This window comes from Triturus cristatus, chromosome 6, assembly GCF_964204655.1.
Source record: "Triturus cristatus chromosome 6, aTriCri1.1, whole genome shotgun sequence".
Lineage (NCBI taxonomy): Eukaryota > Metazoa > Chordata > Amphibia > Caudata > Salamandridae > Triturus > Triturus cristatus.
In genome coordinates, this window is record NC_140589.1 from 818,916,550 (window position 1) to 820,069,982 (window position 1,153,433).

Below are 1,153,433 nucleotides of genomic sequence, written 5' to 3' on the forward strand. Positions count from 1 at the left end.
GTGCGCACACCCTGCTGGACCTACTGAACAGATTTACACCAGACTTACAAAAGGCACATCCTTGACCTGAGGACTACCTCTCTGCCAAATTTCAAGTAATTCTGTTCAGCCGTTCGGGCTGTAGCTCGGACTAAAGGTCCTATGGGAAAATGCATGGGGAAAACGCGTTTTGGGACCCCCCTTTTTTCTCAGCCCCCGCTTGACGAATCCCCCCGAGACTTTCAGGGTAGGAGCGGAGCGTAGCGCCCCATTAGTTTGGAAAATTTCGCGAGGATTCGTTGACCGGCGCCAAAGTTATTCCAAATAGAATGTTGCGGATTTCCTATGGAAACACGGTCCTAACTATAACTATCTACTGGCGACCGCCAGTAGATAATATATATATATATATATATATATATAGATAGATAGATAGATAGATAGATAGATAGATAGATAGATAGATAGATAGATAGATAGATAGATAGATAGATAGATAGATAGATAGATAGATAGATAGATAGATAGATAGATAGATAGATAGATAGATAGATAGATAGATAGATAGATAGATAGATAGATAGATAGATAGATATATTATCTACTGGCGGTCGTCAGTAGATAGTTATAGTTACAACCTAGTTTCCATAGGATATCTCAAAATTCTATTTTGAATAACTTTGGCGCCAGTTGACGAATCCTCGCGAAATTTTCAAAACTAATGGGGCGCTCCGCTCAGCTCCTACCCTGAAAGTCTCGGGGTGATTCGTCAAGCGGGGGCCGAGAAAAAAGGGGGGTCCCAAAACGCGTTTTCCCCATGTTATTTTCTATAGGACCTTTAGACACAGCTACAGCCCGAACGGCTGAACAGAATTACGTGAAATTTGGCAGAGAGGTAGCCATAAGGTCAAGGAAGTGCCTTTTGCAGGTCTGGTGTAAATCTGTTCAGTATTTCCTGAGAAAATAGCATTTAAGCATATCAATATCTACACGTGCGCACCGTGCGCGCACTGTGCGCGCACCCTGCTGTGCGCAAGCACAATTCTGATTGGTTGTTAGATGTCGGTAAACATTCGAATCGGTCGAAACCAGGAAGTGTCGGCCGCCATTTTGTCTCTCGCAGTCTGAGGGGGTGAAAAAAAAAGGTGGACAACGTGAAAAGGTGGCAGAGTGGACAGTTCCTGACCCCCTAGCCTTGGTCAGGGGGTCACAGAAGGACCCCCAAGGGAGAAAAAAACAATCTTTTTTATTTTTTAAAAATCGCAAGGTGTGCGCACGGCACGAACTGCGAACCGTGGATGATCGGTGCGCGAAGCGCACCGAGCGTCCACAGCGCGCGCACGGTGCGCGAAGGGCACCGTGCACGCAGGGTGCGCGCACCTCGCGATTTAAAAAAAATAATAATAATTCACGGTGCGCGCACGGTGAAAAACCTGAAAAAAAAATAATTAATAAATACATAACTTAGCATTTAAAAAACCGTACAAATTCACTGAAAAAACCATAGGTTTCACACACGTTATAGTTACGAATTAGCATTTAAAAAACCTTGCAAATTCACTTAAAAAACCATAGGTTTCACACATGTTATAGTTAGCTGGACATTTCACTCGTAAAAAACCAATGAAATTCCCCCGTTATAGTTACTGCAGGCAACTATAACTCACACGACCGCAATCCTCTGCTGATGACGTCAGATATTACATCACTGATGACATATGTGTCTTTATGAAAAATAAATATTTGTAATATATGTATAGCTAAAGATTAATGGAAGAAGACATGGGTAAATCAGTGTCTAAATACAGTGATGTAATATCTGATGTCTTTTTTTTCATCTGTCCCTCAATTAACACAACGGCTCTTTTTAGAGCCACCTAACATCTAAACACTTAAATTTGTTTTTTTAATTCTATTTTTTTTATGTTTTTTTTCCCGCCGTGCGCGCACCCCTTGATTTAAAAAAAGTAATGTTCTGTGGGAACACATTTTTCTGGACCAATACAAAACATGCTTTTAAAAATTTAAACATAAAGCCTAGTTTTTATTGTAAAATGGTCTGAAACAGCCAATGAGTGCTTTAAAAAAAAAAAAAGTATATAAGCCTCCATTTTACAACTACCTTTCTTTTCATTTTGTCATTCTACTGAAAGACACCTTCAGGGTGCATCCAGGTCCCCTCCTCACTCCCTGAAATACACTGCTGTTCTACCATTTTCAATTAAAATTGATTGCTGCTCAGCTCCTTGTCCCAGGTAATAAGAAGAAATAGTGAGGGGAGTGGCTATGGTGTATGAAGATTCTGGAAGAGAAACTACTATGAACCAATGCTTCTGAGTGCATCCAGATGTCCTCCTCACTCCCTGAAGTAGAGTGCTCTTCTGCCATTTACAACTAAAATTGATACCTGTTCTGCCCCTTGTCCCACGAAATAAGAAGAAATAGTGAGGGGATTGGCAAGGCATTTATAGAGTAGACGGTGTACATTTCACAGATGAAGGGAACAGAGTCTTCCTCTTGATCTTTAGACTCTGCATCGATACTTACTTATAGGTACCAAAAAACACTCAATTAACACAATGGCTCTTTTTAGAGCCAACCAACATCCAAACACTTAAACTTTATTTTTAATTCTATTTTTTATACGATTTTTTTGTCGCATCTCTATGCTTCCCCTGCGCAGGCGTACAAACTGCAGCCATGCGCCGGCGCAGGCTCCCTTGGACCATGGTTCAAGGATGCCTGCGTGGTGGGGAGATTGTTCTTGTGCAGGAAGGGACACCTTCCTGCACAAAAACAATCACAAGAGGCGTTTTCCTCTTTCAATGCGTGCTGTAGAATGGAGCACGCACTAAAAGAGGAAAAAATGAGGAGAAATAAAAACATTTCTCCTCGTTGCGCCTCGCAGCACCACCTCTAGGTTGACGTAGCATTCACACGCATCTCCAAAGTTACGATTTCTCGTAAACCTTGAGATGTGTCTAGTTCTTTGTGTGTTGCGTGGGAACACCCACAACAACACCCATGGAACACCCCTTCAACAGACAGTGCTGCGTGTGAAGTGGCTGTATTTATGTGGAGAGGAAAAGTCACGCAGGGTGGCTTTTCCTCTCCTTGTAAATATGGAGGAGCTCCCTGCGCCACCAGTACGTTATGAAAAGTGACGTAGTGGTGGCGCCGGGGCCTTGTTAATCTTCCACAGAGATGTTAAGCAAATTAAGGGTAAGACAGACAAAGGGAGAGAGACAGAAACAGAGACAGAGAGCAAGGAACTGAGAAGGAGTAAGGCAGTTAGAATGACTGAGACACATGGAGACAGGGAGAGATACATGGTTGAAAAAGTAGTGATGGAGGCAGTAAACCTAGGGGAGTAGTATAGAAGGAGTGAGGGAGTTACGAAAGAGCAGTAAAGGAAGAAGAGAGAGAGAAGGGGAATGAGAAAAGCAGAGTGAGGAGAAGTGAAGAAAAGGGAGCATGAAAGTGAAGGGGTGAGAAATACAGATATTTCAAACTTACCTGACCAACAAAATAACTTAATTATAAATAAATGTTTTTTTTTAATTGCTAGAAAAAAGGATTAAATGTCCTAAATTTTCTTTCTCGATCTGTAAAAAAAGAAAAAAGTAGTAATATTTAACAATACATTTTAGAATACAGTACACATATTTTCATATTTAACAAAGTAATTTTTGCCCTTTTTTTGCTGTTTTCAGAATATATTGAATTTCACTGCAAATTGTGAAATCAATTGCATTCATCACTTAACAGCGGGCAAAAAAATTAACAATCTGAAAGATTGTTTAAAAAAAGCCCTGAATCTCTCCTCAGTAAAACATACCTTGATAGAAATGTAACATATATATTAAAAATATCATCTAAGAACAATAACTATTTGCAATAAATAACGTCTGTAAATCTTGTTGCTTACGCTCATACACCAAAATATTATCTGTCAAAGAAGTCCACAATAGAAACAGTTACCTTTCCATGAGGCCAAATGGTAATTTTTAAATTCTTTTTTGGTGAAATATCCAATGGTAATCCTATAAAATCGAAATAATGGTTTCTTCAGATGCTGCAATTTGTATCTAAAATTTGGGTTTTAGAAAAATTAAGTAGGAATTTGGTAATTCTGCAGGCAAACGTTGCTTGAAAATCAATTGTGAATCATTACACAGTGTCCAGCCTTTTTCACATTTTAGATAAACTGTGTAATGACCAGAAGCTATAGAAGGTTCATCATGGAAAATTATTGCAACTGCAACAAAAGTTTTTCCTGATATTGATAATTGATTTCCTGTAAACTTCTTTATTAAAGTGTCCATTTTTGTTCCATCAGCTCTACAACGTTGCATCATTAAAATTACATACTGTCCATATTTCTTTAAAAATAACGTTGATAACATTTCTGATTTACATTGAGAACATTCCATGTTGTGATTTGCATCTTTAACTAATTTACTAAAAGTCACTGATTTACTCTCTGGTAATGTTAAATATATGAACCTTTCAGAATCAACATTAGTGCTGCATGTGTTCCAACAATTTTCACAAGAATGTTTCCATTTATAAGAGAGACCAAACATATTTTCTATTTCTACCCCTTCATCTTCCAGTACCATAAGCATATACATTAAGAATTCCTGTGCATCTTGCTGGACATTTTCTGTAAAATGTATACATCCAGAACATACAACTAAAAGATTTCTAACATCAGAAGCACTTTCTATTTTAGTTTTATCATTACTCAGCTTATCATAAAGGAAACTCAGCAGAGAACAGAATCTTTTTACATGATTTAGTATTATCTGCTCTTGCAAACTTTCAAGATAAAATACAACATTCAGCACGACATTAGCGTAGCAGTTGACACGAGAGCTATTTTCAAAATGACAACCAACAACCTCTTCAGCATTGTCCTTTTTCTTTTTGCTTGCAATCACATCAGTCTCTATTTGTTTACTCTTCTGTACATCCTCATTACAGATATTCTCAATTCTCCTTTTCCGACAAACAACACGTTTTTCAAACACAGGATACTGACCTAAATGAGGAGCATAGCTTCTTCTTAATCTATTATATTCCTTTACACAGTTTGCATCAGCACTAACTTTTGACTCATCAAAGTCTATCATGAATAAACCAGATATTTTTTTCACGCGTGACAAAGCAACATATGCCATACCTTCTTTAAACACACTAGATCCAATGTTTACAAAAGCACTATCTACAGTTAATCCTTGAGATTTGTGAATAGTTACAGCATATGCTAGAGAAAACGGAAACTGCTTACTACGTACATATAAGTCTTTCACAAGCAAGAAAAGAACTGACCTAATGTCTTTAACCTCTTCAATCTGATCAAATTTTATTTTTAAAAATTCAATTCCATCTTTTTTCTGGTAATTAACAAAACCCACAACTTTACTCATAGCTCCATTCACTAACCCTTTTTCTACATCCAAATTACATCTTAAAATTACTCGACAGTTCATACATACATAAAGATTCTTTTCTAAACCAGCTGTTTTTGATATGTTTTTCTCTAGAGAATCCAATTTAGTTGTCAATTTGCTTGTCAATATAATAGTTATTCCTTCATGCTGTATTTTATCCACAGCTTCCAGTTTTATAATCTCTTCATTTTCCAATTTCAAAAGTTCTTGATTGAATATAGAGCATTCATGTAGTGTTGGCATTAAGCAGATTACAGTATTTTTTCCAGCAATTTTCTTGTATATTTTCTCTGGAACTATTTGTTCTGTTGGAAACAAATTACATAGCAATCGGCTCTGTAAAGCTTTTCTGCCATGTTCTGTGAGTAGTCCAATTCTGATATCTTTGAGAATACTTGCATAATCATCATCATTTGCTTGCCGCATATTGGTAATGAGTTCTTTGTACTCAAAGTATGTCCAAATATTCACATTACTTATACTTCCTAACGACTTTTTCGTGTCTTCATGTGTAAGAGTATGAAATACTGGTTGTCCTTTAACTGGAGTGAGCTGCAGTAGATCCCCAAAAACTATAACATGTTTTCCTCCAAATAGCACGTCATAGTTTGTCTTTAGAATTTGCTGCATTCTTAAATGCACAAAGGCAAGCATTAAGTTTGATACCATGCTTACCTCATCAATAATGAGAACTTTCATTTTTTTCAATACTCTTGAAACTTCAAAACATGCTTCTTTTGTTGTGGTATTGTATTTTGTTCTCTTGCTCTACTGGTAACATTAGCAAACGATGGAGGGTAATTCCTTTTAGTTATATGCTGCTAACCCAGTTGGAGCAGTAACAACACAAGACAAAGTTGAATCAGTTTTTTTTCTGTAGGTAGCTTCTAATTACTTTAATTAAGAAACTTTTTCCAGTTCCAGCTTGTCCACTCACATACATTCTGATTGGTTCAAATGATGTGCATGAGCACTCTTTATTTTCATGTAGTAATCCATGTTCACTTTGTTTTCTGACTTCCTCATAAATTTGTTGTTGTTCATCATTCAGTTGTTGTTCCAAATTTGGTAAGTCTATTAAATCTTCCTGAGCTCAATTCATATCTGTTTCCACTTCAGTCATGGCTATTGCAGCTTCATTTTCTACGATTGGTTGTCCTAGAGGATCTTGACTGAGCGTCCCAGAACTTTGACTGTCTTGAGAACTGTCTCTAGCTACTTCAGCTGCAATTGTTGCTTCTTGTTCAATTTCTTCATTTAACATTTGTGCATAAGTTGTGAAAGTACTGCATTCTATGGTATCTTTGCATGCATTAAAGGAATCTTCATAGCTTTGAAAATGTCCAAGTAATTCATCCTCTGAACGCCATGGTTTAAACAACTGTAAAAGTGGTAAGTGGTAAAATTCCTTCTTGTCAGTAGTGTCGCAACTCAGCTTTCTGTGATTAATCAAACTTCCTTTTGTTTGTTTTACCAAACATCCTTCCTCACCAATGACTTTATATTTTCCATTGTTGATGTCTTCTGTAGTATTCCGTTTAAAAATGTAGTTCTGCAGCACTTCATAGAGACACATGTTCTCAAGATGATGACTTCTCTTTGGGTAATATGTGTCCAACATGTTTGTTCTTAAAATGTCTGTACATTCTGGTTCGTACTCTGCTAAATATTCAATTTCTCGAATAGATTTCAATACCCGATTTCACATTCCTGCAAGACCTAAACTTACCCAAATTATTCTTCTGGATTTGGAGTACAGACTTGCAGATGATAACCTATCTGAGCATTCGTATGACCCAATTTCTCGATGCGATAACATCTTTAAACTGAAACTGTATAGCTTTTTACTGACAGTCTTCTCGTGAGAAATCTCTTCCCACATTTCTTTCAATTCCGTTTTCTCAGATTTAGTGATGTAAGATGTGACATACCGAGCAACAGCAATAGAATTGTCAGCTACATGCTGAATATCCATGTTAGCATTCCACATGGATAAAATGACTGGGTTACTTTGATTTTCTAAACAATTCTTTTCTTTATTAGATCTTTTCACAGGTATGGAATGTCACAGTCTTGATAGCACAAGAAAGCCATAGCCGACGCGTTTCGTCTCCTACAAGGAAACTTCTTCAGGGCTATAGAAAAATACATACAAAGTATACTTTAATTCACAAAACACCAACATATATATATACATTTAAATATACAGACATTCTATAAACTCAAATGTATGCAGAAAGTTTTTAACAGTGCATCTTATTTAAAGACATCAATAAAATGATCACACTGAAAAAAAGAGGGCCTATGAACAAAACAAAACAAGATGTAATAGCATTATGTCACCTTTATATAAATTCTTATATCTAGCATTCAAAATTAAAATAATCCTGTATTTAAATAATGACAGAACTTTGTAAATGAGCTCATATTAGGCATATATCATTGATCATTCATGTCAGGACTAATCTTCCTTTACAGACATGTGCATCATTCTCCTTGAAAATAGATTTTAGGATGTAAAAGAACTATGTAATGAAAAAGGAGAAAAGAAGCATGTGAACCCTAAAATAGGAATTCCAATTCAAGAAAAGTATTGTTATTCACGACAACATGTGCCTGCTTAGTAACTAAAGTGATAATCCATAAATCCTCAGTATATGTGACCGTCAGACATCTAAAACAAATAGAAATGAGCAAAAACCTAGTTTTTAATACATATGTACTAATAACTTCGATATACATCGGGATAAGATATTATTTGCCATATATCACTTACCAAAAAAAGAACTATTGCATAGAGTTACATCAATTAAAGAAAGCGTTATATAGAGACCTTCAGTCAGTATAGGACAATACCTATAAAGAAATACATAAAAACAAATATTTTAATAAAACAGTACAATATTAAGTTTATGAGAAACGGGTATTCTCAAGTATAGTTAATATATCAGATGAGTTCGTTCAAACAGCCAAAAAAGTTAAAGACCTGTTAATATACACCAGAACAGTGCTCATGAAGTCACATGTTCCAAATCAATGTCCTTCAAAATTTATATTCAAAGAGAATAAAGCATCAGACCATGATTTAAAATAACTAGAAACAATTACGTGTTAAAGAGAAAAAGTAAAATATCCTAAAAACAACTCACCCAAAAGATATATGTATCTCTGAATGTGTTATCGGTAACACTCGTGAAATAGTTAAATACTAGGGCGAAAGCTTCTTTAAGTCTTCCACTCAACTCAGTACCTAGAAGGAGATATGAGTTGAAAATAACTAAACAACTAATCAAGCAGCCATCTTGGAATAAAGATATTGACAATTATCAAGTAGTTGTCTAATGATACTGTGGCATGGTGAAATGTTTCGTACTCATGTGAACGATGGCGCAGAGTGCAACGTTGTAAATAGCGTAAACAATATAGATTCAAGGTCTTCACGATAAAAATAATCACAATAAGGGCTCAAAACATATAGAAAATCCCCTACATGCAGAAAAACCTCTGTTTAAAGCGCCAAACATTCAATTCAGCGGCCATCTTGTGAAAACAGGGCAAGCTGATAGCAATTAATGAAAAAATGAAAGAGGTGGTACTAAAACGTGAAGAATAGCGTCGCTATAACCAACACTAGGAGACAATAACGTATAGGTTCCAAAATTTATAATCATTACAAAATAATAACGTCTCAAGAGAGATATATGGCATGTGAAAAAATCCCTTAAGAAATTAACAATACATTAGTGACACAATGTCTTCAACATATAGGGACTTACCCGAGCGGCATGGTAGCCCGTGCTCTTCTCGTAGCGGTCTCGAACGGTTAAACAGAATCAAGAATTTTGCGTATTTAAACCCTCCCGATACTGTGATAGGTAACACATGGCGGAAGTAGAGAGAGTCTATAAACCGCAGCGTCGCAAGTAAGCGTGGTGGCCATCTTTGAACTGCACGAATATGTGGATGTCTTATTGCTGTTATGATTGTCTATATCTCAAAAAAGGCCGCTTCACTCAAATGATACTATAAAAATATAAATTCCATATAGATTTATTTAAAAACCATTTACGCGAGTAAAGCGAAGAAAAAATTTCTACATCCTAACTTTTGTCGTATTACGTTAAAAAATATACCAATAAGTATTACTGCTAAGGTAAAGTCATTTAGCATGTCAAAAGTCACGGCAATAATAAAAGCAGTGTTTAAAAGTCAAGATGAGGACGGTCAATTGCGAACGAGGCGCGCAATTACGGCGGCCATCTTAGGACGGCGTATTCAATACTAAGCCCGCTAAATACGAAAATAATCAAGTAATACTAAATAAAGCAATGAAAACTGTCAATGTATCCTATGGGCGAAAAAGTAATTCAATGTGAGGCAATAGGCAATCCTAGAACCCACCTCTTTAAAATCAAAGAAGTGACTCGTGAAGATTCTTCCTAGTATCAGAGCAGCCAGAATTTGACACTTAACATTAAACTGAAGCAACCTAATCAGAATTCTTTCAATAATGCCTATACATGTTCATAGGGGTATGACAAATCATATGGTCAACCCCATTGAATATGTGTGCTAGGAGTATTACAAAGAGCTCAGATATAAAAAGCAACACGGGCTCAAAAAAGACCAAGTCACATGAGTCATCCAGATAGATCAATGTAGATGATATGTCAACATGGTAATAAAAAACAGTGGAGCAAAATTCATCGCATCATGTACAGCATTCAACAAGGCCACATATGGACTAACAGAGTATAGTACAATCCATATTGATTTGCCAAGATTTAAGATCAACAGTATATTGGTGGCATAGCTGTATTATAGGAAATAGTGTAATTCATCGTTAGCATTAAGACCAAACTTATTGGACCTGAGACGGCAAATCCAAGATGCCTCCCGCTGCCTGAGTAACAATTCTCTATTCCCACCTCTCTCAGGCATTCTTACATGATCAATGCCACAAAATGTAATAGTCTTGTCATTAGGATGCTCATGATTTATATGTACGGCGATGGGATATTTAGAATCACAGTTTCTTATTGCTCGTACGTGTTCCTGAATTCACAGTTTCAAACTACGGATACTGCTACCAACATATACCCTATCGCAGGAGCATGTAATCATATACACCGTAAAAGTCGTATTGCAGTTGATAAAGCAATTGATTGCAAACTCCCTCGATTGTCTACTCTTAAAATTTTTTTGTTTGTTCAGACCAAATTTGCATATGGAACAGCTTTCGCATGTATAAAAACCTAATGGTTTTGCTGGTAACCATGTGAGATGAGTGTCTTGTACATCTTTTACATAGCTCGGACTGAGAATATCTTTGAAGGTTCTATTTCTACGATATACTATTTTAGGTTTATTTGATACTATATGACCCGCTAGATTTTCAGCTTTCAACAAATTCCAATTTTTTCTTAAGATGTTGTAAATGTGATTACTAAAGTTGTTATATTTAGTAATAAATAGAACTTCTGAAGGTTGTGTTTTAGCACATTGTCTTCTAGCGTTACTAGTCAATAGCATCTCCTTTCTGTTCAACGTGAGAGCTTGTTTCTCAGCATTATTCAAACATGAATAATGATACCCTCTCTTTGAAAAGTTATTTTTGATTTGGGCAATGTTGTTAGTAAAATCTTTATCCATGCTACAGTTTCGTCTAGCACGTACCATTTCACCATAGGGTATTGCTTTGATGGTAGACTGGGGATGAGCACTTGTGGCATGCAAATAGCTATTGCAAGATGTTTTTTTCTTGTACATGTTGCTGTGAATCTTGGTGTCACTTGTGAAGAGTTTTAAATCAAGAAACTCAATGCTAACCTCAGAGTATTGGATGGTTAAACTGACATTGAAATTATTCCTATTCAAATAATCATGGTACATGTTAAGACTTTCAACCGTTCCATGCCAGATCATAATGATGTCGTCGATGTACCGTCCATAAAAAATTATGCTGTTACTCCATCTGCATGCCCCTGGACCCCAGACCTGCTCCACCTCATTCAGTCCCATGAAAAGATTAGCATAAGATGGAGCAAATCTGGAGCCCATGGCAGTGCCCTGTATCTGAAGAAACCACTTGTCATTACGCAAAAAGGCATTGTGTGTTAAAATAAGCTCTGTCATTTCAAGCAGCATGTGGGTATGCTCAAGGTGCTGAGCACCCCGTTTGAATAAGAAATATTTAAGAGCTCTTATCCCATCCTGCATTTGAATGCAGGTATATAGACTTTCTACGTCCATTGTAACAAAAAGTAAATTGTCCAAATCCCATGAGAAATCCTCTAATTTGCACAAGAGGTCAGCACTATCCCTCAGGTAAGATGGTAGATTTTTTACAATCGGTTGAAGAAAACCATCTACATATTGGGCAATGTGTTCCGTAGGTCCACCATTGCCAGAGATAATGGGCCTCCCTGGTGGAAAGGGGCCCCCCTTATGAATTTTAGGTAGCATGTAAATACACGGCAGTCTGGAATGGTGGGCTTGTAGAAATTTGTATTCATGGGTAGATAACAAGCATGATTCATGCCAATCCCACAACTTGGAATTCACATTGTTTTCAATTTGGATGGTGGGATTCGTCAGCAATTTCTTGTAGCAAGACATATCATTCAACTGTCTGTCTATCTCCTTCAGGTAGTCATTGGTGTTCATGAGGACAATATTCCCGCCCTTATCAGCTTCTCTGATGACAAGATTTTTGTCATCTTTGAGAGTGTGCAAAAGTTTATGATCCTCAGCCCTAAGATTGTTTTTGTGCATACAAACTCTTCTTTTATAATGTAAATCCTCTAATACATGAAGATCATTAGTCACTTTTTTATAGAAGATATCAATGGCCGATTCCCCAGTCTGTGGAGGTATGAATTTAGAATTAGGGCGTAAACCACTGTCTATGGTATAGTCTTGAGAAACACCCAGGTCATTGGCTACCTGCATAACACTGCCAACCTCTTCTTCATCATGTAATGATGCAAGGAGATGTGTATTGTATACATCAGCAATGGAAAATTCAGAATTGACATTCATATTGGACATAGAAACACTTTGAGCGACAGGATGGTCTGCAAAAAAATTCTTTATTTTCAGTTTTCTAACGAATTTAAATAAGTCCGTGTGTACATTGACAAAATCACACTTGCCAGTAGGGCAATAGTTGAGGCCCTTACTAAGAACAAATTTTTCTTCTGAAGAGAGACATTTGGAGGACAGATTGACAATAGTAAGTGTATTATCTACAGAAGAGGTATCAGAACATTCATTTAAATGCAACACAGACGGATCTAGTTCTTGTTGACAACATTCTGTTCCCTTGCTTTTATGCCTGATCTTGTTTGTCTTGCCACCCCTCCGCCTACGTCTGTACTGTAAGACTTTGTTCGATTCCCCAACCGGTATCTCCGTACTTCTTGTAAAAAAAACGAAGGTGGATTAATACTTGGAGTGCCACTAGTGCCTTCTCCTGGATCACTCTCTAAAGAGGATATTGAGGTATTGCTGGAACTCAGGCTAGCTGGTTTTTCACAAGCCTTTTCTTGTTCAAGGGGTTTTGCAACTAGGTCATCATATTTCCGCGCAAATGTAAAAATGCGGCCTCTTCTATAGTCGCCCTCATCTCTTGATATTTTTTTCTGTTTTTTCTCCTTCAGATATAGTTGGTAACTATTCAACTCTTTTTTCAAAATTTCCATATTTTTTTGTATTACATCCTTAAGGCTGCTCTCATTAATCTCTATTTCCAGCAATTTAATCTCTTCTTTGATTTTCTATACCTTTCTTTCTGAGTTATTGATGAGTGTACCCATCATTTTGTAGGAAGCTTCATATAAGCCATCCTCCCATTCCTTAAGAAGGTCTGGATCTAAATCCTCAAAGTTGGGAAAGATGAGGATCCTAAGTCCTCTTGGGATGCGTCGATCGAGGGAGTTTGCAATCAATTGCTTTATCAACTGCAATACGACTTTTACGGTGTATATGATTACATGCTCCTGCGATAGGGTATATGTTGGTAGCAGTATCCGTAGTTTGAAACTGCGAATTCAGGAACACGTACGAGCAATAAGAAACTGTGATTCTAAATATCCCATCGCCGTACATATAAATCATGAGCATCCTAATGACAAGACCATTACATTTTGTGGCATTGATCATGTAAGAATGCCTGAGAGAGGTGGGAATAGAGAATTGTTACTCAGGCAGCGGGAGGCATCTTGGATTTGCCGTCTCAGGTCCAATAAGTTTGGTCTTAATGCTAACGATGAATTACACTATTTCCTATAATACAGCTATGCCATCAATATACTGTTGATCTTAAATCTTGGCAAATCAATATGGATTGTACTATACTCTGTTAGTCCATATGTGGCCTTGTTGAATGCTGTACATGATGCGATGAATTTTGCTCCACTGTTTTTTATTACCATGTTGACATATCATCTACATTGATCTATCTGGATGACTCATGTGAATTGGTCTTTTTTGAGCCTGTGTTGCTTTTTATATCTGAGCTCTTTGTAATACTCCTAGCACACATATTCAATGGGTTGACCCTATGATTTGTCATACCCCTATGAACATGTATAGGCATTATTGAAAGAATTCTGATTAGGTTGCTTCAGTTTAATGTTAAGTGTCAAATTCTGGCTGCTCTGATACTAGGAAGAATCTTCACGAGTCACTTCTTTGATTTTAAAGAGGTGGGTTCTAGGATTGCCTATTGCCTCACATTGAATTACTTTTTCGCCCATAGGATACATTGACAGTTTTCATTGCTTTATTTAGTATTACTTGATTATTTTCGTATTTAGCAGGCTTAGTATTGAATACGCCGTCCTAAGATGGCCGCCGTAATTGCGCGCCTCGTTCGCAATTGACCGTCCTCATCTTGACTTTTAAACACTGCTTTTATTATTGCCGTGACTTTTGACATGCTAAATGACTTTACCTTAGCAGTAATACTTATTGGTATATTTTTTAACGTAATACGACAAAAGTTAGGATGTAGAAATTTTTTCTTCGCTTTACTCGCGTAAATGGTTTTTAAATAAATCTATATAGAATTTATATTTTTTTAGTATCATTTGAGTGAAGCGGCCTTTTTTGAGATATAGACAATCATAACAGCAATAAGACATCCACATATTCGTGCAGTTCAAAGATGGCCGCCACGCTTACTTGCGACTCTGCGGTTTATAGACTCTCTCTACTTCCGCCATCCGACAGGTGTTACCTATCACAGTATCGGGAGGGTTTAAATACGCAAAATTCTTGATTCTGTTTAACCGTTCGAGACCGCTACGAGAAGAGCACGGGCTACCATGCCGCTCGGGTAAGTCCCTATATGTTGAAGACGTTGTGTCACTAATGTATTGTTAATTTCTTAAGGGATTTTTTCACATGCCATATATCTCTCTTGAGACGTTATTATTTTGTAATGATTATAAATTTTGGAACCTATACGTTATCGTCTCCTAGTGTTGGTTATAGCGACGCTATTCTTCACGTTTTAGTACCACCTCTTTCATTTTTTCATTAATTGCTATCAGCTTGCCCTGTTTTCACAAGATGGCCGCTGAATTGAATGTTTGGCGCTTTAAACAGAGGTTTTTCTGCATGTAGGGGATTTTCTATATGTTTTGAGCCCTTATTGTGATTATTTTTATCGTGAAGACCTTGAATCTATATTGTTTACGCTATTTACAACGTTGCACTCTGCGCCTTCGTTCACATGAGTACGAAACATTTCACCATGCCACAGTATCATTAGACAACTACTTGATAATTGTCAATATCTTTATTCCAAGATGGCTGCTTGATTAGTTGTTTAGTTATTTTCAACTCATATCTCCTTCTAGGTACTGAGTTGAGTGGAAGACTTAAAGAAGCTTTCGCCCTAGTATTTAACTATTTCACGAGTGTTACCGGTAACACATTCAGAGATACATATATCTTTTGGGTGAGTTGTTTTTAGGATATTTTACTTTTTCTCTTTAACACGTAATTGTTTCTAGTTATTTTAAATCATGGTCTGATGCTTTATTCTCTTTGAAGATAAATTTTGAAGGACATTGATTTGGAACATGTGACTTCATGAGCACTGTTCTGGTGTATATTAACAGGTCTTTAACTTTTTTGGCTGTTTGAACGAACTCATCTGATATATTAACTATACTTGAGAATACCCGTTTCTCATAAACTTAATATTGTACTGTTTTATTAAAATAATTGTTTTTATGTATTTCTTTATAGGTATTGTCCTATACTGACTGAAGGTCTCTATATAACGCTTTCTTTAATTGATGTAACTCTATGCAATAGTTCTTTTTTTTGGTAAGTGATATATGGCAAATAATATCTTATCCCGATGTATATCGAAGTTATTAGTACGTATGTATTAAAAACTAGGTTTTTGCTCATTTCTATTTGTTTTAGATGTCTGACGGTCACATATACTGAGGATTTATGGATTATCACTTTAGTTACTAAGCAGGCACATGTTGTCGTGAATAACAATACTTTTCTTGAATTGGAATTCCTATTTTAGGGTTCACATGCTTCTTTTCTCCTTTTTTATTACATAGTTCTTTTACATCCTAAAATCTATTTTCAAGGAGAATGATGCACATGTCTGTAAAGGAAGATTAGTCCTGACATGAATGATCAATGAGATGATATGCCTAATATGAGCTCATTTACAAAGTTCTGTCATTATTTAAATACAGGATTATTTTAATTTTGAATGCTAGATATAAAAATTTATATAAAGGTGACATAATGCTATTACATCTTGTTTTGTTTTGTTCATAGGCCCTCTTCTTTTCAGTGTGATCATTTTATTGATGTCTTTAAATAAGATGCACTGTTAAAAACTTTCTGCATAAATGTGAGTTTATAGAATGTCTGTATATTTAAATGTATATATATATGTTGGTGTTTTGTGAATTAAAGTATACTTTGTATGTATTTTTCTATAGCCCTGAAGAAGTTTCCTTGTAGGAGACGAAACGCGTCGGCTATGGCTTTCTTGTGCTATCAAGACTGTGACATTCCATACCTGTGAAAAGATCTAATAAAGAAAAGAATTGTTTAGAAAATCAAAGTGACTTCTTGGAAATTCCTTTAAATACTATGGACTCTCTCTAAATAGTGCTGAACCCATTTGTATGTATGTTTTGAAAGGACTTTGTCCTGACTAAAGGAGCTCAGAGGGAAGTGTTCCTTGGTTCGTTGCACTATTCAAGTTTATGCTGAACGACACTATTCATTTGTCAGGTGCGGTAATACAGCCTTCACCCTCTTCGTATCTGTTTAAACAAAATGACTGGGTTGTAGTCATTTATATATTTTGACTCTTCTTTTCTTCTTAGGTTATAGGTATTTTTAGGTGATTTTCTTGTAATAGTATGTCGCACAGCTGACATAAAACTGTTTACTCTTCCTTTTGAAAGAACAGGTCGTGGAATTCCAAATCGACATTTTGTGTAGAATTTATCTTTACTCTTGTACTTTCGTCGACAGTATTTTCCACACCGATGACTTTGGAAACGTAAAACTTGCTCTTTTAAGTTTTTTTCTTCTGTGCTTTTAGGTATAGCACATGTTGGATATCCTTAAATGAAAGATAAAACTGCATCATCAGAATCTGTTCCAAATTTTGGGGCATCCTTGATCCACAACAGCATATGAATATGAGGAGCACCTCTTGCTTGGTACTCTTTTCTCCAAAAGAAATCCACAACTTCTCCAAGAGGTGGATTTTTTTATTGCAGATGAAGGACATCATAGCCTCAAATCTATGATTGAAATATCTGCAAACATTAACCGGATCCAATGAGCACAATTCTCCTGCTGTCTTGTATTGGATGTTTTCAATATTTGAATTTGCCTCTCGAAGAAAATCCAGTAAATCATCCCAAGCGTACTCAGCACAGCTTAGGTTAAGGAACCATGTAGGAGTTCATAAATTCCGTAACATACATTTCAATTCTCCATGGCGTCGGTACCAATATTCATTAGTCCCACGCTGACAAGCCATCAGATTAATCAATTGAGATTCCAAATGATCATCTCGCTGTTGCACTTTGTTCAGAAAATCCTTTGCAGACACATTATGTAGATGTACTCCAGTTTTTAAAAATGTGATTTACTGCATAAGATAGTGCAGATAAGTCACTTTCAAATAAAAGATGGAACAAATAAGGAATACTTTGACGAAATCTTGGATCTTCTGCATATAATCTTGTAGTCCGATACTCAGAAGCAGGAATCTGTACTGGACGTTCATCATATCGTCCACCTTTTCCTGTAGGAAACAGCTGGGGAAAACAACGAGCTTCCAAGCTCTCCTCCCACACACTCACGGGAGTTGTTCCATTTGCTTTTTTCATCTGAAACAGATCAACAGTGTTTCCCATAACTTCTTTAGAATGAAGAGGATGTATGCTGAAATGTTCATAAATTTCTTCTTCTTTTGACTTATCCAATTTGCCCAGTTGGTATTCCTGTGTCTGCTAGTAAAACTTCTTCATCTTCATCCATATAAATTGATTCATACCATTTATTATTTCTTTTCAAATATAAATTTGCTCTTTGTACTTTTCGTACATCTACCAAATTTTCTTATTCTTTGTAGGTACCAGAATAACTAATGGTTCAGTTTCCAAACTATCTGCATCAATTGTTTCAATATTTTTTTTCAAATCTAATGGCAAACAGACAACTCTTCCTTTTAAACCTCTTTGTAAATCTGAAGGAGTTAATCTACCTGCTTTGGGCTCCATACGAACTATAGTCTGAAACGGATGGACACATTGAATGAGTATAGACTCATACGTATTTAAATCACTAAGTTCTGCAGGAATATCAACCAATTCTAAATTATTATGTACAGCTCTAGCTGACATTTTATTTTCTTCTAACTTGTTATAACAGTATTTACAAATACGCTGATCTTCACCCAAATCAAAACAATTTTCCAGAAAAAAATATGTAGCAAAATCCTTCCACTTAGAATTATTATCTTTTTCACTTTTATTATAGAGATCAACAATCCTTGTTTGAGTTTTATAATGGCTTCTCCGGCAACAAATACAAGTAATATTTGATCTTTCATTAGAGATCATAGTACATTTTGTCATTTGATCTTCAAATGTTTTACTAACAGTGGGTTCTACATTCTCTTCCACATTTTCTTCAATAACTGTGTCATTTCCTGCACTTTCTTGCTCTGGACCAAAGTAACAAAACTCAATATCCTCACAAACCTTCTTCACATCTGATACAGATCCACGGAACAGAGCACTATTCAACTCATGTAAGTTTAGTGCTGGACTTTTAGCAAAATACAATCTTCTCACAAACTTTCTCATTTCAGTATGATGAACTGCCATCATCCTAAAATGGTGAAAAACACTTTGACAAACTTTCCTAGAAAGACAAGCCAGAGAATGTCCTTGCAAACCAGTATTCTCTCTCACTCTGCATGGATCTAGTCTTTGAAGCACCTTAATCTTCTGTTTAACACTTTTTTTTACTATATTCTCTTAGAAAGTCACAAAATTTATCAATAGATTCCTGTCGTACAGTACAAATACTACTACAATTCCAAGTGTACACTGGGGCTTTAGGACGTCTCCCCATAACCTCATCAGCTAACACTTCTTCCTCATTTCTTGGAACCATTTTCTCCTTTTCCAATACACAGCCATCTTTAACTTCATATGCTCGACCACTGGTGTCAACTGCATGCTGCAAACTATTACTTTGAAGATAACTCTCTTCATTAAAAAATGGTTCAGTACTTGAACTATGCTTCCATTCTCCTAAGAACACTTTACAAAAGTTTTTTTTCTTCACTTCTCTTTTTCTTTTTCTTTTTGACTTCATTACATTCACTAATTTATCTAATGTACGGATCATGTTCAAAATTAAAATGAATAGTTTTCTTTTTAATTCCAAAGCCTTTGCAAAAATTGATTCAATATGTTTCTTTTTCTTATAAAATGTGGCTTTCTTCCTATATTTTTTCACATCCTTTAGCAAATTGAACATCACTCTTCTCTGAAACATTTTTCTACGAATGTTTTTAAAATCTATTTTTCTTTTTAAGTCATTCTTTCTTACTTCTGATTGTACATTAGCATTTAGTATATTCTGTCGACTGTCTTGTTGTTTTCTACTTGAAACACTATATCCAGTGGATATATTTTTTACATTTTTTCTTTGCTTGAAGATATTTTTTATAAAATCCTTAGTCTGCTTACCAGAAGGCTTTTTCTTTTTTCCAACATGAGGTTCTTCAACTAATTTTTGTTGTCCAGTTGTCTTCAAATATAGATGTTGTTGCTGTTCTTTTCTCTTTCTTGATTTTATAGGCATCTTTAATTTATTTCAGTGTTGTTCAGCAATACCTGAAAGAAACTAAAAAAAAATACCTTTATGTAATTTAAATATATTACTATATTTTTATGAGCTTTTCAAAACCTATCATATGAGCTGTCCCTTTCCTACGACTGCAAGTCTTACACAATAAAAGCTACACAAATTAAATCTCTGACAACAATTCCTGTGTGCACACAGACTCATGGTGTGATTCTAGGCAGAAAATGATATTTGATTGGCAATTTCAAAGCACATTTACTACTGTGGTAGAGAAAGTGATAATTACTGTAACAGCCTGACACATTTTCCTTATAGTTTAGAGAGGCAGAAAAGAGCACATGTCCTAACAGCTACTTGAGAGAATGAGCATGTGTAACCTGGGTGAGTGATTAGACTACAGCAAAGGAAATGAGCCTTAGTGATATTGATTGTGTTAGCGTTACTCACTGCTATCTGAAATACCACACAGTGCTGAATACTTAGCATGGGAGTGCAGGAGAAGCAGCTGCCTGTGTGCTAAGAGCGTGCTTCTGGAGACTGTGTATTGTCAGGTGCAAGAGAGATCTGCATGGACGCTTGCACAACTGCATGAAGACTGCACTGATGTCTGTAAGAGTACATGTGGTGTAAGGGTTAATTAGAGTTTTTAACATGTAGGATCTACCTCACCCATTGCAGAAGTGTAAGGAAAATATACCCTGTTGTTTTCAAATGTGTTAGCATTTGCCTCTCATTTGTGAGATATTGATTTGTGCTGAATGCTAGCCATCACAGTTCAAGAAAACAAGCTGCCCCTTTCCTACGAATGCAAGTCTTACAGAACCAGACCAACACAAATTAAATCTCTGACAACAATTACTTTGTGCACACAGACTCATTGTGTGATTCTAGGCAGAAAACGATATTTGATTGGCAATTTCAAAGCACATTTACTACTGTGGTTTTGCAAGTGATAATTACTGTAACAGCCTGACACATTTTCCTTATAGTTTAGAGAGGCAGAAAAGAGCACATGTCCTAACAGCTACTTGAGAGCATGAGCATGTGGAACCTGGGTGAGTGATTAGACCAGAGCAAAGGAAATTAGCCTTGGTGATGTTGAATGTGGTAGCGTTACACACTAATATCTAAAATAACACACAGTGCTGAATACTTAGCATGGGAGTGCAGGAGAAGCAGCTGCCTGTGTGCTAAGAGCGTGCTTCTGGAGACTGTGTATTGTCAGGTGCAAGAGAGATCTGCATGGACGCTTGCACAACTGCATGAAGACTGCAGAGATGTATGTAAGACTACATGTGGGGTAACGGTTAATTGGAGTTTTGAACATGTAGGATCTACCTCACACATTGCATGAGTGTAAGGAAAATCTACCCTGTTGTTTTCAAATGTGTTAGCATTTGCCTCTCATTTGTGAGATATTGATTTGTGCTGAATGCTAGCCATCACAGCTCAAGAAAATAAGCTGCCCCTTTCCTACGAATGCAAGTCTTACAGAACCAGACCACCACAAATTAAATCTCTGACAACAATTCCTTTGTGCACACAGACTCATGGTGTGATTCTAGGCAGAAAACGATATTTGATTGGCAATTTGAAAGCACATTTACTACTGTGGTTTTGCAAGTGATAATTACTGTAACAGCCTGACACATTTTCCTTATAGTTTAGAGAGGCAGAAAAGAGCACATGTCCTAACAGCTACTTGAGACCATGAGCAAGTGGAACCTGAGTGAGTGTTTAGACTAGAGCAAAGGAAATGAGCAGATCATCAGAGCCAGAATCTCTGAACTGTACACCTCTCAGCAGAACCAGTAAATGGCAATCTTTCCCTCTCTTTTTTCACACATATACATGTTAACTTCAAATCACAGTGCTTCCCACATTTTTTCAAATGGAAACACACATTTCTATTGGTTGCAAATTTCAACCCTTTCCAAATGATCCCTACCCCCAACATGACTTCTGCCTGCTACCATAGCAACAGGTCATGGAACACTGGTGTGAGCAGAGAGGTCAGAAGTTTAGCACACAATGTTTCTAATCCAAAGAGCAAGAGTGCTTGACTTTTCAAACCTAACAGCAAATCCAAAGTAATGTTCTGTGGGAACACATTTTTCTGAACCAATACAAAACATGCTTTTAAAAATTTAAACATGCAGCCTAGTTTTTAGTGTTGAATGGTCTGAAACAGCCAATGAGTTCTTTTTATTTAAAAAAAAGTATGTAAGCCTCCATTTTACAACTATCTTTCTTTTCATATTGCCATTCTACTAAAAGACACCTTCTGAGTGCATCCAGATCTCCTTGAAAGATGTTCAGAGTGTGGATTGTAGGTCATAGCTATGTCTTCTGGAGTGAAAAGTATGCAGAAAAAAGAGGTATTGTGAAAGACCTTGCTTTGCCAAATGTAGACATTAAATGGATTGGTCAGAGAGGGTTAAAGTAGCACCAATTAATGCCTTTGGTGAAATCCTTTCTACATCTCCCACAGCCTGACCTTATAATTGTGCACTGTGGTGGAAATGACCTAGGCACTTTAACTGGGGTAGGTCTGGAAATGCTTGTTAAGGACACCTTTGTGCAATTGATGTCACTTTTTCCACAAACTACCTTTGTATATTCTGATATATACCAAAGGCAAAAGAGAAACTGGTCCAACCAATATTGTCCGCAGATTGACAAAGCAAGAAAGCACGTCAATAAGTCTGTTTCTGCTTTCCTCAGAGACTATGGTATGGGTTCTATATACCACAACAACTTGCGTTACAACATGCAAGGCATTTATAGAGGAGACAGTGTTCATTTCACAGATGAAGGCAACAGAGTCTTCCTCTTGAACTTTAGACTCTGCATCGGTACTTACTTGTAGGTACAAAAAAACACTCAATGAACGCAACGGCTCTTTTTAGAGCCAACCAACATCTAAACACTTAAACTTGATTATTAATTCTATTTTTTTATGGGTTTTTTTCCCGCGATATTTAAAAAAAAAATTTTTTTGTGACCTAAGGGGTCTTTCATGGTCCCCCTGAGAAGGCCTAGGGGGTCAGGGACTCTATACCCTGCCCCCTTTTCACGTTCTCCACTTGTGTTTTTAGCTCTCTTCTGCCTCTAAAACTCAAAATGGCGGCTGGGGGGTGCGCACACCGTGAGCGCACCCCGCGATTTTTGAAAAAAAGAATGTTTTTTTCACCCTTCGGGGTCCTTCATGGACCCCCTGACAAAGGCTAGGGGGTCAGGAACTCTCTACCCTGCCCCCTTTTCACGTTCTCCACCTTTCTTTTTCCCTGTCACACACACAACACACAAAATGGCGGTGGACACTTCCTGATTTCGACCGATTCGAATGTTGACTGTCATGAATCCACCAATCAAAATTACGCTCGCGCACGGTGCGCGGCTATAGATATGTATGTGCTTTTAACTGCAATTTTCTCAGGAACTACTGAACAGATTGACACCATATATGCAAAAGGCACATCCCTGACCTGAGGAATACCTCTTTGCCAAATTTCAAGTAATTCTGTTCAGCCGTTCGGGCTGTACCTTCGACTAAAGGTCCTATGGGAAAATGCATGGGGAAAATGCGTTTTGGGACCCCTCTTTTTTCTCGGCCCCCGCTTGACGAATCACCCCGAGACTTTCAGGGTAGGAGCTGAGCGGAACGCCCCATTAGTTTTGAAAATTTCGCGAGGATTCGTCAACCGGCGCCAAAGTTATTCAAAATAGAATTTTGAGATTTCCTATGGAAACACGGTCCTAACTATAACTATCTACTGGCGACTGCCAGTAGATAATATATATATATATTGCTTTTGAATTACTCATGTGCCAATTCTACCACTTGGGCTTACTTTCTTAATCTTCATGTATTAGAGGATGTTTTTTCAAACGATTTGACCTTTCTATCACAGAACATAAATAAAACAGCCACTTTCGGGGAAGTGTGCCTATGCCATTCTTTGCATGAGTGGAGAGGTACGAGATAAATATTTCACATCAGAAACAGCAATAATTCTCTCAAACTGTTCACCTCACTGCTCACTGACACAAACAATTCTATACAAATGCAAGTCTTTTGAAAAGTCCTTTAAGCCTGACACATTTCAGGCATAGATGATAAGGAATGAATTCAGCACTAACCTGCTATTTACAAAAGAAAATGTAAGTTAAGTAGTGGCCAGATGTTCTTCGGGACCTTCTTCGTATTCAACATTTATTCACCTGTTGAATGGGTGAACAACTCCCATGCTTCAGAGCATCCTCTTATCTCCTCCTCCTACTTCCCCTTCCTCCTACTTCCCCCAAGCACTGTACTTCAATTCTACCTCCTCCTCTGGTACAGCTGCATTCCGTGGTCCTGCAAAGCTAGGTACTCCTGACTGTGCCATCCTATCAGATTTGTCAGCAGTACGGTCACATGTACAATTTATGAGCAGAAACTCAGCCCAGGAACATCTGGCCATGACTCCGTCACAACGTCTACAATGAGGAGACACCACAAGCTGAAACACAAGAAGCTGCATAGGGGTGGCAGAAAAATGGGATCAGTTGCAGCAGCACAAGAGACAGAGCTTTTGCTGCTGGTGTCAGTAGAGGACCTGAAAGAGCAACATGGTAATGTAAATCTGCATGTGAAGGTCTTCGCCTTGTATTGCATGGAATGCAAGGTGCATGCATGGTGGGCAAGCAAAATCAGCACATGGATGAAGAGAAAACAGAGGAGCATTTTAAAAAGTTCTACCATTCAAAAAATATGTTTTGAAGTGGCCAGTTGGCAAAAACGGTGTAATTAAAGAAAAGTAAAAATAAACCATAAAAACACCCTCCTAAAAAGCCACCAAAAATTAATGAACGGAATAACACCAAATTTGACAGAAAGCTTTATCTTGATCCATAAAGAGTGCTTTTTGTGAATTGGTGTAAACCTGTTCAGTAAATAGAAAAATTAAGGTTCAAATATTATGTATATTTCATGCAGTGAGGGATCAGCGGACCCAAAAGATCAAGACTGAAGATATGATTGACTGCCACAACACCAGAAAGACACTGCAGCATCAATTTTATGACTTCGGGACTCAGACCCCTGTTCTGAAAAAAAGATTGAAAAAACATATTGGGTGACATGGTAGTAATACCCTGACCCTCTTGGCCTGGTAAAGGGATTCCCAGAGGGCCTTCCCCGGGGCTAAAAACATCATTCTTTTTTTAGATGAACCTCAGATCTATGAAACAGCCCACCCCTTTCAAATCTAAGCCCCCCAGGGCTGGGCCGGGGCCTAAGGAGTTGGGACATTTCATTTTTTTGGGTAGTGGAGAGTGCAACCCCCTTAACCAAGCATTTAGAAGACCCCAGCGGTCCAACTCCCTAAGGCCGACATCGATCTTTAGGAGAAGGGGAGTGAGGACTGTGAGAGGCCCCAGGGACCTCCTCCCCAGGGCCAGGATGGGTGCTGGCTGGTGAGCCGACATGGGTTGCATGGGCCTTGGGGTTACTCCTGTTCCCCAAAATCATTGACCTTGTTGAGGGTGCCCTGGGTGGGAACAAGGGTGCCCACTTCAAAATAATGACTGGCCTCCATCAGCACACAGTATGGGTGCTGGCTGAGGAGACATCGGGCTCAGGGGCCTTGGAGCACCCCCATGGTCCCAAAGTTAATATAAAGTTTGGTTGTTCTGGGTGGGTCAGGGACACCTAAAAAAAAAAGGAATAATAAATAAGCGGCAGGTGAGATGCATTTATTATTCACCGATCAAAGGAAGGAGGGCCCCATAATTGCCCAGCGAGGGCATTTTATTTATATTTTTGGATCTTGGTGGTTACCCAAGAAGGGCCACTGGCACCACCAAGTATTTTTTAATGATGAGGAGGGCTGCAGGGAACATAGCAACCCCCCAGCAACATTAAAAAAGTAAGTCTTCTAGGTCACTGAATCCATGACTCAAGGAGAGCTCACAATATTTTTTTAAGTACATCAAACTAGAGCTTCATGGTCTTCAGCTGGAGTGGATGGACCCCTTGAGGCTGGTTCTGTGGCTGTGCTTTGTGGTCTGAAAAAAAGACTCAACAGCATGTTAAAGTTTTTTTTTCAAAAATGCTCTATTGAATATATTTTTAGACAATCACTATTAATAAACATTGCATTATGTAAATTTGTCAATCGGTGTCAAAGTTATTTGCACACCAAACAATACTTTTTCCATGGAAAGGTGGTCCTAACAATAACTAACCTGTTGTGACTAAAACTGGGCAATATAGCCCTTACGAACCAAACCAAGTTAATGCCATGGCATTTCTTTCAAGTGTATTTGTTTGACCAAACATATTTAACCAGGATGCACGTGGTAAAATGCATGCAGCAAGGAAAATTCAGACTCTAGAGATATTGTGACCATTAGGATAATTGCTTCTGTGCTTTAAGTAATAATTACATACAATGTGTGAAGCAGCAAATAACTTCTTCTTATGCCATTTTTGCTGTAACTGTGGTAACAAACTCAATTATGCCCTTATTGCAGTATAAATAAATATGAAGATGTGTTTTTATTAGTTCAATTGCCATAAATAATGTGTTATTGTGCCACATACATTTTCAATATGTAAATATTCACTGAAGAAACCAATGGTTAAGATTTTGGCCCTTGGGAATGTTGTCCCGGGGGCTTTTAAGGCTTGAGTAGGAGGGGCCACACTCCCCCCTCCCCTTTTTATTGGAATTGGTCCCAGGGAATGGGATCTCTGGGACCAATGAAGGCTTGAGGAAGGGATAGATGCCCTCCTTTCCTTAATATTTATGTTTTCTCCTCACAGGATGGGGTACCTGTGGGCCTAAAGCAACCCTCCTGCCATGCATGCCAAAGGTTGTGCACATTGTGGGGTTGGCAGCCTGCTGGGGGCCTGGACACAGGGCATGGCAGCAGGTCAAACCCTGTGGCCAACCCCCACTGTGCACAGCCAAAGGCTGTATGCAGTGTGGGGTTGGCAGACTGCTGGGGATTTGGCCATAGGGACTGGCGGAAGGCCAAGCCCGTGGGCCAACCCCCACTGCGCATGGCCAAAACCTGCATACGGAAGGGGGGTTGGTTTACGCATGATAATAAAATAATACTTAACGTAAAGGAAAACATAGAAATTCACTGAATAAGCCAAAATTCAACAAACGTTATAGGTAGTTGTGATAAAAAGATCTGTTTTCGGTCTAAAAAACCTTAGTAGTCAGTGAAAATCTTTGTATTCATTTTCTAATACCATATACACAACAAAAACAGTGCAGTAGCGCGAAATCATACATCATCTCTAGAAAACAAAACAAGGGATAAAGTAACATTATAGTTAGGTGAGTATGTCAGTGACAACATTATGTGTCATCAGTGATGTCATAAATGATGTCATAAAACATGTAATGAGTGATGCAGTATGTGAGGGCATAAGCAATGCATGGCAGGAGCGCAAGCTATAGTTAGCTATAACTGTTTCTGTATTTTTTTAATTCAAAACATTCATATTGTCACTAACATATCCATGTAACTATAATGTCCCTTTAACTGCTTGGCCACTGGGAATTTAAAGATAGGACCATGTTTTCTATAAGAAAAGCAGTTTTATTTTCCTAATAATTCTGACTCCATTTGACGAATATTCACAAAAACTTCCCCAAAAAATGTTTTTCCTCCTCAGCTCCTAATGTGAAGTTTTGGGGTGATCTGTCAAGCAGGGCCTGAGGAAAGGGGGGAGGGCCCAAAACGGGTTTTCTTCATTATTTTTAAATAGGAACTTTAGACACAGCTACATTCCAAACCACTTAATGGCCCCCTCCCCTTTTTCATGTCATGCGGCCCAAGTAACTCTAGGAGATGAGGTTCCTGGGGCCTAATAAGGCTTGAGGAGGGGGGCTGCGTTGCCCCAAACCCATTTTAAAGTATTGTGGCTCTGGGGGGATGGGGTCACTATTGGCTCATAGAGGTTGGCTGCCTGTGTGAAGGGGGTTGGCCATAGGGCCAGACCACAGGCTGTGACCAACCCCCTGCTGTGCTTGGCTGAAGGCTGTGAGCAGTGTGGGGTTGGCTGTCTGGAGGGGGGTTGGATACAGGCCCTGTGGCTAACTCCCCAGTGTGAATGAGGTGCAGGGCCTGCCTATGGCCAAGCCACGCCATGCATGACCAAAGGCTGTGTGCAGTATGAGGTTGGCTGCCTGCAGGGGTATTTGCCAACTCCCTGCCAGGCATGTACGATAACAAAATATCTGTTCATGTTTAGAAAACTGTTGAAATTCACTAAACAAACAAAAGGTTAAAGTAACATTATAGTTAGGTGAGAATTTTACTGACAATGTAATGTAATGAATGTACAAACCCACTGACATTCACCAGTTATAGTTATCTCTGGTAACTATAACTCGTGCCCTAAGGTAATTATAATTTGCGCCCTTGCCATGCACTGCTAATCACCCCACATATTACATCACTCATGACATCTTCTATGACATCATTGATAATATCACTGCAACACTGCAATAAAATTATTGATTAGAAAACTGTGCATGGCAGTCGCCACTGGGTAATTGAAGTTAGGACCACGTTTCCAGAGGCATATGATTTTTTGGTTTGCTTATACCTTTGGTACCATTTAATGAAGCTTCACAAAACTCTCCAAAAAAAGTCCCACAACACATTTTTCCCATGCAATTTTCAATAGGAAAATTAGACACAGCTACAGACCAAACAGCTGAACAGATTTACACCAAATTTGGTAGAAGGTAGATCTTGGTCCAGAAAGCGTGTTTTTATTATATGGTTTAAATCCATTCAATTGTTTTGGAGAAATTAATGTTCAAAATGTAAATGTACTTTACTCTACAGAGTATCCGTGGAGCCAACAGTTCTAGAGATAAGATCAGATTGGCTGCCACCCTATCAGCAAAGATTTGAGCACACCCAGTTTAGTACTTGGGGAAACCATGCCCTTCCTGAAAATAAGTATAAAAAAACATATAGGGGCAGGGTCGGGATACTCTGCCCCTTAAGCCTTCTGGTGGGGTCCGAGAAGACCCCCCCCCCCCCAGCGCCAAAAACCTATTTTTGAAAAAAAGTGTACAGCAAATTTGCAAATAATCTGTGGATCTGCTGCAATTTTTTTAAAATTAAATTGCAGGCTCCTTTTTTTCCAAAAAATAACCTGGGGTGGGCCAGGTCCCCAGGGGCGGAGGAGGCGGGTGACACAATATATTTTTACTGGGAAGGGGGTAGTCCCCCACCAGAGCCTTTTCTAAGCCCAGAGGATCTAATCACCGGGGAAGATTAATTTCTAATGGAGGCAGGCTGGAGGCCCCCCTCCTCAAACCAGAAACCCCTGGGCTGAATAATTTCTAAAAGGGAGTGAGACATTTCCTGGGGCAGGCTCAGTGACAATGTCCGGGGGACCCTATTGCCCAGGACACTGTTGTTGCCCTGCCTGGCCAGGTAGGGAAGAATTATGAGCTCCCACTCGGCAGGAGCCTTTCTCGTGTCGTAAAGTAACTATAACTCATGATCTCACCAAGCACTGCTAATTGCCTCAGATATTACATCACTCATTGAATGTTCTATGATATCATTGATACAATCATTGCAACATCTGAAATGACATCATTGATAACAACAGCGTGCATGCAGAGAGTTTAGGGCATGAGTTATATTCATTTGAGATAACTGTAATTGGTGAATTAAAGTGTTTATTAAACTGGCTTGAACCCTAATAGGTCCCGGAGACCTCATCCCCCAGGGCTGTATTTTTTTTTTTAATGGGAGATGACCTTGTGGCCCCTTCCCCGTACCTATTATGGCTTCGGCATGCCTTACTCAGGTCCTTCATTAATAATAGGTGGGTGCCCCAGTGCCCACCTAGGGCATCCACCAAGCACCACGTTGGAGGCTGCTCCTTCTGGGAGGGAGCAATATATGTTTTGTTACCCTGCCCAAATCAGTACGGGCAGGGAAAGAGAACACAAGTCTGCTATCATCCCTTAGGAGCATATTGTGGGCAGGGACACAGTAAGTGAAGACGCCCTAGGGAATGGGGTCTATGGGGCCATTAAAGACTCAGTGAGGGGGCCACACGACTACCTCCCTTTTCATTTAAGCTATGGCCCTGGAGATGGGGTCTCGAGGGCCTTTTTAAGGCTCAGTGAAGGGGGCCATGCAGTCCCCCTTCCTTTTTTTCACATTTCGGCCCCGGGATTGGAAAATGAATGCAAAAAAGTTGCTTTTTGGACCTCCCCCTTTTTTCGCAGCTCCCGCTTGATGGATCACCCCAAAACTTTCCAGTAAGGAGCTGAAGTGAATTCGCTTTTATTTGGACATTCTCTTAAAGATTGGTCAAACTGTGCCAAAGTTATTAGCAAACCAAAAATGTCTATGGAAAAGCAATCCTATCTATACCTAGGGGTGGGCGGTAAATTCTGCTCTGCCGGTGGAGTTAGCGTAGTTTGTCAACTCCATGCTCCGCTTGGAGCATGACGTTTGGTGACAACTCAGCCAACTGCTGTGTTGTGGTGCTTACCGGCACCCCACTCCTTATTTATATACAGCTAGCTGTCGACAGTCTGTGGGGAATGGCACAAATGTCAGGCGAGCATGTGGATCTGCTGTTGCTTCTCAGCCTAACGGTCCTGTGCTCAGGTAGTAGTCTAAGCCTTGGCTGCTCATATAAAATACCACCCATTTACAGCATCTAATCGGAAATAATTGTCCTCCTATCAATCTTAGTACTCCAGTTAAGCGCTAGTATGTGTAAGGGCCTGCTGGCCCAATTTTCATTCTTCACATTACTGGACCTTCCTCTAACTCTGCCTTCGAATTGAGGGCAGAGCAACTGCTTTGGTTAAATTTTTTGGGAGGCAATGGCCAGCTGGTCCCGCTGCTGCTGCATTATGATAATAAGTGTGGCCAAACAGACTGCTCACGGGCTCAGGTTAAGTTCTCCTATGAGCAATGAGAGATCGTCAGGTGACCTATTTCAGCTTGAAATGGATGAGGTGAAGCAACATCCTCTGCACTGTGCAGGGCTGCAGAAGAGTACTACTATCAAATCCACTGGAACCCGGGATGTACCTTGTAAAGACTGAATGCCAGCACTAATGACCCAGCATGGCTTTTCCTCATTGAAGGAAGGCATCCATGTTTGCAATGGGAATAATGCTGTAGAGACGTGTATGTGAACTTGTTAGCATTGCCCAAATTATGTGAAAGCATGCGTAAAAATATTTCCAAAAGCCTAGAAATGGCACAATGTGGCTTGTACTCATTGGAAGGAGGGTGCAGAAATACACAAATATAGTTCTGCCCGAAGATGGTTGATTGTGACTGAGTGAGCACTACCTGAATGATGTAGAAAAATGCGTTAAAAAAATTGGCTTTACACAATAAGAGAGAACACATCTAGTGCTTCTGTGGAGGCGTGCTTGAGGACCATAAACGCTAGTTAACTTATGTAGTAGCATGTGTCAAAAATCTTTGCCCAGCCATAAAAATTACCTAGAGACCCACCTGCCTATTGGGAGGATGAAGCGACTATTCATAAAAGATACTGCTATTGAAGGTGCTAGCATGGGGGATACGTTAGCTTTGATTGAATGATGTAAAGAATGCTGCGCTGTTGCAAGAGCCTCACAGTTAGCTCACGAGGACAGTTTCCTGCTCCTCCACCTGTGAGCACACAGAGTGAGTGAGAAAGGATGTGAAAATGTTTCTACGGTTAGCAATCACATTGCTGAGGTTATCTTGAAAAGACGCGGCATATCACTGGCCAGATGATGGTAATTGGACAGGAAAATATCTTCATATGGAATGTGTTGATCTTTAAAATGCCACATTTCCAGTTACCTTGTGATAGTGATTGAAGTGTTTTATGAGATAAATAACTCTTCTTCATAGCCCAATTTTCCTGTAATAATGCTTGCTCTGGCAGGAACAGTGCCTTCCGTAAAATGGGGGGTATGGCAGCAGTCTGAGAGCGCCACTTTTTGGTTGATTCGTGAAACATGTTGGCAGACTGCAAATGTTAAGCTAGATCAGTTCTTGTTTTGTCATGGAAATTTTTATACTACTTACTAGTCCGATGTGCTCCTCATTCTGCCCGCTCAGCAGTAGTTTTCATTTAACTCCGTGAGTTATGTCTTCCACTCACTACAACTAACAACTGGGTTATATATAGATATATCTATCTATGTATCTATCTATGTATCTATGTATCTATGTATCTATGTATCTATCTATCTATCTATCTATCTATCTATCTATCTATCTATCTATCTATCTATCTATCTATCTATAGATAAATATATATATATCTTACTGGTAATTATAGTCAGGTCCAAGTTTCCATAGGAAAAGCATTTTCTGTTTTGCTCATATCTTTGGCACAGTTTGATGAATATTCACGAAATTTTCAAAACTAGTGTGCCATTAATTTCAGCTGCTGTTTGGAAAGTTGCGGTGGGAGTGATTCTTCAAGCGAGGGCTGAGAAAAAGGGGGTGCTCCCAATGCAATTTTCCAATAGGGATTTTAGACACGACTACAGCCCCAACTGCTTAAAGGAATTTCACCAAATTTAGCAGAAATCTAGAGCATGGTCCAAAAAGAGTGCTTTTTGTAATTTGGTGTTAATCTGTTCAGTAGTTTTAGAGTTATCAAAGAAAAAAATATGTATATCTAGAAATGCGGATCTACTGTGGATCCACCGTGGTGGATCCACGGGTCCATGTTCCAACAGCAATCTTGTGATTGGCTGGCCACAGCCTTAAAGGAAAGTTGCGGCCATAATTTTGTCAATTGGGAAACGGTTCCTAGGGAGAAATAAAGGGTAAATTGGATATAAGGGGTCAGGATAGGATGGGACTGATAGAAAGGTCAGTGAGGGAGCCCTCACGGGCATGAAGTTGTCCCAAAATTGTTTTTTGGGCACATGTGGATATGCAAATCCACCAATCAGTGCAGCCTCCATGTAAATCCATGATGGATCCACAGATCCAGATCCCAATCAAAAAAAGAAATACACCCACTCATAGAACCACTTCCACACTCACTCACACACCCACTTCCACACATTCACTCACACACCCACTCACATACCTGTATAGCCATTCCCACACAAACCCACTCCCACTCACACACTCACTTACACACCCACACAAACATTCACACACTCACTCACACACTCACTCACTAACAGCCACTCAACCACCCACTCAGAGACCCAGAAAACCACTTATACATGCATACAGCCACTCACACACCCACCCAGAAACCCAGATTACAACTCAAACACCCATACAGCCACTTGCACACCTACTCACAGACCCAGAGAACCACTCACACACCCACTCATAGACACACACAGGCACTCACACACCCATGTACACACATGCAACCACTCATACACCTGTACAGCCACTCACAGACCCACTAAAAAACCCACAAAACCATTCACATACCTACTCACAGACCCAACCAGCCAGTCACATATGAACTCAGAGTCCCAGAGAACCACTCACATACCCACTGACATACCAATACAGCTACTCACACACACAATCACACACTCACATACATACCCACACAACAACTCATACCTGTACAGCCACTCAGACATCCACTCAAAGGCCCATCCAAACATTCACAGACCCACTCACTCACTCACCCATACAGCTATCCACACATCCACTCAGAGACCCAAGCAACACTCTTAAACCCACACAATCACTCACACACCCACTCAGAGAACCAGCAATCTACTCACACACCCACTTATATACTCATACAGCTACTCACACACCCAGAGACCCAGAGAACAACTCACATACCCACTTACACACCCATGTACATACCCACACAGCCACTCACACACACATTCACAGATCAACACAGCCACTCACACACCCACTTGCACACCCACACAGGCACTCATACACCCAGGCTAAAGGGATGTTATAGTTAGGAGATAACATTAAGAAACCATAGAAATTAATTGAAAGAAACTAAATTTACATGGATGTTATAGTTACGCTATAGATTTTTTTTTTATACTTAGAAATTCACCAAAAACAAAGGTTACAGGGAAGTTATAGTTAAGTTGTGATTTTATACACAAACCATAGAAATTCAGTCGTTATAGTTGTGCCCTCGCCATGCAATGCTAATTACACCACATATTACATCACTCATGACATCGTTTATGACATCATGGATATCCGTGCAACATTTGTAGTGCAATTATTGATGAGAAAACTGTACATGACATGGACGCGAGTTATAGTTACCTTAGGACAGGAGTTATAGTTACTTGAGGTAAGTATAGCTATAACTGCTGAATTTCTATATTTTTTTGTGTGTAAAATCTGAACCACTCACTATAATGTCCCTATTACCTTTGTTTTTTTAGTACATTTTGAATTTTTTTAATGCTATTTCTTAACTATGACATCCCTGTGACCGTTGTTTCCTTTAGCCAATATGCAAATATATATTCAACTGGCACTTCAGCTGATTATTGAATACTGCTCTGACTCCTTAAAACAATTACCAGGCCCGATCACCCAAACATCTGACCTGAATACAGCATTACTCCTTTTCATCGACCCCAGAAACAATCATGTGGAGTGACAAACTACCCAGCGACACCTCCCTGACAGATTAACACTGCAAAATCAAAATATTGGAAGAAATGACGGGTGAAGAAATGGCGGCAGGCTTGCCTGTGTGTCTATGCCTAGAGTTGAGGTCATGCTCTGAGTTTTCCAGGCCCACTGAGGAGAGGTTTGTGATCCAGATTTGGTACGCCTGAATTGTCGGTGTGCTGCCGGAGGGCCTTGGTGGCCTCCAGCATCTGCTGCTATAGACTCTAAGGAGACACAGAGACCTCACTGTGAGGCTAGTAGTTGGGGGGTTCTGTGTGACTGAGCCTGGGACCCCCTAATCCTCCCTTCTCCTAGGCTGTGGCCCCTGAGTTTAGAAATATTCTCCAACTTTTACATTAACTCTATCTGGCAGTATCTTGGGAGGAAGTCGTTGAGGTTGCCTCAGAGCTTGTGGAGTGGTGTGGGCCTGGCCTCACTTCCTCGCTTGCCCCTGTCTACATTTGCTGTAAGGAGCAGTAGGGACAAACTGTAACACTTGGATTGGCTGTGATAAAGGGGTGTGGACTGGTTTGAGATTGAGATTCCTCTGCACCTGAGGGTGCCACTTTTTGTATTCTTCATGAACACCTTGGTTCTTCTGCCCATCAGCAACTGGAAGAGGTCGGGTTGGGCCATGCCCGAACATTATCTTCTATTGCCCGTCCTATTAAGGGGGCAAGTGTAAGAGCTTTTGTAAGAGTTAATTGCTGGCAAGGAACAAGCTTACCCAATGGGGAAACGCAAAGCTGCAGACCCTCTTACCAGCACCAAAAACATGGGAGAGCTGCAGGTCCAGTATAGGCCGGGAACAATTGTAAACTGGACCACATTGATCAAATAATCGAGTAAGCAGAGACTCTTCTGAACCAGGACCAGTATGGTGCACCAAATAACTGAGTGGATGGGAATCCCTGGAGCCTACTATATATCACGATACAGGAACTCTCTAGAAAGAAAAGCGAAGTAACGCTAAACCTAAAGCTAATGCTAAGTTCTCGTCTGCAAACTTGGCACCGTAGATTGATTTTCCACCAGTTCCATTGTGGTTCGTGAAGTCACCGCCCTGACACATGAAATCGGGAATGATCCTGTGGAAGCACAATCCCTTGAAACCAAACCCTTTTTCCATTGTGCACAGGGCTCTGAAGTTATTGGCTGTTTTTGGCACAACATCATCCTGGAGCTCCATTTCAATGCGTCCCAAGGGAGCGCCATCAGCCGTGACATCAAAGAGAACCCTCCAAACCATGGTGGCGATTATATGGGTTGAACAGTGTAGACGGTGACTGCTCGTCTCCTTCGAAGCTCCGTCTGCTTTGATGCTCCATCTGCTTCAAGAACTTCCCACTCAAACATACTGGCCCCGGAATCCTGTCCATGGCTAATGCTGGGCCCAACACGAACGGTTCTCAGTTCTTCATCTGCACTGCCAAGACTATGTGGTTGGATGGCAAGCACGTCGTATTTGGCTCCGTCATAAAAGGCATGGATGTTGTAAGCGCAATGGAGAAGTATGGCTCAAGCTCCGGGAAGACGTAAAAAAAGATAGTGATTGCTGACTGCGGGATTCTGTCGTTTATTTTCTGTCTTGCCTCCGATCATTTCTTGTGTAGGTGGTGAAAAGACCACCCATGCCACTTGGTTTAGTTTTCAGTCTTACTTGTGCTCTCCAATGAACTGCATCTGTTGGATTTCTCTGGCTTTGACCTCATCCCCCCCTTCCGAACGTCAATGTAGCCTGCAGAATTCCATGAAAACAAAGAGATTAAACAGTTAAAAAAAAAAACCTAAAGCTAATGCTAACACTCCCAGGCTTGGAAGCGAGACCAGGGCATCATTGTGGAGGGATCCTACTTGGCCCTGGTCCACACAGATGCTTCATCTACAGCTACTAGCAATGATAGCGAATTCCAAGTGCCATGTTCGAACCGTTATGAACTGCTTGCTGTACCTGACTTGCAGTTGAGTACTATAGCTGATGTATGCCATGAAGACAAAACCTCCCCTTTATTGATCCTTCTAATAGACAACCTGAGGAGGGAGTTTAGAGACCTGAAGGTCATGATGGACGTAATGTCAAATTCACAGTAGTTGGCCTGTTAAAAGTGGCACATGCCAATGTACAGAACAACAACAAAACACATTTATTTGAAGGGAATATTAAGAGAGGAATGCCCGACAAACTATCCAGTCATGCTAGCCCACCACGCACTTGCTCGCAGCAAAGAAGACAGACTTGGGGCTCATTAAAAGGGGAAGAAAGACCATTGTCCATGACAAGAAGCCCAAGGAATGAAGTAGCAGCCCCTAGTTCTATCAATAAATATCGAACCCCGAGGTCAGCCACTGGAAACGGACACAATGCTGTGAACTTAAGGGTGGTATCCTCTTCTGATGGTAGCTGAGTGCTGTAAAGGCCCAACAGCATACATAACTATAAACTATCCACTTTCTCCAAATTTGTCAAGCACATAGGTGGTGTTAAGGCCCCAGGATCAATGTGTTTTTGGTATATGTGCTAAAAGGGGGATGAGATTAGGATGAGAGTGCACATATTAACAAGTGCACCCATTGTTTTAAAGCAATTCGAGACTGCAAGTTGATTATAAGGGAGGATATTGTTAGTACAGTTGTCCCACAGAGACAGTTGACTACAAACACATCCACCTAGCAAACAGGAATTTAGTGGTGGTTTTAATCACTATGGAATTAAAAACAATTACTGCCAACACAACAAAAATTTGGTACAAGCTCAGTCTACCAGCCCAGTATCAGCCAGTTTGCCACCGACCCCAATGAATCCAAGGCCCCAGATCAGCATGAGCATTGATCAATCTGGACTCCTGTTTCAGTAGCCCGGACTGACTTTCTGTGCAGTACCCTGTATTTGTGCCCATTTTCCCCCTGTCTAGTTCAACTGGGCCACTTGTTACCCCCCTGGGTGGGCTTAGAGAGCATGGGTCGGATTCACCATGTGGGAATTGTAAGGCCCATGGCTTGACTTCCGATCTGACCACAGGGATAATTAACATCCTCTCCTTGAACATTGCAGGTCTGAAGTCTATGCTCGATACTCCTGTTGTTGAAGGAGTTCATTGAAGGTTTTGACATCTGTGTGTTCCATTAGAGGTAGAGCATTGAGCATCTCCACAAGGTAGGCTATTCTAACGTGTAGTTCTTGGCAATTCCCAACTCTACTCGCAGAAGGTTGCAATTTTATAACATCCATAAAATATTCCTTAGGGCAAAGTTGAATCATGTACCCTGGGGACCCTAGAGGAACATTTGGATATCAAGTAGCATTCGAGCCCAGTTGTTTTGATAGGGAAGCCACTCTGGTCTGAGGGGGCTGAGCTCACTGATAAGGAGGATTAGCAGTGAGGCATTCCTCAGCTTGGGATATGGCAGGCCTACAGTAGGTCTCCAGCGGTGCTACAGGTATTGACACTTACATTGTTTAAATGTTTGACAGTGTGCAACAGCTGCTCCATGTCTGACCCGCTGGGGGCAGTGACTTTCAAGAGAATTATTAAAACTAGCAGGATTGATTATATTATCCAGGAAGTTCAGCTCTGGCCACATGTAGTACATATGGAGGTAATACTAAGGGGCGATAGCAACCATAATGCCCTAAACCTATCGCTGAAGTGGGTAACCAACATAATCCTGGGGCTCATAATCTGCTAAGCACGAGGGAGGTCAGTGCAGCAAACAATCGGCACATGCTCAAAGGGATAAAGTTGTTTATAGCGCAGAGGTATTTGAGAGCATAATGAAGATTAGTCAGGAAGCACTGATCAGTTTCTCCAAATCAGAGCGTGAGCGAGGTAACGTGGATGCCATAATGGCTGCCCACCAGGTCTATCTTAATATCTTAGAATCACTATTTAGGGTAGATAGCAGGCAGAAGGTTAAAACTCCATCGGGTGGTTAACAAATGATTTAAGAAAAATTGAAGGATGGCCAAAAAAAAGTTTCTTGAAGCAACCAATTCTATTTGTCCACCTAGAGTTGCAGTAGCTAGGAAGACCTATAAGGTAACACTGTGGGAAGCCAAAACAGAATGGGATGACACCAACTGGGGCAGCCTCTTGGAAGCAGCCTGGAGAAGGGACTCATATGCTTTCTGGCAAACCAGGGCTAATATTCATTCAAGCCTGCATAAGGCAGTCAGAAATTCCATCCAGCCATCTGTCTGGCATAAACATTTTACCACGCTCTACTCTAGCGAACAAACCATACTTGACTCCCGTTTGAATGGGCAGACCTAGCCATGACTCTGGGGAAAATCTGAGCCCCTACTACTTGACATAGTAGATACAAGTAGGGCAATAAATAGTAATACATCTAGGAAAGGCAGCCAGACCAGATGAAAAGCCGGGGACCTACATCAGTATGAGGTAGACAATTGGGTGCTTTACATAAATTATATCACAAATGCCATATCTAGGGGTGCCCCCATGCCTGCACAGAAATAATTCCAATATTCAGGAGGGTCTCATGATGTTCCATTTAATTAAATACCAATTAGCCTGTTTGCAAAAAATATGTTGTCACCAAGTACTGCTGGGTTGAGAATATTTGTATCTTATCTCCTTGCTTGGCTGGTTTCAGGTGTAACACCAGCACAATCAATCAGGGTTTGAGATATTTGACCCTTTATTGGAAAGATGTTAAACTGGTTGGGGGTCACCTTTATGTGGCATTTGTGGTCTAAAATCAGCCTTCAACGGGAAATATGTGATCTGTTCTTAGGAACATGAGGATCCCGCACAATATCTTGTATCTTGCCATGCTTCTCCAGCAGAACAAATCAGCACGAGTACATTGGGGAGCACAGGGCCAATTAATAGAGAAATTCCCAAAATTTCAAGGTGTGTGACAGGGCTGCATAAATGCACCGACCCTGTTCATGCTATTTTTGAACTATGTATTTTCACATCTGGAGGGTTGTGTCCATCAAGCTCCGAGCAGCACTCTTACTAAAGTACCAGCGCTGCCATTTGCGGATGATACATTATTAGTGTCAAAGACTCCTATGGAGCTCCAGAAATTGATTAATTCTTTTATAGACTTTTTTAATATGTGTGTTCTAATAGTAAATGGCATAAAAATAAAATTCATGTGTCTGAATCCCCATTGCTCTTTAAAGGGTACCATGTCACTTGGGGGTTTCTCATTGGGAAAGGTTGTCGAGTTTGACGTCCTTCGGGTAAAATTATCATCAAATATGCCCTGGTCAGCCCAAATTTATAAAAACTGCCTGAAGTTAAAACAGATCTAAGGGGAGATTGCAAAAATATTTCATGCTTCATCTTCCAAAGCATTGTTACCGGCATTGCACTTACATAACGTCAAGGCCTTGGGATCTGCCCTCCGTGGAGCTGAACCGTGTGGGCATACCCCAGAGAATGCCCCATTATTAGCAGAGAATAAATCTTAACTTTATGACTTACGGTATTCACAAAAGGCATTTAGTAGTAGTAAAGTTAGGAGTCCTAACTTTACAACTACTAAATGCCTTCTGTGAATACCAAAAGTAGTAAGTTTAGGATTTCATCTCAGTTTAGTAGTAATAAAGTTAGGAGTATTAACTTTACTACTACTAAATGCCCTCTGTGAATACCAAAAGTAATACGTTTAGGATTTTATCTCACATTAGTTTTGTGAATCGGCCCCAAGGTTGGGCTTAGATGGCATTTCTATTTAAGAAGACTAGAAACTACTCCTTATCTTGCTATTTATACTGAAGCCCTGATGGAGCTTATGGCCCTGGATATCCATCACAAAATTCCCTGGTTACATCATTTGCATATTTCTTTCATGAAATTGGAGCTAAACTCACGTTGGCCAGAGTGAGCTGTTACTACCTTTCTCACAAAGCATGAACTTAAGGCATCCTATTGGGATGCAATGGGAATGTGGAAACAACAGCCACCTGCCTGCAAAGGTGTATGGAAGTATTCCTTGAACATAAAGGCAACTATTTCTATGAACCATACTTGGACATTATTAGCAATTCATGAGACATGAAGATTCTTATTGAGTTTAGAGTGGGTTACACTTTCTGTTCTGGATGGAAATTGCCATCCACCCACAATACTAATTGCCCGTCCTTACATCAGAGGAATGAACTGCATACTTTTTGTTTTTCTGCTTGAACTATGTTGGGGCTAGAAGGAAGTGGGTAATACCAATCTAATGCAATTTAGGAGTAAGAGGGCACCTAGAGTTCCTGGGAATCTTAAAAACAGACACCGGTAGCACTATTATCTGTGTTATGGCGAAATTTCTAGGGTGTGCATGGCGAACCAGGGGTAGACTCCTGGGAACCAACAGTGCCAGAGCTATGAATCTTGTTTACAATGCAAGGGCTAATTAATTCTGTCTATGGTGTGGGCAAGTGTTATTTCAGTAAAATTTATGTATACTATTCAGGAGGTGTTTTGATCTAACATGTCAGACCGTGAGGGGTTTTGTTGTCTCTGCTCACCCTAAGAAAAGGCGTTGTTGCCATCCCCTCTGCCGTGTTTATAGTTAGATCAGCTTTGCCACAAACATTGGTACGATATGTTTTTGTGCTCTATAGATGATTTTCCTATGCTTCATGGTATTTATTACGAAAATCAAGTATTTTATTCCTCGTATTGTGCTCCCAGTAGTTTGGAGCCTTCTCATTGGGTGGAACTAGCTAGTCTGCCAACCTGGGGGTAAAATTAAAGGAATGTGAGAATTTAGGTATCACTAGCAATTAATACACTGGAGCTGTATTTTTGGACCAATGCAATAATAAAGGATTGTCTCTTATGTACATTTTGTGTACCTTTGCACAAGTGACTTGGAGGCTGGTAATATTGTCCATATTTTTGTGTAATGTACAGTGGTGGCTACACATTATAATTTTACAAATATTTCTTATGTTGCTTTTATGGTTTCATATATATATATTCAGTAACGTTATAGTTAGGTGCTTTTTTTCAGTGACAACATTAACACTTTGAATGAAAACAACATACACATTCAATAGCTATAGGTAGCATCACTAACTAACTATAATTTGTGTTCTGTAATGCCCTGCATATGACTTCTCATATGTCATCACTCATTGCACATATTCTATGACACCATCACTGTTGGCATCTTAAATGACATAATTGATGATATCACTGATGACATCATCCAAGCTTAATTTTCCCACATATTGGTCTATAAATTACTATGGCATTAGAGGTCTGACAGTAAGTACAAATAGCTCAGGAGACTATCATTCATAGTTACTGCCAACACTGACGCAACGCTTGTAGGTGTAGAAATCATGCATTATGTGCAACATTGACCCTATACCATACACTTTCCAGCTAGCATAGTTCACATTAACAATTAACCACAGATATATTGGAAACCCTCATTGAGTACAGTGTTCAATCCAATCTGTATACAACTGTTCACAGAGAGCAAAGTTTTTAAAAATAGTGAATGCCAGTTACAAAACAAATGACGTACTACAGACAGCTTTTATCCAGATCAAACACCTGAAACTCTGGGTACTGTAAATAGTGTTTACTCTATGGAGAGAGTTTACTTGATGACACACTGTTTATAAACAGTGAAACTTCCACAAGAAACATACCACAGAGTATTACATAGTATCTACTAAGAACAGTGTACACTCTATGCAACAGTCATTAAAAAAAAACACTATTTGCTCAAAATAACCAAGATCCAAAGGTACTAAGGATCTCACTACCTGCACCCTTTTTACAGTTATGAAACCGTTACAGATAGCCCATCTCCTCAAGCAAAACAAGGACATGTATATTGGTTAGTAGCTGGTGCACACAGTCTTCTAAGTTATGTAGAAAGTGTCATGCTGACATGATTCTGTCTAATAACTCAAGGCTTCTTACAAACGTTAGTGTCTAGTATGTAGAGTATTAATCCTGTTGAAAACTTTTTCTGCAGTACCAAAAAACTTCTGTGGAACATATTGAACACGTAGTCAACTGTCACTTGCACACAGCGGTACTTTTGAATACAAAGATGTATAACATGCTCAATGCATCTATGCACCTATGGTGCATTAGGAGCAGAGGTGTTTTGTAAACACTTTCACCCATTAGCCAGAACCATGCTGTACAAAATTAGGTAGACAAATATTATGATACTTACTCACCACTAGGTAAACTATAAAACAAACTTGCACACTCATTGGATGATGTCATCTTTGATATCGTCAGTGATGCCATAAATGATGTCATAGAACACCCCATGAGTTGTGTTATGTGTAAGGTCATGCATGAGCAGTGCATGGTGAAAGCATACATTATACTAAGGGCCATTATCTATAACTGCTGAATTTCTGTGTTTGTTTTGTTCAAAATGTTAATGTTGTCACTGAGAAATTGACATCACTATAATGCTACTTTAACCTCGTTTTTTCAGTGATTTTATACACACACACATATATATGTATACAAATATATATATATATATATATATATATATATATATATATATATATATATATATATATATATATATATATATATATATATATATATATATATATATATATACATATATATATATATATATTACCTACTGGCAGTCGCCAGTAGGTAGTTATAGTTAGGACCTATTTTCCATAGGAAATCCGCAACATTCTATTTGGAATAACGTTGGCTCCGATTGATGAATCTTCGCAAAATTTTCGAAGCTTTTGGCCAGCTCCGGTCCACTCCTATCCTGAAAGTTTCACGGTGATTCGTCAAGCGGGGGCTGAGAAAAAAGGGGGGTCCCAAAACGCGTTTTCCCCATGCATTTTCCCATAGGACCTGTTGACGCAGCTACAGCCCGAACTGCTGAACGGAATTACACCAAATTTGGCAAAGAGGTAGTCCTCAGTTCATACTCGTGCCTTTTGCTTAAATGGTGTAAATCCGTTCAGTAGTTCCTGAGAAAATTAGAGTTAAAAAGATAGATATATCTGGGCGGAGCCTAACCACACATCTCATCGTGAGATCTGATTGGTTGTCAGTACTTCATCCAAGAAGTGTTGGCAGCCATCTTGGGACCAATATACATGATAGCACCTCATTAAAAAGCATTGCAGTTAATAGAAGGTTTTAAGACTTTATAAATCATTTGTTTATGGTACCATACTCATTTTAGGAATTGTGGTGTGTTCTAAGGGGATTTTACCATGTGAAAACGCCTTCTGCTGTGATATCATTAATCATGTTTGAGAGAAAACTATTTTCTCATGCTTTTCCCACAGAGGTTTGGAAGGTGATCAATAAGCTAAACTGAGAGCATATCTTCTGTAAATTCACATTTTCTTTTTCAGTCATGTGAGAATGAAGTCTGACATTCTCAGTAAAACATGTACATACAACAAGGGCAGAGACTGTCAGTTGATTCCTTTGTGTTCTACTGCAGCTTTCCAGAGTGTTCTAACAAACAACTAGAGCACTAACAGTCTTACTTATGACAAAAGTATGGCACACCTGAAGCCATCTTTATTGGAATAAAGTGGTAACACTTAAAACATTTAATTTACAAAGGAACAAAATGAGGGGGTTCATTTTGCCATAGAAATTATGATTAGTGCTGCAGAAAGAAAAATTAGGGCACATTTTGACTTCTCAAATCCACTTCTATGTCATAAAAATGTTCTGACATGCAGACTGAAACACGCACTTTGAATACCAGCAGCAGACTTCCCTGGTGAGCAGTAGCTTTACTACAGTGATCTAATGAGCAACTATAGTGCTAACATTCAGAATTTATGACAAATGTGTGACACATCTGAACGCCTTCTTGATGGAACCAAAGTAAAAAACTGAAAGTATTTTCTACTGAGGAGACTGCAGTAAATTAGGAAATTAGGAAACTTCATAACAAATAAATCTCCCAAGATGCCCACCAGAGACAAAAGAGCCCAAATGTAGCCCAAATATCACCCAGATGTAGCCCTATCACAGAATGTCCCAGAGTGTTCTTAAGAACAACTAGAGCGCTTACTGTCTTACTTATGACAAAAGTATGGCACACCTGAAGCCATCTTGATTGGAATAAATTGGTAACACTTAAAACATTTTAATTTAAAAAGGCACAGATGCGTCACTCATCTGTCCGTTTTTGCCCCATGGTGCGCCGCATTGTAAATGCGGCGCATCCATGGTGGCGGAACCCTGACGCACAATAACTGGCGCATCCCTGCTGATATGCAGGGATGCGCCAGTTATTGTAAATCTGCCCCTTATTTTTTGTGTTTTTCAGTTTTATATAGTACAGACTTGTCAGGTATTGGAGTGCTTTACATGAGCATTGGTTACATCACACAAGATCAAGTTCATTTTGGTTGTAGACATGGGGAGATTAAGTGATTTGACCAGAATCACAGAATGTTGAGCTGAAGCAGAAACTCGGATACTCTAATAACCATTCAGAGACTTACTGAGACACTCATGCTCTCATTCACACACTCACTGTCAAAGGTTCAAGATTTCATTTAGGGAATACATTTTTAAAAAAACATAGATTTTCACTTAAAGAAGCAAAGGTTTCAGGGATGTTATAGTTAGGAAACAACATTAAAAAAAGCCTTAGAGGAGGAGGAGCCTAGCGCGCAACCAAGATGGCCGCGTAGGTGCGAGGCTCCCGAGGACCTCCGTGACCTCCTACATAAATCCTGAAAATATCCTGTCCTAGATGAGGGGACTGTGTTGGTGAGCCCGAGCTGAGGTGTCACCCGTTTTCCGTTTCCAAATTGGACCTCGGACACCGGCGGGAGCACCGATTGAGGTTTGCGGCCTTCTCCACGCCGGCCCCCCGGATTGGAGTTGCGGGGCGATCCGGAGACAAAGTGATCAACAGCGGCGGGCAGGGCTGGGCGACTCGCGTACCCCGCACTTTCACTTTCGCTTTTGCACCCTCCTTGCTGCGTAGGCGAGGTTGGGTTGCGGGGCGGTGTGCGGTGGTGTGGCCTCGTTGGGGTGCCCTGCTGGCCCGCCGGCTGTGATCCTGTGGTGGCCCCCCCCCCCGGAGCCCGTGAACTGGTTTGTCGGCCTTTTCCGAGGTGATTGGCACGATTTGGGGACTGAAACCATGTCCACAAAGCAAGATGGCGACCGGGCAAAGGCGCAGCCCATCAGTCCAACAGCATGGACCGCTACACCCTCCAGAAGGGATCTCCCGAGGTGCCGCATAGGTCCCCTGAGGGCCCGACTGATGCTCCTGCGCTGCCCGCGGATCTGACCCTGCGAGATGTCATGGGCGCTATCGCCGAGATGAAGGCCTCGGTGGACCAGCGCTTTGACACACTGGCGCAAAAGATTGACTCGGTCCACGTGGATGTTGGCCTGGTGAGGGCCGATTTATCCAAGACCAATGACCGGGTCGATTCTTTGGCCCACACCACCGCGGGCCTTACAGCGGACGTGGCGGCCCTCCAAAAGGAGGTGCGCCGGCTTGGCCAGGCGAGCGCCCTGATGGATCGTCGACTGGAGGATTCCGAGGGTCGGGCCCGGAGGAACAATGTCCGCATTGTCGGGGTGCCAGAGGGACGTGAGGAGGCGGCGGCGGACCTGTTTGTGGAGGACCTGATTCTCACCCATCTCCAGCCCCGGGGGCTGAGTAAATTCTTTGCGGTGGAACGTGCCCACAGGGTTCCCGGAGGAAGACCTAAGGCCGGAGCCCCTCCGAGGCCTCTCATTGCCCGGATTTTCAACTTTCGGGACAGAGACGCTATCCTTCAGACTTCTAGGCAACAAGGACCGGTCAGACTTGACAATATGGATGTAAACTTCTATCCTGATTTCACCCCAGCGGTCCAGAAGCAGAGACTGAGCTTTCTCGGAGTCAAACGTCGTCTACGGGATCTGAACCTCAAGTATGCGATGCTTTTTCCAGCTAAGTTGCGGGTGGAGGTGGATGGCCGCACGCACTTTTTTGATCGTCCCGAGGCAGCCGGGGACTGGTTGGACTCCTTGCCCGGGGATCGGGGCCGGGGGGGTGGGGGGGGCGCGGTTGGAGGGGAGGGCTCGCCAGATCAGGACTGAGGGACTAATAGTAGGCCTCGCTCTGGACAATATTGTCGTCATTTTTGACTGTTCGTTAAGTCTCCCTCCTGTGGAGGTGGTACGGGGTCTCTTGGGAGCTCTCCCTCCTCCTCTGGGGGACTAGTTAGTTTAATCATTCATGGGGCGACAGGCACACTGCACTTTGGGGGGGCTGTTTGGGCTCATGCAGGGGTGCAGGGAGGGGGGAGTTCTGTTGGGATGGGTGGGTTGGGGTGGGGTGTTGTTCGTTTTTACCGCAAGGCAAACCCTTTATCGTATTGGTGTTTTTAAGGTGCTCTCGGGGGGACGAATGATGGCTTCTGTATGTGATGGGGGGTAGGGACCTGACTTTATTGTCCTGGAACGTTACCGGATTGGGGGATAGGATTAAGCGAGGTGTGGTCCTGCAGTATTTGAAACGACTTTCGCCAGATGTGGTCTTCCTGCAGGAGACACACCTTATTGGTAATTCCTTTTGTGCCATGAATCGGCGTGGCTATCGCTTGGTGGCCCACTCGGGCTTCACGTCGGGCTCACGGGGGTGGGCATCATGGTGAAGAACTCGCTCCCGTTGGAAATAGACGAGGTGCGCCATGATGAGAGGGGACGCTACACTGTCTTAGTGGGGAGAATGGAGGGTAAAGTAGTTGTCTTTGTCTCAGTGTACGTCCCACCGGGGTTACAGTCTACGACTTTTGCAGACCTAGGGCGCCTCCTCCTTGACCTTCCGGGGGGGCTTCTGGTGGTTGGGGGGGACTTCAATGCGGTGGTTTCTGGGACCGTGGATCGTCACCCCCCTAGGGACCTCCCCCGGGCACAGGCGTGGCTGTCCGGCTTCTTAGATACACTGGGATTGGTGGACTGCTGGCGCTTAAAACATCCCACGCAGCTGCAGTACACTTTCCACTCGGGTGCCCATGGTAGCCTCTCACGGCTTGATTATGTCCTTGTCCCTGCGGTCTATGTTGGGAGGGTAGGAGAGGTGCGCCATTTGGCGCGGGGTATTTCAGATCACTCCCCGCTCCTGTTGCAAGTTGATGTCTTCCCGAGGGGGGAGGGCAGAGTAGCTCCAATCAATGCCTGGTACCTGCGCGACCCCACCATTCACGCTGATTTGATTAAATCCCTGCAGCGGTATTTCGATGAGAATGCGGGGTCCGTCCCTTCGGCTATCTCCCTGTGGGAAGCCTTCAAAACAGTTCTTAGAGGGGAGGCCCTCTCCTTTATTTCCCATGCCCGGAGGCGCGAGCAGGAGGAGGTGACCCGGGTGGAGGCCGAAATCGCTGAATTGGAGGGTGATCTAGAGGGTGGGGTGACGGATGCTGCACTACATGTCCTACAACTTAAGCAGGCGGCCTACAGGGCCCTCGTCACGGAGGCGGCCAGGGGCCTCTATAGAGAGCAACAGGGGCGACTGTATGATGTGGGTGATAAGGCTGGTAAATTGCTTGCATGGTTGGATAAAAAGGAGAGAGCGAGTCGTGTGGTCCCGCTGATTGAGAGGATGGATGGTGTGCGTGTCACCGAGCCAGAAGACATTGTCTCTTGTTTCGCGGATTATTTCCGCGAGGTGTATTCCCCGGTTTCTCCCTGCTCGGAGGAGGATTCCCATGCCCTGCTTAGGGATATCGCGCTGCCTTCCCTTTCAGTGGAGGACAGGGTGTCGTTAGATGCCGCTCCTACCTCCGACGAAATTGCCCTCGCCATACGCTCGGTCGCATCCGGCAAGGCCATGGGCCCGAACGGCATCCCTATCGAGTTGTATAAGCTGCGACCGGATGTACTGGCACCCCACCTCCGTGCGATGTTCCTGGCGGCCCACTCGCTGGGCTCCCTCCCGCCGGACCAACGTCTGGCTACAATCGTGGTGATCCACAAGGAAGGGAGACCTCGAGACCGGGTTACATCCTACCGGCCTATCTCGCTCTTGAATGCGGAGCCCAAAATCCTCGCCAAGGTGCTGGCCAACCGGCTGGTCGGCGTGGTGGGCGATCTGGTCCACCAAGACCAGTCCGGCTTTATTCCCCATCGCAACACGGCCCTTAATCTGCGGCGCTTGCACGGGGTGCTCGCGCGTGTCCCGTTTGTGCGGGAGCCGGCCATATTGGCGTCCTTAGACGCCACCATGGCGTTTGACACGCTCGAGTGGCCATACATCTGGGCTATGCTGGCGAAGTTTGGATTTGGCCCGGGGTTCATCAGCTGGGTCAAATTGTTGTATTCGGGCCCATTGGCGCAGGTGGTGGTGAATGGAAGAGTGTCGGTCCCATTCGAGCTGGGACGGGGCATGCGACAGGGCTGTCCCTTGTCGCCGCTCCTGTTCGCGCTGGCCTTGGAACCCCTGGCGGAGTGGCTGCGGTGGCACCCTTCCATCCGTGGTCTCCGTTGGACCCCCGAGTATGAGGACCGCGTGTCCCTATACGCTGACGATATCCTTTTGTACCTAGCCTCCCCGCGTAAATCACTGATTGTCCTGGTTGATGTTTTGCGCTCATTCGGCCGCAACTCAGGCCTTGTCATCAACTGGGCTAAATCATGTGTGTATGTGCTTTCCGGGGAGGCTCCCGTTCTCCCGCTGGGCTGTCCGATCCAGATTGCCTCACAGGGGTTTCGGTACCTGGGGGTTTACATTACTCTGGACCCGGAGGCCCGCTACGAGCGGAATTTGCTTCCCCCCCTCCAGCGCTTGAAGGAGGACGTCGCGCGCTGGCGGCGCCTGCCGCTTTCGCCGCTCGGCCGGGCGGCATTGTTTAAGATGATGTCGTTGCCACGCTTCCTGTACACTCTCCAGAATACTATGGATTTAGTCCCGGCGCGCTACTTCCGTGAGGTGGAGAGTCTACAGCGCCGCCTGTTCTGGGACGGGAGGCCGCGTATTGCCCTGGCGAAGTTGACGCTCCCCTGGTACGACGGGGGGATTGCCCTCCAGGATATTAAACGGTATTACTGGGCCTCCCAGCTAGCTGCAATTAATCATGGCCTTTACGGGCCCGCCTTAAACCCGGCATTTGAAATGGACAAGATGCTCCTGCCTGGTGGCGACTATAATCGAGCGCTCTACTCTGGCGCGCCCGGCCCCCGCCTGACGGGACCTACGCGTGTCATGGTACGAGTATGGCACGCGGCTAACGCAGCTATGGGGTGGAAGGACCGTTTGACCCGGGCATCACCGTTGTACGCGTCTGAGAGATTGGGCTCCCTGTGGACCTCGAAGGGCTTCGAGAAGTGGGACACGATCGGCATCAGTAAAGTGGGGGACCTCTGGACGAGAGGGGGATTTAAAACATTCGAGACGCTGCAGACGGAGTTTCAGCTGCAGGGCAGTGAATACTTTCGGTACTTGCAGGTCCGTCACGCGCTGGGCTCAGTCTTCCCAGACGTCGCCTCCATCCCGGAGTCTTCCCCCCTGGAGGATAGAGTGCTGGATGGCCACGTTCCGGACAGCACGATCTCCCTTATTTACAAAAAATTGATTAATGACCGCTCGGGCCTGCTGACTGGCCTCCACGAGGCTTGGGTTGCCGACGGGCTGGAGTTGGACGACGAAGACTGGATTTCCGCGGTGGCCTCTCCGAAGGAGGTGGCCATACCGGCTCGCCTTCGCTTCGTCCAGCTTAAGATACTCCATCGGGTTTACATGACGGGGCCAAGGCTTCTGCGTATGGGCTATGCTGAGGATGGGTTGTGTAAGCGTGGGTGTGGCGCTTTGGCGACTTTTTTGCATATCTTGTGGGAATGCCCGAAGGTGGAGCGATTCTGGCGTGGTGTGCATGAGGTCCTGCGAGTGGTTACGCATGTCGCGCTGCTGCCTGAAGCGAGGAGATGCCTGCTGAACGTGTGGGAACCAACTGACTACTCGGTTCCGCAGACGCGATGGGTGACTCTGGGATATATGATAGCTAAGCGTGACATTGCTCAACTGTGGGGATCCCAGAGGCCCCCGGCGGTGTCGGCCTGGAAAGAACACATGGATTGGTGCATGTTCTGAGAAAAGGTGGTGTATGTGGCGAGGGGTAAGCCTGGGGCATGGGTGAAAGTATGGGGCCCCTGGAACGCCTACCGCGGGGGTATCTGCGCGCCACCACTGCTGCCTGCGGCCTCACCAGCCCCGTCCCCTTAGTTGACTCCTTTCCCTAGCCCCGAGCACGGAATTCCCCCAGTCCTCGATCTGTTCCCCTTCCCCTCTTTAGACTCCTGTGGATGGCTGGGGTCCCCCATTCGGGGAGCACGTGCTGTTACTTTCGATTGCAGGTTGCCTTGCGGGTGTGGTTTTTGTGTTGTTTGTATAAAATGAAACCGTATTGTGGGGTCAGAGTGATGTGGCCCACGACGCTGATACCTCCTATTTTGCTCCTTTGCAACGCCAAGTGTTTTTGTACGTATGTCATATGCTCCTGTCATTCTAGCGGCCGGCCGGAAGGTTGTAGGCCCATACTTGTATATTCTTGAGATTGCAATAAACGGTTTCAAAAAAAAAAAAGCCTTAGAAATTCACTGGAAAAAGCAAATGTTACAGGGATATTATAGTTAGGCTTAGATTTCACTCTTTCAAAGCCAGTGAAATTCAGCAGTTAGAGGTTCCTGAGTATAACTTACGCCTCCACAATGCACTGCTTATGACCTCATATATTACATCACTCATGACATGGTCAGTGGCATCACTGATTACATCACTGATGACATCTCAAATGACATCTTCTACTGAAGAACTCACACATCCACTCACACCCCTATAGAACCTCTCATACACACACTCACACTCCCACACAACCACTCACATACCCATTCACTGACCTATACAAGTACTCACACAACAGCTCACTTACTCATACAGCAACTCACACAGCCACACACTTATCCATACAGCTACTCTCTCATCTACTTATTCACCCATACAGCCACTCACACACCCACTCACTCATCCATACAGTCTCTCAACATAGCTACTCACTCACCCATACAAGCACTCACACATTCACACAGCCACTTACACACCCATTCATACATCCATACAAGCACTCTCACATCCACTTACTTTCCCATATAGCCATTCACACAGACACTCCCTCTCCAAAACATCTACTCACACACCAACTCACTTAACCAAACCTCTACTCAATCAGCCACTCACTCACCCATACAGCCACTTAGACACCCATTCACTCACTTGTAAAGCCATTCAGATACGTACTTACTCACCCATACAGTCACTCACACATCTACTTATCCACCCATAGAGCCGCTCACTCCCCCATAGAGCCCCTCACTCACTCACCAATGCATCCGCTCCCACAGCCATTCACTCACCCACACAGCCACTCACACACCCACTTATACACCCATACAGCCACTCAAACAGCCACTCCTGCACCCAAACAGCCACTCAGACACCCACTTACACACAGATACACACAGTCACACAGCCACTCACATAATGTATGTTAGAAGTAGTATCCCTCATTAGTAGTGCACCTAGTATACTAACGTAAGTTTTGTAGTAGGTTAGTATATATCTCTAACACTCATAAAGTCTTAGAAAACACACTCACTGGATTCCAGGGGGCCACGCGATTTGGTATTGACCGAATCACAAATGTGTGGCAACAACAGAGGATTTAGGACGGACCCGTCTGTGGGGTCCATTGAGGACTTAATCCAACAGGATATTATGTGTGTGCATCCATTCATGGACATTGCCGAAAACTACAAGATCTGAGTTTATTGATAGTTGAGGAACTATCAGTCATTCTAAAAGAACTAGAAGTAGAGATTAAGGACCTGAAAGATGACCTCTCACAGAGACTAACGTCTGAGGAATTACAACAAACCTTAAAAGACATGAACGACAAATTGGATGAACATGCGAAAGAAGTGCATGACCGCAAACTGCGGAAATTTCGTAGAGACACTATTGATTATAAGCTCGATGAGGTGTACACCTGGGCAGAGGTGTACGCCCAAAGAAGAACTTTTCGTAAACCTGAGGCCTCGACCTCTGAAGAGAGCATTGCAACTGAGCAAGACACACTTCCCACTCGCACTCCTTTGGTTACTACCACTACTGAGAGCACTCCCTCTACCAGTGGCACGAGCAAACAAACACCTTTTTTAGACCTGGGTCGGACGTCCAACCATCCCCCAGAGGGTACGTCAACAACGGGAGGCGCTACAGGCGAATCAGGAGGGGAAAAGGTAACAAAAAAAACAACAACAAACGGAGGCCGACGGAACCCTCGGAGGAATTAATCATGAATATCTCTAGTGTACATTTGAAACCCATCGAAAAAACCTTACTGAACAAGGGTATGTCTTTCGTGCCAACCTATCACACTCATGCACTGGAAACAGAAATTGCACTTTTCAAATTCACCCGAAAACTAAGACTACGGTGGTTCTTCCATAACATCGCACAGGACTCATCCAGTACCGTAGCAGAGGACATCGCATCAAAAAAATTCAGGCCCAAAAGTACTTTTATGGCACCGTCCAGTCACAGGGCCATTGACTTATTTGAAACTCTTGTGAAAAAAGACCTTTTACATTCTCATCAAGCGACAACGAATAAGAGTAACCTAAGTCAGAAAGAATGGACAACACTCAGAAACTTAGCCTCCAACAGAAACTTAACTTTCCAACCTGCTGATAAGGGTGGTGCCCTAGTAATCATGGATACTACTTTTTATGAGGCCAAAGTGGATCAGCATGTTTCGGATACTGACACGTACTTGATTTTAGACACAGATCCGACTGACATTTTTCAAAAAACTTTGTCTTCGATACTGACAAAAGCCAAAGATTTAAATTGGATCAATGACAACACTTTCAGATTCTTAAGCAACAACTACCCCAAAAGGCCACACATATACATGCTTCCCAAGATGCATAAGAACCCGGTAGACCCACCATTTCGCCCCATTGTGGCAGGTTGTGGGTCGTTACATGAACCATTAGGTAAATTTATCGACCACTTTTTACAACCACTGGTTCAGAAATGGGTGACATATGTACAAGATACCACGGATTGTCTCAATAAACTTCAAAAAGTTATGCTACCTAACTCAGAAGAGGTGCTCCTTGCTACCATAGATGTTACAGCCCTCTACACCTCAATCCCCCATGGGGAAGGAATTGAGGCGGTTGAATGGATGTTGCTTCGACATGACTATGCAGAAACCTTGAATATTTTTTTGCTTGAATTACTTCAATTCAGCTTATACCACAGCTATTTTTCTTGGAAGCAACAGTTCTATCTTCAAAAGACTGGCACGTCAATGGGTTTTACTGGGGCACCCACATATGCCAACATCTTCATGGCCAAATTCGAGGACGAGCATGTTTTGAACAACAGTTCATGGACTGAACATCTACTACTGTATCTCAGATACATTGATGATATCCTGGTTTTGTGGCGGGGCACGAAAGAATCATTGGAGAATGCAATTACAAGCTTGAATGACTGTCATCCCCACATTAAATTCACACATTCTATCAATGATACCACCATCAATTATTTGGATATTCAGATTGAAAAATGCAACTCTACATTAACAACCAGGATCTTCAAGAAACCAACCGATAGAAATAATGCATTACATTTTCGGAGTTTCCACTCACAATCCCTGAAAAACCACTTACCTTTATCCCAGTTCATCCGGGTGCGTAGAATCAGTTCTGATGATCACCAAGGGAAAATTGATACTGATATCATGTATCAACAATACTTAGACAGAGGTTATCCAGCACCTGTTCTGGACTTGGCGAAACATAAGGTGTACAGCATGGACAGAATGCAATTATTGAAAAAAACTGAAAAACCTGAGTCTAAACGTGAAGTTTGCGTTCTAAAATTTTCCACATCAGCTATGGCGATTAAACGCAGCATCATCAGGAGATGGGAGATTATAGAGCAAGAAAATGATTTCACGAATGTCTTTCATGCCAAACCTATCTTTGCCTTTTCTAGATCTAAGAACATCAGAGAGATTTTGGCCAAAAGAACCCCCAATTTACACATGCTCAAACACTCAGGGATGCGTAAATGCTACAATTGTGGTCACTGTGGGAATGTCATGGTGGGTGACACCTTTACACATCCACACACGGGCAAACCCATTAAGTTAAAACATTCTTCAGATTGCAACACAGCTATGGTAGTATATGCTATCAAATGTCCCTGTGGTCAAGTTTATGTGGGGAGAACAACCCGAAAAGTAAAAATACGGGTAACTGAACACAAAAGTGCTATTCGCACTTTTAATCAGAAATCCTGTCTGGCATTACATTGGAATACACACAAGCATACCATACCTCAACTCCGATTCACTGTACTTGAGCAGATATCCGATCTTTTACATGCTGACCCCAACAGGCACTTGGCTCAAAGAGAAACATTCTGGATACGTTTCTTACAGACCATGAGCCCTGGGGGTTTGAATGACAAAATAGAACTGATACATTTTCTGTGATTGAGTATGGTTGCATCACAAATACATTTTTCAGTTATCTCTACTGTTTAGGCTTGAAGATTGCATTTTGTTATTATATTTGTTTTATATTTGTGTTATATGTGTTATATTTGTTTCACATTTGTTTGACATTTGACTTATGCTTGTTATTGTTATTTCACTGATACATTTTGTTCGCCTACTTTGGTAAATGTCTTACATGGCACTCTTGCCATCTACTTCTCAGATACCTTTGAAACTGTTTTCCTTTTCACGTTCCCCTTACTTTTTATCGTCTACTTTGACTTTTCACTGGAACTGTGGTCACGATCAGGCACCCGTTCCGACATGGCGCCCGTAATAGTCCTCTTTCGTTTTTCACCAGTTTCCTTTTGGTCACATGATCCCCACGGTTTTTAAATAGGCACCCGTACGCTTCTAGCTACAACGAATCTTTGCTGCTCGACGACAGGATTCTCTCTAGATCACACAACACGTTGTATTAAAAGGTACGTGTATTGGTGACGACTCACTGGTTCTTTATAGATCACTTTAACCGCTTTTCAGTCTGTTCGCTGTAGGCATTAAGCTAACGACACTATGTTTGCACCATTTTCTCAATCCTAGACGTCTTCGGACACGGTTCTTCACAGCGCTTTTTGTCATTTGAAGTTGGACGCATACGCATTATGATTGAGGTGAAGTAAATTGCACTTTAAGTTGGGTACACTGTTTCCTTTCCGTTTGATTCACGAGTCCAACCTTTTGGTAATACTAGAACGTTCTTCTTTTTATTTTTGAAACACAGGTTGTGTGAGCGAGGACCAGGACCCTTTCTTGTGCTTCGTTTGACATTTTTGTTTGATATTTGAACGTTGGGAGGTGAGTCCTCCGCAGGCTATTATGGTTAGATTACGGCGGTTCCTTTGGTTCACTCGAGCACCTAATATGTCAGGATTCACTTTTCACTTGGACGGGCACTTTTTAGATAGTCAGTCGATTCGTAATAGGTATCACGATTCAACACCCACTGGTGTCATTTTGGTACTCTTTACTCTTTCTTTTATCTTAAATTTTTTTTGTTGTCAATCTTCAATAAACTTTATTTCAAAAAACTTCCTTTTCTTTTCTTCTTTTTTCACCCCTTCCATTTATTGCATCCTTTTCCCGCCTCTTGTTAAAAAATGGTTCTCACGTCAGTTGCATGCTCAAAACGGCTGGTTAGAACTGGATATCAAGGTTTATAAAATATTATACAATGTCACAGTTGAACATATATATAAGTTTGTTTTGAAACTTACATTGTTTTCAATTTCGAATTGACTTACATACCTACATGTACATATTATTACAGTATTCCCCTGAAGAAGGTGTGTGTCACACCGAAATGCATTGGGACACCAGACGTTCTTCTTTTTGAACACGTTAAGAAAATAAAGAGGAATCTCAGAAATTTATGAAGATTCATAAACCATTCCTTTGTTACTGTGTTGTTTCCAAGTCATTATCACTACTGTTATTGCTTTAAGTTTAATTGCCAAATTGTTCCAAATTATACCCATGGTTTGGTTTACCTTATTCTTCACTTTTGACGCTACTTTACAACTTGCATTGCAAATGGCACAATAGGTGCTTTTCGTTTACTTCTGTTTAGCATAGCGATGTATTAACACATTTGTTCACTTGTATAGATTTACCAGTTGCACCTCATAGGGCAGGTGGATAGTGCGCCTTTTTTCAAACTTTTGTTTGAACATCTTTCGAAAACTACAATCCCCATCATGCACAGTCTCATAAGAGCAGCCCATGCGAGGGCTTGTAATATTCAAATGTGAATGGGATTGGCATATGCACACATCCGTTTCGTTAAAGCCTCTGAGGAGAAGTTGAGGAACTTCGAAACGCGTCAGGCAGTCCTATACGGAACGGCTGTTTCAAGTACTGCAGGAGAAATCCGTTTGTACCAATTAAAGGCTGTTGTCTTGCTGCTGTTGCCCAAGTGCCTCTCGACTGGTGGACAACCTTGGAGCTGAATATATATATATTCACTGAAGAAACCATAAGTTTCAGGGGCGTTATAGTTAGATGGACTTTTCACTCGTACAAAACCATTGAAATTCCCCCGTTATAGTTAGTTCAGCTAACTATAACTCGCGCGCCCGCAATGCACTGCTAATGACGTCACATATTACATCACTCATGACATGGTCAGTGACATCACTGATGACATCTCAAATTACATCACTGATGGCATCACTGATGACATCATCCAGTGAATGTGTGTTTTTCTGAAAATTACATATGTTTTATATATGTATATCTCAAGGTCGATGGAAGAATAAATGGGTATATAAGTGTCTAAATGGATGATTTGTTTTTGAAAAATTGATTGTATAACTGACTGATTAAGTGTATCTTAGTGAATACATGGCTTAGTGAGTAATGTTTAATTATGTAAATATCTGTATCAGTCTCTCACTTTGTGTATAAGTGGCTGCATGGGTTGGTGAGTAGCTACATGAGTGTCTATATAGGTTATTAGTTTGTTTTTTGAGGATCAGTACGAGTGTCTGAGTGTCTGTATGGTTCGGTGGGGGTATTACGTAGTGCATAGGTGCATGAATGAGTGACTCACTGTTTGTATGTGTTGAAGACAGCATGTGTGCAGGACTGTATGGGTGGATGAGTGTGTGTATGGGTGTGTTAGTGAGTGAATGACTGTCTCAATAGTGTCTTTATGAGTAACTACATATGTTTTAAACTAGTATATGTGACTATTAGTGTATATAAGTGAGTATATGTGAGAGTGAGAGATTGGAAGAGTTCCTGTATGAATAAGTATGTGTGTCTATAAGTGATTGTTTAAAAGACTAAGTATGTGTAAATTTCTGTAGAAGTAAGTGTGGTGGTGTGTGTATAAATGTATATGCAAGTAAATGGATGTTTGATTCTTTATTAGCATGACTGACTATGTGTGTGAGTAACTCTATGGATGAGTGGCGTCGTGTAACAGGATGTATAGGTGTATGAGTACATATGATGAGTGAGTACATGTATGAGTGACTGTATAGGACTGTTGGTGAATGAGTGGATGTGTATGTGGATCTTAGAATTACTGAATAAGTTGTTGTAACTGGTATTGGTATGTCCATTGTTTTGAAAATTTTAGTTTCTATTTTTGAATGTGTGTATCAAAGGTTATATTAGGGGGAAAGGAGGTCTGCCACTCTATTACAAGGATGATGTCATCAGTGATGTCATCAGTGATGTCATTTGAGATGTCATCAGTGATGTCAGGAGTGATGTCACTGACCATGTCATGAGTGATGTAATATGTGACGTCATCAGCAGTGCATTGCGGGCGCGCGAGTTATAGTTGGCTGAACTAACTATAACGGGGGAATTTCAATGGTTTTGTACGAGTGAAAAGTCCAGCTAACTATAACGCCCCTGAAACCTATGGTTTCTTCAGTGAATTTCTAAGGTTTTTTAAATGCTAATTCCTAACTATAATGTGCCTGAAACCTATGTTTTTTTCAGTGAATTTCAAAGGTTTTTTTAAATGCTAATTTCTGACTATGCCTACAGAGATAGGACATGTGAAGAAAGAAGAAAAAACGCACAGAAAGAAAGAAAAGAAACGCAGAAAGAAGCAACAGAAGTCCTCAAAGACGAAGAAAAGTGCAGGAAGAAGGATAACGTGCAGAAAGAACAAACAGAAGAGCAGAAAGAAGCCTTGTTGCAAAATCATCCTGTACCCACAACTTTTTCAGATGGATACTGGTGGTAACTGAGTCTGACTAACCAGTCCTAGAGCCAGTGCTATGTTAAGACACTCGGAATACAGTGAAAACACCTACATACACTAGGAAACACAATGCGTTGGGGTCCCCCTGTGATTAGCATGACCTCCTCTGTAAGCGCCTAGTATATAATAGGGCAGGGGATTAAAACTACCTCTGATAAGGGCATGTTTGCACATGTCACCTCAGGCCCCGTCCCCTCCCTTCCCCACTGTGTAAACACGCCCTGTGGCCGTTTTAAGTTGGGAGATTAAGTCCCCTTGAATCCTGAGGGTCCCTAGGGTCCAACTAGACCACTAGGTACCTTCAGTAAGCGCCACAGAGCTGCGTTGCAGATAGATGTAAAAAGGGGCACGGCCTAGACTACCTCTCTGCAACGCAGCGCATTGGCGCTTACTGGAAGCACCTGGTGGGCTAGTTGGCCCCCAGGGTCCCTCAGGATTCAAGGGGACTTTATCCCCCAACTTTGCACAGTGGTGAATGGAGGGGGCGTGGCCTGAGGTGACATGTGTGCAAACACACCCTGTGGCGTGTTTTAAGTTGGGGAATTAATTACTCTTCAATCCTGAGGGTCCCTGGGGTCGAACTAGCCCACCACGTACCTCCAGTAAGCACTATAGAGCTGTGTTGCAGAGAGGCGTAAAAAGGGGTGGGGTCTCAGACCACCTCTTTGCAACGCAGCCCTGTGGCGCTTACTGGAGGTACCTGGTGGGCTAGCTGGACCCCAGGGTACCTCAGGATTTGAGCGGACTTAATCCCCCAACTTAAAACGTGCCATGGAGCATGTTTACACAGTGGTGAAGGGAGGGGGAGAGGCCTGAGGTGACGTGTGCAAACACACCCGCTGGAGTGTTTTAAGTTGGAGAATTAATTCCCCTTCCATTCTGACGGTCCCTGGGCCCACCAGGTGCTTCCAGTAAGCGACACCGTGCTGCGTTGCAGAGAGGTGGTCCAGGCCATGCCCCTTTTTACACCTCTCTGCAATGCAGCTCTGTGGCACTTACTGGAGGAACGTGGTGGGCAGACTCACAGTCACAAACGTCCTCTTCTTCCTGAATAAAAGTGAGATTATGCTACATACTTGTTCATATTTTAAGTAGTTCGCAAAGACACACATTTTAAAAACAATAAAGTTCCTAATACCCACCTTTTCTGAACAGTTAGCTTGCTGCCCCATCCACCTTCTCCCTATCCTCTATTGTCTGAATTCATGAACTAGCCTCCTCCCTCTTGCCATGCATGGTCTGATGTGCTGCCACTGCCCTCCATTTAGCATGATGTACCAGTCCACTCCTCCTGCCCTCCATTGCCTAATTCTATGCCCATCATTGACCTCCTGCTTAGCCTCTGTGCTTAGCTTGCTGCCCCTATTCTCCTTCCCCCTGCCCTCCGATGTCTTTGTGCACGCCCCTGCTCCATCCTTTTTGCCCACCATGTTCCATGGACCTGCCACTCCTATCTACTCTGAGTGTTCTGTTGAGCTGCCACTCCGCTCCCACCTGCCTAGCATTGTCAGATGACTGTAATCTGTCCCTGCCACCTCCACCCTGCCTGTCCACATGCCATACCCCTATCCCCTTCCTCCTGTCCTCCATGGTCCATTTTACTGCCACACCCTTCTGCCCTCCCTGGTCTTTTGTGCTGCAACTGGTCCTGCCCTGCCTCCTTGCCCCCAGCCCTCTGTTTCCATGTGCAGACACCTATTCCCTCCCTCCTGGCTTGTCTGTTCCATTGTAATGCCCCTGATCCGTCCCTCCTGCCCTTTATGGTCTGTTATGCTGCAGCTTTCTCTCCTGTCTGTCCATTATGGTCAGCTAGCTACCATTGCCTCTTTCCCCTCTGTTCTCTGTTGTCCATGTGCATGGTCCTGTCCCCTCCCTATTGCTTTCTATGGATTGTTGTGCTGCACTCCCGTCCCGCATGCCCTGTGTGGTGTATTGTGCTGCTGCAAACCCTGATGCCTGCCCTGTAGGGTCAGTTTGGTGCACCTCTCCATGTCCCTCCTGTCCTCTGTTATCCGAGTCCATGCCCTACCCCAATTCCTCCTGCCTACCATAATCCAATGTACCATACTTGCAAACATTTTGAACTTGGTAAGAGGGAGATTTTGAAAAAAAACTGGTGTATTGATTTTCACCTTCGAGTTACATCGAAAAAGAGGAGATTGTAGACAGGAGACAGATCAAATAAAGCCCATTTGAGCTTAAAAACATTGGACGTTTCCTGGCTGAAACGGGTCTGTTGGCATGTATGGTTGTACTACCACTGCCTCTTCCTTCTGCCCACAATGGTCTATTATATTGCCACAGCCTCTCTTGCCAGTCCTGTATTGTTGGTTTGTTGCCCCTGCCCCCCTTTCCACTGCCCTCCATAGTCTGTTGTGCTGCCACTGCCCTTCCTGCCTGCCCAGTGTGGTCAAATTGTTGCCTCTGCACTTTACTACCTGCCTTCAATTTTCAGAGTCCGTGCCCCTGGCCTCTGCCTCTCAACAGTATCCCAATGAACAACTAGATTGCTAACATTCTATATTTATTACAAAAGTGTGGAACGCCTGACATCATCTTGATGTAATCAAAACTGTAATATTTCCTTTAGAAATTACATACATGAGATGGTCTCATTTGCATACAAATTATGGTTAGTGCTCAAAAAAACTAAAATGAGGACATATTTTCTGAGTTTTCAAATAGCGACAAACAACTTTTAAATTATTTGTAATCTTTATGTTTTTTTATCCAGTTGACCACTTGATTAAATGTTGCACTTAGGGGAGAGGATGTGGTGTTACTTCCAGAGCTGCAGACTTTGCAACTGGGGAACTAGGTTGGAGTTTCTGCTTCAGCTCAACATTCTGTGATTCTGGTCAAATCACTTAATCTCCCCATGTCTACAACCAAAATGAATTTGATCTTGTGTGATGTAACCAATGCTCATGTAAAACACTCCAATACCTGACAAGTCTGCACTATATAAAACTTCAAAAACACAAAAAATAAGTGTTTTGCACACTTCTGTCATTGGGCTACATGTGGGCTACATCTGGGTGATATGTGTGCTGCATTTGGGCTCTTTTGTCTCTGGTGGCCATCTTGGGAGATTTATTTGTTATGAAGTTTCCTAATGTCCTCATTTACTGCAGTCTCCTCAGTAGGAAATACTTATTTTTTTTTTACTTTGGTTCCATCAAGAAGGTGTGCAATACGTTTGTCATAAGTAGGACTGTTAGTGCTCTAGTTGTTCTTTAGAACACTCTGGGAAGCTGCAGTAGAACACAAAGGAATCAACTGACAGTCTCGGCCCTTGTTGGATGTACATGTTTGACTGAGAATGTCAGACTTCATTCTCACATGACTGAGAAAGAAAATGTGAATTTACAGAAAATATGCTCTCAGTTTAGCTTATAGATCACCTTCCAAACCTCTGTGGAAAAAGCATGAGAAAATAGTTTTCTCTCAAACATGATTCCTGATATCACAGCAGAAGGCTTTTTCACTTGGTAAAATCACCTTAGAACACACCACAATTCCTAAAATGAGTATGGTACCATCAACAAATGATTTATAATGTAACTAAAAGTCTTAAAACCTTCTATTAACTGCAATGCTTTTTAATGAAGTGCTATCATGTATATTGGTCCCAAGATGGCTGCCAACACTTCTTGGATGAAGTACTGACAGCCAATCAGATCTCACGATGAGATGTGTGGTTAGGCTCCGCCCAGATATATCGATCTTTTTAACTCTAATTTTCTCAGGAACTACTGAACGGATTTACACCATTTAAGCAAAATGCACGAGTCTGAACTGAGGACTACCTCTTTGCTAAATTTGGTGTAATTCTGTTCAGCAGTTCGGGCTGTAGCTGCGTCAACAGGTCCTATGGGAAAATGCATGGGGAAAACGCATTTTGGGACCCCCCTTTATTCTCGGCCCCCGCTTGATAAATCGCCGTGAAATTTTCAGGATAGGAACGGACCGGAGATGGCCAAAAGTTTGGAAAATTTCGCGAAGATTCGTCAATCGCGCCAACGTTATTCCAAATAGAATGTTGCGGATATCCTATGGAGAATAGGTCCTAACTATAACTACTTACTGGTAACTGCCAGTAGGTAATATATATATATATATATACTTTAAAAAACAACTGTTACAGGAACCTTATAGTTAGGCTCAGACTTCACTCATATAACACCAGGGCAATTCAGCAGTTATAGTTACCTGAGCTAACTATAACATACACCCCTGCAATGCACGGCTTATGACCTCCCATATTACATCACTCATTACATGGTCAGTTGCAACAATCATAACATTACTAGTGACAACTCAAATGGTTACAGGGACGATATAGTTAGGAAGCAACATTTAAAAAAGCTGCAGAAATTCACTGCAAAAAAGCAAGGGTTACAGGGACGTTATAGTATGTAAAAATAATTTAAAAACCTTTGAAATTCCATGAAAAAGCCAAAGTTTACAGGGACATTATAATTAGGCTCAGATTTCACTTATACAAAACCAGTGTAATTCAGCAGTTATAGTCACCTGAACTAACTGTAACTTGGGCCCCTCAGTTCAATATATATATATATATATGTGTGAACATAAATCGCTCTCAAGATATCTAGAGGTCGGCAGGATACCCAGAGGGTTGAGGATTATGCTTGCACCTAGCTACGAGAATCCCGACCCTAGTATGTTAAGTGAATGGGCTGAGTGCAATTTGGAATCTTCTCGCAGGCTGGTTCAAATCTTGGTAAAATATGCCGAAAGCGACTGAGCAGAGGTGCAAAAGAAGATTGATGACTTAAATGGAGAAATTAACAAGTTGGAAGACACAAGCACGATTAGTAAATATCGCGATGACATGCTGACGAGATTACAAAGAGAGGAGGAAGTTATTAAAAAACAAAAGGCTATTAAATTCCAGAACGACAAACTGCATTATGAAAATGGACAATTTTTTACATTTTCTAAAAAATATGACTCCTTGAAAGTTCCAAGTAGAAATGCTCTGAGACAGGAGAGTCAAGCCAGTACGAACGCAAACACGCCTGTGTCCCCATCTGCATCCGACCTTACCTCCGCCAAGAAAAGTGAATCCGAGACTGAACAAAGCAGAGGGAGCTGCGGTTGGTGTTTCAACGACTTTCCCTGGCTCAGGAATTGGGCTGCCTCAGGCAGGACAGACTACAAACACTACAGCCAAGTGTCCCAAATGCAAAATCAAACAAGAACAGAATCAAAAATGCTGGGAGAGACGCCTGCAATGTGGCAAACGACAAGCCATGCAACAAGAAGACAAGAAACATCAGGTGGCAACGCAAATAAACAAGATGCCAAGTGACACCAATACAGTCATCAATCAGTCCAACGTAGCCCTAAGTGAGGCGGAAATGCAAATACTATCCTTAGGGCTATCCTACTGCCCGGAAAGTAACTTCAGTTACTCACAGACTCGCATTGATGTGTATAGGTTTATCCGCAAACTTAAGCTACGCAAATACCATCTTTTACAAGAGACCAGCAAAAAGAACCAGCCAGCCCCAGCCGTAATGAAGCCAACAAGTCCAGGCTTCTATACAGCAGCAGATGTACAGCTATTAAAGGACCTCCAACAACTACAGAATGAGAGCACGAACAACGGAACTGAGACAATTGAAATTCAACCTGACATAGGTGGGACTGCACTAACCAAGTTCAAACCGAAATCTACGTTCCACCCAGTCATACTTCATGATAGCATTGATATCTTTAATGAACAGGTAACTTCGGAACTCAAAAAATGGAACTATTATATATCACAAGTGCGTAAAAAATATACTCATCACAACAATTTATACTTTCAGCTGATGAAAAAATTGCAATCAAATGACCAGCTTATAGTACGCAGCTCTGATAAAGGAGGTAATGTTGTGATTTGGCCTCGTGATCTGTATATGGAGGAAGCATTGCAACAATTAAATGATAGAGAATGCTACAGGAGAAGCAATCTCCAAACAGTAAAAAAATTCATGGAATACTTTCATTGCTAAATTAATTGCTTGGAAAAGTGCTGGCCTTCTGAGTAATGAGTAGTTCAAATTCTTAAAGAACGTTCACCCTACAATACCGGTGATATATTTTATACCGAAAATTCATAAAGACACATTGAGGCCACCGGGCAGACCTATTATTTCCGACCGCAATTATGTGTTGGGGAATGCATCAAGGTACATAGACCTCTTCCTACAGGAGCATGTACGACTATTACCATCATTCATACAAGATACTAGTGACTTTTAGGGAATATTAACGATATCAAATGGAGTAAAGATTAATATATATTGATGCCCTGTGACGTTTCATCACTGTACACTAGTATTCATCACAAGGATGGTATAAAGGCAGTTGAGCATTATCTGGGCACTAGGCCAATGCACCTATACCAGCACAATAAGATGCCTGTCAACATGATTTCAATATGTTTGGAAAATAATTACTTTCTATTCCAAAACCAAACTTTCCACCAGACACGGGGCGTAGCAATGGGGGATGCCTTTCTTCTATTTATGCCTGCCTCCGAATGGGGCTTTGGGAAGAGCAAGTGTTAAAAGTAAAATATGGTGATATCTTGAAAAATCATGTTCTAGCCTGGTACAGATATATTGATGATCTTTTCGTGATTTGGAACGGCACAGAACAGAGTGCTCTCCACTTCATCGAACAAATCAATAGCAACAGCTTAAACCTGCATTTTAAAGCAACCATCAGTAAAAAGTCAGTCTTCTTCTTGACTATCGAAGTATATGTGATGAATGACAAAATAGAAACTAAGCTGCATAGAAAACACACGATAGGGAAAACCTTATTGCATGCCACCAGCCAGCATACTAGGCATCTCCTCCATACCATTCCGTTTGGTGAAATGCTCAGAATTAGATGGATCTGTAGCAAGGACAGCGATTGTGTAAGGGCACAGCAAGAGAGTAAAATAAGATTCTTGGTCAGAGGATATGCTGAAACAGTCATAGATAAGGCGATGAGAAAGACACAAACTGCCAACAGACTTGATTTATTGGCAAATAAAGCTATCCTTAACAATGTGGATACTGGCCAATCTCAACAACCAACTAGATTAGTCCTTACATACAATAAACAACATCAGGTACTACAAATAATTGTAAATAAAAATTGGCCCTTAGTATTAAGTAATCTGGTCAGAGGAGGTAAACTGCTGAAAAAACCTAATATCACCTTTAGGAAAGCAAGATCCATAAGTGATGCCCCTGTGTGCAGTAGCCCTGAAATCCGACCAGTTACCAATTGGTTAAGTTCCAGAAAAGGGTTTGTGAAATGCACCACTTGTCGGGCTTGTAAATTCGGGGTCAATAAAACAACCTACAAGACTCCGTTCAAGGTAGAACCAGTACCAATCAGTAAACTGGTTAAGTGTAAAACAGAATATGCAGTTTATGTGCTGGAGTGCTCTTGTGGACTGTAGTACGTAGGCAGCAGGAAACTGCAGGTCCACAAGACTCCTGCACATCAGAGCAATCACGAACTCAGATGCACCTTACCCGGTTGCAAGACATTTTAAAGAAGTCCACACCAACTGTTTGGACAATCTGAAGTATTTTGTTGTGGACACAGTACCTACTCTCAAACGTGGAGGCAACCAGGAAGCTCTTCTATGGAAACTGGAGACTAGTTATATAATTGATTTGGGCACTAAGACTCCACAGGGCCACAACTCCAGTGAGGATTTTTATACCTGCCTCTAATAGATCATAGTGTAAATTAATATAGAACGACAAACATTTTACAGTATTTTACAATATTTGCTGCAAGAAAAAATCTCTCCTTTTTTTATTCCCATTTTGCACATTTTGCACATTATGAACCATGTTCATAAAGGTGTCACTTCTGTTTTTGCACTAGCACTTTTTTATGCACCAGCACTGTTTTTGTAGACAGTTAGACATAGGCAAGGCCCACTTGGGCTGAATTTTCATGGATTGTACAGGGGTAAAACTCGATGACCCATAAATAGTTTACAAGCAAAACATTTTAAGAGTGTCTAACAGGCATTGATTTTAAGCAAATTAATTACCACTAGTTTTTTAACGCGTGTAACACGTTTTAAATTGCTTGTCATGCTTTATTGCAATTGTTTAAAATCCTTTTATTTATTTATTAATGTGTGTATTGCCTTTTTTAATATTACTGAAATGCGGCAAAACCATCAACATCTTCTGGGGCGGAAACTCGGAGGGAGAACATGGCGGCAGACGGCTGATCTGCCGTGGTGCTCCGTGAGTTTGGGCTCCCGTTTCCCCGCTTCCCCCGGTTCCCCGCTGAGCTACTGATGGCGGACACTAATTCAGTTTTCTGAATTTGTTACCTGTGTTTCGTGCCTGTGCCTGTGCCTTCGGTTTTGCAGTTTCCTCGGGGTCTCGCTGGTTTTCCCTCAGTGTGCTACGTGCAGTGGACTGCGGACTGCTGACTGCCTGTCGTCTGAGTGCTGCGGGGTCCTTCCTCCTTCCTCCCTTTGGTGCGGGTCTGTCTTCTCTCTCTATGCCTTGCTGCTCCGGTAGCAGAGTCCTTGCTGGTGACGCCCTTGGTGCTCTTGGAGGTGCGGCTGATACTCCTGGTTGCCGCGGTTCTTCCATTTCCATAGGCTGTTCACTGGTTCAGTGGTCGTGGTCTTCAGCCGCCCTGGAGCTGCGGCGCGGCAGGAGAGCGTGCAGTTTGGTGCGTGCTGTGTGTGTTGGAGACAGCCGTGTTCACCATTTGGAGGAGTTTTCTCAGGCTACAGCTGAGAATACAGAAGCGGTTACGACGGAAGCGGATGGTTACAGCGACACAAGCGCACAGGAGTCAGCCTCAGTTTTACCTCAGTGTGGGGTATCAAAAGATTCAGAAGGTTTGCACCAACACTATCAAGCGTCCAGAGGTAAGGGGAGAGGTGGGAAATCTGGTCGAGGACGAGGTAAGGAGCAGGCTAGAGTGCCTACGAGGGGGGTTGTTATCGGTCCTAATTCATCTGGTGCCGTTATTCCGCCCCAAAATGGTAAGAGAACCTCTTCCTATTTATCCAAGGAAGTGAAATCTAAGGGCGCCAGAGGGAAAGCAACACGTAATCCCGTTGCTGGAGCCGAGGCTACATCTAAAATTACACCATCTCTTCGGTCATACTTCAAAGTTGTTCCACAGGTCTTGCGCCTTGTGGAATCTAAGGCAATGATCACACCAAAGGATTCTGCTCAACTGATTCCCCCTACTTTAACTTCATCATCTCTCTCAACCCCCCCCCTTTAGTTGTTGTGCCAACCCTTTCGGCTCTTGGTGACTCCTGGAGGACTGTAAGGAAGGTAGCGCCAGCTGTCTCAGTTGCTCCTGGAATCTCAGTACCTTCCCCACTTACAATTATACCCAAGAATGGAGTTTTGTCTAGTGAAATGACGGGAGGCTGGGCAACACCTATTATTTCTAACGTGAGGGGTGACTTAGTAGCAGCTAGTGAGGGTGGTCTTACCCACTCCGATTCCTGTGCTCTTGAATTCATCACGCAGGACTCTGGGGGGGTTAGTGTATTGGAGCCGTCTGTCGAGCTATCCTTGGCAACATCTGTCCCCGTTCTTGTACCTTCCACTCCATCTTGTGAAGAAGCAACACCAGAAAACATCTCGGCAGCCACCTTATTTGCGATGCTTACTGCCTTGTCTCAGGACATAAAAAGAGGGTTCGAGCAATCCTCAGTTACGCAGAAGGAGATTTGCGATTATTGCCAGTCATTGGATAATAAGATCGATGGGCTGTCAACAAGGACAGAAGTCTTGGAAGAAAAATTAGCTATAATGTCGGTACATCTAGATAAGACAGAAGAGGACATTACTAAACTTAAAAGAGATGATCAGGCCTTGTTGGACAGGATGGAGGTTTTCGAAAATAATGCAAGAAGATGTAACATTCGTATTCTTAATGTTCCGGAGGGATCTGAGGGGGCGGATGTTAAGCAGTTTATTGTTTGCCTGTTGAAGGAAGGTTTATGTTTGGGTCAAACCCTGGAGCAGCTAGCAACAGACATTCAGAGGGTCCACAGGGAACCCTTTAAACAGAACCCGCAAAGGCAAAAGCCGCGTAAAATCCTTGTTAATTTTCTTACATACACTCTCAAAGAGCAGATCCTGAATGCAGCTCTTAAACAGAAGTCCTTACCTGGTAAGGGGTTTTCTTTCCTCATCAGGTCTGATCTATCTAGGGTCACACTTGAGAAGCAATGGGAGTTTGGAAGGCGGCTGGAGGCCTTTAGGAAGTTGGGCGCTTCTGCTCAATTGGTGTTCCCGGCCTCTCTGAAGGTCATGTATAATAATAAAATGGTAAACATTAGGTCAATCGAAGCTGCCGATGAATTCCTTTTGGATATAGGCAATAAGTCATCTGGTAATAGCACTTAACTCATTTTTGATCTCTTGGAGTTTAGGTCTTTTTACAGCCTTATGGTCGCTCACAGGGATTGAAGCATATTAAAAAAAGAAAAAAAAGGAAGAGAGAGAAGAGGGAAAGGAAGAAGGAAAAAAAAAAGGGGAAAAAGAAAAAAAGAAAAAAATCTGTTACTTTTCTTTTATTATTCCAAATGGAAAACAGGAAGGAAAGGAGAAGGAAAAAGAGAGAAAAGAAAAAGAAAAAAAAGGTTGTTTTTCTCTTGCTTTCACTTTTTTTTTTTTTTTTTACACTATCAAAAGTGGGATCACTTCCCTTTTTTTCCCCTCACTTTACCTTTTAGCTGTGAGTTTCGGGGGGGGGGGGTGTAACGGGAGCCTGAGGTAGGGGTGCCATCTACTGGACCTGATCCGGTTAGATACACCACGGGTTCTCCATGGGGAGGGTGAAGGGAGGGTAGGTGGGGGGTGTTCACAGGCAAAATTAAAAAATTCCTCATCAGCCATCTTTTTTATTTTTTGTAGGTTTTTTAAGTTTTTCATGTTGTACTGCGAGTTTTCTCATGGAGGTGGGTCAGTATATATCTGGTCGCATTATAAAGGCAAGGCTGGTTGTGCTCTGGTTCAGTGGAGATGGCTAGTTTAAAGATCATGTCTTGGAATGTCAATGGGCTCCGTACTAAACCCAGGGCTAGAATATTGATGCAGTATCTTCGGGACTCTGATGCCCAGGTCATCATCCTTCAAGAGACACATTTGATCCCGTCTGAAATCGATACCTTGGTTAAAGGGAATAAATGGATTGATTTTATGATATCGACCTCACAATCTATGACTTCCCGAGGCGTGTCACTGATTTTCAGAAAGCAGCTTAGGGCCAGGGTATTAGAGTTTAAAGTTGACCCTGCGGGAAGATGGGTTATTGCTTCTGTGGTAATTATGGGTGCCTGTTTTACTATTGTTGGATACTATGGTCCCAATCTTGATGACCCTACATCTTTGGAAGTGATTTTTTCTCACCTTTTGTCCTTCCCGGAAACAGTTATATTAGCTGGCGACTTCAACATTGTTTTAGATCCAGTCCTGGATAAATCTCATAACAGCAGATCCCGTGTCCCTTCGAAATCAAGATCTTTCTTGTTGAATGAGATGAAACAATACGGATATGTTGATATTTGGAGATTAAGGGCCGGGCAGCAGCAGGGGGTGTCTTTTAGAAATTATAAATATAATCACAAGTCCAGGATAGATTTTATATTAATTAACCATAGTTTATCCGATGCAATTAAGGACATTTGTTATCTCCCGTTACATTTATCTGACCATTCTGCAGTTTTCCTGGAACTTATGGTATCTACCTCTGATGTAGTAAGGACTTGGTCTTTTGACCGTACTCTACTTTCTCACCCCGAAGATGTCACTTCTTTAAAAATTGAAGTGAGGTCTTTCTTAGAGGTGAATGTGGGTTCTGCTGGACCTGGTGTGGTCTGGGACTCACTTAAAGCCTCTTTGAGGGGTCTTATTACAGGTAAGATGTCATACAGAAGGAGGGAATATAGAGAGGCTATTGCCTTAGTTGAGGCGAACCTGACTAGAGCACAGGCTGACATCGATGCCAACTTGGCTTCCACAGATGCTGTCTTAACACCTTTGCGGGTTAAATTACTGACCCTAAGAGGCCAACTGACCTCGACCCTTAACCGGCGGCTTCAGGAAAGATGGGAGGCCAGTAAAATCGCACATTTTCAGTATGGAGAATGTGCTGGTAAATTATTGGCATGGAAAGTAAAAACTGATCAGGTTCGTAACAACATCAACCAGGTCTATGTCAATAATGTCCCTCTTTCTTCTGATGCAGATATTAGAGCAGCATTTAAAGATTACTATCAAGATATTTATCACGAAGATAAGAAATTGGATACAGATATGATCAATGAATGGCTTGGGAAAATAGATCTACCAAAACTCTCTGTTGATCAGTCAGCAATGCTAGATAGTAAAATCTCGGAAGAGAAGGTAAGGAAAGCCATCCGGGATGCCAGGAAAGGCAAGGCCTCTGGGCCTGATGGGCTGCCTGCTGAAATATATAAATCTTTGGAGCAGGAACTTGTTCCTTTCCTGGTTACATTGTTCAATCAGATACTGCTGGATGGAGTACGACCACCTGTGTCATGGGATAACGCATCCATAACTGTTATCTTGAAACCAGGGAAGTCTCCAACCGCCTGTGGCTCCTATAGGCCAATCCCTGTTCTGAATGGCGACTATAAGATCTTTGCCTCCATTCTTGCAAAGAGATTGGCCTTGGTCACTCCTTCCATTTTACATATCGATCAGAAGGGGTTTATTAAGGGGCAACAGCTTTTTGAACTGAATTTTGATTTGATTGGATCAATAGATATGGCATGTTTGAAGTCTTTGCCCTTGGCGGTTCTCACGCTGGACGCCACCAAGGCCTTCGACAGAGTTAATTGGTTGTATCTGTCGGAGGCCTTGGCAAAGTTTGGCGTGGGGGGTAGATTTCGTCAGGCGATTAATCTTTTCTATAGTAACCCTAGTGCCCGTGTCTTGGTTAATGGTATACTCTCTGACTCATTTGACATCTCGAGGGGTACCAGACAGGGATGCCCTCTCTCCCCGCTCCTGTTCGATTTATATGCTGAACCCTTTGCCCAGATTTTGAGGGATAGTGTTAACATCAAGGCATTTGCGTACAGGGGCTGGGAGAGAAAGGTGGCCCTTTACGCCAACGATATTCTCATATTTACCTCTGATCCGCATGAGGCCCTCCCAGCAAAATTCAGGCTGGCCTCGGAGTGTGGGATGGTCTCTGGATATGAGATTAATGCTCTAAAGACTGAGATGATGACCTGGAATATTGATCAAAGTACCTTCGATTCGGAAATCCGGCCGGCGAGTCGGATGAGATATTTAGGTTTGGATATTGTAGCTGACCTCGATCAGATTACTACCACTAATTTTTCAAAAATTGCAAAGGATTGTCGTAGGTTGCTCCAGACCTGGGCCCATCCTCCACTCTCCCTACTGGGTAGGGTCAGCCTTGTCAAAATGTCCATCTTGCCTAAGGTTTCTTTTTTGTTTAATGCGATACCCTTATATTTTGATCCCACCTCTATCAGAAAATTACAGTGGGATATTAGTACCTTTATTTGGAATAAACATCTGCCAAGAATCTCCTGGAAAAAAATCAGGAGGCATAGGGAAAAAGGAGGGCTTGCTGCTCCTGATTTCCAGGCTTATGCCTGGGCTTTCCAGCTTTCACATGCCAGGATTCTATTAAAGAGACCAGTAGGGGATGGAGTGTGTTCCCTCTATTCAATGTTATTGGACGTAGAAGGTGTAAGTCAGTCAGGGTTTCTTTTTAAATTTGGAAACCCCAAGTTTTTCAAAAAAATTAAATTGAAAATTTTAAGGGGTATGGCAAGAATATGGGCTCAGATGTCTAAAGCAATTAAAGTTGGGTACTATGGAAGTAGGACACCGGTGTGGGACCTTCCTGACGGTCCAACATGGTTAGGGGATGCACTAGCTACACCTATGAGAGAGGCTGGTCTGGAGGAGTGTGGTAACCTATTTGTTGACGGGGACTTGCTACCCTGGGATTATCTTTGCACAAAAATTGGTCCACACTTCTCCAGGCTTAAGTATCTTCAGATGTTGAGCTGGTCTCGTGCATACTCTGTTCAACCTCCACATGGTGTTAAATATCCCTTGGGCGCATATAGTCATCTTATAACGCTTTTGGCAGATAAGCCGTCTGCCAAGAAGGAAATTTCACTGTGGTACAATTTAATCTTGGAGGAAATGTACGGAACTTTTTCACTGCCAGAGGATCTTTGGTCTCTACACGTCATCAATTCCGATTTACAACATCTTTGGAATTCATCTTGTAAGATGATGTGGGATATTGTCAAACCTGCATGGTTACGCAGGAACCATCTTTTCACCATTCATCGAGCATACTACTCACCCCTTCGTCTTTCTAAATTTACTGAGGGGAGTAATGTGACCTGTGCGAAGTGTGGTTTGGTGGCTGTTTCTGACATTCACATGTTCTTTGACTGCCCACATTTGTCCCCATTTTGGGATGCCATTAGTAAGACTCTTTCACTTTCTGTTGGAGTTAACATTACCCTAGATTTACCATCAGTAATTTTTGGTTGCTACCAAGGGGTCCCCTCCTTGGCAAAAAAGCTTATTTTTTATGCCATCCTGCTAGCCAGGAGGGAGATATGCAGGAAATGGAAGGATTCTTCATCTCCTTCTATTAATGACTGGTATGCTTCTACTCTGCTGGTCTCTAAGCTAGACCTGGCTAGAACTGGTGATCCAGATACAAGATCTTTCTGGCATCTCCTGAATTGGGTTCATTGAATGTCTGGGTTTTTTTTTTTCCCCAGGTCCAATGATTATGCCATCAACCTCATTCTGGGGGTTACTTGTTTCATGGTGCTAAGTTTAGTACCTTGGCTGGATTTTAGCAATTGCCTGTCTGGTAGCAAATTAGTGATCATTGTTGGTTGAAACACGTTGCTGAGGGGTGAGCTTTCCGTTCTATTACTGCCCCAACCAGTCTTGGCAACTGAGGCAGCACAATGTGTGTAAACCTACAAGATTGCATATTGAAACTTGTCTGGCAGATGAGGACAAAAAAAAAATATATTATTGAAATGGATAAATATGTATGTATATCTTTATGTCTTTACCCGTGAAAAAGCTTTGAGAGACAACAAAATGTATTTGACATTTATATTGTACTCATGGCAGTCTGCAGTATGTCGTTTATGTCTACGATAGTGTTAAGTCACATCTTTATTTACTGGCACTTTAAAATTATGAGGATACTCTGCGGGCACGTCATATGATCAAGGCCTTCTCTGGCCGAAACGCGTCATGGCGGTGTTGTATGGGCTCTAAATAAATCCTTCATTTGCACCAGAAAAACAGGCTCGCATTTGTTTGTTTCCCTGGATTTAAACAGAAGTATCACATCTTTGGCGCCGTTTGATGAATCTTCGCAAACATTTCCAGACTAATGACCAGCTCAAGTAAGCTCCTGTCTTGAAAGTTTGGGGGTGATTCGTCAATCGGGGACCGAGAAAAAAGGGGGGGTTCCAAATTGCATTTTCTCCATGTTAATTTACATAGGAAACTTTAGAGAAAGCTACAGCTCGAACTGCTGAACGGAATTACACCAAATGTGCCAAAAAGGTAGGTCTTGGTCTAGAAAGTGTGCTATTTCTAAATGGTGAAAATCTGTTCAGTACTTGCTGAGAAATTGAAAAATGAAAAATATTGATATCTGAGCACCGAGGAGGATTAGCAAATCCTCCCGAGCACAAGCTTCATTCTGATTGGCTGCAAACACTCCAAACCAGAATGTGTTGGCAGCCATCTTGTGACTCTGTAACTGAGTCACAAGAAATACTTTAAAAAACATTAAAAACAAGAAAAGAAGACAGGGTAGAAACAGCCCGACCCCCTAGGTCTGCTCCCCCAAAAAAGCTTTTCTTTTTAAAAAACATCCGCAGATTTCACGCTGGGTGCACAAATCCTGCTGAATTCTTTTTTAAAAACATAGCGCGGGCTCCCGTGCTTAGTTTCTTTGAGCCCCCGGCTGCACCAGGTCCCAGGGGCAATAAGGAAATTATATGCAGGGTCCCGTGGGGGCCCCTGCAGCCCCAGGGATCGCCACCTCCCGGGGCTTAGTTTATTATGCGTGGGGCACACGGCCCACCTGAAGCCCCGGGCACCACCACCTCCCTGGGTCTTGAAAGAAATGTGTGGGGGCTCCAACACCCCCATGCTGCCCTGGTGACCGCCACCTCCGCTTTAATATATTTGAGGGGGGGCCTCGTGGGCCCCCCCAACCTGGGGCTTCCTTCATTAATTAGGGGGGCCTCGTGGGCCCCTCCAAGCCCCGGGGACCACCACTTCCCTGGGGCTATACAAATGAAGGGAGGGGCCCCCTACTGGAGCCTTCGATGGCCCTGGGGACCGCCACCTCCCAGGGCCGGCTCCTGCAATGTCCTGGGGTGCCCACTCCCAGGACTTTGTTGTTTGCAGTGGCAGGGCGGGAGCTCGGCTCCTGCCCTGCCATAGCAAACACTGCTTTGCTTCTTGGAAGTGAGAGCAGGAAACCTGCTCTCGCTTCCAAGAAGCAAAGCAGAATTGCTTTTTGGCAAGGGGAGCTGCATGTTAGGAGCTCCCCTTGCCCAAAAGTAATGCCGGCTCACGCAGGAGGCAGGGAGCCTGCAGGGACTGTGGGGGTATTGGGACTCCCCCCAGGGTCCCAACGCTGAGACCAGACCCCGGGGATGGGGTCCACAGGGCCAGAAGTGGCCCGGGAGGGGGGCCACGCAGCCCCCTCCCCTTTTTTTTTATTAAACGGAAGGCCGGCCCCGTGGGAAGGGGTTCTTGGGGCCATAAATGGCCAGAAGGTGGGAGACCACATGGCCACCCTCCCAGATTATTTTTTTTTAAAACAGGGCTGGCCAGGCCCCGGAGAATGGGGTCCCTGGGGCCATAATTGACCTCAGGAGGGGGCCACACGGCACCCATCCTACATAAAGAAAAGTAAAGGCTGGCCACGCCCCAGGGCATGGTGTCCCCAGGACCAATGAAGGCCTCAGGAGGGGGGCTGCAGGGCCCCCCTCCAAAATATAAAAGAAAAGGCTGGCCTGGGGGATGAGGTCCCCAGTTCCACAAAAAAGTAGTAAAAGAAGGGGGCCACATAGCCCCCTTCAAACAAAAAAAAAGCTGTCATCTTGCCGGAGGCACCGCCCCCTACCAGCATCACTCTGCAAACGCGCCTCCTGGTGCATTTTAAGTTGTGGTATTAAGTCCCCTTGAACCCTGAGGGTCCCTGGGGGCCAACTAGCCCACCAGGTACCTTCAGTAACCCCCAAACAGTGGGATTGGTGAGAGGTGGTCTTTTACATCACTCTGCAAACGCACCTCTTGGTGCCTTGCTAGTGGGGCGATGAGGTCCTCTTGTGTCCTGAGGACCTCAGGACTAAAGTGGACTTCATCCCCCGAGCAGCAGTGCACATCCTTCTGCACCTCATTTGCCTCTTTTTGTACCTCTGTTGCTTCCTTTGCACTGCTCTTGCTTCTTTCTGCACCTCTCTTGCAAATTTCTGCAAACCTTTTGCCTCTTTCTGCACCCCTCTTACCGGTTTCTGTACCACTCTTGCCTCTGTCTGCACCCCTGTTCCCTCTTTCTGTATCTCTTTTGCCTGTTTCTGCAACTCTCTTGCCTCCTTCTGCAGTTCTCTTGCCTGCTTCTGCACCTCTGTGGCTTCATTCTGCACGTCCCATGCTTCTTTCTGCACATGTCTTGCTTCTTTCTGTATCCCTGTTGTCTCTTTTTGCACTCGTCTTCCCTCTTTCTGCACCTTTCTTGCCTCTTTCTGCATCTCACTTGCCTCTTTCTACACTTCTCTTGCTACTTTCTACACCGCTGTTGTTTCTTTTAGCAAATCTCTTGCCTCTTTCTGCAATTCTCTTGCTTATTTCTGCACCTCTCTTGCCTCTTTCTGCACCTCTCTTGCCTCTTTCTGCATCTCACTTGTTTCTTTCTGCACCCCTCTTGCCTCTTTCTGCATCCCGCTTCCCTTTGTGCAACTCTCTTGCCTCTTTCTACACCTCTCTTCCCTCTTTCTGCACCACTCTTGCTTCTTTTTGCACTTCTCTTGCCTCTTTCTGCACCCTTCGTGCCTCTTTCAGCACCTCGGTTGCTTCTTTCAGCACTTCTTTTCCTTCTTTCTGCATCCCGCGTGCCTCTTTCTGCACTCTTCTTCCCTTTTCCTGCACGTCTCTTGGTTCCTTCTGCACTGCTCTTGCCTCTTTCTGCACCTATCTTGCCTCCTTCTGTACCTCTGTTCTTTCTTACTGCATTGCTCTTGCTTCTTTCTGAACCTCACTGGCTTCTTTATGCACCCTTCTTCCCTTTTTGGTATACCTCTTGCCTCTTTCTGCAGTTCTCTTGCCTCTTTCAGCATCTAACGTGCCTCTTTCTGCACTTCTCTTCTTTCTACACCTTTGTTGCTTCTTTCAGAAATTCTCTTGCCTCTTTCTGCACTTCTCTTGCTTGTTTCTGCACCTCTCTTGCATCTTTCTGCACCCCCTTCCCTCTTTCTGCAACTCTCTTGCCTCTTTCTGCATCCCTGTTCCTTCTTTCTGCATCTCACTTGCCTCTTTCTGCACTTCTCTTGCTTCTTTCTACACCTCTGTTGCTTCTTTCAGCAATTCTCTCGGCTCTTTCTGCACTTCCCATGCTTTTTTCTGCACATGTCTTGCTTCTTTATGCACCCCTGTTGGCTCTTTCTGCATCTCACTTGCCTCTTTCTGCATCTCACTTGCTTCTTTCAGTAGCTCTTTTGCACCTTTCTCTACTTCTTTTGCCTCTTTCTGCACCCTTTGGGCCTCTTTTGGCACCTCTGTTGCTTCTTTCAGTACTTCTTTTCCTTCTTCCTGTACCCCGCAGGCCTCTTTCTGCAACCTTCTATCCCCTCTCTTGCTTATTTCTACACCTCTGTTGCTTCTTTCAGCAATTCTCTTGCCTCTTTCTGTACCTCACTTGCTTCTTTCTGTACCCCTCTTGCCTCTTTCTGCACCCCCTCCCCTCTTTCTGCACCTCGCTTGCCTCTTTCGCATCCCTGTTCCCTCTTTCTACACCTTTTCTGCCTGTTTCTGTACCTCTCTTGCCTCTTTCTGTACCCCTCCTGCTTCTTACTGTACCCCTATTTCCTCTTTGTGCACTTCTCCTACCTATTTCTTCACCCCTCTTGCCTCTTTTTGCACCTCTGTTGGTTCTTTCTGCACTGCTCTTGCTTCTTTCTGCACCTCTTTTCCAAATGTCTGCATCCCTCATGCCTCTCTCTGCACCCCTTGTCCCTATTTTTCTACTTCTCTTGCTTCTTTCTATACTTCACTTGCTTCTTTCTGCACTGCTCTTGCTTCTTTCTGCATCTCTCTTGCAATTTTCTGTATCCCTATTACCTCTTTCTGCACTCCTGTTCCCTCTTTCTGTACCTAACTTGCCTTTTCTGCACCTCTCTTCCCTCTTTTGAAACCTCTGTTGCTTCTTTCTGCACTTCTATTGACTCTTTCTGTACCCTCTTGCCTATTTAACTACCTCTGTTGCTTCTTTACAGACTTCTCTTGCTTCTTTCTGTACCCCTCTTGCCTCTTTCTGTACCTCTGTTGGTTCATTCTGCACTGCTCTTCCTTCTTTCTGCACCCCTCTTGCTTCTTTCTGCATCTCTCTTTTCTTGTTCTGCACCTCTCTTGCCTCTTTCTGCACCCCTGTTCTCTCTTTTTGTACCTTTCCTGCCTGTTTCTGTACCTCTATTGAATCTTTCTGTACCTCTGTTGCTTTTTTGCACCTCTCTTGCTCTTTCTACACTGTTCACTCCTCTTTAAGAACCTCTCTTGCTTCTTCCTGCACTTCTCTTCCTTCTTTATGCACCCCTCCTGCCTCTTTCTGTACCTCTTGTGTCTCTTTGTGCACCTCTTCTACTTTTTTCTCCACCCCTATTGCCTCTTTTTGCACCTTTGTTGGTTCTTTCTGCATTACTTTTGCTTCTTTCTGCACCTCACTTGCCTCTTTCTGCACTTCTCTTGTTTCTTTCTACACCTCTGTTGCTTCTTTCAACATTTATCTTCTGCACATGTCCTACCACTGTAGGCAAAGTTAGAAATTAGCATTCAAAAACCCTTTGAAATTCACTGAAAAAAACATAGGTTTCAAGGACATTATAGTTAGAAATTAGCATTTAAAAAACCTTTGAAATTCGCTGAAAAAAACATGGGTTTCAAGGACGTTATAGTTAGAAATTATCATTTAAAAAACATTTGAAATTCACTGAAAAAAACAAAGGTTTTAGCGATGTTGTTATAGTTAGAAATTAGCATTTAAAAAACCATAGAAATTCACTGAAAAAAACACAGGTTGCAGGGACGTTATAGTTAGTTGAACATTCCACTCATTTGAAACCATAGAAATTCTGCTGTTACATGAGCTAAGTATAACTCGCACCCCCACAATGCACTGCTGATGACATCACATATTACATCACTCATGACATGGTCAGTGACATCACTGATGACATCATTTATGACATCTCAAATTACATCACTGACGCCATCACTGATGCCATCATCCACTTGATCCTCTGATGCACCTCCTCACAGCCTGATATAATCTTTGATACACCCACTCTAAAATACAGACTGTCATTCTCGAAACCATGGACACACCAATACCAGTTACTACATACCCACCCACTGATTCCTAGGTCTACACACACATCCACTCACTCACCCATGCAGTCACTAATACATGCAGTCACTCATCAATACAGCCACTTTCATATGCACTCATATACCTATACAGACACTCACACACTGCCACTCACCCATAGAATTACTTGCACAGCTAGTAAGTCATGAAAAGAATCAATCACACTCCCATTTACTCACCTATACAGTTATCCACACACCACTTCACTTATTCACACAGATACTAGCACATACCTACTCTCTTATACAATCACTGACACAAGCACACACTCATCCACACAGCCACTCTCACAATCACTCACTCTCACATATAGTCATTTATATATGCCAACTCTCACATATACTGCCTTTCACATATGTAGTTACTCACACATGTACCACTGAGTTATCCATTCACTTACCAACACAGCCATGCACATCACACCCACCCATACAGCCCCTCACAGATGCACTTTTGAACCCATACACCCAGTGAATCACCCACTCACACATCCATGCAGTGAGTCACTCACACCCCACTTGCCCACACAGACACTCAGGCACCCATACAGATAGTCAGACAAGCAATCAATAATCTATATAGACACTCATGTAGCTACTCACCAACCCATGCGCCGCTTACACCAACTGACAGACTAATACAGACATTCACACAGTTTAGTCACTAAGCCATGCATTCAGTAAGACACATTTAATCACTCACTTATACAGTCAGTCACACACCTACTAAATCATCTATTCAGACAGTCATATACCCACTCATTCATCAATACACCTTGGCCTATATATGTATATAAAACATATTTAAACTTTACAGAAACACACAGTCACTGGATGAAGTCATCAGTGATGTCATCTGAGATGTCATCAGTGATGTCATCAGTGATGTCACTGACCATGTCATGAGTGATGTAATATGTGATGTCATCATCAGTGCATTGCGGGAACGCGAGTTACACTTAGCTCAACTAACTATAATGGCCGAATTTCTCTGGTTTTGTATGATTGAAATGTCCAACTAACTATAATGTCCCTGAAACCTATGTTTTTTTTCAGCGAATTATATATATATTCACTTAAAAAACCATAGGTTATACAGACGTTATAGTTAGGAATTAGCATTTAAAAAACCTTAGAAATTCACTGAAAAAACCATAGGTTTCAGGGACGTTATAGTTAGTTGGACATTTGACTCATATAAAACCAGAGAAATTCACCTGTTATAGTTAGTGATGGGGTGCATCAGCCTGGGTGCACAGGTGCAAACAAGCGATGTTGCCATGTGTAATGATGTGATCTCTGACCTCATTCAGTCACATCTCTCTCTCATTTTAAGGACCTGCTGGACCGTACTGTAGGCCTGAGCCAGCGGACAGCGCTGCCCTACAGACACGTGGTGTTGGTTTTTGGGGCACTGTAGTGAGCTGATTACTAAGTGTACATGCACACAGGCTTGCCCAACTGCATTGCATGTGCACATTATCCTTCTAGCATGCGCTCTGTTCCTTTGTATGTGAACGTTAGCATAATATATTATTATTTACCCTTGTGTATTCTCGTGCACTCCAACTTCTCTTTGAACCACGATTACCACTAACAGTTGGTAGATCGTACTTCAAGAAGGAAGGATGCACTCAACTCATGTTCTCTCTTAAACTTGAAATAAACCTTCATTTACCTTAAGACGTTTCCACCATTATATTATTTCTCCCTTTTCAGACACTGAGTTAGTTGCATGAAAAAGCACGCAGCAGGTGCTCAACTGGTGCTGATGCTCTGGCCTTTCTGACGTCTTCCATCGTGGTATCAAGACACCGTCCCCGACCGGAGACCTGCTGTGCCACCCTGGAGTTGGAGCTCGCACCGGCACGTCGCTGGACACACCAGTTGTGGCAGGTGAGCGGTGAAGCCTCGGTGCGCAGGAGCTGCAATTGAGTACAGTGCGGGGGAAGGGGCTGGGGTGCAGCAGCCTGGGTGCACAGGTGCAGACAAGCGATGTTGCCATAGATAATAATATAATCTCTGGCCTCATTCATATCTCTGTTTCATTTGAAAGACTTGCTGGACCGCACTCTTTCTCATAGACCCCAGCGTCCCAGACACACGGGTGACGGGAGGTGAACAGTGAGGGCTGGGTGCAGTAGGCCGATGCTCTGTCTCCTCCTCCCTCTGTTCTTTTGACTCTCCCTCCCCTTCTCCCTTCCACCCACTCACTCTCTGTCCCATTCTCACTTTCTTCCTTTCATTCTGACTACCTTTCTTTTTAGGTCTTGCCTACGCAGTGCGCATGCACTGCATAGGAGACCGTTAGTCGTCGTGTCGCTCTTTTTACAGAGCACATACTCATGCTTGTGGCAGCATACGGCTTGCGTGAGTGCGCAGCCATGCGCCACAAGCACGAGTATGTGCTTTGAAAAAGAGCAGGAAGCGCGATCACGCACCCTCTCATCGCCAGCGCACTCACTCAAATGCCTCTGAGCACCACACGCATGGTTTTTTTTAATTCCCGGGCTTGTTATTTCATTGTATTTATTTTGACATTTTTAGAGTGCCTAAGTGGCGCCTTACGAGAACTTTGATGCCAGCTCATGAGCGTGGCTTAAGGCTGCCTCTGGTCTCATGCGATGAGCTAAAGGTGGTGAGTTTTAGGGATAGGAACCTCATACTGTGAGCAGGAGCCAGTGTCACTGGGCAGGGTGCCTTGGGTCAAAGGGCAAGGAGCCTTTAGTCTCATGCAGAGGGCGCTTGCTTGAAACGTACAGTTCGCAGGGCTTTAAGTGGGCCGGGTCCATCTTGGTCGTAGACCTGCCAGCAATTAACAAGCATTTGCAATGCAATAGGTCTCGCATTTACGCGAGTTTGAGCTATTGACAAAGCAAATAACAATGCCTTTTATTTTTGTTTTTGTTTTTAAAACATCAATAAAAAGCATTGTCATTTACAATGCCACTAGCTTAAACTCACGTTAATGCGAGAGCTATTGCATTGCAAATGCTTGTTTTCTTGGACATGGCACACATACTTATGTTTCTTTTTTATCTTGCAGGTTTTGTACGCTGCTTCCAGAGGAGTCCCACCCACTTCTTTCACGTTTTACAAGTTACATTTCCATTCATTTGTGTTGTTTTAATAAAAGTTATTTATTTTTTTTACCAATAAATAAGTGAGTGTATGGGTCTTCTTTTTCTGACAACACTTGTCTGTAGTTTATTGTGAAAATTGGCGGTTGGTTTTTTTTATGAGGGAAAACATTTTTTATTTTGCGGTGCACCTACCAATTATAAACCAACAGACTATTACATAAATGAAGCCTGGGTAATTCTACAACGGCAAGGGTTCTATGAGTGTATCACTTTATAACACCATGAGTACTGCCCGTGTGATTTCAAAACCAATAAGGCACTGCCTAGGGCCACCGAGGCTTCAAGGACTGGCGAGACCCACCCTGCATATTTAAGTAAAGCCCCGGAGGTTGACGATCCCCGGTCTTGAGTTGGCCTCGAAGTCCCCCGAACAATTTGTAAACAATACCCGGGGAGGTGTCGATTCCCTAGTCTGCAAAACATCTCTGTGCCCTCCGCGCCTAATTTACATGTGAGATTAAGGTCCCCAGTGCTGCAGAGACCCCGCAATATAATAATAGCATTGGCCCCGGAACATTACCCACCAGTGGGCTCATTTAAATGAACAGGTGAGACCCCGCTTCATTTCTTTTTCTCCATTTTTACCATACGGATCCGCTTTATTGAAGCAAAACAAGGTTTTCCTCCTCTCGCTTCAATGAGGCAAACAAGAATTTACTATCACAGGGTGGAAGCAATGCTCCCGCCCTGTAATATCAAACATAAATGTCCCGCGGATGCACACCCTGGGACATTGTATGACCTGCACCTGGGAGGTGGCGCTCCATAGGGCCATGATGCATTAGTTAATGCAGAACTACCAGATTAGTATAAAGGCATACTAACACTACTTGCACACATGTAGTACAGCAACCAGAGTGTAGTGAAGAGGCAGAGGAAGCCCAAAATCAAAAAATATAAATCCAACCAGAGGTAGGATCACATAGTTCGATCAGCCGACGACCCTGGGATGAGTCGAAACAGCTTCACCAAGAAAACGGGTCTTCAGCTGAACGCAAGCAAGCTCAAAATCTTGGTGAGTGCTGCCTTCTTTTTACCTTCTCCCGCTCGTCGCCAAATTTATGTATTGAAGAGGAAGACAGCAGTGGATCCGATAAGTAGATTTATTGCAGGAACAGAAGACAGCTTAAACAGCCACCAACAGTACCAGACAGCAAGGCAAACGTCTTCTCCAGCACTGTGTACAAACTCCCCAAGATTCCCATCATGACAGCCCTACATTCTAACATTACATACTTACATTATAGTAGCATTATATACTATCATTCTACTATGACCTACATTGGAATACTACACAGAGCACATGACTTTACAGTAATGAGCTCATGGTTTCATCCATGAGTCTTGAGACCAGTAGGGGTGAGTAGTTCGCTTCCCACACCCTGTATTGTATGAACGCAAACTAACACTACTTCCACAGGTATGCTACAGCGCCCATAGCACATCACTTTACAGCAATGAGCTCACGGTTTAATCCCTGAGTCTTCAGACCAGTAGGGGTGAGTAGTTTGCTTCCCACTCCCTGTATAGTATAAACGCATACTAACACTACTTACACAGTTATACTACAGCGGCCAGTATGCTACAGCGCCCACAGCCCTTCACTTTACAACAATCAGTTTGGTTTGATACCCGAGTCTTCACACCGGTAGGCGTGAGTACTTCGCTTCCCACTTCCGGTATAGTATAAACGCACGGTAGAGGTCAGTAGTTCGTTTCCCTCTCTCTGTATGGTATAAACGCCTACTAACGCTACTTCCACAGGTATGCTACAAACACCAGAGAACATCACTTTACAGCAATGACCTCACGGTTTAGGCTCTCAGTTTCATACCCGAGTGTAGCAGCATCTCATCTCAGCACCATGTCACTCTGAGCGACACCGCACTTTCAGTCCGGTAGGAGTGACTACTTCGCTTCGCACTCCTCCACAGAGGTTACAGTCCTCTTATCCTCCTGTTTCCTACTCTTTTCGCCCTTTTTCCCCCTTACTCATTTCAACGGAATCACAAAATGGCTGCCAACACTTCCTAGTTGCAGCCGCTCGCACCGCTCGCACCCAATAAGCAGCAAGCTAGTGCTCGTAACGCCTCAGTCAATCAGATGGCAGAATTCCCAAATATCGATATCTGTAAATTTCGATATTTTTTCAAAACTACTGAACGGATTTACACCAAATAAACAAAAGCATGCTTTCTCGACCAAGACCCTTCTTCCTGCCAAATTTGGGGTAATTTCGTTCACCCGTTTGACCTGTAGCCTTGTCTAAAGTTTCCTATGGAAATTAACATGGAGAAAACATGTTTTGGGACCCCCTTTTTCTCGGCCCCCCCTTGACGAATCACCCCCACACTTTCTACATAGTAGCTGATATGAACAAAGAACTAGTTTGTAAGATTTCATGAAGATTCATCAAACAACACCAAAGTTATAAGCAAAACAAAAAATGCTCTTCCTCTGGAAACTTGGTCCTAACTATAACTACCTACTGGCGACCGCCAGTAGGTAATAAATATATATATATATATATATTCTCGACGATCCAATTCAAACAATATTGAAAAGTCGCTGACTCCGTGGGAGATTTCGTCAAGAAAAATGTTTATTCACACCAAAGCCAATATATATATATATATATATTTTTTTTTTTGTTTATATATGTATATATTATCAACAATGTGATCCTTAGTCGTTGGTGCGCGGGTGCAGGCAAAGGGGCTGGAAGCGGGCCCTGAGTTTCATTTCAATACAAGGAATGCTGCACTCTGAAGTTTTGAATTCCAATCTATGATTTTTCAGCAAGACCGGTGTGGCTCGTCTTCTTTCCATTCTTTCCAAGTGGAACTGTGGGGAGAATTTATTTGCAATATATATATATATATCTATATATCTATATATCTATATATCTATATATATATATATATATATATAGTTACAGGGAAGTTATATTTAAGTTCAGATTTCAACCAGTGAAAGTCAGCAGTTATAGTTACCTGAGCTAACTATAACTTACGTCCCTTTAAAGCACTGCTTATGACCTCACACATGACATCACTTATAACATGGTCAGTGACATCACTGATGACATCTTCCAGTGATACTGACTGTTTTCTAAAAGGTTTTGTGTGTTAAACATACATCCTAAAGGTATCACAAAAGTTAAATTAGTATACTTCGTGTACTACTAATGAGTGATTCCTTCTTTTAATATAGTTTATGTGAGTTGCTGTGTGACTGTGTGTATCCGTGTGTGAGTGGATATGAGATTGACTGTACAGGTGTATGAGTAGGTGTGTGAGTAGCTATAGGGATGTATAAGTAGGTATCTGAGTAGCTGTATGAGTGACTTAGGGACTGTGTGAGTGGCTATATGGATGTATAAATGTGTGTCTGAGTAGCTGTATGAGGCACTTAGTGGCTGTGTGAGTGGCTGTATTGGTGAGTGAGTGAGTGGGTGTGTCAGTGGCTGTGTTGGTGGGTGGTTGAGTGGCTGTATGAGTGGCTGTATGGGTGGGTGGGTATATCAGTGACTGTATGGGTAAATAAGTAGGAGTCTGAATACCTTTATGAGTGAGTGACTGGGTGTGCTAGTGACTGTATGGGTGAGTGAGTGGCTGTTTGAGAGAGTGTTTTGTTAAGTAAGTTGGTGTGTGAGTGGTTGTATGGAAGAATGATTGTCTGTGGGATTGGCTGTATGGGTAAGTAAGTAGCTGTATGAGTGGTTTTATGGATATGTGAATGGGTATGTAACTGGTTGTCCGGGTGTAAGAGTGAGTGTGTGAGTGTGGTTGCTCGGGTTAGTGAGTGGCCTTGTTGAGAGACGGTATGGGTGAGTAAGTGAGTGTGTGAGTGTTTGTTTTAGGTTAATAACTGGGTGCGTCAGTAGCTGTATGGCTGAGTGTGTGGCTATGTGGGTGAGTGACTGGTTATATGATCAGGTTCTATGAGTGAGTGAGTGGGTATGTGAGTGGCTCTATGGATAAGTGAGTGGTTGTGTAAGTATTTGTATGGGTCTCTGAATGGGTATGTGAGTGAGTGGGTGTGTGAGTGTGTCAGTGGGCATATGAGAGATTGTATGGTGGTGTGAGTGTTCTGTGGATGATGTCATCAGTGATGTCATTTGGGATATCATCAGTGATGTCACTGACCATGTCATAAGCCTATTTATAACATCCCTGTAACCTTTTGTTATTTCAGTAAATTTCTAAGTTGTTTAAAACTCTATTTCCTAACTATAATCCCCTGTAAACTTTAGCTTTTTCAGTGATTCTCTAAGGTTTTTAAATTCTATTTCCTAACTATAACATCCCTGTAACCTTTGTTTTTAAAGTTAATTTGTAAGGTTTTTTCAATTGTATTTCCCAACTGTAACCGCTAACTAAATGTGTGAGTGAGTGCATGAGTGTCTCATTGGGTGTAAAAGTGTCTGAGTAGGTTTGTAAGTGGGTGTGAGAGAGTATGAGTGCGGCTGTAAGTAGGTATATGAGTTTCTGAGTGGGTCTGTGAGTGGGTGGGTGTCTCTCTGATAGGAGTGGGCTGTATATGAAAATATAAATATATGTGTATATATGTATATATATATATAAAAGTTGGTGTGTGTGTATAACTGTATGGGTAAGTGGCTGTGTGATTGCCTGTATGGGTGAGTGAGTAGGTGTGTAAGTAACTAAATGGGTGACTGACACAGTGTGTGAATGGCTGTACAGGTGTATGAGTGGATATATCAGTGGCTGTATCAGTGAGTGAGCGGGTGCCAAAGTGGTTATATTGGTGAGTGAGTAGATATGTGTATAGATCTACGAATCAGTGAGTGGGTGTGTAAGTACAGGTATGGGTCTGTGAATAGGTTTGTGAATAGGTGCATAGGCGTGGGAGTGGGAGTGGGTGTATGAAAGGTTCTATGGAGGCGTGAGAGGGTGCGTTAGTGATTTTGTAGATGATTTCATCAGTGATGTCATTTGAGATGTCATCAGTGATGTCATCAGTGATGTCACTGACCATTTCATGAGTGATGTAATATGTGAGGTCATAAGTAGTGCATTGTGGGGGCACGAGTTATAGTTCACTTAGCTAACTATAACTGCTGAATTTCAGTGGTTTTGTGAGTGAAACCTGAGCCTAACTATCACACCCCTGTAACCTTCTGTTTTTTCAGTGAATTTGTAAGATTTTTTAAATTCCATTTCCTAACTATAACGTCCCTGTAACCTTATATTTTTTCAGTGAATGTCTATGGTTTATTAAGTAGTAATGGTGTTTGCAGAATGGTGGAGAAAGGGGGCAGGGGCTCTGACCGGCTCTCAGGAATCCTGCAGTTTAAGACTTACAGAAAGTACCAAGAGGGCTTCTTGGCCCCCAAGGTCCCTCAGCATCCAAGAGGACTTCATCCCCCAACTAGTAGTGCACCAGGAGATATGTTTGCAGAGTGGTAGAGAAAGGGGGCAGGGCCACAAAGAGCTCTCAGCACGCCTGCAGTGTGGGACTTACTGAAGGTAACAGGAGGAATAGTTGGCCCACAAGAGCGTCCTTAGGGACCAACAACTCCTCCTGTTACCTCCAGTAAGTCCCACACAGTGCAATTGCTTAGAGGTCTTCAGAGGCCAGGCCTCCTTTTTCACCACTCTGCAAACGCTCCTCCCGGCGCACTGATGATTGGGAGATGAAGTCCTCTTGGCTCCAAGAGGGTTCGCGGGGTCAACAAGCACCCCTGTTACCTCCAGTAAGGCCCCTACACCCGGATTGCTGAGATGTCTTCAGAGGCCACACCCCCTTTCTCCACCACTCTGCAAACATGCCTCCTAGCACACTGCTGGCTGGGGGATGAAGTTCCCTTTGCTCCAGAGGGTCCTTGGGGGCCAACGACCCCTTCTGTTCCCTCCAGTATTTCCCACACAGTGTGATTGCTGAGAGATCTCTGGAGGCCACACACACTTTTTCCACAACTCCACAAATGCCCCTCCTGGCGCACTACTGGTTGGGGGAAAAAGTCTACTTTAGTCCTGAAGTCCTCAGGACACAAGGGGATGCCATCCCACCACCAGGAGTGCACCAAGAAGTGCAATTCCAGAGTAGCAGAGAAAGGGGCGTAGCCTCTGACCACCTCTCATCCATCCCGCTGTGTGGGATGCACTGGGGGTAACAGGAGGTCTTGCTGGCCCCTAAGAAGCCTCATCAGCCATGGGGACTTCATCCCCCAACCAGCAGCATGCCAGGGAGGAGTGATACACAAAGGGAGCGAGAACTCTGGCGTCATGTCAGTAGCATTTTCTTTTTTAGTTTATTTTTTAAATTATAAATGAAGGGGAGCCATATGACCCCCTCCCCAGTCTGATTATAGTCCCGAGAACCCCATCCCCTGGTGCGCAGCATTTCTTTTTAATAATTTCTTTTCCCCTTCCCTGGGCTAATTTTGGCCCCGGAGACTCCATGCCCTTTATTTATTTGTATTTTTTAAATGTATAAAACAAGGGTGGGGGCCGCTCCCAGGCCTATTTAGGCCCTGGGGACCCCATCCCTGGGACCTGCTCCTTTTAAAAAAGAATTGTTTATAAAACAAAAAGGGAGGGGGCCCGGCCTCGAATATTGGTGCCCTGGTCCCACCCATGGTACCCAGACACTTTGTTGGGACCGCGAGGGGAGCCTGAAGGCCCCTGCGGTCCCTGCCACCCCCGTCTCCTCCGGGACATGCAGCTCCCTCTGTCCAAAAGCAATTCTGCTCCGCTTTCAGCAAGCAAGAGCATTGTTTCTGCTCTTGCTTGCGGAAAGTAGAGCAGTGTTTGCTGCTAGGGCTTGGCGGGAGCAGTGCTCCCACTAGCCGTAGCAAACTGCAATGTCCCAGGGGTGGGCATCCCGGGATGTTGTTGGAGCCAGCCCTGGGATGTGGCGTTCCCAGAGCCATCTAGGGCTCCAGTAGGGGAGCCACGTGCCCCCTCCTTTGTTTTATATTGTCCTGGGAAGGAGGTGGTCCCCGGGGCTGTGGGCTTTGCCCAGCGCAATCCCCGCATTGTGTGTAATTAAAGCCCTGTGGAGGTGGTTGCCCCCAGGACTGCAGGGGTTTTATGCCCCTGCATTAATGTACAATAAGGCCCTGGGGAGGTGGCAGTCCCTGGAGCTGGTCTGAGAGGCCTCCTCATTAAAAGATGTAAGCCCTGGGGAGGTGTTGGTCCCTGAGGCACAGCATTCTTAATCAAAGAAGCCCCAGGGAGGTGGTGGTCCCCGGGGCATAATAAGCCCCAGGAGGGGGGATATGTGCCCACCTCCTTTTTTGCTAAATGCCTGCGCTTTGTTTTTTCTAAAACATTTTGTTCGGATCAGCGGATCCCGCCGCAAATTTTACAAAATAATGCTTTTTTGGGCCCTGGTGTGTCCCAAGAGGCCTAGGGGAGTCAGGGTGTTTCTACTCTTTTTCACATTTTTTGTGGGACTCAGTTCAACCAAGTCCCAAGATGGCTTGCATACTTCTTGGTTGAAGTGCTAGCAGCCAATCACATTCAGTAGCATTTCAGTAGACTGTTGTGCTCCCAGATATCTATATTTTTTATTCTTAAATATCTCTAAAACTACTGAACGGATTTACACCAAATTACAAAAGGCACACTTTCTGGACCAGCATCTAGCTTTCTACCAAAATTGGGTGTTATTCCGTTCAGCGGTTCGGGCTGTAGTCGGATTAAAAATATGAAAAATCACCATAGACATAACAATGGGAAAACGTCTTTTGGGACCCCCATTTTTTTCTCGGCCCCGGCATGACAGATCACCCCAAAATTCTCAACACAGCACCTGAACCAAAAAGGGGATGTTTAAAAACATTTTGTGAAGATTCATCAAGCGGCACGAAAGTTATTAGCATTTTTCTATGGAAACTTTGGTCTTAACTATAACTACTGGTGACTGGTACTGGTGAGTTCCAAGCGGAAGGGTGATTAGTAGGGGTGGGTGGAATTTGCGTAATCGCGTTACGCAAATCTCCGCGAAACGGTATAAAATCTCCGCGAACATGCAGAAATTCTGCGAACACGCGGAATTGCTTGTTCGCGATGCTTTTTTCCTGTTCACAGTTGCTGTTTGCGTGCTCGGGGAGAAATATCTCGCGAACACGCATTTTGAAAACGCGAACAATAAAAAACTTCGCAAAGTCGCGGAAAGCAGAATTTTGGGCAATTTCGCGTTCTCCGCGGAACGCGAAATTCCCGAAATTCCGCAAATTCCGCGAGCGGAATGGAATTTACCGCCCAGGCCTAGTGATTAGACTGTGTTTGCATACCGGCATTTGATAAAGGCATACCCCCGCCGAAACGCGTCATGCCAACACTGCAATAAGCGTCTTTCCTGGCTCCCTCAATGTGTCCCTCTGATTCCTTCCAACTGAAGAGATCGTGTGCTTATATGTTGCGCATTTGCCCCTGACACGCTCGAGGGACCCGCCCAACGAAGTGTCCGGAGTTACAGGGGCAACATTGATGAGAAGTATCCAAGGGATTGGAAATACTCCGTGACCGCCGCATCCTGTGAAGGCACAGCATCACTGCAGAAGCAGTCCATGACTACACGGAGGGACAAGAGCACTGTATCTTCGTCCCAGAGGCACGCTGGATTTGGACTAATGCGGCTTGGGCGTCGAGGGGCCAGGGAGGGAAAGTTGTTTCTGTGGCAACATTGGACACTCACCTCAACTGCATGGTATCACGTTCCTGAAAATTTGAAAATCCAACACTCACCATGAGATGCCGTGGGATTGATGCCAAACACTCACCTAGCAGGCCAGAACTGTTGCCTGCTGGGAATTGTATTCTACCGACGTGAGCTGCAGTATGGATTGGACTACAAACTCGGCCCATCTGGATTTTCACCATTCAGAGAATGATCCCAGTAATATCAAAGCGGAAGGGTGATTAGACTGTGTTTGCATACTGGCATTTGATAAAGGCATACCCCTGCCGAAACGTGTCATGCCAACACTGCAATAAACGTCTTTCCTGGCTCCCTCAACGTGTCCCTCTGATTCCTTCCAAATGAAGAGATCATGTGCTTATATATATATATATATATATATATATATATATATATATATATATATATATATATGTATATATATATATTATCTACTGGCGGTCGCCAGTAGATAGTTATAGTTAGGACCGTCTTTCCATAGGAAATCCGCAACATTCTATTTGGAATAACTTTGGCGCCGGTTGACGAATCCTCGCGAAATTTTCTAAATAGGTGGGGCGCTCCGCTCCGCTCCTACCCTGAAAGTCTCGGGAGGATTCGTCAAGCGGGGGCTGAGAAAAAAGAGGGGTCCCAAAACACGTTTTCCCCATGCAATTTCCCATAGGGACCTTTAGTCCAAGGTACAGCCCGAATGGCTTAACAGAATTACTTGAAATTTGGCAAAGAGGTAGTCCTCAGCTCAGGGATGTGCCTTTTGAATATATGGAGTCAATCTGTTCAGTAGTTCCTGAGAAAATTGCAGTTAAAAGCACATACATATCTATAGCCGCGCACCGTGCGCGCACCTTGCGAGCACCGTGCGAGCACCCTAACGTGCGCGAGCGTAATTCTGATTGGTGGTTTCATGTCAGTCAACGTTCGAATCGGTCGAAATCAGGAAGTGTCGGCCGCCATTTTGTTTGTTTTCAGTGCGAGAGTGAAAAAGGAAGGTGGCGAACGTGAAAAGGGGGCAGGGTAGAGAGTTCCTGACCCCCTAGCCTTTGTCAGGGGGTCCCTGAAGGACCCCGAAGGGTGAATTTTTTTTTTTCTTCAAAAAATCACGGGGTGCGCGCACCGTGCGAGCACCGTGCGAGCACCATACGGACACGGTGAAAAACATTTAAAAAAAATATATATATAAAAAATATAATAAAACATACATAACTTAGCATTTAAAAAGCCGTACAAATTAACTTAAAAAACCATAGGCTTCACACACATTATAGTTAGGAATTAGCATTTAAAAAACCTTGCAAATTCACTTAAAAAACCATAGGTTTCACACATGTTATAGTTAGCTGGACATTTCACTCGTAAAAAACCATTGAAATTCCCCCGTTATAGTTAGTTCAGATAACTATAACTCGCGCGGCCGCCACTCTATCACAAGGATGATGTCATCAGTAATGTCATGAGTGATGCCACTGACCATGTCATGAGTTATGTAATATGTGACGTCATCAGCAGTGGATTGCGGTCGCGCGAGTTATAGTAATCTGAACTAACTATAACGGGGGAATTTCAATGGTTTTTTACGAGTGAAATGTCCAGCTAACTATAACATGTGTGAAACCTATGGTTTTTTAAGTGAATTTGCAAGGTTTTTTAAATGCTAGTTCCTAACTATAACGTGTGTGAAACCTATGGTTTTTTAAGTGAATATATATATATATATATATATATATATATATATATATATATATATATATATATATATATATATATCGTCGCTTCAACTGCACCTCAGGACAGCGCACTCTGGACGGGTGCTTCTAATGCGAAGGTGCATTCGCGTTTACACACACGCGCTCACGCCTCATCTTTACAGACTTCGGAAAGCACTCAACGGGAACCTCTGCAGTCTTTAAATCCTTTATTGCATAGCAATCATGGAAGGTATGAAGAACTTCCGTGATTGCTGTGAAATAAAGGATTTAACGACTGCAGAGGCTCCCGTTGAGTGCTTTCCGTAGTGTGTAAAAGATGAGCAGTGAGTGCGTATAGATATATAGATATATATATATATATATAGATATATAGATATATATATATGAAGATAAGTCCTGAACTCCCAATCGAGCTGGGGAGTCTAGAAACAGGTACGGACCACGAAACCCACACGTTGTTGTTCGTCCAATAGAAATACGCCAAGCAGTTTAAAGTTGCATTTTCATTTCTGATTTATTTCATATAAGTCAGACAAGTGTCCGCCTCAGACGCGTTTCGATCGCCTCCGCGATCTTGATCACATGACGCGCTGAGACCGGACCTTCCTTAAAAAGGTAGTTACACCCAATCAGTTCCTTCGTACTCAATAAACATAAACAAAATACTGGAGAAACGAGCAATCACCATGAAAACGATGTGAATTAAATTTTAAAGAGTTCAACACTCCGACCGTTCACAAAAAATAGTACAAATTATAATGAATGAGCATACAATTACTGTAACAAATATCCGGCAAGTGCCCCAGAGTTAATTAAATACAGTAGTAGGTCCCAATCAAATTTGAAATAAACTAATACACTTAATCCACAGTTCATTGGCTAAAAATGATGCAGTTTCAGGCTCATATTCTCTAGAAATAAGTTTGGAAAATAAGTAAACAATAATTGCTAAAAATCCCAAAATGTTACAAATATAAAAATTGAAATAATAAAACAGTGTAGGGAAAGAGAAAGGAGAGGGAAAAGGAAGGGGAAGGAAAATATAAGGTGAAGCAGAAGACAGTAAAGAGAAATACTATTGAAAGAATAAATTTAATATTAACACTGCCATGGAAGCATAAAACAGCTAGATGTATATGTGACTAATCCAAAAATAGATAACACATCTATACAGAAACAACCAATTCAAAGGGTCATATATCAGGTTGATACATTCTTTATAAAAAATTATGCAGATCCTCACTCGTATTCATCCCATTTGGCATTTTGGTGTCAAGCAATAGGATGAAGGAGGATTCTAACTGGCGGAGTAATTTCTCTCTGTTACCCCCACGAATAGAAGAGGGCACTGCCCCAATGACAAAGTATTTTAGGTCACTGATTTTGTTGGAATGAACGGCCTTAAAATGTCGGGCAACAGGGTACGTGGGATCCGAGTTGACAATCGCACGAAGATGTTGCAAAATGCGATTGAAAACCGGTAATTTTGTGCTGCCCACATACTTGAGATGGCAAGTGCATTCAAGCACATAAACCGCATGATCCGTGCGACAGGTATAATGATGTTTTATTTGTGTTGGAATGTTACTGAACGCTGTAGTGTATTCAGAAACATTGATTCCAAATTTGCAAGCACGGCATGAAGCACATTTGAAAAAGCCAGAACGTGATAACCAAGTGACCGTTTCCGTGACTTCAGGATTAGATTTAACTAAAGCATCCCTCATAGAGGGTGCTCTCCTGAATGTGATGTTTGGTAAGTCAGGCAACAAAAATTTTAGAGTCATGTCAGTTAGGACAATGGGCCAGTGTTTATAAATGATACCCCGGAAATTTTTGTGTTGTTTGCAGAAAGTGGTAATTAATCTGATTGGTTGCGTAACCTCATTTGTTACTACACTCTCAGAAACTGTGGTGTGGGGTTGTTCAATGGGAAGGCAGGTTTCACGTGAGCAACTATTAGCCTTATCAAGTGCTCTTTTGAGGTTAGCTTCATTATAACCCCGGGCAAGGAATCGATTAAAGGCTTCCTTCTGACATTGTACAAGGTCAGACTGACGGCTGCAAATGCGCCGTAGGCGAAGAAATTCCCCATATGGTATACTGTATATGAGGTGGGGTGGATGGGCACTGCTGGCATGTAAGATGGAATTCCCAGCTGTGCTCTTCCTGTGCAATTTGGTTTCTATGTGGTCGTCTGAAATAAAGACTTCCACATCCAGAAATTCCACCCTATCCTTGCTGATGTTGGCCGTGAATTGTAAATTCATAATGTTGTTATTAATTGAATTTACAAAGGAGAGAGCCTCCTCCTGAGATCCTTCCCAGACGATAAAAATATCGTCTATGTACCTGCCATAGTATCGAATGTGTGAATCCCATACATTCTTATGTGTGACTCGGAGGACATGTTCCTCCCACCAACCCACCAAAAGGCAGGCATAGGTAGGGGAAAAACATGCCCCCATCGCCACGCCCCTGAGTTGTTTGTATAAAACTTTATTGAAGAGGAATACATTGTTGTTAAGGCAAAGGTCAATCATTTGTAGGAGCATGACATTATGCTCTTTGAAATTGATGGAACGAAAACCCAAAAAATATTCTACAGCCTCCAATCCTTGTGAGTGTATTATGCTCGTATAGAGGGAAGCAATGTCAAGCGTGATCAACAAGAAATTCGGTTGCCAATAAACTTCTTGTATTTTCTTCAAAAAATCGCCAGTGTCCTTGATAAAGGACGACAATGCAGTCATGTGTGGCTGAAGAAAATAATCAACATACTTGGACATGGCTTCCAAAAGACTCTTCCTGGCAGAGATGATGGGTCTGCCAGGTATAGGATGAATATATATATATCATGTGATCAAGGCCCCACGCGGGCTGAAACGCGTTATGGCGGCTGTGGTGTTGGGCACCAAATAAACATTTGCACTAAAAACCTTGGGTTCGCTTTGTCTGTTTTCCGGCAATTGGTTACCTGAAGACGATTTAACTTCATATACATATATATATATATATATATATATATATTTACTGGAAAAAGCATAGGATTCAGGCCTGATATAGTTAGGAATTAGCATTTAAATAACCTTAGAAATCAGTGATGTCAATGGCCATGTCACGAATGATGTAATATGTGACATCACCAGCAGTGGATTGCGGGCGTGCGAGATGTAGTTAGTGCAACTAATTATATCAGAGGAATTTCAATGGTTTTGTTCGAGTGAAATGTCCAGCCAGCTATAACACCCCTAAAAGCTATTGTTTTATCAGTGAATTTCTAAGGTTTTTTAAATGCTAATTCCTAACTATATCAGGCCTGAAACCTATGGTTTTTTCAGTGAATTTCAAAGGTTTTTTTAAATGCTAATTCCTAACTATATCAGGCCTGAAACCTATGGTTTTTTCAGTGAATTTCAAAGGTTTTGTAAATGACAATTTTTAATGTATTAATTGTTATACTGATTATTTTGATACTGATTTACTACATTTTGTAAACTGTTTATTTTTAGATATTTTATTTTTTTAATTACATTATACATTACAATACAAAATATACTTTCTCAGAATGAATTACTTTAGTTTAAATACTTTGCAAATAGTCAATAGACTTTTAAGTACAGTAGTTGCAGTTGTTGCAATGGGCAACACAATTTCAAACACAATGCAACATTGAGCTCAATGTGAATTTCTAGTCAAATGCAATTAGTTACTTTATGGATTACTTTTCTAACCAGAGGACTGGATCCTAGATTCAGTCCTTGGACATCTCCTGTAAACAGTTGAGTAAAAGCCGTTTGGTTACAGTAGTGATTTAAAAAAAAAAAAAAATGTATTCTTTTTATTGAACTAGGTAACAGTCATGTACATCATACCTTGTCAATACAGTTGCTGACCATAATACATATAGGTAGGGGATAATGGGTTACAGTTACAATTGCATCACATCACTGAGTTCATTTCTTCGCATTTTTAATTCCACTACTGGTGATATGCATATATTTCCCCGATAGCTATTCCATGCCTTCCATTTCTTATCCCACTTTTTGGGGCAGCCACGTGTTATGAATACTTCCTTTTCCGCCACCATACACCTATCAAGTTCCCTCAGCCATATTCGAACAGATGGTATGTCTTCAGCCCCCCAATTTCGTGCTATCTCACGCTTAACCAGGGTATATCCTAGTGTCGTCATCTGTTGATCAATTTCCGTGAGGTCTGTAGCCGCCCATATATTAAGTAAACCCAGCTGAGGTGTGAGGAGTAACTTTTTCCCCAGTGCAGTCTGAATTTTGGTTGTGGCTCCCTCCCATATCGGCTTCACAGCAGAGCATTCCCAGATCATGTGGAAAAAGGTGGCCGTTTGTTTGCACCCTCTAAGACAGAGCGCGTCTGCCCTAGCTCCTATTTTGGCCAGGATGACCCCCGTCATATAGGACCTATGTAGGATCCTGAGTTGAATCATTCAGAAGCGGAGGGTGATAGCCGCCTCTCTAGGGGACATCAATGCCTCCTGCCATTCTTCCTCCTCAATGGGCCCCAAGTCACTTTGCCACTTCTCTCTAAGTTTCTCGAAAGTGTCGGGCAAGTTATTACATAATTTTTTATATGTTAGGGATATGGCCTTCGAGTGCAGTGGTCCATCTAACAACCGGTCCTCTAAGGGTGACGATTCTGGTATGTCTTTGAGGTTTGTGAAAGCCGTCAGGAGGGCGTGTCTGATCTGCGTATAGCGGAACAGTTCTCCTTGTGCCATGTGGTAGCTCCCCTTAAGTTCCTCGAAGCTAAGGATGGAACCCTTTTTGATATAATCCCCCACTACTGAGATTCCGATGGTGTCCCACTTGTCGAACCCCGGTTGGTGACACAGGGTACCCAGTCCCTGGGCTTGCCACAATGGTGTCGCTTTTGTAAGTGTATTTGCCCAACCCAGACGGGAGTTCGCCTGGTGCCAGATATCTATTGTGTGAGAAGTGGGCCCAATAAACCTCTGCTTCTTGACTTTGGAGTACAATGCACCCAGGTAGCCGGCGCGTCCAGTTTGGTAGCTGTCCAGCCCATATGCCGGGTCATTGGGAGAGTGGTATTTCCAGTGATTCACCACCACCAGTTGCGAAGCCCAGTAGTATAGTTTAAGGTCTGGAAGGGCTATGCCACCATCATACCACACCCTGGTTAACTTTTTCAGTGACACACGTGGGGTTCTGCCATCCCACAGCAGTGTACGGACCTCACTCTCCACCGCTGCGAAATATGCATCTGGAACACGGTTCGGGCAGTTCTGAAGAATATATAAGAACCGCGGGAGAGCCAACATCTTAAAGAGAGCTGCACATCCCACTAGTGACAGCGGCAAGGACCTCCAGTGCTTTACATCCGCTCGCAACCGTGCCAGCGGAGGGGCCAGGTTATGACTGTGAAACAGGGCCGGATCCGTCGTGACATAGATCCCTAGGTACCGGAAACCATCTCTAGCCACCTCTATCGTGCAGTTCGCCGGAAGACGGGGAGCCTGTCCCCGAAGCATGAACAGTACAGATTTGCTCCAGTTAATGGCATAGCCGGAGTATTTCCCAAAGTTTGTAAATATGTTCAGGACAGCATGGATGGATGTTTAGGGGGAGGCGAGATATAGCAATATATCATCAGCGTATAACGATATTCTGTCTTCGTGGTCCATTGTCCATTTAAGCCCTCTTATCATTGCATCCCACCGTATCCACGCCGCGAGCGGCTCCAGCACGAGGGAAAATATCAGTGGCGACAATGGACAACCCTGTCGGGTGCCCCTTCGCAACGTAAAGGCACTGGATGTGTAGTTATTGACTGGTATTTGACCCTGTATATCGGTATAAAGCAACCGCACCCAGCCTAGAAATTTTGGACCAAATCCCAACCTCTCCAGGACCGCGAACAGGTATGGCCATTCAATAGAGTCAAATGCCATGGACGCATCTAACGAAAGGACCACAGCATCCTCCTCGATATAGTCTCTACGTGCGAGCACGTTATGGAGACGACGGATGTTAAGTGCCGTATTTCTACCGGGCATAAAGCCCGATTGATCCGGGTGCACTAAGGAGGAGATGACTGCGACCAATCTAGTGGCAAGCACCTTTGCCAATATCTTAGCCTCCACGTTAATCAATGAGATCGGTCTATATGAACCACATCTATCCGCGGGCTTCCCTGGCTTACGGATAACTACTATGGTAGCAAGACGCTGGTCATTTGGCAATTTTCCGGTCTCATAACTCTCGTTATACATAGCTCGTAGATGTGGGGCCACCTGGGAGGCCACTACCTTCAAGAACTCAATGGGAGTGCCATTAGGCCCCATTGCTTTCCCGGACCGAATTTGAGCAATAGCTTTCTGAATTTCATCATCTGAGAATTCACCATCAAGAATGTCTCTCTCCGATTCGGAGAGTGTAGGTAGGACACTGTCAGAGAGAAGTTGGTGGGAGTCTTCTGTAGTTTAGGTGGTGGAGGGAGAATAAATTTCCTCTAAGTGATCTGCAAATGCCTCCGCTATATCTCTGGGATGTGTAATTGTCACGCCATCAGGTAATGTGAGCATCGGCACCCAACGGTCCCCTTTGTCCCTTCTCTCTAACCATGCCAATGTTTTCCCAGCCCTATCACCTAATTCATATAGTCTATGCTGAGTATGGAGATGCTTGGTCATCATATGTTCCCTAGCTTTGAGTTTATATTCTTCCTGTTTAAGTAGGAGATGGTGTTGCGTGTCGTCCGTTGGCCCATTTGTGTGATCTAATTCAAGTTGCTGGAGCTCGTCTTCCAGCTGGAGTAGTATGCATTGTTTGTTCTGTATGTAGCCTGTTTTTAGAGACAGAGCCTGCCCCTTCAAAACCACTTTAAATGCTTCCCAGATAGTAAGCGCTGAACTAACCGACCCCAGATTGTCCTCAAAGTAGTTCCCAGTTTGCGTGTATAGTTCCTCCTTGATATCGGGGATTTTTAGCAACCATGGGTTTAACACAATAGTGGTACGTCGCTGGTGCTCCCAGTGTGTGAATTCGATATGAACCGGGGAGTGATCCGAGATCCCTCTCGGCAGAACCCGGGGGTGCCTAAAATTACCTATCGATGTTGTGTGTGTCAGGAAATAATCAATACGGGATGAACTCTTATGCACGTTAGAGAAATATGTGAATTGCGCCATGTTTGGGTGAAGTGCGTGTCCTATATCTATCAGGCCCATAGCCCTTATAAATTCCGCTATAAGCACGTTTGGTCTTGCCCCTAGTCGGTGGGGGTGTCTATCGATTGTGTCATCTATGGTTAGGTTATAGTCACCCCCCATGATGAGTGTGCCCATGGGAAGGTCAGTAAGTATTTTACCAAGGTCCGTTAGGGCTTCTTTACTGAGTGCCGGTGGCAGGTATAGTGAAATTATGTTGAGCGCTCCCCCTTCCCACTGGGCCTCCAAGACAGCAAAGTGTCCCCCAGGATCTGACCATGTACGGTGCGCAGTCAGGGCCAAGTTTTTTTTAACTCATATACCTGTTCCCCGCGAGCCTGTGGTGTCGTCTGCATGTACTAGGAGTCTATATCCCCACCGCGTGAGTGCTTTACTCTTGTTTCCCACTAGATGCGTCTCCTGTAGCAGCACCACATCTGGAGACTGACGTTTCAAGTACTGCTGAACAATCCCCGCTTGATTTTATCTCCTATCCCATTCACATTTCCAAGTAAGGATAGAGAGCGGCATATCTCTTTCACCCCCCATCATCTGACTCACGGAGAGGCATGACCTGATAGATCAATAGCGGTGTGTAAGCCACACTTGATACGAGCTGTCTGAACGCTGTACTGTTTTGCACATTTTCCCCATACCCTAATTCAGCAACAATGTTGGTACATGACAACACTCTATTAATACTGCAAAAGTCAACCACACTTTGCAAAAACGAACCCCCATCCCTACCCCCAGCTCCCGCCCCCCTCCCTGCCCTCTCGCCAGTGGATTTAGAACTACCCACTCCCCAACTAGGCAGAGTGCCTCTCTCCCTCCCACAAATACCGAAAGGCGCAGGATTAGCACTTCCCCATCCCCGCTAACTACATTGTACATCTTGTCTATCCCATAAATTTTACCCTTCCCAGGCCAATTGGCTAATAAGGTGGCTAGAATGTGCACCTCCCATTCAAGATTGTTCATGTCCGAAATTAAGACAAGCAAGACTCGGGCATCCCACAGTGTAAAGCAGTTCCCAGGAACCATCTCACCATCGCGCCAGCACTTGCATCATCTTCACACAGCATGTCTTTTGATCTCTGGTTCATGCACTACTTGTGCAAGGCCTCTTTCCCCAGCAAGGCAGCACGATCCTCGGCAAGCAGAGTCCCAATATTTTCTCTGCGTGGTCGAGTTCCACCGCTGTTGTGACGACGCTGGCTCCCCACCCTACGCCATCCCTCCAACCAGTCCCACGCCTCCTCCGGTGACGCAAAGAACCACGCCTTGCCCTCCGACTCCACTCTAAGCCTCGCCGGAAAGAGCATGGCATACTTCCATTCACAGTCTCGAAGTTCTTTTTTAACCGCCTGAAAACTCCGCCGTTGAGCCTGGACTTTGGCGGTGAAGTCTGGGAAGAAAGTGACGTCGCTATTTTCAACCTTAATTGGAGGACTAGATCTTGCTGTCTGCAGAATGATGTCCCTGTCTCTATAATTAAAGATATGGGCTATGATGGGCCTCGGGGGGGCCCCCGGGCTTCGGTCTGCCCCCTGGCACCCGATGCGCTCGTTCTATCGAAAAGTATTGCGACAAACTCTTGGGTTGCAAGCGCTTTGTTATTAAGTCCTCAACATAGAGATCAGATTAGAATTACTTTTCAGGGTCAGTGCTGGTCTAAAAGATGCGATACCAAAGGGGATGATGGACGGAGCACTTGAGCAAATCAAACACTCACCCCCAGTCAACTGATCTGGGTTTAATCCATCATCATTCTTTAGCTCACTCCACCACCCCAGTTCAGACATGGCCATATGCAAATCAGTCTGACCCTGTGCCTCATGGGAACAGTCCAGCCCGGACCGGAAACAAGCATCCTGGGACCGGTTTCGGGTTCATAAGTAACCCTCGTCAGCCAGGCTATCTTGAATCCAGTGGTAAAGTGAGCAAGGGACCCACGTCTGGGCATACCCTGCCAACTTAGGGCGAACAAAGCGATACCAAAGGGGATGATGGACGGAGCGCTTGAGCAAATCAAACACTCACCCCCAGTCAACTGATCAGGGTATAATCCATCATCATTCTTTAGCTCACTCCACCACCCCAGTTCAGACATGGCCATATGCAAATCAGTGCAAATCAGTGCAAAAATGGACACTTAGAAACTTTTCTGGTGAAAACCACACAATGGATTCCTATGGAAGGAAATACAAGTTACTGGTAAGTACGCTTAGAATTACTTTTCAGGGTCAGTGCCTGGCTAAACGATGCAGCCCTGGGTTCAATCCTGATAACAGGTGAGTAAATCGGAATTCGTAGTTCGGCTGATTTTAGAGGAATATTTGTACGTTTCAAAATTGGACACTTAGAAACTTTTCTGGTGAAAACCACACAATGGATTCCTATTGAAGGAAATACAAGTTACTGGTAAGTACGCTTAGAATTACTTTTCAGGGTCAGTGCTGGGCTAACAAATGCAGCCCTGGGTTCTCTCCTGATAACAGGTGAGTAAATTGGAATTCGTAGTTCGGCTGATTTTAGAGGAATATTTGTACGTTTCAAAAATGGACACTTAGAAACTTTTCTGGTGAAAACCACACAATGGATTCCTATGGAAGGAAATAGAAATTACTAGTAAGTACGCTTAGAATTACTTTTCAGGGTCAGTGCTGGGCTAAAAGATGCAGCCCTGGGTTCTCGCCTGATAACAGGTGAGTAAATCGGAATTCGTAGTTCGGGTGATTTTAGAGGAATATTTGTACAATGGTGAAGGAAGGGGGCGGGGCCTGAGGTGACATGTGCAAACACGCCCTGTGGCGTGTTTTAAGTTGGGGAATTAATTCCTATTCAATCCAGAGGTCCCCTGGGGGCCAACTAGCCCACCAGGTACCTCCAGTATGTGCCAGGGAGCTGCGTTGCAGAGAGGTGTTCAGAGGCCACGCCCCTTTTTACAACACTCTGCAACGCAGCTCCGTGGCGCTTACTGGAGGTACCTGGTGGGCTAGTTGGCCCCTAGGGGACCTCTGGATTGAAGAGGGATGAATTCCCCAACTTAAAACGCGCCACAGAGCGTGTTTGCACAGTATCACCTCAGGCCCCGCCCCCTGCCTTCACCACTGTGCAAACGCACCCCGTGGCACATTTTAAGTTGGGGGATTAAGTCCCCTTGAATCCTGAGGACCCCTGGTGGCCAACTAGGCCACCAGGTACCTCCAGTAAGCACCATGGAGCTGCGTTGCAGAGAGGTGTAAAAAGGGGCATGGCCTCATTACACCTCTCTGCAACGCAGCGCCCTGGCGCATACTGAAGGTTCCTGGTGGGCTAGTTGACCCCCAGGGACCACCAGTATTCAAGGGGAATTAGTTCCGACTTTTTATTTTTTTTTAAATGCTTTTTTTGGCCCTGGGGGTCCTTGTGGGACCCCCTGAGCAGGCCTAGGGGGTCAGGGTGTTTCTACCCTGCCCCCTTTTTGCGTTTTTCGTGTTTGGTTTATAGGTTTATTGTGCCTCGGTTCTACCGAGGCACAAAATGGCTGCCAACACTTCCTAATCTGGAGTGTTGACAGCCAATTAGAATACAGCTTGCGCACGGCAGGGTGCGCACTGGGTGCGGGGAGGGTGCGCGGATCCTCCAAGGCCATAGATATATCAATGATTTTACTTTTGATTTTCTCAGGAACTACCGAACGGATTTACATCATTTAAGCAAAAGGCATGAGTCTGAACTGAGGACTACCTCTTTGCCAAATTTGGTATAATTCCGTTCAGCAGTTCGGGCTGTAGCTGCGTCAAAAGGTCCTATGGGAAAATGCATGGGGAAAACGCGTTTTGGGACCCCCCTTTTTTCTCGGCCCTCGCTTGACGAATCACTGTGAAATTTTCAGGATAGGAGCGGACCGGAGCTGGCCAAAAGTTTGGAAAATTTCGCAAAGATTCGTCAATCGGCACCAACGTTATTCCAAATAGAATGTTGCTGATTTCCGATGGAAAATAAGTCCAAACTATATCTACCCACATAGATATATATAGATATATATATAAATATATCTCCTTTACCACTTCCGGTTACCTTTTTTTCTCCCGAAAAATGACACCACAAATCGTAGGTAAGGTTCCAATCTTTTATTTTGTTAGAGAGGCTGCTACGCATTTCGGCAGGATCCCCTGCCTTGCTCACACAACGAGCACCATTTCTTTAACACAATCTTCTGATCACAGAAACCAACAAAAGACTAGATGTGTGTCTTTTTTCTCATGCTTATATTAACGTATTTACATTCATTTCATTTGGAGACTACTCTTGTAATTCTCACATACATACATTTTTTCAATTTTGTTTTTTACAATTTTTTCTTTATCTGTTTCTATTCTTACGTCAGAAAAGCTGTTGAGTTTTTTTTATATAAATACATTTCAAATAACTTTATTGTGCCATTCAGTTCTTAACATGTATTGGAGATGATTCTCTTTCTGTATCACAGTTATACTTAGATGTGATGTGGCTGCGTGAGTCCCCTGCTGCCACCAGGGTCTCGCTGATTGTATAAATGCCACAATGGTTGCCATACTGCATTAGATTGTACTGTACGGCAGGGTCAGGATTGTATTGATGGACCAATGCATAATCCCAACTCTTGTTCATTTATGATGGCTCCATCCATCTACCACTCTAAAGTCATAATTACAATCAGTTTATGAATTGCAAGTGCTTTCTGTACATCTGTTTGAGAACACAGTGCAAGTGCAATGTTTTTCAGCTCTTCATAGTAGTGGCGTACTGCTGTTATTTTAGTCCATACAGTATCTCATTATACAGCCCAAAAGGAAAATGTGATAAAAAGGGTTATCATTTCTGCTGAAAAAAGTATTTCACTCAATAGCATATTCATGCAAATTTATGCAGAGAGAATAAATAACTTGATGATTAAATAAATAAATAATTAAAGTGCCTGTGCACCTAGATGTCTTAGCAGCATTATTAGATTCTACAATAATGTGCAAACTGAGCAATATTGTGTAATTGTTTTTATCTAAAGTGCATGTGCTATAGGGTGCACTGTCTTTGCCTCTTGGGATACGGTTTCTAGAACAAATATCCCTTTGTGCAAATGATGCAGATTCGTTAGATACATAATAAAGTGCAAGTGCTTAATATCACAGTAGATGTGTTCCTTTTAAACTGTTTACTGGTAAACAGTTGCATGGCAACACATCCAACTGACATTCTCCATTGATGTTTTTTCTATACCAAATTCATCATCGTCTTTATAGGTTACCCTGTGGGGTCCATTTAATCAGTAAAATTATCCTAATTGATTCTGGCACTAATAAATATTTTAAAAGGAAAAATTATTCTATATTAAAAAAAAATCAACTACCTCCAGTTTATACTACATCCTAATCTACTATCACAGACTTTGGAGACTTCCTTGGAAGAATAGCTAAAACTAAAAATGATCCGAAAGGGAGGAACAATTACAGAACTGGGTGCTTGGTTCTTTACCATTCTTTACGTTAAGTGAACAGACATTTCTTCATCACTGTTCAGCCCATTAGGAGTTTTGCAATCAAACATCAAGATGTATCTCGATTCTAGTTTCCTTAAATTTGCTTCTCTATTCCCTCTTCTTCGTTTTGGGACTGAGTCTACTAGATAAAATGTCAGATCCTCTACTTTACCCCCATGTGATTCATTAATGTGCCTTGCAATAGGGTACGATTGGTCTTTGTTCTTTACTGCCCGTAGATGTTGCAAGATTCTAATATGCGCCATGTGGATTGTGCTTCCCACGTATGTTAGGGGGCAAGTACACTGTAACACATAGACTACATGTTCGCTCTTGCAATTTAGGAAATGTGGATTCCTCCACTGTTTTTTCATAAGGGGTAGTTTTACTTCATTCATATTTCTCCCATGTTTACAAGCTTTACATTTTAAGCATCTGGTATAGCCTGGATTGGCTTTAAGCCAACTCCCACTTTCCACTATCTCAGGCTGCTCTTTACCAGTTCTTGTCTCATCCAGCAGGCCCTTCTGTATGTAAGCATGGGTCTTCGGGAGATTGTTTTGCCCAAAATGGGATCTGACTTAACCAGGTGCCAGTGCCTATTCATGCAGTCTGTCACCCTGGCATGATAGGCACTGTACCTGGTTACCATTCGGACATCCTGAGCTTGGGCCTTAGAGTCTCCACCCTGATCCTGTTTTACTGTTAGAATCTGATTACGGGACTTTTTCTCAACTTTTGCCAATGCCTGATTTAAAACTTCTTCACTGTACCCTCTTTCCCTGAATCTTCCTGTTAAATCAGCTTGCGCTTGAGCTAAAGAGTCACCTTCACTGCAATTTCTTTTCATGCGCAAGTGTTCTGCATAAGGGATACTCAACTTAAGATTTGTTGGATGGAAGCTTTCAGAGTGTAAAATAGCATTTCCTGCTGTTTCTTTTCTAAAAGTTTATGTGTGTAGTGCGTCATTCTGGATAAAAGCTTCTAGATCAAGGAAAATGTAAACTCTTGTCACTAATAGTTTTAGTGAATGACAAATTGAGTACATTTACATGTATGGTAGTTATAAAAGCATTGGCACTCTCCATTGGACCCCTCCACACGATAAAAAGATCATCGATGTATCGATACCAGGCTATGATGTTTTCCCTCCATTCTGCTTCAAAATCAACTCTGAGCACCTACTCCTCCCACCAGCGCATATGCAAATTCGCATAACTGGGGGTGAAGCAGGTGCCCATCGCCGTTCCTCTCAATTGCCTGTAGGTATCAGTGCCAAATAAAAAAAAAAATGCCAAGACACAGTTTTGCCATCTGTATTAGCATTTCTGTATGCTGGTACAACTTCAATGGTTTCTTCCCCAGGAAGCGTCTGAGGGCTCTTAGGCCATCTTAGTGGGCAATACTGGTGTATAGTGAGACCACATCGAGAGTAATCAACAGGTACCCCCCTTCCAATGAGATGTTTTGCAATTTTCTCAAGAAGTCCCCAGTATCTTGGATGTAGGAGGGCAGGAACTTCACAATCCTCTGTAAGAAATGATCCAGGTATCTCGATGTGGTCTCGAATAAACTTCCAATAGCCGAAATTATTGGCCTTCCTGGGGGTACTGTCATGCTCTTATGAATCTTTGGAATTAAGTAGAGAATCGGAGTAATGGGGTTCTCAATCCTCAGGTAGTTGTATTCTGCTTCCGTAAATAACTCCATCCCTCTTCACCTTATATATATATATATGTACACACACACACACATGCATATCTATATGGTACATGTATATAGATATGTATATACATATATATATATATATGTGTGTGCATATATGTGTATATATATAAGTGTATATATACACACACATATTGTCTACTGGCGGTCGCCAGTAGTTAGTTATAGTTAGGAACTAGTTTCCATAGGAAACTCATTTTTTTTCCGCAATAACTTTGGTGCCAGTTGACGAATCTTCGCGAAATTTTCAAACCTTATGGCCCTTTACAGTCAGCTCCTATCCTGAACATTTCGGGGTGATTCGCCAAGTGGGGGCTGAGAAAAAAGGGGGTCCCAAAACGTGTTTTCTCCATGTTATTTTCCATAGGAAACTTTAGACACGGCTACAGCCCAAACTGCTGAATGGAATTACACCAAATTTGGCAAAAAGGTAGCCCTTGGTTCAGAAAGAACTCTTTTTGTTAAATGGTGTAAATCCGTTCAACAGTTTCTGAGAAATTCAAGAAAAAGAGGTGAAAAAATCAATTTCCCATAGGAAACTTTAGACACGGCTACAGCTCGAACTGCAGAATGGAATTACACCAAATTTGGCAAAAAAGATAGTGCTTGGTTCAGAAAGAACTCTTTTTCTTAAATGGTGTAAATCCGTTCAGTAGTTGCTGAGAAAATCAAAAAATAAAAGTTTAGATATCTATGGCCGCGGTGGATCCGTGCACCCTGCCAATCACGAGCTGCATTCTAATTGGCCGTTAACACTTCAAACCAGGAAGTGTTGGCAGCCATCTTGTGAGTCACAAGAAAAGAGAAAAAGAAACACGAAAAACAAGAAAAGGGGGCAGGGTAGAAACACCCTGACCCCCAAGGCCAGCTCAGGGGGTCCCATAAGGATCCCAGGGACCAAAAAAGCATTTTTTTTAAAACAAAAATCGGCCGAATTCACGCTGGGTGCGCAAATCCGGCAGAGAAAATTTAAAAAAATGAAGCGCGGACTCCTGGGCTTCGTTTAATTGAAGCCCCTGGGTGGGCCAGGTCCCGGGGGCAGTAAAAAAAATGTGTGGAGGGGCTCCAATCCCCCCCACACACCCCCGGGGACCGCCACCCCCGGGGCTTTGCATAAATATTTGCGGGGCACCTGGCCCCCCACAGCCCCAGGGACCGCCACCCACTGGGGCTTTCATTAATTATAATCGCGGGGGCACACTACCCCCCGCAGCCCCAGGGACAGCCACCTCCGAGGCTTTTTAAAAAAAATATACCTGTGCGGGGCGTTCGCCCCCCCAAACGACGCGGGCCGCCACTTCCCAGGGGTACTAATATTTAAATGCGGGGGTCCGTAAGGGACACCCGAGCCCCGCGGACCACCACCCCCCTGGGCTTTGCCATTGGCAAAGCCTCGCGGCTCCCGCCCTATCATAGCAAACTCTGGTTTGGTTTTTGGAAGAGAGAGCAGGAAACCTGCTCTCTGTTCCAAAAACCAAACCAGATTGCTTTTCCACACGGGGAGCTGCATGTCAGCAGCTCCCTGTGTGGAAAAGCAATGCCGGCTTCCACAGGAGCTCAAATGCCCCTACGGTCCCCAACGAGAGGCCAGGCCCGGGGGATGGGGTCCTCAACTTAAAACGCGCCACATGGTGTGTTTGCACACATGTCACCTCAGGCCCTGCCCCCTCCCTTCACCACTGTGCAAACGCGCCCTGTGGTGCATTTTAAGTTGGGGATTATGTCCCCTTGAATCCTGAGGGTCATTGGGGTCCAACTAGCCCACCAGTTACCTCCAGTAAGCGCCACAGAGCTGCGCTGCAGAGAGGTGTAAAAAGGGGCATGACCTGGACCACCTCTCTGCAACGCAGCGCAGTGGCGCTTACTGGAAGCACACTCAAGGGGACTTAATCTCCCAACTTAAAACGGCCACAGGGCGTGTTTGCACACATGTCACCTCAGGCCCCCCTCCCTTCACCACTGTGCAAACGCGCCCCGTAGCGCATTTTAAGAGGTAGTTTTAATCCCCCTGCCCTATTATGTACTAGGGCCTTACAGAGGAGGTCATGTTAATCACAGGGGTACCCCAACGCATAGTGCTCCCTAGTGTATGTAGGTGTTTTCACTGTATTCTAAGTGTCTTTTAGCATAACAGTGGCTCTAGGCCTGGTTAGTGAGAGTTAGTTACACCAGTACCTGTCTTAAAAAGTTGTGGGCACAGGATGATTTTGGAACTAGGCCTCTTTCTGCTCCTCTGTTGGTTCTTTCTGCACATGTCTTGCTTCTTCCTGCACTTTTCTTCGTCTTTGTGGACTTCTGTTGCTTCTTTCTGTATTTCTTTTGCTTCTTTCTGTGCGTTTTTTTTTCTTTCTTCACATGTCCTACCTCTGTAGGCATAGTTAGAAACTAGCATTTGAAAAACCTTTGAAATTCACTGAAAAAACCATAGGATGCAGGCACGTTATAGTTAGAAATTAGCCTTTAAAAGACCTTAGAAATTCACTGAAAAAACCATAGGTTTTAGGGAACGTTATAGTTAATTGGACATTTCACTCGTACAAAACCAGAGAAATTCCCCCGTTATTGTTAGTGCAGCTAACTATAACTCGTGCCCCCGGAATGCACTGCTGATGACGTCACATATTACATCACTCATGACATGGTCAGTGACATCACTTATGACATCAATGATGACATCTCAAATGACATCACTGATGACATCATCCATGTGATAATTTGATGCATCTTCTCACACCCTAATATAACCTTTGATACACCCACTCTAAATTACAGACTGCCATTCTCAAAACCATAGACACTCCAACAGCAATAACTACATACACCCTCACTGATTCTTAGGTTTACACACACATCCACTCACTCACCCGTACAGTCACTCATACTTATGGTCAATCAGTACAGGACTATCATATGCACTCATACACCTATATAGACACTCACACACCACCACTCATCCATAGGGGTACTCACACACCTAGTCAGTCATGCAAGTAATTAATCACACTGCCATTTACTCACGTATACAGTTATACACACACCAGCTCAATCACTCATACAAATACTAGCACATTCTTATGCTCTTATACAATCACTGATACAAGCACACACTCATCCATACAACCACTCTCACAATCACACACTCTCAATTATAGCCATTTATATACTCCAACACACATATATACTGCCTTTCACATATGTAGTTACTCACACATGTACCACTGAGATATACATTCACTAACTAACACACCCATCCATACACACACTCACCCACCCATACAGTCTATCACATATGCACTCTTGAAACCATGCACCCAGTGAATCACCTACTCACACATCTATGCACAGAGTCACACACCCCACCCTCATAAACACTGAGGCACCCATACAGATACTCAGGCAACCAATCAATAACCCATATAGACACTCATGTAGCTATTCACAAACCCATGTAGCAGCTTACACACCAACAGACAGACGGATACAGACATTCACACAGTTTAGTCACTAACTCATGCATTCAGTGATATACGTTTAATCACTCACTTATAGAGTCAGTCAAGCACCTACTAAATCATCCATTCAGACACTTATACACCCACTCATTCTTCAATACGCCTTTCCTTATATATATTAAACATATTTAAACTTTACAGAAACACACAGTCACTGGATGATGTCATCAGTGATGTCATCAGTGATGTCATTTGAGATGTCATCAGTGATGTCATCAGTGATGTGACTGACCATGTCATGAGCGATGTAATATGTGATGTCATCAGCAGTGCATTGCGGGGGCGCGAGTTATAGTTAGCTGAACTAACTATAACGGGGGAATTTCTCTGGTTTTGTACGAGTGAAATGTCCAACTAACTATAACTTTCCCTAAAACCTATGGTTTTTTCAGTGAATTTCTAAGGTTTTTTTAAGTGCTAATTTCTAACTATAACGTGCCTGAAACCTATGGTTTTTTCAGTGAATATACATATATATACACATATATATGTATGTGCATATATATGTGTATATATATATATATGCATGTATATATTTAAAAACAAATCTGTATCAACGAGCAAAAAATGCACCCGGAGTTAAAATGGAAAATGTCACTTTTACAACCCCCCACCGCCACCCCAAGTATTTTCAGGCCCCTGCTTAATGCATCAGTACAATACATAAGAATCTAAATTCGATGTAATCTTTTTTAGAAAGTTTCATGCGGCAAAGCATTTTCAGTGGAACGTTTGGCCTAATCATAACTACAGAGGCTCTTTTGAACCACTGTTTCACATATATATCAGTCGAAATATATCCTCCAACATTATGTGCAACTGCAGCTTAATACATGTGAGAGACACATATGCACCTTGTAGGTGTGTATTCAAAACAGGCATGTTGTCAATATTGTCTATTTAATATTACTATATAATTATGTATAGAAAAGGAGCCCTTTCTTTAGACATACTATAATTTGAACTCTTTAAGAAGGTTCATGCGTTGTGTAATAGTAATGATTATGCATCAATTTGATGGCCTTTTGGATTATTTGAAGGAAATGGCTAATGAGTCCCGTTTGTAAGAAAGTAAATTAATTAGAGACGATTTAAATTGCATAGGGAATTACATACCTTTACATTTTGACAGTTACAGGCATTTTGAATCACTGCGTGCAATAATCAACCAGGCTTTTTGCATGCTATTTGATCATTTTCATAACATAACATGGTGTTATGCTCAATGTTTTTAGCGGGCCTGAACATTTCTTACAAGCACATAAATCATTCAGCCCTGTGGAGAAATATTGTTTCCGGTTACAGGCTCGGCCTCTGGAGTTTTACAATATGTTGTTGATATTCGATCAGACCTGCGTGCAGAACCCCATTCATTCTGAAATGTCTGCTGCAAATGCAACGTTTGACCCCATTTCCTCTTGAACCTCGTTTCTGGGAGAGCGCTCTCTGACTTCTCAAACCACCAAGGGGATGTTGAGGCTCTCTCATTATTTACGATGGCTCGGTGTGTGAAATGTGACCTCTAATATGATTTATTTTCCTATGTTACATTTTGGTTCCCACTGAAACATTGGCTGTCCTGTACCTCTGTATGACTTATGTTATTGTTTTTATAAGTATATGGTTTGTAGCAAATAACTAATGCATGGTGCTTCCATGCTTGAGGTTTTACACCATAGAGATTAACAATTCGATAGGAAAGTTAATCATAAAATAATTCAAATGAATTATTCAATTACTTTCAGATGCAGCCACTTTAAATAAGTGTAGGAAGTGGGTCAAAAGTATCACCATAGCTCGCATTTTACTCTTTACTCCTTTTAAAGTTCTTCTGCAATTAAAGTGTTAAGTAAATACCCATAAGTGGGATTGTCCAGTGCAGGACTTAGAAAGGAAAGAGACTATGTGACCCGTTAACATTTTTGCAAGACTTTTTTCATTATTATTCATGCAACGTTGAACATGCCCATACTTTTTCCATTAAAGATATTCTTACATTTTCTTTTGTCCATTTACATAATTCAATTTTACTCAATGTTTAGTTTTTATGATATACAGAATGATGCACAAATAATGTTTAGGTCTCTAGCACATTTTTTCTTTTCCTGTATCCCCAGCAAATGACTGAAACTGTTGCACAAAATGGAATTCCATCTTGCTAATTGATCATGAAATGTCAAAATCCCTCTCTCGACATAGATGGCTGAACCAGAGTTGGAAACTCTGGGATCCCTCTGGTCTCATTATATTTTAAAGTCCGGATGCAATTTCTTCTTTTCTTTTTGTTTTTTTCCTTTCTCATATTTCAGAGTTAATGTCACATATTGTTTCCCAAAACGAAAGCATAAACTCCTTATCACGTGTGACACTGAATATTATATGTAAATATCTGAAATAAACATTGCAAAAACACATTGTTGAAAAAAATAAGAAACCCTACTACCGTGTGTTGTACTTTAAAGACAGCAGTATATTCTTTGCATGACGATAGAGAAAACTTGCAGTTAAAGTAAGTAACAATTTATATGCATTTCTAATCCTAGTCACAAATAAACGTGAATTTAATTTAGTATTTTTTATTGAACAAATAAAATCAGTATTTTAAATAAATATGGTTTGAAAAGGTTGGCAATTTATTTTTTTATAGAAAATAATAATTTACATTTTTCTTAATGTTACATAATTGTCCGAAATAAACTTTTCGCCCTGCAACCTTCAACCATTTCGGGGACTCAATTAATTGTGAAAAAATATGCATTTCACTTGCTACTTTTCTTTTGACTTAGTTTCCAAGTTCTAAGAGCTGAATGTATCTTGTTTCATGTGGAAAAGAGTGCAAATAATACCCTGTAATACATGATATAAAACATTATAATTAAAATAAAATAAACACCGTCTCGCCCACTTTCCCAAAAGCAGCTAAGAAAACACCATCACAATTGTGCTCACTGCGTGCGGCTTTTCCTCTGGAAGAAGGCAAAAGCAATTTGAAAAATTGCCCCAATAAAGTGAATATTTGTATTTTAAAAAAGAACAAAGTAACGTCACATTTTACAGTTGACCAAAAGACATCTTTGTCAACAACAGTAATTACTTGCACGGCTGCATGTCGCATTGAAACAGGTCAGAAAGTATACTTCTGCACTGGCTCCTAAGAAAACAAAATAGCCCATGCATTTAATTTGTGACCTTTTGTTAATATTACATTTTAACCAGATGCTGCTAGCTTGTATTTCACACTTGTGCTGTATGTACTAAAGATGGCAAACAAATCGGCATTTCTATGATATTTACATGGTCAGTGGCTGCTCAGAATTATTTTAGAAAGATCCATGCTGTCAGCGTTATTTTCTTTTTTCAGTATTTGCACCACACAGGTGATTCAAAGCCTTCTTCGCCTCCCCTTAAACCATCTTCCGGTATTTGTGGGACGACAATTTAAATTCTTAGCTGAATGCTGCGGGTAGGTGGTTTCTTGGATTAGGTGTCTTTAGAAAGTGTTCTAAAATGAATGAATATGGTAGCAACGGGCTATCCCAGTGCAACTTAGAAATGTAGGTTTTTTAATGGAATGCTGCACGACAGAAAAATTGGACAATGCTTACCACAGAGATGAAAACTGTATTTTCCGGAAACGTTCCTTAAATTGCCAAAGTGTGGACAATCTATGAATTATTCACTCAATTCTCATCGTGTGAATGAAATTCGGCCGACAAAAAAATAGAGAAAAGAAAGGTGTGAATCACAGAGAAAATATTAGGTACAGTTTGTCGAAAAAAAGTATATCAACATTTTAATGGAGTTGACCGGCTAAGTCCTTTTCAACTGAATGGTGTGACTTCCGAAGAGGTCTTGGTTAATTAACGAGAATAGCTGCTGTCTGCTCTTGTAGAAGCGGCGGTGAAAGGAACCTTCAATGTCCTTTAAAGAAACATTTCCCCATCTGTTGTCTGAGCTTTAATATCCAGTTGTCAGTTTGGAACTATTAGAACTGTGTCTTTAACATTAATAATTACTTAAACAAACAGCACATTCAAAATCTCTAGCTACATACAATTTAACAATTCTATTAACGAATATTCAGGCTTCATGTTGGCATACATTTTGCAACAATACATTTCTACATACATGTATTGCTAGAACCTGGCACAAAATATGTGCAAGGTAGGGATTGGTTAGGTTTTTGACTGGAACAAACACATCCATGTTACTCAAAGTCCATGATTATAGAGACACTCTGTTTTGCCTTTCATGGCTAATAAAAGTGAGCAAAAGATGAGAGGGAATGAGGCGAGAGAGCGAAAGCACAACAGATGATTCTTATTCTTGGATACTGCCCTTTTCCCTGTTCCGAACAACTGCGACCAACAGCTTGGAGACCCTAATTGCAGCCTATTAGAAATAATGAGATTTGCATTCAAAAAGCTGAAGTTTTGCTTGGATAAAAGATGAACTTCGCCACAAGGGAAGGTTAATGCAAACATATCTTGCCTGTGAATGTGACAGACTCACCAATCGGCGGCTCATTACCAGAGGCTGACCGGCGAGCAAAACATGTCATCGGTTCAGAGAATTTTTCCCAGGACTGTTTGCTGCAAAACTTACAAAAGATAAGGAGACGCTTGTAAAAACCAGCAAACTAATGAGGGTTGAGAGGTGTTTGAAATATTCCGATGACCTTGCAAATGGGATGCCTATTAAGGTATCTGCATTGGGGCCCGTCATTGGTCTGGTGGTTCATTGCAAAGCTTTGCCGAGGCGTAGTCAACAGTCCGTGAAGGTGTCTCCATTCGTTCTGACATGGCAAGGGCATTTTCAAATGGAATTCAAAATCGAAACCAACATGCATATCCAATTTTTGTTTGCGGGCATGTTTGCGAAACAGCGTAGGCGAGACAGTCAACTTCGATTACTTCTTCAAAATGAATTCAGCGCCTCCTACATGACAATCTGCATGACTGCGCTGGTGGTGAGCCAAAAGCAAATTAAGGTTTCAAAAGTTTGAGGATGGATTTTGTTTTCCCCTGCACAAGTGCTGCTAGTATCTCCTAATGTTGTAAAGTTGTATAAAAAGAAACTCTTTATGTCAGCGTGGGATAAAAGTGATCCAAAGCAGAAAGTTGAAAATAGAAAAACAAGGATACCAGATTTTTGGCATTCAGTCACTATGAAATCTATGTCAATGGGGAGCGATAAGCAGAGTGTAGTTCACAAGTGTCTGCGAATACGTATTTTAAGTTGTGCGTTATAGGTGGTTTACCCAGAAGTGTTGGTATTGAGTAGATGATCAATATAACAATCATGTACAATATTACTGTTCAAACGTGCATGCTACCAATGTTGTTTAAGTAAAATGTTTAATCAGAGGTATGCATCTAACTTCATGTATGTTTCAAACATTAGTCTTTCCTACATGTCTTTACAAGCTTATACTGATGAAGGTGCAATGAAGATGTGGCTCGAAACAATACTATATTGAGGGCAGTAATTTGAACCGTCACTCATTTCGGTGTGGGAGAGAATGTCGTTGTCAGAATATCTCCTTTCTTAAATATTGTTTGTATAGCTATCACACCTTTGAAGTACATAATAGAAAATCTACACCCACCTGGACAATATTTTGTTGAACAATATTTAGGACATAATATTTATGATAGGCAGTATTTCTGTAGAGCACATTTTGACACACTACCCTCTCAACCAGACCCACTGCTTCTATGAGCGGATGATGCAATTTTAATTTCACAAACAGCAATTGGCTCCAAAACATTTTTAATCATTTCAACAGTTTTATCACAAACCTAAGTTTAAATATAAATCACCAAAAATCATTTATTTAAACTTGTAGCCCAAAAACCACTGACAGTAAATCCAATTTTATTGGTGAGACCCTGACCACTAAAGTTTTATATTTCAATTATTTAGGTATCCAGTTTGAAGCAAATTTGTCATGGAGTGGCATTACTAACCAGAGAACTGAGAAAATGGGAGTACTTTGTAAATCTATCTTTAGATTCACAAAAAAACTGGGGCACAAGCCAATTAAAGAGATGGTCCAGATATATAAATCTGAGAGTGGGAACCTATGGAGCTGGAGTGTGGGGTAATGAAGAGCCAGCTAGAAGGCAGGCCTTTGAAAACAAGTTACTCTGCCAGTGGCCATCCCTAAATCAACCCCAAGCTTTATCTCCTAAGTGATTTGGGTACGGGCTATTTGGAACACAAAGTTAAAATGACCCCCCACTTACCCTGGGATAAAATTTGGTGTACCCCACAAGCATGTTTTCGAGAGACGTTATAAGCGACTGTCTGAAGTTGGACAATAGATACTCTATCCCTTGACTGGCACATATCAGGAAAAGCTTTAATGATTTGGACCTGACCAATCTTTTTGAATTTCTAGATAGCATTAGTCCTTTAACCAAGCCCATCATTAATGACAATTTTCTTATGATGAATGAAGAGACTAGAAATGTGAAATCAAGCCATTTAAATTCAGTTCTCAACTATTTGCAAATTTCCACAACACATGGATTGAAGCAGTATCTAATCTGGGTAGAAAGCCTGAACTCCGGTTTTCCTCACGAGGCTCAGGTTACTTTCAATTAATTATTTGGTTGCTTTCCCTAACTCTGGCTCCGGGTTTGAATCTCTACCAGGATGCCCATGTAATAACTCCTCGCCTCAAATGACAGTGCCCTTTTTCACTCTCTATAGCAGCTTGAGAAGAAGTTTTTTACTACCACTTTTAAAGCACAGGCACTTTACATCGCACCAAGAGGGGCTGATCGTTTTTAAATGCTTAAACACTCACACAACTTGTTTCCCTGTCCTTAATTGTATATTGTCTGCTATTAAATTGAGGAGCAGGTATGCTTCATAAGAATATTTCTTTTTTAGTCCTGCTGAGATTGGTAACAGTATTTAAATGAATGTTAACCTCCATGGGTGCTCATAAAGCAATTTCGTATTATTTGCAAAATGTAGATATAAATTATATTCCATTGTGCTTTTAAATGTGTGCTAATTGATGTGTGATGTTTTCTCTGTAATCTCTGATTGTAAAAAACTACATAATGTATAATGTATTTTTTGAATTTGTTCATTGTTATGAGCAAATAAAGACTATTGAACGGACATACTACCCACACTTATTGTTCATCTTTCATAAAACCATACAAGAGATTATAAACATTAAGAAATGAAAGGATACAACTTTTTTTTTAGAAATAGCGCAAATGCACGAAAATTGGATTATAATTCTTAAATGTGCTCACTTTTGAATGCGTTGTCTCCTTTTGAACTTCGTACATGCAGGCAGCAATGTTAAAAAACTGCAGCATTTGGTAAATCTAATCTGTTTATACGTTTGTTAGATTAAGTCATTTTTACCACCAAAAAACTGGGATTTAGAGACAGTTCATATTCAGACAAAGCCTTAGAAATGAGAAATGATATATGAAAAACGAAAGTAAATCAATCAAATTAAATATTGTACAATGTTTCACTGAGGGGAGGGACCATTAGATTACAAGGGATAACCTTAAATCCTCAATCCCTTTATCATTGGTAATGTTGTGCATTTTGTTTAGTTCAGGAATTTTGCTATAAAAGTATGGCCACTGAGGCGGCATTTGCTACTCATACTTATTTGTGGCGCACATAATATGAAAATATTCAAGCACTCATTGCAACAGAACTCAGATCAAGATATGAGTAATATGAACTTGGAGACATTCAATGTGATGTGAATATGAGTAGCAAAGGTTATTTGAAAAAGGTTTTTGGGCTCCAAAGGTAATTACCTGAAATAATTAGCATTTGCAAAATTGACTAAAAATAGTAGTAAAGGAATCAAACTTGACGGACTTGGGGTCTTCAAAATACGATTTATTGTATTTCGTTTGTTAGTTCCGTGGATCTAACATTCTTACTTTTCACTCAGGTTTCTTCCCCTCTAAAGCCTCGTTTTCCTATTTATAAGGATTACGGTGAAATCAACTGATAATATACAAGAAAGTAGACGGACTTTAACAGTTTGCAGGATCCATATTTCTCAAGGTGAGAATTTGCTTTATTGAGACCAGAGCAGAGTCTCTTTCTCTAATCAAATCTACAATTCATTTTTGGTAATGTGTTTGCAAGCAGGCATTAGAAAAGCAGGCACACCTTGTAATTGTCCTTAGCTAAAGAAGTAAATACCCATATATTGCGCAGAGCATGTAGAATTGGGTGATTCTCGTAAAATTAAACTCCAAGGACGTCTAGAGTACAGACTGGTAGGCTTTCTTAAATAATACCATATCAATCTAGGATGTGAGTCGGCCAAAAGAGAGATATAATTATAGCACAAGCATTCTCAAACATATAAACTGGGTATAATATGCAACCCCAGGGCACACAGCTGTTGAAGAGAAATTGAGAAGCAAAATGTTTATATGCGTTCCTCAAATATGTTTTTGAGTAAATACAACTGAAAAGGTTGAACAATAAGGTTGAACTGGTGCAGAAGTCTGCCTTGAATGTGGGTGCGACATGCAAGGGACCTATGATGAAGTATGCGCCACAAATCGTGGGTGAGGGTTCCACTTCCACAAATAAGTTTATTTCTCTGATGAATGGACCACTTCCATAGCCAGTTCTTTCCCCCTTCTATCCTGTTATGCCATTGTGATATGCATTATGTATGTATTTAAGGAGGATGGTATAGTTAACCTGTCTTCTTCTTATCCCATCTCATTAGGTTGCGTTTTTTGAACATATAGGGGCAGATTTATGAGCCCCTTGCGCCACTTTTGCGTCACTTTTCCCATGTTAAAAGTGACGCAAAAGTGGCGCAAGGGGCTCATAAATCTGCCCCATAGTTCCATAAGTGACAACACACATACTGCGAGTTGAAGTGTTTATTTCTTGCCAGTGGTTATAGGTGGTGGGCACTTGTTCTTGGAGACAGGGACTTATTTTGCATCATCAGATTTTGACAAAGAGAAAGAGAAACCAAAAAAAGAAATAAAGAATTGAGGAGAAAGAGAATGGTAGCAAAACAGTGATTTAGGGAGAAAGCAGGAATGAAAATTAACCTGCAAGAGTGAGATAAGGACTCAAGATGTGTAGGGTGGTAGTAGAATGCGATGTGAGATGGAATCAAGAATAGGCAACCTTGTATTCCTAAACGCCAGCATTCGGAAGCAACAATGGGGCGCTCTTAGGACATTTCTTTTTACTTCTGTACTCAGTTCATTAACAAATGAAGCCCTGATGGTGACGAATTAACACATTCATTTCACGGGGATCTTGCAGTGCTGTTGATGTCATGTTTGCTAGTCTTTATTTGTCTGGCATAGATTCGGATCCCTCTTGTTGTAGTTGAAATACCCTTCCTCCTTTAACAGCATTCGCTACTTACTTTTGTTTAAGCTCATCTGGCTGTTATAAGCTCTGTCCTGCACACTAAAGAAAGATACTCCTCTCCCTGGAAAAAAATGACTTGAGTGACTTTAAAACAAATTCGACCCAGAAGAAACAGGGAAGGGTTGCAGACCCAGCCTTCAAATTCAGCCCTGAAAAGCATTATTCTGTGAAGTGGGGCAGGCTTCCCTCACAACGAACCCAGTAATTATGTTTTTCCAGAATTGATTTTCGCCTCAATTTACCAATTGTTTAATCACAGTTGCGTTGCTGCAATACATGGTAGCAAGTACAAAACACATCACCAGTCATTCGTCGATAGTGGCCTAGATCCTGGGAGAGGTATTGATGCAGACGTGCAGAAAAGCCACGAGTGAAGCCAGAAACCAAACGGTAAAAAATGCAGTAAACGCCGTGATTATTAGCATTTCGGACCACAAAAGAGCACACGGACACCCACAATATTGTTTAGAATCTTCCTGCATTGATATTGCCACAATAACAGATATTTACCCACACACGTAATTTCCCCTTTTCTTTTGTATCATTTAATTTACATTTATTTATTTATATATATATATATATATATATATTCATTTTTAAATGTATATATATATTTCTACATGTATTTATTTGCAGTTTTACACAGACAAAACATATTGGGTGCCAGCAAGCTTTACAAAAGGCAGTGTACTCAGAGATGAACAACTTAAGTTAACACATTTCGATTGTACTAGTTCCAGGTGGTAAGAGGCTGTGGCAAAATATATACATAATATACGGGGAAATTGGGAATAGCTCTTGGATATGTACAATATGTTTTTTTAAATATACAGAGAAGTTACATTTTGGAAATAGATATTAAGTTCTCAGCTGTATAAATACAGTATTCATGTCACTCACCCATTAGGAGCTGTACCTGAAAGCAGCTGATGACTAACAAGGGGTAGTGACACTCGAACTGTGTAACTCTGTTATATAAGGCATTGTAAACACATGTAATATTTATACAAGGTGCCAGTATCGACTACACTTTATTTGTAAAATGTATTGTCATTTACCCAGTACGAATTACAATAGCTTTTTAAGTGGCAACATCAATTCACCAAAATTCCACACCCTTTAACCTAATGGCTTCAAAGAAAGTGACATCATATGACCAAATATCCCAATTTTTTCGAGAAAGTGGTGTCACTCGACTTTACCCTGATGACTTCACAACAATGGGCATTGTTGAAGTTTGATCAGAACTGCATGATTAATATAACATATCACTGACAAAAGTCTATTTTTGATACCACCTATATTTGGGTGCTGCCGTAATTGCTGAAAGAAGTGGGGCATAATACATACCCAAATAGTATCAATGGAAGGGTCACCAGAGTCTCCCTTAAAACATCTTGAAAAAACATGGGGTCAAATTCTGCATTTTAAAGAATAATTTTCACATAAATGTTTCTTTGGAGTCAAAGGCTCTGAAACGACGCTTCTTAAAATGTTCTAGTCTTGTCATTGGTGTGTCAAGCCAATATAATCTGATGTTTCCCATACATTGACCCCATTTGTCAAAATTAGCTACATTGTGCCAGTGCCAGCATTTGTCTTGTGTACCACTCATATGCCATGGATGCCCCTTATTAAAAAAGGAAATATTGTATGCCTTTTCCAGAATTTTGTTATACATGGTGCATATATATATATCATATGTGAATCTTATAACAAAACTCATCTAGTATGTCAGGGCAAGTTGTCCAGCCTTATGACAAGTAGTACCTTCAATGTGCTACAAATATTTTGAAAAAGGTACCCCATGCTAAGAATTTCCTCAAGTGTGCTAGCACCAACCTTTTCTATGGGTGCCCCATATGCCAAAATGTGGCTCTAGTATGTTAGTACTAGTAATTTACCATGGTCACCCATGAAAAAATAACCTCCAGTATGCCAGTACCAGTATTTTGTTACTGGTGCCTGTCGTGTTAAGAACTTTCTCCAGTATGCTAGTGCCAATATTTTGCCATGGTTGCCTCTAGAAGCCAAGAATTACCTCCGGTATACTAGGGCCAAAGGCAGACTTGCAAGCCTAACACCACATTTTTACTCATGCAAGCTTACATTCATTCACTCACTCTCATTCATTCACTTGCCTTCACAAGCACTCATGTATTCTCATTCACTCTTACTTTCACTCACTCTCACACATTCACTCTCCCTTTCACTCAATCTTACTCTGATTAACTTATACTTTCTCACTCACTCGTATTCAGTCTCACTTTTACTCCCTCATTCTAACTCCCTCTCACTTCTTCTCACAGGTTCTTACTCGTTCATTCGTATGCACTCATTCTCTCTCGCATTCACTCTTATTCTCACCCACTCATACTTTCTCACTTGCTCACCTTCATTTGCACTCACTCTCACTCTAACCCTTTGACATTATTCTCACTTATTTGTGCTCACTTATTCTCACTCAGTTACACTCACTCTCACTCTTTGTTACTCACATTTATTCTCACTCGCTCTTTCTAACACTCCCTCACTCTCATTCTTACTTATTCATTCTCACTCAACAATTTTTAATAACGTGCAATCACATTTACTCTTTCTCACTCTGACTCTCTTATACTCACTCACTAACACACAGCGTCACTTATTGTCGCTCATTACCCCTGACTGACTTTCACTTGCACATGCTTACACATAGACACACGTTTACACATAAGCATGCTGTCACTCTCACACAAACACACTCACCCACAAGCATGCACACAACATACATTTAAAAGTAGTTTTTTTACTTACTTTAGCTGCCAGTGAAGGTCTTGTTCCAGGGCCTTGTGCTCCATTTCTATTATACTAATAGTGAATAATAGGATATTATTTACTATTAGTTTGATAGGAAATGGGCATAAGAAGTTGGCAACTGTGAAGTTGACACTGATTTTGCCAGCTCTGAGACCAGGGGTTGCAAAACAAAGTGGCAGGAGTCACAAAGGATAAGCCACAGTTCACAGTTGTGACCCCTGGCAACTCCTAAATGATATCCACGTGGAACGATAGAAATAAGGTATTGGCACAGCCAGTATGTCTCGCCTTTGAGACTTATTGACATTAGCAATGCTTTTTCTTCATGCTGTCGGGTATCCTTACCAATGCTCTACAGCATGAAAGAAAGATTTGTTTTCTTTCTTTAAGGTGCACGCGCCCGTTTAATTTTGTAAGCACCTGCACCTGTGTTGAAAGTATGCAGATGCCTAAAAGATGATGCATCGCATCATAGCATTTTTTGTTTTATGTTTAACAGGGGTTAGGCAGGGGGTGTGATTGAAGCAACCTGGAGGGAGGAGAGAGAAGCACACAGGCAGTGGCAGTTTTTCCATTTGGGCAGTGGGGCATTGCCCCACTAATAATTATTGAGCAATTTATTGAGCTCGCCACTTTAAATTACAATACAATTTCCCAACTTTCAATGTTAAAAATTGTATTAATTTAAAGCGCGTTCTCCGTCGCGCGGCGGCGTGACAGGTGAGAAAGCAATGTTGAGGTGTTCAGGGAAAAGCGCACGGATGTGCGAGAGCAACATAGAGGAGTCGGGGAGCCCAGAAGCACATGCTCGAGAGAAAAACATTGAAAATAACAGGGGCGGCACAGAGCCACACTGATGAATAAAAGAAACAGTGACAAGCAGGGGGCACAGAAGCGCAAGAACGAAACCAACAAGGAGGTGAGCGAAACAGTACAGAAGCACACAAGAGAGAAAGAGCAACATGAGTATGGGTAGGGTACAGAAGCACATGGGTGAAACAGGGCAGTATAGAGGGGAGAAGAAAAGTCCACTACGGAGACAGCTGCACCACACATGCAGTCTCATGTAGTTCTTGATAACCAAGAAAAAATGTAGTGCTCCAAAAGTGAGCAGTGGAAGCAGACAAGTACTTTGGCGTTACTCCAGGGGTGAGACAAACAAAAAAAGAGGGAGGAAAGCCCACATAAAGCAACCAATAAGAAGCAAGCACATTATAGTACAGTAAAGCCAAACAATGTTAAGCAGACGAAGTGTCTTGCAGCAGACAGCATGTGCACTATCTGGTAGGATTCGACCTAGTTAGAGAGGTTGCTAGTACCAGTAATTGTGTTTAATGGATTCACACTAACCCAATGGTAAGGACAGCAAACCATTCTTTTGTAAATTGTCAGTAGTAACACCCAAAGAAAATGCACTCATTGCCTTCTAAGGCTTTAAAAATATCTAACATTCTTCTGTCGCCAAAATGTATACTAAATCCACTTATCAGCTACCTATGTTGAATACTACTTCACCGTAGTGAGTGTGCAACGAAAGCAGACAGGAGGTCAAAAATATCCGAATAGTGGTGCTGCATTAAGGAAGGTTTTCAAAAAAATAGCCAGGGGCCTTCAAAGACTCACTAAAGTGCTATGGAACAGCCCTCCTAAAATAGTACAAGAAGAACTAACTCATTGTGCTAAAAACACAAACCATAAAAACTGCCACAGCATAGATGACTGCTCTCCAAAACACACTGCTCCCTTGCTAAAAATAGAGACTGGCTGGCACAGATAAAATCATAAAGGGAAATTGGGCAAGATCTGCCAAAGTTTGACCTGGACAAAGCAAGTAATGAGGGACACTTTATTCTCTACTGCCATGCTAACAAAGACATTCTGGACTCATACTTCACCATATTCTGCAAGGTAATAAATCATCAAGGTAATCTACCAGGAACAGCACACAGAGTACCAAAATATGTCTATAGATGTCTCAAAAAGAGACACAGTGCGTAAATCATGAACATTCACATAGACTGGAAACTGAAACAATCTCTATCAAAGAGAAAGCAATTTTTCATGAATTTCACACCCTGCTTTGGCAAAATTTGTCTGGCCTGTCATTCTAATAAATTACATTGCATTGCGTTACAGTACTGACCTTTTCAATTTTCAATCCTTATTTATTTATTTGTTTGGTTAATTAAAACCCAAACAAACATTTTTTTAAACCTTAAAAACACAAAGTACAGGACAATTGGCTCCTGTTGAACGGATACAAATATTTAATTCTACTTCAAAACCTGGCGTAGATGTATCCAGTTATGAATAGTGCCTAAATCCCTTAATTATATAACAATATAAATACTAAAACCCTTTTAAAGTATGGTCCACTTTATCTGTTTCCTTAGTGAGGCCATAATATATAGTGTTAATTAAGATGCAATACATACCATAAAAACGTTATCCAATATTTCTGCGTTGGTGCACTTTTTTTTAGATAAAACTGTTCCTTCGGCTACTACTCTTATTTTCTGAGTCAGCTTGCCAGCGGAGATTTCTCATTTATATAAAATATTTTACGCCTCGGCAAGACGAGATATTGATGAGCCCTCCATCCAGCAGGTCACAGCTTGTCTGCATGTGCGAATGTTTAGCTCATTAAAAATTGTTTTTAAAAAGATTTCCTTAGATCCTTAACTGCAGGGCATGCACACAACAAATGAGTTATTCTTTCATTAAAATAACCGCATAATCAACAGTTTGCTGCTTGTTGCTTGCTTTTCCATGATGGCAGAAGATCCATCAAGTCATGCATTTCTAAACGATATTGGATGAAGCTCTTTTTTTTATCTCAGTGCGAAAGTGAGCTGCTAGATAAGCTTGAGGCTTTACGTGTGTGTAGGAGTTTATCACTGTCCATGCATGTCGTCGTTTGGCCAAGATTTTTTTGTCTTCCAAGGGGGATTTCTTCTTTGCGGAATTGTTGCAAACCTTGTTGAATTTTGCTCTTTCTTCCATGCTATCCCACGCTGGTTGAATGTCCAGTTCCTCTAAAGATTTTCTCAAGTAAGCACCCCAGGTGTTGGATATTTCTTTGTCCATTTGAGCTTTGATATCTCCCCAGCATAAGCTGTTCAATGAGCCGGGTTCAGATGATCGGAATGTATGGCACAGCTTCACAAAGGAATTCATGCTTTTGAATTTCTGGTTCTCGAGACCAAATTCTAGCTGGACCTGTGCATGGATGCAGACTTGGGGAGACTAAAGACGGCCTGATATACCTTGGTCTGAAGCTCATTCAATAACTCAGACTCCTTACTACCCATTTTTCTAGGCCATATGACAGGGTAGGTAATGTTTGTGCTGCCATCAGTTTTAGGAGGTGGGTATAGGTCGGGCAGCACAATTTTTTCTTCAGCAGATTGAAGAGGAAGATTAGTGATTGTACTTTAGCTCTTAATTCCATTTCCTGGTCCTTATATGTCATGTCCCGCCCCAGTTTTATGCCCAGGTATTTGTACGAAGCTTGCTTTTCGACTTGGTCACCATTTACAAACCATTTGGACTTGTTTTTCTTGGGATCCACCAGGCGTACGACCTTCATATTTTTTTTTCTTCAACTCCAAACTTTCCTGATTGAGGTAGATTAACAGGTTGTTTCTTGCACTTTGCAGGACAATCGGACTTTGGCTCAACACCACGATGTCGTCTGCGTATTGTAAATAAGGGATTGGCTCTTTGGCCAAGATAGGCGGATGACTTTAAACTGATAGCATGTCTTTGGTTATGTCTGCTACATACAAATAGAATAGACTCAGTGCCAGAACACAGCCTTGTTTTAGGCCGTGCTGTGTATTTATTCTGGCTGGTACTCTGCTGCCATCACTTAGTTTTACTCTCGCCCAGGTTTCACTGTGGAGGGTGATCATTGCATCTAGTAATTCAGTTGGTACTGACCTTTTGACAAAAACAGCCCTCTTTCTCTTTGCTTGTATCTCCCTTGCACTCATTCTCTCTTTCTCCCTCTGCCGCTCTTTCTGTTACTCTGCTCCTGACTCTTTTCTCCTGCTGGACACTAACAAATATTTAAAATTCACAAAGATTTACAAGAGTACTCCTGGAACTTGGGCATACTGAAATGCCATAGCATTAAAGCAAATTCACTTCAATTTGATTTAAATTTTGCACCACTTTCCCTTCTTCCCCACTAACTAGAGGTGATCCCCTTCTCATTCTAATCCATGAACAGGGTTTAATCTTGCTCTTGACAGAAGTAACTCTCCTTTTTGGTGGTTCAAAGGGATCGTGGAAAAGAATTGTGACTAACCACACCAACGTGGAACTGGAATGAAACACTGTGGACCTAATGAAAACTGGCTTGCATCAATGTCAATCCCTGACAATGATCTACATAGACTATGAGAGTCCACAACAATGACAGAAAGAGCTACCACATATGCTTATATGTCACAAGTTAGTTTGTGTTACAAACCAAACATAACCACATATTTGTGAACATCCAACAAAACCCTAACATTGGCATGGGTGAAGGCCATACATTGGCGTGTTGTGTTATGCATGTAAACACAGTCAGAGGATCTGAAACTTCTGCTAATTTGCATTCCAGTGTATGTATCGTCCTCTAAAACATCTAACGTCTGCTGTGTTACAAGAGGTAATCTTCAACATCTGTCGCACATAAAAATAAAGGACTCGACATGCAGGAAATGACTAATATCCCTACAAAAACATACTACCCAGGCTTGGTGATGATGGTAACAAGCAAAAACATTTTTAAAAAAGTAAACCTTCTAATAAGTCAATTACAGTAATAGAAAAATGTTTAATTCGGAATAAAGACGACTAATTTCAAATGTTTTGAAATATTTGCAAACACCAAAAATTGAGAAATGGCTTAAATGTCTCTAATGTACTTTATCATACATTCGTAAAATACAAACTACAACAGCTCTTTTACTCCATATCACCCTTTCAAGTTAGCCAAACATGTAAGCATAATAGCTGTCAATTCAAGTCAAGACAGGGTACCACATACAACTTGAAAATATATGAAATTGAAATGTTAAGGTACTACTACAAGTCAGCTATTACAACTGCCTTAATATATGAAGTTGTAAAACCTTCATATCAACAAGAGATAATTTCCATTTAAAAGCAAGTGTCTGGAGCACTGTTATAAAATAGTCTTTTTCCAGATGTCCAGGAAGACTATGTTTACTATTTCAAATAAAAAGGCCAGTCACTGTTTCATGCCTCAAATAGTGACCCAGACAGGTTTCTGGAGGTCATGTGACATAACAGAGTAAAAGTAGAGAGAACTGGAAGCTCCTCAGAATACACAGAACAGGGCTGACCGTTCTGGCACTCCTATTGGCTAGCAAACTAGTTGGCTGCTTTCAGAACAGGATGGAGTGCCATGACCCAACCATGCCCCCATTGCCCCATTCTAATTGTGACCTTTTGCGGTGTGGTGCTAGTGTGAACATGTTTGCGAGGGCTGGTTTTGGTTGCCAATCCGACCCTGAAAATTTGGATTAGAAATTTTGGGACTCAGAGTTCTAATAAAGGAGCACAGAATTTCACAGACCTAGCGTTAACATGTAATAAATGTTAATTCCTTTTGTGCAAGTTTTTTTTGTGGGGACAGATCTCAGGAGTCAAAGAAAGCTCAGCTGGATCCTGAAACAAGTTGTCTCCAGACTCAGCAGCTCATCTGGGAAACAAAGATAAAACCAGCAGTATCACTAGTTAGGTAAGAAATAAAATAAAACAAACAAGCAGTGGCAAAGCCAACCAGACTCGCTTTCCCAATGCTCTCAGCTCGTCATATTGGCTATGCCATCCCTTTTAAACGCGAGCCACACTACCTTTGCCTACCTTGGTGTCCAGCCAGCAGGCAGTTGCATTTTCCATTCTTCCAAGATGACATCGTATTGCCAGTAAAAGCAAAATGGCAGCCCCCTTGCATCCATTTAATATAATGTTCCAAGACAGCCAAAAGTTATTTAGTATACTTCCAAGATGTGTCTACACACTACATGGTGGCCATCTTGGAAGAATAGAAAATACAACTCTAAGTGGGCAGGTCGACACTATTTGTTTGAGAGTGCCAGTGCAATTTTAAAAGAACTGACAGAGTTGTTAGTGGTGATCTAAGAGTGGCAGGCAAGAGGAGAATGTTGGGTAATGGGGGAGTGGAGTGAAAAAGAATAAAAGTAAGAAAGACCACGTTGCAGCAGTGCTCGGCGTCAGATGTCAGGGGACCTACTAATACAGAGCCTGGAGGGCAAGAGGCAATATTATCAAAGATGAAAGAGAAAGACAAGAGGTGAGGGAAACAGCCAAGAGTACTTAAGGAGCTCATGAGTAAGAAAGAAAAAGAGACAGCGGGGAACAGGGCATGCACTGCCATGTCGTACTAAATCACAACTGGCTGAAAAAAGAAGAAGAAATCGTTCCCTGATGCCAAGAGTGCAAGGATAAAACTCGTCCAATAAAAAAATTGTGCAAAGCAATATTACACCAGAGGTGGGACAAACACAAGAATAGAGAGGAAAGTCATCTAATCAGGAGCAGAGAAATAAAATGAACAAGGGAGCCATCCAATTATGAGCAAGTTGCTGATCCAAATCCCACTTTATGTGGTATCTCTACGATGCTGTTTGCAACAGTGGATTCTGATCGTAGTGGAAGCGGGACCGCCCGACAAGGAGTTGGGGGTCCCACTGCCCAGATTACAATCTGACCGCCATGTAGGCATTCGGATCCTGTATTTTTTCCATTGCAACTTGTGCTGCCGGTCGCAGCACAAGACACAATGTAAAAAATGCAGAGTTTAAACATCACTGCATGGTGTTGCAGGCACCATGCTGTGCATTCTACATGGTGCAAGGATGTTTAGGGGGGCACCTGTGGTGCCCCCCAGGCCCTATAGTGAAGTTCCAGGGGGAAGAGGGGGCCTCGTAGGGCCCCCAAAATCACTTTCCGACTGCCTTTTCATGGCGAGCGTACTGCCATGAAAGGGCAGGCGGAAAGCGAAATTGTAATCCCGATAACAGCCGAGTCAGGCTCCGCTGCCATTTGTGGATTACATTTCTGACCTTGAGCCCATAGGAAGCAGAGCGGTATTCCCCCGTGGGTTTTCCTCCGACCACCAATATCGTAATACAGCAGTTAGACGGAAACCTCGGATGTCGGGCGGTAATCCTCCGACGAGCTGTAGGATGGCTTTCCGCCCGACATCATAATGAGGCCCAATGTCTGTAGTAAGATTTTCTATTTACTTTTTCAAGTTCTAAAATGGCCAATGACTTACAAAGAAAATGTGAATCAGATATGTTATGATGTTAGTAGAAGAATGAGAGACAGTGTTTCTTGTTTTTAAAATATCTGAGCAGAATAACATACCTCTTCTGTGCACTTTTTATGTAATGTACTAACAAAGGCTTAAGTGTGTATACATATAATAATAGCCATTTAAAAAGCACACATCACAAACTGAATTGTTTTTGGCATCTACTAATAAGTGTTAATTACCACGCATTTCAGTAGTACTCATTTCATCAATCTTAGCAGAAGGAAATATTGATTTAAAACTTGTGTGAAATTAAATGAATGCGTTGCTAATTGTGTGCAGATATTTTCAGCACGCACATAACCCACTGAGCTATTTTACCAGGATTAGAAATTGTGTCCTTCAGGTTAAAAACATTAACCTAGTGTTAAATGTACTTGTATACAAACCTGTGCTATGTGGTTTAGACACTGTACTCTGCAGCAGGTGCTTTAACCGTAGAACCTATTTTATGATGATTTAAATGTCAATCTCAAGTATATTTGTATAGCACAACTTTCACTAAAATGTATTTCTTGGTGCTGAAAGAGAAACTTGTGGCGTGGGTGAGTTATTAATTCAACACTATGGGGGTCATTATGATGGTGGGCGGATCACCACTGCCGAGCTGCCCGCCATCCCAACTTGATTTACCCCCCACCATATAATTATGGTGGGGGTATCGCGGCGGAAGTTAAGTCCATCCGCCGCTTTTCTGCTGGTCGGCAATCGTTCCGATTGCCGGCCGGGCGGACTGGGACCTTAATATGGTGGCGGTGCCTAGCAGGCACCGGCATCCATATTAGAATGTGTGTTTGCAAAGGACTTTCAATGGCGGCGATGCCGTCATGGAAAGGCTGGCGGGGAATAGCGGTGGTCGGGGGGATGGACGGCTGCACTTGGCATTGCCATGCACAAGGTGGCAGGCAGCGCGCGGTGCATGCCACGTTGTGCAATGCACAACATGCCATTTTGGCATTGCAGCCGGTGCTGCTCTTAGCAGCACCCGCCGCAATGTCAAGATTGCGAAATGCGACTGCCAGGGTGGCGGTCACATACTAATCTGTGGTGCGGGACCGCCGCACATCTGGCGGACGCTCCCATCTTAATAACCCCAATGTTGTTAGGCTTTTTTTCTAAACAGTATAATAGGAGACTGACTGTGTGGGGCTACGGATGAGGAGTTTTATGAAATTGGTTTTTGGACATCAGGCTCCTTGACAACTTATGCCAGCAAAATCTTGTGGCCTGTAAATCCAGTGATTTCGATTAGAATGCGTTGTGCACTATGGTCATGACCTTATAGATGACTTGGGCATGAACTGGGAATTAAAGCAGAGCTCTTCCAACTCCTGATGGTCAGTCAATTTTTTTCAGGCCACAAATGAGGCACAGAGCTGAATTCAGGACCAGCTCAGTTGTAGCTGGGCTATCTATTTCTCAGGTGCTGCCAGAAAGATGGAATTGTATAATCTATTCTTTATTGGATAAGTGCATTAACTACTGGTATTCTAAGATCGGTTTCTAGAAAATGAAGTATCGGCGTAACGTTTTAAGGCAGTAGGAGCATGACTTTGAAATATTGTCCACTTGAGCCTCTAGACCAATATTGGAGCCAATGTGTACCCCAAGTTATGAACAGATTTCACAGGGGCGGGGAAAGGCCCATGTGAGCGGTGTAACAAATGTAGAACATGTAGAGATTTTAGACGTGAACAGAAGCTCTGTTTCAGATAGGTGATAGTTTTCCAGCATCCAAAGCAGTTAACTGCTAGGCTGTTTGCCAGAAGAGAGGTGGAATCATGTGGGTCTGTGCCTTGGTTGGGAGGTTTTCTGTAGATACCTTCGGTGTCATCTGTGCACATCATAACTTTGCTCCAAGATGGTGAAGCACATGTGCCAAGGGGCGGATTTCGATGTAAAAAGCAACAGGGAGAGAAAAGAGCTCTTAGGAACACTGGAGCCAGCGTCCTTAGTAGTTACAAATAGGTATGTGACAGTATCTCTTGTTTCCTGTTTGTTAGAAACAATCCCTAACCAAGAGAAAGCAAGACCTTAACACCTATAACAGACAGTGCAGTCAGTAAGATTGTGTGAGCTGTGGTGTTGAATGCTGCAGAGAGACACAGGAGAACAAAAGCCCCTGGACCTCTGGAGTCCACCATCCTCTGACGACCATCCAGAAGCGAGACCACACACAACCCTGCACTGCGACCGAGACAGAAACCTGTTTGTTGACAGTCAAGAAGAGCATTCGACTTCACATACTGCTGTAATTGCAGGAAAACTATTATCTCAACTATTTTTGACAAAAGACAACAGAGAGATGCCTATGATGGTCAATTCCAGTGGAGGTTTTTTTCAGCAGTGGCCACACAATTGCTTCTTTCTAATTTGAGGACACAACTGATGGAAAGAGATTGATGGCATACAGCTAGTGGAAAGAAACTGAACAAAATAAACCCAACTTCTGCACTTAGAAACTGTGCCAATTGATGAAAATATTTGGCAGGGCAGATGTCTAATGGAGAGCCTTAAGGGCGTCTGCAGAATCAAGGTGATAAGATCCGACTCAAAAATAGGAAGGAACTTGTCCTGCATAGGTGTGACCTGTTCTGGAATAATTAAGAAAGTTTCACGGTGTTTGATCTTGCCCAAGCAGGGTGGGCAGCTGGTAAATTCAGCTTTAATCTTTGCTCTAATTTTAATCATTTTGTTGGTAAGAAAAAACAGAGTTGTTCCCTTAAGATGGATGAAAGAGTCACAACCCGACTACAAATAGCGGGTTCGTGGGTGGGGCGGGGGGTCATTAATGATTTTAAACTGTCCTTTTGTTAGATTTTGTGTTATTTTCAAAACTGTAACCACCACGTGAGCTGTCTTACTATTACTTGTTGAATCTACAAACAGTTCAGCAATAAGTACCTTACTCCCTTAAACTGCTTTAAAGGTTGGCTTGTCTGTGATAAAATGATGCACGACAGGTTTACTATGGCATTTTTGCCTTATAATTTATTTTCGTCCATTGTTAGAGTTTTTAACGCCCATGCAAACCTAGGCTGTCTGCCACTGACTCAGCCCCCGCACCGTCCTTCCTGGCTACACCGTCTTTCTGTCAAATTCCAAATATGTGCTTTTCTCTGAGCATTTTTATTTAATATCTAAGCCCCGCATGACGCATTTGAAGATTAAGAGAGCACCCCGTTTTTTCCAAACTGAACCTGCAGTTAGAAATCTAAACGTCGACTTTAAATTAAATCTAAAGTATCAACTGCGCCTAAAATATGTTTTTGCATTTGTACGTAAGATGCGCCCATTTTTGGAGAAGAATATCCAGTCTGATTCTGGTGCATAAAACATACCAGCCACATCACAAAATACTAGTGCCCCTTTAAAGAGCCGCGGGGCTTACACTAACAGGGCCACGTGCTCATGCGTAAAAGGGGTTCAGCATTGTTAGCTGGGAGTGTGACAGCAGCTTTAACAATGGCGCCGCCAGTCCGGATAGGGGTGATTGGTTCTTGTTAAAAAGGAATCACAGCGTGAAGACAACGCTGTTTTTTTAACCCTAACAGGATTTGTCATGAAAAGTTACTGGATCCCGACTTCCCTTCATTCCCCTCAGTCACCCTTAACCAGCTCTGCGGGTCAGGCTTTGTCTGAAAGAGGCGAACAACTAACTGCCTGGCTGCCCCTCGCAGTCGTTGTTTTCTTAAGGAGGAGGATTATGAGGGTAGGTGGGTGGGCCCAGTGATCCATTCGCCATTGCCTGCCTACGGACAGCAGAGGTCGCCTCGGAGAAGTCACGTGATTCAGCAAGAGGCCCAGCAGCCGCCAGCAATTCTTCAGACGCCGCTCACTGCCTGTCACTTTCTGTCCGTGAACTTAAATGCTAACATGCATGCACGCCTGTTTGCAAATCAAACTTGTATTCATGTTTTACATCAATATCTGACAAGAGGATGTGATTTATTTTCGCACAAGCTTCGCCATTTTTTTAGTACTAACTTTTTTTGTGTCTGTTGTTTTATTGTTATTAAGTTATTTATTTTCTTTTTTAAGCACGTGGGCCCATAGAGCTTTTCATATGAGTAGGTTTCTGTTACCCCAGGGTTAAGTGTTAGGACTAAGACATGCGATTTCTTGAGTAGGCAAGTCTTACTCTTGAAATCTAATTGTAGAAAATTCTTCGTGAATCAAGCCAGGGTATTCAGGCACAACTCATAGTTAAGACAGAAAGAAGTAAGACTCGACTACCCCTCACAAGCCTCATTAGCTTTGCCAGTGCTTTTGGCCGATAATGTTCAGGTTTGCCATTAAAAAAAATGCAGATTGTTGTTGTATTGCAGATGGTAAACAGAACCATAAAAATAAAGTAATACTATGCATAATGAATCCATTTTGTTTTTTTGTTAAATGTACCATGCAATACAACGGACACATTTTGGAACAGTAAATGGAGAAAAACATAAAAACTGCATCAAAACATTTTGCAATGCAGCACGCGCAAAGGAATTTGTTTTATTTATTTAAATGTGTACTTACCTCCGTGTTTACACGGACCGCTACTGGAAAAGAATCAGATGTGGAGGAAGAATGGAATAATTCCTGATGAGCGACAGATCAGATAGGGGTCTGAGAGCAGAGCGCCAGTAAAGCTGGGCAACAGAAGAACATAAACAAGCATTGGCAAAGCGAATCGCTCTCTTCTACGCAAGAGCTATTGGTTTTGCAAATTTGTTTTAGCCATGTTGTACACCAGTGTGGTTGCTGTTAAGCATGGCTAATGTTAGCGGCGTAGAGGGGAGTGGTGGGCAGTGTCATAGAGTGGAATGGCGAAGAGTGGAGTAGAGTTTCGTAGAGTGGAGTGGCATAGAGTGTGGTGTATTAGAGTGGCATAGAGTGGAGTCGCATAGAGTGGTGAACAATAGAGTGCACTGGTGAGTATAGTGGCGTAGAGCACAGCAGCATAGAATTCAGCAGGGTACAATGCAGCATCGTAGAATGCCATGGGGTAGATTGGAGCGTTGCATGGTAGTGTGCAGTGGTGCAGAGTGGAGTGGTCTACAGTAGAGAGGCATAGAATACAGTGGCCTAAAGTGCAGTAGTGCAGAGTACAGTGGAACAGAGTACAGTGGCATAGAGTGGTGCAGAGTAGACTGGTGCAGAGTAGAATATAGTGACATAGAGTGGAGTGCTACAGAGTACAGTGGCTTAGAGTGGAGTGATACGAAGTAGAGGGGCATGGAGTGCAGTGGCATAGAGTACATTGGAATAGAATGCAGTGGTGTAGAATAGAGTGGAATAGAGTTCAGTGGCATAGATTGCAGTGTTGTAGAGTAGAGTGTCAGAGTCCAGTGATATAGAGTGGCATAGAGTAGATTTGTGTTGAGTAGAGTGGTATAGAGTGCAGCATTAAGTACAGAGGTGCAGATTAGAGTTCAGCGGCATATAGTAGAGTCCTGCTGAGTAGAGTGCAGTGGCATAGAGTAGAGTGGACTGGTGTAGAGTGCATTGGCCTAGCGTGTAGCAGAGTATAGAGGCATAGAGTGCAGTAGCGTGGAGTGCAGTGCCATAGAATTCTGCAACATACAATGCAGCATCATAGAAATCAGTACCGTAGATTAGAGTGGTGCATAGTAGAGTGCAGTGGCGTAGACTGCAGTGGTGCAGAGTGGAGTGGTACAGAGTAGAGTGGCGGAATAGAGTGCAGTGGCATAAAGTACAGTGACATAGAGTGTAGTGCTGTAGAGTACAGTAGAGTGGCACAGGTGAGAGTGCAGTGGCATAGAGTGGAGTAGCATAGAGTGCAGTTTTGCAGAGAAGAGTAGCATAGAATTCAGTGGTGGAGAGTGCAGTGTTGCAGAGTTGAGTGACGCAGAGTTCAGTGGTGTAGAGTGGCATAGAGTGCTTTAGCATAGAGAGCAGTGGCGTAGAGTGGTGTAGAGAGCAGTGGTGTAGAGTAGAGTGCAGTGACATAGAATGCAGTCACAGAGTGCAGTTGTGTAGAGTGCTCTGGCATAGAGTGCAGTGGTCTATAGTAGAGTGGCATACAGTGCAGTGGCATAGACTTGAGTAGAGTGGCGTAAAGTGAAGTGGCATAGAGTGCAGTGGCATAGAGTAGATTGTTACAGAGTAGAGTGGAGTGTTGCAGGGTAGAGTGCATTGGAGTACAATGTAATGGTGTAGAGTAAAGCAGTGTTGAGTGCAGTGGTGCAGAGTAGATTAGAGTGGCGTACAGTGGATTGGCATAGAGTACAGGGGTGAAGAGTGGAGTGGTGCAGGGTAGAGTGCATTTTCATAGAGTGTATTGGCATAGAGAACCGTGTTACAGGGTGGCCTAAAGTCAATTAGAATGAAGCTGTGCAGAGTGCTGTAGTGAAGATTGCAGAGGTATAGAGTAGAGTGGCATAGAGTGTATTTTGCATAGAGTAGAATGGTGTAGAGTAGAGTAAAGAGGAGTAGAGTAAAGTGGCATAGACTGCAGTGGCGTAGAGTGGAGTGGTTCAGAGTGGAGTAGAGTGCAATGGCACAGAGTGCAGTGGTGTAAAGTGGTGCAGAGTAGAGTGCAGTGGCATGGAGTGGTGTAGAGTAGAGTGGAGTGAAGTCTGCATCGTGTGGTAGCACACTGTCATTACATACACATTTTCAATTAAAATGACCATTACGTTTGCTCAGACGTACAGTTTTACTAATAAAACTTTACAGCACACAAACAATAATGTGTTAAAATGACATCACCTAGTGTATTGATTTGTTTTGATCATATTAAAGTATTTGTTTTCAACACACACAGAATTAACAAAAAACAGTGCTTCATTTGTGCTTTCCTAATTCTGAAATACTTGTACAGTTCATTTAAATATTGTTGTGTTCTAGAAAAAAACATTTCCTACCCCATGTATTCAGCAAAATTGTCATGTAAATCCTCTCACCTTGAAGACAGAGAAAGAAAAGTAAACATCAGGCTACCTTGGAAGAGAAAGCCTGACATTTGACCTCTGTCTTTGAATGCACAGCCCATGTGACAAGATAAGACCAATATTTACAAGCTTGTTTGCAGACCGGAGCACTCATGGAAGAATACAAAGAGAGGTAGAATGAAAAGTCTTTGCTCCTTGGGAGGGGCGAACTCATGGTGGACAGCCTAAAACAAATAAAGCCAGCAAATTGAAAGCAAGAATATGTGAGTTACAAACTACAGGAAAGCTTTCTGAAAGTCCCCATGATGTCATTAGGCTTCGACCTAAAAAGAGAAATCTGGGCAGGAAGGGGCAGAGGAAGCAAGTGATGAGCCAGGGAGGGTGGAAGCAACACAGTGAGTGTGGTGGAGTTGGGCTTTAGTCAAGAGCAAAAGAACAAGGTGATGGGTGGAATGCTTGAATTAATCTCTGTCATTGTCAATTGTTCAGCCCAAGGAATTACCAGTGACTCAGATTCAAGCATTCCGTCCATCACTTTTTTGTTTTTGTTGTTGATTAAAATCCAGCTCCACCGCACATACAGTGTTGCTTTCACCCTATCCGGCTCATCACTTGCTTCCCCAGCCCTTTGTCTCTATCCCTCTTTTAAATACTTATGTGTGTCGCCCTAAATGGGACGGATATGTATGCCCAGATGTGGGTCCCATGCACACTGTGTCACTGGAACCAAGTTATACCTGGCCGATGAGCCTTAACCTCTGCAAAACCGGTCCTGGGTTGTTTGTGGTGTGGTTCAGAGAGGACCTGGCCCAGCAGTTCAGGCAGGACTGTTCCCATTGGAGCATGGTCAAGACTGATTTGTTCATGGCTGGGTCCAAACTGAGGTGGCATGGTATGCAAATTAACGATGGACTGGGATGCGGCCTGTGGCTGAGATTAATTCAAGCAGTCCATGCATCACTTTTTTGTATGTTTTTGTTAAGAAGTAACACACAAGGGAGAAAGCAAGAATACACAGGCACTCACAGAGTGCTGCAAGAAAAAATAAGTTGTGAATGTTGGCAATGGAAGGGTAGAGGACATCCGGTCAAAAGGATGGTAAAGAAACTATGCTCCAGTAGAAAGGGTAACACAAAAATGAGAAGGAAAATTATAGAATAAGAAGCAAGCAAATGAGGCATAACATGGGAAGTTCGCTGTGTACCACACCAAACACTGCAGAACAGAATTCTTCACCCATTTTACCCTAGTAAATTTTACCTGCTGAAATGTAGTTTTTTTGCACCCGATAATTACCATGTGCGTTGAAATATTTGAAATTCTGATCCCTGAATAAACATAATTTTATGGCCCACTACTGATCAGAGGCTTTAACTAGAAGCACTCTAATTGGGTGTGAAAAATCTTTGGGACGTATATGAAAGCTCATGAATTTATGGCTTTCACAATGACCACCTCCAGTTCCTCGCCTGGGAGCACCCAATTTTAATTCTCCTCTAAACTTAGTACCGGTCGATTTTCCATTGTAGAAATCTGTAGGCATTCACGTCTGTAGATGTGAGTATCTAAATCATGTAGGGCTTGTCGCATCAGGTGGCATTTTTTGCATAAAGTTGAACTTAGATGTGTAAAAATGCTGTGAATTGGGCCTCTTCAATACAAGTGTCAACCAACATGGTGGAATATAGCATAGGCCTGACAGAGCTGCTCTTCATCACAACCTTAGTGAGCTCTTGCCAATAGGGCTTGTTTTGTTGTAAAGGAATAACAAATACATCATTGAGCAATGCTAAGGTAGCTGACTAAGATATGATCATATCCCCAGATGAGTGATCAGCATGTGATGATATCCATAAACTTTGCCAAGAAATGTCTTGTGCCAAATCCAAGACATAGGGATGATTAAGAAAGATTTTGCTGTGAGTAGGTGTGACTTACTGTTTATGTAGTCTTAGATTACTTCTGGAATTTAAAAGTAAGTCAGCAGTACTACAACCATATGTCACAATATTTTTTTACAAATCCATAGTTCCTAACATGGTACATGCCATGTACCCTACCAGCCCCACAACTCTCAAAACTAGTGTAGTGAGCAAGACAGGAAGGGATTCTCCCCTAAGCCAATGTTTGAAAAATAGAGATCAAATTGTGCATTTTGCAGCACCGCTAGGCCAAAGGTGTGTGTCTCGGTGCTTGTCCACATAAACCCTACAAATGTCACTTTCATACATAATCAGGCTGAAAATATAGAAATGTCACACTTAAGGAAACTGAAAACTTCGCAATTTTAACAATAAACAAACTGGAATCTAGGCAGCTCTGAAGCACACCATTCCACTCTTGGCACACTCACATACAAGCACTATCGTTAATCAGTCCCCTTCATTGTCAATAATTGAGGCAGTTTATTATCCTGTTTTTACTCACCTATCTCTTTACTTCTCTTCTGATGCACTCACATTACTTGCTTTGCTGTGTTCCAAGGTTCCAGACTCACCCTGCTTCCTCTGGCCCCCTCCAACAATACCTTGCATCATTGCTAGCAAAAAGTCCTCTAATGGAGTCTTCTTATTAGATAAATGACCCTCAGCAATAGTACATGACTACCTACATCAGGGTGAGACTGATGACGGGATGGAGGCTGGTTTCAGCCCCATAAGGTTAGCCTACCACTATTCCAGGGTGGCTGAAACCATTCTTAGCCCCATCACGTGACCTAACCCGCTGTGAAGTAAGACATCACATGTTGTAGCTAAGGATCATTCCTCTAATTTCCTGCGCCTTGGGTCCTGTCCTCCTCTCCTCCTCTCCCGAGTGTACCTCTTCTGAGTAATTTGGCAGGTCTCCCCCTTCTGTGTTCAAGTTCTCTAAAGCAAGTATCAAGGCTCAGATGCAGATACCCCTTTAAAGTTTTTCGACTCACTTATATCAAGCAGTCCCCGTGTTACAGTTCTCACCACAGTGTAGAGGTTTGATTCATCCTCGGGTAGCAAGTGGGGACATACAGCACGTCTACGTCTTAATCCAGGGAGGAGATGCTCAGGTTTGAGGTTCTTCCCAAGTTCAGGCAGAGGCCACAACAGATAACATCAAATGCATCTTCCCGGAGTCCTTGCATATGTGTGAGGAGCCTGTGATAACGCAGGCTTTTGGCTGTCAATGAACCTACTTCAGCGCTTGCGTGATGTACGGTTTTAGGCCATGGGGGCCAGAGGTTACAATGGCACAGTCTGCCTTGGGTGCAGTCTCTGATGCAAGCCAATCTACCTTGAGTACAGTTTCTTGAAGCAGTGACACATTTTGCACAGTTGTTCAATGAAACGTCAGAGTCCTCTCAAGCACAACTCTTCAATGCAGCAGCACAGTCCCCTTGGGCTCATTTCTTCAGTGCAGCAGCACAGTCCACTTGGGCTCATTTCTTCAATGTAGTGGCACAGTTCTCTCAGGCACAGACTCTTGCTGTGGCTCCTGCCTGAAACTGTTTGAACTGAGAGACTGCACCTATGCTCCTCAGGGCACATAAATCGCGCTTCTCGGTCTTCCTGTTCTCATTAACCTATGCAATAAAGGGGTCAGGCTGCTTCTGGATCTCCTTGGACAGTCAGGCCTAGTGCTCGGTCCCTCTCCAATTAGGCAGGTTAGTTTCTAGGTGCTTCAGGCCAGAGGAACAGCTTCTTCCTTCCAGGCTTGACTTCATGTGATGTCCCCTCTCCCCAGGGAAGCTAGCTATTAGGCAAACACCAGCTCAAATTCCACAGCGGTCCTCTGAGTAACTTTACATGAGTGGGCCTCCACTCTAGTGACACAGATAACAAGCATTAAAAATGCAATGAGTCTCGCCTTTTATTAGGTGAAAGCCATTTGCTTTGACAATGGTATTGTATGGCAAAGCAAATGGCTTTAACTTAATTAAAGGCGAGACCTATTGCATTTTTAATGCTTGTTTAATTCTTTTTTGACTTCACATTACAAATTGCTTAGGCACAGAGACTGTCCAGGCCTGGGCTGCAGGTATCTCTTGGCTATGAATTGGCCACGCCATTGAATGTTAACCAAGTTTAATATGTTTCGTGCAAAAATGTGGCAGTCTCGTTTTGGTCTTATTTTCCTTTTTGTAGCAATCGCTTGCAATCTATAAACCAATAATTTACTAGTGTAAAGCTTGCGAGAGCATTGCATATGGATTTTGCCAATGCTTGTTTTGAAATGGCGTAACGGTTCCAAAAAAAAAACCCTTTGAATCAAAGGTAATCCCCCAATTCCTCGCCCACCGCAAAATATAACAGATTGAAACCCACGTAATGAGCGACCAAATGTGTCTGTCACCCACAGAACTGAGGCATAATGGCAGTATGGCACAACTTACACACAAAAGTACCATTTGCAGACCAGCTTTTTTTTCCAAATAATGGCATGGGGTAGATGGATGGAGAGAGAAGAAAGGGTGTTGTAAACGACGTAACAGGATGCCAAATGTAGCTCGATGCAGAATACACAATGCAGATCGACAGAAAATTGCAGGCAGAGGGTAAAGGAGAAAAAAGTGTATGGAGGTCATCAGTTGGATAAGATGCATGGTCATAAACGGGTGTAGATGGTGGCGGGCAGCACAAAAGTAAGCAGAATCAGTGTAGCTAACACCAAAGGAAGACTTGGGGGGCGGCGGAACGAGGCAGTAGATTGCAGTTCAGTAATGCAGAGAAAAAAGGAGCTTGCAGCAAGACGGGACGCAGAGAAAGTTACGCGCAATATAGGTGGGAGGAGAGAAACGTCCAGTGGGTGCACAGTAATCGGAACTACAAAAGACGGATGAGTAAAGTACAGAGGAGACCGAGGCAGAAATGCGGGCAAACAGCCGTCCGTCAAAGCAATAAAAGTTGCGTTGTCAGAAGCGAGAGCGCGCCAGCTAAGTAAAGTAAACAAAGATGGCGTTGGGCTGTCCACATACGCGTGCATTTTTTTGTCCCTCGGTACGCGTACACATCTTGAATCGATTACAAAAGGCCCTCGCATAGTGAGAGCAACGCTGCGCGCTGCTAACACCAGGCGAGACCTAAAAAGGCGTGGTTACAACTATAGACAGGACCACTGGAATTATGTGACTGTGTAGTAATTTTTGCATAATTGTATATTTTCCGCATTTGCTACATAATCCGTCATCAGCCATATAATTTGCAAATTAAAAAAAAAAGTGGTTCTTGCACAAACAGTTAAAAAGTCACTAAGAATGCAGCAACATGTGCTGCTGCGCAGTGAAAGACCATTTGCAAAGCTGGGCTGGATACCTTTCTGTTCGTTATCGCTATATTTGGATGTTAAACTGGTACTAATGAGTTGCAACCACTGCCCTGACAGTGTTGCCAAGTTTATTAATGACAAAATAATCAAGTAATACTGTTACAAAAAGTGCTGCATTATGCCACTCATTTGGCCTTTTCCTGCCTTATAATCGAAATGGCCCTGACTATAGATTCACAAAACACTGTATGCTACCACCACCGGACTACATACTAAACTCATGGCAGGGACAGCAGTCCACTGTCGGTAAATGAGGGCACGCTTGGAGCACCCCTGTAGGTTACAGGGCAGGTCCAGAACCTTCCTCATGTCAAAGGACAGGCCTCAGTCTCTGTGCACACACTAGAATAGTGTGAGACTAGGGCCCAAAAAAAACCTAGTTACTCGATATTCACAATCGGGCAGTCAATTTAGGGTACCATGACCGTACACCAGGCAGAGGACAGTCATATCCCAACAGCTGCGTTTTCTTTCCATCTTTAAAGATAGTTGGTAACATTTACTGTGCTGCACATTGAGTGAGGAAGCCACTAGCAGCCCACTTGGAGCTCACAGCAGACTATTTTTTAAATGCATGCCCTATTGCTATCTATACACATCAATGTGTACACTAATTCAGCATTGTTGTATGTTAGGCTTGGACAAAAATCTGAAACATTTACCAGGGAATATTCACAGTTGAACCTCTCACATTTTAGATGATAAATGAATATTAGCAGGTGAACTGTAGGCCCAAAAATATTTGGAGGGGGCAATTAAATCATCAAATATGTGCATAGCAAGGATTCTTTCACACATTTTCACCTTGAGAGGAAAGGGAAAACTCAAATAGGGATAAACATTATCTCTCTCAGACTCCGGTGGTGCCACTCACCTCTGCCACCTGCTGCCAGCCAACACCAATGCACCATATTTAGTAGCAGATCTCTTTTTTCACTGCAGGTGTTAATACCGTCAATGGTTCTATGGACATTGTAGTAAATGTAAGTGGGTGGGTCCAAACTGGGGTGGCGTGATGAGCAAAAAAACGATGGATTAAACCCAGATCTGTGAATGGGGTGGATGTTTAATTTGTTCAGCATTCCGTTCATCACCTGTTCTTTTTACTTTTGTTGTCATAAGTGTCCTGGGTATTCCCATACATGGGTTCCGTGCTCACTGTGCCACCGGATTCAAGCTAGCCTGGCTGAAGGGGGTGATACCCTGAAACCGGTCCCAGGATGCTTGGTTCTGGTCCAGGGAGGACCTGGCTTGGCAGTTCAGGCTGGACTGTTCCCATGGGGAGCAACGTCAAGACTGATGTTCATATGACTGGGTCCAACTGGAATGATACAGCGAACAAGAAAACAATGGATTTAACCCAGATTTGTGACCTGGGGTTGAATGTTTGATTCGTTCAGCATTCCCTCCATCATCTGTTCTTTTTTCCACTTGTAAGCCAAACCTTTTTGGGCAGTTGCCTAAATGTATTGCAGACTTGCAGGGTATCACAGGTTAGAATCATAGTAAATTACATATTTTGTTACCACAATAATTCACACAATGATAGCTGGAGCAAAATGTATCAAAATATGAATTGTCAGTGTTTCAGCGTTATAATTGTCCTGCTATGACTCAATATGAAGGACAACACACAATGAATGGCCGCATTTTATAGTTTTCCCTAATTTTAGTACACTTCCCCTGGGACCGTTTTGTCAAACCATCATCAGAGGGTGACTTTGCAGTCATTCTTTAGCTTGACATTGGCGTAAACTCTACAATACGTGTCTTGCAGCTGGTGGGTGTTGTTTAACAAATTATCCCCTGGGGTGATTGGTTTGCAAAAAAATCCTGGCAGTGCTTGAAGTGGAATATTAAAACAGGAACTGATGTAATCGGGTTTTTTCTGCCACAACAAGCTCTGACATCCCAGGGCTCGGGAGTCTTGGGATCACAATTTTAAGAAACTGTGCTTTTGACATAGTTCCTGTCCCACACTTACCAACAATGCACATGCTGACGCACAGCACGTATCCCTGCGCTGACCAAAGTAATGTAATGTATGCTGGGCAAATAGTCAAGACTTAATGTAATATTCCATGTCACGTGACATAGTCCTGCACTCAAGAGATGCAAAGAAAATAATCTGCACATTGTCCACCAAATACCTTAGCACCTAAAAAACGCACGTGGTCTACAAATGGTTGGTTCTTCTAGAAAGATTTTGCTTAAGTGGCCTCACATACAAAACCAAAGCCAATTACCCGAGCAATCACCTCCAACCAAAACAAACTCCTCAGAGTAACTTCAGTTTCTATTAATCCACAGTGAAAGCACATTCTCGGACAGTCCAGTGGAAAATGCTACCAACCAGTGGCGGCTCCTCCGCTTAGGTGGAGGAGCATCGGCCCACTGCTTTTCAGCAGTGCAAAAAAGGAAGACTTAAAATGATAATAACACAATGGAATTATAATTTTATTTTTCCCTTCTAAGGCAGTTATGTGGGGCGGGGCTGGCTCTGCTCATAGACCGGGGGGGGGGGGGGAGTGGTTGGGGCACTTTCTGAGTACACATGACTGTTTGGCCGGCCATCTTAGGCCGGCCAAACAGTCATGCACACTTTGCATGTTCTCCACCAGGCTGTAGTACAACCTGGGTGGAGAACATGCACAGGCTCATAGTCCTCGTCTGAGCTCCAAACCACGGTGCTCAGACCAATCATGACGTTGCTGTTATGGTGATAGCAGCTTCGTGTTCGGCTTAGAGCCTGTGTACTTCCTGCCTCCATCCAGAGACTCGTCGGGAAGAGAAGCGGAGGAGAGACACAGTCGTGAAGAGGTAAGTGTATTTTGTTTTTCTTCACCCCCTGCCACCCCTGATCCATGCCAGCTGCCACTGCTACCAACGTATCTAACTCATTCATAGCAGAGCAGTCTGTATTAGACATAGGTTCATGGTCACATAGCTCTTTGATAAAGCAACCAATATCCACATCAGATCCAGTGCTAAACCAGACCTCTAATGCTCTTCACCATTATAACCAACACAAAGACAGAAAACTACCAATCGCAGAATGCTCCTCCACGTTATCGGATGCTATGTTTCTGTCTCTATACGTTTTCAAAACAATGAAAACCCCAAAGTGTACTTGACAACTCATAAATCTGCCATGACCATAAACATCTTTTGAACATTGCCTGTTTCAAACCTACTTCCCACAGACAAAATAAATAAAAAGTCAGTAGCCACTCTGTTCTACAACTACATCCTGCAGCACAAACACAAATCCTCTAATGAGCATGGAAAAACGCACTCTCCCAAAATGCGACCTAATGCTCGTCCTCCTTGTTCAGAAGTTTGTTGGGTCGTTGGCCACAATGTCTTCCTTTAGATTCTGACCTCAATGATGTGAATCAAAGTGCTCAACACCTCCACGTTATACATTCAAAGCCTTAAGAATGTTGCAGCAGACTTTGAACACCTGATTACATGATCATAGGCAATTCAGCGGATAAAATTGATATTAACCTGTATCAAAAATAATTGTGGCATTAGGGAAATCCTACCGTCAATGTGCAACACCCTCTGTTCAAGTGTACGACCAGGTTTTGAATGAAGGAAGTTATGAACTGTATCAACTTGAAAGATTAACATTTGCAACTCTTAATATGAAGAGCTCTAGATCTGTCAAGTGTCACGTGGGGCTGCACTCAACTAACAGGCCTATCCAGTTTGACAACTGCACCTTTAAAGACTGCTCTTCAAATTGTCAATAGACTAGCCAACTGAACTTGCACATTTTCACACAATTCAATCACAACATCTGAAAAGGCATACATTGATCTGTCCTTCGAGTTCTACTTCATCACTATCCAAACCCTCTCCCACAAAAAACGCTGGTAACCCCAAATATAGCCATAAACCAAAAGTATAGAGCTCCCAGTCTCAGCATAGTGTCATTATTACCACTTCAACTCTTAAATTTGCCATCTGAGGATTTACAGTGAATACCATAGTGATCGCTATCCCACCCAGGTACAAAATCCCTAAACAAAACAGAACCTCTAAAACTGGAAGTGGGGGGGTCATGATCATATGTCACACCTAGCCACAGATACTTCAGACTAAATTGAATACATACATATTAAAATTGAATTCGCTACTATGCCCACTATCATATATCAGCCCGGCCACAAAAAGAGACCTCAGTGGCAAACTTACTGAGTTGTTCACTACTTTATTTTTTATTTTATAGAGTTTTATATAGCGCAAACTTAAACCGAATTGGGTATTAGAGCGGTTTACACAGCACCAGTTGCATTACATGAGGACACATTAAATTTTTTTTTGTTAGACACAGAATCACAGGATGTTCAGGGTCAGTCCTGAGACTCGAACCCTGTTCCCCAGATTCGAGGTCGACCGCCCTAGCCGTTAGGCCAACTCCTCTCCCTAATATTGATGGAATGGGGATTCTTTCATCCCAAATGTCTGGTGTAATCATCAAACAACCCACGCCACTGGTCGTATGTAGCTTTTTTGGTCGGTGTAGAGAGAAATCCAGGAGCAACCATTGACATACATTTCCATAACAATGAAGATCAACAAGAATCCACAGGAAATAACAAAGACAGTGGTGGTGAGTTTAAAGTGAGTGATTAACAAATTTAGACATACTTGAAATCATTAATCATTAAATATTCAGAATTTAAGTATCACCATTACAAAGTCAAATGGTCAAAAAGCTGATATTTCAGCATGAGATAGAATAATGCTTTACTAATAACTAGGCCTGGGCTAAATTTCCGTCCCGCTCGCGGAAATTGCGATAATTTGACATTTTCGCGTTCCGCAGAGAGCGCGAAAATGTCAAAATTTCCGCATTCCGCAGCTTAGCGATAATTTGGTTCTTGCTCGCGCTGTAAAATAATACATTCTTGCGCGCGCGCGATCGCCTTACCTGAATCCCCACGTTCGCCGACAAGTTTTCCCGATCCGGTCGCGTTCTCCACGAGATGTTGGATTGTTGGTAGCCATTTGCGCTGTCTCGCGACAGTTCGCGCCCGCAGTAACGTCATGCGTTGCGCGATCACGTCTTTCTTCTCGCGATCATGCACCGCGAGAAGAGTGAAAATAAGATGGCCGCGCCCGCAAGCAACCGCATGGGTAAGTTGGCGAGCTGCGAACACGCAGAAAATACCGCGAACGGGCGATAAAAAAACTTCCGCATCTTCGCGATATTTCCGCGTGTTTGCGGAGATTTTAAACATTTTCGCGATAATTTGCGAAAGTCGCTTTCGCAAATTACGCCCACCCCTACGAATAACTACAGTGTTTGGCTGAGTGGCAATTGGATTTGAGGACTTTCTCATGGTAACCTATGTGGAGGACAGCAGCTGCTTCCGGTGACTGCAATCCCATTCCCTATTTACAGGTGCTGACTTGGAATCCTACAGGAATGGATGTGGAATGTGAGTGGGACACAGTTAGCACTGCTTAAATCTGCCACAATTGTGGGCTGCCAGAGGGCTTGGAGGGCGTGCGCATGGAACAATTCTTGACAAACTAGTTCAAATATTGGAACCCGAACACAAAACTATCCTCAAGTTTGCATTGGAAAAGGCCCATCATCATCCGGGTGCTTAACTATGTGGACAGAGATACCATCTTGAGGGAAGCACAGCGCCTTTCAGACATCCGGTGCTCAGACACCAAAGTCATAATATTCCCTGACTACTCCACCAAGGTACAACCCGTCCACAAATCCTTTGTGGAAGTATAAAATAAATTGAGAACCATGGGCATACAGTATATGCTAATGTACCCAGCCAAACTGAAAGTACTGTATCAAGGGAAATCACTGTTTTTTGACAGCCTTGAGGGAGCCTGGGACTGGGCAGTAGAAAAGAAACTGCTGCCAAAACCAACAATGGAACCAATGACTTCCCAAGGGGGTGAACAAGGGAGACCAGTTCATACAAGGGAGCGGAGCACGATCTGCCCAGTCGCTAGGAGTGCTGCAGAGGGAACTGTAAGCAACAACCATAAAGATACATTATGTACGTTTCATAACCTGGCAAAAACACGCGCTCAGTGGAATTTTCCAAGCAGGTGCAGATAAACAGCGAAATACCGAAAAAATGGTTTCAGCGCTTATATCTTTACACAAAGTAACAGAGTCTAAGGTCATTCCATCCGGAGCCCGCCACTAGATAGGGGGGAGGGGGTCTCTTGCTAATGCGAAAGCTATGTGCTAACGTGAACAGTGTTCTTATTACTAAAACAAGATCTAAGTAAAGAAGCGAAACCCAGCGAGGAGCATTTCTCGGAATTGAACTAAATCAGTTTCAAACAGCCTAAAATGGCGCCCAAATAGAAAATGGCGCAGCGAATGCTAACTTACATGAAACACTATATAAGCACAAACGTTTTCTATTCTAACAGACCCTCCTTTTAGCATGAGCTAAAACATTTTCGAACGACAAACAAAATTACGAACAGGAATAAGAAAATGCATGAATAAGCATCTATGAGCGTTCCATATTTTCTACATCAGGATGTGAAACGGTAAGGAGGGAGGAATTCTCAAAAAAAATTCCTTCATCGATGTTCATCAGATCCTCAATATCCTTCCAAATAATTATAGCGGCATTTGTATCATAAATTAATATCTTTTTTTGGGTGTGAGGATAGTAGTACAATGAGAACAACAAAAGGGAAGGCACTGAGCAAGAACACAGCAAAGCACCAATACTACAATAAGATAAATCACTTTTTCAAGAATCCAGCCACAACTGCCGAATAGAGACCAACCCCAATTCCCGCTTTCCATTCCTTTGACATTTTCAAGAATATCTCAAATGTGTTTGGTAATATTCTTTTCCAAATTCTTGATCCCGACTACACACTGGTCGCCCACTACCGCGCATACACTACCACTCCTAGCTAAAACAAAATCAACTGCATATCTGGTCCGAGTATATGCGCATACTTGCCAATTGAGTGGATATGTCACGCAAAGCTGCTACTGTAGTATTAGATACAATATACAGCTTACATCCAAAGTATTCTCCATCTTTCTCCCCCGTGGCCATGGAAGTGCCACCCAACGTGAAAATAGAAAAAAGGATATAACCAAAGGTGATCCCATCACTATAATTATTGACCTCTATATCGGTCACTCCCTCACAGAAAACCTTTTGTCAGAGTCATTTAAACCCATCCTATGTTAGGCTTAGCGTCTTTGCAAGGTACACCCAAGGGCAACACCATGCCAAGAGCTACTTCATCTGTACCATTGTAAACATCAGAATACGTCCCATTAGACAAAAAGAAAAACCCTGGGTGTGCGTAAATCAGCACCTCAAAATCCACTGCTGCATACCGGGAGTTCATTCCGAAAGTACTGGGGTCAGTATATCACTATTTCTGAACAATTTATATACAACTAAATGTCAGTACTATTCACAATGGGGCAACAGGCAATAACCAGCCTCTCAGATAACTATCAATTCCTTGTAATGACAACCCACCAATGTTTTTCCATATAAAAATAATCACAATAGGTATTGTTATCGCAACCTGGATAACCCATTCTCAGTGGCTTTCTATGGTATAGACATGGTCCCGGATAACCAAAACCAAATACTCCTTTCACTTCTGTGAACTGGGGTGGCCGAGTGTAAGTATAGTTTACAAGTGACAATGGATATGCAGTCCACAAACTAGTGACAGATTCAGTTGAATAACAAGCAGTCCCTTCTCCGAAGAACCTCTTATGTGTCGCTAAGAATACATTGCTTGGGGCTGTTCTTTTGCTCCTTTTCGGGGAGTGAACCTTACCCTTGCTGCGTAAGGGTACTCGTTGGTTATTTTCCAAAACCCATGATACTCCACACAATACTATTATCAGCACAACTAAAAGAACAACACATATTATTTTGTTTTTTCGCGACCACATCACATTGTGCTATGCAACAAGAACCATTGGCTGCTCTTTGTCAGCAACCTTTCTACCAAAGGGATGCAAAATGAATTGCAAGAGAGGGCGAAAATCCAAAGGAAATATACAAGTTCCCAGGGTCCGACAGAGCCTCACTGGTACAGGCTCCTATTGTCCATCAATAAGTTGGCGCTCTTGAGCACCGTCGGTGGATCTTGCTCAGTCCTAAGATCTTTTAATGTATCCCACGTTGATTCAGATGGTATACCTTCAAGGTATACTTCAGTTCTCTCTAACTAATAGTTCGAACTACAAGAAAAAAGTAAGTACAAAATTCTCCACTAATTTCTGTTAATGCTGTTGGTACTGTAACTCAGTACTAGCTATCTTGGCAGACAATCCCTAATCTTTTTTCTCCTTGGGCTCTGTATCCCTCAGCCAAGGGCGCAAATTGTACCTGGTAGCCCCAGGCACTGTGTGATCAACAAACAAAGGCTCTTGGATAGCTCGGATTTCTGGGGGAACAGCCTTATTCAGTACATCCTTGTTTTCCTTATCTGTCTGCATCCAGACCAACTGGGCGTCACTGAAAGGAACAAACCTGGGCCCCTGTTCGCACTCAATCTCACCCACACCTTCCTTGACCTACTGGTCATATGACAACGGCAAAGGAATCCTCCGACAGTGGGTGGCATGCACCCAGTTCTTTCAGCCAGCAACCTTTACAGCCGTACATGTCACCAACATAACCTGCTCAGGACCCTTCCAGCTCGGCTGCAAAGTTTTCTAACGCTGGTAATTCCTGATCAGCAAAAAGGCCCCAGGCTGAATATCGTGGCCGGATCCCTCTGGTTTAGAAGGTAGGGACTCCTGCACATGTTGGTGAATAGAACATAAACTTTCTGTTAACTGGCCAAGGTAATCAAGCAAAACCAAAGGGGATGATGGACGGAGTGTTGAACATTGCAAGCACTCACCCCCAGCCAACTGATCTGGGTTTAATCCATCATCATTCTTTAGCTCACTCTGCCACCCCAGTTCAGACATGGCCATATGCAAATCAGTCTGACCCTGTGCCGCATGGGAACAGTCCAGCCCGAACTGCCAAGCCATGTCTTCACTGGATCGGAAACAAGCATCCTGGGACCGGTTTCTGTTTAATCAGCCATCATCAGCCAGGCTAGCTTGAATCCAGTGGCAAAGTGTGCAAGGGACCCACGTCTGGGCATACCCTGCCAACTTAGGGCGAACAAAGCAAACCCAAAGGGGATGATGGACGGAGTGTTGAACATTGCAAGCACTCACCCCCAGTCAACTGATCTGGGTTTAATCCATCATCATTCTTTAGCTCACTCCGCCACCCCAGTTCAGACATGGCCATATGCAAATCAGTCTGACCCTCTGCCTCATAGGAACAGTCCAGCCCGAACTGCCAAGCCATGTCTTCCCTGGACTGGAAACAAGCATCCTGGGACAGGTTTCTGGCTAATCAGCCGTCATCAGCCAGGCTAGCTTCAATCCAGTGGCAAAGTGAGCAAGGGACCCACGTCTGGGAATACCTTGCCAACTTAGGGAGAACACAGCAAAACCAAAGGGGATGATGGACGGAGTGTTGAACATTGCAAGCACTCACCCCCAGTCAACTGATCTGGGTTTAATCCATCATCATTTTTTAGCTCACTCCGCCACACCAGTTCAGACATGCCCATATATAAATTAGTCAGACTCTGTGCCTCATGGGAACAGTCCAGCCCGAACTGGCAAGCCATGTCTTCCCTGGACCGGAAACAAGCATCCTGGGACCAGTTTCTGGCTAATCAGCCATCATCAGCCAGGCTAGCTTGAATCCTGTGGCAAAGTGAGCGAGGGACCCATGTCTGGGCATACCTTGCCAACTTAGGGCAAACACTGCAAAATAAAAGGGGATGATGGACGGAGTGTTGAACATTGCAAGCACTCACCCCCAGTCCAACTGATCTGGGTTTAATCCATCATCATTCTTTAGCTCACTCCGCCACCCCAGTTCAGACATGGCCATATGAAAATCAGTCTGACCCTGTGCCTCATGGGAACAGGCCAGCCCGAACTGCCAAGCCATGTCTTCCCTGGACCGGAAACAAGCATCCTGGGACCAGTTTCTGGCTAATCAGCCGTCATCAGCCAGGCTAGCTTGAATCCAGTGGCAAAGTGAGCAAGGAACCCACGTCTGGGCATACCCTGCCAACTTAGGGCAAACAAAGCAAAACCAAAGGGGATGATGGATGGAGTGTTGAACATTGCAAACACTCACCCCCAGTCAACTGATCTGGGTTTAATTCATCATCATTATTTAGCTCACTCCGCCACCCCAGTTCAGACATGGCCAGTTCGGGCTGGACTGTTCCCATGAGGCACAGGGTCAGACTGATTTGCATATGGCCATGTCTGAACTGGTGTGGCAGAGTGAGCTAAAGAATGATGATGGATTTAACCCAGATCAGTTGACTGGGGGTGAGTGCTTGCAATTTTTAACACTCCGTCCATCATCCCCTTTGGTTTTGCAAGGTAGTCAAGCAACACTGAATACATACAAGGACGTGGTACACACCAGACATTCACTGGGCATCTGAACACGACCTCATAAGGTGACAATCGTCTCCGAGAATGAGCTGTTGTTCTTGTTCTTGTTCTTGTTGACAGTAGAGCTAATGGTTGAGCATCTGGCCATTTCAATCCTGTTGTTTCCTGAAATGTTGCCAATTTTAATTTGAGAGTAACCTTGTACTTCTCAACCAAATCCGCTGACTCTGGATGATTGGCAGCAAGAAATGTCTCCTTTACATGTAAATCTTCACAAATCAATGTAATCACTTTCCCATTAAACTTACTTCCGTTAACTCGGGGCAAGCCGAAACGAAGAAAGAACTCCTTAAGGAGTACCTACATAGTCGTAATGGGCGTATTATCTTTAGTGGGGAAAGCCTCAACCCATTTACTGAATGCACATACAACCACCAAAACATACTTAAGATTATTGCATCTCTCTAACTCAATATAGTCCATTTGGAGGACTTCAAAGGAAAAGTAGGTGGTGCAAAATTACGAGGTGGTGTAGGGGTACCCTTCCCTGTATTATGTATCATACAGACCATGCATTGTTTCACCAAATGTGCAGCTGTCTTAGAGATGTTATCATTATGCCATACAGGGGTTAACAATTTATAAATACCTTTCGCACTAATATGAGCTTGAGCATGTGCCATGGTAACCAGGGGCAGAACACATGCGTCCGGTAACATCCATTTCTGTTGCCCCAATTTATCAATCAAACACCCTTCCTCAACTGGCTGTACTCTACTGCCATTTCACCAATTCCTCTATTGTGGCTTCACTTTGTATCTCTTTTACACTCTCAAGGGTATTTTCGAACATAGCAACCTCGGGAACCCACCTAGCTGGACCTGCAACGAACATACATTTCATTTTACTTCGGGCCGTTTCCATAGCTACCTGGTCAGCAAAAGCATTTCCTATACCCATATCATCTGTAACCTTTCTATGGCCACTGCACTTAATTATTGCCAATTTCTTGGGAAGCGTTAAGGTAAACAAAAGCCGCAATGTAAGGTGCCCATGCTGAATCTTGGGAGGTAAGAAGCCCTCTCTCCACCCAAAGCCACCCAAAATTATGCGCGACCCCGAATGCGTACTGGCTGTCAGTATAAATATTGACAACCAACCCTTCACTCAATTCATAAGCTCGAATAAGGGCAGCAAGCTCAGTAGCTTGAGCTGACTGAGAAGTGACGTGTGATGTCTCTACCACCGTATGCAATGTAGTGATAGGATAAGCCACAGTGATAGTGCCATCTAGTAATTTGAAACAAGAGCCATCGACATATAGTTCCCCTTGAGAGTCATAAAAGGGAACATCAGTCAGGTCTACCCATCCTTTTGTCTCTTCTTCCGTCCAGAAGATACAATCATGTTTATCAACCGCATCCTTCTCAGAAGGGAGGGGTAGTAACGTGGCTGGATTCAGAGGGAACCACCCAGAACCCCTCCATTATATCAATACCTGTCCCGGCACCTCATTACCTATTTCTGCTACAGCGCATGCGCTATGTGTCAGAATTCCGGATACTAAGCCGGAAAAGGAAACCACCCATACTCCGCCATTATATTAATACCAGTCCCGGCACCTCATTACCGGCGAACGCAATGAAGGGGTAGGTGTGGAGGAGGTAGCCCGCGTTTCAACTCGTAAGTAGATGTACTATGTGATTGGCTGCTTTGAGCCAATTAGCTCAGCACCACTTGTACTCGGGACCTGCATCCCTCATTTCAGTGTATTTTATTTTTGTTTTTTCAGCCCGGCCATGTGCGGGCGCCCATTGCACTTGCCTATAGAGGGTCTGTCTCAGCAGGGCTAGGTAAGCAAACTATGGGCACTATGAATCTTGTGTGTTACCAGCCTTCCCTGGTGGTACTTATATCAGGCAATAATTGATTGCTTTGTTCGCCACATAGGGATGGTATTTTAATTTCAATGATGGGTGTCTCGTGTGTCTGTTAAATTCCCTATTTCTTCTTCTATTAGACTAGAACCAATGTGCACACAGCTGTGGCACATCATGAGGCATCAAGTTTTACTGAAGTCCATATGTTTGGTTTATTTTATTTTATTTTGTTTTCCTTCCTAGGTATTAATCATGAGCGGTATCCATCACACAGCTGTTGCCATACTGAGGGTATACAAGTTGCTGTTCCGCCCTGATTGAGATAGAGGGTATTTTATCTCATTTACACTGTTCACGTGCACTTCACTTACTTGAATTATTATGGTCCTGAAGAAGCGCAAATGACCCTGGTTGGCGAGACAAGCGCGAAACATGCCGACCTATGACCTATGATACCCAGGCATAGTGAGCCTTTGAGGCAATATTTTATTGAGCGGTTTTCGGACTGCGAAGGGTACAACAGTTACATTGTCGCTGCATGTTGACCCTTTTTTTACTCATTAATTATCTTGCACGCACATCCCCTTTTTTACCCTCAGTGAACCCACTCCCCACACAGCCTCATGCACCATCCGGCAGTCCTATAAAAGATCTCCAACAAAGTGACCCTTCGGGGGACCCGTAGAGAATTGCAGCGCCGGCCCTACGAGGAGCAACCGCCCGATGATGAAGTATGACACCCCTTGGGGTGTGTGAGGGCATCAGAGAACGAAAAATAATTTTTCCCCTCACTTGTGGGGACCCCTTACCTAAGGTTTCTTTGTTCACATTTTCTTTCTTGTTAATTGCACGGGTGACTTTTTGCACCCTCAAGTATGGGTGACATTTTGCATCCTGCTTTAGGAACAGTGTCCTCTTGTTGATTAAAATGGATTCAGAGTGGCACATCTCTTAATCGTAATGTGTTTAGCAAACAATGTCAATTCATAGCCAGTAAGACGTGCACTGGTGAGGTGCTGTGTCTTTATCATATTCAAAAGTGTATCCACAGCATGGGGTACCATAGCTGTGAGGTCAGTATCAAGTATGAGTCCAGCCGACTGTCTGATCAAAGAGGCCACAGCCGAGACCGCTCTCGGACAGGAGGGCTCTTGCGACAGGGACAAGCTCAGCTGAAAAATAAGCGCAAGGCCTCTGTTTGTCCCCAAACCTTTTTGTTATGACCAAAAGTGCACAACCAGCCATTTCATGAACATAGAGCACAAACGGTTTATTATAATTTGGTGGGAGACATCCTTTACAACGCGGTCTTTGCACGGCAATACGTTTACAACGTGGCCATTACAACGCTGGATGGCGAGATACACTAAGGAATAGTATGATTTACTACTCCAACACCTTCCCTACTGTAACGTTGGCTGGAGTTGGAATAGTGAATCATACTATTCCTAAGTCCAGCGCCCCCCGGCTCTAGTCGTTGTAACGACTTGCGTTGTAATGACTGCATTGTAGACGTATCGCGGTGTAAAGACCGCGATGTAACGTCATACATTCTAATTCGGTGTGCCAAGCACCGGAGCCGAACAGAGCGTAGTTTCTAATTGCTCAAAAGACTGCTTACATTCAGGCGTCCAAAGCAAAGGATCATGCACTGCTTTCGTTGTTAATGCAAGCAAAGGTATGATTAGTAACGAGAAATTTGGGATCCACTGGTGACAGTAGGAAGTGATACGTGTAAAGGCACATATATCTTTCTGAGTTTGCGGAATGGGCATTTTTTAACAATGGTACTGATACGCTCAGGGGTCAGTCTCCTACCCTCCTATGACAGTAGGTGACCTAAATAGGTGACCTCCTGTCAACAATACTGAAATTTAAAAAGAGAAACCTTATGTCCATGATGAGCCAAATGCAACAACAATTTGACTGTACTGTCTTTAAAACCTTGTTCTGTATCAGAAGCAATCAATAGATCATCGCCATACTGCACTAATACATTATCTGAAGGAAGGGGTAATACATCCAACATACTTTTCAATGCTTGACAATAAATACTAGGGGGTATATTCTCAAGGAGCTATCGCCGAGTTATCGGCACTTTATCGCAGCCAAAGTTGCGATAAAAATACTGCCCATTCACAATCTGGTGCTAGCAGCCGTTACCACCAGTTTTCTGGCGATAGCATCCTCAAACTACATCGCCACGAATGACCCTGGCAACTATCGCTAATGAGATGCAGATTAGGCGTTCCCGAGCAAAAATCCACGACAACACCACACCTCAACATTCTCAACGACCAGCCAGATCTGCGATAAGATCACAAAACAGGCAATAAGGTGTGTTAGCAGCAGGAAATTAACACCTGCTTTGACCTGGTGCAAAGTCGGACTACAACCACCACCAGAAAAAGGAGCCCAGACCACAGCCACACCTGAAGAACAACATATGCCAATGATCCACTGACGGTACCAACACAGCGGACAACCGACATCCCACCTCAGAACAAGATGCTGGCTGTTCTGCATCTGTTGGCCGCTGGTACCTTCCAAACAAAAACTGCCAGAGTCAGAGGAGTCTCACAGCCAGCTCAATCCAAGTTCCCCACAACTGTCTTGGATGCCATCATCAGCATGGTACCACACAACCTATCCTTCCCCCCACACTGTGCAGGAACAGCTGGAGACCAAGCAAGGCGTCTACGCCATAGCTGGATTTCCTCATGTGTCAGGGAGCAATTGACTGCACACATGTCCTACTTGCACCCCCTGGAAACACTGCGCACAATATACGCTACCGAAAGCACACGTATTCCATCAATGTGCAAGCAATAGTAGATCAATGGGGAATCTACACCAACGTCTACGCCAACCACCCAGGCAGAGTACATGAGTCCTACATCTTCCGACAGTCCATCATCAACCAGCACTTCCGGGCTGGCACTTACGAAAATGCGCTGCTCGTTGGCAAGTACCAAATTAACACACCACAAACCTCAACTCCACAATCATGCAACTCACAACACTGGGAATGCACTTGTCACAAACTCACATACAACATGCCAAACAACCTGCCCCCCCACCAGACATGACGGCACAACTTACTGTGGCAACCTGGGCTAGCCATGCACATAAGCCATCAACGGCATGGCACCTCAGCCACACAATAGCAGATTGTGGGAAGAGGTGGGGACCAGGCATGTGCGAAGGAGGCAAGTGACCGATGAATGAGAATGTACACAATACCAAGTGTGGCGTGGATGCGATGGCCAGACTGCAGTATGCATGCCACACACATATCCATGTCGAGTCGTCGACATACACCGCTGGTGTTTTGAGTGTAGTGGACAGTGGACGCAATCATGTCACCCCTGCCATTGGGGAAGATCCCAGAAATGTAGCTTGTTATGTCCCCCCCTCTAAGCGTGAGTGGAGTGGGCTGGGCCAGCGTACGCCAGGGCAGCGTAGGGGTGTGAATAAAAAGCACTTAGCCCTGGGCATGGTTCTCTTCTGGAATGCCCAATGTGTCTGCCAGGGCAGCGCCCCTCTGCCCGCCACGAGGCCAATGCCGTTGCCATGAGCGGTGTTGCCTGCGATCCTGTGTTCCTGCTGCACCCCTGGCTACAGGTCCCCTTACCAGTCCTTCCACGCCCTGCTCACCCAGGCCTCAATGCACACCTGCCAACACCGGCGTGTATCGAAGAGGGCCCACCACATGCCGGTGCAAGCTCCAAGCCCGAGTGCCGCGAACCTGGCAGCCTCCTCAGACCATCATGGCCTCCGCGACATAGGCCTGCAGTCCTCCCTTCTCATTGACGTACTCCACCAGCATACACAGCAGACAAGTAGGTCACACATTTTGAACTGAGTCTTGATTACACTATGGCAGAGAACATCAATTATGGCTGATTTTATCTCACTATACTCCCTTCGAAGTGCATAGCATTCCATCCACACATGTCCATGGGCCCACGCGAACTACTGCCCTCGGGCCACGCTCTGCTCGAGTCAGTCGCGCATGTGGGACTGAGTCTTGATTTTTCAATGGTAGAGTACATATCATTGCACGCAAGGAGAGGTGTAAGAGGATAACGCATGTCAGTGAGGAGGAAAAAAGGATTATTGTTATGGAGGTGATCGAACACTACCGACAACTGCCCTGGTGCCACTAACTCTGTGCATCGCAAGACAACGACACGTGGCTGTGGGCCCCTGCTGACCGCTGCCTCCAGCCTAAACTGTGGGCGAGTAGGTCACACATTTGGGACTGAGTCTTGATTATACATTGTCCGAAGACACACATTAATGCAGCGTTTACATCACTGTACTCCCTTCGATGTGGTGACACCAAGTCTGTGCATGGAATCCCAACCACACATGTCTGTGGGCCCTTGATGACTATGCCGTCGGCCTACACTGCGGTCCAGCAGGCCTCACGCCAATCCAATCCAGTCCGTACCAGGCAGGACACGTCATCGTTGCTGACTTAACTCCCACTCAGCTCTGGTGCTTTTAACTCCGTCAACCGCAAGTAACCCCCAAAATGCCAAATTAACGCTGTGTGTTAGTGTTCCAGGAGGAGTTCGCTGAACCTCGTTTGGCCCGCGCTGAACGCTGCCTCGGGCCTACACTGCGGTTGAGTAGGTCACACATTTCGAAATCAGTCTTGATTTGTTTCTGGCAGTCTTGGTATCATTGTACTGGCCTCATCGCAGACTGCACACCCTTTCAGCTCCGGTGCCTCTAAGTCTGTTCCCCCGAGATCCATGGACACTTTTTGGTTGAACTTTGGTGTCGACTAAGTCCATGGACCGGGGGTTGTTGTCACCATCATGTTGGTGATGCTGACTTGGTGGCAAAAATGAGGCAGTAGCATTCCACTCCTCCATTTACTGCTTCCGGACGGCTTCTACCCTCTGCATCATGCCCTGGAGGACACCTTCCACTGTCTCCCACAACCCTCCACCACATTCACCTCGGACATCGATGAGGACCCGCTCAGCTCGCATAGCCCATCTCACTGCACTGCAAGGCATCCTCCCGTGGCGATGTGCCTATGCCTGCTGCAGTGCATCCGGGGCCACTAACTCTGTGCACTTCAAGTCAGGGACCCTGGTTCGTGAGATATTGGATGGCCTCTGAGACGATGGCCTTGGGGTCATCAACGCCATGTGTATGTGGCCCTGCGCTGTCCGCTGCCTCCGGCCTCAACTGCGTTGAACCAGGGCTCACACATCAAATCGAGTCCTGACCGGCCCGGACGACGCATCACCACAGGAGGCACACGCCACCACCGCCAGAGCCACCTCCAACTGCCAACTGCAAGAGCTGAAACAGTCGTACTAGCAGACTAACTGAGTTGCTCACACCTCTGGTGGATGCCATCATCTGCCTGATACCCTGCTCGGCACTCCAGGTGCCCCAACATCGGTGCACTGCAGCTCAAGGACACTTTTGTTTGCATATCGGGTGACCTCTGTACTTGCTCCGGCTACCTCCATGATGCTCCTCATTTCTCTCTGCTATTCTGGTGTTTACAGTTTCTGTTTTAATGGTGCTCACTGTTCAAGTTGTTGCCAGCACCAACCACTCCGTGGGGGCTGGCTCACACTCACCCCACACACATCCAGCACAGGCGTCACTGTACATGTGGCCCTGCCAATAAAGGGGTCGGGCGCACATGCCAGTGGCCAGTTCCACGAACTATCTACGTTTGTCCGTGTGGTCATAATGTATGCATGAGGGCCCTGGGCCCGACAACATTACATTGTGTTGTGTACAGCGGATGCCAACATGTCACCGCAGGCAGCGTGTTGGACCTTGGACATGTAGCTTTATCGTCACCCACTCAATACCTAAGAGGAGTGGACTGGGCCATCGTACGCAGGTCCAGCGTGGGTTTCTGAATGATAATTGCGTGCCTCTGGGAGTGGTTCAGTACTGGAAATGTGCAAATGCATGTTTCTCTGTCACAGTGTTGGTCTCTTTGTGTGGTGTAGGTGGTCCCTAAGGGGAATTAGACACCCACACATTTGATCTAGTTTGTAATCCATGGGCACGGACCCCACCCGCACCTGTTTGGCCACCTCTGTTTGGCATCCTGACACCTGGCATTGGAATGCCATGTGTGGCTCAGTGAGGTGTTGGGAGCCAGCTGTGCTGGCGGGTGTTTCCTGCTGTGTGGTCTGTGCATGGGCTGAGTTCTCCTCTATGTAGCTTGGCTGCCCTTGTCCTGGTGGTGGGTTGCCTGGGATGTGCATGAGCTGTTGTGGGCCGTCGGTGGTGTGGTTGTCCTCTCCAGCATCGCTGATGAGTAGTCTGGTCTGCTCTGCTGGAGGTGTTGTTTGTCCCTCTGCAATATGAAGCGGAGATGTATGTTGACATGTATGTTGGTGCATTGTTCTTGTTTACATGCAGACTGTATGACTATGTACATTGTGACTGTTTGGGAGGTGCTGGATTTTGATGCGGGACAGTGGACATTTGGACTAAGCCTTGGCAAAGCACTACGCTATGCTCGCGTAGTTTGCTAAGTTTGAGCTACTTTGCACTATGCGACTTGCACGCAGCACAGTGCAATCACGCGTAGCATAGTGCAGCAGTCATTTTTTGCTTGCTCGCGGTCCTGAACGTCTAGTTGGCGACCGCGAGCAAGCAAAATGACATCCCGGTGAGACTTTTTCCTCGTTCGCGATCAGCAACATCAAGCTGCCGATCGCGAGCGTGGAAAATAAACCTTCCGGTGAGCTTCTCAATGCGGGGAGGTCAGGTTTCTCATTGCGAGTGGTCACGTATGCTCGTGACCGACGCGATGAGAAACTACCAGTCCGCGTTGAGAAAGCTGTCGCTCGAGTAGAAATCTACTCGAGCGGCAGAAAACGACCGCTTGCACTGTGCAAGATGCAGTTTGCACTGATTGCACAGTGCGGACAAGCATCCGGCACTGTGCAATCAGTGCGAACAGCATCTTGCACAGTACACTATGCAGTTTGCCATGCTACGCGTAGCTCGCGTAGTGCGAAGTGCACTTCGCGTAGCTACGCGTAGCGCTACTTCGCAAACTACGCCCAGGGTTAATTTGGACTACATGACAGATGTGAGGTTGAACGTGTACATATCCTTCTCACAGTTTCCTGCTTTGCTAGATGTGGTTGGCCTGTTACAGCGCATGAGCACAGCCAGTTGTGTCCTCTGTTCTGCGGTGTCGGGTCTGCACGTTGTAACGCATTGTCGTCAATGTGGATGTGCTGTTATTGCTTTGTGTGTGTGCTGCAGTGTGCCACAGGGATCAGGGACATGATCCAGTCCCTGTTCGTTATTCACCCTGTTGATGTTGTGTCAGGTCCTCTCGAGCTGTGTCCTGACTCCCACCTCCTTGCAGCGTCTCCACACTGATGACTGTGGCCCCCGTTTCCTCCTGCTCCTCCTGTAGCGCAGGATTCCCACCTCCTGGTGCAGTTGCTGCCTTCCTGTTGGCAGCGGGTTTGTGCTTGGTTTGGCTTTGCCAGTGCCTCGTGGACTCCTCCATTGTCCTCCTCGACACACCGACTGCATTCACGTTGGTCTAATTGTGTGTCATTGATGGTAGTGTTCTGTCACCTCCGTGACGCTGATCAGGTTTTCATGCGGACTGCAACCTGTCTTCCTCTCACTCTTCTCCTTGGCCTTCCCCAACCCCGGTGTTCCTTGCAGGTGGTCTGTGGGGCTTCTGGGGTTCGCGTTGGCCTCTATATTCGGTCCGGAAGCATTCATGGTGCTACCCAATTTTTTTTTTTCTCCCTTTTTTCCCATTGCTTTTATAGTGCATTTTCCCACATGACATTTGGAATTTGCAGGCCTGTGGCTGGTTTTCGCTGGTTTTTGTATCGCGATTGGCCTCATCGCAACATTTTGGGCGTTCGTGTTTCACAGTTTTGCGGCATTGCATTGACTGTATCGCAGACATTTGACGTGTTATCATGGGCCTATCCCATGGTACCACTGGCTTGGGTATACTACGTTACCACAGTGTTATTTTCCCGCGATAGACTGTGATGTGAAGAGTTGCGTTAACCTACTTTTACAGTAGTTATCACATGTTCTTGAGAATATCCCACGAGGACACTCCGTAGAGCCTTGAGGAGCACGACATAATCTAAAGCTTCTGTCAGCTAGAGTAAATCCAAACAAATACCTACTGTCCGGGTGTATAGAGATACTAAAAAATGCATTTTTCAGATCAATGACAGAAAAGAACTTAAAAGTGTGGTGATGTCAGGAACCACCGGAAACTGCAGAACTACCATTTTATTAACCTCACACAAATCAATCACAAAGTGATAAACATCGTCAAGAGTCTCAGAGGAACCCGAGAGTGTCCTCTTAAGGACTGGAAGAATAGGACTATTACAAATGTTGGCAGACGTTTCTTCAACTACTCCCTTTCATATCAAATCCTGAATAATCTGAAGAAGAGCCCGTTCTCCTGCGGTATTTTATACTGAGGAATACAAGGTAGAACAGCATTATCCTTAACTTGAAAAGAGACTGGTAGTACATGCAACAAACCTACATCTGTATCACCTGTGGCCCACAACGTGGGTGGTACCTCAGCAAATTCAGCTAGGAGGGGTGCAGCGTGAGACAAACACTGTTTAGTACTCACATCCAGACCCATTGTAAGATAAACACCTGCAGGGGAACAATAGATGATAGCATGCAATTTCTTCAACAAATCCAGACCCATCAGATTTTTCAGCACAATTAGACGTTAACAAGAACAGAGACTCCACAGTGAAAGGACCAACAGTCAACACAAGGGGTCGTGAAATGGCGCTTACAACCGGTACATCTAAAAAACCTACTGAAACTTTATTATGACCAGACAGAGTTGCCCAGGGACCCTATGTCAAGAAACATAACTCTTTGTCGAACCTGTATCCACCAAAAATTCCTTAGTCGAACCTTGCAAATCTGCTGTGACATAAGGACCACGCTGATCTACAGGTATCTGAACTGGTCCTTCAACCTGTCCCTCGCTGTCCTAACTTTAAAACATACCTGTCACATCATCCATATCATAATCATCATGATAATACTGTACGTCCCTAGAGTCATCAAAATAATTATTATCAGAACGGCCCCCAGGAGCCGCAGCATTCTGATTTCTGTCGGTGCCACGGCCTCTACTATGAAAAGCGACTCTCCTAGGGGATGAAACCTTCTGTAAAAGCACAGGGCACTGGCTGCGCCAACGTACTACCTCCTTACAATAAGCAAACTGATTCTGTCCTAAAAGTGTCGTCGAAGGCAGCCTAGTTTGTGGAAGTAGTCTAGAAGGACCTCCTCATCCCTGATTATTTCCCCTGAATGCTTGCTGCAACAATACCTTTGTGTTTAAGTCCTTATGTTTCTTGTCAGTTGTATCCTTTTCCTTCTGATCTCGATGTTAATGATATTGGGTCATATTCAAAATAACAGAGGGGTAAGACATAGTCCAAGCACTCTCAGACGCTTGCAAACAAGTCATTATCTCAGGAAGAAGATTAGTAACAAATCTGTCAACAAACAAACAAACTCCTCCCTCAGTGGACATATCCTGCCCACTATAATCCAAAAATGCATCTTCAAACCGAGTAAAGAAGTCAGACACACTCTTATCCTTCTTCTGTCGACAAGCCGTCAATCTGTCCCAGCTAACCTTCTTAGGTGGAATAAGTGTATGCATGTATGTAATAATGCAACTGGGCAAAGCAAGTATCTCAGCACAGGGTTTATCACCTGGTTTCCTTTCCTGATCCCATCCTTTAATCACATCTCACATACCACCCAACTCGGCGACATGATCCTGGGTATGCACCTGTCTCCAAATATCAACCGGAACAAGAAGACCCAAAAACATTTCAATATCGGCAAGAGTCATTACAATGGAGGACGCAGCCTCTGTTAATTCCTTGAAATACACTGTAGGATTTTTCCTAGGGTCAGGCACGGTAGCCTTAAGGGCTTAAACCTCGCTCCTTTTCCACGGAGTATAGACCCATTGTTCCTGAAAACGAGCAGCTACGGCTGCTCTTGTGACATTACTGCGCTGATCCATAAACTCAGGTATTTCTGGATGACATATTGGATGAACCTCATGCATAATGAGTAATTTTAGTGGGACTCTTATCATACAATCGAACTCTCTAAGAAACTATAGTAGGAAAGTTTGCAAGCACCTGTCCTGGGGCCAAATAAACGCGATCCTTAATATCAAATAACACTTGTGGGTCCTCCATCTTAATATGTGTGCTCCAAAGATCAATCAGTTTAGCAGACATGTGCTGAAGAACGTGCTGCTGTAGGAAGGGCTCAGACTCACGCACAGCTTGCCAAATGTCCTCAGTCTCATAAACCGGATTACTAGCCCACTTCGTGCCCTGTCTCGCTAACACATCCTTTTTATCCTCACCCACTCCAGAGCGCACCAACGGACCCAGTCGCTCCCTAAATTTCGCCGAATCCATGTCCTCAAACCATCGTACTGGTGTTTCAGCATCCAAAAATACTGGTGGATGAATAATCATAGGAGGAGAAACAACAGAAGTTGTAGGTACAACCGTAGTCAACGCTTGCACAGGAGGAGAAGAGATAGAGGACACAGGAGTTGAAACAGTGGATGTACTAGAGGTCACAGTTATCAAAAATGGCGAGGACAAAGAAGGAGCAGTGGGTGCCATAGCCAAAGCTGTGGAAATAACAGCCATAGACACGGGAACAACCGAAGCAGCGGAACAGGCTGCTGTGACGGCGCATAAGGAGGCAGGGGTCGAGTATCTAACAACTTTTCTACAAAAGTATCATTTTCCTATTTGGCCAAATAAGACTTGTCAATATTCAACTGAAATCTCCTAACTTCACATTCTAATCCTGACTCCTATTTTTCTCTATCATATGCTACAGCTTTCTGTGTCAATGTTTGCATTTTTCCTTTCCGTGTGTCCCTTTACATCTTTAACTGCCTTTGTCTAGCTTCCTTCTGCCAAGTTCGGAGAGAATCAAACATCGACTGTCTATTTCGTCTCTTAAATACCTGTTCCTGTAAAAATCCAATCTTTTGTTCATCAAGTGTCCCCATCACAGGACACTGCAACTTGGCTTTATCCCTGGTATATTTGTGCCATAATGTACTAAACATAATAGGGCCAAGGCCACGTTTCACATACATATCAAAATTAGGGCTTCCCTCTGGAGGCACAGGTTGAGCTTCTTCCAATCGAGCATCTCCAGAACAACAACGACAACACAAATTCCATAGTTTGCTTAGGCCAGGCATTTTGAAGGAAAAAACGAAAGTTAGTTTTATCTGGCAAAGTATTTTACGAATACTTTTCAGCAAGAGAGTCTTTAGACCATACCAAACTCAAACCACAATGGTATCATATCCACAAAGAACCAAAACAAACTCACCTGATATCAGTGTTACAAACGAACCAGTTCTCCACTGCCGACTCTTCTGACCAAACGGTCAGATCCAAGGGTTTCGCTGTTCAGGACTTCAGTTGGGATGACCACTGTGGTGGGACTTAAGGAGCAGCTGCGAGAATCAGAAACTCTTTGTGCAGGGATCCCTGAGCTGTCAGTCCGACCCGACGATGTCCTCGGCCTCCCCCATCTGCGGAAAGGGGATGGGTCCATCACCGAAGGAGTCCCTGTTCGTGTACCAACAGAAGGATATTACCCGTTTAGGGTCATCCGAGTCACTAATGACCAACTCTCAGCCTTCCGAACCAAATGAAAAGTCGGTCAGACAGTAGAGAATACAAACCAATACCCGTTTATTTATATACCCTCAGAGCAGAGCCCCATCTGCCCAGTCACTAGGAGTGCTGCAGAGGGAACTGAAAGCAACAAGCATAAAGATACCTTATGTACGTTTCGTAACTGGGCGAATATATGCCCACAATGGAGTTTTCCAAGCAGGTGCAGCTAAACAGCGAAATACAGAAATAATGGTTTCAGCGCTCATATCTTTACACAAAGTAACAGAGTCCAAGGTCGTTGCATCAGGAGCCCGCCACCAGACAAGGGGGAGAGGACCTCTATCTAATGAGAAAGCTATGTGCTAAAGTGAACAGTGTGCTTATTACTAACACAAAACCCAGGTGAAGAAACAAAACCCAGAGAGGAGCATTTCTCGGATTTGAACTAGATCAGTTTCGAACAGCCTAAAATGGCGCCCAAATAGAAAATGGCACAGAGAATGCTAACTTACATGAAACACTATATAAGCACAAATGTTTTCTATTCTAACACAGGCGCACCCTTCTTGCCCACTATGGGTTTAACTAAGTGTGACATGCAGGGTTCACTGGGGTTCCAGGTGGGTAGCTATCCTTCTACATAGCACCTTCCCCCCGTGGTCACTGAGATTACCCCGGATATTTTGGCATTGAATGTTATTGTCACAGGTTCCCTATTTGGGAGGACATGGACAGCGATATCGGTTTATGTCCACCCTACCCTACAGACATCTACTATGTTTGAACTGACAAACCTTTTAGCTTCAGTTCCAGAAGGGGCTTTTATCGTGGGGGGTGACTTAAATGACATTATGCATTCACATCTTGATACTTAGAGTGGGGTAGGGCAGGGGTGGCACTCATTCCTGGCATCATGGGCTGGATCCCTCAGGCTAAGTGACATTTGGAGAACAAATACACACACTATTCTCACTCCCAATAATCTTATTTGAGAAGTGATCATCTGTTTCTCCCCTCTGTTGACACCCAAGGAGTATCTGGGGACAAAATCCACCCTTGGGTCCTGTCTGACCACTTTCCCATAGAGATTACACTAGGAAAAGTGATGCGTAGGCCTGGCTCCAACTGAAACCTTCAGGCTGGATAGTTGAAGGATGTCAGGTTGCAAGACTTCATATGGGGGGTAGCCTTCTATTACAAGGTTAATTCAACTCCGGATGTCTCCTCAACCATATCATGGGAGGCCATGAAAGCAATCCTCAGAAGGCAAATAATAGCATCTATCTAATGGGTAGAAGGAAGGAGAATGAGAAAGAGATTACGGCCCTAGGAGAGCAGATTGGGGTACTGGAATGCCGCCTTCTGCAGAAAACCAACTTAGCGGCCACACGCAGCCTAGAGACGGCCAGGGATGAACTTAAAAAGAAACTAATTGGGAGGGCTAAAGCAGTAGTCCAGGAGTCCCAGAACAGGGTGTACGAACTTGGAGATAAAACTGTGAAGTTGATTGATAGGTTAGCTACTGAATCAATGAAAGATAGATTTATACCTGGGATGTGCGAACCGGACAGCCAGTTGTCCCACTCCTCTTTCTCTCTAGCTCTCCCACTCCTTTCATTTGTTCCTTGATCAAGGTTGCTTATCTACTGCTCTGTGGCGGTCCCCCTCTCTAGTCTCGTCTCCTCTTCCTGAAGCTCTTTCACACCACTTTGTGAGATTTCTGGAAATTGGTTGGCTGGGGAACTCTGGTGCTCAATGCTCCTCCCTGGTCCTTCCAGTCGATCAGGTACAGGAAGCTGCAAACTTGCTTCACGCGTCACCACTTCTTCGAGCGGGCACTTTATTCTCTGGATGTTGGAGACATGTATCCAGCTTCTCCTTCTCATTTCATGACAGTGTTAGTGATCAGGATCCCCTGGCAAGATCCTTTCCACCTTGGCTCTAAGCACGACTTCCAAACATTTTTCTTCACTATAACCCAGTCACCAGGCCTAAGGTCATGTATTGGTCTTAATGCGGAATGGCAGTAACAATTCCAACCTGGTGAGAGACAGAATGTACTACATCAGCCAGTCATTTGCAGTAGTCGAGAATCATGTCATCTGTGATATTACAAGAACATTTGGAGGCACAGCAGGCAGTCTCGTGGTACGTCCTATGAGTATTTATTGCAACGATAATCATGTTCTTCTGTCAAGGGTAATTCAGAGACTCATTAGCACCTGAGGCAAGCAACCTGGCCGTTTTAAAGAAATGGAAGCACACACTTAGGCTAAACGAGACTTTAGTGTCCCATTCATCTGTTACACAATGTCCAAGGCTTCTGGTTTGTAGCCACAATGTAATCGTTACTCCACTTGCACTCTCACACACGGCATTCAGGCTGAAGCTAAAGCTGAAGAAAATATGTCTGGAACGGACAAAACTACACCAGCGATGTAACACCACCCTCCTCATAGATGCACAGAAATGCTTTGAATACTCAGTCACCCTCAGTAACAAGTTTCACGTCTTTCAAGAACCAGAGAATGACAGAGTGTCAGTAGGAAATCAGTGGGAGAAGATCAAAGAAACAGTGACATTAACCTGCCAGGTTGTCCTAGGTCCCAAGAATCACCAGCATAAAACCATAGAGAATGGATCCCCACCAAGACTCTCCGCAAAATACAAGAGAGCCGAAGAAGAGCAAAATAAGTGATTGCTCAGGGTGAATACACCAAAATCAACAAGGAAGCAAAGAGAAGCTTAAGAGCAGACAAGCATAGATTCATCAATGGTCTTGATACAGAAGCCCAGAAAGCATCAAGACCTTGAAACTTGAAAGAACTCTATGACATAATGGGGAAGCTCTCCAGCAGGTACAGCAATCCAAAAAGACCTGTTAAAGACAAAGATGAAAAGATAATCATGGGTATTGAAGACCAACAACAAAGATGGGTCGAGCACTTTGAAGAACTGCTAAACCAGCTTGTGCCGCACTCTCCACCAGACATACAGCTAGCCAGCAAGGACTTGCCAATCAACTGCAGCAGACCAACCAAGGAATAAATACAGCAAGCTATTAAACACCTCAGAAATGCGAAGGCAGCAGTACCTGACAACATTTGTGCATGGGCACTGAAGGCAGACATTGAAACATCAGTAGACATGCTTTACCTATTGTTCAGAAGGATCTGAGAAGAGAAAAAGGAGCTATCAGACTGGAAGGAAGGATATCTCATCAAGCTCTCCAATAAAGGTAACTTGAGTAGCTACACAAACTACAGAAGGATAACTCTTCTATCAAACCCAGGCAAAGTGTTCAACATAGTCATCCTGAACAGAATGAAGGAACAAGTAAACGCTCAGTTGTGAGACCAGCAAGCTAGTTTCTGCAAAGATAGGTCTCGTACAGAGATTGCAGCACTTTGAAGCATTGTTGAGCAGTCGATGGAATGGAACTCCCCCCTCTATATCAACTTCCTCGACCATGAGAAGACATTCAACAGCGTGGACAGAGAGGTCCTTTGGAATCTTTTCCGCCACTATGGTGTGCAATATAAATGTGTAAGAATCATCAGCAATTCTTACCAAAGAATGACCTGTGTTAGACCTGTCAAACAGGTCTTTACCCAAAACCTTTTTACCTCCCTCCTCCATTTTTGCTGATCTTCTTTTTCCTTGACTTAGGAATCTGTGCACTTTACCACTGCTAACTAGTGTTAAAGTGCATGTGCTCACTCTTTAAAACACCTAACCTTGGCTCATCCCCAATTGGCATATTTAATCTACCTATAAGTCCCTAGGAAAGTGGTACTACATGTACCCAGGACCACTAAATGAAATGCTACAAGTGGGGCTGCAACACTCATTGTGCTACCCACTTCAGTAGCTGGCCCTTTAAGCATATCCCAGTTTACCATTGCAGCCTTTGTGTGCAGTTTTAAACTTCCATTTCGACCTGGAAAATAAACCTTTGCCAGGCTAAACCTTCCTTTTTAGTACATATAAAGCACCTTTAGGGTATACCCTGGACAGCCCAGAGGGCAGGGTGTCCTGTATTTAAAAATTAGGACATTTCATTTTGAGTTTTATATGTCCTGATAGTGAAAAACTTTTATATTTGTTTATCACTACTACACGGCCTTTCTCTCCTATTTGTTAACATTGGAGTTACCTTATTACATTGATTAGGCTGCAACTTCCAAATGGGAACAGGTAACCAGTTCACATTTGGTGTCTTTGGAATTGTAATGAAAAATCATCTCTTATGGTAAAGTCAGATTTTTAATTGCAATTTTAAAATTGTCACTTTTAGAAAGCTGGCATTTTCCTGCCTTAGCCATTTGGTGTCTGTAGCCTGTCTCTGGGTGACATGACTGGGTGTAGATGAAGGTTGAGCATTGTGTGTTTCTCCTAGACAGCCACATAAAAAAAAGAGAGCTTAGGTGTCCCTGGATGTGCCGTAACTGGCAGGATGGAACGGAGGAGCTGGGCACAGCTCTACTTACACTTTAATAGGTTGTGTCCTTCATCCACAAAACGTGCTGCATACCCTCAGTAGTTAGTCTGGAGCCAGGACCAGGAAGGCAGGTCACTGGTGCTTTTCAAAGGGGAACCTCTAGAAGCTGCTCCCACTTCAATGGCAGAACTGTGTATAAATACTAGACCTCAAAAATCAGCTCTTCAGTGCACCCCTGGACCTGTGGATACTCTGTCAGGATGAAGGACTGCTGTGCTGCTGAAAGGACTGCCAGCATGCTGGACAGCTGCTCTGAAGGACTGCTCTGTTGCCTGCTGCACTCCTGCCTGGGTGAGAAGGACTGGACCTGCATCTGTGTAACCCAGGACCCCAGAGTGAATCCAAGGGCAAGCTGGATGGACTCCTGACTTGAGCCTCAGAGACAGAAGGCTCCAACAAACTTGACACCAGCACCTGTACTCTGCCATCTGCGAGTCTACCAAGCAAAGTGGTGCCACTCCAGCCCTGGAGCCTTGGCAGTGGGCCTAAGGTGCTCTGTCAGCCCCTGCGGATCAAGAGGAACAAACACATCTCTTCTGCTGCTCAACCTTAAGAAGAAATGACACATCGCCACTGCTGCATGAATAGTGTCTGTTGCAAAGACCTGAATTGCATCGCAGTCAGTCGCCTCACTGGAGCCACCACTGCATGATGCATCCTCGCGCATGTAATTGTCAAATTACAAGCCCTCAACTGCAGGATCCAAACCAATGATTCAGGACATCTCACTGCTGCCTCACGCATCTTGGATCCGACACATCATTTGGCTGTGTGATACATCTTTAACCCGGACCCTCGCAACACTCTGCAAATCAAGATTTTTTTCAACTGACCTAACTGGGTTCCTTTAGCCAGCTCTTGCCCCATCACAGTTGGCCTGAACTGTCACTTTGTCCTAGTCCCACATGACTAGAGATCTACATTTGGCACTTTGTGCTTTTTTTCCCCTAAATCTTTAAACTTACATATCTCTGGTTCTACTGATTGGATTTTTGTCATTTTGGTCTTGCTTTATTTACTAAAAATTACTTTTGTTTTCTAAACTGGTGTGGGGGTCCTTTTGTGGTGAGTTTACTGTGTTACTGTGTTACTGTTTGAAGTGTTGCACAAATACTTTACACATTGCCTCTGAGTTAAGCCTGACTGCTCTGTGCTAATCTCCCAAGGGTTGAACACAGGTTTATTTAGGGTTTCCTTGTGACTTCACCCTGACAAGGATTGTGGTTTCTGCTTAACTGGAGTTTCAACCCCCCTCACCAGTAACCCGATTTCTTACACTGGGGTTCAGTGTGTAGGATTTGGACTTGTGTTTGTGCAGTGTCAGACAGTAATTTTGAGTTACATACCATTTCAGATAAACAACTTGAGACCAATTTGACTTTTAAATGCTCCCTTATTGGCTTCTTTTTGTTTTTCCAAATCCACTGTCATTGCTACTACCTGCTATCTGTAGCCATACCTGCAGTAATAGAATTCAAGCTGCCCAACCTGGAAAATGACACTGTGGTTGAGCTCAAACAATTTTGCCAGGAAAGGGAGCACCCTGCCAAGAACAGTACTAAGATTTTGGAGCTACAGAAAGCTCAGAGAGCCTGGTAGGAGGTTCACCAGTCACTAACAGCCACAGAGGAGCAGGATGATGAGGATGATATGGATGAGAAGGACCAGGATCTCGACATCAGCCCTGAAATACAGCCTTCAGTAGAGGAGGATGACCCATCACCTGAGTTAGAACTAGAGTGGAAAGCAGTGTCCCTGCATAGCCTGACCCCAGAAGAGCTGGTGGACAGGAAGACAGATATGGAGTTCAGGCTACGGATTGCCCAACTCAGGACGGAAGAAAGATGATTGACTCTGAAGGAGAAAAAGTTGTCTCATGAAAGAAGCCTCAGAGCTGGGCTTTAAAGCTAAGCAAGCAATGTTCAGCAGCTAAGGTAGCAGCATACCATCAGTGGCTGACGGAAACATGAAGGTCAGTATACCTAAAGACCTAGTACCCACTTATGTGGTGGGAGAAGATATTGATAAATGGTTTTCTGTGTATGTGGTGTCCTTGAGGGTTCACAGGATCCCAGAGGAGCACTTTGGAGTTTGCCCGTGAGAGCATATGCCTCTAGTGGGAAGGGGTACACATCTGACCCTAGAAGTAGAGGACCAAACCAGGTATACTCCCTTTGGCCTTTAAGGAAAGAGGCAGGATGCAGAACATTGAGACTCCTGAGACCTGTCATTAAAGGACCTCTTGAAGTAGGATGTAGATTACTAGTCCCGATTTGATGGTGGACCGGACTGCAGCTGGTATCACTGATCAACGCCATAAAATTAGAGTATGGTATTTTTTATATATATATTTTTTCACAATAGTAGCAGAGTGACTATAAGTTGGCCCTAAAGAATGGCACGAACCAGATGGTCAAACAGGCAGAAACATGTTGACCTTAGCTCAGCAGGGAACATCCATATCCCTGATTTTAGTTCTATCCACTGGGGACACAAATTAAAGTTATCTTTGTCTATCCAGGAGAGTTTTAATTCACTTTTTGAATTTATATTTTTTGCACTCTGCCCCTCACTCCTACCTACATTGGATGACATAAAACACCTCACGCCTGTACCTTGCGGTCGCAGTGTGCAAGAGGGAACCCAATGATGAAGCATGTCACCTTAGGGTGAGTGAGGGTTCTCGTCTTAACAAATGCATTTGTTTGTTCCCTTACACTAACAACTCATTATGTTAGTTCAGTAAATACACCATCCAGTTACCTTATGTGAATCTAATACTCCCATGAAAGCCGTTCTTCAAGCCAAATTTGGTCTGATCCCTGAGAAGTATAGCCAAAGGTTAAGGGACATCCACAAGCTCCCAAATAAGTTTCAAGTGGATTTCTTGGACAGCTCTTGCAAGGCACTGAAGGGCTGGGTGAGGGGGTAGGAAGGTCAATGATTATGATTGGCTGTACAGCTTGATTCTTAGGGAGCATATGCACAATATTTGTTTTACAAAGCTACACCAGCACCTAGTGGACAGCAAGATGACTGACCCCAGGAGGCTTGCTGAGGCAGCTGACCTCAGGGTCAGCACCAGAGTGTCCAGAAAAGCATTGGGGAGACTCCCATAAAGTTAGTAGTTAGGGGTCCTACCAGAGGAAAGAGGGGAGAGAAAATTCTAAAAGAGTTCTCGAAAAGGTCCCCAAAATAATTCACAAGGGAACAATGGCAGTCAGTTCTAATCTGAACCCAGGAAGAAGGGATTCTTTGGCAAGCAGACAGGGAGGTTTGCCCCCCAAATGTGGGAAGTCCATTGGAGATACCAAATGTCCCGTGAGGGCACAGCCCTCCACCGGTGGACACAAACACCGGGTTTGGAGTGTAGCACTTAGGGAGGAGGTGGTTCTTGTCAGCTATGGGGAGCAGACAGAGGTTACCCTGGTGTCCCTAGGGGATAAGGAGATGGTGCCAAAAGCCCATATGTCAGCAAATACTTCCAAATATAGGCAATAGGTAACCATTAATGAGCAACGGGTAGAGGTTTTGACACACGAGCCAACATGACTACGGTAAGGTGTCAGCAGGTGTCCTCAGAGCAGGTTATCCCTAACACCTTCCACCAAGTCATTGCCTGAATGGGTCTGTATTACCGCACAGTCCATGGCTGCCTCGCAAAGCACTTCAAGGGCACCTGGGGCCTGGAGCAATGTATTAGGCAGCTGTCAAGAAGAATAAAGGCATGGGTTTGTGAAACCAGCCCCTAAAGTTCCCGCAGTCCAGGTTGACGGGCATCTGAGCAGAATGCCACTGAACCTACCGGGGAGGACATTGGTGCCCTGGGTGACTTGAATGAGCTTGCTGGATGGCAAGTTGAGTGTGGGCCCACAAGGGAGGAATTCTGCAAATTGCACAAAAAGTGCCCTACTATAGAGGGCTTCAGGTGGCAAGCTGAGGCCCAGGCAGGAGGTGATACCCTTGGAGATCCCCTTCTCTATTAGGAGAATAACCTCCTATACAGTGAATCTAATGTTCCTCGACCTGGGGCAGCCCATGTGCTGTTGGCCCCCCAATGTTACAGGAAGTTCCTTCTCTGGTTGGCTCACAATATTCCCCTGGCAGGACATCTGGGGCAAGACAAGACCTTCGCCAGGCTTGTTGCCCACTTCTATTGGCCCCGGATGAAGACTCCTCAGATGGATTCTGTAGGTCACGTCGCACCTGCCAGGCCAGTGGGAAGTTATGGTAAAAGCATGAGGCTTTCCTGACCCCACTACCCATCGTCGGCACCTCATTTGAGAGGGTGGGCATATAAATTGTTGGACCCTTGGACCCCAAGACACCTTTAGGCAACATGTTCATCCTGGTCATGGTGGACCACGCCACTCACTACCCAGAGGGCAGCCTCTGAGGTTGGTGACTGAACCTGCGGTGGCCAGGGTCCTGATGGGGCTTTTTTACCCATGTTTGGTCCCCCAAAGAGGTAGTGTCTGACAGAGGTAGAAACTTCATGTGAGCATACATGAAGCCCATTTGGGATGAGTGTGAAGTGACTTACAAGTTCTCCACCCTATCACCACCAAACCAAAGGGCTTGTGGAGAGATTCAACAAGACCCTCAAAGGCATGATAATGGCCCTACCTGAGCCCATTAGGCATATGTGGGACATCCTCCTGCCATGCCTTCTGTTTGCCTATCGGGAGGTGCCACAGTAGGGGGTTGGGTTTAGCCCCTTCAAACTCACCTATGACCATCATGTTAGGGGACCACTCAGTCTTGCAAGAGAGGGGTGGGAGCAAGCTCCCAAGAAACCCCCTCGGGATGTAGTCAGCGATATGCTGGCACTCCACAACCAGATGTGTTGTTTCTGGAAAAATGCAAAAAGAAATCTTGAGACCAGTCAATAAGTAAGCCTGGGCAGAGTTTGCGGAGTTCTGGTTCACGGAACCCCGTTAGATAAATGCTGCTCACAGTGATTTTCAGTGCCAGGTGCTTGTCCGCATTGTGCAATCATCACGAACGGCACCATGCACAGAGCAAGCGGGCACTGCTTCCTATTTGCCCCTCGAGTAGATTTCTACTCGGCGGCAGCTTTCTCAATGCGAACAGATGGTTTCTGAATGCGAGTGGTCGCAAGCATACGCGACCACTCGCAATGAGAAATCTGACCGCCCGCATTGAGAAATCTCGCCGAGAGGTTGATTTTTCACGCTCGCTCTCACCAACTTGATGTTGAAGATCGCGAACGAGGAGAAATCTCACCGGGAGGTGGATTTTCCTCATTCGCGCTCGCTAACTTGACATTGATGAACGCGAGCTAAGTAAAAATGTTTTTCGGAACTCCGAGAGCTCCGCATAATCCCCTAGCGGAGCGGAGTTTACCGCCCAGACTTATTAGTAAGTTAAGAGTCTTTGGCATGACCAGTAGGTCACTCTGGTAGAGCTTCAGACTGGCCAAAAGGTGTGGGTTATGGAGCCTGTGAAGCCCAGAGCTCTCCAGAGTCGCTGGAGAGGCCCATATGAGGTGAAGGAGCAGAAGGGGAGTCCCTGGTGGATCTCAAGCTCCCTAAAACCCCTTAAGGTTGCTCCACACAAGCTGCCTCAAACCCCACTTTGAGAGGTTTGAAGTCAGCATGCTTCTGGTCACAGATGAAGGGGGGAAAGAGAAGGGTGAACATCCCCCCTGTCCTCATATCTGCCCAACAATCTGAAGGGTCAATAGAGGGTGTTGCTGGGGCAGTTCTTTACTCTGTTCTCTCTCACTCATGTACTTACACATTTGTGTACCCATGACATCGCCAATGGAGACCGTCTGCCTGTTAAAAATTTAATTTACAGGCTGTCATATAAGGTGAGGGCCAGTATCAAGGAGAAGGTCTCCAAGACACTGGTGTTAGGGGTGATTGAGCCCTCCAACAATCCCTGGTCTAGCCCAAGGCTTTTTCACAGGGCACCATTGAACCTATGTTCTGTGTAGACTACAGGGAACTCAATTCCATCATGAATACAGATGCACACCCCATTCCCGAGCTGATGAGCTCATAGACAGGCTGGGTGCTTCCAAGTTCCTCAGTACCTTTGATCTTACATCAGGGTACTGGCAGATTGCTCTGACTGTGGGGGCAAAAGAGAGGTCTGCGTTTGTGACACCAGAGTGCTGCCTCCAATTTAGGGTGATGTCCTTTGGTTTAAAGAATGCATGCCACCTTTCATAGGTTGGCCAGCAGGGTCCTAGCTGGAAAGGAGGCATTCTGTGCCATTCACCTAGACAACTTATCTGTCTTCAGTTCCAACTGGAATGAACACCTGTATCACCTACAGGAGGTACTTCAGGCTCTGCAGTAGAGAGGCCTGACCATTAGGACTAGTTAGTGTCAGATAGGGCAGGGCTCTGTGGTGTATCTGGACCACATGGTGGGCTGAGGCAAGGTGCAGCACCTCCAGCCCATTATTGAGACAATCCTGTTTTGACAAACCCATAAAACACAGACTGAAGCAAGGGCCTTCCTGAGCCTCACAACATACTATAGGAGGTTTGTTAAGGGATATGGCATCATTTTTCCCCCTTAATGGAGCTGATTTCCAAAAACCAGCCCAGAAAGGTGATCTGGATGGAGTCCTGTCAGAAGCTCTTGACACCCTCAAGGAGGCCATATGTATAACACTTGTACTCAAGGCTCCTGACTTCTCCAATGAGTATATTGTCCAGACAGACGCTTCAGGGTATGACATAGGGGCTGTCTTAGCACAGTTGAATGAGGGGAGCCAAGACCAACCAGTAGCCTTCATTTGCAGAAGGTTACTTCCTTCCTTGGTACCAGAGGTGGAGTGTGATTGAAAGGGAGGCCTTTGCTGTGGTCTGAACACTGAAGAATCTGAGACCATACCTGTTAAGGACTCATCTACGGGTTCAGACAGACCTCAGGCACGTCAGACTGCTCATGCAAATGAGGGGTCAAAATTCTAAACTGTTGAAGCGGTCCATCTACCTACAAGAAACTTACTTTACTGTGGAATATCGCCTTGGGTGAGATCACACCAATGCTGATGGTCTATCTGGATTCCTCTGCCTTAGTGATAAGAACTCCCATGGGGTTGGGTAGTTCGCCCCACTCTCAGGTGGGGGAACACATGTTAGACGTGTCAGCCTTAGGGTGGTGAACCACCAAACTTTAAGCCTCTCTTTTCCATTTTTGCTGATCTTGATTTTGACGGCCTACGGACTCTGCACAATTTACCACTGCCAACTAGTGCTAAACTGCCTCTTCTCACTCCTTAATACAGAGTAACTTTTTACACTTGAATAGGCCTCCACAAAAAGGGCTGCATACCGCCTGCAGGAAGGCTAGGCACCTGTGCCTTTTGAAGGAGAACCTCGACAATCTGCTAACATTCCAAAGGCGGAACTGGGTATAAATATTGCACCACAACATCAACTCTTCAGTACATTCCTGGTTCTGTGAATATTCTGTCAGGAAGAAAGCCTTCTGTGATGCTGAAAGGAATGCAGCTCTGCTGGACTGCTGCTCTGAAGGACTGCCAGACTGCAGTGCTGACCTGTTGCATGCATGCTGCCCTCCAAATTGGGTGAGAAGGACTGGACCTGCGTCTGTTGAACCCAGGCCCCAAGAGTGACTCAGAGGGCTAGCTGGCTGACCTCCTGACTTGACCCTCAGGGAAAGAAGGCTCCAACAACCTTGCCTCCAGCACCTGGACTCTGTGATTTGCGAGTCTACACTGCCAAGTGGTGCCATCTTGTAGGAAGGTGGAGTATCATGTTGTGATGCTGGTTAGGCTTCACCATGCAATACTCACACAATACCCCAAAGATGGCCCTTGGATTCATCATAATAAATCCTTAGCTTAGTGCTAGTAGATTGACAAAGAGCAGCCAGGCATTACTAGCAGAACATGTGTTAAGCATTTCAGAGTACCAACATGAACGATAAGAAATTAACACAACTCAAAAGAAATCCGACACCAATTTATAAAAAGAAATCAATTTTTTATGTAAATTTAGACACTAAAATGAAGTAAATCAATAAGTATAAGCAGAGTTGTGGATTATAGAAGCAGTATTAAATCAGTGCAAAACAGTACTGCAAAATGTATTATTGCAATCAATGGTAAAAAGCACTAGTGACAATTGGTCACTTGTAGGTCGAGTTGCGTGGAACCCAAGGAGGGTAAAGTAGGGGTCGCTAAAAAGTTTCCCTTAGCCTGCGGGGCTCGCAGAGTTTTGTCCACTTCAAGCTCCGCTTAGAGCACTGAGTTCCAGCAAAACTACCCCAATTGCCAAGTGAGTCACTAACGTTAAGTTGGCGAGTGAGAAGTGTGTCCCTTAGCACAATTTGCGAGCACTAGAATGCCTCCCGGTGAGATTTCTCAACATGAGCGGTTACGGCAGGTCACTACTGTTTGCTTTGAGAACGCTGCCGCTTGAGCAGAAAATCTATTCGAGCAGCAAAAAGAGGCAGTGCCCTCTGTTGCGCTACATAGTGCCATTCACACTGATGATTTTAAAGCATGGACCAAACTCCCTGTGCTAACAACCAGCGCAAGCAGCAGGACATGCCGAATTCCACCCACTCGTGAAACTCCACTGAATCTCTTAGAGTTTTTACGTAACTCTGTAGAATTCCACGGAGTCAAACATCGTGAGTTTCACCCACCATAGGATAAAGGTGATGCGGGACCCAGGACCAAGCCACGGCAGTCTGTTCGATTTTACATAGCTTGAGAAGGTGCAGAGGTGTCCTGACTGTCATTGGTGCTGAAGTGGGAGTGGCGGGGGAGCTGCTTTTACCACTTACACAGTGCTGGTGGGGAATAGGGTTCAAAACGTCAACAACAAATCACCTGCTGACATCAGATGAAGGTTTTGCAGAGTTCCCTTGAGGTACAACATTGAGTAAAGGGGGTGGTTGCCAGACTGATGACCAACAAGCCTTGCCAGCGGTAAGCACAGCAGAAAGTTATTTAAATGTCCGGAGGCCAGGTGGATCACGGTAACTGCTTGAAACTTTGTGGCGGTCAGGACTGTGTTTCCCACAATGCGCTAGGCAATCTACTTCTGGGTGATCGCTCGGAGGGTCTAATAACCAGTAATTCTTTGGTTCTGGTACATCATTGTTACCTGCAGTGTGCAGGGGACTAGAGCCACTAGTTCAGGGGAGTCTGGTGATGCCTTTAGCTCTCCAAGCTTTGGTGCAGGATGAGTCACAGTCATGCAGCTCCAGGAAGGCTGCCACAGGTGCAGAGAATCACACCTTTAGTTTGTTCAGCTCCTGTTGTTGCAGACTCGAGTCTCTTCTTCTGTCCTTTGTTGCAAGTCAGAGATCAGAACTGAGGTTCTGGTGACAGGGGTAGCCCTTAAATCCTAGATTGGTGTGGGGCGGGTGCAAGTGGCTAATGGGCTACTAGCCCCAGTGGCTAATCCACCATTGAGTTGACCACATCCAGGGGTGTAAGTCACCTTTTCTACCCGGAACCCTCTATTCTACCACTTCTAAAAATAGCAGATGTCTTCCTCAGCTGTACAGACTAGGCAGCCCACCCTAGAGGTGTGACTTGCCTTCTGGGGGACTATACATCCTGAATACATAATTTTCCCGCCTGCCTGGGTGCAAATGTGCCTAGGAACAGGGGGAGGGATGTTTCCTCCTTTGGGAGGCAGCCTGGTTGCATATCATAGGTGGTGCTGCCTTTGAAACTCATCTCCTTGGTGTGCCACTTCACTAGCCATCCTGTCAGGGAGGAAGGTGTGACCTACTTCTCGTCCAGGCCATTGTTTCTGACTCCTGTTGTTATGTTTCATACAGGTACCTCGATACAGACTCAGATAGTAACTGAACCTTTCACCTATATTTCCCCTGCCATTACGCTACATAATGATTCTTGGAACTGACCTTTTACCTAGTTATGGTACTGTTTAAATGACGTGGGGTTTTCCCTGAAAACGAGCCTCATTCATTATGCATGAAGATTCTTGGAATCTCAGCAGGACTATCATCGTCTGCATAATACCTATGTATAAGGGTCATTCTTTCTGTCATCCTAGTCCGACATAACACAGCAAGGTAGATCCAATGAGGGTACCACTTTGGGTAAATAAACACCATATCTTCGCTGAGGTGAGAGAGGAGGAAAAGGACTTCCATGTTGACACACAGACGCAAGGGCTGAGGATCCTGCATGCAGATACTCTAGCTCGCAGTGGTCTGACATTCCTCGCGGGGGTCCATCTCGAGACCAAGATGGGGTCCCACAGTCTCTCACTTCAGGTAATGGGGTTGGCTTCAGCCTAGGGGGATTCTTGGCTCTACACCTACATACATGCTAAGTATACTTAGGTACATCTAGTTAGAGTCGCATCGTAGGATTAATCATTGTTACTGACATGTATTTATAGACCTGCCTGTATTCATTGTTTTAGCACTATGGTAGGAATCCACCATCCCTTTACTCTGTTGGTGCTTGTAATCATGTATATCTGTTTCTGTCTTAAGGTTCTATCCGCACACCTATTTTACACAAGAATGACGCTCGTTCAATAAATGCTTATTGAAAACATCCCCACCGTTTTATTCTGTGTACCTCTCTGAGACTGTTGAGCACAAATGACTGAGCAAAAAGTACTGTTCTGTTTCCACAATCCCTGATGGGACAGAGTTGTAATGTTCGATAGTTGCCAAGAACTATTCTCTCCTTGGTAAAAGGAGTTTACAGTGGCACTGTAAGCTATCTAGGTATACAGGCGAACATACTCGGTGGGGGTGTCTGGAATCAGTCTGGACACCAATCCCACAGTCTATGCTGTCTAAAGGCGCAGACCCTATATACGTTTATAGGAACTACATGACGCTGTGAGAGTTCACATCTCCTGGCAGGGGATCAGATTTCTGTCTTGGTAGCAGCAACTGCAGGCTGGCAGTCAGAGAACAGGAAAGGCTTGGCAAACAGGTGGGCAACCTCTAAGGTAGCCACCTGGGTCATCGACAATAGATTTTGTGTTAGGGGTGAGGAGGCAAGTTGTTTTATACAAAACATGACATATTTAGGCGGTACCACGATGGAGCTGTCGATCTCGGGTTTGCCTGGGTGCCAGCCCATGTTATCCTATGTACCATCTACCACTTATCCTTTAATGGTAAAGGACACTGTAGGGACATATAAGCTTGCACTTATGTGTCCACACCTTTAATATAATGTGTATTGCCTCCTGGGCTTAAGAGGAACTCATTAAGGGTGACTGGCATATATTTTAAAAAGTGCATTGACTTTGCCACACATGGTGAGGGCAAAGTTAAGTTTGATCAGTTTACAGTGCTCCTGCAGTCTACAATGGCAGACCTTCTGTCAGCAATTTACTTGGGTCACTCAGGGTGTCACCATCAGTGATTCAGGCCCTGGTTAATCCATTAACACCCATGCCCTGGGTACCACTGGCACCATTTACTAGGAACTTATTATGGGTTAACGTCTTTGCCAATTGGAGATACCAATTTACACATATCAGTTTTAGGTAGAGAGCATGGGCACTGTGGCCTCGGCAGCAGGCTCCAGTGCATTCTCAGAGTCATAACCATCAGCAATGGAGCAAAAAGGTAGGGGAGAGTGTCCATACCAAAAAGGCACTTTCCTACACACCTCAGTTCTGGACACTGGAATGTGGGCCTAGCGTGCTCTGACAGCCTCTGTGGATCCAGAGGAACCAACCCATCTACTATGCTGCATGGTACAACCCTGAGCAGAACTTATGCATCACAGCTGCTGCGTGGACCGTCTCTGTGGCAAAGACCCACAACGGTACAGGCCCTCGCATCCCTTGTCGACGGTTACATCGATGTGGGGCTCCGCAGCACAGGCTCACAGCTCCTCGGAAATTACGCATCGCCACTGTGCAATGCATTCTCCACACCTGTCTTTGTATCACAAGTCCTTGTGATGGGATCCTCGATGACAACGCAGGACTTCACACTGTAGTCTCACTACATCTAAGAACCGATGCATAACTTAGGCTGCACAACGCATCTTTGATGCGGTCCCTCGTTACTCTCTACAAAACAGGATTTAAGGTACTTTGTTCAGCAGGCCTAACTTGGTGCCTGTAGCTGGCCCAAGCTCCATTGAGGTCAGCCTAAACTTGTGACTTTGTCCCGGTCCAGTGCTACCAGATATCCACAGTTGGCGCTTTGTGCTTTTTGCTCTATTTTCATTGAAATCTTTAAAGTTGCGTATCTCTGGTTCTACGGATTGCACTTTTTTGTTTTGGTCTTGTTTTATTTAATAAAAATGACTATTTCTCTAAACTGGTGTGGTATCCTTTAGTGGTGTGTTTGCACTGTGTTACTGTTTGATTTGTTGCACAAATACTTTACACATTTCCTCTGAGTTAAGCCTGGCTGTTCTGTGCCAAGCTACACAAGGGATGAGCACAGGTTAATTTAAGGTTTGCTTGTAACTTCACCTTGACAAGGATTGTGGTTACTGCTTGAGAAGGGTTTCACTCCCCCAACACGTAACCCAACTTGTTATAACCTCCAAGATAGTCCATGGAGGACAACTCAAGGAATCCTTCCAAGTGAGGACCGGAGTCCACCATGGTTGTTTGTTCTCGCCTTTTCTCTTCTTACTGGTCATAGATGGATCATGAAGACATCCACAGTAGGGAAAAGAAATAGGATCCAGTGGCCACCTTGGAATCAGTTTACCAAACTACGGGGCATATTCTCAAGGACCTATCGCTGACTTATCGGCACTTTATCGCAGCCAAAGTCGCGATAAATTTATTGCCCCATTCACAAGCTGGTGCAAACAGCCAACATCACCAGTTTTCCGGCGATAGCATCCCCAAAAAACATCGCCTCGGATGACCCCGGCAACTATCGCTAACGAGATGCAGAGTAGGCGTTCCCGGGCAAAAAGCTGCGAGAACACCACATCTCAACATTCTCAACGACCAGCCAGATCAACAATAAGATCACGAAACATGCGATAAGGCACGTTAGAAGCAGGAAATTTACACCTGCTCTGACCTTGTGCAAAGTCAGACGACAACCTGAACCATCAAAGGGAGCCCAGCCCAGAGCCACACCTGAAGACCAACAGATGCCATGGAGCCACTGATCATACAGAACGGAGCCCATGATGACCACGCATTTGGCCTACACTGCAGTCCAGCAGGCCTCACACCAATCCAATCCAGTCCATACCAGTCAACCCCACATGCCATTTCAACGTCGTGTGTCAGAGTTCCAGGAGGAGCTTGCTGAACAGCAGTTAGCCCGCGCTGACCACTGCCTCCGGCCTACACAGCAGCCAAGTAGGTCACACAGTTGGAACTGAGTCTTGATCTGTGTATGGCAGAGTTCATATCATTGTACGTAAGGAGAGAATTATGCGGAAGACGTGGTGCAGTCATGAGGAAAAAAGGATCCTCATCATGGGGGTGATCGAACACTGACAACAATTGCTCTGGTGTCACTAACTCTGTGCATCGTGAGCCAACGACACGTGGCTGTGTGTCCCTGCTGACCTCTGCCTTGGGCCTACACTGCGGTCGAGTAGGTCACACATTGGGAACTCAGTCTTGATTTATTTATGGTAGACTTTATCTCATTGTACTGGCCTCATCGCAGACTGCATCCCCTTTCAGCTCTGGTGCCACTAAGTCTGTTCCTCGACATCCATGGACACTCTCTGGTAGACCTTTGGTGGCGACTGAGTCTATGGACTGGGGGTTGTTTCAAAAACGAGGCTGTAGCATTCCACTCCTCCACTTGCCGCTTCCGGATGGCTTCTGCCCTCTGCATCATGCCCTGGAGGACACCTTCCACTGTCCCCCGCAAACCTCCACCATATTCACCTTGGACATCGACGAGGACCCGCTCAGCTCGCATGGCCCTATCTCACTGCCAGCCGCGGCCCGTGGAGGGAGTTCCGTGGGGCGGTAAGGCGGGGCGGGGGAGGGGCAGGGTGGGGGGTTCTAAAAACCGGAATATGGATAATTACAGGTAAGTAAACAATTAAATAAATAAAACGAATTTCGTAGCGCGCGCTGCATCGCAAAATGCCTTACCGCCCCACGGAACTCCCTCCACGGGCCGCGGCTGCTCACTGCACCGCAAGTCATTGTCCCATGGCAGTGTGCCTGCGCCGACTGCAGTGCATCCGGGGCCACTAACTCTGTGCAGCTCAAGCAGTGGACCCTTTCTAAATGAATATTGGCTGGCCTCAGTGTCGATGGCCTGGGGCACATCAAGGCCATGTGTCTGTGGCCCTGCGCTGTCCGCTGCCTCCGGCCTCAACTGCGGTCCACCTGGGCTCACACATTAAATTGAATCCTGACTAACCCTGGGCGGACAACTACGCTACGCTTGTGAAGTTTGCGTAGTTTGTGCTACTTCGCGCTACGCGAATTGCACGTAGCACAGTGCAAAATCGAGTAGTTGGCATTTTTTGCTCGCTCGCGGTCCTCAACATCAAGTTGGCGACCGCGAGCGAGCAAAATGACATCCGGGCGAGACATTTCCTCGTTCGCAATCAGCAACATCAAGTTGCCAATCGCAAGCGTGGAAAATAAAACTCCCAGCGAGATTCTCAACGCGGGGAGGTCAGGTTTCTCATTGCGAGTGGTCGCGTATGCTCGCGACCACCCACGATGAGAAACTACCAGTCCGCGTTGAGAAAGCTGCAGCTGAAGTAAAAATCTACTCGAGCGCCAAAAAGGGCTGCTTGCACTGTGCAAGATGCCGTTTGCAATGATTGCACAGTACGGACAAGCATCCGGCACTGTGCAATCATCGCGAACGGCGTACTACGCAGTTCGCGTAGTGCTACACGTATCTCGCATAGTGCGAAGTGCACTTTGCGTAGCTACGCGTAGCGCTACTACGAGAACTACACCCAGGGTTAGTCCTGACCTGCCTGTATGTTGCATCACTGCAGGATGCACACGCCACCACTGCCAGGACCAAGTCCAAACAACAGATGCCAGAGTCGGAGGTGTCTTAGTGCCAGACTATCAGAGTTGATCACACCTGTCGTGGGTGCCATCATCACCTTGAAACCGTGCACAGCTCTTCAGGTACCACTGACTGTGCACCACACCTCATGGACCATTATGGTTGCATATCGGGTGACCACTGTACTTTCTGCGGCTACCACCATGATTCTTCACAGTTGTTTCTGTTATGCTTGTGTTTTCTGTTTCCGCTTTATTTGTGATCACTGTTCAAGTTGTTGCCAGCACCATCGACTCCATGAGGGCTGGCTTACACTCACCCCACACACATCCAGCACAGGCATCACTGTACATGTGATACTGGCAATAAAAGGTGTCGGGCGCACATGCCCGTAGCCAGTTCAATGAACTATCTGAATGTGTCCGTGTGCTCATGATGTCTGCATTAGGGCCCCGGGCCATACAATATTACATTGTGCCGTGTACAGAGGATGCAGCCATGTCACTGCAGGCAGTGGGTGAGACCGTGCACATGTGGCTTTGTCGTCCCCCACTCGATACGTGGGAGGAGTGAACTGGGCCGGCGTAGGCCAGTCCGGCATGGGGGTGTGGATGATTATACTGTGCCTCTTGGTGTGGTTCAGTGCTAGAAATGTGCAAAGGCATGTGTCTCAGTCACAGTGTGTGTCTCCGTCGGGGAGTGTAGGTGGTCCCTGATGGGACTTAGTCACCCACGTATGTGATCAATTCAGCTTCCATGAGGTAGAACCCCACCCGCACCTGTTCGACCACCCCCTTCTGGCAGTCTGACACCTGGCCTTGAAATGCGATGTGTGTTTTGGTGGGCTGCTGGGAGCCAGTCATGGTGGTGGATGCGTCCAGCTGTGTGGTCTGTTCAGGGGCTGGGATATGCTCGATGCAGCTGGGCTGCCCTGCTTCAGGATGTCGATTGCCTAAGATGTCCATGTACAGTTGTAGAGCGTCGGTGTCAGAAGTGTGGAGGTCCTCTTGAGCATCACTGTTGAGTTGTCTGGTCTGCTGTGCTGGAGGTGTTGTTTGCCCCTCTGCAATGTGAAGGGGAGACGCTTGTTGACATTGTGTTGGCATGTATTTTGACGCGTTGTTCAAGTTTACATACAGACTGCATGGCAATGTACATTGTGACTGTTTGGGAGGAGCGGACAATTTGATGCGAGGCAGTTGACATTTGGACTACATGACGTAGGTAAGGTTGTACACGTACATTTTCATCTCACAGTTTCCTGCTATGTAAGATGTGATTGGCCCTTTTCTACGTACAAGGAGACCAAGTTGTGTCCTCTGTTCTGCAGTGTAAATGTTGCACTATGTACCACATTGTCGTCCATGTGGATGTGCTGTTATTGCTATGTGTGTGTTCTGCAATGTGGAAGAGTCGCCCCTGCAGCTGTGATTTTGCTGCCCATTATCCTTTGGAGGCGGTGTGCGTTTGACTTTTGTGCTTTTAAGGTGCTGTGATGTTGGCTACTTGGGTAATTTGTGCTCTTGGACATATTTTGCACTCTTGTGCATTGTTTGTCTGCATATGTTTTTTCGATGACATGGGTTGTGGGTACACGTGGATCTGTCAGAGAGTGACCTGCTCCTTTCCGGATGTGGTCTACACTCAGCCACCTCAGTGTCATGGCGTGCTCAATGTCATGGTGTTTATACTCCAGCCATTATGCTCGTCCTGTCGTGCCACTTGCATTGTCGGTGTGGCTCACCAATACTCATCTTTGCTGTGTTTCACACGGGTGCATGTGTGTGTTGTGGAATTGGTGATGTGGGGGGGACCCCTTTGGGCACATGGTGGATGGGGGCCTAGTTGTTGTTTGTATGTGTGCTGCAGTGTGCCACATGGATCAGGGACATGACCCAGTGTCATTGTGGATGTGCGGTGTGCTACAAGTCGTTGTGCATGTGTGCCATTGTGCCTGTCCCCCATCCCTCCAGTCCCTGTTCATTACTCACCCTGTTGATGTTGTGTCAGGTCATGTCAGCTGTGTCCGGACTCCTGACTCCTTGCACCGTCTCCATACTGATGTCTCTGGCCGCCATATTCTCCAGCTCCTCCTGTGGCGAAGGACTCCCACCTCCATTCGCAGTAGCTGCCTTCCTGTTGGCATCGGGCTTTCTGCTTGGTTTGACTTTTCACATCATGCCAGCGCATCTTGGCCTCCTCGACACTCCGACTGCATTCACGATGGGATGCCATTTTTCCGTCTGTGTTGCCAATGACATGGCGGAGGTGATGGACAGTTGTGGTTAGTATTCTGTCACCTCCGTGATGACGATCCGGTTGTCATGTGAACTGTACACTGTCTTTCTCTTCTCCTTGACCTTCCCTGAGTCTGAGGTTCCTTGCTGGTGGTCTGTGGGGCTTGTGGGGTTCGCGTTGACCTGGGCACTCGGTCCGGGTGCGTCCATGTTGCTATGCAGTTTATCTTTTTTTGGTGTGTTTTCTTGTTCTGCCTTTATAGTGCATTTACCCGCATGACCCGTGGGAATTGCAGGCTTGTCGCTGCTTTTTGCTGGTTTTTGTATCGCTATTGGCCTCATTGCAGCTTTTGTTGCGTTTGTGTTTCGCATTTTTGCGGTGTCGCATTGACTTTTTCTTCGGAGATTTGACGCGTTATCGTGAGCCTATCGCATGGTACCGCCGGTTTGGGAATGCCACATTATCATGGTGTTATTTTCCTATGATAGACTGCGATGTGCAAAGTTGCGTTAGGCTAATTTTGCGATGATTATCACACGTTATTGAGAATATCCCCCTAAGTGTGTAAGACCACGGGTAAAAAATGGACTTACCATCTGGGGTGGGTGACTACCCACCTCAAGGAACAATCACAACCCTTGTCAGGGTGAACCCTCAAGGTCACTAAATAAACCTGAGCTCATCCTCTTTTACCTATGGCATAGATAAAAAAGGTTTAACTTAGGGCAAAGCATAGAGTATTTATGAAGTACCAGAACAATAATAAAGTGAAAATGCTAAATATTAAAATTCCAAAACTGACTGTGATGAAGAGGATATAAGGTGTGTCGCTGCTCAGCAGGGCCCATATTTTGGTTGTGTGTTTTCTGAGTGATCGTGTGTTGAGAAGCATGCATGTGAGTGGGGTTTTTACTGTGGTGTGTGTGTTCGGAGGGCGTGTTGAAGGTGTTTTTAGTATTTGCAGAGGGTGCGGGTGGATGGCTGCAGGAGAACCGGCAATGGGTGCATGCATAACATACATAACATAACATAGTTTCAAAAAGCACAAAAGATAGTCAATGGTCATATCAGGCCAGGACCTAGTAGCATTTGAGGCTGACCACAGTAGACCAAGGGTCGAATACACCAACTAGGTTTGCCACGGTCACAGATTTTACCTTCTGAATTAGTCTTTCAATTCCACATCCATCACAGGAGTACACTTCTTGACCTCCTCTCCCCCTGGACCTCAGGGAAGGTACTTAGAGAATCTCAGAGTATCCAGCAGAGACCCACAACAGGGTCCAGTCCAGATGCAGTTGAAACCGGTTAGCCGGGCAGTTGCAGGAGAGGCCTCTTGCAGCTTGTTTCCCTGTAACTTGAACAGTAGGTCAGTCTTATGACCCTTGGAGTCCACTTCTTTATCCTGGGTACAAGAGGGAGCAGGTCTAGTCCTGCAGTGCTCCCATCAGGTCACAGACAGCAGGTTTGGCTCTTGTGTGGTCTTCCACAGGTCCCCTAGGTTTTCTGAGGTGGGTGCCTGGAGATGTCACATTTATGCCTGACATTATTTAGAGGGTGGGAATGACTCATGGGCACACCCTAATCAATGGGGTAAAGGTTCCCAGGGCCAACCCTACCCACTTTGGGCATTCTCAAGATGCTGAAAGTCTTCAGCCACACTAAACTAGGGCTCTGCGGGCTTGTGTGGGTGTTGAGAGTGTAATATGATAATCCTAGTGTCCCTCATATCTAACACTATAATTCAGTTTGATGCAGCTGCTGTACCAACAATAAACCCAGAGACAGAAGTCTGGTAGGACAAAAAGCAGAGTCCTTTAGCAACCAGCCAGTAGGTTCATTGTCTTCCCATCCTGTTCTCTCCCCATTCAAGAGCACCCTAAGTGTTATTTGTAAAACCAGAGGCAGAAGCCTAGAAGGACAAAGCAGACTTCTTCAGGCACCAGACAGTGGATCAACAAGAATTGTCGTGGTATCCTGTTCTCTCCCCTTTCAAGTATGCCCATGTGTTATATGTGAACCCAGCAGACCTGAAAAGTAGGATTTGATACTGTAGTGTCAAAGGAGCTGCTCATAGACACCACACTGCATGTTCTATGGCGCCCAGACAAGTCATCTTTGCCCATTCAGGTCAGTCTGTTGTTAGCTCCTTGGAGGCATTTCAAACCTATTGAAGGCTAATCAGCGGCTGGGACTTGCTGGGACTTATTTAATTCACCCTTTGACAGTTAAGGCAGGTAAATGGTAGCTTTCTAGAAGTTACTTTTCCCTGAGAGCTGGAAGCACGCCGAACTCAGCGCTCTACTCAAGAAACCAACAGCGGACCCCACCGAACTCAAGAACTACCGCCCCATCTCGCTCCTCCCGTTTCCAGCCAAAGTCATCGAGAAGACCGTCAACAAGCAGATGGCCGCCTTCCTCGAGACGAATGGATCCCTCGACCCCTCACAGTCCGGCTTCCGAGCCAATCACAGCACCGAGACCGCCCTCATCGCCGCCACCGATGACATCCGAGCCCTGATGGACAACGGGGAAACAGCGGCCCTCATCTTCCAAGACCTCTCCGCGGCATTCGACACTGTCTGCCACCGCACCCTAGTACAGCGCCTCAGCAACATCGGAATCCAGGACAAGGCGCTGGAATGGATCACCTCCTTCCTCGACGGAAGAACACAGAGAGTCCGCCTACCACCGTACAAGTCAGAGGCCTCCGAAGTCATCTGCGTCGTCCCTCAAGGATCATCTCTGAGCCCCACCCTCTTCAACGTCTACATGAGCCCCCTCGCGGCCATCGCACGCAAACACAACCTCAGCATAATCTCCTACGCCGACGACACCCAGCTGATCCTCTCCCTGACCAACGACCCCGCCTCCGCCAGAGCCAACCTGCACGAAGGGATGAAAGAGGTAGCCGAGTGGATGACGACCAGCCGCCTGAAACTGAACTCTGACAAGACGGAGGTCCTCATCCTGGGCTCTTCACCCTCCGCCTGGGACGACTCCTGGTGGCCTCCCGCCCTAGGCACCGCACCCAAACCAACGGACCACGCACGCAACCTGGGCTTCATCCTGGACTCCTCCCTCTCCATGACCAGGCAAGTCAACAACGTCTCCTCGGCGTGCTTCAACATCCTACGCATGCTACGGAAGATCTTCTGGTGGATCCCCACCGAGACCAGGAAGACCGTCACCCAGGCCCTCGTCACCAGCCGACTGGACTACGGCAACGCCCTCTACGCCGGTACCACCGCCAAGCTCCAGAAGAGACTCCAGCGGATCCAGAACGCCTCAGCCAGACTCATCCTCGACATCCCACGAACCAGCCACATCTCCGGACATCTGAGAGACCTTCACTGGCTCCCCGTCAACAAAAGAATCACTTCCGCCTCCTCACCCACGCACACAAAGCCCTACACGACCAAGGCCCGAGCTACCTCAACAGCCGGATCAACTTCTACGCTCCCAAACGCCACCTCCGATCAGCCAACCACGCCCTCGCCGCCGTCCCCCGCATCCGAAGAGCGACTACAGGAGGAAGGTCCTTCTCCTACCTGGCCGCCAAGACCTGGAACTCCCTCCCGACCGACCTGCGCCTGACCCAAGACCACCTCTCCTTCAGGAAGAAGCTGAAGACCTGGCTGTTCGAGCAGTAGCGGCACCCCCCCCCCCCCCCCCCCAGCGCCTTGAGACCCTACGGGTATGTAGCGCGCTCTATAAGTGTCATTGATTGATTGATTGATTACTTTTTATCACCAATCTGCCTCCGCCTATAAATTAGATTTTTAATACCTATTAAACATAGTAGTTCAGTTATTCGGTTACTTGAACAAGCAGCAAAGAAACCTCCAGGTGCTTTGCTTAGTAGAAGAGCTAGCACCCTGCTGGCAAAAAAGACACAAAATAGAATATTAAAACTATATCATTCATTATTGAATAAGCAGCAGCAAGGTTGTTGCATTATAAGGGGAAATGCCTCATTTAAGATAACTACTTAATCACATTCATGTAGCTGCCATCTTAGATGAGTGGATTGAAATCTCTACATAAATAAAGATGAGAATTAGTTTTTTAAGGTCCTACCTGTTTGAGGACTACTTTTAATACCCATGACCAAGGAAAATGTAATGGTAAAAAATTTAAGAACCATCAAAATGTCAGATGCTGGTCCAAAACATGATGGTCATCGCATCCAGTCACTGCATGAAAAGGGCTCGCGCAAAGAAGCTAATGGTTACTGGTGCTGACACAAGCCTGTCTGTATTGTACAGTGTACGTTGTGTGTTATGCTGGCATGAGATCAGGAGACTGGTAATGTGTCTTTGAATTATCTGTATCCATATCTAAGGTCACTCACTGTTCAAAATTGAGTATCTCCTGGAAATGTCTGCATACATATCCATATAGCCATGGTCTCGTAGGATTTCAAATGGAATGTTGTATGGAAACTTTTGCATCACATCCAATGCACCTGGAGTTTCCTTATGGAATGTGTTATGAAAATGTTGGCCCTATAATCAAAGCCAACAACTGGTTCATTTACCTATATCTATGTGTATCTAACATCTACCAATTTCTACCTACAACAGTTCTTTCCCCTGTATATATCTGTTCATAGAATTGTTCCTCGAGTATCACCAGTGCTTAATTTGAGCCGGTGGTTTCCGGGGCTCAGCACCGGCATTTAATTATCAACACCGGTACTTAATTATCAACACCTGCACTTATGATACTCCATCACATGGTGGCGATGTCTGTCTAATTTTGAAATAAGCACAACAGTTGCTTTATAATGGAAAACGGTCCGAACAACGCGGGCAGAGCCACACATGTCCCAACAACGCAAGCGCTACCATACTTGCCTTAACCACGCATATAACTTAACCACACATATGTGTGGTTAAAGCAGTGCGCAGTCTAGTTGCCGAAATGGGAGGGATCGGGAGGAAGCAGTGAGGTAAGTGGGACTGGGGCCGGGTTTTGGGCGGGGTAGTTTTTAAGGGTTGGGGTTGTTTTCAGGGCTGGGAGGTCAGGTTGTTTTCAGGGTAGGGGGGTCAGGAAAGAATTTTAGGGCTCGGGACGGGACGTTTTTAGGGCTAAGGGGTCGGGTTGTTTCAGGGCTTAGGGGGACAGGGATGTTTTTAGGGCTCCGGAGGGAGGGGTTTGGTTTTGAGGCAGGAGGCGTGTAGTTTTAAGTCTCAGGGTTGGGGCTTGGGGAGATATTTTAAGACTCAGGGCGGGTGGCATGGATCGGGGTACTTTTTAGGGTTTGGAAGGCAGGGAAGTTTTTAATGCTCGGGGAAGGGGTTGGATTTAGGTCTGAGGGTGAGGGTTTGGACGGCCATTTTAGGGCTTAGAGCGGGGGGCAGGGATCGGGGTTCTTACACTTACCTGAAAAGTCTTAACCACGCATATATCCTTGCCATACATGCCTTAACAATGCATATGGTATTGTAAAGGCATGCATGGTAAAGGCATATGCGTGGGTAAGACTTGTGTGATTCAGACTGATTAGAACTGGCATGCGTGGTAATTGCATGCGTGGTTCCATCACACAACCTTTTATTATTCAATATACAATAAAGATGACCAATACCTTGTGCCCAACCCATTGTTATAGCTTTTGGTGGCCTGGAATAGTCTGAATTGTCACACTTGTAGAAATGTGATGGTTAGTACTTGTGTTCATACTGTCATTAGCAGCGCTGGCAGGAGGAAGGGGTGGTGCAAGCTACACTGGGCTCCTGAGAAGGGACCTGGCACTTTTTTTTGCATACTAAGCACTGGGTATCACTCAGTCAAGCAGCTCATTTTAGGATTACTTTTAATTGCCACTGAGTACAAAAATAAAAAGAATGGCTTATCATTTTGCACCGAGTAAACATAGAGGAATATCATTTTGGAAATGAAATGCATGCAAAATACATTCTATGCAGAGCAGTTCTGTTTGCATTACGAAAAGTAAGTGGGCTTGCGAAGATAGAGTCTCATTTTGAGCTTAGTGAAGCAGAAGTCCTGCTGTCATTCAGCAGGCCACCAACCACCCTCCAGCAGTGAGATGTTATGATAAAGGAAAACTTACTAAAGAACCTTAAACGTTATGATACTTTGTGTGGTATGAGAATATCATTGTCAAAATATTGTGTGACATAAACATTGTGTCCTCAATATTGTCAACAAAAATATCATCCTATCAGAGTCGATAATACAAAACCTAACACAATGGGATTGTAAGTGATACATAGGATGCAAAGGTTTATCAAACAGTATTTCTGAATACAATATTCTAACGTACAACTGAAGCTGATAGTCTAACATACAGCTGTGGTTGATGATGGAATGTGTCAGGCGTGAGTTAGTGGCATGAGTGCGAGTAGGCCAAGATGCCAATTGTACATTGGGGAATATTTCAACTTTCCCATTAAGTTAACAAGTGGTAAAATTAACTTCTCTTCCACATTTTGTACCTCCCGCCGTCCACTTAGAAATGAATGGTTCATGTACAGATCTTCTTCCCAACCCCAACAAATAACAAATAACAACAACAAGCACAACTAAACCAACTGTACAGAAAAACAGAACTTCCTTCTTCTCAAACCCCACAATACTGAATTTCTCCTTTTTTTAACCTCTCCTAAAAGCAGATTTGGCCCAAGTTTCTTGATTCTCTAAAAGGAGAAGGGTATGTACCCACTCCAACCTCAGCTTCATACATTTTTTTTAAAAAGCTGTCCCCTTATTCCTTCTGATCATCTACACATGACCGTCCACCGACGCAAGATTTGTTTGCAGTAATGCACTACTAGCTGGAGTTCCTCAATCATTGCTGTCCCCACTCAAAGCTGCACTTTACTTGCCAGCTTGGTTAGTCCATACTGCTATTGAATTTGACCAAATCTTTTGGCTTGCTCAAGATCTTTGGCTGTCAAAAAGGTTTGAGAAGTCAACATTTTCTTCATTTTAAAATACCCAAATTCAGAACCTCTAGTTCTCAGCGACAATCTTTCTCTTGTGTCCCCTTCATCGTGAAGCTCTCATCCTCAAGACTTGAAACCTTTAACACCAATCATCACCTTCAGAAACATATGAAGAACCAACTTTTTTAAACAACACCTACTGTAACGTCTTGCAACTAACAAAAGATTTATATAAAATGGCCTGTCCTTAACCCCTTCCCCGCTCATGATGGAACCACTCCGTCATGAGCCACGGGTGCCGTGTGCATATGACGGAGTGGTTCCGTCATGCTGCGGCCGTTGGCCTGACCGGCGCCTTCTGCAACTTTGGAGCATTGGTGCGTGTTCCGGATTATTCAGTCGGATTTGTCAAAGTAAGATCCGTTGGGGTGAGACGCTAAGGACAGGACATGTGGGCACCTTTTAGATGCTTGTTTAGATCTAAGGGGTCCTCTTTTGCCTCTCCCAGGTTACGGACCAGATTAAATTCCCTAAGGAAGGCTTCGATCCATTAATTGTCAAGGAGGGATACCACGGGCGAGGAAGGTAAGTTCCGATTAATAGGAACCACTTAGGCACCTTCTGGACGCCTGTTTATAGCGCTTTTTTTGAGACTTTTCCTACTTGTTTTTGTTTTTGTCTTGATAGGCCCTTTACTTTGCGGGGCTCTGGGAACACGGATGACCCTCATTTATGAGCCTCCTGCCCCATGTGAGTTCTAGTGCTTCAGGTCTAGAGTGTGGGATACGTAGTTTAACTCAGCATGTGGGCACCTTGGTAGTATAATTTCTTCACCACACATGCAGGTGATCGTCCCCAGGCCATTAAGTGCCAATTTTTCTCTCAGAACTCATGTTTCTAATTTATGTTCCATACACCATAAGTATTGGTAGGTCGGGCACTTTTTGTGTGCACGCTGTATAGAGGTGTAAGAGACAGGTTATGCATGTTAGAGTGGATGATTCTTTCCCTCACTCGGGTTGTGCATTCAGTTGGTTAACTTCAGAGTACCTTTTGGCGGCTGTCACTCACCACCTTCTCTGGGCACTATGGAGTACTACAACAGCTTTGCGTGTGATTAGTTTATGTGGAGGCAAGAGGACTGTGTTTTACATTTATATATGTGTATATTTTTCTTTTGTAGTGTGGGTTGAGTCCTTGTTTTAACCCTGTCCTGAGGAGGCCGAGGAAAGTGTATGGCCGAAACGCAGTTGCGTAGACCTTGTTTTAGGAGGAGTCCCAGAAACTAAATACTATTGGAAAACTTTTTGCCAAGTGCGCTGGAAAGCTCGACAATAACTGATTTAGTCGCAGCGCTCTTGCAGGACTACCTCATAGTGTTCCGTCCTAAAATCATTTGGAGGACACGAGTAAAAATCTTTTGTTCTTTTCTAGGGGTTAACTTGTTTGTAGACAGTGCCTGTGGTTCATTGTATGTCAATAATTTGTTTATGTATAATTTATGTGTACATTTGTCTGTATGTTGAGTTGTCACTCTCTTCTTGATCTGATGTCATTGTAGATGCAGAAATGTTTAAATAATTTGAAATAATCATTCTAGATTAATAAACTAGAAATAGAGTAACTAAAAGTACTCTATGAAAAAGTAATTCGCCTATCTATGCCTTCTTACCACGTTCATTTGCTTAATAATTTGTTCCATACCCAGGTACAGAAAGGGTCAATTGGGTATAACCCTGTTGTTTGCTAGATTCCACACAATCGTCGGCATCCACTCACACGGCAAGTGGTTTGCCGGTCACTTACCGGTCCTTTCTGCCGCGTCCCGCCCACAGGGGGCGGGGGGGACCTCCTGCCAGCGCAGGGAATGCTGGGCCACCTTCCAAGCCAGGTACCAACACCACGGGGGCATGTTGGAGCTACTACAGGAGATATTGTTCCCGATACCCCTGCAAGTTGAGTGCTCCAAGTGCGGAGGACGACAAGCGCTTACCCAATAATTCACTTTGGCCACGCCCTCTGAACAGTGGAAGGCGATGAGAGGGAGGGGACACACTGGGCAGAAGGGCACCTACACCAGTTAAGGTGGAGGCGATGGCCCCGTGGATCTCGCGTTACCCCGACAGGGAGGAGGCAGTGAAGATTCAGTGGGGTTTCACAGAGGGTTTACGGGTAGGGTACCAGGGCCACAGGGAAAGGAGGTGGGCGGATAATCTGAAGTCAGCCAAGGAGTTGCCGGAGGTGGTGGCGTCCAAACTGAAGAAAGAGGTTGAGGAAGGCAGGATCGCGGGCCCCTTTGTTGACTGGCCAGGGGACGACTTGATCATCTCCCCTCTGGGTGTGGTGCCTAAGAAAGAGCCTGGTGAGTTTCGAATGATTCATCACCTCTTGTGGCCCGAAGGGCAGTCTGTGAATGATTTCATTGCGGAGGCAGACTCGAGGGTGCTCTATTCCTCGGTCGATGATACGATTCGCCTATTGAGGGTGTGTGGGCTTGGGGTGGAACTGGCAAAGAGCGATGTGAAATCGGCCTTCCGCCTTCTGCCTATACACCCTGCGTATTTCTCCCTGCTGGGCATGCAGTTCTCAGGGGCCTTCTACGTGGACAAAGTATTGCCCATGGGGTGTGCGATTTCTTGCGCGCTGTTCGAAATGTTCCGCACCTTCCTACAGTGGGCCTTTACCCAGATCAGCGGACATCGGGAAGTGTCTCACTACCTCGATGATTTTCTCTTTGTGGGAAAGGGGCAGTCCGGTGTTTGTGGCAGGGCCCTGTCACAGTTTCAGGAGATGTCTCAGCATTTTGGAGTTCCGCTGGCTCCGGAGAAAACTGCAGGGCCCAGCTGTAGCCTGACATTTTTGGGAATTGAACTGGACTCCATTCAGTGGGTAGCTCGACTCCCCGAGGGGAAGGTGACAGAAATGACGGCTTGTCTTTGGTGGACGATTGGGAAGAGGATTGCTCTGAGAACTGTTCAGCAACTGCTGGGTTTCCTGAACTTTGCATGTAGGGTGGTGAGGGCAGGACGGACGTTCTGTAGACGGCTCGGCATGGCCATGTCGGGCGCAGTCTTACCACACCATAGGGTCTGGATCTCCATGGGGGTTCAGGCCGACTTGAGGACATGGCTGACTTTCTTGACTGACTTCAATAGGGTGTCTCTGGACTTTGATGAGGACAACACGGTTTGGCACGTGCAAATTTACTCTGATGCGGCCGGGGCAGCAGGTTATAGGATTTTTGGGGATGGCAGGTGGTGCACGGAAGTCTGGCCAGCTCATTGGGTGAAGCAATGGAGGAGTATTGCGTTTCTTGAGTTTTTTCCCCTGCTGGTTGCGTTGAAGGTGTGGGGCCCTGAACTGCAGAATCGGTCAGTTCTGTTCCATGTTGATAACATGACTGTGGTCCAGTTGGTCAATCGGCAGCGCGCGAGGGATTTGAAGAGTGCTGAGATTGCTGAGGAGCTTTATGCTGCAGTGTCTGAGATTGAATGTGGTGTTTCGAGCCAAGCATATTCCAGGGGCGAATAATGACATTGTGGATGCTTTGTCTCGTTCGCAGTGGCAGCGGTTACGGCAACTGGCACCTGGAGCAGATCTGTACGAGACCGAGCTGTCGGACGGCATCTGGGCCTGGGGGGAGTGAGGGTGATAGGCTTGGCTGAACAATCTATAGCTGCTACCACACGACGGACATACAGGCTGGCCTGGGCGGAGTTTGGATCCTTTAAGGGCTGTTGTGGGGAAACGTTGATGGGAGATCACTCAACGGTGGAACAGGGAGTGTTACAGTTTTTTTTGCATTGCATTGACAAAGGTTTATCTTCTGCAACAATAGCTGGGAAGCTGGCTGGTGTGTCCTTTTATTGCAGTTTGTTTCTCGGTTTTGAGCCAACGAAGGATGTGATTCTTAGCAGAGTACTCAGGGGTTGGGGTAGGGAGAAGTGTAAGGGGGGAGACAAGGCAGTTTGAGAGAGGCGATTACGTTTGGATTGTTGGTTCGGCTAGTTGAGGAGTTGGTTTTCTGTTGTTATGACGGTTTTGAGGTGGCGTTTTTCTTTGTATGGTGTGGATGTTTTTGGGAGCTTTCAGGGTGTCCGAGTTGTTGGGCACGAGAGGGGCGGGCGGCAGGTGTTACGAGGAGGTGCGTTTGGATGCGGGTCGCCTGGGGATTTGGTTGGGGCAGTCCAAGACAGATCAGTTGGGGCGTGGAAAATGGGTGTGGCTGAGTGAGAGTGGTTGCGAGGGAGCGTGTTCGGTGGGTGAATGGCAGAGGTTTCTGCAGGCGGCACGGGATCCCAGAGGAGAGATTTTCTGTCATGCATCTGGCGTGAGGGTGACAGTGGGGCAACTGTTGGCGGTGTTGCGCATGGCTTTGAGGTGTCTAGGTCTGAATCCTGTTGGGTTTGGGACTCACTCTTTCCGAATTGGGCGGCAACGGCGGCAGCGCATCTGGGTTGGTCCTGGGATAGGATTCGGCAGATTGGACTTTGGAAGTCTAGGTGCTGCGAGCGCTATGTGCGTAAATAAGAGTCTGGGCAGAACTTGTAGGGGTGAGGGGACACAGGGGTTATGGGGCTGTGATACTAATGCTTTGTTCTCATTGTAGGTTGCGTGGGTGGCCCGGCGGCCAAGATGGTCACATGGATCGTTGGTCATTCCTTCGTGCATTGGGCCTCTCAGTATGCCGAGCAACAGGTGTATGGCCGTAACCTGGTACTCCGAGGAAGCCACCATGAGGTGCATTGGTGAGGAAAAAGGGGAATGCGATGGGGGGCACTATTGCCCTGGCTCGCGAAGATGGTCTCCCAAAGAGATTGTCCGGACTTGTTAATACTGCACTTGGGTGAGAATTACCTGATTCGGCTGTCGGGTTTGGCGCTCATACAGCTGAGGCAAAGAGACTTGGAGATTATGAAGTAAAGACTGGCAGGGACTTGCATTGCTTGCACAGAATTTGTCCCCCGGAGAATCTGGAGAGGGGCTCTCAAACATGGGGCGGTCGAAAAGGCCAGACGGAAGTTGAATAGAGCGATGAGGGTTTTTGCGAAGGGAAGGATATTAAGGTATTTGCTCATACAGGACTGCGACTGGAGGAACCGCTACTGTTCAGGGATGACGGTGTGCATCTTTCGCGAATGGGGAACGTGTATTACATGATGGAGATGCAGGATATGGTGAGCAAGTTGTGGAACGAGTCTATTTGGTGCAAGAGGATGGAGTGAGTGGCTCGGCGAAAGATGCACAGTATGCGTGGGGGGGCAGGTGTGCGCCCTAAAGGGGGTTCCCTGGGTGGTGGTACGTGGGAGGGGTGGGGGAGTCTCTGGCGGGCGCACCCATCCCTCGGCAGGGGGGAAGAGTGAATGATGGGGGGATGGAAGCATGAGTGTAATGCCTGGTGATACAGGGGAGGATCCTAGAGGAGAAGTGTGGAAATGGATGAAGAACGGAACGGGGTATGGAATGGAATGAGAGGAGTTCGGAGTGGGTGAAGGGAGAGAATGGATGAAGAATTCGATGTTGGGGTGTTTTGTTGTTGGGTATTTGATGTTATGGTTTTCTGATATGTGTTGTGCAGCCTGGTCCTAATAAATGGCCTTTTACGCTTGATCATCAGTGTGTACTGTTTATTGCGCGATCGTGGACCCCGGGGGAAGCCGAGTCGCAGACTAGTCTTCCTCCGGGGGCTTTCGCGTGAGATGTGGCCAGGCTGGGGGTTAAGGGGTGGGTATAAGAATGCAGGGGAGGAAGGTGACTTCCTCTTCCTGCATTCTTGGCACTGTCGGTAGGGTTCCGTTTTTGTGAGGCCACCTGCCCACCCTGCAGTGTTTTAGGGTTAAGAGGCTGGGGCGGCTTAGCGTTGCCAGTTTAGGACAGGTTGCAAGGGTGGTGGTACTTGGAAGGGGGTGGTGGAGTCTCTGGCAGGCGCACCCATCCCTCGGCAGGGGGAAGAGTGAATGATGGAGGGGATGGAGGCATGAGTGTAATGCCTGGTGATACAGGGGAGGATCCCAGAGGAGAAGTGTGGAAATGGATGAAGAACGGAACGGGGTATGGAATGGAATGAGAGGAGATCGGAGTGGGTGAAGGGAGAGAATGGATGAAGAATTCGATGTTGGGGGGTTTTGTTGTTGGTTATTTGATGTTACGGTTTTCTGATATGTTGTGCAGCCTGGTCCTAATAAATGGCCTTTTACGCTTGATCATCAGCGTGGACTGTTTATTGCGCGATGTAAAATATGGGCATTGCGACCGATGTGGTGGCGGTTGCATTGTAATTGGCCCTGTGGGACTGCTGCCTTGTAGGCGGCCGGCCAATCCCCGGAACGATGGCGGACTGACTTCAGTCTGTCCGCCATCATAATGACCCTCTTAGTTCTATGTACTGTGGCGCAGAGGCCTCCCACTGTGCGCCACAGCACCTCATTTGTAGAAACAAGGCATATTTGGCACAGATTCTATTCTATTGTAACTCTGAACAGCCTGCCCCTGTAATACGCAGGAGTTTTAGTAATGCACAGGCACATTTTGTACAACTTCCATTGCAGTTCATGTAACAAAGCCTGACTTTCTATACAGTTACTTGGAGTTTATGTTATTTTTGTGAGCATGCCAGGCCACCTTCTTCATTGCAAAAGTTGTATCGTAAATTGGCCTGCCTCAGTGTCGTTGCTCCCCGAGAACTTCAGTCCGGTCGGTATTATATTTTGATTACAAAAAAAATGCAATTATTACCTTCATTTTGCCAAGCGTATTGTGAAACTTTAGGTTTTTCATTTAAATCGGTTCGCTTAGAATAGGGTAAGCTCAAAGGAATGTTTGGTTGGCTAAACCACAAGACCCCGATCCCACATCCGCAGAAGTCTGACTTCACAAATGGAGCCTATTTCTTAAAATAACAAATTGCATATCATGACTGCAAATAGCTTCATTTGTCCTGGGCAATGACTGACAACAGTCATTTCCAAACCAAGAGCCAAATCCACCGATATAATCTCGGTGAACTGGGGAATTGTGTAAAATCAGAAAACAGAACGACGTGAAAGAGCAAATGGACATTAGGCACGGAAAGCTATAACTGTGTAAAGACACTCCTGGGAGGTATGGAGCAACAGAGGTGAAAGTAAAAAAAAAACTGAAAGGAAACAAAAACACGTCCTTAATCACGCTATTCAGATTGCGTGCAATTACTTGTTTTTGTTATTCGCTGAACCCCTGAAGAGAGGGCTCTTAAGAACACAATTTTAACATCTTCCAAATACAGATTTGCACAAACGCGTGCCAACAATTCTTACACACAGTGGGACAGATTAATGAAAAAATGCCCCAACAAGTGTGTGTGTTTCTTTTGGCAGCAGATTCCGGGTCAGAAACAGGGCCTGCGGTCGGAGGGAAGGTTATGCCGCGAGGATCCTCGCGTGATCTCTTTTTGGCTGACTCCCCCCTCCCTACTGATCGGTACCTTGGTTCCCATGAGCCACGCGGTGATGATGTCAACAAGATAACGCCCCTTCCTCTATCTGGCCAATGGAGTGTCGTAATATGGAGAAGCCTTAAGGGGCCCATGAATGTAAATGCCCTTAATTACATTCTTGTTTTGCCTAATTACAGCCTAATTACATTTCTAAGTATAACTTAGGGGTAGAAATGTAATTCAGTACTCCATTGCGCGAGTCTATCATGAAAACCGTAAGAAAGAGGAGAATACATTGTTGCCAGGCGATATTACTTCCTTCTTTTAGCTTTGTGTATGTTTCTCAGGCAGGCTTGCATAGACCAAGCCGGAATGTGAGAAATGAATGTCCGTTTGTTAATAAGGGATGTGCTTGATATGTGCCTACCGCACCACAAATACATATTTCCATCACTGCAAATGTAGGTGAGTTTTAGGTCTCGCCTGACCCAGCGCATGCGCTGGTCTGGCGAGACTTCTTGAGAGGGCTCCAAAAAGTGCTACCAGGCCAGCCTATAGCTACAGTGCATGTGTGCGGGCACGCGCGCGCGCGCCGCGGTTTACCGCGATTACTTTCACTTTCACGGCCACTTTGATGTTTGATCGCGATCACTTTTACTTTCGTGGCCGCACGGCCGCTTGGCATAGCCAATAGGTCTCGCTTTTGGGACCTTATAACTATTTAGTTATGCAACTGTTGCATGGCTAAACACTTATAAGGTCCCAAAGGCGAGACCTATTGTCTATGCCAATGCTTGTTTATTAATGTCGTGTTTTTTGCAGTTGTACAATTTTGGATTAGCACAACCTGAGCTAAAATAGCAAATTAAGACATTGCTTTCTATTCAAATAAACATTTAGTGGATTGTAAAAAAGAGTATTGATATAGTGCTTACTACCACTGATGAGGCATTGAAGGCTTTTCTTGCGAGTAGCAGGCTACTTCAGAACCCAAGGTTAGAGGTCAATAGGTAGTAGATGAGTAATATGGCCTCATTATCATTGAAAGATTAACTGAGCTCAGTTTGGGCTCTTGAGATCTCATGAATTTGCTCTAGGCATTTTGAATAGTGATGGATTAAATGAACGAATGTTTTTGAATAACTTAATCAAACAAAGGTGTGTGAAAAAGAAATCTGTGCTTCAAAATTCACTTTCTTATTCACAGATCCAGGATTAGTGGAGTGTGTGACATGCAAAGTACACTTCACAGCCTAGAAATCAAATGCAAATGTGGCAGGTTTTCCATTTTCGTAAATGTAGGATTTAGGACAAGAAAGGGAGTGCAAAATGCAGAGAGATCCTCCATACTTTTTTAAATGATAATCATTTACTCCTACCTGATTCAACATTTGTAGTTATGTATTTAAGGATTTACTCTGCCAAACAAACTATCTAAATCACTAGCCACTTCAAAGCAGAAGCCTGGCAGAGGAGCTTGATTAACACAATCACACTGGACATTTATTTCAATCATCATCATCACTCAAACAAAAGCTTTCTCTCCAGGGTCACACTTGGACAGAAAATAGGCCCCGGCTCCAAGATAAAAGTGGCCCACCAAAGTGAACCAGAGAGGTAAAATGGTGGCCCACATTTGCAAATCGGGGTAGTTTTGAACTTGTAAAGAGAGGCTGTATAGATTTTTTTGCAATGTATGGGACACTAATGGCATTTGTGCTTGCTGCAGGCAGTGTTTGTGGTAATATTACGGAAGTCAACAATAAAAACCGACCCACCAGACCATACAACAGGCCCATAAACTGCCAAAACACAGATCTACACACTGACCTGTCAGACCAGCCCATGTTTCTCTGAACAAACATCAAAGTCATCACCTGAGCAATAATGTGATACCAGACTTCGCAGCTTTGGTAGTTGAAGTTCTTCTCGTACCCTACGGTGATCGCTTTTGGAACCTCAAAGGAGTGTAGAAGTAGCCCTCCCCAGGACCCGTCCATCATGGTAACAAGATAATGTATCATCATATTAACATTGTACAGCCATGAAAGTCAAGGGCCAAAAATATAGCCCCATGATTGTTACCTGTCGCTGAGCAAAAAAAGTGAAACGCAGCAAAGCAGAGCAGCAATAAGCCAATAATTAGGTGGACAAGCAGGGATTTATCATGGAAAGGCACATTTAAATACTCCTAAGGTGTCAACATCTGAACTGACTTAAAAAATGTGGTGCAAACATTCCACAGTGCAGATACGTTGATTATATTGAACCTGAAGGACAAAGTGTGGCAGAGTAAAAGCAAGCAAAAAAGAAAGGATACCATTTGATCTGTTAACATCGAATGCAATAACTATAGGCTAGTTAGAAGGATGTGCAGAAAAGAATGGTCTTCTATTCTTTAGGGTGCAAGAAATGCAGCCTTGCCACTGGGGAAAATTGCAGGAATGACATACATGCCAAGTAGGGTGGTTGAATACATCACAGCCCTGATTGATGGTAGCAGAGTAGGCACAATATGAATGCTGTAGGAGGAAAACAGCCTTTACCTCGCATGCATTTACTACGTAAATGCCTTTCCCACGCATGGCAAGTATATTTAATGCAAATATATATCTATATATCTATATTTGTATATATATATTTTTTTTTTCACTGTAAAAAACAAAGTTTACAGGAACACTATGGTTAGGCTCAGATTTCACACATACAAAACCATAGAAATTCAGCAGTTATAGATACCTGAGCTAACTATAACATATGCTGCCACAATGCACTGCTTATGACCTCACATATAACAACAGGCATGGTCAGTGACATCACTGATGACATCTCAAATGACGCACTGATGATAATAGCCACAGAACTACTCACACACCCACTCACAGACCCATACAACCACTCACACAGCCACCCACTCAGCCTTACAGCCACTCACATACCCACTCAATCACCCATGCAGACATTCACACGAACACTCACTCACCATACAGCCTCTCACACAACCACTCACTCACCCTTACAGCAACTCATAGAACCATGCACTCACCCATACAGACACTTATACAGCCACTCACAGACCCACACAACCACTTACATATCCATTCAGATATCTGTACAACCACTCACACACCCACTCACTTACCCATACAGCCACCTGTACACACACTCACTCTCCAATACAGGCACTCACACATCCACTCACTCATTCATTCAATCAAACAGCTACTCACTCACCTTGCAGCCACTTACACAAAGAGTCACTCACCTATACAACCTCTCACACAACTAAACAGCCACTGAACAGCAATTTACTCACCCATACAGCCACTTACTCACTTACTTGTACAGCCCATCATACAGCTACTTATTCACCCATACAGCCACTCACACAGCCACTGACTCACCCATACAGCCACTTACACACCTACTCACTCACTGATACAGAGAAACACAGAGCCACTCCGATGACATAAATTAGAAATAGTATGAGTAATTACTAGAATAGAAACAATAGTCATGCAACTTATGCAGTAGCTTAGCATATATCTTTAAGTTTCAATAACATTTATGAAACTCTAACGTTCACTGGATGGCTTCATCAGTGATGTCATCAGTAATGTCATTTTAGATGTCATCAGTGATGTAACTGACCATGTCATGAGTGATGTAATATGTGAGGTCATAAGCAGTGCATTGTGTGGTCGTAAGTTATAGTTAGCTCAGGTAACTATACCTGCTGAATTTCTATGGTTTGGTATGTGTGAAATCTGAGCCTAACTATAAAGTTCCTGTAACCTTTAGTATTTTCAGTGAATTTCTAAGGTCTTTTAATGTTATTTCCTAACTATAATGTACCTGTATCCTTTGTTTTTTTCAGTGAATTCAGTGATTGGTAAAGCCCCTACTCCCTTAAAAAATATATAAGTCTCCCCTGAGAAAGGCATATGAAGCCCTGAGGCAGGGAGGTGTGTATTGTTAACTAGGGCATATTGTTTTTTATGCCTTAACAGAAAAACCTTTAAATTGTCATTTTGTTGTGGAAAAGTTATTATCCCCATTGATTAACACAGGGTTATCGTCTTACCACTAAGCTCTGCTAACTTCTGAATGGGACTACTAAAATGGTATCAAATTATTCACGGCATTAAACCTGACTTGATGACCAAGTCAAATTTAATATCACTTTTAAGGAAAGGCCACTTTTCAAAAATTGCCACTCTGTGGACCTGGTTGTCAAGTGACCTCACATGGTTTCTGGCCACCAGACAGCTTTATGCCCTCCTGGGGAGTTGTGCAAATGACTCCCAGGCTTTGAAACAATGGTAGTTTGGTGTTACCTCCCCCTCGAAGGATGCCACGCAGGGTGTTGGCCAAAAAGGCGAGCTTCAAAGGCAAAGCCACCTTTGGTAGACAAATGGCGATCACACTCATGAAGAGTTGCTCCTTTGTTCAGTTAGACAATCTAGCTGGAGAGGGAAGACCAATGTCCAAACCTGTTTTCCCATGGGCATGTCGCCCACAGGTAGCCACACCTCTAGGGTGGGATACCAAGTTCTTAACATCGAAGGAAGGGTTCAGACATCTTGAGAGGGGGCAGAATAGTGCACTCTGGGATTGCTAAAAGCCTCACATAGCTGGAAGTTGTCTCAGGGCAGGAGGGATCCTGGTAGCCCATTGGCTAGTTATTGCCTCACACCTCCCCCCTCCAGTGCGCACTCTGGGCATAAATATGGCAGCACTGGCACCCGGAAACTCAGATAACTACAGAACTAGCGAAAGGACCAAACAAGGACTGCCCTGCTGACCCCTGCACTTCATCAACCACAAAGCACCCAGAGCATCCTTGAGCATCCTCCATCTCATGTTTCCTCAGCAGAAGAACCACTCCATTGAAGTCTATGGCAGTAATGCTGTAAAGGTCTGAACTGGACTGGAGAATGCTTTAGTGGCCTGGTAACTGTTCAAATATTCCTTAGTGTCCTCCCTGATCTTCATCATACTAGATCTGGTCACCCCAGCAGGGCTGGAGTAGCTGAACGCAACTCTTACAAACTTCTCAAAAGTTTCCAAACTTTATAGTTACCAATGCTTGTTGCGGTTGAACTGAGTTTTAGGTTTTCTATAAAAATCTATATCTCCAGAATTCTCCAGTGGAATTTGCTCATCCTGGTCACTAAAAATTCATAAAAATGTAAGCTATATTTATACATTGGTGTTGGATTCTTTCGTATTTTGTCACTTTCTTATTTTTTGTTTGTTGCTTCTAAATAATTTGCACAAGTTACTTTGTTTGAACCTTGCTGCTTGAAGCCACAGCTACCTAGGGTTAAGCTAAAGGTTTTGCAAATTAACTTGACTGTACCCAAAACAGTTTTTGTGAGTTTATTGCATGGTAAGGCCGGACAACTATGCCAAGTAATACATCCAAAATGTCACAAAGAGTCATCAATACAAAGTCATCTTCCAAGTGAATACCTTCAGGGGTGCCAAACAACATTGGCTGTCCTGAATATATGAATGTAATACAGCTACAATGGGCATAGAAATGAATCAGTATACCTGGATGTGTTTTCTAATAAACTCCCCAAGGAAGATACAATTGATCTTCTGAGTGGGATCTGGGTGTTCTTATGTATTTTGAGGAGAAGGTAGTTGATTGGTATCCTAGGATGCTCACAATGTTTTATTAATGCATCACACTCAATAGAGCCCCACTCCATTCTCTCAAGTTTTCAAAATACTCATTATTGGAATTGGCAATCTCTCCTTTTTCATCACTTTCACATAACACTCTTTCAATGTTAGATGATCATGACCTTCTTTCAAGTACTTGTCCCTGGATAGGATCACTATAATCCCCCTTTGTCAGACTGTCTAATTACAATATTTTCATCATTCTCTAATCCTTTTATAGCTTTTCTCTGTGCAAAAGAGAGATTATCATCCTGCCATTTCTTACTTTTTCTTTCGGTGAGTTTCTTGAAATCATGTGTGTTTACATCATCAAATGTGTTAATGGCATCTGGGGGAAGTGTAGGTGAAAAGGTGGACTTAGCCTTAAGTCCACTTGAACTCCTGTCAACCTCTACCCCCATTTCAGGTAAATTCAAATATCTGTCACTGTTGTCCCCACTATCAGGATCTAATTGTGCTAGGGGAAACAAAAGGTCAATATTACTGATGTTGAGATTGCTAATTGCTTTCTCTTGGTGCCTCAGAGATTGATAAGGCCTGTGATGGTATACCATTTATGCAACTTCAATTTCCTAGTGCAGCTATGTAGATCAATATGGCATTGGGCATAATTACACATTATGGTGGGACAAACAGATAAACCACATTTAAGGACCTCCTATTTAACATCTCTCAAAGGTGTATGTGATAAATTTACCGCATTTGCTGTTTTCGTCCTATTTGTTCCGGCTTCTTCCTCCCTTGTTGTTACTCCCATCGGGCACTGTTTCATCCTTTTTCCTCATCTTGTTTTGCTTTGCACCACCTCTGCATTTGCTTCTTCCTTTTCCTCCTCTCTCCCTTCCCCAGTGCTTGTTCCAATGCCATTGCTGCTTTCCTTGGTTAATCAGTTGAAATTCCTCTAAAAAATGAATGCTCCCATTAATGCTCTGGTCGAAAAGTCTTGTACTGTCTTCCTCTGAGGTGTCACTATATTCACTGATGAATGCTTTCTCTTGTTCCACAATGTTTTGTGCCTGATCCATCTCATTCTGTGTCATTCCTGCATCTTTTTTGAATTTGTCATGTCTTTTGTTGAAAGTTAAAATTCTTCATGTTTCAGAATCCTTCTGAGCTCTGATAAACTTTTCAGTTTTTTAATTTATCTTCCTCCCATTTATTTGTTTACTCAGTCATTAAACCCTTCTAGAAATTGATAAACATTCTCTTTTTTATCTAGTTCTCTTGTCTGGTTAAGTTCTCCAGTTTTTTGTACTTTTGCTTGATAGTTTTATCAATTCTTCTGTTCCCAGCTAAAGTCACTACCCCGAAAATAATGTTTCTGCTACTGATCTCCTTTTTGCATCCCTTTTTTATGTCATTGCCTGGGTTGTTTATTCCACGTATAGACAGCTGATGGTTTAAGTACTCACAGTTATTTCTACTCACACTTGATTTAAAGATCCACATTAATGTGTCCTGACAAAGCTTCCTGCCCCATCCAATTACAACAAATAGACATACCCAGGAACACATACTTACACGTACGGCTGTTACCACTCTCCCAATCCTCCTATTCCGCTAGCAGTTCCCTCCCTGCCATCCTTTCCACCACCTGCACAGAAACTCCAGAGTTAAATGCTCAAATTTCCATCTTACGTGTACTAGGGAGTGGGCTGGTGGGGCATATCAGCCCTACTATCATCATCTCTTAAGTCCTTACAGGCCCTCCAGCCCTCCAGGCAGTGGTGCACTGGTGTGAGTGCCCCATAATATATCAAATCACAACAATCAAATCACACTTTTCATTCTGAAAAGACAGTGCACTCTCCACGGAATCACTGCAACACATTTATCACTTCAACATCTACACAACATCAACTGCACCCTAGGGGTGGGCGGAATTTGCGGAATTAACCTTCGCAAATTATCGCGAGAATGTTTAAAATTATCGCAAACAAGCAGAAATATCGCAAAGATGCGGAAGTTTTTTTCCGGCATGTTCGCGAGATTTTCTGCATGGTTGCGGGTCGCCAACTTACCCATGTGGTTGCTTGCGGGCGCGGGCATCTTGTTTTGAGTTGTTCTCGGGGTGCATGATCGCGAGAAGAAAGACGTGATCGCGCGACGCATGACGTCACTGCGGGCGCGAACTGTCGCGAGACAGCGCAAATGGCTAAAAACAATACAACATCTCATGGAGAACGCGACCGGATCAAGAAAACTTGTCGGCGAACGCAGGGATTCAGGTAAGGCGATCGCGCGCGCGCGAGAATGTATCATTTTACAGCGCGAGCAAGAAACAAATTATCGCCAAGCTGCGGAAACCGGAATTTTTGACATTTTCGCGCTCTCCGCGGAACGCAAAAATGTCAAATTATCGCAATTTCCGCGAACGGAACGAAATTTTTGCCCAGGCCTACTGCACCCAACATGTTTCAGCAAAACTGCCTTGATCATGGGTGAGTGATGCATCACCAGTACACCTATATATACGAAAGTGTCATTGACTTAGACAAAAGTTAACAAGCTACATATTGTGCATGACCGTGGTGACCATCTTGTTACCTTATCTGAGAAATTCATATCACAATCACAATGACTATGGAAACTGGGCATTTACCAAAATGAGGTTGCCACAATTAATGATCAAAGTCAATTCTCAAAACAGTGGCAATTTCTGTTAAAATAAATAAGGAAATTGATACCAGGGAAGCCCTCACTTTCTTGCCGCCATCACTGCTATCATCAACAGGTCTGTAAGGAGGAGCGGGACAGGACTACATGTCTCCGGCTCCTTTGCGGCACACAGCCACCGCCACAGCTGATCACACGTGCCTGGAGGCGCCTTCAAAAGCTCCACAGGGCTCCCGCAGTGCGGGAAGCCCTCACTTTCTTGCCGCCATCACTGCCATCACCGACGGGTCTGTAAGAAGGAGAGGGACAGGACTACACATCCCAGGCTCCTTTGGGGCACCCAGCCACCACCGCAGCTGATCACACGCACCTGGAGGTGCCTTCAAAAGCTCCATAGGGCTCCCGCAGCGCGGGACACGCGCGGACCGCATCCGGACAAAGCCCGGATCAAGGGCGGGCCTATCTGTGCCCGACTGAGACCGGCCGAGGCTGGGCTGGGCCCACTCTCTGTCATTTGCCATAAGAGGTGGTGCTTGTGTCCAGTAAGGTACTGCTTTATTTCTTTTACCGGGTACGGGGACTAAGTGCACAATGGCCAACCATTTAACACCTAAAATCAGGACCACATCAGGGAGAAGAGGGGTGGTGGAAACCCTGGACGCCTTTCTGACACGGGCGGAGTCGGTACTCTAACATGAGATTCAGATAACGGAGGAAAGACTCTCTTTGGGCAATGTAGTATCGAACAAAAGATCTTCATTAGGTGGTATAAGGCGGGCGAAGTCGCCAGTAAACGTCCGCATAGACCCTGATGCATTGTCTGTGCACGAGGATCTTGGCTCCACGACCTGCTCTAGTGGCCAGAGGGGCTTTTCACCATCACCCATAGCCATAGCGGTACACCTACTGAGCCCCGTAAATGGCACAGATACAAGTACGGGCATGGCTAAGACAACTGCAAGGATGGCAGGAGAGGTTTTAAGTGGAAAGGACAGTCGGACTGTAGTCTCTTTACCATCTTCCTCACCTCTCGCGGTAATCAGTCCTATCAGTTAAACAGAAACTAGGTCAAGAGAAGTGGCCACAAGATCCAAAAAGCACCTAAGGGAAAGCCCGGGGAAGAGCGGGAAGACATCTCCATCAGTAAATAATGTAAAGGAACCCCTGGTTAAGCGTGCCAGGAGGGTTATTCAAAAAACTAAGCATAAGCCTACAGCTAAACCCCTCACTTCCAAATGCCCAAACCAAGATCTTACGGTCAAGACGGAATCCCAAGGGCCGCCAGAGGACCTCAAACAACAATGTCCAAATGCCATCCTGCCCATAGACGTTGGAAATGAAGACCAGTGGAGAAGACTGGAAACTATGGTGTCTGTTTTGCTGGCCCCTTTATTAAGTAAACTGTCATTAATTGAGGAGAAACTTTTAGCGCTGGAAATGCCTAAAAGTATACCATCCAACTTGCCGGTTATGGGGAGGTGTCACTGTATTCAGTCTGTGCAACTTTTGGGGGATCCACCTGTATCTAAGGGGGGGCTGAAGGGGTAGAGGGCGCGAAAAAGATGAATAAGGTAGCTCGAACAAATAGTGGAACTAGTCACCACAAGCAGGTTGACAATGGGAGCAGGACTGCGAACCAAGTAAATGATGTTTTCCATTCCAATGCAGTAGCAATACGACCTAGGATAATTGAAAGGAACATGGATGAAGGGGTTGACCGAAGGTGGGTGAAGGGGCTAGATAAGGCTCATAGGGGCAGCCGACAAAGCCTATCTAGGGGAGGTATCGATTGTGCCTAACTCAAAGGAAAAGCAATTAGAGCACCATTTCTCACACCTGGAGAGCCACCAGTAATAGATCTACCACCAGCAAGTTGCCCCTATACAGTGGTCTTGACAGTAGTCCCAGGACACATGAGCAGGAGGAGACGGACATCCAGCTAATTAATAAAGTGGCTCACTGGTTGTGCAATTATGTTAGGTTTAATATTAAAAATCACAGACACATTCTGATGGCCAGGAGGGTGTCCTGGCTTGGTAAGTCGAGGAAAGTATTCCCATGAGATTGTATTATCATTACACTTAGACACCCGGAGGAGGCAAGGGAGATTTTTGGGCATGCAAATGGTTTATTTACCTTAGAATCCTGTATCAAACCATTACCATTGGGCTTTTTTTTACAGACCAGGACCTAGTACTGAATTAATACAGAGTAATCTTGACTGGGGGGAAGGGGGGTGTGAAGGTGCAGTGGCAGCTACTAACATTTTTGCGCCACTTAGAGACCTGAATGATATTGATTGACTAATTCCCAGGAAGGAGGGTGGCAGTCTTAGCGATATTTGCTCAGTTAGCACAGTGGAGGCAGAAAGGAGGGCGGAATCACATGGGAGTACACCTGTAACACCCCCAATGCGAACCAGGGACTCCGACTCACAGAATATAAACCACCCAGGTAAATCAGCCACCAGAGGGGTCAGTATTACGCCTGAAACGTATGCGGGCATAAGCCACGGTAAGGACCTGAAAATTATCTCATGGAACGTAGTGGGTTTATCTAATAAATTGGGGGATACACAATGGCTTACCTACGTGAGACAGTTTAATATAATCTGTCTACAGGAAACGTGGGAGACAGAGAAATCTTTTTTCTTTGAAGGACATAAAACTTTTGCATGTGCGGCAGTGAGATCTAGCTTGGGTAGAGCAAAGGGGGACCTGATTATATTTATAGATTTAAGAATCCAGGGCAGGTGGAAATCCTTGGCATGGAAGTCAAGCGTCGTCCAAGGACTGAAACTTACAAACAAATCTTTTAGGCTTATTATAATGAATTTCTATAATGCAATGTCACACGAGCAGGGCGTAGGCAGTTTTAACAAATTAAATAGGTGCCTGGAATACACTCGTGGTAAAGGGCTGGCTCAATCACAACTGATATTGGTGGGCGATTTTAATTGTCATTTGTGCCCACACCTCAGGGCGGTCCAGGGCGATTGGGCATCTTGCCCTCTAAGGGATGGCCCCCATTTGGGGCGCATGCAGTGGGAATTGAGCTGACCGGTCATCTAGGCGTCTACGGGTTAATACATACAATAGATATGATTGCTAGCAGTAGGGGTAGGATGGTCCCTCCCACCTTTAAAGGACGAGGATGCTGCTCCTACATTGACTTTATTTTTGTCTCTTTTTTGGTTGAGAGGCGTGCATCCCAGTTTAATATAAATCATAGTGCATTCAGTAACCACAATCCTCTGACTCTTGAGCTTGAGGCCCCCCCTATTTATCAGTTGTAAACAGTCAAGATGGTGGTGGATCAGTTGTTGCAACAGATCAAGCTAGGAGGCTTAGGTGGTGCCAGGTGGATAAAGCTGCTTTTAATGCCTCTTTATTCCACAAGGGGTACCAGGAGATAATGATAAATGTCTAGATCTGGGAGTGGAGGGGGTGGACCTAATAGAAGCCTTTAACAAGGTCGCTAACCTGGTGGACAGTCTGTTAAGATCCACTACCAAAGCTCGTGGGGGGGGGCACCCAAAGTGGTTTGATAGGTAATGCTCACAGGCCTTGAGAAGGCTCAAAGTGGCACTGAAACAAATGCCAAGGGACAGGAAGCACATGGCGGAATGTCGTGCAAGTTACAAATTAGCAGTCAAAGGGCGAAAGGGCCAATTACAACGCGAGGCACGGGAGGAGCTCATGGAGGCGGCGGAGCTGAAGTACTCCGCCCGATTCTGGGGAGTAATTAAAAAACCCTGCTTTGCAGACCTGGATAAGCCAGGGCTGAGTAATAATTTTCTACCAGAAACATGGAAGCAGCATTTTCAGGTACTATATAACTTCCACTTTAGTCAGAGTGAATCGAAATTAGTACAAGTAGTACCAAGCCTTAACTCTGTCACCTTCTCGGTGGACAAAGTAAATGCAGGAATTGAGAGGCCTAACGAGGAATAAAGCACCGGGGCCAGATGGGATACCCCCAGATCTTTTTCTTAGTAACCCGGACGTCTGAGCGCCTTTATTAGCAAGGGTTCTAAACGTAGCTATAAGCTTAGCTATGCCAGCTTCCTGGTCGTCCGCAATAATTGTGCCCATATTCAAGAAAGGGGATAGTCCACATTGTTATAGACCCATCTCTTTGATAGATGTTTCAGCGAAGGTGTTGGGTCGGGCTATTTTAAACAGGCTGAAGGAATGGGCGGAGGATAAACAAATTATTACAGACGTACAATATGGGTTTCGCCTGGCCAAATCTACCATAGATCAATGCCTTAACTTATATCTTATCACTGCCAAATATACACTAGCCCAGGAGGGGGCACTATATTTAGCCTTTATGGACCTCACAGCGGCGTTCTATCGCATGAATCGCATGAATCGCATGAATCGCAGTAAGCTGTGGGCTATATTGGGTGAGCTTGGGGTAGACCCGGGACTAATAAATATCCTGCAAGTGCTCTATAGTAATACCATAGCAGCAGTTCGATATACGCAGGAGGGGAAGGTGACGGAGTAATTGAATTGCTCGAGTGGGGTAAGACTAGGCTGTATACTAGCGCCATTTCTGTTCACCTTATATATTAATGGCCTAGATGCAACACTACGTGAAATCCGGGCAGATTCACCCAGAATAGGGTGAAAAGCGGTTCCGGTTCTGCTTTACGCAGATGATGCGGTGCACCTCACTCGTACCCCACATGGTCTACAGCTTTTATTGACGGTTTTGTAGAGTTCATGGAAAATGGGGATATATCCCCCAACCTAACAAAATCATACGTTATGGAGACGGGGAAAAAGGCAAAAAACTCATACAAATTTGTCGTAGGTTCACACGTTCTGAGTAAAGTGCCAGCATTCGCATACTTGGGAATGCCTCGAAATGGTTGTTTGAATTTTAAACGTTTATTAAAGGAGAAGTGTGTGGCCCTGAAAAAGTCTACAGGCTCTATAACAAACTTTGCACACAGGCTAGGAAGTTGGATATGATTCTTAAGATCTATAATTCAGTCTGTTGTGCCAAGATGTTATACGGAAGCGAGGTCTGGAGTTTTATTATGACTTACAAAGAGAAGAAAATAATTACTTAAGGGGTTTACAGAAGGTCCCTCGAAGTATTCCGGTATTTTCTGTCCATGAAGAATTGGGGGTCAAATATATATCTGACCAGATAGCAGTCAAGCCCCTCTTATGTTGGCTCAAATGTTGGACAAACATTGAGGCAGGCTTCACAAGGACGGTACCTCAGGATAGTTTATCCTTGGACTACTCAATGGGAATTTCCTGGATAAAATATGTAAAAGAGTCTTTCATCAAGTTAGGCCAGGCAGGCCTGTTCAATACTCCAGAGTCAATAAGAACAAAGGACAGGGTTGAGATTAAAGTCCTGCATTTAAGGTTCACCATGGCACATCGAGTGGCTATTGATCTTGCTAACCCTACAGTGAGAGCCCACACGCTAGTAAAGACAACCCTGGGAATTGAACCTTATTTAACTTTAATGAAGAGCCCACACAATAGATTTTTAATTACCTGTTTTAGATTCGATTTTTTCCATCACTTACTAGCGGTACCGGCAGGTTTTGTTAAAAATATTGAAGAGAGAGGGCCCTGTGGCTGCGACAATAGGTCTCCACATGATACCCTTCACCTAGTTCTTCTCTGCCCGTACTATGCTTTTCCTAGGAAAAAGTTTTTAAAGGATTTATTAAACTGAGCTGGTTTTAGGCAGGCGCGAGTAGCCTTGTTGTTTTTAAAGCTTTCTTCTGATGTAAATACCTTATTTTGTGTGGCTAATTTCCGGAGAGTCGCTGTGTGAGAGTCGCTGTTAAATTAAGGAAAACCAGGGGTGATTATAGAAGAGAGGAAGGGTTCTTGGGTCACTGGCACGCAATGTCTGATTTAACAGGGCTGTAGCATTTATGTGACAACCTCCCAATGCCTGCTCTAAAGTACTGCATTGTATCTGGGAGTGATATTTCATGTATGTTGTGTTTTATATATGCTTTTATGATTTGTTCTCAAATTGAATAACGTTTCTTTTATTATTGATTGATACCAGGCAGTTACCTAAATTAGGTTGACACAAATAATCTAAATTAATCCTCAAAACAGTGGCAATTCATGTTAAAATAAATAACATTTCCCATGTTTAAACATAAAATATGATAGGACAGCTTACATCATTAATTCATCTGTATCCAATGCATAACCTTCCAAAAATACTATATGACCATGAACCAATCCCAAAGGGGGCCATAAATATTTCTCTAATAGATTATGCCCATCAAATCCCACATGAAAATGTTTCATAATGCGGACATAATGCAGCTCATTACATATCCAGGACTATTCACGACTCATTACATATTGCACATATTCATAAATAGCCACTGTTCATGCATAGTAAATAATCTAAGAAATCAAACAGTTGATACGGAATTATTAACATGTGCCACCCTAAACAATACTGTCCTATTGGGCATAACAGGACAAAATAAAAATATTAGCTTGAGAACGTTCAACACCCTTCTGGTTCCGAACGCTCCCAAAATCCTGTGCAAAAAATATAAAACTTTGTTTAAAACCACACCAAAACACTGCATACATAGTGAACACATTTGACTAAGGGATGCAAAATTTAAAATATACAGTATCTACATATCTGTATCCTATCCTATCCTATCAGAAACTCTTATGTATCTGTTACTAACCTAGATGTTTAGTGAATTCTTCATCTTTATTCTACCCATGTGTGGCCTTTATGTCTAATTCAATAATGTACCTTAAGTCTACCTGTCTTAAGGACAACACCCTATTACCCCTCTTTTTGTCTGTGATACCCTGTCAATAGCAAAGTATTTGAGCAGATTACGTCATAGTAAATATATTTTTATACTAATCCCAGTTGACCTTACTTATGTGGTCAGCTTTTTTGGGGGATAATTAAAATGGTTTCCAACAAAGTATTATTTTTATTGAATGTCTGTTATCATTTTGTGCCAGTAGTTTAATACGCTCCCTAAAAGTTCTGCACTTTCCCCAATGTGGTTAGGTTTGAAGTGGGAATAGTAAATCAGACTCCCCGAAAGTCTAACACTTTTCCAATTTGGAAAAGTTTGGCGTGGGATTAGTAACTTTGACCCCCCCCCCACCCCAAACTCCAACACTTACCCCAATGTTGTTAAGTTTTGAATGGGAATAGTAAAGCATCACCCCGACCCCCCCAGAGGCCAGTACTTTCCCAAATGTAGCTATGTTTGGAGTGGAAATGGTACATCTGAGTCCCCCCCATGTTCCCCAATGTAGTTAAGTTCAAAGTGGAATAGTAAACGTGACTCCTCCAAAGTCCAACACTTTGCCAAATATGGTAAAGTTTGAAGTGGCAATAGTAAATTTGAGCCCTTCCATAATCCAACACTTTCACCAATGTTATTAATTTCTACATTTTCACCTGTGTTGTTCAGTATAGATTGGGACCAGTTAATTTTAACTCTCCAAATTCCAATGCTTTCCCAAATGTGTTTAAGTTTGGAGTGGGAGTATTACATTTTCAATTCTCAAAGTCTTACACTTTCCTAATGTAGTTTAATTTAGAGTGGGAATAGTGAGTATGCCTTTCCCTAAAGTCCAACGCTTTCCCCAATGTGGTTAAGTTTGGCGTGGAACTAGTTAATATGAACCCCCTCAGAGTACAACACTTTCCCAATGTGGTTAGGTTTGGAGTGGGAATAGTAAATCTGACCCCCTTCTACAGCCAACACTTCCCCTATGTGGTGAGGTTTGGAGTGGGAATAGTAATGTTGAACCACATCAAAGACCAACACTTTCCCCAATGGTATTAGGTTTGGAGTTGCAATAGTAAGTTTGACACACCAAATCTAACACTTTTGCCAATGTGGTTCAGTTTCACTGGGAATTGTAAAGATGACCTCCCCAAACTTCAACTCTGTTCCCCACTGTGTTTATGTTTGGAGTAGGAGTAATAATTAGACACTTCCCAAAGTACAACACATTCTCCAGTGTGGCTTTTTGTTGGGTATAGCAAATGTGATATTAATAAACTCACATAAAAAATGACTTGCCGTAATTTAGAATATAAATTGTTAGTTTATTGATGCAATTTTTTGCAAAGTGTCATTTTTGATATGGTATTGTTATACACATTTTCTAAACATATCTTTTAATATATATCATTTTTACAGGGTATTACTTTAATATAATTACAGCTATTTTTAGTAATATGTTTGTGTTTACTTTCTAATTGTGTTGATTATTCTTTGTCTACCTTACATAAGTTTGTCCCCAACATCTAATGTTGTTTGCTAAACTGGAAGTCACAATCCTGTAAAAAATGTTTTCCATAGGCTAACCCACCAGGACCCTCTATAAAATGTTAGCTGTGCATCCTCTTTTCATTCGAAAACATTATTATGACTCTTTTATTTCCAAGATAGGAAAAACTAATTCGAAGCACTGAAAACCCTGATCAAAACAGTAGCCTGGCAACCCCATCTCTATTGCAAGAAGAATAATTTCTCCTTTAAACTGTGGATAAAGACAAGTCAAGGAGCCAACAAAAAAGTCCAGTGCTTCCAACTTTTGGAATGTCATATATTCCTCAAAGCTCCGAAGTACCCAACACACAAGGAGCACTCGAACGGCAAAATGCTCCTAAAGAGCCTTTATGGTATACAGTTCACCAGCACAACGATAACATTAGGCACTTCAATTTGCCATGGATGCCTGACGCGTTTCGAAGTGTCCCCACTTCTCTTCAGAGGCTTTGGCAATTGAAGGCACATAGGACACCACCCTCATCATTTAAATGCTCCAATGGATGCCCTGAATGGGACGCTCTGCAGTGACTAGCAGAGCATTATGGGCCTTGTAGTGTCCTTTGTCTCCTGATGGAGCGCGTGATGTTGCTGCTGTAACATTGATTGCCCCTAGATGGACCTTGGTGTGCCAAGTGGATGTGCTAAATTCGTTGCTGCCTCCAGCTTTCATGCAATGGCATTAAATAACTCATAAATGCATCATCCTCAATAGGGGGGAAAACAATGCTTTAGAAGAGGATTTGATACTCTGCTTCTGAAGCACCAGCTGTCAGCCCTAATATCTCAGACCTCTTTAATTCAATTTATATTCTGTAAAGGGAACTAGTAAGATTACTTCTGCATTATATATGACCCGGGGCGTAGTGGGCATAGCGGGGCTACGGGGAGGTCAACAGAGTTGCGAACAAACTCCGCTCCGCCTCCCGCCCCCCCCCTCTAATAACGGGTGAGCACGCATGCGCAGTTTTTGCAAGGATTACCCAGACGGCGAAGAAGAGAAGGAGGGCAGCCTGGGGACGCCGCAGTACAAGTAAATGGTTTTCAATTTACTTTTAATTAATGTAGAATTCATTGTTAATGGGGGGGTGGAGGCGGGGGCTGGCCAACTCCGCTCTGCTACCGAGTGTGCGGAGATTTGTTCTGCGAAGAAGGCAAATCTCCGCACACTCCGCGGGCAGAGCGGAGTTCTCCGTCCGGGCTTAATTATATAGAGTATGACAAACTATGTCATGGCCACCAATCAAGCTTTGGAAAATCTGTCTGTGTTCGTGAAAACACACCAGTCAACATTAGAGGGTCATCTTTCTTAAACTTCATGAATTCCAGCATGGAGTGTTAATTATCTCTACACAAAGTTTGTTGTCATACACCATGATAACTTCATTTCAATATAGTGAAAGAAAGTTATGGAGGTTTTCCTGTACTTGATCCAGTCTTACCTCATGTAATGTAATGTAAGGTGGATTTGTAGAGTGCTGCTTGTCACTCGTGAGGGTATCCAGGCGCAGTGAGGGTATCCTCGTGAAACATTTACTATAGCCTCTTCATCACTATTGGATCTCTCAGATCCTTAGGTGAAGGCCTTTTTTTTTTTTTTGCAGAGTTTTATATAGCGCGAACTTGCCTGAATCCAATCAGGTATCAGAGCGCTTTACATAGCACCAGTTACGTTACATGAGGACACACATTCATTTATTTTGTTAGGCATGGGGAGATTAATGAATTTGCCCAGAATCACAGGATGTTTAGCGTTGTTACCGAGACTCGAACCCAGTTCCCCCAGGTCCGAGGTCGAGTGCCCTAACCGTTAGGCCAACTCCTCTCCCCGATGACATTTGACAAAGCCCATTCCTCCTACGTTTGCTATCACATGTAAACATTCCCCAAGCGGCCCAAGTAGTCATACAAGTATCCGTGCAATATCTACATAGATAGAGTCAGGCAAATATCCCAAATTTACTTCTAGTGAGCTAGAGTTTAATGTGCCTTAATGTGGCAAAATTTGAGATTGGGGATTTGAATTGTGCCAAAGACAAGATCATATGGACCACATCAGTGGAAATAGTCTGTTAAATCAAGCATTTAAAAGATGACTAAGGCACATGCTAAACTTGGTGACAGAGGCAGGATTCTGCCCTTTGACCATAGGGACCTACACAACCTTGGATCAAGAGCGTATAATAAACATTTCATTCAAGATCACTCCCCCAACACTCCACTCACCATCTCGTTTAACTCCATTCAAAATTTTCTTTTCACTTCCCTTCTTCCCTTCCAGACAGAATTACAGTGCCTCCCAGGCCAGTCTTGCTTCTCTAGCAAATCCTTTTTAGATAGTTTTAGTTCTACAAAGGATAGACTGGCTTCAAAGAGTTTAGAGTCAGTTACTAAATGTAACTAAATGTCACGCCTAATCATGCTGAAAACATGGAAAATGTCACAAAATGTTAGTGGTAATAGATAGGGGAGGGACACATGGGGATGGGTGCAAAAAGGGGCATACTTTGTACTACAGGAGATGTGAGTAGGGAGGAGTAAGAAGAAACTAGGCAGGGCAGTGGGGTTAGGGAGGTGTGTCCCCCACCCACACAAGAGTAAGGCAAATGCATTATTTTGGTTGCAGTATCCCTTGAGCCACTGGCAAGGTGGATGAAAGGAGATGCCCTGGTATGAGGGATCCGATGGGATCACGACTGGAGGAATATAATACAACTCTACATGGATGACACCCTCCTGTATTGACTGATCCAGATAACTCCTTCCCTAGAATCCTGGATCTACTCAACATCGTTGGTAGATTTGCGGGTATTCAAATAAATTGGCATAAAACAGTTTTGTTACTAATTAGCCCCTGGAAGGTGTTTGAGGAGTTGGAGATCCCTTTAGAAATGTTGTACACAGGACTTAGGTATTTGGGAATTTACATTACCACAGATCCCCTCGGAATGTCATAGATGTAACTTAGGTAGGATACTTGCAGAATAAAAGACCCATGTGGCACATTGCAGAAATTGCCACTCTCCCTTATGGTCAGAGCGTTGCTGTAAAAGATGAGCATGCTCCCAAAAGTGTTATACATTCTCCAGAATAAACTTTATGGAGTATCAGATACATTCTTCCAAGCAGTGGACCCCACCACAAGACTGCTTTTGTGGGACATATTGTGCCTCAGATAGCCCTTCAAATATTTATTAGGAGATCCTACAAAGGAGGGATCACTCTCCCCAATCCTAAATACTATTACTGGGCGGCCCAGCTCTTGGTGGCTAGAAATGGGCTTAGACCTCTAAGACCGGTAATGGGAAAGAGGGATTTCCTCTGTAGGTTACAAGACAGAAGTCCTAATCGTTGGCTACCCTCACTGACAGCGACTGTACCAAAAATATGGCATTCAGCTACGAATGCAATGGGATGGGAGGAGAGATTAACACTGGAAACACCATTGTAAGAAGCTGACATTCTGGCAAAAATGAAGGGCTGGGATGCACACCGCCAGTGGGATTTGTTCGACTTGTCCATGGTGAGCGACGTATGGCAAGAGGGTAATATGATAGCCTTTGTGGAACTGTAAAGATGGTATGAGATGGCAGATGGACAATTCTGGAGATATTTGCAGTTAGAAGGGTGCTGACTGAGTACGCAGAGTTATTCAAGGCTATAGGAGACGAGACACCATTGGAATATAGAATATAGATTACTAGCATCACCACTGTACAAGTATGCAAAACAACATACAAAACAATCAGAACTAATTGCCACCCCCATTAGGCATCTTTAAGGTTAGATGGTAACAGGACTTAGGAGTCCTAAAGGATGCAGATTGGGCTGAGGCTTGTTGATATCTCAGAGAGGTGGCTATTAGATGAGTGTTCCGACTTGTTTGATTTAAATTTCTATACAGTGCCTATTAGACGAGGACAAGGGTATTGAAGATGAGTTAAACAAGGGATGACAGATGTCTGAGGAAATGTGGCACAAGGAGAACATTAGTACATAATTTATGGAGCTGTCCCCACCTGTGGACATTCTGGACAAAGGATGAACATCATACGTCAGCGGTCGTGAATAAACAGCTCCCCCTTTGGCCACCTATGGTACTGATGTGGATATGGGAAGAAGTAACACTACTGGAATATGACTTGCTATTTTGCAATTCAGCCCTGCCAGTGACTAAACAAAATATAGCATGTCCATGGGGAGCAAAAACCATACTAGCAATGACAGTTGGATTAATAAATGAATTAATTAAACACTTATAAAGGTCACTGCTACTCACTAGGAGCATCATGGCGCTGCAAGTTATGAGCTGATAACCCAGTAAAGCAAACTGGATGAGAGTGTGGCAGAGTGCATCGGGCCAAAAAAAGCCAGGTCTTAAGCTGATTTTTGAAGAGAGCTTCAGATTCTATGAATCGAAGAGGACTGCGCAGTTGGTACCATGCATTAGCTCCCAGTACTAAAAAATATTTGCCACCTCGTGTTTTAAGTCTGAATGAGTCAACATGAACTGGTGTTTGCCAACTGAGGCCATAGTCTATCAAGTAAGGGATACCCCCGATACCTCCGAAGTTCGACAAGATATGGGTCACATTAGGAGGAGGTCTGAGGTGGCTACAGGAAAGGGAGGGCTGCGGGTCATGTGAGAGGCTATATGTGGTGGGAGGGTTGGAAGCCATCGAGAATAGTCTGGGAATGCTATGGTGTTCCTGCTCACGCGGCTGGGATGACGAATGTACATTCAATTGGTTATTGATTACCATGCTTATACCTGATGTCTCACCTTTAACCAACAATTGTCAAACAAAACACTGCTGGATAATTGTCCTAAGTAAGTTGGTTGTTGAAACTGTTGAACAACAACAACAAAATTTACAAAAAAATCCTAACCGTGGGGAAGAGACATGTAATTTAAACTTATGTGGTAAGCTTACACTTGGTGAATATCAAAAGTAGCAAACTTACTACAAAGTGTAAACATACTCAAAAGTGCAACATACCTTTGCGAATCAGGCCTTTGGTAGCTATGCTGAGGGTGCATGTTAAATCCAGCAATGCACACGCAGGGCCGGACTGGCCGCAGCGGGCACCTGGGCATTTCCCCTGTGGGTAGGGCCGTTTTTGCTTTTCGCTAGCACCCCCCCCTCCCCCGTTCTGGCCCTAGCAGAGGGCAGACACCTTGAAGCTGTGGAGGACCTGCAATATTCAATGTATATTCAATGTATAGTTCATAAACAGAAAAAGCTTGGTAGGAAGGCTGGCACGTGACTTTTAACACCTTAGAAATATAATGTTGTTGTTCCTGTTTGTTGGTAAGTTGCTGGAAACAACAAACTAGCAAGGCGTTTGCCACTCAACGACCATTATTATGGAATGGAACCAGGCTCCTCCGTCAAACACCTCAATCAAAAGTTTACAATAAAAAGAAAAATCAACGAAAAACAAGGATCACAATCTAATAAGATGAAAACACTATGAATTTATTTGACGAACACGTGAAGAACATTTTAAACAGAACTCTGGGGGCTTGTTTCAAAATGCTTACAGATGTGAAAACAACAGAGGCATGGAGACAAAGCACTGAAAAATGGGTTTAAATTCCTTGATGAATGGCCTTGTTATACGTTCCAGTATTCAGTCCAATTAAATTTTTTGGAACTGGCATTCCGCTGATATAAAATACAAAAATTCATATTGTATTTAAACAGTGCCAGTACTAAAAAATAATACTGCTTAAAATGATTGGAATCACAGATAGAGAATACAGTGTGCCAGCATTATGCTCCCCTCCCCTGCACGAGAGTAAGTCCTTATATTTGCTTGTGGCTGAAATAGATACAATTTATATTTTTCCAGTTTGCGGCAGTAAGAGTAGACAGAACATATGATGCAACTTTTAATTTATTTATGCTATATCCTAGTAAACATGTTGGTAACTGTGGTGTATGCGAATGATCATACAGGTAAACAACTAAGGAGAGGCCAATAGGTATGATTTTAGTAAGAATTGTTTGCTCATCTTTGGATGGCTTTTGTGTTGCCCCACAGAAAAATCCCAGAATGATGCAAAATGATGGGTACAACAAAAATGGAAGCTAGGAGTAAGGCCTCTTTCCTAAACACACTGAATTAGCAGAGTTAAGCTGTACTTTAATGGAAGAGTGTTATTAAAATGAGTCAGAAGATGAAGTTACACTTAAAAGGCACACACAGCAAAATATTACAACCTTTTGGCAAAGGGCCAGTATTTTTATTGGATCATTAAGAAAGCCTTTGTGCGTGCACGTCTTTGTGAACAAAAAAGCTGTAAATCCAGGGAAATCTTTTCATGGGAGCAAAGTAAAGGAAATGCATATCACAATAGTGATTAATGAGCCTTTATGACAGATTAAGGCATCCAAACAGCAGCATGTACTAAACGAAAAATCTATACTCAGCAATTACATTTGTTTTGAATCAGCAAGGTAAATTTCATCAAAAATAACACCCATGCTCTATTCTAACAAAAGGACTACTTCATGCACTTTGATCAAAACCTAATAGGAGCGATAGTGGGGCAATGTAAGAATCCACGAAATTTAATCATTTTTAGGTAAAGCTCATCTGAGCAATGTAACACACAAAAACGCACATGAAAGCCAGCGACAGGACGGAACTGCAGTTCTTTTTTTTTAGGGGGGGGAGGGGTTGGAATTGACAACATGTGGTCTTCCCCTGACCTGAAGAAGGAAGTTTAGGCTGTCTTGAGAGGCTTTTACCTTTTGCATTTTAATGAGTTGTCCCTGCAACGCTTTATCAGCATCATCACATTCATGACTCCACAATGGTGACTACTAAATTGGCTCCAACAGACCATCCATTCCACAGCTCTTGACAGCAGCCGTTCACCACACTCCTGTATACCTTCAGGTACATGAAGGCAGATTTACAAACCCCTGGCGCCACGCTGTGTGATGCACCGATGGCACAGCCAGCTACGTGATATTTACAAGAACAGGTAAAGTCACCCTGCATGACTTAACCTGTGCTTGTAAATATCGCCCCTGTTCACGCAACACTTTGCATGTTAGGGGCGTGACATGGGTGTTGCTGTGGGTGTACCCACGCAACACCCATGTCCACTGATGCATTTCCAGATTTACGAGAAATCGTAGATCTGGAAATGCGTCAGAATGCTACGCCACCCTATGGGTAGTGTAGCGAGGTGCAACGAGGAGACATGTTGTCATTTCTCCTTGTTTATTTCCTCTTTCAATGCGTGCTGCATTCTGCAGCACACATTAGAAGAGGAAATCACCTCAATTGATTGTTTTTGTGCAGGAAGGTGCCCCTCCCTGCACAAAAACAATCTCCCCACGACGCAGGCATCCTTGCACCATGGCGCATGGCAGCAGTTTGTGCGCCAGCACAGGGGGAAGCACAGAGATGCGACATATTGGGTTAAATATGTCGCATCCCAGGCTTCGAAACTAACGCAGCGCGGAGCAGCAAAGTGACTTGCGGCACCGGGCTGCATTAGTTTCTTGCAGATCTGCCCCATGGTTTCTACAGGTTTAGCTCCTTGCCATCTCTTCCAGCATCAGCCTTCATTCTTGATAATGACCTCAAACAAGCTATGTGAAAGCTGAGATCCTAAGCATTTAATCAATACCCATGTGGCCACATCTTGAGCAGCTTACAATGCATTCAGATATCATTTTGTGCTTCTTGACGGATCTCAGAAAGCTATGATGTATAACATAGAACTGGGTAAGCTTAAAACGTCTATATTTTATATCTGCACATTCTCACCCTTCCTCGTTTGAAGATAATTCTCACCAGAGATCCGTGTATCAGCATTCTTTGCATGAAATTGATAGAGATCAGGGTATCTAAAATATGCCCACTTCCACGGATAGAGTAATCACACAGTTACACGCACATACATACATCATACGCTAGGGCCCATTTCACTAACACACGCTCAAATACTCTACCAGCAATAAACCTGTGGAAAGAAAACAACTAACACCCTGCATCAATATCAGGTCGATCAGATCTGGTTTAGTGACTGTCCTAATCAATAACATAATCTACACAACATATACAATAATAATCAACAATGTAAACCCAATAATTGACAAGAAATAAAATTCAACACCATGTTTAAAATTATATTGCTTTATCTAAAATTAGTCAAGGTAAAATCAATCAGAATAAATCATTTCTCATAGTTACCTATTCTAACTAAGTGTCAGAACGGGTCAGGACAAGTCTCTCGGTAAAGTCTCTCAGGACGAAGTCCTCAGCATCAATCCCCAGCAACGCAGCTTCACGCAGCAAAGGGTGGCAAAAGAGTGGGGAGATCCCTCCCTAAACTAACAGTTTTTATAGTGAAAAATACAATGGAAAGACTCATCAAGTTCGCAAGAATACGCTTAATCACTGAGCAGAGCGAGAAGGAAAGGATGCAACATTGCAACATTGGTGAACCTCCGCTCAGGAAAAATACACACAGCGAAGACTACGGAACAGGAACCAAGAAAATAAAACATGTAACACATTTTATCCGGCTTCTCCTCGGCCATCGAGCCACAGTTCAGAGTTTTCCTCTACGGCTCCTTTGTCTTTCGAGATTGCCAAGGACACTTTCACTTTTCTTGGAGAACACCCAAAACTGCTGCTGTCCTCATGGAAAGTTTCATAGAAGGACCATGGTCAGTCACCCTCAAGACCATTTCCAGCAGGGGTCGCTCTCGTCACGTCTTTCACATATTCACTCGAGGCCAGGCTTCAAAATTAGCCATCATGGATTAGGCCTCCATAGGCCACAATAGACCATCTCAATTAAAAGAAATAAAAACAACGTTACTACAGCATAATGATTAAACAGTGTTAACCCCACTAATACCCTTATGTGTATGCATTTATCTAGCTTTTGCAACATAAAAAAGCATTAATTCAGACAGCGTTTTGTGCTCAAAATAAACAGCACACAGCAACGTTTAAACATGAAAACTTGCACGTTATTTTTAGAAAACAAAAACAGCACACACATGCTAACCCTCGTGTAACTTTCTCCTTATGTTAAGACAAACGGATTGATTAATGAATACACACTTACACAAGACAAATAATTAATTGTTATTTATTAATATTTAATAAAACGCATAGACATACTAGAGCTTCAAAAGCCCTGAATTTTCTTAATGAAAACTCTGCTCCAGCAATCCCCCCTTTGGTGATTTTATCACCAAATAAACCCAAAAAAATAAATTAGTGAAAATTTGGTCCCATTTTAGGAGAAATCAGAAATGTCTTTTCCCCTTACACAACATTAAACACCAGTCACTCTTTCATCATCTCTCTTTGTCTCTAAATAAACACTCTCCCTCAATTCTTTTAGTTCAATTTCTTGAGGCTCTCTTTTCAATCTTTTGTTTTTCTTTTCTTTATTCAATTTCTTTTTCCCTCCCCTATTTTTACAACACACACACACCAATCTTATTATTAACAAAGCCACAATTATACAAGACAAGGGAAACAATATTCTACCTATAATAGTACTACCCCTCCTTGGCTAATAGAATATCAAGGGCAAGTCGATTTTGCATAGACATGGCACGTACGGCACTTAATTCCGTATTCACCAAAAGAAACCCTCCTGCGGTATTTGTCGATAAGCGATCAACCACTGTGGACAGTTTCCGAATTCCATAAGCATTTAAAGAAATTCCCACTGCTGGAATCAAAACCCCAAAAATATCACCCACAATTTCAGACCAAGTTTCTCTCCTAAAACGTGTTAATAAGTTAATATCTTCTACATCTCTTATTTTATCTGTATGAAAAATCTTAGGAAAAACCAGGCCCACATAACACGTGCCATACCAATGGTCAGGCAACTTGTAATAAGCCTTGTTCCCACAAACATAGTACACTCCTGGAAAAATTGTATCTTCTCCACCTCTGAAACCCCAACCTGTCGCAATGAAGTATGTATCATGGCACTCACTAGTTCCCACAAAATATGTATCATATTGGGATTTCCTTCTGGTAATGCAAAGTTTACCCTTCTGCGGCACATCTAGAGCTAAAGTTGGACTAGCCCCATTCTTCAACTCTTTTCCCATCTCAATGTCCCAAATTGTCTCACTCACTTCATATTTTCCCCCTTTCTCATGCATGTTCACTCTCCTTTCTTCTACCATATCCAGGAAAGCTCTCTCCTCTTCTTTCAAACTGCAAGTTAAATTATTCTTAAAAATGTAATCTAATGTTAATCCTTTTTCTTCAATAAAAATCTCACCAAAAGTATTAGCTTCTTTAGCTGGATTCAGCTCTTTGTTCATTGGCAAGTGCCCAAAAATACTATCTCTGTTAGACATCTTATAATCTACTTTCCCAAACAAATAAAAAACACTACTTAAAATACTACAAGAAATACCATATGTAGCTGGTAAATGGTGATAAGTAACACCCTCTGAGACAGATGCAGGTAATTGCATACAGACGTAGCAATCCCTTACTTCCATTGTCTTCACATATTCATATAACAGTTTAGAAAAAACATTACTAGAAAAATTATTAATTGACCTATCTTTGTGTATGTAACTACTACTTCTAATTGGAACTACTTTTTGTGAATTCTTCTCTACATTTGTCCCATTCTCTATATTCATTCCAAACTCTACTCTAAAAGTAACTAATAAAACTAAAACACCCCATAGAAGCATTAATAATCCAGTACAACAGCAGCACATCCTACACCACCTCTTAAAGAAGGCACATCTATTTCTATTATCCTCTATGTTAGCCATTTTAGTTTAGCCTCTACTACTCCACTACTGTTTGAACTTCTTCACTTCTTCAGCAATTCTTCAGCTTTCAGTTTATCCAAATGATCTTTTCGTTCACTTGTTCCAAGTGAATCCTTCTTTCACTCAGTTTGGATACTTGTCATTCTTCACTTCAATTTCTTCAACATCAAATTGTATTAGATCTTCAACGTCAAGATCCTCAGTACTCGACTCTTCTCCAATGTCAGTCAAGAGTACTTTCAGAATTTCACCAGTGTCTTCCTCAACCACTTCTCTCAAGACCACTTCCGGATTATCTCGAGTCACTGTTTCTTCTTCTCCTCCTTCAGACAGTGCCACATAAAACCATTCCGGTGATCTGTACTTTTGGTTGGGTCTTCTTACTCTTTTTATTTCCACTGGTTCGTTTGACTCCTTTGATTCTTCTCCTTCAGCTTTTGAACTTTGACTCGAAACTTCATTCACTTGTTCAGCTTTCGATGTATTTGCTCTTATCACTTTGTATCCCAGCCTCTTAACTCTGTTGTTAGGCCAACGGTCTCCTCTTAACACCTTTTTCGGCTTTATTTCTTTATTGCTCCTTTCTCCAATCCAAGTTCTCTTTCTCAGAACTCGACCCTCTGTTTGTTCATCTTCATCATCTGTTTCAAGTGCCTCTTGTTTCCGTTTTCCAACAGCTTTCTTCTTCTCCACAGATTTTTTCACCACTGTTTGAGACTTCCCTACTCCTGTCCCTCCTCGGGTCTCCGACACGCAATCTTCTTGCTGTCTACTTGTCCCTTCACCTAGCTCCTCATGAATGTTCCCTACACCTCCTCGGGGGTCTTCCGCAATCTGTCCCTCTCTATCTTCTTCTGACCCTACTTCTTCAAGTATAATCTCAAGTGGTTCTTCAATCTCCTCCTCATCTGATTCAGGAGTAGTCTCTGTGTGATTTCTCTTTTCTTTTCTTTTTCCTTCGCTGCTGTTCGAAACTTCAGGCTCTCTTACAGAATTTGATCTTCTCTCTGATACTCGCAGTGATTCTCTTGAAGCTCTCTCTGGTTCTTTTCTCACTGATTCCGTATCATCAGTATCTTCATCATCACTGGAATCTAACTCTTCAAAATACTCTTTACCAGTCCCTTCTTTTGGGTTTGGAACTCTCAGAGTATGACTTGCATGTACCCAGTGCTTCACTCCAGCACACTTTACTGCAGTCGTTGTAGTCAGAATGACTTGTCTCGGCCTTCCCCACCTTGGAATCAAGCAATTTCTTCTTCTGTGTACCTTAATCCTCACCCAGTCTCCTGGACTCAGATCATGGGCTTGCTTCTTCTCAAGTGTGGTAGCTTCTTCTCCAACCTGGTGAAACACAGAATGAACTGCGTCAGCCAGGCCTTTACAGTAATCCAAAATCATGTCATCAGTTATTGTCACCAACTTATTGACAGGCACGAATGCATGGCGCATAGCACGTCCCATGATTATTTCATGCGGGCTCAAACCAGTAGTTCTATCTGGAGTAGATCTCATTGTCATCAGAACTAAAGGCAAAACATCTGGCCATTTCATGCCAGTGGCTAAGCACATCTTTCCAATCCTATTCTTAATTGTGCCATTAATCTGCTCAACCACACCAGAAGCCTCTGGTCGGTATGCACAATGTAGCTTCTGCTGTATTTTCAATGCTTCACAAATCAAACCCATGAGCTCATTCTGAAAGTGTCTACCTCTATCAGACTCAACTGTAACTGGAAACCCGTACCTAGGAATCAACTCCCTCAACAGTAACTTTGCCACTGTCAATCCATCATTTCTTCTAGTCGGGTAAGCTTCCACCCACCTTGAAAACAAACAGACTACCACTAGAACATACCTCAGTCTGTTCACTTGGGGCATTTCAATGAAATCAATATGCATTCTTGTAAAAGGACCTCCTTCTCTGCCTATTGTTCCCAGACTCACCACTGTCTTTTTCCCAGTGTTAAATTGCTGACAAACTAAACACCTCTGACAGATGCTCTCTGCAATTGTCCTAAACTTTGCATTGTACCAGGTCTGCTTAAACGACCTAACCATCGCATCTCTCCCCAAATGTCCCTGGCCATGATACATCCTTGCCATTGATGACAAGATAGAGTTAGGCATCACTGGTCTGCCATCTCTGTAGACCCAAACATGGTCTGTTTCTCTTGGAGCACATCCTGCCTTAATCCAATCTTGTTTCTCTTCATCTCCTGCCTCATCTTGTAACTGCTTCACTTCATCCCAGGTCTCTAGGACATTAGTAAACATCACAGAAAGAAAAGACATTTCCCTCTCTCTTTCCCTGTTAATAGACTGATTGGTCTTGGCACAGTACTGCGCAACATCATTGGCGTACCTGTTACCAATCGTTATAAAATCCTCCCCTGGACCATGGGCAGCACATTTTACAACTGCTAACTCTTTAGGCAGCTGTATCGCCTCAAGCAATTTTCCAATCATTTCAGCATTCTTTATTGGAGTCCCACTCGATGTCAAGAAACCTCTTTGTAGCCAAAGTTGGCCAAAATCATGCACCACTCCAAATCCATACTGACTATCAGTCAACACAGTCGTCCTCAAATCTTTCCCAATCTCACAAGCTTTTGTCAATGCTATTAATTCAGCAACTTGTGCAGATTTCACTCCTTTCAATGGTGATGCTTCCATGACCTCTGAAACTTTGCACACCGCATATGCTGCACATAGCACACCATCATCATTCCTCAAGCATGATCCATCTACAAACAACACATGGTCATTCTCAGGTAAGGGAATATCCCTTATGTCTGGTCTCGGTTTTGTACAGTACTCAAGCACATCCAAACAATCATGTTCATCTTCCATCTTTATACCCACATTTTCAATATCCGGCAAGAGTGTCGCTGGATTCACATTCACACATCTCTCAAGAGTCACATTTGATGCACCCAGAATCACTTTTTCGTACTTAGTCAACCGACTATGTGACATGTACTGAGTTCTGCTTCTTGTCAAAAGAATTGCCACATTGTGAGGTACGAATACCCTTACAGGATATCCCATTATAATTCCCTCACTTTGTTCCAGACTTCTGCATGTTGCAGCCACAGATTTCAGACAACCTGGTAAACCCACAGCTACAGGGTCAAGTGTTGATGAGAAGTACGCAATAGGCCTTCTCAATTGTCCATGTTTCTGGATTAACACTGAAAGTGCACATCCATTTCTCTCACTGCAGTACAGTTCGAATTCTTTCTCATAGTCAGGCATACCCAAAGCTGGAGCCTCACACATTTTACTTTTGAGCTCTTCAAATGCTGCCAATTGTTCTGCATCCAGATCTAATGGATCTGTCATTTCACTTTTTGTCAGTTTAATCAGTGGCTTAGCTATCAGGGAAAAATTAATTATCCACTGACGACAATAACCCACCATACCCAGGAACATTCTCACTTCTCTCTGGGTTTTTGGAGCTTTCATTTCTCTGATTATTCTGATCCTGTCAGTAGTCACTTTTCTCAGACCTTTTTCAATATTGTGTCCAAGATAATGCACCTCTTTCTTGCAAAATTGCAATTTGGCTGGAGATACCTTTAACCCTCCATCTGCCAGATGATTCAGTAAAGCTATGGTATCCACTTCACAAGCTTCACGTGTCTTTGATGCCACCAATAGGTCATCAATGTATTGCACTAACACTGAGTTTTCGGGCATAATCAAACTCTCCAACGATTTCTTCAATAACTGATTAAATATCGAAGGACTTTCTGTATACCCCTGTGGGATTCGACACCATGCTAAGATACGCTGGCCAAACCTAAATGCAAAAATTGGCTGGCTGTCATGATGCAATGGAATTGAAAAGAACGCATGACACAAATCAATCACTGTATACCACTCAGCATCATGTGGAATTTGATACAGAATCACTGATGGATTTGGCACAATTGGACAACATGCCACCACAATTTGATTAACTTTTCTCAGATCCTGTACGATCCTAAATTTGCCATTGGGCTTTTTCAGTCCCATTATCGGTGAATTACACGGACTACTCAGTAGTTCTCTCAGAACTCCCTGCTGAATCATTTTCTCAATTATAGGAGTTATCCCTTCAATTATTTCTGGTGTCATTTTGTACTGAGGAATGTTAGGATATGTAATTCCCTCTTTCACTGCAATTTTCACTGGATCTACATTATTCATCAATCCCACATCCTCTCCTGTAAAATCCCAAACTGCTCTTTTCACTGTGTCTCTCAGCTCTTGAGGCAAATCCTCCGGATTAAACACAGCAAATGCACCAATTAACTCACTTTCTCTATTTTCTAGAGTCATTCGGTAGAAAACATCATCATCTGGTGTCTCAAAAGCTATTCCATCTGGTGTACAAAAGATTGTGCAGTTCATCTTACACAATAAGTCCCTACCTAACAGGTTCACTGGACTCGTGTCACAGACAATAAATCTATGCATGTCTGAAAATTTCCCTATCTGTACTCTTACTGGTTCAGTAAGACGTGTTCTGATTTGTGTATTGGCTACACCAACTACTTGGATTGCTTCATCCGAGAGAGGAAGATTTTTAACATCTGTTGACCTGACAGTTGATCTTGTTGCACCTGTGTCTACCAAGAAAGTAACACTCTCCTCATTTATTTTCCCATCCACAAATGGTCCTGCCTGGTCTATTTCTAGAGTTGCACCAAGTATGCACTCTTCCTCCTCTCTTCGGCACCGTCAATAATCACCCTCAGACTCACTCCCTTCACTCTTTAACAAGTACTGCTGTACTTTGTTAGAACGTCTTGGTTTGTTTACCTGCTCATCATTGTAGAATCCTGAGTCCTGATTATACTTTTGTACCCCTCTATTCTGCGGCAAGGGCGGTTTTGGCTCTTGACTCTGCTGTCTCACAACTTTCTGTTGTTGCTGTTGATTATTCCCTTCATTCTGGTTCTGCACCTGTTGATTTAAAGATTTATTCTCATTACTCACTAATGGTGGATTAGGACATTCAGATCTCCAATGTCCCAGCTGGCCACAGTTGTGACAAGGGAACTTTTTCTTCGCTTCCTCAAGACTTCCTTTTCCTTTTCCTGCATATCTGGGTCTATTTCCTGCATTATTTCCTGGATTATTCACCTGTTCCACTAACTGTGCTTCCTGTCTTTCTGCAACTTTCACTTGTGCCCACATTGCTTTCTCTTTCAGCTTTCTTTGTTTTGCTTCAATTTCATCACTGAAGTATTTTGCATGTCTCAGAATCTCATCTACTTTTTTACTCTGCCAATCCACTGTGTGTTCACGAATTCTCTCACCAATTTCAGGTCTTAGACCATATACAAATCTGTATACAAAGTGACTCAAGTCTTTGTCACCCAGGTGTTCATCTCCACTGAATTGTTTAAATGCCAGTATCAGCCTCTCGTAAAAAGCATGAACTGATTCTTTTGCTTCCTGTTGTGTTCGATCTATCTTAACCCAGTCTGTCTCTTTTGGAGGAACTTTACTCTTCAGGTATACCATCACCTGATCATACTTCCTCATTACTTCTGGATCTGGTGCCCCTGTTCTTGAATCTCTTGGATATTCCTCAGTAGGCCAACTCACAACTATTTTACACTCAGTCCACAAGTCTGCTGGAACAATTATATCAAACAGACTATTCAGGTCAACCCACAGCACTTTTGACAATTTCACAAACCTGTCTACCTGCCTGTACCACTCGACGGGCTTTTCTCTCAATCGAGGGAAATCATTCGTAAATGATAAAATATCCTGTCTGGTCCATGGAACATGTACATATCCTCCTCCAGGTATTTCTCTCATAGGATAATTATCCACTGTTTTCTCCTTTTCTCTTACTGGAAATGCTGAATAAGTTACAGATTCTTCTCTTTTCTTATACCACCTATCCTTCCACTTTTCAACATCACCCCATCTTCGCAGTAATGCCACCATTTCTTTAATCTGTCCTGTTCTACCAGAAACATTCAAATTTTCAATGTCCTTCTCTGTAAAATCCATCCTGTAAGTTCTCTGTAAAGCTTTTACTTTATCAATGTCAACTCCTTGCTCATTTGCTATTGCTCTTAGCCTGTCATGTGTATTCCTTGCTCTCCATGTTATGCTTTTACACATAAACAACAGCTCACCATCATGATGACTTTTCAGTATTTCTATTGGAACTGTTCCTGTCACAAGCTCTTCTAATTCTATACGTAACCTAGCCACATCAATAACTTGTGAATCCTTATCCTTTTTCTGAAGAACCTTCATCCAATCATTCAAATCATCAACTGTTATTTCAGCAGTTTTTCTCACTGGAACCACTCTCTTCTGCGGTTCTAAAATTGGCATCCCTGAACAACCAGGTTCACTAGTATCCAATAGTTCACTACATGTGTCATGTGTGTCATGTCTTGTTTGTCTCAGGTCACTTTTTTCTGCTCTTTTATCTGAATCTCCTGAAGGACCAACTGAATTTGTCAAATCATTCCAAACATATGGAATCACCAGTCCATTCTCACCTGTCTTCTGTTTGTCAAACACAGGCATAACCGGACCTATAGTTACAGGCACCGTAACAGCTTCTAGATTCTTCGTTAACTCCCTAATTTTCTCAGTCAGTTCTGTTGTCGTTTTTGCTAATTTTCTAGCATTTTCCTCACTACTTCGATTTTCTCTCTCCCTGAAAGAACTATTACTTCTTGATTCAGGTGTCACTTTTTCTTTCTCAATAATACAGACTGTATCTCTTATCGGAGAAACAACTGGTGTACTCTCATCTGGTTCTGGTCTATATGGAGGTGGTCTCTTGTAAATCATGTCATTTAAGACCTCATCATCATACTCATTAACTCCAACTGCTCCCTCTTCAATTGTTCTCATAGGATATAATCCCTCTGACATATTAACATCTCGCCATCTTTTCATCCGATCATGATGTGTTTCACGATCATGTCTCCTCCCAAACATGTTCCTGTAATACCCTCCAGACCTTTGCTTTTCTCGCTCATGAACTTCCTCTTCCCATTCCACTAAAGCCTCGAACTGTGTAGGTCTCGGCTTCGGGTCCAGACGTACCATCTTTTCCCGTAGATTTCTCAACACGGCCAAATTAAATGAACCATGTTCTGGAAATGCTAGAACACCATCTTCTTTAGTATACCTAACCCAATTCTGCAACCATATGCAGGTATGTAATCCATATTTCGCAACCATGAAGGATGCAGGTGTTTTCGCTGGAGGTAGCAACTCACCCTCTCTCGTTTTAACCTCTTTATCCTTGGTAAACCACTTTTTAACTTTCCCAAAGAATGTTTTTTTCTTTTTCTCCTCTTGATAATACATTTTAGCGCTTACTAAAACTCTCTACTCTCTCCGTATTATAAATATACAATACGAGGTTAGGTTGAAAAGCTCGATTCCCACTAACGCACCAATCCTGGAGCGTCTACGTCACTAAACAGCTCTCCCAATCCCTGCGCGACTCACACTAACGCACCAATCCTAGCGCGAACCCTATTCTGATCCACTATCCAATCAGAGCGCGGACTTTCTGACGTCAACAGTCGCTGCAGTTTGTCTCTGTCCTCTGTCACTCGTCTACCCCTCCTTTACAAAATCTCTTCAGTAGACTTCGTGTCAAGATTTCTACAAAATCTATTAGTTACAACATAAAAACATCTCCATTGTCTGCTTCGCTAACCACAGAATAGTAAAAGAGAGTCTATTTCATAAGAAACCTTTCATTGACACAGTAGTACTTCTTCTACTCTGCCCTACTAACATACATTCATTAACTGTTTCCTCTAGGACTTATCCAAAGAGTCTTACAATCAACAAAATGTACAAACATTCACGCACATTCATGCAAGAAAAAATATAGTACATGCACACAGAATCCTGTTTTCGGAGAACAGACACAATCTGCTCCACTACAGAATTATAACACACATTAACTAAGCAACTTCGCCCAGTTCTTCAAACAAGCTCAGAGAATACCTATTACTCCTCCCGCGATAAGCTTTAACGGAAATCCTCTACGGATCCCTGGGACTTAAGACCAGAGTTTCAAAGATAACCTTCACTACGATACACACTCCTTACATACTAGAAATATATCTAAGAGTAACATACGACGATGTCACTGATTCCGAACCCAGACAATGTGAACGCGCAACTTTAATTGTCACACGTTATTCCTTACAATCCCGTCTTTTCCGAGAGCAGCATATACTTCCCTCTGCCCTACTACGGAACTGCTACAACAGCTTCCAAGTTCCAGAAGCACTACATATAACTCAACATGACGACTTCAACATATAATATTAGTACATATACCAATATTGACAAAATAAAATCAATAATCAATAAGCCAATGTACAAGCAATCTTATCAGATCAAGACAACCATCTAAAACCATCAATCTCTGCTACCAGGAAATTGATAGAGATCAGGGTATCTAAAATATGCCCACTTCCACGGATAGAGTAATCACACAGTTACACGCACATACATACATCATACGTTAGGGCCCATTTCACTAACACACGCTCAAATACTCTACCAGCAATAAACCTGTGGAAAGAAAACAACTAACACCCTGCATCAATATCAGGTCAATCAGATCTGGTTTAGTGACTGTCCTAATCAATAACATAATCTACACAACATATACAATAATAATCAACAATGTAAACCCAATAATTGACAAGAAATAAAATTCAACACCATGTTTAAAATTATATTGCTTTATCTAAAATTAGTCAAGGTAAAATCAATCAGAATAAATCATTTCTCATAGTTACCTATTCTAACTAAGTGTCAGAACGGACAATGTTAATCAATGAGGGCGTTATAAAAGCGATAGCCCATATTACGTGTAAAGCGTAAATTGAAATGCTGGTGAAGTTTACAAAACATTTTAAACACTGAAATTGTTTTGGGATATGCCTCTGTGTTTTAATCATGCCTTTTGAGGTTCCTGGCAGTTTAAAAATGCTGATTTGGTTTGATTAAGTTTGATGAGTTATGCATCTCAAGATTGAAAATATGGTACATTTGGTTACTCATCCATTTGGGAGTTTTAAAATCTTTCATTGCCTCCTAGATGTAAAAACAATTCTTCAGGCTAAATACAAGTTTTCAGCTGCTTGCCTTCAGCACTTCAGCATTTTATTTTGGAACCCAAGATCAACTGGTGACCATCCTCTCAAGGCTATCTAGCGCACCAACTTAATTGTGCCAGTAAAATAAAACAATGAGACCATGTTAGACCTGTCAGGCTTAGGGTCGTCTTCCACCAAACAAATCGCCTTCCTCCGCCATTTTTGCTGATCTTGTTTTGCTGTTAAACACACATTTGGTTGCGAGCCCACACAAAATAGTATACTCAGTAGTGGTTTACTTACAGCTACACTTCTTAGTAGGCACATTATCATCCCTTGGAACATTCTGTACATGGTCTAGTTACATTGCGCAAAATTCGTTGTTGTCCGTTCAGCAACAGCTCTGGGAAGGTAGCATCAACAAAGACGGCTGGACCAGAGCTCAGGCATTGGACAAACAGGTCCAGTTTATTATATAAACTGCACCAAGCCTTTGTTTAGCAGAGGAACATTTTGATGGGTTGTCGAAGTCACCCCATGCCTGAATTCTAGCCCAGCTGACTCCCGTCAATATCCTGAAAAGGACGGCGGCCTGCTTTACGACTGGCTATCAGATGACACACACCCACAGGTAAATGGGGCACTAGACCAATCTAAGGGATTCTAGCAGACCCGTACACCCTATGCCTTTTAGGATAAGCTGCGCTAGGTAGGAGTACAATTATATGTATTCATATATTCAACGCAAATGCACAATGATTGAATTGTTCATCTTTTTTAACATTCTTGTAATGCTGGTTACAATGTTCTGTTTCCTTTTATTAATCATTGCAGCGTACAGACTTTACACAAGAGTCTAATTGCTTTAATAAATCTCTCAAATGCTAATTAGCATACTTGTGTCTCCCTTTGGGCCTGCCTGAGTTAACAGCGAAAGGGTAGATCTGTTTCCATAATTTTGTTGAGGAATCAGGGTTATTACATTATGAGGTTGCAGATACCATCCGGTACCTTGTAAAGTTTTGAAGTCCAGATGGCAAACTGTGAGCTAGCCAGGAACCAGGTCAACACATTCTGATGGTATGCACGGACTGAGTCCCACATGGTTTTTACGCTTATGTTGCCCACTTATTTAATGAGTCACCTACTCACCATTTAACCGGAGACATCTGTGGTGTTAGGGAAAAATCCTCCTCAGCTAAATTGGGAACTCCACTTTAGTCTGTCAGTTGTTCAAGCTTGAACCTTTCAAAGTATTACCCCACTATAGTTACCTTCTCTGAATGTCACATATCCACATGGCTATTCCAGCACTGGTGGTCATACCACTCAACTGCAGAAATGTAGAAACACAGATGTTGCAACAACATAGGCTCCCTCAAGTAGGAGGGGATGTTACCTTCATGATAGAGGCCAATGATGTGTGCAAAACAGAGTTATTCTATTCATGGGTAACAGCATATGCCACCACAGGAATTTTTTACACATACACTGTAGCATCAATACAAAACAATTACAGACCATATGACGATTTAGAAATTGCACTAATATTTCAGGAACACACAAACTAGTTCCAAGGCGCCCTGCAACACCCATCGGTCCCCTGAGCAAAAAGGGTGGAACATCACCAGCCTTAGCTGGTTACACACCATATCCACAAATAGTAGCACTCACAGGAGCTGTGCTGCGTACACTTTACACGTGTCTAGCTAGGTTATACAGGAGTACTCCAGTTTGTTATGTGAACCCTAACAGCAAACCCAGAGAGGACTGCTCGAGCTCCACTACAGCATTTAGCAATGCCATCAAATTGTCCAGTTACTATAAATTCAAGTACAGGAAAGGTTCCCACCAGACAGAAGGAAATTTCTTTCCGGATTGTCCAAAAAACAAATCAGCTTGAAGCAGCATTTCCCCATACGGGACCTCAAGATAAACATAGAATCCTCACAATGTGCCTACCTTAAGGAATGGTTCCCCCATTAGAGGAATGTGCCACCTGGGGCACAATGTTTGCCGCAATCTATACCATCACGCATGGCACACCATCCATAGCTGTTTTGCCGGATGCCCTCAAACAGATCCAAAATGAATATGGGATAGCCCCTGCCCTGGACGTGGGGATCAAACGTATTGGCAATTATACCACATTAGCCTCAATTATTTTAAATAATGTTAAAGGGGAAGTTGCAGCTTTGGCAGTACACTTAAGTATCACACAAAATCTGTTAGCGGATCAAGGGGAAAACTACCAAAAATTATTGCTGACATCTATACATCCATAGTTCGAGATAATTAGGGAGCCAGACCTAATAAACCACAATTTAGGGGTAATTCTTAAAAGAATGACTCAAAATAGGCACCGGAGTCATCTTAAAATACTGGGATAATAAAAATAAAGAAAAGACTAAACCACAGGGTGGATCTTTGCCACAGGAATCCTCTGAACATTTCTATAACCTGTGCAACTGTGAACCAATTAAACAGTATGATAGGTATCAGTCTACTGATACACATCCTTCTCATCCCTTTCAGGAGTCATCTAAAAAATGCTCGGAGAGAGGAGGTTGATCAGAGCGCAGATCAGAGGAGTGCATGATACTGAAAAGGGACTCACGGCTCTCATCTGACTTCATTATAAAAAAGGAAGTAAAGCTTCCACAACAAAAACCTCAATTTAAAAAGAAGAACGTGGCTGGGATCTCACTTAAACATGTCGCACATATTGAGGACTCTGCTTCTGAACAAGGAGTGGGCTTTGTCTGTACTATGCAGCGTGTCAGAAGTTACAATAGATCATTAGAATCTTCAAAAGTTTCTAGTGGCAAGAGCAACTAATGAGTTTGTTAAATGGAAACACCAGTTCAAAGAGTTAGTTCTCCAGGCAGATTATATGAATTGCAACTCCAAATAAAAGGTGATATAACTCGCACCATTAACGCTCTTATGGGAGAACCTAACATTTGGCTATGACATTCTCTTGACTGGAAAGGATTGGCCACCAAAGCTTGCATAAAATGCCCCAAAAGGAGAACGTGTGATATTGCTAGCCTTCTCCCCCCTTGTTCCAGAATCAGTTAAACATTCATATGGCAAGGAGTGGGCCCTTGCATAATCCCCAGCATTATATCATAATCACGTGGGCTGGGCTGAAGATACACCTTACTATATAATTCCCATAAGGTCCAGCCCACAAGCGCAACCACAATCCCCCATTAAATATGAAACCAAAGGACAGGTTAGAGAAATTTTAACACAACTTGAATACCAAAGTGTAACCGAAACTTGCACCTCACCAATGAACAATCCTTTGGGGGAGCAGCCATTACAACGAGGTTTTTACCACGCGCAGCTTTTACATCGCATGCGTTACAACGCATGCGATGTTACAACGCAATGCCATTACAACGCAAGTCTTTACATCGACTTGCGCTAGATGGCGTGCTAACATTACAAATAGTGTAGTTTACTATCCCAACACCTTCCCTACTGTTACGTGGACTGGAGTTGGAATAGTAAATTACACTTTTCTAATGTTAGCACGCCATCTAGTGCAAGTCGATGTAAAGACTTGCGTTGTAATGGCATAGCGTTGTAACATCGCATGCGTTGTAACACATGCAATGTAACTGCACGTGTTGTAATGACACGCGTTGTAATGTCATACATCCATCATTTGTTCCCGGTAGCGAAACCAGCTCATTCATACAGCCTTGTCGTAGACTATAGACAATTAAATACTCATGCTCGCACATATACAGTACAAAATACACACAGTGCAGCACTAATGAACAACATAATACGCAAAAAATACAAAACATTAGACAATTCAAATTACTTTGTCTGTCAAATCATAGCAAATGAAAGCTGGTATTTGACAGCATTTACTGCCCTTGAGTCGCCAAAAAAATTTTGTTGATTGCCACAAGGATATAAGAATAACCCTGGGTTATTCTCAGCCTGTGTAACAGGACTGTTGCATCATTTTGGCTAGGAATTATTGTCCTATATAGATGATATATATGTAATGGAAGATGACTTTTAGAAACACATCTAAGCAGAGTCGATCGCATTATTTTAGAAATTACTCAAATAGGCTACAAATTAAACTTTCAGAAATCCAGGATTGCCTTTCTCAATGTCCTGTTCTTGGAATGCGAGCTCTCCAATGAAAGCAAGGTCTTTGCACCGCATTTCCTAAGGATATGTGCACTCTTACAACCACCCAACACAATAAAAAGCCACAATCACTTTTGGACTTTCTTTATTTTGGTACAACATACATACCAGAGTATGCACAATGGGTAAAACAGTTTTATAAATTAATCCGTACCAGACTGTTCAAGCATACATTGAACATCAAAACACACAAAAATCTTGCGTTCAGTACAAGCTGACCCTCTAGCTCCAAATCACTTAAATATGTGTTAACATTAAAATCCTGGTGATCTACGTAATCGCAGGTATCACAGTCTACACATATGCTACTTTCAATGAGGGGGACACTGTACCAATTGCATATAGGTTGCATTTCTATTCCAATGCAGAAATGCTTTTTGCACCAACAGAAAAAATACTGATGTCAGCTGTAGTGAATCAATCAATCAATGGCATTTGTATAGCGCGCTACTCACCCGGAGGGTCTCAAGGCGCTGGGGGGGGGGAAAGTTACTGCTCGAACAGCCAGGTCTTGAGTTGCTTCCTGAAGGTGAGATGGTCCTGGGTTGTCCGGAGGTGGATGGGGAGGGAGTTCCATGTCTTGGCCGCCAGGTAGGAGAAGGATCTTCCTCCGGCGGTGGCTCTGTGGATGCGTGGGACGGCGGCGAGGGCGAGGCTGGCGGAGCGGAGCTGGCGGGTGGGCTGGTGGAAGGTCAGGCGGTTGTTGAGGAGCTTGGGGCCCAGGTCGTGGAGGGCCTTGTGTGCGTGGGTGAGGAGTCTGAACGTGATCCTTTTGTTGACAGGGAGCCAGTGAAGGTCTCTCAGATGTCCGGAGATGTGGCTGTGATGGGGGATGTCCAGGACGAGTCTAGCTGAGGCGTTCTGGGTCCGTTGAAGTTTCTTCTGGAGTTTGGTGGTGGTGCCGGCGTAGAGGGCATTCCCGTAGTCCAGCCGGCTGGTGACGAGGGCTTGGGTGACCGTCTTCCTGGTCTCGGTGGGGATCCATCGGAAGATCTTTCGAAGCATGCGCAGGGTGTTGAAGCATGAGGACGAGATGGCGTTGACTTGTCTGGACATTGAGAGGGAGGAGTCCAGGATGAAGCCCAGGTTGCGTGCGTGGTTCGTTGGCTTGGGGGTGGCGCCCAGGGCAGGGGGCCACCAGGAGTCATTCCAGGCGGAGGGTGATGACCCCAGGATGAGAACCTCCGTCTTGTCTGAGTTCAGTTTCAGGCGGCTGTTCTTCATCCATTCGGCGACGTCTTTCATCCCTTCGTGTAGGCTGGCTCTGGCGGTGTCCGGGTCATTGGTGAGGGAGAGGATGAGCTGGGTGTCGTCGGCATAGGTGATGATCTTGAGGTCGTGTTGGCGTGCGATGGCTGCGAGGGGGCTCATGTAGACGTTGAAGAGGGTGGGGCTGAGCGATGACCCCTGTGGAACGCCACAGATGACTTCAGTGGCCGCTGACCGTAATGGGTGGAGGCGGACTCTCTGGCTTCTTCCGGTGAGGAATGAGGTGATCCACTCAAGGGCCTTCTCCTGGATTCCGGCGTTGTTCAGGCGTTGTACCAGGGTGCGGTGGCAGACAGTGTTGAATGCTGCGGAGAGGTCCAGGAGGATGAGGGCCGCTGTTTCCCCGTTGTCCAGTAGGGATCTGATGTCGTCTGTGGCTGCGATGAGGGCGGTCTCCGTGCTGTGGTTGGCTCGGAAGCCGGACTGCGAGTGGTCGAGGGAGCCCTTGGTCTCAAGGAAGGCGGCTAGCTGTCTGTTGACGGTCTTCTCGATGACTTTGGCAGGAAACGGGAGGAGCGAGATGGGGCGGAAGTTCTTGAGGTCGGTGGGGTCAGCTGTAGGTTTCTTCAGCAGGGCGCTGATCTCGGCGTGTTTCCAGCAATCCGGGAAGGTGGCGTTGTTGAAGGAGGCGTTGATGATGTCGCGGAGGTGGGGTGCAATGATGTAGTCGGCCGAGTTGAAGATGTGGTGTGGACAGGGGTCCATGGGGGATCCGGAGTGGATGGTGTTCATCGTGCGTGTTGTGTCTTCGGTGCTGACCGGGGTCCAGGTGCGGAGGGTGGCGGTGGGGGGCGTCGGTTCGGTGGTGGGGGTCGTGGTAGGAGGGCCAAAGCTGTTGTGTATGTTGGCGATCTTGTCGTGGAAGAAGGCGGCGAGAGAGTCGCAGAGGTCTTGCGAGGGAGTGATGTTGTTGTTTCCGGCGTCGGGGTTGGAGAGCTCTTTGACGATGGTGAAGAGTTCTTTGCTGTTGTGGGTGTTGTTGTCCAATCGTTCCTTGAAGGCTGTCTTCTTCGTGGCGCGGATCAGTTGGTGGTGTTTGCGGGTGGCGTGCTTGAGGGCAGTCATGTTGTCTGTGGTCTGGTTGGTGCGCCAGGTATTCTCCAGAGAGCGGCAGTTCTTCTTGGAGGCGATGAGTTCGTCGGTGAACCAGGGGGTTTTCTTGCTGCCGCGTCTGCTGGGGGGGTTCTTCAGTGGTGCAAGGGCGTCAGCGCAGTTGGTGATCCACTGAGTGAGGTTGTTGGCGGCTTCGTTGGGGTCCATTGAGCTGGTGGGGGGGTTCTGGCTGAGGAAGGTGGTGAGTTGGTCGTTTGTGATCTTGTTCCAGTTCCTTCGAGGGGCTTGTTGCGGGCGGTGGTGGGTCGTCGTTTTTCTGAAGCTGAAGTGGACGCAGCTGTGGTCGGTCCACTGGAGTTTGGTGGCGTGGCTGAAGGCGACGTGCTTGCTGGATGAGAAGACTGGGTCAAGCGTGTGGCCGGCGTAGTGGGTGGGGGTGGTTACCAGTTGCTTGAGTCCGAGGTTGGCAAGGTTGTCCAGCAGGGCGACGGTGTTGCGGTCCTTGTTGTTCTCCAGGTGGAAGTTGAGATCCCCTAGGAGGATGTAGTCGGTAGAGTTGATGGCATGTGGGCTGACGAAATCTGTGATGACTTTGCTGAATTGTGTGCGTGGTCCCGGTGGTCTGTAGACGAGGGTGCCTCTGAGCGTGGTCTTGGGGTCGGAGTGTATCTGGAAGTGGAGGTGTTCGGCGGAGGTGAGGGTGTCCTCTGAGTTGGTCGTGATGCGGATGGTGTTCTTGTGGGCGATGGCGATGCCTCCACCCTTCTGGTTGACGCGGTCCCTCCTGGTGATCTTGTATCCGTCCGGGATGGCTATGGCGATGTCGGGCGCTGAGGAGGCGTTCGTCCAGGTTTCCGTCAGGAAGGCGATGTCTGGTGATGTCGAGTCGAGGAGGTTCCAGAGTTCGACGGCGTGTCGGTGGATGGAGCGGGTGTTGAGCAGGATGCACTTCAGATGGTTGTTGCTGGGGCTTGGTTTGGCTGGTGCGGTGCAGGCTCGGGGGCAGGAGAATCGGCAGTCAAGGCAGGAGAAGGGTCCGTGGGTGCGTCTCGGGGTGGCGTGGTGGCAGGCATTGTTTTGTCCGGTGTTGAGTGCGAGGAGGGCTGTGGTGTTGTAGGTGAGTCGGGTGCGCCGGCGGCAACGTGGACCGGGGGGTCTGGCGCTGGGCGCGGTCCAAGCGCGGACGGGCGCAGACGGGCTTACCTTTGGCGCACCTTCGGCGCTCAATCGGCGCTCCCGCTGCACGCGTCCGCTGCGCGGTCGCTCAGGGGGCGTCATAAGTAAGGAGCCGGGTGGGAGGGTCAGCTGGTTGGCGGGAGCGGGGCGGCGAATGGGATTGGAGGGGGGCGGGGCCGCAGGGAGGTAGCGGCGGAAAAAACTCGGCAGGCAGCGGTGGGAAAACTCGGAGATGCAGGAATCAGGAAGCTGGAGCGGGAGAGTGGAGTGATCTGGCCTGGAAGAGGCAGCGGTCACACTGCAGCAGTCCCCTAGGTCCCCTTAAGTAAGGAGCCGGGAGGGAGGGTCAGCTGGGTGGCGGGAGCGGGGCGGCGAATGGGATTGGAGGGGGGCGGGGCTGCAGGGAGGCAGCGGCGGGAAAAACTCAGCAGGCAGTGGCGGGAAAACTCGGCGATGCAGGAATCAGGAAGCTGGAGCGGGAGAGTGGAGTGATCTGGCCTGAAAGAAAGATCATTGGCTCAGGGGAAACACATAATTGCTGTGATGTCCATCCAGGCTTAGAGGCTGTTACAAAGGCTGGTATCCTGAACGCATAAACCTGACATTCAAGATGAATACAGTGGGCCAATTCACTAACTACCACAGACATAGACTATGTCTTCGACACTATATTACAAACACAAGCATACCTACAAAATGAACACGAATATCCTGTCCCAAGTGAATGATACGTCTAGATCAGTACAACTTTATAGTTTACACTGATCGTTCTGCCAAGCCAGCACTTGGAACAAAACATCAATACTCTGCCGCTTGTGCAGCAGTAAGTGGTAAAATGAGGGATGAGGTATTCCAACTTCTAAAAACATTTTCACAGTCACTAGGGGATTGCACTGCACATCTGGCTGAACTGAAAGCTCTAATTCTGGCACTTGAGAATACGGATCCAGAATTCCACACAATTATAGTGTGTGATTCATAGCATTGTGTCCAGTCTCACAATGAGCACTTACACTACTGGCGTCAGAATGGATTCAGACTCAAAAGGATATACTATCAGGCACAAGTTGCTTTAGGGAAAGGTGGCAAATTTTTGAGCAAGTTTGCCATGTGCTTCTGTTAGCCCCACGCTTAGCCATCAATGTGTAGGAATACATGTTTCAGGGAATTAATTGGCTGATGAAGCTGCAAAGGCAACAATACAAACTGCTGCCATAACTGCAGTGACTTGTTCCAACTCGAGAATAGATGGAGACATAATGATGGCTGTCACAGCTTTTCTCTGAGGCCCCCCATTACTAAAATCCTTTCCATCAAAATACTCATACCAGCTAAGTGCACAAAACATTACATTTGCTCGTCTTCCCAACATGGGGGATAGAGTAATTCCAAATTTCGACCGTAGCCCAGAATTATTCATGGCAGCACATGAAGGCCTAGCATCTGCTCACACAGGGGTAGGGGCTACACTTTCACTATTACAGCAACGCTATTGGTAGCCAGGTCTATATAAACAGACTAAAGACTATAGGCCTGATTTAGATCTTGGCATTGTGAAGGGATATCTATCAGAACAGTGATGGATATCCCACATGCTGAATTATAAATCCCATAGGATATAATGGGATTTCTATATTGGTAGATGCAATATCCATCCCCTTTGTGACAGAGCAGCCCATCCTCCAAGATTTAAATGAGGCCCTATGTCCTTAAATGTGACATTTGTCAACAAATAAAAGTTTCCACCACAACACATCCACCACAGACACCTCTCTTAATTTCAAACAAGCCTATGGACTGCGTTTATCTGGACCATTGTGGGCCATTACACACTGATGTCTCTTTTAAATACATTCTATTAGCAGTGGATTCCTGTTCTCGTTTCTTATGGGTATGGCCACAGCGATTGTCTTACCCTTAAATGGTTATAAAAGATTTGTAAAGTTTCATCAACGCATAGGCAACAGCCACATTCCATTCAGTCAAGGGCCCAGCGTTTGCCTCTAAGGCTTACTGGGATTCCCTGGGAATATTGGGTGTGACTTGCACTACTCTTCTGCCTATCACCCTATCGCCCTGAGGGAAATTCAATAATAGAAAGGAAAAACTGTGACTTAAAGCAGTCTTTAACAGCTAGGGTATTAGCTTCAAGTCGCTGTTGGGTCCACCACCTGTATGCGGTACAGACATGTACTTTCGATAAGAATTCTTTTTTTAATTCGGCAACCTTATTATGTAAAAAGTTGCTTTTTATATGCAGCTCTTAATTGTGCATTTTAAACTGTCCATTAAATACAATTTGACATTTTTTTTGTTTTATTATTAAAGTATAAAGTATTTTTAAGATTTTTAGGCTTTATTACCAAATTATATTTTTAGACTTTATATGAAGCGTTTTAGTCACATTACAGACAAGGAGTGGGTGTTGTGAGGTTACATAGGCCCATGGGCACAAACACTTCCATTTTACATGTTCACATTTAAAGCTGATATCTTTATAAATGATGACTTTTAATACACATTTGCTTGTGTGCCCGCATGAGAAAGTGTACTCCGAAATGGATTGCTTGCAGTTACACTTCTCAGTAGGCACATTATCATCCCTTTGAACATTCTGTGCAATGTCTTGTTACACTGTGCAAAATGTTGTTGTTTGTTGTTGTCCGTTCGACAACAGCTCTGGGTGAGTAGAATAAATAAATACGGCTGGATCAAAGCTCAGGCAAAGAACAAATGGGTCAAGTTTATTATTTAAACTGCACCAAGCCTTTGTTTAGACAAAGCATTTCCATGGGTTGTCAAGGTTGCCCCATGCCTAAATTCCAGCCCAGCTGAATCCTGTCACTAATCTGAGAAGGACGGAGACCTGTTCTACACCAAGACTGGCTGGCAGATGACACCCACCCACAGGTAAATGGGGATTTAGACAACTCTAATGTATTCTGGCAGACCCTCACACACTATGCTATATAGGGTAGGCAGCTCTAGGTAGGTATACAATTATATGTATTCATTTAATCAACGCAAATACACAATCATTGAATTGTTCATCTTTTTTACCATTCTTGTAATACTGGCTACAATGTTGTGTTTCCTTTTATTAATCGTTGCAGCGCACATATTTTACACCAGAGTCCAATTGCTTCGATAAATATTTGAGATGGTAATAAGCGTACTTCTTGTGCCTCCCTTTGGGCATACGTAAGTTAACCGCAAAAGGGTAAATCTGTTTCCACTATTTCCTTTGTGAATCAGGGTTTTCATGTTCTGAGGTTGTAGACACCATCCCATACCTTATAAGGTTTAGAGGTCCAGATGGCATATTGTGAGCTACCTAGGAACCAGGTCAACATATTCTGATGGTATGCACCTCCCACATAGTTCTGACGCTTATGTTGCCCAAATGCACAGTCTTACTGAAATAGTTGGTGGCAACTTATTGTGGCACCCACTCAAGTAGTCCTTTAAACATGTCTCAGGCCTACTATTGCAGCCTGTTTGTGCAGTTGCAAATTGCCATTTCGACCTCGCAAAATATACCTTTTTGGTACTCTTACTCTTGTTCAGAGGGCCTAACTGGGTCCCTGTAGCTGGCCCCCACTCCATTGCGGTTGGCTTAAAATTGTGACTTTGTCCCGGTCTATCACAACCAGATATCCACAGTAGGCACTTTGTGCTTTTTTGACACATTTTTACCCAACTATTGGACATTGCAAATCTCTGGTTCTACTGATTGGAGTTTGTCATTTTGATCTTGGTTTATTTCTTAAATTTTGCTCTATTTTTCTAAATTGGTGTGGGATTTTCCTTATGTGGTCTTTTCACATTTGTACTGTTAAAAGTTGCATAAATACTTTACACACTGCATCTGAGTTAAGCCTGACTGCTCTGTACCAAGCTACCTGAGAGTTGAGCAAAGGTTAATTTAGGGTTTGCTTGAGACTTCACCCTGACATGAATTGTGGTTGCTGCTTGAGTAGGTTTTCACTCCCCCAAACAGTAACCCAATTTCTTATACTGGTGATCAGAGGTGAAGATTTGAACTTGTATTTGTGCAGTACAATGCAATAATTGTGTGTTACACCCCCATCCCTTATAAATAATTTGAAACCATTTCAAGTTTTTTAATTCTCCCTATTTTTCTGATTAACTGTTTCTCCTTATTTTCTAAATTCAGGTTCCCTAATTCTTTGTCTCATACCATGGAAGTGGAGAGGCTAAATGTGGATACCTGTCAGCAGGGCTGAGCTGTAGAAACTCTGCAAGGAGAGGGGCTACATGCGGGAAGAAGGCCACAAAGTTGAACCTTCATATAGCCCTCTGTGCCTATGAGGAAGTCACTAGGATGCAATCCCAGTCTGAGGACTCTGAGGATTAGGATTACCTATTTGAAGGATCCTGATGAGGGGGAACTTGATTTGGGAATGGAAGATAACCTGTCCGTGTGGCCTGAGCAGGAGCTTTTAGAGGAGGAAGGGCCTCCACCCACGAAGAGAGAGTCCAGTATGAAGACAGGAAGCAGTGTGTCTTCAAAGGGCCTGTCCCAAGAGTGGGCTGAAGGAAAGGAGGTCATAAAATGAGCTCAAGCTACCGTTGGTCAAAATTTGTCTTGAGGCAGAGCAGAAGAAGGCTGAGAGAGCCCTGGCAGAAACAAAATGCTGCTGGAGCAAGGGAGAAGCATGAAGAACTGAAGATTAAAGCTAGACTGAGCTCATAATCAGGCAGCAATGCTAGCAGTTTACCTGTAGGGTCTGAAGGTGACAAGAAGGTCTGCATACCCAAGACCTGGTGCCCAATTATGTGGTGCGAGAGGATATTAACAAAAGGCTTCCTGTGTATGCGGTAGCTCCTTTGGTGCACAAGATCCCAGAGGAGCACTGGTGGGGTGGCTTGCGAAAGCATATGTCTACAGTGGGGAGGGGTACAACACTACAAACACGATAAATGACCAGACAAGTACTCCCCTATGAAAGCCATCCTTTTTGCCAAGTTTGGGTTGACCCCCTGAGAAATACAGCCTGATGTTCAGGGACAGTCACAAGCTTACAAACCAGTCTGGGGTAGATTTCTTGGATTACTCTAGTAAGGCACGGATGACTGGTGAGGAGCAGCAGAATTTATGATGGACTGTCCAACCTGATTCTGAGGGAGCACATCTCAATATTTGTTTTACAGAGGTGCACCTGCACCTGGTGGATAGCAAGCTGACAGATCCCAGGACACTTGCTGAGGAGGCAACCATTTGGTTCAGTACCAGGGTGTCCAAGAAGACATCTGAGGGGGACTCCCAAAAGGGTAGTCCAGGTTCCAACCGGAAGAAGGAGGGGGAAGATAAAAACAAGCATTGGCACAGCAAATATGTCTCGCTTTTGGACCCTTATAAGTTTTTAGCTATGCAGCACATTATCCTGAGTGCTCTGCTGCCAGGGATTAAAGAGCTATACAATTACTGCACACTGTGTCATGCAGTCTGATTCAGGAACACATGCTTGCCTCACAAAACACTTATGGACACATTCCAAGGCTTTTCAATGCACAGAAAGAAAGATAAGTGCCTCGATGCAAGTCAACAGCACTATAACATTCTGTGTGAGACTGCATCACTAGAGTATTGAACAGCCTATGAAAAAAAACAGTGAAGTACTTTCCAATGGAAGGAGAAGTCACATCCCTCATACCCCAGGTCTCTATTCACCAGCCACCCTCCGCCAGAGTTTTTCATTGAAAACTCTGCTGGCATCATCTGTTTACCAGCGAAGCCCCCGGTCCTGCCCTCTGTCCCAGCCTCTGGATATAGAAACACTGAACACAGCAACACCAACAAAATGCTAATAATTGTGCATTTTAAACTGTCCATTAAATACAATTTGACATTTTTTTTGTTTTATTATTAAATTATAAAGTATTTTTAAGATTTTTAGGCTTTATTACCAAATCATATTTTTAGACTTTATATGAAGCGTTTTAGTCACATTACAGACAAGGAGTGGGTGTTGTGAGGTTACATAGGCCCCATGGCACAAACACTTCCATTTTACATGTTCACATTTAAAGCTGATATCTTTATAAATGATGACTTTTAATACACATTTGCTTGTGTGCCCGCATGTGAAAGTGTACTCCGAAATGGCTTGCTTGCAGTTACACTTCTCAGTAGGCACATTATCATCCCTTTGAACATTCTGCGCAATGTCTTGTTACACTGCGCAAAATGTTGTTGTTTTTTGTTGTCCGTTCGACAACAGCTCTGGGTGAGTAGAATAAATAAATACGGCTGGATCAAAGCTCAGGCAAAGAACAAATGGGTCAAGTTTATTATTTAAACTGCACCAAGCCTTTGTTTAGACAAAGCATTTCAATGGGTTGTCAAGGTTGCCCCATGCCTAAATACCAGCCCAGCTGAATCCTGTCACTAATCTGAGAAGGACGGAGACCTGTTCTACACCAAGACTGGCTGCCAGATGACACCCACCCACAGGTAAATGGGGATTTAGACCACTCTAATGTATTCTGGCAGACCCTCACACACTATGCTTTATGGGGTAGGCAGCTCTAGGTAGGTATACAATTATATGTATTCCTTTAATCAACGCAAATGCACAATCATTGAATTGTTCATCTTTTTTACCATTCTTGTAATACTGGCTACAATTTTGTGTTTCCTTTTATTAATCATTGCAGCGCACATATTTTACACCAGAGTCCAATTGCTTCGATAAATATTTGAGATGGTAATAAGCGTACTTCTTGTGCCTCCCTTTGGGCATACGTAAGTTAACCGCAAAAGGGTAAATCTGTTTCCACGATTTCCTTTGTGAATCAGGATTTTCATGTTCTGAGGTTGTAGACACCATCCCATACCTTATAAGGTTTAGAGGTCCAGATGGCATATTGTGAGCTACCTAGGAACCAGGTCAACATATTCTGATGGTATGCACCTCCCACATAGTTCTGACGCTTATGTTGCTCAAATGCACAGTCTTACTGAAATAGTTGGTGGCAACTTATTGTGGCACCCACTCAAGTAGTCCTATAAACATGTCTCAGGCCTACTATTGCATCCTGTTTGTGCAGTTGCAAATTGCCATTTCGACCTCGCAAAATATACCTTTTTGGTACTCTTACTCTTGTTCAGAAGGCCTAACTGGGTCCCTGTAGCTGGCCCCCACTCCATTGCGGTTGGCTTAAAATTGTGACTTTGTCCCGGTTTATCACAACCAGATATCCACAGTAGGCACTTTGTGCATTTTGACACATTTTTACCCAACTATTGGACATTGCAAATCTCGGGTTCTACTGAGTGGAGTTTGTCATTTTGATCTTGGTTTATTTCTTAAATTTTGCTCTATTTTTCTAACTAGGTGTGGGATTTTCCTTGTGTGGTCTTTTCTGATTCAGGAACACATGCTTGCCTCACAAAACACTTATGGACACATTCCAAGGCTTTTCAATGCACAGACAGAAAGATAAGTGCCTCGATGCAAGTCAACAGCACTATAACATTCTGTGTGAGACTGCATCACAAGAGTATTGAACAGCTAATGAAAAAAAGCAGTGAAGTACTTTCCAATGGTGGAGAAGTCACATCCCTCATCCCCCAGGTCTCTATTCACCAGCCACCCTCCTCCAGAGTTTTTCATTGAAAACTCTGCTGGCATCATCTGTTTACCAGCAAGCCCCCGGTCCTGCCCTCTGTCCCAGCCCCTGGATATAGAAACACTGAACACAGCAACACCAACAAAATGCTGTGATTTGTCAGGTAGATGGGAAATATTAAATAAACAGGGACGGGTCAGCTTAATCTCTGCACACCTAAAAATAAAGAAACAATTTACCTGACCTTGTTTAATGTAACTGTAGCTTTTGTAAAGCACTGCAATACCCCCAGGTCAGTCGAGTTTGCACTCTATGAAAATGCCCCCAAAAATAAATCTGACCTTGTGTAATGTAACTATTGTTCATGTAAAGCGCTCCAACACCTTCAGGTCGCTCGAGTTCACTTTATATAATAAAAAACGTCTTACAGTCCCTGGGGAGGTTCCATAAAAGTGCTTTGAAATTGTAGCTCTAAAAGAGGAGGAGTGTGGCGTGAAGAGGTAGCAGGGTGGGCATGCAGCGATGTGGGAGGGACAAATGCTGTTCCCATTTGTTAGGTCGAGGGGAAATAATGAATAAACCGGGGTGACATCAGCATCACTTACTCTCTATGCATCTAAAACCCAAAAAATTAACCTGACCTTATGTAATGTAACCGGCGCTTTTGTATGTATATAGTGCTCGTGTAAAACGCTCCAACACCTTTGGGTCACTTGAATTCAAATTATATAAACAAGCGTCAGAGAAAATGCGACAGGAGTTGCCCAAGCCTTACCCTTAACTGTGCTGCAAGGTTGGGCTGCTGAAGGTCCAGTGGCCTAGGCTCGCTAAAGCATCAAGTAGCGAAGTGGGAGAGTTTTGGGGGAAATCCTCGCACATTGAAGTCATAGAAAATTAAAGAGGCGATTTCGAAAACAGCATCTGAAGTGTTTGACATTTCATCTCGGTATTTGAACAGGATGGAGAGATTAAGTGACGGGTGCTGAAGTTGAATCACTGAAGACAGGCAACCAGTGACATGAGCAGGAACCAAATGAAAAAATAGCCCCCCAAATGGACACATAAACACAGAAGCGTAATGATAGCAGCAATTGGGCTGTGCTCTGTGGAAGAAAACCAAACACAAAAAGGAGAGACAAAGAGGAAGGATTAACCACTAGCAAGCAAGCATTTTTGAACAACAATCGAAGGGATAAATCAAAAGGCAATGGGTGGACTATAAGCCCACAGGGTGAATACAGCATGTCTTGAAGAGACACTGTAAGCACTGACTAGGCTCAACCTAAAAAGGAGTCCATACAAGGCCCCCAAAATAGTTTTCAGGGGAAAGGGTCCCAGTCCTAACCTGGCAACTAGGAGAAAGGTTTTGTGGACAAAAATAGTGGTAAGTTTGGCCCTAAAGGCTATGAGTGCAAGCAGTATGGACAACAAGGGAGATGCTAAGTGCTCCAAGATGGCACAGCCCCCCAGTGGTGGGTAGCCCCAGGGGATTGCCAGTATAGTGATTGAGAAGGAGATGGTCCCAGTCAGTGTGGGTGGGAAATTGAGGTTATCTTAGGGTCTCTGGGTGATGGAGAGATGGTACCTAAGGCAAACATTCCTGCCTATGCTTCTAAGTAAAGGCAGTGGGTCACCATCAATTGGCAGAAGGCGGAGGCTCTGGGAGACACAGGAGCCAGTATTACTACTGTCAGGTGTCATCTGGTGTCCTCAGAGCAGGTAGTTCCCAATGCATTTCACCAGGTCGTAGTAGCAGACAACCACTACCAGGTAATTCTGATTCATTTTGAGTGGGGGATTGAAGTACTCCTAAGACAGCTGTGAGCCCTGCCATGTCTGTCGATTGTTTGCTAGGGAATGACTTTGAGCACAGTGCCTAGAAGGAAGTGAAGCTCAAGTCAAACCTGATAATGTTGGGGTTGCATGAGCGGGTCTGCACAACTACTTGGTCCATGGCTGCCCGGGAGGAGAAAAAAGAGAGCCTGGAAGAATGGCCCAGGCAGCTGCAAAGAAAGGGAAGGGCAAGATGTGTGAGAAGCCAGCCTCCGAAGCTCGAGCAGTACCAGTGGAAGGGGCACCAGAGGACACGGTCCTGGATCCAACCAGGGAGGGCATTGCTTTTCTAGGTGACCTGCCTGAGCATGATGGGTTGCAAGTTCAGGGTGGTTCCACCAAGGAGGAGTTCTGCAAGGTGCAGAGAGAGTCCCTGACCCTAGAGGGGTTGAGTCACAGGCCTAAGCCCAAGCAGCCGGTGGAACCTCTAGAGATCACCTGATCTACTGGGAGAACAACCTAATTTACAGTCAGTCTAAGGCGCCTGTGAATGGGACAGTGTGTGTGCTTATGGTCCCCCAATGATACAGGGATTTCTTACTGGGTGTGGCTCATGAGATACCCACTTTTATTGGCCCTGGATCAGGACAGCCTCAGATGCTTTCTGTAGGACTTGTCTCATCTGCCAATTCAATGGGAAGAAGGGAAAGAAGCTGAAGGCTCCGCTGACTCCTATGCCTGTCAGTAGCACCCCCTTTGAGAGGATGAGCACTGACATTGTTGGGCCCTTGAACCCCAACACTGCCTTGGGTAACAGGTTTATCCTGGGATTGGTGGACCATGCCACACAGTACCCAGATGCCATCCCTCTGACGACCATAACTGCACCTGCTGTGGGTAGGGCTTTTTTGGAGATTTTTGCCTGAGTGGATATCCCCAAGGAAGTGGTGGCAGACAGGGGCAGCAACTTCATGTTCATGGACCTGAAGTCCATGTAGAAGGAATGTGGAGTAACCTACAAGTTCTCCACACCTTACCACCCCCAGACTAATGGACTTGTTGAGGGGTTCTACAAGGCCCTTTAGGGTATGATAATGGGCCTACCAGAGCTCATGGGGCAGAAGTGGAAGTTCTTCTTGCCCTGCCTACTCTTTGCATACAGGGAACTACCACAGAAAGGGTTAGGGTTCAGGCCTGTTTAACTCCTCTATGGTCACCCTGTAAGGGAGCCTCTCAGCTTGGTGAAGGACGGGTGGGAGCAAGCTCCCAAGAAACCTGCTCAGGATGTGGTTAGCTACATGCTAGTCCTCTGCAACCAAATGAAGACCTTATGGAAGAAGGCTTCGAAGAACTTAGAAGCTATCCAGCAGGTGATGAAGTAATGGCATGATCAGCAGGCCACTCTGGTCAAGTTTCCCCCTGGCTAGAAGGCATGGGTGATGGAGCCAGTTGAGCCCAGGGCCCTCCAAGATTGTTGGACAGGGCCCTATGAGGTGAATAAGTGGAAGGTAGAGGACACCTACCTGGTGACCTCCAGACCCCCAGAAGCTTCACTCAGACAAGGCCCCAACGGACAGCATTAGGGCATATCCAGCAGAAACAAGGAAGGATCACGCTGATCCTAAGATTAAAAAAACGACCCGAGAGCTGTCATGTGCACCATTAAATGCACGGTCACTAATTAAACACAAGGTTGAATTCAGTCACTTGGTAGACTCCCATGCCCTGGATCTGATATTTATTTCGGAAACCTGGGCAGACGAAATTTCAGGGCCTGATCTGGTGACAGCAGTTCCACAGGGGTTTGCAATAGCCAGAAGGGATCGTATTCATGAAAAGGGAGGAGGTCTGGCAATAATCTCTAGAAACCACTTGAAAGCGTCAATTAAAGATACCACGACTGATATGGAAGCAGAGGTGCTTTCTTTTAAGATAGCGGCCAGTAACGTATACTCATTTAATGGGATGTTAGTATACAGGCCGCCTGGATCCAGAACAAACTTTATGCATACCACGGACCAACTACTGGAACACAAAGTAATCTCGCAAGATTTCACCATCCTGGGTGATTTTAATTTTCACCTACATAACCTCCTTGATAAAGACTCTCAGGCCCTGCTTGACAGGCATAGGCGTAGGCCTCGAGCAAATTGTGGTCGGTCCCACCCACACCGCTGGAAATCTCTTAGACGCTGTATTCACAGATTGTCCCTTGTTGAAATATAATAACACCTTACATCTTCACTGGTCTGACCACCATGCAGTGTTACTTACTCTTACTCTTCCCTCCTCGCCAGCTTCCGAGCACGTCCCAGTTAGCAGCAAAAAAGCTATCAATGGCAAAGATTAGATAGAAATGATTTCTCCACCCATTTGAGTCAGAACAAGCCTTGCTTTGCCAAAGACCCAGAGATGGCTTCTCTACAATATCACTACAGGATCTCAGCAGCAGCAAGCACCACTGTTCCCCAGAAAAGAGGGAAAACTAGCAGGACAGCACCTACTGAACCCTGGTTCTCTGAAGAACTAAAGATCTCAAGAAGACTCTGATGCAGTCAAGAAAGATGTTGGAGAAAACACTATGATCCTAGAGAGAAAGAATTATATAAGACAAGACTGGCACATCACAAAGAACGGGAAAAAAACCAAAATCAGTTATTTCTCAAAAGAAATTGAAGGAGCAAAGAATAATTCCAAGGAGCTTTTTGCAACAGTGCTGAAACTCAGTCAAGTTCAAGAGACCAATGATAGCTCAATAGATCAAGCTTTTTGTGATACATTGGCCACCTCTTTCTGCAATAAAGTCTCCTCTATTTACAATACCTTTGCTCTACGATCTATCATTTCTCAGGGCCTTCAGACTGGCACAACAAGACTGACCCCAGATCAATCTACCTCAGGATCCAAAACTGCCCTTTCCCGCCTCTCTAACTTCACACTGCTCTCTCAAGAACAAACTTCAAATCTTCTTCTAGCCACAAAATCCGGATCCCCTCTGGATCCATCTCCTCCTAGAGTAATCCATTTGTTAGTAGAGTCTGTTGCTTTTCCACTCATGGAGGTTCTCAACTTGGCCATTGAAACTGGGACCTTTCCCACAATGTGGAAGAGAACATCAATCCTGCCTAAAAACTAATTTGGATAAAACAAGCACAGAAAATTATTAACCTATTTCCCATCTACCACTTCCAGCAAAGGTACTGGAGAAACATATGAATCGGGAACTAGTCGCTTTTATTGAGAACAATCATATTTTGGATTCCACTCAGTACGGCTTCAGAGCCCAGCACAGCACTGAACTGGCCCTAATCACTGCAACGGAGGAAGTCAGACAGACGGTTGATAAAGGAGGATCAGCAGCTCTGATATTATTAGATCTATCAGCCGCCTTTGATATGATGGATCATGGCATTCTAATACACTGGCTCCAGGAAGTAGGAGTCGAAGGTCTAGCTCTAGCACTGTTCAGATCATTCCTGCTCAATAGCGAACAATTCGTTGAAGTAGGCGGGTATAAATCTAAATGTTTTAGGCTTCCTTGCGGGGTGCCACAGGGCTCGTCATTAAGCCCTACACTTTTTAACAAGTATGTTGTCCCTCTGGCACGTATGATCAAAACCCATGGGTTTGAACTAGTATCATACGCTGATGATACCCAGATTGTTGTATCAATCTCGAACTATAATCCAGAATTTTAAGGAGTGCATGAGATGTGTCAGTGATTGTATGGCCGAGAACTGTCTCAAATTAAACTCAAATAAGACAGAGGTACTACTCTTTGGGAGCGATACATCCCTCTGGTCTTCAGAATGGTGGCCATCAGTGTTGGGGACTCTCCCAGTACCAGTCACTAGGGAAAAAAATCTTAGCCCTCTCCTTTTGCCACCACGTTAATACACTCACTGCATCCACCTATTATACTTTAAAAATCCTGAGGAAGATTCTTCCATTCATACTGACAGGACTGCAGAAAACAGTGGTGGCAGCCTTTGCGCTGTCCAAACTTGATTACTACAATGGACTACTGGTTGGAGTGAATAAATCTGTAATAGCAAAATTGCAGGTACTTCAGAATTCCACCGCCAGATTGCTCTTTGGTCTGTCCAAATATTCATCGGCCAAACAGGCCTTGAACACCCTACATTGGCTGCCTATTGAGAAACGCATTAGATTTAAGGCTTTGTGTATTGCATTTAAGGCCTTACAGAATTTAGGTCCCACCTACCTGGTAAAACGCTTCCAATGGCATACACTGGCCCGCACACTTAGCTCGGCTTTTCTGAAGTTGGTGTTAGTGCCATCCTCCAGTTTTCAGAGATGGGGTGGAAAAAGCTTTTTCAATATCACCTCCAGATGGTGGAACAACCTACCTTTTCAATTGAAGAACTCTACTGATCTCTTGTCCTTTATAAAAGGACTGAAGACCTGGCTTTATACTCTGTAACTGTTGTAAGCACAGGCTCTTTGCATCACGCAGCTGCTTTGTGGGCTACCTCTACAAGCGCCTAGACGCCCTCGGGTAGTAGTGCGCTATATAAATATATAAATAAATACGCGTCCTTCTCCTCAATCACCTGAAGCCCCACTATGAAAAGTCTGAGATCACCATGTTGTTAGTGATGGACAATAGAGTAGGGGAGGAGAGTAAACCTCTCCCTCATTTCCTGTCATCCAAGGAGAAAGCTGGGTCAGTGGAGAGTATCAACCTCTCTCCTACTCTGTTTCCAGAGCACCAGCTGGGCTGTTACAAGCTATTGGGACAGTTTGTCTCTCTGTTCTCCCTCACTCCTAGGATTACACACTTGTGTACCCATGATATTGACACTGGTGACAGCCCCCCTTTCAAAAACTGTGAGAGAAGGTGAGGGCCAGCATCAAGGAAGAGGTCTCCCTAGATTTAGGGGTGATTGCGCATTTCAGTAGTCCCGGTCCCAGTGGTGTTGGTTGCAAAGGCTGCCCCACCAAGCACCACACTAGAACTCTGGTTCTGTGTGGACTACAGGGGACACAATTCAGTCCCTGAGCTGATGAGCCCATTGAACAGTTGCGGGTTGGCATGTTCCTGAGTACTTTTTACTTAAAGTCAGGGTACTGGCAAATCACCCTAACTGAGGAGGCTAGAGAGAGGTCAGCATTTTCTACACCAGAGGACCACCTCCAATTGAAGGTAATGCTCTTTGGCCTTAAAAATGCTCCTGCTACCTACCAGAGGCTGGTAAACTAGGTTTTGTCTGGGATAGAGGTCTTCAGGGCTGCTTACATGGATGTCATAGCTGTCTTCTGTAGTAGCTGTTTGTACCACCTGTTTCACCTCTAGGAAGTGCTTCAGATTCTGCAATAGGCAGGCCTATCAAGGCCAATAAGTGCCAGATAGAGCCGGGGGGTCTGTGGTGAACTTGGGACACCTGGTGGGTGGGGATAAGGTGTAGTCCATCAGGGGCAAGTTAGAAACCATCATGGCCTGGGAGCCATCCAAAATCCATAAAGAAGTGAGGGCCTTCCTGGGCCACACTAGTTACTACGGGTGGTTTGTCAAGGAGTATGGCACCATTGTTGCCCCCTTGACTGTTGACTGAGTTGACTTTGAAGACGCTGCCAAGAAAGGTGATATGGACAGAGGCCTGTCAGAAAGCCTTGGACTCCCTCAAACAGGCCATGTGTACAGCCTCTGTACTCAAGGCCCCTGACATTTTCAAGGAATTTATTGTGCATACTGGTGCCTCAGAGCATGGCATAGAGCAGCATTGTTGCAGTTAAATGAGGAGGGCTAGACTAACTTGTAGCCTCCATTAGTAGGAGGTTACTTCCCCGAGAACAGAGGTGGAGTTGCTATCAAGAGGGAAGCTTTTCCTGTGGTCTAGGCACAAAGAAGCTGAGGCCATACCTGTTTGAGAATCACTTCTGGGTTCAGACAGATCACAGGCTCCTCAAATGGTTGATGCAGATGAGGGGTAAGATTCCCATTTGTTGAGAATGTCCATCTTTATGGTGGAACACCATCCTGGGTCAGACCACACCAATGCTAATGGTTTCTTCAGGTTTTTCTTCTTTAGTGATAAGAACTCCCAGAAGGGTGTAGTTCTCCCCACGTTTGGCAGGGGGACACATGTTAGACCTGTCAGCCTTAGAATGGTCTTCCCATAAACTTGTTCTCTTCCTCCTCCATTTTTGCTGATCTCGTTTTGCTGGCCTTAGGACTCTGTGCACTATACCACTGCTAACCTGTGCTAAAGTGCATGCACTCACTCCTTAAAATATGGTAAAATTGGTTTATCCCCAATTGGCATATTTAATGTACTCATAAGTCCCCAGTAAAGTGGCACTACATGTACCCATAGCCTGTAAATTAAATTCTGCTAATGGGTCGACTAGCACTTATTGGGCCGCCCATTCAAGTCACCCTTTAAACATGTTTCAGGCATGTCATTGCAGCCCGTGTGTGAAGTTGTAAACTAGGTAGAATAGGCAGAATGTCTCAGGTCTTTCCCAAACGCGGGGACATAGATATTTGTGTATAGTGTGCAACAACCACGAGGTTAAAGGAAAATCCCATGGAATACATCAGTTCTACATCATGGATGGATGGGTAATCACCATGCTTCACCCATGGTTGGGGTTCTAGTGCACTCTATGAAAGATAATCCTAAGGGTTATTGAACTATGCCAAACCAATGAATCAGGTTGGATAGGCTAATAACTCAGTTGCACGTAACAGGGAAACAATACACTGCTGCTTTCTTACATAATCACATCACATGTGGAGCTTTCATTTGATATATTCAATTATGAATAGATCAAATGAACTCCTCACTGGAGCCTCAGGGACAGAAAGCTCCAACAACTCAGCACCTTAAATGTACCATCTCTTGTATCCTTTTCTGCCAAGTAGTTCCACCCCCAGGTCCTGACCCTTGGAAGTGGGCCTGAAGGTGTTCTGCCAGCACATTGGTGGATCCAGCAGAACAGGCACATCTCCACTGCTGCGCGGTACACCCCGAAGCAAAACTGACGCATGGCTTCTGCTTCGAGGATTTTCTCAGCGCAAGGATTCTGCATCAACCTCGCAGCCTATATTGGAACTGATGCTGCATGATGCCTCCCCAGCGCCAGCGCTCACTTCGCAGTTCCTCACAACTGACACATTGCCTCCACTATGCAACACATCCTCTGCACGGGATCTCGTAACACCCCACAAACAAAATTTAAGGTACTCTTGTTCAGCAGGTCTAACTGGATCCCTTTAGCTGGCCCACGCTTCATGACAGTTGGCTTGAACTCGTGACTTTGTTGGCCCTTTGTGCTTTTTGTCATTTTGGTCTTGATTTATTTATTACATTTTGTTCTATATTTCTAAATTGGTGTGGGTTTTTCTTGTGCAGCATTTTCACTTTGTTGCTGTTTGAAGTGCTGCATAAATAGGGTTAAGCACAGGTTAATTTAAGTTTCTCTTCTGAATTCACCCTGACAAGGATTGTGGTTGTTGCTTAAACAGGGTTGTACCCCCTCAACCAGTAACCCAATTTTTTGCAGACCTTCATTGTTTCATAGGCTGATCTTGCGGTATCACTGGAAGTTAATGCAGCAATGATGAGACTTTCAGGGTGAAGCAGAGGGAGCAAAGGGTAGTCAACAAAAACCATTCAGTCATGAGGAATAAAGTGAGTCAGGCCACAGTAGAAAATTACACCTCAGTCAAACCCACAAAAAACCAGCCATGCACCCCAGAGGTGTTGAGTTGTTCTCTCTGCTTTTGCAGCCTTGTGTAAATCACACTCGTAAGAGAGATGTTGAAGTAGGGTTAGGTATTGAGTTAATTTTGGGCATACTTGGCATAAGTGGTCATTGCAGAAGCACTCCTCTTGCAAGGAAGAGGTCATGAGAGCAGAGTTGAAGGCACCTGGGCTTTCAAATGTATTTTAACAGGTTTAGATATATTCTCAGCACTTGAAGTTGTGTTGATCTTTCTCCTCACGTCAAAGTATCAGCAGGATTTGTACTCTGTCTTAGATCACACCTGTGGCTCCAAAGAAGGATAGCAATTGTGTGCACATGGTCCAGTGCTTCAGTCCTTCCTCTGAGCTGGTACACACAGCAAGTCTCAAGAGCCAGCTTGAGACCAGTTGTCGCGTTTTGCATCACGCCAACCATTTTCTCTCATCCTCAGATGCACTTGTAAATTTGGAGGTGGGCATTCAAATTCATTTGCATCCTTCATTGTTCATACTTTAATTCCATTGTGAAAAACATTCCATAATGTTTGTAATGTCTCGGAATCAATGTTGATAGACATGCCATAATGCCTGCATGGGATGAGAAGTCAATCCAGACAATTCTCTTTTAGCAGAGATGAACAGAGTTACCATGAGTGAGTTGCCATGCTATTGGCTGTCCCATGTTCAAGTCTACAGGTTGACTTGCTGGATCTTGCTCAGGTGATAGGAATAAATAGTGTGCCCTTCTCTGTCCTCCACTGTAGTATGTGAGGGTCCAAAACTGAGAAACAGCATCCTCAGACCATTACATTATGAAGAAAGTAGGTGAGATGAGCATTGCAGGCACATGCATGAGGACACAGGGGGACACACTGACCAAAAAGGACTGCAGCTGCTTTCAATAGGAAAACACCATTATTAGACTAATTACACATCCAGGATTGAAACCCAGGGTCAATCTTTCACCTAATTTACTTAACATGCCACACATATGCATGTTTATACTCGGGAGAAGTGATGGGTGCCATTCATACAAAAGAGCACTGATTTTTACCAGCAAGGAACAGTAGATTGTTCCCCCAAATAAGTAGCAATAAAGAGCCTAAACTCTACCTACAATCAGCTTCAACAAACCTCCCTGGCTGGGAAGCAACATGCTAGATGCCTGTGTAGAACGTCCAATAGAACTCATCATTACATTCACCATGACACAAGTATCAGGAGCAGGAAAACATACTGAGATGTGACTGACTTTATTACATGAGCTTCAGAATGGCATATAGATCTTATACCATAGTTTGTTAACCCTTTAATTGTTGTCACAATTAAAGGAATTGATAAAAACCTCACTTCAGAAACCAAAAGAGGGTGCCATTACCAATGTAAATGTACCTGCCTCAAATTTTGGTCTTCTTTTTGTATTTAGCTTTATACGTCTTTGTTAGAACAATTAAATATGAATGTTGTATGTTAGAGATCATCTCTTAGTAAAAAAAAAGTGCAAGGACATTTTTGTACGGGGATAAAACACTGTTGTCTGTTCTAAGGCCTCAAGGATCAATCCCAAAATCTTTCGGACTGCGGAAAAGATTTGGGAAGTTGCCCGACTGTATGATAAAGTACTTGAAGTTAGAGGTATTTCTAATTTCAAAACATTGTCACTTAGAGCTCTTTGATCCAGAGCCCAGATGACATTTTATCTATAAAGTTATGCATTTAGGGCCTTGTTATGGGGAACGTTTATATTCACCCGGTAACTTCTATCCCATGATCTTACTGCGACTGAGTACTCCGAGCGATGGAGTTTAAAGAGATTACTATTGAGACCCTCAGGGTCCTCTTAGAAATTAGAAATTAATGGACAGTAATTTTAGCCCAAAATCCCATTGTAATTTCTCATTGTTCTCCAGTATTTCATCTGGAAACTCCACCAGTGTTAAACAGGTGGAGTCTCAGGGTAAAATCCCACTGATCTACAAAGTTAACACAGATTTAGTAATACTCATTCCACCCATAACTCCTGTTACATACGTCCTGTTTGTGAAGTACCAGTTAAAATCTCTGAGAATTATTGAAAAATAAAATATAAATGACTAACTGTACTATACTGGGAGGCACACAATACACAGTTGCCATCAATGAAATGAATGAATTTGACAGCAAACAAATAAAGCATCATCCTCAATCCTATACTCAACAACAGGGCAACCATTTTATATCAGGCTGGGAACTTGGACATTCACATAAAGTTGGAAAAGGCATAGCTTCTTCCGAAGACTCATCTCCATCACTGTCTTGCCATTCTCCCACCAAGCCTGTGGCAAGGTCACCGCATATGTAATGTGCGGTAGAGCATTATGCTGGCAGCATCCACTATAGGGCCATCCTGCATCCACTAGACTGCAGTGAATGGGCCATTCGGTCTTTTACAAAAGTGTTACAGCTTTCGGCTGCCAAGGTATGAGCTCAAGAAGCATTTATGATGATTTCTTATTACTACATGAACCTTATTCACGAAAGAAACCTCATAAAAGTATGGATGGAGATTTTTATCTAATTCTTAACACACTTTTACATGTTTTTCATTTTTACAAACACTCCCAGAAGTACACCTTGAAAGCTGCGCCAGGCAAAGATTTCCTTTCTTCTTCTTAGGGGTCGATTCCGAACAGGCTCAAGAAACACGGAAAATCGAGTCGTAAGGAGGCTTTTCCCAACCAGTTTCCGGACACACAAGTACGATGCGTTTTTTCTACGCGTCGTACAGGGCACCGCTTCCAGCACGTCACAGCATTCGGACGAGGCGTATTTATGCTCCAATTCGCACCAGAACACGGTCAACGGGGACGAGACGGAGCAGCCATTTATCCAATCACGCATGTCATCCCTATACTGTATGCCTACCGTTACCGACGCGCACGACGCAGAAAGTGAGTCAAACACCTACCACACACCAACATTTCACGAGCACACGAAAGGAAACCCCACCATAGGGGGTGGATGCCTATTACTCCCCGCATTGTCCACCCCATAGGGGGGGTGGATGCCATTCACTGCTAACATATCCTAACTATAGGGGGGTGGATGCCTTTCACTACTAGCATATCCTAACCATAGGGTGGTGGATGCCTATCACTACCAGCATTTTCTGACTATAGGGTGTGGAGTCAGAACACTCCCCCACTGCTGTAATGTCAAAATTGTGTATTTGTGTGTAAACAGGCTGAAAATTGACACATAAAGACAATTATTTGTCAAAGCACCATCACTGTCATGACAAAGATGTGAGTGTGTGGTTCAATCCCCCAGCATTGTCAAGCACATAGGTGCCATGGAGTATAACCTCCATCACAGTAGTGACAACAAATGTGAGTGTGGGGTTCAATCCCCCAGCATTGTCAAGCACATAAGTGTTATGGGGTATAACCCCCATCACAGTAGTGAAAAAAAGTTGAGTGTGTGGTTCAATCCCTCAGCATTGTCAAGCACATATGTGTCATACTAGGCTATGTGGCATCGTTCGCGTACAAGTCTGTCGTGTCGTGTTAATGCTTGGCTATATGGAGTCGTTCGCGTACGTGTTGGTCGCGTCGTGTATGTGCTTGGTTGTGTAGGATCGTTCGCGCACTTTTTTTTGGGTTGTGTTAATGCTGGACTAAGTGGCATCGTTCGCGTCCGAGTCTGTGGTGTTAATGCTTGGCTACATGGAGTCGTTCGCGTACGTGTCTGTTGCGTTGGGTTGACGCTTGGCTATCTCGAATCTTGCGCATACGAGTCTATCGCGTCAGGCTTCTTTCCTGCCGACTAGGCCTTAAAAAAAATTCCGGCCGAATCGGTTGTAAATTTCAAGCATCTCATCATACTCAGCCATTTGGAAGGCGCGTGTTCGGTTCGGTCGGAAAATATGACGGGTCCGTGTCGGGAACAACGTTTTCCAGCCGAAATCAGAATCGACCCCTTATTGTGTTAAATGACTCTTTCTAAAGATTCCTATTTCCCACGTAGGGAGTTCTCCATACCAGAGAACAAACAGAGAAGCAATACGCCTCCTATTTCTATTTCTGTTATATTCTTTAAAAAGCGCTCCTTCCCCAGAGGGCACCTTGGCGCTAAGAAATTACTGACCAGAGAATTGATGGAAAAATAATGCTATTCAGAAGAATAGGGGCAGAGAAAGGTTTTCAAAGCTTTATAAGATTTCAAAACATTTGGCTCTCTGAGATTAGAGAGACCTCCAGCTCAAGAGACAGATATAAACGATAACATCCTTTACTGAATATGGCCTATAGAGAATATGAAACTGAATGGTGATTTGTTGTAATTGCTATAATTGCTGCTCAACGCGGTGTTATGTTTTTGAAGTCATTGAACTTAAAAAAAAATTAAGTTTTAATTTTTTCTAAATTGGAAATGACATAAATGTATTCCAGATGTGGAGTGTGAACATTTTGTCAGTGAGCTCGGTATCTATTTTGGATTTTCTATACTTTGTGGGCTATACAATTCATCTTATATTTCCCAAAAATAAGCATTTAAATGCCCAATTGTTTTTGCAATAAAACACCTTGAATCAAAAATAGCTTCACAAAGATCATAAAGTATACCGTTTGCCGGAAGGGGAAATCTTTCTCATGGAATACTTATTTCATTTATTTTGATTTGATTTGATTGAAGTTTATGCATAACATTATTTTGAAGCTTATTGTTTAATTTAATTAATTTTCGTTTAAGGTATTTACTTGATTTAATCACATGTAGGTCATTAATACTAATGGTTAGCATTAGGTTAGGTTAGGGTTAATTCTTTAATTAAATTTAAAGTAATTTAATGTAAAGTAGGGAGAGGACTAGCACTGGGATTAGGTTGAGGTAATTTAACCAATTCAGCTTTAAGTAGGCCCAGAATTAGCATTAGATAAAAACAAAAGTTAATTAAGTAACTCCATTTAATTTAATTCAATTACATTTATTTAATTGCTCTTAATTTAGCGCATGGCTAAGGTTATATTTATGCTTAAGTAAAGGTACCAGTTATAATTAATTTGATACATTCATTTTAGTATTATTTCATTGCATTTAATTTAAATGTGAGGCTAGTATTGAGGTTAGCCCTGTATTACTAATTTATTTCCAAAAAATCGCTTTAATATTGATTTCATAAAATAATGTGATTAATGCTTTAACTCTTTGTTAGGGCTTTTATTATATTCAAATACATTTTCACCGCTTACGTCAAGCATTCCATTGAGTTCGTAGTTGCGTATATCCTTAAAGTCAGGAGTATGCTTGGCTATTATAATTCCATTGTATTATCACATTACAAGTAAATAAAAGGAGGTGATTATAGAGAAAGGCAACAATGGGCTACATATGGATTATCTTTTTCCTACTTCCATTTTGCCTAGTCTCAAAACTTTCAGGTAAGTGGTGAGGAGTGGTGGATGAGGAAAAATGAGAGAGGAAGGAGGGAGAGGAGTGGAGGGGAAAATGATGTTTGGTAATCAGTAACTCAGTAACAGATTGATGAGAATGACAATCAGTATTAGGCAAAAACTTTGTATGCCTAAAGTTAACTTGATTATCAATACTCATTCGACAAACTATAGACATGCAAGATTATTCATGAATCTTCTAACTTTCTACTTCTTTTTAGTATCTGCTTTCTTGTTCTCTTGTGAGGTCTCAAGTTTCGTTCTACTCCTGGTTATAGATTCACTATGTCCCATAAAATAGTCCCCAAATATATTTCATGCAATTGGTGTTTGTGTTGTCGAGCTTGCATTCGAGGGGTGCCTCATTTAATTCTGGAGTGTGCAAGGATTTTAATGAGGGTATTCTATATTGATATCCAGTTGTCAGTAGGGCTTGGATTGCCTTAGTTGCATGAATCAAGTGCCCTTCAGTCTGTTGGTTCCTCCAGCATTTTGAATCTCTAGGCATCCCAGCTGCAACTCATTTCTGGGTAACCAGTCCCAGTTATGCACAAATATATAGTGATTCAATTTTTGTTGTCCCTGTCTTAGTCCAGTGTTGCAAAACTCGAGAATTTGGATCTAATCCAATCCTCTTTATTGTATTCATGACTCAGGCATACTTCAGATGTTTCAACAGGCTAACAAGTTGCATAAGGAGAAAATGTGGTTGGATTCGAAATCAGAGAAGGATATGATCATGCTGCAAGCCTACTCTGGCCTTTGTGCTGGTTGTGCCTTCCTGGGGATGTGTTGCACGTAGTGGTGTTGATCCCAGGACACTATGGTGACCACTACAGGCTCCATAACAGAGAAAATCCCACAAAAAAGATGACAGCAAACCGGTCTTTCATCTCCAGGTCAGGAGTGGATCAGTTGCATAAAAGAACAACAAACAGTTTTTGAAAACCAGGGGCCGTATCACAGATACAGCGCATTTTCCTTGTTTGCGCCGAGTGCCCTGGGGACAATGCATTCATATGAAAAATGGGGCAGTTGCTTTGAAGCTGCTCCGTGTTTCACAGAGCAGGCGGGAATCTGTCTGCACTTTGAAGGGGGATTAGAGATCCCCTTGCAGGCGAGTGCAGTGAATGACTGCAACTGCCTGCTAGGGGCTGACTGGAGGGCCCATGGGACCACCTTTCCAGCTCCCAAAGGCTGCCATCAGAGGGTGCACTTACAGTGTGCCACCTTTTAGGAGGCGCACTGTCAGTGCACCCCCTGACAGCTTCTTTGCCTTTGTGCCTGCGTCTATAATACGGCACAGAGGCAAAGGGATTCCCTCATTTGCATGGGGCCACACCCCCATGCAAATGAGGGAATGCCCTTTGATGATAGCACTGGCCCTTTATGTGCCCCAGAGCTATTGGTATTACAGAAGGGGACACACAAGCATCTGCGGTCCCTTCTGTAACACCAAAGTACCCCAGGGCGCACAAAGCCAGCGCAAACGCCCGTTGCGCCCCCGGGGCACTTCTGTAATACGGCCTCTGGCAGCCATGTTAGTTGGTGGACTCTTTCCACTATTCTGATCCCAGCTCCCTTTGCTTCACTTTTTTTGCGTTCTTTAGTGCCTTTTCAGTTCCCCCACATAATGAGTTCTATTTTTATCTGAATTCCTCTAGACGTTTTTGACTGCTTCTCTATAATCCTACTCTCATTGGATTGCTGCTTTGACCCACTTTGGATGAAGTACTCCTAATGTCAAAGAGTGGAGAGTGTGTGGATATAGTTAATTAGCTACTTTCTAGTTGACTATTACTCCTTTACTAATATGTTTATCAACATTTAGGATTCCAGAGCTCCATACATTGAAATGCACCTCCAGAGTTGATCCACATAAGTGATCCAGTGTTTCCCCATTTCCTTTCCTTCTTATCATACCTCAACGCCAGTCTCTTATCAAGAGATGAGCCTTGAACTGGAACTGCTTGTGATGTTTCTCCACTGGTCTTGACAATTGGAATTTAACCAAATACCGAAGGGTTACATTTTGGGGAACCCTGGGTTCTTCTCCGCCCACCCGATTACTAAATGAACAAAAACACCTTTTGGCACACATCATGGAGCAGTGAAAACTGCAGTTTGAATAAGCATTAAAAATGCAATAGGTCTCGCCTTTTATTAAGTTAAAGCCATTTGCTTTGCTATACAATACCATTAGCAAAGCAAATGGCTTTAACTTAGTTAAAGGCGAGACCTATTGCATTTTCAATGCTTGATAATACTGTGCTGTGCAGCAACACAAGGAACAAAAATAAATACCCAGAAAGACGGCTTAACCTTCACCCCTGTCTTTCTTCGCTACTGTGTGAATTAAACAGCTTACAGCGGGCTTGCAGTTTGCATCAGCCTTCCAACAATGAGCAATCGTTTTCAGAGGTGTCCAATACGCAGCTCAAAAAGGGGCTGGGGGCTCTCTTTTGGAACACGGATCGCAATTAAAAATGTTTATATGCTTGACCTGTGGGTATGCTTACAAACAAAAGTTAAAAGGATGGGTTTTGATATTTTCCAGAGACGATTAGCATAATACTGTAATTAAGGCTCCCGGCAGCTGTATCCCATCAGCTATTATACTGACTCAACCTATTTATCTGGGGCGTTCTGGCGTGCTGGCTGAGCTCGCGCGTGTTTTGCCAGTCGACTGGATGAATAGGCGCATGCCGTGTTCTTGTTCGCGATCTATCACCATATGGCTGTCATTTACAGTTCTTTGGTGCATGGTGTTCAAGAAGTGGATAATTAGCTAAATGAATTAATTGACACTCACACTTGTAATTAGAAAATGGTTACATGCCGCGGTCCTCGTTGGGACTACTTCAGCTTCTGAGGGGCTGATATTAAAATACTGTAACATCATTAAGAATGCGCACTATTGCCGGCCGTGCTGCCCTTTTCCCTTAGTGGCAAAAAAACCCAGCGCGTTTTGTAAACAAGTCCTTGCGAAAGCCACGCAGCATACTGTTACTTCGATGACATGTCTCAGGAGGGGCGCGGGCTGTGAGGGTATGCATTGGATAAAACTCAGAGCAGATGGATGACGTTAACAACTAGTGCATGTTTTTGTTTTTCTTCCTTTGTCAGTACAATTCACAAACAGACGGAGCCCGTTTTGCTAACATTTCTTTCTTTCTTGTGCACGACCGTGTAATGTTTCAAGTTAATGAGTTAAACACACCTCGAATGAGTGACAATGCAGTACACGATTTGAGGAGCCTAGATGACGATTAGCGCTCCAAATACCCTAAACATTTATATAAAATAATCTTCCTGTGGTGTATGGCACAGAACATTGCGTAGGTTGAGAGTCAGAAATTCCTGACCATGCTTTCAAAATCTCAAAGCGTAGAACAAACAGGGCGAGAACGGAGAAATAAAAAGCGCGTCAGCCATTATTGAAGGCAAACGCGTAATACGAAGAAAAAAAGTGTTTTAGCGGCAAATTGAGAGACACTGTCTCCCGCCGCAAGTAAAAGATCAAATCCCGGTGGACGGGGCCAAAAGAGGACAGGGTGGCAACCCTCAGTGTAATGATTGCCTCCGGTGCAATCATTACACTGTGTTTTGCCTAATCTATAACGCAAAATGACGCGCACCAATGAAAATTGGAGGCGGAGCCGCGAGACGACTTCTGGAATCGTATTGATTCCAAGAAGCCCTCGTATGACGAGGCAGCGCATGCGCTGCTTTCGCCAGGCCGAGACCAAAAAATGTACTGTGATAGACAGATTAAAGTCTGGGTGATGGAAGGTTCTATTGGGACGGAAAAGTCCCTTGCATGATAACGGACGTGTCCCAGCAGCAACAATATCAGGATCCCAAGTGATGATTTTTGGTCATCGGCCAATATGAATCATGCATGTGCACCATGACCTAGGCCTATCTCACAGATTGCACTCTTTTTTAGATCAAGAGGGGAGCCCAAAGCGTTACCCTTGCAGTGATAAAAGGTTGCTGCCCTTACCAGCAGTTAAGTAGCACAAGCGCAGTGGTGGCAACATACCATGTTTTTGTAACAAAGATCAGAAGTGTGAACAGGGCTTTTTACCTGTGTCACTGGAGTGGTGCCTGCATGCTGACTTGTGTAAAGGACAGTTGCTGTGTGTTTAACTCACCCATGGCCTACATCATGTTAACATGTAGCACTGTGCAGAACATGTATGTTTGCCTGTGCATGCAGGGATGTACGTGTGCCTGTAAAGTTCAGTTGCTGTTTGTTTAACTCACCGACAGCCTATATCATGTTAGCATGTAGCACGGTGCAGAACATGTGTGTTTACGTATGCATGCAGTGATGCATGTGTGTCTGTGAATGGTACAATGCATTGAGGACTTAGGGTTCCATATTGGAAGCCTAGGTCCTTGATAAGGCATGTGGAGGTTGAGGAGCCCCCAGACAGATTTGTGGATTGCCAAATTCGTGAGAGCTGGGTTACTCACTGGAGGAAGGGAGAGCTAGGCTCTCCTGCACACTTTAAAAGGGCTGATTGATTCTGAAAAGGTCACTAGTCAATAGAACCTGGGCACATCTCAGGAAGGAGAATGGGCTGATAAGGGAATTTTAAAGAGTCGAGCTGGGGGGGGGCTTTGTAACCTTTTTAAGTCATTAAACAGGTAGGTTGACATCTAGGCGTGATCCATGAGTTACTCTCATGGCTTGTGTTGTGGGACTATCTGCGTTGTGGTCGCTCCTGTAGTGACAGTCTTCTTCCTGATCAAAGGGCAGGACAGAGGAGTGGGCAATCCTGCAACAGGTACTTCAAATCATGAGACACTAAGAGCCTGATTTAGGGTTCGGCAGACAGGTTACTCCATCACAATCGTTACAGATTTTCCATTTACAACATTACAAGTGCCACTGAATATAATGCACTTGCAATACAGCGGACGGGCTAGACATCATGTTTGTGACAGAGTAACCCATTTGTCAAACTCAATATCAGGCCCCAAATTAGATCTGTTTCTGGGAAGTGAATTTTAAAAAGGGGAGCTTGAGTATCCCAAATTCTCACCCATCAAGCAGTCAGCCATGGCCAAGCAGCACAACATGGAGAAGCTCAGCAAGACTCCTGCCCTGTGTAACCAGGACTGGGGATGAAGGTCTACTGATCTCACAGCTGGGTGAGGTAGCTGGGTGACGGAACCTCACCCAGAGAAATCAAGACCACAGGCCCTGGATCCTAAAGCACCAGCATCTGCCTTCCTGTTGAGACCAGGGGAACCTGTGAGGAGGAGGAGAAGTGCCTGGAGAGATGAGGTCCAGTGGGGGATCCTGGAAAGTGGATTCCTGACGATCAGTGTAAGATAATTGTGACTGTACCAATCAGACCATCTGCCCATGTGCTGCACCAATTCACTGAGCCCGTATGCCAGAGGGGACCACTGTGAAGATGTAATTGCAACTGCTCTGATCAGGCCATCCACTTGTGTGATGATCATAGTGAAGGAACCCCATTTCCCAAAGGTGGCCGATGTGAAGATATATTCACTACTGCTCTGATCAGGTCATCTGCCCATGTGCTGATCAAAGTCAGCAACCCCCTATACCAGAGGGGGCCATAATGAAGGTATGTGCTGCCACACAGATTGGGCCATTCACCGGTGTGCTGGCCAAAGGCACTAACCCCATAAGCCAGAAGGGGCCACCCTAAAGTTATTTGCTGCCACACTGATCTGGCTTTCCATCCCGTTTGCTTCCCAACAGCCAGTGACCGCATATGCCAAAGGGGGCCACCGTGAACAGCAAGTTATGTTGTCCTGATGCACTGTTTGCTGAGAGGGAGAGCCGTCGCTGTGTACAGCATGTGACCATGAAGAGCAGCTGGTGCTGACCCTTGCAGCCAGAGCCCCGAATGAACCATTGGAAACTGAGTGACTGCCACTGTCCTGCGTACAAGATGATAGGAACTTACTGCATCATCTGAGGATTTCCGCCGCCGACCAACCACCTTTCCTTATAAGATTTGATACTGCTGGCATCCACTCCACTCCACGTTGACGCCGGAGTGCTGAACACTCTTAGGGTCTTCTATATTGAAGAGGGAGCATGTAAGATTGATTATTCTGGCTGGAAAGCCCAGGGGTAACTTGCTCTTCTTCAGAGCTTTACAGTGCTAGAACACTTTCACATATAGAAAGCAATATTGGAAATGGTCATAGTGTAAATTCTAAGGCTCGTAGCAGGGCCTACCCTGAATGTTATCCTATCAGAAATGGGGAATAACCACTGCCAGTAGACAGGGAAGTGGAACTCAGGAACCTGCCCGGACAATGCAAGAGTGCCCCTTAGGAGGGCTGTGTATATTGACTGTGTATGCCTTATTTCACTTTGTGTTTTTATATAAATACTACTTTTGTCATAAAGGCAAGTATCTGACTGGACATTCATTTATTGGGGTTGCTGAATGTAGTTTGAGTCTTGAGCCTGGGTTCACTTTGCACCTACCTCCCCTTATGAAGACTTGGACTGCCCGACCCGCACTACCACTGACAGTCAAGTGCTGAAGGGTTATTGGCCCAGTTGCTCAGGACACATAGCTAGATTGGGCCCTGGGTCATCAAGAGTAAAAGGCCTCAACCACCATGGTGGGGCCCAGTAGCTACAGCTTACCATCTGAAAGGGATTCTGACAGCACCTGACTATACGTTGTGTGTCTCTAGATGCTCAAGCACCTTCATCATTTGATGCACAAGTGTTTCTTGTTTCATAATATATAAAAAATGCTTGGGGATAACAAAAGAGTTGCTTGTATTCACTTGATCCTACTACATGAGAGACATTTGATACCCACTCTGAAAGCAAAATTTTAATGTAAAAAATCATATTTGCTACTGGTAACAATCTGTCACAAGCTACCACTTTCAGAACAATTAAATGACTAGCAAAAATTAATAAATACATGTGACCTTTTCCTTCTCTTGTAAGTCAATTCAGTGGTAGATGTTGCTAATGCCTGGCATCACTACAGCAAACATTTCTTCCTTTTTCTCCCCTCAATTTATCCAGTGAAGCTTGTATACAGACAACTTTCTATGTCCAAATTGAATCTCTTGATTACTACCTCACAGAATTACAATGCACCAGCATCCCAATAAATAGTTGCTTAGAATACAACAAGAAAAAGCAGTCATCTCCAACTATTTTAAAAGGTACTAAAGAACACCTAAAATTATTTCAGGTCATTTCACCTACGGCAATAAAAGAAGGTACAGATCCCTGGCTTGAAACTTCAACATTCAGATTACAATTCTGTGGTCCAAAATTCAAAACATACGCAATCACAACATAAAGGCTTATGGCCTGATAGATCTTGGTGGGCAGGTTACTCTGTTGTTGATGGATATCCCATACGCCAAAATATAAATCTCACTATATCCTTTGGGATTTATATTTCGGCGGACGGGATATCCATCACCGTTGTGATGGAGTAAGCCGTCCACCAAGATCTAAATCAGGCCCACACTGAAATACAGATCAAAGCACACCCAGAGCAAAAATAAACTCACTGTCCACTGAGAAAATGTAATCCTGACACACACCTCAATCCAATGAAAGGTAATATCACACAATTTACCTTCTTTATAGTGCACAGCTCCTAGCTAAGTAAAGACCCTTCACTCAAACCTATCCATCTAACAGTAGATCATCGGTTCTCTGGCATTAGTCCTCGGCACGGAGAAGCACATAGTCTCACCCAATAAGCATAATTTCTCGGTTACCATAATTATCTATAATAACAGAAAAATAATTATTCAGGCAAATCAGTTCAGCCTCCAGACCATCACCTGGAACTATATTAAGCAAAAAGCAATCAGATGTGACAAATCCTCTTCCACTTACTTTAAAAGTCTTCGACTAGCATTTGTTCCAAGTGGTCCCTCCACACCCACACAGCTCTCAACCACTCCCACTCCTGTGCTTTTCATTTCACCCATGACCCAGTCCCTCTGCTGATGATTACATACACCACCGATTCCTTCCAATTCCCTTTCAGGTGTCTTCATCAATGGTAGGTCTGCATTCATAGACACCTGTGATATTCATGACCTCATCCAGGATGATGGCTTCTGCCTCTTGGCCATCAAGAAGACTTGGTTCTGTAGTTTCTCATTGCCAGATATAACTAACCCCGGGGCATATTAACAAGAGCCTTATCTTTGCTTTTTTGGCTTTAAAAGCCAAAAAGGCAGAGATAATCTTATCGCCCCTATTTGCAAGCCGGTGCTAGCATGCACTAGAGCATGTTAGCAGCCGTTTTGCAGACACCTCGCTTAACATCTCTAATGAGATGCAACGTAGGCGTCACTGGGCGTACCCCTGAAGGACTACCTTGTAAATTATCGCGAAATGCACATTGCGATATTTACAAGGTGGCCCTCAGGATTTTAGCAGACTTTAGTTTTGGGCGAAAATTGTGGTTTTCGCCCAAAACTAACGTCTGCTAAAATCCTGATTTACCTATTCACAACATAGGGGGTGGATTATGCTGATACAACCACAGGGTCGTATCAGCAAGGTTATCGCCGTTTTCCATGGAACATCGCTGGAAAACCAGCGTTATTCCATGGAGAACACCGCTATCGCAGAAATAATTATCGCCATTGCGCTATGCGTTGTTGATACAGCGCTAGCATGGCGATAATTTCCTGCAATAGCCTGCGATAAAAAATGTATCGCTAAGCGCTGCCAGCGTGGCTGCTGATAATATGCCCCTCCTTTCCCTAAATTACAACTGATTTAACAAAACCAGAGGCCAAGATACGGGGGTAGTCCTAATCCATCTCAATTCACTCTCACTCATTGAGAATTGAGGTTCATCCTATGACTCATTAGAGTATCTTTGATCAATGGTCACAAGCCCAGCTGCTTGTCTATGCTGTCATTTACCTTACAGCCAAATAAAACTTGGAGTCCTTCCATTTAGATCTTCTTGGCTTTGTCCACCACATTCTAACCATCTGCGACCGAGCTATAATTCTTGGTGATCCAAACATCTAGGAAGATTACCCATCTGTTACTTCTAGTCAAAAACAGTATTGATGACATGGATTCAATAAGTTCTACTTATTTGGTTTATTTATTTGGTCTATGACCCCACTCAAGGGGGGGCATTGGTCTACTCTTCTCCCTAATCCCAAAACTCCTGCTCCAAGATTACCAACTGCTCTCTTGGGCCAACAATAACCTAATCAGATTCTAGATTGTTAGTGACAAGACAACCAGTTTAAGAATCATCATGCTGAAGACCATTTTATTTTATTGAGAAACCTGTGCAAAATACCGCCTCATGACTTCATCCAGCTCTTCCTTGAAATGCAAAATCCTCTTCTAGAATCCCCTACTGACATTTTGTATCACCTGCAAACCACACTAAGGTTCTGGATAATCTGGCTCTGGTCTTTTCTCACAAACAATGCCTCTGAGGTTTAGTAAATGGTATGCTGATAACCCTCACAAACTGTAATGCCAAGGCAGAGTGCTGGAAAGACATTGAAATATAAATGAACTGTCCTCATATCATGGCCTGCTTGCCACACCCCGGAGGCTACAGGTCAGCTTGTACAAGAGCAAAGAGGGAGTACTTGCAATACTGCGCTGAAAATTCATCAACCTCAAACAATGGTCTGTTCAGCATCTGAAAGGACATGGGGGCCATATTTACAATGAAAGTGACTCAGGGCGTGCCGCAATCCATTTGGCTGTGCAGCACTAAGTCAATTTCAAAGCACAGGGATGCAACATATTTACAACAATATGTCATATCCCTGTGCTTCCCCTACGCTGGCGCACAATTGGCTGCCATGCGCTGGCGCAGGCACCCATGTACTATGGTGCAAGGATGCCTGCATCATTGTGAGATTGCATTTGTGCAGGAAGGTACCCCTTCCTGCACAAAAACAATCAACTGAGGCGATTTCCGCTTTCCATTCATGCTGTAGAATGCAGCACACATTGAAAGAGAAATGAAAATGAGGAGAAATGTTGCACCTCGCTACGCCATCCCTGGGGTGGCGTAGCATTCTGACGCATTTCCAGGTTTACGATTTCTCGTAAATCTGGAAATGCATCAGAATACATGTGTGTTGCATGGGAACACCCACAGGAACACCCATGTCACGCTCCTTAAACGCAAATTGTTGCGTGAGAAGGGGCGATATTTACAAACACACGTAAAGCCACGCAGGCTGGCTTTACGTGTCCTTGTAAATATCTGGCAGCAGCACCAGTGCGTTACGTAACGTGACGTACTAGCGGCGCAAGGGGCTTTTAAATAAGCCCCATGGTGTTTTTCAGTGACTCATCTAACATACCAGCCTCCTCAACAGACCATCGTGATAAATGCCCATCATGCTTTATCAATAAAGAGACACACCAATGGCTTACATCCCCACGACCATCACGTAGATTGCCAAGTCTGGCACTCACTCTGCAACACAAGCCTGATGACCTCCTTTCTGCAGGTTAGCAGCAGACCCTGTAAATGGCCTCAACCCCCCTCCATCAATGCCAAAAACCTCAACCTGGGATCACACCTCTACGTCTGATCTTCGCCAGCTTAGAAAAGTCCTCGCTCAGGGGAGTCGTCTCTCAGGCACTTAAACATGCAATAGTCACCCCTACCCAAAAGACAACTCACAGCTAAATCAGATAGAATTTCCAACTGCACTCCCACATTGTGTGGAAAATGTGCTTGAGACAGTTGTTACCCACATTCAGAGTGATTATCAATCAGGTTTCAGATCTCTTCAGGGCACAGACACCGCTCATCTAAATATCAGTTAAGAACTATTTTTCTACTTCGACCAGGGCCAGCCATGTGCACTGACCCTGTTGTAAATCCTCAGATGTTTTCGACGCGATCGATCTCCGTTGTCATGACTTACTTCATCAATACAAAATCTCTGCCATCAAGTCAAATGAGGTCCATTCCTGTTTATAGTATTCAACATCAGATGTAGTGCTCACCACACCTTTCTTCCCGATCTCCTTCGAGGCGGGATCTCACAGATATGTGGACGACACAGTTCACCTCAATCCATGGACATCTTTCAACCCCAAGGAGTCCCCACCGCATGGCCAAACCCACAACCTCAGATAAGACCTGCAGCAAAGTGCTAAGAGCCGAAGCGATTAGCTATTGTGTGTTAATAAAGAAACCCAAAACATTGGAAATCCATTGGGGTTTCCCCGCGCAAGTTCATATTCTGCCGACTATGCCAGTGTAGTAATTTAAATGACGTCTTCCTCACAGGCAAATGAAGTAGAGGAGCCAGAGATGTGATGAAGATAAGGTTTCTTTCTTCACAGAAGATCCCAGCCATCCATCAGCCGGCCAGCTTCCAACTGACCAGTACATTCAAGTAAACACATTCCATTCCCATGGTAACCCCACAGCACATGACATCATAGTGGCAATCACATCTAGTGCCAGAACAGGGCCCAGCTGTGATTGCCAATAAACCCACTGTAAGGAATACCACACATGTGTAGTATAACATAACATTCCCAGATTTGTGCTATTCACCTGATCAATTGTTATGTCCTGAGGTACCATACATGTGACAAGGGGGTTTGCTGCTTATTGGGAATATAGATTCGAGGACAGTAATAATTGTTATGGTCCCTGTGACGTAAGTGTGTTGTTATAAATAAAGGTGATATGCACGTGGAAGATCAATGCAGTAGCAAGTAACTTGCGAAGTGCGTCGATGTGGCTTGTGTTGTTCAGTCTGAGGTGAGCCCCGTTGCACCTTAAATGCAACAATAAGTCATATATATATATTGGGGAGAGGATGTGGTTCGTCGGTTAGACTGCCTACTTTGGTGCTGGAAACCAGGGTTCGAGCCACTCATGTAAAAGCGCTCCAATCCCTTCGGGTCGAGTTCGCGCTATATAAAATCTGCACCCAAAAAAAAATATACATAAAATTCTCTCGGCCTGACATTTTTTTGTGTTAAAGTAAATGCCGCATAATAGGAAAGCAGCCTATAAAAAAGAAGGCATTGCTTTTTTTGCCCTGATAGTGGCAGATTATACCATGGATATGGTGCCATCTAACCGAAAATAGAGCTTTGGAACCGGGGCCAAACTATTCTACTGTTGCTGATCAGACCACCTACTCCGTAACCTCTGCTGCGCGTTGTGTTGGACAAACTCTGACCGTTCGTTCAGAACACCCTAAATCCCTGTCGCGTGACTTCGGGAAAGCCGCAGGGCTCTTTTGTTGAATTTCATCCCCCTTTTCCTGGTTTTGTTTTTGTAGACTGCTCAAACTTGCGCCGCCATTTGTCTGCGAGTGGAGTGATTTAGTATACGTTCGTGACTTCCTCGCACGTAAAGGTTCTCCCCGGAGGGCGCGCAGTTGTACTTTCCCCTCATGCTCTTTTATGGGCAGTGTCAGTGAAAATCCGAGGATTTCAGCAGGCCCGACTCTTTCCGTGAGGCGCGGGAACAACATCTTCGCGTGATTATGCCTAAGAAATCATTTCTACGGACAGCTCACCTTTGACAATATGATGTAGTGCTGGGATAACCCGCGCCCCAGCCACTGGCGGGAAACACACACGAGCACAGAGCTCCATTAGGGACCAGCGCAGCTGCAAAGCCTCATTTGTAAATGCTGAGCTGTGAGGTAAAGGTTTACATTCTGAAATTGAATTAAACTCTTAAAGAAGCTTTGCTCTGTTAATGTAAACAATGTTTTATGTGCTAGGTGAGGCAGCCCTTTAAATGGCCTTGCGTGAAAAATGTTTACGTTAGAATAGCTATATGACTCTGCCATATTTTCCAACTGTGGATAAATAAACCCATGGTTAACTACTGGTTTGTGTATTTAAAGTCGTGTTTTATAAAACTTTCTGATAACAGAGCATTGATGTTGGCAGTATTTTTATTGGGGATGAAGAGTGAAGGGACTGGAAACTCTAGCAACACTTTTTGCTTATAGTCAAAGCCAATTAAATTATGCGGCAACGGGAGACCACATTAGGAAGCGTTTACATAATGCAGTAAGAAAAAGCTAATTGTGTGGCATAATAAAGAACATTCTCCGGAAGTATGATTTCACAACTTTGGGGCTGATTACGATGGCAGTCGGACTTTCATCGGTCCCGCCATAGGCACTTCACATATCACTGCGCTACGTGGCAGGCATGTGGTGCCTGCCACATAGTGCAGGGATATGTGGGGGGCACACCACCCACAGCTGAGGACCATGGGGAAAGGGAGGCCCGCTACGGACCCCCAAATTACCTTTCTGCCTGCCTTTTCATGCCATGAAACGGCAGGCTGAAAGGGACATTGTAATCCCTACAGTAGTGCCTGGCAGGCACCGCCACCATTGTAGGGAATACAACTCCCTCCGGCGCATCGGCGGGCTCAAGGAGCTCGTCGGATGTGTGGCAGTTGGTCTTTCCGACCACCAACCATCCGCTTGCCATTGTAATATGACGGGGGAAAAAAACATGGTTACGATGCCGGTGAGACCGCCACCGAATGGCTGTCAGTGGCGGTCCCTCCGTCATCATAATCAGGCCCTTGGTCATTTTAACATGCATTATTACAGACTGATGAATGTTTCACCTCTCTAGTGCCAGCTGAACAACAGAATACTGCAATTAGCTACCTGGAGGTGAGCAATTAAACGTTGCAAAAGTGCTGCATCTATAGGATAGCACGTGTGGTTCTCTTTTTTTAGTAACTTTTGATCTGTTTGTTCTACAAACCAATGAGTTTTTCTGAAATCTGCAAATTATGCAGCAGATGATGGATTGTGTGGCAAATTCTGCAACCTGATGAGTCTGTGCAAAACACAGTTGTTGCAGAATCGCACAAACCCCTGTAAAACACCTGAAGTGGCAGCTTTACTTATTTCTAAAGTTTAAAATAAACAGCTATTTCCTATACATTATTAAGATCCTACTACATTATTGCACATACCTACAGATCTTTCACTATATACTAGTATATGCATGAATGTATAATTGCTCTCTACTTAGATGTTATTTGTACTTAAACATTATAATTTATCAATTGAAGCTAAAAGCTTTGCAGCCTTAGAAGACTCAATGAAACGGGTGACAGGAGAAGAGCACAAATAAGACAAATTCCTTAAGTTTGAGTTGGTACAGTACATGCCCATAGAGACGCAATACTTTCAAGTACACATTAACACGCGTATGCCATCATTTAGACCTTGTCGAAGGACATTAACACCCCCCTCTTCATGAAGGTTGCTCCATTGCTCCTTGGTCTTGTAAGTACCAGGAGGAAGTGGAAGTGGTGATTCAGTCATTTGGAAGGGAGACATTTTCATCAGTGGCCCATCCATCTCTCGATATGCCAGAATGGTGTGGTGGTATATAGTGCCAAAATGTGATATCAGCAGATGATGATGATGAAGGCTGGAGGCTTTTTGAATGATGTTCAGATAAATGGTGATCCAACTCTACGACTAGCTCTATGAGCTCATCACACTCAGTCAGAAAATGTGCTTTCTGCCCATGACATCTTTCAACTCACATCAGAGGCCTTGATAGAATAAGGATGCTCTTTTTGCCTCTGCCTAACCAGTGTCAAGTACCAGGAAATTAAATGAGGGGAATATAACTCAGTACATTTTGTTGACCTTGTTTTAGTTTTAGACTTAAAAATAAATTATCTAAGAAGTATGAAACTTTCTATTGCTTAAAGTGATCGCAAAAAGAGGAAGAATTAAAGACAAGGGATCATTTTACTCTATCAACAGATTACTCTAATTGACCACATTTCCACTCCGTTAGGACAGAAGAAAGGCCATCCTGCATGATCATCTGGAAAAGTCACAGATTTGAACAGAAAAAGTATTGACACTGATTAAGTATTAATTCAAATTTCTCAGGTTTTCAATAGAACTGCTCTGGGGGTGCTAAGAATATTGAAATCACTGCAGAACAAGATTGTGCAAAATCTTGGTATCCCTTAAGAGAGATCTAATACCAATAAATCTGAATTTTTAGAATCTTTAGACTCATAGCTTTCTTCACTAACTTCAACAAATTACGTCTTTTTGTTTCATTGTGACTAACTCTGAAACATGCCTTATTCTCTGATTTACTCTTGCAGTTTAGCTTTGATTTCCAAGATCTGAGATCCACTCACCCATGTGCTTAGAGTCCAATGGGTTTTTTACAACATACATTGTGCCTCTGACACCATTGATCACACCGTAAATTTTATCAGCTAGTCTGTTTAATGACTGCGATCTGAAAAATGATTTTTTCTTTAACTTATCAATTTTTTGGCTAGATCAACACTACTCATTGGTCATACACTTATTTTATACATAATACAGTGACATATATTTACATTTGTACAGTGACTTCATAACATGTCATAATTAACACTGCAAGAAATTTTGAAAATAATCAAAGCCTATTTTGACGTGACAGTAATCAATTGTCCGATACTGTTTGACTTAAAGAACTTAAGCCGGTTGGCTCCTATAGTTCTAGCTATTGTTGCGGTCCTGGGCAGAGTCGGATACTTGTGGCTATAAAGAGTTCAACCAAGCATGCAGATTATGATCCTTCTGTGTGTTTGCTTGTGTGGAAGGGCTGGTTCTCAATCTGTCTCCCACAGAGATGTTCACGATCTCTGCTCGTTCGCCGACGCGTTTCGACCTGTGCAGCTAGGGACCTGTGTGATGTTTATGAGGTCGTCTTCAGGGCTGATGTGAAGTTGTGATCGGACTTCTATTCGCTCGCTTCGAGACAAGATGGCTTGTCTTCTTTTTGTCGTGTTTTGTATGGTACCAGCTCTCAGGAAATGGCTTGCCTCGTATAAGTCTTGCTCGTTTCTTTCTCTTTGTTTGTAAATCTTCTAATCTGCTTTTCCGGTGCTTCGTGGTCTCCTCTCTCCTTTCCGGCTGCTGGCACTCTTCTGGCGTTCTCGAAGTGCTTACAATGGGAGCAATGCACTTTTGCATCCTTCACCACCCCAAACTGCAACCACGAACACAGAAGTATGAGTGAGGTCTTGGAATTGTAGTTAATTGTGAGTATGTTGCTGCATAGCATGTTACAACCAGACCCATTTCTCCTGTTCCCTACATCAAACTATTAATATGAAAAAATGTAATGCTAATATGGAAAATTATACATTCATTTATAAGAACGAAATCGCATCTTTATTAACGACATTGACCGTTGTGAACGCCACATCAAACCTCACTCACAAATACGTAGTCAGGCAAGCTATGATTCCTAGGCCCCAGGTTACTGATTGATAGGTCACAGGTGGGGTGGCACGTAGCCAGCAGACAAACGCACAAACAGGAAACCGTAGATCAGTCCCACCGATAGATGCACTGCCACTACAATGGTCAAGGGAGATAGGCCCCAATAAAGCACACATGGCTGGAGGGTGTACCTCACTCCTAAAACACCGTAAAATCAGATGCCACATTAATTAGGAACATATAGCCAATCAGGACATTGCACACATAATGATCACGTGCTCCCCATGCCGGACATCTGGACGCATTACCCACTGGCCACATTGTGTCCACGCAAGGTTGAGGCCCACATGTATTTCCCATGAGACAATTATCTTATGACTTCAAAAGCAGCAACTTACATTTCTCACCAGATATGGATCACTGGAACCCTTTTATGACCTACGATGAACTCAAGAGGGCTGCAGACCAATTGTAAATTGAGACAGTCCTCAGACCCTGGCCCTGTGCCTATAACTGTTCTCCCTGCCGCTATGTTTTATTAGACAAGCTGTTCCTGTTTTTCCGAATGCCTCTTGTTTCTTCAAAGTATTTCATGTTCAAGTAACAAACCTATCCCCCAGGCAGCACACATGAATTTTTATCAACAGCTTCACTTACTACATAGCTCTATGTAACCTGCACCTCAGACCCCTCATGCACCACTGGTAATTCTTCTTCCTTACAACATAGTAAACCTTTAGTCTTATTTTTAAACATTCTGCTCAGCTTCACCTCTCTGTTCATCTGCTCTTTCTACTCTGGAATTGGGGAGGAGGGCTCATGTACCAAGCGCTTTTCTATCACTCGACGCATCAAGCAGGGGTGCATCCTCTCTCCTTTTTTATTCACCGATCATATTAGTTGGTTTAGAGGCTGTGTTGCTGAGTTAACAATGTGATCTCCCTCACGTCGACATCCAGCTACTACCAGTTCTTCTATATGGAGATGATGCCGTCCTTATGTCAAGGATGCCAACTGCTTCTTGGCTCCTTCGCCAACTTTATAGGTGTTTTGTACCTCACAGTAAATAATTTGAAATCTTTTGTTTTCGTCACTGGTGCCAAACCTGCTAAGAGAAAACCCTTTTTTGTAACAAAATAAAGATTGCCCAAGTCCATACTTTTAATTATCTGGATATTCATCTTGATGCAGGAGCTCCTGGGGCCCTTTATGTTATTTAAAAAAGACCTATGTTAGCCAGATGATGAGGGTCGGTTTTGGACTTCAGTCCAAGGGTTGGCAGGAAACCAATAAAAAGCTCTAATTCACATTTATAAAGCCAAGTATGTATCAGCTATATGTTATGGCAGTGATATCTGGGAGTATCAGGACTGAAGTACCATCCAGCTGGAAGAAAATACGTTTTCCAGGCGTTTATTGGCCATCACGCAAAGCTCCTGAATATATGTAGTTCATGTCTAAATAGGTCTTAAATAAATCTCAGACACTTAAACTCAGGCCACAGCGACATTGGATTTCTATTTCGCATACGAGCGAGCCAACCCTGAATAGGTTGATAATCAGGAATTGTCTCTCTTCGGACAACATGAGAGTGATTTCCTGTTTGAGATATATATCAAGTCCGAACTTACAGCTTTAGGTCGCCCTAGTTTCTTTTTGTGTCTTGAAAGAATTGTTAAGGCTGATTACTTGTGGATAAAATAGACCGCTTTATCACATCTCTCTTTAGATAGGGAAGGGTTTGAAATACAGAAGCCTCTTGTTCAGGCCCATTGTCTGATTAAAACTGTACATTCTACTGAGCTAAATCTGACCTGGGTTAATAATGCATATTATCATCAGCTCTTACCCAGGCTAATAATGAATCCTTTTTGCCCTTAATCAATATTCCTAAAGGTTGGGCCGCCCATGGTACCCTTGGTCCATGAGGGAGTGATAAGATTTCAACCCAGACCATTACATTTTATACCTTTCCCAGGATTTTTTTTATACTTATCCCAAAAGACACAATATTTAATTAAGTAAGGCTGGCAATGCTGTTCTTTCTCATGCTTGGGGATGTTCGCACCTCTGTGACTGTAGGGTGTTTTTTTAAGCAGCATTGTCAAAATATGGGAGGCCTTGCCTTAATTTTATTTTGGCTTGGGTGGGATTCCTGTGGCTTTTATTTGTTGTCGTAAACTCAGTGTTTTTATGGGCGATACACTCATACGTTATCCCGATTGAGGGGTTATGTCCGAACGTTCACTTTATCATGATTATGCATTTTATTACTTTTTTGAAATCGTTCTTGTATATTTTGCCTGGTATGATACATAGGGTCCGGTTACAATGTCGTGCGGAAACTTACTGCTAGACTCCTGCTCGGAATCGATTCCGACCAAATCGCGATCGGTGGTTCCAAACAACTGATTTCGATGCGGCCGAACACCGTTTGGTCAGAGTTTCATTGACTTCTATGGGAGCCCGTGTTCCGACACTGGCTCCTATGGTGAAATGGGGTGTGTGTGGAAAACTCTGCACCCTGTTGCAGGCACCCCATGGTGCCTGCCCACAGTGCATATTTTTACAAGAGAGTCCCTTGGGTACCCCCTCATCCCCAAACCGGAGGCCTCAGGGTGAAAGGGGGCCTGTTAGGGGCCCCCAAAGTCAGTTTCCGGCCACCTTTTCGTGTCAGCCAGTCCAACTCGGAAAGGCTGTTGGAATCAGACATCGTAATCGCTCGGTCGGAAACGCTGTCATTGAGCTGTACGATTCGGCTCTGACCATTAAGGATACTCCGAGAGCCGGTCAGAACCATTTCAGAATGACCAAACGGTTTCCCTTTCGACCGCAAACATCGTAACCGATTGGGCGGAATTGAATCCAACCGAGTAAGGCGGATGGGTTCCAACATGGTCTGGGAGAATCTGACTGTTGGTCGGAGGCTTTCCGCACGACATCGTAATCGGACCCTAAGTACTCTCAGGCTGATATTGTGCTTTTTGATGTTTACTGTACTGTGATTATGTAATTCAACCCTCTCTTTGCACTGTGATTGTATATTTAATGAAATTTGTGTAATGTACTGAGCTTTTTATCTGATATTATGTATCTTTTATGGTTATATTTATTTTAACCAAATAAAGAATTTTACTGCTACTACTCTGGAATTTACACTGAATTCTGCAGGTTTTCTGTCATGCTGCCTGCACAAAAGATCAGCCTTGTACCCTCCTCCTCATCCAAATACCATCCAGTATCTTCGCATATTTAAGTCAGAAAAACTCTTAAATATTTGGTGTTCAACACTTTACTACACAGTCTGTGATCTGGCTTTGCAAATTGCATCCTAGGAGGATATCTCTGACTGAATCTCAAATGTTATCATCTCTGCCCATAGCAATGAACTCTGTTCAGTTTTCACTCTATATATATATATATACTCTTTATTGATTGGGTTAAAAAAACATTTACAATTTTAAAACATGACTGATTCAAACGATAAAAGTGACAATAATAAATTTTTAAAACGGTGGGTTTTAAATTACTAAAAAATTAGGGGGACCATTATGGGCTAATAATGTTCAGCTTGAAGACATCGCTCTGGCATTCTAATATTGTAGTCTCTGATTCGATTGTTGAGTCTATTAACTTGGCCGCCATGCTAAAATGAGGAGGGTTTGGTTGTGGTTATGGCTTCCAGAAGTTTTGACGCTTTGTGGACGAATTTCGTAAGCCCAATGTATAGCTTGGTGTTGTCAGGGTTTAGAGCGGCCATTATTGCTTGGTTTCAAGATCAAACTCCCAACATGATACATTGGCCTCACAGCAATGACCCTCTGGCCATGAGCAATGCAGGGCATGATAGCCACACAACCTGCATTCAGTACTGCTGCCTGGCCGGCGCCATTCGGGAAGATTCTTCAGAAAGGGCCAGTCACCCATCCTCAGGGCTAAAAACGTATGTTTCCAGAAAAGTGCATATGTGCTTGATAGATAGAGCGGCTGAGCACGCACTTTAAAATTGGAGATTACTGCCCAAGCGTGTTTCCTTTTTGACAGTATTGCCCTGTCCGAGTGAAAGGACCACAATCTGACAGTTTTTTTAATGGCAATCTTTAACACCGGGTGGGTGGGGTTTGTTTCCCAGAGTTCTTTTACTCCTAATAACTGTAAACTGCGATCCAGGAGTTGCCGATGCTTATGGCTGTTATATAAATACAATGGTTCTGTCGGGGAAGTTTCAATTGCTTTAGGGTGTTCACAGTATAAATACATTACATGTAACACATATCCATAAGTATAAATATAACAAAACACACCCAAATTGAATTTTTCAATCGGTATTATTTTTAGAAAAAAGGAAATAACAAATAAACAAGGCTACAGTTATACAATTGACAGATTTGTGAAGAAAGAGTGACATGTAGTGGTAAATACAGACGATACACTGTAGTATGACAGATAGAGAAATCACAAAAAGGTTATTTTGGAAGGATACTAATTTTGATTATGTACATATGATTGTTCACATATGCTTCATCATCATGTGTAAGTTAATTTTTGAACTGAAGCATTATGTAGACTCATAGTATGCGTCGACGTTTCGACCCTATGTAAAGCGCAATATTTAATACGTGTCACGGCGGGTCTTCCTCGGGACAGGGGGGTAGGTGTGTAACCCTGCGCAGAGGGTCATGAATCACTGCGCGTGCGTTGGGTTTCTTAGTCCAGCAAAAAACGATTTAGACATCAAAAGATATAAGAATCTTGGAGGTCTGGGAATAATTTCCAAGGGTTAATCTTTATGAGCCAGTCGGGTGATTTACACGATCTGGTGGATGCACGTCTCTCCAGTTCCCAGTCCGATGCATTCTTATATCTTTTGAGGTCAAAATCGTTTTTTGCTGGACTAAGAAACCCAACGCACGCGCAGTGATTCATGACCCTCTGCGCAGGGCTACACACCTACCCCCCTGTCCCGAGGAAGACCCGCCGTGACGCGTATTAAATATTGCGCTTTACATAGGGTCGAAACGTCGACGCATACTATGAGTCTACACAATGCTTCAGTTCAAAAATTAACTTACACATGATGATGAAGCATATGTGAACAATCATATGGACATAATCAAAATTTGTATCCTCCCAAAATAACCTTTTTGTGATTTCTCTATCTGTCATACCACACTGTATCGTCTGTATTTACCACTACATGTCACTATTTCTTCACAAATCTGTCAATTGTATAACTGTAGCCTTGTTTATTTGTTATTTCCTTTTTTCTAAAAATAATACCGATTGAAAAATTCAGCTTTGGTGTGTTTTGTTATATTTACTTATGGATATGTGTTACATGTAATGTATTTATACTGTGAACACCCTAAAGCAATTGAAACTTCCCCGACAGAACCATTGTATTTATATAATACGTATACCCAGGTTCTGAGGGACACCGGGTCACCCCATTATTTTTTGTAAAAAGATGCTTATGGCTGGTCTGGTTTTTCTGTATTTCCTGCCATAGTCGGGCCTCCAAGGAACCCTGCCGGGCACGGCGCAGTCTATGACACAGTTTAATAAATGCGCCTGCCTCCACTCCATGGTGATCTTGTAGACCCCCTTGTTTTCACACATTTTGGCAAACCAAGAGCATTAAAAAATTAGGCCAATTAACTAGGTTACTTACTTGTGCCGCCTAGGATTCTTAGGAAGGGCACAGGATTGGTTGTCCCTATATTTCCCTAACCACTCTTTTTCTGTCTCATTGGAAACTTCCCTTTCAATGCCTAATCTCAGCCCTGGGATCTCTTCTGTTTACAATCTTTGGTGACATAATACCCTTCTTCTGCCAACTATCTGCTAAAACATTCAGGCTCAAATTTACTAAGAATTGGCACAGCACAACGCAGTAAGACAACTTGCTGTGCTGCACTGCGTCAAATGGAGAGAGTAGGAATGCGCCATATTTACTAATATATGGTGCAGTCCTGCCTCTCTGTGCACTGATGCACTATGTGTTGCATAGCGTCAACGCAGGAAACGCAGGCATCCTTGCGCCATGATGCAAAGGTGCTTGTGCAAAGGTGCCCGCAATACAAGCAGGATTGTTTTTGTGCATAATAACAAGGAGAAATAAATATGTTTCTCCTCATTACACCTCTGTTGAGATGGCGTACCATTTTGATGCATTCCCAGATTTACTAGTCCTAATAAATCTGGGACTGTGCAAAACACCATTAGTGGATGTGAGGGAATAACCTCGCTCAACTCATGGAATGTCTTCTCAACCCAGAGTAACACAAGGCAGTGACTTGTTCTGCCTTGCGTTACTCTAGATTTACTAAGCCACAAATAGCCATGCAAGGTGGATTTAGGTGGCTTAGTGAACCTATCTTAAGGACTTGCATTGCCTTACGCCACAATGCATGGGCAGCTCAAGCCCTTAGTAAATCTAGGCCTTATATATTTACCTTCCCATCCGTTAAGCCACTTTAACAATCAAAAATATCAAATTGCCATAAGGCACAGGGTAGCATTCCACTCTCTCATGCCAAATTACTGCAAAACAGAATTCATTTACTGCTCTGCTCAGCAGCCCTTACCTCTCTCTCAGCTTCTATCTGCTTCCGTGACATCATAGCACTAATCTCAACAGCCACAATTTTAGGAATACTTTTTAGACGCAACATGTGACTGGATTTCCTTAAATCAGAGGTGACCAACATAGGTCTAGGAGAGCTGTATCCATGCCTTATTGGTAGTATTGTTTTCCAGGTAGTCTGAAGCTCCCAACAAAGGAAGCTGTTGGCTTTCTGCAAATAATCGTTCAGACATTTATTTACCTTTTTATAAATTAGGAATCAAACTACCTGCTAAAGATTGTGCCTATCTCATTTCCTGTTTTTTTTAATCCTTTTACAAATTGTCCAGGAAGTGATAGAGGTCAGAATGCAGTTGGTTAATTGCACTGTTGAAGGAGTTACGCCAACCCTCTATGGCATTGTTTGGTTTAGCACCAGCTTCTAAGCAGGTTGAGTAATAGTTCCAACATTCAATGGGAGAACATGGTTTTCTTCTATGATCGACCTGCTTAGTTGTCCAATCCATGTATCTTCAAAATAATTTAGAAGAGAGGTGAATTATTCCTCGTTTTGTGTAAAATATTAAGATTTTACAATTGCAGTGCAGAAGTCATCCACACATTCAGGAGATACAAAACTGACAATTTTCTAAGTTCATATTGTCATTTACTGCTAGCCATATAGCCCTCTGCTAAGCATGGTTTTTTCGGTGTTTTTCCAATATGCCTGGGATAAGTGAAAAAACCCTTGAATTTGGGTAATTGGGTAAAGTTTTCCAATTGTATTAATCATTTGTTATTTCAAAATCAAATGATAACTTTTTTTTGATTTTTTTAAATTTTTGTTATTTATTAATTGACACAAATTCATTATAGCTTGAGGATTGCTTGTCAGGGAGTAAAGCGTAAATTAATGGAACTTAGTGTTCTTAATGCATTGTGTGAATTTGGGCGAATAGGTGGGGCGTGGATTTAAAGGTACCATCCTTCATACAAATGTGGCTATTTTCAAGCTTTACAGTGTTATGAAGGGTAGCAAAGATAAGAATAAGGTTTAGAGGGTTTTGATTGTCGTAAAGAAGGAAAGGTTCGTGGTTGGAAGCCACTGTTAATTCAAGAGGGATGTTATTGTCAATTTAGGTTGATTACCTCATGATTTGCGGTATTGCTGTTTGGTTAAAAAATGTGTTAAGGTGTGGCCAGGCATCATGGCCGATCGGACGTGACTCCGTTCGGCTCCGTCCCAAACCCTGTAGATCTTATGGCCTGAGGCAATTTGCACGGGCCCCTGACGGCCTCACAAGCACCCAGACATGGGGGAACACTGGGCAGCGGATTTAGAGGTCCAGCCGAGCTCACGGAACCAGCAACAGATGGATAACAGCCCGGGCGGCCCCGGTGAGAATTCCACAACATGGCGGCCCTTCCTGTCGGAAGAGCCGTGGTGCTGCGTAAATGAGGACTGAGGCACAGAAGGGGGCGTCTACTCCACCGAGAGCCCCGTGTTTTTTTGCCTGAGCACCCCCGCTTGAAGCGGAGGAACAGAGACACAGCGTGCAGCCAGCGGGAGGTCCCCCGCGGCCTCTGCGGACTCCGTGCTGACATAAAATGGCAGACTGACTGGACTGCGCCCCATCGGAAGCGAGGCGCAGACGAGCTGGGTCCTAGCTGCCGTTCTCTGGGCCACTGCCTGAGCGGTGACGATCTGGTGTGGGCCGTGGAGGCTCTGGGGGTGGCCCAGGGGCCCTCCTGAAGCTACTAAGGGTGCAAATTGGCGGGAGACCCTCAGCGGACCAGAGGCTACAACGGGCTTAGTGTGTGCTGCGAGACTCTCAGCAAAGGCACCCACCTTTTTTGGCCAGAGAGTGAGCGCATTAGCTGGGGGGCCCCCCAAGCAATTTAGAATCGCCTGATCGGCGGGGGCCACAAAGAGAGCTAAGCAAGGCCCACCTGGCAATCTAACCCACGAGGTGCCTGACCCTGCAATGGCCACCAAGAGTGAGGACTGAGTGGTGCTGCCCCCAATAGCTGAGGAGCAAGAGGAAGCTTGCCCATCCTTCCCAGCAAATCACTATGAGTACCTGGCATACGCACGTTACGGAGAGGGGGCCCTTGGGCCACTACATACGCGAAACAGAGGCCGGTGGCTGCCTGACCCTAACATGGCCGCCAGCAACTTAAGACTATAAGCAATGCGCTCATGCAATACCATCAATGCACGCTGCAGGGCCTCCTCCACTTTACATATACAACGGAGTTAGCACTCGCAGTGGGCAGAGGGGGGAGTCCTCTCACAATGCTCCTCCAGTAAAAACACACGCTGCCCTCACCGAGGTGACTTACTGACCCAGCCTCTGTAGTCCAGGCATTAGGCCCCAGGGGTATACTTGCAAGGACTAGCAACGCAAAACGAAAGGCTTTGGGGGACCGAGGGAACACACAGCCTGGCCCTGAGCGACAACCGGAGGCGGCCAGGAGCTGGCCCAGAGCAGCTTCCACCTATGCCACTGAAAAAGAACCCCGAGGAGCAATGGCGCTCACCAGGGAGGACCTGCTGGCCACCCTCCGAGAATTTAAACAGGAGCTCCGAGTAGACATAAAATCCGACATGGACGCCTCATTTGATGCATTTCGAGTGGAAATGAGGGAGAGGATGATGTCCCTGCAGGCAGACGTAGACTCGGTTGGCACCAGAAGGATGACCTGGAGGTGAAAGTGCAGGAACTGACGGACCGCGTGCAGACACTGGAAGCAGAGTCCGCTGACATGAGGGTACAGTTGCGCGTCACATTGCTCAAATGCGAGGACTTAGAGAAAAGATCCAGTCGGGATAACATTCGAGTCCACAGCCTGGAGGAAGACAGCGAGGGACCAGATCTGGAGGCTTCCATGGTGGGCCTCTTTTCCTCGGTGGTGGGAGGAGGCGGCCTGGACATTCAGCTGGAAAGAGTGCATTGTGGGGGACCGCTGCTTCCTGGGGAGAGTAGGAGACCTCGAGATGTTCTAGCAAAGTTCAGCTCCTTTAAATCTAAGGAACTGGTCCTACAAAAAGCTAGAAACATGGATAAAATATATTTCCAGAACACCACGTGTCTGCTCTACCAAGGTGTGGCTCAGGCCACGCTTACCCGCTGTCAGCAGTTCCGCCCGATCACCGACTGCCTGAGAGAGAAGAAGGTAAAGTACAAATGGACTTACCCATTTGGGATTGCTTTCAATTGGGAAAACAAGCAGGTGCACTGCACTGAGTTGACGGAAGCGGCAAACACCCTGGGGATCGATGTTTCGGTGCCTGCTGGAGCGTCAACTTCGGGAGCCACCGAGGGAGAAAAACAACGAGAACGGAGGGAGGGGGGGCAGGAGAGAAAAGTGGGCCGCAGGACCAATACAAATCCGGACTGAACTTTGTGACCTGTGGATCCTGGGATCAAGCTCTCTCCACTGGACAGGTTGCTTCTCCCCCCTTCCCACCCCATGGGGGTGAACACATTTTTTAAGTCAGAGAGCTAGATGGAGCGGAGGACTTGCAACTCACGCGTCTGTGGGACAGCTATAGCATTGGACATTAAGGGTGGCACCCGTGGTGAGGTCTGTCCCCCTGGAGCTGCCGAGGCACGTTCCGAGTGCTGAAAATGAACTGCGAGGTGATTCGTCTCTGAGGGAGTAGGGAGAAGAAGATGAGAGGGTGGCTGGAGAGGAGGACTAGCACGTTTCTGGACTCATGTGATGCAGTCGGACTCACACTCTTGAACAACCCATCCCGGGGTGGTAAGACAAATGTTACTCGCTAGAGGGCTGTTCAGTCTTGCAAATAATATGCCTCACTAGATACTGTTTTCGGGGCTCGGGGAACGGAAATCGAATATAACGCATACGTTTGGGGATACTCTGTTACCCATTAAATATAGTAAGTATTATGTCCATCATTTACTTCTCCGCCAGGCTAGCGGTTATTTCCTTTCCTTCCTTTTTTCTGGGCTTTTACACTACGTTTTTATACTCGTTCTAGGCTCTATGGATGATTGTTCCTTAGCTTTACTGACGGCTTGAGCACCTTGGATTTAGAATCAGGTGAGCGTGCATTCGCATTTATGTCGGTGTTCTATTAGACCTTGTCCTATGTATATCAGTTGATGGTAAATTGAGATAGATATATTCCCTTTTTTTGTTTTTATGTTTGATTGTAGTTTGATCTATCAGCCATATTATCCTGCCTTGTTGATTTTGTACCCAGGCGGGTTGGAACTATCACCGGTCCTGGAGTAAGATACGCTTGTGTGTTTTATTTTTTACGGAGCTGGTTGTTGGGCTTGATATTGTTTTTTGTACATCACCTACTTGAGTATGATACTTTTTCCTTCCTTTGTCTTCAGATTCCGCAGTACCTTAGCAACTGTATTCAGGTACTTTTTTATTGCTTCAGTTTGTTCTGTTGGATAGATTTACTTTCAATTTTCCTTGTTGTGCTCCGGTTGTATTATATGTTGTATTCCTTTGTCTTTCATCTTCCTTGTGCCTGTCCATTTCAAACTTTGCATTGTCTTCTGTTCACAAATCGGGTGAATTTCTTGGTCTTTATTCCTATTGCTATTCAGGTGTACTTTCTTGTCTCTTGGGATTAGACTGGCATTTGTTCTTTCACGATGCAGGGATATTCCGGTTTAATGTGTAAATATGTGACATATGCATTCATTAGTATTAGTGGAACTTGTATCTTCTGCGTGCTCTTAACAAAAAAGAATGTTTTAAAAAAAAAAAATTCTGTGGATATGTTGTATATTTTATGTAGGGTTTCTCTCCTTGATGTTGTTGTTCCTTGGCATCACATCTTGGGATATGAGTGTTGTTTTACGTTCTCCCACCCATTGTGTCTTTTTACATGTTGTTTATTTTAACTGTTTGTTTTGTCTCCAGCCCTGAAGAGTTGTGGGCCATTATACCCCGATGAAACACGTGTCGGCTGGTTGCGTGTCTTTGACAGAATAAAGAATATACAGCTCTACTTCTGTTTTTTTCAAGTTTGCTTTTATTGTATCATGTTGCATCTATGCAATAGAACTCTTATGTGTGCACAGGATTATCTTTGCAGTATATTGTTGTAGGTTTCCTTCCTACATATTTAAGGGTTTTTTTAGGGTCTCCCCTTCCTGTCTAGGTCCATACTTACTTATTCATAATGACTCTTGATACGCTAATCTGCAGGGCGCCTTGACTTTTTACTCACTAAAACCCTTAACTCGGTTGCATTAAGCACTGAGTGATGTGCCTTCTGGGAGAACTGGATGATGTGTCTCATGCGAGTACGGTGTGTTGTGCATCAGGTGAGAAGTGTATGTTACTCTTAAGGGAACTTAGCTTATGGTCATAACAATATATGTATTAAGGGGACACAGGTTGATGAGCAGCAGGGGACACAAGGTGATGTACAATGGGTACACCTGGCGATGCACAATAGGGGTGACATTCTGAGGTGCCACATGTGACACTTTCCAACATGTTTTGTGTTTTTTCAATGGCTTTTGTCTTTCATTATGGGATTTTGTTTTTTTAGTCTGGATCTATGATGGGAAACACAAAACTTCAAGTCCCAGAATGCACAATTCTGCTGCCTAAAATACAGATCTCTCTGAAGTTGTGAGACATAACATTGGGTGCTTAACAGCCAGGAGCATGGAAGGAAATAAAAAAATATATGCATTTCATTGTATGACAATTTAATGTTTTTGTATTTCCTAATACATACATTTACTCCTTCTGAACATTTGACCTTTTCTGCTGCCTTGAGTTATATCTGCAAATTCTTTGTGCAATTATCTGAACAAAAAGTGTCACTTAACTGAAACTGTCAAGTGTTTTAATTAAGCATCCTTCCAGACACAAAGAACCACGTGCAAGTAATTATCAATGAAGAAAGAAAAAAAAGCTGTTGAAAGAGTATAGTGAGGAAGCAAAAATCCATTCCTGACAATCCTAGCATGGAACCTTGGGGATGGAGATTGGTGTACAGCTCTGTTTGTGGCCACTCTTCCACCGAAGTTTCTGTCTCCAAGTAATAATGTGAAATATACATTACATCCCCATAGAAGACAGCATATTGAGATTTCCCTACACCTTGTTTTGTGTCTTACTCTTTAGTCAATTTAATGGCCCTTTTTCTTTGTGTTTGTCGCTGGTCTTCCTGGGTGTCCTTATGCAGCATCGCCCCTGCTTGTGCTTGTTTGGACCGGAAACCCTACTGTCTTTAAAAACTGTTATTGCCTTCCTTAAAACACACTCCAGAGCCCTCTCTCTCTCTCTTGGACTGTAATTCAAAGCATTAGTTCCATGGAATCGCTGATTGAAACAAACACTCTTTGGTTCCTTTACATCACCTAAACTGGTGGTTTGTGCTATAACTGCTCTTGGGAGACAACAGAGCCACATATTTCTGGTGTCTACTGACTTCCCTGGGTCAGTCTGACTAACTTTGGTCGCACTGTCAGACCTCCAAGGTGGGCACAACAGATCCCTGTATGGCTGTGTTTTGCATATTGATTCCTTAGACTGTTCCAACGACACATTTGAGCGCACTCTACAGAGCATATACAATGGTTATCTGCATAATGCCCATCCCTGGTCGCTTCTTGTTGAACTTTTGAACTGTTAACTATTGGTGGTTGCATAATGTATGCTCAACTGTCACTCTAAAGTAAAGCCAGCTGAGCACATACTATGGCTTGTTATATAATGCCCTTTTCCACAGTTTGCCCCCTGTCACTCCTCGACTGACTTCCCAGAACATACTTTGTGGCTGTTTGTACACTGCATATTACAATGGGCAACTACTCTGCCACTTATGTGCAACTCCTCAGAGAAAATAATATGATTGATTGTGTAATCTACTTGTTTCCTGCCCCTCCATAGAACAAGATTGTAGGAATTTGGTTACTGGTTGAGGGGGGAGAAACCCTACTCAAGCAGTAATCGTAATCTCTGTCAGTTTGAGACACAAGCAAACCCCAAATTAACCTTCTACCTTCTGGTAGCTTGGCACAAAAGCAGTGAGGCTTAACTTAGAGACAATGTGTACATCATTTATGCAGCACTATAAACAGTAATATAGTGAAAACACAACAAAAGAAACATTCCACACTAACTGAGAGAAATGGAATAAAATGTGATACATGATTTGAGACCAGAACGACAAAAATTTAATCAGTAGAACCAGAGATATGAAATTTCAAAGTCGTAAGTAAAAATAGTGGCTAGAAGCACAAAGTGGCAATTGTGGTTATCTGGTTACACCAGACCAGGACAATGTCACATGTTCAGGCCAAGCGAGATGGAGCGCAGGCCAGTAACCATGACCAAGTTGGGCACACTGAACAAAGTACCTCAAATCCTGGTTTGCAGAGTGTTTCGAGATCCAACATCGAGGATGCTGAGGGGCTGCAATGCAGAGTCCTGCATCATCTTTACGGATGCCGTCAATGAGGGGCTTGCGATGCAAAGTCCTGCATGAAAGATGTGTTGTGCACAGGAAGATCTGAGGACACTGGAGGTTGCTGCGAAATTCAGTATAGGGGATCCATTGCAGTGTGGTAGTTCAGAATCGGAGCTGTGGCATGTGGTTCTGCTCCCTGAACCACAGCTGGACTGGCTGAGACACCTTCAGTCCACTTCCAAGGATCCAAGACTGGTGTGGGACCCACAGCAGACAGAGTCTAGGTGCTGAATTCAAGGTGGTTGCAGCCTTTTTTGTCTCTGAGGCACTGATCAGGAGGCCTGCCAACTAGTCTTTGGAGTCACTCTGGTGGTCCTGGGTTCATGATGCAGGTCCAATCTTTACCACTCAGGCAGCAGAGGTGCAGTCTTTCTTGCCGACCAGCACAGCAGTCCATCTGAGTCTTCCACAGATCCACTGGTGTGCTGAAGAGTTGGGTCTGAGGTCCATTATTTCGACCTGGTGGCCCCTTTGAAGTTTCTAGAGGCTTCCACCCCCATAGGTGCTTCAAATTTCCTGCCTCTTTACCCTGGCTCCAGCTTGTCTGGGGTCTCAAATGATGAGTGCCAAACCCTTTGAGAATGTGCTCAGGCAGAGCCTTTGTGGTATAAATTGTGGTAGGTTACTGCTCCACCCACTCATCAAGTCAGAGATGGCTGAACTTGTCAATACCTTTTTCCCCTCTGTCTAGGAGCAAATCACAATGACCCATTGCCAGCTATACCTAGTCATGTGATCCAGGATATAGGCTGCAAGCACCAAACGGTTAGGACAAGAAAATGGCAACTGGGGAGGAGCCTAGCGCTTGACCAAGATGGCCGCGTGAGCTCAGAGCTCCCGAGACCCCCGCGCCCTCCGTCGACTATCCTGTCTTTAATCCTGTTGGTATGCATGGCATCGTGTGGATGACCTGTCAGGGAGGCGATTGATGCTACCCGCGGTCGGATCGCCCACCGGGAACCGGACTTATGCCTGGCAGAAGATTGCGGCCTATCTCCGGGGGATGCCAGGGGCTAGAGTTGGCAGGATGCCCGACTCCTAGTTGAACAACAACGGCCAGGCGAGGTGTGAACTGTCGGACGGAGGTCCCCGTCCTTTCACTTTCGCTTTCTCTCCCTTTGTCAGCCCTGCCCCTGGAGAGCTCTTGGTGGCTTTATTACCCTATGGACGCTCTGCAGGCTACTCTGGCGGCCCACTGCAGAACTGATCACTCCTGATTCCTTTCGTTGAGAGGGACCCGTCTTATCTGAACCGACCTGCCTGGTGTCAACCATGTCGGGCAAAGCAGAGGTGGATCGGCTGAAGGCTAAGTCTACCAGGCGGGGAGCCTATACCCAAGTCAATAGCATGGACCGCTATGCTCTGCAGAAGGGATCACCGAGTGGGTCGAGCCAGTCGCTGGATACCCAGAAGGCGGCCTCGCCTTTGGCCCCGGAGCTCTCACTACATGATGTCATGGGCGCGCTCGAAGGGATGCAGACTTCGATTGGGAGACAGTTTGATGCCCTGGCGCATAAGGTGGACGCCATCTTGGTGGATGTCAACCTGATCCGTGCGGACTTGGGCAAAACGAATGAACGGGTTAAGAACCTGGACCTCAAGACCACGGGCCTCACCGATGATGTCACGGAACTGCAGACCGAGGTTCGTAAGCTGAGGACCGAGAGTGATCTCGCCGCCCGCCGGCTGGAGGACTTTGAGAGCCGGGCCAGGCGCAACAACGTGCGCGTCATCGGGGTCCCGGAGTCCTCGGATGAGGCTTCGGTTGACCTGCTTGTCGAGGACTTGGTGCTTAATCATCTGCAGCCTAAGGGTCTTGGAAAGTTCTTTGCGGTTGAAAGGGCCCATAGAGTGCCGGGTGGGAGGCCCAAGGCGGGTGCCCCGCCAAGGCCGATCGTCGCCCGGCTCTTTCATTTTCGAGATCGGGACGCTATCCTGCAAGCATCGAGGGTGACGGGCCCGGTCCCCTTCCAGAACGCGTCGGTGAATTTCTATCCGGACTTCACCCAGCAGGTGCAGAGGCAGAGACAGGGCTTTCTGGGGGTGAAGAGGCGGCTCCGGGAGAGGGATCTGAAGTATGCCATGCTCTTCCCTGCCAGATTACGTGTGGTGCACGAAGATCGGACATTCTTCTTTGACTCTCCTGTTATGGCCGATGAATGGCTGGACGCTTTGCCCCGACGACGGACGGGGGCGGACACTGCCGAGGATGGAGACAGTGGCCGGGATGGGCTAGGGCTGATTTTTCGGAGCCGGTCTGACTCGATTTGGCTATATTTGAAGACTTGAATAGAGTGCAGTAAATGCGGAGGGTTGCGGAGGGTTGCGGGAGGACGAGGGGTGCTCTTTTCCTCCCTTAGGGTACTTTTTGTAGATTTTGGGTTTTTGTAGGGCGACAGGCACACTGCAAGTTGGGGGGGCTTTGTAAGCTGCAGCAGGGGTGCAGGGTGGGGGGGGGTTCTGGGATTTTGGGTTTGTTGTTGGGGGGTTTATTTCTGCAAGGCATGGTGATTATTTCCAGGACTGTTCCATGGTGGCTCTTCGGGCGTGGGGTGGGCCTCTTTACGTTTGAGGATGGGGGGTAGGGGTTTAAGTGTTATAAGCTGGAATGTTAATGGTTTGGGGGATCGCATTAAGCGTGGGATTGTTTTGCAATTCTTGAAACGGTCAATGCCGGATGTTGCCCTGCTGCAGGAGACGCATCTTATAGGTAATACGTGCTATGTTCTGAATAGGAAGGGTTATAAATTCATAGCACATTCGGGATTCTCTTCCGGGTCCAGGGGTGTGGGCATCCTAGTCAGAGCCTCGCTGCCATTTGAGGTGGACTCCACCATTGTTGATGATAGGGGGAGGTTTGTGGCGGTGGCGGGGCGGTGGGAAGGAAGAACTTTGGTTTTGGTTTCGGTTTATGTCCCGCCGGCCCTGCAGGCCTCCACGTTCACAGATCTGGGTAGGGCCTTGCTGGATCTCCTGGGGGGTATGCTTGTGGTGGGAGGTGATTTCAACACTGTTGGCTCCGGTCTGCTAGATAGACACCCGCCCAGAGACACAGGGGGGGCTCAGAAGTGGCTTCCAGACTTCCTAGACACGCTTGGCCTGATAGACTGCTGGAGGCTCCGGCACCCCACACAGAGCCAATACACGTTCCACTCCGGGGCACATGGTAGCCTTTCCAGGATTGACTACCTACTCACTCTGGCTGCGCATGCCTCATTGGTCTCCGAGGCGAGGCACATGGCGCGTGGTATACCGGACCATTCGCCAGTATGGAACCGGCTGGATCTAGGTCGGGAGGGAGGAGGAAGGGTGGCCCCTATCAACCCGTGGTATTTCCGAGACCCCAAGATGCGCAGCGCGCTGGTAAAGAAAGTAGATAATTTCTTCAAGGACAATCAGGGATCCGTGGACTCGGCAGTGTCGCTGTAGGAAGCATTTAAGACCGTGCTCCGAGGGGAAGCCCTCTCCCTTGTAGTAGCTGCCAAGCGGCGGAGAGATGGCGAGGTTCTGCAGGTTGAGGAGGAGATCGCGGCTCTGGAGGGAGCGCTAGAGGAGGAGGTTACAGAGGCCTCTCTGCATGAGCTTTGCTTGAAGCAAACTGAGTATAAGGACCTGGTGACGAACGCCGCTAAGACCCTCAGTAGGGAACAGCAGGGCCGTTTGTATGATGTAGGTGACAAGGCAGGGAAGCTCCTGGCTTGGCTGGACAGAAAAGAACGGGTCAATAGAGTTGTGCCAGAGTTGACGGGAGAGAGGGGAGAGGCGATTGTGGAACCTGAGAGGATTGTAAAGTGTTTCTCGGACTATTTCTGTAGGGTTTATGCATCAGTGTCGGACAGGCCGCCCGAGGACTCATGTGACCTCCTCCGTGATATCGAGTTGCCCTGCCTCTCCGATATAGATAGGGACGATCTAGATGGTGACATAACGGTTGACGAGGTGGCGGGGGCCATCCGCGCGTTAAACTCGGGCAAGGCCTCGGGACCGAACGGCTTGCCGGTCGATCTGTACAAGCTGTTTCCGGATAGGGTCGCCCCTCACCTGCGCGCCATGTTTGTGGAGGCGCGGGGGAGTGGGACCCTCCCGTTGGACCAGCGACTGGCGACGATTGTGGTTATACACAAAGAGGGCAAACCCCGAGATAAGTGCGCCTCATATAGGCCTATCTCACTCCTTAACGCAGAGCCGAAAATTCTGGCCAAAATCCTGGCGACCCGATTGATTAGGGTACTCGGTGACTTGGTCCACCCGGATCAATCCGGCTTCATCCCGCACCGAAACACAGCGTTAAATCTTCGGCGCCTCCATGGCGTAATCGCCAGGGCGGGCACGCTGCGTGAACCGGCTATTGTGGCGTCTCTCGACGCCACGATGGCCTTTGACACGGTGGAATGGGCATATTTGTGGGCCGTGCTGACCAAGTTCGGCTTTGGCCACGGTTTTGTGAGCTGGGTGAGGTTGCTGTATGAGGGGCCTCTTGCGAGTGTGGTGGTGAATGGTCGGGCGTCGACTCCGTTTCAGCTTGGGAGGGGTACTCGGCAGGGTTGTCCCTTGTCGCCTTTGTTGTTCGCCCTCGCCCTCGAGCCGCTGGCTGCGTGGATACGTTGGCACCCGGATATACGGGGCCTTAGATGGTCACCTGAACACAAGGACCGTATTTCGCTCTATGCTGATGATATCCTGCTGTATCTTGCCTCACCCAAGAAATCACTTATAGTGGTCTGTGACGTACTCACATCATTTGGTAGGAACTCGGGTCTCGTTATCAACTGGAGTAAATCGTATTTGTATGTTCTTAGTGGCGAGGTACCACCGATCCCTAGAACATGCTCGATACAGGTCGCTCAGCAGGGCTTCGTGTACTTGGGGATCTTTATCTCCATGGACCCTGCTGTGCGATATGAGAAGAACCTGCTCCCCCCCCTGGCACGCCTGAGGCGGGATGTTGAAGGCTGGCGGAGGCTGCCGCTCTCCCTCGTTGGGCGTGCGGCCCTGTTCAAAATGATGTCTCTTCCCCGCTTCCTCTACGCACTGCAGAATACTTTGGACTGGGTACCGGCCAAATACTTTCGGGAGGTCGAAGGCCTCCAACGAACGTTGCTGTGGGATGGGCGGCCGCGAATAGCTATTGCAAAGTTGACGCTTCCATGGTACGACGGGGACATTGCGCTCCCAGACATCCGACGGTACTATTGGGCCACCCAGCTGAGCGCGATTAATCATGGGTTGTATGGCCCTGCCCTCAGCCCTGGGTATGCCATGGACAGGTGGCTGCTGCGTGGTGGTAACTACTACAGGGCGTTGTACTCGCGGTCCCTAGACTCGTCCCTCACGGGGCCCACTGGTGTGGCAGTGCGTGTGTGGAAGATGGCAACTGACTCGCTGGGCTGGAATGATAGGCTCACCCTCGCTACCCCGCTGTTTGAATCGGAGATGCTGGGAAGGCTTTGGCACACAAAAGGTTTTGATAAATGGGACCTGATCGGCATCTCCAGGGTGGGAGATGTGCTGAATAAGGGGAAGGTAAACTCCTTTGAAGAGTTGCAGATGGAGTATGAGCTGGGGCCTTCCGAGTGTTTCCGATATATTCAGGTGCGTCACGCCCTCCGATCAGTCCTCGTAGAGGGTGAGAAGGTGCCTGAGTCCTCTCCTTTGGAGGACCGGGTCCTTGATGGCCATATGCCCGAAAACACGATCTCGCTCATCTATAAGAAACTGATCAACGTCCGGGCGGACATGCTTCTGGGGCTGAGGGACCAGTGGACTAGGGATGGCCTCGAGTTGGATGATGAGGATTGGCAGTCTGCTGTTTCCTCTCCTAAGGAGGTTGCGATCCCGTCGCGTCTGAGGCTGGTGCAGCTTAAAATACTGCATCGAGTGTATGTGACGGGGCTAAGGCTGGTTCACATGGGATTCTCGGAGGACGGCCTATGTAGGAGGGGATGTGGTATGGTGGGTACTTTCCTGCATATCATTTGGGAATGTGGTGTCATTACGGAATTCTGGAGGAGAGTCCATGCAGTGATGGGGGAGGTGACGGGCATTGCTATGCAGCCGGAAGCGCGGTGTTGCCTCCTGAATGTCTGGGGGCCCACTGACCACGATGCGGCACAGACCCAATGGGTGACTCTGGGCAACATGGTCGCTAAGAGAGATATCGCGCGACTGTGGGGCTCCGCGGGGCCCCCCACATTGACCGCGTGGAAAGAAAATATGGACTGGAGTATGCTAAGGGAGAAGACGGTATATTGCACTAGAGGCCGCCCCCGGAAGTGGCACGCCATCTGGGGGCGGTGGAATCAATACAGGGGGGGAATATGTGTTGCCCCGGATCTGGATCCTCCCGAGGAACAGCTTTCCTCCTGACCTTCTTTCCAGCTCAGTATGGTTAATGGACCCTTTTTTGGCCTCTGCTCTCCCCCCTTCTCCCTCTTTACACTGTACTGTAACTGGTAGATGAGTGGGGTCCGGCCTCCCCTGGGGGGCTTTCACCATGGGCTTTCAGTGTTCTTGCCTTGCTGGGGTTTGTTGTGTGTTTTGTGTTTACTTAAAATTGAACCTTTGCACTTCTCCAGTCACGCTACTGGGGACGCATCTCTGTTTCTATATATCGATGCTGCCGAACCTCCGGGTTGTCGGCTGAATAGCTGTGTCCTCACTTTTGAAAATAAAGGTTTTAAAAAAAAAAAAAAAATGGCAACTTTCTAAACGTGGGATTTTCAGAATTGTGACTTAAAATCCAACTTTACCACTAACTAGGGTTTTAAATGACAATTCTTGAGACACCAAACCCAACCTTACTACCGGCTCCCAATTGAATGTTCTGACTTATTAAATGTAATAAGTTAACCCAATGTACCTTATGGGAGGGGCAGGCCTTGCAGCAGTGAAAAACTAATTAAGGAGTTTATCACTACCAGGAAATGTAAAACGTAAAAGTAAATGCCCAACTTTAACATACACTGCGCGCTGCTTTCTGGGCTCTTTCGGGCCTACCCTTGGGGTGACTTGTATGCATGAAAAAGGAAGGGTTTGGCCTGGCAAAAGATTTATTTTGCCATGTTGAAATGGCATTTTGAAGCTGCTCACACAGGCAGCTATAGTAGGTCTGAGTCATGCTTAAAAAGCTACTTAACGAAATTGGTCTATAGGGTCCAAGGAAATATAAGAAGATATGGGCCCCATGGTCTCACCTTGCAAGGAACCTGTCCTGATAGCAACTATAAATGTACCGGACAGGGATGAACATAGTCTTAGTGGGAACACTAATTCTGTAAACAACATTGGATTATATACCACTGTATGGTTTGTGCTGACTACTGTGCATTCGAATGTAAAACCTTTTAGGCCACCTGAGTTTCTGTATGTTTTATATTTGTACGAGAACCCAATAAAGCTTAATTATAAAAAAAGCAAATAAACTGGGTGGTACAATCAGTGCTGCAGACCCACTAGTAGCATTTCATATAAAGGCCCTGTGTACATATGGTACGACTTTACTAGGGGCATATAAGTAAATTAAATGTGTGTCGATTTGGTGCAGCCAATTTTACAATGTTTAAAGGAGAGATCACAAGCACTACTTAGCAGTGGTAAAGTGTGCAGAGTCTTAAAGCCACCAAAAATGGTCAGCAGAAACAGGAGGATAAAAGGCAAAAAAGTGGGGGAAAACTACACCAAGGATGTCAGGCCCAACAAAGATCTATGGCTAGTTGTTTGATACCCATTCCTAAGAGTTGCTCTCTAAACCGCCTGAGCAGACCCTTCAGCCATATCCTATTTCTGCTCTGTTCCCTATACTATTGCTGCTCTGTTCCATATACTATTGCTGCTCTGTTCTCCCTTGGTTTACACTTCAGTCCATATAGCATGGCTGGTTGTGTTTTGCCAATTCCTATGGGTTGCTCTATTGCTTACTCACGTGTGGACTAAGGAGCAGAGAATATGCTGATGAAAGATTGCATTTCCCTAGGATACCACTTTTCACTTTTTGTGCTCCATATTCAAAGTGGTTGAATGGCATAAGACAGACCACTTCAAAGATGGTAAGTGTCTGCTTCTTAACCACATCTACTCTCTCTGTATTCTTCAACCATGCAGTCACACCTGCACACCTGCTGAATCACTGCTGAATGACTTTCACCATCATTTGAACTTCAAGTTTACACACTGAACTCTGCAACAGGCTCTCGTACAGACTGACCTATTTTAGTGAATAAAACGCTTACACGCGTCTTATAGGCAATGACCGGTAAATTATACAGGCACTTGCTTCGTACGGCATTATCAGATATCCTCCACTGTAAACGCGTTTAACTTGTATGTTAACAAGGAATTAAAATAGATATACATTTAACATGCTCTCTTTATTGTTTCTTATAGGAATCCACTCAGAATAAACAAAGGTGCATAGAAAAACTAGTAAACCCCAAGGCTGAAGAAACAATACTGATGTCCTCATTCCTATCACCGTCGTGAAAAAAATGCCCTTTTCTCAAATTTCAGCCATTGTGCCCTTCCAACCTTGAGCTATTTCAAGCAGTTTGTGATTCCAGCAGGACTTAACTGAACTTGTCTTGAGCTGGACCAGCACAGGCAAATGTTTTATAGAGTCGTTACCTCGAAGTCATCCTACGGTTTTTCTGGCATCAGGAAACTGTGAAGTTTAGTGTTCACAGATGTTCATGAGTGTGTAGGTTTTGCAGAGCCCAAGTGATCTTGTTTTGGACATGGAGCTGCTGCATTAGGTCGGTGAGCGGCAGCAGGAAGCCGTGAGCCCTACTTGCTGCAGACTTTCATAAATTTAAGTTTAAAATGTATAGATCATATAGCTGCCCCAAATGGGAACAAGAAATGTCTCCAACCATGATTTTATGTCATACTGTGATATTAGATGAGCAGAACATTACACTTACAGTCAGGGGCCGACTCACTTCTGGGAATTACACAAATACAGATTCAATTAGTGCCTGCTTCAGAAAGGTAACTTACACTTTTGAGTAAATTGTACTTTTGAATACGTTTTCTGTTTTTTGTCTATTCACAAAATTCTAGTGTTATTTACATCAAAAGTGTAACTTACATTTCTCCACCAAAATGAAGGGCCTGAAGGGCCAAATACACTTTTGAATAATTTACATTTTTGAGTATGTAAACTACATTTTGGCAGTTAACAGAATCCACGTGTAAGTTATTTGGATTTTTTGAATAGCCATATCATAGTTTTATGCTACAGTCTTTGTACATTTAAGCACCTTCAGAAATTGACAGAATTAAGTGATTCAATACCTGGAAAACTGACATTTTCCAGGCTGCTCCTTGTCCAGTTTGCATGCTGTAATGTATTGCTAATATCCACAATGGAAATGTACAAAATGTTTTATTTTGTTTTTCTCTATAAGAAAAAAGTTTTCCCCAATGAGAAAGCTCTTTCCCTACCCATACGTGAAACACGGGCGTAGACTTTCCTTGCCCACCGTAGAAAGCCACTTTGGGCCTCAGAGCTTGGGGCACAGGAACCATTCTATAAATCGTCATGTGACTCATGGTGGTCCAGGAAACAAAAAGGTAGCAATGTCCTTAAAACACAAGGAGAAAACTCCCTGCATTTCAGCAGCATTTGTATTTTGCTTTTCAGCACAAAAAATGCTTTCAGGGTTTCTTTCTGGAAAACAAAAGAAAATGCCTAGCGGGCAAAAAACCACTTGACAGCAATCTCAGCATTCAAAGGTGATGAAAGTGCATCTGCTAAAGTGATTGATGCACTTTTGCACAGAGATCCCACCAGGGAAGCTGGATCTCAAGACATGTTGGGTGGTCAATAAAGAAAGGATCCCCTTGTATTTCTGCTCTCTGAAATACCTGCTACTTCATGTCTCGCTTCAGAAGTAATACAGCATAGTATCCACCATACTGGAACGTTATGAACCGTAGTCATGATTTGATGAATTAGGATCATTATATTTGCAGCCAAAAACAGTTTTTTGCACGTCTGTGACACTAGGGTGCATATACATCTATGAATTGGCCCAAAGAAATGACATGAACATGTCTTGATCTAGATGTGTTTTCTAAACCTGAAACTGCTACAGTATATTTATACTTTTCCCTATAGAGACGGTACTAAAAGGGCTGGGCCCATAAGTTCTGGACCTATTCTAGAATCACAAGCCAATAGTTCTTTTTAGCAGCACGTAAGCGTAGAGGGGAGAACGTTGTTATTATTGTCAATCATTGTTGCAGGAAATTCTCTCTGGAATCATAGTAACCACAGACAACTACATAAGGTTAGTTAATTTGTTACAAAGCCAAAAATAACTGGACATAAAGACACCTCAAGGTGACAATGTAGAAAATCATCGGAATCACCATAAAGCCAAACCTGCCCCTCCAGTTTAAAGGGTGTAACATATACAAAACAATTAGTTCAAGAAGCAGAATACAGAGGATCACAAAGCATGAGTCCAAGGGGGGCGTGGCTAGCGCCCACGGAGGATGGTGGCAGCTCCGTAGAGCTCCCGGTGACGGCGGTGCAAACAGGGGTTTTTCTATGTTTCACAGGTGAAGCGAATCGGCGGAATTAGCATCGTAGAAGTCAAGCGGCGTCCAGCGGAGTGATTTCCATCGCAGGAGGAAACGTTAGTTGATTTGCTATCCTCATTTTTCTTCCGACGCATATGGCACCTGCTATTTTATCTCGGCTCGCAACCTGAGGAGACTTTCTCTCACCCTGAAGCCGCCCAATTCTGCATTATTGTGCCCTTATCTCCCTAACGTTGAGATGCGTATAGCTCACAAGCAATTTTGTTTTAATAAGCGCTTCAACTAATACGTTTTGCCAGCAATTAATGAAATTCCTCCTTCTGTGCCTGAACTGCCAGCGGCCATTTTGTCTCCACAGAGCTCATTATCGCAGGTTTCCTCATGAACATTAATGCACTCTATTTAACGCCACAAGAAATTCGCCTCCATTGATCATCAGTGCACGTTTTATTTTTCTTCTAGCTTATCTCAGACTTCATGGCATTTACGTAGAGACTCCTAAATCTCCGACATCTGTAAGTCCTGCTCTGCCAAGTGGTGCCAATCCAGTCCTGGGCCCTTGAAAGGTGACTTCAGCTATAGAGAACCATCAAAATCGACACAGTGATAACTTTGCACCGATCGGAACCAACGCATTGCCCTGCAACGCCGACGCTGATCAACGACATCACTTCAACGGACTCTGCGGCTCGATCATGATGGATAGTGCGGCTCGACGATGATGCAGTACCTGCATAGTGAAGGGGTTAATTGACGCAGCCTTAATTCTCACCCTACGCAGATCGGAACCAACGCACCGAGTCTTTGACGTTGTCGCTTGCTCCATCCAAAGTACTTTTTTAGGGGGACCTGCATGAGTCCTGTAGCCGGCCTGACCTCCATCGCGCTTGGCCTAAACTTTGGATTTACCCAAATCCCGCAGGACCTCAAGTAACCCCTTAGCGCTATTTGCTTCTAAGCACTTCTCTGTGATCTAGTCTTTAAAAATTCATAACTCCGGTTCTACTTATTGGATTTTTGGTGTTTTGGTCTTCTCATACAAATATAATCAATTTATCCCACCCTGTGTGGAGTATTTATGAGGTGTTTTCACTGTGTTACTGTGTGTCTGTGTTGCACAAAACCTTTACACATGGCCTCTTTAGCTCAGTCTGACTGCTCTGTGCCAAGCTACCAGAGAGTGAACACAGGTTATCTTTTAGTGTATATCTAGCTTACCCTGACTAGAGGTGTGGTTCCTGCTTGTATAGGGTGCATACTCCGACAGCCAGAAACGCCCATTTCTAATAGCCTGGTTTCAGCTATTGCTGTTTTATGTCGGTTTGGCCATCTTCCTTATCTTCTCCCACATCTCACAGATTGCTTCTTCTCCCCTCACCCCTTACACTCGTCTTCTTATTCCTCCTATAGCTACTTTGGGCTTTTGCTACCTATTCATTTTCTTGTTCTACTTTTGATTACCTCTTCTTCTCTTTATTCAAAAATTACATTCATGATTCATATCTTTGCAGCTCTCACTGCCACTCGTATATTTCAGCCATCCCCACTCTCCATTGCTTTGCCCATTTCTTTCTTCTTCTGCCTCCATAACTAAGGTAGGTAAATATGAAATCAGAATGAAGCACAGAGTGCTGTTACAGCAACACACAACAGCACAAATAATAGGCCAGTAAAATTTGAATAGTGTAAACCTATAACAAATTGTACGCTGGTGGTAAATTTTGGGAGGAACCACAAGGTATCTTCCCTGTCCTAATGCAAATGTAAGTCAGTACGTCAGAGCACTTTACATCTGGAGTCATGACTTTGTTGTAAGTACATCACAATTACCTTTACATCGGGAGTCGCATCTTTGAAGGTAAATACTGTTTAAATACATAAATATATATATATTCCCCCGTTATAGTTAGTGCAGGCAACTATAACTCACGCGACCGCAATCCTCTGCTGATGCTAATACTGTATTTAGACACTTATTTGCCCATGTCTTCTTCCATACATTTTTAGCTATACATATATTACAAATATTTTTTTTTCATAAAGACACATATGTCATCAGCAGAAGATTGCGGTCGCGTGAGTTATAGTTGCCTGCACTAACTATAACGGGGGAATTTCATTGGTTTTTTATCAGTAAAATTTCCGCTAACTATAACAGGTGTGAAACCTATGGTTTTTTCAGTGAATTTGCAAGGTTTTTTAAATGCTAATTCCTAACTATAACGTGTGTGAAACCTATGGTTTTTTCAGTGAATTTGTACGGTTTTTTAAATGCTAAGTTACTTTACGCCATTCGTGGCGTGCGCGCCCACTTAACGCAGTTCGTTCCGTGCGCGCACGGTGCGCTTCGCGCACCGCGCGCCCACTTTACGCAGTTAGTGCCGTGCACGCACGGTGGGCACGCGGTGCGCTACGCACACCGCGTGCCCACGTTACGCTAGATGGGCCATGTACGCACGATGCGCTTCGCGCACCGTGCGCACATGGAGGACATATGATGCACTTCGTTTTGAAAGGTAATATTTTAATTTTTCGTATATGTTATAAGCCATGCACAAATGGTGCCCTTCGGGCACCATTTGCACACGGGGTGGAGAGAGTGTGGATAATTTTTTTTTTATTATTTTTTTTTTAAATTTTTTAGTTTATCTCATCTCTAATAAGCCATGCACAATTGGTGCCCTTCGGGCACAAATTGCACACGGGGTGGGGAGAGTGTGGATAATTTTTTTTTTTTTATAATTTTTTACCGTACACGTACGGTAAGCGTAATCGGCAAAATTACCAAAAAATAAAAATTCCGTTTTTGGCCTTGGGGGATCTTTGGGGACTCCCTCAACATGGCTATGTGTGTGGGAGCTGTCTAAACAGCCCCTTTACATGTTTTTGTGCTTTATATTTTAAACATCACTCTCAGTGCGAGAGAGAAAATGGCGGCCGCCGCTTCCTGGTTTCGGCCGATTCGAATGTTTACTAAGATCTAAGAGCCAATCAGAATCGCGCTCGCGCACGCCACCGTACGCGTACGGTAAGCGTACCGTAAGCGCACCGTAAGCTGGCTCAGATATATATATTGATTTAAAGGCTATTTTCTCAGAATCTACTGAACAGATTTACACCAAACCTACAAAAGGCACTTCCTTGACCTGAGGACTACCTCTCTGCCAAATTTCTAGTAATTCTGTTCAGCCGTTCGGGCTGTAGCCCTGTCTAAAGGTCCTATGGAAAAATGCATGGGAAAAACGCGTTTTGGGACCCCCCTTTTATCTCAGCCCCCGCTTGACGAATCCCCCCGAGACTTTCAGGGTAGGAGCGGAGCGTAGCGCCCCACCTATTTTGAAAAATTCGCGAGGATTCGTCGACCGGCGCCAAAGTTATTCAAAATAGAATGTTGCGGATTTCCTATGGAAACGTGGTCCTAACTATAACTACCTACTGGCGACCGCCAGTAGGTAATATACATAGATATATGTTTCACTTAAGTATATAATGTTCACATAGTTATGATTTTTAATTTAATTTATTTATATTTAAGGTTTAATTGTTGAATGCTAGAGGAAGTTTTACATTAGGACCAAAATATCACCACACAGCATGATTTTTCAGAATTACCAGACTTAATCAAGATGAATCAAAGACAAAGAGCGAATTTAAAAAATGCTGGGTTTTTATGGGCTCCATATGACACAAGCCATTTTCTTCAACATTTCACTAAACACTGGCGGGAAATCTATCAAGCAACAGCTCACTAGGCACGTTGGACATTCCTTTGGGCTGCAGCTGAAACAGGAATGAAGGACGAAAAGAAAAGTGAAGGATAATTGTTACTGTATATCCACAAAAATATAAAAATCATGTGTCATGAGATGCAAATCAAAATGTACATTTTATAAATATGAATTGCAATTTCCGCGTGGCTGGCAAATGTTTCTTAACATTTTTTTCAAATTGATGTTTGTACCTACACTATAATTGAGCCCATTCTTTTAAAAATGGCTCTAAACACAAAGGGGCCCATTACGATGTCCACCCACCACCGTAACGATAAACGGGACCGGCCGCCAGAGGTGCGTCGGTCATGCTGTACCCATTAGGATGCGACTGCCACCCTGGCGGTCGCATCCTGCATATATAACATTGTGGGGGAGGTGCTATGAGCAGCACCCGCCACAATGTTATTTATGCATGTTGTGCATTGGCATGCACAACGTGACAGGCACCGCGCGGTGCCTGCCACCTTGTGAATGCCAATGTACGGCGTACAATGGGTAACCCCCAAGTGCAGCCCCCACCTCACCCACCACCCCGGGGGCCCGCAACGGGCCCCCAAAGTGAACATCGCATGCCTTTCCATGGCGGAGTCTCTGCCATGGAAATGCATGCACACATCATAATATGAATGGCGGTGCCTGCAAGGCACCGCCACCATATTATGGGCCTTTTCCGCCCGGCAGGCAATCGCAACGATTGCCTGCTGGCTGAAAAGTGGCAGAAGGTCTTTCCGTCCGCCACGGTTCCCCCCGCCATTCTAATGTAGCGGGGGGTAAATGGCTGTCCGGCGGGGAGTTTTGGCGGGCGGATCGCCAGGCGGTCGGGCGGGCGGTGGCGATCTGCCTGCCATGCTAATGGGCCCCAAAGTATTTATAATAAATGTTAAAAAAGGACATGCAGCTGTGCAACCACTGTGTGCAGCAGAGTATTGTCGCTCACTGTGGTTTGGCCATACAGTCTGGCCGCAGGCCAAGCCCTGTGCCTAAATCCTGTTTTACACAGCCAAAGGTCATGAGCATCATGGTTTGGGCTCCCTTGGTGGCTTCGATCCAGGCCATGACCATATGCAAGGCCTCCAACCTCCAGCACAAATGATAAAAGGCTCTGTGCAGGGGGAGTTTGACTGCCCATAGCATGTTGGGAGCACAGCCTTGGCACAGGCCAGGCCCAGTGCAAAACCATGCTAAAACTATAGTAAAAGGTCTAATGGACAATAGACTCACTGTAACATATAGGAAACTTAACTCCTTAAAAGACAACCTAGTACACAGGTATTGTAGAAGAACAGACGAAAGGAAGACAGATTGGCTGACTCAGCAGAAAGTATTTTTCCGTGCAGAAATTGTAAGACTTGTAACAATAGCAAGGAAAGGAAGGAATTATTGGTGCCTTACAAGAAACACAGAGAAAAAAATCCATTCCTAGATCATTTGTAAAAATACAATTTGTTTTATACTTTATAAAATGTCCATGTTTGAAAGCTATTTAGTGAGTACCATTGCTCCAGTTAAGGAACGGAATCTCTAGCATAAGAGAGTAAGTGAAAACAAAGACTTCCCTTATCCAGTGGAGAGGCACTACTTCAAAGAGCGTGAGAGCAGAATGCATCTTGTGTCATATTTTGACAAAGTCAAGACTGATGCATGTTGTGGTGCTAGAACTTTGAAATTATGTTACCTGGAATCAGAATATCTTATCTAATTGTAAACAAAAAAAGCATGAGTGATAGTAACTGCAGTTAACTGTAACTGGTGAATTTCAGTGGTTTTCATAGTTTAAAATGTTACGTTTTAACTGATGTTGTCACCTAACTATAACATCATTTTAACCTTTGTTTTTTTCATTGGATATCGATAGTTATAGATATAGATATAGCTATACAGACATAAATATGAGAATATACATATAAATATATTGCATAAAATATATGCTTATATTTTACAAAATTCGACCATGAAATATGGGAAACATTTCATGGTTCCCTATCAAATATAGTGATAATGATGGCGAGAAAACAGCTCTGCAGAACATTACAATTGTCTTGCCTACTACTAAGTAGCACAAAGGATCAGCCAATGCAGCAAGGTTTTCTTAATTTTGCAGCACATGCAGTGGGAGCAACATTTAAGCAGAAACAACGGGGTGTATTTACAAGCCCCTTGCGCCACTGGTTCATCACCTTTTGTGATGCACTGGCGGCGCATTGTACTGCCCCATAATTACAAGGACATGTAGAACCACCCTCTGCGGCTTTTCATGTCCTTGTAAATAGAGCCCCTTTCTATGCAGCACTTTGTGTGAAAGGGGTGTGCCATGGATGTTGCAGTGGGTGCTTCCACGCAACACCCATGGCTTTCTATACTGGGAATGCATCAGAATGCTATGCAGCGCAACGAGGAGAAATGTTTTCATTTCTCCTCGTTTTTTCCTCTTTATATGTGTGCTGCATTCTGCCACACACAGAAACAGGAAATCACCTTCTGTGATTGTTTTTTGTGCAGGAAGGAGTCCCTTCCAGCACAAAAACAATCTTCCCTGAAATGCAGACACCCTAGCAACACAGTGCAAGGTTGCCTGCATTGGCACATGGCAGCCAACTGTGCACCAGCGCAGAGGAAAGTGCTTTGAAAGTGACTTAGTGCGGCGCAGCCAAATGGCTTGTGATGCTGCGCTGAGTCACTTTCTTGTAGATAAGGCCCAACATGTTTTGTGAATTCTGCAAATATTGCAAATTATGATGAGTAGAGTGGAATGAGTCGAGTGGCATTAAGTGGAGTGGTGTACAGTGGAGTAGCGTATAGTGGAGTGTTGTAAAGAAGAGTGACAGAGTGATATAGTGTACAGAGGAGTGGCATACAGTGGAGTGGCATACATTTGAGAGGCATAGAGTTGAGTGGCATAGACTGGAAGTGCATAAAATGGAGTGGCGTACAGTGAAGTGTAGAATGGAATACTGTAGAGTGGAGTGGCGTAGAGTGGAGTAGCATGACATAGAGTGGAGTGGCATAGACTGGAGTGCTGTAGAGTCAAGTAGCATGTTGTGCAGTAGAGTAGAGTGCTCTAGAGTGGAATACTGTAGAGTGTAGTGTAGGGTATCTGAAGAGTCACTCAGAATTTGACACCGCACATGGAGGAAGACATGTTTATATATAAATTCAAAGAATAATTTAAAAAAGTATTTTTGTGCTAAAATACTATTCACACTTTTTCCATGCCCGGCCCAAATTTTGCTTTCAGAGTTGATTGTCTAAGACATTACCTAACGTAAATGCAGTTCATTTCTCAAGTATCAAAATGTACCAAAGTATTAACAATTCAAATTGGAGCACTGCATTGTAAAAGCAGATCCAATTTTGCCTCATTTCTACATTGTGCCATAAACTAACTATAACTTGCGCCCCCACCATGCACAGTTTTGCCATCAATGATATAATTTCAAATCTTGCAGTGATGTTATCAGTGATGTCATAGAACATGTCATGAGTGATGTAATATGTTGAGAAATTAACAAAGCATGGCGAGGGCTCAAGTTATAATTACTTTAGGGCACAAATTATAGTTAATGTAGTGTGGCTAGTGAGTTAACAACATTGTGTACGGAGGTACGCAAGTTACACCAATTTGCAGTTGATGCGTAAATTATACATTTAAGGTATAACTATAACTTTAGAATTTCTAATGTTTGTGCAGTTTAAGTTTGGTTTGTATAGAAAGAATAAAGAAAGTTTTCAATATTTATAACTGAGGGCCTGATTTAGATCTTGGCAGTCTTACCACCGTCCCGCCACCATGGCGGTCCTAAGTCCTCCGCCAAGTCGACGCTCTTTCACCTGCCATATTTAGATGCATGCAGGCTGACTCACCATCTGCGTCAATGGAGTGTTTCCCGCCTCCGCTGCGATGCGGCAGACTCTAATGCTGGCGCAAGTACTCCGCGCCATCAGGGCCGCGGGTTCCTGCCGAGCAGATTTAGGTCTCACAGTTGTGCTGGCTATCTTCTAGTGGTGGCTCCCTGACAGAGGGAGTCCATTGTGGTACGCTTTCAACAATGCACCATCACTGTGGCCATTGGATGGATGCTAGTATAACACTCCTGTTGCCCTATTGTGTGCTGGGCGCACTTTCCCTGGTTGAACCCTCGCATCTTAAAACAGGTGTGTGGGGCACAAGCAGGGAGTACGCCCTTTTACATGGAATGCTCTGCCCCAAGGGCAGCCGTGAACTTGTGCTGCCCTAGGGCAGAACATTCTGGTGAAAAAAGGAGCTGCTTTGAAGCAGCTGCTCTGTGTTTCACTGTGCAGATAGGCACCTGCCTACACTTTTAAAGGGGATTAGAGATCCACTTGTAGGCGGGTGCCATTGAGTGACTGTACCCACCTGCAAAGGGATGTTTGGTGGTCCATAGGACACCCTTTCCCCCTCCAGAGGGCTGCAATTAAGAGGCACACAGACAGTGCACCATCTTTTAGGTAGCATAATGACAGCTTCTTTGCCTCTTCGTCCGCATCTATAATACAGCGCTTTTAGTATTACAGAAGAAGGAGGACGCACAAGCATCAGTGGCCCGTTCTGTAAATCCAAAGTGCCCCAGGGCGCGCAAAGCGGGCACAATCACCTTTTGCCCACCCGGGGCACTTTGTGTAATGAGGCCAGTGATGTCAATTGGCTAAATGGAAACACCTGCATACCACACTAGAAAACACATCCCATTTCAGACCATGATCCTTTTCCATTCCAGCTCGACCACAACACTTACTAACACAACATTTGCTAGTCAAGTGAGGTTTTTTGCTTTTCCCTGTTTCTTGTCCCTTTATCTTCTTTCATTTATTTCTTTGTGGTTAATTTATTTGAGTTCATTATTTTTTTGCACTATTCCAGGCCCCAAAAAATCCCCGTTTTATTGATGGAGAATTGTCAGTCATGGTGGATGAAATCATAGGAGTAGAGTCACAATTGTTTGAAGCCCAAGTCCAAAATATACCCCATCACAGAAAAGGCAAATGTGGCCCAGAATAGTCAACAGAGTGAATGCTGTAGCTAACAACCTGCACACACAGGGAGAAATTAGGAAGAGGTGGAATGACCTGTGGGGAGGGGGCGTTCTCTGGCCTCCAAACGTCATATGGAGGCCCAGCAGACTGGTGGTGGTCCTCCCAGGCCCCCCTTACAACCCATGACCTGGGAGGAGAAGGTCTTGCAGATCCTACATCCTGAAGGCTTGAGAGGAATACCTGGTGGAGTGGAGTTTGGTAAATTACACTTTACGAATACCCACTAAACCTCAATGTACTGTTTTTCTCAACTCAGCTCTTACCAATGCGTCGTGCACATTTTTTTTTTACCAACATACAAACCTCAAAGTATCAGTTTCAGATACTTTGGATAGTTTGTGTGAATGTATTTTGTTGCATCTAAGATTACAGGTGTCAATCTCCATTACCTGGCTCATAATGGTATGGTGCCTGTAAGTGTTACGACACCAAATAAATTAGCCATATGTGTGTCATATTGATAGTGTCTGTCCCATTTCCACTGCCTATTTTCCACAGGTATGTTCCACTAACAATTTTGCAAGTGTTGGGAAGTTAAAATGACTACAACTACCATGATGCCCTGTTTCTGTTTTGTCAAAGGAATGTTGCTATGACATATTGCTCATTCTCTCTTGTTAAACTGATTTCAACACATGCTAAAGTGTCATGTAGTGGTCAATCCCTATTCAATGCTCTCTTCTGAAAATGGTTTGTGTTGTTTTCTGAATGTTGTCCAGTTCTTCTCAACCAACTGAATTGATGTTGTCATGAGTTTCACAAATCAAACTATGTTGACACAAAAATTATAAGGTATGTAAATTACTATCCTGAACATAAGTGCTACTTGCAAAAATTGACTCTGCACTGTTCATAGGATGACTAATGCCAAACATCCATACAAATTGTAGACATGTTTGTTTTGAAGTCTGCTAGGCACTGTGCTGGGCTGAATGGCTGAGAGATGTTAGGTATACATCTTAATTACCTCATGAACATTTCAGGACATCCTATTACCTGCTTACTTGAAGTTGTACTATTTGAAATTGCTAAACGTTATCGTAATATGTGAAATACCCATGAAAACTATCATCATAATGATCTCTGCCTATTTTTGCTTCGAGGTATCTACATTGTTTGTCTCAAATTATATGAATGTACAATACACACTTTTACTAATAAAAATGTACTCAGTTTTTCAATAGGTCCAACTGGCGGAGGACTTGGCAGGGAATCTGCCACTCAAGAGACTAGTGGCTCCAGCCCAGGATCAAGCCGTCAGTGAAGACAACACTCCTGGTAATCTGGATATAATGAGGAGGCTGGACCTTCTGGTCAGCACAGGCAGACAGCTCCAATGACTTAATGGGCCCACACCGACATCTCCAACCCCAGCTTTAACAGTTCAGCACCCAGAAGCCTCCCCTTCCTGTGCTCCTACCACTATAACACCAATCGTGTGCCCCCACTTCTGGGTAATGTTGAGACCACAGCACCACCAATTCCAGTTCACCCAGGAACCAGTCATGTGGGGCACACTGGGCCAAGGGCACAAAGTAGTGGGGTTAGGGGTTGTGGGAAGGATAATGTGGGGCTAAAATAATGTGATCACCTTTGACTAAGTCTTGGAAGCTTATCCTCAGTACCAAGACATGATGGGCCAGGCACTCACTGAGGTCCGGGACATGAAGCAGTTGTAGAGGGAGCTCAGTTATCAGATGGAGGCTCACAACTCCAATATGGGTTCCCTGACTGGGGTGCTGAAGGACATTTACACCCATATGTGCAGGGCATTCCCAGCACCATCTACCCCTTTCTGTGGGCCTACAACATCTGGCCCATCTTTATTTGCCTCAGCCTCAGGAAGCGAGGCTTTGCCACCGGAAGAACCACCTGAAGCCCCTCCAGACCCTGCAACTGTGGAGCCCCCTCCCCCACAAGAGAGGAAGTCCACGCATTTTACCAGGAGATGTGGATGGCAAGACCTCTATCACCACCAGCAAGCAATCTCGACCCTAATTTCCTCCAGTGTGTGCCTACCGTTCACTCTGTGGATTATTTCTTGACACATTTGCCATTCCGATGCCAGTCGTATTTAGGAAATTGGACTTCAAATAATTTTGGCTCTCCAACTATGGTTTCATTCATCATAACTGGTTTCTTCACTCTTTTAGTTTGCTTTTCCATTTTCCCACTGTTTAATTTTTTCATGTTTAGCTCAATAAATTTACAACAAAAAAACTCATAGACTGGTGTTCTATACAACTCTATCAATGCATTTGTTTTCTCCCATTATAACTTGACAAAGACAAAAATCAAATGCTTGTGTAAACATAGAGAATTTGCAAGTAGGTAATGTTTATCCCAAGTTCCCAACAATGACTCTCAAAAATGTCAGACCATTCAATTACCTACTACTATGTTTATTCCATTTGAGCAATATTTGTCTGTCAACATGTGCACTAACATAACAATACATACATGTCACTAATACTCAGTACCAGTTTTCATATTTCCAGTCCCAGTCCTTGCCAAAATGGAAGAAGGGGGTATATCCAAAATTATCTGATTGAATAGGCAAATAATCATTGACTCATGTCATCAGCTGAAGGCAGATTTCCTGGATCAAATACGGAACCCCATATCAATAACACCATTAGACAAAAACATGGCAGTACTACATCTTGTAGACACAGGGTCATTCCAATCCACGATTCCAGTATCTGGTGGAATGTCACAACCAAGTTTCAGTGGTGTGCCACAAGAAGTATGTTCTACAATGATGAGACACATCAACAGCTACGCACGCTTTACACACAATGAGGATTTTGCAAATATGAAGGGAGAGTGGCATGATTTGGCTCCACTACCACATGTGGTTTAAGCTAATGATGGCACACATAGTGCCTTAATGGCAACAGACGACAGATTACAAGTCCAATGTATTCTTCAAATCTTCCATTCAATCACAGTGCAAGTTGCCTTGATACAAGATTTGTACCCCCAAAGTCTGTGTCTGTCCTTCCCAGGATCAACCCATGCTCCCTTTGTACTTCGAAACAGCACCATATACCTCCTACTATCACAACTCTGAAATGTCAAAATGAAGATGGCATTGTGAAGGAACCTAAACCAGATCAAAACAAAAAGATTACCAATAAAACATAACATGACAGACCGATTACAAAGTCAACTTTTGGAGAACACAGTTTCACAAAACTATCAGAGATAAACAATGTAACTGAACTCACTAGTCAATGTGTCAAAAGTTTGATTAAAGAAGACTTTTGGTCTTATTTTCCCTGAACATTCCCTTCTGACAAAGTTACCACCACATACTTCTCTCATCATCACATCAATATTTGGTGTAATGGTGAAAGTGATCACATGTAAAGATATACTTACACTCATGAGAAGATGTTGTCAATGACATCTTGACGTAAGTCAACTCCTTCCTCTTCACCACTAACATCTTAATTTGGCATTTCAGGATCCTCACCCGCGGGCTCTTCATGCTCTCCATCTTTTACGATATAAGGGATATTTTGTCGCAGGGCAATGTTGTGGAGCATTCAGCAGGCCACTGCAATTATGCACACCTTATCAGGTGAGCCGAGGAGGGCTCCACCAGTTTTATCCAGACAACAGAATTTTGTCTTTAGGAGCCTGGAAACCCGCTCCACTGGCTGCCATGTTCTTCCATGGGCAACATTGAAGCGGACTTCCCTTGGCATTGTTAGATTGCCCAGCAGTGCCAACAACGATGGTCTGTTGGTATAAGCTGAGTCTCTTAGATGGAAGACCAAAAAAGTGCCAAGAAATGTAACACAATTGCAGATTATTCAAGTAGACATTTCCCAGCAATATTATGAAAGATTGTACTGACCAACTAGCCAGTCCCTCTCAGGTCCAAGTTGCGACATTTGCAGTGTTAAGAAGCTGTTCCGTAGTACAAAGAAATAATGGACAGAGCCGGGGAAATGTACTCAGATGCTTGTGGTGTACAAATCCCGTAAGCAGACAACTTTCACATTGTTTGAATGGACGTGTTTCAGATTCCAGTAGACCTGTTGGCTCGTAGTGTGGAGGCACTAAGGCAATATGTGTGTTATCAGCTGCTCCTACCACATGTGGTAGGTGGCCCACACCATAAAATTCCCCTTTCACATTGGCTAAATCCTGCTGAAGTGGAAACTGGATGAAGCTGTTGATGTGTGTCCTCATTGAAGATAGAATTTCTTGAAGGGTTCTACTGAAAGTTGGTTGTGACATTCCACCAGATACTGCCACAGTGTATTGAAAGGATCCTGTGGCCACAAAATGAAGTACTACCTTGAGTTTGACAATTGGTGTTATAGATGTGAGATTTCTGTTATGAGGCTGAATATCTGGCTCCAGCAGATGACATAAATCCAGTATAGTTTGCTTATTCAACCTGAATTTCTTGATTATATCCCTTTCTCCCATGGTGGCAAGGTCTGGAAATGAGCGGTACACCTGAGGCTGTCATCTCTTCACTCTCCCAAGGTTTATAAGTCTACATTGGAAAATACATTTGAAGTTTTGACATATTTTCCACAGCAACATATTTGGTAATTAACGCTTAAGTCAAGTAGTTCTACGAAATATATATGGTATAACTACATATTTTAATCCAACATTTGTTTTTTGTCCATTATTCTTTACCAATTACATTTATAGCCTAATATAAAATAAAAAATGTTTTAACTAATACATTTCAAATGTGTTATTTACACATTATTCTTTAAAGCAAATTTTCCTCCAAAAATACTGTCAACAGAGGTGTAAACAACACTGTGCTAATATCTCTTTCCAGCACAGTAATGCACTTAATGTGCATTTAAAAATAAAAATAAAAGTAGTGTCCATAAAAGTTTGAATATGTAAACAAACTACTAGCCCCCATTTTGAGTGGTGGTGATGCACTTAACTGTCACAAACACACTATTTTGGACTTCTAGAATTGTGGCTGTCTGACCTCGCTGATAGGCCATTTGGAATCAATCGGCATGGTGGAATTTCACCGCATAGTGGGTGGTAAACTCCATGATGGATGCAGCCATAGGACAACGTTGGTGAAAGTAACGCAAGAAGACCAATGGCTGTGTCCATCTATGTTGACGATCGCATACTTTGCATACATGTTCCCTTGCCCACTAACACTGCTGCCATCAATAACTCCTCCATGTTTGCTGCTCTTGTCACCTCTGGGAGCAACAATCCCAGGTCAAGCAGTAGAGAGGGCCACTGCCTTCTCACCAGTGGAGCTGGATTTGATGGCATAGGAGGTCCCCTCTCTGCATGGCCAGCTCTATGGCTCACCAGAGGAACAGGTGAATGTCTGAAATGTATATGGAAATCTCAACTGCTTCTTTTCGTTAACACAGGCTACAATGTCCCTTTGAGCTCTTGAGTGAAGTGTAGTTAGTGATGTGAACTGTCATATATTTTGTTCCTTACAGAGTGCAATGATGTTTGGGGGGTTCTAAGCACTTTCCAGTGTTAAAAAACAACATTAGAATGTGTTGGCTGTTTAAAGCCTAAAGCATAGACGTATCTATGTATATGTTACGTATATGCTTGTGCTACATTAAAAAACTCACATCATGGAAATTAAGAAACACATTATATACCCTTTACAACTGTACATAAAATGTTTCTTGTACAAAAAAATGAAAATGATGTTAGCTATGTGTATGGTCAGATCACTCAGCCTATATCAGGGCTCTCCAAACCGCTGTATGGGAGCTACCAGTAGCTCCCAGACCCCTTCAGAGTAGCGCACAGTCTTGAGGTCATTTATTAGATGTGCACAGGGACATTTTTGTATGTAAAAGTTAAGAGAATGTTGTGTTTATGTGAAATCATGATCATCAGGCTGCAGATAACAAGGCCTGACAATGAGCAGTGTTTAGTCAGTATAATTGGCCAGGTTGGGCTGAGTCACAGGGTCAAACAACTGAAACATTAAGGTATATCTGTCATAAACATATATCCTTGTCTGGTCAAATTTTGAGATGCCCTTAAAAATATGCCCCTGAATGCTTTTGAATGGACAACAGTTGAAAGGGAGGTTTACCTAACTTCTTGAGTTAACACTTCATTTCATTTTACTCCTATTTCAAAGTGTGTTATGTCAAAACTGCAGGCCCATTACTCACCGTGGCCACTATTCACTGTGCCATAAGTATATATGTTTAACCTTGAGTAGTTCACAATCTTTTGCACTGATCAGAAGTAGAACACATCACAAAATATGAAAGAGCCCCCTGGGCTGGATGATGTCACAGGCCTGGATTGGTGAGTTTTAGACCATGACGTGGGATGAGGGTAGGCAACAGGTCACTACAAAAATGTGTATGAAGATATTTCTTTTGAACGGCATATGACAATACACATGTTGTAAGCTAACGTATGAGTTGTGCTACTCATACATGTAGAAAAGATTTTGTTACATCAATACAGACAAAAAAATATATAATTTTTTGTCATTTCCTCTATCCATACAGGTCAATGTGCATCAGAAGCGGGACATATAGAAGGCCATTTCCAGGCAGGTGCAAATCTGGGGTGCAGCATTCATTGCTGCAAGAGCTGGAGGGAACTATGGTGCTGGACATGAAAGTCAGCTGAAGTCCATCTCTGGCAGCCCTCCCAATGTGGTAGACGCAGGACGCACCCTGACCCCCTAATGGCCTGCATTCTTGCGACGGCCAATCTGGAGCTTGATGGGCAGTTGAAGGCCCAACAGCAGCAACAAGAGGGTACATTCTTATCAGAGTTTCACATATTACATGACTAATGTTTTGTTACCTGCAGGATTTTTGACATCAACATTAAGGGTGAACCATGCCCAATGCACAAGAAGAGTTCTTGAAGGTGTATCTTTTGCACAATGTGTATGTACGTAACTGGCAACCTTGGGATCCTTGTTCCTGTTTGAGTCCCTGCTCTTCCTCTGCAGGCTTTTGTCTTCCTCTGCTCCCACCAGTCTCTGGCCATTCCTGTATATCTTTGCAACATCTCAATCTTTCTATGACAGTCTTTTGTTTTTGTTTTACTTACACTCCAAAACAGTCTGTGACCTATCGGTTCCTCAGTATTTGTTTGCTTTAAGTCTTCTGTAGTTTTGGACTCCTTCTGGAGCCATCTCAGGCAGTCCCTGCCAGTCTCTGAATATGATGCATTTTATCACAAGCACAAGCCACTTCTGATCCCCTTCACTTTCGTGATTGTTGCAGACTGTTCCAGCTCCCCTTCCTCGTACTTGGGTTTCCAGTTTTTGTGGTGAGGCTGGGTGGGTGACGGAGGAAATGACTGTCATTGCAGGCCAATTGATAGCCAAAAGGCTGCTTTAGTCTTTCAGTCTTCCCAGATTGTTTAACTGAGCTTGGTTGTTACACTGTTGATGTAAAACATTCTGTAGCAGCTACTTAGCCAACCACTGGGTTTATAGTGAATTTTCAAAGCTATTTACTTCACTGCTGGCTAAATAGTAAAAATTATTTAATATTTGGCCAGTGTTCCTGAAAATACATAGTAAGCATTGATTTTCACCCGTCCACTGGCTAAATACTAGAGATTCTGCATTGTTTGGCTCGTAACGTATACATTGCAGCAAAACTTCACTATTTACCCGGATACTGGCTAAATAGTAGAGATTCTTCACTCGTTAGCCAGCAACCATGCAAATAACAAGGACACTTCACTATTTACCTGAGTCAAATGAATTTTCCAATTTGTAAGATTTTTTTTGCATAATAATACACACTTTTGTGGTCATAAATCTTGTAATTTAGCTGCATAAGTGGATGCATCGTGAGCTAGGAAAATAGCTCTAAATGCTTGATTATGCTCTGCACACAATTCTGCATAATTCTGCTAATTCCTTATAACTATGCAACAGATGATTACCCAAATTATATCCATCCCTACTTATAGGTTTGAAGGTCCAAATGTTTTTAAGTTTCTAAGTTATTTTGACAGACATGGTACAAAATAATACTTCTGTTGCACCATGGACCGAGTGATTTTGGAGGCCCTTTTTGGAGTTGCCTTATGCTCCATACATGCTCCAACTCCTTTAAGTTTTCAAGCAGAGGTGGCAGATCATAAAGCTGATTAGAACCGTTCCAAGACTAGTTGAAGCTCTTTATCCTTCTACAGCTATATACTAACTTTTACTCACAAAGCCATGGCAATGTACCAGGGCTAGATATAGGATTAACAAAAGGCTCCATGTTATCAGAACACCTCTTTTTCTGCAGCAAACCAGTGAGTGGATTCTGGAATTAATTAATTCAGGTTCAGTTCAATAAAACAAATCAGATGAAAACACCTGAAAATAGTGATTTCTGAAAGCAAAGGCCATGACCATCCTGAATGTCTTACACAACAGACGCCGCGCCAGAGTACAGCATCAATGATTATCTCCTGCTCAAGTGCGAGCCGGTCTTTGCATTCCACTCGGTGGTGCTCTCTGCTCACAGAGCGACTTCTATTGAGGTGAGCTGTGTGTTCCCCTCAGGGATAGTTGCTGGCATTACTTCAGACAAGTCAACATATTGAGTACTGTACTGTACTGTACTGTATCCTGCTGCCTCCCTCCATGCTGTCTTCCTTCTGGGCAGCTCTACAGGAAGCAAAGCAGAGTTCTTTTCTTCAGCCCATTACAAGATTGTGGAGCATAATCTATCTCTTGTACAGTCTTTCAAATCCAAAATGGCAGACAGGAAATTTAGAAGTTTTGCTTTCTGTTCTACTAGGTGTATAAGGCTGGATCCAAAGCTACACCAGTGCATTGCAAATGCTTCCGTAGTGTGTTGAGTTTCCTCTGTGAACTGTATTACCACTCCACCCCTCTCCTGTCCAGTTCTGCTCTCTCCTTGCATTGGCCTCCCTGGTCTTGGCTTGTTTCTGCTTTCTTGGAAGAGTCCTGCACCATCCTGCTCATTATCCATCTCCTCCAGAAGGTTTTTTACCTTGTCTTTTTCCTTCCATTTGGGGACTCACTCTAGCAGGCACTGGTTGGCCAGTTGTAAATTGCCCGGGATGGTACTGTGGTTACTGGAAGGGGTCGCCCATATCTTTGCCAGTCTGGTTGGAATAAGAAAGCATCTCCAGTTCATCATCCAGCCCTTGACAAGAACTGGAAATATTGTACCCCTGTGACATAGGACCCGATATATATCTTGGCATTATAGGTACTCCGTCACAACAGTCTGACCGTCTGATTTAGATGCGGTTGAACCAAAGGTTTGGTTACTGCAGTGATTACTCCATTACCGTCATAGCCAAACCTCTCCGACAACCCGACGGTGTAAGGCCCATCAGATATGTCCGCCCATTTTAACATATAGCCATCTTTTTACTGTTTGCCACCGCCAGGCAAACCCTGGTAGTGAGGGACGATATAAAAGGAATAATGCCCCCCTCACCAGGGTAAATAACTCCCATGGCGAGGGGTGCATTTTCAAAAAGAAAATCCCATTTCAGGATTTGATTTTCTTTTTGAAAAAAAAAAAGTAATACTATTTGGTGCAAGGCTCCGTTCTCCTGATTGGCCTGTGGAAACTTTTTACATTGACAGGAACTGCTGTCATGGCAGTTTCTGTCAATGCAGGGAAGGTTTGATGGACAATACTGTTTAAGAGGATGGCCAGCCAGGCTGGGAAATGTTTCATTTTTTTTTGTTTTTCAAAAACAAACTCCCAAAGCGGGAGTTTGTTTTTGTAAAACAAAAAATGAACGGCCCCAACACGCTGGCAGTTTTATCCCCGGGTGTCAAGGTATTGTTTTTTTGTTGTTGTCCTTTACAGCCTGTTGTAACCTAAATAGGCTGGACGGTGTAAAGTTTGTCCTCCAACAGCCTCAATTCTGTCAGGCCACCGGAGGAAGTATCCTATCGAGGATCCACGAGCAAAGGAATGGGACTGTAATTAATTGCACTGGTCATCATTGGAACATGATTGAATATTCCTTGTAAATCAGAGAAAGACATATACGCATTGAAGACATTGAAAAAAGGAAATTACAGAGATATTTTATTTATTGACTTTCTTACAAATATTGTAAGAAATAAGCCACTGGTTAAATAGAGACATTTTGTTACCTCCATTCTTGTGACCCACAGATCAGTCATTTCACAGCTTCACTTTTATACTCATTTTCCAGATTGTGGACGTGGATCCACTGTTGAAGTTTCAGAACTGATTTGAGGTGATTCTCTTTCAAATATAATTTTATTGCTGTAGCTCAGAGACAGCCTTTGTACTAGGTGATGGCACTCACAGGAGTAGCAATAGTGCTGGCTCCAAGCTGGAGTATCCAAAACAAGGGCACACTGAAGTGTGAGATCTCAGCGCCAGTCTGTCTGCAGCCTTCCTGAACAGTCATCAGGCATAGAAAAGAGGGCAGCCCTGATTAGAAGTGTTGTCATCTTTAACAAGAGAAACCTCTAAACTACCACTAACTCTTAACAGATACCCTGTGTCATCACTGAGGAAGAAATAATCAGCAGTCTTTTGCTAACAAGGACCACACTGAATATCTGTGGGTAGCTCTATATTCATTCTCCCTTACTTCAATATCTTGGACTTCACCCTCCAGCCACAAAGATGCAGTCAAAACACGTCCACTGTCTAGGAAAGTTCTAACTACTATCCATAACATCATGTAAAATGCATTCTACTATTCCATGCACATAGACTTTCACCACACATGTAGTCATAATACTTGACACTTGTTATATCCATCGCACATACATACACATGGAATGTCAACTCAAAGATCTGGGAGTCACGCAGATTATTCTAGCGGTCTTGGACCTTATTGCCTCCTTGCCGGCCTTCCAAACACTTGACCACATATGTATCTTCACTACCTTTCATGTAGTCTTAGAGTTTCACGGAAGACTAATCTGGTGCTGAAGCTATGACTGCTGGCCTTGGTTCCCAGTCTTATCTCAGATAGCAAATCAGTGCCTTTGCTACTGAGATCCCTCTTTGTGCCATCTGAGATGATCTATCCGGAGCCTCTCTTCTGCTCACCTGAGCCTTGCTATGATCCTACCGAGAGCTCCCCTTTGCTGATTGCCATAGCCCTTTCACCCCCTTGATTAACCATTAACCATTTTTGCTGGCTTCGTCCATCTGAGGTTTTCAAACCCTTTCTGCCATTCTTCACAGACTACACTCCCTTTCACCCATCCACCTTCAGACCTCTCTGTCAAGTTTCAGTCCCTCTGTCACCCGATCCACCCTCGGCCACTGTGCCAGCATCAGGCAGAGTCTGTTATCACTCAGAGGTAAAAGTATCACAATCCTGGCTTTGTATTCCCTTTGCATGCTCCTATTTTCAGCAAATACCAGTTTTATGTGTGGGCTTAAAAAAGGTATAAGTTTCTGGGATTTGACAGGATAAGAAGCATGAATAAGAACCATTTACAAAAAAGATATCCTAATACATGTGGTTTAGAATCCCGGTCTTCTTTCTAATCCAGGTCCTTCTGTGCCTTCTGAAGGTTGGTCCTCCTCCTGGTCCTGGTGCAAGTTCTCCTTTTTGGGGTATTTCGGTCCTCCTGACCTCCATCCTGGTCCCGATCCATATAGTTCTGTTGCTCTGATACTCATTTCCTGAATCTGGTTCTCCTGGTTCTAGTTCGAACTGACCCTCGTCTTCCTGGCCTTGCTGATCCTGCTTCTACTGATCCTCACTCTGATCCTGCTGGTTTACTGGATCCTTCTCCACCTAACCCTAGTGCCCTGGTTCTCCTAACTCTGGCACTCCTAGTTTTCCTGGTTTGGGTCATCCTCATTCTCCTTGCCCTGGTACCTGTCTTTGTGGTCCATCAGGTACTGCATTCCTATTAGGTTGTTTTGAGCTGGGCCTGTTCAATATGTTCCTGGTCTTGTCTCATTGATACTTGTGACTCTGGTTGTCACAGTCCCTCAGATCCTTACAAGGCTGGTCCTGATACCTCAGTTGCTGGCTCTCCTGGTCCACTCAGTACTTCAGGTCCTGGTCCCCTTGGTTCTGACCCCTCTGTTACCCAAGCCCTGCTATTGGTCCTGCTTATTTGGATCCTTCTTATCCTCCTAAACCTCCACCAAATGGTCCGTGCTCTTTATGGACTTAGTCCACCTGCCCCTGTCCTGACTAGTTCTCCTGGGCCTACTCCAACTAGTCATAATACTCTTGGACCTGGTCCTCTTGCCCTTTGTCATCTGATTCTGCACTAACTTGTCTACTTATTCTTGATACTCCTTTTTCGGGACATCCTGTTCTTAGACACCCGGCTTGGCCATCCTGGCTCTACATGCCCTGGCACTCCTAATTCTGGTGTATCAGGTCCTGTTACTCATGGGCCTCTGTGATTTGATCTTCCTTTTCCTCCTGGTTGCGTACTGTTGATCCTCCTTACCCTGGCCCTCTTAGCTCTTGTCCTATTGGCTCTGGTTGCCTTGTCATCTCCTTCTGATTCTTCATGACCTGCTCTCCTAGTCTTCCTCACACTCAATATGGTTTGCCTAGAACTGATCTTCCTATTCCTGGTCCTCACAATTTGTGTTCTTATCCTGGTTGTGTGCCCACTGCACTTGATCCTTTTGTTTCTGGTCCTTTTTATTTGGGTCTTTGTATGCCTAATCCTCTTGGTTTTGCTCCTTCTGGGCCATCCTGGTCTGTTTGCGGCCCCTTCTCCTAGCTCTTCCTCTTCCTTCCTGATCGTCTTGACTCTTGTCCCCTTGACCTGGTCATTCTGATCCTTCCCTCCCTGCTCATCTGATTCTTAGTACCTCAGTTTCTGGCCCTGCTGGTCCCCTCAGTCCACCAGGTGTCTCGTTTCCTGGTCCTCTTAGGCCTTTTCCCTTAGGCCCTGTCTTAGTGGTTTGGATCATCCAGGTTCTCCTGGCCTTGCGTCTTGTTCTCATGGACCCTCTGGCACTGCATCCAATAATCTGGGCCCTCTCGGTCCTTGATCTCTCTCTCTGGGTCCTTCAGAGTCTCATAATTTTGGTCCTGGACTTCGAGGTCCACTCCTCTTATCTTCCTGGCTGTGGGTGTTCTGGTCCAACTGATCTTCCTAACCCTGGTCTTGCTATCCCAGGTCCTGGCCGTTATGTTCCATATGGTACTCTGGGCACCGGTCCTATTGTCATGCTCCACCTGGCACTCCTGTGCCTGCTCCCGGTCCTCTTAGTGCTGATCTTTCTAATTCTCTCTGCTCTGGTCCTGGTCCTCATGGCTCTGGTCCTAAAGGTATCCTTAGTACTGCCCCCTTCTCTTCCTTGCTCATTCTGGTCTTATTGGCAATCATCCACATGTTCTGAATTTTCCTAGTCTTCCAGGATCTGGTCCTGATCCCCTTCCTCGTTGTCCTCATGCTTTTACACCAACTGATCATGGTCGTCCTTGCTCTGGTCATCCTGTTCCTGGCCATCCTGTGCCTCATCTTCCTGGCCCTCTTGTTCCTATCCCTGTGGCATGGACCTCCAGGGTGTGGTCAGGCTGGTCTTGATCTCCCTGGTCATGCTCCTCCTTTTCCTCCTCACCTTGGTCCTCCTGGTCCTAGTACTCAATGTTCTGATCCTCTTTGCCCTGATCTTCTCTCAGAACATTCTTTCTGGCTCTGGTTTCCTGTGTCCCTGGTCTCACCTCTCTGGCCCTCCTTTCGTCTATCAGTAGTCATACTTGAGATTATTTTGCCTGTTGGTCCTGATCCTCTTGGTCATGGTCTTTATAGTTTGGTTTCTCCTGGACTAAGGTCTGATGAACCTGGCTCACCAACCATCCTTGCCTTGCTCTCCTTGGTCCTGGTTGTCCTGGTTCTTATTGTCCTATTGTGCTTGGTATAAACTGTGCCTTTTTCCCATCCTTGCCCATCTTGGTTCTCCTAGTCTTGGACCATCTGGCTCTGTACCGTTCTTGCCCTCTTGGCCCTGACCACCTTTTCTTGGCTCTTCTCATCCTGAACCACCTAGGCCTAGTACCACAGGTCCTTGTCATTCTGGCTCTCATGTCCGGGCCCAAATTGTCCTGATTCTTCTCACCAATAAACCTCCTAGCCCAGGTATCACAGATCCTGGTCTATTTGGCCTCTCGTGTTCTGGCCCTCTTAGTCTTTGACCTCCTGGTTTGCATTGTCCTGTTCCTCCTTGAACTTTCCTTGTACTTTTAGTCCTACTGGTACTGCAGCCATTGATCCTTGCCCTCTGGATCCAGGTTTTCCTTGTTTGGGTGCCTGGTCATTTTTGTCCTGGTTCTCCTGGTCACCACTTTCCAGTCCTCTTGCTCTGCTCCACTTGGTAATCCAAGCTCTGGTCCCCGAGGCCCTAATCTTTTTTTCTAATATCTCTAGCCTACTGGCCAAGGATCTCATTCCTATACCTTGGTCACACCATTCTCTAATTCCATTTGTATGGACAGTGCAGGACGCTTCTATTCCGGCTGAGAGAAGCATTAGACATGTACGCGCATGGGCAAAATTGTCGACCAAATCGTGGGTTACTATTCTGGACACTATCCCCACTATTGACACCAACCCAGTAACTGCCAATGATAAACTTAATAGATGGTTAGAGTCGTCACTCGATATTACTCTTCCAAAGAAATGCACTCATTATAAAGTGGGAGCCAATTACAATCCCTGGTACACGCCCAAACTGCGGGAACCTAGGCAGTCCAGTAAGAGGCTAGAGAGAAACTAGAGAAAAGACCCCTCAGTTGCTAAAAAAATGAAATACAGAGATGGAATAAGGATCTATAAACTTGAAATAAAAGCGGACAAATCCCTCTATTGTGAAAAAAGAATCTCTTCTGCAGCAAATTGCCCTCGTGAAGTTTTTAGGATAGCTAAATCACTTTTAACTCCTCCTGCGCCCCCTATCGTTATTGCTAATATCCCTTTATGCTGCAACTTAATTGCAGAATTTTTTAATGATAAAATACAAATGATTTATAAGTCTTTTCATCTGGTGACAGCCCCGCAAGCCTTACCTTACTTTAATCTGATTCTTCTACCTATTGTGGTGAACATCTGCTGGAGGTAATCCCCCCGTTGAACTTGATCTCACTTCGAGGGATTTTGAGTCAACTGAAACCTGGAGCACCCACAGATGCCGCATCACCTAGTATTTTAAATTTAGTCTCAGAGACAGCATCACCCGTGATTTTAGAAGTGATCGACACCTCTTTAGAAAAGGGATTAGTGCTCCCCCCTCTGGAAATAGGATATGGTTAGACCCCTTTTAAAAAAACTAAGCTTGACCCAGAGGTACTAGAAACTACCCCCCTCTGTTACCAGGAATAGGAAAGGTGGCCGAGAAGTACGTACATTTTACGCTCTCAACCTTCCTGGAAAACAATAATTGCCTTCATCCCACACAGATAAGATTCAGACCACAGCAAGGAACTGCTGCGCTGCACTTATTTTACTTGATCTCAGCGCAGCCTTCAACACGGTTAACTACAATCTGCTAATTCAAAGACTCAAGAATGTTGGAGTAGTCGGCTCATCACTAAAGTGGCTACAATCCTTTTTAGAGCAGAGGGCGCCGCTTCGCCTATAATGCTGCTAAACTGTGGAATAGCTTACCTCTCTGGATTCGCCTTGACCCGAATTATTTGACCTTTCGCAAGCATCTAAAGATCTTTCTGTTCCCTTAACTCCTCTCGAACTCGAAGTTACCCTGCATTTAGCGCTGGGATGCCCCCGGGTAGCCATGCGCTCTAGAAATGTCTTTTATTCATTCATTCAATCTTCATGTGCCTTTCAGCCCTGCTTCCAGTCCTCATGTTCCTGATTATTTGTGTTCACCTAGCCCACTTTGCTCTGGTCTTCTGGGTGACCTTGGTACTGGTCCCTTTGATCTTCCTAGTCCATGTCCTGCTTATCCTGGTTTACTGATACTACTGGCCATTGCCCTACAGATCCCGATCTTTGTAGTCCTATTAAATCTGGTCCTGTTATTTCAGGCCCTAGTCACCCTGTTCCTTGCCTTTATGGTTCTGCATGCTAGCCATGCAACTTAATGATCCTGTACTTCGTGGTCTGTCCAGTCATCATTCTCATGTACCCTTGCACCTAGCTCTTTATATCCTGGATCTCTTGATTCACAGGCTCCCAGTCCTCAACCTTTTCATCTCCCTCACCCTAATACTCGTCTATCAGTCCTCCTGGTCCTTCTCCCCTGGTTTGCCTGTTCTTAATGCTACAGCTCCTGGTACTCCTGGTCCATGTAGTCCTGGTTTTAGTTCTAGTACTCCTTTGCCTGGTTCTTGTATTGGATCTTCTGATGCTGGTCCCACTGGCCTTGAATCCACTAGCCATCCGGGCCCCCAGTCCTCATACCCCATCCTAGTCTTACTAGACCTCCTGGTTTGCCTCTTCCACTTTGTTTTTGTCAGTCTGACCCTGGACCCCTCTATCTTGGTCCTCTTAGTAATGGTCCTCCTGGGTTTCGTCTTCCTCATCCCTCTGACACTGGTCTTCCTTGATGACGTTGGTCACCCTGATTCATATAGTCCTTTTCACCCTGGTTAGGACCCCCTGAGACTGACCCTTGTGGACCTTCTGGTCCTCGTCTCAATGGGATAGACTTCCTGGTCCTTTATATCTCCCAAATCATTCTAATCTAGGATCTCCAGGCCTTGCTAGCCCACGTCCTTTCTGGACGTGGTCTTCCAGGGACTCATCAATTTACTTCTTACCACTTGCTCCCCCTTGATCCAATCTCTGTGGTCTTGGCCCTCTTGTCTATGTACTTCTTTCCATTGGTCTCCAGGTACAGGTCCTCTTCGGTCTGTCTACCTGAGTCTGCTACTTCGGGCCCTCGTCATCCTTTCTTCTCAGGTCCTATTCAGTGCTCTGAGGCCCTCCTAGCCCTCCTTATTTAATAGACAGTGGCTGATCAGAAAGAAAAGAATAAAAGAAAGTGAAGATTTCGGAAACTGTGTTTATAATTTGTGTATACTTGCATTGGTATTTAATATTACTCTACAGACGTGGGCTGAGGATTTTGTGAACTAGCCCTCCTTGTCTGTATTGTTCAGGAACTTCAGTTCTTTCCACCCCTAGTCCTTCTGTTGCTTTGAGGCTTTGTCCACTGGGTCCAGATGGTCCTGTGCTACATCCTACTGACCCTCTTGATCTTTCTCACTCTGGTACCCAAGTCCTGTTTTTTCTTGTCCTATTCCTCCTTGTCTGTTTGGTCATGGACCCCCTGGCATTGGTAACTCTGGTTCTTGTGAATTAGGTCTCCCTGGGCCTAGTCCTTCTTCTCCTAGTTCACATGCTCTGGTCATCCACCTTCTGGCATTTTTTCTCCTACAGGTAATCCTCCTCCTCCTACTGGTACTACTGCTTCCTTCCCCTGACCTCTCGACAAAGACTTTAGTCAGGTACAGCCTCCAAGTTTGCCTCTAAGATTTTTATTTCTGAGACAGCACTGTCAAGGACGAAATGCGTGCTCAGTAGAGACAGGACCTTGCCCACTTAAAACACTGCTTAGCATGTTAAAAATCGAAACCACCACCCCCAAGATACATTGTGCCGGTGACTAAAATGTCAGTGTGGCTGAAGAGGCCACTCATGACATGGGACCATTAAGCATCTATGCCTGAAACCTACGCTGCTGGGTGAATACTATGAACAGGTGTGTTTATTTACAGGCAGCAGAGTGACCTCATCCTGTGAATTGCCCAAAAGCTTTACTTACATGTTTCCTGCTTTCACTTCCCCATTCCACGGAAGCCCCATTACTGGGTATCACTTTATTTACCTCCTGCAAGTGTTCCAAAGCAATGCTCCCCCAAGCACCAATTGACTATTGTACATGTCTCTGACTCTAGGGCCCACATACCACCTATCGTTCGGCATGTCTTGTTTGCTGCTGCTTGTCGACTATTGCTGTGTTAGCCAGTTTTAAAATGCTAAGCAAGCACAATCCCCCTTAAAATGAAGTCTAAAGCTAGCACAAAGCCTTCTGTAAGAAGCCCAAATAGAACCCAGCCCTCCGAAAACATCAAACTGAAGAGCATGAACATTAAAAAAAGACAATGTATTCTCATCATTGAAGACCTCCTTCGCACTATTTATCCGGCCACCAGTCAAATTGTACATCATCTCTTACTATTTAGCTTGTGGTCAGCTAAACAGAAGAGATTATGTACTATTTGGTAGGCTTCCGGGTAAATAGCAGAGATTATGTACTATTTGGTCAGCTTCTGGGTAAATAGCAGAGATTATGTACTATTTGGCGGGTGGCTGGGTAAATAGCAACTTCCAAGTTTTAAAGAGTCACATGCCAGCACATTGATTAAATTAATTTGAATAGAATAACTAGTCATAAGAAGAGTTCGACCAAGGCAATATCTACAATACAACAGTCTGCGCAAAACACTGAATAAAGACTGATCAAGTTTATTAAGCTTTTCTGACAGCAATTTCCAGGCATTGTGTAGTTTTGGTGGGTATGGAAGCTGTGATTATTGTCTGTTAATGTGAACCACATGTACAAAAATTACAGGAAAAGGAACCTGAATTAAAAAAAAAAATTGGAAAAGTACAAATATGCTTGCAGTTGCACAAGTTGAGAATGCAGAATCATCCCTTATGCTTCCCTGTAAGAGGCGACATGCCTAGACGTGAACTCTTAAAGACCCCTGTTGAAAAATATATTCCCAGAGAGCCTGACGTCTGGATGGATCAGGGAACAGAATAAGACCACTGAACTCCCCATTGTGAAGTAAAAATATTTTTCTTCTTGCACGCAACGCAAAGCAAACCAATCGGAAACTAGAAATTATTTGGGGAATTTAGAAAAAGCCAAATTGATGTTAACAGATCTGTGTGCATTGTAAATTACTCTTCAAATTGATATTTTTGTTATTTCTAGAGTGGTTTTGGCAGAAAAGAAACCACAGTGGATGATTACAGAGTACGGGAAACTTGTCACGCAATATCTTCTGATCACTCTCCCCCTCGCTTCATTAAGTGTTCCTTTGGACCATAAACTCAGGTTGATTTGACATTTTGCAGGCTCATATGGATAGACTTTGGACTTAAAGTGAAAACACAAACCTTGGCCTAGATTTACAAAGAAATCATGCAATGCAGGGCAACAAGTGAAGCTGCTGCACTGCGTTGCATGAATGGGAAAGAGCAGAACAGCGCCAAATCTACAAAGAAGCAGTGCTGTTCTGACCTCTCCCTGGGCTAGTACACTTTATGCACAAATACAGACACACTGTCATCGTAGTGGAAGGGTGTCTGCGTTGTGGTCAGCATAGTGTTTGTGCAGAAAGGAGCTCCTTCACGCACAAAAACTATGCTGGAAGGCAATTAGTTTCCTCTTTGTACATGTGATGCAGAATGCAACATACAAGCAAAGAGGAAAAAATGAAGAGAAATAAAATATTTCTGCTTGTTTCTCTAGGACCAGCAGGGTGCAGGATATTCCTGCAAGTCTATGTCTACAACTCTTTGTAGATATGGATTTGTGCCAAAATCCATGGTTTGAGGCACGGGAAAGCTCATGTACCACCCATGTAACACCTTGTTGATGCAATGTAACACAAGGCAGCACATTGCACTTCATTAGTTTGGGTTGCATTTCAATGCAGATTGTGATTTCCACTGGATTGTGAATACCGACTCACTATTTTGTGTCGGGTCTGCGTTAAAAAGTAATGTAAATCCGAGGCAAAGTGTTTGTAAATATTGGTTCTCATATTTAGAACATATGCCAGGAAAATGAATGCACACAAATTTGCACCTCGTTAGGTGTAACAATTGCTGTTGCTCCAAAAGGCTTCTCTTGTTTACCTTTTCCAACATATGTGCGGCATAACACTAGTTTAACCCGTTTCGTTGCGCCCATCGGCCAACGGCTGTCGCGAGCACTACCTCGGTAGTGTTGCGCACGTCCGTTGGCCGACACGGCCCCACCCACTCAATGGAACGCACCGCAGCAGAATTACCGCCGCAGTAAACGGGTTAATGTCTGCATGGAATTCCTTCTGGATAATATGTTATTGGCAATGGTTAACCTCACAAGCTGGAAAAGAGGAGGTGTTATAGAGATTATATGCAATTAGACATGTATTTATGGTAAAACTCAGAAGGTCAAATTCACAAATCAGTTTGCACACCTTAGTTGAACAAAGGGCACAACATGTCATGTCATTCCCAATCCAGATTTGTAGAATACGGAATGGCAGAATTTTACTTCTGCAAAGTTAATTCGCAGATGTGGAAAATCCACCAGTATGGGGTAGTTCCTGCACATATAAAGCCAGGGGTCTCAAACCTTTTCATTCATAAGAACTAGTTATGTTAAATGAAACTCATGCCATGCTACTGTTATTTGTGTGGGACACATCAGGCAAGATTGCATTAGAGAACATCCTATGCAGGATTACCAGCCATGATCACTTCAGTGCATGTTTGCCAGCAGTAATGTTAAAATGGCTTCGAGAATTTGGAAGGCCTCTTTAAGGGTAATTCATAACAGCCACAGCTGCAATGTCCCTGGCACCAAGGGAATAATATTAGTAATAAGCCCCCCAATGCTCCATGATTTATCATTCGAATATCAGCTTTAAATATCTTTTGGAAATTATGGGTTCTCAACACACACATTTTCATCTCTGAAAACACACTTTTCAATTTTAGTATACATATATTACTTTAACTAAGTAAAAGCTTCTAATTTAGTAGGCTGGGCTGCACACAGGATGGGAATCGGAAGTGAACACCATCATTTTTAACTGGTGTATAGGGTAAGTGGGTTCTTCATTTCTCAATGAAAAAGCCACAAACAGCAAGCATTGGCAGGGGCCAATAGATTCTGTCTATGAGAGCTATTGACTATACAGCAGTGCGGCTACTGTGCAACACGGCTAAAATAATGATGTGGTCAGCTCCAGTATGCTTTTTGTATTAAAAAATATAAATATACAAGGGAGTGGGACAGGGGTTGAGGAAACACAGCGGGACGCAGGGTGGGAGAAGGACTGGGGCAGCGCACTGACAATAGAGGCTGGGCCACATACGGAGAAGAGAGGGTGGACAAGAGGTGATGAAGGTAGCACATGTACAATGGAGGGTGGGCTGTAGGGTTTTGGGAAGCATAGGGACAAAGGAGGTTTGGCATGCAGGGCTTGGGGAACAAATAAATAATGGGGTGGTGGGGAAACAAGAACAGCAAGGACACGGAGGAATCAAGAACAGCAACTGAGGAAGAGCGTAAAAGAGGAATATGGTGAGGTAGAAGTACATGAGATAGGCAGCAGGAAAACACAAACTCTCATAGTGTGATTAAGGGAACAACACAAGTAATATGTTCATGAAACAAACAAGGGATGAACACGAGAAGAGGAAGAGAAACCTACAGAAGCTCAAGAAGTAAGCAAAAGAGAGTTGTAATTAAGCCAAACAATGGTAATCAATGGACGGCCTCTTATCCCACTGTAAGCTAACGATACGTCTCACAACAGAGAGACCCAAAAATGGTAAATGTACTAATGCAAGCTTGCATTGGAAGTATGCATGCAACGATTATCTCCCAGAGGTTAATCTGCTTGCATAAGTTTAATGTATTTGAATGAAGGAAATGAACAACTGGCACAGATATCCTGACTCCCGGCATCCTTTGTGAATCTCACCAATGCCAGAAATTTGTTCGGAACATAAGAGGCATTCCTGCAGAGAAAGTTTCACATTTTTCAAATGTTAGGCTTTTTGAATCAGCTGCAGAATTTCTCCCCTATGTTAAGTTCTTATTTCAGGATTAAAATAAAATAGGAAGATTTCTGCCTGAACAGCCATGGATGATTTTTGTGATATCAAAAAACTTCAGGACCCCAATAGATCGCACAAATCTCGGTCTGACATTTTGACAACCTGTAGAAATTGTACGCCAATCAGAATTCCTAAATCCCAATTGATGAGTCAGACATCCTAAGAAAATGCAAGAGATAGTCAGAAAGCTCACATATCTGACAGAGATTCAGACAAATGTGAGAAGCATTTAAAAATCCTGATCGCACACGGGAGATCTGTGGATTTGGTAAGAATGTCATGCCTTTAGGAACAGCTTTCTGTTTTTTGTTGGTTTTACTATGCCGCTGGAGGAGGCTGGCATGACCATATACACAGACTCACACACACACTTGGAGAGGAAAGTAGGAGAAAATAGCATGAGGCAAGCAAGCAGGAGAGAGTAGGCCAAGGAAACTAATGTGTTTCGGCCCTTATTTGCTAAAGTTTTGCATGGGAGCTTAGGCAACACAATGCAATGCATAAGCATCAACTTAATTATGATTTTAAAACCCACAAAGTAAAGTGCATTGTGTTGCATGGGTGCCCACAAAATCTTTAGTGTATTATGGCTTGATTTTGATTTTAGCACGTTTGTGGTGGAGTACCTTTCCCGCCAAAATGACAGCCTGCCTGCTGTATTTTGAGTCATTCAGAGTGTCATGTTTCCAAAGGTGGCACCCTCGCTAGCTTCTCCAATGGAAACCCAACACTGACAGCACTGGAGTTGTGTTCATTGGTGTAGGTGCATCAAATTATCTGTCCTATTTAGAGAGGATGATCTGATGAATTTTTTCCAATTCAGGACTTCCAATGACCCCTACACCCTAGGAGAAAACTCCAAGGGGGTTATGTTCATTAGTTTTGTGTTTCTCAAAAACAGACTCCCACTTTGGGAGTTTATTTTTGAAAAAAAGTTTACTGAACAGTCACCAGAAACATGGCGGTCGCTCAGTAAACGTTCAGTCCCTTCAGTGAAATCACTGTTGCAGCCACTTCTCTGAAGGTACAGAGATTATCACGTGACGGGTGGAGATCTTTAAAAATGGTGGACAGTACAGCGTGGTGGCGCAGGTAATTACCTCTGCAAACCTGACAGACAGTGGCCACAATACTCCGAATGAGGTTCTACATTTTCTACTTTCAGCATACATTAGTCAGTTTCGTACATTGTTTTTTATTGTACGGATTTACTTCAATTTACATTTGTGAACTTTCTTAAAGTGTAACAGGGTTTTAAATATATTGATTAGTCTTACTTCACTTGATTTTTAAGTTGTAGCATAGGAGTGTAATGGTGATATCACACTAAAAGTGTCAATGGTGTATTCTGATGCCTTGAGAATTAGCACTTGGCACTGATGGAATGTTGCCTTTAACAAGCCCACCATTGTCTACCACTCGTAATCTCCAATGAGAATACCACATGGTCTATTTTTTTCCTTTTATGGAGACCAATGTGAACTGAATAATGAACTTCAAAAAATAATAAATGAGTCTTATAACTTACCTTTAAATATCTGTAAAAAGGTTAAAGGTCTTCTGTATTGTCTAACATTTGACACTTTTAAAACCGGTATAAAAACCTTTCCGAGGGACTGCATACAATGAACAGAATAACATAAAATGCATAGAGCTTTTTGAAGTACAGTTGTCCACGGGCAATTGGGTACAAATCTAAACCAAGTGCCCTGGATAAGAAAAGCAAATATAAAATCAATAGTGTTCAACCTCAATCTAGTCAAATAAAATCTTTATTGAGTGCTGCAGAAAAAGGCAACATATGGTTCCAAAGTATTGGATAGCCCCAGGTCTAGATATGCCCTCACTGTAAGCATGTTCAAAGCTTTCAATAGCCTATTTGCGGAAGTAAAGTAAAAAAGTAGGGATTAAGGGGCATATGCATCAAACTTTACTTTTGCGGCTCGCAATTTGTCATTTTTACCGAAGGGCAATTAGCGATTCAGTAAAAATCACAATCGCAATTCGCGAGAATGAATTTACGACTCGCAAAATTTATCGCAATTTGCGGGTCGCAAATACTGATTCCCATAATACTATTCACCATGATGATGTCAGAACCAGGACGTGGCCACACCCATACAGTTACCTGTGTGCTGAGAGTGAGGAGGAGGAGGAAGAACACTGGAGAACAGCATTTAGGGAGAGTTTGTGTGTTTGAAACTGTTGCAGACAGCAGCATGGCTAAGGAAACACCCCTGAAGGAGAGAAAAATGGCAGAAGAAATACTCAGAGAAGGAATTGGAGTTGCTAATCGAAGAGGTGGTGAGGTGCCATGACAAATTGTTTGGGAAACTTTAATTGCAAGTCCCTGAATCTGAAAAAAGGAAATTGTGGCTGGCAATGCAAACTAAAATTCATGCAGTGGGAGTTGCACACCCCAACATTGGAGATCTGCGATAAAGGTGGTACGACCTGCACAGTCGTGCAAAAGAAAGGGTTGCAGAGCTGCTTGCTGAAGCAAAAAATACTGGAGGTGGCCCATCAACCCAAGCCAGCCCCACAGCCGTGGAGAACCTTGTGGAGTCCACCCTGCAGTAGGAGGCAGTAGTTGGAGTCACAACAATAGATTCCTCAGCACCACCCAGTACCTTCCAAGGTAAGATGCATGCAACTTCATTTCCACATTTCAGTGTTAGCTAACAAAAAGTGTAAATTAGATCAGGCTTGTGCAGGAAATAGTATTCCAGTCCATGTTTTACTTATGACACACCAATGCATAATGGGAATTGTAGTCAGCAAAAGCACAAGGGAAGGCAGGTGTCTAGCAAACAAGATGAGTTCAAATCCATTGTACCAGGGAAGTCAGTCTACACACACACACACACACACACACACACACACACACACACACCCACGCACACGCACACACACACACACACTGTAATTGAAAATAACTTTATTGAACAACAGTTTGTACAAAAACAGGAAACATGTCCTAAATGCCAACTAATCATACACCGTTCCACATCACAGATGCACATGGCCAAGAGGCTGAGGACAGTGCAGGACATGCACCACCAGAGAGTGAGTCCCAGTCAGAAGAGGACATAGCTGTCTCACCAACACCCACCGCACCAGCACCAAAAAAACACAGGACCACTGTGGCCCCATTGCCAGCATTGGGAAGTGAGGATGAGGGACAACCTGAGCCCACAATTGCAGAAGCAGTGGTGGCCATGTTAAGAGTACAGCGCCTGCAGGTGAAACACATGCGTTAAATGGAGGGGAACCTTTCTACACTTGCATGCAAAGTGGGGGACATGTGTGACAGCATGAATCATCTTGCTGCTGCTGTGCAGGAAGGTCGCAGGGAGAACAGAGAACAATTTGGAGAGGCGACTGGGGCACTCAGGGACCTATGCAAGGTGCTAAAGGAGGATCAGGTGTCCCATCGCAAAAGACACACACAATTACATGGACATTTGGATGGGTACACCAGGGCCACCAACCATCTCAGTACTGCCACAGCACTACTATCCCGACGTGCAACAGCCATTCAATTGGAAATGAGCCATTGCTGCAGAGATGTTTCCAAGGGACTGGTCCAAGTGACTAATGCTGTGGAGCAGATGCAGACCAATGCTGTTGCTGGCAGTAGTCTGATGGGGGGTGGGGAAAGTGAGGATGCCTCCAGCCATAGTAACAGCTTGGCACCATTGCCGGACTCCAGGCGGCGCAGCTCACAGAATACGGCAGGATCCAAAAGCTCACAAAGGAATGCGTCTGATCCCCCAGAACGGGCAATGGGAGTGAGAGGACACAGGAGATAGTGTGGCCATGTCCACAGCAATTGTCACTGGTGAAGCAACCAGTAATTACATTTGTCTGGACTTAAGTTAGACTCCATGACATACCACATTGTGTTTGATACATTGTATTCATGCTATGCAAGTGTGCATTAACACAACAGTTTAAGTTGTTTCAAATAAATATATTTGGCAAAGTAACAGTGTTGTGCTGTGTTGGATTGGTACTCACATCAAAAATAATTCTGTGTGATTTCTGGACGTCGCGTTCTCCTTTCAGCTGCACTTGTTCCATTTCCTGCATGTTGTGGGTTCATGTTCTCCTCTTCCTCATTGGGGTCACTATCTGAGGTTTCAATTGGTACGCCTCTGGCAGTTGCTATGTTGTGCAATATAGCACATGTGGCAATGATCTTACAACAGATGTCTGGCCTGTATTGCAAAGCACCGCCAGTTTCATGGATGCAGTGAAAACAACTTTTCAGCAGCCCAGGTCCTCTCTACCACATTTATTGTTGTCCTGTGTGCTGTATTGAACCGGTGTTCACTAGGTGTGGTAGGATGCAGGTATGGTGTCAGGGTAAAAGTACACGCACACCAAATGCGCTGTCACCTGTGGAGAAACTGCATATGTATTAGTCACTGTAATCATAAAATGTAGATATACATGAGACAGTGGAATGTGTTTACCGATCAGGAATCCTTCTCCAAATTCACCCCCAAGTAGATGTGTATGTATGCCACTGTGCCTAAAGATGTAGGAATCATGAGTACTACCTGGGTATCTTGCCACAATGTCCGTGATGATGTACTTTGCATTGCACATCACCTGTATGTTCAGTGAATCAAAAGACTTTCTATTCCTGAAAATATACTCATTCACTGAGGGAGGACACATGGCTACATGTGTCCCATCTATGCAACTATTACATGGGGTATGTTGGCTATCTAATAAAAGTCAAATTTAGTTTCAAACAATTCCTGTGGGGTGGTTGGGAATCTGATGTGTTGGTACATCCGCAGCAACATAGCGTCCAGGAACGCGTTGAAGAAACGCGAAAGTGAATTTTGTGACACTCCGCCAGCTGTAGCAATTACCCCCTGGAAGCTACCAGACGCTGTGAGCTGCAGGGGACACAGGACCTGCACATGGGTGGGGATGGCATGTGTCCTGCGGGATTGTGGCTGCAGTAGTGGGTCTAAATCAGCAATTAGATCATATATCATTGCTGCATTCAATCTATACTTCTCATAGATTTCCTCATCTGTCTGCCCCCACAGAGTGATGCGCACTCTGAAAATGTGCTCCTATATCCTCCTTCTCCTCAGTGCTTCTGCTCTGAGCCTCATCCTCCTCCCCATGACGTAGAGCGCTGCCATTGTGAGACATTCTGAGGACTTCTGGGCCTGTTTAAATAGTTTCCTGATGTTCCCCACTTGTTCTAAGTGTTTCCACCTGGTTACCACCAACTGTGATTTGGTGGTATTTTGCAAATGCAAAATTGTGATTCGCTATTTATTCGCAACTTGCGACACTTCATGCATTGCATAGCAAATTCACAAATGGTAATCACAAATAAGGATTCACTGTATTTGGTAATCGCTATTTTGGTAATCTCTAAATTTAGCAAATACTTGGGATATCCTGCAATTTTGGTTGCTTGGTGCTATTTTGCGATCGCAAACTCTAATGTTTTGCGATTCGCAACGTTTGCAATCGCAAAATAGCTTGATGCATCTGGCCCTTAACCCTTTCCTTAGTATGAGAATGTAACATTGTGGGGTTAACATAAACATCTTAAGGTCCCAATTACTCAAAAGAATGTTTTACGTAAGTCAGTCAGCGAATCCTCTCCGCCCCATCCAACGCTAGGCAATCTTCCAGTGCCAGTCTTGAAAAGGCTGTTTCTGGAGAAGACCAGAACTAAACACACAGAAGTAATGGGGTGAGATGGATCACATCCTCAAGATAATGTAGGTCCAATTTGTGATGGCCAATGAATGAGGCAAAAGAGGGAGGGGTGGAAAGAACATGGTTTACAAATCTATTTTCCAGGGTCTGGAGGATTTCAACATCAACATGTCCCCACACTCCTGCACCATAGACCCCCACCAGAATGAATTTGCTTTTATACAGAAGGAGCTTTTCAGTTACCATTTTTGCACCCAACCTTGAAGAAAATTGGAAAATTGCCTCAATGGTACCCTGAAATCAGTGTGCTCTGGTCCGAAGTAAATGTGTCTAATTTGAAAAGATATCAAAAGGTATGCCCAAATAGTTAAAGGTTGGGACTCCGTGAATGGTGGCCCCTCACACCACATGCAGCCTAGATTTCATCTTCCTGGGGCCCATAACCATCATAAAAGATTTAGTAAAATTAACTTTTAGATCCAAATTGCCCATTGTTAGAACTGGGGTCCCCAATTCCGCCACGGTAGCTTGGCGCGAAGTAGGGAGGCACCCGAAGGCAATGTGTAAAGCGATTGTGCAGCACTCATTCACCCGGACTCAGTCATGCGCACACAATGAAGGACACCACACCAGGTTGATTGGTAAAACAAGATCCTTTATCTAATGCAAGTCATGGCGAATTAATTCATTTCAGGAATAGAGCAGTAAATCTCAAGACAGCAGTAAATTCATTCGAGTAACTAAAACAGATAATCGCAGCGCAACAGTCAATTCATTCAAGTAAATAAAGCAGTGAATTTCAGGGCAACAGTCAATTAATTTCAGCTGAAAACAGCGTAAATTCCTTCAAGTGAATAGCACCCATAATCTCATGGCAACAATTAATTCATTCTAGCACCAACACAGACGCAAATTCATTTAGGGGCATCAGGGTGTGAACATATCATCAAAACAGCTCTTGGATAGGGGGACATCAAGGTACCATGCACCTCATTCGGATGGTTCTTGACTCCTAAGGGTAGGCCTTCTGATAGGCAGGGTCCTCAAGGTGACACTCCCAGGGCATGCATGTAAGTCAACAACCTATCTCTGGGGCGTATGGTGCATACCAGCATTTAACATGGGAAAGGCAGTCCCCTACCTAACTCAGTCCCCAGCCCTTAGCTGTTCCAGGAGGCGAGGGGAGGTTAATTGGGGCCTTTGGGGCCCAGTAGCAGTCTCCAGAGGGGAGGGGCGGTCACGGGGCTGCCACTCTAATCACGGGAGGCTCCAGGGCAGCCACCCGCTTTCCCCGCAGACTCTCCACCCTCCCCCAGGGGGATTACCTTGTACCGGGGGCATCCGCAATCACTTGTGAGTTCCAACTTCAAGCGGGACCCCGCGCAGGCAAAGCGGGCTCCCCGCAGCCCTTCCTCGCGCTCTCCGCACATGCGGTTGGTCGGGGCGAGGCAGGGGGGTGCTCCCGCTCCTCTCGGAGCCCCCACGGGGTGTCAGAACGGTCCTCGGCTAGCCGGCTTCTTCCTCGCCCCGGGACCCATCCGGGCACAGTCCTCGCAAGTCGCGCCCGCAACAGCCAACCTCGCGGCTCACTGGGGACGCGGCCGCCAGTACCAATGGCTGTGCGGTGCTAACGGGGGCGTGGCTGATGACGCGGCCTGTGCCCCCGTCATGTGATGAAGGACTGGCTGGCTTCTCCGGCCTGGTGTGGGCCTCCCCAGTACCGCGGCGGCCCTCTCCAGGCTTCGGGGGCCGCGGCGGTGACTCTGGCAGCAGTAAATACTTGAGGGCAGTAGGCGCCGGGGCCGTGGCATTGACTTCTAAGCCCCCAAGGCGCACTTCGCAACAGCGCCCGACTCTCGCACCCACGTGGGAGGCACAGGTAGCGCCTCGGGCCCCACGGCGCCGGGCGGCAGCGGAGTTGGCAGTAAAGCACCTCACGGGCTCAGCGCTTTCCAGCAGGTACCAGGCGGTGGCAGAGATGGGCAGGTAGCACTTTACAAACACAGCGCTTAACTAGTTCAGCATGGGGAGCGCAGTTCGTGCAGCAGCAGTCACTACCAGTTCTAGGCCAAGTAGCGCTTCAGGGTGACACAGCGCTGGTTACCTGGTTGATCCCCCAGTAGTGCTCACTGCAGGCAGTCCTCTACTCCAGCTCAGCACTTGTCTCAGGGGGAAGGTTCACAGCAGGTCTCAGTGCAGTTTCTTGGGGGGGAAGGAAGGGTATTGAGTTGGCAGGCATCAGAGGCAGGATGGTTCCCTGCAGCACACTGGGTTTCCCCCTCACTGTGCTAGATCAGCAGGCTGGCAGAGTCCCTCATCTCACTTGGGTACAGCAGGGCCTAAGCTCAGTCAGTCCCAGTAGTGTAGGTTCCCCCCTAGGCCCAACCGCCTAAACTCCGGCAGAGGTTCCGCCAGGTTGTGTGGTGTCCCAACTAACTAGTTCAGTTTCCCTCCTTTCCTCTTATACCCCTAGGTCAGGTGACCCTCCTGTAAAGGCGGCAAAGCATAACTCCTCCCTGGGCTGGAAGGTTCCAGGAGCTTCCACACATCTGTCTATGGGACGAAAAGGCAGGATGGCAAAGATATAGTATCAAGATGTCCCAGCCTGCTCCTAACCACTAGTGCGTGTATGCAATGGCCACTCTGCAGTAGCAGGGGCCTGTGGCAGCCATCTTATTAGGAGAGAGCACCTGCACCTCAGCACTGTTTGGCAGTGGTAAGGCGCCCAGAGACCTAGGGCCAACAAAAAGATGGTGGCAAAAATGAGGCGACAAGGGCAAAAAAACTGGGTAAGACCACCCAAGGGCTAACAGGTCTAACACCCATGAAGGCTGTAAGGGATTCCAAAAGCTGCTATAACCCATTTGGTGTTTGTGCTATGAGCATGGCATCTTTCCCCATCTTGATCAAATGTAGATCCAAACCACTGATATATAAAAGAAAGAGAAAGGGGCGGAAAATGCATTCTTTCCTAACTCCTTTTCTCTGTTTAATTGGATCAGTGCATTCCCCTATTTGTCCATATCGAATTTTGATGGGCGTGTTCGGATGCAATCCCTTGAGGATTTCCTCTAAAGCCTGCTTCACCCCCATAGATACCATCATGTTCCACAGCTTGGCACGATTTACATTATCAACAGCACAGGAGAGGTCCATGAATGCTAAGTGTAAGTCACCTCCCATGGCTTTGACATACTTCCTGACTAGATGAGACAAGTTTAAACATTACTCCACAGTCCCCACTCTTAGCTGGAAGCCAAATTGGCTAGGGGAAAGAATATTATTAGATTCAGCCCAGTTCTCTAGGCATGTGAGAATAACCTGCCCTAAAATATTGGATGAGATATCCAATAAAGAAATAGGTCTATAGCAACCCGTGTTGGATTTGTCCCCCTTTTTAAAAATAGGGACACTTGCAGACTACTTCCAAGAGGGTGGTATATGGCCCAATTTCAGTAGCATGCAAAGCATTTGTAATAAGAGGGGCCCATAAATCAATGTTGGACTTAAATAGGTCCATGGGAACTCAATCTGGAACCAGAACTTTATGTGACAAACTCTTTTTATCTATGGAGAGGCTAAGTGCATCAAGGGCACTCACATTTATATGTGCACTCAAGGGTTCTCCACCGCGTCTTTCCAAAGTATATTCTTGGCCAAAACGTTCGGAGTAATGAGCGACTCAGGATTCAGATGGTATTACACAAATGATATTGACTGACTTGCGCTCTGATAAAAAAGGTGATTTACAATTTCCCAGAAGTGACAGTGGTCCTTTGACCTTATTGCTGCTTCTAATTCATTCCAATCTGATTTTTGCAATCAATCTTTCTGGAGGCTAGTGTTTCTTCACAAAGATTCCTGGCCAACTTAATTTAGTCCTTGTACCTTGGGGTAGATTTAAGTGCACTTTTCAAGTTACGGTGGGCAGCACTACATTATTATTATACCAGTCACATGCCTGAGTGGCCCTCTTAGACTTTTTAGCAGCTCATAGTGTGGAGACCTTAACACAAAGTGAAACAAACATCGTCATAATCACCTCTGGGTCAGTATCTAAGACAGGCAAGTAGCAATTACTGACTCCTGTCCCTGTATTAGATCCTGCATGAACTGATTGACATTTACTTTATGCCATTTTAATTGCACGCCAAAGTTGGGCGAGAAAGTCAATTATCCCATATCTTTTCCTTGTGCCCTCTCTAAATCAAAATTCAATTTAATATTTAATAAACTATAGTCACTTGCAGAATTGCTCACATTTGAGAAGTCACTGATTAAGGGTGCAAGATCAATTGTGACTATTATATATTCAATTGAGCGGGTCTTGCCTTTTCCATGGAAGGTAGGCGCTAGCGAATAAGGTTTAAAGAAAAGGTCTGAAACAAAAAGCAATTGATGTTTGGTAATGATCTTATTTAAAACCTCAGCATAGGGGGTATGCAAAGAGTGAGTAATTATGTCACCATTTGGAGCAGTTAGGGCACAGACCAAACTATGACTAAAATTGCAAAGCTTTACATTAAAATCACCCGCTCATATAACCGAAATTTGGTGATTTGCTTTAGAAATTATTTTGGAAAGGAACCTGCTCAAATCTTACCCCACCTCAGTGAACCTATTGTCAAATATATTATGGTAATAATTTACTATCAACAAATTCCTAGAAACCCCAAAAGAAAACTGAAACCACACTGAGTTGTGTAACTCCATTACCTTAACTGAAAGAAATTTTACTGAGACCAAAACCGCTACCCAACTTTGAAGAACCAGAACCTTTTGGGCCTGGCGGCGCAGGGTACGCCCAAGTCCCAGGAGTTCTCCTGCTCAGCTACACAGAGACACGGGACACTCTGTCGGCGTTAGAAGATCAGATTTATTTAGCTGCAGCTAGTACAGTTATCCTAGAAGTACACAAAGTAGGTTCTCAGGAGACTGCCACTTCACTCTGTGGCGCACAGGGTTATATACTATATAATGTTCATATACATTAACCAGATGCACTCCCAGAACATACAAGAAAGAGCCAATAAGAAGAGTTGGAAAACAGGATAGAACCAATAGGAGAAATTGGAAAACAAAAGTGTAAGATGACTCGAAGAAACCTCTCCTCCAACTATGTTTTCACCCCTCCCTCAAGCTAATTCATTAACAGATTTGTAACTAACTTGTAGGTGGCGAGATACGTTTGTGTGTGTTGGAGGACAGTTGTGAAACCAGAGAATGCTAGCAGAAGACAGTGAAGGCCAGACGATAAGATAAGGTCAGGAAAGAATAGTGTGAACCAACAGATAGTTGAGACGGGGATTAGGAAAGCCAGACAGGGATTAGTGTACTCGGCTAGTCCTAACACCAGCTTTGTAAATAGAGGCAGAAAGCGTATTACGACACCAGGCTGCAGAAAAAGCAGAATAGACTTTGTTCGCCGTGCTGCCTGTGTGATGGCAACACAAAATGGCGGCGGAGCACAAAATGGCGGGTTGATTCGATCGCGATCAGAAATCGAAGTTCCTCAACTTTCGCTCATCCTGCTGATGATGGAACCGCTAGGAGCAGTACGTATGAAAGCCATCTAAGAAAAAGGGGGTACTATCCATGTTTCTTGCAAAAGGATTTATTCATATTGCCACATTAGGGCTAGCTAATCTGGATTATCAAGTTTTCCCTCCACTCTTGCCGTGTTTCAGGAAAGTATACTAATGGAATCACTACAAGGCATTTTATTGCCCAAACCTATTATTTTGTCAGAGACTGGAATACCCATGTTTTTACTCTGTCCATGAGATATTAACCCTGGGCTGCACCCTTACCTACTCTAGGATTTCACCGAAGGCCATTGTGTCAATCTAAATCCTCAATATCTGTAACAGCCGCAAAACAATTTTGTGTAACCATGTTAACAAGACCTAAGTGCCCCACAGACCTCTGCCAATTTTGAATTAGGGCCCTAGGAGCTCTTCTCAGTGGTTTGTAAAAGAACTCCAGAGGGAGGGCCTAAATACCCTTATTACATGTATGGATAAGGCAATTTAAAAGTATCGCTACAAGCTTTGGTACCTTGAAATTTACCCCAACACAATCTGCCTGGGGGTCACTCAAAGCATGCCCAATTTTCATGACTCTTCTCACAAAAATAATCTCATCTTGCAGGGCTTCGCGCCATCCTGTGCTTTTCATGAGCCAATGTACCACTTTGGACTTCAAATCTAACACATTTTCATACTTCCCTGGGGCCAAACGAGGAACATTCCTTAAGATTACCACAAATGGGTCACAAGCAGGAGGCAAGTGCAAATGGTTATCAGGGTTAGAGACATATGGTGTGACTCTAAATTGTGAATTCTGTGTGGATAGCTACATCTCTGTATTCGTGTTGGGGCTGATCTGAATTTACTGTAGGCTAAATGGGTGTGACCTGCTCCTCAGGAAGGTGGTGGCTTTCTAAATTGTCGATTAGTGGGGCTCTTAGCGTATTGTGTGCCTAGCCCACATGGGGCTGAACATTTATAGGGGACACCTTTTCCTCAATAGATTTCTAACGGTCACATATCTCATCACATCATTTTTGGAGATTTATGTCCAAATTCTTAAAAAATATTTGTACATAGTTTGTTGACGTTGGCACAGGCTGGGTGCTCTCCCTGCGGCACATGCTCATCTTCTCCGTATAAGTCATGTTTCCTATAAGGCCTGCCACCGTCTTCTTGTAAAGCGGCCATTGTTCATGACCAATGCGGGGCGCCCTCTTACTACCAGCAACTCTCTCTTGGGGCTCCTTTCTTTTCCTTTTAGTCAGAGGGGGTAACAGTCCTTGGGCACACATCAATAACCTCCAGGTGCGGGCCAGTGCTAATGCAAGGATTATGTTCAGTGTGATCTTTGCCATTTAAGCAAGTCATAGCCCTAACAGTCTTTCGGGGAGTGGCCCCCTGGATTTTGGATTCATCAGCTATGTTTACCGCTCATGCTGTGGATGAGAAGTATGACTGATGTTGAACTTGGTCTATGCGTTTCTCAACCAGATCTAATTCTTTGTTATGTGCCCCCAATATACAATATGATGTAATAGATGATGTTGCTTGGAGGGGGGGCAAATAATGAAGGCACATTTCACATTACCAGCTTTCCTTTTCAGGTTCTCGCTTGTTACTGACGGGGAACAATAGTGCACTTCATAGTCACAAGATACTGGCAAACAGCTAAGAAGAGTTACAAGCAAGAACTATTACTACAAAGTACCTACCTGTAGGCTTTAATAGAGAGAAATAACGTAGCCACCCTTAAATGCCTATTGACTTTTTAGTGTATGTGATTCACAAACAATACTTCAGCCTACTGTGTTTATCATAACTTTCCATAATAAACAGATCAAATCTATGGCAGTGGAAATACGTTTTTCTAGTGAATCGATCAGGCCCCTAGCTGTTATCATTGGCTTGTCACCATAGCTAACTCAGACCTACTAAGTTGGCAATACGTATTCTTAAAAGACAGCCATCAGGTATCCCATGGTCAAATTACAAATATGCATAAAAAACATTTCCCTAAACACATTTTTAATCCCTACTAATGAAGCCTAATATGAATAGTGCAACTCTTTTATACCCATGGTTTGTTGGGTTGGGTCACCAACACCAAAGCCCTTGCCTATTAAGGAAATCTGCAAGTTTCCATGAAACAAAACAATTTCCTCTAGGCTTTAGCTGAGTGCAATAGCAATTCATTCTTAAAAGTTTATCGCCTTTAACAAATGTTCCTCACAATCAGTAAGTAAGAGCTACTTGGTATGTTATAACATTTCCTTATTAGCCGATCACACCTAAGAAATCTGACATAATTTTTTCCAATGAGCCAAACGGCCTATAGCCATTACCAATGGCCTGACACTATTCACAAATCAGACCTACTGAAGTGAGCATAAACTGACAAACATCATGCATACAGTTGTAAAAATATACAAATATGTAAAAAAATGCAATTGGCAAAATAATATGCAACACTCAATAGGGCCTAAGAAGAGTCAGTCAGTGAAATTCTGCTTAGAGTGGGTAACCAACAACAAACCCCTTGCCTGTTATGGTAATCTGTGATAGTACATGTAACTAAATATATTTATACAGACTGAATAATAGTGTGTCAGCAATCTACTGATAGAGGCCAATTGAGTATGCAGTAGAGATGGGTGAACCAACACATTAACAGGGAGACCCAAAGCCAAGGGTCTACCTTGGTTCTGAGAGCTTTTGTGCACGTCAACAGGCCCGAACTACCCGATTTTTCCAATGGCATTTCCCCTGTGGCTGGAGCCTTTGGAGGCGGAGTTTAGAGCAAGGAGAGGCTGCTCAGGGGTGTAACACAGGCCCCCACAGCCCCTGCGGGGCTGGGGACCCCCAACCTCCAGGGGGCCCCCTCAGCACCTCACTTCGGCCGAAGAGCTTCGGATTGAGTCCAAAGGGGGCTCCTCCACGAACCCTGCAGTGTGGCCCCCCTCAAGTTTCGTTACACCACTGCCGCTGCTGGCATATGTAACGCTTTCTCCAGCTGTCCCATATACTTAAAAAGGCTCGTGAGGGGCTTCAAGAAAGAGGGAGAAGATAAAGGGAAGAAGGGAGAGATAATACAGCGAAGGGAGGAAGGAGGAGTTGGTTTGAATGTTTTTGCCAGGGCTGTTTTTTGTTCCCAGTCCAGCCCTACATGTTGAAGTAGAGCTATGGACAAGTCGGGCCTGTAAATCGTGCAAAGAACACGTAAATATAAAAAAAAACATCAAAGTTTAAAAAACGTTACATCTTAAACATGCTGAAATGTTTTGCCTCAGTACATCAGGTTACATCAATGAATTTAAATGCATTTATTGAAACTGCCATTTTTCTAAACATAAATTTAGAACAATTCATGCATCCCCCACCCTGCGTACAATGCCATTAGTGAACTACTACTTCAGGAGTCATTTGTCATATGCACCCTATTTGTTGCCTAGATTCTTAATATACATAGAACAGTATTATAATCTATTAAATTACAACAGAAGGGAGGCTTTTGTTGAGTCCATATCCTGAACTGACAAATCTCAAGGGTCTCTCATATGAGATAATAAGGAAAAGGATGCAGAGTGAAATAACTTATTTGCCAAAGATTAATTATTATTATTATTATTATTTTATGTTTGAGCCTGGGTTTTCTAGTTTTAATTGTGCATTCACCCACTACCCGGGAATCTCTTTCTCCTCTTTTACATCAAAGGTTACTGTTCTGTATTTAACTCTTGGTGCCTAAATTTAGAATGTGGGTGGCAGGCAGAAGCCACATGAAAGCTTGGCTCGCTGTGGACTGGAGGCTCCAAGAGGACCTTGAGCTGAACCAGAGCCAGGCATCTGGCTGGAGCCTTCAGTAGCTCACTATCTCTCCTGTGCATTGGATGACAGTTGTATTTTAATAACAACTAAAGAGGAGATTGCAATGGGTGAATGTATTAGAGAGATGGAGATTGCCAAGGAGAGTACTTAGAGTGTATCTTTGAGCAAGTTTTATAATGATGGTCTGTCAAAAATGTACAACAGGCACCAGGTCTCTTTCATATTAGCAACAGGTAGTTTGACATATGTCAGTACATGTGAATGATTGCAGTAAGCAACATCTGACACTTATGCAAAGAGCTTATTTGCCATTGCTTCTTAGAGCAGCCATTTCACTTTAACATACTGATCCACATCAATTAACCATAGGTCCTTAAATTTGTAATGAAGCCATTGTTGGTTTAAACCCTATGAACCAGATCTTTTCAAAGAAATTCATTCATGGAGGGATCTGTTGTTGCTACATTCATTGGTTAATGGTTGATTGCTGCAGAGGCATGATGAATGCTACAGTTCTCAAGGTCCAGCGTAAATGTAAAGCTTTGTGTTGTCCTTGCTAATTCAAGCTACTACTTATTTGAAATAAAAAGATACACAGCATAGCTCAAGTATTAACATATAACTATGCTTAGAGTGGGTAACCAACAACAAACCCCTTGCCTGTTATGGTAATCTGTAATAGTACATGTAACTAAATATATTTATACAGTCTGAATAATAGTGTGTAAGCAATCTCCTGATAGAGGCCAGTTGGATTTACCATATGTTTTTCAGAATAAATAAGCGAGATCGACTGCCTTTGTATTAAATTGTCACATGCACAAGCCATACCTATGGTATCTGTCATGACATTTCCCTGCACACCAATTAAGCATATTGCTGTTATCATTGGCATGTTACCAGGACCAACCCACTGTATTGAGTGTAAGCTTTCTCACAAGGCAAACATCAGGCATACAGTCATAAAATTGCAAATGTGTACAACATTACAGTTGGTAAAACACAATCCTATGTCTCATAAGAGGACTAAACAAGCACCAGTGCTGGAGCGGGTAAAATAACAATATTTTGGTATACCCAACCCATTTACATACGTTTTATTAAACCGACTAAGAAACTAATTCTAATGAATAATAATGTGTGTTAATTGAACTAATCAACCTTATTAACCAAGAAAATATACGTGGGAATGCATTTGCATGGCTAAAATAATAAAGTAAACTAAGTTTGTACGCATATTAAATTTATATGTTTAGTTTAAGCAATGTTAATGTGTTTTGCGCTTAAATAAACCAGCATTAACGGCTTTAAATGTCGCATATGGCTAGATAAATGCATACACATAAGGGTATTAGTAAGGGAATAACATTGTTTTATTCATTTCCATGTATTAATTACGTTTTGTGTTTCTTTACCTTAAGTTGACTATTTCGGCCTGCTAAAAGATGGCCGCCAACTGAATCCACACTAAAGTACATGACTTCATGCAATTGACAGCAGAGGAAGGCGTCTGCACTGACTACGTAGCAACCTCTCCTTGAACCCCTGAACCAGGTCCATGAAGACTACTCTGGGCGAGATGCCAATGTCCCTAAACACGGATGAAAATGTTGCAAAGTGGGAACCAAAAGCCACCTTTCCACAATAGACTGATACTTTCCTGACCTGGGAACGATTTTCCCATACGCCTAGTTTAATACATCATCCGTACGAGTATTTTTAAATTGTTGCTTAAAATCTTGGGACGGGGCTGAATTCAGCCAATGAAAAGCCTAGAAAATATGAAATGTTTCTATTATATGTAAATTTTCGTATAAATATTAGTAGTCCAGAGAGGGAAATTAGGTTACCACCCAACGAGCTTGAGACGCACCCTGATCGATGCTTTCCACTACGCTGACAGCAGAGGACGGGACGCTAGATTCTTTGATGATTTTTTTTTTGAGGACCCGATTCTGACTTAGAAGAACGACAATTAGCCAGAATAGGTAATTATGACACAAGATTCTATTGCATTTGTTAGGATTTTAACCTGCAATTTAATTAGATAAAGAAAAATTTATTGTTTAAGAACTGTGTCGGGTGGTTATTTCTTGAAATGTTCATTTTATTAGTATAAGAATTGAAGTGTTTGTCATCAAATCACTAGTTCAACTAAATGATCCAATTGGCCTCCGGATGGAGGAATTGTTAGGATAAAATTAAATAGATGTGGTCTCCTCCATCCAAAGAAAATAGAACTGTAGTTCAGAAGTTAAATTGAAGACCTCTCTCTCCTCTGTAGGCACGGATAGATTGATGAGAATGAATGCTGGTGTTATGGGCCCCACCAGCGTATGATGTATGTATGTGCATGTGTCTGTGGAATCATCCCGTCCATGGAAGCAGGAGGAGATTTTGTGTTCTGAACTGCACCACCAGCACATGCCACTGCAAGTGACCACCTCACGCTCAGGAGTCAGGTCTGCCACTTATGCAAGGGCTTCTTCTCTGGCGCCTACTGAGCATGAACAATGTCCAATTCTCAGAGCAGGAGAATCAAAATCAGTCCCTTTCTCCTCTCATCTCTCTCTGTCTCTTTCTCTTTCACTCTCTCTCTCTCTCTTTCACTCTCTCTCTCCTGAACTCTCCCTCTGACCCCTGCCCTTGCTGAAATTACATGGAGAAGCTGGAGAAAGTGGCAATGGTTCCAACAGCAGTCCCCTGCATGAAAAACTAGACTCCAAAGACGCCAGCCTACCAGGGAAATCCCTGGTGGAAAAAAGACAGACATTCAGGGCCTGTTGGTTCAGACACCTGAGTTGTGCTGCTCACACCCTCACTTTTCTTCCTCAATCCTCTAAAGCACAGCGGTGTCAGGCTAAATGAAATCTGTGGTCGTGCTTCCTGCCCTGGATGAGTTTAGCTGCTGGGCCAGCCAGTCCAAGTCTGCTCTGTGACTCAGACCATGGGAGTGAGTGGCATGTACAGGAGCACATAAAAATTAAATGGGAATTCACAAAGCAGCATAACTGAAAAGCCAACAGCCAGCATGTCTTCAAAATGATTATGCAGTAGAGATAGGTGAACCAACACATTAACAGGGAGACCCAAAGCCAAGGGTCTACCTTGGCTCTGAGAGCTTTTGCGCACGTCAACAGGCCCGGACTACCCAATTTTTCCAATGGCATTTCCCCTGTGGCTGGAGCCTTTGGAGGCGGAGTTTAGGGCAAGGAGCAGCTGCTCAGGGTCATAACAAAGGCCCCCACAGCCCCTGCGGGACTGGGGGACCCCAACCTCCAGGGGGCCCCCTCAGCACCTCACTTTGGCTGAAGAGCTTTGGATTGAGTCCAAAGCGGGCTCCTCCATGAACCCTGCAGTGTGGCCCCCCTCAAGTTTCGTTACACCCCTGCCGCTGCTGGCATATGTAACGCTTTCTCCAGCTGTCCCATATACTTAAAAAGGCTCGTGAGGGGCTTCAAGAAAGAGGGAAAAGATAAAGGGAAGAAGGGACAGATGATACAGCGAAGGGAGGAAGGAGGAGTTGGTTTGAATGTTTTTGCCAGGGGTGTTTGCTGTTCCCAGTCCAGCCCTACATGTTGAAGTAGAGCTATGGACAAGTCGGGCCTATAAATTGTGCAATGAACACGTAAAGATAAAAATAAAATTCAAAGTTTAAAAAACTTTACATCTTAAACATGCTGAAATGTTTTGCCTCAGTACATCAGGTTACATCAATGAATTTAATGCATTTATTGGAACTGCCATTTTTCTAAACATAAATTTAGAACAATTCATGCATCCCCCACCCTGCGTACAATGCCATTAGTGAACTACTACTTCAGAAGTCAGTTGTCATATGCACCCTATTTGTTGCCTAGATTCTTAATATACATAGAACAGTATTATAATATATTAAATTACAACAGAAGGGAGGCTGTTGTTGAGTCCATATCCTGAACTGACAAATCTCAAGGGTCTCTCATATGTAATAATAAGGAAAAGGATGCAGAGTGAAATAACATATTTTCCTAAGATTCATTATTATTATTACTATTATTATTATTATTATTATTATTATTATTATTATTATTATTACTATTTTATGTTTGAGCCTGGGTTTTCTAGTTTTAATTGTACATTCACCCACTACCCGGGAATCTCTTTCTCCTCTTTTACATCAAAGGTTACTGTTTTGTATTTAACTCTTGGTGCCTAAATTTAGAATGTGGGTGGCAGGCAGAAGCCACATGAAAGCTTGGCTGGCTGTGGACTGGAGGCTCCAAGAGGACCTTGAGCTGAACCAGAGCCAGGCATCTGGCTGGAGCCTTCAGTAGCTCACTATCTCTCCTGTGCATTGGGTGAAAGTTGTATTTTAATAACACCTAAAGAGGAGATTGCAGTGGGTGAATGTATTAAAGAGATGGAGATTGCCAAGGAGAGTACTTAGGGGCAGATTTATGTTGCACTTTTGCGCCGCCGTTGCGTCACTTTTGTGACACAGCAGCGGCGCAAATCCTGCGCCATGGTGCGGGGTATGTACAACGTGACGCATCTGGGAGATGCGTCACGTTGTAAAGCCCTGCGCCACATGTAGGCGTTCCAGGGCAGGTGGGGGCGTTCCGGCGCAGGAACGCCTCCTAAAAGTGGCTGAGTGAAATCTACAAGATTTCACTCAGTCACTTTTAGGCCCATGCTGTGTCAAAACCCTGTGCCTGCTTGAAGCAGGCGTAAGGATTGACGCAGCATTGTACAGATAGGGCCCCCCAGAACATTGCTGGAGCTGCGTCGCGCTTGCGACGCAACTCCAGCAATGCGCCACTTTTACGGCACAGATGCGTCACGCATCTGTGCCGTTTTTGCCTCATGGTGCGCCGCATTATAAATGCGGCGCATCCAGGGATGCGCCAGTTATCATAAATCTGCCCCTTAGAGTGTATCTTTGAGCAAGTTTTATAATGATGGTCTGTCAAAAATGTACAACAGGCACCAGGTCTCTTTCATATTAGCAGCAGGTAGTTTGACATATGTCTGTACATGTGAAAGATTGCAGTAAGCAAAATCTGACACTTATGCAAAGAGCTTATTTGCCCTTGCTTCTTAGAGCAGCCATTTCACTTTAACATACTGATCCACATCAATTAACCATAGGTCCTTAAATGTGTAATGAAGCCATTGTTGGTTTAAACCCTATGAACCAGATCTTTTCAAAGAAATTCATTCATGGAGGGATCTGTTGTTGCTACATTCATTGGTTAATGGTTGATTGCTGCAGAGGCATGATGAATGCTACAGTTCTCAAGGTACAGCGTAAATGTAAAGCTTTGTGTTGTCCTTGCTAATTCAAGCTACTATTTATTTGAAATAAAAAGATACACAGCATAGCCCAAGTATTCACATATAACTCAGTTATAGCTCTTTAGTTAATGTTGTAATGAGGCACCTGAGCCTTGCCATGGGCAAGGTAAATTTGTTCCCTTTCTCTTCATCTGGACAATAATTGGCAGTGCTTACCAGATACGATGGTGGCCAATGATGAATTTTGTCAATATGCCTCATGCAGTGACCTCTCAAAGATGGTAAAAGACTCACAATTGATGGACGGAATGCAGAACAAATCAAAACATTCACCCCCAGTCAAGAGAGCTGGGTTAAATCCATCATTCTTTTGCTCACCATGCCACCCCAGTTTAGACCTGGCCATATGCAAATCAGTCTTGACCCTGTGCCTCATGGGAACAGTCCAGCCCGAACTGCCAAGCCAGGTCCTCCATGGACCGTAAACAAGCCTTCTAGGACCGGTTTCGGGGTTTCACACCTCCTCAGCCAGGATACCTTGATTCCAGAGCCCAGGACCCACGTCTGGGCATTCCTGGCGCACTTAGGATGAGAAAGCAAAAGACTTACAATTGATGGACGGAATGCAGAAAAAATCAAAACATTCACCCCCAGTCAAGAGATCTGGGATAAATCCATCATTCTTCTGCTCACCATGCCACCCCAGTTTAGACCTGGCCACATGCAAATCAGTTTTGACCCTGTGCCTCATGGGAACAGTCCAGCCCGAACTGCCAAGCCAGGTCCTCCCTGGACCGGAAACAAGCCTTCTAGGACTAGTTTCGGGGTTTCACCCCTCCTCAGCCAGGATAGCTTGATTCCAGTGGCATAGTGAGCCCAGGACCCACGTCTGGGTATAGCTGGCGCACTTAGGGCGAGAAAGCAAAAGACTCACAATTGATGGACGGAATGCAGAACAAATCAGAAAATTCACCCCCAGTCAAGAGATCTGGGTTAAATCCATCATTCATTTGCTCACCATGCCACCCCAGTTTAGACCTGGCCATATGCAAATCAGTCTTGACCCTGTGCCTCATGGGAACAGTCCAGCCCGAACTGCCAAGCCAGGTCCTCCCTGGACTGTAAACAAGCATCCAAGGACCGGTTTCGAGGTTTCACCCCTCCTCTGCCAGGATAGCTTGATTCCAGTGGCACAGTGAGCCCAGGACCCACGTCTGGGCATTCCTGGCCCACCAAGGGCGAGAAAGCAAAAGACTCACAATTGATGGACGGAATGCAGAACAAATCAAAACATTCATCCCCCGTCAAGAGATCTGGGTTAAATCCATCTTTCTTTTGCTCACCACGCCACCCCAGTTTAGACCTGGCCATATGCAAATCAGTCTTGACCCTGTGCATCATGGGAACAGTCCAGCCCGAACTGCCAAGCCAGGTCCTCCCTGGACTGGAAACAAGCATCCTAGGATCGGTTTTGGGGTTTCACCCCTCCTCAGCCAGGATAGCTTGATTCCAGTGGCACAGTGAGCCCAGGACCCACATCTGGGCATACCTGGCGCACTTAGGGCGAGAAAGCAAAAGACTCACAATTGATGGACGGAATGCAGAACAAATCAAAACATTCACCCCCAGTCAAGATATCTGGGTTAAATCCATCATTCTTTTGCTCACCATGCCACCCCAGTTTAGACCTGACCATATGCAAATCAGTCTTGACCCTGTGCCTCATGGGAACAGTCCAGCCTGAACTGCCAAGCCAGGTCCTCCTTGGACCGGAAACAAGCATCCTGGGACCGGTTTCGGGGTTTCACCCCTCCTTAGCCAGGATAGCTTGATTCCAGTGGCACAGTGAGCCCAGGACCCACGTCTTGGCACACCTGGCGCACTTAGGGCGAGAAAGCAAAAGACTCACAATTGATGGACGGAATGCAGAACAAATCAAAACATTCCCACCCAGTCACGAGATCTGGGTTAAATCCATCATTCTTTTGCTCACCATGCCACCCCAGTTTAGACTTGGCCATATGCAAATCAGTCTTGACCCTGTGCCTCATGGGAACAGTCCAGCCCGAACTGCCAAGCCAAGTCCGCCATGGACAGGAAACAAGCATCCTGGGACCACTTTCGGGGTTTCACCCCTCCTCCGCCAGGATAGCTTGATTCCAGGACCCACGTCTGGGCATACCTGGCGCACTTAGGGCAAGAAAGCAAAAGACTCACAGTTGATGGACTAAATGCAGAACTTATCAAAACATTCACCCCCAGTCAAGAGATCTGGGTTAAATCCATCATTCTTTTGCTCACCATGCCACCCCAGTTTAGACCTGGACATATGCAAATCAGTCTTGAACCTGTGCCTCATGGGAACAGTCCAGCCCGAACTGTCAAGCCAGGTCCTCCCTGAACTGGAAACAAGCATCCTAGGACCGGTTTCAGGGTTTCACCCATCCTCAGCCAGGATAGCTTGATTCCAGTGGCACAGTGATCCCAGGACCCACGTCTGGGCATACGTGGCGCACTTAGGATGAGAAAGCAAAAGACTCACAATTGATGGACAGAATGCAGAGCAAAACAAAACATTCACCCCCAGTCAAGAGATCTGGGTTAAATCTATCATTCTTCTGCTCACCATGCTACCCCAGTTTAGACCTGGCCACATGCAAATCAGTCTTGACCCTGTGCCTCATGGGAACAGTCCAGCCCGAACTGCCAAGCCAGGTCCTCCCTGGACCGGAATCAAGCCTTCTAGGACCGGTTTCGGGGTTTCACCCCTCCTCAGCCAGAATTGCTTGATTCCAGTGGCACAGTGAGTCCAGGACCCACGTCTGGGTATACCTGGCGCACTTAGGGCGAGATAGCAAAAGACTCACAATTGATGGACGGAATGCAGAACAAATCAAAACATTCACCCCCGGTCAAGAGATCTGGGTTATATCCACCATTCTTTTGCTCACCATGCCACCCCAGTTTAGCCTGGCCATATGCAAATCAGTCTTGACCCTGTGCCTCATGGGAACAGTCCAGCCCGAACTGCCAAGCCAGGTCCTCCCTAGACCGGAAACAAGCATCCCTGGACCGGTTTCGGGGTTTCACCCCTCCTCAGCCAGGATAGCTTGATTCCAGAGGCACAGTGAGCCCAGGACCCACGTCTGGGCATACCTGGCGCACTTAGGGCGAGAAAGCAAAAGACTCACAATTGATGAACGGAATGCAGAACAAATCAAAACATTCACCACCAGTCAAGAGATCTGGGTTAAAGCCATCATTCTTTTGCTCACCATGCCACCCCAGTTCAGACCTGGCCATATGCAAATCAGTCTTGACCCTGTGCCTCATGGGAACAGTCCAGCCCAAACTGCCAAGCCAGGTCCTCCCTGGCCCGGAAACAAGCATCCTAAGACCTGTTTCTGGGTTTCACCCCTCCTCAGCCAGGATAGCTTGATTCCAGTGGCATAGTGATCCCAGGAACCACGTCTGGGCATACCTGGCGCACTTAGGGCAAGAAAGTAAAAGACTCACAATTGATGGACAGAATGCAGAACAAATCAAAACATTCACCCCAATTCAAGAGATCTGGGTTAAATCCATCATTCTTTTATTCACCATGTCACCCCAGTTTAGACCTGACCATATGCAAATCAGTCTTGACCCTGTGCCTCATGGGAACAGTCCAGCCTGAACTGCCAAGCCAGGTCCTCCTTGGACCGGAAACAAGCATCCTAGGACCGGTTTCTGGGTTTCACCCCTCCTTAGCCAGGATAGCTTGATTCCAGTGGCACAGTGAGCCCAGAACCCACGTCTTGGCATACCTGGCGCACTTAGGGCGAGAAAGCAAAAGACTCACAATTGATGGACGGAATGCAGAACAAATCAAAACATTCCCCCCCAGTCAAGAGATCTGGGTTAAATCCATCATTCTTTTGCTCACCATGCCACCAAGGTTTAGACCTGGCCATATGCAAATCAGTCTTGACCCTGTGCCTCATGGGAACAGTCCAGCCCGAACTGCCAAGCCAAGTCCGCCATGGACCGGAAACAAGCATCCTGGGACCGCTTTCGGGGTTTCATCCCTTCTCCGCCAGGATAGCTTGATTCCAGGACCCACGTCTGGGCATACGTGGCGCACTTAGGATGAGAAAGCAAAAGACTCACAATTGATGGACAGAATGCAGAGCAAATCAAAACATTCACCCCCAGTCAAGAGATCTGGGTTAAATCCATCATTCTTCTGCTCACCATGCTACTTCAGTTTAGACCTGGCCACATGCAAATCAGTCTTGACCCTGTGCCTCATGGGAACAGTCCAGCCCGAACTGCCAAGCCAGGTCCTCCCTGGACCGTAATCAAGCCTTCTAGGACCGGTTTTGGGGTTTCACCCCTCCTCAGCCAGAATTGCTTGATTCCAGTGGCACAGTGAGTCCAGGTCCCACGTCTGGGTATACCTGGCGCACATAGGGCGAGATAGCAAAAGACTCACAATTGATGGATGGAATGCAGAACAAATCAAAACATTCACCCCCGGTCAAGAGATCTGGGTTAAATCCATCATTCTTTTGCTGACCATGCCACCCCAGTTTAGCCTGGCCATATGCAAATCAGTCTTGACCCTGGGCCTCATGGGAACAGTCCAGCCCGAACTGCCAAGCCAGGTCCTCCCTGGACTGTAAACAAGCATCCTAGGACCGGTTTCAGGGTTTCAACCCTCCTCTGCCAGGATAGCTTGATTCCAGTGGCACAGTGAGCCCAGGACCCATGTCTGGGCATACCTGGCACACTTAGGGCGAGAAAGCAGAAGACTCACAATTGATGGACGGAATGCAGAACAAATCAAAACATTCATCCCCAGTCAAGAGATCTGGGTTTAATCCATCTTTCTTTTGCTCACCATGCCACCCCAGTTTAGACCTGGCCATATGCAAATCAGTCATGACCCTGTGCCTCATGGGAACAGTCCAGTCCGAACTGCCAAGCCAGGTTCTCCCTGGACCGGAAACAAGCATCCTAGGAACGGTTTTGGGGTTTCACCCCTCCTCAGCCAGCATAGCTTGATTCCAGAGGCACAGTGAGCCCAGGACCCACGTCTGGGCATAGCTGGCGCACTTAGGGCGAGAAAGCAAAAGACTCACAATTGATGAACGGAATGCAGAACAAATCAAAACATTCACCACCAGTCAAGAGATCTGGGTTAAATCCATCATTCTTTTGCTCACCATGCCACCCCAGTTTCGACCAGGCCATATGGAAATCAGTCTTGACCTTGTGCCTCATGGGAACAGTCCAGCCTGAACTACCAAGCCAGGTCCTCCTTGGACCGGAAACAAGCATCCTAGGAATGGTTTCGGGGTTTCACCCCTCCTCAGCCAGGATAGCTTGATTCCAGTGGCACAGTGAGCCCAGGACCCACGTCTCGACATACCTGGCGCACTTAGGGCAAGAAAGCAAAAGACTCACAATTGATGGACGGAATGCAGAAAAAATCAAAACATTCCCCGCCAGTCAAGAGATCTGGGTTAAATCCATCATTCTTTTGCTCACCATGCCACCCCAGTTTAGACCTGGCCATATGCAAATCAATCTTGACCCTATGCCTCATGGGAACAGTCCAGCCCGAACTGCCAAGCCAGGTCCTCCCTGGACCAGAAACAAGCATCCTGGGACCGGTTTCGGGTTTTCACCCCTCCTCAGCCAGGATTGCTTCATTCCAGTGGCACAGTGAGCCCAGGAACCACGTCTGGGCATACCTGGCGCACTTAGGGCAAGAATGTAAAAGACTCACAATTGATGGACAGAATGCAGAACAAATCAAAACATTCACCCCCATTCAAGAGATCTGGGTTAAATCCATCATTCTTTTATTCACCATGCCACCCCAGTTTAGACCTGACCATGTGCAAATCAGTCTTGACCCTGTGCCTCATGGGAACAGTCCAGCCTGAACTGCCAAGCCAGGTCCTCCTTGGACCGGAAACAAGCATCCTAGGACCGGTTTCGGGGTTTCACCCCTCCTTAGCCAGGATAGCTTGATTCCAGTGGCACAGTGAGCCCAGGACCCACGTCTTGGCATACCTGGCGCACTTAGGGTGAGAAAGCAAAAGACTCACAATTGATGGACGTAATGCAGAACAAATCAAAACATTCCTCCCCAGTCAAGAGATCTGGGTTAAATCCATCATTCTTTTGCTCACCATGCCACCCCAGTTTAGACCTGGCCATATGCAAATCAGTCTTGAACCTGTGCCTCATGGGAACAGTCCAGCCCGAACTGTCAAGCCAGGTCCTCCCTGAACTGGAAACAAACATCCTAGGACCGGTTTCAGGGTTTCACCCCTCCTCAGCCAGGATAGCTTGATTCCAGTGGCACAGTGATCCCAGGACCCACGTCTGGGCCTACGTGGCGCACTTAGGATGAGAAAGCAAAAGACTCACAATTGATGGACAGAATGCAGAGAAAATCAAAACATTCAGCCCCAGTCAAGAGATCTGGGTTAAATCCATCATTCTTCTGCTCACCATGCTACTTCAGTTTAGACCTGGCCACATGCAAATCAGTCTTGACCCTGTGCCTCATGGGAACAGTCCAGCCCGAACTGCCAAGCCAGGTCCTCCCTGGACCGGAATCAAGCCTTCTAGGACCGGTTTTGGGGTTTCACCCCTCCTCAGCCAGAATTGCTTGATTCCAGTGGCACAGTGAGTCCAGGTCCCACGTCTGGGTATACCTGGCGCCTTTTAGGGCGAGATAGCAAAAGACTCACAATTGATGGACGAAATGCAGAACAAATCAAAACATTCACCCCCGGTCAAGAGATCTGGGTTAAATCCATCATTCTTTTGCTGACCATGCCACCCCAGTTTAGCCTGGCCATATGCATATCAGTCTTGACCCTGGGCCTCATGGGAACAGTCCAGCCCGAACTGCCAAGCCAGGTCCTCCCTGGACCGGAAACAAGCATCCTAGGAACGGTTTCGGGGTTTCACCCCTCCTCAGCCAGGATAGCTTGATTCCAGTGGCACAGTGAGCCCAGGACCCACGTCTCGACATACATGGCGCACTTAGGGCAAGAAAGCAAAAGACTCACAATTGATGGACGGAATGCAGAAAAAATCAAAACATTCACCGCCAGTCAAGAGATCTGGGTTAAATCCATCATTCTTTTGCTCACCATGCCACCCCAGTTTAGACCTGCCCATATGCAAATCAATCTTGACCCTGTGCCTCATGGGAACAGTCCAGCCCGAACTGCCAAGCAAGGTCCTCCCTGGACCAGAAACAAGCATCCTGGGACCGGTTTCGGGGTTTCACCCCTCCTCAGCCAGGATAGCTTCATTCCAGTGGCACAGTGAGCCCAGGACCCACGTTTGGGCATACCTGGCGCACTTAGGGCGAGAAAGCAAAAGACTCACAATTGATGGACGGAATGGGGAACAAACCAAAACATTCACCCCCAGTCAAGAGATCTGGGTTAAATCCATCATTATTTTGCTCACCATGCCACCCCAGTGTAGACTTGGCCATTTGCAAATCAGTCTTGACCCTGTGCCTCATGGGAACAGTCCAGCCCAAACTGCCAAGCCAGGTCCTCCCTGGACCGTAAACAAGCATCCTAGGAACGGTTTCGGGGTTTCACCCCTCCTCAGTCAGGATAGCTTGATTCCAGGACCCACGTCTGGGCATACCTGGCGCACTTAGGGCAAGAAAGCAAAAGACTCACAATTGATGGACTAAATGCAGAACAAATCAAAACATTCACCCCCAGTCAAGAGACGTGGGTTAAATCCATCATTCTTTTGCTCACCATGACACCCCAGTTTAGACCTGGCCATACGCAAATCAGTCTTGACCCTGTGCCTCATGGGAACAGTCCAGCCCGAACTGCCAAGCCAGGTCCTCCCTGGACTGGAAACAACCATCCTAGGACCGGTTTCGGGGTTTCACCCCTCCTCAGCCAGGATAGCTTCATTCCAGTGGCACAGTGAGCCCAGGACCCACGTTTGGGCATACCTGGCGCACTTAGGGCGAGAAAGCAAAAGACTCACAATTGATGGACGGAATGGGGAACAAACCAAAACATTCACCCCCAGTCAAGATATCTGGGTTAAATCCATCATTCTTTTGCTCACCATGCCACCCCAGTGTAGACTTGGCCATTTGCAAATCAGTCTTGACCCTGTGCCTCATGGGAACAGTCCAGCCCAAACTGCAAAGCCAGGTCCTCCCTGGACCGGAAACAAGCATCCTAAGACCTGTTTCTGGGTTTCACCCCTCCTCACCCAGGATAGCTTGATTCCAGTGGCATAGTGATCCCAGGAACCACGTCTGGGATACCTGGCGCACTTAGGGCAAGAAAGTAAAAGACTCACAATTGATGGACGGAATGCAGAACAAATCAAAACATTCACCCCCAGTCAAGAGAGCTGGGTTAAATCCATCATTCTTTTGCTCACCATGCCACCCCAGTTTAGACCTGGCCATATGCAAATCAGTCTTGACATTGTGCCTCATGGGAACAGTCCAGCCCGAACTGCCAAGCCAGGTCCTCCATGGACCGGAAACAAGCCTTCTAGGACCGGTTTTGGGGTTTCACCCCTCCTCAGCCAGGATACCTTGATTCCAGAGCCCAGGACCCACGTCTGGGCATTCCTGGCGCACTTAGGATGAGAAAGCAAAAGACTTACAATTGATGGACGGAATGCAGAACAAATCAAAACATTCACCCCCAGTCAAGAGATCTGGGATAAATCCATCATTCTTCTGCTCACCATGCCACCCCAGTTTAGACCTGGCCACATGCAAATCAGTCTTGACCCTGTGCCTCACGGGAACAGTCCAGCCCGAACTGCCAAGCCAGGTCCTCCCTGGACCGGAAACAAGCCTTCTAGGACTAGTTTCGGGGTTTCACCCCTCCTCAGCCAGGATAGCTTGATTCCAGTGGCACAGTGAGCCCAGGACCCACGTCTAGGTATACCTGGCGCACTTAGGGCGAGAAAGCAAAAGACTCACAATTGATGGACGGAATGCAGAACAAATCAAAAAATTCACCCCCAGTCAAGAGATCTGGGTTAAATCCATCATTCATTTGCTCACCATGCCACCCCAGTTTACACCTGGCCATATGCAAATCAGTCTTGACCCTGTGCATCATGGGAACAGTCCAGCCCGAACTGCCAAGCCAGGTCCTCCCTGGACCGGAAACAAGCATCCTAGGACCGGTTTCATAGTTTCACCCCTCCTCAGCCAGGATAGCTTGATTCCAGTGGCACAGTGAGCCCAGGACCCACCTCTGGGCATACCTGGCGCACTTAGGGCGAGAAAGCAAAAGACTCCCAATTGATGGACGGAATGCAGAACAAATCAAAACATTCACCCCTAGTCAAGAGATCTGGGTTAAATCCATCATTCTTTTGCTCACCATGCCACCCCAGTTTAGACCTGACCATATGCAAATCAGTCTTGACCCTGTGCCTCATGGGAACAGTCCAGCCTGAACTGCCAAGCCAGGTCCTCCTTGGACCGGAAACAAGCATCCTAGGACCGGTTTCGGGGTTTCATCCCTCCTTAGCCAGGATAGCTTGATTCCAGTGGCACAGTGAGCCCAGGACCCACGTCTTGGCATACCTGGCGCACTTAGGGCGAGAAAGCAAAAGACTCACAATTGATGGACGGAATGCAGAACAAATCAAAACATTCATCCCCCGTCAAGAGATCTGGGTTAAATCCATCTTTCTTTTGCTCACCACGCCACCCCAGTTTAGACCTGACCATATGCAAATCAGTCTTGACCCTGTGCATCATAGGAACAGTCCAGCCCGAACTGCCAAGCCAGGTCCTCCCTGGACCGGAAACAAGCATCCTAGGACCGGTTTCGGGGTTTCACCCCTCCTCAGCCAGAATTGCTTGATTCCAGTGGCACAGTGAGTCCAGGACCCACGTCTGGGTATACCTGGCGCACTTAGGGCGAGATAGCAAAAGACTCACAATTGATGGACGGAATGCAGAACAAATCAAAACATTCACTCCCGGTCAAGAGATCTGGGTTAAATCCATCATTCTTTTGCTCACCATGCCACCCCAGTTTAGCCTGGCCATAGGCAAATCAGTCTTGACCCTGTGCCTCGTGGGAACAGTCCAGCCCGAACTGCCAAGCCAGCTCCTCCCTAGACCGTAAACAAGCATCCTAGGACCGGTTTCAGGGTTTCACCCCTCCTCTGCCAGGATAGCTTGATTCCAGTGGCACAGTGAGCCCAGGACCCATGTCTGGGCATACCTGGCACACTTAGGGCGGGAAAGCAAAGGACTCACAATTGATGGACGGAATGCAGAACAAATCAAAACATTCCTCCCCAGTCAAGAGATCTGGGTTAAATCCATCATTCTTTTGCTCACCATACCACCCCAGTTTAGACCTGGCCATATGCAAATCAGTCTTGAACCTGTGCCTCATGGGAACAGTCCAGCCCGAACTGTCAAGCCAGGTCCTCCCTGGACCAGAAACAAGCATCCTGGGACCGGTTTTGGGGTTTCACCCCTCCTCAGCCAGGATAGCTTCATTCCAGTGGCACAGTGAGCCCAGGACCCATGTCTGGGCATACCTGGCACACTTAGGGCGAGAAAGCAAAAGACTCACAATTGATGGACGGAATGCAGAACAAATCAAAACATTCATCCCCAGTCAAGAGATCTGGGTTTAATCCATCTTTCTTTTGCTCACCATGCCACCCCAGTTTACACCTGGCCATATGCAAATCAGTCATGACCCTGTGCCTCATGGGAACAGTCCAGTCCGAACTGCCAAGCCAGGTCCTCCCTGGACCGGAAACAAGCATCCCTGGACCAGTTTCGGGGTTTCACCCCTCCTCAGCCAGGATAGCTTGATTCCAGAGGCACAGTGAGCCCAGGACCCACGTCTGGGCATACCTGGCGCACTTAGGGCGAGAAAGCAAAAGACTCACAATTGATGAACGGAATGCAGAACAAATCAAAACATTCACCACCAGTCAAGAGATCTGGGTTAAATCCATCATTCTTTTGCTCACCATGCCACCCCAGTTTCGACCTGGCCATATGGAAATCAGTCTTGACCTTGTGCCTCATGGGAACAGTCCAGCCTGAACTACCAAGCCAGGTCCTCCTTGGACCGGAAACAAGCATCCTAGGAACGGTTTCGGGGTTTCACCCCTCCTCAGCCAGGATAGCTTGATTCCAGTGGCACAGTGAGCCCAGGACCCACGTCTCGACATACCTGGCGCACTTAGGGCAAGAAAGCGAAAGACTCACAATTGATGGACGGAATGCAGAAAAAATCAAAACATTCCCCGCCAGTCAAGAGATCTGGTTTAAATCCATCATTCCTTTGCTCACCATGCCACCCCAGTTTAGACCTGGCCATATGCAAATCAATCTTGACCCTGTGCCTCATGGGAACAGTCCAGCCCGAACTGCCAAGCCAGGTCCTCTCTGGACCAGAAACAAGCATCCTGGGACCAGTTTCGGGTTTTCACCCCTCCTCAGCCAGGATAGCTTCATTCCAGTGGCACAGTGAGCCCAGGACCCACGTTTGGGTATACCTGGCGCACTTAGGGCGAGAAAGCAAAAGACTCTCAATTGATGGACGGAATGGGGAACAAACCAAAACATTCACCCCCAGTCAAGAGATCTGGGTTAAATCCATCATTCTTTTGCTCACCATGCCACCCCAGTGTAGACTTGGCCATTTGCAAATCAGTCTTGACCCTGTGCCTCATGGGTACAGTCCAGCCCAAACTGCCAAGCCAGGTCCTCCCTGGACCGGAAACAAGCATCCTAAGACCTGTTTCTGGGTTTCACCCCTCCTCAGCCAGGATAGCTTGATTCCAGTGGCATAGTGATCCCAGGAACCACGTCTGGGCATACCTGGCGCACTTAGGGCAAGAAAGTAAAAGACTCACAATTGATGGACGGAATGCAGAACAAATCAAAACATTCACCCCCAGTCAAGAGATCTGGGTTAAATCCATCATTCTTTTATTCACCATGCCACCCCAGTTTAGACGTGACCATATGCAAATCAGTCTTGACCCTGTGCCTCATGGGAACAGTCCAGCCCGAACTGCCAAGCCAAGTCCGCCATGGACCGGAAACAAGCATCCTGGGACCGCTTTCGGGGTTTCACCCCTTCTCCGCCAGGATAGCTTGATTCCAGGACCCACGTCTGGGCATACCTGGCGCACTTAGGGCAAGAAAGCAAAAAACTCACAATTGATGGACTAATGCAGAACATATCAAAACATTCATCCCCAGTCAAGAGATCTGGGTTAAATCCATCATTCTTTTGCTCACCATGCCACCCCAGTTTAGACCTGGCCATATGCAAATCAGTCTTGAACCTGTGCCTCATGGGAACAGTCCAGCCCGAACTGTCAAGCCAGGTCCTCCCTGAACTGGAAACAAACATCCTAGGACCGGTTTCAGGGTTTCACCCCTCCTCAGCCAGAATTGCTTGATTCCAGTGGCACAGTGAGTCCAGGTCCCACATCTGGGTATACCTGGCGCACTTAGGGCGAGATAGCAAAAGACTCACAATTGATGGACGGAATGCAGAACAAATCAAAACATTCACCCCCGGTCAAGAGATCTGGGTTAAATCCATCATTCTTTTGCTCACCATGCCACCCCAGTTTAGACCTGACCATATGCAAATCAGTCTTGACCCTGTGCATCATAGGAACAGTCCAGCCCGAACTGCCAAGCCAGGTCCTCCCTGGACCGGAAACAAGCATCCTAGGACCGGTTTCGGGGTTTCACCCCTCCTCAGCCAGAATTGCTTGATTCCAGTGGCACAGTGAGTCCAGGACCCACGTCTGGGTATACCTGGCGCACTTAGGGCGAGATAGCAAAAGACTCACAATTGATGGACGGAATGCAGAACAAATCAAAACATTCACTCCCGGTCAAGAGATCTGGGTTAAATCCATCATTCTTTTCCTCACCATGCCACCCCAGTTTAGCCTGGCCATAGGCAAATCAGTCTTGACCCTGTGCCTCGTGGGAACAGTCCAGCCCGAACTGCCAAGCCAGCTCCTCCCTAGACCGTAAACAAGCATCCTAGGACCGGTTTCAGGGTTTCACCCCTCCTCTGCCAGGATAGCTTGATTCCAGTGGCACAGTGAGCCCAGGACCCATGTCTGGGCATACCTGGCACACTTAGGGCGGGAAAGCAAAGGACTCACAATTGATGGACGGAATGCAGAACAGATCAAAACATTCCTCCCCAGTCAAGAGATCTGGGTTAAATCCATCATTCTTTTGCTCACCATGCCACCCCAGTTTAGACCTGGCCATATGCAAATCAGTCTTGAACCTGTGCCTCATGGGAACAGTCCAGCCCGAACTGTCAAGCCAGGTCCTCTCTGGACCAGAAACAAGCATCCTGGGACCGGTTTTGGGGTTTCACCCCTCCTCAGCCAGGATAGCTTCATTCCAGTGGCACAGTGAGCCCAGGACCCATGTCTGGGCATACCTGGCACACTTAGGGCGAGAAAGCAAAAGACTCACAATTGATGGACGGAATGCAGAACAAATCAAAACATTCATCCCCAGTCAAGAGATCTGGGTTTAATCCATCTTTCTTTTGCTCACCATGCCACCCCAGTTTACACCTGGCCATATGCAAATCAGTCATGACCCTGTGCCTCATGGGAACAGTCCAGTCCGAACTGCCAAGCCAGGTCCTCCCTGGACCGGAAACAAGCATCCCTGGACCGGTTTCGGGGTTTCACCCCTCCTCAGCCAGGATAGCTTGATTCCAGAGGCACAGTGAGCCCAGGACCCACGTCTGGGCATACCTGGCGCACTTAGGGCGAGAAAGCAAAAGACTCACAATTGATGAACGGAATGCAGAACAAATCAAAACATTCACCACCAGTCAAGAGATCTGGGTTAAATCCATCATTCTTTTGCTCACCATGCCACCCCAGTTTCGACCTGGCCATATGGAAATCAGTCTTGACCTTGTGCCTCATGGGAACAGTCCAGCCTGAACTACCAAGCCAGGTCCTCCTTGGACCGGAAACAAGCATCCTAGGAACGGTTTCGGGGTTTCACCCCTCCTCAGCCAGGATAGCTTGATTCCAGTGGCACAGTGAGCCCAGGACCCACGTCTCGACATACCTGGCGCACTTAGGGCAAGAAAGCGAAAGACTCACAATTGATGGACGGAATGCAGAAAAAATCAAAACATTCCCCGCCAGTCAAGAGATCTGGGTTAAATCCATCATTCCTTTGCTCACCATGCCACCCCAGTTTAGACCTGACCATATGCAAATCAATCTTGACCCTGTGCCTCATGGGAACAGTCCAGCCCGAACTGCCAAGCCAGGTCCTCTCTGGACCAGAAACAAGCATCCTGGGACCAGTTTCGGGTTTTCACCCCTCCTCAGCCAGGATAGCTTCATTCCAGTGGCACAGTGAGCCCAGGACCCACGTTTGGGCATACCTGGCGCACTTAGGGCGAGAAAGCAAAAGACTCTCAATTGATGGACGGAATGGGGAACAAACCAAAACATTCACCCCCAGTCAAGAGATCTGGGTTAAATCCATCATTCTTTTGCTCACCATGCCACCCCAGTGTAGACTTGGCCATTTGCAAATCAGTCTTGACCCTGTGCCTCATGGGTACAGTCCAGCCCAAACTGCCAAGCCAGGTCCTCCCTGGACCGGAAACAAGCATCCTAAGACCTGTTTCTGGGTTTCACCCCTCCTCAGCCAGGATAGCTTGATTCCAGTGGCATAGTGATCCCAGGAACCACGTCTGGGCATACCTGGCGCACTTAGGGCAAGAAAGTAAAAGACTCACAATTGATGACGGAATGCAGAACAAATCAAAACATTCACCCCCAGTCAAGAGATCTGGGTTAAATCCATCATTCTTTTATTCACCATGCCACCCCAGTTTAGACGTGACCATATGCAAATCAGTCTTGACCCTGTGCCTCATGGGAACAGTCCAGCCCGAACTGCCAAGCCAAGTCCGCCATGGACCGGAAACAAGCATCCTGGGACCGCTTTCGGGGTTTCACCCCTTCTCCGCCAGGATAGCTTGATTCCAGGACCCACATTTGGGCATACCTGGCGCACTTAGGGCAAGAAAGCAAAAGACTCACAATTGATGGACTAAATGCAGAACATATCAAAACATTCATCCCAAGTCAAGAGATCTGGGTTAAATCCATCATTCTTTTGCTCACCATGCCACCCCAGTTTAGACCTGGCCATATGCAAATCAGTCTTGAACCTGTGCCTCATGGGAACAGTCCAGCCCGAACTGTCAAGCCAGGTCCTCCCTGAACTGGAAACAAACATCCTAGGACCGGTTTCAGGGTTTCACCCCTCCTCAGCCAGAATTGCTTGATTCCAGTGGCACAGTGAGTCCAGGTCCCACATCTGGGTATACCTGGCGCACTTAGGGCGAGATAGCAAAAGACTCACAATTGATGGACGGAATGCAGAACAAATCCAAACATTCACCCCCGGTCAAGAGATCTGGGTTAAATCCATCATTCTTTTGCTCACCATGCCACCCCAGTTTAGCCTGGCCATATGCAAATCAGTCTTGACCCTGGGCCTCATGGGAACAGTCCAGCCCGAACTGCCAAGCCAGGTCCTCCCTGGACCATAAACAAGCATCCTAGGACTGGTTTCAGGGTTTCACCCCTCCTCTGCCAGGATAGCTTGATTCCAGTGGCACAGTGAGCCCAGGACCCATGTCTGGGCATACCTGGCACACTTAGGGCGAGAAAGCAAAAGACTCACAATTGATGGACGGAATGCAGAACAAATCAAAACATTCATCCCCAGTCAAGAGATCTGGGTTTAATCCATATTTCTTTTGCTCACCATGCCACCCCAGTTTACACCTGGCCATATGCAAATCAGTCATGACCCTGTGCCTCATGGGAACAGTCCAGTCCGAACTGCCAAGCCAGGTCCTCCCTGGACCGGAAACAAGCATCCCTGGACCAGTTTCGGAGTTTCACCCCTCCTCAGCCAGGATAGCTTGATTCCAGTGGCACAGTGAGCCCAGGACCCACGTCTGGGCATACCTGGCGCACTTAGGGCGAGAAAGCAAAAGACTCACAATTGATGGACGGAATGCAGAACAAATCAAAACATTCACCCCCAGTCAATAGATCTGGGTTAAATCCATCATTCTTTTGCTCACCATGCCACCCCAGTTTAGACCTGGCCATATGGAAATTAGTCTTGACCCTGTGCCTCATGGGAACAGTCCAGCCTGAACTACCAAGCCAGGTCCTCCTTGGACCGGAAACAAGCATCCTAGGAACGGTTTTGGGGTTTCACCCCTCCTCAGCCAGGATAGCTTGATTCCAGTGGCACAGTGAGCCCAGGACCCACGTCTCGACATACCTGGCGCACTTAGGGCAAGAAAGCAAAAGACTCACAATTGATGGACGGAATGCAGAAAAAATCAAAACATTCACCACCAGTCAAGAGATCTGGGTTAAATCTATCATTCTTTTGCTCACCATGCCACCCCAGTTTAGACCTGGCCATATGCAAATCAATCTTGACCCTGTGCCTCATGGGAATAGTCCAGCCCGAACTGCCAAGCCAGGTCCTCCCTGGACCAGAAACAAGCATCCTGGGACCGGTTTTGGGGTTTCACCCCTCCTCAGCCAGGATAGCTTCATTCCAGTGGCACAGTGAGCCCAGGACCCATGTCTGGGCATACCTGGCACACTTAGGGCGAGAAAGCAAAAGACTCACAATTGATGGACGGAATGCAGAACAAATCAAAACATTCATCCCCAGTCAAGAGATCTGGGTTTAATCCATCTTTCTTTTGCTCACCATGCCACCCCAGTTTAGACCTGGCCATACGCAAATCAGTCTTGACCCTGTGCCTCATGGGAACAGTCCAGCCCGAACTGCCAAGCCAGTTCCTCCCTGGACCTTGAACAAGCATCCTAGGACCGGTTTCGGGGTTTCACCCCTCCTCTGCCAGGATAGCTTGATTCCAGTGGCACAGTGAGCCCAGGACCCATGTCTGGGCATACCTGGCACACTAAGGGCGAGAAAGCAAAAGACTCACAATTGATGGACGGAATGCAGAACAAATCAAAACATTCATCCCCAATCAAGAGATCTGGGTTAAATCCATCTTTCTTTTGCTCACCACGCCACCCCAGTTTAGACCTGGCCATATGCAAATCAGTCTTGACCCTGTGCATCATGGGAACAGTCCAGCCCGAACTGCCAAGCCAGGTCCTCCCTGGACCGGAAACAAGCATCCTGGGACCGGTTTCGGAGTTTCACCCCTCCTCAGCCAGGATAGCTTGATTCCAGTGGCACAGTGAGCCCAGGACCCACATCTGGGCATACCTGGCGCACTTAGGGCGAGAAAGCAAAAGACTCACAATTGATGGACGGAATGCAGAACAAATCAAAACATTCACCCCTAGTCAAGAGATCTGGGTTAAATCCATCATTCTTTTGCTCACCATGCCACCCCAGTTTAGACCTGACCATATGCAAATCAGTCTTGACTCTGTGCCTCATGGGAACAGTCCAGCCTGAACTGCCAAGCCAGGTCCTCCTTGGACCGGAAACAAGCACCCTAGGACCGGTTTCGGGGTTTCACCCCTCCTTAGCCAGGATAGCTTGATTCCAGTGGCACAGTGAGCCCAGGACCCACATCTGGGCATACCTGGCGCACTTAGGGCGAGAAAGCAAAAGACTCACAATTGATGGACGGAATGCAGAACAAATCAAAACATTCACCCCCAGTCAAGATATCTGGGTTAAATCCATCATTCTTTTGCTCACCATGCCACCCCAGTTTAGACCTGACCATATGCAAATCAGTCTTGACCCTGTGCCTCATGGGAACAGTCCAGCCTGAACTGCCAAGCCAGGTCCTCCTTGGACCGGAAACAAGCATCCTGGGACCGGTTTCGGGGTTTCACCCCTCCTTAGCCAGGATAGCTTGATTCCAGTGGCACAGTGAGCCCAGGACCCACGTCTTGTCATACCTGGCGCACTTAGGGCGAGAAAGCAAAAGACTCACAATTGATGGACGGAATGCAGAACAAATCAAAACATTCCCACCCAGTCACGAGATCTGGGTTAAATCCATCATTCTTTTGCTCACCATGCCACCCCAGTTTAGACTTGGCCATATGCAAATCAGTCTTGACCCTGTGCCTCATGGGAACAGTCCAGCCCGAACTGCCAAGCCAAGTCCGCCATGGACAGGAAACAAGCATCCTGGGACCACTTTCGGGGTTTCACCCCTCCTCCGCCAGGATAGCTTGATTCCAGGACCCACGTCTGGGCATACCTGGCGCACTTAGGGCAAGAAAGCAAAAGACTCACAATTGATGGACTAAATGCAGAACTTATCAAAACATTCACCCCCAGTCAAGAGATCTGGGTTAAATCCATCATTCTTTTGCTCACCATGCCACCCCAGTTTAGACCTGGACATATGCAAATCAGTCTTGAACCTGTGCCTCATGGGAACAGTCCAGCCCGAACTGTCAAGCCAGGTCCTCCCTGAACTGGAAACAAGCATCCTAGGACCGGTTTCAGGGTTTCACCCATCCTCAGCCAGGATAGCTTGATTCCAGTGGCACAGTGATCCCAGGACCCACGTCTGGGCATACGTGGCGCACTTTGGATGAGAAAGCAAAAGACTCACAATTGATGGACAGAATGCAGAGCAAATCAAAACATTCACCCCCAGTCAAGAGATCTGGGTTAAATCCATCATTCTTCTGCTCACCATGCTACCCCAGTTTAGACCTGGCCACATGCAAATCAGTCTTGACCCTGTGCCTCATGGGAACAGTCCAGCCCGAACTGCCAAGCCAGGTCCTCCCTGGACCGGAATCAAGCCTTCTAGGACCGGTTTCGGGGTTTCACCCCTCCTCAGCCAGAATTGCTTGATTCCAGTGGCACAGTGAGTCCAGGACCCACGTCTGGGTATACCTGGCGCACTTAGGGCGAGATAGCAAAAGACTCACAATTGATGGACGGAATGCAGAACAAATCAAAACATTCACCCCCGGTCAAGATATCTGGGTTAAATCCATCATTCTTTTGCTCACCATGCCACCCCAGTTTAGACCTGACCATATGCAAATCAGTCTTGACCCTGTGCCTCATGGGAACAGTCCAGCCTGAACTGCCAAGCCAGGTCCTCCTTGGACCGGAAACAAGCATCCTGGGACCGGTTTCGGGGTTTCACCCCTCCTCAGCCAGAATTGCTTGATTCCAGTGGCACAGTGAGTCCAGGACCCACGTCTGGGTATACCTGGCGCACTTAGGGCGAGATAGCAAAAGACTCACAATTGATGGACGGAATGCAGAACAAATCAAAACATTCACCCCCGGTCAAGAGATCTGGGTTATATCCATCATTCTTTTGCTCACCATGCCACCCCAGTTTAGCCTGGCCATATGCAAATCAGTCTTGACCCTGTGCCTCATGGGAACAGTCCAGCCCGAACTGCCAAGCCAGGTCCTCCCTGGACCGTAAACAAGCATCCTAGGACCGGTTTCAGGGTTTCACCCCTCCTCTGCAAGGATAGCTTGATTCCAGTGGCACAGTGAGCCCAGGACCCATGTCTGGGCATACCTGGCACACTTAGGGCGGCAAAGCAAAAGACTCACAATTGATGGACGGAATGCAGAACAAATCAAAACATTCATCCCCAGTCAAGAGATCTGGGTTTAATCCATCTTTCTTTTGCTCATCATGCCACCCCAGTTTACACCTGGCCATATGCAAATCAGTCATGACCCTGTGCCTCATGGGAACAGTCCAGTCCGAACTGCCAAGCCAGATCCTCCCTAGACCGGAAACAAGCATCCCTGGACCGGTTTCGGGGTTTCACCCCTCCTCAGCCAGGATAGCTTGATTCCAGAGGCACAGTGAGCCCAGGACCCACGTCTGGGCATACCTGGCGCACTTAGGGCGAGAAAGCAAAAGACTCACAATTGATGAACGGAATGCAGAACAAATCAAAACATTCACCACCAGTCAAGAGATCTGGGTTAAAGCCATCATTCTTTTGCTCACCATGCCACCCCAGTTTAGACCTGGCCATATGCAAATCAGTCTTGACCCTGTGCCTCATGGGAACAGTCCAGCCCAAACTGCCAAGCCAGGTCCTCCCTGGCCCGGAAACAAGCATCCTAAGACCTGTTTCTGGGTTTCACCCCTCCTCATCAGGATAGCTTGATTCCAGTGGCATAGTGATCCCAGGAACCACGTCTGGGCATACCTGGCGCACTTAGGGCAAGAAAGTAAAAGACTCACAATTGATGGACAGAATGCAGAACAAATCAAAACATTCACCCCAATTCAAGAGATCTGGGTTAAATCCATCATTCTTTTATTCACCATGTCACCCCAGTTTAGACCTGACCATATGCAAATCAGTCTTGACCCTGTGCCTCATGGGAACAGTCCAGCCTGAACTGCCAAGCCAGGTCCTCCTTGGACCGGAAACAAGCATCCTAGGACCGGTTTCTGGGTTTCACCCCTCCTTAGCCAGGATAGCTTGATTCCAGTGGCACAGTGAGCCCAGAACCCACGTCTTGGCATACCTGGCGCACTTAGGGCGAGAAAGCAAAAGACTCACAATTGATGGACGGAATGCAGAACAAATCAAAACATTCACCCCCAGTCAAGAGATCTGGGTTAAATCCATCATTCTTTTGCTCACCATGCCACCAAGGTTTAGACCTGGCCATATGCAAATCAGTCTTGACCCTGTGCCTCATGGGAACAGTCCAGCCCGAACTGCCAAGCCAAGTCCGCCATGGACCGGAAACAAGCATCCTGGGACCGCTTTCGGGGTTTCACCCCTTCTCCGCCAGGATAGCTTGATTCCAGGACCCACGTCTGGGCATACCTGGCGCACTTAGGGCAAGAAAGCAAAAGACTCACAATTGATGGACTAAATGCAGAACATATCAAAACATTCACCCCCATTCAAGAGATCTGGGTTAAATCCATCATTCTTTTGCTCACCATGCCACCCCAGTTTAGACCTGGCCATATGCAAATCAGTCTTGAACCTGTGCCTCATGGGAACAGTCCAGCCCGAACTGTCAGCCAGGTCCTCCCTGAACTGGAAACAAACATCCTAGGACCGGTTTCAGGGTTTCACCCCTCCTCAGCCAGGATAGCTTGATTCCAGTGGCACAGTGATCCCAGGACCCACGTCTGGGCATACGTGGCGCACTTAGGATGAGAAAGCAAAAGACTCACAATTGATGGACAGAATGCAGAGCAAATCAAAACATTCACCCCCAGTCAAGAGATCTGGGTTAAATCCATCATTCTTCTGCTCACCATGCTACTTCAGTTTAGACCTGGCCACATGCAAATCAGTCTTGACCCTGTGCCTCATGGGAACAGTCCAGCCCGAACTGCCAAGCCAGGTCCTCCCTGGACTGTAAACAAGCATCCTAGGACCGGTTTCAGGGTTTCAACCCTCCTCTGCCAGGATAGCTTGATTCCAGTGGCACAGTGAGCCCAGGACCCATGTCTGGGCATACCTGGCACACTTAGGGCGAGAAAGCAAAAGACTCACAATTGATGGACGGAATGCAGAACAAATCAAAACATTCATCCCCAGTCAAGAGATCTGGGTTTAATCCATCTTTCTTTTGCTCACCATGCCACCCCAGTTTAGACCTGGCCATATGCAAATCAGTCATGACCCTGTGCCTCATGGGAACAGTCCAGTCCGAACTGCCAAGCCAGGTCCTCCCTGGACTGTAAACAAGCATCCTAGGACCGGTTTCAGGGTTTCAACCCTCCTCTGCCAGGATAGCTTGATTCCAGTGGCACAGTGAGCCCAGGACCCATGTCTGGGCATACCTGGCACACTTAGGGCGAGAAAGCAAAAGACTCACAATTGATGGACGGAATGCAGAACAAATCAAAACATTCATCCCCAGTCAAGAGATCTGGGTTTAATCCATCTTTCTTTTGCTCACCATGCCACCCCAGTTTAGACCTGGCCATATGCAAATCAGTCATGACCCTGTGCCTCATGGGAACAGTCCAGTCCGAACTGCCAAGCCAGGTCCTCCCTGGACCGGAAACAAGCATCCTAGGAACGGTTTTGGGGTTTCACCCCTCCTCAGCCAGGATAGCTTGATTCCAGAGGCACAGTGAGCCCAGGACCCACGTCTGGGCATAGCTGGCGCACTTAGGGCGAGAAAGCAAAAGACTCACAATTGATGAACGGAATGCAGAACAAATCAAAACATTCACCACCAGTCAAGAGATCTGGGTTAAATCCATCATTCTTTTGCTCACCATGCCACCCCAGTTTCGACCAGGCCATATGCAAATCAGTCTTGACCTTGTGCCTCATGGGAACAGTCCAGCCTGAACTACCAAGCCAGGTCCTCCTTGGACCGGAAACAAGCATCCTAGGAACGGTTTCGGGGTTTCACCCCTCCTCAGCCAGGATAGCTTGATTCCAGTGGCACAGTGAGCCCAGGACCCACGTCTCGACATACCTGGCGCACTTAGGGCAAGAAAGCAAAAGACTCACAATTGATGGACGGAATGCAGAAAAAATCAAAACATTCCCCGCCAGTCAAGAGATCTGGGTTAAATCCATCATTCTTTTGCTCACCATGCCACCCCAGTTTAGACCTGGCCATATGCAAATCAATCTTGACCCTATGCCTCATGGGAACAGTCCAGCCCGAACTGCCAAGCCAGGTCCTCCCTGGACCAGAAACAAGCATCCTGGGACCGGTTTCGGGTTTTCACCCCTCCTCAGCCAGGATTGCTTCATTCCAGTGGCACAGTGAGCCCAGGAACCACGTCTGGGCATACCTGGCGCACTTAGGGCAAGAATGTAAAAGACTCACAATTGATGGACAGAATGCAGAACAAATCAAAACACTCACCCCCATTCAAGAGATCTGGGTTAAATCCATCATTCTTTTATTCACCATGCCACCCCAGTTTAGACCTGACCATGTGCAAATCAGTCTTGACCCTGTGCCTCATGGGAACAGTCCAGCCTGAACTGCCAAGCCAGGTCCTCCTTGGACCGGAAACAAGCATCCTAGGACCGGTTTCGGGGTTTCACCCCTCCTTAGCCAGGATAGCTTGATTCCAGTGGCACAGTGAGCCCAGGACCCACGTCTTGGCATACCTGGCGCACTTACGGCGAGAAAGCAAAAGACTCACAATTGATGGACGTAATGCAGAACAAATCAAAACATTCCTCCCCAGTCAAGAGATCTGGGTTAAATCCATCATTCTTTTGCTCACCATGCCACCCCAGTTTAGACCTGGCCATATGCAAATCAGTCTTGAACCTGTGCCTCATGGGAACAGTCCAGCCCGAACTGTCAAGCCAGGTCCTCCCTGAACTGGAAACAAACATCCTAGGACCGGTTTCAGGGTTTCACCCCTCCTCAGCCAGGATAGCTTGATTCCAGTGGCACAGTGATCCCAGGACCCACGTCTGGGCATACGTGGCGCACTTAGGATGAGAAAGCAAAAGACTCACAATTGATGGACAGAATGCAGAGCAAATCAAAACATTCAGCCCCAGTCAAGAGATCTGGGTTAAATCCATCATTCTTCTGCTCACCATGCTACTTCAGTTTAGACCTGGCCACATGCAAATCAGTCTTGACCCTGTGCCTCATGGGAACAGTCCAGCCCGAACTGCCAAGCCAGGTCCTCCCTGGACCGGAATCAAGCCTTCTAGGACCGGTTTTGGGGTTTCACCCCTCCTCAGCCAGAATTGCTTGATTCCAGTGGCACAGTGAGTCCAGGTCCCACGTCTGGGTATACCTGGCGCCTTTTAGGGCGAGATAGCAAAAGACTCACAATTGATGGACGAAATGCAGAACAAATGAAAACATTCACCCCCGGTCAAGAGATCTGGGTTAAATCCATCATTCTTTTGCTCACCATGCCACCCCAGTTTAGCCTGGCCATATGCATATCAGTCTTGACCCTGGGCCTCATGGGAACAGTCCAGCCCGAACTGCCAAGCCAGGTCCTCCCTGGACCGTAAACAAACATCCTAGGACCAATTTCAGGGTTTCAACCCTCCTCTGCCAGGATAGCTTGATTCCAGTGGCACAGTGAGCCCAGGACCCATGTCTGGGCATACCTGGCACACTTAGGGCGAGAAAGCAAAAGACTCACAATTGATGGACGGAATGCAGAACAAATCAAAACATTCATCCCCAGTCAAGAGATCTGGGTTTAATCCATCTTTCTTTTGCTCACCATGCCACCCCAGTTTACACCTGGCCATATGCAAATCAGTCATGACCCTGTGCCTCATGGGAACAGTCCAGTCCGAACTGCCAAGCCAGGTCCTCCCTGGACCGGAAACAAGCATCCCTGGACCAGTTTCGGAGTTTCACCCCTCCTCAGCCAGGATAGCCTGATTCCAGTGGCACAGTGAGCCCAGGACCCACGTCTGGACATACCTGGCGCACTTAGGGCGAGAAAGCAAAAGACTCACAATTGATGGACGGAATGCAGAACAAATCAAAACATTCACCCCCAGTCAAGAGATCTGGGTTAAATCCATCATTCTTTTGCTCACCATGCCACCCCAGTTTAGACCTGGCCATATGGAAATTAGTCTTGACCCTGTGCCTCATGGGAACAGTCCAGCCTGAACTACCAAGCCAGGTCCTCCTTGGACCGGAAACAAGCATCCTAGGAACGGTTTCGGGATTTCACCCCTCCTCAGCCAGGATAGCTTGATTCCAGTGGCACAGTGAGCCCAGGACCCACGTCTCGACATACATGGCGCACTTAGGGCAAGAAAGCAAAAGACTCACAATTGATGGACGGAATGCAGAAAAAATCAAAACATTCACCGCCAGTCAAGAGATCTGGGTTAAATCCATCATTCTTTTGCTCACCATGCCACCCCAGTTTAGACCTGGCCATATGCAAATCAATCTTGACCCTGTGCCTCATGGGAACAGTCCAGCCCGAACTGCCAAGCAAGGTCCTCCCTGGACCAGAAACAAGCATCCTGGGACCGGTTTCGGGGTTTCACCCCTCCTCAGCCAGGATAGCTTGATTCCAGTGGCACAGTGAGCCCAGGACCCATGTCTGGGCATACCTGGCACACTTAGGGCGAGAAAGCAAAAGACTCACAATTGATGGACGGAATGCAGAACAAATCAAAACATTCATCCCCAGTCAAGAGATCTGGGTTTAATCCATCTTTCTTTTGCTCACCATGCCACCCCAGTTTACACCTGGCCATATGCAAATCAGTCATGACCCTGTGCCTCATGGGAACAGTCCAGTCCGAACTGCCAAGCCAGGTCCTCCCTGGACCGGAAACAAGCATCCCTGGACCAGTTTCGGAGTTTCACCCCTCCTCAGCCAGGATAGCCTGATTCCAGTGGCACAGTGAGCCCAGGACCCATGTCTGAGCATACCTGGCACACTTAGGGCGAGAAAGCAAAAGACTCACAATTGATGGACGGAATGCAGAACAAATCAAAACATTCATCCCCAGTCAAGAGATCTGGGTTTAATCCATCTTTCTTTTGCTCACCATGCCACCCCAGTTTACACCTGGCCATATGCAAATCAGTCATGACCCTGTGCCTCATGGGAACAGTCCAGTCCGAACTGCCAAGCCAGGTCCTCCCTGGACCGGAAACAAGCATCCCTGGACCAGTTTCGGAGTTTCACCCCTCCTCAGCCAGGATAGCCTGATTCCAGTGGCACAGTGAGCCCAGGACCCACGTCTGGACATACCTGGCGCACTTAGGGCGAGAAAGCAAAAGACTCACAATTGATGGACGGAATGCAGAACAAATCAAAACATTCACCCCCAGTCAAGAGATCTGGGTTAAATCCATCATTCTTTTGCTCACCATGCCACCCCAGTTTAGACCTGGCCATATGGAAATTAGTCTTGACCCTGTGCCTCATGGGAACAGTCCAGCCTGAACTACCAAGCCAGGTCCTCCTTGGACCGGAAACAAGCATCCTAGGAACGGTTTCGGGATTTCACCCCTCCTCAGCCAGGATAGCTTGATTCCAGTGGCACAGTGAGCCCAGGACCCACGTCTCGACATACATGGCGCACTTAGGGCAAGAAAGCAAAAGACTCACAATTGATGGACGGAATGCAGAAAAAATCAAAACATTCACCGCCAGTCAAGAGATCTGGGTTAAATCCATCATTCTTTTGCTCACCATGCCACCCCAGTTTAGACCTGGCCATATGCAAATCAATCTTGACCCTGTGCCTCATGGGAACAGTCCAGCCCGAACTGCCAAGCAAGGTCCTCCCTGGACCAGAAACAAGCATCCTGGGACCGGTTTCGGGGTTTCACCCCTCCTCAGCCAGGATAGCTTCATTCCAGTGGCACAGTGAGCCCAGGACCCACGTTTGGGCATACCTGGCGCACTTAGGGCGAGAAAGCAAAAGACTCACAATTGATGGACGGAATGGGGAACAAACCAAAACATTCACCCCCAGTCAAGAGATCTGGGTTAAATCCATCATTATTTTGCTCACCATGCCACCCCAGTGTAGACTTGGCCATTTGCAAATCAGTCTTGACCCTGTGCCTCATGGGAACAGTCCAGCCCAAACTGCCAAGCCAGGTCCTCCCTGGACCGGAAACAAGCATCCTAGGAACGGTTTCGGGGTTTCACCCCTCCTCAGTCAGGATAGCTTGATTCCAGGACCCACGTCTGGGCATACCTGGCGCACTTAGGGCAAGAAAGCAAAAGACTCACAATTGATGGACTAAATGCAGAACAAATCAAAACATTCACCCCCAGTCAAGAGACGTGGGTTAAATCCATCATTCTTTTGCTCACCATGACACCCCAGTTTAGACCTGGCCATACACAAATCAGTCTTGACCCTGTGCCTCATGGGAACAGTCCAGCCCGAACTGCCAAGCCAGGTCCTCCCTGGACTGGAAACAACCATCCTAGGACCGGTTTCGGGGTTTCACCCCTCCTCAGCCAGGATAGCTTCATTCCAGTGGCACAGTGAGCCCAGGACCCACGTTTGGGCATACCTGGCGCACTTAGGGCGAGAAAGCAAAAGACTCACAATTGATGGACGGAATGGGGAACAAACCAAAACATTCACCCCCAGTCAAGATATATGGGTTAAATCCATCATTCTTTTGCTCACCATGCCACCCCAGTGTAGACTTGGCCATTTGCAAATCAGTCTTGACCCTGTGCCTCATGGGAACAGTCCAGCCCAAACTGCAAAGCCAGGTCCTCCCTGGACCGGAAACAAGCATCCTAAGACCTGTTTCTGGGTTTCACCCATCCTCACCCAGGATAGCTTGATTCCAGTGGCATAGTGATCCCAGGAACCACGTCTGGGCATACCTGGCGCACTTAGGGCAAGAAAGTAAAAGACTCACAATTGATGGACGGAATGCAGAACAAATCAAAACATTCACCCCCAGTCAAGAGAGCTGGGTTAAATCCATCATTCTTTTGCTCACCATGCCACCCCAGTTTAGACCTGGCCATATGCAAATCAGTCTTGACCCTGTGCCTCATGGGAACAGTCCAGCCCAAACTGCCAAGCCAGGTCCTCCATGGACCGGAAACAAGCCTTCTAGGACCGGTTTCGGGGTTTCACCCCTCCTCAGCCAGGATACCTTGATTCCAGAGCCCAGGACCCACGTCTGGGCATTCCTTGCGCACTTAGGATGAGAAAGCAAAAGACTTACAATTGATGGACGGAATGCAGAACAAATCAAAACATTCACCCCCAGTCAAGAGATCTGGGATAAATCCATCATTCTTCTGCTCACCATGCCACCCCAGTTTAGACCTGGCCACATGCAAATCAGTCTTGACCCTGTGCCTCACGGGAACAGTCCAGCCCGAACTGCCAAGCCAGGTCCTCCCTGGACCGGAAACAAGCCTTCTAGGACTAGTTTCGGGGTTTCACCCCTCCTCAGCCAGGATAGCTTGATTCCAGTGGCACAGTGAGCCCAGGACCCACGTCTAGGTATACCTGGCGCACTTAGGGCGAGAAAGCAAAAGACTCACAATTGATGGACGGAATGCAGAACAAATCAAAAAATTCACCCCCAGTCAAGAGATCTGGGTTAAATCCATCATTCATTTGCTCACCATGCCACCCCAGTTTAGACCTGGCCATATGCAAATCAGTCTTGACCCTGTGCATCATGGGAACAGTCCAGCCCGAACTGCCAAGCCAGGTCCTCCCTGGACCGGAAACAAGCATCCTAGGACCGGTTTCATAGTTTCACCCCTCCTCAGCCAGGATAGCTTGATTCCAGTGGCACAGTGAGCCCAGGACCCACCTCTGGGCATACCTGGCGCACTTAGGGCGAGAAAGCAAAAGACTCCCAATTGATGGACGGAATGCAGAACAAATCAAAACATTCACCCCTAGTCAAGAGATCTGGGTTAAATCCATCATTCTTTTGCTCACCATGCCACCCCAGTTTAGACCTGACCATATGCAAATCAGTCTTGACCCTGTGCCTCATGGGAACAGTCCAGCCTGAACTGCCAAGCCAGGTCCTCCTTGGACCGGAAACAAGCATCCTAGGACCGGTTTCGGGGTTTCATCCCTCCTTAGCCAGGATAGCTTGATTCCAGTGGCACAGTGAGCCCAGGACCCACGTCTTGGCATACCTGGCGCACTTAGGGCGAGAAAGCAAAAGACTCACAATTGATGGACGGAATGCAGAACAAATCAAAACATTCATCCCCCGTCAAGAGATCTGGGTTAAATCCATCTTTCTTTTGCTCACCACGCCACCCCAGTTTAGACCTGACCATATGCAAATCAGTCTTGACCCTGTGCATCATAGGAACAGTCCAGCCCGAACTGCCAAGCCAGGTCCTCCCTGGACCGGAAACAAGCATCCTAGGACCGGTTTCGGGGTTTCACCCCTCCTCAGCCAGAATTGCTTGATTCCAGTGGCACAGTGAGTCCAGGACCCACGTCTGGGTATACCTGGCGCACTTAGGGCGAGATAGCAAAAGACTCACAATTGATGGACGGAATGCAGAACAAATCAAAACATTCACTCCCGGTCAAGAGATCTGGGTTAAATCCATCATTTTTTTGCTCACCATGCCACCCCAGTTTAGCCTGGCCATAGGCAAATCAGTCTTGACCCTGTGCCTCGTGGGAACAGTCCAGCCCGAACTGCCAAGCCAGCTCCTCCCTAGACCGTAAACAAGCATCCTAGGACCGGTTTCAGGGTTTCACCCCTCCTCTGCCAGGATAGCTTGATTCCAGTGGCACAGTGAGCCCAGGACCCATGTCTGGGCATACCTGGCACACTTAGGGCGGGAAAGCAAAGGACTCACAATTGATGGACGGAATGCAGAACAAATCAAAACATTCCTCCCCAGTCAAGAGATCTGGGTTAAATCCATCATTCTTTTGCTCACCATGCCACCCCAGTTTAGACCTGGCCATATGCAAATCAGTCTTGAACCTGTGCCTCATGGGAACAGTCCAGCCCGAACTGTCAAGCCAGGTCCTCCCTGGACCAGAAACAAGCATCCTGGGACCGGTTTTGGGGTTTCACCCCTCCTCAGCCAGGATAGCTTCATTCCAGTGGCACAGTGAGCCCAGGACCCATGTCTGGGCATACCTGGCACACTTCGGGCGAGAAAGCAAAAGACTCACAATTGATGGACGGAATGCAGAACAAATCAAAACATTCATCCCCAGTCAAGAGATCTGGGTTTAATCCATCTTTCTTTTGCTCACCATGCCACCCCAGTTTACACCTGGCCATATGCAAATCAGTCATGACCCTGTGCCTCATGGGAACAGTCCAGTCCGAACTGCCAAGCCAGGTCCTCCCTGGACCGGAAACAAGCATCCCTGGACCAGTTTCGGGGTTTCACCCCTCCTCAGCCAGGATAGCTTGATTCCAGAGGCACAGTGAGCCCAGGACCCACGTCTGGGCATACCTGGCGCACTTAGGGCGAGAAAGCAAAAGACTCACAATTGATGAACGGAATGCAGAACAAATCAAAACATTCACCACCAGTCAAGAGATCTGGGTTAAATCCATCATTCTTTTGCTCACCATGCCACCCCAGTTTCGACCTGGCCATATGGAAATCAGTCTTGACCTTGTGCCTCATGGGAACAGTCCAGCCTGAACTACCAAGCCAGGTCCTCCTTGGACCGGAAACAAGCATCCTAGGAACGGTTTCGGGGTTTCACCCCTCCTCTGCCAGGATAGCTTGATTCCAGTGGCACAGTGAGCCCAGGACCCACGTCTCGACATACCTGGCGCACTTAGGGCAAGAAAGCGAAAGACTCACAATTGATGGACGGAATGCAGAAAAAATCAAAACATTCCCCGCCAGTCAAGAGATCTGGGTTAAATCCATCATTCCTTTGCTCACCATGCCACCCCAGTTTAGACCTGGCCATATGCAAATCAATCTTGACCCTGTGCCTCATGGGAACAGTCCAGCCCGAACTGCCAAGCCAGGTCCTCTCTGGACCAGAAACAAGCATCCTGGGACCAGTTTCGGGTTTTCACCCCTCCTCAGCCAGGATAGCTTCATTCCAGTGGCACAGTGAGCCCAGGACCCACGTTTGGGCATACCTGGCGCACTTAGGGCGAGAAAGCAAAAGACTCTCAATTGATGGACGGAATGGGGAACAAACCAAAACATTCACCCCCAGTCAAGAGATCTGGGTTAAATCCATCATTCTTTTGCTCACCATGCCACCCCAGTGTAGACTTGGCCATTTGCAAATCAGTCTTGACCCTGTGCCTCATGGGTACAGTCCAGCCCAAACTGCCAAGCCAGGTCCTCCCTGGACCGGAAACAAGCATCCTAAGACCTGTTTCTGGGTTTCACCCCTCCTCAGCCAGGATAGCTTGATTCCAGTGGCATAGTGATCCCAGGAACCACGTCTGGGCATACCTGGCGCACTTAGGGCAAGAAAGTAAAAGACTCACAATTGATGGACGGAATGCAGAACAAATCAAAACATTCACCCCCAGTCAAGAGATCTGGGTTAAATCCATCATTCTTTTATTCACCATGCCACCCCAGTTTAGACGTGACCATATGCAAATCAGTCTTGACACTGTGCCTCATGGGAACAGTCCAGCCCGAACTGCCAAGCCAAGTCCGCCATGGACCGGAAACAAGCATCCTGGGACCGCTTTCGGGGTTTCACCCCTTCTCCGCCAGGATAGCTTGATTCCAGGACCCACGTCTGGGCATACCTGGCGCACTTAGGGCAAGAAAGCAAAAGACTCACAATTGATGGACTAAATGCAGAACATATCAAAACATTCATCCCCAGTCAAGAGATCTGGGTTAAATCCATCATTCTTTTGCTCACCATGCCACCCCAGTTTAGACCTGGCCATATGCAAATCAGTCTTGAACCTGTGCCTCATGGGAACAGTCCAGCCCGAACTGTCAAGCCAGGTCCTCCCTGAACTGGAAACAAACATCCTAGGACCGGTTTCAGGGTTTCACCCCTCCTCAGCCAGAATTGCTTGATTCCAGTGGCACAGTGAGTCCAGGTCCCACATCTGGGTATACCTGGCGCACTTAGGGCGAGATAGCAAAAGACTCACAATTGATGGACGGAATGCAGAACAAATCAAAACATTCACCCCCGGTCAAGAGATCTGGGTTAAATCCATCATTCTTTTGCTCACCATGCCACCCCAGTTTAGACCTGACCATATGCAAATCAGTCTTGACCCTGTGCATCATAGGAACAGTCCAGCCCGAACTGCCAAGCCAGGTCCTCCCTGGACCGGAAACAAGCATCCTAGGACCGGTTTCGGGGTTTCACCCCTCCTCAGCCAGAATTGCTTGATTCCAGTGGCACAGTGAGTCCAGGACCAACGTCTGGGTATACCTGGCGCACTTAGGGCGAGATAGCAAAAGACTCACAATTGATGGACGGAATGCAGAACAAATCAAAACATTCACTCCCGGTCAAGAGATCTGGGTTAAATCCATCATTCTTTTGCTCACCATGCCACCCCAGTTTAGCCTGGCCATAGGCAAATCAGTCTTGACCCTGTGCCTTGTGGGAACAGTCCAGCCCGAACTGCCAAGCCAGCTCCTCCCTAGACCGTAAACAAGCATCCTAGGACCGGTTTCAGGGTTTCACCCCTCCTCTGCCAGGATAGCTTGATTCCAGTGGCACAGTGAGCCCAGGACCCATGTCTGGGCATAGCTGGCACACTTAGGGCGGGAAAGCAAAGGACTCACAATTGATGGACGGAATGCAGAACAAATCAAAACATTCCTCCCCAGTCAAGAGATCTGGGTTAAATCCATCATTCTTTTGCTCACCATGCCACCCCAGTTTAGACCTGGCCATATGCAAATCAGTCTTGAACCTGTGCCTCATGGGAACAGTCCAGCCCGAACTGTCAAGCCAGGTCCTCTCTGGACCAGAAACAAGCATCCTGGGACCGGTTTTGGGGTTTCACCCCTCCTCAGCCAGGATAGCTTCATTCCAGTGGCACAGTGAGCCCAGGACCCATGTCTGGGCATACCTGGCACACTTAGGGCGAGAAAGCAAAAGACTCACAATTGATGGACGGAATGCAGAACAAATCAAAACATTCATCCCCAGTCAAGAGATCTGGGTTTAATCCATCTTTCTTTTGCTCACCATGCCACCCCAGTTTACACCTGGCCATATGCAAATCAGTCATGACCCTGTGCCTCATGGGAACAGTCCAGTCCGAACTGCCAAGCCAGGTCCTCCCTGGACCGGAAACAAGCATCCCTGGACCGGTTTCGGGGTTTCACCCCTCCTCAGCCAGGATAGCTTGATTCCAGAGGCACAGTGAGCCCAGGACCCACGTCTGGGCATACCTGGCGCACTTAGGGCGAGAAAGCAAAAGACTCACAATTGATGAACGGAATGCAGAACAAATCAAAACATTCACCACCAGTCAAGAGATCTGGGTTAAATCCATCATTCTTTTGCTCACCATGCCACCCCAGTTTCGACCTGGCCATATGGAAATCAGTCTTGACCTTGTGCCTCATGGGAACAGTCCAGCCTGAACTACCAAGCCAGGTCCTCCTTGGACCGGAAACAAGCATCCTAGGAACGGTTTCGGGGTTTCACCCCTCCTCAGCCAGGATAGCTTGATTCCAGTGGCACAGTGAGCCCAGGACCCATGTCTCGACATACCTGGCGCACTTAGGGCAAGAAAGCGAAAGACTCACAATTGATGGACGGAATGCAGAAAAAATCAAAACATTCCCCGCCAGTCAAGAGATCTGGGTTAAATCCATCATTCCTTTGCTCACCATGCCACCCCAGTTTAGACCTGGCCATATGCAAATCAATCTTGACCCTGTGCCTCATGGGAACAGTCCAGCCCGAACTGCCAAGCCAGGTCCTCTCTGGACCAGAAACAAGCATCCTGGGACCAGTTTCGGGTTTTCACCCCTCCTCAGCCAGGATAGCTTCATTCCAGTGGCACAGTGAGCCCAGGACCCACGTTTGGGCATACCTGGCGCACTTAGGGCGAGAAAGCAAAAGACTCTCAATTGATGGACGGAATGGGGAACAAACCAAAACATTCACCCCCAGTCAAGAGATCTGGGTTAAATCCATCATTCTTTTGCTCACCATGCCACCCCAGTGTAGACTTGGCCATTTGCAAATCAGTCTTGACCCTGTGCCTCATGGGTACAGTCCAGCCCAAACTGCCAAGCCAGGTCCTCCCTGGACCGGAAACAAGCATCCTAAGACCTGTTTCTGGGTTTCACCCCTCCTCAGCCAGGATAGCTTGATTCCAGTGGCATAGTGATCCCAGGAACCACGTCTGGGCATACCTGGCGCACTTAGGGCAAGAAAGTAAAAGACTCACAATTGATGGACGGAATGCAGAACAAATCAAAACATTCACCCCCAGTCAAGAGATCTGGGTTAAATCCATCATTCTTTTATTCACCATGCCACCCCAGTTTAGACGTGACCATATGCAAATCAGTCTTGACCCTGTGCCTCATGGGAACAGTCCAGCCCGAACTGCCAAGCCAAGTCCGCCATGGACCGGAAACAAGCATCCTGGGACCGCTTTCGGGGTTTCACCCCTTCTCCGCCAGGATAGCTTGATTCCAGGACCCACGTCTGGGCATACCTGGCGCACTTAGGGCAAGAAAGCAAAAGACTCACAATTGATGGACTAAATGCAGAACATATCAAAACATTCATCCCCAGTCAAGAGATCTGGGTTAAATCCATCATTCTTTTGCTCACCATGCCACCCCAGTTTAGACCTGGCCATATGCAAATCAGTCTTGACCCTGTGCCTCATGGGAACAGTCCAGCCCAAACTGCAAAGCCAGGTCCTCCCTGGACCGGAAACAAGCATCCTAAGACCTGTTTCTGGGTTTCACCCATCCTCACCCAGGATAGCTTGATTCCAGTGGCATAGTGATCCCAGGAACCACGTCTGGGCATACCTGGCGCACTTAGGGCAAGAAAGTAAAAGACTCACAATTGATGGACGGAATGCAGAACAAATCAAAACATTCACCCCCAGTCAAGAGAGCTGGGTTAAATCCATCATTCTTTTGCTCACCATGCCACCCCAGTTTAGACCTGGCCATATGCAAATCAGTCTTGACCCTGTGCCTCATGGGAACAGTCCAGCCCGAACTGCCAAGCCAGGTCCTCCATGGACCGGAAACAAGCCTTCTAGGACCGGTTTCGGGGTTTCACCCCTCCTCAGCCAGGATACCTTGATTCCAGAGCCCAGGACCCACGTCTGGGCATTCCTTGCGCACTTAGGATGAGAAAGCAAAAGACTTACAATTGATGGACGGAATGCAGAACAAATCAAAACATTCACCCCCAGTCAAGAGATCTGGGATAAATCCATCATTCTTCTGCTCACCATGCCACCCCAGTTTAGACCTGGCCACATGCAAATCAGTCTTGACCCTGTGCCTCACGGGAACAGTCCAGCCCGAACTGCCAAGCCAGGTCCTCCCTGGACCGGAAACAAGCCTTCTAGGACTAGTTTCGGGGTTTCACCCCTCCTCAGCCAGGATAGCTTGATTCCAGTGGCACAGTGAGCCCAGGACCCACGTCTAGGTATACCTGGCGCACTTAGGGCGAGAAAGCAAAAGACTCACAATTGATGGACGGAATGCAGAACAAATCAAAAAATTCACCCCCAGTCAAGAGATCTGGGTTAAATCCATCATTCATTTGCTCACCATGCCACCCCAGTTTAGACCTGGCCATATGCAAATCAGTCTTGACCCTGTGCATCATGGGAACAGTCCAGCCCGAACTGCCAAGCCAGGTCCTCCCTGGACCGGAAACAAGCATCCTAGGACCGGTTTCATAGTTTCACCCCTCCTCAGCCAGGATAGCTTGATTCCAGTGGCACAGTGAGCCCAGGACCCACCTCTGGGCATACCTGGCGCACTTAGGGCGAGAAAGCAAAAGACTCCCAATTGATGGACGGAATGCAGAACAAATCAAAACATTCACCCCTAGTCAAGAGATCTGGGTTAAATCCATCATTCTTTTGCTCACCATGCCACCCCAGTTTAGACCTGACCATATGCAAATCAGTCTTGACCCTGTGCCTCATGGGAACAGTCCAGCCTGAACTGCCAAGCCAGGTCCTCCTTGGACCGGAAACAAGCATCCTAGGACCGGTTTCGGGGTTTCATCCCTCCTTAGCCAGGATAGCTTGATTCCAGTGGCACAGTGAGCCCAGGACCCACGTCTTGGCATACCTGGCGCACTTAGGGCGAGAAAGCAAAAGACTCACAATTGATGGACGGAATGCAGAACAAATCAAAACATTCATCCCCCGTCAAGAGATCTGGGTTAAATCCATCTTTCTTTTGCTCACCACGCCACCCCAGTTTAGACCTGACCATATGCAAATCAGTCTTGACCCTGTGCATCATAGGAACAGTCCAGCCCGAACTGCCAAGCCAGGTCCTCCCTGGACCGGAAACAAGCATCCTAGGACCGGTTTCGGGGTTTCACCCCTCCTCAGCCAGAATTGCTTGATTCCAGTGGCACAGTGAGTCCAGGACCCACGTCTGGGTATACCTGGCGCACTTAGGGCGAGATAGCAAAAGACTCACAATTGATGGACGGAATGCAGAACAAATCAAAACATTCACTCCCGGTCAAGAGATCTGGGTTAAATCCATCATTCTTTTGCTCACCATGCCACCCCAGTTTAGCCTGGCCATAGGCAAATCAGTCTTGACCCTGTGCCTCGTGGGAACAGTCCAGCCCGAACTGCCAAGCCAGCTCCTCCCTAGACCGTAAACAAGCATCCTAGGACCGGTTTCAGGGTTTCACCCCTCCTCTGCCAGGATAGCTTGATTCCAGTGGCACAGTGAGCCCAGGACCCATGTCTGGGCATACCTGGCACACTTAGGGCGGGAAAGCAAAGGACTCACAATTGATGGACGGAATGCAGAACAAATCAAAACATTCCTCCCCAGTCAAGAGATCTGGGTTAAATCCATCATTCTTTTGCTCACCATGCCACCCCAGTTTAGACCTGGCCATATGCAAATCAGTCTTGAACCTGTGCCTCATGGGAACAGTCCAGCCCGAACTGTCAAGCCAGGTCCTCCCTGGACCAGAAACAAGCATCCTGGGACCGGTTTTGGGGTTTCACCCCTCCTCAGCCAGGATAGCTTCATTCCAGTGGCACAGTGAGCCCAGGACCCATGTCTGGGCATACCTGGCACACTTAGGGCGAGAAAGCAAAAGACTCACAATTGATGGACGGAATGCAGAACAAATCAAAACATTCATCCCCAGTCAAGAGATCTGGGTTTAATCCATCTTTCTTTTGCTCACCATGCCACCCCAGTTTACACCTGGCCATATGCAAATCAGTCATGACCCTGTGCCTCATGGGAACAGTCCAGTCCGAACTGCCAAGCCAGGTCCTCCCTGGACCGGAAACAAGCATCCCTGGACCAGTTTCGGGGTTTCACCCCTCCTCAGCCAGGATAGCTTGATTCCAGAGGCACAGTGAGCCCAGGACCCACGTCTGGGCATACCTGGCGCACTTAGGGCGAGAAAGCAAAAGACTCACAATTGATGAACGGAATGCAGAACAAATCAAAACATTCACCACCAGTCAAGAGATCTGGGTTAAATCCATCATTCTTTTGCTCACCATGCCACCCCAGTTTCGACCTGGCCATATGGAAATCAGTCTTGACCTTGTGCCTCATGGGAACAGTCCAGCCTGAACTACCAAGCCAGGTCCTCCTTGGACCGGAAACAAGCATCCTAGGAACGGTTTCGGGGTTTCACCCCTCCTCAGCCAGGATAGCTTGATTCCAGTGGCACAGTGAGCCCAGGACCCACGTCTCGACATACCTGGCGCACTTAGGGCAAGAAAGCGAAAGACTCACAATTGATGGACGGAATGCAGAAAAAATCAAAACATTCCCCGCCAGTCAAGAGATCTGGGTTAAATCCATCATTCCTTTGCTCACCATGCCACCCCAGTTTAGACCTGGCCATATGCAAATCAATCTTGACCCTGTGCCTCATGGGAACAGTCCAGCCCGAACTGCCAAGCCAGGTCCTCTCTGGACCAGAAACAAGCATCCTGGGACCAGTTTCGGGTTTTCACCCCTCCTCAGCCAGGATAGCTTCATTCCAGTGGCACAGTGAGCCCAGGACCCACGTTTGGGCATACCTGGCGCACTTAGGGCGAGAAAGCAAAAGACTCTCAATTGATGGACGGAATGGGGAACAAACCAAAACATTCACCCCCAGTCAAGAGATCTGGGTTAAATCCATCATTCTTTTGCTCACCATGCCACCCCAGTGTAGACTTGGCCATTTGCAAATCAGTCTTGACCCTGTGCCTCATGGGTACAGTCCAGCCCAAACTGCCAAGCCAGGTCCTCCCTGGACCGGAAACAAGCATCCTAAGACCTGTTTCTGGGTTTCACCCCTCCTCAGCCAGGATAGCTTGATTCCAGTGGCATAGTGATCCCAGGAACCACGTCTGGGCATACCTGGCGCACTTAGGGCAAGTAAGTAAAAGACTCACAATTGATGGACGGAATGCAGAACAAATCAAAACATTCACCCCCAGTCAAGAGATCTGGGTTAAATCCATCATTCTTTTATTCACCATGCCACCCCAGTTTAGACGTGACCATATGCAAATCAGTCTTGACCCTGTGCCTCATGGGAACAGTCCAGCCCGAACTGCCAAGCCAAGTCCGCCATGGACCGGAAACAAGCATCCTGGGACCGCTTTCGGGGTTTCACCCCTTCTCCGCCAGGATAGCTTGATTCCAGGACCCACGTCTGGGCATACCTGGCGCACTTAGGGCAAGAAAGCAAAAGACTCACAATTGATGGACTAAATGCAGAACATATCAAAACATTCATCCCCAGTCAAGAGATCTGGGTTAAATCCATCATTCTTTTGCTCACCATGCCACCCCAGTTTAGACCTGGCCATATGCAAATCAGTCTTGAACCTGTGCCTCATGGGAACAGTCCAGCCCGAACTGTCAAGCCAGGTCCTCCCTGAACTGGAAACAAACATCCTAGGACCGGTTTCAGGGTTTCACCCCTCCTCAGCCAGAATTGCTTGATTCCAGTGGCACAGTGAGTCCAGGTCCCACATCTGGGTATACCTGGCGCACTTAGGGCGAGATAGCAAAAGACTCACAATTGATGGACGGAATGCAGAACAAATCAAAACATTCACCCCCGGTCAAGAGATCTGGGTTAAATCCATCATTCTTTTGCTCACCATGCCACCCCAGTTTAGACCTGACCATATGCAAATCAGTCTTGACCCTGTGCATCATAGGAACAGTCCAGCCCGAACTGCCAAGCCAGGTCCTCCCTGGACCGGAAACAAGCATCCTAGGACCGGTTTCGGGGTTTCACCCCTCCTCAGCCAGAATTGCTTGATTCCAGTGGCACAGTGAGTCCAGGACCCACGTCTGGGTATACCTGGCGCACTTAGGGCGAGATAGCAAAAGACTCACAATTGATGGACGGAATGCAGAACAAATCAAAACATTCACTCCCGGTCAAGAGATCTGGGTTAAATCCATCATTCTTTTGCTCACCATGCCACCCCAGTTTAGCCTGGCCATAGGCAAATCAGTCTTGACCCTGTGCCTTGTGGGAACAGTCCAGCCCGAACTGCCAAGCCAGCTCCTCCCTAGACCGTAAACAAGCATCCTAGGACCGGTTTCAGGGTTTCACCCCTCCTCTGCCAGGATAGCTTGATTCCAGTGGCACAGTGAGCCCAGGACCCATGTCTGGGCATAGCTGGCACACTTAGGGCGGGAAAGCAAAGGACTCACAATTGATGGACGGAATGCAGAACAAATCAAAACATTCCTCCCCAGTCAAGAGATCTGGGTTAAATCCATCATTCTTTTGCTCACCATGCCACCCCAGTTTAGACCTGGCCATATGCAAATCAGTCTTGAACCTGTGCCTCATGGGAACAGTCCAGCCCGAACTGTCAAGCCAGGTCCTCTCTGGACCAGAAACAAGCATCCTGGGACCGGTTTTGGGGTTTCACCCCTCCTCAGCCAGGATAGCTTCATTCCAGTGGCACAGTGAGCCCAGGACCCATGTCTGGGCATACCTGGCACACTTAGGGCGAGAAAGCAAAAGACTCACAATTGATGGACGGAATGCAGAACAAATCAAAACATTCATCCCCAGTCAAGAGATCTGGGTTTAATCCATCTTTCTTTTGCTCACCATGCCACCCCAGTTTACACCTGGCCATATGCAAATCAGTCATGACCCTGTGCCTCATGGGAACAGTCCAGTCCGAACTGCCAAGCCAGGTCCTCCCTGGACCGGAAACAAGCATCCCTGGACCGGTTTCGGGGTTTCACCCCTCCTCAGCCAGGATAGCTTGATTCCAGAGGCACAGTGAGCCCAGGACCCACGTCTGGGCATACCTGGCGCACTTAGGGCGAGAAAGCAAAAGACTCACAATTGATGAACGGAATGCAGAACAAATCAAAACATTCACCACCAGTCAAGAGATCTGGGTTAAATCCATCATTCTTTTGCTCACCATGCCACCCCAGTTTCGACCTGGCCATATGGAAATCAGTCTTGACCTTGTGCCTCATGGGAACAGTCCAGCCTTAACTACCAAGCCAGGTCCTCCTTGGACCGGAAACAAGCATCCTAGGAACGGTTTCGGGGTTTCACCCCTCCTCAGCCAGGATAGCTTGATTCCAGTGGCACAGTGAGCCCAGGACCCATGTCTCGACATACCTGGCGCACTTAGGGCAAGAAAGCGAAAGACTCACAATTGATGGACGGAATGCAGAAAAAATCAAAACATTCCCCGCCAGTCAAGAGATCTGGGTTAAATCCATCATTCCTTTGCTCACCATGCCACCCCAGTTTAGACCTGGCCATATGCAAATCAATCTTGACCCTGTGCCTCATGGGAACAGTCCAGCCCGAACTGCCAAGCCAGGTCCTCTCTGGACCAGAAACAAGCATCCTGGGACCAGTTTCGGGTTTTCACCCCTCCTCAGCCAGGATAGCTTCATTCCAGTGGCACAGTGAGCCCAGGACCCACGTTTGGGCATACCTGGCGCACTTAGGGCGAGAAAGCAAAAGACTCTCAATTGATGGACGGAATGGGGAACAAACCAAAACATTCACCCCCAGTCAAGAGATCTGGGTTAAATCCATCATTCTTTTGCTCACCATGCCACCCCAGTGTAGACTTGGCCATTTGCAAATCAGTCTTGACCCTGTGCCTCATGGGTACAGTCCAGCCCAAACTGCCAAGCCAGGTCCTCCCTGGACCGGAAACAAGCATCCTAAGACCTGTTTCTGGGTTTCACCCCTCCTCAGCCAGGATAGCTTGATTCCAGTGGCATAGTGATCCCAGGAACCACGTCTGGGCATACCTGGCGCACTTAGGGCAAGAAAGTAAAAGACTCACAATTGATGGACGGAATGCAGAACAAATCAAAACATTCACCCCCAGTCAAGAGATCTGGGTTAAATCCATCATTCTTTTATTCACCATGCCACCCCAGTTTAGACGTGACCATATGCAAATCAGTCTTGACCCTGTGCCTCATGGGAACAGTCCAGCCCGAACTGCCAAGCCAAGTCCGCCATGGACCGGAAACAAGCATCCTGGGACCGCTTTCGGGGTTTCACCCCTTCTCCGCCAGGATAGCTTGATTCCAGGACCCACGTCTGGGCATACCTGGCGCACTTAGGGCAAGAAAGCAAAAGACTCACAATTGATGGACTAAATGCAGAACATATCAAAACATTCATCCCCAGTCAAGAGATCTGGGTTAAATCCATCATTCTTTTGCTCACCATGCCACCCCAGTTTAGACCTGGCCATATGCAAATCAGTCTTGAACCTGTGCCTCATGGGAACAGTCCAGCCCGAACTGTCAAGCCAGGTCCTCCCTGAACTGGAAACAAACATCCTAGGACCGGTTTCAGGGTTTCACCCCTCCTCAGCCAGAATTGCTTGATTCCAGTGGCACAGTGAGTCCAGGTCCCACATCTGGGTATACCTGGCGCACTTAGGGCGAGATAGCAAAAGACTCACAATTGATGGACGGAATGCAGAACAAATCAAAACATTCACCCCCGGTCAAGAGATCTGGGTTAAATCCATCATTCTTTTGCTCACCATGCCACCCCAGTTTAGCCTGGCCATATGCAAATCAGTCTTGACCCTGGGCCTCATGGGAACAGTCCAGCCCGAACTGCCAAGCCAGGTCCTCCCTGGACCATAAACAAGCATCCTAGGACTGGTTTCAGGGTTTCACCCCTCCTCTGCCAGGATAGCTTGATTCCAGTGGCACAGTGAGCCCAGGACCCATGTCTGGGCATACCTGGCACACTTAGGGCGAGAAAGCAAAAGACTCACAATTGATGGACGGAATGCAGAACAAATCAAAACATTCATCCCCAGTCAAGAGATCTGGGTTTAATCCATATTTCTTTTGCTCACCATGCCACCCCAGTTTACACCTGGCCATATGCAAATCAGTCATGACCCTGTGCCTCATGGGAACAGTCCAGTCCGAACTGCCAAGCCAGGTCCTCCCTGGACCGGAAACAAGCATCCCTGGACCAGTTTCGGAGTTTCACCCCTCCTCAGCCAGGATAGCTTGATTCCAGTGGCACAGTGAGCCCAGGACCCACGTCTGGGCATACCTGGCGCACTTAGGGCGAGAAAGCAAAAGACTCACAATTGATGGACGGAATGCAGAACAAATCAAAACATTCACCCCCAGTCAAGAGATCTGGCTTAAATCCATCATTCTTTTGCTCACCATGCCACCCCAGTTTAGACCTGGCCATATGGAAATTAGTCTTGACCCTGTGCCTCATGGGAACAGTCCAGCCTGAACTACCAAGCCAGGTCCTCCTTGGACCGGAAACAAGCATCCTAGGAACGGTTTTGGGGTTTCACCCCTCCTCAGCCAGGATAGCTTGATTCCAGTGGCACAGTGAGCCCAGGACCCACGTCTCGACATACCTGGCGCACTTAGGGCAAGAAAGCAAAAGACTCGCAATTGATGGACGGAATGCAGAAAAAATCAAAACATTCACCACCAGTCAAGAGATCTGGGTTAAATCCATCATTCTTTTGCTCACCATGCCACCCCAGTTTAGACCTGGCCATATGCAAATCAATCTTGACCCTGTGCCTCATGGGAATAGTCCAGCCCGAACTGCCAAGCCAGGTCCTCCCTGGACCAGAAACAAGCATCCTGGGACCGGTTTTGGGGTTTCACCCCTCCTCAGCCAGGATAGCTTCATTCCAGTGGCACACTGAGCCCAGGACCCATGTCTGGGCATACCTGGCACACTTAGGGCGAGAAAGCAAAAGACTCACAATTGATGGACGGAATGCAGAACAAATCAAAACATTCATCCCCAGTCAAGAGATATGGGTTTAATCCATCTTTCTTTTGCTCACCATGCCACCCCAGTTTAGACCTGGCCATACGCAAACCAGTCTTGACCCTGTGCCTCATGGGAACAGTCCAGCCCGAACTGCCAAGCCAGTTCCTCCCTGGACCTTGAACAAGCATCCTAGGACCGGTTTCGGGGTTTCACCCCTCCTCTGCCAGGATAGCTTGATTCCAGTGGCACAGTGAGCCCAGGACCCATGTCTGGGCATACCTGGCACACTAAGGGCGAGAAAGCAAAAGACTCACAATTGATGGACGGAATGCAGAACAAATCAAAGCATTCATCCCCAATCAAGAGATCTGGGTTAAATCCATCTTTCTTTTGCTCACCACGCCACCCCAGTTTAGACCTGGCCATATGCAAATCAGTCTTGACCCTGTGCATCATGGGAACAGTCCAGCCCGAACTGCCAAGCCAGGTCCTCCCTGGACCGGAAACAAGCATCCTGGGACCGGTTTCGGAGTTTCACCCCTCCTCAGCCAGGATAGCTTGATTCCAGTGGCACAGTGAGCCCAGGACCCACATCTGGGCATACCTGGCGCACTTAGGGCGAGAAAGCAAAAGACTCACAATTGATGGACGGAATGCAGAACAAATCAAAACATTCACCCCTAGTCAAGAGATCTGGGTTAAATCCATCATTCTTTTGCTCACCATGCCACCCCAGTTTAGACCTGACCATATGCAAATCAGTCTTGACTCTGTGCCTCATGGGAACAGTCCAGCCTGAACTGCCAAGCCAGGTCCTCCTTGGACCGGAAACAAGCACCCTATGACCGGTTTCGGGGTTTCACCCCTCCTTAGCCAGGATAGCTTGATTCCAGTGGCACAGTGAGCCCAGGACCCACATCTGGGCATACCTGGCGCACTTAGGGCGAGAAAGCAAAAGACTCACAATTGATGGACGGAATGCAGAACAAATCAAAACATTCACCCCTAGTCAAGAGATCTGGGTTAAATCCATCATTCTTTTGCTCACCATGCCACCCCAGTTTAGACCTGGCCATATGCAAATCAGTCTTGACCCTGTGCCTCATGGGAACAGTCCAGCCCGAACTGCCAAGCCAAGTCCGCCATGGACCGGAAACAAGCATCCTGGGACCGCTTTCAGGGTTTCACCCCTCCTCCGCCAGGATAGCTTGATTCCAGGACCCACGTCTGGGCATACCTGGCGCACTTAGGGCAAGAAAGCAAAAGACTCACAATTGATGGACTAAATGCAGAACATATCAAAACATTCACCCCCAGTCAAGAGATCTGGGTTAAATCCATCATTCTTTTACTCACCATGCCACCCCAGTTTAGACCTGGCCATACGCAAATCAGTCTTGACCCTGTGCCTCATGGGAACAGTCCAGCCCGAGCTGCCAAGCCAGATCCTCCCTGGACTGGAAACAAGCATCCTAGGACCGGTTTCACCCCTCCTCAGCCAGGATAGCTTGATTTCAGTCTAGGAGTCCAGGAGCCACGTCTGGGCATACCTGGAGCACTTTGGGCGAGAAAGCAAAAGACTCACAATTGATGGACGGAATGCTGAACAAATCAAAATATTCAAATCAATGGCTGGGTTCAAACAGGAATGACATGGTGAGAAAAAAAACAATGGATTTAGGCCTGACCTCTGTACTGGGGTGAATGTATGACATTGTTCTGCATTCTGTCCATCAACTGTTGTCTTTGCATTTTTCACCCTGAGTGGGACGGGTATGCCCAGACTTGGGTCCCGTGCTCTCCATGCCACTGGAATCAAGCTATCCTGGCTGAAGAGTGGTGAAACCCCAAAACCGGTCCTAGGATGCTTGTTTCTAGTCCAGGGAGGACCTGGCTTGGCAGTTCAGGCTGGACTGTTCCCATGAGGCACAGAGTCAAGACTGATTTGCATATGGCTGGGTTAAAACTGGATTGGCATGGTGAGCAAAAAAACGATGGATTTAGGCCCAGATCTCTGTAGTGGGGTAAATGTATGACATTGTTCTGCATTCTGTCCATCAACTGTTGTTTTTGCATCTCTCACAGATGGTAGCATTTTTAGGAAGCTGCCATTGCACAGCTCATTGAAGCCTCATTGATAGATATTTGATAAGCCATCACAGCAAGCTAACTGTGCAAACAATAATAAGGGCTGTTTTTTCCCTCCAACCCTATACCCAAGTGTATTGTCAGGTACTGACAAAATATGTAGGAGCAGAATTAGGGGGATTGTGGGGTCCCTGCTGCATTAAGAATTTTTAGCGCTCTGATACCTTCGGGTCGAGTTTGCGCTATATAAAACAAAAACAAAAAAAGTTATCTTATATCCAGTGATGTCATTGGGGGGGACACAGGGCACTCAATGCCACTTCCACTTCACCTGGAATTCTGGTGAATTAATGTCCATGGCAAATATTCAGATTTCTAGTCAATATTCTCTTTCCTACCAGGCCCACCAGTTCAATATAATCTGCATTCTAATGCACCAAAATCACCCTTCTCCACTTATGTTCCCAGCAAAGTTTCAATCCAAGGACTTGCTGTCTTGGCATGGTACTACCTCAGAAGATTGGAAAATGAATGTGCTTCTAATGTCTAAAATGGTGGGGACATTGATCCAATCACATCCCACTGCACAAGATTGAGTTTGTTTTTTTGTCTGCCCCCAAGATTAGTCAAGTTTACATTCAACGTTGATACATATCTTGTGTTGTAGTTCTTTAGTTTCTTTTAGCACCACTTGTACTTCAGGTGTAATTCAGGGGGACCCTAAGCTCTTTAAACTTCAAGATGGTGCTAACACAATTAGTGTATTTTAGCTCCTTCCCAACGCCTGTCCCATTCTCTGGGGAAAGCTGCTAGGAAGCCAGCCTGGATGATGTGGGGTGATTCCCCAAAACCTGTCCCAGGATGCTTGTTTCTGGTCCAGGGAGGACCTGGCTTGGCAGTTCGGGCTGGACTGTTGCTATCAGGAGCAGGGTCATGACTGATTTGCATATGGCTGGGTCTAAACTGGGGTGGCATGGTGAGAAAAAGAACAATGGATTTAACCCAGATCTCTTGACTGGGGGTGAATGTTTGATTTGCTCTGCATTCCATCCATCATCTGTGTGTCTTTTACTTTCTCGCCCTAAGTACGCCAGATATGCCCAGACGTGGGTCCTGTGCTCACTGTGCCACTGGATTCAAGCTAGCCTGGCTGATGAGGGGTGATGCTCCGAAACTGGTCCCAGGAAGCTTGTTTCTGGTCCAGGGAGGACCTGGCTTGGCAGTTTGGGCTGGACTGTTCCCATGAGGCACAGGGTCAAGACTGATTTGCATATGGCTGTGTCTAAACTGGGGTGGCATGGTGAGCAAAAGAACAATGGATATATCCAAGATCTCTTGCCTCTGGGGTGACTGTTTGATTTGTTCCATAATCTGTCCATCATTTCTGTGTCTTTTGTGTTTGGGAGAAGGCCTACTATCGACACATTGCTAAGTGGTACTGCAAAACATATGTAATTCGTTATGTCTGAACATTTTGCGTAAAGTTCCTGTTCTATGAGTAAAGACATTAATTACTTACCTCAATCCATGTGATGCAGACATTGTGAGCTGCAACATTTTTCTGGGGATAGTGGATACAATTTGAAAGTTTGGATTCTATATTGAGATAATATGGTGAGTTACTGCATGCTGTTAAGTCCTTAAGTAACACAAAATACAATTGTCCTTACTTATACAGGTAGGCCAACTAAAATAGCTTTCCACAAAATTGCGAAAAATATCCAAAAAGGAGGTCAATACATTCCTGCTTTAAACACAATATACTTTACTCTCAATAATGACTAGCTACCCTTGTATAAGATTGGTAGGAGATGATTATTGACGGTCCTATGGTTGGCAGGGAGTGAAGCAAAGGCAATGTGCCCATACTTATGGAGTATCTCAGAAATCCCCACTTCAAGTGTACTACATCAACTAAATCTGGAAATTATAAATAAGTGTCCAAGGAGAACAGCCAGATGTTTGAATAAGTTGTTAAAAGCTTGCCACTGGTGTCTGCTGTGATTTGCAGGCCAAAACCTCAAAATCCAAGCAAAGCCTATCCGAGTATTCACAATTCCGATACTGGCACATTTAGTTCCATTAAAGTAGGCAATAGTACCACCTATCATTCACACCACTCCATAAAAAATGCACATCATTATGTTATTATCAGGCACCATGGTGTTAACTTTCTTCCACATATGGCACTCTTAAGTTTTGATGCTGTTCTGTAAAGCTTATGCTAAATATCAAATATGGTTTCAGTTTGGACCACTGAGATGACTCTAAAGGAAATCTGTTAGTGTTACTTATGATTTATATTGTTACAGTCAGACTAGTTTTTTTTGTTGCCCTGAAGCTGCCATGAGTAACTAACTGTCTCTTGGTTTTTTAGGTGTAGCTTGAGAGAGCAGCTGTCTGCAAGACATATTATTGCACACTCTTTTAAATATACATACAATGTGCTTTGGCTCCACCCAGTGGAATATTACCTTCTTCATCACAGCATGCTAATGGCTGTCAGGTGGATCATTCCGACTTCTAGGAAGTGCTTCCACTGGAATGCATGAGGGACTATATTACACCAGAAAAGTACATATAATCATTATGCTACTTGTCACATCCAGTTCTTCTCTATACATTTTACACAGAATGCAATACCTTTTTTTAAAACTTTTTCTCAGGTTTGGTAAAGCCAAAAGGCCAAGCTTTAATGTGATAAGATGGTGTTCTGGATGCAACACAATGTATACAGCGTTTTTGAATTGCTATGTGTACATGTGTTGCCATGCATATGACATATTTTCTCAACCACTTATGATCAAGTTGGCTAAGCATCAAGATGTTTTTATCTATTTTTCTTGTCAAATCACTCTGCGTAGCTGATAGTATAACAGTATTGCTTCTGTGCTCTGAGAAGTACTTAAATTCACAGGTAATCTCTATTTCAGAAGTACAGTATGTGGCATCAATGTGGAGGCAAATGTTGTTACAAATTTGAACACGTGACCACCATTATTTTATATACATTACTAACATTTTATTACTTTTCAATTATTGTGGTCATGCGTATCCTATATTAGAGTAGTCTTTTTATTATTATTAATTTTTAATGTCATCCTCATATAGGCTTTCTAATTATTATTATTATAATTATTATTAGTGTTATTATTATTATCATTATTATTATTATTGTTATTGTTATTATCATTATCATTATTATTATTATCATTATATTATTATTATTATTATACATACTGAATACTCATTCTGCAGATAGGTGTATAATAACTGTACAGCCTGAGTAGTTATTAATCTAGTTTTGCTGCACTTTAACAACATACAGCAACAAAGTAAACCCACATTTCATGTGCCATTTTTACAATAAAACACACATTTCAAATGTAAATTTCCACACTGCTTCATAGACTCCAGGGTCAATGAACCAAGTTCTGAGTGCATTTTGGCCAGAAATAGAGGCATTTTACAACAAAGTGTCGAAGTGTGTTGTTAAGCCAAGAAGGCCAATGACACACTCCGTCTCTTTAGAAACGCAGGGCAGCACCATATTTCCAAGAATGTGGTGCAGCCCTGTGTTTCCCCCCGCTCTGGCACTAAATTTAGCAGCCTAGCACCAATGCAGGCACCCTTGCACCTTAGTACAAGGGTGCCTGCATTGAGGGGAAGATTGATTATGTATAGGAAGGTCTCCCTTCCTGCACATAAACAATCTATAAATGGCGTTTGGTAACTTTTATGTGTGCTGCTTAATGCAATACAAAATGTAATTTATTTTAAAGATTTTTTATGTGTGGGAAGGGAGACCTTCCTGCACATAAACAATCATTGGCATTTTCCTCTTTCCATGTGTGCTGCACAAAGCAGCACACAAGGAAACAGCAAAAACGAGGAGAAATAAAGCATTTCTCCTCGTTTCGCTTGTTTAAGACCAGGTTTTCCCTGGTCTTAATTTTGGCGCTGCCTCCTATTTACATCACCCTTGTAAATAGGGCGGAATCATCCAAATCAATGTGTGTTGCGGTGGAACACCCACCACAACACCCATTGCCCTCCCCTTTCACGCTAGGTACAGTGTGAGCGGGTGGCTTATTTACAAGGCAGCCTAATCAGTAAGTAAAAGAGATACTGAGCAGGAATGCCATGCCCTCAAATCCCTCTGCCCCCTAACACACCCAAATCCCCTAGAGATTTTAAAGGTGAACCCTGATTTCATTTCTGGGAGGAGAAAGGCCAAAAAGGGAGGAATAACTGCTGGAACAGGGTACAGTAACTCCCACCTTCAGGACCATTTTGAAAGCTGCACTCTTGTAGGCAGAGAAAAGATGCTCCTGGAGTGGGCTCCTGGAACACCATGGTAGAGCCGGACCTGGGGGATGGGGTCTCCAGGGTCTCTAGAGGTTCTGGGAAGGGGTCCCGGCCCCCTTACCTATATTCATATGTCAGCCTAGGGGGATGTGGTCACCGGGGCCTTCAGAGGCTCAGGGAGGGGGGACGCATGTTCCCCTTCTCCTTTATTTTCAAATCAGCACTGGGAATTGTGATCCCTGGGGCAACAGTGAAGTTCAGGGAGGGGCCCTCAATCCCCCTCTTCTTTCATATTGCACTGGACCCAAGGGATAGGGTATTTGGGGCCATAATCATCCCAGGGAGGTCGGTTGTGTGGGCTCCTCCTTTATTATTATATTTGACCCTGGGGAATGGTGTTCCTGTGGCCTTGACGAGGCTCAGGGAGGGGACCACGCCACCCATTATTATACATAGAAGGCCCCAGCTTACCATTTATTTCTATTTCATATATATGACACATTTCCACAGGAGACAAGCTTTAACAAAACATTTTCTATTAATTTTTCCCCAGGGGGTGCCCCTCTGGGACCCCACCACAAGCGCTAAGATGGCAGGGTATCCCTACCCTGCCCCCTTTTATATTTTTATTGAATAATCTCAGGAGAGGGGACTAAGTCCCAGAATTCTGTAAAGGCTGCCTGCAACATGTTCTCTCATATTGCAGCCAGCCAATCAGAGCACACACTCCACTTGAGCCTTTCTCCTCACTGGAGAGAGTTGGCCCAAGACAAAAAAAAACAGACCAATCAGAAACCTCTCGTTTTTAAAGAAATTGGGTTTGAGTGTCTCTCGCAAGAATTTCTTGAACCCAATGGTCCAGACACACAAATATTTTTGATCCCTAATTTCTCAAAATCTACAGATCAGATGTATCCCAAATCACAAAAATCTACTTTCTCGACAAAGATCTACATTCCTGCAAAATTTGGTGTAATTCCGCTTAGCAGTTTTTGCGATATCACATTTGAAAATAAGTAAATGGAAAATGCATGGGGATTATGCGTTTTGGAGCCACGCTTTTTCTCACCCCCTCTGAAACTTTCCATGAAGAAACTAGGCAAAAAGGGGACTTTTTGAAAAGTTTCGCAAAACTTCATCTAACGACAACAAAGTAATCATCAAAACAAAAAAAATGCATTTGCTATGGCAACGCAGGCCTATTACAATAGCTTCCCCATAAAGCAATATATGATTGATGTTTCTTTGACAAACGAAAAATGCTAAGCAATAATTTAACTAGAATTAAAAAAGCTGGGGTTCAAATTTAGTGTAATTTCCTTTTCAATAAATGAGGAGAAACAAACATCAAAACATAATAATACAATTAAAAAAAATAAAAATGATGAAATGATATTTGTTGAAAAGAATCATCTATATCGTTGTGTTTTGTAGCAGTATGAATTGCAGATTTATGTCCATTCATCTGAGAGGTGCCCACGGGAGATTAGTAGGACAATGTCTTTCATTGTCAAAAAAGTGACCTTATACAAAACGCAAAAGCTTGAGAAAGTAACTAAAAAGCACATGCTGCCTCTCTGCGGGGACTCAGAGGTTCAACATGGGTAAACAGGATTTCAAATCCGTTATCAAAAAAGAAACAGGTGGTTCAGGATATAGCCCATGGTTTGAATATTTATGGACACAATAGCATTTCAGCTCTCAGCCTCCTCTCGTCCAAAAACAATATTGTCTCAACATTGCTAGAGATGGGAAGCTCCACTTCTGCCAATAGTATTTCGTTTCATGTTATTTAAAATCATTCATTTATGTTGTGCAGAGACAGAGGGTGCTTGGTGCTTGCACGCTTGTCCAAAGCAGTATGGGAAATATGGATCAGAATTTGATTTTAAATCAACTTCGTACTGAATGAAATGTACCAATAAACATTGATTGCAAATTTTCTAATTTTTTTAATTTAGCGCATTGTCTGCAATTTATTTTAATTGATGCCACGTGAGAGCCCAGAATTAGTCTGCCGGATTTAAGAAAAATACCAGAATCTATTCCATTGTTAAAACCAAAGATCAAACAGGGCAAGGGATATAATATTCCCCTCGCGTTACAGAGAGGTCAGAGTGCCTACAACTGGTTTCACAATCATACGTATATTTGTTTATACACACATACGCAGGACTTAATTTGTAACAAATAAATAAAAGTGCACGGTATAAAGCTTTTCTGAGAAGCCGGTCACGGGTGCTGCTGAATTACGCGTGCACTGAATATCGCGGCTGCCTATTCTTGATTCCACGTCATGCCTCTTTCTTTCAGCACTAAATACTTGGGGGCCGATAAGGATGGCGGGTGGACTTTCGTCCGCCCACCACCCTAGCGGTGCTGGGACCGGCCGCCAGTGGTGCGGCGGTCTCGCATTGGCAATTAGGATGCCACCGCCACCGTGGCTTGGCATCCTCTATTCCCAGCATTGTGGTGGGCGGTGCATAAGGTGACAGGCACCGCGCGGTGCCTGCCACCTTGTCCGTGACAATGTACGGGGGTACCATAGGTACCCTCCATGTGCACCCCCCAACACCCCAATACCCTGGGGACCCGCAACGGGCCCCCGAAAGCAAAATACGCCTGGCTTTCCATGGCGGGGTCTCCGCTATGGAAAGCCCTGCACCGTTGCCCATTCTAATATGGATGGCGGAGTCTAGCAGACACCGCCACCATATCCAGCCCCTTTTCTGCCCGGTCGACTGGTGGAAAACCGGCAGACGGTCTTTTCGTCCACCGGGGATCCCCCACCATACTAATAATGCGTGGGGAAATGGGTGGCGGGTGGGGTATGATGTAGGGTAGATCGCCACCTCCATGCGGGCGGTGGCAATCCGCCCTACATCATAATAGACCCCTTGGTGTCTTATTTCACTGTCAAAAAATCTTTTTCACCCACGAGTTCTCATTTATTCACTATTATCCTATTTTAGAGGGGCGGCTCCTCTGCTAAATTGGAGGAGCGTCGGCCCACTACTGTAAAGCAGTGCAAAGTTTAAAAATAATTATAATAATAACGGCTAGCCGTTTTTATCGCTTGCAGTGCAGCACCGTTGATAGGGCGGGGAGGGGCCGACCTCCCCTGACATCGAGGCCGGAGGAGGAGGAGTGGCTGCAACTAAAGTGCGCATGAAGGTTTGGCTGGCTGTCTCGGGCCAGCCAATCCATCATGCGCAGTGTGCATGTACTCCTTAGGCTGTATTATGCAGCCTTAGTGGAGAACTTGCCCAGCTTCAAAGCCCCTGCCTGAGTGCCAAACCATGGCGCTCAGACCAATCACAACGCTGCTTAAGGAAGCATTGAGATTGGACAGTGGATTCTAGGAGGCTGGGTGTATCCTGTTGGAGGAAACTCGGCGACGGCAACTTCCAGGTACATTTTCTTTTCTTTTTTCCTACCCGCCCACCTTCCCCCGCCCCCCTGCCACCCCTCCCTACCAGCCGCCACTGTATTTTAGTGTCTCATTTAAAGAATCAAGGGTGTCCCGCCATCCTAAAAGAGTGGCGGAGGTTATTACCTCTGCTACCATGGCAGATGACCGTGGCCATAAATAAAGATCTCTGTCTCCCTAGTGGAGATCTCTGTGACTTCGAAGTGCCCACCACCAAGGAGGCTCCTCTGAGCGCTCAATAGGTTTGCTGAGCAGCCACCCTGTTTTGCGCAGCTGCTCAGTAAACTTTTTTATTTTTCAAGAACCAACTACCATATCATGAATTTGAGTTTTGGCACACTTGGAGTTTCCTCCTATGGTTTGGGGGTCATTTTAATTTGCTTCTGTTCAGTACTGCCAGGCTTTCCCTGGCGTTCCTCAACACAAAAAGACACAATGACAGACTCTAAGCTCTAAAGTGTGAACGGTCTGATGTATTTAGATAGGCAGCCCAATGTCAACAGGGCCTTTGGCTTAAACTTTCTGCTGGCAGAACCAGCTGGGTTTCTGCCAGCAGAAACATGATGGTTCTCCCAACAACAAGTAGAGGAGGTGCACTGTCAGTGTGGAGGACCGGGTAATCCAACATGTTTCTGGTAGAGCACCCTGTCTGCCAAAGGCTAAACAACCCCTACATCTTCCTCATCTTTCTAATTTATTCTGCCTTTCTCTCACTTACCTGGGTCAAAGTTGATGATGAAAAGTTAGACCCAGTCCCCACAAAAAAGAGTGCCAGAGCCAGCCACATGCAATCTCCAGCACAACACACCTAGTGAAACATTTCTAAATTAGCGTAGCTCACAATGTTGTGAGATGCAATGCTCTTACCAAGCTTTGACGGGTGTTGCAGCAAAAGATTTCAGGCATTTTATATGGTCCACAAGGTCTGATGCAGGGACAGCTGTTTGCTGTTGAATCATCAGTAATGTGGCACACCATACTGAAAAAGCACATCATGTATTGCAAGTGGATGTTCCATTAAGTATGTTATGCAACAATGTATTACGAAGCTACATTAACATTACTAATTTCACTCCTGCATTAAAAGATCTGTTGTAAATGTCCTTAACATTATGATGCAGTTAACCAGAACATCATCAGAATGGAGACAAAGAAGTTCAAAAAGAAAAAGCAAAGTAACAGGTCTTATCCATTTATTCCTTCTGAGTGGGTGTATTTATGCTCATTTGTGAGTAGCGCAAACCTAGCTAAAAGGCAGTTGAGCACTGCTCTGTTACACAGTAAGCATTCAGTCAATAAGTGATAGCTGAGGTGGCTAGATTCTGGAAGCAGAAGTATATTGTTACTGGATTGTAATGTAGTCTTCTTTAAATAGGTGCATCTTTAGCTCTTTCCTATATTTGAGCAGCATTGCGATGGTCCTAATGGACATGGGGATGTTGTTCTTGATCCAGGGTGCATAGATAGAAAGGACTGCCACTTTTTTCATCTTCTTTATGTTCCTTAGACTCCATTTGGATAATGTCCTGACTGCTGGTGTGCTGGGAGCCTCCAAATAAGGTTAACGTGTCTGCAAGTAAAGCGCAGGTGCTGATCGCGAAGGAGTTGTAAATGATGCAGCTCATTTTGAGACAGTGCGGGCTCTACACCTTGTCCGGGGAAATTCTGACATACATATACATCTGTGGGTGGATCACTATGTTTATTGATTGAATCTTGGGAGGACGTATCCACCTCCACCACTCAGGTTGAGTGGTACCTCTCTACTCCCCCCTTTGTTTTCCTTTAGGCCGGCAAGAGGAGCCAATCAAGTTCCATCAGGATGGAGGTGATGTGATCATATTCCTTCAGTCCCTGGAAGAGACTGTTCTGAATTCCCTTTCTGGAAGAATCTATTTCATTTTCCTCAGAAGAGAGAGCTGGTTGTTGGGCAATGTGTCCCTTGAGGTTAAGATTTGTGTCCAGAGTGAATCAAACTGGATTGGATGCAGTGGAAATTGGGATTTATGCCTCTAAGCCAGTTTCTTACTATATTTTGCTTGTTGTTGTTGGCGAGTATTAGCACTTCTGCATTGTTGGGGATGAGCTTCAGGTAGGCATTTGATATCTAGAGCAGAGTAAACATTTAAGTAAAGTTGTTTATCATCAACATACTGCTTAATTCTGAGGCTGTATTCTGTTGGCTCAAAGTGGAGGTTCAAGTAGACAGAGGTTGGAACCCTGAGGGACTTCACAGGTGATAGAGATCATTAGGGATCTGGAGGTGCCCATCTAAAACAACTGGTGTTGGTTGTAAAGGCAGTAGGAGACTCCAGTGTGTGATCAAGGATGGGATGGTGGACTGTTTCTAAGACAGCTGAGAGGTTCAGAAATATCAAGAGGCAGGAGTCATGGTGTGTGGAATACTGCAGAACAAGCATTAATATGCATGAATTGAAATGTGAACCTGTAGTTTGAGGGTGTGTGGGTGTTAATGGAATATGTATGAAGTTCTGTATATGAATTGTGAGGATGCTATGTGACTGTGATGTCTAGATCCTGGTGCGATTGTAGGAATTGGCACAATAAGGTGCTGGGTGAGGCACGGGATTATCTCTTGCCTTGTAGGTCTCAATGAAATGGGAGTTCTGGCCCAAGGCCATTCACAGCCCTAACAGGCTCAAACAGGTAATGTTAGTGTCTGTATCCACCTTATGCTGGGGACACCCGGGCTGTGGAATGCCCTGAGGAGTGAAGTGAGGTAGGGAGAAGGCAGGAAGTAATGGCACTTCCTGCACAGATAGATGTTGGGAATGCTGTGATGTCACTTTCTGGGGAGATGGGTGATGGGGAAGGAAGTCTGCATGCCTGACTTCTTCTTTTAAACATTATTTTGGTAGGAAACCATTAATGTAATCGTCCTGAACAGGTGGATGCTGGGAGATGCAGTGACGCTGGGAGATGCAGGGAGCACAGTGATTCCCAAGACCAGGAACAAAATCCCTGCATGCATTAGGATTGCCCCAGTCCTGCTCAATTTTAAGAAAGAGCTGAAGACACATATACTACATAATGATGCAATTACAGTTCACTTTCGGTCTTAGTAACCTACCAACTTTTCAATAACAAGTTAACTGTATCTTTGCTTTGGACTGTGTACAGTGTTCCTCTGCCTTTCATCTATGTTTGTGCTATATAAATGCCATAAATATAAATACATTGTTTGTTAGCAGTTCCACATTGTAAGATGGACGAGTGGCTCTAACTTTGTTTATGTGTCTGTATTTGTAGGACTTTTATTGTTATATTGCCTGCAGAATGGAACAATATCAATGTTTCAAGATTGTGATGATTATAAGTACAATAAAGAATTCAATAGAATTTATCACTGTTAGTTGGGGTGAGCAGTGTGGTAGAAGGGTCCTTGGACATTCACAACAGTGATCGTGGCTTCATATAGAGCTGCATCAGAGGCGTGAACAGCTATTAAAAACAGTCAAATACGCTCCAGGGAAACCAAACATGTTTGCTAGCTGTAAAATGGCAATGACAAATAGCAAACTGAATTTAATTACCATTGCAAATTCAGAAAATGTTCAGCATATTTACATAGGCATAAGAATTATATTGCCTTTGATTCATGAAACACCTCATGCCACAAAATGTGAAAACTAGAACTGCTAGGCTAGGAGGCCTTTCTCTATATGCATCTATATATCAAATGAAAGATGAGTTTTGATTTGGATAAAGCGAGGATTACCCTTGAAGATCATGAGAACAATACAGGAACTTAATGGCAGATACATGACGTTGGAAATTGGGTTACTGGTTGAGGAAGGTAATACTCTACTTAAGCCGCAGCCAGGGCGTAGGTAGACCCGCACCTTTATGGGAGTTTCAGTTTGAGTGCTGCCTTTCAGCACCTACCCGTCCTGACACCGACCCGCATGTTGTGTAAAGGTGCGGGTCTACCTACGCCCTAGCCCATGGAGTAATCCTCCATGTGATTCTAGGTCACATCAGGAGCGGTTCAACTATTTAGTTGTAGCCTAACTGTAGTATTTCACAGTTCTAGCCTACCCTGATCTCACAGAGGGTTCCATCCCCTCCACTCACTTGCACTTTCACACCACGACTTGTTTTTGGTCCTGATGAAGCGCCACGGATCCTTGTGACCATCCAGGCGCGAAACATGTCGACCTTTTAGTTACCGGGGCACATTAATGCCTATTGGAGTAACGAACGACCTTCGGGTTTTTAGTATGACAAGGGTACCGTCACAATAAACATACCCTTTTTGGTATCCCTTAGCCAGTTTCATCCTTCACATACACTTTCACCCTTCACATAGGACTCACCCCACATACTCACACTCATCTGACGGCTGTTCTCAAAAGATCTCCGCCAAAGTGACCCTTCGGGGGACCCGTAGGGCATTGCAGGGCCGGCCCGACGAGGAGCAAACGCATGACATCCTTCGGGGTGTGTGAGGGCAACAAGAGAAAAGACCTGTTCTTGCCTCTGAAAAGTGGGTTCTAGACCTAGGATCACCCTCTTGCTCATTTTCTCCTCTTTTCCTTTCAGTGAGTGGGTGACTCCTTTGCACCCCTACCTACGGAACAGTGACCCCCTCTGTATTAGACCGACATAAACTTCAGAATATAGGATTTCAGTCCATATATATCATCAGTGAGTGTTGGTGGGTTTTGGCTAGCTCACAGTACCACATCTAACCCCTAAACGAACCAGGGTAACAAATGTTGTTGGCAACCTTGAACATGACACTCTGATACCCAAGGAATCCATGGAAACAGATCTAACCCTTGAATTTGTCATTCTTGCACTAGTGGCGCTGGTGTCACTTGAAAGTTTAAAATTTGTGGCAGAGAGCACCGTGGCAAGCGAGCGTAGCGAGTGAGCCCGAGTGACCTATGGGGTATTCGGGGGTGTTCTCCCCCCTGAGAAAAGTTTGCAAAAGAGTGGGCAAATTAGGCATATTCAAGCAAATTTGAGGAAGCAAGAAAGTTAATAAAGCAATTGTGGAAGTGCAGTTATTACATCAATAAAGAGATGTCATATAATAACATAGGTTGCTGTTTTCTCCAGCAGGGTTGTAGCATAAGTGTACTCTCCCGCTAAGATATAACCCAGTTCGAGATAACATGTGTGACCCCAGCTCCCTGAGGCCTGAGCCTGACGCAGTTTTCTGAAGGGGCCTAGGGGAGGCCAAGAGTGGAGACAAGCTCAGGAAAGAGGGTGCAATGGAGGAACGGCTACCTCTGCTCCTGGCAGACTTCAGGCTCGCTCGCGCAAGGCCTGCCCTCGCCTCTCTTCTTGGGAGTCAGTTCGCAACTATTGGATGGCAGCTATCACTGACTTGAGGGTGAGCAGGGCTGGACTCGGCCGCCGCGGCCAGCAAGTCCCATCTCTGGCGCTCCGCTCCATCAATGGAGCATTGGAGCTTAAGTTTGCTGCATGGTAATAGTGGGCAGCCGCCGAGCGGCGAGCCTCACCACCAGTAAAACGTAGCACTGTGAGGGTAGTAGGCAGCTACTGGCTCGCTTCGCTCCATTAAACCTGCACTTCAGTTCACATGCACTGCGTATGTGAACGCAAGAGCAAATACGACATGATCAAAGAAACCCCCATTCCAGATAGGCCTCAAGGCCTGCCGCCTGGTCATATGGAGACTCGTGACTAAGCCAGCTTTCTTTACGTTATTAGAGCCATGGCAGCAGCAGCGCAGCGCGAGAGACATTATGGGCAAAAGTAATTAAATAAATATTACAATGGAAACTTCTGCACACGCTAACACCATTCATTAAAGGCGTCACATACAGATGTAGCAAAGAAGCGTACTTGTCTTCTTCATTTAACCAGGCCAGAGGTGAGTGTTATGGGTTCGGTAATGTTCGGGGATTATTGTGTTGTTATTATACACCGACCCTTACCAAAACCGTCTTCACCTCTGCGTAACTGTTTGCTGAATCTGACTGCGTCTTCTCCGTTCTCCCCTCCCCAACTAAACTTCATTTGTGTGTGTCGTCTGACCCTCATTGTGCACCGCACACTTGGTTGCCATTGCCACCTACTTTTGCTTGGAAATCAAGTGGCTGGCTGTGTTGGTGTTTATACTAGTCATTGTCGACTGAGTGTTGTCCTCGGCTCTGCTGGATCTTTGCCGCTTGAGCCTGCTGCCTTCCTGGCCACAGCAGCATAGGTGTGTGGCACTGGTGGTGGTGTGGCTCATCTTGCTCGCTGGCGGAGAAGGGCGGGCAAAACAGACAGCGTGAGAGCCCACCCAGCAACGGAAGAAATGGGCAATCACTGCATGGCTTCACAAAGTCATTACAGTGATTGGTCTTTGTTCCGTGGCAGACCCTCCCACCCCCGCTGTGCCATCTGTGGGAAACATCTATGCTGCAGCCAAAGGCCTACTACTCCTGCCAGCCAATCCAGACGAGCTGCTATCTTGTTGTGTGTTACACAGCATGAGACTAGTGCCAGGATTGGCAAGGGCAGGCAAAATCACTGCTCATTAAGTGACTGGGGGTCTGCTTTTTTTAGCAACACCCACTCACTCATGAGTAGTACAGAGAAGCCTGTACTGCGCATGTCAGTTTGGCCAGGCAAAGGCACCCGGTCTACCTGACATGCACACTTTGCCATGCGCTCTTGCCAGTACTAGTATGTCAGTCTTCATCATCATCATGTCACGTATGTCCTCCTTCTCCAGTACACCAAATGTCAACCTGCCCCACCCCCCTTGTCGGCTGCTGTCGGGGCCGGGCTGACTGCTGACTCACGCAAATGGGAAAGAAATAATAAAATGTAATGTAAGGCAGCTTATTGTTTATATTTATTTTGCTGTGGACTGGGCAAATATTATAAGAGGGCAATGCCCCGGCACCCTAAGGCAGGAACTTCCCCTGCCATGCATGCCCAAGTTAAACACAAGAAAGATACGACAATGAATTTTCAAACATTTATTGAAATGATTGTATTCTTGTAAAAAAAAAGTGTGAGCTGCAATTATTAGAAAGATGAGACATATTAATGTGTGGTGCAGTGGCCAGGGCGGCTGACTCCGGAACACGAGGGCTCCCAGTTCGATCCCTGGCACTGGCAGCAGGTTAGCCCAACCCCGTTGTGACACTGGGCAATAGCTCGCTTAATCTTCGCAATGGCCCCAGTGCCAGGACACCTCTCCGGAGGTAGCTGTGCGCTTTACAAATGCTGGTATTTCGTATTATTTATTTCGTTAGAATGATAAACAGTATGAACAATTCAACAATGTTAATTGTTGCTAATGTTTGCTTACTCCTATCTGTACCTACACTATACTAAACAGAGCATAGCGATAGCATTATTCTTCTAGATCAATGGGATAGTCAAACCCCATACCTTTGTCTTAGGTGTCAGGAAGCCAGTCGCAGTGCACAGGTTATCTTCCTTAGCTGGATGGAGGTGTGAGTAAGCATGGCTGCATCTCAGTTGCAGTTTGCAGTGGTTCTGTAATAATTCCCAAAATGGAAATACTCCTTTCAAAGAGCCTTAGCACGGAAGCTTTTTATGTAATAAAACGCTGTTCTAATCAACTGTGGCTGAGGTGCAGAGCAGCTCATTTGGTTTCGTCTAGCTAAAATGAATTGTCTCCTAACGAGCACAGTGGTGTTGTGTTCTTCACGTACAGTCCTAGAACTAACTGTACAGAAAAGAGGGCATCATTGCCTATTGCAAATAACCATACAGCACATTCAACACTAGCAGAAAAGTATGGAAGTGTGGTAAAGGGCACCATCAGAAAGAGATGTCACCTTAAGGAGTTCTAATCTAAAATGCAGAATACATGCCAGCCACGCCACAGAAGTAACAGTGCTAAAACCAAACTAGTTGAACATTGAGCTTCTGTCTCTCTTTAACACACACTAAGATACTGACTAAAGAAATAGTTTGCTGACTACTCTCTTATATGACAGGGCTCATGTTATCGGGGCAATCTGGCTTTATAAGTGCAGATCCAGAGCATACAATTTGCAAACATTTTTGTCATGGTCTTGTAAGGAGGCCTAGAGTAGAGGACTGAAAGATATTTTCCTAGATTCTACGAAGGCTTATGATTCAGAGAAAAAGACACACATGAAAGCAGGGTTGGAAAGACTGGCTATGGGAATATAGTCCTCAGGTGTATTACTACTCTGTACCAAAAGCAAGCTAGAGTTAATGGTCACGTGTCTAGCCCAGTCCCTATACAGAGCAGGACAAAATCGGGGGGAGAGCCTCTATCAACCTTGCTGTATATGGTAGTATCAAAGCCATTGGCCTGTGTGCTTCAGGAATATCGTGCAAATCGAGAGTTAAGAATCTCATGGATGAAACTGACATTAGGGGCATATGCAGATGACATAGCACCATATGTTAAAGAGACCAATCTCTCATTATTCATGAAATACTTAGATTTGGATACATTTCAAGGCTGAAATTGAATTGGAACGCATTGCTAATATTCCCTCTCACAGAAAATACAGGAACTGTGTCCCCTAGAGTTCCAACTGAAGTGGATGGAAGATTCTGTGTGGTATTTTGGAATTAAAGTACATTGGGCTGTAGATGTACAATCAAGACAACTATGGGGGTGATACTTACCACACTTGAAATAAGGTGATGAGCTAGATTAAGCTTCCGCTATTCCTAGCACGGAGGACTGCAATCAAGAAGATGGTAGATCTCCTTTGGATGGTATACTTCCTCACCGACATTCCAGTCGGCCCCATTGGAACATTCTTCAACATGCTAAGAAGCGTAGTGATCAAACTTGCCTGGGCTGAGAAACAGGTGAGGATTGGCTGTAATTTACTGATTCTTCCTTAGGAACGGGGAGGACTATAGACCCCAGAAGTTGGCATATACTTTCATATAGCCAGGCACAGTATGCACGCTACTGGATTCATGGTCCTCCTTATTGTCCTCATTCGGCTATTGAAAGTATCACAACACACAGTAACATAAACATTACTGGGCCCCACTGTAAGACCACCCTATATACTGTCAGATGTACATAATATCCATAGAACTTACTGATGGAACGCTATGGCTTAGATCTCTTTACTCCTCTAAAATGCCTGCACAATCATCTACATGCCTGGCAATATTATTAGAAAAAAGCGAAGAATTGAATATAACTACTTTACCAATCACAAAGGGCCCACTGTATGAGAAAGTGTAATCAAACTTCCTTTGGAATTCTAACTACTAAGTTCCGCAAATGAGTATTCAGGATTTGTACTAGGTAACTCTCCCCCCCGGGAGTTATTTATAGATATCAGGGTGCCAATAACTTTGGGTTTGGAGTAACTAAGGAATACAACTGGGACTCTGACGTTCTACTGAGAAATGAGGAATAACTGGAAGAAACAGATATACTGTGCCCAATTCTTCTGCTGATTCCTCATTCGTCCCTCGAGTTTTACCGGGAGATTTTGGCATCTTTTCTGGATCCGGAGTCCCTGGATGAACCTTGGAAAAATATTAGAATTGTATTTTTGAGTTCCACTAAAATATTACCGGCTGTTGCCAATAATACAATGTTTCATAAGCCATCCTGCCTTGAGGGATGTTGAAATAGCCAGAGCTCTACTTGTGCCAGCCTGTTAGGCGTTATCACGGATGCTCAAACAGCGCAGGACGATGTTGAAAATACAACATGGCTAAATTGACATTAACTAAAAGGCCAAAGGAGTTGCTGGCAAGAGAAAGTTATTTGAAATTCCAAGATTTCAGGTTCTCCCTCAGTGGGAAGGACTATTATTCTCTCCTGTAAAAGCAAATCTAGTTTGTAAATATATTTTTCACTGATAGACTGATTATGCAACAGACACATTTATGTAAGCATGAAAAAGCTGTGCCTATCTAGCACAGCGTGCCCCATTAAAAGGAAAATGCTCATTAGAAGCTGTATGCTGGAGAAATAACAAACGCTTTAAATACTGTGCCAGGAAATGTAATGTTCATCCTTTTCCTGCCAGTTTACAATATATCCGCAACAGTGCTGCAAAAACATGCCAGTGCTGTTTGGTAAAACAGTGGTATTGTTCAAATGGACAATGGCGGCGTATTGTGCGCGGCTGCACACTGTCAGTGGACTCTAAAGAAGGCTTCTCAAACGAGCTGCTTGTGAGCTACTGGTAACTCTCCCGAGTGGTACCCAACCTACTAAATTAGAAGCATTTGCCTGTTCAAATTAATGTATCTATGCCAAAATTGAAATGATGTATTCAAGACAAAAATTTATGTATTTTCGAGACTCATAAGCTGTTGTTAGGAGAAAAATTGTTGAATTTCCAGTTCTATCATTCCAACCATTGATTTTGGAAACAATAAACATATGTTATTTCAGTGCCATGATATAATTCTGGGACAAGGGGCACTTTCAAAATACAAAGTGCATGGTACACATACGTATGTTATGTTACATGATTTTTCAAGCTGATATTTAGCGCCATATGTACAAATGTTTGGTTTTGCGATTTCCAAATACTGATTTGTAGAAATCGCTGTTAGGGATTCACAAAATTAGATGAATGTAACAATGGATTCCTCTAATAGCAATTTTTACAGATTCACAATCACAAATAGGAAATCACTATTTTGGAATTCTCTAATTTCCAAATAAGTAATTGCAATTTAGTAAAAGTCACATTTTGGATGCAGAATGATGATGTCAGACCAAGAGGTTTAGAAATGCAGGATGTGGCTACCAACCAGAAGTCTAGGGAAGGTGCAGGAAGGAAGGAACACTCCTGTTTTTTGCAATTTATGGAGAACACCATGTCCAAGGAAGATGGGTACAAGGATTCTGGCAGCAGAAAGTGACCTTTTTAGAGAAGGAGTTGGAGCTTCTAACATAAGTAAGTGTGGCACACATGGAGCAGCTCTTTGGGAAGGCATAATTTAGTGTTCCAGAATCCCAGAAGACCATGATATGGAATGTGTTCTGAAGAAAGTGAACACCCTTGGTGTGACCCAGAGGACCATACCAGATATCAGAAATGCTGGTAGACTCAAAATCCTGCACAAAGGAGAAGGTGGCCAGCAGGATGTCTGAGTGTCATGACACATGTGGTGGACCCTCCAAACACCCCCCTCCAACTCCCATGGAATCACTGATCGAGCTGACAGTGGAACCAGAGAGTGCGGTGGGAGTGTCGGAAATTGACAGCTCCAATCCTGCAGGTACCAGCCAGGGAAAGTCCACTCACCTTTACTTCCTTAATATAACATAATGTTTGTAATTCCCCAGGTACATTACACATTTCTGTACATCAGAAAATGCCACAAACATATGAAGCACACTTCCAACAATATTGTGAACAAACATTAACCATTTATTAAAACCAACTATATACATGCATGTCTACAGATCACGCCCAGCACGTGTCAGAAACAATTGAGGATGAATAAGGTACTGACAGAAACATGGAAATGGAGGACAGCACAAATGCAACTCCTATGCCCAATACTCCAAAACCAAATACCAGGAGACAAAGTGTTGCACCACTACCAGACTTTGTGGACAGTGATGAGGGACACAAATACATCTGTGGGCAGGGCACGCAGATACCATAGAATCCGACTAGCAACAGTCCACAATGACAATCTGTCAGACAACATGGCAGCGAGTTCTCGTGTTTGGTGGCCTGGAGATATCAATCATCTCAGTACAGCACCTGCGAACCAAATAAATTAAGATGGTAATTTAGGCATCTGCAAAACATGTCAAAGTCAATGCAGCAATTACAGAAAAGGCTAGAACATTGGATTGCTGCCATGGAGAAGGAGCAATGTCTGAAAAGACACAGGCACAGGCAGTTCATGGCATGCTGTGATGCCTTCACTCATTCAATCAATAGATTGGCAATAGCCAAAACCACTCTTGCAAGGAGAACTGTCAACATTGAAAATGTCATTGGGCACTGCTGGCAGGATGTTACAAGTGATCTAGTATAAGTGACCACAGCCCTTGAAAACATTCAAACACACAACCGTCTGTCCCCAACATACTGCTGCCAACTGAGAGTGTAGACTGCTCTAGAATCAGTGCCACATCTATGCAAGAGGGATGCTGTACCAGGCGCACACTCCGAAACACCTCTGGATCTGACATGGCCCCACTTCCACAGTCTAGTTTTGCTGAGAAGGCACCCAACTCCAGAGGCCATTAAAAGTAAAGCTACTGAATACTCAGACTCATGAATCTACTTTGTATAGTTTGTTATTACGTACTTTGTTGCTTAATTGAAACAATGTTACATCAGCAACAGATACACTTGATTAAGGTGAGATAATTTATTCTCACAACCTGAATAAAAGGTGGTTTTTCAGTTATGCACCAAGCATGCACATCATGTGTGATGTCTATTTATTAAATATTGTAATCATTCTTACCTCAAAAATAGTTGTTGGTGATGTCTGTGACTCGTACACGACTCTCTGCTGCACGTGTGCCGTTCTGCTGCACCTGTAGTGGTGGTAATTCCGCATTGGATTCGGGCTCTATGGCAATGTTGTGCAGCCCTTCCTCATGGCAACATTGTGTAGTATGGCACATGTGGCAGTGATCTTACAACACTTCTCAGGTCTGTAAAGTAGTGCTCCGCCAGTTTTGTGGAGGCAGCGCAACCTAGACTTCAGTATGCCAAAGGTACGTTTGATGATGGACCGTTTTGTTTATGTACCTTGTTGTACTGCCTTTCACTTCTGGTTCTTCGTGTCAAGTATTGTGTCAGTAACCAAGCATGCAAAGCATATATGCTGTCTTCTTGAAGAGCATGAGAGGATAAACCATTAGGTCACATAACACAAACAGATGTGGCCACTGTATGCATTGAGTCAGCAATTATCTTACCAAGTATAATGCCAATGCCAAATTCGCCCTAAGCCAGTTGGTTATGTATTCCACTGTGGCAGAACCTGAAGTAATCATGGGTGCTGCCTAGGAATCTGGCCACAGTGTCTGTTATGATGCATGAGGCACCACACACTACCTGTACATTGAGTGAGTGTGTGCTTTTCCTATTTCTGTAGATGAATTCATTTCTTGCCTGTGGACATATGGAAATTTGTGTGCCATCAACACAGCCAATAACGTTGGGGAATTGTGCTACCAGGTAAAACATTAATTTGGTCTGGTGCAAATGTTGGGGGTATTTAGAAAAATATGTAGTGCTTAATTTTGCTAACCAGATATCCAGAAACTTCTGGAAGAACCTGGAAAAACACTTTGTGACACCCCCCTGCAATGCTATTCCCTCCTGGTAACTGCCAGAAGCTACAAGGTGCAGACAATACAATACCTGCACATGTGGTGGGATTGCATTGCTTCTCAGTGTTATGGTCTGAAGCTGGGGTTGTAACTCAGCAATTAATTCCAGGATTACATCACTATTGGGTCTTTACTTCTCATATATCTATTCCTATGTCTGTTCAAACAGGATGCCATCACCCTAAATATCCTCTCCATCACCTCCTCCTTCTCTGCCTACCAGCCAAAATCCTCATCCTCCTTGACATAGAGTGCTGCCATTCTGAAAGAGCCTAATGCATTCTGGGTGATTTTTTTAAAGTTTGCATATGGTGACCACCTGATACAGATTGATGGTAATTGCATTTCCTAAATGGCCATTTTGTGACTATTCGTAATTAGGAAATTCTTTGTACATGGTGTTTGCAAATTGCTTTTTGGAAATCCCTATTTGCAATTTCCTATTTAGCGATTTCCAAAATGCGATTTCTACTGGATAGAAATCGCTTTTTGCACACCAAAAATGCCTTTCGTACATTCCGAAATGGCATTTTGCCTTTTCTAATGGCCTGGAATTGTGAATTACACATTAGGAAACGGAAAATGCCTTCGTACATGTGGCCCTTAGTCAATAAATCATGCATTGTTGGGAATTACCTTTACGGAGGCATTCCATGTTGATAAGACATTTTTTAACATCACTGTTGGCAACCCTGCCTGATGCACTGAGATGATCACCGGTAGTAATCCAACATAGGGTGGTCACTAATGTAATCTTTCTTGATGTGATCACTATTACAATAATATTAGTAAATCAGGATGATTTTCATTGAACATAAGTAGCTTTTATTACAGAAAAGATTGGAGACCCGTCTGCTCTAAAGGCTCCAGATTCGCGGAGTTTTCTGCATTTTGCACCCCGCGGAGCTTGCGGAGTGCAGAAAACTCCGCTTGATGTTGCGCAGCGGAATTTTTTACCCGCCGCTCGGGTAGAATTTCTACCTGAGCGGCAGGAATATCAGCACATATTGCAGTTCGCACTGCACTCCGCCACTCGCGGAACTTCGCGGAGTGTTTTTTGTATCTTCACGGAGTTCTGCGTAGCAAAACTCCACAAACTACGCCCAGGCCTGATTCCTACTTTGCTCCATATGTAAAGCTCTGATACGAAAAACTATCTGTAAATCATACGTCTGAGAGCATTGTTTGGACGATAGGATTCCCTTGGTTTCAGTAGCAAGCAACTCATTTCTGGTAATGTAAAGTGTGTTAAAATGTTGAAAAAGGCACACTTTTATCTGGTCTGTATCCTTTACAAAGGGGCAAAATCTTCCTCCGAAGTGGTGTCATCTATCGCTCATGACTTTGAAACTTTTTTTGCTATTATTTGCCAAATGTAACTTTGAACGTGAAATTCCTCAGTATCAATTCAATTCAATTATTTCTTTATTCGGAAAACAAAAGTATCCATAAAAGTACATATAAAAATCACAGTACATATTTTTAAACATTTAAAACAAGTAGTGAATAGAAAATCAATATAATATCAGAGAATCCTTAGATTATAAAACTATTCAAATTAATATTCATTGTGAATCGAGCCGGGATTGCTGTTTTTGCAAACGTACCCACATTAAAGAATGATCCTATCATCATTAAGTTGAAGTAGCTTGCTATGCTATATGCTTCTCTAAAATCGGTGATAGCAAGCTTCTTAACTAAAGGAAGTAAAATACTCTTTGTATATATGAAATAAAAACCACAAAAAAAATAAAAAGTGTAGCATGGATTGACCCGATCTAATATTACAAGGGAAAGGGGAGGTATCCAAGTTTGCTTGAAATCTCAAAGGAAAACATAACAAATATTTAACAGTGCATCAGTATCAAAACAAAGTATCCCAGAGTCTCAAACTAGCTTTTCTCTTCTTTGTTTCACTAGCCTTTTAATTTTTCCCTTGCCATCCGATCACATCTATTTCTCATACAAGGTCTTAGACAACATCTGGCAGGGGTTCGTGCGTCTTTAAAGATGTTTTTGTCGAACCACCGCTCAACTCTTCAAACCTTATGCATATTACAGGCTGGCGGCTCCCTTGTAACCTTTATAGATGCTAGATATCATTTCAGCTCTCTGTTCGAATGTATCTAAGATATCTACCACATCAAGCCGGTCCTATGGCATGGATTTGATATTGGGTAACATTTTAAAGCTTAATGTCCATGCTACTTTCAGTTGTTGTATCCTGTTCCATTTGATATGTATTGTATTATTGTAGCTAATTAACTGTTTTGTAGTGGAAGTTAACTTTCTGTTTTAGCCTAAGTCGTGCAAAAAGAATCCCCAAATAGGGAGTCACAGACGTAAGCAATGTACATGCATTACAAGTATAAACACAGTATCCAGGGCATAACCATGTCTTTGTCAGAAATCAAAAAAGGATATACACTTCTTACAATAGTGCAATACAATTGAAACTCACAATAACAAAACTGTATTAATATTCAGTGGGACAAAATCCACAACTTAGAGGAGGCGGAGGACACAGGGAAGGCAGACACATAGCAAGACGGAATGGTGCATGGATAATGTGTGTAGGTTCGGATATCATGACAACAGCAATAAGGGAGGGTAGGAAGGAGGGCTTGCTTCGTGAGTGAGTGGTCAATGAGAAGATGGAGAGAAGAGTCAAGGAGTCTGTATGTGCGATAATGTAATGTGTGGGAGTCATTCACTTGGTGAAAACCGGCGCTAGTTTGCAAGGGAGTCAATCGGACTCACAGTGGGAGATCATCAGGGGACATGAGATGCAGAAATTGTGTTGGGCGAGTTTTGCTACCGAAGGTGGTGTGCCTCCGCGTAGCATAGGGTGGTTCCCTCTACCATCCCCATTTGTGCACTGCACCTTGCCCTGCTGCCAGAAGTGAAGCATTTGGGGCTCTCCATTGGACTGTAAGTGTCCTTTTGACAGGTAAAGGGGATAAGCCCATGAAACGAAAATGCACTGTGTGTTTTTTCCTGCGCTTGAAGAAGCCAAGAGCACAGGCTTCCTACATAGATATGTCCATGACTTTGGTGCAGAGTCACGTGCACCCCCTTTTCCAGTAGGTGAAAAGGGCGGGACAGGACCATGGCATGTGGCAGAGATCTCTGTCCTCGAATTGCAGTGGGGGCACCACAGGTTTGCCACTGGGAAGTAGCAGCTGAGTTGTGGGGGGTGGGTCAAATATGCATAGTGGAGGATATGAAATGGTATGTTTTTGTCGTTCAGAGGTAGGTATCACAAACCTTACAGCCGGGTACAGCGGGAACGATGAGACGCTGTTTAACCCTCTCCCCTAAGTGGTGACACACATGCGTGTATTAATATAACACGGCACGAATAACACCTCTATCGGGGAAAGGGAAAAAAGGGACAAAGAAACCAAAAAGAAATAAACTGCCGCTGCTAGGCATCGGTGGGCATGTCGTCGGATAGGGCGAACCTCACTCGCCTACGCTTCACCCCAGAAGCCCTGCAAGTGAGACACAACACATACAGAAGATCATGCATGCTCTGAGAACCACACCCCCATAAACCCTAATGTGTGTGCACTTACATATACAACGTGGTACCTCTCCCAACACGACAGCAGCACCAAAAAAATTAAAATATTACAGATACACAGTCTTGAACTTAAGGTACGAGGTACTTATCTCATAGCAGAGAGTGTTCTGTATAGCCTCGAAAGGAATTCCTGTTCTGGACTCTGTTGGGTGCTACTGGAACGACGGGCAGATCACCACGTGGCCGGAGAGGCTTTCTAGAGCTTCCGTTGTCTTCCTCCAGACAGTGTGCCACGTGAAAAGGTAGTTACTAGTGCTGCCTCGTCTTCTGAGCAAAAGGACCAACTGTAAGTCACCAAAGAATCCAAAGCAATCTGTAGCTCCCTGATCTGCCGGTAATTCCGCAAACGTCAAGGGTGGAGAACCGGCCATACACACATATTAACAGAAGCGCTTCCTAGCGCGGGAACTTGCCAAGTACTTCCGCGTTCCTCTCACGCGGCTGGACGGGATAATGTCAATTACTGAAAAGTGAAGCGCCTTCTAACGCTTGAGTTTTTTCTACTGATATGCCTCCAGTCCCTGGGGCTCGCACCCCCGTGCGAAATGAAGGGGTTGTTGACGGGGAGCTGATGAGTTCTTAGCCTCCGAACCAATGTCCCAATTCTTAGAGCGACCAGCCATGGGGGCTGGCGTCAGCATCAGCGCAAGTACCGCCCAGCGCGGTCCGTGCAGCGCATCTATACAAGGAGGGTTCCTCTCTCCCGCCGTAGATGCCCTGAGCCTTGTGGTCTTGCTCACAGCAGCCCAACTTGTGTAGTCCTCAAACAGGGCGGAGAACGCCCGGTCGGCTTTCTCTTCCGTCTCTGTGTATGTCGGAAGTGAACGAGTGGCAATGAGGGCGGGACTTAAATAGGCCCGTCCTGTTTCCTTCCTCCCGGACTTATGGGAGATGTTGTTCCTGCCCCAACATTCACACCATGCCTCGTGTGCCTCCTCTAGCACGCCTCCTCAACCTACCCATGACAGTTTTGGAAGCTGGTGTTTCTCAAGAAGTTCTGAGAAAAGGTTAGGGCCTGGTCCCATTCATTGAACAGGAAGCCTCGGATTATAGCAGCTGTAAGAAGTTGTGAACCTAGGTGCGTTCCCTCCTGATTACAGTTAGCTAGACAGCTGGCTACCCATTGCAATTGTGCCGCCAGGAAGTAGGCTTCAAATGATGGGGTGCCTAAGCTGCCTCCTATGGTAGGCAATTTTAACTTTTTCAGGGCTATCCGGTGGTGGCTGCTGCCCCAGATAAGCTCCACTAACAATGAGCTGAGTTTGCCGAAGAAGCAACAGGTTGATACCACGGGTGGATTGTTAAAGTAACATAAAAGGGGAGGTAATATCACCATCTTTGATAAAGCAATCTTCCCCGTGGTAGCAAGTGGTAATTTCTTCCAAAATTGTACCAGTGACTTCAGCGCTGTTAATGCGGGTCCCAGATTACCCTCTAGGAGGTGAGCCGTGAGTGGTACATGGGAACTCCAAGATATCGAACTGCGGAGCTCCGCCAGGTTAGCGGCATCCTACCAAAACATATCTCCTACGGGGCCAAGTCAGGGTGCAATGGAAAGACGGAGGACTTGTCCCAGTTGACTGCGAGGCCCGTGACTCTGGCAAATGCATGATGCGCATCATTGACAGGGAATAGGTCTGCGTACGTCTCGAATGTACAATAGCACACTGCATTTGTGCGGTCAGCAAGGGGGATACTGTTGCCCATCACTCTGTAGCCAGATAGCAAGTGGTCCATATCCATCGCAAATAACACAGGGAAGAGAGGGCACCCTTGCCTTGTGCCACTCTCTAACAGGAATGTAGATGAAATGTAGCATCCCTGCCGGACGCAAGATAGAGGTTTTGTATATAGAGGCCATGTCTAGGCCAGATGACATTTACCTATACTCATCTGTGCAAGGACCTGAAATAAGTAATCCCAATCTAGTGAATCAAACGCTTTCTCCAGGACATGCACCAGGCAGGCCGTCTATGGGAACTTTCCCTGAAACTGATTTTGTTCATGAAAAAGGTGTTGAAGGATGCGGAGGTACTGCGCCCTGGGACAAACCCGTTCTGGTCTAGGTTGACAAGTCCTGGAAGGATTTGCGCACATCAGTTGGACAGAATTTTCCCCAGTATTTTAATAATCTGCTCCTAATATGGGAATAGGTCGATATGAGGATGCGCAGGTCGGGACTCGTTTTGGCATGGAAATGGATAATGTCCCATAATCTACTGATAGAGCAGGTCATATGCAAGGGCTGCCTCTTATATGAAGCCCCTGTGGGAGGAGTCACCTGTGGAGATTTCTTTCGGAGACTACCAAGATTAACTGTGGCACCAGGGAGAAGTGACCCCTATACATGCTCTTCTTAGTTCCACTCCTCCTGTCCTGCCCATGTTTGTTGATTCCTGAAGCAATGTCCAATATTGAGGAATATTTCATTTCTCTTGTTATAAAATAACTAAGATGAAGAGCGAGGTGCTTCGTGTATTCAGAACTACTACTAATGCTTGTATACACGGTTATGATATGCAATAAGTACCAGAAAGGCTTTGTTACATTGTGCATCCGTATGAACAAAGGACTTATCTGAATGGTTGCAGACAATTTTTCCCTCTACTAGAAGGCACTAAACACAATTTTATGAAATGAACCCACCTTTAGGGAAAGGTACATACTTTGAAGATGATAGTGGTGAAGATTCAATTATCTTTTTAGTATGCTGCCCCTTTGGGCCCCCAACTGTTTTAGGTCAGCAAAGGATCGGAAATCAGATCCTACATTTTGAGCGGGCATGAACCCAGATCTTGTGCATCCTGCCTTCGAGTACCCACTTCAACCAGTGGCCAAATACTTCCCCAAATGACATCACATAACTTGGGCTTTCACTTGTCACAGCTGGCCACACGTTTAGGTCCCATGCGAGATGCATCAATATGGGTGTGCCTCAAATGTTATCTTCTTTACTACCCCGCACCTGTTCCTACTGACCCATCTCACTACTGCTAACCATGTTATAGCCTCAAACCTAATCCTGCATACAATGGCCATGGCCTGGAGTTAGGCCCACAATGTATAGGCATCCCTGCATTGAAACATTTCAAGGTGCCTTAATAGCATAAAGCAGCCCTATGCATAGGAGGGAAACCATCCTCTGGGGTCTTTGTCATGAGAAAGGCCTACAATGGGTAGATCAGATGTTTGGCTGAAGACAACTCAAACCTTGGCAGATTTACTTAGGCAAGGAATGCTCGCTTGAAGACTAGATGATGTTATTACTGGATCATGATAGGATTCTTTCAGCTTCAGACTAAAGGCTCAATTTATATTTTGTAGGTGTGTACACTCCGTGGCTACTGTAACAGGGTATGCATACCATCAAGAATGTGATCTGCCCATCAAATTTACATGCAGGATGACCTTAGGTCTAATCACGGTGGAGACTACGCTGTCTTAGCTGTGATTACCCCCCCCCCCCAACAGCCCTGTGAAATAAGGGCAGTCAGAGGTAGACCTCTATTTCTGCCCATCTAATTTAGCTGGGTGGAATTAGAGGTAAATGATCGCTGCCCGTCACCACCAGAAATACCCTGGTAGGAAGAAGCAGTGAAAATTGCTAAATGCTCCCATTGCCTTTGGAGAAAACTCACATGGTGAGGGGAGCATTTTTTTTTTAAAAAAGCTGTATAATAGATAAGATTATATAAATGAACACTTTAATATATGGTATGAATATATAAATGCATAAGCTATTAACTATACTAATTTGCAGGGTATAAAAATGTTTTTTACGTTTTCTTAAACTATTATTTTATGTATTTTTATAGATATCGTTGTGAATTGGGATTTAAGTGGGTGTTGTAATTTTTTTAAGTGTTTGGTAATTATTCTTAATTGTTGATTGTTCCTTGCGAGAAATGTTTAATTTTTGAGATTTTTACGTTTTATGATATGTAACCTTTTTTGGGAATGCCCAATGGTCATTAAGTGAATGTGCAATTCTTTTTTTAAATGTTAAATTATATTTAAATTTTAAATAAAAATTCTATTTCTTTATCATAATAGATCTTATTTTGTATTTTATATTTGGGTGTTATATTGGGAGAGTGGATGAATAGTGTTTATTTTCGTTAACAAAACAAAAATATTGTGCATCTCGCATATAGTTGTTATTTGTTACGAACTCCTGAATGTTTTGAAAATTCGATTATACTTACGATTTATAACATTGTTTTCCACATTTATGAAATAATTGTACTGTTTATTTATTTTATTTGTGTGTGTTGTATTTAAACCTCCCAAGGTTTGCTCTTTTCCCAATGCTTGCTAATCTGGCATTAGACTAGTAAATATGATTTTCCCGAGTGTTTGTTAGACTGGTGTATGAATAGTAAACATGACCCCCACAACCAATGATCCACTTTCTTCTGAATTTATGTGGATTTACATTAATATATTTGACTCCCCACAACAATGTAAACATCAGCCTTATTTTTGTAGTATAGTAGTTAATGAGCATTTGAATTGTTTTTAAGTTGTTTATTTTATTAATAAATTTGATTGGAGTTATATTATGACATCACATTTATCGTGGAATTTAAAAAATATTTTTATATCGCTAATTTTAATTTACATTTATTTTAAATATTTGATTTCTTTTAGTTAACTTTCTATGATGTGTTGATTTACAAAAATGTTCTCGAAGTTTAAAAATAATCAAATTTTTTATATATTTAAAAAAGATTATTATTAATATTAGTAGTATTTTGTTTAAAATAAATGTATTATATTTGAACATGTGATATTAAAATTGTTTAAACATTTGTTTGAGTAGCATGCATTTAAAAATAAAGTTAATAAGTGTATGTTTGTGTGTTATTTGTATGTTATGTATACTTTTTAAATACATTAATTTTATAAAGATTAATGGTAATTACAAAAAATATGTATACCTATATTATATTTTGGACTACATTATAAAATTGATAGTTCTTTAATTCATTCATTGACCACAGTACATTTTGTGCCACAATATTTTTGTGCAAAAACAACAATTGATGGACAGAATGCAGAACAATGTCATACATTCACCCCAGTACAGAGATCTGGGCCTAAATCCATCGTTTTTTTGCTCACCATGCCATTCCAGTTTGAACCCAGCCATATGCAAATCAGTCTTGACCCTGTGCCGCATGGGAACAGTCCAGCCCGAACTGCCAAGCCAGGTCCTCCCTGGACTGGAAACAAACATCCTAGGACCGGTTTCGGGCTTTCAGCCCTCGTCAGCCAGGATAGCTTGATTCCAGTGGCATGGAGAGCAAGGGACTCACGTCTGAGCATACCCTTCCCACTCGGGGTGACAAATGCAAAAACAACAATTGATGGACAGAATGCAGAACAATGTCATACATTCACCCCAGTACAGAGATCTGGGCCTAAATCCATCGTTTTTTTGCTCACCATGCCATTCCAGTTTGAACCCAGCCATATGCAAATCAGTCTTGACCCTGTGCCCCATGGGAACAGTCCAGCCCGAACTGCCAAGCCAGGTCCTCCCTGGACTGGAAACAAACATCCTAGGACCGGTTTCGGGATTTCAGCCCTCGTCAGCCAGGATAGCCTGATTCCAGTGGCATGGAGAGCAAGGGACTCACGTCTGAGCATACCCTTCCCACTCGGGGTGACAAATGCAAAAACAACAATTGATGGACAGAATGCAGAACAATGTCATACATTCACCCCAGTACAGAGATCTGGGCCTAAATCCATCGTTTTTTTGCTCACCATGCCATTCCAGTTTGAACCCAGCCATATGCAAATCAGTCTTGACCCTGTGCCCCATGGGAACAGTCCAGCCCGAACTGCCAAGCCAGGTCCTCCCTGGACTGGAAACAAACATCCTAGGACCGGTTTCGGGCTTTCAGCCCTCGTCAGCCAGGATAGCCTGATTCCAGTGGCATGGAGAGCAAGGGAATCACGTCTGAGCATACCCTTCCCACTCGGGGTGACAAATGCAAAAACAACAATTGATGGACAGAATGCAGAACAATGTCATACATTCACCCCAGTACAGAGATCCGGGCCTAAATCCATCGTTTTTTTGCTCACCATGCCATTCCAGTTTGAACCCAGCCATGTGCAAATCAGTCTTGACCCTGTGCCCCATGGGAACAGTCCAGCCCGAACTGCCAAGCCAGGTCCTCCCTGGACTGGAAACAAACATCCTAGGACCGGTTTCGGGCTTTCAGCCCTCGTCAGCCAGGATAGCCTGATTCCAGTGGCATGGAGAGCAAGGGACTCACGTCTGAGCATACCCTTCCCACTCGGGGTGACAAATGCAAAAACAACAATTGATGGACAGAATACAGAACAATGTCATACATTCACCCCAGTACAGAGATCTGGGCCTAAATCCATCGTTTTTTTGCTCACTATGCCATTCCAGTTTGAACCCAGCCATATGCAAATCAGTCTTGACCCTGTGCCCCATGGGAACAGTCCAGCCCGAACTACCAAGCCAGGTCCTCCCTGGACTGGAAACAAACATCCTAGGACCGGTTTCGGGCTTTCAGTCCTCGTCAGCCAGGATAGCCTGATTCCAGTGGCATGGAGAGCAAGGGACTCACGTCTGAGCATACCCTTCCCACTCGGGGTGACAAATGCAAAAACAACAATTGATGGACAGAATGCAGAACAATGTCATACATTCACCCCAGTACAGAGATCTGGGCCTAAATCCATAGTTTTGTTGCTCACTATGCCATTCCAGTTTGAACCCAGCCATATGCAAATCAGATTTCAGATTTTAATGTCTTTATTTCGATAATAAAATCATAAAAGACAATTTAGACAAGTATTTAAAAACAGTTTCAAAGTCTCCACATTATACAAAATCATACTAGAAAGATAAAGTCAATATGTTTATCAAATATACAATCAGTCTAAAAACCACAATTAAAAAGTTATTAAACCGTTTTTGAAACGAAACAAGACATTGGATGTAGCTGATCATAAAAGTTGATTAGACATATACAGGTAAACACTATGCACATTGCACTTTATGATCAAGAGGCAGTTAAGTTCCTTCTAGCTCTGATTGCCCATGCCCAGCCTAAGTACTTAGCCAAGCATATCACGATAAAATCAGAGGTGTTTGTTTTTAGAGCCCAAATAGCGTCCGAGGATTTTTTACATGTCATGCGTTTAAAAATGGGTTTTAACCATTTTAAGCGGGGTTCTCTGTATTGAGGACAGGCGAACAAAAAGTGACCCTCAGTTTCCTTACATCCGGGGCAACGACTGCAAGGGTTGGTGGAGCTATTGCCCCAAGATGAGGTAAAGGAATTTAGGGGTAGTGAGCCCACTCGGAATTGGTGGTATAGTTTTTTATCCATTGACCTGGAGATAAGGTCCCAGTATGCCTCCCGGGCTGGATCCAATTTAAAACTTAAAAAACGCCCCGTCAAGTTTTCAGAACTGGAGGCATGTGCCAAGGGAAGGCGAGTTGAGGCCCAGAATAAACCCTTAAATTCCTTTTTCGAGGGAAAGTTGTTCGTACCTGGCGAGACCCACAGATGGCTCAAGCCCATGTCATGCAGGCTCCTTTTCACCGAGCGAAGCCATGGGATTCGCTCCGATCCCCACATAGCCTTTACCTCGGTTAGCTCCTTTGCAAAGAGAGCCAAATCCTCCGAAGTCCATATGCGCCTCCAAGTGGACACTACTCTGTATCTTGCCATGTCCGATATTGGAAGGCAACCCATGTCGTGGCAAAGTGGGATCTGTGGGGTTGATTGGGGCAGCCCTACCAGATTACGAAGAAACCTACACTGTATCCTATACAAACTCGAGAGGTCCATAAAACCCCATAACTCTGCCCCATAAAGTGTCGCAGCATTAATTTTAACATCATAGATTTGTAGGGCGGGGACAACCCTTTTAGTGATTGATTTCTTTTGCTCACGCAAAAGACAACCAGTCAGTTGGGCAAGTTTTAGCTGCTGGGTCTCTATTTGTGGTTTCCAAGACAGTCGGCAATCCAGAGTGACCCCCAGGTACGTCATCGTATCAACTTGTTCCAGGTTAACCCTGTTAAGTTGTACACTACTACGTATTGGTTTTTTCCTGGAGAAAACCATAAACTTGGTTTTCCCCACATTTATCTGAAGGTCATTCTGTTTACAATATTCCTCAAAGTGATTTAAAGCCAACTGTAAGCCTCCCCTAGTCTTTGAAAGGAGGAGGGTGTCGTCCGCAAAGATCAACATTGGGAATTTAGTCCCCGCCAAGGACGGTGCGTCAGTATTAGTAGACCCGAAGAATTTCACTACCTGATCTATAAAGAGTAAGAAGAGGGTGGGGGCGAGAACGCACCCCTGACGGACTCCCCGTGAAACCGGAAATGAGTCAGTATATTGCCCTTGTAACCCCCATCTTACCCTGGCAAAGTTATCTTCGTGTAGTCTAATAATCATCTCCACCAATTCTCCCGGCATTCCTAGGTCCCTTAGTACCTGCCATAATTTTCCCCTCGGCACCAAATCAAAAGCTGATTTCAAGTCTATGAAAGCAGCGAAGATGGTGCCACCCCCCAGTATAACGACCTTCCAAAAGATCATGCAGAACCTCAGAACCTGGTCAATGGTACTTATACCAGATCTAAAGCCCGCCTGTAGCGGGGACAGTATTCCTTCTAGTTCAATCCACCCTTGGACCCTCGCCAGGATCACACGGGCAAAAACTTTCTGAAAGCAGTCAATTAGGCTGATAGGGCGATAGTTCCCTGGGTTCGATCTATCACCCTTTTTGTGTATAGGGAGGATCTCTGCCCCCTTCCAAGTCTTGGGTATATGGGCACCTCTCGCTATAGTGTTAAATATGCTAGTTAAATAGGGTACCCAAAGGCCTAAGTTTAGCTTAAATAGGTCTGCTGGAATTTGATCTAACCCAGGGGCTTTCCCTCTCTTGATTAGGCCTAATGCAAGCTCCGTTTCCGCTTCTGTAAAGGACATAGTCACGTTGCCAGGGGGTATTGCCGGTAGCAGATTAGATGCAGACGTAGGGTCAACAACTACTGTGCAAAATTGGGAGGAGTAATGATTTATCCAGACTTCCGGAGATACGTTGTTAGACGGGGTACGGAATTCACCGTCTTTTCCGCATTTAACAATATCCCAGAATTTGGTCTGGTTGTTGGATTTGCTAGCGTCCAAAAGGTCTGCCCAAAAATCATCTTCCCATTCCCTCTTTGCCTCCCATTGAACTCTTTTATACCTTTGTCTGGCCTCTTTTACTGCACTTAGGTCTCTGGTTTTAACTTTCTCTATTAGGTGACTATGCGCCTCTCTACACTCTCTATTATACCATTTTGCTCTTGGAGCATTCTGGTGCCCGTTGTTAGACTTACATGGTTTTGAGAGAATAGTTTTAAGCTCAGAGAAGCATTTGTCATGAATGCCCATGATCTTATCTAAATCACCCTGACCCCTCTCAACAACAGCAGACCTCACTTTGTTTAAAGCATTAGTCACCACATTTTCAATGTTGGCCTGTATCATTGCATCATTTGATATGATTGACCATTTCAATCTCCTCCGGTCATTTGATACGGTTACAACCCCTTGCCCCCTTGGATCTGGTTCCGCTAGTCTTTTCATGCCATACATTTTGACTTTCAGGGACAATGGGTTATGGTCACTTTCCGGACGCATTACAATTTCCATATCGACAATTAGGCTCCAATATTCCATTTTTATGAGGATGTAGTCAATACGACTTTTCCTCGCACCATTGTCAAAAGTGGGATTGGCTCCAATGTCCGATTTGGTGCGTCCGTTTGCGGCCCTTAATCCCCAAGTGAGGCAAAAAGCAGTCCAATTCAGGGCAGCCTCCGTTGCTTTAACTGGTAATTTGTTGGAAAGTTCGGGGATTTTCCAGGTCGCATCTTCTTCAAACCCCCAATTGTCTTCCGGCAAGTACAGTGGTTCAATTGTGCAATTAATATCACCCGCTATTTTAATAAATGAGCCTTTATTCCAACCCATTAGTAATGTATCTAGGGCGCCTATCAGCTTGGGGCAACGGCCGCCAGGGAGGCCTCTAGAGTATATGTTAATAATAAGCATTTCCTGCCCCCCTACTTCCCTCAGCCTTATAGCCAATATGTCGGGATTATCCACATACAGTTCAGAAACTGAAAAACACCAGGCCTGTTTTACCCAAATGGTCAGTCCCCCTGACGCCCGCCCTTTAGTACCTTTTATAGCTGGTTTGAAAAAATTTGTGAATCCAACCATGTAAGACGGAGATGTGGCCCATGTTTCTTGCAGGAGGACAACCTCATGTTTACCTATAAAGACCAACCAATCCTCAGAAATCATGCGGGTCTTGACTCCGGCAACATTCCAAGATACCATATGTGAAATTAAAGAATTTACCTCTACGTGGTTATTGCTAACAATGGGAGGGGAATGGGAGCTCGGTAAGATGTCATTTGTTAGACTGGTCACATCTATATTGGAAGTGGAAGCCTCTTCCTCACTTTGCCCCCTCAACATACTATTGTTGTTATGGAAAAGGGACTGTTGCTCCTTTACTAATTCCGAGGTAGGGTTAAATGGGATGTGCGCTCCCTCCCCCTTCCCTATAGCTGTGTTCGGTGACTGGGTCGGTGCACATAGTCAGTCAACCCATTCTAGATCTGATAGTGCCTCGAAATGATTGAAGAGAGGAGGGTAGTATTGGGGGTGATGGATTGTGGGCTCCCGGGGCATTCCCCCTTTGAGTTTCCAATGATTGAGGCCCATTTGATTAATTGGGTACGTGTGGGGGTAAAAGTAACCAAGGTGTAAGGTCTGTACATCACCCAAATGGGCAAATCTAGCTTTCCTTTGGATTCTTTCCACCACCCAGGGGTCTCTAAATGAAATTAAAATACAGTCACCCTCCAGATCTTTTTCGCCCTTACCTACCCATTCTACTCTCCTTACATAGAGGATTTCGGTGGGAGATGACGGGGGGAGAGGGCGATGTTTGTTTAGCCAGAAGATGACCTTATTCCGCAGATCCCCTTGTGATTCTTTAATACCCTCTCTTAGGGGGGCCACTCCGGTTAGAACGATGGTATATTGTGACGCTTCAGGAGGTAAGTTTACTCTGGGTGGGTGTCGTGAATTTCTGTTATCTGTCCTCGGATTCCTATCTTGGAGAGTGGTTTTCCTCTCCCTACCCATTATAGATGTCTGTGCTGGAGTGTTATTAGGTTGGTTTACTGCACCATTTGCTGGAGGTTTTTTCCCCTGCGTGTTGTTAGTTGCCACTGGGCGTTTAGCCTTTGGTGTTTCTTTAGTAGGGGCTCTACTTGCAGTAGTCAATGTGGCAGCTGTAGTTTTTGCTCCTATTAGTGGTTTTTTATTAATAATGGTAGAAGATGTCCCTACGGGGATAGTTGTGGTTGACCCCCCTTTTTGGTTAGCACCCCCTATGGGGTTAGGGCCCCTTGTCTTGAAACTAGTAGTCGTTAAGTTTTGCAAGAGGTCCATATTAATGTTGACCGCTGCTTCCAGGACATCTATTTTAGCGGACATTATCCTGGTACTTTCTAAGACCGGAAGCAATAAGGTTTTAATCATTGCTTCCATTTTTGCCAACAGGACATCGTCACTACTAAAACATGTTGGGCAAGGATTAGAAGACCCTGAGTGGACCAATGAAGGACAGTACACTATTGGGGGTTCTTGTATGGTCTGGGAATGAGAGGGACTATTAACATGATCTATTTTAGGTTGTTTTTGTACATTTTCTCCCTTTGAGCTTGAAGCATGCTTTCTTTTCCGTGGAACCTGATTAGTAACGTGATTGGTAATTACTGGAGGCAAAACGGGCATACTGGATAAGGTGGGAGCGTATAATTGTGGGGTTCTGGACAAGCTACTCTCATCGTCCTCCGTATTTTGACTGTCCGCTTCTAAACAGGTCAGGTTATTATCAGATTTCAGTTCCATGTTATCATTGGACGTGGATGTTGGATCTCCGTCCCCATCTACATGAACTATCACTTCGGTCTCTGAAGTAGAGATACAATTAAATACAGCATTAGTTAAAGGGCTTTTAACACGGGCCAGGGCACCAATAGATGAGCGTTTCCCAGTAACTAAGTCCAGGGACAATCTGTGCTCAACTAGTTCAATTTCTTTTTCTAGTATCCCTGTGGCTCGGGTGATAAAAGCATCGAGGGGGCCTGAGACAACACCCTTAGAGGTTTGAATATGCACTAGGCGCTGTTTGCCCGATCTTAGGGCCATAATTGGAAATTAATAATGGTGCCACAATATAACGCAAAATGTAGTATACGGTGTAACAAGATGATAAAATGTACAGAGAACCAAGGCTCTAAGCCCAACCCAACCTCGTCCGACCCCGGACGGCCACAGACGGTCCCGCCCTTGTCCCGGGCTTCTCCCGGCGCCCTCCCGCGCAGCGGGAATGTTACCTTTACTTTATGGGAGATCTAAGGACCCTAAGGGGGCGGGGCCGGCAGGGAGAGGAGCCCAGCTGGTAACGGGCGCGCGGGGACTCCTGGTCCGTGGAGTCCCGCTCTACCCTCGCAGCCCTGCCGGTCGGAAGAAGCCCTTTGAAGTGTTGCAGCCGCTGTGTTTCCGCGAAGCGGGACCCGCGAAGCGGGTCCGGCGAGGAGGGGCGGTACACAGCGGTCGGAATCAGCGGTAGCTGTGGTAGCAGTTACAGGTTGCCCAGCATTGATCGAAGGAATCCACCTGAGGTAAGGCTCAGCTGCCTTTTGACTTTACCGGCGTTTGGGGGCGGGGCCGGCAGGGAGAGGAGCCCAGCTGGTAACGGGCGCGCGGGGACTCCTGGTCCGTGGAGTCCCGCTCTACCCTCACAGCCCTGCCGGTCGGAAGAAGCCCTTTGAAGTGTTGCAGCCGCTGTGTTTCCGCGAAGCGAGACCCGCGAAGCGGGTCCGGCGAGGAGAGGCGGTACACAGCGGTCGGAATCAGCGGTAGCTGTGGTAGCAGTTACAGGTTGCCCAGCATTGATCGAAGGAATCCACCTGAGGTAAGGCTCAGCTGCCTTTTGACTTTACCGGCGTTTGGGGGCGGGGCCGGCAGGGAGAGGAGCCCAGCTGGTAACGGGCGCGCGGGGACTCCTGGTCCGTGGAGTCCCGCTCTACCCTCGCAGCCCTGCCGGTCGGAAGAAGCCCTTTGAAGTGTTGTAGCCGCTGTGTTTCCGCGAAGCGGGACCCGCGAAGCGGGTCCGGCGAGGAGGGGCGGTACACAGCGGTCGGAATCAGCGGTAGCTGTGGTAGCAGTTACAGGTTGCCCAGCCCAGTGGCATGAAGAGCAAGGGACTCACGTCTGAGCATACCCTTCCCACTCGGGGTGACAAATGCAAAAACAACAATTGATGGACAGAATGCAGAACAATGTCATATATTCACCCCAGTACAGAGATCTGGGCCTAAATCCATCGTTTTGTTGCTCACCATGCCATTCCAGTTTGAACCCAGCCATATGCAAATCAGTCTTGACCCTGTGCCCCATGGGAACAGTCCAGCCCGAACTTCCAAGCCAGGTCCTCCCTGGACTGGAAACAAACATCCTAGGACCGGTTTCGGACTTTCAGCCCTCGTCAGCCAGGATAGCCTGATTCCAGTGGCATGGAGAGCAAGGGACTCACGTCTGAGCATACCCTTCCCACTCGGGGTGACAAATGCAAAAACAACAATTGATGGACAGAATGCAGAACAATGTCATACATTCACCCCAGTACAGAGACCTGGGCCTAAATCCATCGTTTTTTTGCTCACCATGCCATTCCAGTTTGAACCCAGCCATATGCAAATCAGTCTTGACCCTGTGCCCCATGGGAACAGTCCAGCCCGAACTGCCAAGCCAGGTCCTCCCTGGACTGGAAACAAACATCCTAGGACCGGTTTCGGGCTTTCAGCCCTCATCAGCCAGGATAGCCTGATTCCAGTGGCATGGAGAGCAAGGGACTCACGTCTGAGCATACCCTTCCCACTCGGGGTGACAAATGCAAAAACAACAATTGATGGACAGAATGCAGAACAATGTCATACATTCACCCCAGTACAGAGATCTGGGCCTAAATCCATCGTTTTTTTGCTCACCATGCCATTCCAGTTTGAACCCAGCCATATGCAAATCAGTCTTGACCCTGTGCCCCATGGGAACAGTCCAGCCCGAACTGCCAAGCCAGGTCCTCCCTGGACTGGAAACAAACATCCTAGGACCGGTTTCGGGCTTTCAGCCCTCGTCAGCCAGGATAGCCTGATTCCAGTGGCATGGAGAGCAAGGGACTCACGTCTGAGCATACCCTTCCCACTCGGGGTGACAAATGCAAAAACAACAATTGATGGACAGAATGCAGAACAATGTCATACATTCACCCCAGTACAGAGATCTGGGCCTAAATCCATCGTTTTTTTGCTCACCATGCCATTCCAGTTTGAACCCAGCCATATGCAAATCAGTCTTGACCCTGTGCCCCATGGGAACAGTCCAGCCCGAACTGCCAAGCCAGGTCCTCCCTGGACTGGAAACAAACATCCTAGGACTGGTTTCGGGCTTTCAGCCCTCGTCAGCCAGGATAGCCTGATTCCAGTGGCATGGAGAGCAAGGGACTCACGTCTGAGCATACCCTTCCCACTCGGGGTGACAAATGCAAAAACAACAATTGATGGACAGAATGCCGAACAATGTCATACATTCACCCCAGTACAGAGATCTGGGCCTAAATACATCGTTTTTTTGCTCACCATGCCATTCCAGTTTGAACCCAGCCATATGCAAATCAGTCTTGACCCTGTGCCCCATGGGAACAGTCCAGCCCGAACTGCCAAGCCAGGTCCTCCCTGGACTGGAAACAAACATCCTAGGACCGGTTTCGGGCTTTCAGCCCTCGTCAGCCAGGATAGCCTGATTCCAGTGGCATGGAGAGCAAGGGACTCACGTCTGAGCATACCCTTCCCACTCGGGGTGACAAATGCAATGCAGGATGCTTGTTTCCGGTCCAGGGAAGACATGGCTTGGCAGTTCGGGCTGGACTGTTCCCATGAGGCACAGGGTCAAGACTGATTTGCATATGGCCATGTCTGAACTGGGGTGGCGTAGTGGGCAAAAGAACGATGGATTTAACCCAGATCTCTTGACTGGGGGAGAAAGTCTGCATTGTCAGCATTCCGTCCATCATTTGTTTGTTGTAACGCTTTTCGCCCTAAGTGGGATGGGTATTCCCAGACGTGGGACCCGTGCTCACTACGCCACTGGAGTCAAGCTATCCTGGCTGATGACGGCTGATAGCCAGAAACCGGTCCTAGGATGCTTGATTCCGGTCCAGGGAAGACATGGCTTGGCAGTTCGGGCTGGACTGTTCCCATGAGGCACAGGGTCAAGACTGATTTGCATATGGCCATGTCTGAACTGGGGTGGCGTAGTGGGCAAAAGAACGATGGATTTAACCCAGATCTCTTGACTGGGGGAGAATGTCTGCATTGTCAGCATTCCGTCTATCATTTGTTTGTTGTAACGCTTTTCGCCCTAAGTGGGATGGGTATTCCCAGACGTGGGACCCGTGCTCACTACGCCACTGGAGTCAAGCTATCCTGGCTGATGACGGCTGATAGCCAGAAACCGGTCCTAGGATGCTTGATTCCGGTCCAGGGAAGACATGGCTTGGCAGTTCGGGCTGGACTGTTCCCATGAGGCACAGGGTCAAGACTGATTTGCATATGGCCATGTCTGAACTGGGGTGGCGTAGTGGGCAAAAGAACGGTGGATTTAACCCAGATCTCTTGACTGGGGGAGAATGTCTGCATTGTCAGCATTCCGCCCATCATTTGTTTGTTGTAACGCTTTTCGCCCTAAGTGGGATGGGTATTCTCAGACGTGGGACCCGTGCTCACTACGCCACTGGAGTCAAGCTATCCTGGCTGATGACGGCTGATAGCCAGAAACCGGTCCTAGGATGCTTGATTCCGGTCCAGGGAAGACATGCTTGGCAGTTCGGGCTGGACTGTTCCCATGAGGCACAGGGTCAAGACTGATTTGCATATGGCCATGTCTGAACTGGGGTGGCGTAGTGAGCAAAAGAACGATGGATTTAACCCAGATCTCTTGACTGGGGGAGAATGTCTGCATTGTCAGCATTCCGTCCATCATTTGTTTGTTGTAACGCTTTTCGCCCTAAGTGGGATGGGTATTCCCAGACGTGGGACCCGTGCTCACTACGCCACTGGAGTCAAGCTATCCTGGCTGATGACGGCTGATAGCCAGAAACTGGTCCTAGGATGCTTGATTCCGGTCTAGGGAAGACATGGCTTGGCAGTTCGGGCTGGACTGTTCCCATGAGGCACAGGGTCAAGACTGATTTGCATATGGCCATGTCTGAACTGGGGTGGCGTAGTGGGCAAAAGAACGATGGATTTAACCCAGATCTCTTGACTGGGGGAGAATGTCTGCATTGTCAGCATTCCGTCCATCATTTGTTTGTTGTAACGCTTTTCGCCCTAAGTGGGATGGGTATTCCCAGACGTGGGACCCGTGCTCACTACGCCACTGGAGTCAAGCTATCCTGGCTGATGACGGCTGATAGCCAGAAACCGGTCCTAGGATGCTTGATTCCGGTCCAGGGAAGACATGGCTTGGCAGTTCGGGCTGGACTGTTCCCATGAGGCACAGGGTCAAGACTGATTTGCATATGGCCATGTCTGAACTGGGGTGGCGTAGTGGGCAAAAGAATGATGGATTTAACCCAGATCTCTTGACTGGGGGAGAATGTCTGCATTGTCAGCATTCCGTCCATCATTTGTTTGTTGTAACGCTTTTCGCCCTAAGTGGGATGGGTATTCCCAGACGTGGGACCCGTGCTCACTACGCCACTGGAGTCAAGCTATCCTGGCTGATGACGGCTGATAGCCAGAAACCGGTCCTAGGATGCTTGAGTCCGGTCCAGGGAAGACATGGCTTGGCAGTTCGGGCTGGACTGTTCCCATGAGGCACAGGGTCAAGACTGATTTGCATATGGCCATGTCTGAACTGGGGTGGCGTAGTGGGCAAAAGAACGATGGATTTAACCCAGATCTCTTGACTGGGGGAGAATGTCTGCATTGTCAGCATTCCGTCCATCATTTGTTTGTTGTAACGCTTTTCGCCCTAAGTGGGATGGGTATTCCCAGACGTGGGACCCGTGCTCACTACGCCACTGGAGTCAAGCTATCCTGGCTGATGACGGCTTATAGCCAGAAACCGGTCTTAGGATGCTTGATTCCGGTCCAGGGAAGACATGGCTTGGCAGTTCGGGCTGGACTGTTCCCATGAGGCACAGGGTCAAGACTGATTTGCATATGGCCATGTCTGAACTGGGGTGGCGTAGTGGGCAAAAGAACGATGGATTTAACCCAGATCTCTTGACTGGGGGAGAATGTCTGCATTGTCAGCATTCCGTCCATCATTTGTTTGTTGTAACGCTTTTCGCCCTAAGTGGGATGGGTATTCCCAGACGTGGGACCCGTGCTCACTACGCCACTGGAGTCAAGCTATCCTGGCTGATGACGGCTGATAGCCAGAAACCGGTCCTAGGATGCTTGATTCCGGTCCAGGGAAGACATGGCTTGGCAGTTCGGGCTGGACTGTTCCCATGAGGCACAGGGTCAAGACTGATTTGCATATGGCCATGTCTGAACTGGGGTGGCGTAGTGGTCAAAAGAACGATGGATTTAACCCAGATCTCTTGACTGGGGGAGAATGTCTGCATTGTCAGCATTCCGTCCATCATTTGTTTGTTGTAACGCTTTTCGCCCTAAGTGGGATGGGTATTCCCAGACGTGGGACCCGTGCTCACTACGCCACTGGAGTCAAGCTATCCTGGCTGATGACGGCTGATAGCCAGAAACCGGTCCTAGGATGCTTGATTCCGGTCCAGGGAAGACATGGCTTGGCAGTTCGGGCTGGACTGTTCCCATGAGGCACAGGGTCAAGACTGATTTGCATATGGCCATGTCTGAACTGGGGTGGCGTAGTGGGCAAAAGAACGATGGATTTAACCCAGATCTCTTGACTGGGGGAGAATGTCTGCATTGTCAGCATTCCGTCCATCATTTGTTTGTTGTAACGCTTTTCGCCCTAAGTGGGATGGGTATTCCCAGACGTGGGACCCGTGCTCACTACGCCACTGGAGTCAAGCTATCCTGGCTGATGACGGCTGATAGCCAGAAACCGGTCCTAGGATGCTTGATTCCGGTCCAGGGAAGACATGGCTTGGCAGTTCGGGCTGGACTGTTCCCATGAGGCACAGGGTCAAGACTGATTTGCATATGGCCATGTCTGAACTGGGGTGGCGTAGTGGGCAAAAGAACGATGGATTTAACCCAGATCTCTTGACTGGGGGAGAATGTCTGCATTGTCAGCATTCCGTCCATCATTTGTTTGTTGTAACGCTTTTCGCCCTAAGTGGGATGGGTATTCCCAGACGTGGGACCCGTGCTCACTACGCCACTGGAGTCAAGCTATCCTGGCTGATGACGGCTGATAGCCAGAAACCGGTCCTAGGATGCTTGATTCCGGTCCAGGGAAGACATGGCTTGGCAGTTCGGGCTGGACTGTTCCCATGAGGCACAGGGTCAAGACTGATTTGCATATGGCCATGTCTGAACTGGGGTGGCGTAGTGGGCAAAAGAACGATGGATTTAACCCAGATCTCTTGACTGGGGGAGAATGTCTGCATTGTCAGCATTCCGCCCATCATTTGTTTGTTGTAACGCTTTTCGCCCTAAGTGGGATGGGTATTCCCAGACGTGGGACCCGTGCTCACTACGCCACTGGAGTCAAGCTATCCTGGCTGATGACGGCTGATAGCCAGAAACCGGTCCTAGGATGCTTGATTCCGGTCCAGGGAAGACATGGCTTGGCAGTTCGGGCTGGACTGTTCCCATGAGGCACAGGGTCAAGACTGATTTGCATATGGCCATGTCTGAACTGGGGTGGCGTAGTGGGCAAAAGAACGATGGATTTAACCCAGATCGCTTGACTGGGGGAGAATGTCTGCATTGTCAGCATTCCGTCCATCATTTGTTTGTTGTAACGCTTTTCGCCCTAAGTGGGATGGGTATTCCCAGACGTGGGACCCGTGCTCACTACGCCACTGGAGTCAAGCTATCCTGGCTGATGACGGCTGATAGCCAGAAACCGGTCCTAGGATGCTTGATTCCGGTCCAGGGAAGACATGGCTTGGCAGTTCGGGCTGGACTGTTCCCATGAGGCACAGGGTCAAGACTGATTTGCATATGGCCATGTCTGAACTGGGGTGGCGTAGTGGGCAAAAGAACGATGGATTTAACCCAGATCTCTTGACTGGGGGAGAATGTCTGCATTGTCAGCATTCCGTCCATGATTTGTTTGTTGTAACGCTTTTCGCCCTAAGTGGGATGGGTATTCCCAGACGTGGGACCCGTGCTCACTACGCCACTGGAGTCAAGCTATCCTGGCTGATGACGGCTGATAGCCAGAAACCGGTCCTAGGATGCTTGATTCCGGTCCAGGGAAGACATGGCTTGGCAGTTCGGGCTGGACTGTTCCCATGAGGCACAGGGTCAAGACTGATTTGCATATGGCCATGTCTGAACTGGGGTGGCGTAGTGGGCAAAAGAACGATGGATTTAACCCAGATCTCTTGACTGGGGGAGAATGTCTGCATTGTCAGCATTCCGCCCATCATTTGTTTGTTGTAACGCTTTTCGCCCTAAGTGGGATGGGTATTCCCAGACGTGGGACCCGTGCTCACTACGCCACTGGAGTCAAGCTATCCTGGCTGATGACGGCTGATAGCCAGAAACCGGTCCTAGGATGCTTGATTCCGGTCCAGGGAAGACATGGCTTGGCAGTTCGGGCTGGACTGTTCCCATGAGGCACAGGGTCAAGACTGATTTGCATATGGCCATGTCTGAACTGGGGTGGCGTAGTGGGCAAAAGAACGATGGATTTAACCCAGATCTCTTGACTGGGGGAGAATGTCTGCATTGTCAGCATTCCGTCCATCATTTGTTTGTTGTAACGCTTTTCGCCCTAAGTGGGATGGGTATTCCCAGACGTGGGACCCGTGCTCACTACGCCACTGGAGTCAAGCTATCCTGGCTGATGACGGCTGATAGCCAGAAACTGGTCCTAGGATGCTTGATTCCGGTCTAGGGAAGACATGGCTTGGCAGTTCGGGCTGGACTGTTCCCATGAGGCACAGGGTCAAGACTGATTTGCATATGGCCATGTCTGAACTGGGGTGGCGTAGTGGGCAAAAGAACGATGGATTTAACCCAGATCTCTTGACTGGGGGAGAATGTCTGCATTGTCAGCATTCCGTCCATCATTTGTTTGTTGTAACAATATTTTTGTGATCCATATTTTGCCATACAACCTTATATGTGAAGTACAGAAATATTGACTACAAAATATAGAAGTCCATAATATCATCATAAAATATGTAAGTATATTGTACTTACACTGGCAAACATCATATTAACTTTAAAATATATATTAACTTTAAAAATAGCAAAACATTTTTTAAAAATATGTACAAAATAAATGCATATGACCATTTTAATAACTTTAAAATTCATGCAAAAACATAATGGTTACATAACATTTTTAAATAAACATAAATAATAGGCCAAAATACTAATGATAATTATTTATTTTGGAAACACTTGATATTAAAGGTTAGAATAAACCATACACAATTACAATTTGAACCCAAAATACAAACAATAGTTTAAATTAAAGTTACATTTATATGTAAATACCCAAAAATATATGTAAAATTTAAAAAAACAATTGACATAAAATAATTAGACTTGAAGGGGTCATTCACTACGCCCACTTCAACCTGACCAACAGTAAGCAAAGTGCCTGACTTGGGGGAGAGGGGGTCAGGTTTACAATTCCCCACTCCAAAGTAACCCACAGTGAGAAAGTGCTGAACTTTGAAGTGATAATATTTACTATTCGAACTCCAATGTAAGCAACAGTAGGGAAAGCGTTTGCTTTGAAAGGGTCTTTTACAATTCCCACTTTTAAATAAAAAAATGTGAACATATTTTCACATATATATGACAGCTGTAGAATAATATTAAAAATATACACTCTATAAAAAAAGTTTAAAAATAAAAATGCAAAATAAAGGAGTACAATTATCAATAACACATAATAAAAATACTTATCAACTAAAAACATGAAAAATACATTTGAAACCTTTCCCACCCTACTTCCCCAAAATTAACAATCCAGATTTTTTAAAAAATTAATTATACTTTTAAATTCATATTATATATGGGAGGACTGCCCTAGCTGGACTTCTGCTGACTTCCTGGTCCAGCGTCGTAGGTCCTCCCACCTCTTGCGGCAATGGGAGCTGCATGATTTGTACCAGGGTCTGCACCTTCTTGGCGACGGCCTTCCAAATGTCCCACTTCTGATGGGAGTTGACTTGTAATGATACATGAAATGATAGAAGAAACAATGGTTTTGTGACTTTAACTTGACTGTATTGATGTATCTATCACTAGCATGACTCATAAGTCTATCGGAATCAGAAACACTTTCATTCAACCAATGTGCAGGCTGTCTCCATACTGGATTTGTACATAATAAGCATCTGTGCGTGTTTCCGTGGCTCTGCCCATGATTCCTTTGTATTTCGGAACAACTCCATACCCCTGCAAATGTCACAACTTGGACCTGAGAGGGCCTGGCTTGTTGGTCAGTAGAATCTTTCATAATATTGTTTGGGGGATTTCTAGTTGAATAATCTGAAATTGTGTCACATTTTTTGGCAATTGTTTTGTCTTCCATCTAGAAGACTCAGTTTATCCCAACTGACCATGGTTGCTGGCACCACTGAGGAATCCAACATCGCCAGTGAAAGTCCACATCAATGAGGCCCATGGAAGAAAACGTCGGCCAGTTGAGCAGACATCTGGGCTCCTAAAGGCCAGATTTCGTTGTCTGGACAAAACTGGTGGAGTCCTCCTCTACTCACCTGATAAGGTGTGCCAAATCACTGTGGCCTGCTGCATGCTCCACAACATCACCCTGTGATGGAACATCACTTACATCGCACAGGATGCAGACCATGAACAGCAACTGGGGAGCATCCTGAAATGCCAAATGAAGATGATAGTGGTGAAAAGGAAGAAGTTGACTTACGTCAAGATGTCATTGACAAATTCTTCCTATGGGTGTAAGTTAATCTTGTAAACACAAATGGGGCTGTCCCTAACTGGGATTCCTACAGGATTTTTAGAGATGCGCGACCGCTGGGGGCATCTCACAAAAAGTGAAGGACTGACCTAACACGCCACCTGGTGTCATGCTTCATCATAGGCCGTCCTCTCCCTCCAAAAGCACTTTTTAATGGAGGGTGGGCATACACCTGGAGACAGGGATGCACTTTTATAACTAAGTGGTGGCCCATGAATTAGTGAAGAAGTGATCTAAAAACCATTGCGGCTGTTAATAAACTAATTTAATTCAAGGTACAACTGCATGGTATTAAAAGAAGTGAGCGGTGATTTGGGAACCAATTATCCCTTCACCGTGCTTGGTATGGCCAACATGTTTCTGCTTTAGGGTCCCCGGAGGGTACATACCATTCATCAGGACCAAGGGGTTGTTGGAGGGCTCCGCCTTTTACCTATAGTATAAAGGATCAACCACTAAAAGACCGGGGGGTTGTAGGGATCAAACACCCCGCTAGTATAGTACTTGCACGAATAACCTGAAGGAAAAAGAGAAAGAAAGCAAGAAACACAAACCGGAAGTGTAAATATCCCGATTGTAATGTTGCATTACATACATCACCACACTTAAGGAGTGCACATGGTGGTCTATAAGTGAAACACACGTGTCATTCATACGTGTTAGCACTTATCAGGAGAGAAAAACATGTCTCTCGCCGCTTACCCTAGAACACTATCCTATTTACTCCATGGGAGGTTGAGGGTGGAAGAGCCTACTGTGACATTCTATAAAAAGAGACAGAGGGTCATGGCCTGGTTTTGATGGAACAGGTCCATGAAGGGGAAAGAGAAGCATACACGTAACTACATATTTTAGAATCTTTTTGAAAAAACGGCGCATTCCTCGTGGGAGGGGTGGAATAGCACCGACAGAGTAAATGTACGCTCTTTCATCCATCCGTAAACATACACACTCTTACTGTCATCTTCAGCGCTTCCAGCCATGTCACCTATACAGATCCGCATCGCCTCCCCGTCGGTGAGTAATGGTGGGAGAGGAGCTGGTTTTTATACTCTCCTTCAATGCCTAATTGCTTGGTGATTATTAGGCTATTGGTAGCACCTGAGTGGGATCCGGTGTATCGCTGGAAGGCTGCCTGTTTGCCTGATTGAGGGTGTTTACCTTCTGTGCCGCCTCCGCCTCCACAACAGTGGATGCATTTTCACGCATGCGTCCTTAGTTGCTAGTAAGGTGTTGGTGCATGCGCGCATGGACTATGCATGTGTACTATACAGCACGTACATTACTAGGTGGAGCAATTTAAAGTATCAAAACAGGCCCCTACACTATTGCCAATTATCGCAGAAGGCCCATTTGTAGAAAGACTCAACTATTATTTGCAGGTGCTTCAATCAAGACACTGAAGTGCTTGTATCCGGTGTATCGCTAGAAGGCTGCCTGGTTGCCTGTTTAAGGGCGTTTCCCTCATGTGCCGCTGTACACTCTAAAATCTCACATGAAGAGGACAACGGCCAGAACACCCCATGGAGCCAGCCAAAACTAATAGGTTATTTTCCTTGTGGCAGTTGCGTTTGCTGTCTTCTAACCACCACTACAAAAGAAGTGAATATTGGCACAAACAACCCATGGAAACTAAAAAACTTCAGTAATTGCAACACTGAAAATGTGATCTATCTGCTGAACTCTCCGTGTAACCTGAAGTACATCGGTATGACGACAAGGAAAGTCAAAACAAGGATTAACGAACACCGCAGTACAATCCGCTGCCAAAAATCCAATACCAGGCTAACAAAACACTTTCTGGGTGCAAATCACACTGAATCAGATCTCCGTTGGGTGGTCTTGTAGGTGATGAGGAAACAAAAAATAGGCATCAGCAGACAACTGCTGGGTATACCGTTTACTTACATGGGATACAGGCCTTAATGACGAAATCCCATGGCTACAACTGCCACAATTACTCTAATACAGGACTATTATACAACAATGATAAATTCAAGTACCGTCATGCCCGGGTAGGAACATGCACCTGCATTAAACACACACCTTACTCTGCGTGCCAAACAGTCACGCCATACATACATTTCTAACTTTATATGGACACCACCCGCGTATTAAAAAACCGCCAACACCACACGTGAGACATTGACATTTAGCACTGCTTATGGAAATACAACCAATGGTGAAACATATGAATGCCTGCCTTTCCGTAAGCACTGCACTTTGTAATATTAGTTGGGTCATCCCCCTTATAATTATTGACCTTTTTGCGATATTAGGCAATAATGAATGGAACCCTGTGACACTTTAAAATGCCCCATTAAGAAGTGCACGTGCACTATAATATACGTGCATGCGCGCGTAATAGAGTCACTACGTGGAGGCGGCACAGGAGGTCAACGCCCTTAAACAGGCAACCAGGCAGCCTTCTTGCGATACAACGGATACAAGCACTTCAGTGTCTTGATTGAAGCACCTGCTAATAATAGTTGGGCATTTCAACAAATGGGCCTTCAGTGATAATTGGCAATAGTGTAGGGACCCGTTTTGATACTTTAAATTGCCCCACTTAGTAATCTACGTGCTGTATAGTACACGCGCAAGCACACGTAATAGAGTCCATGCGCGCATGCAAAAACACCTCACTAGCAACTAAGGACGCTTATGTGAGAACGCATCCACTGTTGTGGAGGCAGAGACCGCACAGAAGGTAAACGCCCTCAATCAGGCAAACAGGCAGACTTCCAGCCATACACCGGATCCCGCTCAGGTGCCACCAATGGCCTAATAATCACCAAGCAATTAGGCATTGAAGGAGAGTATAAAAACCAGCTCCTCTCCCACCATTACTCAACGACAGGGAGGCGATGCGGATGTGTATAGGTGACATGGCTGGAAGCGCTGAAGATGACAGTAAGAGTGTGTATGTTTACGGACGGATGAAAGAGCGTACTTTTACGCTGTCAGTGCTATTCCACCCCTCCCACGAGGAATGCACAGTTTAAAAAAAAAAATCTAAAAATATGTAATTACGTGTATGCTTCTCTTTCCCCTTCATGGACCTGTTCCATAAAAACCAGGCCATGACCCTATGTCTCTTTTTACAGAATGTCACAGTAGGCTCTTCCACCCTCGCCCTCCCATGGAGTAAATAGGATAGTGTTCTAGGGTAAGCGGCAACAGACATGTTTTTCTCTCCTTATGAGTGCTAACACGTATGAATGACATGTGTGTTTCACTTATAGACCACCACGCGTGCTCCTAAAGTGTGGTGATGTATGTAATGCAACATTACAATCGGGATACTTACACTTCCGATATGTGTTTCTTGTTTTCTTTCTCTTTTTCCTACAGGTTATTCGCGTAAGTATAATACTAGCAGGGTGTTTGATCCCTACAACCCCCAGGTCTTTTAGTGGTTGATCCTTTATACTATAGGTAAAAGGTGGAGCCCTCCAACAACCCCTTGGTCCTGACGAATGCTATGTACCCTCCGGGGACCCTAAAGCAGAAACATGTTGACCCTACCTAGCAAAGTAAAGGAATAATTGGTTCCCAAATCACCGCTCACTTCTTTTAATACCATGCAGTTGTACCTTTAATTAAAAAGTGCATCCCTGTCTCCAGGTGTATGCCCGCCCTCCATCAAACAGAGTTTTTGGAGGGCGATGCCCCCAGTGGTCGCGCATTTCTTAAAATCCTGTAGGAATCCCAATTAGGGACAGCCCCATTTGTGTTTACATGTTGTGTTGGAGGCTGGCTAGTCCCTCACCCTGTGCCTCTAGTTCCCATCTCTAGCTAATAACTAGGGCTAGTGTGTGTGACTGTAAGTATATCTTTACATGTTATCACTTTCACCGTTACAGCAACTATTGATGTGGTGGTAATTTATTAAGAAGGGCAAGTTCAGGGACATTCAGGCCAAAGGTGTTTGTTGATCAGAGTTTTGACACATTGACTACTGTGTTCAGTTACACTGTTTATTTCTTGATTGTTTTGTTTAACTATGTCCTACAAAAGTTGACTTTGTAATGTGTCTATTGTATCTGTTTGCTTAGTAATCTTTTTGTTTTAATCTGTTTTAGGTTCCTTCACCATGTCATCTTCATTTGCACATTTCAGAGTAGTGATATTTGCAAGTATATGGTACTGTTTTGAAGTACAAATGAAACATGGGTTGATGCTTGGAAAGATAGACACAGACTTTATTTTTCCAGGTCCTTGCTCATTCCAACAACACATTCCCTCGCTTGATCGCCCTAAACTTCTGTACCTTTATGGTAATCATAATTGGGGATTCAGAGAAGTGAACCCACTTGGGCATTGTACTGATCCTGACGAGCACTTACACCATCATAACCCCAGACACTTTGGGTATACCAATCTTGTACCAGGGCAACTTGCACTGTAATTGAATGAAAGATTTGAAGATTGCATTGGACTTGCTATCGGATGTGTGTTGGCACTAAGGCAATATGTGTGGCATCATTAGCTCAAACCACATGTGTGGCTGGAGCCAAATCATGCTAATCTCCCTTCACATTGGCAAAATCCTCATTGTGTGTAAAGTGTATATAGCTGTTGATGTGTCTCATCATTGTAGGACATTCTTCTTGTGGCACACCACTGAAACCTAGTTGTGACATTCCACCAGATACTGTAACAGTGGATTGGAAAGATCCTGTGTCTATAAAATGTAGCACTGCCATGTTTGTGTCTATTGGAGTTATTGATGTGGGATTCCTTATATGAACCAGACGATCTGACACCAGCTAATGACAATTTGCCTATTCAATAGTATTCTTTTGGATATATCCCCTTCTTCCATGATGGCAAGGTTTGGAACAGGAAATGTAAACACTGGCACTGAGTATTAGTGTCATGTATGGATTGTTATGTTAGTGAAAGTGTTGACAATTATTTGTCAAATGGAATAAACAGAGCAGTAGAAGACTTAAAGGTATATTTTTTGGGGAGTCATGGTTGGTAACTTGAGAAAAACATTACCTACTTGTTAATTCTCTATGTTTCCACAATACTTAGATTTTTGTATTTGTATAATTATGATGAAGGGAAACAAATGCTTTGATAGAGTTGAGATATACAACAGCAGTCTATGAGTTTTTGAGTAGTGAATTTATTGCAGTAAACATGAAGAAATTAAACAGGGTGAAAATGCAAATGCATCCCAAAAAGTGAAGAATAAGTCATGTCGATGAAACCATAGTTAAACAGCCAAAATAGTTTGAAGTCCAATGTACAAAATACATCTGACCTCACAAAGGTAAATGTGTTCAGAAATAGTCCACAGAGTGTATGCTAGTCACGCACTGGAGGAAATTAGGTTTGGGGTTTCTTGCTGGTGGTGGCAGAGGTCTTGCTGTTCTCACCTCCTGATAATTTGGATGGATGTCCCCTCCTGAGGGTGAGGAGAGGATCCACAGTTGCAGGGCTGCCTGGGGTGGCTGCAGGTGGTTCTTCTGGTGCGAGGGCCTCCCTTTCTGTGGCTGTCGCAGGTGTGGATAGGCCAGATCTTTTAGGACCAGAGGAAGGGATAGATGGTGTTGAGAAACCCCTGCACATATGGGTGCAAATGGCCTGCAGCACCCCAGTCAGGGAGCCTATTTTGGAGTTGTGAGCCTGAATCTGATAATTGAGCTCCCTCTGCAACTGCTTCATCTCCTGGTGCTTGGGAGTCCCTGGCCCATCATGTTTTGGGAATATTGATGGGCTCCCAATGCTTGGTCTATGGTGTTCTGGGTGAAGTGACCCCAGTGCCCTGACTATGCTGGCCTACAGAATCCCTCCCATTCCCACTAACTCCACTACCCTGTGCCCTCGTCCCAGTGTGCCCCATCTGACTGGATCCTTGGTGAGCTGGAGCTGGTGGTTCTGTAGTCTCAATATTACCCAGTAATAGGGGGCACATGATCGGTGTTAGAAACAAAGGAAGTGGAGGCTTCAGTTAGGTGAGGTATTACAGCTGGGGTGGGAGGTCTCGATGTACGCCCAGTAAGATCCACTTGAGCCATCTGCCTATGCTCACCAGATGGACCAGGATCCTCATCATCATCCAGATGACCTGGAGTGTTGTCCTCACTGAAGGCTTGATCCTGGACTGGAGAAGAGGTCTCTTCAGTGGCAGATTCTTGGACATGTGGTCTGGCAGTTGGACCTATTGAGAAATTGAGAAAAAAATGTATTAATAAAAGTGATTATTATGATGAAAGATTCCAGTGGTATTGAACACACTACCCTATCTTTTAGCATTTGCAAACAATACAACTTCAAATAAGCAGGTCATGAGATGTCCTGAAATGTTTATGAAGTGATTAGGAAATATGCCTAACATCTCCAAACCATTCATCCGAACACAGTGGAGAGGTGAAATGTGCAATTGAGTATTCCAAGGACTAGCTGACTTCAAATCAGACATTTACAGTGCACAACTTGGATGGATGTTTTGTATTAGTCATCATACAAAGAGTTTTATTCAGCATAGCAATATTCATACCTTACAATTTTTGGGTCAAAACAGTTTGATTTATGAAACTCATGAAATCAATTAAATTGGTTCAGAATAACAGGACAACATTCAGAAAACAACACAAACCATTTTCAGAAGAGTGCATTTAATAGGGTTTGATCACTACATGGCACTTTATCATAAGTTGAAATCGGTTGGACAAGAGAGAATGGGCAATATGAAATAGCAATATTCTTTTGACAAAACAAAAACAGGGCATCATGGTAGTTGTAGTCATTCCAAAGACAACTTCCCAATGCTTGCAAAATGGTTAGTGGAACATACCTGTGGAAATTATGCAGTTGAAATTGAACGGACACTTACAATATGACACACATATGTGTAATGGGTTATTTGGTGTTGTAACACTTACAGGCACCATACCATCATGTGACATGCAATGGAGACTGACACTTGTATCTTAGATGCAACACAATACATTCACAGAAACAATCCAAATTATCTGAAACTGATAATTTGAGGTTTCTTTGTTATGAAAATGTGCTGAACACATCGGCAACAGCTGAGTTGAGAACAAACAGGACATTGAGGTTTACTGAGACTAGTGTAACTTACCAGACTCCTCTCCACCAGGTATTCCGGTCATGCCTTCAGGATGTAGGTTCTGTATGACCTTCTTCTCCCAAGGCATTAGCTGTAAAGGGAAGCTAGTAGAACCACCACCAGTCCTCTGGGCTTCCGTGTGATGCTTGGAGGCAAAGGAATGCATACACCCCCACAGGTCGTTCTACCTCTTTCTAATTTCATCCTGTGTGCCCAGGTTGTTAGCTACAGCATTCATTCTGTCAACTATTCTAGACAACATTTGCCTTTCCGGAGAAAAGGGTGCATTTTGGACTTGGGCTCCAAACAATTGTGGTTCTGCTCTTATGATTTCATCCAACATGACTGACAATGCTCCCTCAGTAAAACAGGGATTTTTGGGACCTGGCATTGTGCAAAGTAATATGATTGAATACAAAAAGTAACCACAAGGTAATAAATGAAAGAATATAAACAAGAAAGAAAGGAAAGAAACAAAATAACATTGCTTAATTGGCAAAAGCTCTGCTAGAAAATGTCGTGGTGCAGTAGAATGGCTAAGGATCGTGGTCTGAAATGCAGTGTGTTTATAGTATGGTATGCAGAGATTTTTCCATTTGGTGAATGGACATAAGGTGTGTTCTACTAGCATCCATCCAAGGTCCACAGTGATGGTGCATTATTGAGCACATACCGCGACGGACTCCGCCCGTCAGGGAACCACCGCTAGGAGCCCACCAGCACAGCTGTGAAATCTAAATCTACTTGGTGGAAAACCACTGTCCTGACAGCTACGGAGTACTATTCAGCAGCATTGGAGTCCGCTGAGTCCACCGCGGTGTGCAGCGACCACAGCGGGAAACACTCTGTTGACGAGTCAGCCTGAATGCATTGAAATACAGCGGGTGAAAGACCGTTGAGTTGGCGGAGTAATTGGGACCGCCATCACTGCGGGACGTTGGTAAACCATCAAGATTTAAATCAGGCCTTAAGTTATGTTGTTTTGACTATTATCAGGTAAATCTAACAAATATTTGGAGATAGAATATTTTTCCTCAGACATTAAGGTTCTAGATCAATTTCTATAATAAGGTCTTTAATATCACATTTAAAACATGCTTTGTACAATACTCACCATCAGTTGGTCGTAAGAAGCTCTTAAGATTGCTTAGAGTACTAAGCAAGCCATTGTAGACATCTAAGTGTAACAGGAAGAAAACAGGTTTTGGTTAACCAGGGCAGATGCACTGAGGCTTTTGTCCTAAGCTTGACAGAATGTGTACTGTTGAGTGGGGTGATAATTTCCATCTGTTATCAGTGCCTAAGAATCAGAAAGTTGGCAGTATTTGCTATACACATGCATTGATTGCAATTAGTTTTATTTGTTAAAATGTCATCTGGGGTATTTGACAAACATTTCCATTTGTGCGATGCACAATATATGCATGGCGATGAATGTGAACCATATAAAGTTCAGTGAAGGAATGCGCTATATTATATAACTGCTCAACTATAGCAACAGAATAAAATCCTTCAAATCTTTCATTCAGAAGATTTTACATTCTTTTAAAAGTCCTACACTTGAAAGCCTCATTGTTGTTACCAATTCTTTTAAGTGGGACAACACCTGCACTTCTCTAATCCTCAGACACCACATGTATCTCCAGTACGGGATTAAACAAGGTTAAGAGTATTGGTGATGGAGGGGACAGAGCAAACCTTGAAAGGTAGTGTTTGTTCCTTGCTAAAGCTCTGCAGTAGCCCCACTAAACACAACAAATCGAACTTTGGGAGACCACATCAAATCACAAATATTTCATGCCCGCATAGCTGAAGTGGAGATCAGTGAGTAGCTCCCAAATGCCCTGGACACATGTATAAAATACAATCTCTCCAGAATAACTTTTGATGATTTATTTCCATATAAATAAGCACAGCAACAGTAGTGTTGTTCCTTCCTTAAGAGTCAGTGCAACTGACCCCAGTACAGCATTCTTTCAATCACATTCTCTAAGAATTAGAATGTGGAACTTAAAACAAGTAAAGATTCCTATTCATAAGTATTGGAATATAACATATCTTCCTTTTTTTTAAATGAAGAAAATAAAGTGTAACATGAATCCAAAACATCTACTTTACAAAATCAAGTAACTTCACAGGTAAAAACCTAGTACGTGTAGAGTCTTTAACTCTACCAGCAACAGAATCATTAGGAGGAATGGTGGTGTCAGAGAGATTAGTATGTAACAAGTGTGAACCAGAATTGATGCTTCTACTTAACCCATTCTTGATATTATAATTTGCAGGACAGAAAGAAACACGTCTAACATTCCACAATTTGGCATCCTGTGTAATGAGACTATTTTTAAAGACTCTGGTGACCTTAATGGGTTTTGAAAACTTACTCATACACTTACCCACAAAATCTGGTTTCTTAATTCTAACAAAATCTCCCACACTGAAATTATGTTCCTTGGTATTCCACTTTTTATCATACCAGAGTTTACGCTTATTTTGTTTCTCTTCGATCCTTCGAGAAGTATCAAAAAGATTCACATCAGTAGTTATAATTTTTTTACATTTCTGTTACAACCACCAGGGGCAGATATGAGAAGCAGGATCCCTTCCCTTTAGCAGTCGAAATGGACTTACTTCTGTTACAGAATGCGGGGTAATCCTATACATCCATAATCTTTCCCTCAACAAGTTTTTCCAATTCTCTCTCTGTTTAGCCACCTCAGAAATATAAGACTTATGAACACGATTAAAACGTTCCACTTGGCCATTTTCATGGGGTGGATACAAGGATGTAGTAATATGTTTTATGTTGTGACATTGGAGGTACTCCTCCATCTCGTTAGAAAGTAATTGAACACCATTATCAGTTACAATGGTTGAAGGACAACCTTCCCTAGCAAAAATCTCTTTGAAAAATTCCAAGACTGCATTAGTTGTTGAGATTGGGACACATTTTACTTCCGGCCACTTGAAATGATAGTCAACTAAAACTAATGCAAACCTTGAATCTGATGGAAGGCTCATAAATGGGCCAGATATATCAAACGCTAATTTCTTCCACGATTCTTCAGGCCATTCTGTATTTTTAAGAGGAGGAACATTAAGTTTAAGCATTTTTTCACTAGAAATACAAACATCACATTCCCTCACTGTGCGATCTGCCATGCGATAGAGATCACCTTTTTAATAAAAATAAAACAAATGCAAATCAAAAACTAGTATGTATCACCAAACATTCCACTCTGAACCTAAAAGTTAAACAGATTATCAATTTCAACTGGCACCTCTTGAATTGTAACCCAGATCAGAAAAAGATCACTAAACCAGTATTCGCTCATCGTCGAAATAAAAACATTAAAGATCTGATAGTACACTCCAGATTTACCCCTAAAGAAACAAAATCCCCTTTTGTACAAAAAACCATTGACGGCAGCAATCCCATCAAAGGAACCATACGCTGCACTATGTGTAAATCATGCAACAATATACTAGAAGGTGAACACATGATATTCAACAATGTCACCATTAAAGCACAAGGATTATGGAACTGCAAAACCCAAAATGTCATTTATCTCCTCCTCTGCCCTTGTAATTTGGGCTACGTAGGAGAGACATCCAGAACTATTCAGACTAGACTCACAGAACACCGTTCAGCAATTAAGACCATTAAATTGACAGCACCTCTTGTTAAACATTACACAGACTTCAAACACAAACCAGATGACATCCGATGGCGAACACTAGAAAAAATTAAGATCCCAGACACAGAAGGTGGCCAAAAAATCCGAAAGAAAAGAGAAGTGTACTGGATTTTTAATCTGGACACATTCAAAAATGGTTTAAATAATGATCTACCCTGGGAAAATGCTATCATTTAATACCCCTTATCTATGATACTCATCAACCTTTCCCCTTTCCTAAATTTAATACACTACTCAACCACTTGAATCAGTATACTGCTTTCCATCATTATCCCTCATCATGCTTTCTATACACTGCCCTCGTTTTTATTTTTTTCGTATCTCTCATATATAACCAGCCTGTTTTCTGATATAGACATATACCTTCATTGTGAACTTCTCATCCATTCAATTATACTGCCATTCGTTCTTTTGCCTACCTTTTCATCATATTGCCATACATCCTGCCACTCAATAGTCATAGCCAGGTTTTCATAATCGACCGCTTTGAACATCCAGAGGTCTTCAACATAGTTCTGGTAATTCCCCATTATTGTTATGGTTTGTGGACCCATCACATCTGTCCACACATATTTTTATCCTTCGGCCCACTTATAGCCAATGAGATACATCCACTTACTTTGTTTCCCTACAATCACAAAGTGTGTCTTTGGAACACCACGCGGACCTATCACACACCACCACTCTTCGTTTTTAAGTCACCTTACCCAATTAGATGCTATCATACAGATTTAGATACGCACGCTACGTTAGAGCCATCACGTGATCCCACGTTCTCTCAAGCTTCCCCTATTTAACGCTTCATAGCGCGTTTCACTTTGGATCACATCATACAAACTTTTTGCGAGTGGAAGCACCTTGTCAATCGAGATACCTTGTTATCCGGTAAGTGAACTAATCGCCCCCATACGCTCATTTTTAAAATCCGTATCATTACCTAATTTGCATACTGACTATCCCCTATGTGTTTTTTTGTCTTGGGTTACATTAGATCAGTGAGACCAATTCTGGTAAGCTTGCATGTGTATACTTACACTCCTGCACATTCAATTTTACATTTACTTTTTACCTAACTCTTAGTTCTCCTTTTTTCCTTTTAAGCATAATTATATGCGTGTCTCCTCGTTCCGTATCATTTCACTCGTAAGCTCATTATCTACACGTTCCGCCGCAACCAAGCAGATGTCAGAATATCATCTGATATAAATTGCACATAAAGGTAATAATTATCATTTTATATACAGTCATGTATTTAATCACAAGTCCTAACCATTAGACTTTAACAATAAGTTCCATTTACCTCACTAAATACGGAATTATGTTTATAGCTTTCATATTTTTAAGATCTTCGTATAGTTCGCAGCTTACTATATAATTAACTAGAAGATATCCGATTAATTAAATTTTCAGGTATCTTTTTCTTTATAGTAGGCAATCATTTTCTATCATGTGCCTATCAATAGAAGCTAGGTGTTACTCCATATATAATCAACATCCATTATAATTGAAATACATATTATCTGCTTACATCAAGACAGTATTGTCGTTTTAAAAAAAACCTTTTTCAGATGTTCCTTTTCCCTTACCTCATCTATTTCATTATCCCCAGAGTCGCAGATTCTATCTCTCCCATTAAAAATATTCCTACAAGATAAGCCACGGTCTGGCACATGAACATCAAATTACCAACCTACTGGTTTGAAAACAAATAAATATCCCTTTCCCTACCAGGAATTATCTAATAGGCAAGTAAATACCCCATTCCTTCATCATTTATCCTACATTAACACCTTTGCAATAACAACTTTTTCTTTAATCCTGTTACTTGTTTTTTGTCATAGAAGAAGGGAATCAAAAGAGGAAAGGAAAAAATATTTCTGGCCGATATTTCCTCAAACGTATATATGTCATTGATCTACCTCTTGCTAACTACATAAGTAAGAATCACATCATTTATAACAGCTTCTCCTCAACCCTTTTTGTCACGGGTGTTTTACGTATTCACAATTATGAGGAATATCTATAGACCACAAACCTTTTGGGCAGCATTTTATCACACACACCATTATTTCTTCCTTTTTTATTCACACTCACTTCTCTCTTCTCATTTTTCTTCTTCACTTTCTCTTCCATTTTTTTCCTCTTTTTCCTTTTTCCCTTTCTTCTCTCTTTTTCCTTTTTCTTTTTTCTACCCTTTCCTTCTTAAAGTATCACTTGAATGAAATTACCAGTTGCACATAATTCCTTAAAGAAAAGTATTATTTTCCAGACAAACTCAGCATTGTTAAATCAAAGTTATAGCACAGAATTGTATGTATAATAATTATTGTTTTAATTAATTCTCTAGATCTGTTGTGGCTACTCCTGACGAAGGCACTCTGTGCCGAAACGCGCGTCGTGAAGATTTCTTATGTTTTGCCACTATGTGTAACATATATTGTTGAATTGTATTATTGAAAATCCCATTTTTATTGCATATTGTTATTTTACTACATGTGATTTTGTATGTCTTTTTTAATTAAAATTGTGAATTGCATTATTTGTTTGTTTTTCCATTTCTGTGCTCTATCAATTTGAACTATTAGTCATATACGTTGCCTGGGAATTATATTTTCCATTGCGATCTGCCATGCGATCCATCCCTGACCACCAAAAATAGGATCTGATCAAGCGTTTCATAGCCGACATACCAGGATGGGATTTGTGTGCTAATTTAAGAATCGTTTCACGTACACCAAAAGGTGGTACACACTTCCCATTTTTGTAAACAAGATCTCCTTCCAATTCCAAATTCTCTGCAACTTGATACATAGGCATGAGTTCCTCACTAATATGTTTTTTTGTTGGCCAACCTTCTACAATATACCTCTTAACAGTTTTCCATAAAGAATCTTCTTCTTCACTTGACTTCCATTTCTCTTCTGAAATACCTGCAAAAGCACCAACAACTAGGTCTTGAATGGAAGTGACAATTTCTACATCATCATCTTTTTTTTCCTTCTCAATCTGACAAGGATGTCGTGACAAAAAATCTGCAGTGACATTTCTCTTACATGGGACAAACTCAATATTAAAAGAATATTCCTGTAACCTTGAAGTTAATCTAGCAATTCTCACAGTAGCATTCCAACCTCCACCTGGTGAAAGAATGTTAACTAAAGGTTTATGGTCTGTTTTTAAGGTAAACCTGCTTCCCCATATGTAGTTTCTGAAGTGTTCAATAGCCCATACACACGCCAGTAACTCCTTTTCAATGACAGCATTACGTCTTTCTGTCTCATTTAAGGTTCTTGACGCAAAACACACAATCCACTCTTCATTGCCACACTTTTGAGACAAAACCCCTCCAATACCAAATTAGCTTGCATCTACAGTGATGATGCAATTTTTGTTCATACACAAAGGTTTTAAAGTGGGTGCATTTACAATATCTTGCTTGACAACCGTAAAAGCATCCTGTTGATCTTTACCCCACTCAAAAACAGACTTTTGTCCCAAAAGTTTCCTCAATGGCTCCATTTTTGATGCAAAATTTGATACAAACTTACTATAATATTCACACATGCCCGCGAAAGACAATAATTGTTCTTTGTTGCATGGAGCAGGTGCATTTAGAATACTATCAACATTAGATTTTTTTGGTATGACCCCATCTCCAGTAAGCGTGTGACCTAAGTATTCTACATTATTTTTAAACAAATTACATTTGTGTGCCTTAAGTGTCAACCCACTATGTTTTAGTCTTGAACAAACCTCAGACAAATGTTTAAGGTGTTGTTAAACATGACCCTTTGAAATACAGATGCCGCCGAGGCCAATCCAAATGGCATCCTTGTATATTGAAATAATCCTTGTGGAGTGATGAAGGCTGTTAAGGATTTTGATTCTTGAGTAAGTGGAACTTGATGGTACGCGGACCTTAAATTCAATGTTGAAAAACATTTTGCACCCTCTAATAAAGACACAAGTTCGTTAATGTTCGGTATTGGGTGACAGTCTACAACGATAGCTGAATTTAAAGCTCTTAAGTCCACACATAATCTACATTTTTTATCAGGTTTGCGAACTAGAACAATGGGTGAAACCCATTCAGAAGAGTCAATTGGTTCGATAATCCCTTCTGACACTAGCTTGTTTAACATGTCTTTTAACTCTTCTCTAACATTGATAGGCACGGGTCTGATCCTTTGTCTGACTGGAGTTGCATGTGACTTGAGCTTGATCTGATGTGAGAAATCCTTTAGCTTCCCCAAAGAATCAAAAAATACTTCCTTATAGGTGACTTTTAAAACACTTTCCATGCCTTCACAAGTTGTGACTGAAATGTGATCCCTGTTAATAGACTCATCTAATGTGACAGGATCTTTAAGTCTTGGATTTAAAATAATCCCAAGTTTATATTGATCCTTCCAACCAAGCACATTTATGCCCTTGACAGATACATACAGTTGTATATCAGCTCTCCTGTTCTTGAAGCTTAGCTCAGTATGGAAATAGCCTACCATGTCAATGCGAGAACCGTCATAGCTCACAGGGTTAATATCTGATGGTAAAATCTTCTGTATGTCAAAAACGTCATTAAGTTTTTCTTTGAAATATTGGTTAGACACAATGGTCCATGGAGAACCAGAATCAGCCATCAAATTTAAGTTCACACCTGAAATGTTAACAATACACATAGGCGAGATTGTACACAACATGTTATCAGGGTCTTTAACATTGGCAATGTTATCAAACAATGAGACAACAAACCCTCTATTATGGTGCGAAATATCTTCTCTTCTGTCCACCTGAGTCCCTGTAGACCCTTCTAAAGTAAACAAAATCCTTGCTCGATTTTGAGGTGTGAACTTTCTTTGGTCCCTACACATGTTTGCAAAATGTCCAACCCTGCCACAATTTTTACAATCTCTTTTAATAGCTGGGCATCCCCCAAACGAAGCCATGTGATTTTTGTTTCCACACCTGTAACACATAAAATTCTTGTCATTTCTATCAAATCTTTTAAAATTGTCACATCTGGACGTGTGTGTGGAATTAGAATTGGTAAACTCATTTTTAAGTTCAGATTGACGTTTGAGTGCACATACTTCTTCTGAATTGTCAGACTTATTATTTACATTTCTTACAGTATTCATCCATTTTTCTGTTTGTTCAAATGCTTTTGCCGTGGAAATGGCTTCTGATAGTTTTGGATCCCCCATGACCCATAGTTGTTCCTGTGTCTTTTTACATTTGACATGTACAATAATTTGGTCTCTTATCATCTCATCAGACATATTCCCAAAATTGCAATGTACAATCAAAATTCTTAAAGAAGTTAGAAAATCATCAAAGTTCTCATTTTCCTCTTGCTTCCTTGTATAAAACTTAAATCTATTCAGAGCTATATTACTATTGGATTTGAATTTCTTTTCCATTCTTAATAAACCTTCATTGTAGACATTAGTGGCTTCTCGATTTTCTCCAATAACAATTTCAAGGAAAAGCTCTGAATATCATCTGTCCCTCCGAGCCTAAACAATGTAGGAGAATACTTTTCTTCCTTTCGGCACCCATTCTGTCACCACCTATAGCTTTCATATAATTAATAAATTCTTCCTTCCATCTTGACCACGGTAGTGGAGGATCACCTTTAGACTGTAAGAATTTCGCTGGAGGGTCAAATTGCATTTTTTCTCTTTTTTTTTTTACATATATTGAAGATAATGCATGTAAAATAATAACTTAATTTTACTATTTAATGTAATTCTGGATAGTTTGAATATTAAGAAAACATATTTTTTTTAAATTTATATTAATTCCTTCGTGAAACGACAGCAATTAAGTTGATAATATGAATTATAACACTTACTCTTATTTTTTTCTTTTTTTTAATTAAAAGTAGGAGTATTTTTCCCTCTATTTCAAAGTAAACGAAGACAGGAGCTGGAATTGTGTCAGCGCGTAATGGTTGCTATGGAGGTAACTATGTCAACACGAAATGGCTGCTATTCTGTTTACTACGCATCACGCATCCCACAATCCTTTGCGCTGCGTGATGACGTACGTAGCAGTTCCGAGTACCTCTTCCAGAGAATGCCGCTTTCTCTCACTTCCTTTCCATTCGGAGATTCTGTGCGTACAGTCTTGGAACACAATAACGGTGCCGATGCACTCTCCGCTACGGTAATTACTTTTGAAAATGTAATGGTGTTAATAGCTTACCGTTGATTCTTCCATGCGTGACTTCCCAAATTGTTTAAAAACTCATTTCACACTCACGGTTTCTTGTTTGCTGCCCGGATTTTCTTCGTCTACTTCGAAAATCTTTCTTCTTTTCTCATTCTACGATCTCAGATGTCAAATCCATGTATGCCTGCATCGTAGTTCATGAACACAATCTTCTGTGCTTCTGTATTGTTGAGATTGCTGTTCTTCCCTTCGTCGCCACTTATAAAATACAATCTCTCCAGAATAACTTTTGATGATTTATTGCCATATAAATAAGCACAGCAACAGTAGTGTTGTTCCTTCCTTAAGAGTCAGTGCAACTGACCCCAGTACAGCATTCTTTCAATCGCATTCTCAAAGAATTAGAATGTGGAACTTAAAACAAGTAAAGATTCCTATTCATAAGTATTGGAATATAACAACATGATCCCAGGTGGCAACACCAGGACTGAGGCTCAGCTTGCCTGGGACACAGAGTGCACTCATAAGTGAGGAACTATGGGCCAGACAAAAAGAAGTGGAGGAACTCCAGGTAAGATGGAGGGGAACAGTGTCGCCTAGTTCCTTTCTGCTCCCTGTAGCGAAACAGATAAAAGAGTAATGGTTGAGAGAGGCACTGGTGACTGGTGAGTCTTGTTCCTGCTAAAAACGAAAAAGAAGACTTCCTGAGAGGTGGCCTAAAGGGACACTACATCCCCAGTCACTGAGACACGGGAAGCCCAGTAAGGAAAGATTGCAAGAGCAGTAAAAGTTAAGATCAAGCAGATCCTGGTGAATCAGAAAGGAATATTTGGGGCCCAATGATGAGGATTGCTCCAGGCACAAAATGCGGTGCTGACTGAAGCAGAGGGGGACTTGAGTGCACCCCCCCCCCCCCCAAAGAAAAAGGTGAGAAACTGTGGGGTTGCAGGTGATGAGAAAAGGTAGGATAGAGAGATACATTCCCACCCCAGGATCTGTACTGCCACAGACAGGCATAGAGGGAAACACTGGGAGAAAAAGCAGGGGAACAGCCATTTAGGCAGAAATATGCAGGTGGGTGAGATAAAGACCTCCCCCAAGAATGGCAACAAAGGTGACAGGCCTCAAACAGAACAACAGTCTGCATGTCGTACCACCACAACTTGTCATATTAGGTATATTGCAGAAAAAAGTGAGGTACTGGAGCAAAGAGAAGATGACACAGAAGGGAGTGCGATGAGGGCACACCACTAGAATTGTTCCTGGAGAACTGGTTGACAATAAAAGTGCAGACAGAGGAGCTTTGTGCTTTGTGGTGGACCGGTTTCCAAAGGCTGATTGTGGCTAGTAGATAGATAGATAGATAGATAGATAGATAGATAGATAGATAGATAGATAGATAGATAGATAGATAGATAGATAGATAGATAGATAGATAGATAGATAGATAGATAGATAGATAGATAGATAGATAGATAGATAGATAGATAGATAGATAGATAGATAGATAGATAGGTTTGGTTAGAGAGGTAAATAGACATGTTTATTCCTAGATTCAATTTAATGAGGAGGCCTGGTTTTGCTGCTAGAAAGATATTACATAGGCCAAGAGGGATCACTGACACAATATCAAAAATATTGTAAAACAAAAATATCATGTCAAAATATTGTTTACATAAATATTTGACGGTTAGTACAGAAATATATTTTTTTAAATTACTTTTACACAAAAATATACAGGCTGATTACGATGTCGGTTGGATGCTGCGGACTGGCACTACCCTACCATTGGTCAGCAGTTCCGATCGCAGAATTTGGATGCAACCGCATTATGGGCGGTCGGAAACATCAATTTTTCAGTGGATTTTTCAGCTGCCATTGAAAAATGGATGTCTGTACACATCGCTGCACCGTGTGGCAGGCACCCTGCAGGGATTTTTAGGGGGTAGCATAGGTTCCCCTCAAACCCCATAGCGGAGGGCCACGTGTGAAGGGGGCCCTGCTGGAGGTCCCTAAAGTCAGTTTCTGACAGCCTTTCCATGTCGGAAAGGCCAACATGGAAAGGCTGTGTGAAAGGGACATCATAATCCTGATGGCAAAGCAGGGCTGGCTCCACCATCATTATGGGATTATAATGCCTTCTGACACTCCGACAGACTCGAGGAGCCCATTGGAAGCACAGCGGAATCCCCTCTCGGGTTTCCCTCCTACCGCCGTCATTGTAATACGGCGGTCAGAGGGAAACCATTGATGTCAGACGGAAAACCTCTGACAAGCTGTCCGTTGGCTTTCCATCCGACATCATAATCGGACCCAAAGATTTTAATATACAGTTTAAAGTAGTAAATCTTGAATATTTTAATATAGCAATAATATAATGTAAATTACATACATGTAGATAATATTTAATATAATATATCAATATATACTTATATAAACAAACACACATATATGTACGTGTTTGTTTATATAGGGAAATTACCATTACAATGCGGCTGTTTCCACACAGAGCCTTTACCACGGATGGGTTACCACGCATACACTGTTACCACGCATAGCCTTCACCACATATTTTTTTACAATGTATGTGATGAGGGCATATGCTGGTAATGGCAGTAATTACACCTGTGTGGTCAAGGCTATCTGTGTTGTTAGAGGAGCGAAGAGATCCCTCCGCTTCCTCTTGACGACCTGCGCTGCGCCTCACAAGAGTTGCCTCCTTGTTCTCCTGTTAAGGTAAGGGGGATTGTTTTGGATGGATTTTGGGCTTCAGACTGGGTGTGTCTTTATTTAAGGAACTGGGGGCCAGGGGGAGGTCGCACCGGGGTACAGATTTAGGGTTCAGGTTAGGGAACCGGTATTTTTAAAAGGGTTGGGGCCAGGAGTGAGTTGCGCTGGGGTCTAGATTTAGGGCTTAGGGCGGGGGTCTGGTATTCTTTTTAAAACCTCCTACAGGAGACATTTGTCAGTGGTTCTTAATAATCTTTACAGGTAATTCTTGATCCAGAATACTTTATTAAAAAAGTGCCAAGCATCGATAATAGAGCAGCATTTCCAAACATCTTCTAATAACTCTTCTAATGAGATTGATAATCTTTCCACATTGAACTTATTCCAGTCTTGTGCATGTCTGGCTAAAAAGGTCAATTGGGAGGAAGTAACTGCCTTTGAAAACCAAACATTGTGAAAGGAGAATTATGGTTTACAAAATGGGCACAAAAACTGTGTGTGCATGTTATTCCTCGTTATTAACTCTTGTGTAAATCAAATGCAAACAACACAGTTGAAGGTGTTTGTGGCCTGGAGTTTACACATGAGTAGTTCAACAAAAAGTCTTACTTGTTCTTTTATAGAGGCTTTGCACTTGTTAGATTCAGTAATTTTCAGTTGCTAGATGTCACACATACAATTTTAATTTGTTAAAACAGTATAGAAATACAAAAAACACTTATAATTTTTTTGTTTTTTACCAAACATTCGAACATTGACAGCGCCTGGGTGATAAGCCGTGCTATATAAATCAAAAAAACAAACTACAAGCTTGTTAACCTTCCTAATCGCTTCCACAGAGTTTGAAATTCTAAGCCTAACATAAATAAACCTTAGCCTTAGGTTCTTTACGATTACGATGTTGGACGGACAACCACTGACAGGCCATTGGTGGCGGTCCAACCAACCAATAGCCCTCTGGTCCGACCATCGCTTTATGATGCAGGTGGTTGGACCCACATCAGTCGTGGGGAAGACCACCACCTCTGACAGCATCTAAGATCCTGTTGGGGTGGCTGTTGGAATCGTATCCCTTGAATGGCGGCAGTGCCGAGGAAGGCTCCGCCATCAGGACTACACTATAACTTTCCGACAGCCTTTTCATGGCGGGAAGACCGCCATGAAAAAAGCTGTCAGAAATGGACTTTGGAGGCTCCAAACAGGGCCCTCGTCCATTGTGGGCCACTGTAAAGAGGCCCAGGTGGAACATGTAGTGCTCCCACGCACCTCTATGCTCCGTGTGTCATGCACTATATGGTTCAAGGCACACAGTGCATGAATGTGCAGGAAGTGTTCTTTACCGCGGTGGCTTGTGTTGCAGCCCTTTTCCTGGGCTGCAGCACAAGCGGCCATGTAAAAGAGCACTTGGCGACTGCCAGCTCGGCTGTCGTATCGTAAAACGGAGGTTGGGCAGTCAACTGCTTGTCTGATGGTCTCCTGACCACTGCAATGGCAGTTGGTGGTCCAACTAACCGCCATCGTTATAAGGGCCTTAGATGTTTGGAAACAGAACATTCTTCCTCCATTGTTACAGCTGTGGATCAATTTCCATAGTGAGATGCCAAATTTAATTAGTCACAGACTGTGCCCTTTGCATCACAGACAATAGTAAACTGTGCCTCCTCATTCTAGCTTATCTTTTAACATCCTTAAATTTCATCAGACGCCAATCAATAGTCCGTCAACTCCTATGGCATTTCAAGGCACTAATGGGCTAATTACACGCCGTACTTGTGGTGGCAGTCCGACCGCCACCACCCAGGCAGTCTGACCCTCCGTATTATGAGTGTGGCAGTCCCAAGACCGTCGCCATTGCCAGAATCCTGGATCCCTACTGGGTGGCAGTGGGGAAGGCAGCGGTCTGCCACAGCACAGCACTGTCAAGCAGATTATGACCTGCCATTCCTCCAAGCATTTCAAGGCTTTAACCCTGCCATTAAATGATTGGCAAAACGGCATTTACAGGTGCCCCTGACAGGGTCCCTGGTCTGTAAATCACCATAGGAGTACGTGGGTGAGCACATAATGTGCCCCCCAAAGCACAGGACCTGGAGGCACTGTCAAGGCAGCTGTATACTTGTTAGGCTCTCAAATGAGCCAAACATAGCACTGCCATGAAACTGCCGAAGCACCACCTGCCCACCCTGGATTCAACTCAGAATCCGGCGGGCGAGTGCATAACAGGCTTGGTGGTCTTCCTGGGACTGATGCCATGGTTTTCCCGGACGATTACCGCAAAACTCATAATTAGGCCCTAAACTCTCCAGGCTGGGGACTGACCAATAACACACAAGTACACAAAAATCTAACAGCTTTACAATAGCAGGGACATTGACTGGGCTAAACAAATGCTTTGTCCTATATAAGCCTGAATGTCTAACATCGGCCTCAAAGTGATCCCCACAAAGACTGGATTTACACTTGTTACCAGCAACAGCAAAGAAGCCCAAATCCAGATCTGGTAAGTTACCTGCTAAATCATAAGACACTTCTCATTCAAAAAAGTGAGGGCTAAGGTGCCTGCTGATGACCTTTCTAATTCTATGAGCTCCCATTGACCGACCATCTAAATGCTGTTCTGCCAGACATAACAACACCTTCTTGTGCTAGCAAAGCTACCAAATGAATTTGCTTTAAAGACATATCAACCATTCTGTGGGGCCCTTGCAACACTTAATGGCAGCAACAAAACATTAACTTCCACCAATCATACTTTGCAGTTTCTAAGGAGTAAAAACGGGATGCTGTTGAACTTGTTCATTTCATTGGAGCAGCGTAAGTTAGGCTCCACTTTTTACTTGTTACAATTTGCAATTATATACTCATAGCTAACATTGTATTCACTGTGTGTAGCATTAAAATATTTTATCAAAATGTAACCATCGTAGGGATTAGAGGTTTATATACAAGTGCACTACTTTTCAGTTAAAACATGTAATCATTTCCTCTTTAATTCATGTGTTTCACTTATTCTTAAACTTAATCTTGTGCATGTATAATCATATATTCGAAGCTCATATTATCTGCTGAGTTAATTTAGCCTGACTGTAGGCCCTACTTGCATTTAGCGTTGCCAGTATCGTTTTCCTTCCTTTGCAGGTGCATTATCATGTTTCTTGTTAGTTACAGAAAGGTGTATTGTTTTTATTAGACTGTCTATAGCAGAGGTCTTCAAACTTTCTGATGCCGAGACGCCCCTGTCAAAAACTTATAGGTGTAAGGACCCCCTCCTGACGAAAATCTCTAGAACTTGAGCCTCCTCAATATTGCTAACTATCGACAACCATAAACGCCTCTAATTACCACAGCAAATCATTTATACATTGGGGAAATAAATTAAACCGTATTTAGCAAACCAAAGGTCAGTGGTTGGGGGCGTGGTCAAAGGTGTGGCTAAAAACAAAGGGCCTCATTTATGAGGCACTGACGTAGGGCAGCGCTGTAAATCTTCTTGCAGCGCTGCCCTAAGCCAATGTGAAAGGGCAGGAATGCACCTTATTTTAACATTTTCCTCTATGTTGGCACACAAATTGCTGCCTAGCGCCAACATGGGCTGGATGTTTTTTTTTGCAGGAAGGTGCACCTTCCTGCACAAAAACAATCCGGAGAGGGGTTTTCCTCTTTTCATGTGTGCTGCATATCTATGAGGCCATGCAAAGCCAAGCAGGGCGACTTTGCCTCACCTCATAGATATGATTTAGATGCTTGTGCCGCTGAAGCTCAAAAAATTGACGCTTCAGTGGCGCAAGCCTCTCATAAATCAGCCCTAAAATATTTTGTTCCTTTTGAGGTCTTTCACCATCAGGTAGCTACATATAAAATAATGGATAGCTTAAAAGAAAAATATATGTAAAATGTTGTTACTCAGTGGGAAATGCACTATACAGTACATTATATAACCTCTATTATTTAATGCACTGCATAGGTCTGTGTGTAACCAGAGAGCCACAGAATTAAAATTGGTTGGTGCAGTGGAAAATAGTGACTTGGGTATTTTTTTGTGCTTTGAGGTCACAACCTGTGACAGAAAGCACTGTGAATGTGTAAGTCATTATTGTATACTTGCTTCCAAAATGTAGATTAGTGTAATATCAGACTGTAAGTAATTAGGGGTGGGAGGAATTTGCGAAATTCAGTTTCGCAAATTATCGCGAAAATGTTAAAAATCTCCGCAAACACGTGGAAATATCGCGAAGATGCGGAAGTTTTTTTCCCGCCCGTTCGCGGTATTTTCTGCATGGTTGCGGCTCGCCAACTCACCCATGTGGTTGCTCGCGGGCGCGGCCATCTTGTTTTCAGTTGTCTCGCGGTGCATGATCGCGAGACGAAAGACGTGATCGCGCAACGCATGACGTCACTGCGGGCGCGAACTGTTGCGAGACAGCGCAAATGGCTACCAACAATCCAACATCTCATGGAGAACGCGACCGGATCGGGAAAACTTGTCGGCGAACGCAGGGATTCAGGTAAGGCGATCGCGCGCACGCGAGAATGTATTATTTTACAGCGCGAGCAAGAAACAAATTATCGCTAAGCTGCGGAATGCGGAAATGTTGACATTTTCGCGCTTTCCGCGGAACGCGAAAATGTCAAATTATCGCAATTTCCGCTACCGGAACGAAATTTTAGCCCAGGCCTATAAGTAATGCATTTATATTTGCATAACTGTCCCTTCAGCACCTTTTCAGGGGTACTAAGAAAGTTATCATTAAAAGCACACACTTCACAGCTCAGTTGCTAACCACCACACAAAAAAAACAAATCTTTGCCATCACAATGCTTGAAGTGATTCGAGCAATTAAAGCCAGAACCACTCCCAAGCATCCTTTACATGTGCAGATTGACTCCTAGGGTCCATTTGCACTTCCTTCAGGCAAACAGGCACCCTGGCATGAAGGCGTGTTTGAAGGATTGTTTTACCTGTCTGCTGGGCCTCTTAGTTTTACAGCACATGAGACTCCATTCACCTCAGCTGAAGCATTTTAACAAGCACAGTTGTGTTTGTCAAAAGCACGTTTTGCATTCCAGGCAGAAGTTAGGCCTGGAAATGCGTGACCCCCTTCCCAGAACTCCAGGCCCCCCCTGGGGGTCGCGCCCCACAGATTGAAGACCTCTGGTCTATAGAGAGGCTTGAAGGGAGGAACTTGCCAGTGAACATTGGGGACCAATGGACAAAAGAGGCCTTCTGTTCATCATGTGCCAGAATGGTGGGATGTTCATGGTTATGTTTTACAATCTTGGTTTCGGTGCAATGGGAAATGTAAGGGAAGGGTGCAGATGCTCCCCTCATGTAATGACTTGGTTGGTTCCTGGTGGTGAGAGAAGAGATAAGGATGTTTCTAAAGCTCCTGTTATTTTAATTGGTGTCCCCACAGTTAAAGAGGCAGATTGCTTTTAGACCTGGCGATGGACAGACCTCTCTGCTTCCCTTTTCCTGTAAGGCTGGGACTCTTTAAGCTGGAAACGTAGTTTCCTTTTCCAAGACTTATATTTATTATTTATTCGAAAAGTTTTATAAAGCGCGAACAAGGCCCAGGACGGGTATCAGAGCACTGTACAAAGACGACAATTGGCGTTGCCGTGAGGAGACAGTAAAAAGCACAAAAAAGTATCATATGAGGAACCAGGTGAAAGCCCTACTAGACGAGGATGTGCAGTTTAAGCAGCGCACTACACCCCAAGAATGACATAGTACATTTCGAATCGAGTACATATTTCAAACCATAAAGAGAAAATGATTGTCAGGCATACATTTCAATACACAAAGAAAAATTATTATCAAGCACTCGAGGGAAGTGATTATCACATGACATTGACACTATTGCTGCTGAAGTTCCTCCAAAAGTAGCCATTTGACTTGTTTCTTGAATGAAGCTGTTGAGGGGTTGGCTCTGATTTCCGTCAGTAGGGAATTCCAGATTTTTGGAGCCAACCCTGAGAAGGTGCGATTGTAAGTTCTTTTTTTGTTGAATTTGGGTGGTTTCAGGAGTAAGGTATTGGAGCTTCTTAAGTTTTGACTGGAACCAGGGAGCTCGAGTTTCTTTGCCAGGTAACAGACGTCTATATCATACTGACACCTTTCTAAGCTCCCTAAATAGAACTACTGGATAGATGGCCTTGTAGCTGATCTAGGCTTAGAAGAGAGGAGAGAAGTTCCTTTATGGAACTCCTATTTATTTTATTTCATTATTGTTGTAGCTGTCACTATTCTGTATCTCATTTTATTATGGCTCAATCTACTAGGATACTTCAGCTTACCTACTGCATTGTTGTTATCTCGTGAGCTTATTTCTGCTTATATACTGGATTGATTAGTATCTCAAAACAAAATCAATGTAACCATATTTCGTGATTCCTGGTCCTTATTGTGGAGTCACGTTGGCTTCACAAGCCAGAAATGTATTGCTGATGTCTTCTCCCTTACAGCGCTTCCAGTTAACCAACAAAGGTCCATACGACCAATTGGGAGAAATCTTTAACAACTTCGCTAAAAGATTATGGTGTAAGTACCAGCACCCTGTCATGATGAACATCCATATGCCTACAGCAATCAGTGCCAATGGTTTAAGAACTGTAATGTAATTTGACAATATGTTTAGTAATTTCTTTCTTGTTCCTATCGCTCCTAAATGTGGCTCAGACCAATTACATTTGTAGGCCAACCATGTGACTGCTGATACTACTTCTCATTATAGTTACAAAAGAAGGGAATGTTTGACAGCAGCCATCTTGGATGCCTTACAGTTTGTTGTCATTTCTCAAATGAAGCATTTAGGGGCATATTTATTAAGATGTCATGCAACGCAGTGCAGCAAGACACGCTGTGCTGCTTTGCGTTTATGGAGGTTAGCTAAAAAGTGCCATATCTACTAAGATCAAAATCTCTTCCTGTGCTGGCACACTCGAGAATGCTGAGCACCAATGCAGGCACCCTTGCTCCATGGTGCAAGGGAGCCTGCATTAAGGGTAGAATTGCTTTATGTACAGGAAGGGATACCGTCCTACACAAAAACAATCCAAAGAGACATTTTCAACTTTCATTGCCTGTTGCAGATTGCATCACACATGAAAGAGGAAATAGGAGAATACATTTCTCTATGTTACGCCTCTATGTGGTAGGCGTACCAATTTCACACAGTTCGAGCTTTACACACCTTAGTAAATCTGGAATTGTGTAAAATGCATGGGAGAATGAACAGGAACAACCATGTTCCACCCATGGAATGCTTACCACTGAGAAATGTAAAGTGTATGCTGCTGCGTTGTGTTACATTTAGTTAAAAAGCCACGAAAGCCCATGCAATTCAGGCCTTTGCTTTGCTTAGCCCTGCATCATCTTGTGTGATCTAGGCCTTAATGTGCAACATTTGCAATTTGAAAATGAACAGACTTTTTGTTTCACAGTGGAAACTATGGGCATCATTATGATGCCGGGCAGTTGGACCACATACCGCGATCGCAGGGGTCAAGAGACCACCCAACAAGCAGTTAGTGGTCTGACCGCCGAATTAGGCTGAGACCACCGTGCTGGCGATCGGAAAAGTGCTCTTTTACATTGTGGCTTAAGCTGCAGCCCAGAAAAAGGGCCACAGCACAAGCCACAGTGTAGAAGAGCACTTAGTGCACATCCATGCACCGTGTGTCAAGCACTATGTGGTGCCTGACACACGGTGCATGAATGTGTGGTGCATGAATGTGCGTGGGGGCACTACATGTGCCCCCATGCCCACTTTACAGTGGTCCATGGGGTCCTGCTTGGGCCTCCAAAGTCTGTTTCTGACAGACTTTTTTATGGCAGTCGGACTGCCATGAAATGGCTGCTGGAAAGGGATATCGTGATCTATATTGTGGTGCCTGCACAGGCACCACCTTCATGCAAGGGATATTATCCCAACCGCCACTCTAACGGGATCCTAGATTCTGTCAGAGGTGGCGGTCTTTCCCTTGACAGCTGATGGCCTGACCGCATACATTAAAATGCGGTGGTGGGACCGACGGTCTGTCGGCGGTGGGAATGCCACCAACTTCCTGTCGGTGGCCATCCCACCACTATCATAGTCAGAATAAAATGCCCTCCTCTGTAAGAAGATCAAATTGCAGTTTTTCAAATAATGTATCTGGATGTTGCTGCCTGTAATTAGATGAAAAAAAACCTCATATTTATGATAAAAAATAAATATTTTAAAACTCCTAGAAAATATTATTTTGAGAGCAATTGAAATATCTGCCTCTAGACAATGCTTGTGAAGACACAAGTGCCTGTAATTCGATTGACTCAGTGACGACATAGAAGAAAATCATGCCCTTTTCAAGAAGTAAACCGCCATATAGGGTAGAACACACTATTTCTCAGAACGTAGGCACATATGCACCAAATATAAATGCCACACATTTGGCTCATAGAAGATGGTATTTGGAGGTTGCATTATGAGTAGGGGAAAACAGTATGGATCTGCACTTCTCCTAGAAATTAATGTAACAATGAAATGTAATCAAGTAGGGGAAATAAGATATTATGACTGACTGCAAATAAAGTAAGCAAAAGAAAACAGGATTATTTAGCAATGAGTATATCAGCCAGTGCAAAATATGTACAGAATGTATAACAATTGAAAATACTGATATGTTGAAATGTATTTAACAAAATAGTGCACAGAAAATCAAACAATTATGTAAAAAAAAGCAATCTTTTTTGTATTGAAATGTCGTTTTTAACTTTTGATAAAATGAACCTAATAAATAAGAATGGATTTGAGTAAATAAACTGTTGAAACCATTGTAATAATACAACAAAGGGGAGCCCAATGAGCTTTTTTTGAATCCATTAGTAGGTCGACTAGGAGTGCTCTTGTAACCTTTCAACTTGTGTTCCCCCCAACCTCTGCTCCCAGACCTTAAAATTATAACTTAGAGGGCACCTTCTAGATATATCAAGTACACCAAGGCTTGCCAGTAAGGCCATGGCTAGGTAAAAATGTAATCCTAAATGAACAAGTTTGAAGTAAAGAGTTTCAAATGGAGTACTTTGACTATGGGTATGATGTGAGAGACTTAGAAATATATATGCAGTATTTTCAGAAGGGAATGTGTATGTGGAGGAACTTTAAAAACCTTTTTTAACAACGGTTGTCAGTCTCTTTGTGGTATGAAAAGAATATTAAATGATGTCACAAGATTTCAATTCAATTATATAATACCTTTTTGGGGCAGACCTGATTATCTTTCTATTCAGGTATACTACATCTATAGAGATAAAAATAATGTACAACAAATTTAAACAAGCTTTGGCAATGCCAAAAGGTCTGGCTTATGAGTGAAAGTGCCTTTTGTGTTACTGATGCATTTGGACACTTAGTAAGTTATCTACATATACTCTTTCACTCATCTTTGCACTCAGGCACCGATTCATCAATGCTCTGACTCATGGGGCATGTCCAAGCAACTATCCGCACCCTCGAGATCCCGCAGATGGCATAATTATATAACGGAGCATTCAGAAACTTACTTGGGATCGTCAGAGCCGAGTTTCAGCATACTCCGACCAGCGCTTCCGGTGATCAGACCGCTGACGCACTTCGCCGGGGGCGAGACTGCCTGCCTCGGTGCCTGGGCTTCTCTACATCGCGGCCTGCACCTCTGGCCCAGCCCATCTTTGGCGACTCTGCTGGCCTGTAAACAACATTGGGTGCTCGCCGCGACTGAGACCGGGGACCCGCCCTGAACTTAATGATCCTTGCTTGGGCTGTGAGTGACGAGGCCCTGAGCCGCTTGACTGGTTCCGACTGCTGGACCACCCCGGCGTGAAAAATCGCAGCTGGTAGAAAGGGGTCGTGCTCTGCATCCCGCTTCTGGTGACGGAGCCCGGACACCACCCGCCGCGGCCTATGGCTGAGTGGCGGTTTTGGTTGGCCCACAGTGAGCGGACTTGATTTTAGAAATGCCCATCTTCGGCACTCGGACAAGGTCCGCTTGTGGCGCCTCCCTCCTTTGATTTCCCTGACTCTAGGCACTCCGAAGCGCTGTGCCCACCGGCCCCAGACCACTTCGGTGACTGTTAGATATACGGGCAGAGAGCTGCCGTCTAAGTGGGGGGTGAAAACGTTCCTTTGTCTCATCGTGGATTGAGGGTGGGGCACGGGGCGCCTGGCAGCCATATTGGGCCCAGTGAAGTTCGTTGCGCAGCGTTGCTGGTGGGTGCCGGAACCTGTTGCCCCTGAAGACCTGTAGACTCCCGGCTAACCTGGAACAACGTTCGACCTGGCCTGGCGCAAAAAGTGACTGGTACCTAGCCCCATAAAAAGTCGCTGCCTGCTCCTAGTGCCCCGCTAACAGTGCTTTCTAGACTGCATCGCAGCACCGGGCCCTGGCAGGTGTGACCCAAGTGCTGAGGTCGGCAAGTTCTCATCTGTGCCCAACTTCCTTGCCCTTCCCGGCCTGGGGCACGCACGTCCAGGGCCGTCTACATCATGACAGGGGGCCGCAGTTCCAAAGCGGCAATCCAGGCTAAGCTAACTAAAAAAGCATGGGATGTGGTCCCTGGAGCAAGCCGAAAGGGGGATCTATCACACTGGAAAAGTCACAGCCTGGTGAGAGAAAGAAAGAACCAACACTGCAAGACATCCATGAAGCACGTCATTGGAATCACGCATTGGCTCAGTATCCTCGGAAGTGTCCCTTATGTGGGCAGATATGCGCTCGGTAAACTTGTGCTTGAAGGACGTCGAGATTAAAGCAAACTCTCTGGTCAAGGATACCTCTATACTACAGCGCAGGATGGGTGACATGCAGGCTCACACCGAGAAACTGGAGGCACAGTTGGATGACTATGAGGGGCGCTTCAGATGCAGCAACGTCCGAATCTTGGGGGTACCGGAACAGGTGGAGGGGCCATCGGCGGACCTGTTTGTGGAAGAATTGATCACTACCTACCTTAAACCGAAGGGACTCTCTAACTTCTTTTCAGTTGAGTGGGCAAAATGCGTGCCAGGTGGCAGACCGAAAGCCAGAGCCCCCCCCACGACCCCTGCTTGCTAGGATTTTCGATTTCCGAGACAGAGACGCTATCTTGCAGAGCGCCCGATCAGTCCCACCGGTGGAATACCAAAACAGCCGTATCACCTTCTTCCCGGACTTCACCCTCAGGGTACAGCAACAACGGCTCAGCTTCCTGGATGTGAAGAAGGTGCTTCGTGACAGGGAACTGAAGTATGCCATGCTCTTCCCCGCCAAGTTGAAGGTGGAATCGGGGGGGAGAGCTTGGTTTTTCATTACCCCTGAGGAGGCCTGGGACTGGCTTGATGGATGGCGCAAGACAGGGTGGGACAGCAACCACACACAGGGTGCAAGAGTTGATAGTGACACCCGGGACTCCGATGGAGGCACACCACCCCGGGGACAGGAGGAGGCGATGGGAGGCATTGAATAATTGGTCGGTATGCTTACTATTTCGGGAGTGGAGGGTTTCTACACTGACTGATTGCTGTATTGGAGCAGTGGCTCCCCTAAGTGTAACAGACCTGACAATCAAACTACGCCATGCTCTCACTGGAGACATTGTTGAACTAGACTCTTTATGATTCTCCACGATCCCCTAATATTTCTGTAAAAGCTACAAAGCACTTTTTAGGCTTTGACTGCTGCTCCTGGAATATCTTTATTACCTGAATGTGATTACCATTTGCCAATTTTTCAGGGACAGGTGCTCGGTTAGGCTACACGTACTCGCAAGTTTTTGAGGGGTGGGCGATAGGCACTCTGATAGTTTGGGGGTGGGAGGTTTTGACACCGCCGAACAGGGAGGCAGGGAGGGGGGTATTGAGTAATGTTTTTCAGGTCTGTGGGGGGTGGGATTGTATTTATGTTTGTGTTGTGTTTTTTTTGTTCCTCAGACATGGCATATTTGATTGGTCTCAAGTAAAAGCAGATGCTGGTTCAGTATTCTTGATGTACTCATTGTTGTGAATAGTAGGGGATACGCCAACGTCTCTCCCCTGGGGCCCTGCAGAGTGCTCCTCTCTAGGTCTCCATATACCTTTACAATCGTGTGATGGGCACGGCGACAAGACCTAAGCTTTAATTGCTGTCCTGGAGCGTAAACGGATTGGGTGACAAGATTAAGAGAGGTGTGGTTCTCCAATTCCTTAAGCGACATTCACCAGATATTGTTCTCTTGCAAGAGACCCACCTGCTGGGGAATGTATGTAAGGCCCTGTCATGGTGGGGCTTTCAGCTAGCGGCCCACTCTGCTTTCGGCTCTGGTTTCCGGCGGGTAGGCATCTTAATCCGGAAATCATTCCCCCTGACTGTTGACTTGGTCCGCACTGACCCTCTGGGTAGCTTTGCTGCCATTTCTAGGATCTGGGAGGGGTACACACTTAATCTTGTCTCAGTGTATATACCACCAGGCTTACATACACAGGCCTTCATTGATCTCGGCGATCTCCTCCTCGGCTTACCAGACGGGAGGTTGTTGGTTGGGGGAGATTTTAACTCCCTGGATCGCTGGCCCCAGAAGGATCTGCCGCGCTCCCGCAAACAAGTCCATAGTTTTTTGGGCGCGGTGGGCCTCGTGGATGTTTGGAGACACCTGCATCCCGGTGAGCTCGAATGCACCTATTTTTCTGGACCTCATCACAGTATGTCACGCATAGACTATGTGTTAACACTTACACATCATCTTCACACTGTCAAAGACATACAACATTTGGCTAGGGGGATTTCTGACCACTCACCAGTTCAGTGTAGTTTAGAAGTGGGCGAACCCATGATCGGCCAGGTGGCGCCGATTAACTCCTGGTATCTCACGACCCCCTCCATCCAGGATAAGGTCTCGAGCAAGTCGTATCTTTACTTTCAGGAAAACTCAGGATCGGTTAGCTCGTCCAACGTACTCTGGGAGGCTTATAAGGCTGGTATTCGGGGGGTTGTCTTGGGCCAAGTTGCTGGGCAGCGTAGAGAGAGGGAAGCAGACATGGTGCGCCCAGAGGGAGAAATTCTGGATTTAGAGAATGCAGTTCGGGTGCAGGACTTGGAGGAGGTGCGTCAGAAGCTCCGTATCAAAACCAAGGAATTCTCCGACCTAGCTAAGGATTTGCGGCTAAGATACATTACAGGGCCACGCGCAGCAGGATTTACGACATGGGCGATAAGGCAGGCAGGTTACTGGCCTGGTTGGATTGTAGGGATGGGGCGCAGCGTGTTGTGGTTGAGATTGCTACTGACTCACAGTCCCGCATTACTGCACCACAAGACATCGCAGACGCATTTGGCTGGTACTACCAATCCCTCTACACTTCCCACACGATCCACATGGAGGAAGAGGCTTCCTCTCTCCTACGCGATATTAAGATGTCATTCCTCACCGGGGAGGAGTGCTCTGACCTTGAGCGCGATATCACAGTGGCTGAAGTTGAAAAAGCCATACATGATTTGCGTGGGGGGAAAGCGTTGGGCCCCAAAGGGATCCCCATAGAATTATTTCAGCTTATGGCAAACACGGCTGCGCCCTTACTCACTGATATGTACCAGGAAAGTAAAGAGGAAGGCGTTTTTCCTGAAGATCAAAGACTGGCCAACATCTTTGTCATCCATAAAGTGGGCAAGCCTGCTAACCAGTGTTCATCTTATAGGCCCATTTCATTGCTCAATTGTGAAGCCAAAATCCTCGCGAAGGTCCTTGCCACTCGTTTGCTCCGGGTTTTCACCCGCCTGGTGCACCCAGACCAGTCGGGTTTTATGCCGGCGAGAAACACCTCCCTCAACGTGCGCAGGCTCCACGGAGTACTGTGCCCGGTAGATATAATCAGAGAAGACGCTGTTGTGGTATCCCTGGACGCTGCATCAGCATTTGACAGGGCTCCGCCATTAGGGGCCTTAAATGGACACCAGGCTGGGAGGACCGCATATCGTTATATGCGGATGACACTTTACTTTACTTGGCCTCCCCAGCGGCGTCTCTCAATGTGGTCCTGGACATATTTCAAGAATTTGGAAGGTTCGCAGGATACACAATCAGTTGGTCTAAATCAGTGCTCTACGTCCTCTATGGACTGTGGCCTTTGCTTCCTCGGGGTTGTCAGTTGACGGAGGCAACTGAAGGTTTCAAATACCTGGGGATCTGGGTTTCTAAAGACGTAATTAGATTTCATGACAATAATGTCCTACCGCCGCTAATGCGTCTTAAATCTGATGTCCAACACTAGAAGTCCCTTCCGTTGACTCCCCTGGGACGCGCTGCCCTATTTAAGATGATGTCCCTTCCCCAACTTTTATATGCATTGCAGAACACCCCACTTCCAGTCCCCGCTTCATATTTCAGAGAACTTGACGGTACTGTTCGAGATCTGCTTTGGGAGGGGAAACCCCCCCCCTCATCGCCACACACAAACTTACATTAGGATGGTTTGATGGGGGCATCGGGCTCCCTGACATTAAGAGGTATTACTGGGCCTCGCAGCGATCAACCAGTGCAGTCATAAACCACAAGATGACCCGGACTTTCAGACCGACAGGTTCCTCCTCCCGGGGGGTTGTTTCGAGGGCGCGTTATATACACGATCTTTAAAACCTGCCTGTTTCGCTCTAAGGGCTTTGATAAATGGGACCTTATTGGTATCTCCAGGGTGGGGGATCTATGGAAATCGGGTGAAGTGATTCCCTTTTCCCGTCTACAGCAGGATTATGAAATGGCCAAGTCCGAGTATTTCCGATCTCTTCAAATCAGACATGCCCTGCTTGCAGTTCTCCCCAGGGGTACCGCCCTCCCTGAGTCCTCCCCACTCGAAGATAGGATCCTAGATGGCTAATTACTCGAAAAAGCCATATCCTTTATCTACAAAAAGATTATTAATAATATGATAGATCCCCTGATCCGCTTGAGAAGTAAATGGGACCATGATGTTGCAAGCTTAGATGAAGAGGAGTGGCAGGCAGCGGTGGCTTCCCCTCGTGAAGTGGCCATTTCCTCCCGGCTCTGCTGGTCCAACTAAAGATCCTCCATAGAACATACTTGTCAGGGCCCTTGCTGGTCCATATGGGTTGCACACTAAGGGTGGGCGTAGTTCGCGAAGTAGCACTTCGCGAAGCTACGCAAAGTGAAGTTCGCACTACGCGAGCTACGCGTAGCACTTCGCGAACTGCGAAGTAACATGTTCGCACTGTGCAAGATGTTGTTTTCAATGATTGCACAGTGCGGACAAGCAACCGGCACTGTGCAATCATTGAAAATGGCATCTTGCACAGTGCGAGCTGTAGTTTTCTGCTGCTCGAGTAGATTTTTACTCGAGCTGCAGCTTTCTCAACGCGAACTGGTAGTTTCTCATCGCGAGCGGTCGCGAGCATACGCGACCCCTCGCAATGAGAAACCTGACCTTCTCGCGTTGGGAATCTCGCCGGGAGGTTTATTTTCCATGCTCGCGATTGCGAACAAGGAAAAAGTCTCGCCAGGATGTCATTTTGCTTGCTCGCGGTCGCCAACTTGACGTCGAGGACCGCGAGCAAGCAAAAAATGACCGCAGCACTACGCAACACTACGCTACGCGTGTTCGCACTGTGCTACGTGCAGTTCGCGTAGCGCGAAGTAGCGCGAACTTTGCAAACTACGCGAGCGTAGCGTAGTGCTTCGCCCAGGCCTATTGCACACAAGATAGTGGCTGTGTGCGACAATGTGGGCAAGAGGGCACCTTTATCCACATTCTCTGGGAGTGCGCAGCGATTCAGAAATATTGGGAAAGGATGGTCTGCAGAATGGAGGAGGCATTGGGGCAACAGATTCAGTGTAACTTTAAACTGGCATTGTTGAATATTTGGGACCCTACAGACTTGAACGCCAAGGAGAGAATATGGGTTACACTGGATCTCATGGTTGCAGAAACAGAATATTGCAAGGTTGTGGAGGGCTCCAAGCTCGCCGAAGATTGTCGATTGGGCCAATGATATGGACTGGTGCATGGTAACGGAAAAATCCATTTTTGAATCAAGAGGGTGCCCGAAAAAATGGATGCAAATATGAGGGCCATGGAATGTTTACAGGGCGGAAATTTGCGAACGACCAAGAGTCAGAGTCGAGTAAGACCTCCGACCCTCGGTATAGGTCCACTCTCTCCCCGCAGCTCTGCTGTGCCGTCTCTTGCATCCAGACCCGAACTCCTCCTTGGGAGGTTCAAGGCTGCTGTCCACTCCTGCGCCTGCTGCCCTCTCCAACTGGGACAAGATTGCCTGCAACCACGGTAACCTTTCTCAGCCATTTTTTTTCTTAATTTATCCCTGCTGTGCCACTGTTATTGGGCCCATCTGTGTCTTGCTCTAATTCCACCACTGTTTTTATTTTCTCGTGCCTGTCTGTTCCTTGCGCCTTTTGCCGCTGCTGCCCCTGTGGCCCCTCCCCCCTGGAATTCCCCCCCAGAATTCCCCTGCTCCTGCCTCCCTGCCTCTCCTCCCTCCCACCTCCCCTACTTAATGGCAGCCGCTGCACAGTCGCACAGCGGACGAGCGCAGCAGGTGAGCCGCCAACACGCCGAAGGCTCAAAGACAAGCCCGTCTGCGGCCATCCGTGACCCGACTGTGGCCAGCGCCAGGAACCCTGGACCTCCCACAACCCATCGCTACAACACCACCACCCTCACACTCAACACTGGAAGACTTAGAGAATGCCAACCGGCCTCGCGGATCATGACCCATGGGCAGTTGTCCTGCCTCCACTGCTGCCAGACCCTCACCACCACCCCAGCCTCCAACACCGCCGACGCCAGCACCGTCGACACCCTAAAATGCATCCTCCTCAACGTACACTCCGTACACAAACACGCTATGGAAATCTGGAATCTACTCGATTCTCTATCGCCCGAAATCGCCTTCTTCACAGAGACCAGGACCAACGCATCCTCCACCCTGACATCAGCACCGTCATCCCAGACGGATACAAGATCCAGAGGAAAGACTTCCCCAACCACCCAGGAGGGGGCCTCACCATTGCCCACAAAAGCACCCTCCACCTCACCACCTCCAGCGAAACCTTCCCTTCCGCCGAACATCTACACTTCTAGATCTAGACCACCCCTAAAGCCACACTCCAAGGAACCCTCATCTACAGACACCCCAGCCCCCGAACACCCTTTGCCACCACCATCACTGACTTCATCGCACCCCACGCCACTGCCTAAACAACTACATACTCATTGGAGACCTGAACTTCCACCTCGACAACCCCAGCATCGGACTTAAACAACTCATCAACACACCGACCCACATAGCAGGACACACCCTCTACCCCATCTTCGCGGCAGGAAACAGCATCCAATTCAGCCACACAACGCAGCCGCCATTGACCGACCACCACTGTGTACACTTCGCCTTCAACAAACCCAAGGCACCCAAACCAGCCCCAAGCCCACCACGAAGGAACTGGGGCAAGTTAACCGATGAGCAACTTAACTCCACCCTCACCAGAGACAACCACACCTGGGCACCCGATGCAAACGACGCAGCCAGAGAACTCGACACCTGGATCTCCGACTGCGCAGACGAGCTTGCGCTGCTACGCAACCCCGACAGACAACGCCCCAGGAAAGCCACCTGGTTCACCACCGCTCTCCAAGAAACAGACACACCTGCAGACGCCTGGAGAAGAATTGGAGAAACACCAAGACAACCGAAAACCACGCCACCTACAAGGACAGACTACCACAATCAGATCAGAGCCACCAAGAGAAACTTCATCCACAACAAAATCCTGACCAACTCCAAGGAACTTTTCAGTGTCATTCAAGAATTCACCAACCCAGACAGTGAAGCCAAAGACATCACCCCTTCCCAAGACCTCTGCGACAAGCTTGGAACCTATTTCCACCTAAAGATCAGAAACCTCTACGACAACTTCATCGACCATCCATCAGACACCACAGATGGCCCCCCGCCCCCCAGAAACACCAGCCAGCCTGTAATATGCTGCTCAGACATCCCAACATTCTCACAGCTACCACTCTGGCTGAGCAGCAGGATACCACACAGCCCATCATCTCCAACTGGACACCGATCACGGCCGAAGACACCACCTTTACCATGAAAAGCATCCACTCTGGGGCCCCCACCGACCCCTGCCCCCCTCACATCTACCACAGAGCCGCCACGGCCATTGCACCCGAACTAAAATGCACCATCAACACCACCTTCAAAACAGAACTATCGGCTCATCTTGCTTCTTCCCTTCGCAGCCAAAGTTGCAGAGAAAACAGTCAACAGGAAACTGAAATGATTCATTGAAGAGAACGCCGTCCTCGACCCATCCCAATCCAGATTCCGAAGCAACCACAGGACAGAGACCGCCCTACTCGCCGCCACAGATGACATCCGCACCCTCCTGGACCAAGGCCACTCTGCAGCCCTCATCCTACTCGAACTATCAGCAGCCTTCGACACCGTCTCCCACCGCACACTAGTCACCAGACTACACAACGCAGGCATACAAGGAACAGCCCTGGACTGGATCCGATCATACCTCACCGGAAGAAGCCAAAGGATCAGACTCCCACCCTTCCTCTCCGACCCCACGAAAATCACCTGCGGAGTCCCACAGGGTTCATCCCTGAGCCCCACCCTTTTCAACATCTACATGGCCCCCCTCGCAGCCATCGTCCGACAACACGGCCTCAACATTGTATCCTAAGCCGACGACACCCAGTTCATCCTCTCCCTCACCAAAGACCCCACCACTGCCAAACTCAGCTTCCAGAAAGGAATGCGAGACGTCGCAGTCTGGATGACCAACAGCTGCCTGAAGCTCAACGCCGAGAAGACAGAAGTCCTCATCCTTGGTACCACCCCTTCTGCATGGAACAGCACCTGGTGGCCAACCACCCTCGTAAGCCCATCTACCCCCTCAGACCACGACAAGAACTTCGGCATTGTACTCGACTCATCACTCACCATGAACCGACAGGTCAAAGCTGTCACCCTCCGCATCCCCCGCAAGACCTTCAAGTGGATCCCCCCTGAGTCAAGGAAGATAGTCACCCACGCACTCATTACCAGCAGACTGGACTACGGAAACGCACTCTATGCTGGCATCAACAAGTCCCTACTCTGCAAACTCCAGACAATACAGAACACCGCCGCCATACTCTTCCTCGGCATTCCCTGACACGAACACATCAGTCAACACCTACGAAGTCTCCACTGGCTCCCCGTGGAGAGAAGAGTCACTTTCAAAATCCTCACTCACGCCTACAAATGTCTACAAAACAAAGGACCCAAATACCTCAACGACAGAATCAACTTCCACGTACCCAAAATAAACCTCCAATCTTCCAACCTTGCACTGGCCGAAACCCCGCACATCCACGGAGCCAGAGCCGGCAGAAGATCCTTCTCTCACATTGCAGCCATGACCTGGAACGAGCTACCGGCAGACATCAGCCGTGCCCCCTCCGTGAACACCTTCAGGAAGACCCTTAAGACCTGGCTCTTCAGCTAAACAGATCTGTGGAACCCCCCTCAGGGGGATGTATGATATTACAACGCGGGTTTTTACCACGCGTGCAGTTACATCGCATGCGTTACAACGCATGCGATGTTACAACGCTATGCCATTAGAACGCAAGTCTTTACATCGACTTGCGCTAGATGGCGTGCTGACATTAAAAAAGTGTAATTTACTATTCCAACTCCAGTCCACTTAACAGTAGGGAAGGTGTTGGGATAGTAAACTACACTATTTGTAATGTTAGCACGCCATCTAGCGCAAGTCAATGTACAGACTTGAGTTCTAATGGCATAGCGTTGTAACATCGCATGCATTGTAACGCATGCGATGTAACTGTACAGCGTGGTAATAACCGCGTTGTAATGGCTGTTCCCCCCCTCAGGGCCTTGAGACCCTCACGGGTGAGTAGCATCCTTACAATTCCCTTATTGATTGATTGATTGAGAGACGATATCACTGCAGGGATTTAAATGTGCATATCAAATGTTATTAACCCTGTGTTATGATATGTACACTTTGTGGACGTACTATTTGAAGGAGCAATGCTGGCAATCTGCTTACTACTGCCTTATAACTGTAACATGTCTTATTTCTTAATAAAAAGAGTTATAAAAAAAATCCTCTGACTCATCCTTCCATTTACCCTTTGACACAACCATAAAACACACACTACATATACAAGATACATTAATAGAATACAAGTAGAAAAATGCTGTGAGCATATGCTTGCAATAACTAAACTAAACATAGTAGCTGGTATCCATCTTGCATGTTGCAGAGTTATTATAAACAATCTATTGTTGTTTTTAAGTTCCAGTAAGTCCACTACATTTAGAACCAGCATGTGGGCCACCTTGGAATGGTAAAACAATGTTACACTATGTACAACAGCATTCCATAATGGTCTGCTGGCTTAGTGGCCACGTGGCATGAGGCAAGTTGCAGATGAAATGTGTAGGGAAGCAAGCAGCCCGTTAGCACACGCTAAGTAGCTATAGTATCGTCTTTGGAAACAATAAAAAAATAAGAGGAGAAGCAAAGAAATGAAAGGGGAACTATAAAAGGAGAAAATTAAAAACTAAAGGACTGTCCAATCAGCCCTGCTACAGAAGCACACTCAAAAAGTGGATGTACGCAAGTGATCAGAAAATGGCATCATTCATAGGGCAAAAGAGCCTATGACTGATGCAGACTGAACCATTAACCCATGCAGTTTATGTCATGGATGGAAACAGAGTGTAAATTGAGGCCTGATTACGACTTTGGCACCCACCAGATTAGGAGTTTCCTCCTGTCTGGCGGGCAATTTTTTAACGTTTCCTGAAAATGGGCACCGCAATGGGAATGCCAAAAACAGTTCACGCACGGTATGGACTGAAAAGTTCATGCCGTGCAGGAACTGGTGTGCATGCACACAGCGAGGCACATGTGTTGTTTCCTCTCCACCACAGTGTTCATGGAGTAGGAACCTCCATGACACCATCGGCAGAGAGGAGAGGAGACTCTTAATATGCTTGGCGGGACCACAAGCCTATTGCAGCCTCCTGACCGCCGCAACACTGCTAGGAAATTGGCAATTACCTGGTGGCTGTGGCGATCTGAACACCTGAATCGTAATAGGGCAGTCAGGAGAACCCCACCGCCGCACCCCCTCATGCCTGGCAGTCCGTGGACCACCAGACTCGTAAACGAGGGTTTGGAAAGAAAATGGCAGAACAGACTGGATCCAAAGGCCCTCTATGTATTTATATGGATACTATGGGGCTAATTACGATGGCGGAGGGACTTAAGTCGGTCCGCCATGGTCTCGGGGATTAGGACCGCCAGCCTATATGGCGGCAATCCTGCACCTCAAATAACAATGTGGCTGCCCCCACGGCAGCCACAAAAGGCAGTTTTAACATTGAGGCGGGTACTGCTGGCTGCAGCACCAGCCGCAAAAATTCAGGTTTTGCTTTTCCTGCACTACGTGGCAGGCACCACACATTGCCTGCCACATGGTGCAGAGAAATGCCAAGTGCAAAACAAAAGTACCCCTGCACAGGGAGGCCCGCGGCGGGCCCCCAAACTCTATCCCCGCCAGCCTTTCCATGGCTGGTGGGGATGCAGCATCCTAATGTGGCAGACAGTGCCTGCTAGGCACCACCACAATTCTAGGGATGCGGGCGGGTCTGAAAGGCAATCGTAACGATTGCCTCTGTCGGAACCATGGCGGATGGGCTTTCTGTCTGCCAGCACACCGCCCGCCCACCTTATCTGGTGGGCAGGGAATGGCGTCACGATGGCGTTGTACCCGCCACCGGCAGCCTGTCGGTGGAGGGTTCACCGCCATTATAATCAGGCCCTTAGTTATACATATGGATTCATGTATTATTTATTTATTTATTTTTTATCACAAGACCCTGGCAGACATCTAAGAAGAGATTCTAGCAAAATTATTAAGGTGAAAATCATCCCCCACTGGGGTTTGTCAGATACAGTAACCAAAACCAAAATCATTCCTTACAAAGGTTGTCTGACATTTTGGGTAACAAAATGTCTATCTCTAGACTTTAATACAGAGTAATAACAATAATAATAAACAGTCAGCCATATAGCCTTCATCATTAGCCTATTACACTAACCAACTTAAGCCCACTGTACTGAGAGTAAGCTTTCCACATGGCAACCATACATACATTAATATAAGTACAAATGTACACAAAGTGACAGCTGGCAAAGCAAAATACTATCTCTCCTAAGAAAGCCTAATAAAGATTACTGTAATGCATATCTTCTGTCCTCACAGACTGCTCGGGTAGATACTCAACACTAAAACCCTTGCCTTCTACAGTAATCTATAAAATTCCATGCATCAAAGTACCTGCCTACAAGCTTAAGTCTACTGTCTCTAACAAATGCTTTTTACGATAGGTAGATCAGGCTTTATGGGTTTGTCATAATGTTTCTTAATAAAGATATCAAACTATGAAATCTGACATGGGTTTCCCAATGAACTGATGAAGCATTTACCCCTTAACAATGGCTTTACACTTTATGCAACACACGCCTATTTAAGTGCACATAAACTGGCAACCATTGTGCCTACATTTATAAAATGAAGTATATATAGAAAAATACGGCATGCAAAACAATGTTTAACTGCTCTCAGTATGCCCTAACAAGAATCATCACAGTGAAACCCTTAAGGGTTTGTGAGTGGCAAATGTCAAAATCCTGCCTACTATGGTAATCTGTGGGTTTCCATGCAAAAAAACATACCTATCTGTGGGCTACAAAAATTAACACCTAAATGCCTATCAATTTTAACATATACTTTTCACAATAAATACATCAAGCCTAGTGCCTTTATCATCACATTTCATAACTAACAGATCAGGCATAAAACTGTGAGTATTGGCTTGCCACCATAACCAACCCATCCATGCTGTATAGAGTACAGACCTTGCCACAAGCGAAAAAGTGCAATACATGCAGTCTTTTTAAAGGAAGCACACAAAATTCTGCCCAGTCAATTCCTGTACTCCGGAGGACCAATATGTAATGGAGGAGCCTAAGCTCTTCTCGCAGAAGAATTCTGAAAGCTCTTTGTTGGTGAACACATAAGGTCCAGTGGCAATTGCATTGTCAAGCCAGGCCTAAAGATCCATGTAGGTTAATGAATGCCCTCCTTCCAACTGTGCTGTGGCCAGAGAAAAACAGCACACATTATCTAGTTATCTAAGACACGTTAGTAGCATTACAATCTCATGTGTGTGTTTCCCTGAAAATTCAAGCTCATGCAGCTGGATAAATTAACACAATGATCACAGCTGTGTTGAGGCGAGCAGTTTTTTTGTAAGCACACAACCTCTGCTCAGTCAAAACATGAATCCTAACATGTGGGTATAGCAAAAGCTCATGGTGATTCTCACAGAATTGTCTGGCTAAACCTGCACTGTCCAGCCAGACCATAAAGATACATATTTGTGATCATTCTTCTTGTAATGAGATGTCTGATGACAATAACATACAACTAACACACAGAAGCAAAATAGTCTTTTCTCCACCTATAATGACAAACATTTACCCACAGAGTTGCATTATTTAGCTTTAGTGAAACCGTAATCATGTATCATTTCATTTCAAGTCACGTCAAGGAAAGCTTTATTTCGGCCATAGACCACAAAAGCGTAAAAGACAGTGCAAACTTTTTTAGCAAAATACAGTATAGTATAATATTTCATCATAAAAACTATATACATTGTTTCTGTAGTTTATAATGGCAACATTTCAAGTAAGCAAGCTTTGACTTCTTTCTCGAGTTAGCTCTCCCGTGCCTGCTCGAGATGCTGTATATATGCAGAATATAGTGCAATGCTAAATAGAATATGTAATTTCCGCATTAGGCATAATACGATATTATTGCAGAATAAAGATGCAATGTGCAATAAAAAAATATATAGAACTTCTGCATTGGGTGGGGAAAAGGGGAAGCAGTGGCAAATATTATAGCAGTTGACTATTACATTTAGAAATTAAAACACGTTTGTTACTCAAAATCTTTATCTTTATCTGGCAGTTATAAAAAAGATTGTTAACCCCTTCAGTGCGGCGCGGATTTCCGCGCCACGCTGAAGGTTCCGTGCGCGGGCGGGGCCATGACGGAACGGTTCCGTCATGCGCACAGCGCAACCGACGTGCATGACGGAACCGTTCCGTCATGCGCGTCGAAGGGGTTAAAAAAGATCTAGGTAAAAACAGCTAAACTTGTTGAATTAAAAACACCTCGATAGAGAATTAATTACGATGAGGGTAAACATACTGTGCAATATGTACATACCACTTTACTCTAGTCGTGCATAATGTAGCGTAGGTCATAATCACTGATAAACTAAGAATTTCCTTTTATAGTTTTCTTAATAATAGCTCTACGAATGCACCACATGGAGTATAAAAACCGTGAGATGGAGAACACAATAGGTGTGTCGGTTTCATACTTAAGAAGCCTAAACGCCTCTGTACAGTGTCTGCTCCCCATGTTCCTGCACAATTGTAGTAACCATCGCGACCATGTCTTTCCATAGGCGGGGCAGAAAAAAAGAACATGCATTTCAGTTTCCTCAGCTCGGTCACACCCTGGACACTCTAATGTCTGGGAGCCCTGCCACTTGTTAGTAAATGATCGAATCGGGAGCACCCCGTGTGTAAATTGAAGAAAGAGTTTCTTCGCTAGAAGCGGTTGGATGTAATCTAGGGCCGTTTCAAGCCTGTATTGCTGCTTTATTTCCAAGAACCTGGAAGTTAGGCAACCCTGCTTGGTCCCCTGCCATAATTGAACCAGTTTAAATTCTCTGTAGAACTCAAGCAGTGCCTTCCTAGATGTCATAGAACAGGTCTCTTCTGGGGATGTCCACATGTTTACCCTCCCTAGAGCCTGACAGGTGTTTCTGATATAAGCTAACCAGGGGAGTTTACCTGCACCATGGAGCCTCATAACATCTTTCAACTCCTCTATGTATTCAGCTAATTCTGGTGTACTCCAGCCGCGTTGCCAATAAAGCAGGGGTCTAGAAGAAACTATGTCTGCTATAGGGCTAATCCCTAGATCCATCCTAAGCGGTATTAGAGGAGAGCTAATAGGAAGACCCAGCAATTGCCTAAGAAATTGGTTCTCTGCCATTGAGAGGGAAGCAACTGGATGGTGGCCCCATAGTTCTGCTCCATACACTGCCGAGCCCCTAGCCTGAGTCTTATAAATTTCTGCTGCAGGTCCTATTACTTTGTGTGAGCAGTTCTTGTAGACTTTTGTAATGCCACCCGTGGATTGGGTTAATTTTAGGCTAGCTTTCTTTATTTGTGTCCCCCATTCCATTTTTTCGGTGAGAGTGATTCCTAAATAGTCAAAAATGGACATCCTCTCTAGGGCCCTTCCATCTAATCGGGGATTTGGACAGTTCGTAGTGTCGGCGTTAAAGACCATATTTAGTTTTTTGAAGATTAATCTCCAATCCCCGATTTTTGAAGAAAGTGCTGAATGCATCATGCACCCTCTGCATGCCCATGGGAGATTTAGAAAGTAAAAGCATGGTATCCGCAAACATAAGAGATGGAATTTTGTGGTTTGCTTGCCTAGGTGCATCAATATCTCTCCCCTCCAACAGAGATTCAATAAGGCCATTTATAAAAAGGGAGAAGAGTGTCGGTACCAGTACGCATCCCAGTCGCACCCCTTTCTCCACAGGGAAGGGTGCGGAAAGATCACAATTTTTTCCATATCTTATTTGTGCATGGTTGTCTTGGTGAAGGTGTTTCAGCTGGTAGCAGAGATACTCTGGAGCTCCCAGGTCGAGAAGTATACTCCACAGTTGATCCCGCTGAACTAAGTCAAAAGCGGATTTAAGATTCACGAATGCGAGATAGAGGCTGCCACCCTCTAAGACCACAGTTTTCCAGTGGATGAGTTGCAATCTAAAAATCTGATCTATAGTGGAGGTCTTAGCCCCGAAACCTGCTTGTAGGGGTGTTAATGCATTGTTCTCCTCAATCCAAAACTGCAGGTGCCCCAGGAGTTCAAGTGCAAAGATTTTTTGACAGTCATCTAGGAGGCTTATTCAGTGGTAGTTCGCTGGGTTAAGTGGTAAGCCCTTTTTATAAATGGGGATAATTTCTACCCTTGCCCATGTGGAGGGCAGTGCCATACCTTGCAAAACGGCATTAAATAGTGACCACAGATATGGTGCCAATATTGAGGGCTCGGAACGAGATAGATCGCCAGGGATCTTATCCAGCCCCGGCGCATTAGCTGGTAGTAACTTCCCAGTGCCTCTGTAATCTCCTTCATTGTGCAGGGTGGTGCATCTAGATTTCATTTCTGATTGATGTTAGAAAACAGACAATGTGTACGTGATCCATGGCACGCAAATACAGTCTAAAGCATAATTCGAGAGAGGTAATCCTTGATGGCTCATCACCAGAAACTTGCTCTTCAACTGAAATTTTGGCAAGTACTTACCGTAAGATTTGATCAAAGGTATATATGCAATTTTAGCAAGTGTTGTAAGGGTTCTTAGATACACATTGCCAGTGGTGTGTCTGACAATAATGCTCCTGTCAAACATCATTAGAGACTCTTAAGATTTACTGCAATTAACAGATTTAGCAGTCACAAATAGGAAATATTTTTGTGCAAGAATGATTGATATTTATTTATTTTTTGCCCAATAAGGTATTTTATAAACTCTGTTGCCTCCTTTAACAGTTGTCCAGAGTGGTACCTGTGGGAGGGATACTGGTCTGACAACTCTGAGTGGAAAACATTTTAATTACTCAAGATTTTCATGTCAGCAGTGGTTCAATGTACTGGTTGCAGATTGTGCTGGAACAATTTTCATGGTGGGGGTGCTGCCGTCAATGGTGCATCAGTGAAGTCAGGGATAGTGAAAAATCTAAGGGTCGCACAAAGAACATGTGTACAATTGTGGTATGTCCATTCAGTATGAGGCTGGTAAAGCTGTGGTATCTAGCTGGTGGTGCATTTTAGAGCACACTGTCACAAATATATTACTAGAGCATGATGTGGTAGTGCACTGTTATTTACTGACTGCTCATTTTCCATTGAAATGGCCAATAAATTCCTACAGATGTGTAGTTTTACTGATAAACTATACAGCACAGAAACATTAATGAGTAGAAATCAGGTTTCTAAAAATAGTTATAATTTTCGCATCACCAAGTAAAGTATTATGCTTTCTTTTGAACCTATTAAAATGTTTGTTTCCATCTTACTTCAGAATTACAATAGAAAGTGCTTCATTTGTGCTTTATTAACTTTGAATTATCAATACAGTTCATTTACAGGTATTTAGGTTTTGTTGTGTTAGAAAAACATCCTACAGCCTTTCATTTCACATCACTAAGAATGTCACTTAGTTCACTTTCCAAAATCCTCTCACTCTGCAGTCAGAGAATGAAAAGGAAATTTCAATCTTCATGTTAAAAGAATAAGCAGCAATTTGTCAGAAGATGTCACCTGACATGTGACTTCTCTGGCAAGATGAAAGAAAAACAAAAGGCATCTTCTTTGCTATTTCACCTTATAGACTCCAGCAGGGTATTTTGGGGGTGCTGTAGCACCCCTACTTGTAGCACCTATGGGTAAAAATCCACACCTGGCAAATTGGGTAAGAGGCCGCATGACAGTGGCACAACCGTGCTCCCACTCATTCCCTCAGACATCATAGGGGGAGCAGAGTGGTTCACTCAGAGAGCAAGGTCTCCCCACTCGCCAGATGCCCTCATCACCACCCATCCCATATCCTTTGACCACAAACAGCCAAACTACGGATATTATCCCCCTGCTCTAAGCATTTGATAAATATCTGCATTAGAGTCCCCTGGCTTGTGAAAAACCTTCGAAGGACGGCCCTGCAATTTTGGGCCAGCAGGTTATTCCTCACTCATGGGACTTTAACTTGTAATGGCACTTATCTTGTGAGGAGACAGGTATCATGAGAACTCTAGTGTTTAAGGCCCCAAAGGTTTGTGCCCTCAGTCACAAAAAGTGAGATTTTTACTCCAGCAGGTTTCCTCTTATATTTTGAGTAAATGTGTGACATGTTTGTATATCACAAAGATTTCAAAGAGTACACTTGCAAATTGTCAAGAGTGGCAGGTTCCTAGGAGTTCATACTGTGCTTTTATGCTTTAGTAAATAAAAGTACGACTGTAATGCATTTGTGCAATTGTCGTTTGAAAGTTTTGTGTTTCCCTTTGGAGAAACCCTTTCTTTTACACCACACCAGTATTGTGAATGGTCACTTCTCTTATCCACAAGGGAAATAAATATACTGTTGCCCTTGACAGGAGCAAATATCTAACAATTTTCCCTGTGGGAACTGCCCTGGGAAAATTGTGTGTTTGTGGAAGTACTTATTTTAGGAGTATAAATTAATATGACCATGCAATACAAATGGGACAGGTAATGTAATGGTCTTTTGTAGACCCAGAAAGCCTTATAACGCAATATCAACCAAAATGGCAAATGTTCCATCCATCTGACTTTTCATTGCTCTGCCCCATTTTAAGGATGGCATAAATACTCATATTCATGGCAGCAGTATCACCAAATGCCTATGTCAAGAGGGATCTGTCAAGGGATGGTAACTATAATGCAGAGGCTGAAAGATTTTATGGTAGTATTTTCTGAACTATGGAGCCGGTGTGGAAGCGCATTGATTTAAGGAGTGAATGTGATATGTACATTCGTTTTTCAGTATTTCTTAGCTCTTTATATTTTGTGAGGTTGCGTGTGGAGGCCCCAGACTGTGGGGATTAAGAGCAGAAGTATGGAAGTTTGTATTTCTGAGATAATCAATGGGGCAATTTTGAAAACTTTGGCAATAGGTCTAAAATTGTGTAGAGGTTCAGGAGGCAGAGGTTATCATTTAATCAAACAAAATCCATCATTATGTAATTAACAACATTTCCAGTATTAACATACTGCTATAAACACTAGAAGAAGAATAAAAAGAGATCTGCATTATGATTTTTGCCAATGGCTCTCATTTAAGATCTTTTCAAATCCAAATTCAGCAGTTACTGAACGGAACCATATATTGGTTCCCTTGTTGATGAGGATTTTTAAATTGGTAATATTCTATTTCAGTTTTTTTTTTTTTTTTTTTGAAAAACCTTTATTTTATATCAGTGACACAGCTATTCAGCCGACATCCCGGAGGTACGGCAGCTTTAGAAGTTCAACACATGTTAGCGTCCACATATCACTGACAGGAGAGCCAAAGGTTCTATTTTGCATAAACATAAATACAACCCTAAACACAAGCAAGGCGAAAGGTACTGTAAGCACCAAGAGAGGTTCCCGCCAGGGGGGACGAGCCCCATCACGTCCAACAGGCACTGATCTATAGTAAGGGAAAGGAGGGAAAGGCAGAGACTCTAGAAACAATCACATATCAGCGGGAAAGTCAAAGCCGGAAAAGGACTAAGGGGAAAGTTGCTCCTCAGGCGGATCCGGGTCGGGGGGCAGGCATATGTCCCCTCTGTACTGGTTCCATGGCCCCCACACAGCATGCCATTTCCGAGGGCGCCCCCGAGCACAATACACTGTCTTCTCCCTAAACATGCTCCAGTCCATGTTTTCCATCCACGCTGTCAATGTGGGCGGCTTATTGGAGCCCCACAGCCGAGCGATATCGCGCTTGGCTACCATGTTCCCCAGGGTCACCCACTGAGTCTGTGCCGCGTTGTGGTCAGTAGGACTCCAGACATTCAGGAGACAACAGCGCGCCTCAGGCTGCATAACAATTCCTGTCACCTCCCCCATCACCTCGTGGACTTGCCTCCAGAACTCCATAATCGCACCGCATTCCCAAATAATATGGAGGAAGGTACCCACCAAACCACAGCCTCTCTTACATAGGCCCTCCTCAGAGAAACCCATGTGAACCAACCTGGGCCCCGTCACGTAGACCCTATGGAGTATTTTAAGCTCCACCAGCCGCAGGCGCGCGGGGATAGCGACCTCTTTGGGAGAAGAAGCTGCGTACTGCCAATCCTCATCATCTAGTTCAAGGCCGTCCCTTATCCATTGGGCGCGCAACCCTAGGAGAAGATCCGCCCGAACATTGATAAGCTTCTTATAAATGAGCGAAATCGTGCTCTCAGGCATGTGACCATCCAGGATCCGATCCTCCAACGGAGAGGACTCGGGCACCTTCTCCCCCTCCACAAGGACTGACCGCAAGGCGTGGCGCACTTGTGCATATCGGAAGAACTCCGTGCTCCCCAGCTCGTATTCCTTCTGCAGCTCCTCGAACGACTTTATCTTACCCTTAACCAAAAGGTCTCCAACCCTGGATATGCCGATCAAATCCCATTTCTCGAACCCTTTTGTGCGCCAAAGCTTCCCCAGAATCTCGGAGTCAAACAGAGGGGTGGCAAGAGTAAGCTTACCCCTCCAGCCCAGCGAGTCCGTCGCCACCTTCCACACATGGACGGCCACTCTGGTGGGCCCCGTGAGGGTGAGGTCCGACGATTTCGAATACAACGCTCTGTGGTAACTACCCCCACGGAGCAACCAGCGGTCCATGGCGAAGCCAGGGCTGAGCGCCGGACCATAGACACCATGGTTAATCGCGCTCAACTGGGTGGCCCAGTAATAACGTCGAATGTCTGGAAGCGCTATACCACCGTCGTACCACGGAAGCGTCAACTTAGCGACTGCGATACGCGGACGCCCTTCCCATAAGAGCGCGCGCTGGTGGCTTTCGATCTCACGGAAATAGCTGGCCGGGACCAGGTCAAGAGTATTCTGCAGGGCATAGAGGAAACGGGGAAGGGACATCATTTTAAACAGTGCAGCGCGGCCAAGGAGGGAGAGCGGCAATCGCGGCCAGCCCGCCACATCCCGCCGCAGGCGCGCCAAGGGAGGGAGCAAGTTCTTCTCGTAGCGCAAGATGGGGTCGGTGGAAATATAGATCCCCAAATACAAAAAGCCCTGCTGGGCTATCTGGATCGAACAGTTACGCGGAACAGGCGGGACATCCCCACACAGGACATACAAGTGTGACTTCCTCCAATTAATGACTAGGCCCGAGTTTCTACCGAAAGATGTCAAGACGTCACAAACCACTATCAGAGATTTCTTAGGCGAGGCAAGATATAACAGAATGTCGTCAGCGTAGAGTGAAATACGGTCTTCGTGGTCAGGCGACCAGCGAAGCCCACGTATATCCGGGTGCCACCGTATCCACGCCGCCAACGGCTCAAGAGCAAGGGCAAACAGCAACGGCGACAGGGGGCAACCCTGCCGGGTGCCTCTCCCGAGCTCGAAAGGTGCCGACGACCGCCCGTTCACCACGACGCTTGCAAGAGGCCCCTCATAGAGCAGCCTCACCCACCCCACGAATCCAGGCCCGAAGCCGAATTTGGCCAGCACCGCCCACAAGTATGCCCACTCTACCGTGTCAAAGGCCATCGTGGCGTCGAGGGACGCCACAATAGCCGGCTCTCGTATCGTACCTGCCCTGGCAATCACTCCGTGGAGGCGTCTAAGGTTTAGTGTAGTGTTACGGTGCGGGATAAAGCCCGACTGATCCGGGTGGATCAAGTCACCAAGTACCCGGACCAGGCGGTTCGCGAGAATCTTGGCAAGGATTTTCGGCTCGGCGTTGAGGAGCGAGATCGGCCGATAGGAACCACACCTATCCCGGGGCTTTCCGTCTTTATGTACTACCACGATCGTCGCCAGCCGTTGATCGAGCGGAAGAAACCCGTTCCTCCGCGCCTCCACGAACATGGCGGTCAAGTGAGGAGCAAACTTATCCGGACAAAGCTTGTACAGCTCTATCGGCAGACCATTTGGGCCCGAAGCCTTGCCGGAGCGCAACGCACGGATAGCACCTGCCACTTCGTCTACAGTGATATCACCATCGAGGTCTTCCCTATCAATGGCGGAAAGGCGGGGCAGAGCGATGTCACGCAGAAGATCACACGAGTCCTCAGTCGATCTATCCGAGACCGAGGTGTATACCGTACGAAAATAGTCTGAGAAACACCGGACTATACCGTCGGGATCAGTGACAACCTCTCCCCCATCCGTCAACAACTCCGGCACCACACGATTAACACGCTCCTTTTTGTCCAGCCATGCCAGCAATTTCCCGGCCTTATCACCAACATCATACAACTGCCCCTGCTGCTCCCTGTGAAGAGTCTTGGCGGCATTTGTCACCAGATCCCTATACTCCAATTGCTTCAGGCTCAAATTGTGCAGCGTGGACGTCTCAACTTCCCCTTCCAAGGCCAACTCTAAAGCCGCTATCTCGTCCTCCACTTGTATTACCTCGGCGTCTCTCCGCCGCTTGGCGGCCACTACCAGGGACAAGGCTTCTCCTCTCAGTACAGCCTTAGAAGCTTCCCACAAGGACACCGCGGAGTCAACTGAGCCCTGGTTTTCTCGAAAATAGTGGTCAACTGTCTTCAGCAACGCGCTGCGCAGCTTGGGGTCCCGAAAGTACCAGGGGTTAACGGGAGCCACCCTGCCCCCCGCCACCCGGCCTAAGTCCAGACGTGCCCACACCGGTGAATGATCTGATATGCCCCGTGCCATGTGCCTAACCTCAGTTACCAAAGAGGCGTGTGCCGCCAGAGTGAGCAGATAATCAATCCGGGAGAGACTCCCGTGGGCCCCGGAGTGGAAGGTGTATTGTCGCTGAGTGGGGTGCCGCAGCCTCCAACAATCTACCAGGCCAAAAGTATCAATAAAGTCGGGAAGCCACTTCTGAGCCCCCCCGGTGTCTCTGGGCGGGTACCTATCTAGCATTCCAGAACCAACCGCATTGAAGTCCCCTCCCACCACTAGCATCCCTTCGGGGAGTTCCAACAAGGCCTTGCCCAGATCAGCAAACGTGGAGGCCTGCAAGGCAGGAGGGACATAAACAGAAACCAAAACCAACGTTCTGCCCTCCCACCTCCCCGACAGGGCCACAAAGCGCCCCCTATCATCAGCAATGGTGGAGTCAACCTCAAATGGTAGGGAAGCTCTGACAAGTATGCCCGCACCCCTGGATCCCGAGGAAAACCCCGAGTGAGCAATGAATTTGTAGCCCTTTCTGTTAAGTGCATAACACATATTCCCTATAAGGTGGTTCTCCTGCAAGAGGACCACATCTGGCAAGGTCCGTTTCAAAAATTGCAGGACTATCCCCCGTTTTATACGATCCCCTAAGCCATTAACATTCCAGCTGAGTACGTTTAAGCCCCTATCCCCCATCCCTGAACACAAAGAGACCTCCCCCCCCCCCCAGAGAACCACAATCGGACAATCCTGACAGTCATTGCTACGCTTTGCAAGAAAAAACAACAACCCCAAACAACAACCCCAACATCCTGAAACCCCCCCCACCCTGCACCCCTGCGTCAGCTTACAAAGCCCTCCCAACTTGCAGTGTGCCTGTCGCCCTGCCAAAAACAAATCTACAAAAAGCACCCCAAGGGAGGAAAGAGCCCCTATCTTCCCCCCGCCGCCCTCCCATTACTGCAATAAGGTGCGAGTCACTGTCCAGGGCTGAATCGAAGCAGGCCAGCACCGAAGGTATCACTTCTGTCCATCCCGGTCGCCTTCCACCCCATCCACGCTGTCCCGGCCGGGCTGTCGCCGAGGGAGTGCATCCAGCCAGTCCCCTGCCATGTCCGGCGATTCGAAGAAGAAAGTCCGATCCTCATATACCACACGCAGCTTAGCGGGGAAGAGCATGGCATACTTCAGGTCCATATCCCTAAGCCGCCGCTTCACCCCAAGGAAACTTTGCCTCTGTTTCTGCACCATCTGGGTGAAATCAGGGTAAAAGCTCACAGAGGCATTTTGAAAAGGCACCGGGCCTGTCACCCTCGATGCTTGCAGGATAGCGTCCCGATCTCGAAAGTGGAAGATCCGGGCGACAATCGGCCGCGGGGGGGCTCCCACCTTAGGCCGTCCGCCAGGCACTCGGTGAGCCCGCTCCACCGCGAAAAACTTGCCGAGGCCCTTTGACGCAAGATGATTCACCACCAGGTCCTCGACGAGGAGGTCCACGGAGAGCTCCTCCGAAGTCTCCGGGACCCCAATAATGCGCACATTATTGCGCCGGGCCCGACCTTCAAAGTCCTCGAGCCGGCGAGCGGAGAGGTCATTCGCGGTTCGTAGCTTGCGGACCTCAGCCTGGAGTTCCGAGACATCGTCCGCGAGGCCAGTAGTCTTGAGGTCCAGGGACTTGACCCGCTCATTGGTTTTCCCCAGATCCGCGCGAATCAAGTTGACATCGACCAAAATCATGTCCACCTTGTGCGCCAGGGTCTCGAACTGTCGCCCAATCGAAGATTGCATCCCATCTATCGCTCCCTTGATATCCTGCAATGATAACTCCGAGGCTGGGGATGAATCGGCCTTCTTTGCTTCCGGCGACTGTCCCGATCCACCAGGCGACTCCTTCTGCTGGGCATAGCGATCCATATTGTTGGATTGGACATAGCCTCCCCGCCTGGTAGTCTTAGACTTCGACCTGTCTGCCTCCGATTTGGTCGACATCTTGGACAGCAGGACGGTCAGTCGCAAGAGGACGTCCCTCACTCAGGTAGAGGAGACAGGTACGACTAGGTCTTCAACAGCCAGTCAGGACCGGGTGGAGGTCTTCCAGACAACAGAGGATCTGTATGACGCACTCCCAACCCGGAGCAAACAAAGGGCGAGAAAGCGAAAGTGAAAGTGCCACGGCATCCGTCCGTCAGTTCACACCTCCCAAGGCCGCTTTTGTTCAATTAGTGGCCGGGCATCCTGCCAACGCAAGCCCCTGGCATCCTTCGGAGGTAGGCCGCAATCTTCCGCCATGCACAACTTCGGTCCCCGGTGGGCGATCTTGACCCGGACAACGTCAATCGCCCCAGCTGTGACTCATCTGCAGGATTCCGTGCATGAAAATCAGGATTTAGGACAGGATGAGTGCCGGAGGGCGCGAGCGTAGCGGGAGCTCAAGGCTCACGCGGCCATCTTGGTCAAGCGCTAAGCTCCTCCCCCTCTATTTCAGTTTTAAATGTGTCAAGAATTTCCACTTGTGGGTATATGTTTTAGACAGCAAGAATATTCAGTGAGTTAAAATCTTGCTGCTGGCATCTGCTATTATCTCATTACACATCAGAGTCCTGTAAACTTCAAATGTGTCTTCCATCCAGAGATCAAAACTACCATATAAACAATTATATAAATGTGGTATTGTTGTTATCATTATTGACCACTATTAGATGCAGATGTGAGATCAACTGGAGACCATCATATCGTTAAAACTTCTAGGTCCTTATCCTGCTGCCCAGTAAGACTCAATACCTAATTATTTGAAGAAGTGTGCTCCATCAGTAATGTCCACATTATACAAATAAATATTCATTTTAGTCTTTGCTTTGTGTGAAACCTGCCTACTACTCACAGTTTTTGCCATTGTTTTCCTTGAAAGTCGACGTGCCTCTCTGGAATGCTATTACATTTACTATTTGCTTCCCACCCTCTTATGAACATCAATGCCATTGCCTTGATTACCGTTAATAGGGGTTCACTTACATACTTTTCTTGTCCTGAGTGATGAAATATGTGAGGTTAAAAGCAGTGCATTGCAGGGGCGTACATTTTAGTTATCTCATGTAACTATAATTGCCTTATTTCATTGGTTTTGTACGAGTAAAATTTGAGCCTAAATATAACGTCTGTGTAACTTTTGTTTTTTTCAGTGAATTTCTACATTTTTTAAAATTCTGTTTCCTAACTATAATTCCCCTGTAATATTTGTTTTTATCAGTGAATTTTTAAGGTTTTTTAAAAGCTATTTCCTACCTGTAACCTTTGAAAATAAGTGTGTAAGTGAGTGCAAGAGTGCCTCAGTGGGTGTGTTACTGGGGGCACGAGTGTCTCAATGTGTCTGTGACTGGGTGTGTGTGTATCTGGGGCTACCTGCACATATGTCTGACTGGGTGTGTGAATGGGTGCATCACTGTCTGAGTTAGTCTCTGACTGTTTGAGTAGATGTCTAATGAGTGTCTGAGTGGGTCAGTGGCTGGGTGCATGAGTTGTTGAGTGGGTTTGATACTTGAGAAAGACCTTTAACATGCCAAGTGAAGCTTGCAATGAGAGAGCATCACCCATGTGTGAAGGACTATTCCTGTACATGGTTGAGAAGGTTGTGTCAGTTCTTGCCTACATATCTGAGAGACTGTAGTAGTTCACCCCTATCAGTGCAATGAGATGTTTAAGGAAATGTGCTGGTATGTAAAAGCCTGCTATAATACCTCTATGGCTGTCTAAATGTTTATGTAAGTGGCTGAAGAAATATTTCAGTGCCTTTGTTAGGCAATACAGAGCTATGTAGATGTGACTGCAGCTACCTTTGAGTTTGCTGCATGTATTAATAATATCTGGTTAGTGACGGAATCTCTACATACTTCTGTAGCTGTCTCAATAGCTGAAACAGAGGCTTTATGTTTTCCTGCACATGTATGGCAGTTACTTTAGGGATGGCGTACTCTATGTAGTACTTGACATGGGGCATGCAAGTGCACAAGTAACTTAGTGAACAGAAAAGAACATCTCTTATCTCTTAAGCACCAACCAGAATGCTTTATAGCACACCTACAGCATCTTTCACATGTGACTTGTGTATACTGAAACTTGGACTTAAGACTTGGCAAACATCTTTTACGTGGCAAATCAAGCTACAAATGAAAATGCACACACAGGACATGTACTACCAAGTATCATCCGTGTTTGAAAGAGTATCTCTCTACATGAATGAGAAGGTTGTATTAGTACTTACCAACATATCTGAGAAATTGTTGGAGTACACCTGTAGCAGTGCCATGAGACATTTAAGTAAATGTGCTGGCATGTGACTGTCTATTTTAGTATCTCTATGACTCTTTAAATATCTATGTAAGTGACAGTAAACAAACACCTCAGTGCCTGTGTTAAGGAAAAGAGAGGAATATAAATGTGACTATAACTATGGTTGAATCTGCTGCATGCACAAGGAGTTTCTGGATAAGTGACTGAATGTATATGTTCTACTGTAGCTGTCTGACATAGCAATATAACAGAACTACAACACCCAGAAATCAAAGAAAAACACTCTTTGACAATAGCACATCACGTAGACACATGTAAATATTTTTTCATCTTCAAATGCCTTGCTAACTAAAAGTTTAACTCTAATTGACTGTTTTTTTTACTACCAATTACACCATGTAGCAAGAAGCAAATGTATAGCATACTAATTCAAAGCAACAGATTGTGAAACAACTTCTCACACACTATGAGGGCTGATTACGATGGTGGTTTGGATGAGTGTCCGACTGTGATCATTGCAGGAACAGAATGAGAGAGGGACTGATTTTGAGACATCCCTCCCACTTGCCCGTGCTGTGTAGGCCCTTTTATATGTTATATAGGCCTTTGTTAAATTGACCGTAGCTCTGCCATTTTAGTGCATCGCAGGCTGATGGCAGGTCTGACCCAACTCTGACCCAACGCAGATTCAGTTCCTCTTTCTGCAAGGCCTTCTGCCTTCAAACTGGTAGCCCCCACCCTACCCGGTCGGTACCAAAAGTTCAGCATCCTCTTGACACTTCAACATACAGTAAGCTGCATCCTGGCATAGCACTTGTTTCCTGGGCAGGTTTCCCGCATTTCAGGAAGTGGCAACCGCAGAGCTTAAGTTGAGAGGATTTATGTATGTATATATTCGATTCGAGCACAATATCTGTTTGTATTTTTTGCTTCGCGTACAATGTCTGCTTATAGTTTCTGCTTGCTCTGTGTAATTTACGACAAGCGATTGGCCTGAGAAACTGACCTTTTCACCTAGTTCATTGTCAGCATTAAGTGGTAAATGACGACATGTCTGGTGAAATTCTGCAGACGAGGTTTATTTTTGGGTAAGAGTTGCGTGCGAAGCAGCCCAAAGTTTAGTATATAAGGGGAGCACCCAGACACCTCGACGGATTACCTTGCTGTCTGTATGTAGGTGACAGACAGATTCCGTAGGTCTTCTCCAAGAGCACACAGTGGCTCTTGTGTTTGCTTTTGCGCCTGCTTAGCATTGTGTTGTATTTTACCTACATGAAATGTTCTGTTATGTTTAGTTATTGTTTTCTTTCATTCTGACCAAAATGTATTCATTTCACTCATTGTACATTGCAGGAATGCTTGCTCTAGAGTAGACATGAGAGTACCTTGGTGATAGAGATCTCATACACCGATGCGTTTATACACTGTGTTTTCTTTCTCTCAGACAATCTGATATGGAGAGAATGGATATGTGATATTTGAATTTTGTATTTTGTACTTTATGTCTTTGTCTTGCAGTTTCTTTGAAGTTGCATCTTCTCATTAAACTGCTATTGTGATCTACCTCAGATTCCATGTCTCACATGTCTGTTTTCTTCAGTTTTAGAGCAAGCGTTCCCAGGCACCCCTGTTCAAATTAAGGTGCCCCTTTTGTCCCTGACTCACTCTCCTGCTCAGTTCTGTGGTGGCTCCCGGGGCTCTGAGTACCGCCCCTAGCTTCCTTGTCCTGTGATAAATCCTCCCTCCGACATTTTGGTGCTGTGACTCGGATTGGCAGTGCCAGCAGACGGGGGCAATAACGGCTGGGTTCGAGGGGACGCAGACTGAGCACTCGTGACTCCTTTCTGGCCAAAGCCTTTGAGTACAAGCACTCGGGTGAGTATTATGCTACCTGACGTGAGGTAACGCTTTGGTGACGGTTTATGAAAGGAGCGCTTGTGAGGCTTCTGTGTTTTTCTCGGCTCTCAGTTCTTTCCTGTCTCCTGTCTGGTTGGTCTCGCTACGGACATTTCTTTAACTGGGGAGGCTTGTGTGTGCGGCATGGAATTCTGAGCTGGACAGTACGGTCAGGAAGTTGTTGGTTTATTGTTTCCTTTTTTGTTATATATAGATGTGTGTGTTATTGTTTTTGCCTTGAGTGCCCGGAGGGAAAGGCTGCGTCTTGCGTCTTTCACGGGCTCATTTAGCTTCATTTTTTCTTTGGTTTATGACATTTATTTTTTGTATGGAAAACAGACATATGGAGAAAGAAAAAAAATAATAAGAATAAGAAGTGAATAAGGGATAAGGGAGAGACTGTGTATGTCTGCTGTCTACTCATATTTTAATAGCTTGCTGTTGGGTCTCTCTGTATATAGTGAAACAGAGAGCGCCTCTTTATCAGGGGGTCAGGGATCAGCCTGGTAGAAGAGAAGGAAAGGTTCGATTTACTATCGTATTCTTTCAGCAATAAAAAAGTGCTCCTCTGATTGGATACAGTGGAGGCTCTCCTACATCAGTACAAGGTAGGAAAGAGGCTGGATATTTCGTGACCACTTAGCTACTGGACAGCGAATATCGCCTGATTGATGAGGATTATAAGAGGTTCCCCGGGATGGTTTTTTGGATATTATGTTTAAGTGTTTTTGGGTATTTGTGTGTCAGTTTCCCTTTTGTGTGTGCACCTTTGTAATAGGGAGCACGTGTTTTTTTTTTGTCCTTCAGTGGGCAAAGTATGCAGTCATTGTTTGAAAATAGAAACCCTCTAAACGTGCCCGACTTGCTTCTTTCTTGAAACACATGTAGAATTTCAGGATTGTATGATTTCGGATATTGTTTAATGATGCATACAGAGGTTTATTAAGTGTGATAGCAGCACTTTATTGTGGTTGGTGCTTATATGGGCACTACAGTAAGGGTCACTGGCTGACACAGAAGCTGATTTTAGTAAGGCCATATTATTTACGTGCACAGTTATTTGTTATTTGTAATTTTGATGATATGTTTTATGATATGCAGATGTATATTGAATGTATAAGAACATGATGGTTATGTTAAATTGATGTTGACTGGTCTGTATCGTTTTATTAGGATAAGACCTGCTAGGTAGGGTTACCATTGTTACAGAAGATCACTGCCAAATGCAGAAGATTGGTTTGTTAGTGAGATTCAATAACTAGGGAGGAATGTAACAGTTTTTTTTTGTACTCCCACATGTATTGATCTGCCACTGATAACCGTAGTGATTTTCGTTTTATTGAAAGTTTTGTGTTTTGTATTTAAAATGTTTTTGCGCCACAATTGTTATAAGTATATTGTTTAATGCTGCCTTTTTCTTTTCCAAACTATTGACCATTTCTAGTGCTGCTAACATTAATTAGGTGTCACTAAGGTTTGAGGTACAGCATAGGTACACAGATGAATAGAATATGTGGTTACAGAACTTATAAAACCGCAGACACCATATATGTGCAAATTTCTATGATAGTACCAGGATTAGAAACACTGACTGAGGTCACCAGCGCCTGGCCCCGTAACCCCCTGCGAAGCAAGGTCCTTCTTTACTGCCTTGGTGAACATCCTGGTGCCCTGCAGTTTCCTGACTTCTCACCAGAAGGAGTCTATAACGGTCCAGATAAGCGGGAGATTAAAGAGGCATTTTATTTAACCATTAAAGAGGCATTGGGGGACGAGCTAATACATGATCACCCTGACTACTGACACATAAGGAGAGCAGTATATATATATATATAAATATAGAGTACTAAGGGATACAGATGAGCAATAGTGAACATCAGTCAGTTGGGATAGTTCTGCACATACTAAATGACAGAATAATAGCGGTGCACAATCCTGACGAACAGACTATAGCAACCTTTGGGAGGCGACAAAGTGCCTTGATAGCCAGAGCGTGGAAGTTGCTGGGAGTCACACTAGCACATGGCACTGAGGTAAAGGTATCTTCACTACACCTAGTGCAGCTGCGCCTCCCAGTGCCTACCTGTAGACCCACTACCCTGAACCCAGACCCTGTACTTGAGCTGCCACAAAGCACCCCCTCTGTGGAAGACGCTCCAGATACACCGCTGCAGCCGCCACTAGTGTCCCCTCCGACGCCATGTGCTGCTAGGTACTCCTCCACGGCATTAACCCAGCTGGGGAGCCCTGATCTCGCTCACCAAGAACCACTTACACCATCCCCTCTATTCACACCGTCTCCTCCAGGCGACAGCCACCTGGAACAACAGGAAGGGTCACAAATCACTAGCGACGCATTAGGCTGTGAACAGCACAGGATATTGTTGCAGGCACTTAACGACCCCAACTTACCCCTGGTTTGTGAGCATCACGCCCAGCAGCTGCATGTGCAGCTGCAGCAGCAGCCCTCATTAAGTATCATAGAGCAGTTACAGGGACGCCCTTCTATAACGCACTACCCATTACTGTGGGGATACTTACAAAACCGCCTGTTACCAAGAGAATAACATTGTTTATTTGTGGTCAGAAATAAGCCAACCCACACAATACCCTAGGTAATAAATAACAACAAATCTGTGGCAGGTGAGGTTGATAAGTGACACCCAGTGGAGGTATACTGTTATTTCTGAATACTCACAACGCTAGAGAATAATGGCAACACCACTAGAACACGTGATAAATAACTTTACTACTCAGGGGAAACGAATAAGAAAACATTGTGGAGAGCTGCACAAGCTCACACAGACTATGCTACACCCTTGTCCAAAAGAGGGTACCTTCGATAAGGCAGTACTAGATCATGCTCAAACATTCCTGGAAGGGAAGTACTCTGGGAACAAGCTAGATAAACGTAAAGAAACCCTGGCTCTGTGGAGAGTCTTTAAGGACAATGATGAAAAGGCCCCAGTACCTACCGCACCGCCACCAGCCTATGACGCAGATGGCATGTATACAGAGCGAGTTGTTAAGGCTGACCTAGAGCCTAATTTAAATGATCAGGCAGCTGTAGGACATGAGGATATTTCTGCTTCAGATCCCTCAGAAGATTCACCAAACAGCATGCCAGGGAATGCGCAGGGCCAGATAACTCTAAGCTCCCAAAGCCCAGGGGTGCAGTGTGCAACATCAGGAATGCCAGGTCAGATTGATGCGCTATTCACAATAAAATTGACACCAGCACCCAACTCTGCAGCTCACCAGCAGGAAGAGGGCTCAGAGAGTGATGGAGCCTCTGGTGATTTACAGCACAGCTCCCACTTGCCGTTTCCTAGGCCTAACCCTACAGCACCTACATTTGTCACTGAAATTGGCGAGCCCTTAGAGACAAGGACTAGACACTATGGCCCATTCCTCTCCCCTGGCCAGCAGCACAGCAATACACAGGCACACCATAACGGGTGGCGACCCCTTAACACAGGTCCCAAGCGAGAGGAAGAGTACTTGCTACAATTCAATGGAGGAAACAGAGATAGTGAACAATCTCGCCCAGAAATAATCACTGAGGCGGACATTAGTAGATGGAGAACAGAGCACAACTTACACCAAGGAACAGATAGAGAATCAGGGGACACGTCACACGAGCAACATTCAGGGAGTCCCACTGGCCACCCCGCAACAATACAGTGGTTATCATTACAAGTGGACAGGGTAGAGGATCAACTCACTGAACTAATGGGTGGCTTAGGCCAATTTAGAAGAAGGCAGCCACCAACACTAAGTGAATTGGCTGGAGCTGCAGGCCCGGTGGGTTCACGTAGTGGTGGGGTCCCAATGATCCCCCCACAGCAGGAGCCATGGATAGACTTCCATCAGGAGGTCCAAAGGATAGCCCCAGCCCCACCTCAGAGTAACCCAGCAGCTCCTCTGATGATCAACCCAAGCACACCGCAAGCTCTGCCAACAATTGTCACGCCCCCATCTATACACATACCTTAGGTAGTGCCACCAGTAGTCACACCACGCAGGCCAGATGCACAAAAGATGGACCTTGATAAACTTGATCTACCAAGTGTGCTCGAACGGGCAGAAACAAGATGGAGAAGGCAGAGAAGGACAGAGAGAGAGAGACTTGCAGTGCAAGGTAGCCATGGGCGGCCTGATGACATCCCACAAGATTATGATGTATCAGGTACTGCAACGCTAAGAACAACAAGATCTAGGACTCTGCATCACATGGCCCCTAACAGGCCAGTACCGTCAATGACCAACGGTCTGACGCCAAATGAGATAGTGATACTTGGGGAAGGGACTGACTATTATGTCAATCCATTCTCAGATAATTTAGCAGGTTGGACAGAAGCTAATGCACCTCAAATGAATGTCTGGCCTCGGGATGGGTCATTTGAACCAGAAGACATGGCCACAGCTGAAGAATGTATTCTGCAGGGGGCAGGAGATGACGATTGGGATTACGATTATATGAGCAAGGGCCTAAGAGTTTGGCAGAAATACTCACGTAGATATGACAACTCAAGGCCCACAGGGGTGACACGCCAGCTACCCCTGTTATTTAAAAATGTTAAAGATCCCCCCCCTTTATGTTCCTTGGTCACTAATGGACAAGGACAATTTAAAGAAACAACTCCCACCTCTCACAGAGGGTGCTGGAAAATGGATACAGGCCTTTGAGAAACACACTGCAGGTGTTCCATTGGCTATTGGAGATGTAAAAAGTCTGCTCACCTCCTTGATTGGAGAGGATGCAGAGGACATGTTCACACGCATTGACACAAGACTGTCTACTACTAATACACAGTGTGACGGTAACCCCTTCAATAAGATTAGATCACCCCTATGGAATGAATTGCGTAGGAAGTTTCCTGACGTTCCTGACATCAGCTCTTTGATGTCACAGACAATGCAAAGCAATGAAGATCCAGCACAGTACATTTCACAAATGAAGGAGAAATGGCATCAGGAATTGGGAGAAAAATGGGATGTAACAGGGGGTAATTGTCGGTTCTTTTACCACACTGTAAAAAAGGGACTGCCCACTGCAGTACAGGACAAATTAGATGGAATAGTAGCCATGGAGTGCAAACCATGGCCAGAGATACAACACCACATCATTCATTTTTGCAAAAAGGAGCAGGAACAGGAGAAGAAAAGGTTATTAGCTATTGAAAATGCAGCAGCTAAATTAGTGCAGCAAAAACTGAAGAAAAGGGAGACCCCTGATACAATGATGGTGGCTTCACCAGTGAGTCAGATGACTGCTGTTACTAATTTCCCACAAGATGCCCAGACTGCACTAGGAGGTAACACACAAGTAGCCGCACCAAACCTACAGGCACAGCCCTTCAATAATAGTGTGCAACAACAGGCATACACCAATGAGCAACAACAGCAGTATTATGGTAATGAGCAAATGAGGTATGCAAATACTGGGATGCGGGGGAGAGGTAGAGGATTAGGCTTCCAAAGACCTGCGCCACAGCCAGGAGCACGACTGTGCTACTACTGTCAGCGACCAGGACACCTTATAAGGGAATGCCATACCAAAATGCGGGATGAGGGGAGGTCAGTAAGTAGAGGAAATCCACAACAAGCTCAAGTGCCAGTACAATGCTACCAGCAGCAACAGCTGCTGCCGCCCCAAGCAGTATATTCCTATCCTTCCCCAGCACAGCAGCCAATGCTGCAGCAGGTACAATTACAGGACACCTGCGATGGCCCAAATGCAGCCCCAGATCCGACAAACACAGCCACAGCTACTTCAGCCACAGATGCCTGTGTACCAAATGGTGCCACAGACGCAAGCTCCCGTGCCTCAGGGAGCTACGATACTGCCCACCACCAATCCCTTTTCACAGGGCACCATCCAGCAGTACCAGGCTGGAGGGTATTCAAGTTAGGACAGCCCACAGACAACTCTAGTGTGTCCTGTGTTATCGTGCTTCACAAATATCAGAGAGGACCCAGTTGTGTATGTCACGATAAACAACAAAACTTATAGTTTTATGGTTGACACAGGTGCTACGTTTTCCTGCATTAGGGAAGGAGCACTGCCCATCTCCAACCAGAGCGCAGACACACAGGGTTTCTCTGGGGCAATAATAAGGGTCCCTTTTACCAAGCCAGTACCAATGGAAATAGGAGGTAAATGTATTCAGCAACGCTTACTCTACTCAACACAGTCCCCAGTAAATCTCTTGGGACGAGACCTCATGGCCAAATTAAATATGACAATTAGTTTTAAAGAGAACGGTACAATGACTTGTTCCATTCCTGGTACATCAACGTGCAGGATGATGGCTGTCACTGTGGATTCCTCCCTGAGAGATGAGATAAGAGCCCGCCCAATGGATGAGCAAGCATTTTCCACAGCAGTTCACATTGTTGTTGCCAATACACCAGAGATGAATGGGCGCACTGTCCAACTTCCCAAAGAATTCCTTTTTCGTCCCCAGTCACAGAACATGCCTGTGCCTGACAAAAATATGATCCTAGGAATACACTGTCTTGAAATAACACCCACGTATGGAGCTTTCTTAGCACTAGACGACAATGCCCACACATGGGCCTGTGTCATTTTCATTGAACCTGGATATCAAGTAAGGAATATTTCAGATCACTAACTATTTGGAGATCTTGAGGAATATTCCAAAGGGGAAATTATTTACCAAAATCCAGTACCTTTGTCGGTGACAGTTGAGATTAGAACTCCAACTCCGCCCGAAGTATTCGATGCTACCCGTGACTCAGACTTAGCTCAGGTACCAAGCATTCTTTGGACAACAGGTCCCAATGATGTGGGGCTCATTAAATCAGCTGCACCATTCAGAGTGACACTGAAACCAGGTGCCCTTCTACCCAGAGTGCGCCAGTACCCTTTGTCTAGGGAAGCAGAGGAGGGAATTGCCCCTACCATACAAGCGCTGCTACATCAAGGTGTGATATACCCCTGTATCTCGCCGTGTAACACGTGCCTTTTTCTGGTGCGGAAACAGAAGACTAATCAATGGAGATTAGTGCATGACCTACGCTCAATTAACAGCATAGTGATCCCAGAGTTTCCCATCGTCCCAGACCCTTCAGTGATACTTACCAACATCCCACCTGACACTAAATATTTTTCCGTCATTGACCTGAAAAATGCATTTTTTAGTGTCCCTCTACACATAGACAGCCAGTTCTTATTTGCTTTCTCATTCCAAGGTAGGCAATTCACATATAAAAGATTACCCCAGGGGTACTGTGAGTCCCCCAGTGTGTTCAACAGAGTTGTCAAAGATGACTTGTCAAACTTCCAATGTGACAGCACCTTGCTACAATATGTCGATGACATACTCCTCTGTAGCACCACTGAGCAACAGTGCCGACGGGATACAGTTGCTCTGCTTACAACATTGGCACAGAGAGGATACAAAGTAGACAAACAGAAACTCCAATATTGTCAGGAAGAAGTACAGTACCTAGGACAGCTGATCTCAGCATCAGGGAGAAAAGTTACCCCAGGAAGAGTAGAGGCAATAAGAAGCACTCCAGAACCCCAGTCAGTTAAGGACATGCAAAAGTTCCTAGGACTAGTGAACTACGTTAGACAATGGGTTTTTGACTATTCCACCATTACTGCACCACTCCTGGCAGCTGTCAAAACGGCCAAAGACAGGCATAATAAGATTGACTGGACACCTGAAATGACATCAGCCTTTGCCAAATTGAAAGATGAGATTACAAACGCTCCTGTGTTAGGCTCTCCTGACTACACAAAAGAGTTCTATCTATTCACTCACTGTAATGGACAGGTCATGACAGCAGTCCTCACCCAGAAGTACCCCATGGGCCACAAACCCATTGCATACTTCAGTGGCATGTTAGACTCGGTAATGAAAGGCCATTATCCTTGTGAGCAGGCCTTATCAACCGCAGCATTTGCTGTGGAGAAAAGCACCCCCATAGTCATGGGGTCCCCTCTGACACTGTACACTGAGCATGCAGTATTCGCAGTGATACAAAAAGCTAAAACAACTCTCACCACACAAAGAGTGTCAGGATATGAAGTCATACTGTCATTACCATCTTTGAAGGTTGTTAAATGTCATACTGTGAATCCTGCCACGTTCTTAGTTCATCCCATTGCCACCACTGATGATGACAGTCATGACTGTGCCACATACTGTCCCGATGAGTCAGGAACAGCGAAAGAAGACCCGTTGCCAGATAGTGTAATTTACTTTGTTGACGGTTCCTCTACCATTGATCAAGAGACAGGAATAAGATACACAGGCGCTGCAGTGGTCAGAGCACAACAGAGGGACTCCTCTGACTCACTAGACATCGTACAGCAAATAACATTGCCATCACATTATTCAGCACAGGCAGCAGAGTTGGTAGCTTTGATTGCAGCCCTCAAACATGGAGCTGATAAAAGGATTACTGTATACTCAGATTCTGCGTATGTCACCACAACAACACATTCCAGCATCCTGAGATGGAAAAGGCGTGGCTTCCTTAAAACTGATGGCACACCTGTAATGCACAAACAGTTACTTGAGGAACTAATAGATTCATTAACATTACCAGCAGAAGTGGCTGTAGTAAAGTGTACTGCACACACAAATGGCCAAGATTTCGTTTCCAGAGGAAATGCCATGGCGGATTGGGCTGTGAAAGCAGCTGCCAGAGGGCCCCGACCTGAACCATCTCAAGTGACAGAGCAAAATACCTGTGCCCCCATCCTGTTTGCTCAAGATGCATCCGTCATAGTGCAGGTAGATACACAAAGTACAGTAGATGACATAGGTGAGTCGCTGCTCTCAGATACCACTGATCCAACACTCCCATACACTATAGATGACACACAGCAATATGATATCATTGCACAACTACACCTACGAGAAATACAGGAGAGTGCCCCTCCTGAAGAGAAAGAGCTATGGAAGAAGAGAGGAGTGCAACAAGATGTTTCAGATTTCATTTACAGACAGACAATGACAGGGAAGCCAGTTATGCCACAGGCACTATTACAAGTAGCACTCACTCAGTTACACCTTCCAGCACATGTCCCTCGTGATATCATGTCCACAACTTTGCAGACAGAATGGTTCATCCCCAATGCATATGAGCAGATACAACTCTTCGTTCATCAGTGCCTCATTTGTCAACAATATTCACCTAACCCAACTATGAAGACAGTTGCCTCAACAATACCAAGGCCCAAAGGTCCCTTTAGAGAACTCCACATTGATTACATAGACATGATTGACAGATGCAACAATTACAGGTACCTCATTGTAGTGGTATGCCCATTTTCAAGGTGGATTGATGCTGGACCATGTGTCCATTGTGACTCAAAGGCCGCAGCTACTTTTTTGCTTCGTGAGGTCATATGTCGCTGGGGATTACCGGATGCTATTCGAAGTGACAATGGCCGCCATTTTTCAAATGATATCTTTGCCATAATTACCTCAATGTTAGGAATAAAACATAAATTGACATCAGCCTATCATCCACAAAGCAATGGTATTTGTGAGCGCCTTAATGGCCTGCTCAAAGCCAAAATCAGTAAGATAAGTGCCACAATTGGAAAGAAATGGCTCTATTGCCTTCCCATTGCTCTGTTCACACTCAGAAACACTCCCAGTTCTGACCATCACCTTACACCTCACCAGCTTGTCACGGGCAGATCAATGAATGTGGTTGTTCCCTCTACCAGACCTAAAGTAGACACTGAAATGTCTTCTGAGATTGTAAAAGCTGAACTGTTTGATTACTTGTGTGCACTAACTCGTGCTGCAAAGTTCCTTTCTATTCAGATATCAAGGACACAGAACAAGGGCTCTATTTCTGATGAACTTCCACCTATTTGCCCTGGGACAAAAATCTTCGTAAAGAAACAAGTCCGGAAGTGGAAAGATCCTAAATTTGAAGGACCATACCAGGTCATAGACTCTTCACCCACTGCAGTCCGAATAGCCGAAAGGAAGGCATGGATACATCGGAGCCACGTGAGGATCCACCCGGCACCATCCCAGGCCTGAACTATGGACAAGAGGAGGGCATCATGTTTCCATGGTCTATCCAAGAGAAGGAGTATGAAGATCGCATGGCCATCTATGGACTGAGACACAGTAACAGACGTTCCTCGCATACCGAACTTTCACTGAAAAAGATATGTACAGTAATCGGTTTTCTCTTTGTTGCATTTTTAATTGCAGTAATTGCATTTGATTGGGTTGTGGTGTATCCAGAGAGAAGGGGAGGTACAGCTAGCAATGTTAGATCTACCCTAGGACAACCCCAGTCTGAGACACTTCCTGACACCTATGCACCGACCACTCTGGCACCTTCCACACCCCCTGCTAACCCAACAGAATGGGATATGGTACTGGATATCACCCTGAATGCCCATGTGCCAGATACTCATAAAAAGGCCCGCCAGAATAAGCGAAGTGTTGGGAGTGAATTAATTGTCAGAGGTATAAAGGCACCTGCCAGGTATTCGCCACGTAACACTCGCAAGCAAGCAGTGGCCTCGCCAGTAGTGGACTGGGTTAGTAAACTTCAGGACACAGTTGTGTACACCTATGACCAGCATTTCATGCCTGGTTCCCACTCCCAGCGCACTGATAAGATGTCAGAGGATAATGGGGTTCACAATGCACTGTTTGACAACATGTGGTATAGAGACATGAGGGAGGTCGGGAGGAAGGTCACGAATGAATCCTGCTTTGTGTGCTCTCACATCCCTCATGCTGTAGGCGCAGACAAATTGATATTTCCCAGAGAAGTGCCACCACCCACTGCCAAATGTCTCCTACATCTGTTTCTTTGTCGCATACATGGTCAGATACAGCTCCACTCAGCCACAATAGATGGTGTGTTTGTGAATGCTACAGAGTGGGATGACAAATACGTTACATTTACAGTGGTAACAAATCCATCAGAGTATGAAAGGAGGATAGGGGCTTACCGTGCTATGGAAATGCCCATCGGCCTGTTGGAGGTCTGGAGATACCAGTTTAGGAGACTAGGGTACTTCGCCTTCCCAACACCCCCGTCAAAATGCCACTCACCAGTGCATCGCCAAGCCAACCATAATGATTCCCAATGCCCTTGTCAGTGGAGGCCAATATTGCGCCTGCAGGCCAACATTTATTTTAACGGCAGGTGGAATGGCCCACATGACTTGGTATGTAAGGCAGCCTCCTTAGGAGATGCAATTGTGAAGGAAGATGACACACATCGTATTGATGAGAAGATAGGGGAGGAGTGCGCTGAGATATGGGCACAAGAGACTAGAAGATACACTTTTAATGAGGGTACAAGATACCAACCAAAGAAAGCATACAAGCCAAAGTCTCCTCTTCTTTGTTTCCTAGGTAATGGAACGATCTCTGTGGGCCGCAACACAAACTGCAGCAGCACAAATTTTAATTCGGACCTCCAGTACGGCACCTCCAGCCTCATGGACATCTATTGGGCCTGCGGTGAACACATCTATCTGCAGCTGCCACCCCACTGGAAAGGACTCTGTTCCATGGTCATGATGCATGAACTACACCTGGTTGTACCAGCATCGAACATTTCCCGCATCCATACCCACCCAATGACAGGTGATGTCACCCTGCTCCACCACCGGAAAAGGAGCCTCCAGAAATACTTCTCGAATGGTCCAATTCACGAGGTTCCACAAGAATTCCTCCTTTTCAATGAAGCTGAACTATTCTTCGGGGGCGCTGTCCCCATGTTCCAGACAAAAGCCAATGCTCGCTGGCTCCAAGTGACGCGATACGAACTGATGCAGCTTGTCAACAACACCCGTGATGGGTTCAACGCCGTGAAAGAAGAACTGAGACCTCTGAGACTTATGGTTCTAGAGCACAGATATGTTCTAGATCAGCTGACTGCGATGAGTGGTGGTGTATGTGCAAGAGTGGGGAAGTCCTGCTGTACTTTCATTTTGGCTAATGATGCGGACAACGGAACACTTACAAAGGCCATCGAGGACTTGGACACTTTGGGGAGACAGATGCATGAGGAAGGAGGTGCTGAAGCAGACGTTTTTGATAATTTGTTCGGTTTCGACTGGATGCCTTCATGGCTGTCTGCTGTACTAAAACTTATGATGCCTATAATTTGTGTGCTGTTGCTGTTGTGTTGTGGTGTACAGATTCTAATACATTGTGTGAAAAGATTCAGTTCTATGGTAATTGGTATGAACTACGCGAGCTCAGGGGTGTACACTGGAATACGCACTGAACAGGGGGACGGGGAAGAAGAAACTAGGCTGAACATAGTAGAGCTCACCATCCCCGAGTCTAGCACGTCACAAGCTTCCCTTGGTAGGTGTTATCAGCCCCGGGTGCCTGGTAGCCCCCCACTTCCCTCAAGGAAAGACTTAGTACACCCGTATGAGATAATGACTGGGGATAAAGGGGAATCACAGGGAGAAATAGAAGCAGGCCCGAATAGGAGTGATGGAGGGCTTTCTCCTCGTGACGCCACATGGCCACTGCCCCCACCGCCAGCTAAGTATGCTGTACGAATGGTGTTCATTAAAGATGAACAAGAGGAGGGAAATGAGAGAGGGACTGATTTTGAGACATCCCTCCCACTTGCCCGTGCTGTGTAGGCCCTTTTATATGTTATATAGGCCTTTGTTAAATTGACCGTAGCTCTGCCATTTTAGTGCATCGCAGGCTGATGGCAGGTCTGACCCAACGCAGATTCAGTTCCTCTTTCTGCAAGGCCTTCTGCCTTCAAACTGGTAGCCCCCACACTACCCGGTCGGTACCAAAAGTTCAGCATCCTCTTGACACTTCAACATACAGTAAGCTGCATCCTGGCATAGCACTTGTTTCCTGGGCAGGTTTCCCGCATTTCAGGAAGTGGCAACCGCAGAGCTTAAGTTGAGAGGATTTATGTATGTATATATTCGATTCGAGCACAATATCTGTTTGTATTTTTTGCTTCGCGTACAATGTCTGCTTATAGTTTGTGCTTGCTCTGTGTAATTTACGACAAGCGATTGGCCTGAGAAACTGACCTTTTCACCTAGTTCATTGTCAGCATTAAGTGGTAAATGACGACATGTCTGGTGAAATTCTGCAGACGAGGTTTATTTTTGGGTAAGAGTTGCGTGCGAAGCAGCCCAAAGTTTAGTATATAAGGGGAGCACCCAGACACCTCGACGGATTACCTTACTGTCTGTATGTAGGTGACAAGACAGATTCCGTAGGTCTTCTCCAAGAGCACACAGTGGCTCGTGTTTGCTTTTGCGCCTGCTTAGCATTGTGTTGTATTTTACCTACATGAAATGTTCTGTTATGTTTAGTTATTGTTTTCTTTCATTCTGACCAAAATGTATTCATTTCACTCATTGTACATTGCAGGAATGCTTGCTCTAGAGTAGACATGAGAGTACCTTGGTGATAGAGATCTCATACACCGATGCGTTTATACACTGTGTTTTCTTTCTCTCAGACAATCTGATACGGAGAGAATGGATATGTGATATTTGAATTTTGTATTTTGTACTTTATGTCTTTGTCTTGCAGTTTCTTTGAAGTTGCATCTTCTCATTAAACTGCTATTGTGATCTACCTCAGATTCCATGTCTCACATGTCTGTTTTCTTCAGTTTTAGAGCAAGCGTTCCCAGGCACCCCTGTTCAAATTAAGGTGCCCCTTTTGTCCCTGACTCACTCTCCTGCTCAGTTCTGTGGTGGCTCCCGGGGCTCTGAGTACCGCCCCCTAGCTTCCTTGTCCTGTAGTAAATCCTCCCTCTGACAAGAACACCCGACAGGTAGTTGGCGGGCCCGCCTCCCAAATTACGATCGGACCACCGTGGAGCGATCGGAAACATGCCTCTTTGCATTGAGGCTTGTGCTGCGGCCCAGAAAAGGGCAGCAGCACAAGCTCCAATGCCAAAAGGCATGTTTGTAAATATCCCTTCACTTCAGGCACAATAGCAGAGTGCCATGGGAGACAGGGGCCCTGCTAGTGACCCTAAAAAAGCCTTTCTGCCAGCCTTTTCACGTTGGAAGAATGACGTGAAATGTCTGGTGGAAAGGTGGATTGTAATCCCTGTGGTAGTACCTGAGAAGGCACCGTCTCCACTATTGGGAATGCAATCTGACCGATGGGCTCCTTGAACCTGTCGGAAGCTGTCGGTAGGTCCGACACCGACAAAGAATCTGCTGAGATTTTCTACAGTGGCTCCTGAGTAAAAAAGAAATTCACAAGGCAAAATACAGATTCCCATAAATATTCAATCTAAGCAGAATTTGATACATGGATGCATGTCCTAACTTAGTCTACTTCTAAGATGACCATCCATGATTTCTCTTCCTACATGTTACAAATTTATGATTCAGTGTAGATAAAGTAACAATTATGTTTATAATCTTTTTCGGCTTAATAAGGGCTGAGTCACAAATGTATTTAACAGTATGGGAAGTAGTTTTACAAGAGTATGTACTTGTACATGTGTTTGTGAATTGGGCCCAATACCTCCAACTCGCTATTAATATGACGGCAAAAAGAGCAACTCTATTCTATGTTTACTAACTGTATATGAAGATATCCTGAATAATTAAATTGTATTTCCATTTTACATGTGTTACACATGTTGGGGCCAATTCACAAAGGCATCTAAGAGTATGCAAAAGAGTACTACTTTGCATTTTCCAAAATGCCTTAGTGAATAGAGCCCCTAGTCCCTATCTGAAAATAGAGAAAAAAGACTGATCCAAACAAATTTTGCAAATGGTTATTAATAATTAACTATAATAGTAATATAGTGATGATAGTAATCAAAATAAGAGTAAGGATAAGAATACGAATCAGAATAAGAATTAGAATGACAATAAGAATAAGAATAAGAATAAGATAGCTTTATTGGTGGATAACTGTAAATAATGGGGATGTGTTTCACCAAGGGTTTCTGAGTGACATCAAATAGACAATGAAAGTGAAAATGTAAAACATCCTTTGTATTTACATTTTACCCATCTATAATTGTGTAGCACACAGCTCCCTGAAATGATCTTCCCCTACTTCCAACATATACATGGGGTGAAGAGTAATGGGGGAGCCACATATAACATGACATTTTTTTTTAAAGAATCCTGACCTCCTGCCACCCACCCCCATCAACCTTGTGATATCTTTCTCTCCTTAAAAAATAAATATCTGGTCTCCAGTTTCACCCTCACCACCCACTAAAAACCCTCCACTTTTAATTAACTGACCTTCGACCACCAACTCACACCCCACTGTGCATATACACCTGTAGCCTGTAGTCTCATTCTACCCACTCCCACCACCTTCTGCAAAACCATCCCCCACCCAAAGTGAAAAATAATCACATAGCCTCCTCCAGGTCTGCATAGTCCCTTACTAATAAAGGAAGTTGGTGCAGCTCCAGCTCTGCCTGAATTCTTCAGTCTCCCTCTGGTCTATGGAATCCACAAACAGGTGGGAGAAGGTGGGTGAGATCACCAACTATTATTCCATCATCACTCTCTGGTCTATGGAAACCCTGGTGAGGCAATCTAACAAAAGAGTAGCATAAGCTATCCCTAGTAATGTCACGATGGTTAAGCACTCTGGTTAACCACTTTTGTGACATCACTGCAGTGAAAAACCGGATTTCAATCTGGTTGTTCTTCCTACAGCCATATAAAATACTTCTACTACTTCTAGTACTAATAATAATAACAATAATACTATGAATATTTATAATAACAACAAAAACAACAATTATAATAATAATAATAGTAGGTTACTTTGTGGTAATCACCTTTACATCACAATGTTTTATCTTGAGGTATCTGTCAATTGCAGCTTAAATAGTAAGTATTATTACACACAGACATACACACACACATATATATATATATTCACTTAAAAAACCATAGGTTTCACAGACGTTATAGTTAGGAATTAGCATTTAAAAAACCTTGCAAATTCACTTAAAAAACCATAGGTTTCACACATGTTATAGTTAGCTAGACATTTCGTAAAAAACCATTGAAATTCCCCCGTTATAGTTAGTTCAGATAACTATAACTCGCGCGCCCGCAATCCACTGCTGATGACGTCACATATTACATCACTCATGACATGGTCAGTGGCATCACTCATGACATCACTGATGACATCATCCTTGTGATAGAGTGGCGGCCGCGCGAGTCACGGTGCACGCTTATAGATATTTATGTGTTTTTAACTGCAATTTTCTCAGGAACTACTGAACAGATTGACACCATATATGCAAAAGGCACATGCCTGACCTGAGGACTACCTCTTTGCCAAATTTCAAGTAATTCTGTTCAGCCGTTCGGGCTGTACCTTCGACTAAAGGTCCTATGGGAAAATGCATGGGGAAAACGCGTTTGGGACCACCTCTTTTTTCTCAGCCCCCGCTTGACGAATCACCCCGAGACTTTCAGGGTAGGAGCTGAGCGGAGCGCCCCATTAGTTTTGAAAATGTCGCGAGGATTCGTCAACCGGCGCCAAAGTTATTCAAAATAGAATTTTCAGATTTCCTATGGAAACACGGTCCTAACTATAACTATCTACTGGCAACCGCCAGTAGATATATATATATATATATATATATATATATATATATCAAGTTCAGAAAGTCAATATACGCGCGCTCTCAGTCAGCGGACCACAGGACACATAAGAGGGCTCCAAGGGTGTTTATTTACGACGCGTTTCGACTTGCTCCGAAGTCTTGCTCACGTAAACTGACAGTGCAATGTGACAAACGTAATTGATAAAGTTGCACAGCGCTAAACATCGACATAGGACAATTCCGGTCGAATACTCTTTACAAACGGTAGACATCTTGTAATGGTCAAAAGTCAACAGTCCCATAACATAAATGGCTCTAAATCCAAAATCAAATCTAAACACATCATGGGTCAACAGGTACACAAAATGTTTGAAATAATGATAGAAATAATGTACATACTTCATGGAAAGTTTTAGCTGAGAATACCAATAGTGACCATGGTAACAAAAGTGCGTCTGTAAACTAGAGCGCATGCGTCTGCTTGGGATGGTTACGTAGGTACCAGATCTGTGTTGTAAAGGAAGTGTCTGTGATGGCAATATAATCGCATGTTTGTACAGATCTAACCTGTATACAGCGCTGAAATGTAAAGCACTGTGTCAATCAGTCTAGCCTAATATAGACATCACCGGCTAAATGAACCGGCATGTGCATATGTCCAGAGGTAAAATAGTCCTCTGCGTGTGTCAGTATTGTGCCGCAAATGGCATGTTTCAATGTGTGCCGGGCTGCAAAGTGAAGAACACACAGTCTTAATGGTGGCTCGAAATCAAAATAGCAAGGGCAAGTGTCCCCACACTCTCTGTATGCACGTTAGGCCATTGAATATACACATAACAGTCCTCGAGGAGACCAACCCCCTAAATACCTTCAACTAGAAAGTTCAAAGAAAGTTCAAAATGGAAAGAAATGGCAAGTGCCAGATGGTACTTAATGCAGACTCCCGTGCGTCTTCAAGTCAAGGTGCTCAGTGTGCCGGAGGGGAAAAGGGTAGGTTGCCCGTGAAGTGAATTTGCCAGTGTGTGGGCCCCTTCCTTTCCTCCTGTGAAAAGAAAATGCAATGATAAGAAAATGCAAAAAATTCAAAAAATTCAAAAAATTGTTAAAAATATATACAGCAAGTATAATATATAAGATCTCATGTGCACACAGCTCTAACACATGGAAAAAGAAGATCCGTCACACGAGGAGAAAAAGATTCAGCACAAGGGGATAGAAAAGAAAGACACATTAATTGTTCATCACAATATAGTACCACTGAGGAAGATATCCTGTGGGAAGGCAAAGGCTAATGGATGTTATTCTCTGAGATGAATAGCCAGCTCCTCATCCTGATTCAACCCGCCCGGTGCCTTGGTCTGAAAATCAATGATGTACTTTGATTCTCTTTGTCTGAGTTTGAGTACTCTATTGCCACCCCTGGGATTTATGTTGATCTGTTCCAAAACAAAAAATCTCAGAAGGGCAGGGTTGGAAAAATGTACATCACTGAAGTGTCGGGCCACAGGGTACTTGTCGTCTTTGTGTATTATAGCACGATAGTGTTCAAGCACACGCTTTTTGGCCAACAAGGTAGTGCTCCCTATGTACCACAATTTGCATGGGCACTCTATGACATACACGACAAAGGTGGTACTGCAAGTTAGAAACTGTGCAATTTTCTTGGTGATACCATTGTAGCAAATGTTCTTGACAAGTGTACTGTTTTTGCACGCCTTACAGTGCCCACAGGGAAAAAATCCCTGTAGGCCATGTTCGTGTATGTTGGAATAGATGGTGACATCGCTGTGAACCAACATGTCCCTGATACTTTTGCCCTTCCTGTATGTAATCGTGGGCCTATCAGGCAACAATTTGCCAATTGTGTGGTCACATTTCAGAATATCCCAGTTCTTGGCCAATATTCTCTTGAAGATAATAATATATATATATATATATATATATATATATATATATATATATATATATATATATAAGTCCGTAGCTTGCTGCGAGAGCAGCCCCCAGGCCTGCAACGTTGGTGCTGTCAGTGGCGGCAGCAGCCACTGTGATATAATCCAAGTCTTATGCTCCAAGAGAATCCAGGAATAAGAAGACAGCACACCAGGAAACCGCACAAATACATTATTGTGCGCTAGCTTTAGAAGGACGACGCGTTTCGGCGTTTGCCTTTGTCAAGTTACTTGACAAAGGCAAACGCCGAAACGCGTCGTCCTTCTAAAGCTAGCGCACAATAAAGTATTTGTGCGGTTTCCTGGTGTGCTGTCTTCTTATTCCTGGATTCTCTTGGAGCATAAGACTTGGATTATATATATATATATATATATATATAAATAATTCTCACAGTTTGTAAAGATGAGACGGGCACTCCAGGGTTGCATTCCATATTTATTTGCTCAAGATGTATCTCAAAGCATTTCAGCTGCATTGTTCAGCCTTGGTCATGATAAAGACGCCATTTTTTATTTAATGGAAATTGGGTACCATCTTGCAATGCACAACTCTGTTTCAATTCCTTACATCCAACTTAAATCTCATACATTATTTCATCATGATTATAACGAGAAAAACAAAAATGAATCAAAATATGCAAACAAATTCTGCCAATACATTGCTGGTGCAACCTTCATCCTACTAATTGTTATGCATAATTGCAAATAATTTCCCACCATATATTTTCTCAATTTACTTCATCTAATCAAAATATTAAAACAGTGCTCGTCTGTTTCTATTTCATTCTGCCATACATAATATCCATTTAGCAATTACTACATCACATAAGGTCAGCTCTCACATATAGCTCCACTGCGCATACTAGCAAAAAATCAAAGTTACATCCTTCCCTGCATTAATTTCTGATATAAACAAGTACACAAAAACAGTTTTTTGCAATATTATCATCAATATTAAGACCATGTGGTTTCTTGCTGTCCATATCTAGAATAAACCTAGTCTCTGATTGTCTCAGTTCGCGCGCTCTATCACCTCCCCTCACATTCTTGGATACATGTGATAAGCCCCTATATCTCAACTGAGACTCATAACCATCATGAAATCTACTGAAATGTCTGGTAGCTGGGTAACTAAAATCATCATTCTTGTTTGCCCTAAGATGTGGCGAAATTCTTTTATGCACTTGTAGCATAGTGCTACCAATATATTTTCTTGGGTGAGGACACATAAGCTGGTATACCCAGGGCCACTAGGATTATGTGACTGTGCGGTCACAGTGATTTTCACATAGTTATAGATTTGCTGCATTTGACACATAATCCATCATCTGCAGATTTTAACAAAATAAATAGTTTCTACTTCAAATGGCTCAAAAGTTACAAAATAAGCAGTGACACGCAGTGAGAGGCACTTTGTATTTGGATATTAAAATGGTACTAATAAGGTGCAACCAATGCCAAGACACTTTTACCAAGTTTACAAATAATTAAATAATGAAGTAATGCTATTACAAAATGTGCTGTATTATACCACACGATTTGTCTTTTCTTTGCTGCATAATTTATTCAACCCTGCCACATAATTTGACCCTTTCCTGTCACAAATTCCAGTGGCCCTGTATATACCACACGTGTACTTTTACATCAATGATGCACCTTATCAATGGTGTTTTAACTGTGGTAATGTTTACTACCTTGCTAGCATGTGAACTCCTCTTTAGGCGAAAGCTATCTCTTTGTATTTAATATCACTCCTTAGATATATATAAGGGCCATGTTTCCATAGTAAAAGCATGTTTGACTTGCCTATAACTTTCGCGCTGTTTGACGAATCTTCATGACATTTTCCCCCAAAAACTGCTTTGGTGATTCTTGTTGCACATGAAAAGTTTCGAAGGGATTCGCAAAGCTGGGGCTGAGAAAAATCGGGTTTAAAAAAGGGTGCGTTTGCAATGGTAATTCCCATAGGAACCTGTCAACATGACTACACCCCGAACCACTGAATAGAATTACACCAAATTTGGCAGAATGGTAGGTGTCGTTATGCAGATTGTTCTTTTTGTTATTTGGTGTAAATCTGTTTTTGAGAAATGTAAGTTGAAAATTATGGTGAGATTTCTTGCTGCGGATATTTTGCAGCGATTCCGCGATTAATCTCTGACCACTCTCAGCAATACATCTGTGTGGGGCTTACTAGAGGTAAAAGGAGGGCTAGTTGGCCCCCAGGGACCCTCAGGAGGCAATGGGACTTCATCCCCCAACCAAGAGTGTGTCAGGAAGCACATTTGCAGAGTGGTGGAGAAAGGGGGTCTGGCCTGTGTCCACCTCTCAGCAATCCCACTGTATGGGGCTTACTGGAGGTAACAGTTAGGCTAGTTGCCCCTAAGGACCCCCAGCAGTGAAGGGGACTTCATTCCCCATCCAAGACCGCACCAGGGAGCACGTTTGCAGAATGGTGGGTAAAGGGGGCGTGGCCTGCTATGAGAACTTATCAATCCTGCTGTGTGGGACCTACTGGAGGTGATAGGAGAGATAGTTGGGCCCCCAAGGACATCCTTGGGGGCCAAATACCCCTCCTGTTACCTCTGGTAAGTCCCACACAGTGGGATTGCTAAGAGGTCTTTGGCTGCCACGCCCTCTTTCTCCACCACTCTACAAACGTGCCTCCTGGCAAACTACTGGTTGGGGATGAAGTCCACTTTACTCCTGAGGGACTTTGGGGGCCAAGAAGTCCTTCTGGTACCTCCTGTAAGTCCTACACAGCGGAATTCCTGAACACTGGTCGGAGGCCCAGCCCCCTTTTCCACCACTCTGCAAATGTGCTCCCTGGCGCATTTGCCACATAATCCATCATCTGCTGCATAATCTGTAGATTTGAACAAAAAAAACTTGTTTGTAGCTCAAACCGCCAAACGTTACCAAAATGCAGCGACAGGGGTTACAGCGTGATGGAAGACCCTTTGCAGACCTGAAATGGTCACCTGTTACTTATTACTAAATGTGGGTGTTAAATTGGTACTAATGGTGGGCAAACCACTCCTTTCTGAACCTTTCTGACTTTTTCTGTACTTCTCTTGCCTCTTTTTGCACACCTCTTCCAATTTCTGCACCTCTCTTCTTTCTGCAACTCGGTTGTTTCTTTCTGCACTTCTCTTGCCTCTTTCTGCACCTCTCTTGCGTCTTTCTGCCCCTCTCATGCTTCTTTCTGCACCTCTCTTGCTTCTTTCTGTACTTATCTTGCTTCTGTCTGCACCTCTCTTGCCTCTTTCTACAGCCCTCTTGCCTCTTTCTGCACCCTTCTTCCCTCTTTCTGTACATCTCTTGCCTCTTTCTGCTCCTCTCTTGCCTCTTTCTGCACCCTTCTTCCCTCTTTCTGTACATATCTTGCCTCTTTCTGCACTTCTCTTGCCTCTTTCTGCACCACTCTTGGCTCTTTCTATACCTTTGTTGGTCCTTTCTGCACTGCTTGTGCTTCTTTGGGCACCTCTCTTGCAAATTTCTGCACCACTCTTGCCTCTTTATTCACCACTCTTCCCTCTTTTTGTACATCTCCTGCCTCTGTCTGCACCCGTTCCCATTTTCTACATCCCTTTTGCCTCTTTCTGCACCTCTGTTGCTTCTTTCTGCATTTCTCTTGTTTCTTTATGCACCTCTCTTACTTACTTCTGCACCCCTCTTCCCTCTTTCTATACCCTTCTTCCCTCTTTTGCACCTCTCTTGCCTCTTTCTGCACTTCTATTGCCTCTTTCTCCATTTCTCTTGCTTCTTTCTGCACTGCTCTTGCCTCTTTCTGTATCCCTCTTGCCTTTCTGCACATCTGTTGCTTCTTTCTGAACTTCTCTTGCTTGTTTCTGCACCTCTACTGCTTCTTTCTGCAACTGTTATGTCTTTCTGCACCCCTCTTGCCGCTTTCTGCACCCCTCTTCTCTCTTTCTGCACCTCTCGTGCCACTTCCTGCACCTGTATTGCCTCTTTCTGTAGTTCTCTTACTTCTTTCTGCACCTCTGTTGCTTCTTTCTGCACTTCTCTTGCCTCTTTCTGCACCCCTCTTGCCTCTTTCTGCACCTCTGATGGTTCTTTCTGCACTTCTCTTGCTTTTTTTGCACCTCTTGTGCTTCTTTTTGCACCCATATCGCCTCTTTCTGCACCCTCTTTCCTGTTTCTGCACCTCTCCTGCCTGTTTCTGCACCTCTCTTGCCTCTTTCTGCACCTCAGTTGCTTCTTTCTATACTTCTCTTGTCCCTTTCTGCCCTGCTCTAGCTTCTTTCTGCACCTCTCTTGCATCTTTCTGCAGCCCTCTTGCCTCTTTGTGCACCCTTCTCCCCTCTTTATGCCCATCACTTGCCTCTTTCTGCTCCTCTCTTGCCTTTTTCTGCACGTCTTTTGCTTCTTTCTGCACGTCTCTTGCCTCTTTCTGCACCCCTCTTGGCTCTTTCTACACCTTTGTTGGTCCTTTCTGCACTGCTTTTGCTTCTTTGAGCACCTCTCTAGTAAATTTCTGCACTCCTCTTGCCTCTTTATTCAGCCCTTTTCCCTCTTTCTGTACATCTCTTGCCTCTGTCTGCACCCCTGTTCCCTCTTTCTGCACCTCTTTTTCCTGTTTCTGCAACATATTTTTCCCTTTCTGCAGTTCTCTTGCTTCCTTCAGTACCTCTTTTGCTTTTTTCTGCACTTCCCTGGTCTCTTTCTACACCCCTCTAGCTTCTTTCTGCCCCCTGTTGCTTCTTTCTGCACTTCTCTTGTTTCTTTCTTCACCCCTCTTGCCTCTTTCAGCACCTCTCTTCCCTCTTTCTGTACCTCTGTTGCCTCTTTCTGTACCTTTCTTGCCTCTTTCTGCAATTCACTTGCCTCTTTCTGCGCCCCTGTTGCTTCTTTCTGCACTTCTCTTGCTTCTTTCTGTACCTCTCTTGCTTCTTTCTGGTCCCCTGTTGCCTCTTTCTGCACCTCCCCTGCCTGTTTCTGCACCTCTCTTGCCTATTTCTGCACCTCAGTTGCTTCTTTCTGTACTTCTCTTGTCTCTTTCTGCCCCGCTCTAGCTTCTTTTTGCACCTCTCTTGCATCTTTCTGAAGCCCTCTTGCCTCTTTGTGCACCCTTCTCCCCTCTTTTTGCACATCACTTGCCTCTTTCTGCTCCTCTCTTGCCTCTTTCTGCACCTCTTTTGCTTCTTTCTGCACCCCTCTTGCCTCTTTCAGCACCCCTCTTCCCTCTTTCTGTACCTCTGTTGCCTCTTTCTGTACCTTTCTTGACTCTTTCTGCAATTCACTTGCCTCTTTCTGCACCCCCGTTGCTTCTTTCTGCACTTCTCATGCTTCTTTCTGTACCACTCTTGCCTCTTTCTGCACCCCTGTTGCCTCTTTCTGCACCTCTCTTACCTCTTTCTGCACCCCTCTTGCCTCTTTCTGGACCTCGGTTGCTTCTATCTGCACTTCTCTTGCTTCCTTCTGCACCACTCTTGCTTCTTTCTTCACCACTCTTGCCTCTTTCTGCACCCTTCTTCCTTTATTATGCACCTCTCTTGCCTCTTTCTGTACCTCTCTTGCCTATTTCTGCAGTTTTCTTGGGTCTTTCTGCACCTCTTTTGCTTCATTCTGTACTTCTCTTACCTCTTTCTGCACCTCTTTTCCTTCTGTCTGTACTTCTCTTGCCTCTTTCTGAACCCCTCTGCCTTCTTTCTGTACCTCTCTTGCCTCTTTCTGCACATCTCTTGCATCTTTCTGCACTTCTCTTGCCTATTTCTACACCTCTGTGGCTTCTTTCTGTACTTCTCTTGCTTCTTTCTGTACCTCTTGCCTCTTTCTGCACCCCTGTTGCCTCTTTCTGCACTTTCCTTCCCTCTTTCTGCACCTCTCTTGCCTCTTTCTGTACCCCTCTTGTCTCTTTCTGCACCTCTGTTGCTTCTTTCTGCACTTCTCTTGCTTCCTTTTCCCCTCTTTTTTCTTTCTCTACTTCTCTTACCTCTTTCTGCACCTCTTTTCCTTATGTCTGTACTTCTCTTGCCTCTTTCTGAACCCCTCTGCCTTCTTTATGCACCTCTCTTGCCTCTTTCTGCACATCTCTTGCATCTTTCTGCACTTCTCTTGCCTATTGCTAAACCTTTGTGGCTTCTTTCTGCACTTCTCTTGCTTCTTTCTGTACCTCTCTTGGTTCTTTCTGCACCCCTGTTGCCTCTTTCTGCACTTGCCTTCCCCCTTTCTACACCTCTCTTGCCTCTTTCTGTAACCCTCTTGTCTCTTTCTGCACCTCTGTTGCTTCTTTCTGCACCTCTTTTGTTTCTTTCTGCAACTCTCTTGTCTATTTCATCACTTCTCTTGCTTCTTTCTGCACCTCGGTTCCTTCTTTCAGCACTTCTCTTGCCTCTTTCTGTACTTCTCTTGCTTATTCCTGTATCTTACTTGCCTCTTTCTGCACCTCTGTTGCTTCTATCTGCATCCCTCCTGCCTCTTTCTGCACTTCTATTGCCTCTTTCTCCATTTCTCTTGCTTCTTTCTGCACTGCTCTTGCCTCTTTCTGTACCCCTCTTGCCTCTTTCTGCACATCTGTTGCTTCTTTCTGAACTTCTCTTGCTTGTTTCTGCACCTCTACTGCTTCTTTCTGCAACTGTTATGTCTTTCTGCACCCCTCTTGCCGCTTTCTGCACCCCTCTTCTCTCTTTCTGCACCTCTCGTGCCACTTCCTGCACCTGTATTGCCTCTTTCTGTAGTTCTCTTACTTCTTTCTGCACCTCTGTTGCTTCTTTCTGCACTTCTCTTGCCTCTTTCTGCACCCCTCTTGCCTCTTTCTGCACCTCTGATGGTTCTTTCTGCACTTCTCTTGCTTTTTTTGCACCTCTTGTGCTTCTTTTTGCACCCATATCGCCTCTTTCTGCACCCTCTTTCCTGTTTCTGCACCTCTCCTGCCTGTTTCGGCACCTCTCTTGCCTCTTTCTGCACCTCAGTTGCTTCTTTCTATACTTCTCTTGTCCATTTCTGCCCTGCTCTAGCTTCTTTCTGCACCTCTCTTGTATCTTTCTGCAGCCCTCTTGCCTCTTTGTGCACCCTTCTCCCCTCTTTATGCACATCACTTGCCTCTTTCTGCTCCTCTCTTGCCTTTTTCTGCACGTCTTTTGCTTCTTTCTGCACGTCTCTTGCCTCTTTCTGCACCCCTCTTGGCTCTTTCTACACCTTTGTTGGTCCTTTCTACACTGCTTTTGCTTCTTTGAGCACCTCTCTAGTAAATTTCTGCACTCCTCTTGCCTCTTTATTCAGCCCTTTTCCCTCTTTCTGTACATCTCTTGCCCCTGTCTGCACCCCTGTTCCCTCTTTCTGCACCTCTTTTTCCTGTTTCTGCAACATATTTTTCCCTTTCTGCAGTTCTCTTGCTTCCTTCAGTACCTCTTTTGCTTTTTTCTGCACTTCCCTGGTCTCTTTCTACACCCCTCTAGCTTCTTTCTGCCCCCTGTTGCTTCTTTCTGCACTTCTCTTGTTTCTTTCTTCACCCCTCTTGCCTCTTTCAGCACCTCTCTTCCCTCTTTCTGTACCTCTGTTGCCTCTTTCTGTACCTTTCTTGCCTCTTTCTGCAATTCACTTGCCTCTTTCTGCACCCCTGTTGCTTCTTTCTGCACTTCTCTTGCTTCTTTCTGTACCTCTCTTGCTTCTTTCTGGTCCCCTGTTGCCTCTTTTGCACCTCCCCTGCCTGTTTCTGCACCTCTCTTGCCTATTTCTGCACCTCAGTTGCTTCTTTCTGTACTTCTCTTGTCTCTTTCTGCCCCGCTCTAGCTTCTTTTTGCACCTCTCTTGCATCTTTCTGAAGCCCTCTTGCCTCTTTGTGCACCCTTCTCCCCTCTTTTTGCACATCACTTGCCTCTTTCTGCTCCTCTCTTGCCTCTTTCTGCACCTCTTTTGCTTCTTTCTGCACCCCTCTTGCCTCTTTCAGCATCCCTCTTCCCTCTTTCTGTACCTCTGTTGCCTCTTTCTGTACCTTTCTTGACTCTTTCTGCAATTCACTTGCCTCTTTCTGCACCCCCGTTGCTTCTTTCTGCACTTCTCATGCTTCTTTCTGTACCACTCTTGCCTCTTTCTGCACCCCTGTTGCCTCTTTCTGCACCCCTGTTGCCTCTTTCTGCACCCCTCTTGCCTCTTTCTGGACCTCGGTTGCTTCTATCTGCACTTCTCTTGCTTCCTTCTGCACCACTCTTGCTTCTTTCTTCACCACTCTTGCCTCTTTCTGCACCCTTCTTCCTTTATTATGTACCTCTCTTGCCTCTTTCTGTACCTCTCTTGCCTATTTCTGCAGTTTTCTTGGGTCTTTCTGCACCTCTTTTGCTTCATTCTGTACTTCTCTTACCTCTTTCTGCACCTCTTTTCCTTCTGTCTGTACTTCTCTTGCCTCTTTCTGAAGCCCTCTGCCTTCTTTCTGTACCTCTCTTGCCTCTTTCTGCACATCTCTTGCATCTTTCTGCACTTCTCTTGCCTATTTCTACACCTCTGTGGCTTCTTTCTGTACTTCTCTTGCTTCTTTCTGTACCTCTCTTGCCTCTTTCTGCACCCCTGTTGCCTCTTTCTGTACTTTCCTTCCCTCTTTCTGCACCTCTCTTGCCTCTTTCTGTACCCCTCTTGTCTCTTTCTGCACCTCTGTTGCTTCTTTCTGCACTTCTCTTGCTTCCTTTTCCCCTCTTTTTTCTTTCTCTACTTCTCTTACCTCTTTCTGCACCTCTTTTCCTTATGTCTGTACTTCTCTTGCCTCTTTCTGAACCCCTCTGCCTTCTTTATGCACCTCTCTTGCCTCTTTCTGCACATCTCTTGCATCTTTCTGCACTTCTCTTGCCTATTGCTAAACCTTTGTGGCTTCTTTCTGCACTTCTCTTGCTTCTTTCTGTACCTCTCTTGGTTCTTTCTGCACCCCTGTTGCCTCTTTCTGCACTTGCCTTCCCCCTTTCTACACCTCTCTTGCCTCTTTCTGTAACCCTCTTGTCTCTTTCTGCACCTCTGTTGCTTCTTTCTGCACCTCTTTTGTTTCTTTCTGCAACTCTCTTGTCTATTTCATCACTTCTCTTGCTTCTTTCTGCACCTCGGTTCCTTCTTTCAGCACTTCTCTTGCCTCTTTCTGTACTTCTCTTGCTTATTCCTGTATCTTACTTGCCTCTTTCTGCACCTCTGTTGCTTCTATCTGCATCCCTCCTGCCTCTTTCTGCACCCTCTTGCTATTTTCTGTACCCCTCGCCCCTATTTCTGCACCTCTCTTGCCTCTTTCTGCATCCCTGTTCCCTCTTTCTGCACCTCTCTTGCCTGTTTCTGCACCTCTCTTGCCTCTTTATGCACCCCTGTTCCTTCTTTCTGCACATCTCTTGCTTGTTTCTGCAACTCTCTTGCCTCTCTCTGCAGTTCTCTTGCCTCCTTCTGCACCTCTGTTACTTCTTTCTGCACTTCTCTTGTCTCTTTGTCCACATCTCTTGCCCATTTCTGCACCTCTACTTGCCTCTTTCTGTACATCTCATGCCTCTTTCTGCACCTCTCTTGCCCATTTCTGCACCTCTACTTGCTTCTTTCTGTACATCTCATGCCTCTTTCTGTACCTCTCTTGCCCATTTATGCACCTCTACTTGCTTTTTTCTGTACATCTCAAGGCTCTTTCTGCACTTCTCTTGCCTTCTTCTGCCTTTTTCTTCTTTCTTTCTGCACTTCTCTTGCCTCCTTCTACATTTCTGTTGCTTCTTTCTCTACTCCTCTTGCCTCTTTCTGTACCCCTCTTGCATCTTTCTGCACCTCTGTTGTTTCTTTCAGACTTCCCTTGCTTCTTTCTTTACCTCTCTTGCTTCTTTCTGTACCCGTCTTCCCTCTTTCAGCACCCCTCTTAACTCTTTCTGTTTCTGCAATTCTCTTGCCTCTTTCTGCACCTCCATTGCTTCTTTCTGCACTTCTATTGCCTCTTTTTGCACCCCTCTTGCCTCTTTGTGCACCTTGTTTGGTTCTTTCTGCACTTCTCTTGCTTCTTACTGCACCTCTGTTCTTTCATTCTGCATTTCTCATGCTTCTTTCTGCACCTTTCTTGCTTCTTTCTGCACCCTTCTTGCCTCTTTCTACAGCCATCTTCCCTCTTTCTGCACCTCTCTTGTCTCTTTCTGCACCTCTCTTGCCTCTTTCGACACCCCCATCCCCCACCTCTCTTGCTTCTTTCTGCAGTTCTCGTGTATCTTTCTGCACATCTGTCGCTTCTTTCTGCACTTCACTTGCTTTGTTCTGTACCTCTCTTGCTTCTTTCTGCACCCCTGTTCCTTCTTTCTGCCATCTCTTACCTATTTCTGCAACTCTCTTGCCTCTTTCTGTAGTTCTCTTGCCTCTTTCTGCACCTCTGTTACTTCTCTTGCTTCTTTCTGCACTTCTCTTGCTTCCTTTTCCCCTCTTTTTTTCTTTCTGTACTTCTCTTACCTCTTTCTGCACCTCTTTTCCTTATGTCTGTACTTATCTTGCCTCTTTCTGAACCCCTCTGCCTTCTTTATGCACCTCTCTTGCCTCTTTCTGCACATCTCTTGCATCTTTCTGCACTTCTCTTGCCTATTGTTAAACCTCTGTGGCTTCTTTCTGCACTTCTCTTGCTTCTTTCTGTACCTCTCTTGGTTCTTTCTGCACCCCTGTTGCCTCTTTCTGCACATGCCTTCCCCCTTTCTACACCTCTCTTGCCTCTTTCTGTAACCCTCTTGTCTCTTTCTGCACCTCTGTTGCTTCTTTCTGCACCTCTTTTGTTTCTTTCTGCAACTCTCTTGTCTATTTCATCACTTCTCTTGCTTTTTTCTGTACCTCGGTTCCTTCTTTCAGCACTTCTCTTGCCTCTTTCTGTACTTCTCTTGCTTATTCCTGTATCTTACTTGCCTCTTTCTGCACCTCTGTTGCTTCTATCTGCATCCCTCCTGCCTCTTTCTGCACCCTCTTGCTATTTTCTGCACCCCTCGCCCCTATTTCTGCACCTCTCTTGCCTCTTTCTGCATCCCTGTTCCCTCTTTCTGCACCTCTCTTGCCTGTTTCTGCACCTCTCTTGCCTCTTTATCCACCCCTGTTCCTTCTTTCTGCACATCTCTTGCTTGTTTCTGCAACTCTCTTGCCTCTCTCTGCAGTTCTCTTGCCTCCTTCTGCACCTCTGTTACTTCTTTCTGCACTTCTCTTGTCTCTTTGTCCACATCTCTTGCCCATTTCTGCACCTCTACTTGCCTCTCTGTACATCTCATGCCTCTTTCTGTACCTCTCTTGCCTATTTTTGCACCTCTACTTGCTTCTTTCTGTACATCTCATGCCTCTTTCTGTACCTCTCTTGCCCATTTATGCACCTCTACTTGCTTTTTTCTGTACATCTCATGCCTCTTTCTGCACTTCTCTTGCCTTCTTCTGCCTTTTTCTTCTTTCTTTCTGCACTTCTCTTGCCTCCTTCTACATTTCTGTTGCCCGTTTCTGCACCTCTGTTGCTTCTTTCTGCACTTCTCATGCCTCTTTCTGCATTTTACTTCTTTCTTTCTGCACTGCTCTTGCCTCTTTCTATGTTTCTGTTGCTTCTTTCTCCACTTCTCTTGCCTCTTTCTGTGCCCCTCTTGCATCTTTCTGCACCTCTGTTGCTTCTTTCTGTGCTTTTCTTGCTTCTTTCTGCGGCTCTCTTGCTTCTTTCTGTACCCATCTTCCCTCTTTCAGCACCCCTCGACTCTTTCTGCACGTCTCTTACCTATTTCTGCAGTTCTCTTGCCTCTTTCTGCACCTTTGTTGCTTCTTTCTGCAGTTCTCTTGACTCTTTCCGCACCTCCATTGCTTCTTTCTGCACTTCACTTGCCTCTTTCTGCACCCCTCTTGCCTCTTTCTGCACCTCTTTTGGTTCTTTCTACACTTCTCTTGCTTCTTTCTGCACCTCTGTTCCTTCATTCTGCATTTCTCATGCTTTTTTCTAAACCTTTCAAGCTTCTTTCTGCACCCTTCTTGCTTCTTTCTACAGCCGTCTTCCCTCTTTCTGCATCTCTCTTGCCTCTTTCTGTACCTCTCTTGCCTCTTTCTGCACCTCTCCTGCCTCTTTCTACACCCATCTTCACTCTTTCTGTACCTCTCTTGCTTCTTTCTGCAGTTCTCTTGTATCTTTCTGCACATCTGTTGCCTCTTTCTACACCCATCTTCCCTCTTTCTGCACCTCTCTTGCCTCGTTCTGTACCCCTCTTGTCTCTTTCTGCACCTCTGTTGCTTCTTTCTGCACTTCTCTTGCTTCCTTTTTCCCTCTTTTTTCTTTCTGTACCTCTTACCTCTTTCTGCACCTCTTTTCCTTCTGTCTGTACTTCTCTTGCCTCTTTCTGAACCCCTCTGCCTTCTTTATGCACCTCTCTTGCCTCTTTCTGCACATCTCTTCATCTTTCTGCACTTCTCTTGCCTATTTCTACACCTTTGTGGCTTCTTTCTGCACTTCTCTTGCTTCTTTCTATACCTCTCTTGGTTCTTTCTGCACCCCTGTTGCCTCTTTCTGCACTTGCCTTCCCTCTTTCTACACCTCTCTTGCCTCTTTCTGTACCCCTCTTGTCTCTTTCTGCACCTCTGTTGCTTCTTTCTGCACCTCTTTTGTTTCTTTCTGCAACTCTCTTGTCCATTTCATCACTTCTCTTGCTTCTTTCTGCACCTCGGTTCCTTCTTTCAGCACTTCTCTTGCCTCTTTCTGTACTTCTCTTGCCTATTCCTGTATCTTACTTGCCTCTTTCTGCACCTCTGTTGCTTCTATCTGCATCCCTCCTGCCTCTTTCTGCACCCTCTTGCTACTTTCTGCACCCCTTGCCCCTATTTCTGCACCTCTCTTGCCTGGTTCTGCACCTCTCTTGCCTCTTTCTGCACCCCTGTTCTTTCTTTCTGCACATCTCTTGCTTGTTTCTGCAACTCTCTTGCCTCTCTCTGCAGTTCTCTTGCCTCCTTCTGCACCTCTGTTACTTCTTTCTGCACTTCTCTTGTCTCTTTTTGCACCTCTCTTGCCCATTTCTGCACCTCTACTTGCCTCTTTCTGTACATCTCATACCTCTTTCTGCACCTCCCTTGCCCATTTCTGCACCTCTACTTGCTTCTTTCTGTACATCTCATGCCTCTTTCTGCACTTCTCTTGCCTCCTTCTACATTTCTGTTGCTTCTTTCTCTACTTCTCTTGCCTCTTTCTGTACCCCTCTTGCATTTTTCTGCACCTCTGTTGTTTCTTTCTAGACTTCTCTTGCTTCTTTCTGTACCTCTCTTGCTTCTTTCTGCACCCGTCTTCCCTCTTTCAGCACCCCTCTTAACTCTTTCTGTTTCTGCAATTCTCTTGCCTCTTTCTGCACCTCCATTGCTTCTTTCTGCACTTCTATTGCCTCTTTTTGCACCCCTCTTGCCTCTTTGTGCACCTCGTTTGGTTCTTTCTGCACTTCTCTTGCTTCTTACTGCACCTCTGTTCTTTCATTCTGCATTTCTCATGCTTCTTTCTGCACCTTTCTTGCTTCTTTCTGCACCCTTCTTGCCTCTTTCTACAGCCATCTTCCCTCTTTCTGCACCTCTCTTGTCTCTTTCTGCACCTCTCTTGCCTCTTTCTACACCCCCCATCCCCCACCTCTCTTGCTTCTTTCTGCAGTTCTCGTGTATCTTTCTGCACATCTGTTGCTTCTTTCTGCACTTCACTTGCTTTGTTCTGTACCTCTCTTGCTTCTTTCTGCATCCCTGTTCCTTCTTTCTGCACATCTCTTACCTATTTCTGCAACTCTCTTGCCTCTTTCTGTAGTTCTCTTGCCTCTTTCTGTAGTTCTCTTGCCTCTTTCTGCACCTCTGTTACTTCTCTCTGCACTTCTCTTGCCGCTTGTTGCACCTCTCTTGCCCGTTTCTGCACCTCTGTTGCTTCTTTCTGCACTTCTCATGCCTCTTTCTGCATTTTTCTTCTTTCTTTCTGCACTTCTCTTGCCTCTTTCTATGTTTCTGTTGCTTCTTTCTCCACTTCTCTTGCCTCTTTCTGTGCCCCTCTTGCATCTTTCTGCACCTCTGTTGCTTCTTTCTGTGCTTTTCTTGCTTCTTTCTGCACCTCTCTTGCTTCTTTCTGCACCCATCTTCCCTCTTTCAGCACCCCTCGACTCTTTCTGCACCTCTATTACCTATTTCTGCAGTTCTCTTGCCTCTTTCCGCACCTCCAGTGCTTCTTTCTGCACTTCACTTGCCTCTTTCTGCACCCCTCTTGCCTCTTTCTGCACCTCTTCTGGTTCTTTCTACACTTCTCTTGCTTCTTTCTGCACCTCTGTTCCTTCATTCTGCATTTCTTGTGCTTCTTTCTAAACCTTTCAAGCTTCTTTCTGCACCCTTCTTGCCTCTTTCTACAGCCATCTTCCCTCTTTCTGCATCTCTATTGCCTCTTTCTGTACCTCTCTTGCCTCTTTCTGCACCTCTCCTGTCTCTTTCTACACCCATCTTCTCTCTTTCTGCACCTCTCTTGCTTCTTTCTGCAGTTCTCTTTCCTCTTTCTGTACCTCTTTTGCTTCTTTCTGCACTTCTCTTGCCTCTTTCTGCACTTCTCTTGCCTCTTTCTGCACCCCTCTTGCATCTTTTCGTACTTCTCTTGCTTCTTTCTGTACTTCTCTCACCTCTTTCTGTACTCAAATGGGAAGTTCAAGCTGTCAAGTTTTAAGGTCTGTGTGCTCTCGTGACTGAGGTATGTGTCTACTTGTATATGTATTCTCACATGTGTTATGCATCTGAAGATTGTAGCTTAAAAAGCGGGTAGATTCTTCTATAGGTGGTTAAATCTTCTAAGTTCTGCTCTGTCATTCGGTTACACAGGCAGACATGTCTTATGTATATAGGTGTTATAGAGCCCTTCAAACATACTATTGAATACCTGTGTGCCCTGTATTATTAGCAGAAAGAAATGCATACAGAGTATGTTGTTTGAAACACAGGTATTCAAGTATTTGTATGTTTATTTTTATGTAACATGTCACTAGGTAAAAGCAGAGACACATGCATGGATACCTTCACAAACTTGGTCACACTTACAACAGTGATATGGTTAGGATTGCTGTTTACTGAGTGGCATGAGTGATGTTATTTGAGAGGTCATCAATGATGTCACTGAATATATCATGAGTGATGTAATATGTGACATCATCAGCAGTGCATTGCGGGGGCACGAGCTATAGTTAGTTCAGCTAACTATAATTGCTGAATTTCTCTGGCTTTGTACAAGTGAAATGTCAACCTAACTATAATGTCCCTGAAACCTGTGGTTTTTTTCAGTGAATATCTAAGGTTTTTTAAATACTGATTCCTATCTATAACATCCTGAAACCAATCTTCGGTACAATGAACGTATTAATTTGATGAAGATGATGTTATTTATATTTTTGTTACCACTTGGACATCAATATACATTTGACGTCCTTTGTTTCCCTCGGTAATATGCACCTGTTGAACACCGTAAGGAAGAGCATTGGCTCTGTAATCTTATATTCAGGATACACAATGAAGGGAACATTTAGTATGCGATGTGGGTTGTAATAGATAAACTACATACCATTTGAGATGTAGCTGTCACTTAGATAATCACCATACATCTAGATGTGGGACATACTGAACCACACTCACGCCAATAGTCGGAGCACTGCCTCGATGTAATTCATGATTTTGATGCCTTGCACCATCATTTAGGGATGCACCATTCTATCTGTAACAAGTAGAAGCACTGGCTCTGATCTCTTGAGTGCTTCCTGGGGTTGTTTTCTTGTACATAAGACATACTCCCCTGGTTATACAACCTAAGTTACATCTCTCTAGCTACACGTGGCTTACACATAGCCTCCTCGCATACACAAATACACACTTCTAACCTACCCTCTATTCGGTGGCACTAAGTGTACAACACTATCCTCTGCAATGTGATGATCATGGCACTTATTATGGGTAGCTTAGATCTTTCGGCATTATTAGTATATTTCGTTAGAGTCTTACCGTTCCAACATGGCCACCTCTAATCGATCTTCACACATGGCGGAAATGCAAATTTTGATTTGATCATTTAAATCAACTTTCTTTTTCATTGGAATTATAAACTGTATTGTGCCGGAGCGGTATGATATTGTGTATCAGTGCCAACAACATGATGACCTTATTGTTTTACTTAACGTTTGCATAGGCTAAGATGGCGGCCACTGTTTGATATACACTGCATGGAGCTACTCCGAATCCTTTGTTGATTTCATTTGTTGTAAAAAATGACCGAATGTATTTCGATGACTGCCTTTGTTGAATTACAATCACACGTGATCAAGGCTCTTTGCCAAAACGCGTTGTGTGAAATAAACACTCGACTACCCACTCTTCTTGGTATCCGTCTTCTATCTACTGAGAGCGTACGCTATACTTGCTTTGGCTCGACTTTGGATATTGATTGCCCGGCGCGCTCCGCCGGGATGTACGCCAACCTTCATGGGTCCCTCGCAATCCAGAAGGAGCATCTTTGTGGATTTATATATATATATATAACCAAACAACGACCAAATATATCCAAGCTACCACTTCCACCAGCCTTGAAACTCCTTCAACTGCTTGCGAAGTAAGTACACGAGCCAGATTCAAGTGCAATATTTCATTTATTTGCCCAGAGCGACAGCCATAACGTTTCGGCTCCTCAGAGCCTTGCTCACATGACAACGTTTTACTCGTGATGCCACAAATTTAAAGTGCTAGTGCTGATTACAATCGACGTCACATGGTGAAGTCACATGGGTGGATCATCATAGACATAGAAGAAATTGTAGAACAGGACTGACAGAGACTCATAATACTATACCATATAGCTACATGTTATATAATATAATCTGAAAAACATGTAATTAAAGACATACTACGGAATAGCGGCATGAATGCCTGTACGTCCTATGAATAATGAATTCTTATAAGCCAACTCATCAATGATACATAAAATGAGACAGCCTGTTACTCATAATCCACATTGTTGTTGGTATCTAGGTCAGTAAAAACAGCCTGATCTCCATGTCTGAACAAAATATAATAATTGGATCTCACCAGGGACCAATGTAACGGAAAAGATGTAAAGTGCAATTAGTAAAGTGTGTAAGTGCCTGTGCTGAATAAGCGCTAAAAGAAGTATATATCATGAAAGTTCATATTGATAGATGGTCATAATCACAAGAGAATCAATAAAAGTCAAATAGTGACATAAAGGACACCGTTATTGCCATCACATAAACGAATATGTGAAAGATTCAAGAGTTAAGAGTTAAAGTTAGGTGGGGCATGCTGGTATATCATTAATAAAATTAAGTGATAATAGTATATAAGGTTCATCAACATATGAGATTGGAATATCGACCCTCAAGGATTTGTTCACTGGAATGGATGAAGGATACAGATGTGCAAAAATGCAAATTTCACATATAGAGTGCAATTTGTCAACAATAAATAGTAAAATACTAAGTAAATAACCATAAAATTACATAGTTAAATAATTTAAGACAAATGACTAAAACGCTTAAAAATTGCCGAATACACATCCAATATCAATTCCAGTAAAAAGTAACAAGGTAAAATCCAATGAATGGTAAAAAAAGGGGAGATTGTGCTATCATCACCAAATAGTATCATTATACACCCAAAGATCAAACTCAAGAACATAGAGTATATGGATCAACTCAACCCAAACACGTGTGCAGATCCTTCGTCATATTTAACCCTGATGGTGCTTTGGTATTAAGTTGTAAGATGTAGCGTGTTTCCAATCTACGCAGGTTAGACTCGCGGTCCCCTCCCCTTCTACTGGGCTCAATGGAATAAAATGACATAATAATTGAGTCCCTTAGTGTCGCTTTTATGGGTTTCTCTAAAGTGTCGAGCGACGGGGTAGGTATTATCTTGGTTGGAAATAGCACGTAAATGTTGCAATATACGCTTGTGCACCGCTAATTTTGTGCTACCCACGTAGCTAAGGTTGCATGGGCAAGTAAGGACATAGATCGCATACTCGGTTTTACACGTCAACAGTTTGTTGATCTTATGTTGTCTGTTGCTAAATGGATCAATATATGCTTTAGTATTGATACCATGGGTACAAGCCTTGCAAGTCTTACACTTGTAAAACCCACTATTGAGTTGCAGCCAGGAAGTTTTATCAATGGTTTCTGGATTTGTATTAACCAAGGCTTCTCTCATAGTGGGGGCCCTACTGTGGGTGATAGTAGCTCGCTGTGGAAGCAGAGGACCAATAATTGGATCACTCCGCACAATGGGCCAATTCCTGTTTATGATTTTGCGTAAATCGGCTTGTTGTTTACTGTAGCCCATGATGATTCTAAAGGCTTTAGGTGAATTTTTGTCATTACCAGCTTGATTACTTTGTATTGTGGTAACACCAGTAGTACTGGTAGTGGGTTTCAACAGTTCATCACGGTTGAGTGCATTAGATCTTGTAATAGCACTCTCAATAATACCCTCTGAGTAGCCTCTCTCCCTGAATCTTTGTTTACTCAAAGTCTGTGCTACTTTGAGATCCGTATCGTTGCTGCATACTCGCTTAAGACGCAGCATCTCCCCATAGGGTATACTTTTAATAAGATGGGGCGGATGAGCACTAGTTGCGTGCAGGGTAGAGTTGCCTGCAGTTGGTTTGCAGTATAACCTAGTCTCTACTTTACCAGCTTGTATGTATACTTCTGTATCAAGGAAAGTGACACTAGTTTGGCTACATGTTGCAGTAAAATGGAGGTTAAGATTATTTACATTTAAACTCTCAATAAAACCGTTAGCTTCATCCAAAGAGCCATTCCATACTACAAATAGATCATCGATAAACCGTAACCAGACAACCACTTTATCATTAAGGTGTTGGGCATGATCCTTCTGAAGGACCATCTCCTCCCAATAGCCCATGTGGAGACAGGCGTAGCTAGGGGAAAAACTAGCCCCCATAGCTACGCCTCTCAGTTGACGGTACAGTAAGCTGTTAAACATAAAATTGTTATTGAGCAGGCAAAATTCTAGCATCTCAATCAGCATTTCATTATGGACCCCAAACTGTGTTGGTTTACGTGAAAGAAAATACTTGATGGCCTGGATACCATCTTTGTGAACAATACTGGTATACAAAGAGGTCACATCAAGTGCAATCATCCAGTATTCATCTCTCCATTTGGTTCTATTGATCTTACGCAAGAAATCCCCTGTGTCTTGTACAAATGAGTCTAGTGATCTAACAAAATCCTGTAAAAAAAAGTCTATATATTGAGACGTTTTTTCATACATGCCATCCCGGGCCGAAATGATAGGTCTGCCCGGGGGTCTATTAGAATCCTTGTGTATCTTCGGGATAAAGTACAGGGTGGGGATGACGGGATTGTCTTTCTTCAAAAACTTAAATTCCGCTTCCGAAATAAGTTTATGTCTCTTCCAGTTTGTCAATTTACCCCGGAACTCATTGTTAGTTATCTGGATGGCTGCTGCAGTTGTACGAGTGTAGCATTTTCTATCGTTAAGTTGATTTAAGGCTTCATGGTCATAATATTTCTTAGTCAACAAGACAATATTGCCACCCTTATCACTTTGACGGACAATGATCTTTCTGTCACTTTTAAGCTTCGAAATGAGCTGATTGTATTGTTGTGTTTGCCGGTTGTATCGACGTCTTTTCAACTGAGTTTCCTTGTGTAATACCTTTATCTCAGCAACCACATTTTCATTAAATATATCCAATGCATCATGGGGCATGATAGGGTTATATGTGGATTTGGGTCTGAACGGTGTAACAGGCCCCTGTAGGTTGGTATCATCCTGACATCTCGGATCGCTGTATTGGCCTGTGCCCTCAGTATCCCACAAGTCCTGTATGGCATCCTGTAGAGATATTTCAAGTGCACCATCGATAGTATTGCGTCGATTACCCTGCAATGCAAAGGATTTTTTGAGCTTGAGCTTACGTACAGCTTTATAAACATCAAGACGCGTAGCCGCGTAATCAAAGTTATTCTATGGCGCGAAGGAGAGGCCTAAAGAGAGGATCCTCTTGTCATCATCTGTTAACTCCAAAGATGTCAAATTGATAATAGTGTTGGCGTTTTCAGGGACTATTGATTCTTCGCCCAGTGTCCTCTTCCTCTTCTCCTGTTTTGATTTGAGGCCCCTCTTCCTCGCCCTCTGCCTCTGCCTGGATTTGAAGTTTGAGCATCTACGACGTAATTCATTGTTGCCGGCCTTGGGCATAAGGTTTGCCTCCTCTCCACACATAAAAAATTCATTTCCTCTGCTGGTGTCGGTTTAGGGATCAAGCCTGCTGCCAGATTACCATGTAACTCCGATTCAGAGTCGCTGCCACCAATTGAACTGAGTTCCGACTGGGAAGTGTCTTTCGCATAGGTAGCTTTATTAGGGCCCCTGTTGGGAGGAAATGTCTTGGATTTCGGGATTCGCAGAGAGTCGTACTTCCTTGCAAAAGTAAAAATTTGCCCAAATTGATAGTCATTGCGATCTCGTTGAAATTTGAACGTTTTTCTCTCCATAATTTTAGTTTCCTCCTTTTTGAGTCTTACAGTCATATCATTCCTCAGTCTCGTTTTCTCATCGGAATCATCCATTTTATCAAGCTCCTCATTTATTGCATCAATCTCTTTAAGCAGCAGGGCCCTATCGATATCGGCATACTTGATCAAAATCAATACCAGTTTGCGTGAGGACTCCAGATTCGTTTCTGCCCATTCACGCATTAGTTCAGGGTTCGGGTTCTCATAACTAGGAGCCGTCAAGATGCGCAACCCACGGGGAATGCGATCCACATCAATGTAACGTTGGAGAGATTTTGACTCCCACCATTTACTTTGCTCGCTCCGTAGCTTTTTCTCTAATATTTTGAATTTGTCCTTTAACGGACTGTCCTGTGTAACCACATCCATGGTATGACCATTACGAATATTTACAGGCAATGGGAGGCCGTCAGAGAACATTGACAATGCTGCAGCCTCCCGTTCACGAACGCTGTCCACCGTCATGCTCAAATTAGGGCTCAAATAGTCCGCGTGTGGGGGGTTGATGCGATTATTCAAATTTTTAACCGCAAACGCCCAATGCTGCACATATACTCTCAAACCCCCGATACCTCTATGATTTGCTTGGCGGTGTCTCCGGTCCTTCTCCTGTCGTGTCGTCCGATCACGGCTGGGGAGAACCACCTCCGTCGCAATCCGCTGCAGCCCGTATCCACAGTTCTGCCGGGAATAGTATCAAGGGGGTCTGGCGCCACTTCTTCCTTCCGGGAGTAAGAACATCCGGGTGAGACCTGGAAACAGTTTCACTTTTCAGCGCCGACCATTTGGTAGAGAGGGCTCCGTGTCAAGATCGCGTGAAACCAAACAACGACCAAATATATCCAAGCTACCACTTCCACCAGCCTTGAAACTCCTTCAACTGCTTGCGAAGTAAGTACACGAGCCAGATTCAAGTGCAATATTTCATTTATTTGCCCAGAGCGACGGCCATAACGTTTCGGCTCCTCAGAGCCTTGCTCACATGACAACGTTTTACTCGTGGTGCCACAAATTTAAAGTGCTAGTGCTGATTACAATCGACGTCACATGGTGAAGTCACATGGGTGGATCAACATAAACATAGAAGAAATTGTAGAACAGGACTGACAGAAGAATCATAATACTATGCAGTATAGCTACTTGTTATATAATATAATCTGAAAAACATGTAATTAAAGACATACTACAAAATAGCGGCATGAATGCCTGTACGTCCTATGAATAATGAATTCTTATAAGCCAACTCATCAATGATACATAAAATGAGACAGCCTGTTACTCATAATCCACATTGTTGTTGGTATCTAGGTCAGTAAAAACAGCCTGATCTCCATGTCTGAACAAAATATAATAATTGGATCTCACCAGGGACCAATGTAACGGAAAAGATGTAAAGTGCAATTAGTAAAGTGTGTAAGTGCCTGTGCTGAATAAGCGCTAAAAGAAGTATATATCATGAAAGTTCATATTGATAGATGGTCATAATCACAAGAGAATCAATAAAAGTCAAATAGTGACATAAAGGACACCGTTATTGCCATCACATAAACGAATATGTGAAAGATTCAAGAGTTAAGAGTTAAAGTTAGGTGGGGCATGCTGGTATATCATTAAAAAAATTAAGTGATAATAGTATATAAGGTTCATCAACATATGAGATTGGAATATCGACCTTCAAGAATTTGTTCACAGGAATGGATGAAGGATACAGATGTGCAAAAATGCAAATTTCACATATAGAGTGCAATTTGTCAATAATAAATAGTAAAATTCTAAGTAAATAACCATAAAATTACATAGTTAAATAATTTAAGACAAATGACTAAAACGCTTAAAAATTGCCGAATACATATCCAATATCAATTCCAGTAAAAAGTAACAAGGTAAAATCCAATGAATGGTAAAAAAAGGGGAGATTGTGCAATCATCACCAAATAGTATCATTATACACCCAAAGATCAAACTCAAGTACATAGAGTATATGGATCAACTCAACCCAAACACGTGTGCAAGTCCTCCGTCATATTTAACCCTGATGGTGCTTTGGTATTAAGTTGTAAGATGTAGCGTGTTTCCAATCTATGCAGGTTAGACTCGCGGTCCCCTCCCCTTCTACTGGGCTCAATGGAATCAATGACATAATAATTGAGTCCCTTAGTGTCGCTTTTATGGGTTTCTCTAAAGTGTCGAGCGACGGGGTAGGTATTATCTTGGTTGGAAATAGCACGTAAATGTTGCAATATACGCTTGTGCACCGCTAATTTTGTGCTACCCACGTAGCTAAGGTTGCATGGGCAAGTAAGGACATAGATCGCATACTCGGTTTTACACGTCAACAGTTTGTTGATCTTATGTTGTCTGTTGCTGAATGGATCAATATATGCTTTAGTATTGATACCATGGGTACAAGCCTTGCAAGTCTTACACTTGTAAAACCCACTATTGAGTTGCAGCCAGGAAGTTGTATCAATGGTTTCTGGATTTGTATTAACCAAGGCTTCTCACATAGTGGGGGCCCTACTGTGGGTGATAGTAGCTCGCTGTGGAAGCAGAGGACCAATAATTGGATCACTCCGCACAATGGGCCAATTCCTGTTTATGATTCTGCGTAAATCGGCTTGTTGTTTACTGTAGCCCATGATGATTCTAAAGGCATTAGGTGAATTTGTGTCATATATATATATGTGTGTGTGTGTGTGTATACACATATATACATAGAGATAGAAAGAAAGAGATAGATAGATATAGATGTATTTGAGATAATATTGACTATTGTGTAGTTTAATTAAAATTTCGTCTATTTCCAGTGTTCGATATTTTTTTGGTGTGATTTTGTTGCTTCCTTAGTTTTAGTGTGTAGGCAACAGTTGTTATTTCTTTATTTTTGTTTATTACATCATTGTAGTTTAGATATTATTTCTGCCTAATTTTTGTCATCGATATTTGTGTGTTTACTCTTTAGTTTAGTGTTTCAATATTTTTTCTCAGTATACTCACACAAACAATAAGAATATTAGAAAAAGGAGGAGGCCTTCCTCCCTCCGTATCATGCTAATATGTTTACTATTCCCATGTTACTTCAACATAGTGAGCAAACTACAGCAAATGAGCAGCTACCATCCAAACTAGTCCAGTATGTTTAGGTATTTAGGGGCTCATGTACTAAGAATTGTTTTGCAAAAGGTAGTTGCAAATTGTTCCTCTTTGTGAATCAGGTTCTGCCTTTTATTGTTAATGTTAAGAATCTATTAATATTATAGTTTTCAAATATAGCATCACTTGGGTATTTATTGTGAGATGACTGCTGTTTGTTTGGCTGAGTGGAGAAGGAACACTGTATTACTTGATAGCCCTTTGGAAAGCATCCCGAGACTCGGAGGCTCACTAGAGAGTGTGTGGGCACAAAATCAACTTTTAAAAAAGATAAACAAAAAGTCAAAGTGAATAGTCTTTGCCAGGTTGTTGCTGGACAGACATCTGAGAGCTCACAATACTTTACTCGAATGTTGGCAGTGTTCTAGGCAAAGATATCATTCTAATTTTGTACAGACTGGCCTTATTCTGTACTTGCTGTTTGCTTTTCCCACAAAACAAATGATCATTGCACAACTTCATCTCCAATCTAATGACCTTTAGAATGTGGAACTTGTTTTTCCAAAGTTATTTTCCAAGTGTACATATTTCAGCCAGGACTTTCGATGCTGCTATTTGGTCATTCCTGCATTCCCATATCTTACATATTACTACTACCACTACTACACTGCTCCTACTTCTATTACTACCACTTCTACTACCACTAATAATAATAATAATGATAATAATAATAATAATAATAATAATAATATGTGATAATCCTGATACATAATAAAAACTGTTGATCATGATAAATAAATTATGTTATCATTATTAGCAGGCATATCAAGATTATAATTGTCATAGTAACGCCAAGATTTCCTTGTTATACCATTTATTTTGAATTCTTACACTATTACTTACGGATACTCCCACAATCCTCCTCTGAGGTAATTACTGGTGCTAGGGGTCTTTGCTTGTTGTCAATAATTGGATGAATGAAAATGAGGACAAAAATGAATGTTTTGTGGCTTGTGACAAGAAAGACTTCTAGCACACCACAAACTGACATTCTCCTTATTAGGGTATTCTCCCGATGCCAATATTTATTTGAAGAATCTTGTGAAATGGATAATAAACTAACTTTGGAATCGCAGTTTAACTTTTTGTGCCAAGCTGTTATTTTTGACTGAGACAGCTGAGAATGATATTTCGGTTTATTTGTGTTGACTACCATGTCATAGTCACAATGACTTTTATCTTATCTTGATTTCATTGTCCGAATACTCTCTTTGATTTGATTTGAGTGTTTTAAATTAATTGCTAAATTGTGTTGTTTCAGTCAATTTTTGTGAACATTAGCCAAAGAAGATATTTTTGTTGTTTGAATCTATGGCAATGTTTATATATTTTTGGCTATGATTCAAAGCACCTGTGTGACAGAAACCATATTAAAATATAGCATGCAGCTGTTTATGTTTAGAATTGTGAATTTGTCTTCAGTAGACAAGTAATATTATGTATGTTTTTAATGTTCACCAACAGTAATCAAGTAGAGTGCATTTTATGAATAATACTCTATGGATATCAATGATTGTTCAGGAACATTTGAATGAGGTCACAGAACCCGACTGAAATTAAACCATAGATAAATATTTACTAGTAAAATAAGTCACATGTTCTGTAATTTGATGTATTAATGTAATGGCCTAATTGTCTTTCACCAATCATTTGTTATTTTAACTGCTCATGAATGTTTTGCATCTTTGTTGGACATATCTTTTCAATCCATTCCATTAATTAATGGAATTATGAACACAGCTTACCATAGTTCTCCTGAAGTCTGGATTCTAGGATATTCCCGGGAGCACTAGACAAAGTTGTATGCTGTGTAGCATTAACTAGTAATTTATTTGGATTGTGCAAGAGTCATGGTAAAGTAGTTTAGATAATGTTGAAGGAGATGGAGTGCTGTGGTTCTACCATTACAGGATTTGTCCAGTCTGCACTGCCCCAATGTATTTATTTTACAGGTGGAAGGTAATTATCTTGGCCAGAATCCAGGTTCCAAATTGTTTTTTTAATGAAGCAAGATATTACGCCAATCACCATTATTATTGTTTTAGCTCTATTTGCCAAGGTTTTATAAGATACAATTCAGATCAGTTTCACAGAGATGATGCCCATCTTGCGAATGTCGGTTAAGCTGTCATTGTGTGTAACATGCAAAGTGCTGTCAGACAAGCTACAAAATCACCTCTACTTACACCTCTCCTCCAAACCCAAACAGTCACCCAAAACCTATACTTTCATTTACATCTTTATTATGTTAATTTAAGTAAAGATGTTTTACCAAAAAATGTCTGCAAAGTTTGAAATCCTAAGGAATTATGTTAAGATGTATTTCTCAAGGAATACTGTCATAGTGAAATGTTCAGTGATACCTTAATAATTGTGTGGTTTTGCCTATTATTGTGGTTGTGTCTAGATTGTACCAACAATGAAGTTTAGCTTGTTTATGGACCTCATCAATTTTGCAATAAATGTCCCCATTCATATGCTTACGGTCTGGGCCATCAAAGGTTCATTGTAGTACTATAGTGGGGACTGAGGGGGCAGAAAACAACCAACAAACCCTACTTGGATAGGTAATTAGTTGTTCAGTGGATCAGGTACCAAAGTTGATAATTCTCCATTGTTGCCCTCTTCTGATTGTTCATCTTGTGAAATGTCCTTAGCATAGCTACTGTGTAATGTCAAACTCAAATATAAAGGACATTTTGTCTCCCATCTCTCACAATAAGTCCTGACATATGCAAGCTGTCTAGCTAACAAAGAGTAACTGATATTGTTTTAAAATACAAGTGTTGGACTTTACAAAGTATAGCAAATGTGATTGATTCCTCCCGTCTGCTGTTGTCATGGTGCTAAGCGTATAATTGTTTTTAAACTGGACTGTAGAATATTCTTTAACACTGCATGTTAGAGAAGGTGTTTTAACCAAATGCTACTCATTTTTATTTAATGACACATAAAATAATGCCAAAGTTTAATGCATTTTGCACAATATGGAACATTGGCCGGCCAGATTTGTTGCTTGCAATGTATGTTGTGATGTGTCAAGGTGTCGAAATATGTCTAAATAACATTTAGGCATGACAACTATGCTGCAACCCAGGCAATCACAGTATATGGATTTCATTCCGTACAGTCTGCATAAACACAAGCAAAGCAGTGGAAGAAATCTACATACTCATGGAGGTGGTCAGGTAGGTTTATCAATTGTTCTAAAATACGGAATATGGTGTAAAGTGTTTTGGTGCAAAGTGAAACTCCAACCGTCCCAGTGTGTGAGTGTGGTCTGACAAGAAGTGTCTTTGCTCGTATCAACCTCGAAGCATGGCAACACCAGTTGGGTGTTCCCTTTAATGTACACATGTACACATGTATTTTATGTGCACCAATTTACACCGTGACTTGTAATACATCTCTTGCTCAAATTTCTGCATATATGCAGTACGATGTTTTAGAAGATTTTTAAAGATATACTGGGGCATATTCACAAGAACGTGTGCTAACTACCGCAAGAGTAGCGTAACGCAAGTTTCAATATCGCAGCCCATCGCGGGAAAATAACCCTGTGTCAACGTGGAATTCACAACACGGTGGTACCATGGGATAGTCCGCCGCCACCAGAGACAATGTCCGCGATACAACCACCCCGACGGAGATAAAAAACACAAACCACAATTCCAGAAGACCTACGATTAGCCCTTCCGTGATGAGGAAAGCAGGGATAAGCAGCGCAAGGGCAGCAAACTCACGCGCAACGCAGGAACAAGCACAAGAACAGCATACGGAAAATGCCACTGAACAAAATACCGCTACAGCGGAGTACTACGGATGCACCCTGGCCAACTGCAGAGGACAACATGCACACCACAACATCCAAGCACTGTGGAAAAACAGAACCGACAGGCACACCGCATGAAAGAGATCAGTGGCAGACAAATCGGCGCCGCAGGAGCGACACACCCACCGTGCAGCATACGCACATAAGCAGAAGTGCACATTGACATTGGCAACATCCCGGTACAAACAGCATCCCCTCCACAACTGAACACAGGACACAACTGGATCTGCAAATTTGTATGACCAGGCAAATCACATCTGTAACCCCAGGGATATGTAACATGACAATGCACAATTCCAACCTGTAACCTGCAAATATGTTTTATTCACACATGCAGTGCAATTGGACATCTACTACTGTCCCACGATTGCCACGGACGGACACAATGTGACGTGCTCATGAGAAGTAGGTGTCAATGATGTAGTTCCTATGGGCCATTCCTGCTACATCTTCAGTGGGATGTGGGCCACCAGCCCCATCACCCTCATCATCGCCTGGTACCTCTGGAACTGGGATCCATGGGGCCCTGGTGAGAAGACACATGTTGTGCAACACACAACATGCAACGATCATCTTGCACATGATGTCCGGGCTGTACAGGAGCTTCCCACCTGTACAGTCCGGGCACCTGAAACGTGACTTCAACACACCAAATGTGCATTCAACGATGCCCCTGGTGTGTATGTGGGCCGCATTGTACTGCCTTCTGGTGTGTTCCGGTCCCGGAGGGGTGTCATCATCCACGGGCAGAGTGCATATCCTTGATCACCTGTGACAGTGCAGGGAGAAAAGAGTCAATTCTTGGTTCGGCAGGATGTGATGGCAGGCCCAACAATTCAGTGATGCCTGTGCTGGCTGTGTGTGGGGTGAGTGTAAGCCAGCCCTCAGGGAGTAGCTGGTGCTGGCAACAACTCCAACAGTCATCAGGCAAACAGGCATGCAATGTCATAACCACAAGGGGGATGACTCAAGTCGCACAGGGCCAGTGGCCCCGGATGCACAGCGGACGATACGGGCCCACTGCCACGGGACGCTGACCTGTGGGAGAATGGTGCAGGGTCTTGAGGGCAGAGCAGTGCCTCACATGAGTCATGGCTGCATTCCGCATTTCCACACGTCAAGCTGTTGTGTGGCTGTGGTGCCATGAAATGTCTATTGGGTGCAGGGGTAGCCCAGGATTACCATGGAGTGGTGTAGTTGTGTCTGATAGGTGGTCATGTTGTGTGACATGTTGAATGTGGCTTGGTCATGTGTGCATCCCCACAGATGCGCCTTGTGGGTTGGTGGCTGTGGGATGTGTGGTGTGTTTATTTGGTACTTACCAACGAGCAGTCCCGTTCCATATGTGCCATCCTGGAAGCGCTGGTTGATGATGGACTGTCGGAAGATGAAGGAATCATGCACACTGCCTGGGTAGTTTGCGACAACATTGGCGAAGAGTCCCCGGTGGTCCACTATTGCCTGCACATTGATGGAATGCGTGTGCTTTCTGTTGCGGTAGTTGTGTGCAGTATCCGCAAGGGGCACAAGTGGAACATGTGTGCAGCCAATTGCCCCCAACACGGCCGGGAATCAGGCTATGGCGTAGAAGCCATGCTTTGTCTCCAGCTGTTCCTGGGCAGTGTTGGGGATGTGAAGGTACAGAGGTATGAAGCTGAGGATGGCATCCAGGATTGGTGTGATGAACTTTGATAAGGCTGGCTGTGAGACTCCTCCGACTCTGGCAGTTGTTGGTTGGAATGTCCCAGAGGCCAACAGGTGCAGCACAGCCAGCAGCTTTGTCTGAGGTGAGATGTTGGTTCTCCGCTGTGTTGGGACCAACAGTCTGTGGGCGATGTGTGTCATGATGCGAAAAATGGTTGTACTTTTTAGCCTGTAGTGGGCAATGACTTTTTTGGCATTAGGTCTGTGAGGGTGGTGCGTTTTTGGTAGGTCCGCTGTCTTACTCTAAGCTGCCTCTGTGGTGGTCTGGGGGTGCGGGTTTGGGTCTGGGGGTGTTGCGGTCCTGAGGGTGGTGGCGGTGGGTGTTGTGGCCCTGTTGGGGCTCCGAGCTGCATGATGAGTAGCTGCATGGCGTTGTTTGTCCTTCGGGTATGGCTGTGTGTGGGGCTCCGTTGCCTACTGCAGGTAGACGTCCGTCTTTACACCTGCTTGAGACAGGTGTTAAATACCTGTGGCCAGCGCGGCTTATCGCCTGTTTTTGGTTCGGTTCGCAGTTCTGTCAGTTCATTATGAAAGTGGTGTTGTTTTTTCGTTTGTTTTTGCACGGGAACGCTTACTCTGCATCTCATTAGAGTTAGTTGGTGGTGTCCGCCGTGGTGTTAGATTTTGGGGCAGTTATCGCAGGAATACTGGCGATGTCTGCAATTTGCACCAGCTTGTGAATGGGGTGTTAAATCTATCTCCACTTTTGTTGCGTTAAGGTGGAGATAAATCGGAGATACGTCCTTGTGAATATGCCCCATACTGTGATATGCTCACTATAACCTCAGATTTTGCTTTATATCTGAGTGTGTAAAATATAGACAGATTGAACAAACTGAGTATCTTAGAGCCCAAGGTCAATAGCTCAGATGAAATATAATCTATCCGATAGTGGTCCTTTAATCCATATTCGTCCCATTCAGTGAGTGACACAAAATATTAAGAACGTGAACAGATCCAAATGCTCGGTATATGTTCATAAAAAACAAAGTAATGAGCACAACCTTAAGGTTGGGTTCAGTTTATGCACCCAATTCACAAAATATTGTGAATACTGAATGAATTTTGAGCAAATATCATGTAAGGAGACTGGAGTAAGGTCATGGATCCCATACTGAACAAGAAGATCTTAGTTTACCAACAGAATAGTACTGACAGAGCTACCCTTAGTGATGTCTGCAGGTGTTTCAGATTTATAGATACATGGAAACTTCTACACCCAGCGGAAAACAAATGCACATTTCTTTCCAACCCACATGGTACAGAATCCCATATTCACTTTTCCTTAAAACATCCTTCACTATTTCCATGCATAATTAGTTGTGAGATCTTGCCTGTGATGTATCAGACCATTCTTTGGTGCAAATTAAACTAGAATGTGTTTCTCTTTCACCTACAACAAGGGGGGATCACTGACATAATAATATCAATGCATACAATATCACAGAACAAAAATATCAGAAAATAAATATCATTAACAAAAATATTGCTTTCCTATACTTATCTAATAAAACCACAACTATCGAAAACACAAATATCATTGTTAAAAATATTGATTTTTACATGTATCGAAAACACAAATATCGGAAACAAAAATATTGTCACCGAAAAATAGACATATAGGTGCTGATTAGGCTGGCCATCCCACTGGAAACGGGACCGTCCGCCAGACATGCAGTGGTCCCACAGCCCTATTAGGCTGCAACCGCCACCCTGGCGGTCGCATCCTGCATATTTGACATTGCGGCGGGTGCTTCGTACAGAAGCACCCAGCACAATGCCAAAATGGCAAGTTGTGTATTTGCATGCACAAGGTGGCAGGCACCGCGCGGTGCCTGCCAACTTGTGCATACAAATGGAGGGGGGTACCATGGATATCCCCCAGGTGCACCCCCCACCCCTCCCAACCAAAGAACATCCCCGCCAGCCTTTCCAGCAGCCGCCATGGAAAGGCTTTCACAACACACCATCCTAATATGGATGGCGGTGCCTGCTAGGCATCGCCACCATATTAGGGGCTAATTCCGCCCGGCCGCACTTTGCGTCCACCGCGAAACCCCCCGCCATTGTAATATGGCGAGGGTTTCACTTGTTACGATGTCGTGGCGGTCACCACCGCTGGATCGGCGGTGGCGAATGTCACAACATCGTAATGAGCCCCTATATGTGTCAGAAATGTTGATTATCACAATATTGGCTGCAATAATATCACAGAAATAATTACTTTGCCATTAAAAAAAATGTAAAAGTCACCTTTTATGTAAAACAATTATTTAAAATAAACATGAAACATTGTATACACGTTTTATTTGAAAATAAATATATTACAGCACCAAAATATTTTTAATTCAAACCCCACTAAAATATATACCTAAATTCATAACAATACAACCAAAACGAATATTTGTATTAAGTACAAATATTTATACAACAATCTAAATACTAATGAATATATATAAACACAATTATATTCACAATTATAAACTATATATCAAACATTATAAATAAAACCTTAAATAGCATTTACCATAGAAGGATATTACTGATAAAAAAACATCAAATTAAAACTTATCTAACCAATATAATCAAACTATAGACAACCTTATCTAAAAAAATCTGACAAACAATTTAATCAACAATACAAAAGGCACTTTTATCAACTATAAGCCAGACCGGGAAAGAAGAAATATATACATTTTGACAACTACCTCATCAAGTAATTAACATTTATATTTTACCTAAAATGTACTTGTAAATAAAATAAAAAATGTAGAATGATATAACAAATTAAGTATACATAAATCATAATTAAATATAAATTATACCCCAATGCCTAGTAAAAATAAACCTACTGACCTCAAGCTCTATAAACTATCAACATATAAACATTAAACATGAAATTGTCCACATTAAACTTGAAACAATACCTACTATCCACAACAAATAATCATAGATTTTGAATAAGGCATGATTCAAACCATTTTTAATAAGTTACCCCAAAACAGCCTGAGAAAAGGCTGATACTACCATTTCAATCAAAGCATAAGAAGACACCTCCAACAATCTGCACTAAGGGCCCGATTTGGGCTTTGGTGGTCCGAACGCTGAACTGCCATTGCGGCGGTCGGGAGAACGCCACCAAGCTTGCGGAATCCCAATTGCCACATTACAATTTTACCACCAGGCTGGCGGTGTAGCGCGGGGGTGCCATTTGAGGAGGCATGCTTCAGCTCATAGATAGCCAGAAGCCTATGCTGCCGCTGTGGCATTGCCACTTGCATGTCGGTGTAGTGTGTGCCATGCACCATGTTGTGTGTGGCACACAGTGCACGCACAACAGTGCAAGCAGAAGAAGGCACAACATGTGACCCTCCATACACACACCCCATAGGCAAAATCGCCTTAGGGCCCTGTTTGGAGCCCCTTCCCTGCCTTTCTGCAGACCTTTTCAAGATGGGGTCCCTGCCACGAAATGGTCGCCAGAGATGCAGGTCATGATCAGCACGGCAGTTCCAGCATCAGCACCGTTGATTACTGCTTTACCCACCACCACCTCTGTGGGATCCAAGATCCTGGCGGTGGCAGCGGTCTTGCAGCGGTCTGACCACCATGATCATGATCGGACAATCGGGCGATCGTATGACCCAGGAGGCGGAGGTTGGACTGCCGCCGTGGGAGTGGCGGTGTTGGGACTGCTGTACTTGTAATCATGCCCTAACTGTAGAATGTGCTACAAGCAGCCACTACAATTTACTAATAGAAACAAACTAAGCCCCCTAATGGATTATTTCAAAGCCACTTGGGTTGGCAGACTGAATCGCTCTGGACACAGATGCCAACCCAAATTCCAGATACCATGGTGGAATGTTTATGACAGCACCTCGGCACAGGAAACTAAAAAAAAAAAACAATGCAGTGGAAGGATGGCATACTGCCTTCCAATCCACACTAGGCAGAACCCAACCTGCACGGTATGAATTTGTCGAAGCAATACCAAAAGAGTAAAGCTACCAACAATGGAATATCCTGCTGAGAGTAGCTCCAGGATTGGGTGTTGGTGTTCCCCTAAGCAGGAAGGAAGCCCTTCCTTTTCCTACTCGAGGACACGGATATGGGGATAGAAGTGCCACACTGAGGGAGCAGTAAATATGGTGAGTTTGGCACCTTCGCACCCCACCATATTAAGATGTAGCCGTCACTGTATAAAGGAGCTACATCTATCCTATAAAGCCTACTCTTAGAGTACCATTTTTCTTCTCCACAATAGAGAATGGAAGAACCTGCTGGCAAAGACCGCTGGGATGGGATTACTCCAATGTAGTCGAGATGACTGATTTTAAATATATGATGTTATTGGTTAATGTGATGTAATTGGTTACTAATGAAAGGAAGAACATTTTGAAAAGAACTGCATGTAACATGTGCGGCAATTTTTTTAACTCAAAAGCTGAATGTAGCAAACTAAGCAGTGTATCAAGGGTACAGTCAATGTTAGAAGATAGCGTGTTCCAATATTTGTATTTTGCACCCCAGGGCACACATAAAACTGTTAAACAAAACTGAAGTTAAGTAAGGCGATACAGAAGTTCAATATAAGCGCCTATAGAATTCAGTGATTTACTCACATCATTACCAAATGTAAAATTTTCCATCCATCAGACAATGCTGAGTATTGAATACTCAGTTTAAAAATACAATTCTGCAGCCCAACTGGATTTATGGGTAGAAATGTTTTATATATTTATGTTTCCATAAACAAAAAGTCATTTTACATTTACAAAGGGAGTCACTCACTCATAATATTCACCAGTATTAAGTAATGTTCGGTAAAAGTCCGCTCACACTCACAGGAAGTGGTATTCATGGGTGGCTGTCCTTTGTAAAGTAGGTAAACACACACACATGGATATTCGAAAACATTTGCAAGCCATATTCCAGCCCTGTTCAGAGATGGGCTTCTAAGGAGAAAACACCCTCAAATTTGATGAGGCTTTTGGATCAGGGGTTTACTTCACAGGCAAAATATGTTCCCGCTGGAGAAAAAGAAAGTATGCATGGTTAAATATTCACCTGTTAAATGTGTGAATCTTAAAATGCCTTCCTATGTGGGGGATTTGGATATCCTAAAGGAATTCCAAACGAGTGCTGGAAAACTGGGATTTGTTCAACTTCTCAGGGGCAGTTTCCCTCTACTGCTTTGTCTCTTTTCTCTTTTGTAGCTTTTCTGCTGTTTTGCTACTTTGTGTGGTTAACCTAGTGTTCTTTATAACAAACAAGAGGGGATCAGGACATTTCACATTTTGGAATTATTTTAGTGCAAATAAAAAAGAGGGGTCCCCTACTGTGAAAGTCTGTAGGTTTAGGAGAAAAAGATTGACATAATAAATGTTTATACACATTGAACAGTAATGTCAATATTTTAATTAAGCTAAATAATATTTTGGTAACGTTAGTGAGTCGTATCCCATGTAGAAGAACAACCAGAGAAATAACTTGAAGGATGGAGAAGAAACAACCAAAATGCAACATGCATAAATGGAGCTTAAATATCTAAAAGAAAATAGAAAACAAAACACACTTTCAAGCTAATTAGAAAATTATTTTGCAGTCAGATTAATTAGATCAAATCTACATTGCTGATGGCAGCATTACTTGAAAGGGAGTGCTTTAAAAAAATCTTTGATACATCCTAGTATCAAACCATGTCAGAAGGAGCCAAGCCATTGTTACATTGATCTTTTAACAATAAAGAACTAATCTTTGCAGGTTTTGTAGACACACAACGGAGAACATATTTGGGTTAATCTTTATGCAGATTTAGTTTCTTTCTAGGGGATAACATTGAGTAGATTAAAGAATTGTTTTACATGTTATTCAGCATTAGAAATAATAGCAAAAATGTATCTAATTAATACTCATATGTGGTGAGTTTTCAAATCTAACTTTAAAAACCTTGTGAATCTGGAGAAGAACTAAAACTACATTTTCTAATATCATGTAAAAGGAAACTTTAGGGTAGATGACATACTTTATCAAGTCAATAGTATTTCAGAATGGATTATCAAGCTATTTAGTGCTTCATAATTCAGGTTGAAATTACCCTGTGGCTTAACTTTGGATCACACATTACTAAATGATGGTCAGTTCATAGCGTTTATTAAGGGCATATTATAGGGGGCATTTAATGAAATAAATAGGTCAACACTCAATATTAAGACCTTCTGAGATGCTTTGAAAGCCTTTACTAGGTGAAAAATAATCCTCTTTTCAATCACGACATGTAAGCATTAGAACATCTTACTTCTGAATTTAATTATAATTTGAATTGGACTTAAAATTAGAATATAATTAGAATTAAACTTAGAATTACAAGTACAATTACAATAAGAACTGTGACTATGGGGGATTTGCTAAAGAGGAAATATTTGACTGGAGCTTTTCAATATTCATTATTGTAAAATAGACCATCAGTATCAAGAGAAAAATGTATTTTGGTTTTAATATACCTGACAAGAGGCACTAGGTGAAATGTATTAGAGTTTGCTAAGACAAGCATTCTCTGGCAAATTACAAATATAATATCTTTGCATATTTGGCTAGGGTCTATAATTGGAATGACAAAATCTAGAGGAATTCCATCCATAGATACACAATTTGACCAACCAATTGACATAAATGACGTAATTTAATAAAATATGTCTAACAACTGGCATGAAAACGCGATAATACCATTTGTGGAATTGCAAGGAGAGTATGAGTTGTCTGGGGGCCAGTGCCTTTGATACTGTCAACTAGGGTACCTCCTGAAAGATCATGAGGGATGCCTTACGGAAGGCACCAGATGAGTTGCCTCTCAAATACAGGTTCATGGGAGGTCCTTTGACCAGCTACGCTATGCCCCGCCTATACTCCACTCTCCTACACAATAGCCTCCCTTCCCTGGATGGCCTCAGAGACAAATTGCAAAATGATCTTGGCAACCTGAAGAATGACAACTTGGGGGTGACCTGCCAATATCCCCGGGAGGTGGGCATATGGGCTGGCTTCCAGTTATTTCAACTGTAATTACTCCCCAGGGCCTACTTCACGAGGATGAGACTGTTGCGAATGGGGAGGGTTGATACCGACCTCTATTTGAGGGGTTTCCGACAGAAAGGTACACTGTTACATATGATTTGGGGGAGCCCCAGGATCCAGCCTCACTGTGGGAAAGTGAGCTATCGATTGTCAAAAGTCCCAGAGTTCACACTAGAGCTCACTCCACAATTAATAACTCCCGGCATTAAGGGGGACAAACCTTGGACCGCTATACCCTTCACTTTTGTAATTCTACCTTGATGGTGGCGAGACAGGATGTAATCAAACTATGAGGGCAGGATAGAACCTCCTCACTACGGTCTTGGGAGTCCAACATAGACTTGTGTATTAGGCTCAAAAAATAGTATATCAGTAAGAGGTTGTCTGCGAAGGTTTGAGAAAATATCAGACCCGTGGAAGAGCGCAGATGAATCTGACCCCAAATGGGTGGCACAATTGGAAGCCCTGGGTGGAGGAGATATACAGGAGAGCTTTATTATTGTACAGGGATGATGTCATTTGTACAAATGTTTGGTAGTTGGCCCCACGTGGTATGGGATGGGGACCTGCTATTAATGTCACTGCTTGAATCAGTATGCCTCACATTGTTGTTTGCACATTGGTGGCCACTTTACCACCTGGTTGACTATAATCAATCCAAAGATTTTTTTTTAAAGATATCTATAGCGATTTCAAGGAATGTAATATGAGGCTATTTAAATTCAGTTGACATAGGTCTAAAGAAATATTGAGCATCTTAATATAAGGTATAACAGACTTGACGAACAATGTGTACTAAAGTAGCTCCTCAAGTTTTTGGAAAACCATATACAGCAGTCTTCCTTAAGGAGAGAAAATATTGTAAGAAATGCAAATCTCATTCACCCATGGCACACCGTGGATATTGGGGCAACCAAGGCCAGGTAAAAGCAGAGGAGGTAGAGAAAGAGGGTAACACAATGTGGGACTGTGTGTGAAATATATGAGACTGGAGAAGGACAAATTTATGTGGGTGAACACGGTGTTTTGATTATAGACCTCAAGTTGGAGTTAGTAAATAATGTAAAGGTCTGTTGTTTGTAAAATGTAATAAACAAATTGAAAAGAAATTACCTGAAAATGGGATAAACGTCTTGAGGAAATGTTACCCATAATTATGTCAGATGACATAAGGGATTAGTAGTGAAGTTTGATTTGTTTTACTGGGATGACCCTCCTCCCATGTTTCCTCATAGACAAAGCTGCTAATATGGGAGTCTTGTCCACCTTTTTCTTTTCAGATACAGAAAAAGCATTTTATAGGCTAGAGTGGGACTTTCTATGGGCTAAAGTGAAGAGGTGTCAGAAATACCTTATGATAATCCTAGAAATGACAACATGGATGCAAATGTAGAGTAAACTACCCCAACACCACCCCGGTCACATCCTCAAATAGAGACTGCAGAGGAGAGTGACTAAATTAATGGCGAAAAGAGGAATTGGAGACAGGAGAGAGAAAAAACACGGTGACTTGGTGGACTTCCCCTAGACCTGAGAGGTATAATTGACATCTATTCTTCCTGGACTGATGGTCTTCAAGGATCTAAACACAATGAAAATGGCATTCAAACTTTATTTCCTATTACTTCTGAAACTGCTAGTGATTTACTATGTATAAGAGCTATCATATCGATAAAATCACACTTCTTTGTGAAATGATGTGAAGAGTTTAAGCTCCAATGTGAAAAGAATAATAAAGATTTTTCTTTAAAACAACTTATGTGCCCTCTTTGAGTTACCAAAATGCATATACAGCTGTGCACAATAGATACCTCCTTTACCAAACATGTTACGTTGACAATTATTATTTCTTTCCAGCATAATTCATAACTCAGAAAATTGTCTTAAAAAGATAGAGAGCTTAATTGGTTACAGCCTTAGTCACACTAGTTTCTTGAAAGAATGTGCGAGTGCACATACAGTTTTAGGACATGGTCTTTTCCAGAGTTCTCTTATTACATTAAAACGAAAACCAACATAAGGCTTACTGGACGCCAAGGAAGCTGTCAAAGCTGGGAACCCGGGAGGCAAGGAAGTGCCCCAAGTGTGGTGAGGAAAAAGCCAATATGCCCATATTATTCGGCAGTGTCCCTCGATTAAGGTTTTTGGGCAAGAAGTGGGTATGGTCCTCTCAGAGATGATGGGCAGAGAGATCAAGGTAAGCATGTCATTGGTAATTTTTGGGTTTGTCAGTGGTGGGGGGAGACCAACTGAAACTTCTTAAGACTCAAAAATTACTCATCTTTGTGCTCATCATGTGTGCTTGAAGAGAGATATACCTAAAGTGGATTCTCTCCAGCCCCCTTTGGTGTAGAAATTGCTAAGCACAGCACAAAGGATATGAAACTTAGATTGGAGTGGTCCCCCTTCTAAAAGAACTACATTCTGGGAGATTTGGGAAGATTGAGATAAATCCCGCCCTTCTGGCAGGAAACTCTAACTATTGTCTTGTTTGTAAAATCTACCCATCCAATGAATAAGCATCAATGCAACATTGGTCGAAGGGGAGCCAGGACGGCTTTCATGGCTAGAGTCACCCTCTATCGACTTTATTTTCATGTGCGGCTTAGATTCTCGATTTGGTCGGTTGCACATGGTCCGTGGGCTCTGCGAACTCGCCCCCCCCAGGGGAGATTGAGGCCCCCAACATAGTCTTAGAGTTTGCTGCCCCTGTACAAGAAAAAATGAGGACTAAACAAAAACAACAAACAGATACCCCCAAGGTTTTGCAAATACCAGGTAACAGGCACAAAATGTGTTTGCAGCCAAAAGAAGAGCCAACATCAGAGCACAATGTTCCCAAATGACTAGACCAATGAGTTCAAACTACGAGCATGCACTCTCGAATGCTTCCATGCTAGTTATTTGCCTGACTTCCTGGCCCTGTCCCAAAGACATTGATGAAGTATTGGACTGAGAAAGGCATGATTGGGGCCACAGGTGAGTGATTTTCTGGGTTTGACCTCCGAGCTATGACAAAATGATGGTGCTAAAATTATGGGTTACTAAACAATATACAACACAACATATATGAACCCGAAGGAAAACTTTTTATTTAGCAATAGGATAGGCCCTTCAATCCATAATACAAAAGGTACTAGGCAGATATTTGTATTTACAGATTTTAGCCAACTACAAAGGGTTATTCAGACAAATACTGATTAATTGTACGTTAAGTAGGGGTGGGCGGAATTTGCGTAATCGCGTTACGCAAATCTCCGTGAAACGGTATAAAATCTCCGCGAACATGCAGAAATTCCGCGAACACGCGGAATTGCTTGTTCGCGATGCTTTTTTCCTGTTCACAGTTGCTGTTTGCGTGCTCAGGGAGAAATATCTCGCGAACACGCATTTTGAGAACGCGAACAAGAAACAATTTCGCGAAGACGCAGAAAGCAGAATTTTGGGCAATTTTGCGTTCTCCGCGGAACGCGAAATTACCGAAATTCCGCAAATTCCACGAGCGGAACGGAATTTGCCGCCCAGGCCTAACGTTAAGATCACAAAGGATCTTTTGAAATAGATCAACTGTAAGACCCAAGATTCTTATCTTGCCAAGATCCATTCCCTATTTAATCATTTTTGTATACTTCAGAACTCTCCCAAAAGTTCGTTGAAGAAATGAAGAAAATGTGTTGATCAAAATTGAAAGGAGACTAAGGGCCAGAGGTATGACCCTCAGTGTTTGCAACTAGCAACTTGCATTTTTTTGCTATGTGCAAATTCCGAGTCGCAAACACTGATATACAACAGTGTCTGAGACACTGTTTGCAATTCCCAAATGAGTCGCAAAGGATCTGCCCATTAATATTCATGAGTCAGGTAGCATTTTGTGATCCATTGGGGTTGGCCAGCACTCGCAGAGAAGGTGACCTGCTGGGATTAGCAGACCACCGTGTCTGTGACTGCTTTTTCAATAAAGCCGTAAACAGGATGCATTTAAAAAATAAAAATGAAATGTTTCAGTTACATTTTTTCAGGCAGTGGTCCATGGGACTGCATTTAAAAATCTTTTTCGCTGCCAATTACAAAGGGAATGGAGTCCCCTGGGGACTTCTCTTTGTTTGCAACTGAGTTTCCACGAATTTTAAATTGGTGGTAACTGTAATTGCTTTGCAGTCGCAAAACAATCATACACCCACTGCAACTCGCTATTAGAAAGGGATGCCCTTGGCATGCCTCTTCCTAATAGTGACTTGTAAAACCTATTTTGCGAGTCGGTAACATGGTACCGACTCGCAAAATAGGTTTGGTACATGCTACAACCCGTTTTAGTAGTCACAAACAGCCCAATTTCCCATTTGTGACCGCTAAAAACAGTCGTACCTCTGGCCCTTAGATCTTTATTTAGAATTTGGTGGCTATGTGGCATCAGCCAAAAAGCAGTGAGGTATGCCTAATAGCATGGCATTTGTAGTGAGGTAAAATGACTTGAAGCTGCCAATTAATCACGGCCACCCGAGTATAGCTGAGCCCTTGGTGCCAGCGTCGAGTCATTTTACCTCACTACAAATGCATGCTATTAGTCATTTTTAAGTAAGCAACCAATCGCTTAGTACCTCTGATCCTTGTGAACAGACACACCTAATGCCAAGTATTAATTCTCTTCCTTTTTAACTTCTTCAGTAACTAGGGCCACGAGTGTCTTTAGAACACCATCCAATTAGATTGCTGATGACTATTAGCACAATTATTGGCTCCCCTTCAATGGCAACCACTCTAGTTATATTAATGGCCATCACCATACCTCAACTACCTGTGTGGCTGTGCCTTAATTGAATTAAGCTACCACACTGGGAGCACTTTCATGTTGTTATTAGTCTAAATGTAGGGTGCATATCGTAATTATACTCTGTTGCCCTTAGTTTTAGATTGCTCACTTACTGTCCTGAAGATGATCTTAAGTCCCTAAAAGATTGAAACGTTGTCGACCGCTACAACAGGAACTTCCACAATTGTATATACTCATGCCAAGTTCCACTGTTTCCCTAAACTTAATTTAAAGAAAGGCACCTCTTCCCATGCAACAAACACCAGACCCACCAAAATAGTCTGTGAGCTTTCAGGCAGACAACTGGTAATATATCTGTAACACAAGGCACCAACACCCAGATCACACTGGGTTGTGGTTTAGATGCTATTTAAATTATAAATGAATAAACATTGGATGGCAGGTGTGCTTTCAAAAGAGTGGCCTGATCTCTGATTTAATAATTGGATCCAATTTACATTAGGTTAAAATTGAAAGAGGTCTTCAATCCAATATCCAGTGGTTGTTTTCAGACTATTCTGATAGGCTTTTTACCTCCTAAATTGCTCTCTGACAATCCTTCATAGTATAATGTTATTTCCTTTTCTGATGGATTTAATTACAAATTGTTAAACTTCTGTCAACTTATCCTGATAAAGGGCATTTATTGACTTTGTTGAGTTCACCACCCAGTGGGAAACAAACACTTGACACCAAAGTTAGTTGGTACTCAGGAGGAAAGCCTTAACTTGTTCTATGAAAGACCAGCCTTTTAGAGAATTGAGACATTATTCTTCAGTTATTTTCAACTTCAAAATACCCTGTGCCACTATTCCCAAAGGATGCAGAGCGATGAATGCTTCTCAGAATAAAACTTCAGGGACAGGTGGGAAAACAAGTTAATCTATACTATAAGAATGCCAAGATTTTACCTGCAAGCTGACAGCTCTCAGTGACTCAAATCACATCCATCTAGAACTGTCATAAGAGATGAGGAGGGTTAAATCCAGAAACACAGTGAAAACTTGCTGGAGTTGGGTTGCAACAGCGAATGCACCAAATCTTACATCTCAGCCTTTGCATAGTTTCCTCAACAATTTAATTCATGTAATTTACATTTTTATGCTAGAATGTCACCAGGATTACCGTATTATATGGGACCCTAATAGCCGGAATTTATTTGTAAATCATAGTACTTTCTGTCTTCAAAAATCTGAGTGGGCCATGAGGTCAACTTAAGTAGTTATCGGGGCGTGGCCAAGCCACCAACTGTAATGGCTGCGCAGAGGTGAAGCTCCGCCAATGCATGAACAGATGAAGAGGCACAAGCGAGTATTGGATGTTGCAGAAAGCAGTGTCGGACCTCGAAGATGGAACAGCGCAAATGTTGAAAAGGGTAGAAAAGTTGGAGCGGCAGGTCAAGACGCTAGCAGTAAAGGCCGAAGACTTGGAGGCTAGAGGGAGGAGGAACATCCTACGCATACTGGGAGTGCTGGCATAGATGAACAGTAGGTACATGGATCAATTTGTGAAAAGATTGTTGACGGAGCTGTTGGGGCAGAAGCTTTTACCACTACATTTGTTGTAGAAAGTGCTCACAGATCGCTGAGGCCACGTCCAAATCCAGGCCTATCGCCTTGACCCATCATTGCTAGGCTAATAAACTTCAAGTATCGGGACCCCGCACTACGACTGGCAAGAGAAAGAGGGCCACTGACAAGGCAGGGCTCCACCTTATCCTTATTCCCAGACTTTACCATCATGGTGCAGGAAGCCCGACGCAAGTATGCAGGAGTCAAGGCAGCACTGCGAAATCTTGGAATGCAATATGGAATGCTGTACCCTGCGTGGCTGTGGGTTGACGTGCAGGGGAAAGTATGCATATTTGACAGCCACACAGCCTTATCTAGAATTCTGCAAGTCCTTTTTCTGCAACTCAGCAAAACAACCGCAGCAGGTCACTGGGAGGGTCACAGCCGGAGCTCCACTCCAGTGCTTGCATGGATTTATTGCAGACGGGGTAATCACATGGGCAGAAGTGCCTGATCCACAACTCTATAGATAAGTTTGGCATGTCTGAATGTATCTGTTCACACGATTCCATACTAGAAAAGATGTAACTACTGAATATGGTGGGGTAGCACCAAACATAGACTGGAGCCCCTATAGAGTACATGTTTCAGAAAGTAGGGGCTGACATAGTGTTGCCACACCCCCAGCGAAGTTCACAAATATAGAGAAATGTTGCACCAAGGATGGCATTGGGGAGTTACACAATTGTTATGTTTGATGGTATGGGTTTATGCTGGGTGGTTAGACGCTCAGCTTGGGTGGGGGAGGGAGAATTGTGTGTCATTTATAGGTAGTGGGAAACTCAGCATAAAAGAAGGCAACAGGGCTCCGAAGTGTTTAATTTCAGGATGATATGGCTACGCATAGTGCACAATGACAGCAACTAATACTAGGGCTTTTGCAGACATAACGTTCATGTCATGGAACATCAGGGGGCTCAATAACTCACAGAAATGCAGACAGGTGATAAAGTACATACGCAGACATGCCGTAGGTGTGAGGTTTCTGTGCTCCACATGGGGGAAAGATAGATTATTAGCGAGCTTTAGTGCATACGCACGGGGTGCCCATGTTGATATACCGAAACTTGCAGTTCAAGCACTTCTACACATTAGCAGATCAGGCAGGGTGGTATTTGCTGGTTTTTGGGGGTGTTACTTGGGTGCCGCTTACTAGTGGTCAACGTATAGGTACCGAATGTAGATGAACCAAATTTATTTTACAAGTTACATATGCAAATTGCCCTGTTAAACTCGAATCATATTTTAATGGAGGGCGATCTGAATATAGTGCTAGACCCGAGACTGGATACCACATCCAAAGCACCTCAAGCTAAGCCAAGAGCCTGCATGGCCTTAATGGAACTCTGTGAGCGGTACATGATGCATGATGCGTGGCGTCTATGATCCCCTATTGGCCTTACATACACGCAGTATGCAGCGCAATAGAATACTTGGACGAGGTTAGACTATTGGTTACTGTCCCGTACTATGACCCCTTGGATGCAAGACGTTAAACACCTGCCCCGCTCGCTGTCTGACCATTCTCAAGTGCTCCTGAAAATGCTTATTACTGGGCCGGGAGGCATAGGGAGGCAGTGGCGATTCCCTGAGAGAGCACTGATGGATACTGTTTTTAGAAGTGAACTTAGGACGGCCATAACTGAATATTTTGAGATCAACGCAGTATCAGTCCCACACCATGCTACTGTATGGGAAGCCTTCAAGGCATACATGAAGAGGGTATGCATCTCCAAGGGGGCAGGGATACTAAAGGACCTCCGTAATACACTTACTAAATTAGAGGGTGAGCTTGCACACTTAGATCAAGAACAGGCCAACGGGATATCTTATGAATATGTATCTAAGAGAGCGGCCTTATTCGCAGAATACCAGGAAGCGTCATAGAGGGAAGCTCCCTATTAGGGCAAATTTGCCACAGCAAGAAGATACGGGGAAGGGGAGAGGCAGGGACGAACACTGCCATGCCTAGTGCAGCCACCCCATGGGCAATCATACATAGCAAACCTGCATTGGCCGCAGGATGAACATATTGCTGACACACCCAGAATTAAAGCAGGAAGTGTTAAGATACTGTATGGATTTATATAACATCAAATACACAGAGGGGAACAGTGACATAGATAGCTATCTGAACAGTATAGTCATGGTATGGTTAATGTCTCCTCAACAGCACTTCCTAAGCGAGCCCTTTACTGTTGGGGAGCTCCAGCAGGCAATAGAAGCCATGGAAGGGAACAAGACCACGGAGGCGGACAGGTGCCTTCTATAAGGCTTATAAAGAGCTACTGGAACCGCAGTTGCTAGAAATTAATGCTGAGACGGTACAGGAGGGCATTCTTCCCCCCTCGCTGAGGGAGGCTGTTATAGTGCTACTTCTCAAACGCAGGAAAGATCCAATGCACCGCAGCTCCTACAGGCCCCTGTCACTATTAAATTTAAATATGAAAATATTGGCTAAAATGGGGGCGACTAGAATGTCGCTACTGTTGGGGCAAATTATATCATTAGCACAGTCAGAGTTCATCTCCCATAGAACGACTGCATTAAACCTTCGCACATTCTTCTATATACTGCACAGAATAGAGATCACGGTGCCGGCGATTGCGGCACTGCTGGACACGAAGAAGGCCTTTGATTTGCTTGAGTAGCCCTTCCTCCAGGCAGTGCTGTGTAAGATGGGTTTCCCTGCGGCATAAACGTCGTTGTTTGCCTTGATGTACACCTAGCCTATGGCACGGATAAGAATTAATGGCACAATAACAGGTTCCTTTAAAATAGCGCGAGGCACTAGGCAGGGATGCCCGCTATCGCCGCTTTAGTTCATTATTGCGATGGACCCCTTAGTGAGATGTCTCCAAGAAAATCACCTGCATAGAAGACTACAATTTAAAACCAGCTCAGTCCTGGTGACACTATATGCGGATGATATTATCTTATATGTGTGGTACCCTGCTGAGAATCTTGCCCCATTGCTTCATGAGGTTTCACTTTTCGGGGTACTATCTGGACTGCACATAAATTGGATGAAATCAGTGGCATTCCCACTGACTCCTGTACAAGACCGTACATGTGTAGGGTTCCTGCTGACATGGTGCGACACAGAAACCCGATTCTTGAGAATTGTCCTGCATGAGGATAAGGAGCAAATATTGCGGTTAAACTATGGCCCAGTACTGGAACAGCTAACTGGTAAAATAAACACATGGATTGGGCTATCGCTCTCACTGGCTGGCATTGGTCATTTTACCGAAACTACTATATCTCTTTAACAATATTCCCATACCACTTACCAATGCATTCTTTGCCCAGCTATGGATGCAATTGGTATGCTTGATATGGGGAGGACGACTGCCATGCTTTGGGTGGGATACCCTTGTGCTACCATACAAAAAGGGGGGGGGGGGGTTGGAGTCCCAAATATGCAGTTATATTACTTAGCGGCACAGTGCAGCTATGCATGGCATTGGTACCATTCGGATGCCAGATTGCCTTACGCTAAACCTAAGGCAGATTTGACCTACCCAGTGCCGCTGCGGGGGCTCCTGCCAGTGGGGCTGCCACGAGACAAAGAGGATGTGCAAACTGTGTCCAATACATGCTGGGCCTGGAATGGGTGTCGTAGTGTACGCCTCCCAAATTCCTCTGATAGACAACCCTTGGGTACCCATCACGACAGAACTGTGGGTGAGGCACACACTATGGCAATTTGGGCTGTGTACATTTGGGGATGTATTTCCTGGGGGCCACCTCTACTCACGTACAGAAGATGACCGCTTTACAGGTGCTCCGCTCATGGATCAGTGTGTACTAACCAGACTCCAAAATCCACTGCGGAGCCGCGTATCCACTTACACCCTAAAGCCAGACATCTTCACGCCATTGAAGCTACTCATATCTGTCACCAAACGTATATCCAAATTATATCATGCTAGCTTGGAGCGAATGCCGGTTCGTGACGGGAAGGTCAGAGGTGCATGGGAGGCTGATCTGGGGCATCCAATCACAGATAAAATATGGCAAAAGTGTTGCGCGGTCACCCGTATGGTGTCAGGTAAATACAGACACCAACTGCTTCTCTACAAGTTCTTATGCAGGGTAGATATGACACCAGTAAAAATGGCAAGAATAGATCCATCCCGCACAACAAACTGCCCTAAGTGTCAGGCCCCAGGTGCGGACTATATACATATGACATAGACATGCAATAGGGTGCCTGGGTACTGGGAGCACGTTTTTACAGCATTCCAACAAATGACTGGCCTACAAATCAGACCGTCTCCTATAATGGCCTTGCTGGGATACATGGCAGACATCCCCAAAGCGATGCGCAGCTATATTGGCATACCATTACTCATTGCAAAAAGAAAGTTGGCCATTCACTGGGGTCGCAGGAGCACGCCAACACTCGAACAGTGACTTAAAGGTTTAATGGATTGCGATACAAACAGCAAATAATATGCTGAATTACAACCCCCAGCATCTAGGCCTAGGGCAGCCTCTGAGAGATTATCTGAGAGATTATCTGAGAGATAGGGTTGCAGCAGAGAACAGCCATTGAGACAATGGTAGAATTAGATTGAACAATAGAAACAATGCGTGGGAAAAGTTATGGACAAGATAACTATTAAGTACTCTATGCACCCGAGTGGAGCTCACTTTAGTGGAAAATGATCTAGTTATATAACCTGTATTCCACACCTTGGTATATGAGCGCAAAATGTTACACTATGTTAAATAAAAATAATAATAATGATGTAACTGACGACATTATGATTACTGAGAAAATGAGCACTGTTGTACTGATGATTGTAATTTTGTTGAGACAAAATAATTAATAAAGTTAAAAAAAACGTAAGTAGTTATCAAGGATTGTTTCTACTAGCCTTCACTGCTAAACACAAGGAAAGGTTTTCTAGGGGTCTGGACACTTTGTTTCTAACACTCTGATATGGTCTTCTTGCTATTTGCTATTGTTGCAGGTTTTGAAAAATATTCTACGGTTCAAATGCTCTGGTTGGTTCAAGACAAACTCTGATAAATCTTGGATAGTTGATAGCTGTATCTTGGCACCGAAATTAAGGAATCTATAAACAATGAGCTATAACCTGTTCTGAATAAGCTGGGTAAGACTGGCCAAATGCTGCATTCATTATAGCGGGATTTTAATCTCAATGTCCTAACAGATTAAATACATTTTCACTGTAGGATTCCCATTTCTGCTGCTCCCAAACAGCGACATGATGTGCTGGACTGCCGCTTATTATCTTCTCTCCATTCACCAAATACGTGGGCTATAAACGTTTGCCTGCTGATACATTCAACAGAGATTAGTAAGAAAGAAAAACTGTTCTTTATTACATATTCATCCAACTAAGCGAAATTTCTTACTACAGTGATTTTAGAATTATACCTTGGCTAGAAAGCGACCATTATCCTTCATCACTTGGCACGAAGCTTCTTCCAACTACTGGGGCAATACAATGTCTAACAGGTTTGATAGTGGTTCTTTCTTAAAGGAAAAGACTTTCCACAGCTGCTTGCCTCATTTTAAGTTCAATAAATTCAATGTCAACATCTAGGTGATGGGAGTGGAGGTCTTCTTGATGCTTCCACCTGGGGCATATTTACTCAGTATTCCGCAGTTGGCCATTTCTTCCATTCACACCATATTGTAGGCAAAAATACTACAAACAGGTACACTTTGCTATACCTGTGACTTAAGAACAAAACGTCATGCAATGAACAAGTAAATTAGGCAACTACTGAGGAAGAATAAAAATGGAAAAGACTGTGTGAAGTGAGTAAATTTAGGAAGGAATATAAAAAGTGAATTTATGGAGAAAATGTAAAGTGTATGTTACCCAATGCACTTTTACCAACTTTGAAAGTAGATTTGATGGTACTTGTAAGGATCTCCTATGCTCTAAATTAGCAATAGGGGGATCGTGTGAAAACACTTGGGTACTGATTTTTCCCAAATCGATTTTATCCACACTCAGTGTGGGAGGGTATGCTCAGACGTGAGTCCCTTGCTCATTGCACCATCAGGATTCAGGCAAGCCGGGCCGACGAAGGCTGTGATGCCAGAAACCGGTCCCCGGAAGCTTGTTTCCTTCCCAGTATAAGAATTGGCTTGGTAGTTTGGTTTGCCCTGTTCCCATCATGCACTGGGACAGGTACAGACTAATTTGCATGTAGCCTGGTTCTGAGCTGGGATGGTGCAGTGAGCTAAAAAACGGTGATGGATTTAAACCATGATCTCTTGACTTGGTAAGAGTATTCTGCATCATTCAGAAACTCTGTCCATCACCACCCCCTTTTTCCCAAATCGATTTTATCCACACTCAGTGTGGGAGGGTATGCTCAGACGTGAGTCCCTTGCTCATTGCACCATCAGGATTCAGGCAAGCCGGGCCGACGAAGGCTGTGATGCCAGAAACCGGTCCCCGGAAGCTTGTTTCCTTCCCAGTATAAGAATTGGCTTGGTAGTTTGGTTTGCCCTGTTCCCATCATGCACTGGGACAGGTACAGACTAATTTGCATGTAGCCTGGTTCTGAGCTGGGATGGTGCAGTGAGCTAAACAACGGTGATGGATTTAAACCATGATCTCTTGACTTGGTAAGAGTATTCTGCATCATTCAGAAACTCTGTCCATCACCACCCCCTTTTTCCCAAACTGATTCAACTGGGTTCAGTAAATCTGTTTTAACCTAAATTCTAACTAATTGGGGTTGAAGGAAGGGTGTGTGTTTGCTCCCCTGCTATTCAGCGTACTTTCTGCTGACCTGGATGAATATGGCATGCTACAACGCATGCAAAAACATCGCGTTCCGTAACAACACAGTCGTTACAACAACCACGTTGTTACAACGCGATGCCATTACTACGCAAGTCATTACATCGACTTGCAGTAGATGGTGCTGTAACATTAGGAATGTTTAATTTACTATTCCAACTCCAGCCTACGCAACAGAAGGTAAGGTGTTGGAATAGTAATTTATACTATTCCTTATGTTAGAGCGCCATCTACTGCAAGTCGATGTAATGACTTGCGTATCAATGGCATCGCGTTGTAAAGGCTTCGCGGTCTAATGACCGCGATGTAAAGGTTGTTTCCCAATCTGGATATGTATGTAAATTCTGTAGTCATATTTCCACCAAATCTATACAGTACATTGATTCCATTCTTGCAATATGTGGACAACACAGTTCTATTCGATCATACCCTAACTGGGCTTCATAGCACTATGTGTTCCCCTGAGAGCTTTATCCACACAAATAAACCATAAGTCAATGTAGACAAGACAAAGATAATGGACTTTACCAAAAAGATGGTAAAGCAATATTTTTGGGTTATGGGTGATAACCCCATTGAACATGAGTCATCCTACAAGAGAGGAGAGGGAAGGGTAGCGGAAGAGAGGGAGAGGGAAGGGGATGGAGGGTGTTGGGCCCTGGAAACAGGGGGGGACCACACGTATAGACAGTTATGCTTATACTGCTACGTCGCAAAAATAGACAAAGACACATGGGCCACTGGTATGGACCGGAAGCCCTGAGCGACTCCGGTCCCCTTATTTAAAGCCTTCTGGCCACTCCTGGCCAGAAGGTGATACAATGTCGATGTATGGTTCCGGGTTGGGGTCTCTACTCAATCTGCGTGGCCAACCACTAGACCGCTACATCCCATCCCAAATCAGTCGGAATAAACAAAATGAAATTAACCCACATAGTCACTGAGCCTTTGATTGGGCTTCGGATGGGGCCTTAGGTTGTACCGATGTCGTTGGTTGTCACCTCTTGGGTTTGTTGGGTCTTCTACGGGTGATCGTTCCTCTGGACTAGGATCCCTGGGACTCTCCTGACCTGCTCCGTTCATACTTGGGTTGCTTGTCGCGCTTGGGCTTCTGCCTAGCTGACCATGGTCTCTGCAGGGGACTTCCTCGACCATTGGCCTCTCTACTCTTGAGTCAGGCACCCTCTTGAACCACGATATGTTTCGAGTGATGACTTCCCCATCTCTTTCGGCTGTTACTGCTGTGCCCTTCACGCTCTTGACTAACCACAGTCCTGGTTCATAAGGTGTGCGGAACTTCCCTCCGCTACGATGATTCCTTACTAGAACTACGCAGCCTGGTGTCATCGGCCACACTTGTGATCGTCTCCTCCTGCTCGCCCTGTCATTATTGGCTATTCTCCTTGCCTGCGTGCATGTGGGATCGTACGGTTCAGGCTCAAAGGTATCTGCTACGAGAATGTTGTCCTGCCGTTGCCCAGCTAGCATCAGTGACCACGGAGACCTTTGAGTGGTGCAGTGCAGAGTGCTCCGGTATTCCCGCAGGAACCTTTGAAGCACGACTTCCGGGTCGGCCTGTTCAGCCACAGATATCCGTAGCACTTTGTTCAGTATCCGCATGAACCTTTCAGCCTCTCCGTTTGCTTTCGGCCACTGCGGCGTGATGCGGTGATGTTTTATGCCTAAGCGTGCCAGAAAATCCCGGTTTCTTCTAGATTTGGGAACCAGATTTTCTCCCTCAACCTGGCTTTCATCCAGTGCCTTGGTGACCCTCCTGGACTAGGGCAGTTACTTGGTCCTGGAGGGTTAGGGGCATGACAATGCGCAAGTCTCTTAACACTACCCCGCTCGCTGCGGCGTTCAGCCCTTCATGGACTCGCCACACCTTCCAAGGCGAGCTCGGTCCGTTTCGGTCCATCCACTGACGTCCTGGAGAAACCCAGCCCACGAACCTTTTTGTATCGCTTCTAGCACCTTCTTCAGAACCTTGTCGGACTGGGTGTGCATTTCAATCTCTGACAGAGTTAGGGCTTTTGGGCACGCCCACTGGGTGACCATGCTGTCAAATTCCTCCGTTAGTTGCTCTTGGTCGTGGGTTTCTTCAGGGGCAATGGCTGGGTGGCATGACAAGAAATCCGCTGGATTTTTGGCACCAGGCCTGTATACCAGATCAAATTGGTAATGCTGGAGTTGGATCGCCCACCGTTCGATCTGCGGCGGTGGGTGGGGAACAGTTCCTCTGAATAGCGGGACAAGGGGCTGGTGATCTGTTACCACGCGGAACAGGTGTCCGCTCAGATATAGGTGAAAATGGTTGCAGGCCCACTTGATGGCCAGTGCTTCCTGTTCAATTTGGGAGTATCTTGTCTCCTTTGCCGTCAGAGATTTACTGGCGAAAGCTAGTGGGACCCATGTCCCTGGGTTTGTTTCCTGGGACAGCAGTGCTCCAAGGCCTACAGGGCTGGCGTCCACTATTAGTTCAGTTGGTCGCTTTGTGTCGAAATATGCCATAGTCGTCTTTTCTAGTAATGTGGATTTTACCTTGCTGAAGGATTCTTGTTCTTCCGGGCCCCACTTCCACACGCTGTCTTTCTTCGTCAAGTTTCGCAATGGCTCAGCGACCGTTGAGAGGTTGGATATAAATCTCCCACAGTATGTTGCCATACCTAGAAAACTTCGAACTTCTGATGCCGTTGTGGGGGCTGGAGCCAGTTGAATCGCTTGCGACTTCCGGGGGTCCACTTTAACACTTTCTTGGCTGAACACGTATCCAAAGAATTCAATGGTCTTTTTGAAGAACTGCCACTTCTCTTTGTGTAGAGTCACCCCGTGTTCCGCGAGGCGATGGAGCGTGGCTCTGAGCCGCCGGTGATGGTCTTCCAGAGTTGCTGACTGAATTAGGATGTCATCACTGACATTTAATACCCCTTGAAGCCCTGACAGGACTTCCCGGACTGCGTTTTGGAAGATCTCGGCAGCCGAGGATATTCCGAAATGTAGTCTTTTGTATCGTCTGAGCCCAAGGTGTGTCGAGAAAGTAGTTATGTACCTGCTTTCCTCAGCCAACCTCAACTGGTGGTATCCTGCGTTGAGGTCCAATTCAGAAAACCACCTGTTCCCATTGAGATCCGTAAGGATGTCATCTACGGTTGGTGTCAAATGCCTCTCCCGTCGTATTGCCTGGTTAGGCATGCGCATGTCTATACAGAGCCTGATCTGTCCAGGCTGTTTCGGCTTCTCAGCGATTACCATAGGTGACACCCAGGGGGTGGGACCGGTCACTTTCTCTATCACCCCTTGTTGTTCAAGTTTGATTAACTCTTGCTCTACCAAAGGCCGTAGATGGAATGGGATGCGTCTGTGCCGTAGTGTCACGGGTTTCACTGACGTGTCGATGTGCAGTCGCACCGGAGGTCGTTTCATGCTCCCTAGCCCTTTGAACAACTGTGGAAACAGTTCCAGGAAGTCTTCTGTTTGAAGCACTCTTACCGCATTTGCGAACATCACCAGGCTTAGGTCTTCCGCAGTGTGACTCCCTTCGAGGATATCTGCTTCTTTGTTGACCACGTGGAACGTAGTTGTCACTTCATGAATTTCTGACTTCACTTGCACTGTCATTTTCCCTTTTAGCGGCAGGGGCATCTGACTTCCATATGTTAGAATTTTTACCTTGGACGGTGTGAGTTGGGTCTTGGGTTTAGTCTTTTATAATGTTGGCTCCCCATCACATTGACCGAGGCTCCAGTGTCAATTAGGGCCATGACGGGGGATCCTGCGATCTCGATTGTACACGTCGGTTGAGGACGTCGCCTCCGTTTTTGGTCACTTGCGAAAGATATGAGGAGGCATTCCTCCTCTTCGTCAGTGGACGGGTCTTCGAGGTATCCTCTGTGCTGCGGGGACACCTTCAGCGTTCGTGCCGTGTCGGGTTCTTCAAGCGAGAGGTGTCTCACTGCTTTGGTCGGTGGTCGTCGTCCGGCGCTCCCTCTGCCCTGCATGCCCCCTCGGCATACACTGGAGAAGTGGTTCGGAATCCCGCACTTCGAGCAAGTCTTCCCCCGAGCCGGGCACTCGTTAGGGGCATGCTCTTCTTTGCCGCAATATCCGCACTGCGACTGACGCAGCCTCCTTGTGGGCCACCGCCCTCTGCTGCCACGCCCTGGGGTGTACGCTGCATCCACCCGTTCTGTCTTGATGGCTACTGCTGAACTTGCTGTGGGCATGAGCGCCGTTTCCATCGCTGTGGACCGGACCTCGGACAGGTCATGTGACCGTGCTAGGACAAGCATGTCTTCCAACGAGATCCTGGGTTGTCGGAGGATGAGCGTCCTCAATGTTTTGTTTCGGCACCCGTGGATAAGCTGCGCGCGCACTTCCTTGACTGAATCATCCTCCGTGCACGTGCTGTCTAACTCTCTCAAGCGTGCATGGAATACATCCATTGACTCTCCTTCTCTTTGACGGGCCTGCCGCAATTTAAAACGTTCATAATCGGGGTTTAGTTGCGGGTCAAAGTGGGCATTGAGTGCCCTCACTGTTGCGTCGTAATCTGTGGGGCTCCCGTGTTCGGTAGGTGCTTGAAAAGCTTGTATATTTCATCCCATGCGAAATGTAGCAGCAACGAACTCTTGACGGCGCCATCCGTTTCTCTGGTGGCAGTGAAATATTTGTCCAGCCGGCCAACCCACACGTTCCACCTTGGGGATGCAGTGGCGGGATCAATTAGTTCGCTGAACGGCGGTAGCGCGCTCACTTGAGAATGCACCGGTGTTGCTTCAGCTACCGCAGCTGCTTGCAGTGGGGCAGCTGCTGCCCCTGCTTGGTCTGTCATGGCTGTGCTTCGTGGCCCCCTTGTCTGTCTTGCCTGTGCCTATCACTGCCTGTGGTTTGTTGTTACGTGTTCCCTTTTCTGTCCCCCTTTTCTCTTTCTTTTTTTGATTTGTCCACAGTTTCCTGGTCTTCCCGCAGCACCTCACAGTGCCCCTACTCGTTTCTGTGGTCTGTTGTGTGTTGCTCATGCTTGGTGCACACTGGTGTCCTCCCCTGTGGGCTGTGGTTGGGATTCCTGTGGCCTTTTCCCAATGCTTATTTGTGTGACAGTGCTTCCTTTTACCAGTGCTTGATGGCACTCTGGTGACTCTCTTTCTATTTGCCAATGCTTGTTGGCCTTTGGACGTTCGTGTTGCTGGCACTTCCTTTGCCAGTGCACATCAGACAATCACCGCTGGGGGTCTTTTTTGTTCGAGCGCTGTTGATGGCTCAGACGCGCCTTCACTCCGGGCAGGCAAAAGTCTCTAATGCGCATTCGCGCCCCTCCGCGAGGAGCGCAGGCCTCAGTGCGCTACCAGACTCAGCGCGGGGCCTTGGGACAGCGCGAGCTAGAGCATCGCCGACTGGTGCGGAGCGATGGTGCAGGGAGCGAAGGCAGAGCTCACCTGAAACCGCCCGCGGGTGACACCTTGCACAACGATCCGCCGGCAGTGCGGACCCCACGCGGCAGGAATCACCGGGCGGCCTGATCAGGACTCTCGATCGGCAGATGAGGATCCGCAGAAGAGGTGAGGGGTCTCGAACGCCCCCACCCTCATCGCCAGTGTTGGGCCCTGGAAACAGGGGGGGCCACACGTATAAACAGTTATGCTTATACTGCTACGTCGCAAAAATAGACACAGACACATGGGCCACTGGTATGGACCGGAAGTCCCGAGCGACTCTGGTCCCTTTATTTAAAGCCTTCTGGCCACGCCTGGCCAGAAGGTGATACAATGTCGATGTATGGTTCCGGGTTGGGGTCTCTACTCAATCTGCGCGGCCAACCACTAGAACGCTACATCGGGGAGAGAAAGGATGGGTGCCCCTTCCTGCACAAAAACAATCATGCTAACAACACAGACACCCTTTTCTGTGTTGGCGCAGGCCCGCAATTTTTGCTCTGTCGCTGGCTGAAAGGACAGGAATGCACCGTGTCTTGTAAATACAGTGCATTTCTGTCCTTTCGAATTGGCATAGGACAGCGCTGCAAAATGACTTGCGGCGCTGCCCTACGCCATGTCTTTCTAAATATGCCTCTGTGTGTATTGTACTCGGATTAATAGGTTTACAGGACTTGGTATCAGAGTTCTTGAAGGGCTGTAGTTGCCGATTTATTGTTTTAATGAAGTCAGTAAGTAGCTAAAGCTCTGAAGGGAGAGTTTCATAGTTTACTGCTACCAAAACATGCAACATAATTTATCTCTAACTTTGGACAGAAATGTGAAGAATTCAAACTACCAAGTCAAGAACTTCTTGCTTTAAAATTCACTTTCTTATACATGGGTTATGTAAGGTCGTGGAAAAGCTGCTAAACGCGCCCCTTTAGATGATTTCACTTCACTTTTTTAATGAAATCTGTTAAGTGTTTGTAATTTCCATGGAGTGCGTGCCCTCTCCATGCACTGAAGACGATTTAAAACTAAAGTATACGCTTGGACAAATGGGAAGCATGTTATTATGTAGTTTAGTAAATCCATTTCCTTACCCACGCAATCTTCAAAAGAAGATAGTTGTTTTATAGCATCTAATTAAAACGAGGCCCCGAGCAAAAAACAGCAGGGTGGAAAATGACTCTTTAAAATTAAAGGTGTAATCCAGCATGTTGTCGTCAATCACACACGTTAAGCAGCGGCCTTGCTCAGAGGGACAGAGAATTGCCATGCAGGGATGAGCTAAATGGTTGACACACATGCTTAAACTTGTAAGAGAAAAAAAGCAAGCATTGGAAATGCAATAGGTCTGGCCTTTGTTTAAGTTAAAGCAATTTGCTTATGGAATGGTATTGTTTTATAGATTTGTATTAATTCGTGTATGTTTGTGATATGTTGTGATTTTATGTTGTTAGAATTGTATTTGTTAGCTGTGTAGTAGTTTAAAGCATACTTTAGTAGGAGAGGAACAGTGGTTAAGATTTGGGAAGGAGAATGATTAGAAGACTAGCATGAGGGAGAATGAAGTATAGTGAGGAGTAGAATACTATGATGCAGAAGAAAGGTGTGGGGGGAGAGTAAATAGAGAGAAGGAAGAAAGTGTGGAGTTTAGTGTTGTTTTGAATGTTGAAAAGTGTGGAGAGCAGTATGATGCTTATGGAAGGGTAGAGTAGTAGAAGAGCAGTAGGTGTGATATGAAAGGAGTGTGAGATGTACAAGAATAGTGTGAGGTTGAAGCAAGGTAAGATTATTAGATATGTATATATATGCATATATATATTTTTAAATGCACCTAAACATGCATAAACAAATATCTGAATATAAATATATAAATGTATATATGCATATATATATAAACATACAGGATTGGTTCTCAGGGTGTCCTTTTTGGGGTGCTCTCTCATGGGTGATGTTGTGGAGAGTTTTAGTTGTAAAGTCTGAAGTTTGGGAGTGAGAGGTGGATTCGCAGTGTGAGGTTGGGAGGCAGCCCAGCAGACTCCCAGCTCACATCATGCTGGCTTTGGTTACATGGATGCGAGGCAAACCCTGCCCGGAGCCTGAAAGGAGCACGGAGCCGGACCAAGGGACTCAGGCAGCCTGCGCACGGACTGTAGAGCAGGGAGGCTCACGCACTCGCATATATAAAATCATGAACACACACTAACCAGACAACTAACCAAGAACCCTCCATTGACTGGCATCCGAATGATCTCTCCCTCAACCACAAACAAGTACCTGGCCAGCAGTTGCCGAATACTTCTCGGACAGGAGTAGCACCTCCCATTGCACACTGCGAAAAGGTGTGGCATTGGTTAGTGACAGCAACAGCAAAGCTTTAACTCAACTTTTGGCATAGTGAAAGTGCTTTCAGCCGTAATGCAAGCTCCTGGACGGCGAACAGGAGACAGCCATGGTTCGGAGGCAGGAGGACCAACACACCCACGGACACGACTGGCGATATAACTGGAGTAATGCCGACTAGACCCCGCGTCAGGCAAAGGACTGGTTCAGCATGCACAGACGTCAAATTTACCTTTTCTTAGGAGCTGCTGCTGCATGAAGCAGATGCAGGGACAGTTTACCTCATACATGGCCTGACTGGAAAGAGAGATTCAAAGACAGTTTAACTCACAGTACTGCATGAACTGAGGAAATATGAATTTTGTGATCAGTTATGTCCCCTATCGTAGACCCCAACGGCTCCATGTGCATGCTATAAGTACATGTATGTTCCCTCCTGCTCCAGATCTGAAGACGCAAATATATGTGCGTCCACCGTTAACATGTCCTCTTTCAGATCCGTCATGAATGGGTCAGATATTCCATTCCTAAGTATGAAAGGCCACCGACTTTATGTGGTTCACTTTCCACATTTCACAGATTCAGGCGAGTAGGCCCGAATTCTGTCATCAAGCTTTTTCCTGCCTTCTGCCTCTGAAAGCTCCAGTCTGAGCCTGCATCTGTATCCATGAACTTTGTCCTACTCCCTGCGCGGCTAACGGTGCCTGATCCAGCCTGTCGCCTGCCAAAAACTGTATTTCACCTTCGAGATTATCTCCTTCGCTCCTCATCCGATGCATTCCTGTCTAGTAGTTTAGGTAAACATTCCTCCAGCTACCGTGCAAAGGGGCCAGGCCTCGCTGTCCTCATGCAAGTAATTCATAGCCCCGTTACCATGGAATATTCCTACCCCCTCGCATCTAGTGTAGACATTTAGACGCTTGTACACGCACTAACAGTCAGTATAGTCAGTATAGAATAAGATTCTATCCTAAGAGACCTCTCCTTTTGGATAACACAGTTCTTTAAACATAGGATATTAGATATGATTTGGGATTAGGTTGACATAACCCCAGACTTCTGTCTCCACATGTAGAGCTAAATGTCAAGTCCCCTTCACCCTCTAGTTGCACGTCAATCACACGTCATGCGACTGCGCGCGCATCTTTGCCAAACATTTCTGCTGACATTGCAGGATTCTTTTATGGATCCACCCACTTGTGACATCATGTATAATGACGTTTTCTAGTTACGCCTGTTCTAGTTACGCATGCATATTTTATTTTGCCTTATCAGTTGTAACGCCTACTGCATCTGTTTCACTGTAATGCCTTTTCTATAAAAATGATTACCTGTCAATAATATATGCTCCCTTCCTTCCTGAACTTTCGTGGTGATGGAATAGAAGGCCCACAATTCGAATTGTCTTCCTTTTATATAGGAATAAAGCCTTTTAAAAAACCTCTAATACCACGGATTCTGCCTCTTATATTTACTGAGTTATTCTTAATAGACTTTACCGCATAAAAAATAGTACCGGTAACGAAATATTTACCACATAAATTGGCGCCCGAACAGGGACACTTTCTCATCTCACGCGCCGGCGGTGCGTTGCAGGCCCGGTCTCCTGCCACAGCTGAACGGACAAAAAAAACGCGTACCTGCAGGATTTCCTGTATCTCCCTCCGGCCAAGCGGGGACGACTGAGGCTGCGATCAACACCCAGACGAGGCGGTGAGAAGTGCGAAGTATCCCGACCAGAGCCTAGCTGAGAGAGCAAGATCCGAGGTATACAGAGTCCCGCCAGGTTCCGAAGTTCCGAGTCCAGTCGAGTCGAGTCCAGTCCGGTCCAGTTTCAGTTCCGTTCCGAGGCCTTCCGTTCCGAGCTACCCGGTGAGTACCATTACCGGGGAGGCATTTTACGTGCACATAGTCTGTGCCGGTCAGGACGGGTTTGGGTACACAAATCCGGTCTGCACTGTTTTAGCAGTGTATCTGTACTGTTTAGCAGTATATATAGTATGTTTTGCATATAAATAAGTATTATCTAGTGTCAGTATAATGTCAGTAACTAGTTTTCTATTAGCTATCATCGTTCGTAAAACTGTTAAGCGTTAAATGTTTTAAAAACTTTCTATATATTGTGGTGTGAATGACTGTTCATTATTGTGTTTTCTTGTATAAAGTGTGTTCTAGTAATAAGGTCTAAAAATGCCGCTCTTTTCGAAACTAAGACAGATCAAAACTAGAAAAGGTGTACTCGAAGAAGCCGTTCCCATTCCACCTAGGGATACTCCAGGATACTTTATGTATCATAAGCACGGTCTAGATGCCGTATTATTTCTTGATTTATGGGTGGACTATACAAAAGAATTACCAGAGAGTCAGAGATGGCTCGCAACGGGGACCTGGGATGCAGATTACATCATGAGAGTAGAAGAAGAATTATGGAAAAAGAAAGCCAGACAGTCACAGAAAGATGCCATTGAATTATGGCGTAAAGAATCGTATAGACGTACAGAAAAAGCACTCAGACAGGAAAATAAGGGTAAGGAGAAGTCAAATAAAGTCCGAGAGAATCTGTTAATTGAGGAAGGTACCCGAGTAAAATCAGAACAATTAGATAGACAAAGAAACGCCCTTATGAATGGTATGTATCCACTTCTGGCCGAAGGGTTACCTAAGGCTACTCCGGAAATACCAAAAGACTTGTAACCTCCATTGTTTCCGATAAAAGCACATCCCAAATCACATCCCAAAACAGCAAAGGACGTTTTTCTTTCCTCCTATTTAGATGACGCAGCTCCCGAGTATGCTAATGCCATACCACCCACACCGCTTGCCGATGGTGTTCAACACCAAGAGCATTCGTCTGTACCCCCGCAACTACAAACTCCTACACAGGTTCCAACAGGCCCGTCCGTCTCTACAGTTTTTCCCGCAACGACGGTTGCTGTCTCACCTTCAACAAATCCTTTCACGTCCAGCACCCCAGACGGTGCTACAGGAGGTACGACAGACATTTTTTCTACGCCACCCAGAGGAAATAAATTTTCCCTTAGAGAATTAGCACACCAACGTACGCCCAAACTAGCAACTCCCAACATGCTTAAGGAACTTCTAGTAGATTGTAGATATGATCCTGTGCCCGGTAAACGGGACGAAATGCTGCTGTCATCATTACGTATTCGACGAGCTGCAATATATTTAACGAAGCTACCAGGAATGATTACACATTTAGAAAATATATATCACTTTGTCCAGTCAGGGCGAAGTCCTGAAAGTATTAACAGAGCCATGGAGTACCAGAAAGCGGAGGTACAAGGACAACTGTTACGTTTCCTCATAAACTGTGTAATCAGAAATCAAGACCGGCCTGGGGTAAATCCGGAAGAAATGCAAAAACTTGTCACTTGGGGCCAGAATGTATCAGAAGGGAGACATGATAAACAGTTATGTATAGTCCCCATGTACCGAAAGATCCGCAAAGAAGTAGAACGAATACACGAAGAAAGATTAGAGGTAGACGCCGCTGACCTAAACAGAGAAGAGGAGGAGCAAGAGTCAGAGCAAGTAGAAACGATAGCTTATGTAGGTAGAGGAAGACCCCATAATAATACCAGAGGTTTTAATGATCCGGTACGTCCAATACGTCCAGAATATAATAGACATTTTCCAAACCCTATGCTAAATACAAAATCCCCCGAACACTTATTCCAAGCCGCTGATAAATTACTCCGAGATCGAAGGGGGTACCACATGCTCGATTCCATGGACGAACAAGAATTAGCCAGGTCAGCAGTACAATGGGCTGACAGTCCCGGCGAATACAATGATGATGTACTTGCACACACGTTTCTGAATCTTGACCCGTATGAACAGCGTTTAGCTAGTATATACATGATTCAACACCTCCTTATATTATATAAAAGCCAACACTCCGATCCAGGACCCTTACCTGACATATTGACAGAACTACTCACGAATATATGGAGAGGGTCAGGTACTGATTTGATTAAGGAAATTCTAGAATCCCGAAACCAATATTTAAATTTCGTATGCCCAGAACACGTTCCAGTTCCCATTATGGGAAGAAAAATGTATCACATAGATAGACAGAACCCGTTACGCGAAGTGCACCCAATTAGAGGTACCGGTGATAATTTTACACGCGTGTTTGTGTACACACCTATAACTAAATTAGAATTATTAGAAATGAAGAAAGTAGTACCCAGCCATGACAAGGACCCAGCAGGTTTCCACCGTGAGATAAAAGACATGTTACTCATGGGAGAGTATACCTACCCCGACATTATGAAAATATTAAAAGTCCTATTACCCGCCGGTGTTTATGAAAAGCTCAAAGAAAAAGAATGGGAGGTGGGAGACCAAAAGATATATTGGACAGCATTGGAAAACGAAGAAAAGGCCCGAGCTGCAGGAGCAGGGCTTGGGGAAAAGACTACAGCACTAGCAGGATTACTAATACAGGTACTGCCACGTTTATTAACTACGAAAAAGGAAGACTGGGGTGCAATCTCAGCCTGTAAACAAAAGCCAGACGAAGACACTAGTGATTTCTATTCCCGATTTGAAAAATGTTTTGGTATAAATAGTGGCCTAAAAGCCAGTAGTGAGTCATACCCACATCTGTTTGTGACAAAATTAGTTGAAAATTCTCTGCTACAAGTCAAGAATAGAGTATTGAAATTCGAAAGTACCTGGCAAGGTAATACCCCATCACAGATGCTACAGATGTTACAATATCATCACAATAGAATTAGAGAAGAACAAGAACACGAACAAAGACGTATGAAAGATACAAAAATGAAAATGCTTGTTGCACAGTCAGTTCCAGCCGATAGTCATCAAAAGGGTGATTCCGCAGGTCCTACGAAAGGGACATGCAACTATTGTAAACAACTAGGTCATTATATACACGATTGTCCAGTCCTGAAACATAATATTGCTACAGGTAGAACTCAGGAGAGACCACGTCCACCTAGACAGGATCAGAATCAACAACAAATCCCTCAGCATGCACAGCCTAGGTTAGCTCTGCAACAACTAGCTCCGCAACAGGCAGCTCCACAACAGATCGTAGCACCACCACAAGCGCAGCCTATTGCTGCAACACAAGCAACAGCACAACAGATGTATCAGTATGCACAAGCAGATTATCCCGATTATCAGCGATACTCATGAGATAGCCTAGAGAGGGAAGTTGGCTTACCCCTTATTGAGGTTCCTGTAGACCAAGAGGGACCTTATGTACATAGTGAAATATTAGGGGAAGACAGAAAGTTTTTACTTGATACAGGGGCAAGCAGAACAACTATAAGACGCAGTGAAGTTCCAGGGGCACCCCTCTCAGGCTCACAGAATATTTCCCTTGGATTCTCAGGAAAACCTATAATTAATGATGTAACACAACCTCTTCCACTGACAGTCGGTCCATTGACATGTACTACAGATTTATTGCTTACTAAATCATGTCCAGAAAACTTGTTAGGCATAAAAACATTGAAAGCTCTAGGAGCTATAATATGTTGTTCTCCGGAAGGAGTACGACTATATTTACGTGACTTTAAAGGTCACTACGTATCCAGAGACATGGATCACCGACTGCAGAATTTACCTATACATTTATGGGCACAAGGTCCCACTGATGTTGGTTGCATGAATATTACACCATACCGTGTCACACTAAAAACAGGAGTAATACTACCACGAATACGACAATACAAGTTACCACCCGATGCTGTTATGGCTTTGCTGCAAATCATTGACGAGCTCATTGCACAAGGAGTGGTTGTCGAAACTGACTCCAATGTATGTAATTCTCCGATAATTCCGATTCTTAAAAGAACGGATCCAAAAGCTCCACCAGTATATCGATTAGTTATTGATCTGCGCGAATTAAATAAATGTATTGTGCCACAATACCCCGTGGTCCCAGATATCTCTTCATTACTAACAGCTATTGACTCAGAAGCAACGTTTTTCACTGTAATTGATCTCAAGAATGCTTTCTTTAGTGTCCCAATCGATCCGGAAAGTCAATATTTGTTCGGATTCAGTTTAAATGGACGAAGTTTTAAATTCACACGCGCACCTCAAGGATTTACAGAAAGCCCCAGCATCTATAGCCAAGCACTGAAACAAGAACTCGACAGTATCCACATGCCAGTTAACACTGCCTTGCTTCAATATGTCGATGATCTACTGATCACCGCTCGAAGCGAACCTGAATGTGAAAAAGCGTCACTGACGGTTTTGAAATTTCTGGCGGACAAGGGGCACAAGGTGTCCCCTTCTAAGCTGCAATTCTGTGTCCAGCGAGTTGTTTACCTTGGGCACTCGCTGTCCAAGGAGGGAAGGCAGCTTACATCCGACCGCATCCAGTTAATCGCTAACATGCCACCACCCAAGACACAAAAGGAGGTACGGGCTTTTATAGGCCTCACTTCATACTGTAGGCAGTGGATCCCTCAATATGCATTTCTAGCAAAACCACTCATCCAGTTGACAACACAGGAGGCAGCCGCATCGACTGTCCTCCCTTGGACTCAAGAACATACACACGCCTTTGAAAGCTTAAAGAAAGCTTTATGCCAAGCACCTGTCCTAGCAACACCATGTTACAGTAAACAGTTTACACTCTTCGTTACAGAACGCGAAGGTACTGCTTTGTCAGTACTCACTCAGGAACAAGCAGGATCACACAAACCATGTGCTTATTTCTCTAGTACATTAGATCCAGTAGCTCAGGCCCTTCCTGCGTGCCTGAAATCGGTGGCAGCAACAGCTTTAGCAATCAGACAAAGCGATGCCATAGTGTTAGGACATCAATTGACAGTACAAGTACCACACGCAGTAGAGGTTCTTTTGAACCGCACACAAACACAACACTTGACTATAGCGAGACTCACCGGTTACGAACTGACATTGTTTCAGCCACACATAGAAATCAGACGTTGCAATATGTTAAATCCTGCCACACTGTTACCAGTGAGCGGAACAGATCCATTGGCACATGATTGTGTTGAAGTCATTACTATCACGACGAAACCCAGACAAGACTTGACAGATATCCCTTTGTCAGATCCAGACTTGACATTATATGTAGATGGGTCATGTATGAGAACAAGTACAGGAGAGTTAGTGGCCGCTTACGCAGTCACAACAGACACTGAAGTCATTAAAACAAATCGTATTAACACTTTGTCAGCTCAAGCAGCAGAGCTCATCGCTCTGACACAAGCCTGTATTCAAGCCACAAATAAGAAAGTCAACATATTCACATTATGCATTCGGAGTCGTCCATGACTTCGGCGTACTGTGGCGAGAGAGAGGTTATTTAACTTCTCACGGTGCCCACATCCAACACGGACCCCTCATTCAAGCACTATTAGATGCGATTCATCTACCCACTGCAATATCGATTATGAAATGCAAAGCCCATACAAAAGTTACCGATATCATTTCTCAGGGTAATGACCTAGCTGACAGAACAGCTAAACAGACTGCTCAGAATCAGACTCTCACAACTGACATGACAAAGACAATAGTTCCGACGTCAACACATTGCATGACAGTTAAGGATCCCGCCCTTGATGTAATTGACATACAGACACATGCTACACCGGAAGAAATAAAGAAATGGACTGAATTAGGAGGGATCCAAACAGATCAAGGATGGATGACGAAGGAAAAATCTATATGGTTTCTTCCCGACTCAATGGTTCAAGTTATCATTAACACAATACATAGTCCAGCACACCTAGGAGAGAAAGCTATGCTAGACAGCATTCAACACATTTGGTTCAACAAGCACTTGCGAGCAGCAGCTAAACAAAAAGTTCGTACCTGTATGATATGTTGTCAGTTTAATCCAGGTAAAAGCATCCCCGTAGAGCAGGGTGGATTTCAAACTCCCGATCATGCTTTTGAAGTCCTCCAGATGGATTATATCCAGATGGAACGATGTCGAGGATTCAAATATGTTCTCGTAGTTGTCTGTGCTCTTTCCCGTTGGACAGAAGCATACCCGGTTTCAGATTACACTGCCCCGACTACTGCCAAACAGTTAGTTCGAGAATTCTTCCCACGGTACGGTTTACCACGTGTTGTCTACTCAGATAACGGCCAGCCGTTCTCATCCGAACTAATGAAACACGTTTCCCTTTTGTTAGGGTACCAATGGAAATTCCACTGTGTCCGGCATCCCGAGGCCGCAGGTCTTGTGGAACGCCATAATCAAACTCTGAAAATTAGATTGTCCAAAATATGTAGAGAAAAAGGAGTCGATTGGATAGTAGCCTTACCAGTTGCGCTCTTTTACATGAGAATGGTAGCACATTCTCAAACAGGGCTATCCCCGTATGAGGTGATCTTCGGTAGACCACCAAATATGTGGGGGACGCCTATACCTCGTAAAATCACTGACGTTGACTGTAATATGCTGACAGATTACCTGGCTTCCTTGATGTCTGCACTACAATCTTGTCGTTCACAGGTATCCGCAGCTTTTCCCGACAATACTGAGGTGAAGCCCCATGACGTGGTTCCTGGTGACCTGGTGCTGGTCAGGAACTTTGACCGGAAGACCCAACTGGATCCTAGGTGGAAGTCACAGAAGTTGGTTCTACTCACCACAAGGACAGCCGTGAAAATCGAGGGAAGGAAAGGGTGGTTGCACTCGAGTCATATCAAGAAATTTTATGGACTACCACCCAGTGTAGATACTCAACCCTGCATTCCCTCACAGACAGACTCAAAGCTCCCCTTGGTTGAGCAATCGAACTCAGAAATTTATAAACTAAAATTGAGGTCTAGTAAGTCAGACAATTTGATTGTTTAAGTCCTCTCCAAGGTGAATCGGTTGAATTTGTCCCTGACATGTATCCTCTAGACCGGAATAGAGAAAGAAATCATCAGATGCAGCTCAAGAAGCATGCGTATTGTAAATCATTTCGTAGTCACTGCACAGTAACATTATTAATTTTGTTTTTCCTAAGTCTTCTGATCATCATTGTCAGCATCCTATTGCACATTTATTACCCTATTCCTAAGCGTGCTTACAATATAACTGCAGAACATTCTTTTAGTGAATTTCCCCCGCATGAGTTGTCATATAGATTTGCGCTGCGCAACAACACATTCATTAGTATGCTACATCATTCCCATCAAACCAGCAATGCCACAAATTGTTGGATATGTGGCCGACTCCCTCCCTATCAGAACTATAAGGGAGTTTTGCCCCTCTTTCCATATCCGTTCACACACAATGGCTCCTGTGGAGCATGGTTTAGTTTGATTAATACCCTAGATTCAAAATCCGCAGTTTATCAAGACAACTGGGTATGGGGAAACCTGAACCTAGTTTTGCTTAAAGTCTGCTACCCTAACAAGGAGGGACTTCCCAAAAGAACAGGAACTGATCTAGAAAATGAAGTATATGGATTAGGTAACTTTACACTTAACCTCATGATCCTGAACGTAGAATCTGAAGCTACACCAATCTTGCCCGCCATGTCAGTATTCCCAGTAAAAGGGGAATTATGTATAAGAAAGAATGGTTCCATACACATGGGTCATAGTAAATGCACCACTGTAATAAAATTCAGTGATCAAGGCAAGTCTACATTTAGAGCTTCCCATCATTCCTACTTCATATGTGGCCAGACCGCATATATATGTCTACCTTTAGATTGGGATGGTACCTGTTACATAGCATTCCTTCTGCCACCTGTTTTCCTAGCTCCTCCTGATTATCATAGAAATACCCATTTAGTACACAATAGACAGCAGAGAGATCTCCCAATTGTCGATTACACTGAAACAGCATGGGAAAAATACACAGATTTCAATAAAGGTTTCTTTCCCTATATAGGTACAGTCACTAATAGTAAGCTGATACGTAGATTAACCAGAACCCTTGAAGCAGTAGTGAACGAAACTATTTCCGCCTTAGGCAATTTAACAGAAGAGCAGTCTGCTATGCGGATTGTTGTGCTTCAAAATCGTCTTGTCCTTGACGTCATCCTGGCCGATAGGGGCGGAGCTTGTAGGGTCATCGGATCAAGTTGTTGCATTTTCATACCAGAAAATTCGCCGTCAGTATATAAGGCCATAACTCGCCTTCATAAGATTGTAAGCCAGATACACCAGAGTCCAGGCACCTGGACTTGGTCCGGTTGGTTCTGGGGCGTGTTGTCAGCCTGGGGATGGAGAATATTATCCTTCCTAGGTATTGGCCTCCTCATACTATTCAGTTGCTGCTTATGTCTACAATGTGGGCCAGCGATTTGTGGTCTGTGTGCCACCTCGTGTATCCCACATCCAAGTTTTCGTTCGAGATCCCGGAAGAAGAAAGAAGAACAAATGATGCTATATGAACAGATCGATGGATTGATGAAGATCGATATCTCCTAAGGGTCCGAAGGGGACAAGGAGGGAATGAGGAAATATGAATTTTGTGATCAGTTATGTCCCCTATCGTAGACCCCAACGGCTCCATGTGCATGCTATAAGTACATGTATGTTCCCTCCTGCTCCAGTTCTGAAGACGCAAATATATGTGCGTCCACCGTTAACATGTCCTCTTTCAGATCCGTCATGAATGGGTCAGATATTCCATTCCTAAGTATGAAAGGCCACCGACTTTATGTGGTTCACTTTCCACATTTCACAGATTCAGGCGAGTAGGCCCGAATTCTGTCATCAAGCTTTTTCCTGCCTTCTGCCTCTGAAAGCTCCAGTCTGAGCCTGCATCTGTATCCATGAACTTTGTCCTACTCCCTGCGCGGCTAACGGTGCCTGATCCAGCCTGTCGCCTGCCAAAAACTGTATTTCACCTTCGAGATTATCTCCTTCGCTCCTCATCCGATGCATTCCTGTCTAGTAGTTTAGGTAAACATTCCTCCAGCTACCGTGCAAAGGGGCCAGGCCTCGCTGTCCTCATGCAAGTAATTCATAGCCCCGTTACCATGGAATATTCCTACCCCCTCGCATCTAGTGTAGACATTTAGACGCTTGTACACGCACTAACAGTCAGTATAGTCAGTATAGAATAAGATTCTATCCTAAGAGACCTCTCCTTTTGGATAACACAGTTCTTTAAACATAGGATATTAGATATGATTTGGGATTAGGTTGACATAACCCCAGACTTCTGTCTCCACATGTAGAGCTAAATGTCAAGTCCCCTTCACCCTCTAGTTGCACGTCAATCACACGTCATGCGACTGCGCGCGCATCTTTGCCAAACATTTCTGCTGACATTGCAGGATTCTTTTATGGATCCACCCACTTGTGACATCATGTATAATGACGTTTTCTAGTTACGCCTGTTCTAGTTACGCATGCATATTTTATTTTGCCTTATCAGTTGTTACGCCTACTGCATCTGTTTCACTGTAATGCCTTTTCTATAAAAATGATTACCTGTCAATAATATATGCTCCCTTCCTTCCTGAACTTTCGTGGTGATGGAATAGAAGGCCCACAATTCGAATTGTCTTCCTTTTATATAGGAATAAAGCCTTTTAAAAAACCTCTAATACCACGGATTCTGCATCTTATATTTACTGAGTTATTCTTAATAGACTTTACCGCATAAAAAATAGTACCGGTAACGAAATATTTACCACAGAACAGCAGCAGTATGAACAATGCATCTTAAGGGGTAGCGTGAACAGCAGACGCGGGGACAGTTTACCTCGCTTTAAAAGTGAAAGTGGGCATGCGCGCTCAATGGAAGCGATTTCCAATCAAAAGCCAGCGTATGCCATAAACCGAACCCTCCTACGTCACGCCAAACAAAGATGGCGTCGGCCTGTCCAGCTGGGCCGTACTAAAAGTGGACAATGGGGTAATCCAAAAGCCCGATTTCCAATCACGTGCCAGTGTTTAACATAAACGATGACGCGAGCCAATGGAAAAGAGGGGCGGGGCTTCAAGTACCCTCCCAAAACTGTATCAATTCCAAAAGGCCCTCACAGAGCGAGCCATGCATGCGCGCAGCGACGCCAGGCGAGACCTAAAAATAAGAGCAGGGGCCTACAGTTTGCTTGCACGGGCACTACCAAATGTACTTTAACACAATTTTAAGGTTCTTTTTCAGCTCTGTTTAATTTTTTGCCAGTCATTTCCTATCAATCTAACCTTCCTTAGTCTATTTTCTCCCTCTTGCTCTGCGTCAAAGTCTGTTGAGGAAAAATAAGTCCGGGACAGCAAAAATGAGTGCTGTTACTCAGCACTTGCCACCATGGTAACAAATTAAACACTGCCTAGAATAAATGTCAGCTGGTGCGTGACTTGAGCATGTGGGGTTTTTCAGCCAACACTATGCATGCTGAGACATGTACACACAGGCTAGTAATTAGGCCTGGGCATGAAATTCCACTCCGCTCGTGGAGTTTGCAGAGTTTTTTCTGACTTCCTGCTCGGCATAGAGCGCGGAGTTCTGAAAAACTCCATGTAGCAGCACGAAGCAGAGTTTTTCCTCTCCTGCAGCTCACCAACATTATGTTGGCATGAGCGAGGAAATTCTTACGCCAGAACACCTCCTGGTGAGAATTCTTAACGCAGGCAGTCAGGGCTGGTTGCAACCGCTCGTGTTGAGAAACCTTCTGCTCGCTTTGAGGAGGCTGTCGCTCGTGAACAACATCTACTCAAGCAGCAGAAAGAAGCAACGCCCTCTTGCACTGTACGTGGTGCCAATCATGATGATTTTACAGCACGGGACGAACACCCAACACCAAACATCAGCGCGAGCAGTGCAACATATTGCACTCCACAGTTTTTTGGTCACTTTGTGGAGTTACGCTTAGTGGATCTCCGCGAACTCTGCCCAGGCCTACTAAGAATAGGAAAAATTAAACTGCACACCTTAACATGCTGAGTGCTATTGGAGAATCAGGACTGGCTGTAGGTCACTTTAATGACCTCAGGTCCATAGCTGACATCCATGCTCATAGAAGTATTAACCATTCATGACACAATTTCGTCTGTGCAATCATAATGCATCAATCAATCATACAATGTTTTAAGTTAAAGTCCAAAGTGAACATTACTGATCGAAAGGCTTTGAAAAGAATTATTGATCACCTGAAAATCCTCTCTGTGTATGCAGCAAAGATACCAGAGACAGAATTCTTGGTGGATACTGAAAAATTAAGTGCACTCTTTTCAATAATGTGTTTAATAGAATTGTATCACAAGAGTATTATAACACATAGATTTTTACTAAAAGGTTTCTGCTATGTCTCAATGGTGTATTTTATTTATGCTGTTTAATTGTATTTAATTTGGGGTTTACCACAAGGCTTTGGGAAGAGATATCATTAAGGAGTCTACTGAGCATGGCGTGTGATAATTGTTGGTTTATAGTTGATTGAGATGCTCCACTAGTATGTGATGCATCAATGGGAGAGACTAGGTGATAGATTTACAAAAGTTAAGAAAGAAGGTCAGTGTTTTGCTCCTGCAGTAGTGTTATCCCCTATATTTTTCATTACCTGTCCAACCTTTTTGGAATTCGCACTGAATTCCAGAAGTACTTATGGAAGTCGGTCTGATTCATTGGGAAACTATTCTCACACAACCTGATCAATATTAGAGGTCTTTCATAGCGCAGACTGATTGTCACACAGTGAATTCAAAGATATATTGTGCAACACATTATTACATATCTTTCTGGGTCACCAGCAAACATTTTGCCTTTGCTCTCCACTTTTGTGCTGAATTTGTTTTTGTTGGCCTTAGGACTCTGTGCACATTACCACTGCTAACCAATGCTAAAGTGCATGTGCTCTCTCCTTGACACATGGTAGAATTGGCTTGCACCAAATTGGCATATTTAATGTGCTTGGAAGTCCCTAGTAAATTGGTACTACATTTGCCCAGGGTTTGTAAATTAAATGCTACTGATGGGCCTGCAGCACTGACTGTGCCACCAACTTGAGTAACTCTCTAAACATGTCTCAGGCCTGCCATTGCAGCCTGTGAGAGTGGTTTTAAACTACTATTTCGACCTGGCAAAATAAATCTCTTGCCAGGCCCAAACCTTCCTTATTAATGCATATATGTCACCACTATGGGAGTCCCTTAACAGCCCAGAGTGTAATTAAAAAGTACCCGTACATCTAAGTTTTAAATTTCCTCTTACATTTGTTTTTCACTGCTGCAAGGCCTACCTCTCCCATAGGATTACATTGGAGTGACCGTATTTAATTAAATCTTCCAAATGATAATAGGTAACCAGCTCATGTTTGCTGTCTTTGGAATTGTAATGAAAAATACTCTTTTATTGTGAAGTCTGATTTTTTTAGTACACTTGTGAAAATGTCAAATTTTTGAAAGTTGGCATTTTCCTGCCTTAGTCATGTAATGCCTGTGGCCTGTCCCTGTATCACATGATAGATGTTAGGTGTGCCTGGATGGGCCATCACCGGCAGGATGGGAGGACAAAGCAGGACACAGCACTACTTACACTTGAATAGGCTGTGTCCTATCTGCAGACAAAGGACTGCATGTCCCCTGTATGTTAGTCTGGAGCAAGGGCAGCAAGGGCATAAAGTCCGGGGAAGCCTCTAGAAGCTTCTCCAACTTCAAAGGAAGACAAAGGTTCAAATATTGGACCTCAAACACAAACTCTTCAGTACACTTCTAGGCCTATGTAGACCCTACCAGGACGAAGGACTGCTGTACTGCTGAAAGGACTGCCACTCTGCTGGAATGCTGCCCTGCTGGACTACTGTCCTTGCTGGACTGCTGCCTTGCTGGATTGCTGTCCTGCTTCCCTGCTGCCCTCCTGCCTGAGTCAGAGCAATTTGGGCCTGTACTTGGACACAGGACTCACAGAGTGACTCCTTGGGCTAGTCTGCTGGCGTCTTGTTCAGAGACACGGAGACATGACAGGCTCCCAACCACTTGAACCAGCACCCAGATCCAGCTGGAGGGGAAACAACCTTTACAACGCAGTCATTACATCGCACTACCTTTACAACGCAGTCATTCCAACGCAACATCCTTTACATTGCATGCCATTACAATGCAGCCATTACATCGCATGTCACTACAACGCATGTTATTACAATGCATGTCACTACAACGTATGCCATTACAACGCAATATAAGGTAAGTAATGGGTAATAGTAATTGTTACCCCTCCCCTATCCAACACTTACCCTACTGTTGCACTCACTGGAGTGGGAATAGTCATTTTTAATCCTACACTATCCAACACTTACCCTACTGTTACACTCACTTGCGTGGGAATAGTAATTGTTACCCCTACACTACCCAACACTTACCCTGCAGTTGCACTCACTGGAGTGGGAATAGTGATTTTACCCCTACACTATCCAACACTTACCCTACTCTTGCCCTAAAAGTAATATGCGTTGTAATGGTATGTGTGGTAATGGTATGTGTTGTAATGGAATACGTTGTAAATGTAGTTTCCAAAAATGCGTTGTAATGGCATGTGATATAAAATCATGCATTGTAATGGATGTTGCGATGTAAAAACTGTGTTGTAAAGGCATGCGTTGTAAATGTTTGTGTTATATCGTCATACCTCCAGCTGGAATAGGCACCTGACCACCAACTGGTGCCCTTTGGGTCCTGGACCCTTGGTGTCACATCAGTGGAGCTGAATTGAAGTTTTTGGGCCCTTTGTGACTGCTAATGGGCCTGTTGTTGGCAAAACTTTGTTGCTCGCACTGCCTGCCAACGTAAAGTTCTGCTAACCTGACCCTTCGCAAGAAGCGCCAATGCGAAGCTCCGGCCTGACCGTTCGCAACAGTACAAAGATCTTCGCATTACAGCGACGACTCTCTGTGACGCCAGGCCTGCTCTTCATGCTACTTCGATGACTGTCCACTATGCCAGGCCTGATCTTCGCACTTCATCGATGACCATCCACGATGCTTCTCTGTTTCCAGCGACCCCCTCCACTGCGAATGGGACTCTTTGCGCTGGACTGAGAATGTAACATTTTCAGCTGGACTAACCTTGTCCCTGTCTCCGGCCCGCACTCCATCGAGGTCAACCTGAACTTGTGACTTTTCATGGTCTCCCACAACCAGATAACCGCAAGTGGTGCTTTGAATTTTTTAGCACTATTTTCATGTAAAGCTTAACATTTTATATTTCTGGTTTTACTGTTTAGATTTTTGTTGTTTTGGTCTTGAGGTATCTTTTACATTTTGTTCTATGTTTCTAAATTGGTGTGGCAGTTTTCATGTGTTGTGTTTTCACTCTATTACTGTATGAAGTGCTGCATAAATACTTTACACATTGCCTCTAAGTTAAGCCTGACTACTCTGTGCCTAGCTGCCAGAGGGTTGTGCACATGGTAATAAACAGAGGGTTGAGAACAGGTTAATTTGGCATTTGCTTGTGCCTCATCCTGACAAGTGCTGTGGTTGCCACTTGATTAGGGTTTCACCCCCCTCAATCAGTACCCCAATTATTTACCCAAGGTGTGTGGCTTAAGTAATCATAAAGGTAATGGTATGACACATTTTGATCATAGCTCATTAGGAGTTATAATCTTTTTGGTTTGCTTTAGATTTTTCACATACTTTTTCACCTGGAGTTCCTACGTTTACTGTAAGGGGGTGCGCTTCCTACATAGATTTTATTATTTTGTCAGATGGTTTCCAGCCTCTTATTGAGAATTTTAAACTGGTCTCTTGTTATGCAAGTGACCACAGTCCACTGGTTCTCTCCCTGAAATGTTCAGCCAGAAAGAAAAAACTCCTTCCTAGTTTGCAGGATGTGGTCCTGGAAAAGTACAAGGGTATCTTCATAAGTGGGCTAAATGAGACTCCTCAAAACTGATACTGGATAGAGGGGAAGATTTTATGACTTCTTTGACCCTCGACTCACAATAAATTAGTTCAAGGTGATTTGTCAGGCATACTGTAATCTGACACTTTGCCCAATTAATAACAAGAAACACAAGGGTGCCCTTGATTTGATAAAGCATGCTCATAGGTACATAGTACCCTTAAGTATGCCTTATTAAAGAAACCTTGTATTCCATGTGACATATGAGTGTCTTTTGCCGCCATCCAGCAGAGGAGATCGCTGTATCAAAGCCAGTAGTCTCTGAGGGAAGTTACGAACGCCCCGAGGCCATTCACCGGTTGTTTCACTCCAAAGCACCGTTGTTACGGTTGTAATCAATACATTACAAGCTTAAAAAAAAAGTTTCTTTTCAAAATCAATATGCTGTGATTGAATTGAACAATAGACGAATCGCCTAAGTCGAAGTACAAGATACGGGCCATCGTATTTTTAAGCACCGCAGTTACGACACCAATTGATCCAACATAAGCTCTTTAAAGAAAAGCTTCCTTTTTAATTAATATGCTGTGATGTTGAATTAAACAATAGACGAATCGTTCAAGTTGAAATACAAGAGACGGGTAATTTGCAGCCGCTAAATACGAGGGGTCAACTTTTAATTACCAGTCCTGAAGATGGTCTTAGAAATTCGTACATAAAGACCGAAACGTCGACTGTCACACTGTTTTCTAGATAAATGTATAAATATCATTGAAAAAGTGTTTGTTACATTGTGTAGTGAAGGAATCATTGAATGCATTACTTCCTTCCAAATTTTGTATAACTGTCTGAATTTTAAGTACCCTAATTACCATTTGTTGATATAAACGAATTTTGTTTCTCACACACCTTTTGTTTGTTCTCCTTTTAGATCATTCGATTATTTTAATTTAATAGAAATGATTTGTATATATATATATGACTAATGCATAATATACAAGTTCATGATACACATACTCTGAGATAAATCTCACCTATAGGTATATGTTTATCCTATAGCTAAGTTGTATAACTTAGTCCTTTAAAAAAAAACCTTGAAGGCACTTTCTACCAGCACATATGAGCCTACAGGCTGATGTGTAAAATTGCCCTGCCAGAGAGAAAAGGTTTTATTATGGACAGGCCAGGGTGTCCTTGATACGAGCTAGTGTAGGAAAGAGGGTTTCTGTTGCAGTACCCCCCACCACACTTTTTGCCAGACTACTGATGCACTTTTACTTGGTGTGCCCTAGGTGCCTGCCAATCAGGTCCCCAGGGCCTGTGTTCTTTCCCCAAAACTAACCCAATTGGCATCTCTGGCCACCGGTCTGTCCCTGGTAAATGGTACCACAGGTACCCAGGGCACTGTGACCAGAGAAGGCCTCTAAGGTCTGCAGCACTTATTATGCCACACTTAGAGGTCCTGTACCACTACACTCACACACTGCCTTTGCAGGCTGCGTGTTCTAGTGCAAAACCAAGTGAAAAGTCGACATGGCACACCTCTCTGTGTGCCCTGCCTACAACCCACTGCCCTGGCATAGATCAGTCACCCCTCTAGCTGGGTGCACTATACCAGTGGTGAGGGTACAGGTGCATGAGCCCTGCACCCCTACAGTGTCTAAGACCATTCTTAGACATTGTAAGTGCAGTGCTGCTATTAAGAGCATATGGTGCTGGGAGCTTGTTATTACGAACTCCACTGCACCATAATGGCTATACTGAAAACTGAGAAGTTTGGCGTCAAACTTCTCAGCACATTAAACCCACACTGATGCCAGTGTGGGATTTAATGATACATGCACACAGAGGGCATCTCAGAGATGTCCCCTGAAAACTTGAACAAATTCTAGTGTCCAGACTGAGTGGCTGCTTAGGCTTCCATCAACAGACATGTTTCTGGACCCCTGGGTAGAGAGCCTGCTGCTCTCGGGGGTCTGAAACAATGCACATCTTGGGACGAGGTGCCAAGCCTCCTCCCCCAAGATGCCCAGGGTTCACGAAAGGGAAGCTTCAAAGGCATGCCGCCTTTGTGAGCTTCCCCAGATCCCTTGCTGCTTTCAGCAACTGGTTCCCACCGGTTCTGCCCCCCACTTAGGGCGGGAGGTGCGGCAAAGCACAACTCTGAGTCCCTGCCATCTTGAGGATGGGGGACCCAACCAACCAGGGACAGGATCATGCCCCCTCCCACTAGAGGGTGGCACAATAAGGGGTGTACCCACCCCAGGGAAGGGACCCATTGGTCCCTGCACTCTACCTACCTGTAACACCCCTAAATCTAGTATTTAGGGGGCACCCTGAACCTTGCTTCCTGAGATCCAGAAACAGCAAGAAAGAAGATAAGAAGGACCGAAGAACCGTGCAGAGCTAATAAGAGGACGTCACCCACTGACTTGGCCCCAGCCCTACCAGCCTGTCTCCCCTCGAACCTGCTCCTGCGAAATGCCGGTGTGTCCTGCAGCCAGCTACCTCCGGAGGACCTGCCTGCCTTCACTTCCAAAGAATGCTTCCCCCATGCTTCCCCCATGAACACCAGATTTGTACAACTGCAACCTCTGGCTCCGGCCGGACACCGCAAATCTAGCTCACTCTGCACCCGCCGAACCCGGCCCCAGCTCGAGTGGAAAAACACGATGAGGAGGTCTCCCAAGCAATTGTGACCCAAGATCCGGAGATCCCAGACAAGCCTCAAGACCCCAGCCTACGCCTGCAGCCTCAATCCAGACGATCCTCACTACTGCGACCAAGAGCGGGTAAGACTTTCCGACGCCAAAAGGCACCCCTGCACCCAATACCCCATGGCCGTGTGTGCCCCAACCAACGGTGCCTAGCCCACCCAAGATATCCCAACTTAGCCCTCGAAGTGGTGGTTGCACCCAGAAGATCTTCGTCCCCGAGCCTTCGGTGTTTCTTTCGACCGGAGTCTCTCCATAGCAAACAACAGGGTGCTCGGTGCACCTGACCGCCCCAGTGCCGCTGAAGGTGCACCTTTTGTGCAGACCTGCAACCCAAATTGCCCAGAGCTAAACCCTAGGAGCTTTGCTCCCACAGACGTGTGCCCTGCTTGCTAGCAGCCACCAACCGGAGACCCCCTATCCTCCATAGGATAACATTGGGCCTCAACACTCTGCACCTGGCCGCCCTAGTGCCGCTGAGGGTGTAACAAGAGTGCATCACTGACCCTGGGGGACCCCTGAGTCTAACCCCAGAACCTTAACTCCCACAGTCGATAACTTACCTTTGAACCAATAACCTGTTTTCCTCCATGGGATAACATTGACAATTTTTCTCCCAAAAAGTTTTTAAGTGTGGAGTTTTGAAATCTAAAAATATTCTTTAAAAGTTGCACGAATAACCAAAACATATTTACTTACCTGTTTGCAGGAAATGTCCCAGTGCTGAATCTAGGTATCCAGCACTGAGTTAGAAAAGTAACATGAAAAGTAACGTACCTGTAATTTACTGAAAAAGCCTATTCATTTCAATGTACTGTATTTGCTAAGTATTGCAACCCACTGCATCCCCTGTAAATCATACAAAGTACAATTCCTATTGCATTTTCAAACTGTTCTACATTCAGCAACGTATTACTGTAAAGTATGTAATGCTTACCAGTGCCAGACTTGCTTGGTTCTAAAAATAAAACAACAGTATATTTGTTATACAAAAACAATTGCCAAAAAACTCACTTTATAAAGGGGTCAAAAGGGACAGTTAGTTTAAGGACTATTACACCTCCAATCCCTTCGGAACACTATAACAAACTAACAGACGGTGCAAAGTCCATAGAGAAAGGAATAGTAAACCAATGACTGCTGTGAGAGAGTGCATGGGATCCCTCCGGTAGTCGGGACAACCCCCAACAGGAGTTAAGAGTCCATCAGCCCACCCTTACTGGCGGAGCATCGTCATCTGAAACTCTGGGGAATCGCAGTCTGGACCCACAATCGCGGGCCAAAAGAGGCTCTGCTAGGTGCACAGGCCGGTGATTCCCGGAAGAAAGTACTCCTGCCAGGGTTTGTACCCAAGACCGGTGACTCAAGTGATGTGCAGTGCTCTGGTGTGAATGTGAAATTAAAAATGAATACTTGGGCAAAAAATATGTTTATTGAAAATTAACCAAGTTTCATATCTAAAAAACCTATAGTCTTTAACAAAATAGACTATTTCCTGGCTCAGTTATGATGTGGTCGACATGTTTCAGCCGGAATGGTCACCTGACCCGGCTTTCTTCAGGACCAAAAAACAGGATAGATACAATTAAGATGCTACTGCAAAAAGAGTGTGTTGCTTGTGAGATGTGAAAAGCAAAAGATATACAATAAAAAGTGTGAACGTCAGATAAGATAGTGGCAATGGCCACCCTACCGGACAAGCAATCTCGTGCTTGGACGCAAGAAACAATGTCTTCTTCCCTAAAGAGAGAATTCAAAAAGTCAACCGTCAGTGAAGGACATTTTACACACAAAAAACAGCATACTGGCCACTATTCAGCAGTGCCAATTCTGCACTGCCATTTTTACAAAAAACCTCAAATGATGTTGCCAACACAATAGTATATAAACTATATTGGAAACTCACCCAGCCTTTTGTGGGGGAACCGCCTCACCTCACCCGGCTGACTGCTCGGAGATGGAAGCACCGCTCTGTTTAAATGTGGAGGAAAACAGACAAGTTGCATATTGATACTTATCTGATTCAGACTCTACACATATACCTTTAAACAGTTTGTAAAACCTAAAAAACTAAAACGTCAGGGACCTCAAGAAAACCCATGAATACGTCATTGCAGGTAAGTAGAGAGATGATTGCAAAAAACTGTCTTGATCTGGTGTGACATGATAAAAGACAAAACTGTCGTTTTTTATTGCGAGTGGGGTTCAAAAAGATAATGTGTTACTGAATTGTTCCCAAACATGTAGGCAACCTGGCTAGTTGAAGAAACAAAGTTTAGGCACAGGGAGTGTGGTTCCCCAATTCTAAGTTGCCAGGAAGACCCTCCTACTAGTTGCAGTTGAAAGCCACTACACGACACCCAGCAGGACCCCCAGCAGGACCACCTCCATCCTTACCTGTCCGTCGGTACTTCAGACTGGCCAACGAGCTGTCTGGGAGGTGTCGGCAGGAAGGGGAGGGGTCCTTATATATCCGCTGTAATTGGGATAATCGGTTTCAATTGAAATCAGGTGCGGATGCATCCAAATTTACCAAACAGCCGCCGGACGAAAGGAGCATGCGCGTAATTGGAACACACGTCTCAGAGCGTGCGCGCTGTAAAAGACAGAGGGCGCAGATGTAGACGGCCAGTGTCGCTGGCGAACGCGTGCGTGTCAAAGAGGCGCCCGCATCGACCACTACACTGCGTGAAATAAAATACTCGAGCACTGCAATCATTCTTAGAGCGTAAGCGCGAATGCATGTGCAAGGAGTAAAATTGCAGGGCATGACATAAGCCTTAAATCACTGGCTGAGGTGTATAAAACTCGACAATTTATTACAGAATGTTAGTCTCTACTGGTTTCGAGTAAAGAACCCTTCATAGCTTAGGGACTTCATACCAGAACACACAGGCTGGTGCAGTGGCTATTGCCGGTGGTGATAGAACTATGCACTCTTTTTAGAAAAATGCCAAACCGCGTAATTGTAAGTTCAAGGTAGCCTGCAGGGTCTGCCATCGTGTCAGTAGATACAGCAGCATATGCAGTTATGCAACAACTACCTCATATCGAGTGGTGTATCTAATTAAAGGCAGATATAGTGAGAGCAGCAGGCTTGGCCACCAAGGAACTTACACATCTTAAGAGAGCTCTTGCAAAAAGGCATACAGAGTCCAGCCACCTACAGCAAAGTTCCACTCAGATTGTAAAAGAAAGTGTAAACAAAAAGCAAAAGGCATTTGTTGCAGCATACTGGCAAACACAGCGTCGACCAACCAGATACCTCAGCATAAAGGTGTCTTTTGAGAGTGGTTCAAAAAACTTTAGGGCAAATGCTGTGTGGGGTCAAATATCTTATTACTCATTACGAATACCAAGAGTCAAAGAACTCTCGAAAACGTTTACATCTCAGCAATCTTCAAATAGAGGATATGACCCTTAAGCTTCAGATAGAGGCCCACGGTATACTGTCATTTAAGCCTTGTGTGTCTATCTTCAATTTGGAGCTTAACTTTACGTGTGGTGTACCCTATGTAGTGCAAAGCTCAAGGGCATGTGATTCTGTAGATCACACATTCCGAGTTACAATTTGTGTGATTGTGTAGTATCCACGGGCGGCCTGTCCCTAAGTCCACTGATGTGGTCTTGATGGTCTGAGGGCAAACACTGCATGAGCCGCATGGAAAGTGGCCTCGAACTGGAGGTAGTGACCACAGGGTGTTGGCCCCACGTGTAGGATGCGACAGCGGCCGTGTGTGGACTAAACTGTTGCGTAAGCTTGGACCCTTCTTAAAGGCGAACAGAGGGGGCAAGATATTTTCAGATGCTACATTTAATATATGCCAGTGTTTTCGCACCGTTTTCTGTATACGATTGGACAGGGTACAAAAAGTAGTGACAAAGGTGAGTCTATCACTGGGGGTCCTAGACGTGCTGACGTCTAATAGAGCATCTCAATTGTTGTTCGATGCTCGTTTCCATGCTTGTCGCACCAGGTGCTTGGGGTACTGTCGTGACTGAAGCTGTGTGGCTAGTTCTCTAGCATGTTTATCGAAAAGCTCTTGAGCGGAGCAGTTCCTGCGGATCCGCAGGAAATGGTCCACCGGAAGATTTTCCCTAAGGGCTTTGGGGTGATAGCTGTTGAAGGATAAGAGAGAATTCTTTGACATAGGTTTCTTGTATAGTTCAGAATGTAGTGAGTTCTCATAGACAAAAATGGAAATATCTAGGAAGGCTAACCGTTGTTGGTTGAATTCGATGGTGAAATTCAGAAAGGCATTCTGTTGATTGAGCCAGGTATGAAAAGAGAGAACCTCCTGGCTAGTGCCCCGCCACACCACCAGTATGTCATCTATGTATCTCTTCCACAGCACCAAATGATGACTATATGGGTTGCTGTGGTTGAGTACATAATTTTGTTCAAATAGATGAACATACAGGTTGGCGAGGCTGGGCGCAAAAACACTGCCCATGGAGGTGCCAGACGTCTGGAGAAAGATCTGGTCCTCAAATCTGAAAAAGTTCTCAGTCATGGCCAGTCTGGCACACTCCATGATAAAAGTGACGGGGGTCATACTCTCAAACACACGTGCTTCCAATAATCCTCTGATGGAGTCAAGAGTCTCTAGTTGTGGAATACACGTATAAAGTGACTCCACGTCAAAGCTGACCAAAAGGTCAGTGTCAATATTATATTCAATCTCAGGCAAGATCCGCAAAACATCAGACGTGTCTTTGAGATAGGTCGGCATCTCAATGACCATGGGCCGCAAAAACACATCCACAAATTTGGACAACGGCTCAAGTAATGAGCCGATCCCAGATATAATGGGTCGTCCAGGAGGCGGTCGTTGTTGTTTGTGGATTTTAGGGAGGCAGTAGAAATAAGGCATCACAGGGTTGTTGGTTACCAAAAATTTGGCCTCGTGTGGCGTTATCCATCCCTCTGCCTCCCCTTCCTCAACCAGCTGTTGGATCTCTAGAGTAAGTCTAGAAGTAGGATCTGATTCCAAAACCCAATAGGATTTGGAATCCGATAGCTGTCTGAGGCATTCGGTCCGGTAGACAGCAGTGTCTTGCAGAACCGTCGCACCACCTTTGTCCGCCGGCTTGATGATGACAGACGTATCTTTGATCAGGTTCTGAAGAGCAATTCTATCCTTTTTGGAGAAATTGCAATAACTAGTGGGCAGTGTGTCAAATAGTGACATCATGTCATAGGTTACTGCCTTCTCAAAGGTGGAAACTTGCGCATGGACCTGATGGGGCAGAGGTGTAAAATTGCTTTTGGGGCGTAGTCCAGTGTTCACAATGTTGGTATCATCACTGGGGGAGACATTATCGGCCAACTCTTTGTTCTTAAAGAAAAAATGAAGCCGGATTTTTCTAAAAATAATTCAAGTTCGCATCTTAATGCAAATGGATCGCCTGAATATGTGGGCACAAAACCCAACCCTCTGTTGAGGACGCTCTGTTCATTTGTCGTGAGGACTTTGGAGCTGAGATTGACCACGAGGTCATTCACTCGCTGGTCGGATTGGTTGTTGGTTGTTGATTGCCCCTCCTGCTCCGTGTGTTCGGGAAAGTCTGGTCCATTTGCCAGTGGACCGTAGGAGTGCCTCTCCGTCTGCCTCTGGTGCGACCTTGTCCCTGATCTAAAAAAGACTGATTTGGATAGAATTGCTGTTGTGATGGATAGGCTTGCATGTGTGGTGGAAAAGGGGGTGGTTGAAAGCCCCATGGAGCCGGTGGCCACCATTGGCCTTGGTTGGGATAAAAACCTTGGGTTCCGCGCCTCCTATTATATCTGCGGGACTGTCCTCTCCCTCTCCCTTGGGGGGCCCCTGTTGTAGAAGAGTCAGAATCATCAGATCCGAACTCGGACCCAGATGATGAATAGTTAGACCCCTAACGTCTCCCTTTGTTATTAAATGGTGGGGACACATAAGTGTCACTCGTATACGGGTAGATTTTCTCCCAAGAAAACCGGGCCAGATCTTTCTTGAACTTGTCTATTTTGTTAATCAAGATGTTGGGCCCGATTCACAGAACTAACTTAAGACAAAATCCTAAACTTAGTACTTTTGGTATTCACAGAAGTTAGGATTTTGTCTTAAGTTTGACTTAAGACAAACTTAAGACAGACTTAAGACAAACTTAAGACAAACTTAAGACAAACTTAAAACAGACTTAAGACAAACTTAAGACAAACTTAAGACAGACTTAAGACAGACTTAAGACAAACTTAAGACAAACTTAAGACAAAATCCTAACTTAAGTCTGTCTTAAGTCTGTCTTAAGTCTGTCTTAAGTTTGTCTTAAGACTGTCTTAAGTCTGTCTTAAGTTTGTCTTAAGTCTGTCTTAAGTTTGTCTTAAGACAAACTTAAGACAAAATCCTAAATTCTGTGAATACCAAAAGTAGTAAGTTTAGGATTTTGTCTTAAGTTAGTTCTGTGAATCGGGCCCGTAGTCTCTGTATTCTTTATTAGTCTTGTTGGTCTCATCCATTTGTTTCTTGAAGAGAGCTGATGTAATAGTAGTTTTGATTTGCCCTTCTAAAGTTTGAATTTCAATGAGGATGGCATCAGCCTGGTGTTTCGCCGTGCTGATAATTAGAATTAGCCAGTCACGGGTACACCACCAGGCGATAAGTGACCAGTCTCGTGTAAATTGTTTATCAGTGAGAAACAATCTCGGTTCATTGGTAACAATCAAACCAGTAGGGGCACACTACCCTCGTAAATATTCAGCCATGACTAAGCCATGGACTGCTGTACGTGATTGTGTTTTTCTAAGATTGAGTAGGGTCGCCAAGTCATCCTTGGGATTCCCAGTAATTTCTGGTAGGGAATCAAGGATACTGGGATTGTCTGACAGTATATTACTCAAGTTTCATCATCAAAAGCTTGACCTGCAAAGTGAGCCATCATGGGAGGGGATACTCGAGGTCAAAGACGATAGGGAGCGGAATAAGACTACTAGAGATTCCTAGATTCTGAACAAGACCCGCAGCCGTGGCTGCTCTAATCACCAAAAAACTCACTTTATAAAGGGGTCAAAAGGGACAGTTAGTTTAAGGACTATTACACCTCCAATCCCTTCGGAACACTATAACAAACTAACAGAAGGTGCAAAGTCCATAGAGAAAGGAAAAGTAAACCAATGACTGCTGTGAGAGAGTGCATGGGATCCCTCCGGTAGTCGGGACAACCCCCAACAGGAGTTAAGAGTCCATCAGCCCACCCTTACTGGCGGAGCATCGTCATCTGAAACTCTGGGGAATCGCAGTCTGGACCCACAATCGCGGGCCAAAAGAGGCTCTGCTAGGTGCACAGGCCGGTGATTCCCGAAAGAAAGTACTCCTGCCAATGTTTGTACCCAAGACCGGGGACTCAAGTGATGTGCAGTGCTCTGGTGTGAATGTGAAATTAAAAATGAATACTTGGGCAAAAAATATGTTTATTGAAAATTAACCAAGTTTCATATCTAAAAAACCTATAGTCTTTAACAAAATAGACTATTTCCTGGCTCAGTTATGATGTGGTCGACATGTTTCAGCCGGAATGGTCACCTGACCCGGCTTTCTTCAGGACCAAAAAACAGGATAGATACAATTAAGATGCTACTGCAAAAAGAGTGTGTTGTTTGTGAGATGTGAAAAGCAAAAGATATACAATAAAAAGTGTGAACGTCAGATAAGATAGTGGCAATGGCCACCCTACCGGACAAGCAATCTCGTGCTTGGACGCAAGAAACAATGTCTTCTTCCCTAAAGAGAGAATTCAAAAAGTCAACCGTCAGGGAAGGACATTTTACACAATAAAACAGCATACTGGCCACTATTCAGAAGTGCCAATTCTGCACTGCCATTTTTACAAAAAACCTCAAATGATGTTGCCAACACAATAGTATATAAACTATATTGGAAACTCACCCAGCCTTTTGTGGGGGAACCGCCTCACCTCACCCGGCTGACTGCTCGGAGATGGAAGCACCGCTCTGTTTAAATGTGGAGGAAAACAGACAAGTTGCATATTGATACTTATCTGATTCAGACTCTACACATATACCTTTAAACAGTTTGTAAAACCTAAAAAACTAAAACGTCAGGGACCTCAAGAAAACCCATGAATACGTCATTGCAGGTAAGTAGAGAGATGATTGCAAAAAACTGTCTTGATCTGGTGTGACATGAAAAAAGACAAAACTGTAGTTTTTTATTGCGAGTGGGGTTCAAAAGGATAATGTGTTACTGAATTGTTCCCAAACATGTAGGCAACTTGGCTAGTTGAAGAAACAAAGTTTAGGCACAGGGAGTGTGGTTCCCCAATTCTAAGTTGCCAGGAAGACCCTCCTACTAGTTGCAGTTGAAAGCCACTACACGACACCCAGCAGGACCCCCAACAGGACCACCTCCATCCTTACCTGTCCGTCGGTACTTCAGACTGGCCAACGAGCTGTCTGGGAGGTGTCGGCAGGAAGGGGAGGGGTCCTTATATATCCTCTGTAATTGGGATAATCGGTTTCAATTGAAATCAGGTGCGGATGCATCCAAATTCGCCAAACAGCCGCCGGACGAAAGGAGCATGCGCGTAATTGGAACACACGTCTCAGAGCGTGCGCGCTGTAAAAGACAGAGGGCGCAGATGTAGACGGCCAGTGTCGCTGGCGAACGCGTGCGTGTCAAAGAGGCGCCCGCATCGACCACTACACTGCGTGAAATAAAATACTCGAGCACTGCAATCATTCCTAGAGCGTAAGCGCGAATGCATGTGCAAGGGGTAAAATTGCAGGGCATGACATAAGCCTTAAATCACTGGCTGAGGTGTATAAAACTCGACAATTTATTACAGAATGTTAGTCTCTACTGGTTTCGAGTAAAGAACCCTTCATAGCTTATGGACTTCATACCAGAACGCACAGGCTGGTGCAGTGGCTATTGCCGGTGGTGATAGAACTATGCACTCTTCTTGGAAAAATGCCAAACCGCGTAATTGTAAGTTCAATGTAGCCTGCAGGGTCTGCCATCGCGTCAGTAGATACAGCAGCATATGCAGTTATGCAACAACTACCTCATATCGAGTGGTGTATCTAATTAAAGGCAGATATAGTGAGAGCAGCAGGCTTGGCCACCAAGGAACTTACACATCTTAAGAGAGCTCTTGCAAAAAGGCATACAGAGTCCAGCCACCTACAGCAAAGTTCCACTCAGATTGTAAAAGAAAGTGTAAACAAAAAGCAAAAGGCATTTGTTGCAGCATACTGGCAAACACAGCGTCGACCAACCAGATACCTCAGCATAAAGGTGTCTTTTGAGAGTGGTTCAAAAAACTTTAGGGCAAATGCCGTGTGGGGTCAAATATCTTATTACTCATTACGAATACCAAGAGTCAAAGAACTCTCGAAAACGTTTACATCTCAGCAATCTTCAAATAGAGGATATGACCCTTAAGCTTCAGATAGAGGCCCACGGTATACTGTCATTTAAGCCTTGTGTGTCTGTCTTCAATTTGAAAATCCACCTTTGTTCTCTGGAAAATAAGAACTTGGAAATGTCTGTTATGTGTTGGGGAATGAATGGACGTTCCAGCACAAGCCATCTTAACCCCTTCGGTGCTCATGACGGAACGGTTCCGTCATGAGCCACGGTTGAGCTGTGCTCATGACGGAACCGTTCCGTCATGACCACGCCCGCGCAAGATTCCGTCAGCACAGCGGCGGAATCTGCGCAGCATGGAAGGGGTTAAGTCATCGGCCTTGTGTTTTTTGGCCAGGAAATGATCAGTCAAACAGGTGGACTGTTTCATGCAACGAATGGTGCTTTTATGCTCGCTGATGCGGAGCTTAACTTTACATGTGGTGTACCCTATGTAGTGCAAAGCGCAAGGGCACGTGATTCTGTAGATCACACATTCCGAGTTACAATTTGTGTGATTGTGTAGTATCCAGGGGCGGCCTGTCCCTAAGTCCACTGATGTGGTCTTGATGGTCTGAGGGCAAACACTGCATGAGCCGCATGGAAAGTGGCCTCGAACTGGAGGTAGTGACCACAGGGTGTTGGCCCCACGTGTAGGATGCGACAGCGGCCGTGTGTGGACTAAACTGTTGCATGAGCTTGGACCCTTCTTAAATGCGAACAGAGGGGGCAAGATATTTTCAGATGCTACATTTAATATATGCCAGTGTCTTCGCACCGTTTTCTGTATACGATTGGACAGGGTACAGAAAGTAGTGACAAAGGTGAGTCTATCACTGGGGGTCCTAGACGTGCTGACGTCTAATAGAGCATCTCGATTGTTGTTCGATGCTCGTTTCCATGCTTGTCGCACCAGGCGTTTGGGGTACTGTCATGACTGAAGCTGTGTGGCTAGTTCTCTAGCATGTTTATCGAAAAGCTCTTGAGTGGAGGAGTTTGCGGATCCGCAGGAACTCGCCCACCAGAAGCTTTTCCCTAAGGGCTTTGGGGTGATAGCTGTTGAAGGATAAGAGATAATTCTTTGACATAGGTTTCTTGTATAGTTCAGAATGTAGTGAGTTCTCATAGACAAAAATGGAAATATCTAGGAAGGCTAACCGTTGTTGGTTGAATTCGATGGTGAAATTCAGAAAGGCATTCTGTTGATTGAGCCAGGTATGAAAAGAGAGAACCTCCTGGCTAGTGCCCCGCCACACCACCAGTATGTCATCTATGTATCTCTTCCACAGCACCAAATGATGACGATATGGGTTGCTGTGGTTGAGTACATAATTTTGTTCAAATAGATGAACATACAGGTTGGCGAGGCTGGGCGCAAAAACACTGCCCATGGAGGTGCCAGACGTCTGGAGAAAGATCTGGTCCTCAAATCTGAAAAAGTTCTCAGTCATGGCCAGTCTGGCACACTCCATGATAAAAGTGACGGGGGTCATACTCTCAAACACACGTGCTTCCAATAATCCTCTGATGGAGTCAAGAGTCTCTAGTTGTGGAATACACGTATAAAGTGACTCCACGTCAAAGCTGACCAAAAGGTCAGTGTCAATATTATATTCAATCTCAGGCAAGATCCGCAAAACATCAGACGTGTCTTTGAGATAGGTGGGCATCTCAATGACCATGGACCGCAAAAACACATCCACAAATTTGGACAACGGCTCAAGTAATGAGCCGATCCCAGATATAATGGGTCGTCCAGGAGGCGTCGTTGTTGTTTGTGGATTTTAGGGAGGCAGTAGAAATAAGGCATCACAGGGTTGTTGGTTACCAAAAATTTGGCCTCGTGTGGCGTTTTAGTTTTTTAGGTTTTACAAACTGTTTAAAGGTATATGTGTAGAGTCTGAATCAGATAAGTATCAATATGCAACTTGTCTGTTTTCCTCCACATTTAAACAGAGCGGTGCTTCCATCTCCGAGCAGTCAGCCGGGTGAGGTGAGGCGGTTCCCCCACAAAAGGCTGGGTGAGTTTCCAATATAGTTTATATACTATTGTGTTGGCAACATCATTTGAGGTTTTTTGTAAAAATGGCAGTGCAGAATTGGCACTGCTGAATAGTGGCCAGTATACTGTTTTTTTGTGTAAAATGTCCTTCACTGACGGTTGACTTTTTGAATTCTCTCTTTAGGGAAGAAGACATTGTTTCTTGCGTCCAAGCACGAGATTGCTTGTCCGGTAGGGTGGCCATTGCCACTATCTTATCTGACGTTCACACTTTTTATTGTATATCTTTTGCTTTTCACATCTCACAAGCAACACACTAATTTTTGCAGTAGCATCTTAATTGTATCTATCCTGTTTTTTGGTCCTGAAGAAAGCCGGGTCAGGTGACCATTCCGGCTGAAACATGTCGACCACATCATAACTGAGCCAGAAAATAGTCTATTTTGTTAAAGACTATAGGTTTTTTAGATATGAAACTTGGTTAATTTTCAATAAACATATTTTTTGCCCAAGTATTCATTTTTAATTTCACATTCACACCAGAGCACTGCACATCACTTGAGTCCCCGGTCTTGGGTACAAACCCTGGCAGGAGTACTTTCTTCCGGGAATCACCGGCCTGTGCACCTAGCAGAGCCTCTTTTGGCCCGCGATTGTTGGTCCAGACTGCGATTCCCCAGAGTTTCAGATGACGATGCTCCGCCAGTAAGGGTGGGCTGATGGACTCTTAACTCCTGTTGGGGGTTGTCCCGACTACCGGAGGGATCCCATGCACTCTCTCACAGCAGTCATTGGTTTACTATTCCTTTCTCTATGGACTTTGCACCTTCTGTTAGTTTGTTATACAAAAACAATTGGCCTAGAGTTCAGTTCTTGAGTGTGTGAATCCATTTGCTGGCTGAGGGTGTACATCAAATGCTTAACACTGTCCTCTGATACTGCCTTACTGCTCGAGCACTCTACCACAAATAGAGGGTAAGGTTCTATCTAACTTTAACCTCTGCCTACCTCTGGGGTCACCTGGACTCCATAAACACTATATCTCATTTTGGTATAGTATATATAGACACTTCTGTCAAAAGAACAATTCCTTTGGGCTCTTTTCAGAAACATACAGGAACCACTTTCAACCTCTTCTGACAACTCACTCACCGGCACCAAAATAGAAACCAAGAAAACAATATAGATACAATGATTTTTATTATCAGGATCCTTATAAATTCAATATATATATAAAGGATTCAAAAGCATAAGTTTTAATATACATGTTAAAAACATATCTTACACAAATACATGGGAGGATGTGAAAAAGTATTTTTCAAAGGGGATCAACAACCAGATACATTAAATACGCACTCCAAGTTCATAAAAGGATGTTCTTGGTGACACTGGAATAATGCTTAATAATATTCCTCCTTTTTCCCTTTTTCTCTAGTCAAACCAGATGTTAGTTGGGTATTTCTCTAAATCAAAGCGACGCGTTTCGGTGGTATAGTAAGATTCACCACCTTCTTCAGGATTAAACATGTAATTCAATGTCTCCCAACATATTTATCTAAAAAACATCGATATAAAATATTAATAAAGCTCCAGAATCATGTTAGCGTGCATTTAATTTCACATATCATCTTTATAAAAACAATACACTTTAAAAACATTTCATAAGACATAATACAAATCGTTTATATTGTAATGTTGGTTCCACTATAGATGCCACCAAAGTGATTCACATTTACTCCTAGGCACAGCAATACATCTCACATTCATCACCTCTCATTCTGTGTTTTTCATGCCTCCACAAGCAGACTAACCATAATAATTTTAAAGGGTTATACCCACCAGAAGGACAATATACAGTTGGGGGGTATTCCTCATCCCCAATGGCACTTCCTTTTCGGTACGGCCACAGTTATAACGAAGGCAATAGGGGCATAAAACGTCACCCTATAAAATGTGATATAAAAGATATGGGGGCAAAGAAGCCGGGATTAGAAAAATATTAAGAGATTTATCCCCATCATGCTAGTAGTCCCCCATAGAATGCCAAACAGTGAGAGACTCTACCTTGATTACTTCTTCCACTTCTTGTATTAGACCAGGTGATTCAAGTATTGCTGTCTCACTGATATCACTGCCAAATACAAAATCATTTTAAGAAATTCTTCCTACTTTATAGAAAAAGTGTTCTAATTATTTTAGATTCAATTTTCGGACAATGGGGTAATTTTACCTTAGTCCTCGCTCTGTTTTGTTTTGGCCAAAGGAGCTATGGCCCGTAGACAGATAAGAATCCTATTGTTTCTGAGCTTGATAAGTAGTTACATCCCGTCACTTCCTGTATTAAAATTTCCAGGGCAAAAGGTTTCTGAAATACGAATGCCATATTAATACTGCTGCCACTATCTCCAGTATTTCCTGTACAATTTGCCTATATAAACCTACCCTCACATACTCTTTTAAGTCAATGGCACTGTGTTGCAGCTGGTCATGCAACTATTTAAAGTGAGAGCCTCTCCGGTTGCTCTAAGAACACATCCTATATATATTAACTGCCCACGAAGTTGCCCATTAGAGTTGCAGTATCCTCTCTAGCAGGTTACTGTCACCATGCAGCAGTTATATATAACATGTGATATAACGCATCACTCCCCGGATTCTCTAAGGCAGTTAGGTCTACGATAGTCTGGTTACTAAATGTTAACAACTATCCCAATGAAAAGACCTATGGACAGATCAACTATAACCTCCCCTCATCGGCACCTTAGCGGGACCTCAGATATATCCTGACACTCCCCGCGCTCTCTAAAACAATTATGACCCTAAGGGTTAAAATCTACCCCTAGGTTACGACCTCTATAGATATCAACTGTAGCCTCCACTCGTCGGTTCCTTACCGGGACTAAAATAATCTCCTCGCGTGCTCCTTCTTTCCGTTTACCAACCGATGGTAATCGGCTGCGTCACGGTTGCGCTTTTAAATACACCCATTTACCCTCTCAATCATTGCCATTCATAATCATAGAAGACAGACTCAGGGGATTCATGACGACGGCCGCCATCTTTAAAAGTGTAGTGGCAAATCTCTATGTTTTAACCACATTTTCACATCGTTTTTAGAAATCTTATAATATTGTTGGCTCTCAGTGTGGAGCCTATTTTGTTCATGTTGAGCTATGATTTCTATATTAAACATCTACAGGAACTACCACATTAAATAAACCGCCGCCATTTTATTAGTGGGAATCCTAACATCCTCTAAGAAACACCCGTGTTTCCTCTCAATCATGGCCATTCATGACCATAGAAGACGGACTCAGGGGGTTCATAACGACGGCCGCCATCTATAAATGTATACTGGCAAATCTCTATGTTTTAACCACATTTTCACCACGTTTTAAAAAATATCTTTTAATATTGTTGGCTCTCAATGTGAAACCTATTTTATGCATGTCAAGCTATGATTTATATGTTAAACATCGACACAAACTACCACATTAAATAGATGGCCGACATTTTGTTAGTGGGAATCATAACATCCTCTAAAACAAATAAGTGCCACCATCAACTACGGTGAAGGAGTCCCCCAGCATTAACCTATACATGGTTTTTCTGTCAGTATTACATTCTTGCAACGTGCAACTTAATAATTAATGTCCTCAAAGGAGACCCCTCAATTGTGGTGACATATAAAACTAACTTATGTTGTTGTATTGCTAAAATTTCAAATTGTGAATTGCTCGTATATAGTCAGGCTAGCAATATGGCTAAACTAAAATTTACTAAACGGTAACCTATGGGTGGCATATTACACATTCTACCCTATCATAATCCAGGTAGTATATATAGAGCCAGTTTCCTACAGCTAGCAACCTAAATGATAACAGAGATTCTAATGGGTGATTAATGCCCCCTATATCAGAGATCATACTACAGACTCTATTTTATCTGCCATCCCAGTATATATATGGGTATATTATGTTAGTGAGGTCTGTATGTCTGAAATTTCAAGCTATATTTCTCATAATTTTAGTGAAAGATCTGCTAACTCTGATCTTTTTGAATTAGTATATACAAGATAGGCTATTATCAAATGACGGAATGGGAATTCCCCAGGGCCTCAAGGGTTTCCAACTGACCTACTTTAAGACAATTTAGATCTGTTGGCCTCTTTAGTAGCTAATGTGTGTAAGGCTGGTGTGGCAACTACACCACCCACATTGTGGTCATGCTCCACCGCTGTGCAAATTATTAAGAAGGGGAACCTAAAGGACCCGGCCTGCTCCAAGCCAATATGGCTGATGGGGTCCTGCTAGGAATACTGGAAGTCTGGGAACAAGCAAAGTGTATACTCTCAGAGGTTCAGTATGGCTTTCAGCAAGGTCTGGGAATAATGTCTTTTGAAATCCAAATACACAGTTGCTAAGGCTGGGGTCGTGCCTAGCCTTTATGAATTTGACATCTGCTTTTGACTTGGTTAATATGCCTAAGTTATGGTCCAAGATGCTTACTCTCAGGGTGCACCCAGCTATTGTACATCTTTTAGCCCCATTGCACACCGATACCTCTGCCCATGTACGATACGTTGTAATAAGTGAATTCACACTTACATCCAATGGCCTGCATATACTGATAGATCATTTTCCTACCTTTATGAAGGGTCTCCGTTTAAAAATCAAGTAATCTAAATCTTACACTATGATCTGTGATCCTAGATCCACGAAAAGCAAGATTGATTATATTGATTCTTTTCCTGTACATAATGTTAAACATTTCAGTCTTCTGGGTCTCCCTTTTCACTCTTCACAAAACTGGGCTCGCTAAAGGAAAACTCCAGTTCAACAATTGGATAGATACACAGCAGTTGTATTTAGACTCTCGGATAAACGTGCTTCTAAACCGGTTAGAGATCTTTTGGTTGCCAACATGTTACCCGTTGCAATTTATGGGGCAGAATTATGGGATTATACCTCTATCAAGAGATTGCAAATGGTAGAAGATGCTTTTTTATGTTTCTTATTTTCAGTTCTGTAGAGTACTTCATCTTTTATCTGTCATGATGAATTGGGACCTGGGATGTTGAATGACTATAATAATCTTCAATCTTTGTGGCTGTGGATATCAATTTGGCCTAAACAAGAGGATTTTTAAAATCATCTGATTGTCTATCTTTGACCTGTTGCCGCTGTAACTCCTGGTTAAAATATGTGAAGAAGGTGTTTGAATGGATAGGTAAACCGGAGATTTATAGTGCTTCAAGTATAAATGCCTTCTTAAAATTTGACATGAAAACTTGCAATAATGGAAAATGTGATGATATAACTGATATTAACCATAGATTTCTTTTAACTCGTTTTAGATTGAATCTTGTTCATGCACTAGTCACTTTTTCTGACAAAGGACTCTGGAAGAACTTGCTGTGTTGTCCCTGTAACAACACCTCAGAGCAATCCACCATGCATTTTACTTTATTTTGTTATTTTATTGAATTGCCCAGGAGAATGTTTTTGTAACCAGTTTTGCGTCCTCTTAATTTCAAATCACATAGAATGGTGTTTCTATTTCTTCAGCAACTTGCTACAGAATGTATTTGTTTGATGGTGGAGAATTATATCAAACATTTACTCAGGATAAAAACCTCAAAGACATGAGACCCTGGATTGTATAAAACGGACAGATCGATTTATGTTGAAGTTTAGTATGTTTTATATTTCCTATTGTATGGTGTCTTAAAATGTTAGTATGTTCTTTAAACTGTGTATCTTTATGGCCGGGGTGGCCGAATAAAGACTTTGTGACTGACTGACTACAACACTGAAAGGATACAGGACTCAATTAAATGTAAGGGATGGTAAGCAAACTTTGGAACAAGATATGGAAAAGGCTGCCCAAACATTCTCTCATTTTCTGCCCACATCAACATAACATCTATTGAGCTGGTAGGTCGTAGAAAACCCTATGCATTGTTAAATGGCATATTTCAAAAATGTTAAGTGAACTAGCTTACGTTCAATATTTTGGAGAGCCTGAAACATCTTCAACAGGGGCTGTCTTCAAAAAGTCTGAAAGAAGCTGTGGTGATCCAATTATTTATAAAGCCTCAAGCTGACTGTACTGAACATTCTTACATTAGGTACATGTCTAATTTACCATACTTATCTAAGCTACTGAAATATGCAAAGAGGAGGCAGTTACAACCGTGTGTAGAATCAAATGACACCATAGACATGGCACAAGCTAACTTTAAACTTTTATCATTGGTCATGTATCTATACACATTAGACATCGGTTTTTGTCAATGCAGATGCCATGCACATTATTCTTAAGTTCAAAACCTGTGAAGGAATTTACATTTCCATTGTTTCACAATGCTTAGCATTTAATGGTCAATCAATATCTGAAAATTGTCCTGAAAAGAGTCATTCTGAAACTGAAAATCTGTTTTTCATACTTAGATTCTGCAAGGCATCTGGGCAGTAACCAGTCCCACAGTAAAGAATCTGTGGTGTGTTATGGACTGAGCCTAACATTATCAAAATAATAAAATAATGATTTCCACAACTTATGTTTACTTAATAAAACTTTCCTGCTTTTGAGATTTTCTTATAAGCTTGAGCTGTACTGCCATTGGCTATCCCCAAGTAAATTATGCAAATGCAATATATGCTCGCTACCAAAAGTATTTGCTTCCGAAGCTTCACAACCATCAAGATGGTCTTGTGTTGAAGTCAGGAATTGCAGGACATGGTACCAATGTTCTGTAAAATCAGATCTGGAGGAAGATCTTTTCCTCTTTGATTGCCATCTGGAGGATTGAATAAAATATGCACAGTAAGTCCGATTCTCATGTTATAATGCCTCTTATAATTTCTCTTATTATACCCTAGACTTACAAAGACCACAAATACCGGTAATTCTGGGCGGGTAGTAACAGGTATCAACAGGCTACCCATAATGAGGGTCTTGGCAAGCAGTGCACAACATTGGCTTTTTTGATAACTAAAGAGAAATGTATTCAATTCCTGCAGATGTTTTTCCTGGAATTTCACCTGAAGATGTCACCTGCTGGAAAAAAGGAATGTGTCTGAGTGAAATACCCTTGAAATGTGGTGTTCCTGCAAAGCTTGCAATTTCAATTAGGTCAGTATCTTTTTGGCCTAACAAATTTTAACACCCCTGCCAACTCTCCTACTGTAAAAAGCATATACAATAAACATTGCGAAAACATTACACATGACCACCCAAGTAACAGGAGTCGCAACTGCAAGCAAGTTTCATCTTTGGAAACTTCAGACAATCTGGTCAATCTTGACAGAATATGGCTATCGAACTGCAGTGGCCGCCCTCATTGGATCTAGACTACCAGCTCAGTCGATCTTGGAAAAATTCAGCTTGACTGCCTTTGGTGCATCCAAATTCAGGGAACCAGATCAGTTCTCAAAGCTTCTGTAGAGTTTCCCCTCTGCTGCATCTTTTGCTCTGGGTGCCGTTTCACACTAGACTCAATTTCAAGGCTATTGGATTCTGCAGCTTACTCTCCACACCTCTTTCCACCACTTTCTGTCACCTGAGATACAATGTCAAACCCTGAAAGGGAGCTAAGAGATTCCAGTCAGTTGCTGCTCCAGATCCTTATAATCCCTAAAACAACATTGGGCAGAAGATCATTCTCCTATCTTGTCCCAAAATTCTAGGACATATTCCGTCTTGAACTAAAAGCAACATCTAACATGGCATTCAGGAAGGAAATGAAAAACGTACTGTAGCATATACACCTTTTCTACATAGTCACACCAGAATTTTCACATTTTCTGGAACCTGTTTTTGCTGGCTTTAGCACTAAGAGCACCTTACCTCTGCTAATAGTAGTAAAGTGCCTGTGTTTCGCTCTATAAGTTAATTGTAAATGGTGTCTAAAGTGCACCTACGGCATGGAAATAAAAATATGATATGTGGACTGCTCTGTATATTTACACCACCCACATATGTGACAAAAATATATTTCTGCCAGAAGCACCACTGTAGTGTGGTTAGGCTGCAGGTTAAATGCACTGTATTGACAAATGGCAGGGAAACTGCCTTTGTTATGTAGAAAAAGCCTATTTTTATATATTCATAGGTCACTCCTAAAGTAAGCATTGTAAAACCATAGCGAAGGAGTCTAATATATAAAGATAGATAATACTACATATTGTTGTTAGTGTGGCCTCACAGTAAAGCATAACAAAAAAGCAATTTCACTTTGTAGGCATGATTAGACTTTTTCCTAATTGTCCTCAGTGGTATTAAAATCTTTATTTTCCTCATCTTCATATGAAGGGCTAAAAAAATGTGTCAGCATTATTTCCTGCTTTGTTTTTAAAAACTGACTTAATGGTGGAATTCTATTACTGATAACTGAAACCAAAAAGTAACTCTGTAAAAATGTATGTTAGGCTGCCTGAACCAAAACTGACTTAAACCGAGTTGTGCCACTCATCGCATCTCCAGAGCTAGAATACACATTCTTGGCTGGGAGACCTAAAGACTCTGTCTCACAGGACAATTGCTAGCTTCTGGGTAAAGGAAAGGCCAGTGGGGGTTAACTATTGCCACTTAGCAGGGATTAAGTATCTGGGAGTGGACAGAAGAAGTTGGCATAATGAATTACCGTTTTAACACTACCTCTTTTGACTTGGAGATGCTCCTATTCATCCCTAGCACCTTCCTAGAAAGTAAGGCTCTAGCCATAGTAGGAGGGAAGCCCAGTTTTGACCCTATCAGGTAGGGGAGTGGCCAAGAAGCTGAAGACAGTCCTGCCTGGTGGCAGCTGGATCATGCCTCTTGAAACAGGGGACCCTTGGTAGGTTTAGAGGAAGGCAAAGAGGAAGTGCTGCAAATGTAGGTGGCTAACATTTTATCCAGTTCTTGCCCAGTGTACAGAATGAATCTGGCACCTCAATCATCATTTCCTCAGAACATTCTTGGACCTGGGAATTCTCCATCGGAAATAAAGGCCCTCCTGGAAAAAGAATCCTGACCTCTGACTCCTGCTGGAGGAAGAGGATTGAGACAAGTATCACAGACTCATGAAGCCTGCTGACACTCAGTGAGTGGAACTGCTCTTCAAGGTCAAGTGTTTAACCTCTTGTTTACCTGCCTCATGGATACAAAAAAGCAGATGGACTCTAACTCCAAGATCACTCAGCTGACTAAAGAGGAATAAAGCCAACAGTAGACTTGGCCAGAGAGATACTTGGTGCCCAGAAATCTGTCTTGAAGATGTAGTGGCAGCAAGACTGACCAGAAGCCATTTCCCCTTTAGTTGAAGACAAAGATGACCAATATCCTGTCCTCCTTATTACAAGTACATTATATCCTAATGGACTAGTAATAAGCTATTTTTTTCTGAAGAAGAAATCCTATCCTCTGCACTCCCAAGAAATATGAGGCTGTCTGGTGACCTTTTCCACTTCATGTGCATACTCACGCTAACTTATTTTTTAGCAAATTTCCATCTACATTAGGATGGTATGGAATACCCCCAAAATTAAGATTTGGGTAGTTCCCCAAAGGCCATACTCTCACAAACCCCTTAAAAAGGACCCTTGTCCCAGCCCATGCTCTTAAACATAATACTTCAAAAATGTTATTCTGTTACAATTTTCTGTGGCAATCAGTTTCACATGTAGGCCTAAATATCCACAAATGCTGATTTTTTTTAAATTAATTTCGGAATGCTACGTTAACACATTCTTTATGACATAAGTAAGCTAAATTTGGATTAGTAAAAAATAGAAAATGTTTATTTAGAACGTACTCCATTAAACATAGCAGAATGTTTACAGTTAAAAAGATGAAACAAATACAATCCAATCAGTTAAAACACCCAAATAAAACTACCGTTCTTCACCTCACATAAAACCCAGCCAATTTAACCATTCCATATTTATCCTCAACCTTGATCTGAAATTTTACGTTTTACTGACAATAAGAACCACCGAATTGCACATACCACATCAATAAACAGCATATTAAAATATCAATTTTAAAGCTTCACAATGATTAAATACCCCATACTTCATTTAAATAGGCTTCAAAATAAATTCTCAGTCTTTCCATCACAATATAAAACAGTCCAATAAAATAGATGAGTTTGTGAATTTCATCTGCAACCCACAATTACAAACCCTACAATTCTCACGTAAAAACGCAGCCATCTCTGAACCAGAATAAAATGGGTTAGGACAAATCTTGTATCTAAAGATTTTCTATCTCATTTCACAATTAGCCGAGGAAGATAGATACAGAAAAGACAACTGATTACTCCATATATCCCACAAGTGAGTACTACACATCTTGGTTAACATATACCTAAGATCCTATCTCTTGAATTTTTATCCATTAGTAAATGCCCTTCATTTTTGGGGAGGGCTACTGTTTCCAATATACTGGGAGTGTCACTTAAAACTGCTTTCAATATTTAGAATATTTCTTCTTAGGCTTGCAGCACATTTTTTATTTACTTTTTACAATCTCATCTCTACAGCAAAATGCCACCTTATCTTCCCCTGAATCTTGGAACCAATTCTACAATTTCCGAGCAACACTCTTGGAGAGAATAAATCATGATGGGGTCGTTCCCTAAGCCAGCCCGATCTCCAGCCTTATTGTTTGGACCATAGCTGACTTTGGTAAGCTCATGATGAATCACAAACACTGTCCTTCAATATTCTCCTAATTCCGCATACAATTTAAGAATAACATTTGGGATCCCTGTAAAAACTTGGTCTGAACCAATGGCTTAAATGTGGTTGATACTGGGCTTATATGCAGCCCCTGATACTCTCGTCTCATTTTAGATGAAAAGAGCAAACCAAGATATTTGTATTTATCCACTTCATTAATCTTTGTTGTACCTAGGTGCCACTTGAAATCATTCTTCTGGTACCCAAAAACCATTACTTTAGTTTTATCGATACTACCCACAAGCATCTTTCCATACAATAACAAGCAAGTACTTTCAATTTTCTCTGGAGGTTTAACAGCGTCTTGTCCATAATTTCCAGGTCATCTGTATAATGTAAATAGGTTACATGTCTACCTCTCATCTTTGGTGAAAAGGACCTTGTACCTTATAAGACCACAGGTAAATCTCTTAAATAGAGTGTGAATACAGTTGAGGCCAACACACAGCCTTGATGCAATCCAGTTCTTATTTCAACCTTGTTGGAAATTGAGTTACTATTTGGTGGGGCTGAAACCCTTCTCAAGGGTGAACAACCATTACAACGCAACTTTTACAACGCACTGCCATTACAACGAAACTGTTACAACGCAAATGCTGTGACAACGCATGCCATTACAACGCAAGTCTTTACATCGACTTGCACTAGATGGCGTGCTAACATAAAAAATAGTGTAGTTTACTGTCCAAACACCTTCCCTACTGCAACGTGGACTGGATTTAGAATAGTAAATTACCCTTTTTTAATGTTAGCACGCCATCTACTGCAAGTCGATGTAAAGACTTGCGTTGTAAAGACTTGCGTTGTCACAGCATTTGCGTTGTAAAAAATTCGTTGTAACAGCATGCGTTGTAAAAGCATGCGTTGTAACATCATACATCCCTTCTCAAGAAGCAACCACAATCCTTGTCAGGGTGAAACTAAGCAAACCCCAAATTAACCTGTGCTCAAACCTCTGGTAGCTTGCCACAAAAGCAGTCAGGCTTAACTTAGAAGAAATGTGTAAAGTATTTATTTTTTTACGTCAACACATTGTCCTGAAGATGGTCTTGAGTACTGCTTAAACTGTAGTAAATGAGTGAAGCACACCTTTTACTTTTACTGTGTTTTCAACCAAATTATCTCGCATGTCTCAGCATGCTACAATGGAGTGCATGCTGTCTGAAAACGCCTTATCTGAACACCGTATTTCAAGTCTTAGTGACCCGACCACTGCACTATAACCCAATGCAACTGCACTGTAAATATCTACATAATGATCATTCCTTTATCCTATTTTTTTACAAAAATATATAAATAATTTTCACAAGTTACATAAATCAAAAAGTGATATATTACTTAGTAACTCATGTTCACTTTAATGATAAACATTCATGTTTAGTAATCACAAAAACATAATCTCTCCAAAGAGTTCCGGAATGAGGGGCGTGGCCTGCTGAGCAGCAGAATGGCCACTCTCTGAGTGTGCTCCGCCAGCCGGGACTGAGCTCGCCCACTTACTGCTGACTGTCTGCAGACCCGACTGTGCCTGCTCCGGTGTTCCTGCTCCACCCTGGTGCTGAGTTGTGGAAGCTGAAGCTCGACTGCTGGAGGCTGGTGAAATCGAAACTGTGCTGAAGAGGGGGAGCCGCGAAAATCGAGCCCGCGGCTTCTGGCAGGCTGTGATCCGCGCGCAGCAGCGCAAGGCGGCTGTGCATTCCCTGGCAGCCGGAGATCGGACCTGCTACCCATATCCACCAGGCGGGCAGTAACGAACTACCAGCTGCCAAAGAGCACTCAGAGGCGATGTGAAGCGGAGTGGACGGTCGATCCGTATGAGTCCCTGCTCCTTGGCTTGTGTGACCGCCATTTTATGTTCCCCCTGGAGGTGAAGCGGAGGCGCTCGCAGATGCGGTGGCCCTGATGAGACCACTATTTGCGCTGTGACGCGGTACAATATAGGAGGAGAGCGCTGCTCTCTGGACGCAACGTTGTGGGGCCTGTGGACCATTTACTGCCGGGCAGCCTCCATGCGGCGTGTACCTGCCGTGGAGAACTATTGACACTAGCGGGAGATGCCGACATTGGAGATATGAGTGTGAGTGCCTGATTTGAAGATTGGGACGTTCTTGCCTCTGGGAGGCCCTTTTTGTATACCCTTGTGTGACGTGGTGGGGAGGGGAGCCTACCCTGCCTGAATTTATACAGGACTGGAGACACTGTGTGTGGTGAAAGCGCGCCTTGGCACCACAAGGGGATAAACAGCCTGGAGGTGGTGTCATCACACCTGAAACTGCAGAACATTTATGAGCCTCATCCTGTGAAGGTTATAGGGGGGTACCGTGTGCGTCTTGGAAGCCCACTTGCCAGGGGTAAGTCGCAGCGGTGTGTCCCTGGGTTCGACACGCTTTGTGCGGGGCTTGTGGGGCAGTCGGGTGTATTGGACTTGCACTCCTGCGTATTGGCACAGTGCTGAATGCTTGTGGATATCGGGGGTGTAGAGAGATTGTGATTTATTCCACGTGGTGCTGCCTGGGCCCCCCCATTCTTTTCCGTGCGCCCAACACTTTACCGACATGGGCAAACCAGACACCAAACAGCCTAAGATAACATTTGAGAACAAGCGCTCGACGCGCCATACGGAGTCAGAGACTGAGGCCCAGACGAGCAGTCAACATGACCCGCAGGCGGAGGACCAAGGCAAGGACTTGCGGACTCTCATGCTAGAAATGCGCCCCAGCCTCTGGAATATAGATACAAAATTGGACACCCTGACGTCACAACTGGACTCCGTTAAGTCGCAGGTGCTGACACACGAGACTCGCCTCGATGCCCTTGAAAACCGTCACAGTGAATTCCACGAATTCCAGGTGGAGACCAAGGAGCAGCTGCCCCACATGGATAAGCTCCTGGGGATTATCAGGGCCAAAAATGACGATTTGGAGGCGAGGTCGAGACGCAACAATCTCCGAATTACTGGAATTTCAGAGACAACAGCAATATCTAAAATGGAGTCCTTCATCACTGACCTACTCCACGAATTGTTTGACCCCGACTTATCCTCTGTATTTGTAGTGGAAGGAGCCCACCGGTCGCTGGGGTCAAAGCCCCCTGTTGGTGCGCCACCTAGACCCATCATTGCCAAGCTTCTAAATTACCAAGACAGAGACCATATTCTCCGGCTGGCTAGGGAGAAAGGACAAATAAAGCACCAGAGCAACTCCATCTCCTTCTATCATGACTTCACCCCGGCGGTGCAGGCAGCGCGACGTGAATTTCTCCCGGCCAAACGGATCCTTTTGCAGGCACAGATTCCGTACTCTTTGCTGTACCCAGCCACACTGAAGGTATCATACGATGGCACTTTTCACTTTTTCACGGATTCGAAATCCGCACTGAAGTTTGCCAAACATTTAGGAGGCAAGAACGCAAAGAATCATCGTGCAGTGGAGAAAACCTAAGAAGACCACTTAAGCGACAATGACTGAAATGGGTATCGTATTGTTTGGCAGGCTGTAACTCTGGAACAGTTGTAATGTGGGGTCCATTGGGATGTGGGTTCGGCTATTCAAATGGAAATGATGTGCTTTGGTATGTAGGTCCTCTTTGACTTGTGGAGCTATGCTCTTGTGCGGTTGGTGCCCTCCACAAAACTCCCAGCCACCTTGTGTGAGCAAGGTAGATTGCCGGACTTTTTGCGCCCCCGTGGGAAGACTCCCAGTTTTGTCATGGCTAGCTTTGTTCCTTCTTTTTTCTCTCTAGGGTGTGTATTCTGCAACCTGATTGAGGGGTTGGAGTGGGTGGTGGGGGTATGGTTGTAAATTGTTGGCTAGTATGTGCAATCAGAGATTGGAAGTCACTCTGTGGTCACTGCACCTATAGCTGGTATCGGAGCACACTCCACACACTATTACTAAGGTATTGACTTGCATTACATGGAACATCTGAGGGCTCAATGATGGCAGAAAATCTAGATTGGTTCACGCTTACTTATCCAGACACAACGTTGACGTTTGTACATTGCAGGAGACGCATTTAAACATTACACCTTCACAGAGACTCCGACATAGCAGATGGGGCAATATCTACTCCTCCGTTTACTCTAACTATGCACGCGGGGTGGCCGTGTTGATTAAACGGGGATTGGATTGGAGGGAGGGACTCGTGCATGTTGACCATGAAGGTCGCTACGCCCTTGTACAGGGGGCTTTGTGTGGTGCCTCCATTATTATTGTTGCAGTCTATGGCCCTAATGTGGACTCCCCAGAGTTTTTTAATAATGTCTGGACGAGAGCCAAGGCGATGGGCTGTGGTACAGTACTGTGGGGGGGTGATTTCGATGCCCTTTTGGATGTCAATTTAGACAGGCGGGGGTCATCCCGTGCATTGCACCCGGCTGCTAGTGCCGCCCTGAGAGCTATAATCACTGACGGGGACTTGATAGATATATGGCGCGACAGACACCCCCAGACTAGAGAGGGCACCTGCATCTCTGACCATCACAGCGCGTGGTCCCGCTTGGACTTCTGGCTCGTGTCTCGCGATGTGGCCGCCTGGACTTCCGATATCACACACCTGCCACGCTCACTGTCATACCATGCACCTTGTATGTTGAAACTGATTATTCCGAGTTCACCGCAGCGCGCTTTTACTTGGCGACTCCCACCATATGCCTTGCTAGATGAAGCATTCAAAGAGGAGATACGGACGGACATTACTGAATATTTTGATTTAAACACAGGCTCGGTAGATACTATGGTTTCACTTTGGGAGGGGTTTAAAGTTGTGATAAGGGGACAGTGTATAGCCAGGCAGGCAGGGGTATTGAAAGTGATCAGGGGCACGCTTGCGTCATTGGAGGCTAACATAAAAGACCTTTAGGGAAGGTTTTATTCTACTGATGATCCAGCTGAACTTGGCCTCTTGAAGGCCAAACTACTGAACTTCTCCGAAGAGGCGCAGCGGGAGCTTATGTTCCTTGGGAAGTATGAGGAGGCTATGCGTTACGGGGAGGGAGACAGACCGGGGCGCACACTAGCTGGCATGATCAGACCGCCTAGATCTACAACGTTTATACATGAAATACACACTGCACCAGACACTGTTGTTAGGGGCCAGACCGAAATCCTGAGTGCTTTCTCCACTTTTTACTCTCACTTCTACACAGCTACCCAAGATACATATCCTGAGAGGTTACAGTCCTTTTTGGACTCGATTGCGCTGGTCTGGTTCAATAATAATCACAGAGAATATATGGATCTCTCATTGACTGTCGAAGATGTTACCCAAGTTATAAAAGCCTGCCGCTGGACAAAGCCCCCGTACCTGATGGTCTGACCACATCTTTTTACAAAACTTATGTTGAGGAATTGGCGCCTAAGCTGCTGGTGGTTTATGAGGATGCCCTTGAAGGGGGGTTATTACCTGAATCTATGCGGGAAGCTGTGATTATCGCCCTGCTGAAGTCTGGGAAACCAGAATTGGAGGTCGATTTGTATAGACCGTTATCGATGATTAATGTGGATGTTAAAATACTCGCCAAGTTGATCGCCAGTCGGCTGCAGCCGCTTCTCCCCATAATTGCACTCCCTGATCAGTCGGGGTTTATCCCGGGAAGATCCACATCTCACAACTTACGAACTATTTTCTATGCCCTGCATTATTTGCACCCAGGTGTTCGAGCTGCAGTGATGTTTTTGGACGCCACCAAAGTGAACGATACTCTTGAATGGCCATACCTCTTCACCATACTAGGTCGGATGGGGTTCAGCCCGCTTTTCATTAACCGTATACGACTATTATACACCTTACCTAGAGCTCGGATTAGAGTGAACGGGATGCTGTCCGACTCCTTTTCCATATAGCGTGGCACGAGACAGGGGTGTCCTCTATCCCCACTCCTGTTTGCAATTGCAATGGAACCCCTGGTCGCCCGTATTCGACAGCACCACACAGCGCGAGGTATAGGGTTTAGCACTAGAAGCCTGCTTATCTCCTTATATGCCAACGATGTCACTCTCTATCTTGTAAACCCAGAGGAGAACCTAGACCCAATCCTGATGGAATTTATACGGTTTGGAGGCCTCGCCAGCATTGTTGTCAATTGGGCGAAATCAGTGATATTTCCCCTACCAGACGGAACACCTCAAGTGAGCTCTGAATACCACTTAAAATGTGAGGCAGAGGAGGTCAAATATCTGGGAATTTGGTTAAGTTGAGATACGCAAGAGGTATGGAATCTTAATTATGGGCGGGCAGTTGTGTGGCTAGAAGAAAAGGTTCAGATATGGTCAAAATTGCTGCTGTCCCTGGCTGTGAGGATCGCATTGATAAAAATGGTCGTCTTGCCCAAATTTTTGTATCTTTTTGTAAATATCCCGATCCCACTCATGATGCACTTTTTCAACTCTCCCTAGCGTGGGCGGGTGGACAAACCAGAGTATCCTGGGACATGCTAACACCTCCTGATAAGACGGGAGACTGGGGGCTCAGGATATGCGCCTTTATGCACTCTGCGCTCAGGCTCAATTTTTGCATTTTGGGTGCACCCGATGCCCTTCCAGCCCCATGTAGCCGTGGAACTTGATGCGGTTGCACCGATACTGCTCAAGGTAGCCATCTAAGCCCCGGCGCGATGCCCACGTGGTGATATAGACTCTGCCGGAACACTGCGCTGGGCTTGGAAGGAATTGCGTAGGCGGGCAGGAATCCCCAGGTTGTACGCTCCCTCAATCCCGCTGGCTCAGAATCCAATGCTGCCCTGTGTAGGTGACGGAATTGGTAAGACGTTAGCACTGAAGATGCAACTCCACACTTTTACTAATTTGTTCCCTGATGACCAATTCAGACCACCTCCGACTGCGGATGAGGACCGGGAGGTGCCCTTCTCTGAGCTGTTCCTATACCATAAGTTGTGAACGGCCAGCCGAGCCCTCTGTGAGAACTTCCCTGCTGCCCCTCTGACCCTACCTGCACTGGAAAACCTGCTGAAGTCCCCCTCTCCCCACAAGCTTGCTACACGCCTATACACGCACATGCAGAACACTGCCCCCGCGGTACGGCCTAAATCCCTTCAATATTGGAATGAAGAACTGCCCACCCCTCTTACTGAGGCACAATGGGAATATTGTTGTGTTCAGCTAAGAGAACTTTCTCCCAATTACAAACTCAGACTGATCCATTTCAAATATTTACACAGGTTCTAGAGAACGCCCATTAGCCTACAACGCATGGGGCTTAGGGGAGATGACAGCTGTTGGCGTTGTAACTATTCACCCGCTTCCTTCTTACATGTAGCATGGGATTGTCCAGGGATAGCGGATTATTGGACCAAAGTATTAGCCACAGTGAGCCGGATGGTTGGAGAATCGGGGGTTCCATCTCCGACCCTTGGGTTAATGAGGTATGTTAAAGACACTCCGCCCAAATTGCGTAAGTTACATGCTTTGCTTTTATTGTATGCTAAATGCCAGGTTGCGTTGCATTGGGGTAGGAAGAGAACACCATCCCTCAAGGGTTGGATAGCGGACGTGACCTATGGGCACACACAGCTGTCTGTTTTCTGGGAGCTGGCCCCCCCTTCGTCCCGTCCTCGGGATATCTGGGAACCATTCCTGACATAGGTTTGGGGACAGACTGAGGCTGCTGATGGGGAGCGATCTGGGAACCCGCAGACCACGGAATAGTGTGATGTTCTTTAAAAATTTGGAATTGGGTTTTCTTCCATGCCAATGCCTGTAAGTAGATTAATGCATGTACTTAGTAATTTCTTGAATCTATGGTGTAAGCGAGACGAATTCCATGATTATAATAATGAGACAATGTATGCACTGTAACTAAGCCACACTCAGATTTCATGTACCAACAAACTGACCTGCTATGTTGTTGTACTGTTTTGTACCTGCACAAAATGTTAATGAAAAATAAAAATAAAAGAGTTCCGGAATGTCTTTCTTGCCCAATGCATTTTGGGCCAAGGGCCCTTCTTCGGGGGCTTCAATCTAAAAAGTACAGAAACAAATCATGTATTGTCACAACATACTCAATTCGCAAGGGAGTACATAGTCACAACAACTCTCAGTTATTGACTGTGCCAACAAGCCTGCTTTTTCGCAAAATGAAATGATCCCACGGTGGAAGACCACCAAACAAAAACACAAAATGATAGAAAAGGTAAGTGAAGATAGGTCCCAACAGAAACTCAAAGGTGCTGTGTGTGAAATAAAGTCATAACTCTACACCAATACAGTGACGACTAATCACGTGCAGTCCCCTAGTCAAAAGAGCCTGATACTCACTGCGCTGACTTCTATAAATACAGGCTGTGGGCAGAAGATCAAAACATGCCAATTAACATCGTATGCTATAGATTCACACTCAACCTAAATAGCCAAACATACTCACTACATTAACGCACCTTCACAACACATCAGAGTCTTCTCAAAATAATGTCCATGCTCTATTGGGGTGTCGTTCCAACGTGTTCGGAATGCTGGTGAGACATACATAAATTTACGTAAGCCTTCCATTCTAGACCGGGATGGTACCCCCGTTATTCCACCCAAAGGCCTTCTCTCACCTTAATGTCTATACCAAAACCGCGCTGAAAATGTGCAACACGAACCGGACACTCCTGCTCAGTGTTCAAAGACCCAACGCTTTCCTACGTTTATCTCCAGATGCTTACGCCGGAAGTGCAATACTTCTGCCGGTAACAACTAAAATAAACAACGGACTGCTCGCTCTCATGAGCACCATTATGGAACGGTCGTGCTCACCTAAGCTCATTAGTACCATGACAACACAAATGCTTCGTGACTACTAGGATCCTTTACCCAAAACCCAAAGGTGAAAGGTAAAAATGAATGTGAAAATAACTCAGAAGATAAACAAAAACTAACAAACAAATTAATAACTAAATGAAATCAAATCACATGACAGAATATCATGGGGGATACGAAGAAAGGTACCATACAGAAACATGCTTCAAAAGCATGTGATACACGTATCTCAATATCAACAACGGTAAATTATTACATCATATACAATGTCATAGATACCATCCATAATCAATTTTCTCATTTAGACCCCTGGGGTCTTGTGTATCAAGTCGACTGATTCAATACACTTCTCTTTGAAGCAAGGATCTGGTGAGATCCTTCCCTGGAAATTGTTCAACTTTCTCAATTACTTGGAACTTAAACTGTGCTATGGTGTGACAGGCCTCTACCCAATGTATTGCCAAACTAATAGTTTTATTCTGGGTTCTGATTGTACTCTTATGCTCTGACATGCGCGTTTTCACTTTTCTTTCGGTTTTCCCAACATAGAGTAATCCACACGGCCATTTAATGCAATAAATAATGTTGTGTGAATTGCAATCTGAGTTGTGATACAGCTTGATTGACTCCCCTGTGTGCGAATGCTGTAACTTATTACCCACAATCACATTATTGCAGTGTACGCAATTCAAACATTACTTGGTGCCTTTGAACTCTTGGGTGTCTTTACTCCTAGGGCTGACCATCAATAACTCTTTCAGATTCCTAGATCGATTATAGGCGTGTAAACGTTTATGTAGAAATATCACGTTGACGTCTGTTTCATTCTGTAACGATTCCCAATGGTGATTGATAATGCTCTTTATTTTCTTTGAGCTTGTTGAAAATTTTGAAACAAACACTTGTCTGTTGCTCGAAGGTTTTGGTTGGTTATGCAATAGCTCACTCCATTCCTTCTTTGCCAGACCTTCAATGGCATGTTCCTAGACTTCTTCGGGGTATCCTCTAGCTGTGTATTTCTGACGCTGAATTTGTAAGTTCTTCTCTAGTGTGGCTGAATTTTGAGCAAATCCATTTGATACGTAAGAATTATGAGTAAGGTAGATTTCATTACAAGACCGGAGGCTGCCATTATGCATTATCTTTTAATGCAACTTCAAGTACAGCCACTTTAAAGTTACATCATAAGTAAAACTTCTAGAACAAACAAGTGTATCTAGGCAACAGCAGCACAAGGATCAGCCTCTTTTAAATGCGGCTTCAAGTCAGATAAGTTGCCTTTCTCATATCTCCTGTCCTTCTCCTTTGCTTGCTTATAATTATACTAAGATTTCCTAATTTGTTATTTGCTATTACTTGCTTATCTAACTGCTATTACTTGCCTATCTTTTGCTATAAGATTTCGTATGATATTGCCATTGTTTGATTATTTATTATGTTAAGTTTGTATGTTCCTACCGCTGTTGTTATCGACATACACCAATCCTTCGGGCTTCTTCTACTTAACCAGTTAATAACGCCCTTCACAATACGCTCTCTACACCCCTTTTATTGCCGGTAATTTCAACCCCCTTCGTGGAGGGCTTTCAAGTCGCAACCCCCTTCGTGGAGTGTTTTCAAGTCGCATGACGCCTACCTCTGCCTCCCTCCTACCTTCCCGCCTCAGCGCCATTACCTCGCAAGCGTTTTTCACTCACCGGACGCTCCCCGCACCACACTGCTAGCTTCGTAACTCCTTCTGACCCCATTCGGCCGCCGCAGCTGCAACGTTCAAGCTGCAGGTTGCGCCACACCTTCGCCTTCCACTCCACACGCCCGTTCCTTCACCGTGCCTTCCGCTCCAGCGCTACCCTCTGCATGAATTAAATAAAAAAAAATAATTAAAAAAAAAAGAGGCGTTCGTCTCGTTGATCCCACATTAGAGGAAAGTCGCTAGCAATGACTCCCTTCTCTCTAAAACGTCCCTTCCACACAATGCTGTTTCCTAGCAACTGCTTTACAACAACTGATTATCGACAGTTGGCAGCTTCAGTTTCCTACCGGTACTCCTTTATCCTACAACATTACAATTACCAAGACATTTTCCCTGTCAAGTTATAACCGCCTTTTATTACCCCATGATTACTTCAATTCAAGTGACCAAAAAAAAAAAAAAGGGGGAAGATGTCTGATTCCGACGGTTCTCAGACCCTTACACCCACTCCCTCTAACAAGGAAGAGCTTATCAAACAACTGATTCACAAAGAGATTCATTCCTGCATGAGGGAGACTATTGATAAGATTGTTGCAGGTAAGAGACCCGCCGCACTCCTCGGAGCGCAGTCTAATGAACCATCTAAAATCGGGGGTAAAAGAACCAAGAAATGCAACAACTTAGATAATGAGGGCAGTATGGGAGGTCAAAGTACCTCATTTATATTGGGAGGACCACGCGCCTCAAAACCTGAAGGAGGACTAAGCTCCTCAAATGTTACGGGAGGCCTAAGCGCCCCAAAAAGACTACGTGCCTATAACGACACACCTCTCTTGGATGCCCTAAGCGGCTCACAATACCCAAATGGCAATACAGACCCTCTCTTGCCTAACAAACCCTCTAATGAGTCACTTGACGAATATATACTGGACATGGATTAAACTGATGATGATATTGACCCTGATTTCTCGGAAGAGGAACTCCCCTCCTCATCTAGAAAAATTATTCTTGATCCCCTTGGTGGGGAAATGTTTTCCCCTGACAACATACAACACCCTAGAAGCTCCCAGTGGTGGCCCCAAAATCATGTAGCCAAATTTATTAAGACATGGATCAAACACCCATTGGAAAGAGAGGCATGAAATATTCTTAGAGCAGAATGCCCACCCCCAGTCATACAAGACAAATATTGCCTTACTTCTAACCTAGATCCAGAACTTATTAAATTCTTATTTAAATTGGGCAGAGACCCTAGGAAAGGTTTTGAACGCTCCCTTAAAACTTGCCAGGATCGCATGCTTGACATGCTCGGGCCCTTAGGCCGTATGATCGATCTAATTGAGGAGAGCTATATCAAAGGTACTCAACCTAACATTGACCTCCTACGGGGATGGAGTCAAAGGGCTCTTATCCTCCTGGGTAATGCCAACGCATCTCTCAATACTGAGAGGAGGAAAATGGTCCTTTCTAAAATTGACCCTAAACTCTGCGATATGGCAGAGAAAGAATCCTCCTCTAATCCTAATGGACTATTATTCGGAGAGGATATGATTAAAGACCTGGGGAAGTATGTAGCAACCTTTACGGCTCTGGATAAGGTGCAAGCCAACATGCGCAGAGTTTTCAACCCTAACGTTTTTGCAAGGGCCGGCAGAAGGGGTCGTTCTGCCGGCCGCTTCTTTCAAAGACCCTTTTCAAGATCAAGAGGTTTCAGACAAGGTTACCAACACAACTCCTCATTCTTCCCTCAACGAGGCCGTTCCTTCCGTTCAAGAAACTTCAGATCGAGAGGCATCAATAATCCAAATTCAACAAGTGAGTACTCTTTCTCTTCTCTCTTCCTCTTTAACTCAAAAAGTAGGGGGTCGCCTAAAACTTTTCATTCACGTTTGGGAGCAAATTACACACGACCCTTGGGATTTAGAGACAGTACAAGGTTTCAGAATAGACTTCACGGAGAAACCCTCCCAGACCTCAACTCCCCAACTATTAAACTTGACCCGAGAACAACACTCTATTGTCGACGAGGGAGTAACTTCAATGTTATCCAAAGGTGCAATTCTAGAAGTTCCTTGGATTTGCAGGATTTTCGTAAGCAATATCTTCCTCGTGGAAAAAAAGGACAAAGGGTGGAGACCTGTAATAAACCTAAGGGAATTGAACAAGTATGTCACTTACAATCATTTCAAGATGGAAGGTATCCATCTCCTCAAGGACATGCTTTTAGAGAAAGACTGGCTAGTCAAATTAGATCTAAAAGACGCCTACTTCACCATTCCTATGGCAGAGGAATCCCAGTATTTTCTTCAATTTGGTTGGAACAAGCATTATACCAGTTCCAAGCCCTTCCCTTCGGCCTATCTTTGGCCCCGTGGTGCTTCACCAAAGTTATGAAGGCAATTACCACGGTCCTTCGGGAGAGAGGTGTCCGCCTCATAATCTATCTAGACGACATTCTCATCATGTCAAAAGACAACTCCCAAATCCTGAAAGACTTAAAAACTACTGTGGATTTGATAGAAAGCACAGGGTTTATTATAAACAGGGAGAAATCCATCATGACTCCCTCCAGGTCTCTAGAATTCCTAGGCTTCACGGTAGACACCGTGAAGTCTATGCTTTTACTTCCCTGAAAGAAGATATCCAAGATTCGCAAAGAGATACGCCACGTCCTAAAATCAAACCTCCTAACCTTAAGGGAACTAGCCAGACTTCTGGGCCTCCTCTCATCATCTATCCAAGCCATCCTTCCTGGCCCACTTCATTACCGAGCACTCCAGAGACTCAAAAGGAGAGCTCTGCGTTCCGGCCTTTGGTACGGAGACAAAATTCACCTGGACCCAGAGGCCAAGGAGGAACTGACCTGGTGGCTGGAGAATTTGGACGCATGGAACGGGAAGGCCATTTTTGGGACTTCACCGGACCTCATTCTGGTTCATGGTCTTATTCGGAGAGTTTACACCATATAAACTTCCTGGAGCTAACCGCCGGGCTCTATGCCCTAATGAGCTTCAAGGAATCCCTTCAAGGGAAGTCAGTCCTCCTCAAGATGGACAACATATCAGCTGTTGCTTATATAAATCGCCTTGGAGGAACAAGGTCTCCAAACCTCTCCAACCTGGCCAAAGAATTATGGATGTTTTGCTTGAAACACCAAATTTCTCTAAAAGCAGAATACCTGCCCGGCATAAAAAATGTCTGTGCGGATTGGAATTCAAGGTTCCTCGTAGATAACACCGATTGGAAATTAAATCCAATTATATTCAACAATCTAGACCATGTTTGGGGTCCACTAGTAATAGACCTCTTCGCAAGCAGACTCACAACCCAACTTCCAAGATACTTCAGCTGGCTACCAGACCCGGGGGCTCTAGCAGTGAACGCCTTTCTCCAACACTGGAAAGGCATTCGGGGATATGCCTTTCCCCCCTTCGCGATGATCCAACGTGTCCTCCAAAAGCTGAGGACAGAACGGTCATCAATAGTCCTGGTGACGCCATTTTGGCTTGCCTGGAAAGTGTCAGGCGAGCCAATGAAATCACTGGACTTTTGGTGCAAGCTTCTTCTCTCCTCCAAGAATCCTGGGCACCTGGTACACACTATAGGTACAACGGAATCTGGAAAAGATGGGTTCGTTGGTGCCTGGAAAGGAACCTGGATTCCGTGGAGGCCCCTATTGTGCATGTAACCAATTTCCTGGTAGAACAATTTGAAAGAGGTCTTTCCTACAGATCCATTAACTGTTATAGATCGGCCATTTCCGCTGGTCATTCCCTCCTTAATGGTCGAACTATTGGCAAAAACCCTATTATTTGTAGAATTATGAAAATTATCAGACTTAAGAGGCCTCCAAAACCTAAATATGACTCCCTTTGGGACGTAAGATTACTTCTTGACCTTTTTTGTAATTGGCCGGATAATAATTTATTAAGCAACAAATTTCTCTCGATCAAACTAGCTTCCCTCCTTTGTCTAATTTCCTGCCGTAGAGTCTCGGATGTTAAAGCCTTAGAGATATCCAACAGATCCTATGATGCTTTCGGTGTCAGATTCGATATTTTCAAAAGAACTAAAACGATGTCTGATATGATTTTTTATCCTAGGTTTGACTCTTGTAAAAAGTTATGTGTAGTGGATTGCATGAGTGAATATGACTTAAGAACTAATCCTCTTCGCACTATTGGCGTGACCCAACTCCTAATTTCATTCGTTAAACCCTTCAAACCTGTCTCTTCTTCTACAATAGCTAGATGCGTTAAACTAGCTATGCAATTGGCAGGCATCGATCTATCTAGATTTCAAGCACATTCCTTAAGGGGAGCTATGGCTAGTCAGTCCTTTTGGAAAGGAGCAAAATTAGACGACCTCCTCAAAGCAGCAGATTGGTCAAGCTCCTTTACCTTTGCAAAACATTACTGCAAACCTGTCGAACACATGTCAGATGTAATTCTGATTGACTATCAACATGCATAATGGCAGCCTCCGGTCTTGTAATGAAATTGCGATTCTCCTATTACCATGACCAGAGAATCTGGATTTCATTAAAGACACGGAGGCTGACATTATCCCATCCCTCCCTCCCCGGAGTGGATTTTAACATCTCTTTATTTGTCATATGTAATGCTTTGATTTATTATATAACTCAATTGTTTAGCAATTTTGCCTTTTATTACCTAATGTGGTTTATACTATCTTTAACCACTGTTTTTTCTTTCCCCTTCAAAGGGTGATAAGTACATTTCCTAAATTTCTTTCCCTTTTCAGATAATTCGTCTTGATTGAACTCTTCTTCATCATCCATTGTAACGGCAGATACCTCCTTCCTCTATTCCATGGAGTGGCCTTTTCGAGATGATGCCAGCTTCTGGACTTCATTGCCTCTGAGGAACTGTTTCTTATTTTCCTGTGTTCAATGCATTTAAAAGAGGCTGATCCTTGTGCTGCTGTTGCCTAGATACACTTGTTTGTTCTAGAATTTTTACTTATGATGTAACTTTAAAGTGGCTGTACTTGAAGTTGCATTAAAAGATAATACATAATGTCAGCCTCCGTGTCTTTAATGAAATCCAGATTCTCTGGTCATGGTAATATGAGAATCGCAATTCTGAGCGCGGTTTTGAGGATGAAAACTCTGAAACAGAAGCGCATTATTTCTGTCTGTTTATTTACTAAAGACCTCTGTCTGTATATCACACCAACTTTTCTCAGGATTTTGGTATGGAATGTGGCTGGGATTTCCAAACTATTATCAGACCTAGAATGATGTACTTTTATTGACACTTTTGACATAATACTGATGCAGGAAACCTGGAGCTTATCCACCCCCCACAGAAGTGACTACTCTGCCCTTGACATCGCTGCTACCAGGAAGATGCAGGGACGTCCCAAGGGAGGTCTGTTGGTTTGGTTAAAGAATGCAGTAGGGAGTAAAATTAAGCGTCTTCATGTAGACTAGCAGGACATTTTGGCTTTTGAGCTGACCCTATCCAGTGGTTGGAAGGGGAATTTTTTGTAATGTTTATAACAGGGTGGACTCAGCTGGGGAGGAAACTGAGACTCTCTGTATATTGGACAATGCTCTAGTCAAGTATTTTGATAACTTCCCCACTATAGTGGCTGGTGACTTTAATTGTACCTTTGAGCCCCTCGCTTTAACTGCCCCAGATTTGCAGAAGAGTGGGATAGGGAATGGTCAATCCCACCACTAAACCTACCTAATGTTAAATGGTCGAAGAGAGGTGGTCAGCTGCTAGCTTTAACGCTCCAGCATGATCTACGAGCAACAAATGGGATAACCAGATCAGATCCAAATGGGGCCCATACGTATAACAGACCAAATCATACTAGTAGAATAGACTAATGTGTAATAACTCCTATTATTATTATTATTAAGGGGCATTTATAGAGCGCCTAACTTATGGTCTGTACTTGATGATATGATAGTGGAAATTTAACAAAGAGAGGGAGTGAAGAGGATTTCTGGTAGAACCTTCCTCCTATGTCAGACTACAAATAAACAAGGTGGTTCTACTCAATGTGATATAAAAATATATTTTTGTATTTTATTATTTTAAATAGTGAATAAATAAATAAAGCAGTGCCTTCCGTAATGTCAGATAAAGGCACTTGATGTTTTTTTAAAATACCCCTCACACACTATGAATTCCCATAGTGTCATGCTTCATCATGGGGGTCTTCCCGTCCCTCTACGGGGCGGGGCGTGCTTCGACCAATAGATATATGGGAGCACTGTTGTTAGGTGAAGGAAGAAAACTATGTGTAAAGTGGTGGTGAGTGAGATAGGGTTAGTGAGTGAAATATACAAAAAATTAAAAATCCTCTAGCTAGTGGAAAAAACAAACTTTATTAAATTCCCTAGCTGAGAATGGTTAAAAATTGGTGTTGCGTAGGGGGTGAATACCAATTAGATACTCTCTACTGGGTCAACATGTTTCATAAGCAGGCCCCACTGCTTTACTCCTCAGGACCAAAAAATATATATGTCCCTACTACACTCAAAATATATGGATAGGGTAGTATGCCTATTCATTAGTTTTAAGTCCTCCCAAATTGGGGAATTTTTAAAGGTACATTGACCTTTCTTGATTGAAATGGCGTTGCTTCGTTATCTGTAAATATAAAAAAATGAATGAAAAACAACCCTTGAGTTGTTCATATAAACACATCTTCATACTCTGCATTTTTCTGCTAGCTGAAAAAGAAAATCGTGATATATTTTTCTTCATTTCAATGGTTCTTAGTACACAGATTATTCTGGCTTTTATTTAGCCAGCACACGTGTTTACACATTTGCAATCCTTCCAATTTCTTTGCCATGAAACGTGATATATTTTTCTGTGGATAAATGCTGGGTATTATTTCACCAGCAGATTATCAAAGACCAATTTGCAATGTGCAAAATATACTCGTTCTTTCATTCCGAGAAGATAGCACACACACATTCATACACCTACTTTCATTAAAAAACCTCATTAAAATGATAGCCATCTGACTCTGTTCTAGTAAAGAGAAGTTGCTTTGTAAACTATTAGCTTGTGCGAGCTCACAACTAAACACGTAATGTCATCCATGCTGTATTTCATAAACTCGTCATAGCCTGATTTACATAACGAAAATATATACATACTTCATTGGGGATGATTATCCGATCTCATGAGCTTGCATCGGAGAAAGGGGGGAACTTCTACCAAGCACTGTAGATAAGGTAAACTGTGTTTAGAAGAGTGATTGTCGAAAAAAAGAGGTAGTTGTTACTATCGCCGGAGCGTGAGAGGGAGTAGATTCAGTGATGCCTTTTTTAAAGACTTAGGCTGGTCGTACTTACATTTTGGTGAATCTTTTCTCACCTCAGCTTTCCACCGTGCTGCTCCGTTCAGCGCCTTCTTAGTACTGAGGTGTATTTCAATCTAAGCTATTCCCGGAAGAGGCGCGTGAAACAGGAAAATAAGCTAGTGCGCGACCCGTTTTCAAAATGGCATCCCGTATTTGGGATGTTTGTTGTCTTAATATATACTCACTTCCTGTTAAGACTCTGTCGTTCGTGCCAGATTCAAAAGCCGGTTTTACTCTAGTGAATATTCACATGTTTTTTATAATATCCAGCTAGAATATTATTTACCGAGCAGGTGGCGAAATTACTGAGGGCAGCTTTCATTAAAAGTGACTATTGATCTTTCAACAGTTCGTTTTACTTGAAATGGGGAGTCAATCAATGTGCAAGGGTGAGAGATCAAAATTTATCCTTATTGGTATTCATAGTTACGCAACATGATTGTATAGAAGTGGCATTCTCGAGGTCATTTTCTAAAATCAAACAGTTCAAATAAAAAAGTTGTTATGGCTGGACTGGAGAAAGAAAGACTGACATAGAGTTGTTTAGTAATTAGGATCTTTTTATAACTGGCCCCAGGGGATGTCATCGTTCAATCCTTTGACATTAGTTTTAAGACGGAACACCCATCGTTGCTCTTTTTCAAACAGGTATTTCTCATTTGATATCTGTTCAATAACAGTCCAAGATATATCTTCTGGTTTATGGCCAAATTCAAGAAAATGTGATGACATTTTCGTTGTTCCTCTCTTGCATTTAATATTGCTCTTATGTTCGCCAATCCTGACTTTTACTGGTCTGGTCGTCATGCCTATGTATTCAAGCCTGCATGGACAGGAAATGAGGTATACTACATTGTTACTATTGCAGGAAGTGAATTTTCTCTGTTCCCATTTTGTTCCATTTTGGAAAATGATTTCCTTACTTTTTTTGGTAAGTGGGCATACTTTGCATTTGCCACATGGGTGGTGCCCGTGTATATTTGCCATTGCAGTTGATTGTTGTGTATTTTCAATTTTGCGTGGTCTTGTGTGTACGATCATATCTCGAATGCTCTTTCCTCTTCTATGTGAGAAGACTGGCTTTGGTAGACTCAGATCTGCACTGTTCAAGATACGCCAATGTTTGTTGATGATCTTGGTGACCTGATTGGAATTGGTGTTGTATGTCGTAATGCAGAATGGTCTTCTTTCTTCCTCAGGTTTAGGATTGGTGGGTTCAAGAAGACTTTCCCTGCAGTTATTGCGAGCTCTTTTGTAGGCCTTCTCTATGATTCTTTTTGGATACTGCCTTTTTTCAAGTTTGTCGGTGAGAGCTTTTGATTGAATTTTGAAATTACTGACTTCTGTACAATTTCGTCGGAGTCTCAAAAATTGTCCATATGGAAGATTATCGCGCAGATGTCTAGGGTGAAAGCTTTTGTACAGAAGGAGACAATTCTTAGATGTTGTTTTGAAATGGGTGGTGGTCATGAGTCTGCCATCCTTTGGCGATATATTGAGATCAAGGAATACTAATTCTTTGTTAGAAATGGTGCTGGTGAATTTCAGGAAATTGTCTTGGAGATTCAACCACGTAATAAAACTTTTAGCGGTGCTTTCGTCACCTTCCCAAATGATCAAGATGTCGTCTATATACCGCTTCCAGGTGTTGATATGTTTGAAAAAAGGATTGCTTTGATGTAAAATCTTGGTGGTCTCAAGATGGTGCACATAGAGACCAGCTATGCTAGGAGCAAAAACGCTCCCCATGCTGGTCCCGTGCTTCTGGAGGTAGAGTGTACCCTTATACTCAAAAAAGTTTTCTCTTAGAGCTAGACTGCAGCACTCCATGACAACATTTCTAGGAGTTTGATATTCCCAATCAACATCGAAGAGAACTTCTTCGATAATGTCCAAAGTCTCGGTGTGGAGGAGACTCGTGTATAAACTTTCTACATCACAACTGATTAGTAGTTGTTGTTGTGGGTTAAAAAAGAGATCTTCCAATAATATCAGGACATCTTTAGTGTCTCTCAAGTAGGTGGATGTTTTTTGCACCATAGGTCTTAAGTATGCATCTGCAAATTTCGAGACAGGTTCCAAAATCGATCCTATTCCCGATACAATCGGACGACCTGGGGGATTCTCCAATTTCTTATGTATCTTTGGGATGGTATAAAAGTATGGTATTATTGGGGATTCTTGGACTAAAAAATCCCCCTCTTTTCTCGTTATCCATCCGTGGGCAAGAGCTTCTTCTACCAAGTTCTTTATTTTGGTTTTGATTTTTTCTGTAGGGTCTTGGTTTAAGACCTCGTAATTTCTCCTGTCTAGAAGCAGTCGTCTGCATTCGTTGTCATATTGTTCCGTTGTTTGTAAAACAATAGCTCCTCCCTTATCCGCAGGTTTTATCACCAAATCGTCGTTGTTACTTAGTTCTTGTATTGCATGTCTTTCTTCTTTTGTTATATTTTGAAAAGTTTTGTTTGTTGTTTTATCAAGATTTTCCAGATCTTTCATGACTGCTTTTTCGAAAGCAAGTAATTCAATTGGAAGAATGCAGTTTAATGGTGTGAAACTGGATTTCGGTTATGATAGTGGAACATAGACTTGAAAGAGATCATAATGCACTTGCATTTTCTCTATATGTGTTAATAATACACAGATCATCCCAAATGGCCATCGTGATCTGGGAGTGTTATCAATCACAAATAACCAGCGATCGGTAAAGTGGGGCTGGGTAGAAAAGCATCTGGAAGTGCTAGATTTAGTCAAGAAAAAAACATCGGATCTAACAGAGTATCTAGCCAAAATCCCTAGTAAAGATGCTGTAAAGAATTTATGTTTATGCCACGAGCATTTCTTTGACAAGGTTAGGGAATTGCTTAGTCGGCCTGTAAAAGCACCGGTAAGTGGTAGCCACAGTACTGGCACAAAGCAAAATTCATCAAGTTCCTGGTTCAATCACGATTGTAGAAGGTCCAAGGGAGAGCTTATTAGTGCTCTAAAGCACAAGGTGCACCCTGAGATTGTGACTTGCAGAGACAAGTATAGGCAGGCCATTACCAGTGCCAAAAAGGAGTGGGAGAGTTCTCTATGGCTAACTTTACACATAGCATTAAATCACAAAGATCAACGGTCTTTTTGGAGAGAGGCAATTTACTGGCTTAAGGGAGAGAAACCATTGTTGGAATTTATTATACAGCCTGATGAATGGATGGCTTATTTTGGGTCTCTCTATGCAAAAGATAGTCACATTAGTGGTGAGATGGGTCGTCCTCAAACATGGGGGGGTGGGGGGGTGAGGGGTGGGGGGGGTGTGCGGGGACTTTGAGCCCTTGAGCTTTTCTATGGCAGAAACAGTTTGGCAATTTCATCTTGTTCCCTAGCGCGTGCCCCTGGTCCAGACAAAATCCCCAATGACTTGTATAAAGAGGATACATTTCTATGGGGCTCGTACATTAATATGTTATCAAATGTCATCCTGTCCGGAGCACCTGTACCGTCATCGTGGCAGGTTGCGGAAATTGTACCCATCTACAAGAAAGGTGACAAAACTAAGCCATCGAGCTACAGGTCGGTAAGTTTAATTGACTTTCTCCTAAAGATCTTTTGTAAACAAGTTTTGGGGAGGCTCCAAGATTGGATGACAGAGTTCCATGTTTTAAGTGATTTTCAAGCAGGCTTTCGTTCTAAAGTTAGCACCTTAGACCAGGTTTTCGGTTTATTTGTATCTATTGGAAGGAAGTGGATGTCAAAGGGGGAAAACTATATGTGGCCTTTGTTGACTTGCGCACAGCTTTTGATTCAGTGCCCCAGGCCAAGCTGTGGACAGTACTGAAAGAATTGGGCCTGCCTCCAAATCTTTTAGACATTTTAATTAGACTCCACGCCTCCAATACAGCCCAGATTAGGTGGGGCCCCAACAATGAAGTTACAGACACCTTCCCCATAAATCGTGGAGTGAGGCAGGGTTGTGTGTTGGCGCCCACTCTTTTTACTCTTTTTATTAATGGGGTTGTTGATTTTCTGGGTAGGGATGGTTGCGATGCCCCGCAAATAAACAATAGAAGAGTTCCCGCCCTGTTATTTGCGGATGATACTCTTTTAATTTCTAAATCTCCCCAGGGCCTGCAACAACTTTTAAATGATTTTTTTCAGTTTTGTAATGACAGGGGGCTGTGTTTAAATGAGTGAAAAACTAAGTATATGATTTTTAACAAGAGAAGGACAAAACACTCTATCAAATCCATCAGGGCAAGTAGCACCTTACTTGAAAAAGTAGATGTTTTTGATTACTTAGGAATTCGTGTAATCCCATCAGTAAACTGGGACGCTCATAAGGAAAAGGCCAAGCTACATCAAATCTTTCAATGCAACCATATTAGTAGGATACACACAAAAAACAGTGTCACAACAGATACTTCCTGCACTTGAAATGTATAACTCTAAGGTACTGGGGAGCATATTGTATGGTGTAGAGTTGTGGGGGATAGGAAATATATCGCCCCTAACAGTTGTGGAAAATCGTTTTTTAAGATCTTTGGTTGACCTCCCCCCTTGCACCCCCCTCAAACCTTTGTACATGGATCTGGCACACAGACAACTGAAACACAAGGTAACTTACATATTGATAATGTTTTGGTTTAGGTTGTGGACTGTAGAAGAGCTTGAGTCTTATCGTGAGACTTTGTTAGACCTCTTAAGATTCCCAAAGGCATCTACAATTACCTGGTTTACCACCCTAAGGAATGCTCTAGCAAAACTGGGTTTGGATGCCTTTTGGTCAAACCTGGAAACCTTTGGGGAGAGGAGTTGGCCTAACGGCTAGGGTGCTTGACCTCGGACCTGGGGAACTGGGTTCGAGTCTCTGTAATGACGTTGAACATCCTGTGATACTGGGCAAATCACTTAATCTCCCCGTGCCTAACAAAAAAATGATTTTGTGTGTCCTCATGTAATGTAACTGGTGCTATGTAAAGCGCTCTCATACCTGATTGGATTCGGGTCAAGTTCGCGCTATATAAAACTCTGCAAAAAAAAACAAAATGAGGCAAATGCCAAGAGTGAGAATGAAAGAACAGCTTTGGGAATCTATTTTAATAGAAGATCTTACAGTCGCAGAATCCCCTCTAACCAAAGACTTTCTCTAATTTAAATGTTCTCCGCTTTTTAAGCCAACCATCGACACAATTGTTCCGCCGATGGCATGGAAACTTTTTCAGCAGTTTCGTTACATATCCCTTCTCACTAAACTGTTTTGTTCAAAATGGTCCAGCTGTAATGATTTGGTTGATCTGTGCCCTGCATGTCAAGGAAGTCCAGAATCCATAGTTCATTTACTCATTTTTTTGCCCGAGCTACCAGTCCCTGAGAAAAAAATGGATTGTCCCGTTATGTTTTCTAGCAGGACGGGGGCATTACTTAGATGTCCTTAGAGTCTTGTGCACTGACATTCGCCAATCCACTGTATTTGGTCTTGCTAGATTTTGGCATGCCCTTTGGACTAGACGTAGGAAAATTTGTATGGAAGATACCTTATCTGAAAAAGTGCTGCTTGACTTGAATTTTATAAAACTGTTACTACTGGCTATGTAAGCATGAGCACTAAGCACTTTAACTTCTATTATACATTTGGCTGCTTTTGCACGTTGCACTTTTCAATTGTTCTTGGGGCCCTTCTTTTTTGAATTTGTATAAATGTTCTATTGATTTTTTCTCAACTTTCACCTTTTTAATGGCATTGCTGGTGTATGTTTTTTGAAGGAAAAACTACCTGTGCTGTATACTTTTTAGGATCTGTGTGATCGTAATAAAGTTTGTTGAAGATGACGATGATGATATCCAAATCTTTGAGAGATATCTGGACATCTAGATATGCAATAGATGTTTCACTTATATTGTGTGTGAACTGAATATGTTCATCATATGTCTTCAGTTGAAAGATTTTTTGCTCAAGTTCTTCTTGACTGCTGTCCCACATCACAAAAATGTTGTCTATATATCTGCAATATAAGAGGAGATGTTCTTTCCATTCTTGGTCATTATATATGTAGTCTGCCTCAAATTTTACCATAAAAGTATTTGCATACGCGGGGGCCCCGCAAAACCCATAGATATTCCCATCTGTTGAAGATAAAACTGTTCTTCCAATTGGAAGTAGCTATGATGTAGACAAAAATGTAAAAGTTCTAATATAAACACTTTGTCTGCCCTTATTGCAGGTTGACTCAAGAGTGCCCGCTCCACAGCTTTCATGCCTCCTACGCAAGGAATCAAGGTATACAGCGATTTCACATCCATTGTACATAATAGAGTCTTTCGATCCGACTCGAGTTTCAACAAAAAGTCAGTGGTATCCTTCACATATGATGTCCAATTTTGGACAAATGGTTGAAGAAAATAGTCAAGATACTGACCTAAGGGTTCAAACATTGTGCCGCATCCTTTCACTATTGGTCTTCGAGGTGGGTTGTGGATATCCTTGTGAATCTTTGGGAGCATATACAACCGGGGTCTTCTAGGATTTGTTGCAGTAAGGTATGATTTAGTGGACATCTCAGGAAATTTTAACTTACCTTTAAGCACATGTCAAGGCTGTTTATATTTGACTCGATCTTCACCACCAAGTTCCCACTTCCTACATTTTACATTAAAGCCAGAATGGAAGTTGGTATCTAGAACAGATGAGTCCCAGCACATTCTCTCTTGCTTTTAAATGAATCTCTTTTAAAGAAACAAATGGAAAAGATAGTGTTAACCAGCTAAAATTAATCTAATTCCTAGGTTTCTTTCCTCTTCACAGAATATAAGAAGTTAATCCAGTGACACAATGTGAAGCACAATAATATGACTATATGGAGTCAGAAATGTGATGTTTAACGTTCAAACCAGATTTAATGAGAAGTTGAACTTTGTCCATCACAATCTTATCTAATCTTTCCACTAGCCAGTTCACATTGGGAGCAGATCCTAAAGCCTTAGAATTCGCATTCATAGTGACAATGTTTTTGGCATTGTGAAATTACGGTGACAAAGGAGAAGCAAAAAGAATTAATTTTAAGGTCTTTATACATGACAGACTATTTGTTTCTCCCACATATACTTCACACCCTTTTTGAGTAAGGTTCTTAGAGACATGGCAATATTTGAAAATGATTGTTCAAACTGTGACTAATATTCACAAAGACACAAAAATAATTGTATTTCATCATTATTCCTGGAGATTAAATAATAACTATGGCTTTTTATAGATACTCATGCTTTTTAGGACATTTGATGACCTAGTCTCTCTTTCTCTGACACCAAAGATTTGCACATTTTAAATTGCTTGACGGAACTCCAACGTATTCAGATACACTAAAATGTTGTCTTGGAATGCAACAACACCACTGATGTTACCAGATAAACAATGTATACATTTCTGAAAAATCAGGCTACCGATGCCAAAACAAAAAAACATTCTGGTGTATCAAACAGTCCCAGCAGGTGTAATAAATATGGTGATTTGGCATAACTTCTCAGTAAGCTCAATCTGATTGTAAGGGAGCTATAAATCTATGGTGATAAAATATTTAGACCAATTCAACACAGTTAACAATTCTTGGATGAATGGCAAATGATGGCAATCCACTACAATTTGCTTGTCAACAGACCTAAGGTCCACACACATTCTTAATCTGACTACTTTTTTTATCCAGAACAATCAGGTTGAGCCATTCAAAAGCATTAATTGCCTGTATTTAACTTTCTTCATATGTCATTAAGCATTTTAGTCAGCTCACAGACAATGGAACATGCCTCACTTTAGGGCCGATCCACAAAGATAACTTACGTTATTGAGTAGCTCACATTTTTTAGTAAGTTTACTACTTTTTGGCTATTCATAAACTCTGGGTGTACATTTACTCCAAAAGCGTAACTTACATGTTTATCCCAAGTTAAAAGGTCTGGGGGCTATACATTTATGAGCAATTTATACTTTTAATTATGTTTACAACATTTTAGTGATTCACAAAATATGAGTTTGAATGTACTCCTAAGTTACACTTTTGGAGTAAATTTACACTCGGAGGACCTGATTCATAAAGGTAACTTACACTTTTTGAGTAATTAACACTTACGAGTAAGTTTACTAATTTTGGCTATTCACACAATTTGAGTGTAATTTACTACTAAAAAAGCAGTAGTAAGTCCAGCACAACACATGGCCAAGTACTGGTATTGCAACACCCACTGATAGATATTATTAGAAGTGGGGAATTAAAATAAAATCTCATAGGAAATAATGTTGAATTATATACCATTATTTAAAATAGGTAAACATATCAATATAATTTAATGTTAAAAATGTATAAAATAATACATAATCACTATTTAATTGTAAGATATTGTAAGATATTTTAAGACTGTATTTTAAATTTAAAAATTAATGTAATAATACGTATTCTTAAAAATTAACTACATTAATTTTAATTAATTCTTTACACCATCAAGAATGTTCTTAGTATGGCAGCGGACAGATAAGTGAACCGCGGGGCAGCCCCCTAGTCATTGGAACTGAACATTTCCTCAATATAGACCTTGAGGTGTGTATAATGGGACCTGTGAGTGGGGTTAGGGGGGAGGGGGCCCACTTAAAGATGGAAACATGATGCTGAAAAGACTCCCGCAATGGAGGGCCCCCTCCTTGTTTTCTGAATGCATAGGCAGGCTAATTATATGTTTTAACGAGTATGGTGGCTTCTGTATTAAGCTGTATGGGCTTGACAGCATTCATTATCAGACATTTTGTACTTTATGCTAGAAGCTGGCTCACGGCTCCTCACCAATGTTTCTTACTTCACAGTTTGGGCGACAGGCCGTCTGCATGTTTGGGAGGTGGGAGGTTGGGAGCTCACCATGCAGGGTTGCAGGAAGGGGGGAGTTGGGTACACTGTTTGACTTGTTTGGGGGGATGGGGTACAGGCTCAAGACCAGGATATCCAGCACTTGCAGGAGGTTAAAACACAGGAAACCTGAGTGGCGAGGGCACACATACATAATATTCACCCCGCCCGATGCCATGGGAGACTTAGCTAGTATACGGGTATGGACTTGGAATGTGAACGGCCTGGGGAACAAGATTGAAAGCACTCTGGTTCTGCAGCATATCCAGGAATTGCACCTGCGAGGGAGTAAATGCAAGGCATTAGATCGCTTTGGGTACAAAATGGTAGCTCACTCCGGATATTCGTCCGGGGCTCGAGGGGGGTGGGAATCCTGACTCGTAACACGCTACCCTAGTTATCACAGGCACTTGGACAGATGACGCAGGTTGTTTTGTCATGGCAGTGGGAAAATGGGAGGGGTGCCTGATCGTACTGTTTTCATGCTACATACCCCCTGATCTCCATGCGGTGGTCTTCCCTAAGTTAATCTCATTCCTGACAGACCTACCCCAGGGCACCCTCCTGATTGGTGGGGATACGAACGCAGTCATGAACCCGGTACTGGACCGGTCTGGCTCCCATGTGAGCGGACGAGGAGAGCGTGGCCTGGCGGACTTCGTTCTGGCCATGGGCATCGTAGACCTGTGTCGGGCATACAACCCACTGCTGCAGCAGTATACCTATCAATCTGCACAACACAACTCCTTTTCTAGAATATACCACTTTTTTACACGTAATGATAGGGTGGAGACTTCTTCAACCCTAAACATATGGTGAGGGGCATCTCCGACCATTCCCCGGTATGTGTCACTATTAAAGGCCTGCTCCTAGACAGAGCTGCATTCCCGAGAATTGACCCTTGGCGCCTGCGAGACCTGATGCTCAGGGACAAAATCCGTGAGGGCTCAGAGCTTTATATTAAAGAAAACATGGGATCAGTAGATTCGCACATTACCATATGGGAGGCCTATAAGACGGTATTGAGGGGACAGGCACAAGTGTTGATTGGGGCCCAGAAGAAAGAAGAATCCCTGCAAATTAGTCTGCTAGTCTGCAGGAAATTAACCAGATGGATGGGGATATTACAAGTGCAACAAGTGCTGACCTGCGTCATAGGCTAGCGCTGAGGCAGTGAGACCTGTGGCCCCTGGTGGATAACGAGGCAAGGGCATATGCTCTGGCGACGCAACACCGATAAGGCATTGCAACTCCTAGCGTGACTGGAAAGACGAGACAGGGAGCGATCGTGGGTGACGGGGGTGTGTGATACAACTGGGTCCCTGAAAACTACAAGTCATGAAATAGCAGAAGCCTTCACCACGTACGTTGAGCGAGTTTATGCACCAGTATGGACTAGGTCAGAAAATGACTGTGAAGAACTGCTGAGAGATTTTGCCCAGCCCACGTTGTCCGGGGAAGCGCGTGAAGCGCTAGAAGCCAAACTCATGGATGAGCTGGGTGGGGCTCTGGGTTCCCTGAAATTGGGAAAAGCATCGGGCCCAAATGGGCTACCTGACGAGATCTATAAAGGGCCGGCATCGATAGTAGTACCACCACTATGAAACAAGATGGCTGAGGCACGAGAAAAATGGCAACTCCCCCTAGACCAACGGGCGGCCACGATAGTGGTCATATACAAAGCCGAAAAGCCGCGAGACCAATGCAGTTCATACCGTCCTATCTCCCTTATTAATGTGGAGGCCAAAGTTCTGGCCAAGGCCCTAGTAGACAGGCAGGTGTCAGTTATTGTGGAATTGGTCCACGTGGATCAATCGAGCTTTATGCCCTGCAGAAGCACCTGGCAAAATCTTCGGAGACTATATGATATACTCCACATGACGAGCGATCCTGCAGCCTAACAGACGTCATTGATGGCGCTGCACACGTCAATGGCATTCGATAGTATCGAGTGGCCCTACTTGTTTATGGTGCTCCATAGGTTAGGTTTTGGTCCCAACTTTTGTATTTGGGTAAGGCTCTTGTATGAGACACCTACGGCTCGAGTGCGAGTTAATGGGGCGCTGTCAAGATCCTTTCAACTGCGAAGAGGCACTAGACAGGGTTTCCCCCTGTCCCCGCTACTGTTCGCCCTTGCACTGGAGCCGCTGGCACACTGGATCAGGAAGGATCCGATGATCTGGGGTATAGTGGCGCCAGGCAGATGGGAGGAGCACATTTCGCTCAACGCTGACGATATAGTCTTATACCTTGCAAGACCTTACCACTCAATGGTGCGAGTGCTCCACATCTTTGAGCTATTTGGCAGCTACTATGGCTACAATATTAATTGGTCCAAGCCAGTGATTTTTCCATTGTCTGGTCCCCCCCAGGGTTCCAATGAGGTGTCCAGCTCCAGTTGTGTCGGAGGGCTTCAAATACTTAGGTGTTCATGTTACGCGGGACCAGAAAGCGTTTTTGGAGAAGAACCTCGGGCCCCAGATGGGTCGACTTAGTTCTGATGTCAGTCATTGGCGTACCCTTCCGCTTTCACTCATGGGAATGGCAGCCCTATTTAAAATTATGGCATTGCCGCGTCTTCTCTATGTTCTCCAAAACACCTCATACCCTGTCCCTCCGACAGTCTTTAAGCAGATAGCGCAGGAGGTTAGAACGTTGTTGTGGCAGGGTGGTTCTCCCAGAATTGCCCTTCACAAGCTACAGAAAGGAGTGTACGACAGTGCCCTGGCGGTCCCTGACATCAGGCTATACTACTGGGCCTCGCAGCTCCAAATCATAAATGACTGGGTATACGCGGGCATTGAGGAGCTGTCCTATAGAGCAGATAGAGAACTGTGAACCCCTTCTAGACTCCCTAAAATCACGACCAGAGGGGCCGGTACACACTAAAGTGGTAGTACAGTGCTGGAGAGAGGCTAATAAACTACTTGGCTGGATGGGGAAACTGACCTGTCGAACTCTGCTGTGGATGGGTGAACCACTCCATGAAGTGGCTGCCGTAACAGGCTTCAGAGGGTGGAAATTGATAGGCATTGAGTCCTTGGGGATGTCTGGGAAGGGGATACTCCCCTCACTTTTGAATAACTTCAGCGGGAGTATAATTTAAACCAGACCCAGAGATACCATCACCTGAGACTAATGCATGCACTACGCACCCACATCCCAAGTGACGCTTCTGTTCCGGACTATTCCCCATTAGAGGATAGACTGTTACTTGACCCCATTCCCGAGAAGGCGACCGCCACGATTTACCTTAAATTGATACACAATGTACCAGACCCTCTGACGGCCCTCCGAGAGGCATGGGTTAAAGACCTGGGAAGTATAGAAGATGAGGAGTGGCAGGAGGCAATTCAAAGCCCAAGAAAGTTCGCGGTTCGCTCTAGATTTAGGCTGGTACAACTTAAGATATTACACCGTACCTATTATCCCTGCACGCACCTATACACCTGAGGCAGAACCCCTACAGAATTGTGCGTTAGGGGATGTCAGCAGGAGGGAACCTTCCTACATATTTTATGGGAGTGTCCAGAGATTGTCGGGTACTGGCAGAAAGTCACAGACATTATATCCAGGGTGGTAGGAGTGACGGTTCCAATGGATGCAAAATGGCTTCTATTAATGATTAAAGGAGAGTTTGATTGGTCCATATATGCGGGAATATGGTTGGCCCTTGCAACTGGGATCGCTAAGCGAAACATTGCCAGGTGTTAGGGGGCATATCTGTCTCCGACACTGTAAGAGTGGGGGCAAGAATTTGACTGGTGCCAGCGGGCTGAAGAAACAGTTTATAAGAGTAGGGGGTGTGTTAAAAAATGTGAAAGAATATGGGCGCCCTGGCCAATATACAGAGGAATGTGCGTGGGAGATTGATAGAGAGGACCCAGGCCACGACATTTGCTACACAAATTTAACATGGTATGTAGGTCTACCCGGGGAAACCTTTTCATGTGTTCTAGTTTCTGTTCACTCGTGAATACTACTACTGATGTACTGTATCAACCTCACTGTATACCAATGCATGTGATTCCTGTAAAGTATGGTCTTTTGAGCAATGTTAATAAAAAGAGTTAAAAAAAAAGAATGTTCTTAGAAACTTAGGTTGGATATCCCCAACCAGTGACTTTTACTTGTTCTTAGGAATTATATGATAATCATTCAAAATGATGGCCTTAAGCCTAGCAGAAATTGAAAAGCTGTCAAACGCATTTCCAGGTCCACGCCAAATATGAATACACAAATCATTTAGTGCAACACTTAATGGAGCCCCTGATGTTGCCCATATGCTCACAGGACCAGAGACCCTGCTCAGACAAGCACCAATATCAGAGTCTCCATTATGAGAAACCAGCCAAGGAGACAGATAGACCAAATGGAAAGCCTACACTCACCACTCCTCCCCTCCCCACCAGCCAGACCAATACACTAGGATGTCCCTAGTGATATTTCTTGATCAATTTAGGAATCTGGATGTATAAGTTGGCTTCCACAAAGCGAATAGCTTTCCTCAATCATTTAAATACTGCAAGTGTTCCCTTTGAGTACTGAAATCACAAATCTCCTTTGCCACATCTTCTACATGACCATCTATATGCGCAGGTTCACGTGGCATTCTAAAGTTTTGGGGAAAAAGTATCACATCTGCGCGATAAAATAAAGAGATATAAACAATTGTGTGGATGTGCCAAAAATGATGAAAAGCAAGACATACAGCAACTGAACTGTTTACATCAAGAATAGAAAAAAGGACAAAAATTGTAAAACTCAATTTAGGGGTTTGACTTGTTGAGGTAAGTTAGCAGACACTAGCCATATCTTATTTCTAGGTTTGTTGTACACAGCGGTTGGTCTTCAAGGGTAGTCAGCTGATTTTTGTCCCTTTTTGAGATAGATCAATATGGTCCTTCTGGTTTCTTGCAAGATGTTTGAGGTACTGTGCGCTGTAGGAACAAATATCTCAGAAGGTATGGTAACAAAACCTCAAGAATGAAAAGCAAAAGTAGCAAAAAAGGCACATGATTCTGTGTACGAGTGGTCTGAACCAAACATGTACTTATCTAAAGTCTGAGTCAAGCTTTCTGCCGGGCCTGTCTCGTCTGTAGGTTTTTTTCCATGTAGAAAAAAGACATCTTTCAAGTAAATATATACACTTCCAGTGAAGACCCACAACAGAGATACAACTATCAGCATCCTCTCAAGTTTCCCCCAGATCATATCCAAATACATTGTACAGTCTGAAATGTCAACATTCCTCAAAGTGAAGAAACCATCAGTAGTAGCGTAATTACACATCTTTGTCCTAAATAAACAAAAAATAATTTTACCTAATTATAGATGGATAGTATAAGAAAATGAGTTGTTGGTTGACTGGGGTGTGAGCCCTGGTCAAGCAGCAACTACAATCCTTGTCAGTATAAGGCACAGGCCAATCCTAAATTAACTCTTGCTCAACCCTTTGGTAGCTTGCCACAGAACAGTCAGGCTTAACTTAGAGGCAATGTGTTAAGTATTTGTGCAACACTTCAAACAGTAATCAAGTGAAAACACCACACAAAAAGGATCCCACACCAAATTAGAAAACAAGAGCTTTCTTTAATAAATAAAACAAGATACAAAGTGACAAAAATCCAATTAATAGATATGTAATTTTAAAGGTTTTTGTGAAAATAGTGCTAAAACGCACAAGGCACCAACTGTGGGCATCTGGTTGTGCCCGATCGGGACAAAGTCACAAGCTCATACTGACCACGATGGAGCGCAGGAAGGCTACAGGAATCCAGCTTCGGCCGCTGAACAATGTACCCGAAATCCTGGTGCGCGGAGTGTTGCAAGAATCTGCATTGAATATGTGTCTCGCAGCTGAAGCGATGTGTCGGTTCCAAGGTTCAGCAAGGCAATGAAGCGGGGTTCTGCATCGTCACCAGGCATTCCATTGAAGCAAACTTGTGATGCGAAGTTCATCGTAGATGTGTCACGCAGTCGGGGCGATGAGTTGGTTCCAAGGAGCTGCGAGGTTGCGATGCCGAGTCTGATATCTTTGCTGAGGCTGCCATCGAAGAAGGATGAGAGGGCCTGCGCCAAAATATGCATCCCACAGTGGCAGTTCTGATGAGGTTGCAGGATGTGGCAGTGATGCAGGTATTTGACACAGGTCCAATCCAAGCAGCAGTGGTGAGGCGTTGGTTCTGCTGGGGGTTGCACCACGTCCCTGCAGAGGAGATGCATCACTTTCTTTGGATCCACAGAGGCTGGCACGGCACCTCAAGCCCACTTCAAAGGGTCCAAGACTAGAGTGGTACCACATGGCAGGGTAGACTCAGAAATGGCAGAGTCCAGGTAAAGGGTTTTTGGAAGCCTGGTGTGTCCCTGAGTCTTCTGATCAGTAGGCCAGCCAACTAGCCCTTGGAGTCACTCTGATTATCTGGGTTCAAGAGATGCAGGTCCAGTCCTTCTCACCCAAGCATGAGAACAGCAGGCAGCAGAGAGGCAGAGAGGCAGTACTTTCAACAGTACAGCAGTCCTTCTTCCTGGCAGAGTATACACAGGTCCAGAAGTGTACTGAAGAGTTGATGTCTGAGGTCCAGTATATATACCCAGTTGTGCATTTGAAGTGGGGAGAAGCTTCTAGAAGCATGCCTCTGAAGTGCACAGGTGCCTTGCCATCCTGGCCCTGGCTCCAAACTAACCACAGGGGGTAATTATTCAGCCCTAAGTGTGCAGGCAGGACACAGCCTATTCAAGTGTAAGTGGGTCTGTGCCCAGCTCCTCACTCCAATCTAGGCACACCTATGCTCCCTATTGTGTGTGGCTGTCTAGGAGGAATACACAAAGCTCAACTGTCCATACTAAACCGAGTCACGTGACCCAGAGACAGGCTGTAGGCACCAAACAGCTAAGTCAGGAAAGTGCCAACTTTCTACAAGTGGTATTTTCACAATTGTATTTTAAAATCCGACAACACCATAAGTTAGGATTTTTATTACAATTTCAAAGACACCAAACATGAAATAGTTACCTGTTCCCAGTTGGAAATGACAGCTTACGAAAAGTAATAAGGTAACTCCTACGCTATCCTGTAGGAGAGGTAGGCCTTACAATAGAGAAAAACAAATTTAAGTACATGTCCTGCTTTTGAAATACATTGCACCATCCCATATGGACTGTCCAGGGCCTACCCTAGCGGTAACTTACATGTATTAAAAAAGGAAAGTTTGAGTCTGGCAAAAAGTTTATTTTGCCAGGTCGATCTGGTAGTTTAAACCTGCAGACACACCAGGCTAAAATGGCAGGCCTGAGACAAGTTTAAACTGCTACTTAAATGTATGGCACAATCAGTGCTGCAGGCCCACTACTAGCATTTAATTTACAGGCTCTGGGCACAAGTAGTGCCACTTTACTAGGGACTTACAAGTAAATTAAATATGCCAATTGGGTCTAAGCCAATTTTACCATGAAGAGAGAGCAAGCACTTTTGCCAGGTTAGGAGTGGTAAAGTGAGCAGATTCCTAAAGCCATCAAAACAGAAATCAACAAACGGTAGGGTTCAAGGCAACAAGTTTGCGGAAACATCATGGCCGGGATGCTAGATCTAACACATGTCCCTCCCAGCTGAAAGTGAGGAGAACCACCCAACTCTCTTCACTAAGGCAGAAAAACATTGGGAGACCATCAGCATTAGCGTGGTCGGTTCCAGGATGGAGTTCTACCATAAAGTCCATTCCTTGTAGGGTGATGATCACCTCAATAGTTTGGGATTCTCATCCCCTCATCTGCATTAGCCATCTGAGGGGCCTGTGGACTGAATGAACCCAGAAGTGAGCACCTAACAGGTATGATCTCAGCTTCTTCCATGCCCAGACCACTGCAAAGGCTTCCCTCTCTATTACAACCTCCTACTAATTATGGCTACAGGTTGATTCAGGCCCTCTTCATTTAGCTGTGAGACCACGGCCCCAATGCCATGCTCTGAGGTATCCATCTGGACAATTAATTCCTATGGGGGCCTTGAGCATGGGTCCTGTGCACATGGCCTCCTTAAGGGTATCAAAAGTGTTCTGTTATGTTTCCATCCAGATCACCTGTCTGGGCTGATTCTTAGAAGTCAGCTCTGTCAAGGGTGCAACAGTGGTGTCATATCCCTTGACAAATTACCTGTAATAGACAGTGAGGCCTAAGAAACCTTTCACCTCCCTCTGGGTCTTCTGGAGTTCCCAAGTCAGAATGTTTTCAATCTTGGCCTGGAGGGGCTGTACCTTGCCTCCTCCCAGTTGGCGACCCAAGCAGGCCACTAAACCCTGTCCTATCTGACACTTACTGGCCTTCATAGTCATACCTGACTACTGCAGAATTCTGGGGTGGCACCTAGGCCTGGGCGGTAAATTCCATTCGGCTCGCGGAATTTGTGGAATTTTGGTAATTTCGCATTCTGCGGAGAACGCGGAATTGCCCAAAATTCTGCGTTCCGCAGCTTCGTGGAATTTTTTGCTTCTTCACGTTCTCAAAATGCATGTTCGTGAGATATTTACCCCCGAGCACGCAAACAGCATTCGTGAACAGGAAAAAAGCATCGCGAACAAGCAATTCCGCGTGTCCGTGGAGTTTCTGCATACTCGCGGAGGTTTTTTATCGTTTCGCGGAGCTTTGTATAGCGCGACTATGCAAATTCCGCCCACCCCTGGTGGCACCTGAAGGAGCAGCTCTCGGGACCAACACCACTGGGTTGGAACAAGTCCTGTTTGAGGGCTCAATAACCCCAGGCTTCAGCATCTTGGAGAACTCCTTAATGCAGGCAAGCTTTACTTAGAGGCAATGTGTTAAGTATTTATTGTTTGTACAACAATTCAAACAGCCCTAAAGAGAAAACACCACGCAAAAAAGATCTCACACTAAGTTAGAATAATAGAGTTTTCTTTAATAAAAAAACAAGACCAAAAGGATAAAAATTCAATTAGAAGAACTGGAGATATGTAATTTTGAAGATTTTAGTGCAAATAGTGCCAAAAAGCACAAAGCGCAAACTGTTGGTATCTGGTCTCACCGGACCGAGATAAAGTCATAAATTCAGGCCAACCTCAATGCAGCACGGGCCAGCTACAGGGGCCCAATTATGCTTGTTGAACAAAGTACCTTAAATCCCGACTTGCAGAACGTTGGGAGGATCTGCGTCAAAGATGCACTGCGCAGCAGTAGCAATGCATTGGTGCTGAGGTGCAGTGAGGTGGTGATGCGAGGACCTGCATTGTCACCAAGGATTCCGTCCACACGAGCATCCAGCATTGAAGAGAAGTAGGGCAGTCGAGGCAATGCATCGGTTCCGAGGAGTTGCGAGGCTGCGATGCAGAGTCCGTCGCCATCATTAAGGCTGCTGTCGATAAGGGATGTGTGGGTCTATGCCAAGGATGCATTGCACAGCAGCTGATCTGATGAGGTTGCGGACTGCGGTGATGATGCAGGTCTTTGCCACGGGTCGAATCCATGCACTAGCAGCAAGGCATCAGTTCTGCTCAGGGTTGCGCCGCACAGTAGAGGAGATACTCCAGTTCCACTGGATCCACAAGGGCAGGCAAAGCACCTCAAGCCCACTTCAAAGGGTCCAGGACTTGGGTGGCACCACTTGGCAGGGTAAACTGACAGATGGCAGAGTCCGGGTGCAGGTGCAGGGTTGTTGGAAGCTTGTTGTGTCTAATTAAGACTCTACAACAAAAAGTGTCTGCTGTAATTACACGTCTGGAAGACTGTAGCCTAATCTGGTTGGCTGCAACAGCAATTGCACAGTTCATCCTGTAATCGAGTATAAAGTGTGTCACTGATGCTCTTTCTCACCATCTAGGTTGGTAGAAACACAGTGGTGACCTGACAGGCATTTTCCGCTTATTTCCTTGTAGTGGTTTGGCGGACCTGGGTATCAGGCAGCGTCTTCATACATGTTGCTATCCCATGCTGCCAGGACTGTCTAGGACCCATCAAGAATGTCTGAACCCCCTTCAGTCAGTCCAGTCTTGTAGTCAGCAGTCTTCAGATACCCAGGGATCCTGTATATTCTCTGGCAAAAGCCCCGCCCAGTCCAGAGCCGACTAGGAAATATGCTGCTACTCTCACTCTTTCGAATACACAGCCAAAGCTCTGCAGCGAATGGCTGAACAACAGAGGTTTGTTACCCGACAGACTAGTAGGAGCTGAATCTCCTCTTATATTCTTTCTTCATAAACATGCACAGACACTCCACTGCAAGTACACAACAAGCAATGCTGGCCAATGTCCTGGCCTTTTTGCAACTCTTCTTTCCAGCGATTTCATGTATTGGAAATTTGGAACATTCATTTATACATTGAATGTTCATCGGGTGAAGGCCCTGCTTTGAGATATTGACCTCTGGATACAAGAGAGGATTTGCTATTGGGCTCATTATAAGGTGCATCAACCCGAGGAGCACGGGTAAGAAATAAATACATATATCGTGGTTAGTCACCATGTTTTGGGGGATTTCCTAGGAGTCAGGATAATACATTTGCATTCTTATCTTTTATCTGTAGAAAATTACCTCCTGATGAAGGACCTTGGCATTCCAAAATACATTGAGGCATATTGTAAACTTATAGGTTGAACTTGGTATTGAAGAGTATGGCATTTGATTGTGAACATTCAAAAGAAACAATCAACTGAATGTAAGGGACTAAATAGAAGAATGAAAAACATAGATTTTCTAAAGTTGTGACATTGTGGGAATCTAATCTTCAACATCTCTTATCTTTAAAGGTATGGGGTTCAATCTGGACCAAAATACACCATACTTCACCCAATGCCAGCACTACACAAGCCCTTTATTATTTTTATAATAGGTTATATATTACCCCATTTTCTTTGCAAAAATATAACCCAAGTCTTTCAAATAAGCGTTGGTCTTGTAGAACCCTCCCTGGGACATATCTATATATGTTTTTTCATTTTCCACCAACCGCTGCTTTTTGGTCACAGGTCTGTAGAACTATTTCCATTATTTGCTCTATTATTTTCCCCTTTGATATCACCCATATATTTCTGGGAAGTTCTTCATGCTCTTGGCCAATACCCTCTAAGTTAGGCCAAGTTTCTGGATCTGTCACTTGCTATTGCTTTTCAAATCATTACATCAAACAGGAAGAATGCCAAAAACATCAATGTCACTAGTTGGTGGAATCTTCTTTGTTCTCATCATAGGCTTAATACAGCATCAGCTACATCTACTTTACACATCACCCCATCCCAGGACCTCTGCAACAAGCTTGGATCCTACTTCCATCTGAAAATCAAGAGCCTCTATGACCACTTCCAATGACCAGACACCTGACTCTGAAACCACCTCCCACTCCAGCAACGCCAGCCAGCTTACTGTCTCTTCCTGGACCACTGTCGCCACTGAAGACACCACTTAGACCATGAAAACTATCCACTCAGGGGTCCCACGGACCCCTTGCCTGCTGCACATCTACCACAAAACTGCCATTGCTCTAGAACTACGATGCACCCTCAACACCACCTTCACAACCGGCACATTCCCCGATGACTGGAAATGAGCAGAAGTCAGAACCCTGCCCAAGAAGCCCTCAGCAGACCCCACAGACGTCAAGAACTACCAACCCATCTCCTTCCTCCCCTTCATGGCCAAAGTCACCAAATAGATTGTCAATGCAAAGCACCTTAAGCCCACTTCCAAGGGTCCAGGACTTGGGTGGCACCACTTGGCAGGGTAACCTGACAGATGGCAGAGTCCGGGTGCAGGTGCAGGGTTGATGGAAGCTTGTTGTGTCTTATTAAGACTCTACTACGAATAGTGTCTCCTGTAATTACATGTCTGGAAGACTGTAGCCCTTAATCTGGTTGGCTGCAACAGCCATTGCACAGTTCATCCTGTAATCAAGAATAATGTGTGTCGCTGATGCTCTTTCTCACCATCTAGGTTGGTAGCAACACAGTGGTGACCTGACAGGCATTTTCCGCTTATTTCCTTGTAGTTGTTTGGTGGACCTGGTATCAGGCAGCGTCTTCAAACATGTTGCTATCCCATGCTTCCAGGACTGTCTAGGACCCATCAAGAACGTCTTAACCCCCTTAAGTCAGTCCAGTCTTGTAGTCAGCTGTCCAGTTTTCAGATACCCAGGGATCCTGTATATTCTCTGGCAAAAGCCCCTCCTAGTCCAGGGCAGACTAGGAAATATTCTGCTACTCTCAATCTTTGGAATGCACAGCCAAAGTTCTGCAGTGAATGGCTGACCAACAGAGGCTTGTTACCTGACAGACTAGTAGGAGTTGAATCTCCTCTTATATTCTTTCTTTATACACATGCACAGACACTCCACTGCAAGTACACAACAAGCAATGCTGGCCAATAGCCTGGCCTTTTTGCAACTCTTCTTTCCAGCGATTTCATGTATTGGAGATTTGGAACATTCATTTATACATTGAATATGCATCGGGTGAAGGCCCTGCTTTGAGATATTGACCTCTGGATACAAGAGAGGATTTGCTATTGGGCTCATTATAAGTTACGTCAACCCGAGGAGCACGGGTAAGAAATAAATACATATATCGTGGTTAGTCAACATGTTTTGGGGGATTTCCTAGGAGTCAGGATAATACATTTGCATTATTATCTTTTATCTGTAGAAAATTACCTCCTGATGAAGAACCTTGGGATTCCGAAATACATTGAGGAATATTGTAAACTTATTGTTTGAACTTGTTATTGAAGAGTATGGCATTTGATTGTGAACATTCAAAAGAAACAATCAACTGAATGTAAGGGACTAAATAGAAGAATGAAAAACATAGATTTTTCTAAAGTTGTGACATTGTGGGAATCTAATCTTCAACATCTCTTATCTTTAAAGGTATGGGGTTCAATCTGGACCAAAATACACCATACTTCACCCAATGCCAGCACTACACAAGCCCTTTATTATTTTTATAATAGGTTATATATTACCCCATTTTCTGTGCAAAAATATAACCCAAGTCTTTCAAATAAGTGTTGGTCTTGTAGAACCCTCCCTGGGACATATCTATATATGTTTTTTCATTTTCCACCAACCGCTGCTTTTTGGTCACAGGTCTGTAGAACTATTTCCATTATTTGCTCTATTATTTTCCCCTTTGATATCACCCATATATTTCTGGGAAGTTCTTCATGTTCTTGGCCAATACCCTCTAAATTAGGCCAAGTTTCTGGATCTGTCACTTGCTATTGCTTTTCAAGTCATTACATCAAACAGGAAGAATGCCAAAAACATCAATGTCACTAGTTGGTGGAATCTTCTTTGTTCTCATCATAGGCTTAATACAGCATCAGCTACATCTACTTTACACATCGCCCCATCCCAGGACCTCTGCAACAAGCTTGGATCCTACTTCCATCTGAAAATCAAGAGCCTCTATGACCACTTCCAATGACCAGACACCTGACTCCGAAACCACCTCCCACTCCAGCAACGCCAGCCAGCTTACTGTCTCTTCCTGGACCACTGTCGCCACTGAAGACACCACTTCGACCATGAAAACTATCCACTCAGGGGTCCCACGGACCCCTTGCCCGCCGCACATCTACCACAAAACTGCCATTGCTCCAGAACTACGATGCATCCTCAACACCACCTTCACACCTGGCACATTCCCCGATGACTGGAAATGCGCAGAAGTCAGAACCCTGTCCAAGAAGCCCTCAGCAGACCCCACGGACCTCAAGAACTACCAACCCATCTCCTTCCTCCCCTTCATGGCCAAAGTCACCAAAAAGATTGTCAATGCAAAGAACCTTAAGCCCACTTCCAAGGGTCCAGGACTTGGGTGGCACCACTTGGCAGGGTAACCTGACAGATGGCAGAGTCCGGGTGCAGGTGCAGGGTTGATGGAAGCTTGTTGTGTCTTATTAAGACTCTACTACGAATAGTGTCTCCTGCAATTACATGTCTGGAAGACTGTAGCCCTTAATCTGGTTGGCTGCAACAGCCAGTGCACAGTTCATCCTGTAATCAAGAATAATGTGTGTCGCTGATGCTCTTTCTCACCATCTAGGTTGGTAGCAACACAGTGGTGACCTGACAGGCATTTTCTGCTTATTTCCTTGTAGTTGTTTGGTGGACCTGGTATCAGGCAGCGTCTTCAAACATGTTGCTATCCCATGCTTTCAGGACTGTCTCGGACCCATCAAGAACGTCTTAACCCCCTTAAGTCAGTGCAGTCTTGTAGTCAGCGGTCCAGTTTTCAGATACCCAGGGATCCTGTATATCTCTGGAAAAAGCCCCTCCTAGTCCAGGGCAGATAAGGAAATATTCTGCTACTCTCAACCTTTGGAATGCACAGCCAAAGCTCTGCAGCGAATGGCTGACCAACAGAGGCTTGTTTCCTGACAGACTAGTAGGAGTTGAATCTCCTCTTATATTCTTTCTTTATACACATGCACAGACACTCCACTGCAAGTACACAACAAGCAATGCTGGCCAATATCCTGGCCTTTTTGCAACTCTTCTTTCCAGAGATTTCATGTATTGGAGATTTGGAACATTCATTTATACATTGAATATGAATCGGGTGAAGGCCCTGCTTTGAGATATTGACCTCTGGATACAAGAGAGGATTTGCTTTTGGGCTCATTATAAGTTGCATCAACCCGAGGAGCACGGGTAAGAAATAAATACATATATTGTGGCGAGTCAACATGTTTTTGGAGATTTCCCAGGAGTAGGGATAATACATTTGCATTATTCTCTTTTTTTCTGTAGAAAATTACCTCCTGATGAAGGACCTTGGGGATCCGAAATACATTGAGGAATATTGTAAACTTATTGTTTGAACTTGGTATTGAAGAGTATGGCATTTTATTGTGAACGTTTAAAAAAAACAATCAACTGAATGTAAAGGACTAAATAGAAGAATGAAAAACATTGATTTTTCTAAAGTCAAGACATTGTGGGAATCTGATCTCCAACATCCCTTATCTTTAAAGGTTTGGGGTTCAATCTGGACCAAAATTCGCCATACTTTACCCAATGCCAGCACTACACATGCCCTTTATTAATTTTTATAATAGGTTATATATTACCCCATTTTCTTTGCAAAAATATAACCCAAGTCTTTCAAATAAGTGTTGGTCTTGTGGAACCCTCGCTGGGACATATCTACATATGTTTTTTCATTTTCCACCAACCGCTGCTTTTTGGTCACAGGTCTGTAGAACTATTTCCATTATTTGCTCTATTATTTTCCCCTTTTATATCACCCATATATTTCTGGGAAGTTCTTCATGCTCTTGGCCAATACCTTCTAAATTAGGCCTAGTTTCTGGATCTGTCACTTGCTATTGCTTTTCAAGTCATTACATCAAACTGGAAGAATGCCAAGAACATCAACGTCACTAGTTGGTGGAATCTTCTTTGTTCTCATCAGAGGCTTAATACAGCATCAGCTACATCTACTTTACACATCACCCCCTCCCAGGACCTCTGCAACAAGCTTGGATCCTACTTCAATCTGAAAATCACGACCACTTCCAACGACCAGACACCTGACTCCGAAACCACCTCCCTCTCCAGCAACACCAGCCAGCTTACCGTCTCCTCCTGGACCACTGTTGCCACTGAAGACATCACTTTGACCATGAAAGGCATCCACTCAGGGGTGCCACGGACCCCTGCCCACCGCACATCTACCACAAAGCCGCCATCGCTCCAGAACTACAATGCACCATCAACACCACCCTCACGGCGGCAAGTTCCCCGATGACTGGAAATGTGCAGAAGTTAGACCCCTGCTCAAGAAGCCCTCAGCAGACCCCACGGACCTCAAGAACTACCGACCCATCTCCCTCCTCCCCTTCGTGGCCAAAGTCACCAAAAAGATCGTCAATGCCCAGCTAACAAAATTCATCTAAGAAAACTCTATCCTTGACCCCTCCCAATTCGGATTCGACAGCAACCACAGCACCGAGACCACGCTACTCGCTTCCACAGACGACATCTGCATCCCTGCTCGACCAAGGGCACACCGTGGCCCTGATCCTGCTTGACCTCTCTGCAGCGTTCGACACCATCTCCCACCACACAATCACCGCCAGACTCCACGACGCCGGCATACAGGGAACTACCCTCGACTGGATCCGTTCCTTCCTCACCGACAGAACCCAAAGGATCAGAGTGACACCCTTCCTCTCCAAACCCACGCAAATCAACTGGGAATACCCCAATGATCATCGCTCAGCCCCATTCTCTTCAACATCTACATGGCCTCCCTCACTGCCATTGTCAGACAGCATGGAATCAGCAAATTATCCTACGCCGACGACACCCAGCTCATCCTCTCCCTCACCAAGGACCCTGTCACCACCAGACTGAACTTCCAGGAAGGTATGAAGGGCGTTGCATCCTGGATGAGCAGCAGCTGCCTGAAGCTCAACTCGGAGAAGACAGAGGTCCTCGTCCTTGGACCCTCCCCCTCTGCATGGAACAACACCTGGTGGCCCACCACCCTCATCAACCCTCCCACCCCCACAGACCACACCCCGAGCTTCGGCATCTGTCTCGACTCCTACTTCTCCATGACCAGACAATTCAACGCCGTTGCCTCCAGCTGCTTCAACACCCTCTGCATCCTCTGAAAGACCTTCAAGTGGACCCCCACCGAATCAAGGAAGACCATCACACACGCACTCATAACCAGCAGATTGGACTACGGAAATGCCCTCTATGCAGGAATCAACAAGTTTCTGCAACTCCAGACCTTCAGAACACAGCAGCCAGACTCGTCCTCAGTAACCACTGACACGAACCAATCACCCAACACCTGCGCAACCTCCACTGGCTCCCTGTCGAGAAGAGAATTACCTTCAAGATACTCACCCGCGCCTACAAATGCTTTCACAACACTGGCCACTAATACCTTAACGAGAGAATCTCCTTCCACGCACCCAAGAGAAACCTCCGATCCGCCGACCGACATCAGACGCGCCCCCTCCCTGAACATCTTCAGAAAGACGCTCAAGACCTGGCTCTTCGACTGAACGGAGCTGCTTACCCCCAGCGCCTTGGGACCCTAATGGGTGAGTAGCGCGCTTACAATTCCTGTGATTGATTGATTGATTGACTATACAGATGATAAATAAAGACATTGTTTGGTCTCTGCTTATTGTTTACTTAAACAAAAAGCCTAAACCTTCCAATGAGTCTACAATGGTTTTCAACCCCCATGATTGACTTTCTCTTCTTGTTCAATATCATACATTGTTAATTTGCAATTGTTTATATATGAATTACGATGTTATATGTAATGACAATTTTGTACGAAATAAGTTGTAATATGTTATACGGTTTATTATGTAGTATATGTATAGATATGCAATACATATGGTTTTATTCTTTCTTTCTTCTTCTTTCTCTCTTTCTTCTACTCTTCAGTCTCTTTTTTAGTTTTCTTCCTTCTTCCTTTCTCTTAAATACAAGATACAAATATTGCGATATCATAAGTGCAGAATTACAATATCATAATAAGTATATTGTACAACTTCTTACAACATGTTTTAGATATTGTTTATGGTTGCCTTTTCTGTTACTTATTCTATTTCATAGCCTGATTTTCCACTTTAATGTAACGGATAATTCTGTACATTTGCATTTCACTTTAATAAAGCTTTTATTAAACTAAAAAAAAAGAATTAGCTTTTTTAATACAACTGCAATTGAGATTTATTTCGGTAACAGGAGAGCTAAAATGATGTATTCCATTGGGATGCACCAGGAGTGCAAAGGGAGACATGACACCAGGAAGGCAAAGTGCAATCTTTGGATATTGATTGACACCCTGGATCAGAGGGTGATATCTTTTTTGCACCCTAAAAATATTGATATTTTGAAGACTCATTAAATAACTGTGGTGTGCACTGAAACAATATATTTTTGGTTAACTTTTTGCAACTCTGGCACATTCCCCTTGGGCTTCAAGCTTGGATGTAGCTTTTAGAGCATAATGGGCTGAAATCACACAACCAATTTAAGACAGATTCCTGTAGTGTGAGGTTGACATTAATGTTTTTCCGGGGCTGATTTTGGTTTCCACTCCAACACTGTCAACAAATCATTATTCCATCAGCACTGGTACTCAATCCAGCCTCAGTCAATACAAACTATTTACAGAGCCACCTGGCTTGCTTGAAGGATCGCAGTACTTATGCAACCACATGCAACTTGAGATCCAGGCCCAGATTTACAAAGCTTTGTTGCAAAGCAGGGTAGGAAGCAAAGTTGTTCCAGTGCGTTGCGTCAATTGAGAGCAGAACTCAGTCATATTTACAATGAAGTGGTTCTGTTTTGCTTTCTCCCTGCAATCACGCATTTACTGCATCCAAGCGCGAACCCCATTCACCCCTTGAATACAGCGCACATGTAAAGAGGAAAAAAGAGGAGCTATAAAAATATTTCTCCTTGTTACGTCAGCCTCAGGGAGGCACAGGTTTTTGTTTGGTGCAAATCCATGTCTACAAGTCTTTCTAGATGTGGAATTGCCTCAAAATCCATGGGTGGGTGCAAGGAAACGGCCATGCACCACCCATGGAATGCTTCCTTGAAGCAAAGTAGCACAAAGCCGCGAATTGCACTGCATTGCAGTATTTTTGGTTACAAATCAATGCAAATCACCACTTGTGTTGGTTTGTAAATACCAACATGGGTTTTGTGTAAGGTCTGCGTTAAAAAAGTTACTGGGTCCCAGTGTGTGAACGACGATAATACCCAACTGTAGGGAAGGAATGTATGACGTTATTCCGCCGCATTTTATCCCGCAGGGAATCAACACACGGTCGTTACAACGACCGCGTTGTGCGTGTTGTGATTCCGCATACCATTACTCCGCAAGTCGGAACAACGACTTGCGATGGGGGGGTGCTGGATGTTGGAATAGAATAATTTACTATTCCAACTCCAGTCTGTGCAGACACTAGGGAAGGTGTTGGATTTTAAATCCAACACCCCCTCACCCCAAGTCCTTCTTCCGACTTGCAGAGAAATGGTATGTGGAATCACAACACGGTCGTTGTAACGACCGCGTTGTGATTCCCTGCAATTAAAAAGTTTTGGGGTAAACGTTTCGGGGTAAACGTTTACTGTAGGGAAGTGGTCTCCATCCCCCTTGCACTTTGCAGTCTGCTGCAAAAATTTGACATTTCCTCTAAACTGAGAAATATGACCCAATATCCAGCTCGCGCCTGTTTGAAATAGTGATGAATATCTACCTTCGTGATTTTCTTTTGACAAGACCTCTCAAACTCATGCGCAGTTGGTTTCACTCTACAGCAACCAGTATCAGGTACCAGCATCATAAACACACACCCTGACTTTCCACTTCTTTCCTGTGTGGTCTACGAGATTGGAATCTGCAAAAAGAAGGCAAATGCTAGACACGCGTTGTGTGGCACGTATTTTGTGCTCCCTTCACTCCACACAGCCTCTGCTCTAACGCTCCTCTGAGCAAGAACTTTAAGGAGATTGACTTTTTCTTAAATTGAGGATTTTTGTAAGTTGAAGAGAACGACACGGCCAGGTTTGCTCACCATCCTTAAGTAATAGCATTGTCAAATTTGTGTTTTGACATGTTCACGCCTAAAGCGGCGTCTCATCTTAAACGTTCCACAACAAACCCGTGTCCCAGCGGAAAATTTATCGCGGAAAATTCGCTACGTTTACATAAACATGCAGCTACTTTAGGCTCGCTTTTAACTCTTCACAGAGACGCCGAAAACATTGACAGGTAATAAAGGGTCCTGTTCGGGCGAAAATTACGTCTTTGAGCATTTCAACCTACGCGGATATATCATATTACAGGCCCTAAAATCTGTTCTTCACACGCCACTGGTGCCGGGTAGGATACCTCAGGTGAGGTCTGGGAGTGAACAACGTGGTGAAAAAGACCCATTGTGCGCGAAGTGTGTTTTTCTTTGCTAGTTCACAATAACCCTTGGCTATGCAAACCGCAATTACATGGGTGACTTGAACAGGAAGGCTTATTGTACACACTGTACAAATTGTTCACTCGATTTAATATATTTTTAAGCTTGCTTGTTCTTTCCAGTTTCCGCAGCGAGACATTTTCACAGCATAATTCAAGGGCGGTAATGGTTTCATGCAGTCATAAATAATTAAGTGGGCATTGTGTTAAACGATCTCGTGCAAAGCGCTGTGATTTACGTGCTAGGCATTCGATATTCAGCTTAAAACTGTCCCTGCTTGACGAAGACATATCTAATGTTGGTTTGGCTAGCACTGCTACCCACCCTTGGGTGTCCTGGCACTACAGCATTCACAGAATGAAACAAGAACGCAAAGAACTACGGGGCAGATTATCAAGCACGGTGTTAAAATTATCGCCGCTTCTTGATAATATGCCCATCGAAGCCCATGTTGACACCAGAACATGGGCTTCTATGGGAATTCTCAAGGGCATATTATCAAGCCCATTAACGCCGTTTCTTGATGATATGCCCCTACTTAACCAAAGGGACAACATTAGGGAAAACCACAGCACTCAAAACTTAATAGCAGAAAATATGTAATGTCTACACAGTAAGGACTTGCGTTAGGTAGAGAGTTTTCTTTATTGTAGAAATACATAGTTTAGGTATTCTTCAGTACATTCATGCTGCACAAATTCAATTTCTTCTCTTCCCAATACTGGATAACAGCCGACACGTGTTTCGTTACGCCATCTTACTCATTGGGAGTGATTCCGCCTGATACAGGGACTTATCAAGCTGCCTGTTTGGGCTTATTTACGGTCGGACTACTTAGATGCTGTTGTTTTTTTATTCATAAATATTGGAACCGTTTCTGACATATGAAAAAACGTATCACCTACTATAAAATATCCACTTTTACTTCGTGTACATTGTTTCTTGCTGCTCATAATTACTACCAGCACATTATAGTGCTGCTGTCTGAAAACAGAACTTACACCTGTTGCGGCTGGGTTCAATATATTTCTTTCCGGTGCCACAAATCCTAATACGAATGAAGCCTTGAAAAAGGTCACTGTCAGCTGTTCTCCAGTATTGGGAACTGAAGAAACTGATTTTGTGAAACATGAATGTACTGAAGAATACCTACGTATTTCTACAATAAAGTAAACTCTCGCCAAAACAAAAGTCCGTACTGTTTGGATATTACATGTTTTCTGCTATTACTTATTGAGTGCTGTGGTTTTCCCCAATTTTTTCCATGGTGTCTCATTGGATCTTCTAGTTTCGACATGTAGCTAATACTGTTGGTAGTAGGGTGTGGGACAAACTACATAGCACCAAACCAAATTTATTGCGTTTTTAAGTTATTACTGTGTACTCACTACATTTTGTACATCAATACGAGGTGCGATATCTAGTCCACTACTACCCTCTATATTATATTTATTTAACAACAAGAATTGGCAAAGCCACTAGGTTGCGCCTATGTGAGAGCTATTGGCTTTGCCAATGTCTTCTACCCGTAGAGCAGAGTGGCGTAGAGTACAGTGGCATAGAGTGCTGTGGAGTTGCATAGTGTCTACTCTATTCCACTCTACCTACAACTCTCTCCTCTAGTTTTAGGTAGAGTGGAATAGAGTAGATTGTGCAAAGCAGGTTGACATAAAGTAGAGTAGAGTGGCGTGGAGTAGTCTGGTTTAAAGTGGAGAGGAGTAGAGTGGCGTGTATTGGCACAGAGTGTAATGAAGTGGCTTGGAGTAGAGGGGTGTAGAGTAGAGTAGAGTAAAAACCAAAGGAAATGATGGACGGAGTGTTGAACATTGCAAGCACTCACCCCCAGTCAACTGATCTGGGTTTAATCCATCACCGTTCTTTAGCCCACTCTGCCACCCCAGTTCAGACATGGCCATATGCAAATCAGTCTGACCCTGTGCCTCATGGGAACAGTCCAGCCCGAACTGCCAAGCCATATCTTCCCTGGACCGGAAACAAGCTTCCTAGGACCAGTTTCTGGCATTTCAGCCGTCTTCAGCCAGGCTTGCTTGAATCCAGTGGCAGTCAGGTAGTACTCACTGAGGCATCTTGGCATCTGACTGCTTTTGTTATGCCAGATGGTGTGCTCCAGTTTTGTCTGGCTTCGGCTGTTTTCTATAAATTGATGGGTCAGATTTTGTATAGTTTCAAGGGAGTCTTGGTGTTCCAGGACAATCTTCTGATTTATGGGGAATCCGAGGAAGAGCACACAGAGAGGTTTGCATGTGTGTTGAATGCTTTCCAAGACAAAGGTATTAATCTCAGGAAGGATGTGCATATTTTTGGTGTTGGTGCTGTTGAGTATCTTGGTCATTTGATCACCTGGAATGGGATTAAATTGAGACCAGGACTTTCAGAAGCAACTGAGAAGGTACCCACTCCTGCAGATCATGATCAATTGTTAGCTTTCATGGGGATGTGTGAGTTTTATTCAACATTTTTAACTATTGTTGAGCCCATTTACGAGTTGCTAAAAAAATGTCCAATTTGTTTGGGGTAAGGAGTAGCCACAAGCATTTACTTCAGTTAATTTACTTTTGATTCAGGCTCCACTTTTGAGATCTTATGTTCCCGGGAAAAAGTATGTGTCACTATTAATGCCAGTAGTGTGCAGGTGGGGGCAGTTTTATCATAAGGCAGGGAGTGCGATGACCACACCATCACCTTTGCTTCCCACACATTGAAACATCACAAGTGTCAGTATTGGGTGATAGAAAGAGAAATGCTCACTTGTACATGGACTTTTGAAAAGTTTAGCCCATGTATGGAGGACAAAATGTCTTCTGCAGACGGACCATAAACCATTGGTTCCAATTTGGAATGGCAGCAATTTTGGCTTAACAAAACGCTCCAACAGTTTCTTGTGAATATCCCCCTGAGTGTCTTGTGCCAAGTGTTTCTTGTATGTCAAGTAAACATGTGAGTGGGAATGAATCGAGAACTGATCTGTCGGAAGATTGTGAACTTGCCAAAGTTATAATCTATGTAGTGCAAGGTTGGCCACATGAAAATTCATTATCCATTCAGTATAAAACTTACAGAAAGGTGCAGATTGAAGTTACATTGGTAAAGGGCTTGGTGTTTCGCAATGACAAGTTGGTTCCTCTGTTTAAAATACAAAACAGGTTGTTGGCGTTATATCATGAAGTTTATCTTGGAATGTAGCCAGCAAGAAGAAGTTGAGTGGAAGGTTTTGGTGGCCTGTAATTTATAGGGATGGTGAGCGTTAGATTGAGAGATGTGTAGTGTGTAAAGCTAATGTCAGGGGCCTCCAATGTAGGACTCCTCCAATGGCGAGAGTAGAGTGTTCCAGTGATGTATGGGAAAGATTGAGAGTTGATTTTCTTGTTCCTTTCCAAGTGTTACCATCACATCAGAAGTCTGCTATAGTCATGTTAGAATTTGTTTCTAAGTAGCCAGAGGGGAGGTTTCTGAGGAAACCCAATTCTTGAATTTAGTTGTTTTTTACAGATATCTTCTTGAGGGAAGGTTTCCAGTGGAAATTGTCTCGGACAATGGAGTGCAATTTACATCTTGTGAGATGAATGAGTTTTTATGTGATGCTGGTATCAAGCACAAGAAGTGCAGTTTGTATCATCCTCAGGGCAATGGTCACATGGAGAGGATGAACAGTGGGTCAGTGAGTGTATTGGAGGGGCTGTTGTTTCAGGGTCATGTGATGAACATTCTTTGAGAGCAATGTTGTGGGCATACCACAACACACCACACGGTTTCACTGGTGTTACATCTTTTATGCCTTTGAGAAGACATAGTGTTTATGATATGTTGTTTGCTAAGTGGTTGACCATGATTAAAGGACTGGTAAGTGTGTTACATAAGAAAGAATGCGTCCAGATTCTTGCTAGAGCAAAAAAACAACATCATGAGCAGTCATACTAAAAGCAACAACAGATAGGATATCTCTAAAAGCACCAAAGGTAGGCATTGGGTGGTTGGAGATTCTGTACGAGTAAAGCTACCCAAGAATCAAGTTATGAAGGGACATCAGAAGTTTGGTAACGTACATAAAGTGGTAAAAAAGAGTGTGGATGGTTGTGCAGTAAAACATGAAAATGGTCAGTGGTGGAATTGTGAACGAGTGTTCAAAATGAAACAGCCTCAGCACAACTTGCATAACAAAGATGGGACGGCTCAGCCTAGTGAAAGCATTTAGTGATGCCAGGGTTACCAAAGTTCACACTCTTCTGTCCAAAGCTACATTTGAGAAAGAATCACTTACTCATTACAGGAGACAGAGTCAGTAGAGAAGCTGTTGTCTCTCATCGCAGTATATAGATTTTATTTTACCTTGATTCATGTTTGTTTTGTTCATTATGTTAGATTCTCTTTCCTTCACATGTCAAATGTTAGGTTTTTATGTTACTTAAAAAACATGTTTGTGGATTAGGTGAAGCATGTTTTATGCCATTTATGAAACACATGCTTGTGAGTTAGGTGAAGCATGTTTCATATTTTTGGGGGGTTCCCTTATTGTTGTAATACATTTTGTCTGTGGTTGGTTGAGGAAAGGAGATTTTTTATATCCTGAGTGTGCTAAGAATTGCAGAACCTGGTTATGTGGTGATGTGGTTTCTGGAATGATTCGTATATGGACGACAGTTGGAGATGCGACGCGGTGTGGGGACAACAGCTTTCATGTTGCCGCTGCCCCATATTACGGATTCATTAAATTATTTGTGACTCTTACTTCAGAGTCCCTGACTACACATTTCTTGATGGGATAGACACTTTTTTTTTTTAACAACAAACTTTATTGTTTTGTACAGTGCAAGGGTCAATCAAGAAAGGCGACTTCATAATAGTGTGAAACACATAAGCCCCTTCACTGCAATTTCCTCCCACTTCCCTGGTCTGCAAACATCAGACCCGTAAGCCCCCCCCCTCCCTTCCCAACTCATGCCCACACCCTCTTCTTCCTCATTGCACAACGGGATAGACACTTTTTAATGTAGGGTGCACTGTCCATGTTTGTGCGATGGTGCAAGGCATAAACAGGGACAGTGTTATGTTATTTTATGTTATGGTATGTTGCTTTGTATAGCACATTAATCACCCGAGAGGGTATTTAGGCACTTAGGCACGGGATGTAGAAATGTGGTCCCCAAGGTGCTCATATGAAGGGACAGGTCCTCAGCTTCTTGCAGAACTCAAAAACTGAGGCTGCTGCTCTGATGTGTTGAGAGAGTTCATTTCATGTATTGGGTGCGATGTAGAAGAATGAGATACACCAGTTTTGCTTTTGCGGTTTTTGGAAGTGTGTATGAGTGAGTCAGAGCACAGGTATCTGATGGGTTAGTAAAAGTGTATTTGGCTGTTCAAGTATTCTGGTCCTGTGTTGTGCAGGGATTTGTATGTGTGTATGAGAAGTTTGAATTGGCTGCGCTTGTTAATGGGACGCCAGTGAAGCTTCCTGAGGTGCGGTGTGATGTGGGTGCAGCGTGGGAGGTCAAGTATAAGTCTTGCAGCTGTGTTCTGGATGGTCTGAAATCTGTGTAGGAGTTATTTGGAGATTTCGGCGTAAAGAGTGTTGCTGTAGTCTAGCCTGCTGGTGATGAGTGCATGTAGGACGGTCCGTCTAGTGTTCCGAGGCATCCATTTGAAGATCTTTCACAGTATGTGTATGATGTGGAAGCAGGAGGTGCACAATGCATTGACTTGAGCCGTCATGTTGAGCTTGTCATCAAGGATGATCCCTAAATTTCTTGTGTGATCTGTGGGTATGTTTGTTAATCCTAGCTCTGACGGACTCCAGGTGGAATCCCATGGGGAGGTCATGTTGCTGAAGGCCATGTTCCATGTTGTCAGAGTTGAGCTTCAGGCAGTTGTTTCACATCCAGTCTGTTACCATGGGCAGGCAATTGGTGAAGTAAGTTCTGGTGGTGCTTATTTTGTCTGTCAGGGAGGGGATGAATTGGGTGTCATCAGCGTAGAAGACAACAGTGATATCTTGTGATCAGATGATGTTGACAAGCTGTGTTATATATATGTTGAAAAGAATGGGGCTGAAGGGGGATCCCTGTGTGACACAGCATATCAGTTTCTTGGTCTCTGATGTGATCCATTTGAGAGCAGATTCTTGTATGCCAATGTTGTGGAGTCTTCTGAGGAGGGTGTTGTGCAAGACAGTGTTGAAGGCCATGGAGAGTGCACCCTATTTTTAATGACTGCACTGCCCCCAGGGTATCCGTGAATTCACACTGCCCCGGGGGCAGTGCATTAAGTGAAATACAGAGCAGCTGACATGCTTCTCTTTGCAGGCGACAACCCATCTGCACTTCAAAGAAGGAGTAGAGATCCCTCTGCAGGTGGGTGCAGTGAGTGACTGCACCACCCACAAAGTGGTGTTTGGAGGATCCATGGGACCCCTTTTCACTCCTTGAGAGGTCTGCCCTCAGGGGCTGAACTGACAGTGCGCCACATTTTTGTGGTGCATTGTCAGTGTGCCATCTAAGGGGATGTTTGCCTCTGCGTCTGCATCCGTAATATGGCAAAAGTGATTCCCTCATTTGCATGAGACCACACCCAATGCAAATGAGGGAATGGCCTCAAAAGATAGTGCTGGTGCTATATGTGTGCCAATGCTATCAGTATTACAGAAGGGGTAGCACAAGCGTCTGTAACCCCTTCTGTAATACCATAGTGCCCCAGGGGCACAAAACAGGCGCACATGCCTGGTGCACCCCTGGGGCACTATGTGTAATATGGGCCCTGGAATCCTGGTGTACTACCACTCCACCCTTAGCATTACCTCATTATCTTCCTCTTTACTTCCCAAAGATTGAGAACAAACCTACCTGGCGCCCTGCCAATTTGCATTTACCTCCCCTCTTTACCTAACTCTAAAAAGCTGATGTTCTCCCGCTGATAAACCCACATAACCTTCTCATCAATTCCTCTCTGCAACCCAACCCAAAGATTAAAAAAAATACCTGGCCTCCTACCACCTTCCCACAACACCCTCTGCAGCACACATCCTCGTTCCCTTCCCCCAGCCTGAAGTTGTGCTCTTTTCCCATCACAGCAGAAGGTCAGCACGGGCACACTCTCCAAGAGCCTGTTAGTGAGACTTGGAATTCACTGTGATGTCACAACAGGGGAAAGCAGATTTTGTTTTTCAGTGCTGCGACATAGTAGCAGTGAATTATGAGGTATAAAATCAGGTATTCACACCACTGGCTCTGAATGAGAGCCTTGCAGTAATATGTTCATAGTTCACATCCTGTTATCACACATTCTTTAGCATCACATATTCTTTAGCAGAAGTTTTACTTAAACTATTAACAATATCGCAAACTATCTTAAGTTTGACTTACTTGTTCGTAACACAGAATCATTGCCACTCATTAAATACATTATAAGAATAGAAAAAGTTACCTCAGAGATCTGCACCAATATCATTGGAGCTGCAGCCATGATTTCCATTTCACTGAACCTATTTGGTAGCTTATCCTTATAAATATCTTTTTGGGCACACTATTCGCTAAATGATGCTCATGGTTCTTTAACTGTTTAAGATGTCACTAAATGTATTTCTTTTCATTGCATTTCAGCGGCTGCTACTGATTGCTTTAGGCCAATATTATTTTTAGGTCTCACCTACAGCAGTTATTAGTTGGTTGTTGCCAAAAATCTATAGAAGACAATACCAATAATTGTAGTGGCACTCTGCTCCATACCACAGCTTACAATTGGTTGGCTTTCTAGTCAATCTTGGTTGCTTGCATCTTATTCGTTCCTCTTCTTGTATTTGTCTCTTTCCTAGAGCATGGCTTCTTTATCATTGTTATAATTGTATGAATTGTATTCTTACCCAGCTTGCCACCTGGAAACTGTTTTTTTCCATTTCAGCACTTCATTGGAGTACATATGTTTTCCTACTCTCTCCTCTGTATGCAATTTCCACCTCACATTCTTGCCCTTTAGGCACTCTCCACGTTGCTCCTCCCTTTCACAAATCACCCATGACTTCCCCCTTCCCAGTATTTTAAATTCCTATTTTATTTTTCATCCTCCAACAAGCTCCATATCTCCTGGTACACTGTTAAATTGCACTCCTCACCCCAGTTGTTCCCACAACCCTCGTTGTTGCATTCTTAAAACAAATAATAATAATAATAACAATAATTTGGTTTTCTGTTTTTAATACCTGGCAGCTGCAATTTACTACTGGGCTGCTCCTTCATCTTTGATGTTCTTCCAAGCATATTGTTTTTAGTTACCTATCCAAGGTTGGCATCTGGCATCTTAGAACAGTATATGAAAAGTATTTAAAAAATGGCCACTCCATCATCCTGCATACATGCACATGCATGATGATAGAAAGGTGTGTACATGTCATTATGCTGGGTTCACTTTTTTTGCATCAGCAAACAAGCATTTTTTAAAAATCTTTTTGTTAATGTGGAGCAGCAGTATTAACAGAGTCAAAAGGTCGGATAACAGAAATCCCTCAGAATCAACCACTTGTTCATTCACTTCTGAGAGACTGTGGTGATCACCTATCTGTGGATCCATTTGGCCCGATTCACAAAGAACTGGCTTTGAGAGCTGACAATTCGCCTCGTAGTTTTGGGACAGATGTATCAAAGGGTTTTACCCATTCTGTGTCTATGGAAAAATGTGTTCATACATACGGCCCTTTGTCTTAGGTTTGGTAATTTCTGACTTTCATGAGATTCCCAAATATTTCTTCAAGTGTTCAAGGATATATCTGACTATCATAGATTTTCTTGAGTACTGTGAGAATGAAATTTGTAGAAGTGTGGCATGATTCACAATGTTTAATCAGATATGTAATCCAATTTAAGTCCTACATTTGGAGTATAATTCTAGCTATCTTAGAATTTACAAATGTTTCCAGAAGATCACCTGGGAAGCTGCACCCTATGCTTCTTTCCAGGAATAGTCCTGGAATGCATTTGTGAATTCAGTTTTTGCATGAGCAAATAAACATGTGAATATTTGCTCATGCCCAAGTCCCCAAATCGGTCTTTATTCTCTTTCCCCACTAAATCCCCTTTCATCTATAGTCTAACCAATTTTTCTGTTTGTCCCTCCCAATTCCCACCTGCTATATAGATTACTCCTGCTTTTTACAAGACCAATGTCTGACTGTACATGGTTGGAATTTCCATGAAACGTTTTGTGAATAGCAAACGTCTCAAGGAATTACCTGTGGGAACGGCCAACCCCATCCGTGGGGTCCAATTAACTCACATTTATTTGCATGTGTGAATTTATCTTTTTACAAGTTTAAATTCATGGTTTTTTTTTTATCCAAAAGGATTCACACCCATAAACCTAACCATTTGCACTCTCAGAACGTTTTGAGAATTGGACACCTACGTTTTACACTAGGTGAAAAATTCAGTGTGCAGGAATCTGAGGCAAATTTATAAATGCTTATTTAACTTTTTTTGTCTCTAGAGTGGAAATATGTTTTCCAGGGGATAAACCCATTCAAAACCACTTCTGTTAAATGTATGTATGTCCATTCTCACTCTGCTGGCATTTACTCCAGCCCCTGATCAGAGTAAATTTGCCTGAACTTCCGGGGTGTAAAAACACTGTCCTGATATGTTAATGCACACATATACTTTCACTGGTAAGCCGATCCAGAAAGGGCCACGAGTCCACATTTGGTGAATAGCACCCACAACAGGGCCGCTAGCAAGAGTTTCAGTAAACCTCAGAAATCTGTAAACCTAGTAAAAGCACCTGCTGGAAAGTTAAGGAAAACAACTCAGTATGAAAAAAAAGCTGGAGTCACTTGCAACACCTTTCTAAGAAGATAACACCAACACCTTCATCAATTCAAAATTAAGGTGTCATTTGTTTACTCCAATGTTACTTTTTGAGCAGCAGCTCTCTCAATCTGAGCATCAGGAATTTCTGTTATATTTCACACTATTATGTTTCTCTCTATTGACTCCCTGTGAAAAATGTGCTGTATTATATGGCACTTTGCATGTATCACTGTGACTATTCATCAAACCTGCCCATCTGAGTACTACCTGATTCCAGTTAAAAAACTTTGGCTCCAGTCAAAGTGGTCACCATATCATCAATTCCAGGCAAGGGATGACCATTAACCCAAATTGCCTTATTGAGGCAACATAAGTAGACACATATCCTCAACTCTTTGCTTTTCTTGTGTGCCACCACAATGGGCGAAAACCACAAAGAAGACTCAAAAGATTCTATCACCCCTTCAGTGGACCTTTTTAACTGAGTTAAACTTGAGACCAAAACTTAAGTTTAACTGAGACAAAAGTCTTACTATACAACTCGTAAATGCCTTTTGTGAATACCGAAAGTTGTAAAGTAATACCTTCACCTTTGTGAATCAGGCCCTAAGTTGGGTGGTTTTAAAAAAAAAATTGTCTTTTCACAGCTTCCTCAAATATGTCCAATTCATCTTGTATGTCATCGAAAACAAAAATAGGTAGATGTTCAAAAACATACCGGCCCTCTAAGCCAAGAGAGTGCTCTAAAATCATTTTTTTCCTGTAAGGTTTAAATCTAAAGCAATCTGTGGCTCACACATATGCATTGAAAGCTGTGAACCATTCCTTCCATCTGATGGGAGGTTCTCCTGGGAATTGAAAAATGCTGGTGAAGGATTCATTGATTGCATAATTAATTGGCAAAAGAATGTGATAGGCAGAATAAACAGGCAATTTCAACTAAGCTAGTTGCATATTACAAATAGAACTTCACAATCCAGTATGGCTCTTTAAAGTTAACTGCTGTCCAAAAACCAACATGTCTGCCAGTTCACTTTCAAGTAACTGTAAGCTGCTCAAACCAAAATGGTTTCCAAATTCGATTAATATTATCATGCGCTGATGCCCAATCCAAAATGGCAGCAAAAAAATTTAAATGAGGTAATGATACTGTTCACAGGCAGTAGATACACTAATGAGCACAGTGTGCAATCCAAAATGGCCACAGAACATCAAGGGAAACGTGATGATGCCAATCCGACACCCAATTCAAAATGCCTGCTGAGCGTCAAGACTGATGTGAATACACTGGTCAGAGAGCACATGTTCAGAGGTGCACTGACCGTGTACATGGTCAGGAAAAAGGTTATTGCTGCCTCCACAATAAATTACCTCAGCAGAAGGTATCTTCCAAGCACCACCGGAGCATAGGCCAGCCGGCACGACTTCATCGCATTTCCATGAATACAGCTGCAGGGTACGTTAGCTGCTCGTCGCCAGTACCACATCGGGAAATGAACGGTCAGGGTCTCCAAATTAAGTGTCACAACTAATTTAAAGAATCAGTAATATGGAGAAGCGGCAACTGGAAAGCTGCTGTCCTCACACCACATTGCACCTTCAATTGTCGACAGCATGCGGATCATTCTAGAACCCTCATCACCACACAACCGGGTTCTGGAATGCTCACTACGCGTAGGATATAACAGGGTCCTGGTAGCCTTTCTTAATTTAGGGAGCGGGGAGGAGCAGAGGGAGGTGGAGGTGGGTAGCAGGACACCATATTTAACTTGTGGCATGGACTGAAGCCAGAAGAAGCTATATTGTTCACAGCTTCCCATGACTCCTCCACCTGCATAACTGTTGAAAGTAGGGATAGATCAAATTGGCAACCTTCATAACACATAATTGTAGATGTATAAAGGTAATTAGTGGGGATGCTTTTCACCTTAAGGTCCTGAGTGACATCATAGACAATTTGAGCTTTACTCTTGCTGACTGTTTGATATCGCCAAAACCCCTCCGTGAAACAAAATCCACTTTGTACAGTTAGCCATCTATAATGCTATATAAAACACTTAAAACCATTTAAAAATGTTTTAGGAGTATTTTTATTTTGGTAACTTGAAAAAAGAGTCCTACAGAGGCTTTACCATTAGCATGAAAGAGAATATTTTAGTTTGTGTAAAAATGCAGAAAGAATTGATAAATACGTTTTAATTGGCACAGTTGTGTCTTAGGAAGGTAACGGTGGATGAGGTGCTGTAAAGGAGTTCCTCAGTTTCTACTGTATTAACAGATCCTTTTTTGTTTTCGGTTACACCCATTTTCGTCCCAGGTAGGCCAGGATGCACGTCTTCTGTTTCAAATTAATGAATAGCATTATTCTCCCTTGCAGTGAAGGTAGAAAACCTGAGAAGGACTGACAAGCATCCCACTGACTTAATCTTATGCCTACAGGGCAGCTTAAATGTCACACACTGCATTAAAGTGTATGAAAATACTGTTTCTTATTCAATCCTAAATGTATTGCTAGGGAGATAATAAGTGAATATGTGATGCAATATCATATATGTCACAGTGCTACAGGTGTTTTTTTTATAGCTGTGTTGTTTTTGTTTACAAAATGCCAATAAAGTTGGTTATAAAAAAAGTGTATGAAAATAAGACATAGATGCACTGCCAGCCTACACATTTTGAACTGATACAGCACCAAGACAATGACTGCCCAGCAACTGGTGGGAGTGCATTCAAAACCTTTTCAAAAAGGTTGTCACCTATGTGTGCATTTCAAGCAGTGGTTCTTAACCTGTTGTTTGGGGACTCCTTGGGGTCCATGAAGCCCACTAAAGGCGTCTGTGACTGCTTAGAAAATTAAAAAATATTACCAGCAAAATAAAGTGTATATATATATATAAATGAAGACGCAAAATGTACAGTCAAGATTTTAAAACATTCCGTAAAAGTGAAAGAATCTGAAATTATGGGCTAAAGTTAATATCCTCAAATTGGTTCGTGGGGGCAGTACAAGTGCATAAAACAAAATATGATATGGACGATGAGTGGACTCAATTGAATTTAGAAAAGCTCCAACCTTTGTGGTAAGTTTTACATTTAGAATTTTTTTTAAATGTGTTTGTGAATTAAATAAAAAATGAACACACTTGTCTATTTGTTTGATGAATTATGGTTTCTCTGTATTTTGTGCATTGTTTTGCGATTCAAACCATCAAAACTGTTTAGGCTGGTGTCCCCAGCTTCCAGTAATGGCTCAGCAGGGGGTCCTCAGATTCCTATAATGTCTCAGCGGGGTGCCCAGGTTTCTGCAATGAGTAAGTGGGGGTCCACAGAAGTCAAAAGATTAAGAACCACTGGTCTAAAGCATAGTTACTTAGGCTGAGGTTGGCACCTCCAAAAAACAACTACCTATGATTTAATGGCTACTTCTCAATATGTACAAAACATGGGACTTTCAGGATGTTGATGCTGAATATCACCTAAATGAGAAGGGTGCCAGAACTCACAAATTCACTCACTCCATAGATTATTCTTAGCGCGATCTGTCGCTAACCTGCATGTCACTCGTGCCTTAACTGTCCATTCCGTGATTCATGAAAACTTGCACTAGTTTGCCCCGCTAAATTTGTTTGGTTCAGAATAGAACATTTAAGTTCCTGCCTTCTGTGAGAGTGGGTAGATTGCTTTGCTACTGCCACCCTGTACCAATTCTATAACCACTGCTGCTACTTGATTTCTATGTGTCATGTGATGGGGAAAGCTTGCTCTGCTGCTGCCCTACCTATATATGTCCTCTTTAGGATATAACTTGCACTTTTTCTGTCCTATGTGTACCTGTTCTATGAAGAAGGAGTGTTTCCACTGCTGAATGAAGGTGTCTCCACTGCTTATGAACTAAAAAAGATATACCGAATGCACTTGCACACTTGCATAGCAACACCTATGAACACAGACTTGCCCACAATATATAATGTGAGGTGCATGTAGTCCAGAGGGAGATCCTATCCCCAGAGGGGAAATATTCAGGCACCAAAACATGTTGACGGAAAAGAAAAGAAGGGACTGTCACTTTACCCTCCATTTTTAGTCTTGTGGTGGTGAGATACCAGTTACACAATTTTAATATTGGTCTGTAGGCTTAACAAAGGGGAAATATAAGTAATGACATAAGGGACACCACCTCATGAAAGCTGAAAAACAGACAACTAGTAAGAGAAATAACCTAGTGAAAACTTGAGAACCCATAATTAGGAAAATGTGCAACTAATGAACAGTAGTACCCTTGAATGATGCTAGTTGCGGAGTCCACTGACGAAATATACCACACTAGGGGCCCAATTCACAAAGGTAAACTGAGACAAAAGTCTAACTTCACACCCACCTGCCCTTTACTAATTCTTTGCAGCTGGAAAGCTGTGCTGCTACTGTCCATGTTATACCTTTGTTGTGTTGTGAAGCTCAGCATAAACATTTACACTACACAAAAGACAACAGAATTAGTATTGCCAGTGCTCATTTTAATGCATGATGTGAATAAAAGAGTGCACTCTCACAAAATATGTGAGCAGAGTTTACTTTTCTTTTATCTCTTAAACAGGCACATTTTTAAGTGTACTAGATGACTTGTAACATTTTTTAAAAACATGAAAAGTAGCACCAGTTATATATATATATATATATATATATATATATATATATATATATATATATATATATATATATATATATATATATATATATATATATATATATATATATATATATATATATATATATATATATATATATCACTTTCAGCCAGTTCTGATATTTTAGCCAACATCACTTTGCATTCTGTGGATTACAACCAATAAAGAAAGTATTACGGTAAAAATAAAAGCCCCACAATGCAGTGTGTTGTTGGTTGAAATGCAAAAAATGACTTAAACGTCATAGTCAGGGCCACTGAAAATATGCGATTGTGGAGCTACAATGATTTCCACATAATTGTAAATTTGCTGCACTTGCCACATAATTCTCCATCTTCAGCATTTGCAGAATTTACAAAAAAGTGTTTCTAGTGCAAATGTATCAAACGTTATTAAAAACACTACCACACATGCTGTCTCGTAGTGGCAGGCCTTTTGCCACATAGATGAAGGTCAGCTTTCAGTTGCTGATTGTTGTATTTAGGTGTTAAACTGATAATAATGAGGCGAAACCTTTGCCCATACAGTTTTAAAATATTTGAAAAAAGTAAAGTACTACCCCTTCAAAATGTGCTACACTAGGTCACATAAAATTACTTTCTACCGTTTTGGTTCTTGAGGGTTAAGCAGCCCAGTTGGTTTCTTAGAACAATACAAGCAGCAGAGACACTATGAAAGGTTAACAAAAAAAATGCTCTGGCACCCCTCTTTCAGAGTGCATGCTTAGGACCCTGCTTTCAAAGGGTGCAGCACGTGCTGCAGGTGATTCGCCACAAGGGCCACTAGTGCACGGAAGCAAATTAAAAGTAACGCAGGCCAGCACAAATTTTAAATAAAGTTACAACATTCCAGTTCTCATTGAAGTTTTTTAAATATTATCCAAAATAAACATAGAGTCTTATTAAATATTCTTCCTATAAGATCATAGATTTTGTGCATATTTGTGTCTGAAATAGTTTACTACACTTGTAATATGAGCAAAAAATCAGAGAAAACAAGAAGTTATTCTCACAAAAAAGATAGTGGAGTGGCACTATGTTGCATCTCTCAATTGGGGTTACCCCAATTAAAATGCATCTAAACCTAACAGCCAGAGTTGAATAAAAGGCCACCTGTCTTTTGAGTATCTCTGAATGTATGTGGTTCGATTTAGGAAGGATAACACTGTGCCACAGTTTCCAAAATGCATGTTTCCAGATGAACTCAACAATAACACAGTAGTCCTTCAGCAATGATGTGATGTTGGAAGCCCTGAGAATGAACACAAACAGGTGTGCCGGCTTGATGGAACTGGCTCGTTGTGGCCTATGGCATGATAATAGCCCTATTTGGGTACTGGGAATTTCCCTTGCCAGATACCAATCTTGGTGGAAGAGGAGGCCTCGCCCACTTTTTGTGGCACGCTTCATCATAGGCAACCTCTTCCCACCCTGGTTGGTGTTCTTAGATAAAACTCTACTGAACAGAATGACATCCAGATAATTAAAAGTACCTAGAGGTAAACCCAGGCCATCACATTTATTAGTGGGAACTTCTGGCACAGTTAAAAACAATACACTGGGATGAAGTGCGGGCTTCATGGCCCAACCATCCTTGTTATGCCAACATTTTTCTGCCCTTTTCCTAGCCAATTCAGGTCATGGGCATTCTTTAGGGCCAAGGGATCTCTAGCAAACTGACCTACCTAACATCAGTAGGTGCAATACAAATTAGTAGTGTCTAGAAGAGACCTACCGTGAAAATAAATAATGTTTCCCTAACTTAGGGGATACCAAGCTTCCTTGTCTGGGAGGAGACAATGCCAGTCACACATTCTTCAAGAGGTGCATTGAATGGGACACCTAACCATTCTCCAAAGCCCAGCCGCTTTGACAGTACTAATTTGCATTGCACTTGTGGTCACTGTTAACATTAACTGCCCTTGGTTCAAATACGACAAAGCACACAGTTCAATTCTCAGTTCTTGCTTGGGGCCATTTTTTTTGCTAGGATCATTGGCCTCATAGAAAGGTTCCCCTATTTTAGATTTCTGTTTCTCATTCTGTCTTACTGCCTTCATCATTACTCTGAACTGGCCACAGTGGACTCCAACTCTACTGTGCATTGTTTTTTGTAGTTTTATTGAGAGCCCAGAAGCAGTCTTTAGTCTCAGTGAATATTCAGAGGAGGAATAGGAAAGGGATAGGCAGCTACTCGATTAAAGTAGGAAGAAGGACAAGCTCTTTGCCTTTTCTGACAGGGAGTCAGCAGTGTGGCAGTGGTTGAGGATGGGAAGAGTTGTGGAAAGTGCAGTGTACTGCACTTCCTTCTGGTATATTGAGATTTTCTCAAAATTCAAGAAGAGGGTTCTCAGAATTCCAGAAAAAGCCTAGAGGTACAGCTAATCAGAACCAGACAGACAGAGCAAATGTTTACATTCTGGGTGCCAATCACAGGCAATATCTTCAAGCTCTATTTCTTTGACAAAGTGTCTGTCAGCTGGTAAGATACTTTTGTCCCAATGTCCCTGACATTTACTTTCAATTTTTCAATTGTTCAACTACCTGGCAAACACTTTGTTGGCATAGCACACAGTCACAACATACAGTTGCCGCGCCAAATGAGAGAGGCAAGTGTCTTTTCAAAGGGAATAGTGGGTTGGACAGATAAAAGCTAGCATCTGCCCAATTATGGCAACCTGTCACTGCACCTTCATTATGCATACTGATAAGAATAGAAGGCAAAACCGTAGATGTGCCAATCATCTCTTGCGCAAGAGATTGCATGGATTGTAAACCCCCTCCTTGTGGTGGTTTGGTGCACTTTGTTATACACCTAGTCCCAGATTTACAAAGATTTTGCTTCAGGTTTCCATTACCTTTTTGATGCAAACCCAATGCAAAGTGTTGTCTTGGTATTTACAGTGCAACGCAAATCGTGATATGCGCCGGATTGCAATCAAAAGTTACGCAATACTGCAAAATGTATTGCCTTGTATTGCTTTGCATCAAAGGAGCATTCAATGGGTAGTGCATAAGCGTTCCTGTGCAACTTCCCATGGTTGTTGACACAAATCTCTATCTACTAAAAATTGTATACAGGGATTTGAACCAAACTTTGTGCCTGGTTAAGGCAGGCGTAATGAGGCGAAATATTTTCATGTCTCTTTGTTTTTCCCTCTTTGCATGTTTGCCACACTCTACAGCACGCATAAAAAGAGAGAAATTGAACCCTTCCAGCACCAACACGATGCTTGGCACAGCGTAGACACCTTTGCTTAGTTCATAGCCAGCTTAAAGTGCACCAGTGCCAGGAAAGAGCAGAACAGTGGCACATTTTATTAGACAGGAGCTGTTCCACTCGCTCCTGTTAATGCAAAACAGCACAGTGATTTTTCTTGCTGCTCTGCGTTGCATGATTTCTTTGTAAATTGGGGCCAAACTGAGGAGATGCATAAAGTATTGTAAGGGGACTGAAGGAGAAATGTGTTAAAACTGTGCCTCAATCTGCACCATAAAACACCAATCCATCTTGAAGGTGTACCATCATCTGAATTCCTTGGATAACCATGTTTGTACCTCAGTTAGTGTAGCATAGTGTAAACATTAACACCCATGTATTTGAATCTCGCAACTTGGAGTAAGGTCTCTTCCTTCTTGAGGCTAACAGGTCACATCATTTTTTTGTTCCAAACCTCATAAATGATAATCCTATTTTTCCGTTACAAATAGATTGCTGTTCCTGCTTTTAGCAAATGAATAAAGGAAGTAAGGAGGATTTATTTGTTTGACCGAAACAATGAGTAGAAAGATCGAACAGTACTGAAACTGGTGCATTGCACATCCAAAACAATGTGTCTAACTTTTTAAAGTACTAAATATCTTATCGGCACTTCTAAAATGCTAAGAAATCTTTCTCCTCACATAATTCAGCATTGGTGCACCCAGAGCCTTCCTATCCTACTCTTCCCAATTTTACATGTTTTTGCAGCAGACTTTTCAGTATTTTGAATTTTTTAGAAGCAAGATTTTAGAAGTAACAAATAGAGAACAAAGGGGCTGATTAGGATGGCGGTGGGACCGCCATTGGTGACTGTATCACCGCCCGCCACATTACTATGGTGAGCGGATGTATGGTGGTCGGAAACACTGACCGCTACGCATCTGATGACCTCAAGTAGCCCGTCATTGTATCGGAGTGAGCAACAATCACCTACAATGGTGGTGGCGCCTTCCAGACACCACCGTAACGATTATGATGTCCCTCCCCGCCGGCTGTTTCATGGTGGTTTACCCGCCATGAAAAGGCTGGCGGAAACGGAAAAGGACACTGGGCTCCCAAGACGGGCCTACCTTACCCCCTGGCCCTCAGACATGGGACCTGGGGGGCACCTATGGTGCTTGCCACGTAGTGCAGGGATATGTGGAGTGTCCCCCTTCCAAATCAGTCCCTAAAAACTCAACAGACTCTCCAAGCAAACCCTCAGGTAATAAGTAGGGCAACTAAGAAAAGCCTGTTCCTTTATTGAGGAGCCTTGTCAATACCGGAACAATAATTAAACAAATCCACCAAATGCTTAGTGGTCACTGCCAACTAATAACATTAAAAACCCTTTGCATTAGTGTAAGATGCACTGAAGCCACATATATCCACAACAAAGCGATGGGCGCCCAATGCAAACCAATGAGGAATCTTGAAGTCAGAAAAAGGCTGCAGGCTCAGGCCACGAGGCCGATCAAAGGAGACATACAGTTGCACAGGTATGTTGGGATGTGCTGGGGCATTGGGACACTGTCAGTTGATCTCCCGAAGGCCCAGGGGCTCTGGATGCAGGGGTGTCCTTTGGTGTTAGAAAGCAGCTTAGTAATGCAGGGTCACAATTGGGGGTGTTGCTGTGCAGAGGCTGCAGCCATCGGCGTGGAGTCTGGCAGGGGTCAACGCAGGATGGGCACTTGCTCAGAATCACTGGGGAACCTTTGCTGGACCATTGGGCCACTTGGACTCGGGCCATGGGCGTCGGATGCAGAGGTAGTCTGTTTCACGGTTCCGTAGGCAGAGCTTTCGTCTTTGAAAGTTGGCTTTCTTTTGGACAGTGCTGGTAGGCATGGTTCACAGGGGCTGTGCCATGTCGACTCTTCACTTTTATCTACACCAAAACACGCTGGCTGCTGTGGCAGTATGTCAGTGTTTGGTGAGGGGTCTCTTAGGATGGCATAATACATGCTGCAGCCCTTAGAGACCCTCTCTGGTCACACTGCCCTTGGTATCACTGGTACCTTTTACAAGAGACGTATGTGTGAGCTAGAGGTGTGCCAGTTGTGAAAACAAAGGAACAGTTTTGGGAATGAGCACAGGCATTGGGAACCTGGTTAGCAGGAACTCAGTGCACACTCAGTCAAAGATACATCACAGTCAGGAAAAAAGTGGGGGTACCATGCCAAAAATGGTTCTTTCCTACAGCTGCCACCCCCTGGGCCAGCTCCTGTTATCTTTTGCGGTGCCCTCATTCGGGAGATATCTGTTTGCTTTTGCTTGGTAAAAGCAAACACTAACTCCTCACCCAGCAAGCGGAAACTATCAAACTGCTCCTGTTTACTGGGAGCAGAGTTTTCATCTGGTTTCCTGGCTGATGTCAGGCGAGCAAGGAAATGGATCAAAGAATTGCTCACACATGCAGAGAGCTGAATATTTAGCAGCTTCCCTGTGTGTGGGAGCAATGCCGGCTCCTGCAGGAGGCAGGGAGCCAGCTGGGACCGTGGGGGCAATGCGGCTCCCCTCGCGGTCCCCATTTAAGCACACTGGGTGCCCTGGATTGGGCTGAGGCAACCAGGCAGACGTGGCCGGGGCCCTGCCACATTGCACAAAAGGGAAAACAGAGGGCAGAAGAATAAGCAAAAAGGCAAAACAGAGCAGAAGAGGGCAAAACAGAGGGCAGAGAAACAAGCAGAAACAGGCAAAACAGAGCAGAAAAGGCAAAACAGAGGGCGGAAAAATGAGTCAAAGAGGCAAAATAGAGGACAGAAATATATGCAGAAGAGACAAAGCAGAGGGCAGAAAAACTAGCAAAAAAGGCAAAACAGAGGGCAGATAAGGCAAATCAGAGAAACAGAGGACAGAAAAACGAGCAGAAAAGGCAAACAGAGCAGAGGAGGGCAAAACAGAGGATGAGCAGAAGAGGGCTAAACAGAGGGCAGAAAAACTAGCAAATAGGCAAAACGGAGGGCAAAAAATGAGCTGAAAATGCAAAACAGAAAGCAGAAAAATGAGCCAAAAAGTCAAAACGGAGGGCAGAAAAAACGAGCAGGGAAGGCAAAATAGAGGACAGGAAACTGAGCAGGAAAGACAAAACAGAAGGCAATAACCAAGCAAAAAAAGCCAAAACAGAGGGCAGAAAAATGAGCAGGAAAGGCAAAACAGAGGGCAGAAAATTAGCCGAAAAAGCAAAACAGAGCAGAAGAGGACAAAACAGAGGGCGGAAAATGAGCAGAAAGGCAAAATGGAGGGTAGAAAAATAAGCAGGAAAGACAAAACAGGGGGCAGAAAAACAAGGAGAAAAAGGCACAACAGTGGGCAGAAAAACGATCAGAAAAAGCAAAACAGAGAGCAGAAAACAAGCAGAAAAGGCAAAACACAGGGCAGAAAAATGAACAAAAAAGGAAAAACATTGCAGAAGTGGACAAAACAAAGGGCAGAAAAATGAGCAGTAAAGACAAAATGGAGGGCAGAAATACAAGCAGAAAATCAAAACAGAGGGCAAAAAAATGAGCAGAAAAAAACAAAAGAGAGGGCAGAAAAAAAAGGAAAGGCAAAACAAATGCCTAAAAATGAGCCGAGAAAGGCAAAACAGAGCAAGAAACAAGCAGAGGAGGAACAAACAGAGGGTAGCAGGTAGACAGGCAGCAGAGGGTAGCAGACTGTGGGCCAGCTAGACAGGAGAACTGTTGCAGGGGGAGCTGGTATGAGGACCTGCTTCATTTTTACTGAAATTCAACCTCAATGGGAAACACTTACATAGCAGGTGCCTCAATTGAAGTTCCACTTTTGTAAAGGACAACTTATCTTGACCTCTGGACTTGACAAAGGCAAAGCAACAGCAAGTGTCCTTTCTTCGCAATTCCACATTGAAAGACAATCTGAAATGCTTTGGGGAGGTAAATGCATCAATGATCTATTGGAGCGCAATGGGTAATGACTATGACAAGTGGGTTATTTCTTCTCCTTACCTGGTGAAAGCAGAGTCCATGGCTCTCTCTTTAAATGACTATGAGTATAAAAATGTGTAAAATCACCTGAAGCTCTGCCTGTTTGGCCCCAATTTTGGTAATACGTTTTTGATGCTGGGGAATATGAGGAAATCTCCACGAAACAAAGAAGCACTTACTTCATATAGTTAAGAGGAAGGACCCTTGTTTAGTAGAGATTTACCTCTTTGTGTTCTTGTCATCTTCCCTATAGAAAGATTCAAGTTATCACAAATTTCTAAATAAAGATGCACAAGGAACAATCATATTGCCAAAACACAAGGTCACTGCTGACCTTTCTTCGTGCTCCATTATACAGCTGTAGTGTATAATACGTACTAGACATTTACCTAAGGGGGTAGCACTTAGTAATTAACCAACAGAAAGTACTCCTCTTGAGTAGATATTTTGTGTAAAACTGTAAATTCTTTTTGGATAAATGGGCAGGTGCTGTTTCTGTTGTGGCCCAGTCACTGACACAGCTACTGACACACCCATACAGACACTAAGATACCTACTCACACACTCTGGCACTCACAAACCCACTGACAGACCCACTCAGACACTGATATACCCACTCATAGACCCACTCAGACACTCACATCCCTACTCACAGACCTACTCGCACACCTACTCACAGAACTATTTCTACACTCTCACTCACACTCATTGACCCACTGAGATGCTCATGCACCCAATCAAAGATGCATTCAGATGTTCTCACACCCACTCAGGCGCTCATGCATCCACTCACAGAACCACTCAAACACTCTTACAGCCACTCACACACCCATTCAGATGCTCATGCACCCACTCACAGACCCACTTAGACACTCATGCACCCACTTACAGAACTGCTCATACTTTCTCACACCACCTCACAGACCTACTCAAAGACTCATGTAATGACTCACAGACCCACTCAGAGACCCACACACACACATACTCACAGGCCCACTCAGAAACTCATATACCCACTCACAGACCCACTCAAACACTTATGAACTCACTTACACACTGACTCACACACTCATAGAGGCACTCGCAAACCCACTCAGATACTCACACACCCACTCACAGATTCTGTGAGACACTTATGCAGCCACTCCAAGACCCACTCACACACCCATTGAGACAATCACACACTCACACACATTAATTGAGACACCCATGCACTCACTCACACACTCACTCTCACAAAGGTTACAGTTAGGAAATAAAACTAATTAAACCTTAGAAATTGACTTAAAAAAATAAATGTTATAGGGAAGTTATAGTTAGGAAATACCATTAAAAAACCTTGGAAATACGCTGAATAAACCAAAGGTTACAGGGACGTTGTAGTTAGGAAATGGAATTTTAAAAAACCTTAGAAATTCACTGAAATAAACAAAGGTTACAGGAACATTATAGTTAGGCTCATATTTCACATGTACAAAACCATAGAAATTCAGCAGTTATAGTTAACTGACCTAACTATAACTTATGCCTCTGCAATGCAGTGCTTATGACCTCACACATTACATCACTCCTGACATGGGCAGCAACACCACTCCTGTCATCTCAAATGACATCACTAATGACATCATCCACAGAACTAGTCACACACCCACTCACATACCCATTCACAGACTCATATAACTACTCACACACCCACTCAGTAATGCATAGAGGCACTTGCATAACCATTCATTCCCTCATACAGCCATTGACAAAACAACTCACTCATCCATGCAACTACTCACGCACCCACTTATGCACACCAATAGAGCCACCACACAACCACATACTCAACCATACAGCTACTCATAACCTCACTTATTCTCCTATACAGCCACTGAAAGAGCCACTCACCCACCCATACCCACTCATACACCCACTCAGTCACCAAAATAGCCACTCAGACAGCCAGTCATACAGACCTTCAGATGCTCACCCACCCACTCATACAGACAATCACTCTGACACTGTCACTCACTCAAACAGCTACTCACACATCCACTCACTTACCCATGCAGCTACTCACACAGTCACTCACTCACACATATACTAACACATGTACTCACTCACCTAAACAGTCACTGAGACAAGCACTTACTCACCCATACAGCTTCTCACACACTCACACACCCATACTGCCACTCGCACACCCACTCATTTACCCTTACACCACTCATGCACTCACTCACTAATGCAATGACTCACACACCCACTCACTTATACAGTCTGTCACAAACCTACTCCCTTATCCATACACTACTTATGCACTCACGCACACAGCCATCCATACATTCACTCACTCACCCAAACACCCACTTGCTTACTCATTCAGCAACACAAACACCCACTCACCTATACAGTCTCTCACATACTCACTCACTCATCCATAGACCACTTAGGCACCCCCTCCTTCACCCACAGAGCCACTCACACAGCCACTTACTCACCCATACAGCTACCCACAGACCCACGTATTCACTCATACAGCCAGTCACAGACTCACTCACTCACGCATACAGCCACACACACCCCCACTTACACATGGATACAATCAGTAACACAGACACTCACATAATCTATGTTTAAAAATTGAATCACTCATTAGTGGTACACATACTAGACATATGTAACTTTTGTGGTACCTTAGTATATATGTTTAACACTCAGAAACTTCTAGAAAACACTCAGAATCACTAGATGATGTCATCAGTGATGCCATTTGAGATGTCTTCAGTGATGACACTGACCATGTCATGAGTGATGTAATATGTGAGGTCATAAGCAGTGCATTGCGGAGTCATAAGTTATAGTTAGCTCAGGTAACTATAACTGCTGAATTTCTATGGTTATGTTCTTGTGACACCTGAGTCTAACTATAACATCCCTGTAGTCTGGCTTTTTTAATTGAATATATGCATGGCAGGGGCGCAAGTTATAGTTAGTGCTGCTTACTATAACTGATTGACTGTCTGTGTTTTTTTAGCTCAAAGCATTAATGTTCACACTGGCAAATTCACCTAACTATAATGTTACTTTAACCTTTGTTTTTTAAATATATGAATATATATATATGCATAATAATCGTCTTGTAAACACTCCCATGGGATTGGGAAAAAAGACGAAGTGGACCCAAACTTGCTGGTGCTGATATTTTATTTCATTCTGTGCCCTGCACCAACCGGCATTATGCATTTCGGCCTTACCACGGCCTTGATCACATATATATACATATATATATATATATATATATATATATATATATATACATATGTGTGGGCACCGCCCACTTGGGAAGTACTGACACAGGTGTTACTGCAGCTTGGAAGCTTGAGACATCTCGTTTGGAGTACCCGCCCCTGGACTCGTGAATGAGTGCCTCAACCAATCGTAGAGGGACACTCTATTTTAAAAGGTGAACAGTGAATGACTATGTTAGAAGGCATCTGAGGAAGGCGACTACGCTGAAATGCATCATGCCGATCATTGCACTGCAAATAAAGGAGTTAATTCTACTTACCTGCGTGGGCTCAAGTCCTTCTCTGATGGGGAGGGACATTGGTTCTGACATATGTGTGTGTATATATATATATATATATATATGTATATATATATATATATATATATATATATATATATATATATATATATATATAATAAGCTCCAAAGTGCCCGCAGGCAAGGACGCACTCGAGCAACAGCATAACACCTTTATTGCGGGTAAAGAACACCTTTGCACTCCGATAGTTTACAGCTCTCATGTCTGGATCTTCAGCCTGATGCGTTTCTGAGACTTTGCTCGTCATCAGAGGCTCGACTTGAGTTTTAGCATTTTGACACTCCCACTATTTATAATTAACTGCCCTTAGATGGGCAACTCGTATGAGTTGAACGTACTGCCTCGTGGGACTGGTAGTTTGTGTCATTTCCCTTGATGAGTGCATGGGGGCACAGCAAATTCCGGGCCTGTGACCCCCAGTTCCTTCTGGGTGGTGCCTCCTCCACGGCCGGGCCGCCGTGTAACATGATAAACTCCAAAGTGCCTGCAGGTGAGGAAGCACTCGAGCAGCAGCATAACACCTTTATTGCGGGTACATTTTCCGTGCCTGCCATGTGAAGCAGCAGCTGAGGGATTAATGGACACAATGCATCCCGGGGCCCATTACAGGTCTTTGATCCAGCTTTAATAACATGCACCCATCAAGGGAAATGACACGAACTACCAGTTTTTAGTGGATTATTGCATTAGTATGACACAAATGAAGTTGTCAATTGCATTTGGTATTTTATCTATTTTTATATTTTAATACTATGAAATATTGATTGATTTTAAACCAAAGGAATCCGTATGTCTACCTGTATAAGTGTAACTGCTTTGCACTCTGATGAAAATGCTTTGTAACTCTTCTATGTTTATGATGTAGTCACCTTTGTGATCACGAGTTAGGTACTGGTACTTTAAATGTTGTAAGGCACTACGCAATGCGTCATGTGATCAAGACCTTTGGGAGGCCAAAACGCTTTTTGGCGGAGGTTCAGGGCATCTAATAAATTCATATTGCACCAGAAATTGGGTTCCGCATTCATCTGTTACGGGGAAACTGGATGTTGGAAGGCGAAGCTGGCGATGTAAATTGTACAGAGCTGCTTCTTCGGAATGAGTGGTAACCTCTCCTCCGTATTGGGCAGTGCGGCAGGAAGCAGTACGTTCTGGCATTGACCAGAACAAGAATCAATTACTCCGGTGAGGAGTGAGCCGCGATAGCCCCTTGACTCTGACAATTTCCCGGCCGGTGGAACGAGGTCGGCGTAACCCGAGTCGAAGGACAGGATTGGCGAAAGGCAGTTCGTGAAGGTAGGGACCTTCAGAAAGTCAAGTTGAGGAGTGTGCATAATCCGGGCATAGATATTTATCATGTGTCCTGATTATTTAAATATTTACTTTGCCCATTCACAAGCACCATGTCTGCGGATGCGTTGCGGAACCATGAGGAGGCGGCGAATGAGAAGTTTAATTACTCCCCGGCTGGGGAATCGTCAACCAATGTGCAAATAAGTTCAATACAAACAGGGAGCTCTAATGCAAGAGACCTTTTTAAACAGTTGGAGAAACTAATGCGAACTGAGCAATCCAAGTGGTGGGAGCACTGAGCCGTGTTGGAGTGCACGACCTGCATCGGTGGAAAGAGTTGAAAACCTGAGTTAAATGTAGACATTAGGTAAGCTCATTAAGGCATGAGGAAGTAGAACAAGGATGAAATTGAAGAATAATCGTTTACACAAAAAACAAAATATTAAGGTTCAATTAAACATCTAAAAATATTTAAATATATTCAAACATTAGAAATAGTACATATGCTGAAAGAAAAGGCAGGTTAATCTGGTCAGTCACACAAGGATGGGAATAGGGAAGGAGGTGCAGGGAGATCTCTGTAAATTGGAGATCGGTATAGAGGCAGTAGGAAAGGGGGGTGGGGTTAAGCCACACACAAGGGAACTTCAAAATAGAGATAAAAATGAACAATGGTAATGAAGGAAAATGAACTTATCTGCCTGGAGCCGCATTTAAAAGAGGCAGATTGTTGATGGCTCATGCCTTTCATGTGTTGCTATTGTTCTATTCTGGAACCTTTTAATATTGTGATGTAAGCGGCTGCTTGGACTGCATTAACGGAATAATGCATAATGTAGCCTCCGTTCTTGTAATGAAATTAGTGTCAAGCTATTTGGAGGTGGGCCGAATCCCTAGAGAGCTGCGTATAACACTGGCGCCGAGCTACGAGAACCCAGACCCAAATATGTTTGCAGAATGGGTTGACTGCGACCTACAATCTTCTCGCAAACTGGTGCAGATTCTCGTAAAATATGCGGAAAGTGACCACGCAGCGCTTCAGTTGAGAATAAATTAATTAAATGAGGAAATTGGCAAATTGGACATTACAGATGCCATTAAGAAATATTGTGAAGACATGTTAACACGCCTATAACAATTAATTAAAAAAGCAAAGTGTATAAGTTCCAAAGAGACAAAATGGATTACCAAAACGGTCAGGTCTTCACGTTAGCCCGTAAGTTTGATGCGGTAAAGGCAAGAACCAATAAAAATAACTTGCTAACAAGTCAAGCTAGTACAAGTGGAAATGCAACTGCTTCAACATCAGCTTCAGAATTAAGCTCCGCCCTGGAGAGTGAATCCGAGGGTGAAACATCACAAGCTACTCCAGGATTTGGGTTCACCAAACTTTCCCTTTGCGCAGGAGGTGGATTGCCTGCGCCAAGACAGGAGACAAACACTGTGACCTCGGGTGCAGACAGGAAGAACGACAAAGAAATAGCAAGAAACGCGGGGAAAGACGGAAACGTAGCCAGCAACGAAAAACAGACCACCAAAAAAACGATAAGGGGCAGATGGAATCGAAAATAAACAAGCCAGGACAAAATTTTGATTACAACACCGTAATTAATTTGACTGACACTAAGTATGGCTGAAAAACAGATCTTGGCACTTGGACTATCATACAGCCCAGAGAGTAGTTTTAATTATGCAGAAAACCGCATAGATGTTTATAGATTCATACAAAAGCTAAAACTACATAAGTTCCATCTCCTACAGGCAAAAAAACAGCCAGAAGCATCTATGCTTACTATTCAAAGTCCATCATTATTAGCAGCAGGGGATGTGGATTTATTACAAGATCTGTACCAGTTGCACAACGAGCAAACCACGGGCAGAATAGGAATAAGTTTGTCCACAGTTGATATCAGTGGAACAATGAAGACAACGTTTAAACCAAAGTCCACATTTCAGCCGGTGATGCTACATGACAATCTGGATGTATACCATGAGCAAGTTACGGCAGAGATAAAACGACTCTACAGATCCACCACATGTCCCAAGCACACTCGCAACCGGCAAAACAACTGCTATGTCCAATTAATGAAAAAGCTTCAAGGCAATAACAATATTATTGTGAGACAATCGGACAAAGGGGGCAATGTGGTGTTGTGGTCTCGTACCTTATATATGGAAGAAGCACAAAAACAGTTGAATGACATTGAGTGCTATAAAAAGAGCAACATGCATATTGTCAAGTCAGCATGGAATGATCATCATTTAAAACTTCTTGCATGGAAAAGTGGAGGGCTTCTGAGTGAGGAAGAATTTTGTTTCCTTAAAAAGGAGCACCCAGTTCTTTCTGCAATTTACTTCATCCCAAAGATTCATTAAAATGCAATCACACCTCCTGGCAGGCCGATCATTTCTGCATGTAATAGCCTTATGGAAAATACGTACAAATATGTAGATTTTGTTCTTCAAGAACATGTTAAAAACTTGCCTTCGTATCTGCAGGATACCAGCGATTTCTTGAGGAACATCGGTGAGGTCATATGGGACCCAGACTCAATATTAATAACTTTTGACGTAACGTCACTATACACTTCCATTCATCACAACGATGGAATTAAAGCTATCGAACACTATCTAAACAAAAGACCAATGTGTTTATACATACACAACAAAATGCTTGTCAGTATGGTATTAACATGTTTGGAACAAAATTTCTTTCTTTTTGATAGCCAGGTTTATCAACAAACCAGGGGTGTTGCAATGGGGGCCTGCTTTTCCCCTAACTATGATTGTTTGCATGTGGGTCAACGGGAAGAGCAGGTCCTCAAAATCCAATTTGCAGATATATTTAGACAACGTGTGCCTTACCGGTTTCATTATATTGACGATCTGGTCCTGATTTGAAGAGGTCCTGAGGAACGGGCCCTGAAATTCATAGAACAAATCAACAACAATGATCTCAATCTCCATTTCACTGTAAACATCAGCAGAGTATCAATATGCTTTCTTGATGTTGAAGTATTTGTAAAACATGATAAACTCGAGACTAGGTTACATAGGAAACCTACTGCAGGAAACACAGTGCTTCACGCAAAGAGTCATCACCCCAAACATTAAATACAAAGCATTCCATATGGGGAAATGTTACGTATTAAACGTATTTGCAGCAGTGAGGAAGAATGTAACATCGCGCACCTAGCAAGTAGGGATAGATTCCTGCAAAGGGGCTATGCTGTTAACATCATTGACAAAGCCATCAACAAAACTAAAGCAATTGTCAGAGAAGAGGCCCTTTCTTATAAATCTATACAGCAGGTCAATGTTTTGAATGAGTCACCACAGTCTACGAGAATGATCCTTACGTATAACCGTCAACATCAAGCATTACGTAAAATATTGAACAGAAATTGGGAACTTGTACAAAGTGACCCAATTCTGGGAGATTGTTTACCAAAGAAACCTGAGTTAACTTTCAGAAAAGCTAGATCTATGGGCAACAGCCTGGTAAAGAGCAGTCCCCAATTGAAAACTACTGGGAATTGGCTCACCTCATGCAAAGGGTTTTTTAAATGTCCCACATGCAAAGCGTGTAGATTTGCCAACAATAAAACATGCTACACTAGCCCATTTAAATCGGACCCTGTACCTATTAAAAAAAGACTCACATGCAAGACCGAATTCGCTGTTTATGTGCTGGAGTGTCCCTGTGGAATACGCTATATAGGTAGTACCAAACTGCTGGTACACAAGAGGATACTCAAGCACATAAGGGCCATTACTAACAGCGATTCAGCATACTCAGTGGCACGACATTTTGGGGAGAACCATGGCAGCAGTCTTGAACACCTAAAATATTTTGTCATCGACACAATTACCCCACTTAGGAAGCGTGGCAACCGCTAGGCCCAACTGCGCCTGCTGGAAACTAGGTACATTTTAGAACTCGACACAAAGACTCCATTTGGGCTCAATGCAAGTCACTTGCTTGTGATTAGTTTCTCCTTCAGCCAATTTGCACATTAAGGTTTTATTATATCTGGATTTTAAACTACTCAGCCCTTCAGTCACATAGTTCTTTTGTCTTTAACAAAATAGCACTTGGCACTTTAGAATCCTTGCAGATTCAATATGGTGATACACAATGCACTTACACTCAATCACAGTAGGACATGGAGGAGAATTTAAGCGCACTTAGGGCATAATGACGGGTATTTACCCAGTGAGTTCAAAGCTAATATTATCAAGAACCAGTGAAAGACTGTATGATATTGATTTTTATGATGAACAAAACTATGTACTGAAATTAAGTATTTTTTACCATGTTAATATTTTAGCAACTTATTTTATGATCTATTAACATAGTGTTTAACCATACAGGTTTTAGCGGATTATTGCATAAGTATGACACAAATTAAGTTGTCAATTGCATTTGGTGTTTTATCTATTTTGATATCTTAATGCTATGACATATTGATTGATTTTAAACCAAAGAAATCCGTATGTCTACCTGTATAGGTGTCAATGCCTTGCACTCTGATGAAAATGCCTTGTAACTCTTCTATGTTTATGATGTAGTCACCTGTGTGATCATGAGTTTGGCACTGGCACTTTAAATGGTTGTACAGCACTACTCAATGCGTCATGTGATCAAGGTCTTTGGGAGGCCGAAACGCGTTATGGCGGAGGTGCAGGGCATCTAATAAATTCATTTTGCACCAGAAATTGGGTTCCGCATTCGTCTGTTCTGGGGTATCTAGATGTTGGAAGGCGGAGCTGGCAATATATATATATATATATATATATATATATATATATATATATATATATATATATATATATATATATATATATATATAGATATATATACACTTAAAAAACCATAAGTTTCACACATGTTATAGTTAGCTGGACATTTCCCTCGTAAAAATCCAATGAAATTCCCCCGTTATAGTTAGTGCAGGCAACTATAACTCATGCGACCGCAATCCTCTGCTGATGACGTCAGATATTACATCACTGATTACATATGTGTCTTTCTGAAAAATAAATATTTGTAATATATGTATAGCTAAAGATTAATGGAAGAAAACATGGGTAAATAGGTATCTAAATACAGTGATGTAATATCTGACGTCATCAGCAGAGGATTGCGGTTGCGTGAGTTATAGTTGCCTGCACTAACTATAACGGGGGAATTTCATTGGTTTTTTATGAGGGAAATGTCCAGCTAACTATAATATGTGTGAAACCTATGGTTTTTTAAGTGAATTTGCAAGGTTTTTTAAATGCTAATTCCTAACTATAACGTGTGTGAAACCTATGGTTTTTTGAATGCTAAGTTATGTATTTATTAATATTTTTTTTTTCAGGTTTTTCACCGTGCACCGCTTGACTAATCACCCCGAGACTTTCAGGGTAGGAGCGGAGCGGAGCGGAGCGGAGCGGAGCGGAGCGGAGCGCCCCACCTATTTTGAAAAATTTGCGAGGATTCGTCAACCGGCGCCAAAGTTATTCAAAATAGAATTTTCAGATTTCCTAACTATAACTATCTACTGGCGACCGCCAGTAGATAATATATATATATATATATATATATATAAATCCAAAGTATAAAGTCACGTTATAGTTAGGTGAATTTGTCAGTGTGAACATTAATGTTTTGAGCTAAAGAAAACAACAGAAATCCACCAGTTATAGTAGTAGCACTAACTATAACTTGTGCCCCCGCCATGCACTGCTTTTGACTTCACATATGACATCACTCATGACATGTTCTATGAAATCATTTATGACATTAGTGATGACATCTCAAATGACATCTTTGATGACATTACTGACTGAATACATCATCCAATGAGTGTAAGTTTGTTTTATAGTTTAGGTAATGGCGGGTAACTACCATATTACTTTTCTACCCAATTTTGTACAGCTTGTGTCCAGCTAATGGGTGTAAGTGTTTACAAAACGCATGTGCTTCTAAGGCTTCATAGCTGTGTAGAGGTATTGAACAATGGTCAATCATCATGTACTCTTATTTTCAACGTGGGTCTGATGGCTTATTGGACTAATGTGCCCTCTATAGGGTCTATTTTTGAGCACATGGTCACAGGTTCAAATCCCAGTGGTTCCACTCAGCTTTCTGAGGTCAATAAAATTAGCACTGTTGGGTAACAATTAACATCTGTTTTTCAGCTCCAAGATACCCTTCATGATGAATGTGTGCTTTACAAATACGTATGTTATCTGTAACACAATCTACAACCCTTGCTCACCTCTCTACATTCTGGTCTGTACTTCTCAAATGCTATATTAACACATTTACACCTCCCCAAACAACATGTAACTTTGTAAACATAGTGTAGAATAAGTTTACCAATATTAGTACACTTACTGACACTTCACAACAAAGTTTATGAAATATATAATCTCGCGAGCCCAACCATCAAAAAATTAAATTATTTTTTACCCTTAATTTCTCAAAAAATACTGAGCGTATCTACACCAAATCACAAAAAGCATAATCTGTGAACCAAGATCTAGCTTCCTGACTAAGTTGGTGTCATTCTGTTCAGCAGTTTTTGCTGCAGCCCTGTCTAAAGAAGTCTATAGAAAATGCATGAGGATTTAATGTTTTGAGACGTACTTTTGTTTTTTCTCAGCCCCCGCTTGATGGATCACCTCAAAACTTTCCGGGAAGGAGCTGAGTTGAATTAAATTTTTGGAGGGAAATGTTTGTGAAGATTCGTCAAATGGAGCAAAAGTTGTTAACAAATTAAAAAACGCTCCATCTATGGATAAGAAGACCTAACTTTAAATACCTAATGGTGCCGGATACTAGGTTAAAAAAAAAAAATATATATATATATATATACACACACACACACACACAATAAATATATATATATATTATTTTTTCCAAGTTATGGAGATGTTGATTTAAAAACGGTAAATCTATATTTACCTATATAAATACGTACCATCAAATTATTCTGGAAGTTGAAATTTCGGTCTCAACATTTTGGCAGGTCGATATTTTAGCCCTTGTTCTTCTGACATTTAATCAGAAATGCGCGTGCATGTGTGCCTTGATGCCAACAAGGAACCAGTAGAAGGCCTTCAGGAGTGTTTCCATCTGCGGCGGTTTCCTTAGATTTTTCACATTCTGACATCCTGGTATTTGAGGCTCTGTAGCCAGTTGGTGAGATTATTAGCGAGCACGTGAACATCATAGGCAGTAATCCAGCCGTGCTTCACATCTTTAATGGTGCCATACCAGTGGCATAACGAAAGTTTAAGGAGCCCCCCTGCAATGTACACAGAGGGGCCCCAACTCCGCATTTTATCCGGAGGCCTCAGACCGTAGTTCTGTTCTGAGGCCGCCCATGCAGCTGGGAGGCCCCCCCCCCGCACCGCGGGGGATGCGGGGGCCTGTGTTACGCCCCTGTGCCATACACCCCCATAAACGTCATGGCACAAAACAGCATCGCTTGTTTTCAACTGCACCGACAGAATAAAAGGGTATAAACCTATGATCATACTTGCTGGTTCTCTTCTTAATAAGGTGGGCCTGATTTGAAAAAATTGAGCACTGAGGTCTAAGCCTATTAGTACAGATAAATGTGGGCAAACGCATTTGGATAGCGATAAACCTACGAGTCACTTCATTTGCATACTCCCCTGAATACCCCCTAACTGTACCATCGAAATACCTACAAGAACTCTTGCAAGTGCCACTTATAATTGCAGAAAAACGTGCAAAAGTAAAAAAACTTGTCTGCATATGTGACATCGAGGCACGCAAAGGCGACTTTGTGAATCACCTGTCTTTTTTGTGCATCTTAGTTATATTTTTCTTTGCTTAAATCAGATTTAAACATTATAGATTTGATTCTTGAGTTTCAAATCAAGGTCTGCTACTCTTCAGACTTCCTGAGCTGCAGTACTCCCAGTTGCCAATAGAGGGCCTTCATTTCACATTGGCAATCATACCAGACAAACGATCCAACATGATTCACTTTCGGATATAATCTTGCTTTCCTCTCTGCCCCCTCTCCCCAAGTCTTTCTTTTTGTATGTTGCCCTATTTAACCTATGCATACAATGCAGGCGTGCTCATGCATTGTAAACTTATTAAACTGTAATAGCTCCTGTGGGGTTTCAAATGCATATAGTTAACATTTCCAAAAGTTATGTACTACAACAAAGCATTATTTTCGATGAATGAGGTGCACGCACATTCGCCTTTCTTGGAAAGGAAACAGACTGACATGATTTAGTGGTGCCAGAGCACTGATTTATGACGTTTCAGAGGTAAATACTAACAGACATATAGAACACATTTCTTAAAAGCAAAAAACAAGCACTGTAAAAAAGTTTACAAGTTCATTTATGCATTTTGCACATGCGAAACATACTGTTAAGGATCCCTGCATTTGAAAAACTTAGCTTCGATCTTCACTAATTAAGATTTCCAAGGAACCATTTTGTGGATCTAGTCCAGGATAATTACATCCCTGCAGTTATGTAACGTGTATGTATATATAAACTTGTATTTATGAACCGTGAAACTAGCTAGAAAGCAACGGAGCTTTGTACATAGGTTTGGGGATGGGAGACAATCTACAAGCTCGTGTACATCAAGTGGGGATTACGCAAAATACAATTCACACTTTACATTCTGCATTTTTAAGGCAGGGGAGAATACGTGATTTTCCCAGAATCACACCATTTAGAGCAAAGCGCTGAGACTGAGATTCGAACTTTGGTCCCCCACATCCAAGGTTGGTTGCGCTAGCCGCTAGGCATGTCATTAAATAGGCCGTGCAGCCCAGGTACCAATTGCTTTTCCTCTGTAAAGTAACCGTAATAGGGGAATCCGTGAGGCACTAATCAATGATTTCTCCAGTTATGTCATAGTCTTATGTTAACCTTACTTTCTCTTTGCACTATACTAATAATAATGTGATTGCAACTTTATTGTAATGAAATAGTTTCCATAACATGTTGTATTGGACCACTTTTGTTTTCAATGGCATTGCATGCATTCACATTTTCCTGCTACTTGAATAGTTAAATGCAAGTTATGTATGAAATATTTAGCAATGGACGGTTGCACAATTCAAAATTCATATAAACATTGGACAGAGGATAGGGATTTCTACAGCTAATAAAGTGGTTCCTGTAATGTAGTGCAGGGCCCTAGGCCTTCATGCATGCTAAAATGACTGGACACAAACACAGATAGTTACAGGGTAGAACTGGTCCAGGGCACGTGCCCCCAGCTCTTTTTATTGCCAGGGTCACCTGACCAGTGATGCCTGTGCTGGATGGGTGTGGGGTGGGGTGTAAGCCAGCCCTCGGGGAGTGGCTTGTACTAAACAGCTAGAACAGTGATCAGCAGATCACTACATCCCTCCTAAACTTTATTCAAACTGGACACAATAGGGTCCAACCTGGGGGAGACAATAAACAAATTAAAACTATGCACCAGAAACTTCCGCTGAGTCTCTTAATCTGCCTGCTAAGCAAAGACTATGGTACGGCAGCAGCTGGGACCACCAGTTCTCTTTGGCACTGTTCATGGGTGCTCTGCGGGTCCAATCTTCATTAGACTCTGTGCATGGAAGTGTTCCTCGCAGTCTTTCTCTGCATCACTCTTGTGGTGATGAGACAGGTAGAGTGATGGTGGATCGGATGGATGTCACATCCCACCACGGAGTCCTGGTTGTCGTGGTTTCTCCACACCGGCAGCATTGCTTCTCTTTACAAATGGTGGAGTGGTTGCAAAGCATCCCTCTCACTGGAATGCTCCTCTCGCAGGTGTTCCCCTCTCACGGGATGACCCAGAGGCCCTCCTCACCAGACTTCCACGGGACTGGTGCCTTTCGCCATGTCGCTCCAACGCAACCCTCAGGATGTGTGGAGGAAGCGCTACGAGTCCCGCTGTTATGTCCTTATTTCCACCTGAAGGGTAGTTGTTGGCTCCTGCCATTTCGCACAAGATCTTCGTCCTCCTGGGACCTGGGGAAGAGCTGCTGTGGATCCATCTCTCGTGGCAGGACCCTCTCTCACTGGCGTCCCTGAGGCCTTTGCCCCTTGGATATTCACAGTCTTTTCTTCAGGACGTCTTAGCACTCTCGCCATCCAGTCTCCTGTTCAACCCCAAAGGTGGGTGTTACCAATGGCCCAGCCTGCTCGCCTCTGCCATCACCAGGTGTTCTGAAGACTCATGGATAGGTATTTTCTACGAGTGCCACCAATGTTCTCCAGGCCCTGTGCTCCATGTGCTCTGATGTTCTTGCACTTGTCACCTTTGCCTTCTGCGGTGCGAGTTAGTAGATCACCCACTCCTCTCGTCTTCTCTCCTACTTCCTCTTGAGATTTTTCACGGTGGCGTCATGCCACCCAATTTTCTACTTCTTATTCTTCCACTTCGCGACACAGTCTGGTCCCATCTTCTTGCTCGTCTTCCCTGACCAGGCCTCCCCATATGACATGCACTTCACACGTGTATCCCTGGTTTTGTCCTAACCTTAGGACAATGCATTCTCTTCGCTCAGCGACCAGACCTGTCGTCGCAACCTTCTTCCATTCATTACTTCTGACTTCAGGTCAATATTGTCAGACCTCTCCTCAGTCACGTTCTCAGACCGCTTCTCAGGTCTCTTTCTCTCACCTCTTCTTAGGTCTCTTCTCTCTGACCTCTTCTCAGGTCACTTCTCTCTGACCTTTTCTCAGGTCACTTCTCTCTGACCTCTTCTCAGGTCACTTCTCTCTGATCTCTTTTCAGGTCACTGCTTCACAGGAAGAGTCACGGCGTGTGGCCACCTCGCTTCCTCGCTCTCGAGCTCCAGCCTGTACCGTCCCCGTCTATGGTACATCTTCTGCTCAATATTACTCTGTGCGCCCTTTGCTTATCTTCCACTTGCCGTGGCTTCCTCTCTCCACTGGGCGCGCATGCTGCACACTTCCTCCAGTCTATCGGAGACTTGCTGCCTGGGGCTGTTGTCCTTTCAACACTTTCCATCCAAGTGCATTGCTCACCGATGTCACCTTTCCTGCACTGACCACCCCTGGCTTGTAGGCATCACTGTGAATCACACACACCCTGGCAGCCTATCTTTTTGAGATTTCCCTACAGGGTCACTTGTGGGGGTCTGCCCCATCATCTTAGGCAGTTGCACATTTCCCCCCCATTGACTTTGCTGTGTAGCAGCTATCCCAGAGCTGCTGTGCAATTCACCTGGCACTGGTGTCTTCTCTTTTGTTTTACTTCACTGCCATTTCATTTTTCTTCTCTGTCCGATTCCTGACACAGCCACTATGTGACACTGCCGCTTTTATTTCTATCATAGGCTCAGAGCTGTTTCCCTGAGACCGATGCCTCCCGCTTTCTCCACTCTTCTCATTTAGGGACTCCGGCAGCAGGATCCACACATATCCTCGGCTGCTCCCCGGATGCCCCTCGTCCCCTCACTCCTGCGGTGCAGGCACTCCAAAACAGGTAGGCACTTTACTTATTGTTTTTTCCTTTTTTTAAGTGCAGTGTTTGAATTTTCTCTTCTACTTTTTTTTGGGGGTTCTGTGCACAGTAGACCTGGGCGCCTCTCGGCTGCAGACATTACGCGCCCGACCACCTTCATGCTCTTTGGCCCTTGTCATGGAAGGCCGCCTGGGCTGAGATTGTCCCCGCTGTGCTCCGATAGACCTCAGCAGCTCTACACGCTGCGGGCCTGGCTTCACAACCACTTCACTCTCGCGGCCGCTCCAGCCACTCTCCTGCAGTTTCTCCTTTCGCCCGGCCGCTCAGGGATCTCACAGCATGCGGGCACGGCCTGGTCTTTTCCTTCACACCTGCCGACCTCGTGCTGCCTGTGGGCGGGGCACTGCTACCGAAGGCTGCCCCTAATACACACACTGCCGGAGGCCCTCTCATCAGCCAGCCGCACCTCCTCCCCCTCTACCGGTAAGTTTATTTCTATAGTTCAGTCGGTGAGGTAGGGAGGATGAACCCACGGCTACACCACTCCCACTGTCTTCACGGCCATGCACATTGGGCTCCCCTGGCCTCGCTTCAGTACTCTCGCTGCACAGCGGCCCTCGTGCTCACGTCCGCTTTACAGCAACATTCAGTTGCCAGGCGCGCTTTAGGCAGTTACCTCGACTGGCTTTTCTGGGCACTTTCTTCCGCTCCAGTCGACCTCTGGCCAAACGCTGTCTCGTCTCTCCTCCACCCCACCGCCACAGCCTCACATTTCACACGCTGTGCTGGGGTGGGAATGGGTTAGCGCTACTTCCGGAGACTGCTTACTTCATTCTGGGCATTGGGCAGAGTTCATTCTTCCTCGCAGGGACGGGGGAGTGGGCAGCTACTCAACTCCGTCCTTCCGCATTAGGCTCTCTTCGCTGCCTTTGATGTTTCACCCGATCTCCGCTCAAGCCTCTCTCACCTTGTGGCAGTCTGCGGCCGGCATCTTGGCAGTCCGGCCTTGATCGCCTTTGCACCTCTGCCATCACGGGGGGTGGGCTCCCTTCATGCCGGATGGCGCAGCAGCAGGTTCATGGATGCGAAGTGGGCTCCCGCCACTTCACCTTCACACGCCCTGCGGGTACTCCGATAATTCTTCGCCTGCTGCAGGGGGTGCCCTCGACACGGGCAACACACTTTCCCTCTTTACCACCTTCAAAAAGGCGGCTGCACATGTTTGATTAACCCCTTCGCTGCGGGGGGAATTCCCCCATGGTGCGGGGGAGGTGGGGCGCGGCGCCACGGTGTTCGTGACGAGCCCAGCCCGTCATGAGTCACAGTGGAGCTGTGCTCATGACGAGCTGGACTTGTCACGACTCCGCCCACTGATTAATTCGCCCGCACAGGCAGGGAATCAATCGCGTGTGGGCGGACCGCGGCCGTTATGACGAGCCCAGCTCGTCATGAGCACAGCTCCACTGTGACTCATGACGAGCTGGGCTCGTCATGAGCATGGAAGAGGTTAACCCGTTCATCGCCAATTTATTGTAGTACAGGGCCCTAGGCCCTTATGCATTCTAACATGACTGGACACAGACACAGATAGTTACAGGGTAGAACTGGCCCAGGGCACGTGCGTCCGCCCCTTTTATTGCCAGGGTCACCGGACCAGTGACGCCTGTGCTGGATGGGTGTGGGGTGGGGTGTAAGCCAGACCTCGGGGAGTGGCTGGTGCTAAACAACTAGAACAGTGATCAGCAGATCACTACAGTTCCTTCCTTGTCATGTGAGGCACCCTCTGCCACTCCTGTTTTTTTAAAATGTAATCTAACAGCACACTGATTTCTGAGTCTTACCCTTTCTCTTTTACTATCGTAAATACGAACTCAAAAAAATACAGCATGCAAAGTGCTGTAAAAAGCAGAGTCGGCTCTTCCATATATGGCTTATATTTGTGTCACATATGGCTTGGGTAAGCTTGACAGCTACGCTTTTACTCCAGCTCTTAGACTCAAATTGAAACCTCCAATGGCGTTACATGCCGTAAAAAGTAGGTAGTGTATATTATTTGCGTTTTGGGAAATATCTCCGTATTAGCTGCCGCCAGGGCTTTTGCACTGCAAATATGCTGCTCTAATTAGTATTGAAATCACTAACGCTAAGCACATGGGATTAAATACAGAAATTGCTTCTTGTCCCACTGCTGTAGCAAACAAGAGGCTTGGAACGCACGCTCAGGGAAAGTACAGCTCTGGCGCAAGAGCTGTGCGTGCCTATGCTGAGAAGAAACCGTGTTGTGAATGAAAGATCCCCCGCGCTCCCTCCTCTCCGGCAGCAGCGCCACCTACCTATCACTGGCCTGCAGCAAACATATCAAGGCATCGCGTGCAAATGTTACCATAACCCAAGGCTTAACATAAACTAAACTTGCAGGTCATTGGGAAATAACAGGTATATCCTGTTTTAGCCTTTGTACTCGCCTGCACGCAAATTAAAAGCGCATGTAAAGTAACAATAATCCCAGCAGTCAGCCAGCCTGCCAAGGCGGAGGACGAGAGCGACTTGGAACTTCCTCAGCGAGAAGGGAAGAAAAGCGTAGAATCAGATAAGGCGGGTGTGGGTTTCGTGAGAAAATACGTTTTTTTTCGCGTGCAGGTTTGTGTGCTTAGAGAAGCGGCACAATTGACATACTCTTCTCAGAAGTGAAGGGGATAGTTAAAGTTTTAGGCCACCATTATGTGAGGCTGGAAATCCGACTCTGCTCAGTCAGATTTTATCAGGCACCCACTTATGATTTTTAAGGGAATAACGTGCCAATTTTGGTGCTAGCTCCTGCATGTTCTGGTAAATACTGGACATTTTCTCCCAGATTAATATCGGCAGGCTTGACAAAATGTTTATCTCAAAATTATGTTTTAATTCTGAAAAAGAATAATTTTTAGTCTTTCTATCGTCTGAGGTGAAAATATAGGTTCCCGGTTGAATTTTCAGCCGGCCTTTTCCAAGTGGTTTCTACAATATTCAGGTATTGGCAAATGAGGATTTAGAAATAATGGGTCAGATTCACAACAATTTTGAGCACCCAAATTCTACTTAATTGGGTCAAATGGCAAATTTATGGTTGGAAATCAGAAGTCCTGATTCACAGTACATACTTTTTTCTGACTGTAAATTCCTCTTAGTATGAACAGTTTTCAGTTATAGTGGATTTTCCACAGCTGTACATGTAGGGGTAGAGGTGGGAAAGGAAGGTAAGATAAATGTTAGAGCATGGAGTGTTGCTCTTCTGCAAAAAGCACAGAACAACATCTATTTTGGAAGTTTTGAGATATTCACAAATATTTTGCATGGATATTCACACAGAGGAAATACATATCAAGTTACTCCTACAATGTCTGGGTGTAAGTGCGCTTACAGCATGGGAAAACATATTTTTCATTTGAAGAAAAAAGTCAAGAAGTTAAGGTACATTTCTGCACTCCTGGGGAATTTCTGCAGGGCAGACAATTTCAAGAAAGAATTGAGAGGATAATGTAACTGGAAATCCAGGTGTCTATTCGGACAACAGTTTCAGAGGCTTTGTCTGAGAAACCCCAGGGCACATTGGCCAAAAAGATCTAAACATTGCAGGTTTTCAGATGTTGCCCTAGAGGAGGAAAGAAATCCACTGCAATGGCGGACGGAAAATTAACTGGAAAAACTCCTTTCTGAACAGGAATGTCCCCTGCATGGTCAATTGATGTGTAACCCTCCCCTGAGTGTCAAACTGCATGTGAAACAGATATCCTAACTTATTTTGGGGCCTTGACATCATACTAGCGTGGGTTGTGTGCAGAGGCCAGTTCCTGGTAATGTAAGGTCCAGAAACGTCTCTGTGACATAGAGAGGTGCACAATGCATGCCATCATAGCAGGCATAGGACTACTGCCCATGCTCCGAGTAATACTCATAAAGCAATGGTGGCAGTAAACTGAGTTTTTGGGACTCATGAATGTGACCCAACCCTTTTCTCTATGTCAAGGAGAGGGTGGTCTACTCAGCCCTCTTGTGTAAAGTTCTGCTGTCACGTGAGCCCAAAATTCCCACACTGACATTCCGGCTGCATGTCAAGTGCATATATGTGCAGTGAACATGTAGCACATTTATGGTGGTATGGCTCTGTGTATGGTGAGAGCCAGAGTACTAGGACCAGTGGGATCCATTTTAGATATCTTCTCTTTTAGTATGAAACAAGATGAAGGGGGGACTCGGTTTACCCATGTAGTAAAAGTATATTGACTACATTCTGACTGGAGGGCGGAGACCCAGGCACTAAAGGGAAGGGCTGCCCTTAGAAGTTCAATGCGATCTCTGTAAGTGAATGGCTGCTTAGTAATTGTTTTTTTTAGCACTGCCATTCGGTCTATGACAGGGGTGAGGACATTTCTAAGCAGAACCTGCCCTTGATTACTACATCAGGTGCAGAGAACTGACAAGCACCTTTGTTTTGGATACCCCTGGTTGGAGCCAGCACCTTTGATACCTGGTTTGAGAACCTTTGCCTTGCACAAAGGTTGTGTCTGAGGAGTAGGCATAAAGTGACATTTAAAAGAGAATGAACCCAAACCTGTTCAGAAATCTTAGCTAGAGGATACCCTGTCTAAAAATGGTTATAAAAGTGATGTCCAAATAATCCCACTTTGTTCCAGGTCCATGTTCTTCTTGACCAAGGAAGGAATACTGCTGCAGAGTGTTCAAAGGACTGCTGTGTGACCTGTCCGCTTGACAGACAATCTCCCATAGATAATGGGACATCACCTGTAAAGTCTGAACTTTTAGTTGGAGGACCCCAGGATCCGCCAAGAGCCAGACACCTTGCTGCATGCTGAGAGTGGGAAGGGGTGTGCATGGAGATGAGACTGTCCAGGAAGAGAATCCCTGTCTGTTCTCAGGGTGCGGAACACCTAGAGAAAGTGAGTGGCTATGAGGGAGCGAAGCCAGGAGCAACCCATGGTTGGAGGAGCCCCTTGCTTTCCCCAAGTAGTTTTTGCCAAGCACTGCACCAATTCTTTTGAAATTGTCAAGCATAATCAGCAGTCAGATGTGTGAATGAGGGACTGCTGTTGCCACTATCAGCATCGCAATTGGAGTCTTTTGTCACCACAGTAGTGTGAGCCCTGATTTGCCTGAATGCTGCAACTGCCAAATAACACACCCGTTCACGATCAGCCTGCCTCCAAGTGTCTTGTCAGCACCTGGCCTAACTGGGCCACTACTGCCGAAGATGAGTGCCACTGTGTGATCCTCAACACTGATATTGCCCAGCTGTCAAGTTTGAAGTGAGGCTGAATGTGAGAAGTTGGCCTGGTATATGATGTCCACTAATTAAAGTGGGCACCTTGCACCTGTCCAAACAACCCTTATGGTGATTTAAGAGTTCAGAGATAACCTTAAAAAGCTATCCAAGTGGTAGCTGTGAAAAGCAGCCTTCAGGCTTAGTCTTGAAGGAATGTTAAGCAGCTTGTTTGACCAGAATGCAACCTTATTGTATTGGTAAATGAAAGGAGAACCACACTGTAGTTATAAGAATATATATTTATGATTATAACACACCATAAATACCTCACAGTATCTGCTACACGCAGATAAACACATCGAACACAATACTGTAGCACAGAAACAATAGTAAGCAGCACTAATACACAGTGGACTCCAGGGGGAGACCAAACCATATACTAAAATAGTGGTATAAGAACCACGGCTCGAGTCAAGACAGTGTCTAGAGGGTGTAGAATCGTTGGGACCCCAAGGAACCACTATAACACTGGACAACCCGGGTCTGGTGCTGAGTCAACAAAGATCAACAAAAAGCATATCTACTAGTTCCGACATCTCTGGTTAGAGAAGAACCCTTCAGGGAACAGAACCCATCAATCACCGAGGAGTCAGTGTGTTGTCATCATCTGGGTCTGTCTCTCTTGATACACCGCACCAGGTCTAGATGGAACGACCTGATCGCGAGTAAAGAGAAGTGGCATACAAGGGTTGCAATCAGATCTCCACCAGATATGACGAAAGGTGAATTCTCCTTCGTGTGAAAGGGGTTCTAAAAAGTGCAGCACTAAATCCAAAATAGTGTGAATAAAAATGGCTAGAGGAACTCAAAAGTGCTTTAATTGGTAGAGTACCTCTGCCAGAATTAAAAGGCAAAATGGCAACTTAGCATAAATACATTGTCATTATGCTCATTGTCCATAGTATCTGGTCGACATGTTTCTGCCCACTGGGATCTAAATAGTATCAAGGGCATTCATCAGGACCTAATTTGCTGCTACTATGTAAAAAGTGTGAAAGTATAAAAATATTACAGACATTCCTACCACCGGTTGAACTCTGTGGGTCTCAAAACCGGATACCTAGGAAAGTAGAGAGACATAGATGAGAAAATGCGAAAAGCTATCAATGTTGACATAACCAGCAGACAACAGTATAAGTATACCGTCATAGAGAACACAAATTAGTGTTTGTTACATCCAATAGTGTATTAGATTGCACTTACCCCAGAATTCTGGGTGATACCCTCACCTCAACCTGGTTTCTACTCAGGGAAGGGGGCCCCGCTCTGATATGGGGGAGAAGAAAAAAGAAACAGGGCTGTTGGAAACATGCCTAAATCTTTATGCTCCCCATCAAAAGTGACTCTCTTGGGATATTGTCTATCCAGTAGTTGAGCAGATAGTTGATTGGCATGTTCGCAATATTTGGAAGTTGTTGAACAATTGCGTCGGATACGGAGAAATTGCCCGAAAGGCAAGTTCTCTCGCAGAGCTCTTGGATGGAAACTCTGAAAATGTAACAGCGAGTTCCGAGCCATCGGTTTTTTATATAGTTCCGTAGTGAGTATGCCATCCTGAGAGCTGATCAGAAGATCTAAAAATGGAAGGTTCTTTTTTGAAGTCACACAGGTAAACTTCAGAAAATCATTTTGAAGATTTAACCATGAGTGAAAATTCTCAATTGTTTCAATGGAACCTCTCCAAATGACCAGAATGTCGTCTATGTACCGTTTCCAGGACAGGATATGGCCTAGAAACGGATTGGTGATAGACAATATCTCAGCCTGCTCAAAGTGGTGAACATAGAGGTTGGCTAAGGAAGGGGCAAAAATACTCTTGCTCGCGTCGGTACCTCCGGTCTTTACTCATAGACCGCCCCGGGGTACCGACGGAGAGGTAAGCGTAGCTTTTACTCTGGGAATGCTTTACTCACTTAGAATCATTTTTTGACAACATAGGAGTCCGAAGCATTAGCGTTTTTCAGAAGAGCTTTCTGGGTCTTTCAATTGCTTTTTAAACTATATCTATTGATGAACTGCTAGAGTTTTTCCTTTTCTGATTTGAAGTCAGGGGTAACTTATCTTCACAAGGATATCACTGCCATGCTTTGTGCCTCCACTTACCTTGTATATAGACATGGAAAAACTTTATACTTTCTAGTCACTTTTGATGGGGAGCATAAAGATTTAGGCATGTTTCCAACAGCCCTGTTTCTTTTTTCTTCTCCCCCATATCAGAGCGGGGCCCCCTTCCCTGAGTAGAAACCAGGTTGAGGTGAGGGTATCACCCAGAATTCTGGGGTAAGTGCAATCTAATACACTATTGGATGTAACAAACACTAATTTGTGTTCTCTATGACGGTATACTTATACTGTTGTCTGCTGGTTATGTCAACATTGATAGCTTTTCGCATTTTCTCATCTATGTCTCTCTACTTTCCTAGGTATCCGGTTTTGAGACCCACAGAGTTCAACCGGTGGTAGGAATGTCTGTAATATTTTTATACTTTCACACTTTTTACATAGTAGCAGCAAATTAGGTCCTGATGAATGCCCTTGATACTATTTAGATCCCAGTGGGCAGAAACATGTCGACCAGATACTATGGACAATGAGCATAATGACAATGTATTTATGCTAAGTTGCCATTTTGCCTTTTAATTCTGGCAGAGGTACTCTACCAATTAAAGCACTTTTGAGTTCCTCTAGCCATTTTTATTCACACTATTTTTGATTTAGTGCTGCACTTTTTAGAACCCCTTTCACACGAAGGAGAATTCACCTTTCGTCATATCTGGTGGAGATCTGATTGCAACCCTTGTATGCCACTTCTCTTTACTCGCGATCAGGTCGTTCCATCTAGACCTGGTGCGGTGTATCAAGAGAGACAGACCCAGATGATGACAACACACTGACTCCTCGGTGATTGATGGGTTCTGTTCCCTGAAGGGTTCTTCTCTAACCAGAGATGTCGGAACTAGTAGATATGCTTTTTGTTGATCTTTGTTGACTCAGCACCAGACCCGGGTTGTCCAGTGTTATAGTGATTTGGTTTAGGGGATTCACAACCTGCTGGTCTTTAAAAATTTTTCCCTTGGACCTTCTCCCACGTTGTTTTGTTGTTACCCCAAGGAACCACCCAAGGTGAGTAAGTAGGGATCCCACAGAGGACGGGTGCAGTGTGAGAACAAGACCGCGTGCTACGTGCAATTCATTGAGAGAGTCGCGGTTGCAGCTTTAAAGTTTAAGGCCCCTTCCCAGTGGATTACGAAGAAACCCTTTGGAACATAGAAGGTTGGAGAGCCACCCCACCTGAAGTTCCAGAGTTACCTATCGCAGGGAAGCCGGGTGCATAGGGCTGAAGTGGCGTCGGAAACTGCCGTCATTCTCAATGGGAGTCTTCAAAGAAATGCCACTGCGGGAAAGAAGAAAACTGTCCGGTGGAATCCACAGGTGGATTCTTGATGGAAGGAACCTGAAAGCTGAGGGGACAGAGCCTGAGTCACTCAGGAGTGACCAGGGGCTCGGTAGACGAATGCCCACCTATGTCAGGTGCTTCGGGTGTGGAGAAGGAGACCTTGACTCTACAGCTGCAGGGACCAGGAGACGTCGAGAAGACCAGGAGCCAGATACGAGCTGTCCCATGAAGGATGTCATGTGCTGAGGGGTCGGTGTCCGGCGGGAGCACCAACAAGCCTTGGCAGCGGCAACCCACGAAGAAGGTCCAGGAAGGTCACGGTCTGGCCCAGCGAGGACTAGGGGACTCACCACAGCAAGGGTAGTCAGGGCAGGGCTGGAGCAACCAGGGGTGCCCAAGAAAATGAGTGTTGTCCCTCAAATGAACTCACAGGCTGGAGGCACAGGAGTCGCAGAGGGACCTTTAGCAGTTTCACAAAGCAACAGCTTGCAGGGCACAGAGTGTGAGGAGGCCAAAGTCCTTTGTATGAAATGTGCGCAGAGGTAGGGGCTATGGACAGCCCAATGCACGAAGTTGGGGAACATCAACAAGCAGATGCACTTGCAAAAGTACACGGTGCACAGGGGTTCCAGTTATGCGGTCCCCGAGAAGGATACTGCCTCAAACTTGGTGAAATGGCAGCTCAACCTTGAAGAACGTAGGAACTCAACTCCTGTGTTGCTGGAATCTTTGGAGTCCAGAGGAGCTCAGGATCAGTTGCGTTACGGTGCCGGCAAACACAGGAGAGTGACTCTTTCGCCCCAAGGGAGATACTTCAGTTCTCCTTGATGGTCCACAGGTCCTGTACGGTGCACAGGCACAGAAGACGCTTTGGACAGAGAGGGAGTCGAAGTCCGGCCCAGTCAGAGTCCAGCAAAGTTCCAAGTGTCCAGACCGTTGAAGGTCAGTGGTTTCTTGTTCAGAATCTTGTCCACGTCGAATCTACACCCTTTGTACCCACGGGAGAGTGTTGGACAGATGCAGGGGACCCTCCCAGGGGAGAGTAAGGACAGTGGGGAGGTTACTCCCATGTCCTTTGTCCAGTTTCCTGCTAGAGCAGGAGCTAACGGCTCCCAGAACTGGTTTGAACTGGACTACGTACAGGGACACCAAATGTGCCTCTCGTGCAGACTTTCAGGCACTTTGGAAGAGCACCCACCCAGCCCCAATTCACAAAATCCTGTCTGTGAGAGGATGTGTATTGTGCTGCCTTCCTCTGCTCAAGCTTGGCTCAGCAGCAGGAGGGCAGAAATGTGTCTCTGGTTATCAGCATCCATTTTGTGCTGTCTGGGTCGAGAAGGCTGGTACGGGGAAGACCAGAGACCCACGAAGCTTGCTTCTGAGGGGTGGAATCATAACTCCCACACCGGTTACCAGTGTTGGGAGGCCTCTGGGGTACCTATGCCCTGGGTATATGTGTACCATATACTAGGGACTTATAAGGGTACCCCAGTATCCAATCTGGAGTGTACCTAAGTACATGACATAACATATTAGGGAGAAAGCAGATAGACCGGGGTCCTGATTAACAGGATCCCAGTCAGACTAGTCGAACTAGTCAAAAACAGTGTAACATCAAGTAAAAAGTGGGGGTAACCATAAGAAGCAGATCCTACTTTCCTACACTGAAGCCACGGTGACTGCAGTCTAAGCGCTGCCTTTAGAGGAGTAGCGTTGCTGCGACACCTACCCCTCCCCATCAGAACTGCAATGGTAACCACTGGTTCTTGACTTTAAAAGGAAATAGAATTCTCCTTTACAAACTTGAGACTTTTACTGTACGAACTTGAAGTGGTGAAAGTGAACTAACTGTGTGCATCTATGCTTTGGAGGAATTTTGAATGAACCTCTACCTAAACGGTGTCTCGTCCTGATGTACACACCAGTGATTGTAGGTTCTGGGGAACCTAGTTAGCAAGGGGAGGATACTGAAAGGATGTTGCTACTCACTGAAGAATGAAAATAGGATTAAAGCTCTAGGTTGGAATCCCCTAATTGCATTATGTAATATTACATTATGCTGTGTGATTAAAAAACTTTCTTTTAACTCAAAAGATAAGAACTGGGCAGGACAATACATTATTTTGTCTGTTGATTGATCACTGATTTCTGAGATTTTGCATCTCACACAACCTTCCGGAGAAGCGTTTTACTTCTCACTATCGCTACCTCGAGAGTCATGTGCAGAAAGGGTGTACCTGGCCCAGTTCACAGGGCTATGGAAGTATGGACGTGAAGCAACCTTTACAACACAGTCATTACATCGCACTACCTTTACAACACAGTCATTACAAGGCAACATCCTTTACATCGCATGCCATTACAACGCAGCCATTACATTGCATGTCACTAGAATGCATGTCATTACAATGCATGTCATTACAACCCATGCCATTACAACGCAATATAAGGTATGTAATGGGGAATAGTAATTTTCACCCCTCCCCAATCCAACGCTTACCCTACTGTTGCACTCACTGGAGTGGGAATAGTAATTTTTACCCCTACACTATCCAACACTTACCTACTGTTGCACTCACTGGAGTGGGAATAGTCATTTTTACCCCTATACTATCCAACACTTACCCTACTGTTGCACTCACTGGAGTGGGAATAGTCATTTTTACCCCAACACTATCCAACACTTACCCTACTGTTGCCCTAAAAGAAATATGCGTTGTTATGGTATGCATTGTAATGGTATGCGTTGTAATGGAATACGTTGTAAATGTAGTTTCTAAAAATGCGTTGTGATGGCATGCGATGTAAAAACTACGTTGTAAAGGCATGCGTTGTAAATGTTTGCATTGTATCGTCATACATTTGTATGGACACTAGTGGCAAACAAACACAACCACCAGTCCAGTAGCCCCTGTCTGCCCTGTAGCCCCCCTGAATTGGATCTGACAACTCTGAACATACTTTTTAATAGCAGCTCTCATGGAAATTTGCACAGATGTCAACGTGCCAACTCTACAGAAATTGTAGGAAGAAACCCATGATTCACAATTTCCAAACATTCCAGAAAAATAAAATTGCTTTGATAGCTCTTGCAATATATTCTAATATCCAATCCTCTGTATTGCATATAGTACGTATTTTCATTTAACCCTTAAAACTGTTTGTTTTTCTACAGGAAATAAAAAATCTAAGGACCAAACACTCAGGAGCCTAAAAAATATCCTGTTGAAACAAACTATTCCACTGGAATAATCATCCGGACTGCTTGGCTAGAATTAAAAAAAAAAACACAGAAAAATCGTTCACAAGTAGCCTGTGATAGAATGGTAAAATGATCGTCCATTTAATTAAATCTCTCAATGTGGGCAAGAGGGTACCTTTATCCACGTTCTTTGGGATTGTGCAGTCATTCAGAAATACTGGGAGAGGGTGGTTCACAAGATGGAGGAAGCATTGGGGTGACAGATTCATTGCAACATTAAACTGGCATTGTTGAATATTTGGGACCCTACAGATTTGAACGCCAAGGAGTCAATATGGGTTACACTGGATCTCATGGTTGCTAAACGGAATATTGAACGATTGTGGCGGGATCAGAGCCCACCGAAGACTGTTGATTGGGCCAATGATATGAACGGGTGCATGGTAACGGAAAAAGCCATCTATGAATCGAGAGGGTGCCCGAAAAAGTTGATGCAGGCCTGGGGGCTGTGGAATGCTTTCAGGGGGGACATTTGTGTACCACCGAGGATTAGTGATGATATTGCCGCTGGGGACTGACTGTATTCGGTGAATGTTATCAGCCCTATGTTCTTGAGTGTCATTATTGAGTATGTATTGTTTAAACAACTTCTGCTAGTTCTCTGCTTGCTACTGCCTTGTAATGGTTACATGGCATATTTCTTAATAATAAAAAAGAGTTAATAAATATATATATTTTTAATTATATCTAACTTTGGGTGCCTACATTTTTTGTACATGGAGCTAAGGTAGGATTTGGCCAAATCCAGAACAAGAAAAGATTTGGAATACAAGTGTTCTACTTTTGCGGGAAGTTCTGGCAAAGAGAGTCACATATATTGTTGAAGAAAGTAGGCCTGGGTAAAATTTCAGCTATGCTGACAAAATTTAAAATTTCGCAATATACAATGATGCATATTTTTCATTCATGGGAAGACAGTTACTGCTTGAACCAATCTCCTATGGTATCTCACATTACTTTATATGCAAAGTCAGTGGCGGCCAACACATATAAACAGTGGTGAGCGGGTGGAGGGGTCGTGGGGTCGGGAAGTACAGGGACGGGGAGGGCGCAGGGAGGAACAATACAAAAATGTAAATAAAACTCACCTGATACTGCTAAAGGGTGAAAAATAAAATACATGAAAATGAATTATGATGTAATTGTCATGAGGGGAACGAAAATACATTTTGATTTATTTTAACAATGTAAAGGCCCTGTGGGTATAAATGAAGCAAAGGGTAATAGCTGTGATTGATGATCATGAGATATTGTCCATACTTAACATAGCCCATCCAGGACGTAATTCTTATAAAAAATAAATATGTGTTAAGTAATGCCATTCTCCCATCGTTTGGAGGAATAGAATGAAGATTAATTCATATTTATTTTGGCAAAATAAAATGTGTCTGATTTAACCCTTGATATTGGTAACGAGGTATATATGCATATAAGGACGAGATACCAGTATAAGGTGGCCGCCACTAAATAATTGCCGGGAAGATCAGGCACAGTCCATTTTTAGTGTTTTCTACCATGGTCAACCAATGAATTGTTTTGTTATTTAAAGGCTGCTCCATGCTCGATCGCGCTGACTTTGAGAAAGGTGACGTGCTGAAACTCATCTGTCAGTGTGTAATTGTGACAAATAAAGAAAGTTCAAAAGTCTACTGTGAGTACTTTGGGCAACCTGGAATTATATATATATATATAAATTATTTCTGAGGTCAGTGATTGAAATTGGTGTCAAGTTGTTACCTTCGAAAAAGTTCATGGCTGAACGAAACGCGTCAGGATTGTTTTATTGCTGGTTGCCTTAAACAGCAAAGCAGCAGTGTTGCGAGTGCGACTTCGTCTGCCCGAGAGGGGAGAAGTTTGGCAATATATATATATATGTATATACACACAAGAATTCCCTGATTCTGGAGTCCCCGACGCTTCAGGGCTGCCTCACGGAAATGGGCTCGGAGTAACCCATCAAAACACCATATATATATATATATGTGTGTATGTGTGTGTATATGTATATCTATACATATATTACCTACTGGCGGTCGCCAGTAGGTAGTTATAGTTAGGACCACGTTTCCATAGGAAAACCTCAACATTCTATTTTGAATAACTTTGGCGCCGGTCGACGAATCCTCGCGAATTTCTCAAAATAGGTGGGGCGCTACGCTCCGCTCCTACCCTGAAAGTCTCGGGGGGATCCGTCAAGCGGGGGCTGAGATAAAAGGGGGGTCCCAAAACGCGTTTTTCCCATGCATTTTTCCATAGGACCTTTAGAACGAGCTACAGCCCGAACGGCTGAACAGAATTACTCAAAATTTGGCAGAGAGGTAGTCCCTAGGTCAAGGAAGTGCCTTTTGTAGGTTTGGTGTAAATCTGTTCAGTAGATTCTGAGAAAATAGCCTTTAAATCAATATATATATCTGAGCCCGCTTACGGTACGCTTACCGTACGCTTACGGTAAGCGTACGGTGGCGTGCGCGAGCGCGATTCTGATTGGCTCTTAGATCTTAGTAAACATTCGAATCGGCCAAAACCAGGAAGCGGCGGCCGCCATTTTGTGTATTTCACTCTGAAAAAAAGAGTGAAAACAAGGAAAGGGGGCAATGAGGAGAGTTACAGACCCCCTAACATTTGTAAGGGGGTCAAAGAAGGACAGAAAAGTACAAAAAAAACATTTATTGATTTTAAAAAAAATCACGGGGTACGCGTACGGTAAGCTTACGGTAAGCGTACGGTAGAAAAAAAAAAAAAAAAAAAATGAAAATCAGATTTAAGTGTTTAGATATTAGGGGGCTCTAAAAAGAGCCGTTGTGTTTATGAAATGATTTTTTAGTGGTACCTACAAGTAAGTACCGATGCAGAGTCTAAGGTTCAAGAGGAAGACTCTGTTCCCTTCATCATTGAAGTGCACACCATCTCCTCTATAAATGTCTTGCATGTCATAACGCAAGTTGTTGTGGTAAATGGCACCCATACCATAGTCACGGAGGAAAGCAGAAACAGATTTGTTGACGTGCTTTCTTGCTTTGTCATCGCACCGCGTGCCCACCGTGCGTGCACGGCACTAACTGCGTAAAGTGGGCGCGCGGTGCGCGAAGCGCACCGCGTGCTCACTGTGCGCGCACGGAACGAACTGCGTTAAGTGGGCGCGCACGCCACGAATGGCGTAAAGTAACTTAGCATTTAAAAAACCGTACAAATTCACTGAAAAAACCATAGGTTTCACACACGTTATAGTTAGGAATTAGCATTTAAAAAACCTTGCAAATTCACTGAAAAAACCATAGGTTTCACACACGTTATAGTTAGCGGAAATTTTACTGATAAAAAACCAATGAAATTCCCCCGTTATAGTTAGTGCAGGCAACTATAACTCACGCGACCGCAATCTTCTGCTGATGACATATGTGTCTTTATGAAAAAAAAATATTTGTAATATATGTATAGCTAAAAATGTATGGAAGAAGACATGGGCAAATAAGTGTCTAAATACAGTATTAGCATCAGCAGAGGATTGCGGTCGCGTGAGTTATAGTTGCCTGCACTAACTATAACGGGGGAATTTCATTGGTTTTTTATCAGTAAAATTTCCGCTAACTATAACATGTGTGAAACCTATGGTTTTTTCAGTGAATACATATATATTTATTCCCTGAAAAACAAATGTTACAGGGACGCTACATATAGGAAATAGAATTGTAAAAAACAGGGACATTATAGTTAGCCTCAGATTGTATTCATACAAAACCATGGAAATTCTGCAGTTATAGTTACCTGAGCTAACTTTAACTTATGCCCCCGCAATGCACTGCTCATGACCTCACATATTACATCACTCATAACATGGTCAGTGACATCACTGATGACATCCCAAATTACAGTCTCAAAGTGCTCTTTTGCTTGGTGGAGGTTTCCTCATATTTGTTGACATGAAGAATGCATCACTAAAATCAGTGGAAAATGCGTAGTAGGGCCGCTCGGTAAGCTATCCATCATCCTGGCAAAACGCAGAAAGACAAAGGTGAGCTGGGAGGCATACCCAATTATTAGAAGGCCCCCCCCCTTCCCGGGCCAATTTCAGTACCTGGGACCCCATCCCCAGGCCACAACACAGTAGAGGAGGGGGGCCCCAGGGACCCCATCCCGCGGGGCCTGGCTGTAAAATGCTGGGTGACCTGAAGCTCACTCTGGGCAGCCAGTCACCAGCAAGGGGGATTGTGGGGGGAGCGTGAATGCTCTCGCGGTCCCTGCTGGCTCCCTGCCTCCAGTAGGAGCCAGCATTGCTCTCATACTCAGGGAGATGGTAAACATGCAGGTCCCTGTGTGTGAGAGCAATCATTTCATCTGTTTCCCTGCCCACTGAAACAGACGAAAACTCCACTCCCAGCAAGTGGGAGTGGTTTCACAGCTACCGCTTGCTGGGAGCAGAGTTAGTGTTTGCTCTACTTGGCAGGAGCTGTTAAAGCTCCCGCCAAGTCAGAGCAAAGAGCTATGTTTCCTGGGTAGGCACCCCGAAACATAGGCAGTCAGCCCTTGGGTGGTGGTGGTTCCCAGGGCCATTATTGGCTGCAGGAGGGGGGCCGTGCAGTCTCCCTTCTCTGTGCATGAGCCAGGAGGGGGGTCTGTACCCTCCATTATTAAACAAAAAGCCCTGGGGAGGTGCTGGTCCCTGGGGGTTCTAGGAAGCCCAGGAGGGGGGTCCACATACCCCCCTCCATTTTTATAAATAAAGTCCATGGGATGGAAGTCTCCTGGGGCCCCAAGAGCCTTAGATAGGGGGCCCTGTGTCCCCGGGTCCGTTTTCTAAAAGATGCCCCTGAGACCTGGCCCACCCCGAGGCTCTTTTCAAACATGTTCAGGAGTCTGCGCTTATTTTTAATTATATTTTTCACAGGAGTCATGGATCTGGAAGCAATTCCCGCCCATAAAGTTTTTATAAAAATGCTTTTTAGCCATGGTGGGGTACCAGGGAGACCCCAAGACCAGGGCTACAGGGTCAATGTAATTCTATCAAAAATTGTGCAACTGGCAGTGTGGGCTAAGAACAAGGGTGCACTGGTGTAATATCAGGACAATTCCATTAGCATACTCTCATGCTCAACTTTAAGTGGTCACACTGCCCCAGGGCCACATTCATGCAAAATACAATTTTAGAAGAAAAGGAGCGTGTAACATTTCACCCTTGATCTGTCTTTCCAAAATTCAAAGAATATTACTGTTCATTCCTTAACTATCATCAGTCCATTGAAAAAAAAAATCACTTCGGAGTCTTTTGTTTCTTAATGGATCCAATTTTTTTAATTTAATTAATACTTTTCATCAAAAGCAGTCAACGCAGCTCAGCCAACGCATTTTGTCCCTACGGACATCATCAGGGCTCAATATCACGATTCAGTCTGAAGACTCCGTTTTATTCCTCTGTTGTGTCTATTAAGGTGCAGCACAATTCACATAAATGTTTCATATCCTCTTCTCATTGACCTTGTTCCAACAATGTGTCCATTGAGACCTCCTGACTTCTGCTCATCCTGTATCAATCTAGTTAAATACTGGATGAGCAGCAGTGATCCTGTGATAAGGGTTTCAGGAGGAGACCAAAACACGTTGGGCATTGTAACCCTTCCAAGCACAAAATAAATCAATTTGCAGCAAGGAACCTGTGAGTGTGTTCTTCTTCGCATGCTGCGAATATTTGGAGTGAATATATATATATTTCATTTTTTATGCCATTTTGGCTATCCCTGAAGTGAAGGAGGCAGTGAGTATAAGAGACATGGATGGTGAGGGAGTTCCAGATCCTCTGTGAATAGCTCAAGAATGCCTGTTGCCTCAGCTTCTAACCACACTTTCTGATCAGACATCTGCAGGTAAGGCGAAGCCCACAGCAGATCTTGAACTCAAGTGCTACTGATATTGTCAAGGAACACCAATTTCTCCAGTTTTCACATGTGAAATTCAGGAGAAATATATTAAATTGGAACACAGATATAAATCAGGAATTCTTTATACCGCCAAGTATGGCTGAAGTAAGTAAATAAGTGTGAGTCCGTATTTTGGTGAATCCTATTTACTTACTTCTGGTAATTTTAACATACAAAAGGTATTAATGCTCACATCAGTGAAACCTATTGATTTACCATGTAGGTGAAAGTTATGAATACACTTAGGTATAATTTAAGCATGTCTGAGTTTCCACTGTTTTTGTGACCTATGGAAAAAAAGCTAACTGAATAGAAAATGAAACCTTCTTCTCTATTATTTTTGGTCTGCTGTTGAAATGATCTGCCTTAGAAACATCTGCAGCCTTAGAATTATATGTTAGTGAGTACTTTGCGTGGTTTTACTAAAATGCTATTGTGTGCAAACATTTAGTGGCCATACAGTGAATGCAATCTGCCTTAGTTCAATTTAGGAACTCTAATTGTGAAAACTGGAAAGAACTAAGATGCCATAGAAATTAAACTGATTTTTGTAGTTTCTGTAAGTGAACTATGATATTACAAACAAGTATTGCCAACAGTCAATAGATCTGGCCTTGTCAAGCGTCTGCTGTTTCTTATTTTATTTTATTTTTTAACAAACATAAGAGACATGCAAGAGAATAGCCAACATTTAAAACATATACAAATAAATCTGTAGCACACAAGCCATGCTAGGGAAGTGCACACCTTTTCAAGATGGCTGTGCATATTAATTTAGCTAAATGCTGTTGATCATCGTTAAGAGAATTAAGTGGGAGGAAGCAAAATGTGAATGACATTTGAGCAGACAAATGGGTGAAGAGGGCTGACCGTAAGTCAACTAGTGTGTATGACTTAATGATGTATTTTTATTATTTTTATTATGATTTGTTTGGGAAACATAAGGCTGCAAGACAATTACAGCTGTCTATAAGCCTGACTTATAAGTACCATTAGAAAAAAAGATTAACATAGATGATGCCTAGGACTTTTTTATTTATTTAATATCGACCATGTCTGTGGTGTTTTCCCACATTTTGGCAAATATGGAAACGCAGGTGTGTGAGCCAGGAAGTGGTGCTGACTCTAACACACCACATTCAAACATCCAGTAGCCCACAAAAGGGAGAATCACTGCCGTGAAAAAGGAATGCATAATAAACACACTATTGACATCAGAATTAGGTGCATGTTTGTTTAGGCTCAGGCACGTTTCCAAAATTGCAACTTGGCTGGTCATAAAACACACACAGCAGTCAGAACTGCTCTTGATTGAAAGGAACTACACATAACGTTTGAGAATGAAAGTGATGTCCCTGAAAAAATTAAAAGAATGAAGTATTTATTCAAGCAGTGTGTACTCAAGCAGACACCAGTCCTTAGGTTGCATATTCACAATGTATGTTCACCAGTCAGTGAGCCACACAGAGGCAGAAACTGACAGAGGGTTGACTCTTCATGCCATATTACCAAATGGGTTAACAAAGAGGGAAAAGAGATAGTATCACTCTGGCTGCACAGTCACTTGTATTGTCGAGGTAATGACAACATTCAACTGGATCAGGCCCACCGGAATTATGCGTCGGTGAGGGGGGGGCAAATTGTGCGGTGCAGTGGATTAAATTATGCTAAAAGTAAGCACAGCTTGTCAAACGTTTCACCTCACTAGTACTAGTTTAACATCCAAATACAGTAGTTAGCAAACGAAAGATTATCAGGCAAACTCTGCATGGTGCCTTCCACTGATCGATAACACTGGTCGCGCGATTTCACTAACTTTTGATCTGTTTGAATAAGAAAAGAAATTATTTATTCAAATTTACAGATTATGCAGCATATGATGAGTTCTGTGGCAGTACAGAAAATCCATAATTATGCGGTAAATGCAGTGGTTGCAAAATTGGATAATTCCAGTTGCCTTAATCTAAAAATGTCACTCATATATGTACATTAGCAAACAGAGCAACACACTTACAGACACCAGTGCACACACGAACACACATACAGACATGCAGGCACATACAGCACCAGACCAACATGCACCAATGCACACAGACCAACAGACATATGTCCACAACACAACACAGACCAGCAGTTATATACGTATCCATGCAGAGACCTACAGGCACCCATGCATTGCTGCTACCAGAAGTACATAAACTCATGTACACATCCTATCGGACATACAGCAGCTGCAGCACACAGACCAATTAATCTACACGTATAGATGCTTCAAGATTGACACAAAGAATCTCACACATACGGAGCACACATGGAGACCTTTTTACAGTCCCACACAGCACACGTACTGACAGCCACAGATAGACAAAGGTTAGACAGACAATCGACAGAACAGACAGTGAAGGACAGACAAATAGCTTAAGCGGTGCTGGGGGTATTCACACATATTATTCAGACCTTTACTGGGGGAAGTCCCATTTGAAGAGGAGAAAGAAGTGAGAGTATCAACACCCATGTAATCCTTGATCACTCCATACAACAGTGGTTTCCAATCTGTGGTCTGGGGAACGTTGGTAATTCGCAAAGCTTCCTCAGGGGGTCTGCGACTACTTAGAAAATTAAATAATATTGACAAAATAATAAAGTGTATCTGAATAAAGAAGCTAAATGTGCAATTGAAAAAAAATAAATGCACTGTAAATGTGAAGGAATTTGAAATTGGTGGCTAAAAATTAAATTGGTATCCTCAGATTGATTCATGGGAGCAGTGCGGTGCATCAAACAGAATACAGTATGGGCGAGGAGTAGCCTCAATTGATTTAGAAAAGCTCCAACCTTTCTAATAAAATAAAACATTTGTTTTTCAATTTATATGTGTTTGAGAATTAAATAAAATGTGTCATCATTTGTGTATTTGCTTTTTTCTGCATTTTTTGTGTATTGTTTTGCCGCTCTAATTATCGACAATGCTAAGGCCTGGGTACCCTAGTTCCAGTAATGATTATGTGGGGGGTCTCCAAAAGTCAAAAGTTTGAGAACCAATGCCAAAAGACGCATCACTTTTACGGGTCAGATCAGACTTCTGTTTCTAAACCCTTCCAATCCTCTTCTTCATTGCAATGTACACCTGTATGTAGCAATACATTGCTCACTGAATAACCATTTCATCCTTGGTCTTTTTGTGCAGCACTTCTTTTCAGTACCCCCCCCCCCCTTCCTTCCCCACTGAGCCCTACTTGAGCTAACATATGTTTCATTTTCCAGATCCCGCCATTAATATTGCACAACGTGTATCCGGACCTGGTCATTTGTTCTAAAAAACTTTTTTTTTTTGTCTGATTATGCCAAGATAAACAGACACATTCTACGACTCCCAGAATGCACCTACTTGTTAATTGAAAACCCATGAAAGGAATCATGGTATCTTGTACATTTTTATATCGAGAGCTAGTGTTCTAGTTGCACGCTGCAGCTTGCATGTTGTAGAGGTATCACATGTAACTGTGTACATAAAACAAACATTTATATGTACAAGGTAAATTAAATGTTGCTTTCCTCATTCGAAAACAGTTTCCTGTTGGTTTAGGCATTTTGAAGTTTGCTATATACCCACTGAAATTACTTTCATATTTCACTATACTAATTGACCACTAATCCTTTATGGGTTTCGGAAAGTAGCGTGCAAACTCGCCCAAAAAAGAAAAGCGCTTCAACACCCCATCAAGGGTAACAAGTGCTATATAAACACAAAACTTTTTTCCCTCCGTTATCCTTCTGAATCCAAATAATTGACTAACCTATCCACCACTTAAATCACTTTCATATTTCACTATACTAATTTAACACTAATCCTTTATGGGTTCCAGAGTAGCGTGCTACTTGCCGAAAAGCGCTTTGACGCCTCGTCAGGGATAGTAAACGCTATATAAATGCAATTACAATACAATACAATATACAGTTTAAATGTTCTGCATTTCTTGCAGTCTACTTGTCTTGAAACTTTATGATTACATTTTAACAGAGATGTTAAGGGTCCCTTGCAATAAATTTGCCAGTGGGTGACATCAGAGTTCATGAATGTTTGAAGGAATTGTGTCGCCTCTTGACTGTTTCAATGTTTTCTTGAGCAAAGTGGGCTTGTTCCTACTAGTGTCCCTGTAGGAGAAAGTGTTGATGCAGATTCCAAATGTACAAAGACTAAATTCTATTCCGGAAACAGGATGCTTGCACCCCTCGTCCAACCAGCCAATGCCAGCGTCCCTTACTATTATATTTTCAAATGGATTGTATGTATGAATGCCGCGCTTAAATATAACTGTCTGGTTTCAGTAGGCTACAAACGAATAACTTCTTCAAAGACTCCACATCACCTAGGTGTATAGTTTCACCTTCCAAATGGGTGGCTTCTTCCGAAACACAACCAAAACATATTTCAAGGTGAAGCAGCTAAAACGTCTTGGGTCTTATAAATGATTAAAAATAGATACATTTGAGGCGGGATGACATCACAAAGCTGAGCTATTTATTTATTTAAAAAGAGTTTTGTAAAGCGCTGCTGACTGGTTGCCTAATTTACTCCAGAAATGTACCCCTTGGTGAGGAAACACAAGGAGGGGGTGACTGCGAGCCCTCGGTGTCTGCCTACTATCAGCTTTACTTGCTTCTCAAGGGTCTCTGAGGGGTATACATGCTGCATATTGTAACAAATAATAGTTGCATAATTTAGGGGTACCAGGGGAGGCAAACATCACCCCTGTGCTCCCTCTTGCAGAAGCTCAGCTTCCATAATCTGTTTACATTACATCACTTTCACTCTTGCAGTAGTGTTTTCTTTATCCACTTCTTGTTGGATTATCAAGTCAAAGGTTGTGTGACTTTTTATCCTGTGATATCCCCTGTGTCTAAAGACAAGTGATGTATCCTGCTATATAGTTATCGTCATCACAACATGCATGTTGCCTTTTCCACTCCTATGACCAGAGTGAAATGATCATCTATGTAGCACATCAAAATATAGTGAATGTCACGACAGAAAAGTCCTCTGCATGGTAAATATGTGTACCCTCCCCTGAGTGCCCAACTGTAATGTTTGCTGGATCACTAATGCTGCTTTTTTTGTCATAGACAAACATGGACTATGCATGTGCACCCTGACATAGGCCTGTTCCATTGGATGGAGGTCATGTTGGACTGGGAGGAGTGCCCAAAGCACTTCCCTCATTGTGGTGGAAGGCTACCACCTTTGCCAGGAATTAAGCAGCATGAGCATGGTGGTGGCAGCCTACCGTGTAGTGATCAGTAGTAGTGAGCAGGAGCTTTTCAACCTGTGTCACAGGAGTGAGGCCCAGAAGCTCACTCACCTTTTTAAAAGTTACTTTGTTGTGTGCTTAACTGACCCTTAGCCTACATCAGGTAGACGTGGAGTGCTGCGTAGTACAGAAATAGTGATTGTACGTTAGTTGTACGTGTGCCTGGGAATGGACAAGGATGGGGCACTACTGTGCAGTACATGTGTTTTTAGTACATGTACTGGATGTATGTATGACTGGGAGGAATACATTACATAAGTGATGTAGAGCTGTGCAGTGCATGTGCAGGGACTGCATGTTCTGGTTCTATGTGTGCTTGTGTGAAGTACAATACATGAAGAGTGAAGAGTTGTGCAGAGTGCACATAGTGAGTTTGTGTGCTGGCAGTGTGTGTGCTTTAAAATAAGCACACCCTGGTTGAACAGTGTTTGCAGATTGAGTGTGCGTACTGAAGGCATGTGTACCAGTGAGGGTACAATGCATAGAGGTATAAGTGCTGAACAGAAAGCGTGCGATGAAGGCACACTGAGTGAGTGTGCCTGCAATGGTACATGGTATGGAAGACCCTTTGTTCCGTTTAGCACCAGAGGGGTCTGTTATGAACCCTTAGATGCACAAATTACTGTCATCCAGGTGTAAGCACTGGTCACTCCATGAATTATGTTGTGCACAATCAGCTTCGGAGTCATGCCTGCTGTGACAGACCTCTTCAAGAAGAAAGATGAAAAGGAGAAATGCCCATTTCAAAAGAAGCTGAATCCCAACATAAACATTCAAAGATCCAGACCCTAAATTACATCTGGTGTCTCAGAAAGGACTATAAGGAGGGAACGTTGAGACACCAAAGATTTGTCATCTGCCAAGCAGACCGTGTGAGAAGGGGAAGCTCTGCAAGACTTCTGCCTGTGACCAGGACTGGGAGCAAAGTCCTGTTAGTCTGCCTGCTGGGTGAGGGGACTTCACCCAGGACACCAAGTTCACCTGCCCTGGAGCCTGGAGTGCCATCGCCTACCTGCTTGGCAAGACCAGTATGCCGTGTGAGGGAGAGAAGAGCATTGGAGGGAGTGAGGTCTAGTGGGGAGCCCTGAATAAAGATACCCTGAGTGAGGTATGAGGCTGTGCACCGATCAAGCTGTTGCGTATGTCCAGTATCGGATCTGCAGCCATTGTATGTTAGGAGAGAACCCTGTTGTTCTAAGCCATATAGGAAGTGCTGGTGGAGAAGCACTAAGCTGCACTCCTGTGCTGCAGTGACCCTGTGTGCCAGAGCGGGTCCCCGGTGAAGTGAGTTTCGGCCAGGTGTGCAGGACCTGTGACTGCTGAGATCGATGGTCCCATATGCCAGGATGGGCCACCATAGTGACGATGATCACATAACAGCACTCTGCACCTGGGTCATGAGTATCGCAGCTAGTTTGTATGCCAGAAGGGGCTGATGGTAGTGCTTTGGCAAGAGTTTGAGCCGTCACCAGGGCCAAAGGAGAACTGCTGTGACTAGTGGGTCGAGCCCACATGCCAAATCTGCACCTGACGAAGTCCCTGAGGTTCACTGAGATGCCGCTGAGGATTTCGCACCCTCGTTGGTGCTCCAGTTGGGAACCAAAGGATCACACTAGTGCCCCTCTCTGCTAGGGGGAAAAGCTACTTACTTTTTGTGTCCAACGAGCGGGAACAGCTCCCGTCACTGGAAACAGACCAGCAGCGTTGCTCGACAGGAATAGCTAATGCCAAGTCCATCCCAAGGGGCTTGACTTTGCCATACAGGATCCAGACTGGACACTGCTGATGCAGCGGAAGCATTGGGGGATTTTTGTCTGCTCACTTATCCACACCAACCATTTTATAAAAATCAGGAGCGTAACTCTAATGACAGGCCCAAAAGTCATTATCACTCGATTAGCAATATCAATGGTCTTCCGATGAATCTTTGTTAGAGTTAAAAGGGACTAAATAATGAAAGACGGAATTCTAGTCCCACACGAGGACCTACAATGAAGAAATACACGAAACTTTGGTCATTACAATCATTATCCAAATAGCTCAGTAACTTAATAATAAAGACAAACACTATTCTTTTCTATAAGTTTTCTTGGTATTTCATATAAAAAGAATGGTCAAGCACAAAATACAAATTAGAATGTTTTAATTATTCATTTTATAAAGTACAAAATAGATTCACAATAAGCAATACATATCATTCATGAAACATCAGGACATCAGGTATAGAGGAGTGAGAGAGAGAGAGAAAAACATCAACGAAACAATTGTTCACTTACAAAATAGAAAATACTAACGCACAGTGTGCAATTAGTTTGAAAAGCTAACCCCACGGCCATTAGGAAATAGCGAGAACACCACCATCAGCCGACAATGTGTAAAGTCTCTAGAAAGTCTCCTAGGATCAGCAGGTATTGCCAGCCAGAGAATCAGGAATCAGCACGGTATGCAGCAACACGAACGCTGGACAGGCCAACAATCTTGTGAATGAGCCGAGGAACACTTTCCCACAGGAATCTTTATAGTACGCTACTTCCTTTCTTCTGCTAAAATGTTGCTTCTCTCTCTTCAGCAATCCTCTCTATTGGTTACTCACGATAGTAAGACAATCTACTGACAGTGACTTTAGTACTATTTTCTAAACACTGTTTGTCTAAATATTGTATAATTTCCAAGAGAGGAAGAGGAAAAGAACCTGGTTACAAATGTGTCTAGAATATTATAAGAGTTTCATTCGTCATCTACATCTCTCACCTAGACAGGAAAGAAACCTAGAAGACCTTTAGATACAGGCTAAGTATCCACACTCTAAGGAAGCATTTGTAACTTTTGAAGGACAGGAGCACGGAAAGTACATCCTCTGACAATTCTGAGGACTACATTATTTTAGCAAACTGAGAATAATTTCTAAAAACCTACACTACTTTCACGAAGAATAAAGCTGTTTCTTTTGTCGTTTCTTTTTCTGCTGTTAGGAAAACAGAATAACATTCAGTTAGCATTATTCAAATTATTTTAGCTAAGAAAAATCAACTATCGTGCCTTGTACACATTTCTCATGTTATACACTCTTGTGTTATATTAGTAGTTTTCCGTATGTTATTAAAAAACTTGCATTAGAGTGGATATCATCCAACAGACTTTATTTTCAAAAATCATGCTCCAGCAATCCCCCATCTGATGGTACCCCCAACCATAACAATAACCCTAATCAGATTACTATCTGATAACATAATTTAGAATGCAGAGTACATTGTTTGCATCTGCTTTAACCTAACACCTTCTAAATCTTTCATCACACTATAATAAACACCCTTTCGATCCTCCATTTCTATTTCTTCTCTTTTCCTTTTTCTTGCTCTTCGCATCTTTCGTTTTATTGTTGGAACATTTATAAAGCAAAAATACCATTAGTACGCCAGTAGCAACAGCAACTATTGGTGTTAGTATCCTCCCTAATAAGCTATTAGCCAATGTTGAAAACCAATTACCTATAGAAGAGAAACCCTTACCAAGTTTCTCCTAAGCACCATCAGCCTTCAGTTTTTCGAAATCATCATGTACATGAGTAATGTTGTTAATATATACTTCCAGATCTCTACTTTTATCAGGAATATATGCGCAACATTGTTGAACTTTCAGCATACTACAGACTCCGCACTCTTTTGCCAATAATACATCTAGGGCAAGTCTATTTTGTAAAACCATGCTTCTCATAGCAATCATTTCCGAATCAATCATTAAAAATCCACCAGAAGTATCCATTGATAAACGATCAATCAACCACTGTAGATAATTTTCTAATCTTTTGAGAATTTAGAATCACCCCAGCTGAAGGTATCAATGCTTCAAAAATATCTCCCACAATTTCTGCAGCACTCAAGCCCCTTTTATTCTGTGTTAGTCCCTTTTCATTGGTTCCATGCTTATCACCAACGTGATAAATCTTTGGGAAGACTATGCCCATATAACAACACCCATACCAATGTAGGCCTTTTTCCCACACACATAATAGACTCCAGGTAATACAGGATCAGTTCCACCTCCTAATCCCCAACCCTCTGTCATATGGAAAGTATGTTCACATTCACTGGAACCAATGAAATTATAATTATAGTGCGCCTTCCCTCTATGAAGCCAATCCAGAGTCATTGCAGCAAAGTCTCATCCTGTTTGTAATTACCTTCTTTATGTGCCCATGGTGGTTCCATACTTTTCTGTTCTGTAGCTCTTTGTTTAAAACTCTGACGTCTATCTTCTACTGCATTAATAAATTCTATTTCTACATTATGCAACTTACAAGTCAGATTATTTTGATGTACATGCATACACTGTATCTATTCTTTCAGTAGAATGGAAAAAATCTCCCATGTATTCCGCATTTCAAGCACTATACACTATATTCATATTCTTTCTAATAGGCACCTCTGAAAAAATTAAGTCAAAGTTTGAGTAGTAATATTAAAACATCTCCTTGCCATAGAACAGACTGGTTAGTACACTACATGAAATACCATTTGTTAGGGGAAGGTGATGATAAGTCACCCCTTTGGACCCAGACGTAGGTAGCTGCATGTACACATAACAATCTCTCACATCCATAGTATCCACGTATTCATGCAAAAGTTTAGTAAAGACATTTAGCGAGAAATCATTAATTGATTCATCCACACGCAAAACACTACCAGTAAATTTCTTAATATTTGTTTCGGGATCATACTTTAGATCTCTCTTAGCATTAATTGTTACATGCTCATTATCTTTAGTAACATTTGCTACATATATAAACAGAAAAAATGGTACTACAAATGTTAATACCAACCATACAGACATTGTTAACGTAATACACACAAGACAAACATTAACCCCTTCAGTGCCCATGACGAGATAGTCTCGTCATGGAGCGCGGTTGCGCTGTGCCCATGACGAGACTATCTCGTCATGAACCCCGCCCGCTAATGCAACGCCCGGCACAGGGCGGGGAAAGGGCGGGGCACTGAAGAGGTTAGGACATCTTTGCCTAAATATGCCCTGATTCTGTTTACCAGTCTCAGTACTAGTTCTATCCATTGTAAAAAACAAACAGAAATTGATTAAAAAAAAATATTTCAAAAATATTTCAAAAATGTGGCTTGTAGGGGCAATTACTTTTTGAACAAAATTCAAGAAATTCTTTTTTACAATCATTCAATATAGTAGTCACCACATATGTCCATTCAGGTGCTCTGTAATTCTTATTTGGTACTTTAATTCTCTTTGTTCTTCTCAATTGCTCTTCTTCTTCTAATTTACTTTGTTCAGATTGGCTAGATAGTTCAGTCACTGTTTCTGGAACCTTTTTATTCACAGAGTATTTTACTCTTTTTACTCCTTTTGGCCACTTATCTTTTCTTTGTTCTTTTTCCATTTTCATTGTCAATGTCATTTATATTTGATTCATTCTTTTATTTTGATAAATCTCTTTTCTTTTTTCTTTATTGCTGCTTATAGGAATCACTTCATTTTCAACAGTTTTAACCACAGGATTATTTTCTTCAGTCCCAGTAACTTGTGCCAATCTACTTGATTCTCAACTCGCCTTGGAACGTTTCTTTGTTCTCGCCATTCTTCCCCTGCAAGTTCCTCACTTTCAAGTGGACTTGGGACTCTTCTTGTGTTTCTTGCGTCACCAGTATTACTTGATAGGGACCATGCCATTGTGGTTCTAGGCAAGACTTCCTCACATGCTTTTTTACAAGCACCCAGTCCACCAGGACACCAATCATGTCCTTGCTCTTGCTGTGTTGTTGCAACTTCTCCAACCTGGTCAGACACAGAACGTTCAAAAAGGAACAAAATGGGGAGTATAGAGGTACCACTCAACATGAGTAGTAGAGGTGGATATATCTTCCTGAAGTTAAGTTTATAAACATAGTGATCCACCCACAGGTGTGTATGTACATCAGGTCCTCCCAGATTAAGTATGTATCCCCACAGTGGTGGAGAGTACACACTAGTTGTTTAAATACCCCTCACACACCAAAAGGGCCCTTGGTGTCATGCTTCATCATAGGTGTCTTCCCGCCCCTCTACGGGACGGGGCTTGCTGCGACCTACGTTTGCGTGAGAGCACTGTTGTTGTGAGACAACTATGTGTTGTGTAGGGATGTGAGAGGAAGGGTCAGGAGTGGATGGGAGAGTGAATTAAAAAAAATACCTGGCTCGGTGCTCTAAAAACTTTAATATACCTTAGAGCTGGTATCAATAAAAGGTGGGGGAGGAGGTGTGTATGCCTCAATGAACAATGCCTCCTATATCTGCCGACATGTTTCGAAGCTCCCCAAGCTTCTTCTTCAGGACCTTAAGGATCCCTTCCTATACTCACAGTGATGTGTTATATAGTCATAAATGTAAGGTGTAAGAAAAAATACGACAGGAGAAATTACTGCATGTAGTTATGAAGCCTCAATGGGTCTTTGTAGTCGTTAACTTGAAGTTTGTAAGGTTAATGCACTATGAGCCTTTGAATGGGTGGAGGGAGTGCCTGATAGGCTATGACTCCTGGGACAGTGCCCTGCCTCGTGCAACCCCGAACAGCTCCGCTGGAGACACAGAACGTACCACATCAGCCAATACTTTGCAATAATCCAGTACCAAATCATCAGTAATTTTCATTAAATGATTTGCTGGGTCTGTCGGCTGTCTCATAGCCCTACCCATCACAATTTCATGTGGGGACAGTCCTGTTCTTTTGTCAGAGATACTTCTCAAACCAATCAACACCAATGGAAGTGCATCAGACCATTTCAGTGTTGTGGATGCACAAACATTATACAATCTAGATGTTATTGTGCCGTTCATCTGTTCAACAACACCTGAAGCCTCAGGTCTGAAGGCACAGTGCAACTTTTGTTCATTTGTAATGCTGCAGAAATCATCCAAATTATTTCATTGTTGAAGTGCGTTCCTCTATTTGATTCCAACGAGACTGAGAAACTGAACCTAGGTATTATCTCTCTAAGAAGGAATTTAGCAACTGTTAGACTGTAATTATGCCTTGTTGGATATGCCTCTACCCAACAAGGAAACAGATAAACAACCACAAGAACATATTTTAGTCCCTAGCAAAAAGGCATCTCAATAAAATTGATTTCCATCCTCGTAAATGGTCCTGCAGCTTTGCCAATCCTTTCCATCCTAACCACTGTTTTTCTCCCTGCATTCTGTTGCTGGCAAACAGCACATCTTTGACAGAGACTTTTTGTAATAACCCTGAATTAAGGATAAACCATTCTTGACGAAACAATCAATCATTGCATCCCTACCTATGTGTGTTGGACCATTGTAGACCCTTGCCTTCTTTGATAACTGACTATCTGGCATTACCAGTCTTCCTTCCATATAAATCCGCACTTCATCATCTGATCTGCGTGTACATCCTGATTTGATCCACCCATTTTTCTCTGAATCACTTGCTTCTTCATGTAGTTCTCTCACTTCATCTCATGTTTCTGCATTCTGTTTGGCCAATTTGATCAATTTGTTGGTCCACATTAATCGAATATTTATTCAAAGCACAAAATCGTGCAATCTCGTCAGCATATCTATTGCCCAGTGTGACATATTCACAACCAGATCGAGGTGCTGAACATTTCACCACCCCAATTTGTGCCGGCAATTGTAGTGCCATCAGTAGATCTTTTACACACTCTCAGTTTCGGATAGGTGAACCCCAAGAGGTCAAATATCCATGCTGAGACCACAATTGCCCAATGCCGTGAACCATCCCGAAGCCATACTGGCTATCAGTGTATATTGTTATTCTCATTTGTTTTGCTAAGCAACACGCTCTAGTAAGAGCCACTAGGTCAGCCACTTGTGCAGAACTCACTCTTTTCAACCATGACGCTTCAATCACATTTTCCATTGTGCCGATTGCATATGCAGCTCTCAAACAACCTTCTGGATCCCTTAAACATGATCAATCCACAAGCAAAACAACATCAGATTCAGTCAGTGGAGTATCTTTGATATCAGGCCTTGGTTTGGTGCACAACTCAGTCGCATCCAGATAATCATGATCAATTTCATCTAAAACCACTTCACAGCCTTGTGTTAGTAACAACGTAACTGGATTCAAAGTTGTACATCTTACTATTGTCACATTCTCAGTTCCCTATATCCCCTGCTCATACTTTGTTAACCGACTGCTTGTAAGATGTTGTGTGCAAGTTCGTGTTAACAAAATCTCAACTGAGTGTGGTACATATACTTTCAAAGCAAAAACCAAAGGAAATGATGGACGGAGTGTTGAACATTGCAAGCACTCACCCCCACTCAACTGATCTGGGTTTAATCCATCACCGTTCTTTAGCCCACTCTGCCACCCCAGTTCAGACATGGCCATATGCAAATCAGTCTTGACCCTGTGCCTCATGGGAACAGTCCAGCCCGAACTGCCAAGCTATGTCTTCCCTGGACCGGAAACAAGCTTCCTAGGACCCGTTTCTGGCATTTCAGCCGTCTTCAGCCAGGCTTGCTTGAATCCAGTGGCAAAGTAAGCAAGGGACTCACATAAGTAGCAGCAACTTCCTATAAACATCCCGGTAATGCTGCAGCGACTGAATCCAACACGGCAGAAAAATATGCTACTGGCCTTCGTGCTGTTCTGTGAGTTTGAGTTAGACCTGACAGTGCATAACCATCACGTTCATTACAAAACAATTCAAACTCTTTGTCGAAATCTGGCATTCCTAATGCGGGTGCTCGACATAAACTGTCTCTCAACTCCAAGAATGCTTTCATGCCTTCCACATCAAGCTGTATTGGATCTGAAACATCTTTGTGTGTCAATCTCTGTAATGGCTTGGTAATCAGTGAGAAATTCATAATCCACTGCTTGCAATATCCAACCATTCCCAAAAACATTCAAACCTCTTTCTGTGTTTTTGGTGGATTCATTCGCTTAATAGCATTGATCCGATCTTGAAAAACTTCCCGAATTCCACTTTCAATGATATATATAACCCCCAAAGGGTTCAGTAGAACAATTGTATCTGTCACACAGTCTTCTCTCGTTTTTGATGCCACCAAAATGTCATCAATATATTGAACCAGAACTGAATCTTTAGGCATTATCAATGACTCTAAACAAAAATTCAATATCTGATTAAAGATTGGGGGGCTTTCTGTGTACCCTTGAGGAACACAGCACCATGCCAAAACACGGTTCCCGAACCGGAGTGCGGAAAAATATTGGCTATCTGGATGTAAGGGTATTGAAAAAAATTCTTGATACAGATCGATTAATGAAAACCATTCTGCATCACATGGGATTTAATATAGGATCACAGCTGGAATAGGTACAATTTGACAACAAGGTATAACAATTTGGTTCACCTTTCTCAGGTCCTTTACAATCCTATATTTCCCATTCAGTTTGCGAATTCCCATTATAGGTGAATTGCATGGACTTCCAAGGATTTCTCTTAGTATTCCTTGTTCAATCAGGGTATCGATCACAGGTGTTACTCCTGCAATCGTCTCAGGACTCATTTTGTACTGTCGTATTTTTGGAGAACCTGCATCTGGCTTTACTTTTATTTGAATTGGTGCAACTCCTTTCATTAATCCAATATCTTTCCCTGCAAAATCCCACACATCAGACAACAGTGTTTTTCTCAACTCGACAGGCAAATCATTCGCTGTAAGCAATGGAATCAGCTCATTCACTTCTGTTCCCTGCCTCAACATTTTGAAAATCACATCCTCGTCTTTCATGTGAAATGCTAATCCATCTGGGGTATATTATATGGAACAATTCATCTTGCACAGCATGTCCATTCCTAACAGATTAAACGGACTAGTATCACACACAACAAATTTGTGTAATTCTTGAAAATTGCCATTTTGAACTTTCATTGGTTTTGTCACTGGTGTTTTAATTAATTTGTTTGAGATGAATATAGCTTGTTACAATGCATGCTATTGCATCACGTTCTATTACAACTCGGTTGCTACAACAAGCGCGTTGTTAGAACGTGATACCTTTACATCGCAAGTCATTAGATCAACTTGCTGTAGGGGACGCGCTGGACTTAGGAATAGTATACTTTACTATTCCAACTCTAGCATGGACAATAGTAGGGAAGGTGTTGGAATAGTAAATTATACTATTGATTTCCCATAGCAAATCGATCTAATGACTTGCGATGTAAAGGTATCGGGTTCTAATAACACGGTCGTTGTAACAACTGCATTGTTAAAGGAACGCGATGTAATGGCAGCGTTGTAAATGCTGTTTCCAATTTGAGACTCCTACAACATGGATACTTTCTCCCGAGAGGGGTAGGTTTGGGATTTTCACAGTTATCACAGTACAACGGGTAGCACCAGCATCTATGAGGAATGTAATAGCATTACCATCAACCTCGCCATCCAGATAAAGACCTGACTGGTCTACCTCTAGAGATGCGTCAAGAACACACTCTTCCTCCCCCCTAAGGCACCGTCATTGTGATGTATGTGAATCATTCTCTTCTGACTGTATCAAATATTGTGAAGCCACCTGCACATTTGAGTTCCTTTGACCATTGGCATGAAAACCCACATTTGTATTGTACTATTGCATTTGGCCATTCACATCTTGATTTGGCATTGGAGCTTGTGGTATTCGTCTACTCTGTCCCCTGTTATTTGATACCTGCATTTGTGAATTCTGTCTTTGCATCTGATTCATCTGTACCTGATTCATCTGTGCCTGATAATCCTGATTCTGCATTTGCATTTGGTCAGCATTTCTTCCCTGTCCTGTATTATTTAGTAAACTCTTACACTCGCTTGCCAGTGTCCAAATTTACTGAAAATATGACAAGGATACCTTTTTCTCTTTGTCTTTGAAATTACCTCTCCCTCTTCCTTGACCCATTGGGATCATTTCCCTGAAAATTATCTGATGAATCAATACTCGAATAACCCCCTTTCATTGCTGCTTTCATTTGAGCTAACATTAATTTTTCCTTTTATTTCTTGTGCCTCATTTCTATTTCATCTCCACAATATTTTGCATAACGAAGTATTTCTTCTACTGATTTACTCTGCCAACAAATTAAATGCTGCTGAATCATAGCACTTATCTCATGTCACAATCCATATACAAACCTATATACAAAGTGTCCCCTACCTTTCTCTGTGATATTTTCTATACCACTGTACTATTTAAATACTTGAAGAAGCCTCTCATAATATGCATGCATTGATTCTTTCAATTCCTGAGTAGTTCTGTTTATTTTCAACCAATCTGTTTCTTTTGGAGAAATCTTCCCCTTCAAATACGTAATGACCTGATTATATTTTTCCATAACGTCTTCTGAATGTGCCTCTGTTTTTGGATCTCTTGGACATTCTTTTTTCGGCCAATCTACAGCAATTTTACACTCAATCCACAAAACTGCTGGGACAACAAAACTTTTGAAACTTTTACAAATCTTTCTACTTGTCTATACCATTCAACCGGCTTTTTTCTCAACCTAGGGAAATCATTTGTATATGACACTGAGGCCGATTCACAGAACTAATCTGAGACAGAATCCTAACTTTACAACTTTCGGTATTCACAAAAGGCATTTAGTAGTAGTAAAGTTAGGAATCCTAACTTTACTACTACTAAATACCTTTTGTGAATACCGAAAGTCATAAAGTTAGGATTTTTACACAAGAATAACAGCTCATCCTCTTGATATTTACTCAGTCTTTCTGGATGAATTGTCCCTGCAATAATTTCTTCCAAGTCCCCTTTCAATTTATTCACATCTATGTATGCATCTTTATTCTAGCCACTACAACCAGGAGCTATTTCTCTAATCCAATCATCTAGTCCTTCTGGCGATGAACCTAAAGATCTCTGTACATTTTAACTCATTTCTCGATTAGGGGGCCGATTCCGATCCGGGTTGGAAGGGCACCGAATGCGATCCAGCCGGAAAAACTACGAGCCGTACGCGTGTTTTCTGGCCGACTCGTACAGCTGTACGAGCGAGCAAGTACGATGCGAGCTACGTGAGATTCACCGACTGAGTCGTTTCTGGGTCCAAACCGCTCCGTGCGTCTCGGTCGGAAGCTAACTGTGGCGTGCAATGGATGCGATCTACAACCGAGCCAGTACGATGCACGCGTCGGACAGCCTGTGCGAGCCGGAGTGTCAGGCTCTCAAAAGCTTCCAGAGTCGGATTTCGGGGGTCCGCGTCAGACCCCCTGACACCCGCAGCCCTACGACTCGGACACAGGGGGAGACCTATGGGTCTCCCCAACACAGGCATGTATGGTACAGATGGCACCAACGCATATCCACTGTAGGGGGCGCACTTGTTCGAGACGTACCCATTCAGTCAATCGGAGCACATGTACGCATCGTACAACTTGCTACCATTGACTTCTGTGGGAGTCCGACCGAACCGAGTCCGACAGCATACGTGTAGGAGTCCGGCTAAGTGGGAAAACACTCCGGATCCGACTCGGTCGGAGTGCTTTCCGACCCGGATCGGAATCGGCCCCTAGGTGTCTGTATATTCATTCTCCTTTCAACTTGCATCAATTACTTAGGGTCAATATTTATGGTTCTCTTTTGTGTCCCATTTCTTTATGAAACATCAATCAATTGTTCCTCTGATCCTGTAGCTACACTGACATTCGTACCGTTATTCTCACTTGTTCTTATCACCTTTCTATAGTCTGTGTGATAATATTCATTACTCTTTCCTGGAACAGTTAAAGCATGTACTCGGAGTGAATCCTTGTTCATTATACACTGGGACTATAGGCCCAATCATTACTAGAACCAACAAAGCATCTGGGTTCTTTATTGATTTGATTCTCACCAATTCTTCTCTATTTATATTTTGAATCTCACTTACAACTTCAGGTAATCTGTTTATTGGTTCTTCAATCTGAATTAAAGGAGCACTTGGTAGAACACTTGAAACACTTGCACTCATATCTGTATCAATCTGTTCTTCTTGATATGGCGGGGGTCTATTCATCAATAATTCATTCAGGAAATCTTCATCAAACTTATCTGTACTATTATTTATATTAATATCCTTCTCTTGTTAGTCAGTATTTTTCTTTTTCTCTTTATTTTTTCCCTCTTCAGTCGACTCAACCTCTAGAACTGGAAATATCCTTGTTCCTTCAACAGTGTCTCTTCTCCACAATTTTTCCCACTTTGCTTCAGAATACCTACTCACTCTATTTTTGTATCTATTCTATTGTCTGTCTCTTTCTCTTTTATATGCTTCGTAATCCCACTCTTCAAGAGCTTCGTACTGAATAGGTCTTGGATTTGGACTCAAATTATTCATTCGTCTCCTCAAATTTTCTAAACCCCTAGTATTAAAAGTACCATTTGCTGGAAATGCCAAACTACCATCTTGTTCTGTATATTTCATCAAATTTTCTAACCGAGTACAAGTATGGTATCTCCTTTCTATCGCCATAAATGATGTAGACGTACCTTCAGGAGCTAGAGAAACTCCTTCTCTAATCACTATTGGCTGATCTTTGCTAAACAATGTTTTTAAAAATGTAATTATCTTCATGCTCTCTTTTTAGTTCTGTAAAGTTTGTATTAGTAAATAAGTCTACAAACTCCCTTCCATGTTATGTTTCACTGCTTCCAATCAAAGTTATTTTATGCTGTCCAATCTCAGCTCGAATCACACCAACTAACCTATAGCAATGCAGCACTAATTCAATCCACAATATTTTCTACCTAACTAACTAGAACTCTAAACCATCCTCTGCTACCAAGAAAAACTGATCCAGAGAGTTACCAGCTTGTGTTACGCACACACCATATACTCACCTGGGCACATAAACATTCACACAATAAGCTAGTAATACCGCTGGGGTCAATTTTGATTTACCTGAAAGATTGTTTATTTTTACCAAATTCTTACCAACTCAATCTCCTTGATAATACATTTCCTCTGGTCAATGAATCTAATTGCTGAGTTATATTAAGTAGAAATTACATTAAAGTTTTATTTTCCAAATAACCACAGACTCAAAGAGTTTTATCTACTCAATAATTTTGTGAGTCAAAGATCAAATACATGTTACACCGGTTTTCCCTTCAGGAAGAAATCAAGTCAGGTTCAATATAAGTCTCAATTTAAAATATCATAATGACAGTACCTGAAGAGGGAGAAAACATAGAGCAGTACAAGGACATACTACACAGAATTATAGTTAACTAGGATAGTGGAAAATCCTAAATACCTTCTGTCTGGGCGATTCCCTATTAAAGTAGGATCGTGTTTCCACATGCAAGACTCACTATCCATTATTATTATGGCTTCTATTTTCAACTAATCAAATGTTCGCTCCTACTTTATTAACTGATCAATACCAGCGCGGCTTTTTATTCTTCTAACCAATCAGATTCTGTTTCGCTATGCGTTTAGCCAATGCTAGCGCGGCTCTTAGTGACGTCAGTATCACTCCTTACTACTGACCCCTCCTTTACAATTCTTCGCATCAGTCTCATGCCCGCTGTTCCAACCAATCCCAGCGCGGCCCTCTGTGACATCAGTGCAGCACTCGCAACTGACCCCTCCTTTACAAGGTAATGCGAAAACTTATTTTCCTACAATTTTACATGTATCTTGTATTAATTAACAACATAAAAACATTCGCTACTTTGTCAGCTTCTCGAAATTTCAAAGATTAGTCAATTTCTTTTACTGCGAGGAAAACCTTTCCGCTTACTCTTCACACACTACGAGTAAAACCTTTCCGCTTACTCTTCACTCAAGCATCAGAAAACCTGCTACTCCTTCAGTATTACCCTTTCTAGTTGATATAAGACCAAAGTTTCACCAACAAACTCCTTTGCCACCAATTATTCTCACTTTCATAGCAAGAAATAGTCCCTACATCAGTGCTTCTAGTTCTGCGTAACTTTTCAGCACTTTTCTAAATCATGACAAGTACCCTCACTGCAGTGTGGCTTCCATTTGCCACCCGCTATTCAATATTCCTGGGAATTTCCAAACAACATAAAACAGAATACACAGGTTTAGTTTATACATAAATCAATAATTCAATCCACAATATTTTCTACCTAATTAACTAGAACTCTAAACCATCCTCTGCTACCAAGAAAAACTGATCCAGAGGGTTACCAGCTTGTGTTACTCACACACCATATACTCACCAGGGCCCATAAAAATTCATACAATAAGCTAGTGATACCGCTGGGGTCAATTTTGATTTACCTGCGAGATTGTTTACCTTTACCAAATTCTTACCAACTCAATCTCCTTGATAATAAATTTCCTCTGGTCAATTAATCTAGTTGCCGAGTTATATAAAGTAGAAATTACATTAAAGTTTTATTTTCCAAATAACCACAGACTCAAAGAGTTTTACGAGATTTATCTAACCAATAATTTTGTGAGTCAAAGATCAAATACATGTTACACCGGTTTTCCCTTCAGGAAGAAATCAAATCAGGTTCAATATAAGTCTAAATTTAAAATATCATAATGACAGTACCTGAAGAGGGAGAAAACAGAGAGCAGTACAAGGACATACTACAGAGAATTATAGGTACCTAGGATAGTGTGAGGACCAAAGCTCTGGCCTAGGGGTCAGGTGCAGTTCTCCAGAACAGGTCGTGAGATGAAGGATCAAGACAGGTGTAGGACCGGGAAGTGCAACGCCTGCGTCGCACCCCTCTCTGACACTACTCTCCTCGATATTTCTTCTGCGACTCCCCTTCTAGATTATTGGCTTTTTCGATCAGTATCTTGATCCCTCGAGCAGGGTCTCTGGCATCTGTAGTCGACGTAGGGTCTGTGGCTGCGACTGTGTCTCTGCCTCTCTTTCTCTGACCTACCGACCGACGTTCTAACTAACTCAACTACCTTAGTTATTCTATTCTGTGTGTATGTACCACCCCCAAATGTTTCAATATCGTGAAAACCCCTACTTCTGATTGGGCAAGGCAAGGGGAAGAGGTCATCACCAAGGGTGGCTGGACAACTCCGTTCCGCCCACGGAATGTGCGGAGATTTGCCCTTCCCCCTTCTGCAATATAGGCAGAGAAACAAGGCAAATCTCCAAACACTCGGGCACAACGGAAGTTGGCCTCCTGCCCGCCGCCCGCCTCCCACCCACAGTATTAAATACATTAAAAAAGCAATTTTCAAATAACCTTACCTTATCAGAGGCGTCCCCGGGCTTCCATCCGTCTCCATTGCGTCTTCTTCTGGTAACTGCGCATGCGCGGGAGCCCGCGCATGTGCATTCCTCGTTACTTTGTTACGTCAGTATCACTCCTTCTGCTGACCGTCCCTTTACAAAATCAGCATCAATATCTTTTCAAGTCTTTAATAAACAATAACAAACTACATAAACACAGCTTGTCTGCTCCACTAAAAGAAATACAAAAGTATTTTCATGTACTCCAAGAAATGTGCGATTATGCTCTCTTCAAGTGGAAAATTATCGGAACTTTCACAGTTGTGCTTACTGAATTGACCCAAATAAACTTCCACTACTTCATTCAACAAAGTTCCCTGTGCAGTAACTTTCAGTTCGACGACCGCCTAGTACAGCATCAAAAAGCAGACAACTCACATAAAGCTTAGTGTATGCCACACTAAGTGTCACGGTGCACCGGAAGGGCACCCGTTGAACACTGCAGAGACGCGTTAAATGGAGCGCGTATTCTGATGCAGCAAAGACTCCATTACCCATGAATCCACGGGTACCAGACGTCAGTGACGTTGTAGTGTATATCCCTGATAGGCTCTGCGCATTGGAATAATATACACTATAGTTTTGACATAGGACTGAGGTCAGTACGTCTATCGAGTACATTAAACTTAATTACTTTTGTGTGCCAGCTAACTCAGAGGTCACTAGAAAACTTCTCGAATAAACAAGAGGGGATTCGTTTCTGACAACCGCATAAACATGACAACTTTGTTTCCCTTAGAATCGGAACAATCTCAGAATCGTGGAAACAATAGATAACAGTTTCACTCAATCGATCGTGCATGCTTCGTTTCTACAGAGTTACACAGAAATAGATAGATGGGCGTTTCAATAAAAAGGGTTTATTGAACAGTCTTATTTCTCATGCAAGAGATATGAACTGCTACAATCGTAAGACAGAATGCGAAGTATAATATGTACAGCGTTAGCAGTAAGATAAAATAATACTGCAATAGCATGGTTTGTAGCTATGACAGATATTCATAAAAATACATACATAAATACCACAGGCTAAAATGTTAATACTCATCTGATGTTTCTAGCTAGTTCTACCCCAGTGTACCTAACCTAAGTGTAATACGAGGTAAGAAGTAGGTGCTGTTTGTCTATGGTCTAGTTTAGCTATAGTTGTCAAGATTTGCCAAAAGTTCCTCTAGGTTCTAGTCCGCTCCATACCTTAGAATGAGTGAGGTTGGAATCTCTTTCCGAGTCTCGATCTCTAACACCCCGCAAGGGGAGTCAGAAACACTGGAGCTGGATTCTCTGTGAGGAGGATGACAGCGTCTGGTCAGTGCGCCAAGCGGGGACTTGACTTCCTTCCGAACTTGCCGCGGCGAGCCTCGCCGTGCAAGTAGGCAGCCGAACCGTGGTTTGCCATGGTAAGTGAAGGTATATTTATACCTTGAAGGTGTTTAGGAATGCCAGTACTGACCTAAAAGTCGGGCAGAAGAAGGTCATGAATGAACCCCTAAGGAATAGATGTTCATTCATAATAAATTCTTGGAGAAATCAATATCCAAGCAAGGGGAAGTCCGAAAGGCTTAAGAGTCTGGTTTTCCAAGAACTTGTTGTGACGTAGATGAACGGTTGTAGGTGGCCATGCCTGTATTTGGTTAGCATGGATAATGCCTAAATAAGGGTAGGATTTCTATGCCTAAATATGGGCAATGCGAATTGTGCCTATATAAAGACATAAATCGGGAAACCTATATATGGTATCTAAATCGACACACAACAACGTCACCGCGTTCACGGAGCCGTGAGGATAAAAGAGCTTCCAAGGCACCGGCTTGGTGCCGCTTACTCTTGCAGATGAGCCTGTTCCCTGAGACATGAGGAGGTCCGGTAAGGGTGCTTCATGCACCAACGATTCCTTGTCCTTTTTGGTGGTCCATTTGATTTGGCTCAGCCTGCTGTGGCCCGTACTTTCTTGAGCGCTGTTATTACCTTCCCGATTGCTCCATTGGGTGGTGAAACCCCAGGAGGTAGACAAAAAATGTTTGTGGACATATACCTGTTGGTTAAGGATGAATGGTGCAGAGTACAAGCCATGGTGGACTCTGGAGCAATGGGCTGTTTCATGGACCAAGAGCAGGCGCTGCTCTTGGGTGTCACGTTGCAGAAAAAGGAAACACCAGAGGCAGTCTTTGCAGTGGATGGAAGACGTTTAGATGCAGGTCCTATTTGTTTCCAGACGAATACCCTTGAGGTCTTATATGGAACAGAACATCTGGAAAGACTCGTCTTCAACGTAATTCAACCCCCCCAATACGGAGTGATTTTAGGACTACCCTGGCTGAGGTAACACAACCCCCAGGTGGATTGGGTGGTGAAGACCCTTCAGTTTACCTCTGACTATTGCATAAAGCACTGTACTCCACCTAACCACAGCCCTGCCAAGGCGTTTGCCGGATATCATCACATCGCTACTGCGGCTGAACACATGGTGACATTGCCAGACGACTACCAAGAATACGTAGAAGTATTCAACTAAACCAAGGCAGAGATTCTTCCACCGCACAGGCAATACAATTGCCAGATTGACTTGGTGCCAGGGGCGATTATACCCGCGGGGAGGATGTATGCGTTAACAGAACCAGAGAACATTCACCTTCGTGCCTATTTGGATACATATCTGGCATTAGGATTCATACGCAACTCCAAGTCTCCTGCAGCTTCCCCTTTATTCCCAAGGCGAATGTGGAGCTACACGCCTGCATCGACTTCAGATCATTGAACGCAATCACAGTCAAGAGCAGATACCCTCTACCACTGATCCCCGTCTTGCTTGAGCAGGTGAAAAAGGGCATCATAGACACCCTTCTGCACTTAAAAGGGGCATACCACTTAGTACGGATGCGCAAAGGTGACGAGTGGAAGACGGCATTCAAAACACCCTATGGCCTATTTGAGTATCTCGTCATGCCTTTCGGTTTATTCAACGCCCCTGCTGCATTCCAGTTTTTTCTCAACGACGTATTAAGAGAATACTTGGATCACTTTGTGGTGGTGTATATAGATGATATTCTGATTTATACGCCCAACGTTGAAATCCACAAGACACATGTGCACACTATCTTGCAAACTCTCCAAGATTATCATCTATATTGTAAGATCAGCAAGTGTGAGTTCAGCGTCACTAAAGTGGAGTTCCTTGGTGTTATGCTGACCCCTTGGGGGAAGGAAATGTCCAAATGGAAGGTAACAGCTGTGAATGACTGGCCTACACCAGCGAACATCAGGGACATTGAATGCTTCCTGGGGTTTGCGAATTTTTATCGCCGGTTCATTGGCCATTTCTCGTTCTTGGCAGCACCCCTCACACATTTGTTGCAGAAAAAGGTCACATTTCAATGGACCGAGGAAGCTCAACAAGGTTTTGAGGCTTTAAAGAAGGCTTTTGTGTCTGCTCTGGTGTTGACGCATGCGGCCCCAGATCGACCATACATCATCGAAGCTGATGCGTCCGATTACGCGGTGGGAGCTGTGCTGTCTCAACGTCATCCTACGACAGGCCAATTACACCCAGTGGCATTCATGTCAAGAAAGCTCAACCCTGCCGAACGTAATTACACGATAGCTGAGAAGGAACTCCTAGCCATAAAACGTATTCCAGGAGTGGAGGCACTTCCTTATGGGGGCTAAACATGTAGTTACCGTGTTTATGGATCACTGCAACCTCCAGTTTATGACAGCCGCAAGACATCTAACTCCCCCGTCAGTTGCGATTGATGCTGTTCTTTTCTAGTAACTTACAGACCAGAGAAGGAAAACAAGAAAGCCGACGCCTTAACACGTCAGTCCACTTCCCAACCTCCGGAAGTGATCTTGGAGAAAGCCATTATTGATCCTCAGAACTTCATATGCACCATGGTCATGGAAACATTCCTTAGGAGCATTGCTCATAATATTCTCATGGAGAAATGGAAGACATGGCTGGAGAAGAACAAGGATTGGAAGGTGGAGCAAGGAATTCCGGTACGAGGGAAACAACTGTTGCTGCCTATCCCCTTGCTAAAGAAATGAGTCTTCGAATGGTGTCATACCCTACCAAGTGCTGGACATAATGGCTCGGAAAAAACCATGGAGAGAGTGCTACGTCAGTTTTGGTGGCCTATCGTTAAAAAAGACATTTGCACATGGGTTAGGGAGTGTGTAGCAAAATGAAAGACTCGCATACTCATCCAGCTGGACTGTTGCAACCACTCCCAACACCGGAACAACCGTGGGAAAACATATCCTTGGAATTTATAGTAGGGATGCCTTCGGATCAAGGGCACACGGTGATATTAGTAGTGGTGGATTACCTTACCAGGTGGCCCATTTCATTGCCTGCAAATAACTACCCACAGCAGGGCAGTTAGCCCAGTTACTGCTGGTGCACATAGTGAGGTTACATGGGCTACCTCAGGTAGTGGTTTCTGACTGCGATCACAATTCACTGCTAAATTCTGGAGGGTGTGGTGTGGTGTGCTGCCCTGACGGATGGTCAAACCGAAAAGGTAAACCAAACATTAAAACAATATTTAAGATGTTATGTAGTAGATGACACCTCAGAGGCCTGGGTAAATAGTTTGTGGTTAGCAGAGATAGCGTACAATTGCGCCATACATAACTCTACTAAACACTCACCTTTTTACTGCACTTATGGGTTTCACCCTAGATTTATACCCTTTCAGCATCCTTTAAGGCCTGAAATCATCCCTGAGGTAAAGGAAAGGATAGCCCACATCCAAAACACATTAAAGGGGACACAGAAAAGGTTGATAGAAGCTAAGACCCATTATAAGGCCTATGCTGACAAACACAGATGTCCAGGGCCTGTATACAAGCAAGGCGAACATCAGGTTTAAACGGCATAGCATATTCAATCCCAGATACATCAGCCCATATAAGATTGTAAAATGTATAAACCCTGTAGTGGTAAAAATTAGCCTTGCCCCCCACTTTGAGAATTCACCCTGCGTTTCACGTCTTGTTGCTTAAACCCTCTCATTCAGTAGCAAAAAAGAAAGGTCCAACTCCTGTTGTGGTGAACAATGAGAGTGAGCATGAGGTGAGGGGCATCCTAGTTTCTAAGATCTACCGCTCTAAATTGTGGTATCTGGTAGCCTGGAAGGGATACGAGAACAAAGGGAACTCCTGGGAACCTGCTGTAGGGGTTCACGCACCTCGTTATGTCACCCAGTTCCACAAACGCTTTCCTAGGAAGCCTTGTCTCTGTCAGTGTTCTTTGGGAGAGGGGTGTACTGTCACGGTGCACCGGAAGGGCACCCGTTGAACACTGCAGAGACGCGTTGAATGTAGCGCGTACTCTGATGCAGGAAAGACAGCATTATCCATGAGTCCACGGGTACCAGACGTCAGTGACGTCACTGTGTTCACGGAGCCATGAGGAGAAAAGCGCTTCCAAGGCACCGGCTTGGGGCCGCTTATTCTTGCAGCTGAGCCTGTTCCCCGAGACGTGAGGAGGTCCGGTATGGGTGCTTCGTGCACCACCGATTCATTGTCATTTTTGGTTGCCCGTTTGATTTGGCTCAGCCTGCTGTGGTCCATACTTTTTTGAGCGCTGTTATTACCTTCCCGATTGCTCCGTTGGGTGAACCATCCATTCCTGTTCTTTGCGGAGCAATCCTCGAACAGCGTATCCTCCAGAAACTGCGTAGGGCTGAACTATTGGGGGTATAATTCTTGGGAACACAGTGAAGGGGTGTCTACTGCCATCCTGTTTTCCCACTGCCTATGCCCTGGTGCAATTGCAGCCCGCTGTTGATAAGCAGTGGCTGTCTCTTTGTCTAAAGTAACCTTTGAGGTGTTCTCTCGTGTTCGATAGCTGAGACGCAGCTCATGCAGAGAGAACACCCTGCTGGCTTTTTGCTCTCGCTGACTTTGACTTTTGTTTTCGATAAGCAAGGAGCATTGCTATACCCTTTCTTTCAGTGTTATACTGCAGTGTTTTGTTTATAACATTATCATGAGCATTTATACGCATGAGGATATTTGACCAAGGTTTCATGCTGCCCTCAGTGAGGGGGATACCTTGGAGGTAACGGAGTAGAAACTCCGTGTTGATGTGAGACTTGTGTATTCAGCAACATTCCAATACTTATTGTGATTTGCGAATGAATTCTTTGTGTGGCCCTTTTTCCTGTGGAAGGATCTAATCTCTATTCCTCATCTTTCATGAGCTGTGGTCAATTATTTTGTGTCATTGTGTTTTCACAACAGCGGCATTAAGAGCACAGGAGGACGGCTCTTCCCCCCCTGTTTCCAGCCCTTACAGCATAAATATTGGTAGGTCTTGTTTTCTAAAGAAAGAGTCCTTGTTAAAAGAAGGTAGTTCATGGAAGGTTACTGATTATGTTTTCTACCCTTTAGATCATAGTGGAGCCATACAACACGCACAATTGTCTGTACGTCAAGAAGATGTATTTTCTTTTACAGGTATTGTCACACATACTAGTAGGATAATCTGTGGGGTTATTGCATATGTATAGAGATAGAGGACTGCTGTTTTTTCTGAACGTTCTTGTTCTCGTTACAGGTCTCCTTCCCCGCTGTCCCCATCCTTCCCTTCCCCCACTTGATCACTCCATTGATTCTGTTTATACAATCAGACTGTTGGGTATCAGGAGGTGGACCATATAGAGCAACGTACGATCCTGAGGATTCGAGGCCACGACAATAAGACAACCCTTAGGCTTATCCGGGGATCTCAGGCCTACGATGGACCTGCTAATTCTATTGAGATTCAACAAACCTCAATGTGACATAAAGGTACGAACTCATATAAATCATAAACTGTTTAAGTCTGTCCTGTCTTTTAAACTCTTCATTACCCAGTATTTTAGCCTAAACAAACCATCTGATGCAACTACCAAAAACTGATGCTGCGGAAGCGTTGGGGGATTTTTGTCTGCTCACTCATCCACACCAACCATTATATAAAAATCAGAAGTGTAGCTATAATTCATTATCACTCAATTAGCAATATCAAAGGTCCTCCGATTAATCTTTGGTAGAGCTAAAAGGGACTAAATAATGAAAGACGGAATGCTATTTCTCCACGAGGACCTACAATGACAAAATACACTACACTTTAGTCATTACAATCATTATCCAAATAACTCAGTAACTCAATAATAAAGACAAACACTGATCTTTTTTATTAGTTTTCTTGTTATTTCATAAAAGTAATGGTCAAGTACAAAATTCAAATTAGAATGTCATTACTCGATTTATAAAGTACAAAATAGATTCACAATAATCAATGCATATCATTCATGAAACATCACAACACCAGGTATTGAGGAGTAAGAGAGAGAGAAAAACATCAGCGAAACACTTGTTCCTTTACGAAATAGAAAATACTAATGCACAGCGTGCAATTAGGCTGAAAAGCTAACCCCACGTTTGTTAGGGAATAGCGAGAGCACCACCATCAGCCGACGATATGCAAAGTCTCTAGAAAGTCTCTTAGGATCAGCAGGTATTGCCAGCCAGAGAATCAGGAATTAACACGGCATGCAGCAACACAAACGCAGGACAGGTCACCAATCTTGTGAACGAGCTGAGGAACACTTTCCCAAAGGAATCTTTATAGTGCACAACTTCCTTTTTTCTGCCAAAATGTTGCATTCTCTCTCTTCAGCAAGCCTCTATCAGCCTCATGCATCAAGCCAAAATCCAGTCGGTAAAATACCGATTCCTTATTAGCTCCCGGTAGCGAGTCCCAAATACCCAATCCCAATGCATCAACCCAAAACGTGAGCAAATAACGAATCGCTAAATAAATATCCGCTAACATACCGAATCGGTAATACCAAAAATGCTAAGTTACCGAATCGCTAAATACCGAATTAGCAGTTACCGAAATCACTATTAGCTCCCGGAAAGTGCCAATAGCAAATAACGAATCGCACCCCAATGCAACAAAACTCGCTAATAACGAAAATCCCAAAAATCGCTATTTTGCAAGAGCTAAATAAGGGGAATCAAAACCTGGAGGTAAAGTTACAAAAAAAAAAAAAGACAATGCAAAAATGTTTCCTACATGTGCAAATGATTGAGGCAATCACTAATCCCTTAAAGGTGGCCCAGGAGACCCTGTTGGCTCCCACAAAATGGCTGCCCTCTACGTGCTTGCAAGGAGGATGTGGATCAATGCAGCAGGACAGCGCAGGAGAAGGGTCCAGGAGCGAGTTTTCAGACTGCGCATAACCTTGCTCGGGCAGAATGAGGACGAGGTGTACCAGAAGTATCGCCTCAATCGCGCTATGATCATGCGCCTGATTGCAGACCTGGAACCATTACTGCAGCACCAGACACACCGGACAAATGCAATCCCTGCGCACGTTCAGGTCCTATGCAGCCTGCACCTACTGGCCTCAGGGAGTTTCCAGGGTGTAATTGCGGTGGCCGGAGGTGTTTCGCAAAGCGCACTGTCACGCTTCTTCAAGAAATTCCTAGATGCCATGCTGACAATGCTCCACACACACATCAGCTTCCCCACAACCCCACAGCAGTTGGACCGCACCAAACAGGCTTTCTACCAGGTGGCACAATTCCCACATGTGATTGGATGCATCGACTGCACGCATATCCCCATATGCCCTCCAGCTGCAAATGAGTTGAGTACATATTCCGGAACCGCAAGTCATACCACTCGATCAACGTGCAGGTTGTGTGCGATGCCAATAACATCATAACGGACCTAGTGGCACAATTCCCGGGGAGCACACACTACTCATACATCTTCCGCAACAGTGGAATGCACAGGCGACTAATCAACGGAGAATTTGGAGAGGGACTCCTGCTGGGTACGTAGAAATACGCTTCCCCACACCAACACCACACATGTATGTACATCACCAATGCTAAGTCTATGCTTCTATCTTCTAGGTGACAGTGCCTACGCCCTGCGGGAATACTTACTCACCCCATACTTAAATCCAGCAACCCCGTAGGAACATCGCTACAACGCTGCACACATCAGCACGAGGAATGTGATAGAGAGGACTTTTGGGATTCTCAAGAGCCGCTTCCGTATCCTCCACAAGACTGGCGGCGCCATGTTATACCAACCAGAAACATGCTGTCGGATAATTGCTGTATGTGCAATGCTGCACAACATTGCCACCAGAAGGGGGATACCCATAGAGGTGGACAGGGATGACGACCACCGGGCTGACCAACCACCCGCCCAACAACGACAGGCACACATCCCAAACACAGCAGAGGGCCATAGGAGGCGGACATACATTATGCAACATAATTTTTGAAACATGGGGAAATGAGACATTACAAGTTGGTTTGGGGTGCAACTGTTTAATGCACAGTAGCACTGAGGATTGTGCAACAAAACTAGCATTGTAAATCATGCTCCAATTGCATCATTGTAAATAAAAGGTGCCTTAAAGTCACGCCTGTGCATACACAGTGATTGGATGGCCATGGTTGCCCCACCATGGTCCTGCATGCATGTCCAACTGTCTAGTGGCGCTTCCCACGTACCCCAAGCCTCCGCTCAGGTGTATCCAATGCCTCACCACGGCCTGTCCCCGCGGAGGCACGCGAACTGCGGCGCCTGGTGCTGGCCTCTGCCAGTGACACGCTGCTGACACTGGAGGCAGCCTCACTTGTGTCATCCCCTCCCAATGCAGCAGCACTGCATGTGCTGCTCTGAAGGTGTTCCACAGCAGTGGTGATGTGTCCTAGTGACTTTGCCACATCCCCGCAGAAGTGCCCAAGGTCCACCTGCAGGGCGACTGAGCGGCGTGCCAACACAGCGGTGCTGTTGCTGTGCCGTGTGATGGCCTTGGTAGCGGCGGCGGTACGCAACATTTGCTGCCGGTGACTCCTCTTATGGCACTCATGGCCCTCCCTCGTGGCACGGGTGAGCTCATGTACCTCCTCCCTGAGCTGAGCATTGCCCTCTGCAACCGCTGTGGTCATGTCCCTGACCGCCTTGCTCATGTCCGTGACTGCTGCAGTCATGGCGCGCATCTCCCTAGCAAGGCGCACAATATTGCAGCTAATGTTATCCACATGTCGCCCCTGCATGCGCTGTGTACGCAGCATCCTCTCCTCAATTGCAGAGGTTGTTGGGACATCCTGTTCGGCTGAGGAGACGGAACTGCGACGAGCCCTGTGCCGCCGTGCGCGTCTAGCACCTCCAGGTGGTGCATCAGGTGGTGTGTATGTGCTCTGCCTGGGTGCCAATTGCGAGGTGAGTGTTTCCATCTCCTGCAAGGGCGCAACTTGGGACCTGCGCCTCTGCGCTATTGTGGCTGTAGTAGCTGCAGCCTGTTTGGCTGGTGCCGTTGCTTGTGGCGCTGGTGCTGGTGCCGTAGCTTGTGGCGCTGGTGGAGGTGCCGTAGCTAGTGGCGCTGGTGGAGGTGGTGCTGTTGGGGTGGCAGGTGTTGGCGATGCATGCGCGTCCTGCGCTGTCTCCTGGTCTGACTCGACGGGTGTTTCCGATATGATCAGCTGGCTGCTGTCGTCCGAATCCCCAGGTGATGCATCTGTGTGTGAAACAGTGCATGGTTAGTGGGATAATTACAACTACATAGTGTTGTACACATTAATCTCCCTCTGTGGTCCGTCCACTACATGAACAGTCTCCATCCATGTTCAACTGATGTGGTGTATGGTCATTGGATTTACGCCTGTACATGCACACTGGGCTGACTAGACTACAACTCCCAAGATGCACTGGTGTCATGTGTTAAGCTGTCTGTGCCAGAGCTGCAGACACACTGAGATCGGGCTGGGGGCATGGAAATGGATTTACGCAATGCTGGGTGTGGGCACAGGCATGCATCTTACCTTGGGCACTTGTGGCTGCGCCGGACGTGTCCATCTGGGTCACCCCCACGACGGCTTCCCGCTCTATCGTCCCTTCCACAAGGTCCTCCAGGGCTGTGTTGGCTGGTGCTGTGGATGCTCCGCCTCCAGTCCTGCTCGCCTCCCGGAGCCTCTCCGCAATCCTCTCTTTGGCACGCTTCCGCAGGTCGTACCACCTTTTTTTGAGGTCGTCGATGCTGCGGGTCATGACGCCAACTGCATTCACCCTCTCACGGATGCGCAGCCATATGCGCCGCTTCTCCTGCTCAGGCACCTTGAGGGACAGCTTGCCAAAGAGGCGGTCGTGTTTGCTGGAGACTCCCTCGATTAGGTACTCGAGCTCCCTGTCTGAAAATTTACGCTTTTGTTTGCGTGCAGACTCTGCGCTGGATGGCACTTCCTGCGCCATGATGTGTGTGGCTTTGGATTTGCAGAGTCGGTGTGGCCTCACTCTGCACAGGCAGTCCTCCTTCCCAGCTCCTGTCTGCTCCTCTGTCGAGGCAATATGGGTGGGGCAGCAGTATTTCCTGGTTGGTGATGTCATCTGCACGTTCCCGGAGCGACGCGGCAAATTGCGATTTCGCTAATACCGATTCGGTTATAGCTAACTCGGTATTACCGAACTCGCTATTAGCTAATTCGGTATTACCGAACTCGCTATTTGCTGGGGGGAGTTTGCGTGCCCCGCTATGTAGGAATCGGTAAATTTAGCGATTTTTAAGGAATCGCTAAATTTTACCGAATCTGTTGATGCATGCCATTTACCGATTCCTTAATGGCGATTCCTTATTTTTCGCTATTAAGGAATCGGTATTCGTTTGGTTGATGCATATGCCCCAAAATTGGTTATTCACGATGGTATGACAATCTACTGACAGTGACTTTACTACTATTTTCTAAACACCCTTTGTCTAAATATTGTATAATTTCCAAGAGAGGAAGAGGAAAAGAACCTGGTTACAAATGTATCTAGAATATTATAACAGTTGCATTCGTCATCTACATCCTTCGCCTAAACAGGAAAGAAACCTTGAAGACCTTTAGATGCAGGCTAAGTATCCACACTCTAAGGACGCATTTGTAACATTTGAAGGACAGGAGCACGGAAAGTACATCCTCTGACAATTCTGAGGACTACATTAATTTAGCAAACAGAATAATTTCTAAAAACCTACACTACTTTCACGAAGAATAAAGCTGTTTCTTTTGTCGTTTATTTTTCAGCAGTTAGAAAAACAGAATACCATTCAGTTAGCATTATTCACATTATTTTAGCTAAGAAAAATCAACTATCGTGCCTTCTGCACATTTCTCATGTTATACGCTCTTGTGTTATATTAGTAGTTTTGTGTATGTTATTAAAATACATGCATTAGAGTGGATTTCATCGAGCAGACTTTATTTTCAAGAATCGTGATCCATCACTGCCAATCCCCCAGAGCAAGTAAGACTGAGACTGGGCCTTTGGGGCACCTGGGGACTTGGTGCTAATAGTGCTGCTGCACAATAGACACTTTTGACTAAATTCCTAAAAGATCAGAAGTGAGAACTCTTGAGTACATCCTAATAGTTTGTATTTTTTGATACAGCCACCAGTGAATGGGAAATAACCCTGAACACTTTAGACATAAGAGGGTGGAACAGGGATTTGTCTGACAACTAATACAGCCCCGAACTCAAGGGGGATTTTGTTATTGCATTTGAATGTTGCATCTCTTTGCATGCGTTGAATTAGAAATAAAAACTACTTTTTCTTATAAAAGCAAGTATTTGGCTGGACATTTATTTATTATGCATACTGTTTGCATTTTGATTTATGAGTTGTGTTCACTAACCTGAATCTACAACCCCCAAAAGAAGCTTTGCCTGCTCTATCACAGCTACCACTGAGATTCAAGTGTAGTAGGTGTACTTGGCCCATTTGAGCAGGTTCCACAGTAGGTCAGGCTCCAGGACATCAGGAGTAAAATACCTCAACCACCAAGGTTGAACCCAGTAGTTCCTGCATTCCCAGTGACCTTCCAAAAGGGAAAACAGTTGGAACACCACGGCCTCAGCCACGCGTGTTCCGACTATGCAAGCACTACCACGCTTGCCTTAACCACGCATATGCCTTAACCACGGATATGCGTAATTGAGGCAGGGCATTGGCAAACTGCTGGCTGCTGATCAGGTCAAGCAGGAAGATGCCAGGATGAGAGCCAGAGGACACAGTGAGTTAACTGGGGCTGGGGCCAGGTTTGTATGGGTTGGAGGGTGGTTTTTACAGTTGGGGAGCCGGGGAGTTTTCAGGGCTTGTGGGAGTTGGGGTAGGTTTCAGGGTTCGGGGTTGGGGTAGTTTTCAGGGCTGGTGGGGCGGTTTGGGTAATTTTTAGGGCAGGGGGTTTGGGTAGTTTTTTTAATGAGAGGTTAGAGTGTTAGGCATAAGGGCAGGTTGAAGGGGTTGGGGTAGTTTTAGGGACAGCTCAGGAGTGGAGGGGGTCGGGGTAGTGTATGTAAAGGGGCAAAGTTTTAGGCCTCAGGGCAGGGGGAGGGGAATGGGTAGTCAGAGCAGTTTTTAGTGGTTAGAAGAGGGCAAGTTGTTTTTATGGCTCAGGGGGACGGGTAGTTTTTTAAATTAGTGGTTAAGGTTTTAGGGCGAAGGGCGGTGGAAGTGGTTGGGGTAGTTTTAGGGACAGCACGGGGTAGGAGGGGGTTGTGGAGGGAAGGTTTTGGGCCTCAGGGCGGGGAGGCGGGTAGGGGATTTGTAGCTTAGGAGAGAGGGGAGTCGGAGTAGTGGCAACCTTAGCCATGCATACCCTTTTATCATTCATGCCTTTACCACAAAATTGTGTGGTAAAAGCATGCATGGTAAAGTAATGTGTGGTTAAGACACATTCGTGGTTCAAGCTTCGTGGTAGAGGCACACGTGCTTTAGCCATGCATGCCTCTATCATACAACCCTCCGAAAGGGTTTCTGGCAAGGAAAATATTAGCTCTGCTCTCAAAAAAGGACGGAAAGTCTCACCATGATGGCAACGTTTCTGTGATAATTTATACTAGCGGTCTGCAGGAGAGCACAGTATGTGCATTTTCCAGATGTATATTTTCTACAGATCTATTTTCTTTGCAATATATTTCACTGTAGATATGCACCAAAGTAGTTTCAAAAACAAACCACCTTCACATGGAACGAAATGGGAAATGCCACTCACTTTGTTTTTCCAGGACTTTTCCACAGTTTTGTCAAATTTGCATTAAAACAGCTGAGTCAGACAATGTTAGGCCAGGCTGAATGTGGGTGTGTCCTGTTGAATGGGAACCAATGAGACTGGAATATTAGGGGGTCAAGTGTTCTATTAATCCGGCTGCTGCCGTTTGGAAAGGAGACCGGACATGAAGCAATCGTACACTGATCCTTACAGATAAATAGCACAAATAAGGGGTTTTGATACATCTGAAGAAACACTGAAGGACGCTTTATTGAAGCATTAATAACTCTCATAATATGAAATCCCTGATAAAGTTCCCTAGTAGGATTAAATTCTGGGCTGCCACGTCATTTGTATCAAAAGAAGATATGAATTGGATAATAAAGATCATTGTTTAATGCTTGAAGATTGTTGCTATAAGTTCTGACAGTGACCTCTGAAGCAACCAGCTTCCAGAGTGACTAGAATTTGAATATGAAAAACTATATTTGATTTCATATAAAGGACTCAGTTGGTTTATGGAGTGCTTCCCTCTATTTCAGCTCCCCTGACCCCTGTCCATCACAAACCTTCAAGAACATTCTTCTTACTACCTCTGCTGCCGCACCAGTAAGAAGAATCATCAATCATTCCTTAAGTACTAGAATCTTTCCAGGAGACCTACAAAAAGTATACATATGCCCATTATTAAACAAAACAAACCTGGACCCGCTTGACCCCAACAACAACAGACCAATCACAAATGGGCCATTCCTGGGCAAACTGATAGAAAGAGCTGCATTCATCCAGATGTCACATTTCATTAAAGATAACTCCATACTTTCAGACTACCAAACAGGATTCCATCCAGGAAGAGGCACAGAACCTATCCTCATTGCCATCTGGGATGAACTTAAAAACACAATAAATCAGAACATGGTTGCTGCACTACTTCTCTAGGACCTCTCAGGTGCCTTTGACAAAGTTAACCATGACACTCTAATACAAAGACTCTACGAAGCTGACATAGAGGGGACTGTTCTCAGCTGGATCACATCCTACATTCGAAACAGAACAAATGTCATCCATCTCCTCCCTTCTCCTCCAAACCGTACTTCACTAAAGCAGTGGTCCCTATCATCTCGCCCATGGTTTTCAACATCTACATGAAGTTGTTACCTGCAATGATCAATTAATTTCACCTCACATGCTATAACTATACAAGTGACACACAAATACTCCTTAAACTGGAAAGTCTCAAAGACATTGAGAAATCACAAATTTCCAGTTGCCTCAGAGCCGTTGGTCAGTGGATGACATGGAGCCATCTCAAATTGAATGCTTCAAAAATGGAATACTCACATGTGGTGATTTGAAAAATGATGACCCACTGGCCGCCTGGCCAGATGATGTCGGAATGCCCCCTAAAGTATCTAAGGAAGTAAAAAACTTTGGAACTACCATAGCTATCAATAAATGCCAAAGAGAACAAATTAGCAAGATCATGCTTCATTACTATGAAAACTCTACAATGCATCTTCCCGCACAAAGTCCAGGCTACTTTCTCTTGTATACTGTATCAACTTGATTACACCAATGGCCTCTACTACTGATCATCTTTATCAACTATGAAAAGACTACAACGGATTCAGAACTCTGTTGCTAGACTACTCCTACATGTAAAGGCACAAGACCACATCTCCCCTGCCTTGAGGGCCCTACATTGTTTACCAGTCGCCAGATGATCCACATTCATAGAACAGGACCGTTGTTCATCATGAGTAAAATCACCAAATGCATTCAACAAAGGCACCTCCACTCCAGATTGGCACCTCGCCTCAGAATTACACAATACAAGAAAACAACTATACATGGCACATACTTCTCTGTTCAAGTAGCCAAAATATGGAGCTCATTACCCCCAAATATAAGATTCACCGATAGTTATCTCATCTTCAGAAGACTACTCAAGAGTTGGCTCTTCCCTACGTAATAACCATACTCAAACATAAACTTAGAGCATATCCCTGTGTACATAAGCATTTATTTTAATTATATAGATGTGTCTAGATATGTGTATTCCTTTGCATAAATGTGTATAATAATTATGTTACAACTTAAATCCTGATACAGTACCACCCTTATAAATATATCATTTCCATGTACATATGTATCTATATATTTATTGCTTGTACTCCTACTATAAAAAAAATAAATAAAATATAAAAGAAATTGAGCCTCTTCAATACACTACCCTATATTTCACCCTATACCTCTCGCAATATATCCTCTACCTCCACTCTCTGACGCATCCCAAACCTTACTCTACTACTATGATCTCCAAAATACCCCTTTCTAGACTACCCTCTCCTCTTTCCCTCCTTGCACCACCTCAAACTTCATTTATTATTCAGATGTCCCAACACTCCTTTCTAAACTCTTCCAGCATGTATCCCTCATTAAACTCATCCCAGACCTCTTTTTTCCCTAATCCACTTCTAGAGACTCTTCTCCCTCCATCTCTTCTTTACTCATCCCAAATTTCCTACTACTACTACTATGATCTCCAAATGAACATTTTCTAAACCCTTTCCTCTTCTATCTCTTCATTATCCTTTCAATCCAACCAACAAACTCACATGCCCACCGCTCAAACAAATTCATATTGAACTATTCCAATTCACCACTAATCCTTTTTGGGTTCAATCAATCAATCAATCAGAAATTTGTTAAGCGCGTCTACTCACCTGTAAGGGTCTCAAGGCACTAGGGGTAGGGAGGGTGCAGGATCCATTCCATCAAGGAGGGTGTCTGTCGAAGAGCCAGGTTTTGAGGTTTCTTGTGAAGATGGAGGACGATGTTGTCTGTCTGAGGTGGAGCAGAAGGGCGTTCCAGGATTTGGCCGCGAGGAAGGGGAAGGAGCGGCCTCCCGATCTGGTCTTTCTGGTGTGGGGGACCATGGCATAGGAGAGCTGGGCTGATCATAGGGTCCTTTGAGGTGCGTGGAATTTGAGTCAGCTGTTCAGGTATGCTGGTCCGGTGCTGTGGAAGGCCTTGTGTGCGTGGGTCAGTATCTTGAAGGTGATTCTCGCCACGATGGGTAGCCAGTCGAGTGTGCGCAGGTGCTGGGAGATTTGACAGTGTTTTCCTAGGTTGAGGACCAGTCTTGCTGCGGCGTTCTGGATGTTCTGTAGCTTGCGGGTGAGTTTTTTGTTTATTCCGGCGAAGAGTGCGTTGCCGTAGTTGAGTCTGCTGGTGACCAGGGCATGAGTGACGGTCTTTCTATGTTCGAGGGGGATCCATTTGAAGGCCTTACGAAGGAGGCAGAGGGTTTGGAAGCAGGAAGATGAAACAGAGTTGATCTGGTGGTCCATTTTTGAACTCAGAGTCCAGGATGATTCCCAGGTTGCGTGCATGGTCCGTGGGGGTTGGCTGATTTCTGAGGGCAGGGGGCCACCAGGTGTCACTCTAGGCGTCGGGCTTTGGGACCATGATGAGAACTTCTGCTTTGTTGGTGTTTAGTTGTAGGCAGCTGTTTTTCATCCATTTAGTGATGGCTTCCATGCCTTCTCGAAAGTTGTGTCTGGCGGTGTTGGGTTCGTTGTAGAGGGAGAGGATGAGTTGAGTGTCGTCTGCATATGACACAATGTTCAGCCTGTATGTCCTGACAATGGGGGCGAGTGGAGCCATGTAGATTTTGAAGAGGGTCGGGCTGAGGGAGAAGCCCTGGGGGACTCTACAGGTGGTAGGTGTAGTGTCCGAGAGGAAGGGGGGAGTCTGACCCGCTGCTTTCTGCCGGAGAGGAAGGAGCGGATCCAGTCGAGGGCCTTGTCCTGGATTCCTGCATCATGGACTCTGCGTATTAGGGTGCGGTGAGAGACTGTGTCGAACGCCGCTGAGAGGTCGAGGAGGATGGGAGCTAATGTTTCACCTTTGTCCAGTAGGGTGCGGATGTCGTCTGTTGCGGCGAGGAGGACGATTTCCGTACTGTGGGTTTTTTTTAAGTCAGATTGGGAGGAGTCGAGGATGTTGTGCTTTTCGATGAGTGTGGCGAGTTGACTGTTGATGGCTTTCTCAATGACTTTTGCTGGGAAGGGGAGCAGGGAGATGGGTCTGTAGTTTTTGAGGCCGGTGGGGTCCGCCAAGGGCTTCTTCAGGAGGGGGTTGACCTTGGCATGTTTCCAGTGATTGGGGAACGAGGTTGGTCACCAGGGAGCTGTTGATGGTGTGGCGGAGCATGGGTGCAATGGTGTCGGTGGCTCTGTTGAAGGTGTGGTGGGGGCAGGGGGTCGTGGGGGCTCCTGTGTGGATTGACTTCATTGTCTTCAGTGTGTCTTCGGTGGTGAGGGCTGTCCAGTTGCCAATCGCTGGTTTCCGGGTGTCGGGGTGGTTGGTGAGGGTTCAGTGTGTTGGTTGTCTTCATCGAAGTTGTCGTAGATGCTCTTGATTTTGTGGTGGAAAAAGGTGCTGAGTTTGTCGCAGAGGTCTTGTGGGGGAGGGATGTCAGTAGACTCGCTGGTGGGTTGGGCGAACTCCTTGATGATGTTGAAGAGTTCCTTGCTGTTGTGCGCGTGGGTGGAGAATCTGTCTTCAATCGCTTTTTTCCTTGTTTCTCTGATGAGTTGGTGGTGGGCATTGGTGGCGGCTCCGAAGTTGTTGTGGGCCTCTGTGGATTTAGTGTTCCTCCAGGCCTTTTGGAGGCAGTGTCAAGTGCGTCTGGACTCTCGAAGTTCGGTGGTAAACCATCTGGCTTTCTTGGCACAGGGTATTGTTGTTTTTCTTGAGGGGCAGCTATGGTGTTGGCGATGTCCGAGATCCATCTATGCAGGGTTCGGGCTGCGGTGTTGGGGTCATCGTTTTCCGCGATGGTTGGGGTGGAGTTGTTGAGTGAGGAGGTGAGCTGGTCATCGGTGATTCTGGTCCAGTTTCTTTGTGGGAGCATGTGCTGGTGTTTGTGGATGGTGTCTGTTCTGAAGGTGAAGTGGACGCAATGATGGTCGGTCCATGGGAGTTATGTGGTGTGGCTGAAGGTGATGGAGTTTCCTGTTGTGAAGAGGGGGTCGAGGGTATGTCCTGCTGAGTGCGTGGGCTTGGTCACGATCTGGTGAAGTCCAATGTTGTGGAGGTTGTCCAGGAGGGATGCGGCGTTGGGGTCCAGTTGGTTGTCGAGATGGAAGTTGAGATCTCCCAGCAGGGTGTAGTTGGTGGATGCGATGGGCAGCGGGGAGATGATGTCCATGATGGACTTGGCGAAGGGTCCGTGGGTCCAGGGGGTCAGTAGATGAGGGTTCCTCAGACGGTGGCGATGAGGCTGGCCAGTATCTTGAAGTGAAGGTGTTCCATAAGGTCTGTGTGCTCGTCGGGGGTTGTGCTCAGGTGTAGGGTGGAGTTCTGGATGATGCCGATTCCTCCTCCCAGGTGAGTGAGGAGGACCTTCCTGGAGATCTTGTATCCTTGGGGGATGGTGATGGTGATGTCCGGTCCTGAGGTTGTGTTGGTCCAGGTTTTGGTGAAGAATGCTAAAACCGGGGTGGTCCTGTCGAGGAGGTCCCAGATTTTGGCGGCGTGTTTGTGGAGGGATCAGACATTGAGGAGGATGCACTGCAGGGTCTTCGGTTCGGGTGTGTTCTTGCAGTCGGGTTGTGCTGGGTCCGTGTTCCTTGCGGTGCTATAGGTTTGTCAGCAGTGGTAACAGCTGAAGGGTCCGTGGGTGTCCGCTGTTGAGGCTAGCTTGCAGTTGTTGTTGTGGCCTGGGTTGTGTGCGTGGAGTGCTGCTGGGTCATAGCGTTGGTGGTGTGGAGGTCCAGGGTTCCTGGCTCTGGTCGCGGATGGGTCACGGACGAGCGCAGACGGGCTTGCCTTTGGTGCGTCTTTGGTGCGCCAGCAGCGCGGCCACTCAGCGGCCGCCATTAAGTAGGGGTCGGGGAGGGCTGGACAGCTGGGAGGCAGGAGCGAGGAGGGGAGCTGGATTGGTCGCGCTGGTCGTGCTGGCGGGAGGGGCCGCGGGGGCAGCAGCGGCGGGGAGAGCAGTCAGGAAAGGAGGGGAAAAGGAGGAATAAAGAAAAAGGAGTGGAAATACTCAGGAAAAGAGAAGAAATGCAGAAAAGTGCAGAAAGGAGAATAAAAATGAGGGTAGAAAAACGAGTGAAAAGTGGGGTGAGAGAAAGGAGATAGAGGTCCACGAGCACCAAACACTCGAGAGTGCAGGGGCAGGCCTCACTTAATGGTGGAGCTGCGAGGAAGGGGGGAGCAATTTCACTGACAATGAGTCAGTGGTCTTACTCGCCTGTCCCCACAGCGGCCGCCGTTAGGTAGGGGTCGGGGAGGGCTGGACAGCTGGGAGGCGGGAGCTGGGAGGGGTTCCAGAGTAGCATGCTGCTAGTCAAAAAGCACTTTGACGCCTCATCATGGGTAGTAAGTGCTATACTAAGACAATTAAAATATGGTTTCATACTTGGTTGTTAGGGAGTTTTACAGCAATTGAACCTTGAGAACCCCACATTTTTATTGCTAAAACTGGAGCTTGTACATTGTTCCTATAACATAATTGTTGAAAAGATCTGTCAACACAATAAGAAAACACTGTCAGTGATACAGCGTTTTCTGGGCCCCCTTGCTTACCATTGGTCCTCTGACAGACCTTTCTCTCCGATTGAGAGGTGATGGGACTTAGCATTAACATCAATCAAAACTCATTTAACTGTGCAACCCATTTGGCTACACAATGAGGACCATGAATTGGTAGCTTGATTAAGAAGATTTATTACAAAACACAAATTAAGTTCAAATACCCAACTCACAGCACCATGCTATAAAGATACAAAATAACAATGGGGAAGCCCAACCTCCTAAGGAAGTTTAGTCATACCAGAATTAAACATACAAGAAATTCTGTCACTGCTATGCAGGATATCAATAAAAGAAATTGATGGTCAGAGAAAAGTCTCAAGTTTTGTTGTCTATGCATGGGTAAATCTAAAATCACTGAAATCAAGGTCCAGACAAAGAGGATGGTCCTGTCAATCTAAAGAGTCTAAAAATCAGGGAATTCCATAAAGGAAATCAGAGTTGAGCTAGGACAATTAAGTTCAGAAGGTGTCAGCATTTCAGAAGCTCGGTCAAGAGTCTTCTATGGGTCAAAGAGAAAAGTGTTAGCCTGAGCCACACTTAGGAAGGGATCAATCAGGCATTGAAGTGTAAACCTCTCAAGTTGAAAGGAACGGACAGCCCCTAAAGGGCAAAGAAGGTTTGAAAGAAACCTCTTACAGCATCTCTGGAAAAAGGGATTTTGAAATCTGACAAGGTGAACAATATATTATAACACATAAAGTCCACTAGGTAACACACCCTTTGAACATCATCAGGGCTCCATTTTTGTCTAGTTCTCAGGTAGCAGACGGGTACATCAGGAAAAAGTCACACACTGGATATGGGAACTACTTCAGTTTCACACAAGTATGCTGTTAAATAAAGCGGACAGCTCCCCCTTAGGATTACTCTTTGGGGCAATGCTAAGTGTTCTGAGGGACGGGCAGAGTCATTTTCTCTTTACATATGGAGAGATCCGAAGTACTTTAAAAAGTTGAGGCTGAAGATCTTGCAGGGGGCCTTAAGAACCTGGGTGATTTTTTTTTTTAAAACTAGGAGTTCCCTACCACTCTTCCAGGGCTCCGATTTGGGATTCTACAGGAACCCCTGAGTGCTTGAGGGACCAGCTCAGTCTGCCTTTAAAATCTGCAGGGTTGTCTTGGTGGGGGGATCTCAAATCTGCTTCATCTTTGGTTAGCTGGGAAATCCAGAGTAATTCCACCAGGGGTCAAGTAACTAGATATAAATATTACCAAGTCTCCTCCTGGTGGGCAAGGTAGGTTTCGATAGAGGTGGAAGAGGACTCCTGGCTACACCAGGCGATGAGAGCAGGCCCTTTGAAAAAGGAAGTCTCTCTGTGGTATCAGGCACTACTAGAGGCGGATGATGACCTGGACATGGATATTTCAAAGCTTTGGACTGAAGAATTAGCGGATGAAAATGTTAAAGAGGTTTGGCTTGACTCTTTTGCGATCCTTCAAGCGGTTGTGAAACCATCCTTTCTTAAGCGTAACCATCTTTTTACCACACATAGAGTCTACTGGTCTCCAGCCAAGTTATCAAGACTTACAGGAATCCAGTATGTATGCCCAAGATGTATGCACCCTTTGGCGGACGATACGCATATGTTTATGACATGCTCTAAGATCACTGGTTACTGGACTGAGCTGTGCAAGTTTATGTCTGAAGTTAAGGTAATCCCTAATCTTATATTTTTTGGGCTCCATCAGGACTGTTCAACCTGAATTAATACTGTTATTTCCAGATTAATTTTTTATTCGATCCTTCTGGGGAGACTGGAGATCTGCAGGTCATGGAAGTCTGGAAGTCCTCCCTGTTTTTCTGACTGTGTTAAAAATATAATCTCTAAAAGTCAGGTTGACATGGCTTGCAACCCCAGAAGTCGGGAGAAAGTTTGGGCATTGTTGGTCGAATAGAGCCAACGCTCCAGGAGGTCCGATGATTAAGTCAAAATTGCTGTTGGTCCTGGTTTCCTACTGCTACGGGCACACTGGTGAAGGTATGGAAGAGGCAACAGCCTTTTTCTTGGGTGGAAAGGCTCTGCCCCATGTTTTGTCAATTGGGAAAAGAGCGTTACCAGCAAGAGAATTGGCAGGATGAGGACACCATTTTTTTTAAGTTTCTCACATACACATCAGAGTGCTACATTTGTTCAATAGGCCTTTCAGTTGATGCTCCGGTTCCCTGTGTTCCTCTGTCAAGGTCTTCCTCCCAGGTTCTTGTCTCTATTTCTGTATTTATTCTACAAATAACAATGCATGTGAATACCTGCAAGAAATGTTGAGTTACCAGAAAAATGAAATCAGCTTTATGCAGCATTGGTAAATACAGGCCTACATAGGACAACTTAAACGTTTACTTGATGGTTCACATTTAATATGTGTGTGCACATTTAAACACAAATGAATATATGTTTCTAGTGCATTAGGTGTACATTACATGTAACATTCAGTAAGCCTTTTGAAATATTTGTATGTAAGTATGTCTATGAACTACATCTAGATCAAATATATGAAATATTAATGCACACATTACATTGACTTCATGTAATTTTAAGTAAGATCACATTCTACATAGGTAAGGATGGGTTCTATTTAATTTTTAGGCCCTTGAGTTCTATCCATGTAAAGTAGGTAACGTTTATAACAATTGAGTTTAATCTAGATGGTAAGTACATTAGCTACTAAATGAAGATGGTTTATTATCACACTCGGTTATGGTAAAACACATTATTATGAATGAAACAAACTAATCTTCCAGCGAAGGCACTATTTAATCATGAATGTCAAGTGCAACACTTACATTAGTTTATTAACCCATACCTGAAACATGTGCTAGGTGCACTTTAATACCATGTTCCTGTTAAGTATCTGTGACGTATTTGTGATGTGTAAATGACTAAAACTAGAGCTTGTACATTCTTCCTATGCAATAACTGATGAAAAGATCTGTCAAAACAATAAAAAAACAATGTCAGGTTTAGTTTAGCCTGTAGAGCTCTGGGCTTAACACAGCAACATTCTACTCGTGGTGAAATGCACATTAGTGTCGAAAGGAAACAAAATTAACAAAATCTAGCACCCCAACCTCAATAATTAGAAGCTACATTACATTATCCCCTTCTTACATCAGGTCACGTGCTTATCTTCTCTCCTTGTTTCTCTTCTGCCTTTCTTTTTTCACCTCACGTGCTTTTCTTTTCATCCAGTCCATTACCGCTATCCTATTCATCTTGTCTCTTCTCTTTTTCCTGCCTACTTCCCACTTTTCCCCTGTCTTTTGCTCTCCTCTCTTATTTCTCCCGCCTGCCTCTTTTCTCCTCTCTGCTCTATTACTCCATACTTGTTTCTCTTCCTCATCCTCTGTCGCGCCTCCTCATTATCTCTTTCCTCTGGCTCTCTACCAATGCTTCCTCACCTCTTTCCCCATGTATCTGCCTTACCCGCTCTCTTTCTTGACGAACCCTCTAATAAACAATTCCTGCCAATCTTCTTCCCTCTTCCTCTGTTCCCATCTACATTTTTCTGATTCAGGCTGGCAGAAGAATTTCATCCTCAGAACAGTGATGAGCAATTCACTTGAGAGTGAGCATCTTTCCTTTCCTTGTACTCCCATCATGGCATCCTCTAACTTTGATGATGTAGGCATAAGCACATGAGGGAGCCAACTGATGAGGCAATGATGTGGGTCCTCTATAAACTACTAGTAGCGAGGCAAAGCTAGGAATGAGAAAACTTGATGGCTGTATGGAAAGCCACACACTCTTAACTGTGACACCATTGCCCATAACCTTGATCTTGGCATCTGCTGCACCCCCAATGGGTACATTCGAGGATGTCTGTCTTTAGAGCTCAGGACATTAAGTGTTTCTCAACTCATTGAGAATATCTTTTGAGGGGAACATAATATTGAGTTCCCCTCATTCTCTCCTCCTTACTTCACATTATTTCTTCAGTCTGGCCAAACCCAGGCTATACTTACCAAGCTCCAAACCCATGATGCTCTCTTAAGCCCCACAAACCCTGATGTGAGATTGGTGCTTCATCTTATGCCCCCCTAGTGACTCCAACTGTGTACAATTTACTTGTGACTGAATGGCAATGGTCTGCTGGAACTGTTCTTCCGCTTCTAAGAGGTGGGTTTGCAATAACATTGGTAATGACGCCATGAGAACTGATAAGCTCTTTAAAGTAATCAGGCGGGCAGCAGAAGTCCTCCAAATTGGCCCTCTTGAGCGTCTGTCATGAATATTACCACAGCAGGTCCAATGTAGGTAGCTGGGCCTGGATCGGTGAGTGTGGGACAGCATCCCAAGATCCTACATATTGTGTGCCCTAATTGCACTATTGCTTTTATCTGAAACCATTAAGCTAAAGCAACAGGCCCCAGAATTAAATGTGTTTCCTTGTTATTGTAAACCAAAGGATGCCCAGAATAAATGGTGCCCTTCTTTTGTTCACAACTGCAAATGACGGGAGCTAATGGAGCTTTGCCATCATTCAAAGCATTTGTGAGCATATTCACAAGCCCCTACCGCCCCCACAACGATGTTGTGGTCGCGATAGGGGCCTCGCCATATTCACAAGGCAGTTTTAAGCCACTTAACTTGGCTTAGCGCTGCCTTGTGAATAGGCCCCCTTTCACGCTGTATTAACGTGAAAGGGGAGTGCAGTGGGTGTTGTGGTGGGCGTCCACCACAACACCCGTTGATATTTACTCTGCCCCCTATTCACAAGGGCAGCGTAAATAGGATCTAAGGCCAAACTTAAGACCTAAAAGACCTTGGTCTTAAGTTGGCGATACGAGGAGAAATGCTTTATTTGTCCTTGTTTTTGCATTTTCTATGTGGAAAATGCAAAATGCCGTGGTTTGTTTATGTACAGGAAGATATCCCTTACTGTACATAAACAAACCTTTTTTTTAAAAATGCAGTTTTGTAACTTACATGTGTGCTGCATGAAGCAGCACACATGTAAGTTAAAAACTGGCATTTTTGGTTTGTTTAAGTGCAGGAGGGGACACCTTCCTGTACATAAACAAACCTCCCTGCTTGCAGACACACTTGCACTCTGGTGCAAGGGTGCCTCCGTTGGTGCTAAGTTATGAAACTTAGCACCATCGCAAGGGGGAAAGCAAGGCTGCACCAGGTCCTTGTGAATATGGTGCAGCCTTGCTTTTCCGAAGTGGCGGAGAGAGGTGTTAAGCCAAGAAGGCCAACGCCTCTCTACTCTACTTCCTTGTGAATATCTCCCTTTGTGTCCAAAATAAATGGTGTTAATTTTTTATTCCAAACATGAATGATGTGTGCATCTCTTTTGTTGCAAAATGAGTTATTGGGAAATGTTTTTTCCTTTTATTTAGAAAATAATTCTTCCACGATAATGGATGCCCTCCTTTAACGAAAAAAAATGGCATATGTTCTAAATAAATAATGCTCTCCTTTTATCATTAAAAAGAAAGCTTATGTTCAGAATTAACAACACTTTCCTCTCACAGAGCCTTCCCTTTACACTATGGCTCTTTTGGTGTAATAAAAGAATGTTCAAATCGTAAACCAAAATTGTGCGTGTGCTGCAGGAAGGAATCTGTGTTCATAGCGGTTGTGGAAATTGTTTGCATGTGAATTTGGTCTATTTCGTTTTTTTGTTGTTTTGTATAGTGCAAACAAGACCCAAGAAGGTATCAGAGCACTTCACATCATAGGGTATGAGGGATACAGTAGTAGGAACAAACAGTCATTCAATATATGGGAGTAGCATGCTAAAGCTGGAGTCAATAGTTGCATATAAGAGAAGTAGACAATCAGAGCATCGGAGTAATAAGCAGATAGATACACAATAAAACATACTGTGTTTTAGGGCAGCAACGTATTCATTTGTATAGTTTTCACTTCATTTTTGAATGAAGAGGGAGATGAGATTCGACGGACTTCAGGTGGCAGAGTTCCATAACCTCGGTGAGATGCCCGAGAAGGCTCTGTAGCTGGTTCTTTTTTTTGAAAGATCTGTGGTTTCAGTAGTAAAGAGTTTGCACTTTCTGAATGTCTGCATCCCTCTGGTAACTCAAGCTTATGCGCCAGATATATGGGTGTCATTAAATGTAAGGCTTTGTGTCATGCACGCAATCTTTAGCAGAATTCTTTCTTCGTACGGGAGCCATTTTAGAGATTTTAGGGCTGGAGATATGTGATCCTTTATTTTAGTGCCGGTTATCAGTCTGGCCACAGCATTAAGGGAGGCCATTAGGGGGGCTGTGTTGTGTTTAGGAAAACCGGGTGGAGCTTCCATAGTCAAGTCTAAGCAATACAAATGCTTGGACTGCCAGTTTAAAGTCTTTGGGCCATACGTAGGTACCTAAATACCGGTCGGTAACGGCCAAAAATCGGTAAATATCCTGTTACCGACCGGTATTTAGGCATTTGAGATGTAGGAGGCATGATTTAAGGATTCGGTAATTTACCGAATCGGTAAGGGATCGGTAAAATACCGAATCAGTAAAATACAGATTCGGTAAATTACCGAATCCTTAAATCATATGTAGGGAGCACTCAAGTGAGTGAATTTCAGAATTAAGGATTCGGTATTTACCACCAATTACAGGTTGATGATAAATAACGAATACCTTTCAAAAAGCTATATTTGGCTGATTTAAAAGTGCCATGTGGCAGACATACATGCCCTTAGGGCATGTATGTGCGCCACATGTGCACACATGCACGAATCAGGGGTGCAACAGGGTGTCAATGTGACACCCTGCCACCCATGAATATGCTTCCCCTATTACCGATTCGGTATTTACCGAATCTGTAATAGTAAATGGCTTCCCAAGATAGGTCAAAGAGAATCTGAAGACAGAATTCATTATGGTCTAGCATTTTTAGTATGTCATCCCTGAGTGAGTGCAGATTCGGAGCTGTGACCTCGATGGAAACCAGAATGAAGTTGGTCCAAGAGTTGGAAGGTCTCAATGTGGATGCAGAGTTGAATTTGCATGTATTTTTCCAGACATTTCGCTAGAGTGGTGATGTTGGAAATGGCACGGAAGTTGTTAAGGTCTGAACTGTCTGCATTAGGTTTTTTTAGAATGGAGGTAACCTGCCCTACTTTAAGGCAGTAGGGGATAGTGCCTTGCAGTAGGGAGGCATTAACAATCTTAGACCATAGTGGGCGAATGGCAACTTTTATTTCTTTGAAGATTGGGGGTGGTAGTGGGTCGCTGAAGTGGTTAGATGGGTTGATCGTTAGAAGAATGTTATAGATGTCACTTTCACTGAGGGGAGTGAAGGAGTGCCACAGGCGTTGTTCTTAGGTACATCTTCCAGGGGACCGAACCGGTCAAGGCCTCTGGAGGAGAGTGGAGAAGCTATCTCTGAGTTTGGAAGAAGAACCCTCTTTTATTTTAGATCAATTTCAATGATTTTTGTGTTCTCCAAGAAGAAAGTGGTCAATTCTTTGCTAGTTGGGGGAATGATGTTACCATGGTTATGCTGGTTAGGTGCGTTGAGCGATTAATGCTTAATGATTTCAAAGAGTTTTTTCGGGACGGTGTTTGGCTTGGTTAAGTTGGGTCCTAAAGAAATCAGCTTTTGCATCTCTGATTTTTCTGTTGTATGTGTTCCTAACTGATCTAAGATGTTTTAGGCAAGCCCAGGTAGAGAACTCCGCCCCACCAGCGGAGTTTGCAGAGTTTTGCCTACTCTGCACTCTGCAGCGGAGCGGACTTAGCGAGCCCCCCTGCACAAAAAAAGAGGAAAAAGGCATTTACCTCTGCTGTGGCGTCTCCTGGCTGCCCTCCTCCTCCTCGCCGTGGTCTCTCTCGGTGTCTCCTCATCCACGCATGCAAGCCATTACGTTGGACCTACATCTTAGTAGGACTGCGCATGCCTGCGTGCATGCGCAGTTCTCGCAAGACAGATGTGGATGAGGAGACGGCGAGAGAGACCACAGTGAGTAGGATGAGGGCAGCCTGGAAACGCAACAGCAGAGGTAAGTTATTTTTCTTTTTTAATTTTTGTATTTATATTTTTGATTAGGGGGCGTGGAGGCGGGGAGTGGAGCGGAGTTCCACTGAGTTTTTTCCCAACTCTGTGGAACTCTGTATAGTAGCACTCCGCCAACTCTACCCGGGGTTAGTTTTAGGTGTTCAGTGGAAGGTATGGATCCCCAAGACCTTTCAGCTGACCTTAGATAGCGGCGTTCAGAGTTAAGGTTTTCTTTGAACCAGGGCTTTGATATTTTGGAGGAAGCATTTTTTGTTGTTGTAGTGGGGCGATAGAGTCAAGAATTAATGTATAGAGGAATTATAAAAGTCTGGAGGTCTTGTACATTTACCATGCCTGTTTGGGGGGTTCATGGCAGTGGTACATTGGGGTGCTAGGACTTTGAGATGAATGTTTCAGAGGTTCCTTTTCCATTGTTTTGTTTTCTTAGGTTGGATCCTCTTCGGGGTCACCTCTAGGTTGATAAAGAAGATGATTCTGTAGTGGTCAGACCAGTCCAAGGATTAATGGAATCCATTGTGATGTTGTTCCTTTTAGATATGATGAGTTCTAGTGTTTCACCCTTGTTATGTGTTGGGCTGAGGCAGAATTGTGTTAGGTCGTAGTCAGATAGGAAGGTTTTTAGATAATTCACTGATTGAATATTTGAGTTAGTCCAGTGGAGGTTGAAGTCTCCCAAGAAGATTTGTGTCATTAGAGGATCGTTGCTGGAAGTGATGATTTCCATTAATTGTTCAATGAAGGCAAGGTTGTCTCCAGGAGGATGGTGGGATGTGTGTAGTTTGCAGGTAGGGCTGTTATTGGTTGAGATGTTGATGCAGAGATATTCACTGGTGGGCAGGGTGACGGGTTCTTATTGAGACACAGAGAGTGCATTTCTTTGAATGCAAGCTATTCCCCCCCCCTGCTTTAATGTTCTGTCCAATGGAATTATGTTGTGGCTGGGGGGGCCTAGGAGTTCAAGGATAGGAGTAGAGAAGCAGTTTAGCCAGGTTTCCGTGAGGATCATGATATCAGGCTCATTTGTAAGGATGGGATCATAGATATCAGGAGCATGTTTACTAGCTGATCTGCAGTTAAGAAGTATGCTTTTCAATTGGCTAGTAGATTGTCTGGAGCGATTCCGGGGGATGTCAATGCTCTCGAGGTTGTCACTATTTATACCTCCGTGGTTGTATGTCGATTCTCTGTAGGGGTTAGATTGAATGGCCAATGTTAGAACTGGGGGTCTCTAGTTTGCAAAGATAGATACCTGTGACCAAATAGAGACCCTTGCTTCTAGTCAGGCTAAGGGGGAAACACACTTCCGATAACCCCTGCTCACCCCCTTGGTAGCTTGGCACGAGCAGACAAACTTATCCCCAATGCAATATGTAAAGTATTTGTACTAGCACTCACAGTAACACAGTGATAGCACCACAAATAGACATCACACCAGCTTAGAAAAATAAAAGTATCTTTATTTAAACTCTGACAAGACCAAAACGACAAAAATCCAACATATGCGTAATCAGTGTAATCGATTTTTCAAGATGTTATCAAAAATAACTTGCAGGTTTATATTCCTTTGTATGGTTGAATAAAAAATGTCACAAGCCCAGTTCTCTTTGGCACCGGCCCATGGTGCCTTCGTGAGTGTGGACTTCTCACCACGGGACTTGCTGACTCTGCGGTCAGCGCGTGGAAGGTTATGACCCCAGACACTTTGGAGATGAAGAGGTAATGCAAAAGCACGGGCATCGGTACCACCACGCTACTTAGGGCAGGTACGGGCTGACAGAGTTATCCAGCTCAGAGGTTTTGTTACAAAATGAAGATGATAGCTGTCTCTTCAGACACACACAACCCACCCCAGGCAGTGACACGCGCACCAGCTCAGGACTTGAGTCCGAGTGTTACCTGGGGGTTGCTTCCTCATGGCCCGACGTCCTGCTGGCAGCTCCGGCGGCAACAGCTGTTCCTCGCTGGGGGAATCCTCATTGCTAGGCGATGCCTTCACAGATGATCGGGTCATGGCGCCACTTCTCTTCTCTTCTCTTGATTTTAGACAGATGCCTCTGGCTGGCGGCAGTAACACGCCCTCGCAACTTCTCTCAGTGGACGGCTCACAGTGAGCCTTTTACACTTCACGGCTCGGGTCATCGGCAGTGACAGACACTCGCAGCTCCTCTCAGTTGACGGCTCAGGCCGGAGCGGTGATCAGTGTTGCAGCGTTACGATGATTACGCTGCAGGCTTCCATGTGGTCATGGCTATGCTCAGACACGCGGGCACAGTAGACCTTACGACAGTCTCAGTTGCAGAAAAAGCACACGCACTTAGCGTTGCTGAGACGATGGGGAAAACTTTGGTGTCCCTGAGTTTCCACAACAGGAAGCCAGCTCGCTCAGGCCCTTGGAGACTTTTCTCTTCAGTCACAGATGGACACAGCAGACAGCAAAGTCCTTCTTCAAGCAGGGAGGGCATAGCAAACAGAAAGGTCCCTTTATGCACCCCTCAGCAGAAACAGCAAACTGCAGGCCAACCCCAGACACACAGCATGGGCAGTACGTCTCCACAGTCTCTTCAGCGGTCCTCTTTGGCACAGGTTCCTCTTGATCACGAAGTAGTCTAAAGTTCAGGGGTTTCAGCTCTAATATTTATACCCCAAAATGTCTTTGTTCTCTTTGTGTAAGGGGTCCTGAACCCAGTCCAACCCAGTTCTGGGTGCACTCTGCCAGTGCACAACTTCTTCCTTTGTCAGTGTGGGCCAGGGTCTTCAGACACACCGCAGGAGGTGGAGCAAGTCTTTTGTGGAAGGCAGGCACAGCCCTAATCAGGTACAGGTGCTACTCCTCCCACCACTCCAAATGCAGATTGGCCTATTCAGCCTAGGGCTGACTCACCCAGACTCCAGGAGCCACCCCAGCCCCTGTCACTCCAAAGCCAGACAGTCAGTCCCCAAACAGGCAGAGGCACACAGGAAGGTTGGACAAAGAAAACAGCCACTTTCTAAAAGTGCTATTTTTAAACACAGAATTAAAAAACATTCCTTCCTAAAAGACGTGTTAAATTCTGAGTTCAGGGATATCAGACTGCAATTTTCTATCTTAATCCTATGTGAAGATATACTTGTTAAAATGTTACAGAGCAGTCCCCATTTTGTCCTATAGGCAAGATAGCCTTTCAAATAGTGAAAAACGAAATTGGCAGTTTTTCACTATCAGGACATGCTATACACACCAGCACATGTCCTACCTTTCCCATACACTGCACCCTGCCCAGAGGGGTACCTTGGGCCTACCATAGGGGTGTCCTACGTGTAAGAAAAGGGAAGGGTAAGGCCTGGCCAGTGGGTACAATGGCCAGGTCAAACTTGCAGTGAACAAACTGCGTGCAGGCACTGCGGTGGCAGGCCTGAGACAACTTTTCAGGCCTACTCATGTGGGTGGCACAATCAGTGCTGCATTCCCACTAGTAACATTTGATTTACCAGCCCTAGCGCACTTAGTGCACTTTACTAGGGGCCTACCAGTAAATTAAATATACCAATCATGGACAACCAATCACAATAACAATTTACACAGAGAGCATATGCACTTTAGCACTGATCAGCAGTGGTAAAGTGCCCAGAGTCCTAAAGCCAGCAACCACAGGTCAGGAAAAAGTAGGAGGAAGAAGCAAAAGGTTTGGGGATAACCCTGGAAAAAGGGCCATTTCCAACAGGTTGCATGTGGATTCTCTGTAGGGGTTCGCTTGAATGGCTTGGATTTGACCCAGGAAGGCCTTGTTGTAGGCTATTGTTCTGGTATATGAGAGAAGTAGGTCACGGATGTCACTGTTAGATAGATCAGCCTTCAGTCTTCCGGGTCCCGAGAAGTCATTTGGGGGGTAAAGATGCAGTGAAGGGGTCCGGGGCAAGAGTTGAGCCTGTTTGGGAATTGAATGAGGACCCTAGGGTACAAGAGTGTCTGAGCATAGGTAGATGCTCGATAGTGTTGGCTGTCAGTTTCTAGAGGTTATCCATGAGGTGGCGCAGATAGGTCAAGATCTCCTCGAAGCGAACATTCAAATCAGTGTGGTGACAGTTGGCTAAGGGTTGAGGTGAGAGTTCCGGTCGGGGGGAGAGTTCTCATGGGAGAGCCAGTTGATCTGATACAGTGTTAATATGATCAGGGAGAGTGAGTGAGACATGGAGGTCTTGAGGGGGGATAATCTGAGGGGAGAAGGGAGTCAAGGTTGGGGGGAACGTAAAGGGGATGAGGGCTGCAGGTAGGATGAGGGGTATGAGAGGATGCATGAGTTGTGTGGTATAGGATTCAAGGGTGGGGATTCTTAAACTTGGTATGGGCTGATGGCCAGCTTGGATGAGACTTACAGGGTAATATCTTGGGATAGATCAGGTGGGCGGAAGAGGTTACAGCAGTGTTGGATCCGTGTTGTAACAGAATGGTTGCCGGGGGAGAATGTGTCAGTGTAGGGCAACTAACCATTTGGTTCAAAGGACCTGTTGTGGGTGAAGCTAATGATGCTAGCACAGGGGACTGGTTGGGGTAGAGATTGTATAAGGTCTGGGGAGGGCTAGGTAGTGTTGGAGACATCCAGGACGTAAATTGTGAGATCAAGGTGTTTAGGATGGAATGAGGGGGGATGAGAGCTCTTATTGTTCACAGCTTTCTTGAGGACAGGGAAGATCTTATCCATTATAGTTAAATTGTCATTCGAGGCTTGGATTAAGATAATAGCATTCTTGTGGAGGGCTATGGTGGGGGTCTCATTGACGAAGGGTGAAGGCGGGGCAGAAAGTTTGAGGCAATATGGAATTTTCTTGGTGCCAGTGCTACGAAGCATGGAGTGAAAGACAATCCTCCATCGTGCACATTTTCTGGAATAAAGGGTGAGTTCCTTGGTTAGTTTACCCTTGTTAGAGCAAAACTATATATCTAAGATAAGTGTTTCAGAGCAGGTTTTTAGTAGCTGATGTTTCTGCTTTTTAGCAGCATTTTTTGATAGATTAGGCGGATAGTTATTAGCGAAGGCATGGAGACCTGCGGACACTAGATTTGAGTCCATTATGTAAATGGGGAAGGTGTCACTGGGGAGCGAGTGAGCGCTCAGGAAAGGGGAAGAGGAGGGGAGGGAGGGATAGATTGACACTCTAAGTTTTATATATATATATATTCACTGAAAAAACCATAGGTTTCAGGCACATTATAGTTATAAATTAGCATTTAAAAACCTTAGAAATTAACTGAAAAAAATATAGGTTTCAGGGACGTTACAGTTAGTTGAACATTTCACTAGTATAAATCCATAGAAATTCTGCCGTTATAGTTAGTTCAGCTAACTATAACTTGCACCCCCGCAATGCACTGCTGATGACGTCACATATTTCATCATTCATGACATGGTCAGTGACATCACTGATGACATCTCAAATGACATCACTGATGACATCTCAAATGACATCACTGATGATATCATCCATGTGAAAACCTGATGCACCGCCTCACACATTTTAATATAACCTTTGATACACCCACTATAAAATATAGACTACCATTTTCGAAACCATCGACACACCAATTACCAGTTACTACATATGCACTCACTGATTCCTACGTCTACACACACATCTACTCATTCACCCATACAATCACTCATACATACAGTCACTCATCAATACAACACTATCAAATGCACTCATACACCTATACAGACACTCACACACTGACACTCATCCATGGAGTTACTCACACATTTAGCCAGTCATGCAAAGAATCAATCACACTCCCATTTACTCACCTATATAGTTATACACACACCACCTTACTTATTCATACAGATACTAACGCATACTTACTGTCTTATACAATCACTGATACAAGTACACACTCATCCATACAACCACTCTCACAATCACTGACTCTCACGTATAGTCATTTATATACTCTCACATACACTGCCTTTTACATATGTAGTTACTTGGACATGTACCACTGAGACATCCATTCAATCACTAACACACCTATACACACACTCACCCACCCATACAGCTGTTTCCACATGCACTCTTGAACCCATACACCCAGTGAATCAACCACTCAAACATCTATGCACAGAGACACATACCTCCCACCCACCCACTCACCCACCCACACACTCAGGCATCCATACAAATACTTAGGCAACCAATCGATAACCCATATAGACACTCATGTAGCTACTGACCAACCCATGTTGCAGCTTATACAACAAAAGACAGACTGATACAGATATTAACACAGTTTAGTCACTAACCCATGCATTCAGTAATACACATGTAATCACTCACTTAAACAGTCAGTCACACACCTACTGAATCTTCCATCCAGACACTTATACACCCACTCATTCTTCAATACTCCTTGCATATATATAATACATATTTGAAATTTAAAGAAACACACAGTCACTGGATGACGTCATCAGTGATGTCATCAGTGATGTAATTTGAGATGTCATCAGTGATGCCACTGACCATGTCATGAATGGTGTAATATATATATAAACTGAAAAAACCATAGCTTTCTGGCACGTTATAGTTAGAAATTAGCGTTTAAAAAACCTTAGAAATTCACTGAAAAAACCATAGGTTTCAGGGACGTTATAGTTAGTTGGACATTTCACTTGTACAAAACCATAGAAATTCCGCCGTTATTGTTAGTTCAGCTAACTATAACTCGCGCCCCCGCAATCCACTGCTGATGATGTCACATATTACATCATTCATGACATGGTCAGTGACATCACTGATGACATCTCAAATGACATCACTGATGACATCACTGATGACATCATCCAGTGAATGTGGTTTGGTTCGATATTTAAATATGTATTATATATATAGCAATCTGCATTGAAGAATGAGTGGATATATAAATATAAATATCTGGATGGAGGATTTAGAAGCAGTGTGATTGACTGTTTACTTGACTAATTTATAGTGTCTCACTAAATATATTGGATAGTGACTAAACTGTTTGAATATCTGCATCACTTTGTCAGTTGTTGTGTAAACTGCTGCATCAGTTGGAAAGTCTGTGAAAGTCTATATTAGTTATTTATTAGTTAACTGAGTATTTGTATGGGAGAATGAATGTGTGTATGGTTCAGTGGGGGGTGTGACTGCCCAAAGATGTGTGAATAGTTGATTCAGTAGGTATATGAGGTTAAGACTATATGTTATAACAGTTGTTTGGGTGAGCGAATATCTTTATGGGTGTGGTGATGAGCAAATATATCTCTCAATGGTACCTGTCCAACAATCTAGAAAAATAAAAGGCAGTGTATGTGACAGTTGTTGTGTATAAATAAGTATACATAAGAATTAGGGATTGTGTGAGTAACTGTATGGATAACTGTATACTTGTAATAGTGATTTTATAACACACTAAGTATGAGTTACTATCTATATGAATAAATGAAGTGGTGTTTGTATAAGTGAGTAGCTGAGTAAATGTAAGTATGATCCATTGTTTGCATAAGTGAGTAGGATGACTGCATAAGTGAATAGGATGTGTGCTGGTGTGTAATGTTGATATAGGTGTATAAGTATATTTGATAGTGTTCTATTGATCATTGACAGCATGTATGAGTGAATCTATAGGTAAGTGATTAGATGTATGTGTAGATCTAGGAATCACTGAGTGGGTTTTTAGAAACTTGTATTGGTGTGTCAATGGATTCAAATATGGTACTCTGTATTTTACAGTGAGTGATGAAAGGTTATACTACTGTATGATGAGGTGTATCTGATTGTCACATGGATGATGTCATCAGTGATGTCATCTGTGATGTCATTTGAGATGTCATCAGTGATGTCATCAGTGATGTCATTGACCATGTCATGAATGATGTAATATGTGACATCATCAGCAGTGGATTGCGGGTGCACGAGTTATAGTTTTGTACGAGTGAAATGTCCAGCTAACTATAACAGCCCTGAAACCTATGTTTTTTTCAGTGAATTTCTAAGGTTTTTTAAATGCTAATTACTAACTATAACATGTCTGAAACCTATGGTTTTTTCAGTGAATTTCGGAGGTTTTTTAAATGATAATTTTTAAATGTAATAATAGTTATATGTATTTTTTTATACTGATTTTCTACAGTTTTTGAACTGTTTATTTTTCATATTTTATTTTTTAAATTACATTATATATTTTTAATATAAATGGAAATAAAAATGTTTTTTAAAATATTGAAACTGAAATATTGTTTTTTTGTTGAATGTATAAGTGCAGAACTATAAGTGTGTTGGTTAGTTAGGGGACTGCATGCATAGTGGATAGGGGTTTGAAGCAGTCCATGTGCTAAGGCCTGGCTCAGTGCATGAGTACTTGGGTACTGACTGAATGATTAGAGTACTGCAAGGAGAGTGCCTGGGTGAATTTATAAGTGGTTGTGTTTTGGCACAGTGAATGAATTAGTATATGGTGCTAAATGGGTCACTAGAGGAGTGCAAGGGGAGTGACAGGGTGTTTGCTGGAAGTATATGGATACTCAATGGGGAATTGAAGGTGTAAAAGACAAATGTGTAGGTGGTTAGAGGACTGCATGCATAGTGGATAGGCGTTTGAGGCAGTCCATGTGCTAGTGCCTGGCTCGCTGCATGAATACTTGGATACTGACTGAATGATTAGAGTACTGCAAGGAGAGTGCCTCGGTGAATTTATAAGTGTTAGAATTACTTTTCAGGATCAGTACTGGGCTCAAAGATGCAGCACTGAGGTCTCTCCTGATAACAGTTCGGTAAATCGGAATTCGTAGCTCGGCTGATTTTAGAGGAATATTTGTAAGTTTCAAAAATTGACACTTAGAAACTTTTTCAGCAAAAAGCAGACAATGATATCCTATGGAAGGAAATTCAAGTTACTGGTAAGTACGGTTAGAATTACCATTTTTAGAATCAGTACTGGGTTCAAAGATGCAGCACTGAGGTCTCTCCTGATAACAGGTGAGTAAATCGGAATTCGTAGTTCGGCTGATTTTAGAGGAATATTTGAAAGTTCCAAAACTCCACTCTTAGAAGAATTTCCAAGTCAAACCAGTCAATGTTAGCCTATGGAAGGAAATTCAAGTTACTGGTAAATACGGTTAGAATTACTTTTCAGGATCAGTACTGGGCTCAAAGATGCAGCACTGAGGTCTCTCCTGATAACAGGTGAGTAAATCGGAATTCGTAATTCAGCTGATTTTGGGGGAATATTTGTAAGTTTAAAAAATCAACACTTAGAAACTTTTTCAGCAAAAAGCAAGCAATGATATCCTATGGAAGGAAATTCAAGTTACTGGTAAGTACGGTTAGAATTACTTTTCAGGATCAGTACTGGGCTCAAAGATGCAGCACTGAGGTCTCTCCTGATAACAAGTGAGTAAATCAGTATTCGTAGTTTGGCTGATTTTACTTTGGTCTAGTATATATAGAGCCACTTTCCTACACCATCCCCTCCCTTCACCACTGTGTAAACGCGCCCTGTGTCCATTTTAATTTAGGAGATTAAGTCCCCTTAAATCCTGAGTGTCTCTAGGGTCCAAGTAGCCCACTTGGTACCTCCAGTAAGCGCCACAGAGCTGTGTTGCAGAGAGGTGTAAAAAGGGGCATGGCCTTGGCCACCTCTCAGAAACACAGTGCAGTGGTGCTTACTGGAAGCACCTGGTGGGCTAGTTGGCCCCCAGGGGCTCTCAGGATTGAAGGGGAATTATTTCTCCAACATAAAACACGCCACAGGACGTGTTTGCACACGTCACCTCAGGCCCGTCCCCTCCCTTCGCCCCGTGTTCATTTTCAGTTGGGAGATTAAGTCCCCTTGAGTCCTGAGGGTCCCTAGGGTCAAACTAGCCCACTAGGTACCTCCAGTAAGCGCCACAAAAAAGGGGCGTGGCCTCTGCACACCTCTCTGCAACACAGCTCCCTGGCGCATACTGGAGGTACCTGGTGGGCTAGTTGGCCCCCAGGGACTCTCAAGATTGAAGAGGAATTAATTCCTCAACTTAAAATGCACCACAGGGCGCGTTTGCACAATGGTGAAGGAAGGGGGCAGGGCCTGAGGCTTTGAGCTCCCCCACACAGGGTATTTTTTCATTAAAAAAAGCCCCGGGGTGGCGGTTTCCGGGGCTGCGGGGGGCAGTGTGCCCCCCCGCAATGTAAATTAAGTCGAGCCCCAGGGGGTGGCAGTCCCTGGGGCTCAGGGGGGCTGTAGAGGCCCCCCAACTTTAAACAATTAAGCCCTGGGGGTAGCGGTCACCGGGGATGCGGGGGGGCTGTGTGCCCCCATGCAATTATTCATACTTTGCCCTGGGGGTGGCAGTCCCCGGGGCAGTGTGGGGCGGATTGGGTCACCCCACACTTTATTTTCAACATGTCCCCGGGATTTGGTTCCCCCGGGGGCTAATTAGCATCGAAGCACGGGAGCCAGCCAGCGCTTGTTTTTTCTTTTTCTATCGGCAGGATCCGCGCACCCAGCGCAAATTTTGCTGATTTAAAAAAAGAAAAAATTGGGGGGCCTTGGGGGTCTTTGTGGGACCCCCTGAGCAGGCCTAGGGGGTCAGGGTGTTTCTACCCTGCCCCCTTTTTGCGTTCTGTGTGTTTTTTCTTCTGTTTTCTTGTGCCTTGGTTCTACTGAGGCACAAGATGGCTGCCAACACTTCCTGGTTTGGAGTGTTGACAGCCAATTAGCATACAGCTCGTGCTCAGCAGGGTACGCGGATCCACCGCGCCCATTGATATATCTATGATTTTACTTTTGATTTTCTCATGAACTACTGAACTGCTTTACAACATTTAACCAAAAGGCACAACTCTGAACCAAGGGCTACCTTTTTGCCAAATTTGGTGCAATTCCGTTCAGCAGTTCGGGCTGTAGCTGCGATTAAAGGTTCCTACGGAAAATTGCATGGGGAAAACACATTTTGGGACCCCCCTTTTCTCTCGGCCCCCACTTGACGAATCACCCTGAGAATTGCAGGATAGGAGCAGACTGGTGCACCCCACCAGTTTTGAAAATTTCGCGAAGAATCGTCAACCGGCACCAAAGTTATTCCAAATAGAATGTTGCGGATTTCCTATGGATAATAGGTCCTAACTATAACTACCTACTGGCAACCGCCAGTAGGTAATATATATATATAGATATATATATGTTCCGATGCCACTCTACCAATCTGCCCAGCACTGCAGGAGCGAAGAATTTCCCAATCCGCTACCCTCACCGCAGACACACTACACCCACCTTGTAAATCAGGGTGACGGGTATCTCCGGCGCCGGGAGAAGGTGGGGGGGTACAGAAGGAAACAACGAAACACTGTAGGCAAACAGGTTCTCCTTCTTGACTCCTTTATCCACCAACCAAACAAAAATCAGGAGAGTGAAGCTGGTCCTTCAAAAGAAAAAAGAAAAAGGAGAAAATTACTCAAGAAAAATGTAGCAAGAAATCCTAGTTACATAAACATACAAACCAGGTGCACACAAGAACCCACAAATTAAATCTTACCCCTTTTTGTTGGATGGAGTCATCTCAGAGAAAGAGAAACACCATGTTACTTGACTCCAATTCACCACAGTGACAAAAGGGGAACGAGGGTAAGTAGGTTCTTCTTTTTGTAGGAAATGCGGTAAGTTCGACTTCAGCAATCCCCAAAAATAAAACACCTTCTTATAGATTCCCAAAAAGAAGGGGGGGAAAAAATCACTCCGTGAAACAAAAAAACCCCAACACCAAGGAAACGGAGAGCCCAAAAAATAACCAAACTTCAGCTGCTCCTTAATTCCGCCCAAAACACATAACGAGGTGGATACGTTACAAATATGCAGGAAATCCAATTAAGGGTAGACAGGAATGCAGCCATGTTACTCCCCTTGTACCCTTATCTTCTTATGCCGGTCCAGGAGAACCCTCCTTGAGTCCAGGATGGCAAGCCAAAACGGGAACTTGACAATTCCACAGGAAAAAACAACCGCACTCGACCCCGAACACAGGGAGGCTAAGAGCACTCCACAACCAAGGGTCCAGCAGCAAGGCATGGGTGAATCCAATGGAAACAGAAGTCACAAGGAAAGGGACCATAAACAAAACCAAGCGCCGGCTTCCTGAATGTAGGGACTTTATATACATGCTGCGTATTAGACAAATTAGTTCAAACATGTGCACCCAATTATGTAAGCGGCCTGTCAGCAATGGAGGAGTTTTGGTGTATCTATTCACGCTTGCCAGAAGCGTTTCAAGAGGCCCCGCTCTGAAAAGTTGGCTGGAGAGTTACTGGCACCAGCGTTTGCTGCGCTTCATCTTTCCCCGAGGTATCGGATTTTCGTCAGCCCGCCTCAAGGAGTAGGAGATACAAGGGCTCCTGCTCATAGCGGCTTGTGACTTCGCAAGGGGTTTTGTTCACTGCAACGTAAACCCGCAGCCCGATGGACACTTATTTAATAAGGCTGGAGCGTAAGCGGACCCGAGGAAGCGCTTGTTGATACATTTGGTAACCAGGACATTTCCAATTCAGTCACCCATGTTTGTCCTGCACAGCACCAGGTGATATGGAATCATTATCAGCAAAATCCAGCTCTGCGCACCTTCCCCCCAGGCAAGATGAACTCTGGGAGTTGTAGTGTGCACAGCACTACACCGTGAGGGGCAATCACATGATCAGGAGCTCTGTGTGCTCCCACCAATAGGAGGGACGTAGGACTGTTTAAAACATTGGTGGGGCAGCATCCTGGCTTAACAGCGTCACCTGAGGAAGGCAGCTATAGCCGAAATGCATCGTGCCTCACAGCAGTTTTAATAAAGGGCTTCCAACGAAATTTTCCCCATGTGGCCTCTTTTCCTGTCAGCAATGGAGGAGTTTTGGTGTATCTATTCACGCCTGCCAGAAGCGTGTCAAGAGGCCCGCTCTGAAAAGTTGGCTGGAGAGTTACTGGCACCAGCGCTTGCTGCGCTTCATCTTTCCCCGAGGCATTGGATTTTCTCCAGCCCGCCACAAGGAGTGGGAGATACAAGGGCTGCTGCTCATAGCGGCTTGTGACTTCGCAAGGGGTTTTGTTCACTGCAACATAAACCCGCAGCCCGATGGACACTTATTTAATAAGGCTGGAGCGTAAGCGGACCCGAGGAAGCGCTTGTTGATACATTTGGTAACCAGGACATTTCCAATTCAGTCACCCATGTTTGTCCTGCACAGCACCAGGTGATATGGAATCATTATCAGCAAAATCCAGCTCCGCGCACCTTCCCCCAGGCAAGATGAACTCTGGGAGTTGTAGTGTGCACAGCACTACACCGTGAGGGGCGAGCACATGATCAGGAGCTCTGTGTGCTCCCACCGATAGGAGGGATGTAGGACTGTTTAAAACATGGGTGGGGCAGTATCCTGGCTTAACAGCGGCACCTGGGGAAGGCAGCTATAGCCGAAATGCATCGTGCCTCACAGCTGTTTTTGATAAAGGGCTTCCAATGACATTTTCCCCGTGTGGCCTCTTTTCCTGTCAGCAATGGAGGAGTTTTGGTGTATCTATTCACGCCTGCCAGAAGCGTGTCAAGAGGCCACGCTCTGAAAAGTTGGCTGGAGAGTTACTGGCACCAGCGCTTGCTGCGCTTCATCTTTCCCCGAGGCATTGGATTTTCTCCAGCCCGCCTCAAGGAGTAGGAGATACAAGGGCTGCTGCTCATAGCGGCTTGTGACTTCGCAAGGGGTTTTGTTCACTGCAACGTAAACCTGCCTGCCGGTGGACACTTATTTAATGAGGCTGGAGTGTAAGTGGACCTGAGGAAGCGCTTGTTGATACATTCGGTAACCTGGACATTTCCAATTCAGTCACCCATGTTTGTCCTGCACAGCACCAGGTGATATGGAATCATTGTCAGCAAAATCCAGCTCCGCGCAACTTCCACCCAGGCAAGATGAACTCTGGGAGTTGTAGTGTGCACAGCACATGATCAGGAGCTCTGTGTGCTCCCACAAATAGGAGGGATGCAGGACTGTTTAAAACATGGGTGGGGCAGCATCCTGGCTTAACAGCGGCACCTGAGGAAGGCAGATATTGCCGAAATGCATCGTGCCTGACAGCTGTTTTAATAAAGGGCTTCCAACTAAATTTTCCCCGTGAGACCTCTTTTTCTGTCAGCAATGGAAGAGTTTTGGTATATATATATATATATATATATATATATATATATAGTGCGTGACCAAGGCGGTACGCCATCAAAACGCGTCTAGGTTATTGTTTGGAGTAAAATTTCTCTGCCATCATATCACAGAGTCAGTGCCTGTCTGTTCTCCGCCGTCAGGATTGGATTACAATATATATATATATATATATATATATATATACATATATATATATATATATATATATATATATATATATATATATATATATATATATATATATATTCACTTAAAAAACCATAGGTTTCACACATGTTATAGTTAGCTGGGCATTTCACTCGTGAAAAACCATTGAAATTTCCACGTTATAGTTAGTGCAGGCAACTATAACTCACGCAACCGCAATCCTCTGCTGATGATGTCAGATATTACATCACTGATGACATATGTGTTTTTCTGAAAAAAAATATTTGTAATATATGTATAGCTAAAAATTAATGGAAGAAGACATGGGTAAATAAGTGTCTAAATACAGTATTAGCATCAACAGAGGATTGCGGTCGCGTGAATTATAGTTGCCTGCACTAACTATAACGTGGAAATTTCAATGGTTTTTCACGAGTGAAATGCCCAGCTAACTATAACATGTGTGAAACCTATGGTTTCTTAAGTGAATTTGCAAGGTTTTTTAAATGCTAATTCCTAACTATAACGTGTGTGAAACCTATGGTTTTTTCAATGAATTTGTACGGTTTTTTAAATGCTAAGTTATGTATTTATTTATTTATTTAAAGTTTTTTCACCGTCCGCGTACGTTACGTCGTTCGCGGAATTTTTCCGCTTCTACCGTGCGCGTACGCTACGCGCACTCCGCGATTTTTCGTAAAAAAATTAAAATACATTTTTGCCCTTGGGGGTCCTTCTGGGACCCCCTGACCAAGGCTAAGGGGTCAGGAACTGTCCAGCCTGCCCCCTTTTCACGTTATCAACCTTTGTTTTTCACCCCCTCAGACTGCGAGAGACAAAATGGCGGCCGACACTTCCTGGTTTCGACCGATTCGAATGTTTACTAAGATCTAACAACCAATCAGAATCGCGCTCGCGCACGGCAGCATGCGCGTACGGTAAGCTTACAGTACGCGCTCGGAGCGCGCCTATAGATATATATATTGATTTAAATGCTATTTTCTCAGGAAATACTGAACAGATTTACACCAGACCTGCAAAAGGGACATCCCTGACCTGAGGACTACCACTCTGCCAAATTTCAAGTAATTCTGTTCAGCCGTTCGGGCTGCAGCTTGGACTAAAGGTCCTATGGAAAAATGCATGGGGAAAACGCGTTTTGGGACCCCCCCTTTTTCTCAGCACCCGCTTGACGAATCCCCCCGAGACTTTCAGGGAAGGAGCGGAGCGGAGCGCCCCACCTATTTTGAAAATTTCGCGAGGATTCATCAATCGGCGTCAAAGTTATTCAAAATAGAATGTTGGGGATTTCCTATGGAAACACGGTCTTAACTATAACTATCTACTGGCGACCGCCAGTAGATAATATATATATATATATATATATATATATATATATATATATATATATATATATATATATATATATATATATATTATCTACTGGCGGTCGCCAGTAGATAGTTATAGTTAGGACCGTGTTTCCATAGAAAATCTGAAAATTCTATTTTGAATAATTTTGGCGCCGGTTGACGAATCCTCGCAAATATTTCGAAATAGGTGGGGCGCTCCGCTCCGCTCCTACCCTGAAAGTCTTGGGGTGATTAGTCAAGCGGGGGCCGAGAAAAATGGGGGGTCCCAAAACACGTTTTCCCCATGCATTTTTCCATAGGACCTTTAGTCGAAGGTACAGCCCGAACGGCTGAACAGAATTACGTGAAATGTGGCAGAGAGGTAGTCATAAGGTCAAGGAAGTCCCTTTTGAAGGTCTTGTGTAAATCTGTTCAGTATTTCCTGAGAAAATAGCATTTAAAATCATATCAATATCTATACGCGCGCACCGTGCGTGCACCGTGCGCGCACCCTGCCGTGCGCGAGCGCAATTCTGATTGGTTGTTAGATGTCAGTAAACATTCGAATTGGTCGAAATCAGGAAGTGGCGGCCGCCATTTTGTCTCTCGCAGTCTGAGGCAGTGAAAAACAAAGGTGGAGAACGTGAAAAGGGGGCAGGGTGGACAGTTCATGACCCCCTAGCCTTTGTCAGGGGGTCACTGAAGGACCCCCAAGGGTGAAAAAAAACTTAATTTTTTTGTCAAAAATGCGCGGGGTGCGTGCACGGAGCGCGCACAGTGCGCACGCGGCACGCACAACGCATCGTGGGCGCTCGGCGCGCGCACGGTGCGCGTAGCGCACAGAGCACGCACGGTGCGCACACGGTGAAAAACCTGAAAAAACAAAATATCAATAAATACATAACTTAGCATTTAAAAAAACTTACAAATTAACTTTAAAAAACCATAGGTTTCACACACGTTATAGATAGGAATTAGCATTTAAAAAACCTTGCAAATTCACTTAAAAAACCATAGGTTTCACACATGTTATAGTTAGCTGGACATTTCCCTCGTAAAAAACCAATGAAATTCCCCCGTTATAGTTAGTGCAGGCAACTATAACTCACGCGACCGCAATCCTCTGCTGATGACGTCAGATATTACATCACTGATTACATATGTGTCTTTCTGAAAAATAAATATTTGTGATATATGTATAGCTAAAGATTAATGGAAGAAGACATGGGTAAATAGGTGTCTAAATACAGTGATGTAATATCTGACGTCATCAGCAGAGGATTGCGGTCGCGTGAGTTATAGTTGCCTGCACTAACTATAACGGGGGAATTTCATTGGTTTTTTACGAAGGAAATGTCCAGCTAACTATAACATGTGTGAAACCTATGGTTTTTTAAGTGAATATATATATATATATATATATATATATTCACTGAAAAAACCATAGGTTTCAGGGGAGTTATAGTTAGCTGGACTTTTCACTTGTACAAAACCATTGAAATTCCCCTGTTATAGTTAGTTCAGCTAACTATAACTCGCGCGCCCGCAATGCACTGCTGATGACGTCACATATTACATTACTCATGACATGGTCAGTGACATACTCATGACATCACTGATGACATCTCAAATGACATCACTGATGACATCACTGATGACATCATCCAGTGAATGTGTGTTTTTCTGAAAATTAAATATGTTTTATATATGTATATCTTAAGGTCGATGGAAGAATAAATGGGTATATAAGTGTCTAAATGGATGATTTGTTTTTGAAAAATTGATTGTGTAACTGACTGATTAAGTGTATCATAGTGAATACATGGCTTAGTGAGTAATGTTTAAATATGTAAATATCTGTATCAGTCTCTCACTTTGTGTATAAATGGCTGCATGGGTTGGTGAGTAGCTACATGGGTGTCTATATAGGTTATTAGTTGTTTTTTTTAGTATCAGTCTGAGTGTCTGTATGGTTCGGTGGGGGGTATTACGTAGTGCATAGGTGCATGAATGAGTGACTCACTGTTTGTATGTGTTGAAGACAGCATGTGTGCAGGACTGTATGGGTGGATGAGAGTGTGTATGGGTGTGTTAGTGAGTGAATGACTGTCTCAATAGTGTCTTTATGAGTAACTACATATGTTTTAAACTAGTATATGTGACTATTGGTGTATATAAGTGTGTCTTGCTTCTAGTGCCCATCCTGCCTGACCTCCATTGCTATCTTGCTGCTCCTGCCCTGCCCCTTTGCCCCCAGCCCTCTGTTTACATGTGCAGACCCCTACTCCCTCCCTCCTGGCTTGTCTGTTCCATTGTAATGCCCCTGATCCGTCCCTCCTGCCCTTTATGGTCTGTTATGCTGCAGCTTTCTCTCCTGTCTGTCCATTATGGTCAGCTAGCTACCATTGCCTCTTGCCCCTCTGTTCTCTGTTGTCCATGTGCATGGTCCTGTCCCCTCCCTCTTGCTTTCTATGGATTGTTGTGCTGCACTCCCGTCCCGCATGCCCTGTGTGGTGTATTGTGCTGCTGCAAACCCTGATGCCTGCCCTGCAGGGTCAGTTTGGTGCACCTCTCCATGTCCCTCCTGTCCTCTGTTATCCAAGTCCATGTCCCTACCCCATTTCCTTCCATGATCCAATGTACCATACTTGCAAACATTTTGAACTTGGTAAGAGGGAGATTTTGAAAAAAAACTGGGGTATTGATTTTCCCCTTTGAGTTACATTGAAAAAGAGGAGATTGTAGACAGGAGACAGATCAAATAAAGCCCATTTGAGCTTAAAAACATTGGACGTTTCCTGGCTGAATCGGGTCTGTTGGCATGTATGGTGGTACTACCATTGCCTCTTCCTTCTGCCCACAATGGTCTATTACATTGCCGCAGCCTCTCTTGCAAGTCCTGTATTGTTGGTTTGTTGCCCCTGCCCCCCTTTCCACTGCCCTCCATAGTCTGTTGTGCTGCCACGGCCCTTCCTGCCTGCTCAGTGTGGTTAAATTGTTGCCTTTGCACCCTCCTACCTGCCTTCAATTTTCAGAGTCCGTGCCCCTGGCCTCTGCCTCTCAACAATATCCTAATGAACAACTAGATTGCTAACATTCTATATTTATTACAAAAGTGTGGAACGCCTGACGTCATCTTGATGTAATCAAAACTGTAATACCTAGAGCATTTCCTTTAGAAACTACATATATGAGAGGGTCTTATTGGCATCAAAATTATGGTTAGTGCTCTAAAAGACTAAAATAAGGACATATTTTCTGAGTTTTCAAATAGCGACAAAGCACTTTTAAATTATTTGTTATCTTTATGTTTTTTTATCCAGTTGACCACTTGATTAAATGTTGCACTTAGGGGAGAGGATGTGGTGTTACTTCCAGAACTGCAGACTTTGCAACTGGGGAACCAGGTTGAAGTTTCTGCTTCAGCTCGACATTCTGTGATTCTGGTCAAATCACTTAGTCTCCCCATGTCTACAACCAAAATGAATTTGTTCTTGTGTGATGTAACCAATGCTCATGTAAAGCACTCCAATACCTGACAAGTCTGCACTATATAACACTGCAAAAACACAAAATAATAAGTGTTTTGCACACTTCTGTCATTGGGCTATATTTGGGCTACGTCTGGGTGATTTTGGGCTACATTTGGGCTCTTTTGTCTCCGGTGGCCATCTTGGGAGATTTATTTGTTATGAAGTTTCCTAATTTCCTCATGTTCTTACTTTGATAGCTTTATTTCGGTCAATGACCATAAAAGCACAGATAAAATATTTACATAGACATAAAAAACATAAATAATTCAGCATTTGAGATAAAAAGTTATTAAACAACAGTTATCAAAGTAACAACAATGAACAATTCTAGTTCCATTTTAAAATATACAATGCGCGTATTCAATCACTGATACAAAAGTTAAGAGGGACCCAACGCCTTTAGAATACGATTACGCGTATGCCAAACATTGGTAAGAAATTTTGTTAGTGCGAAGACAGTTGGGCCAGAGACATCAGATTTTAAAATCCTATACATTGGTGCATATTCCCTGCAGCCCATATTCCTTATCAGCGGGAGGAGCCAGTATTTTCGTGCTACCTTGTAGGCTGGGCAGAAGAAAGCCACATGCAAATCAGTTTCCTCCGTAGTGTCACAAGCCGGACACTGCTTTGTGGTGGGGGCCGATGGCCAGGTACTTGTAAAAAAGCGGAAGGGGAGTGTGCCGTATCTCCATTGGAGAAACAGCTTCCGGGCCAATACCGGGGAGATAGGATCCAATACCTTCTCAAACCTGTAAACATCCTTACTTTGCAAAAACACGGAAGTTAAGGACCCTTCTTCCTGGGTGGCTTGTGCCCTGGCTAATTTGTGTTCATGATAAACTTTTGCCAGGGACTTTTTAGAAATATTTAGTGCGGCTTTCGCTGGCTCAGTCCATAAGTCGGGTAGCCCTATTTCCATGCAAGTGGCTTGGATGTATTTGACCCAAGGAATATTTAGCACTTTTGGGTGATTCAGAAGTTCGAGCAGTTCCGCCCTATATTCTACAAGATCGTTACTACTCCACAGCCTGCGCCAGAATGCTAGACACAAAATAATAAGTGTTTTGCACACTTCTGTCATTGGGCTATATTTGGGCTACGTCTGGGTGATTTTGGGCTACATTTGGGCTCTTTTGTTTCCGGTGGCCATCTTGGGAGATTTATTTGTTATGAAGTTTCCTAATTTCCTCATGTACTGCAGTCTCCTCAGTAGGAAATGCTTGCAGTTTTTTACTTTGATTCCATCATGAAGGTATTCAGATATGTCACACATTTGCCATAAATTCTGAAAGTTAGCACTCTAGTTGCTCATTAGATCACTGTAGTAAAACTACTGTTCACCATGGAAGTCTGCTCCTTGTTTTTTTAATGAAATAGAAGAGGATTTGAGAAGTCACTCAAAATGTGCCCTCATTTTCTTTCTTCAGCATTAATCATAATTTCTATGGCAAAATGAACCCCCTCATTGTGTTCCTTTTTAAATTAAATGTTTTAAGTGTTACCAGTTTATTCCAATCAAGATGGCTTCAGGTGTGCCATACTTTTGTCATAATGAAGACAGTAAGCGCTCTAGTTGTTTTTAAGAACATTCTGGGACATTCTGTCATTGGGCTATACTTGGGCTACATCTGGGTGATATTTGGGCTACATTTGGGCTCTTTTGCCTCTGGTGGCCATCTTGGGAGACTTATTTGTTATGAAGTTTCCTAATTTCCTCATTTACTGCAGTCTCCTCAGTAGGAAATACTTTCAGTTTTTTACTTTGATTCCATCAAGAAGGCATTCAGATGTGTCACACATTTGCCATGAATTCAGAATGTTAGCACTCTTTTTGCTCATTAGATCACTGTAGTAAAGCTACTGCTCACCAGGGAAAACTGCTGCTGGTATTGAAAGTGCATGTTTCAGTCTGCATGTCAGAATTTTTTAATGAAATAGAAGAGGATTTGAGAAGTCACTCAAAATGTGCCCTAATTTTTCTTTCTGCAGCACTAATCATACTTTTTATGGAAAAATGAACCCCCTCATTTTGTTCCTTTTTAAATTAAATGTTTTAAGAGTTACCACTTTAATCCAAGCAAGATGGCTTCAGGTGTGCCATACGTTTATCATAAGTAGGACTGTTAGCGCTCTAGTAGTTCTTTGGAACACTCTGGGAAGCTGCAGTAGAACACAAAGGAATCAACTGACAGTCTCTGCCCTTGTTGGATGTACATGTTTTACTGAGAATGTCAGACTTCATTCTCACATGACTGAGAAAGATAATGTGAATTTACAGAAAATAAGCTCTCAGTTTAGCTTATAGATCACCTTCCAAACCTCTGTGGTAAAAGCATGAAAAAATATTTTTCTCTCAATCATGATATCCCAGCAGAAGGCTTTTTCACATGGTGAAATCACCTTAGAACATACCACAATTCCTAAAATGAGTATGGTACCATCAACAAATGATTTATAATGTAACTAAAGTCTTAAAACCTTCTATTAACTGCAACGCTTTTTAATGAGGTGCTATCATGTATATTGGTCCCAAGATGGCTGCCAACACTTCTTCGATGAAGTGCTGACAGCCAATCAGATCTCAGGATGAGATGTGTGGTTAGGCTCCGCCCACATATATATATGCTTTTAAATGCTATTTTCTCAGGAAATACTGAACAGATTTACACCAGACCTGCAAAAGGCACTTCCTTGACCTTATGGCTACCTCTCTGCCAAATTTCAAGTAATTCTGTTCAGCCGTTCGGGCTGTAGCTGTGTCTAAAGGTCCCTATGGAAAAATACATGGGGAAAACGCATTTTGGGACCCCCCTTTTTTCTCGGCCCCTGCTTGACGAATCACCCCGAGACTTTCAGGGTAGGAGCTGAACGGAGCGCCCCATTAGTTTTGAAAATTTCGCGAGGATTCGTCAACCGGCGCCAAAGTTATTCAAAATAGAATTTTGAGATTTCCTATGGAAACTAGGTTGTAACTATAACTATCTACAGGCGACCGCCAGTAGATTATATATATATATATATATATATATATATATATATATATATATATATATATATATATATATAATTTTATATATATATATATATATATATATATAAAATATATATCTATATTTACATCTCTCACACGGGGGTTTCCTCTCTGCCTATATATGTCTTTGAGCCTTCCGCGTATGAGTTGCCGCCTCCTAAACGAGAGTTGCATCGTTGTTACCGGACCCCACGGAAGCCGGTCTCTTTAAAATTGCCTTTGAAGTCTTCCCCAGTATTTTCGGAAGAAAAACGAAGCCTTGTGTGGTTTGAGCAAACGCGTTTCGAGTGCGTAGCACCCTTGTTCACTGACATAGAGATATATTATTAGCGGCCATTTAACTTACTGCACACATGACTTCTAAACTACAAATTAAGTGTATGTGAAAACAGACTCGTAGTTTTTCATATCGGTACAGTTATATGCTGTTGGCAACAAATGGAAACGCTCATAATTATGGTCATATATTATTTCATTATACTTAAAAATAAAATAAAGACCTAAATGATTTCGCGTTTAAAATTGATTACTCGCGAATTTGCCTTCGTCAATTATTTGAAAATAGTAATGCCCAAGTGGGCCTTCTTATTGACCTTATCATTCTAGCCCTAGTGGGCAATTGCCAATACAATGCATCAATTCATACAAAAAACTAAGTCTCAAAGCTGTATAATAAAAACATTTCTTATAAAAGCAATTATAAGAACTGATTACTAAAGATGCATGTACAAATCCTCTTCAATATTTAAACCATCTGGCTGTTTTGAATTCAATTTGATTATATAGCGTGACTCTAATCTCCTCAATTGCTTTTCTCTGTTGCCTCCCCTTGGATTTTTTTCAATGGCATCAATCACATAGTACGATAGTCCCTCCACTCTTTTTTTATGGAATCTCTCAAAATGTCGAGCGACAGGGTATGACCTGTCGCCATTTTTTATTGCTCTCAAGTGTTGAAGGACTCTTTTATGTACCTCTAGGATTGTGCTGCCCACGTACCTCAAGCCACAAGGGCATTGAAGCACGTAGACAGCAAAATCAGTCTTGCAAGAAAATTTACCTTTTATCTTTTTCATTCTCTTACTTAAACCTGGTTCATACATTGCTGTATTAACACCATGTGTGCATGCTTTGCACTTGGTGCATTTTACAAAACCTTGTCTCTTCGTTAACCAAGTTGATTTTGGTTGAGATTTTTTTAGAGTGTTTCTAACCAGAGTTTGTTTGAAAGATCTTGCTTTACGAAATGTGATTTGTGCTCTACGGGAAACAACTTTACCAAGAATCGGGTTGTTCTTGATCACATGCCAGTGTTTGTTTAGAATACCTCTTAATTTGGTATGCTGTGCACTGTAGGTTGTGATGAATCTCCCTGGTTGATTCAAAACCATTCTCTTTTTCTTTCCTTGGTTCACTTCTTTTTTTTCTTTTTTTTCACATAAAATATCCTCTCTCTTTTTCCTTTCCACTTTGAAAATTGCACTGTCTATCCATTCATCTGGATATCCTCTCTCCTTAAACTTCTCTTTTACTACTCTCAATTCTCTTTCTATTTCCTGCTCATTGCTGCAATTTCGTTTTGTGCATAAGCATTCACCGTAGGGGATACTCCTCTTAAGATTTACCGGGTGAAAACTTTTTGCATGCAAGATAGTGTTGCTAGAGGTGGGTTTTCTGTACAGTTTTGTTTCTACCCTTCCATTTTCGATGTACACTGTTAAATCCAAAAAGTTGACTTTAGTTTTACTAATTTCGCTTGTAAACCTTAAGTTAAGGTCATTACATTGTAAATCATTAATGAATGACCTAGCCTCCTCTTCTGTGCCTTTCCACACGAAAAACAGGTCATCGATAAAGCGACTCCAATGTAAAATGTTATTTTCCCATTGTTGTTGGTACTGCGACCTGACCACCTGCTCCTCCCACCAGCCCATATGCAAATTAGCACAGTTCTTATAATTGCTTTTATAAGAAATGTTTTTATTATCCAGCTTTGAGACTTGGTTTTTTGTATGAATTGATGCATTGTATTGGCAATTGCCCACTAGGGCTAGAATGATAAGGTCAATAAGAAGGCCCACTTGGGCATTACTATTTTCAAATAATTGACGAAGGCAAATTCGCGAGTAATCAATTTTAAACGCGAAATCATTTAGGTCTTTATTTTATTTTTAAGTATAATGAAATAATATATGACCCTAATTATGAGCGTTTCCATTTGTTGCCAACAGCATATAACTGTACCGATATGAAAAACTACGAGTCTGTTTTCACATACACTTAATTTGTAGTTTAGAAGTCACGTGTGCAGTAAGTTAAATGGCCGCTAATAATGTATCTCTATGTCAGTGAACAAGGGTGCTACGCACTCGAAACGCGTTTGGCGAGCGGCTGATTGAGGAATAAAAATTTGCTCAAACCACACAAGGCTTCGTTTTTCTTCCGAAAATACTGGGGAAGACTTCAAAGGCAATATATATATATGTATATATAAATATTCCCAAACAATGACCTTCCCCATAGTCATGAAACGAGGTGCACACTGGGGAAGTTTTCTCTTCTCCAATTTATTCAATCACCACACGACCACAACACCCGACAGACGCGTTTCGGCTTACGCCTTTCTATATGTCAGTGTAGTTTAAGAAAACGGTCATTTTTAAACAAAATAAACCATAAACATAAAGGAAGGAAGCAGTTCAATAAATTATTGACATAGAGGAAATCCCCCTCTAGTCACAAAGTATAAGGATTTTGTTGTTTGCCATCTTAAAATGGTGTGTTGGTACATACTTATGTTATGCAATTGGTGCAAGAAACATGATTTATAAGTCAAACAATTGTAATACATGGTTCCAATCATATGTCTAATCGTCATCACATGTGACCATTCATTTTCTTCCAAATTATGAAGCACTTTCATTCAAAATAATTCATTGGTCAAAAACATTACACCCTGAATGGGCCCAAATTTCTTACACGACAAATGAATCATAGTTGCCACATCATGATTGTATTCAAATTCAGCCCTGAATGGGCACATGGCACATAAACCATTTTAATCAGGTATTGGTTATAATCTACCCTAATCAATGAGTTGCAATCCTTCAGTATGCCACCAACATATTACTATCCAATACCTTATCAATCCCTATATAACAATGCTATTTATTGCTGCACACAATCTTATTTTATTATGGAATGTGAACCCATAACTCCTCTTCATTATTCAAACCTTGTGGAGTTTTCGTTTGTAATTCAACAATGTACTTGGACTCAAGTTTCCGCAGTTTCTGTGTTCTATCCCTCCCTCGTTCTTCTTTTGGGACATGATTTAAGCAAAAGAATTTCAATACATTTTGGTTGCTTTTATGTTTATCCTGACAATGGCGTGCCACTGGGTAAGTTTCGTCATGATTTTTTATGGCCCTCATATTTTCCAAGATTCGCTTCTTGGTTGGGTGAATCGTACTCCCAATATATTTCTTTTCACATGTGCAAATCAGGCAATAAACTGTGTAATCAGAGTTGCAATTCATTAGTTTATTGATTTTTCATTTAGTTTTCCTGCCTGGTATCTGAAATCCCTTTACCTTTTGTCTATTCTTGCATGCCTTGCAACCCATGCATGGATAAAAACCAACAACCAAATCTCTTTTCTTTGGGGCCTTTGTAGAATGGCTTCTAACCGGATGGTCCTTTAGGGCTGGGTCTCTCCTATAAGTGATTAGGGGACTTTGAGAGATATGTGGCCCGATGATGGTATCTGCTTTTAGAATTTTCCAGTGTCTACGGAAAATCTAAAACACCTCAGATGAACTGGTGGTATATTCAGTAATCATTCTTACTGCATTGGTTTCCCCTTGGGTCTCATCTATGTTTCCTATTGTTGCTACTAGCAAATATTTTCTTTGTAGGCTTTCTGATTTTCTCACTGCCTCCTTCAATATTCCCTCAGTATATCCTCGTTTTCTGAATCTCCCAAAAGTTTCATCTTTTGATTTTTCAAATTCATTCTTTGTGGAGCAATTCGGTTTAATCCTTACTATTTCTCCATAGGGGAAACTGTTGATTACACTTTGAGGATGAAAGCTGTTAGCATGTACTGTGCTATTTTAGCTTTGGTTTCCTATAAAGTTTTGTTTGTATGGTATTGTTTTCAATATAGACTAGTAAGTCCAAATAGAGTACCTGTGTACAACTAATGCATTCAGTGAACCTCAGGTTGAGGTTGTTATCATTGAGGGCTGAAACATAGCAGATGGCTTCCTTATACGACCCCTTCCAAATAATGAAGAGGTCGTCTATGTAGCGAGCCCCGAACACAACCTTTTCCAGCCATTTCTCATTCCTGCCCTTCCAGTCCACGTGCTTCTCCCACCAGCACACAAATAAATTTGCATAGCTGGGGGCGAAGCACGTGCCCATGGCCATCCCCTGCTCCTGCCTATAGAGATCACCTGAAAAAAGAAAAATATTATTCCTCAGACAAAAAGATATTAATTCCATCAACATTATGTTGTGCTCACAATATTTCAAATGTCTTTTTTCAAGGAAAAATTGGATCGCCTTGAGTCCCTTTTCATGTTCTATACTTGTATAGAGACTAGTTATGTCCAATGTTATTAATAACATGTCAGGCTCCCATTCAATGTTTGTTATAGTACGCAAGAAATCTCTAGTATCCTTTACGTAAGAACTTTGATCTTTGACCAGGGGATTGAGAAAATATTCAATGTACATAGAAGCATTTTCCAGTAGGCTGTTTTTTGAGGACACAATTTTCCGTCCCAGGGGATCAGTTCGATTTTTATGAACCTTGAAAGCTCTGGAAATTCGCAATACGTGAATCTAAAATCCTGCTCCCTCAACATTCCTTTACTTTTCCATTTGTTCAAAGTTTCATAAAATTCCTTAATGCTCGTTTCAGATACAGTTTGTTTTACTATTTTGTAGCATTTTTTTACTGTTAGTTGTCTCCAGGTATGCTTTTGATAATCCTGTCTATCTCTCAACACTACATTTCCGCCTTTATCAGACGCTTTGATTATTATTTCCTCATCATTTTTTAGATCCATTATCGCCTTCCACTAGCTCTTGGTCAAATTTTCTTTTGTAAGGTTAGGACCATTTGCTTGTAGGTTTTCAAGTTCTTCAGTCACTAGATCATGAAAGGAATCAATTCCATCGTGGGTCATTTGTGGAATGTAATGTGATTTTAGACTTAGATTACTCTGTGCCCCTATTTGGGTGACTCCCACTTGTTCGAGAAATCCCAATGTGTTCTCAAGCTCGAGAATGTTGCTGTGTGACTCTATTTCCCTTAGCACTCGCAAGGTGACAAGGACCATTCCTGTTAATGGATTTCCATTACCCGCAGTGTTTGATGCAGTAATGCTTGTTTTTTTTGGATGGAGAAGATGTATTTTCATAAGTTTCATCTTCCTTATGAATCGATATAGATCTATATGTGTGTCTGCATAGTCAAATTGGTCAAATTGAGTAGTTGAGCAAAAGTTTAGGCCTAGTTCTAATACATGGATTTCTTCTGGTGTCAATTGTCTTTTGGACAAATTGACAACTGTTTGTTTCTTTATTGTTTCCATTTGCCCCCTAGTTTGCTCCGTGTGACTCGTTGGTTGGGTCAAGTCGCCTTTTCCTTTCTTTCCCCTTCTTTTTTTTCATTGTTTTGTTCTGGGGGATGAGTTTGTTGTGTCGGTCATTGTCTTGCTTGCCTCATTAATTGGTATTCCTGAAAAAAAGTGGGTGTTGTTTCCTTCGCCTTCCTCCGTGCCGTCAGCTCCACTTCGGACAGCTCTACCTCCAATTCTGAGGTTTCTCTGGAGGAAACTTCAACTGATTTCTGTAGGCTTAACTGTTTTCCTAGGGCAATCAAATTTCTTGGCAAACATTAGGATGCGTCCTGATTCGTAGTCTTCTTCATCCCGTAGCAACTTAGTCTGTTTGCGATGTTGGATTACAATATATATATATATATATATATATATATATATATATTATGATGGCTGAAGAAAACATGACCAAGGAGTAACCCCTGCTGTTTGAAGCGGTTTTTTTCACATTTTGAAGACTTCGAGTGGTTCGTACCTGTGTGTTGGAACAATACAGCAACTCAGACATCAAAATTATATATATATATATATATATATATATATATATATATATATATATATATATATATATATATATATATATATATATATATATATTCACTTAAAAAACCATAGGTTTCACACATGTTATAGTTAGCTGGACATTTCACTCATAAAAAACCAATGAAATTCCCCCGTTATAGTTACTGCAGGCAACTATAACTCACGCGACCGTAATCCTCTGCTGATGCTAATACTGTATTTAGACACTTATTTACCCATGTCTTCTTCCATTAATCTTTAGCTATACATATATTACAAATATTTATTTTTCAGAAAGACACATATGTCATCAGTGATGTAATATCTGACGTCATCAGCAGAGGATTGCGGTCGCGTGAGTTATAGTTGCCTGCAGTAACTATAACGGGGGAATTTCATTGGTTTTTTATGAGTGAAATGTCCAGCTAACTATAACATGTGTGAAACCTATGGTTTTTTAAGTGAATTTGCAAGGTTTTTTAAATGCTAATTCCTAACTATAACGTGTGTGAAACCTATGGTTTTTTCAGTGAATTTGTACGGTTTTTTAAATGCTAATTTATTTATGTATTATTTTTTTAATATATTTATTTTACAATAAACTACGTAATAAAAATTATTATTTTTTTTTTTTTTGGTTTTCACCCTGCGAATAATTTTTTTTTTTTTGTAAATAAAAAATTTTTTTTGTGTGTTTTTCAGGGTGCGCGCACTGTGCGCGCACCCCCACGATTTTTAAAAAAATTAAAATAATTTTTTTGCCTTCGGGGTCCTTCAGGGACCCCCTGACAAAGGCTAGGGGGTCAGGAACTCTCTACCCTGCCCCCTTTTCACGTTCGCCACCTTCCTTTTTCACTCTCGCACTGAAAACAAACAAAATGGCGGCCGACACTTCCTGATTTCGACCGATTCGAACGTTGACTAACATGTAACCACCAATCAGAATTACGCTTGCGCACGTTAGGGTGCTCGCACGGTGCTCGCACGGTGCGCGCACCCTGCGCGCATATAGATATATATATGCTTTTAAATGCTATTTTCTCCGGAAATACTGAACAGATTTACACCAGACCTGCAAAAGGCACTTCCTTGACCTTATGGCTACCTCTCTGCCAAATTTCAAGTAATTCTGTTCAGCCGTTCGGGCTGTAGCTGTGTCTAAAGGTCCTATGGAAAAATGCATGGGAAAAACGCGTTTTGGGACCCCCCTTTTATCTCAGCCCCCGCTTGACGAATCCCCCCGAGACTTTCAGGGTAGGAGCGGAGCGTAGCGCCCCACCTATTTTGAAAAATTCGCGAGGATTCGTCGACCGGCGCCAAAGTTATTCAAAATAGAATGTTGCGGATTTCCTATGGAAACGTGGTCCTAACTATAACTACCTACTGGCGACCGCCAGTAGGTAATATATATATATATATATATATATATATATATATATATATATAAAGCACAAAGTCCTGACCCTCCAATATCACTGAGGGGTTTGAGAAAGGTACGGACCACAGTCAATGTTATCTTCCAAAGAATACTCCACAAGCGGTTTCAAAGTTTCCAATCCTTTTATTTCATCAGACGACTGTCCGCCTCATATATATATATACAAAGTATAGTCAAGCAGCGGGACTGACATGGAGTCTGTCTCTAAAGAAAGACCCAAAAAAACTCTATGTATAATTCAAATGACAGACTAGCACAGAGTCTGCTCAGTATGTTCGAGCAAAAAGCTCTGAGCCTAAATCAAATGACGGATTGGCACAAAGTCTGCACAGTTAGAAAGGCAGGAAAAGTCTAAGTATAAAGTGAGTAAACAGATTAGCATAGAATCTGCTCCCTAAAAAGGTCAGCCAAAAGTCTGGCACATCTCCCAAAAGCATTATCTTTTATAGAACTTTAAGCAAAAAAGCCATACAATTATCATTGTGTGATATGACATCATAGGGCTGGGTTAACAAAGATATACATAGGAGCAATAATCACTATTCAGATTCATGATACATGAAATAAGAAACATTTACAACAATCATCTTTAATGAATATTAATGAAAATGAATAAAAAAAGAGAAGGAGATGACTGTTCATTTCATAAAAATAATACAATAACACATGCAAGCAATGCATGACACCTGTAAGTGCTTTGAGCAAAATACCTCAATTTGTTACAGCAACAAGAACAATCTGGAAAAGCTTCGTCTCCAGGAAAGCAAATTACTTTATAAGCTGAGACCACGACTAAGACTGTATTTAAAACGATTTTCTGAAATGGAAAAAAACACATAGAAACATCCATGTGGAAAGACTTGTAAACATAAAGAGTGCACATTTCTTTCTGACTGGATGTCAATGCAAGCAGGCTGCGGTCTTGTCATGTTGACTGTGGCCTATGCATGCTAACTTGAACACATCTGAATTAACCAATCAGTCAGTCAGTTAATCAAGCTTTATTCGATTTAGATAAATCATAAAAGCACATGGTACAGAATTTCATCATAAAAAACATTAAAACAGAGACTCTTCACAATAAAATTTTAAATTACCAACCACCACTTTCATTTTAAGTGAAGTTTAATTTGCATGCACTGAATCAGTTGAAATCAATGAGCCATTTAGATTTAGCTATCAGGTCCCATCATCCTCGTTTTTATCCTATTCACTTGATGAATTCTCAACACAGATTTTATCTTATGAGACTTTGGGGCACATGCATCAAAACCATTTTGCAATCGCAAATAGTGCGAATCGCAAAATTCACCCGTTTGCGATCGCAAAATGGCTTTTTGAGATGCATGTACCTTTTTGCCAATTTGCAATTAAGGAAATCGCGATTTTATGCGATTCCCTTAATTGCAAATGCAGTAAAAAAAATGCAAATTGCGATCCCCTAAATGCAATCCATTATGCAATCGCAAATTGCGTTTTCGGAATTTAGAATCGCAAATTACCATCAACTTCAAGTTCCTTTGAAAAATGCAAATAAATGCATTTTTCAAAGTGCATTGTGGTACACACACATGCCCGTAAACACACATGCCCTTAGGGCATGTGTGTGCACCACAAGTGCATACCTACCTTTTTGGGGGTGCTTCAGGGTGGCCTTTTGGCCCCCTTGCACCCTTCAAATTGCAAGCGCAATTTGCGAGTACCTATTGGTACTCGCAAATTGCGAATGCAACTTCCCATTGTAGGCCCATAGGAATGAACAGCAAGCCATTCCTTAACTGCAACTCGCAATTAAGGAATGTTTAGGAATTGCTATTTTAATAGCGATTCCTACATGCATAGGCTTTTGCGAGGCCTTAATTGCAATTCCTTGATAATCGCAATAAAGGACTCGCAAATGACTACCTTGATGAATGTGCTCCTTTGTCTTTTCTGGTCCATGTTTTTGTGGATTTTCCACAGCATGTACCTGGTCAAATAATTTATGTCCCTCTCCATGTGACAATCAGACAGCACAGAGCACTTTGCACTTTAGACTATTTTTGTCCATTGTCTAAATCTGTTACAGTTAAACACCTATTTCCAAGTTTAAAGCCTTTACGACCTTGTTCTTTTATTGAAGGATATAGGTTTTTACTTTCTGTAGATTCAATGGGCATCTGCTGTACATTTTTCAATTTGATAAAAGGATCAATTGTAATTAGAAAGAAATATGGTTAAGGGGTGGGTGATGTACCACGTCTGGTTTGACTTAAAATGAAAGGGGTGGGGGTAATTTTAAGTTTTATTGTGAAGATTCTCTATTTTAATGTTTTTTTTATGATGAAATTCTATACTATGTGCTTTTATGATTTATCTAAATTGAATAAAGCTTGATTGACTGACTGAATTAGGCATTCTTTTATAATTACTAAAACACTCTTACAGCCTCTTACTTCAGGGAAAATACTGAATGTGAATAACCAGCCTAATAAGTGTTTCATAAATGTGGTCTTAAAAAGTCTAGCCCTTAACTGAATGTAATCGCAAAGTTATTGGATCAACAGCAGGCTAAGTTATAAATCTAGCTTGAGGTGCTATATACTAATACAACAAGGAGACCAATCAAAGTTGTGGAAATGGCTGGAATTAGGCACCTTACCATTTGGGTCAAGTGTCGAGGGTTGAGAGAATGGTGAAGGTGGTGGAACTGATGACTTATTACAATATAACAAAGAAAGAGGAATATATGAAGAACTGTACAAAGTTTTGTTGGCGTAATACCAACACAAAATAGCTATTTGAGGAAGTGTTGGTGCTTGCGTGAAGGTGATTAAGTAATGTCAACAGGTATTAAGGCCATTAATAATGTGTTCAAATGAGTTTGTATCTGTGGCAAAGGAGTAATGGGGTGAGGCTCTAGGATGCCCTTTGGAGGAAACATGTAGGGAATGACTGGTTAAAGAGACACTAAACAAGGCCCCAGATTTCACATTACTGTTAGTAACAGTGGTACAGTGCTTCGTAGAAGATACTGTATACCACTGTTGGCCAATTCATACTAGGGCTCCAAATAATGGCAGATTCTAGCCATTTAAAAAGAAACAATGGATTTTTCAGTACTTGATTGGAGAGGGAGATTGGAACAAACTATTCTGGCAAAGTGAAATAGATTATAAAGATTTAAGCCAATACTGAGCAGGAAAAAACTGTGTATTAACTGAATATTTTTTTGTGATGTGGTTTGTTACTATTCAAGGCCTCATTTCCGAGTTTAGACATAAAAAAGGAGCCAAAGCGGATTGTCAAATTTCACATTAACACCTTATTGGGTACATTTTGTGCCCAATTATTACATCAGTAGTAAGCAGTGGGAAATAATGTGTGGAAAGGATTTTTTACTACAGTTTTTGTGCACAGTATTACCTCGTCCTCAGAATGTGATTATGGGCCCTTGAGTCTGCCCTATCTTAATGATAATCATAGTCCTTGTGCTGAATGCACCCCCTAAAGCGCTGGGGGCCCTCAAAGTGTTGGCTTAGCCCTACTTTGATTTACTTTGCATCAGGTAGGTGGTACATGGTTAAAGCTTGGGTGTTGCCATGCATATTCCCATGTAATTTGACGTAAACCCAGAGTTACAAAGACTTGTAAACAGGGGTTTGTGCCAAATTGGTGCACCTACCCGACAGAGGTTTAACTAAGAGAAATATCTTAATTTCTCGTCATTATTTGCTCTCTCCAGGGCCGGACTGGCCGTAGCGGGCACCGGGCAATCCCCCGTGGGCCGCACGGGTGGGGGCTTGTTTTGCTGTTTTTGTTACAGGGGGCCGTTTTTGCAGCATAGCTGCAAAATCGGCCCTGTAACAAAATCGGCCGAAAACCGGCCCCGGCAAAGAGCTCGGTGACACCCCCAACCCCCTAGGGGGAGGGGGGGCCGAGCACTTTGCCAGGGCCGGTTTTGGTTCCCAGTCTGGCCCTGGCTCTCTCTGTGTGTGCTGCATTATGATGCCCATAACGCAGACACCCTTGCACCATATTTCAAGTGCGCCAGCGCAAGGCAGAAGCAGAAATGCTCCATATCTTTGTGAATATTAAGAATTTCTGCTCTCTCCCTTGACTCAACGCAGTGCAGCAAGTTCCCCTGCTGCACCGCATTCCATGAAATAATAGTAAATGTGCACCAATATGTAGTCAAGGGATATTAGCGCTAAAATTAAGCTGTGATTGTTTATTATTGTATCACTTAAAATGAACATGGAGAAAATCACGCAGTTAACGCAAGGGTCCCCGATAAAATGAAGAATGGAACCATTTGTTTTTTGGGGAATCATGATCACTAAAAATGGAGCATCAAGAAATAATGTACACATAATAAGAATATTGACATCACTGGAGAAAAATGATAGTTATGGTTAAACCTCCTAAAATCAATGCGAGTTATAGTAGCACTGGCTAAGATGATCAACTTGCGAAAATGCTTATTCAGAGCAGCTTGAGCCATATACCGAAACAGCAAAAAAATCTAAACAGAGTGTTGGAAAATTAATGTAAGATAAAAAAAGAGAATGAGCCTAGAGGTACTACAGAAAAACAAAGAGTGAGGAATAGAATTACCAGAGATATAGTTATGATGCCTAGCATCACAATTACAATATGTAACTACTTGATTTGATATAGAAGAAGGTTTAGATAAAATATGATTTATGGGATTCATTAAAGAAAAAATATTTAGATTGGAGACTGCTTGACCCCAACATAATGGATGACAACACCCCTGTTTGGTGAGAATTACACAGGGATATTGAAAGCAATCGTATACACACACAGATTGTGAAACCTAACAGTCCAGATGCATAATTCTGGGATAAAAAAATAGTTCCAAGAAGCACAAAGAGACATGACTTTTTCCCTTATGGGAAGAAGGGGTGCTGAGGAGAATGGGAGAGCAATGCACAAATGATACACTACACACGTTTGAATCCATAGTGAACTCACAGTTCATGCACCACACTAGATTGTATGAAGCTGATAAAAAGCCATTGGCCAATCCAGTGATTAGCCTAGAACAACAGTTACATACCAGGTCATTACAGACACAGAAAACACCTGAAATCTGATTACACATCTGTATGGAAGACTCTATCTGTAAATGAGCTTTCAGACACTTTCCAGAATCGGCTACTGCTTAGAAAATGTAGTAATAATATTAGCAGGTTAATTATGCATAACAAGGCAAAAAGGAAAATCTGATCCTTTTGAACAGTAGTATGGTTGACTGGAGGCTTCAATTGAAGCACTGGTATGCAACAAAAAAACAGCTTATGCATTAGGAGAAAAAAGGACAACACAATATGCTAGTGTCTAGGAAATTGCTTTGTCTTTAAGAAATGAAAACACATTTTTAAAAGCTCCAACTTTCACATTAGAATTAAAATTTAGATTTTTGTTTAGTTTTTATTTGTAGTTCAAGAAAATATTTCATAGTTAACGTGTTTGTTTGTTGTACTCTTGATTGTGTAGTTTTTTTTTTTTTTTGAATTTCACATCTAATAAATATTTAACAGGGTCCCGAGCTATCAATAGTGATTCAATAGGGGTCTACTGAACTTAAAATGGACCGGTGGAATTTAAAAGTATAAGAACCGCTGGTCTACAACCAAAGAAATAAGACTGGCCCAGGTAAGAAGGTCTGAAAAGTGGTAGAAGATTTAGAGATGTGGAAAAACTTTGCAGAAAGACTGCTATTCCCATAAAACGATAGACATCCGAGAGCAAAGATAAGATATAAAAAAGGAACTCGTTAACAACAATTGGCAAGGGACAATATTAGAAAATATTAAGCACATGAAATACAGAAGAATGGAAAACAGATAAAGAAAAAGACGCGACATGTAGTGGAATGTGGAAGATCCCTGAGAATAGAAGACGGGGAGAGAACCATAAAGAAATGAATGTCATGGTAAATACATATGTAAGTACAATTCGATTCGGAAAAAGATGAATGGTCGTGTTGAGGGAATAGTTTAATTGTTACCATGTTCTGTGTTAAAAACAAACAGACTGTTTAACTGTAAGATAAAAGTGAAATTCAAATGTATGCACAGAGGAATATGATGAAAGCGAAATAAAGTATGTTTGGAAAAAAAAATGAATAAAGTCAAGGTCTATCCACGTGTTAGAAGAGCATAATCGTCGATTATTGAAGCATGGTATTCATCAGCGGATTTGGCGTCATATCATGATAGAACTTTGCACAGACGTGCACATGTATTTTGAGGTCGAAGCCTACCATACCACGCAGTTGTCTGGTTGCGAAAATACTTTTTGGGGACGCTCTGAAAGCTTTCCTGGGAATGCATTCTGCCCATTGCTTACCATTTGCTTTGTGGTTTGTAACTCACATTTGCTTACTTTCTATTTGCTGGCTTTATTTGTTTTAGGCTGTCCAGTATGTCTTTGTTCCTCCCGTGGTGTATGGAACATTTACTATCCGCCTTGTATTCTTCCATGAATGCTCGCTTTCTGTAAACAGGCCTTCAAATTTTGTTCTTAACTTATCACATCTGTGTGCACTCAAAGACAGAAGTCAAATGTCAGGTTCTGTCTTCCAAAGGAGCCTAGTGTATACATTACTTTTACTCACCTCAAAGTGAGAATAGAAAGTTTTTTTTTCTAGCACACAACAAAATTCAAATGTCTGTAAATGAAATGTCAAATAGGTCAGACCATATCAGAATGTGGAAACTATAAATGAAGCACATTTTTTTGTAATACTGAAGCGTGGCGGAAACAAATATTTTGATACAATCAACATAAATCCGTACACAAGGTGATTCCATTTCCACTCATTTCATTTGTGTGCTGTATAGTTTTATCAGTAAAAATGGATGTTCAAATGTAATGATCATTTCAATTGAAAATGTTTTGTTTGCAATGGCAGTGCGCTACCACACCATGCATAATCCACTCATGCCACTCCACTCTACCATACTCTACTCCATTCTACACCTTTCCTCTTTACGAAACTCCACTATATGACACACCAATCTAAGGCACTCTTCTCTATGACACTCCACTCCAAGCCAATATACGTCACTCAACGTTATTCCACTCTGCCCCACTCTACACTGCTCTTAGCCACTTCAATCTAGGCAACTCCACTCTATGCTACTCCACTCTACCATACTCCACGCTACGTCTCTCTATGACACTTTACTCTATGCCATTTCACTCTATGACAGCCCACTCTATGACACTCCACTCTTTGACAATCCACTCTGTGACACTATGCTACTCTACACCACTCCACTCTATGACACTCTATGCCACTTTACTCCACTCTATGCCATTTCATGCCTGCTACTCTATACTATACCACTCCACTCCACTTTACGCTCTTCCACTCTACTCTATGACACTCTGTTCTACTGCACTCTACGACACTCTACTGCACTCTACGATGCTTTAAGCCACTCCACTCTACAACACTCTGCTTCACCCTATGCCACTCTACACCACTCCAATTCTACAACACTCTATGCCACTTCACTCTAGGCCACTCTGCTTTACTCCATGCCACTCCACTCTACAACACTCTATGCCACTCCTCTTTATGCTACTCCACTCTACCCCACTTTACTCTACACCAGTCCACTCAGCTCCACTCCACTCTGTGACAGTTTACTTCACTCTACGCCACTCCACGCCACTCCAATCTATATCACACCACTCCATACCACTCCACTCTACAACCCTCCACTCTACGATCCTCCACTCTATTACACTCTACTCCACTCTTTGCCACTTTGTGTCACCCCACTCTACAGGACTCTACTCCACACTACAACACTCCAGTCTATGCAGTTGGAGACGTCACTATCTTTCTAACAAGAGGGCTATATATGTAACCCTCCTAAAAGAATACAAAAAGGAGATTCTTTGTACAAAGGAAGATTATTTTTCTAATAAAATGTTTAATTCGTCGAATAAACCCAAAGATTTTTATTCCATAGTACATGAGCTTTCGAAACCAGACAGGATCATGTAGAAGCCAGTCCCTACACAGTCCTTTTGCGACTCCCTCAACTCTTTTTTTCTTGAGAAAATTGCTTCTATTAAAGCTAGTATTCCTTCCTCTACTCCTCCTATACCTGATCCGAATTCTTGTCAGAATGTATTTTTGATGGATCAAATTCCATTGATTTTAAAGGAGACCATTCTCGATCTACTTAAAAAGGTTGACTCTGGTTCCCCCACTGATTGTTGCCCTCCTCATATACTTCGAGAATCTTTTACTCTTTGTCCTGACCCCCCTCTCTCATTCCTCAATAACTCACTTAAATATGGCATTGCCCCTGACATATTCAAAAGTACGGAAACTGTCCCTATTCTAAAGAAACCGGGAGCGGATCTGAAAGTTCTTAGCAATTATCGCCCTATCTCCTTGCTGCCCTATTTAGGTAAAGTTCTAGAGGCTTATGTGGCAAACTGTTTCAGTTCATTTGTTGAACATTACCAGATTTTGGACTCCCATCAGGCAGGTTTTAGACCTGCACATTCTACGGAATCTGTCATACTTACAGTCTTGGATGAATTAAGAAGAGGAGCTGATAGTGGCACCCCCCAGGCCCTGGTTCTCCTGGATTTGTCAGCAGCTTTTGACTCGGTTGATCATAATATTTTGATTGACCGTGTCAGAAAATTCCGAAATCCAGGGTCTGGCGTTGAGATGGTTTGCCTCCTTCCTTAGCAACCGCTTCCAAGCAGTTCGGCTTGCTAATTTTTCGTCTAACAAGAGGGAATTGACCTGTGGGGTTCCCCAGGGTTCCTCCCTCTCCCCACTCCTCTTCAAACTGTATCTTTTTCCTCTAATTCGATCTTTGAGAGAAAGAAGGATTGGGACGTTGAACTATGCTGATGATCTCCAATTGGTGTTTGACATTAACTCATCAGCGTCCTCAGTCGTCCACTTTCAAACTGCTATGATTTTTATATGTGACTGGATGAATAATAACCAACTTAAATTAAACCCTGACAAATAGAGCTGATTCTTACAGGCGGCTCTGCCAATCCCTGGCATTCCAACTTCTGGCCATCCTCTTTGGGCAATTCCCCAGTGCCTGCAAGCTCGGACAAAAGCTTAGGCATTGTGATTTCTAACAATCTGTCAATGAATGCCCAAATCGGTTCAGTGGTTTCCGCAGGCTTTTTCCACGGAGAATAAGGAAGATCAGTCGATTTCTATCTAGGGAAGCTTTGACCTTGGTTATTTTAGCCTTGGTTATTTCTCGACTAGATTATGCTAATTCTTAATACTGTGGTATCCCCGCCTATCAACTGAGACATCTTCAGCTGGTTCAGAACCAAGCTGCCAGACTCATTTTTCACCAACCGAAGTGGCAGCATGTGACACCTATTATGAAAAAGCTACACTGGCTCCCCGTGGCCAAGAGGTGTATCTTCAAGCTGGGTTGTACTACCTTTAAAGCCCTTCATGGCAATAGTCCTACTTTCATTTCTTCTAGAATTCAACAATACACTCCCACCCGAGATCTGCTCTCCTCTCATTCAAACTTGCTAGTTACCCCCTCGTAAGAAGCATGGAGGCTTAAGATTTGCTGTTTTAGCCCCACAACTTTGGAACTCTCTCCCTGTGGAGATGAGACTGGTTACATCCTACGCACAGTTTAGAAAATTGCTTAAGACTCGACCGTTTGCCCAATCATATGACATTTAACCTCAGTCTCCTGTTATCACCTTTCCGCCTTATTAGCGTCATGACACCGTTTGGTGTACGCGCGCTTTATAAAAGTTTTTAACATAACATAACATACTCCACTCTATGACTCTCCACTCTACAACACTCCACTCCACAACACTCTACTCCATAAAAGGACACTTTAGTCTAAGACACCAAGGCACTCTATTCTACGACACTCCAAGCCACTTTACTCCACTCTACGCCACTCCACACTACACCACTCCACTCTATGACACTTAACTGCACTCTGTGCTATGCCACTCCACAGTAATGCACTCGATTCAACATCACTACACTACACTCCATTCTGTGACACTTTACTGAACACTACATCATGCCACTCTACGACACACCACTCTTCTGCCCTCCACTCTACTCTACGACACTCTACTGTACTCCACTCTATGCCACTTCACTCTACAGTGCCCTATGCCATTTCACTCAAGGACACTCTGCTCCACTCTACACCACTCCATTCTACTATGACACTCTACTGTACCCCACTCTACTCAGGTATATGCCACTCTACTCCACTCTACACCACTTTATGCCACTCAATTCTATGACACTCTATGCCACATCACTGTAGGCTACTCTACTCCACCATACACCACTGCACTCTATGCCACTCCACTCTACACCACTCCACTCTACGACTCTACTCCACTCTATGCCACTCCACAACACTCCACTTTAAGCCACTTTACTCCACTCTATGCCACTCCAGGTCACTGCACTCTATGACACTTTATTCCACTCTACACCACTCCACGCCACTCCATGCCACTCCACTCTATGCCTTGCCACTGTAAGCCACTCCACTGTACAACACTACACTCACCTCTACGCCCCTCCACTCTATGTACCACCACTGTATGACCATCCACTTAACTCCGTGAACTTTCCTGCACTCCACTCTACACTGCTCCACTCTAGGCCACTCCAGTCTACGACCCTCTACTCCATGAACCTACATTACAGTCTATACCACTCAACTCTTTGACCCTCCACTCTATTCCCCTCCACTCTACAACCCTCCATTCTACGAGATCGGCCAGTCAAGGTCTCATTGAAACCACGAAGATAAGACGGTCAAGATGGGGGGGGGCGAGCAATAACACACTGTGCGGCCAAGCTTTGGAACAAACTGCCTCTGACCATGAGGCTTCAACCCAATCGCCAGCTCTTTAGGAAGAGTTTGAAAACCCGGCTTTTTACAGCCGCATAGGCCTCCCTTTACAATCGTATCTTTCTGCCCTTACACCCCAGCGCCAAGACGCTTCGGCATTCGAGCGCTATGCAAGCATTAAACATAAACATAAACATCTACGAGTCACTACTGCACTCTACGCGAAATACTCCACTCCATGCCATTGCACTCTACACCAATCCTCTATACACCAGCCCACAATCTCTCTGCTCAATAACACTCAACTCCACACCCCTTAACTCCACTCTACGACACTCCAACCGATGCCACTCCACTCTATGACACTTTACTCCATTCCACTCCACACCCCTCCATTCTACACCCTTCTACTCTACGTACCTCCTCTCTGTGGCCCTCCACTCTATGGCACTTTACTTCACTCTATGACACTTTACTCCACTCCTCCCCATGACACTCCACTCTACAAAACTCCACTGTAAAACACTTCATTTTACAACACTTTAAGGTGTTCCATTCTACTCCAGGACACTTTACTCCACTCCAATCTATGCCTCTCCAATTTGTGCCCCTCCATTCTACAACCTGCCACTCTGTGACCCTTAACTCCATGACACTTAAAGACACTCAACTCTATGACACTCCACTAAACGATACTCCTCTCTACCCCACTTCGCTGTGTGACACTCAACTCTACAACACTCCATTCTATGACATTTTACTCCACTTCACTCTATGTCCCTCAACTCTATGCCCCTCCACTCTATGACCCTCCAGTCTATGACTCTCCACTCTATGACAGTTTACTTCACTCCACTCTATGACACTCCACTTTACATAACTTTGCTCTCTGTCACTCTGCTCCACTCTGTGCCACTCAACTCTGTGACACTTTCATCCACTCTACACTACACCACTCCACTCTACAACACTCCAGTCTTTGACACTCCGCCATGCCACATGATACTATATGACACAACACTCCATGATACAACACTCCATGACACAATACTCTACTCCACTTTATGCCACTCTATGGCACTCTACTCCACTCTACTCTACAACACTGCTTCACTCTATGCCTCTCCACCTTATTCCACCCTAATACACTCCACTCTACACCACTCTACTCCACTCTACCCCACTCCAATCCATTCCACTCCACTACTCCACTCTACGCCACTCCACAACACTCTCTGCCACTCCAATCTATGGCACTCTACACCACTCCATTCTACTCCATTCCATTCCCCATCACGCTAAGCCACTCTACTCCACTCTACTCCACAGCCCTCCACTCCAGTCCACAACACTCCACCACACTCTTCACCATTCCACTCCACTTTCCTCTATGACACAAACTTTTAGCCATTCTGAACAGCAGCCACTCTGGTGTACAGCATTGCTTAAACACATTGGCAATGCCAATAGCTCATGCATAGGTGAGACCTGTTGGCTTTGCCAATGTGTGTTCTGTGTTAGGTGGCTAAAGTTGAAACATATACTTTGGAAACTCTCCCAGTTAATGAATAACTTTAAACAGAACATGGCAGAAACAAAGAAAGACCATCTCTGATCCCTGTTTTCTATTTGTATTGTGTAAAATTGTGGTGTTACCTCAGAAAAGATTCAAGTTATATTTTTGATCTTTGAACTCCTCAGCCACAAAGCCATTATGACACGTCCCCAGGTTACATGTTTACCATTGTATTGAATGTTTTGACTGCCCTTTCAAACAGGTGAGGCTCAGTGCAGGTGTGCATTGCAATGGCTTGCTCTGTAACATCATATACATCATTTTAATTGAGTCAATTTACATTCTTTTAGTTGTTCATCCAAGGGTTAGTGAATATCACTGACCACTAACTGCCACAACAAGGGTTGAATCACACAAGGTGAGCACTAGAATCGCTAAGTTTAGATTTTATCACCTTAGACAGTGGGAAATGGTTGTTTGACACAGGAGCTTTCAAGGAGTCTGCTGTTTCTGGCTGAACATGTAGCAGCCTTTTTCACATAGTGAAAGTAAACAACAGAAAATAGGGCAGAAGGATTTGAACCCTCAGGATGACCATACAACTTAGGTAAGCCAACACCTTTTCATAAGAGAGGCTTTTCTCTCATCCCGACCCTCTGACCGCAACCAGGTAGTGATGTGGGCCCCAACAACATAGGAATTACCGCTCCTTACCTCCATTCTACTCCACCGGTCATCCAGACCCGCCGTTCACCTATTGGGAACCTACCCCCAGTCAAATAAAATCAATATGCCGTCGGTCACGCCTAACCACCACATCCTGACCGCTTCGAACTACCTAAAACTGCTTGGCCCGAACTCCCACTCGATCATTTTCCCCCCAACCTCTCACCCAAAGCACAAAAAAAACTTAAACACAAACTGATTAGGCAGCACCCAGAATCATTATTCGCGGACATATATCACTGCTCCTCCAAAGGCAAGATTAAAATGGATTTAATCTTTCACACTGAAAGACCTGATGAGTGGACGTCCATCATTAGATCACAACTTCACATTTCCAAAACGACGAATACACCCCTCAGCTGCAAACTAACGATTTATTTCCCCAATCGCTCGAGAAGGAGGGGGAATACTTCTGTGACCATATACCCCAACGGCACAGTCCTAATCCAAGCTAACAACGACAAACTTGAGGCTTTCGACGCACTCTTCCCCTCACTTCGGTCTACCTCCTATCACGCCCCCCTGCCCCACCCTTCCCAGCCCCACTCCCTGGACAGTTGGTCCCTCCAGCAGAGCACCCTAACCTCTCACTCATGCCCCAAGAACAACACTAGCCTCCCGGCACGTGACACCACCCTCTCAGCTGTCACCAAGAACGCGGCTCTTCTCTCCGAGCATCTCCTCGACCGCTCCCCCACCTACTACCCTCCCCAAGTGTCTATGATCAACCGCAACACTCAGTCCAAGACCCCCATCTACTTCCCTATACCCACACTCATAAGAACACGGCAACCACAACACAACCCTCCTCCCGATGCACCCTCGGCCCCACCCAATGACCACACGGACAACTCACTATCTGCCAGACGTCAAGGCAGCAGCGTCAGGACCCCCCCTCTAGGGAGGACCCCTTTCAGAACCCCCTTGCCCCCTCCTTTGAAGAGACGGGCCAACATCTCACCCTGCTGGAAAACCAGATAGCTATTGTTATCAAGGGCTTCAACTAAATCCTTTCCAACCTTACCTCGCTCCTTAAACCTCACCCTAATCCCCACTTTACCCCCACTGTCAACAACCCTACTCTCCATGGGCGCCCCTCGACTCCCCTCCACAGAGAGACCTCAACCCCCCCACAAAGCAAAATCGGTACCTAGACCATTCCAACAGAACTAGAACAGCTATGTCTCCGAGGGAAGCAGAAGATCTGGCTGCCTCTTACAACATCCCCTCCACCGCCCCCTCTCTATCTAAAATCCAGGTGATCACCGGATTCAAAAGGGACCCCTCCCCTCCTAATCACCCTAGACCCCCTGCCTCCCTTACCAATATCTCCAGGGCCCCCTTTAAGAAGAACCCCAATAACGAGGCATCCACCACTAACTGCATGCTCATTAACTGCAGATCAGCCACTAAACATGCAACTGAACTAGCTGAATCCATCCTCACCTATGACATAGATATAGCCTTCATCACAGAGACGTGGTTAAACGATTGCTTGATACCCATCTTGGACACTCTCGTGCCACCAGGCTTTGTAATCATCAACAAAGATCGAAATGACCAAAAAGGCGGAGGTATAGCAATCATTCATAAAATCAATATATCTGTGACTGAAATCGACACCTTTAATTATAACTCCTGTGAATGCCTTTTCGTCAACATCAACACAAGCGACAACAAGTCATCCCAGTGCCATCTTCTATACCATCCCCAGGAAACACCACCACATTCACCGAACATCTGTCCAATATGATTGCTCATTGCTCACTCCGAGACACCAAAAACCTAATTCTGGGAGACCTGAACCTACACTGGAACGAAAACAACAACATGGCAATCCAGAACCTAAATGAGCTGCTACTCAGCAACAACCTCACCCAACAATGTTCAGATGCCACCTACGACAAAGGAGCAATCCTTGATGCCATCATCTCCCAACGGGACACCATCACAATCGATCAGATCCTACCTGTCGACTGGTCTGACCACCACCATATCCTAGTCCACTTCAATCAACCAATCAAACATCAACCCCCCAACCAAGACCTCTCCAAATAGATGAGAAATCTTAGACAGATCTCCATGGACGAATTTGAAAAAAGGGTATGCTCACTCCTGCCTACCTCCACGGATGATCTCTCCACAACGGAACTCACCACTCACTATAACTCTAGTATGACTTCCATCCTTGATCAAGTAGCCCCCCTGAAACTAAAAAAAACCAGGAACATTCCGTCCAGATCATGGTTCAACTCTGACATCAACGCGGAGAGAAGACAACTAAGAGCCACAGAATGACTATGGAGGAACAACCCCTCCAAAATCCTCCACGAGCAACTCAAGCAAACCCGAAGGAAATACAAAAAACACATTAACAACGAAAAAACCACCTTCTTCTGCACCACCCTGGACACCGTGAAAAATAAACCGAAAGAACTATTCAACATCATCAGGCAACAAACATCCAAGCCCCTGGCCAGGCCTCCAAAGACCTATGCGACAACTTTGCAACTTCTTTAAAGACAAAATCTCCAAGATTGAGCTCTCACTTGACATCAACCCTAACCCCTCATGCACTAACCCACCCCCAGAAACCAAAGGACAACACATGCAAACACCCCTTGAAATCCTGCAAATCCTTCAACCCCATAGCTGAAAACGAGTTTCTCAAACTGATCGCCACCTCCAAACCCAATCTCACACATGCGACCCTTTCACCACCCAACTGACTAAAAAGCTGCAACTCTCCATAGCTCCATTCTGGTGCAAGATTATAAACAGCTCCTTGAGTTGCGGCGTCAGTCCCTGAAAGTAGGCCAAGTCACACCTCTCCTGAAAAAACCCGGCCTTGACACTAACAATTTGAACAACTTCAGACCCGTTTCCAACCTCCCCCTCCTTGCCAAAATCCTTGAAAAATGCATTCTTTCACAACTAACTCAGCACATTGACAACCTCAACCTTCTAGATCCCCACCAATTGGGATTCAGAAAAGGCTACAGCACCGAGACCGCGATCCTAAACATCGTGGATGACATGCACAAATCTCTAGATACCGACAAATGCTGCCTACTCATCCTCCTGGACTGATCAGCAGCCTTTGACACGGTGGATCACATTCTACTCATCAAGGCTCTGCAAGACAGAGTAGGTGCTGATGAGGTGGTACTACAATGGTTCTCCTCCTTCTTACAAAACCGCTCCCAAAAAATAAAACTCAAAACCTTCACATCTGACTCACACCCCATCAGCAGAGGCGTCCCACAAGGATCAGTGCTCTCCCCTCAACTGTTCCTCATTTATATGGAACCCCTCACCTCCATACTTAAAAAAGCCAACATCACCTTCCACCTCTATGCAGACGACACCCAGATCTATCTGGAAAACTCATCCCTTGAAGATATTCAGAGACTAAACAACACTATCAAAGAAGTCCAACATTGGCTATCCATAAACCACCTCAAACTCAACCAAGACAAAACCGAAATACTCCTCATCGCCAACAAAGAAGAAAATCCCCAAACCATGGAATGGATCAAAGCAATCGATGCTCTCAACGGTAATCTCACCCCGGCCAACTCCATAAAATCATTGGGAATCACCCTAGACCCTAAACTGGATATGTACAGACACATCAAGAGTGCCTTCCTCAATCTGAAGCTTATCAACAAAATAAAACCCTTCATCCCAACCAAAGACCTCAAACAAGCCACCCAATCCCTGGTGATATCCAGACTCGACTATGGAAATGCTATCCTCACTGGTACAGCGAAATCCCACCTAGCCCCCCTCAAAACTACTCTAAACGCAGCAGCCAGAATGGTCACCGGAGTCAGGAAATTTGAGCACATTGCACCTGCACTCAAAGAACTAAAATGGCTCCCAGTAGAGATGCGTGCCAGCTTCAGAACTGCCTGTCTTATGCACAAAGCCCTCCACGCAGGGAAACTGGAAAACCTGGCTTCCACACTCAAAAAGGACGGCCAGACAAAGAACCTCACGAGTTCCAACTCCCTACTACTCATCCCTATGAAAACACGCAAGAAAAAAACGCCGCCCGATCCTTCGCTGGAAACACACCCAAAATCTGGAACTCCATCCCAGCACACATTAGGACTATCCCGTCCTTTGTTAAATTTAAAAAAAACGAAAAGACCTAAAAGTCTTTCTGTAGCCCCATGCCACTTTGTCACCATTATCTGCCTCCTCCAAATGCCCCTACGCCCCTCCCTCATACCCCCCTCCCTGTAAATGGTTCCGCTCAAGACAGGGTGTGAGGCTCCCAGGACTGCCTTACCTCATTTGTCGCACCACACGCTGGGACTTTATGAACCAATATGTATACCTATGCCTTATTTTGGGACTCCTGCATTATAATCTGTTGTAAAGCACTCCGATACCCTCAGGTCTGGCCAGCGCTGTATAAAACTCCTTAAATAAAATAAATTAATAAAACAAAAAACATCATAACAGCACAATTAAAACACAACTGGCATATCATAACAAAATATTCAAAACAGAAAGCAAGACCGTAAACACAAAACAAATGATGTTGCAAAAAGTCTGCATAAAACATAATAGTACAAACAACAAAAGAGCACATCACTGCCAGAACAAAATGGCACACACATATGCACTAATTTTTTGCCACAATTTACCAGCTCCAGAATCCTCTTTTCATAATATGATGGTAAAAGATGTTTGGAGCAACCACTGTCTTAACCTACCACCAAGAACATGAAATAGCACCTGTCAAAAATGTTTTGTGATCTTTACCCAGAGTCAGTTGGGCTTTAAGGTGTATTTCTTCAGGGATTGTGATTTGGGGCTAGGTGTACAAAATGCTTTTTAAATGTATAAACACCACATTGCATTTCGATAACTTGTTACCAAATCGCAATTTGAGATTGAGACCAAACACTGATTTGGAAGAGGCGTGTTTGGGGTGTCACTTCAAATTCCAAATCGCAGTGGTATGTATTAAGGTTTTGTGACTGAAATGTGGTTTCAAAACATTAATATTTTACCGACACCTCAAAGGAGATGGTAACCTGTTTACAAACTAGAAGGGGCTCCCAAAGGACCCCTTCCCAATTTTGTAAGTGTAAAAATGGACCACTGTCTACTCGTAAACAATAAAAAACACACTTGTATCTTTTTGGTTTAAATGCATCCGGCTTTTCTTGAAGGAAAACGAGCTGCATTTAAAAATAAAAGTTTACTTTATTAGAAAGCAATCACAGACATTGTGGGCTGCGGTGGCGGCAATTCCTAATAGGTCGCCAACTGCAACCTGCCTCATTTCAGTCGATTTGCATCCTTCTAGAAATCTCTATTTCAAAGATGGAAGTTTTCTTACATCATCAATTGCAATTTCCTAATCGCAGTTTGGTAAGAATCTCAATTAGAAAATCGCAATTCTACATTTTTGTACATCTGGCCCCCGGTCATGTTGCTCAACATTATGTTATATTATATGTTATGGAGATCTAATGTAGGATAGGATTCATGGTTTTAACAGTACCTGGGCTCTGTTTGGATGTTAGAAGCCTGATGATTGGTTAGCCCAAAAGAAGGGTTTGCCTACAGTAGCAGGGCGGTAGAGGGTGTGTGAAGGTTAGAAGAGTTTAAGTCATGCGATCCTCTCCGTCAACTAGATTGCGCAACCAGGTCCTGCCTCACAATAGGACAACCATTTTATGTGTGCCCTATAAAGACATTGTATTTAAAAAAAAATGTTTTACGGATTTTGATAAACATTTGACTCATATTTTTGGTGTAATTACCTGTTTTTGCATTATTTTGGAGATTTAGATTCAAACGAGTGCTCCCAAAATCCCGCACGTTCTGGTGCTAAAAAACATGGCTACTGATACCGGCAACCACTGATAGAAAACAGACACACGGGGCAGGTTGTAGCATTTACGAGTGATATTCCAGGAATTGCTCTTGTAATTGAATACGCTAAATCCTGACAGTGGAATTGGACAATTACAAGAACTTAATTTCCTTGATTTTTCCAGGAAATTACGTGTAACATATAATTAGGTAAAAAAAAATTAAAAGCCCGTCAACCGCAGGTAATAACACTGTCATGTGACATGGATTTCAGCTGGGAACAGAAAGTTATTCTGATAACACGAGATGTGGGCCAATTACCAAATTGATATTTTAAAAACACGTAGTTTGTAATTGAATGCAATTTAAATGATCAAAGAGTTAGAAACCTGTTTCTCATGGTCTCTTCCCCAATGCCCCTCCTAGCTTTCAGACGGCAATATCATGGCATTTATCGTCTGTCTGTCTCTCTATTTCGTTCTCCTTGCCAAATTTCACAGTGCAACGTGGTGGAGAGCAATTCTGCACTTACATCTGCACCAACCAACTTGTGCATTGATCTCAGCTCAAACGCATGGCGATCTGTGATCACAAAAGCATACAAATAACTATATGATTATGTGAGGGAAATTAGTAATCGATTCATCTACATATAACTGCTGCGTACATAGGCGTGTATGAATATCATGCCGATTTGTAACGAAAAAAACAGGACTGAGCCACTTATGTTCAACAAATGGCCAACAAGGCAACCATAACTCCCTCCATTGCATACTCGTGGCACACATGATGCCACAGATAGCCATTACAAATGACATCATCAAAGCGTCCGCAGTGACTTTGGTATCATCCCTCCAGTGCCAATAATGAGATCGCTTTAGCAATGAAATAGTTTTTTTGTTTGCAAATTTCTTGCTTATTTGTGTATGGGGTTTTATTTCCTGAAAGTGTGTGACATGGTGGTCATATGTTTGTTAACACAGATATTTTATGTCACCCTATGCCATTACATTGCCCCTATATTTTCTTTATGATTGCCTGATGTTGCTCAGCATCTTTTCCCCAAGTGTAACTGCATCTCTCTATAAACATAAGTGATTTACATTAATGGGGGCTGCTTTGAGGGTTTCAGGTATGTTTGCTCAACTTACCTGAAAGCTAGTTTGTGTCTCAAAACATATTTATTAAATGCAAAGAAAGCACACTGCCAATGACATTGAAGAGAAGGGATGTTCAGCTTAGCATCTTCTTGAAGTTCAAGTTGTAGAACATTGCATGATATATGATCCAGTTTCCTAGACAAGAAACGCTTTTATTTTTTATGATTATGCCTACCAAGTTATAGTAAATGTTGTACTAATTGTTGGTGCAGAGTTCCCCTCACAGGGCAGAGTAAAAGGCACTCCCCTTTAAGACTTTTGAGCTTACAACTGTTGAGTGCATCTGTTACCAGAGGCTGTTATGTGCACAAAAAGCTGTTCGACTCATAAGCAATATATATACAGGATGCACATGATGATGAAGTGCCACTACCAGACCAAAATAAGTGCACTGCCTCCCTTTACGCTCGGCATGGACAATGATTGTTTCCAATGAAATCCTGGAGTATGGGCTTTTAGCGCAATTATTTACAATTAGGCACACTGTGCATCCACACTTGGGGGCTTATTTATGAGAGCCCTGCATCACTTTTGCATCAGATAAAGTGGCACATATGTTACGAAGGGCTCTCATAAAGGTTTATGAAGCCACGCAAAGCCACCCTGCGTGGCTCTGAGTGGCCTCGTAATTTATGAGTAAAGCAATGCAATACAAATCGCCGCGTCAACTTTCTCCGCGCTTGCGATGTAAACCTGGGGAAGTGACAAATCTGTACGTCTTCCAAGGTAGCTGTAAGGAGGAGAAATATATTAATTTCTCAGTTTTTTACTCTTTCCACGTTTCTGCTGCACACTTAGGAAGAGGAAAATGCATCATAGAATTGTTTTTGTGCAGGAAGGTGAACATTCTTGCACAAAAAGTATCCTGCCTGCAACGGAGTCCCGTTGCACCATAGTGCAAAGGTGCCTACATTGGTGCTAGGCTGCCAAAATGACACCAGCACAGGCAGAAAGGACAGCAGTGCACCATATTGCTTGAATACGGTGCATTCCTGCCCTTTCAATTTGGCTTGGGGCAGTACCGTGCTGCGCTGCCCAATGCCAAAATGCCATAAATGAGGCCCTTAATGTCTCCAAGAAACTGACCATCCCCTTTAACTTTGCCACGCATGACGGATCTCCAAATTACTCGAGACAATGGAACAAGGCTAGATATGCAGTCTTCCAAACTGCATGCTGGTTCCTCAATCTGTGTATTAGAAAATTAAGACTTTTAAAACCACCCGCTATCCACACATGTACATACGTATGTACGCACGCACGCACACACGCATGCACGCACTCACATCACACTCACACACACTTTTCACTTTGCTTGTCTTGGTTTATCTGCAACTAATTTAAATCGTATATCAAACTTAGTGTAGATTTGTCAAAAAATGCTAAATACATAACTAAAGAATAAAATACTATTTCAATGCCTTCTGTAACTTAACAATAGTTTTTGCATATTTGAATTCATGAAGTCAAGACAAATTCAGCATTTCAATGTCTCTGATTTTCTTTAAAAACAATAGGACTTTTTCCACCCTTCTCAGATCTGCCTTCACTCCCTTTTTACTCCATGTTACCCCATTTCAGTACATATTTAAAAAAGAATTCCACAGTAGCAAATTCAGAAATGTGTCTAAAATGTAGGAATGCAAGATAGGATAAAGAATAAATACCAGGTGCAATGTTCTCATACATTATGTCTGTTGAGATGTCTTTAATGTGGTTTAAGTGATGTAATATGAAAGTGTATAAACTGTGCATGGTCGAGGGGTGAGTTATAATTAATGTAGTCTCTGGCTTGCGAGTTCACAACACTGTGTACGGAGGTGCACGAGTTATAGTTATTTTACGGCAAGGCATAAATTATAACTTTGAGTTATAACTGTAAAACTATACGTATATGTTTAGAATTTCCAGAGTTTGTGCCATTTATGTTGGATTTGTATAGAAATAATAACGTAAATTTTCCTAAGTATAACTAAGCTTTAACCTTTGTTTTTTTCATTAAATTTGTATTTTTCTTTTATTTTATCAAGAATTTATTTGTAACATAGTCCAAACTAAATCCATCGCTTTTTTTTTAATGCATTGTAGAGTGAAGTGTCGTAGAGTGAAGTGGAGTGCCTTAGATTAGAGTGGCGTGTAGTACATTAGAGTCACTTGTCGTGAAATGACATATTGTACAGTGGAGTGGAGTGCCATATCGCAGAGTATCGTAGAGTGAAGCACAGTCGTGTACAATGTAGGGGCATAGAGTGGAGGACAGGGTTATAGATTTGAGTGTCGACGAGTGGTGTGGCATGACTTAGAGCAGAGTGGATCGTGTTATGGAGTGGAGTGACATCATACAGTGGAGTGGCGTGTCATACAGAGGAGTGGAGTGGCGTGTTGTAGAGTGGCGTAGAGTGTAATGGGTATAGAATGGAGTAGAGTGTTATAGAATGGAGTGGCATAGAGTGGATTGGCGTGTTTTAGAGAAGATTGGAGTGGCAAGTCATAGAGTGGCGTGTTGTACACTGTTTTAAAGCAGCGTGGAGTATAGTGTAGTAAAGTGGAGTGTCGTCAAGTGGAGTGTCATAGAGTAGAGCGACGGAGAGTGTCCTACAGTAGAGTGCCATGTCATACAGTGCAGTGCCGTGTCATAGAGAGGAGTGGAGTGGCGTGTTGTAGAGTATCATACAGTGTAGCAGAGTGGCATAGAGTGAAGGGGCATAGAGTGGAGTTAGAGTGTCGTAGAATGGCATAGTGTGTAGTAGAGTAATATAGAGTGGAGTTGCATAGAGTGGAGTAGAGTGCAGCGGTGTAGATTTGAGTGTCATACAGTGGCGTAGAGTGGGAAAACTGTTGTACTGTGGAGTACAGTGGGGTGGAGTGGAGTAAAGTGCCACAGAGTGCAGTGGCGCATAGTAGAGCAGAGTGGTGTGCATTAGAGTGGAGCGGTGCAGCACAGAGTTGAATATAGTGTGGTAAATTGGAGTGGCATTTCGTATAGTGTAGTGGCATGTCGTAGAGTGTCAGAAAGTGTCGTAGAGTGGAGTAGGGTGGAGTGGCATAGAGTGGAGTAGAGTGCTGTAGAGTCGAGTGGCGTATAGTAGAGTAGAAAGTGGTATAGTGTGCTAGAATGGAGTAGCGTAGAGTTGAGTGGCATAGATTGGCATACAGTAGAGTAGTGGAGTAGAGTGGAGTATAGTGGAGTTGTGTGTCATAGAGTAGAGTTGAGTAAAGGTGGAGTGGCATGGAGGAGTTACATAGAGTATCGTAGAGTGTTGTAAAGTGAAGTAGAGTGTCTTAGATTGGCATAGAGTGCAGTAGAGTCTCATACAGTGGCATAGACTGGAGTAGAGTGTTGTAGAGTGGAGTGCCATAGAGTGGATTAAGTGTAATAGAGAGGAGGAGGTTGAATGTCATAATGTGGAGTACAGTGTCGTACAGCAGAGTAGAGTGGAGTGGCATAAAAAAGCATGGCATAGAGTGTAGTGTCTTACAGTGTTGTGTAGTAGAGATTTGTATCAAGAGTGCTGTGGCGTACAGTATCATGGCATACATTGTCGTAATGTAGAGTGGAATTGTGTACAGTATTGTGCAATAGAATGTCATGATGAACAGTTTTGTGGCATAGAGATGAGTACCGTAGAGTGAAGTGACGTAGAGTGGAGTGGCATAGAGTGGAATAGCGTAGAGGAGAGCGGCACGGAGTGAAGTGGCATGTTGCAGGGTAGAGTGGAACAGGGAAGAGTGGAGTGGTGTTTCATAGAGTAGAGTGGATTGGTGTGTCATAGAGTGGCATGTTGTAGAATGTTTTACAGGGGAGGGACGTAGAGTGAAGTGGTGTAGAGTGGAGTGACAGAGTGGAATAGCGTGGAGTAGGGTGGCATAGAGTGAAGTGGCATAAAGTGGAATAGCATAGAGTGGTGTGGCTTCAAGTGGAGTGGCATAGAATGGAGTGGAATGTATTAGAGTATAATGGAGTGGCGTAAAGTCGTGTGGCATGTTGTAGAGTAGAGTAGAGTGGAGTGGAGTGTCATAGAGTGGCATGTCATACAGTGTTTTACAGTGCAGAGGAGTTGAGTAGAGTGACAGATATCAGTGGCATAGAGAGGAATAGCGTACAGTGGAGTGGCATAGAGTGGAGTGGCGTAGAGTGGAGGGGCATGTTTCATAGTAAAGTGGAGCTTTTGTGCCACAGAGTGGCGTGTGGAAAACTGTTTTACAGTGGAGTGGCATAGAGTCAAGTGGCGTAGAGTGGAGTAGCATAGAGTGAAATAGCATAGAGTGGAGTGGTGTTGAGTGGAGAGGCATAGAGTGGAGTGGTGCTGAGTGGAGTGGCATAGAGTGGCATTATGTAGAGTGGAGACGCTTAGAGTGGAATAGCATAAAGTGGAGTGGCATAGAGAGGAGTAGCATGTCCTAAAGAGAAGTAAAATGTTTTTAAGTGGAGAAGTACGTAGCACAGTGGAGTGGAGTAGATTGGAGTGTTGTAGAGTGTCATATCATAGAGTATCGTGCTGTACGGGGTCATGGTGTACATTGTCGTGGAATAGAATGGAATTGTCTACAGTATCATGGCATAGACATGGCATACGGTGTCATGGCACCGAGTGGAGTACCATAGAGTGTAGTGGCGTGGACTGGAGTGATATATTGTAGAGTAGAGTGGAGAGGTATAGAGTTGAGTGGCCTGTCATACAGTGAGTTTCATGTCATAGACTGGTGTGTTGTACAGTGTCTTACAGTGGAGAGGCGTAGAATGAAGCGGCATAGATTGGAGTGGTATATAGTGAAATAATGTTGAGTGGAGGGGCATAGAGTGGAGTGGCGAAGGGCCTCCCCTGCATTATTGTTAGTTTAGATCTGTGCTCTGGGGAGGTGACAGTCCTTGGGGCAGTGGGGGAACAGCGAGACTCCCTTGCATATTTTAATGTTACTGGCCTGGGAAGGTGGCGATCCCTAGGGCTTTGAATAACCCTATGAGGGGGTGTCTGTGTGCTCTCCTCCTACATTTCCACAATTCCCCCGGGACCTGGACCACCCGGGGGCTAATTTCAAATGGACGGGGGGGAGCCCGTGCTTGGTGTTTTAAAAAGTGTCAAGAGTCGCAGATCCAGCTCGACTCCTGCTGATTTTTGTTTTTAAATCTCTTTATTAACCCTGGGCGCTCCTTGTGGGACTCCATCCCCCCAAGAGACCTACGGGTCAGGGTGTTTCTACTCTGCCCTGTTTCTTTTATAAAAAATCTTTTTTCTGTGTCTGGGTTCAACCGAGTCACAAGATGGCTGCCAACACTTCCTGGTTTGAAATGTTGGCAGCCAATCAGATCTCAGCACGAGATAGGGAGGGGTCGCCGATTCTATCTCGTGTCCCTATATATTCAACAGAAAATGTCTTTAAATAACTTCGAAACTACTGAATGGATTTACACCAAATCACAAAAAGGCACTTCCTTAGATCAACATCTACCTTACTGCTACATTTGGTGTAAATCCATTCAACAGTTCAGGCTGAAGCCGTGTCTAAAGGTACAATGGGAATTAACATGGGGAAAGGGTGCATTTAAGCACCCCTTGGTTCACAGCCCTAGCTTGACTGATCACCCCAAACTTTCAAGACAGCAGCTGAAGTGAAGGTCGAATCAGTTTTGAAAATGTTGTGAAGATTCGTGAAACGGCAGCAAAGTTATTGGCAAATCATAAAATGCTCTTCCTATGGAAACTAGGTCCTAACTCTAATCCAGTAGGTAATACATACATAAATATATATATTTATCACAGAAAAACCCAACGGTTGCAGGGAGGTTTGCCACTCCGCACTCCACTTGGAACATAGAGTTTGGCAAAAACTCCACCAGCGGAGCAGAGTTTACTGCTGTGCTCACCCCTAGACTTCATCCCCCAACTAGTAGTGTACCTAGAGGCCCCTTTGCAGTGTAGTTGAGAAAGGGACAGGGCCTCTAACAAGGTCTGAGCAATCCCACTGTGGGGGACTTACTTGTGCCAACAATAGGGGTTCCTGGCTCCCAACGACCCTCATCAGCCAAGGGGACTTCATCGCTCAACCAGTAGTGCGCCAGGAGGCCCCTTTGCAGAGTGGTTGAGAAAGTGGGTCGGTCCTTCAACACGGTCGGAGCAGAGTTTACTGCTGTGCTCACCCCTAGACTTCATTCCCCAACTAGTAGTGTACCTAGAGGCCCCTTTGCAGCTATTTCCAAAACAAGCAAGGGAGCCCCTGCTTGCTTTTAAAAAAAAAAGAATTTCCTGGTTAAAGTGTTGGCAGCCAATCAGAGCTCCACATTTCCTTGCATGAGCTCTTCATTTTTCGTGATTATTTGTGAAGGACCCGCAGCCCTAGATATCTGTTAGATCTGGGGGTCTCTAGTTGGCAGGGTAGGTACCACTGTCCAAGTAGAGACCCTTGCTTCTAGTCAGGGAAAGGGGGATACACTGTTAAGATAACCCCTGCTCACCCTCTAGGTAGCTTGGCCTGAGCAGTCTAGGCTATCAAAGGCAATGTGTAAAGTATTTGTACCAACACTCACAGTAACACAGTGAAAACACCACAGATTTACTCCACACCAGTTTTAGAAAAATAATGTATCTTTACTAAAAACTTCACAAGACCAAATACTACAGAAAAACCAACATACAATTAAAAAGGTTACTTTAAATATAGTTCAAGAGTTTGCAGAAAGTACTCCAGGATGGAAAAGTCAGTGTCCTGCACAATGCGACTCTCAATGCACAAAATGCGACACTCTCATGCCCAACAGTACCTGTAGTTGCGATAAGGTTCCCAAAAGCTATCACAAGGAAGATGGCAAAGGCGATGCGACACTCCTGAGATCCTGGGGAGGCTTTGCAGCAGCCCTGCTTCACGCAGCAGAGGTGGATGCGCCGGCTCCGATCTGTAGGGGGAGGATGCGATGGCTTTGGCTTTCGTTGCGTAGGTTTCTTAGGGGGAAGCTTCACGCACAGATTCGATGCGACACTCTTCGATGGGGCACGATGCGCGGCGCAGCGTTGACTTCCGGCGCCGTAAACTCTCGATGCGCCACGGAACGGGACTCTGCGTCGACGCACGCAGCGACTGGATACTTTCACGCACCGGCAGTGGTGCGGCCCGCAAACTGGTTCTGCGACGACCCTCGCAGCGTCAGGAATCTTCTCGCACCGGGACGATGCTTGACGCACTCGGCGATGCGGGGACTCCGGGTGCTGCGATGACGCCGCGATGAAATTCTCCTTGCACTCTCGTCCTTGCGACACGCAATCGGATGATGCATTGGGTACCAGTTACTCTTTTTCACGCTTCTGCTTCCCAGCTCCCAAAACACAGCAAAATGACCTCCTGAGGCCCCAAGACTGGGCAAGCACTCCAAGGCAGGTCAGAACTCCTTCAGCAGAGTTCCAGGGGAGCTGTTGGTGAAGTCCTTTTGTTCCTGGGACTTCTTAACAGGGAGCCAGCTCTTCTCAGGCCCTTGGAGATCAGAATCAAAAGAAGGGGACACAGCAAAGTCCTTCCCCTCTCCTTGGCAGCAAAGCAAAACAGCAAGCAGGCAGTCTTCTCCTCTTCAGTTCTTTTCAGCTTTCTCCTTGGCAGAGGTTTCTTCTTAGTTCCAAAGTGATCTAAAGTTTAGGTGTCTGGGGTCCTCTTCTTATACCCCTCCAAGTCTTTGTCTCTCTTTGTTCCAGTGGGGGGATTCCCCTGCTCAAACCGGTTCCTGGGTGTGCTCTGCTCTGGAGCACCTGGTTCCTTTCAGAGTGAGGGGCAGGGTCGTTAGACGCTCAGCAGGAGGTGAAGCCTTCTTTGTGCCAGCAGAGGCAGAGTCCTCAGCCTGGCCAGCAGGGGGTGGAGCCAGCATTGTTTTTGGCAGGGGCAGCCCTATTCAAACCCAGGGACTACTCCTCCCACCCATCTAAAGCAGATCTCCCTATTCACCCTGCTGCTGACTCATCCAGGCTCCTGGAGCCACCTAGACCACCACATGACACCAGTTTGCCAACCAGCACACAGGCACACAGGAAGGTTAAACAGGAGAATAGCTACTTTCTAAAAAGTGCTATTCTCACACAGTGAATTTAAAAACCATCTTGCTAAAAAGATGTATAATTAAATTCTGAACACAAAGATACCAAACTTGGATTTTCTATCTTGCCCTTATGGGAAGATAGGCATGTAAACAGCCTTCCCCATTCTATCCTATGGGCAAGATAGCCTCTCAGCAGTGAAAAACGAAAATGGTTGTAATTCACTACTAGGGCATGTTACACACCTCAGTACATGCCCTACCTTTCAGATACACTGCACTCAGCCCAGGGGGGTACCTAGGGCCACCATAGGGATGCCTGACATGTACAGAAAGGGAAGGATAAGGCCTGGTCAGTGGGTGCACTGGCCAGGTCGACATGGCAGTCCTGGACTGCACATAGGCACTGCAAGCAGGCCTAAGACATCATTTTAGCGCTACTCCTGTGGGTGGCACAATCAGTGCTGCAGCCCACTAGTAGCATTTGAATCACCAGCCCTGGCACACGCAGTGCACTTTACTAGGGGCTAACAGGTGAAAAAAATATACCAATCATGGATAACCAATCAATATAACAATTTACCAATGGGAGTACTTGCACTTTGACACTGATCAGCAGTGGCAAAGTGCCCAAAGCATCTAAACCAGCAAAAACGAAATCCAGCATAGCATCAAAAATACAGGAGGTAGAGGCAAAAAGTCAGGGGTAACCACGCCAAAGATGCCAGGTCTAACAATATCACTATCTTGTTCTTTTAAATTTCTCGACAAATACTGAATGAATTTACACCAAATAACTGAAAGCATGAGCTGCTTAACCAACTTCACCTTTTTGCCAAATTTGATGTAATTCCATCCAGAGGTTCAGGCTGTCAGCTCTACTAAAGGTCCCATGAGAATTAACTTGGGAAAACACTTTATTTACCCCCTTTTTCTCAGCCTCTGCATGACGAAAAGCCCTGAAAATTTCCATGCCAAACAAGATTCAGCGGGGCATGTTTTTGGGTACATTTTGTGACAATTCGTCAAACAGCACCAAAGTTTTAGGCAAGTCAAAAAAAGCTTTTTCGACCACCAGAAGGTAATGTATACAGATATGTATAGATAGATAAATATAGATAGACAGATAAAATATATATATATGTATATAATTATCTACTGGCGGTCGCCAGTAGATAGTTATAGTTAGGACCGTGTTTCCATAGGAAATCTCAAAATTCTATTTTGAATAACTTTGGCGCCGGTTGACGAATCCTTGCGAAATTTTCAAAACTAATGGGGTGCTCTGCTCAGCTCCTATCCTGAAAGTCTCGGGGGGATTCGTCAAGCGGGGGCCGAGAAAAAAGGGGGGTCCCAAAACACGTTTTCCCCATGCATTTTCCCGTAGGACCTTTAGTTGAAGGTACAGCCCGAACGGCTGAACAGAATTACTTGAAATTTGGCAAAGAGGTAGTCCTCAGGTCAGGGATGTGCCTTTTGCATATATGGAGTCAATCTGTTCAGTAGTTCCTGAGAAAATTGCAGTTAAAATACATTAATATCTATAGCCACGCACCGTGCGCGCACCGTGCGCGCACCATAACGTGCGCGAGCGTAATTCTGATTGGTGGTTACATGTCAGTCAACGTTCAAATCGGACGAAATCAGGAAGTGTCGGCCGCCATTTTGTTTGTTTTGAGTGCGAGAGTGAAAAAGGAAGGTGGCGAATGTGAAAAGGGGGCAGGGTAGAGAGTTCCTGACCCCCTAGCCTTTGTCAGGGGGTCCCTGAAGGACCCCAAAGGCAGAAAAAAACATTTTAATTTTTTTTAAAAAAATCGCGGGGTGCGCGCACCGTGCGCGCACCGTGCGCGCACGATGAAAAACCATAAATAAAAATGTTTTTAATACGTAGTTTATTGTAAAATAAATATATAAAAAATATAATAATAAATACATAACTTAGCATTTAAAAAACCATACAAATTCACTGAAAAAAACATAGGTTTCACACACGTTATAGTTAGGAATTAGCATTTAACAAACCTTGCTAATTCACTTAAAAAACCATATGTTTCACACATGTTATAGTTAGGTGGACATTTCACTCGTAAAAAAACCAATGAAATTCCCCCGTTATAGTTAGTTAAGATAACTATAACTCGCGCGACCGCCACTCTATCAAAAGGATGATGTCATCAGTGATGTCATGAGTGATGCCACTGACCATGTCATGAGTGATGTAATATGTGACGTCATAAGCAGTGGATTGCGGGCGCGCGAGTTATAGTTATCTGAACTAACTATAACGGGGGAATTTCATTGGTTTTTTACGAGTGAAATGTCCACCTAACTATAACATGTGTGAAACCTATGGTTTTTTAAGTGAATATATATATATATACAGATAGCATAGAGCTATAGATATGGATATATAGATACATATGTTAGTTGCATGCAATTGTATGAGAAAATATCATTACAATTATATTGTGTGAAAAATATCATTTTCCAAAATATTGTGTTCCTATATTTGGAAATTGCAAAAATATAATGTAAAAAATATTTTGGAAGAGATTATTGTGCCAAAAAGTAAGAACATTGTTTTTTTAATGAATATTGACTTTAAAGTAATTTGTTTAAAATTGTTATAGGTAAAAATAATATAATGTAACATTTATTCATATATGTGTGTGTGTGTGAGTATATAGATAGATATACACACAAACACACACATTATATATATATTAAATACTGGCGGTTGCCAGTAGGTAGTTATAGTTAGGACCTAGTTTCCATAGGAAAAGTGTTTTTTCTTTTCCCTATAACTTTGGCGCTGGTTGATGAATCTTCAAGAAATTTTCAAAAAAAGTGGCCAGCTACGGTCAGCTTCTGTCTTGAAAGTTTCGGGCTGATTCGTCAAGCAGGGGGCTCAGAAAAAGGGGGGTCCCAAAACGCGTTTTCCTCATGTTAATTTCCGTAGGAAAGTTTAGACAGAGCTAAGCCCGAACTGCTCAACGGAATTACACCAAATTTAGCAAGAAGGTAGGTCTTGGTTAAGAAAGAGCCCTTTTTTTAAATGGTGGAAATCCGTTCAGTAATTCCTGAGAAATTAGAAAAAGAATGGGTTCGATATCTGCCCTCCATAGGAAACTTTAGACAAAGCGACAGCCCAAACTGCTGAACGGAATTACACCAAATTTGGCAAAAAGGTAGCCCTTGGTTCAGAAAGAGCCTTTTTATTAAATGGTGTAAATTCATTCAGTAGTTGCTGAGAAATTAGTAAAAGAAAAATATTGATATCTGAGCACCAAGGAGGGTTCGCGAACCCTCCCAGGCACAAACTACGATCTGATTGGCTGCCAACACTTCAAATCAGGAAGTGTTGGCAGCCCCTAGGCCCCAAAAAAGCATTTGTTTTAAAACAATTGGCAGAATTCGTGCTGGGTGCGCGAATCCTGCCACAAATTGAAAAACAAAGCACGGGCTCCCCTGCTATGTTGTATTTAAGCCCCTGGGTGGGCCAGGCGCCAGAGGCCTGCCTCATTATGTGGCGGGAGCCCGCAGGGGCCCCTGCAGCCCTGGGGTCTGCCACCTCCTTGGGTCTTTTTTAATAATTAGGGTGGCCTCGTGGGCTCCCCAAGCCCCAGGGACCGCCACCTCCCTGGGGCTTTTTTAATATTTAGGGTGGGGGGCCTCGTGAGTCCCCCAAGCCCGGGGACCACCAGCTCCCCGGGGCTCTGCTTTTAAAAAAAACATGTGTGGGGGAGCTTGAGCCTCCCCACATGCCCCAGGGATCACCACCTCCCCGGTGCACTAAATATGGCAATTTCGGGGTTCCGTTACAGACCCCCCAAGACCCGGGGACCACCACCTCCCCAGGACTTTAAATGGTGGGAAGGGGGCCGCGCAGTCCCCCTTCCTGGAGCCCTTGATGGCCCTGCGGACTGCCACCCCCCAGAGCTGGCTCCTGCACTGCTGTTTGCTATGGCAGGGCGGGAGCCGTGCAGCTCCTGCCCTGCCATAGTAAACTCTGCTTTGCTTCATTGAAGCGAGCGCAGGAAAACCTGCTCTCCCTTTAATCAAGCAAAGCAGGATTGCTTTTCCACAATGGGAGCTGCATGTCAGCAGCTCACCTTGTGGAAAAGCAATGCCGCCTACCGCAGGAGGCGGGGAGCCGGCAGGACCATGGGGGCATTGGGGCTCCCCCCCACGGTCCCCAACGGATGGGTCCCCAGGGCCAGAAGTGGCCCGGGAGGGGGCCAAAACTGCACCCTCCTGCAATAATTTTTTTTTAAAAGGAGGCACAGCCCCAGGGATGGGGACCCCGGGGCTATTAGAGGCCCCAGGAGGGGGGCCACGCAGCCCTCCTCCCTATTTTAAAAATAAATAAATATGTGGCCATGCCCCGGGGGATGGGGTCACCAGGGGCGAAATTGGCCCTGGGAGGGGGCCCACGTGGCCCCCTTCCCCTTTAATTTTTTTATATTTAAAAATATAGGGGTCAGGCCCTGGGGATGGGGTCCCCAGGGCCCCAAAAATGAGAAAAGAAGGGGGGCCACACAGCCCCCCTTCTAAAATAAAAAATAAAACAAAGCCTGCATCGTGCTGGAGGCCCTGCCCCCTCCCTGTAGCACTCTGCAAACACGCCCACTGGCGTGTTGTAAGTTGGGGAATTAATTCCCTTGAATACCGAGGGTCCCTGGGGGCCAACTAGCCCACCAGGTACCTCCAGTATGTGCCATGGAGCTGCGTTGCAGAGAGGCGGTCTGAGGCAACGCCCCCTTTTACACCACTCTGCAACGCAGCTCTATGGTACTTACTGGAGGTAGCTGGTGGACTAGCTGGCCCCCAGGGACCCTCAGGACTCAAGGGGACTTAATCCCCCAATTTACAATGAGCCAGGGGGTGTGTTTGCACAGTGGTGCAGGGAGGGGGTGGGGCCTGATGTGACAAGTGTGCAAACCTGCTATGTGGTGCATTTTAAGTTGGGCGATTAAGTCCCCTTGAATCCTGAGGGTCCCTGAGGGCCAACTAGCTGACCAGGTACGTCCAGTAAGCGCCACAGAGTTGCGCTGCAGAGAGATGTAAAAGGGGGCGTGGCCTTGGACCACCTCTCTGCAATGCAGCTCTGTGGGCTAGTTGGCCCCCAGGGACCCTCAGGATTCAAGGGGACTTAATCCCCCAACTTAAAATGCACCACAAGGTGCATTTGCACACTTGTCACATCAGGCCCCGCCCCCTCCCTGCACCACTGTGCAAATGCACCCCGTGGCGGGTTTTAAGTTGGGGGATTAATTTCCCTTGAATCCTGAGGGTCCCTGGGGGCCCACTAGCACACCAGGTACCTCCAGTAAGCACCACAGAGCTGTGTTGCAGAGAGGTAGTCTGAGGCCACTCCCCTTTGTACACCTCTCTGCAACGTAACTCTCTGGTGCTTATTGGAGGTACCTGGTGGGCTAGTTGGCCACCAGGGACACTCAGGATTCAAGGGGACTTAATCCTCCAACTTACAACACGCCAGAGGGCGCGTTTGCACAGTGGTGCAGGGTGCAGGGGGTGGGGCCTGATATTACAAGTGTGCAAACACACCCCCTGGTGTGTTGTAAATTGGGGGATTAAGTCCCCTTGAATCCTGAGGGTCTCTGGGGGCCAACTAGCCCACCAGGCACCTCCAGTAAGCACCACAGAGCTGCATTTCAAAGAGGTGTTCCCAGGTCACGCCCCTTTTTACACCACGTTGCAAATGCGGCTTCTGGTGCACTGCTAGAGGGGCTATGAGGTCCTCTTGTGTCCTGAGGACATCAGGACACAAGTCGACTTCATCGTCCGAGCAGCAGTGCGCCAGAAGCCGCGTTTGCAGCATGGTGTAAAAAGGGGCGTAGCCTATGAACACCTCTCTGCAACGCAGCTCTGTGGTGCTTACTGGAGGTACCTGGTGAGCTACTTGGCCACCAGGGACCTTCAAGATTCAAGGGGATTTAAGAGGGATGTTATAGTTAGAAATTAGCATTTATAAAACCTTAGAAATTAACTAAAAACAACATAGGTGTGAGGCACATTATGATTAGAAATTTTAGTTAAAAAAACCATGGAAATTCACAGGTAAAGCCATAGGTTTCAGGGATGTTATAGTTAGAAATTAGCATTTAACAACCATAGAAATTCACTGAAAAAACTATAGGTTTCAGGGACGTTATAGTTAGTTGGACATTTCACTAGTACAAAACCATAGAAATTCTGCCGTTATAGTTAGTTCAGCTAACTATAACTCGCGCCCCCGCAATGCACTGCTGATGATGTCACCTATTTCATCATTCATGACATGGTCAGTGACATCACTGATGACATCACTGATGACATCTCAAATGACATCACTGATGACATCATCCACATGAAAATCTGATGCACCTCCTCACACTCTAATATAACCTTTGATACACCCACTGTAAAATACAGACTACCATTTTTGAAACCATCGACACACCAATACCAGTTACTACATACGCACTCATTGATTTCTAGGTCTATACAACCATCCACTTAGTCACCCATACAATCACTCATACATACAGTCACTCATCAATACAACACTATCATATGCACTCATACTCTTATACAGACACTCACACACCGACACTCATCCATGGAGTTACTCACGCACTTAGCCAGTCATGCAAAGAATCAATCACACCTATACAGTTATACGCACACCACCTAACTTATTCATGCAGATACTAACGCATACTTACTGACATATACAATCACTGATACAAGTACACACTCATCCATACAACCACTCTCACAATCACTGACTCTCACGTATAGTCATTTATATACTCCAACTCTCACATACACTGCCTTTTACATATGTAGTTACTTGGACATTTTACCACTGAGACATCCATTCAATCACTAACACACCCATACACACACTCACCCACCCATACAGCTGTTTCCACATGCACTCTTGAACCCATACTCCCAGTGAATCAACCACTCAAACATCTATGCACAGATTTACATACCTCCCACCCACCCACACACATACTCAGGCACCCACACAAAAACTCAGGCAACCAATCGATAACCCATATAGACACTCATGTTGCAACTGACCAACCCATGCAGCAGCTTATACAGCAACAGACAGACTGATACACACATTAACACAGTTTAGTCCAAACCCATGCATTCAGTTAGACACATGCAATCACTCACTTAAACAGTCAGTCACACATCCACTAAATCCTCCATCCAGACTAGGCCTGGGCTAAAATTCCGTTCTGCTCACGGAAATTGCGATAATTTGACATTTTCGCGGTCCGCGGAGAGCGCGAAAATGTCAAAATTACCGCAATCCGCATTTTAGCGGAAATATTTTGCTTGCTCGTGCTGTAAAATTATACATTCTCGCACGCGCGTGATCGCCTTACCTGAATCGCCGCGTTCGCTGACAAGTTTTCTCGATCCGGTCGCATTCTCCACGAGATGTTGGATTGTTGGTAGCCATTTGCGCTGTCTCGCGACAGTTCGCGCCCGCAGTAATGTCATTCGTCGCGCGATCACGTCTTTCTTCTCGCGATCATGCACCGCGAGACAAGTGAAAACAAGATGGCCGCACCCGCGATCAAACCGCATGGGTAAGTTGGCGAGCCGCGACCACGCAGAAAATACCGCGAACGGGCGGGAAAAAAACTTCCGTATCTTCGCAATATTTCCGCGTGTTTGTGGAGATTTTTAACATTTTCGCGATAATTTGCGAAAGTGAATTTCGCAAATTCCGCCCACCCCTAATCCAGACACTTTATACACTCATTCTTCAATACACCTTCCATATATATATAATACATATTTAAAATTTAAAGAAACACACAGTCACTGGATGATGTCATCAGTGATGTCATCAGGGATGTCATTTGAGATGTCATCAGTGATGTCATCAGTGATGTCACTGACCATGTCATGAATGATGTAATATGTGACGTCATCAGCAGTGCATTACGGGGGCACGAGTTATAGTTAGCTGAACTAACTATAACGGCGTAATTTCTATGGTTTTGTACAAGTGAAATGTCCAACTAACTATAACGTCCCTGAAAAATATGTTTTTTTCTGTGAATTTCTAAGGTTTTTTAAATGCTATTTTCTAACTATAACGTGCCTGAAACCTATGTTTTTTCAGTTTATATATATATATATATATATATATATATATATATATATATATTACCTACTGGCGGTCGCCAGTAGGTAGTTATAGTTAGGACCACGTTTCCATGGGAAATCTGCAACATTCTATTTTGAATAACTTTGGCGCCGGTCGACGAATCCTCGCGAATTTTTCAAAATAGGTGGGGCGCTACGCTCCGCTCCTACCCTGAAAGTCTCGGGGGGATTCGTCAAGCGGGGGCTGAGATAAAAGGGGGGTCCCAAAACACGTTTTTCCCATGCATTTTTCCATAGGACCTTTAGACACAGCTACAGCCCGAACGGCTGAACAGAATTACTTGAAATTTGGCAGAGAGGTAGTCCTCAGGTCAAGGAAGTGCCTTTTGTAGGTTTGGTGTAAATCTGTTCAGTAGATTCTGAGAAAATAGCCTTTAAATCAATATATATATCTGTGGCAGCTTACCGTGCGCTTACGGTGCGCTTACCGTACGCGTACGGTGGCGTGCGCGAGCGCGATTCTGATTGGCTCTTAGATCTTAGTAAACATTCGAATCGGTCGAAACCAGGAAGCGGCGTCCGCCATTTTGTGTATTTCACTCAGAAAAAAAAGGGTGATATCTTGAAAAGGGGGCAAGGGAGAGAGTTACAGACCCCCTAACATTTGTAAGGGGGTCAAAGAAGGACAGAAAAGTACAAAGAAAACATTTATTGATTTTAAAAAAAATCGCGGGGTACGCGTACGGTAAGCTCAACGTACGCGTACGGTAGAAAAAAAATTAAAAAAAAGAAATGAAATGCAGATTTAAGAGTTTAGATATTAGGGGGCTCTAAAAAGAGCCGTTGTGTTTATGAAGTGATTTTTTAGTGGTACCTACAAGTAAGTACCGATGCAGAGTCTAAGGTTCAAGAGGAAGACTCTGTTCCCTTCATCATTGAAGTGCACACCATCTCCTCTATAAATGTCTTGCATGTCGTAACGCAAGTTGTTGTGGTAAATGGAACCCATACCATAGTCACGGAGGAAAGCAGAAACAGATTTGTTGACGTGCTTTCTTGCTTTGTCAATCTTGCCTCATTATGTGGCGGGAGCCCGCAGGGGCCCCTGCAGCCCTGGGGTCTGCCACCTCCTTGGGTCTTTTTTAATAATTAGGGTGGCCTCGTGGGCTCCCCAAGCCCCAGGGACCGCCACCTCCCTGGGGCTTTTTTAATATTTAGGGTGGGGGGCCTCGTGAGTCCCCCAAGCCCGGGGACCACCAGCTCCCCGGGGCTCTGCTTTTAAAAAAAACATGTGTAGGGGAGCTTGAGCCTCCCCACATGCCCCAGGGATCACCACCTCCCCGGTGCACTAAATATGGCAATTTCGGGTTTCTGTTACAGACCCCCCAAGACCCGGGGACCACCACCTCCCCAGGACTTTAAATGGTGGGAAGGGGGCCACGCAGTCCCCCTTCCTGGAGCCCTTGATGGCCCTGCGGACTGCCACCCCCCAGAGCTGGCTCCTGCACTGCTGTTTGCTATGGCAGGGCGGGAGCCGTGCAGCTCCTGCCCTGCCATAGTAAACTCTGCTTTGCTTCATTGAAGCGAGCGCAGGAAAACCTGCTCTCCCTTTAATCAAGCAAAGCAGGATTGCTTTTCCACAATGGGAGCTGCATGTCAGCAGCTCACCTTGTGGAAAAGCAATGCCGCCTACCGCAGGAGGCGGGGAGCCGGCAGGACCATGGGGGCATTGGGGCTCCCCCCCACGGTCCCCAACGGATGGGTCCCCAGGGCCAGAAGTGGCCTGGGAGGGGGCCAAAACTGCACCCTCCTGCAATAATTTTTTTTTAAAAGGAGGCACAGCCCCAGGGATGGGGACCCCGGGGCTATTAGAGGCCCCAGGAGGGGGGCCACGCAGCCCTCCTCCCTATTTTAAAAATAAATAAATATGTGGCCATGCCCCGGGGGATGGGGTCACCAGGGGCGAAATTGGCCCTGGGAGGGGGCCCACGTGGCCCCCTTCCCCTTTAATTTTTTTATATTTAAAAATATAGGGGTCAGGCCCTGGGGATGGGGTCCCCAGGGCCCCAAAAATGAGAAAAGAAGGGGGGCCACACAGCCCCCTTCTAAAAAAAATAATAAAACAAAGCCTGCATCGTGCTGGAGGCCCTGCCCCCTCCCTGCAGCACACTGCAAACACGCCCACTGGCGTGTTGTAAGTTGGGGAATTAATTCCCTTGAATACCGAGGGTCCCTGGGGGCCAACTAGCCCACCAGGTACCTCCAGTATGTGCCATGGAGCTGCGTTGCAGAGAGGCGGTCTGAGGCAACGCCCCCTTTTACACCACTCTGCAACGCAGCTCTATGGTACTTACTGGAGGTAGCTGGTGGACTAGCTGGCCCCCAGGGACCCTCAGGACTCAAGGGGACTTAATCCCCCAATTTACAATGAGCCATGGGGTGTGTTTGCACAGTGGTGCAGGGAGGGGGTGGGGCCTGATGTGACAAGTGTGCAAACCTGCTATGTGGTGCATTTTAAGTTGGGCGATTAAGTCCCCTTGAATCCTGAGGGTCCCTGAGGGCCAACTAGCTGACCAGGTACGTCCAGTAAGCGCCACAGAGTTGCGCTGCAGAGAGATGTAAAAGGGGGCGTGGCCTTGGACCACCTCTCTGCAATGCAGCTCTGTGGGCTAGTTGGCCCCCAGGGACCCTCAGGATTCAAGGGGACTTAATCTCCCAACTTAAAATGCACCACAAGGTGCATTTGCACACTTGTCACATCAGGCCCCGCCCCCTCCCTGCACCACTGTGCAAATGCACCCCGTGGCGGGTTTTAAGTTGGGGGATTAATTTCCCTTGAATCCTGAGGGTCCCTGGGGGCCCACTAGCACACCAGGTACCTCCAGTAAGCACCACAGAGCTGTGTTGCAGAGAGGTAGTCTGAGGCCACTCCCCTTTGTACACCTCTCTGCAACGTAACTCTGGTGCTTATTGGAGGTACCTGGTGGGCTAGTTGGCCACCAGGGACACTCAGGATTCAAGGGGACTTAATCCTCCAACTTACAACACGCCAGAGGGCGCGTTTGCACAGTGGTGCAGGGTGCAAGGGGTGGGGCCTGATATTACAAGTGTGCAAACACACCCCCTGGTGTGTTGTAAATTGGGGGATTAAGTCCCCTTGAATCCTGAGGGTCTCTGGGGGCCAACTAGCCCACCAGGCACCTCCAGTAAGCACCACAGAGCTGCATTTCAAAGAGGTGTTCCCAGGTCACGCCCCTTTTTACACCACGTTGCAAATGCGGCTTCTGGTGCACTGCTAGAGGGGCGATGAGGTCCTCTTGTGTCCTGAGGACACCAGGACACAAGTCGACTTCATCGTCCGAGCAGCAGTGCGCCAGAAGCCGCGTTTGCAGCATGGTGTAAAAAGGGGCGTAGCCTATGAACACCTCTCTGCAACGCAGCTCTGTGGTGCTTACTGGAGGTACCTGGTGAGCTACTTAGCCACCAGGGACCTTCAAGATTCAAGGGGACTTAAGAGGGATGTTATAGTTAGAAATTAGCATTTATAAAACCTTAGAAATTAACTAAAAACAACATAGGTGCGAGGCACATTATGATTAGAAATTTTAGTTAAAAAAACCATGGAAATTCACAGGTAAAGCCATAGGTTTCAGGGATGTTTTTTTTGATAAACAAGTTTTTATTGTTTTTTTGCAACAAAAACAGTGAGCCTTTCAGACCAACAATATACAGTAGTCCCATCTGGGAATCATTCCCCCTCTCAGCCCCCCCCCCGGACCACCCCCCCCCTGCCCCCACCCCGCCCCACCAGATCACACCACATTTCCTAACCATTTCCCCCACACCCTGCGATATCTTTTGTGGAGGTTTCAGGGATGTTATAGTTAGAAATTAGCATTTAACAACCATAGAAATTCACTGAAAAAACTATAGGTTTCAGGGACGTTATAGTTAGTTGGACATTTCACTAGTACAAAACCATAGAAATTCTGCCGTTATAGTTAGTTCAGCTAACTATAACTCGCGCCCCCGCAATGCACTGCTGATGATGTCACCTATTTCATCATTCATGACATGGTCAGTGACATCACTGATGACATCACTGATGACATCTCAAATGACATCACTGATGACATCATCCACATGAAAATCTGATGCACCTCCTCACACTCTAATATAACCTTTGATACACCCACTGTAAAATACAGACTACCATTTTTGAAACCATCGACACACCAATACCAGTTACTACATACGCACTCATTGATTTCTAGGTCTATACACACATCCACTTAGTCACCCATACAATCACTCATACATACAGTCACTCATCAATACAACACTATCATATGCACTCATACTCTTATACAGACACTCACACACCGACACTCATCCATGGAGTTACTCACGCACTTAGCCAGTCATGCAAAGAATCAATCACACCTATACAGTTATACGCACACCACCTAACTTATTCATGCAGATACTAACGCATACTTACTGACATATACAATCACTGATACAAGTACACACTCATCCATACAACCACTCTCACAATCACTGACTCTCACGTATAGTCATTTATATACTCCAACTCTCACATACACTGCCTTTTACATATGTAGTTACTTGGACATTTTACCACTGAGACATCCATTCAATCACTAACACACCCATACACACACTCACCCACCCATACAGCTGTTTCCACATGCACTCTTGAACCCATACTCCCAGTGAATCAACCACTCAAACATCTATGCACAGATTTACATACCTCCCACCCACCCACACACATACTCAGGCATCCACACAAAAACTCAGGCAACCAATCGATAACCCATATAGACACTCATGTTGCAACTGACCAACCCATGCAGCAGCTTATACAGCAACAGACAGACTGATACACACATTAACACAGTTTAGTCCAAACCCATGCATTCAGTTAGACACATGCAATCACTCACTTAAACAGTCAGTCACACATCCACTAAATCCTCCATCCAGACTAGGCCTGGGCTAAAATTCCGTTCTGCTCACGGAAATTGCGATAATTTGACATTTTCGCGGTCCGCGGAGAGCGCGAAAATGTCAAAATTACCGCAATCCGCATTTTAGCGGAAATATTTTGCTTGCTCGTGCTGTAAAATTATACATTCTCGCGCGCGCGCGCGTGATCGCCTTACCTGAATCGCCGCGTTCGCCGACAAGTTTTCTCGATCCGGTCGCGTTCTCCACGAGATGTTGGATTGTTGGTAGCCATTTGCGCTGTCTCGCGACAGTTCGCGCCCGCAGTAATGTCATTCGTCGCGCGATCACGTCTTTCTTCTCGCGATCATGCACCGCGAGACAAGTGAAAACAAGATGGCCGCACCCGCGATCAACCGCATGGGTAAGTTGGCGAGCCGCGACCACGCAGATAATACCGCGAACGGGCGGGAAAAAAACTTCCGTATCTTCGCGATATTTCCGCGTGTTTGTGGAGATTTTTAACATTTTCGCGATAATTTGCGAAAGTGAATTTCGCAAATTCCGCCCACGCCTAATCCAGACACTTTATACACTCATTCTTCAATACACCTTCCATATATATATAATACATATTTAAAATTTAAAGAAACACACAGTCACTGGATGATGTCATCAGTGATGTCATCAGGGATGTCATTTGAGATGTCATCAGTGATGTCATCAGTGATGTCACTGACCATGTCATGAATGATGTAATATGTGACGTCATCAGCAGTGCATTACGGGGGCACGAGTTATAGTTAGCTGAACTAACTATAACGGCGTAATTTCTATGGTTTTGTACAAGTGAAATGTCCAACTAACTATAACGTCCCTGAAAAATATGTTTTTTTCTGTGAATTTCTAAGGTTTTTTAAATGCTATTTTCTAACTATAACGTGCCTGAAAACTATGTTTTTTCAGTTCATATATATATATATATATATATATATATATATATATATATATATATATATTACCTACTGGCGGTCGCCAGTAGGTAGTTATAGTTAGGACCACGTTTCCATAGGAAATCCGCAACATTCTATTTTGAATAACTTTGGCACCGGTCGACGAATCCTCGCGAATTTTTCAAAATAGGTGGGGCGCTACGCTCCGCTCCTACCCTGAAAGTCTCAGGGGGATTCGTCAAGCGGGGGCTGAGATAAAAGGGGGGTCCCAAAACACGTTTTTCCCATGCATTTTTCCATAGGACCTTTAGACACAGCTACAGCCCGAACGGCTGAACAGAATTACTTGAAATTTGGCAGAGAGGTAGTCCTCAGGTCAAGGAAGTGCCTTTTGTAGGTTTGGTGTAAATCTGTTCAGTAGATTCTGAGAAAATAGCCTTTAAATCAATATATATATCTGTGGCAGCTTACCGTGCGCTTACGGTGCGCTTACCGTACGCGTACGGTGGCGTGCGCGAGCGCGATTCTGATTGGCTCTTAGATCTTAGTAAACATTCGAATCGGTCGAAACCAGGAAGCGGCGTCCGCCATTTTGTGTATTTCACTCAGAAAAAAAAGGGTGATATCTTGAAAAGGGGGCAAGGGAGAGAGTTACAGACCCCCTAACATTTGTAAGGGGGTCAAAGAAGGACAGAAAAGTACAAAGAAAACATTTATTGATTTTTAAAAAAATCACGGGGTACGCGTACGGTAAGCTCAACGTACGCGTACGGTAGAAAAAAAATTAAAAAAAAGAAATGAAATGCAGATTTAAGAGTTTAGATATTAGGGGGCTCTAAAAAGAGCCGTTGTGTTTATGAAGTGATTTTTTAGTGGTACCTACAAGTAAGTACCGATGCAGAGTCTAAGGTTCAAGAGGAAGACTCTGTTCCCTTCATCATTGAAGTGCACACCATCTCCTCTATAAATGTCTTGCATGTCGTAACGCAAGTTGTTGTGGTAAATGGAACCCATACCATAGTCACGGAGGAAAGCAGAAACAGATTTGTTGACGTGCTTTCTTGCTTTGTCAATCTGCGAACAGAAATGATTGGACCAGTTCCATTTTTGCCTTTGGCATATGTTAGAAAACACAAAGGCAGTTTTAGGGAAAAGTGAAAATAGTTGTGCAAAGGTGTCCTTCATAAGCATTTCCAGACCTACCCCAGTCAAAGTGCCTAGGTAATTGCCACCACAGTGCACTATTATGAGGTCAGGGTGTTGGTTTTGCATGAAGGATTTCACCAATGGCATCAATTGGTGCCACTTTAACCCTCTCTGACCAATCCATTTAATGTCTACATTTGGCAAAGCAAGGTCTCTCACCATACCTGTTTTCTCTGCATACTTTTCACTCCAGAAGACATAGCTGTGCCCTACAATCCACACTGGGAACATCTTCAAAGGAGAACTGGATGCACTCAGGAGGTGTAATTCAGTAGAATGGTAAAAAGAAATGAAAGACAGTTTGGAAATGGAGGCATACATATTTTTTTTATAAAAAAAAGAACTGATTGGCTGTTTCATACCATTCTAGAATAAAAACTAGGTTGTATGTGTAAATTTATAGAAGCATGTTTTGTATTGGTACAGAAAAATGTGTTACCAAAGAACAGTACTATGGATTTGCTGTTAGGTTTGAAAAGTCAAGCACTCTTGCTCTTTGGAAATGAAACATTGTGTGGCGAACTTCTGACCTAACTCCACACAGCAGTGTTCCATGAGCTGTTGCTATGGTAGCAGGCAGAAGTCAAGTTGGGGGAAGGGTACTAGGCAGAAGTCAAGTTGGGGGAAGGGTACTTTTGGAAAAGGGTTGGTTTTCAACCAATAGAAATGTGTGATTACATTTGAAAAAAAGGGGGAAGCACTGAGATTTGAAATCAACATGTATATGTGTGGAAAAAGAGAGGGAAAGTTTGCCATTATCTGGTTCTGTTGAGAGGAGAGAGGTGTAAAGAACAGAGATCCTGGCTCTGATAATCTGCTGTTTGAGTGCCACATTTCTTTCACAACTAACTAATTTTAAAGGTGAGTTTAGAGTTTGAGAGGGGATGTATATGGTAAATTAAGAAATGAATAATAGAAATGGAATTCCTTTTGTTGAAGTTGTGTTTATTATTTTCTGTTTTGGGAGAAATTTAAATGTGAGGAACATGTAAAATAATATGGACTATGTTTTCACGATAAATTAAGGTGTACTGGTAAAAATAAGGAATACTTTAAGGGTTTGAGGTTGCACTCAGTAATGCAAATACATACAGCATCAGTAAGGCTGGTTGCCCTTGCTGGAGTGTAGTCAGTCACCCAGGTTACACATGGTGCTGGTCTGAAAAAGCAGTTTGGACATGTGCTTTTTTAAGAATCTGAAAAGTGAATTCAAAATGTGTCAGTCTGTAAAAGTGTTTATCACTTGCCAAAAAAAAGAGTAGTAAGTGTGCTTTCAAATTGGCAAAGAAATTTCGTTTTCTGACTAATATGAAAACATGACTCTGTGTGCAAAGAGGAATTACAGGCAGAGATTTATTGCGTATTGTTCTGGTGATTTTACATTTGCATTAGATGGAAAGGGGGAGCCATTTTTTTGTGCAGAAGCAGACTCTTAGCACACACCCAGCTGCTTATCCTGTGGAATCATGCACAGTATTCACAACCGAGTGGGGTTTGAGGTTTCAGTCAGTAATGCAAATACATTCAGCATCACTAAGGCTGGTTGCCCTTGCTGGAGTGTAGTCAGTCACCCAGGTTACACATGGTGCTGGTCTGAAAAAGCAGTTTGGACATGTGCTGTTTTCAGAATCTGAAAAGTGGATTCAAAATGTGTCAGTCTGTAAAAGTGTTTATCACTTGCCAAAAAAAAGAGAAGTAAGTGTGCTTTCAAATTGGCAAAGAAATTTCGTTTTGTGACTAATGTGAAAACATGACTCTGTGTGCAAATAGGAATTACAGGCAGAGATTTATTGCGTATTGCTCTGGAGATTTCACATTTGCATTAGATGGAAAGGGGGAGCCATTTTTTTTGTGTAGAAGCAGACTCTTAGCACACACCCAGCTGCTTATCCTGTGGAATCATGCACAGTATTCACAACCGAGTGGGGTTTGAGGTTTCAGTCAGTAATGCAAATACATTCAGCATCACTAAGGCTGGTTGCCCTTGCTGGAGTGTAGTCAGTCACCCAGGTTACACATGGTGCTGGTCTGAAAAAGCAGTTTGGACATGTGCTTTTTTAAGAATCTGAAAAGTGGATTCAAAATGTGTCAGTCTGTAAAAGTACTTATCACTTGCCAAAAAAAAGAGTAGTAAGTGTGCTTTCAAATTGGCAAAGAAATTTCGTTTAAGGGCCTAATGTGAAAACATGACTGTGTGCAAATAGGAATTACAGGCAGAGATTTATTGCGTATTGTTCTGGTGATTTTACATTTGCATTAGATGGAAAGGGGGAGCCATTTTTTTGTGCAGAAGCAGACTCTTAGCACACACCCAGCTGCTTATCCTGTGGAATCATGCACAGTATTCACAACCGAGTGGGGTTTGAGGTTTCAGTCAGTAATGCAAATACATTCAGCATCACTAAGGCTGGTTGCCCTTGCTGGAGTGTAGTCAGTCACCCAGGTTACACATGGTGCTGGTCTGAAAAAGCAGTTTGGACATGTGCTTTTTTAAGAATCTGAAAAATGGATTCAAAATGTGTCAGTCTGTAAAAGTGTTTATCACTTGCCAAAAAAAAGAGTAGTAAGTGTGCTTTCAAATTGGCAAAGAAATTTCGTTTAAGGGCCTAATGTGAAAACATGACTCTGTGTGTAAATAGGAATTACAAGCATAGATTTATTGCGTATTGCTCTGGTGATTTCACAGTTGCATTAGATGGAAAGGGGGAGCCATTTTTTTGTGCAGAAGCAGACTCTTAGCACACACCCAGCTGCTTATCCTGTGGAATCATGCACAGTATTCACAACCGAGTGGGGTTTGAGGTTTCAGTCAGTAATGCAAATACATTCAGCATCACTAAGGCTGGTTGCCCTTGCTGGAGTGTAGTCAGTCACCCAGGTTACACATGGTGCTGGTCTGAAAAAGCAGTTTGGACATGTGCTTTTTTAAGCATCTGAAAAGTGGATTCAAAATGTGTCAGTCTGTAAAAGTACTTATCACTTGCCTAAAAAGTAGTAGAAAGTATGCTTTGCAATTGGTAAAGAAATTTCGTTTTCTGCCTAATTTCAAAGCATGACTTTGTGTGCACACAGGAATTATTTTTAGATATTTAATTTGTGAAGGTGTTATTGTGATTTTCATTTATAGGAAAGGGGTTTATAGTATTTTAAGATTTCTAAAGATCATAAAAAATTTAGTAATATATATAAATAAAATAAAGGGATTTTTTTTTAGTTTTTTTCAGGTATTGCTGAAGAGCAGTGAACAAAATTTAAGATGCCTACAAAATCCAGACTAAAGAAAGACCACAAAAAAAAACTATATTTGAAGACAACTGGAGGACCTAAGTTAGTTGGAGATGCTCATGTTGGGAAAAAGAAAAAATCTTCTGGTAAGCAGACAAAAGATTTTTTAAAGAACATATTCAAAAAAAGGAAAAATGTACAAAATGTCTGTACTGGAAAGAATGTTTTCAATAGAAAAGGACAGGAAAAAATTGAGAATTTAGTTAATGCAAATATACCTTCTGCAACAATAAAGATTAACTTAAACAGAAAAACAGCGTTTAAAGAGATACGTAGAAAAATGTTTCAGAGAAGAGTTATGTCCAATTTGATAAAGGATGTGAAGAAATATAAGCAAAAGGCAAAGAGAAAAAAGAAATTGAAGCCATTGCAGCAAAGGCATTAGAATTAAAAAGGAAACTATTCATTTTAATTTTGAATAGGATGCGTACATTAGATAAAATGGTTAATGTACTGAAATCACAAAGCAAAAGGAAAAGAGTAGTGAACAGAACAAACTTTTGTAAAGTGTTTTTAGGAAAATGGATGCATAGTTCAAGTAGTGAACCTTTTTTTAATGAAGAGAGCTATTTTCAAAGTAATAGTTTGCTGCATGCAGTTGACACCAGAGGTCGTGCTTATGAAGTGAAAAATGGTTGCATAATGGAGAAGGAGATAATGGTTCCAAGAGATGAGGTACAAGTGATGGCGGATGAGGCTATGGGGAGACGTCCTAAAGCCCCAGTGTACACTTGGAATTGTAGTAGTATTTGCACTGTGCGTCAGGAATCTATTGATAAATTTCGTGAGTTTCTAAGAGAATATAGTAAAAAAAAGTGTAAAACAGAAGATTAAGGTGCTTCAAAGTCTAGATCCATGCAGAGTGAGAGAGAATACTGGTTTGCAGGGTCATTCTCTGGCTTGTCTATCTAGAAAAGTGTGTAATAGTGTTTTCCATCATTTTAGGATGCTGGCTGTTCATCATACTGAAATGAGAAAGTTTGTGAGACGGTTGTATTTTGCTAAAAGTCCAGCAATAAAGTTAGATGAATTGAATAGGGCTCTGCTCCGTGGATCGGTATCAGATGTAGAGAAGGTTGTTGATGAAATTCAGTTTTGTTACTTTGGTCCTGAAAAAAACAGTGGAGAAAAGGACACAGTAAATGAGGAAGAAGTGGAAGAGAATGTAGAACCCTCTGTAAGTAAGACATTTAATGATCACATAACAAAATTTGCAATAATCTCTAATGAAAGAGCAAATATTACTTGTATTTGTTGCCGCAGAACTCATTATAGAAAACAAACTAGGAATGTTGATCTCTACAGAAAGAGTGAAAATGAAGATAATTATAAGTGGAAGGATTTTGCCACATATATATTTCCAGAAAATTGTTTTGAATTGGGTGAAGATCAGCGTATTTGTAAATACTGTTACAACAAGTTAGAGGAAAATAGAATGCCGACCAGAGCTGTACATAATAATTTAGAATTGGATGCTATTCCTGCTGAACTTTCTGAATTAAATACATATGAGTCTATACTCATTCAATGTGTTCATCCGTTAAAGACCATAGTACGTATGGAGCCCAAAACTGGTAAATTACCTCCTTCAGATTTACTGAGAGGTTTAAAAGGTAGAGTGGTGTATTTGCCCTTGGATTTGAAAAAAAATATGGAAACTATTGATGCGGATACTTTGGAAACTGAACCATTAATTATTCTGGTTAATGGTGTACCTACAAAGAATAAGAAGATTTGGCAGGAGCTGGTAGATGTACGGAAAGTACAAAGAGCAAATTTGTATTTGGAAAGGAATAACAAATGGTATGAATCAATTTATATAGAAGAAGAAGAAGAAGATTTACAAGAAGACACAGAAACACCAACTGGACGAATTGAAAAAGTGGACAAGTCAAAGGAAGAAGAAATTTATGAATATTTTAGCATACATCCTCTTCATTCAAAAGAAGTTATGGGAGACAATATTGATCTGTTTCAGATGAAGAAAGCAAAAGGATCTTCCGTGAGTGTATGGGAGGAGAGCTTGGAAGCTCGATGTTTTCCCCAGCTGTTTCCTAAAGGAAAAGGAGGACGATACGATGAACGTCCAGAACAGATTCCAGCTTCTGAGTATCGGACTACAAGACTATATGCTGAAGATCCCAGATTTCGACAAAGTATTCCTTATTTGTTCCATCTTTTATTTGAAAGTGACTTGTCTGCACTGTCTTATGCAGTAAATCACATTTTAAGAAGTGGAGTACATTTACAAAATGTGTCTGCTAAGGATTTTATGGAGAAAGTGCAGCACCGAGATGATCATTTGGAAACACAACTGATCAATCTGATGGCTTGTCAGTGTGGGACAAATGAATATTGGTACCGACGCCATGGTGAATTAAAATGCATGTTACGGAATTTATGAACACCAACATGGTTCCTTACCCTAAGCTGTGCTGAGTACGCTTGGGATGATTTACTGGATTTTCTACGAGAGGCAAATTCAAACATTAAAAACATCGAATACAAGACAGCAGGAGAACTGTGCTCATTGGATCCGGTTAATGTTTGCAGATATTTCAATCATAGATTTGAGGCTATGATGTCCTTCATCTGCAATAAAAAAAATCCACCTCTAGGAGAAATAGTGGATTTCTTTTTGGAGAAAAGAGTACCAGGCAAGAGGTGCTCCTCATATTCATATGCTGTTGTGGATCAAGGATGCCCCAAAGTTTGGAACAGATGCTGATGAAGCAGTGTTATCTTACATTGAAGAATATGCAACATGTGCTATACCAAAAAGCACAGAAGAGAAAAAGTTAAAGGAGCAAGTTTTACGTTTCCAAAGTCATCGGTGTGGAAAATACTGTCGACGGAAATACAAGAGCAAAGATAAATACTACACTAAATGTCGATTTGGATTTCCTAGACCTGTTCTTTCAAATGGAAGAGTAAACAGTTTTATGTCATCTGTGAGACATACTATCACAAGAAAATCACCTAAGAATACCTACAACCTTAAAAGAAAAGAAGAATCAAAAAATATAAATGACTACAACCCAGTCATTTTATCCATTTGGAATGCTAACATGGATATACAGTATGTAGCTGACAATTCCATTGCTGTTGCTCGATATGTAACGTCTTACATTACTAAATCTGAAAAAACTGAATTGAAAGAAATGTGGGAAGAGATTTCTCACGAGAAGACTGTCAGTAAGAAGCTGTACAGTTTCAGTTTAAAGATGTTATCGCATCGAGAAATTGGATCCTACGAATGTTCAGATAGGTTATCTTCTGCAAGTCTCTACTCGAAATCAAGAAGAATAATTTGGGCAAGTTTAGGCCTTGCAGCAATGAGAAATTGGGTACTGAAATCTGTTGGAGAAATTGAATATTTGGCCGAGAATGACCCAGAAAGTACAGATATTTTGAAATCAAACATGTTGGACACATATTATCCAAAAAGAAGTCATCATCTGGAGAACATGTGTCTCTATGAAGTGCTGCAGAACTACATTTATTCACGGAAAGCCGCAGAAGACATCAATAATGGAAAATATAAAGTCATTGGTGAGGAAGGATGTTTGGTGAAGCAAACAAAAGGAAGTTTGATAAATCACAGGAAGCTGAGTTGCGACACTACTGACAAAAAGGAATTTTACTACTTGGCTCTTTTACAGCTGTTTAAACCATGGCGTACAGAGGATGAACTACTGGGAGAATTTCAAAGCTATGAAGATTCTTTTAATGCTTGCAAAGACAGCATACAATGCAGTACATTCTCAACTTATCTGCAAATGTTAAATGAAGAAATTGAACAGGAAACTACAATTGCAGCTGAAGTAGCTAGAGACAGTTCTCAAGACAGCCAAAGTTCAGGAACACTCAGTCAAGATCCCCTAGGACAACCAATCGTTGAAAATGAAGCATCAATAGCCATGAATCAAGTGGAAACAGCTATGAATCAAGCTCAAGAAGAATTTATAGACTTACAAAATTTGGAAAGACAACTGAATGAAGAGCAGCAACACATTTATGAAGAGATCAGAAGCAAAATTGATCACGGATTTCAACATGAAAAAAAAGAGTGCTCATGCACATCATTTCATCCAATCAGGATGTATGTAAGTGGACAAGCAGGAACTGGAAAAAGTTTCTTAATAAAAGTCATCAGAAGCTACCTACAGCAAAAAACGGATTCTACTTTGTCTTGTGTGGTTACTGCTCCAACTGGGTTAGCAGCCTATAACATAAAAGGAATCACCTTACATCGTTTTCTAATGTTACCAGTGGAGCATGAGAACAAAATACAATACAACAAGCTAACTGGAGAAGCATGCTTGGAAGTTTCAAGAGTATTGAAGAAGATGCAAGTTCTCATTATTGATGAGGTGAGCATGGTATCAAACTTAATGCTTGCCTTTGTGCATTTAAGAATGCAGCAAATTCTAAGGACAGACTATGATGTGTTATTTGGTGGAAAACATGTCATAGTTTTGGGGGATCTTCTACAGCTTACTCCAGTTAAAGGACAACCAGTGTTTAATACTGTGACACATGAAGACACAAAGAAGTCATTGGGAAGCATTGGTAATGCAAATATTTGGTCGTTCTTTGAGTACAAGGAACTTACTACTAATATGAGGCAAGCAAACGATGAAGAATATGGAAGTATTCTGAAAGATATCAGGATTGGACTACTCACTGAAGCTGGCACGAAAGCATTACAGAGTCGGTTGCTACATAATTTATTTCCAAAGGAAGAAATAGTTGCAGAGAAGATATACAAGAACATTGCAGAAAAGAAAAGTGTCATCTGCTTAATGCCAACTCTACGTGAATGCTCAATATTCAATGAGGAGCTTTTGAAATTGGAAAAGGAAGATATCAGGAAATTGGAAGCAGTGGACAAAATTGAGGATGGAAGAATTACTATCACATTAACAGGCACACTGAAAAATAAATTGGATTCACTAGAGAAGAACATTTCCAAAACAGCTGGATTAGAAAAAAATCTATATGTTTGCATGAACTGTAGAGTATTTTTAAGGAGAAATTTGGATGTTGAAAAAGGTTTAGTTAATGGAGCTATGGGAAGAGTTGTGGGTTTTATTAATTATCAGAAAAAATATGGAATTGAATGTTTAAAAATAAAATTTGATCAGATAGAAGAAGTTAAAGACATTTGTCGTTGTTCAGTTCGTTTCATGCTTGTGAAAGACTTATATGTACGTAGGAAGCAGTTTCCGTTTTCGCTAGCATATGCTGTAACTATTCACAAGTCTCAAGGATTGACTGTAGATTGTGCTTTTGTGAACATTGGTTCAACTGTGTTCAAAGAAGGTATGGCTTATGTAGCTTTGTCACGAGTGAAAACATTATCTGGTTTATTCATGATAGACTTTGATGACTCAAAAGTTAGTGCTGATACAAATTGTGTAAAGGAGTATAATAGATTAAGAAGAACCTATGCTCCTCATTTAGGTCAGTATCCTGTGTTGGAGAAACGTGTAGTTTCTCGTAAAAGGAGAAATGAGAATATCTGTAATGAAGATGTAGAGAGGAGGAAAAAAAAGAGGAGTGATGTAATTGCAAGCAAAAAGAAAAAGGAAAATGAAGAAGAGGTTGTAGGATGTCATTTTGAAAATAGCTCTGGTGTCAACTGCTACGCTAATGTAGTGCTGAATGTTGCATTTTATCTGGAAAGTGTGCAAGAGCAGATAATAGTAAATCAGGGAAAAAGATTCTGTTCTGAGTTGAGTCTCCTTTTTCAAAAGCTGAGTAATGATAAAACTCAAATAGAAAGTGCTACTGAAATTAGAAAACTTTTAGATGTATGTTCAGGACGAACACAGTTTTCTCAAAATGTACAGCAAGACGCAGAGGAATTCTTGATGTTTTTTCTTCAGGTACTGGAAGAAGAAGGGGTTCCCATTGAAAATTTGTTTGGTCTCTCTTATAAATGGGAACATAGTTGTGAAAACTGTTTCAATACATGTGGCTCTAATGTTGATTCTGAAAGGTTTATTTATTTAACATTGCCAGAAAGTAAAACAGTCACTTTTGCTAAATTAGTTAAAGATGCTAATCATAACATGGAATGCAGTGAGTGTCAATCTGAACTGTTTTCAACGTTACTTTTAAAGGAATACGGACAATATGTAATTTTAATGATGCAACGATGTAAAGCTGATGGTTCAAAATTGGATACTTTAATAAAGAAGTTTACAGGACAGCAATTATCAATTTCAGGAAAAACTTTTGTAACAGTTGCAATAATTTTCCATGAAGGACCTACTGTTACTTCTGGACATTACACAGTTTATCTTAAATGTGAAAAAGGCTGGACACTGTGTAATGATTCCCAATTGATTTTCAAGCAACGTTTGCCTTTTGATTTAGCAAATTCCTATCTAATCTTCCTGAAACCTAAATTTTAGAGAGACTTGGCAAGATGTGTACAAAACAATTTTACCATTTTTTTGGATTACCATTGGAATTTAAAAAAAAAATGATTTTTCAAATTATCATTTGGCCTAATGGAAAGGTAACCAATTGTAATGTGGACTTTTTAAATTTTTAATGAAACTTTGGAAAACCAAAAATTTAGAAAAAAATCGGTAACATCTGCACAATTTAAATTTTGGAATGTTATTGGATTGCCATTGGAAATTTATTCAAAAAAGATTTTTAAAATTACTATTTGGCCATGAGGAAAGGTAAACAATTGTATTGTGGACTTATTTAATTATTAATTAATCTTTCGGAAACCAAAATGTTACAGAGAATCGGTGAGATCTGTACAATTTAAACTTTAGAATTTTATTGGATTACCATTGGAAATTTAATCAAAAAAGAATTTTAAAATTACTATTTGGCCTAAAGGAAATGGAACCAGATGTATTGTGGAGTTATTTGAGATATATTTTTGTGATTATACTTCTGAAACAAAAATGTCAGACGGTATTTTAAAGAAATAAGTATTGATATTAGTTGATATTTTTTTAGAATAAAATGCATTTCTATAATGTTATGTTTAAGTTAAAAGAGATTCTGGGCTTTTTTTATACAATCTTTGAGATTGTTATTTTTTTTTTGCCCGCTGTTAAATGATGAATGCAATTGCTTTCACAATTTATAGTGAAATGCAATATATTCTGAAAACAGCAAAAAAAAAGGCAAAAATTTTTTGGGGAAAAACATGTAAATTCGTATACTGTGTAATATATTGATTTATTAAATATTAATACTTTTTTCTTTTTTTTCAGATTGTGAAAGAAAATTTTCAAAATAAACAACCATTTTTTCAAGTAATTTCAATTACATTTTAATTAAAAATTAAATTGTTGGGTGGGACAGGTAACTGAGAAATTAGAAGGGCTCTTTCTTCCACTTTATCTCAAAAAGATTTTTAGTATTTAGTTATTAATTCCTCAAGGATCTTGAGATGTGGTAATTGAATTTTAGTGTTTTTAAAAAAAAAAAAAAATACGCTTACGGTAAAAAAAAAAAAAAAAAGTTTTAAAGAAAAAATAAAAAAAAGTTGAGAGGTAAGGTTGGCTCTTAAAAGAGCCGTTGTGTTCATGCAGGGACAGAGGAAAGGAAGTATGGGAACATTAGCTGGTTGGACATTTGTGCTGATCTATTCTGTTGTTAATGAGGGAAACACTGGTCTCCCTGTGAACAATTAGATCATGGCAAAATGAACACCGCATAGTAACCCTACCAAACCGAGGGTTCATTTCCAGAGGTTCAGAAAAAGGTGATTGTGCCCCCACAGATGAAGGGCTCTGCTGAGCTTCCGAAGAAGGACTCGGCTGAGCTGCTGTGGATGTGCTCGCTCGACTTACTGAAGGGTTGCCCCTAGTATGTCGTGCATGTGTCCTAGGATGCACATCCTCAAGGTGTCTCAACATAGTGTGATTCCCAAAGGAATACTTCTTGTTGGGATTACCTCGCGAAAGTACACGCTGGCACAGCTTGCAAGTCACCAAGGCAGCATTGACTTTTTTCTCACGCTCTGGAAAACTGAAATACTCCCATATGAAAGAGCCCTTCTGTTTCCTCCTTCTCTGCCTGATGGTGGTGTTGCTAGCCTCACTCTCAGCAGAAGAGTGCTGGTCTGCCATCGTATCCCAAAGACAACTCAGCTCCTTCTCCTAAGGGATCACAAGCAGAAATGAGGGGAATGGGTGTGGTGTAGGAGAGTTCTAGAACTGAAAGTAGTTTCAACCAATCAAAAGTTGTGTTTCATGATCACATGACCCACCGTGCGCGTACGTTACGCTTACGTTACTCTTAAGGTGCGCTTACGGTGCGCTTACGGTAAAAGTGCGCATGCGCGTAAAAAAGACACGCGCTCGCGCGCATGCGCAAAACAGTCACTCTACAACACTTCCGCGTAACGTGCGCGTGTAGCGTGCACGCATACGCGCCCCACGCACAGTACGCGCGGCTACGCAAATTGAGTAACTATACCCAAACAGAGTAGATAAATTACAAACATTGCATAAACTGTAAGCTTACCGTACGCTTACCGTACGCGCACTAAAAAAAAAAAAAAAAATAATAATAATTATTTTCTATGTTATACTAATATATCTTACCTGTTTGGTAAAAAAAAAAGAGAAAACTTGATATATTGCATATTTTTTATTAAAAAAACATAGTGTTTTAAGAGAATAAAAAGTTTTTAAAAAACTTGTTTTTTTTTAAAAAAATAACACATTTAAGATAAGAATTTATAATAAAAAAAATCATACAAAATCAAAAAAAAAAAATATGGGAATCACATATGTTATAGGTAAGAATTAGCATTTAAAAAACCATACAAATTCACTGAAAAAACCATGGGTTTCACACACGTTATAGTTAGAAATTAACATTTAAAAAACCTTGCAAATTCACTGAAAAAACCATAGGTTTCACACATGTTATAGTTAGGGATTAGCATTTAAAAAACCTTGCAAATTCACTGAAAAAACCATAGGTTTCACACATGTTATAGTTAGGAATTAGCTTTTAAAAAACCTTGCAAATTCAGTGAAAAAACCATAGGTTTCACACACGTTATAGTTAGCTGGACATTTCACTCGTAAAAAACCAATGAAATTTTCCCGTTATAGTTAGTTAAGCTAACTATAACTCGCGCGCCCGCAATGCACTGCTGATGACGTCACATATTACATCACTCATGACATGGTCAGTGACATCACTCATGACATCACTGATGACATCTCAAATGACATCACTGATGACATCATCCATGTGATGGAGTGGCAGATCTCCTCTCACCCTAATATAACCTTTGATACACACATTCAAAAAGAGAGACTGAAATTTTCAAAAAAATGGACATACCAATACCAATTACAACAACCTCTTCAATAATTCTAAGAACCACATAAACATCCACTCATTCACCAACAGTCCTGTACAGTCACTCATTCGTGTACTCACACATCATATGTACACATACACCAATACATCCTGTTACACAATGCCACTCATCCACAGAGTTACTGACACACATAGTCACTCATGAAAAAAAGAAAGAAACATACATTTACTTGCAGATACAGTTATACACACACCACTACACTTACTTCTACAGAAACTTACACATACTTAGTCTTTTAAACAATCACTTATAGAAACACATACTTATTCATACAGGAACTCTTTCAATCTCTCACTCTCACATATACTCACTTATATACACCAATAGTCACATATACTAGTTTAAAACATATGTAGTTACTCATAAAGACACTATTGAGACAGCCATTCACTCACTAACACACCCATACACACACTCATCCACCCATACAGTCCTGCACATATGCTGTCTTGAACACATACAAACAGTGAGTCACTCATTCATGCACCTATGCACTACGTAATACCCCCCACCGAACCATATAGACACTGATACTCAAAAAACCAACTAATAACCTATATAGACACTCATGTAGCTACTCACCAACCCATACAGCCACTTATACACAAAGTGAGAGACTGATACAGATATTTACATATTTAAACATTACTCACTAAGCCATGTATGCACTAAGATACACTTAATCAGTCAGTTACACAATCAATTTTTAAAAAACAAATCATCCATTTAGACACTTATATACCCATTTATTCTTCCATCGACCTTGAGATATACATATATAAAACATATTTAACTTTCAGAAAAACACACATTCACTGGATGATGTCATCAGTGATGTCATCAGTGATGTCATTTGAGATGTCATCAGTGATGTCATGAGTGATGTCACTGACCATGTCATGAGTGATGTAATATGTGACGTCATCAGCAGTGCATTGCGGGCGCGCGAGTTATAGTTAGCTTAACTAACTATAACGGGAAAATTTCATTGGTTTTTTACGAGTGAAATGTCCAGCTAACTATAACGTGTGTGAAACCTATGGTTTTTTCACTGAATATATATATATATATATATATATATATATATATATATATATATATATATATATAATATATATATTCACTGAAAAAAACATAGTTTTCAGGCACGTTATACTTAGAAATTAGCATTTAAAAAACCTTAGAAATTCACTGAAAAAACATAAGTTTTAGGGAAAGTTGTGAAGGGAGGGGGGAAACAAGCCCTGTGGCTGTTTTAAGTTGGGAGATTAAGTCCCCTTGAATCCTGACGGTCCCTGGGGTCCAACTAGCCAACTAGGTACCTCCAGTAAGCGCCACAGAGCTGTGTTGCAGAGAGGTGTAAAAAGGGGTGTGGCCTGGACCACCTCTCTGCAACGCAGGCCTCTGGCACTTACTGTAGGTACCTGGTGGGCTAGTTGGCCCCCAGGGGCCCTCAGGTTTGAAGGGGAATTAACTCCCCAACTTAAAACGCGCCACAGGGCGTGTTTGAACACATGCCACTTCAGGCCCCGCCCCCTTCCTTCACCACTGTGCAAACGTGCCTGTTGGTGCGTTTTAAGTTGAGGGATTAAGTCCCCTTGAATCCTGAGGGCCCTTGGGGTCCAACTAGCCCACCAGGTACCTCCAGTAAGTGCCACAGAGCCGCATTGCAGAGAGGTGTAAAAAGGGGCATGGCCTGGACCACCTCTCTGCAACGCAGCCCTGTGACGCTTACTGGAGGTACCTGGTGGGCTAGTTGGCTCCCAGGGACCCTCAGGATTGAAGAGGAATTAATTCCCCAACTTAAAACGCACCACAGGGCGTGTTTGCACACATGTCACCTCAGGCCCTGCCCCCTCCCTTCACCACTGTGCAAACCCGTCCCGTGGCACGTTTTAAGTTGGGTGATTAAGTCCCCTCCAATCCTGAGGGTCCCTGGGGTCCAACTAGACCACCAGGTACCTCCAGTAAGCGCCACAGAGCTACGTTGCAGAGAGGTGTAAAAAGGGGCGTGGCCTGGACCACCTCTCTGCAACGCAGCCCTGTGGTGCTTACTGGAGGTACCTGGTGGGCTAGTTGGCCCTCAGGGACCCTCAGGATTGAAGGGGAATTAATTCCCTACCTTAAAACGCACCACAGGCCCTGTTTGCACACATGTCACATCAGGCTCCGCCCCTCCCTTCACCACTGTGCAAACGCGCCCTGTGGGGCATTTTAAGTTGGGGATTAAGTCCTCTTGAATCCTGAGGGTCCCTGGGAGCCAACTAGCCAACCAGGTACCTCCAGGAAGCGCCACAGAGCTGCATTGCAGAGAGGTGTAAAAAGGGGCGTGGCCTGGACCACCTCTCTGCAACTTAGCCCTGTGGTGCTTCCTGGAGGTACCTGGTGGGCTAGTTGGCCCCCAGGGACCCCCAGTATTGAAGGGGAATTAATTTCCCAACTTAAAACACGCCACAGGGCGTGTTTGCAGAGTGTTGCTGGGAGGGGGCGGGGTCTCAGCGATGCCGGTGTTTAAAAAAAAAAAAGAAAATTTAAGAAGGGGAGCTGTGTGGCCCCCCCTTCCTTTCCTAATTTATTGGCCCTGGGGACCCCATCCCCCAGGGCCAGACCCCTATTTTTTATTTTTTTAAATGGAAGGGGGCCGCGTGGCCTTCCTCCCAAGGCCATATTCGGCCCGGGGACCACATCCCCTGGGGCAGGGCCAGTGTTTTTTTTTTATATCTTCGGAGGGGGGCTACGTGGCCCCCCTCCTCAGGCCCTTTATGGCCTCGGGGATCCCATCCCCCGGGCCGGACTTTGCGTGTTTTTTTAAAATTTAATTATTTTAATTAAGGGGGAGGGGGGCTGTGTGGCCCCCCTCCCGGGCCACTTCTGGCCCCGGGGACCCCATCCCCCGGGGCCTGGCCACTCCATTGGAGACTGTGGGTGGAGCCCCAATGCCCCCACGGTTTAAGCCAGCTGCCCGCCTCCTGCGGGAGCTGGCATTGCTTTTCCACACGGGGAGCTGCTGACATGCAGCTCCCCGTGTGGAAAAGCAATGTGGTTTGAATTTTGGAAGAGAGAGCAGGTTTACTGCTCTCTCTTCCAAAATCCAAACCAGAGTTTGCTATGACAGGATGGAAGCCGCATGGCTACCGCACTGCCATAGCAAACTGCATTGTCCCGGGGATGGGCACCCCGGGACACTGCAGGAGCTGGCCCTGGAGGGTGGCGGTCCCCAGGGCCATCAAGGGCTCCTGAAGGGAGGCCGGGCGGCCCCCCTTCCAACATCTGCACAGCCCCATAGAGTTGGTGGTCCCCGGGGCTCGGGGGTCCGTTACGGACCACCAAATTTAAATATTAGTGCCTTGGGGCGTGTGGGGGAGCTTGAGTCCCCCCACAGGTATATATATTTTTTTTTTTCAAAAAGAAGCCCCAGGGGTGGCAGTGTGCCCCCCTGCAAATAATGAATGAAATCCCCAGGGGGTGGCGGTGCCCGGGGCTTGGAGGGCCCCCATCCATTAAGAAAAGAAGCCCCGGGGTGGCAGTCCCCAGGGCTGCGGGGGTCCCACTGGGCCACCGCAATTCAATTTGAGCATGCTCCCAGGACTTGGCCCGCCCGGGGGCTAAATAATAGCCAAGTGTGGGAGCCCGCACTTCATTTTTTTAATTTTCGGCCGGATTCACGCGCCCAGCGTGAATTCGCCCGATTTAAAAAAAATAGTGCTTTTTTGGGCCCTGGTGGTCCTTGTGGGACCCCCTGAGCAGGCCTGGGGGTCAGGGTGTTTCTACCCTGCCCCCTTTTCTTGTTTTGCGCGTTTGTTTTACTGTTTTCTTGTGCCTCGGGTCTACCGAGGAGCAACATGGCTGCCAACACTTCCTGGTTTGGAGTGTTGACAGCCAATTAGAATGCAGCTCGTGATCGGCAGGGTGCGCGGATCTACCGCGGCCATAGATAGCAAAACTTTAATTTTTTTGATTTTGTCAGCAACTACTAAATGGATGTAAACCATTTAAAAAAAAGGCACTTTCTGAACCAAGCACTACCTTTTTGCCAAATTTGGGTAATTCCGTTCAGCAGTTCGAGCTGTAGCCGTTTCTAAAGTTTTCTATGGGAAATTGATTTTTTGGGCTCTATTTTTTTAATTTCTCAGGAACTACTGAACGGATTTACACCATTTAACAAGAAGGTCTCTTTCTGAACCAAGGGCTACCCTTTTGCCAAATTTGTTGTAATTCTGTTCAGCAGTTCGGGCTGTAGTCATGTCTAAAGTTTCCTATGGTAAATAACATGGAGAAAACACGTTTTGGGACCCCCCTTTTTTCTCGGCCCCCGCTTGCCGAATCACCCCGAAACTTTCAAGACAGGAGCTGACCGGAGCGCCCCACTAGTTTTAAAAATGTCACTATGATTCGTCAACCGGCGCCAAAGTTATTGGGAAAAGAAAAAATGCTTTTTGAATAGAAACAAGGTCCTAACTATAACTACCTACTGGCAACCGCCAGTAGGTAATATATATATATATATATATATATATATATATATATATATATATATATATATATATATATATATATATATATTTTGATGCTCTGTTCGTACTGCGTATTCCTTCAGGCAAACAAACGGATACGGACCACAAATCGGTGCAATAGAATTTATTCGGTGTAGGAGGTCGCCATGACGCGTTTCAGCCCTTTCCACGGGCCTTGATCACATGACACAGTGTGTGAATTTGCATTGGTTTAAATAGCATACACTTGCAGACGTAGTCATTGGAGCATGTAAGCCTACAACAGCAAATGACATAGAAGAAAGACTGGTAAAAGAACTACAAAATCGTCGGTTAAAAGATAATTCCATAACAAAATTGCTGTAAGACTTACATGGAATGCCTAAATATAACAAGATAAATCTATGACTTGTCTAGGCACGTAGTGTAAAATAACTGCACATTATGTGTCAAATAACCGAGTTCCTAATAAGTTCAAGTCCTTCAAGAGTGACATGTATACTGCAAGTTTTCGTGTTTAAAACCACACAAGATAAAGTGCAAAATTAGTGCAAAAGTGAATGATAAAATTTAAGAGAGCTAGTTGCTTATCTTTTTTTCTTACTATTTTTCTTTCATATTTTTTGACAAGTATTCGACACATTTTTTGATGCCAAATTATTGTGGGGGCATAATCAATTCAAGTTAAATACCATGAAACAGAGTGTGTGGACATAACAAACATTATCACTTATACTGCAATAGTATTAGAGATATGTACTCAAAACAATTTGAGCCGGGGGTTTTTTAATTAATTGCTAGGAGCCCCTGCAATTCCCTTTCTCTATGTTTGTCAACACACACAGATTGTAAGAAGTCAAATGGTGACTAGGCTAGTAATTCACATCATCGGTGATTTGAAAACATGGTATCAGAAGTCATTCCCGGAAGAATATTTTCAAGATAGCCACATGTGGGAAATGCAAATAGAAGGGAGTGACAATATCATGATTATGTTTATAAGCGAGTCAGAAGCTTATATATATATATATATTCAATGAAAAAACCATAGGTTTCACACATGTTATAGTTAGCTGGACATTTTACTGATAAAAAACCAATGAAATTCCCCCGTTATAGTTAGTGCAGGCAACTATAACTGACGCAACCGCAATCCTCTGCTGATGCTACTACTGTATTTAGACACTTATTTGCCCATGTCTTCTTCCATTAAATTTTAGCTATACATATATTACAAATATTTTTTTTTCATAAAGACACACATGTCATCAGCAGAGGATTGCGGTCAAGTGAGTTATAGTTGCCTGCACTAACTATAACGGGGGAATTTCATTGGTTTTTTATCAGTAAAATGTCCAGCTAACTATAACATGTGTGAAACCTATGGTTTTTTCATTGAATTTGCAAGGTTTTTTAAATGCTAATTCCTAACTATAACGTGTGTGAAACCTATGGTTTTTTCAGTGAATTTGTACGGTTTTTTAAATGCTAAGTTACTTTACGCCATTCGTGGTGTGCGCGCCCACTTAACGCAGTTCTTTCCGTGCGCGCACGGTGCGCTTCGCGCACCGCGCGCCCACTTTACGCAGTTAGTGCCGTGGATGGGCCATGTACGCACGATGCGCTTCGCGCACCGTGCGCACATGGAGGACATATTATGCGCTTCGCTGTGAAAGGTAAGCTTTTACATTTTCTACAACAATGATATGCCATGCACAAATGGTGCCCTTCGGGTACCATTTGCACACGGGGTGGCGCCCACTTAACACAGTTCGTTCCGTGCGCGCACGGTGCGCTTCGCGCACCGCGCGCCCACTTTACGCAGATAGTGCCGTGGATGGGCCATGTACGCACGATGCGCTTCGCGCACCGTGCGCACATGCAGGACATATTATGCGCTTCGCTGTGAAATGTAAGCTTTTACATTTTCTACAAATGTGATATGGCATGCACAAATGGTGCCCTACGGGCACCATTTGCACACGGGGTGGGGAGAATGTGGCTAATTTTTTTTTTTTAAGAGTAATCGGCGATTTTTCGTAAAAAAAAACTGAAATTTTTGACCTTGGGGGAACTGTGGGGACCCATTAATCAAGTCTAGGTGGTAAGGAGCTGTCTAAACAGTTCCTTTACATGTTTTTTGCCTTTGTTTTTCCTCTCCGCTTAAGAGTGCGAGAGAGAAAATGGCGGCCGCCGCTTCCTGGTTTCGACCGATTCGAATGTTTACTAAGATCTAACAGCCAATCAGAATCGCGCACGACACCGTACGCGTACGGTAAGCGCACCGTAAGCGCACCGTAAGCTGGCTCAGATATATATATTGATTTAAAGGCTATTTTCTCAGAATCTACTGAGCAGATTTACACCAAACCTACAAAAGGCACTTCCTTGACCTGTAGACTACCTCTCTGCCAAATTTCAAGGAACTCTGTTCAGCCGTTCGGGCTGTAGCTGTGTCTAAAGGTCCTATGGAAAAATGCATGGGAAAAACGCGTTTTGGGACCCCCCCTTTTATCTCAGCCCCCGCTTACCATAGTCACGGAGGAAAGCAGAAACAGATTTGTTGACGTGCTTTCTTGCTTTGTCAATCTGCGGACAGAAATGATTGGACCAGTTCCATTTTTGCCTTTGGCATATGTTAGAAAACACAAAGGCAGTTTTAGGGAAAAGTGAAAACAGTTGTGCAAAGGTGTCCTTCATAAGCATTTCCAGACCTACCCCAGTCAAAGTGCCTAGGTCATTGCCACCACAGTGCACTATTATGAGGTCAGGGTGTTGGATTTGCATGAAGGATTTCACCAATGGCATCAATTGGTGCCACTTTAACCCTCTCTGACCAATCCATTTAATGTCTACATTTGGCAAAACAAGGTCTCTCACCATATCTGTTTTCTCTGCATACTTTTCACTCCAGAAGACATAGCTGTGCCCTACAATCCACACTGTGAACATCTTCAAAGGAGAACTGGATGCACTCAGGAGGTGTAATTCAGTAGAATGGTAAAAAGAAATGAAAGACAGTTTGGAAATGGAGGCATACATATTTTTTTTATAAAAAAAAGAACTGATTGGCTGTTTCATACCATTATAGAATAAAAACTAGGCTGTATGTGTAAATTAATAGAAGCATGTTTTGTATTGGTACAGAAAAATGTGTTACCAAAGAACAGTACTATGGATTTGCTGTTAGGTTTGAAAAGTCAAGCACTCTTGCTCTGTGGAATTGAAACATTGTGTGGCGAACTTCTGACCTAACTCCACACAGCAGTGTTCCATGAGCTGTTGCTATGGTAGCAGGCAGAAGTCAAGTTGGGGGAAGGGTACTAGGCAGAAGTCAAGTTGGGGGAAGGGTACGTTTGGAAAAGGGTTGGTTTTCAACCAATAGAAATGTGTGATTACATTTGAAAAAAAGGGGGAAGCACTGAGATTTGAAATTAACATGTATATGTGTGGAAAAAGAGAGGGAAAGTTTGCCATTATCTGGTTCTGCTGAGAGGAGAGAGGTGTAAAGAACAGAGATCCTGGCTCTGATAATCTGCTGTTTGAGTGCCACATTTCTTTCACAACTAACTAATTTTAAAGGTGAGTTTAGAGTTTGAGAGGGGATGTATATGGTAAATTAAGAAATGAATAATAGAAATGGAATTCCTTTTGTTGAAGTTGTGTTTATTATTTTCTGTTTTGGGAGAAATTTAAATGTGAGGAACATGTAAAATAATATGGAATATGTTTTCACGATAAATTAAGGTGTACTGGTAAAAATAAGGAATACTTTAAGGGTTTGAGGTTGCACTCAGTAATGCAAATACATACAGCATCAGTAAGGCTGGTTGCCCTTGCTGGAGTGTAGGCAGTCACCCAGGTTACAAATGGTGCTGGTTTGAAAAAGCAGTTTGGACATGTGCTGTTTTCAGAATCTGAAAAGTGGATTCAAGATGTGTCAGTCTGTAAAAGTGTTTATCACTTGCCAAAAAAAAGAAAAGTAAGTGTGCTTTCAAATTGGCAAAGAAATTTCGTTTTGTGACTAATGTGAAAACATGACTCTGTGTGCAAATAGGAATTACAGGCAGAGATTTATTGCGTATTGCTCTGGAGATTTCACATTTGCATTAGATGGAAAGGGGAAGCCATTTTTTTGTGCAGAAGCAGACTCTTAGCACACACCCAGCTGCTTATCCTGTGGAATCATGCACAGTATTCACAACCGAGTGGGGTTTGAGGTTTCAGTCAGTAATGCAAATACATTCAGCATCACTAAGGCTGGTTGCCCTTGCTGGAGTGTAGTCAGTCACCCAGGTTACACATGGTGCTGGTCTGAAAAAGCAGTTTGGACATGTGCTTTTTTAAGAATCTGAAAAGTGGATTCAAAATGTGTCAGTCTGTAAAAGTACTTATCACTTGCCAAAAAAAAGAGTAGTAAGTGTGCTTTCGAATTGGCAAAGAAATTTCGTTTTGTGACTAATGTGAAAACATGACTCTGTGTGCAAATAGGAATTACAGGCAGAGATTTATTGCGTATTGTTCTGGTGATTTTACATTTGCATTAGATGGAAAGGGGGAGCCATTTTTTTGTGCAGAAGCAGACTCTTAGCACACACCCAGCTGCTTATCCTGTGGAATCATGCACAGTATTCACAACCGAGTGGGGTTTGAGGTTTCAGTCAGTAATGCAAATACATTCAGCATCACTAAGGCTGGTTGCCCTTGCTGGAGTGTAGTCAGTCACCCAGGTTACACATGGTGCTGGTCTGAAAAAGCAGTTTGGACATGTGCTTTTTTAAGAATCTGAAAAGTGGATTCAAAATGTGTCAGTCTGTAAAAGTGTTTATCACTTGCCAAAAAAAAGAGTAGTAAGTGTGCTTTCAAATTGGCAAAGAAATTTTGTTTTCTGACTAATATGAAAACATGACTCTGTGTGCAAAGAGGAATTACAGGCAGAGATTTATTGCGTATTGCTCTGGTGATTTCACAGTTGCATTAGATGGAAAGGGGGAGCCATTTTTTTTGTGCAGAAGCAGACTCTTACCACACACCCAGCTGTTTATCATGTGGAATCATGCACAGTATTCACAACCGAGTGGGGTTTGAGGTTTCAGTCAGTAATGCAAATACATTCAGCATCACTAAGGCTGGTTGCCCTTGCTGGAGTGTAGTCAGTCACCCAGGTTACACATGGTGCTGGTCTGAAAAAGCAGTTTGGACATGTGCTTTTTTAAGAATCTGAAAAGTGGATTCAAAATGTGTCAGTCTGTAAAAGTGTTTATCACTTGCAAAAAAAAAGAGTAGTAAGTGTGCTTTCAAATTGGCAAAGAAATTTCGTTTTGTGACTAATGTGAAAACATGACTCTGTGTGCAAATAGGAATTACAGGCAGAGATTTATTGCGTATTGCTCTGGAGATTTCACATTTGCATTAGATGGAAAGGGGGAGCCATTTTTTTGTGCAGAAGCAGACTCTTAGCACACACCCAGCTGCTTATCCTGTGGAATCATGCACAGTATTCACAACCGAGTGGGGTTTGAGGTTTCAGTCAGTAATACAAATACATTCAGCATCACTAAGGCTGGTTGCCCTTGCTGGAGTGTAGTCAGTCACCCAAGTTACACATGGTGCTGGTCTGAAAAAGCAGTTTGGACATGTGCTTTTTTAAGAATCTGAAAAGTGGATTCAAAATGTGTCAGTCTGTAAAAGTGTTTATCACTTGCCAAAAAAAAGAAAAGTAAGTGTGCTTTCAAATTGGCAAAGAAATTTCGTTTTGTGACTAATGTGAAAACATGACTCTGTGTGCAAATAGGAATTACAGGCAGAGATTTATTGCGTATTGCTCTGGAGATTTCACATTTGCATTAGATGGAAAGGGGGAGCCATTTTTTTGTGTAGAAGCAGACTCTTAGCACACACCCAGCTGCTTATCCTGTGGAATCATGCACAGTATTCACAACCGCGTGGGGTTTGAGGTTTCAGTCAGTAATGCAAATACATTCAGCATCACTAAGGCTGGTTGCCCTTGCTGGAGTGTAGTCAGTCACCCAGGTTACACATGGTGCTGGTCTGAAAAAGCAGTTTGGACATGTGCTTTTTTAAGAATCTGAAAAGTGGATTCAAAATGTGTCAGTCTGTAAAAGTACTTATCACTTGCCAAAAAAAAGAGTAGTAAGTGTGCTTTCAAATTGGAAAGAAATTTCGTTTTGTGACTAATGTGAAAACATGACTCTGTGTGCAAATAGGAATTACAGGCAGAGATTTATTGCGTATTGTTCTGGTGATTTTACATTTGCATTAGATGGAAAGGGGGAGCCATTTTTTTGTGCAGAAGCAGACTCTTAGCACACACCCAGCTGCTTATCCTGTGGAATCATGCACAGTATTCACTACCGAGTGGGGTTTGAGGTTTCAATCAGTAATGGAAATACATTCAGCATCACTAAGGCTGGTTGCCCTTGCTGGAGTGTAGTCAGTCACCCAGGTTACACATGGTGCTGGTCTGAAAAAGCAGTTTGGACATGTGCTTTTTTAAGAATCTGAAAAATGGATTCAAAATGTGTCAGTCTGTAAAAGTGTTTATCACTTGCCAAAAAAAAGAGTAGTAAGTGTGCTTTCAAATTGGCAAAGAAATTTCGTTTAAGGGCCTATTGTGAAAACATGACTCTGTGTGTAAATAGGAATTACAAGCATAGATTTATTGCGTATTGCTCTGGTGATTTCACAGTTGCATTAGATGGAAAGGGGAAACCATTTTTTTGTGCAGAAGCAGACTCTTAGCACACACCCAGCTGCTTATCCTGTGGAATCATGCACGGTATTCACAACCGAGTGGGGTTTGAGGTTTCAGTCAGTAATGCAAATACATTCAGCATCACTAAGGCTGGTTGCCCTTGCTGGAGTGTAGTCAGTCACCCAGGTTACACATGGTGCTGGTCTGAAAAAGCAGTTTGGACATGTTCTTTTTTAAGAATCTGAAAAGTGGATTCAAAATGTGTCAGTCTGTAAAAGTACTTATCACTTGCCTAAAAAGTAGTAGAAAGTATGCTTTGCAATTGGTAAAGAAATTTCGTTTTCTGCCTAATTTCAAAGCATGACTTTGTGTGCACACAGGAATTATTTTTAGATATTTAATTTGTGAAGGTGTTATTGTGATTTTCATTTATAGGAAAGGGGTTTATAGTATTTTAAGATTTCTAAAGATCATAAAAAATGTAGTAATATAATTAAATAAAATAAAGGAATTTTTTTTTTAGTTTTTTTCAGGTATTGCTGAAGAGCAGTGAACAAAATTTAAGATGCCTACAAAATCCAGACTAAAGAAAGACCACAAAAAAAACCTATATTTGAAGACAACTGGAGGACCTAAGTTAGTTGGAGATGCTCATGTTGGGAAAAAGAAAAAATCTTCTGGTAAGCAGACAAAAGATTTTTTAAAGAACATATTCAAAAAAAGGAAAAATGTACAAAATGTCTGTACTGGAAAGAATGTTTTCAATAGAAAAGGACAGGAAAAAATTGAGAATTTAGTTAATGCAAATATACCTTCTGCAACTATAAAGATTAACTCAAACAGAAAAACAGCGTTTAAAGAGATACGTAGAAAAATGTTTCAGAGAAGAGTTATGTCCAATTTGATAAAGGATGTGAAGAAATATAAGCAAAAGGCAAAATTTTACAAGAGAAAAAAAGAAATTGAAGCCATTGCAGCAAAGGCATTGGAATTAAAAAGGAAACTATTCATTTTAATTTTGAATAGGATGCGTACATTAGATAAAATTGTTAATGTACTGAAATCACAAAGCAAAAGGAAAAGAGTAGTGAACAGAACAAACTTTTGTAAAGTGTTTTTAGGAAAATGGATGCATAGTTCAAGTAGTGAACCTTTTTTTAATGAAGAGAGCTATTTTCAAAGTAATAGTTTGCTGCATGCAGTTGACACCAGAGGTCGTGCTTATGAAGTGAAAAATGGTTGCATAATGGAGAAGGAGATAATGGTTCCAAGAGATGAGGTACAAGTGATGGCGGATGAGGCTATGGGGAGACGTCCTAAAGCCCCAGTGTACACTTGGAATTGTAGTAGTATTTGCACTGTGCGTCAGGAATCTATTGATAAATTTCGTGAGTTTCTAAGAGAATATAGTAAAAAAAGTGTAAAACAGAAGATTAAGGTGCTTCAAAGTCTAGATCCATGCAGAGTGAGAGAGAATACTGGTTTGCAGGGTCATTCTCTGGCTTGTCTATCTAGAAAAGTGTGTAATAGTGTTTGCCATCATTTTAGGATTCTGGCTGTTCATCATACTGAAATGAGAAAGTTTGTGAGACGGTTGTATTTTGCTAAAAGTCCAGCAATAAAGTTAGATGAATTGAATAGGGCTCTGTTCCGTGGATCGGTATCAGATGTAGAGAAGGTTGTTGATGAAATTCAGTTTTGTTACTTTGGTCCTGAACAAAACAGTGCAGAAAAGGACACAGTAAATGAGGAAGAAGTGGAAGAGAATGTAGAACCCTCTGTAAGTAAGACATTTAATGATCACATAACAAAATTTGCAATAATCTCTAATGAAAGACCAAATATTACTTGTATTTGTTGCCGCAGAACTCATTATAGAAAACAAACTAGGAATGTTGATCTCTACAGAAAGAGTGAAAATGAAGATAATTATAAGTGGAAGGATTTTGCCACATATATTTTTCTAGAAAATTGTTTTGAATTGGGTGAAGATCAGCGTATTTGTAAATACTGTTACAACAAGTTAGAGGAAAATAGAATGCCGACCAGAGCTGTACATAATAATTTAGAATTGGATGCTATTCCTGCTGAACTTTCTGACTTAAATACATATGAGTCTATACTCATTCAATGTGTTCATCCGTTCCAGACCATAGTACGTATGGAGCCCAAAACTGGTAAATTACCTCCTTCAGATTTACTGAGAGGTTTAAAAGGTAGAGTGGTGTATTTGCCCTTGGATTTGAAAAAAAATATGGAAACTATTGATGCGGATACTTTGGAAACTGAACCATTAATTATTATGGTTAATGGTGTACCTACAAAGAATAAGAAGATTTGGCAGGAGCTGGTAGATGTACGGAAAGTACAAAGAGCAAATTTGTATTTGAAAAGGAATAACAAATGGTATGAATCAATTTATATAGAACAAGAAGAAGAAGATTTACAAGAAGACACAGAAACACCAACTGGACAAATTGAAAAAGTGGACAAGTCAAAGGAAGAAGAAATTTATGAACATTTTAGCATACATCCTCTTCATTCAAAAGAAGTTATGGGAGACAATATTGATCTGTTTCAGATGAAGAAAGCAAAAGGAACTCCCGTGAGTGTATGGGAGGAGAGCTTGGAAGCTCGATGTTTTCCCCAGCTGTTTCCTAAAGGAAAAGGTGGACGATACGATGAACGTCCAGAACAGATTCCAGCTTCTGAGTATCGGACTACAAGACTATATGCTGAAGATCCCAGATTTCGACAAAGTATTCCTTATTTGTTCCATCTTTTATTTGAAAGCGACTTGTCTGCACTGTCTTATGCAGTAAATCACATTTTAAAAAGTGGAGTACATTTACAAAATGTGTCTGCTGAGGATTTTATGGAGAAAGTGCAGCACCGAGATGATCATTTGGAAACACAACTGATCAATCTGATGACTTGTCAGCGTGGGACAAATGAATATTGGTACCGACGCCATGGTGAATTAAAATGCATGTTACGGAATTTAGGAACACCAACATGGTTCCTTACCCTAAGCTGTGCTGAGTACGCTTGGGATGATTTACTGGATTTCCTACGAGAGGCAAATTCAAACATTAAAAACATCGAATACAAGACAGCAGGAGAACTGTGCTCATTGGATCCGGTTAATGTTTGCAGATATTTCAATCATAGATTTGAGGCTATGATGTCCTTCATCTGCAATAAAAAAAATCCACCTCTAGGAGAAGTAGTGGATTTCTTTTGGAGAAAAGAGTACCAGGCAAGAGGTGCTCCTCATATTCATATGCTGTTGTGGATCAAGGATGCCCCAAAGTTTGGAACAGATGCTGATGAAGCAGTGTTATCTTACATTGAAGAATATGCAACATGTGCTATACCAAAAAGCACAGAAGAGAAAAAGTTAAAGGAGCAAGTTTTACGTTTCCAAAGTCATCGGTGTAGAAAATACTGTCGACGGAAATACAAGAGCAAAGATAAATACTACACTAAATGTCGATTTGGATGTCCTAGACCTGTTCTTTCAAATGGAAGAGTAAACAGTTTTATGTCATCTGTGAGACATACTATCACAAGAAAATCACCTAAGAATACCTACAACCTTAAAAGAAAAGAAGAATCAAAAAATATAAATGACTACAACCCAGTCATTTTATCCATGTGGAATGCTAACATGGATATACAGTATGTAGCTGACAATTCCATTGCTGTTGCTCGATATGTAACGTCTTACATTACTAAATCTGAAAAAACTGAATTGAAAGAAATGTGGGAAGAGATTTCTCACGAGAAAACTGTCAGTAAGAAGCTGTACAGTTTCAGTTTAAAGATGTTATCGCATCGAGAAATTGGATCCTACGAATGTTCAGATAGGTTATCTTCTGCAAGTCTCTACTCGAAATCAAGAAGAATAATTTTGGCAAGTTTAGGCCTTGCAGCAATGAGAAATCGGGTACTGAAATCTGTTGGAGAAATTGAATATTTGGCCGAGAATGACCCAGAAAGTACAGATATTTTGAAATCAAACATGTTGGACACATATTATCCCAAGAGAAGTCATCATCTGGAGAACATGTGTCTCTATGAAGTGCTGCAGAACTACATTTATTCACGGAAAGCCGCAGAAGACATCAACAATGGAAAATATAAAGTCATTTGTGAGGAAGGATGTTTGGTGAAGCAAACAAAAGGAAGTTTGATAAATCACAGGAAGCTGAGTTGCGACACTAATGATAAAAAGGAATTTTACTACTTGGCTCTTTTACAGCTGTTTAAACAATGGCGTACAGAGGATGAACTACTGGGAGAATTTCAAAGCTATGAAGATTCTTTTAATGCTTGCAAAGACAGCATACAATGCAGTACATTCTCAACTTATCTGCAAATGTTAAATGAAGAGATTGAACAGGAAACTACAATTGCAGCAGAAGTAGCTAGAGACAGTTCTCAGGACAGCCAAAGTTCAGGAACACTCAGTCAAGATCCCCTAGGACAACCAATCGTTGAAAATGAAGCATCAATAGCCATGAATGAAGTGGAAACGGCTATGAATCAAGCTCAAGAAGAATTTATAGACTTACAAAATTTGGAAAGACAACTGAATGAAGAGCAGCAACAAATTTATGAAGAGATCAGAAGCAAAATTGATCACGGATTTCAACATGAAAAAAAAGAGTGCTCATGCACATCATTTCATCCAATCAGGATGTATGTAAGTGGACAAGCTGGAACTGGAAAAAGTTTCTTAATAAAAGTCATCAGAAGCTACCTACAGCAAAAAACGGATTCTACTTTGTCTTGTGTGGTTACTGCTCCAACTGGGTTAGCAGCCTATAACATAAAAGGAATCACCTTACATCGTTTGCTAATGTTACCAGTGGAGCATGAAAACAAAATACAATACAACAAGCTAACTGGAGAAGCATGCTTGGAAGTTTCAAGAGTATTGAAGAAGATGCAAGTTCTCATTATTGATGAGGTGAGCATGGTATCAAACTTAATGCTTGCCTTTGTGCATTTAAGAATGCAGCAAATTCTAAGGACAGACTATGACGTGTTATTTGGTGGAAAACATGTCATAGTTTTTGGGGATCTTCTACAGCTTACTCCAGTTAAAGGACAACCAGTGTTTAATACTGTGACACATGAAGACACAAAGAAGTCATTGGGAAGCATTGGTAATGCAAATATTTGGTCCTTCTTTGAGTACAAGGAACTTACTACTAATATGAGGCAAGCAAACGATGAAGAATATGGAAGTATTCTGAAAGATATCAGGATTGGACTACTCACTGAAGCAGGCACAAAAGCATTACAGAGTCGGTTGCTACATAATTTATTTCCAAAGGAAGAAATAGTTGCAGAGAAGATATACAAGAACATTGCAGAAAAGAAAAGTGTCATCTGCTTAATGCCAACTCTACGTGAATGCGCAATATTCAATGAGGAGCTTTTAAAATTGGAAAAGGAAGATATCAGGAAATTGGAAGCAGTGGACAAAATTGAGGATGGAAGAATTACTATCACATTAACAGGCACACTGAAAAATAAATTGGATTCACTAGAGAAGAACATTTCCAAAACAGCTGGATTAGAAAAAAATCTATATGTTTGCATGAACTGTAGAGTATTTTTAAGGAGAAATTTGGATGTTGAAAAAGGTTTAGTTAATGGAGCTATGGGAAGAGTTGTGGGTTTTATTAATTATCAGAAAAAAGATGGAATTGAATGTTTAAAAATAAAATTTGATCAGATAGAAGAAGTTAAAGACATTTGTCGTTGTTCAGTTCGTTTCATGCTTGTGAAAGACTTATATGTACGTAGGAAGCAGTTTCCGTTTTCGCTAGCATATGCTGTAACTATTCACAAGTCTCAAGGATTGACTGTAGATTGTGCTTTTGTGAACATTGGTTCAACTGTGTTCAAAGAAGGTATGGCTTATGTAGCTTTGTCACGAGTGAAAACATTATCTGGTTTATTCATGATAGACTTTGATGACTCAAAAGTTAGTGCTGATACAAATTGTGTAAAGGAGTATAATAGATTAAGAAGAACCTATGCTCCTCATTTAGGTCAGTATCCTGTGTTGGAGAAACGTGTAGTTTCTCGTAAAAGGATAAATGAGAATATCTGTAATGAGGATGTAGAGAGGAGGAAAAAAAAGAGGAGTGATGTAATTGCAAGCAAAAAGAAAAAGGAAAATGAAGAAGAGGTAGTAGGATGTCATTTTGAAAATAGCTCTGGTGTCAACTGCTACGCTAATGTAGTGCTGAATGTTGCATTTTATCTGGAAAGTGTGCAAGAGCAGATAATAGTAAATCAGGGAAAAATATTCTGTTCTGAGTTGAGTCTCCTTTTTCAAAAGCTGAGTAATGATAAAACTCAAATAGAAAGTGCTACTGAAATTAGAAAACTTTTAGATGTATGTTCAGGACGAACACAGTTTTCTCAAAATGTACAGCAAGACGCACAGGAATTCTTGATGTTTTTTCTTCAGGTACTGGAAGAAGAAGGGGTTCCCATTGAAAATTTGTTTGGTCTCTCTTATAAATGGGAACATAGTTGTGAAAACTGTTTCAATACATGTGGCTCTAATGTTGATTCTGAAAGGTTTATTTATTTAACATTGCCAGAAAGTAAAACAGTCACTTTTGCTAAATTAGTTAAAGATGCTAATCATAACATGGAATGCAGTGAGTGTCAATCTGAAATGTTTTCAACGTTACTTTTAAAGGAATACGGACAATATGTAATTTTAATGATGCAACGATGTAAAGCTGATAGTTCAAAATTGGATACTTTAATAAAGAAGTTTACAGGACAGCAATTATCAATTTCAGGAAAAACTTTTGTAACAGTTGCAATAATTTTCCATGAAGGACCTACTGTTACTTCTGGACATTACACAGTTTATCTTAAATGTGAAAAAGGCTGGACACTGTGTAATGATTCCCAATTGATTTTCAAGCAACGTTTGCCTTTTGATTTAGCAAATTCCTATCTAATCTTCCTGAAAGCAAAATTTTAGAGAGACTTGGCAAGATGTGTACAAAACAATTTTACCATTTTATTGGATTACCATTGGAATTTAAAAAAAAAATGATTTTTCAAATTATCATTTGGCCTAATGGAAAGGTAACCAATTGTAATGTGGACTTTTTAAATTTTTAATGAAACTTTGGAAAACCAAAAATTTAGAAAAAATCGGTAACATCTGCACAATTTAAATTTTGGAATGTTATTGGATTGCCATTGGAAATTTATTCAAAAAAGATTTTTAAAATTACTATTTGGCCATGAGGAAAGGTAACCAATTGTATTGTGGACTTATTTAATTATTAATTAATCTTTCGGAAACCAAAATGTTACAGAGAATCGGTGAGATCTGTACAATTTAAACTTTAGAATTTTATTGGATTACCATTGGAAATTTAATCAAAAAAGAATTTTAAAATTACTATTTGGCCTAAAGGAAATGGAACCAGATGTATTGTGGAGTTATTTGAGATATATTTTTGTGATTATACTTCTGAAACAAAAATGTAAGACGATATTTTAAAGAAATAAGTATTGATATTAGTTGATATTTTTTTAGAATATTATGCATTTCTATAATGTTATGTTTAAGTTAAAAGAGATTCTGGGCTTTTTTTATACAATCTTTGAGATTGTTATTTTTTTTTTGCCCGCTGTTAAATGATGAATGCAATTGCTTTCACAATTTATAGTGAAATGCAATATATTCTGAAAACAGCAAAAAAAAGGCAAACATTTTTTGGGGAAAAACATGTAAATTCGTGTACTGTGTAATATATTGATTTATTAAATATTAATACTTTTTTCTTTTTTTTCAGATTGTGAAAGAAAATTTTCAAAAAAAACCAACCATTTTTTCAAGTAATTTCAATTACATTTTAATTAAAAATTAAATTTTTGGGTGGGACAGGTAACTGAGAAATTAGAAGGTCTCTTTCTTCCACTTTATCTCAAAAAGATTTTTAGTATTTAGTTATTAATTCCTCAAGGATCTTGAGATGTGGTAATTGATTTTTAGTCTTTTTAAAAAAAAAAAAAAAAAAAATACGCTTACCGTACGCGTACGGTAAAGAAAAAAAAAAAAGTTTTAAAGAAAAAATAAAAAAAAGTTGAGAGGTAAGGTTGGCTCTTAAAAGAGCCGTTGTGTTCATGCAGGGACAGAGGAAAGGAAGTATGGGAACATTAGCTGGTTGGACATTTGTGCTGATCTATTCTGTTGTTAATGAGGGAAACACTGGTCTCCCTGTGAACAATTAGATCATGGCAAAATGAACAACGCATAGTAACCCTACCAAACCGAGGGTCCCCACAGATGAAGGGCTCTGCTGAGCTTCCGAAGAAGGACTCGGCTGAGCTGCTGTGGATGTGCTCGCTCGACTTACTGAAGGGTTGCCCCTAGTATGTCGTGCATGTGTCCTAGGATGCACATCCTCAAGGTGTCTCAACATAGTGTGATTCCCAAAGGAATACTTCTTGTTGGGATTACCTCGTGAAAGTACACGCTGGCACAGCTTGCAAGTCACCAGTGCAGCATTGACTTTTTTCTCACCCTCTGGAAAACTGAAATACTCCCATATGAAAGAGCCCTTCTGTTTCCTCCTTCTCTGCCTGATGGTGGTGCTGCTAGCCTCACTCTCAGCAGAAGAGTGCTGGTCTGCCATCGTATCCCAAAGACAAGTCAGCTCCTTCTCCTAAGGGATCACAAGCAGAAATGAGGGGAATGGGTGTGGTGTAGGAGAGTTCTAGAACTGAAAGTAGTTTCAACCAATCAAAAGTTGTGTTTCATGATCACATGACCCACCGTGCGCGTACGTTATGCTTACGTTACGCTTACGGTGCGCTTACGGTAAAAGTGCGCATGCGCGTAAAAAAGACACGCGCTCGCGCGCATGTGCAAAACAGTCACTCTACAACACTTCCGCGTAACGTGCGCGTGTAGCATGCACGCCTACGCGCCCCACGCACAGTACGCGCGGCTACGCAAATTGCGTAACTATACGCAAACAGAGTAGATAAATTACAAACATTGCGTAAACCGTAAGCTTACCGTACGCTTACCGTACGCGCACTAAAAAAAAAAAATATATATATTTTCTATGTTATACTAATATATCTTACCTGTTTGGTAAAAAAAAAAGAGAAAACTTGATATATTGCATATTTTTTATAAAAAAAACATAGTGTTTTAAGAGAATAAAAAGTTTAAAAAAAACTTGTTTTTTAAAAAAAAAAACACATTTAAGATAAGAATTTATAATAAAAAAATCATACAAAATCAAAAAAAAAAAAATGGGAATCACATATGTTATAGGTAAGAATTAGCATTTAAAAAACCATACAAATTCACTGAAAAAACCATGGGTTTCACACACGTTATAGTTAGAAATTAGCATTTAAAAAACCTTGCAAATTCACTGAAAAAACCATAGGTTTCACACATGTTATAGTTAGGAATTAGCTTTTAAAAAACCTTGCAAATTCAGTGAAAAAACCATAGGTTTCACACACGTTATAGTTAGCTGGACATTTAACTCGTAAAAAACCAATGAAATTTTCCCGTTATAGTTAGTTAAGCTAACTATAACTCGCGCGCCCGCAATGCACTGCTGATGACGTCACATATTACATCACTCATGACATGGTGAGTGACATCACTCATGACATCACTGATGACATCTCAAATGACATCACTGATGACATCACTGATGACATCATCCATGTGAAGGAGTGGCAGATCTCCTCTCACCCTAATATAACCTTTGATACACACATTCAAAAAGAGAGACTGAAATTTTCAAAAAAATAGACATACCAATACCAATTACAACAACCTCTTCAATAATTCTAAGAACCACATAAACATCCACTCATTCACCAACAGTCCTGTACAGTCACTCATTCGTGTACTCACACAACATATGTACACATACACCAATACATCCTGTTACACAATGCCACTCATCCACAGAGTTACTGACACACATAGTCACTCATGAAAAAAAGAAAGAAACATACATTTACTTGCATATACAGTTATACACACACCACCACACTTACTTCTACAGAAACTTACACATACTTAGTCTTTTAAACAATCACTTATAGAAACACATACTTATTCATACGGGAACACTTTCAATCTCTCACTCTCACATATACTCACTTATATACACCAATAGTCACATATACTAGTTTAAAACATATGTAGTTACTCATAAAGACACTATTGAGACAGCCATTTACTCGCTAACACACCCATACACACACTCATCCACCCATACAGTCCTGCACATATGCTGTCTTCAACACATACAAACAGTGAGTCACTCATTCATGCACCTATGCACTACGTAATACCCCCCACCGAACCATATAGACACTGATACTCAAAAAACCAACTAATAACCTATATAGACACTCATGTAGCTACTCACCAACCCATGCAGCCACTTATACACAAAGTGAGAGACTGATACAGATATTTACATATTTAAACATTACTCACTAAGCCATGTATTCACTAAGATACACTTAATCAGTCAGTTACACAATCAATTTTTAAAAAACAAATCATCCATTTAGACACTTATATACCCATTTATTCTTCCATCGACCTTGAGATATACATATATAAAACATATTTAATTTTCAGAAAAACACACATTCACTGGATGATGTCATCAGTGATGTCATCAGTGATGTCATTTGAGATGTCATCAGTGATGTCATGAGTGATGTCACTGACCATGTCATGAGTGATGTAATATGTGACATCATCAGCAGTGCATTGCGGGCGCGCGAGTTATAGTTAGCTTAACTAACTATAACGGGAAAATTTCATTGGTTTTTTACGAGTGAAATGTCCAGCTAACTATAACGTGTGTGAAACCTATGGTTTTTTCACTGAATTTGCAAGGTTTTTTAAAAGCTAATTCCTAACTATAACATGTGTGAAACCTATGATTTTTTCAGTGAATATATATATATATATATCCTTTTCCAGTCTCCAAGCAAGGAGACCCAGACCCTTCAGAGCGGCCTCTCAACAACAGGCACGGAGAAGCCTGTCAATTCACTACAGGTGAGCAGAGAAAACAGAGGCCCATTTCCAGAGTTGGTTCCTTTATTCAAAGTAGAATGCACCGTCAGCTTCTCTTTCCCTACATGTTTCGGCGCTCTGCCTTGATCACGGGTGGAAGCCACAGCCAAGTGCTTACGTGCATGCATTTTTATAAAAAGTCTTGGGTCACATGACTGGTAAAAAATACATCTCCCACACTGCATCGGGAATTTCAGTTACATGCTGGTATTTTACTGAAAGTTCTTATTTAAAAGGCACAGTTCCCAATTTACTCTTTACATCCTCCGATGCATTTAAATGTAATAATATCCAAATGGAACCCAGTCATGGCAGTTTATAATTACCAGCAAGATGCTCGAGTGTTTGGACATCTTTGAAAAAAAGGTTCTTTCTCTGAAACGATCGCTGTAGGAAGTACTCCTCACTGAATCCCTTCCAGCGCTGCTGTCTCTTTTCGCTATGTAGCATAACCTAGTAGACAAAACAGCAGTGTGTGTGTCATGCTCCATATTTGAATCCTTTTCCAGTCTCCGAGCAAGGAGCCCCAGACCCTTCAGAGCGGCCTCTCAACAACAGGCACGGAGAAGCCTGTCAATTCACTACAGGTGAGCACAGAAAACAGAGGCCCATTTCCAGAGTTGGTTCCTTTATTCAAAGTAGAATGCACCGTCAGCTTCTCTTTCCCTACATGTTTCGGCACTCTGCCTTGATCATGGGTGGAAGCCACAGCCAAGTGCTTACGTGCATGCATTTTTATAAAAAGTCTTGGGTCACATGACTGGTAAAAAACCTCATCTCCCACGCTGCATCGGGAATTTCAGTTACATGCTGGTATTTTACTGAAAGTTCTTATTTAAAAGGCACAGTTCCCAATTTACTCTTTACATCCTCCGATGCATTTAAATGTAATAATATCCAAATGGAACCCAGTCATGGCAGTTTATAATTACCAGCAAGATGCTCGAGTGTTTGGACATCTTTGAAAAAAAGGGTTCTTTCTCTGAAACGATCGGTGTAGGAAGTACTCCTCACTGAATCCCTTCCAGCGTTGCTGTCTCTTTTCGCTATGTAGCATAACCTAGTAGGCGAAACAGCAGTGTGTGGGTCATGCTCCATATTTGAATCCTTTTCCAGTCTCCGAGCAAGGAGCCCGTTTGTTTTACTGTTTTCTTGTGCCTCGGGTCTACCGAGGAGCAACATGGCTGCCAACACTTCCTGGTTTGGAGTGTTGACAGCCAATTAGAATGCAGCTCGTGATCGGCAGGGTGCGCGGATCTACCGCGGCCATAGATAGCGAAACTTTTATTTTTTTGATTTTCTCAGCAACTACTGAATGGATTTAAACCATTTAACAAAAAGGTCTCTTTCTGAACCAAGGGCTACCCTTTTGCCAAATTTGGTGTAATTCCGTTCAGCAGTTCGGGCTGTAGTCATGTCTAAAGTTTCCTATGGTAAATAACATAGAGAAAACACGTTTTGCGACCCCCCTTTTATCTCGGCCCCCGTTTGCCGAATCACCCCGAAACTTTCAAGACAGGAGCTGACCGGAGCGCCACACTAGTTTTAAAAATGTCACGATGATTCGTCAACCGGCGCCAAAGTTATTGGGAAAGAAAAAATGCTTTTTGAATGGAAACAAGGTCCTAAGTATAACTACCTACTGGCAACCGCCAGTAGGTAATATATATATATATATATATATATATATATATATATATATATATATATATATATATATATATATATATATATAGATATATATACACACACACACATATATATAAATTCACTGAAAAAACCATAGGTTTCAGGGGCGTTATAGTTAGCTGGACTTTTCACTCGTACAAAACTATTGAAATTCCCCCGTTATAGTTAGTTCAGCTAACTATAACTCGCGCGCCTGCAATGCACTGCTGATGATGTCACATATTACATCACTCATGACATGGTCAGTGACATCACTCATGACATCACTGATGACATCTCAAATGACATCACTGATGCCATCAGTGATGACATCATCCAGTGAATGTGTGTTTTTCTGAAAATGACATATGTTTTATATATGTATATCTCAAGGTCGATGGAAGAATAAATGGGTATATAAGTGTCTAAATGGATAATTTGTTTTTGAAAAATTGATTGTATAACTGACTGATTAAGTGTATCTTAGTGAATACATGGCTTAGTGAGTAATGTTTAAATATGTAAATATCTGTATCAGTCTCTCACTTTGTGTATAAGTGGCTGCATGGGTTGGTGAGTAGCTACATGAGTGTCTATATAGGTTATTAGTTGGTTTTTTGAGTATCAGTATGAGTGTCTGAGTGTCTGTATGGTTCGGTGGGGGTATTACGTAGTGCATAGGTGCATGAATGAGTGACTCACTGTTTGTATGTGTTGAAGACAGCATGTGTGCAGGACTGTATGGGTGGATGAGTGTGTGCATGGGTGTGTTAGTGAGTGAAAGACTCAATAGTGTCTTTATGAGTAACTACATATGTTTTAAACTAGTATATGTGACTATTGGTGTATATAAGTGAGTATATGTGAGAGTGAGAGATTGGAAGAGTTCCTGTATGAATAAGTATGTGTTTCTATAAGTGATTATTTAAAAGACTAAGTATGTGTAAGTTTCTGTAGAAGTAAGTGTGGTGGTGTGTGTATAACTGTATATGCAAGTAAATGGATGTTTGATTCTTTATTAGCATGAGTGACTATGTGTGTGAGTAACTCTATGGATGAGTGGCGTTGTGTAACAGGATGTATAGGTGTATGAGTACATATGATGAGTGAGTACATGTATGAGTGACTGTATAGGACTGTTGGTGAATGAGTGGATGTGTATGTGGATCTTAGAATTACTGAATAGGTTGTTGTAACTGGTATTGGTATGTCCATTGTTTTGAAAATTTCAGTTTCTATTTTTGAATGTGTGTATCAAAGGTTATATTAGGGGGAGAGGAGGTCTGCCACTCTATCACAAGGATGATGTCATCAGTGATATCATTTGAGATGTCATCAGTGATGTCATAAGTGATGTCACTGACCATGTCATGAGTGATGTAATATGTGACGTCATCAGCAGTGCATTGCAGGCGCGCGAGTTATAGTTAGCCGAACTAACTATAACGGGGGAATTTCAATGGTTTTGTACGAGTGAAAAGTCCAGCTAACTATAACGCCCCTGAAACCTATGGTTTTTTCAGTGAATTTCTAAGGTTTTTTAAATGCTAATTCCTAACTATAACGTGCCTGAAACCTATGGTTTTTTCAGTGAATTTCAAAGGTTTTTTAAGTGCTAATTTCTAACTATGCCTACAGAGATAGGACATGTGAAGAAAGAAGAAAAAACGCACAGAAAGAAAAAAAAGAAATGCAGAAAGAAGCAACAGAAGTCTTCAAAGACGAAGAAAAGTGCAGGAAGAAGGATAACATGCAGAAAGAACAAACAGAAGAGCAGAAAGAAGCCTTGTTGCAAAATCATCCTGTACCCTCAACTTTTTCAGATGGATACTGGTGGTAACTGAGTTTGACTAACCAGTCCTAGAGCCAGTGCTATGTTAATAGACACTCAGAATACAGTGATAACACCTACATACACTAGGGAACACTATGCGTTGGGGTCCCCCTGTGATTAGCATGACCTCCTCTGTAAGCCCCTAGTATATAATAGGGCAGGGGATTAAAACTACCTCTTAAAACGCGCCACAGGGCGTGTTTGCACACGTCACCTCAAGCCCCGTCCCCTCCCTTCCCCACTGTGTAAACACGCCCTGTGGCCATTTTAAGTTGGGAGATTAAGTCCCCTTGAATCGTGAGGGTCCCTAGGGTCCAACTAGCCCACTAGGTACCTCCAGTAAGCGCCACAGAGCTGCGTTGCAGAGAGGTGTAAAAAGTGGCACGGCCTGGACCACCTCTCTGCAACGCAGCTCAGTGGCGCTTACTGGAAGCACCTGGTGGGCTAGTTAGCCCCCAGGGGCCCTCAGGATTGAAGGGGAATTATTTCCCCAACTTAAAACGCGCCATAGGGCGTGTTTGCACACGTCACCTCAGGCCCCGTCCCCTCCCTTCCACACTGTGTAAACACGCCCTGTGGCCGTTTTAAATTGGGAGATTAAGTCCCCTTGAATCCTGAGGGTCCCTAGGGGCAAAATAGCCCACTAGATACGTCCAGTAAGCGCCATTACAGAGAGGTGTAAAAAGGGGCACGACCTGCACCACCTCTCTGCAACGCAGAGCAGTGGCGCTTACTGGAAGCACCTGGTGGGCTAGTTGGCCCCCAGGGTTCCTCAGGATTGAAAGGGAATTATTTCCCCAACTTAAAACGCACCACAGGGCGTGTTTGCACACGTCACCTCAGGCCCCGTCCCCTTCCTTCACCACTGTGTAAACGCGCCCTGTGGCCATTCTAAGTTGAGAGATTAAGTCCCCTTGAATCCTAAGGGTCCCTAGGGTCGAACTAGCCCACTAGGTACCTCCAATAAGCGCCACAGAGCTGCGTTGCATAGAGGTGTAAAAAGAGGTGTGGCCTCAGAACACCTGTCTGCAACGCAGCTCCCTGGCGCATACTGGAGATACCTGTTGGGCTAGTTGGCCCTCAGGGACCCTCAGTATTGAAGGGGATTTAATTCCCCAACTTACAACTGGCCAGGGGGCGCGTTTGCAGAGTGCTGCACGGAGGGGGCGTGGCCTCCGGCGCGATGCCGGTCTTTTATTTATTTTATTTTTTTAAGAAGGAGGGCTGTGTAGCCCCCTTCTTTTTCTAATTTATTGGCCCTGGGGACCCCATCCCCCAGGGCCTGTATCCTAATTTTTTTGTTGAAAAAAACAAATTTGGAAGGGGGCCGCGTGGCCCTCCTCCCAAGGCCTTAATCGGCCCCAGGGACCCCAACCCCCGGGTCATGGCCTTTTTTTTGTTTTAAATCGTTAGGAGGGGGGCTGCATTGTTTTTTATCATTTTTAAAAAATATATATTTATAGAAACTCCTAGGACATGCTGTACAAACCGTATGTACCTATCACCATGACGATTTGCGTGATATTCATTAAAAGGCGACTATGCATACAATGAATCCACGTGGAATGTATTTACACCGCTAGTGAAGCTCTGACGTGTCTGACGCCCTACCGTGCCTAATCCTGGTGCCCCCGCCGGTGGGTACTCTCCAAGTAGACACCCTTGTCATTTATTTTTACAAACATGGGTAGCTATTGACTGGCACATTTAATACACACGCACACCAAGCCATTCAAAGGGGATTTGACAAAAATTCGACCAAGCTATGCAAGAAACCCCCCTCACGGTTAATAAAACACACATCCACCGCCGGATGTGTAATACTTTTTATTTTACTCTCTGGAAAGGAGACGAACCTCACTTGAGAGTCACAGCGTGCTCCTGGCTGAGCCCAATGCTGTGTTAAACCCACCAGTACCCGCCGAGTGCCACACACCTCTGTGTTGTATTCCACCAGCTAGTACGTATGCTATGACACTCTCTAGCCCATGTGCACTGTAACACCACCCCGTGAATATGTCATGCCACACTTGCCTTCGCACGGGTTATATTGCCCCATCTAACATGCCTTCCTCGATGCCTATGTTATAATGCACAGTGCTATGCCATACATATTACAATCTGGGATCCATATCTTTGTCACAGTGCATATGCAACGTTACACTCCCCAGCACATATTTTATATTACAACTTTAGAGACTAGTTAGGTTACACGACACTGCCCTGTGCATATTACACTCCAAGGCGCAAATCGCATAGCATGCGCTAGTGTCTGTGCTATCTCGCGCTCTCCAATGAATCTGTCATTGCGCACAATGTATTGCATATTATATTTCACGCCCGGTTCATCTTATATCACACTTTTTGGTGCATAGTTTATACCATATACTATATCTAGTTTTCATTTTCAATCGTGCTCTCAGGACTATGTTCTAAATAACACTGCGTCCACCTACCCTTTTCACGGGCATTACATTTTGCGATGGGGGGTGGAGGGTCAGGGGGTGTTTCCGCCAAGTGAGCCCGGAGTCACAGTCACAAACGTCCGCTTCTTCCTGAATAAAAGTGAGATTATGCTGCATACTTGTTCATATTTTAAGTAGTTCGCACAGACACACATTTTAAAAACAATAAAGTTCCTAATACCCACCTTCTCTGAACAGTTAGCTTGCTGACCCATCCACCTCCTCCCTATCCTCTGTTGTCTGAATCCATGGACTAGCCTCCTCCCTCCTGCCATGCATGGTCTGATGTGCTGCCACTGCCCTCCATTTAGCATGATGTACCAGTCCACTCCTCCTGCCCTCCATTGCCCAATTCTATGGCCCATCATTGACCTCCTACTTAGCCTCTGTGCTTAGCTTGCTGCCCCTATTCTCCTTCCCCCTGCCCTCCAATGTCTTTGTGCATGCCCCTGCTCCATCCTTTTTGCCCACCATGTTCCATGGACCTGCCACTCCTATCTACTCTGAGTGTTCTGTTGAGCTGCCACTCCCCTCCTACCTGCCTAGCATTGTCAGATGACTGTAACCTGTGCCTGACACCTCCACCCTGCCTGTCCACATGCCATGCCCCTATCCCCTTCCTCCTGTCCTCCATAGTGCATTTCACTGCCACACCCTTCTGCCCTCCCTGGGTTGTTGTGCTGCAACTGCTCCTCCTGCCTGCCCCACGCGGTCTGTTTTGAGGCCCCTTCCCCTGAACTCTCTTGTCTGTGCCCAGGTCCTGACCCTCCCTTCTATCCTCCATGGTCCTTTGTGCATGCCCCTGCACCCTCCTTCTTGCCCATCATAGCCATTGTGCTGCCACTAACCCTCCCGCTTGCCATGCATGGTATTCTGTGCTGCCATGGCCCCTCCCACCTTCCCTATGTGGTCAGCTGGCTGCTCCTGACCCCCTCCCACCTTCCCTCCATGGTCTGTGTGTATGCCATCATAGTCTCACTGTTGCTCTCCATGGTGTGTCTTGTTTCTAGTGCCCATCCTGCCTGACCTCCATGGTCATCTTGCTGCTCCTGCCCTGCCCCCTTGCCCCCAGCCCTCTGTTTCCATGTGCAGATCCCTTTTCCCTCCCTCCTGGCTTGTCTGTTCCATTGTAATGCCCCTGATCCGTCCCTCCTGCCCTTTATGGTCTGTTATGCTGCAGCTTTCTCTCCTGTCTATCCATTATGGTCAGCTAGCTACCATTGCCTCTTTCCCCTCTGTTCTCTGTTGTCCATGTGCATGGTCCTGTCCCCTCCCTATTGCTTTCGATGGATTGTTGTACTGCACTTCCGTCCCGCATGCCCTGTGTGGTGTATTGTGCTGCTGCAAACCCAGATGCCTGCCCTGCAGGGTCAGTTTGGTGCACCTCTCCATGTCCCTCCTGTCCTCTGTTATCCGAGTCCATGTCCCTACCCCAATTCCTCCTGCCTACCATGATCCAATGTACCATACTTGCGAACATTTTGAACTTGGTAAGAGGGAGATTTTGAAAAAAAACTGGGGTATTGATTTTCCCCTTTGAGTTACATTGAAAAAGAGGAGATTGTAGACAGGAGACATATCAAATAAAGCCCATTTGTGCTTAAAAACATTGAACGTTTCCTGGCTGAAACGGGTCTGTTGGCCGGTATGGTTGTACTACCACTGCCTCTTCCTTCTGCCCACAATGGTCTATTATATTGCCACAGCCTCTCTTGCCAGTCCTGTATTGTTGGTTTGTTGCCCCTGCCCCCTTTTCCACTGCCCTCCATGGTCTGTTGTGCTGCCACTGCCCATCCTGCCTGCCCAGTGTGGTCAAATTGTTGCCTCTGCACTCTCCTACCTGCCTTCGATTTTCAGAGTCCGTGCCCCTGGCCTCTGCCTCTCAACAGTATCCCAATGAACAACTAGATTGTTAACATTCTATATTTATTACAAAAGTGTGGAACGCCTGACGTCATCTTGATGTAATCAAAACTGTAATACCTAGAGCATTTCCTTTAGAAATTACATATATGAGAGGGTCTTATTTGCATCAAAATTATGGTTAGTGCTCTAAAAAACTAAAATGAGGACATATGTTCTGAGTTTTCAAATAGCGACAAAGAACTTTTAAATTATTTGTAATCTTTATGTTTTTTTTATCCAGTTGACCACTTGATTAAATGTTACACTTAGGGGAGAGGGTGTGGTGTTACTTCCAGAGCTGCAGACTTTGCAACTGGGGAACCAGGTTGGAGTTTCTGCTTCAGCTCAACATTCTGTGATTCTGGTCAAATCACTTAATCTCCCCATGTCTACAACCAAAACGAATTTGATCTTGTGTGATGTAACCAATGCTCATGTAAAGCACTCCAATACCTGACAAGTCTGCACTATATAAAACTGCAAATACACAATAAATAAGTGTTTTGCACACTTCTGTCATTGGGCTACATGTGGGCTACATCTGGGTGACATTTGTGCTGCATTTGGGCTCTTTTGTCTCTGGTGGCCATCATGGGAGATTTATTTGTTATGAAGTTTCCTAATTTCCTCATGTACTGCAGTCTCCTCAGTAAGAAATGCTTTCAGTTTCTTACTTTGATTCCATCAAGAAGGTATTCAGATATGTCACACATTTCCCTTAAATCTTGAATGTTAGCACTCTAGTTGCTCATTAGATCCCTGTAGTAAAGCTACTGCTCACCAGGGAAGTCTGCCGCTGGTATTCAAAGTGCATGTTTCAGTCTGCATGTCAGAATTTTTTTATGAAATATTAGAGGATTTGAGAAGTCAAAATGTGCCCTAATTTTTCTTTCTGCAGCACTAATCATAATTTCTACGGCAAAATGAACCCCCTCATTTTGTTCCTTTGTAAATTAAATGTTTTAAGTGTTACCACTTTCTTCCAATCAAGATGGCTTCAGGTGTGCCATACTTTTGTCATAAGTAAGACTGTTAGTGCTCTAGTTGTTCGTTAGAACACTCTGGGACATTCTGTCATTGGGCTATACTTGGGCTACATCTGGGTGATATTTGGGCAACATTTGGGCTCTTTTGTCTCTGGTGGCCATCTTGGGAGATTTATTTGTTATGAAGTTTCCTAATTTCCTCATTTACTGCAGTCTCCTCAGTAGGAAATACTTTCAGTTTTTTACTTTAGTTCCATCAAGAAGGCATTCAGATGTGTCACACATTTGCCATAAATTCAGAATGTTAGCAGTCTAGTTGCTCATGAGATCACTGTAGTAAAGCTACTGCTCACCAGGGAAGTCTGCTGCTGGTATTGAAAGTGCATCTTTCAGTCTGCATGTCAGAATCTTTTTATGAAATAGAAGAGGATTTGAGAAGTCAAAATGTGCCCTAATTTTTCTTTCTGCAGCACTAATTATAATTTCTATGGCAAAATGAACCCCCTCATTTTGTTCCTTTTTAAATTAAATGTTTTAAGAGTTACCACTTTATTCTAATCAAGATGGCTTCAGGTGTGCAATACGTTTGTCATAAGTAGGACTGTTAGCGCTCTAGTTGTTCTTTAGAACACTCTGGAAAGCTGCAGTAGAACACAAAGGAATCAACTGACAGTCTCTGCCCTTGTTAGATGTACATGTTTTTCTGAAAATGTCAGACTTCATTCTCACATGACTGAGAAAGATAATGTAAATTTACAGAAAATATGCTCTCAGTTTAGCTTATAGATCACCTTCCAAACCTCTGTGGGAAAAGCATGAGAAAATAGTTTTCTCTCAAACATGATTCATGATATCACAGCAGAAGGCTTTTACACATGGTAAAATCACCTTAGAACACACCACAATTCCTAAAATGAGTATGGTACCATCAACAAATGATTTCTAATGTAACTAAAGTCTTAAAACCTTCTATTAACTGCAACGCTTTTTAATAAGGTGCTATCATGTATATTGGTGCCAAGATGGCTGCCAACACTTCTTGGATGAAGTACTGACAGCCAATCAGATCTCACGATGAGATGTGTGGTTAGGCTCCGCCCAGATATATCTATCTTTTTAACTCTAATTTTCTCAGGAACTACTGAACGGATTTACACCATTTACGCAAAAGGCACGAGTCTGAACTGAGGACTACCTCTTTGCCAAATTTGGTGTAATTCCGTTCAGCAGTTTGGGCTGTAGCTGCGTCAACAGGTCCTATGGGAAGATGCATGGGGAAAACGCGTTTTGGGACACCCCTTTTTTCTCGGCCCCCGATTGACGAATCACCGTGAAATTTTCAGGATAGGAGCGGATCGGAGCTGGCCAAAAGTTTAGAAAATTTTGCGAAGATTCGTCAGTCGGCGCCAACGTTATTCCAAATAGAATGTTGCGGATTTCCTATGGAAAATAGGTCCTAACTATAACTACCTACTGGCAACTGCCAGTAGGTAATATATGTGTGTATGTATATATGTGTATATATATATATATATATATGTATGTATATATATGTGTGTGTGTGTATATATATATATATATATATATATATGTTATGTGTGTATCACCATGGACAAGCACCTGAACATGAAAAATCATATCAGCAATGTTTGCAAAGGAGCAAACCACTTGATGAGGTCACTTAGAAATATCAAACCTTTCCTTCCTCTTAATGACTTCAAGTGCTTGTCTTGCCGAGGCTAGACTACGGCAGTGCTACCCTCTGTGGCCCTCCCAAATACGCCCTGGCTCCACTAAGGGCTTCACTGAATGCTGCGGCTAGACTGGTTACAGACACCAAACGAAAAGATCATGTATCCCCAGTCCTAAAATTCCTCAACTGGCTGCCCGATGAAGCGCATATTAACTTAAAGATTGCTGTTCTTACACACAAAGCCCTTCACTTCAACACTCCTACGTACCTTGGGCAAAAACTTAATCTATCCTGTGGTGTAAGAGCCTCAAGAAGCGCCTCTGCCTCCCTCCTGAAACCACTCATTCTTAACAAAAAGAGCCTTCTCCGACGCTGCCCCTAAGATATGGAACTCTCTTCCACCGGAAGTACGCAGACTCTCATCATCGACAGCATTAAAAGTGGAAGCCAAAAGATTCCTCATGACGAAATTCTTACCCTAATAGGGATAGAATCACATGCCTATTGACATTGCTCCTACTACCTTTGTAGTTCCATCTGATTCGGTCCCTTCCCTTACTTCATACTGTGACTCCCCCTTGCTGTTCGCCTACACCTGTCAATTACATTGCAATTGTATTGTAATATGCGACCTTTCCTGTTTTTGTTTTCTCCCTCCTACGTGATGTGAATATTGCATTTTGTCCTTCCTCCCATCATACTGTAAAGCGCTCTGATATCCCTCGGGATCTTGTTAGCGCTATATAAAACTTTATAAATAAATACAAATAAAAATAAATATATATAGATATATATATATAGATATATAAATATATATCTATCTATATATATATATCTATCCAAAAAGGCAGACGCAACTCCTTCCGGACTCCTCGAATCCCGTGGAAAGTGGCGCACACGCCGGCGGAGTACCGGCTATAACTTTGACTTCTTGAATACTTGATAAAAGCGCGCTCTCAGGAAAGACAAACACGAAGTGATGTGGATGTCCGTTGTTTAATTCACAACACGTTTCACCTCTAGCGAGGCTTGATCACGTGAATACGGGGCATACGAGAAAACACAGCATAAATAATGTTACCATGGTAATTGCAGTGACGTAATCATCGTCAGTTCTGCAGCGGATATATTGGAATGGTGTGCAGTTCGATATATGTAGAATACAATACATGTTAAGTTCACTTATAAACCTAGCACATCTTGAGAAATTCCAATAAATTTACTTGTCTACTTCACTAATATACCAGAAAATTCTTAGTGCTGTTGACAGTGCGTTAGAAGCGATCAAGTGTGCTTATATACGCTTCAAGAATCGCTATCTCGATCAAATGATCGGGTGTGTCATTCCTATATACAGATATAGAAAACATTCACAACATCACTCATTTAGTGCCATTGCTGTTCGAATAAACATCACATGTTCAACATAACAACAACATAACATAATTCACGAATTTATTTATGGGAAGCTGGGAGGAAAGCATTCACTCTGATCCGACCCTTCAAGATGATTTTGAACATGTGACAACATGGCTGCGCAATATCGACAACCTTTTTGTTGTCTGGAAGGGGACTGAGAGTGATGCTCTAAATTTCATTAAGAAATTGAATGAGAACAAGTGCAATATTGTTTTGAGTGGCAACATGAGTAGAACCGAAATTGAATAGCTTGATGTTAAACTACATGTTAAGGACAATAAGGTTTTCACGACATTACATCGTAAATCCACCGCACGTAAACCGTGTCCTCCATGCCCTCAGCAGCCACCCAGAGACTCTCAAGTGGAGTATTCCCTATGGGGAGCTGCTGAGGGCAAAGAGGAATTGTAACACCAATGATGCCTACCGTAGTGAAAGTATCAACATATCACACAGATTCAGAGAGCGAGGGTATCCCAATTGGGTTGTGAAGATGGCACTCAAAAGAGCAGAGAAGGTGGAAAGAACACAAACCATCTCTGACAGTCCAATAACTGAGGAGAATGAGGGGATCAAACCAAGGATGATTCCGACATACAGTTCGGATGCTCAGGCCATTAGAAAGATCATGGCCAAGAGTTGGGGGATTCTCCAAAATGACACAGTGATTGGAGACACTATACGGACAAGACCTAGTATCACTTATCGGAGAGGGAGAAACATCAGGGACATGCTTGTCCATAGTGACATTACCACATATCCACCAAGCAATTTGCAGGGCCTCAAAGGGTTATTCCCTTGCGGCCACTGCAAGGCATGTCTATACAGTAAGTGCCGTAAACAGGTGACCCATAATGGGGTTATTAAGAACATTAACCAGTTTTTGACATGCAATTCTATGTTTGTTGTATATGCAATAGAGTGTACGTGCAACCTCTGGTACATAGGAAGCACCACTTGTATGGCTAAAAAAAGAATTTTGGAACACACTCGGGCTATTACCAACTATGATCCCAAATACCCGGTGGCCCGCCATTTTAGGGAAAAACATTTTTCGAACACCAGAGATTTGAGTTATATTATCTTGGAGCAGATAAATAAAAATCCCAGGGGTGGAAATAGAGTCCTCAAATTACGACAGAGGGAGTCTAAGCTCATTATTGATTTCCAAACTAAAATGCCGGGTGGGCTGAATCAGGAAGAGGAGCTGTGGGTACATCTTAAGCAATAATTGTATATCTGGACAGGCCAATGGAGTGTCTTTGGGTCATTCATGTAATGCTGTAACTAGCTCTTTACCTAACGTTCTTAAATCGTACTGTGCCTAAGTTGATATGAATACAAAATACATTTTAGAAGAGGTAATGTATTTGAAAAGATCAAGTGATTTTGGTTTTAAAGTTTTATGTTAATATGTACTTCTTTCTTTGTCTTTTTTCTTTCTCTTCTTTTGCTTTATCTATTTCTTGCAGGTGGAAAGAAAGGGCACCTATCACCAATATTCACTGCACACAGGTTTCCTCTTCTTTCCTTTTCATTTATGGCTTGCAAGAGCACTTCTACGTCTTTGTCAAGGGCAATACGAGATGGCACAATAGCTTGTGATTCTACACGAGCAGCGGACTTTGATGATATTCTTCTTGTTTTTGGTTAGTAAGTGTGACCTTGCTTTACGTTAGCCCCCTATGATATCTCATACTGCTGCATATTAGGATATGTGTCCAACTTTACTTTGCCATCATACAGCGATTAACTTCTTCTCTATTGAATGTCTGACCACTTGGTAACGTGGGAGTATAACTTTCTTGCATAGGGGAATAGGACTATGTGCTAGGAACGCTATGTTTTTATAGTCATTTGATTGAACAACGTTATTAACAGACATGTGTCTCTTGGTACTTACGCATTGTACGTGAGTTACTTGCAGTCAACAGTGACGGACCACAAAAACTTTATTTTAAGTGAGGTCTGTTTGTGGAATATGTGGTGTTTATTCGAATAACAATTTCACTAGATGAGCGTTATTGTGAAAGTTTCTTTTCTTATATTTGTATATATGTATAGGAATGACACACTTGATCGGGTTGTCTTTGCCAACATACAGTGATGGACTCCTATTCTATTGAATGTTTGACCACTTGGTAGCATTGTAATATATTTTCTCTCACAAGGAGAATAGCACTATCTGCTAGCAACGCTGTGTTCTTGAGCTAGTTGATTGAATAACTTTATTAACAGACATGTGTTCTTCTTACCTGCGCAATCTGCGTGAGGTGCCTGCAGTCAACATTGACGGACAATAAGAACTTTATTGTAAGTGAGATATGTTATGTTGAACATGTGATATTTATTCGAACAGCAATGGCACTTAATGAGTGATATTGTGAATGTTTTCTATATCTGTATATAGGAATGACACACCCGATCATTTGATCGAGATAGCGATTCTTGAAGCGTATATAAGCACACTTGATCGCTTCTAACGCACTGTCAACAGCACTAAGAATTGTCTGGTATATTAGTGAGGTAGACAAGTAAATTTATTGGAATTTCTCAAGATGTGCTATGTTTATAAGTGAACTTGACATGTATTGTATTCTACATATATCGAACTGCACACCATTCCATTATGCCCGCTGCAGTACAGACGAGGATTACGTCACTGCAATTACCATGGTAACATTATTTATGCTGTGTTTTTTCGTATGCCCCGTATTCACGTGATCAAGCCTCGCTAGAGGTGAAACGCGTTGTGAATTAAACAACGGACATCTCCACATCACTTTGTGTTTGTCTTTCCTGAGAGCGCGCTTTTATCAAGTATTGAAGAAGTCATATATATATATATATATATATATATATATATATATATATATATATTATCTGCTGGCGGTCACCAGTAGATACTTATAGTTAGGACCAAGTTTCCATAGGAAAAGCATTTTTTGATGTGCTTATAAGTTTGGAGTCGTTTGACGAATCTTTATGGAATTTTCCCCAAAAATTATTTTATCAGATCAGCTCCTATCTTGAAAGCTTGGGGGTGATTCGTCAAGGGGGGGCTGAGAAAAAAGGGGGGTCCCAAAACGTGTTTTCTCCATGCAATTTCTATAGGAAACTTTAGAAAAGGCTACAGGTCAAACTGCTGAACAGAATTACGCCAAATTTGGCAGGGAGAAAGTTCTTGGCCCTGAAAGCACGCTTTTGTTTAAATGGTTTAAATCCGTTCAGTAGTTTTTGAGAAATATCAAAATTTACAAATATCGATATTTGAGAATTCTGACATCTGATTGGCTGAGGCGTTACGTGCACGAGCTTGCGGCTCATTGGCTGTGAACGGTTGAAACTAGTAAGTGTTGGCAGCCATTTTGTGACTCCGTTGAAAGGAGTAGGGGAAAAAAAGAGAAACCTTGTATAAGAGGGTATAGTAGGAACAGTGTGGACTTAGTTTTAGCAGTCTGTACGGTGCAGAAGCAGGGAGTTTGAATGTTGCGTAGGCCATGGACATCATGTCCGCAGAACAACGGTGAGCGGTATTGCGGCAAGGTTGCGTATGGTCTGGAAATCCCATCGGGAAAATAATGCGCGTATTGCAGCAAGCAGTGTGTAGGGTGCACTCAGAGGTGATGTGAATGTTGTGTAGGCCGTGGAAATCACGTCCACAAAACAATGATGCGCAGTATTGCGGCAATGTTCAGTAGGCTGTGAAAATCATATCAGGAAAAGAGCAACGCACCGTATTGCGGCCTTCCTTTAATATAATGCGCAGTAATGTTTACTTATAATGCGGTGTTCACTTTTATCACGGATAGTGTCACTTTGTTAGAGGAAATTTAATATTATGTGGGAGGGCGTGTTCTGTCCCTGTGCGTGGAACAAAATTAACGTTAAATTGGCTGAGGTGTTCCAAGAACGAGCTTTATGTTAATTGGCTGCGAACCTTTGAAAGTAGAAGTGTTGCCAGCCATTCCCTCCCCCTCTGCCGAGTATCAGGGACATCTGATTGGGTCACATGCTCCAAGCAGGACCTTCCCAAGCTTAATGTTCATTGGCTGTGAAGCATTAAAAGTAGAAGTGTTGGCAGCCATTCCCTCCCCCTCTGCGGAACACCATGGACATTTTATTGGCTAAAGTGTTCCGAGTACAAGTTTACCCCTTATAGTCTGGGAACGGTTCACTGTTGTCAGCCATTTTATGACGCACCTCAAAGGAGTACGGGAAAAAAAGTAGTAGAGGGGAGGGTAGGTACACTATTAACTCTGTAGAGTAGTCACAAGGTGATGGTCAGGGACTGTGAAGGTAAAAATAGTTTTTTATATATTTTAAGGGTCATTTATATAATTTGTGTGGGGCCTACAAATCACGTCGGGAAAATAACAGAGTGTGTTGCGGTCTTCTTTTTATTAAGTCAGCGGGTGGGATACTTCCCAGGAGCACTATTTACGGACAATGTGGTGTTTACTTTTGTGACGGGGAGCGCTATATCTTTGGAGCAAATATAATATGGAGGAGGGGGTTGCAAAAACAAAGCGCGCTGTTGCGGTCTTCATTTAAATAAGGTTCTGAGTAGGCTATTTCTCTGGAGCAATGTTTACTTATAATATATAGTTATAATGCAGTGCTTAATTCTGTCGCGGAGAGTGCTATTTCCTTGCAGCAAAATAGTAGGCGTGGTTTGCGCTGCAAAAATTTCAGTCTAGGTTTGAAACATTTTTTATTAAGCAATCACAAATGTACTTTCTTAGGAAAGTGTGGCTGTATATATCAGAGGGGTGACAAATAAAAACACAATTAATAAAATATCCCTTAAGCATGGCCACACCCTCCCGTTTTTTTGTCGCCTATAGTTGGTAAAAGTGTTGCCCCATATTCTTGTTAATATAAGAGGGCATCAGTTACTTTTAGATAAAGTAGAAAAGAAGTGCTACAAGAAACACTCCCGCATCATCATCTCAGGTCACAATAACAAGTAAAAAACAGTTAAACACAAATGACGTCATATTACATAGAAATGTACACTTCATCAAAACATTAAATAAAGCACCATGTATACAACTTTTTTAAGCAACTACTACGTTATGAAACATTAGCAGTGTTACAAACTGTGAAGTGGTAAGTTATCAACGGAAATAACTGTAGATAGATCTCCAACCCCTTTGAAATACTATAAACTCACAGTATTAAAATATACAGGGTGAGTTTATAGTATTCCACAGGAGAAGAAGAATAACGACCACAACAAAAAAATCAAAATTTTTACAATTTCTATTCTGTAGAACTCGGGAAAGTTCTGGCGTAGTGCTTAGACATCGCTCACTGCTCCGCTAACAGATCACGTACTCCTTTAAGAACATATAGACTAGCAGTATAATAATATACTCTACCGGTCTTATATATTCTATAGGGAGAAGTGAATATGAACCACAACAGAGAAGAAGAGAAATAGCAAAATATAATTCAGAAATGTAGGGTTTATCAAAGGCATTCAGAAAGAAAGTATCTATGCAAACAATCTTTTTTAAACTGCAATTTTGAAAAATATTTTCACTGTAAAAATATCTGATCAAGTAAGTTATAAAGGTCAGTAAGCTGTATTTCAGTTGGTGTACTCCTGGCACCGACAAATCTCCAACTCCTGTTGTCTGAAAATATGACACTGTCCTAGAACATTCAGAGTGTCACTGATGCCAGAGAAAAGGAAAATAAAGTCATGAACACAAAACAAGATCAATAACGAAATATTTTCCAGCGGTGAATATGTTGAAAACTTCTTTTCGCCGGGACTTCGAAATCTTTCGTCTTCGCGCCGACGGGTCATAAACTCCTCTGAGATCATAATGACTGTGAATATTACAATATACATAATCACACTATATGATCTCAAGGGGGAAACAGAGTAAGAACCAGAAGCTGCTGACGTTACTTATAAATCTTTAGTCTTCGCGCCCACGGGTCACCAACACATCTGAGGTCAAGTGTAGTGTCAATATTAAAATATGCAAAGTCACACTATATGAGCTCAAAGGAGCCAGAAAAGGAACAGTGTTTCCTCTATTCTGTCTGTTTCTGAATACAAGCTGCTGACATTACATATAAATGGCAAAAACAACCAATAACTAGGCCTGGGCTAAATTTCCGTTCCGCTCGCGGAAATTGCGATAATTTGACATTTTCGCGTTCCGCGGAGAGCGCGAAAATGTCAAAATTTCCGCATTCCACAGTTTAGCGATAATTTGGTTCTTGCTCGCGCTGTAAAATAATACATTCTCGCGCGCGCGCGATCGCCTTACCTAAATCCCCGCGTTCGCCGACAAGTTTTCCCGATCCGGTCGCGTTCTCCACAAGATGTTGGATTGTTGGTAGCCATTTGCGCTGTTTCGCGACAGTTCGCGCCCGCAGTAACGTCATGCGTCACGCGATCACGTTTTTCTTCTCGCGATCATGCACCGCGAGAAGAGTGAAAACAAGATGGCCGCGCCCGCAAGCAACCGCATGGGTAAGTTGGCGACCCGCGAACACGCAGAAAATACCGCGAATGGGCGGGAAAAAAACTTCCGCATCTTCGCGATATTTCCATGTGTTTGCGGAGATTTTAAACATTTTCGCGATAATTTGCGAAAGTCGCTTTCGCAAATTCCGCCCACCCCTACCAATAACACTTTTTGCAAAATACAAATCTTTAAATATTTACAAATAGCTACGTATTATAAATGTCTACTATGCCATAATCAAACAACTTACAACTCCGTAATATGTTTTGTTGTCGACAAAGAAGAATCCGACGCTAGAAAACGGAACCTGCATCACAGAATGGACACATGTAAATAACTCGCAAGAACGAAAGTAATCGAACAACGGGTGTGGTTTATATACTTTTTGGTTATTGAGTAGTCTATGGAAGGAAAATGCGGCTCCGCTCATTTAGATGTCACGTTTTACAGTTGACACGTGTTCACGTTTTCACTGTTTAACTTGTGCACGTGTTCGGAAAAGTTACAAAATGAGAAGCGGTAAAGGTTTCGATTTCGATCCTCACAAGTATAAGCTCCTTAATATGTACATATGTTGGAGAGCTTAAAGACTGTTACTCGGCAAACCGTGTCATTTCCTTTCTCGTGACTAAAAACATCTATTAATTGCCGTAATTCTAAATAGAAGATATACAAACAAATATAGTTCAGAATAGAAAAAAAAAATACGTGCTAATATTTCTCATCACTATGGTTTTAAATTTAAAAAAAACTTTGCATTTGTAAAGCCTACAGCTACCCCCAGAGAGGTGTCCTGGCTCAGGGGGGCGTCGGGAAGATTAAGAAAGGTGTTGCCCTCAGTGACATAGTGGGGGGCTAACCTGCCGCTGGAGCTGGAAATCGGACTGTGAACGTTGTTGTTCGAAGTCAGGTATCATAGCTGCTGCATCACACTTTTTCCACACTTATATGTTAATTAAGTTTTAAATATTGTTAAATTATAACTTACAACACACTACTGTTACAGTTACTTTTTCACTACAAAAAGTATGCACGTCTTTTTAAAATGTACTTAAAAACAAAATAGGTTTCAGGGAAATTAGCATTTATAAACCCTTTGAAATTCACTGAAAAAACCATAGGTTTTACAGACGTTATAGTTAGAAATTAGCATTTAAAAAACCATTGAAATTCCCTGAAAAAAACATAAGTTTCAGGTACTTTATAGTTAGAAATTAGCATTTAAAAAACCTTTGAAATTCACTGAAAAAACCATAGGTTTCAGGGACGTTATAGTTAGCTGGACATTTCACTCTTACAAAACCATAGAAATTCTACCGTTATAGTTAGTTCAGCTAACTATAACTCGCGCACCCGCAATGCACTGCTCATGACTTCGCATATTACATCATTCGTGACATGGTCAGTGGCATCAGTGATGACATCACTGATGACATCTCAAATGACATCACTGATGACGTCACTGATGACATCATCCCCGTGAAAATCTGATGCACCTCCTCACACTCTAATATAACCTTTGATACACCCACTGTAAAATACAGGCTACCATTTTTTAAATCATTGACACACCAATACCAGCTACTATATACGCACTCACTCATTGCTAGGTCTACACCCACATCCACTCATTCATCCATACAATCACTCATACATGCAGTGACTCATCAATACAACACTATAATATGCACTCATACACCTATACAGACAATCACACACCGCCACTCATCCATGCAGTTACTCACACACCTAGTCAGTCATGCTAAGAATCAATCACACTCCCATTTACTCACCTATACAATTCTACACATACCAACTCACTTATTCATACAGATACTAACGCATACTTACTTTGTTATATAATCAGTGATACAAGTACACACTCATCTATACAGCCAGTCTCACAATCACTGACTATCATGTAGAGTCCTTTAGATACTTCAACACTCACATACACTGCCTTTTACATATGTAGTTGCTTGGACATGTACCACTGAGACATCCATTCACTCACTGACACACTGATAGACACACTCACGCACCCATGCAGCTGCTTCCACATGCACTCTTGAACCCATACACCCAGTGAATCAACCACTCACACATCTGTGCACAGAGTCATACACCTCTCACCCACCCACACACACACTCAATCTCCCCCCAAAAATACTCAGACAACCAATCAATAACCTATATAGACACTCATGTAGGTACTGACCAACCCATGCAGCAGCTTGCACAACAACAGACAGACTGAGACAGACATTCACACAGTTTAGTCACTAACCCATGCATTCAGTAAGACACATTTAATCACTCACTTGTACAGTCAGTCACCCATCTACTAAATCATCCATCGAGACACTTATACACCCACTCATTCTTCAACACACCTTGGAATATATATAAAACATATTTTAAAATTACAGAAACACACAGATACTGGATGATGTCGTCAGTGATGTCATCAGTGATGTCATTTGAGATGTCAGCAGTGATGTCATCAGTGATGTCACTGACCATGTCATTAATGATGTAATATGTGACGTCATGAGCAGTGCATTGCGGGTGCGTGGTTTCGTAAGAGTGAAATGTCCAGCTAACTATAATGTCCCTGAAACCTATGGTTTTTTCAGTAAATATACAACAAGGTGCTGATCTAGCACCAAAGGGACACGGACACCAGAGATAAGTGCTTAATCCATTTTTATTTTTATTGACATGGCGGTATATATATATATGGCTCGTTCTTCTTCTCAGAAGGGAACTTGGTTTTGGATATTATGTGCGCGGCCACAGCGCACTTGAGCCCCCACCCTACAAGTTGCTCAGTGTTAATAGTGGCAAACTTCTGGGATTACCTCGCGGACCGGGGAAACACTGAACCTCCGCAATTTGCAGCAGTTACCTACCCGCTGGATGGACCGTGACTGCACGAGGGGGCATCTTGCACTGTTGGGATGTTCCGAGGTCTCGGCTGCGCTTTGCGGAAGGGTGAGCGTCCAGGCCGGCTGCTTTTTCCACAAGCTAGATCCAGGTACATTGGGAGAAGAGGCAGTCACCGCCCACCTGGGTAGTACCTACGCCGTCTGACTGCCTTGACAAAAACTCGGAGTGCTGAGTTTTGAGATACTCCCTAGTACCTGCCAGATGACTACAGCCAATCGCAGTGAGACAAGCTGGTTTAAAAGGTGGACACTTACGAGCATTCATGACTTAAAGGCATTTGAAAAAGTTTGACTACGAAACGCGTCATGCCTTGAATTGCCCATTAAAGCTGCTGGACCTGCTGTGCGCGTGTGTGGCTCGTTCTTCTTCTCAGAAGGGAACTTGGTTTTGGATATTATGTGCGCGGCCACAGCGCACTTGAGCCCCCACCCTACAAGTTGCTCAGTGTTAATAGTGGCAAACTTCTGGGATTACCTCGCGGACCGGGGAAACACTGAACCTCCGCAATTTGCAGCAGTTACCTACCCCCTGGATGGACCGTGACTGCACGAGGGGGCATCTTGCACTGTTGGGATGTTCCGAGGTCTCGGCTGCGCTTTGCGGAAGGGTGAGCGTCCAGGCCGGCTGCTTTTTCCACAAGCTAGATCCAGGTACATTGGGAGAAGAGGCAGTCACCGCCCACCTGGGTAGTACCTACGCGTCTGACTGCCTTGACAAAAACTCGGAGTGCTGAGTTTTGAGATACTCCCTAGTACCTGCCAGATGACTACAGCCAATCGGAGTGAGACAAGCTGGTTTAAAAGGTGGACACTTACGAGCATTCATGACTTAAAGGCATTTGAAAAAGTTTGACTACGAAACGCGTCATGCCTTGAATTGCCCATTAAAGCTGCTGGACCTGCTGTGCGCGTGTGTGGCTCGTTCTTCTTCTCAGAAGGGAACTTGGTTTTGGATATATATATATATATATATATATATATATATATATATATATATATATATATATATATATTTTTTTTTTCACACAAAAATATAGGTTTCAGGGAAGTTATAGTTAGTTGGACATTTGACTCATTTAAAGCCAGAGAAATTCGCCTGTTATAGTTAGTTGAGCTAACTATAACTCACGCGCCCGCAATGCACTGCTGATGATGTCACATATTACATCGCTCATGACATGGTCAGTGACATCACTGATGACATCACTGATGACATCTCAAATGACATCACTGACGTATGGTGTCTCGCTGGGTACGCCATTCCCTCTTTTTTTTATGTCTCAAAACTATACCTAAATAACTTTAAACTGTATATGAGAGCAAGCGATAATCTAAAATATTTTAAACATTTATATATTTCTAACTGTAATAAACTTATATTATGATAAATATATTTTCTCAAAATCTTGTCGGGTGCAGCCTCCTTGCGCCCTCGATGCGCGATTGCCATGTGACCTTAAAAAAAAGCATTTGATTAGTTCATAACATTTCCTATTGTAACAGTTGGAGGACCCCACCCATTTTAGTCATTCTCTCTACAGCGTTTGATGAGACACACCCCTTCTGCTTAGAGAGCTGTTTTGAAATGTTTTTTTGCTGTGTACACATATCTTCTACTACACACAACATGCAACGATCATCTTGATCAATATTCATGGTCTGTACATTACCCTTCCACGTGTGATGGCCATGCATCTCAAACGTTACATCAAAAATCAAATGTGTGTTACACGATGCCCCTGGTGTGTGTGTGTGCACATTATTGTGCTGCCTTTCGGACTGGGTATTGCTGTCCCGAATGGGTATCATAAGCCATGGGCAGAGTGCACATCCTAGATCACATGTGACAAACAGTAAACACTAATGTGTACATTTGTATTGCTGTATTCTCTGTTGTCAGGCTTTACCAGTATAGTAGTGTGTCATATGTGAGACTTTCAGATTTACGTTTGGCATGCATTGCTTGACTATAATGAACGTTATCACTATTTATGACGTAGCCTCACTGCTGATCCTCCCTCCATCCGAGCACATCCACATGAGTACGCTTCGCGATAGCAACACTTTCAATAATACCGCACACCATTGACATGAGTGACTGCGCATATCCACAATCTTGACAACGACATGTGATGTTGGCCATTCAATGTTTTCGAACAGCATCTCATTTAGCGATAGTTGCCGCCCTCCTGGTACATGCTACATTAATGTAAATTGCGCATTCTGCGATGTCAAAACTGCAACAGAAACACACATAAGTACACGTCCTGGCCAGGCAGGAACTGAACAACGCCCAGGTCCTCGGAACTATTATTCACACCCCTAGGCACGCCTAGCATACGCAAGCCCAGCCCACTTTGCATACGTATAAATAGGATAACGAGGACACCACATGTCCCAGTTCTTCTACACTGCCTCAGGTGATATGGCCGCATCCACCTCGCATATCACAATGCGCAATAAAAAAAGGGATCCATATGGTGTACACCATTGTCGCAATCAACACTGCACCTGAATTGTGAACACTGCTGCCTGTTGTGTTTGGACACACAACAATGACAGCAGGTGAGCAGTGGGGCCTGGGTGCACAGGGGCTGCAATTGAGCGCGATTCTGCGGGAGGGGTGGGGTGCATCAGCCTGGGTGCGCAGGTACAAACAAGCGATATTGCCCTGCTTAATAATGTGTTCTCTGACCTCATTCAGTAACATGTCTGTCTCATTTTAAGGACCTGCTGGACCGTACTGTAGGCCTGAGCCAGTGGGCAGCGCTGCCCTACAGACGAGTGTTGAGCGCAGTGCTGCGGGAGGGGTGGGGTGCATCAGCCTGTGTGCAAAGGTGCGAACAACCGATGTTACCCTGCGTACCAATGTGATCTCTGACCTCATTCAGTCACATCTCTGTCTCATTTTAAGGACCTGCTGGACCGTACTGTAGGCCTGAGCCAGCGGGCAGCGCTGCCCTACAGACACGTGGCGTTGGCTTTTGGGGCACTGTAGTGAGCTGATTACTAAGTGTACATGCACACAGGCTTGCGCCACTGCATTACACACGCACATTATGCTTCTAGCATGCGCTCTGTTCCTTTGTATGTGAACGTTGGCATAACATATTATTATTTAACCTTGTGTATTCTCGTGCACTCCAACTCCTCTTTGAACCATGATTACCACTAGCAGTTCAAAGATCGTACTTCAAGAAGGAAGGATGCACTCAACTGGTGTTCTCTATTAACGTTGAAAGAAACCTTCATTTACCTCAAGACGTTTCCAACATTATATTTTTTCTCCCTTTTCAGACACTGGGTTAGTGGAGACAAAATGGGTGGAGCGGGTGCTCACCCAGTGATGATGCCCTGGGCATTCAGATGCTTTCCACCGTGGTATCAAGACACCATCCCCGGCCGGAGACCTGCTGGGCCACCCTGATAGCGGAACCCCGGAGTTGGAGCTCACACCGGCACGTCCTTGGACACACCGGTTGTGGCAGGTGAGCAGTCAAGCCTCGGCTCGCAGGAGCTGCAATTGAGCACAGAGCAGAGAAAGGGGCTGGGGTGCAGCAGCCTGGGTGCACAGGTGCAGGCAAGCGATGTTGCCATAGATAATAATGTAATCTCTGGCCTCATTCATATCTCTGTTTCATTTTAAGGACTTGCTGGACCGCACTATTTCTCATGGACCCTAGCGTCCCAGACACATGGGTGACGGGAGGTGAACAGTGAGGGCTGGGTGCGGTATGCCAGCACTCTGTCTCCTCCTCCCTCTGTTCCTTTCACTCTCCCTCCCCTTCTCCCTTCCACCCACTCGCTCTCTGTCCCATTCTCACTTGCCTCCGTTCATTCTCACTACCTTTCTTTTTCTCTTTGACATGGCACACATACTTATGTTTCTTTTTTGTCTTGCAGGTTTTGTACGCTGCTTCCGGAGGAGTCCCACCCACTTCTTTCCTGTTTTACTGTTGTTCTAGTAAAATTAAATTTCCATTTATTTGTGTTGTGTTAATAAAAGTTATTTTTTTTACCAATAGATAACTGAGTGTATGGGTCTTTTTTTTCTGACAACACTTTTCTGTAGTTTATTGTGAAAATCGGCGGTTGATAGAGTTCTATGAGTGTATCACTTTATAACACCATGAGTACTGCCTGTGTGATTTCAGAACCAATAAGGCACTGCCTAGGGCCACCGAGGCTTCAAGGACTGGCGAGGCCCACCCTGCATATTTAAATAAAGCCCTGGAGGTTGCCGATCCCCGGTCTTGAGTTGGCCTCGAAGACCCCCGAACAATTCATAAACAATACCTGGGGAGGTGTCGATCCCCTAGTCTGCGAAATATCTCTGTGCCCTCCCGCGCCTAATTTACATGTGAGATTAAGATCCCCAGTGCTGCAGAGACCCCGCAGTATAATAATAGGATTGGCCCCGGGACATTACCCACCAGTAGGCTCATTTAAATTAATGGGTGAGACCCCGCTTCATTTTCTTTTCTCCATTTTTACCATCCGGTTCCGCTTTATTGAAACGATACGAGGTTTTCCTCCTCTCGCTTCAACAAGGCAAACAAGAATTTACTATCACAGGGTGCAAGCAATGCTCCCGCCTTGTAATAGCAAACATAAATGTCCCGCGCTTGCACACCCCGGGACATTGTATGACCTGCGCCTGGGAGTTGGCGCTCCATGGGACCATGATGCTTTGTTTAATGCATAACTACAGACTTAGTATAAACGCACACTAACATTACTTGCACACGTGTGGTACAGCAGCCAGAGTGTAGTGAAGAGACAGGGGAAGCCCAAAATCAAAAAATATAAATACTACCAGAGGTAGGATAACATAGTTTGATCAGGTGACGACCCTGGGATGAGTAGAAACAGATTCACCAAGAAAACGGGTCTTCAGCACACGACCCTGGGATGAGTAGAAACAGATTCACCAAGAAAACAGGTCTTCAGCAGAAAGCAAGCAAGCGCAAAATCTTGGTGAGGGCTGCCTTCTTTTCACCTTCTCCCGCTCGTCGCCAAATTTATGTAGTGAACAGGAAGACAGCAGTGGATCCGATAAGTAGATTTATTGCAGGAAAAGAAGACAGCTTAAACAGCCACCAACAGGACCAGACACCAAGGCATCCGTCTTCTCCAGCACCATGTACAAACTCCCCAAGATTCCCCTCATGACAGCCCTACATTCTAACATTATATACTTACATTATAGTATCATTACATACTAACATTGTACTATGACTAACATTGAAATAGTACACAGAGCACATCACTTTACAGCAATGAGCTCACGGTTTAATCCCCGAGTCTTCAGGCCAGTAGGGGTGAGTAGTTTGCTTCCCACTCCCTGTATAGTATAAACGCAAACTAACACTACTTACAGTTATACTACAGCAGCCAGTATGCTACAGCACACACAGCCCATCACTTTACAACAATAAGCTCGGTTTGATCCCCGAGTCTTCACACCGGTAGCCATAATACTTCGCTTCCCACTTCCGGTATAGTATAAACGCACGGTAGAGCTCAGTAGTTCGCTTCCCACTCCCTGTATGGTATAAAAGCCTACTAACACTACTTCCACAGGTATCCTACAAGCACCAGAGCACATCACTTTACAGCAATGACCTCCCGGTTTAGGCTCTAGGTTTCATACACGACTGTAGCAGCATCTCATCTCAGCACCATGTCACTCTGAGCAACACCGCACTTTCAGACCGGTAGGTGTGACTACTTCGCTTCGCACTCCCCCACAGAGGTTACAGGGCTCCTATCCTCCTGTTTCCTACTCTTTTTGCCCTTTTTCCCCCTTACTCACTTCAATGGAATCACAAAATAGTGGCCAACACTTCCTAGTTGGAACCGCTCGCAGCGCTCACAACCAATAAGCAGCAAGCTTGTGCTCGTAACGCCTCAGCCAATCAGATGGCAGAATTCCCAACTATAGATATTTGTAGATTTGAATATTTCTCCAAAACTACTGAACGGATTTACATCAAATAAACAAAAGAGTGCTTTCTAGACCAAGACCCTTCTCCATGCCAAATTTGGGTCAATTCCGTTCACCCGTTCGACCTGTAGCCTGGTCTAAAGTTTCCTCTGGAAATTAACATGGAGAAAACACGTTTTGGGACCCCCTTTTTTCTAGGCCTCCCCTTGATGAATCACCCCCAAACTTCCCACATAGGAGCTGATATGAACAAAGAATTAGTTTGGAAAATTTCATGACGATTCATCAAACGACGCTAAAGTTAAAAGCAAAACAAAAAATGCTCTTCCTATGGAAACTTGGTCCTAACTATAACTACCTACTGGCGACCGCCAGTAGGTAATATATATATATATATATATATATATATATATATATATATATATATATATATATATATATATATATATATATATTATCTACTGGCGGTTGCCAGTAGATAGTTATAGTTAGGACCTATTATCTATAGGAAATCCGCAACATTCTATTCCCAATAAGTCTGGCACCGGTTGACGAATCCTCGCGAAATTTTCCAAAATTGTGGCCAGCTCCGCTCCGCTCCTACCCTGAAAGTTTTGTGGTGATTCGTCAAGCGGGGGCCGAGAAAAAAGGGGGGTCCCAAAACACATTTTCCCCATGCAATTTCCTATAGGATCTGTTGTTGCAGCTACAGCCCGAACCGCTGAATGGAATGATACCAAATTTGGCAAAGAGGTAGTCCTCAGTTCAGACTCGTGCCTTTTGCATAAATGGTGTGAATCCGTTCAGTAGTTCCTGAGAAAATTAGAGATAAAAGTACATAAATATCTATGGCCGGGGAGGATCTGCGGACCCTACCCGCACCGTAAGCGCACCCTCCCCGAACCGAGCGTGCACCCTCCCGGTCGCGTGCTGAATGCTAATTGGCTGTCGAGTGTCTGTCTACATTCGAAACCAGGAACTGTTGGCGGCCATTTTCTGCGTCAGTAGAAGCGAGGCTGAAGAAGCAAGGGGAAAAAGTGTGTAAAACATATAAAGGGGGCAGAGTAGAAATACTCTGACCCTCTAGAGGTGCTTAGGGGGTCCCAGAAGGACACCCTGGGGACCCCTTTTTTTTTTTTTTTTAAACGGCGAAATGCGCGCACGGTGCGCGCATCCTACCGCGTTGGGTGCGCAGATCCAGGGAATTTTTGTTTTTAAAAAAGACAAGAAATCATTGGTTGTATGACTACTTTGCACACTGAAAGGTACGGTGTATATTTCTGTTTTTTAAAGGTATGATTCTTATTGGTTAACAAAAACAGATTGTAAGGAACATTATATATGATAAGCTGATATGTTGAAAAGTGAAGCACACTTCCTCTCTTGTTTAGCAACATTGTGTGCTGAACTTCTGACCTGTGTGCTCAGTGCAGTGTTCCATGACCTGTTTCTATGGTAACAGGCAGAAGGCAGATTGGGGGAAGGGTTGAAATGTATTTCAGTTGGAAAGGGTTGAAATGTTTAACCAATAGAAATGTGTGTTTGCTTTTGAGTTTATGTGTGAAGGATTGTGATTTGATCTTTACATGTATATGTGTGGAAAATGAAAGGGAAACTTTTCCATTCTTTGTTTTTGCTGAGAGGTGCACAGTGCAGAGATTCTGTAAATGAAAATATGGTGAGTGACTGATATACTTCTTAATCTACAAAACAACTTGAAAGGTGAGTTATTTAATTGTGAGGGGATGTATGTAGACTATTTTGATTTTAATCAGACTAATGTTTTTCTCCTGCCAAAGTGTAGGGAGTACTTTTTTTCTCTACAATCTTATTGACAGTGTGTGTGCATGTAGAAACCATTCTGTGATAAGCATTTGTGTTTTTCATGTGTTTGCAGACAGATAACTGTGCAGTTTTTATATTTTGTAGAATTAGAAACCAGTCATTGTTTATGAATTTGTGAAATGAGTTATGTTATGTTTCTATACTAAAATGTAGTACTTCTTCTAGATGAAGAAATGTGTTTTGGTATAGTGCAAGGGATAATGTTGTTTGTCTAGAATCACACAGTGAGTCTGTGTGCATTTGGGAACCACTGTGAGAGAAGCATTTGGTAATATCGTGTATTTTTTAGCAGATAACTCTTTTAAAACCTGTATTGTTGTCAAGTGTTAGTAGCATTAGAAGGCAGTTTTTGCTTATGTTTTGATTAAATGAGTCAGGCTTTGACACAAAAGTGCAGTCCTGAAATATGTAGATTGTGTGAAGTTCCCTTACCACTTGCACTGTAGTGAATAAGTTTTGGTAAACTCCTCGGGATAGTGGTTGTTGTCGAGAATCACACTGTGAGTCTGTGTGCATTTGGGAATCACTGTGAGAGAAGCATTTGGTAACATTGTGTATTTGCTGACAGATAAATGTTTTAAAATCTGTCTTGTTGTCAAGTTTTAGTAGCATTAGAAGGCAGTTTTTGCTTATGCTTTGATTAAATGAGTCAGACTTTGACACAAAAGTGCAGTCCTGAAATATGTAGATTGTGTGCAGTTCCCTTACCACTTGCACTGTAGTGAATGAGTTTTGGTAAACTCCTAGGGATAGTGGTGCATGTCTAGAAACACACTGTGAGTTAGTGTGTATTTGGGATCACTGTGAGAGAAGCAATTGGTAACATCGTGTATTTTCTGACAGATAACTTTTTTAAAACCTGTCATGTTGTCAAGTTTTAGTAGAATTAGAAGCCAGTTTTTGCTTATGCTTTTTATTAAATGAGTCAGGCTTTGACAGAAAAGTGCAGTCCTGAAATATGTAGATTGTGTGCAGTTCCCTTATCAGTTCCACAGTAGTGAATGATTTTTGGTAAAGTCCTAGGTATAGTGGTTGTTGTCTAGAATCACACTGTGAGTCTGTGTGCATTTGGGAACCACTGTGAGAGAAGCATTTGGTAATATCGTGTATTTTTTAGCAGATAACTCTTTTAAAACCTGTCTTGTTGTCAAGTGTTAGTAGCATTAGAAGGCAGTTTTTGCTTATGCTTTTATTAAATGAGTCAGGCTTTGACACAAAAGTGCAGTCCTGAAATATGTAGATTGTGTGCAGTTCCCTTACCACTTCCACTGTAGTGAATGAGTTTTGGTAAACTCCTAGGAATAGTGGTGCTAGTCTAGAATCACACTGTGAGTCTGTGTCTATTTGGGAACCACTGTGAGAGAAGCATTTGGTAACATCGTGTATTTTCTGACAGATAACTGTTTTAACCTGTCATGCTGTGAAGTTTTAGTAGCATTAGAAGACAGGTATGGCTTATGCTTTGATTAAATGAGTCAGGCTTTGACAGAAAAGTGCAGTCCTGAAATATGTAGATTGTGTGCAGTTCCCTTACCACTTCCATAGTAGTGAATACGTTTTGGTAAACTCCTAGGGATAGTGGTTGTTGTCTAGAATCACACTGTGAGTCTGTGTGCATTTGGGAACCACTGTGAGAGAAGCATTTGGTAACATCGTGTATTTGCTGACAGATAACTGTTTTAACCTGTCATGTTATGAAGTTTTAGTAGCATTAGAAGACAGTTATGGCTTATGCTTTGATTAAATGAGTCAGGCTTTGACAGAAAAGTGCAGTCCTGAAATATGTAGATTGTGTGCAGTTCCCTTACCACTTGCACTGTAGTGAATAAGTTTTGGTAAACTCCTCGGGATAGTGGTTGTTGTCTAGAATCACACTGTGAGTCTGTGTGCATTTTGGGAACCACTGTGAGAGAAGCATTTGGTAACATCGTGTATTTGATGACAGATAACTGTTTTAACCTGTCATGTTGTCAAGTTTTAGTAGGATTAGAAGCTATTCTTTGCTTATGCATTGCTAAAATGAGTCAGGGTTTGACACTAAAGTGCAGTACCATGTACTATTCTATTCACTGTGCCAGAACTGAAAATTTAAAAGCCAGTCTTTGCTTATGCGTTGATTAAATGAGTTAGGCTTTGACACAAAAGTGCAGTCCTGAAATATGTAGATTGTGTGCAGTACCATTAACTCTTCTAGACTAGTGAATGAGTTGTGGTAAACTGCTAGGGATAGTGTTGCTTGTCTAAAATCACACTGTGAGTCTGTGTACATTTGGGTAAGGATTGTGAGAGAAGCATTTGGTAACATAGTGTATTTGATGACAGATAACTGTTTTAAAATCGGTCATGTTGTCAAGTTTTAGTAGCTTTAGAAGCTATTCTTTGCTTATGCATTGCTAAAATGAGTCAGGGTTTGACACTAAAGTGCAGTACCATGTACTATTCTATTCACTGTGCCAGAACTGAAAATTTAAAAGTTTTACCCAGGCACTAACCTAGTAGTAGTCTGAACATTTAGTCAGTTTCCAAGTCCTCATGTTGTGAACCATACATTATCACATAGATTGTTTCAAATGTCTATGCAGTATGCATGCAGTCTTCTAACATACTATACACTTGTCTTTCACATTTTCAATTCGCTAGTCAGTATCCATACACTTCCAGGAAACACCCTGTAACTCCCTTTGCAGTCCTCTAGTGACCCATTCAGCATCATGTACTAATACATTCACTGTGCGAAAACTCAAACACTTATAAATTCACCAAGATACTATCTTTGCAGTACTCTAATCATTCAGTCAGTGCCTAAGTATTCATGCACTGAGCCAGGCGTTAGCACATGGACTGCTTCAAACCCCTGTCCACTATGTATGCAGTCTTTTAACCACCTAGACACTTGTCTTTCACACTTTCAATTCCCTAGTCAGTATCCGTACAGTCCAGCAAACATCCTGTCACTGCCTTTGCACTCCTCTAGTGACCCATTAAGTACCAAGTACTAATCCATTCCCTGTGTGAAAAGCCTACCACTTATAAATTCAACTAGGCACTCTCCTTGCTGTACTCTAATCATTCAGTCAGTACCCAGGTAGTCATGCAGTGAGCCAGGCCTTACCACATGGACTGCTTTAAATGCCTATTCACTATGCATGCAGGCCTCTAATCACCTACACAGTTGTGTTTCACACCTTCAATTCCCTAGTTAGTATTCATACACTTCTAGAAAACACCCTGTCACTCACCCAGTGTGTCTCCTTATAGTACTGTAATCAATTAGTCAGTTAGCATGTAGTGTTTTAGTGAGGTAGGCTTTAGGGCATGAACTGCTTCAAAGTAGTATGCACTATGCATGTAGTGTTTTAACCATCGTCACACTTGTGGTTCAGGGCTATAATTTCTTAGTCAGTTTTTATATAAAATGTGTTTGTACAGTAATGGAATAGTATAAATTTGTAAGTTATTAATATACATTTATCTGTGATTCTTTTTTACAGGTACAGAACAGGAGTGTTTCTCATCTGTTTGCACTCTTCTCGTGCAAGATTGTTTGGATGAAGGGTCCTTAGGTGTTTCATCATACTTGCCGTGCCGCACGAGTATTTTTTGTTAGGATCCCCTCGTAACAGAACTCTTTTGCAAGTCTTGCGTGTGACAAAGGTGGCATGGGTCTTTGTTTGCCCCTCCAGAAAAGTAGAAAATGTCCACATCACTGAAGGAAAACGTTGTGGGCGTGGTGCGTCCTCCAAAAATTCATCCTTAGATTCGGTGAATATTTTAAAGCGACAACATTTACAGCTTTTGTAAGTTAAACTTATAAAATTTTGTTAGCTGTAAGCATTTTATATATCTGTGATTTGTATCTTGTGGTATTTTGTTGAGAATAGCATGTTGTTGTTTTTTTAACAATCTTTGTGATCGTTTTTTTTTGCCCGCTGTTAAGTGATGAGTACGATTGAAATCACTATTTTTAGTGAAATATAATATATTCTGAGAACAGCAAAAAAGGCAAAAAAAATTACTTTGCGTAAATTATGCTGTGTTGTAAAAAATTATTACATGTTATAATTTTTTTTTCCTTTTCTTTCACGGATCCAAATTTTAAAATAAGCAATTTTTAAGAATTTAGATTGGAATGAAAATGTGAAAAAAATGTGTACCATTTTTTATTCCTATTACTGTGAAGGTAAGTTTAGCTAAGTCTCAATATGCAGAATGAGGAGGTCTGCAAGAAGCTACAAAGTGGAAACACGTTTCTAAAAACACTCTGTTTATACCTATGTAGTTTTGAAATCTGACCATAATCAGATATCATGTGACCTGCAAAAAAAGAGATTTGAGGGGTTCATAATATTTCCTATTTTAGGTATTGAAGGACCGCAATTATTTCAATCATTCTTCTTTGAACATCTTTGCAGACAAAACTCTGTGCTTACCTTTTATCATTCGCAAGGAATTTTAAAAACAGAAATATGTCACTTTTTGTAACATAGTTATTGTGTAAGATACTCTTTCATATTTACAAAGAGAGGAAAAGGCACTCGGTGCACTTTTTATACTCCATGTAAATACAACCTCATCATGCAGACCACTGTTTTGAAAGGGTGTTCTATAAGTGTTGTTGTGCATGATTGCACTGAATACTCATAGAACTAGACACATGTCTAGATTTATCAGAAATCATAAATCTCGATATGTGTGTGAATGGTGCACCATTCTAAAATTGGTGTAGGAAAGCACAACAAGGAGAATTGTTTTCATTTCTCCACATTTTTATATCTTCAATGCATGCTGAAATGTTCAGCATACATTGAAGGAGAAAAATGCATGTTCTCATTGTTTTTGTGCAGGAAGGTGTGTCTTCCTGCAGAAAAACAAACAGCTCATGACACAGATATCCTTGCACTATGGTGCAAGGGTGCCTGTGTCACCACATGGCTGCAGTTTAAGCAGCCGTGCAGACAGAAGCATAGATTTGCAACATATTTATGTACATATGTTGCATCCCTGTGCTTCGGAAGTACTACAGCACACTGCAGTTAAAGAGGTTACTGTGTGATGCTGCAGCACTTCCTCATACTTCTGCACTTATACATTCACCATACGCTACTAATGCATTCATTCAGTCAATTACGTACTACACATACATTCATCTAAACTAACACTAATAAAGAAATGTAGCTCTTTTTTTAAACCAGGAAAGTTAGTTCTTACAAGAACTTTTTTTTTTCTTCTTTCTTCTTTTATACTTTTTGGGGGGCTTTCTGAACAATTTTAAAAATGTTTTGGTTTTTCTGCAAAAAAAAAAAAATAAAACAGGAGAAACCAAACAATGAACTTCAGGGAACAATAAAAAAAAAACTAGCAAATATGACTTTCTTGGCGGCGGCAGATCAGATCGATCGACTGCTCACCATAGCACAAAGTTGCATTGCACTTAGTGCAGAGCACTTTTAAAAATTGAAATTGAGGACGGATGTCCAAGGTTTGGGCTGATGGATGCACTCTTGATGTGCTCGGCTGCGATGAGGTGGATGACGCAGGAGCAGGAGTGTTTCTCATCTGTCGGCACTCTTCTTGTGCAAGATTGTTCGGATGAAGGGTCCTCATGTGCTTCATCATACTTGCCGTGCCGCAAGAGTATTTCTTTTTAGGATCCCCTCGCGACAGGACTCTTTTGCAAATCTTGCACGTGACCAAGGTGGCATTGGTCTTATTCTGCCCCTCGGGAAAAGTAAAACATTTCCACACCACTGAAGAAAAAAGTTTTTTAGGTGGTGCCTCCGCCAAAAATTCATCCTCAGAAGTATGAGGTGATGCAGGTGATGCCGGCTGCCCTGAAGCCATTTTTGGTTGAAAAAAGTTAGAGCTAAGTGTAAACTTAGTCTAAAAAATCTTCTTCTCTCCAAAGAGATGGTGCTCTAAAGAAGGTCAAAGAAGAATGATTGAAATGGGTGGGGTCAATAGTTAGAAGAGGAAGTGTAATGAACCAATCAAATCTCTTTTTTTGCAGGTCACATGGGATCCGCGCACCCTGCGCGTACGCAGCATACACCCAGCGCGCATCTGCGAAATTGAATAAAAAAAAAATTATAGGATTATATGTAAAAATATTTTAGTTTTAAGACTAGTTTAGAGTTTGTCTTCAATTAACATTCACATGAAATACATACATATGTTTTTTTAAATGTTAAATACTTCGCGGGATCCGCGCACCTACCGCGTCATAGACGCAGATGACGCATCGCGGAAGCGCGTAAACGTCCCGTTACGTACATCGTACGTGTCGCGTATATGCTGTGAGTCGCGTACCGGTCGCATTGCGATCGCGCACTAAACACGTACCCGACGCATACCATGCGTGGATGCTATCGCGTAGGGATCGGGAACGGTGCGCTTAGGGTGCGCGGATCCAAAAACATTGAAAAATATATATAAAATAAAGTTTTGCACATGTAGTTAAAAAAATATTTTAAAAAATATAAAAAAATATGTTTGAAAAACCCATTAAGTTCAAATAATATTTTTTAATTTTTAAAAGAATTAATTGAAAAATAAGTTTAAAAAATGGTGTTAAAAAAGTATTTAAAAAAACTTGTAATTAATAAAATTGACACACTGAATTTGAAAAATATACAAATCCAATCAAAATCATTAAACATGATATCTTCAGAGATAAGTTATAGATAGGAATTAGCAATCAAAAAACCTTTGACAGTCACTGAAAAAACCATAGGTTTCAGGGGCGTTATAGTTAGGAATTGGCATTTAAAAAACCTTAGAAATTCACTAAAAAAAACATAGGTTTCAGGGGCGTTATAGTTAGCTGGACATTTCCCTCGTACAAAACCCTAGAAATTCCCCTGTTATAGTTAGTTCAGCTAACTATAACTCGCACCCCCGCAATGCACTGCTGATGACGTCACATATTACATCACTCATGACATGGTCAGTGACATCACTGATGACATCACTGATGACATCTCAAATGACATCACTGATGACATCATCCAGTGAATGTGTGTTGTTCTGAGAAGTTTAAATATGTTTGATATTTATAGTGAAAGGCCTATGGAAGAATGAGTGGGTGTATAAGTGTGTGAATGGCCTTCTTCTATGTTTACCATATGCGCCGGGGTTCATGCAATATAAACAATATCACTTCCTATAACAACACAAACAAGGGACTATCGCGTCATCGCGATCTGTCGTCCCAAAGCAAAATCCATAAGCGCCATTTTGAAATGTCCTCGTATGTATATAAACACTTGAAGACCTGCTTAAAGTCACCACTTAAAGGAAGAATAACCATAGTGGTGAACTATAATTTTAAATATAAATTCATTAACGCCCATATTGGGCCCACGTATAAAAATGGCATGGTTTACTTAATGCTAATCCCGATATTTTATTTGGATCTGCAGGGGCAATGCCTAAATAAGGACTGGAATATTATGCCTAAATAAGGACAAGTCGAATTGTGCCTATATAAGGACATGATTCAATAGACCTACATACCGGTATCTAAAGCGACACACAACACCCACTCCGCTTTTGATAGAATAACATTTCTAAATGCTAAATATGATAAAAATAGAGTATCACGTGATTCACTAAAAACATATCTAAAAGCATAAAAACTGTCTCTAAAAACAGTGGCTATGCATTAAAACACAATAGTGCTGTACATAATCAAAGCAGGTCTCATTCTAAGCAAAACATATTACAGCGATCGCTAAATGAATAAGCACAAATATATACAAATATACATACAATGAAATGGTTCAATGGTACAGAAAGGAAAAACAAACCATTTCATGTCATTATTACATTGGTGTAAAAAAAAAATAAGATGACAACGTGTCCCTGAAAGTGTTCAAGGGAATCTATTCTCTATGAATAGTTGTACTATAAGCAGAGTTCATGAGACGAAAAAAAAGAAAACATGATAAAGCGAAAAAATTAAAAGTGCCACGTTTTTTCCTTTTTGTTTTTAGAAAAATGAAGGCCAAATTCAGTGATTGTCTGGTACAATGTGAGTCAAATCAAAAGTTAGTGGAAGGTGTCGGAGAGAACATGTAATCCTCCAATCCTGTAGACAAGAAGTCGTCCACCGATATTGGTGACAGGTCAAATACCTCATTTAGAAGATTAACTGCACATAGATGTGGAACATCGTCAGTTGCTGTATTCGATGTTACCTGTGCACCTGTTTATCCGTCTCGTACCTCAGCAGAAGCATGTCGCGTCTGTGAGATCTCAATGAATGCTGTCATCAGGATTGGTAGCCACTGGGGACAACACAGAGCATGGGCCGTTATCGGGTCCAGCAGAGTATCGCTATCCATAGGCATGAGTGATGGAAGTGTCAGACATCTGTCTAGCATGCATTCTTCACTGCAAAGCAGGCAGCACAGAGCAGGTAAGATGCAATCCTGCCAGATTGGTCTGAATGACAGAAACCATGTGGCGTTCAGTTCTCGTAGACGAGGTAAACCCTGTCGTTGTACTATGCGCTCACGACACCTCCTCTCTAGGAGCACTTTCTCCAAATTGCTGGGAGTGACGCTGGTGGATAGTCTTGCCATAGCGTAGCAGGAGAAATAAAAATAGAATTCCTGAAATGAGCGCTAAAAAAGCGGCAGACCACCAAACACCGAGTGCATAAAGTTAGGAATGATTCCGAGGACTGCTTGAAAAGGTGTTAACAGTCCTGAACATATGGTTTTAAATACATGCACAATACCGCTCGTATCAGACATGTTTAAGATACGTCCCAACATTTCCGTGAAATGCGTATGGCAGTTGGTACGTAAAAGAGCCTGTATCTCAGCCGAAGTCCTTGCAATTTGTAGATCATAGGTTTCTTTGGCAGAGGTCAAAGGCACAGTTTTCTGTAAAAGAATGCTTTCATTCTGCTTAGAGTATCAATTCGTATAGAAGAGATGTTTAGTGAAGGCCATAAAGGCGACTCCCTGACTGTATCTATTTGGGGGAACAAGACTTGCGTACAGCAAGTGACCCTGGAAGTAACCGTTACTAGATATGGGATACCTGGCAACATCCAGAAGTTGCGGCGCTTAAATTAAGCGGCGGCCCCCTGGGCACAACGTGGGGTCTTACTGAAGGTAAGATTTTCAATATAAAGAAGGTGTATCCAAACTGGGTTGGTTGTAAACCATCAAAGGAATTTAATGCATTTCCTTCAAAAATGTCACATTTGAATTTAAATCACAATGTAAGAACTCTCCAAAGATTTAGCATTCCCTATGCATTTCGGGCCCTTGGCCCTTCTTCAGGGGAAATATCTAGAAAAAACAAACAGCGAATTGATACCATGCTGATACCAAAAACAACATAGTATTGAATGTGCAAGAACAACGTAGTGCATCACGTTAAATGCAAAGAAATCACCGAGATGAAAGTCACCAAAGTAAAGGTCACCATTATGAAAAGGTGAATAATGCGAGTGAAAAGGTTTCCAATGTACGCAATATCAAAATGTGCTAAATAAGTGAAGAACGTGCTTGTGACTTTTAAAAATTGCATTGTGCGATGTGAACGATAATATTGTGTATTAACAAAGAGGCGAATACTCGTGCGGTGGAGTGAAAAAATCATCATGCGGGAAGTTAAGTAGAAGACAAAAGGAATACGTGTATTGCATTCAGCTCAAGTATTTAAAACAATAAGTCCCAACAGCAGTAACTATGCATAAACCCGGTAGTTGTTACAAAAGACCTCTGTGCGCTAAGATTAAGTAGAGTCAAATGCTGCAAGCAGGGTAAGACTTACGTTTGGAAAGCATCTAAGCGCGTGTAAACGAAACTCTTCGAGTTGGCTGAAAAAACGCCGAGTACACACGGGTGAATAAGTAATGCCGGTATAAAGTGAGTGACATAAAGATAGGACAAAGAGCTAAAACCTTGAGCGCCATCTTGAAATGTGCAATGAGCTATGATCAGAGATGGTGAAAAAACAAGGTTGAATAGAGGGTGTCGATCAAAGATTTAGTGATGATCAAAAAGAACGAAACATATTCAATATAGAGAGTATAGTAAAAGGAAAAAAGAGAAGATTAGATAAGAAAGTAAGAGAAAGGTTAAGAAAGAGTAAGAGTGTATACCTTGAGCCTTAAAACAAGTAAACAATAAAGAATGCAAAGAATGTAAGAATATGAAAAATATGAAAAACATGCAGGTGATAATGGTGTATAAAAAGTATGTAAAGGTGGGAAGGATAGCGCAAAGCAAGACGCATATATACACATCAATATAGAAGTGATACAAATGAACGTTAGGAGATTGAGTGTAGAGAGATGATATCAGACAAAAAAATAAAAGGGACACAAAAGTGTCTAAAGATAGCAGGAAAACTCCATCCATAAAAAAGCCCGGTCTCGACCCCAGTGACCCTAACAATTTTCAGCCAATCTCCCGCCTCCCTCTTCCCGCTAAGATCGTGGAAAAGGCCATGAATAGTCAGCTCAGCTCATTCATGAAGAATGCACAAGTGCTGGACCCCTCTCAACACGGTTTCAGAGGGGGACATAGTACTGAGTCGGCCTTGATAAAAGCCACGGAGGAGATCAGATTGGCTTTGGATCAGGGAGGCAGAGCAGCCCTGATCCTGTTAGATCTCTCAGCCGCATTTGACACGGTCCATCATGGAAGGCTGATGGCCCGTTTAAAACAATGTGGTGTAATGGGCAAAGCCTGGGAGCTGTTGAACTCCTTTATTACTGATAGAAGTCAGAGAGTAGCACTGGGGAAATCGCAATCTAAACTGTTTTCACTGCCATGCGGCGTTCCGCAGGGGTCTTCTTTGAGCCCGACCCTTTTTAATATATATGTTTCATCCCTGGCATCAGTTATCAGGGTTTTTGGTTTCGGGATTACCTCATACGCGGACGATACCCAAATTGTGGTGGCACTCCTACCTGGTAAAGAATCTGGGCTGGATACTTGTTTCCAGTCTTGTATGGAAAAAGTCAGACGATGGATGGCAGGGAATTGCCTGAGGCTCAACTCGGATAAAACCGAGGTGATGCTGTTTGGGAACAACCCCAGCTTTTGGACCTCTTCATGGTGGCCGCCTTCCATGGGGTCACTGCCAATTCCATCAAATAAAGTAAAAAATCTGGGGATACTGTTAGACCAAAAATTGACTATGAGAGATCAGGTTAATTTGGTTGTCTCCAAAACAAGGTACATTTTAAGAATAGTGAGGAAAGTACTTAACCTCCTACCGGTGGATGGTCGTAAAACAGTGGTCACGGCCTTGGTGCTATCAAGACTGGACTACTGCAACAGTTTATATTTGAACATCCAACAAAAGCTGTTGCATAAGCTCCAGATGCTCCAAAATGCCGCGGCTAGACTACTCACGGGGATCCCTAAGTTTGCTTCGATTTCTGGTGGAATAAAAAAACTGCATTGGCTTCCCGTTAGAAATCGGGTGCGCTTCAAATCTCTATGTTTAGTGTTTAAGGCACTGCATGGAGAAGGATCGGACCACCTCAAAAAACAATTTCAATGGTATAAACCTATGCGTCTGCTCCGCTCTTCCGAAGCTAAACTGATCGTTGTTCCACCAATAAAATAAGCCCAATGGGGTGGTCGAAGGTTTACTTTTTGTGCCGCCAAAGCTTGGAATGAGCTCCCATACCACTTGAAAGATGCTAAGAACCTGCTGAGCTTCAGAAAGATCCTTAAGACTTGGCTCTTTGATAAATAATCCCGCTGTTCCAGCCCTGCCTTAGAGAGAAGTGTTTCAGCGCCAGGACACCTTCGGGTAATCGTGTGCTTTATAAATCACCCTAACATAACATAACATAACATCCGATCATTGAGACCGTTGGGTTTCATCGAATTTAGATGTTTAATCCAGTAATTTTCTCATTGTAAAAGAAAATTGTTTTTATTTCTTCCTTCCTGTTTCTCCACCATTTCCAAAACCGCAAACTGCAGTAGGCATACGTTGTGTCGATGTTCCTTAAAATGGACTGCAATGGTAGATTTAATGTTGCCAGTCCTGATGTTACTTTTATGTTCGTTGATACAAATTTAGATTTTTCTCTCGGTTTTTCCAGCGTAGACCAATCCACATGGACATTTTAACACATAAATAACGTTTTTAGAGTCACAGTTGGCGTTGACTTTTAATTTGATCTTGGTGCCCTTACGGGGATGTGTAATTGTGGGCCCCTTCATAATATTGTTGAAGTTGTTACAGTTGTAACAGGGTGTATTACCTTTGAAGATCTGTATTTCACTGGATGTGTTAACATTGGTTATTGATTCTTTTAAGTTTCTTCCACGGTTGCATGCGAAAATAGGAAGTTCTTGAAAAATCCCCTTAAAGTCATATTCCAATGCAATGATGGGCCAATGTTTCTTGATGGATTTCTTATATAACGCACTAGTTGTTGAATATTTAGAAACAACCACGGTTCTCTCTGATGTACGTTTGGGTTTAGAGGCCAATAGATCCGACCTGCTTATCTTATTGCAATGTTCTAGAGCTGAGTTCAAGATGTTTGAGGGATAACCGCTTTGTTGAAATCTACACAGCATGTCTATCCCCTGTTGATCAAATTTGGTGGGATCAGAAACTATGTTTTTTAACTCTCAATAGTTGTGAGTAGGGTAGATGATTCTTCAAAGAAGTTTGATGGTAGCTCTGATAGTGTAATAAGTTGTTGCGATCAGTCGGTTTCCTGAATAGGTTGGTTTCTAGAGAGTTGCCTGATCTGGTGATCTGTACATCCAAAAACGTGATAGAATGTGCATCAAATTCATAAGTGAATTGGATCCTTTCATTTATGTTGTTCAAAGCATTCAGTGCTTGTCCAAGATCCTTTAGGGGTCCATTCCAGATGACAAAAATATCATCAATATATCTAAGGAAGGTGATAGCATGTCTCATCCAATGTGCTTTGTTTAAGATGTTATTCTCTTCAAAATACTTCATGAAAATATTCGCATATGAAGGGGCGGCACAATTGCCCATTGATGTTCCCGACATTTGAAGATAGTATTGGTCTTCCCATTTGAAATAACTCTGATACAGAGTAAAGTGTATCAGCTCCATGAGAAAAATTTGAAAATCCTGATCAATTTCGGAATGTACTAGGGCATTTTCAACGGCCTCCATCCAGAGGTCATGCGGGATCGATGTATACAGTGATTTCACATCTATGGTGCATAACCAGATCTCATCATTGGTGGAAAACTTCAAATTGTTAATTTTAGAAAGAAAGTCAGTGGTGTCCTTTACATAGGTGCGCATTTGAAGCACTAAAGGTTGAAGGTATTTGTCTATCAATTTGCCAACGGGTTCGTGTATGCTGCCTTTAGTTGACACAATAGGTCTGAACGGTGGGTGTAAAGCATCCTTGTGCATTTTAGGTAGCATATACAGACTTGGTGTTTTCAGATCAGTCTGTATAAGGAATTTGGCAGTTTTATCGTTGATGGTGCCTGCATCTACCATGCGCTTGACCAGCTTCTGCAAAGTCTCTGCAAATTGCTCTGTTGGATTGACATGAATAATGTCATATGTCTCTTGATCAGAAAGATGTTGTAACACTTGATCACGATAAAAACTGGTGTCCAGAACAACTAATGATCCACCTTTGTCCGCGATCTGACATGTTATATCAGTGTTGGTTGCCAGATTTTTCAGTATGGCAAAATCCTTGTTGGAAAAATTACGGTGTTTTGAAGTGCGCTTGTAGTTAAACTTGTGTATGTCAGATAAAACCAAAGTTTCAAAAGTATCTATACTTTTATGGCTGATGGGTTCCATGTATGTACTCTTACATCGTAGTCCTTTCAGTTGATCTGGTTCAGTAGGGTTAATATCAGTGACCACATTTTCAAAAAAATGTCTCAATCATATCTTGCGGGTGAGTTTGAATAAGCTGATATCGAGTTCAAGTTCATTGGTATGACTAGTCGGAACAAAAGAGGTGCCTTTCTTTAAAGTCTTGATCTCACTGTCCTTGAGTTGGTATGATGAGATGTTAATTACTAGGTTGTCGTGGTCTTCTTGGTTTTCGGCCCTTTCTTCAAAGTTGTGGTGCTTCTCAAATCTCTTTCTCCCTCCTTCTCTTTTTCTTTTACCCCTCCTGGGTAGTCTTTGTCTGTGGGGCCTTTCTCTGAAAAAGACACTCCGGAAGTGTGTGGGATTTCAGTATGATTGTCAATATTCGTTGAAGACTGTGACATGTTGTTTGAGTGTGGCTGGTTTTTGCGTCTGATGTCTTCTTCAGATGATGACGTCTCAGTTTCGGTGTTGGATTTTTGCGGTCTGTTTTGACGGCGTTTGGCATATATCTCAGCCCATGAGTAAACTTCACCAAGTTTATAGTCGATGGTGTCTCGTCTATATTTACGGATTTTCCTTTCATTGATTTCTTGGGTATGTTTCTCAAGTTGACTATTGATGTCATCCAAAACTTTAGTCCATTCATCCGTTGTCATCATATTTGTCAATTCTTGTTTGGCTTGTGCGATGTCTTTGTTGAGTTCTTCAAGTGCTTTGGAAAGTCCACAGTTTTCTGTAAAAGAATGGCTTTCATTCTGCTTAGAGTATCAATTCGTATAGAAGAGCTGTTCAGTGAAGGCCATAAAGGTGACTCCCTGACTGTATCTATTTGGGAGAATAAGTCTTGTGTACAGCAAGTGACCCTGGAAGTAACCGTTATTAGATATGGGATACCTGGCAACATGCCACAACAGCTCTGATCATTCAACATGAGGTAACTCCCATTTGAAAGTTGTCCAAACGTTGGATTAATCACAGCGGCCGGTGAACCTTGCAGGTGGCAGGATAAATTTGAAATGGAACCGCTACAGGCCCCGTGTAAACTAATATCCCGACATATAAGTGAACCGCTCAGTGCATTTTCACAGTGTGTACCGCTAATAAACACTTCACACCCCCCACTCCAACATCTGTGTGTGTAAGGTATATCCCAGGATGTCTTGATGTATTCTTTACCCAACCTTTCATATTTGCCCGCTGGCATGTATTTGCGGCAATACTGAAAATGGAAGGTTGTAACATATAGAGTTATTTTGCCATGAATTATCCATTCAGTAGCTGTTTTTTCTGCTACCGTAAATGACATTTTTTTCCAGTTTTTCAATGCTCAGTATTGTATACTTAGCACCCCTTTGTGCCAGTTCGATCTGTTTATCAGTGAGATTGTATTCTGAGAACAGAGAAGACATAGTAATGAAACGCCAAGGCACATAGCCTGCACGCAAGTTTTGTAGCATCCAGCCTAATGACAGAATAGAACGTAATTGAGACTGGCCTTGTTGCAACTGGACCAAATCTTGTTCCACAATGTCTATTGCTGAGGACACACTGTTGCCCAATGAATATATCCTGGATGACAGAGTCGTTAACCCATTGTCGACTACAGCGAGAGTTTTCTCTAAATTAATACGATCAATTTCTCGTATTCTTTCTGCAGAGTCTGCTTGGGTAACCTTCCATATTTCATTATAAGCAGCATAGATACCTGCATATATGAAACGTTTTTGACGCGGTCTTCTCTAGCAAGAAATCCCTAAGATCTGCGTCGTCTTTAAGTAAAGATAAGTGTTCTTTCACATCCTCTAGTGTAGATGTCTGTAGCCAATCGAGGCATAATTTTCCTACACTGTTTGTTGTTACTACACCTGGATGCTGTATTTGGACATAGCGTGGGTCTGGCCTATTGATTGTGAAACCCTGTGTTCTGTTCAGGAATCTTTCTTGACAGTTGTTTGTGTCTATGGGCCAGAGCAACCATTTTCCCCATTCGTAATCTGTTCTGTTGTTATGTAGCATTTTATGTACGTCGAACTCCCCCTGTGTAGTGCTATCACTGTCAGGTTTAAGAATGGATGGAGTGTTCATGCCTTTGATCTTGGCTAATCCAAGGCAAGACATTTGTTGGACAGTGTCATTCAAAAACATTATCTGCTGTGGGATGATGCAGGCTCTACTGTTCACAAAAGAAATTCCCTTATGTGTCAACATGCATTCAAAGTACCACTTTAAGTTATCACTGAACCAAAAGGATATCCCTAGTATTTAAAAATCATAACACGTTTTTACTTTAATAAAAATATCTTCATTCCACACTTTGTGTTCTTTTTGATTGTGTTATCTTAAAAGCTAGATTTTACATTTTTTACATCAATCCTGTACACAATATCAAAAAAACAATATCTCATAATCGTTTTACTTTACATTAAAAAATATGTCATCAGTAAGTCAATCAAAAAACTTTTGACCACAGATGAGTGTCACAATTCAGAACTTTATAGACATTTCATTACAATTTATGTATGCTCATTTCACAAAGTGTATTATCCTTTTTCATATGATGCACATAAAAATAGTTAAAAACAAATACAGTCTTTATCTGTCCAAATATCAACTCAATAAAAACAATGTTTATCTGTCCAAGTGTCGACGCGTTTCGGTGTCTTTTATTGTTCTTCTACACCTTCATCAGGACTTAATAAAAAATCGTAATCCATAATAACAAACCAAATATCTAAAAATAAATGTAAAACAATTAAATACAATCCTTAATCATGTGGACCTAGATTTAGTTTTTTTTGATTCAGTGTATACTTAATACGTCAATGATACTCAAGTGGAAATTCATTCATACTGTCTTGATTCAATTTAGTGTCTTATTTAAAAACATCGCTATTTGTCTAGAGGACCTTCATTAATGTTGTTTTTTAATAGTATCCTGTTCTGAAGAAAAACTTTCTTGACCTTAATGAAGGTTCTATAAATCATCTTCACCTAGTAGTCTACCAGAGCAATGATATATTACAATATCTTACCCAATATTTGGTTTTGCAGGGTAATCACGGTAATATATATGGTTTTATCTGCTTTTGCCATATGTACAGGGTACTCCTCCTTTGGATGTGAGGGTTCGCGTTCTATGAATGATATATATTAGGTTTTATTATTCGAATGTAATTCTTCTCTATCCTTACTTCCTTCTGATTATTACCCATATACTTACTGGAATCAGGATGAAGCACTTTCGTCACAGTAATTCAGTTATTCTTGTCTTTTGTCATGTGACCTATTGGTGAAATTATTCATGTGGTTATTCTAGTGTTCAATCTTTTTGGCAACGTTCTTCCATTTAAGTTGCCTAAAAACACTTACCAATAGATAGTCAGTCTTTCCATAGATCAGAATCTTTGTTTGAAGACTGGATTTATTCACAGTGATAAAAGGTTTCTTATTTCTTATTTCTTACGATCGTTTTTATTCAATTAGTTCCGGTCGGGCGGTAAATTTCTGCTCTATTCCTAATATAACAATAGCCCCCCTTGGTTTTTAGACTCTTTTCTATCCTACTGCACTCACCTTTTAAATTGGAGCAGCCTTACCACTGTTGGGGGTTCTGGTGTACGTTCGAGGAGTTTGAGAGCCTACACTTTCTCTGCCACATTTTATGTCAATCGGCTGATTGCACGCTGCGTTGTCACATTTAATTACGTTCATGGCCGCTATCTTGGTTGTCAATCATGTTTTATCGCGTTTACTTATAAGAAGAACTACAGTGTATAATTTATATATTCTTCAAATTTTTAAATTTTTAATTCATTAGTCTTTATCCATGCCTATTTTCACATAGTTTCCAAGATAATAATAAATCCCTTGGTGCTGATCGCGTGCCGCGTAATCACGTATTATTACGTTCATAGCGGCCATCTTGATTGTCGATCGTGTTTTTTCGCGTTTTCTTAAAAGAAGAACTTACGTTTATAATATGTGTCTTCATCGAATTATCAGTTAATGATTCCTTATCCATGCCTATTTACACATTGTTGCAAAGATAATAATAAATTAAAATTTCCTTAATACCTATGTTCTTGCGCACACGCAATTGGTCCTCGATTTAGTCAACCACATAATATCATTTCTATGGGCGCCATATTGAAGTGTCCCTATTATCTATTTATCACCTATGCCCAAAACTATATGTTTATTTTTACCATTCATCAATCAAGTTAAAGGGTCAATCATGTTTTTGTTTATTTTTCCATAATGTTATGGGAGTTCTAGTTTAGAATGTACGAATTATATGTTTTCCCATGGATAGTCCTAAATTTACCTTCTGTAGAAAGGGAACATTGGAGTATCATTATTTATTTGTCGCATATGTCCTAATTTATATCTTTATTTTAGTCGAGCTACAGGGTCTACTTTTTCATCATGATATTAATAGCCATTCCGATTTGTATTTTAATAGTTGCTTTCTTTTCACCTGTACTCCCATAGGTGCTCACACACTTGTATCTATATCCTACAGGTTCATGTCAATAGAAATGGAACAGTTGTTGTATTGTCCTTTTCATTTTTCTTACTCATCTGACAAGTCTTTCCCACTCTTCTCTGCTCTTTAAACGTAGATTATATGTCTTAAATTCTGACATGAAAAACTGTTCCCTTTGTTTTCTCTTTTTCTCAATGTCACCTCCTCTTATGGATACCTTACATTTTTCAAGAATAAACCACTTGAGATCTTCCTCATTGTGGTTTTTTTCTTCCCAATGTTCTACTAGTGGGGCATTTTTTCTCTTAGTTTTTATAGCCGATCTATGTTCACTGAGTCTTGCCCACATTTCCCAGCCTGCCTACCCTACATAACCTTTTAGACAGGGACAGATAATGAGATAGACAACGTTTTTGGACCTACAATTATCCATCTCATTCATCCAATGTCGGATGCCATTTATTTCTACTTTCTGGACTTTTACATCTGTTTTACAGTGTGTGCATGTACCACATGAGAAATTGCCTTTTAATTTCGAACCATCTATTATACTACTTTGATGTTTTCCATTGGGTTCTTTAAATGTCCTCACTAGGCAATTTCGAATTGTCTTGTTTCTCCTATAGGCAAAAGTTGTTTTTTTAAGGGGAGTTTTCCCTGGATTGTTCAAAATGAACCAGTTCTTATTGATCAGATTCTTCAATTTGTAACTCATACTGTTGAAATTGGGACCATAACAATACCTTTCTCATTCTTTTTCACATTGTTTTGGCTTTTGAATAGACTATCTCGATTAAAATATTTTGCTCTCTTGTATGACTCCTTGACTAGTCTTCTAGGGTAGCCTCGTTCTAAGAGTTTTTGCTGCTGATTTTTTGCGTGTATTTCAAAATCATTTTTATCACTACAATTTTGCCTTCTGCTTAAAAACTGACTGCAAAGTAATGCTATCCTTCTGACATTTGGGATGATTACTGATATGATGTAGAATCGTGTTTCTATCTAGGGGCTTTATATATAGTTCAACCATTAGGGTAGCATTATTCTCCTTTATTGTTATGTCCAAAAAATCTACTGTGTTTCTACTCATATTGGATGTAAATTTTAGATTGGTGTCACCACAATTGAGCCAGTCTATGAAGGAGAGCAAGTCAGTATGTTCACCCTTCCATATGAAAAAGACGTAGTCAATAAACCTTGACCATTGTTTTACATTTTCATAATAAGGAGCCATTTTGTTATAGATGTGTTTTGTTTGAACATGCCCACATAAAGGCAGGCCAGACTAGGGGCACATCTGGCTCCCAGGCTGGTCCCCTTAGTCTGACAATAAAAGGTATCGTTAAAAAGAAAAATATTATTCATTAAGATAATTTTTGTACATTCTACTATGAACTCATTCAAAGCAGATAAGTCCCCTTCCTCCAATTTCAGTAGCTCTTTAATCATGTGTACTGTGTCTGATTGAGGTATATTCGTATATAAGGATACTATGTCCAAACATACTAACCATTCTTGTTCCTTATTAAATTTCACACCTTCAATCTTTGTGATCATATCTGTTGTATCTTTTATAAATGAGGGTAATATTTTTGCAAGAGGTCTTATAAAACAATCCACATATTTAATTAGTGGCTCTGTTATTGAGTCAATACTAGATATGATGGAACGCATGGGGGGACTTAGAATATTTTTATGCACTTTTGGTAATCCATGTAAGGCTGGTATTGTCGGATGATCATTTAGCATAAATCTATATTCCTGTTCACATATTATATCTTTTTCTATGCAGGCTCTAAACAAAGCTTCTATCCCCTGCACTTGCAATCTTTTGTACCCCAGACAGGTTTTGTGTCAATAGTTTGTTTCTAAAAATCGAAACCCTGTCTAGACATTTGGTCAATAAAGGATGCAGAATAAATCCTTTTTGTAGTTGTTAAGATATTTTTCTTTCCTGCTTTGTTGACATTTTTATAATAAAACGTTTCTGGGATGGATGTATTATACCCTGAAAAATATGGAAACTTTATTCAAATGTTTTTGAGCAACCCCTCGGTGGTGTAGGACAATGTTCCCATTGGTTATACAAAAATACATTTCTAGGAGTTGTAGTTTTATGCAAGAAATGATTACCATAGTGGTTGTAACAAAAAAGCTGTTCATAGTCTGTTAAACCCTCTATATATTCATGGTTAGAAAATGCAGCAGACCTTTCTAGATCAGACATCATGTTTTTAACAGTCTCAAAATCCCAATCATCAGAATAGGTACTAGAGGTAATAAAGTCACTTAATGATATTTTGAATAAGTGTGGAATCTTCTCAAGTTCAGACGGACCGAATATATCACAATCCGTTTTGTCCCAAACTATACCATCTTGTATAGGAACGTCTGTGATGTTCACTGCTGACAAGTCTCTTGCTTCACGATGGGATGATTTGTGTGGTTTCAAAAGTAAGTTCACAGTTCTGCTTTCTGTGTCAAAGTGAATATATCTCCCCTCTGTCAACATGCTCAAAGTTATTACCAAAGCAAGCCAAAGTAGAAAGAAGAAAATTCCAGGAATAATCCATAGTTCAATCCATGGTGAAACCAGATAAGTCAGTTTCAAGTGATGAAAAAAGTCTTGTGCTTGTTCTTTAAAAGTGTTTTTTGCTGGCGTCATTTCAGGTTCAATGGGATCCTCAGAAAATGTATCAAAGTTAATGAAATAGCCAGAGGCAGTTCTGTCAATGGTTGGAATTGCTTCAGGATTCGTTGAAATCGCTGGCACCAGCTGATCGCGTGTTACGTTGGTGTAGACAGGTGTATCAGGAGAAACTGTTATTTGAGTTTCAAGAGGAACGAGTTCCATAGCATTGTTGCTTAGGCCTTCATTTCTTACTGTTGGAGTCTCAAAGGTGATGAGTATTTCAGTTTGAGCCTCTTGGATAGTAGCTAGAGGAGTGTGTCTGTACTTGGTCAGTGTCCACTTGGCCTACTATTCAGTATTGGCCACATGATGTGGTTTAATGTGGTCGATGGACACAAATCTTTTCTCCTTTTTACCAGCAAGGGGCGGCAGAAGTATTGTTCTTGATCCGTGGATTGCTAGGACAGGTACTGGTTGTCTGTAAGAAGGCCCCAATTCCTTCTTATCCGCGATCTTTTCTCTGACTAGATCCCCAAGCTTTGGGATCCAGACAGGCCTTGCTGAGACGGCTGGTTTTTCCCCAGTGGTGGTTGGCTTCAGGAAGACGTTGCTTTGTTTAGTTCTTAATTCTTTCAAGTCCTATAAAACAGCCAAACGATCTTTGATATCAAAGGGGTTTATTTTCCACCACTGTGCCTGCACGTTCTAGATCTGGGACCCACATTCTCGTCCCAAATAGGACCTCATGTGGAGCGATTCCCCCTAGAGAACTTCTCGGCAAATTGTTTAAAGAGCGTTGGACCCCATAAAGATGTTTGACCCACCCGTACCTAATACTCTAGCTGTTATAGACCCCTTTATGTCCCGATGTTTTCTTTCCACAACCAAATTTCCCTCAGGATGGAATGGAGAAGAGTACCGCAATGCAACGCCCAAACTGGCCATGGCTTCTTTGTAAGCTCGAGAACTAAACGCAGGGCCCTGGTCAGAGTGTAGCGTGCCAATTGCGTATGTGATGATAAAGACTTGCAAATCTTTTATAACAGTTCAAGCATCAGCCGAGCGCTGAGACCACATCCATAGGAACCTTGAGCACAAATCCACTGCAACCATGATATATTTATAGTTACCATCCCTTTGCAAGGGAACGCAGTGATCCAGGTAAACACAAGCTAATGGTTTATCTGAAATTAACAGGGGTGTCTGCGCAGGACGTTTCACTGTAGAGACTTTAATCTTCTGGCATATTTCACATTCCAAAACATAGTTTTTGGTCTGTTTCCTAATGCCGGGCCACCAATATCTCTGTTTTAATAATGATACTGTGACGGAAACACCTGCATGGGCAAAGGCTATCCCTTCATGTGCTACCAGGATTAGTCCTAGTCTATGTTCCATGTTAGGAATTACCCTATCCCCCACTCCAGGGATTCGAGCAAACGGAACATTGTTTGCATCAATTATGTATGAGTATGTGAGTGAAAACTTAGGTAATGCTGTGCTGCTGCCTTTGCTTGAAGCATTGACAGACCAGTAGTATCTCACTGTCTATTTTCGTTTTTGAACGAGTGATCGCAGCTATGGAAGCCGTTTGCACAGCCCCCCTCGCGGCTTCGTCAGTCAATGAATTCCCTGCAACGTGAACGCCATCACGTTGATGACTCAGCGTGTGTATCACGTGAGTGTTTTGTAGTCCGTCTCTCAACTGAACTACTTGTTCCCAAAGCGTCTTATGCTTAATTGTGCCACCTTTTGCATCTTTGAAACCATTTTGAAGCCAATTCTGTAAATATTCATTATATGATTGTACACAGTAAAAAGAATCGCACACTATAAGTGTGGGGAATTCGCTCTCCGTATTTTCAAGTGCCAATTTGAATGCTGAGCTGTACAATCTCTTAGAGATTGTGTTTTAGTAACCATCAGTCGGAATTTACCATTGCGCATACGACCTTTAACGATCGTGCAGGCTGCACTGTAATCTTGCTTACTCCCAGTAGCGGGTTGTGCTAATCCGTCAGTATAAATTATAAATTCGTACGGGTCCAGAGACAGAATTTCAGTGGGCAGAGGACATTCATGTTCATATTGCAGGAATACTTGAGTTTTCAAATAAGGATGAAAAACATATTCAACATCTGATGCAGCAAGAGAATTAACCCATTGTATCCATCTTGGATGTAAAGCTTTTGCATTCGGAATGCTCGCTTTTGTAACCGCCTCTAAGGCTGGTACCGGAGTCACGACAATAATGCGTTTCCCCTGGGCTAGAGCTCTTTCTTTTGCTACAGCGGTTTGAACTGCTGTCAGAATTTTTCTGTTGAAGTGAAGCGCATTTCCGCTTGTGTGTACAAATGGGATTTGTATGCAATCGGTAGTTTTTCACCTTCATTAAACGTTAAGTAGGTGAATCCGCATTGACCCGGTGTTATTCGGATCACTAAGTTACGTGTATTCATGCGTGTTTGTAAGTGGTTTGTTGCTAACATGTCATCTTGTATTGAACGCAGGATATTTGTGTGTTCCTGTGTCCAATCTTTTTGTTTGAAATCTTGTTTGATTAATTCGTAGAGAGGTTTAACCCTTTCTGCATTATTTAGAATGTAAATTCTTCCAAAACTGTAAGTTTTTCAGCGTTTTTGGAGGTTGAAGCAGCACACGTTTCTCTAAAAAGTTGCTGCCAGGCTTTTGCCTTCACTTGAAGGTGCATATCCTAGAAAAAGGACATTGAGATGGGCAATTATTGATTTTTTTAAATTGAATTTGTAGCCCTCAGAAGCAAATCCCAGTATTACGGTATTTACCGTGTTCAAGTGCCTATCCAGTTCATCGTCTGTTAGATATATGTCATCGACATAAGGCAATGCCTCATCATCATAAATCCGTAGTAACTCTGTTACTCTTGCTGAGAATAATCCCGGGCTGTTCTTGAACCCTTGTGGGAGTCGACAAAAGTGACGCTGGGTCCCCATTATTGAGAAAGCTGTCAAGTACCTACTTTCAGGTGCTATGTTTTGACAAAAGAAACCATTTGAAATATCCAATGTGGTTTTATATTTTTTACGCACAATGTTATTCATTAATGCTGTACTGTGTGCATTTTGCACTGCAAATGTTTTACAACAAGTGTTCAGGTGTCTGTAATCCAAAACTAGACGATATGTGTTGTCTGGTTTTGCAACAGGAAACAAAGGATTGTTCATTGATGAGGTGCATGTTTCAATCACTCCTTGATATTCAAGTTGATCTAAGATCGCCCTGACCTGTTTTTTAGCTTCTTGTTTAATAGGGTACTGCCTTTGTGCAGTTGGTTGAGTTTTTAATTGGATTTTATGGTGAGGTGAGTATTCATCCCATCTGACATGATTTTTATATAATGCAAGAGCACTTCCTGGCATAAGTATATTTTAGATGTACTGGATTAGAGAAGGCTGGCATAATGATGTCTTCACCATGTGGGCACTCCCTGACAAATTGTGGTGGTCAGTCTTTTTCTGCTAGAAGTATGTCATAACCCCTTGAAAGCTTCTCCCAAAAGTGTGCGTTCACTTTTCTTGGTATGTCTCCCTCCATCCGGAGTGTTATTTTGTTTAACTGTTGTGGAGAACTAACCCTGTTGTCTATAGTTTCAACTGTTATGTATTCATTCAAGTCCACTATCTCCAGATGTTCCTTCAGGTTCTGGTGAGCTATTGTTACTTCTGCTGCACTGTCCAGCATTGTCTGAGCCCATTCTCCGTTCTTGAGTTGTGTCCTCAGGATTTTCGGCATGTTTGATCTTCAGACCTGCTACCTTTTTCTTGGAGAACTGAGGTTTTGGTTCCTTTTTCTGAATGTGTTGATCTTCTCTGGACATCACACATTCTTCTTTTTGTTCTGACTGTCCTTTTCTTTCGGATGTCTGTGAAGATGCCTGAAAGGTACGAAAGGAACGTGTACCAGTATCTTGATACGTGTCAGGTTTTCTCAAATTGTCCCTATTCCTGAGGTTATACCTCCTTTCAGAGGGCTCCTTTTGAGGAGAACTACCTCGGGATTGAGAACGTTTCTCCTTTGATAATTGTTTTTTGTTTCCCCACTTCTTTTTAGAAGATGTAGAAATGTGTTTAATTGAGTCCTTTTCAGGATCGTCAGACAGTTGTGGTTTAAGTGGTTTCCCTCCTAAACAGTTCCTGGCTAATTCCTCATAGGATTTTTCTATTATTCTGGGTAGTTCTTTTTGTTGTTCTGTTACATCAATTTCTCTCAATTTCTGGCGGATCGCCACTGATGCTGCCTCTCCTTTAATATTGGATAATATTATTGTTGAGACCTGGTCGAAGTTTTTCAGTGATTTCATACCTAAATTCAGAGCAGGCTCTGCCCCGTATTCATTTTGAATTTGTTTCAGGACATCAGGTATTACCGCAATAGACGGAACACCATGTGTTTTAGTATAGATGGCAGCAAAGACTGTGCCCCAAGTGGTGCAGTCTTCCAGATGTGGTGTGATCCCCATTGGTAAACAGATTGTTAAAATTCTGTGTTTTTCATGAGGGCTAGTATTAGGAAATACTGCTTCGATTTGAGTAATTTTTTGAGCTATCAAGAATGGAATTTGTTCACGTTTTGTGGGCATTTTACCCATGACTGCTTGTAAAGTCTGTGGGGTCATTTTTTGTGTATTCCCCTGGTGGGGGCTTTGAGTTGGAATGGTTAATGGTGGTTGGACTGTGAAAGTCTGCATAACATATTGGACTAGTTGTCTGTAAATGTTTATTAACTCTTTGAGTTGAATGAGTAAATCCTCGTCTGACATCTCTTCGATGTCAGGATGAGATGTGTAGCCGGCTAAAATCGGCCATGTTGCTCCTGGTCTACCTAGTGGACCGAGCCTGGTTATGTGATTGTAATGTTTTATGGCGCCTTTGAACCAGAGCTGATGCTCCTGGTATGTGAGTGGAATTTCAATATCCTCAAAGTGAATGTATTCCTCAGGTGGTTCATCTTCTTTGAAGAAGTGAAACACATGTGTTACTGGATTTGATTCTGGGAACGTAATCCATGAATAGTATACCTCTGTCTGAAAAGATTCATGTGCCTCTATCACAAAAACTGCTCTACCACCTCTTGGTGTTAGGCCATGTTTTATAAGTTTTAGAATGATGGCTCTCCTTAAATTTGGATGGATGTTTATGACACCATCAATCATCGGTTTCATTTAAACCTGCAGTATTAAAGGTTGCTACGGCATGGTCAGCCGCAGCCTCTGTATTATCCTCGTTTTGGGACATTGTTTTTTGAAAAATGCAGAACAAGTTTCAAGGAAACAAAGATAAGGTGCACAATATTTTGGATCACTGTATCCTTCAACGTTGAATAAACCAAACAGCTAATACATAGGATTTTCGTTCTACTCAGCTATGGCAGATATTATCCCTACCCACTCCAAACGTCTTATGGAGTATTATGAGTAGGGGTCTCTGAGAAAAGCAAGACTGAGTTACTTCAGTAACTAGCAATAAATTAGTGCCTTACCAAACCGTTGGGTGCCATGTAGCGTAGTTCCTATTTCCCTTATAGGCTCTGTGCATTGGAATAATATACACTACAGTTCTGTGCATAGGACTGAGGTCAGTATGCTCCTATCGAGTATATTAAACTTAATTACTTGTGTGCCAGCTAACTCAGAGGTCACTAGAAACTTCTCGAATGAACAAGAAGGGATTAGTTTCTGACAACCGCATAAACATGACAACTTTGTTTCCTTTCAGAATCAGAACGTGTCTCAGAATCGTGGAAACAATAGATAACAGTTTCACTCAGTCAATCATGCATGCTTAGTTTCTTCAGAGTTACACAGAAAATAGGAAGACAGGCGTTCTCAATAAAAAAGGATTTATTGAACAGTGTTAGTTCTCATGTAAGAGATATGAGCTGTCACGATCATTAGACAGTAAGCAAGATATATTATGCACAGCGTCAGCAGTAAGAAGAAGTAAAACTGCAACAGCATTGTCTTTTAGCTATGACCTATATCTATATACATACACATAAATACACCGGCTAAAAAGTGGATACTCATCTGGTGCTTCTAAAAAATTCTACCCCAGTGTACCTAACTTGAATGTAGTGCAAGGTAGGAAGTAGGTGCTGATTTAAGCTCTAGTTGGTCTGAGTTTAAGTTAGTATTTTATATGAGATGCCAAGAATTTCCTTAGGTTCTAGTCAGCTCCATACCTTAGAATGAGCGAGGTGGGAATCTCTTACCAGATCTCGAACTCTAACACCCCACAAGGGGAGTTGGAACACTGGAAGCTGGAATCTCTGCGTGCAGGGAAGACAGCGCCTGTTCAGTACGTCAGGCGGGGACTCAAACTCTTTCAGGACTTGCTGTGGCAAGCCGTATAGCCGAGCTGTGCAGTGCCATGAATTGCTAGGGCAAGTGAAGGCATATTTATACCTGGAAGGTGTCTAGGAATGCTAGCATTGACGTAAAGTTGGGCAGAGGAAGACGTCATGGATGAACCCCTAAGGAATAGTAGTTCATACATAATAGATGAGTTCTTGGAGAAATCAATAATCCCAGCAGGGAAAATCCCAACGGCTTAAGGGTCTGGTTTCTAAGAACTCGTTGTGACGTGGGATGGACGGATGTAGGTGACCATGCCTGTATCTGGATCTGCATGGCCAATGCCTAAATAAGGACTGGAATATTAAGCCTAAATAAGGACAAGTCGAATTGTGCCTATATAAGGACATGATTCAATAGACCTATATACGGGTATCTAAAGCGACACACAACAACGTGTTTCCAAGTTTGTCGAAAAACGAAAGCGCACACCACTGCAGACTTCTTTTACAAGTTTTAATTGTTTGCAGGAGCAAAACTGGCCCATAGAGTAGAGTTTAATGTTGCCTAACGCGTTTTGAGCCTCCAGGGTCTTGATCACAGGCACTTCAGGCATCGCGGGACATTTGCAGATTACGGCAGTTTTGTATCCCTCCAGTGGGATGACACAGGTGAGTTTAACTAGCGCCGTGCACCCTGGGATTTGTAGTGCTGTTTATTAATTTTTTTAAGAAGGGGTCTGTGTGGCCCCCCTTCCTTTCCTTTTTTATTGACCCTGGGGACCCCATCCCCCAGGGCCTGTCCCTATTTTTTATTTTATTTTAAAAATTGGAAGGGGGCCACATGGCCCCCCTCCCGAGGCCTTATTCGGCCCCGGGGACCCCATCCCCCGGGGCATGGCCAGCTTTTTTTAAAATTTAAATTAATGGAGGGTGGCTGCAAGGCCCCTCTCCTCAGGCCATTTATGGCCCCGGGGACCCCATCCCCCGGGGCTGGCCTTTCCATGTTTAAAAAAAAATTATAATAATTATAATGGTGGAGGGGGGCTGCGTGGCCCCGGGGACCCCATCTCCCAGGGCCTGGCCTTTCGTTGGGGACTGTGGGGGGAGCCCCAATGCCCCCACGATCCTGCCGGCTCCCTGCGTCCTGCAGGAGCCGGCATTGCTTTTCAACACGGGGAGCTGCTAACATGCAGCTCCCCGTATGGAAAAGCAATTTGGTTTGGATTTTGAAAGCGAGAGCAGGTTTCCCTGCTCTCGCTTTCAAAATCCAAACCAGAGTATGCTATGACAGGGCGGGAGTGCGAGGCTCCCGCCCTGTCATAGCAAACAGCAGTGTCCCGGGCCTGGGCTCCCCGGGACACTGCAGGAGCCGGCCCTGGGGGGTGGCGGTCCCCAGGGCCATGAAGGGCTCCAGGAGGGGGGGTGTGCAGCCCCCTCCCACTTAGTGCACAGGGGAGGTGGTGATCCCCGGGGCTGGGGGGGCCTAGAGCCCCCCTGCAAAAATTTTAGAAAAGCCCCGGGGGTGGTGGTCTTGGAGGCCCCCCACCCATTTAAAAAACAAGCCCTGGGGGTGGCGGTCCCCGGGGCTGCGGGGGGGCTGTGTGCCCCCTGCAAATATTTTTAAAAGCCCCGGGGGGTGGCGGTCCCCGGGGCTGCGGGGGTCCCCTTGGGCACCCCACATTTAAAAAAAAAATCTTTTTTTTGCCCTGGGGGTCCTTGTGGGACCCCCTGAGCAGGCCTAGGGGGTCAGGGTGTTTCTACCCTGCCCCCTTCTCCTGTTTTACGCATGTGTTTTTCTGTATTCTTGTGCATCGCTTCTACCGAGGCACAAGATGGCTGCCAACACTTCCTGGTTTGGAGTGTTTACAGCCAATTAGCATGAAGCTCGTGATCGGGAGGGTGCGTGGATCCTCCGCGGCCATAGATATCACTATCTTTATTTCTTAAATTTCTCAAAAACTACTGAACGGATTTACACCATTTTTAAAAAGGACACTTTCTGAACCAAGCAGTACATTTTTGCCAAATTTGGTGTAATTCTGTTCAGCAGTTTTTGCTATAACTGTGTATAAACTTTCCTATGTGAAATTGATTTTTGACCTCTATTTTTTTCAGGAACTATTGAACGGATTTACACCTTTTAAAAAAGGTCTCTTTCTGAGCCAAGGGCTTCCTTTTTGCAAAATTTGGCATAATTCCGTTCAGCAGTTCGGGCTGTAGCCTGTTCCAAAATTTCCTACGGGAAATAACATGGAGAAAATAAGTTTCTGGACCCCCCTTTTTTCTCGGCCCCCGCTTGACGAATCACCCCCAAACTTTCAGGATAGGAGCTGACCGGAGCGCCCCACCAGTTTTGAAAGTTTCGCAAAGATTTGTAATCCGGCGCCAAAGTTATTGGGAAAAGAATGTTATGAATTTCCGATGGATAATACCAGTAGGTAATATGTGTGTGTGTGTATATTTGTATATATAATGTGTGTGTGTGTGTGTGTGTGCGTGTGTGTGTGCATGTGTGTGTGTGTGTGTGTGTGTGTGTGTGTGTGTGTGTGTCTGTGTGTGCGTGTGTGTGTGTGTGTGTATATATATAGATACGCTCATTTATCATGTCTCCAAACTTTGAGCTGCACTCGAACCACGACCAAGGCGGCAAGTATTTTAATCAAGGGTATAAGCAGGCTGAAGTTGACAGTTAACGATCAAACAGCTACAGACGCGGTAAGCCTGATGTGTTTCAAAGGTGAATCCTTCTTCTTCAGAGGCGGTCGCATTTGTAGATACGTGCTCCGGTCTCCGTCCTGAACGCCATTTATACGCCCCCAAATGGGCCATTTCAATGCCCGATGCATTCTGGATACTGGAGTCCTGGTATTACTTCCGTTGATGGTGCACTAATTTCTGTCCATTATTTTTCAAGCCCTCAGATGGGCCACCGTCAATACCGTCTGCTTTAAATCCCAGGTCCGAGTTCCCGATGAACGGCTCAGCAAGATTGCTGCCATACGGCCCCCTCTCTTAGCTGGGTGGTGCTGCTCGACGGCCGGACTGCCGCAAGAAATATACGCTCATTTGCCATGTCCCCAAACTTTGAGCTGCACTCGAACGACGACCAAGGTGACAATATATATATTTACACACACACACATATATATTATAACTCTTTGTACTGAAGAGTAATGCTGTGTGCAGGTGACAGTTGACGACTTGTGTCCAGTATATTCCACACACGATTTTTGTTTCTGCAGAAAAAGTTTCCAACAGGGCAAATATTCTACATAGTAGATTGTAAGTATTGTAAGCAGCCTTGAGTTATTACTCAGGATTGTGTTGGCATGACAATTTCTACTTAACATAGTACTAACCCATGTACATGTGCTTCTTTTGCGTCAGACGATGGGCTATCTGTAATGTTTTCACCACAGTATGAAGGCTGCAGGTAGTATATATCTTTAGCACCTCCAGACCTTGTTTATTTTAAGTGAATAGTGTATTTTCTGACAAGTGTTGCATTGAGTGTACCCTTTTCTTGGTAAATACTTTTTAATACTACGTGGTGTATTTCTCATGAGAGTTTCACGGTCTGAAAACAGCGTGGTGCTGAGTAAGCACTCTCCATAGAGTAAACACTGTCTACAGTGCCCACATTTCTACTCATATCAACTTTATTTCTCAGTGTAGGTTTGGTGTCTGTGAGGGGTTTCATACAGATAAAATCTGTGTGTAGTAGGGTATTTATTTAGGAACAGACATTCATTATATTTAGGAACATGACTTTCTCTGAACAGTTGTATACAGATTGAACAGAGTATGCAGTGAGGGTTTCCCACATATTTGTGGTTCATTGTTAATGTGAACTAAGCTACAGCTAAGTGTATAGTAGAAGGTAAATGTTGCACATAACCCATGCTTTCTACACCTAAGAGAGTAATGTCTGTGATGGCATTAACGATGCCTCCTATTCTTCTGAGCTATCTTGTACTTACTTTCAGGCCTCTAATTCCATACAAATTTATAGAGCAATATGTGTAAAATCTAAGCTGGGATGATGTCATCAGTGATGTCATCAATTGTGTAATTTGAAATGCCATCAGTGATGTCATAAATGATGTCATAGAACATATCATGAGTGATGTAACATGTGAGGTATAAGCAGCGCATGGCAGATGCAAGTTATAGTTAGCTATAGTTATTCTAATTATAACTGGTGAATGTCTGTGTTTTTTTAGTTCAAAACATTAAATTTCTTGGGGGTTCTTGACGTAAAGTAAAGTTTTATTACCATATGTAAAGCCAACCCTCACCTCACATGACCGAAGATTGGCCTGCGACCAGACCCTGCGACAAATCCCCCACAATGTCTTCTGTTTTTTAAAGGGGAGGTCCCCACCCCAGACCTCATTAGGCCCATAAGGCCCTGAGGACCCTAGAGCCCTATGTTTTTTAAAGGGGAGGAGGACTAAGTGGCCCTCCTCCCTGAACCTTATTGAGGCCTGGGACCCTGTACTCAAGGTCCTTTTTCTGGCCAAAGCACCCCTCACCGAGCCTTATTAGGCCCTTGGAAACCCATCCTCCAGGGTCTTTTTTTAAAGGAGAGGGAAGACACATGGCCCCTATCTCTGAGCCTCATTAGGCCCTCTAATCTCCTTCTGTTTAGGAAGAGCCTTAAGACTTGGCTTTTTAACCTTTAGGATGTTTCTTTTTCTTCTGTTCGTTGTCTGTTTTATGATGTTATGTTTTTTATTGAGCTGCCCCGATAAAGCGCCGGGACACTCCTCCGGAGTAGCCGTGCGCTATAGAAATAAAATTTTAACTTAACTTAACTTAACTATTTGTTGGGGACCATGGACGGAGTCCCACAACCCCACAGCCAGCTCCCTGCTCGCAGCAGGAGAGGCACTGCTCCCACCCGCAAGGAGCGGCTACTTATGCTGCTTCCTGAATGAGCATTTTTAAAGCCCCCACTTCCTGGGAGAAGAATTTGTGTCTGCTTCTGCTCAGTGGAAGATTCAAAAATGCTCCCACCAAGCAGGAGCAAACACAGGTTTCCCTGACCGCACCGGTTCAGGCAGGGAAACCGATATGTCCCGGGGTGGGCTCCCCGGGACATAGCTAATGAGATGGCCCCGGGTGATGGGGTCCCCAGGGTCATTATTGGCTCAGGGATGGGGCTGTACTGCTCTCCTCTCTTTTAGTTTAGCAGGCCCCAAGGGATGGGGTCCCCAGGACCTTTAGAGGCTCGGGAGGGCAGCCGTATGGCCCATCCACTCTTTGACAAATTTCAGCCCCAGAGTTTGGCTCCCTGGGGCCTTCAGAGGCTTGGGTAGTGGGGCCATTAAGCCCCCTTCGATTTCTGACAAAATTGTGGGTCCAATGGGTGGGCTCCCTGGGCATATGCTGAGTTGGGGAGGGGCGCCCATGGCCCCTACCCACATTCAATCATTTCGGCCCAGAGGGGGCCTGTAAAGTCTAAAGGAGGGGGCCACACCCCTCCCATTAATAAAGCAAAGCAGCCCTGGCCACCATCTTTTGTTTTTGTTTTTAAATCCTGTGGGAGTCATGTGGTATTGCAGCAATATTTGATGATTTTGGGGTTTTTCCTTTCATTGGGGGTTCCCACTGGGTCCCACCATGAGGCCTAGGGGTCAGGGTATCCCTACCCTGCCCCTTTATCATTTATTTTTACATGTTCAGGAGATGGGACTAAGTCCCTGAGTCCTGTAATGGCTACCAGAAGAATTGTATTCATGTAGCTGGCAGCCAATCAGTGTTTGCTCCTGTGAGTCTGACTCCCACAGGAGCAACCTGGACCAAGGGAATAAAGCTCCCTGGGCCAGTCAAAACACTCTATTTTTTAAAATTTGGTTCGAGGGACTCTCGCTAGAGTCCCTCGAACCCAATCATCCAGATATTTATATTTTTTTTAACCTTAATTTCACAAAAACTACTGAATAGAATTACATCCGCCCGATTGCCTACCTGGCGGAAAAGCAGTTAATATGGTGGCGGTGTCTGGTAGACACCCCATCCATATTATGATGCCAGCGAGGTGTTGCCTTTCCGTGGCGGCAAAGGCAGGCAGTCTTCCACATTGGGGGCTGGATTCTGGGGGGTGCACATGGGGGTACCTATGGTACCCCCTTGCATTTCAATGTACAACGTGGCAGGCACCACGCGGTGCCTGTCACGTTGTGCATTGAAAGGCAGAACTTACTTTTGTGGCATTGCGGCGGGCGGTGCTGAAAGCACTGCCCGCCGCAATGTCATGAATGCGGGATGCGCCCGCCAGTGTGGCGGGCGCATCCTAATTGTAGATGCGGGACCGCCGCATGCATTGCAGGTAGTCCCGTTTCCCGGGGGTATGCATACGAATGACCTCCATAGTCTATGACATGTTTTTGGCCTCTCACTGTATTTTTTTTAAAACTGATTGATCATATGGGTTGGTTTGTAAAGTTATAATAAAATGATCATTTAAAAAAAAATAATAATCAATGCAGGCAGGCACTGCTTGCAGCAGAGGTATTGATAATCATACAAGTGTTACACTTTGACATCTCCAACAAGGAGAATACATTCTGTGTATAATGCAGTAGCGGCTCCTGGAGGAAGTGCTGCGGGGCGGTGGGGCAGGGGAGGGGCAGGGTGGGGTGTAGTAAACTCCGGCATACGGCTGTTCGGAGTTAGTTTCTTTACCTAACTCCGATCGGCCGTATGCCGGAGTTTACTACCCACCACCCTGCCCCTCCCCCGCCCCGCCCCGCAGCACTCCCTCCTGGAGCCGCTACTGGTATAATGTGATCTTTGAGAACTGCTTCAGCAACTGAGTGGTACAAATGTGTGCTAATGTCTCCACTGGTTTATCATGATGTGAGCAGGGACTTCCAGCAGTATTTTGAAGTACCCATGGCTTTGACAAAATTTAGATCTAGACAGTGCTTTATTGGCTGTTTTTGCCTGACACTGGCCTGAAGGAGATAAGAAGTAGCAATTAGCCAGCTCATTACAGTATGCTAAGCAAGTAGAGGACCAAGGGAGGAAAAGTTTACTTAAGCAACGTGATCTTTTTTGTCCAACAGGCTAATGGGAGGGGTAGAAAAATATTTATTAGGACATAGTGCAATGGTAAATAAAGCAATCAAGAATGAAAAGTAAGCTTTAAATCATATCGACAGAACAACATTCCTAGTTCCTGCCAAGAAACAAAACTGCAGCCCAGTTTTGCAAGTCTAACAATTATTATATGAGGGGCTGACATCACGTTTTGAAAATGTCAGGACGCAGGGCTGCCAAATTTGGTGCAGCTCCACGCTCCAACATTTTCTCGTAATTATATGCCCCAATAAGTTGATTGCTATTCACAAAAGTTGTAGCTATATCTACCACAGTAGTACCACTGACAAAAACAGTCTCCCATCTACTCCAGCTAAACATTGGAGTATGTCAAGCACCACACATGGCCAATTAATGGCATTACAGCACACTTTCATAGTAATCAATGGAGGCAAAGAATAACACTAACAACAAATAGGGAAAAATAAGGGGATAAATGGGAAATTATTTTTTAATGTTAACAAATGCAATTGGTATAATGTTACTGCAATGGGGAAAGGGAGTGAAATATGTGGAGTCTGGCACTCTCGTCAGAAGCTGAAAGCCGCTGTCTTATTAATTAATCACACACAGGTTACCTACATAAGGAAGCAATATACCCATGTACCCATGTCAGTAAAAATCATTGAAGCTGTGCCCCTCACTTTGAGAAACAGTTCATTGAGGAAGAGAGAGAGAGGTTTTACATAAAGATGGTGCAGTCATTGCTAGATATCACTTCTATACAGGTCTGATCCTAGACCTGTTTGCAGACTTGGAGCAGGAGCGTGATTCACCTACAGCCTGCTCCCAGACATACATGAGCATGTCCAAATACTGGATCTACTACGTTTCCAGGTCACTGTATCTTTTAAGAGGGGCAGTAGGGCCACCGTGGGCATCTTGCAGACAATAAGGCATGCTGCTTGTGATAGATACTGCAATGAATCATCAGAAGAGTGCCACAGTTCATCGCCATGCAACACTCACTCGTGGAAAGACAGCAGGTAGCAAAGAAATGTAATGCTATTGACTACTTCCCTCAAGTATTGAGTGCCATCGATTGTATCCTCTTTGACCCCTTAGGAACCTCACCACAGGGTGATAATTTACTTTCACAAACTCAAACACATGCATACCAGTACCAACCATTATTCGGGAATTCCCCAATTTTTGCACTGCCCATATGTGCATGAATATGTATGGGCATTACAAATATTGGGAATTTCCTGACTAATTGTTGATACTGGTATGCATGTGTCTGAGTTTGTTAAAATGTTGCTACTGATCATTACACTATAATAGTGTTAAATTATGACTGATAACCTTGGGATCTAGAGGGAACTCAGTACTAAAGAAAGTCTTTTGACCCTTCTGGACAATTAATGTGTCTGAAACATGTCGACCTAAGATGCTTGGGTACATAATTTTTAGGTACATAATATACCCTAAAAATATCCTCTCCTAGATGTTTTTAATTGTGCCAAAGTTAACCACATTAAAGAAAATAATTAAGTAATGATTGGAGAAACCTGCAGGCAATTTTAACCACAGATCCTTTAGGTGTCGATCCGAAGATTAAGCATGCCACTGGTGGTACTAGTGGGCGAGGATCCTTTTATATAATCTAAGATATTCCAGGGTTCTTGTCCCCTACCACCAGAGTTTTCTAGGACGTAGTCATAAAGGAACAATAAAATACAGGCGTGCCCTCACTTCTATAGGGTGCACATTGCATGAAACTATGAGGTGGTTGAGAGTCCCATCATAAAATATGATGAGGGTGTTGTGAAATTGGCAAGGCAGCCAGAGCTGTGAGACCTGGTTAGGCTGGATATCTGAAATCCATAACAGAGATCTGTAGTGGAAGAAAGTCAGGCACTCTTTCTAGGAACATAATATTAGTATAATATTAGTACAAACGCCTTTTATTTGATTTACAACCCAAAATGTTGTGTTGGAATTTACTTTCCAATGCAAACCCTGACTCTCGTCAGAAAGTTGCATATAGTAATTCAAAGGAACGCTGTTTGGTACTTTGTGCTACTTTGCAGCAAGGGGGCATTCCATGAGATGTACATAGTCATTCCACTTGCAACCACCCATGGGTTTTAAGCAAATCCCCATCTACTAACATTGCTAAACAGGGATTTGTGCTAAATATCTACACCTCCTCAAGGCAGGCTTAAAGTTTAAGAAACGTTTTCTTTTCTGAAAACATTTCCAACTTTGCTTGTTTGCTTCACTGTACAGCACACATATAAGTAAAAATAGTATTAAAACACAGCTCTGGTACTGGCAGAGTCCACTTTTAGGAGGTCACCTACATTTGGCAGAACACACACACCTTTGCAATATGGTCCAAGTGTGTCTGGATTGGCGCAAGGCAGCCAAACGTTCACAGCGCTGGGCTAGAGAAAAAGAGTGCCATATATTTGTAGATATGGTGCGGTTCATGTCTTGCCTATCAGCACAATGCAGCACAAGCAATTTAGGTTGCTGCGCTGCACTGCACCCAAAATTTGTCGATTTTATCCTTACTAAAAAAGAAATATCCATGTAATGCTCGATGCTAAACCATACCATTTGGGGGAAACTCTGTTGGTGCCATGTCCAGCCCTAGTCTGGCTAGGCATACCAGGAGAACTCATGGAAGATGAGTTCTCAAAGAGTCTATTCCGTGGTTGACTAAGAAACTGAAGCAATTTGGTTGACCGAGAGACTTAGATAGTAAACTGTGGAATACTCTTTTATGCACACTTTAAAGTCTTTCACACGCGTGTGCTGTCTCTCCCTCTCATTCTATGTCTTTCTCTCCCCCTCTCAACCTCTTTCTCTTATGCTCTATCTTTCTCTGTGTCTCTCTCTAGCTCCAAGAGTCTCTACCAGTGCTTACTTTGTAAAACAAAAAGTGCCAGGGCTCTCGTCAGGAGGCACTGCAGCTTGCACTACACATTGCCCCTGCCATGTAGTCCAATGTTAGTAAAATCACAGCCACAAACCGTCATTCACCTACAAGAGTGACAATTCAGACTATTCCAGGCGCCCAAAGCTATTAGAACTGCTTGTGCGACAGGTAATAATAATTTTTTATGTATATTGAATTAATCATTAACTGTTGTTGTGGTCTTCTTTAGATTAGCCAGACTGTCACAAGCATGCGTGTTGGCAATTAAGTTCAGGTGCTGAGTACAGGAAATCACAGGCTCAAATTAAGCACTGGACTTACTCACTCTGGGGCATATTATCAAGCATGGCGTTAAAATTATCGCCGCTTTAGCGGCAGAAAACTGCCTCTAAAGCGGCGATAATGGGCAGATATGCCGCAGAGAATATGCCGCAGAGAATTCCAATAGAAGCCAATGTTCACACCAAAACATGGGCTTCTATGGGAATTTTCAAGGGCATATTATCAAGTCCATTATCGTCACTTTAGCGGCAGTTTTCTGCTGCTAAAGCGGCGATAATTTTAACGCCGTTTCTTGATAATATGCCCCCATCTTTCTCTGTCTGCAGTTCTTTCCATGTATCTTTCTTTCTCAATGTTTCAATATCTCTCTCTTTCTCTCTTTAACATTGGTCCAGATTGGATGAAGACCATGCCACTTTCAATATTTGCCCTGTCAATGGCAAAATACTCTGCCATCACATAATTGTCACAGAGAAGGCACCTCGAGGACAAAAGAGCGCTTTCTTATGTCCTACCCCTAAACTAACGTAGGGGCTCATTAGGATGGCGGACAGACTGGATTCTGTCCGCCATCCTGTGGTAAACCGGGACCGTCCGCAATACATGCGGCGGTCCCGCATACCAAATTAGTATGCGACCGACACAATGCTGCCCTATGTTTTGGTTCCGCAAGGCGGGCGTAAAAGCACCGCCTTGCGGAACCGTGGCAGACGGTCTTTGCGTCCGCCACGCTTCCCTGAGGATTCCCCCCGCCACCGCATCATAATCTGGCGGGGGGAAATTGCTGTCAGATTGCACCATCGTAATGAGCCCCATAATTAGTACTCAGGCTTTTCTCTGCGTGTGTTATGGAAGCATAGTTGTACATGTGATCTCCCCTTCATTCAGGGGGTGCCACCCTCCTTGCAGTCATCCCCGCCCTCCAGACAGGCGCGATGCCTCTCTTGGATTGAAATGGAACTTTCCAGAAAACCTTGCTTATCCTCTTGAAATGCTTTAACTCTGCCTCGATAGCCTGAGGATCTCTTAAATGGGTCTTAGTGGTGTGGTAAGATGCTATTTTATATATGAAACGGTGCCTTGATTTGCACATCGAACTACGTTTGAATGGATTTAACAATTATGCACTCATCTTACTGTATTTTTTATGCGATTTTATGTATTTTATATTGCACAGTTTTTTATGTGCTTTTATGGCTCTTTCGCCGAATAAAGATTTATAAAGTCAAAAGCTTAACTCTGCATTGATTTCAAAGGGATCACTATCCAGACCCCATGCATCTCACTGACCTTGGAGACCTAAAGGTTTGAGAGGGATGCATACATGTATTTTCCGTTCATGCCCATTGTGGTCCTTGCTCACTAGCCACCCTTTACCACTCATTTGCAAAACTCAGTCACACATGTCATTAACAATTACTCTTCATTGTGAAAACTTTTTTATTTACAATATTTTTTGACCAATCCATATGCATCTTGGATTTACGATAATCATTGTGTTGCGTGATTTCTCTTAAAATTAGTTGCAGCTTCAAAGGAATTGTGTAGCAAACATTGAAAGGCATATTGAGCCTCTCTCTTGTACATCAATTTGCATAGCTCTGCAAAAATGGGTTGTTTCTGGGTTTTTTTTTTTAATGAGTTAGTTTTGCAAAATAGAAATAAATTAAATAGCTGGAGACATGCAAGACATGGTTTACCTCACAGAAAGTTGAACTCGTTCCCAAATTCTGTGGTGTAGCATTCCACAAACAATGGCCAGACACACTCTGCGCTCCGGCCAGCATTGTCTGCATTCTGGCAGGGGGCGGTGGAGCAGTCCAGAGGAAGAGGATGCAATGTAGAGCACTCCATGTGCGGGGGCTGAAGGCCACCAACATGGCTTCCATTTAGACTGATCCTCAAAGTAAACGCATCCTATTTTTCGTAAACAAAGAAAGTGGCTTATACAGAAGAAGGCAGCCTGAAGCTGGCTCTTCTAAAGTCAAGCTCAAAAACTTTGCTATGGGGCATATGTATCAAATACAGTTCTTGCGATTCTCAAATAGCGATTTTTAGGGAATCGCTATTTGAGAATCGCAAAACGGGATGTAATAAAAAATGCGCAAATGTTTTGCGATTCCTTGGCATTCCTTAATTGCGATTAGCAAATTGCGAATCGCAATTAAGGAATACCTTCCCATTCATTCCTATGGGCTAGGAGGCCCATAGGAATGAATGGGAAGACATTCTCAATTTGCAATTCGCAATTTGAGAATCGCAAAATGAGAATGCAATTTCAAGGGTGCCAAAAGGACACCCTGTTGCACCCCTGAAATATGTATGTGTGCACATGTGGTGCACATACATGCCCTTTTGCACCACATGGCACTTTGAAGGATGCAAAAAAGTGCATTTTTCAAAGAAATCGCAAATTACCACCAACTTGAAGTTGGTGGTAACTTGCGATTCCTTACGGCTAAATCGCACTTTTTCTGTACTTCATACATTGCATTTAAGGAATCGCAATTTGCGATTCCTTAAATGCAATCGCAAAATAGAGAATCGCAAATTTTACGATTCTCTAATTTGCGATGCCCTTTTGGAATGATACATCCCAAAAGGCCTTTTCCCGTTCGCAAACGGGCCGATTCTGAGAATCGGCCCGTTTGCGAACGGGAAAAGAGCTTGGTACATATGCCCCTTAATTTGTAAAACAATAAGTGCCAGGGCCCATTTTTTTCTAAGACTTTCGCTGCTGCCAGATAGCAGGTCTGTCTAGTCTTTATTTCACCTCATGCCACCTCCGTCCACCAATTTACACTTTCGACCTTTATATCTCTCTCTCTCGTAAGTTCGTTTTCATACCTGCTTTCTCCGTTTGCCACTGTTTTTCGTCTTCCCCATTTGCTGCTTTTCTCTCTCTTGTCCTGGGTCAAAGTATTGTGATTAATAAAAATAGGTACTTAGTGGACCCCAAAAGAGTGTGCCGCCGGGGTGCGCGCCCCACCTGCAACCACCGGCTCAAGGTGAGCATTGAGCCCTAGAAGTGCTAGTTGAAGGCGCGAGGGCTGATACACAATGCCATTGGAAACTTGAAAATGTTTGCCAAGGCTTTAACGAATGTGAAATTAGAAATCGGAATACATGAATGTGTTGCAAAGACGTTATGAGATATTGCATTACAAATTGTAAAGATTTTTCTGTTGTGCACTTGCAAACTCCAGATTTCGTACAGGAAAAATACCAAATATTACTGATTCACAAAGATGTTCCAAAAACATGCAAAAGTTGGAAATTTTGTCTAGAACAACAGTGAATAATACAAATAATTCATCCATTCAGGTCAGGTTCTCTAAGAAAGTTATTCAGTGCTTAATTTGTAAAATCCGTTGCCCCTGGCAGTACTGCCAATGACAGCACCAACACACTACTAATCACCACACTCTTAAAAGTGTGACAATTCATATTATTACAGGCCCCCAAAGCTATAAGAATGGCTTTGGAGGCAAATACTAATAATTGGAAATTTTAATTGAAATAATAAACAGAAGTTGTTGTGCTCATACCTAAATTGGCAGACATCACTACCATGTGGCAGACAGTCATAAGCCCCGGTGCTGGCAATTAAGTGCCGGTGCTGAGCCCCGGAAAGCACCTGCACAAATTGTAACAATGTAACTGAAAATGGTTGCCCCTGTACACAGTGATGTCTTGAGAATATTAGAGGTCCCTAGCAAGATATATTTTGGGGCCATGTTTTGGAACACATTTGTATGTGTTACCCATTTTTCCTAATTTAAGCCTTAGTGATGCGAAACAATATTGAATAAACATTAAACTTTCAGAAATTCCCTGAAGTCCATCATTCAAATAGCGCCAAACGCTAGCATAAATGCAACTAGACTAAGGGCCTCATTGCGACTTTGGTGTTCCTCCAGCAGTGCTGCCACTGCGCCATCCACTGAAGGACCGCCACAGCGGTGGTGTGCCCGCCCACCAAATTAGGAGTTAAATCCTGGTCTGGCAGGCGGTGCAGCAGTGGTCTGATGGCAGTGGTCTACTAGGCTCATTGGAGAGCCAAACATGCAGATTGCTGTCATCAGAGCACCAGCTGCAAATTCCTGCATGATGTGTCATGCACCATGTCATGCATGCCACTCCGTGCAGGACAGGTGGTGTAATTCCAGGGGGGCACAGCATGTACCCTCCGCATAAGTCCCCTGGTCCAGAGGTGGCAGGGGCCCTGTTTGGACCCCTTAGGTGCCTCTCTGCCACCCTTTTAATGGCAGGCTCACTGCCATGAAAAGGGTGGTGGAGAGGCAGCTTGGAAAGCATATTCCTGCCTCTGACCGCTGTGCGACTGCCGCAGGATCCTGGATCACCGGCGGTCGCAGTGGTCCTGGGCCGGTCAGACCACCACACTCGGACTAAAGGAGGTGCACCCACAGTGTAGAGGTTGTCGAACTGCCACTGCGAGTACGGTTGTCCGATGGACTCTTGCATAATTTCAAAATAAGACATATGCATTATAGCACTTGAAATTGTAGCTTTAGTAATTTGCAGTTGCACTCTGATGTCAGTATAGTGTATCCTCAGATTCAGTAAACTATTTTTTAATATGTGTAATAGCTGCCGTTAAACGGTAAGTCCAAGTGTGTCTCTACCCATCTAATCCTGTCACCCGTGTACCGGCGATAGGCTCCGTAGTCCAAGTCTCGGCAATGCGCCCGTCCGGCGTTCTAAGAACCTCAGAGTGCAACTGCGAATTATAGCCCTGAGGAAGTCGTTGGGTGACATACTCACAGACAAAACACGTGTTGGCTGGCAGGCTTGCAGAGGAATCAAAAACCCAATTAAAGAAAGAACTGGAGAACAAAAAGGACTGAAGACTTGTATGTGCTAAAACACTATTCCGTTGGCTGAGAGATTTGTTTCAACTTAAAATCAAAACACTGCATTAATAATTTTCACCCTTCCATAAAATGTAAGCGGATAATTGTATTCTTATTTCTCTTCCAGTGCCTTGTCTCTCTTCTCACGTCTCTATCTATGCAATTCTTTGTCTAGACAGTTATATTCGACTACTGAGTAAGACAAATTGAAGGGTGTGGAAAACAAAAGGAGGACAGGGGATAAGGAGAAGAGTTTAGCAAGAGTGGTGAAATAGAGGTAGAAGAGAAGCAGAGCTTGAAGTGAAGTAAAGAGATAGGTGAAGTAAGTAAAGGCCTAAGGTGTAGAGAGAAAGGCGAGGCAGAGGTAGAAATAGGAGGCAAGAGATAGACAAAGAGAGCAACATAGGTATGAAAAGTTTTATAGTATATGTTATAGGGCTGGGTTTCACCTAGGGATGAAGTAGAGAGACAAGTAAGACACTATGGGGCATATTATCAAGAAAGGTGTTAAAATTATCGCCGCTTTAGCGGCAGAAAACTGCCCCTAAAGCGGCGATAATGGGCTTGATAATATGCCCTTGAGAATTCCCATAGAAGACCATGTTCTGGTGTCAACATGGGCTTCTATTGGAATTCTCTGCGGCATATTATCAAGCCCATTATCGCCGCTTTAGCGGCAGTTTTCTGCCGCTAAAGCGGCGATCATTTTAGCGCGGTGCTTGATAATATGCCCCAAAGTGAGTCAAGTTAGAGAAAAGAAAGAGAGAGGTATTGGAAGCCAGGTTGAGAGACTTGAGATACTGAGAGATACATAAAGAGAGGTAAGGTAGAGAGGGAGAGAGAGAGCTGTGAGCTAGAGAGAGGGAAGTGATGTAAACAGGTAAAGAGCGAAGGGTCCGGTAAAGAGATTAGTGAGTCAGAGAGATAGGCAGAGATGGAGGAGGGTAAAGGGTAGATAGAGACATGGAAATAAAAAGAGGAATTAGAGAGACTTAGGTGAAGTAGAGAAAGAGAGATGAGGATGATAGAGATTTGGAGCAACATAACTCTAAGTAGAGAGTTGTGAGATAGAATTTGAGGTAAAAACAATGTGAAGTACAAAGATAAATGAAAACAGAGAGGAGAGATAGAGAGAGTTGGTGCACTAGAAGGGGTGAGTTCAAATTGAGGCAATACAGAGCGACGTGTGTGTGAAAGAGAGATGAGTCAATAATAGAGATAAAGAGGGACAGATAGAGAAACAGAGGGCAGGAGAAAGTGCAAAGTAGTGAAAGAGAGCTGAGGTAGAGGGAAAAGAAGTAGAATAAAAGACAGAGACCGAGGAGGTGGACAGATGAGGTAGCAAATGAATGGAGGGGTAAATTGAGTTGTAGTCAGATAGAGTGGTGGGGTACATAGGAATCAGCTAGTAAGAAAGATGTGAAGAGGAGGGAGAAATGAGATAGAGATGTGAGGGAAAGAGTGTTGAATTAGAGAGATGGCTGAGAGAGGTAGAGAGACATAAAGCTTAGATAGTTGGAAAGAGACTGGGCGGTCCGGTAATGAGAGAGATGAGATTGCGAGAGGCAAGGTAGATACAGGAGAAAGTCAGGGAGATAAGATGGAAAACAGACTCGTCAAGTAGAGAATGAGGGATGGGTTAGAGAGAGAGTTGAGGAACAGAGAGAGAGTAAAGAGTGTGAGATAAAGAGCTATGCAAAGAGGAAGGTCAGAAAAAGAGAAGGATGAGGAAAAGAGATGATATGAAATTTGGAGATAGGCATGTAACAGAAAGATTATTTTTTTTTAATTGAAATGCAATACATTACATTTTCTGAGAGTGTTGAGGTTAGGCAACCCACTCCTGCATACTAAGGGCCTGATTTACAAAGGTAAACGTACATATTTGTGTACGTTTGGGATTGTTTGCTACTCACAAAGGGATTTACGAGTAGTATCTTTACGAGTGCGAAGTCTCTGCACATGACAAGAAAGGACTGTCCTATCTGTTTATGTGAGTAGACTCCGCACTGGTAAAGATACTACTCGTAAATTCCTTTGTGAATGGCAAACAATTGTAAACTTACACAAAAATAATGTTTACCTTTGTGAATCTAGGTACCTGTGACTTTATGATGATGTTGTTTTTGGTTAAGTTGTGCTACACTTTCTGCATGCTACAGGGACAAGGCCACTGATCAAGGTGTGTGTGCCAACAGTCCATCCATGTACAGTATTGTGCTACCCTGTGCACAGCTTTGAGCCTAAAAGCTTTGTAACGTTTTAAATGATCATTTTTGTTCACAATCGATTGATATGGATTTTATGGGGGTTTTTTTATTTGCAAATTTATAGCAACAGTAATTTTACTGAGAAAACTAAAATCAAATAGAGTTACTTTAGCAATAGTTCCATATATAATCTCCATGTTCCACTAACTTGTTTGCCTCATTGCTTTTAGGAAGATAACTCTTCATCAGTAGGTTCTCTCAATTGCTTGTTTTGATCCTCTACATACATCTGTGGAGACAATTAGTAAACCAACATAAGATATGCAAACTGTACCAATCAGATATTGAATATGGGAGGCTTATATCGAACTGTTGCAATGTTTTAATAAGGAATTCTTATAGATTAGGATTTTTACAGACTATGAAAGGTGGCACTTTTCGATATAAATGTACACATTTTAGAAAGCCTTTGAGCTCATTACTGTGCACAGGATGACACTGTGCAAGAGCGCACTGTACATGGAAGTATGAATGACTTTCCCACTCACTCATTTACCAGGGGTCCTCTTGGATGGTTGGGACCCTGGGCCATTATCCACTTTGACCATGACTTAAAATGTCAGAGTGCTCTTGTCAAATAAAATAAAATAATATAAATTAAAATAAAATAAACAAGCATTGGCATAACCAATAGGTCTCGCCTTTGGGACATTATAAGTGTTTAGCCATGCAACAGTTGATGTTGTGGCACTAAGGATATTGTGCTGAATGACTAAGCACTTATAAAATCCCAAAGGGGAGACCTATTGGCTATGCAAATGATTGTTGTGTTTTTCTGTTACTTACTCTGGGTAAGGATCCGATGAGGAAAAATACGTGCCAGTCTCCAAAAAATGAGTGCCTGTGGGCCGCACCTGCTACCACCAGTTCAAATTAAGCACGGCTGTAATGAGAGGCAAAGATTCGCTCTGAACCAGGTTGCACCGCCGAGTACAAAGGTTTCTAAATAATGTTTTATATTGGCACTGTTTCTCTAAATCGTTCTAAATCCTTTTTGATTCACATGCAAGGGATGTTACACTTTACAACCTCATTATTGATACTGTTCACCCCCTTGTCTGCCGATTGACTATATACACACACACACATTTTGTAAAAAAATAAAAATGCGGCCCAGAACATAAACCAGGCGCTTTAATTCTGAATCAATGTGTCTTTAAGGCACCAGTATTAATCTAAACACAAGCATTTGCAATGCAAGCGGTCTTGCCTTTGAGACCTTATAAGTATTCAGCCATGCAGCACATTTTCCTGGTGCTCCCACATCTACTGTTCTTTAACATAGCACTGCATTGAGAAGTACTTGCAGTTTTATGGCAGGCTGCCATTCCTGCCAGAACGGGGTATTAAGGTTATAAATGCAGGTAGAAGTCCGGTTTGATCTCCTGTAATCATAGAAAGCGTTTGTCTGTTTACTCAAATATTGTTGCCCCTTTAATGAGATGGGACAGAAATCTGTTCATGCACTGGGCAGCAACACTTGTGCACATGCATGCACAACTCAGCCGATGCTGAGAATGCAACCCTGTGTGATGAGGAAAGTGTGCCAGGATGGCAGAGACCATCGCCTCTGCTCACCGGGTGCATCATTTGTGAAAATGCACATCGGTATCTACCAGTGCTGCCAACATGGTGATGCTGGCAACACCCCGCCATGAGCAACAAAACACCCAGCTAAACTGCGGGAGGCCAATTTGAGCCTGCAGGGCAGCGGTCACCAAGAGGCACTTCTGGCATGTCCTCGGGCAGTTAGACCCAGCTCCCAGGAACTCATGTAGCAACTGCAGTGCAGAGCTACCAACCCTCTGAGCGTTGAGACGGACTGAAGAGTTGTCATAACTATTTTTTTCTCCACTGTATTTTATTCATCCTATCTGCGTTTTGTGGGCACCGCTTAATAGAAAGTGTGTACAGTATCAGGTCGCTTTTGCATCAGAGTCAACCTGTAATGTCTTCAAAATAACATGCAAACAAGCATCACATGATGCGAAAAAGGCTAGCGCATGTGCAATGTAACTCACTACATGGCTTACGCTCCACCCCGTCTGATACCCGAACCGCAAGTAAGAGAACCAAAAACGAGAATTTCCCCTAAAAACATTAACATTAATTAAAATAACAAAAGTAAACACGTTGTTTCCTGATAAAACGTGAAAACATAAAACGCAAGCGCCAATGTGAAGAACGAACGGCGTCCACTTTACAACATGCACCAGAAATGCGAAGTGATAAAATATAAAGTGCAATCCATTACAAATAAAACTTTTGCATAGATGTGGCCATGGTTACATATAAAGCACATTGGATTTCCTTCAAAAGAGCGGCAATAGTAAAATATTCATAGCAGAAATTCGCTTAAAAGTAAACATGCTGTTTCTGATTAAATACAATTCCCTTTAAAACATAATCACAACTGAGACAATAGTGAGATGTCAATAAGAATTATGGCAGCAGAGCAGAACATATACAGCACAAATACCTGCTTAGCTGTGGAAGTTAAAAAAAGAGTGCTCAAACCCAAATGGAAAACAAGCCCGGGAGTGGTGCGTGCGTGCGCGTACAGTCTTCACTTTTCAAGCACTGCACTCGTGCTTGTAGTGCGGTGCTGCTCGCTCCCGCAAGTGGATGCCGCCACAAGCACGAGTGCAGTGCTTGAAAAGTGAAGACCGATGGCTAAAGGCCCTCCTAGAGAAGCGCATGCGCGCTGCCTAGGCAAGACCTAAAAAAGGGCTTCTACAGCCTTGCCCAATTTCTGAATGTTACTGGAGCAGTTGATGTAACACACAAACTGCTGTTACCACCATCTGGCACAGAACGCATCTACATGTATAGTAATGAGAATCTCCTACTGAATATGTGATGTAAAACAGATCATTGCAGACATAGGCCCTGATTCTGAGGTACGTGCCAAATTCAAATCACTACACAAACTCCTGGTTGAAAAGGGATCACAATTGTGACACCTGAGGATACATCTACATGGGCTATTTATCAGTTTGATAGATATCATATCTATACAATTTTCCCCATGTAAATTCCAGAAATTTAAGCCTGCCAACATTTACTGGGGGAAAAATGCTTGGCAGTTACTTAGGCCTGTGGAATTCAGTATCATAGATCCAGTAATTACTTCACCTAGCGGAGTCATTTTCCAGTGGTCTGGTAAATGCCTCAGTCCCCTTCTGTCAATTAGTAATCAGAGCCCTAGTGGCAAAATACCAACACGGTATCCAAGACATATATTCAGTAATAGGGGCTTATTGCAATGTCGGTCGGGAAGCTTCCGGCCGCAGGTCGGTGGCTTTCCGACCGATATCGTCGGTTTCAATTCCGACAGTCTAATTACAATGTAGGTGGTCGGATTTGAAACCGGCAGGTCATTCCAAAAGTAATGTGATGAGCTCAAGGAGAACATCTGCCAGTCAGAGACCGGCCTTAATCCCAATGGAGGGCATTTCCGCCATTGGGATTACGATGCTCAGATTCCGACAAGCTTTCCATGTTGGGCTTTCCAACATGGAAGGCTTGTCGGAAAGCAAGTATGGGGGCCCCTAGCAGGGCCCGCTTCTCTTTGTGGCCTCCAGTTGGGGGCCAAGAGGGCACCTATGGTGCCCCCTGTTGATCCCTGCACCATGTGGCAGGCACCCTGCCACATGGTGGAGGGATGAAAACAACCTCCAATTTCTCTATGGGAGCTTGTGCTACAGCTGGTTTACGGCCATAGCACACGCTCCCATAGGGAAATGTATGTATGTGACCGCACCATGTGCAGTCGCATCGTAATTAGGCGGTCGAGACCGCCGACCGGAGGTCAGTCAGTCCTGATTCTAAGATGATGTCGGTCAGAAGCAACTCCAATGGTTTACTGACAAAACATCAACAACTAAACATCCCCATACAACAATATGGAATCATAAATATCGATGTTAAAAATATCGCCATCCTATATTTATAATGTTAAGTACAAAAGTATCAGAAAAAAATATTGAGGTCATAAATATAGATGTACAAGATATCATTCATATATATATTCACTGAAAAAACCATAGATTTCAGGGGTGTTATAGTTAGCTGGACTTTTCACTTGTACAAAACCATTGAAATTCCCCTGTTATAGTTAGTTCAGCTAACTATAACTCGCGCACCCGCAATGCACTGCTGATGACGTCACATATTACATCACTCATGACATGGTCAGTGACATCACTCATGACATCACTGATGACATCTCAAATGACATCACTGATGACATCACTGACGACATCATCCTTGTGATAGAGTGGCAGACCTCCTCTCACCCTAATATAACCTTTGATACACACATTCAAAAATAGAGACTAAAATTTTCAAAACAATGGACATACCAATACCAGTTACAACTGGTTTTTTCAGTGAATTTCTGAGGTTTTTTAAATGCTAATTCCTAACTATAACGTGCCTGAAACCTATGGTTTTTTCTGTGAATTTCAAAGGTTTTTTAAATGCTAATTTCTAACTATGCCTACAGAGATAGGACATGTGAAGAAAGAAGAAAAAATGCATAGAAAGAAAAAAAAAGAAGTGCAGAAAGAAGCAATAGAAGTCCTCAAATACGAAGATAAGTGCAGGAAGAAGGATAACGTGCAGAAAGAACAAAAAGAAGAGCAGAAAGAAGCCTTGTTGCAAAATCATCCTGTACCCTCAACTTTTTCAGACGGATACTGGTGGTAACTGAGTCTGACTAACCAGTCCTAGAGCCAGTGCTATGTTAAAAGACACTTAGAATACAGTGAAAACACCTACATACACTATGGAACATTATGCGTTGGGATCCCCCTGTGATTAGCATGACCTCCTCTGTGAGCCCCTAGTATATAATAGGGCATGGGGATTAAAACTACCTCTTAAAACAGGCCACAGGGCGTTTTTGCACACGTTAACTCAGGCCCCGTCCCCTCCCTTCACCACTGTGTAAACACGCCCTGTGTCCGTTTTTAGTTGGGAGATTAAGTTCATTTGAATCCTGAGGGTCCCTAGGGTCCAACTAGCCCACTAGGTACCTCCAGTAAGTGCCACAGAGCTGGGTTGCAGAGAGGTGTAAAAAGTGGCACGGCCTGGACCACCTCTCTGCAATGCAGCTCAGTGGCGCTTACTGGAAGCACTTGGTGGGCTAGTTAGCCCCCAGGGGCCCTCAGTATTGAAGGGAAAGTATATCCCCAATTTAAAACGTGCCATAGTGCGTGTTTGCACACGTCACCTCAGGCCCCGTCCCCTCCCTTCACCACTGTGTTAACGCGCCCTGTGGCTGTTCTAAGTTGAGAGATTAAGTCCCCTTGAATCCTAAGGGTTCCTCGGGTCAAACTAGACCACTAGGTACCTCCTGTAAGCGCCACAGAGCTGCGTTGCAGAGAGGTGTAAAAAGGGGCTTGGCCTCAGAACACCTGTCTGCAGTGCAGCTCCCTGGCGCATACTGGAGATGCCTGTTGGGGGCGCGTTTGCAGAGTGCAGCACGGAGGGGGCATGGCCTCCGGCACGATGCCAGTCTTTTATTTATTTTAATTTTTTAAGAAGGGGGGCTATGTGGTTCCCCTTCTTATTCTAATTTATTGGCCCTGATGACCCCATCCCCCAGGGCCTGTCTCCTAATTATATTTTTTTGACCCCAATCCCCAGGGCCAGCCACTGTTTTTTTATTATTTTTAAAAAATATATATATATAGACACACCTAGGACATGCTGGACAAACCGTACGTACCTATCACCATGACGATTTGCGTGATATTCATTAAAAGGCGACTATGCATGCAATGAATCCACGTTGAATGTATTTACACCACTAGTGAAGCTCTGACATGTCTGATGCCCTACCGTGCCTAATCCCGGTAGACACCCTTGTCGTTTATTTATACAAACATGGGTAGCTATTGACGGGCACATTTAATACACATGCACACCAAGCCATTCAAAGGGGATTCGACAAAAATTCGACCAAAACTATGCAAGAAACCCCCCTCACGGTTAATAAAACACACATCCACTGCCGGATGTGTAATACTTTTTATTTTACTCTCTGGAAAGGGGACGAACATCACTTGAGAGTCACAGCGCGCTCCTGACAGAGCTCAATGCTGTGTTACACCCACCATTGCCTGCCGAGTGCCACACACCTCTGTGTTGTATTCCACTAGCTAGTGCATATGCTATGACACTCTCTAGCCCATGTGCACTGTAACACCACCCCGTGAATATGTCATGCCACACTTGTCTTCGCACGGGTTATATTGCCCCATCTAACGTGCCTTCCTCGATGCCTATGTTATAACGCACAGTGCTATGCCATACATATTACAATCTGGGATCCATATCTTTGTCACAGTGCATATGCAACGTTACACTCCCCAGCACATATTTTATATTACAACTTTAGAGACTAGTTAGGTTACACAACACTGCCCTGTGCGTATTACTCTCCAAGGCGCATATCACATAGCACGCGCTAGTGCCTGTGCTATCTCGCGCTCTCCAATGAATCTGTCATTGCGCACAATGTATTGCATATTATATTTCACGCCCGGTTCATCTTATATCACACTTTTTGGTGCATAGTTTATACCATACACTATATCTAGTTTTCATTTTCAATTGTGCTCTCAGGACTATGTTCTATATAACACTGTGTTCACCTACCCTTTTCACGGGCATTACATTTTGCGATAGGGGGTGGAGGGTCAGGGGGTGTTTCTGCCAAGTGAGCCCGGAGTCACAGTCACAAACGTCCTCTTCTTCCTGAATAAAAGTGAGCTTATGCTGCATACTTGTTCATATTTTAAGTAGTTTGCACAGACACAATGTTTTAAAAACAATAAAGTTCCTAATACCCGCCTTCTCTGAACAGTTAGCTTGCTGCCCCATCCCCCTCCTCCCTATCCTCTGTTGTGTGAATCCATGGACTAGCCTCCTCCCTCCTGCCATGCATGGTCTGATGTGCTGCCACTGCCCTCAATTTAGTATGATGTACCAGTCCACTCCTCCTGCACTCCATTGCCCAATTCTATGCCCCATCATTGACCTCCTGCTTAAACTCTGTGCTTAGCTTGCTGCCACTATTCTCCTTCCCCCTGCCCTCCGATGTCTTTGTGCATGCCTCTGCTCCATCCTTTTTGGCCACCATGTCCCATGGACCTGCCACTCCTATCTACTCTGAGTGTTCTGTTTAGCTGCCACTCCCCTCCCACCTGCCTAGCATTGTCAGATGACTGTAACCTGTCCCTGGCACCTCCACCCTGCCTGTCCATTGTACTGCCACACCCTTCTGCCCTCCCTGGTCTGTTGTGCTGCAACTGCTCCTCCTGCCTGCCCCGTGTGGTCTGTTGTGAGGCCCCTTCCCCTGAACTTTCTTGTCTGTGCACAGGTCCTGACCCTCCCTTCTATCCTCCATCGTCCTTTGTGCATGCCCCTGCACCCTCCTTCTTGCCCATCATAGCCATTGTGCTGCCACTAACCCTCCCACTTGCCATGCATGGTTTTCTGTGCTGCCATGGCCCCTCCCACCTTCCCTGTGTGGTCAGTTAGCTGCCCCTGACCCCCTCCCACCTTCCCTCCATGGTCTGTATGTATGCCATCACAGTCTCACTGTTACTCTTCATGGTGTGTCTTGCTTCTAGTGCCCATCCTGCCTGACCTCCGTGGCTATCTTGCTGCTCCTGCCCTGCCCCCTTGCCCCCAGCCCTCTGTTTACATGTGCAGACCCCTACTCCCTCCCTCCTGGCTTGTCTGTTCCATTGTAATGCCCCTGATCCATCCCTCCTGCCCTTTATGGTCTGTTATGCTGCAGCTTTCTCTCCTGTCTGTCCATTATGGTCAGCTAGCTACCATTGCCTCTTGCCCCTCTGTTCTCTGTTGTCCATGTGCATGGTCCTGTCCCCTCCCTCTTGCTTTCTATGGATTGTTGTGCTGCACTCCCGTCCTGCATGCCCTGTGTGGTGTATTGTGCTGCTGCAAACCCTGATGCCTGCCCTGCAGGGTCAGTTTGGTGCACCTCTCCATGTCCCTCCTGTCCTCTGTTATCCAAGTCCATGTCCCTATCCCATTTCCTTCCATGATCCAATGTACCATACTTGCGAACATTTTGAACTTGGTAAGAGGGAGATTTTGAAAAAAAACTGGGGTATTGATTTTCCCCTTTGAGTTACATTGAAAAAGAGGAGATTGTAGACAGGAGACAGATCAAATAAAGCCCATTTGAAGTTAAAAACATTGGACGTTTCCTGGCTGAATCGGGTCTGTTGGCATGTATGGTTGTACTACCATTGCCTCTTCCTTCTGCCCACAATGGTCTATTACATTGCCACAGCCTCTCTTGCAAGTCCTGTATTGTTGGTTTGTTGCCCCTGCCCCCCTTTCCACTGCCCTCCATAGTCTGTTGTGCTTCCACGGCCCTTCCTGCCTGCTCAGTGTGGTTAAATTGTTGCCTTTGCACCCTCCTACCTGCCTTCAATTTTCAGAGTCCGTGCCCCTGGCCTCTGCCTCTCAACAGTATCCTAATGAACAACTAGATTGCTAACATTCTATATTGATTACAAAAGTGTGGAACGCCTGACATCATCTTGATGTAATCAAAACTGTAATACCTAGATCATTTCCTTTAGAAATTACATATATGAGAGGGTCTTATTGGCATCAAAATTATGGTTAGTGCTCTAAAAGACTAAAATAAGGACCTATTTTCTGAGTTTTCAAATAGCGACAAAGCACTTTTAAATTATTTGTTAACTTTATGTTTTTTTATCCAGTTGACCACTTGATTAAATGTTGCACTTAGGGGAGAGGATGTGGTGTTACTTCCAGAACTGCAGACTTTGCAACTGGGGAACCAGGTTGAAGTTTCTGCTTCAGCTCGACATTCTGTGATTCTGGTCAAATCACTTAGTCTCCCCATGTCTACAACCAAAATGAATTTGTTCTTGTGTGATGTAACCAATGCACATGTAAAGCACTCCAATACCTGACAAGTCTGCACTATAAAACACTGCAAAAACACAAAATAATAAGTGTTTTGCACACTTCTGTCATTGGGCTATATTTGGGCTACATCTGGGTGATTTTGGGCTACATTTGGGCTCTTTTGTCTCCGGTGGCCATCTTGGGAGATTTATTTGTTATGAAGTTTCCTAATTTCCTCATGTACTGCAGTCTCCTCAGTAGGAAATGCTTTCAGTTTTTTACTTTGATTCCATCATGAAGGTATTCAGATATGTCACACATTTGCCATAAATTCTGAATGTTAGCACTCTAGTTGCTCATTAGATCACTGTAGTAAAACTACTGTTCACCATGGAAGTCTGCTCCTGGTATTAAAAGTGCATGTTTCAGTCTGCATGTCAGAATTTTTTAATGAAATAGAAGAGGATTTGAGAAGTCACTGAAAATGTGCCCTCATTTTCTTTCTTCAGCATTAATCATAATTTCTATGGCAAAATGAACCCCCTCATTGTGTTCCTTTTTAAATTAAATGTTTTAAGTGTTACCAGTTTATTCCAATCAAGATGGCTTCAGGTGTGCCATACTTTTGTCATAATGAAGACAGTAAGCGCTCTAGTTGTTTTTAAGAACATTCTGGGACATTCTGTCATTGGGCTATACTTGGGCTACATCTGGGTGATATTTGGGCTACATTTGGGCTCTTTTGTCTCTGGTGGCCATCTTGGGAGACTTATTTGTTATGAAGTTTCCTAATTTCCTCCTTTACTGCAGTCTCCTCAGTAGGAAATACTTTCAGTTTTTTACTTTGATTCCATCAAGAAGGCATTCAGATGTGTCACACATTTGCCATAAATTCAGAATGTTAGCACTCTTTTTGCTCATTAGATCACTGTAGTAAAGCTACTGCTCACCAGGGAAAACTGCTGCTGGTATTGAAAGTGCATGTTTCAGTCTGCATGTCAGAATTTTTTAATGAAATAGAACAGGATTTGAGAAGTCACTCAAAATGTGCCCTAATTTTTCTTTCTGCAGCACTAATCATACTTTTTATGGAAAAATGAACCCCCTCATTTTGTTCCTTTTTAAATTAAATGTTTTAAGAGTTACCACTTTAATACAAGCAAGATGGCTTCAGGTGTGCCATACGTTTATCATAAGTAGGACTGTTAGCGCTCTAGTAGTTCTTTGGAACACTCTGGGAAGCTGCAGTAGAACACAAAGGAATCAACTGACAGTCTCTGCCCTTGTTGGATGTATATGTTTTACTGAGAATGTCAGACTTCATTCTCACATAACTGAGAAAGATAATGTGAACTTACAGAAAATAAGCTCTCAGTTTAGCTTATAGATCACCTTCCAAACATCTGTGGTAAAAGCATGAGAAAATATTTTTCTCTCAATCATGATATCCCAGCAGAAGGCTTTTTCACATGGTGAAATCACCTTAGAACATACCACAATTCCTAAAATGAGTATGGTACCATCAACAAATGATTTATAATGTAACTAAAGTCTTAAAACCTTCTATTAACTGTAATGCTTTTTAATGAGGTGCTATCATGTATATTGGTCCCAAGATGGCTGCCAACACTTCTTGGATGAAGTGCTGACAGCCAATCAGATCTCAGGATGAGATGTGTGGTTAGGCTCCGCCCACATATATATATGCTTTTAAATACTATTTTCTCAGGAAATACTGAACAGATTTACGCCAGACCTGCAAAGTGCGTCCTTAATGCTTTGGGCAATTTGTGGAAACATTTTACAGCACGGCAGCCCTGCCGTGAAGGATTGCACCACCTCAGAAGTACTAGAGGGGCTGTATGGCGGGAACTATATCCACGCATCATTCAGCACAGTGTTTGCGGAAAAAACGAACCGGCGCTTCATCCACCTACGACAGGATTTAATATTGCTGAAAAGTAAGCGGAGAATGAACAGAACCCACTCAGGGAGAAATAAAACGCCAGCTCCAATATAAACTGGACTACAAATCCCAGCAAGCAAGTAAACATTTGCACTTAGCAATCAGCCCACGTGGGGCGAGTTAATTAATATTATGCTTGTAAATAGCTTATTGGAGCTTTGTCTGTTCACTCGCTGTCAAGCTGCCTATGATTAAGGGGCTCCAGGCCTCGAAATGCGTCAGGCTCATGTGTATTGGACTTGGATGGCAGACGCTGGTTTTTCCTTTGAAATAAACCGGATGGTTGCTCACACTGTGAGTGCGTCCTTAATGCTTTGGGCAATTTGTGGAAACATTTTACAGCACGGCCGCCCTGCCGTGAAGGATTGCACCACCTCAGAAGCTGTATGGCGGGAACTATATCCACGCATCATTCAGCACAGTGTTTGCGGAAAAAACGAACCGGCGCTTCATCCACCTACGACAGGATTTAATATTGCTGAAAAGTAAGCGGAGAATGAACAGAACCCACTCAGGGAGAAATAAAACGCCAGCTCCAATATAAACTGGACTACAAATCCCAGCAAGCAAGTAAACATTTGCACTTAGCAATCAGCCCACGTGGGGCGAGTTAATTAATATTATGCTTGTAAATAGCTTATTGGAGCTTTGTCTGTTCACTCGCTGTCAAGCTGCCTATGATTAAGGGGCTCCAGGCCTCGAAACGCGTCAGGCTCATGTGTATTGGACTTGGATGGCAGACGCTGGTTTTTCCTTTGAAATAAACCGGATGGTTGCTCACACTGCGAGTGCGTCCTTAATGCTTTGGGCAATTTGTGGAAACATTTTACAGCACGGCAGCCCTGCCGTGAAGGATTGCACCACCTCAGAAGCTGTATGGCGGGAACTATATCCACGCATCATTCAGCACAGTGTTTGCGGAAAAAACGAACCGGCGCTTCATCCACCTACGACAGGATTTCATATTGCTGAAAAGTAAGCGGAGAATGAACAGAACCCACTCAGGGAGAAATAAAACGCCAGCTCCAATATAAACTGGACTACAAATCCCAGCAAGCAAGTAAACATTTGCACTTAGCAATCAGCCCACGTGGGGCGAGTTAATTAATATTATGCTTGTAAATAGCTTATTGGAGCTTTGTCTGTTCACTCGCTGTCAAGCTGCCTATGATTAAGGGGCTCCAGGCCTCAAAACGCGTCAGGCTCATGTGTATTGGACTTGGATGGCAGACGCTGGCGGCGCTTCATCCACCTACGACAGGATTTAATATTGCTGAAAAGTAAGCGGAGAATGAACAGAACCCACTCAGGGAGAAATAAAACGCCAGCTCCAATATAAACTGGACTACAAATCCCAGCAAGCAAGTAAACATTTGCACTTAGCAATCAGCCCACGTGGGGCGAGTTAATTAATATTATGCTTGTAAATAGCTTATTGGAGCTTTGTCTGTTCACTCGCTGTCAAGCTGCCTATGATTAAGGGGCTCCAGGCCTCGAAACGCGTCAGGCTCATGTGTATTGGACTTGGATAGCAGACACTGGTTTTTCCTTTGAAATAAACCGGATGGTTGCTCACACTGCGAGTGCGTCCTTAATGCTTTGGGCAATTTGTGGAAACATTTTACAGCATGGCAGCCCTGCCGTGAAGGATTGCACCACCTCAGAAGCTGTATGGCGGGAACTATATCCATGCATCATTCAGCACAGTGTTTGCGGAAAAAACGAACCGGCGCTTCATCCACCTACGACAGGATTTAATATTGCTGAAAAGTAAGCGGAGAATGAACAGAACCCACTCAGGGAGAAATAAAACGCCAGCTCCAATATAAACTGGACTACAAATCCCAGCAAGCAAGTAAACATTTGCACTTAGCAATCAGCCCACGTGGGGCGAGTTAATTAATATTATGCTTGTAAATAGCTTATTGGAGCTTTGTCTGTTCACTCGCTGTCAAGCTGCCTATGATTAAGGGGCTCCAGGCCTCGAAATGCGTCAGGCTCATGTGTATTGGACTTGGATGGCAGACGCTGGTTTTTCCTTTGAAATAAACCGGATGGTTGCTCACACTGTGAGTGCGTCCTTAATGCTTTGGGCAATTTGTGGAAACATTTTACAGCACGGCCGCCCTGCCGTGAAGGATTGCACCACCTCAGAAGCTGTATGGCGGGAACTATATCCACGCATCATTCAGCACAGTGTTTGCGGAAAAAACGAACCGGCGCTTCATCCACCTACGACAGGATTTAATATTGCTGAAAAGTAAGCGGAGAATGAACAGAACCCACTCAGGGAGAAATAAAACGCCAGCTCCAATATAAACTGGACTACAAATCCCAGCAAGCAAGTAAACATTTGCACTTAGCAATAAGCCCACGTGGGGCGAGTTAATTAATATTATGCTTGTAAATAGCTTATTGGAGCTTTGTCTGTTCACTCGCTGTCAAGCTGCCTATGATTAAGGGGCTCCAGGCCTCGAAACGCGTCAGGCTCATGTGTATTGGACTTGGATGGCAGACGCTGGTTTTTCCTTTGAAATAAACCGGATGGTTGCTCACACTGCGAGTGCGTCCTTAATGCTTTGGGCAATTTGTGGAAACATTTTACAGCACGGCAGCCCTGCCGTGAAGGATTGCACCACCTCAGAAGCTGTATGGCGGGAACTATATCCACGCATCATTCAGCACAGTGTTTGCGGAAAAAACGAACCGGCGCTTCATCCACCTACGACAGGATTTCATATTGCTGAAAAGTAAGCGGAGAATGAACAGAACCCACTCAGGGAGAAATAAAACGCCAGCTCCAATATAAACTGGACTACAAATCCCAGCAAGCAAGTAAACATTTGCACTTAGCAATCAGCCCACGTGGGGCGAGTTAATTAATATTATGCTTGTAAATAGCTTATTGGAGCTTTGTCTGTTCACTCGCTGTCAAGCTGCCTATGATTAAGGGGCTCCAGGCCTCGAAACGCGTCAGGCTCATGTGTATTGGACTTGGATGGCAGACGCTGGTTTTTCCTTTGAAATAAACCGGATGGTTGCTCACACTGCGAGTGCGTCCTTAATGCTTTGGGCAATTTGTGGAAACATTTTACAGCACGGCAGCCCTGCCGTGAAGGATTGCACCACCTCAGAAGCTGTATGGCGGGAACTATATCCACGCATCATTCAGCACAGTGTTTGCGGAAAAAACGAACCGGCGCTTCATCCACCTACGACAGGATTTCATATTGCTGAAAAGTAAGCGGAGAATGAACAGAACCCACTCAGGGAGAAATAAAACGCCAGCTCCAATATAAACTGGACTACAAATCCCAGCAAGCAAGTAAACATTTGCACTTAGCAATCAGCCCACGTGGGGCGAGTTAATTAATATTATGCTTGTAAATAGCTTATTGGAGCTTTGTCTGTTCACTCGCTGTCAAGCTGCCTATGATTAAGGGGCTCCAGGCCTCGAAACGCGTCAGGCTCATGTGTATTGGACTTGGATGGCAGACGCTGGTTTTTCCTTTGAAATAAACCGGATGGTTGCTCACACTGCGAGTGCGTCCTTAATGCTTTGGGCAATTTGTGGAAACATTTTACAGCACGGCAGCCCTGCCGTGAAGGATTGCACCACCTCAGAAGCTGTATGGCGGGAACTATATCCACGCATCATTCAGCACAGTGTTTGCGGAAAAAACGAACCGGCGCTTCATCCACCTACGACAGGATTTCATATTGCTGAAAAGTAAGCGGAGAATGAACAGAACCCACTCAGGGAGAAATAAAACGCCAGCTCCAATATAAACTGGACTACAAATCCCAGCAAGCAAGTAAACATTTGCACTTAGCAATCAGCCCACGTGGGGCGAGTTAATTAATATTATGCTTGTAAATAGCTTATTGGAGCTTTGTCTGTTCACTCGCTGTCAAGCTGCCTATGATTAAGGGGCTCCAGGCCTCAAAACGCGTCAGGCTCATGTGTATTGGACTTGGATGGCAGACGCTGGCGGCGCTTCATCCACCTACGACAGGATTTAATATTGCTGAAAAGTAAGCGGAGAATGAACAGAACCCACTCAGGGAGAAATAAAACGCCAGCTCCAATATAAACTGGACTACAAATCCCAGCAAGCAAGTAAACATTTGCACTTAGCAATCAGCCCACGTGGGGCGAGTTAATTAATATTATGCTTGTAAATAGCTTATTGGAGCTTTGTCTGTTCACTCGCTGTCAAGCTGCCTATGATTAAGGGGCTCCAGGCCTCGAAACGCGTCAGGCTCATGTGTATTGGACTTGGATGGCAGACACTGGTTTTTCCTTTGAAATAAACCGGATGGTTGCTCACACTGCGAGTGCATCCTTAATGCTTTGGGCAATTTGTGGAAACATTTTACAGCACGGCAGCCCTGCCGTGAAGGATTGCACCACCTCAGAAGCTGTATGGCGGGAACTATATCCACGCATCATTCAGCACAGTGTTTGCGGAAAAAACGAACCGGCGCTTCATCCACCTACGACAGGATTTAATATTGCTGAAAAGTAAGCGGAGAATGAACAGAACCCACTCAGGGAGAAATAAAACGCCAGCTCCAATATAAACTGGACTACAAATCCCAGCAAGCAAGTAAACATTTGCACTTAGCAATCAGCCCACGTGGGGCGAGTTAATTAATATTATGCTTGTAAATAGCTTATTGGAGCTTTGTCTGTTCACTCGCTGTCAAGCTGCCTATGATTAAGGGGCTCCAGGCCTCGAAACGCGTCAGGCTCATGTGTATTGGACTTGGATGGCAGACGCTGGTTTTTCCTTTGAAATAAACCGGATGGTTGCTCACACTGCGAGTGCGTCCTTAATGCTTTGGGCAATTTGTGGAAACATTTTACAGCACGGCAGCCCTGCCGTGAAGGATTGCACCACCTCAGAAGCTGTATGGCGGGAACTATATCCACGCATCATTCAGCACAGTGTTTGCGGAAAAAACGAACCGGCGCTTCATCCACCTACGACAGGATTTAATATTGCTGAAAAGTAAGCGGAGAATGAACAGAACCCACTCAGGGAGAAATAAAACGCCAGCTCCAATATAAACTGGACTACAAATCCCAGCAAGCAAGTAAACATTTGCACTTAGCAATCAGCCCACGTGGGGCGAGTTAATTAATATTATGCTTGTAAATAGCTTATTGGAGCTTTGTCTGTTCACTCGCTGTCAAGCTGCCTATGATTAAGGGGCTCCAGGCCTCGAAACGCGTCAGGCTCATGTGTATTGGACTTGGATGGCAGACGCTGGTTTTTCCTTTGAAATAAACCGGATGGTTGCTCACACTGCGAGTGCGTCCTTAATGCTTTGGGCAATTTGTGGAAACATTTTACAGCACGGCAGCCCTGCCGTGAAGGATTGCACCTCCCCAGAAGCTGTATGGCGGGAACTATATCCACGCATCATTCAGCACAGTGTTTGCGGAAAAAACGAACCGGCGCTTCATCCACCTACGACAGGATTTCATATTGCTGAAAAGTAAGCGGAGAATGAACAGAACCCACTCAGGGAGAAATAAAACGCCAGCTCCAATATAAACTGGACTACAAATCCCAGCAAGCAAGTAAACATTTGCACTTAGCAATCAGCCCACGTGGGGCGAGTTAATTAATATTATGCTTGTAAATAGCTTATTGGAGCTTTGTCTGTTCACTCGCTGTCAAGCTGCCTATGATTAAGGGGCTCCAGGCCTCGAAATGCGTCAGGCTCATGTGTATTGTACTTGGATGGCAGACGCTGGTTTTTCCTTTGAAATAAACTGGATGGTTGCTCACACTGCGAGTGCGTCCTTAATGCTTTGGGCAATTTGTGGAAACATACATATATATATATATATATATATAATATATATATATATATATATATAATAAATATAAAATATTTTAAATAATAAAATACTTTTTCAAAAAATAGATTTAATATACATTTTAACAAATATAACAAATATAACAAATAAACTTAACTTAAAAGAGTTAAACACACATATATGATATTAATCATATACATTCTACTTTTAATTTATTTTTTAATTTTTAAATTATATAAAATTTAGCAAATAAATACATATTTACATACCAATAACATAACATTTATGTTATAAAACATTCTATTATTAATTAATACATTAAACTATTTAAAAATATTTAAACCTAAATTTCCCACTCCAGTCAATTTAACAGTAGGGAAAGTGTTGGATAGCGAAAGGGGAATAATTACTATTCCCACTCCAATAAGTGCGACAGTAGGGAAAGTGTTGGATAGCGGAGGGGTAAAAATTACTATTCCCACTCCAATGCATACAACAATAGGAAAAGTGTTGAATAGCGTAGGGGTAAAAGTTGCTATTCCAACTTCAGTGAGTCCTACAGTAGTCAAAGTGTTGGATAGGGGAGGGGTAAAAATTACTATTCCCACTCCAATTAGTGCAACAGTAGGGAAAGTGTTGGATAGCGGAGGGATAGAAATTACTATTCCCACTCTAGTCAGTGCAACAGTAGGGAAAGTGTTGGATAGAGGAGGGGTAAAAATTACTATTCCCACTCCAGTCAGTGCAACAATAGAGAAAGTGTTGGTTAGAGGAGAGATAAAATTACTATTCCCACTCCAATGCGTGCAACAGTAGGGAAAGTGTTGGATAGTGAATGGGTAAAAATTACTATACCCACTCGAGTCAGTGTAACAGTAGGGAAAGTGTTGGCTAGCAGAGAGATACAATTCAGTATCCCCACTCGAGTCAGTGTAACAGTAGGGAAAGTGTTGGATTGCAAAGGGAAACAAATTTGTATTTCCACTCCAGTCAATTTAAAAATAAAAACAAATAAAATATCAACAAAATAAAATATTTAAAAAACAAAAAAAATATATATATATGTTAAAAATTAAAATACAAATATATTTAATATTAAAAATTTGGAAAAAATAAAAACATAATATAATGTTAAAATACATATCACAAATAATTACAAATTTTATGGGGTCCATTACGATGTCCGGCCACCACCGTAAGGGAGCCAGGGACCGACCGCCGAAGTCGCGGCGGTCCTGCCATGTAAATTAGGATGCATCCTGGCCCCTTTACATTGCGGGTGGATCTGCTGGCTGCAGACCCACTCGCAGTGTAAATAGACTGTGCACGGCATTGCCATGCACTACATGGCAGACACCACGTGGTGCCTGCCACGTAGCGCATGGCAATGGGGGGGTACCATAGGTACCACCCATGTGCACCACCACCCCCCCAACACCCTGGGGGCCTGCTATGGGCCCCCAACAGCAAAGACCGTGAGCCTTTCCATGGTGGCAACGCCGCCATGGAAAGGCTCATTACCGCACTTATCATAGTATGAATGGCGGTGTCTCACAGACACCGCCTCCATGTTATGGCCTTTTTCCGCCTGGTCGACGAGTCGACCGGCAGAAAACCGGCGGACGGTCTTTCCGTCCGGCGGGGTCCCCCCCGCCATCATAATGTGGCGGGGGCGGATAGGAGGCGGGCAGTGGATTTTGGCCGGCAGATCGTCACCGCCATGCGGGCGGTGGCGATCCGCCCGCCATTATAATCGGCCCCAATATATTAAAAAAAAATTACAATATTTTTTGTTTGAAATTATTTATAAACAAAAACATCATTACATACATTAATTTTATTTATTTCCTACCCTATAACACCACACAGTTCACAACCCACATCTACATCAAAAATAAACTGTACTTCATAATTAACAAAATGAATTATCAATTAAATATTATTAATTAAAAAACACATTCAAACACAAAAAATTAATTAACTTCCCACCCTTTACTTCTATTAACCCCACAACCCACACCTAAAATTAATTACACAATTGCCATAATTAATTACTAATGAATTAGTAATTAATTAAAAATAAATTACTTCCCACAATTAACACTATACAATCTCAATTAAACCAATATTAATAAATAAAAATATATCACTAATTTATTATAATTAAACTACTTCCCACCCTGTTCCCCTATAAACCCCGATCCCACTACAGAACTAAAAAATGCAAAATGTAATTAAAATAAAATTGATAACTACTAAAAATTGAACACAAACATAAATAATACTTCTACAAAAAATACATCACATACATTTAAAATAAATACTAAAATGCATAACACTAATTAAAAAATCGATATTTTAAACAACTAAATTTTTGCAAACGATATTAATGGCTAGGGGGCCTATGATGGCGGCAGATCGCCACCGCCGGCTTGGCAGTGGCGATCCACCCGCCATCTCTACATGATTTACCCCAGCCATATTAGTATGGCGGGTACTGCGGAGGACGGAAAGACCGACACATATGCAAGATAGTGATGGTGGAACGGCAGAAGATGATTAAAGACATTCATTCACAAGGACATGTTTTTAATACAGGTGAACATCCTGCACCACAACATGTAGACACCAATTTATGTTTCTATACTTATATAAAAGGTGAAAGTTAAGTGCCTCGCACACTACATATATTTTGTATTGCGGTGGGTACTAAAGGCTGCAGCACACAATGCAATACAAAACAAACCACATTTAAAGCATCCCTGCACTATGTGGTAGGCACCATGCGGTGCCTGCCACATGGTGCAGGGATGCCTAGTGGGGCATCATAGGTGCCCCCCAGGCCACATAGTGGAGGGCCAGGAGGGAAGGGGGGCCTGCTAGGGTCCCCCAAAGTCACATTCCGCCTGCCTTTTTATGGCGGGTTAACCTAATCCCCACGGCAGTGCCTGAGCAGGCACCGCCTCATTGTAGGGAATAGGAGTCCGACTGCCGCACTGATGAGATCCTTGATCCTGTCGGCCGAAGCGGTCTTTCCCCCTGCCAGCTGAGATCCAACCGCCTGCACCATAATGCCGCAGTCAGATCCAATGGGCTGGATGGCGGTGGGACTGCCACCGATAACCTGACTATGGCGGTCCCACCGCCATCGCAATCAGGCCTATAGTTTGTAAAAGATATTGATTTATGCATAATTTAAAATATATTAGTTATAATATTAATTATAGATGTGTGTACTGTTAGTATAATTGTTATTTGTTTTTGTAATATACTTTTTAATTTACCTGTTTTAATTAATTTTGTATATTGAGTTAGTAATTTATAATGGAGTAGCAGGTTGTTGGGTTTTCAAGGAAATGGGGGTGGAGTGATTTAAATTATAATTAAAAGAATGCTATTGCTAACTAATTAGTGTATTGCAATTCAATGTTTGATTGATTCATAATTATTTACATTGTTTAATTGTTTGAAATGTATTTTATGTACTTCAGGTTAATTTATTGATGTGCTATTTTTATTTGCTATACATATATATATATATATATATATATATATATATATATATATATATATATATTGCCTAACCTTTTCTTCGGAGTCACGTCTTCACTTTCACTAAGAGAAATGGGGCACTTGGATTACGATTGGACACCTCCAGAAGGGCACAGAGAGCAACAGGATAAGTGAATTTTGGTTATTGACTGACCCAGGGCATTTGCTCATTACTGTTTTTACACTGCTTATTTATCCTCTATGATTTGATAGACTAGGTGTTATGCACTTCATGAGCACTATGCCTGTACCTTTGTGCATGTATCCATCATCCTCATGTACTTTTTCAGGGTGATCTATGCATTTTTGTGCAGCGGGCATACGAAGAGGCAATGGTCCTAACAAGCCAATTATTATCAAGTTGCTAGCACAATCACTCACCCTCCCATGTGACCTTAACACCTTATGTTATGTCCATTACACGCCTGAAATTTGTCCTGATACTCATCGTTTTAACTAACCAAGATGCTAATTTTCTGGCTATTTCAGCCATGACCTCATAGTAGAGCGATTTATCGCTACTTTGCAGGGCTCTTACACTCGCCAGGCGTTCCTGATCATTTAGGACACAGAATAACGACGCTCGCAGTCTATCATGTATTTTACTTCACTTTAAGTCGCTTGTGAGTTGCTCCGGAACGTTACAGCTTTCCGAGCCGTACAATATATTTGTCACTGTAATTCACATCTCACACGTGGAATAGTAGAGGATGTTCATTTGTTCATTTGCTTTGTTGGTCTTTTATGCATTTCGGTACTTTGAATCTAAATTACATTAAGTTATTATCAATGTTTACCTATGCTGACCTTTCCAAGATGGCGGACGCTGTCTTTTACACAGTCCTATTTTGACTCCACTGCCCTCAAAAGTTGTGTCCATTGTATATAGTTGCATAAAGTTATTCATTACACGGTTCCATGTGAGCAAGGCTGTGGATGCAGTCGAAACGCGTTATGGAATAAACCTGGTCACTATTACAACCTGGATGTGTCGTTTACTGACCTGAGAGCGCACGTATCTTTGAACTTTGGTGATATTTTTTGCCGGTTGCTTCGCCGGCGTGTACGCCACTTTCCGAGGGGGCCAGCTGTCCGGAAGAAGCGTTTGTGAATTTTGGATCATTATTGAGGACAGCGCTGCACCGGCCGTGACTTCTTCTCTACAACAACAGTCTTTAGTACGATAGACAACGAGCTTTGACCGTGGATCTACAAGCAGAGGTAAGCCCGTGTGTATGTGTTTCCGTCCCTAGGACAGATTGGATTTAGCGTGCATCGGCGGATGCACGAAACCTCTTATCCAACCGGGGCAGCGGGACCTTTCACTGGGTAGTTACCATCTGTGCCACATGAGCGATATACACGCAATACACTCAGAAGGAAAACGGAGCCAATAGTGGGGAAGGAGATGTGAGAAGGATCAGTTACTTTCTGCTTATATCCCCGCATTTCTCCGTGTGAACTGTGTGGATAGATCATTATCTATCTTGCCGCTTGTCACGTAGCATTTCATTTTCATGCATTAGAAAATTGACTGTGTTATTACTCATACTTTATATCACGGCAGAAAGAACCCTTTACTATGATAAAAGGGGGGCAGTAAACGTACTTACAGATTTTGGGCAAATTAAGTGACCAGATTAGTGCATCATGGAAGATGAGGCTGAAAGAAGAGCGGCTGCTCTCACTTTATTTACGAGGAAGCCGGGACCAAAGAACCAAAAAGAGGCTACTAACCCTGAAACTCGCACAACAGAGGACAAATTGAGGATACTGGAGAAAATTAAGAGAGCAGAGATATCGAAATGGTGGGAGGCCATCTCATTACAAAACTATGTGGAACAAGAGATGGCTCCGAGAGGTCTGAGGATTTTCATCACTCCCTCGTATGAAAAACCGAACCCCGAAATGCTCAAAGAATGGTCCCAGAACTCGGCACTCAGCTCCAGACGCATGCTGGAGATATTGATAAAGTATGCTTGGATCGACCGTGATGCATTATTGAAAGAAATCAAAGATCTTCAAGAAGACCTTACAAAAAGCATGAGTATCGAGACATACAACAAGGCAATGGAGAATATGAAAGAAAGACTGGTGAAACACGAGGAGGACATCAAAGGACGCAAACAGAGGAAACTCAACAGGGACTATGGAGACTACGACAGCGGAAGAATACTAACTTTTAACCGGAAATATGATCATCTCTACAAGGACAAAGAAACATCAACAACAGAGAAGGCCAATCCGGTGGAGGAAGTACCCTCAGAGGTATCTACTGCCAGTGATACAGAATCGGACATATCCAAAGGGGAGACCTCAGGCGAGGAACGCGGTACCCGTACCATCACTTTTTTAGACGAATACCGGACAATGCGACAAACACGACAGAGCACAAGAGACACAGCAACACCGAGATCGAGGGGCCAAAGAGGACGGGCACGGGGAAGAGGCCGAGTAGACGGAGGAACAGACGTCAACGAGTCAGACAACAGTGGCAGAAGAGGCAGAGGAAGGGGCCGTATGGGAAGCAACAAGACGCGCTCCAAAAGAACATATTGATGGACCTTAATATGGTTAATAAAACTATTATTAATCTTTCTAAAAGACACTTGAGTGAGGTGGAAAAATACACATTATGTTTAGGCCTGTCATTCTGCCCTTCATCCAGATTCAACTATGTTGAAACAAGAATTGACCTCTTTAAGTATGTCAGGAAACTTAAGCTAAAGAAGTGGCATATACTACGCCGCCAACAGCCCAGAATAGTTACCGACACTAGTACACAGAAGGAACATGAAGCCAACCTAGCAATAGGGGATTTAAACACACTAACTACCCTATTCGAACTCAACAACGATACAAACAGGGATAATCTGACCATGGAAGAAACAGATATCTTGGATGTAATGGACATCACCCACAACTCAGCCGCCACTACTGGTTTTAAACCCCCTTCGACATTTTTACCCACGCTACCACACGATGGCATAGACACATTCCACGATAATGTCACCAAGGCCCTCATTGGTCTGAGAAACAAATCACACTATAGTAACAAGTCTAACAACAATCTGTCATTTAATCAGAGACAGATTCTGAAATCACTAGCCGATGACAAAGACATAGTCATCCGACCAGCAGACAAAGGTGGGAATGTGGTAATTCTGGACAGAGAGCAATACATTGCTGAGGCCCTCAGACAACTAGGGGACACCAATTCCTACATGCAAATCACTAGGGAGGTGTATAATGAAAGTGTCATCATCATATGGGACAAACTCATCACTTGGAGGGACAAAGGGATCCTTGAGTGGGAGGAGTACTGTTATCTTAAGAGGGATTTTCCCAAGATACCAGTGCTTTACCTTCTACCCAAGGTCCACAAGAGTGCCACATCTCCACCTGGCCGTCCCATAGTGTCCTCCATAGGAAGTGTAGCGGAGCACATATCTAAATATGTGGACCATTTTCTCAGGGAATTTGTCACCAAGCTCCCCAGTTACGTGAGGGATACTAAAGATTTCCTAGGTAAACTAGAAAAGATCAAATGGGAGAATGGTCTACTCCTTATCACCCTGGATGTACAATCACTGTACACCATAATTGACCACCAACAGGGATTAGATGCGTGCAGGCACTTCCTCAACCAAAGACAGATTAAATATTTGGAACACAACGACATGATCATTGAAATGACAGAATTCTGCCTCACCAATAACATCTTTATCTTCAACGGTACCATCTATAAACAGCTGATTGGTACCGCGATGGGTTCTTGTCTGGCCCCAAGTTTTGCCAATCTCTTCATGGGCCTCTGGGAGGAGGAGATATTTTCAGAAAAGATTGCCATCAGGAATTTGAGCAAAGTAGCACTTTGGCTCAGATACATTGACGACCTTTTTATTATATGGAAAGGTAGTCATACAGAGGCCCAGGAACTAATTGAAGAACTCAATAATAATGACCGTAACATACATCTTTCAGGGAGCATCAGTGACAACATGGTCGAATATTTAGATGTGAAGGTAGAGGTGAGATCTAACATGCTACATACCTCTTTATACCGCAAAAGCACAGCAGGCAATAGTATCCTACATGCCCTCAGCAGCCATCCGGATACCCTTAAATGGAGTATCCCTTATGGTGAACTGCTGAGGGCAAAAAGGAATTGTAGCAGCAGTGAGGCTTTCGAGAAAGAAAGCACAGAGATGATTGAAAGATTCAAACTTCGAGGTTACCCTAACTGGGTCCTCAAGAAAGCGATCTGTAGAGTAGAGTCCGTGGATAGAAAAGACATACTCAGGGATGACACTACAGTGATGGAGGGAACTGGAGATGCTGAGACCAGGGTGATCATGACCTACAATACGGAGTCTGATGGCATCAGGCATATTTTGTCTAAAAATTGGAACACACTCAAAAATGACAACAGCATAGGCCACACTTTCAAGGACAGACCTAATATCACATACAGGCGAGGAAGAAACCTAAGGGACATACTAGTACACAGTGATATCACATTGACACAAGACAGAGGTATCCAGAACCTTAGAGGCTTCTTCCCATGTGGTCACTGCAAAGCGTGTTCGGCTAGTACCTCACGTAAAACATACGAACAAGGTCACAATCAGAGAGTAATAACCCAGTTCCTTACATGCAGCACCACATTTGCTATATATGTGATAGAATGCCCATGTGGCCTATACTATATAGGCAGTACCACCCTGATGGCCAAGAAAAGGATACTCGAACATAAGCGGGCCATTACTAACAGAGACCCAAAATACCCAGTAGCTAGGCATTTCCAAGAACGACATTACTCTGACTCCTCACTACTGAAATATTTTATTTTGGAACAAGTCCGGTTAGATCACAGAGGGGGTAACAGGACACTCAAACTCAGACAGAGAGAGTCAAAATACATTGTAGATCTCCAAACGAAGGCCCCTGGAGGTATGAACCAAGACGAGGAACTTTCAATACATTTGAAGAAAGAGTAATCCTATACGTTTTGTTCCGACAGGTCAACTGAGATGTTATGTATAACCCTGGATGTACCTGCTTTTGTTTTGTTTTGTTTTCACATGTTTCTCTAACTTGTCAGCTAAATGTTTATCTCATGTTTTAATTGCAGGAGAGAAGGAAAGTACCTAACCACTGCACAGGTTGCCTAACCTTTTCTTCGGAGTCACGTCTTCACTTTCACTAAGAGAAATGGGGCACTTGGATTACGATTGGACACCTCCAGAAGGGCACAGAGAGCAACAGGATAAGTGAATTTGGTTATTGACTGACCCAGGGCATTTGCTCATTACTGTTTTTACACTGCTTATTTATCCTCTATGATTTGATAGACTAGGTGTTATGCACTTCATGAGCACTATGCCTGTACCTTTGTGCATGTATCCATCATCCTCATGTACTTTTTCAGGGTGATCTATGCATTTTTGTGCAGCGAGCATACGAAGAGGCAATGGTCCTAACAAGCCAATTATTATCAAGTTGCTAGCACAATCACTCACCCTCCCATGTGACCTTAACACCTTATGTTATGTCCATTACACGCCTGAAATTTGTCCTGATACTCATCGTTTTAACTAACCAAGATGCAAATTTTCTGGCTATTTCAGCCATGACCTCATAGCAGAGCGATTTATCGCTACTTTGCAGGGCTCTTACACTCGCCAGGCGTTCCTGATCATTTAGGACACAGAATAACGACGCTCGCAGTCTATCATGTATTTTACTTCACTTTAAGTCACTTGTGAGTTGCTCCGGAACGTTACAGCTTTCCGAGCCGTACAATATATTTGTCACTGTAATTCACATCTCACACGTGGAATAGTAGAGGATGTTCATTTGTTCATTTGCTTTGTTGGTCTTTTATGCATTTCGGTACTTTGAATCTAAATTACATTAAGTTATTATCAATGTTTACCTATGCTGACCTTTCCAAGATGGCGGACGCTGTCTTTTACACAGTCCTATTTTGACTCCACTGCCCTCAAAAGTTGTGTCCATTGTATATAGTTGCATAAAGTTATTCATTACACGGTTCCATGTGAGCAAGGCTGCGGATGCAGTCGAAACGCGTTATGGAATAAACCTGGTCACTATTACAACCTGGATGTGTCGTTTACTGACCTGAGAGCGCACGTATCTTTGAACTTTGGTGATATTTTTTGCCGGTTGCTTCGCCGGCGTGTACGCCACTTTCCGAGGGGGCCAGCTGTCCGGAAGAAGCGTTTGTGAATTTTGGATATATATATATATATATATATATATATATATATATATATATATATAGATATAGATATAGATATAGATATAGATATAGATATATATATAATATGTGTGTGTGTGTGTGTAGCTTCAGATGGATTGTGCACTAAGCAAATGCCCACTGAGGGGCTTGTATTAAATAAAAGGAACCGGATATTCAAATAATGCGTGCATCCATTTTCATTTGTGCAGCCCAAGATGAAGGGGCATGGAAGCCCTGAAACGCGTCGGCACTTTTAAAGACTTGTGGAGTGTGAAGGCAGGCTACAAATCAGAGCCGGATGGCGGAACGTCTGTCGAATGCTCTCGGAATGCTTCAGGGCAATTTCTGGTTCATATCTGCACACGGCAGCCCGGCCGTGCCGAGAGACACCATCGCCTGCAGGGAGCAAAACGTGACTTTCAGCGGGGCGAGGCTTGAGTCTCCAACTTTGTGGGATTCTTTGGCACAGCGTTCCTTTTCAAATAGCCTGCTTGAGCGCAAAGCAACCTACTTAAGGCAATTAATTAATGAAGCATGATACAACAAAAGAATAATGGAACTTACTTAAAGTTAGCAGTGTATGCGCATTATGGACTTCAAGTCCCATGAAGCTTCAGATGGACATTACACTAAGCAAACGCCCACTGAGGGGCTTGAATTAAATAAAAGAAACCGGATATGAAAATAATGCATGCATCCATTTTCATTTGTGCAGCCCAAGATGAAGGGGCATGGAAGCCCTGAAACACGTTGGAACTTTTAAAGACTTGTGGAGTGTGAAGGCAGGCTACAAATAAGAGCCGGATGGCGGAACGTCTGTCGAGTGCTCTTGGAATGCTTCAGGGCAATTGTTGGTTTATATATATATACACATATATATATATATATATATATATATATATATATATATATATATATATATATATATACACACACATATTTACATATATATTTGTATATTTATATCAAAACAATTCACAAGTAGACTCTCATTCAGGAATCCATTTGAAAAATCTTTTCTTCCAACAAGACTCGTTTTGGCAAACGCAGTGGCCTTTTTAAAATGTACAGGTTAAAGCAATCACACAGGGCCTTATTGCGACTTTGGTGGTCCTACAGCGGCGGCACCAACATGCCATCTGCTGTAGGACCACCAAAGCTGTAGTACGCCTGCCCGCCGGATTAGGAGTTAAATCCTGGTTTGACAGTGGCGGTCTGTTAGGCTCATAGAAGAGCCCAACATGCAGACTGTTAGAGCACTGATTGCACCTTCCTGCATTGTGTGGCATACAGGAACAGGGCATTGGAAAGCCAACTTGTAATATCCTCGGCAGTGCCGCAGCGGCACCACCAGCACCACCAGCACCACCAGCATATTGCACCTCACGGACAACTGCGGGACCAGCGTGGGATCCTGGATCCACCTCAGATGCAGCGGTCCTGTGGCGGTCCGACCGCCACACTTGTATTACTGCTGGCAGGCCAGCAGTGTGGCAGTGGTTGAACCGCCACCGCGAGTGTGGCAGCCTTATGGACCGCCGTACTCGTAATAAGGCCCTACAGTGTTTATGCCAAAATAAAGTGAACACAGAGAACGGACTTTCTTGTGAGGTAATTGTTTTAATTAGGTCTGAATTTCAGCATTATACTCTTTTTTCTCATGTTGCTCATGCATTCAGTGATGGCACTCATGTTTATCATCACCTCACAACAAAGCTCATTCTCTGTTTTTACTTTATCTTGGTATAAACACTGTGGGGCCGATTCCGATTCCGGCCGCAAAACAAACCGACCGACACGGACCCGGACCGAATTCCGACCGACACGGACCAGCGCCGTACGACCCGTGCAGTACGATGCAACGCGAGTGAATCACAACCGACACGTACGGAATACAAGCCGTACGACCGAGCCGGAGGGAAAATAGTGATTCGGCCGGAAAACCGACGCTATTTTCACCGACCGACACGAACCCGGAATGAACCCGACCGACACGTACCCGCGATGTACGATTAGCGCAGTACAATGCAATGCGTGTAAAACCAGACCGACTCGCACGGAGACCAAGCCACACGACCGACACGCACAGAAAACCAGGCACACAAGCAAACGACGCGTACCAAACACAGAAGACAGGCAGCGTGAACGAGGCGGAGAAGCCCGCACGAGACAACAGCAGCGTCCGTTTCCGTCACATGAACGTCTCCTTCATGCCTACAAAACCCAAAGGAAAAAAGACAAAAAAAGAACCAAACAAGCAATGACAAACCCAATAAATAGCAAATAAAAACAAATGGGACAAAGACACACCCACAACTCCAACTATATAAAGGACTACAATCACTACCATCATCCCTTGCAAACAGGAGACACAGCCAGCAGCAAACACCAGTACACAGCAACCACAGACACATTCACAACTCACCCATCACACAACTCACACACCATCAGCACCTTATACAAAAGCACACACACATACATACAGCAAAACCAACACCAAACCAACATCACTTGCACTCTCACAAACACATCCCCCACCACCACCACCCATCACAATGCCTCCAAAGAAGAATCCAAAGTTCACAGATAGTGAGTTAGAAGTGCTGGTAGACGAGATCATCAGAGTAGAGCCACATTTGTTTGGTACATTGGTTCAAAGGACCCCCATCGCACAGAAAACCAAGATATGGGCGAGGATTGTGGACAAGGTGAACGCACAAGCACCAACGTTGCGCACAAAGGACGATATCCAGAACCGGTGGTATGACTTGCGCAGGAGGGTCAAGAAACTCATCGAGAAAGATCACGCCTTGAGTCAGCGCACCGGCGGTGGCCCTCCTGCCAAACCAGTCTACTTCAGGACCTGGGAGGAGAAGGTGCGGGACATCCTACCACCAGAGAGCGTCCATGGCCTAACACACATCCCAGAGCCTGGTGAGTACACAAACAACATACCCAAGATTGTGTGGCAAGGGGACAGTGAAACCATGCACTGCAAGCAAAGCTACACTAACCAATAGATAATCAACCCAAGATGTGTATGCCAGTCACACAAACACAATACCTGCCATCTCATAGTGACTGGGGACTGTGTCATGACATGCACCAACCTACAAACAAATAGAGCAAGCCAGTTGCACTAAGCCAAATACACCCAGCCAGACAGTTTGCCACCACGAACACACCACCTCACAGTGCAGCTGACTGTCAGGAAGGAATAGTGGGGATGCAGGTGAAGTGAGTGTAGCCAAAAGCATGATGGGGCCTGTAGTCACAGATAATGCCCCCCCCTCCTGATTGGCCCATCAAGACCCCTCTGAAACATGCCCACATCACAGGGAGTGGAAAATGACTGACAAGATGGCTGACACTGGGTCCTGCTGTGGGGAGCACAAGGCCCTGCTAGGGCTTGTGTGCAAATCAGAAGCAGGACACCACTGACTGACATCCTGAAAGACAACTTGCACGCCCTACAATGGAAGCACGTTTCATGATGGGAAGGAGGATTGACAGCCCTGACCATACTACTCAGCATGGGGAGACACCCCCCCCCAACACAAACTCCACACAACTCACCGGGTACAATACATTGACACACACCTCATTGAAATATCAGCAAAAGATACCCCGTACTGGGTGCTGCTGTGTGAAGCACAGGGGCTCACTTGGGACTTGTAGCCAAACAAACACCAGGATTTCACAGTCAGCCATCTTGCCATTGCTGTCACACCCCCTCACAGGGAAGCAGAGTCAAGAGGGAGGAAGCATGGGCATGCTGGGAAGGTGGGTGTAGCCAAGAGTATGATGGGACTCTCAGTCACAGACAACCTACACCCACCCACATGGCCCAGCAAGATCAAACTGAACCATACTCGCGTCACAGGGAGTGGGAAGGGATGACAAGATGTATGACACTGGGCTCTGTTGTGGGGAGCACAAGGCCAAGCTGGCAAATGGCCAACATCATACATCAGGACTACACAGTCAGCCATCTTGCCATTGCTGTCACACCCCCTCACAGGGAAGCAGAGTCAAGAGGGAGGAAGCATGGGCATGCTGGGAAGGGGGTGTAGCCAAGAGTATGATGGGACTCGTAGTCACAGACAACCTACACCCACCCACATGGCCCAGCAAGATCAAACTGAACCATACTGGCCTCACAGGGAGTGGGAAGGGACTGACAAGATGTCTGACACTGGGCTCTGTTGTGGGGAGCACAAGGCCATGCTGGGACTTGTAGCCAAACAAACACCAGGATTTCACAGTTAGCCATCTTGCCATTGCTGTCACACCCCCTCACAGGGAAGCAGAGTCAAGAGGGAGGAAGCATGGGCATGCTGGGAAGGGGGGTGTAGCCAAGAGTATGATGGGACTCGCAGTCACAGACAACCTACACCCACCTACATGGCCCAGCAAGATCAAACTGAACCATACTCGCCTCACAGGGAGTGGGAAGGGACTGACAAGATGTCTGACACTGGACTCTGTTGTGGGGAGCACAAGGCCATGCTGGCAAATGGCCAACAACAATATCAAACTCTGTCTGTGACAAGCTGGGAAAAAGCAGTGTACAGGCAGGCATCCGTTTGAAAAGTAGAAAATGTCATGTTTGTGAACCAACGATGCATGTAGAAACATAAATCACATTGTGTGTCTCTTCCAAACACAGGTCGTGCTGGGCACCCAGCACCAAATGACGAGGATACCCAGTCCCAGACTCTGGTGGACACTGAGCTCTCTGGTCTGACTCTCTCACTGTCCTCCTCGGATGACGACGACCAACCTGGCCCCTCCGGTGTGAGCCATCATACAACACCAGAAGCAGCAACATCTGCACCCCCTGTACCCACGCCTCCAGCATCTGGACACTGACAGGGCACCCCCGCCAACACGGACAGACCAAGGACAATCAACACCCACAGCACAGGGACACAGGACCCCCCGGAAGCTACAGCCAACACCACCAGCAACACTACCCAAGGGGTCCCAGTGTCACCTGTGCTTACCGCCGCTGGTCCTGCCCGTGTGGTGAGGGGTGCTGGGAGGGGTGGGAGGCACAGGGCACGCCTTGCAGAGGGGTCTGGACTGCATGATGACCCCCAACTGGCATGCATCTTAGATGCGTACCAGGATAGCACCGGAGGATTTGGCCAGATAGTGGGGATCCTCAAGGACATGCAACATGAGCAGGTCGCCCACCATGCCCGCATAGAGGCCAAGTGGGATGACATCACTGAGGTGCATCGGGACATACTACAATGCCTCCGCCAGATCAACACCAACCTGTCCACACCCCCCTGTGTGCCCACAACATCTGTCACAACACCATCTGCCAGCGCCACAGGGAGGGAGGAGGACTCTGGTGGAGAGTCCCCTGCACCGCAGAGGCCTCCACATGAGGATCCCCCCCCGGAAGAAGAGGGGTCGTCCGAAGAAGGACATGTGAGAGGCAGATGTCCCAGCACATCCCCCAGGTCCTCCAAACCTGTTCTGGACAATGTTCTTTGTGCGCAACCCGTTCACTTTGTCCAATCGCACACAACTCGCCCATATTACATGGAGGGTTCATGTTGGGCCAATGTAGCAGAGACTGTGGACTTTACTCTGGACATTTCATCTAACAGCACTTCCAACTCCAATGTGAACTTTGTATTCCCAAACCACTGTACAGCACCCACCATCCTGTGCACTTCACTCACACATGTTTATAAATAAACTCACCAGTACACCATACTTGCCTCTGTTGTGATTCCAACTTGCCATGTTCAGGGAGATGTCGATCTGCTACACAACACAGTGCATGCCAAATACTGCAACAATGTGACCAACGTAAGGTGAGTCATGGGGATGTGACACATGTGAGGGAGACACACCACTATGGCAACACAAAACATACTCACCATGGCCATGTTACTCATCACACACAATGATGTTGACCTGAAACACATTGGCATGCACAGACACAACACCAAGCACAGTCAGTGGTAACAAGTCCACAGGTGAGGTAAGCAGATGTCACTCAGATGTGGGAAGACAGACAACGCACATAACAAAGCGTAGCACAGGTTCATTACACATCAGCAACATGTTTATTCCACACTACTTGCACGGTAATTCTACGTAACAGTGGACACACGCTCACAATGTGTTGGAGAATGGAAGTCCAGGGATGTGTGGTACATCAGTTGATGGGAATTGTCAACTTCCACACTGGTGTTGGCTTCTGGGTGTTGGGGGTCAGTGTTGACCACACAACAGGCAAAGGACCCTGGGAAGGACAGACAAGATACAGTCAAAAGCACAGAAGAACAGGAGAGAAATGCAATACACATGCACAAAACATGTTGCAAAACACGTACACAAACACTAGTTAGCAGTACTACCTTATTGTGGAGTACACACCACCTGAATGGACACGTCACAGCACGCATCCAGTCAAGTGGCACACAGACACACTCAGACAGCAACAGAGCTGGCTCAACACATTCTAGGCTACCTCCATACATTCACATAACAACACTGGAAACTCACATTCAGGTGAAGAAGTTGTTGAGCTGGGAGCAGACGTCACCAACATCTTCATCATCACTGGCATCTTGGCCCAGACCGGGATCCACCCCAGGTGCCGGACGTTGGTCGTCGTCATCATCATCCTGGATGAGAGGCACCTCCTTCCACACCGCCATGTTGTGTAGCATGCAGCAGACCAGTATTATTTTGCACACCTTTGAAGGCTCATATGGGAGGGCCCCTCCGGTCTTGTCCAGGCAGCGAAAGCGGCTTTTCAGGAGGCCGAATGTCCGCTCAATCACCCTCCTGCTCCGACCATGTGCCTCATTGTGGCGCAGCTCGGCTGGTGTCACAGGGTTCCTGAGGGGTGTCAGCAACCACGGCATGTTGGGGTATCCAGAGTCACCTACACACACAAAAATGAACAAGTAGCTGAGTTTTGTAGGAGTGCGGAATACAACACTGACAAACACACACAATGAGAAACAGTCAGTACACACCGACAAGCCAGGCACGCTGAGCTGGCATCTGTGACATCAGCGTTGCAATGCGACTACTCCTCATAATGTAGGCATCGTGCGTCGAACCAGGGAACCGTGCACACACATGTGTGATCAACATGTCAGCAAGACAGACCACCAGAGCATTGATCGAATGGTAGTGCTTCTTGTTCCGGTATGCCTGCTCATGTGCCTGTGGTGGTATCAGGGCAACATGTGTCCCGTCAATGGATCCAATGACGTTTGGCATCCTCCCCAGTGAATAAAAGGCATCCTTAATTTCAGGGAGTTCATCTTGGCTCGGGAACTTGATATACAGGTCGAGGAATTGCAACATCCCCTCTAAGACATCGCGTAGCACCCGACTAAACATCGTTTGCGACATACCACCAGCAGTAGCCACAGTGTACTGGAAGGTTCCGGTAGCAAAGAAGTGCAGGGCTGCCATCACCTTCACCTCTGGGGTCAGTGCTGTAGGGTATGTCTGGCCAGGTAGCAGATGTGGCGCCAACTGCTCCGCCAACTCCTCAATCAGTGGCCTGGTGAAGCGGTACCGTCTGATGCTGTCGCGTTCCTGCATGGTTGCAAGGTCTGGGAACGGACGATGGACAGCTGGTGCCCTGCAGTACAGAGATGCACAAAGGAAGATTGTCAGTACATCCACCCATTTGGCCATGTCCACGATCACTATCACATGCTAGTTCATGACATTACACAATGTACTGAGGTGTGTGCTGTTGGTCATGGACACATATGTCACCTACAAAGCCACCACCTCACATCTCAATTCCACATGTCCACATGAGTGCCATGTAGTGCAATGGGCTAATCATCTGGCCGTGTCACCCAACCTATGTGCTGCTGCAACCTTCAAAAAACCCACCCCAGTGACAAATGAGGACTCATGTCTCCCAGGCATCACAGATCTTTGCCATGCAGAAACCCAGGCTCCCTGTATTGCCACATCAACACAGCAATGGACATGGCGTAGCACGTACACACCACAAGGCAAGCGTTAGTCCCACAGGTAGTGGCCACTGTTGTTCCTGCCGGCCCTACATGTACGTCTCTTAGACACACACCCCATCAAGGTTGATGCATATACCACATGGATGTGGAGACTGTCAACCATTGGTAACATGTGATCAGACACATCTGAGACACAACATGCACACAGACTGTGGGTGCACATCAGTATTGGGTCTACAGGTCTCACTGTGACGTACATGCCATCACCCCCACGACTCAGGGTGTATGTGACATATCTTAAACATATCCAACCTGACACTGTGGCCTTCACTCATGCCCATTACTGTCCAATTGCACATCACAGTGGTAATGTGCACAACACACAAAAGACTCTGCCCCCATGTACAAGATAACAGCCTGGGAGTGGCTGCACAAAGTGCCAGACAAAAAAACAGCTGTGGCCCCCTCAAACACCCAGGGAATGCAGCCTTACATGCCATGGGACACTGTGTGGCCAATGCTATAGTGTGGCAGGTGTGCGCAGGTGTCCATGGCCAGTATATGTGTGTTGTATCCATCTAATAGTCACACTAATGAGGTCCGACGCGGGTGACAATGCGTACGCATTGCACGGTTCATTAATCCCGGGCGTAGTACTCCGCTCTGCCCACGGAGTGTACGTAGCGCTGCCTGCTTCGCGGTTTACGAAGTAGGCGTAGCAGGCAGCGCTACGCACACGCCGCGGCGAAGCAGAGCTGCCCGCCACCCGCCTTCCGCCCTAATTTTAAAATAAATGTAAGAATTTAAAAGTAAATAAAATACCTTACCTGCGGTGTGGCATCCCGGGGCTCCCTCTTCCTGCTTGACCGGCAACTTCTTCTCACAAATGCGCATGTGCGGACGCCCACGCATGCGCATTTCACGCGATGAAGTTGAAGATTTGAACGATGCGGAAGGTGTGTATGAGTCGTACTTTTGAATGGATTGGCCAGATTCATAGAATGCAACCGTGTTGGACCTATCACTTGGGACACATGGCACAGATTCTGCCTCTGCAGCACAGATATAAGGCTGGCTGGCCCCCAGGGAGCTCACTTGCCTGCACTACATGCTACTGGACCACATCCCTGCTACCACTGCTTCTGTCTCTGCATCCTCTGGCTCCTGCTATGGCACGTACTCTGGAGAGGGCCCCAGCCTTCACTGAGGAGGAGAACCAGGCCCTGCTGGACGGGCTCCTTCCAGAGTACAGAAAGCTCTATGGGACACCAGGGAAGCAGGTGAGTGTGCTGTCCACTGCCTTCCTAATTATGCATGTTGTCTGACCAGCAGTACTAGCAGTGTGTACACCAGTGGCAATCATTCTCACTGACTAATTTCATCCACCAAAGTGTGTAGGTACATGTAATGAATAGTTCTCCTGCTGCCAAAGTGCATTATTGCAAGATTAAACTATCCAGGCATTGTTAACATTTCAGACATGCATGTGAGTTTTCATTCCCCATGGTGGCACTACCTGTGTAATTTATTTCCCTTTGTGATGATGACATGTATATCCAATTGTGTGCTGCACAAATCTGGGGCATGTGTGTTAATGTACTTTTCACTTTGTCATCCTCACAGGTTGATGCCCACCAGAAGCAGGAGATATGGCTGACCATCGCCCGGGCTGTTTGTTCTGTGGGGGTCTACAAGCGCCGCATCCGCAACTGCCAGAAGAGATGGCAGGACCTTCGGGGCTGGACCCGGAGGATAGCTAGAGTCCAGCTGAAGATGTCACCTCCACGCAGGAGAGGCAGACACCGGACCCTGACTCCCCACATGCTCCGGATACTGGCGGTGGTCTTCCGGGACCTGGATAGGCAGCTGAAGGCCAGACAGCAGCAGGAAGGGGGTAAGTCCATGCCTGATCTGTGTACTATGTCTGACATGCAAATAGCAGTCTTTTGTCCTGGTCACACTTCCACATTACGTAGGTCTTGTAGTCCCAAAATCAGGTCCCTCATTTGTGTGATGCACCCTCCTCATCTGTTCCACAGGTGTGGCCCCTACAGTCTGTTGCTTGTGTCACTAGGGCACTGTGTCCCTGCAGTCAGCTATGCTTCAGGTACCAGTCAGCATCAGTTCCCGTGACTCTGTTGTATGTTTCATGGGTGGGTCAATTGTTTACACAATGCCTGAGATCTGACATGTGAACTGTGTGTGCCCTTGAGATGTGTACCAATTGCTGGTCTGACTCGCAACATGTGTCTGGGGTATTCCAAACAAAACCATGCAGCAGGGGACTCCAGTTTTTGGGCATCAGGAGTATGTAGATCAAATATGTCACAATTGCTTAGCCACCTGACTACTGTCTGGGGCAAAACACTTTTTCACTTAGTCCTGCCCAGTCATGCCCCCTCAAGGGCATTCAGTAACACTCTGTAATCCCAATCCTGTGTATGAAATTGCAGGTTGTGCTTAGTGACATGTGCCCTCAGGTGTCTGCCTCTGTGTCATTAGGGTGTGGCTTGTTGCTACGTACAACTGGGGTGTCCATGATTCAGAGGGTCAGCATGACATCTGCAATGTGACTGTGGGAGACAAGACCTGTGTGACATATAGGTGTGTGATCATCTGACAGCGCACAATGGTGTATGCAACTGTGTCCCTCATGCAGCTGGGTTACATGCATGGCAGACTGTGATGTGTTAATGTACATGGATTTGTGTTTGCTGAGACTCATATGAATGATTTGCATGATGTGGGGTCTTCTGGGTCCTGGATATGTTGTTTGCATGGGATGGGCAAGCGCGCCGGTCATCTGCAGAGTCAGCTTTACCCCTGAGCTAGGATTGTGAGTCAGTGCATATTGTTGTTGTCTGGATGCCCTGCCCCTGTGACAGGAGACAGTGTTGACTGACTTTCAGGGCATCCCAGTGCCATGGCATTGAACTTGCTATGAGTGAGCCTGCGTTGTGTTCAAGTGTTGTGAGAAAGTGGCTCTGTATATACTGTTCCTTAATAGGTACAGGGTGTACAGAGTCCACAGACCCCCAGGGTTTAACAGAGGTTCAAGTTAGATATAACCTTACTCTCTAAAGTGGTAGCTTGGTCGAGCAGTAAGGCAGTATCAGAGGACAGTGTAAAGCATTTGTTGTACACACTCAGTCAGCAAATGGTTCCACACACTCAATAACTGAACTCTAGGCCAATTGTTTATATATAAAAAATATATGCTTGTTTTATTTTAGAACCAACACTTGGATTTTAAATATACTTTCTCGACAGGAGATGTTTCATATAAATACTTTTGTATATGCAATAGACTTTAGTAAACAGTTACAAGTGGTTGCAGTAGGCAACTCTATTTCTAAACACAACAATACATTGAGCTCAATGGTAAATTCAAGTTATTTGCAACAGATTACTTTTGTAATTCCAGGACAGGATCCTAGATTCAGTCCTGGGTCAGTTCTCAGAATCGAGTGATGAAAGTCGACTTAAGTACTGTAGTGATTTTTAACTAATATTTAGCTATTTTAAAAGTTGACAGAAAATATTTCAGAGAAAACAGTCAATGATTCCCTATGGAAGAAAATTCAGGTTATAGGTACAGTATGTTCTCGTTACTTTTGTAATCCAGTACTGGGTGCCTAGACTCAGTACTGGGACCTTTATCCAAAACAGGTAAGTAATTACGTTTTCAGATATTATACGATTTTTGAAAAATATTTAAAGATTGCAGAAATCGACACTTAAAAGAAATTTCACAGAAAAACAGTCAATGGTTTCCTATGGAAGAAAATTGAGTTAAGGGTAAGTACAGTTGTGGGTATTTTTTTAGAGTCAGTGCTGGGCACCAAGATCCAGCACTGGGAGCTCACCTAAGAGCAGGTGAGTAAATTCGTTTTTGTCACTCGGCTGATTTTTGGTGAATATTTGAAGATTTGAAAAGTCCACACTTAGAAGAAATTTGAGGAAAAAGCCAGTCAATGTTACCCTATGAGGAAAGTAGAGTTTACGGTTTAAGGGTAAGTACTCGACTGGCAGAGTTGAGGTTCTGGGCACAGACTCAGGGGTCTCCCAGGGTCAGGTAGGTACAGTTGGTTCACCCTCAGCGGCTTTAGGGCGGCCGGGTGCAGAGAGAGTTAGGCCCAATGTTATCCTATAGGGGGGCCTTGTTTGGTGGCTGCTGACTGGCAAGCCATGCGGCTGTGGGAGCTGGGCTCCTGGTCACTTACTCAGGGCATGTGGGGAAGTAGGTAGGTGTAGAGTTTTCACTGATAGGGCCACTAGGGCGGCTGGGTGCAGAGGGCTTTTGAGCCGTCAGGCGCTCAATGGTTTTCAATTGGAAATCTCCGGTTTGGAAAAAGACTGCAATCTCGGGGATGAGGACTCTTCAGGTGCCACCACCACTTTGAGAGGTAAGTTGGGTAGTTGGAGGATAGGTAGGTACCCCGGGATTGGGCACAGGGGGCCGCGGGGCGCCGCGTGCAGGGGTGCCTTTAGGTGTTGGGAAATCGTACCCTCTGTTGATCGCGGTTGGGGGGGCACCTTGTTCCGAGGCTGCAGGCTTCTTCAGGAGTGTCGAGGGAGGTCCTTGGGTGCCGGACTCGGGGTCACAGTCGCCGTGGGGTCGTCCTCAGGGTCTTTGTTCACTCCGGCACTGGCCAGGCTTGGCTGGTGCAGAGTGTGCTGGGTTCGCGGTTCCGGGCTGCTGCCAGGGATTAGAGATAGGTTTTCGAGTAGAGCCTCTACTCATGGGAGTCCCAGGGGCTTAGAGCCAAAAGGTAGCCAGGCCCTCCGGGGTTGGTGAGGTTGCTGGCCACAAGAGGTGCTGGGTTGGAGCAGGAGCAGGTTCGAGGGTCGACAGGCCGGTAGGGCTGGGGCCAAAGCAGTTGGTGTCTTCCTCTTTTCAGCAGCTGCAGGGCAGATCTTCTTTCTTCTTGCTCTTTGTAGTTTCGAATCTGGACTCTGGGGAAGGAAGGTTCAGGGTGCCCCTAAATACTAGATTTAGGGGTGTTACAGGTAGGTGAAGGGCAGGGACCAATGGGTCCCTGTCCTGGGGTGGGTACACCCCCTATCCTGCCTCTCTCCTGGGGGAGGGGGGCAGTAGCCTAGTCCTGATAGGGTAGGGCTCCCCATCTTCAAGATGGCGAGAGCCCGGAGATGTGCTTCACCTCGCCTCCCCCACCTGAGGGGTGGGGTTGGCAGGCTGGCACATCCCCTGTCCTTATTTGGGGTTTCCGGCCAAAGCTTCCCGCCAGAGTGGGGGGTTGCAGGGGCCTGGGGAAGCTCACAGAGGCGGCATGCCTTTGAAGCTTCCCCCTGCCCATCCTGGGGGAGGAGATTTGGCACCTCGCCCAGGATGTGCATTGTTGCAGGACCAGGAGAGCAGGGGCTCTCCTACCCAGGGGTCCAGCAACATCTCTGCTTGGTGGCAGCCTAGGCAGCCTCAGAGCAGACGTGGATTTGTAGGTTAGGTTGAAGGGGGCACCTCTAAGATGCCCTCTGGGGTGCTGGGTACATTAAATCCCACACTGGCATCAGTGTGGGTTTAATGTGTGGAGAAGTTTGATACCAAACTTCTCAGTCTTTAGTGTTGCCATTATGGTGCTAAGGAGCTCGTGTTTGACGAGCTCTCAGCACCATGTACTCTTAAATGGCAGCACTGCACTTACAGGGCTCAGGAATGGACCTGGGCACTGTAGGGGCACAGGGCTCTGGCTCCTGTGCCCACACCATTGGCATAAGGCACCCAGCTAGAGGGGTGACTGATGTATGCCATGGCAGTGTAGGTGATGGGCATGGCACACAGGGATGTGTGCCATGTCGACTTTGTTTTTGTCTTGCACCCAAACACTCAGCCTGCAAAGGCAGTGTGTGTGCGTAAGGGTACAGGGCCTCTAAGGGTGGCACAAGGTGTGCTGCAGCTCTTAGAGGCCTTCCTTGGTCTCAAAGCCCTGGGTACTTAGGGTACCATTTACTAGGGGCTGACATGTGGCAAGGGTTTGCCAATTTGTGTTTGGTTTGTTTTAGGGAAGGAACATTGGCCCTGGGCACCTGATTGGCAGGAGTCCAGGGCACACTCAGTCAAAGTACATTCAGCAATTCAGCAAAAAGTGGGGGCATACCATGCAAGAAAGATGGCACTTTCTCACAAGTGTGCACCATGCACCCCATTGTGGCCTTGCCCATCAGGACATGAGTACATCATAGTGTGTGTTGCTGGCATGCATCCCAAGCATGTGAAATGCGTCTCTGCCCGTCCCTTCATCCGGACACCTGTACTGAGTCAGTCACAAGAGATGTGCTGTGTGTATAGTGACATACTCCTACATGTTCACTTGCATGTACAACTAATGTGTGGGTGGTGCATGTTGGCACATTGGTGTGTTAGCATCCAACATGCAACGGACATATGTGTGAAAGTCAAGGAGGGATATGTGTGCCATGGTTGATGTTGAGAATGACAATTGTCATTTGAGCTGTGTTCAGCTGATGATGCCAGGGCTTGCCCTGTAATGTGATGTACTCACTGTGGTGTGTGCAGTCGGTGCAGGTGACAGATGTAGTTCTGTTACTTCCTATTCCTATCCAGATACATCCACGGCCACAGGAGGGGACAGCTCCACGGACCAGGAGGAGCCACAGAGACTTACAGGGACAGAAGGAGAGGAGTCAGGTGGACCCAGTGGCACGGAGGGCGAGTTGAGCCACACAGAGGAGTCGTCAGCACCATTGCATGCAGCTGGAGGCCACAGCAGCTCTGAGGATGACTCCCTTGTGGAGGCGGGTGTCAGCAGCCACCAAACCCCAGCTAGTGAGGCTGTCTCTGCCACCACCAACACCACCACCTCCCCCCTCCCATCGGCTCCTATCCCAGAGGTCCCTGTTGGCTCCCGTGTTCATGAGCATGTCTCATTTGTGCCAGGCACCGCACCCCCTGCCCCTGTGTCCCCTGCTGCCCTGAGTGAGGAGTCTGTAGACTTACTTCGACAGATCCATGTAGGGCAGATGTCGATGCTGAAGGTCCTCCATGCACACAGGTCTGTTGACACAACTGGTGTCATTCATGGAGGGAATTTCCTCGGGCATGTCTGCCCTACAGAGGACCAACCAGTCCGTGGCCTCCTCCCTGACGGCAGCAGTGTCCCTCCTCCAACAGTCCCGCACCCCTCCTACCCCTGCACCACCCACGATTCCTAGCACCCTACCTGTCCCAAGCACAGAAACCCCCACACCAAGGGCTAGACGTGCACACAAGCAAGCGCAGGGGACTGATTCCACACTCACAGGGGCTGGTTTGCTGACACACACACAGCCATCCACAACCACTCCGCAGTCCTCTGAGACCTCTCCCTCCCAGACCCCTTCCCTTGCCTCAACTGCAACCCCATCCCCCCAGAAGCTCTTCCTCTGTGACCTTGGCCTCTTCCCCACCGACCCAGCAGATCCTGATTACAAGGGGAAGAGGTAGTCCCCACACACAGAAGGGAATGCCCCTCACACCCGGACACCCTCCCCCAGGCGCAGTCAGACCGAGATGCCCACCCGCAAGTCTCCCGGCGCAAGAAGAGCAAGACCCCCCGCCACCACGCAGCTCCAAGGCAAAGTCTCCGTCCTCCATCCCCCAGGCCACCACTCCAGAGGTTCCCCCGCCACTCCTTGCGTTCCCCCACACACAGATACACCATCCCCAAAATGCTTAGGCCACATCCCCCCTAGCACTTGCTCCTCCACACCTGGTCAGACAGTTGGTGCCACTGATGTGGGGACCGTGTCCCCCCCTGCCCTGCCGACCTCACCTGTCCCCCATTCTGCTCCCATGGATGTAGGCACTGCTTTGGAGTCCACGACCACCCCGTCTGACTTGGGCACTGCAGTGGTGAGCCAATCCCCTCCATCTGACCTGCCCACTGGAGTTGTGCCGGCACCCACCCCATCTGACTTGTGCCCCACAGTTGTGACAGCACCCACCACTTCAGTCATCTCCACTGCAGTTGCAAGTGTCTCACCTGCATACCCCACCTCTTCACTGCCTCCTTCTGCTGCGCCATGATCCTGTCCCTGCGGTGCCTGGCCTAGCCCCATGTATGCCCCTCCGAGGGGATGACCCCGGTCCTTAGCAGTGCAGGCAAGCAAGGTGTGACAGTTGTCACTCTAGTTCACTACTTGGCATTTTGACATGGACTGGCCATTGGCCTTTTGGTTGCACAGACGTTTCAAATTTCATATACTTAATTTGGCACTCTAGTTCACTCCTTGGCATTTGGACATGGACTGGCCATTGGCCTTTTGTTTGCACAGACGTTTAGAATTTCACATACTGAATTTGTCACTCTAGTTCACTCCTTGGCATTTGGACATGGACTGGCCATTGGCCTTTTGTTGGAACAGACGTTTCACTTTTCATATGCTGAATAAAGCTTTTTTCTTTGTCCCTGTGAACTTGATTTAGCTGTACATCATGTTGATGTTGTTTTACATGCCCTTGCACCTGTAATGCTTGGTTTACAATGTTGCATACTGATGTGTTGATGTGAGGTACTCCCTGTGGTCCATGAGATATGTATCCTATTCTGGTGGGTATCCATGTCATCCTTTGCAGCTACCTGGTTGTGTCTGGATCAACTATTTGTGTACATCTCTCTGTGAGCATTTCATTGGCATAGTCACAACTGTGGCTTGCACCCCTGCACATATGATGTGCTTCCCATTGTTCAAATTGTCACTTCCACATACTTCGTGCTCATCAATACTGGCCCTACAGGTGTGGGCATCATTGTAATAGGAGCAACTGGGGCCTCTGTGCAACTTGCTAGACATATGTTTTGGGTATGTGCAGATGACTTAGGGGAGACTCACGTACCCAGGCTGTTGTGCCCAGAGCCTTCATTGTGTGGTAACTGATGGCTGACTGACCAAGTGTTCTGCAGACATGAGTGGGACTTGCAGTGAATATGTTTGGCATAGCTGGGCTCCCACAGGAGTTGTGTCCCCTCAAGTTAGTGTGTTGTCCAGTGACATGGCCTGGGCCCATGGTATGTGTTGTATGTGCATGTGTGTGTGTCCACATCAGTGTCCATACACAGACAGTGTTCCCTTGATATGTTCCTGTTGTTGATGCTTGCTGAGTGGTACTGGGTTCATCCCACTACTTTTCCAATGGGCTACCAGCTGTGTGGGTGCATGACTCACTACTGTTAATTGGTGTATCATCATTGTGATTTGTCAGTTCTGAGTGGTGATGATGTTGTCAGACACAGATGGGACACAGTCAGGGTTTCTCAAGGCACTTGTTTGTTTGCAATATCATGTAGTTGTCCCTAGGTGGTAGTTTTCAGTGATTGAGACATTTGTATGTGTGTGTGACTGCTCCCACTTGTCGGGTTCACAGCTGCGATGCTGGCAGGTGTCAGCATGGGTGCCTTGTGTTTCTCCTTGGCATCTGCATAGTCCTGGGACTGTGGCAGGGATTCTGAAGGTTACATGACCTTTGAGGTCATGGCCATGTACCGCATACTGTGTAGTGTGTCTGTCATTCCCCAGGCTTGTAAACAGCCCTTGTGTGATGTGTGTGTGCACCTTAGTTCCTGCCAACATTCCTATGTTTGTCATGGGTGCATGTGCAATGTCACCTGTCCATGTGTACTTCACAGATACACATTGTTGCAGTTCAGGTGTGTGGTGTTGAGGGTGGACTGATGTGAATGTTTGCATGGATGGTCCCCTAGCTCCCATTTGTCCATGGATGAGGGGCCATGCTGAGTGATTTGTGTTTGTGTATGTGTGATGTACGTTTGTGGCAAAGGACACATGTCTGGGTTTCCCAGTTTGTATGACATCTGCCTTTGTCATCACAGTGGAGGTGTCATGCATGCTTGTGTCACCCCACTGTCTGGTCCCTGGGGGTAGTGGTGTTGTGTGTCAGTCTCTTGCTGTGTTGGTTGGTGTTCATTCCAGCTTCTGTCACATGTGTCTGTTGTGCTTCCTCTCATCTACCAACTCCTGATTGCCCACTGAGGGTGTCCCAATGATGATTTCGTATGGCACTGTGTACACATCTGTGTCACTGTGGTTCAGCCCCCCTCATGTGTTGTGTAGTTGCCTGGGGATACTGTGACACACACACACACACATGTTGTGTCTGATGTGCAGTGTGAGTTTGCATGTTTGTGCATCTGCACCAGTGCATTGGTATTGCTGTTGTGGGCCTTGGTCTGGATGCTGTTTCTGTGATTTTGCATGCTGTCCCTGTGAGTCATTTCACATCATTGTGCACATTCATCCTGGTTGTTTGGTGCAATTGCTGGCATGGAATGTGAGTTTGTGAGGTGACACCTACAGTCTACACATGTTGTTTTGATTGGTGTGTCTATTTTCAAGATGTGTGCATGCTTGGTGATGCTCACTTCTGCTGTTGTGTCATTGTACGCTGTGTGCATTGTCAGCCCCCATGTGAGGTGCTTGTCTGCACATGGCCGAGAGTGTTATGTTTTCACAGCACTGTTAGCCTCACCACATCTCTGTGTGTATGGGACACAACCACTAGCTTGCCCCAGAAGTGTTTGATGTGTTGGGAGCAGGGATCATACATGCTGTTTGTTATTTGCTGCTTTGACCCACTTACCTTTTGGTCACTGTGATGAGGGGGGTTTGGTCCCCATCATCACATTGCTGCACATCTGCTGCATTTTGTGAGCCCTCACTTAACTTCTGCTCTACACAGTGAGGGGGTGTTCTTTTTACATTGCCACAGTGCTATGGTGATGCTTGCCTTGTGTATGTCACACTCATGTGTTGGTCACACATGTGCTGTTACTTACATTGTATGCTCGTAGCCATAATCACTGTTGTAGACATTTGTCACAGACTACACACTGTTGTCATGATGTCATGGGGGATGTATTTTGCGGACATACCTGATGTTTGCGTATGCTGGATGTGTTGCGCATCACCCATCCTATGGCTGGGGGTGGCAGGGGTGATGGGCAACATAGTCCCTATGGGTGTGGGTGGCAGGGATGATGGGCAACATAGCCCTATGGGTGGGGGTGGCAGTAGTGATGGGCAACAGGTCCCCTATGGGTGTGGGTGGCAGGGGTGATGGGCAACAGGTCCCCTGTGAGTGGGGGTGTCAGGGGTGATGGGCAACAGGTCCCCTGTGAGTGGGGGTGGCAGGGGTGATGGGCATCATAAGCACTATGTGTGTGGGTGGCTGGGGTGATGGGCAACATAGTCCCTATGGGTGGGGGTGGCAGTAGTGATGGGCAACAGGTCCCCTATGGGTGTGGGTGGCAGGGGTGATGGGCAACATAAGCCCTATGGCTGGGGGTGGCAGGGGTGATGGGCAACATAAGCCCTGTGAGTGGGGCTGGCAGTAGTGAGGGGCAACAGGTCCCCTATGGGTAGGGGTGGCGGTAGTGATGGGCAACAGGTCCCCTATGGGTGTGGGTGGCAGGGGTGATGGGCAACATAAGCCTTGTGAGTGGGGGTGGCAGGGGTGATGGGCAACAGGTCCCCTGTGAGTAAGGGTGGCAGGGGTGATGGGCAACATAGTCCCTATGGGTGGGGCTGGCAGTAGTGAGGGGCAACAGGTCCCCTATGGGTAGGGGTGGCGGTAGTGATGGGCAACAGGTCCCCTATGGGTGTGGGTGGCAGGGGTGATGGGCAACATAAGCCTTGTGAGTGGGGGTGGCAGGGGTGATGGGCAACAGGTCCCCTGTGAGTAGGGGTGGCAGGGGTGATGGGCAACAGGTCCCCTGTGAGTGGGGGTGGCAGGGGTGATGGGCAACAGATCCCCTGTGAGTGGGGGTGGCAGGGGTGATGGGCAACATAGTACCTATGGGTGGGGGTGGCAGTGGTGATGGGCAACAGGTCCCCTATGGGTGGGGGTGGCAGGGGTGATGGGCAACATAAGCCCTATGGCTGGGGGTGGCAGGGGTGATGGGCAACATAAGCCCTGTGAGTGGGGGTGGCAGGGGTGATGGGCAACATAAGCCCTGTGAGTGGGGGTGGCAGGGGTGATGGGCAACAGGTCCCCTGTGAGTGGGGGTGGCAGGGGTGATGGGCAACATAGTACCTATGGGTGGGGGTGGCAGTAGTGATGGGCAACAGGTCCCCTATGGGTGAGGGTGGCAGTAGTGATGGGCAACAGGTCCCCTATGGGTGTGGGTGGCAGGGGTGATGGGCAACATAAGCCCTGTGAGTGGGGGTGGCAGGGGTGATAGGCAACAGGTCCCCTGTGAGTGGGGGTGGCAGGGGGGATGGGCAACAGGTCCCCTGTGAGTGGGGGTGACAGGGGTGATGGGCAACAGGTCCCCTGTGAGTGGGGGTGGCAGGGGTGATGGGCAACATAAGCCCTGTGAGTGGGGGAGGCAGGGGTGATGGGCCACATATCCCCTGTGAGTGGGGGTGGCAGGGGTGATGGGCAACAGGTCCCCTGTGAGTGGGGGTAGCAGGGGTGATGGGCAACATAAGCACTATGGGTGTGGGTGGCAGGGGTGATGGGCAACATAGTCCCTATGGGTGGGGGTGGCAGTAGTGATGGGCAACAGGCCCCTATGGGTGGGGGTGTTAGTGGTGCTGGCCATGCAACCCCTATGGTGGGCTGTTGTTAGTGGCCAGGATGTGGATCCCCTGTGTGTGTGTGCCATTTTGCGTGTACGTGTCGTTTGTTTGTGTTGTAGGTGTCTGACTTACCGTCTGCACCGTCGGCGTCGGTCCCTGATCCGGTCATAGATGTAGAGTACTGGTATGACCTGTGCGATGGGATTCATGATGTGTTTGTGTCATACACGTTGCTTGTTGCTCCGTCTCGTACCCACTGCAAGCTGGTCTGTCTCGTAGCCGTGTATTGATTTGCGGCACGAATCGTAGCTGATATGCTTGTTTTCCGGATGCTGTGACGTGCCGTACGTGACGACCCGTCTGGCGCGTAGGAAGTACGCATCATACTTGTCATGCCAGAAACTGCTATGGATACTGCTTCCGGGCGACTCGGTTCCTCTTTAGGAGTTACGGCTCGGACGGAGAATGGGGCTTGATTCACAGCCTACGTGTCGGTCGTGTTTTTGGCAGTTATGCGCATCGTACTTACTCGACAGGACGGACCGGCTCCGGGTACGTGTCAGTCGCACGGTAAGGCTACGGACAGGAGTCCGACCGGCCATCAGAATCGGCCCCTGTGTGTTTGCTTCAATCTGTACACATGATAAGGCCACTGCTTTGGCCAAAACGTGTCTTGTTGAAAGTAAAGTTTTTTCAAACTGATTTCTGAGTGAGCGTCTTCTTGTGAAGTGTTTTCGTAAATTTTGTCAGTTGGCTCATCCAGCTTCAATGCCTCACCCCACATGGCTCCCAGGTCTCATGTTTCGAGCAGTTGGTGCAGTGTAAATATCTATTTCCTGTAGAAGGCAAATGCCAACACGTGTCAAGTGTCCCTGCTATAATGCACTGTTGGTGAGAAACTCAATAAAAAAGATTTTTTTGTTGTACCTGTGCTGTCGTTTGTATTCTTGCCACAAAGGATTTTCCCAAATTATTGTATTTTAATTTACTAATAATTATATCTTATTGATAATTTATTTGTAATTGTTCACTAATTATGTCATTGATAATTAATTATTTTATTTTGTAATTGCTGGATTTTTTTTTTACCGTTTATGTTAATGCTTTTGTTCTTGTTTCTAATTTATATTTGTGTAGCAGGTTTTTCGTTTTGTAGGGGAATAGGGCGGGGAGTTAATTTAAGTATAAATAATTTATTTTAATGCAAATAATTTTTAATTGGTCATCTATTATGTAATTGATCATTAATTCTGTACATTGTTTTTTTAATTGTCCTGTTGATTTATTCTTTTTGAAATTTTACAGTATATTTAAATGTTTAGATTTTTGTTAGTAATGTTTTTTTTAATAGTGAATTGTTGATTTTCGCAGTGGAATGGGTTGGAAAAGTATTGGAATTATAGTATATGTTAAACTAATTGTTAATATATGAAATTGTTTAGTCGACAATTATTTATGTTTCAAATTGGTGGAAATGTTATGTACATTATTTGTTTTATTGATTAATTTAGTGCTAACTATTTTAAAAGTAATGTTGGGATAATGCATTTATTTATTAACATTTTTGTTTGTTAAAATAATATTTAACAAAATGTATTTATTTTGTAAGGTAATGTCTTTTTTGGTGCTTCCGTTTTGTGTGGTAGGGAAGTAAATATTATTTACATTTATTGTATTTTTGTTTTAATTTTGTTATCTATTTATTGATTTGTAGTAGCATATAATATGCAGTTTTAGTCATAATATGAATTTCATTTGTATTTATTTGAGGTATTTACATATTTTGTACATAATAATTAGGAGGTGGATTGTTTTTTGTAGTCCCTGCAAAGTCCTACATTTTTCGGACTATTGGTTACACTGGTGTGTAAATAGTAAATATCTGTGGTCCAACACTTTTGCGCCTGTTGTGTAGATTGGATTGACAATAGTAAATCTAACTCCTCCGGAGTCCAACACTATCCTTAATGTTGCATAGATTGGAGTGGGAATAGTAAATGTATGTCCTCTGGAGTCCAACACTTCCCCTGCTGTTTCTTAGACTGGATTGGAAATAGGAACATTAATCCCATCGGAGTCTTGCAATTTCCCTACTGTTGGTTGAATTGGAGTGAGAATAATAAATCCAACCCCTTTGGTGTTCAACAGCTTGCATACTGTTGCTTAGAGTGGAGTGGGAATAGTAAATCTAACCTCTTTGGATTCCAACACTTGCCTACTGTTGCTAAGACTGGAGTGGGTACAGTAAATATAACCCCTCCAAAGGCCAAAACTTTACTTACTGTTAAATAGGATGGAGATGGACTAGCCCAATCATTTTTTGGAAACTAAACATTTTATATAATGTTTGTTCATCTGCATTTATAGTACTATTTAATACTGTTTGTAAATTATTTCTAGTGTTTAGGGTTTATATTATTTTTGGAAAACTGTTTTTTTTAACTTAATATGCTTTATATTTACTATAAAAGTTACTTTTTGTGATATAAGTTTTTGTACTTGGTTTTACTGTTAATATTGTTTCTGGTATTTCTCTATAATTGGAAATAGATTTGTAGTAAATAATTTGTCATGGAACCATCAGGACTGCTACCTATTGACATGTTCTAGATGGGAAGCAGCGTTTACAACGCATGCGGTACACTGCATGTTATTACAATGCAGTTGTTACAACGACCGTGTTGTTACAACGCTAACCATTACAACGCGAGTTGTTTTTTACGACTTGCTGTAGGGGGTGCTCTAAGCTAAGGAATAGTATAATTTACTATTCCAACACCTTCCCTACTGTTGCGCACGCTTGAGTTGGAATAGTAAATTATACTATTCCTAAATCCAACGCTCCCCCTACAGCAAGTCGTAGAAATGACTTGCGAAGTAATGGTATGAGTTGTAACAACACAGTCGTTGTAACGACCGCATTGTAATTGCATGCGTTGTACCGTATGCGATGCAACATTGCATATTCATTTTAGATGGACAACAGCAAGACACTAACTTTTACCAGTTGCACCCTATTTTAAAGTATCACATATAAACGCAAGGCTGGTTAATCATACCACTTTACTTCCAAAACTTGTTTGCCTGAAATACCTGTTGGAAGGTACTATGGATGATGTAGCTGAAGCAATCCCACCGACATAAGTAGCTTATGTATTAATATCTTGCACACTACCAAAAATTCTCTCAATTATGAATGAGTAGGAAGAGGTTGAAAACACATATTCTCTTTAAGAGCTGGTGATAAAATCATCCTCAGCAGGATAAAAAGCTGAGTTTCTAATGTTATCAATATTTTGCTGCAGTCACATTAACCAACTCTCACCAACTTGCAGGCATTTTATTGATTCGCCTTTACCTAAATACCATACCTCTCAAATGCTTACTGGCAAGCATACGTGAAACATGGAATAGTTATGTTATGTTATGTTATGTGTTATGCTATGTAAATTTATGTTATGTCATGTCATGTTATGCTATGCAGATTTATAAGGCACAACTTATCACCAGTGAAGGTATCCTGGTGCCAGAGCAGGAGCATATGTCGGAAGGTGCTCCTAGTTGAACATCCAGGTCCTCATCTTCTTGTGGAAGCTGAGGAGTGAGGTACTGGTCCGGATATGTAGAGGAAGCTCCTTCCAGCTTTTGGCCGAAGGAGAAAGCACAACCTCCTGTCTTGCGTCTGTGGAGCAGATTTGTGCGAGGCAGAGAGAAGTGACGCGTAAATGTCTGGAGGGTTGGTAGAGTTGGAGTTGGTCATTGAGGTAGTCTGGTCCTGTGTTGTGTAGGGCTTTGTAGATGTGCGTGAGTTGCTTAAATTTGCAGCATTTCTGGATGGGTAGCCAGTGCAGTTCCGATGCTAAGGCGTGATGTCATGTGTGCCCTTCTGGGGATGTCTAGGGGGAGTCTGGCGGCGTTGTTCTGAATGGTTTGGAGTCTTTTAGTGAGGTCACTTTAGATGCTGGTATATAGTGTGTTGACGTAGTTGAGTGTGCTGATGATGAAGGTTTGGGTGATTGTGCGCCTAGTTGACATGGGGAACTATTTGAAGATTTTGCGAAGCATTCTGAGGATGTAGCAGCAGGATGATATCAAGAGCTTGTAGTCAAGGATAATGCTGAGGTTTCTGGCATGGCCTGTGGGGTGGGCATAGAAACCAAGTCTGGTGGCCACCAGGACGAGTCCCAGGGGGAATTCTTATTTCTGAAGATCAGGACCTTTATTTTATCCATATTGAGTTTGAGGCAGTTCTCTTGCATCCAGTTTGCTATGTCAGACATGCTGGTGGTGGTCTCCATGCTGTGGTTACTGCGGAATCCTGATTGGGTGGAATCAAGGAGTGGGTGCTCTTCAAGATGGATGGAGAACTGCATGTCGATCACTTTCTATGGCTGGGAAGGTGAGGAGCGAAATTGGCCTGTAATTGCTGAGATCTTTATGATTGGCTGGGTGTTTATTCAGAAGAGTGGTGGCCTCTGCGTGTTTCCATCTGTCCAGGAAGTACCTGCTTAGGGTGGAGGAGTTGATGATGGTGGTGAGGGTGGCATTGATCAGGGTGCTTCCCAGGTTGTACATGTGGTGAGGGTAAGGGTTTAAGGGGGATCCTGAGTGGATGGTCTGCATGATTCTGGTGGTGTCCTCTGTGGTGAGTGGGCTCCAACTTGTTAGGAGGTGGGTGCTCCAGGTGGAGGGGGTCTGTATAGTGATGTCCTCAATGGTGGGTTGGGGTGCAAAGTTGCATTAGATCTTGAGGATTTTGCTATAAAAGAAGTCTGAGAGGATGTCGCAGATGATCTGTGGGGGGGTGATGGTGCTGGTGAGAGCCGTCAGGTTGGTGAATCCCTTGACAATGTTGAAGAGTTATTTGTCTGTGTTGGTGCAGGATTTGAGTCTGGTCACAAGGGCTACTTTCCTGGCTTCATTGATCAGTATGTGGTACCTTCTGAGGGCGGATTTGTAGGTGTCTCTGGAGGTGTTGTTTCTGCTGGTCCTCTAGCTTCTTTACAGCTGCTTGCAGTGGCACTTGGAGTCTCTGAGGCCCTCGGTATATCAGCATGCTTCAGAGCAAGTTCTTGTGTGTCTGATTTTTTTGATGGGGGCCAGGTTGTTTGCGCAGTCTGAGGTCCAGTTGTCAAATGTGGGTACGTCTTTCTGTAGGTTACCAGTGAGGGTTGGATGGTTGGATCTGAGGGCGTGAGTCCAGTTTGATTTTGTTATGTTGCTCCAGTTGTAGCAGAGTTTAATGGTCGGTTCGGGTGGAGGCACTGATGTAGAAGTGTATGAGGGAGTTTTCAGTCCATGTGAGCGGGAAGTGTGGCCGAAGGTGATCTTGTTGCTGGACGTGAAGATAGGGTTGAGTGTGTGTCTGGCGGCATGAGTCAGGCCCTGTACAAGCTGCATGAGGTCAATGTTGTTGAGGCTTTCTAGGTCAGTGGCATTTCGGTTGAGATGAATGTTGAGGTTACCAAGTTGGAGGAAGTTGTTTGATCTGATGGCGATCGAGTTGATGAAGTCAGTGACCAGGCTACTAAAGGAGGTGCGGGATCCTGGAGGTTGACAGGCGAGGGCTCCTGTGATAGTCATGGAGTGTCTGATCTGTAGTTGGAAGTGTTGGTGTTCCATGAGCACGGTAGGTTCCTCCGAAGAGGCGGTGCAGGTGATGGTGTCCTTGTGGATGTTTGCTAGGCCTCCTCCCGGCTTATGGGGCCTGACGCAGTGGATTACCTTGAATCTAGGGGGGATGACCATGGCGATGGTGTGGTTTGAAGACGGGCGGAGCCAGGTCTCGGTGAGGAAGAGGATGTCTGGGGAGTGAGTGTCGATGAAGTCCCAGATCTCAGTGGTGTGTGCTTGCAGGGGGATCTGGTATTGAGAAGCATGCAGGTGATACGAGGTGAGGTGTGTGTGGAGGGTGGCATATCTGAAATAGTGAATGCAAAAACAATTTTGGACTGGCTTCTCAGACAGTTTGCTATTGCCAAATTGGCCAGCTTGATAAAGCCAGTGTGTGGGCTAATTTATTTGATCCTATAATGCCCCACTGGGCCAAAAAAAATGTGTGTACTGTTTTTGGTGGTCCTGTCATGGCCCACTGGACAAAAAAAATTATACAAGCAATGGCAAAGCTAGTAGCCCTGGCATGTATTTTGATTACTAAATATAATATTTCAAAACAATGTATCTTGCCGACAGTTGAACTGATAAGTTAGAGCAAAAAAAACAAAATGGTCTCTATAAAAGGTTTCTTCATAATTGCCATTTGTTAGGCATGTATAGATGTGCTGACAAACAAGAATTGTATGTAGCCACTGTTTTGCCTGTTCCGCTCTCGGTGATGTCGAGGTGATTTCCCGGTCAGAAAATACTCACAGTAAACAGTACTCAATTGCAAAGGCAAGCTTTGTTCAGCCACACAAGATTTTTCATATTATTGAACGATGCCTTAGATAAATTAATTATCAAACCTCAAAGGTTATTGAGTGTTAAGACAGGTGGTCAAGAATAATCTGCTTCCCCCATCCAAACAAATGGAGGGTTGTAATACAACTGCAGCAACCCCTCATATAAACCCAACAGAAGCATGATGAATGTGCATTCACAATCGTTAAGACAATTGATTATCAGTAGGTAAGATTTACTGGGTGTGGTCAGTGTCAAGCTGGGACTGAATGTAGGCCCGGGCCCTAAAGTAAATGTTGTAAGGACTCGCTGTATTAGTGTTTTGCAAAGTATTGCACGCTGTGTGGATTTGAGCTTGCTGCAGGCAATATTTGTTTTAATATGAAGAAAATCAACATTAAAAACCAGCCCAACAGACCCTAAAACAGTCCCTCAAATGGCCGAAAAACCGGCCCACGCACTGACCTGTCAGGCCAGTACGTCAGGCACTGCTTGATTGTCTTGTGGGCCAGTCCCTTGGAGTGGAAGTCAATGAACATAACAGTGGTGATTCAAAAGATGCTGAGGGTGGGCAAAGTGCTTCCACAACAGGTAGAAAACCTGTGAAATGTTGGCCCTCCATTGCCCAGACACGCTCTCATCCTGTCTCCAAAACTTGATGAAAAAATACAGTACTGTACAGCAACTCACACCCACATTCACTTCAACAGCATTTGCAAACACCTTAGTCTCTAGCAGCCTCCCATTCCATACAGGTCAAAGAAATGCATTTTTAATAGCTTGTTTTCCATGTAGGGGTGCATGGCATTGACTTTCTGGTCACTCTCCTCAACTATCCCAAATGTGAGCATAGCGTTATAACTCTATCTCTACTGTCACCGGCTCAGGTTGCCTGTGAATACCACCCTCCATCATGCCTGACTATAGTACAACTATCTTTTTTTATTACTGTCCCTGTTGGTTTACAAAAAGCAGCACTAAAAACACACAATTACAGAAACAAAATTATTCATATAGTTAAATAAGCAGTCAACATTTGCAATATGAAAGTCGCCCAGTCCTACCCAAACGTCCAATAAGGCACTAACATTCCATTTATGAATATTTTTGCCTGTGTATCTATCTCTCTGTTTCCCAGCCATACCTGATCCATTAATCCAAGAGCACAACTAACCTAACTAAACCAACCATCGAAGCACTCACCCACCCATGAATGTATGCAGTACCTACCCAACCATTCAAACATCCTTCCACTCATCTATGCATTCAAGTACTCACCCAGACATCAATCCTTACTCAACCAGGTATGTGTCCACTCAGTCAACCAGGCACTCATTCCAAACATCCATCATCTCACCACCCCATCCACCCAACCACTCAACCACTTAACCATCCACCCTAAACTACACATTGTCGTCTCAAATGCTCACATTTACCAGCTAAGAGAAATACAATACTTCAGAACCATGCAAGCACACTCTGATCACTAACTAAGGACAGAAGCGTGGACAAACATACACTCCTACTAAAGTGCATTTTCTCTATTGCACCTGATGCCATTAAACATATGTCACAAGTTTTTTCTCTGTATAACAAAGAGGCTGCTTCATGTTTGAATGAACACTGGCTGCATATTGCTGTCAGCTTCAGGATCCACATTACATAGACCACTTACATTTCCATATTAAATAAATTGCACAGGGACAGGTTTTGAGTTGACAATTCGACTGAATCACTGATTCAAAGTCCATTTTATAATTGCTCATGCTTATTACAAGTGTCGTTTTTCCCCTTGTTGGGTGTTCCAAATGTTGATGTAAAATTTGCACCAATGGATGCACCAACATCATGCATGCTATGTGAACAGTAAATGTTTGTGAACTAAATCCGCCCCAGATAGTTAAATCCATGAAAGGGACACAACCTAGCTCGTGACAATGCAGTTTTGCATGCGTGTCCCAAGGTTATCCACTGATCCTCTATAATACTCTCAGTTTATTCTCCTTCACCAGGGACAGCAGATGACAGTCAGACCCCTCAGCTTGGCTGGTCATACAGATTCCAGAGGTGTTTGGACAAAATATCAAATAAAAAACTTTGTGATACAATCATATTGTTACAAGAATATTGTGATTTCAAACATATTGTGGGCATGAAAATGTAGGAGGTAAGAATATTGTTTTCAGTGCAGGTTTTAATATTGTTGTAAATAATATTATCAAAAATATTGTTCTATATAACATTATTTTTATGGTTACGTTTTTTATAGTTTGTTTATTGTATTTATTTGGTGTTTTATGTAAATTTTTAAGTTAAATCTTTGTTTTTTATTTTTTTAATATTTATTTTATAGTTTTGTTTTTTAATAAATAAATAAACAATTGTTTTTGTTTTAAAAAGATTAGGAGAGGGTTGTTGAAATGGAAAGGATGGAAAGATATTAAAAATATGTTTGTAGTTATTTTATTTTTTATGAATATTTTCAAAATTATTAGAAATTTGATTTAGTAATTTATTTATTTGTTATTCGATATTGTAAATTTTAAAAATGGATGAAAACCTATTGATAAAAAAGGATTTAGATTTTTTAAATACAATTGTATTATGTTTTTTTCAAAAATATTTGTTTTGCTAGGTAAAAATATCTTCGCAACATTTTAGTTTCATTTGTATTTAATTTGTATTTAATGTATTCATGAATATTAATCATTTTATTGTTTATTAATTTATGATGAAAATATTCTTTGTTAATATAAAATAGTTTATTGTTATGCATTGATTCATAATGAAAGTTTTTAAATAATTATGTTAACTTTTTATTTTTTTAATATGGTTTTAAGGTAGGTTTATGTGATTAATTTCTTAATTTAAAATTAAAATGTAATTGTTTGAAGAACATTGAAATGTTTGTTTATTTTATTATAGATTTAAATATTATGGTGCCGATTCCGATCCTGTAAAACCCGGGTACAAATGGTCGTACGGAGCGTTTTCTCTGTACGGCTCGTACCCCGGAATTCCACCGTACAAACCAGCAAGTACGATTCGTACAGAAATACCATTTCCGTACGAATCGTAAAAAACACCGTACGGCTAAAAAATACATACAATTCCGATCCTGGACAGCGTGTACGCGACGTCTGCACAGAGTCAGGCAGCGTTTTACGGACCAGCAAGTACGATTCGTACCTACAGCACTCCGCATGGCTATATTTTTACAGGAGCCAAAAAGCGCCGGAAAAGCTAAGTACGCAGCGATGCACGAGGAAAAGGGAGCCCGCTACGCGACATACACGCCATCACCCACATCGTGTGTGTCATCATGTATGGTGCGTACCCCAACATTGCATATGTACAGCGCGTACCCCCCACCCCCGTATGTACGGCCCGTACCCCCCACCCCCCATATGTAAGGCCCGTACCCCCCACCCCCCGTATGTACTGTGCGTACCCCGCACCCCCCGTATGTACGGCCCGTACCCCCATATGTATGGCGCATACCCCCCACCCACGTATGTATGGCACGTACCCCCCACCCCCCGTATGTACGGCGCGTACCCCCCACCCACATATGTACGGCACGTACACCCCACCCGCGTATGTTCGCACCGTATCCCAGGCGTACCCCCCACCTGCGTATGTTCGCACCGAACCCCAGGCGTACCCCCCACCCGCGTATGTTCGCACCATACCCCAGGCGTACCCCAATCGTCGTGTATGTACGGTCCGTGAATTTGTTTTGATAATATGATTAAATATTTGTTATAATTAAGTAATACATATATAATCAGGTATCTTTAGTCTAAAACACCTTCTCCAAAATGCTTTAGATTGAAGTGGGAATAGTAAATTTAATCTCTTTACTTTCCAACACCTCTACCCTATTATGTTATAGTAAAGTGTTAGTAATATATGTGAAGTCTTTAGTATTAAAACTTTACACAAAATGAATACATGACACATTTTAGGGTATGTATAGTGTTCTTTATTTTCTATTACATATTTTATTTAAGGTATTTGTTTAGAATTATTTAAACATACTTTTTTAACAAAAAATGAAAAGTTTTAGTTATTATTGTGATGCAACATGTAGTATATTTAAAAAAACAAAAATACATTTTATATATTTTTTTCACATATTTATATTTCTAAACATTTTTCACCAAAATGTTATTTATTCTTTTCATGTATATGTTTGATAGGCATATGTTTATTTTAACACATCTTATACTATTTTGTTAGCAATTACAAATAGTATTATTATAGTACTTAATGTTTTTATAGCACTATTTGCATTATACTTTACATATTTATTATTATTTTTTGTTCATATGTTTATAACATTGTTACATGATCTTTTAAGATATTTTTCAATATTTTTTTTGTTAACGTTCCATTGTTTTTTATATAGAGAAATAGTCATTTGTTGTTTCCATTTATTGCCCATTTCTTTCATAGTAAGTGTACTTTTATATCTATTCCTCTGCATTTTAGCTGGATTTTGTGGGAGTGGTTCGTGATTACCTGCTGCTAATCACCAGATAAAGTAAGACCTTACATAAGCCTTTCTATAGAATTGTATTTTCTAATTGTAATGTACTGTTTATGTTGTTTTGGTAGATAGTGTTTTGTGAGGGTGGGTATGTTATTACAGATTTATGGATCAGAAGACTTTTTCATTCTAGCATTTTTTGGGTTCTTTGGAGATTTTGTTTTAACTTTTTGGTGGATTCTACATTGAGAACATGGTCATGGATGAAGATCTACAGCCACAGAGCTGTCTGTGTGATATTGTTCTTTATTTTTGGGTGGGAAATGTTATATGTTATTATATATGTGTATTTTGACTAATTATACTGTAATATTTTTTATTTTCTATGTGTCCGATTTAATTAGTTTCATATTGTGTTCACTTTAAGGGACCAATTCCTATGTCGGTCGGAACCTTTCCGACTGCGGTCGGAGGCTTTCCGACCAACACAGTCAGTTTGCGGTCCGACGCCCGAATAAGAAGTTGGCGGTGGGAATGTTAACCTGCCGAAACTGCACCATAATCCCCTTACCCGATTACGATGTTGGTTTCCCACAGCCTTTCCGTGCAACCTTTCTTACATGGAAAGGCTGTCGGAAACCGACTCTGGGGGCCCCTAGCAGGGCCCCCCTTGCTTCCTTGGTCTACGGTTGGTGGTCGCGGTGATACCCCTGCACTGTGTCGCAGGCACCATGGGGTGACTGCCACAGGGGGCAGGGTTTTACACACACCAATTCCTCTATAGTATAGTATAGTATTACAGCCAGTTTACGGCCGTGACATAAGCTCCCATCGAGAAAAGTGAGTATGGGACCGAACAGTGTTTGCATCATAATCAGGCGGTCGGAAAGGCCGACCTGAGGTCGGTCGGTTCAGAGTCCAAGACGCTGTCAGTCAGAGGCAACTCCGACCGACATAGTAATAAGCCCCTTAATGTTGTAGTAAGTGGTTGTTTATGTGCTGATTTTTAAATAATTATATCAACATATTATTTTTATTTATCAGTCTGTTCTGTGTTATTACTTTTTTGACTGATTTATAAAAATAAATTGTTTAATAATTGTTTACAAATGGTTTGCTTATAGTGGACTTTTCCTTTGTTAAGGTTTGTTAGGTAGTGCGTAAGTAGGTAGGTGTTTTATAATAGGGATTTTGCTATTGATTCTAAGTAGCGTACTCCTTTGTTGTTAGTAAAGATTCTAAATTGACTTATGTTTAATGTGAGTTACTGATTGCGCTATTCTTAGCTGTTGGTTGCTTTATTCTTTTTGGAGAGGTTGTATGAATTTGTAGAGCGTAGGCTGGGCTGCTCCTAGTGTGGCTTGGAGGCATTGTGCCATTCTCCTACTGCGTTATTGTTTTTAGCTTCTTGAGCCCTGGTGCTGTCATAGGCATTCCACCATGGTATTTGGAATTTGGGTTGATATCTCTCTCCAGAGCGTTGCAGTCTGCCAACTCAAGTGTCTTCAAAATAGTCCATTAGAGGACTTACTTTGTGTTCATTTTGGTGGTAAAATTGGCTTTCTATAAGCATGTTGTACTGGTTAGCTAGGACTCTTACAGGGACATATGCTAGTGCTATTAATGTTTTAATTTCAAAAGCAAACTGGCTGTTTGTTGCGTATTCTACACTTACGACTGTTGTTTGGAAACTCTTCCGACCGAATCGGTTTCAGAATTGTTTCCAAACAAATTGGGTTCTGCGAGTATGACTGAATGATTACAATGCATTCGGGTGCTTCTGGATACGATTTGGTCGGATTCATATTGACTTCAATGGAAGCCTGTGTTCCAACCAAATACACAAGCTCCCATTGAAGAAAGGGGTAGCTGGAAAAAATCGTGCACCCTGTGGCAGGCACCCCTTGCTGCCTACCACACTGTGCATGGTTGGAAATGGGGGTCACTTGGGTACCCCCACGAGACTGATTTGGAAGGCCCCAAAGGAAGGGGGGACTGCTATGTACCCCAAAGACAGATTTCAACAGCTGTTTCATTTCGGTAGAATGAATCGGAATGGCTGTCTGAATAAGTCATCATAATCGCTCGCTCAGAAACCGTGTCCATAGGGCGTTCGATTCAGCTCTGAAAAACTCGGCCTGTCTGAATGCCTTTCGGAACCGAATGGGACAGCCTGAATGGTTTCTTGGCATCATAAACGGTCATTGGCAAATGTGTACGATTCGGTCGGAAACAAGGGTTCCGAATCAGATTCGGCAAACCCGAATCCAATTCGGAGCCCTTCTGGACACCATTGTAATTGACCCCTTAGTGCAGATTTTTGGAGATGTTTCCAAATGCTTTGATTAAAATGGTAATAACAGCCTTGTATTGCTTTGTGTGGGCGTGGTTTAAAGATTGCTTCTATCATTGCTTTTCAAAGTCAATTATACATTTTTCTATTCACCATGTATGGTGCATATCTGAATGAATGGTCATGGGGACATTTTAAATGTTCCATCCACCATCCATGGTTCACATTGGCTTAGTCTTTAAAATATTTACAGTAGCAAACATAATTATTCATTTTTCATTTTTAAGGTTGATGTTGTGATGTAGGAGGAAGGGTTCATCATTATCTGCCTGATTAAGTGTTCAGGAATTTCAATGTCTCTGTACCTTCTAGGTGCAGCAGGAGTATCGCTTGTGGCTTTCTTAGGACAACATGCTATTGGGTGTTTTTAAATGAGTGTAGCTGGTAGTTGAACTGAGATGTGATCAGATACTTTAGGGAGTGGGTCTTTTATTATTTGAGTAGTGGGTTGTTGGAACCTAGTGCTTGCCTCTTTTAAATTTGGAATGCATACCTTACTTCGATTTCAGTGCCATTTGGGGGGGGGGTTGTATACTCTTACGATAATAACAACATCCTTTTTAACAGTAGCTCCCCCATAACAAGCAATGGAGGAATATGTTGTACTTTTCCATTTTACAGTCTTGGTGTTTTTGCTTTCCTAGCTGTAAGTGTAGCCCATGCACAAGAGTAATTGTTTGCCTTTTTGTGATGTTATGTATCCTGTGCTTTCTGTCATTCTGTGTGAAAATAGTTAAATAAAATGTTATAAATTTAACTTTGGCTTTGCTCATGTACGCAATACATTACGACAATTGTTTTACATTTTATATTTACATATGTGGTGCTAATTGTAATCGCAGTTCTTTTTTTCAGTTTTCTGTTGAAGATGTTCACATGTGGCTCAGGTGTTTTTTTCTGTAGGGGAAACCAAGTTTGTATTAGTTATATTTTAAATGTTTATATTTAGTTAGTTTAGCGGGGTTTTGGGCTTTTACTTTTATTTTTTACTTTTACGGTTCAGTTGATGTTTAGAAGTTGTCTGTTTTTACTTACCTACAATGTTTCTTTGTCCTGATGTTCAACTTTTGACTTTAATGGGTGTTTCTGTAGGTCATTGATTTTTTTCTATTTTTTTATTAGTATCAAAAGATTGGTAAAGACATAAACATATAGAGTTTGGTTAGTTATTTCTAGTTTAATTTTTCAAAATATTTTATGTCTTTAATTTAAATGTTGTAACTTACTTGTTAATGTATTTGTCTTTACTTTTCCAGTTCTCTTATTTGGTGTTCTGTTGGCAATCTGGCAGAATGTACTTTTCTTGCAGGCTAAGGGGCCCATCACGATGGCGGGCAGATTTTGTCCGCCTGCCACGGTAACGGTAAATGGGACCAACCGCCAGGGTGCAGCGGTCCCGCTATGGCAATTAGGATGCGCCAGCTAGCATGGAGGTCGCATCCTGCATTTTTCACGTTGCGGCGGGCTGCGCTGTCAGCAGCACCCACCACAACGCAAAAAATGCATGTTTTGCATTGGCATGCACAACGTGACAGGCACCGCGTGGTGCCTGCCACCTTGTGCATGCCAATGAAGGGGGGTACCAGAGGTACACCCCAAGAGCAGCCACCCACCCCCTCACCCACCCGGGGGCCCGCAACGGGCCCCCAATGTTTTCACCGCATGCCTTTCCATGGCGGAGTCTCCGCCATGGACAGGCATACTAATATGGACAGCGGTGCGTTGTTAACTATTTAAGTAAGTATTTTTATTGGCTAGTTAGCATTGCAGTTATTTTTATTGGTTAGCGTTTCTTTACTTAGGATTTATTTTAGTTATCACCAATCAATGTAATATATATTTTTGTTAGTTTGTCTTTTTTTTTTTTTTTTTTTTTTATAGTCCTCATTTTGCAATACTGGGTTTGGAGATTTCTCAGGGATCTTTATAACAGTTGCGTAGTTTCCTTTCGCTACCCCTTTTACAAATTACGAGTAGGGGAGCTTCCCTTTATCTGTCAAGATCTCTACATCTCTTTAACCCTTATAGGAGGGGTGGGTGGAGCTAGCCTTCTAGGCTACTCTAGAAGTCAATGCTTCTATTGTATTGCCATTGCTTAATCGTTGGACCAGTGGTAAGTATCATTTTAATTAGTTTAACATATTCTGTTGTTCCCAAATATCCCAAAATTTATATCTTTTACTGGTCTTCCCTTTTCTATCTAATCTGGAAATCCTATGTATAAAATTGATCCATGCCGTAAATGAGGGGGGGTTGGATTTTATCCAATTAACACATATTTCCCTTCTAGCGAGTAATATTAAAGTAAAGAGCAAGTTCTCTTGATCTTTTGTTAATTTAACAAGATTTGCCCCCTCTTCTCTAATCCCAAAGATAACCAAATGTATACTTACATTGACTGGGTAGTTAAATATCCTCTCTAAGGTCTTACCCACTTCTCTCCAAAAATCTGTCTGAACATGTGCAAGTCGTCTACTTCTTCTTCTCCACACTTCGTACATTTTTTCCGATCAGTGGTGTTAAATTTTGAAAGCCTTTTCGGTGTCCAGTACGCTCTATGAAGAGTAAACAGGTGGTTTCCTTAGGGCAGCAGATTTTATAATACCCCAACATTTTCCCATAGATACTTGCCAAGAATTCTCAATGTCTGCTGTAGGCAGTGCCCTCCTCCAGATCTTTTCTGGTATCTTGGGGATATCTTCTCCTGATTCAATAAGGGCCCAGTACCAGAAAGAAATTTCTTTCTTTTGAGTTCCGGTAGTTAGCATTTTAGATTCCAGATCTTTGTCTCCTTCGTATATTTCCAGCTCTGCTTTTACCCAACTAGATAGTTGAAAATATTTAAATTTAGATAGAGAGCCTCCCACAAGATTGTCAAGAAGCGACCAAGTTATAATCTTATCTTGCTTTATGAGTTGCCCCCATCTAGTGATTCCAGCTAAGATTAAAGGAGCTGAGAGGCTGTCTTGGAGGCATTCCGGAGTGCCCGGTGATTCCCAGATCGGGGCCCAGTCGCTATAGTATGGGATTTGGTTATTCTTCTTATCTGAGTCCAGAGTTTAGCTGCAGAAAAGAGAACTTTTAGTTAGATTTTTTTGAAGAATTTTGAGTTTCCAAATTTATACAGAAAATTTCCCACTGGTCCTACTAGGGCTTGGAGATGGGATGGATAAAGTTCATATTCTTTTAGTAGGACTCTTGCATATTTAAACTGGAAGGCTCTACAATACTGAGTCAAGTCCGGGCTTGCTATACCCCCTTGTTCTTTCTTCATTTTTAGCTTATTCCATGCGATTCGGGGGCTTTTAGCAGCCCAGATGAAAGAATTTAGTTCCCCCTGTAGTTTTTTTAGTGCTGTTTGATCAAACTCTAGGGGGATTGTGCTACATATATAGGTAAATTTGGGAAGAATCATCATTTTTATGATGTTAGATCTCCCCATAAAGGTTAGAGGTATTCCACTCCACGTTTTTAGGAGTTTCCTGGTTTCACTTAGTATCCTTTTAAAGTTGACTTCCGCAATTTTATGTATATCCTTAATTATGTCGAGACCCAGATATCGTATTCTCTTTTTTAGAAGGGGATGGTTACTGAAACAATTCCATTCCATAATTTTAGACTTGGACTGGTTGACCATATATCCGGATATTGCACCAAATTGGTTTATTGTGTCCTTGATATCATGATAACAGTTTAAAAAAATATCAGTGAAGATCATCAGATCATCAGCAAAGAGAGCAACTTTTTTCGTCCAGCCATTGTATGAGAATGGCGATATTTTAGGGTTAGTCATTAGCTTAGTCGCTAGAGGCTCGATATAGAGATTAAAAAGGAGTGGGGACAGGGGACATCCCTGCCTAGTACCTCTCATGATCTGTAGCTTTTCTGAAAGATTATTATTAACTAAGACTCTTGCTGTTGGATATTTGTAGATTGATTTAATTGAGTCCTGGAAGTTGTCTCCTAGCTCGTATCTATTTAGTACAGCATTCAAGTATAGCCAGTTGACCCTATCGAACGCTTTAGCTGTATCCATGGTATCCATGGTAATAATGGCTAAGGGTATTTTTTCCTGAGTTGCTACATCAATTGCAGAAATGAGTTCTTGGGTTAGTTCTTGTATCTGTCGTCCCTTCATGAAGCCCTTCTGGTTGTTGTTAATCAGGTGGTTAACTACTTTGGACAACCTTCTTGTTAAGATTTGAGTGTAGATCTTGTAGTCACAGTTTAAAAGGGATATGGGTCTGTAAGATTCACAGTGGTCTGGATGTTTACCAGGTTTCAATATAATACTGATGACTGCTTCATTCCATAAAGCAGGGAGATCTATTTTGTTAATGAAGATGTCGTTCATTAATTCTGTTAAGTGTGGAATTAAGACTTTATTTAGTGACTGGTATAGTTCATTTGGTAAAGCATCTGGTCCTGCTGCTTTCCCTCTCTTAAGGCTTTTGATAACCGTTTCAACTTCTTCTTCTATTGGTTTGTTAAGCTCTAGTCTCTCTTCGTTGGTAATAGAAGGCAGGTCTATGGTTTCCAGATAGTTTTGGAGTTGAGCTTCATTCGGGAAGCATTCTTCTTTATATAGTTCACTAAAGAAATTTTGAAATTCTTTTCTCACTTCTGTATCCTCCGATGTTAATATATTCGATTGGACTTTACATATTCTAGGTATCTTGTTCCTGGTTTGTTCGGTCTTAGTTTTCCATGCCAGTATCTTCCCACATCCTTCGCCATACTCGTGGTGGGAGAGTTGGCTCATCTCCCATTTCTCTCTAAGTCTCTCCTCTAAGTGATCAGCTAAATTCTCCTTTTTTAGATTTCTCTCAGCTGTTAGTTGCGCTCTGGTGAGGTCTGGTAGATCTCCTTCGAGTTTACTGTCAAGAGTTATTATCTCATCCTCGATGAGTCTGATCTTAGATTTACTCATCTTTGATTTCCAGGCTGCTATGTTGAGTATTTTACCTCTCATTACTGCCTTATAGCTATCCCAGACCACCTGAGGAGGCATCCCTTCTTTATTTGCCTTGAAGAAATCTATAGTTTCCGACATAAGTAAGTCAGTATATTGATTATCTAGAAAAATTGAGCGATCTACTGTCCATCGTCCGAGGATGTTATTTTTTCTCACTTGTAGGGTTAAGACTAATGCTGAGTGATCAGATAAATGCGCCGGAATATGATCTGCGTTGGTGATATTTGGCATTAAACTAGAGTCTAGAAGAAAGAAGCCGATTCAGGAAGAGTGGCCCAATCTTTTATTTTGAAAGGTATATCCTTTAATACCAGGGTTTTTCTCCCTCCAGATATCTACCAGACCTAGATCTTTTATAGTTAATGAGATCCACTGTCTCATTTTTGGTAGGTTGATCTTCCTAGTAGGATGTCTGTCGAGTTTTGGATCTAGTATTATGTTAAAGTCTCCTCCCCAAATTATAGGGTAGGGAGTTGTTAATAGTTGAGTGTAGAGATTTTGTAGAGGCTCAGGGTCATTAGAGTTAGGGCCATAGTAGCCAACTATAGTAAATAGTGCACCTTGTACTTTTATATTCGCAATGGCCCATCTCCCTTTGTTATCCACTAAGCTTGTTATTACTGATACTTAAGCTGTTTTTTTAAATATAATAGCCACTCCCTTCGCATTGCAATTCTGGTTGGTACAGACATAAGAGTCTATCCATCTATGGCTTTTTGTGATACTTTCCCACTCTTCTTTCAACAAATGAGTCTCCTGAAGGATTAGGATACTACAGTCAGATAACTTTAGATACTCAAAGATCAACCTTCTTCGTTTTTTAACTCTGAGACCATTGACATTCCAGGATAAGATCTTTATTAGCGATGAATTATCCATAAAGTGAATTATTTCTCGAGTTTTTAGTGGGTAATTCGTTTAGGCTTAGATCCCCTTCGATCTTCCTTTTATTGTTTTGAGGACATTTTTTATTTTTTTCCCTATTTTGCTCCCCACCCTTTTTGTGCACTTGTTCTAGCATAGTGTATTTAAAATCCCTACCGGAGGAAGCCTCCCTTGTTCCTTTCATTGGCAAAAGGATTTTGCCCATTTGAGCTCCCTATCTACCAGGCTCACAGGTTAAAGTCTTATTGCTTTTCTTTCATTTGTGTCAATAGCTGTTCAACCTCCTTTGGGTCTCTGATGTTAAGCATTTTATTTCTCCACATAATTTTCAAAGAAGCTGGAAACCTCATTTGCACTGTCGCCCCAAGTTCTCTTAGTTCGGGCATAAATTGTCCAAGTTGCCACTGTCTTTCTTGCGTCACCTTGGCGACATCAGATCTAATTCGGAAGTTCCAATTGTCTTTGTTATATACTCCCTTTTTTAGTGCCTCACCTAAGATTCTTTCTTTAAGAGAATAAGTTTTAAAGTTGATAAGGATTTTTCTTGGATTTTTCTTCAATTTATCTTTCCCGAAAGGATCTCGATGCACTCTTTGTATATCTTCTTCCAAGACTACAGGATCTGACCAGGGGAAGTTTTCATTCAAGAGAGATATTATGAATTTTTTTATGTCGCCACCTTCTCTACCCTCCGGTATATTCAGAATTTTGATGTTGTTTCTTCTGGACTGGTTCTCTATGGATTCTAGCTGATCTCGGAGAGCTGCTTCATTTGACTTTAGTGCGCTAATTTCTCTTTGTGAAGATTCTACTTCTTTACTGAGAAAGCCCATTGTTGTTTCGACTACTTTAACTCTCTCATCCAGGGCATTTAGCTTGGTATCGAAAGCCTCGCAAGTCTCTTGAATTTTTATTTGATTCTTTTCAGAAATAGCAAAGTTGTTCCTCATCTCTAATAATACAGTTTCAAGTAGGTTGTTTGATGAATTCGGACTCTGTTGGTCAATCATACTTGCATCTGTAAGTGTAACCTCAGATGGATCAGTTGTCTTAGGTACCGGGTCTGTATCTGGGACAGAATCCATCGTAATCTCTGGCCCTGTATCGATCAGTTTAATCGCGGTGGTGTTTGTCGTTGCTTTGTCTTGAATGGAGATAGCGCCTTTTGGAGTAATTTCCAGGGTCGTTTCTGGAGCTTGCTCCACTTGGGTTTGAATTTTGAAGAAGGATCTAAGTGAAGGAGTAACCTTCAGTCTTGGACCCGACTCTGACAGATGTACCTTGGACCTGGGTTATTGTTGTTTTTTTATTTTTATAAATGGAGCTGAAGGAGTTTTTCCAACTAAATCGATTCTTCTGGCTCTTATTTTTTTGGTGTTAGCGGGAGTAATCTGGGGGATACTGGGATTAAGGGTGGTCGGGGGAAAGTCTGCCACAAATTGTCTATTTCTAAGACAATAACTGGTTCCAGTTCCGCTACCACTACCAATTTTGTCTGACTCACCTACATCTCCTGATGTCAAGTTGCAGCCTGTTGAATTTTTTAAAGAGTGGTGGTTTAGCATACAATCTCTGCTAAATGTCAGTTTGTTAGATTCAGGGGGGATTATGGGATTTGTGGTCTTTACAGGCGAGGGTCTCTCTGTTTTCTTTACCCTCCTCATGCAAGCCTCCACTCTTACCTCCAGTTTTCTCTCTCTTACGGCAAAATTTTCCTTCCCCAAACAGGCGAGCTGGTGCTCTGTGCTCTGCTTTCCCACTGACAGCTCTGAGATCTGCTCCCAGGGTTGGTTCTGGGCGGTAGTGACGACCTCTGCTGCTCTCCCCTGGCCGACCCGGAACGAGAGCCTTGCAGCGGCCCTCCAGAAGATGGACCTCGCCCCCTGAGCTTCCGCCCAAACGCCAAACAAAGTACTGCCGCTTGCATACGGCGATCGCGGGACTCGCAGCGGACCCACTCCTGCGCTCACGAGACCGATGAGTTGATCGGACTCGATTCTCATGGCCGGTGCAGGTAGGAAAGAAAAAGCTTCAGTCGCTCGTTTTTCAGTCTCCTTAAGTTTTTTTTTTATGTCAGTAGGCGAGAAACATTCTTTCAAGCTTCTAGGTTAACGAGACTACCAAAAGACTACCAAAAGAAACAGGTTGCAGCGGCTGGTCAGCCTGTAGATAGAGAGCTCCCGACCGGTCGCGTTAGCCGGCCGCCATCTTCCTCTAGTTTGTCTTTTTTAGGAAATATTTTAATATTGAATATTATTTAATAATATTTATCATTGTGTTATATTTCTATTATCTGTTAATTTGTTAATTTGAAAATATTTTAAGTTGGTTTGATTTGTTTATTGTTTATTTTCATGTGATAATAATTTAATAATATCATTAGACAACATATTTATTTATGTTAATTTTATTTTACTTATTGTATAATGAAAACAAGAATTTTTATAATAATATCTTATATTTGGTATATTTTAAGTGATTTTAGTGTGGTGAATATTGTGGTTTTCAATATTTGAGTCATTTTATATAGTTATTTATAGAGAACAATATATTTGTTTCCAATATATGTGTATTAGATATTAGCAAAATTAGATCATTTTAACTGTGATATTTTCGTCATCAATATTTGTGTTTTTGTTAATTAGGTGTGGGATGGCAATATGTTTGTAAACACTATTTTTCCGATACTTTTGTGACTATTTTTAATAATATTATCAAAATCTTTTATTCAAAATACCATGTACACTCATATCACAGCAGGCACACATCAATAACTCTGGCAGATAATGTCTTTTATTTATAGCCCTGGGATGTTTTTTATCATTACAATTGAAAAGATAAAACACCTTCTTCTCTTTTAACCACTTGTTATCACAGCATGCTCAATTTACAGCACTGCAAATGAATGGAGTTATTGCAGAATCCAGTGATATTTATGGTACTTACCTTAGAAAGATGAAAGGCAGAGCAGATTCTTCCCAAGACTTTACAACATTGCATTTATAAACGTACTAATGTACATTAGACACTTGAATGGGTAATTCTGATCTAGTGACCCAAACTCCCGAAAAACATTCAGGGGCATTGACACCGTTACAACAGCCTCATGCGTAAGTACTTTAAGGGTGCTATTTATGGTGCATATTTTGCTATAATTGGTTTACATTTTGCTGTTCAGAAAAACATGAATGTTGCCGCACCACTTTCAACAACACACCCTCTATTCACTCCTCAAATTCCAGCTGTTGATTTTTTGTATGCAGCTACAAGTCCTCACCGTCGTCATTTAAATAGCCTATTCAATGCGGGTGGACCCCAGCAATTGTAAAAACAAAGCAACAGCAGATATCAGACTTTCTGTATCACTGCTTGGGTCTCAAAGGCTCAGCAATGAGTTGCACACCTGAGCTGTACTTAGGGGCGCTCTGATAGACTACCAGATGGGAAATAGCCTAACAACGTGGGCTGAGTCACAAGTGCCGTTTCCCTGCAAGCCGTGCCACGCTTGCCTTAACCACGCATGTGCCTTAACAACGCATATGCATAGTTAACCCAAAGCGCTGTCTAGTTGCCGAGCGGAGGCACAGGAAGGAGAAGACAGGAAGAGGAAGGACTATCGGAAGAGGACATGGTGAGGTAAGTGGGGCTGGGGTTTGGTCTTAATTTTTAGGGCTCAGGGCAAGCGGAGAAGGGACAGTTTACAGGGCAGGGTCAGGGTAGTTTAGGGATATAAGGGATAATTTAGGGCTCAGGGTGTGGGGGCTAGGGTCTGGGTAGGTTTTGGGGTGTAGATTTAATTTTAGGGGCAGGACAGGAGGAAAAGGAACAGTTTACAGGGCATGGGGCAGGGGTATGATCTTTAGCCCTCATGCCCCTTTACTCATCATGTCTTTACCACAAAATTGCATGGTAAAGGCATGCATGATAAAGACGCAGTTGTGGTAGAGACGGCGTGGTACAGACATGCATTGTTCAAGCATGCATAGTACCATCATATAACCCTACCAGACTGGCAATTTCCTCTCCCCTGTCAGAGACCCTTGTTTCCCACCATAGTGTCCTCCTGTCACCTTGCTGTGTTTGGAATTACACGATTTTCTACCACAGCTTTGTAAGAGACTGCCAGAACCTCCTAAGTTGCAAACTGTTTGTATATGGCTCAACTTGCATTATTCTTTATGTGCCTGGGAGACTGCGGATAGCAAATCTGTGCAACAGGAGGCCGGTTCCAGCATGCCTCTCTGAAGGCTTGTGTCTGGAGCTGCCCCCCTCAGCTGCTCAACCGTTCACAGGTATACCAGGAACCAGAACAGTGTGCACAGATAGTGCACAAACTGAAATATGAACAAACTCAAACAGATGTAAACCAATACACTCCAACACCTCTGCAACATTATGTTTTGATGCAGCATCCATCTTAGGAGTAGAAAATATACTTCACTGTAATGCGTTGTTGTACTTGCCCTGCTACTGCTGGCACATGGGCCATGATACGCTATTGTTTTTTTTGGCTCTTTGCTTATTAAAGCTTGCGGTGCAAGGGCAGAGGGGTGGTGTGTGTGGGGTGCAATAGTGGATAAAAATGCTCCTCCAAAGCAATTTTTGTGAACAGTACACTGTCCAAAAACTGGAACTAAACTGTTTCTGAGGCAAACTCCAATTATTGTCCAATCAAATGCAGTATACAATTCAACAAACGTGGGTGAAATGAAAGCTCCCTAGTAGTACTCATGAATGCCTCTTTTAGGTTGATCACATGAGGACTAACAACAGCTGCACTATCAATCCATACCTAAAATTCGACCATAAACTGACATTTTTAAGCTGGCTAGACTGCCAGTGCGAGACTGCCCCAAAGGCCTGTCCAACGCTGTGGAGAAGAGTTCAATGGGTTTCCTCTCTTTATAATAAATAATAATTTTCCATCAAGCTACCTGTGGAAACTTTCAAAAAGTATTTCATAAGTCTAAAGCTGCCTACCGTTGCAGAAGCACAGGGTTCCACTGTCTACTTACTCATCACCATGTACAGGTTGATGGATCATTGAGGTCTGCTGAGATGTAATGAGATGTAGTCAATATAAATCGTTATCAATTATCATTACTTTTAGTTCAGTCAATAAAGAGAGTACAGTGTGAGTTAAAGGGTTTTATTTTCAAATCTTTTATTTAAGTATTATTTTCCAAGTTTCGTCATTGAAAGTTAACAAGATCAATCTATTAATATTTAGTAATAAGGTAAATCGATTTAGCAAATCAAACAGAGCATCAATACAATCAAATGAAACAAGTGTGTTCCATAAAGAAACTTCCCTATTCTAAGGTAGACCAAGATAAATGCAAGAAGTGTTAAAGGTCTCAGTTCCAATACCCATGAAGGGTTCTGATGATAGAATCAAATATAAGCATAACGCTTTAGCAGACTAAGGAGCCGATTACAATGCTGGTCGGAAAGCATTCCGACCAAATCGTTCTCAGAATGGTTTACGAACTAATCAGATTGGAGGAATCCGACCAACCGATTACGATGCTTCCGGATACGATTCAGTCAGACCCACATTGACTTCAATGGGAGCCTGTGTTCTGACCGAATACACAGGCTCCGATTGAAGAAAGGTATGGTAGGGGAAATCGTGCACCCTGTGGCGGGCACCCCTTGGTGCCTGCTACACTGTGCATGGTTGGAAAGAGGGGTCCCTTGGGTACCGCACGGGACCAATTTTAAAGGCCCCAGGTGAAGGGGTGCCTGCTATGGGCCTCCAAAGTCAGATTCCGACAGCCAATCCGAGTCAGAACAACCGATTCAGAAAGGCTGTCAAAATCTGACATCGTAATCGCTCGGTCTGAAACGCGGTCCATAGACCTCTACGAGTCGGCTCAGAATGACTTGGTTCCTCTGAATACTATCCGGAACCAAGTCGAAACTGACTCGGAAAGTTCGAATGCCTTACGAACATCATAATCGGTCGTTCGGAAACCTTTCTGAATCGGTCGGAAAGACTTTCTAATTCTTTCATCATTTAAGACTACTCCTCCGAATGGTATAATTGCTCCAAAGATGTCCCATACTAACTGTGTTCCATCATAAACACTTTGGGGCTGTTTCCAATGTCGGATGGACTTAGGTCCGTCCGACATCGATCAGGAGCCGTATCCGACCGACCTGCTGTCGTCGGTTACGGCCCTGCAAGTACGATGCGACCGAACAGGGTTTGGTCACATTCGTAAACTTGACAATGCAAGCATGCATTCCGAGCGGAATGCATGCTTTCAGTGCGAAAAGCAGGGGTGCAATTCATCCCTGCACCCTGTGGCCGGCACCCCAAGGTGCTTGCCACCGGGTGCAGGGATCCACAGAGGGGCACCTTAGGTGCCCCCAGGCCGCCATCCGGCAGCCTCACACCCATGTGGGCCACTGGGGACCCCAAAGACACTTTCCAACTGCCTTTTAGTGCCAGAAAGACTGGCACAAAAAAGCAGTGAAAAACTGCCATCGTACTCCCTCGGTTGCAAAGAGGCGGCCGGGCGAGTACTGAGGGATTTCCTGACGGCGGACGGGCTCTCCGAGCCTGTCGTCCGCAATCCGGAAATCCGAGTCAGATTCCTTTCCGACAGAGCACATCAGAATGGCTCAGTCGGAAAGGAATCCGTCCGACACCTTCCGATTTGGTCGGAAGGGGTCCGACCATCAGCCGGAGCCCTTCCGACCGAAATCGGAATCGGCCCCTAAGTGTATGTCCAAGAGATAGTGTCATGGTCAAAGCATCCATGCTATTTACATGGTACATTTTAGGAAACAATAAGGGTAAATTAACAAATACCTTCCCTAGCGGCAGGTAACTGGAAATAAACCTCTTGTCCACAAAGTAAACCTCTGGAATGACAGCTTTTTCCCCTGTAACAATTTGAACAGGTCCTTCCAAAACTTCAAATGTGTGTTCAGAACTACTGATCCCAATGTGCCTTTTTCTAAATTGATTTTGTTTTTTGTAAGCACATCATTTTCCTCTCTGTCATTTGTCTAATTTCAGCTTTGGTTATACCATTTTCTTTTTTTATTCATCTTCTTTCTACCAAACATTCCTCTAAATGTCATCTTTGTTTTTGCTATGAAATATCTGAGCTCTCCTTTCTTCTAATGCCAAAATGTATGTTTTTCTAAGGGTCTTATCAAACAGATCAAATTATTTTCATATGCCTTGACAGTATCTATAACTGCGGGTGATATAATAAAAATACCATGCAGTGGCTTTTTATTTTTTTATAAAACTTTTTATTGAAACAACAACACGCCATCTCATTTTACAGGATGCACATAGGAAAGTAGACAGACACTATGCCTACAAATTAGTTTTGTCTTACCAATCAGCTAGTGATAATTGATCATTTTTCGGTTCTCTCTCCCCCCGCCTGGCTCCCCCTTCGATTAGAGTGGTTCTTCCTCCCGACCATTCACAATCAACGGACCACTTAACATTCCCCGATAGCTATTTTATTTTGCCCAGATCTTTGCCCATTTTTAGGGGCATCCCCTGCTCTCGTAAGTTGTTCTTTCTACCAGCATACACCAGTCTAAGTCCATTTTCCATTCCCTCAATGTCAGGGCCTCTACCGCCCTCCATTTTCTTGCTATATTGCATTTCGCTATCGTGAATCCCAGTGTTACCCACAGACGTTCCGCGTTCGTGAGATCTGAATCCCCCCAGATATTCAACAGACACGATTTTGGCGATTTATTCTAAACTACATTATAAACTTCCCTCATGATACTTAATAACTTCCCAGTATTGCTGAAGTATGGGGCACTCCCACAGCAGGTGGAAAAAGGAACCCTTTGTCCATACCCCCGCGGGCATAGCCGTGAGTCAAGTATCCCCATTTTAACGTGGGTGGTAAATGCATAATAGGCCCTGTGAAGTATCTTTATACCATGCAATGTCTTAATCTTTTCCTTGTGGGTGTAAATTCCTACTTTTCTGAAGAGGTACTTTTGGAAGAATCATGTTGTAATTGGATAAATAATATTCAAAGCATTCCTGTCTATAGAATAAGCTAAGCAGTATGCAACATACAATTTCATATGATAGTGGGATGTGTCACCTCATCTGCAGCTAAAAAAGGTACGTGTGTGCATACGTAACAATCTTTGGCATCTAAAGCTTGTGTGTATTCCTGAACTTGTCCTGAATTAACAATAGTAAAAAAATCTTCTTCCGAATAGTCTATAAATGAAGCTTTCATATATTGTGTGTGCAGGTGTTGTAGTTTCAGGTATAGATACAGGTATCTCCATCTCTGGTGTAAAATTGAGTCCAACAAACACAGTTATGATTATTATTAATAAAAATATTCATGGTTGTCTACAGTCAGACCTTCAGTACAATATAGCAGCAAGCAGAATCTATTTGCTGACCTTAACTTCTACTTGTGCATAGAGCAAAACATTTCGAAAATAGACTTGCAATTATTTCATTCAGCTTATATACAATAATTTTCGTGAGCCATTCCTAACCCTACTCAGCCTTCTTCTAAATGTTATACCTACTTTTCTACTGCAACCTGGGACCTAGAGAATATTTCTTAATTCTTTTACATTGTTCTATTAGTTATCTGTATTATTTCAGTCAATTTAACTTCTTGACTTTTAACACAGTTAATAACTTGCTGTTGAAGCTGCTTTCAGTCTCTTGTTCAAATAGTAATGCTTGTCAAGTTCTCAATTGCAATATTTGCTTCAAATAGTTTGTTTTAATCAATAATGTTAGTCAGTGTGGCATATCATGGAGGCTTAAACAAATCAGAGCTCAATTTATCTGGACTTTGATTTGAACCATTTGGCACATTTCTCGATAGTAGGTCCATTGTGGTGCTGAACACCTTCAACAAGGTACTCTTGCACTTTTGGATCTCCGTACTGTCTGTTGATCCTCTTCTTTGTCACTTATACTGCTGGATTCTGTTTCTTCGATTATTTAGGCAGTATTCGTTTGATTGACACACTTGATCTTAATTGTCTATTACCACTTGGCCATTCAAATCTCCAGATGTTTTCTTCTTTTCTCACACTCGTTCCTTCATCTGGGTCATTCAACTGCCTTTGTGATACTCCAAGAGTTTTTTCAGACGGTACTTCCACACCACTCTGCGATATCTCAGGAACTTGTACTTGTGTGAGATCTTGCTGTTCCTTTCTACTTTCTTAATATTCTGAATGTGCTGTCACTGGTGCTCTCTGACATGGCTCATAGAATACTATTTCTTATGGGGACACCTTACTCCCTGAGTTTTCGATGCATGCCCCCAATTTGGTATCCCAGCACATTTTGACAGCAGTGTTTGTGATCAGAATGATTTGGCAGAAACCTTTCCACCTTCGCTCCAAGCAGGACTTCTGCAAATGCTTCTTCACCAAAATCTTGTCACCGGTACTAAGACCATGGCACGGCCCCTGATGTGGATTGGCAGTAGCAGGTCCAAGCTGGTGAGAAATAGAACACACCATATCAGCTAATCCTTTGCAGTAATCAAGTATTGTGTCATCTGTGATGTTTTACAAATCCATTTGTAGGTACAGAAGGCCACCTCTTTGCACATCCCATGAGTATTTAATGTGGTGATAATCCTGTTCCCCTGTCAGGAGTACTTCAAAGACTCATGAGAAACAGTGGTAATGCTTCTGGCCATTTCAGAAAAGTGGAACCACAAACTTTGTCCAATCGAGACTTCAAGATTACATTTACTTGTTCCACTGTTCTTTAAGCCTCAGGACAATAACTACAGTGTAATTTCTGTACCACTTGAAGGGCCACACACAGTATTCTAAGGATCACATTATTAAAATGAGTCCCTTAGTCTGGCTCTAGAGAAACCGAAAATCTGTACTGTAGTGTCTTGAGAATTAGAAATTATGGAACTCTTTTGGCTCCTGATGGAGTTTGTAGAACTGTGATGTAAGTGTTAGAGTGGAATGCAATGAACGCTGGTTTAGTATGTTGAGTTTGCAGTTATATTGCAGACCAATAAAGACGTGTAATACTAAGCTCCGTGTGTGGTATAGTCATTGGCGGGTACCCAGGCTGGGGAGGACTCTACAATGGATGACGAGTTACGGGATAGGTAACCTGAAGATTGGCCGTGCACTCCCAGAGAGGTTGAGGTGGTGCAAGAAAACTGCTTGTGCGTGCCACATGTGTTGCTGTTGAAGTATGGAATTGACTCATCACACATGTGGATTCAAAGCGCAACTCCAGCCACTGTAAAGATGTTGAAAACAATGAAAGCATTGCAAAAACATCTGCATATCGATGAACGAGTACCTGCTGGTCAGACCGTACATAAAGGTACCACGCTGCTATGCAAGATACAGTCATAAGTAATCCAGAGCGTTAATATTGAAGGCAGATATAACCAGGTTTTCAAGGAACTGCTATTGATATTCACAACTTGCATGATAACATTACAATTAGAAAGTGGTGAAGACAAAGAGCAGGCAAAGAGCCGCCAAAGGATAAGACAGTTATTTACTCACCAGAACCTGCGTAAAGTGAGCTGGTATGACCTCAGCGCCAGCTGCCACAACTCTGACCAAGCACAGGGGTTGTGTTTAACACGTGCCGACATTTTGGAATAGTGAAACACTGATTTTTCAATGGAGGCAAAGACCAAGGCCATCTTTCCAAAAGCCATCAAGGATGATCCAGAGGCCAACATGTCCCAAATCTTTAGATATGGCCCACACAAGCAGGTTCGAGATGAACAGAGAAGGGAGCTGGAGAGAGATCCACTCTCAACGTCAGCCACTTCCATAAAAGGCTAAAATGCTGTTGCTTTCCTGAAACCTCTGTTTGATACCACCAAAAAGCAAAATATTGGAGAAGGATGGACAGCTTGGATAGAGATATTTGATGATTTCATTGACGCACTTGAAGAGACTGATAACAAAAAGATTATCAAGAATCCCAAAACTCTTTCTGGTGTAAAAGAAGTCATAAAGAAAATGCTGCAAACTGATGAAGAAGTCACATATCGCCAGATTAAAAAAGTGATGAATCTCAAGTTAAATCTAATGCCAAATGTTGATTACGAATGATACATCTTCAACCAAGAATGCCAGAAAGTCAAAGAAACCATTAATTAATTTTTAGAGAGACTCTGCACACTCATCAGACATTGTAAGTTCTATGTATTTAATGTTGAAGAAGCTATGTGTCTGAGAGTTATTGATGGATGTTTGTCAGGTTTATTAAGAAGCCGAATGCTGAGAGAAATTCTGAGGGCCTGATTTAGATCTCGGAGGATGGGTTACTCCGTCACATCAGTGATGGATAACCCATCCACCGAAATATAAATCCCATTATATCCAATGGCATTTATTTTTCGGTGGATGGGTTATCCATCACCGTTGTGAAGGAGTTACCGATCCTCCGAGATCTAAATCAGACCCTTAGTCTGGAGTGAATGTTAATAGCTGCCAGAACTGAAGTGTGTGCTGATAGACAAGCTACTGACATGAGGGACAGAGGTGCTCACAATCAATCTGTCATGAGTGTGAAAAGTAAGGCAAAACAAAAGACTGAAGGACACAAAGTATGTTTACCTGTAAAAAGAAGTTGTGTGGATAACCATTTTGGGACGTTTTTCAAAGCAAAGGAAAAAGTATGTGCGTCAAACAGTTCTTCTGTATCAGTATCAAATGAAAGTGATAAAAATATTTGTGCCATGTCAATGTTTACCTCAGAAAAGCATTCACATGTTGGTTTGGCCACTTGTGAAGAAAAATGTCAGTCAAAGAAAGATCAGCATGCCAAAGCACCAATGTCATTCAAACATCAACCAAAGATTACAGTGAAAGTAAATGTTTGTTCAATACCTTTCCTTATCAACAGTGGTGCATCGATAAACATTATGCCTGGGGAGAAATACAATGAACTCTCTCCATGGCCTCAACTTACACCATCAAAAACTAAAATGTATATATGGGCTGCATCAATGCCCTTAAAAAGTCAAGGTTCATTTGTAGCGATAATGAAACATCAGAAAGCGAAGATGAAAGCACAAATCCACATGGTTCAAGGCACAGCGCCAAGTGTCTGTCTACTCAGTTTCAGCACTGCCACTGATATGGGACTGATTTCTGTGAATTACATGAATGCTCACCACGAAATAGTAAGTTAGGTCTATTTCTTATTTCATGGTTTGGGAAAGTAAAGTTGCATATTAATGAGGACATCCGTCCTGTTGCGCTGAGACAGAGACAAATTGCTTTCCATTTGCAAGAAGCTGTTGAAAAAGAACTTGAAACGTAACATAAGCATGATATTATTGAGCGTTCAACTGGTCCAACGCCTTGGGTTTCTCCCATAGTAGTGGTGCCTAAAAAGGACAGAGAAGGACCTGTACGCATATATGTTAACATGTGTCAGGCAAACAAGGCAATTTGAACACTAACGATATCCATGTCCACACATTTCTGACATGATAAAGCAATGAAATGGTGCAAAGGTCTTCTCTCACCTTGATTTAAATAAAGTTTATCATCAGATAGAACTTGAAGAAGATTGCAGGTACATTATAATGTTTTCTACGCATGTTGGTCTATTTCAATAAAAGAGATTAAGGACCTGATTACAATGCCGGTCAGACCGGCTTCTGAGGTCCTGTTGGAGGTGGTCCAACTGCCACAGTCTCATCGGAAGCGGTCGGTTCGAATGCCGGATTACGATGCATGCCTTCTGTACTCTGACTGACTGCTGAAAGACCGCCAATTCTGACAGGCTTACTCTGGCCACAGAGAAAGTGATCAGAGAAAACCAGCAACTTTATGGTATTATAGGGATCTCTGGCCACCGTTCACAATATGATGTGTGTTTCGGATGACACAACTATGGCAGTCTGACCTCCTGCCACGGGTCATCAGAATGGTATGCAGGAGGTCAGACTGCCATAGTTGTGTCAGCCGGAGACTTTCAGGAAGAAGCTGATTTGGGTAAGTGTGCATACTTACCCAAATCAGCTTCTTCCTGAAAGTCTCCAGCTTGGATCCCTTTCTCCAGGTCCCCCCTACACTGCAACAGCTGAACCCCGATGACTACAACCCTGTTGGCACCGGAATGCAGATAAGTCCGTAGGTGGTGTGAATGCCCATTGACTGGACTATGCACAGATCGCCACACTCCAGCAATGGGGTACATGGTGCACAAGGCATACCCGCATATGTCATGCATGTGTGGACATAGCACATGTTTCCTGTCATTCTTCAAGCACTGGCAGCAACACATTCAGGGGTATGTGCAACGCCATAGATAAGACTTCCGCGGTAGTTGCGGTTGCATCATAATTAGGGCCCCCGGTTTTATGGTATTTATTTTTTTAACATTTCCATCTGTATTTATCCATATTCATTTTTTGGCCATTTTATCTGTATTTATCCATATTTACTTTATATTTTGCGTATAAATATAGTTGTAAAACTGTACATTTCCATATTTATTGACGTGCACTCATACTTTGATTTCGGCAGTGTTTTAGCTATTTAAGTTGCCAAATATTACATAGCAGTACATCCACTGGCTAATATTAGCATTATACCATAAATTCAAGTTGATACATGCAGTTATTCAAAGAAATTTCGTCCTGTTTTTTAATTTCTCATGCTGTCCATCTGCTCAGCTGTCGGGCTACAATTCATTAAACACAGCACGAAGAGTCACTTAAAAGAAGCACATTTTCTGTATTTATCCACTTTAAAAAAATAAATGCAGACAGAAAACACATTGGGCCCGATTCACAGAACTAACTTAAGACAAAATCCTAAACTTACTACCATTTTGGTATTCACAGAAGGCACTTACTCATTTTGGTATTCACAGAAGGCACTTACTCATTTCGGTATTCACAGAAGTTAGGAGTCCTAACTTTAGGACTCCTAAATGCCTTCTGTGAATACCAAAATGAGTAAGTGCCTTCTGTGAATACCAAAATGGTAGTAAGTTTAGGATTTTGTCTTAAGTTAGTTCTGTGAATCGGGCCCATAGTTTTCTGTCTGCATTTATGTGTATAAATCCGTAAAAATGGAAAACAGGGAGCCTTAATCATAATATGGCAGGGGGAACTTTACCGGCTTCAGCGGTTGGAATCAGATCACGGCTGCAGCATACGGAGAGTCAATACAACCGGCATCGTAATAAGGCCCTACGTTTGGTGTGTCATCTACTGCAGAACAGTTTAAAGACATTCAAGACATTCGACGTATCATACAGCCTATCATGAATGCGCTCAATTACAGTGATGACATATTGAGGTTTGAAGCTACACAAAAGGAACACGATAAAGCTCTTATACAAGTGCTTTGTTTACTTGCTGAAGCTGGTTTGGCTCTGAATGCAGACAAGTGTGAGTTCTATATGACAAAGCTAAAATTCTTTTGCCATATCTTTTCTGATAGGGATATGACACCATGTCCTGCTGAAGTACAAGTGCTGTCAAATGCTGATTCCCCACAAGATGTTTCTATGGTTCGTTCATTTTTTCGCATGGCCAGATACTGTTCCAGATACATACAAAACTTTGCCACTGTAAGTGCTCTATTGAGAGCCTTGACGAAAAAGATTGTTTCATTTCATTAGTCATATAAATGTGAGAAAAGCTTTAAAAGAATTAAACAAGCCATTAAGAATGCTACTGTAATGGCATACTTCAGTCTGAAGCTTCAGACCAAGGTTGTTGTTGACGCTATCCCAGTCGAGTTAGACGCTATCCTTGCACAGCGGACATACAAATGATCTAAGGTATATTTTGGCATATGCAAGTAGAAGTTTGTCCCAAACAGAACGTGCTTGCTCACAACATGAGAAAGAAAGCTTAGCCATCATATGGGCTTGTGAACATTTTCATGTATTCCTATATGGAAAATGTTTACACTGGTAACTGATCATCGAGCTTTGTTGACTATATTTGACAATCCAAAAGCCAAAATGCTTCCTCGCATTGAACAACGGGGACTGCTGTTACAAGTGTATCATTATACAATTGTGCATTGTCCAGGGACGAATCAGGACCCTGCTGACTACTTTTCCAGAGTGCCTTTCCAAAGTCATGGTACTCCATCCAAAATGGCTGAGTCCAATATTAACTTCAAAGTAAAATCAAACACAAAGCTGCCATTTCGTTACCCCTGAGTTATTAACTACCATGAGCCGTGAAAGTGACTTGTTAAAGTTGAAGGATCTAATTACACATCAGTCCTAGAACCAACACACTTGACCACTCACCAATGATGGTGAATATCAGAAATGCAAACATGTCAAGGATAAACTGTCCATAACACAGGAAGGAGTTATACTACGAGGGTTGAGAATTCTGATTCCGGAGAGTCTGAGACAGAAAATAATTGAAGTGGCCTATGAAGGACTTTGTGGAAACATTACCACAAAACGAGCTCGCCAAGACCAAGTCTGGTTTCCTTATCTTGATGACAGGGTTGAAAATGAATTACGGGCCTGTCATATATGCAACTGCCTTACTACAAAAACTACTCACCACACCTTGAACATGTCAGATCTACCAAAGAATGCATGGGAGAGAATAGCCATTGACTTTTTCGGTCCACTCGACTATGGACATCTTGTACTGGTGATTATTGATGAATACTCACAATTACCATCAATTAAAGATCTTTCTTCTAATACTCAAGGATGAGTCATTGAAAGAATAGATGGCATCTTTGTGGCATAAGGTGTTCCAGCCATAGTAAAGTCTGACAATGGCCCGCCTTTCAATAGTCAAGAGTTTGAAGATTTCTTGGAACATTTGAACATAAAGTATCAGAATAGCACATCTTTGGGGCCCCAGGCCAACTGACTTGTTGAGCATTTTATGAGGATGCTAAGGAAAGCAGGGCAGCGTGCTACTCTTGAGAAGCTTGATTTGAAAACTGTGTTGAATTCTACCTTGAAAGCTTATGTTTCAGCACCCTACTCAACCACAGGTGAAAGTCCTGCTACATTGACAGAGGGGGAGATGTAGTGTCTTGTGAGTTAGACATGATGGAACCCTTTGGCTCCTGATAGACTGTAGAACTGTTATGTAAGTTTTAGAGCGGAATGCAATGAAGGCTGGTTTAGAATGTTGAGTTCACAGTTACACGCAGATGAATAAAGAAGTGTATTATTGAACTCTGTCTATAGCGTAGTCATTGGCGTGTAACCAGGATGGGGAGGACGCTACACGTACCTGGGTATCAGTTCATGCAACAGCAGTTTAGCTACAGTGAAACTGTCATTTCTCTGTGTTGGGTAGGCTCCCACCCATGAAGAGAAATTACACATTATGACCAGGATGTATCTTAGCCAGTTACATACAGACATCTTAATAAAGTCCAACTGCAGCCCATTGAATGGTCCACTTGATCTTCCTACGTGAATCCTGGTTACTGGTGTTATTTTTCCGACATTCATCTGTTGACATGTTACACATCTGTGGCACAATTCTTCTACTAGAACTCTGAATCAGGGGTAGAACCAGTTCTGTCTAAACAACATAAGCATTGCATCCCTTCCGATGTATGCCAGACCATGAAAATGTCATGGGAAACAACAAACTGTCTAGCAACATAGGTCTTCCAACAGCTGAAACCCACATCTCATTCTTATCCTAACACACCCTGCTCTGACCCAACCTTGTCGTTCTGCTTCTGAAACCTCTTCTTAGAATCTTTTAATCTCTTCCCAAGTGTCAGTTACTGGCAACAACATTGAGAGAGCAGTGTTCTCACCAGATTTATTTGTGCAATTTCCATTAAATGTGTAACCCACAAGTGCACAGTACTGAGCAACTTGATCTGCATATCGATTTTCAGCCGTAACATAATAATATCCGGTTTCATGCGCAGCACACTTTTCCACTCCAATTTCATGGGGCAACTGTAATGCATCCAACAATTCTTTTACATATTTCACATTTCTTATGGGGGATCCTAAAGATGTTATGAACCCCTTTGTGACCATAACTGTCCAAAGTCATGGACCACACCAAAGCCATACTATCTGTAAATATAGTCCCTCTCATTTGTGCTAAAAGGCAACATGCTCACATAGGGGAAATCAATTCCGCTACTTCTGCAGAAGAACCACCTCAAAGCCATGAAACTTCTATCACTTCTTCAATTGTGCAGACTTCATAGGCTGCTCTCAACGTTCCCTTATTATTTTTTAAACATGAGACATTCACAAAGATGACATAATCTGGCTCATTGAGAGGCTCATCTTTTATGTCTTGTCTTGGATTGGTGCATAAGTCCATAACATCTAGACAATCATGTTCAATTTCATCCCCATCAATTTTTCTTTCAGGAGAGAGCAATAGGGTTGCTGGATTCAGCATGCGACATCTCCTGAGCACCACATTTTCGGCAGCAAGTATCTGTTGTTCGTACCTTGTAAGTCTGCTGTTTGTCAAATACTGTGTTTTCGTTCGAATTAGCAAAATCACCACTGAGTGTGGAACCATCACTGTAAGAGGATGTCCTATTGCTATGCTGGCATATCTCTCAATCCTGATACCAACTGACACCATTGCTTTAAGGCAGCTTCGCAATCCTGCGCAACGGGGTCAAGAGTAGTCGGAAAATATGCCGCTTGTCTTCATGAATCACCATGCATCTGAGTAAGCACTAAGAGAGTGCAGTCCTCCCTCTAACTGCAAAACAATGTGAACATTTTACTGTAATCTGGCATTCCTAGTGCCTGGGCACAACAGAGACTTTCTCTCAACTCCAGGAAAGCTTTCAAGCACTCTTTGTTCCATGGAAGTGGATCAGGCACATCTTTGTATATCAGCCTCTGTAAAGGCTTTGCCACTAGGACACATGTTTGGTATCCACTGTCTACAATAGCCAACATTTCCCAGTAACACACTATCTTCTCTCTGAGTTCTGGGTGGATTCATTGTCAAAATTGTTTCAACTCTCTCTAGTGACTCCTTTCTCATTCCTTTCTCAATTATATGTCCTACATATTGGAATTCTTTTTGATAATATTGCAGCTTGTTAGGAGACACTTTTTGTCCATTCTCAGCCAAATGATGAAGTAGAGCAATTGTATCCTGTTTGCAAGCTTCTTGAGTATTTTATGCTATGAGCAGGTCATCAATGAACCGAATTACAAGGCCGCCGCAGAGTCTCAAGATTCGTTTTCAAGATCTGATTAAAGATTGACTCTCTGTAAACCCTTGTGGAACTCGGCACCATGCCAAGACTCTATCTCGACACAAATGAGAGCAAGTACTGGCTGTCCTCGTTGAATGGAATAGAGAAGAAAGCTTGACAGAGATTCACAACCATAAACCACTCTCCAGTCCAAGGGATGTGAAAATGTATTGTGACTGTATTCAGTACCACGGGACAACATGGAACCACTTTGTTATTAATCTTTTGAAGATCCTGCACAGTCTGGTATTTCCCATTGGGTGTTGATAAACCCATAATATGTGACTTGACAGTGGTCCCTACCATCTCTTTTAAAATTCCCTGTTTTAGCATGTTCTCAATCACTGGTGTTATTCCAGCAATGGCGTCAAATTATAAGGTGGTGTTCTTGGGAAAACTACATTTGGTTCTACTGTGATTCGGACAGGTTCTACACCTTTGATTAGTACGCTATCCTTTCCTGTAAAGTCCCATACCTCTGGGTTCACAGTATCCTTCATATCAGGAGGTAAATCCTCAACTGTTCTCACTGGGTACAATTCTACAGCTGTTCCTTGTCGTGCCATTTTAAATTCAACATTTTCATCATGCATTTGGAATTCAACACCATGCGATATGCAGTAAAAGGTTGAATTTAACTTGCACATAAGATCCCTTCCTAACAGGTTTACCAGACTAGAATCATATATAACAAGTAGTAACATCTACAACTTGGATCTTCTTTCCCAAAAGGAGTAGGTCTGGGACTTCCGCTGTTCTAACAGTAGATCGGGCAGCTTCAGTGTCAGTAAGAAATTACACTTGGTGGCCATTAACTTCTCCTTCTATAAATGGCCCACTTTGGTCTACCTCTAAGACTGCGCCAAGTACGCAATCTTCCACCCCCTCAGGCACCTTCATTGGGAATAGTCAGTCAAAATTCTAGTTTTCCAACATGGGGCACTGTTGAAATGGGTTCTGGTTTTGAAATGGTTTTGGATTTGCTCTTGGTACTTGAGTCATATTAAATGTAGGATTTCCCATATTCTGTGGGGCCATTGGAGCTTGCGGGACATGCATTATGAGAACTTGCTACTGTACTGGCAATTGCATTAGTTGTGCTGGCACTTGAACTGCAATATTCTGCATTTGCATTTTAATTTACTCCCTGCATTTGCCTGTCACCACTGACTCTATTCGGATTCTGTCTACAAGCCCACTTCCAATGCCCAATAATGAAAAGGAGTCGACCTTTTCAATGTTGTAATGTCTATCCCAGAATTTGGATCAATCGGAACACCTCTGGGTCTATCCTGTGACCTCCAGCTTGAAAATCAACACCTTGCATTTCACTAACAGTCCCTCTGAATGACTGATTCTGAAATCCTTTATGAGCTAGCTTTGTTTGTGCAAGCATATGTTTCTCCTTCAGTCTTTTCTGCTTCATTTCGTGCTCATCACTACAATATTTTGCATACCTCAGGATCTCATCTAATTGTTTTGTCTGCCAATAAATCACATTTTGAGCTATGTGCATACTGGTCTCTGGTCTCAATCCAAGGACAAATTAGAGCCCCAAAAGTAGCCATATCAATTTTCTCATGATTTTCTTACTCACCATGCTGTTTAAACACCTATAAAAATTGCTTATAATAAGCATCCACTGATTCCTTTGCCTCTTGAGTTGTTCTATTGATTTTTAGCCAAGCAATGTCTCTCGCAGGAACTTTTCCTTTTAAAAAGGTAATAAACCTCTATACATTTTGTCATTGCTACAGGTGAGGGTGCATGGGTGAGCGCATCTCTCGGAGGTTCAGAAAGTGGCAACTGCACAGCTATTCTACACACAGCCCACAAATCGCTCAAGATTATGATTTCAAAGAAAAGTATTCAAATCTGGCCACAAAACTATTGAAATTGTAACAAATATGTTAACTTTTGAACACCCCTGTGCAGTATTCTCTCTCAATTTCAGAAAATTGTTTGTAAATGCTACAAGATCACCACTACCTGGTGTTTCCCTCATAGGAAAGGTGAATGTCTCATCTTTATCTGGAGGTGCCGATGGTGGTTTATTATGAACTTCTGCTACATCTGATGGTTTATTTTTCTTTTCTTGCTTCTTTGCCCACTTGCTATCTAATCTTTCAAAATCACTCCATTTGCAGATGCATTTTATCAATTGCGCAATGTGTAATCTCATCCCTGAAGATCGCATTGTCACAATAGCCTCATCATCTAATTAAGCTCTAAAGCTTCTTTGTAATGGTCACTCTTTGAAAGATCAACTTTATATTTTGATGACAATTCAGTTGGCAGCTGCACATCTTGTGATTTCTTTAATCTAATATAGCAGTTCATTTTGTGATAATGTTCCAAATGTGAAATGTCCAGACAACCCCTACTAATTTCTTCTAATTCTACCTTTAAGTTCAGCAGATCTAAAGGTCTTCCCTTTTTTTGACTAACAGACAAGTAGTCTCACTGATCTTTCCACTTTCTTATTCTCCAAAGTATTTTCAAGACACGGGGGAAAAATCCCATCCTCAATCCTCCTTCCTTCTCTCAATGATTGAACATTTAGCGGTGGCATCCAGGCAACAATCTGTGAATTCTGCGATGTCCAGTTGAACCCTGTCACAGCTACTCCTCCTACAGCTCCTTGAGGTTCAAGATTCTGTTTGGGGCAGCTGCCACTGGCCTTCCCAATGTGTGTGTTGTTACAACTTGTGACGCTGGTTCAGGAACACTCACAATTAAGGCAGTAACACCTGGGGTTATTACATTATGAGCCACTTCAACCAGTGCAGGCATAATTTGAAGTGCAGGAAATGGTCTCCTTATCTGAAGTACACTCGGTTAAACAGGGGCTGTAGCACTAGATGTTGTATCACTATCAGTATTTATTGTAGGGGCCACATATGGTGGTGGACACAAAACCAATAACCTCCGCTGTTCTTTGTCCCATTGAGCATCTGCATACGTTTGCCTACCTTTTTTGCCCTATTCTGATATTTTTCCTTCTCTTTAGCGTGAGCGGCTCTTTCCCATGCATTTAATGCTTAACAATGAGTGGATCTAGGAGGTGGTTTCATCTAGTATAATTTCTCCCTCAGATGTTTAATGAATTTAAATAGAATGTACCATATTGTGGACATTTCAATGGACCCTCATTTTCAGTAATATTGTGCCATTGAAGAAGTCACAAACATGTATGGAGCCCTACATTTGTGGTCATGTAATGTGCTGGCATACCCACCGGTGGCACCTCTTCTCCTTTAATAACTAGGACTCTTACACCCCCTCTCAAAAAATCTGTAAGGATCTCCAAACATTTAAGTTTTGCGCTAATTCAAAAGTAAATGTGCAGTGATCAAGTGCAAATTCAATGTTTTGATTCTGTTTGTAATTCCATATGCATCAGTCTCTTTCTCCAATCCTGTTACAGCTTAATACTTGAGGACTCGTCAACCAATCTCAACAGGGCACTTTCACAACAACTGACCTATGCCAGCACGGCACTCTACGTTGTCCTCAACCAACAGCTGCACAACAGTAACACCAACCAACCAATCTCAGGGCAGTTTATTTCTCACTCCTTGCTGCAGTTCACCATCCTTTACAATTTTCTTGTACACAAATCATACAACTGCAAACAAGCACGTTAAACAAATAACTTTTGTCAGCTCCACTGAAGAAATTCAAAGTTTTTCATTAATTCAAAAACAACAATTGGAAGTAAGGTTTTTAACACCTTCTCACTTTCCTACTCTTGTACTCACACACACGACTGAATCTCGACCAGCAAGAAAGCACTCTAACTGATGTAGCTTCCCCTTTGGTAACAGACTCCACTAACACCAAGGATGTAGCCTTACGGTTAGAGTGGTCGACCTCGAAGATGGGGAACCAGGTTCAAGACTCAGCAACGACGCTCATCATCCTGCGATTCTGGGCAAATAACTTAGGGCCAGATGTAGCATTGTAGCATTTTGCGAGTCCTTAATAGCGATTTTTAGGGAATCGCTATTAAGGACTCGCAAAATGCTATGTAGGTAGGAATCACAATATTATTTGCGATTCCTACACATTCCTTATTTGCGACTCTCAAATTGCGAGTCGCAAATAAGGAATGGCTTCCAATTCATTCCTATGGGGCAAGAGGCCCATAGGAATGAATGGGAATTGCGCGCATAATTTCAAGGGTGCAAGGATTCCAAAAGGACACACTGTTGCACCCCTGAATTGTGCATGTGTGCACATGTGGGGCACATACATGCCCTAAAAAAGCAAAAAAGTGATTTTTTAAAGGAAATCGTAACTTACCACCAACTTGAAGTTGGTGGTAATTTGCGATTCCTTAAGGCAATATCGCAATTTGCGATGACTACTAGCATAGCATTTAGGGACTCGCAAATTGCGATTCTCTAAATGCTTGCGCACAATAAGGAATCGCAATTTTTGCGATTCATTATTTTGCAAGTAGGTATTTGACTACCTACATGGCACACAGCTAAATTGCGATCGCAAATGCTGATATTCTGCAAATTTCATCATTTGCAATCGCTATTTCGCTTTCTGCATCTGGCCCTAAATCTCCCAGTGCCTAACTAAAATGAATGTGTCCGTCTGTAACGAAACTGGTGCTCATGTAAAGCGCTCTGACACCCAATGTCTCGGGTCTAGTTCGCGATATATAAAAGTCTAAAAAAATATATATATATATTAGTACAATCACAACAATGTTATAGTCCCTATCTCAATTGTGCAATTTGATGATACCCTACAAATTCAACGATTACCATGAGGCAATGGCCATTTTCAAGGGGTCCAAAGAAGTCAACTGCAGTTTTTTCCCAGATGTGTTTTGAAATATCTGACATGTTCAAAGGATGCTGTTCTGTTTTCTGAAATAGACAGTTAAACAAATGACAGGCCTGGAGCCCTCGCTCAACTCGCACGACAAGATGGGGGAATCAAACACGGTCCCTGAGTGCTCGCCTGGTGGCGGGAATTCTATAATGGCCCTCATGTGCCACTTCAATAACTTGTTGTCATGGACTTTCAGGAAATACAATTCTTGACCATCGCAAGATAATCCCTTATTTTGTAGTTCATCAGCACATGTCAAGATTGTGCTCTACAGGATTGATGCATAATAATTTCTTTGAGGATGAGCATAGTCCTATCTGCATTGGTAGCAGAACTTATTTGCTCCTCGGACACAGCTGTAGGAGCGCTGGATCTCACAATGAATGTAACATAGGCCTTGGCCACTTTAGAAGGGGTACCCTGACACTGCATGGTCATCCGAGAAAAGTAGTCTGCAGGCTTTTGATCTTTTTCTGGCCGGTGCGCAATGGTGTAGTCATACTCTTGCAGTCGCATCCCCCAGCTCTCAATGTGAGGGGGAACTTTGGCCTTTGGATTGCCAAAAATAGTGAGCAGTACTTGATGATCAGTAAAATGTTTCCCACACAGAAGGACATGAAAGTGTTCACAAGCCCACAGAAAAGCTACGCTTTCTATCTCAGGTTGTGAGTAAGCTTGTTCAGTCTGTGACAAACTTCGGCTAGCATAAGCTACAATATGCCTTGGTGTGTTTGAATGTCCACTATGTAGAGCAAGAAGTGTGCCCAAACCCACTGGACTAGCATCCACAACAATTTCTGTATGCAATGTTGGATCAAAGAAAGCCATTTAAGTAGCATTTTCATTTATTCCTTCCCGCAGTACCGCTTATAATCTTCGTAGACTCTATTCCATCCTCTACCATGCGGAAGCGCCATCTAACCAGCATGCGGCAGTGTTGTCAAATGACCTGGAAAAGGCTTTTGACATGGTTAGCTGGGAGTATCTATTTGAAGTTATGTTGCGTATGGGCCTTGGGAGCGACCGGGTGAAGTGGGTACGGCTCCTTTATGCAGCGGGCACTGCAAGGGTCAAGACGGGCAAAACAATTTCCAACCAATATATGGTCTTTCGAGGCACACGGCAGGGGTCTCCTCTCTCGCCCCTCTTGTTCGCCCTAGCAATAGAGCCACTTGCTGAGAGGGTTCGATTTGGGGGCGATGGGTTGGGTCTTAATGTGGGCACACAAGTGCATACTATTTCACTCTATGCAGACGACCTGCTGAATTACCTGGAGGAGGCGGTGACGGGCACGGCCTCAGCTGTACAGATTCTGGACAGCTTCAGGCAACTATCGGGCCTCTGGGTTAATGAAACCAAGACATACTTATATCCTGTAGCGGGCCCACTACCCAGGCCTGAGGCCTTGCAAGCTGACATCCTCTGGACCCCCCACTCATTTAAATACCTGGGTATACACATCTTTCATTCCCTAGAAGATCTGAGGGAAGGAAATCTAGGCAGTGCCTTTGGGTCTCTTGAATCCTGTGTTCTAGTCTGGCGTACCCTGCAGCTCCCTATTGTGGCTAGGATTTCGTTATCCAAAATGGTTATGTTACCTCTGCTCTTGCATTATTTTGCTAACCTTCCAGTTCTGATGACTCCAGGTTGGTTTCGCCCGCTGAATTCTTTGCTGCGAGACCTGTTGTGGGGTGATGGGTGTCGGAGAGTCTCCTTAAAGACGTTGCAGCACCCCATGGCCGAAGGAGGGTTGAGGGTACCGAATTTTGAGCTCTACATGCTGGCCACCCAGCTGCAATGGTTGGCACAATGGTATTACAATGCAATGCCTTACAGGTTTGGAAAAGATCCTTAACCAAATTGAAGAGAACCCCGAGATATATCCTTATGCTGCCCCTGGTGCGCTTGCCACATGGAATCCCCATGTCACTATTCACTGCGGACCAGTTGGCGCCCTGGACGGAGGCAGGTTTGGAGAACGTTGGAGACTGTTATTTGGAGAAAACTCTAATCCCATTTGAAGAACTGGTGGACTGCTGCGGGCTTCCCCCGGGACAGTTTCCACAGTATGAAGCTTTGGCCCATACCTTTGGGCACTTATGGGGTGAGGGGAGGGAGGAGCCTGAGACGCACCCAATCTTACACGCACTGATCACCTTAGGCTCGGCCATGCAACAGTTGAAGTGGTTCTATGCTACCCTGCTCACAGCGTCCCTGGACCCCTTATGCGGAGGTGGGAAAAGATAATGGGTGGAGAATTCACGGATGTTGAGTGGGGTAGGATCTTGCAGTCCCCTAAGAAGATCTCCCACAATACACACCTAAAATATATACAATTTAAATTCATACATATGACCTATATGACGCCTCACCGTCTTATCATCACTTAAGGGGGGGACATGCGGAATTGTCCAAGATGTGCCCAACTTGACGCAGATTTCATACATATGATACGTGAATGCCAAAACCTACGTCCCTTCTGGGAGGCAATTATTTCCAAAATTGAGGAGGTCTTGGGAAGGGAACTGGCTCTCACGGCACGGGTGTGTTTGTTGGGACTCTTAACCCGCCCACATAAATGAAAGGTTGGGAATAGGCTGATTAATTTTGCCTTGGGACTTTCCAAACCCAGGATAGTGTTAGAATGGAAACCAATACATGGACCCAAGGTTGAAAGTTGGAATTGTGGAATGATTAATTGGGCTGGAGCAGAGGGTAGAGCACAGAGCTGGGAGGAGACTAGAGGGATGCAGAAGTGCCCCGCAGCTGATCAATGAAAAGAGTCGATGGTGTCATGGACACGACCAAAGCAAACTAGTAGCGAAAAGGAGGGGTAGAGTGAGTGGAGCAAGTAGTGACACGGAAGCATAACATCCTTGTCCTATTCCCATGGTGGTAGATTTGGCCATGTTGATGCTCTCAAACTTATACAGTTTGTTAGAATGTGTCTGTTTGGTGATGGGGGCTGTTGAAGGGGGGGAGCCCTTTCCTTTCCTTTCCTGTTCCTCTGTGAGATCCCGATGCTCTAATTCCCCACATATAAACTATTGGATCCTAATTTAAAACACTCTTCTGCACAGGTTTAAGTTTATAATTGGAAGTTTTAAAAGTAGATTTATTAATCTTGGATAGTACTGTTATACCCTAGTGTGAGGCCCACGGCCGCCCATGTGAAAACCCAAACAAAACGTACAACGTGTAATAGAATGTATAATTGTACACTAGGAACTGGACTGTTCCACTAGATGAATACCTGGCTTGCATAAGGCGATACATATGTTGACAACTAATTGCAGTGAACCCAGAATGATACAGTCTAAGGTGCCATGGTGTTGTACCAGATAATGCTATAGAAAGATATTCCTGCTGTTTGTGACTTGTAATGATGTATTGGAAATACCAATAAAAATAAGTTATAAAAAAAAAAAGTAGCATTGTCAATGGCATGCTTAATTGTCTTGGAACTTTGATCACACTCACCTGACCACTGAAATGAAACATTCTATTTTGTTAACTCTCTCAATGGGGCACACACAGTGGCAAATTCACAAATGTACTTGAAACAGTAACTGGCCATACCAAGAAAAGAATGCAGCATGAATACATCTTGTGGAGGGGAGGTAGATGATAAAGCCGGAACCTTGGCTTGATCTGGAGTAATTTTTCCTTCTCAGAAAATGTGCTCAAAGAATTTTAGTATTGATTTGTGAAACTCAATCTTTTGTATCTGAACAAAGCAACATGAGTTGAAAAGGTAGTAATGTATCTGCAATTTTTTAAGGTAGTAATGTATCTGCAATTTTCTTCTAAATCGAACTGATAATCTCCTTTGTTCAGATGAAGGCGTGAGGAGACTTTGGCACCGTTAACTGAGTAATCATATCTCCAATGTCCAGACCTGTGTATTGTTTTCTTTTGCTTGCCCGACACATGTCAACACAAATTTGCACAGCCCCTCCACTGTCCATTTTAGGTCCTACCACTATGAGTGACACCCATGGTGTAGGACCAGTAGAGCGCGCAATGAGATCATGTTTCAGCAAAGTCTTGATTTCTTTTTCAAAAGCTTCTTGTAGGTGAAATGCAACACGACCACGTCATGGAGCAAAAGGATGAATGTCCTTATTAATGTTGAGCTGCACTTTCATTGACTTAAGTTTCCCTAATCCATGGAACAACAATGGAAATTGATTCACTATTTCAAGATGAGCATTGACATTGTAATTCTAAGAGATTAGTCCCATGTCAGTAGCAGTGCTGATGCTGAGCAAACATGCACTCAACGAAGTGCCCTGAAGGACATGGATTGGGGCTTGCACCTTTGTCTTATTGTGTTTCACATGCCATGAATGAACCTTGACTTTGTAAGGGTGTTGAGGCTGCTCACATGCATACATTGGTTTGCAATGGTGTGAGACAGGGCACTGGAGACAGTTCATGGTACTTTTCGACTGGCATGATATTTATCGACCCACCACTGTCTATGACAAACTGTATATAGCAACAATTAATCTTCAATTTTATTTTCGGACAATGTCCAAATGAATTTCATCATTTCACTTGGCGATCCGTTTCTGACTTGTATTCGTCTTTTCAAGAAGCCAACCCTACATGCCCACATCTTTCAATAGTCAGCTTTGACATTGAGCACCCATCTTCTTCACTGTCACTCGACAGTGACTTCGAAGTATCTCTTGAGGAAGAATTTGATGGCTATCAGCCTCTTTCAGTTTGTACTTGCCTTAAAAAAATTTGCTGTCTACTTCGGCAGGTGTGACTGGATCCCTTTAGGAACTTTATGGCAGCCATTTTGTCTTCACAATGTGAAGCACTGGCAGCTATTTTATCTTTACAACGTGACACACTCACTTTTTCTCTCGCTTTGCAAACTGTTACAAAATGGTTCTCTTTCCACAGCCTTTACATACCTGTCCAATGGCGGGATATTTATCTTTGTACGGAAAGGAAAATCCACATCGATAACACAACTTCTTTTTCCTTGGAGACATCACTTTGTGTCATTTTACCTTCTACTTTGTCTTGCTCTCCACATTCAATGACGATTCACTCTGGGCTCCTCCGGCCTTCATGTCAGAAACTTGTTTGTCAGCACATTATCCAGCTCTGGCCACCATGAGCACACGCTCCAAATTGAGCGTTTCTCTCAGCATTTGGCATCTGAAGGAATCGGACAGGCAACCATCTATGACTCTGAGACAAATGGCTTCATCATTGAACTCGACAAACATATAATGTTTGATGAGCATTTCAAGTCTTTCAACAAATTCATCCATTGTTTTATCATCTCTCTGTCTCTCCTGATTGAAGATGTACCTTTCATAGTCAAGGTTCGGTATCGGATTGAACTTGAGATTCAAATGTACCTTGACATCCTGGTAAGATACTCTGTTCACCTGAGGTATCTTCTTTATTGCTTCTTTTACCCCTTCTCCTGCTATGTTCTTAAGATATTTGATCATCTTTTTTTCATTGGTTATTTCTAGCGCATCAGAAATCACCAATGTTTTTTATGCTTTTTGGCGATATCAAATGAGGACGGTGATTTTAAGAAAACTGTGGCATTATACTTTGTTTGGTTTTTTGCAGCTGCTGCCAGATTTATATGCTGTTCAGGCAACACTTGACCTTCAGCGTCCTCTGGCCCGGTGTCATCGTTGCCAGCATCAGCCTGCTGATTAGTTTTGTCTCTTGCTCTTGTTCTTCATTTCTCTCAACCTTCTGCATTGTACCTGGTGGACAATGCCTTTAGTGTTACTGTACTGTATGAATGAAGGCTCTGTGTTAAATTGTGGCGTCACACTTCTTATTTCAGTCGTATTAGCAATTTCTGACTGACAGTAAAATATACTTTATGTGGATCCTTTGACTGTATTCGAGGGCCTCATACTGGCTGGAGTTACACTTTAATTCCCCATATGGCAACTATTGATTATTAACTTCAACTGAGGTGCACTTGGCATGCACAAGAAGTTTGCTGGACGTCAGCAAACTCTCTGAGAGAGCACTCTCGACTCTCGCGGGTTGTGGGGTTTACATATCCCTATCTCGTCACCATTTGTGGCATTCTCCTCAGCCCGGAATCGTGTAAATGAATTACGGCACACGGATCACGGTATTAAAAATCTTTATACTGTAGAGTGTAACCATTAACTGACACATACTGCGTCATGAACTTATTAAACTCAACCAATCACTAACGTCACTAGACTATGGAGTCCATTAAGGACTAAAGGGGTATCACACTCAACAATACACAAGACACTACACAGACTGTGGTAGAAAGCATTCTCAGCTCCAATAACAGCAGATTAAAAAATAAACTAAGACGTTTCATGAAGGGATGGCCAAGAAAACTCAGTAAAGAATCTCCTTTCAGAGAGTCTGGGACAGGGAACATACACCAACTGCTGCAAATTGGAATCTCCTTCAGAATCTCTATTAATCTGTAGTGTCTAGTCTCGGACCTTGCATTAATATAAAACACACATTTATGATGTCGCAACATTAATATTATTTCTTGTTCATGTTGGCCAATAAGATTTCAGCATGCTCCTTGGAACAGGTTTACTCCCCATATTCTCACCAGAGTACAATTGTCTTTTAACCATGTGTCCTTGAATGTTGCGGCACATCCTTTCTTGTTTTCCAATAAGTCTTCCCATGAATCATCCTCTCTGTCATCTACAGCTTTTGCAGTGAGAACCTCACTGTCAGTGGTCTAATACAACAAATGTCTATTCATTAACTAATAAACAATAGCTTCTGAAATTGCAACATCTGCATCAAAGAGAAGAAAAACAACTTACACAACAGTTGTTTACAGCGAAAAACAAGCATTTCAGTATTAATGGGTCTTTATGTTCCATCATGGCATCTTCATTTATGTCAAGTTAAGAATTTGGGATTCATTGCTAGGTTGAAGGCCTATAGGTTTTACGTATGGTTGCCTATCACACTTTTTGCATTTAACACACATTTTTAAATCAAAATTCTGCACATTACATTGTTATTGAAGCATTTTGTACATTTTCATATTCATGTTAGCAGCGTATTCTGTGAATCAGTAAAGGATGATCAATTACTGGATAAGAAGTCTCTATCTAAAAGACACCTCATTTACCATTTCTAAATATACTAAGTAATATACTACGTTTTTAAAGTCTATACTAAATAGAAACATTTCATTTGTGTGCAGTTTTCTACATGATTTCTTATTTTTATCAAAGCTTTTTGTTTAACTGATCATGTGATTTCAAACATAGTAGTGATGATCCCCAAAGGATAAATCTCAGGTAATCAGTCTCCTTATTGAGTGTTTTTTTCCTTTGAAGCATTTTGACATTTCTGGTAATTACTGGGAACAGTTCTGGAGGAATCCCAGTAATAATGTGCCCTTTCGAGAAATAATCTGGGGTGTTCCCCGAAAACCTTTGCGACCAGAGGATCCTTGCTGACATCAGTCATGGTCCAAATTGTTCTGACAAAATTAAAACATTGAGATTTCAGCAACATTTTTTTCTGCCATGTTTAACAATGGGTTCTGAATCATGTTGAATTGTACCCATGTTACCAGCCTAGGAAGTTTTTGCTAGGTTTCAAAACTACGTTCTTCAGGTTGTCCATAGATCTTAACCATTGTTGCATTAGACCACCGTGCTGTCTTACTGGAGTGTGCGGGAGCGGGTACCAGGGGCGCAACTAGACCCACATTTCAGGGGGGGCTGACACTTCAAACGCTGGAGGCAAAGCTACATTCAGCCTCAGGCTTAAAATAGTTTGTGGGTGATCCCGCTATTTATTTTTCAGTTTTATGTAGCGCAAACACGACCTGAAGGTATTGGAGCGCCTAACATGATCTACAGCTACATTATACAATGTCTAATAGTTTTTGGAGGCATTGGGTGATTAATGACCACATTGACTATAAATACTTGCAACACAGAAATCCACCTTGCTGAACGGCGTTGCGTGAAAGGGGAGGAATATGCTGTAGTTAGCATTTTATGGTGCATTCCTGTCCTTTCCTAGCCCTGGTGCACTTTTGGCTGTCTAGCAGTAATGGTGCAAGGTTGCCTACAATGTAGGCAGGATTGATTTTGTGCAGGTAGGGGCACCACAGAGTTATTTTCCTCTATCTATGTGAGCTGCAGAATGCAGCACATGTAAAAGGAGGAAAAAAGAGGAGAAATAAACATATTTCTCCTCGTTGCACCTCCCCTAGGAAGGCGTAGGAATTTGACACATTCCCAGGTCCACCACTAATGGTAAATCTGAGGATGCGCCACAATATATCATTGGATGCGTTGCAACCCTCACGCTCCCCCTATGTAACGTCTCCCCGGGGGAGAGTTAGGCAAGTCAGCGATTTGCACTGCCTTGCATTACTCCACATTTACCAAGCCACGTAGGACCATGCAATGTGGCCTTGCTTGGCACGGTAAATATCAGTCAAGGTTCTGCTTCGCCCTTGCACAGTGCAAGGGTGACTCAAACCCATAATGAATATGGCTAACCACAAAGCTATCAGCGGCGGACCGTAGGTTCTGCACCTCAATCCCTCTCACATTTAATATGTTGTCCTGTGCATCCTCTTCCGGCACTTGCCGCCGTTCAGTGGCACTGGAAACAAGAGAAAATTATATGTCATTCCTGTCACAAATGGAACTTCAACAGGGCTTCATATATTATATAGTGTGTTCACAAATTTTTCATCAGAACCGTGTCTTCACCAGGTTAGTCACCCGAGGATAAGGATATATGATCAAAAATTATTTCCAACCTGGAATCTGAGTCTGTGGAAATCTGGTATAGGTAGAAGCGCCTACTATCAGTAGTGAAGACACAACGGTTCTAATGAAAAATTTGTGAACACACTATATAATATAGGAAGCCCTAATGAAGTTCCTTTTCTGACAGGAACAAAACGCATTGGCTGATGGCTGATTTTAACTTATATGCAACTAAATTTCACTAATAGAAGAAGATGATGGACTTACTAATAGATATAATTTCTGGTGAACCTTCATTTTTTGAAGCATACCATGATAAATATGGGCCTAAGTGATTTGCCCAGAATCACAGGATGTTGAGCTGATGCAGAGACTCAAACCTGGTTCCCCAGCTCCTAAGTCGGCAGCGCTGGCCTTATTGCCACATCCTTTCCTTGTTATAGTTATTGTACTAATGTGCATAGGGGTCCTTTTGTGGTCAATACATGGCAGATAGTGCATTTTAAAGCAGACTGGGCCTCTAACAAATTTTACTGGAAGATTATGCCTGTCATTCAAGGAATTTTACTAGAACAAATGGTCACTGTTGTATTTTCTACACATTAAACAGCGTTAGCTACTATATTGTGATATTTCTTGTTCTAATTCAAGCTTCATCAACAATTAGTGGCAAGCACCTGACACTCCCTAGTCAGTCAGCATGCTTTCTGATTTCTCTTCACTTTCTCCATAACAGATCTCTTTGGGTGACAGTTCCCTGAAAACAGCATCTTGCAGCTCTGCCACCTTCACTTTACATGTGGGAATGATCATGGGCAACATATCACAGGCTAGAGTAATGAGGAGCAGTCAATGGTCTGAGATTGTTTTGCATAAGTACTCAGCTACAGACACTAGTCTTCCCAGCATGTCAGTGTCACTACCAATTGCTAATGAGCTGTCTCCTGAATCACTGGAGCCAATCAAGATCAAGGATTCATGGAGTGTGACCATTGCCGCCGCAACCCTCTCAGCTTGTGCAGCTTGTGCCAAGTTGCGGTTTCCTCTGTCGTTGCGATCATAATCTTGGCCTGTAATGGGATTAGTGTATAGGTCTTCCAGTTTGTCAGTGCTTCACGCCATGTCCACTCTACTGATGTCTTAGTGAAGAAGTGAGCCTTCCTATTGTGCAGGACTTTCAGGTCTGCTGGGAACGATAACGTGTACTTGAGGTATGATTAGGGGAGTTGTTTCTTAACTTCCAGAAACATTCTCTTTTGTTGTTGCATAGCCAGACAGTTAGCAGGAAAAATCAGAGCTTCTGCATCACCAATTGTCTAAGCAAGCCAGGCTAGTCAGAAGCTTTTGTGGGGCCCAAAGAAAAAGTAGTTGTGGTGCCCTGACCAACAGAATCTGGTTTCCCAGCTTGACCAAACTATGTGACCTCAAAATTGCTTTTCATCATTTTTACTCCTTTTCCGTTATCATCACAAGAGCACCATGAGATAATTCAGTTCAGGATGCACACTACAAAATCCTTTCTCATATATGGTTTAATAGACCACAATGTTGCTCCAGCTATATCAGCAATAAATACCCTATATCGGTGGCACAAGATGACTGACTTTCTTCTTGGGTCAATAATTAAAATGTCATCAAAGCAGAAGATGAAAAAATTTGATAGCTATGCAGTGTCATTGTTGTGCAATGCTCAATAACAAAACTGGTTTCAATCCCAGCTCCACAGCCTGACGCAGTTATGTGACCCTAGGCAAATTATTTTCTTCTCTGGGCTTCCTTTTCCATAAGCATACCATTTGAGAGCAGCTTGAAATAAATCAATTCAGGATGCACACAGTATAAATAATCCAATTCTTCATACTCGCGGTGGCGGGAGAACCTTGGGTGTTGGGCATGAGGCCTAGGCATGCATGCCTCACACATTTTCACAGGATGCGAGGTGTGATTGGTGCAAATGGCAATGGTGAAACCAGGATTATGTGTGCCCATTCAACTGAGAACTCAGTAAGACATTGGCTACAAATGTTGTGTTACGTTACTCTTCTAAAAACAGCTCAGTGCTTGGGTTCCCAGCTCATTCAGGGAGCCCACAATCTGATTTGTGCCTCCATAGCTCTTCTTTCTTCATCTTTGGCCCAGTATTTCAGGGAATGAGATTTTTTTCTCAAAGTGCTTTTTGCTGTTTAGCATTCATGGGAACATGCCAATGCCCACCGTTCCTGTTTGTTAGGCTACCTAGACTCATCTTCATAATCTTTATCCAGATACTGCCATAAAAGTACACACACAAATACAATTCAGATAAAAACATTAAACCAATAAAATCAATAATAAGCCTTAAAACCTTATTAAAATCATGAGATCATTGCTCGTGTAACAACTCAAAAAATCATCGTCAATCATAATGTTTCACAGTGTGTCCAGAGCCATTGACTTATAACCATAAGTTTCATTAGCACCTCACTAGGAAGGGTCAATAAATTAGAAGGTAAAAACGTAGGCAAATCTTATTACTGGCTGCAATAGATATTACAGTGGAGATCTCAGTACCCAACATTACTCTGTCTGACACTCCATACCCCCATTAAAAAACAGGACAAAGCAAACACAATCGGATGGCCAAGAAAACTCAGTAAAGAATCTCCTTTCAGAGAGTCTGGGACAGGGAACATACACCAACTGCTGCAAATTGGAATCTCCTTCAGAATCTCTATTAATCTGTAGTGTCTAGTCTCGGACCTTGCATTAATATAAAACACACATTTATGATGGTGCAACATTAATATTATTTCTTGTTCATGTTGGCCAATAAGATTTCAGCATGCTCCTTGGAACAGGTTTACTCCCCATATTCTCACCAGAGTACAATTGTCTTTTAACCATGTGTCCTTGAATGTTGCGGCACATCCTTTCTTGTTTTCCAATAAGTCTTCCCATGAATCATCCTCTCTGTCATCTACAGCTTTTGCAGTGAGAACCTCACTGTCAGTGGTCTAATACAACAAATGTCTATTCATTAACTAATAAACAATAGCTTCTGAAATTGCAACATCTGCATCAAAGAGAAGAAAAACAACTTACACAACAGTTGTTTACAGTGAAAAACAAGCATTTCAGTATTAAGGGGTCTTTATGTTGAATCATGGCATCTTCATTTATGTCAAGTTAACAATTTGGGATTCATTGCTAGGTTGAAGGCCTATAGGTTTTACGTATGGTTGCCTATCACACTTTTTGCATTTAACACACATTTTTAAATCAAAATTCTGCACATTACATTGTTATTGAAGCATTTTGTACATTTTCATATTCATGTTAGCAGCGTATTCTGTGAATCAGTAAAGGATGATCAATTACTGGATAAGAAGTCTCTATCTAAAAGACACCTCATTTACCATTTCTAAATATACTAAGTAATATACTACGTTTTTAAAGTCTATACTAAATAGAAACATTTCCTTTGTGTGCAGTTTTCTACATGATTTCTTATTTTTATCAAAGCTTTTTTTTTAACTGATCATGTGATTTCAAACATAGTAGTGATGATCCCCAAAGGATAAATCTCAGGTAATCAGTCTCCTTATTGAGTGTTTTTTTCCTTTGAAGCATTTTGACATTTCTGGTAATTACTGGGAACAGTTCTGGAGGAATCCCAGTAATAATGTGCCCTTTCGAGAAATAATCTGGGGTGTTCCCCGAAAACCTTTGCTACCAGAGGATCCTTGCTGACATCAGTCATGGTCCAAATTGTTCTGACAAAATTAAAACATTGAGATTTCAGCAAAAAAATTTTCTGCCATGTTTAACAATGGGTTCTGAATCATGTTGAATTGTACCCATGTTACCAGCCTAGGAAGTTTTTGCTAGGTTTCAAAACTATGTTCTTCAGGTTGTCCATAGATCTTAACCATTGTTGCATTAGACCACCGTGCTGTCTTACTGGAGTGTGCGGGAGCAGGTACCAGGGGCGCAACTAGACCCACATTTCAGGGGGGGCTGACACTTCAAACGCTGGAGGCAAAGCTACATTCAGCCTCAGGCTTAAAATAGTTTGTGGGTGATCCCGCTATTTATTTTTCAGTTTTATGTAGCTCAAACACGACCTGAAGGTATTGGAGCGCCTAACATGATCTACAGCTACATTATACAATGTCTAATAGTTTTTGGAGGCATTGGGTGATTAATGACCACATTTACTATAAATACTTGCAACACAGAAATCCACCTTGCTGAACGGCGCTGCGTGAAAGGGGAGGAATATGCTGTAGTTAGCATTTTATGGTGCATTCCTGTCTTTTCCTAGCCCTGGTGCACTTTTGGCTGTCTAGCAGTAATGGTGCAAGGGTGCCTACAATGTAGGCAGGATTGATTTTGTGCAGGTAGGGGCACCACAGAGTTATTTTCCTCTATCTATGTGAGCTGCAGAATGCAGCACATGTAAAAGGAGGAAAAAAGAGGAGAAATAAACATATTTCTCCTCGTTACACCTCCCCTAGGAAGGCGTAGGAATTTGACACATTCCCAGGTCCACCACTAATGGTAAATCTGAGGATGCGCCACAATATATGGTTGGATGCGTTGCAACCCTCACGCTCCCCCTATGTAACGTCTCCCCGGGGGAGAGTTAGGCAAGTCAGCGATTTGCACTGCCTTGCATTACTCCACATTTACCAAGCCACGTAGGACCATGCAATGTGGCCTTGCTTGGCACGGTAAATATCAGTCAAGGTTCTGCTTCGCCCTTGCACAGTGCAAGGGTGACTCAAACCCATAATGAATATGGCTAACCACAAAGCTATCAGCGGCGGACCGTAGGTTCTGCACCTCAATCCCTCTCACATTTAATATGTTGTCCTGTGCATCCTCTTCCGGCACTTGCCGCCGTTCAGTGGCACTGGAAACAAGAGAAAATTATATGTCATTCCTGTCACAAATGGAACTTCAACAGGGCTTCATATATTATATAGTGTGTTCACAAATTTTTCATCAGAACCGTGTCTTCACCAGGTTAGTCACCCGAGGATAAGGGTATATGATCAAAAATAATTTCCAACCTGGAATCTGAGTCTGTGGAAATCTGGTATAGGTAGAAGCGCCTACTATCAGTAGTGAAGACACAACGGTTCTAATGAAAAATTTGTGAACACACTATATAATATAGGAAGCCCTAATGAAGTTCCTTTTCTGACAGGAACAAAACGCATTGGCTGATGGCTGATTTTAACTTATATGCAACTAAATTTCACTAATAGAAGAAGATGATGGACTTACTAATAGATATAATTTCTGGTGAACCTTCATTTTTTGAAGCATACCATGATAAATATGGGCCTAAGTGATTTGCCCAGAATCACAGGATGTTGAGCTGATGCAGAGACTCAAACCTGGTTCCCCAGCTCCTAAGTCGGCAGCGCTGGCCTTATTGCCACATCCTTTCCTTGTTATAGTTATTGTACTAATGTGCATAGGGGTCCTTTTGTGGTCAATACATGGCAGATAGTGCATTTTAAAGCAGACTGGGCCTCTAACAAATTTTAGTGGAAGATTATGCCTGTCATTCAAGGAATTTTACTAGAACAAATGGTCACTGTTGTATTTTCTACACATTAAACAGCGTTAGCTACTATATTGTGATATTTCTTGTTCTAATTCAAGCTTCATCAACAATTAGTGGCAAGCACCTGACACTCCCTAGTCAGTCAGCATGCTTTCTGATTTCTCTTCACTTTCTCCATAACAGATCTCTTTGGGTGACAGTTCCCTGAAAACAGCATCTTGCAGCTCTGCCACCTTCACTTTGCATGTGGGAATGATCATGGGCAACATACCACAGGCTAGAGTAATGAGGAGCAGTCAATGGTCTGAGATTGTTTTGCATAAGTACTCAGCTACAGACACTAGTCTTCCCAGCATGTCAGTGTCACTACCAATTGCTAATGAGCTGTCTCCTGAATCACTGGAGCCAATCAAGATCAAGGATTCATGGAGTGTGACCATTGCCGCCGCAACCCTCTCAGCTTGTGCAGCTTGTGCCAAGTTGCGGTTTCCTCTGTCGTTGCGATCATAATCTTGGCCTGTAATGGGATTAGTGTATAGGTCTTCCAGTTTGTCAGTGCTTCACGCCATGTCCACTCTACTGATGTCTTAGTGAAGAAGTGAGCCTTCCTATTGTGCAGGACTTTCAGGTCTGCTGGGAACGATAACGTGTACTTGAGGTATGATTAGGGGAGTTGTTTCTTAACTTCCAGAAACATTCTCTTTTGTTGTTGCATAGCCAGACAGTTAGCAGGAAAAATCAGAGCTTCTGCATCACCAATTGTCTAAGCAAGCCAGGCTAGTCAGAAGCTTTTGTGGGGCCCAAAGAAAAAGTAGTTGTGGTGCCCTGACCAACAGAATCTGGTTTCCCAGCTTGACCAAACTATGTGACCTCAAAATTGCTTTTCATCATTTTTACTCCTTTTCCGTTATCATCACAAGAGCACCATGAGATAATTCAGTTCAGGATGCACACTACAAAATCCTTTCTCATATATGGTTTAATAGACCACAATGTTGCTCCAGCTATATCAGCAATAAATACCCTATATCGGTGGCACAAGATGACTGACTTTCTTCTTGGGTCAATAATTAAAATGTCATCAAAGCAGAAGATGAAAAAATTTGATAGCTATGCAGTGTCATTGTTGTGCAATGCTCAATAACAAAACTGGTTTCAATCCCAGCTCCGCAGCCTGACGCAGTTATGTGACCCTAGGCAAATTATTTTCTTCTCTGGGCTTCCTTTTCCATAAGCATACCATTTGAGAGCAGCTTGAAATAAATCAATTCAGGATGCACACAGTATAAATAATGCAAGTCTTCATACTCGCGGTGGCGGGAGAACCTTGGGTGTTGGGCATGAGGCCTAGGCATGCATGCCTCACACATTTTCACAGGATGCGAGGTGTGATTGGTGCAAATGGCAATGGTGAAACCAGGATTATGTGTGCCCATTCAACTGAGAACTCAGTAAGACATTGGCTACAAATGTTGTGTTACGTTACTCTTCCAAAAACAGCTCAGTGCTTGGGTTCCCAGCTCATTCAGGGAGCCCACAATCTGATTTGTGCCTCCAAAGCTCTTCTTTCTTCATCTTTGGCCCAGTATTTCAGGGAATGAGATTTTTTTCTCAAAGTGCTTTTTGCTGTTTAGCATTCATGGGAACATGCCAATGCCCACCGTTCCTGTTTGTTAGGCTACCTAGACTCATCTTCATAATCTTTATCCAGATACTGCCATAAAAGTACACACACAAATACAATTCAGATAAAAACATTAAAACAATAAAATCAATAATAAGCCTTAAAACCTTATTAAAATCATGAGATCATTGCTCGTGTAACAACTCAAAAAATTATCGTCAATCATAATGTTTCACAGTGTGTCCAGAGCCATTGACTTATAATCATAAGTTTCATTAGCACCTCACTAGGAAGGGTCAATAAATTAGAAGGTAAAAACGTAGGCAAATCTTATTACTGGCAGCAATAGATATTACAGTGGAGATCTCAGTACCCAACATTACTCTGTCTGACACTCCATACCCCCATTAAAAAACAGGACAAAGCAAACACAATCGACTGTGTTGTGTCAGATCTCTGGAGTCAGCCCTATAATTCCTGATCCACATACTCTGGCAAAGTGGAAGTATTTGAATATCGCTGGCAGAAAAATATTATATGATTAATGCATTCTTTCACCTGAGGACAAAAAGGGCAGGTAAGATTTGGTTTACTGCCTTGGGGCCTTCAGTTGACAGTGAAAGTTCACAATGGTAAAGTTCCAAGACGAAATGTAATGTACAAGGTTTTTGCCAGTGGGGGTTCAATGGAATCCACGTATTCTTCCATACGGACGTTATCCTTGAATTAAAAAAAGGCTATTGTCAAGTTACTTATACTCCTAGTTCTGCTTGATTCTCCATCTACATACCTCCAGTAAATCCCCTTGAGTGCAGCCTTTGTTATACTGGTCCAAGCTCCCGGGTTAGTACACAGATGCTCACACCCCATCTTAGCCAGGAGGGTCTTGATATGGCTAAGTACCAGAGACCCCGGACTGCTCAAGGAGCTCCTCCAGGCCCTCCGGATACATAACTAAGTCTACTGAGATCCATTGCCATCTCCAGTATATCAAAGGTCTAAGAGCTGCTTTATAGGCAATGGACCTTTGTCCTAGATCCAGCCGTAGTGGCAGGAGTGGGGTGCTGGTGAGATGTTCGCCAAAGATCATATGTATTCTCCCCCACCTCTAGTGCTAAGACCTTCTCCAAAATTTGGATGGCTGGGGATACAGGTAAAAAACTGGAGCCCTTAAGACCCCTCAGAATTCTCCCTGCATAGTGTTCAAGCATGAGCTCACACTTGAGACCCAAATACTCAAAGTGAAGACACTCTCCAGTGGAGCACTGTGCAAGGATGGGTTTGGACAGATCATATGACTGTGGTTGTAAGCCAATTGCTTAGTTTTTAGTAAATTGATTTCAAGTCATCGCTGCTCACAGAAGACACCATACTGGTCCAGGAGATTTCTAATACCCATAGGGAATTTGTATATCGGTAGGTTGTCGTCAGTGAACAGGAGGGATGGAATCTTCATACCTGCCAAACTAGGCGTACCATGTTTTCACTTCTCTAGGTGGGCTACCAGGTCATTGATGTATAAGAGAAGCAAGTTTGGGGCAAGAACACAACCCTGTTTTACCCCCTTGTAACTGGTATTGATGTAGTCAGTTCCCCGTGTTTGCTGTATCTCACCTGCGCATAGTTCTTTTGGTGCAGCCGCCTGATGACATCAACTATGTAACTTGGGGCACCCTGTTCAGTTAGGACCTGCCACAAAGACTCTCTTGGGACAAGGTTGAAGGCAGTGCTGAGGTCAACAAAGACTACATAAAGCCGACCACCTCCCAAGGTGACATACTTCCAGTATATAGCCTGCAGTAGAAATACCCATACGTACAATCTACCTCGCAGTATACTGCAAAAAAGCTTTTGGGAACTGTCAATAAGACTGATTGGCCGATAGTTAGATGGCAGGGACAGTGAACCCATCTTATGGATAGGTACAACCTTGGCCCCAGCTCAGGTGGGGGGGGTGAGCCTTCCAAGGTACAATTAAAGTACTTGCCAAAATATGGGCCCCAAATTGACTTTTCTACTTTGAAGAGGTCCGCAGACACTTTGTCTAACCCTGGGTCTTTTCCTGGAGTGATCCAGTCTATGGCTTTAACGACCTCCTTCACAGTTAAGGGAGATTTGTAAATAGTTTGTTAAGATGGAGCCTCCCTACACAGTTTGTTTTCCGCACTACCAGGCTCCACTGGCATAATAGCAAGGTCCTCAATGAAGCCATGTCAGATCCTTACCTTGTCCTTTTCCCCCCATCATGCAGCTTCGAAAACTGGTTGACCCAGTCTACTGTTCGGATGTTAGAGTTCAGTGGAGCTGCTGAATCCAGGGTCCTGTTGGCCAAAGGGTGTCGAAACAGCCGATGATCTCTCGATTTCATGGCATTAAGCAGGAGCTTTCATTCCTCTACCTCATACCCACGTTTAGACTTACCTAATGAGACTTTGTAGGACGTCCTTGTTTCTCTAGTGAAAATCCTCTTACCACTTCTAATAGCATCTAAAAGTGTTCTGTGGGCCGCTCTGCAAGTTTTATTATACCATGAAGCCACCTTGATCTTTCTAGGGAGGGACCTAGATTTCCACCATAAAAAGGTATTTGAGTGTACGAAACATAGAATTATTAATTATATAAAGGTCACTCCAGGTGGCCGCTGTCAAGGAGTATCGCCCTAACAATAAGACAGCTTCCAGGGCCATGACAAGAGCCTCATAAATCCACTTTTTGATAGACCCAGTTGAGGGAATGACACTCCACCTCACTCTTCGGTGGTTACTTGAGTGGACCTGCCTTGTCTTGAATGGTTCATTAACACAAGAGGATACATTAAGCCCCAATGGACCACGAGTAAGGTCTAGGGCATCAGGGTCACTGTCGTTCTGCTGCACCACTTCCATATCAAAAACTAACCAGGCTCAAATACAGCTATACTGCAGTGTCCAGCTCCTGCAGTAACATATGTGGCTATTATTTAGAAGCCTCAGGACGTACCAGGTTGCACTATCGTGCATCAGTGTAGTGCTACAGGAGTCTTGGGTACAATATCAGAACTTCAATTTCTTTGCAGCATTCTTTTTGCAAGGTGATGATCAATCTATTCACAGTTGCAGGAAGAACACCCTTTACTCTTTTTCCCATAAGATTCTCACCACGGAGGAGGTGTTTCAGGCAAGTCTAGAGTATTCCCCTGGCCTCTCTCCAGCAACTCTCCTTCCTTCTCATGCTGGTTCTGTCCCTCTTTCATCCACCTCTCATCTCCCCTCTTCTCCATCTACCTCTCTTCTTCCAGAAGCTTTTCTACTCTTTCCTTTTTATCTTTTTGTTCTTGATTCAGCCTCTCTTACATCTACCTCTCGCTTCTCTTCTCTTCCCTTTCCTTTTATCTTTTCTTGCTTTCTTCCCCCCCTTGCATAATGGTGGGAATTGCCAATTCTCTTATTGCTGCCATCACAGCACTATGGAACCTTTCCCTGGATACTGCCACTTTACCTCAGGCGTGGAAAATAGAGCAGGCCATGCCCTTTCTGAAGAAACCTAATCCAGCAAACTATATGCCCATCACCCATCTTTCTTACCTTGGCAAGATTATGGAAAGCCTAGTTAGCCAACAACTTACCCAGTATTTGGTATCTAATACCCTATAATACCCCCTCGCAATCTGGGTTTAGAGCCTTTCATAGCACTTGGGGGTTCTAGATGCTATAAGACTCTCCCTTGATGAGAGCTGTCCAACCATGCTGGTGTTGCTTGATCTCTCGGCTGCCTTCGACACCATCTCACATTTGAGATTGGTGTCTGTGGCAAGGCCCTTGGCTGGTTTCAGAGCTGTCTCAGCAACTGTACCCTGGTTCTCCATATATGCCCCTTTAAATCTTGGGTCATGTCATTGGGCAGAGGATTGCCTCAGGGCTCTTCACTAGGCCATGTGCTCTTTAACATATATGTGGCACCTCTGGCCTAAGTAATGAGGTCCTATGGATTTGATGTCATCTCATATGCTGGTGATACTCAATTGATCATCTCCATGGGCCCAAACCCGGACTCTATTAAACTGAAGTTCATAGAGTGCATGAGAAAAATTGTTTTCTGGATGTCCCACAATTAACTACAGCTCACCGGTGACAAATCAGAAATAGTGTTGTTCGCAAGGCCCATGAATACTGGACGAACAATTGGTGGCCACCTGAATTAGGCACTCCCCTCAACCCAAAACAGTGGTCAAAAACATGGGCATTCTAATTGACGATAGCCTCTCAATGAGAAAGCAATTGAAATCTACATGTGGCACCTGCTTTGGGATAATGTGCATGTTAAGAAGAGCATTTCAATGGCTTCCTCTCCATACAAGAAAGACTCTCATGCAGGCACTTGTGGTCAGCCACTTAGATTATGGTTATATCCTCATGGCAGCGGCTAATGACTCCCTCCTGTCCAGACTACAGGTAGTTCAAAACAGTACGGCCCGGCTTGTCCTCAAACTTCCGCCTCCCACACATTCTGTACCCATGCTTAAATCACTGCACTGGCTTCCCATTAGAAAGTGAGCAATTTTCAATCTTTTCAGAGCTTTTTCAGGTAAAGGACTACAAAACAACCTGTCAATCTATCGACCCACCAAAAATTTGAGATCCAAGGATCAATTCTTGCTCTGTCTACTTTGTATTCGCACAGTCACACAAGGCGGTCGATCCTTTTCTTACCTGGGCCCTTTTCATTGGAACAGGCTTCTGCCTCATATTTGCCTTTGCTCTGATTTTGTCTGCTCCAAGAAGCTACTTAAAACCTGGCTTTTTTTTACCACATTTCTTTTTTCCTTTCTCCTCTTGGGACTATGCTTTAGCGCTGAGATACCCCTGCGGGTGTGATTTTTTACGCTATATTAAGTTTGGATAACAACACATAACATAAAATCTCCTATTCCCACCTCTCCTTTATTCCAATTTAAAATAAAAGGTTTAAATGATAAAATGCAACACAAATCATGCTAAATTATTTCCAAGCAATTTACATAATCCCTAAATGATTATTAAAGCTAATGGAGGCAGAATGGGGTAATAAAAGGCATACATCTGATTTTTCTACAAATTGATATTCAAATAGAAACTTAGTGCCCATGTTTTACATAAAATAGGAGGCAACTCTATACACATCTATCATCTCTCCACTTTGAATTCACCTGCGCCCTACCCATCAGTTTGTGAAAAGGAAGCAATACCCATTGGGGCAGGAGCTTATTTCCTTAGTTTTTTTCCTATTGTCCATTCCTAGGCGGTGAGCACTGCCTTAACGTCACACCCACTGCCTATCTTCGAGCCCATCTCCTCGCCGCCCATTGTCATGCAGAGATGCAGTGAGTAACCATGAAACTGCTTGACAGGGGAAGTGCTAAAACAAAGGACAAAACCTAAATGCAAAAGGTTTGTTTTCTGCACTGTGAATGCCAGGGCTTTTTGGACGGCCAGTGCAATACCCTGGGTTACCGGTCGGCAGCCCCTGCCTAGTCCGTGGCACCTGATGGGGGTGGGAGTGAATCCCTTTCAGCCCAATGGCCGTTGCACGCCTGGCAAATGCTACGGTTGGGATAAGACTTCCACCGATAAGAAGATGCACTTTGGATCAGGCCAGCACTGTGGATATGAGTACCTGTTTGTTTTGCCCTTGAAGTAAATTTTGCAGCTTGTGCAGTAGCAAGAAACATTAGTTTGGTGATTACCTGCCCTGCTGCACACTTGACTGTCAGCATACTGTATGTACGTTCAATGTCTACAACATGGTGAGCCAGCTCTCACCTCAGCACTAGAACCCTCAGCTCCATTTTGCCTCCTGATCAGCTCAGCCCCCTCGCCAAGGCTCTTCAGCAATCCAATCCACATTACTGTTTCCCTGACAGACTCTAGGCGTGAAGAGCAATCAAGGCACATTGCTGTATAATGGAGATAAACACCCACTGTGCATACCGAGATTCGAATTGTGCACAGGAATGGAGACTAACCACTATGAGCAGAGAGGAGGATAAAAGGACACATTTTTATGAGAGGTGCCAATCCCCTTTCTCCCCAGTTCTTCTTCTGTTTGGGACAGCTGTAATCTTACCACTATAGAGGGAATCATTATATTACTCAGTACAATAAAATCAGCTAGTCCTGATTATATCTGCCTGGTGTCCTTCCTCCAGTTGTGCACACAAATTATTGGTCCTATGTTAACTTCTATTGCTAACCTTTATTTTTTAAGGATCAGTACCAATTGAACGGAAGACTGGTTTAGTCACCCCAGTGTTAAAAAAGACCAATCTTGACATGATAGTCACATAAAACTATAAGCCCATTTTGTTGTTATCTTGTTTCAATAAACTCACAACATTGTAGCATAACAGGTAACCAAGCATCTCAAGAATTATAATTATCTCAATTCACTCAATTAGGATTTTACCTGCCTCACAGATCAGAAACAACATTTCCCCCCACCCTTGAAAATGAAAGTATATTTGGGATATAAGCAATTCCGAACTCTTATTTTATTAGATTTTTCTGCAGCCTTTTTATACGGTTGACCACTCCATACTTTTGAGTAGTCCCTCAGACATGAGTATCAAGGGCTTAGTAGCTGCATGGTTTTCATCTTTTCTTATTGATCGTACTCAAACTGTGATTTTACGTCCAAATCACTCACCCTATTATATTGTTACTTGTGGGATACCGCAAGGATCTTCACTCTCTCTCAGGTATTTTATTTTATATTTTAATAATGTCCTCTAATTCTTTTATTTAGATCGTTTATTTTTACAGTCATCTCTCATCATCTCAATTAGTCATCTAATTGGATCCGTCTTCTCAGCACTCTGCTGGTAGTTTTTCATATTCTCTACAAGACGTCCAAGTATGAATGTCTAACACTTTTTTGAAGTTTATTGCCAACAAATCTGAGATATTACTGTGGAAATAACATGACCAATGCCATGACTCATTATGGCCTCAATCTACCCTCCATCAAAGTTCTACTATTATTATTATTATTATTATTATTATTATTTTTGGAGTGCTTTTTGATCACAATCTTTCTTCTTCTGCCTAAATAAATGTGGTCACTTTTTACGGCTTTTAAACCGCAAAGGAAAGCTCAATCCTTATTTCAAACACACTCACATGCTCTAATGGTCTTCTTGACTGCTGTTAAATACTTTATTTAGTTTTACCTGATTCATCATTATCGAAACTTCAAAGAATTAAAATATTGATAGTATGAATAGCCTGATAACTACAAAATTTTGATTACATCTTGTAGGCTTGTTTCAGGTTCCACTGTCCCCCTCTTGTAAAGGAAATAATTGCTATAAAACATTGTCTTTCATGCATCAGATTTTCTACCAAACAGAAAAATCTCCTGTAGCTCAATTTTTCACTCATTACCTTCCAGCAAAGACTTTGCAATCACAATCCCAACTGTTATTTGCCATTCCTTGTGTAAAATAGTCACAATTGGGTGGCTGTTTTGCGTTTTGTGGGTTTCCATCTTTAGGAATAATTTACCTCTGCATTTGAAATCTGTGTCACCGCTCCTGGTTTTCACAAAACCTTTAAGAACTCTCCTGTTTTGTTAAAGCAGTCTCTCTTTTTCCACCTCTTTCGTATTTCCTAGTGCCAAGATGCCTAGCATCAGACCTGAAAGGCTTAGGGTGGACTGCCCCACATTTTTTGCCCTCCTCCTCCATTTTTGCTGGTCTTGTTTTTGTTGGCCTTAGGACCCTGCACTTTACCACTGCTCCAGTGCTAAAGTTTGTGGTCTCTCTCCTTTAAGCATGGTAAAATTGGCTTACTCCCAATTGGCACATTTCATTTACTTGTAAGTCCCTGGTAAAGTGGTACTAGAAGTACCCAGAGCCTGTAAATTACATGCTACTAGTGGGCCTGCAGCACTGGTTGTGCCACCCATTTAAGTAGCCTTTTAAACATGGCACAAGCCTGCCATTGCAGCCTGTATTTTTGACTTGGCAAAATAAACCTTTTGGCAGGCCTAAACCTTACTTTTCGCAACTATAAGTCATCCATAGGGTAGGACCTAAACATCCCAGAGGGCAGAGGGCAGTGTATCTAAAAGGTGGGACATGCACTTTTAACTTTTACATTTCCTAGTAGTGAAAAACTCTTAAAATCATTTGTCACTACTGCTAGGCTTAAGGCTTCATTGGGATAACATTGGATTTAGTGACTACATTTAATAAGTGAGAATTTACAGTTAGGAGCAGGTAGAAATGTTGAGTTTGGTGTCTAAAGAATTGTAATGTAAAGCCCTTGTGTTAGAAATTGGGTAATTTGTTGCCTAGGGTATGAATCCAAGTTAGGCAGCAACCACCATCCTAGTCTGGGTAAGAAGCAGGCAAACCCTGATTTAACCTGTGCTCACCATCTGGTAGCTTGGCACAGAACAGTCAGGCTTAAGTTTGAGGCAATGTGTATAGTATTTGTGCAACACTTCAAACAGTAAAACTGTGAAACACCATACAAAAAGATTCCACACCAGGTTGGAAAAATAGAACTTAATTTAGTTAATAAAACAAGACCAAAATGTCAAAAATCCAATAAGTAGAATTTGAGATATGAATTTTTAAAGAATAAACTGTGAAACAGCGCTTAGTAACAATAAGCACTTACTTGGCATATTTGGTCACGCCGGACCTGGATAAAGTCGTTGAACGAAGATGTGCAGACCTGGAGTAAGGTGTTGCACAGTGCTTGTGCCAAAAGCAATACATTGGGTCGATTCATGCAGCAGAGGTGATGCGCCAGTGTACCGGTTCTGGCCATGCAATGGGGGCGATACACCGGTTCCAATCTGTGCAACAGCGCCGACGCGCTGGTTCAAGAGGATGTGTGGCTTTCCCTGGAGCAAGCACATTAGGACCCACTTCAAAGGGTCCAGGATTGGGTTGGCACCACTTGTCAGAGCATGCTCACAGATGGCAGAGTTCAGGCGCAGCAGCAGAAGAGTTGGAAGTCTTTTATGTCCCTGAGACTTCAGATCATGAGGCAAGCCAGCAATCACTCTGGGTTTAAGTGATGCTGATCCAGTCCTTCTCACCCAGGTAGGGGGACAGCAGACAGCAAGGCAGTACAGCAAGGCAGGAGCCCAGAAAAGCAGCAGTCCAGCAAAGTGGCAGTCCTTCAGCAGCAAAGCAGTCCTTTTTCCTGGCAAAATCTTCACTGGGCCAGAATTGTACTGAGGTGGGGGTGTCAGAGGTCAGGTACTTATACCCAATTACGCCTTTGAAGTGGGGGAGACTTCAAAGAGATGCCTTTGGAGTGCGTAGAGGACCTCCCTTCCTGCCCTGGCTCCATATGCACTACTGGCGGGAATGCAGCCCCCTGTGTGGGGACAGGACACAGCCAATTCCGGTGTAAGCAAGACTGGATCCCGCTACTCCCTCCCATCCTCCCAGGATGGCCTATCAAGTCACACCTAAGCCCCCATTGTGTGTGGCTTTCTAGGGGCAATACACAAAGCACAGATGGCACCCTTCCCAGAAGTGTATAAGAGGCAGGCAGCAGGCCCTAAATGGCAGAAGTAAGAAAATGTCAACTTTCTAAAAGTGGCATTTTCAGAATTGCAAGTCAAAGTCTGATTTCCCCATAAGTGTTGATTTAAAATTGTGATTCCAGATACCCCAACCTTGAAAAGTCGATCTCTTCATAATTGGGGATTCCACTTAAAAAAAAAGGTCATCCCAATGTTACCGTACGAGAGGGATAGGCCTTGCAGTGTTGAAAAGGAATGTGAGAGTGTTCCACTCCTAGGACATGCGAAACTTAAAAGTACATGTTCTACCTTTTGATATACATTGCTCCCTGCCCTCTGGGTTGTCCAGGGCTTTCTTTAGAGATGACTTATATGTATAACAAGGGAAGGCTTAGACCTGCAAGCGTTTTATCCTGTCAGGTTGAAACTGCTGTGTAAATTGCTCAGACAGGCTCTGCCATGGCAGGCCTGAGCCATAGTTAGAGGGCTATTTACAGGCCCTAGGCTAATGTAGGGCAGTTTACTAGGGACTTAAAAGTGAGTTAAATACACCAATTGGGGATGAGCCAATATTACCATGTTTAGGAGAGGGAGCACAAGCACTTTAGCACTGGTTAACAGTAGTAAAGTGCACAGAGTCCTACAGCTAGCAAAAACAAGGTCAGAAAAAGTGGTAGAGGTAGGCAAAAGGTTGGAGTGAAGACTACCCTAAGGCTGGCAGGTCGATCATGTGTGTCCATCAGCTAAAAGTGGGGAGAGCTACCAACCCCTTGGGTGTACAGGTACATCACGGAACCCTACCTATAAATCTTTCATTTTTTTGCACATTCTGTGTTCCCTTCCACATGGAGGGGGTGGTTGCTGATTCTGTTTGCTGCTCCTGTTGATGTGGGGAAGCCACAAGACTCAATTTAGTTTCCCCATTGACAAAGAGATTGATGTAGAGTGTGCCCAGCTTGCGACTGAGTGTGCCAGACAAGGATTGGCACAGTTGGCGCTATCAAGTGTATAGCACTTGATGGAGGGGTTGATGGAGGGGTTTCAAGGTGGGGGAGAGGCCGTTTGGGAGCTAGACCCCAAGGTCTTCATCCTCACCAATAGCCGTGAGGAAAGCTGAGTCTGTTGTAGTCCTGACTGAACGATCTTGCAGTGTGCAAATTGAACAAATATCCTTTATCAGGTATGAAGAATCAGCAGCTGGTCTAACAAGGGAGGTTGTAGGTGACAAGCATGAGTTAGCCAATGAGACTTACTCCCTAGGGAATACTTCTGACTTGAGGTTCCGTGAAATCTGAACCTGCGTAATAAATATCATGGTTCCGTTTTTGTAACAGCGAACCGTAACTAGTGAGTTCAGCTAGTACGTGTGTTTTCGTCACATTACACCGATGGATTCACTGCGTATTTAGGGTTTTCGTTCCGAACCCTGGGTTCCATTTTGCGCATGGTAGCCATTTTATGGTTGCCCTCACATAGGCCGATGACTGTGGTTAAACGAGCTCTTTGGTCAGGCTCACCTTAGCTCGAGTTTGTGCTGACTCCTACATGACTCGAGTGAACTGACCTCGTTGCCTGAGGCCGACCCTGCCAAACCCGTTCCCGCCCGCTAGCTGATCTTGATTAAGGGTTAGAGCACGGGGTCACGTAAAGTTTTATTGCACACAAACATGCCCCATCCTACTTCTATCTGTTTCTGTTTCTTCTTTTATGGTCCATTTACGATATGGGTTGTGGTCTCTTTATTATGGGTCTGTCCGGCTTGTCTAAAGAAGAATGTTGGGATTGTTCGATGATTGATCATGGGCCGGACAACTGAAAAGTGGGTTTTACCGTCATGCGATACTTTTGGTGTGGTTACATGCGATTGGACAATTTGTAAAATAATGGGTGTTTGTCTGGAATGTGATGTTTCTGGCATAAAAAGGGATTACTTGCTTTGTAAATTTGAGCAGTCTCCTGAGAACTCATACCGTGATGACTTCTAGGACTTCTGTTACTGGCTGCAGCCAATAAATTCGATCTCTGGCGCCACCAAGAAGTATCCTGTGTCTCTGTATTCTAAGACAGGTGAACCCGGAGACTTTGGGCGTGCCCCTGGCGCCGCTGGGTTCTAAAAACCCAGTTCTTCAGTTGGCGCCCAACGTCGGGCGACATCAAGCGGTACCGGTCCAAGCCCGAGGATCGAGAGGAACTTTGTGAGGAAACTCTGGAGGAGGGCCCCCCCTTCAGCGACCCCTGTATGTCGAAAACGTGGACCGAAGGTCTTTTCCACGAGATTTCCCCCTTCTGACGGCTACATAAGGACCGCTGCCCTGACTGTCGCCCTGTCTTGGACACACACCCCTTTTTTGTGAAACTTCGTAAGGCGAGACGATCGACGGATCTTCTGGGTGGCGTAGCAGGTGACTTGGTTAAGTATAAGTGAGTCGCTCCCACTAATTTGTTTGGTTCTTAGTTTTACTTGGTCCTTAGTTTGAGCAGTTCTTGGTTTTGCTTGGTTCTTAGTTTGGTTCTTAGTTTGTTTGGTCCTTAGTTTTTATTTGAAAATTGCAATTTCCAAAGCCGAGGGTCTCGTATATTTACGAGTGTATCGGTAGAGATAGCCCCTTGAAGTTTGAAGCTCGATTAGTGAGCGAAGATGCCTAACCGTAGCAAATTTGGTACTTGGTTTTGTTGTGGTTATAACAGGAAGTTCCGATTGGAAGACTCGTGTCCGATACCTCCATTTGGAACTCCGACTTATGAGCTCTATTCTAAACACGGCATGGGCCCCATTACATTCAATGAAGTATGGGTCCGCTACACTAGGAAAGATGTCGTCTTACGATGGCCCCAACATGGTAGTTTTGATACAGAGATTTTAGACAATTTGGAAGCGAAATTATTTAGGAAGAAAGCCCGGCCGATTCCTTCCGCCTTTGGCGCAAAGAAGCCAGACAACGAGAGATAAAACAAGCTAAAAGAGATAAGAGAGAAAAGGGTGTATCGATAATGCAAGCTGCTAGGCAGTTTAAAGAAGATGAAGAAGATAAAGCGATTGAGGTGTCAAATAGGCAACATCATATGGCTATTGACAAATGTTATCCAGTTTTGTCACCCCCTCCTGTGAATCCTGTTAAGGATCCCGAAAAGGATCCATTAATGTCTTATTTGTTAAAGTCACCTCCCCCTTACGTGCAAGGTGCCACTGCACCGATATTACCACTTGTTGTACAACAGGTTGCTGGTCAGCCTTTAGTCCCTCCGCAATCCCCTTTTCCTGTTACACAGTTGGTTCAGGTTCCTCCGGCACCCCCTCTTCCGGGGTTGCCTACTTTACCTTTGCCTGCCTTGACTCAGACTGCTGTGCCTCTTGCTCCTGTCCCTTCGACTTCCTCCACTTCTGCGTCTTTTCCTTTACCATCGCAAGGTACCTTTTCTCCTGTTCTTATGACTGCTTCCTCCCCTTCTGTTTGTCGGCGAGTGGCTGACACTGTTGCTAATTTCTTAACTCCGCTATTTGGGTCGCTAGTCACGACCCCCGTTTCTGATGACAGACAGAGACGTAGTCAGCTCCCTGGTTCTGTGGAGCGTGGAGTGTTGGATTCGTTGGCTCGTAGGTGGGTTACGAATGTTTCTAGGTATAATCCGGGAGTGGTTCTGAATACATTCCTACAGTGGAAAGAGCCGACGCAGCGGTATGTTTTTGATATGATGTGTACTTTGCTTCGGGAACAATGGGAAGATGATGAATTGGAGTTGGCTCCTGTTGGATTGATTGATATTCAGAGTGAGTTTGCCAAAGGGACGATAGTGGGAGCTGGTGTCGAGGATGCGGTAGTGACACTTCTTACATATAGGTCTGCACTTCCTCCCCAGCCATTGTTTGAGCCTGATGCCTCAGTTAGAAAGAAGGTACGACAATTTCCAATGAGAGAGGTTCCTCCAGTTTGGAGAGAGGGGGACGCAAACGCTAATCCACCTATTTTGGCTCATTTCCAACGAGTTTGGATACATGTCCCTTGGAAGAGAGCTGAGGTTTTGGCTCTTAAGCAAACCTTACCCGACCCCCGTAAGAATCCCGCGGGGTATTATGAGGAGTTGTCCCAGACAGTCGAAACATGCATTATGAATCTAGCTGATGTGGATATGTTATTGGGTAATGTAGTCCCTCAACCGTTGTGGGCGAAGATTCGCCATGAGGATCATACGGTAGAATTAGGTGATACATGGGTGAATATTGCGGCTGCAGATGCTAGACAGGTAGGAGGAGCTAAACCTGAGCCTCTAATAGCGGATTTACCCGGTAGAATTATTAATATGATGAAAACGATGATGCCAGTGTTACGAGTGAATTGGGACAAGTTGACAGCATGTAAGCAGAAGAAGGACGAAAGTGTGTCTGACTTCTTCACCAGGTTTGAAGAGACTTTTATAGATCATAGCAGTCAAGATATGAGTACGGAAGGTGGCCAGAGACTGTTTGTAGATAAGTTTGTCTTTAATTTACTTCCCGAACTGTGTAATAAGTTGAAAGATTCTGAGAGTTCTTGGGCTGTCTCTTCTTTCGGCCCAGATATTGGCGACTGCACAGTACTACGAGAATAGGGATAAGGATGAGAAAGATAGATTAGAGAAAAAGACAAAAGACTTAAAAACGAAGGTTCTTCTGCAGCAGGCGTATCCGCCTCGCTCGAATCAGCAGGAATCACAGCAACGTCTACAGTTTCAGAAACCTCCATCGTTTCAGAAACTGTCACAGAAACCCAAGTATTTTCCTCCAAGACCACCTTTGGGTCTGAATCAGTGTGCATATTGTAGAGAGGAAGGTCATTACAAGAATGAGTGCTCTGTTTTACGACAACGTGCGAGCGGTATGTTGGCTCCAAGAGGTCGTGGTAGTTTCCAGCTGGTGTCAAGGGGTAGAGGACGTGGCGCGTTCCCCCAGGACGAACGTTCTTTTCCCCCACAGACGTCTATGAATTTTTTTGATCAGCAGAACGTACAGACTGGCAGATCTCCGCAATATTATGTTGATGATCGCTACGTTGAGAGTGAGAGCACTGGCTATAATGATTGCTAGGACAGCCAAGGACAAAGAGAGGGAGTAGTGTCAGTTCCAGTAGACCAGGATGGACCTTATGTTGCAGTGGTTACATCGGGTGTGGTAAAGCCTTTTCTTTTGGATACTGGCGCAGCGAAGAGTTCTATCATGCACTCTAAACTCCCAGGCGCACCTTTGTCTGGCTTAACGAATATTTCAGTGGGATTTTCTGGCGCCCCGGTTCGTAATCCAGTTTCTAGTCCCTTGTCTCTTTCTATTGGGCCTTGTGAATTGGAAGCACCCCTTATTTTAACGACAGGTTGTGGTGAGAATTTGTTGGGTCTGGATTTGTTAAAGAGACTGCACGCAACATTGTATTGTTCTCCTTCGGGAGTACACCGTACATTGGGTAAGAGAGTGACCTCTCCGATGTATCTGTCTAGAGATCAGCTTCCACTGGAATTGCGTTGTCTCCCTGATACTCTTTGGGCTACTGGTCCTAATGATGTGGGTCTTTTGGGGATTCCACCATATGTTGTGACGCTCAAATCGAATGTTAGATTGCCACCTATTCCCCAATATCGGATTTCGAGTGATGGTGAAAGAGCGCTTTTAGCGATCATCTATGATTTAATTGAGAAAGGTGTGATCGAAGAGACGAGAGGTAACATGTGTAACAGTCCTGTTCTGCCTGTCTTAAAGCGTACTGATTCTTCTCAGCAGCCTGAGTATCGGTTTGTGATTGACCTTCGAGAGGTTAATAAGATTGTGGTGCCCCAGTTTCCTGTTGTTCCGGACATTACTGCTTTGTTGACTTTGATTCCAGCTTCAGCTGCCTGGTTCTCCATCATAGACTTGAAAAACGCTTTCTTTATTATTCCAATCGCCGAAGCAAGTAGAGATATTTTTGGCTTCTCTTTGGGAGGACGAAGCTTCCGGTTTAAGCGCGCTCCTCAATGCTATTGCGAAAGTCCGTCCATCTATAGTCAGGCTTTGAAAACTCAGCTTGATACTTTTGTGTTGCCTGCGGGTGCTGCTCTTATACAGTATGTTGACGATCTGTTAGTGGCTGCTGATGATAAGGAAACTTGTAAAGAAACCACTCTTTCGTTGTTACAACATTTGTCTGATTTGCATCATAAAGGGTCACCTTCAAAGTTACAGTACTGTCGCCAAGAAGTGACCTACTTAGGTCATCTCTTGTCGAAGGAGGGAAGAAGGTTGACCCCAGAACGAATCCAAGCGATTGCTCAAATGACTGTGCCTAGTACGCAGAGAGAGGTACGCGCTTTCTTGGGTATCACGTCATACTGTAGACAGTGGATCCCGAATTTCTCCTAGTTGGCTAAACCTTTGTTGGCTTTGACTTGTAAGGATACACCGAGTCCTCTTCCCTGGTCTGACGATTGTCATAAATGTTTTTCTGAATTACGTGACGCGTTGTGTTCTGCTCTGGTGTTGGGTACTCCTGACTACAGTAAGCCTTTTACACTATACGTTCATGAGATAGAGGGATGTGCATTGTCAGTTTTGACGCAGCAGTTTGGTGAGAAGCAGCGTCCATGTGCGTATTTCTCGTCGACTTTGGATCCGGTAGCTAGAGCATTGCCGAGTTGCTTGAGAGCTACAGCAGCAGCGGCTGTTTCCATCCGACAGTCTGCTGGGTTGGTGATGGATAATACGTTGGTGGTGATGGTTCCACATGCAGTGGATACTTTATTGAACAGAACAAAGACTCAGCATCTTACTAGTGCAAGGTTGTCGGATTATGAGTTGACGCTTTTGGCCAGTCACGTGCACATTAAACGGTGTAACGTATTGAATTCAGCGACATTGTTGCTGATTTCTGTGGATAGGGATGGTCAGGAACAGCATGATTGCTTTCTTAGGACAGAAGAGGAAACGAAGGGTAGAGTTGATCTAAAAGATACTCCTCTTTCAAATCCAGATGGTACGCTATGGGTTGATGGGTCATGCTACAAGCTCCCGAATGGTGATACGACTGCGGCATATGCCGTGACGACATTGTGTACGATTGTTGAAACTGCACGAGTGAGCTATAATTCAGCACAAGCAGCGGAATTGATCGCATTAACAAGAGCGTGTGTCGTATCAGAAGGAAAGAGAGTGAATGTATATACCGATAGTCAGTATGCGTTTGGTGTAGCACACAGTTTTGGACGCTTGTGGAGAGAGAGAGGATTTCTTACGTCGCATGGGACTAAAATCCAACATGGACAGTTGGTGAATGAGCTTCTTGAGTCACTTACTCTGCCGAAGCAAGTTGCGATTGTGAAGTGTAGTGCTCACCGAAAGGTTACGGACGATGTTGGCCGTGGTAACGCATTTGCGGACGAAGTTGTGAAAGAAACAGCGAAAAATATGATGGGTCGAATATATGTTGCAGGCCCTGCGAGACGGATTGGCGCGGCTGGAATGTGTGAGGATACGATTGAGAGTGTGAAATCGATTCAGGCCGAAGCTACGGAGAGTGAAAAAAAACGTGTGGAGAGAAACTACGGGTAGATTGGATTCGACTGGTTGTTGGGTTGAGTTGTCGGAACACCAAAGATGGATGTTACCCGATGCGTATGTGCTTGCGGTGGTTACGATGGCACATGGAATGTCTCACATCAGTGCGAAAGGGATTTGTAAGCTGTTGGCTCCAGTGTGGGAGAATCGAGGAATACCCAAGTGTGCAGAGAATGTGGTCAAAAACTGTATGGTGTGTCTGATGTATAATCCTGGTAAGGGAACTCCAACTCCAGCTGGTCACTTCACGCCTCCGACGTATCCGTTCGAGGTTTTGCAATTGGATTTTATCCACATGGAAAGATGCAACAATTTGAAATACGTCCTTGTAGTTGTTTGTGCCTTTTCTAGATGGGTAGAGGCATACCCCCTAAAAGATAATACTGCCTTGTCCACAGCTAAAGTCTTGCTCAAAGAATATTTCCCTAGGTTCGGGTTGCCAAGGATGGTGTTGAGTGATAACGGAAGTGAGTTTGTGGGCAGGATCATGAAGAGAGTATGTGAGGGTTTGGGCATAAAACAGAAATTCCACGCTGCGAATCATCCCCAATCAACTGGTTTAGTGGAGTGCTATAATGGCACTCTGAAGCTGAAGTTAGCCAAGATTCAGGCGAGTTCTGGTCTCCAATGGCCCGATGCCTTGCCATTGGCACTTTTGTCAACTAGAACTACAGTGCATTCCCGAATTGGACTTAGTCCGTATGAAATTGTTTTTGGTCGACCGGCAAATGTGTGGGGAGTGCCGAGACCAACGAATTCAGTGACTTCGATTATCCTGTGTTGGTGGACTATTTGTATGACCTGACGGCTATATTGCGTGTCTTGCATCAACAGGTTTATGATAGCTTGCCACCAGCATCTGTGGACCCAGGTCATACTATCAATCCTGGTGATTGGATCCTGGTAAAGAATTTTCAGAGGACTAAGAACGATCAGCCCCGTTGGACGGGCCCTCACCAGGTGTTGTTGTCTACAAGGACATCTGTAAAAGTCTTCGGAAAAAAAATTGGATCCACGGCCTACACTGTAAGAGGGTACCTTTACCACTGCCGTACGACCAGTGGATCCGCGAAGGCATCGCAGACACTGAAACTGAGAGATTACCGAAATTCACACCGTTTAGCGACGCTGAATTGGTATGGACAAGGTCTGAGAAAGGAGATGACGATGTCTTGCAAGCAGCTGTGCCTTCACCTTTAAGATTGGACACCACTGAACCTGAACTGTTGTTTCAAAGTCAGACAGAGCCTGGAAAAAGTTGTTATAACCTGCGGTCTTGAGACAATGGACTAATAAAGAACAAATAATTCCTTTCATTTTGAGAACAGCACTCTCTCAGTCGAGAAACTGTTTTGATCCTTTTTTTATTTATTTCGAACCACCATCCGGGTTCAGCTGTAAGGTCGCGGTGTAAAGACTTGGGATTGCAGCCGTGTAGACACAAGGTCAATGGTTCTGGTTGGTCCTAGGGCGTTCCCTGGACTGACAGACGCACTCCTTAGCAGAAGAAAACCAACCGCCGCGAACAGCATGGTGAGAGGATGGAATTTTTTGAGGTCAAGAGAGCTGTTGAGAAAACGAACTTTAAGATGAAACTATGCAGGATAATGCATCTCAAATGTTTTCCGATTACATGTATTATGATGTTTCTTAGCATGACGTTAGCTTTGGTGGGTTGGATTGTTTTTTCTACCCAATTGACTTCTGCACCCACTTCCCAACCTACGTCTTTTCCTATTACTACTTCTTTGCATTCCTTTCATATCTTACCCGAACACGAGCAGATAAGAAGGTCAGAATTTGTAAATAACTCATTTATACAGCTTCTGCATCAACATCAGTTGGTGGTGAACGTCACTAATTGTTGGGTGTGTGGTCTTATGCCACACACTATGGATAGAGGTATTCCCTATCTGGTACTGCCGTTTAGTCAGAATGGGTCTTTATGGGCTTTCCAGACGATGGTCATTTATGCTATTGAAGTCTATCCCCTACGTTCCATAAGAGATAACTCAAGTAATAAAGCCTTGGTGAAGGGAATTGCGAATATGAGTAGGGATATCAATACGTATAGGACTATTCCCAAAGATGAGTTACTAGCTTATGTTGGCTGGAACGCGACTGGATACAGTGTTAGCCTGAGTGAAAAACAGAGACGAAAGAGGTCACCCCCGATTTGGATCATACCCCACCGAGGTCATTTTTGTCTGCAAGGTATTGGCAGGAATCCAGATAATGCTCCGACAGTATACGAGGCCATCTCCAGGCTACATAAGATCTCCAAGTCAATACATACGGACGGAGGAGATTGGTCGTTAACTGGATGGTTTTGGGAACTGTTATCCGCTTGGGGATGGAGGATTCTGTCGATCATTGGTGTGGTTTTAGCGATTCTTTTCTTGTGTTGTCTCTGTGGACAGCGTGGTCCTGCCATGTGTGGCCTTTGTGCTACTACCTGTGTTAGGAGACCGCCTGTCTTGAGAAAGGTACAGAGAGCTAAGATGATGTTTCAACAGCACCTTGATGATTTGATGAATATCGACATCAATTCAGATGCAGACTGAGATTGCCTATGTAAAGGCAAAAGGAGGGTCTGAGGTTCCGTGAAATCTGAACCTGCGTAATAAATATCATGGTTCCGTTACGATTTTTGTAACAGCGAACCGTAACTAGTGAGTTCAGCTAGTACGTGTGTTTTCGTCACATTACACCGATGGATTCACTGCGTATTTAGGGTTTTCGTTCCGAACCCTGGGTTCCATTTTGCGCATGGTAGCCATTTTGTGGTTGCCCTCACATAGGCCGATGACTGTGGTTAAACGAGCTCTTTGGTCAGGCTCACCTTAGCTCGAGTTTGTGCTGACTCCTACATGACTCAAGTGAACTGACCTTGTTGCCTGAGGCCGACCCTGCCAAACGCGTTCCCGCCCGCTAGCTGATCTTGATTAAGGGTCAGAGCACGGGGTCTCGTAAAGTTTTATTGCACACAAACATGCCCCATCCTACTTCTATCTGTTTCTGTTTCTTCTTTTATGGTCCATTTACGATATGGGTTGTGGTCTCTTTATTATGGGTCTGTCCGGCTTGTCTAAAGAAGAATGTTGGGATTGTTCGATGATTGATCATGGGCCGGACAAATGAAAAGTGGGTTTTACCATCATGCGATACTTTTGGTGTGGTTACATGCGATTGGACAATTTGTAAAATAATGGGTGTTTGTCTGGAATGTGATGTTTCTGGCATAAAAAGGGATGACTTGCTTTGTAAATTTGAGCAGTCTCCTGAGAACTCATACCGTGATGACTTCTAGGACTCCTGTTAGTGGCTGCAGCCAATAAATTCGATCTCTGACGCCACCAAGAAGTATCCTGTGTCTCTGTATTCTAAGACCGGTGAACCCGAAGACTTTGGGCGTGCCCCTGGCGCCGCTGGGTTCTTAAAACCCGGTTCTTCAGACTTTCAGGGAATGTTAAAGGCCCTGGTTTTGAACAACACTCAAAATGTTAAGCATATCCAACTGCTCGAAACTATCACCAAATCACTAAAGAATGAAATCAAGGACGCTACCCTGGCAGGTGAATCAAAAGGGAGTATTGCTAAATTCGGTCCTCTATCTGTGCCCCAAGAGGTGATGCCTCCTACTGTTTGCACTCTAGATGATGAGACATATATTTCAAGACTCTCCTACCTAGTCTTGAAAAGGGGGAGTGTCTTTGGGAAAAGAAGGATCCTGTCAAAGTTTAGACTTTCCCTGTTGTCGAGATTGGGGGCAGGAAAGAGAGCTCCCAGAAGGAGGGGAAGTAGAAAGCGTGTGCCTCGACTGAAGTTGCGTGGAGTGAGTCCTCTCAGACAACCTCCTGTCTTCAATTTCAGTGGTGAGCCTTGTGATAAGTAAGAAACCAGTCTCCAGGGGAAACTCTAGTAAGAAAGGTATAAGGATGTTGAGGAAATTACCAGGGAGAGGTAAACCTGAGGAATGTTTAACTGTAGTAAATGAGTCCACTGGGGTAAAAGTACCAAAGAGAGACTCCCACTCAATTTTGCATCTCGTAGCTGTGATCCTGTTCACAAAAAGACCCCTCCGGTCCAAGTAGGAAGGGACTCCAAGTCTAGGGTGCCGCCACAGTTATTTTTAAAGCTGCAATCCAAAAGGAAAATGCAGAACTCAGCCAGTCAACCCCTAAACAGATTTAAGCTGTTAAGCGTATTTGCAAACATTAAAAGATTAAGGAATATTCCCTCAAAAGATCTGGCATTGATGGGTTATAGAAAATTAGCAGGGGAAGAACTAACAAGCGTACTGTTTGCCTCTGAGGAGCCGAAGAGCTTAGTGGAAGCCTCTGGTCCAGCCTTGGCAGTAAATGGCATTTGTCTCTGTGAAGGAATCAAGGCAAAGCGGGAGGCCATTGGAAAACCAGGGGAGGGTTGCTCCCCCATAAAACCCCATTTTTATGTGAACGTGGAGGGTTAAAACATAATCAGATTACCTTTACCAGGTTCCTGGGTGTACGGCAGAAAATAGGAGTTGGAGGGTGTTGGTGGGAACGCAATGGGTCCCAAGAAAGAATTGGTTCTATCATGTTCCAAAATGACAGAACCCTATACATGAGAAATCAAAATATGTCCCACCTCCCGGATCTCAATAAACCCAAGAGGAACGATGGCTATACTCGACAGAGGTACATCCCTTGGGGAGTGGAGAGCCACCCTTTGAAAGACATGCAAGGTAGCCACTTTGCTGCCTGGAGTGGTGGAGGTGCTGGGGAGATCGATTGATAGGAGTCAGGGCATCTACTGGCAGGTTGTGTCTTTGTATGGAACGTACATAAGTTCAAGTTAATGGAAAAAGAAAACTACAGAGAGGTTATGACCAAATACCCAGTACTGTTCCTACAGGAAACCTGGTTGCTGGAGTGCCCAGTGGTTGAGGGGTTTGTTGCTAAAGTACAAAACGCCAAGGCCTTGACAAGAGGAAGAGCAGTAGGTGGATTGCTAATACTGGTGGCTGTCCGCTATGAGAAGATAAAGAAGCTTCAAACTACCTGTGTATGGGTCCTTGTCTATTTAATTGATTTGTTCACTGACGATGTGGGGGTAAAGCAAATGGTGTCCCTTAACTTATATTTTCTTCCAGGGGAGAGGAGTTGGCCTAACAGCTAGGGTGCTTGACCTCGGACCTGAGGAACTGGGTTCGAGTCACGGCAACGACGCTGAACATCCTGTGATTCTGGGCAAATCACTTAAACCCCCTCGTGCCCAACAAAAAATGAATGTGTGTCCTCATGTAATGTAACTGGAACTGTTGCTATGTAAAGCACTCTGATACCTGATTGGATTCGGATCAAGTTCGCGCTATATAAAATTCTGCAAAAAAAAATTAAAATCCACCTCTCACCTGTGTGTGAATTGCTGAATTTGGTCAACGATGTGAAAAAACTGTAATTTGATTATTCTGTTTGATCTGTGGTGGGGGATATTTTTACGAAAAATCAGCATTTGAGGAGTTTGATGACTCAATGAAAGAGTTATGGTTGACATTAAACATTACTGGCTGCATCTCCCGGCAAGCATCAGGGAAGGAGACGGAAAGGTAATGCCCTGTTTAGCCCAGCAGAATTTGATTAATGTTTCCAGTCGGTGCAATGATGACATTCCTGTCACTAAAAACTTTAAACATGTTAACAGAAACATGCCCATTGATTATGTGTTTTGTTGCAATTCATCAAGTTTATAGTGTGAAAAGCTTTAGAGCTCTTGATTTGGGATCCAGTGATCACGTTGCTCTTAGTTTGGAGTTTACAGATTATTTTTTGACCTGTGAAAGTGTTACCATGTCCCTTGAGGTAGTTTACCATAGCAGAATTTGAGTTCTGATCACTGAAAATGCTCTACATGCCATTTCCTCTATTGAGTTTGAGCACTTAAACTTGGATGCAGGCCAAGATGCGCAGGGTTGGTACTACAGATTGAGAAAGTAATTGCTAGTCCACTTGAAGCTGGCAAAGGGGGGCCCATATCAAGCCAGCAGGACTAGAGGAAAGGGTAACAGCTGGTTTGATGATTGTGCCAGGAGGGCTGAAGAGTGGTGAACAGCCAACAGCCAAACATAAATAGCCAAGAACCATGTTCAGTGCCCTTGTAAGTGGGATAGAAAGTACTCAATGAGACACCTATTTATGGACTGTGTATTCTTCCTCGATGAAAGGAAGAAGATTCTCTGGTCTGTTTTAAAAAGATATGGGATACGGTTGAGAGAAATGGGCCTAAATTTGATATGCAGCTTCAGACTTCAGCATGTAGCCAATGCCACTGGTCAATACCTGCGCAATACCATAACATCTTATGCTAGACCTTCTACCTCTTAGTGTCTCAGACGAGGATGTCCCTGATTAGGACACTGGTCTTGAGAAGGTAAATCTGGCTTAGCTAGTGAGGTTAGATTGAACGAGATCCTGTGACTACAATAACTCGGCTTTACACGCTGCACTTTATAATGTTTTAGCCAGCAAAATTTGTTGCATGCTGCTGGCTAATCCTTTATTATTACAAATGTTTTCATGCGTGTGGGATAATGGGCTAATGACCCTTTTGCTGAGTTTTAGCGAAAAGAAATTTTAACTTCTATACAGTTCTTTATTCATTATAGGCCAATGACATGTGTTGGTTGAATTGATTTAATTAAGTGCTATGCATTGCTGATTTTATGATATTTGTATTTGTGTATGTCAATGAATTGGATAATGTGCAATATTTTTGTAAGAATGTATTTCGTGGAAAAAAGACTTGTTTTGCCTGACTGACTGTGGCACCTCGCTGTAGGCAAAGAGAAGGCATGGAAAGAGGACATCCCATGTATGCCTCATGGGCTCAAGCAGGGTCATAATAGTGCCCTTCAAGGTCTTGTTGAATCTCTTCACAAGACCATTAGCTTGGGGGTGATCGGGTGTGGTGAGCTTATAAATTACACCACACTCATCAAACATGGACTTCATATATGCAGACATGAAGTTAGTGTCTCTGTCACACACTACCTCCTTGGGGAACCCCATACAGGTAAAGATCCCCATCAGAGCTCTAGCCACTAACGGTGCAGTCACTGACCTAAGAGGGATGGTCATTGGGTAGCAGATGGCATGGTCTCTGTTGCCTAAGGCTGTCTTGGGGTCCAACGGTTCAAAGATGGTGCCAATGACTGGTAATGGGACCTGGGGAGGTTTTAGTTTTTCCCCTGATTTCCCACTGGCCTGGCAGGTGGGACAGATCTTAAAGAATGCATCTGAAGCTGTCTTCTTTCTGGGCTAATACAAGTGGGAGACAAGCCTGGTGAAGGTCTTGTCTTGCCTGAAATGTCTGGCCAGGGGGATGTTGTGAGCAAAACCCAGTAGGATGTTCCTGTAACACTGGGGCACCACCACCACACAGGTTTCCCCCAGCACCAGGAGCCTTAGGCTCGCTATAGAGGTGATCATTCTCCCAGTAGATCAGGTGATCCCCAAAGGCTGCACCTGCTGCGTGGGCTGAGGCCACTGATTCAAGCCATCAAGAGTGGGACGCTCTTTCTGCGCTCTGCAGAATTCCTCCCTGGTGGACCCACCGTCAACATGCCAGCTAGCAAGCTCAGTTAGGTCACCTAGGGTGACAGTGTCTTCCCCGGTTGGCTCAGGGACTTTTCCTCAGGGATCCCATCAACCTTTACCGCAGGAACGTTGGTAGCTTGTTTCCCACACCCCCTGCCCCCTCCTTGGAAGCTACCTGGACCAGTGTTCCAGGCTCCAGATGCCCTTGACCCCCTTCCTGGGTATCCATGGACCGTGTGGTCATACAGACCCAGTCAGGCAATCCCATTATCTCCAAGTGAGACCTGAGCTGTACCTCCCTCCAGGCAATGTGCCCCAGAGGGTTGCCTAGAAAATATTCAACAGACAGGGCAAGGCAGAGCTCACAGCAACTTTCAGAGAACCTGAGAACCCCACCACTCAAAGGGAACCAGAGCCACTGGTAAATGGCTCTCTCGGTTGTCCACGACTATGAAATGGTGGAATGTGTTTGGTAGGACCTGTTCTGCAGACGCCAACTGACACTTGACTGTAGTGAAGCTAGCTCCTGTGTCTCACAAAGCCTCCACCAATTGCCCATTAATAGAGACCCACTGCCTATACCTTGAAGTATTTGCAGGCATGTGGCCTTTAGCCACCATCTCTTTATCCCTTAGGGAAACTAGGGTCTCCTCTGTGAGGCCCTCAAAGGTGTCTGGGACTACCTCCTTCTTGAAGTCCGCTTCCTCAACAAGCTTCCTGGTGTCAGACAGCTTACTGTTCACTAGGGGCCCGATTCACAGAAGTAACTTAAGACAAAATCCTAAACTTACTACTTTTGGAATTCACAGAAGGCATTTAGTAGTAGCAAAGTTAGGATTTTGTTTCAAGTCTGTCTTAAGTCTGTCCTAAGTTTGTCTTACGTCTGTCTCAAGTCTGTCTTAAATCTGTCAAAAGTCTGTCCTATGTTTGTCTTAAGTTTGTCTTAAGTTTGTCTTAAGTCAGTCTTAAGTCTGTCTTAAGTCTGTCTGGCATTTACAACTGGTGCCCAAGGATCACTTTAACTATTGAACTGCAGTTGGGCACAAGTTATTTATTATGGGCTCTGAACTATTCAGGTGTAGCCAGTTCATCTAGTCAAGGCTTAGTCTATGAGGAGATAGTGGTAAGGATCACAGATACAGCATGACAGAGGAGTAGCTATCACTCAATAAATTCCATCTTCAGCCAATGATATATTGTCAAAAACTTGAATACAATTGTTATTACCATATCAATAAAAAGAGCAGTTTAAAACATGTTACAGGAACAAGACCAAAAGGTGGAAGCTTCTTCTGAGCCTGTGATATAACCAGAAGTTAAAAAGCTCACTCTGGGACTGTGAAGTAATCACAAACATTTTTGTTCAGTTTTCTGTGCAAGCCATGGATTTGCTATAAATTCTAATACTATGGATGTACTGTTTCTTCGCAAGGATGACTTGCCATCAGTTTTTTCACCCTGCCAAATCAAATTACAAAATGGATTATTTTTATTATAGAGGAACCAAACCTACCAAAACTTTACTTGCCTTTTAAAGAGGAAGAAACAGGGAACAGGGGCGTGGCCAAGTCGGCCAAGATGGCGGTTGTTACTCCTTGAGCCCTTGGCTCACCTGTCGAGACTCCGCAGCCATCCTAGCTGCTGGCACCTGCCCTGAATAGGGGGCATTGGTCTTTGTCAACCCCTGTGGAGCAACTGTCTCCATGTCTTATCGTGGAACATGCCAACAGATCATTGGTGGCGGCCCCTCTGCCCGGGGCTCCTCCATGACCGATGATTGCTAAGATCCTTAACTACAAGTACAAGGAGGTCATCCTCCGAATTGCCCAGAAGAAGGCTCCCACGAGTTTTCAATCACCCAGGATCCTCATCTTTCCAGATTATACCAGACTGGTACAGCGACAACGCAAATCCTTCAAGGTTGTTAGACAGAAGTTGCAAGTGAGGTACTTGCTTTACATGCTCCTCTTCCTCGCCCGACTACAGGTTATTCACGCTTCTAAATCTTTCTTCTATGAAACACCTAAGCAGCGTCTGAATGGGTTCCAGAACACGGGCTCCTACTCAGCAACTCGCCCCCTTTATATGAGACTGTAGGTGGAAGTCCTTGCTGGCAAAGCAGTGGCTATGGGAGGAGTTCCAATAAGGGGAGAGTGCGGGCCAGTTGGTCCCCTGCCTATTCCACCATAGACGCCCCCAGTCTTCCATGCGAGGATGACATCAGGCCCCCATCACCAGTGGCTCTCCTCTAAAATGAGAAAGTGTGGATTTGGCCTTGACTCCAGCGGACAAGTGTAGCTGAACATAGGCCAGAGTTGCTGCTATGGTTGCCTACTGGACTTGAATGACTTACAATGCCAGCAGCACGATATCCTTTTCAACTGGGACTTTCTGTTGGGGTGACATATTTTGATTCGCTCCAAAATTTGGCTTTATGCTGTTTTTAATTTACACTGCTGGGACTACAGATACCTCTGGAGTGAAAGTGTTGATGGGGGTGTGTTGAGGCAGTTGGTTGGGGTAGGTTGCCCTGTTTGACCTTGTGTTTTTGCATTCCAGGCAGGCTGCGATCCTGATAGTTCTCCCCCCCAGGAGTGCCCATGATGGGGTTGTCAACGCTCATATATCCTGTTCATAACCCAATGGCTCTTAAAATAATGACATAGAATATCAATGATCTGAACGACCAAATTAAGCGGAATGCAGTACTGTGTTTTTGCGAAACCCCATACTCCTGACATGCTCTTATTGCAAGAGACGCATCTCCTGGGCACTTGATGCCCTTTCCTTGACCAATATGGCTTTGAGAAGATCAACAATGCTGTTTACACTCAGGGCCCCCGAGGAATGGCCATCTTGATCCATAAACACCTGCTCATGGTGGTCTGGTCTGGTACACAAGGGGGGAGGGAGCACAAAGCCTCTCATCCCAGCACAGTTCACCCCTTTGCGTTCTGGTAAATGCAGTACGCTTACTTCAAAGTTGTTGTAGTTTTTCACCAAAGTTGGTGCAGGTAGTGCTGTTATCTCTAGACACGTGTTTTGGGGTTTAGCCCTTCATCAATAGAGTGCAGAAGTAGTAGAGAGTAGAGAGATCCATTGAGCCACATAGCTGATGAGCTCACTTGGGATGCACCTGTGGAGTGGTACTGTGACCTGTTATGACTTGGGCAGCATTTAAAAAACTCCAGATGACTTTTCTGTGCTCTTTACTTCTTCTGCTCTCTACGCCCTCTCAGCAGCTGATGCGAGGGACCTCAGTGAATCCATCCCCCTTGAAGAAATCAACACTGGCCTATCAGACATGAATCCTGGTAAAACACTTGGCTCTGTTGGCTTCCCAGTGGAGTGCTACAGGAAGTTCTGGAAATCACTGCTGCCCCATTTACTGATGCTGTATAATGATGCCATAGTGAAGGGTCATTTTCCTGCAGAACTGAATGAGGTGACCCTAGTGGTCCTGCATAAGGCAGAGTTGTCCTCTGTGAACTGCTTGTCATATCACTCGATTATGCTTATTAATTCTGAACTTGATATCAGGGTCTAATCCCTTTACCCTTACAGATTTCAAAAAGGCCTTTGACCCTCTCAACAGGCATTTTCTGTGCGACACACTTGGTCACCTAGGCTTTGGCCCCCGTTTTATTTCTTACATGTGTGTGCTGTATGCTAGACCAACGGCTCAGATACTAGTGAATGAGGACCTCTTGCGGGTGTTTCCAATTCAGCAGGGAACCATAAAGTGTTGTCCCCTGTGCTCTTTTTTGCCTCTGTAATCAGGCCACTAGCAACGTGGGTTTGCTGCAACGTACAGGTCCGGAGGTTCCAGTTGGGGGAGGGCCAGGAGGAGGATCGCATTGCCCTATATGCTGACTATGTTCTGCCCGGCGGAGATGTGCCCCAGATTACTACACATGCTGTACCCATATGGCAAGGCATCTGGCCTGCTTGTTAATCCCTCTAAGTCCCGAGTGATTCCCCCTGATGGGTGACACGCACAATTACATCTGGCGAGACACATCCCCCTCCGTTTTTTAAGCTTTCTTTACCATGACATTCACTTTTCTCTCCTTCTTAAGCTCACCTGGCCCCTGAACCTGACATTCCTTGTCACTCACATAATGAAAGATCTGGATCTGAAGTTATCACTGCCACTCAATATTATGAGGAGAAATGCCCTTTTTAACATGATGGTTCTGCCACGGTTCATGTATGTTCTGCAAAACGTTCCCCTTTCCCTCTCTAGGAACTGGTTCACCACCATCCAGAAGGTGGAGTGTTCCTTTATGTGTGCTCACCGGGCACTGCACATTGCCATTACCTTTGGCAAGTGTGTGCAGTCAACCTTCAATGGCAGAGTAGCAGCTGTGGAATGATTGTCCATATGGAGATTGGGATGATCTGACATACCATGTTGAGCTGTTGTTTATGTCTTCGGGGACAGTTGTAGACCATCTGAATGGCTTACCGATCCCTTTCTCTCTCTGAACTTACAAGAGTGGTGTTTGGAATGTGGCAGTCGGCTGCAAGGTGGAAGGGTTACTCTCCAGACTCCCCATTGGAGAGGCACATGGCTCCTTCAAGTGGCCGGCTTGGCAGGGTTTAGGAGGTGGGACCTTATCGGTATTTCCCGCTTGGGTGACGTGTGCCAAGGGAAGCACATGTGGTCCTTTCTGGTTTTACGGGCTGACTTCCAGCTCCACTGCTCCCAGTTTTTCAAATTCCTACAACTCCAGTTTGCCCTGCTATCCCATTGTGGTTCCATGGGGGAGGTTCCTGAATTTAGTCCTATGAAGGCCAAGTTACTCATGGGCCCCTTGGACAAGGGAATGGTCTCCCATATATATCAATTACTGGTTATCAACTCACCGGGGTTGCTCTCCTCCTTACCAGCATGCTCAGAATCCTGGGTGGGTAATCTAGTAGACGGGGAATGGAGGAAGGCACTCATGGCCCTGAGGGAATTGGCTATATCCTCCAGGCTTCATTTGATACAGGTGAACTTTCTACACAATGCGTACTCGACCCCTTTGCGACTTTAGAAGATGGGTCGGCTTCCGTTGTCCACTTGTCATCGCTGCAAGATGGATGGGGATAACTTTTATCACGTAGTCTGGCTCTGCCCTGCTGTGCATCCCTACTGATCCTGAATAATGGGAGCTTTGTTCATTATGTTGGGACACCAGCGGATTGCTCACCTTGCATTGGGCTCCTGGGCCTGTTAGATTATTTAGGTGGGAGCCGATCCGACAGGTATCTTGTGGGCCTAGGGACTCTGCTTGCTAAGTGAGACATTGCCCAGAATTGGACCTCTGCTTCTGTCCCGGATTTGAGCACCTGGAACGGGGTATGGACTGGTGCACTGAGATGGAGAAGGCTGCGTATGCAGCATGAGGTTGCCACAATAGACACCATAAGATCTGGGGTGTTTGGTGGGATTACTTTGGACTCCAGGGATTGATCTGATGATCATGTCAAAGATGTGTGGCTATGTCACGAAGTGCCCCCACACAGTGAGATAGTAAGGGAAGGAGAGGAGGAAGGCGTTCTACCCCCCTTTGTCTCTCCTTTCCCTTCCTTGCAGCCTACGATACCTGTTGTGGCAGCTGATCCCGACAAAGACAGTACCGAAGCCGCTCAAACACAGCTGACTCCCCATGTGACCGGGACTCTGCAGAAGGATGTCAAAAGCGGTGCCGGCCCTTAAAAACTCAGCCAGAAGCGGAAGAAGGTGGGATCCGAACAACGAGTCGGGAGAAAGACGCCAATGCGGGAGAAGAAAGTGGACGAGGACCAAGGCGGTGTTCGTATGCGGGATGTGGGATTCCAGAAAGAGTGCCTGTAGTTATAGAGAAGAAGAACTGGTGCCCCGCCACGTTCCCAGAGGAGTGTGGCTCTCTCAGGTGCGTAGCCGGGTTTGTAACTGGCTAAAGACTACTCGAGGCAACGAGTAGAGTTAGAGCGGAGTCAAGCTGGGAGGAACAAAGACAGGAGGAAGGGTGGGAGCGGGGAATCACAGAGTTAATCTTGAAACAAATAAAGGGAACAAATACACTGGTGACGGTTGGGTGACAGAAAGCAGTTAATTCCTCACGTCCCCTGTTTCACTAAATGACACGGGCGGGTTAAAACAACAAGAAAAGACAAAAATAAGAGACTTACCTGGGTCTTGTTTTCTTTCCGAGGGACGACGGCGGGGAACCGGAACGTTCCAGAGAGGGAGCGAAGACCCTTAGAAAGAAAGAACGAAAGAAAGAAAGAAAGAAGAGTTTAAAATTGGACAGCCCACATAGAAAAGCCATGATACAATACACAGAATAAAGGGAAAATAAAGGAAAGATAAAATTAAGAATAAAGTGTATCTCTTCTTTTACGACCCCAACTGGTAATGCTTGCTCCACTGTCACAGGCTATGAGGCCATGGCTTGGTTGTGTAGCTCTGCCTTTCGTATTTCTTTTGTTTGCTTCATGTTTGAAAGATCAATAAGAATGACTTATCAAAAACAAAAAACAGGAAGAAACATCAAAGACAAACTGATCCATGAAACAACGTTGAGAAAAAAACAACCAGCACCCCAAAAACCTTCTGAACCTTCTATGTATTTCAGGCCATTTGCCGCATTGCTCCTGTAGCGCTTACACACACATTACCTGTTCCCAGACCCCAGATTTTGAATTGAGAGTACCTTGGGAAGACACATTATCCACCAATTGCAGCATTCAAGATGCAGTGCATTTGATCATATGTTCGTGCAACCCACCATATGGGGGAACGACTACCAGGATGATAATAAACTGAATATTTGACCACAAATCTCACATAAGAATAAAAACTAAATTGGTCACAAAACATTTAATGGGAAAACAAACACACCGCGAACGACCTGCAACGAGCGATAACTGAGTAATTGCAAAATAAAAGAGCCAAACACGATATTAAAAAACTGCTCATCCATGAAGAAAAGGAATAAATATTTAGAATATCCTTGTATGAAAATTGGTAAAACAATGAGATCGTGTGGTGAAAATGTCTTTGTTCTTAACCACTGCTCACATATTCTTAGCTACTTTGTAGACTGAGGGGCTTATTTATGGGATTTTGGCATAGGGCAGTTCAGAAAGGAACCTTGCTGTGCTGCCCAACGCCAAAGTGAAAGGGCAGGAGTGCACCCAGTCGTGGCTGGCAGCACCGGAGAGTGGTGGGATGGGCAAATGGGTGGGTGACTGCATTCACAAAGTTAATGAAGAAATAATTAAAAAGGCGCTAACTTGCATGAAGGTCCTCATTGCTCCTGTCCAGTTTTCTTCTGCTTGGATCTTCCTCCAGTGTGGGACCCTCAACAATAACCAGCATGAGACCAGCGCCAGGATTGGAGGGAGCAGCCTCTCTAGGTGCTCCTGGGGGCACTGGAGGCCTGGGCTTGGTCTAACCCAGCTGTCTTAAGACAGCAGGGTTAGAGGTTTCAAAGTGTGCATGTCTGACTGGCTGTCACAAGTCAGCCAATCAAAGGGACATGCACACTTAGAACTGCCCAGACAGCCCACCTCCTTCCTGCTGCTGTCACGTAGCAGGCCCTGCCTCGTCCTGACACGGGTGGATGAAAAATAAAATGGTAATAAGTTTATTTTCTTTTTCATTTTGGGGCTTTTTTAGAGCATTTTGGTTTTTTGGGGCGATGCTCCTCTGCTCAAATGGAGGAGTCACGCCCTGAATACACCATATTTAAGCAATACGGTGCATTCCTTTTTTTCTCCCTGTGCTGGCGCCGTTTCGGCAGCCAAGTGCCAATTTAGGCACCCTGGCACCATGGTGCAACGGTGCCTCCGTTGCTTGCAGGATTGTTTTGTGCAGGAAGGGATACCTTCCTGCACAAAAACAATCCTAAGGGGCATTTCCCTCTGTCTGTGTGTGCTGCAGCACACATAGAAAGAGGAAAAAACAAGGAGAAATAAACATATTTCTCCTCATTACGCCTCACCTTGGGAGGCATACGGATTTGGCGCTTCCCCAGGTTTACATCACTTTATAAATCTGGAGCAGCATCAAATTCCCATGGGTGTTGCGTGAGAAAACCCACAACAACGCCCATGGAACACCTCCCAGGCGCAGAATATGTTGAAGCTTCAATTTGCACTGCGTCGCCTTACTCATGATTTATGAGACCACTCAAAGCCACTCATGGGTGGCTTTGTGTGGCTTCATAAATCAAAATGAAAGGCCTGCGCATACCTATGTACGTGGTGTATAGGTGATGCAGGGCTCTCATTATTAAGCCCCTGTATTATACCCCATTATTTTGCAGTCTCTTCTAGCAGTATTTTCGGGCAGGTGACTAGACCTGATTATAACCCCGAGTACTCAAGAACAAAAACTTCGATCTATCAGAAAAAAAAAAGATTTTAATATATATAGACCATGGAACTCAGAAAACCCTCATTGGTAACAGATACCATCCAAAAACACCAGGGTCTAGGCGTTCAGCAGATGCATGTTTATGAGCATTTTTTGATTACAAGTCCCTCCATCCCCAAGTAGCAGCGCAGTATGCAACGTCATCCCACATAGCACGCATAATGGTTCCATGCATTTCCGTGCATCGCTTGCGACCGGGTGAGCTATCACCAACCAGACAGTGGCGCAGCATAGGCCCCCAGCTCCAGCGGTGCGGGGCCCCTGAGCTGCAGGGGGCCCCCTCTGCACAGTATCCTGGCCTGAGAGCTCCTGATTGAGCCTGGAGGGGGTCCCTTCCATGTAGCTTGCAGGGGGGGGCCTCTCAAGTTTCGTTACGCCACTGCAAGGAGAAGGCACATAAAATGGTGCCATAGTCCGCTTCCCTTATCGTGGTGACAGTGCCTGGAAAAAAAACATTAATTGGACTAGAGGTAGGCGCCATATCCCTAACAAATGAAATTAGGCACCTCAAAATGCTTAACTAACGAACCATGAAGTATTTCCCCCATGTGGAACAGACTCGATTATGTTTTGTAGCTTTGCCTGGTAAACGTATGATGCCCCTTCCTCAAATGACTGGCAGATGTAACTTTGTTATGTGGGCATCTATAGAAAGCTCACGCACATAGAAGGATGCGTACATCACTAGATGCATAAAGTTTGCGGTGTATTTACAAAGGTGGCGTGAGATACAGCCCTTCTTGAGTCTATAGTGGGCAGCGTTTACGTAAACGTAATCCTAATAACCAGTGTGCAAAGCATGGTACTCATTACAATAAAAACGTGCTTATTGGACATTTTGAAATAATAATTATTGTGCAATTAATTCTTTCAGGAGCAGATCCTAATGCTGTGTTTATTGTAGCAGGCCGACTTGCCATATTGTGGGAAATATTAACAAGGAACAGGGAAAATTAACGCTAAGGGCGCTTAGCGTTAATTTTTTTAACGCCCGCTATCGCTGGATAATATCGCCTGGTTATCGCGTTATTAACAACGCTAACCGCCTAGGCGATAAAAAATCAAGCGATAGCGGCATTTTGGGAGGTTATCTCTGGTAATGCAGCGATAAAACTGCAAGGATAGGGATATCCTTGTTGATAGCCCATGGTGGACTTAGCCATGTAATCCACCTCCCATTGGGTTACATGGCTAACTCTGAAAATTAGCAAACGTAAAAAAGCAGCGTTAACCGTGGTTAGCGCTGCTTTTTTTGTCTCTAACAGGGTTAGCGTGAAGCTTGATAATAGGAGAACTGTCGCTTAGTGACATCTCTCCTATTATTTTGCTCTGGAACGCCCACTTTGCATCTCATTAGAGATGCAAAGGGAAGCGTAGTGAAAAAGGGTGCTAACATGCGATTTTGCATTTTAGCACCCTGTTGTTGATAGGGCGATATTTTTATCTCCGCTTCTTTGGCTTTTAAAGCCAAAAACGCGGAGATAAAGCCCTTGTTAATATGCCCCTGTGTTCTTTTGCTGTCATCACACTACACCATAGAACCCTCAGGGTTAGTGGAGAGGCATTTTGAGAAGTGCCCTTGGGTCTTGATGAAGGCTCATTGACCAATGAGGCAGAAACATGTCAATGAAGATTAAAGTTATGAGGTTGGATTCATAATTCACCTTTTTCCTATCACGTTAATTTTTAATCTCTCACTTGTGAGCTCAAACATTAATAAAATGAGGAGATACAGTGTTAACAGTCAAGGGACCCGGATATGGTAGGCACATCAAATATTGCTCAAAAAAGGAAGCGCCCTATAAGAGCCCACCAAGCAATCTGTTTGCTAGTGGGGAAGGACCTCTATAATGAATATGCCTCCTACTGTACTAACGTCCTAATAACTGAGCTGAACTAGCTCTGTTGTTCATAATAGACAATGTCCTTGCATAGGGACAGTACAGCCATAAGATTTGGATTTACCTCTCTTGGGAGAAAGTACTATACTGTTACTTCTTTAAAAATAAACTTAGAGGGGCGTGGCCAAGATGGCGAGGTGAGCGGACGTCTTCCCTGCGAGCTCCCGGACCCGTAAGCCCCTAGACCCGGTTCTACTGCAGAATCTCCCCCTGTTCTGTGGGGGAAGCGGCGGAGGAAGCGGCGGAGTGCTGGTGGGGTTGAGCTGAGACCGGGAGTCCCTGGGGGGCACCGGCGGCACCCAGCGGCCCACACGAGAGACGGGCGGCCAGGAGGCGGAGCGACGGGCCGAGCCTGACAGACGCGATCCTGGGCTGAGATCTACGTGAGTGCCCGGGGCTGGAGGTGCGGCCTACCGCTACATAGCGGAGGGGCCTGGAGACAGGCCGTGGGGTGCTACGAACGGACCAGCAGGGTGAGCGGCCTACGGACGGCGACTGGGGGTGTCACTTAGCCCTGGGACACACGCTGCTCCACCGCGCGCCGCCACACTGGCCCCAGAGACACGTGGCGATTGAGCCCGCGAATGGTACCCGGGAGCTGAGGCGATGGGACGAGACGCCGACAGTGGGGTAGCGCGGAGCTCTAAAGGCAGCGAGCGTCCAGCGGAGTGAGCTGCACCGATCGGCACCTTAAGCGAGTGAGGAGGCTCTCACAGTGGACGGAGGGTGCAAATAGCTGGCAGTGCCGCGGCCCTGGGCGCGCCTCCAGGCCTTCAGGAGCATGGCTGCTAGATACAGGAGAGGGCAGCAGTGATGACGGTGGGCTCTGACCCACGGAGTGGCAGCGGGACAACACACGAGGAGCGGAAGCGGTGGAGGAGAGACCCGGGGAGGGTCCCCGCAACGCGACCAGGTGTTGGGGGCCGGTCGCCTGCCCGGGAGTGGCGGGGCTGAAGAGGGCTGATTACCGGATCACAGCGGAGGCGGGGGGGTGGCGCCCCCCCCGGGCAGCTCTTCCTAGCGGACTAGCAACGGTGGGACACAGCGGAGTGGGCAAGGACCCGTGGCACATGGAGACAGGGAACCTGGAGCGGGCAGCGGTGACTAAGGCCTGCACCGACCAAGAGGGCTGAACCCAGACGCTGGCAGGTGGAGATACGGGGGCGCTGCCTACGGGGGGCCTGGAGCTGGCCGCAGACAGACCGAAGCGGGGCGCGGGGCCCTAGCCGCAGCGACGAGTGAGCGGACGATGGACCGGGTCGCCGGAGTCCGGAGCGATCCAGAGGCCTGGCGCTCGGCGTCACCGGGAGTGGAGGAAGTTGCCACGGAGGGGTGAGAGCGTGGATTCTGCCGGAGGGGCCCGGAGGCGACGTACGTGGACAGGGGCCTTTAAGAAGTGTGGGCGGCGCGGACGGATCGTGCGGCCTCACGTCCTCACGGACATGGCAGGTACCAAGGGAGGAAAGAAGGGGGAACGCACACTCCCCGAACTACTGGGCAGGAATCAGCAGAGAGCTGAGAGAGGGCAGCCGTCGCCCGGCTCCTCTGGAGGATCACTGGACGCCAACAGCGGGGAACCTCCGATTACCAGGTCCTTTATGGAGTCCCTCTTTGGCTCCCTCAGGGAAGACTTCCAAACACTGGAAAAAGAGGTGACCAGCGAAGTGAGGGGGATGGATGGCCTGGGAGAACGTGTGGCTACAGTGGAAGATGCAGGCCAGAGGAGAGATGAAGAGTTTGAACAATTGCAACAAGAGGTGCTGCGCCTCCGGGACCAGCAGATAGACCTCCAGGCACATGCCGAAGACCTCGAAAACAGATCTCGGCGAAACAATGTAAGGGTTCGGGGAGTCCCATCCAAAGAAGACGGGGCAGACGCAGCGGGCTATCTGCGGGACCTGTTTCGGGAGGTCTTGGGAGAATCGGCGGACTCCCCCATCCGGACCGACAGAGCGCACAGAGTGGGGCCACCGCGGAGGGCGTCGGCGCCGCCCCCGAATATTTTGGCCTTTCTCCCGGACTTCCACTCAAAGAACGTATCCTAGCGGAGGCGCGGAAGTAGCAGTCCTTGACTTTCCGGGGTCATCCGGTTGCCCTCTACCAGGAATTATCTGCCATCACACTTCAGAAGCGAAAAACCTTCAAAATTGCTACTGACTTTCTGAGAGAACATGGCACGCCCTATGCCTGGGGTCACCCTTTTCGACTCATATTCCGGTGGAATGGCACTATGCACCAACTACGCTCCCTGCAGGAGACGTGTGGGGTCCTGGGCATCACCGCGATGGAAGACGACACAACCGCACAGCGGCGGGGGCGCTCTGGGAGGGATGGATGGCAGCGGGTGTCCAGGCGACGATCCCACGAGCGCTCCATGAGGCCGGACTCGCCCACCATCAGGACCAGCATGGAAAACGCGGTGATGGAGGTGGCCGGGAACACTGGCTCCGGCGACGTGGCACTGACAGCATAAAAACACTCCGGGTGGAGATCGCTATCGCCAACTTCAACTTGCAGGTTTGGGGGCTGGGAGAGGGGGGGGGGCGGGGAGGGATCAGTGGCTGGACGTCCACTTGAGTATTCTGCCAAAGACTTGTTCCCATTGGGACTCGACTTGGACTATGTTGAACAAGGATCCGGGGGTGGGGAGGGGGAGACCGGAGAAGGGAGACCCAGAGTTGTTGGCACGTTGCCAGTGGGTGGGTTGGTGGGTAGTTGGGGGGGTCGTTGAGGGAGGCAGGGAGGGAGGTCTGAGGGTTAGATGGAGAAGCGTAGGGGGGACCGGGGAGGGAGGAGGGGTCGTCCAGTGCGGGATTGGGGTTCCGGCCGCGGCGGCTGCGCTCATGACATGATCCAGGGGTCTACTACAGACTTGCACAGCCACAACTGTCTCTTCACAAAATGACCACAACACTTAAAATTGTAACGCTTAACGTCAGGGGCCTCAACATCCCGGTTAAGTGGCGGGCTGTACTATCCCTGTTAGAAAGCACCCGGGCAGATATCTGTCTTCTTCAGGAGTGCCCCTCTTACCCCGAGACTGCCTTAGACTACACTCACACACATTCCCAACACGGTTCTTCTCGTCCTGCAACATGAAAACAGCGGGGGTGGCGATCTTGGTAGCCCGACACTTTAGGGGAGAAGTTCTCCACAAACAAGCGGAATAGAAGGGCAGGCTGTTAGTTTACAGATTCAGAGTTGCAGGCCTCTCCTTTACAATAGGGTCTCTATATAGCCCGAACGACCGGCAGGCACGCTTCCTTAGTTCGGCGATGGGGGAGGTCACGGCCACACAAGACAGGCATATTATTATCGGAGGCGATTATAAAATGGTCTTTGACACAGCCCTCGATAGGTCCGCACATCGATCCCCGCAGGTTGGGGAGTTCTCGGCCGGGTGCAAAGCCCAGCTGGCAGATATGGACCTACATGACCTCTGGCGACGCCTGCACCCTACTGACAGAGACTATTCTTATTACTCGCACGCACACAAAACTTACGCTCGGCTGGACCACTTTCTGGTCACGGGGCCTGTGTGCTCCTTAGCCACGGCGGCGGAGATAGGGGTGGTCTCCATGTCGGATCACGCCCCAGTCACGGCTACGTTTTGCTTACCGCCGACTTCCTGCCCCCCTCGGGTCTGGCGGCTCCGGGACACCTTACTATACAGGAAGGAATTGGCTGCGCAGGTTACGACCGCGATTCGGGAATACCTCTCACACAATGAGGGCTCCGACACCTCTAGAGCGACCCAGTGGGCTGCATTGAAAGCGGTGCTACGGGGGGGAATTTATCGCTATCTCCTCAGCGGATAATACTGCCCGGCGGCATAAGCGAGAGGAAGTCACTCAGAGGGTCCGTGAACTGGAGCAAATGCACTGCAGGACAGGGGCTCCGCGGATTTGGCGGCAGCTCAAGGAGGCGAGAAAGCTCCTGACGGCGTTGGACATGGATCGTGCGGAATATGCTGCGTTGCGTTTAAAGCACACCTATTACACAGGGGGGGACAAGTGCGGCCGGCTACTGGCGAGTAAGCTCAGGGTGGCACAACAGAAACAGATGGTGAAAGAAATCACCGGCCCCACGGGCTCGACGGTCACGGAGGAGGCCCATATAGCGGAGCTCTTTCGCAGGTACTATGCCGACCTTTACGCTGGGGAGCCCCCAGACGAACTCGCGACAACAAGATATCTGGATTCGGTCTCTCTACCATCCTTGACACCTTCACAAGCGGAGAGTCTGGACAAGGAGATACGGGTCGAAGAAGTTGTATCCGCCATCGCTAATCTTAAGCACGGTAAATCCCCAGGGCCAGACGGTTATACGTCCCTCTTTTATAAAACGTTTTGTGCGACGCTGGCATCGATCCTCACACGCCTTTTCAACACTTTCGCCGAACCGGGGGCCATACCGCCGGACCTGCTACAAGCGTCCCTCGTGGTTATCCCCAAACCGGGAAAGGACAGGTCGCAGTGCGGCTCTTACAGGCCGATATCCCTTTTAAATATAGACCTCAAACTATACACCGGGATCCTGGTGGCGCGCTTGGCTCCCCATTTGTCGGGACTTATAGACCCGGATCAGGCGGGCTTCGTCTCGGGAAGGCAGACGGTGGACAACTCCAAAAGGATTACTCATCTCATAGAAAAGGCGTCACGGATCCCGGGGGAGAGAATGTTGCTATCGGTGGACGCCGAGAAGGCGTTTGACCGGGTTCACTGGCCTTATCTAGAACAGGTATTAGTGAAGACGGGGTTGGGGGACAAGGGATTCAAGATGAACATGGGAAAGTCAGTAGCCCTGGATCTTTCTCTCTCACCAGCGACCAGAACCCTTTTACAGCACCGGGTTCCGATAGTCTGGTCGTCGGATCCGGTGCCCTACCTGGGAATCCTGCTGGCCCCCACTCTGCCCGCTATGGTCATGGCAAACTACACCGCCTTAGGTAGGAAGATACGGGAGGAATTGGCTCGATGGGACCGCAACACCCTCTCGCTGTTGGGTAGAGTGGCGGCCGTTAAAATGACGATTCTACCTCAGGTTCTGTATTTGTTTTGGGCGCTTCCGCTGCACCCGCCGGTTGGATGGACCCAGAAAATGCAGTCTGACCTGGTACGCTTTATTTGGCAGGGCAAGAAGCCCCGGATGAGGAGAGCACTCTCAATGCTAGCACCGGAAGCTGGAGGACTTGGTATTCCGGATCTCCGCAAATACTTTCAAGCGGCGCAGTTGCGCTATCTCGTGGAGTGGAGCAGGTGGGAGTCCGACAAGCACTGGCTCTTCCAGGATCAGGCAGTTGCGGGCAGGCCTCTACAGGAAGTGTCGTTTCTGCGCAGGGTGCACCGTCCCGCCAATCTATATGCCTCCTTTATAACCAGGGTGCCTCTGCGGGTTTGGGACGCCACCAATATTACGCACGGCCTGTCGACCTTTCCTTCGCCGCTGACACCCCTGGTGGATAATCCTGACTTTACCCCAGGGATGGAAAGGGGAGCGTTTACTCACTGGCGCACGGCGGGGTGCAGGACTTTGTGTCATCTGTACCACTCAGAAGGGGTCATTCCCTTCACGTGCTTCCGACAAGAATACACATTTCAGGAGACTGAGAGGTTGCGCTATATGCAGGTGCGCCATTGGGCGCTGATCCTCAAGTGCGAGAGACAGCAGACAGACGATTCCTCTCTTATGAACGCTGGCTCATGTCACGGACTTCGGACGCTAAGCTCATAAGTGACCTTTATCAGTTTCTCCAAACACCCCCGTCACACTTCTATAATCCAGGGAGGGAGCACTGGGAGAAGGAATTGGGCAGGTCCTTGAGTCAGGACGAATGAGAACAGATAGCCTATAGAGCCAGACACTCGGCATATCACACAAGCCTCACTGAAACCTTCACTAAAGTCTCGACATATTGGTACTATACCCCAGAACGCATACACGCCATGGACCATAGTAAAGAGGCCACGTGTTGGAGGGGCTGTGGGCGGGTGGGAACGCTGATGCATATCCTATGGGATTGTCCTCTTCTCGACACCTATTGGCAGGAGGTGATAGACAACGTAGACTCTCATTTTGATACTGAGCTGCCGCGTCTCCCGGCCTATATCTTACTGGGCCTCCCGAACAAGCTGATGTATCCCTTAAAAGCCCGCAGAGGTAGGCAGATAGCCATTGCGTTGGGGTCGGCTATCCAGAACATCCTGGTACACTGGCGCACCACTACACTCCCCACGGTTACGGGCTGGCTCCATAGATTGTGGCATGTGCTAGGTATGGAGAAGATGTCGTTGGCAGTGGCAGGTGACGCGGAACGGTTCGCCGACATATGGCAGCCGTTCCAGGCTTTATTGGTCACGGAATTCAGAGAACTGACTTGCCCGCGATATCTTCGACTGCTGCGGCTTACCACGCAGGAGGATGGCGCCTCTTGACTGAGCTTGACACGAGGTACCTGGGAAAGGCCAATAGGGACCCCCGGGAATACCCGGCAACACGCACTGGACGAGGGGTTGGGTTAGGGGTGGGGGGGGGTTCGAGTGTTGGGGTTCGGGGGGGGGGTTCTGGGGACAGAAGGTGTTTCTTTCTTCTGAGTACGAGGCGGTTTGACGCCCTAATGGGCGGGTTTTGGTTGCAGAGCCTTCCGCCCAGAGCGGAGTCTTAGCCTCTACGTGGTGGCGCCCTTTCTCCGGCATGTATCCTTTGAATTTACTTCTCCATGGTATATCTAAACTGGGTTCAACCTAGTGGATGGATGTCCAGCATTGGCCTTCAGGGGACCCGGGGGTCCTCCCATTCCCTTCAGTTTGTGACGCGGCCGGCCCCAAGGGGTTGTAGGCGACATGCTGTGTTTAGGGGTGGTCCAACCACAGGGATCTTGATGGGGCCTTTGACCTGCTGACATACATGTGCAGTAATCCGCCGGCCCGCAGGGTTGTAGGCGAAAGCTGCTGATGCCGCTGACGATACTCTGTTTACTATAATAAAAAAAGATTTAAACTTAAAAATAAACTTAATTTCCCCTATATATTGTCATGATCGGTTTTCTACGGCATTGCCTGTGAGGCCATGTGACCAGTGCCATCCCATGGGGTTGTATTTTGACCTCTTGAGGAACTGCAGGTCTCTAAATTTGCTGTAATGTGTGCATATAATTTCGCCATCAACAGTGCAGATGTGCAAGACAGAAAATGCAACTTAACAATCTTGCAATAATATGTCTGGCCTTCTGCTTCAATTGTCTCTGGTTCAAGTTACACAGTGGATAATCCAGTAGGCTAAAGTCAAGATGCTGAGTTTGCCACATAAAATAGAAAATAAACTACACCCAGAAACCCACCATACAAACAACAATGGTCCCACCATGCTAAGTCAACAGTGGTGTTTATGGTACCAAAATTTGTGATGTAAGTTCATTAGTTACGAGGGGTCAAGTACAATACATGTACAATAAGAGCACCGCTCAGTTCTTAAGATCTATTAAGGACCCAACTGGTCTTATCATTTTTAGGTCGAGCATTCGAGACCTCTTGTGTATACTTTAGTATATACGTATATGTGTATGTACTTTATGGGCTCAGGAGATCAGCCCTAGGACTTGTCTGCTTCCGTTTTATTTCTGTTCAACTGCCTCTATTTAACTGTCTTGATAGAAAACGACCAGTTGAGGTCAGTAAAAACCAGAATTGCTTTCTGCTGAGGAACTTCCTTTTTTTACTTTTTTTGGCAACTGCCTCGATTTAACTTTCTTGATAGAAAACGACCAGCAGAGGTCAGTAAAATATCAGAGTCACTTTAGCATTCTCTAGATTCCAGTCCATAGAAATTGTCTTCCACAAGCACTCGTAGACAATATTATATTTTTTAAATCTTGTATTTTCAATGATATGACCTCCAAAGGCCCTGATTATATATTAAAAACAGAGCTGTGGACTATACCATTTCCCGCTGAAAGGCAATATTTCTCTCCATGTGTTCCTATACCTGGCGGGTCACGCAGTTTGGTGCTTACTTTCCCTCCATGTTAAAGAACAGTAGATGTTTCAGCACCCAGGCTAATGTGCTGCATAGCTAAATACATATAAGGTCCCAAAGGCGAGACCGATTGCATTGCAAATGCTTGTTTTAATGGTAGCAGATCTAATAGTAGGACAGCACTCAATGCAATGTCCACAACATAGAAGATTTAGGGGCCCATATCTTGAAAACCATTTCTCACTGTCAAGATATTACAGTAGACTTGGGGGCACCCAATGTACCTCATGATCACGTATGTTCCAACTGGGAATGGAATTTGAGGGCTGGGGGACTGCAACATAAAACACAAATGCCACTCAAACTGAAAGGACTAGACAAAGAGTACATCTGGTTCCGGGAGAAGGGAGGCTAACCCTAGTAAATGGGACAAGACTGCTTGCCAGGGTTCTGAAGGTCCCGGATCTCCTGGTCCATCTGACACTAGGACAGGTAGGATATGTACTGCCTCGGCGGAAAAGTTGAAGCCAGTGCAGGCTCACCAAAGATGAAGAAGAAAAGCATCTCTATGGCTCAGCAACCCATATAATTCTTGTTGGTGGTATTTGCCTTGCTTCTAGTCCATCTGAGCACTAGGGCTATGTTTGATCCGTGGCAGACTATGTTCTGTAAAGTATCCTTTACCTAGGTCCTTTCACTCATCATGACAGTGTGGAGATCTTCCAGTCTTCAAGGCAGCTTGTCTCCTTTTATGACATTCCAGATTCCACAGGTGACAGCAACAACGGTGTCTAGCAAGGGTCTCTACCACTCGTGTCTGTTCCCAGCTGGATGGGAAGATAGCAACTCACCATTGATGCTACCCATAGAAATAAATCTGTTCTGGGCTGGTGTACAGAGTCTCCTCGAGATCCAGATGACACAGGAATCACTGGCTCAAGGGGGGCAGTAGGAATTCTGTTTTGGCGCAACAAGCAAAAAGACTGAGCCACCCTAAGGGCTGCTTCTTCTTATGTCTCGGCTTTCTGGACTTCTGCAGCAGAGTGACTAAAGACTGACTAGTTTGGATTGGTAAAAACATAGATGTGGATTTTCTCTAGACAGGTAATCATTACCAGGTGACAGATATCAATATAGGAAGTGGGGTGAGGGGTGGGTTTCACTGAGACAGGTACCCTTATGCCAAACAAAGAGGATAGCAATGTCTGCCCACTCAAAAGGTATGGCTGGTTTCACTTAGGAGGCCCTGTCCACAGTGATATGCCATGTGTGATGCTCATCATGGAAAAAGGACATTCTGGAAGGAGACCACCATCTTGTGGAGCCACGGATACGGTCTTTCAAATGAACTCCACCATTCTTCACTTGGTTACACTGCACACGCACTACATATAATTATCGCCTAAGTACACATATGAATGTAGGCAAGGAATCCCAGTTATGAGAGTCTGGACAAACGTTGAAGAGGGAGGATAAGTAGGCTAATTTCCACACTGGGCACAGATAAACAGCCCCCTACTTCCGAACTAAAATTCCACTGCTACACCACCAGTCACATCATAGAGGAGTGTATGGTGGGCAGTAGTCAGTTTCATTCACAATGGAGATTCAATTTGAGTGGGCCCTGCCAGCTGTCAAAGGCATATCAAAGTGCCAAAGTGAACAGGTTTGACTTGCATTTTAAGTTTGGACAAAAATATACATAGAAAAACAGACTGAAGAAAAAAAAACATTGCTTTCTCTATGCAATGCATCCACAAGAAAAATAATTTAATGTGTTATGAGTCAGTGTACTTTTGTGATTTAAAATATCCCAAGTGCTTTGCAAAGCATACACTAAATGGATGGTAGAATGATATACCAGTCTTAATGAAATAACTTTTATTTCGGTTAAAAATCATTAAGTGTACATAAAAAATGTACACTTCACACCATATTTTTCTCAAGACAATAAAATATATACAAAGTATATATTATGACAATCATCAGCAGTAGTATGATTATTGGTTCACTGGAATAGGACAATAGAGTTCATTTCATCATTACAGTGTCCAGCCCACCTTGCCACGTGTGAATCCTACTGCTAACAAATATTTGCACAATCTAAAAATTCTATATGGTGTGTCACATTTCATTATTCTTAGAACTTCTTGATACTTCCTAAACCCCAGTCTTTTACATTATGGGCGGATCCAATTCTTCCTCATCTTGTAGTAGGCCGTACAAAAAAAACGAATATGTGCAACATCTTCAATATGACCTAAAGTTCATAAAGTACAAGTCATTTTAGCTTGTGATTTCCATTTCACAGTATAGGCCTTGGTTTGAAGAGTTTCATACCGAAATTTCATATACATGATTCTTGCAAAATGGGGTTGAATAGTATCTAGGAACTCTTCAAAACATGGGATTGGTTTAACCGCAAGAAATTGCGATGTCAGTCTACCTAAGCTAGGCTTACTGTGAAGGGCATTCAGGACATACTCCCAGTATGTTTGTTTTAAATGCTTTGAGCTTTGCACCAATAATTGTGGCTTAGTCCAGTAGGAGGAAAGGCCAAGCTCAATAAGTCATTTCTAGACATGTCAAAGCCGGGGAAAGGTTAAAGTCCTGTTGAGTTCCAGTACTTCCTTGATACCCTCTATATAATCTGTCAACTCCTGGGTCATCCACAGTCTGATCCAATAGAGTAGTAGACGTAAAAATTACAATATGCTCTATCCATCTGATATTTAGGTCATGATACATAGGAACGAGAGGAATCACCGCTGGTAGGCCTAATATCTCTCCCATAAATGTATTCTCACCAAATACAAGGTGATTATTGTTACCTATGCCCCACAACTCAGACCCATATAGAGCAGCCATCTTGGCTTTATGTTTGTAGATGTCTTGGGTCGGCGCGATCAATATGGTCAGGACGCATTATTTTTAGTAACAATAGCCCTTGATCCTTGTGTGCGCACTATTCTAGAATGATTTAATTACGGGTTCCATGACAATCTAGAATCAAGTGTTATGCCTAGATAAACAAAGCTCGATACGTGCTCTAGATTTTGCTCACCGACCTTGATATTTCTCCTAAGGTTTCTATGGGGTTTCCGTATATTTATTTTTTCGATGTTATTTCTAGGCCCTTTTCATTTCAATACATGTTGAAGTCATCCAGTAAGTTTTTAAGACCCTGTGGTGACTGTAAAATCAGGATGATATCGTCTGCGAATAATAATGCAGGAACAGGGGTGCCACAGAGTTTCGGGGAATCATGCTTAGATTTTAAGGTGATCAACAACATCATTGATACAGAGTGAGAACAGGATGGGTGCAAGCATGCAACCCTGCCTCATTCCTCTGTTTATAGGGATTGGATTGGTAAGCTCGCCATTCATATTCCAACAAAGTCTTGCATGATTGTCTTGGTGGAACCTAACTCTCTGTCTTATAGTATCTTCGGGTGCACGCTGGTTCTTTCATGAAGTCCAGAAGGATCCACTTGGTAAGAGGTCAAATGCCGTTGTTAGATCTATAAACATGATGTAAATGTGACCACCCTTTATTTTAATATACTTCCACAAAATACACAGGAGTCTAAAAACGTGGTCGACCATATTTATGTGGGCTCTGAACCCTGCCTGGTAAGATGTTAGGCTACTGATATTGTCTATCCATTCATACCTTCTATTCAGGACCTGTCTGCATTACGTCTATTAGGCTGATGGGCAATAGGGACTATTTCTATCCCCTTCCATGTGGGGGGAATTGGTGCTCCTGAAGCAACCACATTAGTAACCAAGATGACATAAGAGGGCCACACCTCTTTGTCATGTTTAAACAAACCCCCTGAGAGTTTATCCAGATGTGGGGCTTTTCCCAACTTAATAGTGTCAATCGCCTGCACTGTTTCTTCCAGGACATTGAGGTTCACAAAAAGAATCCTCAGGGTCAGAGTAAAGGTTAATAAAGTGTTGAGTCCAGGTTTCAGGGTCCGGATGATGTTTTGTACAAGCCACTATATCCTTATTTCCATGGTCCACTATTCTCCAAATGTAGCCATGCTTTTGGACTTTGCCGCCTGGAGAAGGTCACTTCAATTTATCTCCCCCTATTTCCTTTTGGCATTAACTAGTGTCTTCTTGTAGATAGCCCTAGCTTCCCTTACCAATTGTGCACTCCTGCTATAAACTTTCTAATAGTAACTTTTTAACCTGCTTGCAATCCACAGTGTACCAAGGATTGCAAGTAGATTACTTTTTGCCTTGTGTGCTGATTTTACATTAGTGTAGTTTGTTAGAAAGGGCCATAAAATCGTGGCCAGTGATTGGTACATGGCCATTATTGAGGTTCCAGATGGTGCTTGTTTTGCATATGGACCCACTACCTCAACAAAAGCTTCATAGATGCTAGTCATGGTCTATAAATTATCTATGATGCGAGGCCATTTAACTGTCCTACGAGTGTTCCCAATCAATGGCTGAATTGATAAGGGGTTTCTAATAGGTAGTTGCACTTCAGTGAAACACCCTGTCATTTCTAGACATGGAGGAATGTGATCACTGTTCTCTCTATCATCTATCTTAAAGGCAGTGAACCTGTGCCAATTGTTTGTGCTGTACATAATATAATCTATCCTCGATCAAGCTCTACTTCTTTTGAATGTGTATAAGGGAGCATCCTTGTTGGGATTGACTCAATCACTGCATGCTCTTAAATCATGCCCTAGTCAGGAGAGTGTGAAAAAGGAAAGTGCTTGTGAGGTAGGACAGATATAAAGGAGGGGAATCCAAACGGCAAATTCAATAACCAATCAATTACACATCCTGGTATCCTTAGTAAAACTGTTTGTGGTTCATAGTGGCACATTGTAAATTGCGCCTCGCAATCGAGCGCAAATTGCGATGCGCAATTTACAAGGATGTACATCTGGCCCTTAGACATCCCCTTGCTCTCTTCAACTGGATTATTGCAAAGTATACTCTGGCTACTTTTTAATTGCATAGTTAGTGCATTTACTAGACTTTTTAAGCCCTGGGCTTCATTTATTAGAGTATCCATCTTCACTAGTAATTCCTTCAATTCCCTAGCATTGTATCTGCATTTCTGCACTTTCAGTGGTTGCTGGAGTTCTTCTCCCTTTTGAGATTCTTTGATTGCATGGCTGAGGTGCTGCGGGCTTAAATCTCAAACTGCCATAGCCAATTTTCCATCTCCAAGAGGCGCAAATTTATTTGCACAAGTGAATCCCACACTTATCCCACCCCTCTCCCCCCATAGCAATCAAAGTTAGGTTATCTCCTGTGCTGTGTACCTGTGAATGATTAATAGTCATTGTAATTACTTCGACTGGTATCCCTACTTGAGATGGTACTGCTTGCTTCTTCACTGCATGGTCCGCAGGGGTATCATAGCGCCCTTTTTCCTTCTGATGCGGCACTGTTTTCTATACATAAAAAGCGGTTATTTTTGCCAGTGGTACTTTTGAATTCTTAGGCTTTACTCCTAACATAGTTTCATCCTCCTCTATGAGATTGCCTATATCTGCTATCGTGCAGTTAGCTCTCTGTTTATTTTGGATGTTTTTCCCCTTTCCAGGGGTGCTTCTGTTGCCGTACGTTTCCCCATTCTGTTCTGCAAATTGCAGTATGGCCAGATATGACCCCTTCTCTAAGGTGGGGAAAAAGTGATTGTTTCAGTATAGCTGCATGACGGTAAAGCAGTTTAGCAATTTTATTAGTGCGAGCGCCCTAATTTGAACTTTACGCCCAATTCTTGCCTGTGTCAAACAATGTCAATAGCAACATCAATAACAGTATCAAACATTCAATATGGTAGATAAATCATTCATTAGTTATTTGTATAGCTTCATTTTGTTGCCAGCAAATATCTTTGTTTAAGTCGTTTTTATTAATTAGAAATAAAAAAAAGAGGCATACATGCGATACAGGTAAAATCCATGCAATACAAGACGCACATGAGAATACAGTTGATTATACAGAACAAAATGGTACTGCAGAGTCAGAGAAGTAAAACAGATGAGCAAGGACACAACATAGAGATGCATCCGCAATATAAATAATCAGAACAAATGTGATCAAGAGCACGAAAATAGCCGTACTACCAGTGAAAACTAAGTATTATGTAAAGCAGTACCAAGAAAATTGACAGTATGTGTATCGCCTATGATACATGGAAAGCCATGGGGGAAGAGAGGACGTAAGGAGGTCGAGGAATAGGTTGGGATGTCTGTTCCATGACTCCAGCATGCTCCCTAGGAACCAATAGTGGAAAGGGTCAGGGAACCCTGAGAGCCGAGGTCCATGTAATTATCAAGGGACCGCCAAAGCCTACTAGAGATTTTGGTACGGAATGACATTCCTTAAAGTGAAGTATGAGCCCCACGGAGAAAAAAAATCCGAGCCCACCAGGTGTGATGCGATAAATTGTGAAAGGACTTCCAATCTGTAAGTATGACTTTAACCGCAATGGTTAAAAGCCAGCAAATATCGATTACCTTGAAAAAGTCCCACGTCAACATACCAAGAATTTTCAAAAGGCTTGTAATTAAATCTGATCTCAGAGTCCCTTCAGTGTACCTGGATGTACCTCTGGATAATTGACTTGGTTCAAGGATTTTCAAGGTTTTTCTGGGTCTATCTTTACAACTAATGGAAATAAAGAAAGTAAGGCCAAGGGAATATGATGTGTGAAGTCCCTCTCAGAGTGGCAAGCCAAGAGTGCAGCACACAGCGTCCTGTGCTACGGGTGACCAGTAGGCACGTTAAAAGTACATGAGGCATACGGAAGGCGGTTGGAAACTGGTCCCTCCTTCTTGGGCCAAGGGAATATGGTGTATGAAGTTCCGCTCGGATTGGCAAGCCAAGAAGGCAGCACACAGTGTACTAGTTAACCAATAGCATCTGATGGGAGAGAAATACTCCTCTGGGCAGAACCAATGCCCATTCTATGTATAGTTTAAAAAATTGGTAACATAGGGTATTGCAGACATCTGCACTGTAAAGCCAGACCTAAAAAGCACTGCAGTGGACTTTAAGATAGGGAGTCTCTGCAGTAGGGGTGGAGATCTCCATATGGTAACGTGAAGGGAAAATGTTAAAAAATTATACTTCAAAATAAATATACAAAATATTGTTATATGAAATATTACTGTGCATTATTATTTTTATTTTTTATTTTTTTCCTCATATAACCTCTGTAGCCATAGCAACCTCTCGACCTGATCCACCGCTGATGCTGATGACTTGGTGGTTTCAGTCTCAGCTGTTGTTCCTTCGGGGACCGCCCAAAGTACACATCATGAGCTGACCAAGAGGTTTTAATCATTGGAATTTGACCTTAAGCTAGTCTAATCTACTATCCGTTGTGTTCTCATCCAACAAATTCCAAAATAACCCAGTAGCGGGCCTACCTCTGTAGGTATTCACCCTTTGATCTAGAGCTCTAAAATAAATTCCTGAATTCCACCAGGCATTCCAAGAGGGTGGAGCCGTCTGATGCCACAGTTTGCATATCTCTCTCCTGGCCAGAAGGATCATATAAAACACAAACTTATATTGCAATACATTCGTGTCTTGCCTCCCCCCAGGTTTAAGGGTTATCCCAAAAAGTATAAGAGATGGGCTTACCTCAACGTCTGAGCCCAACACCTCGAGATACTCTTACCCACATTTTTCCAATATTCATGTAACTTGGAACAGGAGACAAATATGTGGATATCATCTGCATTCAGGGAGCCGCACCTAAGGCATCTTGCTTCTCCACCGCCACTCATTCTTGAAATTTTGAGGGGAGACCAATATAGCCTGTGAATTGTAAAGAAGTGGTTCTTTCTGAGTGAAGCAGATTTGATTATCGAATAAAGAGTATCTATTGATACTTGCCATAATTGGTCTAGCTCCTCTCTCGGAAAGTAGTTTTCCCAGACTCGAGTTGGCTTGTTGATCTTCCTGCTGCAGCCAGAAGGTACCCATACCAAAGAGCCACCTCCTTTTTCCTTGGGGCCACATCTTGTAAGTCACTTTCCATTTGACATTCCTCCAAAGGCGGCCAACAATCTGAAGCAATCTGATAGAATTTAAACCTCGACAGGGTGCCTCTAGTGATGATGTTCCAATGATGAGAAAGAAAATAGTACGCGCACTCCCTACAAGTTGTCAACGATTGTTTCAGGATATACCGTGCTCACGGGGTGTCACTGTGATGAACTTTTTTTCTTCTTGTGAGAAAAATACGAACTCGCTCTAATAATCAGAAACCTCTTCAGAGGACCACAACCAGTGCCTGGGGGACACACCCCAAATCATTGGGGGTGCTTCTTCTTGATGTTCCAATGATCCCAAGAAAAACATTGATTGCTTGAAACAATATCCTTCCAGTGCATGACACCAGCCTCTAACAGAGGACGAGCTAAAACATCTAGGAGGCACTCCGGAGTTCCTGGGGAACCCCACACAGGCGCCCACTCACTGTAATATGAGAGGCCCAAACAGTCACGACAACTTAACCATAGTTTGGCCGCCATTTGTAAAGTCTTCAAACGCACTTTTTTGAAGAATTTAAAGGAGTCAAATTTATACATGAATCCGGATGTCTCTATGCCAGCTAGCATGGCAGTGAACATGCTCCCTATTAATGAATTATCTGGGGTAAGCAATAGCATCCTGCAATTCTTTAGCTGGTAGGCCCAACAATAGAGTTGTAAATCAGGTAAATCCATACCCCCATGCTGCAGTTTGCACCTTAGTTTTTTCCAAGATAAACAAATCCCCTTACTTGCCCATATAAAAGACGAAATCTTGCCTTGAATTTTAAACAAATCCGCTTTTGAGAATGCTAAAGGAATGTTGTTAAACTGAGAAGTAAATTTTGGAAGTATAGACATTTTTATAAGATTTACCCTTCCGTAGTGGGAGAGAGGTATACTCTGCCATCTTTTCAGCAGAACGTCGACCTCTTTAGAGACCCTATCTAAGTTCGTTTTTGGAATTTTTTCAAGATCTTGAGCGATTATAACTCCAAGATATCTGAACTCCCTGGCAGGCTTACTTTCATGATCTGGAATATTCCAAACCATAATCTCCGTTTTATCTTCGTTCACTTCATATCCTGAAATTTTCCAAACACCTGTGCTTCAACCATAAGCTCTGGGAGTGCGGCAGTAACATTTGGAGACATTAAAACTAAGTCATCTGCGTAAAGCGCGACTTTCCTCTCAAATCCGTTTATTACAAAAGGAGTTATCTTCTGATTCTGGCGTAGGCTCTGGGCGAGGGGTTCAATGTATAAGTCAAACAGAAGAGGTGACAGAAGGCATCACTGCCTAGCTCCTCGACTTATTTTAACAATTGGGGAGGGGCTTCCATTAACCAGTATCTGGGCATAGGGTGACCTATAGATTTCAAGAAATCAGGAGTGGAAGGTTGCAAAAGAAATCTCCTATTTAAGGTCCATCTCTTCAACAGAGATTTTTGAGGGAGCTCCAAATTAAAAACTATAGCCCCATGATCGGAAATGAGAATGGGCATGTACTCTATATGACTTACTTTGTCCACCTCAGAACGATCCAAAAATATGTAATCTAACCTGGAAAAATGTGAATTCTTTTTACTAAAAAAGGAGTGTTCTCTCACCTCACCCTTTTTATTTTTCGCCATACATCGCATAAGTTCAGGTTTTTTAGAGAAGTCATAAGATGGGCTTTGACACGCGGGGCCGCAATCTGTTTCCAAAGGGAGGATCTATCCAGCCTATTATCCAAAAGAACATTATAATCACCTCCCATTATAAGTGGGGACTCAAAGTCAGCCAGAGCAAAGCAGAGATTATTTAATGGCCCTATATCATCCTCATTCGGGCCATAGAAGCTAACTATAGTATATTTGCAAGCCTGAGATTTTATTTCCGCTATGACCCAACGCCCCATTGTGTCTACCTGAGATTTAATAAGCTCAATCCCTGAGTTTGATTTCAGAATAATGGTGGCCCCTTTCGAACAGCACTGCTGATCTGAAGCTATTGTCTTGTCTACCCATCTTGCCTTATCAAATAATGCCTTACACTCAGATTGTAAAAGATGAGTTTCCTGAATCATAAAAATTGTAGCCGAACTATTTTTTAGGTATTGAAGGTTCAAACGCTGTCTTCTCTTTATTCTCAACCCATTGACATTCCAACATAAAAACCCCAGATTTCGTCTTGATCCCTGTACAGGTCTATCCACCATCATTGTCCTGGTCCCACCCTCTGCTAGAGCTACTGAAAGTTTTTCTATCAAAAAGGTTTAACATTGCTTTTTTAAAAATGTTTCCCAATGCTCCCCACCAACACACGTGCAAAACCCCTCCACACTATCCCTTCCCCCTATACACAACAACACCCACCCCCGGGAACCCTCCCTGTCTAACCGTGGCAATAATTATTGCCCTATGAGTCGTGGCTCTCCCGTCTCCTGCCAGAAAGAAAAAAAAAGTAAAATATAAAAGGTATATATGGGACCGACCTTCCTTTGCCTTAATACTAGTTTTGGTTTGTTCTAGAAATGTATCTACTTCTTCCGGGAATCTGAAATTGAACGTCTTATTACCCCAGAGAACTTTCAGGAAGGCTGGGAATCTCAGCTGCACCTGTGCCCCCAACTCTCTCAGCGCATCCATCCGCTTCCCTAGTTCCCATCTCCTATCTTCTGTTACCCTAGAGATATCAGACCTAATCTTAAAGGAGGTGTCGTTAACCTGTATTGATTTAAGTTTAAGGGCTGCCCCCAATAACTGCTCTTTCAAGGGGTAGGATTGGATGCTAACTAGGATCTTCCTTGGTTTCTTTCGTGCAGGATTTAGCCTGAAGGGGTCTCTATGAATGCGCTGTATTTCTTTCTCCCATATTGATGCTGAGGCAATGGGGGAACACTTTTACAAGAGTATCTATAATATATGCTTTCAAATTATCCCCTTCCGGTCCTTCTTTTAAATCTAGTATCCTTATATTGTTCCTTCTGGATATATTTTCAAGCCTCTCCAGTCTCTCAGCAATATCACGCTCTCTCTCTTTTAACCTGACTACTTTCTGCGCATTATCCTTAACCTCCTGACCGAGTTCTCCCACTTTACTTTCCAGTGCCTCCAGCCTTTGTGTTAATGCATCCAGATTCTCTTCTAGATTGGTGCACGTATCTTGTATCCTCCTCTGGTTGGCCTCAGAAGTGGAGAATCGAGTTCTCATCTCTGCAGATAACTGTCTCAACATCCCTTGTATTGAGTCTGTAACTGGACTTCGCTCTACCCCTTCTGCGCTCTGCCCCAGGCCTTCCAAGCTATGTTCTGTGTCTTCTACCGTCACATCCCCAGGTTCAACTTGGCTTTCATGACGAGCTTCCATAATGGTATAGGCTGTACCATTAATCTCGTCTAGTATGGAATATCTGTTTGATAGAGGGATAGCAGGACTCAGATCTAAGGCCGAATCTACAGCTGGAATCCCTTTACTTGAATCCTTTTTTCCCTGTGGATTAGATATGAAATAGGCCTTTAGAGAAGGCGTTATTTTTTAAAAAGATTGATTTTTATCTCTCTTCCTACTTTTCGCAGGGGCTGGCTTTCCTGTCCTAGATAAGGGCTTCTTATACTTATGGCTGCTTATTAGGACCTCGGTGAACTGAGGTGGCTGCGTAAGCTGTGTGTGCTGTACTGGCTGAGCTGGCTGTTGTACAAGAGGCTCTATCCCAAGGAAGTTTCGCGATCTTAGCTTATACGTCCTTCCCTGAGGAGTCGTAGTAGCCGTGCTGGACGTCTGTTTAGTTAAATTTAGTTCGCCCCCCTTGTTCAGCTGTCGCCTTCTCCCTCCCAGCTGTGCTGGATCCTGCTCAAGCTATAACTTATCTGCCTCCATGTAGTGACGAATATCTTCATTACCGAGCTTGACCGCGGAAGAAGGTGTGAAGTAAAGCTTGCGCTGATTTGTAGTAAGAAAATTAGACCCTATATAGGTGCTTCCCAGAGTAAATTCCACCTCTGCAGCAACATCTGTAATATGATTGGGGCAGTTTTTCGTGAGAGACGTACGTAGCCGGCCTGGCGCTCGGCGGGGGGGGGGGGGTCCTATCCGATGTAAAAGCTTACAAGTAAACTGTGCTTGGATGTATCGTTGTGCACGTCGGTTAGTCACTAGTGCCCCCGCTGCCCTAAAAAAGGCAAATGTTGGTCGTGCACACATTCAGACTGAAAAATATATCCAGAACTCCTCCTCACTGCCCCCAGACCTCCTCCAGATCCATTGCCTGCACAACACCACTTCTGCTGCTCACCTTCCGCTTCCCAGCTCCAGCAACCTCCGCACTCCCACCGCCACCTGGACGCCACAGCGGCCCACAGAACAGCTCTGAAAGCCCCGGAGCGGAGCCTCCCTATATCCGGCTTCAGTCCTGTCTTCAGCCCTGTCTTCTACCAACTCCCGCACCGCAGCGCCGGTAAGAAGGCTAGCAGCAAGCGGACGCAGAAGTGGAAGCGGGGGCAAAACTCCGATAAGCCGCATGGCAGAGAACTGCCTCCTCCTCCGAAGGCAGGGCAGCGAAGCTGCCGAGACAGAACGGCACAGAACGCGGAAGACGCGAGGGCACGCAGGTACGGAGGTCTCCGCTCCAGCACAGATCCCGGGAGAGGAAGCAGCGAAATCATAAGAATCGTTTCACATAACGTTTCTATAGCATCTATAATCTTTTTAGCATCATTCCCTCTGTCCGGGTGACCCGGATAGACGTTGTCGGTCCCGAAGAGGAGAACGAGAGAGCGGACGTCTTGCGACCTGCTGGCTAGCTGGCCGCCATGTTCCCTCAGGTAACCCACTGTACATTATTTAGTCTATATTTGAAATAAACACATAAAATAACTGTACATTATTTTATGTGTTTATTTTAAATATAGAAGAAAATATAGAAAATGCATCAGCACTAATAACTTTATAGATTAATAGAAATAAACTAAATGAAGTTAAAATTATTTTACTGAATTTTAAATTAAAAAATAAATTCCAACCTACAGAACAAAAATATTCTTATTATTCATTAATAATTATTAAAAATGATGTATAGAATTGATTAAAATTAATGTAGGTGTATACTAATAAAAAGTATTGTTACACTAAGTGTTAAATTCAAATCAGGGAATTAAAATATTTTGGAGTTAAATAGTAATCATTTGGTGTTTTTATATATTTATTTAGCTATAAATTATGATTATTTATATTTTTAACAATTTTAAATAATGCAATTTACTATTGATTCCTATGGGGTTTAATTTTAATTCTCTGCCTCCATTATTTTATATGGAAGGGTGCTGCAGTATCAGTGGTTGGCAAATGTGTGGTGCTGGAATTACTGTTGTTTTGGAGGTTTTTTTGTAGTAATTTACACCGAATTTTGCGAAAAGCCAAAAAGTAGTAAAGTTACTCAAAGGTGTAAATTACTTAAAAGTGTAAGTTACCTTTCTGAATCGGGGCCGTTGTGCTTAGTGAAGGAGCTCAGAGGGCAGGGTGAAAAATGGTACAGGTAATGGCTGCAAAGCCTTTCTAAACCTTATTTCGTTTTAGCAATTCGGCAGAAAATTCACATTGAAACAGATTATTCCCACCAGCAGTTACACAGATATCTAAAAACATGTTTACCAGTCACGGGATCAAGTAGAAACCATCTGCAATTGTCATTTGAGTTAATCAATGGCTGCAAAAAAAATACCTCTGCTGCCTCGAGACGCCTTTTTCTCGCGATCTAAAACATTCCAAAATCTGGGAAAATTCTAAACATGTTTGTGGGTTCCTGCGCCCTGCCATGGCAACGGAGTAAATGGCAAGAGTGAAACGGCCCTCTGTGAACATTGTGTTGTCTGTGAGGTGCCAGCCCGCTTGGAGGTCAGTACATTTAATACTTAACAGAAAATATATATTTTTTAAAACGTGCGTGTAAACCCGTAGAATGTTAACATATGGGTTTTTTATCTGTTTGGTGTTTTGTTGTTGCATGCAGTCTTGTAATTGTGTACTATTTCGTAGGTCTGTGTTTAGAGCGCTTTGAAGAAAAAAACACATTCTGCATAGAGGTGTGCTGTGATATTAACAGGGTCTGCTGCTTTCTCATATATACCGTGTTTTGCCTACTTTAAAGGGAATTAACGTCAGTGCTATGTTTTATGGAGTTATTGGTCAATAAATATCGCATAAGCTCAGTTTGTTTATTGCACGGCTCGAAATGAAAGTTGTAAAGTTGCTGAATGGTCGCATGTGGATAGGGGAGACGAGCAAGGGGAAGGGGGAAGCCGATGGGGAGGGGTGGCGGAGAGACAGAAGCTGAATGTGGGAGGGACATAATAAAATGGAATATCATGAGAGGGAGAGGGGAGAGGAAAAGAAAGGGGGGCATTTTGAAGTGAGAATAGAAAGATGGCGGAGATGTAGTGGGAGCACGAGAGACGGAAATAAAAAGATAAAAATAGAGCAGAAAAGAAGTAGAGACCTTGGTACGGGTAGAAATGAAATAGCAGAAGACAGAAAGACAAACAATAAATTTGAATGGTTTGAATATTATGGAAAAATAAAATATCCTGGCCAATCTGTTCTTAAAATGATGAAGTGCATCCTCATTTTGTCATCAAAGAGATGCAGCCCTGTGCAGACAATTGTATGTGCATGGTGTTGAGGCAAGGGGCACATTTTGCCAGCCTGCTGCATCTCCAGGCTATGTACCACTTATCTCTTTACTGTTGCCCTTATATGGTGGTCTGATATGTATCTTTGGCTATGTTTAGAATAACTTTTCTGTGCATATTTCCAAGTGTATGACCCCACCAATATGTGTCTTGCAATATATTTGTTGACTAGAGTGATATGTGTCTCTACACCCAGGGACAAGAGTATCTGTGACAAGATCTGCAGTCATTGTGGGTGTGCACTGGTGGCTATTTAATTGTGCATGAGTGACATTGGGCCCATCCACCCCGTCCCCCCAGTCCCTGGTTGTTACTCACCGTGTTGCTGATGTTGCTGGTCCTGTTCAGCAGTGTCCTGTCCCTGGAGTCCAACCACCGACTCCTTGCAAATGAGTCCGGACACCTGTTCCTCCAAGGCATCCAGCTCCTCCTGTGGCGCTTGACTCCCTAGTGCTGCATTGCGATTGGCCTCCAGTTTCTCCCTGGTCTTGCGCTTAGCATCATGCCAGTCGTTCACTGTCCTCCTCACCTCTCCGACAGCATTCACCTTGGCTGCGATGGACTGCCACATTGCTTCCTTTGTCCCCAATGACACAGTGGAGCTGATAAACAGCTGCTGTTGTTTCTCTGTCACCTCCACAATCAGGACCTGGTTTTCCTGCTGGCTGAACCTGGTTTTCCTCTTCCTCTTCCTCTTCTCCTTGCCCTTCTCCTAGCCCTCTGGCTGGTCCTCCTGGCTGTTTGGGGGGTTACTTTCTCCTGCAGAACTAGGTCCAGCTTCATCAATGGTTCTTTTTTTTCCTCACAGTGTGTGATACTTTGTGGGCGTTTTGTAGTCTCTTTTTCTCGCCTAACGTGAAAAAAGTGGCATCACGCTAATATGCGTGCAGTTTCTGGCCTCTGACTGGCCTGCCGACACTTTTTTCACATCAGCGGCAAGATTTTTATCGCAGTGACTCTGTTTTTAACTTGGACATTTTCCACTTAGATAAGAAACTATCGCCACGTAGCATCAGCGTGTACATAAGTCGTTAACATGGTGATAGTTTGCGGCGGTGCGCGCCAATAAAGATTTTGCCACTAACTAACGTTAGTGATATTTTTTGCTGGTTTTTGTACATATGCCCCATAGTGTTTTCTGATTTGTAGCACACTCCTAATAACACTTAAAACAGCATAGCATACATCTGTCATGGGTAATTTTTGTAAAAATTCCATAGCTATCAAATGTTGCATAATCTCTGCCTGGACCAACACCGGTGCCAAAAAACCCATTATTGATCCTGTGTATATAAATCAAAATAAGGTAAGGTGACACATGCTCTGCTTTGTAACATTGTTACAGTGACATGGGGGTAGTTCATGGTGCCATGCACATTGCATTGGGAACGCAACTTTAAAATTGATTACATTTAATCTAAAATACGTCAAATACAGTCAGCAGGTTGCATTCTCTATCCTTCCTCGGTATGGTTCTACATCTTTGGCCATTGATAATTGGATGTACGATTCGACTGTTTTAATTTTCAAGACACACCCTAATCTCTCATCCAAGCAGTGCTCCGCGTGGCGATCTTTCACGATTGGCTTAGCATTAGCCCTAAAAATTTGGGGGTGCATAACTATTTCTATTAGGCCCGATTTTTGGAAGCATGATGTTATGTTCATCAACCACAGTAGTCTGTTTGTATATTCTAGAGATAGGCAGTCTGACATACACACTCTCACCAAATCGGCCTCTGTATTTTGCCAACATTTAATCCATAAGAGAAGTGATGCCATTTTGATCTGGTCATCTATAAAAGGTAGGCCCAACTCCTCATGGCAAATAAAATTGACGGTGTTTTTAGGGACTGCAAGCATCCTGCGTGTAAAGCCTATTTCTACACATTGAAGTACATCTGCTTTTTGGTACCCCTGCCTCATAGAGGGCAGCAAGACACATTTTTACTTATATAGGGCTATCATCTCTGACAAAGGTTTATGTTTTAAAATTATTGCATAATAGAAGATGGCTTCCATGTTCCTTACCATTTTTTGTTGGTTCATATGGAGGTGTGATTTCACCTTAAGGATGAGCTAAAAATGAATCCTAGGTAACTAAAATCACTTGTCCTTTTGAGTGTTGTCTTCCTCATTCTGAAGTGCTTAATGTTCATGTGTAATGGCCCACAAGTCATAGTATAAGATTTCGACTGGTTCACCTTTAGATCCAATCCCTCAATATACTCCACAAAATAATCTAACGGCTTCTGGAGGCCATTTGGGGTGGGGGCGATCAGGACCACATCGTCTGTGTATAAAAGTATGAGCATTGATCACTCTCCCATCTTTGACACGTATGCCTGTAGTAAGTGTTCAGTTATACCAATTTGTGTAGACCAGGAATGGGGCTAAAATGCATTCCTGTCTTCCTCCTCTTAAGGACTCTATTTGTGATGTTATTCACCCTTGAGGACCATATCGTACCAAGACCTTCAGATCATAATACAGGGGTTTTAATAGAGGGAGTAGTTCTAATTCCACTCCCAACTTCTGCATTATTTCCTATAGTCTATTCTTGTTGACTAAATCGAAATCACTGAATAGATCTATGAATGCCATGTGAATAGCCACCCCTTTTGCCTTCACTTATTAGCAAGTGATAGGATGCAAGTTTAAAGTTTGTTCCATTTAACCTATGCCAGGCCTAAACCCAAATTGGACAGGCATTAAAATCTTGTTCTATTCTGCCCTTGTCTCTAGGCGAGCCAAAATTACCCGCCCCAGGATTTTTGCAGTTGCATCAATTAATTTGCCTGTTAGAAGCCAGACCTAATTAGTCTTCATTTTTAAAGATAGGAACTAGAATGGCTAGTCTCCACAACTCAGGAATATTACCCTTCACTGCACACCTTAGCACATTAAAAAGTAATAAATACAGACTAATTTTAAAACTATTTTTAAGTTTTATAGGCACGTGAATAAGTGGTGGTAACCACGGAGGTAATCACCAGAAGGCTCATGTGAAATACACCAATATCAGTCTTCAAATGTGCCCTTTGCCCACTAACACTGCTTCTGATTTTTCAATACTCCCAATCTATTTACAAGTTCTCCGTAGAAACAAACTGAAATCACACACTCCTGAGGTCATATGCTGACTAAAGCCTGCTTAATTTGTACTAGTGTTTGCTGATGTTTAGAACAACGCTTATGTCTAAACATCACCACTTATTTATCAGAGTCTACCAAATAGTGGTGCTATTGTCTATTTTTTTAACAGAGGGTTTAACTAATTAATATGCTTTTTAAAAATAGCAAGATTAACACTTTCAGGAAATCCATGCAGTTGAGGTGACCTGAAATAATCCAAAATGTCATATTTCTTTCAGTGGTGTTTATTTAATCAATGTAGTGCTTCCACAGAAGACACTTAAAGCCACAACCAATAGGTAAAAAGCATCAATACAATACAAGCTTAAAATCCACAACATAATTTATATACATCAATATAAAAAAAATTACAAAACAGTCTTTTATATATTTATGACACATTATAATATAGGACGAGATCCAAACAATGTCATCAGATAATAACAAATGTTCAGCATAGGTGAATTTAACAAATATTAATAACACATTATGGTGCAAGAAAGGATCCAAAGAATTTCTTCAGACGATAGTAAACATTCACCATAGGTGGATTTAACAAAAGATAATGTGCTTCCTCATGCGTTGATATCAAATGTTTCAAAATAACTGGGCAAATAAATCTTCTCAAAAGATGTAAAAGACCCAAGCAAAAAAATAAAACATGATTCATATTCTGTTTCTTGCCACCGCAATATTGACAACCTGGATAAACAGACGTACCATTATGATCCATGTATTTTCACCAATCGGTATTTGACCTCACCTAGATTTCATAACGAATCTTAGTACAGAGGTACATGAATCAGCTAACAGGTAAATTCCATCTCACCACATCTTATGAACATACAATTCAAATTCAGTCTTTTTATCTATAAACAATGTTGCAAATCATTCTTAAAACTTTTTATCTTAGCTAAACTTTTTAAGCGAAACTTTAAAACACTATTATTCTTACATGATAACACTTCATCACATTCAAATCCATGTGTTTCAGGCTCTAGGAATAAACATGACCATGACAAATGTGTATATCCCATTTCTATCCCTCAAAAGGTCACTCCATACAATCTTTCTCAAAGTATTTTCCGGGCTGCAAAGCTTCAAAAGAAATAGCGAATGACCTAGGAATAAGCACAATAGTTTATCCCAGTCAAGCCAAGCTCGAGACAAATCATTTTAATGAAGTTAGAGGTACTAATACCAAGATATTGCTTCCACAGGACAGATACAATGTAAGGTACATTATTGAGAGAGGACTTGAGAGAGGACATCGACCTGGACTCTATACCATACAATGCTACAGGGATATATGTGCTAATTATCCCTTTAAAAGCAATTGTACCCTATGCATTAAAACAATGTAAGAGGCTGATGCCTAAACAGTTTGTTTTATAGAGCTATAGTATATCTTGTTGAACCCATGATAGATTATTTGAGACACTCACTTCCAAATATGTATACTCTTATAACACCTCTAATTTGGCCCCATTGTGAAAGCATAACCTAGGAGAATTGATATCTCTTGCACCCATTATTATACATTTAATTGTCCTCCCATTAACTTAGAGATTGTGAGCAAGTGCAAAACAGGCTAGGATGTCAAGTTGTTTCTGCCAACGAATCAGGGTACAAGACATTAAAGCCAGGTTGTCAGCATACAACAGAGTTTAAACTTCCTTGGATCCAAATATTGGGGGATCTGTAACAACTTTGCTTAAAAGAGATGAAATATCAGATAAAAATAAAAAAAACAGTAAAGAGTGCCAGTATACAAGCCTGTTTCAGACCATTGTTTACAGGAATTGTATTTGAGTATTTCTTTTCAGTGCCCAAAAGTACTTTTAGACAATTGTCCGAGTAAAATAACTTGCACGGGATACCAAATTTAATAAGTTTATGCCAAAGTGTTGGTCTATCTACAGAATCAAATGCACTGCTGAAATCCACTAATGCCACATACACCTTCATTTTCAAAGATTTAACATGCTTCTTGCTCAGCATACACAAACATGTAATATTATCAATTGTGGAACAAGCCTTACAAAAAACCTGACAGTTTGATTGGTAGGTGCTGAACAGCATCCACTCAAGAGGCTAAACGTTTTAATAGACCTTTTCCGAAAATCTTCCCGCAACTTCTAAGAGTGCAATTGGATGATAACCATTTGGAAGATTACAATTCTCTTTTTTATTAAGCTGTATGATATTACTACCTTGCTTAGACTGGAGAATTACATCTACTTTCAAAGGATAATCAAATAATGGCTTCAGGATTGCAGCCCATAAAAAGGTATCAGCTTTACCAAGGCAGGCAGGAATACCATAAGGCCCCTGGGCTTGGTTATAGATAAGTTCTAAAATAACATTAGCAATTTCATCCTCTGTAAATTTAAGTTGGCAAAAAGTTCTAATAGGGAATAGCAATCTTGGGCTGGGAAGGTTAGTAATAGTTGGCCCATATAGCTTACTGAAGTAGGACCATAAAGAACCTTTCATCTACTAGAAGGGGTATTATATTTATGTGGTTTCATTAGCAACTAATGCTGGACTTTGGCAAAAGTGGCATAAGCTCTGGGTTATGCTAGCTGTAGTCGACTCCTATGAAATTCCTTGGGCTCTAGCACTACGATTTTTACAAAAAAGAATGCCACACTCTGTATCCATTCTACCTCATGAGAAGTATGGTGCAGACCCTATGGGAATTGCTACTGCTACTGTGTCCTCCACTTCTTATACAGCCAGGCTAACACTGTGTGGTAGATACACAATATAAATCAGCACTGTGCAGTCAGAAACATATATAGGGCATAATATATGTAAGAATGCAATTGAGATGATGTAGTTCCATCCGTTTGTTCATTCTTTACTCAGTATTACAGGCACAGAAAATATTCAGACAGCCAACGTGTTTCGTTCCATCTCGGAAATTCTTCAAGGATAACAAACAGGTTATCCCTTACACGGATTCCATCTTCTAAAAAACCCTCTTGCTGATATGCATGGTCTTTGGCGTGCTGCCAAACCTCCGTGGGTAACTAACCCACACAGCAGAAGGCCTTTTTTCTTTTTCTTTTGAGGTTTTTTTTTTCAAAATATTTTTTATATAGGGTGAACTAGACCCGAAGATATCAGATATCAGAGCGCTTTACATAGCACCAGTTTCATTACACAAGGACACATCATTTTTTTTTTTAGGCCCATGGAGATTAAGTGATTTGCCCAGAATCACAAGATATTGAGCGTGGTTGCCGAGGCTCGAACCCGATTCCCCAGCTTCGCCGTAGACTGCTCTAGCAATAAGGCTACATCCTCGCTGCCTTTGGCTGTGCACAGGGGAGGTTGGCCACAGGTCCCAGTTTGCAGCCATCCTTTTGTGGGTGGCCAACCCTATGTGGGCAACCAGCGCAGTGGGGGTTGGCCAGTGAGCTTGGGTGCAAGTCGAGACAAAGTCTTATATAATAAAAAAGGGTCGTTCTCAAAAGAACCTTTTTATTGGTTTCCTGATTTTGTATTTTTCGATGGTTTTTGAATATTTTTAAGTGTAAATGGCTACTTTAAATTTGTAAATAATGTTAATGTTTTTACTGATAATGTTTTCTATAATTGTCTTACATCATCTCTTTTCCAGTTTGGGGATTTTGTTCGCCACACCACAAATAATTTTGCATTGCATTCAGTTCAATGCAAAGATGCTGAAGTGGGGCTTGTTCTCCTCCTTCATCTGCTGAAGCACCTCTCCAGGAACAATTTTTTGGTGTTTCTGTGCCCTGCCTTTTTGTGGTTGGCTTTCTTTTTTTATGATGGTACAGGAATTTTCAATTCTTTTTTAAGCTTTGCTTTTACGTGCTTTCTCATTGTTGAAGCATGCAGGGAGACCTGTTTGAGGATGGATTCTCACATTATAATCTCACCAACAAGAGAGGTAAAATAGTATAATTAGATGAGGCACAATAAAAGACTTAAACATTCAGGCAAACGTTAACTTCGGGTTGATATGAAGTTATCCATAATGTTATGTATACCGCTATCATGGAGGAATATCATAATTTATTATGGGATTGGAAAGAAAAAGTTAACCTAAATTTTGATGAGTACTGATTTTTGACAAGTGACAGATTTAGGACAACCTGTTTTTGTTTAACATCAAGCCAAACCACTAAGGAAACCTATTGAGTGGGAATTATTAGAGAATACATCAATTTGCTTGAATCATTTTATGGACCCATTTTTACTATCCCTGACATTATATTACAGCCATAGATTGATAGTACTGATTTTTCTATTAATATTGTACACACAGAATGTGAACTCACAGATCATAACACTAGATCTGAATCCCTTGTCAACTGCATACTACATAAAACAGTTTGAACAACCAAATATGTTACTACAGATGATGAGTTTTTGTTTATGTTAGAACATCGTTATTTTTGAAGATACCTTTTTCACACAACAAACTGGCAGAATGCAAACCAAAATTCGAACGCATTAAACAATGCTACATGATGTGACAGTTGCAATTACAAATGGCATAAACAATCACTAGGTGAAATTACACATCCCATTCAGATTATTTTTTTTTTTTTTTTTTTTTGAAACCGTTTATTACAAAACTCAAAAAATATACAAAGATGGGCCTACAACCTTCCGGCCGGCCGCTAGTAAACAAAAGGAGCATATGATACACATTGTAGAGCGCGCGTTGCGGCTAAGGAAGATGCACAGGAGTTAGCAGCGTTGATAGCCACACCATCCGGACCCCACTGTACGGTTTCATTTTAAACTGAAATAACAACCAGAAAAAACAAAAACCACAAGGCAATCTACAATCAGAAATAGCAGCATGTGCTCCCCTGAGAGGGGGGCCCTACCAATCCATAGGAGTATCAAGAAGGGGAAGAGATCAGGATTAGGGCTGGGTAAAACTCAATGCCCGGAACAGGGAAGATGGGTCGGCTACGGGGATGGGGCAGGCGACTGATCAGGCAATAACGGTGGAGTACAGATTCCCCCGCGGTAGGCGTTCCAGGGGCCCCAGACTTTCACCCATGTCCCAGGCTTACCTCTCGCAACATACACCACCTTTTCCCGAAACATGCACCAATCCATATGCTCCTTCCAGGCCGAGACAGTCGGGGACCTCTGAGATCCCCACAGTTGAGCAATATCACGCTTGGCCACCATATATCCCAGAGTCACCCACCACGTCTGTGGCGCCGAGTAGTCGGTAGGTTCCCACACATTCAACAGGCATCTCCTCGCTTCGGGTAGCAGCACAACATGCGTAACCACACGCAGGACCTCATGCACACCACGCCAGAATCGCTCCACCTCCGGGCATTCCCACAATATATGCAGAAGGGTCCCCAAAGCGCCACACCCACGCTTACACAACCCGTCCACAGCATAGCCCATACGCAGAAGCCTCGGCCCCGTCATGTAGACTCTGTGGAGTATCTTGAGCTGGACGAAGCGAAGGCGGGCCGGTATGGCCACCTCTTTCGGGGAGGCCACCGCAAGGGTCCAGTCCTCGTCGTCCAGCTCCAGTCCATCGGCAACCCAAGCCTCACGAAGGGCAGTCAGCAATCCCGTGCGGTCATTGATCAGTTTTTTGTAGATAAGTGAGATCGTGCTGTCCGGAACGTGTCCATCCATCACTCTATCCTCAAGGGGGGAACACTCCGGGATGGATGCAACGTCCGGGAAGACGGAGCCCAGTGCATGACGGATCTGCAAATACCGAAAGTACTCCCTGCCATGCAAGTGGAATTCCGTCTGCAGCATCTCAAACGTTTTAAATCCTCCCCGCGTCCAGAGATCCCCCACCTTGCTAATGCCTATCATGTCCCACTTCTCGAAGCCCTTCGAGGTCCACAGGGAGCCCAACTGCTCGGACGCGTATAGTGGTGACGCCCGGGTCAGACGATCCTTCCACCCCATCGCCACATTAGCCGCGTGCCACACTCGCACCATGACACGCGTGGGGCCGGTCAGCCGAGCGTCGGGCGTGCTGGAGTCCATAATATTCTGCAAAGCGTAGAGGAAGCGCGGCAGAGACATCATCTTAAACAATGCCGCCCGGCCGAGCGGCGAGAGCGGCAAGCGCCGCCAGCGCGTGACATCTTCCTTCAGGCGCTGGAGGGGGGGAAGCAAGTTCCGATCATACCGGGCCTCCGGGTCCAGAGTAATGAAGACACCCAGGTACCGAAATCCCTGCGGGGCGATCTGGATCGGACAGCCCCGCGGGAGAATGGGCGCCTCCCCAGAGAGAACATACACGCACGATTTAGCCCAGTTGATGACAAGGCCGGAGTTACGACCAAATGAATGCAAAACATCAACCAGTACTATAAGTGAGTTACGTGGGGAAGCTAGGTACAAGAGGATGTCATCAGCGTATAGGGATACGCGGTCCTCATGCTCGGGGGTCCAACGGAGACCACGGATGGAAGGCTCCCACCGCAGCCACTCTGCCAGGGGCTCCAAGGCAAGCGCAAAAAGGAGCGGCGATAAGGGGCAGCCCTGCCGCGTGCCCCGGCCCAGCTCGAACGGAGCCGATACTCTACCGTTCACCGCCACCTGCGCCAATGGGCCCGAATACAGCAATTTGACCCAGCTGATGAACCCTGCGCCAAAGCCAAACTTCGCAAGCATCGCCCAGATGTATGGCCATTCAAGCGTATCAAACGCCATGGTGGCGTCCAGGGATGCCAAAATGGCCGGCTCCCGTATGTACTGAACACGTGCAAGCACCCCATGCAAACGCCGCAAGTTAAGAGCTGTGTTACGATGGGGAATAAAGCCGGACTGATCCTGGTGAACCAGTTCTCCCACCACGCCGACCAGCCGATTGGCCAGGACCTTGGCGAGAATTTTAGGCTCCGCGTTCAGTAGCGAAATGGGCCGATAGGATGTAACCCGGTCCCGAGGTCTCCCCTCCTTGTGGATAACCACGATTGTAGCCAGACGCTGGTCCAGCGGGAGGGAGCCCACCGAATGGGCCTCCAGGAACATCGATCGGAGATGTGGTGCCAGCGTATCCGGTCTCAATTTGTACAACTCGATGGGGAGACCATTAGGACCCATGGCCTTGCCGGAAGCGATCGAACGTATGGCGAGGGCGATTTCGTCGGAGGTTGGGGCGGCGTCCAACGACACTCTGTCCTCCTCCGAAAGGGAAGGCAGCGCGATATCCCTGAGCAGGGTACGGGAATCCTCTTCAGAGCAGGAAGACACCGGGGAATACACCCCACGGAAATAGTCCGCGAAGCAGGAGACAATTTCTTCCGGCTCAGTAACACACACACCGTCTGTTTTCTCAATCAGCGGGACTACACGACTCGCTCTCTCCTTTTTGTCCAGCCACGCAATCAATTTACCAGCCTTATCACCCACATCATACAATCTCCCCTGTTGCTCTCTACTGAGGCCCCTGGCTGCCTCCGTGACGAGGGCCCTATAGGCCGCTTGCTTGAGTTGGAGGACATGCAATACGGCATCCGTCACCCCACTTTCTAGATTACCCTCCAACTCGGCTATCTCAGCTTCCACCCGGGTCACTTCCTCCCGCTCGCGCCTCCGGGTGTGGGAAATGAGGGACAGGGCCTCTCCTCGTAGTACTGTCTTGAATGCCTCCCACAGTGAGACAGCCGAAGGCACGGACCCCACATTCTCGTCAAAGTAGCGCTGGAGGGATTTAATCAATTCAGCGTGAATAGTGGGGTCGCGCAAGTACCAGGGATTGATCGGGACCACCCTACCCTCACCCCTCGGAAAAAGGTCCAGGTGTAACAGGAGCGGGGAATGGTCCGAGATACCCCGTGCCAAATGGCGCACCTCTCCCACCCTCCCAACATAGGCCGCCGGGACCAGGACATAATCTAGTCGTGAGAGACTACCATGGGCCCCCGAATGGAAGGTATACTGTAACTGCGTGGGATGTTTTAAACGCCAGCAATCCACCAATCCCAAAGTGTCCAATAGACCAGAGAGCCACGCTTGGGCCCGGGGGAGGTCCCTAGGGGGGTGACGATCCACAGTCAAGGAAACCACCGCATTGAAATCCCCCCCCCCACCACCAGAATCCCCCCCGGAAGGCCAAGGAGGAGGCGCCCCAGGTCCGCAAAGGTAGTCGACTGCAGCCCCGGTGGGACGTATACTGACACAAAAACCACCACTTTGCCCTCCATCCTTCCCACCAAGACCGCGTAACGTCCCCTGTCGTCATGGAGCACCTCATCAATCTCCAGCGGAAGCGAGTTCTTAACCATGATGCCCACACCCCTTGAGCCAGACGTAAAGCCCGAATGGGCCACTAGGCGATAGCCACGCCGATTCATGGCGCAGAAGGAGTTGCCAATGAGGTGTGTCTCCTGCAGAAAAACTACATCGGGCGAGATTCGCTTCAAGAACTGCAGGACCACCCCACGTTTAATCCTGTCCCCCAGTCCATTCACGTTCCAGGACAACAGAGTTAGTTCCCTACCCCCCATCATAGACAAGAGCCACCATTCGTCCCCCCGAGAGCACTATAGAGCTAGCACAATGATACTTTTGCCTTGTGGTGAAAACGAACAACACCCCCCCATCCCTACCCACCCACCCCAACAAAACTCCCCCCTCCCTGCACCCCTGCATGAGCCCGAACAGCCCCCCCAACGTGCAGTGTGCCTGTCGCCCCATATATATAATAAAAACTAGCTAAGCCCCCTAGAGGAGGAGGGAGAACCCCCAAGAGACCCCACACAACCTCCATAGGAGGGGAAATTATACAGACAGATGCTTAATCGACAGTGGTAACAGTTTTGTCCAGAGTGAAGCCCAACATCACCCCCTCAGTCCCGATCCAGTGTGCCGTCTCCCCCCGCCGCCCCCCCCCCACCCCCCAGGTCACGATCCCCAGACAGAGTGTCCAGCCAGTCTCCGGCCGCTTCGGGGCGATCAAAAAAGTGCGTGCGACCCTCTACCTCCACTCGCAGCTTGGCTGGGAAGAGCATTGCGTATATAAGGTTCAAGTCCCGAAGACGGCGCTTGACGCCTTGGAAGCTCAGTCTCTGCTTCTGGACCGCTGGGGTGAAATCCGGATAAAAGTTCACCTCCATGTTGTCAAGCTTAACCGGCCCCAACAGTCTGGAGGCTTGCAGGATAGCGTCTCTGTCCCGAAAGTTGAAAATCCGGGCAATGAGGGGCCGCGGAGGGGCTCCGACCTTCGGCCTTCCCCCGGGAACTCTGTGGGCCCGCTCCACCGCGAAGAATTTACTCAGTCCCCGTGGCTGGAGATGGGTAGCGATCAGGTCCTCCACAAATAGGTCCGCCGCCGCTTCCTCCCGTCCCTCGGGTACTCCGATGATGCGAATGTTGTTTCTCCGGGCCCGACTCTCGGAGTCCTCCAGGCGCCGATCCATAAGCGCGCTCGCCTGACTAAGCCGGCGCTCCTCTGTTTGTAGCGCCGCCACATCAGTAGTAAGGCCCGATGCGGTCGATCTTCTGTGCCAGTGTGTCGAACCGCTGGCCTACCGAGGCCTTCATCTCGGCAATGGCGCCCATGACATCCCGCAGAGTCAGATCCGTGGGCAGGTCCGGGGCATCAGGAGGGTCCTCAGGGGATTTGTGCGGTCCGCCGGGAGATCCCTTCTGGCGAGTATAGCGGTCCATACTGTTGGCCTGATGGGTGGTGCCACGCCGGGTCGGCTTGGTCTTTGCCCGGTCTCCATCTTGTTTGGTGGCCATGGCCACTAGTCTCCTGGTCGCACCAGTCACGTCGTGAAGGGCAGGCAATCAGGGCCACAAGCTCCGGGGGGGGCCACCCCCGATCGGCGGTGTGGGTCACAGCCGGCGGGCAGGCCAAGTCTCCCAGCGAGACCACACCAACACAAAGAGCCCCGCGACCCAACCCTGCAGTGATTGCAAGGGGGTGCGAAAGCGAAAGCGCGGGGTGCGCGACTCGCCAGGCCCGGCCCACCGCTGTTGTTCACTTTGTCACTGGGTCACCCCTCAGCGCAAATCCGGGGTCTGGCGAGGAGAAGGCCGCAGACTTCAATCGGTGCTCACTCCGGTGTCCGAGGTCCGATTTGACAACGGGAAACGGGTGCCACCTCAGCTCAGGCTCACCAACACATTCCCCTCATCCGAGACAGGATAAATTCAGGATAGTCGTGGGAGGTTGCGGAGGTCCTCGGGAGCCTCGCACCTACGCGGCCATCTTGGTTGCGCGCTAGGCTCCTCCTCCCATTCAGATTATTAATATCAATGAGACAACTAGGAATAAAGTATTATTTATTTTTATTAGTTTGCACATTTGTTAATATGTAATGATGTAGTACTTTTAGGTGTTGTTAAATACCGGTATAAATGTTGTGAGGTCATAAGCACTGCATTTCATGTGCAAGTTATGATTTGCATGACTGTTGTGCTAGTTATGGATTACTGTTACATTTCAGTGATTTATCTATTTTAATTCATAATATTAAATATACTCTAACTATGGGTTGGAAAGTGAATTTCAGTGCGTTTGTGTTTTTTTAAATATGTGTTAAATGTTACATTTTTTAATAAATCCTAACCATTTCTTCAGTTTAACTGTTTGTTCAGTTCTGTGAATATACTCCATCCAAACTTGAAAACGCATGAATGGCACACATATGCATGGCTTTTAGACAGGCCCTGGTTCAACCTGCCAGAACTGTCAATCCAGCTGCACATGGCCTTTGGCCATGCAGTTCAGGGGTTGGGGTCAATGTCTGGCCTTCATTGGGGGGCCGGGCTGAGAAACAAGGGGGGACCCAAAGCGTGTTTTCTCCATGTTATTTTCCATGGGAAACTTTATTACAGTCTACAGCCCGACTTGCTGAACGGAATTACACCAAATTTGGAAAAAAGATAGGTCTTGGTTTAGAGTGCGCAAAGAAAAGGGGACAGGGTACAAACACAAGGACCCCCAGGGCCAAAATAAAGCATTTTTTTTTTAAATCGGCCTAATTCTTGCTGGGGTCACAAATCCGGCCGAGAAAATAAAAAAAAAGAAGCGCGGAGTCCGCGCTTTGTTATTCGGGCCCCCGCAGCCCCGGGGACTGTCATCTCACCAGGGCTTTGTTTTTTTTAAAAAAGGCATGGGGGGCTCCTGCCCCGGGGACCACCACCACAAAGGGCCATGTCTTAATAAGTGCGGGGGCCTCGCGGGCCCCTCAAGCCCTGGGGACCACCACCTTCCTGGGGCTTTCTTTAATAATGGGGGGCCTCATGGGCCCCCCCAAGCCCGGGGACCACCACCTCCCCGGGCCTTTGATTAATTACAGAGTAACACCAAAGGGTCTGGTTCTCATCAGCAAGGCTGAGCCTTAAATCAATAGATCAAAGGGAAACAGGCACCACCAACATCAAAGATGGCTACCACTCGAGTGATTCGTCTTTAATGTTGTCCAGCATTTGTGCTTTTTTCGCTTTGAGTCTTGTAAGGCTCTTGAAGTCAAATTGTGTGTTGTTGGTTTCTGGTATAACATATACATTTGTTGAAATATATGAGATTTTGTTAAAATAAAATAACAATTTTTTGAAAATATCACATATATGTATTCGAATTGATTTCGAAAGGTAGCCATCTTTGATGTTGGTGGTGCCTGTTTCCCTTTGGAGGTACTAATATAAGTATCAGTATTGGCCCTCTTTTTGTTGTTTTTTGATTAATTAGAGGCGGGGGGCCTCGAAGGCCCCCCCAAGCCCCGGGGACCACCACTTCTCCGGGGCTCTGTACAGCCCCCGCCCTGTCATAGCAAACTCTGCTTTGCTTCATTGAAGCGAGAGCAGGAAAACCTGCTCTCGCTTCAATGAAGCAATGCAGAATTGCTTTTGAGCAAGGGGAGCTGCATGTCAGCAGCATCTTCAATTGAAGATAATGTATTAGAAAATAGTCCAGTGATACATGCACATACAATCAAACAGGTAATGCAGGTGATACATGGTTGTGCGAAATTTGTTGTAAGTTTAGTATTTCTTTGCTTCAATCATTAAGTAAATCCAGTAAATCTGTAGTGATCTCTATAGTCCTTGTTTTCCAAGTTTGGGTGCAAAAAATCCAAAGTTTTCAGTACACTAATTACAGTCAATATTTCTGAACTGTACCAGTCCCTGTGAAAAACAAATACACAGTTAGATCCCGGGTATACAGAGTCAAAGAAATTCTGAATGTATTGTAGTTTCCAGGTACAGACCAAAGTATTTTAGATGATGCAACCACAGCCAACACAGGACTATACCCCACCCGCCACAGGCATCTGACCCTCACTCTACACAGTCTTCGTCTGTGAACAGCATAGGTGGAGACCGGATGCCAAAGGGTCGAACCTGGGGTCAGCTTCAAAAACCTCTGTTGGGTCTGAGGTACGGGAACTGAGGCCATGGATCCTATTATAGGCTAACATACTATGTGAACCTCAAGCACAGTCACAATCTTACAGCTATTAACTCAACATATTCTCATGCTCCTTGCAGAGTGTGCCTCATACCCTCCCCGCTGGAATAGGACACTTTACCCAGCATGCTTTTACAATGCGTGCCATTACCCCACATATTTTACTCCACAAAATCTTTTACAACACATTCCCAATTACAATGCAATTTACTATTCTAACTCCACCAGAGCGTTACTTTGGGCAATGCGTTGTAATGGTTTGTGGTGTAAAGCCCTGCATTGAAAGTGATTTTGAGGAGTAAAACATGTGGGGTCATGGCATGCATTGTAACGCATTTGTTGTAAAGGATGTTTTCCTCCCTGCAGCTCCTCTTTGTGCCCCCACCTCCTGCAGCACTTCTGTGAGTTCCCCGTCTTCATTGCATATGGTTTTTGGGCCCTCTACAGCCCATTTATGTTTCTCTTATGCATATAACAGTGATTCATGTCCTGGTTTTGTTGCACTAGTATTGTAAACCTTGCTGGTGCTGCTAGGAGCTATATGGGGGAGCTCCTCTGCGGGCCCCCTTTCAGCTGTATAGCCCTTCTATGCAGCCTCTGCTCCCCCCAGCCTCTCTGTGTGACACCATGCCTCACCCTCTGGGCCCCTCTGTCCCCTTGCAGCCCCTTAGTTTGCCTTGCCCCCTTGTACGCCCTCAAAAAGCCCCCTGCAGCCAGCCATCTGTGTACTCCTTTCTCCTGTAGCCCTGTGTGCCACCCTATACTGCCCCTGTAGTCCTTATATGAGCTCATCTGCTCCCTATTCAGCCCTTTTATGCAATTCCTGAAACCTGGGTCTACTCATTGTGCCTCCACTTCCTACAGCCCCTATGTATCTATGAACATCCTATTGCACATCAGTGCCACCCTATTCCCCTTGCTGGTCCTCTGTGTGCCTACCACACCCTTACATCCCTATATAGGCCTGTTCTTCAGCCTTTAACAAGTACTCTCTCCCCTCTCCAGCCTCTCCCTGTGACACCCTTCCCCAGCCTCTCTGTGCTCCACACCATACAGCCCCTCTGATTATCCTCTGTCTCAATTCAATGTGCCATGCAGTCCCCTGAAGCCCCTCTTTTTGCCCCACCGTAACTTTATGTGCCCAGGCCCCTGTAGGTACTCTTTGTACCCTTGTGCCACGGCAGACATCTAATGACCCTCACACTATATTTTGAATTTCTTTCAATGTTCGGTGGAAAAAATTCAAGATGGAGTTTGGAGGGGTGTGTCTTTAACATCCAATATAAATGTACTATATCCCATCCTGGGTAGCATTAGATGGCTTTTACAGGGTGATGTTGTTTATTAATATCTAACCCTGCCTTGTCTTGGAGTTGGTGAATCTTTAAAAAGCCAAGCACAAGCCAGTGACCTGTCACCCACTCCTGAGCCCCCTTCCCAAATGAAAACTTGGTGTAAGGAGCAGGTGTCACTTCAGTCACTACTCTGTGGCCTGCTGCATTGAGTGGGACACAGAGGAGCAGATCAGGGTCATCTTTCGTCAGCCTGTGTACCTTGTCCCCCAGTTGTGAAAAAAAGGGAGCAAACCTTTTTGATATCTGACTCACTCTTCAACGGCCCACCACATTGTGTAGACACTAAGATAAGGCCAGGGTCACCTATCTTCCACCCCTATGCTATGTTGTCAAATGGGGAAGAGCATTCATGAGTGGGAGACATCTGACCCACTCCTATGTATCCCACAGCATTATGTTGCCACAGAGGAGCAGATCGGGGTTACAGAGCCCCTTCCCTTGTGCTCTCTTTCCAATTGGGAACAGGATACGTGAGCAGGTGAGAGGTAATCCTTGATAAATTTCTCACTCGCCGTGGACTACACCATTAAGCGGGCCACAGAGGAGCAGGCCAGGGTCACCTGTCACCCATCCCTGCGCCCTCATCCCAATTGAGAACAGGGCTGTGGTAGTTCACTTGCTCACCCATTTTTTTCATGGCCCCCTTGCCTTTGAGCAAGATAAGGGGGAGATGAGCTAATTCCCCTTCCTCATTTGGGTAAAGTTAGGAAGATATGTGGCAGGGTGCCATAGGGACCCCTATAGCTTAATTTTTTTGTAACCATCCAGTTATTTTTTTATGGGATCTGTAGAGCCTCATCGGTGACCCCCGTTGTGTCACAGAACCATTCTAGAAGCGACAGCACCAGCAAGGTTCATAATGCTGGTGCCACAAAACCGGGGCAAGAGTCACAGTCCTAAGCATAAGAGGAACATAAATGGCTGTAGAGTGCAAAAAAATCAATTGCAGTGATGACAGAACATGCAGAAAGACTGCAGAGGTGAATGAACAAAGAGGGGCAGGGGGGGAGGGAGCACACTCTGCTTGCAGGGAGCATGAGTAGATATTGGGTTGATGGCTGCAAGATTGTGATTGTGCTTGAGGTTCACATAGTATGATGAGGTGGTGGGGATGGAAAATGAAGTGAAGCTAGACCTATAATTGTTTTACTTTTTAGTTTAAGGCTATGCTCCTATAGGAAGATTTGTCAACTCTAACTCCTTTCAACTACTGATTTATATGTGTATATACAGGTGATGAAAGAGATCTGTGTGTCCCTGCAACTTCTGTTTTATATATGTATACACAAGTGGTGAAAGTGATCTGGGTGTCCCTCCAACTTTCATTTTATATATGTATATACAGGTGGTGAAAGTGCCTATGTGCTTGTGTAGTTATGGTTAGGCTAGAGTTTCCATTTAAAAGGATCATTTGTTTTCTTTAAAACATTTGCGCAGTTTAACAAATTGGCAAACAATTTCGAAAAAACATCCTCCATTTTAGGTTCTGGTGGCAATTTTTGTGCAGATCCGACAAGCATAGGCCAATAAAAAGGAAAGGTAAGCAAAAGGGGCATTTCCCATTTTTGTGTCCCCAGAGTTTTTCTTCTTCAATACTGAAATAAACCGTGGAAAGAAATCAGACCAAACTTGTCATGTAAGCAAATCTTTATTTAAGAAAATGCCTTTGCTTTGTTTGGTGTAAATCTTAGTGTTCAAAAACGTTTTGGTCAAGGCATGAAGAGATGAAATGGTACAGATATCTTGACAAATGTACAGGGGTATTTCGGATTTCCCATAACTTTAGTGCTGTTTGAAAATTTTCATGAAATTTGGCAGATGCATAGAATGTTTTGGTTAATGTTGGTAATTTGTGCAAATTCATCAAGGAGGCAGCGTATATGAAGAGGGGTAAAAAAATGTCGCATTTATCAATAACTGTGGCATTAATTGACAAATCCACAAGGAATTTGTCAGATATTTAGCATAGTTAGTTTTCTATTGGAATGGTAAGTACATGCTGATCCATAATGGGAAACAAAGAACAAAGAAAAAGGGGGGCAGAAACGATTTCATGTGCTAAAATCTTTGGTGCTCTTTAATAGTGATGAGGCCCATCATCACATTGTGTGACACAAAGTGGCAGCCATCTTGAGAGTATAGAAAGTATAGAAAACTATTGTTTTTATACTTTCTAGATGGCCACCATGTTGTGTCATTGTATTGCATTATGCAATGTGGCAGCCATCTTAGAAGTATAGAAAACAATATGTTTGAATTGTTTTCTATATGTTTAGCAAAGCCGGTCACACCACTATGAGCCTAGGCATCACATACACACTAGTTTTTACATACAGAAAATGTGCTGTCAGGGTGTAAAGGTTGTGGTTGGTAAGTCCACAGATCCTAACTGGCAGCCTGCAGACCCAAGAAACAGGAAGTCAAAAGCTAGCCCATATCTTGGGTCCGTTGACTATTTGCAGACACACAATGAACATTTATAGCATTTTATTGCTTAAAATATATAAATTCATTATCCCAACAGAAGGGTGACCTTGCTTTCTCGTCAACCATTCTTTCATTTTGAGTTTTTTCACTGTGAGGTCTGAGATCTATTGATTTGGATTTCTTTGAATTCTACAGTGAGTTCCCATTCAGAAACATCATAGCTTCATCATGAGACAATACCACAAACAGCCCAGAGACTCCTATCACTAAGTAATGTAACCTGATGCGAAGAATGTGGGCAAAAAGGGGGAGAGGAAAGTAAATTCCAAATTTGTCACATGTTCACATTGTAACCTAGCTGTTAATTGAGGCGTAAGTTGAAAATATTGCTGTGGTACTTCCACAATATCCACACACCTCAACTTTAAATGAAAGACTATTTTTCCAGCTGAAATGTATAAAAGATACAGTAAAGAGGAGTGGCTAATACCATCCAGGTCACCAACACTGCAAGTAGCATCTAAGAGGAATTATGTGCACCTATTTTGCACTTTGCCGAGCATGAACATTTAGACATTTAGGGCCAGAGGTATGACCATGCAAAATAGCGACTTGCTAAATGGAATGTATGACCAATTCTGGCCCTCAATTTGCGGCTCGCAATTGAGTTGCATCGCAAATACTGGGCTTGCATTTAAAGAGTCTGCAATAGTCATCAAATTGCGACTGGGTCGCAAATCAATTGCAAGTGTGTCCCAAATTATGAGAGGGTAGCAATTTGCGACTGCTGCTTTAAAAAGTGCCCTATCACTTCCTGGATCAGCAGAAGGACCCCAAACCAGAGAGTGTTGTCCATTGTGATTCCCGCATGGCAGTAGGAGCACACAGTGGAGCCAGAAGCAAAATCCAGACTGCATCCAGTCACCAAGCAACCCTTGCAATGGCCAGCCAGAAGAGTGAGGAGGGAGCAAAGGAGAGCAAGCGCGAAATCAAGTTTTGAGAAAGAGAATTGAAAATTCTCACAGATGGTTGATGTAACAACCTTGAACAGCTGTTTGGCCAGGCCTCCCAGAATTTACCAGAGTCAGAAAAACGCAAGATGTGGAGGGAGATGCAGAAACAAATTAATGCCCTGGAAGTCACAGATAGGTCCATCGATGACTTCAAGAAAAGGTGGTATGACCTGCGCTCTCGTGCTAAGTCAGGGATAGAAGCACAGCTGGGCCAGTCCCAAGGGTCAAGAGCGGGACCATGTAATGCTCCTCCCCCTCATCTGTGGAGCCACAACAGGATACTGGACAGGTCACAGAGGCAGCGTGTGCCTCAGGGACCATTCACATGTCTGGAACCACCTCTGGTAAGTGCAAAACACCTACTATTCAAACATACTTGCCAGTACCCAGCAGTCCACAGGCATATAACATAGATTAGATACCCCTGGACACTCTGTTTCAGACACAAAAAGTCACAGCTGTTGCATCATGGGATAAGTAGTCAGGTACACAAACAGTGGAGTAACTCCCTGATATGAGCTGAAGAACATGGTTCGATCACTGAGCTAGTGTCTCACATATGCATTTATTTATTTTTTAATGTACCACATAGATGCACCTGTGCCAGTCTAGGACATAGAAGAGGAAGCAGGGAAAGATCAAGACCTTGACCTGATGGAGGCAGAGCTGGATGTCCAGGCAGAGTTGCAGCCAGGTACATGAGACAGCCAGGACAACACATCCCAGCAGGCAATAGCACCAAGAACAACTCCTGTCACCAGGGTCCAAGAGCTGCATCCAATGCAGTGCTTGCAGAGGCCACAACGGGCAAGGCCTTATGCCCACTTCTAGGCAGGCACGGGTGACCAGGCAGAGGACAGCAGCATTGAGCAGGCAATCTTGCAAATTCAGCGGCTGCAACAAAGACAGTTATTAATATTAATGCTTATAGAGCTCATCTGACACCCTACGGGTAACCTGGCGCAGTGATACTGGTGTCTTGCTGAGTGGGTAAACTGTGTCCCTGCCAGCGGAAGGATTAGGAAGAACATGCTCGGGGATAGAGCCAGGTTTTGATCCTTTTTCTAAACTGCAGGATATTATCTATTTGTCTAATGTCAGATGGAATTTTATTCCAGAGGCGAGAGGCTGCCGTACCAAATGCCCTGCCTCCAGATCTGACTTTCCTGATTTTGACCACCTTCACCAGATTGGCCGAAGAGGAACGCAACACTCGGGGAGGCACATACCATGTGAACTTCTCCTGCAAACACTATACACAGCGCCTTGAATTGTATCCTCTGTGAGAAGCCAGTGCAGCTCAGAGAGTGCCTGTGAGGCGGAGAAACGGTGAGGTTTCTGTAGTGCCAGTTTGTCCGCCGTGGTCTGAATTCTCTGCAACCTCTCAATCAGATATTGTGATGATTCCAGTAACAGAGCATTACAGTAGTCCAGTCTGCTGAGAATGGTACTTCGGACTATTAATATTCTGGCCTGTTTGGAGAACATCTGGAACATTTTCTGAAAAGCTCTGATCAGGGTAAAGCAACTACCAACTGTTTTATTTACATGTTTGTCTAGTGTCAATTTGTTGTCGAACATGACTCTCACATTGCGTACCATGTCACTGGAAACCACTGGGGTAGTAGTGGAAGTAGGCTAAAAATTGGACGGAAGTGTAGGAGGGATTCTCCCTGCTGCACAGTGTAAAATCTCTGTCTTATCGGAATTAAATTGAAGCGAGTTCTCCCTAACACAAGTTGCTGTGTCCTGCAAACAGGCGTGGAGGGCTTCTAGGGATACTGATTGCTCACCCTCTAGGGAAAGGATGAGCTGGGTATCATCTGCGTAATTTAATAAATTAACATCGTAGGACCTTATGATAGCAAGTAGGGGGCTCAAATAGCTGTTGAATAAAATGGGGCTAATCGCCAATCCTTGCGGGACACCATGCAGGGTGTTTGAGAACTTGGACCGAAAGGGGGAAGGGCTACTGCCTGTTGACGATTGGCTAGATATGATTGAAGCCACTTTCAGGCAGTGCCAGCAACTTCCACCTCTTCAAGCCAGGACAGTCCCGTGGTTTACCGTATCAAATGCAGCAGACAGGTCGAAAAGAACCAGTATGGCAGACTGTTCCCTGTCTGCGCGCATCTGTAGGTCATCAAAGACGGTCACCAAGGCAGTCACCATCCCACGTCCTGGAAGAAAACCAAACTGCATCTTATCCAGAATATTGTTTGTCTCTAGGAACTGAGATAGTGTTTTACTAACTACTCGTTCCAGGATTTTAACTGGATATGGCAGAAGAGAGATGGGTCTGTAATTCATTAAACAGGCCGGATCAAGTGATGCTTTCTTCAGGAGAGGCGTCACCAACGCCTGCTTCCAGCTGGTTGGTACTGACCCACTCCTCAATGATTGATTACAGATTTGTCGTAGAGCCGGAAAGAGTTCAGGGGCCAGCTCCTTCCAGATTTTGTGTAGCAATGGATCCAAAGGAGACCCTGAGGATACTCCCATGGCCATAGTACTAAATTCTTCCATAGAAAGTTCATTGAAGTGGTCTAAAGAGAAGGATTTTTCCATCCCAACCCGTCTCACAGACGGTAACTCCTTAGATGTTAAACCCAAGTTCAGCCCATCGATAATATTGCTGATCTTATTACCAAAATAGTTTGCCAATCTATCGCATAATTCCTGACTGGGTGCAATCTCATTCTTTGAGCAGTCCGGATTGACCAGATTATCTACTATCCTGAACAGCATGCTGGGCCAGGGATTCACAAACATATCCCTCCAAATGGCAGAAATCCAGGCCCAGATGGATTCCGAGTTAGATGGCCTGACTGGGGTGATGGTACAACTCTGCAGGATAGTAGGTAGCAGAGGCACAATGAGAGGAGCAGGGCAAGCAGGATGGGGGCATTGACCCGGGTGATTAGTTGCCTGGCCCAGGCAACCACCCTCCACTCAAGACACACACTGTCCCTACAGCTGGAAACAGGCCACTATAGTGATGTGGCCAGAGGTCTGCAGAATATGACTGCTGCTCTTGAGGCCATAGAGACCTCCAGTGTTGTCACATGGCAATGAGGGATGCTCCTGATAGTTAGGTATCCAGCCAAAGCAGCATCTCCACTGCAGAGATACGCATGATCCTTAGGAGTAGCAGCAGGCAGCCTACGTCCCCACAGGGTAAAACCCAACAAGTCACTAGAAGAGGCAGGAAGTGACTGGACATTGAATGTGTACCATGCTATTGGCCCCCTGGACCATTGTTGGTGGTGGAGTAACGGTCCTTTGTCAAACTGTTTTTGATAATGTTGACAACAAAGGACATGTTGTCCTGCAGTTCATTACTGATTTTTCAGACAATAAAGGGTTTCCCACTTTGTGAAATCTGATACTAGTCTTGTCATTTGTGGATGATGTAATGTAATTGGATGCATCTTATCGTAAAAAAAATTGCGTAGCTATGTGGGCCCCGCGTCATCTCCCCTCTGCTGCTCTACTTTGCTAGGGTGGGTCTCGAACAGGTAGGTCTGGGTCGTCGTCCTCGGAGTCGGAACCAGAAACCTCCATGGGTAGGCCCCTCCTGCAGGCACTGTTGTGAAGAATTGCACATGTTGCAACTATTTTGCAAGCCGTTACAAACTCATACTGCAAGGCCCAACCGCTTTTATGAAGGGACCGGAAACAGGATTCAAGGATGCAAAAGGTGCACTCAATCATACTCCCGGTGCGTTTGTGTGCATTGTTGTACTGTCTCTCATTTGGGCTGTTGGTATTCAAGTAGGTGGTGAGGATCCATGGTAGCAGGGCACAAGCACTGTCATGTGGTGAGACAAATATTAGGGTGAGACAACTTAGAGAGAGTAACGTTTGAACTAATACATTTCACTTTGTACATCAAATTGCATTCCCTAGTAGGTATCCTTTGTCGTATTTCCCTCTTTCTAGTCGCTGGTGAATGCCACTGTGGCGAAAGATGTAGGAGTCATGGGTGCTCCCTGGAAATTTTGCTACAATGTCTGTGATGATGTGTTGTGCATGGCAGACTACCTGAATGTTTAGTGAAAGTGTGTTCTTGCGGTTCCGGATAAATGTATTCCAGGTTGGATGGGTCCCATCTATGCAGCCAATTACCTGTGGAAATCTTGCTATCTTGTAAAATTGCGTTATTGTATTCCAAATTTCTGTAGCATCCCTTGACAGGTAGATGTGTTTGGGTATGTGGTGGATCATGGTGTCAAGGAATTTGTGGAAGACACGCGAAAGCACACTCTGCTACACCCCTCTAGCCACTGCAATGACATCTTGGTAACTTCCAGTGGCCAATAGGTGGAGGGAGCACAACACCTGGACATGGGTGGGGATTGCAATTCTTGCATGGATTCTGCTTTCTAGTTGCGGCTTCAAGATGTCTATAAGCTCTAGAATCACATTGCTACTCAGCCTCTACTGGTCATTTATCCCTTCCTCTGTTTTGTTAAACATGGTTAGCCTGACTCTGAAAATCCTCTCCTGCCTCTGCCTCCTCTGTTGAGCGGCCAAAATCTGGATCCTCCTCGCTATCACGTACTGTGCAGCCATTGTAGTAAGATTTGTGATGCCTTCTGTGCCTGTTTTTATAGGTTGGGCCCTGGTACCACCTGGTTTTGATTCATGGTAAATTGCATCTGCAAACTGGTCTTTTTGCGCTTACTCGCAAATTACGACTCATCTGTACATGAAGGTCTGGGACACACAAATTCTGATTGCATATTTTTGCAGCTAGGTAATCTGTCACATCACAATATTGGATTTGGGACTGCCTGTCGTACATCCCGTGCGACTCATTTTGATTGCGCTAATGGTTTTACGGCCGTTTTGTAAGTTGCAAAACGGTTGTACATCTGGCCCCTAATTCTGGGACATATTGCAAGCATTGTGGTAAGCATATTTGTATGACAAAGAAAACACCATCTTAAGTTTATAACAAATATGCACTCACAACCTGCAGTGCAAGTAAGCAATCACCACTCCCCTTTTGTTTGTTTTCTCTTCTTTTTATACGCTGACAGTTAATTCATTTAAGTTATATTTTTGTTTCTCTTTAAAAAACAAAAACATCCCATAAAAACATAAACTTTTAACCAGAGGCTCCTTTTAGAGCTAACATCACTTGTCAGAAAATAGAACCCTTCCAATACTCTTTCCTTTTTTTCTACGTATGGAGGGCTACGCACTCAGAACGTATTTTGTGATTTTCTTTTACTATGGATTTCACTACAGAAAGCATACAATAATGTAATTAGGAGACATTGTCATTGTTGGTAGCTGGATGCTGCAGCTTCTGCTTAAATGCCATCTCATGTAACAAGTAGTGTTTGGGGTCATATGTCCTAAACGTTATCTGTTCAAATCACTTGGCCCTCGGCTGTGCATGGAAGGGGTTGTCTGACAGGCATTTGTCCAACTCTCAAAAGCAGCCAATCCAGCTGCACTGGGTTGAGGACTCAACCTCCCAGGTGTCCACCACTGCTACACACAGCTTTCAGCCATGTGCATTGGAGGCTGGCCACAGGGCTTGGCCATGGGGAACCCACCTACCAAACGCGCTATGTATCTATGTTTTTGGCATATGTTGTTATTGTTCAAATCCATGGACAATTTGCAGAATCCGCAGCCCTCAGACTATCTTGGGCAGTGGCCTGGCTAGATCTTCTGCCGCCCGTGGCGGCCACAGGTAAGAGTGGAGGGGTGGGTGTGAGTAGGGACCAGTGATTCCTGCAATAGTCGCAGTTAAGTAGCCTGCGGAGGACACCACCCTCAAAACTCGTGCCACCCGGAACACCCCGCCCCCATCCCCCACCCCTCCCCCTTGCTACGCCACTGATCCTGGGGCCTTCAAACACTTCTTTGTGTCTGAGGACTCTACATGAAAAACAGCATCTTGTGGGTCTTTGTTGTCCCAACCCCACCACCTGCCCCCCTACAGGTCTAAGGAAGCTCCTCATGTCTCCTTATCCAAACGTTCATGCTTTCCCAAGGTACAGCAACTGAGCCCTGTGATCTGTAATGGCAGCCACCAGGGGATTTTCCAGTGCATGGTTAGTTGACCCTGGTTGAGGTCCACGGATCAGCACTGGGTGAAGAGAGAAAAGCCCTCTTATTTATTTTTCAGAAATTCTGAGTCCGTGGACCATCTGCGAACACATTTGTTACTCAAATAGCTCAAACACTAATGAGAGGATTTACACCACACCAAAGAAA